The 1153433-nt window shown below is 43.7% G+C and overlaps 3 protein-coding genes across 3 annotated transcripts; 1 reads left to right on the top strand and 2 right to left on the bottom strand.

The window, feature by feature from the left end:
• The first annotated feature begins 57459 nt into the window (after positions 1 to 57459).
• Positions 57460 to 902313, top strand: LOC121278286 (CUB and sushi domain-containing protein 1-like). The gene is made up of 60 exons (XM_041188558.1): positions 57460 to 57613; positions 201529 to 201632; positions 210235 to 210347; positions 277380 to 277562; positions 280553 to 280879; positions 291294 to 291488; positions 295592 to 295730; positions 312060 to 312247; positions 329319 to 329507; positions 336982 to 337098; positions 337612 to 337827; positions 338520 to 338708; positions 354961 to 355130; positions 360169 to 360325; positions 379748 to 379939; positions 380945 to 381071; positions 391996 to 392198; positions 405591 to 405782; positions 428861 to 428999; positions 430254 to 430468; positions 435799 to 435993; positions 452223 to 452339; positions 507235 to 507348; positions 509655 to 509750; positions 524665 to 524868; positions 534106 to 534230; positions 534801 to 534897; positions 536144 to 536248; positions 590035 to 590153; positions 595265 to 595334; positions 598325 to 598441; positions 616142 to 616351; positions 627702 to 627890; positions 646347 to 646524; positions 656305 to 656450; positions 672205 to 672285; positions 676197 to 676310; positions 678998 to 679186; positions 683306 to 683452; positions 711639 to 711827; positions 736394 to 736579; positions 759135 to 759329; positions 762312 to 762485; positions 764481 to 764654; positions 767735 to 767908; positions 780329 to 780517; positions 812157 to 812330; positions 838100 to 838282; positions 842738 to 842914; positions 848396 to 848575; positions 853300 to 853473; positions 864186 to 864359; positions 865087 to 865160; positions 865248 to 865359; positions 872027 to 872206; positions 885209 to 885370; positions 892466 to 892578; positions 897111 to 897198; positions 899488 to 899626; positions 902154 to 902313. The coding sequence occupies exons 3-60, from the start codon at positions 210272 to 210274 to the stop codon at positions 902311 to 902313; spliced, it is 9198 nt and encodes a 3065-aa protein (XP_041044492.1). The 5' UTR covers positions 57460 to 57613; positions 201529 to 201632; positions 210235 to 210271.
• Positions 902314 to 928558: 26245 nt separating this feature from the next.
• On the bottom strand, positions 928559 to 992628 carry LOC121277728 (40S ribosomal protein S17-like). The gene is given in 3 exon segments (XM_041187363.1): positions 928559 to 928689; positions 991333 to 991454; positions 992225 to 992628. Coding segments are annotated over 3 exon segments (657 nt in total).
• A 68655-nt stretch (positions 992629 to 1061283) lies between these two features.
• Positions 1061284 to 1062594, bottom strand: LOC121277729 (40S ribosomal protein S17-like). Its single transcript, XM_041187365.1, is given in 2 exon segments — positions 1061284 to 1061425; positions 1062191 to 1062594. Coding segments are annotated over 2 exon segments (546 nt in total).
• Positions 1062595 to 1153433: the final 90839 nt, after the last annotated feature.

The following is a 1153433-nucleotide window of genomic DNA, read 5'->3' on the forward strand; positions in this document are numbered from 1 at the left end:
AACCGGGGACAATTAGAACTTTAATGGGCTTTATTGCTGTCTTAATTGTCGGTAGGTACACTTCCAACTTTCGCAGTCCCCACCGACTGAAATATCACGCGAGCACAGGATGACATCGGGACACTCACCTGATGTCATCACACGCTATTTTATGCTCGAGCAGGTCAGGCGCTCTCCAGGCTAAAAATTCTGCCCCTGATTTTAGTTGGATTGTTACCACAAAAGTTTTAGAGAGTGAAATCTTGCCCATCGGTGTTCTTTCAGTGACTTCATGGGTATTCCTTTCTTTAAAAAGTTACAGGCCTCTGTGGGGATCATAACAATCCTGAAAAGCAGACAGTAGAAATAGTTATTCCCCATTTATGTTGCAAAAATTCTTTATAATTTTGAACCCCTCTCTCTATTCTCTTAACTGTCTCTGCACAAAGAAAATGGCACATGTTTTCTCATATATTCTTGGAATTAAAGCATATCATCCCTGTCAGAATCATGGTAAATCTTTTGTGCATTCTCTTCAGGGCCTGGGAATCCTGTCTGAAGGAGCCATCCAAAACCGGATACAACAAAGATACAGCAACTGAACCAATGATTTGTATAGGTTTTGCAATACATTTTACCTTTGGTTTTACATGTCCTATTATTAGTACTGCTCTATATTTCTGTTTAGTGCTCTCTCCCATTATTTCCACATAATTGGTTTACATTTTGTGGAAGAACGTATAATGGATTTTACAATCCACTCAGTTTGTGAGAACTGCTTGAGAAGGAGCGCAGTACTGAGCAGAAGAAATTGCTAACTTCATGAGAATTGCTGAAACTGAGAAATCTTAGTAACCATCCTCTACCAGCACTGCTACCTACTGGGTTTCTGTACTGTTGGCTTCTTAGCTTTACCCTGCTGCTTTTGAATTTTGGACAGAAATACATACCATTACAATGCTCACTTCTGAGCTTTAATATGACCCTCATCTCCATCAGTGCTTTTTATTGGAACTGTATTTTCAGCTGGACTGCCGGTATTCCATTATTTGTTTCTGCTCCTGCAGGTACTTTGCTGGCACATTTCATTCTACACTCGGCTAATTCTGATTCATTCCTACTGGTTTCCATTCTGTTCTGAATGCCACTCCCATGCTGTTGAGAGTCCCTTCTCTGACCACTTTAAAAGGTCTGGTGGGCTCTGGCAATGTGATACAGCGGTAATGGGTCTTGTCCAATCCCACTGTTTTTCTGCTATCTGCTTGCTTCCCTTGGCCACTGAAAAAGCTCATTTACATTCAGTTTTCAGATTGGGTGCTCCATCACCCTTGCCTGGATTGAGTTGAAAGCTCTTCAAACTTCTAGTCATATATGCTCCTCATTAACTTGCAACTACTTCTTGGACCAGGAGGCTAATCTGCACTGACCTTTAGAATTTTACCCTTCGCCCTTCCCTGGTCTCCACTGCTCTTGGCCCTTGACTTTCACTCCTAATGCTCCCCCCCTTGCTTTCTCACTGGGTCCATGAATGTGCACAGTGCAGCCACTATTTTAGACCGCGAGATCAACTTCTGACGGATTACGGATGACTCTGCTTCCCCTCAACCCCCAATTCCATTGGACAATCAATGCCTCAACTGATACTTTGTCCCTTCTGGATTCCTCACCCACTTCCACTCTACAACTAACTCCTGAACTGGAACATTTTTTGCACACTATAAGTTGACTCAACACTATCCAGGAGATGACTTGTCATAGGGACATTGGATTGGGTAATATCAGCTCCTCACTGCCTTTTATTACATCTCCCCATGCCTATGTGAGCTAAATTCCTTCTGTGACCACTGGTATGAACGTTTTGATTACCACTCTAGCACTAAGCCTGTTAGTTGTATTTTTTTTAAATCTTTCAGCTGCTGTTTGGAACTTCTTTCCTCCTCTTGTTTTCATTTTACCTATCTTAAGTATTTTCCACTCTCAATTCCTACCTCACTGCTTCCTCCCACCTTACAGGCTCAAATCCCCTTTGAATAAGCCCTTAGCTACCCTTTGTGCCTCTCTCACAATTCTGCAAAAGGCCTCTGGTACTTAACACTGGTTCCTTATGGGCAGCAATCTCATCCGCCCAGTTCTCCTCCACCACCGATATTCCTGCCTAGTGCATCGGCAGGAAGTTAACCTCATCAACCTTCTTCCCATCCCACATGCCTCATTCATTGCTATCCTGTTGGGATCAGTGAACCAGCAATTGTATGTACAGTGGTTATTTATCTGGACGTGGTGAGCTTATCTCAAATGCATGAGAATTGGTTTATTTAGCTTAACCTATTCATTGAACCTGGGGAATGGAAGGCTCTTTTGCAAACCAGTAGCCAATTCTCAGACGGTCAGTTGTAAAACTTACGACACAGTAGCACAACTCTTTAGCTGATCCATTTCAGAAGCATGTTGCAGGGGATGTATACTTCCATCAAACATTTTGCAAACCAATCTCTTGACTCCCCAATTGCCTCCGTGTTGTCAGGTTCCTTGTTTGCCACCCAGTCTTGGATGAGTCACAATTTCCTACAGCTCATGACTGGGAAAACCGAAGCTACTGTCTTTGGTCCATGGCATAAATTTTGTACACACACCATTGGGGACTGCCCCAGGCTGAGCAAGTTTGCAAACTTAGCATTCTTTTTGACCTGGAGTTGTGCTTCTGATACAATTTCATTTCCATCAACTGCTTCCATAAAATCACTCCCCACCTTCCCTGCCTCAACCCATTTGCTGCTGAAACTTTTCATCCATGTGTGTTTATCATCTCCACATTCAACTATTCCAATGTTCTCTTGATGGCCGCACCTTCTCCACTCTCCATAAGCTTCAGCTCATCCAAAACTCTGCTGCCCCTATCTTATACGGCACAGAGGCCCTCTTATTCACCACTGTACTCACTGACTTATGTTGACTTTCAAACATCAAAGCCTCAAATTTAAAATTCTCAACCTTATGAAACTAATCTCAACATGGTTCAACCTACCCAATCTCTTCGACCTTTCCTAGTGCTGTGACCCTCCCAAACTATCTGTTGCTTTAATATTTGGGCTTCTTCTCTCCCTTTGCCCCACCATTGGCAGATGTACCTTGAGCCAATTTGGGTTGGGTCAGATCATGGGGCAATCAGGATATTCAGGTTAAAAGCAAAAAACTGCGGATGCTGGAAATCCAAAACAAAAAATTTAAAAAAACCTGGAAAATCTCAGCAGGTCTGGCAGAAGAAGTACAGTTGACGTTTCAAGTCCTCATGACCCTTCAACAGAACTAAGTAAAAATAGGAGAGGGCTGAAATATAAGCTGGTTTAAGGTGGGGGGTGAGGGGGGGTGTTGGTGGTTGTTGTTGGGACAAGCAAGCGGTGATGGGGGGAGATAACCAAAAGATGTCACAGACAAAAGAACAAAGATGTTGAAGGTGGTGATTTTATCTAAAAGAATGTGCTAATTAAGAATGGATAGCAGGACAAGCAAGGTACAGATAGCTCTAGTGGGGGTGGGGTGAAATAAGACTAAAAGGGCATAAAAGGTATACATAAATGATCGGTGGAATACATTAAAAATAATGGAAATAGGCGGGAAAAGAAAAATCTATATAAATTATTGGAAAAAACAAAAAGGAGGGGAAGAAACGGAAAGGGAGTTGGGGATGGAGGAGGGAGTTTAAGATCTAAAATTGTTGAACTCAATATTCAGTCCGGAAGGCTGTAACGTGCCTATTCGGAAGATGATGTACTGTTCCTCCAGTTTGCGTTGCGCTTCACTGCTGCATTGTTCCGGTGAAGCCCAATGCAAACTGGAGGAACAGCACCTCAGCTTCTGACTAGGCACTTTACAGCCTTCCGGACTGAATATTGAGTTCAACAATTTTAGATTTTAAACTCCCTCCTCCATCCCCACCCCCTTTCTGTTTCTTCCCCCTCCTTTTTGTTTTTTCCAATAATTTATATAGATTTTTCTTTTCCCACCTATTTCCATTATTTTTAATGTATTCCACCGATCATTTATGTATACCTTTTATGCCCTTTTAGTCTTATTTCACCCCACCCCCACTAGAGCTATCTGTACCTTGCTTGTCCTGCTATCCATTCTTAATTAGCACAGTCTTTTAGATAAAATCACCACCTTCAACATCTCTTTGTTCTTTTGTCTGTGACATCTTTTGGTTATCTCCTCCTATCACTGCTTGCTTGTCCCAACAACCACCACCACCCCCCCCACCGCTTCTCTCTCCCCCCCGCCTCTTAAACCAGCTTATATTTCACCCCTCTCCTATTTTTACTTAGTTTTGTTGAAGGGTCATGAGGACTCGAAATGTCAACTGTACTCTTCTCCGCTGATGCTGCCAGACCTGCTGAGTTTTTCCAGCGATATTCGGGTTGTTGGATGGGGTGGTCGGGGAATGGAGATGGGTTGGGTTAGGGAAGGAGTCAGGTTGGATCAGAGGGGGTGGTCAGGGAGGGACTCCAGTCAGGTCAGGTTGGGGTAGCCAGCGGGGTGGGGGGGTTGGTGGGGTGGGGAGTCGAGTCGACAGGCTAGTCAGGTCAGTTTGGGGGAGTAGTCGGTGAGTCGCAGGAAGTTGGGTGGTGGGGTTGGATCAGTGTTGTGGGGGGGGTGTTGGGTCGGTTGGGGGTAGTCGGATTGGGTTGGAGGCTAGCTAGTTTGGGTCAGCGCGGGGAGTTGGGGGTTCAAGAGAGGTAGTCAGTGGGTTGTCGGATCAGTTGTATAGCTACCAAGGTGTTCAACTAGATATTTTTCTGTCTAACATTTCCTGGGTCATTATCCAGGTAACTGAGTGGGAACACTCTAAAGTCTCCAACTCTAACTCAGAGTTGAGACATTTTCAGCGTGTCCTAGGGAGCTGGGGAGTTGAAACTTGCTGAGAAATTCCAATGGGGTCTATGCATTGGGACTTCCAAGGGGTCCTGTAGCACATCTTCCAGGGTATGTCCATACTCCAACCATTTGGGGACTAGAAAATCTGGGCCATAAAATTCTTAAAGGGCTTGATAGGGTGGATGTTAGAAGGGTATTTTCCCTGACAGGGAAATCTTGAACAAGGGCTCACAGTCCTTTAGAGCTAAAATGAAGAGTAATTTCTTCACTCAGTGTTTTGTTAGCCTTTGGAATTCTCTACCCAGGGGATGCTCAATCACTGAATACATTCAAGGCTGAGATCGCTAGGTTTTTGGGTACTACAGGAATTAAGGAATATGGGAACAGTGTGGGAACGTAGAGTTGAGGTAGAAGATCAGCCATGATGCCATGATCTTAATGGCGGAGCAGGCTCGAAGGGTCAAATGGCATACGTGTGTTTCTATTTACGTGTTCAGTAAGTACTCTGCTCAAATTTTTTCCTTTGCTTTCAGGATTTCCTGTCAACATTTTGTAATGTTGAATGCTTTCAAAGTTGCTTTAAGGAACTTCTGGATAATCAATTGAGCACTATGAACAACCTGTCAATTTTTATTGTGATTCATCACTTGATGAACACTCTTATATGGCAAAATAATAATTCCTTTTTGATTAATGAGTCACTTAAATCTCTCAGTCAATAACTAAGCAGAGCTAAAAGCCATTAGTGATGCAAACTCAGGATTAATGAACGTAAACGGAACAAACTTCATTGTTTTACAATGCTTTCTGGCATTGTTGTTTGAATACATCATTGATTGGGTAAGTGTCAAATTGCATTCTTCAAATATTTTCAGTAAGCCCTCAGACTGAATCGTGAAAGTTGTATGCAAGAGTAGATACAGGCTTATCAAGACCGAGGGAGAGAGGGTAGAGGAAGAAAGACAGTCACATTTCTCAGTGTCCTGGAACCCAATGATCAAACATGGATTTACGAAAAGGAAATCATGTTTAACAGTTATTAGAGTTTTCGTGATGATGTAACAAATAGGGTAGATGGAGGGTAATCAGAAGATATGGTATACTTGGATTTTCCAAAAAGCATTTGATAAATTGCCACACAAAAGGCTACTGTGCAAGATAAGGGTGCATGAAGTTGAGTGTACTATATGGGCATGGATAGAGGATTGGTTAATGGGCAGGAAACAGAGAGAAGGGATAAATGGGACACTTTCATGTTAGCACTGTAGTAATTTTGGTTTTATGTTATGTGTAGTATGCCTTGAAGGATGTTATGAAGGAAGATCACATGATCTTATGTAACCATTAGGGTAGCGTGGGATATGGAGACGGTTTGAGTTAAAAGCACACAAGTGTAGCTGCTGAGTATCTTTGTAAAATAAACAGAATGTGTTCCACCTAAGAACTGTCTGCTGATCAACTCTATCTATTGTACCAACTTAGCCATCCCAAAAGAAGTGTGCAATATGGATCACTAAGTCCCAACAAACTGGTGACCAGGATCCAAGAAGCACGCTATAACTAGTGTAGTGCCACATGGATCAATATTGGGGCCTCAGCCATTTACAACCTATATTAGTGACTTGAAAGCAACCAAAAGAAATAGATTACAGTTTCTCAACAATGCAAAGCTAGGTGGGAATGTAAGCTGTGAGGAGGACACAAAGAGCTGCAAAGAGATATAAACAGAATGAGCAATAAGGTGGAAAATGGAGTATGATGCTTTAATGGTTATATGGAATTTGAGGAAATGGCAAATATTACCATATTCAGTTCATTGAATGCATGCCACTAGGATGTATTTGTGTAAATCGGATTTCTCTGAGATAGTTAATCCTAGTTATGTTTAAATTGAGCTGAGCATCATTAGAAAGAGAAGTGATAAACCTACTAGGCTTACTACTCCTGACTGTTATCGAGTGACCTCCCTGCTGGCCAGGACATGTGTGGATTTTTGAATGAAGGCAGGATCAGGTACTGTGAGGCCATCAGTGAAAAACACCTCTGAAAATCACCTGTTCAGGCTCAAGCATAAAGAATGGCCTCCTGGGCAAGCTATCAGGTGACTGATGGAACAAATCCTCATCAAATATCACTAACTGACTTAGGAGTAGAGGGAACAAAAGCAGGGCAACCATAAGGAAAAAATATATTTAAAAAGCTGAGAGGGGGAGTTTTCCACTGTCTGCAGCAGCTTACCCTATCTATTTGGAAGGAAGTAAGTAAGTTTTGCATTTATTAAGTGTTTTTCAAAGCCACAGGATATTCCAAAGTGCTGTACAGCCAATGAGAAACAATCCTGAAGAAAATTCTTAGGTGCGAAGCTGAGTAGTTACACTGAAGGTGCAACAGAAACTTGCTTGTAATTTATGTTTTTCATTCGCACACCAGGACACTGATTTAAAGTGAATACCAAAGAAGCCAGATGACATGATGGAAAAACTTTTTTTTATGCAGTGGTTAAGATCTGGAATGCACTGAGAGTTGTTACTTTCTTCTATTCAACATAAATGTGCCAATCACACAACAAGGACTGACGAAACAATAGTGTGGGTTCTTTATTTGAAGATAAGACTAAATAACAATAATGTTGACTAGGTGGCTACAATAAATGTCTGACTTCTATCATCTGCTGCTGGAGACTGAATACAAGTCATGACACGAATATATCAGGATTATGTGGATAGATTGAAGAAGCTGAAATTATTCTCCTTAGAGAAGAGAAGATGGAGAGGAGGTTTGATAGAGATATTCAAAATCATGACATCCTATCGAGGTGACAGTGATAGTCGGCAGTTTAGTATATGCCACCCTTAAAGGTACATATACATCACATCACAATGTCCCCCTTTTTTCTAAATGAAAGGTTTATCTTTAAAAATTCAATCTAGTAAAATAACATTTTGTCTGAATATACCCTTAGACAAAGCAATAATCTTATAAGTCTGTGAAACTTAGCAGTGGTTCGCTCACCTGTCCAGGCCTAGTTATGGTGATTTTTGCTGGAGGCTGTCGTATGCTTTCAGAATGCTGGTTAGAGGTGCTGTGTTTGTGTTGCATCTTAGACCATGTTCTGTACGCAATAGGACTCCTGTGTTTCTGGTTCTGGTATCGTTCTGATTTGGCATCTATTTCATTGCACTGTCATGCATTTGGTGTTCATACTTGATTCAGTCTTGGTTCTGTGCATATGCTGATATTTCTGCTGGATTCCATTTGCTGTCATTTGGGTGTTGTACTCAAACCTTCTGTTCAATATTCAGGTTGGGTAATTCGTTACCCAATTACCAGTTATGGGCATCTTTCATTTTGCCCTGTTTTCAAGTAATGCCTCACATATTCCTAGGAGTATCAACGAGTGATGATTGGCAAGTGTTGTCAGCACTTAGCTGCCAAATAACAATTCTGCATTGCCTCCACAGTATGATGAGGAATGCACATTTGGAATGGATATGCATATTCGGTTCAAATTGTGTCGCTTTGTCTGTTGGCTGATGATCTGTGATGCAGAGTTAAGTGATTGTCTCCCAGTGTGAGCACAGGATTTTCATGGTGCTTCTTGTGGCCTGTAGCTCTCATTATTGTCTTGATGACATAATGTATGGTGACCAAAGACAGGTCCTTGCAGGCCAGTAGGCCTGCAATCACTGGACCCATGGTGTTTACAATGCAGAATATCTAGAGAGACCAGGGTCAGTTGTTGTCATGACACTTGAGTATAATGTTTACCAGGAATGGAATCTCTGAGGGACTGTACGCAGTGAATTTGCCAGTGGTTGGTTGAACAATCACTTGCTACTTTTGTGGGTACATATATTTCAGTGTATAAAGTGGAAGAAAGTTTGCACCTGCACCGGTATCCAGCTTTGCATATAAATTAAAAGCAAAAAACTGCGGATGCTGGAAATCCAAAACAAAAACAAAAATACCTGGAAAAACTCATCAAGTCTGGCAGGATCTGCGGAGAGGAACACAGTTAACGTTTCGAGTCTGAATGACCCTTCAACAGAACTAAGTAAAAATAGAAGAGAGGTGAAGTATAAGCTGGTTTAAAGGGGCGGGGGGGGGGTGGGTGGGGGTTGGGACAAGTAGAGCCAGTGATAGGTGGAGATAACCAAAAGATGTCACAGACAAAAGGACAAAGAGGTGTTGAAGGTGCTGATATTATCTAAGGAATGTGCTAATTAAGGGTAGAAAGCAGGACAAGCAAGGTACAGATAGCCCTGGTGGGTGGGGTGGGGTGAAGGAATTGAAAAAAGGCTAAAAGGTAGAGATAAAACAATGGATGGAAATACATTTAAAAATAATGTAAAAAGGTGGGAAAAGAAAAATCTATATAAATTATTGGAAAAAAAGGGGGGGATCGGAAAGGGGATGGGGATGGAGGAGAGATCATGATCTAAAATTGTAGAACTCAATATTCAGTCCGGAAGGCTGTAAAGTGCCTAGTTGGAAGATGAGATGCTGTTCCTCCAGTTTGCATTGAGCTTCACTGGAACAATGCCACAGGCCAAGAATGGACATGTAGGCATGAGAGCAGGGTGGAGTGTTGAAATGGCAAGTGACAGGGAGGTCTGGGTAATGCTTGCGGACAGACTGAAGGTGTTCTGCAAAGCGGTCACCCAGTCTGCGTTTGGGCTCTCCAATGTAGAGGAAACCGCATTGGGAGCAACAAATGCAGCAGACTAAATTGAGGGAAGTGCAAGTGAAATGTTGCTTCACTTGAAAGGAGTGTTTGGGCCCTTGGACTGTGAGGAGAGGGGAAGTGAAGCGGCAGGTATTGCACCTCTGCGGTTGCTTGGGAAGGTGCCATGGGAGGGGGTTGAGGTGTAGGGGGTGATGGAGGAGTGGACCAGGGTGTCCCAGAGGGATCGATCCCTGCAGAATGCCGCCGAGGGTGGTGGGGGTGTGGTGGGTGAAGGGAAGATGTGTTTGGTGGTGGCATCATGCTGGAGTTGACGGAAATGGCAGAGGATGATCTTTTGAATGCGGAGGCTAGTGGGGTAATAAGTGAGGACAAGGAGGACCCTATCATGTTTCTAGGAGAGATAGGAAGGTGTGAGGGTGAATGCATGGCCATGGGCTGGACTTGGTTGAGGGCCCTGTCAACCACCATGGGTGGAAAACCTCGGTTAAGGAAGAAGGAAGTCATGTCAGAGGAACTGTTTTTGAAAGTGGCATCATCAGAACAGATGCAATGGAGCCGAAGGAACTGAGGGAATGGGATCGAGTCCTTACAGGAGGCGGGGTGTGAGGAGCTGTAGTCGAGGTAGCTGTGGGAGTCGGTAGGTTTGTAATGGACGTTGGTGGACAGTCTATCACCAAAAATTCAGACAGAGAGGTCAAGGAAGGGAAGGGGAGTGTCAGAGATGGACCATGTGAAAATGGTGGAGGGGTGGAAATTGGAAGCAAAATTAATAAATTTTTCCGGGTCCCGACGAGAGCATGAAGCAGCACCGAAGTAATCATTGATGGACCGGAGAAAGAGTTGTGGGAGGCGGCCGGAGTAGGACTGGAACAAGGAATGTTCCACATACCCCATAAAGAGACAGGCATAGCTGGGGCCCATGTGGGTATCCATAGCCACATGTTTTATTTGGAGGAAGTGAGAGGAGTTTAAGGAGAAATTGTTCAGTTTGCGAACAAGTTCAGCCACACAGAAGAGTGTAGTGGTGGATGGGGATTGTTTGGGCCTCTGTTCGAGGAAGAAGCGGAGAGCCATCAGACCATCCTGACCCTGCAACTGTGGGCATGTAATCTGGATGACGGCAAAGGCTTCTGTTGGTATCACTGTGCCTTTACATTCTTTGATGTTAACCATGCTGAATGTCTGCTCGCTTTGTGTATCAACATGCTAGTCATCCTCATCTTTGGACCGTGAACCTTGGACCGTAAACATCTCGTGGATCTCGTTTAGACAATGTCTGGGATACCCTCTTGGTTGGTTGGAATGTTGTACCTGTTTGGCCTTTGTTTATATCTTCTCATGAAATCAAACCACTAGTTCTGGCCTTTGCTTTCTGCATTGGTACTTCCAATGCCTCCTGGTTCCACATGCCTTGCATACAGCATTAACAACTGGGCAATTTCTTGGTGCATGTATGAGGCAGTATTGCCTACATTCCTTACCAGGTTTGCCTGTATGGCTACCGTGCCAATGGATGCACTATGCACACCCTGTATACCTAGCAGTATGGCTTTGTATTTGCACTTTGCACTAATACTTCAATGCTGTCACCTTTGGGTTGGTCCAAGAGGTCTTTTTCAAACACTTCTATTGGGGTAGATACTAGAACGAGCTCGATTATTCTGTCGGCTAGCTCAACTTCCATTTAGTCACAATCATGGCCCTTTGTCTATCTACTTTTGAATTGGTCAGCGGTCTCTGTCAGTTGTGGCCTAAAAGGCATGAATTCCAGATGTGTACTCTGTTGAGCTTCACCCGTAATTGATCTTTGAGTGTTGACCATATTTTGTCTGGATTTTTAAGGTGGTGTTCAGTCTATGGAAGCCTTCATTGCTTATAGCAATTTTAATTTTTAAGGCTTGTTTATCTTGTTTGTAAATAGAGGTCCAGAAAATACAGCACTATATGTTGTTGAAACAAAATGAAGTCAGAGGTAGGAGGTCTGCTGCCTTCCAATTGAGTGTTGGAAATCTTGTGGTCATATTGTGGCTTTTTGCAGAATTTTTAAAATTATCGGGAACAGCTATTCAGGATTTTTGGCTCCCTGAGTTTTAGTACCTTAAATGCCCACCGCCTCAGCTGGCTATAGATTATTGCTTGACTGAAACAGTGGCACTGTTGAACTCTTTGTTTTCCCTGGTTTAACCTAAGCATCGCCCACAAAACAGTGAGTTAGGTGCAAATTTGTACAGCAGACTTAAAAAAGAAACTAAAACAGTGAAAAAAGGCTATTTGTAGGCTTCTTCTGACAGTTATTGGGAGCTGTCACTGGATGAATTCTTATTCCCAGCCCAGCCTGCGTTGTTGATTCTCCTCCTGACCTCCTGTCAGGAACAGCAGTAATCGATTCCTCTGTCTTTGCAATTCTGCTTAAAGTTATACCACCTGGAGTCTGCTGTTTAATTTCTGTTCCTGCACAAACTTTGCAGCAGGTAGACTTGTACTATTTAAGCTCTCCTAAATTTGGATAATCTTACTGGGAACCGGTGCCTGCTGGCTGAAACAAAATACGATCCCAGGACAAAAGAACAGCCTGCAGGATCCCTACAGTGTTGCAGAATCACTTACACATGGCGAGTTACCACTCAATAGTTGTTTCACTTCTGTCCCAGTTCCTCTAGCTGTGTGTGAAAGGGTTGAAATTTATATATTTCTCAGTCAAATCTTCAAAAACCATACAGCCATCATGTTACATTCTTATATTCGATGTAAACATACCAATCACATGGCAAGGTTTGATGAAACAATAATGTGGGTTCTTTATTTGAAGATAAGACCAAATAAACATAATGTTAACTAGGAGGCAAAGCATACATTTTGACTTCTACCATCTGCCACTGTAGACTGAATACAAGTCATGGGAGTAGTATGTCACATCCTGTTGAGGTTGTAGCAATGAACAGCGTTTTAAGATACACTTCCTTAAAGATACATATATATTATATCACAACAAGAGTAGATTCAATCATAGCTTTCAAAAGAGAATTTGATAACTAACTGAAGAGAAAATATTTGCAGGGCAATGGGGTAAGGATAGAGTGTCGGACTAAGTGAATTGCTCTTACAGAGAACTGGCGTAGATATGATCGGCCTAATTGCCATTTTTATGTTCTGTAACCATACTATGGTCCTATAATAAGTCACTATCATTATTTGTGTTATGTAGGTTATCACCTTCTTTTGCTTGACTAAAACTCTGTGAAAATTATTTCCTATTTATGTTACAGAATCATTTCCCATTTAAGCAATATTGTATTATAGCCTGGCTCCTTCTGCCAGATCTAACCATGTATACCATGCGGCAGGCTCAGAAGCAAAATAATGTGCATGCACAATTTGGGCAAATTGCCAGGCTGTGTAAGACTTAACATTAGTTTATGATTAATTTTTGTGAGACAAGGGTATTAGGGACTACAGATCCGAGGCAGATAGTTGTAGTTAGATGCAGATCAGTCATGATTTAATTGAATGCTTCAGGGGCTGACTAACCCATCCTGTGCCTATGTTCCCATCTTCCTTATGGTAGTCATGTAAAAAGATATCACTAGATTGGCCAGTTTGTGTGCAAATGCTTTGACCTAAGTAAGTTGTTACTAATTAGAGTGTAGCCATGTTGCAGTTGGTAAGATATCAAAGTTTAAAAGCGAAGGTCCAAAGACCACCAAGCCTTTTGAAGAATAATGTATTATTCAGTAGTTGCTAAATGTGATAAAATAATTTAAAAATGGGTGCAAAGGACAGGCCAATGGGTGTCTGAAACGTAAGCCAGCATGTCTGAAGTGCACCCCCTCCTTCTACCAGCTCTGTTCACTGGCAAGTGAGCTCTGAGAAGATGAGGTGGGGTGGGGGTGGAGAGAGTGCCTATTTCTTACTCTGCTTGGCGAGAATTCCAGAGGCTTGCAGGATACCCCTTTGACTATAACTGATCACTGTACTGGAAATGCACTTTGTTTCATCTTCCAGTTTGTGCAATGAAAGCCTGCAGCCACAGCAAATCTCAGAAGGAAAAACAACAGAGGAAAAAGCCTATGTTCACAATACTTGTATATGAGAGACCACTTGTGAAATTTATACATGCTAATTATCATCAGCTGTTCCATAAAAGCTCAGTAGCCCAGAGCTGCTTTTTGACATCAGGCATTTTAACATGTAACAATATTGCTACACTGCACCAAAACCATACTGAACTGCTTTGTCAGCACCTCTTTGCCCTACTTTACCACAACTAACTAGCTCCACTAGATCACATTCTACAGCCAGCAGTGCCTACACCTGTGGTAATCTGGTGTGTAATATACCTTTTAAGAAGAATATTATAATGGAAGATCACATGATCTTAGTATCTAATAGCAGAGTAGCGCGGGCAACCTCAGTGGCCTAGTGTAGAGACAGGTTTTGAGTTGAAAGCACACAAGTGTAGCCACTGAATGCCTTTGTAAATAAACTGAATATGTTCCACCTAAGAAATGTCTACTGACCCACTCTGGCTATTATACCAACTCGGCCATCCCAAAACAAACATGCAACCCAGACCAGTAAGTCCCAACACACTGGTGACCAGCATCCAACAACATCTAAGATACAAACTGCTGAAGACAGCCAAAGGACACCAATAGAAGGGATAACAATATGGGACAATAGTGAATCACTCTGGAAACTGCTTAGTGTAGTGACTTGTTGTCAATTGCAGTGACTCTAAGTTGTGGGGTTTTGATATAACATCTACGAGAAGAATATTCAACTGAATCATCATAACGGATTCTCCTTATCCTGAAAGTCACTTTCCACTGTCTCACATATTTACAGGAGTCTGACGATATGACAATTTACAGACAATATGAACAAAAAGAAAATAAACTTGGGTATAATGCTCTTTTTTCCCATAATAAAAATCCACTCAGGAAGTTGCAGGACTGAGTTGTTTTGAAGCTCGCAATTTCAGAATGTGATTTTAATGGTCGGTCCTTAATTCTTAGGAATTTTCCAAATTGTCAAGGTGGTTGAGTCGCCAAACAGACCAGACTGACAAAAAGTAGGTTTTGCTTTAAAAAGCCTGGGCTATTCTGATTCCTTTTTAGAAGCATGAGTTCACTTCTCATTACAGTAGCACTTAAATGCATGAAAACAACTTTTAGAAGAAACATTTTATTCAAAAGTATGGTACTCGAGCAGCAAATTTTGCAAATAGTAAGAGGAAAAGTTTGCAGAATTTGTCAGGCTAAATCACTCAAACTAATACGTGCTTTGAATCTAATTAGGAAAATCAATACTTCATTTACCTGTAAAATGTTCTTGCATGAAGAAAGCTATTTTTCAGTGCAGTGAGAATTTATATGGAAGTGTATTCTTGGTTATAGGCTTCAACAAGCATTCAGAAATTCAGTAATGCAGATTTTAAACCTTTAGTTTAACAAAACAGCAGGACAAGGTTTAGTGCATTACCATTTAATACTCAAATTTGTGTTGCCATGAGCGGGCTTATGTGCAAAGTCACCCACTTTTAAGCATTAGGAATGCAATTTCAGCAGGCACCTACTCTGGGATGTGACTTTGGTGAGTTCCCACCCCTGAAATATTCCACCTTTAACCCCATGAATTGGATTACAATTGCCAAACATTGTTAGTCTTCATGGATCTAGGCTATTTGCCTGACATGGACTCTGAGGATGGTTCTCACACCAACTGAGTCATGGTAATTCCCAATGTAGGGAGTCACAAACCTTCCTCCCTCCCATATCACTGGCCCTATAGGGGTGGACAGAGACTCCAGCGCCCTAAGGCCAAAGGTGAGCATCGATGTTAAGCCAAGATATAGTGTATCTGGATCCAGGCATGTTTTCCATCACTTCTATTGCATTCCTAATGGCTAAAACAATAGCATACTAAATGCACTCAGAAATTGCAGCCTCCAAAGTTGCTCCTAAAGTGCAACTGAAAATCTGCTTCATCAAATGTCTGCTAAAGAGTTGAATATGTATTACGCACGATAACTTTGTGGTTTAAAACATTTCATTGAAGGCAGGACATTATTCAAATTTCTGTGCAGTAGTAACCTTTGCAATCCTGTTTTTAATTCTTTCAGGTTGGGAGCCAGTTTACAGTTTTCATGTGATGACAACTATGTGCTTCAGGGGTCTAAAAGCATCACTTGTCAGAAAGTGTCAGACACATTGGCTGCTTGGAATGACCACAGGCCGATCTGCCGAGGTAAGTTATCAAGGATGGTTTCCAAATCAAGTTACTTATTGTAAAGGACATTGTTGTTCTGTTTACTGAAAGAAAACATGGTGTTTTCCTTTTCTACACATGGTGCACTAATTCAGTATCTTCCCCATGAAGATTCCTTGGAAATGTCATAACTAAACTATTTACTCAAAAGTTTATCAGAAAAGCAACAGGAATGCTGTGGTTCAAAAATGATTGCTTATTTGTAACTTTTCTTAATCCTTAAAAGGCATGTGTTTGGTGGTCCAGTGTGTTGTGCACTAATGTATTTTTATGGGAAATGATGGACAATCTTGATTAGAGCGGTGAGTTTGTTACTAAGAATTTATAGTACAGAAACATGCCATTCAACCAACCAATCTATGTTGGTGCTTAAACTACTGTATGGCCCCCTTCCACTTTAGCTAATTCATTTCACTGTATCAACATATCCTCTATCCCTTTCTCCTTCATGTACTTATACTGTTAAGCCATGTGATAGCAAGCTCCATGCTCTCATCAATCTCTGAGTAAAAAAACTTCTCCTGAGTGCCTTAGCAGATTTATTAATGATATATCCCTTAGTTTTGAACTGCCACAAGTGGAAAAATAATCTCTTGCGTCTAGCATTTTGAACTCATTCATAATTTTAATGACCCCTATTAGACCATCTCTGATGACACAAAGAAAGGTAGGAAAGTAAGTTGTGAAGAGGACGCAAGGATTCTGCTAAGGAACACAGGTTAAGGGAGTGGGCAAAAAATTGGCAGATAAAGTATAATATGGGAAAATTTGAATTTGTCCACTTTGGCAGGAAGAATACAAAAGCAGCACATTATTTAAATGGGGAGAGATTGCAGATTGAAAAACAGCACGAGAGCGGCCAAGCGGGTAAAACAGCGCGAGAGGAGGGAGCAGATAAAACAGTGTGCGAGCAGCAGAACAGATAAAACAGCGTGAGAGGAGGGAACAGATAAAATAGCGTGAGAGGAGGGAACAGATAAAACAACGTGAGAGCAGCAGAACAGATAAAACAGCGCAAGAGGAGGGTGCAGATAAAACAGCAGGAGAGCAGCAGAACAGATAAAACAGCGCGAGAGGAGGGTGTAGATAAAACAGCAGGAGAGCAGCAGAACAGATAAAACAGCGTAGGAGGAGGGAACAGATAAAATAGCGTGAGAGGAGGGAACAGATAAAAGAGCGTGACAGCAGCAGAACAGATAAAACAGAGCAAGAGGAGGGTACAGATAAAACAGCAAGAGAGCATCAGAACAAATAAAACAGCACGGGAGGAGGGAGCAGATAAAACAGTGTGAGAGCAGCAGAACAGATAAAACAGCGCGAGAGGAGGGAACATATAAAATAGTCTGAGAGGAGGGAACAGATAAAACAGCGTGAGAGCAGCAGAACAGATAAAACAGCGCAAGAGGTGGGTGCAAATAAAACAGCAGGAGAGCATCAGAACAGATAAAACAGTGCGAGAGGAGGGAGCAGATAAAACAGCATGAGAGCAGCAGAACAGATAAAACAGCATGAGAGGAGGGAGCAGATAAAACAGTACGAGAGGTGGGAGCAGATAAAATAGCGTGAGAGGAGGGAACAGATAAAACAGTGGGAGAGCAGCAGAATAGATAAAACAGCATGAGAGGAGGGAACAGCTAAAAGAACGTGTGAGGGGGGAGCGGATAAAAGAGCAGGAGAGCATCAGAATAGATAAAACAGCACGAGAGGAGGGAGCAGATAAAACAGCGCGAGAGGAGGGAGCAGATAAAACAGCATGAGAGGAGGGAGCAGATAGAAGAGCGTGTGAGGGGGAGCGGATAAAAGAGCGTGAGAGGAGGGCGCAGATAAAACAGCGCGAGAGGAGGGCGCAGATAAAACAGCGCGAGAGGAGGGAACAGATAAAATAGCATGAGAGGAGGGAACAGATAAAACAGCGTGAGAGGAGGGAACAGATAAAACAGCGTGACAGCAGCAGAACAGATAAAACAGCGCGAGAGGAGGGTGCAGATAAAACAGCAGGACAGCATCAGAATAGATAAAACAGCACGAGAGGAGGGAGCAGATAAAACAGCGTGAGAGGAGGGAGCGGATAAAACAGCATGAGAGGGGGGAACAGATAAAACAGCACGAGAGGAGGGAACAGATAAAACAGCGTGAGAGCAGCAGAACAGATAAAACAGTGCGAGAGGAGGGAGCAGATAAAATAGCGTGAGACGAGGGAACAGATAAAACAGTGGGAGAGCAGCAGAATAGATAAAACAGCACAAGAAGAGGGAGCAGATAAAACAGCGCAAGAGGAGGGAGCAGATAAAACAGCATGAGAGGAGGGAACAGATAAAACAGCATGAGAGGAGGGAGCAGATAAAACAGCGCAAGAGGAGGGAGCAGATAAAACAGCGTGAGAGGAGGGAGCGGATAAAACAGCGTGAGAGGAGGGAGCAGATAAAACAACGTGAGAGGAGGGAGCAGATAAAACAGCATGAGAGGAGGGAGCAGATAAAACAGCACAAGAGCGGCCGAGTGGGTAAAATAGTGGGAGAGTGGCCAAGCGGGTAAAACAGCACGAAAGGAGGGAGCAGATAAAACAATGTGAGAGCGGCAGAGCGGGTAAAACAGTGCGACAGCAGCCAGGCAGGTAAAACAGTGCGAGAGGAGGGAGCATAAAAACAGCACGAGAGTGGCAATGTGGTAAAATAGTGTGAGAGCGGCCAAGCGGGTAAAACAGCGCGAGAGGAGGGAGCAGATAAAACAGCTTGAGAGCAGCAGAACAGATAAAACAGTGTGAGAGGAGGGAACAGATAAAACAGCGCGAGAGGAGGGAGCAGATAAAACAGCGTGAGAGCATCAGAACAGATAAAACAGCACGAGAGGAGGGAACAGATAAAACAGCATGAGAGGAGGGAACAGATAAAACAGCGTGAGAGAAGGGAACAGATAAAACAGCGCGAGAGGAGGGAACAAATAAAACAGTGGGAGAGCATCAGAACAGATAAAACAGCGCGAGAGGAGGGAGCAGCTAAAACAGCGTGAGAGCAGCAGAACAGATAAAACAGCACGAGAGGAGGGAGCAGATAAAACAGCGTGAGAGCAGCAGAACAGATAAAACAGCATGAGAGGAGGGAGCAGATAAAACAGCGTCAGAGGAGGGAGCAGATAAAAGACCGTGAGAGGAGGGAGCAGATAAAGGAGCGTAAGAGGGGGGAGCGGATAAAACAGCATAAGAGGAGGGAGCGAATAAAACAGTGCAAGAGCAGCAAAGCAGATAAGACAGCTGATGGTCCACCTGAGCGGGAGCGGGAGGTAGTGTGAGAAGAGCGGCGATTTTAAAGTGTAAGGAAAACCAGGCCCAAGACCGGAACGAGATCGGGAGCCAGTGCAAGAGCAGCATGGCCCTGGTAAGATTTAAAAAGAGCAGGAGCTGAGAGTCAGAGTGGAGATTTAAAAAGAGCAGGAATGGACTCAGAGCTGACAGTGACACGAGGACAGAGCGTGATTTCTGGGTAGACCCGGGGCTGTATGCAACGCCAGGACAGAGCGAGAGTTCCGGGGAGGCTCGGGGCTGACCTGAGAGGAGAGGCCAATGAGAGTAGAATAAAAAGGTGTGAAAAACAAATGTCGAGACCGGAGAGGAGAGGCATACCCTCAGGACCTTCAGGCGGTGGAGTTCAAAGTGTTGTCATGATTGAAAAAATGACACAACACAGGGGAGGCAGTTGATTGGTAAGTAGGGTCAGGTGAGTTACTCTACTTCTACTACTTTTTCTACTAATGCAGTCTATTAGCTTAAACAAAATAAGGTGAGGACTTTGGACTGTAGTGGGAGTGTTTGAAGTGGAATAAGGCCCCTAGCGTAATTAGTATTCTTTAAAGGGAGTAACTAACGAGCTTAATCTAGAGGGAAGTCATGACAGCAGAGCTTGCACCCGTGATATGCACCTCCTGCGCTATGTGGGAAGTCACGGACACTTCCAGTGTTCCTGGCGAATGTGTGTGCAGGAAGAGTGTCCAGCTGTAGCTACTGGCTAACTGCATTTTGGAGCTGAAGCTGCGGGTGAATTCACTGCAGAGATTATCATGGACAGCATGTTCAGAGAGGTGGTCACACCAAGGTAAAGATTGAATAGGCAGAAGAGGGATGGGTGACCACTAGGCAGAGTAGAAGGAGGGAGGTAGTACAGAGGTCCTCTGTGGCTGGCCATCCCCCCTCCCCCCCCACGCCCCCACAGATATACCGTTTTGGATACTGTTGCAGGAGATGACTTCTCATTGGAAAGCAGCAGAAGCCAAGTCTATGGCACCATGGGTGGCTCTGCTGCACAAGAGGGGAGGAAGAAAAGTGGCAGGGCTATAGTGATAGGGGATTTAATAGTAAGGAGATCAGATAGGCGTTTCTGTGGCCGCAAAAGAGACTCCAAGATGGTATATTGCCTCCCTGGTGCCAGGGTCAAGAATGTCTCGGAGAGGCTGCAGGGCATTCTGAAGGGGGAGGGTGAACAGCCAGTGGTCGTGATACATATTGGTACCAATGACATAGGTAAAAAAAAGGGATGAGGTCCTGCAAGCTAAATGCAGGGAGAAAGGACATAAATTCAAAAGTAGGACCTCAAAGGTAGTAATCTAAGGTTGACTACCAGGGCCACATGCTGGCGAGAGTAGAGAAATAACAAGATATATCAGATGAATACTTGGCTGAAGAAATGGTGTAGGGGGAGGGATTGAGGTTCATGAGCCATTGGGGCTGGTTCTGGGGAAGGTAGGACCACCATACACAGGACAGGTTGCATCTGGGTAGGACCGGGACCAATGACCTTGGTGGGGTGGGGGGGGAGGTGTTTGCTGGTGCAGTTGGGATGGTTTAAAATAGAATGGCAGGGAGTTAGGAACCTGAGCAGGGAGACATAGGAGAGGGAAACAAGGATAGAAACAAAAGACAGAAAAGTAAAGAGCAAAAGTAGAAGGCAGAAAAAACAACGGCAAGAAACAAATGGGGTCATAGTGCGAAATAAAGCTAAGATGACTAACAGAGTTAAAAAGACAAGTCATCTTAATGCGTGGAGCATTCACAATAAGGTAGATGAATTAACAAGGCAAATGGATATAAATAGTTATGATATCGTTACAATTACGGGGACATGGCTGCAGGGTGACCAAGGATGGTAACTGAATACCCTTGGGTATTCAACATTTAGGAAGGACAGACAAATAGGGAAAGGAAATGGGGTAGCATTGTTAGTAAAGGAGGAAATCAATGCAGTAGTGAGAAAGGATATTGGCTTAGAAAATCATGATGTGGAATCTGTTTGGGTGGAGATAAAAAACACCAAGGGGCAGAAGCCATTGGTGGGGGTTGTCGATAGGCCCCCAGACAGTAATGGAGATTTAAGGGAAGGCATTAAGCAGGAAATTAGAGATGCATGCAATAAGGGTACAACTGTAATCATGGGTGACTTTAATCTACTTACAGATTGGGCAAACCAAATTAGCAATAACACTGTGGAGGAGGATTTCCTGGAGTGTGTACATGATGTTTTTTTAGGCTAATATGTTGAGGAACCATCTGGAGAGCAGGCTACCCTAGAGTAGGTATTGTGCAATAAGAAAGGATTAATTAACAATCCTGTTGTGCAGGGTCCCTTGGGGAAGAGCGACCATGAAATGATAGAATTATTCATTAGGTTGGAGAGTGAAGAAGTTGAATCTGGAACTAGGGTCCTGAATCTAAATAAAGGGAACTACGAGGATATGAGGCACGGGTTGGCAATGATGGATTGGGGAACCTTCCTAAAGGGTTGACAGAGGATAGGCAATGGTTAATATTTAAGGATCGTATGCAAGAATTACAGCAATTATTCATTCCTGTCTGGTGCAAAAATAAAACAGGAAAGGTAGTTCAAACATGGCTTACAAAATAAATTAGGGATAATATTGGATCCAAAGAGGGGACATAAAATTTCCAGAAAAAGCAGGAAGCCTAAGGATTGGGAGCAGTTTAGGATTCAGCAAAAAGAATTGGACAAAAAGATTGATCAAGAAGGGGAAAATGGAGTATGAGAGTAAACTTGCAAGGAACATAAAAACTTACTGTAAAAGCTTCTATAAATATGTGAAGAGAAGAAGATTAGTGAAGACAAATGTAGGTCCCTTGCAGTCAGAAACAGGGGAAATTATAATGGGGAACAAAAAGAAAAATTGAACACATATTTTGGTTCTGTCTTCACGAAAGAGGACACAAATGATTTCCTAGAAATGTTAGGGAACCAAGGGTCAAATGAGAAGGAGGAATTGAAGAAAATCAGTATTAATAAAAAATGGTGCTCGAGAAATTAATGGGGTTAAAGGCTAAAAAATCCCTAAGGCCTGATAATCTATATCCCAGAGTACTAAAGGAAGTGGCCCTGGAAATATTGGATGCATTGGTAGTCATTTTCCAAAATTCTATAGACTCTGGAGCAGTTCCTACAGATTGGAGGGTGGCAAATGTAACCCCACTATTTAAAAAAGGAGGGAGAGAAAAAACAGAGAATTACAGACCAGATAGCCTAACATCAGTAGTGGGGAAATGCTAGTCTATTATAAAAGACGTGGTAACAGAACACTTGGAAAGCATTAATGGGATTAGACAAAGTCAGCATGGGTTTATGAAAGGGAAATGATGCTTAACTAATCAACTGGAGTTTTTTGAGGATGTAACTAGTAGAATAGATAATGGAGAACCAGTGGATGCGGTGTATTTGGATTCAAAAAGGCTTTTGATAAGGTCCCACACGGGACATATGAGGGGCAAAATTAAAGTACCTAGGACTGGGGGTAATACACTGGTATGGATTGAGAATTGGTTGACAGAACCGAAACACAGAGTGGGAATAAATAGGTCTTTTTTTGGGTGGCAGGCGGTGACTAGTGATATACTGCAGGGATCAGTGCTTGAACCCCAGCTATTCACAATATATACAAAGGACTTGGGTGAGAGAACCAATTGCAATATTTTCAAAACTGGGCGGGGTTGTGAGGAAGATGCAAGGTAGCTTCAGGCTGACGTGTGTGTGGGCAAACACATGGCAGATGCAGTATAATGTGGATAAATGTAAAATTATACACTTCAGTGTGAAAAACAGAAAGGCAGAGTATTATTTAAATGGTAATATATTGGGAAATGTGGATGTACAAAGGGATCTGGGTGTCCTTGTACAGCAGTCAATGAAATTAAATAGGCAGGTGCTGCAAACAATTAGGAGGGCAAATGGTTTGTTGGCCTTCATTTCAAGATGATTTGAGTTCAGAAGTAGGGATGTCTCACTGCAGTTATACAGAGCCTTGGTGAGACCACACCTGGAGTATTGCATGCAGTTTTGGTCTCCCTACCTAAGAAAGGATATACCTACCGTAGAGGGACTCCTGCTCCTAATTTGTATGTTCATATGTTTACCTCTTAGCCTTCTCCTTTCGAGAGCAAAAAAGCCCCATCCTGTTGATTCTTTGCTAATAGCAGTATCCTTTCAGTTCTAATATCATCTTTGTAAGTCGTTTTTGTACCTCTCTAGTGCTTCTATATCTTTTTTGTAACATGGGGATCAGGACTGTTGTTACAATCCCAGCAGAGGCCGATAACGTAAAAGAACCAAACTTCCCAAAAGACCCCAATGGAAGAAACCTATGGACAAGATTTCACTTTTCAAACCTTTCACTGTAACAATCAAACCAAGATCACCATACATTAAATATGAATTAACAGACAAATTGTACTCACTAGAAACTATGCGTTACGTTCTAAATAGCTGTTGCAACAAAGGCAGATCTCTTATTTTTTTAGTCATCCCTTGAATACATATGGCATTGATCTCAGCTACAAAGTCCCTCAAAAGGGAGCCTTTTCCAGGTAAAGGTTCAGTTCCTTTATCCATGCAGGAGTGAGGCCCGAAATCTAGTCAAACGGCAGCTTCCTTTTCCAGGTAGAGTTGCAACTCCTTTATTTATGCAAGGTCTAGGCGCCAAGTCAGCTCTAACAGAAGTTTTCCTCTGTTTGAGTTCCATGGATACAGTTATCATCAAAAAGGCACATTGCTGCAGAACCTCCCCAGCTCTGCTCACAACATTCTTCAGGTTTCAGTCTTTTCAGCTGTCTCCCACATACTGCTTTACAGCCACTGTCCTGTTCCTCTGCTGAATAACAACCTGAACTTCAAGAGCCTCTGCCCGCTCTGATGACTGGCTGAAATTTGAACTCTCAACCTGGTATTTTTTTTTTCCATTATCAGCTTCTGTTTCCCTAGCAACCTAAGCCACAGGCTGTTGTCCAAGATGTCTGATGTCACAGCCAGGAATTCCAATTAGCAAATCCCTTCCAGAAATCTGGAGACTTGCAGTGGTATTTAATGGAGGTAACGACAGCCTTGCCTGCCAGTTGGAATTACATATTTTTGGAAAGCCCCATTGAACTAAGTGCCAATCAAGCACTTAACTGGGTGTTCGCAGGCCTTCCCTTGTTTCAAGGACCCCAAGGGCAGAAGTCCTGTCCATGATGAGCTACCAGCTAATGAGAGGCCAGCAGCTCTTCATTGCTTTGCAGCACCACTGGAGAAGCAGTGGCTGCTTCCAGTATGACAACCGCCTGAGGCAAGGATCACTGATGGACCCAGGCACATGTGAGTGAGCATTAAATGCCCACTTAAGAGCCTCAATTGGCAACAGGGCAAGGAGGTTGTCCACGAGCCTTCCTGCCATGGTGTTAATCAGGATAGTGATGGACAGGTGGTGGGGTCCTCATCTGCCACCCTCCTGCCCAATTAAATGCCCCCTGCCACCAAAATCGCCACAGGGGAGAGCATTAAATTCTGCCATTGGTTTCTGTCTCAATTAGGGACTGCCTCAAAAAAAACATGGGTTTTGAAACCGTGGTCGGTGCAAACATTTGCAAATAATGGATTCCCTCACACCATGCAAAGTACGATTTAATCAAGATTCTTGAAATTTAACACAACTTCTCTACTTTTGACTTCTTTGCATTTGGAAATAAACCCCAACCCTTTATTTGTAGTTTTATGGCTCTGTTAGTCTGTATTGCTCCTTTTAATGATTTGTGTATCTGTACCTCTAAATCTCTTTGTGCCTCTCACCATTTAGACTCTTATTTGCCAAGGAGTTTGTGGCTTCCTTATTCCTCCTACCAAAATCTATTAACTGTACCACAATTCCACCACCGCCCCCCAACCCTCACCAATTTGGAGATTTTGAAATTGTGCTTATGATTCTAAAGTACAAGGGCAGAATCATCCTAGAATTGCACAAAGTGCAGTAGTGGGCAGGCAAAAAGACACTTCACCCGCTGGCCACAATGGCGGCTTTTCACACCATATCGTCCCATTCCTGGTGCTTCCTGCCTCATTTATAATGCATTCCTGGGTACAAGGTTGATCACTGGCAGGGTAGTCAATGATTCATCGACCCTGCCTTAGGCCTTCAGTAAACTGGGCGCCATATTTAAAGGGTGCCCCTGGAGATCGCTAGCACTCGCTAAAGGATCAGAAGCTGCTGGAAAGTTATGGCTGCAAAGGGAGGAAACATGCTGCCCCCAGATTTAGCGATGCCTCCTTTGGGCAGCTGCTAGATGCTGTGGAGGCCCATCGTGAAGTTCTCTACCCTGGGCGAAGACCAGCAAGCAAGGTCACCAATCCAGCATGGGAGGCAATGGCAGTGGTGGTCAGCGCCAATGCCCTGCAAAAGAGGACAGCCACCCTGTGCCAAAAGAGGATTAATGATCTCCATTCCGCCAGGGTAAGCCCTTCTTTTCATCTCTGTCAACTCACATACTCACAAATCCATCATACATCCATAGGGATCTCACTCACTGACAGTTCAAGGGACACCATCATTCACTCCCTCTCTCAAGCCTTCATCTGCCCTGCACCCTCATCCTGCCCATAGTACCAGTCATCACCTGCACATGCTGGGCATCCTTATCATCTGGCCTGGCAGGCTTCCTGCTTGCACTCTGTCCATCTGTCTTGGCAGGACAAGTTGGCACTCAACAAGAGGGAGAGGTGGCAGACTGATGGAGGAATGTCTGAAATCAAGGTCTTCACAGACTTTGAAAATAAAGCCATCCAGCTGGCCGGTGACGATGTGGAATGTTCCTGTGCTGACGGTGAGGTTGGTGGTGCTCAATCAAGTGAAGATCCAGTGGTGCGACGTCCATCAGACAACCATGCTGTGAGTCAGTTCCCCTGTTCCTCAGTCACCTGCCATACACCAGCAGCCAAGTGCCAAGTGGGTCCATGAGCCACGTCCTCAACTCAAGCCCCGACGACACATTGGAAGAGGAATCAGCTGAAACCCCAACTGAAGACCAGTCACAGGGCTCAGCCACACTCTCCACCAGCACAGAGACTCAAACCTTGGTAGGTCCTATTTCTAGAGTAGCCTAGGGGTCACAATCTGGTGAGCACATCGCACTGTCTGACCCATAGCAGGCGGTGGCAGGGACTTCCACGGTTTCCGGCACTTAGAGGACTGTTGGAGGCCAGAAATCTGCTGAGTCCAAGTCAGATGAGGAGCCTTTGGACTCGGTCATTTCTCAGTTGTTGGATCTGCAAAGACTATCTCAGGAACATCAGGAAGGGATGTCTGCTGCACCCCTCAGATTGCAAGGAACGATGGAAGAGTCCGTCCTCCTTCAGACTGAGGTGACAGTGCTGACATGCCAACGCACCAAGGTCAACACTGGTAGGATGGCGGCCATAATGGAGACCTTGATCCAGGACATTGGTCCTGTACTGATGCGCAGGTTGAACTCCATCGTTGGCACATAGTTGGCTTCCAACAGCCTCAATGTGTGAGGGGTGCGGGGCAACTCGATCTCACTCCGGGTTCCCCTTCTCCTCAGGGAATCAGCCAGAGGCCCTTGGGTACCATAGGGAGGAGGATCAGCAGTGGAGATACACCAATGTGATGCCAGGAGTGTCCATCCAATCCTACTTCCCTCTTACTGTAACCCCAACAGCACCAGCTCCACAGATCCAGGAGGGAGCCACTGCCACACAGCAGGACACCAAAAGCAGGCCAGGGACCTCCATGGCTTGGTGCTCCAGAGGAACCCCGCCAAGGCCATCACAGACATGGAGTAGCAGTCAGCAGACTGCCTCCACCACTGAGGATGTCGTGAGAGCACCAAGTCATGGCGGCATGGTTAGGAAGGTTAAGAAGATATAACTCTTTCGAGTGCAAACCCGTTTCCATCTGTTTCAGATGAAGTTACATTGTTTCATAGTTTGCCATTGTCAGATTTTTGAACTCTTGATCTTGGGGTTACAAACCCAGTACCATAACCACTTGGCTATTTAAGCCAAGCTGTTAAGAAGATGTAGTTGCACAGCCTAGGCACAGACGTTAATCACTTGTACATAATGTTCACTTTGTTAATAAACTTCTAAGAATGTCTCCCTGCCCATCACTCCTTGTTCTGATCAACAGTGTTCGTGTTACTCAGATGTGAAACCTTGGTTCCTGCACAAGATAAAGGCAGTTTTCTCAGTCCAGGGCCTCTTCCATATATAAAACAAAAACAGAATTACCTGGGGTGGGTGGGTGGGGGGGGGGGGAAGAGAGAAGTGGAGGGAGGTGGTCTGGTTGTAGGGACAAACAAGCAGTGATAGAAGCAGATCATCAAAAGATGTCACAGACAACAGAACAAAAGAACACATAGTTAAAGTTGGTGATATTATCTAAACGAATGTACTAATTAAGAATGGATGGTAGGGCGCTCAAGGTATAGCTCTATTGGGGTGGGGGGAGCATAAAAGATTTTAAAATATTTAAAAATAATGGAAATAGGTGGGAAAAGAAAAATCTATATAATTTATTGGAAAAAACAAAAGGAAGGGGGAAGAAACAGAAAGGAGGTGGGGATGGAGGAGGGAGCTCAAGACCTAAAGTTGTTGAATTCAATATTCAGTCCGGAAGGCTGTAAAGTGCCTAGTCGGAAGATGAGGTGTTGTTCCTCCAGTTTGCATTGGGCTTCACTGGGACAATGCAGCAAGCCAAGGACAGACATGTGAGCAAGAGAGCAGGGTGGAGTGTTAAAATGGCAAGCAACAGGGAGGTTTGGGTCATTCTTGCGGACCACATTGTAGAGGAGACCACATTGGGAGCAATGAATGCAGTAGACTTGGGGGAAATGCAAGTGAAATGCTGCTTCACTTGAAAGGAGTGTTTGGGCCCTTGGACAGCGAGGAGAGACGAAATGAAGGGGCAAGTGTTACATATTTTGCGTGGGCATGGGGAGGTGCCACAGGAGGGGGTTGAGGAGTAGGGGGTGATGGAGGAGTGGACCAGGGTGTCCCGGAGGGAACGATCCCTACGGAATGCCGATGGGGGGGGTGAAGGGAAGATGTGTTTGGTGGTGGCATCATGCTGGAGTTGGCGGAAATGACGGAGGATGATCCTTTGAATGCGGAGGCTGGTGGGGTGATAAGTGAGGACAAGGGGGACCCTATCATGTTTCTGGGAGGGAGGAGAAGGCGTGAGGGTGGATGCGCGGGAGATGGGCCGGACACAGTTGATGGCCCTGTCAACGACCATGGGTGGAAAACCTCGGTTAAGGAAGAAGGAGGACATGTCAGAGGAACTGTTTTTGAAGGTAGCATCATCGGAACTGATGCGCCAGAGGCGAAGGAACTGAGAGAATGGGATGGAGTCCTTACAGGAAGCGGGGTGTGAGGAGCTGTAGTCGAGGTAGCTGTGGGAGTCGGTAGGTTTGTAATGGATATTGGTGGACAGTCTATTACCAGAGATTGAGACAGACAGGTCAAGGAAGGGAAGGGAAGTGTCAGAGATGGACCACGTGAAAATGATGGAGGGATGGAGATTGGAAGCAAAATTAATAAATTTTTCCAAGTCCCGATGAGAGCATGAAGCAGCACCGAAGTAATCATCGATGTACCGGAGAAAGAGTTGTGGAAGGGGGCCGGAGTAGGACTGGAACAAGGAATGTTCCACATACCTCATAAAGAGACAGGCATAGCTGGGGCCCATGCGGGTACCCATAGCCACACCTTTTATTTGGAGGAATTGAGAGGAGTTGAAGGAGAAATTGTTCAGTGTGAGAACAAGTTCAGCCAGATGGAGGAGAGTAGTGGTGAATGGGGATTGTTTGGCCCTCTGTTCGAGGAAGAAGCTAAGAGCCCTCAGACCATCCTGGTGGGGGATGGAGGTGTAGAGGGATTGGACGTCCATGGTGAAGAGGAAGCAGTTGGGGCCAGGGAGCTTCCATATATAGTGTGTAACCTTCAGATAAAAGTGATGGTCTGGTGTAACACTTAATAGACACATTAGTGATGCCTGCACCTCGATGGCACTTGTGATTGCTGCCAGAATGTCATGGGCAGGCGTCACAGAGTTCCGTCATTCTCGCTGTGTGCTTTTAGCACTTTTGAGTTGGGACGGGTCCCCATCTCTTCAGCATCTGTCACCGCTGATGCTGTTCTCCTGAAGGGGCCAGGTGCTGAAGGCTGACAAAGGATCAGGTGCATTGTTATGATATGACCCTGATCACAGAGCGCAAGAGAGCTACCCTCAGCTAGACAGGAGTCAGACATTCACAGACGGAATGTGAAGATCTATGGTGTGTCCGCACTGCATGTTGTCATCATCCTCCTGCAATCTAATGACTATTTGGGTTTCTGCTGCATCTCCGTAACACGAGCCTGAGCACTAAGAGTGTGTGCCATGCCAACAGCCACTCGAGTTAAACCTTCACAAGATGCAAGGTGAGGATGTCAGAACTGTCCTTACTGCATCTCATCATCATCCTTCATGAACTTTGTAGCTATGAGGGCCTCCCAAGCGCGTCTACCTTGTCTGGCCAGTGCGATGTCAATGTCCTCCTTATCGGAGGATAAGTGCAGCTCTTCCATCTCTTCCTCAGCTTGTCCTCCCCTCTTTGCAGCGCCAGGTTGTGGAACACTGAGCAAGCAACAATGATGCGCAACACCTTCTGGGGACAGTATTGCAGTGCTGCACCGGACCTGTCAATGAAATGAATCCCATTTTCCAAATGCCTTTTGTTTGCTCTACCAAATTCCAGGTCACAGCATAAGCCTCGTTACACCGTCTCTCACTGCTGCAGTCTGAGGCTGCCGCACGGGCATCATCAACTGCATCCTCTATGGGGAGCCCTTGTCCCCGAGGACCTAACCCTGCAGCCTCTGTGGACCCTGGAAGATATCAGGGATCTGAGACATGCTATGGATGTAGGAGTTGTGGACATCTCTGGGAATTGTATGCAAACATGTAGGATGTGCTTGTGGTGGTCGCACAGCAGCTGAACATTCAGTGAGTGGAAGCCCTTGTGGTTGACATAGTCAACTGCTTGTTGCCATGGAGATCTAAGTGCCACTTGAGTGCAGTCAATGGCACTCTGCACCTGTGGAAAACTTGAGATCTGCGCAAATCCTAGCGCCCTTGCTTCCTGGCTCTCCTGACCCTGAGCAAAATGCACAAAGTTATGTGCCTTCGCAAAGAGTGGCGTCTGTGACCTCCTGGATACATTTGTGGGTGAAGGCTTGTGAGATCCTGCACAGGTTACCTGTGGAGCCCTGGAAGCAGCCACTGGTCGTGGATGCCCTCCGTGTCCCTGAGGTACCAAATCTTGCAGCAGGTGGCATAAGTGACCGACCAATTCCCTAGACATGCGCAGTCCTCGGTGACACTGGTTCTCAGTCATCTGCAAGAATGAAAGGCACCATCCATAGACCCTGGGTCTCGTGAGGCACCAATTAGCGATGGCTCACTGTTGATCTTCAGCTGCGTGTGCAGCAGACCTTGCTGCCCAATCATCTTGAAACAGGTTCTCCTCCCTTTGCCAAGTCAGTGCCTCCGCCAGTCTCTTCTTCTTCCATGGTCTCTGTAAGCCATGAAGCATACCACTAAATCACTAGGCTCAATAATTGTAATGTTCTCCCCCAGCAGGATCAAAGAGAGAGACATGTGGGTTATCACATGTGTCCTAAGAATTTCTGTTTCAAGGACATACGTTCAAGATGAGGGGCAGGAGGTTTAGGAGGGATGTGAGGAAAAACTTTTTTACCCAGAGGGTGGTGACAGTCTGGAATGTGCTGCCTGGGAGGGTGGTAGAGATGGGTTGCCTCACATCCTTTAAAAAGTACATGGATGAGCACTTGGCACATCATAACATTCAAGGCTATGGGCCAGGTGCTGGTTAATGGGATTAGATAGGTAGGTCAGGTGTTTCTCACATGTTGGTGCAGACTCGATGGGCCGAAGGGCCTCTTCTGCACTGTGAGATTCTGTGATTCTGTGAGTCTTTGTTAAGTCTGAAGGCCCCTTTCATGCATACAGAAGAGTGCTGGCCACCCCCTGGATGGCCAGTGTGTACTGGATTCCTTGATCTGGCACCGCACTGAAAGCCAGCCAGGAGAAAGTGACTTGTCTGTGCCTCCTGTAAACGCACAGTGCCTCATCCTTGATGCCCTATGTGTGATACTCGCAAGAGCTGCGCAAGGTTGTAGGCACTCACATCCGAGTTCCCCTCAAAGTTCAGCTCGCCAGGTGCGCACCTTTAAATACAGTTGTGAAGCACGCCAGTTTGAAGTCACACCGACGTGGGTGGTAAATTTGGCATGGGGGGGGGGGTGATGATTCTGCTGGGCTTATAATTAGGTGCAAATGTATTAAAATGATGTTCCCAACATCCAGCGGCAGGAAATGTGGCTCACCATTGATGAGTGGAGCAGATGATGGCAAACTGGTTTCACAATAGTGTAAAACTGATTTTTAACCTTCTCGCTATGTTGTCTCCCCTGCCCCACCCACCATGATGCCAGAAAGGGCCAGAAAGTTACGGTCCAAATCGTTTATGTAAATTGTGAACAACAGTGGTCCTAGCACTAATTCCTGTGGAGCACAATTCACTACCTTCTGCCAGTCTGGGTCACCACCTTTATCCCCTATTCTGTTTTCTGTTTTTTAACCTGCTTACTAAGCATTCTGATACATTTTCCCTGATTCCACATGTTTTCACAACAGTCATGGGTGGGAGGCCTTTTGATAGTCCATATATGACACAGCCACTATTTTGCCTACTCTTCTTTGTGACTCCTTTGAATAACTCAGTAAGGTTGGTCAAACATGACTTTCCCTTGTGCATCTGTGCCGACTGCTCTTTTTTATATTTTTGGTTCATAATCTGTGCAAAATATGCAGCCTGTGAAAAACATATGACCATACATCATGGTTTCCCAAACAGTGAATCCCTGATCTTAACTAAGCTGACAGAGAAGATAGGTGATGAGTGGGGATCGAACACTTTCCCGAAGGAAAACAACATCTGCACGGACTGTTCTGAAATAATTCACAACAAAGTTGTTGCATGGTTACAGATGAAGATTGGCAGGAGCCTTCTAGCAGGCTGTCTGCCATCCCTGTAGTAATATATGAGGGAGGAACTTTTCCATATTTTCTCTGTTGCTTGTTTCAATGTAATTTTCTTAACCTTTTCCAAACTGTTACCTTGGTTGGCAAAACTTTGGTTGGTAGAAAGGAGAAATGATTGGAAGAGGTCGAGTTGAATTCAGTCTCAAAAACAGAATACTGTGGATGTTGGAAATCTGAGGCAAAAATAGAAAATGCTGGAAATACATGGCTGGACAGACAGCATTTCAAACCAATGACCTTTTATCAGAACCAGGATAAAGTTAGAGATGAGAAGGAAGCAGAAGGTCTGCGATACAGTGGAAGGCAGGAGAGATTAACTGATGGAAGAGTTGGTCATGCAGCGTCATGGAGAGTGGTATTTGGACAAGTAAAGGAACAAAAGATGTATCTGAGGGAGGTGTGAATGGCAGAATGATGAACAGCTCCCATTCGAAAGCAAAATGATAAACGAGGTAGAACCAGCAAAGAGAAAGGAAACTGAATGAAGGCAGAGATAACGATCTGAAATTGTTGAACTCACTGTTGAGTTTGAAAAGTTGTAAAGTGCCTAATCGAAATCTGAGGTACTTAACGTGAGCTTCATTGGAACACTGCAGAAGGTCAAGGACAGATGGGCCAGCATGAGAGCAAGATGGAGAATTAGAATGGCAAGCCATTGAAAGCTCATGGTCATGCTTGCAGATTGAATGGAGGTGTTCCGCAAAGTGGCCACCTAATTCGCATTTGGGATCCCCAGTTTAGAGCAAACCATATGGTGAGCAGTGAAAACAGTATGTTAAATTGAAAGACACTGTCCAGGGCCCTGTCAACCACGGCAGGAGGATGATTCCTTGGTTGAGGAAAGAGAAAGACATATCAGAAGCACTGTTGGGTAAGATTGTATCATCAAACCAGACGCAACAGTGATGCTGAAACTGGGAAAATGGAGTCGTTACGGGAAGCAGGGTGCGAGAAAGTGTAGTCAAGTGAAGTTCTGCCCGGTTTGCTGCCTCTTGAGATAAGGTCCCCCAACATCTGATGGCTCTTCATGCAATGACTTGGCTTAAACTTAGCAATTTGCTCAAGCAAGCAAGTTTAGACAAGCTGAACTGTTTTTAAGGACTGCATGCAGATCAAATTGTTCAAAAAACCAACAAGAACATAATGATCATGTTTATGTTTCTAAAAAGGTTATATGAATCTAGAAATATTCTGTGCATGTTTCCAGTTGTCCTTTGTAACATCCATAATTAGACCTTTCTAAGGTATGTTTCCAATTGAATGTAGAATAGATTTTTCAGTCCTGTGTGACTCGACACACCTTCTGGTGAGGGTCATGTGCTTGACTGGATTATGCACTTCCTTTCATCAGAACAAATGAGCCTCATTAAGCAATAAGAAAAGGAAACAATCACAACTGGAACATTAAAATGGCCAAGCCCATTTATCCTCAAAATGATGACTCAGTACATTTTAAAACATTTACAAGAGGGCTGGTTGCAAGCATATATTTCTTCCTGATTTCTGATACTTGCATTTTAAAATATCACCAAGCTGTAGATAAAGAATGTGTAATTAGAATTCATCAATGCAGATTGATGAGTATAAAGTTTTTGTGTACCATTCTTTTGGATCAAAACCATAGCAATGGTAGCAATCTGTATGCTTGCCACATCTGAGCAATCCCTGAGTGAATTGTTATTCACCTCTCAGAGAGCAAGTTCTTCCTATACTTCTGTAGCTTAGAGACAGAGTAGAAAAGAATAGAATAGAAAAGAAGATTCAGAAGACCTCAAATTTGCATAACATATTTTTAGTTTCATAGTGAATTTTTAAGCTTTTGTTTTCTCCGTTTACTATACAATCATTATAATGCTTTCCCTTCCTTCAGAAAAACTGACCCTGAATTGAATGCAAGCAGAGATTATTTTAACTGTTTAGCAATTGTGTTATGGCACAGCTGTTGGTAAATGCTGAGTTGTTCAAATCCCAAAGGGGAACTTGAAATAACTGCCACAACTTGTTTTGCAATTTGTATAAATTTTAAGATGTGTGCCCTGAATTCAGTAGTAATAAGACCACCAAGTCTTATACCTTTTTACAAAACTAGATTAAACATTTATTAATAGAAGAAATGACTTTAAATACATACATAGATCTGCAAATTATTACTCTGCTAATTTCTAAATCTCCTACTCAATCTAACTCCCAGTTACACTTTCGTTAAGGCAACAGTAAGACACATAGATTTTAAAAGACCCAGGCAAAGAAACATGATACCCTGAACAAGTGGACTTCTAAGTGAGTTTTCTTAGCTTCAGTCCTTTGAAGACAGCTGCTTGAGGCATAGATGCTGAAGGCTTTTTCACACACTTGTAAGATCTTAAAAATGCCTTCCCTTACACTCAGCCCTTGCTCCTTTTTACATATCTTCCTCTTTGAATGCAAATACCCAATGTTTCATTATGTCCTTGGACTTAACTCCCTGATAATAAAACCCTCTCATAGCACTAAGTTTGCCAGTAATCTTTGGGAAAAATAAACAAACCATTTCTAAACTTCACCTGGCTAGGTGACACATTTCACCCCTCCTTTGAAAACAACCTATCCTGATCTATTTCAAAATGCAAATATTCCCCTGACACCTATGTTTCTAAACTTTCCCATGTTTATCTAATTAATATTTCCAACCTAACCTCTCTTAGATCAAAATAGCCAGACTAGCTCGCTCTGATTCAATTAAATCTCACACACAGACACATAGATACATCCCACTATTAGTTTATTTTTCAATAAGTTCCAATAACATTATGAGAATTATTATATCTTCTTGACAGTTGACATATTTGAAGATCTTTCTTAAATTGTACACTTAGTGCAAATTATATAATTATGATAATTTTCCCTCAGCAGTCCACAATGATCCTTTGAGAAAACATCAGTAAGTGACACATTCTATGTCAGTGAAGTTTGATGGTGCACTTCGGTATTTATCATGGTAGAACATGAGTTGGTGCTCATAATCGCTGATTTGTTAGTTCAGTCTTGGCTTTGCCAAAGGATTGGATGCTAAGTAGAGTCCAGGAGCCGAATCTTCCTCTGGGCTCAGAAAAATCTGATCTCCGCACTTTTGTGGATCACAAAATGCACATGCTACCCATGTGTGACTTCACACAGCATTTTTGTCTTTTCACACCAGGGTAGAGTTTGCAGTGCAGTTTGTGAGTGGTGCTGGAGTCATTAGGAACGTGGGTAAGAAGGCGGGCCTTTTAGAAGGCCTACCTTGGTTCACAAACACTGTATTCAGCTCTCAACAGTGTTTACTTCTCTCAGTCGCCACCCATCCCCATGTCAGTCCATGCCCCCTCAGGTTGCCCATGCCATCTCTATACCCCCCCATTTATCCTCCAGAGCCACTCACTGAGGCCTGTCATAGTGTGCACTATGTACAGTCCTCAGATTCCATGCAATGTCAATGGAAAATATTTTACATCCTTTGGGGAAAAAATCTCTCACCAACTATCAACATCCTGGTGGTTACCGTTGACCAGAAACTGAACAGTACCAGCCATATAAATACTGTGGCTACAAGAGCCGGCCAACAGCTAGGATTTCTGCCATGAGTAAATCACCTCCTGACTCCCCAAAGCCTGTCCACCATCTGCAAGGCACAAGTCAGGAGTGTGATAGAATAATCCCCACTTGCCTAGGTGAGTGCAGCTCCAGCAACACTCAAGAAGCTTGACACCATCCAGGACAAAGCAGCCCACTTGATTAGCACCCCATCCACCACCTTCGACATTCACTCCCTCGGCCACCAACGCACAGTGGCAGAAGTGTGTACTATCTACAAGGTGAACTGTATAAACGTGTCAAGGTTCCTTCGATAGCATCTTCCAAATCTACAACCTTTACCACCTGGAAGGAAAAGGGCAGCAGATACATGGGAACATTGAAGCAAATTATAACTCTGTTCCCATTTTGGGGCTTAACAATCACTCTCATTTGAGTTCACAATAGCCACTCCTCTTATTTTGGGTCTGAGCAAGTGAACTACCTCTCCCCAAGGAAGATGATTAACCAAAGATATTACCTTCTTCCAGATAATGTTAAATAATTTGTTGGCTAAGTTCTAATTATCTGGATGTTATAAGTTTCCAGGGCGTCTCTTCAAAAAATTGTATTTTCCCACTTCCGGAAAATACAAGAGTGGTGGGTTTTTAAATTGCATACAGAAGACTACAAGAGAATGTTATATTTTACTAACATATTTCCAGATTTATTAAAAAAACATTTAACATGCATATTACTTTAAAGTGGATAAGTACATTGCAACGTTAATGACTACTGAAAGGTGAAAAACATAGGCCAGAATTTTATGGCCCCTCCCACCTGGCCGGATGTTACGGCCAAACTAAATGGAGATGTGAATGGCTCATCTGCATCCGCCGGGAGGAAGCGGGGTCGTAAAACCCCGGCCATAGTCTTAGTTCTAGTATAAAATCTAGTGAAAAAGACTTTAAAATGCATTGCCCAGCCAAAATCATGTATGGATATCCATCAATGTTTAAAGTAATGTGTTACTTTAAATCCTCAAGTGATTAAGTTGCTCGGACAGCAGGACACATAAAAAGCTGTTTTAAGATGTCCAGCTTTCTGATAACTGGAGAAATATTGGAAGGTTCTCAATACACCTGAAACCTTTCTATAACATCTCTGATTTTTTAGAGATAAGATGAAATGTTTATAGCCTTCTAAACCAGGTTACATCATCTTTGGCAATGTCTTCTGTTTGATATGACTGTGAGCTCTTGTAACTCTTTCGAGTACAAACACGTTTCCATCTGTTTCAGATGAAGTTACATTGTTTCATAGTTTACCACTGTGAGATTTGAACTCTTGATCTTGGGGTTACAAACCCAGTACCATAACCACTTGGCAACTAAGAGTGCTGCCTCCTTCATTAACTCCTCCCTTTTAATTATCCCTTATAATTCACTTATTTTTAAAATTAAGAATGGTCTTATTATATTGATGCTGTGAGCAGATATCTGGCCAATGTGTGCTTATGATGTGTTCTAAAGTCATTCCTAATTAATTTCACTTGCTTCTATATTTTCATAAAGTAGTTTTAAACTTTTAATAGAGAAATAATGATTTTTTTTTTTAAAGAAGTTGCCTTTCTCCAGCTTAGGGAAAGCTGCATTCTTACAGCATCTATCTTTTGTATCAGGTGTCTATTAATGTTCAATTCTGACACATGGAAGTCCATTAGTCTTTCATGATAAGCTGAGCTAAATTTTAAGAATGCCTTCTTAATAGATGACAACACCAAATCCAGACTATGCCATATGTGTTGTCACCTTTTCTAATATTCTTTTGCTAGTGAATAATTCATTTGAAGGGATACCTATTTCCAAAAAAAATAAGTACTGGTGAATTCTAATGGATGCTGTAATGTCATTTGTTTCTAAATCAGAGCTGTTAGTAAGTAAGGTCTGTGTTGCCCATATACATGTGTTTGGTGGCTTCTGGGTAAACGAATTAACTGTTAGCCTGTAACTGTTTTCTTATTTCTAAATTATCATGTCCTAATTATATATGAATTCTACCTAATTTATATATTTTACCTTATAATTCATGTATATCCGTCACAACACCACCACCTGTGAGTTCCCCTCTGAGCCACACACCACCCCAACTGGGAACTATATTGCCTTCACTGTCGCTGGGTCAAAATCCTGGAACTCCCTCTCTAACAGCACTGTGGGTGTACCTATACCACATGGACTACAGTGGTTCAAGACAGGCACCACCACCTCAAGGGCAATTAGAGATGGGCAACAAAAATGCTGGCCTAGCCAGTGATGCCCATGTCCCATGAAAGAATAAAAAAAAATGAAAATGTAGATTTTTAAAAAAGTTTTTAAATCTTTTTTCTATAGCCAGATCCATTTAAACCACAGTAGAAAATATGACACCACAGACTGATGGGACATCTTGACACATTTTTCACGACATTATGGGGCTTTCTCCTTTGCAAAAGCACTCTAATGCAAGTGAACAGCACACAAGACTGATGAATGCAAGGGTCAATTTATCTTTGAAACAAACCCCTACAATGAATCACTGTGTAAAAAAACACATCTACCTTACAATACAGCAATTAATAGTGATATTTGGCAGTGTGAAAACACTTTATACTCACCTTTCAGAATGTTGCACTCTCCTCAGGTTTTCCATTTTCTTCACAAACCCTGAAAGCTGGCATACAATGGGCTTCCAAACCCTGTATCACGAGATGAAAATATTGTGTTGAAGGAAATCCAATTTTCACCCCCATTTAAAAGTGGGATACCTGAACTCAGTGGAGCCGTGTGTGTTTACTAGACATTCCCAACCTGTGTAAAGGCCAGAGGAAAATGGAGTGGGGTCGGGAATGGGGTTGGATTTCCTCCAAAAAAAAAACCAAGGACAGGATTTTGCGTAAATACATGCCCAATGATGTCGGGCGAGTGTCTCGATGTCATTGCGCACTCGGGCAATCTTTCGGCTGACAATTAAGAAGCCTATTTAGGCCCTTAAGCAGGTAATTAACCTGTTTTGTTTGCTGCCTGTCCAACTGTTTGGTTGACGGGTGGGAGAATCGGCCAGGTGGCCTTTTGATTTTTTATGAAACCTCATCCACAGGCAGCATGAGTTTTCCAGAAGTAATTAAAAAGCAAATAATTTTTTTTAAAGCTTGTTTTAAACATGTCCCTCTTCATATGACTGAGTCACATGTGGGGACATGTTTCTCTCATTTTTAAAGCATTAATTTTTGTGTCCACAACTCTTCAGCTCCCTGAGGCAGCACCCTACCTTCAAGGAGCTTTCAGTGTGCGCTGCCCCGCACATGTTCAGACTTCAGTGCTCGCACTCCTCCTGCCCCCACCCCTGCAGCGCTGAGCTCCTCAGCGCGCGTTTCATGCTGGCAGCCAGCCAGTTGATCGGCCAGCCTGCATGAAATTGTGGTCAGGGTCTGATCACGGGTTGTGGACTGTTTCACGGCCGCTTCCGGGCCTGTCTGCTGCGCCCGCCTGACGACCGGAATATCCTTCCCTAAGTGTGGCCTTTCAAACATGCAAACGTGCCTCTGCACCCAGGCAAAAAATTGGCCCTGATTCTTTATTAATAGAAGAGTCACTCTGAACAGCAATAGCTTGCATTTTATATAGTGTCTTTAATAGGATAAATGACCCAAAAGTGTTTCACATGTACTTTATCAAACAACTTTTCACACTGAGCCACATGAGTTATGAGGGCACGTGACCAAAAGTTTGTACAAGCACGTATATTTTAAGGCACATCTTAAAGGAAGAGAGATTTGGGATGCAGAGTGTTTAGGGAGAGAATTCCAGAATGTAAGGCCTAGGAAGCAGAAAGCATAGCTGCCAATGGTGGAGCGATAAAACTGAAGGATACCCGAGGCCAGAATTGGAGATGTGCAAAGATTTCAGAGGGTTGGTGGACTGGAGGAGGTCACAGAGATACCAAGGGGTATGTGCATGTTTGGAATTAAAAGGAAGAAAAGCTCTATTGCATCTGGTTGTATGCACTTGAAAAGCTACTTGGATAAAAGCCTGAAGCAAGCTTTCCTACCTGATCTCAACGTTGTCTGATTGAGAACTTAAAGCACAAGAAAAGGTTTTCCCTTTTTAAGCCCCTTAGATAAATTGTGTAAATATAAATGACAATTTTTTGAATTGACTTGTCTTTTCAGTTCCAAGCTGAACGTTAATAAGCTGTACATTTCCTGAAGCCACTGATGCATGTTGTAATATAATTGCATAAGTCTTGGCCACTGGCCAATATTTCACCTAAGTGACCATTCTTCTTACAAAAGCAAGATGCTGCAGATGCTGGATATCTGAAATAAAAACTGAAAATGTTGACAATACTCAGCAAGATCAGGCAGCCTCTGTGGAGAAAGAATCATAGTTAATGTTTCAAGCCTGATGAAAGTTCACTGAATTGAAACCTTAACCCTGTTCCTCTCTCCCTGTTGAGTACTTGCAAGATTTTCTCTGATCATTCTCGATGTTGACTGTTGGCAGGCTATTTAACAATTCACTACCTGACCCAATTCTCCCCTGATATCTGCACATAGACAACTTCCAGCAGGTATTGCTGGATGGTGATCAGAAGCAGAAACACAAGGGAAGGCGGTGGCATAGTGGTATTGTCACTGGACTGGTCATCCAGGGTCCCAGGTTTGAAGCTCACCATAGTAGATGATAGAATTTGAATTCAATAAAAATCTGGAATTAAAATTTTAATGATGACTGCAAAACCAGCAATGCCCACCTCCCATTAACGAATAAAAAAATTATTATTTTTCCTTCCCTTGCTCAAGGAACCTGAGAGCAATTGCGATATCCTTTTTGCCACATCAGTTGGCATTAGCTAAACTCCATCTACACCAGGGATTGAATCTGGTACCTCTCTGGCCTGCAGAGCACAATTTCCCACTGCACAGTAAATGTTCCAATTGACCTAGTGGGGAACTGAATATTTCACCAGAATTACTGCATGACAGCTAAGCTTGCTATGAATTCTTATTGGATTTCTGACTTGCTGACCTGAGTGCCTTTTTCTATACTTTCGTACGCAGCACAGCATCATCTCACCATTTACTAGCCAGAAAGTATAGAGATTAGACATTTTAGGTCATTGTAACAACACTGTCCAAAATGTAGGCAGAGTCATTAGACTGGGAATCTCCCTGTCATTCCTGCCTTCAATATATCCACTAAAGCAAGTGGCAATAAGAGGGTGATGGACTTTATTCTGGACAGGAGGAACTTCAAAGAGAGAAAAAAATAGCTGAGAATGCAAAATAACATATTCTCTTTTCATTTTTTTTACCACCTCTTCTGAAGTTATTGACTCTTGCTGTAGTATAGTTTTACAGGCACCTCTACAGTTCCTTGTTCAAATAACTATTCTTCATGCATGACTGGTGCCAAGAGGCTTTTCCACTGTGCTGGACATTGCAGTTAAGTCCGATGGCTCCCTCTAACCTGATGCTCTCGCATGTGAGTTTTCCAATAAAAGTTACTGGACAAGTCGGCATCAAGTCATTCCAGGGGTAGCAAAGTTTAGATGTAGGGTAAAGCTTCTGCAACTCTATCTCAATTATGTGTCTTAACTCCAGTTTCAGAGGTACACCCATCAGTGCACTGATGTGTCATTAACGTTTTCCACATCAAGCATTGTCTGTGGTCTTTCTGAAAGAGTTCTCCAATGTTGTGTCATATTGTATGCAGATTAGTGCTCCAGACTTTTTATTGTGGAGAAATGTCACTGTCTGCTGTTTTCAAGTTATTTTAATGCATTTTTCTAATTTTCACTTTCAATTTAGCGAGAACATGTGGCTCCAATTTACGAGGTCCAAGTGGTATCATCACATCTCCCAATTATCCAGTCCAGTATGAGAACAATGCACATTGCGTCTGGGTTATCAGTACCACAGACCCAGATAAGGTAAGCTGTTTCACTGGCTTTTCACTTTTCACTGCTTTTCAGCTATACTTGTAACTTTTCAATCAAATGGACCAACAATCATCAACAGAAAGAAGAAATTGTTAACCTGGAATGCAGCACAACTGGTTATTAAATGTGGTCAGTCTCAAGGCAGGTATAAATAGAAAAAAATGTTGCTTAATTTGTTTGTTTACTGTTATACTGTTCATCACATACCTCTGAAATACAGAAGGATCTCCTTGTTCAGGAAGATTCCTGATCGCTTCATCTTGTAGCTTAGCTGGAATAGAAGTAGCTGGGGTTGTGGAAAATTCACAGTTGTAGGAAGTTTAACTTCTCTGTTGAAATTTGGACAGGAATACATATATTTCCTGAATATGATCTGAGTTGAATTGAGCAGAATGATCCAGAGCCTCATTGCTGACAAACAAAGAAATAAGGTCAGTGCTAAGCACTGCCCTCCCCACTACTTCATTTGGCAGAATTGGTGCATTGAATGGGATGAATTCAGCCAATATCCACTTATAAGCCAAGGACAGCACCCACCATACTTGGTGGCACTTTATCTTTGTTGACCCTGAAGGCAGCCTAAACAGCAGCCGTGAGTCCTATTTCATTCTAGATCTCTTTGGGGCCAGATTTTAATGAGGGTAGTCAGGCTTATAAGATGTCACCCACCAGAGAAATTTGGTGGGGCACAGCAGAGTGTCCAGAAGAGGCCAGTAAGAAACAGTTTGGAGAAATCCTTAAGAGTGAGGAGAAGCTGGTGCAGGATGGAATCCTCGGGCCTGCTCTATCCCAGGCTTCCCGACATGGGCACCTTTTTGGACCTCCGCCCCAACCCCATTCGAGTTACCTTATGCCAAAGACTATTTCCTGGTAGCCAGCTCCCAGCTCAATTTCCACTCCCACCTATAAATCTCAACATAATTCCTACTGGCTATGTGCAGGATGAATCCTGGCTGTTAAGTCACTTGGGCCTTGTTTTCTTTAGAGCTTCTGGATGTGCTGCCCACTTCAGACCCTCCCCTCTATGTACCGATAGATTAAAACCTCCCCCAGAATCTTTGTTTTGTATTCAGAAGGACATAGAGCGCAGAATCACAGAATCTCACAGTGCAGAAGAGGCCCTTCGGCCCATCGAGTCTGCACCGACACATGAGAAACTCCTGACCTACCTACCTAATGCCATTTACCAGCACTTGGCCCATAGTCTTGAATGTTATGACGTGCCAATTGCTCATCCAGGTACTTTTTAAAGGATGTGAGGCAACCCGCCTCCACCACCCTCCCAGGCAGCGCATTCCAGACTGTCACCACCCTCTGGGTAAAAAAGTTTTTCCTCACATCCCTCCTAAGCCTCCTGCCCCTCACCTTGAACTTATGTCCCCTCGTGACTGACCCTTCAACTAATGGGAACAGCTGCTCCCTATCCACCCTGTCCATGCCCCTCATAATCTTGTACGCCTCGATCAGGTTGCCCCTCAGTCTTCTCTGCTCCAATGAAAACAACCCAAGTCTATCCAACCTCTCTTCATAACTTAAATGTTTCATCCCAGGCAACATCCTGGTGAATCTCCTCTGCACCCTCTCCAGTGCAGTCGTGAAAAGCGTATAATAATTTTATGGCACTAGAATAGGACAACAAATATAGCCTTGCCAGTATTGCCTTATCCCATGCTGAAGGGTGACTCAGCCTCTTTCCCCTTCCATCTCTGGAAATGAAAGAAAAAGGGATTTATGTATATACTTCTCTCTTCAATTACAGATAATAGCAAAAAGCACATTTTAAAGTGTCCTCTTCTGATTTTCTCCCATTCTCTGCTGAATGTGAAAACTCAGCCTTTATGGTTGTGCTCCATGGGTGCTCTGCAATTCTATAGATGTGAGCCTACACATTGGCAGGTGAACGTGTACACACTTCTGAACCCATATTTCCAACGAGATAATGACTGGTGCACTCAATTGTTTTTTTCCTCTCTAATTCAAGTAGGTGAAACCATTTATAGCATCTGTTTTGCAACCTTGACTATCAGAGAGCCAAGGCCGATTTGGGTCAACATCACATCTTGAGCAGAGGGAAAGCCCAGATTGTAAATTTAAAAATCTTGATCAAACATTGGTGCAAAACATTGGCTCAGCCTCATTTAGCCTACTCTGTGCATTTTAGGGTGCTTCCTTTAAATAAGGTTATAAAAACTGTACTGAGAATAAAGCATAGATTTGTCAGGATGCTTCCAACAATTGGCATCTACATTTATGTGAGGAAAGCTACCATAAAAAATCAATGTTATTTTGAATTGTGACGCTCTTTAATAAAGTGATTTAGAATAGACTTTCTCCTCCAGTTATAGAATCAGGTGCAAGAGGTCATCGATTTAAGATTGTCATAAGGAGAGCAAGGTGAGAGGTTGGGATTCATTTGACAACATTGGGAGTGCTTGAGGCAGAGACTAATTGTTCTTTTAGAAAATTGGATGAATACTTCATGCAGGCGAATAAATGGGGCAGTGCAATTCACTTTGGATTGCTCCAGCAAAGAGCCAGTACAGGCATAATGGGTTGAGTGGCCTGCAAACATCTATGTGATTCTATTGTGACTTAGCTTTTAATTCAGAATGAGAATTGTGTGTTATGTTTTGTAAAACTGGAATACTGATAAGCAGAGCTTAGTCTGAGGTTTGTAGTTGAATTACAAGAGTGACCTTTAGTTAATGGTTTTATTTTATCGAGGGAATGATACTTAGTGAAGTCTCAGTTTCCTGAATTATATCACAGCCTTTTGTTTTATTGGTGCAGGCCTAGTGAGAGTGTCATGGATAGATCAGAATGCTCTTGCAGTCAATGGGGATTCAGCGTCATCAAATAAGAGTGTAGATTGCCTGAGATTCAGTTGAGCATTTACACAATGTACTTTTGAGACTCCCAATACAGATTGTTGTAGAAAACACAAGTCAATCCTGTGTCATTAGCTGTGCATATTACTGGATGAACAACAGTGGCAGTTGGGGTTCCCTGGTGATTGAGTGGATAAATGCACTGTGATAGTGAATCATCCAGACCTGAAAGTCCCTATAATCTAATATAAATGTGGATATCACATAAGGGCAGATTTAGCTCAGTTGTAATACCCTGCACGTTGCCTGTCAAATAGCCTGTCTGCATTCTTTATCTAAGCTACCATTTGCATCTTTTTGGATGAGGCTGTGCTAAAATGCTGAGAAACAGTCAGGATCCATAAGAGAACACCCAAGCAGGAAGTGCAAAGTAAATTGGACAAAAATGTGAAAAAGATCTTAATTAGGTGTGTATCGAATTACTAGCACTGCAATTCCACCACAAACGATTAATCTAGGCTCTGTAACACTTGAACTGTTATAAGGGTTCAGACTTGAATAGAATATATAATGATGCTGGCAAAGGTATAGGATTATAAAATTCTCAAACAATCTTTATTAAGCTATGTTTTAAAATCACGACGATATGAATAGCGCACTGATAGCCAATGAACAGGTCCATAACAGCATGCAGGACCTATCAGTGAAAAAAACACAATCTACATACTGATTTCTTTCAATTCAATTTTTGTCCTCCTTTTGTAAATACCCTACAGAACTGACTCCTCCCAATCCAGTTAGTGTTTGACCTTTTTAAACCACTGACAATGGGCCTCTTTGATCCAGCTCCCTGTCTTCCTTTAATCTGCAAGATGAAGGGTTTACACATCCAGTTGTCTGGATATCCACAAAGCTGAATTTTCCACATAGCCCCCAGCCTTGCCCTTCAATCTCTTTACTTGAACCCACAGAAAAAACTGGCACTACCCCTCCAGCTCTCTGCTTTAACTCAACTTGGAGACTTTAAGTTTACACATTCCCTGAACAATGCTCATAGGGCAGAATTTTCTGCCTGTCAGGCTGGCGGGCCTGACGCAATCTCCGGCGGGCATGGAGTCAATCCCTGTCAGAGAAGTGGGCCCCGCCGCCATTTTATGTGGGTGGGCCAATTAAGACCCGCCCAGCGTGATGTCCAGCAGGAAGCATAATGCAGGCAGGGTGGGGGGGATTCCCCAAAAGCAAGAGTGCGCTCTTTCGTACATGTGCACAAAAGAGTGCACATCTCCCTGAGGCAAAGTGCTGCCTCAGAGAGATCGCTTACACTTTTAAAAAGATTAAAAATAGAAAAAAAAATTCCCTAACATGTCCCCCTCATGTCACATGAGAGGAACATGTTCATAAATTACAGTAAAACTTTATTAAACTTTTTAAAACCCTGCATGAAACCTCATCCCGCCAGTGGATGAGGTTTCATGTTTTTTCTAATTCCCGCCAGAATTGGCCATTGACAGGTTGGCGGGCTCACAGCTGATTTTTCTGCGGGCCCGCCTTCCTGAAAATTTAAATAGGGCAGGATGATGTCGGAGGTTCCGCCCGACATCATCCCACATCATTTTACGGGTCGGCGAGCAGGTCCCACCCTCTGCTCGCCAACGGCAAAATTCTGCCCATAAGCTTCCCTCTTACCTAGCCCAACTGGTTTGTTCTAGTCCCTGTTCACACTTGGAGTGTTGATCAGATGCCCAGGGGAAAAGACGTACTTTCTGACGTGTTGATCAGTGTCTGGCTGTACAGCAAGGAACAAAGGAAAGTACACCTTTCTTATACCCTTTTGTACATGTGTTCAAACCATTTGACAATTAAAGGATTGGTTACTTCCTGCCTGGTTAGCTCTGTGAATGATCAAAGGTGATGTTAACCTCATGGACTGAGTCCTTATGATCTGTTTCAAAATGCCCTTTTCGACTGTTACAAGACCCTCAAATATTCCACATGCTTGATAAGCATCATTCAGGTGAACCTTCACACGTCAATGATTCTCGCTCCCCTGATCGCAATGATAACCTATGAAATCAGAAGAAATTTCATAATTTCCCTAAATGAGATTCTTCCTGTTGGTGTCTTGATAATCATAGGTATTTGTACTATTGACATGTTTGCAATAAAAACTGACCCATACCTGACCTCTTATAATTACAAGCTTTTAGCCATTTTATTGCTCATATCCTGCCTTAAGAATGCACTCTTAAGTGCTTGCCTGCACAGGTGAATTGACCAGGTTATCCTTGGTATATTTTTACTCCCTCAACCCTTGTGTTCCCACAAAGATCAAGCTAGCAAACTTAATAGTAGACAATCAAATTAATATATCATGCCAAATATACAATCTCTTAACATAACAGGCATAACTATAGTCATGGTATGCAACTGAAAATTAACCAGTTATTTCATCATTTCAGGCTTTTCTGTCCATATTGCAGCTCAAATTTAAGAAGGTGTGGGGGGGTTGGCGGCGGTGGATGTTGGGGGTGTAAAAGGTGCACACAAGGTCCAAAGCAGTGGGTGCACCTGCAAAGTTCAGTGGCTTGGAGGCTGTGGCAGTTTTAACAACAGGGCCTCGTTAACGTGAAAGCTTTCAAAGTCCTGGTCATCACCTGACCAGATCCATTTCTAAGTCAGCAAGTGAGAGTAGAAATTTGGGAGCAGGAGCCACTATTGGGAACAGTAAATAGCTCCCGGCAGCCAACAAAAGGAGGAGTCTGTAGGTGATCAAGGAGGGCGAGTGGGTGGAGTTTCACTGCAAAGGGGGTGTTGGGCTTAAACTTGCTTAAAGTTTCATTGCAAGCCTGTGGCAGACTTACTCACCCTCCCTGACCCACTTGGAATCCTGAGAGAAGTAAATTTGTTACAACTTACCTGGTCCTCTCCTGGCCAGTTGGTCCTCCTATGGTGGCCCTGCTATCAGACTGCAGACAAAGTGGTTCTCTCCCTGACTTGGAGTTAAAATTGCATCACGCTGTCATCAAGCCTACGAATTCTGAACATAAAGTAGACCTTGGCTGGACTATGGTGGGAGCCTCTGCCAGCTTTAAAGTTGACAAAGATAAGATGGCGCCGACCAGGAATGGAGCGACCTTAGGCTGGTAAGTCAACTCAGCCCAACCTTAACAACCCCTTCCATGCATCATTCCAACTGGGCAAAGAGTTTAAAATCCCAAGGATGCATTTTTTAAACATAAATTTAAGCTGTCATTGCTGCATGCAGTGAGGTGGCCAATGTGAAGGTGCCAGGTTGAGTGAGTTGTCGCTACTTGTCATTGTCCATCAGTCTCCAAGGCAACAATGAGCACAGTGACAAACACAATAAACTGATTGTCATTCTAAGTGATGCAGTGACATGGAGGAGAGGCAGGACCACTGGACTGAGGGAAAAGCTGCATCCTAGTTTAAAACTAAAACTCTCAGTGAAAATGAGACTAGTGCATTAAACAAAAGATGCACTTTCATTGAATAGATTTAATTTTTACAGAGGATTAGATAAGATAAATAGCATTGAACCAGAACTTCATGCTGTACTCCGTGTGGTCTAACCTCGGTTCGATACAGGTTTACCATAACTTTCCCATTTTTCAATTCTATCCCTCTATAAATAAAGTCGAGCACTTGGTTGACATATTTTTATGACCTTAATTACCTGTTGTGCAACTTTTCGTAATTGATGTATTTGTACTCCGAAATCCCTTTGTCCTTTTTCACCACTTAGACTTGCATCTTCCATTTAATAAATGACCTGCATATTCCTCCTACCAGCATTTATCTGTGTTGAACCTCATTTACCACTTTAAAAAAGGTATGATGATCACTTTCCAATGATATTTTCTGCATTATTCTCATTCTACAAATAAATATGAACTTTGTTGCTAATTCAGTTCTTTCATTCAATCCTGATGTGCTCATTAAACAATGTGCATTCAACAAGGAGATTTTATTTCTGATAGCAGTCGGATCACAAGATGTTCTGTCAGTTAGTTGAATGAAGCTTTCTGACAGCTGAGAAATCAAAAACCCAAATTATCAAGGATCTGGAAAAATTGTAGTTATTTTGGGGTTGATATTCACTCAGGTTCTCTGCAATCTGATTACATTTAAACCTACTACCCTGAATAAGATGAAACAACTCGGGCATCAAATCTGGAATCTTTTGTTTGGCGTGGCTGAGTACAGCAGTGGCCAGTAATTTTACACCATGGCATTGTAGATGCTGCAGCCGTGATTTATAACAGTAAAGGCATGCTGTTGGATTTTTATACTTTCAGTCATGCTATATCCTTCTAAGGATGACCTTAACCCCATTAGTTACAGGGAGGCAGTAAGGGAGCAGGGGCATCTGTCAGCAGCCCGGAAACCCGGATCTGCTGGGAATGCTGAGGCCCTGCAAAATTTAACGTTGGGACTTCATTAAAGTTTATTTATTTTGTTTCCCACCCAACAGCTGGCCATGTTGCGAGGCTGGATTGTGTGAGGGGAATGAGAGTGCAGTTTGGGTTTGGATTGTGGTGAGAGTTCAGATCACCATAGGGTTTCAGATCATGTGTGAGTATGTGTGTGTGTGTGGTGGGGGTGGGGTGGGGTTGGTGTGGTGGTGGAATTGAATGAAATGAGTGATCAAGGCAGGTTTGCTTGAGGGGTTGGGAGGGAAGTACTGCTGTTCCTCACAGTCCACAGGAGCTGTTGGAAAAACAATGAACTGCTGCAAATAGCAGATCCCTCCCCTCTTCATTTGGCAGGTTTTCTGAGTCCTGGAAAATCATATCTGCGGCTGTTAGATTCAAATTGATGATAAAATCTGAGGCAAGCAGCTCTATTTAAATATTATAATTACAGACTAGGTCATTCATTTGACGCCAAAGCCGCCCCAGTTAAATCATACGTAGGTAGGTGGCAGTCGGGTTTCCTCTTTTTCAAATTTAATGTCGCCCCACCCCTGACCCCCTGATAGCTGTTGTGGGGCTGATAAAACTTGCACACATTTTGTGTTTGTTTTTTAACCACAAACTCTTAGAGATAGTTTGGTTCTGTGTATACTGTGCACTTCTACCATACTTTGGCCGATTAAATTGGCATAAGATTGACATTTTGTTTATGTCAATGGGTTTGTACGCAGAATTACATTATGGACAGACATAAAACCAGTATGACAGAAGCTTGGATACTTGCTTTTGTCAGTCAAATATCCAGTTTCCATGGAAATAACAAATGGGAATTAAGATAATTGGTGCTTTTGAATGGGTTCAGAATGTAGTAGGAACCCAGAGAAAGGTGTTAGTTCTTATATACATATTGACCTTCATGAAAATTTTAAGTCTGGGGTAGTTGCTAGTCACCCACCATCTATCAGTCAAGATAGTTGCTGTGACTTGCCTGGTTCTAAAGAGTTTCCCAGCTTTGAGATGCAGGGAAAGCATGAATTCAATTTCAGTGCAGTGAGGATGCAGGAAGGAGAATGAGCACTAGAATGGTACTTTGGAGCAAAGGACGGACAGGGAAAGAAGATTAAATGGAGCAATGTATGACATGATGTACTCTGAAATTGTTTTTGGATAAACCGCAAGCTAAGCATGAGGAAAATGCCTGTGTGCATCGCTTTATAGTAATGGTCGACAACTGGCAAACTTAGCTCTTAGAACAAACTAAAGTATGGCCCGGATTTTCAATCCCGGGATGAGAGCACAGATATGGGAATGTCCCAGCTCTGCCAACCCAACGCAGGAGTTGGAATTTTTGTTCCAGGGTGGAGGTGGGGAGTTAGAAGTCAGCCTCACCAATTGCCTTCCCACCTATTTTTGTGTCATTCGCAAACTTGGCAATAGTACATTCACTTCCCTCATCCAAGTCATTTATATATATTATAAATAATTATGGCCCCAGCACTGATCCCTGTGGCACTCCACTAGTTACAGACTGCCATCCTGAAAATGCCCCCCAATATCCCAACACTCTGTCTTCTATTAGTTAGCCAATCCTCTATCCATGCTAATATACTCCATTGCTAATATACTACCCCCAACACCATGGACTCTTGTCTTATTAAGTAGTGTTATGTATAGCACCTTATCAAACGCCTTTTGGAAATCCAAATATGTTACATCTACTGGTTCTCTTTTATCTGTCCTGCTTGTTACCTCCTCAAAAAATTCTAATTGAGTGTGGAGGCGGGATGGGTGGATGATCTTCCTCTGTCCTCAGGGATTTTGTTGAACTTCTTTGAAAAAAAAAGAAACAAAAAAGATTCCTCCATCCCTCACCTGTCACATTCCCCTCACCTGCCTCCACACACTCTCCAATGCCCTACCCATACTACCTCCTGCCTTCCTCCCAAACCAACCCCTTTGCCCTTCTCACTCCCATGCCACATGCCCCCATCCACCCACTATGGCCACTCATGCCCCCAATAGCCCTGACTCATTCCCATGGCCCATTTTGGCCCCTTTGCCAGCTTTGGGCCAACCCATGCCCCTACCAACCATCCTTCGCCCTTATCCCCTCCAAAAGACCATAAGACATAGGAGCAGAAGTAGGCCATTCGACCCATTGCGTCTGCTCCACCAGTCAATGAGATCATGGCTAACCTGATAATCATCAACTCACTTTCCTGCCTTTACCCCATAACCCCTGATTCCCTTACTGATTAAACATCTGTCTATCTCAGCCTTGAATATACTTAATGACCCAGCCTCTACAGCCTTCTGTGGTAAAGAATTCCACAGATTGACTACCTTCTGAGAGAAGAAATCCTCCTTATCTCTGTCTTAAATGGGCGACCCCTTACTCTGAGATTATGCCCACTGGTCTTAGGCTCTCCCACAATGGGAAACAACCTCTCAACGTCTAACCTATCAAGCCCCCTAAGAATCATATACGTTTCAAGAAGGTTGCCTCTCATTCATCTAAACTCCGGTGAGTACAGGCCCAACCAACTCAACCTCTCCTCATAAGAAAATCCCTCCATCCCCAGAATCAACCTATTGAACCTTCTCTGGACTGCCTCCAATGCCATTACATCTTTCCTTGGATAAGGGGACCAAAACTGTCCACTGTATTCTACGTGTGGTCTCAGTAGTGCCTTGCATTGTTTTATCAAGACTTCTCTATTTTTTATACTCCGTTCCCTTTGAATAAAGGCCAACATTCCATTTGCTTTTCCTATTACCTGCTGAACTTGTACTCCAGCTTTTTGGGATTCATACATAAGGGCCCCCAAATCCCTCTGTGCTACAGCTTTCTTCAGTTTTGCTTCATTTAAGTAATATTCAGCTCCTCTATTCTTTTTGCCAAAGTGCATAACCTTACATTTTCCCACATTATATTACATCTGCTAAGTTTTTTCCCACTCACTTAACCTGTCTATATCCTTCGGCAGATTCTTTGTGTCATCCTCACCAATTGCCTTCCCACCTATTTTTGTGTCATTCGCAAACTTGGTAATAGTACATTCACATCCCTCATCCAAGTCATTTATATATATTATAAATAATTATGGCCCCAGCACTGATCCCTGTGGCACTCCACTAGTTACAGATTGCCATCCTGAAAATGCCCCCCAATATCCCAACACTCTGTCTTCTATTAGTTAGCCAATCCTCTATCCATGCTAATATATTCCATGCTAATATACTACCCCCAACACCATGGGCTCTTATCTTATTAAGTAGTGTTATGTATGGCACCTTATCAAACACCTTTTGGAAATCCAAATATGTTACATCTACTGGTTCTCCTTTATCTATCCTGCTTGTTACCTCCTGAAAGAATTCTAATAAATATGTCAGGCATGATTTCCCCTTCATGAAGCCATGCTGACTCTGCTTGAAGATGTTATGCATTTCTAAATGCTCTACTATTGTATCCTTTATAATAGACTACAACATTTTCCCAAACCTGGATGTTTAGCTAACTGGCCTATGGTTACCTGTTTTTGTCTCCCCTCCTTTTTGAATAAGGTTGCTACATTGGCAGTTTTCCAACCCTCTGGGACTTTTCCAGAATCTAAGGATGCTTGGAAGATTACTACCATTGCATCCACTATCTCTGCAGCTGCTTCCTTTAATATCCTAGAATGCAACCCATCAGGTCCAGGGAACTTATCGGCCTTAAGCCCCATTGGTTTCCCTCGTACTTTTTCTCTAATGATCGTTATTGCATTTATTTCCTCTCTTCCTTTTGCCCCTTGATTATTTAGTACTTCTGGAATGCAATTAGTGTCTTCTACCGTGAAAACGGATGCAGAGTATTTATTCAACTCCTCTGCCATTTCCTGGTTCCCCATTATTATTTCCCCAGCCTCATTCTCTAAGGTGCCTATGTTCCCTTTGGCCTCTCTCCTCCTTTTTATATATTTAAAGAAGCTCTTACTGCCCATTTTTATATTACTTGCTAGTTTACCCTCAAAGTTTATTTTCTCCCTCTTTATATTTCCATGCCATCTCACCTAGCATCCACCATGGGCAAACCTCAGGATCTGTGGTTCATTCACAGCTTTTATAGTTCTTTCACAGCTTAGACAGTTCTAATGAGTTTATGCACTTTTTACACATAACCATTTTACTTTTAACAATCCAAGAAGGGCACCTGACCTGTCTCAGGCATCTTACCTCTCCTAAAGAGCTCCTTCCCTCTTCCAAAAATGTCCTGGGGCCTTGTCAAAGGGGCACCCTACCTCTCCAAAAGGGTACCCAGCTATCCAAACAAATCCACAAGGATGAGACCTGCTCCTAGCAGGAGTGAATGTACAGTTGTTTTTGGTTCTTTACATTTGATTATAAAGCCTTGGCAACTCTATTTACAACAGATGAGAGGCAACATGTATGTTGTGTCCTGGTGTGACTTCTGTTTTGTAATAAGAGGAGCTTGTCAACCATGTCCTGCTAACTAAAATTCAATGAGGATGTTGAATGCCAAAAAAAATATCATATTGCTGCTGACCGTTCACTTAGAATGCTGCTTCTGTTCATATGCTGAGTGTGAAGCAAGAGGATGACTCGAGACAGTTGATATGATTACTGAATGATTTAGTTCCATTTCAGGGGAAATTTAAGTTGCTAATATTTTTGTCCTGTAAGTACAAGTTAGATTCAAAGTTTCTGCAGATCCCTACAATAAAACACAAGAAAATCAATTCAGAACTGTAGATGTGGTAGATTTGCTATTCAGACAGATTACATGGTGAGATCATTCATGATTTGGTGGCACCCACATTGCTTCAGAAGATTATTGGCCTTACGTTTGAGAGCTATCAGGATGTTCTAAAGTAGCAAAGCTATGCCCTAGCTGATCAAAGAAAGGTGGCATGGATTTGTGAAGGGCAGGTCATGTCTGTCTAATCTCGGTGCATTGTTTGCGGAGGTCACTAGCAATGATGGCTAAGAGGGTGTCTCTGCGTCTAGGTTGCCTAGATGGACTTGCAGAATGCATTTGATAAAGTACTACACAACAGATTACTAACAAAATGGAGAGTGCTTGGAATTGGGGTTAGTCTTGTGAGATTGGCTAGGTGGTAGGAGACCAAGTAAGGACGAACAATTCATTCTCTGACTGGTGGGATGTAACAACTGGTGCTACCCAGAAGTCTATACTGTGGCATCATGTAGAAATTAATAATTTGGGAGAAGGAATGGAGAGTTGCTTATTGAACTTTGCAGGTGACGCTAAATTAGAAGGCGCAGGAAGTTGTTCAGATGAGAGCAGGAAGTTGAACAGTGACATAGACAGATTAAGTGAGTGGGCCAAACTATGAACACCCCTGCCCCTCCGAATTGCCAGGGATTACTTTGCTGAACCCGGCTTCCTCAAACTTCACTAAGCTTTTTTTGAGGAACCACTCTTCACAGCTGCAGCCTCAGCAATGGCCACCCCTAGCTATAGCCACCGAGCTGCCGGCCTTCTGATTGGGCCAGCAACTTTGAGGGTGGAGTGTTGTCCTTAATTTGGACAGTGACCCCGGCGGTGGCCACTTGATTGCCCAATGGCTGCAGTGTGCCTCTTCGGGTGCTGCTGCTAGCTGAAGGAGGGTCGCCACCTACTTTTGGCTCCGGTGGCTAGAAATCATGCTGTCTGCAGAAAATTCAGCCCAGGGAGTCTCTAATTCAGCTTTGCTGTAGATCACCAAATTAACAGCTCTGCAAATCATTAATGGTAGTGAATTCACACAATACATTTGGTGATACAGAAACAGGGAAAAAAAGCTACATACGTAGGTAAAGGCTATAGGCTAAAGCTGAAGATTTCAAGTGCAGTGGGGTGGTTTAGTCCTTTAGAAATACCTTGGGTTGGGTGAATCAAATTCTGGCATTAAGGTAAATTTTGCGCAAACACTAACTGATGTGAGAGAATTTTCTGGAAGTAGTCAGTTATCCCATGCATTTTAGTATGCTCACTATTCTTTTATGTTATGCTTACATTTCTATACAATGTACATAAAACTTATTTGCACTTATGCCAAAGCAATGCTTTACAACTTCAAATAATCCAGCCTGAGTCAACAAAGACCACTATTTTACCTCTCATCACTTGAAATCTGTCCCTTGTGGATTTTAGGCAAGAGCTGTTCATTTAAGGATTCCGTCAAAGCAAGGATATTTAGGGTGTGGAACTGTACACTTGGTATTGAATATCCATGTCCCTTTGTTGCAAATTCCTTTAAATTAAATAATACATCTTGTAACTGGCAGATCAAAGCTCACAAGGTTTCACACAATTTCTATTAAATATTTTGTGCACTCAGCACCTCTGAGCCATTCTCTATCCTTTTGTGGCTCATATTGACAGAGCTTTAAAACACTGAATTAGATTTTTTGTCTAATGCCCTTCCTATCCTGGGAATTTTGTGCTATATTTACACTTACAGTAGCGCAAACTATGTATGAAAAACCCAGTGGAAGAGTCAAATTAAAATCTGCAGTAACTCTATCATATGTATTTAAATTGACCCAAGGAAGGGTAATTTAACTCGGAATGGATTTCCAATGGGGAAAGTAGCTAGTGGTTAAATTCCTGCCTGCCAGCAGGAGATCATCAGTGATCTTAAACATTGAGCCTCATTTATATACTGTTAGTCCACTTCCTGCCCAGAGCAGGTAGGGACATTCAAAGGCTCTGAAGATGGCCCTGTTAATGCCCTGGCATCTAAAAGAACTTTCAAAGTTTTCCCAAGGCCTGCCCATGAGTGCAACTTGCCAAGGCTCCTTCAGCAGCACCTACCAAACCCATGACCTGTACCATCAAGGAGAACAAGGACAACAGATGCATGGAAACACCACTGCCCTCAAGTTCTCTCCAGACTGCACACCATCCTGACTTGGAAACATATCACCATTTCTCCACTGTCATTGGGTCAAAATCCTGGATGCCTTCCTAACAGCACAGTGGGTGTACCTATATCAGATGGACCGCAATGATTCATCACCTTCTCAAGGACAAGTAGGGATATGTAACAGGTGTTTGCCAGCGATGGTCACACCCCGTAACCGAATTTAAAAAACCCAGTAACTTCCAGCAGCAGTTGATTCATTCTGGGGCATGGCCATTTTTTTGGGTGGGGCCTGTTCCTAGTACAGTGTTTTGAAAACTAACACAAAAACTCAGGGAAGCTTGAGTTGACCGAGTTGTAATTTGTGCTTTAAGTTCCACAATCTTTTGGACACTCTAACCCCAGGTGTTTGAAATAAAGGAATTGACAGAGTTTATAAAAAAAGACCCCTTCTTATATGAGGGGAATACAGGATAAGGAGATATGCTTTTAAAATTAGAGCTTAACCAGCAAAAAATGAAACAGAACAGGAAAAAAATCTCGACCGTATGTGTGTGTGTGTGTGTGTGTGTATGAGAGAAGCAGGAAATTAAGATTGGATATGGCTACTATATAGCTAACAGTATGGAGGAGCAGGTTTATTAAGTTGGAATGACCTACTCCTCATACGATGTTCTCAGATATTTCAAGACCTGAAATATTACAAATTTTATTTTCTAAGTATATGTGTCTTTCCAAAATTTCCCTTTTTTTTATCCCTAATGGATTGATCCTGGAATAGGGTTGTTTGTGCAATGGAGTCCAGCAGATGAAGAGTGCCACTTGCTGGTGATCTAAGAATCAGTCCTAATTTAATGTGTTTCTGAATTAAAATAAAATGGATTGGAGAGTTTGATGAGAGAATATTTATCCAGGGCTGGTCTATGAAAAAGGAACATACCTCTTGAGCCAAAACCCCCTTCTTGTTACTAAAAGTTGAACTCTTGTATAGTTTTGCTCGATTGAAACTACTTAACTGCTGAATTAAACCTGCTAACCCGCCTGTCCAGTTTATTATATAACATGAATAATATTTGTGATAAATTATGTTTCATTTAATGTTACAATTTCAGAATACATACACAAATATACATTTGCTGTGTAACAGAGAATTGGCAGATTTTTGAGACTAATGGATTAAAACCTTCAGAGCAGCAGTCTATCTTTAACTCTGTGGCACAGAATTATGCACAAGATCATTATTACTTTTCAACCACCTCTCACTATGAGAATGGGAGTGCTTAATAACAGTAATGAGATGTACTGCATCATCACATAGCTGCAAAGATTTAAACAGCATTCTGGATTTTTTTTTAAACAGGAATTCACAGTACCCACACATCCTATTTTTGTAGTTATAATTCAGATAACATCAACATCCTGCTGATTTTGGCTTTGAAGAAAGAAGCATTTGTGGGAAGGATTATTCTGGGAAGCTCACCAACAGAATATAGCAGAGGTTCAGGAAATACCTCAGAGAGGGACAGAGTGCTGGATTGACAGTCAGGCAGATGATGAGTGGGCAGACAGAATGATCATTATGTTCCACTTCCTATGCATGATGGAATGAAATGAAGCTGTGGCTGACTGCAGACTTGTGTTCCATTCATTTAACAGTACCTTTCATTCCTGGAATCTCATGTGCTAAGCCTCCTCTCTTGGAAACACTAGCACATTTTTGATTTTGCATCTTAAAATGTAAGTAACAAGCTGAACTCATTGAAGCAAAGTTGAAGAGGCAAGGCTTCGTCAGAGGGATAATCTCAGAAGCGTACATCTTAGTGAATTTCTTTGCTCCACTTACTGTTGTGTTTTTATAATGATATAAAAGCACCAAACACTTATAAGGGATCGGGTAAACACATCATGGGTTGTTTATTAATTCTAGGCATTCGTGAACAGATATATATGGACAGAAAGCTTCAACACATAAGAGCTGTGCGTGTGTGTGTTTTGCTGAAAGCCAAAGCAAAACTAGAACAGGATCGCATGACACAATTCCTTCCTAGTGAATGCTTGCTGCTATCCCTTATAGGCACATTACAACAGTTATTATCACAATATAAATGTGTTGGTCATTTAACAATCACTTCAATGTGATTTGGGCCCAAGTGGTTTTAAACAGACTTTAATATGTTGATTAATAATAGTGTTGTTCTATTATTCCACAGTAATGTATTAAATGACAAACAGTTAATAAAACCTGGTTTCCCAGAGACTCCAGGTGATCAAACTTGACTTCTGCTGTGAAGCTATGGACAACTAACTGTCCTAAGAGCTCTTAATTTATGACTGCTGGATCTCCTGTCTTTATACTGTTTAGATGCTTCGTTCTCCATGAACGCATCTCTGGCCTTTTCACTTAGTCATTAATTATCCTACCAAGCTGAGTGAGTACTTGTTAATGAGCCATTTTACATCATGTCCTAATCACCTCAACTTCCATCTCTTTCTCACAAGCATAATTATTGTACTCAGGAATATGGTGGCCAGTCTTTTTTTACTTCAAGTCTCCACTGTTTGAGCAGTATCTCAATGCTATCACCTTCTGTGGGTATGTAAGTCCCTTGCTAACCCTGTCAACCCTTATCTAGATACCAGGCCCAATAGGTTCTGTTAATGCAAAGACAAAAAAAGCTCCTCTGTGCACCCACCCATCTCCTTGCTAAATACCTAAACCTTTGTAAGACAGGATACTTGACCATGCTATTTTGATCTATAATCTTAAATTATTCTAACAATATCTACAATCTGTTTCTCCTTTCCATAAGCTATGGACAGAACTAAATTGATCAGAATTTGAAATTATGCAAAGTTGTTGGTAAATAAACTTAATTGTAGAAGATGAGGAACACGGATATTATGTGTTTATCTCTGAGCCTTCCCCACTCCAAGACCATGCTTAATATTGTCATGGCTTGATTTGGAGGTTCTAAAACACGTCCTGGAGTCCAATGCTGCCTGCCTCACTCTGCACTTTGTTTTGCAGCTATGAACCTATTGCCTTTCCATAGCCACTGAATCCTGATCCTGGATCTAACATGACCAAAATTTCAGGCTAAGAACAGCCACGTTCCGAGACACGATAGAAATCAGCTGAAGTACTTGCACCATTTTTAAAATCCAATTTGCAATTTCGGAAGCTCTGTAACTGCTTAAAACATGAAGGTGCATCCCAATGATAGTTGGAAAAGCAGATTTTTTTCCCTGCCAAGGAAGAAAGGATTTTTCTAAAATAAACTGGCCAATGTTGAACTTGAGAAACCTGTGTTCTTTAAGGTAAATATTCCAAGTGTTGTGTTTTTGACTCAATGTTTCCTCAAGGCCAGCATAAACAACTATTGCCATATTTGCTATGATCTGGAGTAAGCCTTGACCTTCCCAGTGTCTCAATAAATAAATATTTAACCCAACAGATCATAATGGAGAATCCTTACTCTGCTTGCTGGCTATATCAGATGCAGTCACATGAAATTCCTTTCTTCAAAAAGATGGCTAAATATATGTGCTGTTACATGAATGAGACCAAGGCTCTGAATCAATAAATGGCTTTAATTAAATAGAACAGTTAAATGGCAGTAAACAGTATAAAACAATGAATCACACATCCCACTATTCCCCTTGACACAAAATAATAAAGGCACCACTTACTTTCTTTCCAAACATAAACAAAGGTGAGCTTCCTACACTATGAAATAAGCAGCAGTTTGAAAAACAGCCCAGTTTTTCAGTAATTGGCATAATTTTGAAACACATGCAGCTGGCTTAAAGCTCGAAGTTCCCTCTCCCTGGTAAAACAAGATCCCCATAGACAGATGATTTCAATACCAAAACAGTAACCAGAAACAAAAGGTAATTGACATATGTATTTCTGCTTAATATGTAACATCTTTGGCCAATTGAAGGAAATTGCATTTCTCACGATAATATTGATCGCATAGGCAATTTTTGGCAATGGCAAGGATTGAGCTTGACACCCCATTTTGCCTCGTTGGTGACTGACGTCTTTTGAATTCCATCTCAGTTTATAAAACGCAAGTGAAAATATTCATTTTGTGTAATAGGATCATTTACACACCATACTCTAGATTTTATGGCTTATCCAACTTCTCCTGGCCCCCATGTTAGCTGATTGTGTAAATGGCTCACTTTCCTCAGGTACTGACCCACTCCTTTTCAAACATAGCATTATCAAAATAAGACCCTTGACCTTTCTGTCCTTGCAAACTTCCACCCCATCTACAGCCTCCCTTTTCTCTCCAAAGACTTTCAATTTATTTTCATTTATTCTTGGTAAGACCAGCATTTGTTGCCCATCCCTAATTGCCCTTGAACTGATGGCTTGCTGGGCCATTTCAGGGGGCAATTAAGAGTCAACCACATTGCTGTGGACCAGACTGATGAGGATGGCAGATTTCCTTACCTAAAATCTAGTGAAGCAGATGTGAAGGATGATAGTCTCAGTGACCAGGAAACTAACTTTATATTCCAGATTTTATTAATTGAGTTTGAATTCCACCAGCCATGGTGATGGGATTTAAACCCATGTGCTCAGACCATTAACCTTGGCCTCTGGATTAGTTGTTCAGTGACATTACCACTACATCATCATCTCCCCCTGCTATATTGTAACCTTCCAAATCAATGCCCATCTTAATCACAAACACTATTTTAAATCTTTCCAATTAGATTTCCACCTCACCACAGCACTGAAACAGCTTTATCAAAGTCAAAAATAACATCATATGTGACTGTGGCCCTGGTGCATCATCCCTCCTTATCCATTTTGATCTGCCAGCAGCCTTTCATACGGTTGACCACACCATTCGCTTTTAATGTTTCACCTCTGCTACCCAACTGAGTGGGACTATTCCCAATGGTTTCACCCTTATTTATCCAGTTAGATCCAAAGAATGTCCTGCAATATCCTCCCTTCCCAATCCCATAATGTTACCTCGGGAATCTTCCTGGGACCTATCCTCGTGCCATCTTGCCCACCCCTCCCTCCCACTCTGTCCTATTTCTCACTTACACGTCACACCTGAGCGATATCATCGAAAAACACCTCAGGTTCCAAACAAAAACTGAGGACACCAACCATACTTCACCACTGCCTCTTTTAACTTCTCTATTGCCTCTGATTTGTCACAATGTTTGTTGGACATCTGTCCTGGTGAGCTGAAATTTCCTCCAGTTAAACATTGCGAAGACGGATGTCATTATCTTAGGTCATTTCCACAAACTTCATTCCCTAGTTCCTGATTTCACCCACTTGCCTGGCCATGGTGACAGGCTGAATCAAACTGTTTACAAGATTGGGGCTGTTTTTGACTGTGACCTGAACTGTTGACCCTAAATCATCTCCCTCACAAAGACTCCCTACTTCTATCTTTGCAATATTGCCCATCTCCACCCGGCCTCAGCCCATTTGTTGGCAAAGTCCCCATTTAAGCTTTTGTTACCCAGGCCTTGACTATTCCATTACTCTCCTGACTGGCTTTTCATCTTCCAACCTCCATAAATTTAAGCTCAACCAAATCTCTGCTGCCCATATACTAACTTGTGACAAGTAGCATTCATCCTTCACCCCATGCTTGCTGACATGAATCAGCTCCCAGCCCACCTATATTTTGGTTTTAACATTCTCACCTCATGCTCCAATCCCCCCCATGGTTTTGTCCTTCCTGTTGTTGTAAACTCCTCCAACTCAACAACCTTGTGAAAAACTCCATGGCAGAATTTTCTGCCTGTCGAGCAGGCGGGCCCGACCCAATCTCCGGCAGGCAGGGAGCTGATCCGCGCTAGAGAAGTGGGCCGCGCCGCCATTTTACGTGGGCTGGCCAATTAAGGCCCGCCCAGCGTGACATCCGGCAGGATGCGCTATGCGCTTCCTGTGCAGGCAGGAGGGATTCCCCAAAAGCAAGAGTGCGCTCTTTCATGCATGTGCACGAAAGAGCGCACACCTCCCTGAGGCTAGGTGCAGCCTCAGGGAGATCGCTTCCACTTTGAAAAAGATTAAAAATAGAAAAAAAAAATTCCTAAACATGTCCCCCTCATGTGACAATGTCACATGAGATGGGACATGTTCATAATTTATACTATAACTTTATTAAACCTTTTAAAAGCTTGCATGAACCCTCATTCCATCGGTGGATGAGGTTTCATGTTTTTTCCATTTGCTGCTGAGGCTCCTGGCATGGACGGACAGGTCCTTTAATTGTTTAAATAATCCTGTCAATGGCCTCAATTGGCCATTGACAGGTCGGCGGGCCCACAGCTGATTTTGCTGTGCCTCCGCCTTGCTGATAATTCAAATGGGGCTCGGTGACGTTGGGGGCTCCGCCCGACATCATCCTGCATCATTTTACGTGTCCCCTGCTCGCCGACGGCAAATTTCTGCTCCCTGTTTCTTTAATTCTGGCCTCTTGTCTATTGCCTATTTCCTTATTCTCATGTTGCCAGCCATATCGCCAATCTTAAACTCTGGACTCCTATCACGAAACCTTGTCATCTCTCTCTCTCTCTCTCTCCTCTCTAAGACTCTTGCCTGAAACCTCTTTGATCAACCAGTTGGTCACCTGTTCTAATTTCTCCTTATTTAGGTCAGTGTTAAATTTTATCTGAAGACATTATATAAAATCCATGTTGTTGTTGTTCTATATATTAGATTACACTTGTTGAATCTAAGATCCTTGGATATTTTCATGTGCCATCACATCTGGGTAAGTTTTAATGAAAGTTCCCATGATAACAAAAGAAAAGCTGTCAGTTAATTACTTAAAGTGGTGAAATTATCCTCTTCCTCCATTGGATCTTTCTCCCATCTGTAAGAAGTATTACAGCATCAGCATATCCTTCAGATCTAGACTATTGTGCAAGTTTATTGAATAATTAACAGATGCCTGAATAAGTAATTGTCATCTAACCCTGTTATAGAAATTATACATCTAGCTTTTGAACAGAAAGCAACATACAGGAGTTTTTTTCATTCTCCACCCAATCAACATGGAATTTAACTGCAGTTATCTTTTCAACTCCTAATATATGACCAGATTTAAAGGGGTTGCCATGAAAACTAGTTTTAAATGCTTCCTTTTTGCTACATTGATGACATATTTTGAATGGGTTTCCTAGCTCACTGTTACGAATGAGACCCCACTGTTTGAATACTCCACTCACTCAGCCCAAATGCTGCCACACCTGAAGTCCACCTTAGCACCACCACCAACACATATGGTTTCTGTACATTAAGGAGGCACCTTCCATTTCCCAGGGTTTCCACAATTGTACTCATACATTGATAATTAACTCTCCTATTAAAGCCTGACAGATGTTCGAAGTGTCCAAAGCACCACTCTTTTCAGTACTTGCACATCCTAAAATTCCATTCCTGGCCTACCTCCTAATGCTCCCTTTTCCTATGATCCCAATGCTCCAAGATCCAGGAGCAAAATATCAACATCATCAAACTGCATGACTCATCAACTTAAATACTTCACACAAGCTGCTTTCTAGCTAACTGAAACAATGTTTTTTTTTTGTATCTTGGAAGTTAAAGAAAGACCAGAAATAAAATTAACTACATGGGTAAAGTTAATGCTTCATCATCATTTGATCCATTGATTTAGCCACCAAACATATTGTATATAAAAAATCTTCTGATTCAGTATTCACATTTAAGAATAAAATGTTGAAGAAGAAAGCCAGTGTGACCTTTAATTCACCCAAGAACTGGTAACCTCTAATTGACCTCAGGTATAGAGAATAATTATATTTTGTGATGTCTAAGGGAAAAGTAGTTGTAGATTAGCAGCAGAATGATACACCTACATGATGCAGTTAGAGTGCTTGTGATTGTGTAGGCCTGGATTTTGCCATGGTCATGATGGTGAAACGGTCATTAGAAATTTAAAAAGTGCTGTCAGCGATTTTGTCCTCCTCTATAGGGCGAGCTGTTCAAATCTCTGCAGCTGGAAAACTTCTGATATCATTCGAATTAGCAGGAATTTCCAATTCCATGCTATAAGTTACAATGTACAAGAGGGGAAAGTCAGTCCTTGTTGTAATAGGATTTGTAACAGCATATAAGTTAATAATTATTGCTGAACAATATATCTGGCCCTGAAAATCTAATTTTATATTTATGAAATATTACATTTCTCCATAATGATAAAAATTTCACAGCTTATTAAAAGAATAACTTTTTAAAAGTTTGTTTATAATATTTTAGTGTCTACATTAATCCCACGTGCATGTTCCAACCTTTATTTTGCTGTGTGTTAAATGATTAAAACATGAAGGATAATCGGTGGTTTTTACTTTTTGCCCCCTTGATTGCCCCCTTAATGGCATTGCTATAGTTGGATTGCAGAGATCCCCTTCAACTGATATCAAAATCAAAAGAACACCGGAAAAGAGGCAAGCTACACCACAGAGATTGCAAAATCTTTGTGGACAGCTCTTTTTGAGTTGGAGGCAAATGCTTAAGCTCTGTCGCCTCGCTGCTGACTGCAAAGTCTGTGCCATGTTATAAATAACTTCTGTCCTATAGTAAGCAATGGCATGGGAGATCCACTAACCTATATTAAAATATAAAATGTATAAGCAGGACATAACACTTCAAAGTGGAAGCTGCATGTCAAGGTAAATGCAAGGCAAAAATAGTAATTACTTATAATGATAATCTTTTTCAGTTAATTTAGTGTTTGGATCAAATATTCCACTAATTAAATATGAAGCAATCACTAAACTATTAATTAACTGTCAATGAGCAAGGACCACAAAAAAATCCACCCAACATTGGAAATACCAGTTTTTTTGCGCAATTTTCTAGTCTAAGCCATTAAATTTAAAAATGCAGCTAACATTCAGAATGAGGTTTTTGCTTGTTGCTGAATGGAATTGGTGTTAGTTACTTTTGTTGGAGGAGAATGATTTTAAGGTGCTTCATACTGAACTCAGATATTAAGGTTGAATCAGTTTTGTAGATCTGAAGCATGAAAAGTGCAATTGTTCAAAGAGCTGTTGACATGGAAACTGAATGATCAGGAAGAATTCCCAGTGTAGTATTATGCTTATAACATCTCCAACTAAGTTACAACTCCAGCACAGGAAGTAAAGATGAGATTTTGGCTAGGAAGGATAGAAGAATAAACAATCAAAACTTCGGATTTTAAGCAAGGGGAGACAGACTAAATAACTAATAATTAGAAACTTTGATGAAGGAAGATAAAATATCTGGCATCTTACGCAGTTGGGGCATGGTGTATAAATATTATATCTGTGAAACCTATAACTTCTGGTATGAGGAAGGTGTACCCTATTTGCTTTGTGTCTATCATGTAATTTGTTACTTCATTAAATATGCTGCATAATTATAAGAGGCAAACCTCTCATTTTTAGGCTGCACTAGGACTGCTGTAAAGACCAGAAACTGTGCAGAGTCCCGAAACACTACTGCAGGAGATTTACTGATTGTCTGATAATATGTCACATTTTCTTCCCCTCTTTTAGAGCTTAATGTTAAATGTCACTGGTGTAACTGGAAAACATTCGATTAGGTAGGAAAAAAGACCTTAAAGCATTGAGAGCAGCATTCTCCTGGAGGTGCTGTCAGCTGGAAGGAATTACCCATGGCTGAAGCTTATTTAGTTTAACCAGTGAGATGTGCTGTTCAACAGGCTGTGTTGTCACAGGGTACTGAGATTCTCAAACCTACAAATATATCCTCTACAATTTCGATGTTATGATCCCTATATTGTACAATTGGAGCCGAGATAGTGCTTTATTTCAAAAAGCCATAACCATATTAGTTGCAGTTATAATGTGCTATATTTTATCACTGCTGTGTGTTTATAAGAGACATGTTTGCTCTCTTCCTTAAACTCCTATTTTGCAATAAGTCCACACAATAAAGAAAATAATAGAATTCTCAGTAAAAAAAAAACTGGTGGAAATGTTCCTATACATTCTGTGTAGTCAGCTTTTATTTCATGTACAGGTTCCGCTCGATTTTATTGCCTCAATCTGACTGTTTCCATTGGAAAGGTAACATTTCCAGAATTGCAAGCCACTATTTTGGACATTCTAAATATATTAAATGGCCTGGGTTTTGTAGTCAGTGGGAATGAATAGCACTAACCGTTATTACACTTAAACTCACCCACAGAATTTCTGTGGGACTTTGGACTGGAACTTGAAGTTATTAGTGAGCAAAAAGAATGCAACAACCTTCACAGGGAATCTGGGCCCTGAGTGAACAGGACAAGGCATGGCGTCCTCTTAACCATTTAGACTGAAGAATACTTACTGCGGCACGAAGAGTTTGAACCAGCAAGCATAATTTACGATGTTATATCAGCTACAGAAGGTGAAGGAAAGTGAAACAAAGAGAGAGAAAGAAAGATGGCATTAAAAACGATGAAAGAGATAAAATAAAAAGTGAAATCTTATTTTTATTTATTTTAAATCTCCAACAATAATTAAAATCTCAAGGAATGAGATTCTTTCAGTTGTAAAAGTTAGTTTTCAGTGCCAGGGAGATTGGTTTTAGTAATTGAGACTTAGCATGATTTTCATCAAATCCAGGTCATGGGCTGACCCAGGAATGTCTAATAATCAGCATGATTATTTTTCATAATTTTTTTATTTGGTATAAAATATGTATTAGGAAAAATATTTCCTTAACCAACTCCCCTCCCAGCACCCCCCACCCCCCCGCCCCCCCCCACCCCCATCTCACACCCACAACTTCCTCTCCATGCGTAAATTATTGCAGCATGCAAATGCTTTTGGATATGTAGCGTAAATTGTTTGGATTCAATGGGGTATGGTCTTAGGATCTTTGTCATCCTTGCCTTCCATAGTATACAAAATGCTAAGGCTAACAGAGTCAATGGTGGGGGGCATTTGTATTTGGAATGTATGTAATAGAACAATTAACCATTTGTTCACCATCTCTTGACATCTATAATATAAACATGCCTTCTGGTGCTGCAACTCAGGGCAGAATTTTACACCTCGCAGGCGGGGGCGAGATGATGTCAGGCGAGCGTCCCGACATCATCCACCATGCAGACATTCTTCTGGTCGATGGGTGAGCATAGGTGTTGTAGCCACACCTGCCATCTATTAAAAGGTCACTTAAGGCCATTAAAAAGGCAAACGACCCCGATTTTATGTTTCCTGTGCAATTTCACGCTCATCACATGGGCAAAATGGGTCGGTAGACAGCACACATTTTGCAAAGCCTCATCCAAGGGCAGGATAAAAGGGGTCAGCAGCATTGCCATTGTGAGTAGTGAGGAGTTTAGGAAATAGTTTGCTGCTGGTTGCTTATTTGAACTTTACAGCTTCATCTCTGTTCTGAGCTTCATTCTTAGCATTTCCAGTCTTCATTTCAGGACTCATTGGTGTCTTCAAGGCCTCGGGAGAATTTTTACCAAGTGGACCCTTCCAGGTATCAGATAGCCTTCCTTTACCCTGGTAACAGGGATTATGGTCTTCGCTGGAGGCACCTCCTCTGAGGAGGATGAGAGGGGCAGAAGGGAGAGGAAATCAGGTGTCCCACTGGAGCTTCCAGTGGAGTGATCTGTGGGAGAAGAGGCACAGACACAATGGGTACAGGGCCAGCAGGTAGTCCAAGGTGTAAGGGGCCACAGAACAGGCCACTATCCTACTGCCAGGGTTTACAGGCAGCGATGCAGCTACCTCAATATGTTCGAGGTGCAATGCCAAAGGAAGCTTCGCCTCTCTGGGGAAAGTGTGATCTCCATTTGTCATATGGTTGGGCCTGAGATCACCTCCAACTATGTGGGTGGACACCCTTTGCCAGTGGCTCTGAAAGTCACAGTGACCCTCAGCTTCTAGGCTTCTGACTCTTTCCAGGGGTCTGTGGGGGATCTTTGTGGAGTGTCCCAATCAGCTGTCCACAGTTGCGTCAAACTGGTGACAGAAACTCTGTTCATGCAGGTAATGTCAATTATTAATTTCTGTATCGACGAGGCCCGCCAGGCTGAGCATGCTAGAGGGTTTTCAGCGATTACTGGGTTCCCCCGCGTCCAGAGTGCCGTTGACTACACACATGTGGCCATCAAGGTGCCAGCAGGTCAGCCGGGCGCCTTCATCAGCAGGAAGGGATTCCATTCGATGAACGTGCAGATAGTGTCTGCACAAGACACAGATTTTGCAAGTCTGTGCCAGGTACCCTGGCAGCTCCCATGACGCTTATGTCCTGATGCTCCCAGGTGCCGAGGCTCTTCAGTGCTCCAGCCCAACCAGATGGATTGCTGCTGGGTGAGAAGGGCTGTCCATTGAAAAGGTGGCTTATGACGCCTCTCCGCTACCCAGAGCAGCGTTATAATTGGAGTCGTGTCTCTACAAGGGCAGTGATAGAGAAGTCCCCAGGTTTTCTAAAGATGCGCGTCTGATGCCTGGACCATTCAGGGGGAGCATTACAATACCCCCCAGAGCGGATGTCACTGATAGTGGTTGCATGCTGCACTCTCCACAATCTGGCACTGGCAAGGGGGTACCCACTGGAGGAAGAGGACCTTGAGGCAGCTCCACAAGCCACAGAGGATGAATCCAGTAGTGAGTCAGAAGAGGAGCATGGTGAAGAGAATGCTGAGGGCACAGAAGCAGATCTCTGTATCCCTTAGGGAGGCACGGACACCAGGGATGCTTTGATCCAACGCTCCTTCAGCCAGGCTGCCAAAGATCTCCTTCCACCTCATGCGAGGGCTGCCGCCACCATCCGGGATGTCTGACATGACCCTTTTATTCGAACCCAAAATCCACTCAATGCCTATGCAATAAAGTTTAGAGCCACCCGCATCCAGCTTTACATGTTAACTTACCCTGCACAAAACAAAAAGGTGAAGCATACTCAGACCATTAAGACAAAGGCAAAATTTATATAATTTTGACACTCAAAGAATTGAACATTACCATATCTGGTGTTAATGCCCAAAACCAGTAAACATATAAACAAAGCACTGCAGAACAGAAGATCACCCATGAACAGCCCCTCTTGTGCTCATGGTGCCTTAAACATAAGTTTATGAGTGCTGCGTCTTGGTGACCACATCCCCACCGCCCCCCCCTCCCCTCCCCCATCACTGGCAGCAGCATTGGAGACAGCTTGCTGACCCTGCTGACTTGTTGGCATTGATGACCTTGGCGATCATCCTCTGGGCTGTAGAGCCAGTGCTGGCCCTGCCTGGGAGGGAGCAGTCAGTGCCACAGCTGGCATCTCCCTAGACATCACATTCTCATCAGATGTCATGGTCACTGGCAGAGGGGCAGAGGAGCTGCTGCCATTATCCAGAGCGGCCTGAGAGGAGCCCACAGAGATGACAGGTCGTGCGCCAATGTGATGTCGCTCTGGACCTTCCTTCTCGCCATTGATGGATGGGCACCTAACTGGGATGCTGGGTGCCTCACCCATCCCCCACATTAGCACTGAACAACTGAGGTCATTGTCTTTGTGAGGGTTTGCAGGTCCAAGCACCAACCCCAGGAACACCTGATTCTGTCCCTGGTGCTAAATGGAGGAGGCAGTATGCTCGACCATCAGGGTCAACGCATACCTTCGTGGATCTCCGTCAGATCCTCTCACGCATCCCGCTGGACATCCAGCATCTGCTGCCTAATGGGCAATTCACCTGCCTTCAACTGAGCATTGTCCTGGTCTCCAGCAGTCCTCCGACTGCCAGTGTCCTAGATGCACTCTGCCTCCACCTGCTGCATAAGTGAGTGTGAAGTGCCCTCACCTCTGTGCACCGACATTCTAGCCGCTGACCTAATGCCCACTGAGGTGCTGGTGCCTGGTTCAGAGGGCGGATGTGACGCAGGTCCATCTGAAGCCTGGCGGTCCTCTGGTGTCGAGGGTGACTCTTCAGGGTCCTGCAAACGAGTGTGTGCTGGTGAATCTAAGGGAGAATAACGACATGTCATTTGTTTAAGTCATCACACTGTCACTGTGCATGCCAGGCACCCTGGTGAGACAATGGTGATCTGCATCATGGTGCCATCAAATTTCAATAATCAATGGGGACTCCAGTTTTCAGGCTCCCATCAATGAAGAGACTACACAAGAATGTTTGCACCATCCGAAACTCTCACCTCCGTGCACTACACTCTTACCTTTGTCAGAGACCCCTGCCTCTCCACGACTGGCTGAATGAGGAGGGTGGCAGCTCTCCAGCTCCAAAGCATCCAGTTCAAACCTCATCAACATGAGGAGGTTTGGGGGCGTCCACCTGTCCTTGACCTCTCTATGTTGTTATGGCTCCTCTTCTCCTGAAAGGACAGAGGAGCATTAATTAATCCACTCTCTACCAGCAGCGCCATCACAACCTGGACAACCGCACCTGAGGAACACCTTGGAGGGCACATCTGAGTCGTGACCCTTGACCAGCAAGGCACTCGGTCCAAGCAGCCAGGGCTCACCCTCTTGGCCAGCTCTGGCATCTTTGGCAGTTGGCATTCAGACTCCAACAGCCCTGAGCTCCACGCAGGGTGACCAGCCCTTAACACTTCTCCACACTGATCCGTGCCAACATGGTATTTATGCTTGCTGAGCGCAGCAGGTCGTTGAACCTTTTGCAGCATTGCACCCATGTGCGCCACACAACGCTGTGGCTGCTGACCTCGGCTGCCATGTCCTCCCAAGCTTTTTTTCAGTCTGAAGTGATGGCCTCCTCCTGCCGTGCCTAGAGAAGTGGGTGCCCCGCCTGACACCCATCTCCTCCACGAGGACCGCAAGACACGTGTCCAAAAACCAAAGGGGCTGAGTGTCCACCCGACCTGTATTCCTGCCTGATGTCTCCAGCCACTGTTGAGGTCATTGCTCCCAGCCTCCAGACTGCAGAGCATGATTCTCCCCTGGCAGCCTTCAGGCAGCTTCCTCTGCCATTTTTAAAATGCTCGACAGGCCCTCGCCTCCACTGGGCCTTCCCGACCATTCGGAAGACGTGTTTCATGCTTGGGTGGGCCTTAATTGGCCAGCCAGTGTGAATTTGTGGTTGTGGACCAGTTGTGGTCAGGGGCCCGTTTCCTGATCGCTCCCAGGCCTGCCAATCATGCACAACCACCAAGGGAAAAATTCAGGCCTTAGACTGTGGCTGACCTTGTAAAGCATTCTGCTAAGAACCAAACTCATCCTGCATTAAGCAATTATTGTAATTTGTGACTGAATGACTTCTCCAAATAACTGGTTACTTGGTTGGAACCAACCAGCTGTAAGAGTTATTATGTTGCTTTAATGTACCATAAAGTGGAAACAACAGTGAGCCGCTCGATACAATTGTTTTATGAAGTTTCTGACAGTGATATCTTCCTGAGGGACTTTCAAGCAAAATTGGGGCTAGTAACTGAAGATAACTGATTATGTGCAATTCACTTTCACACAAAATAGTACTGATAGACAATTAAGTATTGAAAAATTGTCAGACCAACTGTTCAAATTTGCAACTATTTAAAAGAGACCGGAAGTGAGTAGTGTAATTCTGAGTCATATAGACCAACTTTTTCTATCAGTCATTACATCGGTTTTTGATAATATTTCAGATGGACATGCCATTATACGCTCAATTATATTGAGCATTAAGCGAAGGTCAACTTCAAGAAAAAATTAAAGATAATTTTGCTGCACATAATTTTGTTCCAACAACATTTCTTGTGTCATCATTTAGAAGTCGGAGGTGGATTTTAATACCTTTACCTGAGGCAAGTTTGGTGGCAGGGGCTCTTAAAGGGGTAGAAGGGTAGCGGGTCGGGTTCCTGCCATCTTCCTGCCTCCGCCCTCTCAAGTCCAGGGCAGGAAGGCTCATTTACAGCTACCAACAGAGACCCTTAAGTGAGCAATTAATGCCCACTTAAGGACCTCATCCTACCATGTTGGGTTGGGGACTTGCCATGGACCCACCCTCAATGCCTGATCGAGGGACCCGGCATTGGGAAGGGAGTCCACTAAGAGCTACCCCCCTGCCCTTGCTGCTGATTCCCCTCCCCACTTCCCCATCTTCCCCACTGGTGTCCCCCATCCCGCCATTACTCACCTGTGGCCTGGGTCCCTCAGCAATCCTGGGGTTCGGGTGGGTGCATTACCTGCAGCTACCACCAGTCCCCCCCAGTGGTGCTGCTGTGCATTGGACAGCTGTCAGCCTCTGATTGACCAGCTGCTCTCAGGGGGCGGGATTTCTCCACCCTGGGGCCTGAAGAAATCTTGCCGCAGCCCAGTTAAGTGCCTGAGATGCATTTAATTCTGTGGATTTTCCCGAAAGGAGGCAATGTCAGGCTTTTGCCAGCTGTGCACCTGATAGGCGAGACCCCCATTGCCTCCATTAAATACTGCTGAGGAGTGAGAATCTGAGCCGCGGTTGCTCCTCCTCATCTTACAGATACTGACACTATTTGTTGCAGCCAAATGATCTGAGATCACCCAACACAGGATCAGACATGCAAACAGGATTTTCCTTGTCTGCATGGTCAATACCCCACAACCATTGACTGATTGGGGAGCCCACCATAGCATTTTGATCTCCATAACCATGCTGCTGGTAAAGAGTGAGTGAATGAACTATGGAATCAAAGTTATGTGGTAACTAGCTGTTTAATGCTTATCTGTTGCTGCACCAAAATGCTGCAAATGTTTGCAGCCTCCCATCAAAGATTCCTGCTGTCCACAGATGCATTTCCCACCAGGAATAGAAAGTGATTGATCTGTGTAAAAATTAATAGCCCTGCTGAAAATTGCCAAGATAGAGAAAGCTGCGATTGTTATATTGACTGATTCAAAGTTCATTACAAAATTTTATGCTTAAAAAATCAAGTAGCTGAAATAAACTCTGGGCAGATTTTTTTTTTCTCTGTGTTGTGAACAGTATGTGGTTCTAATTAATTAGGTTTGCACCTTTTTCTGGAATTCACTCTTTGAGTGAAACATTTCAGTTGAATTGTCCTGTATTCCTTCCTCCTGAACAATGTTATCAAATACAGTGCCAGCTAATTGGATTTTGACACCTTCTTCTTGCCTTTGAACTGCCTGCTTATCTTCTTTGTCTTGTTCTTCCTTCTGAACCTTTGATCCCGATACAACACAATCAGGAAATAATCCAGGATGTTTCTTCTGTAACACTTCTGTTGAAAACACTTACACAGGCTGCTCAACTACCATAGGCATCACCCACATTTGCGATCCAGCTATATCATTACGCAGAATAAACTGAACCCCTGCAATGGGCAATTTTTCCACCACTCCAACTATAACTTCACCAGCCTTCCATTTGCTCTTTAAATTTACCTTCCACAATGGAATAGATTTAGCATCTCCACAAACCCCACTTTATTATTACCTTCTCTTGCAACACTCCCTTTGAACAACAAAGGTCACTATCCCACAACATTATGGAAAGACTAGCCTCTCTGGCTCTTAAAGTCTTTACACCTTTACCTACTCCACCCTGTACACATGGAAAGATTTTCCCTTCACACACAAAGCCTTTAAACATTTCTGCAACCTGCTCCACAGAATTCTGTTGAGTAAACTGTAAACACATTCCCACTTCTTTACCTTTCACTGATTCTCCCTGTTTCACCTGTACACAAACCATTGGTTTCTGCTGTGCCTGAAACTCAGAATCCACAGTACTTTTACTTCCAGAGCTTTTCTGTACCCCACAGATTTTTCCTGCAATCTCCAACACACTGACTTCATGTGCCCCACTTTATTACGATGAAAACACTTCAATTTTTGAATGTCACTTCTACTTTCAGCACCTTCCTTTTTATTTTGAGATAAAACTCCCTGGGAACTTCCAGCTACTCCTTCTCTTCCCTCTCTACCCGCCTTCCTTTTAGGGAATGTAGCCTTTTTATCTTTTTCCAATTTGAAAGGGTAATGAAAAAATGTTTAGCTGTATGAACTAACTCATAATCATCAGCCATCTCTGCTGCTTGTCTTACAGAATCAACCCTCTGTTCCTCCACATGAGTTCTCGCTACTGAAGGGATTGAATCTTTAAATTCTTCCAAAATAATTACTTTCCTAAGAGCTGTGTAGGTTGTTTCTATTTTCAAGGCCCGTATCCACCGAACAAAATTACTTTGTTTTACTCTTTCAAACTCAATATAAGTTCGCTCAAGCTGTTTTCCTAAATTTATGCCCGTGTGCTTCAGGAACCAACTTGTATGCACTCAAAATAGCCTTTTTCACCACATCATAATTCACCAACATTTCTTCTGAAGGTGAAGCGAATACCTCATGTGCCCTACGAAACGACTTAGATTGTAATCTGTAATCTGTTCTCAATGGAGTTTAGAAGGATGAGTGGGGGATCTGATTGAAATTTACAGAATACTGAAAGACCTGGATAGAGTGGATGTGGGGAAGATGCTTCCATTAGTAGGAGAGACTAGGACCCAAGGGCACAGCCTCAGAAAAAAGGGAAGACCTTTTAGAACAGAGATGAGGAGAAACTTCTTTAGCCAGAGAGTGGTGAATCTATGGAATTCAATGCCACAGAAGGCTGTGGAGGTCAGGTCGTTGAGTGCATTTAAGACGGAAATAGATAGGTTCTTGATTGGTAAGGGGATCAAAGGTTACGGGGAGAAGGCGGGAGAATGAGGTTGAGAAACTTATCAGCCATGATTAAATGGTGGAGCAGACTCGATGGGCCGAATGGCCTAATTTCTGCTCCTATGTCTTATGGTTTTATGGGAATAATAATGTCCAGTTTTCCTGTGGCCATTTCATCTATTTAGCTAGCTTCTCAAATGAAATAAAGAATGTTTCAATATCCTTTTCCTTGAACTTTGGAAGAGCTTGTACAAATTGTACTAATATAAATTAGAGCCACTGGGTTCTACTCTGGAGATAAGTCCGTCCTCACCTCCTGATATCTCTTTTTTAACTGCCAACATTTTCACTTGAAATTCTCTTTCTCTTTTCTCCTTCTCTATCTTCCCCTTTTCTAATTCCCTTTTAAAAGCCATTTCTCTCTTCTTTGCTTCTAATTCAAGCTTTTTCATTTGCAACTGAAGTCTCGCTGCCTCCAGCTGTGACTCATTAGTGTCAGGTTTCACTTCCAACTGTAGATGCTGCACTACACCTTTAATTATATCTGATTTCCTAGCCCCTGCAGGTAACCCCAATTTAACTTATCTGCCAACTCTGTTAACTTACTTTTGGTTATTTTCTCCAACCCAATTAGAGCTATCTCTTTTACTCCCAGACAAATCTTAGCAACTTCCAAAACCATCTTGCAGCCTCACCACTTCTAAAATACCTCACCAACCGCTGAATTCACAGTGCTTCTTGTATTCATAACCTTAAGATTCACCAATTCCAAACTAATCAAGGAATTAGAAATATTTTTATCCCGGCAAGAGCCCCCAATTGTTATGACCGATGCAGTTGGTAAAGCTGAGTTATTTAAAAATCCCAGAAGGAAAATTGGAACAACTGTCATACATAGAAACATAGAAACTAGGAGCAGGAGTAGGCCATTTGACTCTTCAAGCCTGTTCCGCCATTCATTATGATGAAGGCTGATCATCCAACTCAATAGCCTGCTTCTGCTTTCTCCCCATATCCTTTGATCCCTTGCGCCCCAAAAGCTATATCTAACTCCTTCTTGAAAACATACAATGTTTTGGCCTCAACTACTTTCTGTGGTAGTGAATTCCACAGGCTCACCACTCTCTGGGTGAAGAGATTTCTCCTCATCTCAGTCCTAAATGGTTTACCCCATATCCTCAGACAGTGATGCCTGGTTCTGGACTCCCCCCATCGGGAACATCCTTCCTGCATCTGCCCTGTCTAGTCCTGTTAGATTTCTATGAGATCCCCCTCACTCTTCTGAACCCTACTGATTATAATCCTAACCAACAATCTCTCCTCATATGTCAGTCCCACCATCCCAGGAATCAGTCTGGTAAACCTTTGCTGCACTTCCTCTATCACAAGAATATCCTTCCTCAGATAAGGAGACCAAAACCGTGCACAATATTCCAGGTGTGGTCCCATCATAGCCCTGTATAATTGCAGCAAGACATCACTGCTCCTATACTCGAATCCTCTCGCTATGAAGGCCAACATACTGTTTGCCTTCTTTACCGCCTGCTGCACCTGCATGCTTACCTTCAGTGACTGATGTACGAGGACTCTAGAATTTTCCCCACTACCGACGTCAGGCTGACTGGTCTATAATTCCCTCTTTTCTCTCTACCTCCCTTTTTAAATAGTAGGGTTACATTAGCTACCCTCCAATCTGTAGGAGCTGTTCCAGAGTCTATAGAATCTCGGAAGATGACCACCAATGCATCCGCTATTTCTAGGGCCGCTTCCTTAAGTACTCTGAGATGTAGATTATCAGACTCTGGGGATTTATCGGCTTTCAATCCCATCAATTTTCCCAACACTATTTCCCTACTAAGAGTGATTTCTTTCAGTATATCCCTCTCACTAAACCCTGTGTTCCCCAACATTTCTCGTATTTATTTGTGTCCCCCTTTGTGAAGACAGAACCAAAGTATGTATTTAGTTGGTCAGCCATTTCTTTGTTCCCGATTATAAATTCCCCTGTTACTGACTGTAAGGGTCCTCCATTTGTCTTCACCAATCTTTTTCTCTTCACATACCTATAGAAACTTTTACGGTCAGTTTTTATGTTCCCCACAACGTTACTCTCATACTCTATTTACCCCTTCTTAATCAATCCCTTTGTCCTCCTTTGTTGAATGCTAAACTGCTCCCAATCCTCAGGTCTGTTTCAGGCCAATTTGTACACCTCTTCCTAGGATCTAATTCCCCTTGTAAGCCGTGGTTTGGCTACCTTTCCTATTTTACTTTTGCGCCAGACAGGAATAAACAATTGGTGCAGTTCACCCATGCACTCTTTGAATGTTTGCCATTGCCTATCCACCATCATCCCTTTAAGTAATGTTTCCCAATCCATCATAGCCAACTCGCACCTCATACCATCGTAGTTTCCTTTATTAAGATTCAGGACCCTAGTCTCAGAATCAATTATGTCACTCTCCATCTTGATGAAGACTTCTGTCATATTATGGCCACTTCTTCACATTCTGGTCGCTTTTATCATATTATGGTCATAACCTATATTTTTTAAGTGTACGAGTTTGGGATGCAACTCTAAATTCAGGAATCAGACCACCAGTTCTCAAGAGGTTTTATATTAAACTAAATGAAACATTTTGTTAATTTACACAAGTTAAGTATATACACATGGCTACAAATTACTACTATCATAGCTTTTAACAAAAATTCCCAAACTAATCTCCATTAAGGCGACAGCAACCCATAGACTTTCAGCAGACACCAGGCAAAGCATTTTCACCTTAGGAATTCAAAATTAGGTTCCTCTCACTTTGGTTCCTGTGGAGACAGTTGTAGGCTTACAGCTGCTTTGATCTTACATTGCCTCTTCTCTGCATACACAAAACTGCCGTCCTTATACCTAGTACATCACATTGAATGTAACTTCTCACTGTATCACCAACCCTTTGAACTCCACCTCTTCTAACAATAAAAAACCCTTTCATAGTGCCAATTTTATTAGTAATATAAAGATATTGCTTGGTCTCTGCTAGGTGCCAGATTTCACCCCACTTCTTGAATGCTCTATTCAAAAAATGCACATGCACTCTACCCTCTTAAATCTCAAAACTAGTGCACATCAAAGCACCCAGACTAGCTGGCTTTAATCCAATTAAGACACACCCACAGACTAAACCTCTTTTAAAAGAAAAATATTTTCCAATAATATTATATACATTAATAGCATCATGATACCAATGTTAATTTCCAAGACTTGGAACTAACTTAATTTCTATGGCTGATTACTGTATGCATACAGAACTTATCCATTGTTGCCATTGATTTAATGTCAACTTCTCAAACATGTCCGAATTTCAGAAGAAAAAAAATCTGCTTTTTCACTGGGATTGATGTTCCCAACATGAGCCAATCAGTTGAATGAGAAGACTGAAGGCTGCATGAACTAGTCAGATGTTACACTCTTCCAACTGTTGGCTGTGCATGAATTTGAGATTGAAAATTTGAAGATGAGCAGATGGTTTCTGAGAGCTGCTGGTAACAGGAATGTCATGACTGAATGCTTGATGTATTCACTTGTCAGTTCTATTTTGAGCCATTAATTGTGATTGTATCCTGTAAAGTTACATTGAAGCCCATGCAGAAATGCTTGCTTATATACCTGAAATCTCTAACTCTTACTTTTTAGTTTCACACATAGAGCTATAGCCACTTCCAAAATACCAAACAGATGACGTGTATCAAAAATCGAGGCTATCAGAAGGGTTAGGGAGGGGAAACATCTGACCAGATCCTTGTATTAAACAAATCTCATTCCTTCTCATTTTCTCATTCAGTAATTCACAGCTACAAACTGTACATTTAACCAGGTGCCTGCAGCTTAAATTACAACAAGCTAAAGTTCCACCTCACTTTCAGTATATGGATTTCATAAGGATTAAATTCTGGACTGTTTCTGCCCTGTTGGTTTTCCTGGCCGGTGTATCAGGTTTTCTGATGCTGTGGATTAAGCTTTTGCTGGTTTTCTAGTTTTCTGCACATAACTTTGAAGTACAAAGGGGATTTCTCCAAAACCCCAGGGCCCCCACCAAAATAAATGAGTGCCTTCATGACAATGGCACCTTGGCAGCAAATATAGTGCTCCTGCAGGAAGACACCATTATCCTCCAGCTGTGCTGGGTCAACCTACAGATGCCATCAATGCTGCTTCCCACTCGATGGATTACATGGAGTGAATGCGTGCCAGCCAGAAACAGTCATGCAAAGACTTGAGAATGCTAAGTAGGTCCATTTCAGCAATTTGTCCAACTAAACGTCCCCAGGGAGGTATTTTCACTAGAGAGCCAAGATATATGACAGGTTCTTTACCGGTCCTGAGGATGAGATTTCTAGTTACAGCACTGAGATTGAATTGAGACATAAAGAATTAGGTGTTATATTAATTTGGATTTGAGACAAACAGCTTTAAAATTTGCATAGAATTCACCAGCCGTAATTGTCCAATTGCTGAGATTCTGTCTTTATGGATTCTAATGACCTGAAATCAAATTGAAGTTTTAAATGAACACCGCACTTGATATTTCTTTAAAAAAGTTTGTATAATAGACCAGAATCTTACGGCTCAGTCGTGGTGGGGACAGGGCCGTAAAATGCAGTGAGCCATTCCAAGTTCCATTGACGTCAGCGGGACTGTAAAATCCAGCTGCCGTAAAATATATAAATCCACATCTGATGAAATTAGATGCATTGGTTATAATCTTCCAAAATTCCTTAGGTTCCTAATGAGCCCCAGTTGATTGGAAAATAATTAATGTAACACATATTTAAGAAAGGAGGAAGAGAGAAAGCAACTACAGGTCTAACATCTGTCATAGGGAAATTTCTAGAACCCATTATTAAGTAGGTTATACCAGGATACTTATAAAATCATAATTTGATCAGGCAGAGTCAACATGGGTTTGTGAAAAGGATATCTTGTTTAACTAATTTATTAGAATATTTGAGGGAAGTAACAAGTAAGGTGGATAAAAGGTGTTACAACCGGTCCCGAGGCAATTTGTTATGATCCTGGATGAGGTACCCCAAATTGTTATGCTCCTGGGTGAGGAGGGATGAACTGGCTCCCTTTCTTTATTCAGCCCCCTCGGTTGGTCGCACCAAGGTTAATTTAAAAAGGATCCTTTCCCTTGTGTATACCTATTCCCAGTCCAAATGTATTTATGTTTTAAAATGAGTCAATTTAACCAGGCTGTCTTGAGTCCAAGAAAGAGTGAGTTTATTAGTTACTAAACACGAGGAAAAATAATAAAAACGCAACACACATACACACAGGTTAGAAATGACAAACAGTCCAAAAATGAAAGTTAATAAAGATATATGAAGCAGTCCTTTGGCTGTCCATGAGGAGTAGATGGTGAAACATTGCGGCAGTTAATTTGGGGTGATTCTGGCAACACCGACTTTGGCAGTTGAGCAGTTAGTTTGGAGATTCTTGGTTCTGTCGGTTAGCTGAAAGGAGTTGTCCTGTTTGCTTTTTGACCGTGACTTTGGTGACTTGTGACTTGCTTTCAACAATTAGAAAGAGTATGTTTTTACCTGCATGTGCAGGGATGCCCAGTTGGTGTTCTTCGGCTATGACCTTCACAGCACACACACCAGATCAGAGCACCAGACTAGCGTAGAACTAGAGTTGCAGTTGTCTTTTTTAAACACCTTTCCTTGTGTATTCCTGGAATGGAAACAAGCAAACATGTCTTTCACCCAGATCTGTTTTCTTTTCAAGACAGTTCATGTTCACAGTCTGGGATACAACTCAGCAGGTGGTGGTTTCTGCTGAGATCGTAATCATTTTCCATTATCTTCACAACCACAGCAAGTTAGAGTTCAGTTTTTGCATTGTATCTTTTCCTCTGAAGTGCCTCTGTCTGAAGTAGGCTGTGTCACATCTTTTTATGTGACATTCCATCCTCTCTGAACTAGTTGGTCAAGTAATTCACATAGGAATTTTCCAGTAGGTGGTTACCTTACAGCCTCAGCCAGATTTTGCTTGCATGTCCTTTTTTTTTGAAAAACACACGTCTTACTTAAAAGTTCAATATGTCCATAAGTAGTTGGGGAATAGGATCCGTGTTCATGACAAAGGGAACCTGTAGATGTGAACACTTGGATTTCCAGAAGGCATTTGATAAGGTGCCACAAAAAACACACTACACAAAACAAGATTACATGGTGTAGTGCGTAACATAGTAGCATGGATAAAGGAGTGGTTCACTAACAGGAAGCAAAGAGTAGGGATAAATGGATCTTTTTCAGGTTGGCAAGCTGTAACAAGTGGAGTGCCACAGGGATCAGTACTGGGGCCTCAACCTTTTACAATCTACATCAATGACTTCAATGAAGAGACTGAATGTATGGTTGCTAAATTTGTCGATGATGACACCAAGTAAGTTGTCAAAAGGAGGTAGAGCGTCTGCAAAGGCACAAAGGCAGGTTAAGTGAGTGGGCAAAAATTTGGCAGATGGAGTATAATGTGGGAAAATGTGAATTTGTCCAGTTTCGCAGGGAGAATTGAAAAGCAGTGTATTATTTAAATGCATAGAGATTGCAGAACTTGGTAGTACAGAGGTGTTTGGGTGTCCTGGCACATGAATCACAAAAAAAGTTAGTTTGCAGGTACAGCAATTTTTTTAAAAAATCATTCGCGGGATGTGGGCTTCGCTGGCTAGGCCAACATTTATTGCCCATCCCTAGTTGCCTTTGAGAAGGTGGTGGTGAGTTGCCTTCTTAAACTGCTGCAGTGCATGTGGTGTAGGTACACCCCCAATGCTGTTAGGAAGGGAGTTCCAGGATTTTGACCCAGTGACAGTGAAGGAATGGTGATATATTTCCAATTCAGGATGGTGAGTGACTTGGAGGGGAACTTCCAGGTGGTGGTATTCCCATCTGTCTGCTGCCCTTATCCTTCTAGATGGCAGTGGTTGTGGGTTTAGAAGGTGCTGTTGAAGAAGCTTTGGTGAATTCCTGCATTGCATCTTGTAGATGGTACACACTGGTGCCATTGTGTGTCAGTGGTAGAGTGAGTGAATGTTTGTGGATGTGGTGCCAATTAGTTATTAGGAAGGCAAATGGAATGTTGGCACTTTTGCAAGGGGAATGGAATATAAAAGTAGGGAAGTTCTACTGCCGCTGTACAGGGCCTTGGTGAGACCACATCTGGAATTCTGTGCGCAGTTTTGGTCTCTTTATTTGAAAAAAGATATAATTGCTTTAGAAGCAGCTCAGGGAAGGTTCACTCAACTCATTCCTTTGATGAGAGACTTATCTTATTAAGAAAGGTTGAACAGGTTGGGCCTATATCTATTGGAGTTTAGAAGAATGGGAGGTGATCTTATTGAAACATAAGATCCTGAGCGGCCTTGATGAGGTAGATATTGGGAGGATGTTTTCACTTGTGGAAGAGACTAGAACTAGGGGACACAGTTTTGAAAATAAGAGATCTACCATTTAAAACTGAGAAGAGTAAAAAGTTTTTTCTCTGAGGTTCTTTAGTGTGTGCAATTCCCTTCCCCGGAAAGCAGTAGAGGCTGGGTCATTGAATTTATTTAGGGCGCAGATAGACAGATCCTTGATAAACAAGGGAGTCAGGGGTTATGAGGGGCAGACAGGAGAGTGGAGTTGAGACCACAACCAGATCAGCCATGATCTCACTTAATGGCAGGGAAGGTTTGTAGGGCTGAATGTCCTACTCCTGTTCCTCGGTCCTATGTTTCTATATTGTTGTAAGTGTTCATTTTGTAGGATTTATATTCGGTTTATTTTGCAGGTTGGAATGCTTAGTGTCAGCAATTTTCATTTTCTGGCTGAAGAACCTCTCCAGTGTCTGGAAAGGTTGCTGCAGGCTGGCCATGTGATTGGATTGAATCCACATCTGGCTTGAGGTCATGAATATTGTTAACCACTTGTGTAACTCACCTCATGGTCAGCCATTTAAACTTGCCAGCAGTGCTGTGTCACTGGTGGCCTGTCCTGCTGAACTCGAGCAGTGAGATGGAGTGGGTGGAGAGTCTTCTGGAGCACAAACACTGTCACAAACCAGTTGGGCTGAATAGCCTGTTTGCGTGCTGTAAATTCCATGGGCGGAATTTTACAGTGGCAGGATTTTATGGTCTTGCCCAAGTCAATAGACTTTTAAACGGCTCTTTGCATTTACCGCCCCTGCCATGAAAGAAGTGTAAAATTCCGTCCTGTGTCACTTTATGAAATATTTTCCCTATGCTGGCATGGCAATAGTTCTCTGGCCCCAGAAACCTTAGCAAGCTATCGCTATATTGCAGCACTGTAGCTTTGTCGGATGTACTTAATTAATACGATGCATGTCATTGCAGCCTGATCTGAGAGCAGTTTCAAGTTGCTGACATTTCAAAGTGCTCTGAAATTGTTACAGACCCTTGTGCCATTAACAAACTTAGACAAGCACTGCCAGAAGTGTAATCATGGACTAACAAATGAAGTTGACAAGTTAAATAAAAGTGGCGATTCACTGGAATTATTTCCATGACAGGCACCACTTCTAACAAGCTTTCCCTCAGCACCCCAAGTGAATATTAAACATTAACCAAGTTAGAAAGATTGTCACTGTAGCATTCCTCATCCCTCCCTCCTCGGAGGAAGATATTTGTTCAAACTTTTGCCAACTAAGATGGAAGGAGGTATTTGAAGAAGAACGAGATGCATAATAATGAAACTAAGGAAAGGAGTTTCAGAGCAGCAAATGATAGGGTAAGGGGATCAACAAAAGGCTTGAGTAGAAGATTGTGGAGTTCTCAACGGTTGTTGGACTGGAGGAAGTTACAGACATATAAAGGGTAAAGCGACTAGAAGTGGCTTGAACACAAGGATGAGAATCTTAAACTGGAAGTATTTCGGAACCCCCTATAGATCAATAAATACAAGGGACTTGGTGTGGGATAGCATATGAGCAGGAGGAATTTGGACAAGCTGGATTTTGCCAGAAGGTGAATAGGAGGCCGGCCAGACGAGGATTCAAAGAACTGAGTCAAGTTTGGAGATGGTAAAAGCACGAAGGAGGCTATCAGCCACAAATATGCTGAGGCAGGGCCAGGATGGATGATATTACACAGGTGGGACTAGGCAGTCCAGGTGCAGACTGCAATGTGGAGTTGGAATCTCAGCTTTTGGTTGAATAGGATTCCAAGGTTATGAACAGTCAGCTGTTAGCAAGGGTACATTGTCTGTGGGCTATGCCACCAACTATGTTGTTGGCATTCCCAGTGTTTAACTGGAGGTCTGTATGGCTCATTCAAGACTGGATGTCCGACAAGCAAGATGGCAACACAGAAGCACTGGAAAGGTAGAGATGGGTGTCATCAGCGTACATGCGGAACCTGATTGGCAGCAGGTAGATGAGGAGTGGAAAAGGTTAAACAACTGATCCTTGGGGAACTCCAGAGTAACTAAATAGGGAAGAGAAATCACTGCTGGAGATGATCTGGGGATTTTGGAGTGTCTTTCAAACTTCTCAGTCTGTTTCCTATGGTATGATATATGCAGATAGACTTATTTTCAATTGAAATTCATGCTCCGTGATGTATCCTAAAATGTAACAGAGAAAGGCTCTGAAATTGAGAACAGGGAGAGAGAGCAATGGTGTTTTTGCAGACAATTTCTTCTAGACTGCCAAAAGCAAACATGATGTTGTAATAAAATACACTTTAAAGTCGTTATTCTAGTCACATGACCTCTCCCCATAAGGAGTTTGGTATTTCACACAAGGTAATTGAACAGCTCATATCTGGACAGACCTTGGCTATTGTGTTATGGCTTAGGTGATTAGTTGCTTTAATATTCTAGCCATCACTTCTGAATAGACCATTCTTCCTTGTGATTTGCTAGGAGGAACATATTAACATCTTCTGTGTAGCCATTGTCCCGGTCAACTTTATGTCTCTGCCTGAAAGGGCATTTTATAGATATGCAAATGGTGAGAGCCAGTTACAAGTTTCACTATATCTTTTAAATAACACTTGGCATCAGCAGGTGTGAAATTCCATAGGAGCTTTGCTTTGGCCATGCCTTAATTATAACCCATTAGAAACTTCCAGATGACCAAACTGTCATACCAGACATGTCACGTTACATGTGGCAGCCATCTTAAGCCAGTGTCTTTATTTTAAAAGGTCCTTTTAAACAAGTTCAATATATATTTGACCAGCTGAAGAAATGAAAGATTAATATTACGCAAGCGCATATCACATCATCAAGACACTACTAAAGTTGCAAAAAGTTTAGTTCTTCCTGCCACACAGGAGGGGCATTGAGTAGGGAGTGAAGGGATGTCGGTTTGTGACAGGTGCACAATAATATAATTGCAGTCTTCCCAACACTTGGATAGAGGAAGTTAAAACTCATCTTAAATTGGTTGTTTGACAAGTTAAACAACTGCAGAAACATTTACCTGGGCCGTATGAGCATCCTCAGGCCTCATTTTATGCTGTTTTTGTTCTTATGTCAGTTTTGTCCCTTGCTCTGCTGTTTCAAATCTGTAATTATAGCCATTAGCAATCCCCTACACCGCCTTCAAAGAGGCAATATATGAGCTTTTACTGTCATATGTCAGGAGGCTATTTAATCATGTTGAACAGGGAGGAAAGAAATGTGAATATGACCAATCTCATCTTAACCTAAGGATAAGCAGTAAATGGAACCAGGTCAACATTTGCCCTTCACTAATCCAGGGGCATTAAAGTCAATGTTAATACTGTCAGCCATGGCTCAGTTGGTATCATTCTTGCCTCTGAGTCAAAAGGTTGAGAATTCCAGTCCCACTCCAGGATTTAAGCACAGTAAACTAGGCTGATGCTCCACTGCAGCACAGAGGGAGTGTGTTGTACTTTGAGAAATGCCATCTTTCAGATGAAATATTAAACTGAGGCCTCCTCTGCCCTCTCAGGTGGATGTAAAAGTTCCCATGGTACCATTTTGAAGAAGAGCAGGGGAGTTATCCATGGTATCCTGGCCACTATTTATCTGTCAGTCAACATCACTAAAAACAGATTATGTGATTATTGTCATATTGTTGTTTATGGGAGTTTGCTGAGAGCAAATTGACTGCCGTGTTTCCTACATTACAACAGTGACAACACTTCAAAGTGCTTCATTGGCTGTAAAGCACTTTGGGATGTCCAGTGGTCATCTCGGCACTACATGAATGCAAGTCTTCTCCTTCCTCCTTAATGTTGTGTTTGCTTCATCTGAGAATGGTCAATTCCACGCAAAGCAAAGGCTTAACCTGGGATCCCCCTGTTCTTTTTAGCCCAGTCCTGTATTGTATAGTGTTTCTCTGCATTGAAACAACAGAGAAATCTAGCATGTTTGATTTTAATTAAATGTTCAATAGGTTATATAAAAAAAAGAAATCAGTGAAAAATTCCAGGCATACAATATCAGAGCTCTGGAACATTTTCCAAATAGGGTTGTTTGTAATAGCAGTTCTCAGCTAGTCAGACTCCAGATTAAAACAGAAATCAAGATAAAGTATGCAGTGGAAATCACCTTGATTGATACAAATTTGGCTGTAGCCAGTCATTGTCAGCCTGTGGGATTGACCTTAGCTTTAGCAATCAAGAGTAAAACCAGATCATGTATGCATGTCAATTTGTATTTGTTATTTAAATGAAATAACATTGCATCCACTTGATGCAGCTGAAGTGCCAAATTACTTGTTTCACACTCTTAATGACACTACATTGCTTGATAAAATGGGCATTGTTTTGTGTGTGGGGTGATTAATTTTAAGGAGCAATAGCAAAACTGGAATCAATGAGAATCAGGTAAAACTCTCCAATGGTTGGAGTCATACCTAGCAAAAAGGAGGATGATTGTGGTTGTTGGAGGTCAGTTATCTCAGCTCCAGGACGTCACTGTAGGAGTTCCATTGGGTGGTGTCCTCGGTCTAACCATCTTAAGCTGCTTCATCAATGACGTTCCTTCCATCATAAGGTCAGAAATGGGAATGTTGGCTGATGATTGCACAATGTTCAGCACCATTCGCAAGTCCTCAGATACTGAAACAGTCCATGTCCAAATGCAGCAAGACCTGGACAATATCCAGGCTTGGGCTGACAAGTGGCAAGTAACATTCGTGCCACACAAGTGTCACGCAATGACCATTTCCAATAAGAGAGAATCTAACTATCGCCCTTTGACGTTCAATGGTATTACCATCACCGAATCCCCCACCATCAACATCCTGGGGCTTACCATTGACCAGAAACTGAACTGGAGCAGCCATATAAATACGATGGCTTTAACAGCAGGTCAGAGGCTGGGAATCGTGTGACAAATAACTCACCTCCTGACTCCCCAAAGCCTGTCCACCATCCACAAGGCACAAGTCAGGAATGTGATCGAATACTCCCCACTTGCCTGGATGAGAGCAGCTCCCACAACACTCAAGAGGCTTGACAACATCCAAGACAAAGCAGTCCACTTGACTGGCACCCCATCCACAAACATTCACTCCGTCCACCACTGACGCACAGTAGCAGCAGTGTGTACCATCTATAAGATGTGCTGCAGGAATTCACCAAGGTTCCTTAGACAGCACCTTCCATACCCATGACCACTACTACCTAGAAGGACAAGGGCAGCAGATAGGTGGGAACACCACCACCTGGGAGTTCCCCTCCAAGTCACTCACCACCTGAGTTGGAAATATATCACTATTCCTTCACTGTTGCTGGGTCAAAATCCTGAAACTCCCTTCCTAACAGCACTGTCAGTGTACCTACACCACATGGACGGCAGCAGCTCAAGAAGGCAGCTCACCATCACCTTCCTGTGGGCAACTAGGGATGGGCAATAAATGCTGGCCCAGCCAGTGAAGCAAGGCACAGAAACCCCTATGGCAAGCAGTTAATTGCCTGATTGACATTTCGTCTTGCTGGGTCTTCAGAAATTGGCTTCATTGGGGTTGCCACCAGCTTTCCAGCCAGTGGATGGGGGCTACTGTCAGAACCATTATATTCAGCCCTGTGTATGGGAGGGTGGGGCAGGTTGGTGGTGTTGCGGATTGGAATTGCGAAACTCACAGCTCCACCCATTCCCTAAATAAGGGAGCCAATCAGCAGATAATTTTATTTTGGAAAAATTTTCTTGTCAGAGGTTTTGGCCCCTAGCCACTGCACAGCTCATCGATAGGCTGAGTCATAAGTGAATTTTGGTAGTTTCTCAGCCTCTGGCCCCACCCCTTCTTGTCATTTGCCTTATAAGAGGTTAACAGAAAGCAATGTAGTAACCTATAGAAACAACGGGGGTCTGATATAATTAGGGCTTGATTTTCAGCCCCTGCCTGGACTGGGAACAGAGGCAGGCAGGTGATAAATTAGCATCACTGACCCACGTGCCAATTTCCCGGCTCCTCCCCGCCCCCAGGCCATTTTTCTGAAGGCAGGATGGGGGCAGGTAGCCAATAAAACCAATTAATGGCCTGTTAACGGAGGTCAACTGGTGGGGGCCAGTTTAGCTGCTTGGAGGGGGCATTCCAATGGCAGACCAGTGGGTGAGTGCTCCGGGCTGCTTCGAAGACCCTCTCTGCCTGGCTGGATACAGCTGAAGCTACAAGCTGCCCTGTGAAAGAGTATCCCCCACCCACCCCAACCCCACCCCCCTCCTCCTCCTCCTCCTCCCCATAATCCCAAAAGTGGTTGCCTGGCTGCAAAAGCCTTTTTTCAAATGTAAAATAATTGGAGAAAGAGTGTCTCCATTTGAAGGCCCCTGTCTCTGATTTACCTGCCACGATACCCTGCTGTTACTTTCATGCTGGGATGCTTTTGATAGGATGGCGAGCTTGTTCCCTGATCATTAAATGGCTGCTAGTGGGACTGCTCCCTCACAGTGTGCGTTTCTAAGCCACATTTGGACCTGGCAGCATGGTTCAGAAACCTGCAGGGAAAATTGTGCCCCTGATGCCCCCCTGTATTGCTGGTGGTTTGACTGATCTCCTGCTGAAGTTGTGACCACATTTTGATTGCAGCTTTTAGGACACGGTTACCATAAGAGCATATGTCTGAAGTTTGGTTTTCTCCAAACTGGACCAGGTCAAAATAAAGAAAACCACTGACCCAATTTGAAACAGTTCCAACTTAAAATACATTCTGCCTGAAAGTGTTTTTTGCTCTAGTACTGATCTTGAATTCAGCCCTGTTAGATAACAGTTTCTTCTCTTTGCCAGCTCTTATTGAAGAATGTTTGGGAAGTTTCAACCCAAGTTCCTATTGTGCAACTCAAAAGCAGAAAACTCACCAGCAGCAAAAACTGTCTTGGCATTGACCTGGTAGTCTTGCACAGTGAGGGCATGAGCATTGTAAGGTGTGTCTTTTCTTGAACACCAGATTACAGCTCATTGGAATAGTTTCTGTCTGCATTTGGAGCAATGCTGCAACTGACCTGAGATTGGTTGATGCTGCCGAGTGCTGCAAGTAATTATTACTCCTTCGCCTGCTGCATTGATGAAAACAATAATGAAGGCTTGATTTTGTGAAGCAGATCAGAGGATTAGGCAAAGAAAATAGCAGGCCTCGTTGATGACACTCCTGATTTCCTTTGCAAACATGTGTTGACTTTTATTTGAGGTCTTTAAAAGAATGAGGAACAGTTTCATTAACCTGAAACAAAAACTGAAAATGCTGAAAAATATCAGCAGGTCTAACAGCATCTGTGGAGAGAATGACAGAGTTAACGTTTCGAGCCCCATAAGACTCTTCTTTGGAGCTAAAGAGAAGTAAAAATTTGATGAAATTTATACTGTTTAAGGGGGGTGGAGCAGGTGAAGCTGGATAGGAGGCCAGTGATAGGTGGAGGCAAAGGTGAGATTGACAAAAATGCCATGAGGAAAAGGACAAAGAAGTGTTAATGGTAGTGGTACTGGCTAAAGGAGGTGCTGGTGGTGGCATTGAGGCCAGAAACAGAACGTGGTAACAGCAGGACAAGGGTAAATACTCTGGAAAGAACAGCATGAACAAGTGACAAATAGCCCTTGTGGAGGTGGGGTGGAGGAAGGGGACGGTGGTGGGAAAAAAGATTGAAAATAGGATAAAAGGTGGGGATAAAACAATGAATAAGGGTTAAAATAATGAATAAAAGTGAAAATATATAAAAATAAGTGGATAAAAAATAAAAATGAATGTTGGTAAAAGGCGATAAAAAAAGAATGAGGATGGAGGAGAGAGTTCATGGTCTGAAGTTGTTGAACTCGATGTTAAGTCCGGAAGCCTATAAAGTGCCTAATCAGAAGATGAGGTGCTGTTCCTCCAGTTTGCGTTGAGCTTCACTGGAACATTGCAGCAGTGACCGGGGACAGACATTCGGGCATGAGAGCAGGATGATGTGTTGAAATGGTTAGCGACAGGAATGTCTGGGCCATGCTTACAGACAGACTGAAGGTCTACCGCAAAGCAGTCATCCAGTCTGCATTTGGACTCTACAATGGAGAGGAGACCGCATTGAGAGCAGCGAATGCAGTAGAACAAATTGAAGGAGGTGCAAGTGCAGTGCTGCTTCACCTGAAAGGAGTGTTTGGGCCCTTGGATGGTGAGGAGGGAGGAGGTAAACTGGCAGGTGTTGCACCTTCTGCAGTTGCATGGGAAGGTAGCGTGGGAGGGGGTTGAGGTGTAGGGAGTGATGGAGGAGTGGACCAGCCTGTCCCGGAGGGAACGGTCCTTATGGAATGCCGACGGGGGGTGAAGGGAAGATGTGTTTGGTGGTGGCATCGTGCTGGAGTTGGCAAAAATGGCAGAGGATGATCCTTTGAATGCGGTAGCTGATTGGGGGGAAAAGTAAGGATAAGGGGGACCCTATCATGGTTCTGGGAGGGAGAGGAAGGTGTGAGGGCAGAGGCGTGGGAGATGGGTTGGACATGGTTGAGGGCCCTGTCAATCACAGTGGGCGGGAAACCTCGGTTAAGGAAAGCATGTTCACAGAAAGCATGTTCACAGAATCACAGTGGAGAAGAGGCCCTTCGGCCCATCGAGTCTGCACCGACACGTGTGAAACACCTGACCTACCTACCTAATCCCATTTACCAGCACTTGGCCCATAGCCTTGAACGTTATGATGTGCCAAGTGCTCATCCAGGTACTTTTTAAAGGTTGTGATGCAACCCACCTCCATCACCCTCCCAGGCAGTGCATTCTAGACTGTCACCACCCTCTGGGTAAAATGAACTTATGCCCCCTTGTGACTGACCCTTCAACTAAGGGGAACAGCTGCTCCCTATCCACCCTGTCCATGCCCCTCATAATCCTGTACACCTCGATCAGGTCGCCCCTCAGTCTTCTCTGCTCCAACAAAAACAACCCAAGAAGAAGGAAGACATGTCAGAAGCGCCATTTTGGAAAGTAGCATCATTGGAACAGGTGCGAGGGAGGCGAAGGAATTGAGAGAATGGGATGGAGTACTTATAGGAAGCAGGGTGTGAGGAGCTGCAGTCGAGGTAGCTGTGGGAGTGGGTGGGCTTGTAATGAATATTGCTGGACAGTCTCTCACCAGAAATTGAGACAGAGAAGTCAAGGAAGGGAAGGGAAGTGTCGGAGATGGACCACGTGATGGCGATGGAGGGGTAGAAATTGGAAGCAAAATTGATACATTTTTCCAGGTCCAGATGAGACCATGAAGTGGCACCAAAACAGTCATCGATGTACTGAGAAAAGAGTTGTGGGAGCAGGCCTGAGTAGGACTGGAACAAGGAATGTTCTACATACCCCATAAAGAGACAGACATAACTGGGGCCATGCGGGTACCCATAGCCAAACCTTTTATCTGGAGGAAGTGAGACAAGTTTAAGGATGCTTCCTGATTTCCAGCATCCACAGTATTTTGCTTTTAGCTCCATTAACCTGTTATGTAAAGGTCTTTTTGAAGTAGTGAATCAAAAATCACATACTGTAGGGACTGAAATTCTGAAATAAAAAGACAGGATATACTGCAAACACTTTGTAGGCCAGGTGCTATCAGTGCAGGTAAGGACAAAAGCCAATGTTTCAGTTCAGAACTTAACTTTTGTTCTTTCTTGCACAGATATTGCCAGGCCTGTTGAGTGTTTCTATCACTTGCTGTTGTTATTTCCTTTTATCAGTAAATGTGCATGAGTCTTCCAGGCTGCAGATCTCCTTGCTGATTGGCAGTGTTGTGTAATATGCAACACATGGCCATCTGTTTCGAAGTGCTGGTAAGACAGTGGAGCAGCTTGCCCTCCCAACCTGTGCAAGCAATAGAATCTCTGTTTGAGAAGGCCAGTGGAATGCTGCACTGTGATTGTGCACCAATTGTCTGGGATAATGGTGTGCACATTGACAAATGACCTTTGAGCACTGTTCTTGCTCACTATTATCAACTGCAGCTCAATTACCATGCATGTCCATTTAATGCAAACCTAACAAGACCTTTTTTAAATGAATGCAAAGTTTTGCTCTATTGATTCACATGTTGCTATGTTATTTCCCAAATTGTAAATGTGTCTTCAAATTCCTCATTCCGTGCCCTTTCTAAATGTTGCCCAACCATGTCCGTGAACAGAACACTGTAGTATTGTGTTCCCATCTCCTTTTCCTTCCTCTGTCAGAACTCTACCATGCTATAGAGCTAGATATGATAGGTTCACTGCTACTTGTCACAACAATGTTACTGGGTTATTTGAAAGATCTGTAAAATCAGTTGATTTAGTGCTGTGCTGTCCTGCAAACTGTCATCGGAAAGTGCTGGAAATGCACAGCAACTCAATTAGCATCTGAGAGAGATAGATAGGTTAATATTTTGGGTGGAACCCTCCATTCAAACTGTCAGTTGAAAGAAGTCCCTTTATTTGAATGACAAGGATAAGTCAAGAGCAGCTACAAAAGATAAAAGGCAGGGGAGAATAACAGTTTCAATTCTTTTCACAATGATAAATAATATTTTTAAGCATTTTATCACAAGCAAGTGTCTTATAGCATTTATGTAATTAGCTTTTTTTTCAAGTGCAGTGAAAAATTTTACAGAGGCAAACAAAGAGACAACTCGTGAATCTGATATGCCATTAACAGAGCTCAAAATTTTGGAGACAAGTGTAAAGTATTATCCACTGTACGCAGATCACCTCCATTAGAGGATTTTCAAAAGCAAGGAATGAAAGATATCAGGATGAAAGAGGCATAGCTCCAAAATGGAGGAGAAAACTGCAGATTCTGGACCAGATTTTCACCAAGACAGAGAGCCCCTCCATTTTAGTAAAAGTGGTAGAAGTGGCTAACAACCCTAAGTCCTGCCCCTGAACATAGCACTTGCAGGGGCACGAATGGGAGAAAGGTGCATTTCATGCGTGTGTGGTCTACAGAGGCTGCTGTTCATTTAAATCATCAGTTGTCTCCACTAAAGTGAGATTTTGGTAGGCTGGGAGTGAAACCCGAAGTGTGCAGATTAGACCAGGTCCAAGAGTAGGTCTGAAATCTATAGATTTGTTTGGATAGCCAGGGTACCACTTTGGAGAGGTAAGGTACCTCTTTGAATTTGTTCCTGAGACACCTTTGCAGGAGGTTAATGGCCCCTGGGGGAAAGTTAGATGCCCTGTGGAATTGTTAAATGCAGGCTTACATGTGTATGAAAAGTGCATGAGCTTCTTACTGTCAAGCTCATTGGAGCTATCAACAGACCTGTCAAAATCAACTGTCAAAACTGTCAGAAGCACTGCCAAAGGGACCTGCCAAAGGGAGCTATCAAGGTATTTAAAGGTTCTGCCCTTTAAACCTTTGAAAAAGAAAGTTGCTGGAGGATTAAAAAATACTTGCTATTTCACTCTATGTGTTGACATAAGCCTGAGGATTTTAATTACTGGATTAGTGCTGCATGACAGATTTCACAATCATCTATTATCACAGTAGAGTGCCTGCCATTTCATAGTTTTATTGACAGCAACAGTAGACTCTTTGATGTGTGACTATGAAATCCAATATTTGTTGTTGTAATGGATTGTGCACTTGAGTGAAATGTTTGTTGTAAGGCTTTATTTAGTTGAAGGAATGTAAATGTACTAAATGTTTTTTTTATGAACAGAAGTGCTTTTTTCAAGCTAGTGAATTCTGCAATAGACACTCAAAGCTTTATTTAGTTGAAGGAATGTAAATGTACTAAATGTTTTTTTTATGAACAGAAGTGCTTTTTTCAAGCTAGTGAATTCTGCAATAGACACTCAAAGCTTTATTTAGTTGAAGGAATGTAAATGTACTAAATGTTGTTTTTTATGAACAGAAGTGCTTTTTTCAAGCTAGTGAATTCTGCAATAGACACTCAAAGCTTTATTTTATAGAATGCTATTTTACCGCATCTTTGTGTGGGTCCTAAGGTTGGCCCATGGTGGATACTAGTTGAGTGACATGGTAGGTTTAAGGGAAAAGGTGGGGGCATGAGTTGGCATAGGTTAGCTCAAAGTTGGCATAGGGACCATAAAGGGCATGGTGGATGGAAGGGCATAATTGACATAAACAGTATGAGGGGCCGTGTGGGTAGGTGGAGGGGCATCAGTTGGCATGAAAGTTATGAAGGGTTATGGGTGGGTGGCATTAGGTGGCATGAGTTGCCATGCCTGAGGTGTGGGGGTTGAGTGGATGAGGGCTGGAGGAATGTTTCATGTTTTAAACTTCATTTTTAAATTTTGGGCACAGCACAGGAGTCCTGATGCAGGCCTTTCACACAATGCACCTCTGTACCAGGTACCACCCTCAGTTCTTCCAGGTGCACCTGTCTGTCCTCTAATCCAGCTCCCACCTCCTACCACCCCCATCCAGCTCCCCCAAAGATTGAAGATCTGATGTCTGGGCCGCCATTTTTCTCCCATCTCTGTGCATCCGATCCAAGAGCAAATATCTGGGCCTGTGAATTGTAACAACTAGGAAAATCCAGCTGGAAAACTAGTGATGGGAGGCAGCTTGAGTCTGAAGGTGCTGCAGTTGTGATGGCCTTTGATCCAGAAGCAGTAAGAATAAGGAACATTATAATTACTTTAAAACATTTGGGGAACCTGTAATTGTTTTTAAAAATGTTTGAAAATTACTTTGAGTTTGTATTACTAGTAAAGGATTCTATTGTAAATTTTGGATAGTAACTATTGGTCCATGTGACCTGGTGGCATTTGACCAGGAAGGAAGCTAAAATACAGAAGCCATGTGGCAGACAGATAAAGAGGAAAGGGGAGAGCTGGAAAGAGCAGGCAGTCAGCAAGCTGAGTCAGAGAGGTCAGAAAACATGTTTAGGACTGCTGCCACTGTTTTTTTCACTTCGGGGAATTGAAAACTCAGAATTGGCCATACCTTGTGAAGGTGAAGGTGGTTTTGTAGATCCAAACTAACATTATCAATGGGAGTGGAGAATTGAGAAAATTCTGGGAAGAAGCGCACCATTGTGAGGCGGATTGTATGGGCTGTTTTTGCGGAACCTGCTGCCTGTGGAGAAGTGGCCAAGTCCTTGAAGGAAAGGGACAGGGTTCTGCTCTGGGAAGATCTGAGTTTGGAAGAACTGTGTGGCTGAAATTTGTCCCATGCAGATGGAATGGATGGCCTGCAAGATCTATGAGATCTATCTTTGTTGTATCTGTATTCCATGTGTAATTTTAGTTTGTATTGATCATGATTTGCCTATTAATGAATGTTTAATTTACTTGGAGTCAGATTCATGTTAAAACTAAAGTCACAAAGTGAAATCTTGTTTGGTAATTTCTTCATTTGGGGCAAGTTTGTTAAATACAGTTTGTTGGGTTTACCAATCCCCACGGGGATCACAACACAGTGAGTGTATAAATCACAAGACAGGAACATACCCAGGAGAACATTGTGCTTTGGTCCTGAAGTTTACACATAGCTTTAACAAGATTATTGAAAATGTATTTTAATTTCTCCTGAGGCCATTGTAAGTGACAATTAAAAAACAACAAAGACAGGCTGTTTAAATATCCTTGTACAAATAATTTCAAGATCTGTTCTGCGATGGGAACAAATTAATCTTCGTTGTTGATGTACGTCTGCCAGCTTGTAATGCAAGAACTATGCAACGTAACAATCACCCTTGCACTGCATTGCACATATAGCTAGGGAATGAAATATACTTCCCTGTCTAATGTCTTCATTGTATTCACGCCATCCCATCATGATGTGTTTGTTCTGTTTGTGAACTATAGGACTCAAATAGAGTAAACACAAATTCAATGTGCGAGTCAAACCAGGCCAAACAAAAATCAATAGATTACAAACAAATGCTGCTAAGTATTTGTTAAATTCTGGAGTGGAAACTTGAAGCTTCAGACATGATCTGACACATGGGAGGCATGAATTCCTTCCTAAATTTAACATATATCTCCTTTTTCCTCCACTTTGCTTTCACCCTCCACCCCCCCCCCCACTCCAACATATGTATGTACATACACTCATTCACTGCCTCTCTCTCTCAGACACACACACAAACAATTATCCTCTCCTCCTTGCTCAATTTATTTGAGTTCTGCTAGGTGCATTATTGGCAGTTCAAAACCTTGACAAAATTACAAACAATTCCAATGGAAATCAAATTGGACAAGTTCATATAATAGGTGTCTGTTCAGTATCAGCAGTTTTATGCCCAGGATTTTTTTTTATTCCTTCATTGGATATAGAATTCGCTGCCTGGGCCAGCATTTATTGCCCATCCCGTATTGCCCTTTAGAAGCTGCCTTCTTGAACCACTGTAGTCCATGTGTTGTAGGTACACCCACAGTGCTGTTAGGAAGGGAGTTCCAAGATGTTGACCGAGCAACAGTGAAGGAACAGCAATATATTTCCAAGTCAGGATGCTGAGGGACTTGGAGAGGAACTTCCAGGTGGTGGTGTTCCCATCTATCTGCTGCCCCTTGTCCTTTTAGATTGGAGTGATCGTGGTTTTGGAAGGTGCTATCCAATGAGCCTTGGTGAATTCCTGCAGTGCATCTTGTAGATGGTATGCACTGCTGCTACTGTGCTTCGATGGTGGAGAGAGTGAAGGTTTGTTGATGTGGTGCCAATCAAGCAGGCTGCTTTGTCCTGGATGGTGTCAAGCTTCTTGAGTGTTGTGGAAGCTGCACTCATCCAGACAAGTGGGGAGCATTCTGTCACACTCCTGACTTGTGCCTTCCAAATGGTGGACAGACTTTGGGGACTCAGGAGGTGAGTTACTCGTCACAGGTTTCCTAGCCTCTGACCTGGTCTTATAGCCACACTATTTATATGGCTAGTCCATTTCAGTTTCTGGTCAATGGTAACCCCTAGGATGTTGATAGTGGGGGATTCAGTGATGGTAATACCATTGAATGTCAAGCGGTTTGGTTAGATTCTCTCTTTTTGGAAATGGTCATTGCCTGGCACAGGTCTGGGGCGAATGTTACTTGTCACTTGTCAGCCCAAGCCTGGATATTGTCCAGGCCTTGCTGTGTTTGGATATTGGCTGCTTCAGTATCTGAGGAGTCGCGCATGGTACTGAACATTGTGCAATCATCAGCGCATATCCCCACTTCTGACCTTATGATGGAAGAAAGTTCATTGATGAAACAGCTGGAGATGGTTGGGCTGAGGACACCGCCCTGAGGAACTCCTGCAGTGATGTCCTCAAGCTGAGATGACTGACCTCCAACAACCACAGCTGTCCTTTGTGCTTGGTATGACTCCAACCAGTGGAGCATTTTCGCCCTGGTTCCCGTTGACTCTAATTTTGCTAGGGCTCCTTGAAGCCGCACTCAGTTAAATGCAGCCTAGATGTCAAGGACAGCCACTCTCACCTCACCTCGGCAGTTCAGCTGTTTTGTCTATGTTTGAGCCAAGGATATAATGAGGTGAGCAGGTTACTGCTAAGCAAGTGCCGCTTGATAGCAAAGTTGATGACCCTTTCCATGACTTTACTGATGATCGAGAGTAGACTGATGAGTTGGTAATGGGCCGGATTGGATTTGTCCTGCTTTTTATGTACAGGACATATCTGGGCAATTTTCTACATCGCCAGGTAGATGCCAGTGTTGTAGCTGTACTGGATCAGCTTGGCTAGGGGTGTGGCAAGTTCTGGAGCACAAGTGTTCAGCACTATTGCCAAAATATTGTCAGGGCCCATCATCTTTGCACTATCCAGTGCCTTCAGCTGTTTCTTGATATCATGTGGAGTGATTCAAATTGGCTGAAGACTGGCATCCGTGATGCTGGGGACCTCCGGAGGAGGCCGAGATAGATCATCCACTTGGCACTTCTGGTTGAAGATTGTTCTGAACACTTCGCCCTTGTCTTTTGCACTGATGTGCTGGCCTTCCCCATCATTGAGGAATGGAAAATTTGTGGAGCTGCCTCCTCCGCTGAGTTGTTTAATTGTCCACTACCACTCACGACTGGCAAGACCGCAGAGCTTAGACCTGATCTGTTGTGGGATCACTTAGCTCTGTCTATTATTTGCTGCTTATGCTGTTTGGTATGCAAGTAGTACTGTGTTATAGCTTCACCAGGTTAACACATCATTCTTCGGTATGCCTGGTGCTGCTCCTGGCATCCACTCCTGCACGCTTCATTGAACCAGGGTTGATCCCCAGGCTTGATGGTAATGGGAGAGTGGGGGATATACCAGGCCATGAGGTTACAGATTGTGTTCGAGTACAATTCTGCTGCTGCTGATGGCCCGCAGTGCCTCATGGATGCCCAGTCTTAAGTTGCTAGATCTGTTTGAAATCCATCCCATTTAGCATGGTGGTAATGTCACATAACACGATGGAGGGTATTCTCAATATGAAGGCGGGACTTAATCTCCACACAACTGTGCAGTGATCACTCCTACCGATACTGTCATGGACAGATGCATCTGCATCAGGCAGGTTGGTGAGGATGAGTTGAAGAATGTTTTTTCCTCCTGTTGGTTCCCTCACCACCTACTGCAGATCCAGTCTAGCAGGAGTTGGCCAGCTCGGTCAGTAGTGGTGCTACCAAGCCATTCTTGGTGATGGACATTGAGGTCTTCCACCAGAGTACAATCTGCGCCCTTGCCACCCTCAGTGCTTCCTCAAAGTGGTGTTCCTCCAAGTGCTGATTCATTAACTGAGAGAGGTAGTATGTGGTAATCATGTTTGACCTGATGCCATGAGACTTCATGGGGTCCAGATGTTGAGGACTCTCAGGGCAACACCCTCCCGACTGTATCCCACTGTGCCACCACCTCTACTGCCGGTGGTATAGGACATACCCAGGGATGGTGATGATGGTGTTTAGGATATTATCTATAAGATATGATTCTGTGACGATGACTATACCAGGATTTTGTTGACTCGCCTGTGAGACAGCTTTCCCAATTTTGGCACTAGCCCCCCAGATGTTAGTAAGGAGGACTTTGCAGGGTGAACAGTTTGCTGTGGTTGTTTTGGGTGCCTAGGTTGATGCCGGATGGTCCGTCCATTTTGATTTCTTTTTTGAGGCTTTGTAGTATCATAGTACGCATAGTATGAAGCAACTTACTCTGCCATTCCGGTGGGCATTTAAGAGTTAACCGCATTGTTGTGCATCTGCATTCACAGTAGATATCCTTCCCTCAAGGACATTATTGAACCAGGTGGGTTTTTACAACAATAAACAATGGTTTCATGGTTATCATTAGACTATTAATTCCAGGTTTTTATTGAATTCAAATTTCACTATCTGTCATGGCAAGATTTGAACTCGAGTCGCTGGAGCATTTCCCTGGGTCTCTGGATTACTAGTTCAGCAACAATACCACTACGCCACCGCTTCCCTCGATGGGAAAGCAAGTTGACAATAAACCAGAGTATCTGCAGGCGATTTGGCAATAAATGCGGGCCACGAAACAATGTCTAATTCTAGCTTCACCTCATATCCACATATACTCCTTCCGGCATAGGTCAATGAACGGACAATCGGGAGGGGAACATGAGCAGAATTTTTCATTCCTTTTGCTTTCTAACATGAAGGTGTTCAGGGCAAGTATAATACTCCTACAGTTTCTTCATCTGAGATCGACGTACTAAGCACAGATCTGGACTGAATCTGGGCTATTCCTCATCAAACCAGCCCAGCACCTACACGCAACACTTTACATATCTACAAAAAAGCCAAGCTGGTTGTTATGAATATGAAGTTTGTAAGATTGTTATGTTTTGAGACTGTCTTTTTAATTTAGTGTAAATGGAGGAATGAAGTGGGTCACGTGACCTGTAGAATCCTGCCTGATAACAAATGTGGTTGGCTTGTTTGGTACTCGTTTAAAGCAGTGGGGGCCAGGGTGCCTTACGGGGAAGAAACTGTAAACATTGATCAGGGCAACTGCTGGATAGACTGTTAGGCCCAGATTTTCATTCTTGAGTCAGGTGCGCACAGTTCGCAGGATTCCTGGCTCCTTGAACTGGACCTTCAAAATTGTTTGCATGGACATTGGGTTTTCAGTCTGGGGAGGTGGCTAGATTAGAAGTCGGGGCGGGTGACCCTGGAAGAACTGAAGAGGCTGCCAGGTGTGGAGGCAGGCTGGGCAGAATATCTGTCTTGATGCTCCAGCCTCAAAGTTTAAAAATAAAGATTAGAACATGAAACATCCCTCGCACCCTCACTTCTCACTTCCCCTCCCTCAACACACTCCCAATGCCCCATCCATGCCAATCTTGTGCCCCCGCCCACCCCATAAATCTTCATACCCTCCATGCCACCCTTTGACCCTCCACCCACCCACCATGGCCCCTCATATGCTCCATGCCAAGTTAGCCCCCTACCCAACCCCATAATTCATCATATCCTCCATTTCAACAAATGCCCCTCCACCCACCACCAAGGCCTTTTATAACCCCAGTGCCTCTCCACCCACCCTCATAATGCTTTATAGCCCCATGCAAACTCAGTGCCAACCCATGCCCCTACCCACAACATTTTTTTACTTACAGCAACCATGACAACTCACCTAGTATCCATCATGGAAAGATCTCAGGATCCAATCAGAGATGAGATAAAATGAGGTTCTAAGTGTCTATTGCAGACTTCATTATATTGAAAAAAAAACACAATAAAAACCTATTTATTGCACCTACAATCCTTCAACTAAATAAAGCCTACTAACAAGAAACATTACACTCAAGTACACAATTCCTTACAACGGACATTGGAGTTCATAGTCCCTCATCAAAGAGTATGTAGCCACTTGTAGCTGCAATGAAACTGTGAAATGGCAGCCACCCTGCTGTGATAATGAATGGATGTGAAATCAGTCATGTAGCACTAATCCAGTCACGGAAGCCCTGAGGTTTGTGTCAACAGAGTGAATCAGCAAGCAATCTTTTTTAAACACTCCAGACATTCTTTCCCAAGGTTTAAACGGCAGGACTTTTAAATGCCTTGACAGCTTGATAGGTGCTTCTGACAGTTCTGTTAACTATTTCAATAAGCTTGACAGGGGGGGCGGGGGGCCGGCTTAGATATTAGCTAATCAGCATTTTGACCTGGATACAAGGCCCATGTAATTCACATTTGCCACGGACATGGACTTTGAGAGGGGAATAGCTATAGAAAGCCATTCTAGTATCGATTACAGGGTTTTCTTAAGATATCCCTAAGCCTCACAGATGAGTCTGTCTGCAAGAAGCAGAGAGAGAGCAGAAAGATAGAGGCAGCTAATCCTGCACCTTAAGCAGAGATAGTACAGAGATAGTACAGTCCCTGTCGATCATTACACAAATGCGGATGGTAGCTCGCACTCAGATTGAAGAGACTAAGTTTGAGAGGATTTAACTGAAACTGGAAGTTTCGCTGAGCTTGGCTAGAAGAAAGAATCTACTATTCGTGTCTCACTGTGAACGTTAATTCGGGGATTAGAGTTACCTGGCTGGGAAAGGAAAAAAGGAAGCAAGCCATTGGGAGTTGAGAATAGTTTTGGACTGGCTCCTGGAGAATGAAGTGTTCACTTAAGGGATGGAGTAAAGTGAACCGCGGAAGAAGATTTTCTGTTGATTTTAAAAGTTAAATGAGATATCTTTTCTGTAGTTCAGACTATAAGTTGTCCAATGAATAGTTTTTAGACAATGTAGCTTTTAGTTTGTTTATTACAGTACTAGTCTTACAACATAAAATCTTGTGTGATCTTTTTGGTTGATTACAGGAGTTCAAATATATTTTTAAAGTTATCTTTCTGTACAGCGATCATAACAGGTCTTGATATCCACATCAGTAAATTAATTGTACTCTGACATGTTTGTGATGTTTTAGTATATTAGTAATATGGGTCAGTTTCTGTTGAGAAAATACTCTCTATACTTAAATGCATGGAATTCATGTGTAGATTTCTTTTGTTTTATTCGTTTGTGGGATGTGGGTGTCACTTATTGCCCATCTCTAATTGCTCTTGAACTGAATGGCTTGCTAGGCCATTTCAGAGTCAACCATGTTATAGTCAGTCTGGAGTCAAATGCAGGCCAGACCAGCTAAGGATGGCAGATTTCCTTCCCTCAAGGGCATTAGTGAACCAGATGGGTTTTTCCACCAATTGATGATAGCTTCATGGTCACCATTACTGAGACTAGCTAGTGGAGGAAAATTTGTAGACATAGAAGGAAATAGTCCTCTCAATGATCCCGCTTGTCAATAGGTATTACTGTGCTGATTTACCAATCGGCGCTGTATAACTCTGTAACTTTACTCTTCAGTTCTGAGATTTGATTTGAGATGCACTCGATCTGGAAGTGTTTGATCTTATCTGAAAGATTTGTTAAAATGCAGCCTCGAAGCAGATGTTTCATGTAATGTTATAAATCTTACGATCCTTTTATTTTCTTTTTCCTCCCTAGTAATATGTAGAAAAATTGATAAATCATTCCACAAAAACAGCAGCAGCAACGATACTGTCCAAATAGCCCTGTTCTTGAAAGCAAGTTGCCATAGAAACTGGATGATTTCCAACTGTGTACGTTCTTGGGAATTCTCAGTACAGATGTATTTCCACTTCAGCAATGTACCACAGAGAGATATAAAATGTAAGCATCCTTGTAGCTTATTCGAGTGAAATATGTTGCTAAAGGCTGATTAAAATATTTTGCAATAATTATTGTCATTAAATTCCCAACCCAGCTTACTGATTCAGTTTCATTCTATTGTGTTGAGGAACAGTAACTGGAATGAAAACATTTAATGTAGTTATTTATGGGGATCTCTGGATTCTCCGAACTCATCACACAATAGCTGATGGTGTAAAACCATGACCGAAACAACTCAGCCACGGAACCCAAATGTGATTGCAGTAGCCTTTGAGGACATCATGCGATCAAACCTCCAGGAGTGTGCCAACCAGAGTTGGTCTAGGTTTCCATAGAAGTTATGGTCGACAATCAGAACCCCTGAGGAAGTTCCTGGCATGATGTATGAGTCAGTTTTCAAAATGAGAAAACTTTTTGTTTTGAACTGGTCCAAGAACAAACTAGTAACACTGCTCCAGTCTTGTTAGGGAACACACCAACTGTAGCTAAGAGCACCGATGGGCTACAACAGAGGCACATGGAGGAGCTGAGGAATGCCTGGATGACAATTTTCAATTCCTCCATATTGGAAAATGCCTTGGCCTCCACTCTGTGGCACCATTGCAGTGTTAGTGCTACTGAATTTTTGTATTTAACTGTGTAGCATATTGTGGACCAGAACCCAAGCTGCACCATTCTGCAGACTCGTGCTGCAACACCGAGCCACTATTTCGCACCAATTTTAAATCAAAGATACTGATTGGAATCTTCATGGGAAACCACTTCAGATTGTATGCAAAAATATAAGATGTTACCCCTGTGCTTTTAGCTAACCATTTAAATAAATTAATACAATGCATCTTAGTTACAAAACACTTAACTGCTGTCTTCCTGCCCCCTGCCATTTCTGCCTGGGCCTTGGAATATTGCCCAGGCCAACACACAGGACCCTTGCCGCTACGTAGAGATCAGGTCCTATGATGCAGAGAGGACTCTAATGCCATATATAAGTGATAATTTGTGGCATCTATGCTGCACAAGCCTAGATAAAGTGAAACTAAATGGTAAGCAGCCAAACCAGGCCCTTTAAAGGAACCTCTATTGGACACTCCAAGAAGTCTAAAATTCAGTATTCTAGGAGAGTTTTGGGGGCAGAACAAGGATGACTGGTCTTACTTTTCCTCCACATAAATTCACACAGCCCCTGGCTTGCTTTATACTAACACCACCAACTGCCCCACAACTCGCATTCTCCATTGGACTGGTCCTCATTTTTTTTTGGGGGGGGGGGATCCTCTTTTCAGCTCAACTCAACAGATGGACTACTGGATTGCATTCCCCATCACCACCCTGATCAGCATTGGAAAGGCATTGGCAATTTACCACTTATACAAAAAGTTTCAGGCCTCTCCAGGTGACATCAGATGGTTGTTGTGACCACTCGGCCTACATGCTGCAAATGAAAATAGCTCCATAAATCCTTGTGCAAACATAACAAAATGCAGTCGTTTGGGGAAAATTAACAACAGCTTTGGCTCATGAGTTGAAGGTAAGTTTTTATTTTGTGGAAGAATACAGAAAATCTTCAAAGTAGCTCCAGAGAACCTAGACCCAGAATTTACAGAATGCAATCCTGCTGCTGTTAAAAATTCTTTTGTGCTTTGCAAAGTGGTTGAACTTTCATTTGTAACAGAACAGTATATCAAATTTCTACCTATATTAACTGTTAGTCAAGATTACATTGAGCAGAATTACTTTTTGTAGACTCTGCTTACGATAGATGGAGCTCAATTGTAGGATAACATTTCACATTTGTCGAATTCATATTGATTGTCAAGAAATCATAATTAGATCCTGTTTCAGAATCTTACAAAGATATTTTCATTATTCAGGGAATCTGGAGTGGACAATATGGTAAATGAAGGTGACAACAGCATTCACAAAACTTTGTGTCATTTACAATGTTGTTATCCAACTTACCAAATACAATGTATTCAAACGTCTTAGTGACTGACAAACAACACAGAATTTTTCAGAAGTATTATTAATGTTAGTGGTTAAAAAAACTAGATTACTTTTATGCTTACTATCATTTTCTTCGCTGAATCATTGAAAAAAAAATCAGTTGTTTTATTCTTGTTCAGTTTAAAATTTAACATTTACTGCTGACATTTTGAAATAAAAAAAGTCTCATATCTGAGTTTTGTGTCATCTGCAAACTTTGAAATTATGCCCTGTATGCCCAATTCCAGTTCAGGGATATATATTTAAAAGAGTTGTGGTCATTATACTGACCCCGGCTGACACCACAGTATCCTCCCCTCCAGCCTGAAAAACAATCGTTCACCATTACTCCCTGCTTTCAGTCCATTTGTCAGTTTTGTGTCCAGGTAGGATGCATTCTTGGTTGCTCAGAGAAATGATGGTGGGAATAGTCTTCAAATCACTTCAAATCCTCCTTGGGCATGAGAGCGACACCAGAGTTTCTGAGGATTCCAAATTTACACTCTGTAAAAAAGGCTATGTTCGCTGCCAATGCCAAGCATGCGCAGTTAGAACAAAGAACAAAGAAAAGTACAGCACAGGAACAGTCCCTTCGGCCCTCCAAGCCTGCGCTGATCATATTGCCCGTCAACTAAAACATTTTGCACTTCCGGGGTCCGTATCCCTCTATTCCCATCCTATTCATGTATTTGTCAAGCTGCCTCTTAAACACCACTATCGTACCTGCTTCCACCACCTCCTCTGGCAGCGAATTCCAGACACGCACTACCCCCTGCGTAAAAATCTTGCCCCGCACATCTCCTCAATAGTTCTCTCCTCTCACCTTAATTCTATGTCCCCTAGTAATTGACTCTTCCACCCTGGGAAAAAGCTTTTGACTATCCACTCTGTCCATGCCACCCATAACCCTGCAAACCGCTATCAAGTCGCCTCTCAATCTCCGTCGCTCCAGTGAGAACAATCCGAGTCTCTCCAATCTTTCCTCACAGCTAATAACCTCCAGCCCAGGCTGCATCCTGGTAAACCTTCTCTGCACCCCCTCCAACATCTCCACATCCCTGCAACAATGTGGTGGCCAGAATTGCACGCAGCACTCCAAGTGTGGCCCAACCAAGGTTCCATACAGCTGCAGCATGACTTCCCAGCTCTTATATTCAATACCCCTGCCAATGAAGGCAAGCATGCCATATGACTTCATGACTACCTTATCCACCTGCGTTGCCACTTTCAGTGACCTGTGGACCTGTACACCCAGACCCCTCTGCCCGTCAATGCTTGTTGGATAGTTCCCTGTGTCCAATTTTGCGAAAATGTGCAACTAAAGTTTTGAATTCCAACTGTCCATTTCATGACAGGTGTAATCAGTACAGCTCGGAATTTGAAATAAAAATAGAAAGTGCTGTAAAAATTCAGCAGGTCTGACCGAAAATGTGAAGGGAGAAGCAGTATTAACCAATGTTAAGCAGTGTGAAACTAAGCAGCTTTGACAGCATCTGTGGAGAGAGAAACAGTCTTAACGTTTCGAGTCTTAATGACTCTACTTCACAGTTAGAGAGAAATAGAATTGTGATGACATTTATACTGTTTGAGGGGCTGGAGCAGGTAAAGCTGGTTAGAAGATCAGCAATAGGTGGGGGCTAAGGAGAGATTGAGGACGATTTCATGGACAGAAATTGGGACTCTGATCGGTCCATTTTTCTGGGATTAACATGAGGATGGAACAAAGCCGTTTCCCTGCGTACTGAAAGCTCCCTGAAGGCACAGAGCTGCCTCGGAGCACAGTACAAATAAAGATTTAAAAATTACGGTGAACATGAGCAGGGACATGTTAGAAACGAGATTTAAACATTTTTATTTTATTTTTATATCCTGTTGGAAACCTCATTCCACCCGTGGATGAGGTTTCATAAAAAATCCAAAAGCTGCTTGGCCTTTTGGCTTGCCCGCCAAATGAATGGTTGGACGGTCAGGGAAAAATTCGATTTCATTAATTGATTAAGGGCCCTAATAGGCCTCTTAATTGTCGGCAGGTGCGTGGCCACCAAGCACAATATCGTGAGAGTGCGCAGTGACGTCAGGACACTCGCCCGATGTCATTGCGCACTATTTTACTCTCGTTTGGGTTAGGGGCGTGCCCAGCTGACGAGAGAAAAATTCTGCCGTAGTTTTTGAAAAAAGGGCTGAGGGATAAACCCGATAACAGCAGACCAGCCAACCAAACATTGGTGATGGTGCAACTTTTAGAGACAGCAGTTTTCTTTCTTTGCTTGTAAGGACTTTTCAACGTGGTTTTCAATAATAAAGGCAAAGAAAGAAAACAGCTGTACAATTTGAGGCTTGCTAACTTGGCACAGAGCGGGAATTGAGATTGACACCACCTTCGCCTATATTGCTGAGGGCCAAGTGGAGTGTTTGATCTGGGCACTGAGCGCACAGGAACCCGACCTTTCTATTCTCTAAAGTATAAAAAATTTACATTTATAATGCCAACATACCCCAAAGCACTGCAAAAGCAATGTTAATTGTGTACTGTTTTAGAGGCAAATTAGGCAGCCAATTTGCAAACAGCACGGACCCACAAACAGCAGTGAGAATAATATAGTTATTCTGATTAATTGGTGCTATTTGATGGGTAAATGTTAACTAGGATATAAGAGAACTCGATGGTCTGCTTTTAAAAGCTGCCATGAATTCTGTTGAATGTACCTGGACAAGTAGGCAGTCAGAAATATAACACCTCCAACAATGTAGCTGTCCCTCAATAGTGCGCGGACATGCCCATTTCGATTATGTGCCCAAATCCTGGAGTGAGGCTTAACCCACAACATTCTACCTCAAGTGAGAGTGTGCATGTTGTTCATGTTGATAAATGGAGCTTTATGATAACTGCTCACAGCATTCTCTTGAAATACAGATAGAGAAATGGGCACTTTCTGTGCAGCCCATTGCAAAAAAAATGAAAACTGAAGACATCACAGTTTAAACAGTGAATGAAACTCTATCAACTTGAAGACTAATGGGCTATTTCTAGAAATTTGATTAAGGTGTAACTTTAAAATGTGGTAGGGTGGTTGACTCTTAATTGCCCTCTGAAATGACCTAGTAAGCCACTCAGTTGCAGCAAACAGCTGTGAAGTCTAAAAGGAATGAAATTGGACAGACCATCTTAGGCAGTGGAAATAACAATGGTACACCCAGCCCTGTCAACCCCGCAAAGCCCTCTCTACTAACGTCTGGGGGCTTTTGTCAAAATTGGGAGAGCTGTCCGTAGATGAATCGAGCAACAACCTGATATAGTTATACTCACAGAATCATGCCTTAGAAACAATGGGTGTAATCGTCCCAGAATTGCACTAAGTACAGTAGCAGGTGTGAAAAACGTATTTTACCCGCTGGCAACAATGGCAGGTTTTGGCATTGTATCGTCCCCTTCCCGCCTCATAAGTTATGCAGTCATGGGAAACACGTGATCTCACTGGTGGGCAGTTTCCAATTTACCTGCCATGTCGTGACTTCGCCGCTTCCTCACTCCGGGTGCCACATTTAAACTCCAGCTGTGTGCTCAGTTCTCAATGCTTGCAGCCTAAGACTGATCCAGTGAAGACTTGGCACCAAAATCCAAGAAGAGTACAGCCCTCCAATTCAGTGACACATCCCTGGAACACTTTTGAATGCTGTGGAGGCCTGTTGCTATGTCCTCTACTCCCGCTCTGGTCGCAAGAGGCCCCTCAGTCTCACTGCTCCGGCTTGGGAGGCGGTGGCAGTGGTGGTCAGTGCCAATACTGTACACAAGGTCAGCCATTCAGTGCAGGGAAAGGATGAATGATCTCATCCATGCTGCCAGGGTAAGTCAACCATCTCATCACTCTGAACACACCCGCTCACATCTCCATCTGGCCTCATCTCCTCTGGAGACCGCCTCCTCATCCCATCCACTCAGCACACACGAATGCCTGGCACCCTTTTCATTTGGCCTGGCATGTGCCATGATCACACTCTCTCCAGCTGTCTTTATGCAGGACAGGATCACACACAATCAATGGGAGAGGCTCCAGACTGGCGATCGAGTGCTGGACATCAAGGTCCTCACTCCATTTGAGGGTTGCACATTAGATCTGACTGGAGTGGGCATGGACCATTCCTGTGGTGATGGTGAGGTCAGCAGCAAGCATTCACATGAGGATTCTGCACCAGATCATCCCTTTGTCAATGCTACTCTGAGTCCACTGTTCTGTGTGTAATGCAGCTGCCAAGCATGAGTAATCTCCACCTTCTCTCCAAGTATATCTGCCACGTCGCCCTCAGGCAATCTTGACCCCCAACTCCAGTGCCGAGAGCACTTCAGATTAGAATTCTGAGGACAGGCCTGTTGGAGACTCATCATGGCGCTCACCCACACCCTCCACCAGCGCAGTGACACACACCTCGGTAGGACCTAGTTGTAGAATAGCCCGGGATCACAATCTGGTAAGCACAGCACATAATCTGTTCCACAACAGATGGAAGCAGAGATATTCGAGATCGCCAGCACTCAGAGGACTGTTGGAGGTATTGAATTTGCTGAGTCTAAGACAGATGGTGAGTCCCTGGGCTTGGTCCTCAATCAGTGGTTGGAGCTGCAAAGACAATCACGGGAACATCAGGAAGGGATGTTTGATGCACTCCTCAGATTGCAAAGGACAATGGAGGAGTGCACCCACCTTAAGTCCGAGGTGTTTGCGCCAACGCACCAAGGTCAACATTGGCAGGATGGCAGTCACAATGGGACCTTGGTCCAGCAGTGCTGCGCGGGCTGAACTCCATCACTGATGCTATAGTTGGCCTCGAACAGTATCGATTCAAGAGGGGTGCAGGGCAGCTCAATCTCACTCCAGCTTCCCCTTCTGCTTAGGAAGTCAGACGGCACTGCATGGGGAGGAGGACCAGCAGCTCAACAGCACAGGGCCATTCACCCAGGTGACTCCGGGAATGTCTGGCTGATCCAAATCCTCTCTTCCCGTAACTCTGGCAGCTCCACCTCAACAAGTCATGGAAGGTGCCCACAGCAGGGTGCCCAAAGCAGGCCGGAGCCCTTAAGGTCTCAGCCCTCCAAAGGACACCTGCCAAGGGCGTAGCAGTCAGCAGGCTGCCTCCACTCTACTGTCTTCGCTGCATCTCGTCATCACCCTCCACGAAGCCAGCAGCATTTATAGCCTCATGAGTGTGCCTGCCTTTCGAGGACCTGATTACCCTCATACCCCTTGACGACGCCCTCCATTGGAGGAGACGTGCAGCTTTTCCATCTCGTCTTCAGCCAGGTCCTCCCCCAGTTGCAGTGCCAGGTTTTGTGGCACACAGCAAGCTATGATGATGCGTGGCACCCTCTGGGGACTGTATTGTAGTGCTCTACAAGACCTGTTGAGTTACTAATCGTTTGCTCGACCAAAGTCTGTTTGCAGCATGAGCTTCATTATGCCGTCTCTGCCTCATGGGCATCATCAGCCACATCCTCTGTGGGTAGCCTATCACCTGAGTAGCCAACCCTGGGGACCCTGGAAGATGTCAGGGATCTGAGACCTGCTGAGGATTTTTTTAAAAATTCATTCATGGGATGTGGGTGTTGCTGGCTGGGCCAGCATTTGTTGCCCAAACCCAGTTGCCTTTGTGAAGGTGGTGATGAGCTGCCTTCTTGAACCGCTGCAGCCCCTGTGGGTGTAGGCATACCCACAGTGCTGTTAGGAAGTGAGTTGCAGAATTTTGACCCAGTGACAGTGACGAAACGGTGATATATTTCCAAGTCAGGATGCTGAGTGGCTTGGAGGCAGACTTCCAGGTGGTGGTGTTCCCATATGTCTGCTGCGTTTGCTCTTCTAGACAGTAGCAGTTGTGGGATTGAATAGTGCAGCCTAAGAAGCCTTGATGGGTTTCTGCAGTGTATCTTGTAGATGGTACACACTGCTGCCACTGTTCATCGGTAGTGGAGTGAATTTTTGTGGAAGGGGTGCCAATCAAGCGGGCTGCTTTGCCCTGGATGGTGTCAAGCTTCTTGAGTGTTGTTGGAGCTGCACTAATCCAGGCGAGTGGAGAGTATTCCATCACACTCCTGACTTGAGTCTTGTAGACAGTGGCCTGGCTTTGGGGAGTCGGGAGGTGAATTACTAGCTTCTGACCTATTCTTGTAACCACAGTATTTATATGGCTGGTTAAGTTCAGTTTCTGGTTAATGGTAACCCTCCTCCAGAATGTTGATCGTGGGGGATTCAGTGATGGTAATGCCATTAAATATTAAGAGGCAATGGTTGGAGATGGTCATTACCTGGCACTTGTGTGGAGTAAGTGCTACTTGCTACTTGTTAGCTGAGCATGTAGGCTTAGTGGATGGTCCCTGTGGGAATTGTGTGCCTACTTACAGGATGCATTTGTGGTGGTCAGAGACCAGCTGAACATTCAGCGATGGCAGCCCTTGCGATTCACACAATGGACTACTTGTTGCCACAGAGGGATGAGTGCAGCTCCAACAACGCTCGAAGCTCGACACCATCCAAGACAAGCAACCGGCTTGATGGGCACCATATCCACCACTTTCAACATTCATTCCCTCCACCACCAACGCACAGTGGCAGAAGTGTGTATCATCCAGAAGATGTACTGCAGCAACTCAATCTTCCAAACTAATGACCTCTACCACCAATAAGGACAAGGGCTGCAGATGCATGGTAACACTACCATTTGGCGAGGGCATGAATGAGACAAGTTCCCCTCCAAACCACATGCCATCCTGACTTAAAACTGTATTGCTGTTCCTTCATTGTTGCTTGGTAAAAATCCTGATACTCCCTTCCTAACAGCACTCTGGGTATACCTACAATACAGGGACTGCAGTGGTTCAAAAACGCAGCTCACCACCACCTTCTCAAGGATAATTAGGGATGGGCAATAAATACTGGCCTAGCCAACAACGCCCTCATCATGTGAATGAATAAAAGAGAAGACTAAGGCATTTCAGCAGATCTAGCTGCGTCTGGTCAAATTGTTTTCAGTTTACTGAAAAAAAAATCAAAAATAAACACTTGAACTTATCTTACCTTAATCCTCAAAAAGTTATGACAAGCAGACTTATTTTTTGAAATGGTTACATGCATGTTTATTAATTCACTATTTTTCTTCAGTTAGCTTTAATAATCATGATTCTTTTTTTAAAAAAGTGTTCATTTCATTTTCTTGAGTGAGCTATCCCTTAGCCATTGTACATCAAAAACAAGATGTTCTTTCATTTCACTGTTCTTTCCTGAACTCACTCATTGCATATTCATTGCAAATCATGTCTCAGTCAGAAAACTTCTTTACATAAACGCATGTTCACTGAGGCTTGATTTAGATCCCTTTCACACTTTTGTAAACCTTACGTAGTGAATAAATAAAGGTATGATTTGCATTGCTAAACGCAAGTGGCCCATGTGGTGAAAGGAGATGACTATGTCGTACCTTTTCATCCAAAGCTCAGACTATCCACATATTTAAACAATACAATGAAAGAATTTGTGTTGAATTAGGGATTTGTATTTCAAATTGTCAGTGAATTTATTACTTTATTTGAAGTTTGTAGAACATTTGATCATTTTTCACACTTTGGCTTCAAGGAATTCAAATGCAACATTGGCTGTATTTTTCATTGCACTTGAGTGTAAAACCCAGAGCTTTCCAACTGGTCACAGGTACAGCAGCAGCTGGTAGAGATTAAGCATAGTGGTCATAAATTCATGGAATGCTTTTGGGGAATGAACCCTTGCTTCTCTAAATTGCACAATATTAACACATTATGCCAAGAAGGAATGGACTTGTGGATGAATGTATTGGTCTCCATTGCATTCTGCTGGGAGAGGGCATGAGTGAGAAAAAATGCACGAAACATTTAATTTAATAGCATTATTTTGAAAAGTGTTAATATTTAACGAACACAGAGCTTTGTGTCATGCAATCATACATCGGGAATTTGGGCTCGCAGATTGGTATGTCTGATTTGCTAACCATGCAATTTTATGTCCATTAAACCTTACCCATAAAAATGGACAGTTAACAGGTTACCATTTTACAAGGGCACTTACTCTCACTGCATATTATTGTTTTCTGGCTGGTACCCTTGTACCCAGCCCACCCCCCACCACTCTTGAACTCCAATTTCTGGAGTTTTCAGTTAAGTAAAGCCTGATGCATTCCATCATCAAGAGGTGGAACAAATGTGCTGCATCCCTGATCCGCCTTCATCTCTCCCACATATTTTCTCTATTCTGGAGTGATTTGGTCATATTTCAGCTTTTTTAATTAACTTGCAAAAGAGTGAATTTTTTCCTATTAACTCTATTCAAGAAGTTAGCTTCTTTCTTCCTTCCCCTTCAAGGTCTCAGTAAACGGTTTTATATATTTAGGCATTTTAGATCTTTTTAAGCTCAACTTTGACCCTTTGTTGGAATGTACGAAGCAAGACTTAGCACGTTGGTTTACCCCTTTCTTTAGCTGGTCATATAAATTCTGTAAAGGTGAATATCTTTCAAAATTTTCTATAATTATTTCAGTGCATTTTTATATTTTTTGTTGCAATAGACCAATTAATTTCTCCCCTTATTTGGAATTAGAAAACAACCAGAATTCGTAAAGTTTTTCTACAAAGTCCCAAGCATTTAGGTGGTTTGGCACTGTCAAATTTTCAGTTTTATTACTGGTCTGCTAATATCCATAATATTTCTTTCTGGCTTCATTTGGACTCAGCTAGTTTGGCATTGGAGGCAGCCTCCTGTCATTCCACATCTCTGCCTGCTCTGTTGGGCTAATCAATTTCTTTCTCAACCAGTCACTTACCATCAAACCCTATTGTTAGACAGTGACTTAAGATTTGGACCCGATTCAGAACACACTTTGGGCTGCGACCTCCTTCTTTATACAGCCCTATTAATGCAAACCATTTATTTCTGCCTTTCAAGCCTGGCATGCGAGAGACGTCAAAACCTTTGCTAACTTATACATTGATAATATTTTCAGCTCTTTTGACTCTCACAGAAATATGATCTTCCCCACATGCACTTTTTTCCCTATTTACAAATCAGAGATTTCTGTGCAAAAAGATTGCCCAGTTTCCTTTATTGCCCCCTAAATCACCGATAGGTATTATGTTAGAATTAAATCCTTATGTTTCCAAATTGTATTTTCTAATTTTTTCACTACAATGCCTTCACTTTCTACCTTTAAAAACTGTTTGAGAGTAGGATTTTGACTCAGATTTATCAGAAGATAACTGGAAGTCTATTCTCTCTTGTGTACATTCCTCATCTGTTTGTGCAAGACATGGGTTGCTACAATTTAAAATCTTACATCGTATCCATCTATCCAATGTGAAATTATCTAAGATTTATCCAAATTTTGATCCAACCTGTAATACTGCCTCTGCCCCTCTAACTCATATGTACTGGTCGTGCCCTAAATTTGTTTTGGACAAAATTTTTAGATCACTCTCCCATATTTTCAGTAGCAACATTGAACCTTATCCTATTACAGCACTCTTTGGAGTGGAACCAAATGGCAATCCTCTTAGAAAAATTCAGACTGATGCACTTGCCTTTTCAACATTATTGGCTAGATGCATTACACTATTAAATTGGAAACAGTATGTCCCACCTTTTTTTACTAATTGGATACGTGATCTTATGCAGAGTCTTAAACGTGAGAAAATAAAGGCTCCGCTGATGGATTTTATATAACCTGGCAACGTTTATTAGATTACTTTGAGGAACTATATATAGCTCTCTAATTTCATATAACTTATCCTAATTAGGTTGTATGTATTATATCATGTGAAGCTGTGATTGTTGTTGATTTTCTTTTTTTTGTGGGGGGTTAGGAAAGGTTTTTTTTTCTCTTCCTTTTTTCCTCCTCTTCCTGCTACCTCTTTCCTTTCTTTCTCTTTCCCTTCCAAATGTAAGAGTATTGAATTATTGCAGTAATGTAAGCTCTTTTTTGTATGGTTACGCTTTATGACTTGTTAATTTTTTGAAGAAGAAAAGTCTTTAAATTGAGCTTGCAAATAAGTTAAGGGAGGAAATGGCATGGTATTTTACTTAATGATGTGAAATTAACAATTTTTCCATATTTCTAAAGAGGCAGTTGTTTATCTGAGTTTAAGAACTTCATTGAAAGGAGACTGTGAGCATGATGAGACTATTAATGATTTGCAGGAAATCTAATTCCCTTCTCTATTCCCTTATTATGTTAATGATGTTAGTTCAACATTAGTGTACCCCAGGCAAAATAATTTCCCAATGGCATATTTTAAAAATAAATAAATAAATAGTATAAAAAATTGGGCTTCCTGGTGGCTCGGTAGCCAAATGAACTGTTTACATGGTCTTCAGCAATAAAATTATTTTTTCATAATGAAAGTGTCATGGAATTTTGAAAAGATCAGCAGCATCTGCAGATAAGACTTGCTTCAGTTTAATTTGAAATAACATTAATCTCTGCCTCTGCAGCATAAAGCTTTGGGAATTTGCATTACCACTGAAATAAAGAATCAATAAAAGCAAATAGGCAATCACTGGCATGCTATATCCCCAATTAAATTACCAAGTAGATAAAGCACAAAAGTAAAGCCTCATGTAAAATGGGGCTCCAGCTTGTTAAAGTCCATTGTTTATCTTTGTTTTATTCTGTTATGGGATATGAACATTTCTGACAAGGCCAGTATTTATTGTCCATCCCTAATTCTTCTGGACAAAGTGGATTTCTGGGCTTTTTCAGAGAGCATTTAAGAGTCAGCTGCATTTGCTGTAGGTTTTGAGATACGTCTAGACCAGACTATAGGTAAGGAAAGCAGAGTTCCTTCCCTAAAGGATAATAGTGAACTAGACGGGTTTTTCCAGATACTCTGGTAGCTTCACGATTGCCATTACTGATACTGGCTTTTTTTATCCAGATTTATTTATTAATTGAATTTAAATTCCCCAGCTATTTTGGTGGAATTTGAACTTGTATCTCAGAATAATTTATCCAGGCCTCTGGCTTTCTAGTCCAGTAACATAACCACTATGCTACCATTCACTTTGGGGAACTTTCAATTGATGCTGATTCCAGATTTTATCTTTGCTACTGTCTCTGTTGATTTGTTTGTAGCTGTTAGTGTTCTCACCTTAGTTTCTCCCACATGCAATTTTAACATGGATAATTATAAGGTAATGTTAGTTTTTTAAAAATGTATTCTTTCACAAGGTGTTGATGAAAAGGCGGTGATGAACAGCCGCCTTGAACCGCTGCCGTCATATGATGTAGGAACACCTACAGTGCTGTCAGGGAGGGAATTCCAGGATTTTGACCCAGCAAAAGTGAAGGAACGATGACGTAGTTTAAAATCAAGCTGGTGTGTTGCTTGAACAGGAACTTTCAGGTGATGGTGTTCCCATGCGTCTGCAGCCCTTTTCCTTTGAGGTGGTAGAGGGTCACAGGTTGGGAAGTGCTTTTGAAGGAGTTGGAACCATATCAGCAAACATGTATCCCATAAAATGGTAAAAATTGGCAATGGGGGGAAGAAGATGATTTTGGTTTGATCATTAGTCATGAAACTATCATTGGTGAGGCTTAGCCTGTACAAGGATACATCTTTAAAGCATTTAAAAGTGGCCCAGGATTTGCTGAAGAAATAATAATGTCCGAATGAAGCTGTGTTGAGATTTAAGTCTCAATTGCACATTTATTGCGAGGTGACCGAATTGGTACTTTAGATAGAGTAGTTCAGCAGACACTTCTTAGGTGGAACACATTCTGTTTATTTACATGATACTCAGCAGCTACTAATGGGTGCATCAACACCAAACCCTATCTACAAAGTTCTCCTGCTCACTGCAGACTACTGACCATTAACTAACCACAGATTAGCCCACGCTACTCTTCTATTGGTTACACAAGATCACGTGATCTCCCATTATAATATCCTGCTTATAGGTATATTACACATTAGATAAAACCATAGTTACCACATCCCTCCCGCTTTACTCGGAACTTACATTTTACAATTACAATCTTTTCAAAATAGCAAATTATTTACACTGGCAAGTAATTTACAAATTCAGTCTTTCTGGGGGTTTCCTTAGTGGTGTAAAACATCCCAACGTTACAACTTCAGAAGCTTGAGGTGCTTTGTTAAGAACTCCTTCTCTGGAGTTGTCTGAACATCAGGTTCTTCGGCGGGCACCTGCAAATCAGTTTCCTCAACTCTTGCAGGCACAACAGACACATCTGTACAAGGTTGAGTTCTCTCAACAGGAAACATTGGTCGTGAACACTGGTGGAATTATTTCTTGGTGATTTGTCTCTCTCTCCCTTAAATGATCCACATGTCTCCGTATGACTATGCCTTCCACCTTCACGTAGTAAGGTAAAGGTCCAATCACTGCACTTATTTCACCCGGTAACCAATTTGGTTCTTCTCCAAAGTCCTTCACATATACCATCTCTCTTAAAGTAAATTTCCTTTCACGACTATGCCAGCTGTGTCCAGTTTACTGACTTCCCTGATTCCTTTCCATCTTTCCACTCCTCCACTCCAGCCACCCCACCCAAGTTTGGCATTATTAAGCTCAATCTCGTCCTGAGACAGCGTTTCTTCAATAATTCCACAGGTGTGACACCTGTTGTTGTGTGAGGGGTGGTCCTATAATGAAAAAGAAAGCAGGGTGCTTGGTTGCTAAGGAATCTCCAGTTAACTTTTTCATGTCTGACTTGAACGTTTGAACCACTCTTTCGGCCAGTCCATTTGAGGAAGGGTGGTACGGTGAAGGTTTTACATGAGAGATACCATTGAGGCTGATAAACTGTTGAAACTCAACACTCGTAGACGCCGTGCCATTTTCAGATATGACCACTCCTGGTAGTCCATTAACGGCAAAACTTTGACGTAGCTTCTCTATTGTAGCAGATGACATTAGTGTCCATCCATTTTGAGTGGGCATCAACAATGAGCAGAAACATTGACTATGGGACCTTGCATGGAAACAATGTGTAATCGTACCCATGGCCTTCCTAGACACTCCCAAGGGTGTAATGGAGCTGTTGAAGGTAACTTTTGCAATTGCTGACACTGCACACAATTCTTCACTAAGTTCTCTATTTCTCCATCCATCCCAGACCATCATAGATAGCTGCTTGCTATCTTCATTTGGGATATTCCTGAATATGCACTGCGTAATTCAATTAACAATGATTTTCTTCCCTTTGGAGGAACTATCACTTGTGCTCCCCACAATAAGATACCATCCTGGCCGGTTATTTCATGTCTTCTGTTGAAGTACAGTTTCATTTCATCAGATACAGGTTCTTGTGACCAGCCATGAAACACTTGTTCTCATACTTTGGATTAGACTGGGTCTCGACTTGTCCAGTCTCTGACCTGTCTAGCATATACCGGTGAGGAATTTAGAAATTTAACACTAAAACGAGTTCTTGAGGAACTGGGACATCCTCATCATTTTCTTGTAAGGGCAAACGACTAAGTACATTGGTGTTTACAATTTGATTTCAGGCCTACGTACAAAAACATACTCATATGCTGCCAGGATCAGGGCCTTATTTGTGCTTCTATGTCTTCTTTCGATGGGCTTTCTTCTTTTTAACACTGACTTTATTCTCGGCCTTCTTTTCGACTTCAGTATTGGCCACACTACTCTCAGACGTAAGCTTGACATGAGTGAACTCAATGGTTGAGTTTCCCAGAATTTCAACATTTTTCTGCTTCTTGGAAAATTCTGCAGCTCTTGATTCCAAAGCCTCTTTAGCTTCATGCAGCTGATTCATCAGCTCCTCCATCTCTTTTTTGTATTTGTTTGCTGCCTCCTGGAAAATTAAGCATTATTGTGTCTTTTCTGCCAACTCATGCTTCATTTTACTCAGAGAAGTGCTGAACTCTTTCTGTTTCTCTTCATATTTTTCCAATGGTATAAACTTAGACCAGAGGGAATCTTGTCGTGTGTTAAGGTCTTTCAACAGGTTTTCTTTTTCCTTTCAGAGGTTGCTCACCTTGACTGGAACTCTGTCTCTAAGCATGGTCCCTCTCAGTTCCTTTTGCTGCTCTACCATGTTTTGACTTAAAATATTCTGCATTTCTGTAGTCTGTTGAGTCCTGAGACAGAACTTTTCCACAGCAGGAATGTTTTCAACTTCCATTTGAAATCTCAGTGGCCAATCAAGGTTGATTTCCCTCAGCCAGTTTCATTCTAGTAGGCTTGGCCCTCTGTCTCTCAATACCAACACTGGTAGCTTTGCTAATTGGCTTCCGTAATGGACAGTAACTTTGCTTAAGCGTCTGTCTTGGATGTCTCCTCCTGTGTATGTTCTTAGTATGGCACCAGTTTCTTCTAAATTTAGTTGATGTTCACCATTATTCAGATATCAGAAGATATGCTTGCCAACCACTGTAGTGGAAGCTCCTGTGTCCACTTCCATTTGAACGGGTCTGCCATTCACTTTTACTATTACATACATTGGTTCTGTTTTCCCTACCCTAAAATTAAATAACAAATAAATATCTGAATTCATTGCTTCAGGCTCTTCTATGCTGGAAATACTTTCTCTTTTGTTTGAAAGTCTGCCTGATTCTCTCATTGCACTGTCTCATTATGTATCCATAAAAACATTCAATTTTTTTAAACTGCCAATCATTACTAGATTGCTTGTTTCCACCTCTGTTGCCATGATTCCTTATTTTCATTGCCAAGCCATTTCTTTTTATTTTCCTGCTAGCGTTGGCTGTTTTCCGCTTCTCGGCAGAGTCTTGCATTTTCGCGCCCTTTTCGGCTGAGGCTTCCTGCCCAATGTGGAGGATGGCGCCATTTTGCGCTCCCTGTATGGCTTTTGAATCTCTTACTATGCTTTCCATAGCCAGTGTTATCTAAAAATCCGCATTTGTTTCAGACAGGAATCTCTTCTGAATCGTGTCTTCATTCATACCGCACACTAAACGATCTCTGAGCATGTCATTTAAAGATGTACCAAACTCGCAACGTTCTGTTAACTCTTTCAAACTTGCCACATAACAAAGAACTGTCTCCCCGGGGCTCTATTCCTTGATTTGAACTTGAAACATTGCATCATTACTGAAGACTTTGGCTGCTAATGACCCTTCACCAGGTCCACCAATTCATCAAAATTCTTCGAATCTGGGGCATTTGGGTGCCATTAAACTTTGAATTGAGTAGTAGGCTTTATGTTGGAGAGTGCCCGCCTCTCCTCTTCCCCTGTAATCTTGTTCACTTGAAAATAGAACGCGAGGCATTCAATATAATGAGACCAATTGTCTGTGGCTGGATCGAAGCAATCACTTCTCCCGAATTGTGGCATTCTGTGAAGGTATTGCTTTGATGATTTGAACGGAACTTCTACTTACAACTACTGTGCGAGGTACAGCCCGATTTCGGTTCTTTTGATTTCTTCTGTTAATTGATTTTACTCTCGACGCCAGTTTGTTGTATCTTCACTTGTATCATCGTTTTATCCCTCTTGCTTTATCTTCATTTTCTCCCTGCTTTATCCTCTTCACCTGTTTGTTGAGACTTGTGAGTCCCAATTGCATGCTTGTTGCGGGGTGACTGAGTTGGTACTTTAGATGGAGTAGTTCAGCAGACACTTCTTAGGTGGAACACATTCTGTTTATTTACATGATGCTCAGCAGCTACTAATATATGCTTCTACACCAAACTCTATCTACAAACTTCTGCTCACTGCAGACTACTGACTGTTAACTAACTACAGAGTTAGCCTGTGCTACTCTCCTATTGGTTACACAAAATCATGTGATTTCCCATTATAACATTCTTTTTAAAGGCATACTACATGAAATGTGAATCACTACAAGTGGCTGGTTGATTTGTGCTGTTCCACTGTTAGCTTTGTGAAAATAGTTACTCAACGTTCACCTCACTGTGATTTTCCTGAAGTTGATGCAGTTACACATTAGTGGCCTATTAAGCTTTCCACAGCATGTTAGTTCAGATTAAAATCAAAATTAATAATGCAAGTAACCTTTTTTACAGCATAATAATTGTTATTGACTGCTAATCAACATCTCTTGTCCAGAAAGTGAATAGTTAAAGGCGTGGATTTTAATTCTTTTAGGTTATGAATTGCTGTTGGAAACTTCAAAAATGTCAAATGCTGATTAACTCAGTTGACTGGATGGCTAGCATGTGCTTCAGAACAATGCCAATAGCACGGGTTTTATTCCTGTTCCTCACCTTGGCCCTGAGAGTGGAAGGCAATGGCAAACTACCACTGATAAAATCTGCCAAGAAAATGGCTCAGGGTGAAGCATCAAAAGAAAATAAGCCAAGGACCTGTCTTCGGGCAGAGCACACATATCATACACCATTCTTCTAAGCTTGCATAAATTATTGGTGTGGCTACATAGTGAATTGCCTGCATTGTTGTGTGCTTTGTTTATAAGGTGACGTTGATGTATTGAGAGATTTCAGAGAAGAATAACAAGATGATATTGGAATCTCTAAGTTATCAGAAGATAGTCGCAGAAATTGAACATGGTTTCATTTAGTGAAAGATTATGGAGGGATATGGTATATGATTTTAAAATGTTGAAAGACAATTTTGATGCAAGTATACAATTTGTGTGCAAAGTGTCAGGGAAAACAATTTTAATGTTAAGTCTTGAGCAAGACAAGAAATTGGTATAAATATGTTTCTTACTGAACAACAAATATGTGAAATTGGAGATTCGGTGGTGTAGTTGTAATGTAGTAATCTAGAGGCTTAGGCTAATGCTCTGGGGACATGGGTTCAAATCCTACCAGTGCAGCTGGTGGAACTTAAATTCAATTAATAAATCTAAATGAATATGAATCTAGTTGTGGTAATTGTAAGTTAAAACTTTCATACTATTATGGGGATCATGTGACTGCACAGACAAATCAGCCCTAAGCGCAGGTAATCATAGGAGCAGAGATTTCTAGCCTTGGTCTTGGAACAATCATGTAGGTTCATCAGGAGCTCTGCAAATTAAGTTTACTATTTCTAACAAGAAACCAGCTCTGCACCCCAAATTTATTACAATTGGCGACGAGGGTAAATAGCTCCAACGCTGCACCTCATCTTTTGAATGTGAGTATTTTGATTTTCAAGAGAAGAAAAAAAGTATACTCACTAGCAATGCTACTCTTCGGCAGAATTGACTCATATGACTCATCCATCGAGGAATTAGTACGTAGAGCGCCTATGTTTCTATTTTATGGCAAACAAAATAACGGCGGAGGAGAAACATAAGGCAATTCTCCTAAGTGTCTGCGGGAGTAAAACACATAACCCAACCCATAGTCTGACGGCTCCGAATATGCTAAATTCCAGGTCCTTCACCCAGCTAGTAGACCTCATGAAGGCACATTTTCAGGCTAAACCATCGGCGATCATGCAAACATTCAAGTTCAACTCTAGAGTAAGGGCTGCCGCAGAGTCAATTGCAATATATATCACAAAGTCATAACAGTCAATAGAGCACTGTGATTTCGGTGATACTCTAAATGACATGTTGCGAGATCGTTTGGTTTGCAGCATGCACGACAACGTCATTCAGTGCTGTTCACTTGCAGAAGTTGATATAGACCTGAAGTGCACCAAGGAGTTAGCACTCGCAACGGAATGTGCTGAGAGGGGTTGGCAGGCTTTGCAAAGTGTGCAGCATGGTGCCGTTCTGCAGTTAGAGTCGGAACCTGCGCCAGGCAAAGACCAGGGAGGCAACCGTGAACCGGGACACAGTGTCAAAAAGAAATACTGGAAGCAGCTCACCAGTAATTCAGAAATTGAAGCGTTACCGATGTGGAGGTAATCATGTACCTGAAACCTGCAGATTTAAAGAGACAAAATGCCACTACTGACACAAAGAAGGGCAGTAAAACAATGCAGTGCAAGATCAAGACAGCCATTCAGACAGCAGGCTAAGTCGAATGAAGTGCACAATATAGATGATCCAGAAGCTTCTGACACTTATATTTATTCTCTATACAATGTCAAGGTGAGGAAAACAGAACCAATTACTGTTACCCGTCAAGTAAATGGAAAGCCTCTAGTCATAGAAGCTGACACAGAAGCATCAACCACAGTGCCGGGAGAACACATCTTTAAATACCTCAGAGAAGGTACCCAGCCTTTGAGTTTGGAGCAAACCACAGCTCAGCTAAAAACATATACTGGAGAGGCAATACAGGTGAAAGGCATCACCTCTGCACGTATATCCTACAGGTAACAGGCAGTCCAGCTGCCAGTAATTGTTGTAACAGGTGAAGGACCTAGCTTTCTGGGCCATGATTGATTGAAATAAATTAAACTCAACTGGTCAGAAATTTTTCAAGTCAAAACAGAAAGAATTCCTGAGGTGGTTAAAAATGTATGATAGAGTATTCCATATCAAGGGTCTACAAGTTAAAATATACGTGGACTCTGAAGCAACACCCTGGTTTTTTAATGCAAGACCTATGCTCTACACTGTAAAGGAGAAAGTGGATGTGGAATTCTGCCGTTTGGAGAAGTTAGAAATAATCCAGCCAGTCCAATTTTCAGAATGGGCAGTACCCATAGCCCCTGTGATGAAACCAGATCAAACCATTTGCATCTGTGGAGATTATAAATTAACTGTGAACAAGGCTGCTAAATTAGACAAATACGCAATCCCAAGGATTGAAGATCTGTACGCTCAACTTGCAGGGGGAAGATCCTACACCAAACTGGACGTACGCCATGCATACCAACAGCTAGAGCTGGACAACACATCAAGAAGATTTGTCACCATAACCACACACAAGGGCCTGTACCAATATATATGCCTACCCTTTGGTGTGTCATCTGCCTGTGCGATTTTCCAAAGAACCATGGAAAGCCTATTACAAGGACTTCCCCGAGTTACAGTGTACTGGATAATGTCTTGATTTACACGTCAATGGAAGCGAAACATTTGGCCAACCTAGAAGAGGTTCTGAAGAGAGTTTTGGAGGCTGTTCTATGTTTGAAAAAGGAGAAGTTCACTTTCCAAGTGACCCAAGAAAGGTATTTGGGTCATCGAGTGGATGCCCAAGGGTTGCATCCAATAGAGGGAAAATTAAGGTAACCGAGGAAGCACCTTCTCTTACCAGTGTCAAGGAGCTCAAGCCTTTTCGGCATAGTAAATTATTATAGTCGATTCTTGCCCAATCTAGCCCCTTTACACTAATTATTAATGAAGAACTCAGATGGTCCTGGAAGGCACAGCAAGAGGGAGCCTTCATAAAAGTCAACAAGCTTTTACATTTGTCATGTCTTCTAGTACACTATGACCCTTCTGAGTAATTAATACTCACTCATGATGCATCTTCTTACTGAGTGGGAGTGGTATTGCCACACAAGGTGCAGGATGGATCTGAAAGTCCAATGGGATATGTCTCCAGCACCCCCTCTGCAGCCAAGAAGGGTTACTCACAAATTGAAAAAGGAGGTTTATCTTGGAGTAAAGAAGTTCCATCAATATTTGCATGGTTGACACTTCACCATTGTGTCAGATCACAAACCACTGTTGGGTTTGTTTAGTGAAAATAAAGCAATCCCTTTGATAGCCTCTGCTAGAATTTAAAGATGGGCTTTAATTTTGTTGGCATATGAGTACACTTTTATGCACAGTCCAGGTGTGCATATAGCAAATGCAGATGCCTTCAGCTATCTTTTTTTGCCAGTTGGCATTACACATGTTCCAGTACCTCTAGAGGTAGTACTTATGTTGAATTTCCTGGATTCCTCATCAGTATGTGTGAAACAGGTAAAGAATTGAACAAATCGTGATCCAATTTTAGCAAGAGTTCGAGAATAGGTATGGCAAGGATGGTCAAACGCATAAGTCTCTGAAGAATTAAAACCATTCTAGGCCCATAAGTCTGAATTAAATTGTCAAGATGGTATCTTGTTATGGAGAGAAGGAATCGTTGTTCCTGTACAAGGAAGAGAACCACTCTTGACAAAGCTTCTATGTGCACACCCTGGTATTTTGAAAATGAAGGTGCTCGCATGAAGGTATATTTGGTGGTCAGGTATAGACATTTAAAAGGTTTCATTATCAGGATTACCCTCTCAGCAGGTCCTGCTTGGTTTAGCTAGCACTACCCACATAAATGTTGGTGGAGTGCAGATTTTAGTCTGTGATGCCGACACAACTAAAACAGAAGCAGAAGTGGAAGAATGTGGCAAGTGATTGAGTCTAATTCTGCACGAGTCTAAAGAAAGTTTACGGAAGTTTCTGGAAGGATGTTAAATTGGCTGGATTGCACATGGTCTGTGGAGGGAGCAGACTCAGTGGCCAAATGTCATTTTTCATTACATTTTTTCTTGCATTAAATTTTAAAAATGTTCTCCAAGAAAATAAAAAATGCAAATTTTGTTACAGAAGCAAAATGCTGGATAGCTATAATATAAACAGAGAATGCTGGAAATAACCGGTAGATCAGGCAGCACCTCTGGAGGGAGAAACAGGATAAATGGGCAGAATCTGGTTGAGGCGTCAGGGTCTCACCTGCTGTCTGGAGAGCCGACAAGAGTCCAGTGCTGCTTTTTTGGAAGAGCCTACCGAACCACAAGCCAATCAGGCAGTGGCGAAGGCAGCAGCAGGTCCTCCCCTGGAATTAAGACCCCTGGGTGACGGTCACACTTAGCGAGAATTGGCCAGCAACTCGTGTGCTCAGCAGCGCTACAGGGGATACCTGTGTCTGCTGCTGGAAGAACCCCACCCCTGGAGTCCCAGCATTACGGAGTGAAACAGGACACAGGAAAGTTATGTTGGGGGAGGATGGCTGTTTTACAGATTGGTGGCAATGGGAGAGGGTAGCAAGAGTTTCAGAGGCAAGGCCTGGTTGGTGGCTCCCAGTGCATCCCCCCCTTCCTAATGCCCAGCCCCTCGATCAGGCACCAAGTGCCTTTGATGAAGGGATGCCGCCCCCCCCAAGAGGTGACAAGCCGGCTACACGATTGAAGTTGCCGTTCACACCACATGGTGACAGGCCCAGTTGCATCTGGATTAATCCCAACAGCAATGGAATAGAACCTTAAATGGCCCTTAATTGATCACTTAAGGGCTTCTATACGTGATGGACGGGAAAGTCCACCATGGGCCTTCTCATCCAGGACTTAATTCAGGCAGGGACGGGAAGATAGCGGGATTGGGGTACGCCACCAGCCTGCCTCAGAACATGCTCTTCCTGCCTCCAAGCTCGCCACTAGTGAGAGTACAGAATTGTACCCAAGAAGCTGAAATGTTAACTTTGTTTCTTTCTACACAGATGCAGCCTGACCTACAAAAGTTGTTTTCTTAATAAACAGGTACCAAAAGGTGTAACTCCACAGAGGACACCGAAGGGAATCTTTTTTCCCAAAAGCAATTTCTGTAGTTACCAATATAATAAATGCCACAGCTCCATATTTCTCCACCCAAACACCACTTCTCCCCAGATGGACACACAACAATTAAATGGCTTTGCAAACTGAACTCTGCATACTCAAGCTCAGATGTAGTAAAACCAGTATGAACAATGAGCCATTCAAATGCAAGAGTTTCTCTTGAGTATATTTGTTAGTGCAAGTACGTAGATTTGAAAGTCACTGTTTGAAAATGATATGCAGAGATCCTACAGAATTTTTCCACTGGAATTCCATAAAACTCAGTCAGTAAGAGAATTAATGGAATAAACGCACTTTTATTGAAATTTTTAATTTCTTTGTGTAACACAATTTGTTTAGTTGCTAGTTGTCACCTCTGTAACACTGCAGTATATGACTGAAGAATTAGATGTTGAAGAGTTGGAATGATGTTGTTGACTTTACTGATCTGCAGATCCAAACTCAGTACTGAAGCTAATGCCTAGTGTTCACTTTCCACCAAAGTATTTGAGAAATGGATTGCATGGAGAAAATGGAAGGATACCATTTGTGGAGAGTGACTGAGACCTGAGTATGAGATGACACGAATGAGGGCAAATATGAGTGTTGGCTATTCAGAGGGGGATGTAAGGTGGTGAGGCGGTGTCTGCAGAACAAAGAATGAGTAGAATTGTCAGGTGTATTGGCCTGAGGAGTGTTTGGAGAAGAATGCTGGGAAAATCAGAGTGCAAGGGTGAGCAGCTGAAAGTATCATTGACCTTTTTTATTCTCCTAAGGTCCTTGACACTCTTGGCGCACTGTCTCTCTCTTGAAGCACAAGATCAGCCATGATAGTATTGAATGGCGGAGCAGATATGGTCTACTCCTGCTCCTATTTCTTGTGTTCTTGAAAGGAACAGACTACAACACTCACTTCCTCAGCTGCTTCCATCTATGCCTGCTTGGTTTGAGGAGCTTGTCTCTTGCTCCCTTCCTTGGCCTGTATAATCTTATTTCAGTATCTCAGATCCCATCAATCCGATGGACCAAATGGCCTGTTTCTTTGTTGGAATATCTAAGAATTGTATAACTAATCTCAATTCAGGAATCGTCCTCTTGGATTGGAAAAATCTCTAATGTCTGTCCATAATTTAAGAAGAATAGGAGGGATAAAACAATGAAGTTGGAGTTATTAATCTAATGTCAATGTGGGAAAGATCATAAGATCTTAAAAAATAGGAGTAAAACATTCAGTCCATTGAGCCAGCTCTGCCATTCAACAAGATCATGGCTTATCCAATTGTGGCCTTAACTCCACTTTTCTGCCTACCCCCCATAACCCTTCCATCCCTTGTAGATCAAATATCTACTCAGCCTTGAATATATGCAATGACCCAGCCTCCACTGCTGTAATGATTCGACAAAGCAGGCAATCTTCAACAAGAAACAGCTAAACTTTATTATAGAGAGCTTTTCAGGTGCTACATGTTCAGCCAGGACTCTCATCAGGAAGCCCCATCCTAATCATTGCCTGCGCAAAGATCAGAGTAAGTCCTGATGGACAGCAGGAGGGGCTATATCCTCAGTTACCACATTTCCTGCCCCTTTAGTGTTTTATAATTTCCATTAACAGGGAAACATTTGAACATCGAACAACATATACATATATACAATTTTTGGTGATTCAAGATCACGTTTCTGAGGTGCTCCTCTTATACGGCTAGAGCGGTATAGCTCTACTACTTCAGCTTCTTCAACGGGATCAACAGGATCTGGAACTGGAACTGGAGCATGAGACGCATCATTGGAACATGGCAGTTCAGGGTTTTGCAACTCTACAGGGATATTGGGCTCGTCTATTCTAAGTCAATCAGTCACCTCAGGAATTGACTATTCTATCTCCCACTTGTACTTGGAGAGATAACAGACCAGCCTCTGAGACAATGGTCCCAGGAGCCCAACAGGGTCTATTGCTGAAATTTTGCATGAATACCATGTCACCTATAGTGCATGTGTGAGCTTTGCTGTGTATGTTGTGATAAATCGTTGGTTACTCAGATTACGTTGTACCTTCCCCTCTAAATTTGGAAACACCAGGTGTAACCATGTACGTAGGTGGCATTTCATCAATAATTCAGACAGTGTTGAACCCATAGTCGAACGTAGCGTTGTGTGATAACTGAAAAAAAAGCGGGAAAGTCAAGATTCTGCAGTGCCTTCCGGTAGCTTTATCATACTAGATTTAAAAGTTTGTACAGCCCTCTTAGCTAGGCCGTTTGATGAGGGATGGTAAGGGGCTGTTTTAATATGTCTGATTCTGTTCAGATCCATATAATTTTGAAACTCTGTGCTGGCAAAAGCAGTGCCATTATCTGAAACGACAATTTCGCGTAGGCCATGTATGCTGAAACTGTGCTTCTTGGTAGTTGCGTTTGACATTGGCGACCTTACTTCATGTATATTCATCCACTTGGAATGTGCACCTACAGTTAACAAGAACATAGTACCCAAGAATGGTCTTATGTAATCAAACCCAAGATTGACCAGGCCACTCCCATGGATGGAGGGGAGCCGGAACAGGCAACTTCTGTTGTTGCTGTCAGTGGAGTCAGTGCTTGACCAAGTTTTCAATATCTCCATCAATACCTGGCCACCATAAAGAGCCTTGTGCAAGCATTTTCATTTTTGTTATGCTTGGATGGAGACTATGGAGTTCTGTCTCGAGCGGCTCTCTACCTTGTGGTGGGACCACCACTCTTGACACCCACAAAAAAACCCCATGTTGGTAGCTCAATTCTGTCTGTCTGACATGGAATGGTCTTAATTTTTCAGATACAGGTAAGCTTGGCCATCCTTTTAAGACAAATTCTCTGACTTTCAATCATGTTGGATCTCTGTTCGCCTAATTTCTAACTTGTTTTGCACACGCAGGCAAAGAATCTAAAAAAAAATCAATAACAGCACTAATTCCTGTGGAACAGGAGTGTGCACAATACTGTCTGGGAGATGACTGAGTGCATCTGCATTTTCAATGTGCAGGCCAGGACAGTACATAAGAGTATACTTGTATGCAGATAATGCCAGAGCCCATTGTTGTATCCTTGCTGATGCTACCGGCAGAATAGCCTTGTCCTCGCTGAATAAACCCATTAATAGTTTATGGCCCGACACAATGGTGAAATGGCGACCATGCAGGTACTGGTGGAATTTTTTCACCCCGAATGCCACCGATAAACCTTCCTTTTGTTGCTGGGGATAGCCCTTCTTGGAGAGGGTTCTCGAGACATAGCCAATGGGTCTTTCCAGACCCAATTTTCATGTTATGGGATAACACAGCTTCCACCCCGCAGGGAGAGGCATCACATGTTAATACCAGCTCTTTTGATGGGTTGTAGTGCAACAATAGACATGACAAATGCAACAAGGCCTTTGCTTTCACGAAGACTTCTTCCTGTTGTGACCCCCAAAGCCAACATTAGTTCTATTTAGTAACGAGTGTAATGGTGCCAACACACTTGATAGATTTGCTAAGAAGCGGTTATAGTCATTGATCATGCCCAGGAAGGACTTCAGTTCTGTTACATTGGATGGTGATGGGCATATCTTTTATTGCCTGAACTTTGACTTCTACCAGATGTGGTCCCATTGCATCCACCCTGTGGCCTAGGTAAGTCACGTCTGGTGCCTGAAATGTGCAATTTTCCTTATTTAATCGTACGCTTGCTTCCATGAACCTCCTTAGCACCACCTCTAGGTTGGTCAAGTGTTCTGTTTTGGTTAACCCCGTGATGAGGACATCATCTAGATATACAATTAATCATAGGAGTCCTTGTAAAAGGCTCTCCACTGTTTTCTGGAAGGTAGCACACGCCAGTGAGACCCCGAATGGTAGACAGGTGCACTGATAGAGATCCTGGTGTATGTTAATGGTTACGTACTCCCTCGATGTGCTGTCTCGATAGAGCAGACAGGTTTCAACAAGAAACAGCTAAACTTTATTACAGAGAGCATTTCAGGTGCTATGTGCTCGGCCAGGACTCATGGCAGGAAGCCCCACCCACCTCTGGATTGCGCATACAAAGGGCTAACTGGTCGGAGCCTCCACAGAACATCACGTGAACCCTGATAGACAGCAGGAGGGGCTATACCCTCCTCAGATACCACAGCTGCTCTCTGAGGAAGATAATTACAAAGACTAATGACCCTCTGAGGAATAAAATTCCTCTTCATCTCTATCTTAAATGGGAAACCCCTTATTTTTAAACTGTGCCCCCTAGGGAAAAACTAAATTACGCAAATCTGCAATGATAAACAAAGCGACTGAGCAGTTTGACAAACATGAGTTGATCAGAGAGCTTGCATGGATTTGCAAGATTATGTCTTGTGGATCTATTTGAATTTTTTGAGGAGGTTTCAGATATTAAAGGGAAGAGAATGTCTATTTACATGGCCTTCAGGAAGGTTCTACATAAGTGATGGTTTACAAAAATGGAGGTGCATGGAATCGAAGGCAACCTACTAGCTTGGATTAATTTAGATGTGGGAGACAGAGAGCAATGAATAAGTATGTGCTTGTTATGATGCGGCAGATGATGTGTGCCAGGCAGGCAGACCAAGTCCATGAGGGAAACTTGATCACAACAGTTTTGCAATTTGGATTTATTACGAGATGCGTGCACTGAATTCAGGAGTAATATGTCCACCAAGATTTTTAGAGATTTTTTAAAAATTAAATTAAAATATTTATTAACAAAATTTAAAGCAAATACATAAGACTACAAATTACTACTGTAATAACTCATAAAATTCCTAATTAACCTGACCCCCAGATACACCCCCTTTAAGGCAATGGTCCAAAAATAGATTTTAGATTTTTAACAAACCCAGCAAATTAACACAATACTCTACATAGTGGAATTCCAAATGGATTTTCTGTCGCTTCAGTTTTGGTAGACAGCAGGCTTATGAACAAATACTCAAGGCTTCATTAAGGCTGTTTCACATATTTCTGTTAGTTCTCACATGGCCTTCTCCTGACACACAACCCCGTTCTCCTTTATATATGTTTCTCTTTTTTAATATGTAAATTTTATTGTTCCATATGCCTTTGAAACTGTATCTTCCCCACAATATAAAATCTTTCATGTTGCTACTATTTATTGTCAGTAACCTTTGGGGAAAAATAAACACATTCCTTGGCCTTGCTTATATGGCTAGTTGTAAATGGACTAAAATCGCTTTGAAATCCAAATCTCCCTTCATCTATCTAAAAATGCAAATTCCCTTCACACCTTACATGCTAAACCAGCATCTATGTTTACTCATTAGCATGTCAAGTACTTAGCTTCTTTTGATGAGTTAAAGCTTGTGGTTTACTTGATTCCAAATGTAATCAAATCACCCACAAACAGACCCAACTATATTTACTCCCATAAACCTACTTCACAATAAACCAGAAAAATATTATGAAAATTATTATACTTTCATGATGGTGCTACAATTGGTAGATCATGATTAGTGTTGTCCCACAGGGATCTGTGCTGGAGCCTCAGCTTTTCACTATATTTAGGACTGACTTGGACGAAGGAATAGAGAGCTGTATATCTACATTTGCTGATGACACTAAGTTAGGGGGCACAGTAATTAGTGTAGATGGAAACAGAAACCTACAAAGGACCATTGTCAAGTGAGTGCTCAAAACTGTGGCCCACCGAGTTTGAGGTGGGAATGTGTGAGGTCATGCATTTTGGACCTTAAAAAGATAGATCTGAGTATTTTGTACATAATAAGAAGCTAGGAACTGTAGGTGAGTAGGGAGATTTACAAGGCTAAATACAGAAATCACTAAAAGTTTGTGGACAGGTACAAAATATAATTAAAAATACTAATGGAGTATTGACCTTTACCTCACAAGGGCTGGAATACAAGGTGTGGAAATTATGTTTGGTATAGAAAGCTATGGTTAAGTCCTATCTGGAGTACTGCATGCAGTTCTGGACACCGCATCTCAGGAAGGATACATTAACCTTGAAGGAGTGCAGCACAGGTTCACCAAAATGTTACCAGGGCTAAAAGAGTTAAATTATGATTACGCTTGTATTCCCTTTAATATGTTAGAATAAGGCATGATATAATTTGAGGTGTTTAAGATGATCAAAGGAATTGATATGGTAGATACAGAGAAACTTGTTTCCTCTGGCCGGGGGCTCCAGAGGAAAGGGGCATACCCATAAAATTATAGCTCAGGGGTGATGTCAGAAAGCAATTCTTCACACAATCTGGAACTCTCTCCCCAAAAGTTGTTGAGGCGCGGCCAATTGAAAACTTAAAAACTGAATTTGATAGATTTTTTGTTAAGCAAAGGTATTAAGGAATACGACTGTAGGCATGTCAATAGAATTAAGATACAAATTAGCCATGATCTAATTAAATGGCAGACCAGACTTGAAGGTCTGAATGGCTTCCTGATGTTTACGGGTAACTGTAAGTACATAAATATTGCAAAATGCAATGAACTGTTATATTGTGCAAGAAACTCAGAAGCCATGAGTTTAAAACTCATTGCATCAAATTTATAAAATTGAATTCAATCGGTTAGATTTTACTGGAGCCTTTGGGACATTAATGTCAAGACCAAATGGAGGTTCTGAGGCCAAACTCCCTGGCAGCACTCTCCCAGCATAACCTTCCTGAAGGCGGTTTTCTAATTGACCCCCCTGGTGTTTATTGTCCTATTAAAGATGACAGGCAGACAATCAATGCCACCCTAATCAGAGAGTCAGCAGCTCTGAAGCCTCAGCAGCCGCACCAAGTAAGGTAGGTGTTACATTCTTCTATTTGATGTAAAAATACCAATCATAAGACAAGGATTGATAAAACAATAATCTGAGTTATTTCGGCAAAGGTAAGACTGTATGCATACAATGTTAGCTTGGAGACTACATGCACATGCCTGACCTTGACCACTGCTGCTGTAGATGAGTACAGAGTCATGAGACTACTGCTTCACATCCTGTCTTGGCGGTAGTGATTGACAGCAGTTTAAGATACACCCTCTTAAAGGTATATGTACATCATGTCACAACAGTGGGCAGTGCTGAGGAAGGTTTGAAATTGCGAGGGCACTTCAACATGAGAAGCCCTCACTGACTTGCATGGGACACAGAAAAGCTCATTCATATTCATGAGGACCTAAGCCAGTGGGCTCCTCAAAGCAGAGAGGAAACTCCTCCAGAGGAATCACCTAGGATACATGTGAAGCCTTTGCTGCCTGTGGTCCCATTTCCCAACTCTGATGGTCCCGAACCAGCCTGCAGCAGAAGCACCATCTCAATTGAGCTGGCAGCCTCTGCAGGTGGTGGGGAGCTGCACCACTGGCAGCAAAATGCCGGTGAGACTACAAAATCACTGCAAATTGGGGCCTAAATCATCATGGATCCAATTCTTTATCAGGAAACATCCCCAGTGGCGGGAATACATTGGAGTGCTATCCCAATGCCCCTCCCTGCTATTTTCCCAACCCACCACCTCCATGCCCGCCACCAGAAGACTAGGAAAATTCAGCCCAATAAATCTGGTCATTTGTGAGATGACACGAGGAAAAAAATGAAAATGGAAGTTACCAATTGTTGTAAAAACACAACTGGTTCACTAATGACATTTAGAGAATGCAACCCATTACTCCTACCTGACTACCTGTGAGATGACTCAAAACCCACACAACATGGTTGGTTCTTAATTGCCTTTGAAGTGTCTTAACAAGCCACTCAGTTGTAACAAAAACAATCATTTTAAGAAATAGAACTCATTCTCAGGACAACTTTGGCCAGAAAATAAATGTAGCCTTGTTGGCATTGCCCACTTTGCAAAAACGAATACTGAAAAAAAGTGTGTGCTTGAGAGAAAAGTTCTGTACTGCTGGGCTGATATCTTCATGGCTTGTCCATGCAGCATGACATAAAATATTCCAATTGCTAACACTTTGCAACCATTTTCTGATTTTGATGTAATCTTTGTTTCTTCAATGTAAATTTTTCAACATCCTGCGTTCCCAGCCTAAGTTTTCTTTTAAAAATTGAAAGCAAACTGCGTCCTAAGCTCCAGAACACACAACTCTTTCATTAGTTCAAGGATAAGTTTTGTAACATCTCCTAACTATGATCACCAATGTATCCTGAATGTTTTCAGACCGACAAATCTGACAATTCAGCACAAGAATTCGGTAGCTTGGCTCATTTTGGTAGAATACTCTCTTTTGACTGAGACAGCTATGGGTTGAAGTTGCATTGCACAATTTGAATGGGTCAGCTTAAGTAATTGTTGAATCGGCATAGTCATTATCCTTTGGATGAAATATTAAAGTTTGGCTCATTGAATGTTCAAGTACATTTTAAAGATCAAAGTCCTATTTGAAGAAGAAAAGCAAATTTCTCCAATACCCTGATCTAAAATCATTAGACAACCAACATTATCAGAAACAACTAATTCATCATTTGTCTTTTTGCCATTTTTGGGATCTTGCTTTGTACTAATTGGCCACAACACTTTTTTACATATTTACTACACTACAAAAAATATACTTAATTGCAAGCAAGGTGCTTTGCAATATTTCTGAGGAATAAAGTGCTATTCATACATAAGTAGGTATTTTATTCACTCATCAGAAATAGTGAACGAGTCTTTCAAGTGGACAGGCATATGAAACTCCATGGTAATATGACCAACCACATTGAAAAAGAGTACCTAAGTAGAATAGCGGAAATCCAATTTCGAATAAAGTTTTTATATAAAATGGTGAATTTTCTTACAAGGTGTATTTTTTAAATTCCCGGATTCTTAGTAGAATGCCAGTGACCCTGACTCTGCCATTAGTAAGTACAAGTTAATGGATTTGACTTCTTTAAGTTACAGATCACAAACTTGAAGCTTCAAAAGCATTGTATAAAATGCATGTTTTTCTTTACAAAAACAGAATTACCTGGAAAAACTCAGCAGGTCTGGCAGCAACGGCGGGGAAGAAAAGAGTTGACGTTTCGAGTCTTCATGACCCTTCGAGTTCTGTCGAAGGGTCATGAAGACTCGAAACGTCAACTCTTTTCTTCTCCGCCGTTGCTGCCAGACCTGCTGAGTTTTTCCAGGTAATTCTGTTTTTGTTTTGGATTTCCAGCATCCGCAGTTTTTTTGTTTTTATGCATGTTTTTCTTTGTTGTGCACTTGGAGATGTACTTAATCCCTGCCTATGTAACTTTATTCTGAAATAATTTCTCTCATTTCTGAAAATTTCAACAGAGACCCTTGCTGGTATATTCATCAACAAATCACAGGCTGGGCAATGTCTGCACTTTTCAAGTAATAAGTCTGATCATCAGTCAAAAGTACTTATTTTGTTGAATTCATTATTTTATTGTAAGAAGAAAAAATAATACTTACTTTTCATAGGGTTGTTAACCATACACATTCCAAGAAAACTGCAATGCATTTCCTTTCATTTCTAAATCACATCAGTTTATTTGAATTAACGTTCTACATATTGCTAATGACTGACTGATGATTAAAAATTAGTGCATGATGCCACAGGTAAAATCGACTGCTGTTCCTCTCAGGACAGTAACAGTTGGGATATCATAAGCTGGATCTACGCAATGCTAAATGGCATATTTTCTTTCATTTTGTTTAGGTTTTTTTTTAGTTAGAAATTTAATAAATGAAGGAATGGCCCGTAACTTCTGTGCTCCCTCGCATCGGATTTGGTGGGGGGGCACCCCAAAGATGCGCTGGAGAATTCCTCTGGCAAGTTCCTAGGTAAGAGTTTATATGGCAATTGCCCAGAAGTGCTAACTTCCTCTGGACAATTGCACTGTGTTGGAAACCATCCGAAAATGCAATTAAATCACAAACTTCGGATGGTTCCACTGGGGTTATACCAAGAATTAAAACCTCTTCTAACTTCTGGGTAACCATTGCAAAGATCCAGACCTACCCCATGGGACTGTCCCCATTGCTGACAAACCCACCTCACCCTCTCCTCAACCCCCTGACCTTGGACTCGCACCTCCCGGGCTTGGACCACCCCCCCACCCTGCCTCTGACCTCGCAAAACACCCCAACCCAACACCCCTATTCCCCCCAACACCCTCAGCCCCCTAACACCCCAACTCCACCCCCAAAATAAAAATGACTGACTCAGGCTATTTGCCTAACCAAGAATTTTTCTTCAATTTTTCTGCTGTTAACTTCACAATGTTTATTCACACAACATTAAGGGCAGAAATTTCACCCTGGTGGTGGGGAGGGTTGTGTGGGGGCAGTTGAGAGCGAGCGTGAACCTGATCGGTGCCCCCAATTGGGGCTGCGCCGCCATTTTACATTGACCGGCCAATTAAGGCCCGCCCAGCATGACACACCCCCGGAAGTGCTGAGTGCTCCCTGTGCGGGCAGGGCGGGTGGGGGTGGATTCACTGAGTCGGGGCCCGTGCTCCTTCGCGCACGCACATGAAAGAACGCTCAGAGCTGCCTCAGGTAGATTAAGTTCAGAATGCAAGTTTTTATTAAAGTTGGAAAAAAATGATTTAGATATGTCCCCTGGTGTGACAGGTTGGACGGACAGCTCAGGTTATTGGTTTAATTGATATTTAAATGGCCTTAATTGGCCTTTAACAGTTCGGTCAGTGCGTGCCCGCCAAACAGCCTAAATGACGCGCGGTGATGTTGAGACACCCGCCTGACGTCACTGCATGTCATTTTACACATCGGCGAGTGGGACCCACCCTGCGCTCACCGACCTAAAAATTCTTCCCTAAGTGATTTAAAGGGTTTGTGATTTTTATTACTGATACTTCAAAGGGTCCAGGCGATTGACACTTTTTGATTGCCTTCTAAGTGAAATGACTTGTATTTCAAACATGGTAGAAAGTTCTGAAAGAGTTTTTTGGAAAAACTTTTTTTTAAACACATCCTACTGTCACTATAGGGCTCATTGGTTCTTTACAGTGTATTATGGGACACTGGGCATGGAAGTGCCATAGTTTTGCATGGGTGTGGGTGCAAGGGCAGAGTTTGGTATGGGGTGGCATGAAGAGGACCTTTTGAACTTATCTTTTAAAAGGTCCCCTCATGCACACTAGGGTACATGACTGATCTAAGGCCTGTGAACCATGAGCCTTTAAAAACCTGGCCCAACTCCCTGAAAATTGCAGAGGAGTAGGGCATGCCTATCCCTGCAATAGGCCAGCTAGGTCCCGAGTGCTGAGTGCGGGCTTTTGACCTTAAAGGCACTCCCAAAAATCCAACAGCCCTGTACTAGGGTCTGGAATCCTGGATTCGGTACCGGCCTGCCATTTTTAAAGGATCCTAAGCTATCACAATGCAGTGAAAATCCAGTGTCAAAATAAGAAGCATTTATGAAAAAAGCCACTTTTTCCTCTCTTGACGCAACTTAATGCAACTCTGCCATAGGAATTAGGAAACTCTAAGAGGTTTAATTTGTAAGTGGCTGGCTCCATAGTCTGGGAGTTGGTTGGGACAATCACCTGCCCACCCTGTGGAAATGACCTAAAGCCTGAAACATTTTTATTTCTGGTTTCATTTGAATTCTTGTGGCAACTGCTTGCCCTTGTGGAATAATTCACCAATCAAAAGGGGAAAAAGGAAATTTGTCAACCCCATTGCAGAACCAGCCAGTACAGGTCAGTTAAGAAAGGAGAGGGAGGTGATATTGGGGTTGGATTCTTAAGGTCAAATATTTGATTCAGTTCTATTTTATTTACTCCTGGCTCCATAAAAATTATTCTAACACTTTACCTTCAACTTTTTTAAGCATCCCACAATGGTCTCTTTAAGGACTGCTGGTTGGCCTGCTAAACACCAAATGCAATTGGATGGGGTATGTGCAGTGTACAGTCCACCATGGTGCTTTAAGATTTCATTGGGGACATCAGTAGTTCCCTGATTTGTATGGCATACATCTTGTATCCAGTGGGGGCCTGGATTTCTGTTGTTCCTATATGATTTAAGAATATATGCCTGTGCATATGTATACGTAAGTATCTAGAGTGTCACAGCACCCTCCACTGCACCACAGTCTGTGTATTGAACTATCCATATATCAGTCTGCAGCACTTGGTGTGATCTGAGAAATACATTAGATGAAGCTAGAGCAGTAGTTTCCAAACTGTGGTTTCAAGGGGTTCTTGGGAAAAGTTCCATAGTGGCGGAAGCAGAAGTCCTTGTGCACCAAAATTCCAAATTTATGGAAAAATGACAATTGGCACTTTTTTCATGAAATACAAAGGAATTGGCAGACACAATTAATTTGACATATGTATAAATAAATAATTAATTAATTAAACATAATTACGGAACCGGAAGCCTAATAAAAGCAACACCGGCATAACTAAGCTACTTAGTTTTTACTTGCATTATTCAGAAACAGGCATGTTGAATCCTACCCTGCGATTTCATGGTACTTCCTTTTCATTCCCACCCACTGAGATGATGTACAGCAACTTCATTATGTATAAATTTTGGTCCTGGTGTGCGTCTACTACATGAATCTGTCAGCCACTTGTAAGCTGTGTCCGGTCTTGGTTTTGAATATTGCTGAATCAGTAGATCTCATATGAAGGGCAAAATGAGACCAAGTCCATTGAACTGCCAATTCATGTCAATTGACCAAAGGAGATATTGATGTGAAGCTTCATGGTTCAAGACAAATAATTGAGCTTTTGTTTTTCCCAGCTGGTGGAAGATACAAAGGGAATAATAAAAACAGAGAGGGAACTAAATATAATGCTGTTACTCAAACAAAACATCATTTTTGTGAGACCGGCTGCAAATGGATTGATTAACATTTGTCATGGACAGAAGGTGTTACCTTCTATTGCCCTTGACCAAATATATTTGTATGTGGATATGCATTTTTCTTATCCTTGAGTGATCGAATCAATTTAAATAACTTAGCAGCAAGCTTTTGTGTATTAAAGATGAAGAAAGTTTCTTTATTTGTCACATGCTTTTGCCCTGAATGTTTAATGAAAGCTTGATGTCTCACTCACATGACTCACCCACACTATCACACAAAGCTGGATATAGTTAGGGTAAAATAGTAACTATAAAAATCAAACTTAACTCAGTCTCTGTTTGTGGGCCTGATATTTCTTGGTTGAGTTGATGTTTTGGCTAGAAGTGAAGATCTTGAAAAGCAGGGATTTCTCCTTGGCTGCAAAAGCTCTTGTAGTAAATCTGCCAGAGGTTGAGAACACAGGTAACTTGGTGGGGGGATGGGTTAGAGGAGAAAGCCCTTGTCCCTCTCGCAAGGTATTTAGGCTGCTTAGCTGACTGCAGCAGCATATGACTCTTTACAGGACTGACTCTCTGAAAGAGGTTGATCTTGAAGCCACTTAAAATGTTTCTCTCAAAACTCAGTTCAAATTTCTGTTAATACCTGTCAGCAGGGAGCAAAGATGGCTGCTGTATCATGTGACCTCACATCAGTGTCATGTCATGTTCCAAATAAGATGTTGTGGTAATCCCAATAAGCAGCTGGATCCTTCTCCCACCTGTGATTTCAGAAGCCTTTTTGTTTTACAATGAAGGTGTCAGTGGGATTCCTGGCCTGACAACTATTAACTCAATATTAGAAAGAGGGTCTTCTTGGTTCTCTCTGGAGACAAGATAATGTTTCGCTAACAACAGAAGTGTCAGGTGGTCTTCAGAAGCCACCTTGAGTTTTAATCTTTCAAAGGGTAGCTTTTAAAATACAAATTTGCCCATTACGTGCCCCCACTGGGCATGCTTTTGTAAAATAGGGTGGGTGCCTACCTTCCCGTCCACCCCACCACCTTCCCATCCACCAACAAGCTCACCCCCATAATACAAGGGGTGGACGGGTGCTGAAATTGTCAGCTTGCCTGCCATATTTAAATAAGTAATCAAGAGTCAATTAGGCCTCTTACCAAGCCAATTAACCCTGATGATACACTACCCATACCACAGAATGTTTGGTGTGGGCAGTCAGGTGGGAGTGGGCAGCCTAATGTTTTCAATAAGTTCTTCAAAGGGCAAGAAGGAAGGAGGGGTTCTATCTTCGAGTGGTGGTGCGGAGTGCCTTTGCAGAACAAGGAACAGTCCCCCTAAGATATAACACCCCTTTTCCTCCTACCCGCCTGCAGCTTTAAACCCATCAGGCCCAACTCCGCCCCTGTGCTCTCTCCCTAAGTTGTCCAAACCATTCCTTCATCCCTCCCAATCCTCCCAACCATCCCCCCTCCCCCCACTAACCAAGAACCCAGACTTAACTGTTTCCAGGGATCCGTTGCTCCTCCTTTATGTTCCCCATTTGCAGCCTCGGCAGCGCCCACAAATGTGCTCTTAACGTTACTGGGGCTGCTGAGCTGCCGGCCAATCAGATTGCCTGGCGGCTCCTGAGGGTAGGATTTCCTCGCCAGTGAGGGACAGAACACGCCATTGTTTAGCCCACCAGCAGTGCGTTACGGCTGCAGGGTGGGCCAGAATGGAGTGGACTGGCTGCACGTCGACTTTGCTTTTTTGGGAAATCCCCCCACCTCACCCCACCCCACCACAAACATTCCCCACCCCCCTCAACCAGCAATATCTAACCCATAGTTTTTAAGAGATACACCCCCACCAGAGCTATACCTTGAGTGCCCTACCATCCATTCTTAATTAGCACATTCATTTAGATAATATCACCAACTTTAACACCTATGTGTTCTTTTGTTCTGTTGTCTGTGACATCTTTTGATGATCTGCTTCTATCACTGCTTGTTTGTCCCTACAACCACACCAACCCCCTCCACTTCTCTCCCCCCACCCCCACACACCTTAAACCAGCTTATATTTCACCCCTTTCTTGGATTCACTCAAGTTCTGTCGAAGGGTCATGAGGACTCGAAACGTCAACTCTTTTCTTTTTCGCCAATGCTGCCAGACCTGCTGAATTTTTCCAGGTAATTCTGTTTTTGTTTTGGATTTCCAGCATCCGCAGTTTTTTTGTTTTTGTTTTTAGCATCTTTTGTTTAATTTGTTATGTGATATTTTTGTGAGAGTGCTTCCATTTGCGCTAGAGTCATGGTCAGCTATCTTTTTTCTGTGAGTGTGACTTGAGTACGCGTCATTGGGAGGGTACTTTTACCAATATTCATTTGACTCACTTTACCTTTCCTGTACTGCGACAGAAAATGCAAGGTGAATTTAAAAGAAAAACTTCATTTCACATTTTTCGCTGCTTGTTGGTACATGAGGACTACCTGTGGATTTTGGTAGCATTATTTGCAATACCTTAAGCCATTAGATTGTAGTCTGTGATTATAATGCACAGTATATAATGTAGCACTTGGAGTTAAGTTTTCATGTAAATCTTCAAGGTGAACATGGAGTCTTAACACTTCGAATTTGCATCATTCTTGACTGTATGATTTTCTGTCATTGTGGATATGCACAATAACCTTTCTTCAATCCTGGAGAGAATGTGCAGAATGGGGGATATCTTTTAAAATAAATAGACTTGCCAAGGAAATATCTATAGAATTTCTAGCTGGTAATTTCTGTAAGGTTGAATACAAACATTCAAAATAACCCTCTCTCTAATTTTGACCCCATGTTACTTTGGGGTTTATAGACAGTCAAATAGAGGAGTTCTTCTCAATATTTAATTATTTCTCACAGGAAAATAAGACACCTGATTGATTTGAGGGAAAATTTTACATTCCTCTCAGTAAATATGTTGCTTGTATTGCCGTATCATTGGAACAGTTCTGCTGTTAAAGCCTCTGTGCGAAGGGTCATTGAGCTGAGGCATTTGGCTTTGTTTCTCTCTCCACGGATGTTGCCTGACCAGTTGAGTTTTTCCAGCATTTTCTATTTTTATTTCAGATTTCCAGCAGCTGCAGTATTTTGCTTTTGTACAGGTGTTATATTGTTCAGCAAAGTCTGAGGAGGCTGCTGTCCTGAAGTATGGTTGTTTAATATATCATTGATGAGATGAGAGAATTTTATATCTGCTTCTTTCATAGTAAGTACTAAATATCAGGCAGTGTCCTGTTGATAGTATCTTAGAAACATGCTTATTTGAACATTTTGAACATATATACTTTTGTACTTCAACTAAGTTTCAAAACTGGTTAGCATGTTGTGGTTTTATTTTTATTGTAATGCTTTTACGCAACTGCTGGCAATCCTCATCACACATGCTATGAGCGCATAACCTAGGATGTCACTTCTTAATGGAGGGCGTGCTGCACTGTCAGAAGTGCTGTCTTTCATGGCCCCATCTGCCATCTCAGGCAAATGTAAAAGATTCCACAGCACTATTTCAAAGATCAGTAGAGGATTTCTCTATGTGGCTAAAGTTTATCACCTCAAACGAATTGCCTCATTATTTGATTTCATTGTTGTGCCTGGGACCTTGATGTGCTCAAATTGGCAGTTGGGTTTCCTATGTTATAGCATAAATATAGGAACATAAGTGTTATGTTCCTTCTATCTGGGCCGCTTTGCTCGTTGAACACAGTTGCATGTCTATCTACTGATGAGTGAGTTGGTAATCAAGATGATGCAGACAAAGAGGCCATTGTAAGATGAAACGCATGCTGTTTATTAACATAAGTTGGAGCACTAACACAAGTGTCTTAAAATAAAACCCCATTCTGAAACTACTGTTTAATAATGTAGCCAGCACTTCACAGCAATTGGGTAATACAATCACATGGTCAATCTGCTCACATTCTCTTAAAGGTGTATTGCACCTCAGATTACCACATCCGTCTCCTTTTACTTGAAGGTATGATTTACAATCTTTATAATATATCAACTAAGCTTTCCAGCAGGAAGCTATAAGTTTGTTTCTTCAACTCTCTCAGGCTCAATGGATCCTACAGGTACTTCCAAGTCAAGGGGAGTTCCTTCCACATATGGTTTAGACTCAAAAGTGAATGCTTGGCGCATCCTTGTAGTTCTATTTCCATTTCCCTGAGGTGAGCTACATGTCTCATAATTATCTGATCTTTGACCGATATGTGATAGGAAAGAGGTCCTGCCACTGCACTAACTTCACCTGATAGCCATTTGGGCCCATCTCCAAAGTTCTTTGCAAAAACTGTGTCTCCTACAGTGAAGTTTCTTTCACAACTGTGGTAATCGTGTTCATTTTTCTGGGCCTCCTGACTTCTCTCTACCCTCCCCACTAAACTCAGCCTCATGAGAGTTTTTTCATCAATAACTCTGTGGGAGCAAAACCGGTGGCCGTATGTGATGTAGTCCTATAGTTGAATAGGAAACTTTATAATCTAGTTGCAATTGAATCTCCATCCAGTTTTTTCATTCCAGATTTGAAAGTCTGGATTGCCCTCTCAGCCAACCCATTGGATGAAGGGTGGTATGGTGAGGACTTAACATGTGTTATGCTATTGAGACTTGCAAATCTTTGGAATTCACCACTGGTGAATACCGTTCCATTATCGGACACTATTATCTCTGAAAAACCGTGTATCACAAAACTCTGACACAACCTGTCTAAGGTGGCGGTAGATGTGGGTAATCTTACTTCATATATGTCCATCTATTTTGAGTGAGCATCTACGATCAGGAGGAACATTGTGCCCAAAAAGGGCCCCACGTAGTCATCGTGGAGGCGAACCCATGGCCTTCTTGTAATGGAGCTGAAGGGGGCAATTTCTGTACCTGTTGGCACTGTATGCAGCTCTTGATTAAGTTTTCAATTTCTGTATTCATGCCTGACCACCATAAGTAGCTGCATGCCAACATTTTCATTCTAGAGATGCTGGGGTGAGCGCTGTGCAATTCGGTCAATAATGGCTTTCTTCTTCTCGGAGGCACAATAACTCTCGCTCCCCACAGCAAGATGCCATCTTGGCAGGTGAGCTCATATCTCCTTTTCAAATATGGCTTTGTTTTGTCAGGCTTTGGCTCGTTAGAGCATCCCTGTGAGACTTGTTCTGTTACATGAGATTAAACTAGATTGGGGTTTGTCCAATCTCTTATTTGTTTTGGATGTACTGGTGATGAATCCAGAAATTTAATATCAAGACAAGATCTTGGGAAATTGGGACATTCACATTGCTGTCTTTTAGAGATAACCAGCTCAGTGCATCCACATTTGCAATCTAGCTTCCCAGCCAGTGGATAAAAGTATATTCATAAGCAACTAGAATTAGTGCCCACCATTGGATGCGTGCAGAGGCAATTGGGGGTACTGCCTTGTCTCACCAAACAAGCCTAGTAGCGGATTGTGGCCGGATACAATGGTAAAGTGGCAACCATGGATGTATTGGTGTAACTTTATTATGGATAAGCCTTCTTTCTCTATTTATGAGTATCTTTGTTCTGCAACACTGAATGTTCTTTACCCCTAACCAGTGGGCCGTTTGGAACCATCCGCAATCCGGTGGGAGAGTACTGCCCCTACTCCGTAAGGGATGCATCGCAGGTCAAAATTAATTCTTTGGGTCGAAATGTACCGACAGGGCCAATGAATAAACAACTGCTTTACCGTTGTAAAAGCCTCTTGTTGTGAAGCTTGCCAAGACCACCTGTAGTTTTTATTAAGCAAACCATATAATGAAGTCAGTACTGTTGACAAATTTGGGAGAAAATGTCCATAAGAGTTAATCATTCCCAAGAAGGACTTGAGTTCTGTTGTGTTTTTCAATGTTTGCGCCTCACGAATAGCTCTCACCCTTTCTTCTACTAGATGAAGGCCCTGCGAGTCAACCGTATGACCCAGGTAAACCACTTTTGTTCGAAAGATATTTTTCTCTTTTCAAACGTACTCCAGCTTGTGAGAAAAGCTTCAACACCTCTTCCAGGTTAGCCAGATGTTCTTCATCAGTTAGGACACCATTGAGATAAACCACAACCATAGGAGAGCAAGTATTGCATCCTCTCTCATTGGTACCTCTATATATTGATTTAGAAAACTTTCCTGCACACATTTGACAAACTCCAAGCCATCCAGCCCTTTTACAGTATGGGAGTCCCAGTCAATATGTGGAAAGTTAAAATCGCCTTTTCGACCCAAAGAGGTCGAAAGTTAAAACTGGGGCAGTCCTTGAAGCAAATTTTCCATGGTCCGTTGGAAAATGGCACAAGCCAATGAGACTCCGAAGGGTAACTGGGTATATTGGTATACCTCCCTATGTGTGTTGATGCCACAAAGTCCCGAGAGGCCTTTTCTAGTTCAACTTGCTGATAAGCATAGCTCATAAACTAGATTTGCAGGGGGAGGAGAACCAGAGTGTTAGAGCGGATAGTGAGGTGGAGGAGGACAAAGGTCAAGACAGGAATGCATGTATAGACAGAAATCAAGGCTCTGTACGTGATAGAAATGTTTTCAGGTGCATCTCTATCAATGCAAGGAGTACTGTCGGAAAGGCAGATGAGCTTAGGGCATGGATTTGCACATGGGATTACGACATTATTGCTATTAGTGAGACTTGGTTGCAGGAGGGGCAGGACTGGCAACTCAATGTTCCGGGGTTCCGTTGTTTCAGACGTGATAGAGGGGGAGGGATGCAAGGGGGAGGAGTGGCATTAATAGTTAGGGAAAATATCACAGCTGGGCATAAGCAGGACAGCCCGTTGGGCTCATCTACAGAGGCCATATGGGTGCAGCTGAGGAATGAGAAAGGTGTGACCACACTAATAGGGTTGTATTATAGACCACCCAATAGTCAAAGAGAATTGGAGGAGCAAATCTGTAGAGAGATAGCAGACTGATGTGAGAAACAGAAAGTTGTGATAGTAGGAGATTTTAACTTTCCACATATTGACTGGGATTCCCATACTGTAAAAGGGCTGGATGGCTTGGAGTTTGTCAAATGTGTTCAGGAAAGTTTTCTAAATCAATATATAGAGGTACCAACGAGAGAGGATGCAATACTTGCTCTCCTATTAGGGAACCAGACAGGTCAGGTGACAGAAGTATGTGTAGGCGAACATTTTGGGTCCAGTGACCACAATGTCATTAGTTTTAAGCTAATTATGGATAAGGATAGGTCTGGTTCTCGAGTTGAGATTCTAAATTGGAGAAAGGCCAATTTTGTGGAAATGAGAAAGGATCTAGGAAGAATGGATTGGGATAAGTTGTTTTCTGGCAAGGATGTGTTCAGTAAGTGGAAGGCATTCAAAGGCGAAATTTTGAGAGTTCAAAGTTTGCATGTTCCTGTCAGGATTAAAGGCAAAGTTAACAGGCATAGGGAACCTTGATTTTCAAGGGATATTAGCGATCTGGTTAAGAAGAAGAGAGAGGTGTATAGCAGGTATAGGCAACAAGGAGCAAATGAGGTACTTGTAGAGTATAGAAAATATAAGAAAATACTAAAAAAGGAAATCAGGAAGGCAAAAAGAAGACATGAAGTTGCTTTGGAAGATAATGTGAAGGTAAACCCGAAGGGTTTCTACAAGTATATTAAGAGTAAAAGGATAGTAAGGGATACAATTGGTCCCCTTGAAGATCAGAGTGGTCTATGTGTGGAGCCTCATGAGATGGGGGAGATCTTAAACAGTTTTTTTGCATCAGTATTTACTCAGGAAACTGGCATAGTGCATAAGGAAGGAATAGTGTCATGGAACATATAGAGATTAAAGAGGAGGAGGTTCTTGCTGCCTTACAGCGAATAAATGTGGATAAATCCTCCAGGCCTGACATGATATTCCCTCAGACCTTGAGGGAGACTGGTGTAGAAATTGCAGGGGCCCTGGCAGAAATATTTAAAATGTCCTTAGCCACGGGTGAGGTGCCGGAGGATTGGAGGGTAGCTCATGTTGTTCCGTTGTTTAAAAAAGGCTCCAAAAATAAACCAGGTAATCACAGGCCAATGAGCCTGATGTCAGTAGTAAGTAAATTATTGGAAGATGTTCTGAGAGATCGGATATATAATTATTTGGACAGCCAAGGGCTGATTAAGGATAGTCAGCATGGCTTTGTGCATGGTAGGTCATGTTTAACGAACCTTGTAGAGTTTTTCGAGGAGGTTACCAAGAAAGTAGATGAAGGAAAGGCTGTGGATGTTGTCTACATGGACTTTAGTGAGGCCTTTGACAAGGTCCCACATGGGAGGTTAGTTCAGAAGGTTCAGACACTTGGTATCCATGGAGAGGTTGTAAACTGGATTCGAAATTGGCTGTGTGGGAGAAGACAGAGAGTGATAGTAGATGATTGCTTCTCAGATTGGAGGTCTGTGACTAGTGGTGTGCCTCAGAGATTTGTGCTGGGACCATTGTTGTTTGTTGTCTATATCAATGGCTTGGATGATAATGTGGTGAATTGGATCAGCAAGTTTGCTGATGACACTAAGATTGGAGGCGTTGTGGACAGCGAGGGAGGCTTTCAAAGCTTGCAGAGAGATCTGGACCAATTGGAAAAATGGGCCAGAAAATGGCAGATGGAATTTAATGTGGAAAAGTGTGAGGTGTTATATTTTGGAAGGTCAAACCAAGGTAGAACATACACAGTAAATGGTAGGGCACTGAGGAGTGCGGAGGAACAAAGTGATCTAGGAGTTCAGATACATAATTCCCTGAAAGTGGCGTCACAGGTAGACAAGGTTGTAAAGAAAGCTTTTGGCATACTGGCCTTCATAAATCAAAGTATTGAGTATAGAAGTTGCGATGTTATCGTGAGGTTGTATAGGACATTGGTGAGACCAACTTTGGAGTATTGTGTGCAGTTTTGGTCACCTAACAACAGGAAGGATATCAGTAAGATTGAGAGAGTGCAGAGAAGATTTACTAGGATGTTGCCGGGTCTTAAGGAGTTGAATTACAGGGAAAGATTAAATAGGTTAGGACTTTATTCCTTGGAGCGTAGAAGAAAGAGGGGAGATTTGATAGAAGTTTACAAAATTATGAGGGGTATAGACAGAGTAAATGTGAGTAGGCTCTTTCCACTTAGATTAGGAGAGATAAACACGAGAGGACATGGCTTTAGGGTGAAAGGGGAAAGGTTTAGGGGGAACTCCTTCACTCAGAGAGAGGTGAGAGTGTGGAACGAGCTACCATCTGACGTGGTAAATGTGGGCTCACTTTTAAGTTTTAAGAATAAATTGGATAGATACGTGGATGGGAGCGGTCTGGAGGGTTATGGACGAGGTGCAGGTCAATTGGACTAGTGGAATAATATTTCGGCCACAGACCAGAAGGGCTGAATGGCCTGTTTTCTGTGCTGTAGTGTTCTGTGGTTCTATGGTTCTATGTCAAGCTTCATATATGCGGTTCCCCCTGCCAGCTTAGACTACAATTCATAAATTTTCGATATAGGATGCCTGTCTAGTCTGGCCACTTTGTTCACAGTCAACTTGTAGCCCATGCGTATTCGCAGACTCTGGAACTATGGGTGCTGTCCATTTGGAAAATTGTACAGATTGTAAGATTCCCAACCTTTTTGGCCTTTCTAATTTGACATCAACTTTTTCTCGCAGTGCGGAAGGTACTGGCCTTGCCTTCATGAACCTGGGAGTTACCACAGGATCCATGTGAAATTTGGCTTGCAGCCCCTGAATCTTTGCAAGCCCCTCTCTGAAAACGGAGGCATATTTCTGTAATAATTCTTGCAGATCTCTCATTCTGAGTTGAAAAATCTCAGTCCACTCCAACTTTATAAGCCAGTTCCGACCAAGTAGACTTGGACCCTCCCCTGCTACCACTATTAGGGGTAGATTAACAGACTGATTTCCATACTCTATTGAAACCTTGAATGTACCTCTTACTTGTATGTCTTCACCAGTATACGTCTTTAATCTAGCATCTGAATTTTCCAGATTTAATGGGTGGTCTCCTCCATTCAGATATTTGAACGTATGTCCCCCTATAACTGTCGTTGATGCCCCTGTATCCACCTCCATTTGGATGTCTTTCTCATTGACTTTCACTGTCACCTAGATTGTCTCTGTTTTGCCCATTTTCAAGCTGTGTAGTGAGTAAATATCTGACTCAGTTTCTTCTGGTTCCTGTTTTACGTGGATTCCATGATTTCTGCCTTTTTACTTAAAATTTTGTCTTAATCTGTCTCTACAATGTTGCATAATGTGTCCATTACGATGACAGAAGAAACATCTAATTCTTTTAAATTATTGTTCATTGGAGGCTGTCTGGTTCCATTTCTGTTGTTATTATTGTAGGTTTCCTTTGTTAAACCATTGCTTTTTGCTAGTCTGTTAATGGTGGCTGTTTTGTGCCTTTATGCAGAGCCCTGTGCTTCCGCACCATTTCTAACCAATGCTTCCTTCCCGACATGAAGGACAATGCCATTTGGTGCGCCCTTGAGTGCTTCTGAATCCCTGACTGCGCTCTCCGTTGTGAGCTCCAACTCCAGCACCGTGCTGAAGTCTAAATTCGTTTTTGACACCTTTTTCTTAACGGCGTTTTCATTAACCCCTCATACTAATTGGTCTCTTAACATGTTGTTAACTGACGTCCCGAACTCTCAATGCTCTGTCAGTTGTTTTAAGCTGCTATGTAACAAGCGACTGTCTCTCCAGGGTTGCAATACCTCGAATTAAGTTTAAAATGTTGCATCGTTACCAAGGGTTTCAGCTGAAACTGGCTTTTCACAAGATTTACCAACTGATCAGAGCTCTTGGAAACTGGGGCACTGGGTGCCATTAGACTACGAATTAGGCTGTATATTTTACTACCACACGTCGATAAGAGGATCGCTCGCCTCTTCTCCTCCCTTGATATGTCATTGGCCAAAAAGAAGAATGCAAGACATTCAATGTAATGTGACCAGTTATCAGTGGTCTGATTAAATGGTTCAGTATGGCTAAACTGGAGGGAGATAACTGTGACAACTATGATGAAGGCTGTAAGGTACGACTGATTTACTTCTGTTTAATTTCTGCGGTTTTCTTTGGTGTTGTCGACTGGTCATGTTTTGCCTCATCGCCAGTTATGTTCCTTCTGTTGGGTCACTTTGCTCAGCGAACGTGCTTGCACGCCTATCTACTAATGAGTGAGTTGGTAATCAAGGTGATGCAGATGAAGAGGTCATTGAGGTAAGATGAAACACATGCTGTTTATTAACATAAGTAACGGAACACTAACACAAGTGTCTCCTCAAAACAAAACCCCATTCTAAAACTAAAATTACTGATTAATGATCTTGCCCGTGCTACACAACAACTGGGTAATGCAATCACGTGGTCAATCTGCTCACATTCTTTTAAACGTGTATTACACCTCAGATTACCACAATAAGATATAGGAGCAGGTGTAGGCCATTTGGCTCCTCAAATCTGCTCCACCATTCAATAAGATCCTGGCAGATTTTCTACCTCAGCCTCATTTCGTACTATCGCTATATCTGTTCATTCTCCTGGTATCCAAAAACATTCAATCTCTGATTTGAATATGCTCAACAACTAAATATCCACAGTACCCTTTTAAGAATTCAGATGCTCACAACCTTTTGAGGAAAGAAATTTCTCCTCACCTTGGTCCCAAATGGCTGACTCCCTATTCTGAGACTGTGAACCCTGGTTCTAGACTCCCCAGCAATGAGAAACATCCTCCCAGCATCTACCTTGTCAAGCTCCTTGCAAATGTTATAGGTTATAAAGAGCTCCCGTCTCATTCTTCTAAACTCTAGGGAATTATGGGCCTAATCTATTCAATCATTCCTCAAAGGACAATCTTCTCATCCCAAGAATCAGCCTGGTGAACCTTGGTTGCACTCCCCCGAATGCAAGTATGTGCTTCCTTCGGAAAGGAGAACAAACCTGTATTCAGTACTCCAGGTGTAACTTCACCAAAGTCTTATATCATTGCAGTAAGACTTCTTCACTCTTACACTCCAATTCATTTAGAATGAAGACTTTCCTCATTGCTCGCTGTATCTGCATGTTAACTTTCTGTAATTTGTGTACAAGGACACCATTTTCACACAAAAACTTTAACACCAGAAGGTGTTTACCTCCTCAAATGTGTATGTTAGGTGAGTTCAACATCCAAATGTGCAGTATGTGTCCCATATCAGTGATATTGCAACCACTGGCGTTCCACATTGCAAAATGCCGTTGAACAGTTGACAACATCAGGCCTCTGCAGATGCCATTGAATTATTTAGACCATAGGCAAAATAGGAACAGCTATCATCAGTGTTCCAGTTTTGGACTCCATTCTTCAAGATATAATCATAGCTGAGTTTGATTTGCTTAGACAATAGTTACAGATAACTATAAAGAGGGTACCTCCTAGGTATTCGTTTATTTATGTTCAGACTAATCAACGGGAATTGGAAGACGATACCCTTCAGCATTGTATGCAAGTGGTCAGTTACTCTCAGGTCAGCAGGTGTCTGTGTTATGATGTACTCCTGCACAATTGGCAACAGTTTATTGGAAGTAAGAAACATGTAGAGATTTTAGTCATTATCATCAAATAGAGCTACTCCATCAACTTGGAGAAGTTTATGAAATACAAGAGACAAATAAACCAACAAAATGCTTTAAACACGTACACCATCATCATTGCGTAATTAAATAAAATTAATTCACTATTGCTACATTGTGTAATTGGTGATTTTGTGCAGAAAAGAATGCTCAAGTTGCCTAAAAACCAAATATCATGTGCTCTGTAGGTGTTGTGAGAGTAATTTGTCTTTTTATATAAGAACAGTGATGGCCTTCATTGCTACTGATGGTGCATTGCAGATATACACGGTTTCCACTGGCTAGATGGAACTCCTCACAGCCTCCTGGGTGAATTAAGTTTCCTTGTACACTGCTGCTCCCCCATGTCCAAATGACTTATTCTGTGGTTGTGGACTCATTTCCACGAACTATACAGACACTGTGTCTATGAAAATACTGTTTATGTATTTCTTGCAGAAATCTTTAGCCGTATTTTATTTGAGTTAAAATTTTTAACTCTTTCATAAACTGAGTCAATTCCTTCACAGATATACTTCAGTCACTGAAGTGGTATTAGGTCAACATTGTTGCATTTGTTATGCTTGCTGAAGACTTGCCTGACATGAAGTAAAATATTTACATGCACAAACATATCAATAATAATTTTAACTGGTCACATTAGGTAAAAAACCAGCTCTGGTGTTGCACTTTTCACTAACACTCACTAATTCATTTTTGGATGACCAGTTTCCTTTGAACCAAACTAAACATGGAGAGTTAATCCATTAACGCTTTCTACCAGAATTAAACCTCCTTATATTCATGTGTATTTTTTCTCTAAAATTATAGTACAGTGAAAAATAGAGTCCCTAAGGGCTTAATATGGACGATTATGAGCAGGAATGATTGAAATGTAATGGGCATAATTTTTCTTTCCTGTGATGCAGCAAAATATACTTCTGGCAGTAAAACCAATGACAAGCATTTTCAACATATGCACTTTATATGTGGTACAAAGCTAAGGAATCGTAATCTAATTCCGTGGAATTGACTGCTGAACAGGTTTTTCATTCTTCAGTTGTATATGAAAATATTGCTCAGATCTAGGTGATTTTTAAGGGCATTTTAAATATTTTTTAAAAATTATGTAGAGAAGTGGGAACGTTTTTCTACTTTGTGTAAATATCAAGAACTTTTAGGTCATATATATCATCTGCCAGATACTGAGCAAAGCTGCTTCCACTGTCCAAGCAGCATCTCTCTACTAGGTCTATTTGGTTTTATTCATTTTCCATCCCGAGGGCAACCCTGGGTAAGATTTTCAATTTGTTCTTTGAATCCACACTCACTATTAGCTGAGTGAAGTCTGTCCGAATGTGTCTGTTCATGCAGAATCCTTAGAACTATTAGGCAGAGGAATTTTCATCCATTAGTCTCAGAAGGATTTGGAGTTTACATGCAAAGAATTGAAAGAACAGTGTTTTCATGTTTCCTAATCGGAATGATAGATGATCTACTGCCATGCACACCCAAACTTTTTCATTTTTTCTAGAAAATCAATTTTGACAGTGATAATGTCCAGCTATCTTTTAATACAATAAGCACCACTGTTATGAGTGTCAGCAATATTCTGTTTCAACAGTGCTCATCCTTATTAAAGTTATAGATACAATATGTATTTATCTTTCGCAAAGGCAATTTTGATTGCAGACAATGGCCTTGAATTTTCTGTCAAAATATTGGCAAGACTAATGATACTGTAAGGTATTCACGTGCAAATGGCACAGAAACTTCAGGGAAAGAACAGCTGCATGGATAAATTCCAATAGACATTGTATCATAAGGTTTATATTATTAATGGAGAAGAGCAAGGAGCAACCTAAAATAGAACTTCTAAGTTGGAAGAGGGCCAACTTCACTGGGATGAGAGAGGACCTCGTCAGGGTGAAATGGAACCAAAGATTGTCAGGAAAATCTGCCGCCAAACAATGGGTGATCTTTAAGGAGATGTTTCAGATACAGGCTAGGTGCATTCCAAAAAGGGCAAAAGGTAAGGGCACCAAAGACAAGGGTCCTTGAATGATGAGGGACATAGAGAAAATGGTGAAACAAAAAAAGAGAGGGGATATGCTGCATGTCAGGTGAATTCTTCAAATGAGAATCAAGACAAAAACAATTGGTTGGGAGGGGAAGTGAATAGGAAAATAAGACAACAAGGAAAGAATATATAAAAGAATGGCAGTTAACATAAAGATAATCCAAAAATCATCTTCAAGCATGTAAATAGTAAATGGATAGTAAAAGGTGCGGTGGGTTCTAATAGGGACAAAAAGTGTGATATATACTTAGAGGAACAGGCTAAGGCTAGAATACTTAATGAATATTATGTATTGGTGTTTACTAAAAGATGCTGATAAAATATTGGTAGAAACGGAGATGGCTGAGGTAATGATGGTATGAAAATTGATGGGCAGGATGTACTGGAAAGGTTGGCTATATACTTGGCATTGTTAAGTTGCCTGGAATTGCATCCCAGGTTGTTGAAGGAACTGGGGGTGGAGATAGTGGAAGGGCTTGCCATCATCTTCCAGTCTTCCTCAGATACAGGAAGGTGCCAGATGTTTGAGAGTGTTTAATTTCATCAAGGTCAATGTAATTCTTGTGTTTTGTGTGAAGAAACCTTCCCATTCTTCTGAATCAATTCCATCATCATCTCCCACTCTTGGGGGAAACATTCACAAGCTGCAGAATCAATGGCCTTCAAGTTACAATACCCGTACCTCTGGGGAGATGAGCTCAGTGAGTTTTAAGTTATACGTAATGGTCGTCAGGGTTTTATAGTCCACTCATTAGCCGGCAGACGTAGAGATTGTCGTGTGAGGAGAGATTGGGCCGACTAGGCCTGTATTCACTGTAGTTTAGAAGAATGAGAAGGGATCTCATTGAAACCTATAAAATTTTGATTGGGCTGGACAGAGTGGATGCAAGGATGATGTTCCCTCTGGCTGGGGAGGGTCTAGAACAAGGGATTCACAGTCTCAGGATATGGAGTAGGCCATTCAGGACTGAGTTGAGGAGAAGCTTCTTCACTCAGAGAGTAGTGAACCTGTGGAATTCTCTACTACAAAAGGCTGTGGAGACCAAGTCACTGAATATATTTAAGAAGAAAAAGTAGATTTCTAGACTCTAAAGATGTCAAGTACTACCTGGAGAGCGTGGGAGTATGGCGTTGAATTAGAGTATCAATCATGATCTTCCTGAATGGTGGAGCAGGCTCAATGGGCCGAGTGACCCACTCCTGCTCTTATTTTCTATGTTGCTAAGAACAGGGTGATGAGCTTTGGAGGAACTTAATCAAACACAGAGGCAAGAAAGGGCATAAGGACATTTCTAGTAACTCTTGGCCAGCCAGTTTAACATCAGTGGGTAAGGTTTTAGAAACCATAATCAGGGAAAAAAAATCAACAGGCCCTTTGAGGTTTGAATTAATTAAGGAGATCCAGCATAGATTTGTAAAAGGCAGATTGAGCTGGACTAATCTAATTGAACTTTTTGATGTAGTAACAGAGAAGGTTGATGAGACAATGTAATGGATGTTGTGTATACGGATCTTAAGAACACTTTTGGCAAAGGACTACGTAAAAGGCTGGTTTACAACATTGAGGCTCATGGAATAAGGGGGTCAGTGACAGCTTGAATAAAGCAAAAATGCTGAATGGCAGAAAACAACGAATCATGGTAAATGGATGTTTCTCAGACTGGCGGATGACAGACATTCCCAAATGTCAATGTTGGGATCTGTTTTTTTAATCATATATATATTGGCCATTGGAATAAAGAATAAAATTTCAAAATTTGTCTGTGATAGCAAACTTGGCGGTGTAGTAAACACTGAGTTTGATATAAATCAACTGCAACAGGACATAGATAGGCTAGCAGAATGGGCAGACTCGTGACAATGGAATTTAATACAGAGAATTATGAGGTGATGTATTTTAGCAGAAGGGATAGAAGGAGATAATTTAGATTCAATGGCACAGTTGTAAGGGGTGTGCAGGGATAAAAGGACCAAGGAGTTCATGTGCATAGATCTTTGAAGGCGCTGGTTCATATTGAGAGAATAACTAGCATAGCATAGAGGATCTTTGGTTTCAGAAATAGAGGTATGAAATCAGGGAAGTTATGCTGAACCTTTAGAGCTCTGGTCAGGCCACAACTACAGCGTTCCACCTAGTTCTGGTCACCACACTTGAGGAAGGATGTGAGTGAGGGTTCTTCAGAGGGTACAGAGGAGATTTTCCAAAATGGTCCCAGGGATGAGGGATTTCAGCAACACAGGTTATGTTGGAGAAGATGGGATTGTTCTTCTTGGAGCAAAGGAGATTGAGGGGGATTTGATAGAGCTTTACAAGTTTATGACAGGTTCAGATAAGTTGACAAAGAAAAGCTGTTCCCATTTGCTGATTATACAAGGACTAGGGGGTCACAGATTCAAGGTCTTTGGACAAGAGATGCAGAGGGAAATGAGGAAGAATTTTTTCACACAATGATTTGTAATGACCTGAAACTTGCTGCCTGTGATCCCTTTAAATCAACAGAAGGATGCAAACACTCCAGCATCTCCATTACCCCACCCTGTCACCTCTGCCTCCGCTCCACGCCACTCCCTGTACCCCCAAGCTTGGCTTGCCCCTCGGTACCCTAATTTCTGCCCCCTCCACCCCTCATTACACATACACCCCTAGCTCCTGTCCACCCTGGCTCCTCTGTCCCACTGATGTCGGAGAAGAGTCAAAGGTGCTGAGGGTTTGGGGATGGGGGGAGGTGGTTCCAGGGTTCATGGCAGATCAGAGCCTGGGAGTGCTGGGGTGGTAGCCAGTGTTGCTGGGATGGAGAGCTGCAATTAAAAGTTGTCAATTTTTTATTTGGTCTATCATTAAAAGCACTTGCTTGGTCACTGAGCAGAAGGCAGATCTCTCATGATGGTGAAGTGGGTGTGGCTTCACCAGGAATTGTGCATCCCCACACTCCCCCCAACCGCGCCTCCGCCCCCAACCACCCCAAATCACATCACCTTTGGATCCAGGTTGCAATGGGGAGAGCGAGTTCCCACTGCAACCAATGAAAAACCAGGGACATAGTTTTTAATAGTCAGCAGTATACGCCTCCACTTTGCTGCTGACTGCAAGATCTGGGTCAATATGTTTCGTCAATACAACTGCAACAATCCTTTTAACAACATGCAAATGTTAAATATTGCCAGTCAATCCCCTGACACTGACACTGAAAATTAAAGATTACAATTTCTTCAGGTTTTAATTGTGGGAGATTTAAACAGTTTAAAAGTTTAAAATTTAAACTTCTTTCCCCACTTCCCTCTTCCGTTTCTCTTTTCTCTCTCCTCTTTCCTTTAATTGATCTTTCTTTCCTTCTCTTTATTTATGTTTTCATCCAGATTTGACAATGAATTCCCTGTCTTTAATTTATATTTCCTTCTGAGCCCTTGTGCTGTTAATTACACAATTCTTCAATCTGATTGATTAAGGAGATATACAGTTATTTGCCCTGTTTACTCAGATCCTAGATGCATGGTTTTCCTCATGGTACCATTATCAGCTCTCACTTTCAGAAAATTGCAACACAAATTTCAAAAATCTATCTGTAAGGGCAAGTCTAACTGATGGCAAATGCTATTGCATGTCCTGTTACAGCAAAATCTGGATTCACATGTTTGAAAAGCTTGTACGTTGTAGAAGTTCCTTGTTTTACAGCCTCAAACTCTGGGGGGCAGCCAACCCCACCCTCATGCCAGGCAAGATGGATCATTGGACAGGGTGGAGTAAGATGAAAGAAATTTACTCAGATACCGGAGTAATCAGTGTTAACTGTATTCTGCACCAAGTTGACAAATATATGCATCAAATAAAACAGAATCAAACACTACTTCAGGAAATAGGTAAACACTTGAAGTAAAATGTTTAAGGGTACAGCTCGAGAAGCCTTATGGTGTACTCCTGCTTCTATTTCTTAGGTTCTTCTGTTCTTAAAAAGTGGAAAGTTAAATTAATATGGTTTGTTCCACTAGTAAAGCAATACCAGTAAAGGCACGATGGACCAAATTGTCTCCGCTTGTGCTGACAGTTCTCTGATTTTATTAAAGCTTCCCATACAGCAGCATTTTAAACTACTTGAATCAAACAACTACTGTATCTCTTAGTATCCTTCAAGACTTTAAAATCACATAAATACAACTGCTAATATTATGAAACCCAACCTATAACAGATAAATTTCATATGCATAGACTTATGAAGAGGCTGATAAAATGTAGGGGAATTCAGAGAAAATGAAAGATGAGAAAATATATTTTGAGATTATTTAACAAGAGGTGAACGTGGTCTTATCCTATTGGTACGTTCCTGTGCTTCCAGAGACAGATTTTTGCTCCCAAGGCACATGCACAGAGCTGGGAAATTTTCTGGCCTGTCACTTGCCTTGGGGAAAAGTGCCCTGAATGGCCAGGTAGTTGTTCTGGGAAGGTGGTCCCATTGTCCCCAGATGCAGATTAGAGGCAGCCATGCAGGCAGGTTAAAAGGCATGCCTCAACTCTCTGGGATTTTATCCTAGTTGTGTTGTTAAATATTAGCACATCTAGCCCTCACCCCTCACATCCCCTTACCCCCACCCACTCTCCATGTTCTATACATGCCAACCCACACCCCTCCATCCACCCTAACAAACCCTCATACCCTCCATGCCAGCCCATGCTTCCCACTCAACCCCAGGGCCCCTTGCAGCCCGTGTGCCAGCTTAATGCCAACTCATGCCAACCCATACCCCTTACCCAATATCAGAATCACCATGGGCAGCCACAGGAGCCACACTGAGATGAAATAAAATAAAGTTTGAAGTATCTATTATAGATTTCACAACATTTACGAAAAAAACTCAACTCATAAAAGCCCATTCAATACATTTAAATCCCCTCAAGTGCTTAATCCATTATTAAAAAACATTTGTATTCATAACCCCACATCAAAGACGGCTAATCCTTTACTAACTGTTGGAGCTAACCTGTCAATTGAATCATGTCTAGAATTTACTGTAGAAGCAAATCTTTCTCAGTGTCTGGGAATGCTGCCACTAACTGACAACTTTGTAAAATATGTAGGGTTTGCCACTCATTTTATTATATTTTTGATCAGAAATAAAATCAATGTCAGTGATGAGGTGTTTGAAGGGCCTGATCTGTGTTGTACCTTAATTGTTGAGGAGCTGTAACACTGTTTCACAAGATCAGTCTATTTGAAAGCATTTGGCAAAGGTAAAAAAAAACAGGTTTGTCAAATGAAATAAAAACAAAAAATGCTGGATAAAGTCAACAGGTCTGACAGCATCTGTGGAGAGAGAAACAGAGTTAACATTTTGAGCCTGTATGACCCTTCAGAGCTAAAGAGAAGTAGAAATGTGATGAAATTTATATTGCTTAAGGGGGTGGAGTAGGTGAAGCTCGAAAGAAGGCCAGCGGTGGGGGCTAGGGAGAGATTGTCAAATATATTATGGACAAAAAGACAAAGTGAGCGTTAATTGTAGTGGTAAGGGCTAAAGGAGGTTATGACAATGGCATAGAGCTACAAAAGCACAATGTGTTAACAGCAGAACAAGAGTAAGCATTCTGTGAAAGAAAACATAGAACAAGTAGCAGATGGCCCTTTTTGGGAGGGGGAGGGGCGGTGGTTGAGGAAAAAGGATGGAAAATGAAGAAAAAGGGGATAAAACAATGAATAAATGAATAAAAATGAAAATAAGTGGATCTAAAATAAAAAAAAAATTTAAAAAGGGGATTTAAAAAGTAGTGAAGATGGAGGAGAGAGTTATGGTCTGAAGTTGTTGAACTCAATGTTAAGTCCGGAAGCCTGTAAAGTGCCTAATCTGAAGATGAGGTGCTGTTCCTCCAGTTTGCATTGGGCTTCACAGGAACATTGCAGCAGGCCAAGGATGGACATGTGGGCATGAGAGCAGGATGGTGTGTTGAACTGGCAAGCGACAAGAAGGTCTGGGTCATGCTTGTGGACAGACTGAAGGTGTTCCACAAGTGTTCTGCAAAGCGGTCACCCAGTCTGTGTTTGGTCTCCCCAGAGGAGACCGCGTTGGGAGCTGCGAATGCTGTAGACCAAATTGAAGGAGTCACTGCTTCACCTGAAAGGAGTGTTTGGGCCCTTGGATGGTGAGGAAGGAGGAGGTAAAGGGGTAGGTGTTATACCTTCTGCGACTGCATGGGAAGGTGCCGTGGGAAGGAGGTGAGTTGTTGGGAGTGATTGCGGAATGGACCAGAGTGTCCTGGAGGGAACAGTCCCTATGGAATGCTGACGGTGGGGGGAGGGAGGGGGTTTAACTGTTGACATCATGCTGGAATAGGCGGATGATCAAAGGATCAACCTCTGCCACTTCCGTCAACTCCTCCACTCCTGCCCCACTTCCTTTCCTGAAGGCACTGAATCCTGCTGTGGTGTGGTTCTGCATGCTCCAGCTGTCTGTCCAGTTCCCATCCAACCAGTAAATAAGTCAAGATGGTAGGTGCTGACAGGCTATTCTGTCCATACTCAAGTTTTCCAGCTGGGAACCAATATAGTGCTCATGAACAGGAGTTCTTTCTAACTCCACCTCTCCTTAATCTAGTACTGTTAAAGCTGTAACTACCCTACTTGCCAGAGTAAGTGAATTCACTTGTGACCTTGGTCTATATGGTTCTGTTGCAGAGTGGATAGAGCAACACCAATTTCCTTGTTTGGAGGTGGTGGGGGAGCACAATTTGCATGGGTATTTTTTAAACAATTACCATTTGATATTTTCTGTCCTAATACATTAGTGATATAGTTGCATATTTAAGGTTAAAAAAGCATGATATAAAGTGTCAAAACCACTGTAAAACTGACCTTCTATATTTTGAGTACATTTCTAGGACCTTACTTTTACTCCAGTCTAGACTAATGCCATGAAAAGCTTCACTTAATGATGTGAAGTGGGTTTAATGTCAAATCAGTTTCCAGTTTCTGTGAGTCTGCAGCACAAAAGGGCATCAGGCACATTAGAACCTGACAAACTCCCCTCCAAGTCACGCATCATCTTGCCTTGAGAATATATCACATACCTGGGTTAAATTCCTGGAACTCCATCCCTAACAGCACAGTGGATGTACCTATACTGCACGGACTGTAGCGGTTCAAGAAGGTGGCTCACCACACCTTCTCGAGTAATTAGGGATGGGCAGTAAATGCTGGACTAGCCAGCGACACCCACATCCCATCAACAACAACAGCTTATATTTATGTAAAGCTCTTAACATCATAAAATGCCCCAAGGCTTGTCACATGACTGAATCAAAAAAAAAGTTGACATGGAGCCATGTAGGTTAGGGCAGATGATCAAAAGCTTTTGTCACATAGGTAGCTTTTCAGGAATAAAAATGGAAATTGCTAAGTACTCAGCAGGTCTGGCAGCATCTGTGCAGAGATAAATAGAAGTTAATGTTCAGGTCAATGACCTTTAGAATTCTGATGGAAGGTCATTAACTTGAACATGAACTCTGTTTTGGATTACCTCATGTTTATGGAGATTGGCCAGGGGTACATTTGAATAGTCAAATCCAGAGGTAACAATGGCATGGACGAGTAATTCAGCAGCAGATGAGCTGGGGCAGGAGCACAGTCGGTTATGTTATTTCAGTGGAAATAGAAGGTCTTTGCGATGGCACGAATATGTGCTTAGCAGCTCATCTCGGGGCCAAACTTAACACCAAAGTTGCAAGTTGAAGACAGCCTCAGACAGTTGTCAGAGAGAAGGATGAAGTGAGTGGTTAGAGGACCAAGTTTGGAGCAGGGACATAAAAAAAAACAAGGGCTTCAGTCTTCCCAGCATTAATTGGAGGAAATTCCTGCTCACGCTGAACTGGATGTTAGACAAGCAGTTTGACAATTTAGAGACAGTGGAAAGATCCAGAGGAATGGTGTTGAGGTAGAGCTAGGTGTCGTCAGCTTAAATGTGGAAACTGATAGTGTGTTTAGGATGATGCTGCCGAGGGATACCATGTAGATGAGAAATAGGAAGGGTGTAAGCACAGATACTTGGGGAACACCAGATGTATCGGTGTGGGAGCTGGAAGAGAAACCAGGAAGAGGTCCCAGGAACAAAAAAAATGAATAAAACAGGATAAAACTAATTAGAGATTGGTACTAAATTGGCAGAGGCTATAAGATAAAGGAGGAGTTCGTATACGTGCAGTATAGATTGCTGTTTGGGCTTAGAGCGGAAACATTCAAGCTTGTGCTCCTGACACAGAGTTTGTGCATTGGGAGAATTTATCAGGAGATTCGGTGCAGAGGCCAGCACCTCCTAGGAATTTCCAAGGATAATTTTGTGGAACAAAAAAATCATACATATGCATTGTATGCCTGTTCACATCCATGCTTTAAGGGCAAAGATTCCCTTGTGTTCGCTGTGTGTATTTGAATGCCATAATGAAGTTTTAAAGGGCTGTTGTCTTAATAGAAAAATTATGTAGTAAATATCTATCTATATGGAATTATAGATATTGCAACACAAAAGGAGGCCAATTGGCCCATTGTGCCTGTATCACATTGCAGCTATTTAATGTAATCCCACTTCTCTTACCCTTATGCTTGAATATTTTTTCTTCAAGTGTCCATTTAATTCTCCCTTAAATATCGTGATTCACTTTACTTCAATAGCCACTTATAACAATGCATCCATTTTCTAATAGCCTTTTGCATGAAACCACCTCCTACTTAATTCTACATGCTTTTAGCATTAATTCTAAATTGACGATCCCTTATTACTAATTCACCAACCAGTAGAAATAGTTTTCACCATTTATCCTCTCAAATTTTAATAATTTTAAAACTCTTCTGTTCAATTTTCCTGTAACCTTTTTTGCTCTAATGAATATATATCATTTTTTCAAGACTCTCATCATGATGAGATTTGCTTAACCTTGAAATCATTCTGTTGAATCTATGGCTGCCCTTTCTTTATAGCTCCAATATTCTTTACGTAATGATGTGCCCAAATCTCTATACAGCACTCCAATTCTGATCTAACCAGACTCAACATTTTGTATTGGCCCCTTTTATGTTTCTGCATCTCTACTTATCTCTGGTTCTGCATGAAATGGGGGATGGGGAGATGGTGGCATTGTGGTTAGGTCACTGGACTAGTTCAGAGGCCTGGCCAGTCCCTTTGGGACACAGGTTCAAACCCCACCATGGCAGCCTGTGGAATTTAAATTCAATTAATGCAGTCTGGAATTGAGAGATGGACCATGAAATGATCATCAATTGCCTAAAATCTCATCTGGTTCACTAATGTCCTTTAGGGATGGAAATCCTTACCTGGTCTGGCATACACAGGTCTCCAGATCCACAGCAATGTGATTGACTCTTAACTGCCCCATGAAATGGCCCTGCAAGCCACTCAGTTCAAGGGCAATTAGAGACAGGCAGCAAATGCTGGCCTGTCCAGAAGTGCCCACATCACAAGAAAGAATAAAGAAAATAAAATGAAAGCATCATCGCATTTATACAGGGCATCATTACAACAAAATGATCCAAAGTTTTACTGACTCTTTGGTTGTTGATCAAGGGTAGAATTTTACACCGGTGGGATTTTGTGGTCCTGCCAAAATCAATGGACTTTCGAATGGCTCGCCAAGTTTTACGGCCTCACCCCCAATATGATGGGGCCATAAAATTCCACCCCAAAACCCTGGACCTCCCTCTGCATTGGATTTTAGGAGTAACTTCATCACACTGATTGCAGTGGTTCAAGCAGAAGACTCATCACTACCTCCTCAAGGTCAACAAGGGGTGCACAGTAAATGCCAGCCTTGTCAGTGATATTCACATCCTGAGAACTATTTTTACATACACCTTGTAATGACTCAATGGAGTGGACAGGTTTCAACAAGAAATAGATAGGGAAGAATTTTCTGGTTGGCGAGTGGGGGTGCAGCCCGCTCGCCGACGCATAAAATGACTCCCGACATCACCGCAAGTCATTTAGATTGTCAGTTCTGCGGGAACGCTGCTGCCGAACTGTCAAGGGCCTATTAAGGCCAATAAGAAAGTAATTAAAGTATTTAAGAATGCTGCCCATCCAACCTTAAGGTTGGCAGGCAGGCAAAGAGCCCGGGGGTCTTCATATTTTTCATGAAACCTCATTCACGGGCAGGCTGAGGTTTAATGAAGGGTTTATTAATTAAATAAAGCTTTTTGAAAAAGTTAATGAACGTGTCCTAGCTCATGTGACAGTTTCACATGAGAGGACATGTCCTTAATTTTGTTTTCCTTTATTAAATGTTTTAGAATTTAAACTAATCTCCCTGAGGCATGGAGGACGATTCTATCTTCCACTTGTACTTGGAAAGATAATGGACCAGTTTCTGAGACAATGGTTCCAGGAACCCAATGAGGTTCACTTTTGAAATTCTGCACAGATTCGGTGTCACCTACACGGTACGAGCTTTGCCGTTTATGTCGTGATTCAATTTTTGATTATTCCGATTCTACTCTACTTTCCCCTCTAAATTTGGAAACACAGGCTCAACTGTGTACATAGGTGGCGTTGCATCAATAATTCAGAAGGTGTTGAACCCATAGTTAAATGTGTTGTTGTATGATAACTGAGAAGAAAGCGGGTAAGTTGAGATTCTAGAGTACCCTTCTAGAATATTCTAGAGTAACTTCTTCATACCAAACTTGAAAGTTTGTTTAGTTCTTTTGGCTATACCCTTTGATGAAGAATGGTAAGGGTCTGTTTTAAGATGTCTCATTCCATTCAGATTCATGAATTTCTGAAACTCTGTGCTGGTAAAGGCTATACCTTTATCAGAAAAAAACAATTTCAGGTAGGCTATGCATGCTGAAACAGTGACGCAGCTCTCAATAGTTGCGCTCGATGGTGGTGATCTGAGTTCATATACATCCATCCATTTAATGTGCATCTACAATCAACAAAAACATGGTACCTAAGAATAGTTCTCCATAATCAATGTGTAGTCTAACTCAAGGTTGACCAGGCCACCCCCATGGAGGCAAGGGAGCTGAACAGGCAACTTCTGTTGTTGTTGACAGTGGAGACAGTGCTTGACCTTGTTTTCAATGTCACTGTCAATGCCTGACCACTAGACATAGCTCTGTGCAAGCCATTTCATCTTTGGTATGCCTGGATGCACACTGTCAAGAGTGGTTCTCTACCTTGTGATGGGATGACAACTCTTGATCCCCATAACAAAGTTCTATTTTGACAGCTTAACTCTGTCTTTCTGGCATAGAGTGCTCTCAAATCTTCAGATACAGGCGAATTTGACCTTCCTTGCACAACAAAGTCTCTGATGTTCGACAATATTGGATCTCTGTTAGTCCAATTTCTAATTTACTTTGTGCACATAGGTGAAGAATCCAAGAAGTTCAGCAATAGCACAACTGCTTGTGGAACATGAGCGTGTACAATGCTATCTGGTAACAGGAGACGGCTGAGTGTGTCCGCATTTGCAATGTGTAAGCAGGATGGTAGATAAAAGTATACTCAGACACAGATAATATCAGAGCCCAATGTTGTATTCTTGCTGATGCTATTGCCAGAATGGCTTTACCCTCACTGAATAAATGCATTAATGACTTATGGTCCAACACAACAGTGAAATGTAGCCCATGTAGGTACTGGTGGAATTTCTTCGCTCCAACTATCACCGAAAAACCTTCCTTTTCTAGCTGGGAATAACCCTCCTTGGCTGTGGATAGTGCCCTTGAGACATAGCCAGTGGGCCTTACTGATCCATTTTCCACTCTGTGATAACATGGTTCCTACACCATAAGGAGAGGCATCATATGTTAATATCAATTATTTCGATGTGTCATAGTGTACCAATAAACACAATGAATGCAATAGTTTCTTTACTTTCACAAAAGCTTCTTCCTGTTGTGAATTCCATGACCAACAGTGATTATTTTTTTCACAACAAGTGTAATGGTGCCAACACAGTTGATAAGTTAGACAAGAAGCGGCTACAGTAGTTAATCATACCCAGGAATGACTTGAGTTTGGTTACATTGGATGGTGAGGGTGCATATTTTATTGCCTGAACTTTCTCTTCTACCGGATGCAAACCCGTGGCGTCTCCCCTATGACCCAGGTAAGCGACTGCTGGCACTTGACGTGCATTTTTCTTACTTGTACTGTGCACTGGTTTCCATGAACCTTCTTAGCACCTCCTCCAGGTTGGCCAAGTGCTCGGTCTCGGTTGACCCTGTGATTAGAATATCTAGGCATACGACCCCTTTGGAAAGTCCTTGCAACAGACTCTCTCCATTGTTCTCTGGAAGATGGTGCATACAGATGACATTCTAAGGGTAGGTGAGTGTACTGATAAAGACCCTTGGTGTGCTAATAGTCACATAGTCTCCTGAAGTGCTATCCAGTTCTAACTGTTGGTAGGCATGATTCATATCCAATTTTGAATAGGAATTGCCTCCAGCCAGCTCTGCATATAAGTCGCCTGTTATTGGAATGGGCTACTTGTTTAGTTTTGCTGCCTTATTTACGGTCAATTTATAATTCCCACAAATGCATGTGGTTTGGTCAGGCTTAACCCTTGGAACTATGGATGCTGCCCATTCTGAGAACTGGACTGGTTGGACGATGCACAGTCTTTCTAACTGGCACAGTTTTGCATCCACTTTCCCCTTCAATGCCTAAGGCACAGGCCTGTCCTTAAAGAAACGTTGGATGGAATCGTCCGTGCCCACTGGTACCAGGCATGTTCGGTGGTATGAGTGGACAATGTGGTGAGAAGGCCAAAATTCGGTTTCACAACGTCATGAAACCAGTCTGCGATCATCTGCTCTGCCCGCTGATTGCAGGCCCTGCTTCCCACCATCCCGTTAGAAACCTCATTTTAATACATCTGCATATCGTTATAAGCCCAACCCACTGGAATCATCCCCCCCCCGCTGGATCGTCTGCCCCCGTTGGCGTGATTGCACGCTGATGTGTTTACAACAGCATATGAATGGCGTGCACTTGGTGGTCTGCACTTTGAGGGGAACTCGGAGGTGAGTACACAGTAACGTAGCGGAGCACTCACCCAGGTCGCCTATTGGATTTCAAGGTTGAGGCACATTGCGGGGTGGCAAGGGCTGCCCTGTGGTTGAGGTGCATTGGAGAGGGGGAAACGGCTGTCCTACGGTTGGAGGTAGCACACAAGCATGTGCGGTGAGGGGGGGAGGCGAGGGAAGCGGCCATGCATTAGGGAAACCTTGTAGAAAGTGACTATTCCTCTGCACCTGAGACAGTTCAGGTATAACCATATTGATATGATTGGAGTCGGGCCTCTTGTTTCTCTGCCCACTCGAGCATCGCAGAGGAATCAAAGTGCCACCAGGTACTCCAGAGCTTTTCACCCCTTGGGCACAGACTGCAAAGTAATGAATGTTTGAGTGGACTGCAGAACTGTTAGATGACTGAGCATGTTGTACAATCTCCTTCCTAAAGCTGGCTGTGGAGCAGTCACTGGTGGAGGTGTTCACAGCTCCTTGCAATGTTCCCATCCCGGTTTGGACTAGTCTTGCCCATGGTTCAAGCTAACAGCGCAGCCTTGCAGTGTGGGTTAGAATGCCTGTGCCTGAGCTGAGAGCACAGCATGCAGTCCAATGGGCAAAGCTGCAGCCAATCGGTCAGGTGGAGTGGGGCAGAGGTGTGTGGGCTTTCTGGCAGCCATGCAGCGTGCTAAACTCTGGCCATCCAAGTGGTGGCCAGTGCACTCCAGAATGCATTAAGACTTAACCAAGACAGGTTCTTAGTACACCCATGCTAACCCACACATCTCTCTTTCATCCTGCAAGAGGATGCATCAGGATCATGGAGCCTGGTGAACTTGTTGTATGCCTCATGGCATACAGAGAGCAGAGATGACTGAAACCAGAGCGACTGAGGCTCCCGCCTGTGCATAGGGAGTAGCAGCACCCTCTTGATGAAGGGGTGGCTGGGGCACTCGTGCAAGCCATTGATGAGCCAATGCAAGCTGGCGTTGGTCGGCACCTAGCTAGACCCAAGGTCTATCGACATCGCCTTTCATTCCTGCAGATGCCGAAAACCGTGCATGTCCAGTAGACTGATCGGTCACATCTGGCACCTGCTGCAGGATTTGGTACCATGGGGACATGGAGGGCATCCACTGCCAATGGATGTGAAATGACCATGGCGCTCAATTTCTATGCCAGTGGATCCTTTCAGGGCTCCATGAGGCTCATGCTCCAACTTGCAACTTAGTGGAGCAAACCATTGGAATGCTGAAGAAGTTTTTCTGGTGTCTGGACCAGTCTAGTGGAGCCCTGCAATATAATCCACAGAGGGTGTCACGCATCATCATCGTCTGCTCTGGCCTTTACAACCTGACATTGCAATGGGGAGAGGAGCTGGCTGAGGAGGAGCTGGAGGTCTTCTCTGATGAGGAGGACACCGATGGGAATGCAAGTGAGAAGGTCCTAGTAGGCAACAATGACTGGGATGAGGCCCTTGCACTGGCCAGACAAGGCAAGTGCACTCAGATGGCCCTCATAACTGCTAGATTTTTGGAGGATGATGACGACATGCAATGAGGTGACCACATAGATCCTTACGTCGCACCTATGAATGTTTGACACCAGTCTGGCTTATAGCAACACACATATCCATACCCATACACACTGATAATATTCCTGTCATGGAGACGCAGTAGAGGTCCGACTAGTTCCTTGATTGCAGGAGGATGATGACGACATGCAGTGAGGATACTCCATTGATCTTCATGTAGCCTCTGAAAATGTCTGACTCCTGTCTGGCTGAGGGCAGCTCACTTGCGCTCTTTGAGCAGAGTCATATCATTGAGACGCAGCCATGAAACTTGATCTTTTCTTGATCTGATCTTTTATCCGCCTTCAGTTCATGAGCTCCTCAGGAGCACAGCATCACTAGTCACAGATGCTAATGAGATAGGGGCTAGCCCCACCTTAAAGGTGCTGAGAGCACACAGAGAGAATGATGGAAATCTGTGACGCCTGCCCACTACATTCTGGCAGCAATGACAAGCATCGCCGGTGCAGGCATCAGTAATGTGTACAGGGAGTGTGAGGCCGGACCATCACTTTGGTCTGAAGGCTGCACAAAGCATAGGGAAGAGGCCCTGGACTGCGACACCTGCCTTTATCTCATGCAGAAATGTTTCACATCTGAGTGACAGGAACACTGTTCATCAGAACAAGGAGCCTTAGGCAGGGAGACATTCTTGGGAGCTTATTGACAATAGTGAACAGTGTGTACAAATGATTAACACCCATCCCCCAGGCTGTGCAGTTACATCTCCTTCCCCCCGCCCGATTGTTTGTCCCTCTTCTGTGGCTACGTTCACGGCCTGGTGTCCCTAGAGAGGGAGCACGCGGTGTCTGCTGGCACTCTCGAGGCCTTCCATGCCCGGTGAGCGCCGTGGGGACTGGGGTGTTTTATTGATCCCCTTAATCACATTTTGGTTTAAAGTTTGTAAGTTTCCTTTAAACTTTGTCCTTACTTTTACAGCTGACCTGAATTAGGGGGTGTGCTTGATTTGTCCTTCATTTTGTTAATTTAGTTTAATTGTTTTAACTCCAAAAGAGTTACATCTCCTTCCCCCTAACTGATTGTTTGTCCCTCTTCTGCGGCTACGTTCACGGCTGGGTGTCCCTAGAGAGGGAGCACGCGGTGTCTGCCGGCACACTCGAGGCCTTCCATGCTCAGTGGGCGCCGTGGGGACTGGGGTGTTTTATTGACCCCCTTAATCACATTTTGGTTTAAAGTTTGTAAGTTTCCTTTAAACTTTGTCCTTGGTTTTACAGCTGACCTGTCTTAGTGGCTGTGCTCGATTTATCCCTTATCTTGTTAACTTAGTTTAATTGTTTTAACTCCAAAAGAGTTACATCTCCTTCCCTTGGGAGCTGGAGGCCCCCAGCCTGAGTCACTTTGCAGAAATGCCCTCCGTGCCCTTTAGCATGGTACAGAGGGGTTTCCTGTATGGGCTGTTGCAGCACACCCATCACTTCCTTGCCCTTGCCCACTGCCCAGACACGCCCTGGCGTACCATGTTGCTGTCCAGTGATGGAGGTCCTCAGTGGGGTGCTCTCTACATGGGAGTCCTTTCCCCCTCTCCATCAGGGACCTGGGGTGGTGGGTGTTGCATGCAGCAGTCCTATACAGTCGTAGGATGTGCCAGTTCACGGGTTCCCAAGATGCCTGCATCTTTTGCGGCCTTGTGGGTATGTGGACCATGAAGATGTAAATTGTTGTAGGCTGCATCTCCTTTTTACTTGGACAAACACTGTACTCTTTCAGTATGGTCTGTCTGATTGTGGCACTGCTGTAATGGTATCTTTAGTTTCTTGAAAAACCTTTTACTATTGTTTTGTTTGCACTTCAGTCCCACGCTCCTGATCTATGGGCACCCAGTGTGGAGAGGGTTTGGGATGGAGGAAGACTTCCTCGTGAACCTGCTCCTGGACCTGTTCAAATTGGCCATTGACAGGTCCAGGCAGCGAGCGATCGAGAGGGTCGTCTGGCCCAACTGTCTGCCCCTTTTCCATGACTATGCTCGCAGCCGGATGTCCCTGGAGAGGGAGCATGCGGTGTCTGCCGGCATCGTCGAGGCTTTTCCTGCTTGGTGGCGCTGTGGGGACCAGGGTGCTTTAGTGACCCCCTTGATCTCATTTTGGTTTAATGTTGTAAGTTTCCTTTAAGGTTTGTCTTTTGTGTTTGCAGTTTTCCTTTAAGGGATTGCCTTTTAATTTGTTCCCTGATTTGTTAGTTTAGTTTATTTGGTTTGGCTCAAAAGAGTTACATCTCCTTAACTTTCCTAATCCTACTGCTACATCTTGGCGCTCCCCTGCATCCACAGTGGAGGTGGAGGCAGCCTGCTGACTGCTATGCCCTGTCTGTGATGAACATGGCAGGTGTCCTCTGGACGGTTGAGACCTGGAGGGCCCCAGCCTGCTTTCAGGGTCCTGCTGTATGGCAGTAAAATCCTCCTTGGCCTCTGAAGCTGGAGCTGCTGAGGTCCCAGGAAGAGGGGATTCGGATGGGCCATACACTCCTGGAGTCACCTGGATGGATGGTCCTGGGGGGTGTGGAGGGGTCGGGGAAAGTCCTCCTGCTGGTCCTTCTGCTGATCCTCCTCCTGATCCTCCTCCCCATGGGTGCCCAAGGGCCCTGACTGACTCCTTGAGGAGAAGGGGTAGCTGGAGTGAGATCGAGCTGCCCTGCACCCTGCTTCGCATGCACACTGTTGGAGACCAACTATGGCAATAGCAATGGAGTTGAGCCTGCGCAGCAGTGCAGGAGCAAAGTCCATGGCCGGTGCCATCCTATCAGTGTTTACCTTGGTGCATTGGTATGCCGGCGCTATCACCTCAGCCTGAAGACGGACAGTCTCCTCCATCGTGCCTTGCAAGGCTCATCACCTGACTCAGACTCAGCAAACTTCTGGTGTCCAGCAGTCCTTCAAGTGCTGGGACCTGGGACCTCTCTGCCATCACCTGCTGTTGATCAGAAAGTGCAATGTGCTCACCAGATTGTGATCTCAAGGCTACTTTGAAGCTATGTCCCACCAACGTGTGTGTCTCTGCGCTGGTGGAGGGTGTGGGCAAGCGCTATGACAGGACTTCAGGGAGGGTGCCTTCAGATTCCTCTTCAGAGGTTTCTTTGGGGCTTGATTGGATGCCCTGAGTCATGGACTCCATTAGCTGTTTCCCAGATGATCCCTGCAGAAACAAGGGAAGATAATTAGGGCATGGCATGGCCTGTGAAACAGGACACATTAGTCAGAGCATGGTTGTTTGATGGATGTTGCGTTGCTGGACCCTCACTTGGTAGAGTACCAACAACCTCACTGTCAGCACAGGAGTGGTCCAGATCATCGCCAGCCAGCTGGATGACTCTGTTTTCAAAGTCCACCGGGACCTTGATTTCAGGCATTCCTCCATCAGTCTGCAACCTCTCCCTGTTGTTGTTTGCCAGCTTGTACTGCATGAATAGAGATGGAGAGAATGTAAGCAGGATGTCTGCCAGGCTAGATGATAAGTATGTTGGTGGTGAGTGGTCCCAAGGAAGATCTGTGACAGAGAGTGAACGGTGATATCCTTTGAACCGGCAGTGAATGAGGGCCTTGTGGATGTGTGATGGGTTTGTGATTGTGAGAGTTGAGAGTGACAAGAGGAATGACTTACCCCTGGCAAAATGGGGATCATCATTCAATCTCTTGCAGCACTGAGTGGCTGTCCTGTTTTGCAGTGCATTGGTGCTGTCCACTGCTGCCACCGCTTCCCAAGCTGGATTAGTGATGTTGATGCCATGCTGCGGCCAGAGCTGGGATAGAGGACATCACTGCGAGCCTCCACTGCTTGCAAAAGGTGCTCGAGGAACTTGTCATTGAACCTGGGAGCTGCAGTCTTTTTGCCTTTTGGGGCCATGTCTTCTTTGCAGCAGTCACGGGCTGGAAGGACTGAGATATGTGTGCACGGCTGGACTTTAAATATTGCCCCCAGTGTGATGAAGCAGCAAGGTGATGGAGTGGTGGACGAATGACAGCCCAATCACCATGGAAACAGCGTGTTTCCCTGGAATGTATAACTAATGCGGCAGGTTTGGGATGATACGGTGAGATTAGCTGGCATTGCGGCCGGCAGATAAAACGTCGTTTTACCTCCCCATTACCGCACTTAGTGCAAATCTGAGGTGATTCTGCCGGTGATGTCATCTGAATATATCTTGGTCTGCATGTCTTTTAACATCCCTCATTCATCCCAAAATACCCTGTTGTATTTCCTTAGCAGTTCAGGAACTCCTCCTATTTTCAGGTGAAATAGCTCAGACCAGTCAAGCTTGATCTTCTGAAACCAGTCTTGGTCTCAAAGACTGGGTCCTTCTCCTTTCACTATAATCACAGGCAGTTGGGCAGTCTGTTTCCTATGAGACACTGGTACTGTGTCAATCCCTTTTACCTGAATAGATTCCGTAATGTGTGTGTCTTTAATTTAGCACTTGTCCGCTGCAGGTTTTATTGGCTGTCTACCTTCATTAAGGTATTTGAAAATGTGCCCTACCACCACTGTAGTTGAGGCACCCGTATCCACCTCTATTATTAGTGGCTTCACATTAACTTGGATTGTGGCAGTGATAGGTTTGGTCTTTACAGTGGTTACATTATACAGGGAATAGATGTCGGTGTTGGCAGCTTCAGGTTCTGCTAAATTTTTAAATTCAATCATGTTGGTTTGCTGCTTTATGGGTTTTTTGATTTTGCCCTGCATTGCCTTACTACGTGATCTTTCTTATGACAGTGATGGCATTCAGCCTTCTTGAATTTACAGGAATCTGGTCCATGGTCACCTCCACATCTCTAACAACTTAATCTTGGAGCTGCTGCTGAGATGTGTCCACTCAACCTTTGCATGTTTCTAACAGCGGACATTGCATCTCTCTTTGATGCTCAGGGTCTGGTTTTCGCACCACGCTCAGCAGTAGGTTCCTGCCCCACATGAAGAATAGTGCCATGTTGTACTTTTTGCAAAGCCTTTGAGTCTCTTGCAGCACTTTCCATGGTGAGGGAGATTTCTAGGTCGTGCTTGAATTTAACGTCAACCTTAGCAAGTAAACCACGTTGTATGGCCTAGTCCTGAACTCCACAAACTAATCGGCCCTGCAGCATATCATTTAATGAATCCCCCAAGTCGCAGTGTTCTGCCAACTGCTTAAGCTTTGCTACATAGGTTGCAATGGATTCTCCTGGGGTCCAAATTCTGGAATTAAATTTGAAATGGTGCATTATTACGGATGGCTTCTACTGGAAGTACATTTTCACATTGTCCACTGATTCATTACAGGACTTAGAATTGGGCATGGTCAGGGCTGTCAGGCTGTGAATGAGATTGTATGTCTCGTTACCACATACACTCAAAAGGATTGCTTTCTGATTTTCTTCTGTGGCAATTGCTTTGGCTAAGAAATTAAATCCGAGGCGCTCTACATGTCTTGCTCCTGTCTTCCATAGTTGTATCATAAGAATCTATTCTGCTAAAGAGTGGCATAACTGGTGAGCAGCCTTTTCTTTTTCTTAATATTCGATGTACCCATGATTAACAAGGCGAGGTGCAGCATTGGAGCTATTTTACCCTAGTCGCCAAATGTAATGACTTGATGGAGTGGACAGGTTTCAACAAGGAACAGATACATTTTGTTACAGAGAGCTTTTCAGGTGCTACATGCTCGATCAGGACTCTTGTCAGGAATCCCCACCCCCAGGATTGCCCATGCTTCGGGCTGATTTGTCGGATCCTCCAAGAACATCACATGACCCCTGATAGATAGCAGGAGATGCTGGACCTTCAGTTACTACACTCGCCTTTTATCATGGCAGTTAAAGATTCCTTATTAGTAAACAGACAGTGGTTTTGATTTCAATAAAGTTGTGCATGTTAGTTTTTTTCACACGCATACTAATTTTTTTTCCATATAATCATTCATGGCATCAAGCCCAGAAAAACTTGACATATACAGTTATTATGCTGTGGGAGGCAGCTGAATGAGGCCTGATTCTTATACATATGGAAGTATAAAAGTTCTATTCACAAACAATTCTGACAATGCCCAGGAATCTATGCTAGGTTAGTAGAAATGGCAGCAGAGGGATAGGGATTCTCAGTTGAACAAATATTTTATCACATAAGCTCAGTTAGAGCGATAATGTGAAGTACTAATTAATTATGTCTTTTCCAGCTAAGTGTGACCTTTGAGACATTGTGGGGTCCTCAAGCCTGCAAAATAATTCACAAAGGATTAATAATTTCCCCAATATACTTATTGCCACTCTTGCATAAGACTTGATGATTTCTTGGCTCGCCAACTGTGATTAAATATATTCCTGGAGTTTTCATCACATGACTTACCCACACACTCCAGCCATTCATCGACCAACAGCTTCCAATCTTGTGACGCACTGCCTTCTTATGCCAATTGGATGATGCTGGGCTGTTAACCAAACAGCCTTTCTTTCCCCCCACTTGCAAAACTATTATGTCTGGTAAAGAGAAATGCTCAAACAAATTTTCTTTTAAAAACTATCGTTTTTTTTAATGTCCTGATGATGTTTCCCCAGGGTTGCACACAGCAGTGTCCTGGAGAAAGATATTAATTCCTGGGAACTCCAGGAAGCCTAATGTCCTGGCAGCCCTAATGACTTCCAGTCATATTGTTCAAGCTCTGACTTTATACACTATCGTCAGTTTAATCCTAAGATTATTGAGGAATATTGTGATCCAGTTAACAATATTTATTTTCAAAACTACTTTAAAACTAGTGTTCATCCCTGTTCTGCAGCAGTCTAAATAATCAAGGAATGGTTTTGAGATGTCAGCAGATGTCATACTACTTTGTCCACAAGAAGAGTGTGACTTCAGCTGTTTGGACATCTGTCTTTATTTGTCTGTGCGCCTCGCTGTGCAAATCTTTTGAGCTTGCCGAATGGCTCTGTCACAACACCCTTTATGCCAACTATGAAAAATGAAATTATAATTCATCCTCAAATAAGGCCAAATGTAAGTTATCATCAACAAATATGATTGTGCTGAATTATTTGTAGATTTGTTGCATTCCAGATTTACTTTGTCGATATTTAGGGGTTTTGATTAATCCTCTTCCAAATAGCCATTAACCAAGACATGTATGTTATTTAAAAGATGTTATTAGACTAGGCAACAACAAAAGTTCAGATGATCGTCAACTAGTGTGTTGGTTCAAATTTGCTTGAACAAAGATTTGTGGCTCCATATTGCCTCCTTGTGGCTATTTATGTAGCTATTTCTTGCCAAAGAATAGTGCAAGTACTGTCAAAGATAGAAGTCCAGATTTTTACTCCCCGGCTGGGGGCCAGAGATGGGAGAATTTCCGGCTCTGTGAACCCAAACTTTAAAAATAGCTCCCTGGGCATCTGATTTTTTTTTGGTCTGGGGGTCAGGCTGGATTAGAATTCAGGGCGGCAACCCCAGATAAACTGAGAAGGATGCTGGGTATGGAGGCACACTGAGCAGAAGGCCTGCCTCAGACCTCTGGAATGTGTCCAAAATAGTTTTAAAAATCATGAAACATCCCTCCAGCCCTCACCCTTATCCCCTCACTGCCCCACACATTCCCAATGCCCCATCCATTTCAACCTATGCCACCTCATGTCCCCCATGTCAAGCTGTGCCCCCCCCAGCCCTATGGACCCTAATACCCTCCATGCCAACCTATGCCGCTCCACCCACCCCATGGCCCTTTATAGCCCATATGCCAGATTGGTGCTTTACTCATGCCAGCCCATGCCCCCCACCCATCAGCCTTTGCCCTTACACCTACCATGTCAACTTACCTAATGTCTACCATGGGCAGACTTCAGGAACCATGTGGAGTGTTATGACAGGTGCAGTTGGTAAAGCGGAGTTATTTAAAAATCCCAGAGGGAAACTTTAAACAACTGCCATAATCAATTATTTTAAGTGTTATGTTTGAGATGCGACTCTAAACTCAGGAGTCAGACCACTAGTTCTGATGGTTTTACATTAAACTAAATGAAACATGTTATTAATTTATACAGGTTAAAATATGTGTACACATGGCATCAAATTATTACTATTATAACTTTTTACAAATTTCCAAACTAATCTCCGTTAAGGTGACAACAACCCACAGACTTAACCAAAACACCAGGCAAAGCATGTTCACCTTACGAATTCAAAATGAGGTTCTTTTCACTGTGGAGCCAGTTGGAGGCTTGCAGCTGCCTTTTGATCCTACGTTGTCTCTGCTCTGCACACCCAAAAACTACTAAAGTTATACCTACCAACCCCATTGAATGTTAATTCTTATTGTATCAACAACAAATTTGAACTTCACCTTTTAACAATGAAATCCATTTCATATACCAATTTTATTATTAATATAAACATATAGCTTGGTAGCTGCCACAAAGGTGTCAAGTTTTCATCCCACTTTTTGAATGCTCTATTCAAAAAATGTAAATACACGCTATCTCTCTTACATATCAAAACTAGTCCATATCAAAGCAGCCAGACTAGCTGGCTTTAATCCAGTTAAGACACACCATTAGACTAACCTCTATTTTAAAAGAAAAATATTTTCCATAGTATTACATACATTAATAGCCTCATGACATGGAGATAAGATAAAATAACATTCTATAAAATAATATTCTAAAGCCCAGATTTTTGCTCCCGAGTCAGGTGCAGAGATACGGGAGAATTCGCGACTCTGTGAACCTGACCTTTAAAAATGGTGGCCCGTAGTTGGGATTTTCGGTGATGGGGTGGGTTGGGGCGGGGGGGGGGGGGTGCGGCGGCTGCTTGGTGTTGGAGGTGGTGACAGTGGCGATGGGGAGGGGAGAAGTTGGGTGTGCCTCCCCCAGAAGGAGTGTGGAGGCTGCTGGATGAAGGCCTGCCTCTATGCTCCGACACTTGGTTGACTTAAATTTTTAAAAATTAAAACAAAAAACAACCTCCAGCCCTCAGTCTCTCAACCTCCACACACTCCCTATGCTCCATGCATTCCAGACCATGACCCCCCACCCATCCAAAGGCTTCTCATACTATCTATGCCAACCCATGCCCCTCAACCCACCATACATGATCCTTCATACCCTCTATGCCTCCCACAACCTTTTGGCCCTTAATAGCTCCTATGTCAACTGAGTACCAACTGATGCCCCCCACCACCACCCTTTGCCCTTACCCCTTCCATGCTGACTCACCTAGTATCTTTTGACAGCTCCTTGACAGCTTTGACAGTTCCAATGAGTTTATGCACTTCTTATGCACAATCATGTTTAATTTTAACAATCCCAAAGGGTTTATTAACCCTCCCAAAGGTGTTCCAAAGTGGTACCCTGGCTATCCAAACAATGCACCAAGTTCAGGCCTGCTCCTACCTGTTCTAAACTATGCTCTCTGGGTTTCACACTTGTTGGCTACCAACATCCCACTTCTGTGGAGGCAGCTGGTTACTTAGATGGCCAACTGCCCCTGTAAATCATACATGTGTGAACCCCTGGTCTGACTCCAGTCCTACCCTTGCGAAAATAGGAAGTGCCATGTTTGGGTGTGGGACTTAGCAATTCCTGGTTCAACCATCATTTTTGCCATGATGGAGAGACTCTATTTTGGCATAAAATAGGGCCTAAGGTTCTATTGGAGACTTCACTAGTGTTATGATGTGGCAGGTGGTAATTGCTGGACTGACCAAATCCCAAAGAAAAACTTGGCCAAGCTATCACAATGATTTTCAATTTGTATCAGTATAAAATGAAATAAATCATTAGATATTGCTTCAGAGTAACTGGCTTTTTTTTTCTCCTAATACGTTGTTCTAAATCTGCAGCCAATATTTTAAAGCAGTATCAGCATGTTCTGTCTCAATGATTTGCCTTTTCTACCCTCTCTAAATCTGTAAGTCACCCTACCCTCACAGATCCTCAAAAGCCAGCATATCTTTTTATATCGAATTACAATGAACATACAACATAGGAACAGGCCATTTAGCCCAACATGTTGTAACAATTCAGTGATTCTGTGATGCCTGCATTTCTGCTCCACTCGGACCTCTTCCCACCCTTCCTCAGCTAATTCTACCAGCAAAACCCTTAATTTCTCTCTGTTGTCTGGTTATCTAGCTACACTTTAAATGAATCCATATTGCTTGCCTCAACTACTCCACATGGTAGTATGTTACACATTCTTCCACCATCTGAGGAAATATGTTTCCTTTACATTCCTTAATTGAGTTCTTATATCTTTTATTGATGGTCTCTAGTTTTGCTGTTCTCCATAAGTGGAAAGTCCCTCTGTTTACACTATCAGAACCTTTCTTAATTTTAAAGACCTCTATTTGGTCATTCCTCACCCTTCGGGAGAAAAGAAACCCAGCCTTTTCACCATTTCCCAATAGGCTTAACCCAATTTGGTGTCATCCTTGTCAACCCTTTTTGTACCCACTCCAGAGCTGCTAAATCCCTTTTATAATATGGTGACCATAACTGTACATAGTGCCCCAAATGTGATCTAACCAAGCTTCAATGTAAGTTTAACATAATTTCCCTACTTTTCAATTTTATACCTCTAGAAACAATCCTTAGTGCTTGGATTGCTTTTGTCACGGCTTTATCAATCTTTTTATTTTTTATTGTTTTGTGTATCTTTACTCCCAGATCCCTTTGCCCCTCTACCCATTTAGATTCATATTTTTCAAATAATATGTGACTTTTCTCAACAAAATGAAAAACCTCACATTTAACTATATTGAAATTCATTTGACAATCATATGCTCATTCATCAAATTAACGTCTTCTTCTAATTTGTTGCACCTCAGTGTTGATTGTCTTTCCAAATTTGATGCCTTCTGCAAACTTAGAAATTGTGTATTTAATTCCAAGGTCTAAACTGAATATAAATTGTAAACAACCTTATGAAACCCAGTTCGCACCATCTACCATTTTGAATAGCTACACTTTACTCTTACTCTCTACTAACTGTCTTTCAGCCTGATAGTTATCCATGCTGCTATTTGTCCCCTAGCTCTTAATGCTCTGACCTTATTCATTCATCCCTTATGTGATACCTTATCCAAGTTCTTTTGGAAATCTAGATATATTACATCTGCTACATTACCTGTGTCTATTTTCTGTGTTACCTTTATGTTTTCCTTTACTTCTCTGTTTGTCTTAACCTTTTTTTGTTTTTTATTTCCACTTAATTTTCTGTTCCTTTTCAATAATTTCAAAATATTAACTCAATCATGCTTCCTTCTGGAAATTTTCCTTAAATTTAGACCCCATTTTCCACATTTCTTGTGCCATACCTATTTTTCTTTTCAATAATTATAATTTTTAGCATTCCTAATTCTGAAGCATTTCCTTGCATCTATTTTAGTTTGCGGAGCTCTGAGATGCAGAGACATCCATGTGTCCTAGTGCATGAATCACAAAAGGATAAAATGTGGGTACAGCAAGTAATTAGGAAAGCTAATAGAATGTTATTGTTTATTTCAAGGGGAATTGAATACATAAGTAGAAAGGCTATGTTTCAGTTATAAGGGTTTTGGTGAGACCACATCTGGAGTACTGTGTACAGTTTGGTTGTCTCATTTAAGGAAGGATATAAATATCTTGGAAGCAGTTCAGAGAAGGTTTACTAGACTAATACCTGGAATGGGCAGACTGTCTTCTGAGGAGAAGTTGGACTGGCTAAACTTGTGTCCACTGAAGTCTAGAAGAGTAAGAGATGACTTGATTGAAATGTTTAAGACCCTGAGTGGTTTTGACAGGGTGGATGTGGAGACGATGTGGGAAAATCTAGAACTAGGGGCTACTGTTTAAAATAAAGAGTTGCTCATTTAGGACAGAGATGAGGGGAATGTTTTTCTCTGAGGGTGATGAGTCTTTGGAACTCATTCTCAAAAGGTGGATGCAAAGCCTTTGAACATTTTTAAGGCAAAGCTAGATCGACTATTGATAAGCAAGGGGTTGAAAGGTTATCAGGGATGGGTGAGAATGTGGAGTTGAGGTTGCTATCAGATCAACCATGATCAGATTGAACGGCAGAGCAGGCTCAAGAGGCTGAGTGGCTTACTCCTCCTAATTTGTGTGTTGGTACGTATGTATGTATTTTGCATGTCAGGTTTTCCTTGCAAGTGCACTTGCAGAACATATTTGTATAATGCAACCAACTCAATAGTGAACATGTGGAGAAATGATGCCACATCTGCTCCAGCCTTATTTACACAAATTGTTGTTACACAGAAAAAAAACATGCATTAACACTGCATGACCTCAGGATATCCCAAATTGCTTTACAACCAAATAAGCACTTTCTGAAGTCTGGTTACTGTTCTAATGTAGTAAATAAGGCAGCCAGTTTTCAAGCATCACAAGTAACATTGTGTAGTGACCAGAAAATCTGTTTTTGGTTGATTAAGGAACGTTGACAAGGACATCAAGAAGAACTCCCCTGCCATAAGATCCTTTACATCCATCTGGAAGAGAAAATATTAATGCTTAGTCTGAAAGACAGCACGTCTCATTTGGTCCATGCTGAAGTGGTGCCAGTCTAGGTGATGTGCTCACGTCTCACAAATGGGAGCCAGGTGTAAAGTTTCAACCAGTGATATGTTTATGTGTCTATGGATTCATAGAGGAATAATGTTGATAATATTGATCATTGAAAAGTCAATAAAAATATAGAAAACAACACTCCATAAAATATATCTCAACCACAATCTCAATTTATTTACTGTTCCTTCCCTCCACTGAACATAAAAAAGCAATCCCTTGCTTTTACCAATGTTTCCTTGTGTAAGCTGTTCATGTACGAATGCATTTGCATCTAGATGGCATATTTCATGACCTCAGGACATCTTAAAGCTCTTTACAGCCAATTAAATACTGTTGAAATATGGTCACTATTGTAATGTAGGAAATAGTTTCATCTCCGTGCACCAGTGATCCTTGGACCTTTGAATAAACGCTTGAGCTCCCATCAATGATGTTGAGTGATGGAATTTTAATGAATGTCCTTTCTGTGAATAGACAACCAATTTCCAAATTAAGGTTTTTAACTTTCAATATGAATCAGTCCTCTTGGAAGCATTAATTTCATTGAGTTTCCCAGATTGAGAGCCCAAGTTTCCAGGTGAAATGAGCACAACTATACTACCAGCATAACTTATTTTTGTTTCATAAAGATGCCTGATGCATATTGTCTCAAAACAGGCAATGGCAGAAGAAATTCAAAATGTTCAACAACTTTCTCTGAATGTCTCTCATATTTTGCCTCCAGTTCAATTAGAATTCACCAGATTTTGCAAATCTAGGCTGATTGTGTGATGATTGCTTTGTAAGTTGTGGTTTTAATTAAAGTTAAGTTATTTTGATCAAGTGTTTGATTGTCCCATATTCATGGTGCCATTAGTGACACCACCAATCCCAGTCAAATTGGAGATGATTGGGTAATTAGCTAGTGGGAAACATCGTGCACTTCAGGATCAGATTCCAAGTCTACCCAATTGTCGTGCAGTAATGCTTAAGATTTTATTTTTGGTAGTGCTGCCTGAGTTGTTACCTGCTAGTTGAGTATGTTGGCATGAAGAGAACTAATTGACTGCTTAGACTGAGACATTAAGAAATTAATTATTTGGTTTCTTTATTGTTTAGTAGCAGCAGAGAGCAAGCTTCTGACCAAGGAACTGTAAAGTTCAGAGACAGAGTGGTTAGATGATAAGGCCACAAAATTAGTCTCCTTAGTGCCTGCTTTTTCAGTGCCCTGAGTGCTGTGTTGGCTCCAAAATGGCATTTACAGCATGCACACACATTTCTGATGTGAAGTCACTGATTCTCTATATTCCAAGAGAGCCAAATACATTTCATTCCCTTTTGCCAAAGAGAGGCAGGTGGAGTGAGCTTTGTGAGGATTGTAGGCTTCCCCATGGTGCAGGATGCAATTGACTGCACACATGCAGCTTTGCGGGTGCAGCATGACAACTCTAAAATGTTCCACAATGGAAAGGGATTCTTCTTCCTCTATGTCCAGCTGGTGTGTGAACATATGCAATGTATCATGCCTGTCAATGCCTGCCAAACTGGCAGCAATCATGATGCCTTCATTCTGTGCTGGGTGCTGTGCCAACTCTATTTCAGCCACTACCACAAACCAGAGGGTGGGCTACTGGACAACAGATGCTATACTTTAAGACATGATTGACGGCTCCAGTGCACTACCCACATATCTGTGGGCATACTGCCACACAAGTAGACCATTGAGGTGCTGAAACCATGCTTCCATTGCCTAGACCATTCCAGTGGACCCATACGCCAAAGGTCATGGTGGCCTGCTGTGTGCTGCACAACCTTGCCATTATGAAGAAATAGCTTTTGCTATTAACTATGTGATGACATGCTGAGGAGGAGAAGGAGTAAACAACACACACAAAATCTTTTTCTGCCATCCGTACATGATCACCTTATCTAACTGTATTGCAAGCAAACCACAAACCCAATCCTTCATTCAGCAATAGTCTAATACCTTGCCTTCCTTCTGCTACCAGCAATCAGTGTCTTCTTGGTAATGATGCAAAAATAAAAGTAATTCCAAAATAAACATTACAAACTAAATTTATAAGTCAAACCATGCCGTGATTCCAATAAATATCAGTAAATCACAATTGTATATTCCAATGGTCCCTGTCTTCCATGTGCCTGTCATAGTGTTGCTCAGAAGTGTGACCCCAGTCACTGCAGCATGGCTGGTGGAAGGTTGCTGACATTCAGTGAAGGAGGCACCCCCAAATCACTCAAGACTAAATGTCATTGAAAAGGATCTATCAATGTTCAGCTGGCCTGCAACCACTGAAAGATCACCTATCATGTGTGTGCAGATACCCAGGCACCTGTAATAATGCATTCATCCTGCACCAGTCAAGTCTTCCACAGATATCCATTTGTCTAAGCAGCAGAGTCAGTTTAGAAAGGTGGAGGGTCGGGAGACTTGATCTTAGGGTGGGGTGGGGGGTTGCCCCCCTGATTTGCAAAGGGCAGTCCCCAAAGATCAAAGCCCCCCCTCCCTTCCTGCCCTTTGAAGGTTACCTTTACAAAATTAGGCTGCTCACTCCCGCCCGGCTGCCCACACCAAACGTTTTATGGCGAGGGCAGCATACTATCTGTCAATTGGCTTGGTAACAAGCCTAATTGACCCTTGATTACCTATTTGAATATGGTGGGTGGCCTGATTTTGGTGCCTGCCCATCCCTCTATATTATGTGGGTAAGCTCAGGGATGGGTGGGAAGGTAGTGTGGTGGACACCCAACCTATTTTACGTGCCCACTCCTGCTGGAAACACGCCTGGCAGGAGCATGTAAAATGCAGTCCAATGTTAAACACCTAAGTGCAACTCCGAATACCCTTGTACAACAATTCCATGATCTTCCCTTTTCTACTGCTCCTCCACAGTGCAATGTCAAAGACTTCAACAGAGGTAAAGGGTCTGACTGTTTACATGCTCTTGGTTGATGTCCTTTGGGGTTTGGTGAGTCTGGCAAAGACTGCTCCACCTGCACCTATGCTGGTACAGACTCAGCCATCAAGTCAGGCAGCAGCATGTGGGGGCTCTTAATTGGAGTGGTGGAGAGGTGGGGCAAGAGAGCAGAAATGGAGCACTTTGAGCAGTCACTACTTCCATCTGCCCTTTCTCCATCTTCCCTCTCATGGCTCTTCTGTACTTCCTTGTTGGCTAAGAGCTGGAGGGCACTTAGTTGCACTTCAGTGAGGCACTGAATGGCTAACGTGAGGTTTTCCTCAATCCTCAATAAGATAGCATTCTGAGTGTGCAGGCTATTGATGAGGACCAGCTTGCACTCAGTTGCCTGCCATGTTTAATAATGCATGCAGGTGGCCACTCTTTTCATGGACGTAGACATCAGCACAAAGGCCTGGGATACCATGGCACGCACAAGACCAATCACCCACACGTCCAATCTTTCTTCAATCAAGTGCAGTCAGACTGTAAATGCTGACAGAACCTCACATTTTTTGCTGCTGCTTCAGAATTATTCTCTCCATCAATGGCCTCCAAGGCTCAGAACTTTCGTCCAGCTGAGTAGAATTTGGAGTGTTCTGTGCTCTCTGATGGGGAATCTCCGCTGTCCCTGCCTCCAACACCTGCTCCTGGTCACTTGTGATGTGAGATTCACCATGTGACAAGCCAACTGCCTGCTTCACAGAGGTGTGTGTATCTAGGCTGGTGGATGTTCTGCATGAGCTCTGTGACAGTGCACTCTTAAAGCAAGCAACCCCCTCTGAGGAGCCTTTGTCACCCTCCCACATCACCTGAGGGTGGCTTGAATGACCTGTAGGAGATGAAAGACATGAATTAGAACTGACAAGGTGAGAGCATTCTTAGTCATCATTGGGCATATTATTATTTTTCATTTAATTTCATTTTGCTGGCTGACATCAAGTCAGCATGAGGGAGTGTTGTGTGCCATGCAGCGTGTGATATTAATTCTGTCATCATGTAGCTGGCAGACCCCCATCTCTTCAACTCCCAGTGACCATGCATGCTGAGATCCAGCGTATCTCCAGTGCTGCCTCCTCTGCAGCTATCAAGATGGAGAAGACTGGAGGTCCGCCTCCAGTTCTCTGCCTCACCCTATTATCCTGTGTCTTCTTCTCCTAAAGAAGAGATTTTTGAGTGTGAGTAGTGGAATGCTTGGTGCAGATTGAAGAACAACATTTTTGTTGTGAGGGATGGGTATGACATTGCAATATGATGAGATGGAGAATTAGTGGTGCCTGATCAGGTGGGAATGTGAGAAAGTGCCTCGAGTGCAGCTGCCACTATGCTGGTATGAGGAGTGCTGTGCAGGAGAAGACTTCAAAAGGCAGAGTGAAGAAGTTTGAATGTGCCATGCCACTCGCCTTTCCTGCCCTCGTCGGGCATTTAAACCTCCTGTGGCACTGTGTCCAAGAACGAGTGCCACACTCTGGCTGCTGAATTCCTCTGCCACATCCAGCTGTGCCAGCATCTTTCCAGTGACAGCCTTCTCCCTCCCCTCTGTGTAGACTCTAACAGCCCACAGTGTCATACCCAGGGACGTATTGTTGAAGCACTTGCTGCCTTACCACATTGAACATCCATCAGTGCAGGTTTTTGACTGTCAATAAACCTCAACTATCCTTTAAGTCTGACCTTTGCTGGAAACAGGGGAGTCGCCACTCACTCCAATTGGTCAGGGAACCTGGAGGTTTGATGTGAATGCAGTGGTTGGGTTATAAAGCCACTGGCAAATGCACAGCTGAAACTTTGAGGTTCCTGATGCATTATCAGGCCCTCCTGCTGTGAAGGTGCCTGAAAGTTTAAATTCAGCCCAAAGAATCAGAAAACTTGACAGTCAAATCAACTTTTTTAATTTAAGCAATGTGCGTTGGGGTGGGTGAATGAAAGATTTTATGCTACCCCCGCCCAGCCCCCGAGGTGTGGGCTGGTAGGCAGGAGGAACATAAATTTGGGTAGAATTGGGGGCGACACTGTGCCCATTGCCTACCCACCTCAGCTGGTACAGCACCAGTGACAGGGGAGGAATTGGGGTGATCCACCTGCCCTTGTACCATTTGAGGCCCCTAAGTGGCCAACTAATGGTCACTTAAAGGTCTCCTTCTGCCATGGCAAGTATTTTACCAGCTGTGGTGGAGGCAGGAGGATATCACACTATATGGTGAGACCAGCCTTGATGAAGTCTGGCGGGTCCCTCCTGTTGAGACACCCTGTGTCCAAATGAGCCCCCCAACATGTTACTCACCACCTCAAACCCAGAGCGTATACCCCCCTGACCTCCTGATCTGAGCCCCCGATACGCATTGCCAGACTCGGCTCAGTGAAACCACCCCCATTCTCCTTGTTATCTGGCTCCAGCAACAATTGTGCCTTGGTGAACAGGTTGCAGTCACAGCAATGGCCACTGCTCCCATTTGCACTGCTGGATTGGAGAACTGCCAGCCAACTAGTGGTGAGTGACCATTCCTCTATGTGAAATGCTGGCCTTAGCATAGAACTCCACTTGGTTCCTTGGAAGGTTGAAGAAAGTACTATAGCTTTGTTCCTGCATTGTCAATGCTTATCTAACTTCTGGGTAAAAGCTGTCTTTCATTCATGGGCACACAATTTTAAGATAGTATTGCATGGTATTTACAACCCAGAAACAGAGCAATCAGCCCAACAGATCCATTCTTGTGTGTTTTGCTCCACATGTACCTTTTCTCACACTTCATCATCTAACCCCATCAACTTTTGTTAAAGATTGTTATATTATCTCGCACCACATCACAGACAAAATCTTTGCCATCATATTATCATTTTCATTAACCATAAATTCAATGATATGCAAGAATTGCCATGATGAATTTTATCTGTTTGCAGTGGTATTGATCTGGATTAAGCTAGTATTAGTGAAATTGTGTCCTGGAGGCAAAAAAAAATCTCATCTCATCTTTCAAGTATTTATTTATACTTTTTACTGTGAATGACAAATATTTGAGGTGAATCTTTGAATGTTCTGTCAGGTATTTTACAAACTCTGTACTTAGGAGACTTTCGATGTTACTATTGCTAAAACTGAAAGTCCCACATCAATTTGTGCTGTTCTGGGAGTTCTACTTTTGAATAATATTAGTGTTAATACCTGCATTTGAGCACAAATCAGGTGAAATATGTTAAGTGATATTATCAGACAAAGCATTCATATGAAATTCTTGTGTCAGCTCTTTTAGTGGGATAATGACTTCATCAATGCACCAGACAGTGGTCAGCGAAGCTTCATACAAATATTTGAAGCATTTGAACGCTGATGGTGCACACCACAAACCCAACCCAAAACTAAACAAAAAGGGGGAAAATAATTGCGGGCAGGCAGCATCTTTAAAAATTGTGGGTCCTTACCCAATTTAACAGCCTGGATCCTGCAATGATAATGATGGCAAAACAGTCCATTGAAATTGATATTAACTTCAAGATTCTGCATATGCACAGAACAATTTATTTCAAAATGGATTTCACCATACGTTGCTGTCAGTGATTCTGTGCTTCTCCAAACTGTAATCAATAGAAATCAATCGAATTGATGAAAACTTCCACTCTTACACTATTTGTTTCAATGCAAAAATTCTTGGAATAGTTGTACCTCGTTGAATGAGGCTGAGCTGGTAATGGTATACTAGTTTCCTAATTACTGTTAAACACCCTCAGTGTCCTTGAAAATCTAATTTTATATTTGTGGAATGTTAGGTTTCTTGAAAATATTTCAAAAACTTAAAATTTTAAAACTGATTTTTTATATCTTTATTTTTGCTTCTATTACAATCCAATTGAGTCTTGAAATAAGAATCTGTGTAGTAAAATGTATTGATTGATCCATAATGAATTATGAATGTGAAGTTTGGAGCATTGGGAAAGAGGAGAAAAGAAAAGCAAAAGCTTTGAAATGTGGTGCTTAAGAAAGACCTTAAAGATAAGGTGAGTGGAGAAAAGAACTAACAAAGAAGTAGTGAATGAGGCCAGAGAAATCTTAAATAATATCAAAAAAAGATAAATGGAGTTCTTCGGGCATGTTATACATGCAGAACAATTGGAGTGCCTAATCACCACCAGATGGATTAACAGAAGAGCAAGAGGCCGACAGTGAAGGAAGCAGCTAGACAACATTAAAGATTGTCTTAACCAGAACTCCAACAATGAGGTCATCCACTGGTGCTATGGTCAGAAGGTTTGTAAGACCCTGGTCACCTACGTAACTTGGCATGGAACCTAAACACCGACATAATCCAATGATAATCATTTATTACACTCATTGAAAATTTAAATTTAAAGTGAAGGACCTTAATTGTTTCTAACTTTCTGATTTGTTGTTGTGATTGGCTCCTTACCTGCTTGCTGACATTGCTTCACACCAAGAGATCCCAGACTGACGGCAGCTTTCGAGTGCCATCGGAAACAGAGAAAGCCATATCACAGAGATCACTAGATCTTTGTGGACAGCCTTCTGTGAGCTCAGCAGCAAGTTCCCTTGCTTCACCATTGATCGTAAAATCGAGGCCAGAAAATCTTCTGTTCTCTCCACAAATGATGCCTGACCTAAATGTTTCCAGGACTTTGCTGTTTGTCCCATAAAACTTTTGTTTTAATTTAATTTCACATATTAAGATTTTCCTAGGTTTTACAGTGTCCTGTTACAGAAGAGATGGAGTGAGATCAGTAATGTTGTTATAAGATGCCAGCTTTTTCATGTTATCTTTTAACTGCGCTGCCAATAAATCAAGTTATTTTCTAGCAACATAACTTAACTGGAAAAATGTACAATTTCCTTTCATAAAACTGCAAAAGAACAGTTATGATCATGTAAAGAAGCACCAATGAATCAGAAATTCAGAATTTTGCTGGTATCCATTGGAAATAAACCGGTAATAGTATACAGAAATGCAGTTGCCTCAATAACTTCTAAGTTCATCAGGATATATATTTCATGATAGTTGTAAATTCTGCTCACCATTTGTCAGTTGCATATGCTAAACAAGATCAACATGTCAATTCATGAGGAATTTGCTATGAACAGACTTTTTGATATTTCCAACAAATCTTGACCAAATTGTTGCTTTGCCATACCTTGCTTTTATAATTCATCCTCAAAATCTGGATGTTTCTTGCATGGCTGGTGTTTATTATAATTCCTATTTGACCTGAGAAGGTGCTGGGCCTCCTTCTCAAGCTGTTGTCATCTGAATGTGTTGACACTGAATGCCTTAGTAAGACCCTTCAGAGGGCATTTTGGAGCCAATCACATTTTCGGGGAACTGAAATCAGGTGCAAGTCAGATATGATAAAGAAGGCAGCTGTCTGTACCTGAAGGATATTAGGTATTTATAGCAGTCCAGCAGCTTCTCGGTCACTTTGACTGACACCAGCATTTTTTTTCCAGTTTTTAAAAACCGATTTCGAAAATTCTCAGACTACCATGGTGAAGTTTGATCTCATGTTCTTATATGATATTGGCCAAATGTTATTTTCACACAGAAGTCTTGCCTGTCCAAGACTATTTCATCTTTTGTCATAGTGGTCATAGACTCATTGTTGGTCAAGTATGTCCAAGCTGTAAGTCATTTCAAAGGTCACACTTTTTTACAGCTAAACTTACACAAAGGAATTTGATTATAGTGAAGAAAAGGTGTGTGCTGCTGCTCCCATTCTCTCGGCTGCTTTTTCATGATCCCAGGGGCAAACAAGATATCAGGGTATATTGGCAGTACATGGTCTTGATCTAATTTTGTCCTCTGCTGCAGCCCATCAATGGTGGTTAATTATGCTGTGGTACCACTGTGGGGCAAGGGGAGGAGGTAGGCCCCAAGACCCAGCTGAGCCAACACAGAGTCGAACCCATGCTGTTGGCATTATGCTGCAATGCATGCTTAGCCAACTGAGCTAACTGACCCCTTTTTGTTATAATTGTTAAATGCTTTGCTGAACTTAAGAGGAAGCCATACATTTCTCATTGAGTCACCTGGGAGTAGTATTTTTGATCCATTTCCCTACATTACCTAAATGAGTAGCATAAGAACTGATTCTTAGAGGCTATTCTTATCATATTTTACATGATGAATCTAACAACATGCCTGTTTTACAGGTGTGATGGCTAATTCTTCCTTTATATGAAATTGCTGTCACAGACTGGCCACCACTTTGACTGAGATCTGGTCATTTAGAACAGACCATGATGTTACAATTATGAGGTTTTTAAAATTGTTATGTTCAAACAGTGTTTTTGGTAACAGCCTTCTGTCTTGTAAGACAATGGTTTACATTGTGGCAGTCAACTCTGTGGTAAGCATCGCTTGATGTGGCTTAGGAACCCCATTCTGGCATAGTAGTCTCTGCCGCATTTGGCTGCAGAGGAAGACTGTGGACTGAGAAGGTGCACGATTCTCTGTCATGTTTTCTCTGGGCCCTTTTCTTGGCCAGCTGTACTTCCCGTTTCTATTTGCCTTTTCCAATGCTCCTTCAAACAGTCAGTCCCCAGAGGTCACAGCCGTTGGTGACTGTCTTCCAGCTGTCAGTGTCAATGTCCGCTACCTTCATATCTCGCATGCAGATGTCCTTGTAACAGAGATATGAATGTCTAGGAGGATGTGACCAGTGCCCAACTCACCGTACAGAAGGTCTTTAGGTATACAGCAGTCATCCATCTAAGAAGCATGACTGAATCAGTGCAAACATTTTTTGGCTTAGCGAATAATGTATGCTGATGGAATTAATGTGCTCCGGGGCTCTTAGTTGGTGACCTGGTCCTACCAAGAGATGCCGAGGATGTGCCTGAGACAGCAAAGGTGAAAACAGTTCAGCCTTTTCTCTTGCCTAGCAACAACTTCCAGCATCACATTGTCAGTGCTGATAGATGGCAGTATGTTAACATCCTGGACTGTGACATTTGTCTTCCAGATGCTGATAACTATGTCTTTAATTAAACGTAAAATGAATGGGGCCAAACGACCTGTTCTGAAGTCTGCCTGACAGCAAGCCTGAATGGTTTGATTATTAGAAATTAGAGGGGACCAGACTGCTGTACTGGGAAGAAGGTGCAAGCTGTTTACACTTGGGGACATTGGCAGCAGCCTGTGTGCTAACAACGAATAGCCTATTAGTCTTCAAAGTTCCAGGAGAGTGTTTAGGATGTTGGGTTGTAAACAGTTGTGTTTTAAACTATCCATTTTCTTTCAAGATAAAAGAGGCTTTGAATCTCAAAGATATCTAATCAGCATTTCCACCTGCATACAAGGCCAATGTGATTTACTTTGCCATGTTGACCTGCTTTGACAAGGAAAGGGTTTTGGAGATACCCCTGAAACTCTCAGACAGATGAGTCTGCAGGATCGGGGAGAAGGAGAGTGGCTATAGGCAGCAAGGTGCTGTGGATTGCCATGCAGGAATATGAGGAGAATCTTATGTTTTGATTTAAAAGACCAAATTCATGAGGTGTCAAAAAAGGCTGGAAGTTTCGCCTAGCTTGTGTTCGAGGACAAATCTCCGGGGGAAAGAATCTCACTGTGAAATACAGCCCTGAGATTAAAATTTCCCAGGCTAAGAAAATAAAATAACGTAAGTGATCCCCCTGGAGCTAAGAATCACCTTGGACTGGTTCCGTGAGAATTCAATGTCTAATTAAAAAACAGTATAAAGTATATATATATATGAAGTGTGTTTTCGGCTGTGCTAAGAGAAAAAGGAGAATGTTCTGTTTTGTGGTTTAAGGTACAAATTGCCCACAAAGATAGTGTTTAGTCAATAGTACTTTTAGGCCGGGATTTTCCAGCCCTGTCGCGGGTGGAACCGGTTGCGGGCAAGGCGGCGCCCCAGCCAGAAGTCCATTGAATTACAGTGGGACCGGACAATCCCAGTGGTGGGCGGGTGTGGAAACCCCGCTCACAGCCTCTTGTTATAGTAAAAGCCTTTTGTTATAGTAAAAGCCTTAAAACATGAAATGTTGTCATGTCACCCTTTCAGCTATTAACTGGGAGTTCAAATTTCTTTTTGAAGGTTATCGGTCGGTTTGGAAATCTTAATGATTAAATTTGGAACATAATGTCACATGAGAAGTAATTAATTAGATGTTAAGCACTTTGCATTATATTACTTTCCTCAGTATATTTCAATGTAATTGCAGCATCTTTGTGCGCTTTCAGAAAAGATTGCACTGTTATGAATTTAGTTCCTGACAATTGTTGGAAAGGAGGAAACAGTGGGTCTCAACAGCAAAAGGTTTATCTTTATTTATCTTTATTTTATCTTTATTTTTGTTACATTTTCAAGGCACTGTCAAATTTTGTTCAGTTTTTCAGGAGAATAACTGAAAGTCAAAAGAGAAATAAAAATTGCTTGAGCTGTTGCCTGTTTCCTGATTATGATCATGTAGCTGAAAATCTGATTATAGAACACTACCACCACTCAAATACTTCTAAGTAGATTTGCTGATGAGAAACTCCACATCAGTGACTTTGACAGCTGCGATTTTTAATTTCTCTCAATATATTACTATAAATACCATGTCATGTATTTCATGGTGACACTGGTTGCTGAATATATTTGCATATTAACAATTGGTCCTTAAACTAAAGAAGTTTTATGAGCGAGAGTAGAATTGGTAGCAGGTGCACAAATTTGGTTTTCAACTCCTTATAAAACAACTCATAATGTTACTTCTTATTAGAGCAATCATGTACTGTCCTGAAGCACAATTTACCTGTCAGCACTGCAGAATTTATAGAAATAGAATATGAAAGTGTTGTATAGCTTGCAATAGATCACTTTTATAATTGAATTCAAGCCGTGACACATTGGGATACCAAATTTGCATGTTTCTTCAATTCCGTTATGTGTTTTATTATCGAGTACCTAACAATGGAGATATAAGAGTAATTGCAGCTTCTGTTCTTCAGATATTTTTTACATTCTTCAGAAAGATTAAATATGTTTATTTGACTTTATATTTTAAAATGTGCAGAGCTTGTACATTTTTGATTGTTAATAACGTTCTTGGAAAGGTGTTGCATTTGATTACAATTTTTAATGAGCAACTGTAACCATCTTTTTTTCTCTCACCAATTATCTCTTCTCCTCTCCACTCCTCTTACGAAGGTGTTAACCCTTTCTCCACTTTCCTTTAATTCACCCAAGTGATTATTATTTTTTGTGTGAGCCTTGACAATAAGTGGCTACCATCTTGGACTGTGTTGTGATATCGCTTTAAGAGAGAAAATGCTAATGAGTAAGTCACCAAGCTGTAAACCATGTGACCAACAGACATTGTGCAGCGTAGCTTTCAGTGGAGCTGGCAGCCTGTGGTGTAGAGGAGTTGCAGCTGTATTTTCATGTTAACAGTAGCTGTTGATTATTTATAGTAAATCTGTCTGCGGAGCCATCTTATTCTTCATCTTCAATGAAACTGAACCAATGTTTAGTTTACCTGTTCTGTATGAGGTTGGTAAGTTTGTATTAATTAAACATAGAAATACAGCAGATTGTACAATACACCAGAGCTCAGACCTATCCCATACATATCCAGTCAGGACCTCTGGATAGTGCATCAAGAATAAAAACTCTGAATTTTTTTCTTTGCCTTTGCCTAACCAATGGATGCTGAGGCCTAGGTTAAGATCAGCTAACTCAGTGTAAATATTTTCAGTTGACTCAAATGGCAGAAATCTTTCTGCTTGTCTTCTGCTTGTGAAATCGTCCCAGATTTGCACAATGTGCGGCAATGGGCGGGTTTACCCATCAGCTGCAATGGTGGGTTTTCGTGCTGTATCGCCCCATTCCCGCCTCATTAATTATGCAGCCATGGGAAACACGCCTTCTCACTGGTGGGTGTGAAACTGATTTTTGGCCTTCTCGCCATATTGTCCCTCCCCGCTTGCCATGATGCCGGAAAGTTCCAGCCATAGTTTCTAAATGGAGGTTCAAAGAGAACTTGGAGACCTAGGTACATAGATCAATAAAATGTCAAGCGCAGGGGCAGTAAATAACCAAATAGGCTAATTTAATGCTAGCTGTTATATCAAGAGGAGTTGCATCAAGGGGATAGAAGTCATGCTTTACAAAGCCCTGGTTAGACCACACATCGAGTACTGTCAACAGTCTGTGCACCACAACTCAGGAAGGATATGTTGGCCTTGGAGGGAGTGCAGTGTAGGTTCTCTGGAATGATACCTGGACTTCAAGAGTTGAAATATGAGGAGAGATTAGGCAAACTGGAATTTAGAAGGCTAAGGGGGCTGATACAAATGATATTTTCAAAATATTAAGGGGAACAAATAGGGTAAGTAGAGAGAAAACTATTTCCACTGGTTGGGCAGTCTAGTTCTAGGGGGTATCCTCTTAAAAATTAACTTTGAGGAGTGAAATTAGGAAACAGTTCTACACACAAAAGGATGGTAAAAGTTTGGAACTTTCTTCTGCAACAGCAAATAGTGCGTGATGAATAGTTAATTTTAGACCTGAGATTGATAACTTTTCGTTAACCAAAGGTATTAAGGGATATGGGCTATAGGTGGGCATATGGAGTTAGGTCATTATTCCAGACATCATCATCTCATTGAGTGGCAGAAAAGGCTTAAGGAACTAAATGTTCCTGTTTTCCGTTGTTTCTAAGACACCCATCACTATTATGACTTCATGACTTAATCTATCCATTTTATAAATAGATAACGTCGATTAGGTGTTGAGAGCTCGCAAATATGAAGATTTTCCTTTAGTCAATGGGCATTGATTTAACGGAAGTAACTACATTCCTAGTGCTACTCTTTAGGGTGCAATATTCACTGTCCCATTCAGTCTGAATCATTCGTCTTTGCCTAATTCAGAATAGGCTTGTTACTGGAGCTTGCTGATGGGCTGATTCTCCCTTAAACACAGAAAATTTGAATTTGCTGCTTTAAGTAGCGGCAAAGCAGGAGTGAACTGTTTGCTGCAAAGTTTGGCAACAATTCCATTCTATCTAAGGCAGAAGCAGATTGTTCTATGCGACGTGGTTACCGCTGGAACTTGCCATCCAATTGCCTCTTTACAGTCAGTTAAACCAGCAGATGCCAACTCTCTGCATGCTGAAAATTGGCTGCAAATACAGTCATGTGGGTCAGCTACAAGAAAACACCGATTGTTTTATTTTTCTAGATAGAGCAGATTGGTTTCCTATTACTGCACAAAAATGCAGAGTGATTCACTACATTTATTTAGAAATGTTGAGTTCAGTCATTGAGTCACAGATTCATTAGGACACAGAAAGAGGCAATTGGCCCATCAAGTCCATGCCTATTCTCTAGAGAACAGGCTTGTCCAATCTTTTATAAAAACAAAAAACTGCGGATGCTGGAAATCCAAAACAAAAACAGAACTAGTTCTGTTGAAGGGTCATGAGGACTCGAAACGTCAACTCTTTTCTTCTCCGCCGATGCTGCCAGACCTGCTGAGTTTTTCCAGGTAGTTCTGTTTTTGTTTTGTCCAATCTTTTCATGTGGGGGGCCACATTTCAAAATTTCTCTCTCAAGGGAGAGTCTGCGCAGGGGAGACTGTGTGCACATCTCTGGCTCACAGGGATCTTATTCACCCTTACCCCCATATAGCAACATGCATCTCGCCCACTCTCACAGTAGGGTGAGTGAGCAAAATTTGGAAAGATAAAAGTTTGGCACAACATTAAACATGAATTAAAAAAATAATGAGCTATGAGATGAAACAACTTGCGGAGCAAAAAATAATCAAAGCAAGGAATTGAAAAAAAATGAGTAATAAAAAAATATGACTATAAGAGTGTGATAGAGCGAGTATGTGTGGATCCGGCTCACTCACACTGTTCTGGCTCCCCTTCGGCTCCCTGCCGCCCTGCTCCAGCTTCCCGCTGCCCCACTCCAGCTCTCCCGTGCCCTGCTGCAGCTCCCCTGTGCCCCTCTCACCCGGGTCCCATTGGGGTGCCCATTAGCAGCAAAAGAGCATCTTTATAGCATTATCTCCAATCCAAGTGGAACAAGTTTGGCGAGCCGTGCTCAGAGACCTCAGGGGCCGCAATGAGAGTTATGTAAGTTGGACAAACCTGCAGTGAGCAATCCAGTCAATCCCATTCAAGGATCTATCCCCAAAGCTATCCAGGAGTTTATCCCTCTCAAATGCCTATCAGTTTCCTTTATAAATTAATGATTGCTTCCGAATCTTCCACTTGTAGGCAGCAAATTGCAGGTCATTACCACTCATTGCTTTAACAAAAAGCCCTCTCCCACATTCTCCACTGTATCTCTTGCCCAAAACTTTGGGCAGAATTTTACCTCCCGCAGGCTGTCGCACGCCTGACCCAATCAGCCATAAAATCGTGCAAGGTGACATTGGGATGCTCGCAAGCAAGCAATCTTCAGGTCAGTGGGCATGCATGGGTGTTGGAACCGCACCTGCTATCAATTAAAAGGCCATTTAAGGCTATTAAAAAGGCAGTTGTTCGTGATTTTATGTTGCCCATGTGATTTCTCATTGATTGCATGGGCAAAATGGGCAGGTGGGCAGCCCATTTTTTATAAAACGTCATCCAAGGGCAGGATAAAAAGGGTCTGGAGCATTGCCATTGTGAGTAGTGAGGAATGTAGGAGTTAGTTTGCTGCTGGTTGCTTATTTGAACTTGACAGCTTCATCTCTATTCTGAGCTTCATTCCTAGCATTTCTAGACTTCATTTCAGGACTCATTGGTGTCTCCGAGACCCCCTGAGAATTTTGACCATGTGGACCTTTCCAGGTATCAGACAGCCTTCTGTGACCCTGGTAATGGGGATTGTGGTCTCCAGTGGTGGCACCTCCTCTGAGGAGGAAGAGAGGGGCAGAAGGGAGTGGAGCCCAGGTGTTCCAATTCAGCTTCCAGGGGAGCGACCTGTGGGAGGAGAGGCGCAGGGCCAGCAGGTAGTCCAAGGTGGAAGAGGCCACAGAAGATGCCACTCTCCTGCCATCAGGTTTTACAGGTAGCAATGCAGCTACTTCAATATGTCCTAGGTGCAATGGCGAAGGAGATTCTGCCTCTCCAGGGAGTCTGTGACCTCCATTTGTCATATGATTGGGCCTGAGATCACCTCCAGCTATGTGGATGGACACCCCATGCCAGTGGCTCTGGAAGTCACAGTGACCCTCAACTTCTATGCCTCTGGCTCTTTCCAGGGGTCTGTGGGGGATCTTTGTGGAGTGTCCCAATCAGCTGTCCACAGTTGCGTCGAGCTAGTGACAGAAGCTCTGTTCAGGCGGGTAATGACATTTATTCATTTCCATATGGATAAGGCCCGCGAGGCTGAGCAAGCCAGAAGCTTTGCAGCGAATGCTGGGTTCCCCCACATCCAGGGCGCAATCAACTGCACACATGTGGCCATCAAGGCACCAGCGGGTCAGCCAGGTGCCTTCATCAACAGGTAGAGATTTCACTCAATGAGCATCTAGATAGTTTGTGACCACAAGACAGAGATCCTGCAAGTCTGTGCAAAGTACCCTGGCAGCTCCCATGATGCTTAAATCCTGAGACACTCCCAGGTGCTATGGCTGTTCAGTGCTCCCGCCTGACTGGATGGATGGCTGCTGGGTGACAAGGGCTATCCATCGGAAAGGTTGCTTATGACGCCTTTCCACCACCCAAGAACAGAGGCAGAGCAGCGGTATAACAGGAACCATGCCTTCACAAGGGCGGTGATAGAGAGGACCATAGGTCTTCTGAAGATACGCTTCCGATGCCTGGACCATTCAGGGGAGCATTACAATACCCCCTAGAGCAGGTGTCACTGATAGTGGTTGCATGCTGCGCTCTCCAGAATCTGGCACTAGCAAGGAGAGGCCCATTGGCTGAAGAGGAACTTGAGGCAGCTCCACAGGCCACAGAGGATGAATCCAGTGGTGAGTCAGAAGAGGAGAACGATGAGAATGCTGAGAATATGGGGGTAAACTTCTGTATACTTCAGGGAGACAGGAATGCTTTGATCCAACGCTGCTTCAGCTGAGTTGCCAAAGACCTGCTGCTGCCTTCATCTGGGATGTATGAAATGACCCTTTCATTTGAACACAAAGTCCACTCAGTGCCAGTGCAATAAAGTTCAGAGGCACTTACGTCCAGCATTACATACTGACACACCTTGCACCAAAAATAAAAGGTAAAGCATACTCAAGCCATTAAGACAAAAGCAATATTTATATAATTTAGACACTCATAACAAATGAACATTACTTCACCTGGTGTTAATGCTCACACCAGTAAACATATTAACAAAACATGGCAGAACAGAAGATCACCCGTGAACAGTCCCTCTTGTGCTCATGGTGCCTTAAATTTACGTTTGCGAGTGCTGCATCTTGTGGCCATCCTCTCTCCGTGCGCTTCCCCCCCACCCCCCAGCAGCGACATTGGAGACAGTCTGGTGACTCTGCTGTCATCTTGGCCTTGATAACCTCAGCGGTCATCCTCTGGCCATTGAAGTCTGTGCTGGCTCTGCCTGGGAGGGAACGGCCAGTGCCAGGGCTGGAATCTCCCCAATCATCGCAGCCTCATCAAATGCCACGGTCACTGGCAGAGGGGTGGAGGAGCCGCTGCTGTCATCCAGAGCGCCCTGAGAGGAGCCTTAGAGACAACAGGCAGGTTGTGCAGCAACGAAAGGTTGCCCTGGACCTCCCTGCTCGCCATTGATGAACAGGAAATAGCTGGGATACTGGGTGCCTCATCCATCTCCCACATTGACACTGACCACCTGAGGTCAGTGCCTGTGTGAGGGCTTGCAGGTGTGAGAGCAAACCCAGGAACCCCTGATTCTGTCCCTGCAGCTGCCCCTCCATCAGGGTTGCTGCTCTCTCAATGGAGGAGGCAGTGCGCTCAACGATGAGGGTCAATGCAGCGCTCATGTTCCGCATGCACTCCCCCTCAACAGAGAGCATGGCATGCAGACCCTCTTGGATCTCTGCCAGATCCTCCTGCACATCTCGCTAGACATCCAGCATCTGCTGCCTAATGGATGACTCCAGAGGCTCATCATCTGCCTTAGGATGAGCATCGGCCAGCCAGCATGACATAGCGGTCGGAAGCCAATCGCGGTTGGGGGCCGGCTTCTTGACCTCTCCCGGGCCTGCCGATTGTGCTCGCTCAACGAGGGAAAAATTCAGGCCCTTAAATCAGTGTGCCCTAGCTCTTGTGCTATCAGCTAATGAGTACAGCTTTTTTTTCTTTATCTTATCTAAACCTTTCATTATCGTGTACACCTCTGTCACATCTCCCCTCAACCTCCTTTGCAATAAGGAAAACAGCTCCAGCTTCTCCAACCTTACCTTGTAGCTAACTTCCCTCATCCCTAGAACCATTCTAGTAAATCTCTTCTGCACCCTCTTCTAAGACCATCCTAAAGTGTGGTGACCAGAACAGGATTCAACACTCGAGTTGCTGTCTAATCAGGGCTTTACAAAGTTTCAACATAACTCCCCTACTTTTGTACTCAATCCTCCGTTTATGAAGCCCAAGATCCCAAATGCTTTGCTGGCTACTTTCTCAATATGTCCCTATCTATTCGCATGAACCCTTTGTCTCTCTGCATACTCTTTGGGACTACGCCATTAAGTATATACTACCTCCCCATATCTCTACTGCCAAAATGTATCATCTTACACTTTGCTGTATTAATTCCATCTGTCACTTGTCTGCCCATTCTGCTAGCTCATCTACGCTCTGTTGCAGTCGATTTGTATCATCCTCACTGTTTGCTGCTCCTCCAAGTTTGGTGTCATTGGTAAATTTTGAAATTTTACTCCATATTCCAACATCCAAGTTATTTATGTGTATCAAAAAAAGAGCAGTGGTCCTAGCACTGACCTCTGCGGCATACCACTGCCATCTTCCATTCTGAAAAAAAAGCATCCTCGTTGACTCGCTGTTTCCTGCCCTTAAGCCAATTTTTTATTCAAGCTGACATTGATACTCCTATTCCATAGGCCTCAATTTTATTAACCAGTGTTTTATATGGTATTTTTTCAAAAGCTTTATTAAAATCTGTATAGACATGATACGCTGCATTTCCATCATCAACCTTCTCTATTACTTCTTCAAAACATTCAATCAGATTTGCTGAACACCATCTGCCTTTCACAAATCCATGCTGGCTACCCTTAATTAACACAAACTCTCCAAGTTCCTGTCAATTGCCTCTGAAGCCTTAGCCACCATTGAAGTTAAACGGTTAACATTGTTATTATTCAGTCACTAAATTCATTTAAAAGATTAAGATGAGAAATAGTCCACTGGATACATTGTTCATTTTTTTTAATGGGGATTTGAGAGGTGCAGGAATCTTTGGCATTCAGCAGATTAGACTTGAACAATGAAAGTGAGAGAATGGCTAAATTTTCTAGATTAACTTTAAAGTGTACCTTAAACAAATTGATTGGAGTAAACTGCACATTTCAAGCAAATCATTATCATTTTGCAGTGTTTCAAAGTTATGTATGAATGAGCAAAGCTTTGATGTTATCTCTTGACTTTTTTTTCTTGGTAATATTTGTTTCAACCAATAGGAGAATTGCACATTCTTCAGATTGAAGAACTGAATGTCACATGATGCAAAATGGAGGAAGGCCAAATTTCTGTCTATTACTAATCATCCAAACTTCACCTTCAAGCAGTCAAACCAACCAATTAACCAAATGTTTACCTTCAAGAAAGTAAATCAATCATAAAGACCTGAAGCTCTATTCCAGTCTATGCAGATTTAATCAAATTTCATAACTCATGATTACTAACCATTCATCTATTAAGTGTTTAAGCCTGAAGTAGTGGTTTGATTAATATAAAGCTATCCCATTACTTTAAGTATGAAGCAGTATGTTTTCTCAAGAATCAGCACATGATATTTGTGGAAGACGCACCACTGCACTGATTTCCACAAAGAGTGACATTGCTTTGTGAGATCATGAGGATAATTTAAATCCTACCATGTTGAAAGTTTGGCTGGGGAAGGCATTTATTCAGGCAGGAGGATGGCAGGGTGGGATCTTCCAACTTCCCAACTCCACCCTGATTAAGTCCATGACAGGAAGGCCTGTGGATGCCAATTAATGCCACTTAAGGGCCCCATCCTGCCGCTGCTGGTATTAACCCAGTGGAGGGCAGGGGTCTTGCCATTCAGGAAGCACAACAAGCAAACCTGTGTGAGGTTGCTTGCGGGCTCCCAGAGTGTGGAATGGGAGGGGGTCCCTCTGTGCCTGATCGAGGAACCTGGCATTAGGAAAAGGGGGGGCTCACTGATGGCCACTCCCTGCCCTTGTGCTGCTGGCACCCCTACACTTCCCTACTCTCTGCCCCACCCCGCCCCACTCCCAAAATACAGTTAAAACTTTGTATGGAACTTTTTTAGTATTGGCATAAGGGAGACATTGCCATTGTTCTCTCATAAAGTGACCGAATGTCCTTTGGCAGAACAGAGTCCTGTTCCTGCCCTGTAACATTCCTGCACTGACCACAGAATAAAGTCTGTCTATAGCCTATTGTGTCTAACAATTGCAAATGGTAGATAACCTTCTTAGAATGGTAACTTCAATGTGAATGAAGCCTGTTACTTTCTTGTTCTTTCTAGTTCTGTAATGAACTGTAATTTAACTTTGTGCAAAAAAACTTTGCATGCAACAAAATGTACATTTATTACAATACACTTTTGATATGGCAAAGGTATAACAGAGATTTACAATCTATGCAATAGTCATGATAACCTGTTGAAATATTGGTAGCTTTTGCACTGTTCTTTCAGAGAGCTAGCACAGACACAACAGGCCTTCTGTGCTGTAACCATTCTATGATTCTAATGTAACATCCCTTTTCTCCTGTACAATGTTCAGTTAAGTATTGTAAAAATTATTTTAAAGACATAATAAAATGAAAAATGCTTATGCACCATAGAAAAAAAATATTGTTGAGCAAATAAGAAGAATTGATTAATATTTTACCTGAGGAAAAATAATTTTTCAGGGAAAACTCAGCTTTGTTTTGTTTACTTACAGATCATTAAGCTTAAGTTTGAAGAATTTGACCTGGAAAGAGGTTATGACACCTTGACTGTAGGAGACGGAGGCAAAGTAGGAGATACCAGGACAGTGTTGTATGCGTGAGTACTGTCTAGAAACTCCTTTTAATATTTGTTGCTTAGATGTTCTTATGGCAAGGCTACATTTATTGCCCATCCTTCATTGCCATGCGAAGATGGTGGCAGACCTTACGCCACTGCAGTTCTTGTGGAGGTAGTATTTCAACAATGATGTTAGGAATGGAATTCCAGGATAATGATCCAGCAATAATGAAAGAATGGCAATATATGTCCATGGCAGGAAGTGTATTATTTGGAAGAAAGCTTGGCGGTGAAGTCTTCCCACAACATGAATGCTTTTGTGGATCTTGGTGATAGAGTTTGCAAGGAAGGGAAATATTATCAAAGTAAATTTGGTGAGTTTCTACAGCTTATATTTAAGATTGTATGCTCCCATCAGGTGATGAGTGTTCCATTACACTTGTATATACTGGAGATGATTTGAGGTTTCAAGAGTTGAGCCACTTGTTGCAGAGCACCCAACCTCTGCTCTGCTCTTGTAGCCATTGTTGACAAGCACGGTTTTGAGCCCTTGTCTGGAAGACAGCAGAAACCAAGATTGCCTCACATGCAGCACAGATCACTAGAAAATGTGTGATTCAGTTGGTACCATCCTCCTAACCATAGCATGACACGTAGCTTATCTTATCAAATCGTAACTCCGCCAGTTTGAGGTTCAGAATTTCATCATTGTCTACCTTTCTGAAACCCAATTACTGTTGGCATTAACCTCTGGATTGGTAAGCATATGCTTTTAGAGATAGGTTTCAAGTAGTTGCCACCTCAGCGTTCACAGTTTCCCATCAGCTTTAAATTGGGCATCTCTCTTCAGCAGAGGTGAAAGGACCTATGCAGGTCAACTTATGAAAAGCCACCCATCTCAATGCTCATCTATCACCAATTCTTGAGTCTCAGTTGAAGTGCTTTGGCAGAGATACGTACCCATTAAGCTTATGGATAACAGGGGTTTTCTTCATGAGTAAATGTACATTCTGGAGAAGATGTGAAGAGGAACAGTGATAACTGATCCACTGGCACAGAGTGAAGATTTATGATTCTCTCCTGAGCTTTGAAAAGCTATAATACTCCATTTGATGACATCCACTGCCATGATCAGCCCATTGTTCAAGATGGGATGTGGAGTACATTTGGTCATCATTGAGCTCAACAACAGTATAGGAATAGTTAGGACAGACACTTCTAAGTCAGTGGCATTTGACACAGTGTTGATGAAGATATCAGGTAGAATGGATGTTAGTTGACAACCTTCTCTCACTGCTGTAATGAGAAAGATAGATACTGTGGGGCCTAAATTGACATAACGCCCTAGTGCCAAATGGGCAATAACTAATCAGGTGGAGTGTTAATTGGACTGCCAATTTGCTATTGAGCATTTTATACCACTTCGCAAGATCAATTTTGCCCCAAATGAGTCACCATTTCCCTTATATGAATCTTAAAACTGGACAATCCTCCATTAAATGCAATATACAGCCATGTGTTCTTATTGCTTGTGCAACAGGATGACATGAAGCTCTTATGAAAATTGATCAAAGCATTGTGACTGGGGGTCTCCTGAGCCTTACAGTGCTCCATAAATGTTTTATAAGTCAACAACCTGCTCTCAGCATTCCTCACAAATCCAAAATTCAGTCTGTTCCTTTCTGATCACCCTGCAGGGCTCCAAGGCATCTGATATACTTAGCACAGCAACCCAAAAAAATCATTTAATGAGCCATTGATCTGAGTTGTTTTCAGGTTCTACATGTTTCCTCCTTTCTTGTGAATTAAAACCACAATTGCCCTAAAATAAGTAGGTACGCATGTCTCCAACTGAACCCTGTTCACCAAACTTGAAATGAGTTTAATACTTCAAAGAGCCAAATGTGAAAATGCCATCTACAGTGTTGTGATGATCTATAAATAATAGAACTGGTGTCAGAATAGTTCACCGGATGAGTTCGAATCATGGTATGATGCAGCACAGAAGGAGGCCATTCCCCCATGGTGGCTGTGCTGGCTCTTGGATAGAGCTATCCAATTATTCCTGCTCCCCTCCCCTTTCCCCATCGCTTTGCAATTTTTTCTCCCTTTAAATATTTATCCAATTCCCTTTTGAAAGCTACTATTGAATCTGCTTCCAATCCCCTTTTGGGCAGTGCATTCCAGTGCATAACAATTCTCTGTGTGAAACTTTTTTCCTCAAGTCACCTCTGGGTTTTTTGTCAGTTCCCTTAAATGTGTGTCCTCCGGTTATCAACCCTCCTGCCACTGGAAACAGATTTTCCTCATTTACTCTATATTATTTGGAACACCTCTATCAAATCTCCCCTGAACTTTTTCTGCTTGAAGAAAAACAGCCCTAGTTTCTATAGTCTCTCCGCATAACTGAAGTCCTTCATCCTTAGTACCATTTTATTAATTATCTTGTACTCTGTCTGATGTCGTAACATCCTTCCTAAATTGTAGTGCCCAGAATTGGCAACATACCCCAGCTGAGGCCTAACCAAGGATTTATAAAGTTTTATCATAACTTCTTTGTGGTTGTACTCATTGCCTCTTTTTAAAAAAGGATTTGCATTTATATAATATCTTTCATGAACTCAGGACATTCCAAAGCCAATGAAATACTGTTGAAGTGTCGTCACTTGTAGTGGTGATGTAAGGAACACAGCAGCCAATTTGTGCACAACAAGCTCCCACAAACAGCAATGTGATAATGAACCTGTTTATATGCTGGCCAGGGCACTGGGGATAACTTCCCTTCTCTTCTTTGAAATAATACCATGGAAACTTTTACACCCACCTGAGAGAGCAGGCAGTGCTTTGTTTAATGTCCCATCCAAAAGACAGCAGCTGCAACAATGCAGCACTTGATCAATACTATACAGGAGTATCAGATTTTTAAGTCTTTGGAGTGAGACATTAGAGTATTTATAAAGCCAAATGCGCCATATTAATCTTAACAGTCTTTGCAACTTGTCCTGCTGCCTTCGTGGACTTGTGTGTAGGCCCTCAGGTCTTCCTATTCCCCACACAGACTTCAACATTTACTTTTTATTCCCTCTTCTCATTGTCTCAACCAAAATTAATAACTTCACTCTTGACTGCATTAAATTTCATCTGCAATGTGTCTGCCTATTTCAGCAAGCTGTCTGTCACATTTAGCATCCTATTTGACCCTGAGATGAGCTTCCGACCATATATTTGCATCATCACTAACACCGCCCCTGTAATGTCATCTGACTCTGCCCTGTCTCAGCTCACCTGATGCTGGGACTCTCATCTGTGTCTTAGTTACCATTGATCATTCCAATGGCCATCCTCTAACATTCTACCATCCGTAAATTTGAGGTCATCCAAAACCCTGATGCCCCTGTGATTACTCATGCCAAGCCCTGCCCGCACATCATTTCTGTGCTCAATGACCTTCATAGGCTCTTGGTTAAACAACGCCTCAATTTTAAATTTTCACCTTCACCCCTTCCTATCTCTGTAATTCCCCATATCTGCACTCATCCAATTCTGGCCCCTTGCGCATGCCCAATTTTGATCACGCCATTACTAATGCTGTGCCTTCAGCTACCCATGCCCTAGGCTTTGTAATTCCCTCCCTTAGCCTCTCCACCTCTTTTTTTAATCCTTTAAGATGCTCCTTAAAACCTACTTCTTTGTGCAAGCTTTTGGCCATTGCCCTAATAGTATCTTATGAGCCTCAGCATCAAATTTTACTTTATAAGACTCCTGTGAAGTGCATTGGGATGTCTTATTTTGTTAAAGGCACTACTTAAACGTTGTGTCTGCTTGAATTACCATTCTCCTCACTATGAACTCTATTTCTGAGTTTCATGTCATCTGCAAACTTTGATATTATGCCCTTTATATTCTGTATAGCCAAGCCTAGGTAATTTATTTATATCAAAAAGAGCAGAAATTCGAACATTAATTCCCATTTGAAAGGGCCTGGGAGGAAACTCACAGGCCCGTGTGCAACTTCTGTTTCTGGGCCTCTTATTTCCGGGCCCTGTACACCCGCTAACCTGCCCCCTCAATCATGCATGTTTTTTCTTCCTCCTTTTAAGATACACCAAACCATTAGAGAAAGGTCCCAGTAAAACGATAACGCCCATTGTTGCTGTCTGGTTACAAACATCAATATATGCAGCATGGGTCATGCTGGTCTTAATATTAATGCAGCGTTAGTTTATATGTGCCCTTTAAGTGATCCCACCATGACTATTAAACAAACTAGAAAGTACAAATTTTGTCTTAATAACATTTTGCAAAATTGTTAATTTGACAGGAAATTATCCCATGAGCTACTTATAACACTGTGCAGACGATAACACTGATTTTGGTGACTGCCTTGTTAACATTTACAGTACATTGGGCCATATGTATATAGTGACATGGCGAAGATTCAATACTTGCAATCCAAATTGCAAGAAAACCTTTCAGGTTTTGTCCTGTTTATTTCGACCACCTGTTCTATGCAGATAAAAAAAGACTGTATCCATGCTGCAGCTCACAATGTTTCATTTTCAGAAAGTTGTAGAAGGGAGCAAAGGGGGAAGAGGAGGAGGAGAGGGGATGTTCCCATTCACTTGCTGCAGCTTGAACTCTTCCCTCCCTACCCGGGCACCAGCAGCCAATGACGCAGCTTGGTACTTCATCTCTGCCCACCAACCCTGCTGTCTTTGGATGATGTCCTGGAGCCACATTGTTCAAACAGAACGAAAGAGAGAGGGAAGCCAAGGTGTAGCCATACCCTAATGCTGGCTGGGGAGGAAGGGAAGGAGGAAGAGCCACTGAGGATATATAACACCCCAGCCATCTCAGCAAACTAGGTCTGGGTCCCCATTCCACAGCCTCTGCAATGTTCACAGCAACCCCCCCCCCCACCCCACCCCAACCACTGGGACCAGAGGACAAAGGCTCTGGTGGTGGGGCAGTGGGGTGGGGGAACCTGTGGCCCCATGATTAGCTCCCAGGGGCCTAGTGCTGCCTTGGGTTTGGGCTCACAAACAGTGAGCTTCTCTTGCGCTCCTCCAATCCCATTCCAACTTCTCCTCTCTTGTCTCATTTCCTCCCCCATCCTCTTCCACTACTCCCACCTCCCATGCGCTTGCTCGCTTGCTCTCTCTCTCTCTCTCCCTCCCCTAGACATTCCCATCACGTTCGCTTTTGTCTGATTCCTTTCTGCTTTTCTCAAGCTCAGCTTACCTTCTTTCTCTTTCCCATTTAATAAAAACTGCTGAATTCATTCTTCACCAACGTGGAGTGGAATGCCGAAGGCAGCAGCAACAATAACAATGGAGGATGAGCAGGAGAGATGCTGGATGACCAGAGAGTGCTCCAGATCGCTCTGAGTCAGCTCTCGCTGCTCGGTCTGGACAACAATGGGAATTCAATTTATACGTCAACAAGCCCAGCTAGGGCAAGAACACCTGTGTTTTGCTGGAGAATACCCTCCAGTCTGACAAATAACTGTTCAGTGCTACTTTCTGCTTTCTATCTCTTTAGGCAAATTTCTTATCCACACAATCACTTCCCCTTCGATACTATGGACTCAAATTTTCGTGTCAAGTCCATTATGCAGTACTTTATCTGTCTTTTGAAAACCAGTATACAGAACATCAACCAGATTATCCTAATCAACCTCTCTGTTACTTCATCAAAGAACTTGTCAGGATAGTCAAACAAGATTTGTTTTTTTCCAAAAAAGAATCTGTGCCGGCTTTTAATTAAGAAAAATTAATTAAATTACTTAATTAATCCCCAGTTGGAAAAATAATTTTGTCTCAGTTTAATGCTTCTAAAAGTTTCCTCACTACTGACATTAGGTTGACTGATAATTATTGTATTTTGTGCATCAAGACGAATAAAATATTTTGTTTCCTATATCAAGACAATTGGATAGTTTTGTTTTATGCCTCAGAGGAATAGATACATGTCAGATTCTAAAAGGCTACTGAAATGTTTGCAGTGTTAAATTACTTTTTATTTGATTTCATAGCATATTAACATCTTAAGCAGTGCACCTTGTAAATTATCCATTATTTCAATGTTCTTTCTTCCATACCTATAGTAACTTTTTAAAAATAAATATTATATATAGTTTTTTTGTTTCTATTGGTAGTGCACATGAGCACAGTACCTTGATATTGGTGCACATAACAAAATTCATTCCGCAGAGGGATGGAAATTATTAGAGGGAGCATTGATCATGGTTGATCTACTGGATCAACTCCACTTGCCTGCCCTATCTACATTAGTAAGCACGGATACACATTTAGTGGTGGAAATATTACCACTAGAATGGATTTGCTTTAGAGTTGAACTGGAGTTAAATTATGATGGCAGGTCGCATGCACTTGGTTTGTATTCCCTTGAAGTTGAGAGGTGACTTAACTAAAATCGTCAAAATAATAAAAGGATTTGATTGTATCAATTGAGAAAGTCTGTTTACTTTTGTATGGATGTCCAGAAAAAGGGGGCAAAGTTTTAAAATTAGAGTGAAATCAGGAAGCACTTTTTCATGCACAGGATAGTGGAAATGTGGAATTCTCTCCCCCAAAAGGACTGTGGTTGCAGGGTCAATTAAAATTTTCAAGGATAAGATTGACACACTTTTATTGGGCAAAGGTGTCAAAGGATTTGACCTTCAGGTGGGTAAATGGAGTTGATCATCCATGATCCAAATTACTGTAGAACAGGTTTGAGGGACGAAATAGCCTACTCTGAAGTATTGTCATCAACAGTCCCAAGGTGTGTTTAATGTAGACTGCTGGAAACAAGGCCTCCAGGAACTTTTAAACATTTATTTACTATATAGAACTATGTGCAGGGATAGATAAGCATAAGGCTCCTTTCAGAATGATCTCTCTCTGGGCTCTGGACGCACATGATCTGACATCACTGATAATGCATCTAAACTCTTAGCATTATAACTATTAAGCTTTTACACTACATACCCCTGCCCCTGTGTTGCAGGCTAGGTTGACATTCTGCAGTTTTGCTAGTTTATTTTGGGAGTCAGGGAACATTTTCAGATCTTGTTAGCTTTAACTATAAATATTGGCCTGCCACAAGGACATTGGATAAATTGAGGAAAGTTTATTGCACGTAAATTGAACATGACCTGTGGAAGAATTGGACTGAATGAGAAGAATACCCTTATCTTGCATCATGCTTAAGTTTTAATGTGCCAAGCTAAATACTTGTAGCAGTTCCTAAGTAAACTAAGTATTTAAAGCTGAAGTAGCACCATTAACTATAATCATAATAGAAAACAAAAGCAACTCACCAATTGTAATGTGGAGCTTTATGCTGAATTATTAACTATACTAATTCATATTCCAAAACTTAATTATAAATAAATTGAAGTCTGGTAGACAGCAGATGATGCTCACTTTGGGTGGAATTTTACCACCTTATTTTTTACATGCAGCCCGGAGCTATTTCCAGATGCAAACCTCAATGGGTTTTTGAAGGCTGCCTGCCTGCGTGATCTTCCCAGAGGTGGTCAATTGAGAGGCTGCCTGTGCGAGCTCCATCCAATTAAGAATGGCGAATGGGCTGCGCAGGCAGAAGGGTCAGTCGGAGGGTCTGAGGCTATCAGGTGGGGGGTTTGGCTTGCGCCGGAGCTTCTGCTGTAGTTGGCAGCCACCAAGACACCTCAAGTTGGAGGCTCCTTTAGTACACTTTAGAATGCTTTGAGGTGAAGTGTGGCCACAACTATTAGGCTATCATTGTGAAGGGAGAACTGCTTCACAGGATGGCCTCCAGCCGCTGCTGTAACTGTCAGACACCTGTGGCTCCAGGGGACAGAATTAAAGGAGGCCTCCCTAGCACCTTGGCCTGCCATTCCCAGGGTGTCTACCATGCTCTGGCCTCAGTTTGAAGCCCATCCGCTGCCTGTAAGATCTCCTGAATGACACCTAGTTAATCATAATTAGCTACCAGCCCCTCAGAGGTGGGATCTTATTGGGTAGATGACCCAACAGTTACCTCCTCAAACTGCCCCTGCCTCCAAAGCCATTTTCACGCAGCTTATAAGATCCCACCTTTATGTAACTTCCGTGTATAATTAATCATAGAATGGTTTCGGCACAGAGGGAGGCCATTCAGCCCGTCATGTCCGTGAGTACAACACTTAAAGTTTCAGTTAAAGTGCATCATAAATGACAATTGAGACACAAGGATAATGCATTCTAGGAGGCAGATTAATACTAATTTGAGGTTGTTCTCCTTTAGTACATGAGATATCCTTATTTTCTCGATGTACAGAGAAGAGAGTGAAAATTCCATTCCAAATTTAAATATTCGATTTAAAAATAAAAGATTTACACATTGGACCACTGAGTTATCGATATGCCTTCTGCTCTTAGGAAAATGGTCAATCAAGGTTTGATTTTTTTCTTTTTGTAAATTTAAATAAATGTTGATACTCTGTGAATTGTTAAATATTTGCCTAGTTTCCAAGTTCGATCATTTATAATAATTCACTTTTTGAAATTAGTTGTATATAAAATGGTGAGTAACAGGCATGTTTTCAAGCATGTTAAATGCTGTACAATTTTATTAAGTTCACTTAAAATTGCCTGTATTTTTCCCATTTTAGGCTTACTGGTTCAAGTGTCCCTGACTTGATCGTTAGCATGAGCAATCAAATGTGGCTGCATTTACAGTCCGATGAAACCATTGGATCACTGGGATTTAAGGCTGTGTATCAAGGTATTTGTTTTTGCATATTGGCTTTTCTTTTACAAATAACTGTCAGTAGGAGCATGTTTTAACACTGGGACTGCTCACATTAACTTTCTTCCAATCAACTGTTGTTTGCATCCCAAACCAGTAACCCACCATGGTGGTGTATTCATGCACGAGCTACAGAAAACAAATCTGGTACATGAAAGATTTGGATGAAGGAACTGAATGTATGGTAGTTAGATTTGCTGATGATACCAAGATAGGTAGGAAAGTAAGTTGTCAAGAGGACTTAGGCATATAGACAAGTTAAGTGAGTGGGCAAAAATTTGGCAGATGGAGCATAACATGGTGACCTTCTCCACTTTGGCAGGAAGAATAAAAAAGCAGTATAGTATTTAAATGGAGAAAGTGCAGAACTCGATGGTACAGAAGAATCTGGGTCTCTTTGTACATGAATCGCATAAAGTAAGTATGTGGGTACAGCAAATGATTAGGAAGACAAATGGAATGTTGGTAAAAGCCAAATACTGCGGATGCTGGAAATCTGGAACAAAAAACAGAAAATGCTGGAAAAACTTAGCAGGTCTAGCAGCATCTGTGGAGAGAGAAACAGAGTTAATGTTTTGAGTCTGTATGACCCTTCTTCAGCGCTAAAGAAAAGTAGAAATGTGAATTATAATGTGAAATATAAATTTCATCATAATTCTACTTCTCTTTAGCTCTGAAGAAGGGTCACAAGGACTCAAAATGTTAACTCTACTTCTCTCGCCACAGACACTGCTGGACCAAATATAATGTTGGCACTTATTGCAAGGGGAATATAAAAGTGGGGAAGTTTTACTGCAGCTGTGCAGGGCCTTGATTAGACCACACCTGGAGTACTGTGTACAGTTTTGGTCTCCTTATTTGAAAAAAAGATATAATTCCTTTAGAAGCAGTTCAGTGAAGGTTAACTTGACTCACTCATTGGTTGAAGGGCTTATCCTATGAAGAAAAGTTAAGCAGGTCAGGCCTATATCCATTTGAGTTTAGAAGAATGAGAGGTGATCTTATTGAAACATATAAGATCTTGAAGGGACTTGGTAGGGTGGATACCTGGAGGATGTTACCTCTGATCGGGGAGACTAAAACTAGGGGAGATAGTTTAAGAATAAGAGGCCTGCCTTTTAAGACAGAGATGAGGAGAAATTTACTTTCTGAGTGTTGTGAGTCTGTGTAATTCTGTTCCCCAGAAAGTAGTGGAGTCTGGGTCTTTAAATTTGTTCAAGGCTGGGTTTGACAGATTTTTGATAGGTAAGAGAGTCAAGGTTTATGGGGGACAGACAAGAAAGTGAAGCTGACACCACAACCAGATCTGCCATGATCTTATTCAAGGGCACAGCAGGCTCCAAGGGCCAAATGGCCTACTGCTGCTTCTAAGTCCCATGTTCCTGTGTTGGTATCACTGTGCACTGTGGGGGCCTCTGCTGATAGGGGAATAAACATGATTCTCCAATTAACTTTGATAGATATGAACAAAATATTACTGATTGTACAGGAGTGATAAGTATTGAAGAATCTGGAAAAAAAACAAAAATACAACCTCAGGCTGGAGTGGATTTCAACAGACACCGACTGGTGCCTGTTAACTTGCTCAATAGGCCATGCTTTAGCCATCAGCCTGTAAATAAAAAAATCAAATGCCAACAAACTGTTCACCATGAAGATGGAGGCTGTCACAATCCTGCCTGAATCTGTCACAATGTGTGCAAATGCACTTTCCAAGACAATTCATTGGACGGTGACCAGGTGCATTAACCCTGATTCCTCCTTTCCTTACTCCGGAATCCTGAAGCCAATTTTTGTGCAACCACCGCTTCTCAACCTGAAATCGCCAAATTCAGCACAGATCAGAAATTGATTTTGTCATCTGCCTGCTGGCAAATCAGCCAGCAGGGATTTTCAGACTAAAGCTGCATTTCAGATTTATAATAGCATTTGCCACTTCTTCACATGAGCTTTGAATAGAAATACTGTTGTACAATCTCTCTCAACTATATTATTGCCTCCTTATTATAGCATATGGAGCTATGCATTACCATATAAGAATTACTTTTGGATGGATTAATTTTCAGGCCTTTAAAGGCTGAATCTTCAATCAAAGTCAGGAACCTGGTGCATGGATAACTTCCGTGTCCCGAACCTGAGTTGTAACTGTGTCGCTCATTCAATGCTTTCTTTAATTGTAAATACCCTAATGGCTTTGAGCATTACCAGGAGACAGGAGCTACCTGTAGAGCTTGAGGGGCAGACAGCAGCCATGAAGAGGCCTGCCATCATCTTAAAGAAGGGAGTAGGCAGCACCTCAGAGGGCCAACAGCCTCATTTGTGTACAAAATGGCAGATACAAGGGGAAGTGTACGATTGGTGTAAGATCTCCTAGATTTTCCATCCCATTAAGAGAAAGCTCCTTTGCTTGCTTTGAACAGAACAGCAGTGAACCTGCATGCACCAAACTGTTCAGGTTCACCAATTTCAGCTTCTGAAATTACATGCTTATCCCCCCTGGCCCATTAACAAGCCCCTCATGGAGTTTAATGGGCTGTTAATTGGAGGCAAGCAGATTCCTTGTTCCCGCCCCCGTCACCTCCTTTCCCTTTGAACATTGCATCGCATTTCAAAGGCTGCGGAACCTAGTACTTCTGTCTGGGAACACAATTTCCAAATTGTGCCTGCATCCCCTCCTGACCCCAATGGCAGGTGCAAATCTTGTCCTTAATTTCTAATGATGCTCCATGCAAGCAACCCTCTTTTCTGTGGCTGGCCCTTTGTTAAGGGTATATAGGGTCATAACTTCCTGTGAAGTGGCAATTGAGTCACTCTGCCTCTCCACTTGTAGTTCTTTGCTGGAAATCCAGCTGATCCTATCTCACCTGAACATCTGCCTCAAGCTAGCTGATTTCTGTGAGGTGCAGCGAATTTCAATGGCCTTCTGTCCAGGGCTGCAGCATCGGAGGTAAGGAGGATTCACACCCCTGTTTTTACAGCACTAGCTGCCATAAAGCAGGTAATTTAAAGGGCCAGCCACTGAGAGGCTAGAGAGAAGGTAAATTTATAAGGTAAATGGGCACGATTGTGCAGTGGAAAGGGTAGGATGAGTTCGGAAATGGGTTGGGTGACCAGTGTGGGGAGGAGGAGTTCGGGTGGTCAGTGGTTGCAGGAAAAAGGTGGGCAATGGTGGGGAGGTCAGGTGGTCAGTCAGGGTGAGCTGGGGTGGGGTCAGGTGGTCAGTGGGAGGGGTCAGGTGGTCAGTGGGAGGGGTTGGGTGGGGAAGGGCATTCAGGGGTTGTGGATGTAGGGGTGTAGTTGGGGTTGGCATGCACAGATGGGTTGTGTGAGGTTGTAGTTGGGGTGGGGAGCACAGTCAAGGTGGTCGGGGTATAATCGAGAGGTAGGGAGAGCAATTGGGTGCTGGAATTGTGATCGGGGGTGGGGAGGGCTGATAAGGGGCTGGGGGTGTAGCCAGGGTATGGGGAGGATGACCGAAGAGGGTTGAGGTGTAGTTGGGGCGATCCTGTGGGGGGGGGGGGGCTGAGGATCCTGTGGGTGGTTGGTAGTCAGGGGTGGGGAGGGCATTTGGGGATGGGGGTGTAGTTGGGGGCCTGTGAATGTGTGGGGTGTACTGTGGGTGTGAGGGTGTACTTGGTAGGGTGGGGGAGCTAGATGGGGGGTGGAGGGGTCACGGTGGGTGGTGTTGGGGATGGTCAGTGGTGTACTTGGTGGGGGGGGTAAGGGTGAGGGTAGAAGGAGCCTGTGGGGTGTCAGGGGCATGGAGGGAGTCCAAAGGGGGTTCAGGGTGGCTCAGTGCTTTAGTTACCCAGACGCTAGAAGTGGTTTTAATGCTTCTAATTTTTTCTGGATAATTATTGCTGTAAGGCAGTCAGAACCATACGAAGATTGCGATTTGAATTGTATTATCAGATGGTTTTCAGTGCAGGGCAATTGCCAATGGAAGTTTGAATTTCCTGGCAATTGCCGTGCAATCATAACCTGGGAATGTACGGGCGGTGTTCCCGAGAGCATCTTTGCAGTAACCCCCAGTTACTCTGCCCCAGAGCTCAGAAGTTCTGGGCTTTGGTATTTAACTAATTTAATTAAGCTTTTCATTGAGATTACAGAGAGGGTTGGTGAGCGTAATATGGTTGATGTGGCGTACATGGACTTCCAAAAAGTGTTTGATAAAGTGCTACATAATAGGCTTGTCAGCAAAGTTGATGCTCGTGGAATCTAAGGGACAGTGGCAGCATGGACACAAGATTGGCTGAGTGACAGGGAACAAAGAATACTGGTGAATGGCTGTTTTTCAGAATGGAGAAAGATATATAGTGAGGTTCCCCAGGAGTCAGTACTAGGGCCACTGCTTTTCTTGATCTATATTGATGGCCCGAGAAGTGGATGCACAGGGCATAATTTCAAAATTTGCTGATGACAAAAAACCTGGAATTACTGTGTGCTGTGAGGAGGATAGTGAAAGACTAGATGGGTTTGTGAAATGGGAAAACAAATGACAGATGAAATTTAATGCTGTGAAGTATAAAGTGGTACATTTTGCTAGGAAAAATGAGGAAAAGCAATGCAAAATAATGGATACAATTCTAAGTGTGGTGTAAGATCAGAGGGACCTGGAGGTATATGTTCATATATCGTTGAAGCTGTTCAGAAAGCAGTTGATAAGGGATATGGGATCCTGGGCTTTATAAATAGAAGCATAGAGCAGAAAAGCAAGGAAACCATGCTGAGAACTAAAACACTGGTTCAGCTTCAACTGAATGATTGTGCCCCACTCAGGGCAGCACTCTTTGAGCAGGATATGAAGGCATTGGAGAGGATGCAGGAAAGATATTTGAGAATAATTCTGGGGATGAGAGTCTTTAGTTACATGGATAGATAGGCAAAACTAGGGCTGTTCTTAGTGAAGAGAAGTTTGAGACAAGATTTGATAAAAAAAGTATTCAAAATCATGGGGGATCTGGACACTGTAGATCGGGAGAAACTGTTCTCAATGGTGAAAGGGTCGAAAACCAAGGACACAGAGTTAAGGTGATGACAAAAGTTCCAGAACCGACATGAGGAAAAGCTTTTTATTCATTGAGAGGTTAGGATCTGGAATGCACTACCTGAGAGTGTGGTGGAGCCAAATTCAATAATGGCTTTCTGTCATAAACTTGGAGTGCAGGACTGGTTTCTTGTAAGAAACAGTAAATTTTATTTGCAGACTCCAGTTGAGGCTACATGCTTGTTCCAAGATCAAGGCTAGAAAGCTCCGCCCCCAAGATTCCCCACGCTTCGGGCTGATTCCTCTATACAGACACGTGATCCCCATAACAGTAAGAAATGGTTTAACTTTCAATCATTACCCTTTCAGAAGAGAATTGGATAATGAACTGAAGAGAAAAGTTTGCATGCTACAGGGAAAGTGCAAGGGATTGGACCAAGCTAAGTTGCTCTTACACAGAACTGGTATGGAAATGACAGACTACATGACCTCCTTCTGTTCTGCATCCTTTCTATGATTCCATTGTGTTCAGGGACTTTGTCTTGTCTATGTACTTATAAATCATTGTATTTTAAAGATGACAGCATTACTATATACTTCTCATTCTGCATAGCATTGAGATGCTATCATAAAATGTTGCTAGATTTACAATGTACAGTTTAGCAGGTATAGGCAAGGATTAGTTTGCCTGGTTAAGTTTTCAAACTTGTCGATATTATTAAGCGTAAAATCCACGATATCTGGAATATGTATGCATGCTAAGGGACGCAGCATTGCCCTTGGCAGAAGGACTCCTTAAAATTCCTATCTGTCACTCCTGCAACATCATAAATCCTGTTATGTTTCAAACCTGCCTAATTTCTTTGGATATACAAATGTTTTAAATATATTTGTCTGATGCTAGTTGGCATGATTTGCGTAATGCTGGCCTGGCAGACTTATGTTCTCATTGCACTTCTGGTCATGAAAATTCCAAATCCTAGTTAAACTTTAAACTTCACAGAAGACCAGTCAGTTTTCTTCCAAAAATAAATGTGATTTAGTATCTTCTCAGGTGGCTCATTAGATGGTCTAATTTCTGTTCGCAACAGTGCAACATTACTATCTCTGCAATGATTCAAATTGGACCCATTCAAATGAGAGGCATGTGATACAGTTTGTATTTCTGTGAAGCCAATACCGTTTTACATTGTCTCAAGTATGGGGTGTAACTGACCGATTAGCGTGTTATTAGTGAGTACTTTGAGAGCAAAAAACACTAAGGGCCAGATTTTCATGCTCCAGTACGTGTCAGCATAGAGGCGGGGGAAAATTAAAAATGCCAGGTAGGACCCAATTCCGGGATTCCCACCCACATTCCTGTCTTGTCTGATTTTTATGACTCTGCGATAGGGGTGCAGATAATGAGCCCACAGTCAACAACCCCATTTCTGCCTACTCCATTGTGGGGGTGGGCATTTTAGGCCCTCCAGAGTTTTGTTGAAGCTGGGCTGGCTTTTGTAGCGTGATGTGGTTCATGGTTCCTCAGAGGAGTCATGAACCATGGGAGATGCCTAGCCTGGATTCTAGATCTTTTTAAAAAGTAAGTTTAAATTTTTTTTTTACCAACCTCTCATGCCATATTTCGATTGTATATGATAATTTAAGTATATCCACGATCAATGATGGGGCTTTGTTCTTAAAATGTAAGTGACCATTAAACTGACTAGCATTGCAGAAGTGTTCAGATTCATTTGAGCACTTTCTCCAGTGGAGAAAGTGCTCTTCTGCAATCCACAGTGGAGAGAATCAGATATTAATGTGTTTTGGCTGTCTGGTGGTTTGATTTTCACATTGATTTACTGCCCTGACATTTGCTGAGCCTTTGTCACACTATTCCAGTATCCACTAAGTAAAAAATCAATGAGGCCTGCAATAAAATTGACAAGTCTTTGAAATGTTAATAGAACTGTCAATCAAGAACAACCATTTCATTGAAGAAAGCTTTACTCCTCTCAACACCTCTTCTTTTGTCCAAATAAACAAATAGACATTAAAAAACTACTTCAAACAAAGCTAAAAATCTCCTTCACGCTGCTGAGAAGAATCCATTAATGAGCTTGGAGTAGAATGAAGCATTCATAGCAAGATTCCATGGCACAGATGTGCCAACAAAGGCTCTAAGACTGAATACATTGAAATATTTGAAGCAGGTTAAACAGATGGCCAACCTGTTAATCAAAGAAGTCAACTATCTTGTGAGCCAGATGGTTATCTGTTCAGCCTGCTTCAAATATTTCAATGTATTCAGTTTTAGAACCTTTGTTGACAGCAGCTGTGCAATGGAATTATTTGGACACAGTTAAGAGGTCTCAGAGGATTAAAGCTTTCTTAAATCAGCGTATAAATGACTATATTTTATTCACAGTTTCATGAGCCTTTTAAAGGCTTCCTGGTATTATTATTGGGCTCATTGGTTTAGTGTCTAGTGTATTCTGGAAAAGTGGAGGATGCTAGGGCTGCAAGTTTGGAAGGGGCATGGGATGTTTTGAAGCAGCTTGGGTGGTATGGAGGAGAAATTGGGTGTATGGAGGGGGCATGGGGTGTAGCAAGGTGAGGAGGCTGAGAGCTAGGGAGACTAACAACAATGCATAGAACTGAGCCGATATCCCAGTGGACCGAAGTGGGCCTTCTAACCTGTCCATCTTGATATTTGCCCGTCTCCATTGCCACCTCAAGCCTGCTTAGGGAGACAGTAGGCTTGACTCTAGCTGGTCCCCACCTCCTTGGAATAAAAATATGAGCAGATGGGTACTGCCAGGATGGAGGCGGGAGCAGGGAGTCGGTAAAATTCCCAACTCCTGATTGCTGCTTCAGAGATGTAAATCCAGCCCTAACTCACAATAAGCTATCATTTATGTGTATTGGGCTTTAATTTAAATCATTGAAATGCACTTTATTGTAATATCAGGGTATCTGGCTTGAAAACTTCTGTTACACTTTCTATGCAAGATGGAATATGATCTTGTTTTTCTTCCATGCTTCTCAGCATTTGAGCATGCCTTTCTCTCATCCAGCGGAACATGCTTTATGTTTATGCCATAATGAAGAAACTTTCTTATATGTGCAGACTATTAGCCTGACTCTCAATTCCTTACCAGGGAAATCAACTAAATTTGAGTGGGGGGTGTGGGGTAGGTGGATGGGGGGGTGGTGCTGCCACTCCACTGCTGTCAAACACACAAACCCAGAGTGATGGGGAGTCACTCTGCTCTCATTCCCCATCAAGGAGCATCAGGTACCTGCTACCCAGTTTGTCTAACGACCAAAACATGTCTTCCTGGCATGTGAGGAAATAAGCAGGTGGTGTCTGTTGTTTCTAAGCTGACAGGTCTGGCAATGCAAATTTGGAACTGTGAATCCTCTGTGCCAATGCCAGCAATCTGATAACTGAACTAGGCTGGTGTGCAGTACTCTGAAGTGCTGTTGATTGACCACACAGCTTGTTTCATTGGTAGAGACTGAAGAGAGAACCTATGGTGGTAATCATAAGGGCTTTACCTGTTCAAGTTACAGCAATATTACTGCACATTCTTGTGCATCCCTAAGGCCTGACTCCACCATGCCCTATCTATACTCTCTGAGCTTAGGTAAGTTAGCTGTACCTTATAGAAAAAGTTTATGCATTCTATTATCAGGAAAACATTAATCTACTGATGTGGGCCCCTCAAGTTTGTTTTTTTTAGACTGTTAAATATAGCGACTTTAAGACAATTGTGTTTTATGCTTTAAAAAGTAGGCACGCAGCAGATTAATTTTGTTAATCATTAGATGGTCATGGATTCAGCATGAAAGAAAGTTTTGATTAGAATTCAGCTTTGATCTAAATGAGGCCCCATCATTGTAACTGACCCCAAGAAATATAATGCTCAAAACTGGTCCCAACTGAGTCATTTTATCTTTACTGTAAGTGTGCATGAATTTATAAGACTGTTCCTACCACTACATTAAACCACATTTGTCTAATTCACATTGAGGGAAACATTATTATTTCCAGCCTCTAGCAATATGTAAGAAAACTGGCAGAATTTTATCTGAGGTCACAGAGTTTCATTAGCAGTACTTGAATGTTAGATGCCCGAAGACAGAGCCACAAATCACTTGTATAATTGTGAAAAAAATGCAGGCTAGGAAGAGATATGCAAGTGACTCTGAACCTCACATGAAGAAGTTTATACCTAAGATGATTAGTTCTGATATCATTTGATATCAGTTAATTAAGTGTAAATGAAATCAATTAATAGCTTGCAGTGAAATAATGCAACTAAACAGTTCATTATGTCCCTCATTCATTTAGGTCCTTGATTAAAGTTATAGATAGCAGGAAGTGGGAATGTCTGGGACACAATTAATTATATTAAGTTTTGGATCAGCGCCAAGATTTTTAGATTGTCTGAACTAAAATTAACTAGTTGTTCCCAAGGTGTAACAGAAAAGTTTTGATACTTAATGATAAAATTCTTTGATGTCAGACTGTTTATTCTCCCACCGTCTGTGGTTCACTCTCAATCTCTACCATCATGATTCAGTGTGTACCTTAAATTATTCTCCTTCCATCATAAGAACATAAGAAATAGGAGTAGGAGTAGGCCATTCAGCCCCTCAAGCCTGCCCCGCCATTCAGTAAGATCATGGCTAATCTGCCCAAGGCCTCAACTCCTCTTTCGTGTCAGCTCCTCATAGCCCACAACTCCCCAATATTTCAAAAATCTACCAACCTCCTCTTTAAATACTTTCAGTGATCTAGCCTCCACAACCCTATGGGGTAGAGAATTCCATACATTCAATACCGTCTGAGAGAAGAAATTCCTTCGCATCTCAGTTTTGAATGAGTGTCCCCTTATTCTGTAACTGTGTCCCGTGGTTCGAGATTCCCCCACTAATGAAAATAACTTCTCAATATCTACCCTGTCAAGCCCCCTCAGAATCTTGTATGTTTAAATAAGATTACCCCTCGTTCTTCTAAACTTTAATGAATAAAGGCCCAACCAGTTTAGCTGTTGTTGATAAGTCAACCCCCTCATCCCAGGAATCAGCCTAGTGAACCTCTTTTGAACTGCCTCCAATGCCATATATCCTTTCTTAAATACTGGGACCAAAACTGTACACAGTATTCCAGGTGCGGCCTCACCAACACCCTGTACAGTTGTAACAAGACTTCCCTATTTTTAAATTCCAAGCCCCTAGCAATACAGACCAAAATTCTGTTTGCCTCCTTAATTACTTGCTGCACCTGCATGCTAACTTCTTGTATTTCATGCACATGAACATTCAGATCCTTCTGTGCATCACATTTTTGGAGTCTCTCCTCATTTAAATAATAGTCTGCCTTTAGATTCTTCCTACCAAAGTGCATGACCTCTCACTTTCCTACCTTAAACTCCATCTGCCTAGTTTTTTCCCACTCACTCAACCTATGTATATCCCCTTGCAGATTCCTTATGTCTTCATCACAACATGCCTTCCCACCCATTTTTGTATCATCAGCAAATGTGGATGGATACATTACCTTCTGCCCCTTCCTCCAAGTCATTAATATAGATAATAAATAATTGAGGCCCTAGGACTGATCCTTGTGGTAGTCAATTAGTTACGTCTTTTCAACCTGAAAAAGAAATCCTGACCCTCTGTCTTCTATGTGTTAACCAATCCTCAATCCATGCTAATACATTATGCCAGTACTGTTAGCTCCTATCTTGTGCAATAACCTTTTATATGGCACCTTCTCGAATGCCTCTGGAAATCCTCCACCTCCTACCCTCAAAACTCATTTTAGTCTCAGCTGCTTCCATGCCTTGGGCAGCTCTTAGATATCCGTGTTCTCACTTCAAGAGTAATGCTGCACAGGTGCAGTTATCCGAACATTTTAAGAATCAATATAAGGAACTCAGCTATATTCACTATGCTGAGCATCAATGGGCAAATTGACTGCAGAGTGCTGCATGGGACTGCCTGCTTTGAGATGAAGGCATGTGGAGGAAGGATGGATTAGATACAGAAAAGGAGAAGGGAATTCAACAGCTAGAAAGATGATGGCAGGGGAAGGGAATTCAACAGCTAGAAAGATGATGGCAGGGAAAGGAGACTTTTGAATTCCAGACACAGGGGCAAACAAGATCTCAGAGTGCCAGTGTGGGTGAGCTAGCGAATACCAAGAGATGGGGGAATTCTTGTTAAAATGGCTGAATTGATGGGAATGCTTCATAGTCATAACAAGGATTGGTACCTCAGACATTCAGGGCTGGAACAATTAGGAATGGGCAGAGAGAAGGATGTTGACCTTGAAATGAAGAGGACCTTCGATGCTTTCTTATTCCTAATTATCATTGCCATTTAAGGGGATGGCAGTGTTGGAAAATGGAGCACCTTCCAAATATTTGAATCACAACTTCAGAAGACCTTCTCTCTAACTAGCAATTGTGTAAATGTTTCAGGTTCTCTCATTCGTCATTGTTATAAACTCTCAAAAGGGGAAAATAAGTTTAAGTGCCCATTATTGACAGTTGAACTCTTGGGCCCAGATTTACGCTACCAAGGTGGGTAGTTTTAGTCAGCAAATTTCCAAGCTTGGCACACCCACCTTCAAAAAAGAATGCCAAATGTAGCAATCTTCACTCAGAATGTGGGGTGCAGGTGCAAAATGCAGTTTGGCCTGCCGCCCTTGGAAGCAGAGTGTCGGTGGCCACAGTGGCAGTCGAGTGCCGAGGCAGGCTAGTTAGCCCCAGTTGTAATGTAAGATTTTAGCACTCTAACATCCACCTATCTCCTATGACCCTTAATACCTTCCGTGCCTAATCATGTCAACTCATGCCTTATGGCTCCTAATACTCTCATGCCAACTCATGCTCCCCCCACCCAACCCCTATGGCTCCTTATACCCACATGCCAATTCACCCAGTATCCAGCATGGGGAGACCTCAGGAGCCATGTGAAGATGAAATAAAATATATTTCTAAAGATCTAGTACAGATTTCACTATATAGTGAAAAAAAATCAAATCCATGAAAGCCCAAACTTATTAAAAATCATGTGCTTAATCTCTTATAAAACATGCTTCTATTCATACCCCAAATTAAAGACAGCAAATCCTTTATTGCTTCCTTAAGCTGTCAATCAGACCATGAACTCAATCTTCCTGCAGAGATTACTTAATATTTTGGAAATCAGCCAAGAATTCATAAAGACCCTTGGGGAAATTTCAACAAACAGATATTGAAACTACTGGAATGGAGTTTTTTTTTAACTTTCACTGATACCTGAAGCCTGTATTTTTTCATTTTTAAAGGGCTGGGAATTTAAGTAACTTTGCATCAAGACAGTTTTGGAGACCTTGTCTACCTTCATGTCTATTCCATAAATGCGTGATTCCCACATTGCAGATTAAATCCTTTGCAGCAGTTAAAATAGGGCCTGTTTGAATTCGGAGTTCAAATAGCCCTGCTGAGTTTGGGTTTGCCTCATAGAATAAAATAAAATCATAGAAGGTTTGCAGCACCGAAAGAGGCCACTTGGCTCATTGTGCCTTTGCCGTCTGAAAAAGGAGCCACTCAGCCTAATCCCATTTCCCAACATTTGGCCCATAGCCCTGCTCGTTATAGCACTTCAGGTGTGAATCTATGGCACTTCAGGTGTGAATCACTGCAAACATTTGAAGTTGTTCCCTTCCCCTTGGATCTGTTTGAAATGGGGGTGGGACTTCCACATCTGGGTCCTGCCCCACCATTTTGTAAACTCTGTGGAATCTCCATGACTGTGAAGATCCAGGCCTTAGGCTCAAAGATATTAGATTGAGATTCTAGACACACGTTCATCCATTGCAACAAATAAAGAGAGACTTTTGTCCATTCAGTATGGGCTGGCTTCAAACCCTGAGATATGTTGCTACACTGAGGTAGATGTCCCTTTTCCATTGGGTTCTAAACTACTAACTTGACTAATTTAACCACAGTCTTCCCCACAAGCTTGTGTTCACTGCAATGTTTTATTACTGACTCCTGTGGCATTTCCTGATTCAATATAGAAGTGTTTCTAAGACCGAATTTCCATTTATCAGAAATGCTCCTATAGGCCAGTGATTGAATAACTAAATGTACCAGAAGTATGGCAGTTCCTTGAGAAAACAATTTTAAATGAAAGGAAATCATAGTCAAGCTCCATGAAAAGCTTTAGAAGTGACAACTTTGATATTGGCTGCAAAAATAAGCTTAAACTCCAATTGATCCAAAGATTTAAACAAAAACTGTCTCCAGTTAATATCATGAGATGGGACATGCGGCTTGTCAGAGTTCAATCTCATGATAACAAAAACAAATAAGTGTTAATATGCTGCACAATGTCTCCTGTGATCCTGTGATAAATCATTATTGATTTTCATTGTAATAGCTTTATGATTTTGGTTTTGCTGACCAGAGTTCTTCCTTATTAAGTGTCAAAAGAACTAGCAGGATTAGCTTTGAGGTGTTCAGCCAACTGTGAACCCACAGTAAATAGCCATGGAACAAATCCAGTTACAGCAAAGTTTAAAGGATTTTATTCTCTTATCATAATATCACATTTATTTCCCTCTTTCAGAAATATTGTGGATTTTGATCTCAAAGTAAAAAGAGACATTGTTTTCAAAAAGTTTGTAGATATAGTCAGGTTGCTTAATAGGTAAAGATGCTTTCAGGATAGATTTTATTTTTTTATCAGCTGGTTATTAAGCATTGTATGGGTAGATCACTGCCCCTTTGAGAACCTGAATGATTTTCTTTCCATGAACTCCAATAAGAGAGTAATGCAGCACATTCTGTTGCAACCTTGAGACCTGGTTTTCATTTGTGCACTCTCGCTAAGTGATTTTTAACACCCAGATGTTCAGGGCAAAAACCTACCCTCTAGTTTGTTGCGAAGACAGATATACTAGGACTGGGTTCAGTCCTTAGTCTGTGATGAGTAGACTGATCTCAGCTGGGTTGGAAGTATAAGTGTTATAATTGGTCTTTCTGTCTCTGAGTTAGCGGTCCCTCTCCTGATTGCTGTCTCGTGGTTCTACCAGAAATTGCACATGTGGATGTTAGATGAGAACAGAACCATATTTATTTTCTAGCAGGGGTGACTAGGAGTTGTTCTAATGTGAACCCCCACCCCAGAAAATGCTTATCAGCTGTTATGACTGGATGAGGAGGATTAAGTTAGCTCCCCTTCTATTCAGCCTCTCGGTTAGTCACAAGAAAAGTTTAAAAAATGTATTTTCCACGTAAATGCCTTTTTTAATCCAAATGTATTAATTTGCTAATAAGGAGCCATCAAACCAGGTTTTCTTGATTCAAAGAAAGAGTAAGTTTATTAGTTACTAAACCCATGGAAAAGTAATGAAGACATTATCACATACACACAGCTATCAGGAGAAAGAAAGTTAGACTCCAATAAGAAGTTAAAAGAATACATGATTAAGTCCTTTGCTTGTCCTTGAGGTGCAGATTGTTGAATGTTGCAGCCGTTTGCAGTTCATTGGTTTCCTGTAGAATTCTGGAGTTGACTTTGTTCAGGTCTGTACTCTATTGAGGAGACAACCTCTTAACTTTCAGAGAAAGAGAGAAAGAGAGAGAGAGAGACCTCTCCTGCTCTTTCCAGCAGTATTTTAGGTGACTGTCATGTTTCTTTCTCCCTCTGCTTGTTCTTTCTCATTCTGCTTGGCAGAACCAGTTTTTAAAACTCCCCTCTCTATATTCCCAGAAGGGAATGTGATTAGCATGTCTTCAATTCATTGTTGTAAACCAAGTAACACCACTTTCCGATCTTTCCATCTCCAAAACCCTTGATACATTCCAAGATATAGATCAATAGGAGATGAGGTCATTTCATCCTCCACAGGGTTTTGAATGTCTGGTGAGTATCTGATCAAAGTCCAGCACTTTGCATCTTTAATACCTTCCTTTCAAGAGTGTGCCTGTTTGAAGTGGACCTTGGCACCCTCCAGGTATGAAATTCCATGTACCAGATCTGCAGTGCAATTCACATGGACTTTGCAGAGAAATGGTCAGCTTATAGTATCAGATCAGATGGCTCATGGCAGCCATTTTATTATCAGTGTCTTTTCTTGTATTTTTTAAAAACAAGCCTTCTTCGAACAGTTCAATATGTCTGTGGTCAGCTGGTGCAGTATGTAGCTCTCAGTTACAGTTTCCTGCTGTCATGACACAATTCCTGATGTTTGGAGTCAGAAATAAAGAATAGTCACTTAAGTAAGATAATATAAAGTGTTTTGATCCTCTGCCAGAGAGGTGGTTTCAATGAGAATTAGTGTTATAATTTCAGCTGATGTCCAAAGAAATATGATGCGTGCTGATATTCAATGTAACACATGTATGAAACATATTTCTAAATTACATTTGGATTAGGATCTAATTAATAAGCACTAATTCATAAAGGGTTCAAGTATCTCACAGGTTCATTGCCTAATTCCTTGATAAGTGAAAGATTGCTGACCACATTAACTAAATTTTGATGCAAGCCCTAATTGACTTTAGGGCCAGAAGTCAATTAAAATGTTTGACTAGAAAGTAAAAATCCAACAGTAACATGGTAAAGTTTTACAATCCAATTAAATTAGACAGTGAAATGCATTTTAAGAAATATTTAATTATTGTTTCTTTTGCTGTTCACTAATTGGATTTTTTATTCTTAATACAAAGCTTTAGTTTAAATCCAGAACTTTTATTTCTTCAGTGATTGGAATTTATAATCTTCATTTGCCAGTCACATTATAAAATGGGTTATGGGGGTTCCAGCAGTTTGTTTTGCAGCTCACCCTGCAAACAAGATGCATAGGCAGGGAGAAGCCTGAGCCCTGGATAAATTGAAGGGAGCATATGGCTACACACACAGTTAGAAGCAGGCATGATATTTTGTAGCACATTCATGGTCCAATGTTCCAATGCTTCCTTCTACTACTGTCACTCAGAAAAAAATTAACACACTTCATATGTAAGTAACAAAATGCTAACATCACACAATGTTCAACTGTTCTGAAAACAATCAATTGCGCTTAGCCATCAAAATGGTGTTGATCATTTTTTAAAGTCAGCAGGACTCCTGAATACAGCTGCAGTAATGGACCAGATTTGTAACATTTGCATTAGCTCTGCATAATATCATTACCAACAACAACTCTATACAAAGGGTCACCCAGCTGATGAAAACCTGTCTCTCATCATTTTCCACATGCCTTTCTCAGCTGCCAGCAAAGTTCTTAGCATTTTAGGTCCTGCTTGTGCAGTTCTGGCAATTGAAAGTAAGTGGTAAAACTGAAAGTCTAGGTTCACAGATAATATGGTAGAATTTCCTCCCTGGATATAAAGGGCAAATTGAAATTGTATTGCTTTTGTTACATTTTCAAGTTGTCAATTAAATTTATTTGCCTCATTGCAAAGGTAATGGACCTGCAATGCAATTATGGATGATAAACATGAGTTATTGCTGAAAGTCAGTGAAAAGGGTTCCAGGTTGACATTGTGCAAGTTATGAAAATTCAATGTATTGGTGACTCAGTTCAACATGAGTGACATTGAAATGCCAGATGATGGTGCTTCATCTAACGTCATCATCGGATCTCTGGGCCATTCCCAGCGCTCCATCACCAGCAGCCAGATCCTGCGGATCACATGCTTTTCCCTCCATCACGTTTAGGGTGGGCGTGGCTGCAGTTCTACCCCTGGTTCTCTGTCTCTCCCTATAGTTGTGGGCTTTCTTCTTTTGTATTAAGGGGTAAGGCAGAGAGTTATGAGTGTGAGAAGTGAACTGGTGGCTGAGGATGAAGATTGAACATGTGAGGAGGGTGACTGTGAGGAATGAGTGTGAGAGGGCAATAGGATGAGGATGTGTTTGAGTGATCTGAGTGTCTGTTGAAATGGAGATATGGGGAGGAAGATGGAAAGAAATGTAATATTTCCAAGTTCGTGCATGACACAAAGCTAGGTGGGAATATGTGTTGTGAGGGAGATGCAAAGTGGTTTCAAGGGGATTTGGACAAAATTAGTGAGTGGGCAAGAACATGGCAGATGGAATATAAATGGTAAAATATGAGGTTATCCACTTTGGTAGGAGGAACAGATATTCAGAGTATTTCTTAAATGGTGAGAGATTAGAAAGTGTAGATGTACAAAGGGACCTGGGTGCCTTCATCAATAAGTCACTGAAAGCTAACATGCAGGTACAGCAAACAATTAGGAAGGCTTATGATATGTTAGCCTTTATTGCAAGAGGATTTGAGTACATGAGTAGCGAAGCCTTACATCAACTGTATAAAATCTTGGTTAGACCGCACCTAGTGTACTGTGCGCAGTTTTGGTCCCCTTACCTTAGGAAGGATATTATTACCATAAAGGGAGTGCAGCGAAGGTTCACCAGACTTGTTCCCGGGATGGTGGGACTCTCCTATGAGGAGAGATTGGGGAAACTGGGCGTGTATTCTTTAGAGTTTCAAAGAATGAGATCTGATCTCACTGAAACCGGCAAAATACTTAAAGGGGTAGGGTAGATACAGGTAAGATGTTTCCCATGGTTTGGGAGGCTAGAACCATGGGACACTGTTTCAAAATAATGGGGAAGCCACTTCTCCGATGAGGAGGAGAAATGTTTTTACTCAAAGGGTTGTGAATCTTTGGAATTCTCCATCACAGAGGTCTGTGGGAACTCAGTCACTGAGTATGTTTAAAGTAGAGATTGACAGATTTCGAAATACTAATGATATAAAAGGATCCGGGGATAATGTGGGAAAAGGGCATTGAAGTAGATGATCAGTCATGATTGTATTGAATGGCGGAGCAGACTCAATGCACTGAATGGCCTACACCTGAAGGAATGTGTGTGACAGCAAGGTATTGGTCAGATGAGTGCTGTATGGGAGAATGCTGGGAGATGAGAGTGTTAGCTGCTAAGAGAGAGTTAGACTTTCACTTTGCCAGACCTCATGAAGTAATTTATCTTTTGCAGCACTGAATGCAATGCACTCCTGCTGCTCACCTTCTCTACTACTTCCAGCCATGCCTGCTTGCTGATGCTGGTTGGCCTCCTCCTCCCATCCTTGGGGCACGGGATTTCTCTTCTTGCCCTCACTACACTCAACATGCCTCCAGGGACAAGTCTGAGAGCTAGGAAGCAGCCTTCCCATGTCTTGCCTCCATTCTGCACTGGATTCCTGCTTTCCAATGTGTCATTCAGCGATACCATTGTGAGCCCTGTTGGGGCCCCTTTAAATAGAGCTCCTTCATTGCTTGTTTAGGATCGACTTTCACCCGCCAGCCCTGACTGGTCAGACAGTCTGGAGGTGAGATGATAATGCTGTGCCTCAGTCAAAGGGCACTGGCAAAGCTCACTAATTAGTCAGATAGGTTTCCTACCTAGAAATGGTCTGGCCATTTTGGCTGGGACTGTTGATAAAATTCCACCCGTAGGGGCCCCAGCCCCTGCCAGCGTGTTTAAGGGTGGTGGGGCTCACAAAATGCAGCGCATGGCCTTCCCACAGGCTTCATGCCTGCCCTCGACTTGCCTCCTATTTGAGGGTAGGCAGGGGAGGCATCAGACAGCCTGCCTGGTCTTGAGCCTATTGAAGCCCTTAAGTGGCCAATTAATGGCTATTTAAGTGCCTCATTGTACCTTAGCTGCTGTTTTACCCATGGCAGCAGAGTCCCAGGCTTGATGGGTAGCCCGGCAGCTTTACTGTGTGGTAGGTTTCAGGCAAAGTGAGGGAGCTGAGCCTCCTTTGGGCATCCCCTGTGCTCATTAGAGGCACCCCTCCCTCCAAATGCATATCTCCTTTAACACTCCCCCCAGCATCTCAAAACCTGGCCCCCAACCCCTTAGCTGGGGTCTGCCAGCAAGTTCCCACCGATACGCTGAGCTCATTTTGAAGTCTGGTTCCATAACCTCTTCTTGTTCGGGGACTGCCTGTAGTCCCAGCAGTGGCCACCACTTGAGCCTGGCGCTGCAGTGGCTACAGAGCTGCCGATCAATCTGATGGGCTGGCAGCTCTCTAAGGCAGGGCTTCCTCCACAAATGGGGGCAGAAATCTTGACTTGAGGCAATTCATGCTGCTTCCAGCATATAGTGGTTGCTGAAAGTGCTCCCGACTGAGGACTAAGTAAAACCAACCCGTATTGTTTAGTCTTTCAATGTTCTGACACACTACTTTTCCTTACGATGTAGGCATCACAAGCACCAGAGAGATGTGTGCATCTGTATTCATGATTATTTAGGCAATAGTTGCAGCTTATTTATACTTTCATAGAGAAGAATTGTTTTCCCTTGAAGAAGGCTGGTATATTGTGTTTTGTTGCTTGGATGGCCTAATGGACGTGGACTTTTTGCTTCTGCATCAGCCATCCCATGATTTTCTGCCTGTTTATAACAGTGAACACAGAATCAATGGATGGTGAGCCCAGAAGCAGAAAAACCCAGCCATACAGTGTGCATTCTGGGGATGGCATTATGGCTGTCAAATTTAGTGCATGTATCCTATTGCTGGTGCTGATCCTTGCTGAATGAGATAAAGGCATTCATGTTTTGGAAGGGAGCATTTGTAACTCTCCTAGAAATGTAATGGAGGTACAGGGTCACTCCTGCTCTATCACCTTTAGATGCATGGAAGGGGTCAAAAACTTAAAAGTCTTAGTGTAATGACCTCAGCCAAAAGGATACCAGTTGTTGACTTTATCTCCAGGGCTGGCTAAAGAAAATAACATTGTTCAGTGACTGCTCTCCTATTGAGACCGTGGCCCAGAGTTTCTGTTCTCTGGTGGGTCCTACCCCAGAGATACTCCTGAAGATGTGCGCCCCCCTACCCCTGGAAGTCTCTAGGCAAGGACTGCACAGGAATTACCCGGTAAGTTTAAGCTTCCGATGGGCAATTACCCTGTACCGGAACCATCCGACTCTCTGACATAAATTGAAGATTTTGGATGGGTTCTGATTCCCTTAGCAGAATAATTACTCAGGAAAATTTAGGAGAATTAAAATCAAGGAGGTGAGATGATAATGCTGTGCCTCAGTCAAAGAGCACCGGCAAAGCTCACTAATTAGTCAGATAGGTTTCCTACCCAGAAATGGTCCGGCCATTTTGGCTGGGACTGGCTAACTATGGTACCGACCGCCCACTGGACCCACCACTGGCTGTCCTCCCGACCTACAACTACCCTCCACACCCCCCTGCCCCCTGCCGTTTACCTCACGCCCACGGAACACCCGGCTCTCCAAGCCCCGACTACCCATCTCACGTCCATGACCACCCAACTAATCACCGCCCCTCCTGACCACCTGGTTCCCCCCCAATCCCCCAAGCCCCTGTCTACCCATCCCACACCCCTGACCACCTGAAGATAATCTACCCCCTCGACTCCCTACACCTCAACCCCCCAACTGCTCCTCCCGAGGACCCCCAACCCCCTCACTACCCACCTATCTGATGTCCCTGACTATCCCCCCACGCACCCTGACTATCCCCCCAAACACCTGACCACTTTCCCCCACTGAACCCACACCCCTCTCATCCAGGCCCCCAAACTACACCCCTACCCACCCTTTCCTCAACCCCTAACTACTACCCCCCCCCACCCTCCAACTATCCCCCCAACTCCTGATTACCTCCCAACCACCTGACTACCCCTGACCACCCAAATCCACCCACCCCCGACCACCAGACCCTCCTGAACCCCCTAACCCATTTTACCCACTTATCCCATACACTTACCTTCTCTCCTGTCAAAATGTTTGGCACCTTTAAACTTCCTGGTTTATAGCAGCTACGTTTCCACAGCTTTGCTTCGTTTCCCCTTCCTGCAGTGCACGTTTCTCACCAGTCCGGGATCAGAATTCAGGGTGGAAAATGTGTGGCTCCATTCCAGTCTAAGTAAAAAGGAGCGAAGTGGCCAGTCATGTTTGCCACTCCATAGAAGTTCTAGGCCTACATCCCCTGTGGCATAGATCTTCAGCAAAGCCCAAGTATTTCCATAGCATAATAGACAGTCCAGAGGATACATTTGGGTCCAGAGTACACATTCCCTTCTCTAACTCCAAGTAAGAATTTAAGTAAAGGTATTAGGAATGCCAAGGGGTAGAAAAATAATATCACTGGAAGTAAGCAATCAGAACATAAATACCATATATACCTTTGACTCTTTACATTTTAAAATGGCTATTTGTTTCATTTCTGAGAAGATACGATGTTAATTGCAATAATCCTTTTAGCAAGTGCATTAAGACCTTAAGTTCTTTCAAAATTAAATTGCTATCAAAGAATGATTATGCTTGTTAAAGTTTTTTGAATTAATGTTTTTACATTTAGAAATCAATGTGAAAGCCTGTAATGATAAACATGAGATTAATTCAATTCCTTTTGCATTAAAATTGCTTTTTCTTTTAACTTGCTAAAATGAATATTTCTATAGGCAATAGTTATTCTGCCAGCAAGAGCTAGTGAGGCAATCAAAGTTCTCATATTAAAAAGAGTGCACATCGAAGAATCTGTTTGGCTCAGACTGTGCAGTTATTAAATATACCCTTCAAAATAAAATCAAAACATTTGGTAAATAGAAGAAAAGCACAATAAAGCTACTCTCTCCCCTTTCACCAAATCTACCAGCTTGGAACTGTACTAGTGTGAGAACAGTGCCCATGCATTTACACCTCCTTGAGCTTCTTGCCTGAAATGAGAAGCCTAGGTGAGGGTTAAGTTTCATGATGTAAGGTACCACCATCGCCTTCAAGGACCTCTTCACCCTCGTCCATGCCGACATCCACCTCATCAGAGGAGACCTCCAGCTCACCCATCTCCTCCTCAGCCAGCTGCTCACCCCGTTGCAGCATCAGGTTGTAAAGGGCTCAGCAGGTGACCATGATGCATAACACCCTCTGTGGACTATAATGCAGGACCCCACCAGGCCAGTCCAGGCACCGGAACTTCACTTTCAGCATCCCGTTGGTTTGCTCCGCCAAGGTGTGAGTTGTAGCATGAGCCTCATTATGCCTTTGCTCTGCTGCAGTCTGAGGCCGCCGCACGGGTGTCATCAGCCACATCCTCTGCGGGTAGCCCTTGCCCCTGAGAAGCCAACCCTGCAGCCTCTGTGGACCCTGGAAGACGTCAGGGATCTGAGACCGACTGAGAAAGTTGGAATTGTGCACAGTCCCTAGGAACAATATGCAGACCTGCAGGATGTGTTTCTAGTGGTCGCACACCAGCTGAACATTGAATGAATGGAAGCCCTTGCAGTTGACATAGTTGCCCACGTGTTGCGATGGAGATCTGAGCACCACATGAGTGCAATGACATTCTTCACCCCTGGGCAAACCCCATTTCTCTTACACCCTGGCCTTACTGGTGCCTAGTGAAATGTACAAAGTTGTGTGCCTTCATGAAGATGGCATCCATGACCTCATGGATGCATTTGTGAGTGGAGGCTTGTAATATCCCACACAGCATAGCTTTTAGACCCTGACAATATCCTGGTTGTAGGACTGAAGATCTGTGGACCAAGTCATTCCAGTCGAGCTATGAGATGATTTATCTGACAGTATGGAAGATTATCCAGATTCATCCAGACCACAAAATATAAGATTAATTAATTTAGAAAATTATCATGTCAGCTTTCGATCATTAACAAAGTGATGGAGGGAGTTCCTCAGTAGTGTCATCAAGTGATAGCAATTCATCAATGATATCTTTGATAACACAGTTTAGATATTTCCATTTGCTTCCAAATGCACAGGAAGGTGGCCATGGATGTTGGAGATAACCACCAAAGCCCCGAAACATTGCCGCAGAAGCCCCTCAGGCAGCTTCCTTAGCCCAACATTTTCAGATGCTGCCATTTCAACAGCAGCTTCACAGCCAGAAATGGAGCTATTCACTGCTGATTCCACAGTCAGTTCCATTTCCAATTCCTCTGACAATGAAGCAGTCCATTCTTCTGGACTGGTATTCTTCTAGAAGATAGTGCATTTGGAGAACTTGAGGGCTGAGAAGAAAGTTTAGAGAGATAATAACATTGATAAACCAGGAAGAAACATGAAATCTTGTGACAGAGGGAGAGAGATTCGAAGCTAGAAATGAGGGAAGTCCATCAAATGGGAAGGTTTCATCATATCCAGCAGTGCCTGTAAAGTGTCAGATTGACCCCATTAGATATGACGGCAGTAACCAAGTATTTTATAACTTCGATCTTTTGCAGCCTAATGAGTTGCTGAGGTGAAACAAAAAGCATTTAGCCTAATGAGGAAACCAATAGGTGTTAAAAATGAAGGCAATGCACAAGTTCCATCTGAGACAGTAAGGGCAAAAATATAAATTGAAAATGGAATAAAAGTAAAGCCATCAAAAGTGTGACAGTTCTCTGAAGTTTTGAACAATCATGAAGAATCTGTGTCAGTGGAAAATTGAAAGTAACAGGATCTGCCTGTCTTTCCCTTTTCCAAGCAGTGTCTGATAAGTCAGTTTCTGACACCCTAACCATCATGTGCATCCCTTTACTTGATTAAACATAGCCTGAGAGCCCACTGAAGCGGCCATCTGAAGAAACCCTGGAAGAAATATGTTTTTTAAATATCTATAAATGAAACCCAAAAGAGCCAATCCACTAGAAAAAAGATTCTGATTTTTTTTTTAAATGGCCACAGTTAAATAGAGTAGCTCCTTAAAGTGTTGCTGATACTGCTGAGAATGTACATGTAACATTTAGATAATAGAATTTTGCCTCCAGATTTACTGCTCCACTTCAGAACCTAAGTACCTGAATTATGTGTTGTATTCAACTTCATATTTCTTTATATACTGGTACTAGAGCTTGGCAGACTTTACAGAAGCGGGAGGCCAGACTCATTTTACATTTCAAAAGACACAGCATAGCTGTGAATTACGGTGCATATGTCATTATTATGTCATGTGATGGAATACACTAATAGACATAGAGACTAATCAAATCATGGATTAATTGTCATTGGAGTTCTTCTGAAGTGTAAATCAGGCATGTAAAGCCATATTATAATGTTTTAAACAGGCAGTAATACTATATCAGGGACTGAAACAACTACTTATATCAGGTGGGACATTAAACCATGTCCCTGTCTGTCATTTCAGATAGATATAAAAGACCCAATATATTGAAGTAGAGCAGGGAAATTTTCAGCATTGTATTGGACAACATTTATCCCTCAACCACTGTTGTGTGTTGGCTGTGGCTCAGTTGATAGCACTCTTGTTCTGATTATGACTTCAAGTCTCGCTCCAGAAGTTGACCACAAAAGTAAAGATACTGCTGCACTGTTAAAGGTGCCGTCTTTTGGATGAGATATTAAACTGGGCCCTGACTGCCCTCTCAGATGGACATAAATTTTCCAAGGCCCTATTCTGAAGAAGAGGAAGGGAGTTATCCCGTGTCCTTGTTATGGCACGGTGGATGGTAAATGCCGAGCTGCTCAAATCCCAGAGGGAAACTTGGAACAACTGCCACAACTGTTTTGCAATTTGTATTTTATTACGAGATGTGTGCTTTGCATTCATTAGAAATAAGTTCACCAAGACTTACAGATTTTTTGCAAACCTAAATTAAACATTTATTAAATAAAGAAAAAATTTTAAGCACAGACATAGATCTACAATTTACTACTATAATAACTCCTAACTTCCCTAATTAATCTGACTCCCTGTTACACCTCTGTTAAGGCAACAGTAAAACAAAATAGATTTCAACAGATCCAGGCAAAGCACACAATACCCTGGGCATGGATATTCAAAGTGAGTTTTCTCCGCTTCGGTTCCTGTCTACAGCAACTTGATGCAAAGAGGCTGGAGGCTTTTCACACTTTTGTTAACTCTTAGAATGCCTTCTCTTTACACATAACCTCATCTCCTTTACACATGTTTCTCCCTTTTAATGTAAATGCCATTGTTCCAATATGTTTTTATAACTTTACTTTTCTCATACTATAAATCTTTCATAATACTCATATTATTAATAACCTTTGTGTAAAATATGCACACGATTTGGCTTAGCTTATTATGGCTAGGTGTAACATCTCACCATCTCATTGAAATTGAAACTAACCTAATTTATCTAAAAATGAAAATGTTCCTCACACCTCATGTTCTAAAACTTCAGCCATGTTTATGTATTTAGCATTTCAAACCTAATTTCCCTTTTGATGGCTCAAAAGCTCCAGATCAGCTGCCTCCAATTCAATTTAATGCCCCCCACACACACATTCACACAGAGAAACTAATCCAAACCCCATTATTAACCCAATTTTACAATAAATCACAATAATATCATAAGACAATAAGTCATAGGAGCAGAAATTAGGCCATTCAGCCCATTGAGTCTGCTCTGCCATTCAATCATGGCTGATACGTTTCTCAACCCCATTCTCCCGCCTTCTCCCCGTAACCTTTGATCCCCTTACCAATGAAGAACTTACCTATCTCAGTCTTAAATACACTCAATGACCTGGCCTCCACAGCCTTCTGTGGCAATGAATTCCATAGATTCACCACTCTCTGGCTAAAGAAGTTTCTCCTCATCTCTGTTCTAAAAGGTCTTCCCTTTATTCTGAGGCTGAGCCCTCGGGTCCTAGTCTCTCCTACTAATGGAAACATCTTCCCCACATCCACTCTATCCAGGCCTTTCAGTATTCTGTAAGTTTCAATCAGATCCCCCCTCATCCTTCTAAACTCCATCGAGTATAGACCCAGAGTCCTCAAGCGTTCCTTATATGTTAAGCCTTTCATTCCTGGGATCATTCTCGTGAACCTCCACTGGACCCTCTCCAGGGCCAGCACATCCTTCCCGAGCTAGGGGGCCCAAAATTACTCACAATATTCTAAATGTGGTCTGACCAGAGCCTTATAAAGCCTCAGCAGCACATCCCTGCTTTTATATTCTAGTCCTCTGAAAATAAATGCCACATTGCATTTGCCTTTCTAACTACCGACTTAACCTGCAAGTTAACCTTAAGAGAATCCTGGACTAGGACTCCCAAGTCCCTTTGCACTCCAGATTTCTGAATTCTCTCCCCATTTAGAAAATAGTCTATGCCTCTATTCTTCCTTCCAAAGTGCATGACCTCACACTTCCCCATGTTGTATTCCATCTGCCACTTCTTTGCCCATTCTCCTAACCTGTCTAAATCCTTCTGCAGCCCCCCTGCCTCCTCAATACTACCTGTCCCTCCACCTATTATGAAAAATATTATATTTTCATGACAGTCCTTTTCAATATTTATCCCTCAAACCATAATGCAAACAGATTATCTGGTCATTGTCATATTTCCGGGGAGTTGCGGTGTGCAAATTGGCTACCCGGTTTCCTATGTTAAAACAATGATTACACTTCAAAAGCATTACATTGGCTGTAAAGTGCTTTCGGATGCACTCTGGCTGTGAAAGGCACTATACCAGTACAATTCTTTTTTATGTGTTTCACGAAAAACAGATTAACTGGTCATTATCACTTAATTGTTTCCAGGACCTTGCTGTGTACAAATAGATGGCTGCATTTCTTACATTAAAGCAATGAAAACACTTCTAAAGTGATAGGAAGGTGCCTTGGATTCATATCAGACATTGTCTATGCCACTTCCGATCCACTGTTAAGCTTGCTGAGGTGTTTTCTAATTATTTTTCCAGAAAATTGTGCCTTGAATTTGCCACTGGAGGATCTGGGAGCACAGTGTTTAATTTATGGCGTTCGTCCTCACTGCCACATAAATCGAAACAGCAATGGGATGAATGACCCGTCAGTCTGTTTTGATGGTGTTGGTTGGAAGGCAGGATCTGTGGGTACCTGAGCAGTGTGCTGCTAAAGATCCACAACTTGCAGCCTATCACCTCCTTGCGACAAGTTGCTGGGTGGTTGTAAACCTTAATAATGGCAAGTGCAATTAAGCTTGCTGTTATTTTGCCAACAAATTCTGTCTCTTTTCCAAATTGCACTCCCATCCTTAGAAGTGCTATTTGCTTCTTTTTGAGATTTCCACATGATGGAATGGCTTACGATTAGAAACTCACTCTGCAAGGAATAAACTGACATTCTGTTAAAATAAATTGTAGGCCTAGGCCTAGTTATTAGCACCCATTTTCTGTGTCTTTTTTTCTTTTCCAATTCTTTTTCCTACAAAAGACATTGGGTGAATTGGAGGTGGGAAGCACAGCATGGCGTTACAACCAGGAAACAGAGAAAAAAAGAAATGCTGCCCTTATCCATTCTTTGAAGTAAACAGCTGAGCTGAAATGGGACTCAGGAGTACTGCTGTAGACTCAGTGTGATAGATGCAGCATGTGGTAAACGTTTTATTTTGTAACATAGCTTAATATGCAATAAACTTTTAACAGTATGCATTAAAAATAATAGCGGAATCCCACAAATGGATGGCAGTTTAGTAATTGGATACAATAAGGTTGTAAAGAAAGGGCTCCTCACTTGTGACATAACTTAAACTTATTTGTTGTCATAATTTGAGCTATGTTTTAATGATTCAAAACTGATAATCATCCATGGCGTGAGCGAAAGAACAGATGCTGCTAATGGGGCGAGTGAGCTAACTATTTTGCATCAGCCTGATTGCTGACTAATTGGAGACCACTTAATATTGTAGCTGTGTGTCATTATGTGTATGTCTGTGTGTCATTGTCTGTATGTCACTATGTGTGTGTCTGTGTGTCATTATGTGTGTGTGTGTGTATCATTATGCGTGTGTATCTGTGTGTATTCATGTGTGAGAGAGAGAGGGACAGATGGCTTCACTGCAATAACCCTTCCATTATTTCCATTATGTTTGGCTTGACAAGAGAAAACCTACTTATATTACAATTGGAATTTCAGAAAACTTTAAGTTTAAATGAAATGGTTAAACATAAAAGTTGACATACTTTTTTTCCACTATTATCGGGATTAACATTATGCTAATTAATTATTAGCTGGATGTTTTGCTGTGGTTTGTAGTGGTCCAGCACACTGTAATGATCCTACTTGTGCTTTGGAGCTTGGCTGTGGGGGGATGATGTCTGGAAGCACTTCTTCACACAAACTGTAGCGGAAATCTGGAACTCTCTCGCTGACACACTGCTGCTGCAAAGTCAATTGAAAACTTTTAAAACTGAAATTGATAGTTTTCTGATAGGGAAAGGTACTAAGGTTTACAGAATCAAGGTAGATAAATGAGACACAACAACAATTTGCATTTATAAAGCACTTGTAAAGTAATAAAATGGTAGAGGGGCTGAATGATCTATTTCCATTCATGAGTCATTACAGAATGATGGGTTTCTCCACCATACTGGGTCACAAAGAGATCCCATGGCCAGATGCATTTCTGTTGCTTCCACTCTTTGGGAAGAATTTTCTCTTCGGTGTGTGTGGGCGGGCATCATTCCGATCTTCTGTTTGGCAGTTGCGCATTGGAGTCAGCTGCGCGCCCGCCAAACTGTCAAAAGCCTGTTAAGGCCATAAATCAATCAATTAAGCAAATTGACAGCGCTGCCCATCAAACTCTAAGCCTGGCAGGCAGGCGAAGAGCCCAAGCGGCCCTTGCGTTTTGCAAGAAACCTCATCCACAGGCAGGATGAGGTTTCATGAAGGTTTTATTAATTAAATAAATTTTTTTATGACAATCCATAAACATGTCCCATGTGACATGTCTGAGTAATTTTATTTTTTTTCCAACTTTACAACTGCACTTAATCTCTCCGATGCAGCTCTGTGCTTCAGGGAGATTTCTGCGCTGTTTGGCGCACATGAGCGAAAGAGCGCAGGCCCTGCCTCTCCCTCCTCATCCCCGCCCGCACAGGTAGCACTCCCAGATACCAGGCGTGATACACGCTGGGCATGCCTTAATTGACCTGTCCACGTAAAATGGCAGTGTGCAATCGGTCGTGGGCGGCGATCGGCTCTGTGCCCGCCCAAGCCCGCTCCAGACCAGCCCAACCGCTGGAGAAAATTCTCCCCATTAATTTGTACTTGCTAATACAAAGGCAATGCTCAAGGGGCTACACTAATCCTAATTGCCTGCTGGACACCATCTTAAGTGAGAAAATGAAATCAGCTTGCTGACATACCTGTTCTTCTACACAAGTATCATCACCTGAAGCTGATAGAATTCTTCCTTAGGTATGCAGCTTGGAGCCCCAACCACAATTTTAACCAGTGGCCTGAGTGGGAAGCTGTTTTGGTTTTTCCCACCCGGAGAAGATAGCAGGAAGAGAATCCAGACAAGACCCAGTTTTAACATTTTTTTTTAATCTTCTTGTGAAATATGGCAAAACTGGGGTGCTTCCCTGGGCCTCACAGGGAAGTCTTAGGCCTCTTCTGCTGAAGATCCCTTCCTGAACCGAGATCATCGCAAAAACTCGTCTTTGCGACTTACCTTGTTCTGGCAATTAGTCATTTGTGCCAGTCAATGGCCCCTTTCCCCCCAAAAATATCCACTTTTTCCTGCCACATATTGGTTAGCTCCTGTTTCCCACAGGTTTTATGCCAGCAGCTAACTGGGGTTGGCAGAGAGATTAAAAGTACCCAGGCTGCATGTTGATAAGGTCAAGGCCATTTACTTCTTCATTCCTTCTTCAGATGAATATCGGAGCCATTCTATCTCAATAGTACTTGTTTTCTTATTCTTTAAATGTTGTTCTGCTTGCTATGTACAATAAATTATGCCAGAAATATTTTACTATGTTTTTGGTCTTAAAACTGTTGGAAAGGCATGAAGTCTGCTTCTCCAACAACCAGCTATCACATTAATCAAAGTAGTAAGAATATTGTTATTGCTTTAAAGCTCTAAAATAAACTGAAAATAGATGTGATTTACAGAGGAGGGGCATCAAGGATTATCCAATTTTATGGCCCAAGGCCTTCAATGTGCCTTTGATAAACAAACTATCTTCAATCAGTGTTGTAATTGTTGCTTTTAATTCACATTTCCTTCATGTGATAACTTGTACATTTATCCATTGCCTGATCTACCTAGAACTCTAAATGTGGAATGTGGATGATTAAAATTTCCACTAGATCATTGAAATATTGCCTTCATCCCTCATCTGTCTATTAACTCCATTAGGGAGTACTGCTGGACAGAGGTTTCAGTATTCTTCAGCTGAGCTACAATATTTAGTAAACTGGGTAAAATCTACTGGCATTGTTTTAATAGGATAGCTCGCAAACATTTCACTGCTCATTTCAATTTAAGTCATAACTTGACTGTTCTGAATGTCTGCATTAAATCTAATCAGTGTAGGGAAGGCTCATTTTGCAATTAAACAATGACCCAACAGACTTGAGTTGGATTTATAAGGTTTTGCTAAATATTGCTGCAAAGTCCAGAGTGTTTGTTGCTATGATTACAGTTTCATAACACACCAGCCTTTATTCATGGAATGGCTCACAGAATTATATGATGAATTTTCCAAGGCTAGGTTATGCCACCATGTGTGGGTATGCAATCTCTTTAGGATTTAGTTTTTCAGTGTCTCAAGCTAAGTGCAATCCCTCTTAATGTGATATCTGATTATGTTGAATCATGGAGCAATTTTTGCAACATTTTAAATGGTTTTCATAATCCTGTACACAAATCAATCCCGCTTACATGCTACTATGGTAACGCTGAGGAATGATCTACAGTTTGTTATGTTTGGAACTTCCAACATTAGTAATGAGGAAACTAACAGGTACTCCTAGGTCAGACCCCTCTTAAAATTGGAACAGATCAATGGTCACAATTTTAAATCTCTTTCCATTATGTTCCCACAGAACCTTCAAATATAAGGCTTCTTTGTTATGTATGGTAATTGATTTTAACTGAAGAATGAGAGGCTAGAAGGTATTATGTCAAAATTGGGTTGGTTCTTGTTTCAGAGATGCTTGTTCGTGGCCTATTATATTCTGAATTAGTGAAGCATATGGGTGTGTCCTCCTTCCTTAGTTGGTACCGTTGTTTCTACATTGCTACTTGGTAAGTTACTCATGGCATTGTCACAGCTTTCCACCCCCTGCATTTTGGGAGGACAGTTTCCTCCGACAATGCTTCCTTCTATCTCTGCACCAGAGAAATTAGGCTCCCTATGCCCTAAGGAAATTTTGCAGATGTGTTTCAAAACACAGCAATGCTACCTGACCATAGCTGCCGCTTTTTGCCATTACAGACCTTTCAATCCTACAGTATCAGGGATTCATCAGCAATTCCTTAAGGCAAGCTCCCAAATGTCGGCATTTTCAATGCCATCAGATCTCCAGGAGAAACACGCAGGATCATGGCCTTATGTTGACTGCTTCTAACCAAGTACAAAATATAGACATATATTTTCATATTCCTAAAATCTACAGCCTGTCAAGATAGTTACCTACAGCAATGACTACGTTCGATGGTTGTGCTTCAGGAGCCAAAATTCTGGTGACCAGTCAGGGTGTCTGGTAGGAGAACTATCCCTGAAGTATTGAGGGAGGGGCAGAATTTAAGGGAGACTCCAGTTTCTGCCACGATCTGTCCCTTATAATATGGCCCAAATTCTGTTTGGTGAGAAAGGGTAAATTAAGAGTGTCTACTCTCCACCCCTCGTTTTGTACAAACACTGGTTGTGGGTGTTTGTCTGGAGCCCTTTACAGGCCTGTGACCCATTGTGTTCTTTCTGGGCTCAGTGGGACTGGTACCAGCTGAGGAGATGACAGAGATCCTGTATAAGCCTTTCCAAAGTACCCAGGAGGATCACTGACAATGACAAATGATCCCATAATGAAATGATTATTTAAAATTATTAGCCTTTTGTCCATTAGAGGAATTCACAGAATCACAGTATCTTTACAATGCAGAAGGTGGCCATTTGGACAATCGAGTCTACGATGGCTCTCTGGAAGAGCATTCCACCTCGTCCAACTCCCTGCATTATCCCTGTAACCTTGCACATTATTTCTTTTCAGGTAGCAATCCAATTCCCTTTTGAATACCTGGATTGACTCTGCCTCCACCCCCATTTCAGGAAGTTCGTTCCAAACTCCAACCACCCTCTGGGTGAAAACATTTTACCTCACATCACGTTTACTCCTTTTGCCAATTATTTTGAATCTGTGCACTCCAGCTCTTGATGGTCTCTCGAGTGGGAACAGTTTGTCACGATTTACCCTGTCTGTATCCCCCAGGATCTCGAATACCTCTATCAAGTCTCTGCTCAGCCTTCTTTTCTCCAAGGAAAAGAGTCCCAACCTCTCCAGTCTATCCTCATAGCTACAGTTCTTTATCCCTGGAATCATTCTTGTGAATCTCCTCTGTACTCCCTCCAAAGCCTTCACATCCTTCCTCAAGTATGGCGTCCAAAACTGGACACAGTACTCCAGATGAGGCCTAACTAGTGTCTTGTACAAATTCAACGTGACCTCCTTACTCTTGTACTCAATGCCCCTATTAATAAAGTCTAAGATACTATATGCTTTATTAACTGTTCTCTCAACATGACCTATGCACATATCGACTGAGGTCTCTCTGTACCTATACATCCTTTAGAGTCTATCCCTTTGTTTATACTGTCTCACCATATCCTTCCTGACAAAATGGATGACCTCACACTTCTCTGCATTGAACTTCATCTGCCACTTGTCTGGCCAATCCACCAATATGTCTGTGTCCTTTTGAAGTTCAAGACTATCCTCATCTCAGTTGACAGCATTTCCAATCTTCATAACATCTGCAAATTTTGAAATCATGCCCTGCACACCGCAGTCTAGGTCATTAATATATATCAGGAAGAGCGAGCGGAGGTGATGGTGTAGTGGTATTCTAGAAACTCAGGGTAATGCTCCGGATTCGAATTCCACCATGGCAGATGATGAAATTTGAATTCAATAAAAATCTAGAATTGAAAGTCTGATGATGACCACAAAACCATTGCTGATTATCATAACCCATCTGGTTCACTAATGTCCTTTAGGGAAGGAAATCTGCTGTCCTTACCTGGTCTGGCCTACATGTGAGTCCAGACCCACAGCAATGTGGTTGGCTCTTAATGCCCTCTGAACAAGGATAACTAGGTACGGGCAATAAATGCTGGCCCACATCCCATGAATGAATATAAAACATACTACAAACCTTCCTCCAATCTGAAAAACAACCATTTATCACTACTCTGTTTCCTGTCACTCAGCCAATTTCTTAGCCAAGCGCCCTTTTATTCCATGACCTGAAATTTTTCTCACAAGTCTGTTGTGTGGCACTGTATCAAATGCCTTTTAAAAATCCATATACACCACATCAACAGCATTACCCTTATCTGTCACCTCCTCAAAAAACTCTAGTGAGCTAGTAAACATGATTTTCCCCTAATGCTGGCTCTCCTTAATGATCTTGCACTTATTGAAGTGACTATTGATTTTATCCCGAACTATAGCTTGCAGAAGTTTCCCTGCCACTGAGGTTGAACTGACTGGTCTGTAGTTGCCAGCTTTACCCTTGCACCCCTTTTTGAACAAGGGTGTAACATTCACAATTCCCCAGCCCTGTGTCTAAAGAATACTGGAATTCAGGAATACCTTGATGATTTGTCTTTGTCTCCTTATTGACCTCTGGCTCTACCATCAGGGTGTCATTCCAATTTCCTTTAGGTTAGCCAGTGCAGGTGCCTGTGTTGCATCTATACAATATCCATCACACAATTATGACACTAACACGATCTCCACTATTTGGGCTGGGTCTGTAATTCAGGGTTTATGTGAACAGGAGTCATATTCAACTATACTTACGCTAATTGAGCCAGTCTCTTAGAATTTCTGGGCCTTTCTATTTCAGTGTTTATGGTGTGTTATGAAAATTTATTCATGATGCTGAATTGCCAATACAATGGTCTGGCAGAACAGTGTCTTCGGGTAGAATTTTTCTGATGGTAAGGTTTCCCACCCCATCACTGGAAAAATCTTCGGAGATGCCCCACAACCATTTAACACCCTGGGCAGCAATAATTGACTGGAGACAAGACCCTGACCCTCACTTGGGCAGAGGTTCCACCTTATAGAGTTGTCGGATAATTTGATTGGCTGGCAGCTCTAAAGGTCCCAGCAGTGCATCCAGGAGTGGTGGCCATTGCTGGGACTACAGACAGTCCCCAAAGTCAAAGTGCTGGAGCCCCAGGACACTGGGAAGTCCAGGGGTGTCGCAAAGAGGTGGGTAGAGCTGAGGGGGGTGGGGAGGGATATAAAGAATAGGTGAGCAGAGAGCACCTGGGGGCCCCAGACCTTGGAGGAGCACCCAATCATGAAAAATGTGAACCCCCGCTGCCCTCCCAGCCCAAGGCCCAAGCAGGATAACTTGCCAGGCATTCCCCCACCCCCATCCCTGAACCCCTCCTGTTGGTCTCATAATTGGCCATTAATTGGCCACTTAAGGGGCTCAGCTGGGGTAAGGGAGGGCTGACCACCCCGACCTTGCCTGTATAATTGTGGCTGGGTGAGGGACAGGCGGGAGGGTGGTGGAAGGGCCACTGGGGAATTTCACAGGGCCCCCTGCCTGAAAACCCACTAGTAGTGCCCAGTAAAACTCTGCCCATGGAGGCATTATAGCAGAAAAGGAGCAATTCTACCCAATGAGCCCATGCTGGTTTTTGTAGAGCAACCCAGTCAGTCCCATTCCCCTGCCCTATTCCTGTAGCCCAGCAAGATTATTTCCTTCAAGTCCCCATCCAATTTCCTTTTGAAATTATTCATTGTGTCTGCTTCCACTACCCTCAAAGGCAATGGGTTCCTGGTCAGTACCATTTGCTACATAAGAAAAGTTCTTCCTCAAACTCTCCTGCATCTGTTGCACAAAAATCTCAAATCTGTATCCCCTTGTCTTTATGCCATCACTAATGCAAACATCCTTTCTTTGTATCCATTACCTATACCTGCCATAATTTTGTATGCTTCTATCAAATCTCCTCTCAATCTACTTTGTTCCAGGGAGAACAACTCCAGCTTTTCCAAACTAACCTTGTACTAAAATCCCCCACCCTTGGAACTATTCTGCAAGCCTCAGCTGGAAACTGTCAAATACCTTAACAACCTTGCTTAAAGTGTGGTGACCAGAAGTGGATGCAATATTCTAGCTGTCGCTTAACCAGAACTTTATGAAGGTGCAGCATAACTTCCCTATTTTTATATTCAGTACCTCTACTTATGAAGCCTAAGATCCCAATTGTTTTGCTCACCCATCTCTCACTTTATTCTGCCACTTTCAAAGATATGTGCACATGAACACGAAGATCTCTCTCTCCATGTACACTCTTTAGATGCCATTTAGTATATATTGCCTCTCCCTATACCTCATAATTTGCTGTATTAAATTTAATCTGTCTTTTGTCTTCCCATCCTTTTAACCTATCTAGTCGATTTGTATCAGCTTCACTGTTTGCCATACCTCCAAGTTTGGTATCATTTGCAAATTTTGAAATTTTATTCTGTATTGCAACATCCAAGATGGTTATATATCATGTACAGTTGTGTATGTCATCATTGGTTTTCCATTCAATCAAATTCAGCTGAACAAATATTTATACTGTTGGACCTTGCTAACAAAAAAGTCTCTATTATATTTTTTAATTAAATTTTGGAAACAGCATTTTTAGTTTTGGTTATTCTGTTGCACATCCGGCAAAATTTTCAAATCAACATTTTATGAAAGCCTAATGAATAGCATTTTTTTTGTTTTGTGGTTGAAAGCCTTTAATTTGTCAATTCAATTTGGTAAAGTGGACATTTTATTGAGGGCTGCTCATCAGAAGTTGGGTGAAAAGTATTTCATTGCACTGTGTTGTGCAAATTTAAAACCTTACCTTTGGTCTTATCCACTAAGTGAGACAAGTGCTCTGGCCCCCCTACATTCTCACTGTGTTGAAACCAAGACCGTTGCCCAACCTCCTGATCTGTTTCATTCTTTCTCGGGAGTTCATAGCTGTTTGAACTCACCAAGCTTTCTCTTTCTCTTAAATGTTAAAGGCTTTTTGAGCTAAAAATTGTATCACCCAAGTACTAATGATTTATTTACTTCATCGTCTCTCCTTTTTGTTCAAATTTTTTAATCCTCTGCACAGCCAGCGATGCCTGCATCCCATGAATGAATGAACTCTTGTATTGTGGGCCTTATCCTTTTCTTGACTTAAAAAAAATGTACTACTTCTGTGCAGTTCTGTTGCAGAATGTTCTTGGATACATAGTACTCTCAATTGATCAAAATAACATGATTTACAACATAAAAGTAAAAGACTATGAATACAGGAGAAGAAAGTCTTGTTTTTAAATAACACCTATCACTTCTTTAAGCATGCATAACTTACATGTTTGTGACTATTTGTGATATAAACAAACATGTGTCAATCATCATGTGCACAACAGGATTGCCAAATCATTAATGATCGTTGAACTGAGTCTAATCTGGGTAGTTTTGTTTGAGAGGTAATATTGTCTGGGCCACTGGTGAATCAGAGTGCAGAATGAAATATTAACATCCACCTGAACAGGCACATAAGGCTTTAGTGTGACATCTCATCCATGAATCTACAATGCAAAGAATTACTTATTTTAAACATGCTACTATAAGGGAGGGTTCAAGAGCAGGGCAGGCATCCTTCCAACAAGTGTAATAATAACCTAGAGCTCAGCTCCTAATGGCTGAGGAAAGGGAAGTATAGGTGCATATCTCAAGCTACTTGATTCAATTCATGCAAAATAATGCTGCTCTTGTTCACTTACCACTGTAGGTTTCTTAAGCTGCACCTGTTGTGTGTCACCTTGGTGGGTGGTAGGGGTTGGGGTTTAAGGGAGTACAGGTGAAAATTGCTGCTACATTCTACTATTACTTGGCGAGCAGAGGGAGCCTCTCCATCACTGGCCAGCTTTGCATAAATGTCTCTTCTACTATCTAAGGAGCTGCATTGTCACCAGAGGAGAGAAAGCAGTGTTGCATTCTCTTTTTTTAAATTCTTTCGTGGGATGTGGGTGTCACTGGCAAGGCCAACATTGATTGCCCTGAGTGGCTTGCTAAGCCATTTCAGAGGATAGTCAAGAGTGAGCCACATTGCTGTGGACCTGGAATCACATGTAGGCCAGACTGAGTAAGGATGGCAGATTTCCTTCTCTAAAGGGCAGTGGTGAACCAGACAGGTTTTCACAATAATCAATGATAGTTTCATGGTCACCATTACTGAGACTAGCTTTATATTCCATATTAATTAATTGAATTTAAATTCCACCAGCTGCCGTAATGAGAACTCATGTCCCCAGGGCATTAACCTGGGCCGCTGGCCCAGCAACGTTACCACTACACCACCATCTCCCCATGAGAGCCAAGTGAGAAAAAGAGGTGTGACAGCAGTTATTAGATGAAGGGAAGGATATGTAAGGAAGTGAACCATGTTCATGAAACCACAGTATAGATGTATAATGATTATGACATGTATTTACAGGAGAGATTTGCAATGTTTAGAACATGATGAGTAATATAGGAGAAAAAAAATTAAGGGGCGTTTTGGCTTTTATCACTACTCACTGAGCTGTCTATTTGAATGTCTAGATGGATGGTCTGCAGCATATCTGGTGGACCCTTTGTGAAATCAAACCACCTGGTCTAATTATCATGGTTTTAGCTGGGTGTCAGTGTGCAAGAGCACCATAGTACATCTGTAGGAAATTAACTGGGAACAATAAGGGGCACAATGGCAAGCAAAAGATAGTTTTACCTTTATCATTATAATGAATAAAATGTCATCCAGAGCACACATTTGTGTCCATCTGAAATACAGGAGAAATCTTCTCAAAAGCTTCATTTTCTTCATCATAGACTGGATTAATACTTCCATTCAGCGTAACCCCAGTTCAGAAAGAATTTATGACCTAACTGTGCAAAGCCATCTCCATCTGTGTCTGTAAAATATTTTATTTGAGTAGGTAGTTGGGAATGATTTAAAAGGCACTCAGATGACGGAGGGCTTTATATGACATTGCCAACCATCATTAAAATGTTTAAGTGCGTCGTTAAATCACCTTTGCATTCAGCTCTTTGCAGCTACTTTGAACATCACTTCTTCTACAATATTGCGTAATATTGCACACAACATTAAAATCTATCAAATTTAATTATTCAAAACTTCTCCTCCTTTGTAGCAGTCATTGCGATGTAAGCAAATGTTTATGCGACCATTTCACTGGACAACTTATCTGAACCTCAATTGGGATCGTGTTGTGGCTGGTAATCTGAATGAATTATATTGTAAAGGAGGGAGAAAGAATTTGCATTTGTATAGTGGCTTTCAAATCCTCAGGATGTCTCAGAGCACTTGACAGCCAAGAAATTACTTTTGAAGTGTAGCCAAGCACAGCAGCCAATTTGCACACAACAAGATCTCACAAACAACAGTGAGATGAATGATCAATTAATCTGGGAAGACTCCCTGGAAAGTGAGACAGGAAATACTAAGAATCATGTTTATCACACTGAATCTCCTTATCACTGTTTAGAACAACTGTTTGTCAAAAAAATAGCTAGACGGTATTATCGCAGGAGGCCCTAATGCCCTCATAACTTCCCAATAGCTCCACTCCCACACCTCTTCTGATCAAAGGGCATTTTACCATCGTATCTATGAATCCAATGTGAATAATATGACATTACAGGCCCCTCTGAAACTCTTCCCCCAAGACGTCTGTGCCAGGGATCCATGTCATGTGAAACACATACCTTTATATATATCCAAAATATGACAGAAGTCCTCAGAACTCTGTCATTCCAAATGCGTGTTTGTATTTCCTGTCTTACTTTCCAGGGAGTCCTCCCAGATTAATTGATCATTCATCTCACTGTTGTTTGTGAGATCTTGTTGTGTGCAAATTGGCTGCTGTGCTTGGCTACACTTCAAAAGTAATTTCTTGGCTGTCAAGTGCTCTGAGACATCCTGAGGATTTGAAAGCCACTATACAAATGCAAATTCTTTCTCCCTCCTTTACAATATAATTCATTCAGATTACCAGCCACAATCTTGACAATTGACAATCTGCCCCTTTATGCATCTAATAGTGTCAGATTTGTGGAGGAGGCTCCACAAATATCCCCATCCTCAATGATGGGGGAGCCCAGCACATCAGTGCAAAAAATAAGGCTGAAGCATTTGCAACGATCTTCAGCCAGAAGTGCCAAATTGATGATCCATCTCAGCCTCCTCTGGAGGTTCCCAGCATGACAGATGCTAGTCTTCAGCCAATTCGATTCACTCCACATGGTATCAAGAAACAGGTGAAGGCACTGAATACTGCAAAAGCTATGGACTCTGACAATATTCCAGCAATAGTATTGAAGACTTGTGCCCCAGAACTTGCCGTGCCCCAAGCCAAGCGGTTCCAGTACAGCTACAACACTGACATCTACCCGGCAATGTGGAAAATTGCCCAGGCATGTTCTGTCCACAAATATCAGGACAAATCCAACCCAGCCAACTACCGCCCCATCAGTCTACTCTTCATCATCAATCAAGTGATGGAAGGGATCATCAACACTGCTATCAAGTACACTTGTTCAGCAATAACTTGCTCATTGACGTTCAGTTTGGGTTTTGCCAGCGTCACTCTGCTCCTGACCTCATTACAGCCTTGGCTCAAACATGGACAAAGGAGCTGAACTCCCGAGGTGAGGTGAGAGACTGTCCTTGACATCAAAGCAGCATTTGACTGAGTGTGACATCAAGAAGCCCTAGCAAAACTAGGGTCAACGGGAATCAGTGGGAAAAATCTAGGCTAGTTAGAGTCATACCTAGCAGATAGAAGAGGGCTCTGGTTTTAGGAGCTGAATCAAGACAGTTCCAGGACATCACTGCAGGTGTTCTTCAGGGTAGTAGGCCCAACCATCTTCAGCTGCTTCATCAATGACCTTCCTTCCATCGTAGGGATCTTCACTGATTATTGCACAATTTTCAGCACCATTCCCAACTCCTCAGACACTGAAGCAGATCATGCCCAAATGCAGCAAGACTTGGACAATATCCAGGCTTGGACTGACAAGTGGCAAGTACATTCACAACACACAAGTAGCATTTGTACCACACAAGTACCAGGCAATGACCATCTCCAACAAGAGAGAATCTAACCATCAGCCCTGGACATTCAGTGCCATTACAATCATTGAATCCCCCACTATCAACATCTTGGCATTACCAATGACCAGAAACTAGACTAGCCATATAAATACAATGGCTACAAGAGCAGGTCTGAGGCGCAGAATCCTGTGGTGAGTAACTCACCTCCTGACTCCTCAAAGCCTGAGTACCATCTACAAGGCACAAGTCTGGAGTGTGATGGAACGCTCTCCACTTGCCTGGATGAGTGCAGCTCCAACAACACTCAAGAAGCTTGATGGCAGTCAGGACAAAGCAGTCCACTTGATTGGCACCCCATCCACAAACATTCACACCCTCCACCACCAATGCATAGTGGCAGAAGTGTGTACTATCTACAAGATGCACTGCAGGAACTCCCCAAGCCTCCTTAGATAGGACCACTACCATCTAGAAGGGCAAGGGTAGCTTATACATGGGAACACCACCACCTGGAAGTTCCCCTCCAGGTCACTCACTGTCCTGACTTAAAATATATTGCCATTCCTTCACTGCACTGGATCAAAATCCTGGAACTCCGTCCCTAACAGCAATATGGGTGTAACTACACCACATGGACTGCAGAGGTTCAAGAAGGTGGCTGACCACCACCTTCTAGGGGCAATTAGGGATGGGCAGTAAATGCTGGCCCAGCCAGTGACACTCACATTCTGTGAAAGAATAAAAGAAAAATAATGCGCTGCTGTTGGAAGCAGTAAATTTTGTTCACATAACGCTGTAGGTAGTCCAATAGACATATCAGCGCCATACAAACAATGCCATATCTTCATTAGCTGCATAATTTTTAATAAATGAATAAAATGTTTTGAGCTACAGCTGCAGTGCAAAGTTTTCATATTCCAACTGCTGTGGTAACAATGACAGAAGCAATTGATTGGTATTCGGGTGTTCCCAAACTGACCTGTTCTGTTCCTAACCTGACCTAAGTTTCCTGGTGACCATGCAGCTTTAAACTGAGTGAAAAGTTGCTCTGCAGTACTTTCAATTTCCATGCAGTTTGCACATAACTATGTGTTGTACTGGGTAAGCAATGCATCAGAGCATCTACAGAGAATCATTGCTTTCAAAGCATCCAATCTAAGCTATTAAATACAAGAAAATTACAGTTGCCCATAGTGGTTGATGACTGTGCATATGATATTCTTCAGAGCATTGTAATGTTGAAAGCATTTGCCTGGCACTTTAAATGGATTTATTCTGTTAAATTGTGGCTAAGGAACATCAAACTAAATAACGAGCCTTCATCTGGTGCTATCACTAATACAGTAGTAATTTCTGAACTTCAATTTTGATATCATCTTGTGTACTTCTGTTTTCAACTTCACTACCTTCACCTCTTCTGATGGTTTCTATTACAACAGAATGGTTTTTTGAGGCAACACCAAGGGCACGTTTCCTCTGGAGTCACAATTCTGCATACCTCCAATATTTCAGAAGTAATTTTAATTAAGTAAAGATCTTAATACCAAGTCTGAGGTAATCCTATCTCTGTTATTTGTCAGTGCATTTTACAGAACAGTTAGAGTTTGTAGCTAGACAAGATATTTACCATGGTGCAATACTGTGGACAACAGAATCTTCCACTTTTATTTATTCTGATATTCTCACAACTTGTTACTATTTTACAAACACACCGCTGTTTTAATACTAGTTGTTCTCTTGTAGACTTGCCCGCATGTAACTTGGGAGCATCTGCTTTGTTAAATGCTGCTAGTTTGCCACTCAATATTGAATGAACAGAAATTTATCTGCTTAAATATTGGGGAAGGTGAAATCCATTGCCTTCAGGCCCCACTACAAACTCTGTTCCATAGCCCTCCATTTCTCTCGCTGGTCAATGACTGAGGCTGATCCAGACTGTTTGGAATCTTGACCCTGAGCTGTCGGCCCCATATCATCTCCTTCATCAAGACCATCGACCACCCATCTCAGCCCCTGCCTCAATCCATTTGCTGTGAAGACCCTCAAACATGCTTTTGCTACTGCCAGGCTCACTCAACTACTGCAGTTCCATTTTAGCCAGCCTACCATCTTGCACAAACCACAAAACTCACTTCATCCAGATCCTTGACATGTACCAAGGTAGCATCTTGCTACATTGCGCGGTTCCTGCGTGGTGAGTCCCCAGCCTGCTGCTGGGTGAATATCAATTGGCAGTGGAGCTGGAAGGCCATCCACAAGCCTTCCTGCCACAGGCTTAATCGGGGGGGTGGGGGGAGAGGCAGGAAGGCGGTGGAGTCCCCACCAGCCACCCTCCTGCTCCACTAAATGCTCCCCCGCCACCAAACCTGCCAACGGGGAGGGCAGTAAGTTCCATCTGAAATGTGTCCTGTTTCAGGTGTGAAAGTACAGTTTCTTCTCATTCTCACGGTGATGCTTGGTTTCCCTATACAGGTTAAATGATAGATCAAAAACACTGGAATTGTTTGACTGACGGATTACTTAACAAGTAGTACACAATGGGGGAGTTTTAACCTAGAGGATCTGTGGGTGGGATTGAGGTTAAAATAAACAAAAATGTCTCTGTGTCATGAAGTGGGATTCAACCCACTGAAAAAAATTAAAATCCTCTCTCAAGAAACAATCGGCATTTTCCCACTTTTTATGAACCACTGTTGAGCTTAGTTGCTGATGATGTTATCTCAGGCTGACGTGTAGGCATTGTAAATGATTCATATTTCTTCTGATAAAATCCCTTGATACTAGGCTATTGTTGGTATGGCAGGCACTCCACTCAACCCACTAGTAATTGATGACCCTTCTGTGGGGGAAAGAATCGTGCCTACAATAGGGAGGTTTCAATAATAAGCCCTCCACCACATCCTTCTAAGATGGATCAGCCTGTTTTCTGAACCTGAGACTGAGAAAGAGCAAAGAGTTATGGATGTGCTTCCTGCCTGCAGAATTCGGGAAGAAAGGGCAGAGAGGTTCAATTGAATTTCTCAGTTCCTGTGCGATTTCTCCCACCCCACCAAGGTGAATGTAGAGTTTAAGGGGTCTGTTAATGAAGGAGGTGGCAATTATAAAATTCCAAATTTCCAATATTTATAACTTTGTGATTCAGAATGTTCATTTAATGTTTGTGAAACGCTCAGTTTATCTGTAGGACTCTTTCTTCTTTTTATCATTTAGAATGTCGTTATGCAAATCAAACTAGAGGAAGAATACATGCTCTTATAATTACTTACTAAAGTAAAATATGGTGATTAATAAAGTAAACAGCATTGCAGCTCAGTAGCAACAGCTTTTTTTGTCTTCAATGTGCTTTTTGTTTTGTTCTTGATATTCTCAGCCTCCTTTGCAGTCTTCACCTGTTGTTGCCCTGCTCCAGCAAATTATTGCAATCATTAGACTCTATTCAATTTGCCAACACATCTTACACCATTCTCGCCTACTCTGAATAAATCATTTAGAGTTTTACTGAGTAAATCACCAAGTGGCAGCTACATTTATAAAAGGTCACCTAGGTGGAAAGGGATTTGTCTCCAGGTAATTACTCCATCCACACTAATTCTGCAGAAAAAATTGGCAGCTCATGACACCTGGCAGTTTCATTTCACATTACGTATTTAAGCGATCAAACACAAAAAAATAACTCTATCAAATGCAACTCATTGCTATCTTATCTAGATCCAGATAATTCATTCTTGGTAATAGTTCCCTCATTCTTACGACAGGCTTGCCTAATTGCTACTGTCTCTCTGGGCTCGGATTAAAGCGAAGATGTGAAAAGGTGAAATATCTAATTCAATTATTTCCTGTGGAGAGAAATGTCCATGCCAGCTTAGATATAGATTCTTTAATGAGATTTTGGCTTTATTTAATTCTGGCACCAAAAGGTCTTGTGGGATCCACTGGTAATCCATTCAATCTGTACCTCTGCTGCTTGTTGGACTGTTTCTGTTTTCCACGTGAAAGACAACACAAATACCTAGATGGATACACTGGCCTAGATTTTCCAATTGTATTCATCCTCTGCAGGCAATCCTGATCGGGAGGTGGGGCAGAGATCCATTATGACTGCTATAATTTCTGCCATTGTTTCTGGCAACTCAGCTTCAGGAAGATCACTGCAAATGAAGCAGAAATTGTATTATATGCCTTATTTTCAATCATTCCCATATATTTGTGCCGTTATTTCTTCTAATCCATGTAAAATCAGTGTGCAGAGCTCCTTGGTATTCAGAAGAAGGCAGTTGAAAGGTAAATTCTGACTGACTTTATGAAATTTGTTGTTCTCCAGTCAAGTACTTTGTCTTTTGCTGTTATGTCATCTGCTTTGAAACCTGTTTACCAAGATCCCTCACCCCCTCATCCAACTAGTTAATAGGGACGCAATGGTCAAGAGATACAGCTCTGAAATGCCTGCTTTCTGAGTGCTTCAAGTGCTGCTGTTTTACCACCAAAATGGCATCCCTGGCACGCACGCACACTTCTGGTGCTAGCCATGCCAGATGCCATTTTGGCAGGGCCGTTAGCAGAAGGACCAGAAGGGAGATATGCAGAGTGGACAGATCCAGGATGTCAAGCAGCAACACACCACCCACCCAGCCCTAAGCCAACAGTGCTATTCATAGGGATTATCAACTGCTTTTAGCTTAGTTGATTGATTTCTATTGGCTCTTGTTGTGATTGTAGAAGTATTTGGCAGTTTCCATAGTTGTTTCATTTGCCCAAGTCTCCATGGAGTCTCCATGTGGCATATGCTGAAAGAATTTGTCTGAACTTCAAGGATTCTGTAAAAATCACTTTGTCCTGTGCAGCAGTTTGCATTCCCCTTGAGCATGACAAGGAGAAAAAGTAGAGGCCACACAGAGTAGTCAAGATGCTAAAAGAGGGAGGAGGGGAGAAAGGCCCTGAGCAGGAAGCCTTATCCACCCATGTTTTCAGGGTGTAATTCTCCTACCTGACCCTCAGCGAGGAACAGCATGTCAGATGTCTAGGCTTCACTGAGGAGATCCTTAGTGAAATCTAATGTAGCATAAGGGTGTTTGGCAGAATGAGGGTTCATATGGGACCAGAGAACAGTACTACTCACATAGTGATGTAGAGAGTCACAAGATAGTAGACTATATATGTGTTGAGTCTGGAAGGAGCCAGCTTGGAGACAACACCCATGCGTGACAGTACCTTAGATATGTACATAGTTAGGGTTTACCAATAAATGGTTTATGTTCAACCATACCTCTCCAGAGAGACACCAGACTACGTTTGCACCTGCTGCAGCTTCAAAGTAGAGTGAGGACAGCACTGTTGTGGCTGTGAAGGTGACCATGGCCAAGAACTTTTATGTGCCTTGCTCTTTTCAGACTGAAAAGGGTGATACTTGCAACATTTCTCAGTTTGCCATCCACTGTTGCACAAGAGAAGTGGTTCTGTGTGCAAGAGAGCTGAATATTTTTTTCTTTTGATCTTGCCAAAGTGAAGCAGGCGGAGTGAGTACATGGCTCTCCTTTGACCAGATATCAACTCTGACATGCATTGAAACCAAAGGAGATTTCACTCTCTAAACATTCAGCTGGTTTGTATAGGAGAGTGAAGCTGTCCCCTGCAGCCATGATATATGTGATATTCCATAAAGCAAACTGAGCACTCATATAATGAGGTCCATTCTTTTACCAGAGTAACCACTAAATACAGCATGAGCAAGGTGAAACAGTGCTTCAGGTCTTTTCTTCAATTTGGGAGCATCTTGCAATATGGCCCAAGGTTGCATTCTGCATTACACTCTTTACTTCTTGTGAGCTCCCAGCAGCTGCTCTTGTTCACTCATACCAACTATTCCTGAGTAGTTGTCCCTGTCCGATGATAAGTTGTGATTTGCTGACAGGCCAGATGTACTGGGAGGCTTTACAGTCCTTCCTTGAATACAACTAGAAAAGCAAACGAGAAATAGAGGTAACAATGATATCCTTGTGAGCAGTGTGTATCTCTCAAAAAAGAAGAAGCAGCATGAAGGTTTCACGCTGTGGTTGCTGCAAATTCATGCAGCATTCAATAGGGTGACTAAGAAGAAAAGGAAATGGTTGACAAGAGACTGCAGCTAACACAGACCCTCTGCCTTCCCCTCCTCCAACACTCTCTATGGCTTCATAGGATTTGCAGTGCTTCACACTTACAGGGGTGAGAAGTTTGAGACTTTTTTTTGCTGTAGCTTTCTCTTAGATGTTATGGGTTGTTCAGTCCTTGGGGAAACAAATACAAGCATGGGAATCACATACAGTAAAACCCAGGTACACATCACAGCCCATAATGGGGTTATGATAGTGGAATAAAAGAGATGCTGCATTCTATTTTGTTGGTAGGATACTTTGCTATAATGGGATCGTCAACTCTGGTTGCACATATTTCTGGGGATTTCATCCGATGACCTGCTTCTCACTACATTGCTTGGATTTCCCACACTAATTGGAAAGTGACAGTCATCCCCGGCTCTAATATTTTAATAACTAATAATGAAAGCTGTTGAAAAAGAAACAAAGCCCTATGATTTTTCTTCTGGGCTCCTTGAGCTTTGAATAGTTAACTCCTGGAGACTTTAGGACAATCTTAGTAAGTTGTCAGCTCCATAATTATGAGGGAAGGCCGTTGTCAGTGTGTATTTTTTGGAAGCTGGGGTGATTCCTTATGCCTGATCTGGTAAGGTCATTAAACTTGCTGCAGTGCCTTGCCACATGTGGGCCGATAAAGAGCAAGTGACCTATTTAAAAAACAGAAGTGCCATTTTTCACATATAAAAAAGTCTCTAGACTGACAATGGCTGACTTATACTCTGGTAAATACTACTTTGAGATTTCCCCACTAAAAGTGGGTGTCCCAGAAATCTTTGGTGGATTAGGCATTTAACAAGAGCTTGCATTTATATAGCTGGTTTGACCATAAAATGTCCAAAGGTGCTTTAGAGGAGCAATAACAGAAATAATTTGATACTGCGCCTCATAAAGAGACACAGGTTTATGTGACCAAAACTTTGGTCGAAGAGGTAGATTTAAAGGATCTACTGAAAGGAGGAGAGAGATGTGGAGAAGTAAATTAAGGGGATATGAAGCTTGGAGCCTATACAGCTGAAACCAGTGGTCATCAATGATGGTGCTATGAAAATAGTAGATGGTCAGGAGGCCAGAATTGGAGTGCTAGACAAATTCCATCAGCAGAGATCTCAGATGGTTGTAAGGATGGAAGAGGCTCCAATGGTCGGGAGGGGCAAATCCAGGGATAGATTTTAATGCAAGGCTGAGAATTTTTAATTCAATTCAGGATGAGGAGCCATTGTAGGTCAGTGAGCACAGGGCTGATGGTGAATGAGACTTGTTGGGAGTTAGGATAAGGGCAGCAAAGTGTTGGATGCATTCAAATTGATGGATGGTAGAAGGTGGATGGCCAGTCAGGAGCGTATTAGAATAGTTGAGACTGGACGTAATGGGCCAGGAATTCTGGCTCCATTCCTGGCACCACAATTTTCACCACCGCAGGATAAGGACGAGAGTTGGTGCAGGCCAGTATCACTCCTGACCTGGCTGACTCCATAGTGTGGATAGGCATCTCCTAATGCCTTGCAATTTTATTGAGTTGGGCTAACATTTTAGGGAGTTGCGGTTCATGGCCCCTCAGAGTTGTCATGAACCACGGTCTGGATGAGGGAACCTTTTGAAAGATAAGTTGAAAAAGTCTTACCCATGACTCCTTGTCAACCTATGCCCTCCACCCACCCTTATTTTGCATTCTAGGCTGAAAGCCCAGTCATTCCTTAATTTGCCAAAACAGCTGCACCCAAAGGAAAACATTGCTTGATTGGCAACTCTTTCCCTCTGATCTATTCTGTCAATTGCACGGCGTTTACTTACACAAGACAAAGAAATGTCAAATTCTTGTAGTTTCTGCTATTGGTATTTTAAAGGTCTGTTTGATTGACAGTTTTATAAACCTGCAGAAAAAGCAGTATTTTTTAAAGGAAGTAGAAAGTTATGAATGGATGCCTGTCTTTTTTAAAGCTTTTCCACATATGTCATTGTCATGACAAGGTTCATTGTTTGTGTACAGAGTGTATACTGGGTGAATGGGCATGGAAGTACCATAGGTTGGCATGGTGGGTGAGGGGCCATTGGGGGTAGGTGGAGGGATATGGGTTGGCATGGAGGGTATGAGAGACCATGAGGCTGGGTGGAGGTGAGGGCTGGAGGACTGCTTTTGCTTTGCTGTCTTTATTATAACTGAGACAAAGTCTCAGAGCACTGAGGTAGGTATTTTAAACAGCCCTTTTTGGCGCCTGGCAGCCTTTATGTTTGCTTCCAAACTGTTTCCAAGGGTGGCAAGCCTGACTCCGGTTATCACCCACCACCCCTCTACCCCCACACCCCCACCAACCATCCAGGAAGAAAAATCCTGCCTTCGCAGGCACTTTTAACTGACGTGGACGCACCAAACTGGGAAATTTCCCAACTCCTGCTGCTGCCTCTAGAATGCAAATCCAGCCCAATATTTTGTCAAGTCATCTCTGTATTATTGAAACCATCTTGTATGCTTGTACACTTCTTGATCAAATTCCTGTTGCTATAATTTCTGTTAGCAGATAACATTTAAAGTACCTATGTATCCATTGAGAATGAGAAGTTTAGCATAGCCTCTTCATCATGCTAAAACAATTAGAGTACAGGTTGAGTATCCTTTATCTTAAATCTGAAAACCGAACACATCCAAAAATTGCCCTTTTTTTAACCTCATCAACCTTAAGCACGAGAAGCCTAGCTGTTTGTCTGCGCTATTTACCTTGTGATTTTTGTGGTGAACATGTCAAAAAGAAGGTTATTACAGGTACCCTCTATTTATTATTCAGCAGCACATTGTACTTTTCTAACCATTTTATTTACTTTGGACTATAGCTAGCCTAGGCTTCAGCTATTGTAATGTACATTTTTATGTGGTATCTGAAAACTGAAATGATCTGATTTCCAAAATGCAATTGGCCCTGAAGGTTTTGGATAAAGGATACTTGACCTGTATTGTGGGTGATTCTACGGAACACATTCTGGGAAGGACGTGAAGACTTTGGAATGGGTACAGAAGAGATTCACTATAATAGTTCTAGGGATGAGAAACTAGTTACGTGGATAGACTATGTTCCAGCAGAGATGGTCCGATAGGGCTCAGAACTTGGCTCTTATCCAGTCTGCCTGTATATTATGATTCATTTCTTGAAAGGTATGAAAAATGTCAACAATTCAAAGCTCAGTGCACTTTTTAAGACAGGTGACTTGAACCAAATGTTACCATGGCACATTTGAAAGATTTCCCTGTTGTCGGGGATGGCTGTCTCTCGAATTGAGGATGACATCTACCCATGGTTGCAAGTTTCTGCCATGGGTGTTCATGTGACTGAACAGCCCAATTTTCGACCCACGGTTCTTTGTGCACATGGAACAGGATGTCCCAAGAGGTAGTGGGCAGGTTTTGCTTCCTTTTCTTTCCTTCTCTGTCGCCACTCTGCCTTAACATTTAGGACATTGTGAATCAAAGTGTCATGCAGCTTGATAGGCAAGTTGTCGCCAGTTTGATCGATTGGTAGCTAGCTCCCCTTAGCCATTAATGTCAATGATCTATGCCTCAGGGAGATCTTCAGAATGTCTTTGAAGCCTTTTCTTTGCCCTCCCCTGTAATGTTGGCCATTTCAGAGTTGAGAAAACAGGAACTGGCAGGGGAGACACTTTTTGGCCATCCGGATACACTGTCTAGTAGTCCACCTTGATTGAATTTTCAGGAGCTTTGCCTGAATGTTTTTGGAGCTGGCATTAAGAAGGACACCAGCATTTGTTTGATAGTCCTCCCATTGAATGTTGAGGATGCGGAGGAGGCATTGCTGGTGGATTTCTCTGTGTCTGTGACACATAAGAGCACTATAGTCCAGGTCTCACTGCAGTACCGGAGTGTAATGGCGACAATTGCTCAGTACTCCAGGATTTTTGTTGACTTGTGGAGGCCTTTGTTGTCAAACAGTTGTTGCTATAGTTTGTAGCAGGCTCCCCTCAGAACTGGATGTCCCCAGTGAGCACTTGAGCAATGCTTTGCAAATAAAATCCAAACTAAAAACGGTGCAACTAAGAACCGACATTCACACAGAAGAAACAATCAAACACGTACCAAGTGTTAGGAGGTACAATGAACAACACTTTAGAACTCCTTCGTGGACAGTAAACTAAATGGGGATGCATTCGATAAAGTATTTTGTTCATAGATTGAAGAAAGGATTTACAGATCAATGTTTGGAACCACCATAAACAATAAAGTGTATGGCTGAAAGTGAGGTCATTCTCATGTACGTTTTATAATGCATTTCTTTATATTTTTATATAGCTCCCTGCACAGATGCAATTTTATCATTAACAGCACCCAGCAGAATTGTTTTATTGCTTAAAATGAGCATTTTCAAAAGCAGAATTTTTTGGGAACTTGTGCTGACACATTCCACACAACTTTGACTTGCTCCATCTGGATTATATTCACATTAATGTGCATAGTATGTTACATTTGCAATATAAAATCTGGCTCTCTACAAATATGGTCTACAAATGATGCCCCAACAAATGTTACTTTGAATTTAAGCCATGATAAATTTACAATTTTAACTCATTGCAAGTATCTCTTTGCAGGTACACCACAGATCCAGCTTTGCTTCTGTAATATCCTGAAAATATACAATAAATGGCTCTCCTTAACCTGACATTTGTGCATTCATTTTGCTTTCAGGTTTTTTTTTAATTTGACTTTTCTCCTCTTTCATATCTTTATGAGCCTGTAGCTTTTCGTCCAATAATCTCTTCACTGATACATTTGCACAATAATATTACTGATTATAATGGGAAAATCAATATTGTCTACAAGGATTGAGAGATTCTATACTGCTCTACTTTTGAAATGAGCTGTAATTTGTCTTGGGCTTCAGATTGTGTCATTCTTCCCATATTTCAGTATTTATGTAAACAGGATATTGCTGATTAGATGGATGGTGCTGCTCCCCACTGCTTTGCATGTTCTCAGTTGTTAATGATACTTACTGCTGTTTATAACATAGTCGGCCACAGGGGTTGCTTTTCACCAAGATGGATTAGCTTAAACTGATATTTAACTTAATCGGATCAATTGCTGGAGTGCAAATCTAGCCTCTGTGAAGCAGTGAGTATTTTAAATGTCTTTATAGTTCCTTACCTGATGTTGTAGGGTAGAATTAGTTGCATGCAATCCTCAGGAGAGCTGAGCCCCTCCCTCTGTATATGCACATGTGCAATTCTAAAAGTGAAGTTAGTGTCTATCGGGCTGCTGTCACCAGGGAAAAGGGTTTAAATACTAGGCACATAACTGGCAGAGCATGACAACCGGCCTCCCAATATTGCTGATGTGAGGTATGGTCCTTTTTGAAGCTTGGGTATCATTACCATCTTTCTAGCAGGCTGTGGACATCAAGCAGGCATGCTGTTGCAGCTCTCCGGCTCCAAGCTGGGTCAATATCAAATAGTCCACAGGCTGAGTTGGCCCAGCAACCTTGTAGATTGAGTGGAGAAATGGCAGGGCAAAGTGGGATTGATCATGGAGAAAAGTTCAGTAAGGTGAGAGTTGCCCTCAAATATGAGCATTCCTCCTACACATGAGCCCAAAGAAATGAGTTTAAACATTGTTTGTATTTCCCTTTGGCTGTACTGTTGGTGGAGTGTATACGGCATGTGATTCACCCAGCAATCTCCCAAAATGACAATTGGAGTCCACAGGATGCACTATATGTACAACTGGAGGCCATAGGATGCACTATACATATCAGAATGGCCTCCTGCCAGGCAGGTGCTGCAGTCACCCAGCAGGGGGCCTCTCTCAGAAGGCATTGGCCAGATTAGGAGTGGGAACAAAGTGATACATCCCCCCCACCCCTTCCACTTTCTATGGACCATTGCCCAATGGAACCAAATGAAAATGGTCTTGAGAAATCAGCCAGCTCTGGCCAGCAGTAAAGCATCACCATGCACCAGAAGGAACTTAGACCATGGAAGCCACCCATTGACATAAAACCACAACCACGATCAGAAGGCAGCTAGATAACAATATCAGTCCCTAGAAGTAGGCCAGCCAGCAAGCCCTTACCAACCACTGGAATAAAGGAAGGGAAGATACTCTGATTCCCCAGGTTTACTTAGCGTGAACAGCATATTTTAGAAGTTGAGTCTCTTTTGTTAAAACGTAAATTTAGTGAAATGCATTTCACATTTTAATTACTCCACTTTTGGCAGCTATGCCTTCAGCAACCCAAGACTTAATTTCTGTAATTTCCTCCCTAAATCTTGCCACTCTCTAGTCTCTAACTTTCTATGCTCCTTTAAGATGTTCCTTAAAACCTACCTCTTCTCCTAATATCCCATTATGTGGCTCAGAGTCTTGTTGACAACAGGAATGGTGTGAGTTGCCTTGGGATGTTTTACCACATTAAATGGAGATTGTCTTTGATATAGAAGCATTTGTTGTACATGATGTAATGATAATAGATCATTGAACAAAATTGACTAGTTATGTCCTAGCTTATAAAAATCTGTGCCTAAGTATAAACTTGATTCAAGCAATAGATTTCTTTTCATATTAGCGGTGCACTTGTAAGAATTAAATAGCAGTACACAATCCTCATTTTATGCCAATTGATACTGTAGCTCTACCTACAGAGACATCTCCCAGATAAAATGGTCGCTTATGCCCTACTTGCTCACAGTAGGAAGACAATAGATGGTAAGCTGAGCTCTCCCCAGCAATGGGGTAGGCCAGTGATCAGAAGTCATAAAAGCACATTTTCTACAACTGTGTGTCATGAAAGTATAATAATTTTCAGTTAGATATGTCTGTGTTATGATTTAATTATATTTGAAGTCAGGTAGGCTGCATGTTTTGACTCATCAAAAGAAGCTAGGTGCTTTGTGTGCTAATGAGTAAACATGGATGCTTGTTTAGCATGTAAGGTGTGAAGTGAATTTATATTTTTTGGTTAATGAAAAGGATTTTAGGTTGTTTAGGTTGTGTGCAAGCAAGGTTAAGGAATGTGTTTATTTTTCCCAAGGGTTACTGACAATAAATAGCAACAACATGAAAGTTTTTATATTTTGAGGAAGATACAGTTTCGAAGACATATGAAACAAGTGAATTTACATATTAAAAAGGAGAGAAACATAAATAAAGGAGAATGAGGCTTTGGGCCGAATTCTTCACTCAGCGTGCAAGCACACGCCCGACCCACTTGAGCATGAAATAGTGCATGATGATGTTGGCCAAGTGTCTCGATGTCATTGCGCAGTTGTGCGATATTTTGGTTGGCTGGCGTGCATGAGGGTCAGAAGTGCGCCTGCTGATAATTAAAAGGCCTATTAAGGCCATTAAAGTAATAATTAACTGAGATTTTTCATTGCCTGTCCAATGTTATCGTTGGCAGACAGGCAGATCGGCCAGGCGACCTTTGCATTTTTAGGAAACCTCATCCAGGGCAGGATGCGGTTTCCAATATTAATTTAAAAACATGTTTGGGCAGGATTTTCATCATCCATATGTTCCAGTGTCTGATTCTGATGCGTGGGGATTTTTTCTTGGTTTTCAAAATCTTTATTTTTTGCATTTAAATTCTTCAGCTCTTTGAGGCAGCTCTCTGCCTTCAGGGAACTTTATTTCTGCACCCCCCCGTGCCCGTGCTGACTTCAGCGCTTGCCTTCTCCCCACCCCCACCCTGGCAGTGCTCAGCCTTTCAGCTCATCTTTCACACTGGCTGCCTGTTAATTGGCCAGCCAGTGTGAAATTGCGGGCTGGGGTCCATTCCCCAGCAGCTCCCCGGCCCACCAATCGTGGGCACCCACGAACTAAAAATCCTGCCCTGCCCTATGTGTCAGAGGAAGGCATTGAGAGATCTAATAGAAGTCTGTGAAATAGTCTTAATGAACCCCCCAGTATTTATGTATAAACCTGCTGACTACTGAAGCTGGAGGAGAAAGCCATTTGGAATTCCACAAGATATTGTGTTAGTTTGCTGGATCTGTTTAAAATCTAAAATCTTTTGGACTGTTGCCTTAAAGGGGGTGTAACTGGGAGTCAAGTTAATTAGGGATTTTAGGAGTCATTATAGTAGTAATTTATACTTCTATATATGTGCTTGAAATCTTCTCTTTTATTAATGAATAATTTAACTTAGCTTTTTAAAAAATCTCAAAGTCTTGATGAACTTATTACATCTGAATTTAGTGCATGCATAACTTATAAATACAAATTGCAAAACAGTTGTGATAGCGTGATTAAGTTTCCCTCGTGGATTTGATCTGTCTGACACAAATCATCTGCCATGTCATAACATAGTGCCCCAGTAGTTCTGGTTTTGTTCAGTCTGCCCCACAGCATAAATGGGATTAGTTTAGTAGAGTGGAGTAGAATTGTACTGCAGAAGTTTTGCATTGTAACTGATGTGTTAGCTGTTTTGCCGACTCTATTAATGAAGGACATTCCAGCTAATGTAAAAATTAGATGAGTCTCAAAGTTATTCATGGTCATGCTAAAAAGCAGCAATCACAGTTATCATTTAGAGTGTGTGAATCACATCTTTACAGCAATCTTTAAGCATCAAACACACCTCCATGGTGTGTTATTGGATGCCGAGATGCCATAGCGGAATAGTTATCCCAGCTAAATGCAGTGTTTGATTCATAATACTGTGGAATTCAGTTATTCCAGCTAATTTGCTACAAATGTTATTCTTCCCCACCCTGGATAAAATTACCTTCTTCTAACTTATTATCAACTATTGGTGTTGAATTACCATGGTCTGTGATTATCATGATAAAGGAAGTTGTTCATGTACTGCCTGATCTAGTATTGAATTGTACAAACCAGCAAGGTCCCATGTTCAGTTAGTCCCTGCTCTGTGTTGCATTTGTGTGGCAGCAATGGAGACATCACTACTTCTGTGCTTTGAACTAGAGAGAAAAAAAAAGTCAAAGTTTCTGCAAATGATGATCCCTGATGAAAGCATGTTTAACAGTTAGGTGAGTACTGGACTGTAATGGGCTGTGATACCCTTTCCATGTTGGGAAAGCATCCAGGGCACACGTATGAAAAATGACTAGCTGAAGGATCCTTGATTGTTGGTTGAATTTATTCAGTGAGTAGCTGTGCCGTACAGACCAGTTGGGTTTAGGTTTCATTCCTGATGCTATTGCTAGCTCAGTGCAAAGGCAGTAGTTGTATGAAAATTAGCCTCAGTGTTTTCGGGTTAGGGGGTGAAAAATTGGCCAGAGTTCCTGCTCCTCATGTTCCAGTGACCATCACACACAAGTGTGCATTTGTGGGCTTTGGGTAATAATAGAATACAGCTCAGCTATGACGCCCCTTGCAGTCCATTATCCAATGACCATTTGATTCTAAGGTTATATATTAACAATGGCCACTTGAGCAAGGTATAAGAAGATGTCAAGCCCAATTGTATACCAGCAAGGCATCCATGTTTTTGGGAGAGAAGGAAGAAAACTGCCAGAATAAATAAACAAATGACTCTGCAAGTAATGTTCCAGAAGACTCCCAGTGCTAGTGGAACTGTATCCCAACGTGAATCAAGTTACAAATGTTTTCCAAGGAGTTTTTTGTTACAAGCTGTCACTGAAGTTGAAAAAGAAGATAGTGGTAAGCCACCCTCTTGAACTGCTACAATCCATGTGGTGAAAGTGCTTTAATAACATAGCGATTGACCTTTATTACAATGGGATTGGAATGCACGAATAAAGAAGTCTTGTTACAATTATGCAGGGCTTCAGTGAGACCACATTTGGAAGACGTTGTGCAGTTTTGGTCTCCATAAGGAAGGATATGCCTGCAATGGAGGCAGCACAGCAAAGGTTTCTAATTAGTCCCTGGGATGAGGGAGTTGTCCTATGATGAGAGACTGATTAAATTGGGCTTATGTTCTCTGGAGTTTAGAAGAATGAGAGGCAATCTCATTAAAACCTAGAAGATTCTGAAGGGGCTTGACAGGGTAGACACTGTGAGGTTGTTTCCACTGGCTGAGAATTCTGGAACATGGGGGCACAGTCTCAGGATTAGCGGTCAACCATTTAAGACTGTGATGAGGAGAAATTTCTCCACTCAAAGGGTTGTGAATCTTTGGAATTTCTACTTCAGAGGGTTGTGGATGTTCCATCATTGAATACAATTAAAGCTGAGATAGACAGATTTTTGGTCTCTCAGGAAGTTGAGGGATATGGGGAGGAGGCAGGAAAGTGAAATTGAAGCCCAAGATCACTCATGACTGTATTAAATGAAGGGGCAGGCTCAAGAGGCCTATGGTCTACTCCTCCTATCTCTTGTTTCCTTGTGGTTAAAGAAAAGGCTCTCCACTACCTTCTCAAGGGCAACGAGGGATGGATGATAAATGATGGCCTTGCTATCAAGGTCCACATCTGAGAATAAAAAAAGACTGAAATATATTCGGCCTTTGTTATATGATCATTAGGAAGTAAACCAATTTCAATTATAATGAACAAGGAGTGTAAATAAAGTGGCCATTGAAATGGAATTGGGCACTTAAAGCCAAATATACAGAAATCTGATGGTTGGTAGAACCTACTCGGCTACAGTAGCACCACACAAGGAGTAGACCAACAAGGCACCTGGCATGATTTTTGTGCTTGATCTGCTGCCATAAGGCTGTCCCTTCCAGCTATTTTCTGGTGCCTGTGAGAGTGAATCAACGGAGTGCAGTTAGAGTACAAAAGACATTTTAAAGATAAGACTTGAAGATTGCGCTGCATAACAAAAGTGCAAGACTGTTTCATTTCAAAATAGAAAGTGTCAGGGGTGGGGTGTGGGGCCAGTTGTGGACATTAAAAAAATAACACGGATGTAGCTACAAGTACCTCAAAAATAAATTTGAAAACCAAGTGAATAAATCTGTTTTTTTCACATTTCTGTTCATATATCTTTCACCTTGGTGTTAGGAGCCAACTTACTAGTTGGATCACTTACTTTATAATCATTATAAAATTGTAATTTCTGGTGGGCTCACTGTCACAGAAGAGCAGGCTGAAGTGGCCAAGAGCAGTACAAGGCAGAGACAAAAATAGTTTGAAACAAAATAGCAGGGGTGAAATTATTAACCAGTCTCATCAGTAAACATTTTAAATATTTTTCAATCTCTATGATTTTACTATCATCTTTCCACAATCATACACAATACAATTACAAAGGTTTTTTTCTCTGCCTAATTTTAGTGATCACTTGAATTATTATTGTCATGTGTGTGTTGAACTGCTGTACTATCATTCAGCACAGTAGCTCAAGCTGCTCTTTAATCTGATGAGACAGAAAGCAGGGATGTTTGATTTAAAGAGACATATGTTGAAGCAATGTTCTTCTTCACGGGGCTGAAGGGGGATCTTTAGGCTCTTTGCTTTCCCCAGCTGGTTACTGACCTTGCAGCTTCGGAATTGACTGACGGAATGTAACAGAAAGAATGCCAGAACCCACTTCCCCATGGGTTGAAGGGTTTTAACGTACTGTTAAAAATTTTTATTTTGACCTATCAGACAGGCAAGGACCGATGATACTGATTGTGACTGAATGATTGAAGTGAAGCATTTGCTGATGGTGCTAACCTTGAGAAGAAAAACGGTCAATGCGAATTAATTGCTGAGATTCAGTGGGGGAATTCATATAAATTCTAATTTTGACTATTGTTCTAAAAAAAAATCTAGGAAAAAAATGGATGCCCCTGATTTTTACAGGTGCACATAACTTTTCTAACCGTGATAGGCTGCATCCAGCTTTTGGATGAACAGCCCAATTTTTGATCAAAATTGTCCAAGAATTTCTATAATTTAACACTGATATCCAAAGATCATTTTCTTTTTTACTTGTTTCTCTGAAATCTGTTGGAGTCATTAATTAGCAAAATCTTCAATAAGTTTTATTGAGCAGCAAGGAAACACTTGAAGCTCGAGTCTGTTTAACCACCCCACCCTAAGAACTCTGGTTCTTAATCCTACGTAGTTTATTTTTTGCTTGTGGAAGCAGTTACAGACTTAGGAGGGAATGTAATTCCACCTTTGCCTTGTTAACCACCCCTCTTAAGAATAATGTAATTATTCATTCCAGCACTGGCTTCTCTTCCTGAAACCCAAGTGGTCACCTGTGGACGGCCTAAGGTTCCGTTCTCAGCTCCTCGTTTTCCTCAGTTACATGCTGCCCCTCTGATACATGATCTACAGGCAAAGGGGTGAGTTTACATTTGTATGCTGATGGCACCTATCTCTAGCTCTCCACCAGCACCCTCAAAACTATCACACTTCTGTCAATCTGCTGAACTTACATCAATTTGTGAATAAGAGAGTTTTCTCCCAACAAACAACGGGCAAACCAAAGCCACGATTGTCAGCTTCTGCCAAAGACTCCATGCAGTTTGTGCCACCCCCTCCCCCAACTCTGTGCTCATTGCCAGCTTTACATTCAAATTGAATTAGATAACTTACCAAAGCAAATTACTGTGGATGTTGGAAATCTGAAATAAAAACAGAGAAACAGAGCTGTAAGTGCTTAGCAGTTCGGGCCACATCTTAGGAGAGGGAAACGAGAATTAAGGGGCTCATTCAGAGGTATGCATGTGTGCTGGCCTTTCCCTCTCTCTAACCTGGTTACATTGAGGCTGCTTCTGTGGGGTGCCAGTTCCCCTACCGCCAGTGGTGGACAGCCATTAAGGTCAATTAAAGTGCCTAATGAGGGCATTCATCACATTCTGTGAGGAATCTTCCAGATAACAGCAGTCACTGTCAGTGGCTTCCTACTCCCATACCCGTTAGTCATGGTCAGCCAGAGAGAGCTATCTTTTCAGCTGGTCTTTGAAGCATTTGCAAGGTGCATCAGAGTCTCGCTTATCAGAGCATAGTTCACCATAAAGCACTGCTTTTGGCATTCCGGAATCTTCCATGCCCAGCGCAGCTGGTGTTCTAAGAGTATGCATCCAATGCTCAGTAGATTGACTCCGTTAAGGACTTGGTTGTTTGTGATCACAAGACAACGTTGATGGAAGCGCTCCAGCAGTGACATTTGTTTTCTGTACAGAACTCGTGATTCTGTCCCGTACAAGAGGATGGTGATGACAATCACTCTGTATACTTGAGATTTGGTAGTGATATGTAATGAATGTTTTCACAAGATACACTTTGAAGTGTGGCCAAAGGAGCTGTTGGCCTTGAAGAATCAATTGCTACCTAGATTGGTAAACTGTTCTACTTCACTGAGGTTGCTGTTATCAGTGCTGACCTGCAATGGCTTGTTATTTCCTTGGGGCTGTGGTTGATATAGCACTTCTGCTTTCTTTAGGCTGATAGTAAGGCCAAAGGCATTTGCTGTTTCAGAGAATTAATTTATAATGAGCTGCATTGTCTCCTCCATGTGTGCCAGAAGGACTCAGTTATCAGCAACAAAAGGTCCACAGCTTCTCTCTGGTTTTGGTATGTGCAATTGTTGTCCCTGGTTGAAGAGACAGCTGTCAGTTTGGAAGCAGATGTGTGTGCTCTCTGTCAAGCCTCCCTTTATCTTTTGAAGCATCACACGAGAAAGTAAAGAAAAGGGCTGGTGCCAGAATGCACCCTTGCTTAACGCCATTGGAGATAGGGAATATGTTTCGGGCTCCATTCTGCTTGACCTGACCTTTCTGGCTTTTGTGCAATTGACAAAGAATGGTGACAAACCGTGGACAGCACCCCAGTCCAGATAGCATCTCTCAAAGCCCATTCCAGCTTACTGTATGAATGCCTTGGTGAGATCCAGAAAAGGAATGTATTTGCCCATGTATTGCTGTCTACGCTTCTCCTGGGTCTGTCTCAGCTCAAAGATCAACCATAGTTTCCTGTTTGGGTCTGAAACCGCTCTGACTTTCAGGAAGGCTTTCTTCAGCTATTGTCAGAACAATCAGTTAGAAGCACTCTGGCCAAGATTTTGCCTGCAATGAAGAGTAAAGGGATGCCTCTGTAGTTTAAACAGTCAGACTTCACTCTCTTGTTTTTATAGAGGGAGATAATCATTGCATTTCAAAGGCCTTGAGGCACCACCCCTTTCTCCCAACATGCTGTAAATAGATCTGTAACAGCCGATCAAGGAACACATCTCCTTCCTGTTCATAGACTTCAACTAGAATGCCATCTAGCATTTTAATGGTCTTTTTCATCCAGCTCAGGTTTGACTTCCCTCTGTGAAATATTTGTAGATATTTCTGCATCATCTGCTGGTCACCAAATAGGCTCTGCCCATTGGTGCAAGATGGGCTGTTTATCTATGAGCAGGGTTTTGCCATCCAAACATTTTAGTGGTGCCTGCACCTGGTAGGAAGGGCCGATCTCAAGGATTTGTAGAGGGATCTCATATCTCCCAAATCTGCATCTATTTGTATTCGCTCAGCGAGCACTGTCCACCAATTGTTTTGGATGACTTGGAGGGTGGTTTCTGAGTGTTGCAGACTTCCCTTTGTGCAGCTTTTGTAACTTGGTCATCAGGGCACACAAGTAAGCTATTGGGGCAGACGGGTTTCATTTGAAGAAGCTCGTGGATCTCCATGTCGTTTTCATCAAATCAATCTTGATGGCTTATGATTGAGAACCCAACCACTTCTGCAGTCGTTTCTTTTGGGATGGATTTCAACTGTTCCCACTGCTCTGCTGGGTTAACATCACTGTCTGAAATCAGGTCCCTGCAAAGTCTGCCTTTAAGCTTGAAGACTGTTTTTACTTCTGGTAGATCAGTGCTTCCCAAATTGTTTCCTGGTATGATCACGACTTTAATGCCTCAGACTTTGTGTGACCCCCAGAGTGAAAATTTTTGGGGGGGTGTATGAGAGTTGTTGAGGAGCCAGGGGTGTGGGTTGTGGGGGGGTGGGGGGGGGTGGTGGCGGTGACAGTGATTTTTAGTTTTTGAGCCGAGCAGGTAGGGGCGGCCTTCAGTTGCCAAGCCGAGGGGGTGAGGGCTGCCTTCAGTTGTCGAGAGGAGGGGGTGGGGGTGGCTTTCAGTTGCTGCGGCAGCCCCCAGCCACCAAAATAAATCAAATAAATACGAACATTAAATGTTTAATTATTCAAGTTCATCCATTAAACTTTAAACAGTAGAAAATTTGGGCCGGGGTTTTCTGGCGCACCCTCCACAGTGAGTCCCACCACGACAGGGACAGAAAATCCCAGCCTGCGTCTTTAAACTGTTTTGTGGCAATTTTACCTTGCTCACTGGGCTGACTGGGACACATGGGCATGCATGTTGCAACACAGTCACTGAAAATCAGGCAGTGTGGTTGATATGGCACACCAATCTCCGATGTTAAATCCAGAGTTGATTGATATCGAAATTTGATGCAGCCAAGTGTGCTAAATCCAACTCCACAGAAATACATACTAGCAAAAGCAACTATCAGAGCTCTTAATAAAAATTTGTCCGTGGTGATAGCTACAAGTTGCTGGTAATCATCAAAATGACACTCAGCCTGTTAACTCCAGATGAGAGAAGCACCATGCCAATGAGGAGTTCCGGAACCTTCTGCACAAAGGGGCTACTTGCTACTCCCACCCCCTCACCCCAACCCTTCAACTTCAGCATCACCTCACTCCCCCAGTTATTGATCTTCCAACCTGGATTCCAATTGATTGATGTGACCCTTTCATGCATGGGATCACTTGAAATTTCACTTCCCTCCCCTCCCAGCAAACAGCCAGACAGAAAAAAATTGGGCATGGTCCCGGCAGAAGTTGAGGCTGCCTGTATGAAGCTTGTTCACTCCCCTCCCCTCCCAGCCAAATGTGAGCCGGGAGAAAATCGGACGCATATATCATGGGCCTCGGAGCCAGTCCCAGGACTTTCCTAACAAACAGAAGGAAAAAAACAATTCGGACCAGTACTCTTATTTCCCAGTTTTTACTGATGTTCCAATTTAAGGTATTCAAGACCAGTTTGGACCAGCATTTGTATTTCCCAGCTTTTACTGTTTTTTTTTGTTCTGGGCAGTGTCTCTGCTCCACAGCCATCATTACAGCCTCGGAGCTCACAATCCCAAAATGCCATCATGTGACCCCACCAGGGGTCATAACCACAGTTTGGGAATCCCTGTCGTAGATGGACTCTTATGGACTTCTCGTTTCCTTATTTATGGGCCTTGCCTTTTGAGTGATGGTTTGTTTCTGAGGGTAGTGTTAGCTAGGACCAACCAATGGTCAGTGTAACAGTCAGCACTGGGCATGACACTGATGTGTAGATAGAGTGTATCCCTTGATTGAGGGATCCGTTACCATGAGGCATGCATTTATGGTAAAAGGTAGGCGGTTTGAAGGGGATTCAGGGGGAAATATTTTCTTGCAGAATGTGGTAGGGATCTGGAACTCTCTGCCTGAAAGGTGAGAAAGGCAGAAACACTCATAATATTTAATAAGTATTTGGTTATGCATTTAAGTCCTGTAACCTACAAGTCTACAAACCAGGAGCTGGAACGTAGTGTTAGGCTGGATGACTGCTCGGCCAGCATAGACACAAAGGAGCGAATGGCCTCTTTCTGTGTTGTAGATTGTTATGACTCTATGATGTGTAAAGAATGACCATTGGATAAGAAATAAATGTAAGCCAGTATCCACCTAACTCTACTGCAGTCAGTGGAAGGAATTTTAACTTATGCTATTAAGATAAAATGAAATTGGGAGATGTGTATAATGAGCAGTCAGCTAAATATCACATTTTATTTCAGCTTTGGCAAAGAATAAAGTTACACCCAATGCCTTTGAAAATGGAGGACAGAAAAGTGAAAGCAAAAGGGTTTTGAACTGGTTTTAAAACACGCATCTAGCTCCCACTGAAAATGCAGCAGACTTCTACTAACAGAGTGACTTTGTTGCTTTCACTAAGAGGGTGTTCACAACATCATTTAGCTCATTTTTTTTAGTTAAGAGCAAGATATTTTTTTCAAAAGCCCAAGCATTACAAATGAATTAATACCTTTTTAAACATGTAAACTGTAGCCAAAGGCAGTCTTTGGTGTATAAGTTACATAGATTATGGCATTTTTATGTAATTATTATCTATAGTGAACAGTTCAAAGTGTTACCAATTATTTCCTTGAAGAAATTACTAAAGTCATAATGTGAATAAGTTAAGTACTTTAAAAAGAAGCCAAACACAATTAAGGCAATAATGTTTTGAATGCATATTATGTTTCAAATGTATGATTATTAAATAATCTTTAATAACCCATCCACCCACAAATTGACTGGAAGCGGCTTTTAATATATCAGGCAATTATTACTTGGCATCAGAGTTCAATCAGTTTTAATGACATACCAATATACCTGCCAACCTCACAGCAGTTTTATTGGAATTTCCAGATTTATTGCTATATATATCTCCCCTTCAGTTCTCGCGTCTTCTTCATCTTAATGTGCCACAGTTTCAGCAGAGTGGCATGCAGAGATGAGATTTCCCTTGGTCTTTGCAACAAAATTGGAAATGTATTCTTCACAAGTGTGTTTATGAGTTTGCTGCAAGAGGCACGCACAGAGGGGATCTTCTCACTTCGGGTGCAAGTCGTTCAGTTTTTGAGAAGGCTGTTCAAAAATGTCAACTGGATAACACTTTTTTTGTTAAGTATCTACATTTATTTATTTCACTTCCACAGGGACACTCAGATTTGCTTTCAGTGGGAGTGAAGGAAACATCAGTCAGGAAATTTTGTGATCTCACACTTTTAGTTGGAGGGCTGCTCTGACAGGGACTGGCTTGGAGAATTAGGACAACAGCTTGTAATTCATACAAGCATAGCTTCGCACTGGGAATGCAGGATTGTGGAATAAGCACACAAACTACGATCCCATCTTGATGTTCCGTTTCCATCCTGTCCTCTGGTCAGTTTTCAACTCAGCAAAACTTTTTCAAAAGCATTCTGTGAACTCTTCATCAAAGCTACTACTGCCAACATGATTATTCCAGGTTAGAGTTTGAGATAGTGTTCCATCCACCTTTTTATCTGCTTGCTAGGTTCAGTGATGATCATCCTTGTCTTTGTCTTCAAGGGGACAGATTTGGTTGCGGTTGGGCCTGTTGCTTTTTTGATTCCTTCATTCATCCTTCTAGCACCCCAAGATTCAACAGCAGATTGTATGCTGTTGCAAAGTTTCAACCAGTATTAATTGGCGCAGTGCCGAGCAGTCTGCTGAGACTTGATGCTGGCAGCTCTGAAAGCATCTAGATTTTGTGTGCTGGGGACTTGCTTATAGTGTTTGCCCATCATGACATATGTAAATGGGTACCTCGTGGACCCAGGCTTAACTACACCCTGGTGTCCATGAACCATACCCCTGGCTATGGGTAAATATCCCCACTGCCTTGTGGGTGTTTTGGGAGAGAAGAAGGCTAAGGGACTAAACCCTGACAGAAAATCCAGAGTGGAGTCCCTTAGGCCGTAATCTCATCTGTCAGGGAGCTTTTTGGCAACTCCTGCAGCAAAGCTGGTACCAAACAGTACTGGTTTCACCCTTTCCTTTGGATAATCATCACAGTGCTGAACAGGACGGCCCTGATGCCTGGGCAGCTCAGTGTCTCCATACTATTTACCCAGGCCTGCTCCCTGGAGAGGACACTCCTGCTTTGTGGTTTACATTAGCACAACAAGGGAAGAAACAGTTACCAGTTTATAAGCTCTCACTCAATTGGTGTAGAGTATAAGCAGTGGTGGATCGCCTCTCATTGGGAAACTACTGCCTCCTCAAGCTTGGCAGCATCGAGTCAGTTAGGTGCTGTCCCACCACGGCCTGCTTGTTTCAATAGGTGCTTGGAGCTTATAGAGCCACCTCTTAACAGGTGGGCTGCTAATCTATGTACCAGGAAAGACAAACTCAACAAAGAAGACAATAGTCTTGTGCATGCAAGCTGAAACATAAGGAGGATGTGTCATGGGCTTACCAACAACCTTCTGCAGGTTGATGATGCATGCAGCACAGCTGTGATTAAGGTAGAAGCTGAAATGTCATAAAAGTTAGAAGAAGAGTTTTTATAAAAAAAAAATTACATTTTTAGCATGGAATGGAGACATATGATATTCCACAACTGTAAAATTAGTTTTTCAGGAGAGTTTGTTCAGAGGTAATTATGACTTAGCACACTGTTAAAAACCTAGTCGCATCTCATTCAATGGGATGTAATTTTTCCAATTATTTTTACACAAGACTGTTAGCATAAAAAGTGGAAGTTCACATAAAATCAGAGGTTTTTAATTCCAGCCAGTGGAAGAGTGGCAAGTCACTGATGGGTACTTATGAATTTCTGCATATAACAATGCAGGTACAGACATTAGAGTTGCTGTCAATTTTAGAGAGTAATAGCAACGAATTGTGTTTTGGGCCAGAATATCTCTGACATCTTGTTGCTGCTGAGTCTTGGAGCTATAATCAAAGCTTGTAATTCCAACTTACTATCAAATCATAATTGAAAGGCCCAATTTTTTCCTTCCGAATAGATCCACTTACCTGATCCACTTACCTGCTCCACTCATCCTGTTCCTAATGCAATTCATTTAAAACAAAAGAATACAATTAAAACAAAGCCTAAGAGAAAGTAAAACCATATGTACATACAATAGGGTGTGGCATGCATTATACGTTGTTGATTTTGGTGTGTGTTAATCAAGCAAGTGGTGAGCACTGCATATGTGGCAGCTACCTGAAGGACTTGGTTTGAACTGAATCCCTTCTCTTAGTGAATGATCTTCATAATGGTGGCAAGCTGCTAGTGTAAAACATGGCCTCCAAGAGGCAGCTTGTCAATTTGGAGGCAGAAAATTAAACTGTATGAGTTCTTTGTGGTCGGCCTGCAACAGCAGTTTAAAGGGGAGGTGTACTTACCATCAAGATAAAAAAGACATAGTGGGTGCCATGTAAGCAGAACTTAGTGCTGCAGCTATAAAGCAATTTAATGTCTTCCAATGCAAAACCCACAAACAACCACCTCTAAAAAGGTCTGCAAATGCCCCATCCAGCTTTACTTGACAGTGGCTGATGATCTCTTTAATTATCACTGGAAATGGGTGGTGAACAGGAGCAGGAAATATTGGGAATCAGGTGGGCAGAGACCAAAATGGCATTAGGGTATTAATTGTCAATTGACCCCATGCGAGACTCCTCATTTCTGACAGATGTTTATGAGCACTACAAAGCAGCTTTTTCTGAAAATCAGGAAAGATACCAATGCAGTGAAAATTTGGCAGAACTACCTACTGCTAGATTCCACTTCCAGATTCATCCTTGGATGTTAGTGGGGTGGTTGCTGCATGAAAATCGTCCCATGCTTTTTTTGCATTGTTTTAAGTTTACATTTTCCATGCTGTATGTGGTACTTTTAAGAGTAGTAGGAGCCTAGTTGGCCATGTTGTTGTATTGTAGCAAGATTTGCCATCCAGCGAGTTTAATTTAGTCAATAATGAGATGATAACTGTTGGCTGTCCCAATACCCTAGCAGAGTAAATGAATTTCTGTTGTGACAGCGTGAACACAAATATACCTTGAAATAAGCTACTTCTGTGCCTTTATGTGCAGGTTGCATAACGTTAGCTAACATCTGATTGGACAATCACAAGAAGGAAATTTTAGAGGATATTATGTCATGAGTTCCAAAGAGGAATCTGCACCCTGAAGTTAACCTGTCTGCTCTCTTTTCAGAGGCTGGAGGAATCGCTGTCTATTTTGAACATTTTCTGTGTTTGCCTCTGTCATGGGCACGCTCGCTGATGTTTAGTTTAGAGTGTTTTGCATATGAGCCTTGACTCAATGATGTCTTTCTCTCTTTTTCTCAGAGATCGAAAAAGGAAGTTGTGGTGACCCTGGTGTTCCTGCTTATGGCAAAAGAAGTGGGGACAGTTTTTTACATGGTGACGCATTGACATTTGAATGCCAATCAGCTTTTGAACTAGTGGGAGAGCAGAAAATTACATGCCAACAAAACAATCAGTGGTCTGGTAACAAACCGAGCTGTGTCTGTAAGAATCTTTATGTTTAAATTTTTGTGCTGCCTTGTCATTCCACTTTCATGCTTTTTGAACCTTTAAAAGATGGTTCCTCCGAGAAACATTTCCTTTGTTGCATTTTGAATTATCAAACACATTGGACCCTGATGATAAGTAATTGCTTTCCAAAATAATTTTAAAGTGGAAGGAAATGTCATGAGTGCGGGTTCAAATTAATTAAAGCAACTCATAAGTAAACATATTACATTTAAACAGCCAGTGAGACGCATCATTCCTTGCCTCCACAGCAGATGAAATGATGGCATTAACAGAGACACCTATTAAATATATTCCAAAGTGGATCCATTCACTTTAATGGGACTATAATTTTAACATAGCCTAGGAGTTATCCAACTCAGGAAAATATGTCACTGGCTAGGTACAATTGCATAGTCAGATGGCAGAGGGGTTTCCAAGATTTGTTCTTCCATATCCATTTTGGCTAGCTTTTGCAAACATAAATTTCATATTCACCTGTTACTAAGGAGCAACCATTGTTGAAATTTTACAGGCTAAAAGCCACACACTTCAATGCTTCTGAGAGGAGATTTTAGGTGAAGTAGTTCTGGTCCAGATCTGGGTGCGAATGCCAAGCTAGCTTCAAAACTTTGCCAGGATCTAATTCAAGATGGATTCCACTGTATGGCTAAATTGACTATTTTGGTGAGCTTATAATAGAAAATTTCGAAAAACATAATGTTCCAACCAGGTGAGGAAGGGTTAAAGGCTCCCCTCTATTTCCCACTCCTCGGATGATGGTAACAGGTTCTTTAAAAAAGGATAAATGTGCCAATTCAGGTTATGTCCTTGACTGTTTACATGCCGATCGCAAATAACTCAGTCAGACAGGTTTCTCTTGAGTCTTAATAACAGGTTAGTTTTTATTTTGCTAAAACACACCCGGGTAAAGGTAAACACTTGTCCCAACTGTTGCAACACACACATGCACAAGCATGCAAAAATGCAACTTGAAAGGTTAACTTTCGGCGAAAATAAGATTCAATGAGATAAGTCAAATAAATAGCGAGTCCACTGGTTGTAAGTGACTGGTTGGCCTGGTGATAGGTAAATCCAAAAGCTTTGGTTTTCAACCAGTGAAGTTGAAAACTATAGCTGTTGTTTCTTTTTCCCTGGGATGCTGCTGTGGAAATCAAAATCGTCTTTAGGATTTTTCTGTCTGTTGCCCACAGTCTGATATAAGCAAACAGGGTCCAAACTTAGCTGAGAGACAAAGAAGGGGCAAGCAGCTTTCTGATGTTACTTCAGCTTTCTGATTTTACTTCTGCAGGATGCTGCAAGCAGATTCTTTTAATAAGAGGGATTTCAAAAAGATGGTTTCGATTATATTTCCTCTTGCTCCATGAGGATGGCGTATTCCACAGAAGAATATTGATTAGCTCACACCTGGACCGATCTTGGCCATTGCGTTATGGCCAAAGTGATTTTTTTTTTAAATGTGCAAGCCAGCACTTCTGAATGGCTCGTTTTTCCATGTGATGATTTAGGAAGAAATCATTAACACCTCCAGGCTGACCATTGTATCTAGACTCTTCATGTCTATCCTGACTGGAATGCACTGTAGCTATATAATAATGCAAGTAATGGCAACCGTTTTAGGTGTTAGCCTGTCCTTAAAGTAATCATTGACATTAGCTGGTGAGAAATTCCATAAGAAGGTTGTCTAGGCATGTCCTATTTGTAATCCAAGTTAGAAGCTTAACCAATGCCCAGTGGCTGACAGTGAACTCTGGCAGCCATCTTAAGTCCGTATCTATGTTTCAACAGTTGAATTGCCTTTTAAATAAATTCCATATTTGAATCCAGGAGATGAAATTGAAATTTAATATTTCATATCAACACCCCTCCATAACAATAGTTAAGATAAACAGGAGGTTATTTTATAAACTAGGGTTTTGTGCAAATGAATTTGGTGGAGTTTGCATGGGGCACTCCTGCTTTATCCATACTTATGGAAAACATCATCAATGAACATTGATTTAATGACTACCTTTTGAGGAATTACCTTGCACTGTTATGGTAAACATTTTATGGTGGTTTACTGTGATAATGTCAAATTTCATCAGTTCGATTTATCAGAAACACATTCACGTGCCATGACAAGTGTAGTTTTATTTGTTCCAAACTTTCATGATACATCACATTTGAAACGTTCATAGAAGTTTACAGCACAGAAGGAAACCATTCAACCCATTTGTGCTACCTCTTTGCTAGAAGAATTCGATGCTAATATCACTGCTCCACGCTCGCCCGTAGTCACGTATCTTTCACTGCTTCAAATATCCAATTTTCCCTTGTTGCAGTAGTCTCCAGTTGAATCTGTTCCTTTGGCATTCTGTAACAGTTGTACAGAAAAAAAAAATATCCTTCCCTTTCCTCTTACTCACTCTGACATAAGTTTAATTAATAACTTAGGGTCATTGATTCCACAATAAGAGGAATTGGTCTTTCCATGTTCACTCAATCAAAACATTTCATAATTTTACAGGCAATTTTTATAGGTGTTGATCTGGCAGAGTTACATTTTTCTTTTGCTCCATATAAGCTGCACTTCAAAAATGTCATGTGTTAATTTTTTTTTCAAACTAAAGTGCTTCTTTTTCTGTGGGATATAGTTCACTGAATTGCTCATAAAAGTTTGGTTTGAATGCTGAACAGCCGTACGTATAACATGAAATGCCATACATATGACATTATGACAGTGCAATGATATATGAAAAGAATGTTCAAATATTTACAGTTTTTAATTCAAAGTTTCAACCTCTGTGGACCAATAAAAGAATGTGATGTCTTTTTAAAGGATTAAGACTTTTTTTTTCTTCCAATCTGCTCCTTTTAGTATTAATTTGCAGAAAGTAATTGGTATGTGTAATATGTAACTGTTTGCATTAATTGGATTAGGGATTTATACTGTGAGAGTATATTTTTTTTGTGTTTTTGGACAGTCTCCTGCTTCTTCAATTTTACTGCACCATCTGGAATTGTGCTCTCGCCAAACTACCCGGAGGAGTATGGCAACAATATGAACTGCGTGTGGCTGATCATTGCAGAACCAGCGAGCAGGATTCACCTGATCTTTAAAGATTTTGACATTGAGCCTCAGTTCGATTACCTTACAATAAAGGATGATGGGACGGCCGACTCTACCATTTTAGGAACTTTCTCTGGTGATGATGTGCCATCGCAACTGGCCAGTAACGGGCATATCACCCGCCTAGAATTCCAGTCAGATCACTCCACTACGGGCCGGGGCTTCAACATCACATACACAAGTAAATTGGCACATTTCAATTTTATTCCAGTGAATGTTGTCTGCTTTACTTTTTTTGGCCTAATAGGTTCTTTGTGTGAAGGCTGAAAGCCTGATAGGTTGCTTGGTGGAGGCACATGTTAGACCACTAGCCCAGTGCTGTGAGGTGGAGTGTTTTAGGATTAAACATTCCAATCCTCGCTATATTGTGTATGGAAGCACCAATCAGATGGCAGACATTTTCCCATTGTAGTGAAGGTAAGTTGAATGGGTGGTATCACTGGACCACTTTGCATGTCTGCTTGAAACAATTAAATAGCGACATTGGTGGTAACCTAGCAACAGGCTGTGTTTCAGCCTTGGAAAATGTGTTACTTTTCAGTTCATTCTGGGGCAATAAGCTTTGCAAGTAAGGGTAGGAATTATTGCCACCCCTAGTTGAGATGACAGCAGTTAGACACCTTCTTGAACCACTGCAGTACATGTGGTGAATGTATTCCCACAAACAGCTAGTTAGGGAATTGCAGAAGTTTAATCCAGTGACGATGAAGAAGCTGTGGTTTATGTTCTAGTTAGGATGATGTTTGATGGAAGTACTTGGAAATGATGTTGATTCAATGTACCCCCCTATCTTTATTATTCTAAGTGATGGAGGTTGCGGGGTGGGGTTGAGAGATGCCGTGGAAGAAATTAACTGTGTGTGCTATCATCAAAGGGTTGTGAAAGAAAAACTCGGAAGAAAAATAATTGAGATTGAGAAATGAAGGGTTCTTTATCTGCCAGTTAATAATTACTCAACTGTTAGAATTGTTAATGCAAATCCCAGTCAGCCTGGATATCAAGATAAAGGAATTGTCCCAACAAATTCTAAAAAAATAGTCACCAAAATAATTGGTAAAATATATCAACAAAATGTTCACGGTTTTATATTCATATCATTTTGCTAAAGTTAGTGACTGGAATAAAATGTGGTTCACGCATGTCATCTGACCACATTTAACTGCATTCTCTCTCTTCCACGATGGGGTCTACAGTAAATAAGAAACTCATTTCAATTATGCCTGCACCGACATTTATCCTCTTAGAATCATAGAATGGTTACAGCACAGAAGCCATTCGGCCCACCAAGCCTATGCTGGTTCCCAAGCGAATTTTGTTAGTTCCACTCCCGCTCCCTTTCACCATAGCCTACACTTTTTTTCCCCTTCAGTTGTTTATCCAATTCCCTTTTGCAAGTCCGTATCGAATCTTCCTCCACCAAACTCTCAGGCAGTGCATTCCAAATGGTAACCTTTTGCTGTCCTTTTGTGGGTGGAATAATCTGAATTGTTTGATTCCTTGGTAATTGACAGCTGACAGGAGGCATGATTTACAAAATGGGATTAATCTGTCACTAAGATAAAAGCAAAATACTGCGGATGCTGGAAATCTGAAACAAAAATAGCTGGAAAAACTCAGCAGGTCTGACAGCATCTGCGGAGAGGAACACAGTTAACGTTTCGAGTCCGAATGACTCTTCATCAGAACCTGTCACTTAGTTTTCCTATGCTTCCAAAGTTAAAGCATTCTGCCATGACAGAGTACAAGCAAATAAGCCAGCGACTTGACCAAAATAGTAATAGGATCCAAAGCAGCCTGTGAAGCCGAAGCCAAGGCAAAGAGCTTTTCTTAACTGAGAGTGTTTATTGACTTGTTTAGTCTCCCAGGTCTCCTCCAACTCAACCCATTGTCCCAGCTGTCCACTATTTAGAGTCAATTGAGGACCAATAACAAAAATCTAATTAACAACTTAACATTCCCTAAAAGGGGCCCCAGAACAAAAAGACAAAACTTTAAGGGAAACTTATTAAATTAAAAGTTCTCAGGTCTGATGATGCACTCCAGTCCCTGTGGCATCCCCTATTTATAATGTGCTCAAAGACAATGAATAACCATCACCTGTTTCTCTTAATCTTAACAATGTTATTGGCAAGACAGCAACACAAGAGTCACTGCTAGTTGTTCACAGAGAAAGCAGAAGAGTTCAAATGACAGTCAAAGCTGGGTTTCAGATCCAAGAATTTTTAGACACCATTTTATTCTGCTAATCCCTGGGATGCCTCAAAAATCAAATGCTTTTATTGATAAAATAACTCATTATGGCTGAAAGGAATTGCTTTCCTGAGGAGCTCACTTCTGTGCAGTTCGTAAAACTCAAGATTCCCACACTTCCAGTGCAACACCAACTGAGTGATCAATTTCTGATGCATTACAAGAATTGGGAAATCAGCCAACCAGTAAATATCCACATACTGAAACTCATTGAGCGAAAGCCCTCACAGGAGAAGAAAATGGATAAAACCTGCTTTTCAAGGAAATAAAAATAATGCTTGAGGTAATTATGTTTTAAAAATCATTACTTTAAAAAAATCACTTATTCTGACAAGAATTCAACAAGCTCCAATTTCCTTCCAATTACAATATATTGTTCTAAACACTCCAAGTGATTTAAGTCAGGTGGCGTGCAATGGAATAGGTAATTATTGGGATCTGTGCTTGTGCTAATAGGCAGGAATAAAGGATTGGCGTGTCTGGGTGAAGGGCCAAGATGCAGGACAACAAGGCTGAAAAGAGAAAGAGCAAAGATAGATAAAAAAAAAAGCAAAGGCTAATTGATATCAAACCTGGGTTTTAAAAAGGAGAGACAGCTGAGGGAGGCAGTGGCATGGTGGTATTGTCAGTAGACTAGCAATCTAGGGACCCAGGGTTCAAATCCTGCCATGGGATTTGAATTTGAATTAAAATCTGGATTTAAAAGTCTAATGATGACCCTGAAACTATTGTTAATTGTTGTAAAAGCTCATCTGGTTTACTAATGCCCTTTAGAGAAGGAAACCTGCTGCCCTTCCCTGGTTTGGCCTACATGTGACTCTAGATCCACAGCAATATGGTTGACTTTTAAATGCCCTCTGAAATGGCCTAGCAAACCACTCAAGCCGCTACAAAGTCTCAAAAAAGGAACAAAACCAGACAGACCACCCGGCATCAACCTAGGCACTGGAAACGACAACGGCAAACTCAGTCCTGTTGACCCTGCAAAGTCCTCCTTACTAACATCTGGGGGCCAGTGTCATCTGGGGGAGACTAATCAAGCTAGCCAAGCAGGATGGACAGACTAGCGAAGCAACTAGTCATTCTCATATAATGCTCCAGACACCACCATCACCACTACTCTCCTCCGTCTGGCTGAACTTGTTCTCACACTGAACAATTTCTCCTGTAACACCCCTCAATTCCTCCAAATAAAAGGTGTGGCTATGGGTACCCGCATGGGCCTCAGCTATGCCTGTCTCTTTATGGGGTATGTGGAACATTCCTTGTTCCAGTCCTACTCCGGCCCCCTTCCACAACCACAACCTTTCTCTGGTACATCGATGATTACTTTGGTGCTGCTTCATGCTCTCGTCAGGACTTGGAAAAATTTATTAATTTTGCTTCCAATCTCCAACCCTCCATCATTTTCACATGGTCCATCTCTGACACTTCCCTTCCCTTCCTTGACCTCTCTGTCTCAATCTCTGGTGAAACACTGTCCACCAATATCCATTACAAGCCTACCGACTCCCACAGCTACCTCGACTACAGCTCCTCAAACCCGCTTCCTGTAAGGACTCCATCCCATTCTCTCAGTTCCTTAGCCTCCGTCGCATCTGTTCCGATGATGCTAACTTCAAAAACAGTTCCTCTGACATGTCCTCCTTCTTCCTTAACTGAGGTTTTCCACCCACGGTCGTTGACAGGGCCCTCAACCGTGTCCGGCCCATCTTCCGCGCATCCGCCCTCACGCCTTCTCCTCCCTCCCAGAAACATGATAGGGTCCCCCTTGTCCTCACTTATCACCCCACCAGCCTCCGCATTCAAAGGATCATCCTCCGCCATTTCCGCCAACTCCAGCATGATGCCACCACCAAACACATCTTCCCTTCACCCCCCTTGTCGGCATTCTGTAGGGATCGTTCCCTCCGGGACAACCTGGTCCACTCCTCCCTCACCCCCTACTCCTCAACCCCCACCTATGGCACCTCCCTATGCCCACGCAAAAGATGTAACACCTGCCCCTTCACTTCCTCTCTCCTCACCATCCAAGGGCCCAAACACTCCTTTCAAGTGAAGCAACATTTCACTTGCATTTCCCCCAACTTAGTCTACTGTATTCATTGCTCCCAATGCAGTCTCCTCTACATTGGAGAGACCAAACGTAAACTGGGTGACCACTTTGCAGAACACCTGCGGTCTGTCCGCAAGAATGACCCAAACCTCCCTGTCGCTTGCCATTTTAACACTCCACCCTGCTGTCTTGCCCACATGTCTGTCCTTGGCTTGCTTCATTGTTCCAGTGAAGCCCAATGCAAACTGGAGGAACAGCACCTCATCTTCCGACTAGGCACTTTACAGCCTTCCGGACTGAATATTGAATTCAACAACTTTAGGTCTTGAACTCCCTCCTCCATCCCCACCCCCTTTCTGTTTCTTCCCCTTCCTTTTATTTTTTCCAATAAATTATATAGATTTTTCTTTTCCCACCTATTTCCATTATTTAAAAATATTTTTAAATCTTTTATGCTCGCCCCACTCCCACTAGAGCTATACCTTGAGTGCCCTACCATCCATTTTTAAATAGCACATTCGTTTAGATAATATCACGAACTTCAACACTTATGTGTTCTTTTGTTCTTTTGTCTGTGACATCTTTTGATGATCTGCTTCTATCACTGCTTGCTTGTCCCTACAACCACACCCCCCCTCCACTTCTCTCCCCCCACCCAACCACTCCTCTCTCCCCCCCCCCCCCCCCCCCCCCCCACACACACACACACACACACACACACACACACACACACACACACACACACCTTAAACCAGCTTATATTTCACCCCTTCCTTGGATTCACCTAGTTCTGTTGAAGGGTCATGAGGACTCGAAACATCAACTCTTTTCTTCTCCGCCGATGCTGCCAGATCTGCTTAGTTTTTCCAGGTAATTCTGTTTTTGTTTTGGACCACCATCACCATCCCTGGATATGCCCTGTCCCACTGGCAGGGCAGAGGTGGCAGCACAATGGTATATTGGTATATAATGGAGCTCCTGCTCCTCCTGCTGATTACCACCTGCGGCCCTCCCTCAGCTGATGAATCAGTACCCCTCTATGTTGAACACCACTTGGAGGAAGCACTGAGAGTCGCAAGGGCATAGAATGTACTCTGGATGGGGGACTTTAACATCCGTCACCAAGAGTGGCTTGGTTTTATCACTACTGACAGAACTGGCCGAGGCCTAAAGGACTTAGCTGCTTTACTGAGTCTGCAGCACGTGGTGAGGGAGCCAACAAGAGGGAAAAAACGTACATGATCTCATCCTCACCAACCTGCTTAGTGCAGATGCACCTGTCCATGACAGTATCGGTCACCACTGCACAGTCATTGTGGAGACAAAGTTCCACCTTCACATTGAGGATGCCCTCCATCATGTTGTGTGGTATTACTACCGTGCTAAATGGGATAGATTTTGAACAGATCTAGCAACTCAAGCCTGGGCATCCATGAGTCGCTGTGGGCCATCAACAGCAGCAGAATTGTACTCAAACACAATCTGTACTCACATGGCCCAGCATATCCCCCACTCTACCATTACCATCAGACCAGGAAATCAACCCTGTTTCAATGAACAGTGCAGGAGGACATGCCAGGAGCAGCACCAGGCATATCGAAAAATAAGGTGTCAACCTAGTGAAGCTATAGTACAGGACTACTTGCATGCCAAGCAACATAAGCAGCAATTGATAGACAGAGTTAAGTGATTCCATAACCAAAGGATCAGAGCTAAGCTCTGTAGCCCTGCAATTAAATAACTCACTGGAGGAGGAGGCTCCACAAATCTCTCCATCCTCAATGATGGGGAAGCCCAGCACATCAGTGCGAAATATAAGGCTGAAGGCATTTGCTACAACCTTCAGCCAGAAGTGCCGAGTGGATGATCCATCTCAGCCTCCTCCAGAGGTCCCCAGCACCACAGATGTCAGCCTTGAGCTAATTCGATTCACTCCACATGATATCAATAAATGGCTGAAGGCACTGATTAGTGCAAAGGCTATGGGCCCTGACAATATTCCGTCAATAGCACTGAAAACTTGTGCTCCAGATCTTGCCATGCCCCAAGACAAGCTGCTCCAGTACAGGTACAACACTGGCATCTACCAGGCTATGTGGAAAATTGCTCAGGAATGTCCTGTACACAAAAAGCAGGACAAATCCAATCTGGCCAATTACTGTCCAATCAATCTACTCTCAATCATCAGTAAAGTAATGGAAGCAGTTATCAACAGTGCTATCAAGTGGCATGTGCTTAGCAATAGCCTGCTCACAGATGCCCAGCTTGTGGGTTCTGCCAGGGCCACTAAGCTTCGACCTCATTACAGCCTTGGTTCAAACCTGGACAAAAGAGCTAAACCTCCAAGGTAAGGTGAGTGACTGCCCTTGACATCAAGACTACATTTAACCAAGTGTGGCATCAAGGAGCTCTAGCAAAACTGGAGTCAATCGGAATCGGGGGAAAACTCTCCGCTGGTTGGAGTCATACCCAGCACAAAGGAAGGTGATTGTGATTGTTGGAAGTCAGTCATCTCAGCTCCAGGACATCACTGCAGGAGTTCCTCAGGGTAGTTTCCTCAGCCCAACCATCTTCAGCTGCTTCATCAATGACCTCCCATCATAAGGTCAGAAGTGGGGATGTTTGCTGATGACTGCACAATGTTCAGTACCATTCGCCTCGCCTCAGATACTGAAACAGTCCGTGTCCAAATGCAGCAAGACCTGGACAATATCCAGGCTTGGGCTGCCAAGTGGCAAGTAACATTCACGCCACACAAGTGTCAGGCAATGACCAGCTCAAACAAGAGAAAACCTACCATCACCCCTTGACATTCAATGGCATTATCATCACTGAATCCCCTACTATCAACATCCTGGGAGTTACCATTGACCAGAAACTGAACTGGAGTAGCCATATAAATACTGTGGCTACAAGAGCAGATGAGAGGCTGGAATCCTGTGACAAGTAACTCACCTCCTGACTGCCCCTGCCCCAGAGCCTGTCCACCATCTACAAGATACAAGTCAGAAGTGTGATGGAATACTCCCCACTTGCCTGGATGGGTGCAGCTCCCACAACACGCAAGAAGCTTGACACCATCCCGGACAAAGCAGCCTGCTTGATTGGCAACACATCCACAAACATCTGTTCCCTTCACCACCAATGCACAGTAGCAGCAGTGAGTACCATCTATAAGATGCACTGCAGGGATTCACCAAGGCTCCTTCAACAGCACCTTCCAAACCCATGGCCGCTACCATCCAAAAGGACAAGGTCAGCAGATAGATGGGAACACCACCACCTGGAAATGCTCCTCCAAGTTGCTCACCATCCGGACTTGGAAAGGAAATATATTGCCATTCATTCACTGTCGCTGGGTCAAAATCCTGGAACTTCCTTCCTAACAGCACTGTGGGTGTACCTGCACCACATGAACTGCTGCAGTTCAAGAAGGCAGCTCACCATCACCTTCTTAAGGGCAACTAGGGATGGACAATAAATGCTGTCCCAGCCAGTGAAGGCCACATACCATGAATGAATAAAAAAATAGTAGTTTCTGCATATAGTCTTCTCCAGAGAAGATTAAATTTGAGTTGGAGATTGTCCTGCATCTGAATTTCAGCACCAGGAAGATGCCATTTAATCACAGTACAATAATGCACATGGAAGGTTCTGTACATTAGCTTCCATAAAAATAAATAAAAAATAATAAAATAATAAGGTGGAGGGAATAGGTACTTATTGTAATGTAGTACAATTGAGGTCATGACCTTAGCAAGTGAGGAAATTTGAGGCAAAGTCTCCCTTGGTACAATGTGCTAGCCTCCAATGTATCACATCACTGCACATTCCAAGTTGAATTTCTGTCATTGCTAATTGCATGAAAATAACCATATATTTTCTCTCCTTGTTTACAATTAATTACTGTGCACTGCCAATGTACAGAAGTGGAAATATAAAAAGAAAATGCTGGCAATAGTCAGTAGATAAGGCAGCATACGTGGAGAAAGAAAAGGAGTTTGCGGACTGAAATATACGAGGTGCCAGATTCCTTGCACACCCGTCCCCAACTAAAACATTAGGGGGGCAGCTCACCAAGAGGAATGCCACCTGCCTCGCAGCCATTTAATGGTCAATTGGCCGTTGATAGACTTGAGGCTGGATTTCTGCCTTCCTAGATCAGGAAGTTCCACCTCAGAGAGCTGCTAGCCAATCAGAGGCCAGCAGCTCTCCAGCACTTCGGGACAGAGACATGCAGTGTGGATCAGTATTTAGTTAAGTGTATGGAGGTCTCGCTTGGTCCCAAGCTGGCAAACCCTGATGAGATGGAGAGGGCGCAGTGAGACCAGCTGTAGTTTGAGAGGTCATGTGGGAAGAGCAATCTGGGGATAGGTAACACCTTTGTGGGTGGGGCCGCCGAAGGGCCCAGGTTAAGGAGGGAACCCTCCCCACCAGGCCTCCCACCAGTTTGCACAGTGAAGCCTGCCAGAATATGTGCTAACCCACTTTGGGGCCTCAAATTGGCCCACTGGCGGGCAAGCGGCCCAACATCACCCCCACAGTTTCTTTAATTATGGAGAGACAAGGGGTAGGCAGGTATCTGCCTGTTGGATTTAACGAGCCCCGCTGCCTTCAAACCCGTTGACAGGGAAGCTCAATATTTCAGGTCAATGACCTTTCATTTGATGAAAGGCCTGATGAATTACTGATGAAAAGTCATCGACTTGAAATATGAGAACTCTATTTCTCTCTCTGCATATGCTGTGAGATCTACCGAATATTGCCAGCATTTCCTGATTTTATTTCTGATTTCCAGGCTCTGCAGTATTTTTCTTGAGTAGATATAACCTCTCTTATGTACAAAGTTATCACTGGGCATAATTTTACCACCTCAAGTTATTCTTTCCAAAGATCTCATAAGTGTGGAACTTCTTATCTGCCTCAGTCTTTTCTTCCTTTGACTATCTGCAGACTTTGGGAAGCTTCTTAAATGATGTCATATAACTATTACATTTTGATTTGTTTTCTCCCCTTGTATGAATGAAGAAAAAAGTCAAAAGAGAATCACATCAAGCACACTGTCCAGTATTTAATATTAGAATAGCACTGGGAGAGGTGAATCTTCTGCTGTTCCAGGCAGTGAAAGCATGTGACCTCAAATCTTTTATGACTGCTTTACTTGATTTATCATCGTGAATATCCCTTTTTCTCTGTACATTGTTAATAAACTACTAATTATGTGATGCCTTCTGTTGTATTTGATCTGGGTCATGTGTATTTGTTCAAAGAAGATCTGAAACATTGTTGTTTAAATGCTAAAAGTAGGAAACTGAAGTAAATTAGAGAGCAATATTTTATCTCTGGTGACATGTTGGCTTTAAGGGTCCTCCACACCACAAAACTGTTCCTAAAATGGTGCAGAAATGCTAATCACACTCAAATATGCATAATACTATACTGCAGTGTGTTTCTCTCCCCATCGTTCACTTTGATCTGCCCAAAATTGACATTAAAACCTCGTAAAGAATCCACTTTATAAAGATGCTGGTGCTGCCAAAATCTGGAATGTTATAGTACATTGGCACCTAGAGTGAAATCGAAAATATGTTTATGAAGGATCATGGGGATAGGGGTAACTTCAGACCATGAACTCTCTCTTCCATCCTCACCCCGTTTTTAATCCCCTTTTTTCCAATATTCATTCTTATTTCTTAATTTTTATTTTTTAATTTTTTAATTTTTATTTTTTATCCACTTATTTTTATTGTTATTTATTTTCATTTTTATTCATCATTTTATCCCCACCTTTTATCTTATTTTCAATCTTTTTTCCCAGCACCGTCCCCTCCCCCCACCCCACCCCCTTCTGTGGACCATCTGCCACTTGTTCATGTTGTTCTTTCCAGAATGCTTACCCTTGTCCTGCCATTATCACATTCTGCTTTCTGACCTTAATATCACCATCAGCACCTCCTTTAGCCAGTATCACTATCGTTAATACCCCTTTGTCCTTTTGTCCATGACATCTCTGGCAATCTCTCTTTTGCCTCCACCTATAACTGGCCTTCTATCCAGTTTTACCTGCTCCACCCTCCTTGAACAGTATAAATTGCGTTAAATTTTTTACTTTTGAGCTGAAAAAAAGTCATCAGGACTCGAAATGTTAACTCTTTTTTTCTCTCCACAGATGCTGTTTGACCTGCTGAGTTTTTCCAGCATTTTCTGTTTTTGTTAGGAATTCTTTAAATATTGTTTGTGTGTCATCTTCAGACAGTAAGAATACTCATTTTGTATTTTTCTTAACCAGCTTTTGGCCAAAATGAATGTCATGACCCTGGTATTCCAGTCAATGGAAGACGGTTTGGCGATATTTTCCTGTTGGGAAGTTCTGTGTCTTTTCACTGTGATGAAGGCTTTATTAAAACCCAAGGATCTGAGACCATAACCTGCATTATACAGGAAGGGAATGTCATCTGGAATTCTGCTGTCCCACGATGTGAAGGTAACTATTGCAAATGCCATGTTTATTCAGAGAAGGGGAAGAAATAGGATTCATTTTGTCTTGCAAACACCTCAATGTGACTTTGGTTAGTTTGTTATAATGATGCAATGAAGTGAATGTATTTTGACCCTCATTGTAATAGGTTGTTATTCGAAGTCATATATGAAAGCACGGTATAGAATCATGGAAATTTACTGGCCAGAAGATTGCCTGCAGTCCATCATGCCTCTCCCCGCTTCTGAAAAGACATACAGGGCTATTTTAACTGCTGGACAGCCAGTTGATGGAACATGAGGGCTGGATGCCCAATCTCTCTGGCAGGAGTCATTTTTGAGGGTGGAGCATCACGAAATGACATTGATGGCATGCCCTTAAAGGAGATCCTGCTGTAGCCTACCAGCTCAAGGTCAATGCAGGGGCTCTGACCCAAATTTTAAATTCCTCTCTGGCCACGGGGAAGGTGCCAGAGGACTAGAAAACAGCTAATGTGGTTCCGCTATTTAAGAAGGGTTGTAGAGAGAATCCAGGGAACTACAGGGCAGTGAGTCTCATGTCAGTGGTAGGGAAACTTTTGGAGAAAATTCTGAAGGAAAAATTTTATCTCCACTTGGAGAGGCAAGGTTTGATCAGGGATAATCAGTATGGCTTTGTCAGAGGGAGGTCATGCCTAAAAAATTATATTGAATTTTTTGAGGAGGTGACCAGGTGTGTAGATGAGGATGGTGCAGTTGATGTAATTTGCATGGATTTCAGCAAAGCCTTTGACAAGGTCCCACATAAGAGACTTATAAAGAAGGCAAATGCACGTGGGATATAGGGTAATTTGATAAGGTGGATTCAAAATTGGCTTAGTTGTAGGAGATAGAAGGTGATGACAGAAGGATGCTTTCGTGACTGGAAGCCAGTGTCCAGTGGGGTACCACAGGGATCTGTGCTGGGTCCCCTATTATTCATCATTTATATAAATGACATAGATGACAATGTGGGGGGTAGGATTAGTAAGTTTTTGGATGACACAAAAATTGGCCGGGTGTTTAACAGTGAGGTTGAGTGTCTTGGGCTACAGGAAGATATAGATGGGATGGTCAAATGGGCAGATAAGTGGCAGATGGAATTTAACTCTGAAAAAGTGTGAAGTGATACACTTTGGAAGAAGTAATTTGACAAAGGAGTATTCAATGAACGGCATGACACGAAGAAGTTCTGAGGAACAAAAGGACCTTAGCGTGTGTGTCAATAGATCTCTGAAGGCAGACGGGCATGTTAGTGGGGTGGTGAAAAAGACACATGGGACTTTTATCAATCGAGGCATAGATTATAAAAGTAGGGAGGTCATGTTGGAGTTGTATGGAACCTTGGTGAAGCCACAGCTGGAGTACTGTGTGCAGTTTTCTGGTCACTACATTATAGGAATGATGTGATTGCACTGGAGGGGGTGCAGAGGAGATTCATCAGGATGTTGCCTGGGATGAAACATTTAAGTTATGAAGAGAGGTTGAATAGACTTGGGTTGTTTTCATTGGAGCAGAGAAGACTGAGGGGCAACCTGATCGAGGTGTACAAGATTATGAGGGGCATGGACAGGGTGGATAGGGAGAAGCTGTTCCCCTTAGTTGAAGGGTCAGTCACGAGGAGACATAAGTTCAAGCTGAGGAGCAGGAGGTTTAGAGGGGATGTGAGGAAAAGCTTTTTTACCCAAAGGGTGGTGATGGTCTGGAATGTACTGCCTGGGAGGGTGGTGGAGGCGGGTTGCCTCACATCCTTTAAAAAGTACCTGGATGAGCACTTGGCATGTCATAACATTGAAGGCTATGGGCCAAGTGCTGGTAAATGGGATTAGGTAGGTAGGTCAGGTGTTTCTCACGTGTCGGTTCAGACTCGATGGGCAGAAGGGCCTCTCCTGCATTGGGTGATTCTGTGATATCATGTAGCCTGGAGACTGACTCAGCTGCCAAAAAGATAGGTGATGGTGGGGGTTAGATTGTGATGATGATTAAGGTACTTGTGATTGCATTGGTTCACATTATTGTTGTGAGTTTTGAAGTAAACTCCTTTTCCTACTGACTCCACAAAAATATTAGACATATCTTTTGGGCCTTTTCACTTGTCTTTCAGGCTTTACTGGCATACTGCACCCAGTAGACAAGCTGAATTACTTCAAGATCCTATGTATTTCATAATCCTATCAAGATCCTATGTATTTTGTGTTTCATTCCCTACACCTATATATGTTTTTCAAACATGTTATCATCATTCCTGTTAAAAACTATGTTTATGCTTCCACCAACCTTTCATGTAGTCTGTTCCAGGTCCTAACAACCCTCTGTGTAAAAATAAATAAATTTTCTAGTCTGCTTATTATTTTGCTGATGGTCTGAAGTTGATAACGTCTAGATACTGAATCGTTGCTCAATGGAAATAATTGTTCTTACTTAGCTTGTCAAAACACACCCTATCAGATCCACCTTTAAACATAATTTTTCTAATGAAAAGATCCCAAGTTACTTTTGTGCCTCCTCCATAACTGAAAGCTCTTATCGCTGTGATAACGTTGATAAATCTGTATCTTGTCCATCATCTTATTATCATTCCTATTGTTTCCAAGTACCCAAAATGGGTCACAATCTTCTAATTACTGCCTCACCAATGACTTCTCTAGATTTCTATTCATTTGACCAGTTGCGTCAAGTAGCCTGAGTTAAATTGTAGTCAGTGGGAGTCAGGTAAAAGTTCTCCACTGGCTGGAGTCATGCCTTTTCAAGGGCGGTTATGGATAGGCAATAAATACTGGCCTTGCCAGTGATGCCCGTAAGCCAAAATGAATTTTAAAAACCTATTACTTATGCTTTTGTACTTAATTCCCCAGTTTATAAAACATAGGATCCCAAACACTTTATTTGCAGCTTTATTAATTGTCATCACATTTTTAAAAATGTCTACCTATGAACTCCTAAGTGTTTCTGCTCTTTTTAAAGTTTCACTTTTCAGTGTTCATCTCTTATTCTTTCTCTCAAAACCTATCACCCCATTTATTTTGCTACGTTATATTTCATCTAACTGTCTTGCTGCCCAATCGACTAACTTTCCCGTGTTTTTAAATTACGTGTGGTCCTTCGCACAGTCACCCATACTCCATATCATGCATATGACAATGGTCCAGAGCATGTATATGCCATGGTCCTAAGATGGACTCCAGGCAATACAATTGTATAGGTCCCACTGATTTGGAAAAAAATCCATAGCCACTGCTGTCTGTTTCTTGCGCTTTATCCAATTTCCTACTTACGCTGGCGCGTTCCCTTTAATACAAGAGGGTCTAATTTAGCATTTGAACCACCTCCTCTTTGAATGCATCAACTGCCTCCAGCCATAGACAGGTCCCGGCATCAGGTAAGGTGCTGGGTGCCGAAGAGGTGTCTTGGTGTACTTGCCAGATTGAGGCTTCAAAATGAAGCAAGGTGACTGCCAGCAAGTTTAGTTTCCAGGGCCGGTGGGGGAAATGTTATGATCTGAGGGTCAGGGTCCCAGAGAAGCAGCAGCCCAGGTTATTTTTGTGGATCTCCTGAGGAGCACACTTTTTCCTCCAGGGCCCACATAAATAACACTAAATGTTAACGAGCCCCTTTGGTTCCATCACTCATGGAACTGGTTGCAGTATGAATAGCACAGGCCTATACCAATTCCAACCTAAAATATTATGGGACCCAGATTTCCATGATAATGTTGGACTATCACTTGAAGCAAGTGGGCCCTTTGGACACCCAGTTCTCTAGCCCTTTCAAAATGGAGCTGGTGTTAACAGGTTAGACATATGCCCCTCTTTGGGTGTGAGAAAGCCTCTTTAGCTTAGCTTGTTCCTTCATTTCAGGAGCTTGAATCGAAATCAGGGACCCGTACCATATAATAAAACACTGGCATGTGGCACACTACATCATTGTGCCATCAACTTGACAGTTGCTGCCTGCACTGTACTTGTTGATTCTTTAAGAACTTGTTTACTGCTATGAGTCTTTAGAAATAGCAGATAATATAGTCTTTTTGATTGATTGAAGGAAGAAATCGTATTTAAATGGAGTTCTGTATTTTTATCTCTTATCTTCCAGCACCATGTGGTGGCCATTTGACAGCACCTAGCGGTGTAATTCTATCTCCGGGATGGCCAGGATATTACAAGGATTCACTGAACTGTGAATGGGTGATTGAAGCAGAACTACGACATTCTATCAAAATAACATTTGACAGGTTATTCATTTCCATTGCTTTTAACTAAAAGTAAATTGACTTATAACACTCGTACCTGTCTCAAACTATGCAATAAACATGATTAAATTTCAAAAGCTGAAAAGTGGAACTGAGTTTAAAAATATGTGCGACCAATAGTTCAATAGACTGCCAATACTCTAATTTTACATTCTTGCAATTATTTTTTCAAGGAAACAAATTTTGACAACCTGTTAATATAATGGAAACAGTTATTGTAATCCTGATGTTCTACCGCTAGGTATCACTAGCAAATTTATAAATGGGTGTAGAACTGTAGATGATTACAGTTTAGGGATAGGCCATTTGGTTCATTAAGTCTATAATTGTTCTATACTCCATGAGGGATACAGTTTAGTTGCATTTTTCTGCCTAATCCTCATACCCTTTAAAATAATTGATGAATTCTGCTTCAACCATTGTCTGTGTTGAGATTCCCGCTTCTAACCATCCTCTTATATCCTGTTTGTTAATTGTGTTATAGGTTTCTCAAAGAGTTCTTGAAACCACCTTTGGCCCACTGAAAGTTCAATGTTGGCATGTGAATTGGCTTTCAGAACCGTAGATTTTAACATTAATGGAATTCAAAGCTCTCTTGAAATAAAATAAGGCCTGCAATCACACAAATGTTCCTGCAATTTGTATTAAGTGTATATCAGCAAAGAGTACTAGTATATTCTGGAAATGAGATGGAGGGAGAATTGCTGTTCAAGTTAAATATGAAAATTACTTTCAAAGAGCAAGTTCATTTCACAGAACTGAATCATTATCCTTCAATGGTGTAAACAGACACAACTCTACAACAATTTAGTGTCCTTCATTCAACCTTGTTACAAAGATGAACTGGTGGTTAGAAGGAAGAGTAAATGTTTTGTGTAGAATTCTTTGATAAAGTCACGACATGTATGAAATGTTACCATAATTTGATTGGTTCCATGAACATAAACATTTTACAGCATAGAGGGAGATTATTCACTTTCTTGATCTTCTCACCCTATCTAGCACTTGTTGTAGAAAATAATACAGAAATTACCATCTTGAGGCGTCGTGATTCAATCTTGATTTCCACTCCAGTGCCTAATTGTTTAAAATCCACATTCTGAACCTCAGTCATTCCAACATTAACCACCAAGCCATCACAGAGCTAACATACTATTCATAACTACAAAAAATGGTTATCTATTGCCTCAATTTTAGAATATCCCACCACTACCTTTATAGTCTACTTTAATCTCACCACCCCACGACCCCCCAATCTTTGTTGACCGCATTCCAATATACCACAATTTTACTCAAGACAATCTTCCTCTGAGTCACTGGGCTGGATTTTACGCTGAAGACAGGCTCCCTTCACCCCAGTGTAAATTTCGGGAGTGAGCCTGCCTCCAGTTAGCTGGCTCGCCTGCCTTTAATTTTTTGGGCGTTGGCATTTTAAGTAGTATCAGGCAGGACTTCTGACCATCTCCAGGAGGATGTTCCGCCTCATAGAGCTGCCAACCAACCAGAGGCCAACAGCTCTGCACACTGGCAGCATCAAGCAGGAGCAGTGGCTGCTGTCGGCACTGCAGGTAGGACAAGGAGGTGGCGTTCAGTGCTGAACCTGAAAATTCAGGTCTGAGATTTTATTCAAACCAGGCTGATGAGGTCCAGCAAGGAGGGCGTGTTGGACAGGTTTGGGGAGGGTGAATGTGGTAGGGGGGTTTCCGATTGACACCGGGAACCCGGGAAGGAGGCACTCCCTCCTTTCACTGACCAGCAGCCCGCAAGGTTAAACCGACAAGGCTGCACATTGAGCGGAGGCCTCTCCTGCCACCCATGAAGGACCTCAGCTGGGTCATGGGTGGGTAACTCATTCGACACGTCCCCGGCTGTCCATAAAATTGTGAAGGGGCAGGTGGACTGGCAGTGCGTATGCCACTGATGGCACAGCACCCTAATTTACGGGCCCACCTGCCTGTTTTTCCACCCATGGGTGGCCTGTAAAATTCAGCTCATTGGTCAATGCTCACCTTACATTTGTCCAACTCCATGAAGCAGTTTCTCAACTTTCACTTACATCCAGGGGAGAAATGTGTTTCCATCCAGTATTCTGAAATAAATTGAAACCCAAATCTCATAAATCACAGTTCAATGTGTTAATGCAATTTGTCATTCAAATCCAATTCTCGATCGCACGCCATAAGATTCTTCATGGGGCTTTCTCTTGAAAAGGATTGAGCAAGGCATCTCATGGATCCCAGCATATAACTTATTTTGTGTAGTCAGGATGCTTCAGCACATTTATGCGCTTAACTAAAATTTAGCAAGTATTTCTTGCTACCAAGCAGGGGGTAATATTAACAAAACACACTTTGGAACTCAGTTATGTAATATAAAATAAATGTTGGTAAATCAAAGATGCATAGTTCACTTGTCTTTTGACTGCAGAAACCCAATGATTTATTATTCAGTTGTGTGAGCCATACTTACTTAACCTTTTATTTAAATTCTTATTATTCAGTGACCCAGATTTTGTGTTTGTAATGGCAGTAAATCTATCTGCTCCCTGTTATTACTCTGTGAATGCTACATGCACATTTAAATGCAGATATCCAGAGGTCAGTGATTCTCCACTCCTCCACAGGTTGCACTGTTGAAGTTCCCACAACTGGGAATCAATGCGCTGATGTAATTTTCCACTTCTATGCTATTATTCTTGCTGTTAAAACTCTTGAAAAATTAATGCTTTGTTAAATGAGGTTTTACTGGGTTTTTAATCACGTACAATAATAAAGAACAACCACTCTGGCCCTGAAAAAAATGAATTATATATTTGTGGAATGTCAGATTTCTCCAATCCATAGAAAAATTCCATAGATTTTTAAAATAATAAAGATTTTTTCCCCTACCTGCACCCCATGTGTACGTCCCAATCTTTATTTTGCTTTTTGTGATATTAGAAAAAGTGAATGATAAAACCTCCTTGTCACTTTCTGGTTTGCTGTCTGTGAGAATTCTTCAGTGTGACTGGCTGCTTAGTCTGCTTGATGATATCAATGTTGCTGGATACCAGAAATCTCCTATCACTGGCACAAAAATGAAATTAACATCAAGGAAGGTGAAGTCTACATCACTAAATCATTATAGGCAGCTTTCTTTGTGGTCAGCAGTGAGTGCCATTACCATAAGACTATAAGATCTAGAAGCAGAAGTAGGCTGTTCGGCCCATCAAGTCTGCTCCACAATTCAATGTGATCATGTCTGATATGATAATCCTCAACTCCACTTTTCTGCCTTTTCCCCATAGCCCTCAATTCCCTTATTGTTTAAAATTTTTTTATCTCAGCCTTGAATATACTTAACGACCTAGCCTCTATAGCCCTATGCAGTAAAGAATTCCACAGATTCACTACCCTCTGACAGAAGAAATTCCTCCTCATCTCTGTTTTAAATGGGCTCCCCCGTACTCTGAGAGTATGCCCTCAGGTCCTAGAATCTGCCACAAGGGGAACCAACCTCTCAGACTCTACCCTAAGAAGCCCCTAAGCACCTTATATGTTTCAGTAAGGTTGACTCTCATTCTTCTAAACTCCAATGAGCACAGGCCCAACCTACTCAACCTCTCGTCAAAAGAAAATCCCTCTGTACCTGAGATCAACCTGGTGAACCTTCTCTGGAGTGCCTCCAATACCAGAATATCTTTCCTTAGATAGGAAGACCAAAAATGTTCACGTTATTCTAGATGTGGTCTAACTAGCGCCTTGTATATTTTTAGCAAGACTTCTCTATTTTTATGCTACATTCCCTTTGAAATAAAGACCAACATTCCATTTGCCTTCCCTATTACCTGCTGAACCTCTTGTGATTCATGCATGAGGACCCCAAATCCCTCTGTGCTGCAGCTTTCTGCAGTCTTTCTCCATTTAAATAATATTCAGCTCCTCTATTCTTCCTACCAAAGTGCATAGCCTCACATTTTCCCACATTATATTTCATCTGCCAAGTTTTTGCCCACCCACTTAACCTGTTTATACTCCTCCGTAGACCCTTTGTGTCATCCTCACAACTTGTCTTCCCACCTATTTTTGTGTCATCTGCAAACTTGGTGATGGTACATTCACTTCCCTCATCCAAGTCATTAATATATATTGTAAATGATTGTGATCCCAGCACTGATCCCTGTGGTACTCCACTAGTTACAGGTTGCCATTCTGAAAATGCCCCCCTTTTCCCAACTATCTGTCTTCTATTAGTTAGCCAATCCTCTATCCATGCTAATATACTACTCCAACACCATGGGCACTTATCTTATTAAGTAGCCTTTCATGCGGTACCTTATCAAATGCCTTTTGGAAATCAAAATTTATTATATCTACTGGTTCCCCTTTATCTATCCTGCTCATTACCTCCTCAAAGAATTCTAATAAATTTGTCAGGCATGATTTCCCCTACATGACGACATGCTGACTCTGCTTGATTATATTACGCTTTTGTAAGTGCTCTGCTGTTAGATCCTTTATAATAGACTCTAACATTTCCCCAATGACTGATGTTAAGCTAACTGGCCTATAGTTATCTGTTTTTTATCCCCCTCCCTTTTTGAATAAGGGTGTTACATTGGCAGCTTTCCAATCCTCTGGGACTTTTCCAGAATCTAAGGATTCTTGAGGATAAGTGCATCTATTATCTCTGCAGCTACTTCCTTTAATAAACTAGAATGCAACCCATCAGGTCCAGGGAACTTATCTACCTTTAGCCCCATTAGTTTCCCTAGTACTTTTTCTCCAGTGATAGTTATTGTATTTATTTCCTCCCCCCTTCCACCTTTGCCCATTGATTATTTAGTATTGGAATGCTATTCGTGTTTTCTACCATGAAGACTGATATAAAGTACTTATTCAACTCCTATTCCCTTTCCTGGTTCCCCATTATTATTTCCTAAGCCTCTTTCTAAGGGGCCTGTGTTCACTTTTGCCTCTTCTTGATATATTTAAAGAAGATCTTACTGTCTGTTTTTATCTTACTTGCTAGCTTACCCTCAAAGTTTATTTTCTCCCTCTTTATTTTTTTTGGTTATCTTTTGTTGTTTTTTAAAACTTTCCCAATCCTCTGCCTTACCATTCATCTTTGCCACATTGGATGTTTTTTTTTCTTTGAATTTGATACTATCCTTAACTTCCCTGGTTTACCATGGTTAGCTAATCCCCTTCCTAGAATCTTTCTTCCTCACTGGGATACATCTTTGTTGTGAGTCATAAACAATTTTTAAAAATGTCTGCCATTGTTCATCTACTGTCTTTTCTGCTAAGCTCCTTTCCCAGTCTGCTCCAGCCAACTCTGCCCTCATTCTTTTGTAATTACCCTTATTTAAGTTTGGCACAGTCATTTCTGACCCAGGTTTCTCACTCTCAAACTGAATGCTAAATTTTGCCACGTTATAGTCTGTGTTTCCTAGGGGATCTTTTACTCTGGGATCATTTATTAAACCTGCTTAATTATACATTACTGGATCCAAAATAGCCTGATCCCTGCTTGGATCCATAACATATTGGAAACTATCCCGGATACACTCTGAGTTCTTGCTTGTGGCTATTTCTGTCGATTTGGTTTTCCCAATCTACATGAAGTGACATAAACTCACCCATGATTAATGTACTTACTGCCTTTTTTACATTCCCTCATTACCTCCTGATTCATTCTCTGCCCTACTGTTAGGGGGCCTATGAACTGCTCCCATCAGTGTCTTCTTCCCCTTGTAGAATCCATATGGGTGGAGGTAAGAAATAACAGGCAGCATTTTCCCCACGTTGCAGGGGTTGTGCAGGAGCAGGCGTGAGCAGGTGGGTTCACGATTGGCACCCGCGGTTGGGGGCGCAGCGCCATTTTACGTGGGTGGGCCAATTAAGGCCCTGTGCAGGCGCGAGGGAATTCCCTGAGCCAGGAATGCACATGTGCGCGAAAGAATGCACAGATCTCCCTGAGGCAAAGTGATGCCGCAGGGAGATTGGCTCTAGATTCAAACTTTCATTAAAGGCAGAAAAAAATATTCCTAACATGCCCCTCATGTGACACTGTCACATGAGCTGGGACATGTCAATTTCTTTTATTTAAACATTTTATACGAATTTTAATACCCTCCTGAAACCTCACCCCGCCTCTGGATGAGGTTTCATGTTTTTTCTGAAGGCCGCCTGGGCTCTTTGCCTGCCCACAAACCTTAAGTTTGGAAAGGCAGGACCATTAATCATTTAAATTACTTTTTTATTGGCCTTAATAGGCCTTTGACAGCTCGGTGGATGCACAGCTGATTTGGCTGCGTGCCCACTGAATTGAAAATCTAAATGACGTGCAGTGATGTCAGGATGCATGCCTTACATCACCCCGCGTCATTTTACACCTTGGCGAGCGGGCCCGCCACCTGCTCGCCGACCAGAAGATGCAGCCCCACATCTTCCCATCCAAGATCATTTCTTGCTCTCGTACTTATTCCATCTCGTACCAACAAAGCTACCCCACCACCTTTTCTGTCCAGCCTGTCCTTTTGAAAAGTCACATACCCCTGAACATTTAGCTCCCAGCTTTGATCTCTTTGTAACCATGTCTCCGTAATGGCTATAAGATCACACCCATTAACCTCTATTTGTGGGATTATTTTGTTCCGAATACTATGTGCATTTAAGTAAAGAGCCATTAATTTTGCTTTGACTCCTATTTTCTGCTTTTTTTTTATGTTTGCACACTCGCTTCTTGTCACACTCTGGGTATCATTACCTAAGTAGCTGTGCTACAATGCTACCATATCCTTTTACTTGTAAGCCTATTACTTTGGCATTGATTGCAAAATCTGAGCCACTCTGAATATCGATCTAAATTTAGAAAAAACACAAACAGTAAATCGATCTACATTCTTCAAATTTCTTTTTTCGAATCATGATTCAAATTTGGGACTTTAGAAATGGCAATAGGCGCTTTGATGGCTCAGTTGCCAAATGCTGGGCGTGGTGTCATACAAATTAGGCAAGTTATAAGTTTGATCTCTGTTCTGCGTTGTCTTAGTTCAGATATTGGCCTTGCTAAAGTGTCTTCTCCATTGTTATGGGACAGCGGATGGTAAAACTGAGCTGCTCAAGTCCCAGAGGGAAACTTGAAACAGCTGCCACAAATGTTTTGCAATTTGTATTTTTATTTCGAGATGCATGCCTTGAATTCAGTAGTAATAAGTTCACTGTGTTTTTGAGGTGTTTGTTACAAAACTAAACTAAACATTTATTAATAGTAGAGAAGATTTAAATCATATACATAGGTCTACAAACTATAATAACTCCTAATTAATCTGACTTCCAGTTACACCTCCATTAAGGCAACAGTAAAAACAAATACATTTCAATAGACCCAGGCAAAGCACACCACACCCTGGACAATGATATTCACAGTGAGTTTTCTTAGCTTTAGTTCCTGTAAACAGCAGCTTAATGCAAAAAGGCTGGAAGCTTTTCACACTTGTTAGATCTTAGAATTCCTTCTGCCTTACACATAACCCCATCTCCTTCATACAGGAGATTTTTTTTAATGTCAATTCTATTGTTCCAATATGTCATTGCAGCTTTACTTTTTTCATAAAATAAATCTTTTATAGTATTCATATTATCAATAATCTTTGGGAAAGATAAACACACTGTTTGGCTTAACTTCTTATGATTAAGTGTTATGCCTTACCATCTCTTTGAAATTCAAACTACTTTGGTTTATCTAAATGTTCCTCACACCTCACATCCTAAAACTTCAAGCATGTTTGTGTATTTAGCATTTCAAACCTAGCTTCCCTTTTGATAACTCAAAAGCTCCAGACCAGTTGTCTACAATTCAAATAAATCCACCACACGCTCACATCCACAGAGAGAAACTAATCCAAGCCACACTCTTAACCTAGTTTTATAATAAATCACAATAATATTATGAAAATTATTATATTTTCATGATACCTGTCTATGGATTAAGGATGTTGGCTAAGGTAATGGAAGGACTGCTTTTGCACATGGAACATACAAAACATAGGAACATATGAAATAGGAGCAGAAGTAGGCCATTCGGCCCATCAAGCCTCCTCCACCATTCAATGAGATCAAAGATGATCCGTTTGTGTTTCGAGTTCCACATTCCCATCTACCCCCAATAACCTTTAATTCCCTTGCCTAACAAAAGTCTATTTACCCCTGTCTTAAAAATATTCAGTGACCCTGCTTCCACCGTCATCTGTGGTCGAGAGTTCCAAAATCGCACAACCCTCTTGAGAGAAAAAAATTCTCCTCATCTCCCCCCTACAAGGATGACCTATAATTTTAAAACAATGCTCCCTAGTTCTGGACTCACCCACAAGAGGAAATATTCCTTTCCTTGTCAAGACCATTCAGGATCTTATATACTTTATTCAGGTCACCCCTCACTCTTCAAAGCTCCAGTGAAAATGATCCCAGCCTGTCCAACCTATCCGCAGAAGATAACCCACTCATTTCGGGTATCAATCTAGTAAACTCCTCTGAACCGCATCCGACACATTTACATTCTTAAGTAAGGAGACCAAAAAGTGCACACAATATTCAAGATGTGGGGCAGGATTTTCCATGTCCAATGGTGTCAGATGTATTTGGTGGCTTGAACAGACAATATGCTGCGAATGGTTTGACAATGGCTTGAAACCAGTTTGTGATCGTCTGCTCAACCCCCCGATGGCAGGCCACGTTTCTGCCATTGGACGCAGAAACCTCATTGTAATAAACCAGCATATCATTATAAGGCCAGCCCATTGGACTCATCTCCACTGCTGGATTGTCCGCCCACGTCAGCGGGTAAACACGCTGACATGTTTGACAATGGCACATAAGCCACGTGCACCTGACAGGCTGCACTTCGCTCAGCGCTTCAAGGTTTATTTGCTAATCTTGCTTCGGTCAGCATTCGCAGTCATCAATACCAAGCTTCACAGGCAGCACCATGTCACTTTGGGGTGGCACACGGGTAGGTCTCTACCTACCAGATCAGCCATATGTGGGTGGCTTTTCAATGGCTGCAGTGCAAGTCTCACTTGAGGAAGGGGGACAAGTGGCCACAGGCAAGGGTAGAAGCTGCAGGACAAGAGCTGTACTGGGGTAGGAGGGTAACCCAGGGTGTTTATGGGGGCACATGATGATCTGTGCAAGGGGGCTCAAAATGGTGAGGACTGAGGGGGCAGTTTCCAGAGATGGACATGTGAGGGTATGTGTGTGAGAACGGGTGGTGATGTCCCTTGACCTGGCAGTGAGTAAGATGCCAGTGAATGTGTGATGGGCTTGAGTGTGTGAGTTTAGAGTGATGAGATGGTTGCCTTACCCTGGCTGCATGGATGAGATCATTCATCCTCTATCTGCATTGGATGGCCAACCTCTTCTGTGCAGCATTGGCACTGACCACCACTGCCATTACCTACCAAGCTGGAGTGGTAATGTTGCTGCCCCTCCTGCGGTCAGAGCGGGTGCAGGGGACATCAAAGCAGGTGTCAAAAGGTGCCCGAGGGCTGCAGTCTTCTTGCCATTCAGGGACATGTCTTCTTTGCTGCATTCCTAGGCTGGAAGCATTGAAAACTGTGATGCCTGAGGTGATGAAGTACCGAGGTGATGGTGTGGTGAGTGAATGAGAGTCTGCCCACCATGGAACCAGCGTGTTTCCTGGGAATGCATAAGATATGTAATGCAGCGTGAAAACCCACCATCGTGGCTGATGGGTGAAATGTCGTTTTACCTGCCCGCTACTGCACATAGTGTAAATCTGGGATGATTCTGCCTGTCTCACAAATGCCCTGTATAATTGAAGCATAATATCATTCATTTTATGTTCAATTCCTCTTGTAAAAAAGGATAACATTCCATTAGCCTTCTTAATTACTTGCTGTACCTGCATTCTAACATTTTATGACTCAAGGACTAGAACACCTAGATCCCTCTGCACCTCAGAATTCTGCAGTTGTTCTCCATTTAAGTAAAACTCTGCTTTTTTATTCTTCCTGCCAAAGTGAACAATTCATATTTTCCCACATTATACTCCACTTGCCATATTTTTGCCCATTCACTCAACCTACCTATATCCATCTGAAAACTGCTAATGTCTTCTTCAAAACATACTTTTCTACCTATCTTTGTGTCATCTGCAAATTTAGCTACCATGCCTTCGCTCTCCTCTAAGTCGTTGATGTAAATTGTAATAAGTTGAGGTCCCAGCACAGACCCCTCAGGGGCTCGTCACATCCTGTCAATCAGACAAAGACCCATTTATGTATACTCTCTGTATTATACTAGCCAGCCAATCCTCTATCCATGTTAATATGTTCCCCCCTACACCATGAGCTTTTATTTTCCACAATAACCTTTGAGATGGCATCTTATCAAATGCCTCTGGAAACCCAAGTTCAGTACATCTACAGGTTCCCCTTGATCCACAGCACATGTTACTCCTTGAAATGACTCCAAAAATTAGTTAAACATGATTTCCTTTTCACAAAACCATGCTGACTGTTCCCTATCATCTTGAGTTTTTTGAAGTGCCCAACAATAACCTCTTTAATGATTGACTCTAACATCTTCCCCAGGACAGACATCAAGCTAACTGGCCTATAGTTTCCTATTTTTTGCCTCCCTCCCTTCTTGAACAGAAGGGTTATATTTGTTACCTCCCAGTCTGATGGAACCTTTCCAGAATCTTGGGAATTTTGGAAAATTAACACCAACGCATTTACTACCTCATTAGCCACCTCTTTTAAGATCCTGGAATGAAGTCCATCAGGATCTGGAGATTTGTCAGGCCGCAGCTCCATAAGTTTGCTCAGTGCTGCTTCCCTAGTGATTGTAATTTCACCAAGATCCCCTGTCCCTTCCACCTCCTGATTTACAGCTATTACTGGAATGTTTTTTGTATCCTCCATGGTGAAAACAAAAGCAAAATATTTGTTCATTTCAACTGCCATTTCCTGATAATCTACTATTAACACCCCATTCTCACTGTCTAGAGGACCAACACTCACTTTACCTACTCTTTTCCTGTTTAAATACCTGTAGAAATTCTTGCTATCCATTTTTACATTTCTAGCTAGCTCCCTCTCATATTCCAGTTTCTTTCTCCTGATTAACCTTTTCGTCATTCTCTGCCATTCTTTATATTCTGACCATTCATCTGATCTGCAACTCATCTTTGTGCAGTTATATACCTTTTCCTTAAGTTTGCCTAACTGCTTTAGTTAACTATGAATGGTGCCCCCGCCCCCCCCTTTAGAATTTTTCTTTATAGTTGGAATATACTTGTTCTGGGTATTCTGAAATAACCCCTTAAATGTCTGCCATTGCTTCTCCATTGATTTATCCCCTAGTGTAGTATACCAGTTTGTTTCAGCTAGCTCAGCTTTCAAGCTCACGTAGTTGCCCTTATTTAAGTTTAAAATACTAGCCTTAGACCCACTCTTGCTTTCAAACTGGATGTAAAATTCAAACATATTGTGCTCACTGCAATCTGGGGTGCCTTTATTCTGAGGTCATTAGTTAATCCTGTCACATTACACAATACCAAGCCTAATATAACCTGCTCTCTGGTTGGTTCCAGAACATGTTGTTCTAAGAAACTATCTTGAAAGCATTCTTTTAACTCCTCATCCAGGCTGCTACTGCCAATCTGATTTTTCCAGTTTATTTATAAAGTCACCCATGATTATTGCTTTCCCTTTATCACAAGGACCCAATATTTCTCCTTGCATACTTTGTCCTACATTGTGATTAATGTTAGGGGACCTGTACAGCACTCCCACTAATGATTTCTTTCCCCTGTTATTCCTCATCTCCACCCAAACTAATTCTTCATCCTGATCTCCTGGACAAAGCTCATCTCTAACTATTGCATAAATGCCATCCTTGATTAACAGTGCTACCCCTCCACATTTACCTAGCTTCCTATGCTTCTTAAATGTCATATACCACTCAATATTCAAGACCCAATCCTTGTCATCCTGCAGCCTCCGTACTGGCTATCAGATCACTTATTTACTTCAATGTGCGTTATTAATTTGTTTACATTGTTATGAATACTCCGTGCACTTTTTGTTATCTTTGTAACCTCTAGTCTTCATAGTTGGTGCAGCCTTAGGTTTTTTCCTCTCTGTCCCTTCCTGCCATTCTCTGACCCTCATTTCTCATATCACTATTTTCCTCTATTGCTTTGTTTCTACTCTTTGATATACCATATCTTTCCACATTTGACCCCTTGTCCCCATCATTTAGTTTAAAACACTCTCTAGTTTCCTAGTTATGCGGTTTGCAAGAACACTGGTCACAGCATGGTTTAGGTGTAGACCTTTCCAACAGTCCAGCCCTCACTTTCCTCAGTGCTGATGCCAGTGCCCAAAAACCTGAACCCAATCCCACACCAGCCTTTGAGCATGTATTCATCTCTTTAATTTTATGTACCCTATGCCAATTTGCTCGTGGCTCAGGTAATAATCCAAAGATTATAACCTTTGAGGTTCTGATTTTTAATTTATTGCCTAGTTCCTCATACTGTCTATGCAGAACCTTTTTCTTAGCCCTACCTATGTCATTGGTACCTACATGGACCACTGACAACTGGATCCTCCTCTTCCCGTTGCAAGTTCCTTTCCAGCCCTGAGCAGATATCCTGAGCAGACAATACAGCCGCCTGGACTCTCACTCTTTGCTGCAGAGAACAGTGTCAATCCCCCTCGCTATATTGTCCCCTACCACTACATTCCTTTTTGCTCCCCCCACTTGAATGGATTCCTGTACCACGGTGCCATGGTCAGTTTGCTCATCCACCCTGCAGCCCCCACTCTTATCCAAACAAGCTGAGAGAACCTCAAACCTATTGGACAGTTGCAGAGGTTTATACACCTGCACTCCTGCCTTCTGCCCTTACCTGCCTCACTCACAGTCACACCCTCCTGTCCCTGACCATAGGTGAGTCCCTTCAGGAGAGGATGGGAAAGCAACAATACTCAAAACAATTCATGTCATTGATGGAAGTTACATCTTAAAATAAATTATCTGTGTTTAAGTTATATATTTAATTTTGATTGAGAGAGTAAAAATAATGCTTACATTAGATTGCTTAAATTTAAAGTGTACTGTACAAGACAATGTCATGCTATAGTTTATCACAAATTGACTTGTTGATTTTAAAAGATTAAATTTCCTGTGCCTTGGGGACTAGAATAGAAAAATAACACTGAAAGTAAATATAGAAAAAGGAGAAAGATAAGGCTGGAGTATTTGCTGAAAACCAGAGGCAGAGCTTTGTTTATAGTCTGCCTGCATCCTATCCACAGGAAAGCTATGTTTTCTTGGACGAACCAACATTTGGCTCTCAAACTTTAAGCTAAGTATTAAGATTCCTAACTTGGAAGATTTGTGTTGTGCCATTTTCCCTGTGGAGGCTACTAATTTATTTGTGTTACATAATATACATTCGCTGCAAGATTAAATCACTTGCATCTCTCTCCCTCAGAGTTGGATTTGTACTAAAAATCTCTCTTGAGGCAAACTACAGCCTATTTTAAGCATTATACTGGACTGTTTCACCAAGCATGTTTAAGAATTATCATCCATGCATGGCTGGCAATCTTTTTGTCTTTCTGACCTTGTTTGTGTTATGTTTAAGCAAACTCACCTGACAAAAGATCGACTCTCAATGTAGTAAGTCTTGGTGCCTGAAGTTCTGCACCGAGATACTGAAATTTGAAGCTCGATGTGTTAGTCTGAAATCACTTTGCTTTTTTTTTGCAAAGGTATGGAATTATTTCAAACAAATGCATTAAGCATCCACACATACATATCCCATTCTGTAATGTCAGAAGCATGATGCCTCTTTTGGCCACAAACTATTTTACATTTCGCTGCATACATTTAAGATAAATTGTGAGTCACTTGCATTAAATTGAATCACTGTACTTTGATCATTGTTTTCGCCCATTTCATATTGATTGTCACTGTCCAGCTATCATTCTTCACAGCCAATAAAATGCATTTTTTTAAAAATAAGAACTGTAGAATTTGAATAAAATAGCCCAGATTCCAAGAGCCTTGTCTCACTGCCAGAAATCCAGTGAGATGCGACTTCTACCTGCATAAACTCGCCTTAACCCCGAGCCATACCACAAGGATGATGGGAGCACGTGCCTGCACCATTAACAACATTACTGGATCACCTGGCCTCTGTTGGATATTGGAAAGTTAGAGTAGCACTTTGCCCTTCAGTTGGGGTGACATAGCAGATTGATCTGGCCTAACCTTTTAAAGTGCATATGGTATGGTCAGCCTACATGTGAGTCATCCCAGCCAAGCGTGTCCTGACTTGCTATCCAGATGTCCTGTTCCAGGAGAGGTCACAAGTTATTAATGAGGCATGGAAACCCTGGTCAAATATGTTCTTATGTCTAGAAAGCTGAAGTGAATTGTATACCCTTGTGAACACCCTTGATCAACTAAGCAGGCAGGGCAGACATCAAAGCTGAGACCTCTGTGTCCTCACTTATCATCCCACCAGCCTCCTCATTCAAAGGATCATCCTCCGCCATTTCCGCCAACTCCAGCATGATGCCACCACCAAACCATCTTCCCCTCACACCACCAGCACACGGATCGTTCCCTCTGGGACACCCTGGTCCACTCCTCCATCACACCTTACACCTCAACCCACTCCCACTGCAACTTCCCGTGCAACCGCAGAAGGTGCAACACCTGCCTCTTTACTTCCCCCCTCCTCACCATCCAAGGGCTCAAACACTCCTTTCAAATGAAGCAGCATTTCACTTGCACCTCCCTCAATTTAGTCTACTGCATTTGCTGCTCCCAATGCGGTTTCCTCTATATTGGAGAGACCAAACGCAGACTGGGTGACCGCTTTGCGGAACGCCTTCAGTCTGTCCACAAGCATGACCCAGACCTCCCTGTCATTTGCCATTTCAACACACCACCCTGCTTTCATGCCCACATGTCCGTCCTTGGCCTGCTGCAATGTTCCAGTGAAGCTCAATGCAAACCGGAGGAACAGCACCTCATCTTCCGACTAGGCACTTTACAGCCTTCTGGACTGAATATTAAGTTCAACAACTTTAGATCATGAACTCTCTCCTCCATCCCCACCCCCTTTCCGATCCCTTTTTTTTCCACTAATTTACATATATTTTTCTTTTCCCATCTATTTCCATTATTTTTAAATGTATTTCCATGCATTGTTTTATCTCTACCTTTTAGCCTATTTCGATCCCTTCCCCCCACCCCACCCCCACTAGGGCTATCTGTACCTTGCTCGTCCTGCTTTCTACCCTTAATGTCTCCTATTAGCACATTTCTTAGCTAATATCACCCCTGTCAATACCTCTTTGTCCTTTTGTCTATGACATCTTTTGGCAATCTCCACCTATCAATGGCCCTCTATCCAGCTCTACCTGTCCCACTACCCACCCCCCCCCCCAACCTTAAACCAGCTCATATTTCACCTCTCTTCTATTTTTCCTTAGTTCTGTTGAAGAGTCATACAGACTCGAAATGTTAACTGTGTTCCTCTCCACAGATGCTGTCAGACCTGCTCAGTTTTTCCAGGTATTTTTATTTTTGTTCTTGTTTTGGATTTCCAGCATCCGCAGTTTTTTGCTTTTACCTCTGTGGCCTGCTGGTTTGGGATTATATGCTGGAGCTCATTTACCCATGAAAACTTTGAGGGAAGTGTCCTGCCCATAATGTAAGAAGCTTGAGGACTCTAGGAACCAAGTATAATTTTAATCTATTCATTACACAAAAGTGAAGAAATAAAACTATTGACATGGGGTCATTTTAATTTAACTCACCAGGTTAGGACGGTTTTACACCTCATCCAGTATTACGCTATAATGACTTCAATGGCACCTTAATTTAGGAGCGGGGGGGGGGGCGGGGGTGTAAAACGAACACAATCCCCGATCCCATCAGCATCCTGGTGGGATAAGTTAACAGTGTGTGGGGTAATGAAAATCAATTTATCAGCATGTGATAACCAACTTATAACAAATAATAACTCAACATAATTTATAGCATGGAACGATTTTACCTTTTCTGTATGAAATCGACAGACATTTGTTAATATATAGTAATTTTATTTTGCTCGGAACAAGCATATCTCTTAGGTTTTCTATGCATCAATTTTAAAAAGAACAATTGTACATCTTTATTCAACCATGTGTGCTTTCAGAATATTTGTGTACTCATCTGTTCAGCTATTTTCCCCAAAGATGTTTGTAAATTAGTAAATTGATTTTTTTCTTAAAAGGTTTCAAACTGAAGTTAATTATGACACATTAGAAATACGGGATGGACCTGTTAATTCATCACCTTTAATCGGAGAATACCATGGTACTCAAGCACCGCAGTTTCTGATCAGCACTGGCAATTACATGTACCTTCTGTTAACGACTGACAACAGCCGTTCAAGTGTTGGTTTTCAGATTCGCTATGCAAGTAAGTTTCTTTCTGCACTCTCGAACAGAACTGTTTGTATAAACGATGCCTTTTGCACATCCTTCAGTTCTCAGGTGAATGAAGATGCTGCATTAATATTTTGCAATTGGAAATGGTGATGTCATAGTTTGGGCTTCTGGTGCTACAGAATCTGCCCAGTTTATATTGCAAAGTGGGTTCTACAACAAACAAATATGAGGGCACAGTTTCCAGTTTTGTGTTCTGGCTCTGGTTTTGTTTACTGGTGGATGGGTAACCATACAGGCTATCCGGCATCATGAGGGCGGTTGCAATTATATTGGTGCAGTGCTAATGCTAACTTTGGAAGCATTAGGAGAACAGGCCATGCTTTTGGCCTGATTTATGCCTACAGAACATGAAATGAACATTGCATGAACAACTTTCTCTGGAAATTTCAAAATGTGTTTTTTTTGTGTATTTGTATTTTGTTTCCATTCTCTCTGGACAGTTTCCTTCTGAAAATCTCAGACTTCATTTAGTTGAATCATTAGACATAAGTTCCTCTGGTAAGCTTGGGTCACCTGTCTTCACAGGGTTGACTGTGAAGTACTTCTATCTCACAAGTAGATTATTGTTCAGTATTTGCTTCATGTATTTTAGCTCTTGCAGGAGTAAAGCAGCAATGAGGACAGTGGCATTATCTCATCTCTCTGATCAAGCATCGCTTTGACAGATGTCAGTCAGAACTTCCCAAACATCATTACTCTGACTTACTGAGGAGCACACACCTCATTTCATTGGTCTGACCTTTCCCCAGTTTGACTCATTAGTATTAAACCTTACTTTGGCACACATGGACTGTCTAAATTCTTTTGGTAGAGCCTGGACAAATGAGAACAGCAACCTGTACTCAGTTCAATCAATCTTATTCCAACAGAGCTAGGTGAGTAAATTTTGTACAAATTCAGTAGGTGAACATTTGCTGTCTTCAGTTCTTGAACAGATTTTCCTTTGAGATTATTACAGTCATTTGATTCCGATAGTGTTATGGACGTACTGCATTTTGTGCTTTGTGATAAGCCCACATAAAAAGATTAATAGAATAATAGAGGCATTACTTAATTGTTTTTGTTCACTGTATCTCCTACTTATTTTTTACACTGCTGTTAGATAGGACTTCGATTAGTTTGCACCTTCCAAATGAAACTGTTTATGTCACCTTTGGAATCACTAGATGTGCTAAGATAAATATTGTGAAAAAAGATTAATTGTTTCTTTCTTCATTATTTGCAGTGGTGCAAATGTGAAAACCACACACTTTTTATTTAAACTTGTGAACAATTCCCTTCAAAGTTGTCTTGGTCAGAAGTTTAAACAGTGATATCATCACATCAGTAATCTTTAATTTTATGGTATTTATACATAATTGAGTGGACCAGATGAGTTGCCAAATGTTACTTCAAAATATTTTGAAGACTAGTTTTAATAGAATTTTGAGAGACAAAAAGAAGTGTAACCCTGTATGAGAACACCTGTTGGATATGGTGCAACAAAACAAACATCAACTATGTAAATTCCAAGCTTTAAATCTCCAAACTGTGAGGAAAAATTAATCTCCCTACATTTGTTTTCATTGGCAAAAGGAAGAGGAAATATGCCCCATTTCTTTAACATATACAAATAAATGATTAACATATCGAAAGAACTTGTATTTATATAGTACAATTAATGACCACAGAAAGATCCAAAGCATTTTAAAGCTAGTGAAGTACTTTTAAAGTATAGTCACTGTTATAATATAGGAAACACGGCCAATTGCACACAAGGTCCCACAAACAGTAATTAATGATCAGATCATCTGCTTCAGTGTTAATGGTTGAGGAATAAATATTGGCCAAGACATCAGGAAAATCTCGCTAGTTTTTCATTGAAATATTGAATGGGATCCTTTATATCCATGTGATAAGGTAGACAAGACCTCGATTTAACATCTCATCCAAAGGACAGCACCTCTAAGAGTGCAGTTGTACTTCAAAAAAAATTCTTGGGTTTGGGCATTGCTGGTAAAGCCAGTATTTATTGCCTTTCCCCAGTTGCCATTGAGAAGGTGGTGTTGAGCTGCCTTTTTGAACTGCTGCAGTCCATATGGCATAGGTGCATCCACAGTGCTGTTAGGGAGGGAGTTTCAGGATTTTGCCCCAGCGGCAGTGAAGGAACGGTGATATAGTTCCAAGTCAGGATGGTGTGTGGCTTGGAGAGGAATTTGCAGATGGTGCTGTGCGCCCACTACTGTGTCATTCTACGTTGTAGAGGTCACGGGTTTGGAAGGTGCTTTCAAAGGAGCCTTAGTGAGTTGCTGCAATGCATGTTGTAAATGGTACACACTGCCGCCATTATGGACAGGTGGTGGAGAATGTGAATGTTAAGGTGGTGGATGGAGTGCTGATCGAGTGGGCAGTTGTATCCTGGATGGTATCAAGGTTCTTGGTGTTTTTGGAGCCACACTCATCCAGGCAAGTGGAGAATATTCCATCACACTCCTGATTTGTGCCTTGTAGATGGTGAACCGGCTTTCGGGAGACAGATCAAGAGGTGAGTTACTTGGCAAAGAATTCCCAGCCTCACCTTCTCTTGTAGCCCAAGTATATACATGACTGGCCTAGTTAAGTTTCGGCTCAATGGCAGCCACCAGGATGCTGATAATCGGGGATTCAGTGATGGTACTATGCTGAAGTACCAATCCAGATTATGGCCGTCAGTTTTCATCCCCCGCAGTGGGGCCGTTGCACTGAAATTTCCATTTACATCAGCGGGACCAGAAGATCCTGTCGGCATGAGGGGCTGGAAAATTCCAGACCATGTGATTGTCTCTGGAAAGGGGCTGTGGCCATAAGCACAAGACAGATGGATACAGGTTTAACTTTAGCTAGACATTTGTGGAATTATTACTCTTTTGCAGGTTAATAGATATATAAAAATATTCCACACAAAAAGCCATTGGGGTGGAGTGACTCAGCTCCTTCAAAAAGAAACTAGATAGATATTATGTATCCAACTGTATTGGCTGTCATAGAGATCAAGATAGATAAGGAGCTTAGGGGCTTCTTTGTTACTAAGACTGAGATTGTCCCTTCAACTGTGTGCCAGCCTTGGACCCGATTTTGTGCCCTTCTTTAACTTTAATTTTATTTGCCCTCATGACCTCTCTGAGTTCATCTTGTCCATGTAATTCACCACCCGCTCCCAGATCTGTAGATGAATCAAATGTTTTTGTTTTGTTCAGGGCTTTCTGCTGCCCGAGCAGCTGTATGGAAAGAATATCATGCATATATATGATCCATGTAGCACTGTGGAATTGGGCAGGGAGGAATTCTACTGAAATATTGCCAATAATATCAGCCTAAATCCATTTTCTGATCAGACCAGGGAAGAAATTGAAAGTTCCACATAAGCCAGGTGGGAGTTCCATTGTAAAAGGTGAATATGGGAAAAAATACCATCTAAGAAGTGACACTAAATATCCAGAAAGCACAGTGTGCCTTCAGCTGCTTAGGCCCTAAGATTCTCTTGCTAAACCTCTCTGACATGCTACTTTGCTTGCTTTCTTTTAGACACTTGTGAAAACTTACCTCTTATGTGTCTCTGTGTCCAAGTTTGCTTTATTATGCTCCTTTGAAATGCCTTGGTACGTTTATTTTATGTCAAAGGCAATACATTAATATAAGCTGTTGTTGACATTGTGTGACAGCAGTCTCAGCTGCCACTGCAGCAATCAAATGTTGCATGGTTGCTGCTTGTGCTGTGTTGCATGGTTTCTGCTTGTGCTGCATTAGAAGATGTAACATTGGCCATCAGTCACTGACCACAGTTGTGTCCACAAGTGTGTCAGCAGAGTTGGCCACCACTACCATGCTGGAAAGAATGAATTCTCAGCTTTGCAAAAATCCTGTGCCAAGTTGGTGCTGGACTGCCCCATGCTCCTAAAGATTAACCACATTTTCCTTTTGGCAGACTTCCCACTGCACCAAGAATTTTGCTCTGCACTTGAGTGCTCTGCAGCAATCTTGCCATCTGTGCTATCCTTGCCCCTCTCCTAACTGTACTGCACATATGCACAGTTTTCACCATGTGCTGACACTGCCTCAAATCTATCCTGTAAGATACACACAGTCTACCTCAGTTGTTGACTGCTGGGTGAAAACAAGTGATGTGCTGTGTCTTCATGATCCCTCTGCTTGCTGTTCCACTACTGCCTGGACAGGTTGCTCCATTTGGGTATCTGAAAGAAAAAAAAGCACAAGGGTAAGATAGTGGTGTGGGAAATGGTGGGGGGAGGGGTCTGTGAGGTGCATTCTTACACAATCTACAGCTTTTAAATGTGAGGACTTTGTGGGATGGGTGCAGGGGGGAAATGGGATGTGAGGACGATGAGGCATCAGCGTATGGTCACCTTAAATGTTCTCAGTCCCATCGCTGGCCATGGCTTCTGCAATGGCTTACTCCAAAATGGTCAGCACTGACTGTCTCCAATTAGCTCCTACTGACTATGGTTGTGCACTACTTTGTTCAGGAAGTGAGAGCGAAAGGTGTCAGTGAGTGTTATGTAATCTATTTGGGTGATGTGGCTGTCATGATTGAATAGCTGGTAATGTGTGTGAGCTGAGATGTGCATGTGACACTAGCAGCAGTGCTATGTGTGTGAGGTTGAGGTTGAAACATCCGAATATTAATTATGATGGGCAGAGGGATTTTTGGTAGGTGAGTGAGGGAAGTGTGATAAATTAAGCAGGAGCTGAGGCTAGTGGTGCAATTGGTGGGATATGGCATTTGAAGATGCATTCACTGACCTTGACTACTCATGTGAGATAATTGAACTTCTTATGGCACTGCATCCAGGCCATTAGGGCTTGAATCCTAGCATTGACCTCCATGGTTATCTGCTCCCATTGCCTTTTGATAATATGACTGGTGGGTCTTCCTCCACCTGCAGATGCAGAGTATCCATCTTCTCCAGCTCATCCACAAAGACCTCCAGTGAAGTGTTTGAAAACCTTGCAGCTTGCTGTTTCCAATGTTGTTCCCATTCTTCACAGTTTTCCAGGTCAGATTCACTTTCTGCACAACCTCCAGCACCTGCCACAGTCACAATGCAACTGCCCCTTGAACCAGTGCAAAGTAGCATTAAGTGGTGCTGGGAAGTTACAATCTTGGAACTCTTGAAGATGCATGCAGCCAATAAACACGGCAGCAATTCATGCTGGCTGCAAGCAGAACGTATTGGAATAAGCAGGTCGCACGAAGTGTGCGGATTATTCATGCAGCATATTGCATATTTTCAATTCTCTGGTTTGAAGGAGAGATAGTATGAATACCAACAGAGATGACATGAAATGTCTTTTTAAAAGTTGTTTTCAAAAATAACAATTTGGGAAATTCATAATATCTCAGAATGGTTACTACACAGAAGCAGGCCCTTCAGCCACTCCTGCCCATGCCAGCTCTCTGCAAGAGGAACTCAGCTAGTCTTAATTCCCCACCCTTTTCCCAAAGCTCTGCAATTATTTTCTCCTCAGGTACTTATCCAGTTCCCTTCTTAAACCACAATTCAATCTGCCTCCACTACACCGTCAGACAGTGCATTCCAGTTGGTAACCACTCATTGCGAGGCACGTATTTCCTCATGTCTCCATTGGCTCTCTTTCCATTCACCTTAGATTGGTGTTGTCCAGTTTTTGAAGCTTCCACCAGTGGGGACCTATCACCCTATCTGTTCTGTCCAAACCCCTCATTATTTTGAACACCTCTACCAAATCTGCTTTCAACATTCTCTTCTCCAAGGAGAACAGCCCCAGCTTCTCCAAAATCTCCAGGTAACTGAAGTCCCTCATCCCTGGAACCATTCTCTTAAATCTTTTATCTGAAACCTTCACATCCCTCCTGAAGTGCAATGCCCAGAATTGTACACAATACTCCAGTTGAGGCTGAACCAGTATTCTTTAAAGGTTCATTTTAACTTCCTTGATTTTCTACTCTATGCCTCCATTTATGAAGCCCAGGATCCCGTATGCCTTTTTAACCACATTCTCAACTTGCCCTGCCACCTTCGACAATTTGTGCACTTATACCCCAAGGTCTCTCAATTTCTGCACACCCTTTAGAATTGTGCCCTTTATTTTATATTGTCTCTCCTTATTCTTCCTACCAATATATATGACTTCACACTACCTGCATTAAATTTCATCTGCCATGTGTTCACCCATTCCACCAGCTTGTTTATGTCCTCTTGAAGGCTATCATTATCCTCATGACAGTTTATAACACTTCCAAATGTGGCATTTGCAAATTTTGAAGTTGTGTCCTGTAAACCCAGGTTTAGAACATTGATAGATATCAAGGAAGTAGTGGGCCTAGTTCAAATCCCTGGAGAACTCTTCCTCCTGTCTGAAAAACAACTATTCTCTATTTCCTGTCACTCACCCAACTTTGTATCCATTCTGCCACTCTCCTTTTATTCCGTGGGCTTCAACTTACCTGGCAAGCCTATTATGTGGCAAGTTATCAAACCCTTTCTGGAAGTCTGTGTACACTAGATCAAACACATTACTCTTATCAATCATCTCTCTCTTACTTTATCAAAAAAATTGTTCCTCCTTTTATTCTTCCAACTAGCATTTGTCCCAGATATTTGGGAATCTGGCAGAGTTGATAGCTCTGCAATTAATCTCTGTCCTATATTTGGGAGCAGGAAAGGAGAAGTTTCCACATTCATGGTGGGATTTGAGAAGGGTGTGGAAGCACTTTTGTGTTGGTGGTCAGGTGTTTATCCACTTTCACCTGTAGGTGAAGCCATTGGCTGGTGCAGGCATGATGGACCAAGGAACCTCTATCTGTACCAAAAACTTTTTGTGATTCTAGGTGCTTAAGTATTCAACCTTTCAGTTCAGAGGAGACAATGCTACCAGAGTGCTACTGAACAAAAATACAATAGGCCAGATTTTTATGGAATTGGAAGCACTTGGGAGCCATTTAAAAATGGTGGGTGGAGCCCAATTCTAGGATTCCTGCCCCCATTCCCTGCATCTCCAATTTTCACGGGCATGGGATAAGGGTGTGAGTAATGATTCTGCACTATGCACTCCCAAACTGACTGGTTCCGTATTGCAGGGATAGGCATCTCCTAGCCCCCTGAATGTTTTATGGAGTTGGGCCAGCTGCACCATGACTCGTGGCTCATGATCTCACAGAAGAGTTGTGAAGGATAGCCTGGATTCAGGAACTTTCTGAAAGACAACTTCCAAAGGTCTTACCCATGCCCCCCATGCCCACCTCATGCCATCTCAAGCCCCCACCCACCCCCAATAGCCCCTCATACCCTTTGATGCCAATGCACAACCCTTCCATGTCTATTCATCCAGTATATACCAAACATAGAACCAATGAAACCTATAGTAATAATGGCACGTGTGAAACTGCTCAGAAAAAAAATCATAATTTCTTTGAGAAAGAAAATGTGGTATCCCTATAACCTTATAAAATTTGCAATCAGACATACCATTAAAGCATCACTAACAGAAGCTTTTAGCACTTGAAACCTCTTAGCTTTGTGCAAATAAACATTGAGGCATTGACAAAAGAGATCCCAGGAAAATAATTCCATATAACCCCATTGAGATGTCGGTTAAGCAAAGTTAACACTTTGCACATGTTTAAACAAACTCACTCACAATCCTTTCATAAGAATCTGGGTCCTCAGTCAAGCAAACATAATTTGGCCCAATGTCCTGCACAGGGCTAATAAAAGGAAGAAAGCAGCACATATACACTTAAGATATCTCATAATGCCATTTAATTTATCACATGTTCCTTTTGTGAACATAGATGTCAGGGGTAAGGGATTAATATTTTCACATTGTGCTCCTCAGTCACTTTGATGAAGGGTGGATAGAGAACTCAGAAAAATGGAATGGGTGGCAAAATGTTTGGGAGAAACTCAGGCTTTCTAGGTGTATTTTAGATTTGATTTTTCTTCAAAAAAAATTACATTAGCTTTACTTTTAATTGAGGTTAGCCTGTTCCTAAACTGACATTGCTGGTAATATCATTTGAACATTGTGAACAGAACAATTTTCACCACCAATTTGTGTCATCTGTAACTATTCTGAGTTAAATTGAACTAAATTGCAGCACAATATTTGAAATAATCAAATTAAGTTGATGTATATCTACTACAACCATGCAGTAGGTTATTCTTCGAGTGAAGTGTCCCATAGTGACAATTTGCACAAGTAACAGTTGCTCAGCAGTGTCAAAGCTTGTTATTTTGGGGTCAGTTCATGTTTTATGTACCTGTTTAAATGAGCAAGTAGTAGCTTGCAGTGTGCTAGCCTGACTCAAATAGTTGTGGGTTCAAGCCCCACTCCAGGACCTGAGCACACAGCTTAAGTGTAGTACTGAGGGGTGCTATATTGTTGGAGGTGCCAGCTGCCTGCTAAAATAGATGTGAAAGATTTGATGGTGCTCAGAAAAGCTAGGGACTCCCACTTTTCACTGTGAATGGGGCTGGACAAGACAAAAAATTGGAGGAAAAACAAATTATTGCTGACTTTCTGTCAAAGACTTGAGCCTTGCAATTTTCAAACCAATTTCCATTTAGATGTCCAGCAAAAACATTTTTAATCTAATGCACATATTTAAGTGTATATTAAATGAAAATCAAGGATCACGAGCTTGTGAATTTCTGGGTTTCTTGCAAGTGAGGAAGTGTCTGATCAGGAATTTACCCCTTAATCTTTTGTTTTCACTTCATCTGCTTTTACTTACTGTACCCTTCCACAAACATTCTCTCCCTACACCACCGATGAGTAGTATGTACAATCTACAAGATGCACTGCAGAAACTCACCAGTGCTCCTTAGGCAGCACCTTCCAAACCCACGACTGCTACCATCTAGAAGGACAATGGCAGCAGACACATGGGAACACCACCACTTGGAAGTTCCCCTCCAAGCCACTCAGCATCCTGACTTGGAAATAAATCACCATTCCTTCACTGTTGCTGGGTCAAAATCCAGGAACCGTCTCCCTAACAGTACTGTGGGTGTACCTACACAATTGGACTGCAGCAGTTCAAGAAAGTAGCTCACTACCACTTTCTCAAGGGCAATTATGGATGGGCAATAAATGCTGGTCTAGCCAGCTGTGCCCACATCCTGTAAAAATGAATTTTAAGAAAATGTTACTAGATTTTTAATTGTAAATGCACTGCTATTTTAAATGATAAAATATAGCAGCAGTATTGGACTTGCGTTCACAAATATTTGAGATTTTGGATGTACTCTGGAAACAATTGAATTGATTAATGTTCCCAACCTTCCTCATATAGACAATGTTAGAGGCACCACCAATAAGCACATTGTTACTATTTGGTCACATCATGCAGCCATATATTATTTAACATGGTCACATTTTGAACTTTTTTTTCTTGGATTCGGCCAAATTTGAAATATATTTGTAATTCCCTGATTTAATATTGCTTTGATTTTTTTTCCTCTGGTGAACCTCTTGTCACGGAGGCTCATTGCTCATCTCATCCTGTGTGTTTCTGTGCACGGAGGTGGGCTTGATTTCATTGTACTAGAGTGGAAAAACAAATTGCCAGAATTACGTGATGGGGAAGTGGGTGTTAGCGGGTTGAATGATACGATTAGAATTTGACAACTTTGCAGCAAATACTCCTGGAAGTTGCAGTGATTTATTTACTTTGACATGGATCAAGTTATTTAAGGGGGGAGAATAAAAGGGAACACAGTTAATTATGTTCCTCTCCACAGATGCTGTCAGACCTGCTGAGTTTTTCCAGGTATTTTTGCTTTTGTTTTAGATTTCCAGCATCTGCAGTATTTTGCTTTTATATTAGAATAAAAGGGATTGGTGACTCATGCTGTCAGCAGCAGAGTTCAAATCTCTGAGAAAAGGCCTCTGCTTTAATCTCTGCATTTAAGAAGACCAGACCACCACTTGAATCCATTACAGGAAAGCAACAGTTTCTGTAATTTGTGCAAACTGTTCAGCACAAACTCCAACTTCAAATGAGTCTTCCAGCTTCACACCCCTGCAGTCCAGTCTGTCATGTGGCTACCCTCTTAGGGTGAGCTGTCTCCCTGTTCTGCTTTTTTTTAATTGGAATTTGGAGGGTTGGAAGACATTTCTTAGTCCTAACAGGTTTCAGAGTTCCGACCTGAGAATTACAGAAATGGAGATCACACTGAACAGCTTCGGTTAACAATGAAAAATCTTTACTACTCTTTTGCAATGCAGTACATTCAATATACTTGTTAGTCAAGCAATGGAACACAGAAATATGGAGTTACAAGAGCTTATATCGCCCATGAATGATCAGTTCCACACTGATTGTAGTTTTAAGTTGTTCACCAGATCAGCTTGCTCTCTATTGACTGCAGTACCGAAATTAAAAAGCTAACTGAGTCGGATTGCCACTCTGCTCTTACTTTCTTAGGAGAATTTTTTTTGATCCCATCTAACCCTACCTTCCAACTCAGGCCTAACAAGATCAGAGTAGTGCAGCATGTCCCCGAAGCCCACCATTAATGGGAGTTCAGTCGGATGTAAGCAGGTCACACCTTTTTTAAAGCACCGGCTGCCATAAACCAGCTAAGTTAAAGGTCCAGCCAATTTTAAAGATTTGCAATTTAAGTCTCATTTTTGGATGGTTCCTGTTGTATCATGGGTACTTTAGATGTCTCAGTGATGAGGTCTTAAACATGAATCTTTTATTGTTAATCTTTAACTATTTACAGATCCCAGGTATTGTTATGCATGGTACTGTTGCTATGCAGGTAGGCTGCTTTCTGACTGTTCTCTCTAGACCGTTTTCTCAGTCCATTACCATGTGCCTCTATACACCATACCTTGAGCGGTGCTATTCTCCAGTCCCACATTAAGCCTTGCTCTGTCGAGCACCTTTACATTACCTTTACAATGGCATGCAGGCGCATACTACAACTTCCCCATTTCTTCAAAGAAAATGTTCCTCCCTTCCAATGGAGTATTATAAGATGATCTTTACTTGCTAGCCCCACCACAAGTCTCTCAATTTACGAAATTACACGGTCTTGAGGCTTGACAGCTCTTCCACATCTTGGGTTATCAAATTTGGAGGAATGATAGTAGGACTCTGTGTTTCTAGTTCTTGGCTATCTCCATTTGATTTGCACTCCTTTGTGTTGCGGTTCTCTTTACTAACAACTCATCTGCTTTATTCGGACATTGTCGGTTTGCCCTGTTCTTCCTGAGGGGAATGTGCATCCTGTTCATTCCTAGAGTGGACATGAGTTTTCTTTTTCTGTCTGCCATGTTCTTGGACTTTTTGCAAAAAGAGTTTTCATTTCTACTTGTTTCACAATTTTAGCCAAACATGTGTTTTCTGTTTTATTTTCAGATCGTTTTGCAAGCTTATGAATCCTTTCATTCAGCTCAGCCTTTTCTCCTTCTAGTGCCTTGCGCTTTAGTGTTGGATTTAAATTTCCAATCTTATTCTATCTTTTCTGTTGCAGACAGAAAAAGAACTTTGTCCTTGCCCTTCATTTTGGATTCAAGTTGGCCAGGTCTGTTTCCGGTGAAGTCTTAACTTGTTTTAGTTCGTAATTGTGCAATTGATGGCTTCATTTTCCACTCACAGTTTGCTCTTAGTCTGTTTCTTGTAGCTTTTGGTTTCCTCCTGAAATATTGAACATTGCTGAGCCTTCTCTGCCAACTAGTTCTTCAGCTTGTTCAGTGATGTTAAATTCATCATGTTTCTCTTTGGAATGTTCCAAAGGAATACATTTTGACCTGAGGGATTCTTATAGCGTGTGAAGGTCTATCAACAGGTTTCCCTTTCCTTTGCCTAGCTTGCTTGTTTCATCTTGCGTTTTCCTATAATTCAGCAGAGTCTCTTCAAGTATATTGGGCTGTGCATCTGTTCTGCTGTTTAAGACTGCATTAAGTCTGCATTTCTTCATGTTGCTGAATGGTCATGCACTCCTTTTGCATTTGCTCTTGAAGGATAAGCAACTGTTCTTTCAACTGCTTATTTTCTTGTTGACCTGTTATCAACTGTCTCTGGGTATCAGTGCATCATCTTGTTGACTCAGCTTCAATTCAAATTTTCCAGTTCAGCTCTGATGTGAACATTTTCTTATGAACAGCTTCATTTACTTTTTGCATGTTTTGCTTCTTTTGAGTTACCTCAGATAGCTTTCCTTCATTCACAGCCACCTGCACACTCTGCACTGCCGTCTGCTGTAGCAGTTTGGGTGCTGTGTCAGCATTTTCAAGAAACACTATTTTTGAGCCTTTCGGCTGCTTCTCAGCCATTCCTTTCTTCTGCGCTAAATTCTTTGTCTTGTACATTTCATTGAACTGGCATGATGGTCAATCATCTTGTGGTTTACTTGAATATTGTCTCCCTCACTCTGCAACCTTCTATCTCCTTCGCTGTGAGGTCTTTTGGCTCACTCGCTCTGGAGTATTTTGTTACCCTCCCTCTGGGTTGTCTTGTTGCCTTTGGCATTTTATTGGGAGTTGCCCTCTCTGGGGTCTCTTGTTGCCTTCAGCACTTTCTTGGGAGTTGCCCTCTCACTGGGTCTCTTGTTGCTCTTGGTGCTTTATCAGCCCTCTGTCTGGGTCATTTGTTGCCCTCTCCTTATCCAAAATGTGTCTGGCTCTTCTAATTTTCTGCCCATGGCCATTGCTGCTTCTTGTAGTTACAGCTTTAAATGTCATTTTCCCTTTAAGACTGTCAGTGCAGTAACTTTTTTTTTTCCTTTCAGGGTACCTGCACTTATCGCTTTTCTTTATTGTGAGTTTCCCATGCTCTTTCGAGGTTTGGTGGGCTTCCCGGCGATTGTGGCTGCTTTTTGCTTTCAAATTTTTCAAATCTTGTAGAACTTCTGCAACTCTTTTCTGAGAAATTCTTTAGTTTTTTTTTAACTCTGCAGGTCCTTTGAACTTTTCAGCGGCTGTGCTTTTTTAACTTCTTTCCATTTGCTCTGCTTGCCATTTAAAAAAAAATCTTCAAAACAGGCAGCATTTAAAAAAAAAACTCTGCAGTGCCTTTTCTCTTTTTTTACTGTGCCCTGCAATTTGTCCTCCACTCTGCCTGCCTTTTTAACTTTTTTTGTAATACAGCTGTCTTTCAGTTTCTCTATGGATATACCGAGCTCTGGAACTGGCACCTATTCTATAATGTAAGTATAGTTGTTTGTATTTTTGCTCACCATCTTGTGAACAAACCAGGTCCTTTGACTCTGCATCACTCAGGGTTTTGCAATTTTTGTAGTTTTTCTTACCGTCTTATGATCTATCTAAGTGTCTTAACTCAGTGTCACTCAGTGTCTTGCATCTTTTGTTATTTTTTTGCTCACCCATCTTTGTGATCTGACCATTTTTTAAAACTCTGCGCCACTCTGGGGTCATGCAATGGACTTCCACTCACGCTGGTGGATTCCTCAACTTTTAAGTGAAGCTTCTACAGCCGTTTCTTCATTTTTTATCTTAGGTGCATGTCTCTAGTCCGGCTTCAGCTGATTTTAGTTTTTCACACCTTAGGATACTGTTCTGAGTTCACCATTAAAATGCCACTTTTCATATCACCGCTGACGTGATATCTTTTAAGAGATCCTGCCACTGCCATCATGTTCTGTTCTGAGTTCTTTAGATGTCTCAGTGATGAGATCTTGAAACTTGTATATTTAAACATGAACTGTTTATTGTTAATCTTTAACTATTTACAGATCCTAGGTATTGTCATGCATTGTGCTGTTGCCATGCAGGTAGGCTATTTCCAGAGTGTTCTCTCCAGTGTGCTCTCTCAGTCCATTATCATGTGATTCTATACATCATACTGTGGGCGGTGCTATTCTCCAATCCAACATCAACCCTTGCTCTGTTGAACATATTTAAGTTAGAATGGCATGCAAGCACATACTACAACAGTTCCCAGTGCAGGGCAATTGCCCAAGGGAAGGCAATTGCTGTGCAAACCTTACCAGGGAACCTCCAGGGAGGTGGGGGTTTCCCCAGCGCATCTTTGCTGTACCCCTCTGTTACACTGCCCTGGAGCTCAGAAGCTACGACCCATTGTCTTTTATTCAGTTAAACTCCATCAGCTAATTTGGGGATGGATCATCACTTTCCTCAGTTCCTCAGCTAAATTCAGTTCAGGTTGACTCAGGGCAATCTTTCAGATCTGAAGCCTAAGTTCTTCATTTGTTGGCGAGTGATTAGTTTTGCTCAAGTCTTAGCAAAGTGACTGACACACATCTGCTTTTCAGGACTTTTGCCTTTTTAAAAGCTTTTTTAATGACCCTTTTTGTCCTTTCTTGATAAGAAAGCCTAGCTTTGTTAAGGGAAAAAATTACTTGCAAAAAACATCTCACAGTTCAACAATTTTGAGTAAACAAGCTGATCCCCATCAGCCCTGCTCCCAGTGTCTCAAAACATGATGGACTAGTTTTTAGTGCAGCTTATGCATTTTATGTATGTATATGTATATGTCATCAAGGTTGGATATCCTACACAAATCTCTGCCATAAAGCACATTTCTTCTTTCTACAGGCTCCATAGCCTGCAAGATTACAGAATGATTTGATACAGGTTATTTCAAACTATATAGGAATGGCACAAACGGTTTGCTGTGTTTGCGGGGGCATAGATATGGGATTATGTACAAGTGGTTGAGGATAAAGGTTAGAGGAAGTTAATTATACAGAAGCTGTGTGAGACTGTGGAATGCATTATTGGAGGCTGTGATAAAGGAAGTGACAATGTTAATTGCTCAGAATAGATTAGATAGGGGTTTGGAAGAAAGTGAATAAAGGGATGAGAGCAGGCACATGACATTAGAACTGTTGCTTGTGAAGGATAAGTATCAACATGGACTGGATGAGCAAAGCCGCCCTTTTCTGCACTGTCATTTTGATGTAATTTGAAAATTATTTTTCCTTTCATTGCCAGATTTTGGATTTAAGTCAAGTCAATCATAGGTTACAAACAGTGAGGCAAATTGAAAAGGCAGATGGCTGAGAAATACAGGCAAGGACACCCTGGGGTTCAGAATGATTAGAGCTAGGGATGGAATGTGCTGGTGCCAGAAATGGAGCACAGCAGAATGGGATTAGGTGGGGGCACAGAACAGAGCAGGAATATGGTAAATCTGCAAGATCAGTGTTGAGATTGATTTAGTAAGTCTTGGTTTGAAGGATTTTATATTTCCTGCAAGATTACTCTGCAGCTTTAATACCAGAGACAATCAGGAGAGTTGTTCATGACCTGGATTATCCATTTTGTTAGTTAATACATGCAATAGTTAATCATAGTCAAAATTTAACTGGGTACTCATTTCCAAATACACAAATTTTCACGTTACAATAAAAAGAGATGAAATCAAAGAGCATTCTTTCATGTAATCAATACCTACTTTCAGGGGATAAATTTGGAGTCAGTTGTTTCCGCTGTGTTTTACTTCCTTTGCCTGCTGCATACAAGTACAGTGTCTCAAATCCAGCAACCTCGGGATTGAGGCCGTGTCGGATTTCAGATCTTGACAGATTTTGTGTGGGATGGTTTGGGTCATGAGCGGTTTGGGTCAAGCTGTGTCAGGTGGGGTCAAGGGTTGCTCAGAGCGCAGGCACAGAGGTGCACAGGCAGCGAAGGTGTCAGCACGCACCACACCAATGCAGTGCCAAGCTGACTTGTCCACGTAACTTTTTTTTATTCTGGTCAGTTTAAATTGATGCAATGCACATTCTAAAAATGTCCAGGTTTTGGACAGCCAGATTTAAGACACCACTGTACCAATTTCTACAAGTTCTCAAGGTGGTTTAAAGAAGGGCAAAGGCATCCATGCATCAGCACAAGAGTTAAAAGAAACCCCAGTATCACTGTAGTATATGTCATCACAGTATAATGGCGTTCAGGCACTGCAGATTCACAGTTCAAAATTCCAGAAAGATCTTGGGGTTCACTTAGAATGCATGGATGTTTTCTGCTTTAAGGCTCAGTGTGAAAGAGCTAAACTAGGTTCATCAGCACAACAGTTAGTACAACAAAGAGATACATGATATTCTGCATTTTGATGTTTTACCTGGTCACACTGAAATAGCTGGTACACCTGGAGGCAGGATTTTGCCCTTTAGCCGGGACCCTGATGTTGGGGTCAAATGGGAGTCACTGTGAAAAACAGTCACCTGGTAGTGATTTTCCCTGAATTGGCCAATTAGTGGCCAGAGGGCAGCCTCACTATCCAAAGGACAGTGGGTGAACTCTCAAAGAGGGTCAGATAGAGGCTCTCCAGCTTGGAAGCAGATGAAGCCTGTAATTCAGATAAGAGGGAGAGAGAGGGTCTCTCTTTTTTGAGGTGCCCACTCTCCAACTTTTTAAACCTTAGAGTAAGATGAAATCAGCAGCCGGGGCACCTTTGTGGAGAAGAAACCTGTAGCTGTGGCCAGGCAGACAAAGAGAGCCTCAAAGCCTGCCTGACATCTTTTCCTCCACCTGGGTCTGCCGCCTCCAGGCAGCTAGCTTAGCCCCCAATCCCCTGGGAGGCCTGCAGGCCAACTGGAAACCCCAGTCGACCTCTGACACAAGGCCTCAATAGACCACTAACTAACTAGCTCAATTGGCTACCTGCCACTTGATGTTGGGTTGTCCTGGCCACACCCATCCTGGATTGTTGAGGTGCTGGCAAACTAACACCCTGGCGGGCGGAATGAATTTTTGTTCCTCTCCACCTCCATGCTAGCCCCATATGGGACTAAAGACCCTGCCCCTGGATTGTGAGAGAATTATCCCATTTTGATGAATTCTCTCCAGTTGCCTAAATATTGTTCAGCTTCTTTCACACCCACATCATACTGCACAGTGTACAGCATGCAAAACCAAAATCAGTCAATAAAATTGGCATATAAAATGCACCGTTATTATTTCAGAGGTGGTTACCTCATGAAAACATATTAGTTTTGAATATGGTAGCACTCAAAAGTAATAAATGCCTATAAATTAATGTTTGATTTTGTTCAATTATTTTACACCATTCTATTACTGTTTTATAGGTATTACCTTGGAATTAGATTCTTGCTTAGACCCAGGAATTCCTGTAAATGGTCGGCGACATGGAAACAACTTTTCTATTGGGTCAACAGTGACTTTCAGTTGTTGCCCAGGCTACACGTTAAGTGATAAAGAGCCCCTAATATGTGAAAATAACCGTCAATGGAACCATGCCTTACCAAGCTGTGAAGGTAGGTATCTATTGTACATATCTACACAAGTATTTTTATTTAAAAAAAGTACATGCCTCATAAGATAAAAGGGGAATTTGGGCTATTAGAAACTTAGGCCAGAATTTCCCAGCCCCTCACGCCGGCAGGATCTATCAGTCCCACTGATGTGAATGCAGATTTCAGTGGTTCGCCAGCCCCGACGGAGTGCCTTAATAACTCGCGAACAAGGCACTTCATATTTTGAAACCGCCTCCTTAATTTAATGCAGTTGCTCATCAAAGTTCTTTCTAATGAAACAATTAGCATTGAATAGACTTCTGAAAAGCAAGTTTAGGTAGAATGAAAAGTAGAAATTTTAAAAAATTAAAATCAGAGCGAGCAGATTGATTACTGTGTTATCTACAGATTTGAGAAGGAGTATGAACGACAATGTCTTGTTTTTGAAATTAATGCTGAAAGTTGAGCTGTGAATTTTCTTTGATGAACCAAAATAATTTTCAGGGCCTGAAGATTTAGAGCTAAGGTTTTCATAGAGTTAAATGGAGCTAGAAACTGAGCCTGTTCATTATTTCTTTTAATACATTATTAATTAATAGTCAGAAAGTAAATTGATTGTATAATATGAGGCCATTAAATGTGGTATTCCACTTGTTCAGAGGTTATTAGACATTGGTAACTGTTATTATGCTGAACCATGAACTAACTTCCGTCTTTGGATTTAAAAAATAAATTCTTTGTTCCATTTCTACTGAAGGCAGTTCATGATTCCAGGCAACAGCTGCCCTCTGATATCTATCAATAGAAATTATACTTCATCTGTTACTTGGATAGGAAATGGCAGGGAACAGTCTGGTTATTTGAATCAGGGGTAAATTTACACATTATCGCTTCTGCCTATAAACTCTTACTTCCAATAGGCCAATGAATAGTTATCAGGAATCCTGATCATGTTTTATTCAGCAAGCTGGTGTCTAATTATAGGTTCACACTGGCACCCTCATTATCACTGAATTGATGATTAAAACTTAAAAAAAAATTCGGCTCTTTCAGCAGGAAGGAACTTATTTTCGAAACAATGCAGTAGTGTGCAAGACCATTGTGGAACAGTTTCATTTGCTTTGCCTAGCATTTTAATTAACATTTTTAATTAACATAATTTTATTTCAAGCCAAGTTGCTGCAGAGGTGCTTCATGAAACCAGAAATAATAATGTGCGTTTATGTAGCATCTGTAATGTCGTAAAACATTCCAGGCAGATTGTTAAACAAACTTTGACATTGAGACGCAAACAGAGATATTAGGACAGATGACCAAAAGCTTGGTCAAAGAGAAAGATTTTAAGGAGTGTCTTAGAGAAGGAGAGGGAGGTAGAGAGGCAGAAAGGTGTAGAGAGGGAATTCTTGAGTTTAGTGCCTAGGCAACTAAAAAAATAGTGGCCATTTATGAAGTAATTAAAATAGGGGATGTGCAAGAGGCCAAAATTGGAAAAGTACAGAGATCTCAAAGGGCTGTAGACTGGAGGAGGGTTCAGAGATAGTGAATGGCAATGCCATGAAAGGATTTGAAAACAATTATGTTAATTTTAAAATTGAGGACTTGTCATACCAGGAGCCAATGTAAGTCAGTGAGCACAGGGATGATAAGAGAACAGAACTTGTAGTGAGTTAGGGTATGGAAAACAGAATTTTGGATGAGGCAGAGAGTGGAAGATTGGACCTTCTGATTAGTTCTGAGAACCTTAACCTTTGCCTAACCTGATCCATATTATCTTCACCCTGAGTAGAATAAAATTACTCAGCACGCATCCATGAGTTGGTGCCTCGGTGTTAAAGGTTTATCATTGAACTATGATATCCACAGCAGTCGATCAAGAGCAAACTCCCTGAAAACCTAATCATTGCATCCAAAAAAAATCTGATATATTTTTACTGAGAGAAACTGAATGCATTTGAATAACTCATTTCGTTCGAAAAAACCAAATGGTTTAGAACAAATGGTTATGTAATACAAAATGGATTATATCATTGATGCAACCATCTGCTCTTCCTGCTTCGTCTGAAGTCAGAGCAGCTGTTGTGACTTTGCATTGCTATGTTTGATTTTACAAATGTTCGGAACATCTGGTGCACTTTTAGGGCCAGATTTTTAGAGAGTCATGTTTCATGACCCCTCAGAGGAGTTGTGAACTCTAGTGTGCATGAGGGGACCTTTTAAACCTTCTGGATTCTTACCTTCTCTTGATCTTTTCATTGAGAACTGTCGGCGCGACATTAGTCGTCTCAATTTCCCTGCTCCTCTCACCCATTCTAACCTGTCTCTCTCTGAACTTACTGCACTCCATTCTCTCAGGTCCAACCCTGACATTGTCATCAAACCCACTGTCAAGGGTGGTGCTGTTGTTGTCTGGCGCACTGACCTCTACCTCGCGGAGGCTGAGCGTCAACTCGCAGACACTTCCTCCTACCTCTCCCTGGACCATGACCCCACCACTCAACATCAAGCCATTGTTTCCAGGACTGTCACTGACCTCATCTCCTCTGGGGATCTTCCTCCCACAGCTTCCAACCTGATAGTCGCCGAACCTCGGACAGCCCGCTTCTATCTCCTACCCAAAATCCACAAACAGAACTGCCCCGGTAGACCGATCGTGTCAGCTTGCTCCTGCCCCACAGAACTCATTTCTCGTTATCTTGACTCCCTTCTCTCTCCCCTTGTCCAGTCCCTTCCCACCTACATCCATGATTCCTCTGACACCTTACGTCACATCAACAATTTCCAGTTCCCTGGCCCCAACCGCTTCCTCTTCACCATGGACGTCTAATCCCTCTACACCTCCATCCCCCACCAGGATGGTCTGAGGGCCCTTAGCTTCTTCCTCGAATAGAGGCCCGAACAATCCCCATCCACCACTACTCTCCTCCGTCTGGCTGACCTTGTTCTCACACTGAACAATTCTCCTTCAACTCCTCTCACTTCCTCCAAATAAAAGGTGTGGCTATGGGTACCCGCATGGGCCCCAGCTATGCCTGTCTTTTTATGGGATATGTGGAACATTCCTTGTTCCAGTCCTACTCCGGCCCCCTTCCACAACTCTTTCTCCAGTACGTCGATGATTACTTCGGTGCTGCTTCATGCTCTTGTCGGGACTTGGAAAAATTTATTAATTTTGCCTCCAATCTCCACCCCTCCATCATTTTCACGTGGTCCATCTTTGACACTTCCCTTCCCTTCCTTGACCTCTCTGTCTCAATCTCTGGTGATAGACTGTCCATCAATATCCATTACAAACCCACCGACTCCTACCTCGACTACAGCTCCTCACACCCCGCTTCCTGTAAGGACTCCATCACATTCTCTCAGTTCCTTCGCCTCTGTCGCATCTGTTCCGATGATGCTACCTTCAAAAACAGTTCCTCTGACATGTCCTCCTTCTCCCTTAACCGAGGTTTTCCACCCACGGTCGTTGACAGGGCCCTCAACCGTGTCCGGCCCATCTCCCGCGCATCCGCCCTCACGCCTTCTCCTCCCTCCCAGAAACATGATAGGGTCCCCCTTGTCCTCACTTATCACCCCACCAGCCTCCGCATTCAAAGGATCATCCTCCGCCATTTCCGCCAACTCCAGCATGATGCTACCACCAAACACATCTTCCCTTCACCCCCGATATCGGCATTCCATAGGGATCGTTCCCTCTGGGACACCCTGGTCCACTCCTCCATCACCCCCTACTCCTCAAACCCCTCCTATGGCACCACCCCATGCCCATGCAAAAGATGCAACACCTGCCCCTTCACTTCCTCTCTCCTCACCGTCCAAGGGCCCAAACACTCCTTTCAAGTGAATCAGCATTTCATTTGCATTTCCCTCAACTTAGTCTACTGCATTAGTTGCTCCCAAAGTGGTCTCCTCTACATTGGAGAGACCAAATGTAAACTGGGCGACCGCTTTGCAGGACACCTGCGGTCTGTCCGCAAGAATGACCCAAACCTCCCTGTCGCTTGCCATTTTAACACTCCACCCTGCTCTCTTGCCCACATGTCTGTCCTTGGCTTGCTGCATTGTTCCAGTGAAGCCCAACACAAACTGGAGGAACAGCACCTCATCTTCCGACTAGGCACTTTACAGCCTTCCGGACTGAATATTGAATTCAACAACTTTAGGTCTTGAGCTCCCTCCCCCATCCCCACCCCCTTTCTGTTTCCCCCTTCCTTTTTTTTTCCAATAAATTATATAGATTTTTCTTTTCCCACCTATTTCCATTATTTTTAAATATTTTAAAATCTTTTATGCTCTCCCCACCCCCACTAGAGCTATACCTTGAATGCCCTACCATCCATTCTTAATTAGCACATTCGTTTAGATAATATCACCAACTTTAACACCTATGTGTTCTTTTGTTCTATTGTTGTTGACATCTTTTGATGATCTGCTTCTATCACTGCTTGTTTGTCCCTACAACCACACCAACCCCCTCCACTTCTCTCTCTCTCTCTCTCTCCGCAACCCCCCCCCCCCACCCACCTTAAACCAGCTTATATTTCAACTCTTTCTTGTACTCGAACTCAAGTTCTGTCGAAGGGTCATGAGGACTCGAAACGTCAACTCTTTTCTTCTCTGCCGATGCTGCCAGACCTGCTGAGTTTTTCCAGGTAATTCTGTTTTTGTTTTGGATTTCCAGCATCCGCAGTTTTTTTGTTTTTAAGTTGAAAAGATCCTCCTCATGCCCCCTCTGCCAAGCCTTGCCCCACCTTCATGCCCCCTATTCAAAGCTTTGCCCTTCCACCCACCCCTGATGCCCCATACAAAGCTATGACACTTCCATGCCCATTGTCCCACTAGACACTGTATATAACCAATGAGCCCTATGTTGGCAATAGGATGCTTTAAAAAATACTTTTAAAAAGTAATTAATTCATAACTTTCTCCTACGTGGGAAAAAAGTCATTTCACTACAAACTAGTAAAAGTGTTAGTCATCCATACCATGTAATGCAGCAATAGCAAAAATCACAAACCCTGGAAACCACTTAACATTGTGTAAAAAAAAACTTTGTGAAATTGACAAAAGAGATAAGAGAGCCTGAGTTGTCAAACAATGGGGCACAGCTGTTTCAACAAGCATTATGGTTGGCTGGGCTCTCAGCCAAACCTCATTACATATGCTTGGCTGAGAGCCCAGACACTTTTAGAAGTTCATGCTCACTGCCCTTAATTAACCCCTGTCTTTTTAGGTGGAAATTAATTTTATCCATTACGTCATCTAAAGGTTAGCCATAGCTAATGTTGACTGGTTCATTATTATATAGAATGCAATAGAAGGTATAAATGGAAGCCCAGACACAGACCAGTCAGCCCAACCAGCCCATTCCAGCATATATGCTCAATCTCAGCCTCCTTCCTACCCCTCTTCATCTCACCCTGTCAGCACATCTTCAATTCTTTTCTCCCTCATGTTCATCCTGCTTTCCCTTAAATTTATCTGTGTTATTTCTCTCAACTGCTCCATGTGGTTTCGAGTTTACATTTTAATCATTCTCTTGGACAGAGGTCCCTTCTGAATTCCCTCATGGATTTATTAGTGGCTGTCTTATATTTATGGCCTCTAGTTCTGACTCCTCCACAAGTCTCCAGGTCTATCTTATCAAACCCGTTCATAAATATGAAGACCTCCACCAGGCCGCCTCTCAGTCTTTTCCTTTCCAGAGAAAAGTCCTTCAAACCATTCAATCTTTCTTGATAAGTATAACCTCTCAGTTCTGGCATTAATCTAGTAAATATTTTCTGCACCTTCTTCAGTACCTCTATATTCTTTTTATAATTTAAAGACCAGAACAATGCACAGACTTCCAAGTATCGTGTAGCCCAAGCTAAATATGTTTATCATAATTTCCATGCTTTTCAATGACATTTCTCTAAAAAGAAACCCCAGTACTTAGCTTTTTATGGCCAAGATAAATTGTGTTGCTACTTTTAATGTTCTGGACCTCTGTACTCCTTCATCCCATTTCTTCTCTATCCCATTCAGAATGTTATTTTCTAAGCAGTGTATAACCTCTTTATTCTTCATACAAAATGTACCATGTCACACTTAACTTTATTGAAATGATTTTACCAATTGCATGCTCGTTTTCCAAGTTTATTGATGTCTTATGACACGGCGCAATAGCGATGAGTAATACTTTGGGGTTGGTCATTTTCCTTGTACTTGTGTGGAATCAGGTTTGGAAGGTTGTACACTAACTTTCCACACTTCATGTTTGCCTATTTGCTGCACCAATGCAAACGTCTATGCCCATGCCACAAAGAGGAAAATTAATGCCAGTATTTTTTGTAGCACAATTATTTGTACGTATGATTCTTAACCATGCATTTTTGCTCTAGCCTGTGCTGCTATGTGATCTATAAATGTTCTCCTGACAGTGCCATTAAAAAAGTGACGTGACTATTTCTAAGAAGAATAAATTTTGTGATGAATTGTTCCTAGTGGGGAACTATGCTCAAAGGGAGCTCAGATCAGAGATTGATTTTACAGCGTTACAGCAATCTCTTTGGTTCATGTTCCCTTCAAGTATTGTTCCCTGCTGGGAGTACTGCTCAGCTAAATTTACCCCACAATGTTAACTCGACCTTTCTCAAATGTTTAAAGAAATAGAAATTTTAATTTGAAATAGGTTGTGGCCTCTGAAGCTGTTCAAACGTCATAAGTATTCAACAATATAGATCCTTCAGGTTGAAGTATTAAATAAAACAATGCAGTGAAATTCAATAGTAAAAAATGCCAAAACTGCAATAACTAACTATAACTGAATTCAATACAATTACTGCAATGAACTGACTGCTTACATTGAAAATCTTAACAGTAATCTTCAATTTCCATTGGATCATAATAGGCCAGAAGAAACCAATTACTCTATGTCTAAAGCACTTAAACTACCTGCATATTAACTGTGCCTCTTGACTGAAAGTTTTAAAAGCATTCATTCTAGTTCAGATCCAGGAGAAAGACTTGGCATTGTGCAATTTTTGCTAACGTTAATTTAAAATCAGACAGAAGTTATAATACAGTGTAGTTAACATTGAACTTATTTTGAATTATTATTTAGATCACAATAACTTCAAGGTGAGCTGTTTAAGAAGACAGAAATGTGCTGCCTTCTTCATTTTTTCAAAGTGTCAGCCAGTAATATCTCTGATTGAGTAAAATATAGTTATGACAGAGAAAAGTTCATTATAAAATAAATTCATTCTAACATCATATTTTAATTCATTTGAAACATATTTTGAATTGTCCTTTTTTTGCTGTTCATACATTTTTCTAACGGTGCATAGTAATATAATCATTTCTTTACACTTCTATATATAAAGAAACAGATGCTCTGCATTTTTCATACTAAGCTTACAAACCATTACTTATTTTCTGCCAAGTGCTCAGGGCTTGAGCAAGAGAGTTGTTTCTTTTCTCATGATACAAAAACAAGTTTCTTTTTCTTTAGCTTTCTGTGGTGGCTACGTTCATGGCACAAGTGGAACTATTCTATCTCCTGGGTTTCCTGATTTTTACCCTAATTCTTTAAATTGTACTTGGATAATTGAAGTATCGCATGGAAAAGGTAAGTCCAACTGCTTTTCTTCACTGTCGTTTCTGCCTCAGCTGAGAAGACTGGTTAAAAACTGTAACTGTAAAAACTCCTTGAAATGTTTGACCCATTAATCCCATGAACAAAATCTACCACCCTTACTCAGGTTTATCTGTGATTCCAACCCACACACAGTGGTTGACGCTAACCTTTGAAATGGCTTAGCAAGTCACTCACATGGATCAATCTGTTACTTAGTGGTTCAAGAAGCAGGCCCACCACTGCCTTCTCAGGGTAACTAGGAATGGGCATTAAATGCTGCCCATTTTTCTTGACAAAATGCCCACACCGTGAAAATTCATATTTTTTGTGTGAATGTTTTAACTGGTAACTGAAAATATGACATAAAAAAGAGAATTTTCTTTGCAAATTGAAAATTGTTTTCAGCTCCCTGAGGAAATTAGAGTCGGTCTTTTATCTGCCAGTACTTTTTGGGAGTAATGTCAGTTAAATTTCCATTTGGATCTTTATTTTGTTTATTTTTAGGTGTACAATTGGTGTTTCATACATTCCACCTTGAGAGCTCTCATGACTATTTAATTATCACAGAAGACGGGAGTTTCACAGAACCTGTAGCAAGGCTCACAGGTTCTGCCCTGCCTCCAACCATCACTGCAGGCCTGTTTGGGAATTATACTGCACAATTACGCTTCATCTCTGACTTTTCAGTATCTTACGAGGGGTTCAACATCACATTCTCAGGTAGGCCTCCTACTTTCATTCAGCCTGCACACTTGATTTTAAAAATAAAAATATTGAGTGGGAGGCAACCTGGAAACGTCATATTATAATCAGCTGAATGTTAGCTGTTTCACCGTTTTACTAGTTTCTAGCTTTGATTTTGAATGTTAAGTACTTTCAATATCATCATGCCCATCATGGTGAAATGAAAGAAAATGACTATCTTAAATGGCTGGATTAATTGAGGTTAGCAAAACACTGTGAAATAAAGTGATGTTTAATGGATGTAATGAGAATATCAGATGGTACACAAAACCCCTGCACAATCATTTGCAAAATATCCAAAGCTAATTGGGCTGCGAGTGAATTAAAAGCTGGGCGGCTGCATTGACATAGTCAGAGAAAGTGGGTTGCTGATTATTGTGTATTTTCACTTTTAGCAAAGTGAGGTTTCCAATGGAATGGAAACCTTAAGCTTTGCTTACTTGTTGGGTAACATAAGTCATCATTTCTGACATGAATGTGATATTAGAGGGAAGGAAGGATAAAAACAAACTATCCTGATTGTTCATTAATGTCCATTTCCATTTTTTTGGCTTAAAGGGTTTTTTTTAGATCTACCCATAACTACCTATTTCAACAAATAACTGGAAAAATGTTTAATGTTATTGTTAGATGTTTTGTTTTGATTATTTGAAACATTCTTTTTGCAGAGTATGAGTTGGAGCCTTGCGATGATCCTGGTGTCCCTGCTTTCAGTAGGAGAATTGGTTTTCAGTTTGAAGTTGGAGATTCGTTGACATTTTCCTGTTTTCCTGGATACAGACTAGAAGGTGCTACTCAGATCACCTGTTATGGAGGAGGACGGCATGTATGGAGTGCACCTCTTCCAAGGTGTGTGGGTAGGTGGTCACATGCTTTCATTTCATGCATCCTAATGTCGAGTGTACTGTACTTATGCTTTGTAAGCTACTGGTAGGAACATAGACCTACAACAATATCAATCATTTGCTGAGCAATTCCAAGGAATCCTTGACTTCACATTGACATCTCTTAGAAACAGTTGAACACTTGTTGAAATTCTAATTTTTAAAGTCAAATAAGGTATTGACAGTATTTTATAAGTAAAAACACCAAAGTTAACTGAGGTTAAGATAACACTATGAAATAAAGTGATGTTTAATCTGTTGAATGCTGGGATGACATATAGGGGATACACATTAGGCACCAGTTGTATATGGTATGATGGATATTCATCCGAAGATCTGAATTATTTTTGTTACATGATGAGTTATAAATGGTGATCCCATTCAATTTAGAACAGATGCAACCAATGCAATATAAATCGGGGGACTCGCCACAATTTAGGAAATTGCAACATATAGTGATGTCAAAAAAATACAAGTTTTGCTCAAAGCAGGGCAAAATTGTATCTTTTTGTTATGAAAGCGATCACAGGATCATTTGTAATGACTTGACTTAGACCTTCTGTTTACTGATAGCATAGTAGTTGCTGGATAATTTGTTTATTCATCAGATAATTTCTTCTATTACATATGTGAGGTGAGGAGAAGACAGCATTTGCATTCAGTGTGGCTTCCTGCAGTCCACATATAGAATGGGACTATGTCTTCCAAAAGCCACCCTAATCTATGTTATGTCACAGGGTAAATCTTGCAGCTCATGATATAAATATCTGCGATATAAAAACATGGAACAAAATCATATGACGGACCATCAACCCTGCTCCTTGAACCAACTTTGTATCGTCCATGCGGTCATGTATACTGTCTCACCTGTTTAACCTCCTGAAGGAATTTTCTGCATAACTACGCTCTCATTCATGAATGTAGTCAAGACCAGAATATTCATCTATCCTACGTTTCCATTATCTAACTTTGGACTGCTCCCCTCAGCCCCATCAGTGCAAGAATCACCACATCCCATAAGGCATTTAATCATGCAGGTCTATCCTTAAAACCTTCTCTTCCACTATCAACATCCTAGGGTTACCATTGACCAGAAACTGAACTGGACTATCCATATAAATAATGTGGCTACAAGAGCAGGTCAGAGACTAGCAATCTGCTGGCGAGTAACTCACCTCCTGACTCCCCAAAGCCTGTCTGCCATCTACAAGGCACAATCAGGAGTGTGATGGAAGACTTCCCACTTGCCTGAATGAGTGCAGCACTCAAGAAGCTTGACATCATCCAGGACAAAGCAACCTGCTTAATTGGCACCCCTTCAACAAACGCTCACTCTTTCTGCCACCATTGCACAGTAGCAGCAGTGTGTACCATCTACAAGACACACTGAAGGAATTCACCAACATTTCTTAGACAGCACCTTCCAAACCCATGGCCACCACCATCTAAAAGGACAAGGGCAGCAGATACATGGAGACACCACCCCCTGGAAGTTCCCCTCCAAGCCAGTCGCCATCCTGATTTACTACCATTCCTTCACTGTCACTGGGTCAAGATCCTGGAACTCCTTTGCTAACAGCACTGTGGGTGTGCCTACACCACATGGACTGCAGTGATTCAAGAAGGCGGCTCAGCACAACCTTCTCAAGGGCAATTAGGGATGGGCAATGAATGCTGGCCTAGCCAGCGATGCCTTCATCCCATAAATGAATTTTCAAAAATTATGACCATCATAAAAATTATGATCCATCTTTTTGAAGGAGATAATGTATCATCAGATGATGCTGAGTTTTGTTGACTTTAAACCTGAGTTCTTGTTCTGCGCTAGCAATATGAGACACATGGCCTATTTATATAATTTACGTCTTCCAGCATTTTTTTTAATGATCTCCTTCATGGTCACCACCAAATATTCTTTTTCCCAGCAGAAACAAGTTTAGCTGTAGGAGATGAATCATAATGCAGAAACCTCGCACTTGAATTGTCTTTGTTGATTATTTCTGAACCCTCTAAAATTAACTCACAAACGTCCTTTTTAGAAGCTGGAGTTTAAAATTACACATATTTTAAATGTGGCCTCACTCATGATTCAGACAAAATTGGGAGCATTTATTTTGACAGATAATCAAATACCCTTGCGTTGTACCTAAACATGCAAGTAAAGGTCAATGCAAGTGGTATTGTGTAGGAATTGAGAGGGTAGCTTTTACTGTTTGGGCATTTGAGTGAGAGTGCAACATGTACAGCACACCATGAGGAGACGAATGTTCTTGTTTTCCCTGAACAGGGCTATGTAAATGTCATAAGGAATCTGTAGCTCTGCCCTTGGCTGGACCTTGTGCTTAAAACCCAATCAAAAATTACTGGTGAAGGTTTAGGCCTCTCAGGCCTGCATTTAGGCTTGAGATTTCTATCCCTTAGTAAACTGTTTCTTCAGGCCCCTCAAGCCTGCTCCTCCATTCAACTAGATCATGGCTGATCTTCTACCTCAACACCATTGTCCTGCACGATCCCCATATCCCTTAATATCTTTAATATCTAGAAATCTATCGATCTCTGCCTCGAACATACTCAATGACTGAGCCTCCACCGCCCTGGAGTAGGGAATTCCAAAGCTTCACCACCCTCTGAGAAAAGAAATTCCTCCTCATCTCAGTCCTAAATGACCTACTTGTTTTTCTAAGATTGTGTCCCCTGGTTCTCGACCCCACAGTCAGGGGAAACATCCTTCCTACACCTACCCTATTGAGCCCTGTGAGAACTTTGTATGTCTCAATGACATCACCTCTCATTCGTCTAAACTCTATACAATACAGGCCCAGTCTCCTCAATCTCTCCTAATAGGACAATCCTTCCATCCCAGGAATCAGTCTGGTGAACCTTTGTTGCACTCCTTCTATGGCAAATATATCCTTCCTTAGATAAGGAGACCAAAACTGGGCACAGTTGTCCAGGTGTGGTCCCACGAAGGCTCCATACAACTGCAGCAACACTTAGTTACTCCTGTACTCAAATCCCCTTGCAATAAAGGCCAGCGTACCATTTGCCTAATCGCTTGTTGCATCTACATGTTTGTTTTCAGTGACTTGTGAACAAGGACATCCAGGGCCCTTTGGACATCAACACTTCCCAATCTTTCATCATTTAAGAAATACTTTGTATTTCTGTTTTTCTTACCAAACTGGATAACTTCACATTTTTCCACATTATATTCTATGTACCATGTCCTTGCCCACTCACTTAGCCTGTCCAAATCACCATGACGCCTCTTAGCCCCCTCCTTACAACTCCCATTAAGTTTTGTGCCAAGAGCAAACTTTGAAATATTACATTTGATCTCCACATCCAAATCATTGGTAAAGATTGTGAAAAGCTGGGGCCAAGCCTGATCCTTTTGGTACCCCACTAATCACAGCCTGCCAACCGTAGAATGACCTGTTTATTCCTACTCTGTTTTCTGTCCATTAACTAATCCTCGATCCATGCCAGTACATTGCTCCCAATCCCATGTGCTCTAATTTTGCTTACTAATCTCTTGTGTGGAACCTTATCAAAAGCCTTCTGAAAATCCAAATACACCACATCCACTGGTTCCCCCTTATCTATTCCGCTAGTTATCGCCTCAAAAAAAACTCAAACAGGCTTGTTAAACATGATTTTCCTTTCATAAATCCATGTTGGCTCTGCCCAATCCTAAGTGTCCTGTGATCACACCCGTTATAATACTCTAGTATTTTCCCTACCACTGATGTCAGGCTAACAGGTCTGTAGTTTCCTGATTTTTCTCTCCCTCTCTTAAAATAGTGAGGTTACATTGGCTACCTTTTAATCTGCAGGAACCATTCCAAAATCTATAGAATTTTGGAAGATGACCACCAATACATCCACAGTCTCTACAACCACCTCTTCCAATTCGCTGGGATGTAGATCATCAGGTCCAGGCGATTTACCAACTTTCACTCTCATTAATATCTCCAGTACGTTTTACTAATACTAATTTCATTAAGGTTTTCAATCTGACTAGTCACTTGCTTCTCCAATATTTCTGCGAGGTCTTTTGTATCCTCTTCTGTGAAGGCAGATACAAAGTATTTGTTTAATTTCTCTGCAATTTCCTATTCCCAATTATAAATTCTTTTGTCTTTGCTTGATGAGCCCACATTTGTCTGTGCTAACCTTTTGCATTTTACATACATATTGGTGTTTTACAGTCCATTTTGTAGGAAGTTCCCGTTCTCCACCATTTCTCCCCAACCCCACTTGCAAACTCTTAGACTTTAGGATTTATAAAGTACAAAAATACACTGACACAGGGTTTGGCTCAATCATAAATTTGTTGTTTTATTGTACCCACTAATATCCCTGGTATAGATACCTCTACAATTACAGAAAACCCCTTCAAAATAATAAACAACTTGCCCCCAGTATAGAATGCCCTGGGATTTGACAGACAGTCCACAAGCTCAAAGAAAATAAACAGACCTTGTACAAAAGTTCCCCAAAATTGACACAAATACCCCAGTTCAAATCCTCCTGTAGCTAGCTGAAATTTGCACCTTCAATTACCAGCTGAACCTTTCCATGAGTCGACCATTGTTCCCCCGTTAGCCAAAACAAAGTCACTATAGCTTGTTTAAATCTGACAAAATACAGACAATATTACTAGGCCTTTGTCCAAAAATCTTACAAAACCCTCTGACCGATGTCGCCATGATTTGGCTGAAACACTTACAATCTCCAACACGGCTGGTTTGTCCAGTGTTGATTGTAGTTACTGAGTCAAGATGACCAGCCCCAACTCTTCTCCCAACTCCATCCCCCACACTCCGATGTGCTCACCTTTTTATAATAATTCAACTAAAACACATCAAACATATTTCCTGTTGTTCACGCTGTTCCAATGTCTGGTAGTTAACACCTCTTAGTTTATTTCACGCATAGTCCAGAAAAATAGGAACAGCTCATGCTGGTTGAAGCAATACAGTCATTCCATGGTAAAATAGTTCAAATGACTATGTTCAACTCTCACATTGTCTAAACAATCTTCCTGCTGTTTGGAGACAATACAGTAACAGCACCTGGCTTCAAGATTGATGAAGGTTTGAATGACCCATCCCTCTCCATGAGAGGAAACAATCATAGTTACAATAGCCAGATTCCAGTACCATTGTCTAGGATGCTGGCCTGACTTGTATTACAATTCCCTAATTGTATTATATTGATGGCATGCTTCTTGTACCATTGTAGTGCCAATGGCAGGTAATGGCATTTCCCTGGTACCATTGACCCATGATAGCAATCAGCCAATATCCAAATTATTTTGATGAGCCACTGGCTGTGATTTTCTGTGCCAGCTGATGTCAGGTGTGTTTGGTGATGTGAGTGGACAATATTGCGCAATCGGTTTCACGACAGCGTGAAAACAGTTTGCGATCGTCCGCTCAGCAGTTTCCACCAACAAACATTGGGGACCTCATTGTAATACATCAGCATATCATTTTTAGGCCTGTTCGCCAGGATCATTCCCCCGCTAGATCGTCCGCCCATGTCGGCGGGAAAACATGCCGGTGGAGAACATGTCTTGACGACTGTGATGTGCAAAAGTTGGGACTTACCCGCCAAAGCCTTGCTCACATCACAGAAGTCTGAGGAGCAGAAGATGCTGGAGCCTGACACCAATGGCACACTGGAGAAACGACCATGGCATGGTGGGTGGATTCTCATGGAGAAGGCTCTGCTGTGAAGCAGCGCATAGAAGTTGAATGGTCACTGATGATGCTCACAACAGATGATGGTCGAGGAGGTGGGAAAGGAAGAGCTAGGTTTGGCTGGGAGAGGAAGGGGTGTCGGGGGAGTGAGGTAGGGAGGAGGGGATTAAGGTATCAGGATGGCGTGAGGTTGGGGTGGGGGGTATGACGGTGTTAAGATGGGGTGAGGTTATGGGGAGGGAATGAAGGTGTCAGGTTGGGAGAGGGGGAATGAAGGTGTGAGAGGGGAGGGGGAATGGGGAGAGGAGGTGGTAACGGGAGAAGACAGCTACTGGGGAGGTAGGTCTAAGGAGAGTGCAAGGTTCAAGGGAAGGAGTGTGGAGAGAGGGGAAGGCGTCTGGGGGAGGAAGAGTTGCGGAGAGTGGAGGGAGTAAGTAACAGTGGCAGAAGGAGTTAGGAAGAGGGTAGGAGTAAGGCTGGAGGAAGAAGTGAGGCTGGAGGAAGAAGTGAGGCTGGAGGAAGAGGTAAAGCTGGAGGAAGGAGTCAGGAAGGGGGAGGGACTAAGCAGAGGCCGGGGGTGGGGATGGGGGGGTGGTGGTGGAAGGGGTCCCAAAGGGAAAGGGGTGCAAAGAGAGAAGGGGTGTGGAGGAGGGGATGTGCAGGTGAACGTGCACGGGAGGGATCGGATAGGTCCATGCCTGCCTCTTGGGGAGCGAACTGAGGGCAGTCGTGGTATGGAGGAAGGGTGAGATTTATCGAGGGCAGAGTGAGGCGGTAGGGTGGGAGGGTGAGGGTCCAACGGTAGCGATAGAAGGGACAGCGAGCGTGGGGACCTGGAGGCAGGCACGGAACCTGGGTGTGGGAAGGAGGAGTTCAGGGAACTGAATGTGGATGGGGGGGTGAGATTTTCAAGAAGGAAGAGAATGTGCACATTCACTTGGATATCCCTGAAGGAAAAGGCTGGCGGCTGTTGGGTCACGGAGGGGAGGTGGAATCTGAAGCCGGGGGGGTGGTGAGGGTCAGCTGTGATGGGGGAAAGGAAGTGGGTGACTGGGGGAGTTTAAAGGATGGGGGGAGCGAAAGTAAAACCCAATTAGCACCATGCTGTCCAAATCGAAAGTGAAATGAGAGTTGTGGTGGGTGAGATCATGTGCTGCAGGGGAGTGTGATCATTGGCTGGGTGGAGATGCAGGTCAGGCCGGCTCAATTAGACAACTGAAAGCAAGCTCCAGCAGGCAGCATTCACAATGCTCAGGACATGGTGGTACCTGTGAAATGTGAAGTATCCATGTTTATGGGAGAGTGCTTGCACAAGGCTCCGAAAAGCCCTGCCACACACACACTTTCCCCTCCAGAAACGCTCATGGGCCGGTTGCTCCCTCTGCAGTGACAGGTCTTCCGGACTGCTTATTTCCAACCTCTTCACTGGAGGATGAGTCCTCTTGGCTGTAGGTGAGGATGTGGGTGGAGCTGAGGAACTGGCTGGCTGAGGATGTTGGTCCATTGGCAGTGCTCCCTGTGAACCAAAGTAGAGATAGTTGGTGCATGGCAGCAGAGTCAAAAGCAGGAGAAAGAGCACTCACAGTTACGTTGAGGGGGGGGATGATGTGGTGCAGTCTCCTTATGAGGGTGTTCACCGCCAACCTCACCGTCACTGCCAGCATGGTCCATGTCCTCACCAGTAAGTGCAATGGTACACTCCTCAAAGTAAGTGAGTGGCCTGTTTGGACGCTCCACCCCCTGTCTGGGACCCCTGCTGATGTGAGCAGGCGTTTCCTGCTTGAAAACAGATGGAGAATGTGAGCAGGACACACAGCACTGCATGGAATGTTTGCGTGGTGAGTGGTGCCATGGACAGGAATGAGGATGTGAGCTCGCGAGGATATGAGCCTGATGGAGATGTGAGGATGTGTGTGTGAGAGTTAGTGGTGTTGTCCCTAGAGGTGTGAGATCCCTGTGGATGTGTGATGGGTTTGAGAGTGTGTGTTGAGAGTGATGAGAAGAGTGACTTACCCTGGCGGAACGGATGAGACCATTCATCCTGCAGTGGCGCTGAGTGGCTGTCTTCTTTTGCAGGGCATTGGCGCTGACCATTGCTTCCAAGCCTGGTTGGTAACGCCGCTGCTCATCCTGTGGTCAAAGATAGAGGCCATCGCGGTGGGCTTCCACGGCATCAAAAAGGCACTCCAGTGATGTGTCGTTAAACCTGAGTTGCAATCTTCTTGCCTTTCGGGGACATCTTCCCTGCAGGAATCGTGGGCTGTAAGCACTGAAATGTGTGCACGCAGCTGGACTTCAAATATGGTGCCTGGCGTGATGCAGCGGCGAGGTGATGGCGGGCGGGTGAAGATAGCCTACCCACCATGGAAACAGCGTCTTTCCCAGGAACACGTAAATAATGTAGCGGGCTTGGGATGATACAGTGTGAAAACCTGCCATCGCGGCTGGCGGGTAAAACAAAGTTCCACACTTAGTGCAAATCTGGGACAATTCTGCCCACCGTCATTTACTAAATGTCCTAATTAACCCCTCTCTCTGAAGCCCTGTGCTGCTGACTGTGGCTTGGCTTTTGTCTCTTATGGTTCAAAGCCTGCAGCAGAATTCTCCCTTCAGCGAGGAGAGCGGGGCCCACTCGCCGATACGTAAAATGATGCACAGTGACATCGGGTGGGCGTCCTGAGGTCACCACGCGTCATTTAGATTGTCAGTTTGGCAGGTGCGCAGCTGCACCAGCTGCACGCCCGCCAAACTGTCAAAGGCTTATTAAGGCCATTATTAAACTAATTAAAGTTGTTAAGAATGCTGCCCTTCCAACCTTAAGGCTGGTGGGCAGGTGAAGAGCTCAGGTGGCCTTCCACAGACGGGATGAGTTTTCATGAGGAATTTAAAATTTGTGTTATGTTTTTAACAAAAGTAATTGACATGTCCCAGTTCATGTTACAGTGTCACATGAGGGGACATGTCAATAAAATTTTTCACATTGTTTATTATCTCTTTAAAAAGTAACATTGATCTCCCTGAGGCAGCACTTTGCCGCAGGGAGATCCGTGTGCTCTTTTGCACACAAGCGCGAAAGAGCGCACTCCCGGCTCAGGGAATCCCCCTCTGCCCGCCCATGTAAAATGGCGGCATGCCCCCAAGCGAGGGTGCCGATTGGGACACGCCTGCTCGTTCCTGCTTCCGCACAACCATCCTGACAGGGGGAAAATGCTGTCCCTGAGGTCAAAACATGTCCATGGGTTTGGGTTTTATATTCCATAAATTTCCTAGCTGGAGGAGATTCCAATCCTCCAATTTTTATATTTCTTGCTAGTTTACTCTCATATTCTATTTTCTCTTTCTTTATCAGTTCCTTGGCTCGTGTTTGCTAAATTGTAAAATACTCCCAACCCTCAGGCTTACTACTTGTTTTGGAAACTTTGTTGGCCTCTTCCTTAACTTCTCTTGTTAACCATAGCTGGATCACTTTTCCTGTTGCGCTTTTGTGCCTGAAAGGAATGTACATTTGTTGCAAGCCATGTATTAATACTTTAAATATTAGCCATTGCCTGTCTACCATCATACCTTTCAAAGTAGCTTTTTCAGTCTCCCAGAGCCAACATGCCCCTCATATTGTCGTAGTTTCCTTTGTTTAAACATCCTAGTTTCAGACTGAACTGTATCACTTTCAAACTTATCCCAAACCTCTAACATATTATCGTAATTATTCCTGAAAGGCACCTTTACAACGAGATTATTAATTAGCCCTTTCTCATTACAAATACTACATCTAAAATAGCCCATTCTCTAATTGGTCCCTCAACGAAATGCTCTAGAAAACCATCTTGTATACATTCCAGGAATTTGTCCTCCAGAACATTGGTGCTAATTAGGTTTACCCATCCCATGCTCTATATTACCACTTATGATGTGGCAACTGATGTCTGCCAGGTAGACTAAACCAACAAAGGGAACTTGGTCGTGCTATCACAACAGCTTTGCAATTTGTATTTATTGCAAGAAGATGTGTGCACTCATGTCAGAAGTAATGAGTCCACCAAGATCGTTAGAGATTTTTTAAAAATTAAATTCAAATACTTATTAACAAAATAAAAGATTTCAAGCACACACATATGACTACAATTATTTACTATTATAATAAATCCTAAAATTCCTAATTGACCTCACTCCCGTACACACACACCCTTTAAGGCAACAGTCCAAAATAGATTTTAGATTTAAAACAAACCCAGCAAGTTAACACAGAACCCACTTGACAGTGGAGTTCCAAGTGGCATTTCCCCAACTTCAGTTACTTTACATAGCAGACTTATGCACAAATGGCTGGAGGCATCTTGAAGGCTATTTTACACACTCCTGTTAGATCTTACATGGCCTTCTCCTTATAAAGCCTTTCATTCTCCTTTCTATATGTTTCTCTCTCTTGAATATGTAAATTCTGTTGTTCCATGTGTCTTTGAAACTGTATCTACCTCAAAATAAAAACTTTCATGTTGCCAATATTGTCAGTAACCTTTGGGGGGGTGGGGGCGGAAAACACACTCCGTAGCCTTGCTTATCTGGCTAGTTGTAAACAGACTATGATCCCTTTGAAATCCAAACAATCCCTTCATTTATCTGAAAATGCAAATTCACTTCACACCTACATGCTAAGCCAGCATCCATGTTTACTCATTAGCATGTCAAGCACATTTCTATACTTGGTTTCTTTTGATGATTTCCAGCTTGCAGTCAACTTGACTCCAAATGTAATTAAATCAAAAAGACAGGACCACCTATACTTACCCCACAAACCTACTTCACAATAAACCTGAAAAGTATTTTGAAAATTATTGTACTTTTGTCACACACTACTGTTTGGTGGTCTATAAACGACTCCTGCCAGTGTCTATTGCCCCTCACTATTTCTTAGCTCCATCCAAACTGATTCTATGTCCTGATCTTCCCATCTAATATTTCCTCACTAACATACTGATCTCATCCTTCATTAACAGTGTTATCCCACCTCCTTTTCTGTTTTATCTCTCCCTCCTAAATGTCGAATATCCTTGAATATTCAGTTCCCAACCTTGGTCACCCTGTGGCTACATCTCTGTAATGGCAATAAGATCACATCTCTTTACTTTTACTTGTGCTGTAAATTCATCTACCTTGTTGCAAATGCTGCGTGCATTCAGATAGAATGTCTTTAATTCTCTCTTATTATTTTCGCAACCTCTATCCTTATCTGCTGGTGCAATCTTAATTTTATATGATCTGTCCCCTCCTGCCACACTCTGATTATCATTTCCCACAATGTTACCTTGCTCTCTCAGCCTCTTTTCTCTCTTTACTTTATCACACCTTCCCTCACATGATCTCTCACCCCCACTATTTAGTGTAAAGCTCTCCCTACCATCCTAGTTATATGACACGCCAGGACATTCTTCCCAGCATAGTTCTGGTGAGCTGTTGCAGTGCATCTTACAGATAGTACACACTTCTGTCATTGTGCCGTAGTGTTAAAGGAGGTAAATTTTTAGGATGATGGATGAGTTATCAATCAGGTAGGCTGCTTTTTCCTGGATAGATTGAGCTCTGTAAGTGGTGTTGGAACTGCACTCATTCAGGCAAGTGGAGAGTATTCCATCACACTCTTGACTTGTGCCTGGTGAACAGTCTTTGCGGAGTCAGGAGGTAAGTTACTTTGCGTAGATTTCTCAGCATCCGACCAACTTTTGTAGCTACAGTGGTCACACTGGATGGCCCAGCTCAGCTTCTGGTCAGTGGTAATTCCAAAGATGTTGGTGACGGGGGGAAGTTAGCTGTAGTAATGCCATTGAATGTCATGGGGAGACGGTTAGTTTGTCTCTTGCTGGAGAGATTCCATCAACAAACATCCCCATTTCTGACCTTATGATGGAAAGAAATCATTGATGAAACTGCTGAAGATGGTTGAGCTTAGGACACTATCCTGAAGAATGCCTGCAATTATGTCCTGGGCTGAGGTGATTGGCCTCCACCAACCACATCCATCTTGCTTTGCGCTCAGTATGACTGTAACCAGTGGAGACATTTCCCCTGATAACTATTGACTTCAGTTTTGCTGGGGTTCCTTGATACGATGCTTGGTCAAGTTGCCATAATGTCAAGGGCAGCCACTCTCACTTCATTTCCGGAATTCAGCTCTTTTGTCCATGTTTGGACCAAGGCTGTAATGATGTCTGGAGTGAAGCATCCGTGATAGAACCCAGACTGAGCATCATGGAGCAGGTTATTGTTGTGTAAGTGCTGCTTGACAGTGCTGTGAATTACACTAACATCACTTTGCTGGTGATTGAGAGTAGTCTGATGATGCAGTAATTGGCCAGGTTGATTTTCTCCTGCTTTTAGTGGACAGGACATTGTGGACAGGTTTCCATATTGCTGGATTGATCCAATGTTGTAGCACTGGAACAGCCTGGCTAGGGATGCGGCTAATTCTGAAGTATGTCTTCAATACTTCAGCTGGGATGTTGTCAAGACCCATCACCTTTGCTGTGTCCAGTGCCTTCAGCGTTTCTTGATACCACATAGAGTGACTGGAATTGGCTGAAGAACTTGCATCTGTGATGCTGGGGACCATAGAAGGAAGCCAAGATATATTATCCACTTGGCACCTCTGGCTGAAGGTGGTTGCAAATGCTTCAGCCTTGTCTTTTACAGTGATGTTCTGGGCTCCCCCATCATTGAGGATGGGGATATTTGTGCAGCCTCCTCTTCTGGATAGTTGTTTCTGTCCACCACCATTCACAGCTGGATATGGCAGGGTTGCAGAGCTTTGCTTGAATCCATTGGTTGTGAGATTGTTTTGTTCTCTCCATCGCATGCTGCTTCTGCTGTTTAGCATGCATGTAATCCTGTGTTGTAGTTTCGCTAGGTTGGTGCCTCATTATTAGGTATTGAATCAGGGTTGTTGACATTGGTAGAACGAGGGACATGCTAAGATATGAAGTTACAGATTGTGGTAGAATGCAATTTTCCTGTTGATGTCCCAGTTCTGAGCTTCTAGGTGTGTTCTATCATGTTTAGTATGGCTGTAGGGCCACAGCAGATGATGGAGGACATCCTCAGTGTGAAGATGGGACTTAATTTCCACAAGACCTGTGGGGTGGTCACACGTACCAATACTGTCATTGGCAGATGCATCTATGATGGATGGACTGGTGAGGGTGAGGCCAAGTATGTTTTTCCCTCTTGTTGGTTCCCTCACCACCTGCTGCAGGACCAGTCTAGAAGATATGTCCTTCAGGACTCACCCAACTTAGTGAGTAGCAGTGCTACCGCGCCACTCTTGATATTGAAGTCCCTCACCCTGAATACATTCCATGTCCTTGCTATCCTCAGTGCCACTTCCAAGTGAAGGAGTATTGATTCATCAGTTGACAGTAGGTGATAATCAACAGCAGGTTTCCTTACCCATGTTTGACCTGATGCCATCAGACTTCATTGGGTTTGTAGTCAATGTTGAGGATTCCCAGGGCCACTCCCTCCAGGCTATATATGTGGTACTGCCACTTCTGGTGGGTCTGTGCTGGCGGTGGGAAAGGACACACCCAGAAAATACGATGGAGGTACCTAGGACTCCTCTTGGCTGTAAGGTATGATTCGGAGAGTATGATGGTGTAAGATGTTGCTTGACTGGTCTGTGGGACATTTTCCTCAATTTTGGCACAAGTTCTCAATGGCAGGGTGTGCCATTGTTGTTTCCAGTACCTACAATGATGCTGATTGGTCCAACTTTATTATTTTTCTACTTTTCTCCAGGGGTTTGGTTTAACTGAGTGGTTTGCTGGTCCATTTCAGAGGACAGTTAAGAGTCAATCAGCTACATGGCTGGGGGTCCAGAGACACATATAGGTCAGCCTGGGTAAGGATGGCAGATTTCCTTCCCTAAGGGGTATAAGTGAAGCAGATGGGATTTTGCAACAATTGAGTAGTTTTGGGGTCACCAGTGTTGAGACTAATTTTGTATTCCAGATTTATTAATTAATTGAATTTAATTTCTGCCAGCTGCCATAATGGGATTTCAACTCATGCCTCTGGAGCATTAAAGTCCAAGCCACTGGATTACTAGCCCAGTAACATTACCACCATGCTAACATTCCCATTTCACAATAGGGTTGTGAATTTATATGCATTTAGTTGAGATTAATCCAAACATGCATTTTTAGAATTGAACACAAATTGAACTTGATAGTCCTATAAAAAGCAGTAAAATATCTATTTAGCTTACAGGTTTCTGCTGAAGCCAGAGATTCATGTTTGCTCCTTGATCAGCAGCAGTTCACCAGTATTTTTCCTAAATGGCCATTCTTGTATGCAAACCTAGACATTGAATAAGTTAGCCAGTTTGGAGGAGCAGGTTGGAGGGTAATGATCTGTGCCGAGATCAACTCCCAAATCAGCCCCCTTGAATAGTCCACTAGTAGTTCTAAGACGTGCCTTTCCTGGAGATTTCATTACTTTCTTCCTGTTGCTCAATTGACAGGGAGCAGAACACCCACTGTGCCCAAATTAAGTTTGACAGTTAAAACTGGGATCTGGATTCTAGTTCTCTGACTGAGAGTTCAACACTTCATCAATATATGCTGTAACTATTTAAACTGAGATGGTGTAGCACGCTTGTGCCACAGTGTGGTGGTTTGGATCATCCAATTTGCACTGAGAAATCATCAAGCAGAATCTCAGAATCACACAGTGCAGAAGAGGCCCTTTGGCCCATCCAGTCTGACCTACCTACCTAATCTCAATTACCAGCACTTGGCCCATAGCCTTGAATGTGCCAAGTGCTCATCCAGATACTTTTTAAAGGATGTGAGGCAACCCGCCTCCACCACCCTCCCAGGCAGCGCATTCCAGACCATCACCACCCTCTGGGTAAAAAGGTTTCTCCTCACATCCCCCCTAAACCTCCGGCCCCTTACCTTGAACATATGTCCCCTCGTGACTGACCCTTCAGCTAAGGGGAACAGCTATTCCCTATCCACCCTGTCCATGCCCCTCATAATCTTGTACACTTTGATCAGGTCGCCACTCAATGTTCTCTGTTCCAACAAAAACAACCCAAGTCTATCCAACCTCTCTTCATAACTTAAACGTTTCATCCCAGACAACATCCTGGTGAGTCTCCTCTGCACCCCCTCCAGTGCAATCACATCCTTCCTATAATGTGGCGACCAGAACTGCACACAGTACTCCAGCTGTGGCCTCACCAAGGTTCTGTACAACTCCAACATGACCTTCCTACTTTTGTAATCTGTGTCTTGATTGATAAAGGCAAGTGTCCCATATGCCTTTTTCACCACCCCACTAACATGCCCCTTTGCCTTCAGAGATCAATGGACACACACGCCAAGGTCCCTTTGTTCCTCAGAACTTCCTAGTGTCATGCCATTCATTGAATACTTCCTTGTCAAGTAAGAAGTATGTCTCTCTACAGTTAGGAAGAAAAAATCGGAAAAGCAATTTGTCCCCATTGCTTATGTACACCACCTGCTAGCTGGCTCAAAGGAGCATTGGCAAAGGCTAGGGAGCTGGCTACATACCCACATCCTTCGCTGCAGTGAGTGTTTACCAGGAACCAGGAGAGTTGTGTGAAATTGTTATTGGATAATTTAGGTGAGAATAGCTAGTGAACTTTAAAAAAGAAACAAAATCCAAATAAAGCTTTAAGTTTGTGAAAAATTGTAGTGCAGTGTTGGCAGTATGATAACTAACATGTGGTTTTGAAAATATTGTGTGCATTTTCCATGACTACAACACACGTGTATTTAAATTTTTCAAAAGCTCACAGTGCATTCTCAACAGCAGTGCTAAAGTGAATGCTCCCACACTTACTATAACATGCAATTCCCACAGCCCAGGTAGATGTCCTTCCATCCACCACAGGTTCAGATTTTGTGTAGTTTCCCTTTGGTTCCATAACTTGGAGACACTGCAAGAAAATTTAAACTGTTGGACTCTGATGACAAACATGGAATCTCCAAAATAAATGCAGTAAAACAGCATTTTAGCTTTTGTTGACAATGAATTGGACAGCAATGTGTGAGCTGTGGTTGATGCTACACAATCCTATCTTTATGCTAAGGCATGATGGTAATGAAGCTCTTAAACTATGTTTAATCGTTACTTAAAAGTTCACACGTTACTATTATGATTCCAAAATTGTCTTGTTTGCTGCATCATTACCCACAGCTAATCTTGCAGCTAATAGGCTGTATAAATGGTTCATTTTGGTGATTTTTAAATATTATGGTTAATGGTCCTTATGACAGACAAACAAATCACAATTTCCAGTTCAAGCCTTAGATTTTTGGTGAGTCTTGTGTCATATAATTGGCACTCTCTGTGCGTGTATATGTCCCCACATGGGATATATTTGCATCAGGCAGCAATTTTAAGTAGTATTACATAATTGAGTTGTCATTTGTGCCTTTTTTACCTCTATTTATTCTAAAAGATGTTTTAATTGCTTGCACTTTCTATTTGTGACTTAGCTGAATGCGGAGCCTCTGTAACAGCGACGGAAGGCACACTGTTGTCACCAAATTACCCAGCCAACTATGAGAACAATCATGAATGCATCTATAGAATTGAGACTCAGCCAGGGAAGGGGATCCATCTTCGAGCCAGGATGTTTAAACTTCAGCAGGGTGATGTTGTCAAGGTAACAGTGACCTTAGCATGCATAGTTTCTTTTTGTTTATCTTTCCTAAAAAAATCCAATCAATCGCATCACTCATATTGCAGAATTTCAAACTGTATAAATTCTGAGATTAAAATTATAAAAGTGGATTATACAGCTACATGAACCGATTTGAAACACATATTGATTGAAGAATGTGTTCCAGGCCATGCTTCATTGGTTTTCACACTTACTTTAGATGATTGAATTTTAAATGGGTCTCATTTCCATTTGAAATATGATCAATCAAAGTTCTGCCAAAACTGTGGTAAACGAACCATAGCCAGGAAGGTTTCAAGTTTAATTATTGACCTCTCTTGAGTTAGCTGACCTTGGCTAAGGTGGCAGCTAGGGCCCATATAGCCTTAAAATAAAGAGAGGAAAACTCAAGCCAGGGTACACAGAGGTTCACTCACACCTTTGGCTTTAGTTAGACAACCTGCTGATAATCATTCTCCGGTCTTATGTAAAAAGGTTAAAAAAAACCTTACATTTCTATCGCATCTTGGACTTTTTTTTTCTCTTTATGTACCCTTTCCTGATGCCAGGGTATGGATGCATGAGCTCTCTGATATTTCGCCAGAAGGGCAAGTCTTGGTCATGTGTAAACAAAATAACTTTTTTTGGTGCAGTTTATGCTGTCTACTGTATTGTGGAAGGATGTTATTTGGAACAAAGGATTATTTTAACTTAACTATATGATAACAGCGAGTAATGGAATAAACTTACTGAATGTCAAATTGCCCAGGAGTAAATGTCCAAGTTTCCATTGCTACGTTTTAACGCTCTCAGTCCAGGACTTCTCATCTGTATTTAAACCATACGTTATTGTTTGGGAAAAAAATATTATTCCTGTTATTAAAGATGAAGTGCTGGACATCTGAATTGAGGTGTAGACAATTTCAATGTGATAAATCTCTCACTCGTAATTTAACACGGAGAGGTGTTGATCAAATTCCTGTTATGTTCGCTTAATGGGAATTGATCTGTTGCATTTTCTTTTCATTCCTTTGCCAGATTTGTCAATAGATTTGCTATAGTTACACATTTTCTTCCTCTTGTTCCTCTGCAAATTGGGCTGGTCATATCAGATTCACTGCAGAGCTCAAAGATTTTTGTTCTGTTCTTTGCTGTTCAACTGTTGATTACCAGAGGTAGCTTGCCAAGTGAGGCAAATGAGGCTTTGCCACACCTAGGACAATACACAGAGCTTATGGCAGAAAGCTAGAGATATTTACATTTTTAAATGTGTTCATTTAACTTTAATTACAGGTAATGTATCAGTTGTTTAATTTCTTGGTTTACTGGCTTAAAGCAGGACGAGGAAGGAGGTTCTGCATAGTCAGTATGAAGAGCTAGGCACCAAATTAAGCAGAATCTCAAAGATAATCTTTGGATTATTACCTGATCCACGTGCAAATTGGCATAGGGCAAAAAAGATTAGAGAAATGACTGTATGGCTCAAAAACTGGTGTGGGAGAAGTGGGTTCAGGTTTGTGGGGCACTGGGGAAAGTGAGAGTGTAAAGTTGGGATGGTCTACACCTGAACCGTACTGGGGCTGGCGTTCCAGCAAGTCGCATAACTAAGGAAGTAGAACAGGTTTTAAACTAAATAGTGGGGGCAAGGGATCAAATTTGGGAAGATGTGGTGAATCAAAGAGTAGAGACAAAGCAAGAGAGAAAAGTTACCAATATGGGAAATGGTAAACAGACAGGAAGAGACAGAGAGTACAAATCTAAGAGTAAATCAGTAGATAATGCTACAAGTTATAAAAAGAATAAAAGGACAAAACTAAAGACTGTGTATCTGAATGAATGTAGCATTAGAAACAAAACAGATGAACTGAGAGCACAAATATAAATAAATAACTATGATCTAATAGCCATTGCAGAGAGATGGGGTGGAATTTTACAGCCCCTCCCGCTAGTGGGAAGGGCAGGAAGTCAGGAAAAGGTGAAGGGTAGCTTTGTTAATTAATGATGGTATTAGCATATTAGAGAGAGATGACCTAAGTTCAGGAAACCAGGATGTAGAAGCAGTTTGGGTTGAGATGAGAAATGATAAAAGGCAAGAAGGCATTTGTGGGAGTGATGTCCAGGCCCCCTTGTAATCACATGGTAGGACAGAGTACAAAGGAAGAAATAATGGAAGATTGTCAGAAAGGTAGGGTGATTTTAATCTACATCTAGACAGGAAAAATCAGATGGGCAAAGGTAACATAGATGATGAGTTCATAGAATGTTCTCGGGGTCGTTTCTTAGAGCACCACATTCTGGAGCTAACCAGAGAGCAGGCTTTACCAGACCTGGTGTTGTGTAACGAGATAGGATCAATTGATAACCTCATGGTGAAGGCACCCCTAGGTACCAGTGATCCTAATATGATTGAACCTTACATTCATTTTGAGAGAGAAATGAGTGCATCCAAGACAAGTGTTTTAAATTTAAATAAGGCCAATTATGAGGGTTAGCTAAAATGAACTGGAAAATAAGATTAAGGGATAGGTCAGTGGCAGACATTTAAAGGGATATTTCAGAATATAGAATAGATACAATTCCAAAGAGAAAGAAAAATTTAACAGGGAGGGCCCACCATCTGTGATTAACTAAATTAAAAAAGTTAAAGACAATTTAAAACTTAAAGAAAAAGCATATAATTGCACAAAGATGGGTGGCAGGTCAGAAGATTGGACAGAATACAAAAAAACAGCAAAGAATAACAAAAAGATTAATAAGGAGCGAAAAATTAGAGTATGAGAGAAAGCTGGTTAGAAATATAAAGATGGATAATGAGAGTTTCTATAGATATTAAATAAGAAAAATGTTAACAAAGTGAGTGTTGGTTCTATAGAAAGTAAGTCTGGGAAATAATAATTGAAAGTAAGATGGGAGGTGAATTGAACAGGTATTTTGCATTGGTCTTCACTATGGAGGATCTAAGTAACATCTCAGAAATAGCTGTAAATCAGGAAATGGAAGGATGGGAGGGAGGAACTCAGGAAAATTACAATCACCAGGGAAGTGGTGTGGAGCAAATTGCTCAAGATGCAGGCCATCAAATCCTTGGGTCTGGATGGACTTCATTCCAGGGTCTTAAAAGAAGTGGCTAGTGGCAAGTGAGATAGTTGATGTGTTGGTTTTAACTTTCCAACTTTCCCTAGATTCAGGGAGGGTTCCATTAAGTAGGAAAATAGCAAACGTAACTCCTTTATTGAAAAAGGGAGGGAGACAGAAAGCAGGAAATTTAACATCTGCTTAACATCTATATAGGAAAAATGTTAGAAGCTATTATAAGAGATGTTATAGCAGGGCACTTAGAAAAGTTCAAGGCAATCAGTCAGAGCCAACATGGTTTTGTGAAAGGGAAATCATGTTTAATCAATTCATTGAACTTCTTTGAAGGAGCCACATGTGCTGTTGATCAAGGGGAACCAGTGGATGTACTTACTTAGATTTCCAGAAGGCATTTGATAAGGTGCCACATCAGAGGTCATTGTGGAAAATAAAAGCTCATTAACACTCCTAAATCCAGCTTCCTTTGTGCTGAAAAGTGTTTCTCACTTCTTGAAGAGAAAGGGGTATCGGGCAGATGTCTAATGGCTAGCTGATCCTACTTCATTTTACACTATGGCCAAAAGTTAAAGTTATCCCCAGTTAATTTCATGTTTGCACCTTCTTCACATGTAATGAAGATTTGCAGTTTGTTACAACCATGTGAGGGAGTGCAAAAATTGACACCTCTAATTTACCACTCCAGGTTTGACCGTAGCAGGTTTGTTTGGGAATTTAAGAAAATGAAGGAATTTTCTCAATATCTGTGTTTAACCATTTATGTACTAATAGCAAAGAAATGGGTCTGGCAAGCTTTCTTGAGGCTTTTAAACAAAAGGGGTTAGTTTTTATTGAGTTAAAAACACAGCCAGGTAAAGATAGCAAAATATTTTTTAAAAAAGGTAAACCCACACTTCTCGAACTTTTGTGGGCCACATTCACATATACACAGGCACATAAAGTTTTACAAATTATCCTGGAGGTAGTTACTTTCTTAGCCAAGTTATAAGTTCAATACTGAAAGGTAAGAAGAGAGTCCATGGAGGGGTTATGAGTTCTTTGCTATGGCAGAGAATTTTCCAGATTCCTTTATATTCCAAGAGTTGACTTAAAGTCCATGTAATTGCAATTGCCAGAGACAATTTCCTTTTTCATCCGTAATGTGTCTTTTCCAGAAATCACTGAGTTTTTCTCCTGAGGTTCCTTTCAATGGAAATTCATTATCTCTATGCTAGAATTTTAAACAGTAAGAGATAGGGCTTTAATTTAATGAGTAAGAGAGAAGGGAACTCCTTTACTGTTTCATTGGCAGTTTCTCCAGACTACTCTTGCTTCTGAGTTTAGTAGCTCTATTAAAGAGATTTCAAAATGGTTACAAGTCACATGACTCTTTCCTCAGAACAGGTTTATTTATCTGATGTCTGAATCTGGCTTTTGATCCATGCCTTATAGTGTTCCATTCATTAGCTTCTAAGGAATCATTATCCAGTTTGATGACCCCCTTTCCAGGTCGCTATTGTCTTAGTCGACCTTTAGTTTCTGCTGGAGAGGTAGTCTTTTAAAGATGCCAGTGCTATGTCCCATTCCTTTCAATATTTCCTTTTTGAAGCGGACCTTGATACCCTCAGATGTGAAATTCCATGAGCAACATGTCAGGACATGTCTGCAGTGCAATCCATATAGATGCTTTCCAGAAAACTGTTAAATTTACAATACCAGACATCAGGTGACTTGTGGTAGCCATCTTTGGTCAGTGTCTTTTCTTGTCTTTAAAAGGTCCTTTTTAAACAGTTCAGTATATGTTTGGGTGGCTGGTGAAATTATGGGTTGATATCACTCAGTCATAATTCCGATCATCGTAACGAGTTTGACCAGCATTAACTAAAGATTAGACCAAAGATTGATATGTTTAAAGTTATTACAAGGTTAGTAATATGCTTTCAAAAACCTCTGTGTTCTCTCATTCTAGGTGTATGATGGACGAGACAACACCTTTCGGTGCCTTGGGGCTTTTACCGAATCTGAATTGCTGGGAGTTGTCTTAAATAGCACATCAAACCACATGTGGCTAGAGTTTAATACCAATGCAACTGGGACTGATCATGGATTTGAGCTTACATATACAAGTAAGTGAATGCACTATATAAAGCAAGATTTTCACTTGAGTAGGTTGGTGCTGAATATTCAGTACTTGATAAATATGTTGTGTTGCACACTATTCGTGAATGCTTTAATCCGAAGGCTAGATGTAACAAAATTGTATAAGTATTTCTGAATTTTCTACAGCCAATGTACAAAGGAAATCTTTCCTCCAGTATCCATCAACCGACAACCATTGCCCCTCCCAACAACCCCAAACTGCCCTCATATACTTGTTAAGTATTAAAGTGGTATTTCTTGTTCTTGCAAAATATAAATAGGTGTTTGGTATATTTCTGTGATAGTCTTTTCAAAACCACATTGTTGTATACAACATCACCAGCTTGCATTTATATTGCACTTAGAATGTAGTAAAACATCCTCGAAAGAGTTTTAACAGTTAAGATTTGAGATTGAGGCACATAAACAGTTATTAAGACAGATGAGCAAAAGCTTGGTCAAAGAGGTAGGTGTTAAGGACTACTTAAAAGGAAGAGAGGGAGAGAGAGAGAGAGAGAGACGGGTGGAAAGGTAAAGATGCATAGGAAGAAGCATGCACGCTAATGGTGGTATGATAAAAGTGGAAATGTGCAGCAAGGGGCCAGAATTGGAGGAGCACAGATATCTCAAAAGATTGTAGGACTGGAGGGGATTACAGAGATGGGACGGGGTGAGGCCACGGATCAATTTGAACACACAGGTGAGAATTTTAAAATTGAGCCTATGTGGGTCAGTAGACACACAATTGATAGGTGAACAGGACTTGGCACAAGTTAAGATACAGGCAACAGAACAGTTCAACAGTTCCAGATTAACTGTTCCCATAAAATCACTGATAAGTAAAATCATTGATGGATAGTTTTTGTACTACTAATCATCATTGTAGTGTTTGGGTAGCAGGCCCGTTATTTGCAAAGTTAGCCCCAGTTGCTGTGCTGGCTGACTATTTTGTTGCTGGCTCAATAATTTGTTGCTCACTGACCTCTGTCTTTTCTTCTGTTATGCTCTATTGCTGGATAACCTGACTTGTGTCACCACTGGGACAATTTTAATTTGTGGTGGGTTTGGGAAATGGATGGTAATGGATTGTTGGCCTGTTCTGCACACAACTGATTTTCTTTCCTTTTGATTTCAATGGAGAGGAAGATTGGGCAGGTATGTAGTGGGCACCTGATCCACTGCCATTTGTTTTCTGCCATCATTGAAAGTTAAAATCAACCCTGCTTTCATGTGTAAATGGATTCTCATTTCTTTTGTGGAGTTTCTTTTTTGCATCACCTAACAAACCTGATTTTCAAAAATGGCCTTGTTGTTGGTAGGAATCTGAGTTTTTCTGACAAGTATTCTTTGGGTGGGTTTGGTGCATTACCGAAGTCCGGAAATGTGACTTAATGGTGTGCCTTGGACTTGTACCTTTTCTAGGAGTGCATTTGCAATTTTAACAGTGTTGTCTTTCTTACCATTTGACTATGGGTACCTCCGTGAGCTGATGACGTGTGGACTCCTAATGTCACACAAATTGTTGTAGTCTTCTCAAGTTAATTGGTGGTCTATTTTCTGATAGATCCTAATTTGTGTGTGAAATGAGCTTTAATCTGAGCATTGACTTTTCTTTTTCTAATCTCATAGTCTGTCAGCATAATCGACAGACATGTGAAAGTTTTTTCCATCTATTTCATATTGATCACATGCTCCTGGAGCCTTCCTAATATTTGGTGATTAATAAACAGTTCATTTTGCTGTTTGGTTTGAGGCTGTTGACTCATATCACTCAGAAGTACGCACGATAAAATGTTCTTGCTCATCAGAAGTTGGTAAATCACGTCCCTTGTTCCCCATATGCAACCCTGGATTCCAATGTAGCCTAGAAGTTTATTTCTTCTCTTATGCATCGCCACGACTGCCAATTTCCACCTCTGTAACATTGTTCAACACCACTGAACGATCCCTGCCTCAGCTTATCTGCTATTGAAACTCTCACGATGCTTTTATTACCAGACTCCTGACTGGACCCTGATGTCTTACCCTTCGTAAATTTGAAGTCATTCAAACCTCTGCTGCCCATGTAACTTGCATCAAAACCTGTTCACCCCCATGCTCATTGACCTACATTGGTTCCTGGTTAAGCACTGCCTCAATTGGATAATTCTTATCTCCTTGTTTTCAAATCCCTCTTCTGCCTGACTCCTCCTTATCTGTAATCTCTTCCAACCCTCTCAGATACCCCTCCTCCTCCAAGTCTCTTGAACATCTCCAATTTTATTTCCTCCAACATCCTACAACTTCAACTGCTAAGACCTTCAGTTCAGAATTCTCCCTTTAAATCTTTCCAATTCTATGCCTCTCTTTCCTCTATTATAAAACTAACATTTTTTTCATAATATTTTTCTGGTTTAGTGTGAAGTAGACTTATGGGGGTAAGTGTAGTTGGGTCTGTCTGTGTCATTTAATTACATTCTGTAGTCAAGCAGACCGAAAGCTTTAAATCATCAAAAGCAGCTAGGTGCTTGACATGCTAATGAGTAAGCATGGATGCTAGTTTAGCTTGTAAGATGTGAAGGAAATTTTTAGATAAATGCAGGGATATTTGGATTTCAAAGGGATCTTAGTCTGTTTTTAACTAGCCAGATAAGCAAGGCTAAGGAATGTGCTTATTTTTTCTAAAGGCTACTGACAATACATAGTGGCAATGTGAAAGTTTTTATATTATGAGGAAGATAATGTTTCAAAAACATATGGAACAATAGAATTTACATATTACAAAAAGGAGAATGAAAGGTTATGTTTCAGAAGGCCATGTAAGATCTAACAGCAGTGTGTGAAATAGCCTTAATGAAGCCTCAAGGATTTGCGCATGAGTCTGCTATGCAATGAAACAGAAGTTGGAGAAAAGCCATTTGGAATTCCATTGCCCAGGGTATTGTGTTAACTTGCTGAGGTTGTTTTAAATCTAAAATCTTTTTTGGAATGGTGCCTCAAAGGGAGTGTAACTGGGAATCAGGTTAATTAGGAATTTTAGGAGTTATTATGGCTGCAATTGTAGTCTTATGTATGTGCTTGACATCTTTTATTTTGTTAATAAATATTTTAATTTTATTTATTTAAAATCTCTAAAGATCTTGGTGGACACTATTACTTCTGAATTCAGTGCACACATCTCATAATAAATACAAATTGCAAAACTATTGTGATAACGTGACCAAGTTACTCTCATGGATTTGGTGCGCCTGGCACACATCATCTGCCACATCATAACACCTCCTTTAAGATGCTCCTTAAAGCCTATCTTCTTGACCAATGCTTTATTTATCTGCCTTAAATCCTTATCTCCTTATGTGGCTAAGTTTTGAATTTTTTTTGGTAACACTGCTGTGAAGTGCATTGGGCGTTTTACAATATTAAAGGCATTATAATAATACAAGCTGTTCTTATTATTGGTGTAACTATTCATTCTCCCTTAGATATAAGCCCATTTTCTTTGTCAAATGTTTTTCTCTCGTTGAAATATGTTCAGATTTCTTGTTTCAAGTAATTTGCATTTCTTGTCATTCTCAATAATTTCTTCATTTACTCCAGTAGCTTGCTGAGCGTTGGTCATTCTGTTCCTAGTTATGTGTAAACATTGCAGTAAATCAACGGATTTTATACTTTTTTTTTATTGCTTCTAGATCTACATCAGTTAACATGACATTCTTATCAACTTTTCTAGTTGCATGATGTAAAAACCTTCTGGTCATTGCATCAGCAACAAATGCCTCATACGCTTTTTGCAGGTAATACAAAATTCATATTTTTGAAAACGTGGCATCATCCTTTTGGAGCCTTTTCAGTTCATTAATTAAACAGTATCTTTATAAATGGCTTCTTTGACACGTTTTTGTGCAAAGACTTATTGTTTCTATGGCTATGAGTTCTATTTTCTAATTTGAAGATCAGCTTTCTTTTATTCTGTAAGAAATCTTGATGCATAAGGCACACACTGTCCTTCTTCCATCAGACCTGGTCCCAGTCTTAAGTACATACTTATTGATGTTGAAGTGTTTTCATACTGATGGTTAAGAAATAATCTTCTGACCTTTCTTAAAGATTTGTCATGATGACAGTACCACACAAAGTAATATTAAAAGAGGAGGTGTTACGCACTATACCTTTGGAGAAAACTGAAGAGAAACGGTAGTCATTCTTGGAATTCTCTGTATATCTTTCTTGTTCACGGGGGAAAGAATCTCAAGAACCACTTCGCTTTAGGAAGACCTTTTATTTTGTTCAACTCCAGAGTGATTGAATCAAACATTCCACTTTTCATTCTTTGAGCTTATTTTTCTCCTTGTTCAGCTTGAAAGCCTGTTGTTGGTTTTGCTTTAACAAAGCGTCCAATTTCTGATTGAGGCTCTGTTCCTCCGTGTCATAAGACCATAAGACATAGAAGCAGAAGTAAGCCATTCGTCCCATTGAGTCTGCACCACCATTCAATGAGATCATTGGCTGATCTGATAATCCTCAACTCTACTTTCCTGCCTTTTCCCCATAACCCTTGATTCCCTTACTGATTAAAAACCTGTCTATTGAATAGCCTTGAATATACTTACTGACCCAGCCTCCACAACCCTCTACGGTAAATAATCCTACAGGTTAACTACCCTCTGAGAGAAGAAATTCCTCCTCATCTGTTTTAAATGGGTGACCCCTTATTCTGAGATTATGCCCTCTGGCTCTAACAATTCACTTTTAAAATATTTAACATCCAATTTAATTAAATAGAATAGAGATGGCTGGGCAAGTGATGTGTTGCAGCTGTAGTATTGGATGCTGGTACGATCCACGGTGACCACACCTGCAGCAAGTGTTGCCTGCTGGAGGAACTTTGACTCAGAGTTGATGAGCTGGAGTCCGAGCTGCAGACACTGCAACACATCAGGGAGGGGGAGAGTTACCTGGACACTGATTCAGAAGATAGTCACACCCCTTAGATTAATTACATCAAATTTGGACTGTGGTCAGGGACAGGAGGGTGTGATTACAAGTGAGGCAAGTATAGGGATCCAGAATTTAGCTTTGGAGGAGCCTCAGCCAGTGCCCTTGTCCAATATGTATGAGGTTCTTGCTCCCAGTGTGGATGAGGACACAGACTGCAGGGAGGATGAGTGTGAACTGACCACACCACCGTGGTACAGAGTGCCATTCAAGTGGGGTGAGAAAAGAGAAATGTTGTAGTAATAGGAGATAGCATAGTTAGGTGAATAGATACTGTTCTCTGCAGCAAAGACAGTGAGTCCCAAAGGCTCTGTTGCCTACCCGGTGCCAAGGTAAAGGACATCTCTTCAGTACTGGAGAGGAACTTAGAGTGGGAGAGGAAGGATCCAGTTGACTTAGTCCACGTAGGTACCTACAAAATAGGTAGAACTAGGAAAGAGGTTCTGCTGAGGGACTACGAGCAGCTCAGGGCTAAATTAAAAAGCAGAACCTCAAAGGTAATAATCTCTGGATTACTACCTGAGCCAAGTGCAAATTTACATAAGGTAAATAAGATTAGAGAGGTAAATGTGTTGGTCAAAGATTGGTAAGGGTGAAATGGCTTCCAATTCATGGGGCACTGACACCAGGAAGGAGAGAGCTATTCCGTTTGGACAGGCTTCATTTGAACCACGATTGAACCAGTGTCCTGTGAATCATATAACTAGGGTTATAGATAGGAATGTAAACTAATTAGTGGAAGGGGAGGGTTCAATTGAACGAAAGTTTAAAAAATCAAAATGAAATGAGCAAGCAGAGGTGCAGGATAATGAAGAAGCGAATGATAACCAAAGTGTGACAAGAAGGAGCAGAAAATATAAGCACAAGAGTGCAGCAGAAACTAGAATCATAATGAGTAATAATGGTAAAAAGTCAAAGCTTAAGGCTCTTTATCTGAATACACGCAGCATTTGTAGCAAGATAGATGAGTTGACAGCACAGATAGAAATAAATGAAAATGATTTGATAGCTGTTACAAAGACATGGTTGCAGGCTGACCAAGACTGGGAACTCAATATTAAAGGGTGTTTGATATTACAGAAAAATAGGCACAAAAGAGAAGGAGGTGGGGTAGATTTGTTAATATAGGAAGGTGTCAGTGCAGTGGTGAGTAGTGGTATAGGTGGCATAGATCGTGATGTAAAATCAGCTTGGGTAAAAATAAGGAATAGCAAGGGGAAGAAGACACAGGACTTGTCTCTCAGCCCCTGAAGAGTAGCCTCATTGTAGGACAAAGCATAAATCGGGAAATAATAGAGGCATGTAAGAAGGGTGTTATGATTGTCATGGGTGATTTTAATCTGCATATTGACTGGACAAATCAGATTGGCAAGGATAATATGGAAGACAAATTTGTAGTGTGCATCAAGGATTATTTTTTAGAACAATACTTTGCAGAACCTACCTGGGAACAGGCTATTTTAGATCTAGTAATGTGTGATGAGGTGGGATTAATTAGAGATATCATAGCTAAGGATCCTCTAGGTGGTAGCAATCACAACATGGTAGAATTTCAAATTCAGTTTGAGGACGAACAGCTTGGGTCTCAAACCACTGTCCTCAGCTTAAATAAGGGCAATTAGTGGTATGAAGAAAGAGTTTCTAAAGCAGGTTGGGGAAGGTCAATGGTTGAGTAGTGGCAGACATTTAAACAGATATTTCATAACGCTCAGCAAAAATTCATCCTGGTCAAAAAGGACCAAGTAATTAAGAAGATAAATGGAATTTTGGCCTGTATTAGGGGGTTGGAGTTTAAAATTAGGAAGTCTTGTTACATCTGTAGAGGGTGTTGGTGAGGCCAGACCTGGAGTACTGTGTACAGTTTTGGACCTTGTATTTAAGAAAGAATATTTCACTGGCATTGGAGGCAGTTCAAAAGAGATTCAATAGGCTGATTCCTGTGATGAAGGGGTTAATTTATCAAGAATGGCTAAACAGGTTAGGCCTTTATTCATTCGAGTTTAGAAGAATGAGGGGTGAACATAGAAGGATTCGGAGGGGGCTTGACAGAGCAGATGTTGAGAAGAGTGGGGAAACCTCAAACTAGGGGACATAGTTACAGAATAAGGGGAGACTCATTTAAAACTGATATGCAAAGGAATTTCTTCTCTCAGAGGGTAGTGAAAGGCTGAAAAGGCTAGATCACTGAAAGTATTTAAAGAGGAGGGAGATAGATTTTTGAAATATCAGGGAGTTGTGGGCTATGAGGAGCTGGCACAAAAGAGGAGTTGAGGCCTGGGGCAGTTCAGCCATGACCTTATTGAACAGCAGGGCAGGCTTGAGGGGCCAAATGGCCTACACCTATTTCTTAAGGACAGCAGATTTCCTTCCCTAAAGGACATCAGTGAACCAGATGGGTTTGTACAACAATTGGCAGTGGTTTTGTGGTTAGAGGTTTTTATTTAATTCAAATTTCACCATTTGCCATGGGATTTGAACCCAGGTCCCCAGAGCATTATACTGGGTCTCTGGAATACTAATCCAGTGACAATACCACTTTGCCACATATTCCCTTGGTCTGGCAGCATTTCTTGGGTATCTGAAGGAAAAAGGCACAAGATTAAGATTGCAAGGAGGAGGAAGTATGAAGTTTGCACTTGCATCATCTGCAACTTGAAAGTCAGAATAGAGTGTAGGATGAGGGGGCAGTGAGGAGGAGAATTGGGTATCACCACCTTTGTTTCCGATTTGTTGGTGACCACAGTCTCACATGCTGTGCCTGTCCCTTTCTAGTTTTCCACAGCCGCCTTGGGTTGGGTGCCACCTTGTTCTGCAGGAAAGAAGTAAGTGCATTAGTGGGTGTGGTGCAATGTGTTTGGGTGATGTGGCTATCATAGTTGATTACCTAACAGTGTGTGCAAGCTGTGAGATGTGCGGGTGAGGCCTGCGGCAGTGCTAAGTGTGCAAGGGTGAGGCGAAGCAGATGAATGTTTGGCATGAACCCTGATTGATAGGTGAGAGATGGCGGTGTGGTGATTTGACCAGCATTTGAGGTGCAGTTAGTGGGATGTGGCATTTGAAGATGCATTCACTGATCTTGACCATTCATGTAAGTTCATTGAACTTGATGTAGCACTGCATCCAATTCCTTGGGCTTGACTCCTCACATTGATGTCTGTGGTTATCTGCTTCTGGCCTTTTCACTGTGTGTCTGGAGGGGCTCCTGCCACTTGGATGCAGGGCACCTTGTCACCTTTTCTTCCCACCAACAACCTCCACCCCCCCTCTCCGGTGCAACTTTCCAGGTCAGACTCACTTTCCGGATGCTTGCCAGAACCTGCTCCCAGTAACAATGCTCCTCCTCTTTAAGCAGTGTGGGCTGGTTTTAACTGGTGCTAGTCACTCATAATTATGGGTCACAGCTGATGTATTCAGCCAGTCAACAAAGTGGTTAGCGGTAGCTGGAGGTTGAAATCATGTAAATTAGCAAGCAGCATGAAGTTAGCCCCTGTAACCTTTAGCTCGGTCAGAGTTAATTTAATCTACGGTACATAGCCACAGTTTGTCATTGCCTTGATGTTTCAACTTTGGACACCTGGCTGACTATGGTTCAGTTCCCTGCATGCATTATATTTCCAACCCAGGCAGAAGAGGTTTCTTTCATTCTGACATGGTGGGCCAGATTTAGTCCAAATCATGCCAAAATGATACTGAACTGAGCTTCAGTTTCTATACTGCCCTTGCCAATGGTAATTTATTCGGATATCCATGGTATTCACCACTGCATGAATTCAGTGTTAAATGAACACAAATCCATGGAAACAACTTGGTCATCTGGGTCATTCTTCTTTCAGTGCCCCTTTATCTTATTGTTGCTATGAAAATTAAACTTTGAAGCTATAATTTTTACACATTAAACATGGCACGTTTAAGAGAGTGCAATTGTGAAAGCTTTCCTTTTTCAGTATAACAAATTCTTATGTCCATAAATAAAAATATTCAAAGATGTGGAAAATGTAGAGCAGAGGTCAGATTTCTGTCTCCCAAAGGATGTACAAATCAGGCTGCAAAATGCTGAACTTTTCTCTTCTTGTGCTGGAAAAGCAATTTTCCTCTGCCATCCTGACTCCACAGAATTTTTGGGTGGCTTTCTCATGGGTCGGGAAGGCCTTGGGTGCAAAACGCACATGCACCTCCTCGAAGGTCGGGGTCCCCATTGTGAAGACCATGGAAACATTATTTTAGTGTTCTGGTCAGAGTTTTAGAAGCCCTAAAGAATTCACTTCAGAGAGTTTGAGTCCACTGGGGGAAGCCTGCAGATGAGTCTGGGACATTCTAAAAGATAAAATGTTTTAATACCCTCAAAAGTCAAGATTAGCTCTGTATTGTAATGTAGATGTGTTTTACTGCAGTGATTAATCATAGGGCTCGGTCCTGCAAAGGTAACCACCATTTTCTAAGTGTTGTCATGCATTGCAGTACTTTTTTTTCATTGGACCAAATATCTTGGTACATTAAAATTAGAAAAAATGTGATGGCAAACTCTCCTTGTCATTTTTGGAACTGCGATTTAAATGGGCACATAGCTCTGACTGTGAAAGGAACAATCACTGCTTTTGAAATGTAGAAAAAAGATTTGAGCACCTGCTTTCCTTCATTGATTGACAGACAAATCTGTTTGAAATGGAAATGGCACCTGTTCTTTTAATTTCAGGCTCTTGCAGTTGCAATAATGCTTTGATAGCTGTAGCCATTATGGATGCTTGGCTAAGTCCCAGAAACTAATGGAGCACCCAGTTCTGTTGACACAGCTGTTCAGGTGAAAGGCTGACAATTTTACAAGGATATAATAACATACTCTGCTTTTGATGTAGTTTCAGAGCACATTATTGTTCATTTACACAACTTAATAGCCAGTTGAAGGAGTTGTTTTGCAGTATCAATGACAGAACTTTGAATGAGAGTTTTATGACATTGCCATAGGTTTGAATCTTTTTACACATACAATTAAAATAATTCTCATTGCTGTTGCATGGTTCCTGAGGACTGTGCATAGTGGTTACTTCATGAGTGTAACATGGGAACCACTCAACTGATTGAGGAAATTTATGTGGTACAAAATTCTGGGGTAAAACTAGTACAGGTTATTACAATCAAGTTACCTTAGAAAAGCCTGGTACATGTCTCCTATGCTGTTGATGGACTGAAAATAATGATAACATTCTGTGCCACAATTTTCCAGTATTTAAAATCTATGTCGGGTGCTCTCCAACTGGATGCTATAAGTCTCACAAATGCTAGATTCTCTTAAAACCTTTCTAGTTGTTGGCTAGATTGCCTGCCATTTTATTTAGAATGGTACATTTGAGATTCTTAGGGGGTCTTAAGAGGGTATATGCTGAAAGGTTGTTTCCCTCTTTAGGAGAGTTTTGGACCAGAGGACATAATATCAGAGTAAGGGGTCGCCCATTTAGGACAGAGATGAGGATGAATTTCTTCTCTCAGAGGCTAGTGAATCTGGAATTTTTTATCACAGAGGCTGCAGAGGCTGGGTTGTTAAGTATATTCAAGACTAAGATAGACAGATTTTTAATCAGTAAAGGAATCAAAGGGTATGGGGTAAAGTCAGGAAAGTGGAATTGAGGATTATCAGATCAGCCATGATCTCATTGAATGGCGGAGCAGACTCGATGAGCCGAATGGCCTACTTCTGCTTCTAGGTTTTGTGAGATAATTGATTCTCAACTGTGATTGCATCATGTGGTTGGTATCATTTTGTTTTTTTATCTTAAGCGCCTTTTTTAGTTGATATGGTGACATTGATTAGGATCAAGTCAATTTCAGAATACTTAGTTGAAAGTCACATGGACCTGTAGGAGGCTAACTGGCTTCAAATGTTTTTCAGTGCTTTTCTTTGGTATTTCCTTTTAAGCCACTTGGATAGATTCAAAGTGAGCTACTTCCAACCACTATGTGGCATTTGTTACTACGTATAAGCTAGCAAAGCATTCAAAGCTTCAAAATATACTATTAGTTAGTAGTTATCTCAATGTTTTACCATCCAGACATCTCTGGGTCTGAAGGAATAGCCAGGAAACTGTTAACTGTAGACACGAATTTGCAATGATATTAATCTAAGGATGTCTTTTGATACCACTTGTCAAATTGCAATCCAGTTTGAGCTATAGTGTATTGTAATGGGGTGATCAGACAGTTGTCTGACATCTAAGCAATTGGCTGAGAGGCAATTGAATTTCAAGATTTGTGTTAGGATTCATGATCACAGCCCTTGCTGGCATATCTTGTGTACAGCATCTATTACTGAGCTTGCCTATTCTGTGGCAGGGATTCTTTTGAGTTTTTTCTGAAATGACCAAAATACCTGAGTTAATTTTACTGTCAGAATTGCAATTATGTCGTGGATCCAAAAAGATGAGTTTCAAAATTGCACTGACTTTGAGTCCTATGAGAATAATTATTCAAAGCAATGAAATATTGTGTTAATCTGATCACCTGTTAGCCTGGCATTTAGTGATTTAAAGCAGTTATTGTTTTGGATCCTTTGAAAGGAAGGAGAAATTATTCATGAAATGCACTGATACTGTCGGATATGTAGGGGTAAATTTTCAACTTCATTGCCTAGATGATAATCTGATGAATCGCATTTTGTGTAGAATCTGTCTGATTACAAATTTGTTGTAGTCAAGGAACTGAAAATCAGATGTACCAAGGGTGGAGATGCACTCCACCAAATTACTGCCCAGGCAGTACTGTGGAGACAAAGATCTATCCTATTGTATATGATGCTCTTGTTGCGTTGTTTATGTTGCCTGAATAAGAAGTGGATTTTGCTTTGACTACAACAGCATTACTTTAGCTCGATAGGAAACAAACCTTTGGTGGTGATGCTGTTTGTTTTTTCTAACAGGTTTAATTTGTTTCTTAAACCCTTTTGTCTAATTTCTGTAGAGGTTAAATTAATAAGCAGTGTTATTGAGAATTACACCAAACACGAAGCAGAGGATGCGGTTAGGATGAAATGCCGTAGTAAAACTGTTTTGAAACCTGTGCTTCTGAAGCAAAAACAGTGACTAATGTATCAGTTCATTTGCCTAGGCTCCACTCAGAAAAGGGAGAGAATTTTCAACTGTTTTGCTCCAGATTCTTTAACTGACTGGACTGTGACTTTCTTCACGAGTCTGTTCCAGAGGTTCCCAAATTGGTTGGTACAGCAAGGTTATCTGGGTACTTGAGAAGGATAGGCTGAATTACTAAGACAAAAGCAAAATACTGCAGATGCTGGAAATCTGAAACAGAAACAGAAAATGCTGCAAAAACTCAACAGGTCTAACAGCATCTGCGGAGAGAGAAAAAACAGAGTGAACGTTTCGAGTGCGTATGGCTTTTCTTCAGAGCTGACTCTTAAGAATAATCATACGGACTCGAAACATTAACTCTGTTTCTTCTCTCTCCGCAGATGCTGTTAGACCTGCTGAGTTTTTCCAGCATTTTCTGTTTTTATTGTAGGCTGAATTACTGTTCACTTAGTTGGGTTTTAGGTTCCAATTTGCTTTGTTTATTTAATTTTATTCAAAGCCTGATGTTAGATGAAACAAGATGCAGTTAAATCATTACAAACTATTTACAGCTATAAAAAGAGTCATTGTGAAAAAAGACTTGCATTTATATAGCACTTTACTTAACACCAAACATTTCAAATCGCTTTATAGCCACTTGAGGTACTTTTGAAATGTTGTCACTCTTGTAAGAAAATATACAGTAATGTAATGACAAAAACACAAAAGGATACACCATTAGAATTTAACATATTGCATTGTAATTCTCTTCAGTGGGTTGAGGTGGATTTGGTTAGTTCATGAACTTTTAGCCTACTAACTCCTCTGCAGATAACACACCCAATTGTCCTCATTTCTCTGTGAACTAATAGCTTCCCCACTGCACGTCTTTCATTCTCATGAAGTTGAGGAATATCAATGTAGGCAGTTGGGAGTACTTAACATTTCAGGCATCCTGTGTCAATATCAATATCTACAAGGCTGAGTATAATATTGCCAGATGCAGATCAAAGCTGCCTTTGAACAATTGCTTACAAATAAGACCACTCTACAATCTTGGTGCATTCTTCAATATTTACTCAGGAACATGAGACACTTTTGAAAACAACACAGAAATCAGTCTGTTGAGAGACATGTATTAGCACTTACTTGCATGATTGTGTGATACATATCTGAATCCAGGGGATGCCATAGCCACTTGACTCAATTCTTTGAAAATAAAAAATGAGCAGAATCCCTGTGGGTACATGATCACAAAGGTGGCCAATACCAACATTTTCCTCACAGAGCTTCATCACGTACATGTGCATATATGTTTTCCCTCTCTCTTTCTCTCTAACAAAAGGAGCTCATTCAGCCTATCACACATAGTAAATTTCAATTAGCAAGACTGTTCTGTTGGATTTTTCCAGTACCTATGCACAGGGCAAGTAAGACCATCTTCCCCATGGAACATGTCATCATTAATACATTGCATAGAAAGGGTACGCCACTGGACAATGTCCTTTCCAACCATGAGCATATCTGGAGAATGCCACTGGGAAGGTCATAAGCACAGTTGTTGTTATGTGTTTTACCACATACTCCAACCCGACTGGAAGGGGGTTTGGTCACTGTATGCCACAAGTACAAGTGTGTCACACAAGTTGAAGATCTCCTTTGGATTTAACAGTACAATTTTAGAAAGGAGGCTGAAAGCAAGTTAACACATATCATTAAGATTGTGGATGGATCTCTTAGCTATAATATACCTACATGTGTACAGACTCTAATTTCTCAGACATTTCTGCATATTTCTAGGACCAGATTTTCCTGTTTGAGGCGGGAAGCGGGAGGCAGCACTGATCCTAGCCCACATTCTTGCTTCCGTCTCCAGCTTGCCAGGAGGTGAGAACTTCCTGAGATCAGGGTCTTAACTATTATTTAATGAATGCAAATCCTTGAAGATTGGAATAGCCACCTCATTTGTTGAGTTTAAGGTCTGCCACTTAGTCGGGACACTCCTTGGTAATGTGCAGCATTGTTTGACTCTCTTCACAAGTGCATGAAGATCTCAATGAACCCTAGGGACACATCGCCCATCCCATTAATGGTCAGGGGTGTGGGAATGGAGGTGGGACACCATGGAAGTGGACCACATTCTGGCCCAAATTGGCAGCCATTTCTGTGGCTGCCATCTGTGTGTGGCATTAAAAAAAAGAGAAGAGCTTCATCTTCAAAGCAGCCAGGGTGAATGGAGAGCTGGTACCTGGAATAGAGTAGGGTTGGTTAGTAAAATTTCATTGCTGCTTAGTAGTTGTTTTTATCCAAACTTGCATGCTTTTTTTCCATCAAATAAAACTGTTTCAGGACTGCTCCCCTTGTTCCCGCCAGGTTGGGGCTAGTCCATTTCAGAAAGCTCCTCATGGCTGTCACCCCCATGAAAATCTCGAGAAGTCAGAAGGAAAATTCTTAATGAGCTCCATAATGACCTCAGGATGGTCACTTAATGAGGCAGGGAATCTTACTTCCCTGTCCACTGTCCCCTCTCCTTCCCCGACCCCAACACCCACCCCAACCCCTCATCCTTGAGAAAGCCAACAGGTTCTGGAACAATGGCAGCAGAGCAGCTGTCTCCATATTTTTTGCTGTCCTACTTGTGTTCCATTCCAATATTGGGGATGGAAAATTGGGCCCCAGGAGTTTCCTCTCGGGTGCTCCTTCTTGACTGTCGGGAGTGTGGCAAAGCCCCCATCTATGCTTGTAAATATGATTAATGCCATGATTTCAGCATTGTTAAAATGACTGAACAGGAGCTTCTCTAAGGGAATTCTGAGCCATTACTTTTTTTGCTGTTGGACATCAGTCAGATTTTGGTCCAGGAGTCACAAGTTACCCAAAAAGGGGGTGGAAGTCATAGGTGATTTTAAAGCAATTTATTAAGAAGCAGCGTTTTAGGTATGATACATAAACTAAATAAGCAGAAGAAACATATAACTCGTAAAAGGTAAGAATGGTTTACAAATGGATGAGGGAAACCAGGGTTTGCTAATTTCCATGACTGACGGTGGCAGTCTCCTGAGAACAGTTTACTGACCATGGATTGGACAAGGGGCTGGATGAAGCTGATCTCCATGGCTGGATGACAGTTTTTTCTGTTTTTTTCAGCCTTCTTCAGCTAGCCAAAGTGTTAAGCCAAAGCCAGTATTGGCCCACCTCCAGAAGCTCTCTTCCATCTGAAGTGAATTTTCCCTCTTCAGAGCCCGTATACATACTTTAATTGCAAAACACCCTTTTAAAATATGCCAATTCTAAAGTATTGGATGTTCTCCATTTCTAATATACCTGTATTATGCTTCTGGGCCTGAATCTTCTGGCTGGTGATCAGGGGCAGGGTCTGCTTGCCGACATGTAAAATGACAAGCAGTGACATTGGGCATGCGTCCTGACGTTACCGCGCGTCATTCCAATCTTCAGTTCAGTGGCCACACGCCGGAGTCGGCTGTGCGCCCTTCAAATTGTCAAAGGCCTATTAAGGCCGTTTAAATAGCAATTGAAATAATTAACAGGGCTGCCTGTCCAACCTTAAGGTTGACGGGCAGGCGAAGAGCCCAGGCGGCCTTTGCATTTTTCATGGAACCTCATCCACGGGCGGGATGAGGTTTCATGAAGGTTTTATAACTTGAATAAAACTTTCTTTAAAAATTCATAAACATGTCCCAGCACATGTGACACAGGGGACATGTCCAAATAATTCTTTTAAACCTTTTTTTCAGTTTTTCACAATTAAATTAAACTCCCGGAGGCAGCTCCGTGCCTCAGGGAGATTTATGCGCTCTTTGGTGCGCGTGCGCCGAAAGAGCGCAAGCCCCGACTCTCCCTCCCACCTGTAGAGCACTTCTGGGTACACATCACGTTGGGTGGGCCTTAATTGGCCTGCTCATGCCCATTGCTGGTGGCAATTAGCTCTGCGCTCGCCCACTCCCGTTCCCAAACCGCCCACCCAAAGTGGAGAAAATTCTGCCCCTCAGCTTAGACTCAAAGGTCTCTGCTTATCATTTAAATGCTGAAGGGCGCTTAGATCTTAAAGGGCAGAGATAGTCTCTGCGGATTAAAAGAAAAGGCTTGAAATTGGGACCTCATTGCATTGATGTTAGAACCATAAAATAGGTCCAAGAAGGACCAATTTTGGAAAAAACTTTCTGCACTCCAAGGACACCCGAAAGACTTCAGAGCTGATATTGGACTGAGCCATTTTTCAGGCAGTTCTGCAGTGTCTTACCTGGGTGACAAGATATGTAAATGCGAAGGCCAAACATCTGTTTCAGGCACAAGGCAGAGATTGGATTGTGAAGACTGGAACAGACCTACTGTCTTCATGATACTTCAAAAGTTGGCAATAAAAGGTAATGATGACAATGGTGGCAATGTCAGCTTTCACTGTCATTACCCCTTTGAAACTGATAGAAACATCTGGACTCTGTGCAATCCAGAAGTTGCTGTCAGTGGTCCTAAGCTTCTTGAGGGTGCACTGCTGAAGCCCCCTGCCCCCTGACTGGCTCCCTCACCACACCGCACCCCCCCATCCCCAACCAACAGCCAAAATTCAATCAATTGGAAATCACTAATTTGATGAAAGTGTGTCCTTATATGCTATTTGCCTCACTCTGAAAAACCTTGAAAAAGGTTACACTTTATTGAATGACATGTAACTGGGTTTTTAACAGTGTACCAAGTTCTTAATTACAGCTGAACAGCCTCACTGGTCCTATAAACCTAATATTATATTTGTGGAATGTCAATTTTTTCCATTATGATTAAAATAAATCACATGTTTAAAATATTTTCTTTTAAAAAAGTGTTAATATTTCATTTTCCACTTTAATCCCATCGTGTGTCCCCATCATTAATTGTACTTTCGCCAACATTTTTATTAAAAGTGAGCAATTAAATGGTTTTTGCTACTTGGTTTGCTGTTTGTGAAAATTCTTTAATGTGACTGGCTGCTTATTCTGCAGTTGCTGGATGCCAGGTAATCCCCTTAATTTGGTGCCAGATTCCACTTGACATCAGGTAATGGGGAGCCCATGTCTCAGAGATCACTAGATTTTTGCAGGCAGCTCTCTTCGAGGTCCATGGTGAGTATCATCACTTTACTGCTGACAGTGAAATCCAGGCCAATTTTTCAAAACAAATAGACATCTTAAAAAGAAAAATGTTGCAGCGGTGCCACAGGCAGTTGGCATACACCCCCACAGTACTTGCAATTGGCCCCATAGCACCCAGCAAGGTAATTAACGTGGGTCTGCCTGTGGAGGCTCAAAGCGGTGTTGGCAGCTCAGCCAACGAATATAAATGAGTCCTGAGGTTGAATTTTATGCTGGCATTGGGCCTCCAGCTTCACTCATTCACAAGTAATGAACGGTTGTGTGTTTAAAATGTGCCACAACCATTTTTTTTCCCCAAAGAGTACTTCTGATGAAAAACTCATACCTAATTCTTTGAGTTACTGCACTTCTGGATTAGAGAGCAATTTATCACATCTTAGTTACTGGCAACATGCAACAGGTGCCTAAAGCTTTATTTGAGTATTAATCCTTAGATTGCTGTCAGTTCCAGAGAGATAAATCTTTTGAATTCATTCTTAAGTTTGGACTCATGCACTGTGATGCAGGGATGAATGATAACAACAACTACAAAAATAAGCTTTACTTGCCTGTTTCTGCTGAACAAAGCTGGGTCATTTGAGAGGAGAGAAAGTTCAAAAGACATTTGCTGGAAGACTAAACGCTGATGCTTGATATGACGTCAATCTCTGAAATATATAGCTGCATCAACACCCCACAGTACTACAGCACTGGTCATGGGTCTCAGCAGCAACATGCTAAGAGTTAATTAAACAAATGGAGCCTTCGGTCTTAAATAGTCTTTAACATTCAGCGCTGGCCATCCAAAATATGTCATAAAAATAATTTGGGCTTCTCACGTTTTTCATTTCAATTCCCTGCCCCTCATTGCCGATCTGGAACCCAAAGTTACAATCTATCTGACTATGTATTGTTTTGGACAATTCATAGCAAAACGCTCACTGCTCTGTTAAAATCAAGAGCTTTGCCTCAGGCCTCTCAAATATACCTCTTGACCATCTTTACAATGACAATTTCTAGGGGAGTTGGGCACTTTCAACGTTAGCTGGGATGGAAAACCAATGTTGTTTGTCTTGCATTATGTACCTCATCTGATCTTGCTTTCTATTGAAAATCTGGCAGAGTGTATAATAGTCAGTTGACCCAGAAGCACCAGTGTTTTAATCACCTGCTGATGTTGAAGGTTAGCCCCCCATGTCCCTTATATTGTAAAGGTACAGAATTCAAGAGTTTATAGTGTGTTGTACAGAAATAACGTGCCTTGTATAAGTATGTATATATGTATGAAATGTTCTCCATCTTCCTTTCCGTCCCTGCTCTAGGTGTAATTAAGTAACTCTTTCGAGTACAAACCCGTTTCCATCTGTTCCTATTCAGATGAAGTTACATTGTTTCATAGTTTGCCATTGTGAGATTTGAACTCTTGATCTTGGGATTACAAGCCCAGTACCAAAACCACTTGGCTATTTAGGCCAAGCCCTGAAATGTTCTCCATGGTTACTGTGCTCCTTGACACGCTTAATGATCCTAAGCAATGTAATTATCAATGTGTTTAGTATTTCAATTACCTGTGAATTAAGTGCCAAGTAATGCATTCTGAACATGAATGATGTTGTGCCAGCTGCAAATTGTGAAGAATGAAATAGTGCTATCAGCTAGATGGCTTACTTCTGGCGATGACACAGTGATAAATGTCACAGGTCATAAGGCAGTACAACTAAAAATCATATCAGACATAAGAGAGTACTGCAGGGTAAGAAAATGGGGTTTTCTTTTGTATTGTTCTTTCACACAATGCTACCCTTGTTCTGCTATAATCACATTCTGCTTTCTTAACTTTATGCCACTATTAGCACCTTTTTTTTAGCACTCACCACTACCATTAACATCCCCTTTGTCCTCTTGTTCATGACATCTTTGTCAATCCCTCTATTGTCCCCATCTATCCCTGGGCTTCTATCCAGCTCTACCTGCCTCACTCCCACTACCCCCCCCCCCCCAAACAGTACAAATGTCATCATATTTCCACTTCTCTTCAGCTCTGAAGAAGGGCCATACGGACTTGAAATGTTATTTCCCTCTCCACAGATGCAGCCAGACCTGCCGAGTTTTTCCAGCTTTTTCTGTTTTTGAAACAAGGTTTTATAGTTGGAAGTGGGACTGAATCAGTTATGTTGAGATTCTTCTGTAGTTGTTCCATGTCTGTGTGTCGTACAACAGAAAGTATTTTAACGCATAAATTTCTTGTTTTCAGGCTTCGATCTGATGAAGTGTGAGGATCCAGGAATTCCTAATTATGGCTACAAATTGCGAGATGGAGGGCACTTCGCTGACACCGTTATCTTGTACAGTTGCAACCCAGGATATACACTGCATGGAAGCAATACATTGACCTGTCTGAGTGGAGATCGCAGAGTATGGGACAACCCTTTGCCATCGTGCATAGGTAAAATCACTGAAAAATCTAAGCTCAGAAATTTCAGTTGCAGATATTATGGGCTTGATTTTATGGGGTGCCATATTCCCAGTGTCCCCAACTGAAAAGTTGATCATTCGTCCACCTATCCACCCAAAACCCAGTTGCCTTGCAATGATCTGGGAGCAGCCCTTAATTGTTTCAGAGTGGGACTTGCAATCTGGAAATCCCACCCTAGAGAATTGCTGGCCAATCAGATTGGCTGGCAGCTCTCTAGTCCTAGCAGGCACCACTGCTGGGACTACAGGCAATCCCTGAAAAAGAAGTGATGGGGCCTGGACTTGAAGCTAAGTCTGGGAATTTGGACAGGCCTGGCTGGGAGACCCCAGCCAAGGCGGGTGAGTGGCATGGAGGGCCATGTTTGAGAGGTCATGGGGGATGGTTAAAGAGGGGTACAATCTTGGGTGAGTGGAGGGAATGTTACCTCCAATGGGCACAAGGGACAGCAACCCACGCAGTGAAAGCTGCCTGGCTCACCCACCTTGCCTTCACCTTCCCCTGCCATATGTAAAATAGTGGCGGAGGTGGAATAAGGACCTTAATGGCCTTAATTGGCCATTCAAAGCCCTCAATAGGTGCCAGGGCTTTCTGTTGAAGAGTCATACGGACTTGAAACGTTGGCTGTGTTCCTCTCCGCAGATGCTGCCAGACCTGCTGAGTTTTTCCAGGTATTTTTATTTTTATTTTTGTTTTGGATTTCCAGCATCTGCAGTTTTTTTGCTTTTATCTATATAAATAAATGTTATTTTTGTTTGATATGCTAATTGACAGTCCCTGTGTTTGCTGTTTGTGTTTTATTTGCTCGCACAAACAGCAATGTGATAATGACAAGATAATTATTTTTTGTGATGTTGAATGAAGGACAAATATTGATCGGAACCCCAAGGATAACTTCAAGTGTGATGTGCATTTTTAATTGCCTCTCACAGCAAAGAATGTAATTGCTGTATTTTTTTATCTGTGTTAATTTTTCAGCTGAGTGTGGAGGCCACTTTAAAAGCGCTACTGCTGGGAGAATTCTCTCCCCTGGCTACCCAGCACCATATGATCACAATGTCCACTGTACTTGGATTATAGCAGCTGATCCAGGAAAAACAGTCAGGTATGCCCTCCTCCTTCTGCACTGGGTTCAATCTGCTCTATATGGGAGCAAAAACACCATCTTATTCATAAAATGATTACACTATTCCCTGCAAATTGTGAAAAAATTACATAACGAAGCATCAACGTTACAAACGTAACTGTCAATGTATTGTTTTAATAAATATAAATCTATTGGCTTCTAGTTGATGTTGAAGTGAGACACTATTTACATTCAGACAGACAAGGCAGGGTTGGGTAAGAGGGCAAGTAACAAGTAAGCTGTTAAGTAGTTGCAATAATAAAGTAGACTTAGACAAGATAAATAGACCTACATTGATGTAGTGCCTTTTATGAATACCTTGCCTGACTTCAGGATGTCCCAAAGCTCATTACAGCCAATGCAGTACCTTTGAATTGTGGGCACTGTTATAGTACAGAAGAGACAGTGACCAATTTGTGTGCTTCGCTCTCACAAACAGCAATGTGATAATGAAAAGATAATCCCTTTTTGTGATGTTGAATGAAAGATAAATATTGAACAGAACCCCAAAGAGAACTTGCCTACTCTTTGGCGTTTGATAAGAGGCAGACAAAGCCTGTCTGTGACAGAGACAGAGTGAGGGAAATACATGTAATGTAAACAGGCTGAGAAGGAGGAGAGTGGTAGATTGGTCAAAAGATATGTGCTAAAAATAGCGCTACTAAACCGTGTTGTACAATTGTCATGGACAGAATTTATATTTTCCTTGTTACTGCCCATAATGAATATATTTTTGTGTAAGAGGTATGTGTTTTGTCACCCTCAGTGTGATTATCTCAGTTAAATGATTCCAGCAGAAAGCTTTTTGTGAGTTTTAAAATAAAGGGGGTTATTTATTATCACACATTTGCTCTGAAATTTAAAATGCAATGCTTCACTCATTTGCCTCACACACACAATTAGATACTGATGAAGGTAAAACAACACACTGACAATTTATGATTACATCAGTCTCTTTTGTGACAGGTCTGCTTTCTTAGATGAGTTGATGTTTTAGTTGAAGTGAAGGTGTTATAAAGTACAAAATTCTCAGTAAGCTTCAATGCTTCCTGTTAAACATATAAGTTTCTTCGAGGTCTGGACAAGATAGATGCTGAGAGGTTGTTTACCCTTGTGGGAGAGACTAGTACCAGAGGCCATAAAATCCGGGTAACGGGTAGCCCATTTATGACAGAGATTAGGAGCAATTTCTTCTCTCAGAGCATAATTAACCTATGGAATTCTCTACGGCAGAGGGCTCTAGAGGTTTGGCCATTAAGTATATTCAAGGCTGAGAAAGACAGATTTTTAATCAGTAAGGGAATCAAGGGTTATGGGGAAAAGGCAGGAAAGTGGAGTTGAGTATTATCAGATTCAGCCATGATCTCATTGAATAGCAGAGTAGACTCAATGGGCCGAATGGCCTACTTCTACTCGTATGTCTTATGGTCTTATGGTTCTCAGGTGAACTCGAATTTGGATCAGGTTAGGGGGTGTCCTGCTCCCACTTTAAGGGCATTGCTGTTTATTACCTCAGCTACTTGGATAACTTGCAGCTGGTACGATGGCTTTCAGTGAAGTTCTGTCTTCAAGTAGCTTCTTGCTGAATTTCTAAAGTAGACAACAAAATGGCTCACCATGTGACTTGTACAAGTTCAAAATCCTTTTTCCAAAACACGGTGGTGTGTTGATTAGACATCCTGTGTTGTCATTTGACACCTTGAGAATTTGAGACAGTCAGTGTCTTTGTGTTTGTGTGACCCATTCAATTTGAAATCACCCCCTTGAATTACGCTCAGGAAAGGCATTGATACAACATCAATCTGAAAAGTTCCTTGTGTTCCCTTTTGAGACAGGGCAATACACAAAAGAAGTCAGGTGATCCTCAGGCAACCATCTATGCAGTATTCTGCTCAGTTTTTAAAAATATAAAGTGTTGTCTGAAAGTTCATAAGATACTGGAATATGACACAATTGAAGATTCATGGAAAAGAATGCTTTGGATGCAGCATCGTGGCAATAATAAATGTCCAGTTAAGTAGAAGTTGTAAACAGCTATGTTAAATGCTCTACTCTGTTGCTCAATTTTTCAACCTCCAAATTATTAGCCTATGGATACTGATCACCAGTGAATTATTTTGGACTTTCATATCAGTGACATCAGTTATTTGCATCCACATTGCTTGAGTTATTATCTTATTAACTAACTTAATTTAATTAACTTTCAATTCGCCATGCCAACTGTCTTGTGCAACAGAAAACATTTGAGAACAGCCTTGAAGTTACTATTAGTCCACTGCAGCTAAATAATGTGTCTCACAAATTTGTGGAGTAAGAAAAGTTTTTGTTGTTCTTCCTAATTTTGCCATTTTCAGTTTAAGTGGTGAATATGTAGGCCTTATTTCCCATACAACAATGAAATACTATCAAACACTAATCCTCTTAATTAGCTGTGAACTGCAGTTTTAAGCACTTCAGATAGCTTTGAGGGGGAATATTAAGCCAGGTGTTCATTCAGCAAATCTGCAATAAAATTGGCTGAGTGAGAAAAGCCAGTTTTAAATGGCAGACACTACAAACTATTATGTGAGCCGATGCTGCCAGACCTGCTGAGTTTTTCCAGGTAATTCTGTTTTTGTTTTGGATTTCCAGCATCCGCAGTTTTTTGTTTTTATCTCTGTGTTTAATTGACTGCCACTGCTCTTCAAGAAATGCCTACCTCCTTGAAGAAGTTCTGCTCGTCTCTGTGACAAGATTTCCGTATCTCTCTTTTGCCTTGTTCACCTTCATTGCTTTCCATTTCTCTCCTGGTGCTTGACAAGGTGTTTACTAAAACCCACTTTCACAGCCATATCTCCTTTCTCAGTGACTGTCTCCATCTCTGAATTACCCAACGTGGATTTCAACTGAAATTCCACCCCTCATGTTTCAAACCCACCCAGGATTATAGGTATTTCCGGGACATAAAACGTTTCTTGGACTGCTGTTACCTTCGCATCCTGAGATCCACACTCAGTGCCATGCACCGCCATATGAACACACTCGACCTCTCCCTCCAGCAGCACCGCCGTACCCTTTTTCAAAGCTGTGCGTGCCCCCAGTTTCATTTTATTCTTCGGCTCATTCGACGCCTCAACAAGAAACTTTTTCTCTTTCTCTCAAGTGCTAAGGAACACAAACTCCAACAACTCATCGACACCAACACGCATCTAGGACCCTCCACCCCTGCCTGTCCCTCCGTCCCCACCCCATCTTCCAAACCCAGCCCCAGCCGTGTATTCACTATACCCCCTGACCTTCCCCTCTCCGATGCTGAACATTCAGTGCTCAGCAAAGGACTTAGTTTCATACCCCTACACCCTCACCTTAATGAATTTCGGGCTCGGCATGATGCTGAACTCTTCTTCCGCCGTCTTCGTCTCCGGGCTCACTTCTTTGGGCATGAGTGCTCTCCCCGTTCAACGGATCCTTTCACCCACCTCCAATATTCTCCCTCCACCTGGACCCCTCCCTCTGGATTCTTACCTTCTCTTGATCTTTTCATTGAGAACTGTCGGCGCGACATTAGTCGTCTCAATTTCTCTGCTCCTCTCACCCATTCTAATCTCTCTCTCGCTGAACTTACTGCACTCCATTCTCTCAGGTCCAACCCTGACATCGTCATCAAACCGTCTGACAAGGGTGGTGCTGTTGTTGTCTGGCGCACTGACCTCTACCTCGCAGAGGCTGAGCGTCAACTCAGACACTTCCTCCTACCTCTCCCTGGACCATGACCACAGCACTGAAAATCAAGCCATTGTTTCCAGGGCTGTCACTGACCTCATCTCCTCTGGGGATCTTCCTCCCACAGCTTCCAACCTGATAGTCACCCAACCTCGGACGGCCCGCTTCTACCTCCTACCCAAAATCCACAAACAGAACTGTCCTGGTAGACCGATCGTGTCAGCTTGCTCTTGCCCCACAGAACTCATCTCTCGTTACCTTGACTCCCTTCTCTCTCCCCTTGTCCAGTCCCTTCCCACCTACATCCGTGATTCCTCTGACACCTTACATTACATCAACAATTTCCAGTTCCCTGGCCCCAACCGCTTCCTCTTCACCATGAATGTCCAATCCCTCTACACCTCCATGCCCCACCAGGATGGTCTGAGGGCCCTTAGCTTCTTCCTCGAACAGAGGCCTGAACAATCCCCATCCACCACTACTCTCCTCCGTCTGGCTGAACTTGTTCTCACACTGAACAATTTCTCCTTCAACTCCTCTCACTTCCTGCAAATAAAAGGTGTGGCTATGGGTACCCGCATGGGCCCCAGCTATGCCTGTCTCTTTATGGGGTATGTGGAACATTCCTTATTCCAATCCTACTCCGGCCCCCTTCCACAACTCTTTCTCCGGTACATCGATGATTACTTCGGTGCTGCTTCATGCTCTTGTCGGGACTTGGAAAAATTTATTAATTTTGCTTCCAATCTCCACCCCTCCATCATTTTCACGTGGTCCATTTCTGACACTTCCCTTCCCTTCCTTGACCTCGCTGTCTCAATCTCTGGTGAAAGACTGTCCGCCAATATCCATTACAAGCCTACCGACTCCCACAGCTACCTTGACTACAGCTCCTCACACCCCGCTTCCTGTAAGGACTCCATCCCATTCTCTCAGTTCCTTCGCCTCCGTCGCATCTGTTCCGATGATGCTACCTTCAAAAACAGTTCCTCTGACATGTCCTCCTTCTTCCTTAACCGAGGTTTTCCACCCACGGTCGTTGACAGGGCCCTCAACCGTGTCCGGCCTATCTCCCAATGCATCCACCCTCACGCCTTCTCCTCCCTCCCAGAAACTTGATAGGGTCCCCCTTGTCCTTACTTATCACCCCACCAGCCTCCGCATTCAAAGGATCATCCTCCGCCATTTCCGTCAACTCCAGCATGATGCCACTATCAAACGCATCTTCCCTTCACCCCCACTGTCGGCATTCCATAGGGATCGTTCCCTCCGGGACACCCTGGTCCACTCCTCCATCAACCCCTACTCCCCAACCCCCACCTATGGCACCACCCCATACCCACGCAAAAGATGTAACACCTGCCCCTTCACTTCCTCTCTCCTCACCGTCCAAGGGCCCAAACACTCCTTTCAAGTGAAGCAACATTTCACTTGCATTTCCCTCAACTTAGTCTACTGCATTCGTTGCTCCCAATGCGGTCTCCTCTATACTGGAGAGACCAAACGTAAACTGGGCGACCGCTTTGCAGAACACCTGCGGTCTGTCCGCAAGAATGACCCAAACCTCCCTGTTGCTTGCCATTTCAACACTCCACCCTGCTCTCTTGCCCACATGTCTGTCCTTGGCTTGCTGCATTGTTCCAGTGAAGCCCAGCGCAAACTGGAGGAACAGCACCTCATCCTCCGACTAGGCACTTTACAGCCTTCCGGACTGAATATTGAATTCAACAATTTTAGGTCTTGACCTCCCTCCTCCATCCCCACCGCCACCACCCCCACCCCACCCCCCCACTCTGTTTCTTCCCCCTTCCTTTTGTTTTTTTACAATGAATTATATAGATTTTTCTTTTTCCCTCCTATTTCCATTATTTTAAAATATTTTTAAATCTTTTATGCTCCCCCACCCCCACTAGAGCTATACCTTGAGTGCCCTACCATCCATTCTTAATTAGCACATTCGTTTAGATAATATCACCAACTTCGACACCTATGTGTTCTTTTGTTCTTTTGTCTGTGACATCTTTTGATGATCTGCTTCTATCACTGCTTTTGCCTATAACCACACCACCCCCCTCCACTTCTCTCTCCGCACCCCACCACCACCTTAAACCAACTTATATTTCAACCCTTCCTGGAATTCACCAGTTCTGTCGAAGGGTCATGAGGACTCGAAACGTCAACTCTTTTCTTCTCCGCCGATGCTGCCAGACCTGCTGAATTTTTCCAGGTAATTCTGTTTTTATTATGTGAGCAATTAGGTTCAGAGGCACACAATTTAAAGGACTGGCACTTTACACTCTCCTGTTTTTCCCTTCTCCCTGAAGCATCTGAGGAACATAGAAGATGAATAAAAGCAGCAGTCAGCCACTGTAATCCAGATGTGACTGTCTTACGCGCAGAGCCCGCACATTGCATGGATGACAGAAGGTCACCAGAATCCCAGCAGACTGTCGGCAAAATCCTGTAGTTAGCCAGCAGGCATACTACTACTACTACTGGGGTGTAGCGTTAGAAGAAGTTTGTGGTTGGTGTTCAAACATCACACTCATATCTGTACAAATGGAAAGCACCATGCTAAATCACAGTGAGGCTATCATACATTATTCAATTTATTCAATATATGTTCTGCACTGATTTGTGCTGAGAATGCCTTCATAAATGTGCATAATAGTAAAGGTGAGCATTGATGGTAATGGAGGAAGTGTTTCTGAAGGAGTTTGGAGTCAAATCCTCAATACATGTTGATAGGAGGATTATTGAAGTAGACAGCTCAGGGTCTGAGTTGAATGCATCTCTTATTAATGACTAATGCACTAGCTTTACAAGCTGCATTCATGGCTTAGGAGCTTTCTTCTCATTTTTGTTGCCTTCTTGCTATGCTGGCATACATTCCATATTCTCTTATTTTCCTCTGTATTTGGGCCTGTATCAGTGCAAATGTGTGGAGCATGGGGGACATGACAATGACCCTGGAGTCTATGGATTGGGCAGGGCGGGTGGTGGTTGGTGCGTGGAGAGGGTGTTCAATCATGTGGCTCTTGATCTGCCCAGGCATTTGAAGTGTGGCTTCAAGATGTCAGTTGTAAACTGAAGGTCCTCTCTTTGGCTGCAGAACGATGGCATTATGGGGCTGAAGAGAGGCCTTCATCTTCCAGATCTTCTCCTTCTGATAAGGCTGATATGGACCATTAGAACAAAATTAGTGCATATTTTTTTTCTTGAGGTCCCACATCAGCAGGACATTAAATGGTGTCTATCCATATAGGTCAATCATTATTCCACGGGAGCCCAATTGGCCACATGGGTGCAATACACCTCTCTTGTACTTTTGAATAGTCAGAATTCTGCTGCACTCTGACGTTCATGCTGTTCAGCAGCAAATATTAGGAAGTTGTTGGCCATCTATTAAAAAATAAATAGCTATCTTGTCGTTGCATCTTTAGTACCTGTGGAATGTAAGAGAAGCGCCACTGCAAATGACCCCAGCATTAACTGAAAAAAAAGCCAGAAACATAAAAATTGAAACAGTGACATTGATGACCACTAGCAGTACCATCTAGATTCTGGGTGTTTGGAGACTTCCATGTAGGAAATTGTGCAGTTTGATCATGACCATCTTACTATATCTTAAGCTTCCTAAGAAACTGTTCTTCAGCCAATTCCATGTTGCATGCAGGTGGGTTCAAAGAATGTGTCTTATATGAGAATTGTCTGGATTCAAACTCGGGCAGCAGAAGTGAAAGGATGGTGTGTTAATGCCTTATGCTATCTGATCCCTGCGCCACAGCTTTACACAGCATTTGAAACTAATGGAATGGGAAGTCTGTGAAGTCCTCTACTATTCATCCCTCTTGTATTTAGTAACTTAACAAAAATATTAAATTGAACATCCAGGAGCTTTCTCAATTTGTAACCCAACAAGATCATTGTTTTTGAAAGAAATTATTTGATCAAAGACAACCAAATGTTTGGTTATGCAGCACTGTTTAAGACCTGCTTTTGATGTACCTGGTGTGTTCTTACAGTTTATATGCCCTCAGAAACAAAAGTTGAGCCAGCGGGGGACTTCAGTTCTGATTCTCCCTTGCTGTCTGTGTTAACATGCCGACCCTATGCTTGGTATATTACTAATACTGAGACTGAGACAATTCAGGGCAGCAGAAGTTCCACTTGTAACTTTAAGATGAAAACTACAAACGCGCCTCGGCATCCCTGAAGTAGGGAGCAAATCATTTTTTATGGCTCCTGATTAACATCCAACAAGTAAATGATTGCACTTGGTTGCATTGCATCCATAGTGGAGTTGCATAATGATGCTCACTTGAGTGAGGAACTGGAGACGAATTGGTACATTACACCAGGATGAGACAGTGCCTACATAGTAGAAGAGAGAATCGGTGCAAGTAAAGTCACCTAATCTGGAAATTGAAATAATGAAACTAAAAGGACTTTCCAGTGATTAAACTAGACTTGAATGCAATTCCAAGAGGTAAAAAGCCAGTATGGTGTGAATGAAGCCACAACAGAAGTGATGTGAACTTTAGCAGCTCCACATCTCACTCTGTCCTGGCCCTGACCAATTATCCAGGGTCAAGGTTATGACTGTTTTCGAAGCAGACACATGGAAGTATTCCTGGTGGTGGTTAGGCATCTCTTTTTTTTTTGCTGGCGCAGGGAGCGGAGAAATAACATCATTGCTACAGCCCTCAACCACACCCGCAGCACTGGATTGTGGCTGGTTGCCGCTGGGGCAGCTAAAGGAAAGTCCAAACATTTTTAAATCACAAATCGTTTGCTAGCAGGTGATTAAAGTTAAAATTTACAACAAGCTCTCCTCCTTTAACAATACTAGATGCCAGGAATGTACTGGCATTACTATAAATTTCAGGTCGGCCATGGATATTACCTTGGGTTCAGCATTGCTGGTCACTCCCCGAAGTAGTCTTCATTCTTTTATTGTTTCTAGGAGTTTGTCCATACTGCCAAATTGGACAGTTGGACCCTTTCATGGTCTGAACTATTGTGCTTCACAGTTGCTTCTTCAATTTGTTAGTGGATCAATGGTGGAAGAGGCTACGGTGCTAACAATTTTTTCTGCTCTTCTCATGTACTGTGGCTGCCAAGATCATGGTCTACAAGTGGTATAAACATCAAAAAATCTATATCCATGTTATAATTGCAGTTGAATCAAACCTACATATTGATTAAAAAGCCTAATGTGTGCCCTTTTCACGGCCCCACATCTCCCCTCCACTTGGCTGCACTTTCCTATCTGTTGATTATTATTTTTGAATCAATCAAGTAAGAATGGAAAAAAAGTTTTCAAAGTGCAACTATTGCAGTCTTTAAAATAAATGACATTTAAAATAATTTATACATGTTTGTATGAATATAGTTGTTTTGATATATGAACACTGGAGGATTTTTGCAATCATTTCAATTTTCAAAGCTGGAAAGTTAATTTTGTTTCGAAATAGAAGTTTTGGTGTTTAATATTTGAGAGGGTCAGATGATTTTTTTTTCGGAATAGAAGTTAATTGAACTGAGTTACTCAGTTTAGGCATGATTAGAGTTTTGACAAGAATGATTAGGAACAGATTTTACAACAGACTCGAATACAAGACTGTTGGATTAACTGATTATCAAAGGTTACCTCATTAATATGTGCAAATTTGGATGGATATAAGAGGAAGGAGAAGACAATGGTGAAATTTAAAGATAAGGAATAATTAAGGAGAAGTAGCAAAACAGTGACAAAAACCCACACAACAATTCTTAGGAAGTCTTTAAAAGTATTGTGATCCATGGACTTTTCAAAAGCTAAAGAGGAGACAAAAACAGTTAACTGATAAAAATGAAAAGAAAGGAAATCCAAAATGCAGCCAAGTAATTGTGTGGCCCAGTACTTGACCCCATTTTTGATGATCACGAAAGTGGTGGCACTGGTCTTTGAGGGGATTATAAGAAGTTTCTCTTTGCTAATCATGGAACCATCCAAATAAATCAGAATACCTTCAAAGAAGTAGAGGCAGCTTGGAGGCTGCAGATGTCTAATCTTGTTATTAGCTTTGCTTGAAAAGCAGATGGTTCAGCAGTTCATCTGGCTTTTGCTGGCCTGGACACAATCAAGACTTACCCAGATCGTCATCAGAGGAGTGCTACAGTGTCTGCAGCTATGTTTGGTAGCATTTTGGTTAGGACAACCTGACATGTTTTCCTTTGTGTAGTACTACTAAAAACATGACATTTGATGGAGGTGTTTTCCAGGAGCCATTCTTCATGATGTTAGGCAGACAGTCACATATCTTAGTAATACTATCAGGCCTGTTATCCCTGGTTTTCTTGAGAATAGAAGTCTCTGCCCACTTAATCATCTTTCAAAGTGAGGCATTTTCCCCTGAGACATATAGATACAAGTCTAGAGTGCAAATCACCTCTTGTGTAGTTTGATTTGCCTTGCATTCCTCCATTTATTTCAATTATGTTAGCTCTGAAGATGTCCATTGGGAGGCCAATAAATTAGGATAATTATATTGGGAGCAAAACTAAAATAACTGGCAGAGAGTGTCATCAAAAGAAGATATAAATTAAGAAATGTAGTCAAACAATATTAGTTAATTTGAAAGAAGCTGGTCCACTGATGATAAATAAGTGTAACAGAGTGTGAGCTTTAGCCAGTCAATTAAACCCTTGCAAATGACAAACAGAAGTTGTCATTCTTTCAGAAGCAGTATTGATCAATTAATCGTGCACATAATCCATTGTTGTTGCTTTAGGCATGTAAAAAAAAATGGCAAAAGATCAGCCCAGATCCAGATTGGTGCTATTTGTTGTGTGAAAAAAAGCTCTTTTTAACTATGACAATAAAATGAATAAGACTTTCCCACAGCTTTTAATCTGCGAAAAATGTGAGTAGGTGAATAGGGCAAAAGAGTGAATATTCTTGATTTAAGTTACAAAGCAGCTTTGTAAATATATGCTTGAATAATAGGATATAAAACTCAATGGTTGGGATTTTCCGGCCCTGCTGTAGGGGGGATGGGGTGCGGCCGGTTTGCGAAAAGTCCAGCGACTTTCGGCAGGACCGGACGATCCCAGCGGTGGGCGGGGCTGGAAAATCCCGCCCAATAGCTCAATTCATTGGAATATTTAATAAGCGATATTTCAGATCCTTAAGTTTTACCCATCTCTTTTTTTGCAGCCTTCATTTTATTGTCTTTGACACTGAGGCATCGCATGATATCCTGAAAGTGTGGGATGGGCTAATAGAAAGTGATATGCCGCTGAAGGAGTGGAGCGGCTCCTCGCTACCTGATGACATCTACAGCACATTTAATTCCATCACACTCCAGTTTGACACTGACTTCTTCATCAGCAAGTCGGGCTTCTCTATCCAGTTTTCAAGTAGGTGGCAGTTCATTTCCTTCTCAAATTCTGGCTCTGTCATACAGCTATTCATAACATCTTTAATAAAAAATACTGAGATATCTGAATTTGGAACAGACAATTCAGGATGTATTTGGAGTGTTTCGAAGACCTTCATTGGAAAGAATAATTTATTTTTAAAAAAATGTCTTTTACATCATTAGGACATTGTAAAGGCTAATGCAATTACCTTAAGGAGGCTGGGAAACAAAAAAGTGGAAGTTGTTTTATGATTATACAAAGCTCTGGTTGGACTCCACTTAGAATATTGTATTCAGAGTACACATCGCACCCCAGGAAGAATAAATAGGCCTTGGTTGGGGTGCAGCATATAGATTCACCAAAATTATACTGGGGTTAAATTGATTAAAATATGAGGGCAAGATCTATAGAGTATAGGAGATTTAATGGGTGATCTAATCAAGGTGTATAAGATGATTAAAAGAGTTGATAGTTTCTCCCTATCTACTCTATTTGCTCTGGTGGGGGAATCCAGAACGTGGGACATAATCTTAACATTGGACTAAGGTCATTCAGAGGTGATGTCAGGAAGCACTTCTTCACACAAAGGGTGTTGGAAATCTGAAACTCCCTCTCCCAAAAATCAGGTCAATTGAAAATGCAGTGACCACCAGATTGTGATCCTGAACCTGCTATAGATCTTGGTCCCACCGAGGTGTGTGATTCTGTGCTGGTGGAGGGTGTAGGTAAACGCTGTGACAGGTCTTCCAGGCTACTTATTTCCAGCTCTTTGATGGAGGAGGTGGCCTCTTAGCTGGAGGTGAGGACCTGGATGGAGTTGAGGGGCTGGCTATTTGAGGGTGGCAGTCGCTTGGCAGAGCTCCATGTGAATCAAAGTAGAGATAATTAGTGCATGCCAACAGAGTCAAAAGCAGGAGTGAGAGCACTCACAGTTGCTCTGAGAGAGGGATGATGTGGTGCAGGATCCTCACAAGGTGTTCTCCGCCGACCTCCCCATCTCCACAGGCATGCTGCACGTCCTTACCAGTCAGCACAGTGGCACGCTCCTCAAATTGAGTGAGGGGCCTAATGTCCGCCACTCCACCCCCAGTCTAGGACCTCTCCCTCCTGTTGTGAGCCAGCTTCTCCGCATGAAAGCAGATAGAGTGTGAGCAGGATGCGTGCCATGGTAGGTGATAGGTTACGTGGAATCTTTGTGTGGTGAGCAGAGCCATGGACGGGATGAGGATGCGAGCTGCAGAGAATATGAGCCTGATGCAGATGTGGGGGCATGTATGAGTGTTAGGGTGTTGTCTCTCGAGGTTTGGGATCCATAGGGATGTGTGATGGGTTTGGGAATATGTGTTGAGAGTGATGAGGTGGTTTACTTACCTTGGCAGAAGGGATGAGAGCATTCACCCTCTCCCTGCACTGGATGGCTGACCTATTCCATGCTATGTTGGTGCTGACCGCCACTGCCACTGCCTCCCAGGTCGGATTGGTGATGCTGGTGGACCTCCTGTAGACAGAGTGGAGCAGTGCACATTGTGCTGGCCTTCCATTATGCCCAGCAGGCTCCCCAGAGAGGCATCACTAAATTTGGGGGCTGCTGTCATCCTTTGCTTTTGGGGCCATCTGTCGCCCAGAGCTGTCCTGGTCTGTAGACATGAAGTAGGCTAAGCTCTGGTGTGCTTTAAATATGACAAATCCAAGCTTGCCTGCCCACAAGTGATCTGGTGTGTTTCTCATGAATGCATTATTAATGAGGCAGGATGCGCTGGTAATTGGAAGAGAACATGAAAACCTGCCATTGCGGCTGATTTAAAAAGTTGTTTATAATGCCTGCTACCACAGTTAGTGCAAATCTGGGACAATTCTGTCCTAAGAAATAATCATTTGTTATCTATTCTTTCACGGCATGTGGGTGTTGCTGGCAAGCATTTATTGGCAACTCCTAATTGCCCTTGAGAAGGTGGTGGTGAGCCGCCGCCTTGAACCATTGCAGTCCATGTGGTGTAGGTACACCCACAGTGCTGGTAGGGAAGGAGTTCCAGGATTTTGACCCAGCAACAGTGAAGTAATGGCAATATAGTTCCACATCAGGATGGTGTGTGGCTTGGAGGGGAACTTGTAGATAGTGGTGTTCCCATGCAAGTGCTGCCCTTGTCCTTCTAGATGGTAGTGGTGATGTGTTTGGAAGGTGCTGTTGGAGGAGTCTTGGTGAGGTGCTGCAGTGCATCTTGTAGATGGTACACTCTGCTGCTATTATGCATCAGTGGTGGAGGGAGTGAATGTTTGTGGATGGAGTGCCAATCAAGCGGGCTGCTTTGTACTGGATGGTGTCAAGCTTCTTGAATGTTGTTGGAGCTGCACTCCTCCAGGCAAGTGGAAAGTATTCCATCACACTCCTAACTTGTGCCCTATTGATGATGGACAGGCTTTGGGAAAGGAGGTGAGTTACTCGTCACAGGATTCCCAGCCTCAGACCTGCTCTTGTAGCCACAGTGTTTATATGGCTAGATCAGTTACGTTTCAGCTCAATGGTAACTCCCAGGATTTTGATAGCGATGCGTTGAAAAGTGAGATACTACGGAAAGGGCATATTGAGAGAGCAGTTAATAAAGCCTATGGTATCTTAGGCTTTATTAATAGAGCCATTGAGTACAAGAGTAAGGAGGTCGTGTTGAAGTTGTATAAGATACTAGTTAGGCCTCATCTGGAGTACTGCATCCACTTCTGAATGCCATACTTGAGGTAGGATTGGAGACAGCACAGAGGAGATTCACAAGAATGATTCCTGGAATGAAGAACTGTAGCTATGAGGATAGATTGGAGAGGTTGGGACTGTTTTCCTTGGTTTAAAAAAAAGCTGAGAGGAGACTTGATAGAGGCATTCCAGATCCTGAGGGGTATGGACAGGGTAAATAGTGAGAAACTGTTCCACTCAAGAACATCAAGGGCACAGATTCAAAATAATTAGCAAAAGGAATAAATGTGACGTGAGGAAAAATTTTTGCACCCACAAAGTGGATGGAGTCTGGAATGAACTACCTGAGAGGGTGGTGGAGGCAGGTTCGATCGAGGGGAAAAGGGAATTGGATTTCTACCTGAAGAGAGGGAATGTGCAAGGTTACGGGAATAAGGCAGGGGAGTGAGACTGGGTGGAACACTCTTTCAGAGAGCCAGTGCAGACTCAATGGGCCGAATCAGGAGGACGGGGGGGTTCCTAAAGTGTGTTGCAGTGGTGTCTGGGAGGGGTGGTTCTCACTTCTGGGTAAGTATTGTAAAGACCCAGAGCGGACCCAGAGCGAACCCACAGGACTCTCCCCAACTTGCCGATCCCACCCCACCCCCTCATCCCCCAATCTGGTGGTCCCAGCCACACCCCCGAACCTCAGATCCCCCAACCCCTCCACTACCCCCAGACCGTGACTTCCACCCTGCCCCAGACCTTGGAAACCCCCCCCCCCCCCAAGACTACTGACCCACTGCAACCCCACCCCGGACTGCTGAACGACTCTCCACCCCACCTCTGACCCCCTCCCCCACCCATCAGAACCTCCAACCAACGCTGACCACAACTCCACCCCCAACCCTCCAGACACTGCTGCAACACCCCTTAGGACCCCCACCACCCCACCCCCAAAATCCTACTCTTTTACCTTAGACAGTTACCTTTCCCCTGGCCTGTCAATTGCACTGGACCTTTAAACTTACCTGCTTTATGGCAGCGAATGCTGTATAAAAAGGGGAGTGGCCTCCTTGAATCCGCCAGAGCTGCACTTCACTGGTGCTTGAGAGGAGTCTTTTGATGCAGACCCCAAGCAGCTTTGGCGAATGGAAGGGTCAGTGTAATTTTCAAGGACAGGTCAGTAGTCAGTATTTATTTCTTCTAATTCCTGCGGGCCAGCACTTTCGAACGCTAGTTGGAAGTTACAGCCCAATCTCTTCTTGAATTTTGTGTTGCCACATCTATGATTGGCTCCTGACATGCTGTGCAGCACTTCTCCCTTCAGTGGGGGCAGGGGCAGGGTGTCCACGTGCACTTGGTCTCCAGCCACTGCTTCCTGCCTCATACTGTGCACGATCTGCGGCTAGAAAGAAGAGAGTGCGTTCGCAATATTCTTGTAAGGTGGTTTGAGAATAAGGCTGCCATGCTCAATAGTGTAGATAGTGTGTGCAAGATGTGAGGTGTGGGAAGCGAGGATTGCAGTTGAGAGGAGAAAGTGCAAAGTGTGTGAATACGATGAAACAGATGCAAAGTTGTGTGGTGCAGGAAATTGTGGGAGAGTGAAGAGATGTAGGCAAGCAGAGTGTTGTGTGTCATGTGCCTGCAGATGTGAGAAGGTGGTAATAAATGTATAAAGTGAAAGTCTTGTCTTGACAATTCTCGTGAGATGTCATTGAAATCTTTCTGGTATTGCAAACATACCCAACGAGTGAAGCATCTGACATTGCCCTCCTCAGACCCTATTTGCACTGTCAACAAATATGTTGCTGGGAAGTCTTTCTACCCTCTGGAGGGAATAGAATCTTTCTCCTCCTGTCCAGCACCTGTACCAGAGCCTCCAAAGCTCTATCAGAGAACGTACCTGCCCTCTCTGGACCTCTTGAAGCAATTTTTCCACACGTGGCTTTCCTGAAGTCTCACTCCAATCAAGCAACAATGTGGACAGAGTTAGATACATGTTTGACTCATTGCAGTGAGCTCTATAACTAATTCCACATTCTCCATGTACTAACATGAATAAATTCAGGCGCAACTGATGTTGGGAGCAATTGAATTTCTTAGCAACTTCTAACTACACTCGAGCTGGTGGTGCAGAGATGGGAAGAGAAGCTATTATTCAAGATGTGTTGGCTACTATTAGATCAGTAAGAATTGAATCAAGTAAGGGCAGTTTAAAATTAAACAATTAATTGAAGTTAAAAGGAGCTACTGAGTAAAAGTATTTTTAGTGTCTTTTATATTTAAAGTGCAATATGACAGAGACCAACTGTTGTAGTTGGATCTTTTAATGACAACATCATGTTAACAAGTGACATCCTGAAGTGCAATGTACAATAGAGTAACTGATAATTTGTTCAGCAGCTTACACCTTGCAATCTTCATTTGCATTTTAAGCACTCCATCCCCAACACAATCCAGATCATGAAAGCATTTATTTTAATTAATTAATCCTGGTCCTGAATTTTAAATTCAAGAAAAGAGCGTCTCCATCAGAATCTGAGCTATGGGGCTGGATTTTCACCGGGGCTAGATTTTTGCCAAGTCAGGATGACTTGGGGGCCCAATTCTGGGATTTCAGACCCGATTCCTGGGGTTTCTGATTTTTGGAAGTGCCTTTCAAGAGTGCTGGCTGGTTCAGATCGTGAGGCCCCACCCTGCATTTCCGACCTGGCCAGCTCCATTGCAGGGAAAGGCATGCCCTAGTCCTCCTCAACTTTCATGAAGTCGGGCCAGCTTTTCAGAGTCGTGGTTCACGGCACCTCAGAGGTCGTTGACATCTCCCCACAATCTACAGGTTTTTTCCTCACTATCAATCACATGACCAATTTTTGCATTATCTGCAAACATCAAATGCATCACCCTCTTTATTACCTCCTCAAAAAAATTCAGTCAAGTTAGTCAGAGACGACCTTTCTTTAACAAATACATGTTGACTGTTCTTGATCAATCCATTCCTTTCTAAATGACAATTTAGAACCTCAGAATTTTTTCCTATAATTGTCCACCACTGAGGTTAGGCTGACTGACCTGTAATTGTTCTATCTGTCATCTTCTCCCTTTTTAAATGTACAGCGTTAGTAGCCTCCGGCACCACACTTGTAGCCAGAGAGAATTGGAAAAATGATCCCCAAGGCCTCCACTATTTCTTCCTTTACTTCTGCTGGGATACATTGCATTTGAGCCTGTCACAAAGATGCTAAACCTCTTATATTTGCTCTCTCACTATGTTTATCCCATCCCATATTTGATACACCTCATCCTCAAATGCACTGTCTGCATCACCACCAGCTCTTTTTTGTGAAGACAGATGAAAAGTATTCCGCTAGAAGCATGTCCATGTTTTCCACCTCCACATACAGGTTACCTTTCCATACTCCTCTTGGTTTTCTGCAGAATTGAGCTCTCTTTTCTGACATAAGCTTCCCTTTTCTGCCTTATTCTAACTGTGCACTCCTTGGTATACATGGGGCTCTACATTGGGAGTCCCACCTTGTTTTCTTTGTGGGAACATATTTATTCTGAACCCTGTTTAGCTCCTCAGATGCCTCCCACTGCTCTGACACTGATTTACCTTCAAGTAGCTGTTTCCAACCTACTTTTACTAAATCATATCTCAGCCTAGCATAAATTGAGAACTCAGAAGTTTTATTCCTGATCTGTCTTTGGTCTTTTTCATAACTATGCTAAATCTAACTGAATTATGACCGCTACTGATATCCCTCCCATCTGTCTAGCTCCATTCCATGAAATTAAGTCCTGAACTGACCTTTCTCTTGTTGAGCTTGCTGCATACTGGCTATAAAGGTTCTCCTGAATGCGTTTTAAGAGTTCTATGCCCCCTGTGCCTTATATACTGAATTTATTCCAGTTAATATTAGGTAGTTGAAATCCCTACTATTACTAACCTATTGATGTTGCATATCTCAGCAATTTGCCTACATTTTTGCTGCACTTTGTCCCTCTGACTGTTTGGGGTCTAAAGTGTACACTCCCAGCAGTGTGATTGCCACTTTTTTGTTCCACACTTTAACACATATGGCCTCATTTGCTGGTCCATCCAGCATATCATGCTTCCTTGCAGCTGTAATTGTTTCTTTAACCAACATTGCGACCCCCTTCTCCTTTTTGATCCCTCTCTCTATCTTGGCTGAAAATCCTGTGGCCAGAATTATTCAGTTGCCATTCCTGCCTTTCCTTAAGCCATGTTTCAGGAATAGCCACGCTATTATACTTACAAGTGTTTGTGTCCTCAGCTCATCTGTTTTATTTGCTAGATTCTTTACATTGACGTATATGCATTAAGCATTGCCAAACTGCTTTTTTGCCTGTTTTATAGCCTTGGTTTTCCCTGCCTTCCACACTCATTCATTAATTTTCTGCCTATTGGCAGCTTTGCTTATCTCTCCTTTGAATCCACACTCAAGATCCCATTCCCCTGCCAAGCTACTTTAAACCCTCCCAAAAGCACAACATTGGTCCCAATCATGTTCAGGTGCAACCATCTGGTATGTACCTCATTCAGAACTGGTCTCAATATCCCAGACATGTAAAGCCCTCCCTCCTGTACCACTTCTCCACCCACACATTCATCTACATGATCCTCCTATTTCTGTGCTCATGAACATGGAGCGCTGGGAGTAATACAGAGATTACTACCTTTGAGTCCCTGCATATTAATTTACTTCCCAGCTCGCCAAAATCTTCCTTCAGGGCCTCATCACTCTCTCCACCTATGTCATTGGTATCAATATAGACCATGACCTCTGGTTGGCCACCTCCCCCGTCAACAACTAAGTTGTCTCTATCTTTGCAGTTCAGTGACAAACAATTTGTTGAAGTGGTCTACATAAATGAAACACAAGTTGTTCTCTGCCTATTTAAAGACCCTTTGACATAAAGCATAGTTTGACAATGTCTAGCGCCATTTCTGTCAGTATATTTTAATCGACAACAGCAACAACTTATAATTATGCAGTGCCTTTTAATGTAAAAAGAAATCCCAAAGTGCTTCAGAGGAACATTATAAAACAAAGTATGACACTGAACCATATAGGGAGGTATGAGATAAAAACAAAAAACTGCGGATGCTGGAAATCCAAAATAAAAACAGAATTACCTGGAAAAACTCAGCAGGTCTGGCAGCATCGGCGGAGAAGAAAAGAGTTGACGTTTCGAGTCCTCATGACCCTTCAACAGAACTGAGTAAAATTAGGAGAGGGGTGAAATATAAGCTGGTTTAAGGTGGGGGGTGGTGTGGTTTTAGGGACAAGCAAGCAGTGATAGGAGCAGATAATCAAAAGATGTCACAGACAGAAGAACAAAGAGGTGTTGGAGGTGGTGATATTATCTAAACGAATGTGCTAATTAAGAATGGATGGCAGGACACACAAGGTACAGCTGTAGTGGGGCTGGGGTGGAATAAAACTAACAGGGCATAAAAGGTATAGATTTAAAAATGTATAGATTTAAAAATAATGGAAATAGATGGGAAAAGAAAAATCTATGTAAATTATTGGAAAAAACAAAAGGGAGGGGGAAGAAATGGAAAGGGGGTAGGGATGGAGGAGGGAGTTCAAGATCTAAAGTTGTTGAATTCAATATCCAGTCCGGAAGGCTGTAAAGTGCCTAGTCGGAAGATGAGGTGCTGTTCCTCCAGTTTACGTTGAGCTTCACTGGAACAATGCAGCAAGCCAAGGACAGACGTGTGGGCAAGAGAGCAGGGTGGAGTGTTAAAATGGCAAGCGACAGGGAGGTTCTATACCTATCTATACCTTATATGCCCTGTTAGTCTTATTCCACCCCACCCCCACTAGAGCTGTACCTTGTGTGTCCTGCCATCCATTCTTAATTAGCACATTTGTTTAGATAATATCACCACCTTCAACACCTCTTTGTTCTTCTGTCTGTGACATCTTTTGATTATCTTCTCCTATCACGGTTTGCTTGTCCATAAAACCACACCACCCCCCACCTTAAACCAGCTTATATTTCACCCCTCTCCTAATTTTACTTCGACTACAGCTCCTCACACCCCGCTTCCTGTAAGGACTCCATCCCATTCTCTCAGTTCCTTCACCTCCGTCACATCTGTTCTGATGATGCTACCTTCAAAAACAGTTCCTCTGACATGTCCTCCTTCCTTAATCAAGGTTTTCCACCCACGGTCGTTGACAGGGCCCTCAACCGTGTCTGGCCCATCTCCTGCGCATCTGCCCTCATGCCTTCTCCTCCCTCCCAGAAACATGATAGGGTTCCCCTTGTTCTCACTTATCACCCCACCAGCCTCCGCATTCAAAGGATCATCCTCCGCCATTTCCACCAACTCCAGCACGATGCCACCACCAAACACATCTTCCCTTCACCCCCCCCCATCGGCATTCCGTACGGATCGTTCCCTCCGGGACACCCTGGTCCACTCCTCCATCACCCCCTACTCCTCAACCCCCTCCTATGGCACCTCCCCATGCCCAAGCAAAAGATGCAACACCTGCCCCTTCACTTCCTCTCTCCTCACCGTCCAAGGGCCCAAACACTCCTTTCAAGTGAAGCAGCATTTCACTTGCATTTCCCCCAACTTAGTCTACTGCATTCGTTGCTCCCAATGCGGTCTCCTCTACATTGGAGAGACCAAATGCAAACTGGGCGACTGCTTTGCAGGACACCTGCGGTCTGTCCGCAAGAATGACCCAAACCTCCCTGTCGCTTGCCATTTTAACACTCCACCCTGCTGTCTTGCCTACATGTCTGTCCTTGGCTTGCTGCATTGTTCCAGTGAAGCTCAACGCAAACTGGAAGAACAGCACCTTATCTTCCAACTAGGCACTTTACAGCCATCTGGACTGAATATTGAATTCAATAACTTTAGATCTTGAACTCCCTCCTCCATCCCCACCCCCTTTCCATTTCTTCCCCCCCCTTTTGTTTTTTCCAATAATTTACATAGATTTTTCTTTTCCCACCTATTTCCATTATTTTTAAATCTATACATTTTTAAATCTATACCTTTTATGCCCTGTTAGTCTTATTCCACCCCACCCCACTAGAGCTGTACCTTGTGTGTCCTGTCATCCATTCTTAATTAGCACATTTGTTTAGATAATATCACCACCTTCAACACCTCTTTGTTCTTTTGTCTGTGACATCTTTTGATTATCTGCTCCTATCACTGCTTGCTTGTCCCTACAACCACCCCCCACCCAACTTCTCTCCCCCCACCTTAAACCAGCTTATATTTCACCCCTCTCCTAATTTTACTTAGTTCTGTTGAAGGGTCATAAGGACTCAAAACGTCAACTTTTTTCTTCTCCGCCGATGCTGCCAGACCTGCTGAGTTTTTCCAGGTAATTCTGTTTTTGTTTAGGGAGATATGAGGTCAGATGACTAAATGCTTGGTCAAAGACGTAGGTTTCAAGGAGTGCCTCAAAGAGTGAAAGTGAGTTAGAGAGACAGAGATGTGTAGGGAGGGATTCCAGGCCTGGGGAACTGAAGCATTTACTTTGCTTTAACTAAGCATCCACTCTGGGTTAGGACGAAGAGGCAGGATCCGAGTCCACCCCAGCTGGCATTAACTAAGCATTCATTTTGTGTTAGGAATAGAAAACGAGATAAGACATTATCCACTTCTATGCTGCCTTTTGTTTCAGACAGGTAACTACCGCAGCTATCTGCTTAGTCCCCAGAAGTTGTACATTATACACAAACAGGATTGGAGACCTGGTATATTGAATCTCTGGCCTGATTTATGTTTGTAATTCTTGGGAACTGATGAACAAGCTTATGGCCCCCATGGTCTTCAAAATATTACTTTTTATTGTTATTTGTTACTGTGTGCTACGATGAGTCAAGTTGTCATGTGTCACTTGTAGGTAATGTCATTAACATATTTGGAAATGTGCACTTGCTTAGTTTTAAGGAATTTGTCAGCTGTATTCAGCAGGCTGGTTGTGATTCAAGGAGGTTCAAACACTTGACCCGGTATTACTATAATTAACAAGTTTCTCCAAGAATTAACAAACTGTCCTGAGTTGTGTGGTACAGCTGATGATTTGTTCATAAGTTTAAGATTGGCTGCTTGATAAGAATCTTGTTTGCAACTTTATGATACTGACCTCCCAAAAATATAGCTGATTATTTAATCTTCTGGGATGGTTATGGTCACATAGCAATGTATCAACCAATTACCTCGTTAGAGTTGTGCATGTTTTGGATCCAAGTTGTCTGATGAAGAGACATTGCTCTGATATCAAAGGAGACCAGATGAATAAAGGTCCCATGACTGTCAGGTTGTTTCCAGTGCTGGCTTTTGGCCAATATACTTTAAGGGTATGAAGAACTCAGTGAACAACCATTTACATTTCATTACAAGAGATTCTGTCAGCTCAAGTGGTTGCTGAAAGGAGCTAAGATTGAATAAACTCTTTGGCTAGGTGTATATATTATAAATTGCTATCTGTGCAGTTTTGCATTTTGTTTGTGCCTTTGCTTCTGTGAATTGTCCAATTGTAAATAAATTCTATCAGTGGTTTGTGTAAAGTGAAACTGGTATTTGTTATTTCCACTTTGAAAATCTATGTGTGATGTATCCTACATGTAGTCCAGTAAGGAATTTGCTGTGATCAGATAATTTAATGTTTTATTGAATTCTCTGCCCAAAGACAGGTCCTTAGTGATTATTCACTGCGCCACAGCAAAATGCCATGATTTTTTTCCTGTAGGTAGGAGGAGGAAGCAGGATCTGAGGCCACCTCAGCTGGTTTTAATTAAGCTTTCAATCCGTGTTAGGAGTGGAAATGAGCACGGGATCAAATCCCATGCTGTTTAGTGTTAATCTGATCCACACGCTAGACGCCTAGCCAACTGAGCTAACTGCCCCACCCCTCCTCACCAACTCAATATAGTAGCAAACAAAAAATGTCACTTTCACACTTTGAGAGGGGGCCCCCCCTGCTGGAGCTTGTCATCAGGCCACTTGGATGATAAAATGCTGTTTAGAGAACCTCAAACCTTAATAGTTTTACTGTGAAGAAAATAATGTATGCTACTTCTAATGGTGCCTCATCCTTCCTTAGCCCTTGTAAGAATAAAATTGGTATCTACTGGATTATATAATTGACAAAGCAGGAAAAATCTCGTAGGATTAGGATATATCGCTTAGCTCATTGGCTTGCGGCAACGATAGCTGCATTAAGGGTCAGAGAGCTAAAGTAAATCAGTTGACGCTAGGGCTACCTGCAGCAGTGAGCACCACTAAAATATACACCACTAATGAAATGTTGACCTGTTCATCCAAAACTCATGCTGCCTTGGACATCAAGAAAAATGCTTGGATATTTTTGGCTCTGACAGGCTAAAGGGGGAATGCCCACCCCATATAGGCAATTGAACTGATAATTTTGAGCCATTTTTGTGGAAGGCACTTAGCAAAATAAATGTGTTTCTACACCATGGGTATTTGTGGTTGCATTATGGAGACACTTAGTGCAATAGTTCTGTAATAGAAGTGCAGCAATTTAAAATCATTTTTAGGTTTGGTTTAAGGTAAGGTCCTATAGTGGTCAAAATAAATCACAGTGTGATTAACGTGACTGATGAGCTTTTATTGTTAAGTTCAAAACATTCCTTATTCCAAAGCAATTCTAAATGGAAACACAAGCATTTCTTTGAAAGCGCATGTAAGTCTAAGGGCATAATTTTGAACAGTGGAAATAATAGTGACTGTAAATATTTTGACTTCTTTAAATCATCAATTTTATTGTTGATATGGAGTTCTTTTGAGTAGGGCTTTCCTTCTCTCTAGACCAGTAACTGTGAAGTCTTGCTTTGAATTGGTGAGCAACTTTGTTTCTTTGATTTATCGTAAATGACACTCGTGAAGTTGCTCTGAAGCTGCAGCCATTTCTTTAATTGTCCTCCTGTGCTGTAGGATAAAATTAGATAATCAACACTCAACCTGTTTGCTAGAGTGTAAAATGTGGAATTGAATTGAAGTTGACTAATACCAAGAAGGGGAGAGCGAGTTCCTGGAGTCTTTTTCATTCACTTGTTTGCCTAGGTGTGGTGTGCTGAATATCAGAAAATTGGGTGGGTGTGAGCACATCAGTAAAGGTGTCCACCCAATATCCCTTCCATTTAAATTAATGGAAGCAGGATTGGGCAGATTCTCTTCTGTGCACGTGCTTTCACTTATCTGATCATCCAATATTAGCTGCATCCTATGTGTTTTAGAGAGAGGTCTTGTGACACAGAGTATTGTACTTGCCTCAGAGCCATAAGCTCCGGGTTTGAGTCCCATCCCAGACTGGATGGCTGAGGAAGGTCCTAACGTGGGCAAACAGGTTGAGTGTCAACCTACAAATCCTTCCAACACATGCCAATGACAGATGGTGTGACTGGGAGGGTTTCCTGGTCAGCCATATGATGGAAAGAGAGTTAGAACCTCTACCATCACTGTCCATAGCTCCAGACTAGAACATATATGTAAAAATGCATGTTGCCCCAGCAATTTGGACTTTGTGGATAAACTGCAACACACCACCATGTGTCTTATGAAGCCATTTCAGAGGACAGTTAAGAGTCAACTATGTTATGGTGGAGATAGAGTAACATATAGGCCAGACAGAAGTAATGCCAGCAGGATACTGTTTGTTCCATTAAAGAAAATACATATTTTCTTCACACAGCTTCGACAGCCACTACATGCAATGATGCTGGAGTTCCACAGAATGGTACCAGAAGTGGGGACAGCAGAGAGCCTGGAGATACTGTGACTTTCCAGTGTGACCCGGGTTATCAGTTGCAAGGAACTGCTAAAATCATGTGCGTGCAGGTGGATAATAGATTCTTCTGGCAACCTGATCCTCCAACATGTACAGGTACAGCACAGAATGAGCAGTGAAGCAAATCATTCATTTTTACCTATGTTAAGTTGATTTAAAAAAAAGACCAGTGCAGTGGATTATTTAAGGGGGATGAATCGCAATAGTAGAAGACCATTAATAGCCAAATTTTTGTCTGGGTGCGGAGGCGAATGGCCGCATTTAGATTTTTTTTATAAAAGGAAATGTGTTTTTCCTCTACGTTCACAGGACTTCACCATTTTCCTCTGGCTTTATTGTGGGTCAAGAATGCCTAGTGAGCAAACGCACACCCGCTCCTGCTGAGGTCAGGTTCCCCATTTTAAATGGGGAACGAAAATCAAATTTCCTTCTGCACACCATTTTTGTCTGGTGTTGCAGGGTTTTGGAAGCACAATAAAAACATGCCAGGTTTGAGAGTCGGTGAAGAAAATGGAAAGCCTCGTTGAGGAACCTAGAACATTGTAAAACAAAAGCATAAAGTGTTTTCGCACTTTCAGCTGTCACTATCAGGTGCTACATTGTAATGTACATGTGTTTTTAATTAACCATAGGAATCTGTCCTTTAAACATAAATTGACCCTTGCATTGACCAGCCCTGCGCATTAGTTCACATGCATTATTGTGTGTTTCAATGGAGAAAGCACCATAATGCAATTAAAAATGTATCAAAATGCCCTGTCAGCCTGTGCTGTCATCTTTTCTGCCATGATTTAAATGGCTCTAGCCTGATTTAAAAGAAACCTGGTTTTGACACTTGAAAAAATCTGCATTTTAAAAAAAAAACTAACCAACTGTTACCTTACATTGATTGACAGGCATTCTAGCTTGAAATTGAAATGAGCATCTGCTGTTCTTTCCTTTCTAAAGAGTTATGACTATTGTGATTATTATCAATGTTTGGCTGAATTTCAGGTGGTAATAGGTTCCAGCACACTAGGTGTTCCACTCATTTGAGAATGAATGGCAGTTTCAAGAAGTTGTAATCGCAGTCATCCCTCTGATGTGGCTTCTAGTTTGTTGACAAAAGCTAATAGGATAACAAGTATTTTTTTCACAAGACAAAATGCATTTTTCTCATGATCAATGATATGGAGGCCTTTATTAGATGGTGCAAAGTTTATTTTTTTCCCCAAAGAATGCAAATTATTTTCCCTTGATATTGCATAGAATCTGAGGACTCTGCATAGTGCATCCTGGGGTGAGTGGCTATGGAGGATATATGGTGGGGTGGGGGGATGCATAGAGGTAGCATGGATGATTTGAGGGGGTATGGAGGATACAAGGAGGCATGGAGAGGCATGGATTATCTCAGGGGGTATGGAGGATATATGCAGGCATGGAGAGGCATGGATTATCTCAGGGGGTATGGAGGATATGTGGGAGGCATAGAGGTGGTTTGAGGTGGCATGGATAATATGAGGGGGCATGGGCTGGCATTGGGGAATGGGTGGGAGGTGAAGAGTGCAGTTTAGGGGCCTTTAAACACAGTTGAGATACTGTGTTGGAGAACCGAGGCAGGCCTTCTAACCACCCCACCTCTGTACCCACAGTCCTCCCATACTGATAGCTTGCAAACTACACAGCAAACCCGATTCTGGTGTGAAAATACAGAAAACAGTGTCTAAAGTCACAGATCAGGTGTGCAGTTTGTGAGCCACAGAAGTGTGCAGGTTGGGTTTTCCCGAGCCAGAGGAAGATTTTGCCCTATGTGCCTGTGAAGAATAAACTGACAATCTAGAACTTGCAGCGTCAGATATGTAATATCTTAAATCTGTTGGTAAAGTAGGTCAATTGTTTTATTCCTGTTCATCTCTGATATTCCTAAATCTAGCACTCACTATAAATCTGCCCCACACCAAAGATCTGTTTAATACTGAGAAAGCAAAAATAATTAAAGTACACAGTTGAGTCTCCTGTGCATTTTATGAAAGAAAAATGAGAATATGTAAAAGTTATATAGTTGAGCTGGATGATTTAAAGCAAAATGTGTGTATTGAACATTCTGAGGGTAAGACAGGATTTGAAAAAAAGCAAGTAGAGGATCAGCTGGACATTATACACCCCACTCGATTTTCATTTCTATTGACTTCAGTGGGTGGTCACTCTGCTACTACCTATTTTGCTTCTCTGCTAATGTTTAATTTCATCCCCAAAATATTAATTGAGCCTATATGTAAAATACCCAAAATTATATTTGGGTCGGATTTTCTCCTCGGCAAGTGGAAGTGTCAAGAGCCTTAAGCCAGATATAGAGTTCTGACAGCTTTTTAAAGGCCCATATGAGCTTATAGTATCAGGAATCTTAATATGGTTCCATTATTCTGCAGTGTAACTAGAGTGTCACAGACAGAATGTATTTGTTCTCTTAGTGCTCATAATCGGTATGTTTTGTGTGGAAAGGGGTGTGTCTTCTCTTACCCTTGGAGTGTGTATACCAATTAAATAATTCAGCAGCAAGCTTTCAGTAGTTTAAAATAAAGAAGGTTATTTATTCTCACACATCAGTGCTCGACTGAATTAACACAATGATCGGGATTTTATGGTCCTGCCTGCGGTGGGAATCAGCGAGGGCAGGACCGGAAAAGTTGGAGAGCACCCAAAAGCCTGTAGACTTTGGACAGGAGTTTCCAAGAAATTCTGCCCTTCATCACAAACTTGGTCTCACGCAGGCACACATGCGCATGCACACACAGATTGAATAGATAAAGATAGTGCACTTTTACAGTTTACAGTTAATCCAGCCTCTGGTTTATGATTTCCAGTCTTCCACATGGCAGGCCTATGATTTCTTGAATGGATTTGATGTTTCAAAGTTGAAGTGAGGGTCTTGCAAAGTGAAATGTTCGCAGCAGGCTGTCAGTCTCGCTTCAACTTTGAAACATCAAATCCATTCAAGAAACCACAGGCCTGCCACGTGGGAGACTGGAAATCATAAACCAGAGGCTGAATTAACTGTAAACTGTAATGTAGTCGAACATCTAGGAGGTTGGTTCTCAGGTGAACTATATAACTGGAACAGGTTTAAGACTTGAGTTGCTTGATGACTTGCAGCTTGTTTCAGAGTCTGGTTTTCAAACTGGCTGATGTTTCTTAAAAGGTAGAAATGACATAACCTTTCTCTGCAGCTGTTGCCTTGTCAGTTTGCTTCTGTCATCTGTCCTGGTCTTTCTCAGCTTTTAGATAAAACTTGTTATCTCAAGCTGGTTTCATTCACATGACTAATATTGACAATCATACAACCAGAATTGTTTTGAAATTCAGAGCCACAGTAGGAAATAGATGATAGTCTTTCACACTTAACTTATGGATAACTGGTCTCATCAGCTTTCGCACATTATTTTCAATCTATGTGGAACATTTTTTTCACTATTGCCAAAAGTCACAGGTCAGCTGGGATGCATGTTTGATGTTGAATAGGTATTTTTAACACCCTGAAAAAACAGGCCTCACAGATCTGGTCAACTTGTGTGTTAACTATCCTGTGTTTTTCCCCATTCCCATCACTGTATGGTTTCCTGAGGATTTTAACTTCTTACCTGACTGGTCTGTTGTTGTTAGAGAATTGAATGTCTTTTTTCTTTGTTTTGTTTTTCACACACTACTATATCACTTTCCCGGTGTTTTCTTTGCACTTGTTTCTTTTTATCTCACTTGCTACATTGAAATGCCTTGATATGTTTTACTATGTTAAAGGCACTTTATGAATGCGATGTATTGTTGTTTGTGCAGCCACGTAATCTTGCACTTATTTGGAGTAACTTGGTCTTTGCACCTAGCTAACTAGTGTGACACTGACAGCGGCAATGGATTCCACTAATCGTTTCACATGTGTGGAAGACCAGTTAACTTCATTTATAAAAGGCCTCATCTCTATAGTATACCTGAGGGAAGGTGCATGTAACATATTTTGCAGAGGTAAAAGAACAGAGGGTATAAATGCACAATTTTTGAAAATGCCATTGATGATCTTAACTAGCTCTGAATCATCTTTACTTTTCTTAATTATAGTTGATCTTAAAAAAAAAATTTTTCAACTGAAAATGTTGACGACAGAGGATATAGCATCACTGCAGCCCCACATTTCACAAAGATGCGGTCCAACCTTTTATGGAAGTATTTTCTAGGAAATGAATTTTGTTGTATGATGTATTAATATTCATTCAATCTATAGCTTTCGGAGCTTTGTACCTGCTTTCTTTCATGCAGAATAATTAACAACAGCATGATTCTCCTATGACATGCAGAATCCTGCAGTGGCGGTTCAATTATATATTATATTCATATTTATCATTCGATTCTGGCTTTATATAATGTGTACCTGCGGTGTTGCTATCCAATCCATATCCTCAATGAACTGTGACAAATTAAAAAAAATACATACTTTACAAAGTAGATGTGTGCAAAGTGCCTGATTTTAAAAGTCCACGCAGAGACACTGTAATTTTAGTTGCACTTTTCAAGGAGCACAGATGTTGAAAGCAGCAACTTAAAAGTTGCTGTTCATTGTCATTTTCTCATAACTCAGGAATTTGGTTAATTTGACAAACAGGCTAAGCTTAAAAAATAAATTACATGCACATAATAATATGTTGGTGCAAAGGATAACCTTGAAGGGGTCATAGCTACACAAAGAAAGTCTCAACTGATGCATCTACTGCACTGCCATAAATTCTCAGAGGTTCTATAAACCCGTCACAAACAGCTTTTCTGTAGTCTAGTGATGTACACCTTCCAGTGTGGTGTGGATTACTAAGATTCAGCAAAAGCACTGGTTAGAATTCAAAACAGTTGAAGTGTCAATGCAGATGGGTTTGGACTTTTGTGCCAATTACATCATATTTGGCTCGGTTAATTATTTTTCAGCTGTGGTAAATTTTTCCAGCGCAGCTTTCTGTAATTTGACTTAGTTCTGACAAACATGAAGGAAAGAAAAAGACTTGTATCTATACAGTGCTTTTCATGATCCCAGGATGTCTACCAAAGTGTTCTATGGCTAATCAAGTACTTTTGAAGTGTAGTCTCCCAGGTGATGTAGGAAACACAGCATGCAGTTTGAGCACAGCAAGCTCCCACAAAAAAGCAATATCATAATGACCAGATAGTTTGGTTTTGTGATGTTAATTGAGGGATAAATATTGATCAGGACAGTGGGCATAACTCCCTTACTTTTCATTGAAACATAACCATGAGATATTTTACATTACCTTAGAAGCCAAGCAAGGCCTGAATTTAATGTCTGATCCAAAGAATGGCACCCCCAACAGTGCAGCACTCTGTTTCTACTGCACTGAAGTATCAGCCTTGAGTTTTGAGCTTATGTCTTGGGTTGAGACTTAAACCAAAAACCATCTGACTCAGATGAGAGTGCTACTGCCTGATCTCACCATCTGGCTGCCCATTCAAATGTATTGAATGGTGTGAGGTTCCTATTATGAAGTAGATACAGATTAAATACGCTAAAAATAGTGGCATCTGTTCATTCCAGTCTAAGGAACCTAGTAAAGACATGTGTAGTTCTTAATTATTGCCATATAACCGCTCTGGCATTGTATATTAAATTTAGCAAGTGTGGAGCCTTATTCTTTCAGATTTTAATTATTGTTGGAAATTTAATTCTATATTTTTACTTTTCACATTTGTTTCTTTTCTTTGCTCTCATATTCCAAATTTTCTTCTGCTTTTTGTTTCTGATTTGGCAAAGAATTCACTATTCTAATCTACGTTTCCTGGTTCAGAAACTGGGTCATGCATGATTTTTTAATCTGATTGGCTAAGGAGATTCACATTGGCTTGTCCACCTTACAGAGATCCAGATGCACTGTATAGGGTAAATTCAATAAATGATAAAATCTGGTCCATTATGTTACTGGGATAGAGTGCATCAATTCCTGTACAATATGTTAGAAATATTATGCTGGAATTCTTATTTGTAATCAATGTTAGCTGAAGGGTTCTCAAATATTTCTTTCCCCTCCATTAGTGTCTATGTACTGTAAATTGGATCAGGAGTTACCAGTCATGCCTTGAGTTATATGTGTAATGCCCAAATTAGCTCAGTTTGGATGAGCACTTGTTGAGTTGCAGTGATGGAGGCGGAAGGATGATGAAGATGTGTGATTTACTGTAGCAGTGGTTCATTTGTCAATAGTGATTTAGGAAAAGGAGGGTGAGAGTAATAACTGAGTAAGTGTGGTTGATTCACATCATCAACAGCAGTGATTGCTGGGTATATCAAAACACCTGTAAGAATTATATTGGGATCTCAACATGTCAGCAGATTGCCACAGCTTAATATGTTCTCCAGCATTCCTGGTTCAGTAAGTGATGGTTTAAACAGTTGTATGCAGCAGAATTCCTGACTTGGAGGCAATTGAAACAGAAGAGGCTTTGTACTGAGTGAATTAAACTGCCTTTTCTATTTAATTTTTATTCCGCTGTGACAAACACATATCTCCATATTATCTGCTTAATTTTTAATCTCTGCCCTGTTAAAATTAGGAGTTAAAATGCAGTGCTGCCCATCCACCTGATCAAAATTTCCATGAATATTAACTTGTAACTTCAATAACTTAAAGCTTTGTAGATCTTGAGTCCCTCTTCCGCCGAAACTGGCCCCGCTGCCATTTTAAGTGGGTGGGCCAATTAATTCCCGCCCAGCTGCCTGCCCGACAGGAAGCACTGTGCGCTTCCTGTGGGGGCGGGGAAGGGAGGGATTCCCCAACTGTCAGAGTGCGCTCTTTCATGCATGCGCGCAAAGGAGCACACATCTCCCTGAGGCAAAATGCTGCCTCAAGAAGATCGCTGAAATGCTGGCAAATATAAAAAATTAATTAACGTGTCCCCCTCATGTGAAAATGTCACATGAAATGGGACATGTTAATGAAATAAACGAAAACTTTTTAATTTTTTTTAAAACCACTATCAAACCTCATCCTGCCACTGGATGAGGTTTGTAAAAAAGACCACCTACCCGCCTGCCTGATGGGCTTGTCCGCTGAGCCGAAATTCACACAGGCCCCTCAAAACCATCGGCGATTGGCAAGTTAAGGGCCTTAACAAGGCCTTTAATTAATGGCGGGTGCGTATCCCACTGCATAGCGCGCCCGCCATCCGAAATATCGCGATGCCGCACGCTGACGTTAGGACGCTCGCGCGACATCAACACGTGACATTTTAAGCGCTGATGTGTGGGCTCCGCCACTCGCACACCAGCCAGAAGATTCTGCCCAGTGTCTACACTGCTTGCAAAGAAATGCAGTGCAGAGATGTTTTGTTTAGGGCCTTTAAGATAAATAAATTTAAAAGCATTCACTGAGCCATGGAAGACTGCATCATCATGGAGGTGGGTGGGGTTTAAGGAAGTTCTAGGGTTTCAATTTATCTGTCCTTTTGCTGGGGGAGAGAGTGTTCTGCAGCAGAGGAAAGGGCTATTACAAAAAGCTGCTATTGATAGCAGGCTCCAGGCAGCAAAACTGTTGCTGTTAGCTGGCTCTGTCTAGCTGTGGCACAGGAGAAGTCATGGGGAGCTGAGAAGGTGGCAGAAGGTCACTAGCTCCATGCCGAAAAGGGTCAGGGCTCAGGAGAGGTCTGAAAGCCGTTTATAGCTAGTTGTAGCTGGGAAGATTGGTGGCCAGTGAAGCTAGCTGGTTATTAACGAGCTGAAGTTGCGCCAGTGAGTAGAGGCTGCAATGTGACTCAAAAACCTAGGGGAACAGAGTCTCAGGAGATGAGATTGAAACTCTGGGAGGAGTGCAGTTGTTGAGGCAGCCTGAGGTGGACCAGCTTTAAGCGAATTCAGAGGCTTAAGCTTTGAAAGTAAAAGTTTGGAGTCCCTTGGAGCCCCAAGATTGGTTGACGCGGGTGATGTCTGGGTGGGTTGCTGAGGAATCCATGGGATCTGTCTTGGTCACAGTTGGCATTTATGGTGCAGTGTGGTGTGTTCAATCAGTTTGCCTGTGCATTCAAATGTACCCCATTTAACCCTGAATGTTGGAGTCGAAGATAGAAATTGTCAATATTTTTATCTTTTTGATCTTGTTTGGTAAAGCTTATTTTTGTTTATTTAAAACCCATGGAATTTCGGGGCTTTATTCTCTTAGCAAGTGTCTTGAATCTCAAACTTTGGCTTCTTGAAACAGAACGTTTTTGATCCCTAACCAGAAATCACCAAAACTTGGGGGTCTGGTCTAGGATCATAACACTGCATGTGGGAATTCTGGTGGTTTGACGATTGAGATTCCCAGATAGAGGAGCAACAGCAAGGAAGGCAGCAAAGACCATGGATTGGGGATAAGAGGGCTAAGGGGGCTGGAGGCCTTAGAGCATATAGAGAATTTCACAATGAACATAACCACTTACCTTTTGCTTGTTGAAGTGAGAATTAGCGTAACTGCATCTTCTAAGGTAGCAAAGCTCACCATAGCTCTAAAATTTTATGATTCTTTCCAAACTGCTTCTGAGGATCATAGCCACATGTCAGTTTTCTGTGCATTCTGTGACCCGCGCTGATGCACTGCTTATGAGGCATGAACATGTCAGCTTCCCTGCGAAGGCTTATAAAATATTATCAAAAATCTCTACAGCAGCAAAATTCATTAAACAGACATACAACACATCTTTGAATGTGAGGCTAGTCTACCTGTTTTGCACCTCCTCAAAAAGCCATAGGATGTAAAAGCTTAGCATGTTGGACTGCACAGCAACCCCCTTAAAACTCCTCAATGTTTCCAAGATTTTAACTGCAAACTTTGTGCATGTATGCATGGAGGAAATCTGGGGTGCACAAATATTTGTAGTTAGATTGTAGGTAGCAGCTCACCACCACCTTCTCATGGACAATTAGGGGCACGCCATAAATGCTGGCCTATCCAGTGAAGCCCACATCCTGTAAAAGGAAAAAAAATTGTTCCAACTTTTGTTTGTTTTGTATTGAGTTGCTATGGATCTGCTGAGAGTTTTGCAATGCCTTCAGTGATACTCTTAGGCCAGATTATTGCCATTGGTGTGCGGGGGTGGGCCGAACACGCCGATACGCAAAATGACGCGCGAGCACTGGCGTGCGTCTCAACATCATCGCATATCATTTAGATATTTCATTTGGCAGGCGAAGAGTCCAAGCGGCCTTCGCGATTTTAAGGAAACCTCATCCATGGGCCAGATGAGGTTTCCTGAAGGTTTTATAAAATAATTAATTAAATTTTGCACAATTCACACACATGTCCTAGCTCGTGACACTATCACATGATGGGACATGTTTAAATAATTTTTTTCCTTCTTTTATAACAAAGATTTACTATCAACTTAACCTCCCTGAGGCAGCTCTGTGCATGTGTGACGCAGGCCCCGACTCTCCCTTCTCCCCCCGCCCACACAGGTAGTCTTGAGCACCACAGGCTGTGATCCACGCTGGGAGGGCCTTAATTGGCCCGCCCATGTAAGATGGCAGCATACAGGTGGCACAGAGTGCTCCCACCTGGCCCGCCTGGCATAGATGAGATTCTGCCCTTCATCTTTATGGGGAGGCGATGGCGTAGTGGCATTGTCGCTGGACTAGCAATCCAGAGACCTAGGGTAACGCCCTGGGGACCCAGGTTCGAATCCCACCACCATCCATCTTCAGCTGCTTCAGCAATGACCTTCCTTCCAACATAAGGCCAGAAATGGGGATGTTCACTGATGATTGCAATCGTGATCATTCGCGACTCCTCAGATACTGAAGCAGCCTATGTCCAAATGCAGCAAGACCTGGACAATGTCCAGGCTTGGGCTGACAAGTGGCAAGTAACATTCGCACCACACAAGTGTTAGGCAATGACCATCTCGAACAAGAGAGAATCCAACCCTCCAATGGCATTACCATCTTTGAATCCCCCACTATCAACATCCTGGGGGTTACCATTGACCAGAAACTGAACAGGGCTAGCCATATAAATACTGTGGCTACAAGAGCAGGTCAGAGGATAGGAATTGTACGATGAGTAAGCCACCTCCTGACTCCCCAAAGCCTGTCCACCATCTGTGAGGCACAAGTCAGGAGTGTAATGGAATACTCCCCACTTGCCTGGGTGAGTGCAGCTCCCACAACACTCAAGCTTGACAGTGTCCAGGACAAAGTAGCCCGCTTGATTGGCACCACATCCACAAACATACACTCCCTCCACCACTGACGCAGTGTGTACCATCTACAAGATGCACTGCAGGAATTGACCAAGGCTCCTTAGACAGCACATTCCAAACCCACGACCTCTGCCATCTCGAAGGACAAAGGCAGCAGATAAATGGGAACACCACCATCTGGAAGTTTCCCTCCAAGCCACTTACCATCCTGGCTTGGAAATATATCACCGTTCCTTCAGTGTCATTGGGTCAAAATCCTGGAACATCCTTTCTAACAGCACTGTGGGTGCACCACATGGACTACAGTGTTTCAAGAAGGCAGCTCATTACCACCTTCTGAAGAGTGATTAGGGATGGGCAATAAATGCTGGCCCAGCCAGCGAAGCCCACATTCCATGAATAAATGAAAAAAGAAATCAACAGGCCATATGGTGACCATAACAAAATCTTTCATGCACTAGTCTCATAGAATTTGTGCAGCAGAAAGTACTTTGAACTTGACGTGTGAGTGCGTATCTGACATGCTTGAGCGTAAATTAATGTGTAGTGACATTGGGCGAGTGTCCCAATGTCGTCACGCACTCGCGCGATATTTTGGTCGATGAGTATGCGCTAAACTCAGAAGTGCGCCCGTCAGCGATTAAGAGGGCCATTAAGCCCAGTAACGGCATAATTAACTAGAATTCTTCACTGCCTGTCCAACCTTATGATTGGCGGGTGGGTGAATCAGCCAGGTGGCCTTTGCATTTTTCAGGAAACCACATCCAAGGGTGGGGTGATGTTTCCGTCATTAAATAAAAAAAATGTTTTGACAAAATTATCATGTTGTATATGTTTCAGGTGATTATTGTGTTGCATTTGCATTTTTTTCTGGTACTTAAAGTCTTTACTTTGTGTATTTAAATTCATCAGCCTCCTGAGGCAGCTCTCTGCCTTCAGGGAGCTTTCACTCCACACTCCGTTGTGCCTGCGCTGACTTAAGCGCATGCCCTCCTGCTGCCCCCAACTCAGGCAGCACTGATCCTATCAGTGTGCGCTTGATGCTGGCTGGCAGTTAATTGGCCAGCCAGCATGAAATCGTGGTTGTGGGGGGGGCACTCGTGATCAGCTGTCTGTTTCCCGACCCGCCGATCACGCCCGCATGCTGAGCTGAAAACTCAGGGCTATGTTTCTTGCTACCCTTGCAACACCCTATCTGACCTCCTTTGTCATTCGTCCTCCAGTAAATGAACACCATCACCAGAACACTGCACCTCCACCCACATTAAGTTGATATTTGACATAAAATTATAGAACAATAAACATAAAAAAGATCAAAGGCTCTGGAAATCTTCTTTCGTTTGTTTTATTACAAGATCTTCAGAGCAGCTTGAAACACGTATCTTACTGCCTGTGAAATATTAGAGGAAATTAACAGAGAGAGAGGAGTGAGTTTAACGGCCTTAACAGTGGATAAATCCGCAGGCCTGGATGAGATGTATCCTCGGCTGTTGAGGGAGGCAAGTGAAGAGATATCAGGGGCCCTGGCAGTAATTTTCAAATCCTCTCTGGCCACAGGTGAGGTGCCAGAGGACTGGAGGACTGCTAGCGTTGTCCCATCATTGAAAAAAGGAGGAAGGGATAGACCAGGAAATTACAAACTAGTTAGTCTAACCTTGGTGGTGGGGAAGTTACTAGAAAGATCTCTGAGGGCCAGAATATATCTACAGTTGGAGAGACACTGATTAATCAGAGATAGTCAGCATGGATTTGTTAATGGAAGGCCATGTTTGACAAATTTGATTGAATTGTTTGAGCAGGTAACCAGGAGTGTTGATGAGAGTAATGCATTTGATGTGGTCTATGTGGACTTTAGCAAGGCTTTTGATAAAGTCCCTCATGGCAGACTGGTCAAGAAACTAAGAGCCCATTGGATCCAAGGCAAAGTGGCACATTGGGTCCAAAATTGGCTGAGAGGCAGGTCGCAGAGGGGTAATGGTAGAGGGATGTTTCTGAGGCTGTAAATCTGTTTCCAGTGGGGATCTGCAGGGCTCAATGCTGGGGCCCTTGCTGTTTGTGGTGTACATAAGTGATTTGGACTTAAATGTAGGGGGTATGATCAAGACGTTTGCGGATGACACCAACATTTGTAGGGTGGTAAATAGTGAGGAGGATAGCCGTAAACTGCAAGAGGATATCAATGGTCTGGTCAGGTGGGCAGAGCAGTGGCAAATGGAATTCAACCCGGAGAAGTGTGGGATAATGTACTGGGGATGGCTAACAAGGCAAGGGATTACACTATGAAGGTTAGGACTCTGGAAAGTACTGAAGATCAGAGGGATCTTGGTGTACATATCCACAGATCCCTGAAGGAAGCAGGGCAGGTAGATAAGGTGGTTAAGAAAGCATATGGCATTCTTGCCTTTATTAGCTGAGGTATAGAGTACAAGAGCAGGGAGGTTATGCTGGAACTGTATAAAACACTGGTTAGGCCACAACTAGAATACTGCTTGGAGTTCTGGCCATCACATTACAGGGAGGATGTGATTGCACTGGAGAGGATACAGAGGAGATTTACCAGGATGCTGCCTGGGCTGGAGGGCTTGAGCTATGAGGAAAGATTGGATAGGTGGTTGTTTTCCTTGGAGCGGTGAAGGTTGAGAGGGGACCTGGTAGAGGTGTATAAGATTGAGGGGCAGAGATATGGTGGATAGGAAGGCGCTTTTTACATTAGTAGCAGGGTCAATAACCAGGGAGCATAGATTTAAGGTAAGAGGTAGAAGGCTAAGAGGGCAGTTGAGAATTCTTTTCAAGCCAAGAGGTTCAAAACCCGATTTATCAGAGACTGATCAGGAAGCAGGTGACCAATCCCCTCTCTGGAGGAAGCTCTGTCAGTAAAATCTTTTAAAGAGGCTGTGTGCTTACATTTTAACAGCATTTGTTTTTATCCCATTATTTTTGGCTTTCCTGGGGCTGAGGAATCCTGGCAGCTAAAAGGAGGTGGGAAAAGCCACATCCATGAAGGAAGTGCATTTACAGCATGGCTTATGGACCACGAGGAACAACAATGTTTCCTCTGGGCCCAATACATAAACGTCTTTACACACTTTGATTGCCACCCATGAACCCTATATCTCCAACTCCAACCTTTCACCTGATCCCTGATTATCCACACCTCCCCGTGCCCTTGCCAAGATCTCTAAATCTCTCCCAATCCGCACAACCTCCTGTTTAACTAACAGCTTTTCTAATTCCTACAAGACATCACAGAATCTTAACAGCACAGAAGGAGGCCATTCGCCCCATCATGCCTGCACCGGCTTTCCAAATGAGCACTATGGCCTAGTGCCATTGCCCTGCCTTTTCCCTGTATCGTTGCACATTGTTTCTATTCAAACAATCATCAAACATCCTCTTGAATCCGATTGAACCTACCTCCGCCACACTTCTGAGCAGTATATTCCAGATCTGAACCACTCATTGTTTGAAAAAGTTTTTACTCACGTCACACTTGCTTGTTTTGCAAGTCACTTTACATCTTTGTCCTCTCATTCTTGATCATTTTACGAGTGGGAACAACTTCTCCCTGTCTGGGACATCTGGGAAGCCAGTACTCCCTTGCTTCCAATCTAATCTCATCACTGCCCTGAGTAAATATGTGGAACTATATGCATCCATTTGTGAGGTGACCATGGCTTAATTATAGAATGGTGCATTAAAACATTTATCAAGCTGCTGATCGATGTACGTTCACTGGAGAATTCTGATAATATCTCAAGGACAGGTGATTGGTATGGCGTGTTATCCTGTAACTAATCCCACAAAGTTCCTTTGTGTACCCTGCACAGCATGATTTGCAGTCTGAATACTGTATAACAATCCCAGAGGCACCAAACATGCCAGTTTATGAGCAATTTTGAGTGGCACTAAATCTCTGGTTACACTGCAGAATAATGGAGCCATCATGGGATCCCTGAAATTGAAAGATACGGGGATTTAAAAAAAAAAACTGTAACAACACCATTTCTGGATTAAGGCTTTTGACAATTCCACTTGCCTGAGGACAAAATTTGGCCCAAAGATAACCTGCAAGTTTGATGAACAACAAGGGGGTAAAATTAAACTTGAACAGGTGCACAAAACAAGTCATAGCAGGTTAGTTACCCATTGAAATCAATGGAAATGAAAATAGGTTGTATAATGGCCAGCTGATCCATGACCAAGTATTTTGCAACCCCACTGAAACTGAATTTTACTTCCATCTAATTTGCTCCAACAACTGTTCAATAGATGTGAGAACAAAAATGCTGGAAAAACTCAGCAGGTCGGGCAGCATCTGTAGAGAGAGAAAAACAGAGTTAATATTTTGACTCTGTATGACTGTTCTTCACAGCTAAAGAGAAGTAGAAATGTGATGGATTTTATACTATTCAAAAGGTGGTGGAGCAAGATAAAAGATGAGAGATAGTTGGGAGCTAAAGACAGATTGACAAAGATGTCATGGACACAAGACAGAGGGAGTGTTAACAGTATTGGGAAAGACTAAAGAAGGTGCTAAGAGTGGCATAAAGGTAAGAGCAGAATGTGTTAATAGAACAAGGGTCTGTGCTTTATGAAAGCACATCTTGCTTTCATCACAAAAACAGAATTACCTGGAAAAATTCAGCAGGTCTGGCAGCATCGGCGGAGAAGAAAAGAGTTGAAGTTTCGAGTCCTCATGACCCTTCGACAGAACTTGAGTGAATCCAAGAAAGGGGTGAAATATAAGCTGGTTTAAGGTGTGAGGGGGTGGGGTTTGGGTGGGGGGAGAGAAGTGGAGGGGGTTGGTGTGGTTGTAGGGACAAACAAGCAGTGATAGAAGCAGATCGTCAAAAGATGTCACAGACAACAGAACAAAAGAACACATAGGTGTTAAAGTTGGTGATATTATCTAAACGAATGTGCTAATTAAGAATGGATGGTAGGGCACTCAAGGTATAGCTCTAGTGGGGGTGGGGGGAGCATAAAAGATTTAAAAATATTTTAAAATAATGTAAATAGGTGGGAAAAGGAAAATCTATATAATTTATTGGAAAAAACAAAAGGAAGGGGGAAGAAACAGAAAGGGGAGGGGATGGAGGAGGGAGCTCAAGACCTAAAGTAGTTGAATTCAATATTCAGTCCGGGAGGCTGTAAAGTGCCTAGTCGGAAGATGAGGTGTTGATCCTCCAGTTTGCGTTGGGCTTCACTGGAACAATGCAGCAAGCCAAGGACAGACATGTGGGCAAGAGAGCAGGGTGGAGTGTTAAAATGGCAAGCGACAGGGAGGTTTAGGTCATTCTTGCGGACAGTCCGCAGGTGTTGTGCAAAGCGGTCGCCCAGTTTACGTTTGATCTCTCCGATGTAGAGGAGACCACATTGGGAGCAACGAATGCAGCAGACTAAGTTGGGGGAAATGCAAGTGAAATGCTGTTTCACTTGAAAGGAATGTTTGGGCCCTTGGATGGTGAGGAGAGAGGAAGTGAAGGGGCAGGTGTTACATCTTTTGCGTGGGCATGGGGTGGTGCCATAGGAAGGGGTTGAGGAGTAGGGGGTGATGGAGGAGTGGACCAGGGTGTCCCGGAGGGAACGATCCCTACGGAATGTCGATAGTGGGGGTGTGAAGGGAAGATGTGTTTGGTGGTAGCATCATGCTGGAGTTGGCGGAAATGGCGGAGGATGATCCTTTGAATGCGGAGGCTGGTGGGGTGATAAGTGAGGACAAGGGGGACCCTATCAAGCTTCTGGGAGGGAGGAGAAGGCGTGAGGGCAGATGCGCAGGAGATGGGCCGGACACGGTTGAGGGCCCTGTCAATGACCGTGGGTGGAAAACCTCGGTTAAGGAAGAAGGAGGACATGTCAGAGGAACTGTTTTTGAAGGTAGCATCATCAGAACAGATGCAACGGAGGCGAAGGAACTGAGAGAATGGGATGGAGTCCTTACAGGAAGCGGGGTGTGAGGAGCTGTAGTCGAGGTAGCTGTGGGAGTCGGTAGGTTTGTAATGGTTATTGGTGGACAGTCTATCACCAGAGATTGAGACAGAGAGGTCAAGGAAGGGAAGGGAAGTGTCAGAGATGGACCACGTGAAAATGATGGAGGGGTGGAGATTGGAAGCAAAATTAATAAATTTTTCCAAGTCCCAACAAGAGCATGAAGCAGCACCGAAGTAATCATCGATGTACCGGAGAAAGAGTTATGGAAGGGGGCCGGAGTAGGACTGGAACAAGGAATGTTCCACATACCCCATAAAGAGACAGGCATAGCTGGGGCCCATGCGGGTACCCATAGCCACACCTTTTATTTGGAGGAAGTGAGAGGAGTTGAAGGAGAAATTGTTCAGCGTGAGAACAAGTTCAGCCAGACGGAGGAGAGTAGTGGTGGATGGGGATTGTTCGGGCCTCTGTTCGAGGAAGAAGCTAAGGGCCCTCAGACCATCCTGGTGGTGCGTGGAGGTGTAGAGGGATTGGACGTCCATGGTGACGAGGAAGCGGTTGGGGCCAGGGAACTGGAAATTGTTGATGTGACGTAAGGTGTCAGAGGAATCACGGATGTAGGTGGGAAGGGACTGGACAAGGGGAGAGAGAACAGAGTCAAGATAACGAGAAATGAGTTCTGTGGGGCAGGAGCAAGCTGAGACGATCGGTCTACCGGGACAGTTCTGTTTGTGGATTTTGGGTTGGAGATAGAAGTGGGCCGTCCGAGGTTGGGCGACTATCAGGTTGGAAGCTGTGGGAGGAAGATCCCCAGAGGAGATGAGGTCAGTGACAGTCCTGGAAACAATGGCTTGATGTTGAGTGGTGGGGTCATGGTCCAGGGAGAGGTAGGAGGAAGTGTCTGCGAGTTGACGCTCAGCCTCCACGAGGTAGAGGTCAGTGCACCAGACAACAACAGCACCACCCTTGTCAGCGGGTTTGATGACAATGTCAGGGTTGGACCTGAGAGAATGGAGTGCAGTAAGTTCAGAGAGAGAGAGATTAGAATGGGTGAGAGGAGCAGAGAAATTGAGATGACTAATGTTGCGTCGACAGTTCTCAATGAAAAGATCAAGGGAAGGTAAGAATCCAGAGGGAGGGGTCCAGGTGGAGGGAGAATATTGGAGGTGGGTGAAAGGATCCGTTGAACGGGGAGAGCACTCCTGCCCAAAGAAGTGAGCCGGGAGACGAAGGCGGCGGAAGAAGAGTTCAGCGTCAACTCTTTTCTTCTCAGCCGATGCTGCCAGACCTGCTGAGTTTTTCCAGGTAATTCTGTTTTTGTTTTGGATTTCCAGCATCCGCAGTTTTTTTGTTTTTATCTCTGTGTTTAATTGACTGCCACTGCTCTTCAAGAAATGCCGACCTTCTTGAAGAAGTTCTGCTCGTCTCTGCGACAAGATTTCCTTATCTCACTTTTGCCTTGCTCACCTGCATTGCTCTCCATTTCTCTCCTGGTGTTTGACAAGGTGTTTACTAAAACCCGTTTTCACAGCCATATCTCCTTTCTCAGTGGCTGTCTCCGTCTTCGACTTACCCCACGTGGATTTCAACTGAGATTCCACTCCCATTTTTCAAACCCACCCAGGATTACAGTTATCTCTGGGACATAAAACGTTTCTCGGACTGCTGTTCCCGTCACATTCTGAAATCCACACTCAGTGCCATGCGCCGCCATATGAACACTCGACCTCTCCCTCCAGCAGCACCGCCATACCCTTTTTCAAAGCTGCGCATGCTCCCAGTTTCATTTTATTCTTCGTCTCACCCGACGCCTCAACAAGAAACTTTTTCTCTTTCTCTCAAGTGCTAAGGAACACAAGCTCCAACAACTCATTGACACCAACACCCATCTAGGACCCTCCACCCCTGCCTGTCCCTCCGTCCCCACCCCATCTTCCAATCCCAGCCCCAGCCGTGTATTCACTATACCCCCTGACCTTCCCCTCTCCGATGCTGAAGGTTCAGTGCTGAGCAAAGGACTTAGTTTCATAGCCTTACGCCCTCACCTCAATGAATTTCGGGCTCGGCATGATGCTGAACTCTTCTTCCGCCGCCTTCGTCTCCGGGCTCACTTCTTTGGGCAGGAGTCCTCTCCCCGTTCAACGTATCCTTTCACCCACCTCCAATATTCTCCCTCCACCTGGACCCCTCCCTCTGGATTCTTACCTTCTCTTGATCTTTTCATTGAGAACTGTCGACGTGACATTAGTCGTCTCAATTTCTCTGCTCCTGTCACCCATTCTAATCTCTCTCTCTCTGAACTTACTGCACTCCATTCTCTCAGGTCCAACCCTGACATTGTCATCAAACCTGCTGACAAGGGTGGTGCTGTTGTTGTCTGGCGCACTGACCTATACCTCGCAAAGGCTGAGTGTCAACTCGCAGACACTTCCTCCTACCTCTCCCTGGACCATGACCCCACCACTGAACATCAAGCCATTGTTTCCAGGACTGTCACTGACCTCATCTCCTCTGGGGATCTTCCTCCCACAGCTTCCAACCTGATAGTCGCCCAACCTCGGACGGCCTTCTTCTACCTCCTACCCAAAATCCACAAACAGAACTGCCCCGGTAGACCGATCGTGTCAGCTTGCTCCTGCCCCACAGAACTCATTTCTCGTTATCTTGACTCCCTTCTCTCTCCCCTTGTCCAGTCCCTTCCCACCTACATCTGTGATTCCTCTGACACCTTACGTCACATCAACAATTTCCAGTTCCCTGGCCCCAACCGCTTCCTCGTCACCATGGACGTCCAATCCCTCTACACCTCCATGCCCCACCAGGATGGTCTGAGGGCCCTTAGCTTCTTCCTCGAACAGAGGCCCGAACAATCCCCATCCACCACTACTCTCCTCCGTCTGGCTGAACTTGTTCTCACACTGAACAATTTCTCCTTCAACTCCTCTCACTTCCTCCAAATAAAAGGTGTGGCTATGGGTACCCGCATGGGCCCCAGCTATGCCTGTCTCTTTATGGGGTATGTGGAACATTCCTTGTTCCAGTCCTACTCCGGCCCCCTTCCACAACTCTTTCTCCGGTACATCGATGATTACTTCGGTGCTGCTTCTTGCTCTTGTCGGGACTTGGAAAAATTTATTAATTTTGCTTCCAGTCTCCACCCCTCCATCATTTTCGTGTGGTCCATCTCTGACACTTCCCTTCCCTTCCTTGACCTCTCTGTCTCAATCTCTGGTGATAGGCTGTCCACCAATATCCATTACAAACCTACCGACTCCCACAGCTACCTCGACTACAGCTCCTCACACCCCGCTTCCTGTAAGGACTCCATCCCATTCTCTCAGTTCCTTTGCCTCCGTTGCATCTGTTCCGATGATGTTACCTTCAAAAACAGTTCCTCTGACATGTCCTCCTTCTCCCTTTACCGAGGTTTTCCACCCACGGTCATTGACAGGGCCCTCAACCGTGTCTGGCCCATCTGCTGCGCATGCGCCCTCATGCCTTCTCCTCCCTCCCAGAAACATGATAGGGTCCCCCTTTTCCTCACTTATCACCCCACCAGCCTCCACATTCAAAGGATCATCCTCCGCCATTTCCACCAACTCCAGCATGATGCCACCACCAAACACATCTTCCCTTCACCCCCCCTATCGGCATTCCATAGGGATCGTTCCCTCCGGGACACCCTGGTCCACTCCTCCATCACCCCCTACTCCTCAACTCCCTCCTATGGCATCACCCCATACCAATGCAAAAGTTGTAACACCTGCACCTTCACTTCCTCTCTCCTCACCATCCAAGGGCCCAAACACTCCTTTCAAGTGAAGCAGCATTTCACTTGCATTTCCCCCAACTTAGTCTACTGCATTCGTTGCTCCCAATGTGGTCTCCTCTACATCGGAGAGACCAAACATAAACTGGGCGACCGCTTTGCAGAACACCTGCGGACTGTCCGCAAGAATTACCCAAACCTCCCTGTCGCTTGCCATTTTAACACTCCACCCTGCTCTCTTGCCCATATGTCTGTCCTTGGCTTGCTGCATTGTTCCAGTGAAGCCCAACGCAAACTGGAGGAACAACACCTCATCTTCCGACTAGGGACTTTACAGCCTTGCAGACTGAATATTGAATTCAACAACTTTAGGTCTTGAGCTCCCTCCTCCATCCCCACCCCTTTTCTGTTTCTTCCCCCTTTTGTTTTTTCCAATAAATTATATAGATTTTCCTTTTCCCACCTATTTACATTATTTTAAAATATTTTAAAATCTTTTATGCTCCCCCCACCCCCACTAGAGCTATACCTTGAGTGCTGTACCATCCATTCTTAATTAGCACATTCGTTTAGATAATATCACCAACTTTAACACCTATGTGTTCTTTTGTTCTGTTGTCTGTGACATCTTTTGATGATCTGCTTCTATCACTGCTTGTTTGTCCCTACAACCGCACCAACCCTTTCCACTTCTCTCCCCCCACCCAAACCCTACCCCCACACACCATAAACAAGCTTATATTTCACCCCTTTCTTGGATTCACTCAAGTTCTGTCAAAGGGTCATGAGGACTCAAAATGTCAACTGTTTTCTTCTCCGCCGATGCTGCCAGACCTGCTGAGTTTTTCCAGGTAATTCTGTTTTTGTTTTGGATTTCCAGCATCCGCAGTTTTTTTGTTTTTATCTCTTGCTTTCATCAGTTGTTCAGTGGACGTGGCTTACAATGTACAGTTAGCTGATTAAAATATATCTTTCACTTACTTTCAATTTTCTGACATAAAATACATACTTTTTGTTGTGTTACTCCCCCAGTTTCTGTTTTCCTTAACAACAGCAGCGAGCTTCCATTACATGATGTCTTTCATGTGGCAATTCCTTCACTTCCAAGGACTAAATTGCCTCCTGTCAATTTTTATGAACAAGTCTAACTTTTTCTCTTTTTGCACTCATACCAGCTTTATCGGTTTTTAAAAAAACTCAATAGGGATTGTCAGCTAAAATGGCTTTAATCAGACTGCAAGGAAAATTGAAGATTGAAGACTAACGATCATGATGCTAACTGTGAATCCTAAATTCCTTATTGGGAGCAACCTCTAGTACCACCAGATAGATATTTCAATGAAGACTGATATTTTAAGATTCTGATTTCCTGTTTTAAAACTGGACTGGGATTTAAAACTTGTGCATCCATATTAATTATCAGCATGTGAATTTGGTTGTACTTGGGCAAGTTTTGGGTCAAATGTGGGTGCTGACCATTCACTTGGCAGAATTCAATGCCCTCCCGCATGTGAGTTTGGCAGGTGGACCGTTAACTAGCAAGGAGGACAGCGAGTGGGTACCAAGCTGCCTTCCCACCTTCACCAGGATTAAGTCCATGCCAGGAAGGCTCGTGGACAGCCTTCCTGCCCTGCCATCAATTGATGCCCTTTGGAATTCATCCAGCAGCAGGCAGGCAATTAATGTGGCAGGCCTTCCTTAAGAGAGGTGACCAGGGGCTCTTACTGGTTCTGTAGTTGTCAGGTGAGACCTCCATCACCTCTGTAAAATCCAGCCCACTGTTTGGGGAGCAGTCACCCAGCAGTGATTTTCCTTGAATTGGCCAATCAGTTGCCAGAGGTGTGTTTGCCATCCAGTTAAGGAGGGCGGGCAGACTCTTGACCTAGTGGGCCAATAGGAGGCTCTTGAAGCTTGGAAAGAGTTGCAGCCAGCCATTGGAGATGAGTGGGAGAGCCGACTTTTTCAACTTTAAAAGCTAAAAAAAACGTCCACAGCAGCCAGACCATCATCACGGAAGGGAATTGATATTTGAAAAGCTGTGAAAAAAGCTGTGTATTTGGAAAAATTAATTTCAACATTTCAATCGGCAAATTGCTGTTGTCTTTCCAACAGAAAGTGCACATCTGCAGTAATTCACGAATTAATGGCAAAACTAATTTCATTTACGTATCACTGGTACACACATGTTCTGGCTGTTAAAGTTTCAGGGATTTTTTGATAAAGTTTGATTTAAATAATAAATTCGCACTGAACTATTTATTCCTCTGCCTGTTGCAAAATTTCGTTTTTACTTAATTTCCCGGAAATAGAAATGAAAGTTGTTGATAGTTGTTTTGGTTTGTTTATCGTTTCTTTTGAGAAACAAATTGTGTATTTGAGCCAGGTTTTATTTAACAGTGTAAAGTAGGAAGATACATTTATTAAACACATAAGCGCTTATCAAATGCAGTTGCTTCACCACAAATTCAGTGGCAAATTAAAGTTTGTAATGGACATAAATTTAATATAGGAGTTGTGGCCTAATATTGCAAAATAGTCCATTGTAAATCATCAGGCGATTGTTGGGTTAGATCACTTCTAACAAGACCATTGCAAATAACTGTGGTATCCAGGATCCAATATAGCACCCCAGAAAACAAAATGAGTTATAAGGGCAGACCATAGTGTGTTTAGAAACCGGTCTGTCGAGCAGGCAAAACTCTGCCAATAATTAGATTTAAGTGTGCGCAGCCAGGTGAAACACTGTCTACACTGTGCGCTCTGAGTTCCTGTGCAATGTAGAGTGCTGCAGGACCAGCTGGGAAGCACATTATGCACCTTGGCATATGCTGTGATTCTCCCTGTTTCAGAAGAAGCTGCTTTGACACCACTATTGGCAGGTACAACCCTTGCAAGCGCAAATGAAGCATAATTGCTTCATGTGTTTCATTTGCATCAGTGCCTGCAGGCACCCCGAAGTAAAGGAGTAACTTTAAAGGAGTAACTTTAAAGTTGCAGTGTTTCAGCAGTGCATGTAAGAAACTATCCTTGACATATTAGAAATACAAGAAAAAATAACAGAAGCCTGGGTGACATAAAGCCCTCAGGTAATTCCTTATGCTCTGCTATCAATAATGCTCTTCTAAGCAGGCTTATGGTCAACACCACACAGCACGTTGTAAGTAATTTCATATTGTTTGAAAGTAAACAAGCGACATTTCACTATCCCCATCAGTGTTTCTTCAGTTTGAGTTAGCAGAAGACTGTTTGATTTTCTGTTTTGTTTCTGTTGTGACAGCTGCCTGTGGAGGTAATCTGACAGGCCCTGCGGGTGTCATTTTATCGCCTAACTACCCTCAACCATATCCTCATGGGAAGGAATGTGACTGGAGAATTCAAGTCAATCCGGACTATGTCATAGCACTAATATTTAAAAGGTAATGCCAAAACCATTTTCAGTTAAATATCATGCAGCCCAATTACATTCTATGGGCTGTAACTTCTGAACCCCAGGGCATTGTATCTTACGGGGGTACCCAAAGATGTGCTGGAGAAATACCGCCGACCCCCCCAACCCCTGAAATTTCCCAGGTAAGGTTTACCCAGCAGTTACCTGGAAGTACAAACTTCCTCTGGGCAATTGCCCTGCACTGCAAACCATCCGCAAATAGTGATTTAAACTGTAAACTTTGGATGGTTCCTACCGTGCTACCCAGTAATTACCCAGAAAAGTTATAAGGATTAAAACCAATTCTAGCCTCTGGGTAACTATTGTACAGTGCTACACTAACTCACCCTTGGGACCCTCTCCACCTCCGCTGCCCCATGGGACTTCCCCCAACCCCCTACAGCACCCCCACTCCCAAGGCTCGACACGACCCAGCGTCCCCTCTAAGGCTCGACACAACCTCTCCCCAAAGGTTCGACCTGACAAACCCACCCCCTCACAGCACGACCTGACCAGATCCTCTTCCAACATCCCCCAAGCCTAACCTGACCCGACACAACTGATCACCACCCAGGCCTGATCTGACCCGATGCCCGCGCGCACCCCCCCCCCACCCCCAAACCGCCCCAAGGTCTGGCCTGACCTGACCCTCCCCCCACAACACCCCCTGGAGCCCCAACCTGACTTGACCCACTTCCACCCAAGGCCCGATCTGACCCTCCCCAAGGCCAAACCTGTTCCCTCCAACCCCCTCACAAGGCCCAACCCGACCTGATCAGACCCCTTCACACCACATAACCCCCAAGGCCCGACCTGCGTGCGCACGCGCACACACCCCCCCCGCCCCCGCCACCCAAAACCTACCCGCTTACCTCCCACACTTACTTTGTCAAAGACCTTCAAACCTGGCTGGCAGCTAGTGCCGTAAAAGAGGGACCATGGCTTACTTACCTTCAACTCTACAGCCGTTGATGCTAGGCCCCGGAAGGCGATGCAAAGCTCAGATCTTGCCGGACTGAGTCGGAAGGTCAGGTCAGATAGGCTTGCCTGGATTTCAAGGTAAGAACTTTTGAGTGGAGTGGCAATCTAACTCAACTGCCACTCCATCAGAAGTTATGGCCCATATGTATATGCTCTGTACAGGCATGCTGATTATTAATCTTAATTACTATACTCTTATGGTGAACTATATCAAAGTCAATATTTGTCTTAACTCCTTTTGATCTTAATCATTTTCTTTTAGTTTCCATATGGAGCCCAGTTATGATTTTCTTCATATCTATGAAGGGGAAGATTCCAATAGTCCTCTAATTGGCAGCTTTCAAGGATCACAGTCCCCCGAGAGAATAGAGAGCAGTGGTAATAGCCTTTTCCTGGCCTTTCGTAGCGATGCCTCTGTCAGCATGGCAGGATTTGCCATTGATTATAAAGGTACTAGTCTCCTCACTATCTGCTTAAGTGTTTAAATGCTTAACCATCTTTAGCTCCTATAACTGTAAACAGCAACTTCCATTTAAAGAAGTGATATTCACTTAAAAATCCATGAGTTATTGGAGAAATGTTGTCTTTTAAGCTAATTTCAGCTCTGTAAACAATTCTAATTTTAATTTATTGAACATTTATATGTCAACATAAGTATTGGTCACATTCTAGAGTTGTGCTTTCTTTCCAGATTATGAGGAATAGGAAAACAGAATGTTTAGATGTAACACTACTACCACATATATCAGGACCTCTATCATTTTCTAAATGTCCATCAGGTTTAGATGCTGACAAGTAAGCTTTTTTAAGGCAATAGTATAGGGTAGTGACATGGGTAATGATAATGAGAGTGTGGCAGGAAGGGATAGAGCACACAAACTTAAAGGTGTGCCAGCAGGTAAGGCCAGAGTTTACGAAGGTGTTAAAAAGACAGAACTAAATGCTCTGTAACTGAATTCGCATAGCATTTGTAACAAAACAGATGAATTGTCAGCTCAAATAGAAATAAATATGTATGACCTGATAGCCGTCGCAGAGACGTGGCTGCAAGGTGACCAAGGCTGGAACCAGAATAATCAAGGTCCTTGACATTTCAGAAGCACAGAAAGCTAGGAAAAAGTGGTGGGATATCTCTGCTAATTAAAGATGTTAGTACAATAGTGAGAGAGACTTAGTTCTAAAAATCAGGATGGACAGTCAGGTTTGATTGAGATAAGAAATAGTAAAGGTAAGAAGTCACTTGCGGGAGTAGTTTATAGGTCCCCTAACAGTAACTATACTGTCGGATGGAGTATACAGGAAGAAATAATGGGAGCTTGTGCGAAAGGTACTGTAATAATAATAATGGTGACTTTAATCTAAATATAGCTTGAAGGAATCTGATTGGCAAAGGTAGCTCGAAAGATGAGTTTATAGTGTTTTAGGGACAATTTCTTAGAGCAGCATGTTCTAGAGCCAACCAGAGAGCAGGCTATTCTGGATCTGGTCATGTGGAATGAGACAGGGTTACTTAATGACCTCATAGTAAAGGAGCCTCTAGGCCTCAGTGATCAGAACATGATTGAATTTCGCACTCAGTTTGAGGGTCAGAAATGTGGGTCTAAGACTGGTGTTTTAAACTTAAATAAAGGGAATTGCAATAAAGACAACTGGCTTAAAGTGAATTTGGAAATTAGGTTAAAGGGTAGGACAGTAGAGATACAGTGGCAGACATTTAACGATATATATTAAGGACATTTAAGGTATCAGCAAAGATACATTTCGGTGAAGAAGGACTCCAGGAGAAGGATGCACCATCCATAGCTAGGTAAGTAACTTAACAATAGTATCAAATTGAAAAAAAAGCATACAATTCTGCAAAAATTAGTGGTAGGTCAGATGATTGGACAGAATTTAAAAAACAGCATAAAGTGACAAAAAAAATGGAGGGAGAAATTAAAGTATGGGAGAAAGCTAGCTAGAAATATGGATATAGATAGTAAGAGTTTTACAAGTATTTAATAAGGAAAAGAGTAACCAAAATGAGTGTTTCTGGACCAGATATTGGCGCCTGTCTTCACTGTAGAAGATACAAATAACATCCCAGAAATACTTGTAAATCAAGAGATGAACAGAAGGGAGGAGCTTTTTTTTATTCATTCATGGGATGTGGGCTTCACTGGCTGGGCCAGCATTTATTGTCCATCCCTACCTGCCCTTGAGAAGGTGCTGCCTTGAACCACTGCAGACCATGTGGTGTACGTACACCCTCAGTGCTAGAGTTCCAGGATTTTGACCCAGTGACAGTGAAGGAATATTTCCAAGTCAGGATGGCGAGTGGCTTGGAGGGGAACTTCCAGGTGATGGTGTTCCCATCTATCTGCTGCTCTTCTAGGTGGTAGTGATCGTGGGTTTGGAAGGAAGAAGGATTCTAGGAGAAGGATGCACCATCCGTAGCTAACTAAGTAAGTTAACAATAGTATCAAATTGAAAGAAAAAGCATACAATTCTTCAAAAATTCTGTAGTTCCTGGACATATCCCATCAAATTAGAAAATAGTGAATGTAACTCCTCTGTTCAATGAAGGAGGGAGTCAGAAATCTAGAACTTAAAACAGTTACAATCACCAGGGTAAGGTACAGTGTAAACTGTTGGAACTGAAGGCTGACCATAAGACATAGGAGCAGAAATTAGCCATTCGGCCCATCTAGTCTGCTCTGCCATTCAATCATAGCTGATAAGTTTCTCAACCCCATTCTCTTGCCTTCTCCCTGTAACCTTTGATCCCCTTACCAATCAAGAACCTATCCGTCAAAGACCTGGCTTCCATGGCCTTCTGTGGCAATGAATTCCATAGCTTCACCACTCTCTGGCTAAAGAAGTTTCTCCTCATCTGACAATCCTCAGGTTCTGATGGGCTTCATCCTAAGGTCTTAAAAAACTGGCTGCTGAGATAATAGATGCGTTGGTTGTAATCTTCAAAAATTCTGCAGTTTCTGGAAAAGTCCCATCAAATTCGAAAACAGTGAATGTAACTCCTCAATTCAATAAAGGAGGAAGTCAGAAACCTAGAACGACAGCCAGTTAGTCTAACAACTGTCATAGACAATATGCTAGAATCTATTATTAAGGAGGTTTATAGCAGGACACTTAGAAAATTATAATTCAATCAGGCAGAATCAACGCAGCTTTGTGAAGGAAAATCATGTTTGATTAATTTATTAGAGTTCTTTGAGGAAGTAACGAGCAACATGGATAAAGGGGATCCTGTCAATGTGATGTACTTGGGTTTCCAGAAAGCATTTGACAAGGTGTGACATCAAAGATTACGAGACAAAATAAGAGCTCATGGTGTTGGTGGGGGCGGGGCGGGGGAATGTTAGGGTGGTAACATATTAGCGTGGTTAGAGGATTTTTTAGCTAACAAGAAGCAAAAAGAAGGGATAAATGGGTTATTTCCAGGTTAACAAGCTGTAACTTGTAGAGTGCCACCGGGATCAGTGCTGGGGCCTCAACCATACAATCTTATGTCAATGACTTGGGTGAAGGGACTGAATGTATGGGTGCCACATTTGCTGATGTCACAAAGATAGGTTGGAGAGTAAGTTGTGAAGATGACATGAGGTGTCTGCAAAGTGATATAAATTGGTTAAGTGAAGGGAAAAAAAATGGTGAATGGGGAATAATGCAGGAAAATATGAACTTGTCCACGGAGAGAGAGATTACAGCTAGAACTAGGTGGTACAGAGGGACCTGGTGTCCTGGTTAATAAGCTGGTATGCGGGTACAACAACTGATCAGTAAGGCAAATGGAATGTTGGTGCTCATTGCAAGGGTAATGGAATATAAATGTAGGGAAGTCTTGCTGTCATTATGCAGGGCTCTGGTGAGATCGCATCTGGTGTACAGTTTATGCCTCCTTCCTTAAGAAAGGATATAATTGCATTCAAAGCAGTTTAGAGAAGGTTCACTCAACTGCTACCTTGGATGGGCATGGGTAATCTTTTGAGGAAAGGCTTGTATCCATTGGAGTTTTAAAGAATAAGAGGTGATCTTAGTGAAACATGTAAGATCCTGAGGGGACTCTGCAGGGTAGATGTTCAGAGGATGTTTCTCCTTTGGAAGAGACTAGAACAAGGAGACACAGTTTAAAAATAAGGGGCCTCCCATTTAAGATGGAAATGAGAATTTTTTTTCTCATAAGGTTTTCAGTCAGTGGAATTTTCAGAATTCCCCGAGAGCAGTGGAATCAGAGCCATTGAGTACTTTTGAGGCTGAGTTAAATTTATTGTTGGTTGACAAGGGAGTCAAAAGTTATGGCGGTAGACAGGAAGTTAAGGCCACAAGCAGGTCAACCATGAGCTTATCAAATGGCTGAGCAAGCTTAAGGTCTGAATGGCCTACTCCTGTTCCTCATATGTAGACTCATATGTTTAACTCCTGTCCACCGGTCACTGACCAGATCCTCCAGAATCTATAGTTAATGTAACGAAATCTGATAATTCTCTTGGGTTTGAATCAGCACAGTTCGGGAACTACAGTTCAGTGGGCCTTGGAATTTTTGTGCATGTGCTGGCTGGGAAGTGGCCGCACTTGCGCAGTTAGTGTTATTTTTTCCGTTCTCCAAGCCAGGAGCCAGCCTTGCAGGCACGCGCAGAAAAGAGGAAGTAAAACGATGTGAAACTGCATGTCAGGTGATCTGAACTGGCACTGTTCGAGAGACGATGTCCCAGGGAAAAGGACATGGGGAGGGGGCCAGGGAGAAGGTCCCAAATCAGGAAGTTGGACAGAAAGAGGGCCCAGGGGAAAGTCCCAGAAAGGGACAAAGACGAGGATGAGAAAGAGGCCCCAGAAGTAAAGTTAAAAGAAAAGAACAGAGAATTAGGCACTGAGTTAAAGAGAGAGAGCTGTGAGGCCTAGACTTGAAGCAAAGCGGATTTGGGAGAATTCCTGATGCTCCGAGGAGGCAGCCGAGGATTAGTGACTCCTTACTGCAGGCTTTTTGGAGCAGCGGTGTTGTGCTTGGCACAGCTGAAGATCTGAAATTGTGCTTGGAAGGTGATGTGTGAGTATGCTTAGAGATCAAGGGGAAAGGAATCTTGGAAAGTGAGACTGAAACCCTGGAGGTGGATCGTTGTCAAAACCGTCTGAGTGGGAACAACGTTTGGCAAGAATTCCAAGATGAGTTCTTCAAATATGGAGATTGGACACCCTCGTGAGAAAGACAAAGCTTCCGCGGGTTGTCGGGGGGGTGCGGGGATTTTGGGGGTGGTGGAGGTTGGCTCACAATGTGACAAATGGTCGGTTGTTGAGAAATCCATGCAATCTGCTTTGGTTGCATATGTCATTTACTTTGGAGTGTGGTATCTGACTACAGTTTGCCTGTTAATTCACACGTACCTCATAGTGATCCTGAATATTGGAGTATAAGATAGATATTGTAAATTATTTTATCTTTCTGAATTTGTATGCTTGGGCAATGGAATGTGTGATTTAAATCATTTTCTTGTGTTGGTATTAAGATCTTTCCAACCTTTTAATCTACAGTAGTATAGTTCATTTTTTCTTGTTTCATGAAAGTTTTATTCTTTGTGTTAAAAGTTCTTAAGTTTCCTGTGAATTTGTTCAGTAAATTTCCTCCACAATTTTGAAAAAAAAGATTACGATCTATCTAACCAGGTTTCACTCTGGGATTTGAGTTGTCCAGTATTAACATCAACTGGGATTATAACCTTAACAGCAGAACATTTCCAGTTTTCAGTTGTTTGTTAATCCCCATTTCATTGAAATGTTTCCCTTTTGTGATGTTTTACTCCTTTCTCTTACAGAAAAACCACGGGAAGCGTGTTTTGACCCTGGAAACATAATGAATGGTACACGTATTGGCTTGGATTTTAAACTTGGTTCCACTGTTACCTATCATTGTGATCCTGGCTACCAATTAGCAAATGTTGCTACAATCACATGCATCATTGGGGAAGATGGGAAGCCAGTCTGGAATCGAGCTCTTCCTTCTTGTAACGGTAATGTATAAACAAAGATTTAGTTAACTGGGCAAAGATGCCATGCCTAGGTGCACAACATTTTGGGATAATAATAGAAATTAGCTACCCGCGTTCACAAGAATGGTTCCAGACATGAAGAACTTCAGTTAAGTAGATAGATTGGAGAAGTTCGGATCGGTTTTCTTTGAGAAGGGAAGGTTGACAGGAGATTTGATAGAGGTATGCAAAATCATGAGTGGTCTGGGCGGAGTAGATAAGGAAAAGCTGTTCCTATGGGTGGTAAAAGAGGGCACAGATTTAATGTAATTGGCTAAACTAGCAATGGAGACATGAGGAGAAACTTTTTCCCACAGCCAGTGGTTAAGATCTGGAATGCATTGCCTGAAAGCGTGGTGGAGGCAGGTTTAATCAAGGCATTTGAGAGAGAACTGGATTATTATCTGAAAAGGAAGCACATGCGGGGTTATGGGGAGAAGGCGAGGGGATGGCACTAGGTGCATTGCTCATTAGGAGAGCCAGTTTGGACACAACAGGCCATGTGTCCTCCTTCTGTGCCATAACAATTCTGTGATTCCAGCAGGTTTTAATTTTTCATTATAAGCTTTGGCATGATTACACGGTCCCTGTAACATTGTACAGCTAAAAATATTAGAGAGAACTGTAAACGTGCCAGGAAACTCAATGTTTTAATTTTAGAATGATTTTATTTTCAAAAGGGAATCCTTGTCTTTCTCTGATTGGAAGGAAATCATACTTTGAAAATTATTTGCGTTGAAGTAATGACGTAACAACTTGTGTCACTATTAATACATACATGTTCCAGGAAATAATGGATAATGAACAGGTTATTCCATTATTTGTAATGCTCCATAATTACATTTGCACTGCTCTACCAATTCGCCTCACTTGAGCCAATGCAAGTTTCCCCTCATCACTCAGCCTGCTATTGTTCACAGGTGATCATCATTTTGCAGGATTAATGCCATTATTTGTGCTGCAGCCACTTAACACTGAAAAGTGAGGCTGATAGTTCTTGGATTGTAGGAAATGGATACTTGTCTGGAATGATAGCTTTGTTGACTGTCTTCAGGTTGACACATTGTTTAAATTCACAATTTTTGCATTGTGCAATGACTAGATTTGATATCCATGGCAATGAATCAATTTGCTCAATGTTACTGTCTGCTTCTAGTCATTTCAGCTCCTGTGACACTTCAGCACAAATTGCAAACGGCAACTATCTCAAAATTTGTGAAACTGGCAGAATCAATGTTTCTATGCAAGGAGTGTGATATTACCACTTAATCTCCCCAAAATCCGGTAAATAAGGAAGGATTCCAGTGTCAATAGCCTGTGTTATTGACCATGTTAATATGTGCTCTAGTGGGGTCTTCAAGTTTGACTCCAAGCCTTTCATAAAGGTTTTATCCCCATAAGACTTCTGCTTTGAGCTACATAGAACATGAATCCGTGTAGGGTAATGTTTTTGACATGTACTGGAACCATTGTCATTCCCAAAACCAGAATAATTGATTCGTCATAAGCTTGAGGAGTGTCTGTCAGAGGAGCGAGATAAAGTTGCAAAAAATACCCATGGTAAATTTTGTTGCTCAATATAGATACCTTTGCGGCAATGAGAAGCAACAGTGAAATGCCTGCAATCTCGACTGATCAATCCTTAAAATGATCTTCTGCTCTACCAATTGCACAATGCAAAAATTGCGAACTTAAACTATGCATTGACCTTAAGGCAGTTAACACAGCTATAATTCCAGACAAATATCCACTTCCTACAATCCAAGAACTATCAGCATCATGCTCAACCTTACTCTCAGGAAGCGTTTCCTCCACATGTCGAACTAATGAAATCTTCTTCGATGATCTGCACATCTTTGAAAAATGATTCTGCTTTAAGCATGAGTTACACTCTTTCTTTCCTGCTGTACATGGCTTTGTGAATCAATGAAAACTTCCACAATATAGGCACAGTTTTGAAGGTATCTGACTGTAATGGAACATGTGCTGATAAGCTTGCTGAGGCCTCTTTGTCCATAGCCTTTGCACTTGAACTGGTTGGGAAAGCTGTGTCTGTGACCCTGAGTTTGACGTGATAGTTTGAATATTGACTGTCAAGATCATGGCTTTTTCCAAGGTTAAATCATCATCCTCCAAGAGAAAGTGTTCCCTAATTATAAATGTATAAAAAGCCCAGCAATTTGTGGCAAATGGATATACCATGAGTCTGAATCACTTAAGATAGAAAAGGAGGAACTTAGAATAATCACCATCACTAGAGAAAAAGTACTGAGCAAACTATTGGGATTAAAAGGTGACAAGTCCCCAGGACCTGATGGCCTATATCCTAGGGTCTTAAAGGAAGTGGCAGCGGAGTTAGTGGATGCATTGGCTAAAATATTCCAAAATTCCCTGGATCCTGGAAAGGTTCCAGTGTATTGGAAAAATGATAACATAACACCCTTATTCAAAGCTGGGGGTGGGGGAGGCAGAAAGTAGAAAACTATAGATCAGTTAGTTTAATGTCTGTTGTTGGGAAATTGTTGAAATCCATTATTAAGGAAGTAGTAATGGGACATTTGGAAAGTCAAAATGCAATCCATCAGAGCCAGCATGGTTTTCTGAAGAGTAAATCGTGTTTGACTAATTTGCTAGGGCTCTTTGAAGATGTGACATGCAAAGTGGATAATGTGGATGCTGTAGATGTAGCATATCTGGACTTCCAGAAGGACTTTGATAAGGTGCCACACAAAAGATTAATAGACAAGATAAGATCAAATGGAATTGGGGTAATATATTAGCTTGGATAGAGGATTGGTTAACCAACAGAAAGCAGAGAATCAGGATAAATGGGCCTTTTTCTGGATGGCAAGCTGTAACTAGTGAGGTGCCAGAGGGTTCGGCCCTTGGGCCCCAACTATTTACAATCTATATTAATTACTTGGATTCAGGGATAGAAGGTAATATGGCTAAATTTGCAGATTATACCAAAATAGGTGGAAAAGTAAGTTGCAATGAAGAAATAAGAAACTTACAAATGGATATAGACAGGTTAGGTGAATGGGCCAAAATTTGACAGATAGAGTTTAAGGTGGATAAGTTTGAGGTTATCCATTTTGGTCAGAAGAATAAAAAGGCGACTTATTATTTAAATGGAGAGAAACTTCAGAATACTTCTGTGCAGAGAGATCTGGGTGTCCTCGTGCATGAATCACTGAAAGTTAGTATGCAGGTACAGCAAGTAATAAGGAAGGCAAATGGAATTTTGGCAATTATTGCAAAAGGGATAGAATATAAAAATAGGGAAGTGTTGTTGCAACTGTACAAGGCATTGTGAGACTGCACCTGGAGTACTGTGCACAGTTTTGGTCCCCTTACTTGAGGAAGGATATAGTTGCATTGGAGGCGGTTCAGAGGAGGTTCACTAGATTAATTCCAGAGATGCGGGACTTGTCTTATGAGGAGAGATTGAGCAGTTTAGACCTATACTCACTAGAGTTTAGAAGGATGAGAGGAGATCTAATTGAGGTATATAAGATGCTAAAGGGGATAGACAAAGTAGACATGGAGCGGATGTTTCCCCTTGTGGGGCATTCTAGAATGAGAGGCCATAGTTTAAGGCTAAGCGATGGTTGATTTAAATCAGAGATCATAAAGAATTACTTTTCTCAAAGGGTTGTGTGTAATTCACTATCTCAGAGTGCAGTGGATGCCGGGGCGCTGAATAAATTTAAAGAGGAGATAGACAGATTTTTAATTAGTAATGGGTTGAAAGGTTATGGGGAGAGGGCAGGAAACTGGAGTTAAGGCCAAAATGAGATCAGCCATGATCGTATTGAATGGCGGGGTAGGCTTGAGGGGCTGAATTGCCTACTCCTGCTCCTAGTTCTTATGCTCTTATGTTAAGATTACTGGGTGATTTGTGCTACACTGTCATGTTCAGTTGTTCTGTGTTTGATTGTGGGATTAAAGTCTTATCGATTAATTGGTCATGATTTGGTTTGTTAGTCAGTGTACCAAATTTACATGTAGAAGCCAATTGCTACAACGCTGTTACATATTGTTCAATGGGCTCACCATTTCCCTGGGATCTCTGGTGGAATGTGTATCATTTGATCATTACATTTTTTCCTTTGGCCCAAAATATTTTTTGAGAGCACTTACCACCGTATTAAACGTAGATGTGTCTTTTGTGAGCTGCTCAGGTACTCGCTGGCCTTATGCCTCGAGACAATGTATGAGTATTGCCTTCTTGCGGATTGCTGCTAATTCCGGGCTGTCCATCCCTGTAGAAACCAAGAAGGTCCTGAACCCCAAAATTCATTGACCCCCTGTAATGGGTGGATCTCCAAGCGATGAAAGAAACAGTGGAGGAGTTAGTAAATTTAAACTTTTCTCCATCATCCTCATTTCCACTTTGTTATCTATTTTATATATCTTGGACCAAGCAGAGATGACACTAGTTTCTATGCGTGTAACAGGTTTTATTCAGAATGCTTTAAAATGTCTATCCTGTGTTTAGAGCTCTAGCTTCTCGTTCTTTCTTCACTTTTGCTTACTTTTCTGCGAGTCCACACCCAGGATTAACGAATCAAGCAAAGTGAGCATCAATAATATACATACTCACGTAACCCAGGACAATTGAATAATGCATGGAGTAGGACAAATTGCCCAGCAACCTGTAGTGATTCAGACATGGCATTTCTATTTGTCACAAATTGTTGGGCTTTTTACATACTGAAAATTGTGGGTACCATGAACTTAATATAATTGTCCAGTAGTTTTGGGATCAATGCATGTCCATGAATGTGTTACTTTCTGCTCCAAATTCAACCAGAAAGAAGCTGACTACTAATATATCTGCTATTAGGGGAATGTAACAATGTAGGAATTTAATGTGGGGAGATATGCTTGAAGTATCAGATCATGCTTCATGGTGAATTGAACTTTGATGTAGCTTCTAACATTATATGTTTGTTCAATTTTCTTAAACTTTCTTATTCACTCCCTGCACCTTCATTACCCTAACATGTTGCATAACAGTGGCCATTTCCAGATTTCAAAATTTATTCATTTTATTCAAAAATGATTCATCTAGAAATGTAGAAGTTTCTAACAGTTAGCTGCTCGTACTATGAGTGGTTCTTTTGAAGAAACTGTCATGATATAATTGTCATCATGGATTCAAATTCTCCAAACTTAAAGTTTCCCAATGAATACTCAATTATGTAAGGAAACAGTTCCTGTTAGTTCAGCATATTGTATGAAAAGGACTAAAGAACCCACAATTATATTTTACACTTTTAAAACATACGATACAATTGCATTCCTCAAAGAATACTGCATTTAAAATCACGTCCATTCGGGAGAACTTAATATGATTCCACAGGCAATCATGCACCTGAATTAGAACAACAAGATGACTCAATGGCAACATTCTCACCAGAAGCTCAACTTCATATCAGAGAAGTTGCAAACAGTCTAGATCAGCCTGGGGCAGTTACTAGGGAGGGGAAAATTTGTGACCAGGGAACAAAGTTAGCAGCAAGGGCCAAGCCAATGGCTTTGATCTTTCTAGTGTTTAACTGGGTTGTGGCTCATCTATGAATGGAATTTGGACAAGCAAGCTAGCAACGCAGAGGCACTGGGGAGTTGAGAAAGATAGTCATGAGGTGGAACAGGATGTCTTTAATATATATGTATGATTTGAGATAATGTCTAAAGATGGTGTTGCCCAGGGAGTTGGAGGGGGCCAAGAGTTGTTCCGATATAGCTGTGCATTAACGGGTTGTGAAACTGTTGGAGGAGAAGCTCTGGTTATGACTGGACAGGTAAGAATGGAACCATGCAAGGGTAGTCCGACTGAGCTGGACAGCAAAGGAGAAGCGTTGGTAGAAAGTGGTATGGTCAGCTATTAAAAACAGTTAGAATGATTAGGTTACCACACAGGAATCACGGTCAGATTTCTTTGTGACTTTGATTAGGGCCATTTCTGTGCTGAGGCAGGGATAGAAGCCTGTTGGGAGAGATTCAGACATGGAGCTGCTGGAACGATGGGCACAGATTTGGAAGGGAAATGGAGTTTGGAGAATTGGTATGCCTTTGCAAGGATGGACAGTGAAAGGTGGATTTTCTTAAGTAGTAGGATGTGACTGCAGACTTGAAAAGGTAAAGAACAGTTTCTGAAGAGAGGTAAGAAAATTTGAAATAAAAACAAAAAATATTGGAATCACTCATCAGGCCTGGCAGCATTTGTGGAGAGAGTGACAGAGTCAATATTCCAGGATGATGATCTTGCCCATTGTAATCATCTATATTGTCAGCTGAAGTTGGGACCAGGAAGAGAAGTATGGTTGATCATCAGGCAACAGGTATTGTGAGGTAATCTATGTTTTTAAATTCAATTTGTATTTTTTGAGGCAGACCATAACTAAAACAGAAATTGAAGAGAAAAGGGAAGAAGAAGTGGAAATGGAACAGGTAGGGATAGATAGGAAACTGACCCACTATCTCTGGCCCCCCAGCACTCCACCCTGCCAACCGTAAAAGTTTCTAAGGAAAGAAAACCAAACTAAGGTTTGGAAACCAAAATGTTTGGGCAAACTTACCCTAGTTGAAAGATATACAAAGACATAGATCAGTCCTAACTGGGCAGTAGAGGTTTGAGTCTATTGGTGCAGTACCGACAAGCTGAAGAAGACGACAGATGCTAGATCCAGAAGCTGATAATAAGTTACTGCAGCTGTTCCTGTTACTTGGAGGTAACCATTGGTGGATGAACACCACCCAGACTGAGTTGAGCACATTCTTTAAAAACATAAGAAATAGGAACAGGAATAGACCATTTGGCCCCTCAAGCCTGCTCCGCCATTCATTATGATCTCGGCTGCTCATCCAACTCAGTAGCCTGCTCCCGCATTCTCCCCATATCCTTTGATTCCTTTCGCTCCAAGAGCTAAATCTAACTCCTTGAAAACATACAATGTTTTGGCCTCAACTACTTTCTGTGGTAACGAATTCCACAGTTTCACCACTCTCTGGGTGAAGAAATTTCTCCTCATCTCAGTCCTAAATGGCCTACTCCGTATCCTCAGACTGTGACCCCTGGTTCTGGACTCCCCCACCATCAGGAACATCCTTCCTGCATCTACCCTGTCTAGTCCTGTTAGAATTTTATAGGTTTCTCTGAGATCCCCCTCATTCTTCTGAACTCCAGCAAATATAATTCTAACCGACTCAATCTCACCTCACATGTTAGTCCCGCCATCCCAGGAATCAGTTGGGTAAACCTTTGCTGCACTCCCTCTATAGCAAGTACATCCTTCCTCAGATAAGGAGACCAAAACTGCACACAGTATTCCAGGTGTGGTGTCACCAAGGCCCTGTACAATTGCAGCAAGACATCCCTGCTCCTGTATTTGAATCCTCTGGCTATGAAGGCCAACATACCATTTGCCTTCTTTACCGCCTGCTGCACCTGCATGCTTACCTTCAGCGATTGGTGTACGAGAACACCCAGGACTCTGCACATTCTCCTCTCTCAATTTATAGCCATTCAGATAATAATCTGCCTTCCTGTTTTTGCCACCAAAGTGGATAACCTCACATTTATCCACATTTTACTGCATCCACTATGCATTTGCCCACTCCCCCAGCTTGTCCAAATCACACTGAAGCATCTCTGCATCCTCCTAACTGCTCACCCTCCCACCCAGCTTTGTGTCATCTGCAAACTTGGGGACATTACATTTAGTTCCCTCATATAAATCATTAATATGTATTGTGAGTAACTGGGGTCCCAGCACCAATCCCTGTGGTAACCCACTAGTCACTGCCTGCCAATTGGAAAAAGACCCATTTATTCTTACTCTTTGTTTCCTGTCTGCCAACCAGTTTTCTATCCATCTCAATACACTACCCCCAATCCCATGCACTTTAATTTTACACGACAACTTTTTATGTGGGACTTTGTCGAAAGCCTTCTGAAAGTCCAAATAAACCACATCACTGGCTCCCACTCATCAACTCTACTAGTTACATCCTTGAAAAATTCCAGTAGATTTGTCAAGCATGATTTCCCTATCTTGTATTTCGAATTCCACATTCCCATCTACCCCCAATAACTTTAGATTCTTGTTAGGCAAGGGAATCAATCTACCTCTGCCTTAAAAATATTCAATGACCCCGCCTTCACCACCTTCTGAGGCAGAGCATTCCAAAGTCACACAAACGTCTGAGAAAATATTTCTTCTCATTTCTGACCTAAAAGGGTGACCCTTAATTTTAAAACAGTGCCCCCTAGTTCTGGACTCACCCACAAGAGGAAGCATCCTTTCCATGTCCATCTTGTCAAGTCTGTTCAGGATCTTATATACTTCAATCAAATCACCCCTCACTCTTCCAAACTCTATTGGAAACAAGCCCAGTCTGTTCAACTTTTCCTCATAAGGCAACCCACTCGTTCCAGGTATCAGTTTAGTCAGTGGCAGATGTGTGCCATTTGTGGTGAAGACTGTGCCCATGGAATCCATCTTGGTTGTGTGCTGCTGTTGGGTGAGTATCAGGCTTGTTCTTAGAAGGGTAGGAGCTGAAATTTGTTGTGAGCAATACAGAGTTTAAAGGGCTTTGACTGAGTATGATCAGCAAAATCTGAGTGGACTGCTCAGTTAATTCTTCGAAACTGTTTTAATTATATCTACAATTTAATTTGCAATTTATAGTTTATATTCGACCATTATTTGCCTGTTAATTCATGTTTAACTCATGTTAATTCTGGAAGTGAGAATATAGGATAGATAGTATTTAGTTTTCCTTTGTTCACTCTTGTACAGTAAAAATTCTCCAGTTTTAAACCGTGCAATCTTGTGGCTTCATTCTTTTCCTAAATAACTGGGATTTTTTTTTTCAATTTTACTGGTCTCATCCGAGATTGTAAAGGTATACAAATAGTTGCTCCTGAGTGCAAAATACCATACAACATTTGGCTGCCATTCCTGGGAAGCAATGTTTCCAAAATTTGGAGAGTGCCATTTGTAAATTAAATGCATGGTCTCTGCCTCAGACGCTCTCCAAACATTGATATTTGAATTGTGATCTTTGATGATTTGTGAACCTTATAACTAATATGTGACAATGTTTTGTTAAGAGAAGAATTGATAAAAGTAAGGATGTTATGCTTCAGTTATAGAGGGCGTTGGTGAGACCGCATCTCAAATACTGTGTGCAGTTTTGGTCTCCTTATTCAGAGAAAGTTTACCAGATTGATACCTGGAATGAGCAGCTTGTCTAATGAGGATAGCTTGGACAGGCTGGGCTTGTTTCCACTGGAGTTTAGAAGAGTGACTGGTGACTTGATTGAAGTATGTAAGATCCTGAGCAGTCTTGACAAGGTGGACATGGGAAGGATGTTTCCTCCTGTGGGTGAGTCCAGAACTAGGGGGCACTGTTTTAAAATTAGGGATCACCCTTCGGGGACAGAGATGAGGAGAATTTTTTTTCTCTGAGGGTTGTGTGACTTTGGAACTCTGCCTCAGAAGGCAGTGGAAGTGGGATCACTGAATATTTTTAAGGCAGAGGTAGGTCGATTCTTGTTAGGCAAGGGAATCAAAGGTTATCGGGGTAGATGGGAATGTAAAACTCAAAAACACAAACAGATCAGCCATGATCTTACTGAATGGTAGATCAGGCTCGAGGGGCGGAATGGCCTACTTCTGCTCCTATTTTGTATCTCAGTATGTTCGTAATCAGTGGTTCAATATCACAATATTTTTTTTAAATTACAAAAATGAAGAAAGCATTGAAGCTATTGTGGCTACAATAAAATAAAAGTAATGTTTACAATTTCATCAAGGAAAGCAATTAAAATCACAGTTTTTTTCTGTATAAATGACACAGTAACTGCAATTTTCCCAACAGAAATTGACTGTCAGTTTCTGTTCATTTACTTTGTAACTTCATGGGGGCTATCAAGTAATTGACAAAATCAATCCAGAGATGGGCAGCACATAGTCTTTTGTGGATTTTTCTGAAATTGCAAATGTCTTTTTATTTGATGGCTGAAGATTATTTTAGAGCTTAAGTCTTATTGTCTGCATTTATTTGCTAAGGCCCATTAGAATACATATACTTACAGAACAGAGGGTTCCATTTTTAACCAAGTGCTGCATAAAATTTTTCCATTGATTTGAGTATTCCTCTGTGGGTGTTCTGAAATTGCAGATGCCTTGTTTTTGACAGATGTGAGTTATCTAAATGCATGCGAAAAGTATCGTGAACTCATTTGTTATTTGTCAGAATGGCCTTTACTTTCTGATTAGTCTGCCATTGCTTTCATCGACAAATCATCTTAAAAATCAAGAATTACTGACTGATATAGAGAGAGAATGCAATAGACAGCAGCTGCGGTATCCTTCATTTTCATATTTTTGGCTAACACAATTGATCATTAAGCTGAAATATAAGCTAAGAAGCATAGGTGCATTTCATCACTTACTAATGTCTCATGACCTATTGACATGGCAATCATTGATTGACAGGAAGGCATGTTAGCTGGCACATTTTCTATCATTGCACCCACTAAAAGAGATCACTGTAATTGAACTGGTTGAGATGTTTCATTCATATTTGCCTATATTTCTTGTTTTTTTTTCTAACTTTCTGTAGAGCACAAGGCTCGAAATTCAGGCACCCGTTTTTGAGCACAGGTATCATAAATAGTAACTGTCCTCCCTGGTTCTGAAAGAGATGGGTAGCATACAAATTTGGCACATCCACTGTGGGGTTATTTAATGGAGGTGATGAGAGTCTGGCTTGCCAGGTGGAGAATCAGCAGGTGCCCTGCATCACCATCTTTGGGGAAAGCCCGTTGCATTAAGTACCAGCTAGACACTTGACTGGTGAGCCTTCCCCAGGATCAAGGACCCTGGAAAGGGTGGGTGGGGGTGCTGAAGCCTCACCCACAGAGAGTTGCCAGCCAGTCAGAGGCTGGCAAGTCTTCATTGCTTGGCAGCACCACTGGGGAGGTGATGGCTGCTGCCTGTACTACACCCACCTGAGGTACAGGTTCAAGAATGGACCCAGGCATATGTGAGTAATGGTGGAATGGGTGTTGGCAGCTAGGGGGAGCATGGGCGAAAGAGGGCAGGCAGGGGTCTGCAGCAAGGGAGGGGGTGGCTCTTAGTGGGCACTCACCTTCCCGATGCTGTGTACCTCCATCAGGCACTGAGTGCCTTTGAATGATGGTCCTTCCATTGAAGCTCACAAGCAACCCTTCCTTGGTCTTCCCATATGGTGAGTCCCCTGCCTGGTGCTGGGTGAATACCAACAGTGGCGGGATGAGGCCCTTAAGTGGGCATTAACTTCCCACTTAAAGGCCTCAATTGATGGCGGGGTGGGAAGGTCATCCATGTGCTTTCCTGCCACAGGCTTAATTGGGGCAGAGGCAGGAAAGCGGCGGGGTCCCTACCCACCACTCACCTGCCTGATGAAATGTTCCTCTGCCATCAGACTTGCCACAGGGAGAGTTTTAAATTCTGCTCTTCATCTGCTTAATGATAGTACGGTGCTGAGCAGGTCCCAGAATGCTGCTACTTTGTGATGTTTGAGAACAGTGTTGTGCAGATATATGGTGCAACATATGTGCTCTTCTTAATGGCAGGCTGTTTGTCTTAAAGGGAAGCTGCAGTGCATTATACTGGAAGTCATATGATGGAAAATTGAACACCAGGGCAGAGAGTGCTTGAGGGTGATGGATGCAATGGTAGAGGCATCAGTGATGGAGATGGGCAGGATGGGAGATGGCTTGGCTCTACAGTGGTCCAGGAAGTCCTCAAGGACCACCCTCAAAAGACAGTGGGAGCAGATGGCCTGGAAATTCAACTCCTGGAGTCCACATCGATGGACTTGGCAGCAGTGCTACAAGAAGTCAATTGACCTCACCTGGGTGGCCAAAGACAGTGAATGCATCTTCACCCTAATCCACCGTACCCTTACACCAACTACTAACCTATCTCATTACTCAATGCACCTAAGCCTCTTCACACAAACAGCAGCACTCCCTCGCACATTGGACTCATGTCTAACATGCAGATATTTCACTTCTTCCTCATACACCTGCCAATGCTGCCAGCCTCATACCTATCTATCACTGCCTCCAGATATCTCCAGCTGTTCAGCTGTGGCAGGCACATCACCCAAACACAGTGCTACACAATCAGTGACATGCTGGCCCCTCTCTTGCATTTGAAGTTGTCACACAGTAGAGGAGAGCAGTGCAGAACTGGTGGTGGCCAAGGACTCCTTCGTCTCCTGAGTCCTACAGAGGAGATGGCTCTCAGCATCATGGGGCTGGCTGTGACAGAGCCGGTTCCAGTGGCTTTGTTGAGAATATTCAGAATGACGATATGTTACTGCCTTTTGCCCTTCTCGACTCCAAGCTCACTCTCATTCACTATCAGCCATGTTGAGCAAGCGATGTTGCCATAGATGTTTTGCTTTCCATCAGACGCCTCCTGCAACCCCCACCCCCATCCACTGCCCCTTCTTTCACCCCAGCCTTCCCCTTCTGATTTCCTGCCGCCAGACACCCAAGAGCTGCTACCTGCCCAGCCACAGTATCCCTAGGAGAAAGTGCGAAGATCCCTAGCAAGAAGTGACAGAGCAACTATAAAGCACTGATGCAGAGGTCCAGTCACTTGATCTGACACTGCACGAACATTGGAGGCAAGCATAGAGTTTTGATCAGCACATGATGGGTCATACAGGCACAAGTGGTTGCAGCCAGGCGAAGGGCAAAGGATGATTTGCCAGCTCAGTGGAAGTGAGCTCACTTATGAATACTGCTGCACAGGACTCAGATGAGGACATTTATGGTGTGACACAGAGTAGCATGCTGATGGGCATGTACACCAAGATGCTGGCTGTATTGGCTGTCCTGCGACACAGCCTCCTGTCACTGTCAAGGATCATGGAGGAGATTGGCTCCAATTTGGCAAAGAGGATGGTGCAGAGCTTGTCCTCTTCACTGTCTGCTCCATCTCCCTGTCAAATGTCCCAAAGGAACTGCAACTGCTTTCTGTTGCAGTCTTTGCATGGCTATTTCTCAGCTGTCCCTGTGAAGATGTAGCAACACTCTCTGGTCAATCCAGAAACTTACCACTATACCTCCCAAACAACTCCAGAGCACTTCCAGGTTGTTTGCTTAGCAGAAGTTCTTAAAGTTACCTTATGTGCAATTTGGATGCCTGGCACTTTAAGAAATACTAATGCAGGGCCCATCTTGCAGCCTCATGCTTTGAGTGATGAACAAATTTGTTGCTGGATGCGGTGAGCTAAATTAGCTATCCTGGCTTTGCATTGCCCATCCCCCTGGGCATCCCCCTGTGTGTGACATTTTCCTGACAATGCCATGCGGGCTCCACAGGTAGTAGCTGGTAGCACATCATGTGCCACTGAAGTGGCTCTAGCCCTCCATGTTGCCACTCTAGTGGTGTCATGACAATGAATTTTGTGTCCATAATCTTTGATATTGTAGCCGGAGTATTAAGCATCTTGTGGGACAGATTCTGAAGTTCTGTACCAAGTGTGGTGGGGAGTATGGTGCAGTGGTGGGGTAGTGAGATATACATGGGTACAGAGGCTCACAGAATTGGGTTAGCAGACAGTGCATCCATATCTTACTAGGCCACAGTAGCGTGGTTTGTTGCATTTTGTGTGCTATCATGCCTCTGTCAGGTTTAATGTGAAAATATTAAATGAACAGCACATTTCAGGGAAGATTGAACAGATTGGGCCTCATCTTTCTGGAAAAGAGAGAACTAAGAGGAGGCTTGATCATGCTTTACAAAATTATGACAGGGCTTGATAGGGTGGGTGTGGTGAAACTGTTTTCACTGGCAGTTGACTTTTGAATAAGGGACATGAACATGAAATATCCACTAACTGGTCAAATAAAGAATTTAGAAGGAATTCTAGAGTGATGAGAATATGAACCTTGTCGCCACAAGGAGTGATTGGAGTGAATATGCATTGAGGGGAGAATTAATGCATACATGAGGAGAGAAGTGAACAGTGGAAAATGGAGGCAGGTTAAGAAGTAGCGTTTAAATGGAAGGAGGCTTGTACATGGGCAGATTCTTGTGGAGGCAATGGGGTTCGTGCCTGTTGGCTGGAGAGCCAGCAAGTGACCCACATTGCCTCTCTTGGGGCAGATCTGCTGAACCATGAGCCAATTAGGCAATTGAGAGGCCACTCAAGATCAGGACCTGGGGAATTCCTGCCCGCTGAGAGCAGCTGGCCAATCACAGGCTGATGGCTCTTTTGCTCAGCTGCATCACCGGGAACAACCACAGAAGGCCTAGGATCATGCAGCAACCCAGACCAGAGATCAGGAATGGCAGGAGAGGTAAACGGTGTCTGAGTTGTGGGGTTGGGGGGTGATTTAAGGGGGTCAGTAGCAAGTGGGGGGGGGGTGGCTCTTAGCAGGGCCCCTCCTTCCTGATGCGTGGTGTTTCAATCAGGCACTGAGTGCCTTCGAAGGAGACCCCCCCCAACCCCCACACCTGCCGCGCAACTCACCGTGGAAATGACAAGCAGCCCACACAGGTTTATTTGTTGTGTTCCCCACGTGGTGACAGATCCACTTCACTGGGTTAATACTGGCGGCAGCAGGTTGAGTCCATAAAGTGGTCATTAAATTGTTCATTTAAGAGCCTCAATTGACGGTGGGGTGGGAAGGCTGACCACAGGCCTTCCCACCCAGACTTAATCATGGTGGAGGCAGGAAGGTGGCTTGGTGCTCACCTGCCACCTTCCTGCCTAATTAAATGCCCTTCCCCACTCCAAACATGCACTGGAGATGGCAGAAAAGTCCACCCATAGACTAGTTGGGCCAAATGCTCTGTGGAAACCCGGCAGGCAGACAATTGGAAATGAGCATGGCACTTACCTACACGATTCCAAATGCTTTGCACCATTTCAGATAGTAATCAACAGGAATTTGAAGGCAAATGAGATACTTGCCTAAAACAGAAAGGGGTCTCATGAATTTGTATGAACTGGGGTCCTAGTATGTCACCAGGCCGAAGTGGTCTACCAACTGAAGAGGCCTTCCAAAACTAGTGTAAATCTTTCCACTAGTGGGTCTAGCAGGAGCAAAAGTACTCCTCTGGCTCCTATAAGAGAGGTTGTGGCCTCCTCAGCTCCAGGTTTGACCCCTTCCTTCCTGTAAATAAAAATCCCCCTCCTTATGACTTTGTCACTTGTTGGCAGCTCGTCAATGGCATATAGATGTGGCCCAAGAAATAAAATATCCCAGCCTCCATCCTTGTATATAAAAATATTTGAGGGATAAAATCAACCTGTTGCATTTCCAGGAAACTGAGATCACCGATGACTTTTGTGTGTCCATCATGTACACTATCCTGAACATTGTAAGAGACTGTTTTGTTAAAATGACTTCAAATTAGATGCCCTTGGAAGGTGGAAGGATGACATCTGTCTTCAATTGTTTGTTTCAGTTTGAATAAAGAATAAGTGTGGATAAAATGCAATAAAAGATAGCATAAGGTATGAAGGCTTAGCATGGGCAAGTACTAACAGTGCGACCAGGTGAACAGTCAAAGTTTTGTGACTTGCAATTTTAGACCATCTACCTGCTGCATGGTACTGCTGGGCACTCTTACCTTGTGAGGTCCCTTTAAAATATGCTACACTTCCTTGCATCAGCTCCATAACACTTCAGATATTGTACTCCGAGTTGAACCTGTTCACCAATGCTGCCAGGTATGGCACCATGCTGTCTTGTCAGGAAGATGCTAGTCACTGTCGGAAACATGGCAAGCATTTTGCATACAATAAGGTGATAATGTCTAGGTTATCTTTGCGAACTGTTGATTGAGGATAAATGTTGACCAGGAGACCAGAACTTGCTTCCTGTTCTTTGAAATAATGCCCAGGGATCTTTTAATCCACTTGAGAGGTTAGACAGGGCCTTAATTCAGTATCTCATTCTAAAGACAGTGCCTCCAACAGTGCAGCAGTCTCTCAGTGCTGCAGTGAAGTGCTAGCCTAGAGCATGTGCTCAAGTCTGTGGAGATGGTGTTTGAACCCGTATGTCTGCTGCAGCAAGAGGTCTACCAACATTTAATAAAACAATTTAAGGAAACAGGTTTCTTCTCAGTTATGCCTTCTAACTGTTGTTCAGTCATTATATTTATTTATTTCTTCCTTTTCAGCTCCGTGTGGAGGACAGCACACTGGATCTCAAGGAGTAGTTCTTTCACCTAATTATCCTTACAATTATACAAGTGGCCAGACATGTCTGTACTCCATCACAGTGCCCAAGGAGTTTGGTAAGTTTAGTTTATTTATTGACTCAAGGTTAGAAGAGTTGATTTTGGATTTATTCATTTTTAAGCAACATCTTTCTTCATGCAAAATATGCCTTTCTGAGTGATTTCCTTCCATAATGATGCTTAGTCCTCGCCTCCTCTCAAAAATTCAAAACCAGCTAAAATCCTAAGAGAAATTAAGAAAGAATGTGGCGCTTTATGATGTCTCTCTTGAGCAAAAAAAAAGGAAAAAAATCTAATTGAATCAATTTATATGCTCAGCATGAAAAATACAGGTATGTACAAAATAGACATGCAGGAAGTTAAATGGAGCAGCTATCTCATGAGAGTGAACAACTCAATAACCCTTTAATGATTGCATTAGCTGTAACTTGCAACTGCTTTACCAGAGGGAAAAAACCCTATTGGATTTGATTTTACAATGTTTCAGGTACATGTTTTTTTCTGGCTTCAGTTTGTGTAAAGACTGTGATATCCTTCCATGATGTTGACCCCAAATATTTTCAGCGCATTGCTGTTGGTGGGCAATTGGAGGAACTTCAGACCAAAATAAGTGAGTTTAGGACCTCTGATTATGCTGGCGACGGATGGAAGGGGAAATAGTGAGATCTTGGGAATGAGAAGTTTGATCATCATCAGTGGAGCAGACAGTCAAGTAGAAAAGAAAAATAATATGCTATATTAAGCATAGACCGTTGTGGTTAAAATTTCATTGAAAGGAAAGTTACATCACACTGAAGTGCACTAATCTTTTGCTTTTTAGTTGCCCCAGGCTTATTAGTTTTACTACAGGTATAGTATTTCAAATTCTATCCAAAAACTGGAGTTGTCTGAAAACTCAACATTTTTATAAGCTGCCGGGCACCAATTTTAATTATTATTAACTGAATAAAACAACTTACTGGGACAATTTGGCTAGGTGCTGCATTAGCACAGTGGCTCACTGGACTAGTTATCAGCTTTGCAAGCTGGTGTTTGCCCACACTCTGAGTGGTCCAAGCGACCCTTGACCTCATCCAACCTAGCTTGGCCCGATCCGCTTGACCAGACCCGGCCTGAACACACAGTGTGACCCAGGCCAAGGGTTCTCAGTTTGACTGTTAGCCGGTGAGATCCACTCTGTGCATTCTGTTTGAAATTCTTTGAAGTAGCTGACAGTTGCATACAGTAAGCTGTGATTCTCTGCTAGCTTCAGTGGCATTCCTGTACTTTGAATCCAGCACAGCCAGGTGAATCAGCCTTATTTAGCTTGTTTTTTTTTATTTCTTCAATATTATGTATTCTTTTTACAAACTTGAATAGAATTTATTTGTTTGATTTAATGGGGAGAATTTTCTCCCCGTCGGGAGGGTTGGATGGGAGCGGGAGCTGGCGTTTTACGCCATTTTCTATGGGCGGGCCAATTAAGGCCCGCCCAGCGTGACACGCACCTGGAAGTGCTGAGCGCTCCCTGTGCGGGTGGGGGCAGTAGGCTGAGTCGGGGCCTGCATTCTTCTGTGTATTTGCATGAAAGAGCGCAGAAATCTTCCTGAGGCACAGAACTGCCTCAGGGAGATTAGTTTGATTTGTAAAAATTTAAATAAAGGAAAAAAAAATTAAGCCGTTTCCCCTCATGTGTTATCGCCTTCAAGTCTGATCCCATTTTTCCTGGGAAGTCCATGTTTGAATTCCTCCAATTAGGTCCCCCCCCGCCACCCACACACAGCCACCCACACACAGCCACCATACCAAAGCAACACTTCTCAAAGTCAAAATGGCATCCTGTGCAACTGTAACCTTTCACTCCTCATCCTTCTTGACGTGTTGGCAGCCTTTGATATGGTTGAGCACATCGAACTCCGCCAGTGCCTCTCCACTACCATCAGGCTGAGAGGGACTGCCCTCACCTGGTTCCATTCTTATGTATTTAACCGTAGCTGGTGATCACTTGCAATGACTTCTCTTCCTGCTTCCGGGCTATTACCTCTGGTGTCCCCCAAGGATCCACCCTTGGCTGCCTTCTATTTCTCAACTACGTGTTGCCCTCGGTGACATCATCCAAAGGCACAGTGTTAGTTTGCACATGTATGCTGATGACAGCTCTTAGCTCAATATCCCCACCATTCTCAAACTCTTCCTCTGTTACTAAATTATCAGACTGCTTACCACTACTGGATGAACAGAAATTTCCTCCAATTAAATATTGGGAACACTGAAGCCCTTGTTTTAAGTCCCCACTCCAAACTCTGTTCCCTGGCTGCTAACTCTGCCCCTCACCCTGGGATCAGTCTGAGATAAGCCAGTTTGAGGTAAGCCAGTCTGTTCTCATCCTTGGGATTGTATTTGATCCCAAGATGACATTCGTGCCATTTCTTTGGCTGCTGATTTTCATCTCCGGAACACCACCCAACTTTGCCACTGTCACCTTATCTATTTCTGAAACCCTCATTCATGCCTTTGTTACTTTTAGACTCAACTATCTGGCTTGTTTCCCACAGTCTACTCTCAGCAAACATGAAGTCATCCAAAACTCTGACCCATAACATTTGCTTACGTGGCTTGGTATAATATTTTGTTTTTTAATGCTCTTGTGAAGCGGGTTGCGATATTTCATAATGTTAAAGGTGCTGTATAAAATATACGTTTTTGTTGTAGAACTCAGAGAATAAGAATGTGTTACCATGGGAGGAAGGAATGGGATGGAGAAGGATGCTCTCGGGGTTTAACTATAGACAATAGTTGCTAGGTATATGTGTGGCTGAAGAGAATTCAATACAGTTGAGTTTGCATTATACAAGTAATCTCGTGTTACAGATAATGTTATTCCAGCAGTCGGTGCCAGCTGTCCTTGGTTATGTTTTTCACACTTTTGAGAATGCTCAATGTCATAGCGAATAATGCAGCGCTATGCAGTTGTCTAACATTATGCATTGAAAGAAGTGTAGGCCATCCAGTCCCTCAAGCCAGCGCAACCTTTCAATTAGTTGTTGACTGATCTATACCTCAACTCCATTTTCTTGTTGATATCCTTTGACACCCTTGCCAAACAAAAATCTGTTGGTCTTGCCTTTAAGCTACAACTGGCTCAACATCTACAGCGTTTTTGGGGAAAAGATTTCCAGATTTCTACTACCCTTTGTATGAAAAAATTGCTTGCTGACTTCCCTCTTAAATGGCCTATCTCTAATTTTAAAATGTCCCTTTATTTTTGATTCCTCTGTCAGTGGAAATTGGTTCTCTGTATCTACCTATCATGTAAACAGATTAAACATCTCGATCAGATCACTCCTCTCACTTCTGTGCTCAAGGGAGTACAAGTCAATCATATGCAATCTCGCCTCATAATTTATTTCTCTAAGCCCCAATATCTCACTGGCCATTTGACACTGCACCTCTCCACCCCTCCCCCTCCAAATTTTACCTGAAGTGTGGGATGCCCAGCATTGATTGCAGTACTCCAGGTGGGACCCAAGTACTGTATATAACTGTAACATGGAGAGGAATTTCAACCCATAAAACAAGCAGACTTGGGTCAGGTGGTTGGGGGGAGAGGCTGTAGTGAGGGGAGGGGAGAAGGGGCATGTAGATTAAAGTCTTTAAAATGAATTCTTGAAATGATTGTCCCTCTATCAGTTCAGTTGACAAAGGCATAATCCCTTGTCTGTTCTTGTTCTGACCATGCAGTTGGTAAAGTTGACTTATTTAAAAATCTCAGCAGGAAACTTTAAATAATTGTCATAACTTATATTTTAAGTGGTATGTTTGAGATGCAACTCTAAATTCAAGAATCAGACCACCAGTTCTCAAGGGGTTTTATATTATACTAAATGAAATATTTTGTAATTTACACAAGTTAAATATTTACACATAGCTACAAATTACTACTATCATAACTTTTAACAAATTCCCAAACTAATTTCCATTAAGGCAATAGCACCCATAGGTTTAACCAGACACCAGGCAAAGCATTTTCACCTTACAAATTCAAAAAGAGGTTCCTCTCACTTTGTTTCATGTGGAGACAGTTGTAGGCTTACAGCTACTTTGATCTTACATTGCCTCTGTACTCCACACACAAAACTGCGATCCGTTATATCCAGCACATCTCATTGAATGTAAATTCTCATTGTACCACCAGCCTTTTTGAACTCCACTTCTTCTAACAAAAAAAACCCTTTCATAGTACCAATTTTATTAGTAATATAAACATATTGCTTGGTCTCTGCTAGCTAGGTGCCAGATCTCACCTCACTTCTTGAATGCACTATTCAACAAAATGCAAATGCACCTCTACTTCTCTGTTTACATCTCAAAACTAGTACACATCAAAACACCCAGACTAGCTGGCTTTAATCCAATTAACACACACCCACAGACTAAACTTCTCTTTTAAAAGAAAATTATTTTCCATTAGTATTATTGTTGTGGTAACTTTGACACATGAACCATAGTAGCACTCTACCAAATTGCAAGTATATAGCTTATTTATACATCACTGACAAGAACATTGTTCAGCCTTCACCCAGGCAGAGCCTTCTCCCCCCTATCTAAGCTAAGACCATCTGTCCTGTCCTTATCTGTTGATGAGCACACTTAATCTACCTTGTTTTCATCCTCCGTCTCCAGTCTGGCTCCCAAGGCCTTTCTGGTGATTACAGGCCCTGACGGTATCCAAAGTTCGTCTGGTAACCCTTAACTGTTAATGTAGTTGATTGCACTGGCTGCCTGGATATTCTAAGTTACTCCCTTTCAATAAATTCTTACTGTATTCCCCCTAATTGCCCCCCCACCCCATTTTGTCCCTTTGCCAAGCTCAAGGTAGCCAACTACAGTTGTACTGTCGTCCCTTTATGTACCGCCATCCAGTGATACTGGCCAGGTATCCAGCTTTGGATTGTAACAGTACTAGGTCAGACCACCTGTATCATCTGACCTTCAATTCATGCCTCTGATTTGCTAACCCTCTTCTCCACCTGTTAAAACTCCCCCAGCTTTTGTGACCTTTGGTATGATAGTCAAGTTTGTTAAATATATAATTAATATCAGCTGAATCACAACCAGGCCATGGGAGATAATCCGAATCTACTGGTGTGTTTGTACATTTGAGCCTCAATTCCACAGATCCTCCCACCATGTGGAAGAATCTATTTGCTCGATATCCTCTTTTAAGGCCCTGACCTGTTGCTGCAGCGTATAGTAAGTTCTATATATCTGCTGAGCCTGTCTCCGAATTGCGGTTAGGTGCTCTGGTAATAAGGGAATTTCATGGGAGAATTGGTTCAAATACTGTATCAGGTTACCCTTAAGGCTTTCCATGACCTGAATAATAGCTACTCCTCTCTTGTATATTTCGACCAAATCCCCACTCTTGCTGGCACCTGTGAGTGTAGGCACACTGAACGATTGTGGATGGGGCACACTCGGTTGCTTTCGTGGTAATATAACATCTCCCATTCCCCATATATGCAACATGGGTCAGTTCTTTCGCAGCCCATATAGTTTCCATTGTACAATTTGCTGCTGCTTTAAATATGCACCTTGCTTCTTCTGTCTTATATATTGGCTGTGTGCATACTACTGTGTTGGTCTCTATACTACACCCTTCTAATGTGGTGCTAACTATATTCTCTTCTATATCTACTGCATATGGAAGAACGTCATGGTACCTAATATAATAATCCCCTCCTTATCACCCAAAATTTTCTACTCTATATAGTGTTTTGCCAGATGTTGACATAGGTATGACAGGTATCACTAAGACAATGCCTATTAGCATACCATTATTCACTATTCATTCAACATTCATTCTATATACACATGGCAAACCTCTGAGCTGGCAACCAGTCAAGTTATGATCCTCATGTCGTGAAAGATTAAATAAATGTTCATTAGTTACCCATAAAGAAACCACCCCTTCATTAATCTGTCTTAAATTCTCTGGGGATTGTTCTAGGGCCCAGGATTCATAGGTGCTGCAAACATCATTTCTGCTTCATCTGAAATATTTTTCCCTATCTCGATCAATTTATCGATAGTCCCCGCATGACCTTTGAGCACGGTAGCCAGGTTTTGAATTAACTGTGTCATGTCCTAGTCTGTATTTAATTGGATGTTGTGAATTCCCTGTCCCCGTTCTAAAATTTCCTTAAGCTTGGAGCTCAAAGTCCGGACCTCCTGGTCAATAGTTGCCAAGTCAATAGGATTAACCATTAATGTCCTTGTATTGAATATCATAGCGGCATCATTTATCAGGCTGTGCTTAACTCAGTTTCCTCCTAAACCTGGAGGTATAACCATTGATCGCATCCCGCCATTAAACTGACCTGCTTCAGTCATTAACTGGCCCATTACGGCCGTATAAAGTACACGAGTATGGATTGAGCACTACTGGGGCAGGGCTATACTGGATATGTTCAAGACTACAGGTACAAGCTCATGGTGTACGTTATCATTACAAAACTTTATTATGGTTAACCAATATGAAACCATTCATTGGACCTGGACTCGTAGTTGGACAAGTTGGGTTGGCTGGTGTGGGTTGAGAGGCTTCAATTGCCACAGCTCGGATTGTTGATACAGTTGTGGGTGGCGGCTGGGTAGTGGTACTAATCTTCCCTCTAGGCTGTATCTCCCATGTCCATCTACCATTGCTATTTGCCCAAGTTGGTATATCATTATTGTTTGGGCCACAAATGTTCCATTTAGAATTTTTGGGTTGGAATGAGCAATCATCGACGTGCACATTGTCAAGCATGCTACATAAACATAACTCTCTGTTTCACAGACAAAATTGAACACCCCTGCCCACTCCTTATGCTTAAAGCACACAGTAGTTAGATTTGGAAACATAACTTAAGAGCCAGCTTTCCCGAACAGCCCCCATCAACCGCCTGTGCGTGTCACATCCCTGACACTTCCGTGCCCAATCTGAAGCAAACCCTTACTACAGTTCAAAATCATTTGTTCTTCTACTGTTACGTTTAGCATTCCCTGTTGTGTGTTGCATTTGGCATTGTCTGTGCTGTACCAAAGTCCTTCCTGCGTTGTGGGACGAGCCGTGATAATCCCTGACCTTGTTGCCAGTATCGCCAAGCCCACGAGCGTCGACATTGCAATTAACATTCTGTGAACTTAAGCAGATACTCGTCCCAGTCATTAGCGGTCAGTTGTTGAGATTAGTTCTGTGGATAGAATCAGTTAATAAAACACTTCAGTTGTGACCAGTGCTTCTAGCGCCCCTTTCCCCAAAAGTCCATGCACACGCATGTATCGTCATGATTACCTCATATGATCCCACCCACTTGGTGCAAATCTCGTTTGTTCTGGGTTTATCTTAACTGTTACCTTAGTCCCCACCTGGGGGGTCTGTTGTTGCGTTTCAGATTTATCTGTTTCCATGTCCTTAATCCTCTGTCAGCCCCTGATTTCCTTCCTTAACTCATGCAATTGCTTACTCATTTCCCTCACATAGTCTTGTACCTTCCCCTTTAGTGGTCCTACATCTCCCCCTCGGGTAACTGCATTGCTTTCGTTGTCATTAGTTCAAATGGGGTGAACCCGATGGTTCTGCTTAGGGTAGCCCTAAGATGGATCAGAATATTGAGCAACACTGTTGCCCAGCTGTTCCCTATCTCTTGAATTGCTTTTGCTACTGATGTTTTTTTTAAAGTGCGATTCATCCTTTCCACCATCCCTGAGCTCTGTGGGTGATAGGGAGTGTGGAATTTCTGTTTGATCCCCATAAATTTATACATTTCTTTAATAACTCTTCCTGTGAAATGAGTTCCCTGATCTGAATCCACCTGGGTAGGCACCCCCCCCCCCGCCCCCCGCACCACTCCTTCCAGTCTACTATGTCCTGCTGCTGTCCCACACCAGACCTCAATTCCTTAAACTGTCTACACAACGCTACAGTGCACCTTCTTATGCGATCTTTCAGTGACTCATTATCTTCACTTCCAGTGGCAGTTCTCTCTGGGAGCCGCTTAACTCTGCCTGTCATCAGGGTGTTAATCCTGTTGTCTTACTTTTTGAAACTCACAGGTGCATTAATATAGTCAGTAATAATCTATTTAGCCTTTTTCCAGTTTTCCCTTAACCTGTATCCATCTTGCGGTAAATTGTTATTAAGTATTATTTCTCCTTACCCATCAATTGCCTCAACTACAGTTTCCACATAGTTTTACCTCTAAGCTTTTTTTTCCTGACCGTGGTCATTCTAGAATTCTCTTGAGGTCAGTTTCTCTATTGTCTTGACCGTTTAAAATGTTTCCTTCCTCTTTAGGCCATATTAACTATTCCACGTCAATGGGGATCTCTGCTCTAGATCTTTGCTTATCTGCCCCTGTGTGGTTCCAATGTCTCAGTTGATGGCCAGATTATCAAATTTATTTCCCTTAAAACAGTTTGTCCTCTTTCCCTTATTCTTTCCTCAATCCTATCCTCATACCATTTTACACATGCAATACTACCACCTTATCTTGTTCAGGTTCTCTGGAGAGACTTTACAATCCATTAAAATATTCTCATAATAGTTTTAAAACAGAACTCAGGCATTGACATGTTTTGCTTCCTTATCTTCTCAACCAACATTTTATTGTCTCAAAAGTAACCCACTAAATTGTTTCTGACCCTTTTTTTAGAATTATCCTAGATTCATTAACTCCGCCAAAAATTAGATTTCTGCCAAACGTTGTCAAGGTCTTGAGCTTAACTTTATATTTTGGGAACGGACTGACAATTACAAAAGCTTGCAGCATTTGAATTAGTGTCAATTGTTATTAAGTCTTTTAAAATAAAAATTCCCTTTTGAGAACTTTATCAAGAACCAAACGGCAAGTTTTTATAAACTTGTAAGCACTGTAATTTACACTATCAAAATTAAAACTACCTCTTTCTCATGTGTATTGATTTGTATCCAGATTAAAAGCCCCATATGTTTATCGACAGCATCCTAGTTATTCAAAAGCAACCTTCTAAACTGCACTTTCCATCTCAAGATTGTCCCAAATTCAAATTACAGTGCTGTTGGGATGCAGATTTCCTTTCATATTTAATTCATCTCTTCAAAAGAAACCCCTTTTTATCCATTGGAACCGCCTAGACCATATGTTTATGTCTTTTGGTTTTCCTAGAATCATTTTGAATTTTTTTTTCCCTCAAAATTTTAGAATATCAACTCGTGTGAGCTAATGTAACTTGTATGTATCAATCCCAATCAGCTTGGAAGCTGGTGATAAGGGTTACCCTCTACTAGTCTGCAAGGGGGTGGTACAATGGTTGGTTCATCTTAAACAAAGGCAAACCCTGTTTTATTTTTACAATACCTTCAAATTGTGATTTTTGCCAGAAATCTCAACTCAAACCTTATACTCAAAACCTTGGAATGTTTGAGTGTACTTTTCCTTTAATCTAACACGGAGCTTTCGACTCTAAAGTGCTGAACTGCACACATAAATGACAATTTAGGGAAGAAAACACTTTAAAGCTCACACACAAATGCTTCCTTGTACGCAAACAAACCCATAAAAAAGCTATGTATTTATGTTCCTATAACATTGAACTTAACGACTTAAAACTCTCATACTGTAAACAAAACTTCAAGTAGCAGGTGGAGGGAATAAAGGGATCTTGGAGGCTCCACCTATAGGGACAATCAAACTGACTGAAGCTCACATTTCCTCTGCTCCTCCCTGTCACTGCTCATTGACCACAACAGCGGTACCCCCTTTCTCTTTCTCTCTCTCTTTCTTTTTCTCTTCAGCACAAACTGCTCTTGTAACTTAGATCAATTCTTTTTTTTAAGTTACAGAAAATTCTGTAGGGGACCTATCGGGTCCCAATCACCCTTCCATATTTTCTTGATTAATTTTAGCTGTTGTTCTGCTGTGAGCCTCGTGATGAAGTCGGCGGCTCCCCGGTTGAATTCCATAGCGCTTTCCTGTTTTCCTAATGGCATTCTATTCTTCTATTCCATCTGTCTCTGCACAGTTAGTTCGTGTGGCTCTGACAACTTAGTTACTTGCAGTCTACTTGTTTTTCCCAGGGATCTGGCCTCTGCGCAGCTTCAACTATGGTTCTATTTCAAACCATAGCCCGCCAGCACAGCTCCGCCTCCTCTCACGGTAGTGGCCCAGCCTCCCTGAGCAACTTCGGCACGGCTAGCCTGCCAGCGCAGCTCCGCCTCTGACCCTGGCGCCTACCCTGTCCTGAATCGTCCTCCCAATTCTTTTGATACTCAACTGGACCATTCTGGGTCAGCTTACTGTATTGACTATGGGTGTTAAATAAAGTATATTCACCCACTTTGCAGAGCCATCCCAAGGATCCGATCTGAGTATCCTGCCGACTACGCCAATTGTTGTGGTAACTTTGACAAATGAACCACAGGAGGCTCACGTACAGGTTAAGATTGTTTATTTGAGCAATTGCAAGGAGAGAACTGCCTTAAAGTAGCTTCAGGTAGCACTCTACCAAATTACAAGTATACAGTTTATTTATACATCACTGACAAGAACATTGTTTAGCCTTCACCCAGGCAGAGCCTTCTCCCCCTATCTAAGCTGAGACCATCTGTCCTGTCCTTATCTGTTGATGAGCACACTTAATCTACCTTGTTTTCATCCTCCGTCTCCAGTCTGGCTCCCAAGGCCTTTCTGGTGATTACAGGCCCTAAGGGGATCCAAAGTTCATCTGGTAACCCTTAACTGTTAATGTAGTTGATTGCACTGGCTGCCTGGATATTCTAAGTTACTCCCTTTCAATAAATTCTTACTGTATTCCCCCTAACAATTGTAGCTATTAATAGCTTCGTGACAGTTGTGCTTTCCTGGAAAAAGACATCTGTGTTAATAGCCCTTATTCAATGAGGGCTGAGGTAGAGCTGCCTTTCTGTATTAGGGTGAAGCTCTCAATCTCTTCCTTTTGGTCTGTGTATAGCTCTTATTCCTGTTCACTATATTGATCTCTTTCAATTACACAGCAACTGAGGGATAGTTACAAACAACTGAGAGGGGATAGCTGCACACTAAACAGGAGAATTGTGCATCTTTCTCTCGGCGTATCTCTCTCCCGCGCTCTCCTGCGCTCTCTCGCTCGCTCTAACAATCTTTCAGTTTGTATCTCTCATTGTGCAGCTCATTCTCCTGTTTAGTATGCAGCTATCCCCTCTCAGTTGTTTGTAACTATCCCTCAGTTGCTGTGTAGTTGCCAGTCTTAGACAGTATGTAGTTCGTTCCTTCTCATCCCCTTTAGAAGGTGGTGCTGAATTGCTTTCTTGAATAAGTGCAGTCTACCAGGTGTAGGTCCACCCACTGTTCATTTAGCAAGGGAATTCCAGGGGCAGGATTTTCCCTTCGGTGGGCAGGGCCCACTCGCCGGCGCGTAAAATGATGCGGGGTGATGTCGGGCGGAACTCCTGACGTCACCGCACCCTATTTAAATTTTCCAGTAGGCGGGGGTGCAGCAAAACCAGCTGTGTGCCCGCCGACCTGTCAATGGCCAATTGAGGCTATTGACAGAGTCATTTTGCTAATTAATGGACCTGCCCGTCCAACCTTAAGGTAGGGATTCCTCCCCATCCCCCGGCCTGCACGTAGCGCCTCTGTGTGGACATCACGCTGGGCAGGCCCGCCTATGTAAAATGGCACTGTGCCCATGATTGGGAGCGCCGAGCAGAGGTGCACCTGTGCACACCCGTAATTCAACTTCACCCCCAACGGGGGGGGAAATCCTACCCCAGGATTTTGACCCAGTGATATAGTTCCAAGTCAGGATAGTGTGTGGCTTGGAATGGAACTTGCAGCTGATGGTGTTCCCATGCATCTACCATCCTTGTCCGAGGTAGAGGTTGCAGGTCTGGAAGTTGCTGTCGAAGGAGGTTTGGCAAATTGGTGCAGTGCACCTTGTAAATGGTACACACTGCTACCACTGTGCACTAGTGGTGGAGGGAGTGAATATTTAAGGTAGTGCATGGGGTACGGATCAAGGGGGCTTGATGGTGTTGAGCTTCTTGAGTTTTGCTGGAGCTGCACTCATCCAGGCAAGTGGAGAGTATTCCATCACACTCCTGACTTGGGCCTTATAGATGGTGGACAGGCTATGGGAAGACAGGAGGTGAGTTACTTGCTGCGGAATTCCCAGCCTCTGACCTACTCCTTGAATAAACAATGAAACCAAAAGATACATGACTGAGTTTTTTGTTAAATAAAAGAAATTAAGTTTACAATCAATAAAACACATTTGCACGGAAACATTTCATTAGTTGTAATGACATGCTTGTTACATTATGACATACTTATCTTCAATGCATTGCGGTAGTGATAAATTAGCTCAATGGAAATCTCTTGAGTTACTGAGACTACTTTGTTTAAATGTGGCGTCTTTAGGTACTAAAACTTAAATACTGATACACAATTTCATTGCTTAATCCTTTTGCCTTTAGTATTCATCAATTATTTACCAGTCTTACTACTCTGCACATACACAATAAATAACCTGGGGAGTATACACTAAAGAAATTATAAATTAGGTTTAAACCTTTTTGACCTTAATTCTAATTACTTTATAACATTTTCAGTGTTTTTGGATCTCTTGTTAACTTCCAAAAAAAAATCAGTATCAGCTCCATTGCTTTCAGGTTACATCTTCTGTGCGTCTCTAACGCTTAATCTCATTTCTGTCAGATGCATTCTGTATTAATTTGTCGCCACCCCAGGATAGTTTCCACATGCTTGGGCCAATGTTCCTCTGCTTTGTGTGATAACTCACAGTAAAAAGGGTAGAGTCCCACCAGCCCTCTAATTTTTCATTGCATGCGTGGCCTGTTTGTTGCAATGCACGGTCCCTTTAAAATTACTGTATGGGCGTGCTTGCATACGTGTTGACAGGGACATTGGTTATGTGCAGCCTATTTGTTTCACCGTGCTGTATGTTGTGAATTGCTCTGTTGGGTCCTCACTCCCTTTCTGTTACATTGGTCTTTCCATTATTTCACAATCAAATTTCCACTTGGCTTAATCTGAGCAGGTTAGTTTCTGAAGCCATGGTCAAGTAATTCACAGATGAAAGGCTAAAAGGTCCAGGGCAATCTCTTCCCTTAATAGTCAAAGTCCCCTAGATGGGTTCCTGATGAGCACTGTTGATGGTGTTTGGGAAATAATCAGCTGGATAACGCTGCAGGATGGTTAGGCTGGATTTTGTTTGTCGGCAGGGTGATGGGGGCGGAATTGAAAGGGAGCTGTCTGCTTGCTCCTACCCCCGTCATCCAGCTCGTCCAATCAAGCATTGGATGGTCAATTAGTGGCCATCCAGTGGGAAGGAAGCCAATTAGAGGTGCCAAGTGGGGGCTCCGTGCCCAATTGACACTGTAGTCTGGGGTGTCAGGTGGCAGAGGGACGATGCCGCGAATAGCAAGTTGATCATACCTACAAGTTTGAAGGCCCCATGCTCTCATAATGAGTCTTTATTTTTTATTTAAGGCTCAAGAAGATTTTAAAAAATGACTTCAAAAACATACAGACACTACCAGCTTCCCCAGCAGAAGCTGTTACTGCCTTCAATCATGGTCCTGGTGGCAGGCCTTTCCTTCCACCCTTGTGCCACCTAAACATAGCTGCTGTGAAACACTCCTAAATTTTTTCAAATACGACCCCTGAAAAATACAGCAGGCAACAAAAAATTTCAGAAGATTGGATCGTTAATAAGCTTAATAGAGTGTTGAATAGTAATTTCAAACTGGCGGATGGGCTGGCCATTACCATGTCTGCTCGCCTTCCATAATTTGGGAGACTGGTGTAATGACATTGTATTGATGATCTGACATCAACACGCCCTATTTTACATTCATGATGGGGAGGGGTTGGGTGGGGGGAGGGTGTGGGGGGTGGTGGGGGTGGGGGTAGTGGTCTGCCTGATTTGCAGACATAAGATCTAGCCCATTGTGTAGATGCCGGATACTAGCTTGAGGTGATAGGGAAAATAAGGACAGAGAGAGAGAAAGCATTTGAATTACAGTATACTGTCGGTAATATTGCTACGTCTGGTCCCTGGGCGAGTTCCCCCAATTTGTTAACTTCCCGAATAGGACCCCTATTTTCTTATGCTCCTGGGTGAGGAGGAATGAGCTGGCTCCCCTTCTTTATTCAACCCCCTTGGTTGGTTGCAACAAGGTTAATTTGAAAAGGATCCCTTTTACCAGTCCAAATATTGTTTTTTGGAAGGAGCCAGTTTAACCAGGCTTTCTTAAGTCAAAGAAAGAGCATGTTTATTAGTTACTAAAAACACGAGAAAAATAATAAAAATGCAACACAGATACGCACAGATCAGAAATGAGAAGCTAGGAGTCCAAATAAAAGTTTTAAAAAATATATGTATCAGTCCACTTGCACAGATCAACATGTGGCCCACATGTACCTTGGACTACCCTCTTCCCCAGTACCGCCCTCGACCTGTAGCTTGTCCATGTGGCATAGATGGTGATACATTGTGGCTGTTAAGTTGGGTGATTCAGGTAGAGTTGACTTTAACAGGTTAGCAGTTAGCTTGGGAACACTTGGTTCTGCAGGTTGGCTGAAGAAGCTATCCTTTTTCTTTTTCGATTGTGGCTTTGCTCAGCCTTGCCTCCAGCAGCAGAGAAAGAAAGACTTTGCCTGCAACTGCAGGGGTGACTAGTTGGCCTTCTTGTGTTGTCATTCTCACAGCACATTAACACACACTGCACTGCTCTGCAGCTAGTTTTACAACCCATTTTCCCCTGAGTATTCTTGTAAGGGAAAATAAACCACAGGCAGGATTGTTCCAGATTTTTACTAAGTGCTGTCGTGGGTGGGAAAAATAATGTTTTACTCGCTGGCGGCAGTGGTAGCTTCTCACGCTGTATTGTCTGCTTCTTGCCTCAGTAATTATGCAGCCATAGGAAACATGCTGTTTCACTGGTGGGTGGCCTTTGAATCACCCACTATGCTGTTACCACACTGTTTCGTCACTCTGGTTGCCAAATCTAAACTGCAGCTGTGCGCACAGTTCTCAAATGCTTGGAGTCCAGGACAGCTCTGGTGAAGAGTTCAGTGACCCGTCACTGGAATACCTTTTGCTCACTGCGTTGTTCTCCACCCAGCTCTGGCTACAGGAGGCTTAGTAGGCGGTTGCAGTGGCAGTCAATACCGATGCTACACAAAAGAAATTGGCCATCCAGTGCAGAAAACAGATGAATGAGCTCATTTGTGCCACCAGGGTAAGGCAACCATCTCATCACTCCAAACTTGCATGTTCACAAGGCCATCACACATTAATTGGCAACTCTCTCACTGCCAGCTCAAGGGATGTCACCACTCATTCTCTCATGCATACCCTCATCTCCATTTGGCCTCATCTCCTATGGAGACTGCATCCTCAGTCCGCATGGTCTTGAGGCCACTTGCACAGATCAACGTGTGGCCCCACACATAACCTGGGCTACCCCCTTCCCCAGTACGGCCCTTGACCTGCAGCTGTTGAAAAGTTATCCCCGCTTTACAGCTGGTCTGTTAGGTAGAGACATGCTCATGAACCTCCCTAAAAGTGATGTGATGCTGCCTGTGAAGCCTGGCACTGGTGACCTTGAGTGCTGCCTACAGCAATATAGGCAAATAGACCTCAAAATCTTGAGCTAAGTGCAGCTCACCAGGTGCACATTGCTTATGTACAGTTGTGAAACATGTTGGCGTGCACTCTTGTCAATGTGCCTGGATGATCCAGTGTAGATTCTGGCAAGCAGGGCTTATAATGATACGCAGATGTGTCAAAATGATGTTCCCGATGTCTGGCGCGGGGAACGCAGCCCAACCATTGATGGGCGGAGCGGATAATCGCAAATTGGTTTTACGACGGCCTGAAACCAATTTTTGGCTTTCCCGACATATTGTCCGCTCGCGCCTGCTATGATGTCCGATGCCAAAGGGGATGGAAAATTCTGCCCCATGTCTTTTACCCAGACTCTGTTTTCTCTGATCTCTGACCATTTTACACATTCAGGAAATGGATTTTAGATGCCTGCTGAGACGTGGTAATCGGTCTTTCGTCTCCATAACCACAAGAGATTAAAGTTCAGTCTTTTGCATCTTTCCTATTTAAGTGTTTCTGCTTGAAGAAGGCCATGACATCTTTTCAGGTATGACGTTCCATGTTATCTCTGGGTAGGTCTGTCAGTATAATCTACTCGGGAATTTTTCGGAAAGTGTTCACTTTACATTATTAGCCATCTTTTGCTCAGTGTCCTTGCTTATATTTCTTTAAAAAGTCTTCCTTAAAAAGTTCAGTATGCCAGAAAGTAATTCATGGCTCTGATCGGCTTTTCATGACAACATTCACAACAAATTGCTGAGAATTATTTGAGTTATTTCAACAATCTATTACTTACTGTTACTGTATAACATATAAGTTTACTTCACAATATCACAGACTGAATACCCTGGTGCAGATCTTCTTTGATTGCACTTAGGTGTAAATGATTACCTTAGCAAAATTCATGGGGAATAATCAGGTGGGGAGAATGACCGCTACTGGAGCTATCCAATTTTCCATCTGTTCATTTAAATGAGAGAAAGGAAGAAACAAGTTTCACAACTTCAGGACATCATAAAGTGCTTCATGGCCAATGAAGGACTTGTAGTCGTTATAATATAGCCTTTGGTACAGACATCCTTCCTATCTGAATTTTCTCTAAGATGATCCTTTACACTCGAGAGCAGCAGAGGAAATCCATTTGATTGCTTCAGGGCTTCTGTAAATGAAATGCACTTTGACATTCTAAATCGTATAAAGGTCACAGCTGCTGAAGTTAAGTCATTCCATTATCCATGAGTGCCTGTTGTTTGGAAACTGCACAGCGCTTTGTAAATATTATCCAGCCAGAAACAGTACACCATAAAAAATTTGAATCGCAATTTATAATCAACAATTGGAGTGCTTCATGGAAATGTAATCTATGACTGAGCTGCAACAATTGCTAAGAATAGAAATGTTTTCCAAATATTGCCCAAAAACTATTTTAACAAATTCAAAAAGTCTGTCATCACTGGGGAAAAAAGTAGATCTTTATTTAAACAGCAGCTGCCCACACTTCCCATGATATAGCAACCTGAGGGAATTTGGTAGAGATGGATGCCCTTTCAAAGGAACTTATGGGAAGCTTTTAGTTAATTAATACAAATTTAAAATGACAGCTTACTTGTTTTGTTTTTGAAATAGCACAAATCATATCTGTGTGGAATTGGAGACTTTTTTTTTGTATTTAGTTCTTGCGCATATAAGGAATTTGCCCATGCATTGGCAAGGTTTGTCAAAATAAAGGCTAAGTTGCAGGTAATTAGGTTTCAAAACTAATTTTATATTTGCAGCATTAATGAGAAAGCCAAGAACAGTCTAATAGTCCTCCTTTCATGCACCAGAAAAGAGTAGTGCTTGATATGTTATATACATTGGTCAGGATATTCCTCCCCTCCCTCTTTGTTCCAGAGATACTGGATGTACTGGTTCTGATTTTCCAAAATTCCTGAGAATTTCCAATGGTCCCAGTGGTTTGGAATTTAGCAGAAATACCAATGCTATTCATGAAAGGGAGGAGAGAGAAAACAGTGAACTACAGATCAGTTAGCAGTACATGAGTCATCTGGAAAATGCTGGAACCCATTATTAAGGAAGTTTTTAACAATACAATGAGAAAATTATAGTGTGATCAGACAGTTAACAATGTTTTATGAAAGGGAAATCATGTTTGAAAATTTGTTACAGTTTTTTAGGGATGTAACTAGTAGGGCAGATAAAGGGCAACCAGTAGATGTAGCAAACTTGGATTTTTCAAAAGGCATTCATTAAAATGCCACACAAAGGGATGATTGTGCAAACCAAAGGCCCAAGGAGTTTGAGGTAACATGCTATTATATTAGGATGAATAGAAGATTGGTCAATGGATGGGAAGCAGAAAGTAGGATTAGATAGGAGAATTTTCAAGCTAACAGGCTGTAACTAGTGGAGTGCCACAAGGATCTGTGCTGGGACTTCAGCTATTTACAATCTATGTTTATAACTAAGATGAAGAGACTGAGAGTAATATATTTCAGTTTTCTGACGATACAATGTTAGCTGGAAATGTGAGCTTTGAAGAGGACATAAAGCTGCAAGGAAAAAAAGGCTAAGTGAGTGGTTGGTGTAGTGTGAGGTCCTTCACTTTGAGGGAAAAAGGCATGAAACATGTAAATGTTAATGTTCAGAAGGACTTGGGTGTACTCATGCAGTAATGCAAGTTAGCAGGCGGGTACAGCAAGCAACTAGGAAGGCAAGGGTTTTGGAGTCCAAGAATAAGGAGGTCTTGTTACAATTGTATTGGGCTTTGATGAGACCACATCTGGAGCGCAGTGGACAGTTTTGGTCCCCATATTTAGGAAAGTATACATTTGCAGTGGAGGTAAAAGTTTCATTAGATTGGTCCCTGAAATGAAGGGATTATCCTATGATGAGAGGCTGATTGGGTCTATATTCTTAGCATTTAGAAGGATGATAGGTGATCCTATTGAAACATGCAACATCCTGAAGGGCCTTGACAGGGTAGACACTGAGAGGTTGTTTCCCCTGGTTTGGGAATCTAGAATATTGGGGCAAAGCCTCAGAAAAAGAGGTTGATCATTTAGGGCTGAGGTGAGAAATTTCTTTATTCAGAGGGTTGTGTTGTATTTCCTCCATCATTGTGTGTATTTAGTGTGGGACAGAAACCATCATGTTTCGGGAGTTGGCCATCTTTAAATCTCATTATTTTCTCCATTACTTTTTTCACTCAAACAAATCAATCATTTTTTTTCTCCTTGAGTTATTTTTGGATTCTATTGTACAACTAGCGTTTTGCATTCTTCTCCACTATGAAAGTACTTATTTAATATATCTGTCATTTTCTTATTCTTCTTTGTAGTATCACCCGCCTTTGTTTGTACTTGGAACAACCCTCACCTTGATCACTCTTTCTCTTAATATGTTTATGCAAGTTTTAATTGTTATCATTGATAACCCATGCACCATTTCTGCAACTTTTATATTTCCTCTATAACCCTTTATTGCTTTCTACAGCTCACCGTGTCAACTGGATTTCCATATTTCCTTGCATTTGTGAAAGCCTTTGATTTTTGCTAGATATTGCCTCATATCTTATTTGTTTACTGTAGTTGCTTAGCGACATAACTGAACCCTTTGCCATTTAGGGCTACATACTGTTTTGCGTTGCACCAAATATTTATTTGGAAACCTCCCATCATTTGTAAGTTTACCTGTTAATAGTTCAGCCCAGTTTATTGCAGGTAATTAATTGCTCATCTCTACAAATTCATTTCACTTCAATATAAAACCTGGAATTGTGACTCTCCCTTCTAGGATTTTCATTTTGAGGCAAGAATCAGGAGTTGGGAGATGTCCTGTCATCACGATCCCATCTCCTAACCACTTTGCCCACCAATGTCATCATGTAGGGGAGGCAAGGACGGTCTGGAGTCTGGCCTGTCACTTCTTGCATCAGACTCGAGTAAAGGTGGAAACGTGCCAATGCTGAGGCTGTCACGTTACAAGGCCAGCCGCAATGATCATTTGGTAGTAGGTGTTGGATTCTCTCAGCTTGATGTGATGTTGAAGTGCGTTGGTAGGCTTTAAAAATAGTATGTGGGAACCAAATCAAGGATTCCTATTATCAGTTTTCACTAGCATTGGATAAGCAGGTGGGTCAGGAACCTGCATGCTGATGTTCTGACATTGTCAGCACCATTGTGGAAGTAAGCATTTTAGACCTTCCACAATTTTGGAGTCACGCAAGTTTTGGTATATGATGTGAGTCATACCAGCACAGAGGTGTCATCAACCTTGGGGGAGCTATGGCTTGAAGGCAGGAACAATATGAAAGGCAGATACAAAAGTTGCTACCTATTCCACATGTCATAATGAAATGCTGTAACCTAAGTTATATATATTTTTAAAACTGTGAGTGATAATAGGGCTTTGTTTTGAAAAGGTGAGTGACCATTAAATAAGTTGCTTGCCAGGTTGTTAGTTCTGACAACTGGCAAACTGTCAAGGGAATGAACAGCGTTGTGAAAGTGAAAAAGTCTTCAAATGTGTTAAGGTACATTATCCACTGGATAAAGCTCTTTTCTGCATTGTACAATCGTAAAATCAAGACTTGATGGTGTGAAATGTCACCACAGCTTTAATTTTATCTGTGACGTTCAGCATAGCCACCTGTTTAGGTATTTAAAAAGTTGATAGTTTCTGGCTACGTTCTGGCTATGCATTTAATAATGACATGTAGAATAGGGAAGTGCTTTTGCATGTGCATTTCACATGATTCCCCTATGATTGATGGGACCTCTGTGCTGGTGTATTTCACATTGCCTACCAAAACTTGCTCTACTCCATCAAAATTGTAGAAGGTCAAAAATGCTCTTCCATGATGGCTCTTCAATGTGGGAACATAATTGTGCAAGTTCCTGACTCACCCTCTTATCACATGCTGGTAAACATTGATTATGATAAGAATCCTGGATTCCAACTGCCATTTTTAAAGCCCAAACAAGCACTTCAGCCTTGCATTGAGCTGAGACAATCTAGCCCCTAATATCAACTTATCGTTGATATTTGCATAATTATCCCTTACTGTGAAATTGTTAATTAATTCTGGCTTGCTCCTCATTACTATGTCCAGTGCAATTTATTCCCTTATTTCTTCCGAAACATAATGGGCCACAGTTTATAGTTAGCCATTTGTTGAACTTGCATTTGCCCTTGAACTCTTTATGGTCTTCTTTACTGGACAATCCTGTTAACTAATGATTTAAAAAAGCACAGTGGCCCATACAGAGCATCTAGGACCTATGTGAACAGAGCAAGCAACTGTGTTAGCTAATCAGGTTGAAGAATTGTTAGTAAACAGAAATATGAACTCGGAAGTTGCAGTTGGTGTATTTAATTAAATGTCAATTTAGGTACAGAAAATGAAAGCAAGAGAGGGAAAGAAAGGTTGGATTAAGAGAGAGGGATAAAAAGGACAGCGGGAATAGGTATTTTGTTTCAAATCTCCAACAATAATTACAATCTCTCGGAATGTTGCTCCATATTTGTTAAAATTTATTTTCAGTACCAAAGAAGTTATTTGGCAGAAATTAAGAATTATAACTTTATTAAAAGAGTACTTGCATTGGAATGGACAAGACCTACTTCAGCAACTTTATTCTGTTCTAATGTAAATGTGATTTTCTCAGGAGGATATCTCCTGGAGCAGTAAGGCACCTTGCATATTAGCTTCTCAACTTACTCATTTATTTGCACATTTGTAGATGCTGGGAGCTGTTGTCTGATTTACTTGTTAATATTGTTGAGCACTGTTGGTCTAATCGTTAATTTTGTTGTAAAATATGACCACATGTTCTAGAAAACTGTTTCAATGTCTTATAGAAATTCAATGGATTGATTATTTGTGGCACAAGAATATTTTGATGGAGGTGTTCTATTAGAGGTGCGTTATCTTGGATGTGGATATTGCAATATGTAAGAGAGTATGACAATTTTAAGAAGTCTGCTTTTCTTGAACTCTATTTTAGAAAACAGAAAACAAGGAAAAAATAGGCCAAAATTTAGTGGAATCCATTGGAAAGGCCATCAGGGTTGTGGGGGGAGGTGGGTGGGATGGAAGAATTGGGCAGGAGTACCCACATAGATTCCGAGCAGCAGCAAAACTGTACCCAATTAAGCTGGGAACAGGAAGGGCCCAATATGGGAATCCCATCCAGTGGCGTGATGTGAATTAGGCTCGTTAATGAGCCATTTGAAAGTACTAATCACTGAGCCCACTAGAATTCTACTAGTGGTGGCTCAGGCATTTAATCAGACTCCTGTGTCTCCTGAAGGCTGCCCAACAAACCCTGTCTAGTTTGCCTGGAACCTCATAGGAGAGGTCACTCATTTTATGAGGCAATCAGTGCCTAATTCAGGGTCCCAGCATTAGAAATGGAGGGGAACTGTTGACAGAAATTTTGCTGTCCTTGCCTCCGAACCCCTTGTCCCCCAACTCTTGGCAGCCCCCTTCCCTGACTCCCATCCCTCCCCACTCACCTGTGCCCAGGGATCCAGCGGCAATCTTCAGGCTGGGCTTGGTGTATTAGTGGTAGCAGCCACTGCATCCAGTGGTGCTACGAACAATGGAAAGCTGCTGGCCTCTGATTAGCTAGCAGCTCTCAAGGGAGGGATATATACCCCAACTTGTGATTGCATAGAAGACCCAACGATGGCCACTTAAGAGCCTCAGGGCAGTTAAATTGCCTTGGGTCTCTCCCATTGAAGCAACAGGGGGCTCTCCTAGTTCTCCAACTAGTGTGGGAGACCCCTGTGGCTAGCACCAAACCCTGGCCGTGGAAAATTTATGGCAAACAGTGAGGCCATTTAGCTCTTCACGTCTGTGTAGATCAGCAAAGAGCTATCCAGACTAAGCCCACTTTCCAGTTATTGATCGATAGCCCTCGACACGATTCATTTGAAGTGATGGAACCGAGTTTTTTACAGAAATGTGGTGATGGTTTCTGCCTCTACAACCCTTTCAGTCAGTGAGTTTCAGACCTCCATCACCCTCTGGGTGGAAACATTTCTCAACCCCCATCTAATCCATCTGCCAATTACTTTAAACCTTTGCTCCCTGGTTACTGAATCATCTTCTGTGGGAAGAGGTCTATTCTATCCACTTTATTTCAGCCTTATAATTTTATGCACCTCAATAAAATCATCCCTCAACCTATCCTCTGTTCTAAAGAGAACAACCTCAGCCTATCAAATATTCCCTCATAACTAAAATTCTACTTTCTTGGCAGCATCCTGGTAAATCTATTTGCCCTCTCAGTTGCTAACTCTCTGGATTCTCCATTCCTGAAAGTTTAATTGCATAATAGAGAATCAGTCTGTGGCGTATGCTTAGTGCTGTAGCAAGCAGTTATGGTCCCAATGTATTGCCTTTTGGTGCCTGTGTTAGGGACATATGAAATTAGGAACATGTTGACACAATTGTTATTTTTCTCATGCCTAAAATAGCCAATAAAGCATGCAGAGATCAATTTAAAGAATAAGAACAAATTTCTCCCCCTCTTCTCCCCTACTTCATACAACTCTTCCACCCCTCTCCCGTCTCCATGCCATTTTGTTATCAATTCATGCAACTGGAGTACTGCTCTGCCAAGGATCTGACTAGAATCATTTTAAAAGGGATATTTTAGATGACCATTCCTGAGGAGCATTGTGATAAGAACATCTCTGTGAATCCTTAAGAATGTACCGGATTTCAATACAGGTAGCAATTTATCCTGACCCACTCTGGAATAACATATGTCTGCGTAGAGAGTGCCCTGTGGTATGTGGAATATTGGGTGACAGGAAGATAAAATTTAAGCACCGAAGGTACTAATGCCCTGCACAGTATCTCAGGCTAAAGTCATGTCAATACAAACTAAAACTCTTTTTCCAGGAAAAATATGTCTATAAAACTGCTGAAAGACACCAAAAGCTATGTGAAATGCTTAATAATATCCTTCTCTCACAAAAATACTTTTAGGCGTTTTTGTGATGGGATTTTTAGTTCTTGGTCTGAGAAAACGATCACCATGTAGATTTCTAGGAAAGATTTCAATGTGACACCTTTAAATGCACCTTGCAAACTGTCTTATTTTGAACACTGTTTAGATTGATATTGCAGATAACTCAGTGGATAGCCAAATAGTGCCAGTCAGCTGAAGGGATCAGTTGCTGCACTATATTGTTCATTGCAAACCGAAGTAGGATAGTGCAGGCACAGAAAAGAAAATAACATCAGTACTTCTGCAAAGCATCTGAGAGGGTTCTTTAAACAACTCATCCAATCACTTGGCGGTAAAAGCTTCTACAGAACTATCTGCTGTGTCAATCCTGTAGTATAAGGGTATCTGGCATAGGAAGGTTTAATGTGGGACTGGGAATCTGTACCGCCCAAAGTGTGACAGAAAGAGACACATGACCTGAGACTAGAGTCGGTTGTGGACTCGACAGAGACTTGTGTGAAAGCAAACATTGAGTTAGCTTATGGCTTGGGCTATACCTAATATATATGTACATTGTGTTATCAATAAACACTTGAGCCTGAATTTTTAGGTCGGCAAGTGGGCAGGATCGGTGGGCCTGGGATCGGCCAGGAAACGGACTGCTGATCGTGATCAGCCCCGGACTGCAATTTCACACTGGCTGGCCAATTGACAGCCAGCCAGCATGAAACACGTGCTGAGAAGCTCAGTACTGCTGGTGTGGGGGCAGGAAAAGGGCGGGCGCTGACAGAAAGCTCTCTGAAAGCAGACAGCTTATCTTATGGAGCTCAAGACCATTAAATTTTTTAAAATCAGGAAAAAAAATGTGGAGGCACCACACTCGGTCACCTGAACATATACATTATAAAAATGCTGTCCATAGATTTTTATTTTTCTTTCATTTAATAACGGAAACCTCATCCTGCCCATGGATGAGGTTTTATGAAAAATGCAAAGTCCACCTAGCCAATTCACCCGTCCGTCAACCATAAAGTTGGACGGACCATAAATTACCTTAATTGACCTCTTAATTCTCAGTGGGCGCTCATCTGACTTTTGTTTCTGCTTGCCGACTGAAATATTGCGTGAGTGCGAGATGGCTGGGGATGCTCACCTGACATCATCTTGCGCGATTTCACGTCCGATCGTGTCAGGTGTGTGCCTGCAAGCTGAACTAAAAATTCTGCCCTTGATGTTCAGCATACAAGACTCAGAACTCATCATGAGACCTACTGAATATCCAACATGGTGGTAGCTGATGAAAAAACCTGAGACCTCCGAGAAGCTGGAGCAGAAGTTCAAAACCTGGAAAAGTAAAGGAGCAGCATTCTGACCTGACTGAAAGCACCTGAAGTGAAGACACAGAGTGAGATCACCCAATGAAAGCTCCATTGCAGAATTGAAAGAAAGTGTGAGAAAAAATCTACTGTGCAGCTGAGGACTCTACAAGATCTCGTGGAGGCGCATTGTGAATTCCCACAGAGTGCAGAATCAAAAGACCTAGCAGCGGTGAGCAAAAGGAAATCAGTTCTAAATCAGGACTAACTCAAAAAGCTTGAGTGCTGAAAAGTAATGGTCAGAGCAGCCCATTTCCAAAAGCACCGTGGCCATCCTGGGTTCAGAATTGGTGCCATACCACTTGACAGCCAAGCATGTTGTAAGTACGAAAAAGAAGCAGAGGTTTAAAAACCTCAGCCAAAGCTAGGAATCGATTGTACAATGCCTGAAGATCTTCCTATATCACAGAGAGGCTTCAAATAATTGATTTAACAAATTGCTGCAAAAACCTAAACCCCTAAGAGATTGGGACCGCCGTTGCTGCGGGATCCCACTGAAACGCGAAAAGCACAGGAAGAATCTTTGAAAAATGGTTTACTGCGACACCATCTTTAAAACCTGCACAGCAGTTAAAGCTGTATTCACCTGAACTTTAAAGCAACCATGGACAATAAGTCAACATTTCCAGACCAATTTGAACTGATCCAGGGGCCAGACCAAACACAAAATTGGGGACTTGATGGAAAAGATTCTTAAGATACATGATAGCTTCAGGATTAGATAAAAAAGACAGGAGCTGAACAAGTGAGTACACTACTTTATTCAGTAGGCCTGATAGCCGATGGTATTATTGCGATTCAAAGAATAAACAAATGCTCAGATAAGTTTGATGAGGTTCTGAAATCATGCGATGCAAATGTTAACCTAAGAAGCACAAAATTTTACAGTGAAATTCAACAAACCTGTCTAACAACCTGAAGAAGCAGTTAACTTTTTTAATAAACAAGTTATACAGATTGGCTGAAGGCTGTGACAATGGTGACTTTAATTCAGAACTCATAAGGGACAGAATTGTTACTGGAGTGTCTGATGATGCCGCTTCAGACACGCAACAGGCCAAGGAAGACCTGACTGTAGAAAAGACTCCAGATAATCAGACAGTCTTAAATCTGCCAACAGCACCAATCCATTTTTCATGACAAAAGAAAGCTATGGTACAGAGCAACCCCAACTGGTCAGCTCGTAAAACAACAAAGGGGCAGAGAGACTCCATGCCATGGAAGGCAATATCTAAACTAACCACATGAGGGTGGGTGACCATGCCAGCGCTCAAGGCGAGAGCAATTTCCAGCAATCTCAGAGCAGTGTTTGAAAATTGCCTGAGACACTTTGGAAAGCTGTGCATAGCTAAGACACCCAGATGGGTGGAGGATTCCAAGACAGTCCATGAGATCGAGGTACCATACCAGGAGAGACCCAAACATGCTTCTTGAGTGAGGTCAATGATCCTGGATTATCTTCTTAGATTGTGGACATCTCTGTAAATGGTCACCTCACCAACTTCAAATTGGACACGAAAGCCAGTGTTACCCTCCCCTCAGCTAAGGAACCCTAGCTGAGAGACCTCTGGCTATGGACAACAGACACACCACCCTAGGCCTGGAGGAATCTGACTTCCAGTCATAGGCATGATCCTTGAATCACTAAGGTATGATGACAAGCAGATATTTTAAGTCATGTATGTCATCTGAAACCAATCTTTTTCTCTCGAGCAAAGATTCCTGTGTTGTGCCTAACATTCTAAAAATGGCGGAAGACATCATGACAACCTCTGTCGTCAACTACACGGAACTGCAAATTCCCAACAGACCCAGTAGTCAAGAGACTTTCGATTGGGACTTTAGCTCTGAATTTTGTTCACTCTTCACGGAGCTGGTTTGTCCAGTTTCTTTGCAGGAGGCAGAAACTCCTCTTTGGTCAGATAAACCAAACCTTCAGATAATTACCACTGTACCTTGAGTGGAAGACACACAGGAAAATTACCAGCAACAGAAGAATGAGCCCCATCCCTCTGGCTCCAATGGTTGTTGCCGCACTACCTGTAAATACCAGGGCACTGACACTGCAACCACCAGCCATTGCTCAAAGCTGCAAGACGATGCTAGAGCAAAGAACTGGCGACCATCGACTTGCCAAAGCACACCTCCATGAGGCACAGAAACGGAGTGAGCATTCTCACCTGAGAGAACGGGATAGGTCGGTGGTCCCCAAGCAGAACAGATGGGGAGTTGATCAACAGATGTACAACTGCAAGGAGCGGAAAAAGCATTTCAGAAGAAGATAACCAAGTGCCAGAAACACAGACAACAAATCAAACTCCGAATCAACAGAGCCTACCACTTCTCCAAATGTGACCAGAACGAGATCTTGAAGAATTTTCAAACCTCCAGACCACCTGAATTTATAAAGTCAGAATCTTGAAGCGGAGAAAAGGGCTAGCACGATTGTAATGTAAATACTTCGGGTAAAGGCTTGAGGGGAGGTATAGTATAAGGGTTAATGTGGGACTGGGAAACAGTACCACCCACATTGTGACATAAAGAGATACATGACTTGATACGAAAGTCAGTTGTGGACTGGACAGATACCTGTGTAGAAGCAAGCATGGAGTTAGTTCATAGCTTGACCTATACCTTGAATATATGTTCATAGTTATGTATTACCAATAAACACTTAGGGCAGAATTTTACACTAATCAGGCAGGCACCTGATCGGATGTGAAATCGCATGAGATGATGTCGGGTGAGCGACCTGTCGACATCCTGCATTTGCGTGACATTTCGGTCAGCAGGCGCGGGTAAAAACTGGAAGCACATCTGCCGACAATTAAGAGAGAAATTAAGCCCATTAACAGAGCAATTGACTCCAATTCTTCGTGGTCCGTCCAATCTTATGTTTGCCTGATGGGCGAATCAGCCAGGCGGCCTTTACATTTTTCATGAAACCTCATCCATGGGCGAGATGAGATTTCTGTGATGAAATAAAATATAAATAGATTTCTGTGGACAGCATTTTCGGTAGCTAAATCCTCAGGTGATTTATTATGATGCATGGACACTTTCTTCCCGCTTCTGAAACCTGTGTTTTTGATTTTTCAGGTCCTCAGCCCCCTGAGGTGGCTTTCTGCCTTCAGGGAGCTTTCTCTCAGCGCTGGCCCATTTACATCATTTACATCAGCGCTCTCCCTCTTCCAGTCCCCACCCCGGCAGTGCTGAGTATTTCTGCGCACATTTCTCACTGGCCGGCCGTTAATTGGCCAGCCAGCGTGAAATCACAGTCAGGGGCCAATCGCAGTCTGCGGTCCTACCCCCAGTTGATCCCGGGCCTGCCGACCTAAAAATTCAGTTTTCAACTATACAAGACTTGGAATCTCTTCGTGAGACCTACTAAACATACAACAAATCCAAGCAGTGTCTGAGCAAGGGCACAATTTAAAAAATCAGAGATGATACGAAACTTTGTGAACTGTGAGGAGGGTGGTGTCAAACATTAAAAGAACATAGGTATGTTGGTGAAATGGATGGACAAGTGGCAGATGAAGTTTAATGCAGAGAAATGTGAGGTGATTAATTTTGGTAGGAAGAACATAGAGAAACAATATGAAGTAAAGGGTACAGCTCTGAAAAAGGTGCAGGAGCAGAGAGACCTGGTTGTATATGTGCATAAGTCAGTGCAGGCGCAGAACAGGTTGAGAGAGTGATTAATTAAGTATATAGTATCCTAGGCTTTATTATTAGGAGCATAGAATACAAGAGCAAAGAGGTGATGCTGAATTTGGATAAGACACAAATTCAGCCTCAGCTGGAACATTGTGTCCAATCCTAGGTACTACAGTTTGAGAAAGATATGAAGGCATTGGAGAGAGCGTAGAAAAGATTCATGAGAATGGTTCCAGGGATGAGGAACTTCAGTTACAAGGACAATTTGGAGAAGTTGGGATTGTATTGCTTAGAGAAGAGAAAGCTGGGAGGAGATTTGATAGAGGTATTCAAAATCATGAGGGATCTGGACAGAGTTGATAAGGAGAAACTGTTCCCATTTGTGAAAAGATCAAGAACAAGAGGGCATAGATTTAAAGTAATTGGCAAAAGAAGCAGGAGTGACATGAGGGAAAACCCTTTCACGTGGCAAATGGCTAATGTCTGGAATGCACTGCCTAAAAGTGTGATGAAAGCAGATTCAGTCGAAGCATTCAAAAGGGGATTAGATTATTATCTGAAAAAGAAGAGGTTACAGGGAGAAGGCAAGGGAATGGCACTAAGTGAATTGCTCACTTGCAGAGCTGGTGCAGACATGATGGGCTGAATAGCAGCCTCCTGCGCTGTAAAAATCCTGTTTTTCTGTGGATTGCCAGTAGTTGTATTGATAATTTTGATGTTGACACATTAGCTGTAGTACCATTTGCCACCAGAGGGGCATCAGAACATTTTCTGAACAGAAAGCCAGCTATTGGGTAATTTTCCTCTTTGTTGACAATGCATCTTGCATGATGATGTCACCATTTCCTGCTAAAAAGTTGGATATTTATGGTAAGCTAATAAATCTTATTATGTAACTAATTGATTCCTTGCAGAGGCGCAATCTTATTAACTTTCTGGCCAATGTTTAATTATTCATTTCCCATGGATCAATACTTTTCGCATTTTGAAGATCAATAATTCATTTCATGCGCAATCCTTTGAGAGCCTCCAACAGTGATATTTTGTTTTCCTGAAATCAGGTGATACAGGCAGATGCAGAACATCAAAAAGAAAATCTGAACAATGATGGTAACTAAAGAATTTATTCACATTGAGAAACCTTGCCCTTGCATGTTATGGCCCTCCATACTTTAATGTTATGGATTATGTTATGATGTAGCAGATCATGTGTGCCAGGCGGATCAAATCCACAAAGGAAACTTGGTCGTGTTATCACAACGGTTTAGCAATTTGTATTTATTACGAGGTGAGTGCACGGAATTCATAAGTAATAAGTCCACCAAGACCTTTAGAGATTCTTAAAAATTAAATTAAAGTATTTATTAACAAAATAAAGGTGTTCAAGCACATACATTGGACTACAAATTACTACTATAATAACTCCTAAAATTCCTAATTAACCTGGCCCCCAGTCACATCTCCTTTAAGGCAATGGTCCAAAAATAGATGTTAGATTTTGAACAGATCCAGCAAGTTAACACAATACCCTGGGCAGTGGAATTCCATATGGCTTTTCCCCAACTCCAGTTTCATAAGACAGTAGACGTGTACGCAATTGCTGGAGGCTTCATTAAGGCTTTTTCACACGCTCTTGTTAGATCTGAAATGGTCTTCTGACACACAACCTTGCATTCTCCCTTATATATATGTTTCTCTCTTAATATGTAAATTCTGTTGTTTCCTATGTCTTTGAAACTGTATCTTCCTCATAACAAAAGCTTTTATGGTGCCAATATTGCCAAGTAACCTTTGGGAAAAAATAAACACCTTCCTTAGTGTTGCTTATCTGGCTAGATGTAAACAGCCTAAAATCCCTTTGAAATCCAAAAATCCCTTCGTTTATCTAAAAATGCAAATTCTCTCACACTTTACATGCTAAGCAAGCATCCATGTCTACTCATTAGCATGTTAAGCACATCCCTACACTAAGCTTCTTTTGATGATTTAGACTTGCCTCCAAATGTAATTAAATCACACATAGACCCAACTATGCTTACCCCCATAAACCTACTTCCCAATAAACCAGAAAAATGTTATGAAAATTATTATACTTTCATGACAATTAGAGGCTGTGAAAGAGACGCAGAAAGTGAAAATTAGTGTTTTACTTGAGGGAAGATGACGTGAGAAGGGCAGATTGTAAGCAAGAACAAGAGGAATCCAAGGATGCAGTGACCCAAATAAGAAGTAGTTGCATACTGGTGACCAGATTTTAGGGGTTTGGCAGTAGAAAAGCATGTGAGATCAAGAATTGCGGACCAACAGAGGACAACTGAAAAAGAATTAAGGAGGAAGAAGATTAAATGTGAGGGTAAAAGAAGATTGCAAGAGTATTTTTTAGATATATAAAGGGTAAAAGAGAGGCAAAAGTGGATGTTGGGCTGCTGGAAAATGATGTTAAAGAAGTCGTAGTGGGGAACAAATAACTGGCGGAGGAACTGAATAGGTATTTTGCGTCAGTCTTCACAGTGGAAGACATGAGTGACATCCCCAAAGTTCAAGAGAGTCGGGGGGCAGAGGTGAGTATGGTGGCCATTGCCAAGGAGAAGGTGCTAGGAAAACTGAAAGGTCTGAAGATGGATAAATCACCTGGACCAGATGGATTACACCCCAGAGTTCTGAAGGAGATAGCTGAAGAGATAGTGGAGGCATTAGTGGTGATCTTTCAGGAATCACTGGAGTCAGGGAGGGTCCCAGAGGACTGGAAAATCACTAATGTAACCCCCCTGTTTAAGAAGGGAGTGAGGCAAAAGATGGGAAATTACAGGCCGATTAGCCTGACCTCGGTCGTTGGTAAGATTTTAGAGTCCATTATTAAGGATGAGATTTCAGAATACTTGGAAGTGCATGATAAAATTGGGCAAAGTCAGCATGGTTTCATCAAGGGGAGGTCATGCCTGACAAATCTGTTAGAATTCTTTGAGGAGGTCACAAGTAGTTTAGACAAAGGAGAGCCAATCGTTGTTTTCTACTTGGACTTCCAGAAGGCCTTTGACAAGGTGCTGCACAGGAGGCTGCTCAGTAAAATAAGAGCCCATGGTGTTAGAGGCAAGGTACTAGCATGGATAGAAGATTGGCTGTCTGGCAGGAGGCAGAGAGTGGGGATAAGAAGGTCCTTCTCAGGATGGTGGCCATCCCTGTGGAGTTCCGCAGGGGTCAGTGTTGGGACCACAACTTTTCACTTTATACATTAATGATCTATATGAAGGAACTGAGGGCATCCTGGCTAAGTTTGCAGATGATACAAAGATAGGTGAAGGGACAAGTAGTATTGAGGAGGCAGGGAGGCTGCAGAAGGATTTGGACAGGTTAGGAGAATAGGCAAAGAAGTGGCAGATGGAATACAACGTCGGGAAGTGTGAGGTCATGCACTTTGGTAGGAAGAATAGAGGCATAGACTATTTTCTAAATGGGGAGAGAATTCAGAAGTCTGGAGTGCAAAGGGACTTGGGAGTCCCAGTCCAGGATTCTCTTAAGATTAACTTGCAGGTTGAGTCTGTAGTTGGGAAGGCAAATGCAATGTTGGCATTTATTTCGAGAGGACTAGAATATAAAAGCAGGGATGTGCTGCTGAGGCTTTATAAGGCTTTGGTCAGACCACATTTAGAATATTGTGAGCAATTTTGGGCCCCGTATTTCAGGAAGGATGTGCTGGCCCTGGAGAGGGTCCAGAGGAGGTTCACGAGAATGATCCCAGGAATGAAAGGCTTAACATATGAGAAACGTTTGAGGTCTCTGGGTCTATACTCGATGGAGTTTAGAAGGATGAGGGGGGATCTGATTGAAACTTACAGAATACTGAAAGGCCTGGATAGAGTGGACGTGCAGAAGATGTTTCCATTAGTAGGAGAGACTAGGACCCGAGGGCACAGCCTCAGAGTAAAGGGAAGACCTTTTAGAACAGAGATGAGGAGAAACTTCTTTAGCCAGAGTGTGGTGAATCTATGGAATTCATTGCCACAGAAGGCTGTGGAGGCCAGGTCATTGAGTGTAATTAAGACCGAGATAGATAGGTTCTTGATTGGTAAGGGGATCAAAGGTTACGGGGAGAAGGCGGGAGAATGGGGTTGAGAAACTTATCAGCCATGATTGAATGGCGGAGCAGACTCGATGGGCCGAATGGCCTAATTTCTCCTCCTATGTCTTATGGTCTAATTGGCAGTTGTGAAAAATTATTTCTTCACATCAGCCTTGAAAAAATGTTAGAAAATCCATCTCCAGTTGTGTTTCCACAGAAACGTGAAACATGTAGCTTCCAGCAAGACAAATACTTTGGAAAATCTCAAAGGCTGAAGGGGTAGGTTTTATGAATTAGTGGAAAATGAGTTGTCTTAATGGATGGGCAATTATGTGGAGCTTGCTGGCTTCCATAGCTGAGCTCTTGATGTGTATAATTTTCTGATGAGCTGCGCCTGATAGAGAGCTCTCCCTTCTGGGAGTCGATATCAGTGTCAATGGTGTGTGAATTGCATGATTTTCTGTCCATCGATTTTAATGCTTGGAAAATCATGTGAAAGGACACCCATGCCCTCTCCATCCCTACCAAATCTCTTATCTGTGTTCGTGGTGGATGTGACTCCCAGCTGGCAAATTTCAGGGAGCAATAGTTTGTAAAGTTCACTCTTGCATATCTACAAGGCCTGTTCACCAGATAGGATACTCATTTGCATCCTCAGGAACTTGTTCATTTGAAGCTCTGTAAAATAGGAGTTGTACCTGAGGTAAGAATGACAACACATGTTAACACAATATTCCTAAAAGGAGGAGTACAACAATTTGGAAATTATATGGACCAATCATTTAGCATTGATTTTCACTTAAAAAGCATAGAGCCATAAATCCTCAGCATAGCTTTAGAGGCAATATGTTATGCCTCATAAAGCCACTTAAATTTTCTGGCAAGGCATCTGAATTAATAGGTGCTACTATCTAATGCATAGATGTTGCTTGAGCTTTTAACAAGTTTAATCCAGCAATGCAATATAACGATGGTCCAAACAGTGGGATGATTTTCATTTTGTGTAGACATCAAGTGGTAATGTGATGTCCCTGCCCAATCTCGTTTTGAGAAGGCCTCACTTTCAGAGCTAGCTCAGGAGCAGTTTGCCGATTGGGATGAGAAGAAAATCTGGTGACTCCCCCACGGAGCTGAGATGTAACTGATGGGTTAAGAACGGGGAGATAATTGCAGGAGGGATACATTCAGGCAGTTCTTGCCTCCACAAAAATCAGTGCCACAATGTTTCTGGATGCATTTTTTGAGTGGCCTACAGCTGGCTCTTTAAAGATGACTGATGAGCTTGCTCAGTGTCTGGGAGCAATGGATTGAGTGGGCACAGTGCAAATTCCACCCATTGGCACCTCAAAATTGCACAGGATTGGGATCAACATGTTAAAAGTAGACTCCCATCTGAATATTTTCACTGGGGTATTCACATGAGTGGAACAGGCACCTAGGGTAGGTGCCTGTGCCACTCATGTGAATGCCCCAGTGAAAATATTGGTGAGCGAATCGAGAGCAGGAAGGTCAGCTTCTTGCTTACATTCCCATCCTGTTTCTATCCAGCAGAGGTCTGGGAAGAGCAGGGGTGTACATTCTGTATACATAATGCATCTGTGGCTGTTGCCAGCCCGTGTTAGTTCCTTTTTGTTTCACTTCAGACCCCACCCTTCCCCCACCATACCACAACCCAGGCCTTAACAGCCGCAGCCTTAAGGCAGCTGGCCCAAATTGGAGAACTGACCCTGGAAATGTGACAGATCCCCACAGCATTGTTGAAGTAGGCTGATGAGGCACAAGATCCAATTATGGGTGAGCATTGAGCTTCAAGCTTCCAGAGTATGTTGATCATTTCAAGTTTGAGAAAGTGAATGTATAAATTTCTAGGTCTGCAACTCAGTCGGATGGGGAGCATTTATCTGTGGGATCAGTCCGCCATTGGTGGGCTGTCTTCAGCCGACTCAGCCCAATGCTTTGGAAATCCCTTCCTATACCTCTCTGCTTCTCTACCTTGCTTTCTTCCTTTAAAACATTCCTTAAAACTTACCTATTTGACCAAACCTTTGGTTATCTGACCTAATTTCTCCTTAAGTAGTGGGTGTTATAATGCTCCTGTGAAGCGCCTTGGGATATTTTATTGCTCTAAAGATGCTATTTATTTTTTGTTCTTCTTGAATCCATTGGATGATTTCCTTGTTCTTTAAAATTGTTGCCTATTTCTACATTTTGCCAGTCAAAAATATAGCTGTTCCATTGAACGTTCAATAGCAGTATTTATTATAAATATGCCACCTCGTGATTAATGTTGTGTTGACTGGCTATGATGATTCAGTATTAAATTGATAAAAATTGATTTATTCTGTGGGAGGGCAGGTGCACAATGAATGCAGGAAGTCTCCAGAATTGGGCCAGCAGGTTTTGTGCTTTTCCTCACCTCAGCTGCAATTCTTCACTTTGTGTGCCTTTTGGAAGAAGGGTTGCTGTTCCTCACATTTGTCATCAGAACAGTGTAGAAGGCTGTAATAAACTTGGCGTATCGGACAGGTCCCTTGTTAGAAACAGTAAACTTTATTTTCCGAGCCCTTGATGGAGATTCATGCTTGCACCAAGACCAAGGCTAGAAAAGCTCCACCCCTAAGATTACCCACGTTTAGGGTGGATTCATCTGTACAGTCACATAATCCCCATAACAGTTTCAAAGGTTTTAACTTACAATCACTACATTCCTCCTCTTTTAATTTTGTTTTATCTCTCTCTTATTTACAAAAATATCTGAACCCGAATCATGTACAAATACATACAGTTCATGCAATTATAGCTTCAACTTTAGAGGTGGCTTTCTGATTTGGGTAGAGCAACATAATTCTACGACTTGAGATTCTTCCATTGGATCGACTTGACCAGGAACTGCAGCATCAGGGACACCCTTAGATAATGGTAGTTCAGAATTATTTGTTTCAATAGAGAAATCAAGTTGTTAATACTATGTTGACCTGGCGCCACAGGGATCAAAGGTTCGACTTCAATTTTAGGTGGAGTAACTGGTTGTTGGAGTGTCTCTCTACTCCTTAGATGTTCCACATATTTCCTAACAATCCTGTTTTCCACTTCCACTTGATATAACAAGGATCCTGTTTCAGAGACAATTATACCAGGAACCCATGTCAGTCCAGTTGCAAACTTTTGCACAAAAACTATCTCCCCCACAGTAAATTTTTGATCTTTACTGTGAACGTCATGATTCACTTCCTGACTACCCTGGTTCTTCTCCACCTTCCTCTCTAAGTTAGGGAATACTAGGCTCAAACTTGTACGAAGACAGTGTTTCATTAGCAATTCAAATGGTGTTGAACCCGTAGTTGCATAAGGAGTCATGCTATAGTTGAAAAGTAATCTTCAAATTCGTGTTTCTAATGTTCCCTCAGATAATTTCTTCATGCCTGTTTTAAAGGTTTGTACTGCTCTTTCTGCTAAACCCATTGGATGAGGGATGATATGGTGTTGTTTTGACTTGTTTAATCCCATTTAGGTTCATGAGTCTCTGGAATTCCGTACCAGTGAAAGCAGTACCATTATCTGAAACAATAACTTCTGGGAGGTCATGTACACTAAAATATTGGCGCAGCTTTTCAATAGTTTCACACGATGTGGGTGATCTCACTTCGTACACATCCATCCACTTTGAATGCGTGTCGATGATCACAAAAACAATGGTACCTAAAAATGGACCTATATAGTCTAACTGAGGGTCGACCAGGACATTCCCACAGATGCAGTGGAGCTGAAATGGGCAACGTATGCTGTTGCTGACACTGGAGACAGTGCTTAACCAGTTTTTCAATATCACTGTCTATACCTGGCCACCAGATATAACTTCATGTGAGTGCCTTCATTTTCAAAATGCCTTGATGTGTACTATGAATCTCTCTCAATAGTGGTTATCTTCCTTGCAAAGGGATTACGACCCTTGCTCCCCATAACAAGATACTATCTTGACAACTTAATCAGATTTACAGGCATTGAATGGTTTTAATTCTCCGGAGACTTGTGTATTTGACCATCTTTTCAACACCTGTTCTTGGACTCTTGATAAAATTGGATCCTGGTTTGTCCAGCTCTTTATCTGTCTCGCACAGACTAGTGAAGAGTCTAGGAAATTCAACACAAGTACTACCTCTTGAGGCACTGGAGCATGTGTAATGCTATCTGGCAAAGAAAGATGACTGAGGGCATCTGCATTTGCTGTATGCACACCTAGATGGTGCATAAAAGTGGACTCATGCCACCAAAATCAAAGCCCATCTTTAAATTCTAGCAGAGGCTGTAGGTGGGATTGCTTTATCCTCAGTAAATAAACTCAGCATTGGCTTGTGATCTGACACTATGGTAAAGTGTCGACCTTACAAATATTGATGGAACTTCTTTACTCCAAGATAAGCCGCCTTTTTGAATTTGTGAGTAACCTTTCTGAGCTGCAGAGAGGGGTCTGCAGACATAATCTATTGGCCTTTCACATCCATCCTTCATCTTGTGTGACAATATCCCTCCCACTCCATAGGGAGATGCATCACAAATTAGTATTAATCCCTTTGATGGGTCATAGTGTACTAGCAGACGTGTGAGTATAAAAGCTTCTTGACGTTTATGAAAGCTTCTTGCTGTGCCTCCCAGGACCATCTGTGATTCTTCTTCAATAATAAGTGTTAAGGGGCTAACACTGTAGATAGATTAGGTAAGAAGTGACTCTAATAATTTATCATGCCCAAAAAAGACGAGCTCCATGACATTGGTAGGAGATTGCCCTGACTTTCTCCTCTAATGGATGCAACCCTTGGGCATCCACTCGATGATCCAAATACATCACTTCAGTCATTTGGAAAGTGAACTTCTCTTTTTTTTTAAATGTAGCCAGCCTCCAAAAATTTCTTCAGAACCTTTTCTAGGTTGGCCAAATGCTCTGCTTCCATTGATCCTGTGATCAGGATTTCATTCAGGTGTACTGTAACTTGGGGAAGTCCTTGTAGTAGGCTTTCCATGGTTCTTTGGAAAATCGCACAGGCAGATGACACACAAAAGTGTAGGCATGTATATTGACACAGGCCTTTGTGTGTGTTTATGGTGACGTAACTTCTTTGATGTGTTGTCCGGCCCTGGCTGTTGGTATCTCTGACTCATGTCCAGTTTAGTGTAGGATCTTCCTCCTGCAAATTGAGCATACAGATCCTCAATCCTTCGGATTGGGTATTTGTCTAATTTGGCAGCTTTGTTCACAGTTAATTTGTAATCTCCACAGATGCGAATGGTTTGATCTGGTTTCATCACATGGATTATGGGTGCTGTACTTTCTGAAAATTGGACTGGCTGGGTTATTCCTAACTTCTCCAAATGGCACAATTCTGCATCCAGCTTCTCCTTTAGAGCGTAAAACACAGGTCTTCCCATAAACCAGGTGGTGCTTCACAATCCACCTATATTTTAGCTCGTAGGCCTTTTATTTTTTCCAATTCATCTCTGAATACTCTGCCATGCTTTTTTAACAACTCAGGAAGCCCTCCTTTCCTGACTTGAAAAATTTCTGACCAGTTGAGTTTAATTTCTTTCAACCATTCACAGCCCAGAAAGCTAGGTCCTTCTCCTGTTAAAACAATTACTGGCAGCTGGGCTGCCTGTTACCTGTAGGATAAAAGTGCAGAGGTGATGCCTTTCACCTGTATTGCCTCTCCAGTATATGTCTTTAGATGAGCCATGGTTTGCTCCAAATTGAATGGCTGGGTACCTTCTCTGAGGTATTTAAAAATGTGTTCCCTCACCACTGTGGTTGATGCTCCTGTGCCAACCTCCATGACTATTCCATTTACTTGAAGGGTAACCGTAATTGGTTCAGTTTTCCTGGGCCTTTTGATCTTATAGGGAATAAATATTAGTATCAGCAGCTTCTGGTTCATCTATATTGTGTACTTCATTCAGTTTAGCCTGCTGTCTGTACGGCTGTCTTGTTCTACACTGTTTTATAACATGCTCTTTTTTGTGTCAGTAGTGGCATTCTGCCTGTTCAGATCTGCAGGTTTCTGATAGATGATTACCCTCGCATCGGTAAACTTTAATTTCTGAATTACTGGTGAGCTGCTTCTAGTATTATTTCTTATTTTTTGAGCAGCAAGGACTGAGTCCCGCTTCGTGGCTGTCTCACTGGTTTTCGCGCCACGCCCAGTGGTAGGTTCCTACTCCAGCTGAAGAGCAGCGCCATGTTGCACACTCTGCGAAGCCTGCCAGTCCTTCTCTGTACTCTCCATTGCTTGTGCTGTCTCCATGGTGCGCTTCACGTCTACATTAACTTCTGCAAATAAATGATGCTAAATGCTGCCATTGTATACACTGCAAACCAAACGATCTTGCAACATGTCGTTTGGAGTATCTCTGAAGTCACAGGTGCTCCGTTAACTGTTTTAACTTCATGATGTACATTGCAATTGACTTATCAGGGGCCTTACTCTAGAGTTGAACTTGAATCTTTGCAAGATCACCAATGGTTTAGGCTGAAAATGTGCCTTCATGAGGTCTAACAGATCATTGAAGGCTCTGGAATTTGGGGCCGTCAGACTATGGATTAGGTTATACGTCTTGCTCCCGCAGACTCTTAGAAGAATTGCTTTCTGTTTCTCCTCTGCTGTTATTTTGTTAGCCACTGTGTAGAAACCTAGGTGCTCTGTGTGCTGACTCCAGTCCTTATATGGGTCAATTCTGCCAAAGAGTAGCATGGCTGGTGAGTATACCTTTTCTTCCTTCGCTTAAAAATTGAATTACTCACATTCAAAAGGTGAGGTGCAGTGTCAAAGCTATTTATACTTGTCACCAATTGTAATAAGCCTAGTGTATCTGACAGGTTTCTTGTTAGAAACAGTAAACTTTATTTACAGAGCTCCTGATGAAGCTACATGCTTGTACCAAGGCCAAAACTAGAAAAGCTCTGTTCCTAAGATTGCCCGCACTTGGGGCTGATTCGTCTGTACAGTCACTGTTATGGGGATAATGTATGAGAGATTTTAACTTACAATCACTACAAAGGCCAAGGGTAGAGAGGTGAGAGTGGGAGGGCAATGGAGAATTAAAGTGATAAAATGGTAGTCATACTTGCAGACAGTATGGAGGCAAAGGCCTTCCCAATGTGAAGGAGACCACATCATGAGCAGCAAATACTGTGTGCTTGGTTGGAAGAAGTACAAACAGTTTTTTTTTCACCTGGAAGGAGTTTTTGGAGTCCTGAATGCTGTGGGTATGGGAGGAGGTGAGTGCGCAGCTACTGCACCTACTGAACTCATATGGGAGGCTGTTGGGTTGGAATGTGAAGATGAGGGAATGTGAGCTGAAGTATGTGAAATGGGACAGACTTGGACATGTTGATCATGGTGGAGGAGAAATGAGGAGACTTTGGATAGATCTGTTGTTGAAAGTGGAGAAACTGGAGAAAAAAATTAAATTCTTACCAGACATTGGGTAGGAAATATACATCTAGGTTGTTGTAGAAATCTTTGGGATTTTACTAGTTGTCTTTGGGCAGCATATGCCCAAAGATAGAGAGAGAGAGAGAAATCCAAACAGTTAAGAAATTAGTTAGACCATGTAAAAGAAAAGGAGGGATGGAAATTTTAAGCAAAATTAATGAAATTCTCTAGATAATACCGGAAGTTGCAGCCACATAGTCATCTAGTGGAAGAAAAGATCAGGGAAGGGGACCTGAGAAGAATTGGAACAAAGAATCTTTGACAAACGTACAGCCAAAGCTAGGACCAACCATTTATTTATTTTTATTTTGGACTGTGCAGGCAATTTGTTTAAGTGCCCAGCCTCTTTAATTTTTTTGCACAAGCCGCACATGCGTAGTAACTTAAAGCGGCTGGCTTGCGCAGGAACTTTTGGATTGGTGTGCAGCCATGCAGCTTTGAGGGGAAAAGAGTCATACGTACTCAAAATGTGAACTCTGCTTCTCTCTTCACCAAAGCTGCCAGACCTGTTGAGCATATCCTGCGCTTTGTTTTTACCTCAGGTGCAGAGATACTTTGTAATTCAGTTTTGACCAAAATAATGATGACTGTCACATGTCTGTTATCATTCTCACTTAACTCTGACCTGTTATGATTCAGATATAACTCTCATCTACCGTAACTCAGCTGTCCCTCTCAGCCAACATGGTTCTGCTATCCCCCGACACTGGGCCAGGAGAGGGAAGCTAGAAAGATTGTAAGACTGCATCACTTTCATCAGTTGTATATTTTTGTTGTGTCCCATTTACATAACATTAATGGACATAAAACTGTGTATAAAAAAACTCATGCAGAATGCAATCTACTTATACGTTGTGAGAAAGCTGCTTTGACACTGAAGATTTTGCTCTAATTTTATGGAGAAAAAAATTATCCCAGATATATTCCTAAACATTATTGAATGTGGTGCATAAAATGACAGATGGTTGGAAGTGCATTAACAAGGAGGTAATGTAGTCAAGCTTTATTGATAACATCATAAACTGTGAGAATGAAGCAGAACTCTTAGATTGAAATACTACTTGGACTGCAATGCCAGCTGTTTAATAATATAGTTTACTGAAAACTGGAAACTTTTTGCTGTAAAATAGATTTTGCTGTATGCATGCATTTAAAGGTATTGAGAATTAAAATTTACAGTTAATGCTTTTATCTGAAATTCATTCATAAACATTAATTTTGTGAAAAACTGCTAACACTTTCAGGTTGTACAAGATGTACCTTTTGCTACTATTTCTCAATGTATGATGTTTTAGAAAGTCTGACTTTCCTAAGCACTCTAAGCATGTGTCAGGGTAGAAGTGAAGGGGCACTAAAGGCCTTTTGATGTAGGGCCAAGCCTGGTGAGTAATGCAGAACTCAAAATTATTTTTAAATGCAAACCACAAGCAGTAAACTACATGGCCTTCATCATTAAGGTGACAATGGATACCTCCTGCTGAGTTGTAGGGCTGTAATCAAGTCAGTGGGCCCTTATGCTGTGTACTGATTGCTAAGGTTTATTAACTAAATCAATAGGTTGGATCACTGTCTTAGATTTCTACCACAGTGTGAATTTTCATTTGTGCTCATTATGAACCATGGTACTTTGTTTATTCAGTGTCATTGTTTCTAAGATAATTTGCTTTGAGAGAGAGAGAGAGAGAGAGAGAGCAATGAATCTTCTTATCTTCACTTTCATTTTTAAAAGCTGTGTTGTCACATCTCTATTGGTGTTGCGCTTCAAGGTGACACACAATTTCAAATTGATGGAATAAATACAATGAAAAGGTGTGGTGCAGCATGGATCTCTGGGCTATGCTACTCATCACATCCTTCCAATGTGAATACATCTCCATTAACCCTACTCTTTGTTGCCTGCCTCCTAACAAATTCCCTATCCAACCCATAGGTTGCCTCTAACAAAAAATCTATCAAACTTACTTACTTTTGAATTTTTCAATAAATGCAGGCTGAACACCTGGTTGGGAAAGAGAGCTCCAGTTTTCTACCACTATTTGTGTGAAGTATTGCTTCCTGTCATTATTCCACAGTGGCCTACCTCTAGCTTTAGGGCTATGCCTTCTTGTTCTGGGCTCCCTCACTGGACCAATTAATTTATTTTCCCCCATCAACTTTTTTCAACTTAAATACTTCATTTGCTCATCACTTAATATTCTATACTCAAGGAAATGCAAACCTAGCCTACGTAACCAGCCCTCATAATTTAATGCTCTTGGCCTCAATTTTATTTTGATGAATCTACCCTGCAGATTCTATAAGGCCTCTATATCCTTCATGTTGTGCTGTGCCTAGAACAGAGTGCAGTACTCTAAATGGGGTCTAACCAGAGCCCTATGTAACTGGTTCATAACTTGCACTTGATTTATATCACAGACCCCTTGAGAGAAAGGCCAACATTCCACTAGCCTTTTGAATTATTTTTTGAACCTGTTCACTTTTTAGCAACTTGTATACTCCAATCCCGAAATCTCTCTGCTCTTGCACAGTTCCTAGCTTCTGACCATTTTTAAAATGCTCTGATCTACCTTTCTTAGGTCCAAAGTGGATGACTTCACACATGTGGCACAGAAGGAAACCATTTGGTGGTTCCTATCTTTGCTAACTCATTGCTAGAGCACTCCAACCCCACTCAAATCTAAACGAACCCGACTGACCGCCTTTCTCTCAATAGCCTTATATTGTTTCTGCTTGAAATATATATTCCCTTCTTTCCTTTGTTTAAGAAAGGAATTGCAATGACTCTGCTCTGTTCCCATGATACAATTTGTATAGTTGAAGAAGGTTAGAAAAATTGTGGCTAGAGCCTCTGCTTGCATTGTGATTTGTAATGCAAAGATTATAGCTTATGTTAAATTTTAAGTCATCTTTTGATCAAGAAATATGTAATTAATTATGTAACAAGTGCAAAGCAACCAAATTTAATGAAACAACAGCAAACACTACAGAAACATTGATAACACTATAAAACATCAAAACAACTGTTGAAATGCACATGAGTGAAAAGAGCATTGCACAAGAAGCACAACACAAAGTTCAATTTGCAAAAGATGCTGATTGTACTGTTGGCAGAAAGCAAACCTCAATCATCAACAGTGATGCAGAGAAAAGTTCCATCAGGACATCTACCTTAGCTGTCAGCAGTCACACACAATCAATGTATGATTTTTCTCCTCAGTCTTTTTAGATACCAAGGGACCATCAGTCAGAGACACAAGCCAACTCTGCTGGTAAACTTTAACAATATTTTTGTGAATGTGGTATTTTTTGAGGGGTCATGAAACAGTTAATTAGTTCAATCATTTTATGGAGAGTTTCAGCACTCAGTATGGAGCGTTGATCAAATCTCTGGTCTTCCAGTGGTTTTGCTTCTTGTGTCTTCAGTCTTCGTAGGTGCAAGTTCTTATTTCTTGTTGAGGGGTAAACAACCTGCTCAAATTCGCTTTTTACTTCAATGCTTGAATGTGAGCGCTTTCCCTTCACTCCAACCCAAAGTCCTTGTGCACATGCACGGTTTCTAGTGATTCACTAACCTTGTTCAGCTGGGAAATTGTAAACAGCCCTTTCCATAGCCTAGACTGTTAATGTAGTCAAGGACATCTACTTTGCACATTCTGTAATCTGCTCTGTTTCAGCTAATTCTAGGCTCCAGCATTTTGTTGTCAGACAATGACTTCATGATGTTGTTAGTTCAGAGTATAACAGCCCTTGCTGTCAGTGTCTTCATGTTAAGGCTCTTTCCTTCTATGTCAAGCAATTGTTTTCAATGATCCTTCATTGATTGCCACGACTGTGGTGGAGGCTGTCTTCCATAGTATGCCTACCTTTTTATTAATTTACAGGATGTTGGCTTCACTGGCTGGGCCAGCATTGCCCATCCCTAGATGTCCTTGAGAAGGTGGTGGTGAGCTGCCTTCTTGAACTGCTGCAGTCCATGTGGTGTAGGTACACCCACAGTGCTGTTAGGAAGGGAGTTCCAGGATTTTGAGCCAGAGGCAGTGAAAGCATGGCGATATATTTCCAAGTCACGATGGTGAGTGACTCGGAGGGGGACTTGCAGGTGATGTTCCCATCTATCTGTCCTTGTTCTTCTAGATGGTAGTGGTTGTGGGTTTGGGAGGTGCTGTTTAAGGAGCCTTGGTGAATTCCTGCAGTGCATCTTGTAGATGGTACACTCTGCTGCTACTGTGCATCGGTGGTGGAGGGAGTGAATATTTGTTGATGTGGTGCCAATCAAGCGGACTGCTTTGTCCTGGATGGTGTCCAGCTTCTCAGGTGCTGTAGGAGCTGCACTCATCCAGGCAAGTGGGGAGTATTCCATCACATTCCTGACTTGTGCCTTGTAGATGATGGACAGGCTTTGGAGCAGTCAGGAGGTGAGTTAGCCATCGCACGATTCCGAGCCTCTGACCTGCTCTTGTAGCCACAATATTTATATGGCTAATCCAGTTCAGTTTCTGGTCAATGGTAACTCTTAGGATGTTGATAGTGGGGAATTCAGTGATGGTAATGCCATTGAACATCAAGGGGCGATGGATGGATTCTTTCTTCTTGGAGATTGTCATTGCCTGTCACTTGTGTGGCACGAATGTTACTTGCTACTTGTCAGCCCAAGCCTGGATATTGTCCAGGTCTTGCTGCATTTGGACATGGACTGCTTCAGTACCTGAGGAGTCGCGAATGGTGCTGAACGTTGTGCACTCATCAGCGAACATCCCCATTTCTGACTTTATGATGGAAGGAAGGTCATTGATGAAACAGCTGAAGATGATTGGGCCTATGACGCTACCCTGAAGAACTCCTGCAGTGATGCCCTGGAGCTGAGATGACTGTCCTCCAACAATCACAAACATCTTCCTTTGTGCTAGGTATGACTCCAACCAGCGGAGACTTTTCCCCCTGATTCACATTGACTCCAGTTTTGCTTGGGCTCCTTGATGCCACACTTGGTCAAATGCTGCCTTGACGTCAAGGGCAGTCACTCTCACCTCTCCTTGGGAGATCAGCTCTTTTGTCCATGTTTGCACCAAGGCTGTAACGAGGTCAGGATCTGAATGACCCTGGCAGAACCCAAACTGGGCATCAGTGAGCAAGTTATTACTAAACAAGTGCCGCTTGGTAGCAGTGTTGATGATTCACTTCCATTACTTTACTGATGATGGAGAGTAGACTGATGGGGCGTTAATTGGCCGGGTTAATTTTGTCCTGATTTTTGTGTACAGGACACACTTGGACAATTTTCCATATAGCCAGGTAGATGCTGGTGTTGCCGCTATACTGGAGCAGCTTGGCTAGGAGCGTGGTGAGTTCTGGAGCACAAGTCTTCAGTACCATTGCTGGAATGTTGTCAGGGCCCATAGCCTTTGCAGCATCAGTGCTTTCAGCCACTTCTTGATATCATGTGGAGTGAATTGAATTGGCTCCTTCCTCTCACTGCCATGCCATGATCCCAGATTAGATCCCCAAATTTTCACAGAATCTCACAGTGCAGAAGAGGCCCTTCAGCACCGACATGTGAGAAACACCTAATCTACCTACCTAATCCCATTTACCAGCATTTGGCCCATAACCTTGAATGTTATGATGTGCCAAGTGCTCATCCAGGTACTTTTTAAAGGATGTGAGGCAACCCGCCTCCATCACCCTCCCAGGCAGCGCATTCCAGACTGTCACCACCCTCTGGGTAAAAAGGTTTTTCCTCACATCCCCCTAAACCTCCTGCCCCTCATCTTGAACTTGGGTCCCCTCGTGACTGACCCTTCAACTAAGGGGAACAGCTTCTTCCTATCCACCCTGTCCATGCCCAACATAATCTTGTACACCTCGATCAGGTCGCCCCTCAGCGTTCTCTGCTCCAACAAAAGCAACCCAAGTCTATCCAACCTGTCTTCATAACTTAAATGTTTCATTCCAGGCAACATCCTGTTGAGTCTCCTCTGCACCCTCTCCAGTGCAGTGACTTGCTTCCTATAATGTGGTGACCAGAACTACACACACTACTCCAGCTGTGGCCTCACCGAGGTTCTATACAATTCCAATATGACTTCCTATTTTTGTAAATTTTGTTACGGTCCTGGACAAGATCCCCAATTTTTTTAGAATCCAGTTGTATTGTTAAAATCTGCAATCACTGTTACTCGTTAAGAGAATAAAGCCACAAGATTCCACGGTTTTAAGCAAACAGAAGAAATTTTACTGTATAAAAGTAAACAGCCAAGACTATTTATCCTATGCTCTCACATCCTGAATTAACGTGAGGTAAACATGAATTAACAGAACAAACTGTGGTCAGACAGCCACAAACTGCACGTTAAGTGGCGGACCCAACCAAGACAGGTCCCCTGAATTTCTCAGTGACCCATCCAGATATCAGTCACCACTGTGAGCCACAAAAATTCTTAAAAGCTTTTTCTTCCTCATTCAGAATTTTAACTCCTCTCCTTCAAAGAGCTAGTCTGATCCCCAGCCAACATCTACTCCACCCAAATTCCAAGATTAAGAGTAGAATCTTAATCCAAAAGGCACACTATTGCAGATTTCTCTCAAATCTTCTCCCAGGTCCAGCCTTCTTAGTCTTTTCCAACTGAGCTGACCTCCTTCTGAGACCGCACATCCACCCCCCTGCAAACACCTCCCCTGCGCCCCCATCCCCCGCATCCGCGTGTTGGCCAGGCTGCACCCGAGCGTCAAAACACAGGCATGGTCCCAGCTTTTCAGTCATGCTGCTGCCAACAACTGCTCCTGGACTTAGCTGCAAAGAGCTACCAATTGCTCCCAGGGCTCCTCTGAGCCTCAGCCCTCATCAGCACAGCTGATGGCAGCACTTCAGTTACATGGAGCTGACCCTCCTTTGTTTGCTCCTTATGGACTGCTGTTCACTCTGCCCCTTGTGTGACCTTTAACATCTCCCAACAGCGTTCCGTCCCTGTGTCAGCCACGCTAATGTATCCAAGCTGGGTACATTCTGTACCTTAAATTAAAAAATCTCCAGTTAACTAAGGGCCACTCCCCACAGATGCAAAATCATCATGACTCCACACTTAAAACACATATAGACAAAAAAATTATCAAAAAATGTAGATTTCATCACACCCACGAACAGTGGCATTATCCTGCAAGACATCCACACTTTCTATACCAGTTATTTATCCAAAAAGCAGGCCTTCATAATCAGTATAGACAATGAACAGAAAGCTCATGTCTATTGCCAGTCACAACTGAGAATTTATACACTCAGATTTGTTGCTTCAGTGTTGGCTGAGTGTTCCCATCTTGGATCTTCGACTCTGTCAGACGCTGCTGCTTCCTCAACAAAAACAGATTTACCTGGAAAAACTCAGCAGGTCTGGCAGCATCGGCGGAGAAGAAAAGAGTTGACGTTTCGAGTCCTCATGACCCTTCGACAGAACATAGTTCTGGATCCTGCTTCTGGATGTTTGCGTGTCACATGAGATTGTCACTTATTTTCTTCCTGACAATGCCATGCTCTGATGCTCTGTCAAAGTGACACAGTCATTCCTCAAAAAGAGCCCAGCCTCTCTGACATTTTTTTAAGTTTCTGCAGGTTACATGCCATCAGTAACAATGTGGAAATAATAGGTACTTTTGGAATTTTCAATCACAAGCAGCTTTATTTTTTTCCCCGACAGCAATGGTGCAAACCACGAAGGTTTGGTTTCCTCACCTGAATATTTTTTATTGATGGAATATGATCTGCTGGTTACAGCTTGTAAATAAAAAACAGTTTTACCTGCTTTAAAGATATATCCAGGTATTTAATAAGGCAACATTTCTCATGCTCTTAGCTGCCAGCACTTTGTGTACCATTGTTACTTTTCTCCTATGTATAGATCAGGGATTTGATTGGCAGTGCTTGATACAGCAAACCCATAATGTGGGAGTAGCATCATCTCCAAGTTCCTTGGCAAATTCATTTGCCTTTCACAGTATGACTTGTCTGGACAGGCTAGCTGCTTTGGCCTGCTTCAGGGCTGAATTTGCATTATTCAGTGGTTCTCACCAAGTCAGGATCCATTTGGAGAGGGAATTTGGATTGAAACTTGAATAAGCTAATAATTTGAATTAAGCAATTTGAATGAAACAACAAAGGTCCCACTCATTTTCAATTGGAACCTATTTTTGAGAAATTTCAATTTGAATTAACACATGATTTGAATTAAGCAGTATTGAAGTAGACAAGTATTGTATTTTGAGATCTGGCACCTGAAGAATAACAGGATTTGTAATTATGTAGGACATGAAGGCTGATTAAATTTATAACATAAGACCTGAAGCTATATTGAATTTGTGACATGCAACATGTAATATTAGAAACTTATGTTCAAGTGTATCAGGAAAATTCAACAGCATGTATATCCTAAACATTCTCAGTGACAAGTAAGAGGATGGAAAATTTGTAGTCAGCAAAAGGGCAAACGAGTTGTGTGGATTCCACTCATTACAGGGGTCAATACAAAATTCAATAATTTCACATTAATCTGTTTATTCCAGGAGTGTAATATGCTTTAGAACTAGCTGCGCTACTAGACAAACTGTTCCAGTATAGCTACATCACTGGCATCTACCCGGCAATGTGGAAAATTGCCCTGGTATGTCCTGTCTATAAAACGCAGTACAAATCCAACCCGGCCAATTACTACTCCATTAGTTAACTCAGCAAAGTGATGGATGGGATCATCAACAGTACTATCAAGCGACACTTGCTCAGCAGTAACCTGTTTGCCCACGCTTGGTTTGGGTTTCACCAGGGCCACTCGGCTACTTACCTCGTTACAGCTTTGGTCCAAATATGGACAAAAGAGCTGAACTCGAGGTGAGAGCAACTACCCTTGACATTAAGGCAGTATTTGACCGAGTGTGGCATAAAGGAGCCCTAGTAAAACTGAAGTCAGTGGTGATTGGGGAAACTCTCGACTGTTTGGAGTTATACCTGGTACAAAGGAAGATAGCTATGGTTGTTGGAGGTCAATCACCTCAGTCCCAGGACATTGCTGCAGGAGTTTTTCAGGGTAGTGTCCTAGGCCTGTTTCATCAGTGACCTTCCATCATAAGGTCAGAAGTGGGAATGTTCGCTGATGATTGCACAATGTTCAGCATCATTCACAATTCAGACACTGAAGCAGTCCATGTCCATATGTAGCAAGACCTGGACAATATTCTGGCTTGGGCTGATAAGTGGCAAGTAACATTCACATCACCCAAGTGCCAGGCAATGACCACCTCCAAAAGAGAAAACCTAACCATCTTCCCTTGGCATTCAGTGGCATTACCATCACTGGATCCCCCACTATAAACATTTTGTGGGTTACCATTGACCAGAAACTGAACTGGACTAGCCATATAAATACTGTGGCTATCAAGAGCAGGTCAGAGGCTTGGAATTTTACGGCAAGTAATTCATCTTCTGACTCCCTGTCGACCTTCTAAAATACAAATGTCAGGAGTGTAATGGAATACCGTCCACTTGCCTGGATTTGTGCATCTCCAAAAACGCTGAAGAATCTCAACACTATCCAGGACAAACCAGCCCGTTTGATCAGCACCGCATCCACCACCTTCAACATCTATTGCCTCCACCACCAATGCACATTAGCAACAGTCTGTACCATCTAAAGGATACACTACAGCGACTCACTAAGGCTCCTTAGACAGCAACTTCCAAACTTGTGACTTCTTCCATCCAGAGGAACAAGGGCAGCATATGCATTTGAACACAACCACCTGCAAGTTCCTCCCCAAGTCACACACCATCCTCACATGGAACTATATTGCTGTTTCTTCACTGTCACTGGGTCAAAATCTGGAGCTCCCTTCCTAACAGCACTGTGGGTGTACCTACACCACAAGGCCATTTAATAAGATCATAGCTGATCTGATAGTAACTTGAAATCTGCATCCCTGCTACCCCTGATAACCTATCAGCCCCTTGCTTACCAAGAATCTATCCACCTCTGCCTTAAAAATATTCAAAGACTCTACTTCCACCGCCTTTTCAGGAAGAGAGTTCCAAATAATCATGACCTCTGAGAGAAAAAAAAATTACCTCACCTCCATTTTAAATGTGCGACCCCTTATTTTTAAACAGTGACCCCTAGTTCTAGATTCTCCCACAAGAGGAAACTTCCTCTCCACACCCACCCTCTAAAGACCCCTCAGGATGTTATATGTTTCAATCAAGTTGCCTCTTACTCTTCTAAATTCCAGCAGATACAAGCCTAGCCTGTCCAACCTTTTCTCATAAGACAGTCCGCCCATTCCAGGTATTAGTCTGGTAAACCTTCTCTGAACCGCTTCCAACACATTTACATCCTTCCTTAAATGAGGTGACCAATACTGTACACGCTACTCCAGAGGTGGTCTCACTAATGCTTTGTATAACTGAAGCATAATCTCCCTAATTTTGTATTCAATTCCCCTAGCAATAAATGATAACATTCTATTAGCTTTCCTAATTACTTGCTGTACCTACGTACTAGCCTTTTGCGATTCATGCACTACGACACCCAGATCCCTCTGCATCTCAGAGCTCTGCAATCTCACCATTTTGATAATATGCTTCTCTTTATTCTTCCCGACAAAATGGACAATTTCACATTTTCTGACATTATATTCTATTTGCCAGATCTTTGCCCCATCACTTAACCTATCTTTTTATTTTTGTAGCCTCCTTATGTCCTCTTCACAGCTTATTTTCCTACCTATCTTTGTGTCATCAGCAAATTTGGCAACAGTCCCATCCATTACCTTCATCCAAGTCATTTATATAAATTGTAAACAGTTGAGGCCCCAGCACTGATCCCTATGGCACACCACTTGTTACACCTTGCCAACCTGAAAATGACCTATTTATGCTTACTCTCTGCTTCCCGTTAGCCAGCCAATCTTCTATCCATGCCAATATGTTACCCCCTATATGTTTTCCACAATAACCTTTGATGTGGCACTTTATCAAATGCCTTCTGGAAATCTAAGTACAGTACATCCACTGGTTCTCCTTTATCCACAGCACATGTTACTTCCTCAAAGAACTCCAATAAGCTGGTTAAACGTGATTTCCATTTCACATACTATGTTGACTTTGCCTGATGACCTTGAACTTATCCAAGTGCCCTGTTATAGCTTCTTTAGTAATAGCTTCAAACACATTCCCTATGACAGATGTTAAGCTAACTGGTCTGTAGTTTCCCCCTTCCTGTCTCCCTTTTTGAATCATGGAGTTACATTTGCTATTTTCCAATCTAATGGGGCCTTCCCCAAATCTAGGGAGCTTTGGAAAATTCAAATCAATGCATCAATCATCTCACTAGCCACTTCTTTTAAGAACCTTGGATGAAGTCCATCAGGATCTGAGCACTTGTCAGCCTGCAGCTCCAACAATTTACTCAGTACCACTTCTCTGGTAATTGTAATTTTCCTGAGTTTCTGCGTCCCTTTCATTTCCTGATTCATAGCTTCTCCCGGGACGTTACTTGATCCTCTATAGTGAAAACAGGTGCAAAATACCTGTTCAATTCATCTGCCATTTTCTTGTTTTCCATTATCAATTCTCCAGACTCACTTTCTATAGAACCAACGCTCACTCTGTTTACTTGTTTCTTTTTAAAATATTTATAGAAACTATTACTATCTGTTTTTATATTTTTGTCTAGCTTTCTCTTGTACTCTAATTTTTCCCTCTTATGAATATTTAAGTCATCCTTTGCTGTTTCTTATATTCCATCCAATCTTCTAGCCTTCCACCTGCCTTTGCATAATTATATATTTTGCTTTAAGTTTGATGCTTTCTTTAACCTTTCTAGATAACCACAGGATGCCGTGTTCATCCCTTGGACTTTTTCTTACTCGTTAGAATGTATCTTTTCTGTGCATTCTGAAATATCCCCTTAAACCTATCCCTTAACTTAATTTGCCAATTCACTTTAGCCAACTCTGCTTTCATGCCCTCACAATTGCCTTGTATTAAGTTTAAAAACATAGTCTCAGACCAACTGCTCTCTCTCTCAAACCGAATGCAAAATTCAGTCATATTATGATCGCTGCTATCTGGGGGTGCCTGCACTATGAGGTCATCAATTAATCCCACCTCGTGGCACAATACCAGGTCTAGTATAGCCTGCTCTCTGGTTGGCTCTAGAACTTGCTTTTATAAGAAACTATCCTGGAAACATTCTATGAACTCCTCATCCAGGCTACCTTTGCCCATCTGACTTTTCCAGTCTATACATAGATTAAAATCTCCCATGATTATCACTGTGCCCTTTTTGACAACCTTCCATTATTTTTTCCTTTATGCTCCATCCTACCATGTGGTTACTATTAGTCGTGTACACGACTTCTACAAGTGACTTCTTGCCTTTGCCAATTCTCATCTCTACCCAAACCATTTGTACATTCTGGTTGCCTGAATTTAGGTCATCCTTCTCCATTGTGCTAATACTATCATTAACTAATACATCCACCCCTCCACCTTTTCCTCACTCCCTGTCCTTCCTAAATGTCCTGTACCCTTAAACATTCAGGTCCCAATCCATGTCCTCTTGCAGCCATACCTCTGCCTTATCTATCTGGCTATCAAATCGTACTTATTTATTTCTATGTGCACTCTCAGTTCATCTATTTTCCTTCAAATGCTTTGTGCATTCAGATGCAGAAACTTTAGTGTTATCCCCTTATTCTTTTTATAACCTCTAGCCTCATCTGTTGATTTACTGTTGGATTTGTGTACACTATCCTTTCCTGTTACGTTCTGTTTTTCATTTCCTGTAATAATACCTTTACCTTTTGCCTTGCCTCTATTCCTTAATTTCCCACATCTTCCAAATTTGTACCCTTATCCCCACTGCTTAGTTTAAAACCCTCTCTACTTCTCTAGTTATGTGGCTCGCAAGAACACTGGACCCAGCACGGTTCAGGTGTAGATCGTCCCAATGGTACAGATCCCACTTTCTCCAGTAATGGTGCCAGTGCCCCACGAACCAGTACCCATTTCTCCCACACCTGTCTTTGAGCCAGACATTTATCTGCCTAATCTGATTTGTCCTAAACCAATTTGAATGTGGGTCACCACCAACTTCTCTGGGGAAATTAGGAATGGGCAATAAAAATGGTGCCATAGCCAGTGATGTCCACATCCCATGAGTGAATAAAAAAAAAATTATTTTGTATTTGTACACTATTACAATTTATTTTTAACTTGATCATAAATCTGTTGGACATTTTAATGCTATTTGTGTCCTTTTTTTTTGCAAATCCTTTCCCCTCTCTCATTCCTTGTCTTAAAAGCATTGCTTTCTTGCTAAAGCTTTCTCCCATGGGCTGGTTCCACTTTGTGGCCATTCTTGGGTGGCCATTCCAGATATGTCATGACAGAGGTGCAGCAGGTTATTTGACTATAAAGGCATTGCAAACAAATCTAATCCTATACTCACCTGACAAGCACATACACTGGTGGTCACTGAGTAATAATGATGAATTGCAACCCTTGCTGAATTTTCCCATTCCTAATTCCGTGGTGCTGACTGCAAATGTAGCACCCTAATGCCTCCCTAACTCAGTGTAAACAGTGTTGTGAACTTGGGTCGTTTCCACTTACTTATGCTCACTGAATGTGCTCAACTATTCAAGAAAATCTGTCTCTATTCTCTTCATGGAAAGTAATGTTACCTTTCTCCTTAATATAAAGCTGCCATTTTGAAAATTCTATTAATGAGGATGATTAGATTAAGGGATTATAGGCAAGTGTAGCTGAATGTTTCTCGCTGGCTTACTTTTCTGGCTGTGTGGCACTTTAGCACAAACAATTCTGTATGTGTATACATAAAAAAAGTATGATTAGTACCGACACACAATGTTATCAGCAACCACTGACAACAGAGGTACAGTCACCGTTTCACTTCCTTCCTAATGGTTTATCACCTACTTAGAGTATCAGTGAAACATGCAGATAGAAATGTAAACCAGATTATTAACATGTTCTGTGGAAGGGTCATGAGGACTCGAAACGTCAACTCTTTTCTTCTCCGCCGATGCTGCCAGACCTGCTGAGTTTTCCAGGTAATTCTGTTTTTGTTTTGTTATTAACATGTATTGTTTGTAGGATAAGAAATAAGTTTTTGTCTTCCTCTGAATAAATTATGGAAGGGATGACCATTGCCTTGAAAACATGTTCTGGAGTCTGCATTGCTGCATGAAAAGTATAACACATTAATCAGCAGTGTGTATCCCCACACCTGGTATAAAATTTTGCATGCTCTTTTTTAAAGCAGATATTTGGTAACACATGCTTAAGAATTAAAATCAGCAAGGGGAAATCTAAACTGTTCTTATCAAACAGAGATCTCTGCAGTGCACAGTTGAGGCAAGATTTTAATTTGTAGGTGCTGTAGAATACACAATGAAATGTTAGAATGACAAATACTGTATGTTAACTCTATAAATGTTGTTTCACTCTGTGATAATTAGCTCTGCTCAGCCCTACATAAATTGAAGGTCAAGTAAGCTGGAAAAGTCAACATTATATAAATGTGAGATTGTCAAACTGTATATTGAAAACCTATATTCTCAGGTAATCAGAACAGCATCCAGTAAGTGAGGAAATAAAAGCATTTGAGTGGTAGAAGTATATAATAGCTTAGATTAACAGTATGTTTAGTTCATTCTATTGTTGTCCACTGCTTCTATCTATCCCCTTTGTTTCTGTTTTTCTCTTTACAGTGGTTTTTGGACAATTTGCACATTTTCAGACAGCAGTCAATGATATGGTGGAGCTGTTTGATGGACACAGTCAGCAAGCCAGGCTTCTCAGTTCCCTATCGGGATCACACTCCGGTAACTTTTAACTTCTCAAATTACTTCACCAGAAACAGAATTTGATAAGCAGCTGCAGGCTGATGCAGTGATTTTAGAGTTGCAGTGAGCTTTATTATGAAATACTTATACATGGGCCTGCATTCTCAGTAACCCAAATGCAATATTCTGATATCTGTCGTGCCAACCACAAGGGAGGATCAAATATTTTCATAAAGAGGAAGAGGCTTTCAGCCACCTGTTAAAGGCTGACATTGCCAGAGGTCAAAGGGACAGCTCACCTGCCTGTTCTCTAAGCAGCAAATGGTATGTGATGCAGTGGGATCGGAAAAGAAGAATACAATTGGTGCTGTGATATTGCCACACCATAGAAAGCATGGTCATACACAAATTTGATTTAATGAAGACTATGAGAACATGTGATTTTCTCCACACTTAACATTGAATAAGCATGAAGAAATAAGAGGTATTGAAACACCAGATTTCTAAGAATGACATTAGGTTAACAAGTGCATTTGTTGAGTAAAATGGGTGTTCTCCCATCTCCCAGAAGGAAAAAATAGTAAAAACTGGGAAATAAGAGTACTGGTCCGAACTGTTTTCTCCTTCTGGGGAGGAGGAATTCAACTCTGTGTCTTAGGAAAGATGTTGCCGTGGCAACAATAGCCCTAACTTTAGTTAATCATGTTCCTGCTCAGTGAGACCTTTTAACTGGAAACAGCTGGTGGTAAACAGTATCAAGTGTTCATTTATTGAAGAAAAAAGGATGAAAACTATATCAGACATCAGATTGTTCTTTCATAGAAAAATAAACACCTAAATCAATTCAATGCAATTCAACATGCAATGTTACTTGAGAAATATTGAGCGTGGAGATATTTCCCTTACAGCATGGTGTTCTATAAAGTGATTGGGATGTGAGTCAAGAGAATTTACCCCTCTTCCATTTCCTCTGCTGTGCTGCCCTTAAGGCAAGCATCCTGCAATTGAGAGGGTGGGCAGGTGGCCTTCTTTCCGATAGATGTGAATAATACTCTGCGTCGATCACCAAAACCACATTCCTTGAAAGTAATTATCCCTTTAATCTTCTCTTCTTCCCTCTCTGTGCTTTCAGTTGTTGCTTTATCACACCATTGTGATTGAGATGGAAAGCTCAGCATTGGCCCTGTTTGTTGCTACTACACAGCTGTTGCACCATGCCACAGTGTCAAATTTAATTCCAATGTAAAAAGATATATTTTGATAAGATTTTATGCTATGAAATATATAGCGTATAAAAAATAAAACTTAAATGCAAAGAAGCATCACTATTTCACGACTAATGTGCTTTAATTATTTTTTTTGGCATTTTAGCTTTCCATTCACTTATTTTTATCTCCCCCAACTTTCACTCCTTTCCTGAATGCAATCCCTCATGTAGTGCCTAGAGAAATGGTCACTGACCCACTTGTGGTACCTTGTACCATTCTTCAACTTTGGTAGTGAGTGGATTGTTGCACATTGGACCCTTAATGCAGCCTTGCCCAATCTTATTCCACAGTTCAATTACACTGGGCATTGCTTGTCATTAGCTGTCTTAAATACTGAGACATCCCCAATCTTAATTTCTAATGGAAGTTGATTTTACATTTTTGACATAATTAGTATAAAGCAGTGTCTAATCTATTATATAAAAGCAAAATACTGTGGATGCTGGAAATCTGCTGAAATAAAAACAGAAAATGCTGGAAAAACTCAGCAAGTCTGACAGCAGCTGTGGAGAGAGAAAGAGTTGATGTTTCGAGTCTGTATGACCTGAAGAAGGGTCATATGGACTCAAAGCGCTAAGCCTGTTTCTCTAATCTATCCTTGCTTAAGTGAAACACACCGTGTTTCTGAAGTCCTTGTGCAACTTTAAACTTTAGTAGCTTTGGATGGATGTACATATGGTGGAAAGAAATGGTAAATGGCATATGAAAGTCTCATTCATAATCATGATAATGCTGTTTACCTGCTTGAAAATGGAGACAATAGGGATAAAAGGTTGACTATGTTATGGCTGATAGAACTGAAGCCACAGCGGTGAGAAGAAAATTCACTGCTGATTATCAGAAAAATGCCCCACAAAGGAACCCAATTAACAAATGGATGAAAAGTTTCTAACACGTGCACATTCATTGTTATTAAAGATTAAAGTTGAACAAAGCCTTTATAAGAACCCTGTAGCTTAAGATCCTGTGGTCCTTTTTTATTTGGTGGACAGAGAAAAACAAATTCATGACTTGAGTCTGTTTATTACATGAAATAACCATGCCCTATATCCTCAATTTTATTTTTTCCTTCCTCAGGAGAGACCTTGCCTCTGGCCACATCAAACCAGATTTTGCTCAGGTTCAGTGCTAAGAGTGGAGCGTCATCCAGAGGTTTTCACTTTGTTTATCAAGGTAAAGGATTCCGGTTGATTGGTTTCCTCAGAAGGTTTGAAATGGGTCTTGGATGGCACACCAGACGCTTAAAAAGGAACTTAAGTCCTCTGGGGACAATTTAATTTTGCTTCAGCAATCTTAAGAGCTGCACCTTGTCAGAAGCTGCATCTATAGTCATGAATAGTATGTGTGCAGGAGTCTCCATTGACATGAATTTTTTATTTTGTAAATCATTGGCACTTGCCATAACATCTCCAGTGTGGGACCCCTGGGCAGTAGAAAAAAATGTGAGGTACATTTTTCAACAGGAAAAGCTATCAAAAAAATGTCTATCATTTTTTAGTTTGCTTTACCCCATGTGCCCTTTTCTAAAATACTCCCTATCATCTCTCTGAGCACTTAAAACTTTCCTGTACCTTGTGGTTTCATGTCTAACCTTCGTATAATTAATACCGAAATGAGTAGTGCAGTTGAGAATGTACCTGTGTCCAACAGGGATGATCTTTCACAATGAACTAAGTTCAACCTTTAAGCAGCCTAAAACAATGTCAGAAAAGATGATGTGCATAATCCTTGCATATTGGGGATGGAGCAAATCAATTTGATTTTTCTCTTAGACAGTTCAACCTCAAGTGGACTCTGTTCTGCTCAACTTGATCCCATATCTGAATTACTTCAAAGACTAATACAAGTACAATCATAGCTCAATACCACACAGTTCAACACCACAATCTGAAAGAATGAATTGTGGTTTTGAGCCTGAGAGTTGGTGATTTGATTCAATGAATGTGATTGTCAACCTTTAAATTTGTTTGGGATCCATTGAAAACGTTCAGTCTTTGCAGTCTGCAAACCAATCCAAGCCTAATTCTGCTTGATCAGATTTTGTTCTTAAGTCACATCCTTATGGCAGCACAGCATTCCAAACTAGTTGAGATTCGGCTGTTGACTTGAATAAGAAGAAAATGTTAATGAAAATATGCTGGTCATTGGTATGGTAACATAATTTGGGGGAGAGGGGTGGGGTGGTGGAATTTTAACTTAAAAAGCATGTGGGTTTGGCAGTGGGCTGCTGGTTAAAAGGTCTGGGAGTGGCAATGGCAAAACATCAGGAACCCAGCTGCAATCCACCAACTCATGCATTGAAATTCAATACATTGAGCAGCATGCGAGAAGTTTGCTCGGGAGAGGTCATTTGCCAATTTAAATATGTTAAAGGGCAATTAGCTGTTTTAACTGGACTTTTTGAATTTATCTCTTGTGTGACAGTTTCCTGGGCTTCATGGAACTCACTAGTGAAAGCAAGGAGAGAGGACAACAGGAATTGAGGGGGCTGAATAAATGGCAGGCCAAGAATTGTTAAAGTACTGAGACCTCACATCTGCTTCCATGCCTAAGTGAAAAGCCTTTGCTCACAAGACTTGTTCTGAGCGTGTGCTTTCAATGCTTTGGAGCTAATTTCCACTACTTTGGAATTTTGTGCATCTTATCTACACTTCCCATCTACCAAGTAGCTATTCAGCATGGGTGCCACATATGCAGTTTTATGTTGGACCTCAGGAGACTAAGAAGTAGCCATCTCCTCACCTACATGCCACTCTGCAGGAGAGACAAGTTGAGGAGGAGGAAATACCCTCCAACACAGGGTGTAAAGGCAGAGGGTCAGCTTCCCAGACACAGTCCAAGCAGCAGGGCCTCTGGAGGCTCAGGGTATTGCGTAGGGTGGTCATATTTGTAGCCTCCTGGAAGAAGACCCCCTAAAAAGTGGACCAGGGCAGTGCACACTGCTTTTGGCTGTCAAAGTCACCACCTACCCTATGTTCTTTACCTCAAACTCCTTCCAGGCACTTACAGGAGATCTTTGGAGAGCCTCATAACCTGCTGCCCACAAATGCATCTCACAGGTGACAGCACCAGCATTTATGTGCACTTTGCAACCAATGTGGCCAATCAGAGAGAGTATCTGTTCAGCACTGCGACTCTGGGTATTTTCCCACAGAAGTCAGTGATACACACATGTGCGACAATCAAGGCCACCCTAGATCATGCTGTAGTCTTTGTCAACCACAGGGGCTTCCACTCCTCTTAATGCTCGAGGGCAGCAACAAAAAGGTCATCACGGGCACGTTTGTAAGATTCCCAGGGAGTTGTTCTGATGCTTTTTCCCTTTGCCAGTCCACCCTCCCTGAGCTCTGTGAACCTCCAAAGCAGAGCTGGAGTAGGTTCCTTGGAGACTGAGGCTACCTCCTGAAGATGTGACTGATGACACCATTAGGAGCCCAGACAATAATGCCCAAGAGAGGTAAAGCCACATGACCATGAGAGCTGTCTTCAAGCAAGCAATCTTGATGCTGAAGATATGCTTTAGATGTCTGGACAGATCTGGGGGTGCCTTTCAGAATGTATCAGCCCAGGCACCGGGAATGACAGTGAAGTGCTGCACTCTGCACAACTCTGCAGCAAGGACTGGAGCTGCAGGAGGAAGAAGGTGCTGACTGCAGTGGATCTTCAGAGGAGAAAAGAAGCAACATCAGGAGCAGGAAGAATATGACACGATGATGACACCAGCTATAATGTACATAGTTGCCCGGATTGGTCTAGTTCTGGCATGATTCCATCAAACTGTAATATTATACCCATTTGACAGCCACGTTCTGAACTCAATTGGCCCTAGCCTCATCACCCAGCAATAAAGCATCCCTGTCATGGACACCCATTGTTCATCTTCAACTCTTGTTTTAACACTCATCACAAATTAGAAGGCCATTTGCTAAGTAGCTTAAAAAAATGGGCAAAGAAATAATCGTAAACTTACAGAAAAATTAAACAAATATAGTAACCTAACACTGTGTAACACATCCATGTGCAACTGCAAATCTACAATCTTCCTTTTTCAACTACTTCTATATGATGTAAACCCTGTTGTCCCAGCAGAGCTAGAGGCAGGCTGCTCACATCCTTGATCTTGCTGCTCAGATGCTCTTGGCCAATGTCGTCTGAAGTTTGGAGCATCCTCAGCCATCCAGCCATGAGGCAGCATGTGGGCTACTAACTGAGCAGGGGGTCAGGTGCAGCACGGTTTAGGGGGGAAGCAATAATAAATAGAAGTGTTTCGAGTAAAGTCTCCACTTTCATGCCTCCTTTCTTGAACCTATCATGTCTGCACTGAGCACTCTTCCACAATTCTGTAGGTTGTTAAAAGACAAAGATGAGGTTTTCATTCATCCTATGGCATTCAGAGTGTGCAAGTCATTGTGAGGGCCACCTCTTTGTGATTGCTACACTTGATTCAAGAAGGTGGCCACTTTTTTCATGGATGTTGAGATCAGCGTGAAAGCCTGGGACATCGTAGTACTCATTTTCGAGACTGACTCCTGCAATCTCTCCACAAGCTTGTACAGTGTGGCTGAAAAAGCTGACAGAACCTTGCACATTTTCTGCTGCTGCTGCTGCTCCAAAATAGTCCTCTTTGTAGATGGCCCCCAAGGCTCAGGATCTGTGTCAAGCTAAACAGAGTTTGGAGGGTCCTGCACCCTCCACCAAGGGCTCTCCACTACCTGCTCTTGCTGACTTGTAATGTGTGAGACACCAAGTGACAGCCAACCTACTTGTCTTGACCTCAGTTTGTGTATATCTGAGCAGGGTCCCTTTACAACATTTCAGCTGAAATGCACCAACATGGGTTGCCAACACATCCGCTTGTGATAATTGGCCAGGAAAACCAGAAGTCAGATGCTACTGCATTAGCAATGGTTAAAAAGCCACTGATAAATGTGCTGCTGGACTTCAGGTTCCCTCACTCTAATGTCTCCCCTGCTGCAAGCAGAATTGATGAACTCAAATTCAACCCATTGTGTTGGAGCACTAGTGTTGTACCTGAGTGGGGCATCTAGGTTTACATCTCAATTTTGAGTTCCTGACTTCAGCCTGACTGCAGAGGTTTTAAGGCTCTTCTCAAGAAGAAAGGAACACAGCAGAAGCCTAAGCACCTCATAGAAGCAATTTTAGAGCAAAGTTTGCAGAGGGTTGTTGTCCAGGTTACTTATGTGCTTCTTGATCCATTTGATGCATGGACCAAGAGGGGCAGTGCAGAAAAGCAGAGAGCAGTGAAAGAAGGCCATGGCAACCGTGCATCTATAGTTCACTAAGATAATTAATAATGGCTATTTAATTTCTTATTAATTACTTCATTCACAGTTTGTCATTGATTACACTCTGCACAATATCTGAATCAATATTTCCACTGTGGTATTTATTAATTTTTCTGAACAAGTTAAGAAAGGTGGAGAATTGGCAGAACTCATTCAATGTAATTACTTTTGTATGCTTTCTGCAGACACTGTCATTTTCCTTCAACCTAGGTAGGATTTTGTCTGTGTTCATAAAGAACGTTGATGATATTACTGCAACAGAGTGCAGGAGAAATATTTCCCTCTCCTGTGCTCAGTAGATTTTAGTTTAGTTAAATGTTGTTCTTTGAAGTAACTTGGATTATTTACATTTTGGGATATGTCAAAAGAATTGAATCAGACATCCCATTAGAAGAATTGGTTTGAGATTTTGGAATACTTATGGTAAAGATTTTATAGGTGATGCCATTTTGTCTGTGCATGAACTGGTGTGCTGAAAGAAAATGTTACAACCTGTGGTCAGTGCAAATGTAATACAGTATTGCAAAAGTTTACTGGTAATTGTTTTCGTGCTTGGGAAATCTTGAATACATGATACATAATGTAATGTACTGATAACTTTATTTAACTCTAATCTAGTCAACTTTATTTAATAATCTAATTAACAAGAGCTCTGAACATTATAAAGTTTAATTTCAATGATCACAGTAAAAAATCATCCTATTTCAGTTAAATATAGATGTATAGTCATCAAGGCCTTCTTTCATTCAAAGGCAACTGCTTAGTATTGTCAACTAAGTCTGAATTATGCACTATCACAGTTTAAATGGGGTTTGCCCAATACTAGTATTAACATTTAGTTTTCAGATTGCAATCTGTGTTTGGCAGAGTTCAAAGTAGCACTGGTATGCTTTCAGGGTGAGTTTTTGACCTCACTTCGAATTACTGAAGCTTCTTTCACGTAGTCATAGATTAGCGGGAATGCTTGTTAGATGTTTTCATTCTTTTATGTGATGTAGACATTGCTGACAAGGTCAGCATTTGTTACCCATCCCTATTAGCCTTTCAGAAGATGGTAGTGAGCTGTCCTTTTAATCCACTGCGGTCCATCTAGTCAAGGCATATACCCACGGTGCTGTTAGATGGGGAATTCCAGGATATTCACCCAAGAATAGTGATATCTTTCCAAATCAGGATGGAATGTGACTTGGAGGGAAACTTGCAGGTGTTGGTGCTTCCATGCATCTGTTGCCCTTGCCCTTTGAGGTGTATGTGTTTGAAAGGTGCTGTCGAAGAAGCCTTCACAAGTACTTGCAGTGCATCTTGTATCTGGCACTCACTACTGCCACTGTGTGCCAGAGGTAGAGGGAGTGAACATTTAGGTTGGTGGATGGGTGCCAATCAAGCAGATTGTGTCATCCTGCATAGCTTCTTGAGTGTTGTTGCAATTCATCCAGGCAAGTGAAGAGTATTCCACCGCACTCCTGACTTGTGCCTTGTAGATAGTGGACCGGCTTAGGGAAGCCAAGAAGTGAGTTACTTATCACAGAATACTTACTCCTGTCCCACTCTTGTAACCACAGTATTTAAGTGGCTGATCCCTTTGAGTTTCAGGTCAATGGTGATCACCCGCCGCCGCCGCCACCCCCCCCCCCCCCTCCAAGGATATTAAGGATGAGGATTCAGCGATGTAATGCCATTGAATATTAAAGGGACATAGTTAGACTCTCTCTGGTTGGAGATGACTATAGCCTGGCGCTTGTGTGGCATGAATGACACATTCCACTTATCAGCCCAAACCTGACTGTTGTCCTGTTCCTGTTGCATATGAGCACAGGCTGCTTCATTATCTGAGAAGTTGTGAATTGAACTAAACACTGCAATCCTCAGGGGACATCTTGTCTTTGAACCTTATGCTGGAGGGAAGGTCGTTGATGAACAGCTGAAGATTGTTGGGCCGAAGACACTCTCCTGAGGAACTTCGGCAGCGATGCCCTGGGATGATTGGCCCCTAACAAGCACAGCCATCTTCTTTTACGCTCGGTATGACTGAAGCCATAGAAGAGTTTTCCCAGGATCCCATTGACTTCAATTTTACCAGGGCTTCTTAATGCCACAGTCGATCAAGCGCTGCCTGGATGTCAAGGGTATTCACCCTCGCCTTACCTCTGGAATTCTGCTCTTTTGACCATGTTTGAACCAAGGCTGTAATGAGGACTGGACTTGGAAGAGGCCCTGGAAGAACCCAAACTGAGCATTAGTAATTGGGCTCTGGTTGAGTAAGTGCCTCTTGATAGCATTGTCAGTGGCTCCTTCCATCCCTTTGCTGATGATTAAGAATAGACTGATGGGGTGGTAATTGGCCAGATTGGATTTGTCCTACTTTTTGCGGAAGTGGAACACCTGGGCAATTTTTCACTTTAACAGATAGATGCCAGTGTTATGGTTGATCTAGAAAAGCTCGGCTGGAAGCACAACTGGAGCACAAGTCTTCAGCGCTACTTCCTTTGGTTCATGTTTGGGATGTTGTCAGGGCACATAATCCTTACAGCCCAAGTGTGCTCAGCCGTTTTTCGCAACACTTGGAGTGAATCAAGCTGGCTGAAGACTGGCCCCTGTGATGATAGAGACCTCAGAAAGAGGCTGAGATAGATCATCCATTCAGAACTTCTGGTTGCAAATGCTTTAACCTTGTTTTTGAACTCTTACAGGGCTCCTCCATGTTGGAGGATAGGTACGTTCATGGGGTCTCCTTCCCCTTTTAGTTGTTTAACTGCCCAACAGCATTCATGACTGTATATGGCAGAATTTGAGGTCTTTCATCTGACTCATTGGTTATAGGATCACTTTACTCTGTCAATAGTACGCTGATTTCACTGCTTAGCACCTATGTAGCCCTTTGTTGTAGCTTTGTCATGTTGGGTGGGACCTCATTTTTGGGTGGGGCTGCTGCTGCTCCTGGCCTCCTCTCCTATACTCATCAAATCAGGGTTAATCCCCTGACTTAGTAGTGATGTGTGAGTGAGAGATATAACTGAGTCATGAGGTTACAGAATACAATTCTGCCTTCTTGAAGAATATGCTCATTTTATTGCTATGTCTTTGACGTAAAGGCACTGCAATTGAATATGACTTCAGCAATTAGAACCAATCAAAGCAAGTATATCCACGGTCGTCAATTTTCCCCAAAAGTAAAATTTGTTTTAGGACAGACAATAATACTACAATATGGTAGATGTGGTAGACAGTTTAAAATAGCAAAAGGAGACTGGGGATTTTCACAGTTTAAAACAGCGAGAGGAGAGCTGGGAGTTTTACAGTTTAAAACAGTGAGAGGAGAGCCAGGATTTTTAGTTTAAAACAGTGAGAGGAGAGCTGGGGGCACACAGAGAGCGGATCTGCATGAGAAGGGCACCGGTGGCAGAGAGCCCCTTCAACCTGTTTCTACCTGTCAGAGCCAGAGTGTGAGATCACAGGAAAACAAGAAGGTGATTGATGGGTATCTCTTCCCTGTTTCTTTTGATTGGCCAAGTAGTTTAAATCAGGAGACGTTATTACAGCTGAAGAGTACAGTTAAGAAATTCACCTTTAAAATATTTAACATCCAAATTAATTAGTTAAATAGAATAGAGATGGCTGGGCAGGCAATGTGTTGCAGCTGTAGCATGTGGGCGCTGGTGAACGCCGGTGCGATCCATGGTGACCACACCTGCAGCAAGTGTTGGCTGCTTGAGGAACTTTGGCTTAGAGTTGATGAGCTGGAGTCCAAGCTGAGGACACTATGACACATCAGGGAGGGGAAGAGTTACCTGGACACTGTTTCAAGAGACAGTCACACCCCTTAGGTTAATTACATCAAATTTGATCCGTGGCCAGGGACCTGAGGTATGACTGTAAGTGAGGCAGGTATAGGGATCCAGAATTTAGCTTCGAGGAGCCTCAGCCAGTGCCCTTGTCCAATATGTATGCGGTTCTTGCTCCCGGTGCAGACGAGGGCACAGACTGCAAGGAGGACGAGTGAACAGCACCATGGTACAGAGCGCCATTCGATTGCGGGGAGAAAAGAAAAATTTAGTAGTAATAGTGGTTAGTATAGTTAGGGGAATAGATACCGCTCTCTGCAGCAAAGACAGAGCATCGCTAAGGCTGTGTTGCCTACCTGGTGCCAAGGTTACATCTCTTCTAGGCTGGAGAGGAACTTAGAGTGTGAGAGGAAGCATCCAGTTGTCGTGGTCCACATAGGTACCAATGACATAGGTAGGACTAGGAAAGAGGTTCTGCTGAGGGACTACAAGCAGTTTGGGGCTAAGTTTAAAAAAGCAGAACCACAAAGGTAATAATCTCTGGATTACTACCTGAGCCACATGAAAATTGGCCTCGGGTGAGTAAGATTAGAGAGGTAAATGCGTGGCTCAAAGATTGGTGTGGGTGAACTGGGTTCCGATTCATAGGGCACTGGCAAGGAGAGAGCTGTTCCGTTGGGACAAGCTTCATTTGAACCATGCTGGGATCTGTATCCTGGTGAATTGTATAACTAGGGTTGTAGAAAGAATTAAAACTAATTAGTGGGGAGGAGAGTCCAATTGAAGGGAAATTTAAAAAAAAAACAAAGAAACGAGAGAGCAGTGGTGTAGAGTAGTGAAGAGGCGAACGATAATCAGTGTATGACAGGGAGGGGCAGAAAATATAAGCAGAAGAGTGCAGCAGAAATTAGAACTACAATGAGTAATAATGGTAAAATGTTGAAGCTTAAGGCTCTTTATCTGAATGCACACAGCATTTGTAATAAGATAGATGAGTTGAAGGCACAAATAGAAACATATAGATATGACTTGATAGCTGTTACAGAGACATGGTGGCAGGGTGACCAAGACTGGTAACTTAATATTCAAGGGCATTCGATGTTCCAGGAAATAGGCAAAAAGGGAGAGTAGGTGGGGTCGCTTTGTTAATAAAGGAAGGTATTAGTGCGGTGGTGAGTGGGGCTATAGGTGTGTGATGCATCCAAATTTGCTGACAATACAAAAATAGGTGGGAGGGCATGTTGTGATGAGAAGCTAAGGAATCAGCAAGGGGATATAGACAGGTTGAGTGAGTGGGCAAAAACTTGGCAGATGGAGTTCAATGTAGGAAAGTGTGAAGTCATGCACTTTGGTAGGAAAAATTAAAAGGCAGACTATTTTTTTAATGGAGAGAGACTCCAAAAAGTGCAGCAGAGGGATCTGGGTGTTCTTGTGCATGAAACACAAAATATTAGCATGCAGGTGCAGCAAGTAATTAAGAAGACAAACTGAATTTTGGCCTATATTGCGAGAGTGTTGACGTTTAAAAATCGGGAAGCCTTGTTACAACTGTACAGGGTGTTGGTAAAACTGCAACTGGAGTGCTGTGTACAATTTTGGCCCCTGTGTTTAAGAAAGGATATACTGGCATTGAAGGCAGTTTAAAAGAGATTCACTAGGCTGATCTCTGGGATGAAGGGATAAAAACAAAAAACTGTGAATGCTGGAAATCCAAAACAAAAACAGAATGACCTGGAAAAACTCAGCAGGTCTGGCAGCATCGGCAGAAAAGAAAAGAGTTGACGTTTTGAGTCCTCATGACTCTTCAACACTGTTGAAGGGTCATGATGACTCGAAACGTCAACTCTTTTCTTCTCTGCCGATGCCGCCAGACCTGCTGAGTTTTTCCAAGTAATTCTGTTTTTGTCTGGGATGAAGGGGTTGACTTATTGGCTAATTTCCTGAAATCTGTGTCCTTTGGTTACTGACCCTCCTGCCAGTTGAAATGGTTTCTCCCCGTTCACGCAATCAAATGCCTTTATAATTTTGAATACCTCTATTAAATCTCCCTTAAATGTAAGTACTGCATTTTAGCACCTGTTTGCAGTAAACCAGTCAAGTGCTGAAGAGTAAGTAAAACCTTAACAAGACTTCCAAGCGTTCTTAGAAACAGTGCACTGCCGGAATTGAAGCAGTCTTCCGGTTTTTTTGAGCAGAGTAAATTGGACCCTGGAGAGTCTTTGCTCCTGAAAGTATGATTCTGAAGCAATTGTTTGTTCTTGGTTAATAACACATGTTTAGGAGTAAGAAGCAATAAGAAATTTCATGGGCCCATTTGCTCATCAATCCTCATTAATGGTGGTAAATATCCTGGCTGTTTCTGCATGAATTTATGATCCTTCCATCTAATTGTATGATTCCTTACAAAAAATGGCACACGAACGAATTAGTGCCCATGCCGATTTGTAAGACTTTTAAGTATCCTGAGTGTAGCAGCTGTACAGTGTATGAGCACAATAACCTGGACTGAAAATTCAGCCATTTTATTTATCTATCATCTTTCAATCCAGGTTGACCTTATTTGGCATTCACTTTTACATTACTGATTTCAATTTTATCTCACTGTGATGTGTAATACCTACTAAAAGATAAGGAAGAATAATTGCCATTGTAAACAGCGTTCTATTTGGGTTCTGAACACATTGTTCCCTTTTTAGCAATTTAATTTGTAGTTGTTAAGAGGCTCTGATCTTAAAATAAAGCTTTGGCAGGAGAAAGTTGCATTATTCCAAATCCATCCAGGACATATGAGTCACAACTGTCAAATTCATACTGGGATTTTGTGAATGTTTGAAGTTTTCTAATTTGACGAATATCTGTAGGATTTGCCAGTGGTGCCAGATATACTTTCAAGACCTATTTTGTTAGAACATGAAATATAGATAAATGATTCCCTCAAAAAGTGTGGAACACTAAGCATTATGGCCTTGTCAGTCATGTTAAACAAGACTTTTGTTCCCAAAAAGTAGCTGGGAATCTGTTGATTTTTCCTGAGATTACATTTTATCTCTTTTTTAATGCCAATCCTGCAACCTGGTGCCTATTTTTTTGCTGAGACTTCTACACTCCTATGCTATCTTGCTTTATAAATGTACACCTCTGTCACCCCATGTCCAATGCTGTCCCACTTATCTACTTGGACTGCATTGCATCCACATTCTTCCTCTTTCCTTTGCAGTTCCAACCATGCTATCTGTGCGAGGAATAATTAGATGATCCTGTGCTACCAATGAAGACCCATGTTCGCTGGGAGCATTGGTTAGCATTAGTGTCCTGGTTCTCTGACCCGCATCCCTGACTGTGTGGCTAACTGCTCAGAATGGCAAATAGTAGAACTAACCCTGCTTTGTATTCTTGTTCAACTGCTTCTCTGTACCATGTGGGAGATGGGTCAGACACAGTTGAGGGTCCTGTCAACCACAGTGGGAGCAAACCCTTGGTTAAGGGAAAAGAAAGATATGTCAGAAGCACCATTTTTGAAGGTAGCATCACCTGAACAGATGCGGCGGAAGCAGAGGAGCTGAGGGAATAGGATGGAGTCCTTACAGGAAGCAGGGTGTGAGGAGCTGTAGTCGAGGTAACTGTGGGAGTCAGTGGGCTTGTAATGAATATTGGTACATTTTATCTTTTTATATAGTGCTTTTCATGACCACCAGACATTTCAAAATGTGTTATAGCCAATCTTGAAGTGTGGTCACTGTTGTAATGTAGGAAACATGGCAACCAGTTTGCGTTCAGCAAACTCCCACAAACATCAATGCGATAACAGAAGCACGGAATCTTAATAGTACAGAAGGAGGCCATTCAGCCTTTCATGCCTGCAACGGCTCTCCAAATGAGCATTATAACCTAGTGCCCTTTCCCCATACCCTTGCACATTGTTTCTATTTGAATAATTATCTAACGTCCTCTTAAATTGAACCTGTCTCCACCACACTTCCAGGCAGTGCATTCCAGCCTGAACCACTCGTTGTGTGAAAAAGTTTTTTCTCAAGTCGTACTTGTTTATTTTGCAAGGCACTTTAAACCTGATCGTTTTACGAGAGGGAACAGCTTCTCCCTGTGTACTCTGTCCAGCCCCCTCATGACTTTGAACATCTCTGTCAAATCTCTGATAATGATCAGATAATCTGTTTTTGTGATGTCATTTGAGAGGTAAACATTGGCCGGGAAACCAGGGTTAACTCCCTGGCTCCTCTTTGATGTAGCACCATAGGATCCACCCAAGCAGGCAGATGGGGCTCGATTTAATGCCTCATCCAAAAGACAGCACGTCCTCCAGCACAATGCTCCCTCAGTCCTCCACTGGATATTCTTTACTCGACCCCTGGAGTGGGACTTGAACTTGGAACCTTGCGATTAATGTCGAGAGTGCTATCCATTGAGCCACACATAATGCAGTGTTTTCGATCCTGTTTACCATCAAACCACTTGTTTCAAAATGATTTTAGAATTTTTTCAGTACTTTATACAGCTGCAAACCATAGCAGGGTAGCTATTCCTCATGACTGACACAGCTGAAATTCATGTATGAACATTTAACAGGGCAAAGAAGACATTCTTATTTACTGGATGGATAGTGCTCATCTCTGTGAAAATTCATACAATTGAAGAATGTTATTTGGCCTATTGTGCCTCTGCCAGCTCTTTGAAAAAGTGATCCAATTAGCCCCTTTTGCCTTCTCTTTTGCCATTGTCATGTAATTGTCCTTTTTGAGAAAATATATTTAATGTACTTCAACTGCACAATATCGAGAAAATACTTGATTTTTGGAGTAGGTTAGTTATAAGATAATTAAAATCTTTTATTATTATTATTATAATTTTTAAGATTACTGTAGTATGAGGAATTGGAGGCTGGGTACTTGCTCGAGCTGTTCATGCTCAGTTGCTGGTAATTTTGTCAAAAGTGCCGCTGAAACCCTGTTTACCATGTGTAAATAAAGATTCTGCTGCATTTCCAGGATGCTTCTGGTAGCAAACTGGAGCCAGCTCTGAGGAAATGTCTTTTTGTTTCCGGTTTTCTCTCCTCCCCTGAAGTTGGTGAGTGTTGCTGAGGTATAATTCCACAGAGCCAGCAGTTCTTCAATACCTCTGCCTAGTAGTCATTCTTCATGTGTGACTTTAGACAGTTACATTGAAAACGTGGTTATCTATCGATAGGAACATGGTCAACCTGATTTGCTCTTAGAGAAATGGCAGTAAGGTAGAACTATGGTTGATGTTTGCTTTTTCATCTAGGACACCAAAGGCAATTATAGCACTCCAATTCTTGCCCAAATTGAGATCAGCGACCACAGTTACCATAGGCTGCCTCAATAGAACAGGTGTCTACTGGTCTTTGTGACATAGGAATGCACTGAAAAGTGGGCTTAATAAATGTGGCCATGGGCGGAACCAAAATCAAATATAACAATATTAATGAAAGTGTTCCATCTAAGTCCTAATTATTTACTCTATATTTTGAGAGAGTTTATTTGCCTAGCCACTTTCTGAAGGTTTTGATTCAAAGTTTGTAAGAAAAGGTGGCAGTTTATCGTAAAATAGCGTGTTAGCATAGAAATGTGTGGTGCTGTGGATTTGTGGTCTGTGAATTTAGATGTACCAAATGGGGAAGTACTGACTCCATCAGGCGCTGGAGAATAGCTGGGGCAGAGACACAATATATCCCTCCAGGGAGAGAAAATCAAGAGAGCAACTCGACAGTTGTTTGACACATGTACATGTGCACACATACACATGCATGCACACGCTTGTGCATGTGCACAGTCATGCATCCAAATTCTCGCACACATTCAGGCATTTGCACACAATTGTACATGCACACACAAGCATGCGCGCACACAACTGATACTTTAATTCTGGCAGAAGACTGTCAGAACCCACAGGCAAGTAGCATGTACTCAATGGCACTGGGATTCTGCTGTTTCTGGGATTTTATGATTCGCCTTGTTATAGTGGAACTACCTCCGGCATCTTAGAACGCAAATGAGGGCAACAAGTAGCACCGTTAGAAAGGAGTGTCTGTGCTGGAAATACCTGCTTCCTACTCTTATTCAGGACCTAGTATAATATTGAAGGCCAGTTCATTAATTCATAACTTCCAGCCTGCACATGAACATGACTGAATCCTGGGTAGCATGAAGTGCTAAAGAATGGACATTAAAAAAAAAAATTCTTAATGTCCCCTCTTACCCAGAGGCTAAAGAAGACATCACTGTGGTTTGAAAGCCATTTGAAAGGCATTTGGTTATCCAGGTGCATGAGGCAGGCTGTGGTTCCCCCATGGTGGCAGCAGCTTCCAGCTACACCATGAAAGTTAGGTACCAACCCACTAGCCTTGTAGGTTGAGCACTGGAGAGCATTAACTGGTGCAGTGTCAATGTAACCACTGAGATCATGGCCCATGGGTTTTTTGTGGTTAATCGTTTCAGTACGAGAACAGCGTATGGCCCATCGGGGACATATAATAGATGAAAAACTAACTTAAAAGGATGAGGGAAGATATAAGTTGATTGTCTATAGATTTGTTATGAGGAAGAATGTGCCAGCATAGGAAAAAATACAGGATCATAATTTTTCATTTTTTGCCTGGTGCTTTATAAACAGAAGCCTTTGATGTGTTCCATAGATTGTTTCATCTATAATATTTCACATTACTTGCTTGAAAAATATCAATTTGAGATAATAAGTTCAATATTTGCTTCTTGGAGAACAAAAACCCTTAAGTCCTTCAGGGATAAATTTGAAATCACTGAACAAGGAGAGTTATGAACTGTTAGTTTCTTGCATTCATGGAATTTTTTCAGCTTTGCAGTACAATTGTTGACTTATATTGATGTTTCCAATTTGTACATCAGATGCAGTATCTTATTGAAAAATCAGTGCATAAAATATTTCTGCCTGCTGCACCCTATTTATTGCTATGAAGTTTGCTCTAATCCTTCTTTTTCTTTCCAGCTGTTCCTCGTACTAGTGCCACCCAGTGCAGCTCTGTTCCTGAGCCCAGATATGGCCGAAGAATAGGTTCAGAGTTTTCTGCAGGTTCTGTTGTTCGCTTTGAATGCAATTCTGGATATCATCTCCAAGGCTCAAAGGCTATTCGATGTCAGGCTGTACCTAATGGGTTGGCACAGTGGAATGATACAATACCAAGCTGTGTAGGTAAGTGCAGAAGGAATTGTCCTGTTTTATGATTTTGAGAATTTGCAAGTGCATTAAAACTTATGAGCATTTTTCAGCAGAATGGTAATATGTATAAATCTATTGACCACATTGCTGTCTCCAGCTTTTCACTGTGCTGCTCCAAAGCAACCAGCCCTCTTTAGCTTCCTGATCATTTGCTGAAAGGCCTGGTTTATAGAAATAGGTTCACAGAAGATACAAATAGTTTACACCTTTTAACATGATTAAACCTATTTATTTAAAAGCTGGTGTCTGGCCCACATTTTGCCCCACTTCTGACCTAGGAATTTCAGGGCCTGTTTAATGAAGGAAACATCATAGCTAATTTCATTGGTAGTGGGAGAAAAAACAAAGATATACAGGTGGCAAGAAAGAAAAGTTGGAAGAAGTGGGGGAAAGCTTGGTCAACAATGAGTTTTAAAGTGGCAGAGAGAAGTGGAGCAGTGATCGAGAGTTAGGGAGGAAGTTTCAAAAAATGGAGCCACGGTAGCCAAAGATTATGCACCAGTGATGGGACAAAGGAACAGGAGGATGGATAAAAGCTGAGATTTGTACAGCAGGAAGTGGAGGTGAGGCTGGGGTCAGCTTTTTGAGGTAGGGCCTGGTGAGGTCAAGAAATTGAAGACAATAATTTGAAATTGAGCACATTGTGGGGTTAAGGAGCCATTGTTGGTCAGCAAGGATGGAGATGTCAGTTGAGCAGGATGTAGTATTGAGTAGCATAGGAACAGCTAAGACTTAAACAAGTTAGAACCCATACAAGGTGAAGTATGTGAGTCTGGCAAGGAGGCCATTGAAGAAATTAAGACTGATGGTGACAGGAACATCGGTGGGACTACAGCAGCAGAAAGGCTGAGGAGGAAGATGTTGCCAAGGCAGATGTAAATGGCCATAATAATGAATAATGTGGAATTCCCATTTTAACTCTGGGTCCAACATGATGTCAGGATTTTGCCTGATATTCTTCAGCTTGAGCATGTGGCTGGGAAGGAAATAGTGCTGATGGCAATGAAGAGGTTTATGTAGGACTTGTGTCACACAAGTTGACTTGCCAACCAATCAGCACCCTTTCCTCCTGTCGTGTAAATAGTTGTGATTGTTTGAAATTTGGCATTCTTGCGTTTGTCTTGATGAGTGCAGGACCAAAAGCTTTGGCAATGTGTCTCTCTTTTCAACAACATGAAAGGGGTAAAAGAGTGTGTAGGATTCCTAAAATGTTTCCAGGAGATCTTTCTTAATCAGTATACCTCTAACCCAACAGGGAAAGCAGCAGTGCTGAATTTAGTTCCGTAGAATGAAGCGTGACAAGTGGAGTGTGTTTCAGTGAGAGAACATATGTATAATGATGATCATATTATAGTTAGTTTTAAAGTAGCTATGGGGCAGAATTTTACATTCTGCATGTGCCTGACACGCCAGAACATAAAATGACGCGCAATGACATCGGGCGTGCGTCCTGACACATCGCAACCTTACACGATATTTCATTCTGCAGGTGAGCCTATCAGGGCCATCAAGGACCTAATTAATCTGAATTTTACGCTGCACGTCCAACCTTAAGGTTGGTGGGCAGGTGAAAAGGCCAAGTGGCCTTTACATTTTTTAGGAAACCTCATCCACGAGCAGGATGAAGTTTCCTAAAGCTATTAAAAATTAAATAAAAACTTTCCTTTGAAACTAAAAACATGTCCCATCTCATGTGACACAGTCACATGAGGGGACATGTTTCATTGAATTTTTATTGAATTTAATAATTTTTTCAAAAAGTGCTTCAAGCTCTCTGAGGCAGCTCCATGCCTCAGGGAGATTGAAGCGTTCTTTTGCACGCATGCACAAACTGCATGCGAGGCCCAGCCCTCTCTCCTGCCCCCCACCTGCACAGATGGCACTCAGCGCTACCACTCGCAATCCATGCAGGGCAGGCCTTAATTGGCCTGACTGCATGAAATTGCAGTGTGGAGCCGATCACGGTCAGCTCTGTAATCACTCCTGCCAAGCCCGCCCGACGACTGAAAAATCCTGGCTATGGAAAGGGACAAAGATCAACAATGAATAAACCCAATGGGAAGAGAGCCAATTTCCGTGATTTGAGAAAAAATTGTACAGGTGGACTGGAAATAGAATGGCCAGGAAAACAGAAAATGAGTGATGGAAGCAGGCCTCCAAGGTCGCAATAGTGGGAAGACAGTGCCATAGTGGTAATGTCATTGAGCTAGTAATCCAGAGTCCCATGCTAATCCGCTGGAGGCATAGGTGCTGGTAGAATTTAAATTCAATTACTAAATCTGGAATATAAAGCTAGACCCTGACAACTATCACAGTTGTAAAAACACATCTGTTTCACTAATGTCCTTTAGGGAAGGAAACCTGCTGTCCTTACCTGCACTGGCCTCCATGTGACTCCAGATCCACAGCCATGTGGTTGGCTTTTTAACTGCCTCTGAAATAGCCTTGCAAGCTACTCAGCCCAAGGGCAATTAGGGATGGGCAACAAATGCTGGCTTTTCCAGTTAACACCCACAACCCCTGAAAGAATAATAAAAAGATAGTTCAAGTACAAACCAAGCATAAGGGGAAAGATAAGGCACACAAAGCTAAAGACTCAGCATAACAATGGAAATAGTAAAATAAACAGTAAAAGGAGATTTATGACAAATGTCAAATACAGAATACAGTCGAAAACCAGGCAGAATGGTGTGAGAAAGTGATAATGGATATAAGAAGGAAGATGAAAGGTTACAAGAAAAGGTATGAATTACATACATAGGGGACCCCAAAAAATCTCACTCAAACATACAAGTGGCAAGAGGAAAGTGGGGTTGATTAGGGACAAAAAGGGAAACTTTCTCTTGGAGGCCAAATATATGACTGAGGTACTGACTGGGAATTTTGCATCTGGCCTCATAAAAGGACAGGATGAAGTTAATGTTGCAGTAGAGGTGAAAGAGAGCAGAGATATTGAATAGGATAAAAACAAACAATGCAGGTGTTAACTAAGCCTGGTATCGCTCAAACGTTAACGTTACTTGGTACAGAGGGGATACATCTTAGGTTGTTGAGGGAAGCTTGGATGGAGATAGCAGAAACCCTGACTATAATCCATTAACCCTCCTCGGACAGGGGAGAGCTGTCCGAAGGCTAGAGGATTACAAATGTAACAGCCCTATTCAAGTAAGGAGCAATAAATAAACCTATAAACTAATCAGTCTAACAGTGGTGCTGGGAAAACCACTAGAAACCGTTGCCTTGAACAAAATGAATTCTATGTGAACGATCATGGATTAGTGAGGGACATCCAGCATGCTTTTGTTAAAGGGAAATCATGTCTGATGAGCCTGATTGAGTCCTTTAATGAAATAACAGAGAATTGATGAAGATAGTATTGTAGATGTTTTTTTATATATATATTTATATATTTTATATATATATATATATATATATATATATATATAAATATGAACTTCCAAAATGCATTTGACCCAGTACCACATAACAGACTTATTCATTGATTAGAAGCACACAAGATTAAAGGGACAATGGTAACTTTGGCTAAGGATTAGGAGGCAGAAAGTCATGATGAACAGAGAGAGATATCCAGTGGGGTTCCCCAGGGACTGGGATTTGGATCGGGATCTTTGGCCTGAATTTTTGCACAGGCGGAGAGGCTCCCCTACTTTGCAAAAATGGCTGCCGAGGCCCGGATCCGGAAGTTCTGCTCCGAACCCATTCCCCAGCATTTTTGCAGGCTGGGGGGAACGGGGGGCGAGTTTTAAGTACATCCATGGATCATGGAGGCAGTTGCACATATTAAAGTCCAGCTGCCTTCAGGCTGATATGATTTTGGCTATTGGGATGTCTCAGGCATGGCTTGTGTTCTTTTGACCTGGTAGTGGAAAGCCTAAAATTAATGAAGTGATTTAGAGAGGTAGGGTACCCTTTTGGATATGGCCATGGGACACCTTTGGAAGAAATAAGGTGCCTTTTTGGAGAAGTAAGAAGCCCTTTGGGATTTTTAAAATTAGACATGAATGTGTGTAAAAGTGGATACATTCATTGGAGCTGTCAACTTATTGGAGCTATGAAATGGGATTGCAAAGCTGTCAAGGGATTTAAATTGCCAGCTCTTTAAATATTTGAAAAAAAAGTGACTGATGTTAAACAAAGTCAGTGCTTATTGTTTCTCTGCCTGTTAACAGAAACCTGAGGGCTAACATTATGGGATTTGTGCTGCATGACTGATTTCACAATCTTTCATTATCACAATGGGGTGCCTGTCAGTTCACAGTTTGATTGACAGCTCCATGTGGGTACCATGTCTTTGAAGTGGGACTATGAATAAAAATGCTTGTTATTACAAGGAATTAAGTATTTGAAGGACGTTAAATGTGGTGGATGGGATTTTATCAATGAGAATGTGTTTTTAAATTAGTGAATTAATCAATGGACACTTAAGAACTTTATTTAATCTCAGCATGGGTCCTGATGTCTGCCCATGGAGAATACTGGGTGAGTTGGTATGGAGGCTGTAAGGGTAAAAGATGGTGGATGGGGAAAGCCATTTTAATTCATTATGTGCTGATCCTATAAACAGACCGATACATTGAGGTACACGGGTAATGTGGGCCCACATTCCCACAGCAGCTTTTTGATTTGAATGGCCTCTTCTGTGCTGTTAGATTCTATGACACATTTTACATCCTTTCTTTGTCCTTGATCTATCTTCTCCTTTCCGTTTGCTCACATTTATACTGCAAGGTTGTCATTTCCTCCTTGGACTCATACCTTTTTATCCTTCCTCCTCTCCCTTTTGTCTGTGTTTATTGTATGTCTGTCTCTTTCTCTCTCTCCTTTTCTATCCCCCATTCTTGTTTTGTTGTTCAGCATGTACCTTTTTTTATATGTCAGACACCTTCCTTCCTTAGTTTTCGTAGTGCCTTTCTGTCTGATTCTTTCTTTCCTATCCCACTACTCTCACTGTTCTGTGTTTATGCTAACTCTTATACCTCTTCATATTTCCTTGTCCTTCTGTTTTGTGCCGTTACTCTTGTAGGAGTTTAAAAGGAAGAAACAAATTGCATTTATACAGCATTATTTGCAACCTCAGGGCAGCCTAAAGTACACTTTGAAATGGAGTCACTGTTGTAATGTAAGGAAATGCAGCAGCCAATTGTGTACAGGTCCGTTCTATTAATAGCAGTGACAAATGATCAAATAATCTGTTTTAGTGATGTTGGTTGAAGTGACTTCTTTGAATAGTGCCATGAAATCCTTTACATCGACTGAAGAGGGCAGAAGAAGTCTCAATTTAACATCTTGTTACCACTGTCAATGTAGCACTTCCTCATGCAGCACTGACTCAATCAAGTATCAGACTAGAATATCTTTTTAAGATTCCAGAGCGGGGCTCACACACACAAACTTCTGGGTTAGAGTCCATGGTGCTAACATTGAGCAAAGACTGAAACCCAAAGGTGTAATTCTTTGGATAACTCTGATACTGGTACAGTTTACAGTGGGAACTGGACACAGTTTGCACTTAAAGGCTATTCAGTGAAGAAAGTTGATAAAAAGATGCAGTATCTGGGGCTACTTGAAAATCAGTACAGATAGGATCAGCACAAGTTGTAGCAGGGTAATTAAGACATCTACCCGTTCATGTGGGCATTGGCACCTGTGAGAGATGTGTTGTCAATTTTGGTGTTAGGCTTTTGGAGCTGTCATTTTTCAGAGATTTGACATTTCAAAAAATATTGATTGTTTTGGCTTTTGACAAGAATGATTTTCTATTGTTGTATGTCACATCTGTGACATCTGTGTCATATTAAAGTCATGATACAAGCATGCAACCATCGTAGCTTACAAGACCCTCTGGAAAGCTCCTCAGCCTATTATGCCCAGGAACATCTATTCTCCAACCAATTTTATTTCTCTATTTCCCAAGTTTTCACTCTACTTTGCTATTAAACTATGGCTGATAACATAAATGAAACTACGGCAAATGAATTACATCCGCACGTTCTAATCCAATTATTCCCCAGCTTCTAACCTTCCTTCATGTAAACACAACATTTGTTCCAACTGCCCACATACATTGCAACAGGAGATCAACAGTATTATTACAATTGCATGTGTTTCATAATACAGTAGAGATTCTAGATTCGATGGGTAAAATATGTTTAAAATTGTAATATACAACATTATAGCAATAAACTAGATGGTGCAGTTAGATAATTGAGTCACTGATTATGCTTAATATTTCTTATTTTGATGGTAGTTGATTAAAACTAAGATAAAAGGCTGTATGTTGCTGCAGTAGGGCATTTGTTATAGCTAAACTTGCCCTTGCACCTTTTAGCTCCCAAATATATTGCCCACTTAAGATGTTGAAAGTGTGAGTTGAAAATGGGACAGAGAGGAAAACTAGGCATCTGGGACTTAAGTGAACAGGGCAGCCAATGGTATGTCCTTAACCAATGAGATATAAGGATCAGGAAATAAATAGTGGAAGGACAGAGACAGAGGGTAAATTAAAGGGGCTGAATTCGATATCAAATCAGGTACAGAAATGGAATAAAGAGAGGGATATGTTTGATTAAAGAGAGAAAAGAGTTAATGAGAAAAATAAGAAAAAAATAGTCAAAAGTTGACATTTTTAAAATCTCCCTAAAAATTGAAATCTGAAAGAATGAGGCTGCACACTTGTATTATTTAATTTTCAGTGTCAAAGAGGTTGTTTAGCAGTAATGAACAATTATCATATTGTTAAAAGGATACTTGCACATGTAATTACTAACTCTAAATACCTGTGGTGAGTTTAGTTCATATATACCACTTGAATTCAGGAACGTCACAGCACTCAATACATGTCATTGGTGAGGCAGTCAAAGAAGGGAATTTTGCAAAGCTAATGATGGTTCAGCACAAGTCAGACAGCAACTTCTGTTTGTTTGCATTTAACTGCATTTCTGATCCTTGCCCGAAGCTGTTATATCACTTAAGTCTAAACAATGGTGAGTGCCTTTCGTTTCATCGTTATTTTGATGGCAAATTCTGGCCCATTGTTTATGCTGCAACAGATATGATCTGATGTGTGCGGAAAAGAAAACTGAACGCTTAGTTTGTGGCACCCATTTTATTTAGCCACCCATACTGAAATTTGGCACAGGTCGACAAGCTCAAGTAGATGTTAGAGGAGGTTGGAGAAGGGAACAAGTCTTGCTGCGGAAGATGCGAAGAGGTGATTGATATTGCTAATGTGGTCATTCAGAGCTGTATCTGTTGAGCTTGCGCAGAACACATACCACTGTGAGCTGATAATGGAGGAAGTTGGGAACACCTCGATATGATCACACCTCAACCTTCTAAATTCAAGAAAGTACAAATCACAGCAATGTAACTTGTATTCATAATGTAACCCTTTTAGTTTGGTATCATTCTAACGAATCTGTGCTGTAACCCTTGCCAGGCCATTATAATTTTCTTCAGGTGTAGAACTGATGTAGTACTCCAAACAGGGACCAAGGCTGTGCACAACTGAAGCACAGATTCCTCCATTTTGTATTCCAGCTGAAATGTGAAGAGGCCAAAATTCCATGGGCCTTTTTGAATGTTTTTTTTTAAGCTGTACAATATTTTTCAGTGATTTATGTACAAGGACATCTAAATTGCATTGTCTTTCAACAATTCCTGATGAACATGCAGAAAGTATTCCAATTTGTCTTTCTCAGAACTAAATTGGATATTTCTGATTTTCCCACTTTGAATTCCACCTGCCATAGTTTTGCCCACTCAGTTGGCTTATGGCAAACAAACCTTAAGAGCACTTGTCCAAATTTAACCTCACATGATTAAATGGTATGTATCAATTTTTTTCTGGTTATAAAAAAATAATATCAATGTATGCTTAACTCAGATAATTGTTGATGGTAGAATTGCAGGAATTAGGAACTGTTGTCATGCTGAATGCTATTCAAGAAAAAGTTTTGGATGCTGCCTGCGCAAAGATGAATACATGAATAGGATTCAGGCAAAACCTGAATAAGAAAGATAAGAAAATAAAAATGTGCCAGAACTGGAAACTTGAAACAAAATTGGAAAAAACGGCAAATGCTTGGAAACTCAGTGAGCATCTGTAAAGGGAAAAGAGAGGATATGACATGATCTTCTGTCTTGATTTTTATATATTGGCTGATCCTCTCTAATCTTCCAGCACATTCTGCTCATTTTTTTCTTTTTTATGCGTTCATGAGTTGTGGGTGTCGCTGACAAGGCCAGCATTTATTGCCCTATCTCTAATTCCCCTTGAGAAGTTATTTTTCCCCCTCCAAGGAATGACAGATGTGAAACAGATTCTGAATAAAACCAGGACAAGAACTGACATGCATGACCAAATATTATACAGAATACAATGACTTCTGTGCCATAGAGCCACAAGAACATCATTTGTGCAAAGCAGAGAGTTAGAAATCAATAGAATTAAAATGACTTTGAGTTTTGCTGAATTTCGATGGGAGGTTGGCTGGACAATCCTTGTGCTTTTTAACCAGTAATTGATTCGAGATTGTTTCAGTTTTACCAAGCCTGGATGGGTAAATTTTACCTGGTCATTTCCTTTTCTGATTCTATATTTTCTTAGGTTCTCGCTTAGAAGAAAGTTTGGAAGCAATTTTCCTCCATCTTCTTGAGTCACTATTGGTGGGGTAGAGCACATTTGTCATCCCCAGACTGTAGTGAGGCTGAACCCAGGCCTGATCTGCATGTAATGGGTGATGCCCCCTTGAATGAAGTAGACATACAATTTTTTTATTGGCCTCACTGCGCCATGCTGAAATGAAAATTGATGCATGAAGCACTAATAGGCATTTTAATTGGGGGAGCACCAACAAGGAGACATCAGAAAAGATAATCTTCAGCCAAACTTTCCTCCCAATGACGGACAAAGGGCTACTCCAAAATCCCCTTTGCAAGGCTAGGTGCCGCAGTAGTTCCAGTTCTGGTGTAAATGCCCTCTGGGATTGTATATCTTTACAGACCATAGGTTCTGGGGGCATGGCCGCAGTGGGCCATATGAGTGAATGGTTGTCTTTCTCTACCGTAATTTGGCAGTTCACTGCTCACATTTTCAAGCTCAGCTATTTAAAATTCAAGCAGCAACACTTTGATTCATCAGCAGTCAAATGTAATGGCATCATCTTCAGAGCTCTTCTTCTCTTTTAGTACCTTGTCGTGGAAATCTGACAGACCGTAGAGGCACCATCCTCTCGCCAGGCTACCCAGAGCCGTATGGTAACAGCTTGAATTGTGTATGGAAAATCACGGTAACCGAGGGAGCAGGAATCCAGGCAAGTCATTTAAACACAGGCAGAACATGCTATGCCTTAAGTTCACAGGACCCTCTTGACTTGTCAGCTGCCAAATACCTGAAACTAATTTGACACTTCTTTCAGATAGCCGGGTGGTATCATTTCTTTGTTCTTATTAGCCTTATATCTGTTGATTTTATTTTAATTAGAGAAGTAAATTGAAAGAAGGGGTTTTGGATCTCAATTACAAAAGTAACACTTTGTAGAATTGCTTGGCTGGGACTGTGATTGTTGAGCAATGGTCTTTTATTCGTTAAATGTAAGTGATGTGGTGACAACACAGCTGTACTGGTCAATATTACAGTAACAGTAAGATTAGTCAATCATGGTGTAAAATATGTCTCTAAATTTTAGGCGGTGTGGAGCCAAACAGATTTAATGCTGACAAAGTTCCACGAAATGCCACAGTTGGTTTGATTTGCAACACAAGAGTATTTATAGTTTTTGCCCTTATATGTAGTTTGTGTGTCAGATTTATATGCAGTGCACTGATGGAGCTGTGTGGAACTCTGAATTTTACTGCAATTAAATCCTGATTCTATTGAATAGATTCAAGTGATAACCTTTGCCACAGAGCATAACTGGGACTCCTTGGAAATATATGATGGTGGAGATGCAACTGCGCCAAGACTTGGGAGCTTCTCAGGTTGGAAATTAACACCATATATCTTGTGTTCCTTTCTTTTAAATCAAACAAAATAGCAATTGTTTAATGTTTTTCATCCTTTCTATAAATAAAATGGAACAGAATCATTTTATACAGCCTTGCCGAAAATCTTTTCCAGAAACTTTGATCTATTTAGTTGCCCACTTAACCCTCACAATGTGAATGGAATGGAGCCTCATAAAATTACCTCTATTACTTTTGTCAGAATAGCCAAATGAAGAAAGTAGCAGGGGCCTAAACTGGGTTCTGCAGCCTGTAGGAGCACTCCTGCTCCTTTCTAGTCCATACAAATGAAGAACTCACTTTTGGGCTCTTCTTCAGCTAGATTGACATCTGATGCTGGCTGGAGTGTACACACCCCACACTCTGCTTAGCTCAGTCCAAAAATAGCAGTCAGGGTCCTAAGTATGTCATACAACTCCAGTTTCCATTTTGAATGTTCCTACCACCTGACTCAACAGGCCAATTTAGCCACCCAGCAGGAGACATGGGGGAACATTGCATAGCCACAGTAATGGCAGGGGCACTTGTTCATTGTCCACCATTTTTGGGGTGTTACCATCCTCTTTCTGCCAACAGATGCCTAAAAACTCCCAGAACTCCAATTTTGCATCACTTTGTTGTATTATACCCCACTTTTGCTTAACTAATTATTAAGGCAGTGATCATTTAGAAGTATTTAGAATGGACAAACTTCATTTATCCAAAACCCTGGATGACATCAGCTTTTAATTTTACATTTTCTGATCAGAAATGTATTCGTTTTACCTCTTGTCACAGGGTGGGAAGAGGAGATTGCAGTCAGGGAGAATAGAGGGTTAGGTAATAGGAGGAAGTGGTGCTTCCAATGTAAAGTGTGTCCACCTCAACTTATACACAACAAAGTTCATAAATACAGACAGTATTCATCCACCTCTGGTGTGAAGCTAACATACCAGCATAGGGAGCATGATCCACTAAAGTCACCAACAGTGAAATGGAGGTGAAATGGAGGACAACGATGCAATGTTTTCCCTATCTGCTCCTCAGCCTCGTAAAATAAAACAGCATCTGCTGTTCTGTTGCTAGCATTGGTAACTTGGCTGCCGAAAGGAGATAAGGAATATGATCAGTCGAGTAATTTGCAACAATTGTGAACTATAAATACAGCTTTTATGAAAGGAGTCAAATTTGGATGTAATTCTTTGTAATATAGTTGGATTGAAAGATTTTTTTTTCTTTGCAGGTACCACAGTTCCTGCCTTGTTGAACAGCACCTCCAATCAGCTCTACCTGCACTTTCATTCTGACATCAGTGTGGCAGCAGCTGGCTATCATTTGGAATACAAAAGTAAGTAAAGCATAGCATTTATGCTGACAGATACCAGCAGTAGGACTGTGTGTGCAACAAGTCCAGGGTTTGGTTATGTGATTTATAATGTTATTGTCACCTGTTTTAAAACAGTTGAATTTTAATTATGTATGTATTGTGCTATATTTTGACTCCTCATACTACAATACTGAATACTTCTTATTTTGCATCACGTCTTTGAATTTGTTTTCATATTGCACATTTGTGCACATCCTTGCACTATTGCCAGAGCTTTTCATAGACTTGGCAATACAATGGGGTGAGTTCTTAATCAGCCCCACGAGGACCACAGTTTGAATCCAACACTGATTCCTGAAAGTCTTCTCTGCCAGATTGTCAAATCACAACATGATTTGAATTTGGGTAACCTCAATACAGCTCCCAACAAGAATGAGCTTATGGTCAAAAATTGGGTACAAATTGACAATGTTCACAGGTGTAATATCGATGAGTGATGCGGGAAATGGAAATTCAAACACACCCTTCTAAAGTAAGGATTAAGCACCAATTTGAGCAGTACTGGTCTAATCACTGACTTCAGATTTGGGCCCCATGCTGGGGTGCAGCCAGAAAACCAGGGGAGGTGGTGGCATAGTGGTATTGTCAGCGGGCTGGTATTCCACAGACCCTGGGGAATTCTCTGGGGACCCAGGTTAAAATCCCACCATGGTAGGGATGGGATTGGTGAGAGTGGTGGATTGATAGATTGATGAGATTGAATTGATTTCAATTAAAAATCTGAAATAAAAAGTTTGATGACCTTGAAACCGTTGACAGTTGTCATAAAAACCCATCCAGTTCAAGAAGGAAACCTGCCATCATTACCTGGCCTGGCCTACAAGCGACTCCATGTGGTTGACTCTTAAAATGCCCTCTGAACAAAGGCAATTAGGAATGGGCAATAAATGCTGACCTAGCCAGTGACGCCCACATCCCATGAATTAATTTTTAAAGATCTTCCTTATAGCTGCTTTCCCCACACCAAGGTGTAGGCCATTAATCTGTTCTGCAGCACTGACATCTGTAAACCTGACACACAAAAAATGGAAAGCAAAGAGCTGTCCAATAATTTTAGTTAATTCTGGTGAAATGTGACAAAGTATTGCTATCTAAAAATGAACAACTTCCTTGAGTATAATCAGCATATTTAGTCTGATTGCATCTTGCCATTGAGTTTTGCAGCTATTAAATGAGCTGACATTGAAGCAAGTTATTCATAGCAACTTAAGTTCCCAGTGGAGCCCATTAGTACACAATTTAGTTTGGTTTCATTGGAATAAATTTGTTATAATGACAGCAAGTAAGTATGTAATAATGGCTGAAAAGCTTGATGTCATTATTCTCCTATTAAATACTGCATGCAACTCATATTCTTTCAATAGCAATTATAGGTTTAAATAATAAGTGAAGTTGTGTTGTATTTATCCTGCAATTGTGTGTATATTCTCTGTGGCTGTCTTCGTTGGCTGCTGAATATTTGAAATGTGTTGTCCATTAAATTAGAGGTGAGAGTAGTTTAAGCAATATTTTGAAAACCACAAGTATTTGACAGTGTGATGTGCACTTTACCTTAAAGCTGCAGGGTTGTTGATGTAATCAGTACCAAGTCATGTTGAAGTTGCTATGTGTGAATAACTAGTGTGAGGTATGTACTTTCTTGTGTGCTTTAGACTTATGGTTGAAGTTTGAACCTTGCACAAGATAATACCCCATTCTCTTTTGAAGAATCAAGATTACAAAGGGAATTGTTAATTTTTCAGTATGTTGAGCATATTGACAAGTGAGAAGTAAAAGTGTAACAGACTTGTGAAAGCTTTAAGAGAATTTTCTTTTTTCTATTCATTTATGGTATGTTGGTGTCGTTGGCTAGGCCAGCATTTTTTTTACACCCCTAACTGTCCTTGAGAAGGTGGTGGTAAGCTGCCTTCTTGAACCGCTGCAGTCGCTGTGGGGTAGGTACCCCCATAGTCCTGTAAGGGAGGGAGTTCCAAGATTTGGAACCAGTGACAGTGAAGGAACGGCGATATATTTCCAAGTCAGGATGGTGAGTGGCTTGGAGGGGAACCTCCAGGTGGTGGCATTCCCATCCATCTGCTGTCCTTGTCCTTTTAGGTTGTAGCACTCGTGGATTTGGAAGGTGCTCCCTAAGGAGCCTTGGTGAGTTTATGCAGTGCGCCTGGTAGTTGGTACAGACTACTGCCCCTGTGCATTGGTGGTGGAGGGAGTGAATGTTTGTGGATGCGGTGCCAATCAAGCAGGCTGCTTTGTCCTGGATGTCGTCAAGCTTCTTGAAAGTTGTGGGAGCTGCGCTCATCCAGGCAAGTGGAGAGTATTCCACTCTGCCTTGTAGATGGTGAACAGGCTTTGAGGAGTCAGGAGGAGAGTTACTTATCACAGGATTCCTAGCCTCTGACCTGCTGTTGTATTCACAGTATTTATATGGCTAGTTCAGTTCAGTTTCTGGGCAACGGTAACCCCCAGGATGTTGATAATGGGGGAATACAGCGATGGTAATGCCATTGAATGTCAAGGGGCGATGGTTGGATTCTCTCTTGTTGGAGATGGTCATTGCTTGGCACTTGTGTGGCATGAATGTTACTTGCCACTTGTCAGCCTAAGCCTGGATATTGTTCAGGTCTTGCTGCGTTTGGACGTGGACTGCTTCAGTGTCTGAGGAGTTGCGAATCATCAGCGACCATCCCCACTTCTGACCTTATGATGAAGGAAGGTCATTGATGAAGCAGCTGATGATGGTTTGGTCTAGGACACTACCCTGAGGAACTCCTGTAGTGATGTCCTGGAATTGAGATGATTGACCTAAAACAACCACAATCATCTTCCCTTGTGCTAGGTATGACTCCAACTAGCAGAGATTTCCCCCCCTGACTCCCATTGACTCCAGTTCTTCTCGGGCTCCTTGATGCCACACTCGGTCAAGTGCTGCCTTTATGTCAAGGGCATTCACTCTCCCCTCACCTTTTGGAGTTCAGCTCTTTGTTTCATTTTTGAACCAAGGCTGTAATGAGGTCAGAAATTGTGAACCTGGTGAAACCCAAGCTGGGTGTCAATGAGCAGGTTATTGCTAAGCAAATGCTGCTTGATAGCACTGTTGATGAAACCCTTCCATCACTTTACTGATGATGGAGAGTGGATTGATGGGGGCAGTAATTGGCTGTGTTGGATTTAACCTGCTTTTTGTGTAAAGGACATACCTGGGCAATTTTCCCTATACCTGGGCAAATTCCTGTCTTGTAACTGTACTGGAACAGTTTGGCTAGAGGCGTGGCAAGTTCTGGAGCATAAGTCTTCAATGCTATTGCCAGATTATTGTCAGGGCCTGGAGCATGAATCATAGAATCAGACATGCAGTCAAGTTCTCTCAATTCACAGCGGCCTTCATTTTGCACTAGTTAGCAAGTTCCTTTTTGGACACTGTGCCGGTAACCATCACATGCCTGCTTACAGGTTTAAACAATTAGTTAATGACTCCCATGCCGATTCTTGTGGCTTTCTCATCATCTTTTCATCAACAGTGTTGCTTACCTATTTGAACCCACACACTGCATGTGGTTAGCCTGACTTGGCGATATGGCGTCTTAATGTTTTATCTGCATTTTATTGCTGCAATTTTTGTTATTGTTTAAATATACATATTTCGCATTGCACAACTTTTATTTTCAAATCAGGGTTCAATAGCACCTTGGTTACAAATTTTGGGTAGGACTTTGCTTCTGGGGTCAGGAACCCAATGTTGCGAGAAGTTACAAGCCCCAAACCCTACACTACATGGGAAGTAGTCACCCAACACACTTTTGGAAAGAATAACCAATTAATCGCCAGAGGGAGCACTGACTATCCAATTAGGGACAGCAGCTGGGCTCAGAATGCTGCGAAGCAAATAGCGAGGTCCTCAAGCATGGAGAGAAGCAGACTGCTGATAGAAGTAGCAGAGAGAGAGAGAGAGGGGGGAATCCATGAGATGGAGGCATCCCCTCAGTACTTTTAAAATTTTCACGAAATAGGTTTCCCACAGCTACCAGGCCGTCACTGTGGAGGGAGAAGTGGCCACAGCTGTGGCGATCTTTCATCAGCGGCAGTATGCAGCGGGGGTGTTTCAAATGTCCCTGGAGCACTGCTGGCCCTACCCTCCCTGGTCTGCTGCAGGGCGGCTGCCTCCTCTCACTGGTCATGTTTCAGCCACGGTGGGGGGTTGCAAAACAAGTAGAACGTTTCAGGTCTCTTCATTACTTTAACAAGCTTCCTGCTACTTCCAATGGGATACCATTTCTCTCCTGACCTGGCCTCTTTGAAAATAGCTCAGAGGCGGGACTGTGCAAGTAAACCAGCAACCTAACCAGGAGTGGGAAATTCAGAATCTGCTCTCTCCGGTCCCACCCCCATCGGGCTTTGAAAAACAGGTCTCTATTTCACTTGTAGAAACCATAATGGCCAAAATATCTAGGGATATCAATTGAAAAATATGATACTTGGAAGAAGAAAACAAGCTCTTGGGAGAAAGGCAAGCGCCAACCGTGCTTCACATGTTCTGTATGCATCCAGCTTTACCTCAGGATCTACATTTACTATCCTTTGCAATATTGCTTGGTCACATAGCTATGGCATCTCTTGTAAACTGGCTTGTAGATAACTGGCTTCAAAGAGCTGGCTTTTTTGACTGGTGTGCATTAAATTTTTATGCCACTGGATCTTTCCAAGGCACTTGGCTCCAGGCATTATTAGAGCCTTCATCCAAACTTGGAACAAAGTGTTGAATTCCACGATTTTTTTATACGTTCATGAGATGTGGGCATTGCTGGCTAGGCAATTGCCCATCCCTAATTACCCTTGAGAAGGTAGTGGTGAGCTGCCTTCTTGAACCACTGCAGTCTCTGTGATGTAGGTACAACTACAGTGCTGTTAGCAAGGGATTTTCAGGATTTTGATCCAGCAACACTGAAGGAGCTGCAATATAGTTCCAAGTTAGGATGGTGTGTGGCTTGAAGGGGAATTTGCAGGGGTGGTGTTAAAATGCATGTGCTGCCCTTGTCCTTTTAGGTGATAGAGGTCACAGGTTTGGAAGGTGCTGGAGGGGAATTTCCAGGTGGTGGTGAGAATGGCTGCCCTTGACACCAAGGCAGCATTTGATCAAGTGTGACATAAAAAAGGACTGGCAAAATTAAAATGAAACTGAATCAAGATTAAAAACTCTCCACTGGTTGGGATCATGCCTAGCACAAAGGAAGCTGGTTGCGGTTGTTGGAGGCCAATCATCTCCCCCAAGACATCGCTGCAGGATTTCCTCAGTGTCCTATGCCCAACTATCTTCAGTTTCTTCATCAAATGACTTTCTCTCCATCATAAGATGGGAATTGGGGATGTTTGCTTATGATTGCATGATGCTAGCCTCATTTGTAACTCCTCAGATACTGAAGCAGTCTATACCCAAATGCAGCAAGATCCAAACAACATTCAGGTTTAGGCTGATAAGTGGCAAGTAACATCCGTAATTCTCAAGTGTCAGGCAATAACCATCTGCAAGAAGAAAGAATCTAACCATCTTCCCTTCACATTACCATTGCTGTACATACGAACATACAAAATAGGAAAAGAAGTAGGCCATTTGGCCCCGTCAGCCTACTCTGGTATTCAATAAGATCATGGCTGGTCTGTTTGTGTTTCAAGTTCCACATTCCCTTCTACCCCTGATAATATTTGATTCCCTTGCCAAACAAGAATCTCTCTACCTCTGCCTTAAAAATATTCAGTGACCCCACTTCCACTGCCTTCTGAGGCAGTGAATTCCAAAGTCGCACAACCCTCTGAGAGAAAAAATTCTTCTCATCCCTGTCCTATAAGGATGACCCCCAATTTTAAAACAGTGCCCCCTACTTCTGGACTCACCCACATGAGGAAACATCCTTTCCACGTCCACCTTGTCAAGACCATTCAGGATCTTATATAATTCAATCAAGTGACTCCTCACTTTTCTAAACTCCAGTGGAAACAAGCCCAGCCTGTCCAACCTATACTTATACCCCTAACTGCTCAATCCAGGTATCAGTCTAGCAAACCTCCTGTGAATCGCTTCCAACGCATTTGCATCCTTAAATAAGGAGACCAAAACGGTAAACAGTATTCGAAATGCTGTCTCACCAATGCCTTATATAACTGATGCATATCATTCTTACTGTTATGTTCAGTTCCTCTCGTAATAAAGGATAGAATTCCATTAGCCTTTTTGATTGCACGTTGTACCTGCATACTAACTTTTTGCAACTCATGCCCGAGAACACCTAGATCTCTTTGCACCTCAGAATTCTGCAGTCACTCTCTGTTTAAGTAATTTCCTGCTTTTTATTCTTCCTGACAAAATGAACAACTTCACATTGTCCCACATTATACTCCATCTGCCAGATTTTTGCCCACTCACTTAGGTTATCTATATCTATCTACAAACTCCTTATGTCTTCTTCACAACATGCTTTCCTACCTATCTTGGTGTCACCTGCAAATTAGCTACCATGTCTTTGTCCCCTCATCTAAGATATTAATGTAAATTGTAAAAAAAATTGAGGCCCCAGCACAGACCCCTGTGGACTCTACTCGTCACATCCTGCCAGTCAAACAAAGACCCATTTATGCATACTCCCTGTTTTCTACCAGCCAGCCAATCGTCTGCCCAGGCTAACATGTTACCCCCTACACCATGAGCTTTTATTTTCCACAACAACCTTTGATGTGGCACCTTATCACATGCCTTCTGGAAATTGAAGTACAGTACGTCTACAGGCTCCCCTTTACCTTAGCGCACGTTACTTCTTCAAAGGACTCTAATAAGTTGATTAAACATGATTTCCCTTTCACAAAACCATGCTAACTCTTCTTGATTAGCTTGTATTTTTCTAAGTGTCCAGCTATAACCTCTTTTATGATCGCCTCTTAACACCTTCCCCATGGCAGACTAATTGACCTATAGTTTCCTGTTTTTTGCCTCCCTCCCTTCTTGAATAGAGGGGTTATATTTGCTACTTTCCAGTCTGATGGAACCTTTCCAGAATCTAGGGAATTTTGGAAAATGAACACCAATGCATCTACTACCTCATTAACCACCTTTTAAGACCCTTGGATGAAGTCCATCAGGACCCAAAGACTTGTCAGCCTGCAGCTCCATCAGTTTGAACAGTACTGCTGCATCACTCACCATCAAAATCTTGGGGGTTACCATCGACCAGAAATGTAATTACCAACTAAATAAATACTGCAGCTGTACGAAGTGGTCAGAAGCAGGGAATTCTGTGGAGATTAACTCACATCTGGACTTCCTGAATCCTGACACAGATTTACGAAGCACAGATAAGAAGTGTAATGGAATACACTTCACTTGCCTGGATGAGTGCGGCTTCAACATGCAAGAAGCACAGCACCATCCAGGACAAAGCAGTCTGTTTGACTGGCACCCCATCCTTCACCTTAAACATTCACTCCTTCCACCATCGACGTGCCGTGGCAGCAGTGTGTACCTTTTTATAAGATGCACCGTAGCAACTTACCAATCCTCCTTCAACAGCACCTTCCACATCCGCCACCTCTCTCACCTAGAAGGACAAGGGCAGCAAGCACATGGAAACACTAGCAGCTGCAATTTCTCCTCCAAGTCACATATCATCCTGGCTTGGAAATGTATTGCTGTTCTCTCACTGTCACTGGGTTAATATCCTGAAACTGCCTCTCTGACAGCACTGTGGGTGTACCTACACCACGTGGACTGCATTGGTTTAAGAAGGCAACTTACTGCCATCTTCTCAAGGGCAATTGAGGATGGGCAATAAATAAAATAAATAAATAAACAAGTGATAAACGGTAAATCATGTTGATGTTAATCAGATGACTGCAGGTGCACCAAAGCTCACCACCATTTTCTCAAGAGCAACTAGGGATGGGCAATAAATGTTGGCCCAGCCAGCGATACCTGCATCCCATGAAGGAATTAAAAAAAACAAGCAATTTGGCCCGGCATAAGAGAAGCAACACATTCATCTCTTTCCTTGCGGCAAGGAAGAGGGCTCTGTTTGAGAGGACAAATAACTTGGGTACCAAGAATACACAGTTTCGTACTTGGAGCCCATATCATTCACTGACTGTTAAATCTGGCTGCCACCACCTTATAGGCAAGATGTACTGTCATCTTGGGAGGATATCCTCAAATTCTAACAGGTAATCCTTCCTGAATGCACACAATGCAGCAGTGCCTCCACTTTGCCAGCTATCAAGCAGGTGACCTAGGTCTGCAACACACTTAACAGTTGTAGGCAGACTCTATTTCATGTCTTCAAAGTGGATTTCTATTTATTTAATTTTTGGGGTTTTCCTCTTCTTCCTAACTTTAGTACTGGCTTAAGCCTATGTAAAGGTTCTCTTCCCTCCCACCCCTGCCCTATCCAACCCACTCCCTCACCCCCATCTCCCTCGCTGATGTCTTCCAGCCTTGCCCCAGCAAGATCCCGGCTTCATCTGGGCTCCTAGCTTCTCCTTTCCAGGGGACTTGAAGTACCAGCAGCGGGCACTGGTCTTGTTGGCAATGCTGCAAGAGAGCTACGAGTCATTTGATTGGCCAACAGCTCTCAGGAGGTGGCATTTCCTCTCAGATGGGGTACAAGCCTGGCCTGAACCCAATAAAAGGCCGAAAGGCTGTTATATTGCTGCGGCCTGGGCGGCCAAATCCAAGCAAGCCAGCTCCTACCTTTTACATTGGGGGTGCGGTGGGTGGTTGGGGTGGGGGGCAACACATGAGGATCTTGCACCCCCCCCCCCCCAATGCAAAATTCGTATGGAGCCACTTGCCTGTAAATATGTACATCCCTTTATAGCTGAGCTGCTGCCGACCTTCGAGATCCCTCTTCAGTCCAGCTGTCGACTCGTGGTTAATGCTGTGCTGGAAAGTTTTTAAGTATCCAAATGAGTTTCGTACAGTATCCCCAGTGCGCTTTGGGTTTAACAACCGTTCTCAGAACTCACATTTTGTCAATCTCACAAAACCACTCTAAAAGTGTGTGAATCGCCTGTTAAAGCAAACATGATAAGCTGGTTCACATTACAATTCATTGTGTTCCTGGAGAAAAGGATCTGAGGGAAATGGGACTAGTTGGGATTTACTTATCAAAAGGGATGGACTTGTTTTTTCCTCTCTTGAACACATTTGTATTCTTATTTCACATTTAGTCCTTTGTTTTTGTAACTGTTTCAAAGATAAAATATTAATTTAGTCAGTTAGTTGTACTAATTACTGCCCAGTTATAGTTTCCAAAGTATTAACTTTTCAGCACAAAGCTCAGTAGAGATTATCCCAACAGGAGGATGGCTGATATCATGTTAACTTGCAGTGCTTCAGTATATTGTCGTCTGAGTTCCAAATCCCATCAAAGCCAAGTTAAATTATAGTAGGTGTAGCGACTAGACTTTATGTTTCAGGTTGAAAACTGAAATCTTGATTTAGCAATGCAAGTTTAAAGAAGTTTTCATTCTTCAGCTTATTGTTAACCAAAATTCGCTTCTGCATGAATTAAAAGATTTGATCCATCAGGCTCCAGGCAGAGTTCTTTGTGTAATACACTCGGTCCCTTTTATTATTCACGACAAATAATTTCCTAGTGCTCACAATGAATCAGACTGGAGATGAAAACGCCATCTGTGAAACAAGGAATGCATTCAAGCACCTGAGAAGTTCAGAGTAGAACTATAAATCTGGCCCTGGTGTTGTAGGAAATATTGAAGATGCTTGAAATATGGTTTGCAAATCTCATAGGGGTTTCCTCACTGGAACTGTTGATGTGACCCTTGTGGTTGTTATTTGATTAAATACTGAGTAGCACCTGCCCCGAAGTATTAAAAGACTTAAAAGTATTCTTAGATTAGTGGCATGCCAAAAATGAGTTGGACACACGTGCTGCAAGATTTAAACCAAGAACAGTGGGTTCCCGAGGATTCTTCACCAAAGATTTCCCCTTAATTAGCACTATGAAAAACAAATTCACAGTTCTTCATCACATTGTTTTATGTGAGATTTGGGGATTTCCAAATTGGCTTAACTATTTGCCTCCTTGACAGCAATAATTCATTATTTGTGAAATTATTTGAGCGAGGTGATATGATTCCATTTCAATGCATGGCTTTCCTTTAACTCTGAAGCTTGATGTTATCAAGTACAATAGAAGACTTTCTTTTGCAGCGTTCAAGTACAGGCTTAATTCTTCCTTTTGAGACTGCTGATTGAAACCCATGATTTAGTAGCATTGTAATTTTCATAAAATATTGAAAGCCATACTGTATCTAGAGCCCTTCCAAATGGGGATGATGGTCTAATGGACCACCATGTAAATGGTGGCGAGGTCGATATTATATATATACACAACAGCAGAGTCCGGCAAAACATTTGCGGCGAAGTTAGTATATTGCAACAATATTTCTTTACATTCCCATCTCATGTCATTCTGTCCTTCCCATGCCATCCCTCTCTTATCATCCCCATTCCATCCCTTCTTCCTAGGCTACCCATCCTCCATTCCATCCCTCCCATGCCATCCCATCCCGTCCCCAGCCCCCATTTCATGGCTCCCATGCCTCCCTCTCAATCCTATGCTGTTTTCAGCGCCATGCTGTTTCTCTCTTTCCTCATACCATTTCCCTTCACTCCCATGCAGTCCTCTGCACATGTCTTCCCCCACCCCCCTGCACTGTCCCACCAATCCCTCCTGTCAGGGTAACTTTGTTGTTGGGCTCCCCTTGCCTTCAGTTTTTTTTCTCTGTCAAAACCCCCATCCTGCACTGCCAATGTCATTAGCAACAATTGGCAGCTACACATACTTACATGTTCAAGTGAACACCATGTGAGAGCAGCTACGCCCCAAAGCAGCAACCATTGATTAAAGCTCACAGAAAAGTAAGGCTGATTTTTATTTGAGAGGGGGTATCAAAACATGTAGATAGTTACACCTTCAAGCCCTGTTTCTCATGCTTTATGATCTATCAGCCTACAGTTATTTTAGCCATGTAAACAGTCAATAATATTAATCTTTTTTGTTGTCTCCACAGTTAATACAGCCTCACAGTTGCCTTTTTTTACAAGTATACAAGTAGTGATTGCAATATCTCAGGTGGAGGAAGGGTAGAATGGGAGGAAAGGGGGTTAGGAGAGGATAAAAACAGAAGAGAGAGTTACAGCAGGCAGGCTCTGGCTTTTCCTACAGAGCCTTTGTTAGTGGCTGGGGAGCCAGGTTTGAGGTCTTAACCGGCCTGTCAGCTCCAGAGCATTCACCCAGCTAGAAAAAGAGACAAAACTGTTTGAAGCAAATACAAATATAACAAAGGAACTGTTTTCTGATGCCTGGATCTAGCTGCTCTGTGATGCACAAATTATTACAATACATGTCTCATGTACTGCAATCCTCCAAATGCCCCACGTGCCTTTGTGTGCGCTAGGTACCACCCTTAAAGTTAACCCGCTAATCAATAAGAAAAGTATGGTTTGAAAATTACTGTGTATTATTATTGTTGTAGATTTGGTGTGATTATCAGCTTGACAGTTGATTATAGTGAACATCAACAAACTAAAACATCCTAAAATAATTATATTTCACCAATGCATTGAAACCAAGAGGGAAATATTGAAACCCTGGGTAATTCATAGGTGGTGATTAAGACAGTATGCGCAAATTAAACATGATCTGCAGCTTATAGATGACACATTTTTACTGATAAGCTCATTTGTACATCTGTTTTCTGAAATAACGCATTTATAAATATGTCTCAGGTGTGTATGGCTTGACTACTGAAGCATTGCTGATCTGGATCTCGGTCAGGAATAGTAAAATGTAAAACACATTTCCAAGACAAATAGGTTCAAGTGCAACAATTCCTATCTTCATGTGGTAATCAATTACAGTTTAGTACAAATGTGGAGACAGAAATTAATTTGACTGTCACTATATGCAATTACTACTTGTACACGAAAAAGACAACTGTGGGGCTGTATTAGCTGTGGAGATGAATATTACTGATTGTTTACATGACTAAAATAACTGTCATAACTCATTTGAGCTGTGTTTCTCTAATAAGCTTTCAAACAAGATGATAACCACAGTTTCAATCCAATCTACTTAACTCAGAATAATCCATTTGGAACATGTGGTAGCCTTGCTGCCATTTTCAAGGCTGCATGTTGTCAGGAAAGCCAGGCCTGCAAGCCAGGAATTCCTGATTTTGAGGGAGGATTTGGGGGCAGTTGAGTGCTGGTGTTAGGGAAAATTGGGGGAGGGTGGAACAATTATGCATCAGTGATACTCCTCACAGGACTTCAATATTGAGGCTCATTTACAACTTGCTGCTTGGGTGTAAAACTGCTGTTGCAGGTTGGTTACCTGTTACAGGAACCACCCTAATTTTCATTTCCTTTAAAATCATTGGAAGTGAAAAGCAAGGCAGTTATAATAACATGTGGTTGATCAGCTAAGCTGATTTCAGGCTTGGGCGCTAAGATGAAAATCAACTTCATTGAGCATTTAATATTAAAACTAGATTTTTAAGTGTGCCCTATTTCTTATCATGAGGCAAGAAAGGCTCTGTGTAGCACTGTTGGAAATGCATTTAGAAAAAACATGCTTATTAATGTTGTTAAACATAGCAATAAGAATAGCTTTTCCTCCCAAATCACTCAGAGACAAATGCTTTAATCGTGTTGCTTTGTCTCTCACCTCCAGTATTTCTCCTGTTGCTCATTGTTTTGCATCTTTCTGTCTCTCATTGGCGTGGTGTAGTGGTATTGTCACTGGACTGGAAACCCAGGGGCAATGCTTTGGGGTAAAAGCAAAGAACTGCGGATGCTGGAAATCCAAAACAAAAACAGAAACAGAAATACCTGGAAAAACTCAGCAGGTCTGGCAGCATCGGTGGAGAAGAGCACAGTTGACGTTTCGAGTCCTCATGATCCTTCAACAGAATTAAGTAGAAATAGGAAAGGGGTGAAATATAAGCTGGTTTAAGGGGGGGGGTGGTGTTGTTGGGACAAGAAGCCAGTAATAGGTGGAGATAACTAAAAGATGTCACAGACAAAAGGACAAAGAGGTGTTGAAGGTGGTGATATTATCTAAAGGAAAGTGCTAATTAATGGTAGAAAGCAGGACAAACAAGGTACAGATAGCTCTAGTGGGGTTGGGGTGAAGGAATACTAAAAAGGCTAAAGGTAGAGATAAAACAATGGGTGGAAATACATTTAAAAATAATGAAAATAGGTGGGAAAAGAAAAATCTATATAAATTATTGGAAAAAACAAAAAGGATGGGGAAGAAACAGAAATTGGGTGGGGATGGAGGAGAGTGTTCATGATCTAAAATTGTTGAACTCAATATTCAGTCCGGAAGGCTGTAAAGTGCTTAGTTGGAAGATGAGGTGCTGTTCCTCCAGTTTGCATTGAGCTTCACTGAAACAATGCAGCAAGCCAAGGACAGACATGTGGGCAAGAGAGCAGGGTGGAGTGTTGAAATGGCTAGCGACAGGGAGGTTTGGGTAATGCTTGTGGACAGACCGAAGTTGTTCTGCAAAGCGCTCACCCAGTCTGCGTTTGGTCTCTCCAATGTAGAGGAAACCGCATTGGGAGCAACGAATGCAGTAGACTAAGCTGAGGGAAGTGCAAGTGATATGCTGCTTCACTTGAAATGAGTGTTTGGGCCCTTGGACAGTGAGGAGAGAGGAAGTAAAGGGCAGGAGTTGTATCTTCTGTGGTTGCATGGGAAGGTGCCTTGGGAGCGGGTGGAGGAGTAGGGGGTGATGGAGGAGTGGACCAGGGTATCACAGAGGGAATAATCCCTACGGAATGCTGCCGGGGGGGGTGAAGGGAAGGTGTGTTTGGTGGGGGCATTATGCTGGAGTTGGCAGAAATGGCAGAAGATGATCCTTTGAATGCGGAGGCTGGTGGGGTGATAAGTGAGTACAAGGGGGACCCTATCATGTTTCTGGGAGGGAGGGAGAAGGTGTGAGGGCTGATGAGCGGGATATGGGCCGGACACGGTTGAGGGCCCTGTCAATGACCGTGGGTGGAAAACCTCGGTTAAGGAAGAAGGAGGACATGTCAGAGGAACTGTTTTTGAAAGTGGCATCATCAGAACAGATGCAACGGAGGCGAAGTAACTGAGAGAATGGGATGGAGTCCTTACAGGAAGCGGGGTGTGAGGAGCTGTAGTCGAGGTAGCTGTGGGAGTTGTTAGGTTTGTAATGAATATTGGTGGACAGAAATTGAGACAGAGAGGTCAAGGAAGGGAAGGGAAGTGTCAGAGATGGACCATGTGAAAATGATGGAGGGGTGGAGATTGGAAGCAAAATTAATGAATTTTTCCAAGTCCCGACGAGAGCATGAAGCAGCACCGAAGTAATCATCAATGTACCGGATAAAAAGTTGCTCTGGGGACTTGGGTTTGAATACCACCATGGCAGATTGTGGAATTTGAATCCAATATAAACCTAAATCTAATGATGACCGTGAAACTATTGCTGATTATTGTAAAAAGCCATCTGGCTCACTAATCTCCGTTAGGGAAGGAAATCTGCCGTTCTTACCTTGTCTGGCCTACATGTGACTCCAGGCAATGTGGTTGACTCTTAAATGCTCTCTGAACAAGGGTAATTGGGGATGGGCAGTAAATGCTGGCTGAATCAGTGACACCCATATCCCATGAATGGATTTTTAAAAATCACTGCGATGCAAAATGATGAAACTTTGAACATTTTGAGTAGCTTTTTCTCTTGCACCTTTGTTACAGACAGGGGAGGAGAGATACACTGGAACTCTCAGTTCTTTTCCCTTACTGTCTGAAATCAATGTGGTTGATTTAGCAAGGTAGATATGTATGATTTTAAGCTCCCGATTACATGTGGTCATTTTAAGGACCAGCTGCAGATTTCTGTGGGTTTAAGAATAAAGAAGATTATTTATTGACACACTCATGCCAAGTGTAAATACTACGTTAAACACTCAAGACACATGCGCACATGCACCGATGCACATACAAACACTCTCTCTCTCTCTCTCTGGAGAAAAGATACAGTTAAGGAGAATAGAGCATTTTTACAAGTTCTAAACAAAACAATAGTTGACGTGTCTAGCTCGCTGTAGGAAATCAGTCTTTGCTGGTCCGGTGAAGAAGGAAGTCTTTTCCATTCTTGAGCTTCGTATGAGTTCAGATAGCTGGAGTTGGATTTCAGGCTTATTGTAGGATTCCCTCAAAGAAATGAATATTCAGCAGGGCATGAAGGTACTTGTGGCTTTCGTATCAGGAGGTACAGTTCCTTTGCAGGTGGACTTGGATTTAGGAATCAAGCTGGGAGGCTTTTAAAGACTTTGTAGTCTCCATTTTCTTAAAAGGCAAAGAGTACACCGTCTTTTCTGCAGTCTCTTTTGCAGACTTTCTTGGTCTTTTCCGGGTCGTCTTATCAAAACTTGTTATCTCCAACTAGTTTCAGTCATATGACAAATCACTGATATTGTTTAACCAGAATGGTTTGGAATAGGAGATAAATAGTGGTCTTTCACACTTATTTTATGGATACCTGGTCTCTTTAGTTCTCTTTTATGAAGCATTGATCTTGATGATGAGAATTCTAGAGGTATATTAATTATGTGTTTGGGGTAAACTTTGAACAGTGACAGGTATGAATTCCACAAAGGAGTGCTGTCTTGGTATGTCCATTAAAAGGGAAGTTCCTTCACTCAGCATGATTCAATTAGGAACTCTCTGGAAGCTTGAAATATTCTGTGTTGAAGTTGCAATGGTTACCTGACTCTTGGCAGCCATCTTAGCCACCTTCTGAGTGTCCATTTTAAAATATACAGGACAGTTCGAGAGGCTTTCATAGGAACATAGATTTGAAGTTATAAGTAAGACATGCCTTCACCGGGCATGACACCTTATTTAATCATACTGCACCAGTGCATAATCATATGTACTCCTTTTAGCATCTATAGGCGAAATTTTACAGCCCCTTCCATCGGTGGAATTTTCTGGTTCCGTGAAGCCAGTGGACTTTTGAATGGCTTGCCGCATTTTACGGCTCCGCCCCCACTACAACAGGGCCATAAATTCCCACCCTGTGTTTATTCCTCTGTGATTTCCAATGTTGAATATCTATCGCTATTTGATAGTTCAGTTCTTAAATTATCATAGGTCTCTTTGAGGAAGTTTCATCTCAGACATTCTGCTTACCAGTATAACTATGCAATCCATGGATATTTTAAATATTCTGTTCACAACATTGTTATAATCATAAATGCATTTTATAAAATGCAGTAAGGCCAGGATCAATCAGACAGGGAGTGAGTGGAAGGGGTACAAGGGTAGGAGGTAATTCTACAATTTAGACTTGTGTTGTTCCAATTTACTACCGCTCACATCGGGCTCATTATTTATCCAAATAACAGCACATCTGGGATGCCATTAATTTTGGACATGGCAATTGAGAGATTTTATTCAGTGCTTTGCAAAAGAATTCTTAAAGAAAACACCTGTCACTTTACCTTCCTCTCGTAACTATCATTAAGGAACCTAATCAAATAGCCTTACAAAGTCAAGAAATATAACAACTGCCACATTACTATCATCCATCAGTTCTTTTACACATTCAAAGAACTCCAATAAATTTGTTAGGCATGACTTACCTTTTACAAACCTACACTAGCTTGGATTTATTATGGTTCCTTTTGCTAAATGTGCTTCAGTTGCTTCCTTTATAATGCCAATATTTTTTTCCTATATCAGTGGCAATCTAATAGGCCCATAAAATCCAGAAACATGTTTGTGATCTTTTGCAAAGATTGAAATCATGTTAGCTTTCCCTAGCCCTCTGCTGCCACCTCGTAACCCATTAGGTTTACACAATTATTCCCACCACGTAGCCAACTTCTAACCTAATTTATCATAATGCTGTATGATAAATTCTACCTGCGCTAATCATTATGAACTTGGAAACATTTTCTTTGTTAAACTGTCCTTTCAATATTTCACCACTAGCCACAATTTTTGTGACACACCGTATTTCCAAAGAGTTTTGAATAGCAACACCTTCTATAATGGAAAACGTTGAAAGTAATTTTTAAAGTCTCCCCATCAACTATTTTTTAAAAGAAGCAATCTAGAAATTTGCACTTGCACCCATTCCTGTGCTTGAATGGTAGGGCCTGAGGCATCCTGAGTATTGACCCTCGGGCATCATTTCCAAGAATTGGGCAAGCTATAGAGAGTAAGCGGCAACTCAGCCAGTGAAGTATTGCTGAAGGTTGGCCAACTGCAGTGCTAGCTGTGCCACTTGATGTTTGAGGAAGGGAGGCAGTCAGGGGGTGGGGAGGGGACGAGGTGTGACTGTGGCTGAGACAGGTTTGCTATCTGGGTGGGGGCAAGGAATTCTAACCAGTGGGAGCAATAGTTGATCAGTGGGACGGGTTGGGAGGAGGTGGTGGGGGTTGCTGCGGGGAGATGGAGAAGGAGGAGCCACGGATTGTGGGCACAGATCAGCCTGGGGTGGTGCAGTTTGGAGCTGCAGGGTGGGGTGGTGGGGGATTAGAAGAAATCGATAGACAAGTCGGGGAATCGGTAGCCAGACCTGGGCGATTGCTAGCCGGGCTAGGACTTTCGGCGACTGGGGAGGTGAAAGCAACCTGTCTTCTTTGAACATGAGGTTGGGAGAAGCATTCCTGCTCTTCCCAGATCCACATTCATCTAAGTATGGGAGCTTGCCTGGTGGGTTATCATTACGTGCTGTGTGAGGTGTCCACAAGTGAAGCAGTGAGACATTTAAACCTTGAGAATGGTCCTGCAAGAAGTGCAAGACCATAATTTAAGTAAATTGTTTCCAACTTTGAAAGTCTTTGCTGTGCCCTCCTGAGGCCAATGCATCAACTTCATTCAATATAAGGGTGCCTCACTTCCAGGATTGAAATGTTCGCAAGTACCTACTCTGTAATATTGAGAGTTTATGCCAAATTTCTAGGCTAGTACTTATTTTTCAACTATGCATGTTACATATTGTTTTTACAGTGCGTTGCAATGTTTTCGCAAGAAGTTTACCCACTTCAAATGAAGACAGAGGATCTAATTTCATTCCCATTCCCATCCCATTTAACATCTTTACTTTTGTGTATTTCCAAATGCTTTTGCAACCTTTTCTTAAATTGCTCAATAAAATGTTTTGTTTTTCTACCTTAATGCTTAATGCCATTCAAGGATTAATCACCATTTATCCAATATTAACTGCAAGAAAATTTCTGCTCATCCAATACTGGCTGTTGGACATGCAATGTGACAAATCAGAAGCGGTGGTAGGGTCAAGTGTGGTGATGATGAGTTAGAGCTGGGTGTTGTCATTATGTAAACTTTGACCTCCTTCACATGTTTCCATTCTTCATTTGGTTCTTCAATGGCTAAAGGTTGGTCAAGCTTCCACTATACCTGATGAAAGGTCACCATCTGAAACAGTTTCTGTTTTATCCCATATATCTGAGTGCTGCAGAATGCTTCTTGTGTAGCTGTTATGGCTCTTGTTTACCTTTTTATGTCCTGTATCAAAGTTAAACACAATTCAAAAAAGCACAGCAACATTGCAATTGCGATTAATTTTACTAAATAATAATCAAGTTTGCCTGTTGAGCGTTTCTTAAATAGTTACCTATTATTCACAGCTAATTTACTTTCCACATTTAAAGTGCCTCATGAAATGTTGTTAAACATAAAAGTCCCATAACAAAGTTTCAAATAAATGCAAGTCAGCTTCCAGCAATTAGCCTTAAGTAACCCTTAACAAGGTGAATTGACTACCTTTAGCCTGTGGGTGATCTAGTCCTACCTGCCCCTGCATCTCACTTCCAACCGTCAGGAAAGTAGCCTGTGTTGGGATGGAGCTTGGAAACCTGCACACCGGCTAGCAGCATGAAATTCCACGCCTTCCCACCTCTCTGCCCGCATTCATCTGGGCCTCAGAGTTCAGCCACATGTAAGGGACCTAACACCTCATTTTAAGTGTCAGTCCAGAACACTGAAAAGCTGCCTTTACCAATTTGGCGTACCCACATGCAGGGCGCAGATTGTACATGGGTGTTGCATCCATATTTTGGTCCCTTTCCCCCTATTTCCACCCAGAAAATGGACACAACTGAAAGCAATTTCTATCTCTAAAACTCTTTCCGCCATTACAAGAGATTTATTTCTTCGTTTACTGATTTATTTAAAAGAGCTGGCTTCTTAAGTTCGCAAAAATAATATTGACTGCTTATGCCCTCATTTTTGATTCCTTTTTTAAAATTTTGTTTACTCGAGATGACCTCAAAAAACCCTTTTCTTTGTCTAATGATAGATATGTGGATAAGCCAAAAAGACCACTAACTATTGCTTTCAGGGATAAAAAATAATATAAATGAACTATTTCACTGTTTCCTTGTCTATTTTATTGGGCCTTAAAAAAAATAAGCCAAGCAAAATTCTCTTGTTGACTGATTGGTGACTCAAATGCAAGTACTGTAAGAAGAAATATAAGATGTAAATGCTGTAAATGCTACAAATCAGAAATAAAGATAGCAAATTCTGGAAATACATAGCAGATCGGCCAGCAACTTTAAATAAAGAGAAGGGGCAAGTTATTGAGTTTCAGGTGCTTCACCTTGAAGATGTAAGGGTCTGGGCATGAAAGATAGACAATCTGACCCATCAAAACCTGCCTTTCCTCTCTCTACAGGTGCTGATTGTCCTGCTATGTATCTCCAGCATTTGATGTTTTTATTTTGAATTGAAAATGTAATCCCAAAGTGGGAAAGACCAGGGGCAGGAATTTTAGGTCGGCGTATGGGCACGATCGGCAGGCCCGGGAGCGGCTGAGGAATAGATCGCTGCCCGCATTTGGCCCCTGATCGCAAATTCATACTGGTTGGCCAATTAACGGCCAGCCAGCACGAATGGCATGCTGAAATGCTCAGCGCTGCTGGCGTGGGGGCAGGAGGAGGGTGGGCACTTACATAAGCGCGGGTGCAGGGGAGCTCTGAGCAGAGAGCTGCCTCAGGGAGCTGAAGAATTTAAAACAAAGAAATAAAGATTTTAAAATTCAGAAAAAATGTCCACCCATCAGAATCCATCAGCTGAACATATACATGGTGAAAATTCTGTCCATACGTTTTATTTAAATTTAATAACGGAAACCTCATCCTGCCTTGTATGAGGTTTCATCAAAAATACAAAATCCGCTTGGCAAATTTGCAAGTCTCCCAACTGTAAGGTTGGACGGATCACGATAAATTGGTGGCAATTGGAACCTTAAGAACTTTAATTGTCGGCAGGCGCACTTTCAACTCTCGCGTGCGCTTGCAACTGAAATATTGCGCGAGCGCAGGATGACGGTGGGACGCTTGCCCGATGTCATCTCACGTGAATTTGTATCTGATCTTTTGCCCCAGTGATGTTTTCCCATCATCAGCCAGAACTAGAGGCTATGTGATGTTTTCTGCACATTTATAAATATAAATATTTATAAATAAATTAATTTATAAATGGGTTATACTGACCTGACTGCAAAGAATTCACACCATATACATCATTAAGAAAATTGCAAATAGCTGCCAAGTACAACAGATGACCCATCTGAAATTTTCCCTGTGGCATTTATTGTTATAAATAAGAAATCATCCGAGTGACTTGCAACTATTTCTTTTGGGCAAGTTGTATTCAAAAAAAAAACGTGAGGCATAAAATCATATCCCTGGAGGGATGTTGCCACTGACAAGTTACAGGAAGCAGCTAAGGAGTTCAATAGTTTTGTGGGTAATTTATGCAGCAAATTTATTAGAAGAGTACTTAATGGGAGATTTGTTTACCCCCAATTTTCATCTCTCCTGTTTTGAAGGCGTTGCCCCTTGTTGAGAGAACCTTATGAGGGTTGGGATTAATGTGGCACCTTGCAGCCTGAAACGGCCATCTCTGAATATTTGTTTTCACTCTGTATATGGGCAGGGTTGCCAACAATTCAGGATTGGCCTGGAGTCTTTAGCAATTGAAAACTTTCCTCCAGGCCATTGGTGTGAGCAATCCCAGAGAGAAACCACAAGGGTATTAAATAAAAATTTTGTTTTTTTTTAATTTTCTTTGAACTCTTCAGTTAATTAGTTACAAAATGTTGGAAATGGGAACAAAGGCCATTTGACTGACAGTCAATTAAGAGTCATCCAATCGTGCTAATGAAGAGAATGAATTGGCATGTGAAGGTGTTGTGCTGTGATAATAGGCATGTTGGATGACCAGTAGCAAGCATGTTGGCATGGGGCAGTTAGAGACAGGAGATCATTTGATGAATGCCTCCAGAAATACATTTAACGGGAGTTGGTAACTAAGCAGTGGGGAGTCAGATTTGATAAGGGAGCTTAAGGTGAAGGAACCCATAGGAGGAAGTGACCATGATATGATGTAATTTACCCTGCAATTTGAGAGGAAAAAGCTGGAATCAGATGTGACGGTATTACAGTTGAATAAAGGCAACTACAGAGGCATGAGGGAGGAGCTGGCCAGAATTGACTGGGAGATGAGCCTAGCAGGAAAGACAGTAGAACTGCAATGGCAGGAGTTTCTGGGCGTAATTTGGGAGACACAGCAAAAATTCATCCCTAGGAAGAAGAAGGGAGGACGAGACAACCATGGCTGACAAGGGAAGTCAGGGACAGTATAAAAGCTAAAGAGAAAGCATACAATGCGGCGAGAGCACTGGGAAACCAGGGGATTAGGAAGCCTACAAAGACCAACAGAGGACAACTAAGAAAGAAATAAGGAGGGAGAAGATTAAATATGAGGATAAACTAGCCAGTAATATAAAAAAAATTACAAGAGTTTTTTATAGATATGTAAAAGGGTAAGAGAGAGGAAATGGACATTGGGCCGCTGGAAAATGACGCTGGAGAAGTAGTATTGGGGAACAAAGAAATGGCGGATGAACTGAATAGGTACTTTGCGTCAGTCTTCACAGTGGAAGACACGAGTGACATCCCCAAAGTTCAAGAGAGTCGGGGGGCAGAGGTGACTATGGTGGCCATTACCAAGGAGAAGGTGCTAGGAAAACTGAAAGGTCTGAAGGTGGATAAATCACCTGGACCAGATGGATTACACCCCAGAGTTCTGAAGGAGATAGCTGAAGAGGTAGTGGAGGCGTTAGAGGTGATCTTTCAGGAATCACTGGAGTCAGGGAGGGTCCCAGAGGACTGGAGAATCACTAATGTAACCCCCCTGTTTAAGAAGGGAGTGAGGAAAGAGACGGGAAATTACAGGCCGATTAGCCTGACCTCGGTCATGGGTAAGATTTTAGAGTCCATTATTAAGGATGAGATTTCAGAATACTTGGAAGTGCATGGTAAAATCGGGCAAAGTCAGCATGGTTTCATCAAGGGGAGGTCATTCCTGACAAATCTGTTAGAATTCTTTGAGGAGGTAACGAGTAGGTTAGACAAAGGAGAGCCAATGGATGTTATCTATTTGGACTTCCAGAAGGCCTTTGACAAGGTGCTGTACAGGAGGCTGCTCAGTAAGATAAGAGCCCATGGTGTTAGAGGCAAGGTACTAGCTTGGATAGAAGATTGGCTGTCTGGCAGGAGGCAGAGAGTGGGGTTAAGGGGGTCCTTCTCAGGATGGTGGCTGGTGACTAGTGGAGTTCCGCAGGGGTCAGTGTTGGGACCACAACTTTTCACTTTATACATTAATGATCTATATGAAGGAACTGAGGGCATCCTGGCTAAGTTTGCAGGTGATACAAAGATAGGTGGAGGGACAGGTAGTATTGAGGAGGTGGGGAGGCTGCAGAAAGATTTGGACAGGTTAGGAGAATAGGCAAAGAAGTGGCAGATGGAATATAACGTGGGGAAGTGTGAGATCATGCACTTTGGTAGGAAGAATAGAGGCATAGACTATTTTCTAAATGGGGAGAGAATTCAGAAATCTAGAGTGCAAAGGGACTTGGGAGTCCTAGTCTAGGATTCTCTTAAGATTAACTTGCAGGTTGAGTCAGTGGTTAGGAAGGCAAATGCAATGTTGGCATTTATTTCGAGAGGACTAGAATATAAAGGCAGGGATGTGCTGCTGAGGCTTTATAAGGCTTTGGTCAGACCACATTTAGAATATTGTGAGCAATTTTGGGCCCCGTATCTCAGGAAGGATGTGCTGGCCCTGGAGAGGATCCAGGGATGGTTCACAAGAATGATCCCAGGAATGAAAGGCTCAACACATGAGGAACGTTTGAGGATTCTGGGTCTATACTCGATGGAGTTTAGAAGGATGAGGGGGGATCTGATTGAAACTTACAGAATGCTGAAAGGCCTGGATAGAGTGGACATGGGGAAGATGTTTCCATTAGTAGGAGAGACTAGGACCCAAGGCTCAGAGTAAAGGGAAGACCTTTTAGAACAGAGATGAGGAGAAACTTCTTTAGCCAGAGAGTGGTGAAATTATGGAATTCATTGCCACAGAAGGCTGTGGAGGCCAGGTCATTGAGTGTATTTAAGACTGAGATAGATAGGTTCTTGATTGGTAAGGGGATCAAAGGTTACATGAAAAAGGTGGGAGAATGGGGTTGAGAAACTTATCAACCATGATTGAATGGTGGAGCAGACTCGATGGGCCGAATGGCCTAATGTCTGCTTCTATGTCTTATGCTCTTATGGTCATTGGCAAGTGATTAGGTGTGAGAGTTCAGGCCTATTATTTACCCCCTTGGTCCAGGGACCCTGAAGTAGCATATTTGATATCATATACTCAGTATGTCCGTAAGTAATTTGTGGCTGTACTTGACTTTTCATGTAATTGTTTAACAATCTATTAACTTATTTCATTACTTCACTGCATCAATTTAACGTAGAGTTTGTGTGCTAAATGTCCTATTTTTTTCTTTGCTTCATCCTTAGTTATTTCAACATTATTCATGTAGTACTAAACCAAGTTGACACTGAGAGTTTCTGGTGATTGCATAGGGAAGGCTCTCCATATTGCGCTCATTTTCATTTATGCACAGGGACAAGTAGGCTCATTTAAAAAAAATCCAATCAAAAAGTATTTAACTTACTAAAGTGCTGACTAATGTACATCAATGAAATAAAAAGTTCAGTATAGTTTTTTAACAGTAATTTTCAATGATTTTAAAATCCATTTACTCTAAGGCTGCACACTCTTCATAAAAATGCTTATATTTGGTCCACTTTCAGCTTTGATAATAAAACTGCATCAGGCCACCACTCTTAATTACATCCTGGAATAGTTTTAATGGAAAGAAAGAAAATAAACAATTACATTATATTGCACTACCTGATTGCATTGGTTCATCGAAGGCTTCACTTTTGTGATATTGTAAATGCCTTTTAGCGGAAGCTTGAACAAAAGGTTAACCAGTGCAATTTGGGTGTAATTTCTTGATTGCTCTATCCTCATGCACTCACTTATTTGTCCATCTCATTTGGAGCACAATGTGAATTTTAAAGTGCTTCTTTCAATCCCATTGTTTCTCTCATTGTTTGTTCTCAACAGTAAATGACCACTTTACACCCTGTGTGAATCCAGGTAATTTATATACATGAAAAACAGTAGTGCTCCCAACATCGAGCTCTGGGAATTTCCCAATTCACAACATGAAAGTAGGATTCAAGAAAAATGATATGAAGTTAATGGTGTAAGTTTTTTAAAAATTAATCCTGATGGAGATGCTTTCAGGCTGCACTGAGGCAACATTCATAAAGGAATGCAGCAATCTCGTTGTGCATATGCAGGCAAATTCAAACAGAGAATTACTTAATTACAAGCCCAAATTGGGTAATAGTCTGCTCTGTATAAAACTTTGGGTACATATTGGATTAACCTCCCTTTTATGGTTCACTATGACAAGCTTTGAGTAAGCATGAGACTCACACAGAACAGACTTTACTCATAGATAACATAGGTGACTAATTTATACTGTATACAAGAATCGATTTTGATTTCTGTCTTTTGAGCTATCAATTCTTGAAAACCGTGCTCTTTAAAACACTTGAGTTTGCCTACATCAAAGACATATGTCACAAATAAGACATCATGATGTATCGGTTCTTGAATCCTTTGAGGAATAGTCGTCTTATCAGCCTTTCTTCCTCACAACCTTTCTGTAATGTGGTTAATTTTCATTACATTTGCCAACAAAGTTATAGTTTATCCACTCATGGCTGATGTTGCCCCAGCCCCTTATTATCTTTGCACAAGCATTTCACATAGATAATACTCAGACATTTTGAGCAGAAGTTGGCCCAAATTTCATTTGCTACTCAAAGAATCCAAACGCCAAATTTTAGAAGCCCTCATTCCATGTCCCTCTTCACTTTAACTTCAATCCCTCTGATAGATACTTATGTGATTAACTCTATATTGTTTCATTAATGAATTAGTTCCTCTGTGGAGCATGTATCAGTGCCTGGATTAATGATTTCTCACTCTCCTGAGCTTTATTACCCAGTTAATGTCATGATGTTGCCAGAAAGAGCATGTCTGAGATTCTAAACAAAAACAGAATTACCTGGAAAAACTCAGCAGGTCTGGCAGTATCGGCGGAGAAGAAAAGAGTTGACGTTTCGAGTCCTCATGACCCTTCGACAGAACTTGAGTTCGAGTCCAAGAAAGAGTTGAAATATAAGCTGGTTTAAGGTGTGTGTGTGGGGGGCGGAGAGATAGAGAGACAGAGATGTGGAGGGGGGGGTGTGGTTGTAGGGACAAACAAGCAGTGATAGAAGTAGATCATCAAAAGATGTCAACGACAATAGTACAATAGAACACATAGGTGTTAAAGTTAAAGTTGGTGATATTATCTAAACGAATGTGCTAATTAAGAATGGATGGTAGGGCACTCAAGGTATAGCTCTAGTGGGGGTGGGGGGCATAAAAGATTTAAAAATAATGGAAATAGGTGGGAAAAGAAAAATCTATATAAATTATTGGAAAAAACAAAAGGAAGGGGGAAGAAACAGAAAGGGGGTGGGGATGGAGGAGGGAGTTCAGAACATAAAGTTGTTGAATTCAATATTCAGTCTGGAAGGCTGTAAAGTGCCTAGTCAGAAGATGAAGTGCTGTTCCTGCAGTTTGCGTTGGGCTTCACTGGAACAATGCAGCAAGCCAAGGACTCTTGCCCTCTCTTGTGGGCAAGAGAGCAGGGTGGAGTGTTAAAATGGCAAGCGACAGGGAGGTTTGGGTCATTCTTGCGAACAGACCGCAGGTGTTCTGCAAAGCGGTCGCCCAGTTTACGTTTGGTCTCTCCAATGTAGAGGAGAGATTATGTCTGAGATTCTGTTCTTCAGTGTATCTTCAGCATGCATTCAACATTCTAGTTGCCCCGTGTGCAATGTATCATACTTACACACAAACCTGAGACCATGGAAGACTTTATGTAAGGTACAAGTCATTCCTGGGCATACAGGTTAATTTATCAAAAAATTGGGGTGTCTCTGGAGGTCTGCTTATTTCCCCCTTGAATGGGCCCAATATCTCAGCTTATGACCAGACTGGACTCTTGTTCTTTATAGGCAAGAACACAAGTATCACCAAGAGAAAGCTGTAGAAACATAGATTTATGACCCAGGAGGAGGTCATTCAGCCCATTGTGTCCATGCCAGCCAGAAAAGAAATAACCAGCCTACTCCCACCTTCCAACTCTTTGGCTAGGATATTCTGTGCCCGCTAGCACTAGGCATGTTTGGTGGCATGAGCGGACAATATGGCGAGAAGGCCAAAAATGCCACCGTTCACTCCACCCGCCAGTGGCAGGCCATGCTCCCTACCATCGGACGTTGGGAACCTCATTGTAATACATCTGCATAACATTTTAAGGCCAGCCCGCTAGACTCATTCTGTCCCCCCCACCCCACCGCTGGAATGTCCACCCATGTCAACAGGTAAACACATCAATGTAGAACATGCCTTGACAACTGTGATGTGCAAAAGTCAGGACTTAGTGCCAAGGCTTTGCCAACATCGCAGACATCCGAGGACCAAAAAATACCAGAGCCTGAGAGCAACGTGATTCTGGAAGAATGGCTATGGCATGCTGGGTGGATTCTCATGGACATAGCTCTCCTGCAAAGCAGCTCATGGGAGCTGGAAAGTCACTGTTGATGCTCACAATAGATGATGGTCGATGGGGTAGGACAGGAAGGTCGAGGATTGACTGGGAGAGGAAGAGGCATCGGGGGGGTGAGGTTGGGAGGAAGGTATGAATGTGTCAGGGAGGTGAGGTTGGGATGGGGAATGAAGGTGCTGGGAGGGTTGAGGTTGGGAGAGGAAGCAATTAAGGCGTTGGGGGAGTGAAGTTGGGGGCGGGAGGAGGATGTAACAGGGGAGATGATGGCAACTGGGGAGGTAAGTGTAAGGGATGGGGTCCAGGGGAAGGGAGAAGTACGGAGAGGGGAGGGAATCCGGGGTGGGAAGGAGAAGTGTGTACTGGGGAGGTTGTAAGGGTGGAGGAAGAAATAAGGCTGGAGGAGGGAGTCAGGAGTGGGTAAGGACTAAGGGTGGCAGAAGAAGTAAGGGTGCCTGAGGGAGTCAGGAAGGGGGAAGGGACAAAGCGCCAGGGGTTTGTGAGGACTAAGGGGGGAGGGGGAGGACTTCTTGAGGGTGGGAGTGCGGGGTTGGGGGGGGTCTGCAGGAGTTATAAAGAGGCAAGGATTCTGGGAGTGAGGGGAGGGAGAGGGGGCGGGTGGCGGGGTGGTGGTTTCAGAGAAAGAATGGGTTCTGGTGGGGGGGGAAAGGGGTCCGGAGTGGTGGTATCCAGGTGAACATGTGAGGGAGCGGTCTAATGGGTTCGCTCCCCAGGAGGCAGAGGGTGGATGTGTTATGAGGGAATGGTGAGAATGACCGAGGACAGAGTGAGGCGGCAGGGTGGGAGGGTGAGTGTTCGACGGTTGTGGTAGGAGGGACAGTGTGGGTGGTTGGTGGGGACTTGGAGGCAGACACGGACCCTGGGAGTGGGAAGGAGGAGGTCGGGGAGGTAAATGTGCATGAGGCTGGGATTTTCAGGAAGGAAGGGAACATGCACGCTCACCTGAACATCCCCGAAGGAAAAGGGTTGTGGCCAGAAGGGCACGGTGGGGGTGGAAGATGATGCCAAGGGGGGTCAACAGTGATGGGGAAAGGAAATGGGTGACGGGGAGAGGGGAAAAGAAGGGGGAGTGCACGAAAAACCGAATCCACACCGTGCTGTCCAAATCCAAAGTGAAGCGAGAGTCGTGGTGGGTGAGATCAGGTGCTGCACGGGAGTGTGATCGTTGGGTGGGTGGAGATGCAGGTCAGCTCAGGTGGACAACTGAAAGCGAACCCGACCAGGCAGCATTCAAAATGCTTAGGACATTGAGGTAAGTATGCTACATGAAGGATCCCCGTGCGTGGGAGAGTGCTTGCATGAGGCTCCGATAGGCCCTGCCACATACATACTTGTCCTTCCAGAATCACTCGTTGGCCAACTGCTCCCTCTGCTGTGACAGAGGACGAGGTTGAGGGGCTCACAGGCAAAGGGGACTCGGAGGAAGAGGACAGCCTCTGAGATTCCTGAATGGATGACCCATGGGTGTTTAGCTGCCATTTCCCCTCTCTTTGGGCACCTGGGGGCCCCGACCTGACATCTTGAGGGGAAGGAGCATCTGGAGGGATGTCGAGGTGCCCCTTTTCCCCTTTGAATTGTCACTGCAAGAACTCACCCATGGCTCCGATGGAATGCAGGCCTGTACACATCTCCGTGTTCTGCTGGACCATGGTCTCCATGGTGCCTGCCATCCTCCCCATGGGGACCTCCATACATGCAAATGTGGGCACCACTTCATCAGAGAGCACTGATGCACTTATCCGACTCGCATGCCGCTCTGTTAAGGGCTTCCAACTGCTCTGTGTGATGTTCCCACGCCAGCTGCTGACTCTCCAGGATGAGTTGGAAAGCTAAATCTAGAGGCTCGTCATCTGACTCTGACCTCACTGATGCCTGATCCTCAGCATTCCTCTGAGTACTAGGGAGCTTGCACGAACCTGCCTTCTGCTGCTGCGGACATGTGTCTGGGCGCTGACCACTAGATTGTGAAACCGAGCCTGCTCTGGATCTAGGTCCCACCGAGATGTGTGTCTGCGCTGGTGGAGGATGTGGTTGAGCGCTGTGATGGGCATTCCAGGCTGCTTATTTCCAGCTCTTCAATGAGGGGGGTGTCCTCTTGGCTGGAGGTGAGGACATGGATAAAGCCGAGGGAATGACTGGCTGAGGGTGTCAGTCACTTGGCAAAGCTCCCTGTGAGCCAACATAGAGATCATTAGCGCATGTCAGCAGAGTCATAATCAGGAGAGAGAGAACTCACAATTGCGTTGAGAGAGGGATGATGTGGTGCAGGATCCTTACAAGGGTGTTTGCCGAGGACTCTCCGTCACTGCAGGCACAGTCCATGTCCTCACCAGTGCAACACAGCACACTCCTCAAAGTGAGTGAGGGGCCTAATGTGGGTCATTCCACCCACCCCCCCCTTGGGCTTGAGAGTGTGAGAATAGAGAGTGATGAGAAGAGTGAATTACCTGGGCAGAATGGATGAGACCATTTATCCTTTTTCAGCACTGGGTCACTGTCCTCTTTTGCAGGGCGTTGATGCTGACCACCGCTGCTACCGCTTCCCAAGCTGGATTAGTAAGGTGGCTGCTCATCCTGCAGCCAGAGCAAGGGTAGAGGACATCACGGTGAGCCTCCACTGCATCCAAAAGACGCTTGAGGGATGCGTCATTGATCTTTTTGCCTTTCGGGACCATGTATTCTCACAGCACTCGTAGGCTGGAAGCACTGAGAGGTGTGTGTGTGTGGCTGGACTTTAAATGTGGCATGCGGCCAGGTGATGGTATGGTAGGTGAATGAGAGTCCACCTACCATGGAAGTGGCATGTTTCCCGAGAATGCATAATTAATACAGCAGGTTTGGGACAATACAGCTGCCATTGTGGCTGGCGGGTAAAACATCATTTTATTCGCCCACTACCGCACTTAATGCAAATCTGGGACAATTCAGCCCTTGGTCTGTAGCCCTTTATGTTACAGCAGTTTATGTGCATATCCAAGTGTTTTTTTTAAATACACGAGGGTTTTTTGCTTCTACCACCCTTTCAGTCACTGAGTTCCAGAGCCCCACCTCTGAGTAAAAATATTACTCCTCAACTTCCCTCTAATCCATTTGCTTCATAGTTCTGCCCCCTGGTTCTTGTCCTTGCTACTAATGGAAAAGCAAACTAGGACTGTATTCCCTGGAATTTGTAAAGTTAAGGAGTGACTTGATTGAAGTTTTCAAGGTGTTAAGGGGAACAGATAGGATAGATTCCACTCACTGAGAAGTCTAAGATAGATAAAAATTAGAAACAGGCCATTCAGGCAAAGGTTAGACGTTTGGAATTCCCTCCTGCAAATGGCAGTTAATGCTAGATCATTATTTTTTTTTTAACCAAAGATTTTAAGGTACATGGAGCAAAGCATGGTATATGGAGTTAAGTCACAGGTCACCCACGAGCTCATTGAATGGTGGAACAGGCTTGGGGGCTAAATGCCCGACACCTGTTCCTATGATCCAGGATTTAGGATGGGATCAGATAATAGACGACTTCTCGACCAAATTAATCCCTTTTAACAATTCTGACTGGATTAGAGTTAAAGGGGGTACCAATATGGATTTTCCAAAGAAATTTTGTCTGCCTAGGCCCTTCATAATTCTATGCACCACAATAAACATTCTCTATAAATTCACTATTCTTTTATGCACTTTCTTGAATTTCACTACAATATATGCCAATAACAAATTGATCTATTTTGTTGAATCATGCCGAGGGACTTATGTTATCCCTGATCACATCTACAGCAGTTGTACAATTTTTATTGAAATCAGGATGCTGAAATTCACCAATAATCACATCGGGTGATGATCTTAGACCCCATTTGATGGTGGTACATTCTCAAACACTTCCTCTTATCCATCTTTATGGTCTAGATTTCCACGTGGGCTCAGAAAACCTGACCTCCGCACTCTTCCGCCATCCAAAATGCATACCTGACCCATATGCGACTTTGACTGTGATGTTTAATTTTTCACACTGGGTTTGTGTTCACATTTGCAAGCCACAATAGAGTCCGGAAGGAGTATTGGTGCAGAGGCGGGCTGGTTAAAAGGCCTGTCTCTGTCCTTGGAGATAGCAGACCAGCTCCCAGTAATGTCCAAAGACTTCTTGAACCTCATCCTTCACCCACCCCTAACCCCCATGCCACATCATACTCTCTCAGATCCCCCATGTATCCTCCATAGCCACTCACCAGTATCCATTATGTATAGTCCTCAGGAGCTAGTCAAAGAAATAGGAATTTAAATAAAAAATCTGGTGACTGTCCAATCAACCCTCATTCAAACACATTGTCATTGATACTACAAAGCAAATTTCTCCATTGAAAAAAGGTTAATCCTTTAAGTGGCCCTTAAGTTATGTAAACAAACGGCTATATACTCTGAAACGACACCAAAGGTAGAGTATGGTATTACAACCTTGCAAAACTGCCGTCATTTATCTGAACAGATTTATGGCTTTTGGAACAGGCGAGCTTCCATAATGGCCACAGCTATCAACACATTTCCTTCCCAAGTCCGAAGACTGCAATTGAAAGAACATATGGTGTCTTCTGAATGGAAGGGAGCAAGTACTTGGGTTTATTTTACAATTCTAAGGCAGTGGATTTTTTTTTTCACAGTCAGAACATTTAACATAACATTATCTGTACATTTAAATTAGTATCAAGCATGACAAGGACGGTTCTCCAACACATTTTTGAATGCGTTGTGGCACCTTCTCCAATGGAAAATGTACTGTAATGCATGTTAATACTTATACAATGGTGAACAATGTAATATTTAATTTATCTTTGCAGGACTGATCCCTGTGATGAAGCGTAGCTATACAAACACATCTAGATTACATACAGCATTTAAAAGTGACATCTGAAGGTCTGAAAAAAATTACACTTACCTTTCAGAATGTTGCTGACTCCTCGGCAGGCTTTCTCCAGTGGTTGCAAACTCTCCAAGGAGGTGCATTTTGTAGGGCTTCCAATACTTGCAACAGCAAATGAAAATAGCGCAGAAGGAAATATAGTTTTCCTGTGGTGTTCACATTGGGGAGCTTGATCTCAGAAGAGGTGCATGTGTTTTTTGCACCCAAAGCTTCCCCAACCGGTGAAAAGGCCACATGAAAATGTTTGGGGTCGGGAAGGCAGAGAAAGGTAGCTTTCTTTTGCTGGAAAAACAAAGTTCATTTTTTCACAAACCGATTCACACCTCCATTGGGAGACAAAAATTCGGCCCTATATGTCCTAATACATTTGCATTTCATCTCATCCATGAATCCTTGAGGAACCTTAGTGTCCAATACAATATGATCATTATTAATTAACAAATTTCCTAACTTTGCTTAAGTTCTCAACACATTTTTTGGTTTTTCATTCACAATCTTCTCGGACTGCATTTTTCCCAAAATATCCAGCTATAGTATGCCTGATTCCATTATTTCAAAGTTATCCTGATTCCAAAGAACAATCCGGTTTGCATGATAAGGAATGTTTGTTACCTTGAACATAACAGTCCTCCCCGTTCCCCCGCACCAACCTCATCCAACGACTCGGCACAAGGAATAGTTTCAATCTGGACTCAATGTTAGTTTCTTTGGGGGAAATGAAACTTTCTTCCTTGATATGTAGCACTGGGCAGGAATCACTTCAAATGGGCTCATTTTTAAAAATAACATTTTATTAGTGCCTTAAACTTCAGAGAAGTTTCCCCTCTTGAATGTTTGGGCAGCAACTACTACCCATTTATCTAATCAGTTACCATTTCACAAAAAAGCTCAAGCTTGGTGATTTTGCAAGCAATGATCACGGGTTAATCATGCATCACAATTCCCATGTCTGTTTTCAGGGACTATGCAATTTAAACCACTTTATTTTCAGTCTGCATCTTATCATGCTGCCTCCAAAGGATTCCTATTCTCAGACAAAACTCTTGCAATAGGTTTGCTCCCTGTCTTCTGTCATGCTGTTTCTGCTGGCACATGTGCTCTAGCTCATTTCCAATTTCTTTCCAGTGCTCTTTCAAAATTTCTTTGGAAAAATTGTAGGGTCCCACTCTTATTCTAACCCAGTCACAAAAGTTTAAAGGGAATAACTTGGTTGAGAAGTTTTACTTTTTGCTATGATTGCACCCTGTCCGCTACATCATATGAACATCAGAAAAGGAGTAAGTCATTTAACCCCTATTTACTATTCAGTGGCTGATCTGTGACTTAGCTCCATATACCACCTTATGCATAAGAACACAGGAACAGGAGTAGGCCATTCAGCCACTTAAACCTGCTCTGCTATTCAGTACAATCATGACTGTTGATCTACTTCAATGCCTTTTTCCCACACTATCCCCACATCCCTTTATGCTATTGGTATTTAGAAATCTGTCAATCTCTGCTGTAAACACACTCAGTGATGAACTTCCATTGACCTCTGAGTTGGAGAATTTCAAAGATTCACAACCCTTCGAATAAAAAACGTTCTCCTCATCTCCGTCCTAAGTGGCTTCCCCTTTCTTGAAGTTGTGTCCTCTGGTTCTAGACTCCCGACCAGGAGAAGCATCTTAGCTGCATCTACCCTATCTCTTTAAGTATTTTGCTGGATTCAATGAGATCACCTCTCATTCTTCGAAACTTTAGAGAATACAGGCCCAGTTTCCCTAATATGTCTTAAGAGGGCAGTCCTGCCATCCGGGAACAAGTCTAGTGAACCTTTGTTGTGCCCCCTCTATGGCAATAATATCCTTCCTAAGATAAGGAGACTAAAACAGCAAGCAGTACCTTAGGTGTGGTCTAACCAAGGTTCTTTACAAGTAAAGCAAGACTTCACTACTCCTGTACTCAAACCCAGGCCACTTTGTACATCTACACTTTCTAATCTCTCATCATTTAAGAAATAGCCTTGAACATCTTCCTCCTACTAAAGTGGCTAGCCTCACATTTGTCGACATTATATTCCAACTGCAATGTTCTTGCCCACTCATTAAGACTGTCCAAATACACTTGAAGCCATATTACACCTTCCTCACAACACCTATCTTTATGTCATCCATGAACTTGGAAATATTACATTTGGTCCCCACATCCAAATCATTGATATATATTGTGAACAGCTGGGGCTCAAGTACTGATCCTTGCGGTACCCCACTAGTCACAGCCTGCCGACGTGAGAATGACCTGTTTATTGCTACTCTTTGCTTTCTGCCTGTTAACCAATTGTTAGTCCATGCCAGTATATTACCTCCTATCCCATGTGCTTTAATTTTGCTAACCAACCTCCTGTGAAGGACTTTATTGAAAGCCTTCTGAAAATCCACCAACTCCCTTTTATCAATTCTGTTAGTAACATTATCAAAAAGCTCCAACAGGTTCATTAAACATGATTCCCCATTCATAAACCCATCTTGACTATGCCCAATCAGATAATTAATATCGGAGTGTCCATTTATCACACCCTTGTGCCTTGAAGGAATGTATAATTGCTGTAAACTACAATAATTATTTAAAGACTCACCATTGCATATGTACATTCATACCCTTTAATGATTTTTCCTAATCCACCTCAGCCAATTTGCCCCTCATACCTTCATAATCTCTTTTAAATTCCTCAAATTTAATACCCTGGCTTCAGATTAAACAACCTCACTTTCAAACATAATGTAAAATTCTGTCATATTATGGCCACTCATCCCAAAAGGTTTTTTTCACAACAAGGTTATTAATTAGCCCTTTCTTGCTACATAATACTGGATCTAAAATAATCTGTTCTCTAGTCAGTTCCTCAACATAGTGCTCTAGAAATCAATTCCTAACACATTCCAGAAACTCATCCCCACAGCATTAGTGCTTATTAGATGTATCCAGCCTATATGAAGATCAAAGTCACCCATGCTACATGTTTATCTAATCTCCCCTAATCTTTGTTCCCCATGTTCCTTAATTTGTCTCATTGGCTTAAAAAAAACTGTCAATTTAAAGTTTAAAATTAACTGTTAAGATTTGTGGAAGAGTTCCAAACTCCTACCCTTTGCCTGAATAGTCTGGCTTTAATTTTTTCTCTAACCCCTTAAGTCCTAGACTTCTCAGTGAGTGGAAAGATTCTGCCAATCTCTCCTATCTGTACTCCTTAAAATCTTGAAAACTTCAATTAAGTCACTCCTTAACCTTCCAAATTCCAGGGAATACAATGCTAGTTTGTTTAATCTCTCCTCATTGCTTAGAAGTTTAGATATCATTTTATTAAACTTATGCTGCATTCCCTCCAAGGCCAGTGTATCCTTCCTAAGATGTGGTGTTTAGAAGGAAGTGCTTCCAGTCCCTGAGGTTTGGTCTAACCAGGGCTTTGTATAGCTGAAGCATTCTACCTCATATTCTATTCATCTAGAGATAAAGGCCAGCTTTTTGTTAGTCCTTTTTGATTATTTTCTGTACCTTCATGACATTTTAATGGTACTTGGCCTTCTAACTCTCTTTGGACCTCCACTGTTTCTATCTTTTCACCATGTAGAAAGTATTCTATTCTTTTTAGGTCCAAATTGGGTAACCTCACTGTTGCGGACATTGAAACCCATCAGCCACAGTTTTGCCCATTCACTTATTCTATCAATATCCCTTAATAATGTTAAACTCCCATCTATACTGCTTGTAATGTTGTCTATCTTTGTGTAATTGACAAATTTGTATATGTCACTTTCTATCCCTTCATCTAAGTCATTAATTGATGCAGTGAATTGTGATGCCCAGGAATTAGTTACATCAAGTATCGATATTAAATCATACTGGCTGTCTGCAAATTGTCAGATGAGTTCATGGCACCAGTTGTTGAAACAGCTCCTTCCTTCTATAGTTCACAACAACATAACCACAAGACACTTGATGGTTCAGTATATGGAACATGCTTTATCCATATTTATCACAGATCACTATCTATTTGGTAAGGAGAGTATTTTTCTGATTTCTCTGCCTTTCAAGCACTCTAACTGTTGAACACCATGCTCCTTTACACTGTAGCTTACCTACTTCAAAGGTACCTGTCATAAATGAGAATCCATGGTGCATTTGTCCTTGAATCCTTTGCGAGCATAAACAATTTTAGTTGTGTTCTTCGAAGATATTTTCCTCAAGCAAGATTTTCCTTCTTCTGTGCTCCCCACCTGCTCCCGTTAACCTGTTTGTCTTCGAGAGCCTATTGCTTGAAGATAAAAGGATTTTGACTCTAAACTCCTAACTCTCCAAGGTGTCCATACAACTCTCTCAAGGATGTTGCACAATAAAGTTAAGAACAGCTGCAGAATGAGCACTGGCAAATTAGAAAATAGGATAAGTAGGCCTTCAATATGATTAACAATTTCTCAGATTTCTTGGCATTTTGTGTCATAACCATTATTTTAAATACATTTTGTGGTCACTTGCTGCAGCCTCGTCTTTGCAGTATGTAATTACCCTGCACTTGCTTCAATTATTGGCTGTGTTCCTTACAGGGACGTCTGATTTTTTTTCAATGATCGAAGAATATAAGGTGAAGTCAGCCTTAGAAGCAACATTGGCCTTGATATTGGTTTCCTGTAATGATCTGGGTGCAGGAAATATTCCCTGCGCTGGAATGGGTAGGCCCAAGGTCCACCTGATATTGGGCTTCAGGATTTTCTTATATGAAACTGGTTAGCTGCAGACACTTACTAGGTATTACCAGTCAGCTATCTGATGAGAAGACTTTGATTTTGGCCCGCTATGTTACTGGCAGCTGCCTTCAATTAGGTCTGAGGTGGGATTTTCCGGCCCCGCCCACCTCCGTGATTATCCGGTCCTGGACTTTTGGCTGGGCTGCCGATTCAGCAGGTCCCACGGTGGGTTCTGCCATGATGGGGCTGGAAAATCCTGGCCTTAGTGTGTGGATCATAGGGAGGGGTGCAACTGGGAGTTGGTATTGCACTGTAAGAGCACTCCTGACCGTCCCAACTCCACGTTCAGTTAAGTTATTTTTTAAGGAGTGCCTATTTGGTGGTAGCCTCCAGCGACCCCTTTCCACCAAGTTATCTTGAATGCAGCAAGCTTGCCTCAGTGAGGTAATAGGCCCCCACATTTGCATACACGAGGGGCTTAATTCCTTTCAGGCACAGCCCTCAGATGCTTCCTTTTCTGCCTTTACCAATATGTTGAATGGTGCACTTTGGGTGCGTACATCCCACTCGCTATGTCATATGCTTCACCATCCATTTTGCACCTGTAAAATTGAAACAGAGCCATTTACTTTTTAGCACTCTCAGCACATGATGCCATCTGGTTCTATCGACTTGGCCTAGAGTATATCCAACACTGTAATTCTAGGCAAGATTTCTAGCTTATCTGCATTTTCTGCAATACATCTGTTCACTTTTGTTGATAGTCCCTGCTGACCATAGTACTGTTCAAATAGATAGATCTGGCATGTCAATGTGCAGCCATATGATAGCCTCGCAAAGCTATTTATTCAACACAGAATAAGCTTCCTGGAGCATACCCATTGCCTAGGCTATTATCAACTGTTCCAGTTGTAAATCACATTGGCATTTGTTAAGTACAGTGCTCTGCTGCAGTACTGAGAGATCTCCCACTCATTCTGTTGAGTTGTGATGACATTGTGGACTTCATTAGAAACCATATTTCCTATGCTAGGAAGCAGTGGTTGCATATATAGGAGAAAATGAGCTAATTAATAACAACCTAGACCATGTAGGGACAAAAGACACAGCTCTATTTTATTTTGCAATTCCAAAATGTCTTTTTTATCTCCATTTGATTTAAATTCTATATTTAACTTTGTGTACACTTTATCCAAAGAAGAAATTTGAGGCCTAAACCTTATCTTTAAAGCAAAAGATTCATTTATTTTACAACAAATAAATACGGGCCTAGAATTAAACAATATATACAGTTAACACATAATTTTGATGTGCTGTAACAAAAAAAGGGAAAATCTTCTAACTCCAGAATGCACCCCTTGTTAGGAAAAGGCCTATGTTAGGTTAACATCTTAAAAGGAAGTTTTGCATATACGTACGAGTGCAGTCTTTGAGGCTCGTTTAGGCTTTGCAGAAGTCTCGATGCCCACAAGTAGTTTCATAACACAATGTTCTCTTAGGATCAATGACAACAACAGCTTGCATTTATATAACAACTTTAACATAGCAGTATGTCCTAAGATACTTCACAGGAGTGTTATCTCTGCAAGAAGTGATTGAAAAAGGCAGCAAGGCAGATCCACAAGGTCAGTTATATAGTCCTCTTGATTGAGACCACACCTTTGGATTTGCTGCTTGCCAACAGTAGGCTTCTTCAAATACAATTCAGGAGTTAATTGGCACTTCCTTCACCTGTTGTTGCTCTCTCCTGATAGATGACATTCAGTTACATGGGTTACCATAGTATTCTGTCTTGGTAACATGCAGGAGGTGTGACTCAACAGTCCTTTTATTCCAACCTGTCCAGAACCAATTTCATCTTTGTTACACAATATTTTGTTTTGTTATATTTGTCTTCCTACTGCAGAAATGTGATGGCCCTTTCCTGGGTCACGGTCCTAACTTGGAGTTACCTCCCTGCTGGTTTTGCAGTCAAATTGCTAAGTTGGCTTTACAGATTGCAAACTGCCAACAAAAAGTTGGTTAAGATACAGTTTTATTTTTCTAGTTATTTTTATGTCTCATTAAGTGAGGTGCTAATAATTAAGGCTAAAGAGGATTTCTATTAATTTTCATCTGATATGAAGCAAGCCTAGCAACTCATAGTGTGATCCCAACCCCCTGTTATCCCCACCCTGTTTGGAACTTGGAAAATATTGGCATGTACTCTAAACTAAGGGAAGAAGTATTTTGTTCTGGTGTTGATTACCTCTGTCTTTGTATAGCATTCCTGTTGTTTTCATTACTTTATAAGCATTTTCATGATGGTACACTACTGCGACAAATGCCCAATGTTCCTGGTCTATGACTTCCAAATGCCAACTTCAAGTTGTGTCACAGCTGTTTCTGACATATTTCTACTTGTGGGGTTCCTGTTCTGCCCATACATTTCATCATAATGGACTCAATATCTTGGTTTTCAGAGATTCAAGGCTGTCAAGCAAATAACAACCACTACAATAATTAGTGTTTATATAGCACTTTGGTTGTAATAAAATTCTTTAAGACACTTCATGAGCGTTATAAAGCAATGTTTTACACCAAGCCACGTAAGATATTAGGGCAGGTGACCAAAAGCTTGTTCATAGAGGTAGGTTTTAGGGAGCATTTTAAAGGAGGAAAGAGTGTTGGAGAGGTTTGGGGAGAGAATTCCAGAACTTATGGCCTTGGCAGCTGAAGGCACACCAGCAATGGTGGAGTAACTAATTTGCAGGATGCTCAACAAACCCGAATTAGAGGAGCATAGATATTTCAGAGGGTTATAGGGGCTGGAAGGGATACAAAGATAGGGAGGGGCAGAACCTTGGACAGATCTAAAAGTGTGGTGTTTCTTTAACCAGGAACGAGTGTAGGTGACTAAGCACAGGAGTGATAGGTAAAAAGACTTGGTGCAGGTTAGGGTGTGGACGGCAAAGTTTTGGATGATCTCACGTTTACCGAAGGTAGAACATGGGAGGCTGGCCAGGTGTGTGCCGGATTCGTCAAGTCAAGAGGCAGCAAAGCCATGGATGAGGATTTCAGCAGCAGCTCAGCAAAGGCAGGAGTGGAGCCTGGCAATGTTATGGAGGTGGAAATAGGCAATCTTAGTAATGGCCTGGATATGTGGTCAGACACACAAATTTACAATCAAAGAGGCCCAAAGACAACTGATTGAGAAAGATAAAAGCAATGACATCTGGTCATATTTTAAAAATTCATTCACGGGATACGGGCATCACTGGCTAGGCCAACATTTATTGCCCATTCCAGTTTTCCCTTGAGAAGATGGTGGTGAGCTGCGTTTCTGAACAGCTGCAGACCATGTAGTGTAGGTACACCCACAGTGCTTTTAGGGAGGGAGTTCCAGGATTTTGACCCAGCAACAGTGAAGGAACAGCAATATATTTCCAAGTCAGGATGGTGTGTGGCTTGGAGGTGAACTTCCGAGTGTCTGCTGCCCTTGTCCTTCGAGATGACAGAGGTTGTGGGTTTGGAAGTGCTGCCTAATGTGCCTTGATGAGTCCCTGCAGTGCAGCTTGCAGATGGTACACAATGCTGACACTGTGTGTCAGTGGTGGAGGGAATGAATGAATGAATCAAGGTTTGTGAATGGGTTGCCAATCAAGTGAGCTGCTTTGTCCTGAATGGTGTCAAGCTACTTGAGTGTTGTTGGAGTTGCATTCATTTAGGCAAGTGGTGAGTATTTAATCATACTCCTGATTTTTGCCTTGTAGATGGTGTATAGGCTTTGGGGAGTCAGGAGGTGAGTTACTCGCTGCAGGATTCCCAGCCCCTGACCTGCTCTCGTAGCCATAGTAATTATATGGTTAGCCCAGCTCAGTTTCTGGTCGATGGTAACTTCCAGGATGTTGATAGTGGGGGATTCAGTGATGGTAATACCATTGAATGTTAGGGGGCGATACCTAGATTCTCTCTTGTTGGAGATGGTCATTTCCCGGCACTTGTGTGGTGCGAATGTTACTTGCCACTTGTCAGCCCAAACCTGGACATTGTCCAGGTCTTGCTGCATTTTGTTCATGGACTGCTTCACGAATGTTGCGGAACATTGTGCAATCATCAGTGAACAGCCCCACTTCTGGCCTGGAGGTCGTTGCTGAAGCAGCCAAAGATGATTGGGCCTCAGGAACTCCTGCAGTGATGTCCTGGAACTGAAATGATTGATCTCCAACAACCACAACCATTTTCCTTTGTGCTAGGTATGACTCCAACCAGTGGAGAGGTTTCCCCTTGCTTCACATTGACTCCAGTTTTGCTTGGTCTCCTCAATGCCACTTGGTCAAATGCTGCCTTAATGTCAAGGGCAGCCACTCTCACCTCACCTTGGGAGTTCAGCTCTTTTGTCCATTTTTGAACCAAGGCTGTAATGAGGTCAGGAGCTGAGTGCCCCTGCAGAACCCAAACTGACCGTCAGTGAACAGGTTATTGCTAAGCAAGTGCCACCTGATAGAAGGGGTCATTGATAGTGTTATTACTTTCCTGGTGATAGAGAATAGACTGATGGGGCGTTAATTGGCCGTGTTGGATTTGCCCTGCTTTTTCTGTACAGGGGACACCTGGGCAATTTTCCCCATTGTCATGTAGATGCCAGTGTTGCAGCTGTACTGGAACAGCTGGCTAGGGGCACAGCAAGTTCCGGAGCACAAGTCTTCGTACTATTGCTGGAATATTGTCAGGGCCCATAGCCCTTGTAGTATCCAGTGCCTTCAATCCTTTTTTGATATAACATTGAGTGAATCGAATTGGCTGAAGACTACCATCTATGATGCTGGGGGCCTTCAGAGGAGGCCGAGATGGATCAGCCGCTCGACATTTCTGGCTGAAGATTCAGCAGAAATGCTAGGCAATGAACACCTTCAACAAGAGATAATCTAACCATCACCCCCTGATAAAAAAAACAAAAAAACTGCGGATGCTGGAAATCCAAAACAAAAACAGAATTACCTGGAAAAACTCAGCAGGTCTGGCAGCATCGGCGGAGAAGAAAAGAGTTGACGTTTCGAGTCCTCATGACCCTTCGACAGAACCTGAGTTCGAGTTCAGGAAAGAGCTGAAATATAAGCTGGTTTAAGGTGTGTGTGTGGGGGGCGGAGAGATAGAGAGACAGAGAGGTGGAGGGGGTTGGTGTGGTTGTAGCGACAAACAAGCAGTGATAGAAGCAGATCATCAAAAGATGTCAACAACAATAGTACAATAGAACACATAGGTGTTAAAGTTAAAGTTGGTATTATATCTAAACGAATGTGCTAATTAAGAATGGATGGTAGGGCACTCAAGGTATAGCTCTAGTGGGTTTTTTTTTATTTTATATAATGGAAATAGGTGGGAAAAGGAAAATCTTTATAATTTATTGGGAAAAAAAAAAAGGGGGAAACAGAAAGGGGGTGGGGATGGGGGAGGGGACTCACGACCTAAAGTTGTTGAATTCAATATTCAGTCCGGAAGGCTGTAAAGTCCCTAGTCGGAAGATGAGGTGTTGTTCCTCCAGTTTGCGTTGGGCTTCACTGGAACAATGCAGCAAGCCAAGGACAGACATGTGGGCAAGAGAGCAGGGTGGAGTGTTAAAATGGCAAGCGACAGGGAGGTTTGGGTCATTCTTGCGGACAGACCGCAGGTGTTCTGCAAAGCGGTCGCCCAGTTTACGTTTGGTCTCTCCAATGTAGAGGAGACCACATTGGGAGCAACGAATGCAGTAGACTAAGTTGGGGGAAATGCAAGTGAAATGCTGCTTCACTTGAAAGGAGTGTTTGGGTCCTTGGACGGTGAGGAGAGAGGAAGTGAAGGGGCAGGTGTTGCATCTTTTGCGTGGGCAAGGGGTTGTGCCATAGGAGGGGGTTGAGGAGTAGGGGGTGATGGAGGAGTGGACCAGGGTTGTCCCGGAGGGAGCGATCCCTACGGAATGCCGATAAGGGGGGTGAAAGGAAGATGTGTTTGGTAGTGGCATCATGCTGGAGTTGGCGGAAATGGCGGAGGATGATCCTTTGAATGCGGAGGCTGGTGGGGTGATAAGTGAGGACAAGGGGGACCCTATCATGTTTCTGGGAGGGAGGAGAAGGAGTGAGGGCGGATGCGCGGGAGATGGGCCGGACACGGTTGAGGGCCCTGTCAACGACCGTGGGTGGAAAACCTCGGTTAAGGAAGAAGGAGGACATGTCAGAGGAACTGTTTTTGAATGTAGCATCATCGGAACAGATGCGACGGAGGCGAAGGAACTGAGAGAATGGGATGGAGTCCTTACAGGAAGTGGGGTGTGAGGAGCTGTAGTCGAGATAGCTGTGGGTGTCGGTGGGTTTGTTGGATATTGGTGGACAGTCTATCACCAGAGATTGAGACAGAGAGGTCAAGGAAGGGAAGGGAAGTGTCAGAGATGGACCACGTGAAAATGATGGAGGGGTGGAGATTGGAAGCAAAATTAATAAATTTTTCCAAGTCCTGACGAGAGCATGAAGCAGCACCGAAATAATCATCGATGTACCGGAGAAAGAGTTGTGGAAACGGGCCGGAGTAGGACTGCAACAAGGAATGTTCCACATACCCCATAAAGAGACAGGCATAGCTGGGGCCCATGCGGGTACCCATAGCCACACCTTTTATTTGGAGGAAGTGAGAGGAGTTGAAGGAGAAATTGTTCAGCGTGAGAACAAGTTCAGCCAGACGGAGGAGAGTAGTGGTGGATGGGGATTGTTCAGGCCTCTGTTCGAGGAAGAAGCTAAGGGCCCTCAGACCATCCTGGTGGGGGATGGAGGTGTAGAGGGATTGGACGTCCATGGTGAAGAGGAAGCGGTAGGGGCCAGGGAACTGGAAATTGTTGATGTGACGTAAGGTGTCAGAGGAATCACGGATGTAGGTGGGAAGGGACTGGACAAGGGGAGAGAGAAGGGAGTCAAGATAACGAGAAATGAGTTCTGTGGGGCAGGAGCAAGCTGAGACGATCGGTCTACCGGGGCAGTTCTGTTTGTGGATTTTGGGTAGGAGATAGAAGCGGGCCGTCCGAGGTTGGGCAACTATCAGGTTGGAAGCTGTGGGAGGGAGATCCCCAGAGGAGATGAGGTCAGTGACAGTCCTGGAAACAATGGCTTGATGTTCAGTGGTGGGGTCATGGTCCAGGGAGAGGTAGGAGGAAGTGTCTGCGAGTTGACGCTCAGCCTCCGCGTGGTAGAGGTCAGTGCGCCAGACAACAACAGCACCACCCTTGTCAGCGGGTTTGATGACAATGTCAGGGTTGGACCTGAGAGAATGGAGTGCAGTAAGTTCAGAGAGAGACAGGTTAGAATGGGTGAGAGGAGCAGAGAAATTGAGACGACTAATGTCGCGCCGACAGTTCTCAATGAAAAGATCGAGAGAAGGTAAGAATCCAGAGGGAGGGGTCCAGGTGGAGGGAGAATATTGAAGATGGGTAAAAGGATCCGTTGAACTGGGAGAGCACTCCTGCCCAAAGAAGTGAGCCCGGAGACGAAGACGGCGGAAGAAGAGTTCAGTATCATGCCGAGCCCGAAATTCATTGAGGTGAGGGCGTAAGGGTATGAAACTAAGTCCTTTGCTGAGCACTGAACGTTCAGCATCGGAGAGGGGAAGGTCAGGGGGTATAGTGAATACACGGCTGGGGTTGGGATTGGAAGATGGGGTGGGGACGGAGGGACAGGCAGGGGTGGAGGGTCCTAGATGGGTGTTGGTGTCGATGAGTTGTTGGAGCTTGCATTCCTTAGCACTTGAGAGAAAGAGAAAAAGTTTCTTGTTGAGGCGTCGGATGAGCCGAAGGATAAAATGAAACTGGGGGCACGCGCAGCTTTGAAAAAGGGTCTTAATTCCATTCTTAATTAGCACATTCGTTTAGATAATATCACCAACTTTAACTTTAACACCTATGTGTTCTATTGTACTATTGTTGTTGACATCTTTTGATGATCTGCTTCTATCACTGCTTGTTTGTCGCTACAACCACACCAACCCCCTCCACCTCTCTGTCTCTCTATCTCTCCGCCCCCCCACACACACACCTTAAACCAGCTTATATTTCAGCTCTTTCCTGGACTCGAACTCAGGTTCTGTCGAAGGGTCATGAGGACTCGAAACGTCAACTCTTTTCTTCTCCGCCGATGCTGCCAGACCTGCTGAGTTTTTCCAGGTAATTCTGTTTTTGTTTTGCATCACCCCCTGATGTTCACTGGCATCCCCCACTATCAACATCCTCAGGGTTGCCATTGACCAGAAACTGAATTGGACTAGCTATATAAATACTGTGGCTACAAGCGCAGGTCAGAGGCGAGGTATCCTGTGGCGAGTAACTCACCTCCTGACTCCCCAAAGCCTGTCCACCATCTTCAAGGTCAGGAGTGTGATGGAATGCTGTCCACTTGCCTGGATGAGTGCAGCTCCCACAACACTCAAGGAGCTTGACACTATCCAGGACAAAGCAGCCCGCTTGATTGGCGCCCCATCCACAAATATTCACTCCCTCCACCACTGATGCACAGTAGCAGGAGTGTGTACCATCTTCAAGACGCACTACAGGAATCCACCAAGACTCCTCAGACAGCATCTTTGAAACCCACGACCACTACCATCTAGGATGACAAGGGCAGCAGATAGATGAGAACACCTCCACCTCGAAGTTCCCTTCCAAGTCACTCACCATCCTGACTTGGAAATATATCACGTTCCTTCACTGTCGCTGGGTCAAAATCCTGGAACTCCCTTCCTAGCAGCACTTTGGGTGTGCCTACACCACATGGACTGCAGCAGTTCAAGAAGGCAGTTCACCACCACCTTCTCAAGGGCAACTAGGGCAATAAATGATGGCCTAGCCAGCGAAGCCCACATCTTATAAATGAATTTAAAAAAAACAACTTTATAACAACTGTTGACATACCCATATTTTACTGGGAGCACTCTTCACTCATGCGTTTACCTTGTGGCAATTAAATCTGGCAAATGGTAAAACCAAGACCCCTTCTTTTGCTTGTTCACATACTGACATAAGGCGGCAGCCCATTTGAACACTTAGATGATGCATCTCATGTTCCTTGTTCTGTCATTCTGCTCACTTGCGGAACTAAATTCTCTACCCCATAGGCCTTTGGAAGCTCAGTCATAAAGTATGTTTAAGTTAGAGATTGATAGATTTCTGATTAACAATAATGTAAAGGGTTATAGGGATAGTGAGGGTAAATGACATTGAAACGTTCAATCAGTCATGATCATATTGAATGACGGACCAGGCTTAACGGGCTGAATTGCCTTCTTTTGTTCTTATGTTCCTAAGTGGCACATATCAAGCACCCTTGTAAGTAGTGGGGGATTCAGTTAACCTGTAATTCCTCACAAGGAATGACATTGAAGATTCTGTGAATGGAAGCAGTGGGATAGTTTGAAGTCAGAAGCTTCCACCAAGCTCACAAACATTATTACCTTTGTATTCTTTTTGTTCTCCCCTTAGATGCATTCTTTCCCTCAAATGAAAAATACTCTGCAATGTAGCACACTGCCCCTGCTTGCCATGTTAGGTCTATTTTAAGGGGTATTTTCTGCCATCATTCTAAAATATGCCATTGTTCGGTTCTTATGGATAAGAGTAGGAGAGTGAAAAAGAGTTGCTTGTCTTATTCCTGCCAAGCACTTCACAGTATCTACATCATCCACTCCTTGCCAAACATTAGAACAGGTATACATGCTCAGAAGCTGTGGCCTGGGATTCGGTTGCAAGAGGGAACACTTAATGAAGCACAAATCATGATTAAGAAGGATGGAATGGCGTAGCCTTTGAAGCAGCAACAACCAATTGTCTCGAGGGCTGACTCAATCAGCTGCTGATCCTTGTGATTTGGATTTCTCTGAGCCTGTCTAACAATGCAGTTTGATAGCTCATCAACAGCAATTCATGAAATGAGTTAAGAGCCTGCACACTTTGTAACTCTTTCGAGTTAACTCTTTCGAGTACAAACCCGTTTCCATCTGTTTCAGATGAAGTTACATTGTTTCATAGTTTGCCATTGTGAGATTTGAACTCTTGATACTCTTTCGAGTACAAACCTGTTTCCATCTGTTTCAGATGAAGTCACATTGTTCCATAGTTTGCCATTGTGAGATTTGAACTCTTGATACTCTTTTGAGTAAACCTGTTTCCATCTGTTTCAGATGAAGTTACATTGTTTCATAGTTTGCCATTGTGAGATTTGAACTCTTGATCTTGGGGTTACAAACCCAGTACCATAACCACTTGGCTATTTAAGCCAAGCTCTGCACACTTTGTAACCATCTATGGAGGAGTCTACAGCCCCATGTTTGGAGTGTCTGACTGAGCTTTTGACCACCATTGAGACCATGACCACTGCATGACCCTATGCAACATAGTTCATCTTGACCACGGTGTTGAGATTTACTTGTGGCAGGATTGGTGTCAGGTGGCCAGCCTGCTCTTAGTTTAATGGACCCCCTTAAGTGGCCACTTAAGGACCGCTTATCACCATCACTGGTATTTTACCAGGGGTTGGGGTGCCCACACTGTGTGATATACCCTGGCAGCCTGCCTGCAGATTCTGGGTGTCTCTCCTGATTGGACACCCTATACCTGATAGAGAGAGCCGCATTGCTGGGACTGAAGAGCTGCCAGCCCTCTTGGAGGTGGGACACACTGTGTTGTTGGGGTTGGCCACGACTCAGGAAACTATTTGGATAAACCATGCAAAATAGTGTTGTGGCCTCCTGGGCCACTGGGAGCAGGCTGACCTCTGAATTCTCAGCTGGTGGGTGGAACTGCCACCTCGGCATTATTAATTTTGTAGGTTCAAACTTCATTCCAGAACATTCAATACAAAGCCCACAGTAAATATTCCAGTATCATTCTGAGCAGCCACTGCATTGTCAAAAGTCATATCCATTTGCCTATTTCATCCTGTACTGACCCCTCTGGCTCACTAACCAACCCACAAAGTGCCAGCTTCTGTGTTTGTGCTTGGTAGGGTGTAGTGTGTAACAGAAGCATTGTCTGCCTCCAAAGTGTCTTCTTCGATGGGTCCAAATGCTGAGAAGGATCTCAAAGAAAGAGGGAAGGGATAAGAAATAGAATGACCTGAAGAGGCTGAACATTATCCAGTTAGAGCTGTGAAGATTGCTGAATGTTCGCCGAGATGGGTGAAACGTTACAAGTGAGATGCAGGTATTCTTCTAAAATAATCTGCCAGCCTTGTTTTTCCTCTCTTTGTCTGGGTCACTAATCCCCAGCATGTGTTGCACATGGGTGAAGGCTTTGCTGGGTACTCTTTCCTAATCTTTCTCCTCTCCCTTACATGATGTGCCGTCTTGTCTTGCAGAAAGAGAGGGAGAGTTAGCGAGAGGCTGTGTAAAGATAAGTAGAGATGTATATAACTTGTCCATATAGCACACCTGCTGCGAGATGGAGAAGAAGCAAGGTGGATTGACAATGGTATGGTGATGCATGTACCTGTAAAGCCATGTGTGGAATGTGAAATGAGGAAGCAGTGCTGGGCTAAGATGTGAGAAGACATTGCTGTTTGATCAAGGAAGGCAGTGGAAGAGGTGAGTGTGTTTGCAATGAGAGGCCTGGCAGTGTGTCCTTGGGAACCAGATGTTAATGGATGTGTTGGAATGGAGGGAATTATTCAGGGTGTTGGGAGAGCAAATGAAAGGAATCTTGTTAAGAGGGATGGAGAGATGAAGAGTTGCAATCACCCTTGCTGACCTTGAGGTAATTGAGCCTCTTTCCACACTGAAACCAGGTTCTGGGAGTGATGCTGCTGGCACAGACCCAGCCAACTTTCTCCATCCAGAAGATGAATAATTGCCATGGGGATGCTCCTGCAAGTGTTGGGGAAATAGTACCTCTCTCTTTGCCCTGACTCCTCCAACAGGGTTTCCAAGGAGACATGAAAAAAAAATAGGAGAGGCCATGCAATTCATCTGTCAGATCCACTTTCTTGGAAACAATATTGGAACACAATAGGTCTTCAACAAATGGATCCTCACTTTTATGAGGTACACTCCTTCTTTAAGTAGACCTTTGCACAGTTTCCAGCAAGCCTCCTGAGAGAGGAATTTGGACAGGCTGCTTGTTTTTCATCCCAATCAAATGAGCAGCCTCGCCGTTTTTAGAAAGAGGCTGAGAGTTAAAATTGCTAAGGCCTCACACTGCTGCTGTCAAAGCAGTTTCCAGCTTTCCCTGCCCCCACCAACCTGATTCATTCCCCCAAGTTAAAAATCATTAGTGTTGTGTTATGAACTGACAAGCTTAGAAATGACTTGCTTTATAGGTCTCTGATTGTTCTCGGAAAAAGGCAGAATTCTGACACTTCACTGATCCATGCACTTTTGAGGTTCTAACTCAACAGATTGGCAATTAATTTTTCTTCTTTCTAAACTTTGTGTTGGAAATTCAAGTTGTGAAATGGAGTAAAATAATGTCATTTACATACTTTATAAACCATGACATTGACATCTCCCTCAGTGCCATCACGAAAGCATAGTTATGCTGTGAAGGGCATGCACAAAATGAATCCCTATTCTATTTGACTGTCATGATTTGACATTTAAAATGTTTCGATTTTGATGTTACCTCTCCGCATTGCTTGCAGTTGATGCAAAGACCTCTTCTCGTCTAGAATTGTGGGCTTTTTGGGATGGCTTCCTTGGCAACTTTTTTCTATCTGATCTTGTACTAGGGGATATATATGTTTGCCCTCTTTGTACTGTAGTTCACATTTTTTTTTTTCCACAAGAGAGAAAACCAGGAGATATGCTCATTGGCGCTTTATTGCTGAATAAACTAGATAAACCCCTGATCAAAAAGTTGAATAGCATCACAGAAATTAATTTTTTAACTAATATCATAGACCAGATACTATAGCATTATTTCCAACCAAAATTCTTTTGTGTGATAATCTTCATGCCTCATTGAATGGAACTACCTACATGAGTTTTCATAATGGTGCTGAGTGTTGAGATAAGTAAAAAGAGAGACGGACCAAAAGAAAAAAATATGCAGCAATGAATTTCAAATTGTATCCTAAAAGGCTATAGGACAAAATTAATACTGCTTCAAATAGTCACAGAGTTTAATTATGGGTCGCTGTTACAATTGATATTATCATCTGAATATTTTATTGAGATTATTTTCTTGTCATTGCTCCTTTCAGTTGTGTCTTTTTAAAATTTATTTATGGGGATGTGGGCTTTGCTGGCTAGGCCAGCATTTATTGCCCATCCCTAATTGCCCTTGAGAAGGTGGCGCTGAGACGCCTTCTTGAACCGCTGTCCAGTGCTGTTAGGGAGGGAGTTCCAGGATTTTGACCCAGCAACAGTGAAGGAGCTGATTCCATAATCAGTGATTCCTCGTCAGACCCGACCAAGTGTAAAATGATGCACAATATTTCGGTTGCTGTGCGCCCGCCGGAATCGGCCGCTTGCCTGCCGACAATTAAAAGGCCTATTAAGGCCATTAAAAAGTTAATTTGAGAGAAATTTTTCGCTTCCCGTCTAACCTTACGTTTGGCAGGCAAGCAAAAAGGCCAAACGGCCTTTGCATTTTTTAGGAAACTTCATCCATGGGTGGAATGAGCTTTCCAACAGCAAATAAAAATAAAATCAAAATTTTAAAATTTAATTAATAACATGTCCCTGCTTATGTGACAGAGCCACATGAGGGGATATGTTTCATGACATTTTTAAAATCTTTATTTTTTATTTTGAAAAATGTTCATCTCCCTTCGGCAGCTCTGTGCTTCAAGAGGCTTTTCAAGCGCACACCTGCATGCATGCATGTCGTCCATGCTTGTCCTCTTCCTCCTCCCCCATTCCATACAGGCAGTGCTGAGTCTTAATTGCTCCCCCCCCCCGCCACGATGTTAAATCGCGATCAGGCAGCGGTTGGCTTCCTGACCGCCCCTGCCAAGCCCGCCTGACGAGGGAAAAGTCCTCCCCATGAACACTCTTTTGGTAAGAAATTCTGAATTCTTAGATGGTTAACACATGATTCCATGTCAATCGTTACTTCTTCACTTAATATTAAGAAAACATAAGTGCTATAATTTGCTATCATACAATTATCAGTAAACTCTTCTATCACCTGATCAACTATTTTTTCAAAGGCCCTATCTATGTCTCTGGGGCTTTTCCTCCTTCACTGATGCTGCAGTTCTTCTCCTTGGTTTTGTTATCTGTATCCCTTTTTTGCATTTCCCAGTGCAATATGACTTAATTGCACCTGGTGTAATGTTTATGAGTTATGAGGCTTGCATCATTTGGTGCTTTATTTTCTGTAACCCACTCAGATTTTGACGTGTCTGACATTTGTTCAATTTATGCTTTAATAAATATTCTGTGACCCAATTTTTAAAGTTCTACAGTTCTTAAATGCTGATAGGATGTTTGGGGGAACATAGACCGAGGCAGATTTTTGATCGACAAGGGAGTCGAGTGTTACATAGGGTTCATAGGAAAGTGGAGTAAGGCTACAGTCAGATCAGTCATGATCTTATTGAATGGTGGAACAGGCTTAAGGGGCCGAATGGGCTACCACTGCTCCTGTTTCTTATACTCTTATGCAATACATTCAATTATATACCCCCACACAAAAACATATATATATAAATATATATTTTATATATGTATATATATGTGTGCGTGCGTATATTATATATATATTTATTTATATATATATATATATACATATATATATATATATAAATAAAAGGAATTGGTCACACAATGGAGCTCAGTATGTTATTACCAGAACTGGAATTTGAATTAAGCTAAAATGATAGGTTGATGGCCTATTCCATGCATCTGCTTTCTCTAACACTTTCATTCTACCTGCACTAATTGTGCAGAGTTTGGATTTGGCTTCAGGTCCTAAGCAGCTGGGGGATATGAATTCTGAATAACATGGGGAGACTTTAAGTTGTGACTCTATAGGTCCTTTTTGCTTTGTAATCATAATGTACTTCTATTGCATTGCCTGATGTTAATTTCTGCAGGTTGATATAGTAGCCCATGGGTGAAATGATATTTCTGCTGCTGATTATGCTGTCAGTAATCAGTGGGGGTGTAACAGGGTGACATAGTTAACAAACTGTCACCTACTTCACTGTTATTTAAATACCAGTGGTCCTGGATGGGGGAAATAGTTAGACATTCAAGCAGAAAATATTAATGATGAGAAGAGCCTTTCTTTTGCACAGCACTTGTTCATGGATAGACCTTTTGTCTGATCCTCTATTAAGCCACCCTTGGCACTTTTGATTCAAGAAACCACTGGGAACACAGCAGTTTAATACTTGAGAAACATTCATTTCTGACACGTCATCTTTATGTTAAAATAACTGATTTTGGGCCATTTGACACATCATCACATGTTCCACTGCAGCCCTCACAGCATCTGTGTTGGTAAGTCTAGCTGGAAATCAACAAAAGAATAATCTAAACTAAAAATAATTATCTCACTTGCACATTGAGAATCATGTTTAATTAAGAATAAATCACTTGTGTCACAGCCAACATGACTTAATTGCACCTGGTGTAGTGTTTGTGTGTTATGAGGCTTGCATCTTTTGATGCTTTATTTTCTGTAACCCACTCAGATTTTAACATGCCTGACATTTGTTCAACTTATGCTTTAATAAATATCCTGCAACCTAATTTTTAAAGTTCTACAGTTCTTAAATGCTGATAGGATGTTTGAGGGAACATAGAACAAGGTAGATTTTTGATTGACAAGGGAGTCGAGTGTTATGTAGGGTGGATAGGAAAGTGGAGTAAGGCTACAGTCAGATCAGTCATGATCTTATTGAATGGTGGAGCAGGCTTGAGGCTTGAATGGGCTACTCCTGCTCCTGTTTCTCATGCTCTTATGTTCAGTTATTGGGTTTTCCTAGCAGAGCAAATAGTAAAGAAGCCAAAAAGGTGCCTTGGTTCTAAAAGATGAGATGGAGTGCACCGAGCAAATGGTTGGAAATTTCGACTATGCTTACCTCTAACTGTTGGTATTTTAACAGAATGGAACTATGATAGCAATGATTTAAAATCATTGCACACTTCATTATTTTCAGAAACTATTCCATTCTCTCCATGAAGTTAAATGAGACTTTATTTTACAGAATAGCCAGGCTCTAAATGCTGAAGTCCATGGCATAAGGAATAAGTGGCGGAATAACTATGCGAAAAAAAACCAAAATCATTTGACAGCCTATTCCCATGTTACTATTTACTCTGATGGTATTTTTCAACCAACATTTCTTTACCAGTTGCCACCTATTAATTGGGCTCTGTGTGGTCATAGTGAAATATTTGAAATAGATGTACTCTGCTATACTATTAACATCAGTATAGTTGCATTTGTACACTGTAAACAAGAGAGTTTGGAATAAGGGTCTCCCATCTTCACTGATTCAGTCTGTATCTATCTTTGTTGAAAGAAGCTGTGCCACAAGCTGAGAATATTGCAAGTAAAGGAACATAAAGTGATGAACTTGGTGCTTTGATCAGACATGGCTGGGTACTAAGATTCCGTAGATGCTTAAAACAAAAATTATACCTGCCCTCAATCTGGTAAAAACAGAAAATTCTAGATAAAGCAATTCCGATGAATAACCACACTCAAATGTTAAGCCGTCTTTCTGTTCTAGATTCTCATTTCATATTTTTCTTTTATTATTATTCATCGAGAAGAAAATACTTCTCAATGTTATTGTTATCAGATTCATGCTTGAAATACATGACTTTAAGTTAGAACCCAGAGATGAATTTAGGTATGTTGCCAATATGTTGTCAGATATAAATACACATTAAATTACAAAAAAAGAAATGTGAGAGGGATCGACATGTTTGCATGTTTCATAATTTTTTATGTAATAGTAGATTAGGAATTGTCCAAATGTTTAAATTTCATATTACCTTTTGTTTGCTTCCAATTGAATATGTGTGTCTCACTGCAGCTGTTGGCCTTACAACCTGCCCTGACCCGGTGGTTCCTAGCAACGGCATAAAGATTGGAGATAGATACTTTGTTAATGATGTGGTGTCTTTTAGCTGTGAGTCTGGCTACACACTGCAGGTAAGTTCAAGGAGGAGTTCACTTTGCTGCTGTATGGCTATGTATTATCATGAGTACTGCACTCTTGAAAAGGATGTATATTTGCATCAACCCTGTTCCTCTAGTGTAACAACTTACTAGATTGTTGTGGGTGTGATTTCAACATAATTCTTATTGCAGTGTTGCACAGGTGTGCATTAGAGTATTACAGTACCTCTGTAAAGTGCCGCTTGAATAATTATACTCGGGACGTTCATTAGAATTGATGGTTTGCACAAATTGAACCTAATTTGTAGACTTTGGATGTCAAGATTCCAGGTGTATTTTTTTTCAGAAAAGTCAATCTTTTCCTGTATTGTGACTTCTGTTTATATCACAATTGGAATACAGAAAATAAATGCAATGCCCATGAATGGGCATTTTCCAAGTATGCTGCTTTAAATAATTTCTCTTTCCCTACCTCTGCCCCCAACACACAGATACAAAGTGTGCCTTCAATCCCAGTAATGGGCTGCTCATAGAATACATAAAGCATCAGTCAAAAAGTCCTACAGGACTTGGAATACATATAGCAGAAGGGCTTGTGAAATATGACATTTTATTCACTTTTTTTCCTTCTCTTTGAATCAGCTGCTTGATATGACTCTTCCGGGTTTTCAGTCATCCAGTTCTTAACTAAAAATGACAAGAGTTGAGTCTAAAGGTTAACAGCTATGATTAGTGAACAATGGGTGTGCCTTTTGTTTGTCTTATTCTGTCTGTAATGAATGTGCTCATCACATAACTGTCAGTTTATGCAGCTCTCAAAGAAATAACTTGTCTATTTTAGGTCATGAAAAATATCATCATGCAGTATGTAAAAATGGAACATTATTTTCTCAGCAATGCCTTTTTAACACAATGTACTTGCTGCCACTTTCGACTTTGAGCCATTTAAAATCATCTACCAGCCCACCATCGTGTACAAAGCTTCAAAAGGAGCATTTTTTCTAACAAAGAACTCCTCAGTCAAAAATGCTATTAACATCACATGATTTTGTTTCATGATTAAAATTTATTTAAAAAAAATGATTTTGAGGCTTTTCAAAAATTAAGGAACTAAGCATAAAAGAGCAATTTTCCTTTTATTATTAAAGGATAGAATAATCAATCATTTTGTCACTTCTTTATAGTTGAATATCCTTGATTATTGAGAACATTTTTTGAATCGTCGTAAATGTACCAAGGTCATACAAGGCCCAGGAATCTTTCCAAAACATGGCTATTTTGGGTGTATTCGATAAGCTGGTTGCGATATCGGATAATTTCGATGTAATGCACACTCCCCCTGCAGTTTGATGGCAGGTATTAGCTCACAATTATGTGGTTAGATGTTTCCACCCAAGTCCAAAACTAGGGTTCAACATTATAAGACAATCACTCATGAATCCAATAAATAATTCAGGAGAAACTAGAGTATAGTGAGAATGTAGGAATCGCATGAGAGTGGGAAAAAAAAGATAACATTGTTGGTCAGGTTAGATGGAGTTGGATGAAAGGAAGCTCATTTTGAAGGATATACAGCAAAGAGTTGGGCTGAATGGCCTGTTTCTGAATTGTAAATTCTCTGTTAATCACTGTAAAAATTGCCATCCCAATTGCTTCACCAGATTGTTTTGGAGAACACCCTTTGTTCCATTTGATAGGATCTTTCCAGAATACCAGCCTTGCTGTTTTTCTGCTATTCCATCTGGCTGTTTCTCAAATGAGCCTAGTGCTCTGGATTGGATTACTCTGTCTGACACCACCCACAAGCCCCCCCTCCACCCCCTAACAGCCCTAGGTTTTGATAAACTTGATAATTTCTATAAAGAAATTAAATAGATTCCTGTCTTGAAATCTGGGCTTTGCCAGTTGGTGGCTTGGGTTTTTGTCCGCCAGTTGGGCGTGCAGAGCTGGGAGAATTCCAGGCTCCGCAAACCTGACTTTTATAAATAGCTGCCCAAACAACCGATTTTTGGTCTGGGGAAGGTGGACTAGATTACAAGTCGGGTGGGCGACCCCAGAAGTAGTGAGGAGGATGCTGAGTGCAGAGACAGGCTGGCCGGAAGGCTTGCCTTGGGACTCCAGCGCTGAGTCCAAATATCTTTTTAAAGAAAAATAAAATGTAAAGCACCTCTCACAACTCTCACTCCCATACACTCCCCACGCCCCATCAATGCCACCTGTACCCACCTCCCATAGCCTCTAATACCCTCCATGCCAACCTATGCCCTGCCCCACCCCCATAGCCTTTTAGAGCCCTTTTGTTAACTTCATGCCAACTCAAGCCAACCCATGCCCCCAACCCACCCTTACACCTACCATGGCAACTCACCCAGTATCCACCATGGGCAGAACTCAGGACCCATGCAGAGATGAGATAAAATAAAGTTCAATAAAATAAAGTTCTAAGTGTTTATTGCACACATCATTAGACTGAAAAAAATACATTCATAAAAAATCCCATTTACTTCTTTTGCATTACTTCAACCACATAAAACCTTATAACAATGAACATTTCATTCAAGTGCACAATTCCTTAAAACAACAACATTGGAATTCATTGTTCCACTTCAAAGAGTCTAGCAATCAATTAAAATGAAATGGCAGGCACCCTATGGTAATAATGGATGGCTGTGAAATCAGTCATGCAGCAGTAATCCAGTAATGAAAGCCCTCAGGCTATGTCGACAGACAGAGTGAAATAGCAAGCAATTTTTTTTAACACTCAGGCCATTGTTTTCAAAGATTTAGAGGACAGGACTTTTAAATGCCTTGACAACTCTCCTTCACAGGTGCTTTTGACAGGTCCTTTTAATACTTTTGACAGTTAAGCTTGGCAATCAATGAGTTTATGCACTTTCTACACACACTCATGCCTATTTTAACAATTCCAGAGGGCACCTGACCTCCCCCAAAGGGCACTTTACCTCCCCCAGAGGATGTCCCAGGACCAGATCTAAAGGGCAACTTTACCTCTTCTCCAAAGGAAGGGATAACCTGGCTACCCAAAGAAATGCACAAAGTTAAGACCTACTCTCACTAGGTCTGCTGTGTACATTTCAGGTTTCACGCTCCTGGGATACAGAAATTTGACTTCAGTGGAGGCAGTTGATGGTCTAAATGGCCAGCCGCCTCTGTGAACCACACATGCATGAACCGCCCCCATTCCCATTCTGGCAAAAATATGAAGTGCCGTGTTTGTGAGCAGGATGTCAAAAAATCCGAGCCAGTGTCTTGATTTTCCACCTTTGATGGGGTGTGCTGGCAGATACTGGTGGTGAATTTGTCAGCCTTCAGTGCATGTCCAGCTGTTGGTAGGTGTTGATATTCACAGAGGAAGATGCACTGATGTGATGTGATTACTGCTGGTTTATCAAGCAGTAACCTACTCTATTATTAGGAAATTCTAGGTTCAAATATTTCAGTTCAATAATATTTTACCATTTTAAGACCAATGTATATGACTTATTTTGCTATGCAGAATAATAATGACATTTGAGATCTTCTGAGTTGCATTGCTAAATTGCAGAGCTCGGGGGTGGTCCCTACTGCTTTGTTAAAATGCATTATTATTATTGAGTTTTATCTCATGTGCCTAGCTATGAAGTTTTATGCAGCTTTGGTCCACTGGTGACTTCTAAATAAAAAATGACTTCAACCAAAGCTGGCAGGGGAAACTCTTTAAATATTTACTGAACTCATGATAGGAAGAATGCTTGGCAGAATCCCAGATAAAACGGTGACACCTAAGCTCCAGTAACATTTTAATTCCCTCTGTAGGCATCCTCATTTACATTTTCATGGGCCCAATCTTGTGAACATGGATGGAGAAATTGGTATTGAAAAGTTTGGTTTTTCTTCCTCTGCCATCTTTGGACAGGTGGGAAGTCATAGGAATATATCCACTCAAAAATATAATGCATGCAAAAACTAGAAAGCTACTGGTCACTCATATATAGTATTAGGAACTTTAATTTCCATTATTTCTGTACTTCTGACAACCTGTTGTAGTTACAAATTTGACTGGCAAGAAAATACCAGCAGGTCCATCAAGGCTTGCCTCATGTCATGATGGCTGGACCATCATGGCTAAACACTTCTGCTCCACCTGCAAAGGAATATAAACCTGGGAGACCTGAAAAATAACAATAATGGAAAGAATATTCTGGAATTCCCCCCCACCCCCGACCAACACCCCACCAATCTGGATCAAACATAGCAGATCACATGGACCAAGTGTCTCTTTAAAGACAATTTACTTTCTGTATGATGTGATTCTACTCCAGTTAGGAATTATTCCAGCTCCCTCTTGGCACGCAGAAACTCAGCACTCAGTACACCAGCTGCAAAGTATTCCAAAGACTCACTACTCTGGGCAAAGGAGAATTGCCTAACATCCAGTTTATTCCTGCTCTTATATAGTTTAGACTCATGTTCTCCAATCTGTTAAACTGGAATAATCTGCCTTTAGGGATCTATAGAGCCCTTGAGTTGTGTTATAAACCCCTATCAGGTTACCATTAAGGCTCTGCTACTCTGAAGTAAATAGACCAACTTCTTTAAGTCTGTTTATGTAGCTGATGTTCTTTAAGTTCACCCATCACATTGGGGATGGGGTACAGGGGGTGCCAAAACTGGGGACGGAGTTCCAAATATGGTCTAACCAATGATCTGTATAATTATGGAATGGTATCCTTTGACTTAGACTGAACGGATCTATTAATACAACTTAATATCTTTTTAGATATATTTACATTAGTCATTGACAATGATACCTCTATCTTTTCTCTCTCAATCTGTTTCATTATTGTTCCCAGCAAATGATACATGTATTTTGTGTTGACCCTACCAATACACATGACATTTCAGCACAACTTTGGAATTAGATGTTCTGGTCTTACAGGTTTATCCATCAATGCATTCATCTTTTAATCCTTTGGAGGCGAGCAATGTAGTCATGTTTATCATTCCTCCCTTGGAATACAGTAATAAAAATCAAAGTCAATATTAAAGGCACTATTTTGCCAGAGAATGTCTTGGCTTTTATGCAGCTGTTTCATTTTATCAACTGCTAACTGGTATATGATTGGAATGTTTTTACTTCCAAGGGACAAGCCCATGTTTCTTGTATGCCTGGAACTGTTCGCCGTTGGAACTACCCGTCTCCAATTTGCATTGGTAAGTGGAGGAAGATCCCTCTCAGTTGGAGAAATCTCTATCTTTGTGACAAAAGAAAACGATTATGCTGCAATACTAGGTATTTAGGGAGGAATGCTTAAAAGGCCTGCTGTTATAGCCTAGGGGTGCTCCCACTCCCAGACTAACTAGGAATCAAGTAACTCCGCCTGGACTGGGATTGAACCTGGCACCCATCCAGTATTGCTTGGCTTCTTCTTTCCATTACTAACTGAACCAGTTTTACACTGTTAATTTTTTTTTTAAACAATCACATGTGAAGCTGTGTCCATTCTGGATCTAATTATATGGACTTCAGAAAATACAAAATTAGCATTTGAACAAAATTTGCCAGAGAAGGTGCTGTCTGATAGTCACAAAATAAAAATTGGCAGGGGATTCTTTCCTGTGCTGTTCTTATAAGTTGGTTTTGCAGAACCATGGCAAAACCTGATAGCTGTTCTCACTTAGGTAACCTGATTTGTGCTCTGTGGAGCCACTGCCACTCCCCTGTATGGTGCCTCAGTAATCCTAGTAATCTGCTGGCGGACAGGTTGCTGGATTGTTGTGAGATCCTGCAGGTCCCTTTGAGCACTGGTATCCACAACCAAGATGGCAGTAGTCTGCAAATGCATAACTGCAAGTTGAGCTTGTATGACTTCAGTCTGTAGCTTCTGCTGCAGCACCCAGATGTTGGCTGGCTTCTGTTTGTGCTGAAATGGGAGCTAAAACATCAATCACCAGAAGTGGCATCACAGTTGGGTTTGCAAAAGTCCTTATGGAGTTGGCCGCCATTACTAGACAGGAAATGATGGGGTCCAACCTCTTCACAAAGTCTTGAGCCAAGTTGGTACCAGAATCCTCGATGCTCCTTGACATTTGTATGCTGCCAAAAATACCTGCAGTCAATGCACCAAGTTCTTTTTTAGGCCACCCATATAAAAGTCCTCATCTGAATCCTCTGCAGCAGAACTCATGCAACCTTGTCCTCTGGCAAGCTGGTACCTATGCTCCCTGACTGCAGGCCACTCGAGCCTGGTGTCTCACCATGTGCAGTTCCAAATTTAAGCTGTTCTCTAAAATACATGCAGTGTCAGTACGGGAGCTGGCAGCTGCGACTTTGAGAGTGGGAGACACTGTTTCTTCTCCATCACTGTCTTGCTGATTTACCACTTCTTTGTGTTCCATCACTGCTTGTCCAGGTGGCAGTTCTTAGGTATCTGAAATGAGAAAGGCACAAAGGTAAGAGTTTTGGTAAAAGAAAGGGGAAAAGCAAGAGGAGCATGCTTATAGTATGTGCAGCTTGTAAATCAGAAGAGATTGTGGGATGTAGAGGAATTGGGAGAAGGGATTAGGTATGAGCATGCGGTTAACTTCATAGATTTCAAACCTGTTGCTGGCCACAGCTTCAGTCATTGTGCTTCTATAATTATGAGCGCTGTCTTCTCCATTGGAATAAGAACAAAAAGCTCTATCTGTCCCCACCGGTTATGTGCTGCTGCCTCCAGTTATGAGCCATGTTGTCTATAGGAGAAAGGAAAGCATGCCAGTGAGTGGGTGCAAGGTGTTTGGCAATGTGGCTGTCATGGTTGAATGGCTGGCTTTGTGTGCAGGCTGTAAGATGTGGGTGTGAAGCCTGCAGCAGTTCTGTGTTTATGAGGGTAAGGTGCGGCTATGAATGTCAGGTATGAGTCATGATTGATAGAGATCGCTGGGAGTGTGGTGTATTCAGCAGTGTGTGAGGCTAGGGAGTGTGGTGCGTTCAGCAGTGTGAGAGGCTAGTGGTGCAGTTAGTGGGAATATGGCATTTGAAGTTGAATTTACTAACCTTGACCATTCATATGAGGCCATTAAACTTTTTGTGGTTTTGCATCGAGGTTCTTGAAGAAACCCTGACTCCATGCCTTTGTCTGCAGGGCCTCCTGGGCCTCTATAGATAGATAGAGGACCTCTCTCCTCCTGTCCATCTCTTCCACCAGTGTCCAGCTAGCTGCTCTGTTTCCTCATAATTCACTGTTCTTGCTCGCGCCATCTTCTGCAACCAGTTCCAACACCTGCTGCAGCCAGAATGCATCTCATCTTGAGATATGGGCTGGCTTCGCTGCGGTAAAATGAAAACAAAAAAATGCTGGACACATTTAGCAGGTCAGGCAGCGTCTGTGGTGAGAGAAAATAGAGTTGATGTTTCAGGTCGATGGCCTCTCATCTGTTGAAAATGTCACAGCATGAAAAGTTAATTCTGTTTCTCTCTTCATAGGTGTTACCTGATCTGCTGAGTATTTCCAACACTTCTGTTTTATTTCAGACTTCCAGCTGCCACAACATCTGGCTTTTGGCTTTAAATAGTGCTGGTTAGCATTAAGCGGTGCTAGTACTGCACAAACTTTGGCCCCCTGCTGAGGCTTGCCTGTGTTCAGTAGCACTGGCTGCACTCACCCATTGTTGCTGATCAGTAGGCAGCATGAGGTTTACGTGCTCGTCTCCGACGGAAGAAACAAAGCTGTGTTAATTATGCGCTGCAGTACCCATGTCGGTTTTCTGGTTTTGCCCAATTTTGCATCTAGGAGCCTTGCGTCTAGGAAAGTACAGAATTTTAAACATGGTTCATAGTCAGTAGATTCACATGTCCCTGTAAGTATGAGGGATAGAATTGGTCCAAGCTAGTGAAACTAATGGTATCTCCCAGATGGGTAAGGCTATGACCTGTTTATGTTTATCCATTAAAGCTTACAAAGGGACATTTGATGGTGCAGTCTTGGGATATTAAAGGTGCCAGATAAATGCAAGTTTTTGTTGAGCCTAAATTACAAATTGGAAATTAACAAGGATGTAACTTTCAATTTCAATTTTTTTGCACTTTGAACTTTTTCACTGGAAAACTTTTGCTGAGTGCAGTTCTGACAATTAAAGGGAAGTAATTTAAATAAGGGCAGCACATAGACTATGGAACAGCTGCATGGAATAAATGAAGTTTTTTTTTTCTTATTAATCAGCTAGATGTGGAGGGATATTGACTGACATGAACAATGTCATCCTAAGTCCTGGATTTCCTGGAAACTATCCAAGCAACTTGGATTGTTCGTGGAAGATTTTATTACCCATTGGATATGGTAAGGAAGCTAAAATGAAGGTGATGATTTATTCAGTGGTTATACAGTGTTTATGAATGCCGGTTGCATCTGTGAAATTCACTTTGGGATAAGGACGTTATGTTGACACACTGGCCTTCTTTGGTCCATGAATAATAACAGATTTCCTCAGTAAATTTCTAAAGATTCGCTCATATATCAGCATCTTTATTTCACGCAGTTACTTTGTGAAAATTGGTAGACATTGTGCCATGAGCATACTCTGCTATATGTATATAAAGAAACATAATCTCCTTAGCGCCTTGATTTCTACAGGAGGACGGGAAGGGTGTGCAGGACCCTGGGAGTAGGTGATGAATTCAGCCAGGTGAGGGACCTATGACAGGGCTGCACCTGACACCCAACCAGATTGACCTCCTGGCCAGCAGGTGGCATAGGCATCTGGGGACAGGACCCATGGGAGTAGTTCAGTGGGGGGCAGTGAGGAGAAGACAGTTAAGGAGGGCAAAAGTCTCGCACATTTGGGGAGTGGGGGAGGGGGAAAGTCTGTTCACCATCGGGAGATAGAGGGTGAATGGGAAATGGCTCTTGTTGTAATCGAGAAGGATGAGTGGGATGAGAGGCTTTGGCCATGATTGTGGAGGGGAAGGGGCAGAGGATGTGCTGGCCATGATTTGGGGCGGAGGGGGTGGTTGGGCTGAGGCAAGTGGGAGGAGCCCTCCTGACCCACAAGAAAAACTAAACTTTAAACTTTAGAACTTATCTTCTGTGCCTCTTTCGGCCTTGGATCCAACTCTGAACAGGCTTGCCTCATGAAGAACACATCATTGACCACTCTCCCTGTCCATCCCTGGCTCAGGCCTCCACCTAGAATTGTAGAAGTGATTCTGATGACATCATGGGATCTACTCAACATATTTAAAATAGGGCAATGCTTCTTTCTGGCGGGTATCCTGCTCATCTGCTCAAAGGAACAGATTATATTGGGAGACTGTGGGAAGACAGGTAATCAGACAGGGCAAGCGATTTGATTGAACTACACCCCCCAAAAAATTTAAATTTTAACATTTTAAAATTTGTGCCTACGTACCAGTATATATTCTGGAACCCAATTCAAAATGACACTATTTAAAAATGGTGGCCTCTGCAATCACATGATGTGTTAATGATGTACAAGCCCTGAAAACATCTGGTCAAAATTGCTGCCACAATGATTTTAAAGAACTATTAGCTCATTTGTTTTAAACAGATTAACATATTCACTAAAATGGATGGAAATGGAATTTTAGATAAATGTTAAAAGTATTTATGTGTTGCTGTGTCATGGTGTAATCTCAAAGACATGTTTAAACTGATATTCCAGCTTGTTTTAAGCGCTGAGTAGGCAATTCAAAAATAACAGGGCCATCAACAATGTGTTTGAACTGCCTAATTTTGTAACAGACTTTAAGGACCACCTTTACCTTGCAATTCTCCCAATTTATTAAACAGAATTCCTATTCCCTATTGCCCTCCTTCCAAGTGGAACGCAGCTTGCGTGCAACACTGGGATGTCAGTGTTTTATCCTGTAAGGAAGAGAAATGTTTTCAATATTCCAAGTCTCTGATAAATGCCAAATCTCAAGGTAAAAGCATTGTAACGGTTTTGTTGTTTTTTGGGGAAATGTATTTCAGTTTAAGATTAAAAGGGAAATTGGGAGCGTAGATAGAAAAGGTTGGCTGAGTGACAGGAAATCGAGAGTAGTGGTGAGTGGTCTTTTCTTGGACTGAAGGTAGGTATACAGGGGTTTCTCCAGGCTTAGGTATTAGGCCAATTTTTTTTCTTGATATATATTTATGAACTAGACCTGAGTGTGCAGGGCACAATTACAAAATTTGCAGATTTCACAAAACTTGGAAGTATTGCGAGCTGTGAGGAGGATAATAGACTTGAAGAGGACGCAGACAAGCTGGTGGAATGGGCGGACACATGGCAGGTGAAATTTAATGCAGAGAGAAAACTGTTAAGAGATACATTTTGTTGGTAAGAATGAGGAGCGGCAATATAAAATAAAGGGTGCAATTCTAAAGGAGCAGAGGGATCTGTGAGTAATGTGCGCAAATTGTTGAAGGTGGCAGTTTAGAATATTTTTATGCACTTATTCTGATTCATACATGAGAATTACCGGAAATAATAGGTTGTACTCAAAATGCTGGATTATTATCCAACTGTATTAGGTTCACTACTCTACGATGGATGACCACTTGGCACTAACAATAAACTGTTCAAAATATGAAGCAAGTGAAAGACCGATAATCACCCACAAGTGGTCAGCTTTATATTAATTGTAGTTCACTAGTGACTGACTATATCACCCCTTCCCTATGTTTGCAACACCAAAGTTTCTGTAACTATCTTTTTTCATAACTTAATTCTAGGGAGGGGCAAGATATTATACTGATGATGGCTTATTAATTTTAATTTTGTTTTAGTATTATTATTTGTTTTCAGCCAAAATATCCAATAAAAGGCTGAACCCTTTGGAAAAAAAAACCTGGGCAGTATCAATCTTTTTTTCAACTTGTTTTGATTGGTTTCTGTCAATCGAGGATGCTTGACGGAGGTTCAGCTGGACTTGGCTGCATTGGCATTCTTCCAAATGAGTTTGCGTCTGATTTGAAGTGGCTGAAACTTGTTAATTCTCGAGACATGATAAAACATTTCAAACACAAATGTTTTGTCCATGAACACTGGTTTTGTTCGATTTGATAACACTGTCTGGGCTAACACTGTTATTACAGAATATCACAGTTCAGCAAGTTTTAACAGAAACCAGTGTTTTTCCTATCCAACACTCTCAAGGCCTAAAGGACATTTGATCAAGCATTAGCACAAAATTAACTTCAGGTAAAGCCATAACTGTTTTGCAGCAGGACAGCTGAGAAAGTAGTTAAAAAGGCACACAAGATCCTGGGCTTAATTAATATTGGGAACAGAGTACAAAAGCAAGGAGATTTTATGATAAACATTTCTAAAGCATTGATTTGGCCACAACTAAAGTGTTGTCTCCAATTGTGGGCACCACACTTTAGGAAGGTTGTGAAGGCTTTAGAGAGGGTTCAGAAAAGATTTATGAGAATAATTCCAGGAATGAGAGACTTCAGGTATGTGGATAGATTGGAGAAGCTAGGGTTGTTCTTTGTAAAGAAGCAAAGAACAAAGAACAGTACAGAACAAAAACAGAATTACCTGGAAAAACTCAGCAGGTCTGGCAGCATCGGCGGAGAAGAAAAGAGTTGACGTTTCAAGTCCTCATGACCCTTCGACAGAACTTGAGTTCGAGTCCAAGAAAGAGTTGAAATATAAGCTGGTTTAAGGTGTGGGGGGGGGGGGGGGGGGGGGGGGGGAGAGAGAGAGAGAGAGAGAAAGTGGAGGGGGTTGGTGTGGTTGTAGGGACAAACAAGCAGTGATAGAAGCAGATCATCAAAAGATGTCACAAACAACAGAACAAAAGAACACATAGGTGTTAAAGTTGGTGATATTATCTAAACGAATGTGCTAATTAAGAATGGGTGGTAGGGCACTCAAGGTATAGCTCTAGTGGGGGTGGGGAGAGCATAAAAGATTTAAAAATATTTAAAAATAATGGAAATAGGTGGGAAAAGAAAAATCTATATAATTTATTGGAAAAAAACAACTTTCAACAACTTTAGGTCTTGAGCTCCCTCCTCCATCCTCACCCCCTTTCTGTTTCCCCCTTCCTTTTGTTTTTTTTCCAATAAATTATATAGATTTTTCTTTTCCCACCTATTTCCATTATTTTTAAATATTTTTAAATCTTTTATGCTCTCCCCACCCCCACTAGAGCTATACCTTGAGTGCCCTACCATCCATTCTTAATTAGCACATTTGTTTAGATAATATCACCAACTTTAACACCTATGTGTTCTTTTGTTCTGTTGTTTGTGACATCTTTTGACGATCTGCTTCTATCACTGCTTGTTTGTCCCTACAACCACACCAACCCCCTCCACTTCTCTCTCTCTCTCTCTCTCTCCCCCCACACACACCTTAAACCAGCTTATATTTCAACTCTTTCTTGGACTCGAACTCAAGTTCTGTCGAAGGGTCATGAGGACTCGAAACGTCAACTCTTTTCTTCTCCGCCGATGCTGCCAGACCTGCTGAGTTTTTCCAGGTAATTCCGTTTTTGTTTTGGATTTCCAGCATCCGCAGTTTTTTTGTTTTTAAAGAACAGTACAGCACAGGAACAGGCCCTGTGGCCCTCCAAGCCTGCGTCGATCATATTGCCCATCAACTAAAACATTTTGCGCTTCCGGGGTCCGTATCCCTCTATTCCCATCCTATTCATATATTTGTCAAGCTGCCTCTTAAACACCATTATCGTACCTGCTTCCACCACCTCCTCTGGCAGCGAATTCCAGACACTCACTACCCTCTGCGTTAAAAAACTTGCCCCGCACATTTGTCACTCAGCCAACCTTTTCTATCTGCGCTCCCAATTTCCCTTTTAATCTTAAACTGAAATACATTTCCCCAAAAAGCAACAAAAGCGTTACGATGTTTTTACCTTGAGATTTGGCATTTATCAGACACTTGGAATATTGAAAACATTTCTCTTCCTTACAGGATAAAACACTGACATCCCAGTGTTGCACACAAGCTGCGTTCCACTTGGAAGGAGAGCAATAGGCAATAGAAATTCTCCTTGATAAATTGGGAGAATTGTAAGGTAAAGGTTGTCCTTAAAGTCTGTTACAAAATTGGATAAATTGGAGAAGCTAGGGTTGTTCTTTGTAAAGAAGCAAAGAACAAAGAAAAGTACAGCACAGGAACAGGCTCTTCGGCCCTCCAAGCCTGCGTCGATCATATTGTCCGTCAACTAAAACATTTTGCACTTCCGAGGTCTGGGCTCTATTCCCATCCTATTCATGTATTTGTCAAGCTGTCTCTTAAACACCACTATCGTACTTGCTTCTACCACCTCCTCTGGCAGCGAATTCCAGACACTCACTACCCTCTGCGTAAAAAAAACTTGCCCCACACATCTCCTCTAAAGTTTTCTCCTCTCACCTTACATCTATGTCCCCTATTAATTGACTCTTCCACCCTGGGAAAAAGCTTCTGACTATCTACTCTGTCCATGCCACTCATAATTTTGTAAACTTCTATCAAGTCGCCTCGCAATCTCCGTTGCTGTAGTGAGAACAATCTGAGTTTCTCCAACATTTCCTCATAGCTAATAACCTCCAGACCAGGCAGCATCCTGGTAAACTTCCTCTGCACCCCCTCCAACGCCTCCATATCATTCTGGTAATGTGGCGACCAGAATTGCACGCAATATTCCAAGTGTGGCCTAACCAAGGTTCTATACAGCTGCAGCACGACTTCCCAGCTTTTATACTCAATACCCCTGCCAATGAAGGCAAGCATGCCATATGTCTTCCTGACCACCTGCATTGCCACTTTCAGTGACCTGTGGACCTGTACACCCAGATCCCTCTACCCGTCAATGCACTTAAGGGTTCTGCCATTTACTGTATAATTCCTGCCTGTATTAGACCTTCCAAAATGCATTACCTCGCATTTGTCCGGATTAAACCCCATCTGCCATTTTTCCGCCCAAGTCTCCAACCGATTTATATCCCGTTGTATCCTTTGACAATTCTTTTCACTATCTGCAACTCCTCCCACCTTAGTGTCGTCTGCAAACTTACTAATTAGCCCAGTTACATTTTCCTCCAAATCATTTAGGTATACTACAAACAGCAAAGGTCCCAGCACTGATCCCTGTGGAACTCCACTAATCATAGCTCTCCATTCAGAAAAGCACCCTTCCACTGCTACCCTCTGTCTTCTATGACCAAGCCAATTCTGTATCCATTTTGCCAGCTCACCTCTGATCCCATGCGACTTTACTTTCTGTACCAGTCTGCCATGAGGGACCTTGTCAAAGGCCTTACTGAAATCCATGTACATAACACCACTGCCCTTCCATCGTCGATCATCTTTGTCACTTCCTTGAAAAACTCGATCAAGTTAGTGAGACACGACCTCCCCATCACAAAACTATACTGCCTCTCACTAATACGCCCATTTGCTTCCAATGGTAGTAAATCCTGTCACGAAGAATCTTCTCCAATAATTTCCCTACCACTGATGTAAGGTTCATCGGCCTGTAATTTCCTGGATTATCCCTGCTACCCTCCTTAAACAATGGAACAACTTTGGCCATTCTCCAGTCCTCTGGAGACAAAGGTTGAGAGGAGATTTGATGGAAGAGTTCAAAATTATGTGGCATCTAGACAGAGTAGATAAAGATAAATTACCCCCATTGGCAGAAGGATCAAGAATGAGATGACACTGATTAAAGGTAATTGGCAAAAGAAGCAATGGCGACGCGGGGAAACCTTGTTTATATAGCGAGTGTTATGATCTGGAATGAACTGTCCGAGTGCGGTGGAGGTAGGGTCAGCCTTGGCTTTGCTCAGTTGAGACCAGTAATTTTACTTAAATCCAAAATCATAGTTATTCACTAAAAGAATGAAGTCATAAAATTTCCTATGCAAGAGTCAAATAAAGTATATACTATCTTAGGTACTCTCCTATACTCTAAAACCCAGAATCAACATAAATTAAACATGTTTAACAGGCAATTTGTGGTTGAGTATAAACTATAAATTGCTCATTAAGTGGCAGATACAACCAAGATACACCTTACAAATTCAGCAGTCCACTCAGCATATAGGTTATCAAACTTGGTTAAAAAAAGGCCCTTCAAAGCTCTGTCCTCCTCACATAAAGCATTTTAGCTGCTATCCTTTTAGGAGTTAGCCTGATCCCCAGCTGACAGCAGCGCACAGCCAACCTGAGTTCCACGGGCACGGTCTTCACCGCAAATGGCAGGTGCCTGCAGAACCTTCTCAACTCGGATTGGATGGAGTAGATCACCAATGTTATCTTCAAGTAACAGGAACAGCTGCAGCAACTTATTCTCAGCTTCTGGATCTGACCTCTCTTCAGCTTGCTTGTATTGCACCACTGGGTTCATGAACTTCTACTGAGTTCTGATGATTCTGTCTCCCTTTATACGGTTTCAACCTGAGGTTTTGATTTCCAGTTTTTGTCTTAGTTGCCTTAGCAACTGGGTGGGTCGGTTTCCCTTTTGAGATTCCCTTCTCAGTTTTCCCCTTTTAGTTTCCCTTTTCCTGTTAGGGTCTGTCTCTGAAAATATAGGTTTTGAAGCCGCAGATTCCATCATACAATGGAATTGGATGGTAATTATATATTAGTTGTGTTTAATTATATACAGGCGAAGGGCGTTAATTGTTGTTTCATGTACTGAAACTGTGGAGTGGTTGAGTTATGAAGTGTATGCTTGTAATGTTTGACTTTGTAAACAAATATAAGACTGAATAAAGATTGGCTGCAGTATCATCATTCACCAATTGGCTGTCTAGAATGAAACATTGGATAAGCACCTGATCGAACATGCCGTACAATCACAAGCATGGATTCACAGTACAAGCCAGTTGATTAAATACAAGTACTATTCTGGATATCTATTCCTTCATGAGGAATATTCAGCTGTAAGTAGAAAACACTGGTATAAACGTTGCATGAATATATCCTCTAAAAGGTGATTACATAAATTACATTTAAAACTCAATCCTATTGTGTGCACTGAGCATGCATTATGCATCTTAATACAAATCTTAGCAAAAAACTGAATACTATAGAGCTGAATAGAATGTAATTGCTCTCACATAGCGGTGACAACCTCTGCAATGTTGCCAAAATATTAGCTTTGCTTTGTGAGAGAATACGCTCCCGTTTCAGGAATTTTTAGGATTGTACCTGGTCTGACTTTAAGCTTAAGGGGAGTCCTATCTCTTTCAAAATCCCAGTTTCTCAAGGAGCACATTCTCCTCTCCCTCTGAACATTATTAATTTCTCACTGGCTACACCAGGGAGATGAAGTGTGCTTGTTCTCTGCATTGAAAATTACCAGTAGTCCCTCTGCTCAAGCCCAAGCTGACATCAATTGCTGCCCAATTGCTGAGCAATTCCTGTGGGGAAAATGACACTGTGGCTGCAGAAGGAAAAGAGCTGTCTGCCAGCAAACACACCATTTATCACAGCGAGTGGGTGTCCTTTTAATAGAAAATGAAGCCAAACATCAATGTTCTGCATTTCTGCTTTTTTTGCTGAATAACGAGAAGCTTTACCCAAATAATTAACAAAAACAGAAACAGAAATACCTGGAAAAACTCAGCAGGTCTGGCAGCATTGGCAGAGAAGAGCACAGTTGACGTTTTGAGTCCTCATGACCCTTCAACATAACTAAGTAAAAATAGGAAAGGGGTGAAATATAAGCTGGTTTGGGGCGGGGGGGGGGTGGGGGGTGGGGGCGGGGGGGTTGTGGAGGCAGGGGGGGTGGGGTTGTTGTTGGGACAAGCAGCCAGTGATAGGAGGAGATAACCAAAAGATGTCACAGACAAAAGAACAAAGAGGTGTTCAAGGTGGTGATATTATCTAAAGCAATGTGCTAATTAAAAGTGGAGAGCAGGACAAGCAAGGTACAGATAGCTCTAGTGGGGCTGGGGTGAAATAAGACTAAAAGGGCATAAAAGGTGTAGATAAACGATGGGTGGAAATACATTCAACAATAATGGAAATAGGTGGGAAAAGAAAGATCCATATAAATTACTGGAAAAAACAAAAAGGAGGGGGAAAATCGGAAAGGGGGTGGAGATGGAGGAGAGAGTTCATGATCTAAAATTGTTGAACTCAATATTCAGTCCGGAAGGCTGTAAAGTTTCTAGTTAGAAGATGAGGTGCTGTTCCTCCAGTTTGCGTTGAGCTTCACTGGAACAACGCAGCAAGCCAAGGACAGACATGTGGGCAAGAGAGCAGGGTGGAGTGTTAAAATGGCAAGCAACAGGGAGGTCTGGATATTGCTTGCGGACAGACTGAAGGTGTTCTGCAAAGCGGTCACCCAGTCTGCGTTTGGTCTCTCCGATGTAGAGGAAACCGGATTGGGAGCAACGAATGCAGTACACTAAGTTGAGGGAAATGCAAGTGAAATGTTGCTTCACCTGAAAGGAGTGTTTGGGCCCTTGGACGGTGAGGACAGAGGAAGTGACGGGGCAGGTGTTACATATTCTGCGTTTGCAAGGGAAGGTGCCGTAGGAGGGGGTTGAGGAGGAGGGTGATGGAGGAATGAGCCAGGGTGTCACAGAAGGAACGATCTCTACGGAATGCCGCCGGGGGGGTGAAGGGAAGATGTGTTTGGTGATGGCATCATGCTGGAGTTGGCGGAAATGGCAAAGGATGATCCTTTGAATGCGGAGGCTGGTGGGGTGATAAGTGAGGACAAGGGGGACCCTATCATGTTTCTGGGAGGGAGGAGAAGGCGTAAGGGCGGATGTGCGGGAGGTGGGCCGGACACGGTTGAGGGCCCTGTCAACTACTGTGGGTGGAAAAGCTCGGTTAAGGAAGAAGGAGGACATGTCAGAGGAACTGTTTTTGAAGGTAGCATCATCAGAACAGATGCGACGGAGGCGAAGGAACTGAGAGAATGGGATGGAGTCCTTACAGGAAGCGGGGTGTGAGGAGCTGTAGTCGAGGTGGCTGTGTAATGGATATTGGTGGACAGTCTATCACCAGAAATTGAGACAGAGAGGTCAAGGAAGGGAAGGGAAGTGTCAGATGGGGACCATGTGAAAATGATGGAGGGGTGGAGATTGGAAGCAAAATTAATAAATTTTTCCAGGTCCCGATGAGAGCATGAAGCAGCACCGAAGTAATCATCGATGTACCGGAGAAAGAGTTGTGGAAGGGGGCCGGAGTAGGACTGGAACAAGGAATGTTCCACATATCCCATAAAGAGAGAGGCATAGCTGGGGCTCATGCGGGTACCCATAGCCACACCTTTTATTTGGAGGAAGTGAGAGGAGTTAAAGGAGAAATTGTTCAGTGTGAGAACAGATTCAGCAAGAAGGAGGAGAGTAGTGGTGGATGGGGATTGTTCGGACCTCTGTTCGCGGAAGAAGCTGAGAGCCCTCAGACCATCCTGTTGGGGGATAGAGGTGTAGAGGGATTGGACGTCCATGGTGAAGAAGAGGCGGATGGGGCCATGGAACTAGAAATTGTTGATGTGACGTAAGGTGTTCTCACACTGAACAATTTCTCCTTTAACTCCTCTCACTTCCTCCAAATAAAAGGTGTGGCTATGGGTATCCGCATGGACTCCCGCTATCCCTGTCTCTTTATGGGGTATGTGGAACATTCCTTGTTCCAGTCCTACTCCGGCCCCCTCCCACAACTCTTTCTCCGGGACATCGATGATTACTTCGGTGCTGCTTCGTGCTCTTGTCGGGACCTGGAAAAATTTATTAATTTTGCTTCCAATCTCCACCCTTCCATCATTTTCACATGGTCCATCTCTGACACTCCCCTTTCCTTCCTTGACGTCTCGTCTCAATTTCTGGTGATAGACTGTCCACCAATATCCATTACAAGCCTACCGACTCCTACAGCTACCTCGACTACAGCTCCTCACACCCCGCTTCCTGTAAGGACTCCATCCCATTCTCTCAGTTCCTTCGCCTCCGTCACATCTGTTCCGATGATGCTACCTTTAAAAACAGTTCCTCTAACATGTCCTCCTTCTTCCTTAACCGAGGTTTTCCATCCACGCTCGTTGACAGGGCACTCAACCGTGTCCGGCCCACCTCCCGCGCATCCGCCCTCATGCCTTTTCCTCCCTTCCAGAAACTTGAAAGGATCCCCCTTGTCCTCACGTATCATCCCATCAGCTCCATATTCATAGGATCATCCTCTGCCATTTCCGCCAACTCCAGCATGATGCCATCGCCAAACACATCTTCCCTTCACCCCCCCGGCGGCAATCCATAGGGATTGTTCCCTCCGTGACACCCTGGTTCACTCCTCCATTACCCCCTACTCCTCAACCCCCACCTATGGCACCACCCCATGCCCACGCAAAAGATACAACACCTGCCCCTTCACTTCCTCTCTCCTCACCGTCCAAGGGCCCAAACACTCCTTTCAAGTGAAGCAGCATTTCACTTGCACTTCCTTCAACTTAGTGTACTGCATTCATTGCTCCCAATGTGGTTTCCTCTACATCGGAGAGACCAAATGCAGACTGGGTGACCGCTTTGCAGAACACCTTCGGTCTGTCTGCAAGCATTACCCATACCTCCCTGTCGCTTGCCATTTCAACACTCCACCCTGCTCTCTTGCCCACATGTCTGTCCTTGGCTTGCTGCATTGTTCCAGTGAAGCTCAACGCAAACTGGAAGAACAGCACCTCATCTTCCAACTAGGCACTTTACAGTCTTCCAGACTGAATATTGAGTTCAACAATTTTAGATCTTGAACCCCCTCCTCCATCCCCACCCCTTTTCCATTTCTTCCCCCTCATTTTTATTTTTTTCAATAATTTATATAGATTTTTCTTTTCCCACCTATTTCCATTATTTTTAAATGTATTTCCACCCATCGCTAATCTATACCTTTTATACCCTTTTAGTCTTATTTCACCCCACCCCCACTAGAGCTATCTGTACCTTGCTTGTTCTGCCCTCCACTCTTAATTAGCACATTCCTTTAGATAATATCACCACCTTCCACACCTCTTGTTCTTTTGTCTGTGACATCTTTTGGTTATCTCCTCCTATCACTGGCTGCTTGTCCCAACAAACCCCACCCCCCCCAAACCAGCTTATATTTCACCCCTTTCCTATTTTTACTTAGTTCTGTTGAAGGGTCATGAGAACTCGAAACGTCAACTGTGCTCTTCTCCGTCAATGCTGCCAGTCCTGCTGAGTTTTTCCAGGTATTTCTGTTTCTGTTTTTGTTTTGGATTTCCAGCATCCACAGTTTTTTGTTTTTTATCTCTACGCAAATAATGAATCTCTGTTTTACTGATGGATGAATAAATGGAGACTATTGGAAGCAGTTCTGAGAAGATTCGCTCAATTGATTCCTGGGATGAAGGCGTGGACCTATGAGGAAACATTGAGAAGGTTGGACCTCTACTTATGAGAATGAAACACGTAAGATTCTGAAGGGACTTGGCAGAGTAGATGCTGAGAGGATGCTTCCCTTTATGGGAAATCTAGAACCAGGGGGCACAAAAAAGTGCTTCTTGTTTAAGATTGAAATGAAAAATTTCTCCTCTCAGAGGTTCATGAATCTTTGGAATCCTCTTCCACAAGAGAGCAGTGGAGCCTGGGTCATTGAATATATATTCAAGCTTAAGTTAGATGGATTTTTGATCAACAAGGTAGTCAATGGTTATGGGGGACTGACAGGAAGGTGTAGTTAAGGTTACAGTCAGATCACTGTGACCTTATTGAACAGCAGATCAGAACTAGATGATACTATTTATTGAAATACCTTGTACAAAATTAGAGGTAAAGGTGAAAGAATCTATAACACAAGATTAGGAACAGAGTGATCTGGCAAACTATTCAATGGAGCTCAGTGGTTCCTATGCTGCCAGGTGAGAATAAATGTTTGTTGGAAGGGCAGTTGAATAGAGATGAATTGCAGAGATATGAAGAAAAAATAATAGCCTAGAGATTTTCATGATTTAAGGATCAGGGAGAATTTATTGAGAATTTTCCCTCGGGTGGTTAAATAAGTAAGGTATCAAGGGAGTCCGACGTAGGATGAATCTACATTGTTTGTGGAAGCAGTAGGCTGGCTGCTCTTCTGTTATTCCTTGCATTTTAGGTGGCAAAATAGTCATGATCTTTGATAATGCAATCCCATTGGTATCTGAAACCCAGGATTACAATATGCATCCACCTGCCAAATTCCTTAGTGATGGCTTTCTGGTCAAGCTGCTAGTGAAATTATAGAATCACAAGATGTTAAAACACAGAAATAGAGCCTCAGGACCAAATGTAATGGATTGTTCTTCCTGAGGGGAGGGGCTAAGGAGTGTGAAGAATGGGTGTCAAAGATAATGTGTGGGCAAAAAATTGACTCTGACAACTCACAGGAGATGAAATAGCTGCATAAAAGTATATGCCCTGATTTACTGTATCCTGCAGGCTAAAACAGTTTATGTGGAGACAAGCATCCATGTGAAGAAATGATGCAGTGTAATTAGATGTAGATAAAAGTGCTTTGTTACATTTGGCAAATAAAGTGTGATTGTTTTTGCTCTGTTTCCAGCTCAGTAATAAATTCTTTCATTCAGAGCTGTGTGCCAAACAATGGAAAGGAATACTTAGCAGTATCAGTTAACCTAAATTGACTGAACCCTTTTTTTTCGACTGAATAGAACGTTAATTAAGAGATAAAAGCAAAGAACTGCGTGCGGATGCTGGAAATCCAAAACAAAACAAAAATACCTGGAAAACCTCAGCAGGTCTGGCAGCATCGATGGAGAGGTTCTGTTGAAGAGTCATGCGGACTCAAAACGTCAACTGTGCTCCTTTCCACCGATGCTGCCAGACCTGCTGAGCTTTTCCAGGTATTTTTGTTTTTGTTTTTGTTTTAGAACATTAATTAAACTGGACACCTGCATCACACACCATGTGTTGGCTTAATCCTCCCATTAATTTACTGCATTAAGTGTGCCACGGGCAGGATTACAATGCTGTCAAACATTTGGAGATAATGTGGTGAACCAATCTAATCTTGAGCTGTTATCATGTCCTTTCATATTGCTGCAGTGCTCTCGTATATAGGGTGAAATGTAATGCCACGCACCCCCCCACAGGAATGCGCTGGGAGGTGCATAAAATGGGGCAGGAAGATGCAGGGTGGAATGCCTATCACCTTCCCAACTCCCCCCAATTAAGTTCTGACCCAAAGGCCAATTGAGGTTCTTAAGTGGTCAATTAAGGGTCACTTAAGAGCCTCAGCCCAAAGCCACTGGTATTCTACCGGTGACAGAAGAGGGCCACGCCATGTGGGCAGTCCTCCAGGTAAACCTTGGCGAGCCTGCCAGTTGTTCAGAGGGATCCTTCCTGCTCATGCACCCTGTGCCCAACGAATGGACCAGCTGGTGGTAAGGGCTATCCCCACGGAAAGAAGCCCCCTCCCCCCCCACACCACCATTTCCTTTTAAACCGAACACTCTTAGCAGTCCTCACTGGAGCCTGCATGACTTGCTCCAGCAAGGCTGCCCCAGTTTCTTGTGTTCCTGGAACTCTGTAGCGCCTCTAATTCCTGGAACCAGCTGATGGTGGCCACTGCTCCTGATGGTACTGCGACTACTGAAGAGCTACCAGCTTTGATTGGCCAGCAGCTCTTGGGAGGAGACAGCCAGCCTGCAGGACTCAGGAACCTCAAAGTTGACCAATTATGAAGAAGAGTCCGCTCTGAAGAAGAGTCAAACAAACTCAAAATGTTAACTCTGTCTTTCTCTCCACAGATGTTGTCAGACCTGCTGAGTTTTTCCAGCATTTTTTGTTTTGACCAGTTATGTGCCTGATTGACTTTTAATCACTTTGGGAAGCCCGGGAATGGGCGTGACAGTGTTGCCATTGGCTCTCCAGCCTGTTGACGAGCCCACCGCCGTGACCATTAAATCAAACCCATAATGCAAATCATTATATCTTAATTGATTATGTTACCAGTGGGCATGTGCATTTAGAATTAATAAGGTTATGCAATTTCCTCTGGAACATAATTCCCAGTATTAGTGTTGTTCAGAACAGTATAGTTCCAACAACAATTTGCAATTGTTTCACACCTTCAACATAGAGAAACATCCCAAGGCACTTCACTAAATTTTATCAGACAATATTTGACACTGTGCCACAATAAGCCTTGGTTATGTCTTAAGAGCGGTGTAAAGATGAAAGCAAGTTGGACAACTGAAACATTTTAGTGAGGGAATTCCAAAGCCTGAGGCCAACAAAGGGACAGTCACCAGTAATAGAGCAATGAAAATTGGGGATGCGCTTGGGGTGTGCAGAGATCTCAGAGGGTTGTAGGACTTTTGGAGGTTTAAAAGATAGGGAAGAGTGAATCCATGGAAGGATTGCGACAGAAGGGGGATTGGAACTTTAAAATTGAGACGCTGCTGGACAGGGAGACAATGTAGGTCAATGAGCACAGGGATGATGGGTGAATGAAATTGGTACGAGTTAGGATGCAGGCAGCAGCCGTTTGGATGAACTCAATTTTATGCTGAATGCAAGGTGGGAAGCCAGCCAGGAGAATAGTGGAGTCGTCAAGTCTGGAGACAACAAAAGCATGGTTGAGGGTTTCAACAGCATATGGAGATGGGTGATATTATGTATGTGGTAGTAGGCGGTCTTGGTGATGGAGAGGATATAGGTTTAGCTTCTGACAATGGCCAGGAGGGGGATAGAGTCCGTGGTTTTGTTGTATATTTTACATCTTTATCTATGCAGAGCTTATATTAGTTTCACTGTGTGTAACAGGTTTTATTTACACTGATTTAAAATGTCCACTCCATGCTTACAGCTCAGGCTTCCAGCTTTTTCTACAATTTGTTTACTTTTCCCTGAGTCCACACCCTGGTTTAACCAATCAGGCACAATGAGCAGCAATAGTAAACAGACTCACATAATAAAACACAGAACTATTGAAGACTACAGTTCCAGCATAAAGCACATGTCTCAATCATCAGAATTTGCTATTTATTCAAAGTCAAACTACGATTATAGGAGTTAAAAACCTTATGTGAATTATTTTAAGCAAGTTGGTTTATTTGTTCAAATTAAACTCCTTTTGTGTGCAACATTTTAAACGAATTATTCATAGCTTCGGTTTATTATAAGAATTTGATATAAATATGCCATTAGGCTAAAAGTGCCACAGAGTGAAGTATCATTCCTTGATGCTAACCAATACATTTATTACAAATCTCTTGAATTCTTAATAATTTAGTAAAAGCTTACACATCAGAAACGTTCAGTCCCAAAATATAAATTTAATTCCCCGGTTTACAATTGGCTGACTCAATTGGATTCTTGCTTCTTAGCAATTCACAGTGATGCCTGTTAGGAAGAGCATGTCATGGATATTGGATGAACAGAGGAAGAGAGCTCAGAGAAAACAGAAAGTCTTGTGTTACGCTAGCCCACTACCCTCATCTGAGGCAAGTGAGGCAGAGACTGCCACGTCAGAGTACAGCTCCTGAGCCACACCAGGTGGTGTTTAACACAGAGTTGAACACGGGCGCAAACCATCATCTCGGAAGATGAAAGGCTGGCCAGTCATGTAATTCAGCAAAGCTGAATTGCTTGTTGATACTTGCTAACATGAAAGCATGGCTGAAGATAGCCAGTGCTTGTAAAGCTCTACCTTAGTAGAGGCCCGTGCCTTCAGGAGAGAAGGGGATAAAATGGACCAAGGATTTCAAGGATTTAACACATGGCATGTTGAATAGTTAGGGCATGATGTGACGTATTTAATTTATATAGATTTATGTGTTACAGATGATGAGGCTGCATTTCCACAGGGTTTTTTTGCTCGCTTGTTTACATTTTGTTGGGGTTTCCATGGCTCAGCCAAGGTGTTAACACATTTAAAATAGATTGGTGAAGAAGCAGAGAGAAGAATTTCAGACCGATAAGCTAGACACTTACGTATTTGTTTTCCCATGTTGTATAAAATAAATCTGAAAATTGCAAATGGAGACCTTTCTGTCAATCTAGTAAACAGTGGTTTGCTGGTATCCCACAGTGTAATTTTAGGGCCTGTGTTTATAAAGATTTTCTATTCTGTGCATGTTTTTAGTGTCTAAGTTAAGATGTGGGTCAGCATATTCACAAAATTTTGCTTTGAGGGATTTGAAGGATCTTGTTAATTTTGTATGTACATAAATGGCATATCAGCAGTTGCACTGTAACAATACATTTCATCCACATATTAACTAGGAGGAGTTGGCAGGCTGGCTGATGATTTATATTTTGGGCATTTACATTGAGGGGAAAGAAAGCACTGTGCGAATATGATGCAGTTAGCAAACTGCCTATGTACTTAGCTGGAAGTGCTGAATCTTATCACAAGGATAACATATATTAGATGCTTTTAAGTACTTTTAAATGTTTAAGGTTGATGATGTGAAGTTGATCCAGCACTACAATAACAGCATTCGCTCATTTTTTCAGCCAGTCCACGTCCACTTATTTAATAAAGTGGAAGCATTGAGTTTATATTCAGGCTGATTCTTTAAGCAAGTGTTTCCAGTCAGGAGTGGCGCTTGCAGGAAATGTTATTTGGGAAATCATCAATATTAGGTTGAAAACCACAGTGCAGGCCCTCCATTTTCCAGCCAGCGAGTGCTGCTCCTTGCTGGGAGCACGCAATCGGAGCATCAGCCTTTTCTGACCAATATTGTGGAAGGTTTCTGAGCACTTTGTGTTAGACTTTATGCCATTGTTTCCAACCATTCAAGTTTTGGCCACCTGCCAAGATGATTTTTCATTCATGTTTTGTTTAACAGTGATGGAATTTCCCCTTTAGCTCTGAAGGTTATGGGTAACTGTAACCACTGTGAAAGTGCTCAATATACATACATGTGAAAAGAACATATCAGATAATCTTATAACACCATAATTTGATTTTCAAAAATATGTTCCTGTTACGTGAGACAATCAAGTCGAGAAGTAATATTGATAGTTGTTTGAGTACTTTTACTTTTGTTCTTTATCATGGCTTTCTTTTGTAGTGAAAAGGTGTTTCTGTTAATGCAGGTGCTGTGATTCAATTCCTGAATTTTTCAACTGAAGCCAATCATGATTTTTTGGAGATTCGAAATGGACCGCATTACACTAGTTCTTTAATTGGACGATTCAGCGGGGTAGATCTCCCACCTGTGCTACTCAGTACCACTCACGATACCATCATCCATTTCTACAGTGATCACTCAGAGAACAAACAAGGATTCAAACTTACCTACCAAGGTAGGAATAGTGATAAACAAATATTGATCAGAATGGTGGAATGAACAAGCCTATGATTTGTACTCACTTAAGCATATTTCAAAAGTGGCATAAGCAGACCTACGTAGTTTGAAGATTTTACTTCTGCCTTAATGTAGTAGGAATGTGATACTCCCAGCAGAAACTCCTCACATTGAACCTTTGTGGCTGTGTCCCAAAGGGTTTAGGAATATTCCAGTATAGTTTTCAATTGAAAGAAAGCAGCATGAGTTGAAAGATACCTTGCCAATTTATAAATTCCTGATGGGATATTTAAAGAGAATGTTGCCCTGTATGGTCTTTTTAAATTTAAAAACACAACCGGATAAATATAAAGAAGACAATTAAAAGTTGTGAGAAGTTAGAGAGCCAAAGCAGGATGTGGGGAGACATGAAAAAGGTTAAGTGTCTATAATAATATAAAAAAAACTGGTCTTGAAAATATGCATTTGTCTGAATTCCTCCCTCCTTGGAGGGCTCCCATTAACATTAGTTTTGGAGCCAAAGTGTTTATGACTAATTTTTTATTGTGTAATGTGTGAACAAATGGACGTTTTGATAGTTTTGTGCCTGACCTTTTCTTTTGCTTTATAAATGATGAAACAGAAGTTTTATTTTAAAAAATTAAAACATGCATGAAAAATTGGCTCATTTACATTAGTATCAGTTTTGAGAATCTCCCTGAGGGACAACTTTGAGGTATATTTCATAATGCAAGAAAATTCTAAGAGTTGGAGAAATTCATGCCAAATCCCTCTCTTATGGCTGGAACAAGCCTCTTGTCTAGTGGTAGCATTCGCATTTGAGGCTTTGCAGGGTTCAAATCCTTCTCCAGGCAATCCCTGAGAGTGGAGACTAGCATTCAAGCTCTGAATTTTGGATTGACATTCAGCAGACTAATTGCACTGGATGAGTAAGGACATCCCTGAATCCCTCATCACGTGACTTATGAGAGCTCATAAAACCCTGGTGCCATATAAGAGGAACCACTCTATCAACCAGTATAAAGGTGGCTCCGTTCATGGAAAGAGTGCTCACATTCTGTCAGATTGTTAATCAGCATACAAATCTTTCCAGTGCTTCACACTGTTCCCTTGGGGATAAGAGTTAAGATAAGAAAGCAGCATATTCAGTGTGTGCTTCCCTGCAGGAAATTTATCATGGGATAATTTAATTTTAAAAATGATGTACGTTTAACTTGCGAAAATGTATTGTGGATGGTGTATTAAAGTGAGGGTGGATGACATTTTGAGTATATTAATCTTGTCTCAAACATTAAAGGATCTGTGGAAAATATTGGTCTCACTGGCTTGAGTTAAAGATTTCAAATAACTTGGGCCATCTATAACAGAATGGTACTGCTCTCAATGATTCATGTTATCAGGAAACCATTTAAATGATACTAAGGAATAAGAGTAGATAGTAAAGCTAGACAATTGTATTTTGAATTGTCTCACTAAATCTTCTCGACAGAAACACTGCCAAACTCATCAATCAGCCAGGTAGTAAAGCTTGTCTAATGGAGTTTTCTATTAAAAAAGTTACCCATGAACATTGGAACAGCAGTAGGCCATTCAGTACTTGAGCCTATGTGGTACCACTCAATTAAAACAATGTTGATCTGTATCATAACTCCATTTACCAACTTTATAGGAAAGAATCATTGAAGAGTACAGCATAGAAGATGGCTATCCATACCATTGAGCCTACGCTGGTTCTTCCGAAGACCATTCCAGTTTGTCCCACACCCTTGTTCTTTCCCCAAATCCTGCAATCTTTTCTCCTTCAAGTATTTATCCAATTCCCTTTTGAAGGCTTCAGCTGCATCCATATCCACCACCCTATCAACCAGTGAATTTCAAATCCTAACCACTTGTTGCGTAAAAATGTTATTCCTCACATCCCCTGAAGTTCTTTGCCAACCACCTTAAATCTGGCTATCAACCCTTGAGCTGTTGGAAACAGTTCCTCTACACTCATGACTTTTAACACCCCTCTCAAATCTCTTCTTTGCCTACTGTGCTCTAAAGAGAACAACCTCATCTTCTGTAGTCTAACCACACGTAATTGTAATCCCTTAGTCCTGGAACCATTCCAGTAAATTTCTTATGTACCCTGCCAAAGCATTCACTTCTTTCCTAAAGTGTGGTGCCCAGAATTGAATACAGTATTCCAGTTGGAGCCAAGCTAGTGTTTTAGATAGGTTTTACATAACTTTGTTGCTTTGTTACTTTTTGCTTCTATTTATCAAGCCCAACATTGCATATGTTTTATTTATGCTTTGTTAACGGGGCCTGCACCTTCATTTGTACGCAAACACTCCCAAGATCCTTCTCTTTCTCCACATCCTTTAAATTTGTGCTATTCAGCAGGTCTTGTATCCTCTCATTCGTCCTACCAAAATATATCAGTTATGCTTATCGGCACTGAATTTCAACTCCCATCTGTGTCTGCTCATCCCCCCCATGCAGCCAGTCTAGGTCCCTTTGAAGCCTATGATTAGCTTTCTCACTGGTTATTACTTGTGTCAACTGCAAGTTTTGAAATTGTGCTCTGTACCCTCAAGTCCCAGTCAATGCATGTTCAACTAGGGATCTTGGCATAGGTTGGAGCCTGGAGCTCCAAAATGGCCGTGCTAGGGGCATATTAGTGTTACACATTGATTGGCATCATGATCTACCTGCTTGAGCTTGCTGCTGGTGGAAGTGAGGTGGGCACATGCTAACCCCTTTCCCAATGTGGCATCTGTCACACTTCAAAACAGAACAAGTGAGTTTTTATATCTTTCAGGACAAAATCACTTTACGCAGCATGGAGTCTAGTGCCCAAGTTAAAACTGGCTTAATTGGTTTATATACATAGCAAGGCATTTGACAAGGTCCCTCATGGCAGGTTTGTCAGGAAAGTAAAAGCCCATGGGATTCAGGGTAATGTGGCAAACTGGAAAAAAGGTTTGCTTTGTAACAAGAAACAAAGGGTAATGGTTGATGGATGCCCTTGCGAATGGAAAGTTGTCTCAAGTGGTGTTCCACAGGGCTCGGTGTTGGGACCCTTGCTGTTTGTGTTATATATTAACAATTTGGATGTGAACGTGGGGGGCACGATTGGGAACTTTGCAGATGACACAAAGATTGGCCAAGTAGTGGATAGTGTAGAGGATAGCCATAACCTTCAAAACAATATAGATGGGTTGGTGGAGTGGGCGGTAAAGTGGCAGATGGATTTTAACATAGAGAAGTGTGAGGTCATACATTTAGGGAGGTCAAACAGTTACAGGGATTACATAATAAATGGGAATATACTAAGAGGGGTAGATGAAGTGAGAGATCTTGGCGTACAAGTACACAGGTCCCTGAAGGCAGCAGTTCAAATAGACAAGGTTGTAAAGAAGGCATATGAAATGTTCTCCTTCATTGGCAGAGGTATAGAATATAAAAGTAAAGATATAATGTTGGAATTGTATCAAACACTGGTGAGGCCACTACTGGAGTATCGTGTGCAGTTCTGGTCACCACATTACAGGAAGGGCGTAATAGCTCTGGAGAGAGTGCAGAGAAGATTTACAAGAATGTTGCCAGGGTTAGAAAAGTGTAACTATGAGGAGAGATTGGATAGGTTGGGGTTATTTTCCTTAGAACAAAGAAGGCTGAGAGGTGACTTGATTGAGGTGTACAAAATTATGAGGGGAATAGATAGAGCGGACAGGATAAAATTGTTTCACTTGATGGAGAATTCCAGAACCAGGGGGCATAAATTCAATATAAGTGGCAGAAGGTGTAGGGGGGACGTGAAGAAGAACTTTTTTACGCAGAGGGTAGTGGGTGTCTGGAATTCGCTGCCCAAGTTGGTGGTAGAGGCAGAAGCTTTAAACTCTTTTAAAAAGTACCTGGATCTGCACCTAAAATGCTTTAAGCTGCAGGGCTATGGGCCGGGTGCAGGAAGGTGGGATTAGAAAGGGCACCTGGGTGTCCTCGGCTGGCATGGACAAGATGGGCTGATTGGGTTCCTTCTGTGCTTTAACTTTCTACGGTTCTATACATGCACAAATGTCCACAAGGGTGTGTTATCACACGCATATACCACTGGTGCTTTTTTTGGAACTCCTGGCATCTTGTGTGGCCAGAAAATGGATACTACTGAGCCCAATTTTCCCCCACTCTCCTACTATCACAGTGCTTTCACTTACACCGACCTATCTGAATTGACTACAGATACAGATATTTTCCTGAGTTTCTTTCTCACTATTTGACAGTGTGTAATGGATGCCCAATATTGTTTCAGAGCTCATTATTTCTCAAATCAATCCAGTGAAATTCATCTTGAACAACAATAGTTGCAGTTATTCCATTGTACTTCATTAAAACTTGTCATCGTTTTGAACTCCTTTATTATAAAGTCTCTTAACTTTCTCTTTCCTAATGAAGGCTAAATTAGCTAGCCCCTGAAAATGGATGCAAGGATTGAGATGTGTGATTAACCTGCACCTATTAATTAATACACAGGCAGTGCACCAACTTTCTGCAGATTCCTGCATGCAGCTGGCATTAAATGCACTGTTCATTGGCTGCACACAACAGCAAGGAGTCCAAAATAGTGACTCCCCAGTGTCATTTAAAGGTAACCTGCATCTCGAAAGGGGAGTGGGGCGGGGAACGGTGATGCATTTTGGCTACAGCAGGTGCTGGGAGTTGTACAGAAGGTGAATCTCTCCTGGGAAAACAAAAGAAGAATGACACAACATAGGAGAGCACATTCTCCATGGTTTTCAGACAATCCCTAGAGGTTTGGTGAAGATGAGGTGAGGTGTCCTGCACCTACAGGAGGCCCACCAGACACACACTCAGAAGGCAGTGGGAGCAGATAGCTGTAGAAGTTAAAGCCTGGATTCAAGCACCTAGGATTTGGATGCAGTACCACAAGAAGGTCAATGACCTCACAGGATTGGTCAAGGTCAGTGCACACAAATATCACATTCAGCAACTGCACCATAACCTCAAACACTCCTCAATTCATTGCTACCCCATTACTTATCTACCAACAATTTCTATCAATCAAGATTGATACCTAACATTCATATTTCACCCTTACACTCAGCATTGTTGCAAGCCTCACACCTGCATCTCACAGTTTGTGCAAATTACCAGCTTTTCAACCACGACAGCCACATCACCCAAACAGATTGTACAACACTCACTGACATACTTCCATTTCTCTTACAGGATAAGGTGGTGCACAACCAGAGGCAGCAACAGCTAAGTGGAGTGAGTCATGCACACCTGAATTTCATATACCCCATGAAGAATACAGTAATGGCCATTATTGCAAGCAGTGCTGCTAAGGCCATGGCCAGTGGCAGGGCTCAAACAATCAGGGTTAACAGCTTCCTCATACCAAATCCTCCTCCTCACAACCCTTGACCTACAATGGCATTACCATTGCTGAATCCCCCCACTATCAACATCCTGGGTGTGACCATTGACCAGAAACTGAACTAGACCAGCCATACAAATACTGTGACTCCAAGAGCAGGTCAGAGGCAGAGAATTCTGCAGTAAGTAACTCACCTCCTGACTCCCCAAAGCCTGTCCACCATCTACAAGGCACAAGTCAGGAGTGCGATGGAATACTCTCCACTTGCCTGGATGAGCGCAGCTCCAATAAAGCTCATCCAGGACAAAGCAGCCCACTTGATTGGCACCCCATCCACAAACATTCACTCCCTCCACCATTACAGCACAAACAGCAACCAACCAACGTCAGAGGACTGTAAGTAAGCTTAGCTCCCGTCATTGTTGTGGAGTATAACGTGCAAAGGGGCTTGCAGGATCTCACATCAGTCCAGAAATCTGTCCTCCAATAGATAACTAGAATTGCTGAGGAGCAGTCCTGGGGGCGGGGGAGTGGTGGGGTGGTGCAGTGGTAGGATGACAGTGGTGCAATGGAGTATGAATCCTCTGCCTTTTCTCAGGAAAACTGCGTTCTTGTTCCCACCACTACCACTCTGCCAGTGCCCTTGTTGCCTATCAGTCAGTCAACCCAGACATCTGATGTCCATGCCAAGATAGTCCATTCCACAGCTGCAACCTATGGACACTGAAGTGTTCCAGGTTGTCATCCAAGGCCACTTGCAGTTCCTCCACTATTAGCCAACAGCTTTCCACCAGCCATGCTGCAGCCAGTCGGGTAGCATGAGAGCACCAAGCCAGGCAAAGACACATGGAAGACAAGCACTGAGAAAATGCCCAATGATTACTTGTGTATTCATGTCTGGGAAGAATGGTTTGTGCAGAAGCCTTGAAGTCAAGAAAAGGTCTTTCAACACCAGCCACACAGTCCCTTCAGACATTTGCAATGTGAAAGAACTAAAGAAAGTGCAAAACATTTGTATAATCATAGAAAAATATCAATCAGCAACTTAGGTGTAAAGCACTGTTGGGCGATCCTCACTGCTACTTAAAGCCGTGTTCAGCAGTGCAAGGATAAGATAGGACACTAGTTGGAGCATTGAGCTCCAAAATGGGACCATATGACCATGCGAATTAGGAGCAGGTGTGGGCCACTCGGCCCCTCGAGCCTGCTTTGCCATTCAATAAAATCATGACTGATCTGATTATAATCTCTCAACTCCACATCCCTGCCTAGCCCTGATAACCTTTCACCACCTTGCTTATCAAGAACCTATCTAGCTCTGTGTTAATAATATTTGAAGCCTTTGCTTCACTGCCTTTTGAGGAAGAGAATTTCAAAGACTGAAGACTTTCTAAGAAAAAAATTATTTTCCTCATCTCTGTCTTAAATGAGCGACCCCTTATTTTTAAACAGTGACTCCTAGTTCTAGATTCTCTGACAAGAGGAAATGACCTTTCCACATCCACTCTGTCAAGTCCCCTCAGGATCTTGACAGTTTCAATCAAGTCACCTCTTCTAAACTCGAGTGGATACAAGCCTAACCTGTCCAACTTTTCCTCATAAGACAACCCACACATTCCTTATATTAGTTTAGTAAACCTTTTCTGAATTGCTTCTAAAGCATTTACAGCCTTCCTTAAATAAGGAGACCAATGCTGTACACAGTACTCCAAATTTGGTTTTACCAATGCCCTGTATAACTGAAGCATAACATTACTGTTACAACCAACTCCCCTCAAAATAAATTATAACATTCTATAAGTTTTCCTAATTACTTGCTGTTCTTGCATACTAGCCTTTTGTGATTCATGCACGAGGCCACTCAGATCCTTCTGAATCTCAGAGCTCTGCAATCTCTCACCATTTAGATACTATGCTTCTTTTTTATTCTTCATGCCAAATTGGACAATTTCACATTTGCTGACATCACACTCCATTGGTCAGATCTCACTTAACCTACCTATGTCCCTTTGTAGCCTCCTTATGTTCACTTCACAACTTACTTTCCCACCTATCTTTGTGTCATCTGCAAATTTAGCAACCATACCTTTGGCCCTTTCATCCAAGTCATTTATATAAATTGTAAAAAGTTTAGGCCCCAGCACTGATCCCTGTGGCACATGACTCATTACACCCTGCCAGCCAGATAAAGAGCCATTTATGCCTTCCCTCTGTTTCCTTAGCTAACTAATTTTCTATCCATGTCAATATGTTATCCCCTATGCCAATAAACCTGTGATGTAACACCTTATCAAATGCCTTCTGGAAATCTAAATACAGTACATCCACTGGTTTCCCCTTTATCCACGGCTTATGTGAATCCTTCAAAGGAGTCCAATAAATTGATTAAACATAATTTCCCTTTTACAAGACCATATTGACTCTGCCTGATTGCCTTGACTTTTTCTAAATGCCCGGCCATAATATCTTTAATAATAGCTACTAACGTTTTCCCTATTATAGATGTTAAGCTAACTGGCCTATAGTTTCCTGCTTTCTATTCCCTCCCCTTTTGAATAAAGGAGTTACATTAGCTATTTTCCAATAATGGAATTTTCCTTGAATCGAGGGAAATTTGGAAAATTAAAACCAATGCATCAACTATCTCACTAGCCACTTCTTCTCATAGGATGAAGTCCATCAGGACCTGGAGATTTGTCAGCCCACAGCTCCAACAATTGCTTAATACACTTCCCTGGTGATTGTAATTTTCCTGAGTCCCCCCCGCGCCCCCCCCCCCCCTTCCATTTCCTGATTTACAGCTATTTCTGGGATGTTACCTATATCCTCTATAGTGAAGACTGGTGCAAAATACTGTTCAGTTCATCTGCCATCTCCTTATTTTCCATCATTAATTCCCCAGGCTCACTTTTAATAGGACCAACTCTCATTTTGTTAACTCTTCTTATTTAAATACCTATAGGCCTGAATCCTCTGGCGGCCTGCGGGGGCAGGCCCTGTTCGTCAATGCGTAAAATGACACGCGGTGACATCGGGCATACGTCCCGACATCATCGCATGTCATTCCGATCTTCAGTTCGGCGGGCGTGCACTAGAGTCAGCTGCACACCCGCTGAACTGTCAAAGGCCTATTAAGGCCATTTAATAACCAATTAAAAGAATTAACAAAGCTGCCTATCCAACCTTAAGGTTGGCGGGCAGGTGCAGAAACCAAGCGGCCTTCACATTTATCATGAAACCTCATCCATGGGCGGGATATAAAACAATATTATATCAAATAAATTTTTTTATTGAAATTCATTGACATGTCCCAGCTCATGTGACACTCACATAGGGGACATGTCTGAATAATTGTTTCTATTCTTTTCTTAAAGTTTTCATAATGAAAATAACCTCCCTGAGGCAGCTCTGTGCACTATTATATACTATTTCTTTAAGTTTGATTAACTTTTTAATTTAACCATGGATTGTGCGTCCTCCCCTTGAAATTATTCTTTCTCATTGGAATGTATCTATTCTGAATTATCCCTTTAAATGAATGCCACTGTGTCTCTATCGACCTATCCCTTAACCTTATTTGCCTGTCTAAATCACTAGTGTAAAATCAGCATTGCATGCTGATTTAGCACCATGATCTACCTGCTCTGCAAACTCCTGACAGAGGTTACTTTTGGACTCAATGTAGCGTCCAAACAATGATATCTATCAGCCAATTTCATGCCCTAGTTTTTTGTGTGTCTTCTTATAACTAAAATCTCCCACCCTTTGTATCGCCTTGAACAATCTCTGCTCTCCTCATGGCCTTGATATCCTTCCAAAGGCATTCAAAATAGTACACAGTAAGTTTGAAAAGCCAACTCCATTGTTTATGTGGGGATTGTGTTCGTCAGCGCCCTCAAGCACTGATCTTTTGGAGTTCGTATGGTCAGTGGGAGGGCACCTTATTTGCATGGGACTGCAGTTACTTGCGCCATGGCAGATAGATCTCTGGCACCCAACCATCTCATGTAGCCAGAAAATCCATCGCTGCCACAAACCCCCCCACCACCCCACCACCCCCCAGAAGCAAGAGAACAGCTCAGTTATCTCCAATATGTCAGCCATCTCCCTTTTTATCTGTCTTGGTGAAGGGACACATCAGATTGCTATAAAAAAAATTCTTCCTTCAGACTTACAACCTATGTCTATACATAACAATCCCCCATCTCTCCTCAGTAGGGCCTACTTGTGGCTACCTGGAGGTGAATTTGTACCATGTTTTTCAGTGCACTGGTACACAGTCTAAGTACACCAGGTCCCTTCTGATGAAATGCAGCTGCCAGTCTGGTGTGCCTTCACTCTGACATCTCCCACTTGGTATCATTGAACTAAGTCATGCCAGAGTTATGACAAGAGTCTGTTGGAATCTGTGAAAAAAAGTTCAGGAACTATTCTAACAGTAGCCAGTCCATTGATTTAGCTAGGTTATCATTACTTCTAGCCTTTTTGCTGCCTTTCCCTAAGAATATTGTTTACCAATCTATCTATGCTGCTCACTGGCATTAATACTAAATATCTTAATTTTCATCAAGATGGGCCCTACCTGGCACCTAATCAAACATGTTTTGAAAATTCATATACACAGCATCTACTACATTATCTCCTCAATGCGTATCATTAAATTTGTGAGACACAACTTGCCTTTTACAAATCTATGCTGGCAGTTTTTAATTAACTGATAACTGATTCTCCCACATTGTTTAATGTTATTCTATAGTGTTGCCTCTAATAGCTATCTTATGAGAGATGTTAGAAATACCTTCCGTACTTTTCAGTAGGACATGAAAATAAAAAGTCTCACTTTAATTAACTGAAATGCACAAGCGTCTCAGTTGAGTCAGAAAAAGCATCATGACCATCTGTAAGCTCTACGTTATGTCTCATAATGAAGTTTTTGATTAAATGTGAGAGCCTTAGTGAATATTCCGTACATTTAGCTTCCAGTGAGAAAACTATTCTTCCCCAAAAAAAGTTATTTTGAAATGGTCCATATCCAGAATTCAACTATTTTACAGCAGCGATTTAGTGATGAGGAAAGCAGCATGACACACAAATATTCCTGAAAAATAAAACCCTGCAAAAGTTTCAAAGGTTTTTGATTTAGATGCATGAGATGAAATCATAATGAAGTGCCCTGACTCTAGTGCGCCCACATGAAAATCAATTACACCCACTCACTGCTTTAGTAAGTGCTAAGGGAAATGTAACATACTAAATTTCTATTTTCTCTCTTAGGTTTTTCTTGCCGAAGCCATTCTTTTCAAAATTGTGTTTCAGCTTAATGATCTGGCATATTATTTTAATTACTACAGACTTTAAAGTTCAGCAGATGCAAGTGGAGACTCAGAGGTTCCAGTTCAGGTTGGGAAACTAATAAGATTTCTGCCAGGCAAAAGTGTGCATTGGGAGAGTGGGAGCAGAGTGCCTTTATCTTTTCTCCATATCCTCTAACTACATACTTTGTGTTGGGAAGGTAGATTGACATAAAACCTCTGTTTAAATTTATTTTTATCTCTTTTGTTCCATTTGCTGTCCTTTGGCTATGCATCAATTGATTGTGACATTTGACTTGCTTTTAAGCCTGTGCCCAGTACCAATCTCAGTGGTTCACTAGGAGCTGTATCAGAAAAACTCAATAATGCCTGCCCTTGTGTTCACTCTCTTCCGTGGCAGGGCTAAGACTCAGTCATATTACATGGCAAAACTTGAAATCTTGTGCTTTGTAATCATTTTAAATGTGTTTTTGTGTGACTTATTTTTTACTATTTTATTTCTCAGGCATACGGGAAGAACTTAAGTTTCAGGAATATAACTACTTCAGATAGGTGTAACTTATAAGATGTCTAAGGATGTTCCTTTGGCCTTCCAAGATGATCATCTCTATGTCATATGATATTGACCTTCTGCTTATGATTTCTTTTAGCTTATGAACTTCAAAGCTGCCCTGATCCACAACCGTTTCAAAATGGCTTCATCATCAATTCTGATTATAGCGTGGGACAGTCTATATCATTTGAATGCTACCCTGGGTACGTTCTGATTGGGCAGCATGTTCTCACCTGCCATCATGGGATCAACAGGAACTGGAATCACCCATTCCCAAAATGTGAAGGTACTTTCTCAGTTCATCTTTTATCCCCTGTTACATTTCATCTGCTATTTTGTTCTGCGTTCTTAGGCCCTTCCTCTTCCCATAAGCATTCTCAATGACCCCTTAAAACTAACAGTTTAAAGATGCACATAAGGATTATGTTTGGTTTGGCTTCCAAATTTCCTTTTCCTGTTCAGTGGAAGTTGTCTTGTACAGCACGGGTTTTCTGAGATTTCATGAGTAATCACAATATATCACGTAGATTTTCCATGCAGTAACTTCTTGAACCAGTAGGTTGTTCTACACCTCTCTTTGTTAAGTGTATATCGTGTAAATTCAACTCGTAAGCACTTCAACTGATCAAGATTAAGAATTTTTGGGGTGTTGGGCAGCTAGAACATTTGAGGCCCATCCACAGCTCCAAGTGACTCCTTCAACCGTTTCTGATCCATGAGAACATAAATATGTAGTAAGATGGTTGAAGAAAATGACCCATAGATTGCTATAAGACCACATTAGTAATAGAGCAGATCATATAACCATATACTGCTTTTAACTAAAACTTATCCAGTGGTTATATGTAATTTTTCTGCAGTATGATGAGTTTTACCAGAGGTCCCTTATTTGTCTGGAGCCCTTTATCACAGTCCCCATAAGTCCTTGCATTCATCTGTCCCTGAACATGAAACATTTGTTGTGTGTTACTAACAGTATTCTCTCAAATGATACAAAACTAGGTACTCTGGAGGAGCAAAGAGTTCAGTGTGTCTAAGTACCCAAATCATTAAAAATAAGTAGATAGGAACAAACAGCAGTCAAAAATGCTCATGGAATGTTGGCCAGGAAATCCATTGCCTCTACCCAAGGGGATATTTTGCCTTGGGAAATTATAAATTGGTCCCAAGGTGGCATCCCCTTTTGGTAAGAGGACTTCAGTTACAAACAAAATCTTCGCTCGCATCTTTTGGCGTAAAATCAACTTCAGGAACCATCCCTCTAGTTGCACCTATTCACACCCTTTAGAACTCTTCCTATCACTGGACATGCTAACCTTCAAACTAAAATCACTGAGGCTGGGGATGCAGAAACTCACAGCCTAAGGAATACCTGCCAACGTCCCTAACCCCATGGATAGGGGGGACCGTGTTTGGGGTGAACATAGGTTTAACACTAGAAAGCAACCCCCACCTCACCCTGCCAATCTTACTCCACTGTTCAAAAAAATCATGGTTGACCTTCAAGCACAATTCCACTTTTTTGTCCAGTCCCGATATTGCTTGATTTGCTTAAAATCCATTGACCTCAGACCTGAACATTCTCATCAACTGAGCATTCACAGCCAACCTGGGTTAGGGAATTCCAAAGGTTCACAAGCCTCTAGGTGGACAAATGTCTCCTCACCTCAGTCTGATCCTTTATCCTGACATTATTGCCTGGATTTTCATGGAGTCATGGAGATGCCACAGAGCTTCTGAAATGACGGACAGGACAAGATGTGAAAGTCCCACCCCAATTTCCGACTGGTAAGGGAATGGGTGAAAAGTTCAAACATACCTTATTTTGGCTGTAGCAAAGGCCTTAACCAGTGGTGTGGGAGGTACGAATTTATGGAGTAGGCAAAAAGGCTGCTGAAGGGTGTATAAGGAATGTACAACAGTCATGATCTGAAAAAAAAGTACGGTCAGTGTCACTCAAAGTTGAAAAAAAAACTGTTCTAGCAGTTGTAATAGATGTTTATTGACATTTCCTTAAAGGCTGTTTCTGAATGCTTGGCTTATTTCCAAAAGCTGTTATTATCTCAGCAGGGGTTTCTAAGTACACAGTTTGATTGACAGCTCAAAGAGGCTACTAAATAATTAGCTGTTTTTGATGTGGGCTTATGAGTAGAAGTATGTTTATATAAGAGATTAAGCACTTGAGATTTAAAAGGTTTGAATTGGCTTTCATGGATAGGAGTTTTTTTTAATATAGTGAAGACAGTGTTACATTTTTAGACTTTATTATTTCACCTCAGCAAGGCACCTGATGTTTGCCCATGGTGGATACTGGGTGAGTTGGCATTGAGGGTGGGTGAGTTGGCATAAGTTGGCATGGGGTCTTGGAGGGTTAGGGTTAGGGGAGTGCTGTTGGTTAAATGGATGTGAATGGTGAGGGCTAGAGGCCTTAAAACTTAACAAAACAACTGGGGCAAAGTCCCAGAGAACCAAGGCGGGCCTTTTGACCAGCCAGCCTCGGCACTCAGCCACCCCTGTGGCAGCCTCCAATCTGCTTCTGGGTTAGTTGGCCCCACTCTATCCTATTGCAAAATGCTCCCCGCCAGTGGGTGTTGATAGCTTTCCTTTCCTTGATCAAACCTCCCCCATTCTTAGGCTTCAGAAGAGCTGGTCCTTTGAGCCATAAATGGTCTTTGTGGCAGTGAAGAAGCCACCGATATCATTTATGTCAGTGAGATGTTGAATTTCCTTGCCTTATCTGCCAACCACATGTTCTTCATGGGTGCAGGTGCACCTTTATGCCTTGGCTTTTGCTTGTTCGTAAGGCAGTTTCTTATCCTTTGAGTTTGGGTCATTCCACCATGCACAGCAAGTCTTGCACTTGCGATCAGTCAGTTTCTTGATACCCTGATTATTTTCATCAAATCATTCCTGATCTTTGCTGACAGAAATAAAAAACAAGTGTCTCATTGTAGGCATTGATGATATTGGCCTTAAGGACATCCCCAGCACCGTGAACACTTCTTCTGTTCTAAAGGCATTGTTGGAATCGATCTCTTTTGATTGGTTCCTTCAGAGCCTCAATGTTGATCTTTTGTGGACACCTCTTCTATTGCACCTGTTTTTTGGGAGCCAGTTTGATGGATATAATTGAATGAATAAATTGGTGATCGGTCCAGCAGTTATCAGCTCCTCTCATTGCTCTGATGATGTGGACATCATTGCAATTCTGGACTCGGACGATGACGTAATCAGTCATGTGCCAGTGCAACACCATGGGTGTTGCCATGACATTTTGTACTTGGTCTTCTGGTGGAACAGGGTATTGGTGATGATAAGCCCATGGTCTGCCTATTTAGTAAGGAGAAGAAAGCCATTAGAGTTGACATTTTCAATTCCTTCCCTGGCAATAGTTCCATTCCAGAGATTGGAATCTCTTCCATTAAAGTCTCCTAGAAGAATAAACCTGTGCTCCTTCAGAACCCCACAGAGGACTTGGTCAAGTTTGGCATTGAAATCTTCCTAGTTTTCGTCATCGGCATCCTGAGTTTGGGCACATGCACTGGCCATGGTGGCGATTTGGCTGCTTGCCAGTTTGAGATGAAGAGTCATGAGGAGCTCATTTCTTCCAAGATGGAAATGATGAAGCTGTTTCACAAGTCCATTCTTGACAGCAACTCCAACTCTGTGAACTCTGCATTCTTCTTCTGATTTCCCTTTCCAGAAGAAAGTATAACTGCCTCGTAGTTCCTTGAGCTACCCCTCTCCAGCTCAATTTTGATGAGTACAATCACGTTTAATGCATTAGCAAAAGAGGCACTGGGGCCCAGAAAGTCTGGTCAGGAGCCCAAAACCCAGAACTGCACCATTTTCACATTGACCAGGGTATTCCAACAAGTATTTTACACTTAATTGAACTGTTCCTACAGAAAATATGCCTTAGCTTGATTTCAGTATTTCAATACATTAAAATAAAACTGTGATTTTTCTTCTGCTTAGCCTGGGATTGAGTTAATTTTTCCCATTTAACGTAAGGGAAATCCATGAGCCGTGAAACTGTTAAAGGGCCTGTAGCTTTCAAGACTTTTTTAATGCAGTACATTGTTATACAGTAAGACATTGGAGGTAGCCTTTCGTCATAGTTTGGTAACGAGCTGGGAGATAGTTGAGTGACAGAAGGAATAAAGAGAATGTATTCTGATTGGCAGGGTGTGACAAGTGGGGATTGATTTTACATTGCCCTGCTGGTGGGCTCATGAAATCCAGTGTATGGCCTTCCTGCCAGCCCCCAGTGTATATGAAATTTTACAGAGGACAGCAGAGGCATTGGGCAGTCTGCTTGCCTTGGGCTTATGAAGCCCTTAAGTGGCTATTTATGGACTTCACCCTACCCCTTCCACTTTTTTACCACAGCGAGGGGAGGCTCAGGCCAATTTGGTAGCCCAGCAGCTTTAGCTGTGTGGGCAGGTGTCAGGCAAGGGGAGTGCGGGGAACCTCCTTTGTGCATTGGGTCCATTGTAGGCACCCTCCAAGAGCACACTCTCCCCTTTACCCTCTCACACCTGTCTCGTCTCGTCTCCCCTGCCCTGCCCTGCCTTTGATGAGGCCTGCCAGCCTGGCCCTGGTGAAATCTCCCCAGCTTAGCATGGTGTCTGACTCCAGCAACAATCCCCGTTGTGGACAAACTATAGTCCCAGCAGTGGCCTCTGCTCCCATTTGGCGCTGCTGGAATTACAGAGCTGCTAGCTGTCCGATTGACCTGGCAGATCTTTGAGGCAGGACTTCCTGTCCCTAAGGAGTGTAAATCCTGCCTCCACCCTATTAACAGCCAATAGAGCTGTTAAATGACAGTGGAGTAGTCATTCTTCGCATTAATGGGCTTCCCATTGAATTTTTCGCTGAGGGAAGGTAGTGTGGCACGTAGGGACCATGGTGCCCCATAAAATCCAGCCTGTGGTTTTTCTCAAATGTATTAATGGCTTAGTTGAAGGGCAAGGGAGATAAGTCTAAGTTTGCAGTTGATACTAAGTGGCACAGAAAATCATGTAGTTAGGAGTGAGAAGTCATAAAGGGACATAAATTAAGTGAGTAGGCAAAACTGATAGACGAAATTCAATGTGGGGAAGTGTGAGGTCATTTACTTTGGATTCAAGAAAGGCAAATTGGATTTTTTTTTAATGGCGAGGGATAAGGAACTGTGCAGGAGCGAAGAAGTTTGGTCCTCCTGATACAGAAATCATTAACGTATAGTGCCTAGGTACAAAAAGGTAATCAAGAAAGTTCAATAAAATGTTAGCTTTCTTTTCAAAGGGGTTTGCAATATAAAGAGAAGGAAATAGGCACGGGTCATGTGATCCACACCTTGGTGAAGGGCAGAGTGAACTTTTCACTGGGTCTGGCTACTTCATCTCTGTGACATAGTAGTGCCCAGCCACTGTCACGGAACAAAGCTAGTAGTGTAGTGTGAGGTACTGCACCCATACATTATTTATTCCTTCTTGGAATGTGAGCATCACTGGCTAGGCCAGCATTGTTGCCCATCCTTAATTTTCTTTGAGAAGATGGTGGTGAGCCACCTTCTTGAACCTGCAGTCCATACAGCGTAGATAAATCCACAGTGCTTTTAGGGAGGGAGTTCCAGGATTTTGAAGGAACGGTGATATGGTTCCTAGTCTCAATGGCGTCAGGCTTGGAGGGAACCTGCAGTTCATGGTGTTCCCATGAGTTTGCTGCTCTTGCCCTTCTTGGTGGTGGTGTTTGTAGGTTTGGAAGGTGCTGTTGAAGGAGCCTTGGTGAGTTACCACAAAACACCTGAATCTAGTGTGAAATCAAGATAGGAGAGATGTTGGGCATCAGTGGCCTGGCTGTTTGACCTATTTTCATGCAGCCTTTAGATGCTGGGCACTGGTGAGACATAGTTGGCTATTGTGGCATGCCAATCATAGTGCAGCCTGTCCACACAAGCTTGGCACCAGACTCGCATGTGAGGCTCCTTTTCAATAACAGGAAGAAAGTGACAAAAATGAATCATACTTAGTGATGGATTATTTGTTTGTTCCTGGGCAGAGCAAATATTGCATTAAAATTGAATACTATTGACTGATTCTGCATGCTATAGCATGTGTATATATATATATATATATATAGATATATATATAGACGTAGATCTTCACAGTGCTTGTATATGTGGGTTTTATACTTTAATGATCCCTGAGTGAGGGATTGTCTCATTAATTCTTCAGTGTTCGGAGCAGATGAAAGAGCTAACTATACCATTCAATTGCAAGGATCCTTTACATGCTTGACTATCTATTGTAGTCTATTATAAGAGAGAAGCTGCAGTTTTTTTTTAACACTTTTTGTTTTGTGATAGTGATGCTTGGAACAATATCTTGCATGAGATTGGTCAAAAACTGCAAGCAGAAGCAACAAGTTAAGGATGGGTTAGAATCTCCAAAGTAGTGTACAGCAAGGTAAACAGTGAATGATCTGTATTTCAAGGAAGAAGCAAGTTGGTTGTTTTTCAGAAAGTGTATTATAGGAGCTGCAAAAGCCAGCGGGAAATGAGACAGAGCAGGTATAACGACATTAATTCTGAATGCCTGGGTTTAAGGCACGGTAACATCTTTTAAATGCGAGTGGCAGACCCATACGGCACTTATGGGTTCACTTTGGATACCTGCCATAAGAGAAGAAGTGAGAAAACAAGGGCTGGCCAGGAGTTAGGATCATGCCTACCATCAGCCCTCTTTCTAAGTGCCCAAAAATAAAGACGGAGTGCACCATTTTGTAGGTGGAAGGGCAGGGTGGTCTAAGCCATAACAGCCAACTATGTCTCACCAGTACATTCTGCTATCTCGGTTGCTCAGAGGTAGTGAGCCCTATGCCAAGAAATTGTCCAATGTGGGAATGGTTTCCTGTTCTGATGTCAGGGAGCGTGCTTGTGATGTCTAGGAGTTTTACAGCACGCCTGTCCAGACCCCAGTGCAAACTGGGACAAGGTAGGATTTTGAATGGAGACCTGGTATCCTCAAATTCCATCATAAACCTCTTATGTTTCCCCTACCTGACTTATGCCATAGGAACACTCTTGGGGTGAGGAGTTTTGGCTCATACTGTTTTCACTGTGTATTGCTTATTTGCACATTAATGTACAATACATTTGTGTTGTGATTTATAGGCCGAGCTGTGGTCTGATGAAGTATGTAATTCTTCACCTACCAAAGATAAGATGATCTATGACAACATTTGATATATTACAGTAATCTAGAACACAATGATAAAGCCTCTTTGTTTTGACCTCTTGGTTTTGCAATATTGCTTAGATATTAGACTGGTAAAGGTTCTCTCTGTATTTTGGAGAGTATAAGATGTGCTTCTGTATGTTAACTAGTAACAAATTAACTGTAGGCAATTAACCAGCATAAAAACCTAAGAATATACCATGCAGTAAGAAAATTCTCCCATCGCTTCAGCCCAAACCTTCATTCATATGCCACCTATCTACTAAAACATCTTGAATGTAGCTGAAATTATATTGCAAGGATAGAGTCCTGGGGTTAGTTTATATGTCCATTCTTGACCATAAGTCACCAGACACAATATATTTGGGGAGAGACAAAGCAAAAATAGAATGGGGAGAAGTTTGAAATGAGTGTTGATTGACCTAGTTAGCAAATCACTGACTATTATACTTAACTTTAAATGCAACTGGCCAACACTAGTGGATTTAAATACTTTTCTGAAGGGGTAAGTGAAAAAAAAAGACTTGAGGTTTTTATGGCACTTTTTATCTCCAAGCACCTTATTGCCAATGAAGTACTTTTTGAAGTGTAGTCGGTTTGTGAACAGGAAGCTCCCACAAATGGCAATGTGATAGTGATCAGTTAATCTGTTTTGTGATGTTGATTGAGGGATAAATATTGACCAGGATACCAGGGATAATACTCATGCTCTTCTTCAGAAAGGCCCTTTGGGATATTTTACATCCAACCATGCAGGCAGATGGGGCCTTGGTTTAACATCTCACCCAGTAGGCAATGATGAAGTTGTAAGATTTCTCCTTCAGGGGATTGGCGGCATTCTCGTGCCTCCTAAAGTCATTGACTTTTGCCACTTCATTTAGTACATTTCAACATTTTGGAGTTGCACTTTTGGGCACAAGGCAATATGCCTACAATGTCTTCCTTTGGTATTCGGTTTCTCAACTACACCGACTCAAAGCAGTTATTCTATAATGTTATATAGAAAATGGTAGTCTGGTCGATTTTCAGACCAGACAATTTTCACTTCAATCAAATGCAATTCTGCTTTTGGAATATTGATTTTTAAAATGTATCCTAATGTAATTATGCAGTAGTGCATTACTTCAATCCATCAATCTATAAATAATTTCTTCAATGTCATGAATGATACTAATTGCATTTCCTTTAGTGAACTCCTGGTTTAATCAGGTTCCATAGCTGTACTTTAATTCTTCAATCTCTGCTTAAAACTAAAATAATTTAGTACATTTTTCAGACTGACTTTTTTTTTTATTCGTTCATGGTAGGCCAGCATTTATTGCCCATTCCTAATGGCTCTTGTTCAGAGGGTATTTAAGAGTCAACCTTGCTATGGGTCTGGAGTTGCATGTAGGCCAGACCAGGTAAGGACGGCAGATTTCCTTCCCTAAAGGACATTAGCGAACCAGATGGGTTTTTATGACAATCGGCAGTGGTTTCACGGTCATAATCAGACTTTTAATTCCAGATTTATATTGAATTCAAATTTCACCACCTGCCATGGTGGGATTCAAACCTGGGACCCCAGAGCATTATCCTGGGTCTCTGGAATACCAGTGAGTGATAATACCTCTACACCACTGCCTCCACTATCACAGGAAGGTTTCCTGGTGTTCAGTCAACATTCTTTCCTCAACCAATAGTGTCAAAGGAGAACAGATTAAACTTCACCGCATTGTTGTTTAAGAGATGTTTCAGAAGCAAAGTGGCTGATACGGGTCGGGAAGCCAGAAGTTGTTGGAGCAGGCTTTTTAACTCAGCCACGGTATTAGCATCCTGCTTGTGGGCTACCAAGCCACTCAGAGTGAGCAAGTGTGATGACAACCTGCATCTGACAGTTAAAAGCTCTCATACATAATGCGACTTTGATAGGGGTCAGAATGAATCCATTAGAGAACAGTTAGAACAGAGAGAGAAAGTACAGTGGTGCAGGCATATGTGGGAAGGCTTCCCCCCGGTTCTTTGAGGCATCCATCAAGATCATACTGTGATCATCCCAAGAGGAAGAAACCAGTCTTTGAAGTCAGTCAACCTCAGAAGGTCAGCTTAAGGAGCTCAGTATATGGATACAGGTTTGATGACCTCTTCAGGGCAAGAAAGGTGAGTGTCATCCCACATTTAAGTGCCAGCTGCTCACTCAGACTTCCCTAGCCTACCCCTGCAGAGCGCTCTTCAGACTAGGAAAGCTTGCAGCTCCACCCGTTGCTCTCTCGAGGCACCTTCTCATTTCTCCATCTGAACAGCCAATACTGACACTCATCTTCACCTCATTACCATCTCAAATCCATTCCCCTCAGTCACCATCCACAACTGTTGTCATTTTACCTCCTCAAGACATACCATTTTTCACAGTCATAACTCTGCTTTCTCTCCTTACTGAAGAGAGCATGAACTCCGGGGAGAGGCAGAGAAGTAGGATGTGACCTCCAATGAAAGCCACCCTTGCGACAGAGGAGGAGGAAGCCTTGGAGATCAGCAGTGTGGCAGAGTGCCACTGGAGATGTAGAAATTGGGGTGTCCCAGATACCTACTCACAGCTACATGGCCCAAACCACTCACTTGTGGTGAATTGAAAGCACCAGTAACTTAAATGTGATCATCTACAATGAATCCAACCCCTTGTCAGTTCTGATTCATGTCTTTTATCTCCCACAGGTCTATCAATCATGACGTAGGAGCTGATGTGGGAAAGGTCCAAGGAGTCCTTAGAGGAGGTTGTGCACTAGATGAAGCACTGTCTCACAACTTATGTAGACCCTGCATCAGTTCAGATACACACACCGTGGGGCCTCCAAGCCACATGTTATCACATAGTGAGACTCATCACAAGTGAGCAGAAACGGGTGTTAGAGACAGGGACAGCAATGGAGAATTCAAGTCAGACAGTGCAGGACAATCCAAGTTCTGTTCAGCTGGTCACAGATGCTGAGCCTTGGGGGCTGTTGACATAGAGGACTATTCTGGAGCAGCAGAAAATTTGAGAGATTCTGTTAACCTTTCCAGAGACATTGTGCACCTTGGAGAGAGATTCGAAGAGTCAGTCTCTAACATGAGTGTCATAATGCCTCAGGCCTTTGCACTGATGTCCACCTCTATGGAGCATCAGACAACGAATTGCATGCAGGTCTTCACCAATGGCCTGCATGTGCAGCCTACCAGTTTAAGTAGGATGGGTGAAAGTCTTGTCTTGATCATTCAATGTCTCACTGAAGTGTAACAAAGTGTTCTCCAGATCTTGGATCTCAGGAAATTGCGAATGCACCATGAGAAGGAAAATGGAGAAAGGGAAGATGGAAATGGGGACTCTGCTCAAGTCACTCCTGTTCCTCCATCCTTCAGTCATACTCCGACATGCTGCCTCCTGTCTGGATGTTCCAGTCCGTCTCTGCACAGGTGCAGGTGAGGCAGTCTTTGGTGAGGCCTTTGTGGGCTCCAAAACCTAGAGAATATCGGTCACGAGCATCCCAGCTGTCTTAGTAGGAGAATGAGTAGACTTCCTGTAGCTCTGCGGAAGCCACGGGGTAGACCCAGGTAAAGTAACAGAAGAAGGAAGAGAAAGGCTTTGTGGTTTCACAAGGAAATCATTTGTGTGTTTATAAGTATTTCATTGTATCAATTTTATTTTCAATGTTAGTGAACCATAAACTTTATTTCAAGTGTCCATTGTTCAGTCAGTTCCATTGTTGCCTCTCGTCTGTCAAGTGGCCATCAGTGGAAAATTGTAGAGCTGATAAATGAGTATTAATGAGGCCTATTAGCTGTGGGAATGATTTGTGTTATTATGAGGTCAGTGAGCTCAACATTGTTGTGTCATATGACTTCACAGCCTCAGGTTAGCTGAATTTTGCATATAAAAGTCTGGCATGGGAATCTCTGGCAGTTACATGAGCAACTGCAGGCACCCTAGCTGCATCAAGCTCCTCTGCTTCTACTTCCTCCTCCTCCAAGAATGCAGAGCAATCATCACCTCCCTCTTCCTGCAGGTCCGGTCTCCCCTGCTGCGAGGGACTGCAGATACTACTGTCCAGGTTCCTTGCTGGTGTATACTGAAGGGTGCCCGAAGATTTACCAATATTCAACAAACTAATGGCTTACTCTATGACTGCCCTTGTGTTCATTTGGCTCTGCTTGTATCTTTAACTGTTCATCAGTGGGCAGGGTTGCTCACAAGGGTCATCAGCCATGTGCTTGGAGGGTAGTCCTTGTCTCCAAGGAGCACCCACACTGACTCTGTTTAGTGGTGTGAAAATCTATGGGAGATATGATTAACACAGAATGAAGGTGTCAAGCAGCTTCAGGAGAGCTTGCATGGACATGCATGGTTATCATCCAGGGTCACATCCCAGATCAACATTGATGGAGTGCAGCAGATTGTGAAATTCTGCAAGTCTCATCTGATTATTAGAGAGAGCGGAGTCGAAGAAATTCAGGGTTATGCTGACCTTGTCAGCCACTAGCCATGTTTTCTCAGCTGACCCACTTGGAAGGACATTTTGTTCCAGGAGGCTGCAGATGTTAGTGACCTTCTGTGAAAGCCTGAGCCTCCTGAGGCACTGTTGCTCAGACATGATCTGAAAGATGACCCTCTTGTCTGCCTATCCAATGTTGGGGGCACTACCTCCTTCAGACTGGAGCTCTGTGTTCCTCTCCACTGTCCTGGGGAGTGACAGGTGGCTAAGGAGAAGGAGGCTGATGTTGCTCCTGCTGATGTTTATGTTGGTATTTCTGGTGCTGTTGTTCCTTGGAGGTCCATGGGAAAGCTACAGAAATTGCTCCCTTGTTGCAATGAAGGCTGACAGCAGGGAAATACAGATCAAAGTCAAAAAATCCAAGGCCGCAGAAATGACCTCCAGCATGTTGGAATTCGCCTCCAGAGCATTGAAAACACACTCTAAGAACAAATCCTGCAATCAAAAGCCTTTCATTTTGGCAAGGAAACAGCTGTCATAGTTCAGTATTTAAGCCCATCAATTTCACAGCCCCATCAATTCTTTCTGTGTTCTCGCTTTGCTTAATGTGACAACTTTCTTATAGCTCGGGAAACCAGTGCACTGGCTAGTAATACCAGAATTCAGGGCTAATTTTTTATTTAATTATCACTTCACATATGATAATCCCTGATCCATCTGCCCCATGGCGATTTCCCATACTGCTCCAAACACAAACTGGTTAAATAATGGACATGAGCAGATCATGTTGGGTTTCCGACATTCGAGAATTTTTAAAATGTTTCAGTCCCCCACTGCACTGAAATTCCTTCCCTATGGTGGGTTTAGTGGAGGGAGGGAATACACAAGTGTCAAAACTCAGAAGGATTGAGAATTAGGTGGGTATGTGGGGTGTTTGTGCTTCTGGATAGGAAGGGGTAAGATCTTAGAAGGATTTAAACAGAACAATTTTAAACTTGAAACGTTGATATACTGAGAGCCAATGTAGGTCAATTAGGAATGATGGCCAAGTTGAACTTTGTTAGGATATTGTTATGATCCTAGCTGATGTTACCACCAGATAAGCACCAGCTTGCTAGATCCTAACTTTTAATTTGTTTGTTTAGATACATAGAGAGTGGCTACTGAACAGTCACCGGAGTCAGCTAATGAACTTCTAACAAAAAAGCAAGACAGTTATTTAGCAAGAAAAGATGAACTATGTTACAATACTTCTTCACCCACAACTATACCTTTACAGATATATACAGATTTGTAAGGATAACACAAGTTGCAAAGCTATCTCATGCTCTCATGTCTACAGTAAGTACACAATCCATGTAAGCCAGTGGCGACCTGTGGTCAGACACAACACACGCTGAAACTGAGCCAGGTGCTATGGATTGCTCATCCACTCTTCCTGGGCGCTTGCCACACCATGAGTCATCCGGTCTCACTGCACTCTGTCTTTCACACAAGGGCTCCCAATCTCCACTCTCCAAGGACTTGCTTTGAAATCTTGTCCCAAACCAACTCTGTCTCTCAGACGCCTTCCACAAGGGTTCACCTCTAGCGTTTCGAACTACTCTGTTGATGTTCCTCTTCCCGAGGTCACCACATGCATTCAAGCTTTCTTCCATGCATTCTCTCTCACTGACTCAGCTGTCAACAGTACACCTGCTTCACATGCCCATAGCAAAGAGTTTCAAACCCTCAGTGGACTTTTCCCAAGTGTTTATCTCTTTTAAGCTTGAAGCTTGGAGCCTTTCTTTGCTCCTCACTCTTAACTTCACTTAACAAGACCTTTTCCAGGTTCCTCTCCTTCCTTTGACTCGAAGATCTTCTTGGGGCTTTCTCCTGTTCCACTCCCTTGATTTTGGGGACATTCTCCTTTAGCTTGGGACTAGCTCTCTGTCCCTTTTTCTCCAGTCTCTCTCTGGCAGCTACTTTCAACTGACTTTAGCTTGGGACTAGCTATCTGCCCCTTCCAGGTTGCTTCTGCTTGGCAGCTGTCTTCAAACTGAACTTAAAACTGCTTCTTCTAGTTTTTCTTTATATGTGCGTATGGGTGGGGCCTGCTTTTCTGGATCCCTGTTGCTAGGCAACAGCATAGTTTTTTTTCTAGTCTTGTGTTTGCTTTAACTTCTCTTAAAGTTGTAAAACTCATTCGAAATGCAGGCACCTTTTAAAGTGAAACTAAAACTCAGCTTGACTTTTTTATTAACACACAAATACAGAAATATGAATCAAGTTTAGTTTAAGTTGAAGATGATAATATCATAAAAAATAGTATCAGGAGCAGGGCATTTAGCCCCTCAAGCCTGCTTAGCCATTCAGTAAGATCATGATGGCTGATCTGATTGTGGCTTTAACTCCAAATTCCTGCCTGTCATTAATAACCCTTGACTCCCTTGTAGATCAAAAATCTGTCTAACTAGCCTTGGATATATTCAATGACACAGCCTTCACTGCTTTCTGAGGTAGTGAATTCTAAAGATTCATGACTCTCTGAGAGAAGAAATTTCTCCTCATCTCAATCATAAATGGGAGACCCCTTATTTTCAAACTGTGCCCCCTAGTTCTAGATTCCTCCACAAGGGGAAACATCCTCTCAGCATCTACCCTATCAAGCCCCTCAGAATCTATGTTTCGATAAGATCATCTCTCATGCTTCTAAACCTGCTCAACCCTTCCTCATAAGACAATTGCATCCCAGGAATGAGCCTTCTGAACCCCCTCTGCAATGCTTCCAATGCAAGTATGTCCCTCTTTGAGTAAGGAGAACAAAACAGTCCACAATACTCCAGGTGTGGTCTCACCAGTACCCTGTGCAATTGTATCAAGACTTCCCTACTTATATACTCCATCCCCTTGGAATCAAGGAAAACATTCCATTTGCCTTCTTAATTATTTGATGTGCCTGCATGCTAATGTTTTCTCATTCATGTACAAGGACACCCAGATCCCTCCACGTAATTAGCCAAGGTCCTTCAGGGACCAGAGGCAGCTCCCTCTGTTAAAGAGAGACAAGTGGTTATATAGCTTCAGGGGTAACAGTCCACTTCAAGCAAGGGGCAAGGCAAGGAAGCAGCCTGCAGGAAATACCACAGACGATTCAGCCATTTATCCCATGTTCTTGGTATCATTCTGCACCACACTCTAGCCATCTCGCCATTTGAGCTAATCGACCCCATTCAATCAAGATCCCTCTGTACAACAGCATTTGGCAGCCTCTCTATATTTAAATAATATTCTGCTTTTCTCTTCTCCCTGTCAACATGCACAACCTCACATTTTCCCAGAGTAAACTCCATCTACCAAATTTTTGCCATTCACTTAACCTATTTATGTCCCTTTGAAGACTCTTTATACCCTCCTCACAATTTGCTTTCCTATCTACCTTTGCAATGTCAGCAAATTTGGCTATAACACAGTCAGCCACTTCATCCAAGTCATAAATATAAGTTGGAAATACTTGAGGCCCCCAGCACTGAGCCCTGTGACACTTCACTATTCACAGTTTGTCAAATTGAAAATGACTTGATTATCCTGATTCTTTGTTTCCTGTTAGTCAGGCAAGCCTCTATCCATGCTCATATGCCCCAACACCATGAGCGCTTATTTTGTGTAGTAACCTTTAACATACAATACGTATAGACAAGGAACAGGAGTAGGCTACTTGGCCCTTCGAGCCTGCTCTGCCACTTAATAGGATCATGGCTGATCTGACAGTAACCTCAAATCTGCATCCTGCCTACCCCTGATAACCTCTCACCCCCTTGCTTCCAAAGAATCTATCCACCTCTGCCTTAAAAACGTTCAAAGATTCTGCTTCCATTGCCTTTTCAGGAAGAGAGTTCCAAAGACTCACGACCCTCTGAGAGAAAAAAATTAGCCTCATCTCTGTTTTAAGTGCGCGACCCCTTATAACTAGTTCTAGATTCTCCCACAAGAGGTAACACCCTCTCCACATCCACCCTGTCAAGACCCCTCAGGATCTTATATATTTCAATCAAGCTATCTCTTACTCTTCTAAACTCCAGTGTATACAAGCCTAGCCTGCCTAACCTTTCCTCATAAGACAACCCACTCATTCCGTGTATTAGTCTGGGAAACCTTGTCTGAACTGCTTCCAAAGCAGTTATATCCTTCCTTAAATAAGGTGACCAAAACTGTACACAGTACTCCAGATGTGGTCTCACTAGTGCTCTGTATAACTGAAGCATAACCTTCCTACTTTTGTATTAAATTCCCCTTGCAATAAATGATAACATTCTATTAGCTTTCTTAATTACTTGCATAACCTGCATACTAGCCTTTTGTGATTCATGAACTAAGATCCCTCTGCATCTCAGAGCTCTGTAATCTCTCCCCATTAAGATGATATGCTTCTCTTTTATTCTTGCTGCCAAAATGGACAATTTTACATTTTCCCACATTATACTCCATTTGCCAGATCTTTGCCTGCTTACTTAACCTATCTATATCCTTTTATAGCCTCCTTATGTCAGCTTCACAACTTACTTTCCTACCTACCTTTGTGTCATCAGCAAATTTGGCAACCATCACATCCATCCCTTCATCCAAGTCATTTATATAAATTGTAAACATTTGAGGTCCCAGCACTGATCTCTTGGCACACCATTCATTATATCTTGCCAACCTGAAAAAGAACCATTTATACCTACTCTCTGATTCCTGTTAGCCAGCCAACCTTCTATCCATGCCAATATGTTACCCCCTGTACCATGAGCTTTTATTTTCTGCAATAACCTTTGATGTAGCATAATGGAGATCATGGTATGCATACCCTCATGGATCTCCGCCAGATTCTCCCGCACACCTTGCTGGACATGCAGCACCTGCTGCTTAATTGCCGACTCAAGAGGCTCATCATCAGCCTTCGAGTGAGCATCGTCCTGGTCTCCAGCAGTCCTCCGACTGCTGGTGCCCTGGGCTCTCTCTGCCTCCACCTGCACCTCAAGCGAGTGTGAAATGCCTTCACTGTTGTGCATCGACATCCTAGCCACTGATCTAATGCCCAACGAAGTGCTGATATCTGCGCCAGTGCCTGGTTCAGAGAGGAGCCTGCCGGTCATCTGGTGTCAGGGGTGGCTCTTTGGGGTCCTGCGATTGGGTGCATGGTGGCATTTCTAATGGAGAACAACAATGTGTCATTAGTTGAAGTCATCACACTATCATGGTGCCATCGTCTTTCAGTGATCAGTGAGGAGTCCAGTTTTGAGGCTCCCAACAATGATGAGACTACACAAGAATGTTTGCACCAAAACTCTCACCTCTGTGCTCTGCATTCTTACCTTCATCTGAGACCCCACGGCCGGTTGACCAAGGTGCATGCCGGATCTCCATCTCTAGGGCATCCTGCTCATACCTCATTAGGGTTAAGTGGTTTTGGGGGCCTTCGCTGGTCTGTGGCCTTTCATTGTTAGTATGGGCTGTCTTTTCCTGAAAGGACAGAGGAGCATGATTAGTCCACTCTCTACCTTCAGCACCATTGCAGCCTGGCCAACCCCACCTGAGGAACACCTCCAGGGCACATCCGAGTTGTGGCCCTCCACGGAGTGTGGGGGGGCGGGGGGACCAACCCCTAACACTTCACACTGATCCATGCCAACACGGCACTCGTCTTTCCTGAGCGCTGCAGGTCGTTAAACCTCTTGTGGCACTGCACCCAGGTGCGCCACACAACATCATGGCTGCTGACCAGCACTGCTACATCCTCCAAAACTCTTTTGGTAATGTGTGGTGGCCTCCTCCTGCCTTCCCTAGAGTCAAGGATGTCTCTCCTGGAAGCCACTTCCTCCAGAGAACTGCGAGGCACTCATCCAAAAACCGGGGGTGGTGAGGGGGGCGGGAGGCCGAGTGCCCACCCGACCTGCCCTCCAGCCTGGCATCTGCACCCACACTTGATATTATAACTTCGTGGTTGCAATGCTAAAAATGTAGTCATTGCTGGCAGCCTTCCAGGGGCTGCCTGTACCACTTTTAAACCGGCCGCTGGGTTACCATTAGACCTGGCAGTCGACAGGCCCCTGACCCTGCTCGGCCCTTCCTGACCTTTGGGGAGCCGAGTTTCACATTTAGGCCTGCCAGCATGAAATTGTGGTTGTGGGCTGATCGCGGGCAGTGGCCCATTTGCCGGCCGATCCCGGGTTTGCCGATCATGCCCACCCACCCACCGACCTTAAGATCCTGCCCTATGGATCCCCAGATCTAGAAAATGTCCATTTTATAGTGACTCATCTCTCCATCCTTTTTTCTTAGCACTTCTTTAATTTTATGCTATGAAATATTTAGAAATCAATCCATAATCCTGCCTGTGTCATGTCATTATTTAAGCTATATTCCAAGAAGTTAAGCAAATTTGTAACTAGAGTAAAACTATCCAGAATCAACTTTGCTCTAGTAAAATTTTACTGTCTCAGTGAATGTGGCTTAAGAGCTCCACACTGGCTGAAGTGCTTGCAGACAATTTGGTGCATGTAATTAGTGTACCTTGAAGGACCTGGAAGTCCTGTTTCAGATGTATATTGGCACTGGCCTAAAGCAGGTCTTACACTATCTTTTGAAATTCCAACTAAAGTCGAAGGTCTAAATTGACGTCAGCTGTGGCTTAGTTGGTAGCACTCAAGTCCCAGGGAATGCTGCACTGTCAGAAATGCTATCTTTCAGATGAGACTTTAAATTCTTTAAATGCTTTCCAAGATGGATGTAAAAGACTCATGGTGCTATTTCAAGGAAGGAGAGTGGAGTTATCCCCAATCTCTTGATCAATACTTATCCCTCAAACAACATCACAAATACAGCCTATCTGGTCATTATCACATTGCTATTTGTGGGAGCTTGCTGTGTGCAGATTGGTTGCTGCATATCCTACATTACAGTAATGACTACATCATAAAGGTTACTTCATTGGCTGTAAACTGCTTTGGTATGTTGTGAAAGGCATTATATAAATGAAAGTCTTTTAAAAGATGTACTGATAGACACCTCGGTTAATTGTGCTACTTGTTTTGTTTGTTTGTTTTAAAGCTCCCTGCAGCCTCAATGTAACATCTCAGAATGGCACCATCTACTCTCCTGGGTTTCCCAACGAGTACCCAAATTCAAAGGATTGTAGCTGGCTAATTACAGTACCTTCAGGACATGGGGTTTATATCAACTTCACTCTGCTCCAGACAGAACCCGTGAATGACTACATAGCTGTATGGTATGGCCTTTATTTAATTACAAACAAAGATAATTGTGAAACAAAAATACTTAGAAAATGTTGAATTGCAGTTTGTATTAGATATTTTCATTATTGTACTTGATAAATAGAACTGCTGCAGTATTGTGGGGAGGGCGGGGTGATGGGGGGTAGTTCATGTTGTGTACTGTGCCTTACAATCGTTATAATCTTTAGAGGGCATTCCAGATTTACAAGATGGTTTGCAATCTGTCCCCTATTTTAAATTTGAAATGGCATCCCTGGTCTTTAAATGTCATTCATTTTCTTCTACTCTGGGAGATTGGGGACTAGATTTTCTTCTTGGGCTTTTGAAATATGGATCAGGCATTTTTCTGATCTCCAAAATGTGAGCCTACCTCTGAACCCCATCCCTGCCATACTTTTTCGCAGAGAGAGGAATGCAGTGTTTTGCGAACTGTGATGAAGTACAGGAGGAATGTGGGTGCCATGGCAGGCTGGTTAGAACGCCTGCCTCAGTTCATTGGTGCAGTAGCCTAGCTCCCAACATCATTTTTATGCCCCCAAACCTCACCCCTTTTCATGCCCCTTCATATCCCCCATGCCTCCTCATATCCCCCATACCCCCACATATTCCCCCATGTCGCTCATGAATCCTCCAAAGCCACTCACCCAATATATACTATGTACAGTCCTCAGGAGCCTTGCAAGAGAATTCTCTTAAATGCAGGTGAAAAAATAAGCCTGTAACAAACAAACAAAACTCTCATTCAAACACTGGTGACACTGCAAGGAAACTATAGTCATATAGAAAAAAAGTTAAATCTCCTTAAGTACCCATTAAGTTGTGTAAACAAACAACCATGTAGTGAGAAACCACATCAAAGGCACATCATGTTTTTACAGCCTCTTAAAACTGTCAATTACTCCCCTGAGCAGTTGTGTTCAAAGATCATCTACTGAGCTAAGTACTCCAACAACTTTTGGAACCCAGCCAAATATTCATAATGGCCACAGATATCAAAACATTAACTTGCAGTTCCAAACGTCCATGAAATTTAAAGAACAGACGGTGTTATATTTCCACTCCAAAGCAGATTTCCTGTCAATCAATTGAGTGAAGAACGTGTTTTCTTTTAACTTTCAGCAGCAGGGCAATTTATTTCTTCAAATCTACAAGAGCTTTGAGCATTTAAATCACAATACAAACATGACAGGAGAGTTTGCCAGCACATTTTCTCCACACTTTTTCATGTATTGTATGGCACTTTCTCCACTGGGAAAATACTATAATTTATGTTGACATTTATACAAGCTGGTCAATCTAATGTTATACTTACCTTTGTAGGACAGAGCATTATGGTCAACCACTGCATTAAAAATATATCTACATTACAATACAGCATTTAAAAGTGATATTTGAAGGTGTCATAGCATTTAACATTTAACACCTGTCGGAATGTTCACACTTCCTCAGCAGGCTTCCCTTACTGGTCATAAACTCTCAAACCTGGTGGGTGCTTTTAGGGTTTCTAAAACCTTCACCAGAAATAAAGATAGTGGGGAAAAGGAAATTCAAATTTTCTACGGTTCTCACAATGACCCCGACCCCAGAAGAGACGCGCATACATTTTGCATCCAAGGCCTTCCCAACCTATGAAAAGGCCATATAAAAATAGATTGGCGTTGGGAAGGCAGAGGAAATTTGTTTTTTGCAATCAGAAAAAACAAAGTTTCAGGTTTCCCGTCACTATTCCCGCCTCCCTGGGGAGACGAGTATCCGGCCCCGGGTGCATGCCGACAGTACAGTTCAGTATCCTGTGGGAGTGCTGCACGATTGTGCCCAAGCTTGTTTCTGCAAAGGATGTTGTGCAAGGTTGTGCAAATGTATTTAAACTCTTAGACCGTGAAGTGTGAGATGATTTTTTTTTCACCATCTGATTACTCTTCATTGTCGTTTGGTTGAAGATGAATAGGCTCTGGGTTTTCCTATTACAGAGATATACTTTGGGGATAAATGATGGTATAGAAAGAAAGCCAAAGATTCTGTTATTCAACTGTTTCTTTACAATCACGTAGCTTTTCTATTTATTTCTGATTAATACCAATAAATAATAACAGATTGAAACATTTAATTCTTTGATGTGAAATCAGATAATTAGATTTTCAAGTTGCAACAGATTATTATTATATTAGTTTGTTTACTTAATCCTGTACTTATAAACTGATTTTTAAAAAATTCTTTCACGAGTTGTGGGCATTGCTGGCAAGACCAGCATTTGTTGCCCATTCCGAATTGCCCTTGAGAAGGTGGTGGTGAGCTGCCACCTTGAATCGCTGCAGTGCATGTGGTGTAGGTACACCCACAGTGACAGTGGGAAGGGAGTTCCAGGATTTTGACCCAGCGACAGTGAAGGGATGGCAATATAGTTTCAAATCAGGAGGTGTGTGGCTTGGAGGGGAACTTGCAGGTGGTGGTGTTCCCATGCACCTGCTGCCCTTGTCTTTCCAGGTGATAGAGGTCATGGTTTGGAAAGTGCTGTTGAAGGAGCCTTGGTGAGTTACTGCAGTGCACCTTGTAGATGGTACACACTGCTGTCACTGAGTGTCGGTGGTGGAGGGAGTGAATGTTTGAGGTGGCGGATGGGCTGCCAGTGAAGCAGGCTGTTTTGCCCTGGATGGTGTCAAGCTTCTTCAGTATTGTTGTAGCTGCACTAACCCAGGCAAGTGGAGAATATTCCATCGCACTCCTGACCTTGCTTTGTAGATGGTGTACAGAATTTGGGGAGTCAGGAGGTGAATTACTTGCCATAGAATTCCTTGCCCCTGACCTGCTCTTGTAGCCACAGTATTTATATGGCTAGTCCAGTCCAGTTTCTAGCTAATGGTAACCCCCAGGATGTTGCTAGTGGGTGATTCAGTGATGGTCATACCATTGAATGTCAAGGGAATTTGGTTGGATTCACTCTTGTTGGAGATGGTCATTTCCTGGTACTTGTGTGGCACGAATGTTACTTGCCATTTATCTGCCCAAGCCTGAATGTTGTCCAGATAGCTTGCTGCATATGGACACGGATTACTTCAGTACCTGAGGAATTGCAAACGGTGCCGAACGTTGTGCAATCATCAGTGAACATCCCCACTTCTGATCTTATGTTGGAAAGAAAGTCATGGATTAACTAACTGAAGATGGTTGGGCCGAGGACACTACCCCAAGGAACATCTGCAATTATGTCCTGGGTCTGAGGTGATTGACCTACAACAACCACAACCATCTTCCTTTGTGCTGGGTGAGTTTTCCCCTGATTCCCATTGACTCCAGTTTTCCTAGGGCTCCTTGATGCCACACTCGATCAAATGCTGCCTTGATGTCAAGAGCAGTCACTCTCACCTCACCTCTTGAGACCAGCTTTTTAGTCCATGTTTGGACCAAAGCAGTAATGAGGTCAGGAGCTGAGTGACCCTGGTGGAACCCAAACTGAGCATCAGTGAGCAGGTTATTGCTGACTAAGTGTGGTTTTAATAGCACTGGCGAAGACACTTTCCATCACTTTGCTGATAATCATGAGTAAACTGATGGGGCGATAATTGGCCGGCTTGAACTTATCCTGCTCTAAGGGGAGATTGCCCCCTTATAAATTATTTTTTTAAAATCCTGAAATGTTAATGTTGATTTTATAACATCAGCAAGGAAATTAATAGTTAATGTTACAGTAGTCTTATCTTGTGAATATTGAAGGTAATGAGTTCCTCGAAGGACATTAGAGACCAGATTTTAAAGGCCCGTCGAAGGAATGCACTGGTCCTCTGGCTCATCACTTGCAGCCATTATTTTCAACCATCTTTTTCAACTGGCATTTTCTCATTTCAATGGGAAGCATCAAGCATTGTGACCATCCGTGAGAAGTATCATATTCAAACCCTAATGATTCTTAACCCTCCTACTGTTGGTGTCAATTCTCTCAGAAATCAGTGAGCTGTCATGGTTCAATCTACTACACTGTCTCAGGCTTCGCAAACAGCATAGCCTTGGAGCATACTCATCATACCCCAATTTCAGTCACGTACTGACACACATCCTACACTCTTGCAGGACTAAGTGGCACACAATCAGAGTTAGCAGGAGCTAACTGGAAGGTGTCAGCTATGTCTGCATGTTCTAACCCCCATGGAGGAGACTGTGTTGGCTGTTATTGGTGTCTGTTGTCGAGTCCATGGCCAGAGGTGTATGAAATCATTGAAGGTGGTAGTATACTCATACCTAATCTTCCTTCTTACATATCACTTCCCCTTTGTCCCACACTCTCTTCTGATTTACTGCAACGGTGCAATCATGCACTTTTTACTTCGCCCACTTCCTTACACAACAACCTTTGTCTTGTGTCTTTTGCCTTTCACATACCCAAGAAGCGTAACCTGAACAGACAAAGGTGGAACAGCAGAATGGCAATAGTGACGGAGACACAACACTGTCACTCGATCTTGTACTTGCAACCACCAGCTCAGATACTGAGTGTGTGTAATTTAGAGGATAGCATAGAGGCAGGATCTGCACATTGTGAGACACTGGGCACAAGTGGTTTGCAGCCAGGGCAGGGGGCAAGGGTAGCACAGATGTCAGTTCACTAGAGGGTGAGGTCATACACTAACTCTGCTGCAGAGGACTCATGAGCTCTTCAGTGTGGAGCCTATAGAAGAACACTTCTGTGCACATCCAAATGCATGGTGCATTGCAAAGCCTGTCAAAAAGCCTGTGGTCTGTGCCGAGGAGCATGGAGGGGTCCAGCACCAACTTGGCACAGGGTTTTATGCAGAACTAGGAGCCCATCATTTCTAGCATGTGAGTGCTGGCAAACTCCATCAGAACACTTATGGATCCAAACATGATGCAGTATCCGATGACCAATGTTTTGTTTTCCAGTGCAGCACAAGCAGTTTATGAATGTCTAAATATTGCAGTGGAAGTTCAGACTGAAGTCACGGAAGCTCAGAATTTTGCCATCATGGCTGTGGATTGCAGTGTGTGAAGAGGCTTGCAGGGTATCACAGCAATTTGTCCTTCAACCGATTACTAGTGCTGCTGAGGCCCTTTCCCAGGGAGGGGCAGTGGCTCCATTGAGCATGAACCTGCTGCCGTTTCTCAGGATGACATCGTTCGCCCTTCCACCACTGCCACCCCACCAGCTCCTCACTGTTGCCTGTCTACCAGCCAGTTCAAACATTTGCCGCCCATGCCGAGATGATGCAGTCCACAGGCGGGCTTTCTAGGCTCAAGGCTGCTTGAGGTTACCAGCTCCTCCACAGAAAGTCAACAGCCTTCCACCAGCCATGCTGTAGCCAGTAGGGTAGCACTGCATAGGAGCACCAGGCCAGCCAAAGATGGAAAACAGACGTTACCAGAATGCACAGTGGTATTTATTGATCTTTGTATGCAAAATAGAATGATTTCATTTATAATTTCGGTTGCCTTTTATATTTGCAATGTGGTGAAGTGGATGCTGTGATGATCAGTGAGTGAGGGGAAAATAATGTGTGAATGGGGAATTGGGGCTGTGTTTACTGGCATTGCACTAAAATGAGTTTTTCCACATTCAGCGTAACTCGAAAAAGGGCTGTCTGGGCTGCCTTCTCCCTTCTTCCTCTTCCTCCTCATACTCCTGCTGTGTAGCTGATCACTATTTGGCTGATAGCAAGAGCTGGTCCCTCCCCTCATGTTAGATTGTGCACCATGAAGCAGACCACCACGAATCTTGACACCCTCACTGTTGGGTACTGCGGTGCTCTATCAGATTGGTCCAAGCAGTGGAAACATTGTTTCAGCATGCTACTGGTCTGTTCCATCGCATTTTATGTGGCAGCATGGCTTTCATTGTATTGCTGCATATTGCTTGCGTGAGTTGAACACCAGAGTCATGAATCATGTTGTTTGTGGATAACCCATTCAGTGATTTGCCATCGTGCTTCAAATGCAGCTAGCACAGCTGACAGAATGTAGGCATCATGACTGTTGCCAGGATACAGGACATTGACTTGCATTGCTTCACTGTCTGTGGTCACGCACCAGCTAGATATTATCATAGTGGGAGCACTCATGATTCTCGTATAAAGCAGAGTTGACATGTAGCACTGCAGAGCAATGTGCGTGCTGTCAGTGGCGCCTTGCGCCATGGGGAAGTTTGCAATCATTGTAAAGGAGCATGCTCACTCCCCCTGCTTCTCTCTAGCATGAGAGAATGAAATGTAATTAACTCTCTTTTAACAGAGAACCACACTACTAACCTCCTTTATGCAACAGTGGACGGCAAACTGGGAGATCTTGCAAATGTGTCCAGCTCCAGAGTGGGATTTTCCGGGCCCGTTCACCATCAGGATCATCAGGTCCTGCCAAATGTCAATGAACATTTGGCTGGCCTGCTGCATCCCCCATGGTGGGCCCCGCCACGGCAGGGCCAAAATATCCCAAATATTTCAAATGATACATATGCATAAAAGTTCTATGCCACAGTTACATCCACAACTGTTAAAAATGTGCCCTACTGTGAAGCTGCAGCAGGTGGCAGATTTCATTGAGGCCGTCCTTAATGAGTCTTTCAGTACCAGCCACGTCACTCGGCATGCACTTCTACAACTTTAAACAACTATAGAATCATCAACCATTTGTAAAATCAAAGCAACTGTAAAAAAAAATCAACCAGGAACTAAGCTATAAATAGTTGATGTTCTCGTTAAATAGCGCTGCTGGGGAGTCCTTCCTGTGTGTTCAGCTGTGTAAGGTTAAGAAAGGGTCTTAGCTGATGTGTTGTGCTCCAAAATGATAGGGTTAGTGTCAAATCAGCATTGCATAATCAAGGAATCTTTATTGAAAGTGAGCAGTAAAGTTTTACAAATCAGTTCCCCTATCCATTTCTTCATATGCATGCTCTTTCTCTGCTCTCTATCTCCCTCCTCCACCTCTGTCTGCCTGCCCATCCCATCTCTCTCTCTTTCTTTTTCCCCCCTCATTCTGTTCCTATGTTCTCTCATTGTCTACTCCTTCTCTTGGTCTCCCTTTATCCCCTTTCTATCTCCCTCTCTTTTTTTTCTCTCCCTCACTACTCACTTTTTCTCCGACTGTTGCCTGAAAACTCTGTGAGAAAATTCAATGACAATCAACCAGTCCCTGATGAATTCAGAGTAACAGGAAAATGCCTGGGCCACTGGGATGCTCTAAGGTCAGCTGATGGAATGACAGCACAAATTCTGAAGACCATTTTGTATTTTTAGCAACCGTCAAGCTGAATTTTATAAGATTTTTCCCCAGTTACAGTTATCTCTGGTTGTGTTTGTCTGATTTTCACATATAAACCAAAGACGTGCATTTAAAGGCTATTAGATGTTTCAGCCAGATTATTGCTTTAAAACAGAAATTAATGTCGTCTTTAAGTTAACTGTAGCCAATTCATTTCTCGTGGCTCCACTCAAAGGCGGAAAGATCAGACAAAGCTTAGGATATTACTGTGTGGTTACAAAAACAGCACAAAATAAATTTATTAGACACGTAGCTTTGAAATGGGGACTGGTTAGCTCAGTTGACTAGATGGCTAGAGTGAATCAGATTAAGCTAACAGCACGGGGTTCGATCTCCATTCAGCTGAGGCAGACTCGGGGCCCACCTCCATGCCCTAACTGTGGTTCAGCGAATAATTGCCAAGGACCTACCTTTGGACAGAGAACTCAAGAGCCTGAATTTCACACTTGGCATGTGCGCCAATTTGTCGGGTCCAAGGGGACGCGAAATGAGCTTCTGTCCGTGACCAGCCCCTAAATGCAATTTCACGCTGGCTTGCCAATTAATGGCTAGTCAGTGTGAAACACATGCTGGGAAAGCCTCGGTTCTGCCGTGGGAGGGTGGGGGAAGAGGGCGGGCACCGACATAAGTGAGGGTGTGGGTGGGCAGACAGCTGCTGCGAAGCTGCAGACCTGTACCAATTAAATAAGAAGAGAAAAAGTACCAAACTGTGTCAATGCAGCACGTTCAAGCACCTGACAGCAGAACCCAAAAAAACATGAGTCCCCAGATATCATTTTTTATTATATTTCACCCCGGATATTTCATTCCACTCTTGGATGAGGTTTTGTTAAAAACAGACTACCCATCTGCCCGTTTTGTCCTTGCGACGAGCTCAAAATCGCACAGGCAGTGTAAAATTGTGGCCATTAGGGCTTTTGATGGCCTTGATTGGCCCTTTAATTGTCGGCAGGCGTGGTTCCGACACTCACATGCGCCCACTGACCTCAATATTGCTCGCTTGCATTACGACGTCGGGGCACACGCTCAACATCATTTTGTGCAACTTTACTTGGGCCCACCCGATCAACATGAGATCCTGGCCAAGAAGTTGTTTGAAACTTAATAAGTTCAGCAGCTGGCACGATATTAAACAGACATATTCTAGGAATATTGGTTCATCTATGTTGCTGAACTAATCAAACCTTGCGTCTTTCACCACCCACAGCAGTGCAGAAAATGTCCTGCTCCAGTTTGCTTGTTGATCATCAATTCACCCTCTAAGATCAGGCATCTGTTGCCTGTCCCAATTTTTAACATATGATTTTACAAGCAGCAGGCATTTTGGAATGTACTGATTCTGAGAGTTCTCATTTGGCAACAATCCTATTTTTTTCTCGTGGTCTGATTTGAGCACAGTTTGGGATTTTAGCTATATTTGCTTCCACGTTGATTCAAATTCAGTGAAAAACCAGCTTCAGCCTCATATGAGGACACTATAAATTTGATTGCTATTGTCAAATCTTCTAACCAGCAACTCTCTAATTGTTCCTATAATTTTCAAGCTACATGCAACCAACATGTACAGAGAACCATATACATTTCAGAAATATGCCAGCACAGTGCACCTAGCCCACTCTCTTTAACTTACGAGTGGCCCAACCAGCTGTCAGTCATCTCTTATTTGACTTTGCTGTACAGAAATGAGAGTTGGTTGATATGAACTCAGATTAATCAGAAAGAAAATGGGACAAAAGTTGTTCGAGACAAGTTTGTGCTCACGCCTCCCCGTGCATTGCAATCTGTGTCGTTCCAAGAAACAGAAGGTACTTGGATTCAACCACTTGTGAAAGTCCTTTTTAAAAAGATAATTCACACTTGGAGACTAGGGCCCTAGACCATGTAGGCATGATTGATCTTTGCTAGTGAAATACAGGAGCACAAAATTCCAAGTAAAGAATCATAGCTGCAGACAAAAAATTCCAAGGTCCTGAACAAAGTGGATGGTACTGGAAAGAAACGTGGTTGTAAGGAGGAGCATCATATGGGTAACTAACAATTTTAAGCAGAATTATTTAATTGATTTATTATCTTATAAATGTTATTCTGTGGCTATGTTTTCAAAATAATGACGGGTTGGGATGGAATTTGGAAAATAAATTTAGCACTGTAATTAGTTAAAATAGCAAGCTTTTATGCTGTTGTTTTCATGTGTATCTTTGAAGGCATTGTTGATTTAATTTCAGCACATCAGTACAGTAAAGTTGCTCCTTTGAGACTGAAAAAATGTTTTTTTTCTGCTGGAGATTTAATGTGCTTTGCATGGATTTAATGTGTAGAGCTATACGCATGTGGATGATATGTTACAGCAAATTAATATTAACATTGCTGTAATTCTGCAAATATTGCTCAATAGATAGCTGGCACGTAGCAGCTTAAAAACAAAACAACAAGTCTATATAATCAGTGATAAAAGTTGATAATTTTATTCCTTAACTAATTTTCAGACACACTTGTCTTCTTTCATTATACAGGGATGGACCTGACCAGACTGCTCCACAGTTAGGCGTTTTCAGTGGCAATACAGCTCTGGAATCAGCTTACAGCTCCACCAATCAGGTTCTTATCAAGTTTCACAGTGACTTCTCCGGAGGGGGATTCTTTGTCCTCAATTTTCACGGTCAGTTTGTTTCAGCAATGCATGCTAATGAATTTAAAAAGACTTTTTGAACATTTGCTCATTAAGCTCTTTAGAAGGTCCTTTTAGAAAGTATTATTTGCACCAAGGAATGACATTGATCGGGATAAAATTCTCCAACAGCCTTTAACCCACATATTTCTCCTTTAACTAGAAGTTGAATCGTGCACATGCAGATACCATATATTTGGTAGAATGTAGGTATATTAGGATGGATAATTCATATTCTTATCTCCATTTGCCCAAAGGTAAAAAATAATGATGCAGGACTTGAAATAACAGGATTTAATCTCTGTTTGAATAGGTCTGCTCTGACAAGAGCAAGAGCATGAGCCTACAGAAAACTAAGTGTCTCAATCTCCAATTGGTGGGAGTAATTGTCAGATTCCACTGCCAGCCATTGGCAGAGTGGAAATGTTTCTTGTTTTCTCACCTGCATTTTTTTTCCATACCGCAGACTTGTATAGATGTTGCCCTTGACAATCTTAGCTCTCTAAAAGCTCCCAGAAGTGGGGAGGCTCTCCTAACGTATTTCTCCTTTTTCACTCAGGGGCTTAATGTAATACAACCCCTCACTTCCCTTTCCTCTGTAGACCATAGGATTTTAACATCCAAACTTGATATTAGCTGATTACAACTATCCATTTAATTTTTCTTTTGTGTATTTGGTCCTTTGTCCTCTACACTCATTTTTTGCATTAAAAATAATCCATGTTCGGACTGCCTATGCATGTAGGCCATTAAGTTCTAGTGCAGCCTGACTGTTTCCACTATCAGGCAAATGGTACAGGGACAATACAGAAACCTCACTGTTGCACGTAACTATCTGACTTGAGGAAAACAACCCAGATTTACATATTTTTTAAAAAAATGTATTTAATAATGAAACTGCTTCTCCATTGTGTGCTGATTACCCAAAGCAGACTCCTGATACTTTATTGTGCAGATGCCTGAGGCCTGTAACAGCTGAGGAGCCTACTGAATACCAATACATGATGCTGAGCATGATATCCATCGGGAACCTATGGATAAATTGTGCTCAAGGCTTATTAAAGCATCCTCCCAATCAAAAAAATATATACAGGGGGCCCTTCCCCTAATTGAAATGAAATGCTTGAACATTTTTACAGCTACCTCTGCCTCCCCTTCCCAGCTCACTGTGCCACTGCCCCTTGTCCCTTCCACTTCTCCACTGTCTGCCCCAACTTCCCCCACCACCCCCCCCAAACCACCACCACCACCACCACCACCACCACTCCCCTGCAAACTGGGCAATTTTGTTAATGTTGAAAAGACAATGATTTGTGGTGGCTGAAATTATACAATCCAAACCTCCTCCCTCCACCCCATGCACCCAATATGTAATGAGCAACAACCTGGATTGCCAGTGCAGCATTCAGTAAGCTAACCTTGTTTTACTGGACAAAGTTAGGTCTTTCCAACACTGGCATCCCAAGCACCAGTGGCACAACATAAGGATGGGACGATCAGCACCCTGCAATTAAGATTCGCCATAGTTGTACAGATTTCCCAAAACAACTCTTCCTATGACCCAGTTGAATTTATCCAGTGAGTAGCTGACCTATATAAACCAGGAAAATGTTAATTCCTGCTTTATATTGGACTAACTAATCTCAGTTGATGTGACAGTCAGAATATGAGCTCAGCTGAAATCAGCTAACTCAACATAAGGAGGGTAAATTTGGGCAGGGTTCCTAGTTCTAATCAGCTTCTACTGAGTAAATATGGATGCCAGCTGAAGGCAGGATTGGTTTCACAGTTGAACATTCTGGAAACACTTATTGCTAAAGCTGTCCGCTGAATAATATCCATGGTGAGTTATCATATGGTATTTGATTCATATGGAATTATAACTCAGAAATGAATCAGTACCTTGAAGGAGGGGAAACGCAACAACTTCTGAGGACAATAAAAGTCTTTTGAAAGTGGCTACAGCAATAAAACATTATAGCAATTATTCTTGGTGCAGCTTATATAAGCTCTTTGCCCTTCAAAAATATGTTTAATAAAAGTATGTTTCTTGCCATTTTGGACTGTGTCAAAGTCAAACTGATCCAATGAATGTTAGCATCTGCAAATTGTAAAACAAATTCCTGTGCAGCCACCTGAGAACATATTGTTAGTTGAAAACATTTAATTAGGTACTGTAGATTTAACTTAATCATCAACATTTTATTAAATTCTGTTGTATTGAAAATAAATTCACATGAAAGGCATGGGATAAAAGCTGTTTCTTGAACTTCTTCTCCCAAATCATTGAATGTTCACCTTCTAATATTGGCAACAGTAGATTCCACATTTAAATCTGTAGAAGCTTGATGTAGGCAACAACACCAAGGTTTACAGCTTCTAGGCCTGACTGATGCAGACTGTTGCACAATAGCTCAAAATACTGGCACACGTTGGTATATTTTCCTCAGGTTGTTCAGATGTGGGAAAAGTTGGCACGAGTATAGAATACATTCTCCTGTTCCTATTATGACCTTGCTGCTTACATTGTCGACTGAGGGAAATCATACTGTCTGCTATCTCTGGATGCAAGAAGAAAGCATTATTAAATGGCAAGGGATGCTGACTGGTTTTCTCTAGATAGCAAAAGGCAAAAGACAAAGAGGCACTTCAGTGTGTAAAAGAAAAGGTTTTTCCTTGCGTCGGCTCTGGTTCTTTTGTCAGTTGCCTTAAGTCAGTGTGCTCAGGTTCTCAATCCTTCCACCAATGGGAACACTTTCTCCACATACTCTATTTAGACCTCTCATGTTTCGGAACACTTCTATCAAATCTCTTCTCAATCTTCGCTTCTCCAAAGAGAATAGCTCCAGTTTCTCTAATCTGTCCACATAACTGAAGTTCCTCAAATGTGGAACCATTCTCATGAATCTTTTTTGCACTCTCTCCAGGAACATAGGATTTAGGAGCAGGAGTAGGCCATTCAGTTCTTCGAGCCTCCTCAACCATGACTGATCTGACTGTGGTCTCATCTCCACTTTTCTATCTGTCCCCATAACCATTGACTCCCTTGTCTATCAAAAATCTGTCTAACTCTTCTTTCTACCTTCAAATGCCTTCACATTCTTCTTGGTGTCAGGCCCAGAACTAGATGCTGTTATGACCTTGATAGAGACCTGTAACATTTTTTTCAATAGAAGACATTTGAAATCCCAGTTATTTACTAAAGGAATGAATCCAAAAGATTCCACTGGTTAAAACAGAAGAATTTTTACTGTACAAGAGTCAACAAAGCAAGCACTAAACATTATCTATCCTATACTTCAACTTCCAGAATTAACATGAGTCAAACATGAATTAACAGGCAAATTGTAGTAGGATATAAACTATAAATTGCTAATTAAATGGAAGATACAACTAAGACAAATCTTATGAATTGGCTCAGCAGTCCACTTTTTTTAGTGATCACGGTGAGTCAAAGCCCTTCAAACTCTGTCTTCCTCATGAGGAATTTCATCTCCTTCTAGGAGCTAGTGTGATCCCCAGCCAACAGCAGTGCACCATCAATCCAAGTTCCACATGCACGATCTTCACCACAAATGGCACACAGCTGCAGAACCTCCTCAACTTGATCTGGATGACATAGATCCACCAATGTTATCTGCACATAACAGAAACAGTTGCAGCAACTTATTCTCTTTGCTTATTCTCAGCTCCTGGATCTAGCCACCTCTTCTTCAGTCTGCGTCAGTTTGTCTGCCCTGCTCCAGTGGACACAACAACTGCTACTGCTCAGCTTGCATTGAGCTGTGTCCTTTTATATCTTTCAACAAGTTTTAGTTTTAATTTCACAACCTCAGCTTGTTCCTGATTTCCTTATAAAGTGGGAAGTTCATTTTCTTTTCATTATTTACCTCTTCTACTTTCCTTTCAGTTTCATTTTCAGTTCAGTTTCTGTTTTGAGGTAAGGTCTGCCTCAAAAACATGCGAATTAAATTTAAAAATATAAATGCCCTCAAAACATAATACTCTATCTGAGGCCAAAACAGTGTTTTTGACCAGTTCATCACAACTGCCTTGCTTTTGTACTCTATGCCTCGATTTATTTAAAGCCTCTGACCCTGAATGCTTTATTCAACACTCTCTACTTACCCTGTCACCTTCAATGATTTGTGCACATCTCCTCTCAGGTCCCTCTGCTCTTGTACCCCTTTTAGAATTGTATCCTTTAATTTATATTGCTACTCCTCATTCTTCCGAACAAAATGAATAATTTCACACTTGCATTAAATTTAATCTGGCACTGGTCTATTCATTTCACCAGCCTCTCTGTGTCTTTTTGCAGTTAAAAACTATCCTCCTCATAGTTCTCGATATTTACAAATTTTGTGTCACAGCAAACTTTGAAATTGTGCACTATACATCCAAGTCTGGGTCATTAATATATCAAGACCAACCTGTGGGGCATCTGGCTATAAAACTTCCTCCAGTCTGAAAAACAACCGTTCACCATTACTCTGTTTTCTGTCCCTCAACCAACTTTATTTCCATGCTGCTAACTAATATGAAATAAATACATAGGTGAGAAATTTATTTATCAAGTGCTGCTTCTAGTGGCGCTAGGCAGATTTACGTTGAGTCAATGACAAATGCCATGCGGGTCACTAGAAGTGATGCTAAGCAAACTAATTTTGGCCTCACTTTTCTCCCTTTTTCTGAATTCAAAATTAATACAGAAACACCTCCTTCAGATGACATTCAAAGAACATGCGTAACTCCCCACTCCCCTCAACACTAACACCCACATGAGCTAGAATGAAACTATTTTGAAATAATCACCCTCATTCTAAAATAAAAAGGAACATGTAAGTATTTCCTTTGTGCACTTGGTTCAAAGAGGATATAGGAGTATTCTCCTAGTCTAGACTAAAATGTAAGCATCTTTTCTGCATTTCAGTGCCAAGCAATACATATACATCTGTTTGGTCGATTGTAGGAAAGAGATTCATGCCCTTCTCCCCGCTACACTCAGATCATTTAGAAATATTCCACCACTGTACCCATGGATCTCCATCCTCTCAATACTATTAGATCCTGCTTTAGGCTGTCTGAAGTGGAACCACCCCTCAAAGAGAGTATGGGAGGATTCTCCCGTCACTGCAGATTCTCTTGCTGGACTGTAAAATGCAGAAGAAACCTTTACTTATACGCCTTTCTCACTAGATTTCAATTGAATATGGATACATTGCTGTTAACACGAAATATACCCCTTTAAGTGAAATCATTTCTGAATAGATCTCAAACCTTCTTCCTCCCCTCAACCAAACTAGTGATGTGAGACTTGGATAAACAATGGAATAGATGTTTGATTTATGGTTGTCCAACTCCAGCAATGGGCATTTCCCACCTCAGTGGTACAATCAAATAACAGCGAACCCATGTAAACTCCTGATTACATTCCACCCCTGTCTCAGTACTTAGTTCACTTCCTTCAAATCAGGCCCCTGGTCCCAGAAATTTAAGTTATGAAGAAAGGCTGGAGAAACATGGGCTCAACCTTAAACCGAGGTAAGTGAAATACAGAGGTACGTAAATAGACTGCACCTATCTTTTCTACACTTCCCATGTTTGAACTCTCCAATCAGTTTTCCACCTTACCATCCTGCTGAAACAGTGCTAATCAAGGTCACAAATTATTTCCTCTGCAACTGTGACCCTGTTGCACACTCTCTCTCCTTATGCTTCTTGACTTTGCTGCAGCTTTGAAATGATTCACCACAACCACTCTCCTCTGATGCTTCTTTTCTACTACGGTGGACAACAGAATGCCTTGCTTGATTACATCGCTATCTATCCAATCATATCTAGAGGATCTCCAACAATGACTGCTAATCCCACCTGTTACCTCTGGAGCTGTTCAAGAATCTGTTGTTGAGCCTCCCCTCTTCCACATCTGCATACAGTCCCTTGGTGGTATCATTCATAGACATGGGGCCAAGTTTCACATGTCTGCTGATGCTACCCAGCTCATTCTCTCCACCACCACCTCTCTTGCAACAGACTGCTTGTCCAACAGCCAGTCCTGGATCACCTGCAATTTCATCCAATTAAACTAATAGCACGATTAATTCATGCATTTGCTGGCTACAGGATCTTGCTAGGCACAAAAAGGCTGCCATTTAAAAAATGAGTTCTCAGGACGTGTGTGGAATTGGCAAAGTTAGTATTAATTTCCCAAAATAGCCCTGACAAGGCGGTGATGGGCCTCCTTGAGCCATTTGGTACAACTAAGTAGCTTTCTAGACCACTTCAGAGGGCTAGGAGTGAACTAGATTGTTGTGGGACTGGAGTCAACAATAGGTTAGACCAGTTAAGGATGATAAATTGCCTTCCCTTAAAGACGTTGTTGAACCAGTTGAGTTTTATGACAGTTCAACAGCTTTGTGGTCACTTCTATTGATGCCAGTTGTATATTTCCCGATTTTTTTTTAAAACTAAATTTAAATTCTCAAATTGCTATAGTGGGATCTGAGCTCTCACTTTCTCTGGATTACTAATGCAGATCTCTGCAGTACTAGTCCAATAATATAACCACAACTCTGGTATACCTGGAACCAAAACAATAGGGATTGCATGTCAAAAGTAATGCATCAGCTGTGAAGTATTTTGAGTTGCTTTAAGGATGTGAAAACCACTACATACATGTAAGGCCTTTCTTTTTCTCAGCCACCACAGCCTTCATGCCTCAGGATCAGCTCCTCCTTCCTCCCTTGATAATCATTCATATGGAACTCAGTTGCGGCCTGTCCATCCTTCAGCTGAATTTCATACAGCACAGCTGATCCGCTTCACTCTCACATCTGAAAACCTCGTTGTGCATTTATGGCCCGAAGGCTGTTTCTCCAATGTTGTCCTTACCACCTTCTTCAGCTATACCCTTCTGTGTGACACAAAATGGTGCACACCAGAAATTTCTTACTAAAGAACCATTGTCTATTTGGCCCCTTTCATATTGTCTTTAAAATCCTATTCTCATTGTACAAGCCCCCAATAGCCTTGCATGCTTTACTTTTGGAAATCCCTGAAATACAACAAAACAAAGCTACAAAACCAGTCTTTCATGTAGAAAAACTTCTCACAGTCCTTATAATAGGGGTAAAGGAATTTTTTTTCAAAGAAGAGATATATTGAAAGAGTTATGCTTTGATAATTCATTGAAATGTGAGGAACAAGATAAAGCAATATGCAAACTTGGATGAGAGAGCTTCACAGAGGAGGGCTGAGGTGACTGTATCTTTCTCACTATCCTCCACAACTTCCTGAAAATCTGCCTCATTCACCATATCTTCAATCACCAAGCTTGCTTTATTCTCCGTGCCCAGTGTCCACCACATGTCCCTGTTTTTTTTTAAATTCTTTCTTGGGATGTGGGCATCACTGGCAAGACCAACATTTGTTGCCCATCCCAAATTGCCCTTGAACTGATTGACTTGCTAGATCATTTCAGAGGGTAGTTAAGAGTCAGCCACATTTCTGAGAGTCTGGAGTCACATGTAGATCAGACCAGGCAAGGACGGCAAATTTCCTTCCCTAAAGGGCATTAGCCAGCATGAAGCACGTGCACTGCAAAGCTCAGTGCTGCCAGGGTGGTGCAGGAGGAGGGTGGGCATTGACGCAGGCGCAGGCAAGCGCTTGACAGAAAGCTTCCTGAAGGCAGAGAGGGTTTTTACAAAAATCAATGACAGTTTCACGGAGCTGAATTTTACGCTGACCGGGCAGGAAATCGCGCGAGATGATGTTGAGCGAGCATCCCGCGCTCGCGCAATATTTTGATCGGCCGGTGCGCGCAAAAGTCAGAAGCGTGCCCGTGGACTATTAAGAAGGTAATTAAGCCCATTAACCATGCAATTGTCTGTCATTTTACGTAGCATGGCCAGCCTTATGGTTGGCGGATGGATGAATCATCCTGGCAGCCTTTGCGTTTTTCAGCAAACCTCACCCAATGGTGGGATGAGGTTTCCGTTATTAAATAAAATAAAAATAGAACTCTGTGGACACCTTATTAATATCTACTTGTTCAGATTCCTGATTGTGATGCTTGGACATTTTTTTTCCTGATTTTAAAAACTTTATTTCCTGTGTTTCAGGTCTTCAGCTCCCTGAGGCAGCTCTCTGCCTTCAGGAAGCTTTCTGTTAGTGCTTGCCCATGCCTGTGTTAACGTCATCACCCGCCTTCCTCTTCTTCCCCCCCCCCCCCCCACAACCAATTGGCCAGCCAGCGTGAATTCACGGTCTGGGGCCAGTCGTGGTCAGCAGTCCGTTTCCCAACCACTCCCAGGCCTGCTGATTGCGCCCGCTGGCCGAACTGAATATTCAGGTCAAGGTCACCATTACAGAGACTAGCTTTCAATTCCAGATTTTTATTAATTTAATTTAAATTCCACCAGTTGCCGTGGACAGTACCGCGCTCATGGTATGATGTAGAGAGTCAAATGATAGTAGATTGTGGAGGCGAAGAGTCTGGAACGAGCCAGCATGGAGACAGCGCCCATGCAGGGCAGTGTCTTGGGTGTGTACATCGTTATGGGATACCAGTAAACATTTGATGTTCAACCATACAAGACTTTAGACCTCTTAATGAGACACCAAGCAGCCTTACAACATGGTGGCAGTGAAGAAAGGACTCCGAAATCCCCAAGAAGCTGGAGAAGGAACCCAGATTCTCAAAGCATGAAAAACTAAAGAAACTGCCTGACTGAGAGAAGTGCACCTAAATTGAAGGAGCACACAGCTGTCCCAAACAACCTTACACAGTTCTTGTAAAGCACCTTGGGTGAATAAATAATGTGCAACAGGCAGAATAAATGCACATTGTTAACAGCAGAAATAATGCTGCTTTTAATTACATTAATTTTTTAATGCCTGTCTGCACATGTACGCTTCCATTTTTTTGAGAACAGATGCAGCCAGACTCTAAGGGGTGAATTTTGCATTTGTTGGATGGGCGGGCCCGACCGAATTGGCGGTGGGTGGGCAGCCAATCCCCAAAACGGGCCACGCTGCCATTTTGCGCGGGTGGGCCAATTCAGGCCCACACAGTGCGTTTCAGACTCCGTGTTCATCGAGAAAATTAAATCGGCGGCGGGTGTGTTCAGACCGCCGGTTCAATGGGGAACCAGTAGTCTGTATAAAGAACGGCCAGGTAGCTTCCGTTACGCTGTTCACCATGGCCAGTCACCGGGCAGCACAAGAGGCGAGGGCAGAGGAGGAGGAGGAGGGGCAAGCTGCAGGGTAGGCCAGCGGGGGGCTACTGTGCCCCTCGGTTCTCCGATGCCTGCCTTGCTGTCCTCCTGGAAGAGGTGTCCAACTATCGGGAGGTCTTGTTTCTGGAGGGTGGGAGGAGGAGGGCCCCCCACATGACCAGGCAGGCGTGGCAGGAGGTGGCAGAGGCTGTTAGCTCTCAAGATGCTGGAAGGGTGAGTACCATGTTGGCCTTGGCCATTTTACCCAGCAGGTAGCCTTTGAGGCGCCCCCCCTGCCATGTCTTAGTATCATTATTGCATTGGGCATTTGGCATACGCTGGGTGGCAAACAGATGGTGACCATGCTTACATCAGCCTTAGTGATTAAGGAGAAGATGGGTTCTCCCCGCAGCATATGTTGGTGTTTGTCGCATTTGAGTAGTCTGGAGGCAACCTGCAGGGGAGGCAGCTAGACACATACTCAGAACTCCAACATGTGTCTTATTGATGGTGATGTGATGGTGGAAGGGGAGCCTCAAGGTGTCGTGGCCAAGAGCCATCTGCTGGTCTCGGTGCCACACCTAGTTGCGCCTCCTTGCCATGGGCACTAAGACCCGTGTGTTATTCAAAGTGATGGACACTGAATGTGTCCAAGGTGGCCATTGGGGAAGGGGGTTGGGAGCAGCCATACTATCTTCCGGGGACTGATCACCAGTAGTGTGGACAGGAGCGACTGGAGGCCTCAGATGGGCCACTGTGGCTGGGGTGCGGCGTGCGCGTGCCGAGTACATGAGCGAGCAGCCCCAATAAATGCTCTTCTCTGTTCTGCAGGCAAAAACTGAGAGCAATATCCAGGAGTGACAGCAGACTGGTGGGGGGCACGCCATGCTGCAGCACCTCACTACATATGAGGAGCAGACCATGGAGCTGGGGAGGAGGCAGGCGGTCAGGTCGGCAGGCGTTGGGGAAGCCGGGGTGCAGCGGCCAAGTATTTGAGGGCCACAGTCCTATCCACTCTGTCTCCCCACCATCCAAAGCCCTGATGGTTGCTGCAAACGTTAATGCTGCAACACTGCTCATTCACAGACTGATACAGTGGGTCATACACAAAGGTTCCACGGCCCCTTGAGGATGCATGTCTGTAGCACCTTTCAAAGTCACCTTATCCCATTTGTGACCACCATCCCCATGGCCTAACGTACCATGGCATCGCAGCTGCATATCCAAAGATTTATTGCATCTTAGGAGGGTTTGTACCTCCACCACCCTTTCAGCCAGTGCGAACCACATTACTCTGCCCAAAAGGTCCTCAGCACCTCAGCTGTGAACCTCATGGCACTCAACTTAAATAAATGCCACCACGTTAGTCATCCCTGTGCCAAGGGGAAATGTGGCCTTCTGTCCACCCGGTCTCTGCCCCTCATAACGTTATGAAGGTCAATAATGTGACCTGTCAATCTCCTGTGCTCCATGGCAAATGTCACAAGTGTATGCAATGTTTCCTCATAACTCCAACTTTCCAGGCCAGCCTGCATCCAGGTCAGGAACCTCTGCAATCTCCCTGCTCCAGTGCCATCCCTCCCATGAAGTGCAGGTCACAACTGAATGCAGAAGTGTAGATGTGGCCTCGACAGCGTTTTCTGCACTTGCAACATCACCTCCCTTTTCCTACATTCTATTCCTCAGCTAATAAAGTCAAGTCTGGCTTCAACCTTGTTAACTGCCTTATGTTCCTGTTCTGCTGCCTTAACGGGTCTGCCCAGCAAGGTCCCTGTAATCGTCGTGACTTCCCATGGTCCTACTATTACTCATGTATTCCCATATCTTGCTTGTCTTGCCCAAGTGCTTAACCACACACTTGTCCACATAACATTCCATGTGGCATTCCTTAGGTCATCTGACCAGCCTGTCTGTATGTGTGTGTAATGTTTGGGCCTCCTCTTGCCTATTTACCACCCCACCAATGTTCGTCTCCTTAAGTTCTTGAAGGGTGAGTAACTTATGAGGCTGGGGGTGAAAGGTGTTATTGGCTGAACGCTAACACTGTCCTTGTTGTTAATTTCAGCATCACCACTGCATGGCCACGCCCAAAGACACTGCAGCCACCCCTCCACACCTGAGGCCCAAGACGTGCAACTTGTGTCACAGCATTTCAGCCAGCCAGGCACCAGTGCAGCGCCAAACACTTTGGTGGGAATTATGATGCCGGCTAGTGTCCTGCAGCACAGTGGAGAGGGCACTTCACAATCGCTGGAGGAGATGGCACGGACAGAAAATGCCGGTGGCGCCATCAGCTGGAGGACTGCTTGGGGACCTAGCACATGCTGAGTCTGGCAGTGATGATGTGCCTCTGTAGATGTCAGCAATGCAGCAGCTGCAGGACAAGCGGCAGGATGCGCAGGAGCATCAGGCAGGGTTGCATCCGGGTGTGCTTCAGTTGGTCTCTGTGGTGGAGGAATCCAGACAGAGTCTCTGTGAAGGCATGAACTTCAGAACAGAGCTTCAGGCTTCCTCCATTGAGAGATTGGCGACTCTCATGGAGAGGGGGTTCAATTGGATTGAGACTCTTCTGATTGGGTTACACTCTGACCTGCAAGCCCTCACAGCACTAATGGCCACAGGTGGTCATTTGCAATGTGGGAGATGTTCTGGGCACCAAATGTTGCCACTTGGTGCCCATGCATCTGCGGTGAGCAGTGAGCTCTAATGTAACCCCACGTCGATGCAGCAGCTGCCTGTCGTCACTGCGAGCTCCTTTCTGGGTACTCTGGATGAGGGCAGCAGCTCCTCTGCCCATCTGCCAGTGACCATTGTATCCGTTGAGGCTGTGACAACTGGGGAGGTGCCAGTTCTGGAACTGGCCACTCCCTCCCAGGTGGGGCCAGCACAGGTTCCACGGGCCAGAGGACGCCTGCCAAGGTCATCGAGGCCAACAGGACATCAGAGTCAGCAGGCTGTCTCACAAGCCACTCCAAGCGATGGGGCGGCACCTAGATGTAGAACCCGCAAAAGTCAACATAAGGCACTTTAGGCACTCCACGGGTTTGTCACTGGTGATTTTGTATTGGCCCTAGATTAGGGAATATATCACTATGTACATCAGAGTGACGTTTGTGCTTGATTTTGGTGGGAATAAAGTCCACTTTTCTGACCATAGCTGAGGGTGTTTCCTTGGTCCTGTCACATGTGGAAGCACCAGGCAATGCTGGTCCTGCTGATCCATGTGTGTGAAACTAACTGAAGGTTCGTTGGATTGAAGTGCCCTGGATGTCCCTGCCTCCTTGGTGTAGTAGCGGGTCGGCGTGCTGCCCCTCATCATCGCCCTGTGCTTCCTCATCCTCTGAGCCACTGCTGGATTCATCATGTGCAGCCTCGTCCACTGCGTCAAGGTCTTCATCATCAACTGCATCCCCACTTTCCAGCGCAAGATTATGCAGAGCACAACATGCTACCACTATCAGAGAGACACGATCTGGGGGGTACTGGAGTGCGCCCCCTGAGCGATCCAGGCAGCGGAAGCACATCTTGAGAAGACTGATGGCTCTCTCCACCACAGCCCTTGTGGTGCCCTGGCTCCTATTGTAGCGCTGCTCTGCTTCTGTTATTGAATGGCGGAGAGGCATCATGAGCCACCTTTGGAGGGGATAGCCCTTGTCACCCAGCAGCCAACCATCCAGCCGGGCTGGAGCACTGAAGAGCCCCAACACCTGGAAGTGTCTCAGGATGTAGGCGCCTTGGGAGCTGCCTGGGTACCTTGCACAGACTTGCAGAATCAGCATCCTGTGATCACACACTGTCTACACGTTCATGGAGTGGAAGCCCTTCCTGTTGACAAAGGCACCGGGCTCACCTGCTGGCGCCTTGATGGCCACATGTGTACAGTCTATTGCACCCTGGACGTGGGGGAAGCCAGCAATGGTCGCGAAGCCTCTGGATCACTGTGCCTGACTTGCCTGGTCGCAGTGGAAGTGGATGAAGGTGGATACCCGTCTGAACAGAGCATCTGCAACCTGCTTGACACAAGTGTGGACAGCTGATTGGGAGACACCGCGAAGATCACCCACCGAGCCCTGGAAGGAGCCAGAGGCATAGAAGTTGATGGCAGCTGTGACCTTTAGAGCCACTGGCATGGGGTGTCCACCCACGCAGTTAGCGGAGATCTCAGGCCCAATCATCTGACAGATATAGTTGACTGTCTCCCTTGACAGTCGGAGCCTCCTTCGGCACTGCACCTCAGTCATATTGAGGTAGCTGCTTCGCCGCCTGTATACCCTGGCAGCAGGATAGTGGTGTCTTCTGCGGCCCCTTCTGCCTTGGACAACCTCTTGGCCCTGTGCTCCTCGTGCCTGCGCCTGGCCTCCCAAAGGTGGCTATCCTGGAAGCTGATTGCCCACTCCTGGCCTCCTCCTTATTCTATCCCTCCCTTCCTCAGAGGAGCTGCCTCTAGTGGAGATGTCAGAACCCATACCCAGGTTAAATGGAGGCCTCCAGAAAGCCGCAGGTCTGATAAAGATTACTGTCTGCAGACTGGTGAGCTGAAGCTTCAAACACAGAGAAAGCTATTGCAAATCGATCTGAACTGCTAACAATCACACAGGCAAGTTTAAAACACTTTCAGCATTAAATACTTCAGAAAAAACATTAACAACCCCTCTGAGTCCACATATCCTGCCTGTTGACGAGGTTGTTAAAAATTCAGTTACCCGCCTGCCCGTTGGGCCCATGCGCCGAGGTGAAGATTGGATGGGCTCCTCAAAATCGGCTTCAATTGCCGAGTTAAGGGCCTTAACAAGGCCTTTAATTAATGGCGGGCGCGCGTCGCGCTTCATAGCGCACCCGCCCACCTAAATATCGCAATGCTGCGCGCTGACATCGAGACACTTGCGTGACATTTTAAGCGCTGATGTACTTGCTCCGCCACCTAAGCGTTAGCCATAAAATTCTGCCCCAAGTGTGCAGAATTCCAATTAGTAAGATGATTCTGTTTTCTATTGTGCTGCCATGCTACCTGAGAGCTGAAGCTGTCAAATTAGTTTGTCTCAGGGTTTTATGGCAGGCAGAGGAAGGAAAATTTTATTCCAAATATCTGAATTCAGTTCAAACAGATAGCTGAGAGTGACCCATAATGTCACCCTGCCCCCAAATACAGCCATGCATTTTGATATTCTATTTGTTTTATATCAGCCAATCTATTAATGTCGCCTGGTTTGAATGTTACCAAATCATGTGTATTTCTGTGGGCCAATTTGACATCATACATATGGTGTGCAATTTTATCACTGCTGACTGCATTTGTGTCCAGGAAAAATATTTCTATTCTTGCTTTCGAAGAGGATCAGTATTTGGTATTCTATTTAATCTCAGCTGTCCATCATTCAGATAATTGTCATTAATGTATTGATGAAATCTTCCAACAGTGAACCTAACAGGTGCCAGCCACAGCACAGTTAGTAGCACAGTTGTCTCCGAGTCATTAAGTCATGGTTTCAAACCCTACCTTAGAAAATTGAGGCAAAAGAACCCACAGCACTTCTTGAGGAAGAAAAGGGAAGCTGCCCCAGTGTATAGCTAATGTTTATCCCTTAACCAATACCACCAAATAAGATTATTATGTAATTCATTCCATTTTTCTTGTGGAAGCTTGCTTTGTATAAATTAACTGGAACATTTCTCTACATTCCATTCGTAAATAGAACCAACCACAGAAAAGTTACGCAGAAAGAAAGAGGCCATTCAGCCCATCATGTCTGTGCTGGCCAAAAAAAGCAGGGGAAAAGAAACTAGACACTCAATTTTAATCCCGCTTTCCAGAGTCTGGTCTGTAGGTTACAGCAGTTCAGGTGCAGGTCCAAATGAGTTGAGCGCTTCAGCCTCAACCAGAAACTTAAGCAGTGAATTCCAGACGCCCACCCCCTCTGGGTGAAAAAGGTTTTCCTCATGACCCTCTAATCCCCTCTAAAATAGATACATTCATCCACACAGTTCAACCATGATTTTAACTAAATAAGCAGAGGTGACAAGGATGGCTGACTAGCCTACACCACCTCCTATTTTTTAGGTTCTTATTATATTCTTTCTGTAACAATGCAATGAAATTACTGAATGGACTGGGACCTCCAGAGGTTGTGTAAAGTACAAAAATAATGTAAGTTTATTCATTCCTCATTACTTTTTCATAAGAATCGCCAGAAAACAATGCAAAATAAGATAAAAGCAAAATACTGCAGATGCTGGAAATATGAAATAAAAACAGAAAACGCTGGAAGCAGTTTTAACACTCGAAACGTTAACTGTTTCTCCCTCCACAGATGCTGTCAAACCTGCTGACTTCTTCCAGCATTTTCTGTTTTTAATGCAAAATAAACCCATGTGAGTGAAGTAGAGGTAGCTTTGAAATGATCTTGACAAGCATGTTCCAACAAAATCAGAAAATTAACTCAGCCTGTAAATTAATATATTTTGAATAAAGTACAGTTGGTTGATTAAATTGTTGAGTAAGCAACATCACACCAAATTTCTTTTTCCAGCCTATTGGCTCAAGAAGTGTCAGCAACCCCCGGTTGTTCCTTTGGCTGCAGTACTGACTGAGGATGAAGACTATGAAATAGGTAAGTGCATGTATCATTGATTCATTTATTTCACAGATTTTTATTGTGCACTGACTCATAGATGTTTCCCTAAGTTATGTTTTCTAGTCTGATGCTCACTTCCTAATGTGCTCAAATACTTCAAAATAAAGAAAACTAAATTCGATGTGCAGTGACGTGAAATCAAATGTTAGATTTATCACTGATTTTTTTTTTGATGTAATTTCTGGAGCCAAGGCCACAATCTTACATCCCACAGGCGGGTGCACACCCGACCCGAACAGACGTGAAGTAGCCCGAGATGACATTGGGTGAGCATCCCGATGTCATGGTGCATTTGTACGATATTTCGCTTGGTAGGCGCGCGCGGCAGTCAGAAGCGCGCCCGCCGACAATTAAGTGGGCAGTTAAGCCAATTAACAATGCAATCAGCAGCGAATTTACATGGCCCGTCCACATTTACAGTTGGCAGATTCTCTCAGGCGGCATTCACATGTTTGCTCAAACCTCGATCCAGGGCAGGATGAAATCTCCGTGGAGAAATAAAATAAAAAGAGATATCTGGGGACTATCGTTTTCTGAGGTATGCTTTCAGAGGCATGATTGTGCTGCATGGATGTATTTTGCAGCATTTTTGTCATGCCCTTTAGTCCATGGAGGTCTGCAGCTCCCCGGGGCAGCTGTCTTCCTTCAGGGGACTCTCTTGAAGCGCTCACCCGCACCCTCAGTTACGTCAGTGCCCACCCTCTCCCCGCTCCCAGCCAGGCAACGTGGAACATGTCAGCGCACATTTCACACAGACTGGCCATTAATTGGCCAGCCAGCGTGAAATTGCGGTCTGGGGCCGATTGCGGCCGGTGGCCCACTTCTCGTCCACTCCAGGGCCCGCTGGTCACACACGCCCGACGACCAAAAAATTCAGGCCCAAGGGTTCAAAGGGTTTTAAAATATTTTAAAATATATAAAAATATATCTGACCTTTGCACCATAATAAACCTTAGAAAGACTACATAACTTGCTTCCTACTTTTTATGAAAATAATTTTGAGAAAATTTCAGCAATAAAAATGAGCTTGATTTGAAAATTTGCTCAATTTGTATGATAGCGAATTCCAATTAGATCAACTAGGCCAAAATTTTGTTAGCCAGGGAGTTTGGGGTGGAGCACAGTGGATTGTGGGGTGGGGGGACCTTATGTGGGTCAGAATCTTGGACATGACCCAACTTCACCAGATCTGCAACTATTTATTGCTAATGAAAATTTCTCAACAGAGGCAAATGTGCAATTCTTGCATTCATGCCCCACCCTGTGCTGACATCACGAGCTGAGGTGGGATGATAAGTTAATGCCACTAGCCAGTCTCACCAAACCCACGTCACTTGCCTTCCACATATTGTGGGCTGAATTGTATGGGGCCTTTGGGGAAGGGCTTGGAGGTGGGAAGGCTGACAAATTGGAATGGGAAGGCATCCTGGGGAGGCATCCGACCCCATCCAACCACCAGTGTTGGGAAAGGTAGCAGATGGTCCACCTGTCTGGAGCCCAATTGAGTCTCTCACGTGGCCAATTAAGATTCTCCTCCTGCCTTCACTGGTATTTTATCCATGCTGAAGGGCCCTCTGCTGTGTGGAGAGACTGCCAGGTAAACCCGAGCGGCCTCTCAGCAGGCTCCTAGACGGGGTGGGAGGCTCCTTATCGGTCAATTCTTTGCCCACGGAGGGGCGTCCTGGCGGCAGTGGATGTCACTGTGATATCAGTGTCACCTGCCCTCAGCAATCCCCCCCCACCCCCCACCTATCCCCGCCAAGGCCTGCTTGGCTGGCCCCTGCGCCCAAGATCCCACTTACCTGGCTGTGAGGGCGCACATCCACCACTCCTCCAGATATTATCCCAGCAGTGGCCAGCACTTTCAGTGGCGCTGCTGTGCTACAGTCCCTCTGTTTGGGGGTGTGCTGCCATCTTTAATAGGGTGGCAGGCCCTATGGTAGCCACTTAATTGGTTGCTGCCCCTGAATTGCAGCTCTGGGTCTGCTGCTTCCGGCCCTGGCAGTGGGATTTCTGCCACCTGTGGAAAATCCTGGTCAGTAAGTGGGCTGGGGAAGTGAAACTGCTGAAATTTCTGCGTGGAACGCAATACTGGTTTCACAGCAGCAAAATGTAGCATTTCTTCAAAAATAAAACTGGAGATCTTTTGCTCCAAAAATAAAAACAGAAAACACTGGAAAAACTCAGCAGGCCTGTAGGCATCTATGGAGAGTTAACGTTTCAAGTCCATATGACTTTTCTTCAGTATTTTGCTTTGACCTTTTGCTCCAGTCGCATGCACTCCCCATTGGTATTATACTGATATCCCTATTCTCTCATGGGGGTGGTTAGCTGGAGAATTCTGGAAAGGACACACCAGACTTTCCTCTTTTCTGCAAATGATTTCATTGCTGGATTTGGAATGGGGCAAATGGACCATTGGAGCTCCTACCCTGTCACACATCTGGAGACAGAGTGAGGCTCTAGTAATGTTGAGACTAATGTTTTATGCTTGGAATTGGAAAGCATAAAAATAAATATGCCATTTCCGTGTTGATGACATGACATCTGATGTGCATCATGTTATTGTATTGTGCTACAAGAAATGCCACCACCTTATCAAAGTGTAGGATGGGCAAGGCAATACAAAGGATTCATTCTTGTTTTCTCAGTTTTCTTTTTATTCTGTACTGTTTTCCTGAAGGTGGTGAGCCATGCTGTGACATTGGCATTTTATCCATGGTGAAGGGTTCTCTGCTGTTTGTGGAGGCTGCCAGGTAAATCCTGGCGGCCTCCCAGCAGGCTCACATGTAAGTTGAGCTAACAATTGTCAGCAGTGCGGTGAGCAGACAGTGTCTGCTCCTGTCCTTATACTTTCCTGTGGGGATCACAAGGTAGCACCCAACAACTACCCGAACTGAAATCAGCTGCCTCAGTATAAACTAAGTGGTGGAACTGGGATTTTCCTACTCTGCATGGCTTAGTATATCACTGAGCCGGCTTTTAAGCAGGCCATGCAATAGGACCCAGCCCTGATCCCTGAAACAGGCAGAAAGGCTGTTAACTATTCCAAACGGAGTCCTACAGTTGTATGTTGTGAGAGGTTTCTCCAAGAGCACTGAAAACAAGCATGACACTGGTATCTTTGGGGCAAAGAATGTTCCTACAAAAACCTTTCAGCCTGCCAACTTAGCCTTTTTTATGTTTCCTTCCCTTTTAGTGTGTGCTATTAGCTTGGTTTTGCAGAGGAAACACTAGATTTTCAAGCTACCTCATCCCGCCTACGACTGCCCCATAACCATCCATATGCCAAATCATCAAACTAATTTGTTAACATTGGTTAAATACTGATAACTTTCCCATGAAACTAAAATGAGGCCTGACCATGGTAATAAACTTTAAGTCTTGACTCAGTGGTAGCTTTTTAGCCTCTGAGTCAAACGATGGTGGGTTCAAACCTGACACCAGGGACTCGAGCACATAGTCCAGGTGGACGCTTTGAATAGTTCCATTTGATCTTATATATCCACCCAGGTAGATGGGGCCTTGGGTTAATGTCTCAGCTGAAAAGGTGTCACTTCTGAGTGACCTCGCGAGGGAGTGCTGTGCAGTCAGAAGTGCCATCTTTTCAGATGAGACATTAACCCAAGGCCCCATCTACCCATCTACCTGCCTGGGTGGATATATAAGATCAAATGGCACTATTTGAAGAGGAGGATTTATCCCTCCAAAAACAAAATGATCTGAACAGTTATTTCATTGCTGTTCATGGGAGCTTGCTGTATGCAAATTAACTGTCATGTTTCCTACATTACAACAGTGACTATTGTACAGAAGTACTTCATTGGCTTTAAGATGTCCTGAGGTTATGGAAGGTGTTTACAAATACATATTCTTTCTCTTATAAGGTGATATTGTCAAGTACCAGTGCCCCCCTGGATTCACGCTTGTTGGCAGTGACCTCATGACTTGCAGATTATCAGCAAAATTGCAGTTTGAAGGGAACCCTCCATCTTGTGAAGGTAAGGATTACATGTGGAGCTGTCAGAGAGTTTTTCTGTATCTTTCCGATTGAGCTCTTTGTTACAAAATCAACTCCAATTTGCCCCATAAACAAAGAGGATAAATAGGGCAGGGTGATAGAGGGACAAAATCCGCAATCTGGCTGGAATCCTCCGCCCTCTCCTGTGGCAGGATAATGGGGTATTTAATCATGTGGGAGGATGGTGTATATGGACCCTGTCACCTTCCTGTCTCCATCCTTATTAAGTCCAGGGTGGCAAGGCCTGTGGGTGGCCTTCCTACCCTGTCACTAATTTAGGCCCTTGTGGCCAATTGATGCCTCATTTAAGGGCCTCATTCTGCGGCTGCCGGTATTAATCCAGCAGTGAGTGGGGGATTCACCATGCGGAGAACATAATAAGCAAACCTATGCGAGGTTGTTTGCAGGTTCCCTATTTCAAAGGCACTCAGTGCCTGATTTGGAGACTTGGCATCAGGAAAAGGGGAGACTTTGGGAGGCCTGCTGAGAGCCATCCCCTGCCTTTGCTGCTGCCGTCCTGCACCTTCCCATCCCCCTCCGACTCTCCCCCACCCCCCACCATCCTCCATCTATTTGTGGCCTGGGATCCAGAGACAATCCTAGGCCTCGGATGTGTGTCGTAACATCAGCTGCTGCAGTTTAACAAAGCTTTGCAGACAGGACTCCTGCCCCGGGTCCTTGACCCTGAGGGAAGGCCCATTGCTGTCCTATCATGTGCCTGAGAGGCACATGATATGGCAGGCCTTCCCTAACAGAGGTGACGCGGGGCTCCCGCTGGCTCTCCAGTGACTGCCAAGACTGCCATCGCCTCCTTGTGGTCCTGGCTGATAATCAGAGAGTGTGAGGAACAGACTAGCAAGACATATGGGCAGAATGCAGGATCAATGTTTTAGAACTGACAAGGGGAGAGGCCATATTGGAGTTATTGAGAAGTAACAAAGCCGAATTAGTTAACAATAGTAAGAATGCATCTTGCATACTTTATGTTAGGATTGAGAGGGAGAAACGAGAGTCACAAACCAAAGATTTAAATGTTTTTTTTATTCGTTCATGGGATGTGGGCGTCGCTGGCTAGGCCAGCATTTCCTTCCCATCCCTAATTGCCCTTGTTCAGAGGGAATTTTAAGAGACAACCACATTGCTGTGGGTCCGGAGTCACATGTGGGCCAGACCAGGTAAGGACAACAGATTTCCTTCCCTAAAGGACACTAGTAAACTAGATGGGTTTTTACAACAATCGACCAGATTTTTATTGAATTCAAATTTTACCATCTGCCATGGTGAGATTCGAACCTGGGTCCCCAGAGCATTACCCTGTGTGACTAGAATACCAGTCCAGTGACAATACCGCTATGCCATTGCTTCCCCCAGAAACTTAGAATATTTGGCAACCTTAGAGGCCAGGATTTTCCCCTTGGTGATTGGGGGGCGGGGCCAGCTCGCAGAGGGGAAAATGACGCGGGATGATGTCGGGAAGAATTCCCGACTTCATCCCGGGCCATTTAAGTTTTTAGGAAGGCGGGCGGACAGCGAAATCAGCTGTCCACCTGCTGACCTGTCAATGGCCAATTGAGGCCATTGACAGGCTAGTTAAGATAATTAAGGACCTGCCCATCCAACCTTAAGGCTAGTGGGCAGGCCAGGAGCCCCAGTGGGCTCCAGATTATTCATGAAACTTCATCCACTGGCGGATGAAGTTTCATGTCGGTTTTTTAAAAATGTAATAAATTTTAAGTATTTATTGTTAACATGTCCCATCTCATGTGACATTGTCACATGAGGGGGACATGTCAATAATTTTATTATTTTTCTATTTTTAGAGTTTACTTACCTCTCACGAATCTTCCTGATACAGGACTTTGCCTCAGGGAGCAGTGCACTCTTTCACATGCATGCTTGAAAGAGTGCACTTTGACAGTTGGGGATTCCCTCCCCCCCCGGAACAGGAAGTGCTTTGCGCTTCCTGTTGGGCAGGCTGCTGGGTGGGCCATAATTGGCCTGCCCACTCAAAATGGCGGCATGCCCCATTTCGGTAGCGGGTGTCAGCTGTCCGCCTGCAGCCGAGCCGGTGGGGCCTGCACGCCCACCAAGGGCAAAATTCTGCCCAGAATATTTGGCTTTTTCTAAAGAAATTCAAAATGCATAAAGGAGGAAGTGATGTTTTAGTTATATAGAGCATGGGTCACACCCCACCTGGTGTTCCATATTCAATTTTGGGCACTACAGCCTTAGGAAGGTTATGTTGGCCCTAAAGTAGCCAATACAGATTCACCATAATCATACTAAAATGTAAAGGGTTAAATAAGATGACATTGCATAAAATTGGATATTCCTTTCAGACAGGAAGATTAATGGGTGATCTAACTGAAGAATTTAAAATGATAAAGAGATTCAATTAGGTAGACACAGAAAAAAACTCTCCTTTAGTGGGGGATTCGAGCACCAGGCAGCATAATCTTAAAATTGGAGCTGGGCCATTTAGGAGTGAATTTAGGAAGCACAGGAGAGGGCTCTGCCCTTTCTACTGCCGATAGCAAGAACCATGTGGTGTCAAGTGAAACTCAGATATAGATTCAGGAAAAAATTATAGGTAAGGCCTTCTGATTTTTCTTTGCACTCCAGTGATCTAACAATCGTCACATCTCCATTTGTATTTTAAAATTTCAGCACAGTGCCCTGTAAATGAAATTCGCAAAGCCTCATCGGGAGTCATTTTCAGTCCAGGATATCCAGAAAATTATCCTAATTTCCAAACCTGTTCCTGGACGATTCGAGTAGAACCGCGGTACAATATTTCTCTTCATGTGGAGATGTTTCAAAGTGAAAAACAGTTTGATGAGCTGAGCATATTTGATGGTAAGTTAAGCAATTTTTATCAATTGATAGTTTGATGAAATCATTCTGTTAACTAAATTTGTTTGGGAGAATGTGGGCTACATGTGGACTAAACAATGGTCCTTGTTAGGAAATAGAGATAGTTTAAGTAAGATATATTGGTATTTGTAGATGTTAGGAATGAGTTTTAGCTTTAAACGTTTAAGTTTGATTTGTATCCATGTTAAGGCAGGTCCCTCCCACAGACACACACACAAAAACTAAAGAAACAGCAGTTTTAAGTTCAGTTTGAAGCTAAGATCCCAGAGAGCCTGGACACTGGGAGAGAGAGCTGCAGATTTCCCAAAAGAACCAAAAGGTCCCAAGGCTAAAGGAGTGAGTCAGAAACTTGGGAAAGTCCCAAGCAGACCTAGTTAAATGAAAGACAGGAGCCTGGAAAAGGTCCTGTTAATGACTTTAAGAGCAAGGGGGCAGAGAGGAAGGTTCCAAGCTTCAGATCTAAAGAGACAAAAGCTGCAGAAAGCAGATTTAAAGTGAGAACAGTTTGCAAGAGGCAAGAAAGTCCAAAGAGATGGCTGAAGCTCTGTACCTTTTGGCTATGGGCATGTGAAACAGTAGTGTACTGTTCACAGTTGAGTTGGTGAAAGAGGGTGCGTGGAAGACAGCTTGAATGCATGTGGCAACTCAGGGGAGAGAAACATCAGAAGGACAGCTTGAAATGCTGGAGGCAGACCCTTGTGGAAGGCATCTGAGAGAAGGCGTAGGTTTGGTGGAAGATTCCAAAGTGAGTTCTTGGAGACTGGATATTGGAAACCCTCGGGTGAAAGACTGAGTTCAGTGAGACCAGTTTGCTCACAGTGTAACAAGTGTCTGGGCGGAGTTGAAAAGAGTTCCATAGCATCTGGTTGAAGTGACATCTGCCACTTGGTTTCAGAATGTGGTGCATCTGACCACAGGTCACCATAGGTGTACATAGACTGTGTACCTATTGGGAACATTAGAGTATAAGATAACTTTTGTAATTTGTGTTATCCTTACAAATCTGTATATATCTGTTAAGGTATAGTTGCGGGTGACGGAGTATTGTAATATAGTTCATCTTTCCTTGTTTAATAAATGTTTTATGCTTTTGTTAAAAGTTCATTAGCTGACTCTGGTGACTCTGTTCAGTAGCCCCTCTCCACTTATATAAACAAACAAATAAAAGTTAGGACAGAAACAAAAATACCTGGAAAAACTCAGCAGGTCTGACAGCATCTGTGGAGAGGAATACAGTTAACGTTTCGAGTCTGTATGACTCTTCATCAGATTTCCAGCATCCGCAGTACTTTACTTTTAAATAAAAGTTAGGATCTGTCAACAAAAACAAAAAACGCTGGAAAAACTCCGCAGGTCTGACAGCATTTGTGGAGAAATAGACAGAGTTAACGTTTCAAGTCCATATGATTCTTTTTCAGAGCTAAGAGAAGTAAAAATGTGGTGAAATACTGTTTAAGGGAGGTGGAGTAGGTGAGGCTGGATAGAAGGCCAATGATAGGTGGAGGCAAAGGAGAGATTGCCAAAGATATCATAAACAAAAGGTCAGAGATGGTGGTGATATTGGCTAAAGGAGATACCAATGTGATATTAAGGATAGAAAGCAGAATTGATGATGGCCAGACAAGGGGAAGAACAGCATGAGCAAGTGACAGTTTGTCAAACCGGGCTCCACTCTGGGATCAGGCTTGTCCAGAGATAATCTCAGCTGGGATCACAACAGTCCTATTGCTGCTACTAATAAAAGGTAGACTTTGTAAAATATACTTAGCTGAATGTGGAGCAGCAGTGCTCCTCCCAACACCACTCCAGCTCAGGAAGCTGTTACTCGTCTCTGCCTCCTCCTGATTGCACCCCTCTATCTCCTGATCATTGTCCACCCCACCCCAACCACCTATCAAACCCCCTTAATCATTCCCTGAGACCTTCCTAAGGGCTGCTGGCAATGGACAAAGCCTCATTCCTCGACTGATAATCTGCCAGTGGACTCCTGAGAGGTGTGGACAACCAGTCAGACTGATGTAAATGAGACCCAAGTTCTAATAGCATGGCATCAGGCCTACCTATTCCAATGCAGGCATTGTGTCCTGTGTCCAGTTCACAGCAGCAGGCCAACACAAACCAATTTCTAGGCCACTGGTTGCCAATTAAAACATTTTGGCCCGAGTTCTCACGCTGCCTGTTGAAAACGTCTACTTGCTCCTCTGTCCTTGTCAAGCTGGCTGGATGAAGCTTCACTACGAGAGACACTCGTTTTGTGGGAGAAAGGTGATTACGCAGCTGCTAGTGGACAATATGTTAACTGGTCACAGCGTGGGCTTGATGAGATTCACAACTGAAGTTTAGGCTGTAGACAGGCCTCAGTCAGCTCTGGCAAGAAAACATGGAGATTGAAGACAAGTTGTTGGTCAACATTAAAACTGCCAAATTTAAAAAAAAATTTGTTTGCATGGATTTGATATTATTGAATTTTTCTTATAATACTCTTTCGTCATCTACAAGAAATAACAAAACTGGTTTTATAGGGTCAGATATCTTGGAAATAAAAACAGAAAATGCTGGAAATACTCAGGTCTGGCAGCATCTGTGAAGAGAGGAACAGAGTTAATGGGGGGAATCTTGTGCTCTTGCTAGTGGGAGCCTGAAGGTGGGAAGAGCATGTACTTCGGTGGAATGGTGGTGTACATAAGCCCACCCCACCAGAATTAAGTTTTGGGTGGGAAGGCCCATGGTCAACCTTTCCGCCTTGCTGTCAATTGAGGTCCTTAGTGTCCAATTAATGACCATTTAAAGCGCTCATCCTGCCACCGCTGGTACTAACCCAGTGCGGCATGCGCAGCAGCGAAAATTGTGCGACCAGTTTGTCACCTCTGGGGGTGAGGAGTGCCGCAAGACCGGACATCAGGAAGGAGGGGCTCACTGAGACCCCCTGCCCTTGCTGTCGACCCCTGCACCTCTCTCCCCATGTCCCCCACCCTGAAAAACACTCCTCCATCTCCCACTGCCCCTCCTCGACCCCACATTAATTACCTGTGGCCTGGTTTGCTTCATCCTCTGGTGCCTGTCCTTCCAGCAGCAGCCACATCTTCCCCAGTGGTGCTACTGGGCACATGAGCTGATTGCTCTGGCAGCTCTTGGTAGGCAAGACTTCTACCCCTGGGGTTTTGATTCCAGGGTAAGGTGTGGCACTGGCCTTGCCATTACCTAAATGGTGTGTGGCCCAGCAGGCCTTCCTAAAAAGAGGCAGCATGGGTCTCTCGCCAGCCAGCAGATGAGATCCCTGACGTCTCAGGAAGATTCCGCCCAATGTTTGAGCTCTATGACCTTTCCTCAGAAGACTGTTGGAACTTTTGACAAGAGATCATTAATTGGAAACATTAACTCTGCTTCCCTGCCCATGGATGCTGCTCGATGTGCTGGAGTCCTTCCAACATTTTCTGTCTCTATTTCAGATTTCCAGCAACTGCAACATTTTGCTTTTGTATTAATGCTTATTTGAAGGTTTGCATCCACCATTAGGCCTGGAACAATTCAGATCAATGTCTCAAAAGAAGCAATTTGTTTGCTATTTAGCATGTTTACTCATCTGAACAGCAAGGAGGCCGCACTTTTGAAATTAACAGATGCTATGTTAGTTTCAGAGAAAGTGAACTTTTATTCAAATTGCAAGTACTCCTTCAACAATTTGTCTCAGTTTAATTTAGCCATTTGCACATCACATTTCAGCACATTTTCACTTTGTCTTCCATCTTTATTTTCATTTCATGTCAAGTAATGAATACTGTTGCTGGCACCAAGTGTATTAGAAATGGTGGGGTTTCTCACTGGACACACAGTGGACCACAGCACACCACGTCTTCCTAAGGCTTGTGAGAGGAATGCAACGCTTCACTATTTAATTCATTCTAAGCTCTCCACGGAAGCTAAGACGTATGTACAAATGTAACTGATGTGCGGTACAATTGCTAAAAGAGCAAAGCTTTCATCCATCAAGAAATTTCCCCCTAAACAGCCCAGCAGGAGCTTTGGAATGCTGACTTGTATTATTTTTAGAATTCTTCAGAATTTCTGCCTGTTCATTGACAGATGTTTCTCATTTAATAGGACCCACAGGTCAAAATCGACTGTTAGTTGCTCTAAGTGGAAATCACACTGGACAAAGGAATTTTACAAGCACAGGAAGACAACTGTATTTACGCTGGTCAACAGATCATGCAACCAGCAAGAAAGGATTCAAAATCCAGTACACAGGTAGGGAACTGTTATTTCATGCCCTGCTATTTTATGTTTAAATGTTATGATTCTCTTTAATGTATGTTTAAAAAAAATCTAAATATTTCAAACTACGTGCAATAAATGTTCATAATTCCTGGTCTACTGGTGTACTTTGAAGATGTTAGAAAGTTGAAATATCTTTTCTTCAATTGCAATTTTTTCTCTCCTCTCTCCCTGCTGTGTTGCAGTTTCACTGGTTGGCATGTCCAACAGCAGGGCATCAAACTCAATGCTGTCATGCCTAAATGTGCGCACGCACACACACACACACACACACACACACACACACACACACACACAACTCACACTTTCTATCAGCGTTCTGAAACAGGAACCTTGGCTTATTTCTCCCTTCCCCAGACCTGGGGCATTGAGGCTAATTGTTGAGATAAACACAGTTTGGAACTTTGCTGGTCTACAAGGCTCAATTTCATACTCGATTATACAGTTAACAACCATTGGGAGATTTTCAGTGGAAATATTTTTCAGCAATAGAGATTCCCACAATCCATGTCGTGAGTATTAATGAGTCCAGAGTAGAACTTCCATTTCAAATTATACACCAGTCCAAGAGATTACATAGAGCCTGGCTAATATTACAGGATACCTACCACAAGGTGACTTTTACTCCTGTTAGAAAGATTTAAAGCTTTTTCTTGAAGGAATACAATGAATCAGTGCTCATGACATGAGCTGGCATCTTGCTCTACAAGTTTACTATTGAAAAAGAAGCACTGCATAGTATCAATCTTTGTTCTGCCATGACCTAACTTGAAGTGTGACCCCTGGTCCTCTCTAACCTATCTATTTAAATAATTGGCCCAGATAAAGACAATCCAGTCCCTTTATTATTAAATAATACTTGTTCGAATCATCCATGAATCTCTCTGCTCTAAGGCATACAGATTCAGTTCTTTGAGCTTACTTGGGTAACTAAGGTATTGTAAACTAGGGATTAACCTCACGGCCCTTCTTTGCAGCCTTTAGAAAGTCTCAATACCTCCCCTCCAAAAAAGAAGAACGTTAGACACAGTAATACTCTAACTGAGGCATAACCAAGGTCTTGTACCAGGACACAATGAATGTTTGATAGTGAATTTTTTGTGAAGTACAACCTAGGTCTTCAGGCAGTTCGAAATCCATTCGTGACAATGTTCTGCCTTTGGGTATTCAGTCAGTTCTCAGTCCATTGCAACAAGTTATGACTAATTCTGCAAGATTCTATCTTGTAGGGAAGCTTCTTGAGGTGCTTCCCAAACTTTTTCTCACCGGGACCACAGTCCGAGGCTTTGAAATTGCTTTGATCGCTGGGTGGGACCTGTGAGATGGGGGGAGTCAGAGTTTTTAATCTTCACACTTTTAAAAAACTTAACTTTTCACTTGGTTTTCTTAGGCAAGGATTGGCCATTTAGGCCATGCCCGCCATTAAAAAACGGTAGGATTTAAAGGATCCTCATAGCTGGTGACATTCAGTCAGCAGCCACTGGGGTTGCGACACCAGGTTTGGGAAGCCTTGGACTACCAGGTTACCTGCATCCATTAACCTCGTGATTTCTTCAAAAAATGCAGTGTAATTCATAAGACATGAGCTGTCTGCATGTTGGGTATCCCTGATATGTTCTTTTCATGTTCGTGTAGAGCATCCGTAATGACTGCTTCATGCATCTTATCCACAACCAACAAGTTACATTTTAATAATATACGTATCTGAATGTGGAGCTAGGAGGGGCAGGATCCCATAATAAGGCCTATCTTGGGCTGCTGTCTCCTGCCACCACCCAACCCCCGCCCCTCCAAATTACATTACCCTCACTGCCTCCTGACTCATTGCTTCCTGACATATTGGTTCCAATTGTCTCCCTTCCTGATCCCTGCTTGTCAACTCTGCCCCGAACCTCTCCCCCCTCCAACCCTTACAGATCACCCCACATCTCCACTTATCCAGGTGCTGCTGCTGGCTTTGCAATGGCCTAACCTTTAATCCACTTCACTGATGAACTTGATGTTGCTCTCTACAGCTCGCCCACTCAATGGAAATTAGGCCTGAGGACCAATATTGGGTGCAACTCACTGCTCAGACGCAAGGCCTCTAATTTCTTGGTTGATGGCTTTCAGACTGATTCCTATTTGGTGCATGTGATTTTTTTTATTGCTGGAAGGCTGTGATGTTTCTGTTTTAACTCTTTATATGGAGCACTGCTTTTCTTTTCCTAACAGGGAGCAGGAATTTCTCATTATCGTTGCGGATGCAGCTATAAGTAGTCCACTGACATTCTCCTCAGCTTAGTCTTCAAATATGTTTAGAAAATGTACATATTTTATCAACAATGCTGCTTTCCTTTACTTTATTTCTTTAATTGCTTTTATTCAGTAACTGGAACTCTCATGAGATGCATTCTTGTGAAGGCGACAGGAATCTCGGCTACCAGCGGGTGAGACCCCTGTGTCGCCTCTTTTTGAGTAGCCCCGCTGCACCATGCGCTGCTCAGGCACTTAACAGGCCAATGGTAGGGCTTCCCCTGGGATCGAAGGTCCCACCCACTGAGTGCTGCTGGCCAATCAGAGCTGGCACCTCTTCTGTACTCAGCAGCTCTACCGGGGAGGTGGTGGCTGCTGCTGATATGACAGCCACCTGAGGCCTCAAATCACCAAGGGAACCAGGCATAGATGAGTGATGTTGCGAAATGGGTCGTGGGATGGGGTGCCATGGGGAGAGGGATAGGAGAGCTGGCAGCCAGGGCAGGAGGGTGGCTGTCAGTGACTCCCCACCGCTTCCAGATATCAGGACCCTTGATCAAGCATTGAGTGCACTTGAATGTGGAAACTCCCCTGGGAGCTCACAAGCACCCCTGCACAGGTTTATTTATTGTGCTCCCTCTATGGTGAGTCTCCCACCCACTGCTGGGTTAATAACGGTAGCAAAAAGATGAAGCCTTTAAATGTGAAAATTGTACATTTAAGGGCCTCAAATAATGACAGGGCAAGAAGGCCGTGGTTAATGGGCCTTCCTACCCTGGATTTAATTGGGGTGGAGGCGAGACAGTGACAGGGGGCCCCCGGCTGCTACCCTCCCGCCTGACTTATTGGCCCCCTACCACTCAACTTAGCACGGGGGAAGGACTCAAGATTCCACCATTCCATGGGCCAAGGTTTTTAGGTCAGCGTGCAGATGTGCGACAGACACGTCCGAGCAAGAAATAAAGCATGTTGATGTCGGCTGAGTGTGCCAATGTTAATGTGCACCCTTGCAACATTTCGCTAGGCGGGCGCGCGATGAACACAAAGGCACGCCTGCCATTAATTAACTGGCCAGTTAAGGCCCTTGGTGTTTACATAGCCTGTGCGATTTTCAGGCCACCGCACGGGCAGGTGGGCAGGCCACATTTTCAAAATCCTCATTCATGGGCGGGATAAGAGGGGTGAGTGGCTCGCTAACGCGAGTAGTTTGAACTTTAGCTTATAACTTGGTGCTGCTTGCTTGTGTGAACAGCACATCTTCATTTTGCTTCAGAGCTGCTTTGACAGAAATAAGAGGCTTCAGTTCAGGACTCCGGAGGATTCATATCACTTCAGTCCTTCCAGGAATCAGATAGTCTTCCTTTACCCTTGGAATGGGGATTGTGGTCTCTACTGGAGGCACCTCCTCTGAGGGGGAAGAGGGCCAGAAGGGGTGGAGGCCAATGTCCCTATTCAGCTTCCAGGGGAACGATTTGTGGGAGGAGAGGTGGAGGCAAAAGGGGCGCAAGACCAACAGGAAACCCAAGGCGGAAGTGGCTGCAGAAGATGCCACTATCCTGCCAGGGTTTATCGGCAGCGATGCAGCTACCTCAATATGTCAGAGGTGCAATGCCGAAGGAGGCTTCACCTCTTAAGGGAGACTGTGACCTCCATCTGTGAGAGGATCGGGCCTGAGATCAGCTCCGACAGTGTGGGTGGACATCCCATGCTAGTAGCGCTGAAGGTCACAGTGGCACTCAACTTCTATGCCTCCAGCTCTTTCCATCGGTTAGTGGGTGATCTTTGTAGAGTTTCCCAATCAGCTGTCCACAGTTGTCAAACAGGTGACAGATGCTCTGTTCAGGCGTGCATTGACTTTCATTCACTACCGTATGGATGAAGCCAGCCAGGCAGAGAGAGCCAGAGGCTTTGCAACGATTGCTGGGTTCCCCTGTGTCCAGGCTGCAATCAACTGCACAATATGGCCATCAAGGTGCCAGTGGGTGAGCTGGGTGCCTTCGTCAACAGGAAGAGATTCCATTCCATGAACGTGCAGATAGTGCGTAACCATAGGATGCGGATTGTGTAAGGTACCCAGGCAGCTCCCAGGTGCCGAGATTCTTCAGTGCTCCAGCCCGGCTGGATGGATGGCTGCTGGGTGACAAGGGCTATCCCCTCAAAAGGTGGCTCATGATGCCTCTCCGCTATCCAACAACAGAGGCCCAAGCAGTGGTACAATAGGAGCCATGCCTCCACAAGGGCGGTGGTAGAGAGAGCCATAGGTCTTCTCAAGATGCGCTTCCGATGCCTGGACTGTACAGGGGGCGCACTGCAATACTCCCCAGATCGTGTGTCACTGATAGTGGTTGCATGCTGCTCTCTCCACAATCAATGGAAAGGAGAGATGGAGTGGAGGAAAAAGATGTTGATGCAGCTGCTCTGGCAACAGACAATGAGTCCAGTAGTGAGCATGAGCACGCTCAGGAGAATGCTAAGTGGATAGACGCTGACATGGGCAACCTCCAGGGAGGCAGAGACACCCGGGAGGCTTTGATCCAATGCTTCTTCAGCTAGCCTACCAAAAAAGAACCATCACCACATGCCAGGGCTGCAGGCTCCATACTTGATCCTTGACAGGAACATTTGCTTGGTCAACAACATACATTATGCCATTTCAACAATGTTCAGTGAGAAACATGTCACTCATAACATCATGGATTACCCTGCACCTGCAGAACTAATGAAGCACCCAGAGGCTTGTTGTACAAAAACACATTTAATGATATAGTACCTGGCATACATCATACAAATGAAATTGAGAAGTGTTATCCATGACACCAATGAACAATTAACGTAAACATGGGGGAAACAAATATCACCCATGATCAGGCCATGTTATGATTAAGCTGCTTTATGTTTACGCTTGCAGGTGCTACGTCTAAGTGCTTCCCCTTTGCTGGCATTGGCATTGGAGACAGCCTGCTCACTCTGCTGTCCTGTTGGCCTTGATGACCATGGCAGGCGTCCTCTGGCAGATGAAGACTATGCTGGCCCCGCCAGGGAGGGAGGGCCAGTGCCACGGCTGGCATCTCCCGAGTCGCCGCAGCCTCATCAGATGCCACAGTCACTGGTAGAGGGGTGGAGGTGCTGCTGCCATCATGCAGTGCGCCCTGAGAGGAGCCCGCAGAGACAACAGGCAGATTTTGTGCCAACATTAGGTCACTTTGGACTTCCCTGCTCACCATTGATGGACGGACACCTAGCTGGGATACTGGGTGCCTCATCCATCTCCCACACTGACATTGACCATCTGAGGTCATTGCTGGTGTGAAGGCGTGCAGGTCCGAGCCCATCCCTAGGAAGCCTTGATTGTTCTCCTAGAGGAGCCTTTCCACGAGATTCGCCACTCTCTCCATGGAGGAGGCAGTGCAGTTGGCCATGAGGGTCATTGCATTGCTCATGCTCCGCATGGACTCCACAATGGAAACCATGGCATGCATTCCCTCATGTATCTCCGCCAGATCCTCCCACATATCCTGCTGGACTTCCAGCATCTGCTGCCTCAGGGACGACTCCAGAGGCACATCATCAGCCACCGACTATGCATGTGCCTGGTCCCCAGCAGTCCTCCGACTGCCGGTGCCCTGGGCACCTTCTGCCTCCACCTGCACCTCAAGCGAGTGTGAAGTCCCCTCACCAATGTGTACCGCGATACTAGCCGCCGATACCAAGATGCTGGTGCCTGTTTGTTAAGAGAGTGTGACTTAGGTGCGTTATGATGGTTGCTGCCCCTCTGGAGTCAGTGGTGGTCCTTCAGGCTCCTCACCCCGATAGGCTGCTGGTGAGCCTGAAGGGAAGACCATGGACATGTCATTAGTTGAAGTCATTCCACTGTTACTGTGTATGCCTGGCACCCCAATCACGGTGCCCTAGGGATTCCATGTTTGGGGCTCGCATCAATATAGAGACTAAAGTGAAATAGTTGCAATTACAGACATTCTCATCTCAGTGCACTGCTCTCTTACCTCCCTGTGGCACCCCAACCTCACCACAGCCGCTTGACCTAGGCACATGGCACCTCTCCAGCTCCAGAGCCTCTGACTCATATCGAGTGAGGATGAATAGGTGGGGTGGTCCTCCGCCAGTTCGCAACCTCTTGGCATTGTTATGGGTTGTGTTCTCCTGAAAGGACAGAGGAGCATTGATTAGTCCATCCTGTACCTGCATTGCCATTGCAGCCTGGCCAACCCCACCTGAGGAATACCTTGCAGGGCTCAACTGATTCGTGACCTTGGAGCCACAAGACATTCGATCCAAGCAGCCAGAGCTCACCCCCTTGCACAGATGCTGCCTCATTGACATTTGCCATTCAGAACTGAGGTCCAAGGTGGGGGGTGGGCAGCTCCTAACTGCTGTGCTAAGTGACCCATGCCAACATGGTACTCACCCTTCCCGATTGCAGGAGATCATTGAAGCGCTTCCAGCACTGCTCCCATGTGCACCTTACCACATCATGGCAGCTGACCCTGGATGCCACCTCCTCCCAGCCATTTTTGGTGAAGTGGGGGGCCAACCTCCTCCCGTCCCTGGGGACAAGAATCTCTCTCCGTGCTGCCACCTCCTCCAGGAGAGCAGCAATACACTCATCAGAGAAACATGGGGCCGGCTGCCGAACAACCTGCCCTCCCGCCTGCCATATCCCCTTCTACGCTCTCCATCACGAGGTCCACATCCTTCACTGGCTGCCCTCAAATAGCTGCTGCGGCCACCTTTGAATCGGCCGCCGGGTCGCCATTAGACCCGGCGGACAGTGAGCACCAGCCCCCGCCCTCCCCTTGTCGCTCATTCCGTTGCTGTGTCTTACGCTGGCCGGGCCTGAATTGGCCTGCCCACGTAAAATTGCAGTACGGAGCCAATCGCGGGTGGCGATCGGCTTTCCGACCACCCCCGCTGGACCCGCCCGACGAGGGAAAAATTCTGGCCATGGTATCCATGGCTTAGAAGATAGCCAGCCTGCTCTTCAAGATGTTTATTTTATCATAAAAGCAAAAAACTGCGGATGCTGGAAATCCAAAACAAAAACAAAAATACCTGGAAAAACTCAGCAGGTCTGGCAGCATCTGTGGAGAGGAGCACAGTTAACGTTTTGAGTCCACGTGACTCTTCAACAAAACTAAGGAAAAATAGAAAAGGTGTGAAATATAACCTGGTTTAAGGAGGGATGGGACAAGAAGAGCTGGATAGAGGGCCAGTGATAGGTGGAGATAATCAAAAGATGTCACAGACAAAAGGACAAAGAGATGTTGAAGGTGGTGATATTATCTAAAGGAATGTGCTATTTTAGGGTAGAATGCAGGATAAGCAAGGTACAGATAGCCCTAGTGGTGGTGGGGTGGGGTGAAGGAATCGAAAAAGGCTAAAAGGTAGAGATAAAACAATGGATGGAAATACATTTAAAAATAATGGGAATAGGTGGGAAAAGAAAAATCTATATAAATTATTGAAAAAAACAAAAAGGAGGGGGAAAATCGGAAAGGGGGTGGGGATGGAGGAGAGAGTTCATGATATAAAATTGTTGAACTCAATATTCGGTCCGGAAGGCTGTAAAGTGCCTAGTTGGAAGATGAGGTGCTGTTCCTCCAGTTTGCGTTGAGCTTCACTGGAACAATGCAGGAAGCCTAGGATGGACATGTGGGCATGAGAGCAGGGTGGAGTGTTGAAATGGCAAGCGACAGGGAGGTCTGGGTAATGCTTGCGGACAGACTGAAGGTGTTCTGCAAAGCGGTCACCCAGTCTGCGTTTGGTCTCTACAATATAGAGGAAACCGCATTGGGAGCAACGAATGCAGTAGACTAAGTTGAGGGAAGTGCAAGTGAAATGCTGCTTCACTTGAAATGAGTGTTTGGGCCCTTGGACGGTGAGGAGAGGGGAAATAAAGGAGCAGGTGTTGTGTCTTTTGCGGTTGCATGGGAAGGTGCCGTGGGAGGGGGTTGAGGTGTAGGGGGTGATGGAGAAGTGGACCAGGGTGTCACGGAGGGAATGATCCCTATGGAATGCCGCCGGGTGGGTGAAGGGAAGATGTGTTTGGTGGTGGCATCATGCTGGAGTTGGCGGAAATGGCGGAGGATAATCCTTTGAATGCGGAGGCTGGTGGGGTGATGTATGGCATTACATAGTTACACAGCTTCAAAATATGCTATTCTTTATTCACTCAGGGTAGATTCAGCGTCTTATCCAACAACAGCTTTCACCTCTGAGTTTCATGGATGTGATTGTGTCAGCAACACTTCTATGAACCCCTCTCCCTTAGTGATGACTGTCCTGTTGGTGTAAATTTCCAGGGTTCCTTTTGAACTGACCAACTCATAACACCCCACTTCACAGTTTGGGCACTTCTGGTAAAACACCCAGATCTTAGGGTCTCCGAGCTATTTTCCCAGCCTTCCAATCTTCCTTCCTGTTGATAATGTTTCCAGGTTACATGGACCAGTATTTCATATTATTCAAGAAAATTACCACTTTATAATTGATGCAAACTCCTTTTTAGACATTCTTAGAAACAATTACAGACTCCATAGCATTTGAAAGAAATTTCAAATTTTCCCTTCTGAGCTGCTTCCGGGTCAAAAGTCATCACGGTTAATAAATAGGATCTTCTTTTTCCTGCACCATGCTTATTTAGATTTATGCCACAACAGTACCACCAACTCTTGCCTTGAGCTTTTTTACCTTTTCATTGATTAATATCTAACTTTTTGGCAGTGATTCCTGGCTTAGCTTTCACTGTGCTTGCTAATAATATCAGGGGCCACACTTCCTTCAGAATATATTCTGTCTCTAAAATATTTCAGTGCAACTTCTGCAAAGTGTAACTTTCAATAATTTACATTAGCAGCTCACCAGCAACATCCTGGAATTTGCTCACACTTCACTGCTTACTCCCTTAATCATGTATAGAGCTGATCCAGTGTCCACCATAGTTTTTGCTGAGCCTAATGAAGGAGGATGTTACACACTTAAGGTGTGAAATTGATCTATGCCATTAGCACAAAATGAGCTCATCATGAATCTATTTGTTTTTGCCCTGCCCAATCTTCTTTCCACTGAAGTTCACAGGATGAGTGCTCCAACACTTTTTGGATGCTCGTTTCCTAGTCTCACTGTTGCCTTTGCTTGGTTTGAAATTAAAAATCTCAGCAATATTTTCAAAGACAATGGAAGATAAAAACTGGCGCAGTGTGTGACAGGCTGCCAATTCTCTACAAGCCTATTTTGCGCTGCTGGCATAGATTAATTGCACCCCCACAGTGTTTTATTGGTGCATTACTGCATTTCTGCACTGTTGTAATCATCAATGCCTCTAATATTGTAACTCCTTACTATTGTAGTGCAAGAGTAGAGGCATTTTCACTCCCATTACGTAGTATGTTATGTGTCCTCTGCGCAAAGACAGGTCCTTGGCTCATTTGCTGCCGATGCTTCATCCCGGGTTGTTCTCTTGGCTTTTGTCATTGGTGGTTTGCCATTGCCTTCCACTCTCGGGCAGGGCAAGGAGGCAGGTCCCAAATCTACTCAGCCAGAACGGGAATCAAACCTGCACTATTGCCGTTATTCTGAACCACACGCTAGCCATCTCACAAACTGAGCTAACTGGCCCCCATTTAAACTTATATCTATATCCTTTTGTTCTGAATCGCTTAACCTCTGACAATAGGGGGATTGAGATTTGCATTGGTGGGGACACAATCCAGGCAGTAGCAGATTGTCTACCTATTATACCTCCTGCCTGATTTTTCTTTCCAATGTTTTCGGCCATAATTTTTTTTGATATTCTTTGCCCCATCACTAGCATTCCACTTATTGTTGTTGCTTTTGCCACTCAATCTCCAGTTTTGTCCTATGTGTTTAGAACAGGGTTTGATGCATAGTTAATCTCATTAAATTTTTGGTCATAAGCATTAATATTTATTCATCAGAAATGATTGTGTGCTTCAAATTTGCCTAATTCTAACTGCTCATCTAGCTGAATATACAAAGTCACCAGGAGAGTCAGCAATTGACAAAATAGTTACATTAGTAAGCTTGGGGGACAAACTCACCAGGAATGGATATAACTCAAATTAAGCTTTGTTCTCATAGTAATCTAGTAAGGTAGTGCAGTAGATGAGGTGTAGTCTCACTGTCTGTCCAGTCAAGAGAAAGAGGTTAATCTAAAACCAGAAAGGAACCAATTCATCTACCCTAAATCTCCTGATACAGTAAAGGTGATATCCTAGCTAGTAAGCAACCCTTGTGTTTTAAAGTCTATGGAAATTAATTACCCTTTCTCAAGCACAAAGGATTGGTGTTTCATTCCATTTGTCTTGGAAATACCTGCAAGAATTGAGTTTAAATTGCTACTTCTCCTTACGTGGCAAGCTCCCATTTTATGTCCTTGGAAAAGGGGTTAATTGACACATTCAAAGAAACATCTTGTTCTGTCTTTCTCAGCTCATCAGTTTGTCTTGTCTCAGAGTGCTTGTGGCTCACTGAAGGAGGTCTTGTAGTGCTCTGTGGATATTATATATCCCGATGTGGAAGAACCCAGTCCAAGTTTAGTATTGTGTCTCTTGTTATTTCTGTATGTGAAGAGGAACATAAGTTAAAAGTTCTGTACAAATATGACAAGCTGCTGTTTTGGCCCTTGTCATTGCTTATCTTCTATTTTCAATAAATAGATTTCCTATTTTATAGAGTGTACATACTTCCTCTATTCAAAATCTAGGAGATACATTTTAAGCTTAAATGAGGCTCTCTGATCAACCCCAGGATAGTGTTATGGTTTGGACTTTGTACATAAACAGTCACATTTATGCTGTAGCCTAAGCAAAAGTTGCATTTAGAAGGTTCCCTTGGTATTGAGCATGAGACAAGTATCTGACCTCAGTAATGAAAACATGGATAAAGGTGATCCTGTTTTCCTTCCTTCAGATATGCATGTTCTTCCTAATCTTCTACATCTCAGGAGAGTGATTGAGTGATGTGTTGGAGTAGACTTGATAAGGCAGATTGAAGGTGTGGAGTGATGCACACAGCAGTATGTAGGTGAATGTGCAACTGTACTTACCTTTTCTGCTTCACCTAGATCATTAGAACACTTCTTGCACTGAATCAAGGAGGGTGGCATGGTGCTCTTGCTGCTGAGTTTCTGGACCACCTCTAGCCATACCACCTTCGTGGCAGCAGCAAGTTTCTTCCTCCCACTGCTGGGAAGAGTATCTCTCACCAGACCCTCACAGCCCACAGCATGGCATCAAGCAATGTAGTGTTAAATCGATGCTCAGCCATTTACCATCCTGAGTCCGTTCTGAAACTTGACCCTATCTTGGCTCAATTTCCTAACTCCTCCAATTGCATCTCTGGATTGTCCCTCCAAATACTTAATTAAGCTTGTATCATGTCAGTCCACACTGATGCCTGCAGTCAAACGTTCAATGCCAACACTAGATGTTCTATTGTTGTCAGGCGTCAGCATTAACATACCACAGATTGATATGCTGGAACTTCTGGGTTTCCCAACCAATATCAAACCCAACTGCAGCTCTGAACACACCTCCAAATAATTTAGTTATTAATGAGGTGATGAGCTGTTAATACAGTTGTTGTGCTTCAAGCCAGTTACCGAGATAAGGTTATCAAGTCTTTTTTTTCTCTGATTTGTTTTCCACATTCTGTCGATTTGCCGTTCTTATCGTTGTGTTATACAGTGACCTCGTGCTATCTGTGGCTATGATAATGATTTATTTTTTAATCTGTTGATATTGAGTTAACATAAGAATAATGCACTGAAGAGAACACTTTTTGTGCTGAATAAGTGAGAGTAGACTGTTATTGATCACTTACCACACAGAATGCTGACACTGCTGCCAGCTAACCAGCCTAATAAAGAGATGGATGCAAAGCTTATTGCCTTGTTGCAATTTCAGGTGTTTTCCCCTTTGAGATTAAAACAGAAAATGCTGGAAATACTCAGCAGGTTGAGGACAGAATTAATATTTCAGGTCAATGACCTTTCATCAGAACCCTCAGAGATAACTTGAATTTTTTTTTAAATGGACTTTAATTCTCTGAAAAGGCTGGATGTCTTGGTTTAATCACCAGCCTCCTCGCCCATAAATGTGTTTGGGATCCTGTAAAAGCTTTCAATACAAGCAGGCACCTAGAGGAATGACCTGCATGCAGAAGCTCTCTATCACTCGAGATATATTGATGAAAACTGCTTACAAATCCCACCAAACTCTAGAAGGGCTTGTTTTCCTTTAGACCTGGAACAAACAGCAGAGCCAATTTTGCTGGTACATTGTACTTCACCAGAAAATCTTACAGAAAGGTACAAATTGTACAATAACCTATGATCTTGCAAATGATCCTATCTGTTCAGCAGACTGACATTGAATTAAAATGCGTGATGCAGGCACAGTGTGACTTGTGATAGAATCAGTCACTGCTCTTTTTAAACACAGCACCAACTTCTTCTATTGCATCTTTTAAAGTGTAAATCTAAAATTACGTGATTTACAACTTATCATGCAAGATTTACTCTCTCAAATCTGTAAGAATCCAGCTTTGTCCTGTGCCGATTATAAAGAGATTTTCTGGAGGGTTTTTGCAGTAGGTTTACCTGATGCAAGTGGTTTTAATATTCATCAGTTTATCCCTCAAATTGTCACTTAATTTTTGTCAAAAAAAAATCATAATCAGGGTGGGGATTAGTAAGGGAGACTTAGAATTTGGGGCGGGTGGGGTGGGATGTATGGACATTGGATACGGACTGTTAACTTTATTTCAACAATGACAATTTGGCACCTTTAACACCCCAAGCACTTCACAGGAACAGTATAAAACTAAATATGGCACTGAGCCACATAAGGAGATATTAGGTCAGATGACCAAAAGCTTGGCCGAAGAAGAAGGTTTTAAGAAGTGTCTTAAAGGAGGAAAGCAAGGTAGAGAGGTATTGAGAGTGAATTCCAGAGCTTGGGGCCTTTCGGCAACTGAAGGTGCAGCCACCAACAGAGTGATTAAAAGCCGGGATGCTCAGGAGGCCAGAATGTGATTAATGCAGATAACACGGATTTTTGTGGGGCAGGAGGGTGATGACCTGTGTATGTTTTTATATTTCTGCGTTCCTGTGTATATTCTGTGTAGGTAAGGGTAAATTGTGCCTGTGTGTGCCCAGGATTAATCAAAGGTGAGGTTGTTGGAGTTGTCAGATTGTCTGTATAATCTAAGGGATGAAAGACCAAAGGTGATCTTGCATTTTGCAGTGAGGCCTTAAGGTATGCCTTAACTTATAAGGAAAGAGGGTAGATCTGAAATTTGCATTTGGGGTGAGTTTTGAAATTGATTTGTAGCTATTGCATTTCAAAGGAGCCTCAAAGGCACAAATGAACATATCCATTTTAAAAGAGATTGTGAGTAAGCAGGGGCAGGTGTTTTGAATTTTATTGATCTGAAGTAGAGGTGAAATAGGAACGTGGAAGATTTTGATATTCGGGAATGTGAGCTTTCAAAGGGACATTTAAAGACAATGTAGAACTAAGGTGAAAAGCTATTTTTGAAAATGGGTTTTCAGCTGTCATGAGTTGCTGTGGGGGAAGTCCGACTGAAAGCCAACTCCTGTGTATTGGGGTGCTGAAAAGCTGTGAAAGTTTTCTAATTGAAGAAAGCAACTCCGTTTTGGGCCAGGAGAATATTTGTCCTGAGAAACAGTTGGTTTTGAATTTCCCTTTTGCATACCACAGCAGCATGGATTTGTCCTGGGAAGTCATGGCTTGTACTCCTGTTCAAAGTGAAAGCAACTTCTCAGTTTGGATTTTATGGTTAAAAATCTATAAGGGTTGTTACCAAAAAGAGAGTTGTATTGTGTACCTTTGATAAAGCATTTTAGGGGTTATTTTGTAAGATTTCTTTCTAACTGTGTATCTTTTATCTTGTGCATTTAAGTTTTATCTTTTCTTTCTTTTAATAAATAGTTTAATTCTTCAAACTTTAAAAGTTATCACTGGAGTCCTGTGCTTTTATGTTTAGTAGCTTTCCCCCCTTATTTCTACAATATAGAAAAAAATACGATCAGCCAAGACAGATTTCAATTTGAGATCTCACTTGCTGAGCACTAACATCAGCTGTGGTTGTAACAGAGGAGATTACAGAGATAGGGAGGCGCAGGCCATAGAGCTATCTGAAAACAAGAAGAAGAATTTTAACATCAAGACCTCGCTTGACTGGGAGCCAGTGTAGGTCAATGAGCACAGGGGTGATGGGGAATGGGATTTGCCATGAATTAAGACACGGGTAGCAGAATTATGGATGACCTCAACTTTGCAGAGCGCAGAATGTGGGAATCTAGCTAGAAATGCATCAGTCAATCCTAGAGGTGAAAAAGCCATGAATGAAGGTTTCAACAGCCGATGAACTGAGACAAGGCAAAGTCAGGCAATGTTACAGAAGTGCAAATAGATACTCTCAGAGGTGACATGAATAATGGGGGAGACAATGGTATAATGATAATGTCACTGCACTAATCATCCGGAGACCAATGGGAAATTTTCCCTGCCTGCTGGCATCGGGTGTGTTTGGTAGCATGAGCAGACAATATGGTGAGAAGGCCAAAAATTGGTTTCGCGACGTTGTGAAACCAGTTTGCAATCATCCATTCTGCCCGTCAATGGAAGGCCATGTTGCCTGCCGTCAGACATCGGGGACCTCATTGTAATATGTCTACATATCATTTTAAGGCCAGCCCGCCGGAATCATCCCCCAACGCTGGATCATCACCCAAGTTGGCGGGAAAACACGTGGTTCAGAACATGTCTTGACAAGGGTGATGTGCAGAAGCCGGGACTTAGCGACTTAGCGCCAGGGCCTTGCTCACATCATGGACATCTGAGAAGCAGAAGATGCTGGAGCCCGACAGCAACAGGATCCTGGAGGAATGTCCATTGCACACTGGGTGGATTCTCATGGACATGGCTCTGCCGTGAAGCAGCTCGTGGAAGGTAGAAAGTCACCATTGAGGGTCTGCTCACAATGGATGATCATCGAGGGGGTGGAGAAGAAGGTCTAGGTTCTACTGGGAGGGGAAGAGGTGTCGGAATGAGGTTGTGGGGGGTACAAAGGTGTCCGGGCGATGAGGTTGGGAGGGGGAAACAAAGTTATCGTGGGGGTGAGGATGATGGGAGAGCGAACATGTTGGGGGGTGAGATCCAGGGCGGGAGGGAGTGCGGTGGGGAGGAAGGTAACAAGTGAGAAGACACAACTGGGGAGGTAGGTGTAAGGTGGGAGGAAGGTGTAAGGGAAGGAGTTCAGTGGGGGAAAGGAGTCCGGGGAGAGGGAGGAACCTGGGGAGGAGGAGGAGTCTGGGGGAGTCTTTGAATATTTTTAAGGCAGAGCTAGATAGATTCCTGATTAACAAGGGGGTGGAAAGTTAGCAGGGGGAGGCAGGAATGTGGGGTTGAAGTTACAATCAGATCAGCCATATTGAATGGTAAAGCGGGCTCAAGGGGCTGAGTGGCCTACTCCTGCTCCTAATTTGTATGTTCAAATGGGAGGAAGGAGTAAGGATGGAGGATGAAGTGAGGGTGGGGGACGGAGGAAAGATGCAGAAAAGGGGAAGGACTAAGAGTAGGGGGAGTCTAAGGGTGGGGGGGGGTGGTGGTGCTGGTGGGGAAGTAGTTCCAAGGTGGGTGGGGGGTAGGGGGGTAATGAGTCCAATGGGTCCAATGTGGGGAGAGGAGTTCCAAGAAGGGAGGAAGTCTGGCGGGGTCAGGGGGAGATGTCCAGGCGAACGTGCAAGGTGGGGGGTGGGGGTGGGGGGGGGGGGGGGCTCTGTTGAACCCTTAAGTGCCTCCTAGGGAGAAAACTGAAGGTGGGCATGGTAGGAGGGAATGGTGAGAATGATCGGGGGCAAAGTGAGGCGGTAGGTGGGAGGGTGAGGATGGGACTGCATTGGTAGAAGGGACAGTGAGAGTGGTTGGTGGGGATTCGGAGGCAGACACGACCCTGGGGGTTGGAAGGAGGATGTCGGGGAGGTTAATGTGGATTGTTCAGGAGGAGGTTAATGTGGATGGTAGGTCATGGTGGGGAGGTTAAAGGTGATGCCAGTGGAGTCGACAGTGATGGAGAAAGGACAAGGGTGACTGGGGGAGGGGAAGAAAAATGTTGGATGCACCATGCTTGCTAAATTTTAAGTGAAATGAGAGTCATGGTGGGTGAGCACAGGTGCTGCATGGGATTGTGATCAGTGGGTGGGCAGAGATGCAGGTCAGCTCAGCTTTTATTATTCATTCAAGGGATGTGGGCTTCATTGGCTGGGCCAGCATTTATTGCCCTTCCCTAGTTGCTCTTGAGAAGGTGGTGATGAGCTGCCTTCTTGAACCGCTGCAATCTATGTGGGGTAGGTATACCCACAGTGCTGTTAGGGAGGGAGTTCCAGGATTTTGACCCAGATGGACAACTGAAAGTGAACCCCAACAGGCAGCATTGAAAATGCTCAGGACATTGAGATTAGTATGATGGGGGAACGATCTGCATGCGTGGCAGAGTGCTTGCACGAGGCTCTGAAAGACACTGCCACAGTCACACTTCTCCCTCCAGAATCATTTGTGGGCTGACTGCGTGCAGCTGAACTGCATCATCCCCCACCCACCTCTCCTCCCTTCCCTCCCCCAACAACTGTTGTGGGGTGGGTGGGGGAAGATGCAGTGAGAGGACTCGCGAAGCTTTTCAATGAAGCTGAAGGACACCATTACACATTATTCAGTGAAAGTAAATATCGACCAGAAGTTTGAGATCAACGGGCGGGCACAGTCGGTGACCCGGGAGCAGCTGGGAAATGGCCCGCTGCCTGCAATTGGCCCCCAACCATGATTTCACGCTGTCTGGCCAATTACTGGCCTGCCGTGTGAAAGGCACATTGAAATGCTCAGTGCTGCCGGGGCGCGGGGGCAGGAGGAGAGCGAGCACTGAAGTTAGTGCAGGGGAGCGCTCACAGAAATATCCCTGAAGACAAGAGAACTGCCTCAGGGAGCTGAAGAATTCAAATCCTTTAAAAACAGATTTTAAATTCCGAAAAAAATGGTCACGCATCAGAAATAGTCACCTGAACACACACAACGTGAAAATTCTGTGCAAACGTTTTTTTTTAATTTAATGACGGAAACCTCATCCCGCCTTTGGATGAGGTTTCCTGAAAAATGCAAAGGCCGCCTGGCCGATTCGCCTGCCGGCCAAACTTAACATTGGACGGGCAGTGAAAAGCCCCAGTTAATTAAGTCGTTAATGGGCTTAATAGCCATCTTAATTGTTGGTGGGCACGTTTTGGAGTTTAGCATGTGCCTGCCGACCGAAATAATGCGCAAGTGTGCAATGACGTCAGGAAGATCACCTGACATCATCATGCGCTATTTTACGCTTGAGCATGTCGGGCGCACGCCTGCACACCGAGTGAAAGTTCTACCCATAGTTTCAGATTATTAAGTGACAAACTGTGTTCACCCTCGCAACCAACTGTGATCAGAATTTCTTAATCTTTGAATGCCTTAGACTTTTAGGTGCTGCCCTGATGTCCGCAGCAGGGGTGGAGATAGTCTGTGCAATGGTGAACCCTGCTGCCTCTGTTGACTGCAGCATGGGTCCTCTGGAGAGCCGAGACCTTGAGGGCCCTGGCTTGTTTTGGCTGTCCTCCTGTGGGCCAGTTGCTCCCTCTGTGGTGACAGAGGACCAGGTTGAGGGGCTCACAGGCAAAGGGGACTGGGAGGGAGAGGACAGCTTCTGACATTCCTCCTCCTGCTGCTCCTCCTCCTCTCGAGTGCCTCAGGGCTGTGTCATAGAAATATAAAAACTAGGAGCAGGAGTAGGCCATTCGGCCCTTCGAGCCTGCTCTGCCATTCATTATGATCATGGCTGATCATCCAACTCAATAACCTGCTCCTGCTTTCTCCCCTTTCGCCCCAAGAGCTATATCTAACCCCTTCTTGAAAACATACAATGTTTTGGCCTCAACTACTTTCTGTGGTAATGAATTCCACAGTCTCACCACTCACTGGGTGAAGAAATTTCTCCTCATCTCAGTCCTAGATGGTCTACCCCGTATCCTCAGACTGTGGCCCCTGGTTCTGGACTCCCCCACCATCGGGAACATCCTTCCTGCATTAACCCTGTCTAGTCCTGTTAGAATTTTATAGGTTTCTATGAGATCCCCCCTCATTCTTCTAAACTCCAGCAAATATAATCCTAATCGACTCAATCTCTCCTCAAATGTCAGTCCGGCCATCCCAGGAATCAGTTGGGTAAACCTTTGCTGAACTCCATCTATAGCAAGTACATCCTTCCTCAGATAAGGAGACCAAAACTGCACACAAGGCCCTGTACAATTGCAGCAAGACATCCTTGTTCCTGTACTTGAATCTTCTGGCTATGAAGGCCAACATACCATTTGCCTTCTTTACTGCCTGCTGCGTCTGTATGCTTACTTTCAGTGACTGGTGTACAAGGGCACCCAGGTCTCATTGCACATTCCCTTCTCTCAATTTATAGCCATTCAGATAATCTGCTTTCCTGTTTTTGCTACCAAAATGGATAACCTCACATTTATCCACATTATTCTGCATCTGCTATGCATTTTCCCACTCATTCAGTTTGTCGAAATCACACTGAAGCATCTCTGCATCCTCCTCACAGCTCACCCTCCCTCCCAGCTTTGTGTCATCTGCAAATTTGGAGATATTACATTTAGTTTTCTCATCTAAATCATTAATATATATTGTGAATAACTGGGGTTCCAGCGCCCATCCCTGTGGTACACCACTAGTCACTGCCTGCCATTCAGAAAAAGACCCATTTATTCCTACTCTTTGTTTCCTGTCTGCCAACCAGTTTTCTATCCATCTCAATACACTACTCTCAATCCCATTTACACGCCAATCGCTTATGTGGGACTTTGTCAAAAGCCTTCTGAAAGTCCAAATAAACCATATCCACTGGCTCCCCCTCATCAACTCTACTAGTCACATCCTCAAAAAATTCCAGTAGATTTGTCAAGCTTGATTTCCCTTTCGTAAATCCATGCTGACTCTGTCCGATTCTGCCACTGTTTTCCACGTGCTCAGCTATTAAATCTTTTATAATGGACTCTAGAATTTTCCCCATTGCCAACATCAGACTGACTGGTCTATAATTCCCTATTTTCTCTCTGCCCCCCCCTTTTAAACAATGGGGTTACATTAGCTACCCTCCAATCTGTAGGAACTGTTCCAGAGTCTTTAAAATCTCGGAAGATGACCACCAATGCATCCACTTTTTCTCAGGCCACTTCCTTAAGTACTCTGGGATGTAGATTATCAGGCCCCGGGGATTTATCGGCCTTCAATCCCATCATTTTCCCCAATACCATTTCCCTACTAATACTGATTTCTTTCAGCTCCTCCCTCTCACTATACCTTATGTTTCCCAATATTTTTGGTATGTTATTAGTGTCCTCCTTTGTGAAGACATTTATTTAGTTGGTCATCCATTTCTTTGTTCCCCACTATAAATTCCCCTGTTTCTGACTGTAAGGGATTTACATTTGTCTTCAACTCCTTAAGGGGTAGGAGCACCTGGAGGGAGGTTGAGGTGCCCCGTTTCCCTCTCACATTGCCACTGCATGAACTTGCCCACGGCTACTGTGATGAAGTGCAGGTCTACACGCATCTCCATGTTCTGCTGGACCAGGGTCTCCATGGCATCTACCATCCTCCCCATGGAGATCTCTAAATATGCACATGTGGGCACCACTTCCTCAGAGAGCAGATGGATGCACTCCAACTTGTGTGCCAATCTGTTGAGGGCTTCCAACAGCTCTGTGTAATGTTCCCCTGCCTTCTGCTGACTCTCCACAATGAGTTGGAAGGCCGAATCCAGAGGCTCTTCATCTGACTTGGACCCCACAGATGCCTCTTCCCCAGCAGTCCTCTAAGTGCCGGGGAGCTTGACTGAACCTGCCTCCTCCTGCTGCGGACAAAAGTCCATGCAGTGACCTCCATATTGTGAACCCGAGCCTGCTCTAGATCTAGGTCCCATTGAGGTGTGTGTCTCTGCGCTGGAGGAGGGTGTGGGTAAGTGCTGTGACGGGCCTTCCAGGCTGCTAATTTCCAGCTCTTCAATGGAGGAGGAGTCCTCTTTGCCGGAACTGAAGATGTAGATGGAGCTGAGGGACCAGCTGGCTGAGGGTGTTGGTCATTTGACAGAGCTCTCTGTGAACCGGAGTAGAGATAATTAGTGCCTGGCAGCAGAATCAAAAGCAGGAGAGAGAGCACTCACAGTTGCATTGAGAGAGGGATGATGTGGTGCAGGATCTTCACGAGGGTGTTCGGTGTCAACCTCACTGTCGCCGCAGGTGAGGTCCACGTCCGCTCCAGTCAATGCGATGGCACGCTCCTCAAAGTGAATGAGGGGCCTAATGTGGGCTACTCCACCCCCGGCCTGGGACCTCTCCCTGCTGTTGTGAGCAAGCTTCTCATGCATGAAAACAGATGGAGGATGTGTGAATAAGACACATGGCACCGAATGGAAATTTTTGTGTGGTGAGCGAAGCCTTGGGCAGGATGAGCTCGCAAACCCCAGAGGTTATGAGCTTAATGGAGATGTGAGGGTGTGTGTGAGAGTTAGTGGTGTTGTCCCTTGAGTTGTGAGATCCCTGTGGATGTGTGATGGGTTTCTGAGTGTGTAAGTTGAGAGTAATGAGAAGAGTGACTTACTCTGGCAGAATGAATGAGACCATTTATCCTGTTGTGCACTGGGTGGCTGTGCTCTTTTGCAGGACATTGATGCCACCTCCCCCAGTGCTGGATTGGTGACCTTGTTTGCTGGTCTTTGCCCAGAGCAGGGGCAGAGGGCATCATGATGGGCCTCGACTGTGTCCAAAACACGCTCAGGGGATGCATCATTAAACTTGGGGGCTGAAGTCTTCTTGCCCTTCAGGGCCATGTCTTCTGTGCAGCAGTCCTGGGCTGGAAGCAATGAATGGGGTGCGCGCGGCTGCACTTTAATTATGGTGCCCCGCGTGAGGAAGCGGTGAGGCGATGGCATGGTGGGCGAACGAGAGCCCAACCACCATCAAATGGCGTGTTTTCTGGGAATGCATACTTAATAGGACCATAGCTTTGGGACGATATGACGTGTGAAGCCGCCATTGCGGCCAGTGGGCAAAACATCCTTTTTCCCACCCACTACCGACTTACTGCAAACCTGGGATGATTCCACCCCCAGACTAATGCTCTGGGAACTAGGTTCAAATCCCACCATGGCAGCCGGTGGAATTTGAAATCAATTAACTAATAATTCTGGAATTGAAAACTAGTCTCCATAAGGGTGACCGTGAAACTATCATTGTCATAAAAAGCCATCTGATTCACTGATGTCCTTTAGGGAAGAAAATCTGCTGTCCTTAACCTGGTTTGGCCTACCTGGAACTCAAGAACCACAGCTATGTAGTTGACCCTTAACTGCACTGAAATAGCCTAGCAAGCTGCTCGGTTCAAGGACAATTAGAGATGGGCAACAAATATTGGCCTTGCCAGCGACATCCACATTCCTTGAAAGAATGTTTTACAAATGTAGTCGGAAGGTCATCCCAAAGTCAAATATGACATCAAGATTGCGAACGGACGTGTTTGGTCTCAGACTGTTGCCAGGGAGAGGGATAGAGTCAGTAGCTAGGCCCCACATTCAAATAGCCCTTGCTGACATTAATTATCTCATTTACACATACCGGAAAATTCACCAATATTGCACCCAGAGGGAATGTGAACTAGAGAATCAATACTACTGTGTTGTAGCCCTTCCTACCATCATGATGCCGCACTTCATTTCTCCTGGGACAACAGATCGGGCAAATTATCTAGTAGGACCATAGGATCTTACAGCACAGGAGGCCTTTTGACCAATCAAGCCTGCTTTATTCTCTGAAAAAGCTATCCAATTTCCCATTTCCTGCTCTTTCCACATAGCTCTGTTGTTTTCTCCCTTCCAGGTTCATACATACATAAGTACATATGAATTAGGAGCAGGAGCAGGCTCTTCAGCTCCTCCAGCCTGTTCAGCCATTTAAAAAGACCATGACTGATCTGATTGTGCACCCAACTGCCTACCCTCTCCACCCTTTGACTCCCTCGTTAATCAAGAATTTATCTGCCTCTGCCTTAAAAATATTCAATGACCCTGTCTCTACTGCTCTCTGAGGAAGAGAGTTCCACAGACTCACGACCCTCTGAGAGAAAAAAATTCTCTTCATCTCTGTCTTAACTGGGAGACCCCTTATTTTTAAACCGTGCCCCCTGGCTCTGGCTTCACCCTCAAGGGGAAACTTCCTCTCAGCATCCACTCTGTCAAGTTCCCTCAGGATCAAAGTTTAGCTCTCACTCTTCTAAACTCCAATGGGTACAGGCCCAATCTGTTCAACCTTTCTTCATAAGATAAGCCCTTCATCCCAGCAATGAGTCAAGTGAACCCCCTAAATTGCTTCTCATGCAATTATGCCCTTTCTTCCTATTACAAGGTACGGGTGAATCCTCTTCCACTCCCCCTTCAGGTAGTTCATTCCTGGTCATAATAACTCGCTACGCAAATAAAACAAAATCTCCCGTGTCACCTCTGCCTCTTTTGCCAATTTCTGCACTGAGAACCCAATCAAGGTTCCTGGTAAACTGATGTTGTCCATGGATGTCATCATGCTTCTAAAGTAACATTTAAGTGGCATTCCTTGAAATTCCTGGATAAGGAGTATTGATTGAACTAAATTCAGCAAAGTCATGCAGAAACAGCTTGTGTTATGAATCTTGCAGTCATGTTTTGTGTGATGTGAATCTCGATTCAGCCTTCTGATTAAATATTACTGCACTGGAATGAGATGAGTGAGCACTTGGTGAGCTGACATCAGCCACTCTGCATACCAACAGAGGACAACTAAAAAATAAATAGGGAGGGAGAAGATTAAATATGAGGGTAAATTAGCTAGTAATATAAAAGAAGATTGCAAGAGTTTTTTTAAATATATAAAGGGTAAGAGAGAGGCAAAAGTGTACATTGGGCCACTGGAAAATGACGCTGGAGAAGTAGTAGTGGGGAACAGAGAAATGGTGGAGGAACTGAATAGGTACTTTGCGTCAGTCTTCACAGTGGAAGACATGAGTGACATCCCCAAAGTTCAAGTGAGTCGGCGGGGGTGGGGGGGTGCGGTGGTGGGGGGGCCGGGCGGTGGGGGGGGGGGGGGGGGGGGGGGGGGTTTGTGGTGGCAGGGGTGAGTATGGTGGCCATTACCAAGGAGAAGGTGCTAGGAAAACTGAAAGGTCTGAAGATGGATAAATCACCTGGACCAGATGGATTACACCCCAGAGTTCTGAAGGAGATAGCTGAAGAGATAGTGGAGGCGTTAGTGGTGATCTTTTAGGAATCACTGGAGTCAGAGAGCTTCCCAGAGGACTGGAAAATCGCTAATGTAACCCCCTTGTTTAAGAAGGGAGTGAGGCAAAAGACAAGAAATTACAGGCCGATTAGCCTGACCGTTGGTAAGATTTTAGAGTCCATTATTAAGGATGAGAATTCAGAATACTTGGAAGTGCATGGTAAAATAGGACAAAGATTAATGAGTAGATTAGACAAAGGAGAGCCAATGGATGTTATCTACTTGTACTTCCAGAAGGCCTTTGACAAGGTGCTGCACAGGAGGCTGCTCAGTAAGATAAGAGCCCATGGCGTTAGAGGCAAGGTACTAGCATGGATAGAAGATTGGCTGTCTGGCAGGAGGCAGAGAGTGGGGATAAGGGGCCCTTCTCAGGATGGCGGCCGGTAACTAGTGGAGTTCCGCAGGGGTCAGTGTTGGGACCACAACTTTTCACTTTATACATTAATGATCTAGATGAAGGAATTGAGGGCATCCTGGCTAAGTTTGCAGATGATACAAAGATAGGTGGAGGGACAGATAGTATCGAGGAGGTGGGGAGGCTGCAGAAGGATTTGGACAGGTTAGGAGAATGGGCAAAGAAGTGGCAGATGAAATAGTATGTGGGGAAGTGTGAGGTCATGCAATTTAGTAGGAAGAATAGAGGCATAGACTATTTTCTAAATGGGGAGAGAATTCAGAAGTCTGGAGTGCAAAGGGACTTGGGAGTCCTAGTCCAGGATTCTCTTAAGATTAACTTGCAGGTTGAGTCTGTAGTTAGGAAGGCAAATGCAATATTGGCATTTATTTCAAGAGGACTAGAATATAAAAGCAGGGATGTGCTGCTGAGGCTTTATAATGCTCTGGTCAGACCAAATTTAGAATATTGTGAGCAATTTTGGGCCCCGTATCTCAGGAAGGATGTGCTGGCCCTGAAGAGGGTCCAGAGGAAGTTCACGAGAATGATCCCAGGAATGAAAGGCTTAACATATGAGGAACGTTTGAGGACTCTGGGTCTGTACTCAATGGAGTTTAGAAGGATGAGGGGGGAATCTGATTGAAACTTACAGAATACTGAAAGGCCTGGATAGAGTGGACGTGGGGAAGATGTTTCCATTAGTAGGAGAGACTAGGACTCGAGGGCACAGCCTCAGAGTAAAGGGAAGACCTTTTAGAACAGAGATGAGGAGAAATTTCTTTAGCCAGAGAGTGGTGAATTTATGGAATTCATTGCCACAGAAGGCTGTGGAGGCCAGGTCATTGAGTGTATTTAAAACCGACTTAGATAGGTTCTTGATTGGTAAGGGGATCAAAGGTTACGGGGAGAAGGCGGGAGAATGGGGTTGAGAAACTTATCAGCCATGATTGAATGGCGGAGCAGACTCGATGAGCCAAATGGCCTAATTTCTGCTCCTATGTCTTATAAGTACCACAGAGCTTTTTGTCAGGAGACATTTACAGCTAAAATCAGACTTAACCACCGCTGGAAAATTCTGCCCATGGCGTCTCTGGAGGTTTGGCTCACATGTGCACTTATAATGTCAGAACTATGGTAAGTCTGACTGCTGGCACTTCAAGGTCTAGGGCCACAGTGAACAATTAAATCTTCTAATTATTTCTAAATCATTTAAATAACTTGAATTCAAGATGTCATAACAATATTCCGAAATAACTTTTTTTTTGCAGCCAATGTGCTTTGGATTTTTCCCCTGTTACTTGGAGTAAGTTCAACAGTCAAGTTTCAGTTCATATTGTTTATGCTCCAGACCTGTCACGGCAGCTATGGTTATACTGTCCACTGCAGTGGAGAAAGGCTAAAGAGTTATGAGAATAATCAACTCTCGTCAGCCGGTAATCTAGTGGAAAGCTGCATGCTCTGGGCCATACCCGCCTTGAGCTTTTAAAACCTGGCAAGAGAAATATTTCAACCAACTGCATGTCTACTGCTGCTGATGAAATGAACTTGAGACCATTTCTTGGGTCCCAAAGAAGGTCAAAAATCATATTAAGCCATGGTTATATGTCAGAATGCAAAGACATGGAGATTGTGCTGACAAACTATGTGGAGAAATTTCTTCACTCAAGAGGTCGCGAACCTTTGAAAGACACGTCAAAGTGTGGATGCCCAGTTATTGGTTTTATTCCAGTCAGTGATCAACAGGTTTTTGATACCATCGAGTCAAGGTATTCAGGGTAGTTTGGGAAGGTGTAGTTGAGGTGGAAGGTCAGCATGATCATATTGAATGGCAAAGCAGGCTTGAGGGGCCAAAAGGCCTACTCCTGTTTCTCTACCTTGGACTAGATTTTTAAAACAGCCTAGGGTCCGGAGTGGAGGAAGGCAGGCACGCAATTTGGCACCACCGGCCTCCCTGGCAGTCCCTTGTCACGATCCCAATCCTCAGCCGTTCTGAAAGAGGTCAGTTCTGGATCAGGTCCACTGCCCAATGGGAAGTGACAGGTACCTAATCGAGGTCAATTCGATTTATTTAAGAGGAATTCCCAATTAGTAATGCGAGCAGCCCTTGTTGGTGTGTAGAGGCCGCTCAGGGAGGGAAGGGGGGCATAGTGGATCAATGAAGAGATTCTTCTGCCACCCCACCACACCTGTAATGGCACTGGGTCACAGCTGCAGCCCCCAATGGGGCTACCCCTCCAAGATCACTGCCATGCAGCTGTGGCATTTAAAAAACCAAAATAAACTTGATTTCCCTTGTGAGAATGCAAATAGCAAAGGACATCAATACCTCCCACCTTGGCTAGTGGAGCTGACAATCTCCAAGCGCTGAAAGGCTTGCCATTGGCTTCCAACATCGGGAGCCCGACCAAAACTCTAAAAGGATCATTTGAAACCAAGTCTGACAAATTGTCAGATGTATTCGGCACACTTTTATTGATTGTGCATCTGAATGGCAAGCTATTTTACCTGTTTTTATGTTAAATTTGTTTGAAATATATTTTTCACTATAAATTAAGATTTAACTGCAGTTTCAATTTTCATACAAGAGATTGTGCTGCATAATTATCAATTGCCTGCTGAGTTTAAAAAGCTTTTTTTTTGAGGAGTTCTAGATAAATCATTACATATGGGTCCTATGTATTTCATGCACAATCCTTTCACAGTGGTTAACATCGTTTTACTTCATAATGTTGCAGTTCTTCACAAGGTTTGAAGCAGTTTATAATAAGTTATCCCGCTCCACAATGACCTGTGTCTCTTCATTTCCCCATGGCTTATACTTCTTCATGACAAAACATGTCATGACAATAACCCAAAATACCTTACCTGCCCACTGTAACTTTCACCACTTGTAAAAGCAGCTACAACGTCTTTTTTTATCAAGTTAACATTGTGCTGTAGCCTCTTCCTCCCATTGTATGGCTTTTAACAACCCTTAGCAATACGCAAGTATAATTGTTCGATTCATTGAGGAAGATGGTTGAGAAAACCCATGTGTTAAGAGATAGCAGTGTTCGCACTAGTGCAGGATAAATGCAGCCTACATCTCTAGGCATTGCAAGGTCTGCAGAATGGCTTGCAGCTCTTCATGATGACATAGATCTTCATAGCAGCTCAGCTTTTTAATAGCTCATAGCTTTTTCATGGCTGATATGAGCTACTGAACAAAATAAGATGCGCATCAGTCAGTTTGCATGATTGGAAACTTAGCATCAGAATTGCCAACAAGTTTTGGAAAAATGGCTGTTTTGAAAGAGACTCACCACTTTTTACATATGTTCATTCAAAAGTCCATTGTCTTCCAGAACAACCTGACAAATGTATCTCTGAAATTTAAATGTATAAGAAAGCTCAGTGAATGTTCATTAAGATTCTTTCAGATTGAAAACTGCATTATTTTTTGGTTACTCAGTTGAGTAGACCATTTGTGATGATATGGCTTTTTCGGTATATTTGCATAATGGAGCCCAAGGAATCATGACCAGAAGTCAAAGAAACAATTTCAAATAATTCCATTGTTTAATAGATGAATCGTAATGTGAAGCTTTATATCTGGCTTGATGGCTTTATTGGTGGGGTGGGTGGGGAGGGGAATTGGAATTTAGCAAATATTATGATTACCTGAGATCACCTGTTGTTTCTGGGTTGCTGAAAGGCTGGGTTGCATTTTAGTGGACTCTGGGAGAGTGCAAAGTGACCGACAAGATTAACAAAAGCCAGTGGAGCAACTGCTGGAGTGTGATTAACTCAGTGTCACAGAGGCATTAAATCATGATGATAATAAGTAAATAAATTAGCTTAGAACCAGTGTGACTTCCTTCATAAGAAGTGAACATGTGAGAAACATACAATAGGTCAGTCAGCACCACAAAAGAAAAGATGGATTAAGGCTAATATTTTCAATGGTTGAAGATTTCCAGCATGTTCTGTTATTTAAGGTTTCCAGCAATTATTATGTTTTCTATTGAGATTTATGTTTGTTGAATTATGAGTGTTGAAGTTCAACTGAGAACCATTTTTTGTGCTTCCAGCTTCCTATTGCAGCTTGAACAGTGTCCCTTTGAATGGCGGAGTGTTGAATAAGACAGTTGGCGCTCTCAACAGTGTGGTGCAGTTTTATTGTAAAGCCGGGTATCGGTTGGTTGGTCGGAGTAATGCCACCTGTAGGCGGTTTCCAAATGGCATGTATCAGTGGGATGCTGCAGTCCCACTCTGTCAAGGTAAGAAGCAGTAATGGCTAATATAAATAAGTAGATAATTCAGTTCTCAATGTACTGAAATGGCATTTTCCCTTTTAGATTTCTGTCAAGGCTACAGAGACCTGTCCTATTTTAATTACCTCCTATTTGTGTACCATTGACGAATGTTGTCAGTGCCACTAATTGAATATAATGCTGTGACACTTTCTCTCACTTGTGGTTGTTTGAATGATGAGGTATGCCGTGTAAATCATACAGTTTGCTTGTGATAATTTGCTGATTTGGCACAATCATCCCAAACATGTTTTTATTCAAAGTCCTTTTGAATCCATCTGTGTGCAAGAGATGAACTATGCAGCTATTTGTTCTATGTTCCTATTAATTACTGTGACCAATACACTGATACTTTTATTTCTATCCATCTTATTAATCATTTTCTCTCTGTTCGAATGTGGGAGTAGTTTACCCCTGTTATTCTAAAGCCCTGTTTTCTCTAAGAGCAATTAATTATCTAACAGACAAATTAAGCAGTTTAATAAAATAGAAATGGCTCTCTTTTTTTTCATAAATTCAATTCAACTCAAACAATGTTAAATCGAAAAAAGTAGACTGTATATGTAAGGATGTATGAATGTAGTTTAATCAATCAAATCCTAAACTTGGGATCTCCACCGTTCTTTTCAACCAATTAAATCCGCCATCTATGCAACCTGGGGCCAAACAGATGCTAAAATTCTTACTGCTGGTGCTTATCATAATTGGTCTAGTAACACCAAAAAAACACATTCTTCCAGAAAGTTTTTTTTTGGCATTTAACTACTAAGATATCTCCTAATATTGCAATCACAATTATGTTTGCTTAATTATGATATTTTCTAGTTGTTGTGTTTCATAGGTATTTATATAAAATAATAAACTGCACATAAGCAAATAATTGTAATATTGAATTCTGGCATCGTCACCCCTAAGCAACGTACAGTGACAGTTCTGTAGCAGCCTGCCTGTTATTATTCCTTTCTCCTTCCTTCACCAGCCCCTGTGGCCCCTGCCCAGAGCCTGACTGCTACCCACACTTCCCAGTGTGTCAGGATCTCACGCCTTCACCTTCAGCCTGGCCCCTCTTCTTCCCAATCTAATGTTGCCCAACCCTTAGCAACTAGTCCCAGCTGTGATCGTAATGCCAGCCAACCAGTGCACCTGATGCTTCTCTTTGCATAGCTGGAGATACCTTACACTGGACTGGGGCCTTTGCTGAAATGGAAAAAGAGATCACTCAACATCCACACTTCGACATGATTTGTGATGCTGTTACTGCATGATTCATTTTCCCCCTTCCTGAACAACCTGAAGGATCAGGATTGAACACCCTGCCCTTTTGCACACACATGGCACTCTGGGTAAACCTCTTTCTGGGCAAGGCACTAATATGAGTGACTGACCCAGGATTTGTTGTCACGATAAAGGTGGGCCTAATGGCTTCTCAGGTTCTTCATGAGCAAGTGGTATAGCAACTTAGGATGATGGAAAGATGTGCACTTAAATGTAGAAATCAAATAGTTACAGTCAGAAATGTGCCGCTCTGCACTTAGCTTCCCGAAAATGGAGTACCTCTGTCTGCCTCACTATTGAAATGCATCAAGTGGTGTAAAGATGCTAGATTTGTGTAGCGAATACAAGCGGAACTCAATACAGAAAATTTAGCCTTGTTCATTCCAGTCCCAGGATCATTTGTAATGTTTTTATAACTGCTAATTCCTGCCAAACAACCTTTGCGGTGCCGAAAATTAACTATTCCAAATGTGGAGTCTCATTGCTTCAAGTTTTAAGTGTTGTTAGAAATAAGAAGTGTAAAATATATATTTTTCTTCTTTTCCTTTCTTTTGTTCTCTTTGTATCCAATCTTTCTTTCCTTCCTTTTACTTGTCTTTCTGTACCTGATTTATAATGAATTCATCCTCACCCTTAATACATGCCCTCTCAGTCCTTGTGCTGTGAATTTCACAAACCTCAAGCCTTATTGGTTAAGGAAATCACCTTGTTCATTGCCCTGTTCTCTCAGACCCCAGATGTCCAATCTCCCCCACTGCACCCTTACCAGGTCATATCTTCAGCAGCCTACCATGTAAAAAAATCTGAACATGCAAGGGAAAGGGTAAATCTAAATGAAGGCAAACATTGTTATATGCTCTGCTACAGCAAATTATGATCCATTCTCTTACAGCAACCAATATACAGAAACAGAGAGGCACACAGAAAGAGAATAGGCGAGACACACAGTGGAGAGTGGGAGACATATTTGAAGGGCTTTTTAAAATTCTTTCATGGGATGTGGGCATTGCTGGCTAGGCTAGCATTTATTGCCCATCCCTAGTTGCCCTTGAGAAGATGGTGGTGAGCTGCCTTCTTGAACTGCTGCAGTCCATGTGGTGTATGTGCACCCACAGTGCTGTTACGAAGGGAGCTGCAGGATTTTGAACCAGCGACAGTGAAGGATCAGCAACATATTTCCAAGTCAGGATGGTGTGTTGCTTGAAAAGGAGCTTCCAGGTGGTAGTGTTCCCATGTATCTGCTGCTCTTGTCCTTCTAGATTGCAGCAAACGTGGCTTTGGAGCCACTTTGGAACTCCTTGTCTAAGGAGCCTTGGTGAGTTTTTGCAGTGCACCTTGTAGATGGTACACACTGCTGTTACTGTATGTCACTGGTGGAGGAAGTGAATGTTTGTGGAAGGGATGCCAATCAAGTGGGTTGCCCTGTCCTGGATAGTGTCAAGCTTTTTGAATGTTGTTGGAGCTGCACTCATCCAGGCAAATTCCAGGAGTATTCCATCCAGGAGTATTCCATCACACTCCTGACTTGTGCCTTGTACATTGTGGCCAGGCTTTGAGGAGTCAGGAAGTGAGTTACTTGCCGCAGGATTCCTAGCCTTTGACCTGCTCTTGTAGCCACAGTATTTATATGGCTAGTCTAGTTCAGTTTTTGGTCAATGGTAACTGCCAGGATGTTGATAGTGGGGGATTCAGTGATGGTAATGCCATTGAATGTCAAAGTGCAATGGTTAGGTTCATTCTTGTTGGAGATGGTCATTGCCTGGCACTTGTGTGGCAGGAATGTTACTTGCCACTTGTCCGAAGAGATTGGAGACTTGAGGAAAAGGATTTGGAGAAGGAATGAGATTTAGATTTTACAGAGTTCGATTTTGACTTTTGGCTGACCAACTGGTGAATAAATGCTTCCTGGTCTTCTATATCTACAAGATATAGAGAAGAGAGTGCCACAATTTTGAGGTACTGACCTCAATTAAATTGGACTGCTAGCTGTGCGATGTCAAGTAGGCATCGAGGTACATCTCCCCAAATTCAGGCTGCCCAATATCGAGCTACCTCACTGCCAATCAGGTAAGTGCAAGGTTGTGGGCCATGACCACAGTGATAAGGGATGGGGTTAGGGGTGGATGAGCAGCAGAACTGGAGAATCATCGCAAGGATCAAAATCCAACTCAACACATTCTACTCCCTGACCAATCGCACGTTAGAAAGCAAAACGACCAGATGAGATTTCACCCATGATAAAAGTGTAGCAAGAAGGGAAAGCCCCCAACACTGGCAAAACAGAGACTGGGAATTCACATCCACAAAATTCATATGCAAACAATGTACCACACAACAATCATGTGTTCACAGCAATATTGTATGAACATGTTTAGTATTTGCAGCTGAACCTCACTGATCTGAATTTCTGCACTGTAACGTTCATATACTTAAGGTTGCCCTGAGCTCGAAAATCAGTCACGATCAACCATTTTGTTAATCCATTGGTGCTTGTCAGCACAATTTTATTTCATTATTCAAGTATGGGTGTCAAAATTGCTTCCTGATGGATATTGTCCTGTAACATGCAGAGATCTGTTCCTAATCTAGAACTCTTAGCTTTAGGGTAAACTCGATACATATATTAAAGGCACCAGGCGTGATAGTAAAGATTTATTTTTGCAACAATGAGCTTGTTTCTTGTACCTCCTATCTCATAAGAAAACTCATGTAATTTTATCACATTTACAATTCATGTAATTTTGTCACATTCAAGTGAGGCCAAGATTTATTTAGTCTTCTACCGTGCACTTTTGCTTTAAATAGCAGCAGTGGCTATTTTTGGTAAATACTCAACTCATTTTGAAATGTGACTTAAGCAAACAAATCTTTCAGTGCAGTGTTCCAATGCTGCCACCTTGTGCCCATAAAAATTACTGCCACTCAAATTGCCCTTTGTTCATCAACAGACTTGCAGCATATTTATGTAAATAATATCATTGCATTCATTATGGTGTTCCCTCAAGCTGGCTTGTTGCAAGGCTCAAGCTACATTTTCTTTCCTTTCTATTTTTAGGTGTCCCATCCCCATGTTATTTTGTGGATAATCACTCGGGAACTAGGCTGATGCGGTGTTGAAGACCTTTCAGTGGGATTGACTGAAGTCTGGCAGCAGGTTGTCTGTCTGGCCGGAGAGGGGACCTGATAAGACAAACTCAGAAATGGAGAAGCAGAAAAAAGTACTTTTGAAATTGGAAACCACATGTTAACCTCAACAAGAAAAGTGACTGTCGGAAGTTGCATGTGCAGCCTGCTGATATACCAACACATTGCAGTGTGGAAAGGTGGGACCCACCGTTCCCCACACAGTGAGTCACTTCTTATTTTACTGGAATGTGGGCATCATTGGTACGGCCAGAATTTACTGTCCATCCTTAATTGCCCTTGAGAAGGTGGTGGTGAACACCCACAGTGCTGTTAGAAAGGGAGTTCCAGGATTTTGATTTAGCAACAGTGTAGGAATGTCATTTGATGCCTGGGAGATGAGCTAATCAGGGTTGACTAATCTGGAGTCTATTTTTTAATTTTTCTTTTTTGGGCCTTTCTTGATAACTGAACTAAAAAACTGATGAGAAACTTAATCGAACCAGTTACATCGATGCTTGTGGGATACAAGAACATGGCAAAGCCCTGTAATTCTGCAGTGAATCTCTCATCATCTGACTTCCCAAAGCCTATCTGCTATCTACAAGGCACAAGTCAGGTGTGTGGTGGAATATTTTCCACTTGCCTGAATGAGTGCAGCTCCAACAATGTTCAAGAAGCTCAATACCATTCAAGAAAAATTAGCCTGCTTGATCGACAGTTAAGCCACCACCTACACTCCCTCCACCACCATCACACAGTGGCAGCAGTGTGTACCAACCACAAAATGCACTACAGCAATTTTCCCAGGTTCCTTAGACAGCACCTTCCAAACCCATGACTGCCACCACCTAGTAGGACAAGGGTAGCCGATACATGGGAACACCACTGCTTGCAAGTTACCCTTCAAATCACACACTACCCTGACTTAGAAATATATCGCCGTTCCTTCACTGTCACTGGGTTAAAATCCTGGAACTCCCTTTTTAATAGCTCCATGGATGTTCCCCACCACCTCCTCAAGGGCAATTGGGGATGGGCAATAAATTCTGGCCTTACCAATGATGCCCACATCCCAGTAAAATAAGAAGTGACTCACTGTGTGGGGAACAGTGGGTCCCACCTTTCCACACTGCAATGTGTTGGTATATCAGCAGGCTGCACGTGCAACTTCCGACAGTCATTTTTCTTGTTGAGGTTAACATGTGGTTTCTAATTTCAAAAGTACTTTTCTCTGCTTGTCCATTTCTGAGTTTGTCTTATCAGGTCCCCTCTCCGGCCAGACAGTCCACCTGCTGCCAGACTTAAGTCAATCCCGCTGGAAGGTCTTCGACACTGCATCAGCCTAGATCCCTCTTTAACGTTCCCTCTCTGCAGATGGTCTGGCTTCAGTCACGGTTTCACATCAGAAATCCAGAACATGAAGGATTGTGAAGAATTGGGTCATGTCACGCATCGTCCTGTTCCATGTATCTAATATACGCATTTACTGAAAAAAATTGCCTGCATTGACCATTTTATTTTGTCATCCTTAAGTTGAAATTATTATTCCTTGTTCTGAATTTGCATGTCACAGAAAATCATATTTGAGATATTTGTCAAGTTCCTTAATCTGAAATGGTTATACCTGTGTCAGTTCACCCATTCATCAGTTGTTGTCAGGGCACAGAGAGGTCGGGAAAGGGATGCCACTCTCCTCCCTGTTGAGCCCAATTAAATTAGTTTTAAAGCTCATTGGACGGGGAGTGTGGAATTTTGAAGATGTGCATGGATTTCAGGAGGTGTCTGTTGCAGACCTGTTGAAGAGAGATGAGTACAAAGTGTGGAGCCAATTATGGCTGGCCCAGGGAATTGTCCTAGACCCATAAGCGGCAATGGGGAACTCAGCACTTAGTGAGGAGATACCCTTGGCACTGTGTAGGTGGCGGGGAGAGTGAGCACTTGGCGCTCAGGCGTTGAATGGGAGTCATCACCCCCTTCCCAGAAGGAAAAAAACAATTCAGGCCGGTACTCTTATTTCCCAGTTTTTACTGATGTTCCAATTTAAGATATACAAGACCAATTTGAACCAGTATTCTTATTTCCCAGTTTTTACTGTTTTTTCCTTCTGGGTTGGCATTTTGGGGGCAGAAGAGCAGGGAGCAAGGCTGCCAAGGACGCTGAGGCACAACAAGATCTACCACCAAAGACAAGGCTACCTGGAGATGACTGAGACCAATAGGAACATAGGAAATAGGAGCGGGACTAGGCCATTCCACCTTCAAGCCTGGCCCACCTCAATTAGATCATGGCTGACTTCTACCTCAACACCATTTTCCTGCGCTATTGCCATGCCCTTTGTTATTTTTAATATCTAGAAATCTATCAATCTCTCCTGAATATACTCGATGGCTGAGCCTCCACAACCCTCTGAAGTAGAGAATCCAAAGTTTCACCACCCTCTGAGTGGAAAAATAATCCTCCTCATTTCAATCCTAAATGAACTACCTCTTATTCTATAGCTCTTATTTTATAACCAGGGGAAATATCCTTCCTGCATCCCTGTTAGAATTTTGTATGCTTCAATGAGATCCCCTCTCATTCTTCTAAACTAAAGAACATAGGCCCAGTCTCCTCAATCTCTCCTCATTAGACAATCCTACCATCCCAGGAATCAGAAAGTGAACCTTCGTTGCACTTCCCCAATGGCAAGTAAATCATTCCTATAGATTAGGAGACCAAAAGTATACACAACATTCCAGGTGTGGTCTCACCTTTGCAATTGCAGCAAGACCTCTTTACTTCTCTACTCAAATCATCTTGCAATAAAGGCCAACATACCATTTGCCTCTTGCTGCACCCGCGTGTTGGCATTCAGTGAAATATGAACAAGGTCACCCTTTGGACATCAACACATACCAATCTCTCATCATTTAAGAAAGACTCTACATTTCTGTTTTTCTGACCAAAGTGGATAGCTTCACATTTTTCCGAATTATATTACATCTGCCATGTTATTACTCACTCATGTAGCTTTTCTAAAACCCCTTGAAGTTTCTTAGCATCCACCTCATATCTTCCACTCCCACTAAGTTTATTGTCGTCAGCAAGCTTGGAAATATTACATTTGTTCTCCACATCCAAATCATTGATATAGATTGTGAATAGCTGGGGCTTAAGCACTGATCCCTGTAGGCCTCCACTATTCGCAGCCTGCCAACCTGAGAATTATCTATTTATTCCTACTCCAATTTCTGTCCATTAACTCTCAATCCATGCCAATATGTTACCCCCAGTACCATGTGCTCTAATTTTATTTCCTGTGTGGGACCTTATCAAAAATCCAAGTATACCAAATACACCACATTCACTAGTTCCCCTTTATCTATTGTGCTGATTACATCTTCAAGAAACTCAACAGGTTTGTCAAACATGACTTCCATGTCATAAATCCATGTTGACTCTGCCTAATACACCATTATTTTCTAAGTGTTCAGTTATCACATCATTTATAATAGATTCTAGCATTTTCCCAACTACTGATGTCAGGCTGTAGTTCCCCGCTTTCTCTCTCCCTGCTTTCAACTGTGACTGTCCAGGCAGTTGATTGCAGACATCTGTGACCTTGTTGCTGAAGACCTCACATCTCACTGCACTGGTCACTATGCATTGCCAATGGCAGCTATGCCCTTGAAAATCTTTGCTTCTGGCTCCTTCAAAGGATCAGCTGCATCACAAATAATTGCACACCACTGCATCTTACTGGCTACCAGTGCCTTCTTTATCAGAACTGGACAGTACATTTGTTTTACAACAGATGCTGCCTTGCAGGAACAGAGGCCATTGGGTTTCGCCTCCATCGCTGGATTTCTCCATGTGCAGGGCATCAATGATTGCACTCATGCGACCATCAAGGTACCCAGTGACCGGCCAGTGAGATCCATCAACAGGAGGGGCTTCCAATCCCTCAATGTCCAACTAATCTGCGACCACAACAAAAGATTCCTTCATGTGAGTGCTTTCCCCTCAGCTGCCCTCAGCCTCCGCCAGTCCACACTGCCTCTGACCTTCACTCCAACCCCCAAAGTGCATGGATGCACCCTAGGGGACAAATTAAACCCCTTGAAGCCTTGGTGACTCACCCCTCTATGGGAACCCCAAACAGAGCAATACAACCAATGCCAACTGATCAGTAGGGCAACCATTGAACAAGCCATCGGGCTTCTGAAAATGCAGTTCCGGTACTTGGGCTGGTCAGGTGGTGTCCTGCAATACATTCCTGCAAGGAACTTGGTCATTGAGTTAGCCTGCTGTGTTCTTCATGGCCCCTGAGACAGGTTTGGATCTTGAGGAAGCTGAGGCCCTAGAAGGAAAAAGATCTTTGGAGAAGGGACAGGAGCAGGAGTTGAGAAAAGAGGAGGAAGAGGGGCTGAAGACAGATGATGCAAAACAGGAAGGTGCTACTGCTGTACAATGAGGTAGCTCCCTCCTGTCATCCTCCGAGAAGTGGACCTCTCTCCTGTCCCTCATGGTCTCCAGCATTAGCTCCAGCTTGGCTTCAATACTTCCTTCTGATGCAGTGGAATGACACAAACCGGTCTCCCTCTGGACAACCAGCAGTCTTAGTGTTGGCTGCCATGGGGAGTCTAAATGTGTCCCATGCTTCACTTGATCTGCCTTCATTTCCATCCCCACTGGATTGAATTAGACAGGAATTCTGTCTCTATATTATACAGGGCTCACCCCTGTGAAATCTGAACTTGAATCAGTTTCCCATCAGAAGCTGGTTTCTGACCCAAAACTAACCTGACTCCTGTTTCCTGTCTTTATGCTGAAAATTCAGCCCATTATCTTTCTCTTAAATAGGGAGACAAAACTGCTCCATATGCCTATGTTATGGCACGGCTGATATTAAATGCTGAGCTGCCCAAACCCCAGAGGGAAACTTGAAACAGCTGCCAAAACGGTTTTTACAATTTGTATACTATGAAGAGAGGCTCTGAAATCAAGAAATTATGTCCCTGACTACTTCTGATGATTTTGTAGTAACGTAAACATTTCTTAAAAGAAGAAAAAAAAACGCAATTACACTTAAACAAAAGAATGGCTTCACACAGTAAACATTACTTTAAAACAGTTCCAGAAGATCTTAACTTAACAAAATCTATAGAATTCCAGTAATTTTTACCCACACAGTGCCTTTGTTCCTTGGGGTGTCCTCTGTGGCAGACAGCAACTGGGTCTTCGGGTCTGGCCTTATTCACACTGTCTTGGAATTCTGCCCAGCTACCCTGCCGTCTTCTGGGAGATCTGACCAACTACCCTGCTGTTTTCTGAGAGATCTGACCAGTTATCCTGCTGTCTTCTGGGAGATCTGACCAGCTATCCTGCTATCTTCTGGGGGATCTGACCAGCTATCCTGCTGTTTTCTGGGGGATCTGACCAGCTATCCTGCTGACTTCTGGGAGATCTGACCAGCTATCCTGCTGTCTTCTGGGAGATCTGACCAGCTACCCTTACCTAGGCATCAGTATTTCCTTACATGTATTCCTTCCCTTTGATCTTTCCATTGTCTCAACCAGTCTCTTTCGAAATGCTTTCTTCTCAGACTTGATTAGACTGTAAAAACAAACTTACCCTATCTTTACCTTGCTTACACCTGTTACAACCTGAATATATCCCCTTTTGAACTACAACAACTCAATTCAAAAACACCCCTGTTGTTGTTTTATGAAAAACTCTGATCGAAGTTCCTCTTGGTTCATTAACATATCAAAACCACTTCTTACTGTTGGCTTTAAACTCTTGTAGTCACTCTAGCTCTTAATCCAATTACCATATTCCCCCCCCCCCCCCAAACAGCTTGACTTCCCGTATATAATAAATATGACTGACAGGGTTATTAACACAACAAAAAATACAGTTTCTTGTTTTCTTGACACAGAATAAACCGAGGCAGATATAGGACAGGATGTTCCGGTCCTGCCCGCTGTGGGAATCATCATGGGTGGTGCAGAAAATTTGACGGACCAGCAAAAGGTCCATTGACTTTGGGCAGGAATTTCCAGTCCCATGGCTGGTGAGACCAGAAAATCCCAGCCCTAATTTTACAATTATTCATTTTGACTTATTTGTTGCAATGCGTTCCAACCTTCTGTGCATTTACCTAGCTACTTATGAAATCTTTACTGACAATTTAATGATCTATCTCCCCAAACACCTAGATCTTTGTTTTCCCATTGTAATATTGCAAGCATATTTCCATGAGGTATATAATTCACACTACCTTTCCCCTGTCAAATCTTATAACTGTGTAGTTCTCTGTATTATGTTTTCTACTTCCCTGCCACATGACTAGTTTCTCCAGATCCCATTCGATTATAAGTTGATTATTATTTCCCATTGCTCCCAGTTTGAGCAAGTCTAGATGCTTTGAACATGAATCTTTTATGAAGATCCTACTGATAGTGGTTGCGGAAAGAGTTCCTGCGACAGATCACTATCAGCTTCTACCACTCGTGCAACACAACGTGGTGCCACCCAATCCATTCCCATATTGTGCCATCCTTCCCATAAGTCCAAACCTTATGCTGTAGTATATTATGTGGGACAATGTCAAACCTATTCTGGAATCCAAGCATACAACCACAACGCTCTCAACCCCATTTGTTGCAGTGCTTATACCCAGAGCTGCAGTAATCTTCCATGTTTCCAGATCAAGGTGTCTTTTTGTTTGTGGTCAAGAGAACTACATGTAGCATAGAGGAAAGCAGAGATGGCCACTCCCTTGCCTTGGATGCGTCACCATTCCCCTGGTGTTTGGAGAGGATGGTGATGTGCTCTTATCTCCCATTTACATGTGCTGGAGATATACTGTAGAGTGACTGGTGTTTTATGCTCTGAAGTTGTAGGAACCATGTACAAAACCTTTGCTGTGCACCATGTGCAGCAAAGTCAGTTATGTTGCTTGAAAACACACTTACGACTTTACTTTCTGTAGTGAATAGGAGAAATTTCCTTCCCACTTTCTAGAAAACAATCACACACAGACACAGCTTATTGGGAGACTGGAAGAGCTAATTCAGTCAGCAGGGAAGAATTCATTTCAATTTGGCACCACAGTGAACGTTTGTGTAATTGCAGCAGGTTAGACATCTTCTAGATAGTAAGATTGATTCCATGTGCCTTGTCTTCATTTTACTGCAGTGACAACATCATTTACACAACACTGACCAACATTGCCAGTACATAGGACACTGATGCTTCATGCATTTTATGTTACTTGTTTTCATAAAAATCCAATTTCTTTGCAGAATGAATAGATATGTGAATGTCAAGCTGTGAACAAATGTATCTTTAATTAAAAAGAAACATTTCGAAAAAAAAGAAATTCATATCTGAATTTTTACTGCTGGCGATGAAATACTGAAGTCAGATCTCAACAAAAAAAGCAATTACCTTTTGAATTCTTTCAGAGCTGTTCCCTTACTGACTTTTAAAAGAATCAGTAGTGCGAACATGAAACTGCAGTTTGCCTAAACTGAGAAAAAAATGTCTTAAACAAGATGTCAAAGCAGTTTCAGAACATTGTGGGGAAAGGAAACGGCCTCGTGCACATTGGATGCACATTGGATTTGCATATGTTCATTGAAGACAAAGGTTGAATTTTAACCTATTAGGTCAGGTAAGTTTCTGTGTAGGTAGCAGGTTAATATACCAGAACTGCTAGCATGTGGGGAAGCTGCCAGGAACCCAAAGATTTAAGGCATTTAACTTGAGTGCTTTCAATAGCATGCAGGAAATTCCCATGGTACCGGACGGTCTGACATTTACTTGTGTGAAATGGAAATTACCTGCAGTTATAACCCTGGATTCTGTTTTAAACTCTGAACACACTGGCTTCCTGGAACTCAACAGGTTGAGCAAGGTAAGAGGATAGCAGCATTTGATGGGGCTGAGCAATTGACAAGCAAAAAAGGCTTTAAATAGTGAAATATGACAGCTGCTTCCTTCCTTAAGTGAAAAGTTTTTGCTTACAGGACTTGTTCTGAGAGTGTGCTTTCACTGCTTTGGGGGCGATTCCCAACACCTTGGAAGTAATTTCTGGCTCATATGAAGTTTTTTGCTTTTGATCTGTCAACCTTCATATCGACATGGGAACCACATATGCAGCCTTGGACTGCTGATGAGGAACAAGAGGAACAGCATCAGCAACACTAACATGAACAGGAGCAATACCAATCCTTTTGCACAATGGACAGAGGGGATGAGGCACAGAAATCCAGCGCACAGGAGGTGACATCCTTAGGACAGGATATGCAGGTGGAGGATAAGTTTCCCAGACAAGATGGATCACCAGTTCCTTAGGAGGCTTAGACTTTCCCATCATGTCATCACTGACAATTGCAGCCTCCTGGAAAAAGGCCTCATGCCAAGTGGACCAGGTGGGCACACTTTGCCAGTGGCTGTCAAGGTCAGCAAACATGAATACCTCAGTCTTCAGCTCTTCCCAGGGATTGGCTAGTGACATCTGCAGGATTTAACAATCTGCCCGCAAGTGCATTTCCCAGATGATGAATGCCATGTTCCCAAGGGCTGGCACTTATATGCACCTAAATGCTGATGAGACCAGTCAGAATGAGAGGACAGTAGTTTTCAGGTTTCAAAGCTGTCTGAAACTCAGAAATACCAATTAGATAATTTCTTTCAAAAAATAATTTTGGGATACAGTGTGTGAGTAACATTTGTACATTTCACACAGCTACTCTGCCTTCTCAGTACAACACAACTGGGTTAAAATGCCCTCTTCTGCTACTTTATTTTAATTCTCTCGCTCTCTCTCTCTCTCTCTCTCACTCACATAATACACTCTCTTCCTTTCCCTTCATTTCTTTTTCTGTGTCTAATTTGACTCTCATTTACCCAATTTGTTTCTCTGTTATTGTCCCTGGTTCTTCTCTATCCTTGTTTCATTGTCTTTTTAATTCATTTATGGGACTGGCTAAGTCAGCATTTATTGCCCATCCCTAATCAGAAGGTGATGGTGAGCTGCCATCTTGAACGGCTGCAGTCCCTGTGGCCTAGGTACATCCAAAGTGCTGTTCAGGAAGGAGTTCCAGGATTTTGACCCAGCGTCAGTGAAGGAACATCCCAAGTCAGGATGGTGAGTGGAGTGGAGTGGAGAGCCAAGTGGTGGTGTTCCTATGTATCTGCTGCCCTTGTCCTTCTAGATGGTAGCAGTCATGGGTTTGGAAGGTGCTGCCGAAGAAGCCTTGGTGAGTTTCTGCAGTGCATCTTGTAGATGGTACACACTGCTGCCACCATTCGTCGGTGGTGGAGGGAGTGAATGTTTGTGGAAAGGGTCCCAGTGAAGTGGGTTGCTTTGTCCTGGATGGTGTCAAGCTTCTTGAGTGTTGTGGGAGCTGCTCTCATCCAGGCAAGTGGAGAGTATTCTATCACATTCTTGACTTGTGCCTTGTAGATGGTGGACAAGATTTGACAGAATCAGGAGCTGAGTTACTCACCATAGAATTCCGAGCCTCTGACCTGCTGTTGTAGTCACAGTATCTATATGGCTAGTCCATTTCAGTTGCTGGACAATGGTAACTGCCAGGATGTTGATATTGGGGAATTGAGTGATGGTAGTGCCATTGAATGTCAAGGGGCGATGGTTAGATTCTCTCCTGTTGGAGATCATTGTTGCCTGGCACTTGTGTGGCGCGAATGTTACTTGCCACTTGTCAGCCCAAGTGTGAGTATTGTCCAGGTCATGCTCCATTTGGACATTTGGTTAAGCAGATAAATCACTGGACACAATGTTCTTGATGTCCAAGATGTGACATTGATGTTGCTGTCTCATTATTAATTCACATTTCCAACAATTTTGGCACTAACGTAGTGCATTCTGAAGGGTGAGGAAGAATAGTTTACATTGCTCACTGTGAGATGCACCATGATGGATTCTACCACTTTACCGTTATGTATACTGTTGTCACTACACTTGAAGGATACTACTTAGACACCATGCAGCAGTCTTGTATAAGTTACAAGGAAGTTATTATTAACAATAGTGAACTATGTACATATTTACAGTAGGTATGGAGAAGACTCCATACTAGGTCCTTATACATTGCTACTCATGTCTAGACTGGCCCCAGCTCTAGGCCATGTGGCTTCTTATATCACTGTGGGCAGTACTTTAGAAGTGTAATGACTGTTATAATGTGAGAAACACGGCAGTCAGTTTGCATACAGCAAACTCCCGCAAACAGCCATGCGATAATCAAAAGATAATCTGTTTTTGTCATGTTGATTGAGGGATAAATACTGCTGAGAACACCGGGATAAGTCCCCTGCTCTTATTCAAAATAGTGCCTTGGGATCTTTTACATCCACCTGAAAGGTCAGACAGGGTCAAAAAAAGATTCATTCATGAAATGTGGACATTGTTGGCAAACCCAGCATTTATTGACATCCATATTTGCCCTCGAAAAGGTGGTGGTGAAATGTCTCCTTGAACCGCTGCAGTCCATGTAGCGGAGGTATACCCAAAGTACAATGGGACATTTTTAACTATTAAAGATTTTATATAAATGCAAGTTGTTATTATTGCCGTCCTGTGTGTTTATTGTAAGTCAGCTATCTGATCAGGTGAGTGAACTATCAAGAAAGATTGTGGAGTTAACCCAACCCTAATATTCTTTTTCTAACAATGAGTGCACAGACATTGTTTCCTGAAGGCAGTGACCATTTAAAGTATGCATCAGTTCAGAATCTGCTGGGACCCGTCCTCATAAGGATCTCAATGCTAGTGTGAACATGCCTTTCAGATGCCAAATGGTTACTGTGCCATCTGTCCATGGAATCTTGCAGGGCATTGTTATCTCAGAAATCACACTGTGGGAACTGGCAGCAAATGTTTTTGTGCATTCAAATGAACTTCCTTTGACCAGCTATTTTTAAGAAGGCTCTAAGCCCTTGACGATAAATTGGTTAACATCTTTGATAAAGTAACAGGGAAGCTCATATGAATATTTTATTGCGTTTGTTACTGAAACTCCACAGCAGGATTTCAACTGCAATGAAAATATACTGGGAATACCAGAGATTAGCAGCAAAGGATAAGGCTTTCTGCTTCCATCTGAGAGCCATCACCTTGTATTTGAGCAAGATAATTCATTGTCAGAAGAAAGGAAGTACATGCTTTCTGAAGTATGAAAAGCAAAATGAAGAAAATTGTGAACTTTTTACATATTAAAAATATCTGAAGTACTTCGTCATGTTTCTCTTGACTTTTGTTATAATGTCAATGATTAAATGTTTGGTTTCTGTTCCTGTTTTATTTTCATTTTGTTTTAGAAGTATTTATGTTTGTTCCCAAAGATCAATAAATGGTTGAAGAACAAAAGGAAGAGCAGTGCAATGGAAGAGTATAGTGTAGAGCTAACATAGACAGAATGGCGTCATTTTAACTTTTATCACCAGTTGAGAAACAGATGATAATGAATTGACTGCCTGTTTTACACTTCACAACAGTTTTCTTACCAGGCTAGGTGTAAAAGGGCAGCGATTTGCCATCTGCCATTTTCACACTGCAGCTAGCTAAAATTTAAATGAATGGCCTTTAAATTCTGCAAACTGATGTGGTGCAATCATTCATGCATATTCTGCCCTTCATCTTCCCTTGTTATTTTGCTCCATCTTTCTTTTTCCTCAAAAGCCTATACTTCCACCTACCCCCTATCATAGCAGGAATCTAGTTCACATGTTAAACTTATATCTTTTTTTCTGTCAACTTTTATTCTTTGCTTCTCGACACTGGATAGAGAGCCAAAATAAAAAAGGACCTGGGGGGAAACCAAGCAACGGAGTAGGAAAAAAAGACAATTGGAATTAAAAATAATGAGCTAATCTTAGTAGTTAGCTGTCTATTTAACAATAAGATGACTTTCTGCTGCTTCTTTTGACTTCTCCTATTTTGTTTTTTACAGCAGTTTCTTGTTTACTCTGCAGTTTTCCTTCTTAAACTTCTGACTCTGCCAACCAATTTTTATTTCCTCCCTCCCAGAAACATGATAGGGTCCCCCTTGTCCTCACTTATCACCCCACCAGCCTCTGCATTCAAAGGATCATCCTCCGCCATTTCCGCCAACTCCAGCATGATGCCACCACCAAACACATCTTCCCTTCACCCCCCCCCGGCGGCGTTCCTTAGGGATCCTTCCCTCCGGGACACCCTGGTCCACTCCTCCATCAACCCCTATTCCTCAACCCCCACCTCCCCATGCCCACGCAAAAGACGCAACAACCTGCCCCTTCACTTCCTCTCTCCTCACCGTCCAAGGGCCCAAACACTCCTTTCAAGTGAAGCAGCATTTCAATTGCATTTCCCCCAACTTAGTCTACTGCATTCGTTGCTCCCAATGCGGTCTCCTCTACATTGGAGAGACCAAACGTAAACTGGGCGACCGCTTTGCAGAACACCTGCGGTCTGTCCGCAAGAATGACCCAAACCTCCCTGTCGCTTGCCATTTTAACACTCCACCCTGCTCTCTTGCCCACATGTCTGTCCTTGGCTTGCTGCATTGTTCCAGTGAAGCCCAACGCAAACTGGAGGAACAACACCTCATCTTCCGACTAGGCACTTTACAGCCTTCCGGACTGAATATTGAATTCAACAACTTTATTTCTTGAACTCCTTCCTCCATCCCCACCCCCTTTCTGTTTCTTCCCCCTTCCTTTTGTTTTTTCCAATAATTTATATAGATTTTTCTTTTCCCACCTATTTCCATTATTTTTAAATCTTTTATGCCCCCCACCCCCACTAGAGCTATACCTTGAGTGCCCTACCATCCATTCTTAATTAGCACATTCATTTAGAAAATATCACCAACTTCAACACCTCTGTGTTCTTTTGTTCATTTGTCTGTGACATTGTTTGATTATCTGCTCCTATCGCTGCTTGCTTGTCCCTACAACCACACCACCCCCCTCCACTGATCTCCCCCCACCCAACCAAGATAAAACAAAACATGCAAAGAAAATGAAACAAAATGAGCACTGAGATTACAGTCTGAAATTATTGAACTTATTGTTGAGCCCTGAAGGCTGTTAAGTACCTAATTGAAAGATGAGGTTCTGGACCCCAAGCTTATGTTGAGCTCCACTGGAACAGTGTAGTAAGTAGGCCGAGTACAGAAATGTCAGTGTGAGAGCAAGGTGGTGAATTAAAATGTCAGTACAATGAAAGCTCAGGGCCATGTGTGCAAACTAAATGGAGGTGTTTCGCCCAGTCTGTGTTTGGTTTCCCCAATTTAGAGGAGATTACTCTATGAGCAGTAAATACTTAAGAGTAGATTGAAAGAAGAATATGTACATCGCAGTTTCACATGGAAGGAGTGTTTGGGGCCTACAACAGTGAGGAGAGAAGAGGTTAAAGGGCTGGTGTTCCATGTCCTATGTTTGCATAGAAAGGTACTGTGGGAAGGGGACAGGGTGTTGGGATGACTCACGGGGTGAGTGTTATGGAAGGAAAGGTCCCATGAGAATGTTATAAAGGGAAAGATGTGTTTTGTGGTGGAATCATGCTGGAGGTGGTGGAAATGGCAGAAAATGATCAGTTGAATACGAAGGCTGGTGGAGTAGAAGGTGAGGACAAGGGGAACCCAATTGTTCTGGGCGGGAAAGGAATGGGTGAAAGCAGAAATGGGAAATGTGTCGAACATAGTCGAGGGCCCTGTCAACCATGGTGGGAGGGAACCTCTGTTAAGGAAAAAGAAGACATGTCAGAAACACTGGTGTGGAAGGTTACAATGTCAGAACAGATGCGACGCAGACAGAGGAACTGGGAGAATGGAATGGAATCCTTACAGAGTGTAGAGTATGAGGAAGTATAATCGGGGTAGCTGTGGGTGTCAGTGGGCTTATAATGAATATTACTTGATAGCTTATTGCCAGAAATGGAGACAAGGAAGTCAAAGAAGAATCAGAAATGGGCCTTGTGAAACTGAGAGAGGAATGAAAATTGGAAGCAGAGTTGATGAAATTTTGATTTGAAGTTTTTTTCAGACTTGTTTTTGCTTGTTTTAAGGTGGACTATGCAACGAGGTAAAGCACTGGGCTTTCTGCTTTGGAAGCAGGTTCATATCTGGTCCTCTCAGCCCATGGCTTTTATACTAAATTAATTTTGGCAATACCCAAGTTCCCAGTGGGTATGTGCTCATAGCACCAAACTGCTCTGAATGTGACACTGATTGAAGACAGGATAGTTGGTCAGGGATATGAAAAATTGTCACATTGGTACAGTAATGCATGCTGTTCTGAGGGTGGAGCTGTGGCTTATTGTTTAGCCACAGTGGAAAAAGTTCTGCTTTACATTTGACAATGCTATACCTGACCCAGGAACCCTCAATATTGAAATTGGCTGCCTGAAATAGAAAACATTCCACTCGTCATTACCAACATCTGTCAACTTGACAAACATAAAATCCACAAAAATATGCAGTAAAATCATAGAAAGTTTATGGCACAGATGTAAGCCGCTTGGTCCATCCTGTCTGCGCTGGCTGAAAAAGACGAGTCCCCAGCCTTATCCCACTTTCCAGCCTTTCGCCTGTAGCCCTGTAGGTTACACCACTTCAGGTGCACGTCCTGGTACCTTTTAAATGAGATGAGGTTTTCTGCCTCAACCACCCTTTCAGGCAGTGAGTTCCAGACCTTGACCACCCTATGGGTGAAAAAAGAATCCTCATCTCCCCTCTAACCCTTCTACCAATCACTTTAAATCTATGCCCCCTAGCCATTGACCTCTCTGCTAAAGTAAATAGGCCCTTCTCATCCACTCCTCTCACAATTTTGCACATCTCAGTTAAAACTTCCCTCAGGATCCTCTGTTCCAAAGAAGCCCAGCCTATCCAATCTTTCTTCAATTTTCCAGTCCGGGCAGCATCCTTGTAAAGCTCCTCTGTATGCTCTCTAGTGGAATTATGTCCTTCCTGTAATGAGGTGACCAGAACTGCACACACAATTCAAATTGTTGCCTAGTATTTTATATAGTTCCGGCTTAACCTCTCTGCTCTTATATTCTATGCCTCAGCTAATAAACAAAAGGATTGCATATGCCTTGTTAACCACCTTATCGACCTGACCTGCTACCTTCAGGGATCTGTGCACATTCACTCCAAGATCCCTCACTTCCTCCATACCTCTCAGTATCCTCCCATTTGTTGTGTATTCCTTTGTTTTCCTTCCCAAATGTGTCACCTCACACTTCTCTGGGTTGAACTCAAGTGCCACTTTTCTGCCCACCTGACCAGCCCATTGATGGAAAATGGATTTTTAAGTTGATCACCAGTTTCACCTCAGGCTTGCTGTGGCCTGTTATGAACAATAATAGGGGCTTTTAGATTTGTTTCTTACTCTGAGGGATATTTCAGCCAGATTAGCTATGAAGGGGCATCAGTTATTCTTTTGTATTATGCAGTGATCTAACCATATACATTGTTTTAGCTGTTAATAAATTCCAGTTAAAGCTGCTTTGCTGGACAGGATTTTATGTTTTGTGTCAGGTCCCCAACATTGGAGTCAGAAGTGGCTCCTGATCTCGCAGCATGTTGAGAGCAGAAACTGGCATTGATTTTGCCTAGATTGGATAATTAATGGTCAAAAAACACACTCACCATCCAATTAAGGATGATGGGTGGGCTCTCGTGGCTGGATGGCCAAAAGGAGGCCCTCCAGCACGGAAGGAGCTGCAAACTGCCAGAGCAGGTAAGAGAGAGAGGGAGCCTCCATCTTGAAATTAGGCACCTGCTGACCTCCATATCTCCATTCCCACCGCCATAGCAAGGTGAAAATCCTGTCCTCTGTTTCATTATTTTGATATTGGATGATGATGAATTTTCAAAATAGCATCTTGTACTTTATTTTAATGATTTTTTTCTGATTTAACATTCCCACAGTGTACTGCTTGACAAATTATATAGAATATAGAGCACAAGAGCCCAGCTTGTCTATACTTCACCCAAACCAACTCCCATCCCTCTTCATCGAACTCTTATCAGCATAATCCTCTGTTCCTTTGCTCCTCTTGTGTTTATCTTGCTTTGCCTTAAATGCATCAGTGCTATTCGTCTCAACTGCTTCATGTGACAGCAAGTTCCACATTCTAATCAATGCCAGGATAAAGAGTTTCCACCTGAATTTTCTATTGGATTTATTGCTGACTATCTGATATTTATGGTCCCCTAGTTTTGGAACCCAGATTAATATCAAATTCAATCACTATCTGAATTGTTTCTTGATATTTCAAAACTGTTCAAACAATTTTACAGCTTTCACAATGTTTGTATTTTTTAAGTACAGCATCATTTTTGGAACAGTATGATCTTGGACCCAGAGTGTGCTGAATGCACTGTGAAATTGTGTTTTGTGGGTTGCTGCTGTTAATGGTCACAGAGTGCTTTTCATACATTCTTTGACTGAATGTGGTAGTAAGGACCATTGAAACAGCAGTTGCAATACCACTTTCAGGTCATTGTAAAATGTCCTCAGGTGTCCACATTCATATCATTTACAGTTCAGGTCTCCAGCTGACTTCCAGGCAGACTAAAGATAAGCAATGTGAGGCACTGCCCAGGAAGCTGTCATACAGCATTTGGGTTCAAATCTAGTGCAGTGTAACTCCAATCCAAATAAGATTAGGAATTTCTCAGGTGGTCTGTTAAATCTCCCGGCCTTTATAAGCATACCACTGAATCTTTGTAATTAATGAAACTGCCTACTCACTCCTATTATTCAAGAATAGCTGCCGGGGAAGACGAGCTTTGTGCATGCTTTCATAGAGCGAGGCGCAACCAGGTGCAGCCTGTACTGTCAGACGGGACTTGTAGCTGTGTCCACCATGCAGTTATATATCTCCGTTCAGTAGAGTTATGTAACAACAGCATTATGAAATTTATTTAAAAGGGCAATACTGTCCTAAAAAAACCCTTGGCAAACTTTCTTTACTTGCTTAAAAAGACCCAAAATGATGATCAGGAATCCACTCAAATGCATGACAGAACCTTATGATTGTGACGGAAGAAGGTCTCTGAATTCTCACTCTTGTTCCTCTCCAGGCACATTTTTACAAAGACATTGAGCTTTATTGGATATCGCTTGAAGTTATATTTCTCAACTTGCACGTTGGAAAATTGTAGTTACAAGCTTTCAATATCAGGGATGTTTTAGTTTACATTATGCACAGCACCATGAATATTTGAGGACCCTAATCTTATCAGTCATTTACTGTAACTTATGTGCATCAAATAAGTTTAATTTGCTGTTATACTTTTCACATATTTAAATATTCTTTGTATTACATATGACTGTGGCCCAACTAATATAGTGGGACATATCACATGGTGATGCTGCAGTAATTCCACTATAGTGTTTCTTTCAGTGAGTCCGAGATTTTCCTTTTGTGCCAAGTAGCATTACCAAGGACACTGACTTATCAGCATTGAGGATACGAATTGAGAAGAGTGTCCCAATCTGGCAGTAGGGATAGGGCCTCAGAATCTAGCAATATTTTCAGAACAGAGGAGCAAGGAAGTCCCAAGGTTCCAGGAGGGGGAGATTCTGGAAACAATGAGTTAAGTCCTGGGACCACTGGGGAGGGGGTTTCTGGTAACTGGCAGCAATGGGCGGAGTTGACCTGTGCAGGAAGAGGGCCAAAGAAAATGGGAGCCAATCCTCACTTTTGAACTGGTTTACAACCACAATCTCATTTCCTACAATTAGCGTCCTCCTTGTGATTCTGCTCATGCCTCAAATCACTTGAAAGTAATTATTTTGCTTCTTAAAATGTATGGGCAGATATCACAAGACTGTGGATGCACTCCCATCCTATGCCAGATATGTCTAAACATAAAATACATCCTTTAGCGCACTACTAATGAGTTTAGTGACTTCAATTTCCATACATAAAAAGTTACTGCATGAAGCATGAATCCAAAATTAATTATTTATGCAAATTCAAAGCATTTACATAGAAAAATTCCTGTGTCTCAGAATGATTCAGAAAAGAGAATTTTTATCAACTGAATACATATGCAACCAAATAAAGAGACAAACAGCTAAAAGAATAATCAATTCTCGATAAGCCATTTGTTTTCTGACCATAAACAAAGAAATTGCAGACATAGCCTGTAAGAACTGATGTGAATCTGAGCACTTCATGACACAAATTTAAAAAAAAAATTCAAATATCAAAGCGAGAATTAAAAACAATGGCTTTGGATATCTGTTAATCACAAGTTGTTGGATTGCTATAGTGCTTGCTGGACACCAGGCCAGCCAGTTAGCACAAAGGGTCAAGCGGTTAACCCATCTCTTTGAGTTGGATCTACTCCGAGAATCTTGAATTCTCCAATTAATTTGCCTGCCTGCCATTTTTCTAGTTGCAACTAATGCCAACTCGCACGCAGACCCCAGCAAGGAACTAGTTCAAAAACAACCTGTGGCATTTTATATATTGGAACTCCTTTATAAGATTCTGACATCCAGATGAAATTGACTCAGCAGCAATGTCTGATGAAATAATCTTTACACATAATTTACTCAAAGCATTTTAAAGGATCAATTAAAAAGGGTGCAGAATCTAAAATCAGATCATTTTTCAGTATCTGATTGCATTTTCCTAATCTTCCTAATTTCAATTATAAATTTTCCATTGATTCAGCTGCGGTTCCCTTTAAATGTGCAATTGCTTGTGTGTTGGGATTTGTGCCGGCAAAATATGCCATCTCAAGACTTTTGCATGCAATTGGATCTAAACTTTGCAAAATGTGTATTGAATGCACATATACTAATATCGCTCTGCTCCCACTTCTGGTGATTGCTGTCCATACCTATATTGTTCACACTCCACTCCAGCAGTTCTCATCCTGATGACTTGTTGATTAGGGGATTATATTTAGCACCCATAATTTTTTGGCAAAGTAATTCAATGACAGTAATTCTCGGAGGTGCTTTTAAACTCTAAGGTCAGTGGGAACCAGATTTTTGGGGCCCGATTTAACTCATTCAAAGTGTTTAAATCGGGCCCATGGGAAATTAAAATTGCACAAGTTAACTACTTAATCTAAAATTGATGGGCTCAGATTCTCCTGAGAAAGCAGTGAGGAAACCCACCCAAAATCAATGAGCCTTTAATGATCTCTGCACATCAGGTCCCAGTAATGTCATTGGGAGCTGACAGCAATTTCTCACTAGGTGGCATGAATGGGAAGTGACAGTAAGCTTGCAGGCCTGCAGCTCCCTGAGGCAGCAGTCTCTCGCAGCGCTCACCCACGCCCACTGTGACGTTGCTGCCCACCCTCTTCCCGCCCCCACCCTGGCAGTGCCAGTGTGAAATTGCAGTCAGGGGCCAATCATGGTCGGTGGTCCGTTTCCAGGCCACTCTCTGGACTGCCGATTACGTGCCCGATGACCAAAAAATTCAGACCCTGATGTTTAAAAACTCCAGGTTTCATTTCTGGAGCATTAAGTTTCTATCTGCTGCTCAGGCAGCCTAAAACAAGCTCAGAGTTAAAAATCGGGGGACTTGGATTTTGCTGCTGTCCTTTTGTTTGCCAGTGCTAAGTAACAGTACCTCCAGAGCAAATGAAACCCTATGGCTTTTATTTATTTACTAACCATACTTTTTATCCATTATAGTGGTGGTCTTCCCAAGGGTAGCTCCTCTGCTCATTTCTCCACATCTTGCAATCCTGCACTTCCCTGTTCCTGAAGGATCCTCCACCTGTAAGCTGCCATTGTTCCTCAAGGTTTTCATTCTTTCTGCCATCACCATTGAAAATTTGCTCCTTTGACCATTGGGCATGGTTCGGAACCCTGCACAAGGGACCTTTTCCTAGGCCTGAGGAATAAGGGCAGGGATGACCACCCGCTGAGGCCTCAGATGACCCCATTACCCTATTTTGTCTATTATTAACTCTATTTTAGCCATTGTAGAGAATATACATAGCTGTGTGATTAAAACAATCATCATCTTGTAAAGTGTTTGTGATTCTTTCTAACGCATGTTTCACAACTGATGCACTTTGACTACCTTAAAAAAAAATCGGGAAGTTTGTCAGGTTCAAACTAAATTTAAATTGCATCTTTTGTTTCAGCAATCAGTTGTGGTATTCCCAAAACTCCTGGAAATGGCTCGGTCTTTGGCAGAGATTATAGCACGGGCAGCAAGGTCAACTACCGGTGCAGTGAGGGTTTCACACTGGAATCTAGTCAACAAGCAACAGCTGTTTGCAGAGAAGATGGAGTATGGAGTAATAATTGGAAGACTCCGCAATGTAAACGTGAGTTTCTATACATGTTATATGATGTATCTATATTTTTGAGTGGAATGTGTGCAGCTCTTCTATAATGTTTGCTCTAGATCATCTAACAGAATAATTTATCGTCAAAATTATTTCTAACTAGATGGATTCAAGATGACCTGTTTCCAGTGAAATAATCAATGCAACACTTAGTGTTTCTTTTTCTCATACCTTTGAAAACGCACTGAAAAACCAGATGCCTCTTCTAGCTTTCTATTTTGACAAAGGTGCCTTTAATTTGCAGCTCCCTTAGTGTTGGGATATATCTACCTGAAGATTTTGTGCCTATGCAACCCATTGTGTGTAAATGTGGGTTCTCCATAAGTGTGGAAGATCTTTCAAATCCTTATTTTAATGTATCCCTTTCAGGTAGTTCAGATGCAACATCTAAAACTGGGACAGTTACTTAAATCTCAGGAAAGTCTATTCCTATTTAAGCAGATATATTTAAAAAAGAAAGATGTGCATTCACATAGTGCCTTGCACAACTACCAAGCACCCCACTGAAGTAAAAATGCAGTCACTGTAGTAACATAGGAAACACGGCAGCCAATTTGCACACAGCAAACTCCCACAAACAGCAATGTGATCATGAGCAATATAGCCAGCTAGCAGCAAATTAGGCTGGATCACATACATCCATATTGGGTCCTGCTTTTGTCTGTTAAAACTATACACTGTTCCATGATCATCCTGGAAGGTAAAGATAACCACACAGCACCACCTGCTCACCCCTCCCATCTCCAGCTTCTTTTCTCTACTGCAGACCGTCCTCTTAAAGTCCTCTCCTTCACTCTCATCTCCAAAAATAACTGCGAGCAACTCATGAACTTCTTTGTTACCAAAATTGAGACTATCCATTCAGATGTCCCTCCTGCGTCCCACCCTTCCTTTGGCCCACCAGGCCAAACTTCGCCTAAAGGCCCACCCTGCCTGAACCCTGAACTCGCATCTTTCTCCAGTTTCCCTCCTTTCTCCTCTCATACCTCCTCTGAGTTCATCTTGTCCATAAGACTCATCTCCTTCTCCCTAGACTGTTTTCCCACCAAACCTCCACTCCTGGCCCCCATGTTAGCTGATATCATTAATAGATCTCTTTCTTCAGGTGTTGCCCCTCTCACATTTAAGTCTGCTGTCATCATCCCTTCCCGCAGAAAACTAACTCTTGATTCTCATCCTTACATACTATTGACTAATCTCCAACCTCCCTTCCTTCAAAGTCCTTGAATCTGCAATCTCCTCCCAAATCCACTCCTAGCTTTCCTGGAACTCCATGTTTGAATCCCTCCAATTAGGTTTCTGCTACAGTACCGAAAAGTTCTTATCAAAGTCAAAAATGACACCCCATGTGACTGTGATAAAGATAAACTGTCCCTCCTCACCCTTCTCGACCTGTCTGCAGCCTTTGATATGGTTAACCATATCATTCTCCTCCAGTGCCTCTCCACTGTTGTGTACCTAGATGACACTGCTCCTACTTGGTTCCATTCTTATCTATTTATTCGTAACAAGAGAATTGCCATCAATGGCTTCTCTTCCTGCTCCCATATCAATACCTTTGATGGTCCCCAAGCATGTATCCATCTACAAGATGCACTGCAGGAATTCACCAAGTCTACTTCGACAGCACCTTCCAAACTCACGACCATTACTATCTAGAAGGACAAGGGCAGCAGACACATGAGAACACCACCATCTGAAAGTTCCCCTCCAAGCCACTCACCATCTTGACTTGGAAATATGTCACCATTCTTTCACTGTAGCTGGGTCAAAATCCTGGAACTCCCTTCCTAACAGCATTGTGCGTGTACCTGCACCACATGGACTGAAGCAGTTCAAGAAGGCAGCTCACCACTACCTTCTCAAGGGCAACTAGGGATGGGCAATAAATGCTGGTCCAGCCAGCGAAGCCCACATCCCCTGAATGAATAAAAAAAAAATTGCTGTACCGCTAATGACTGTGCCTTCAATAGTCTAAACTCCAATCCCTGGAATCCCCTACACTGCCGCATCTCACTACCTTGCTTTCCTCCTTTGAGACTCTCCTTAAAAGCTACGTCTTTGACCAAGCTTTTGATCCTCTGACCTAATATCTCCTCATGTGGCACAATGTCATTTCATTTCACATTGCACCTGTGAAATGCCTTAAGACATTTTATCACCTTTAAAGGTGTTATATAAATATAGGTTTTTGTTGTTGATCTGTTTTTGTGATATTGATTGAGGGATAAATATTGGTCAGGGGATATCTCCTCTGCTGTTCTTCAAAATAGTGCCAAGGGATGTTTTACATCTACCTAAGAGAGCAGACAGAGGCTTGGTTTAATGTTTTATCTGAAAGACTGCATCTCTAGCAGTGAAGTACTCTCTCAATACTGCACTGGAGTGCCCATCTGGATTGTTGTGTTCAAGTTCAGGGGACTTCTGACTCAACTGAGAATGCTATCAACTGAGCTACAGCTGATACTTCATATTTAAATATTATATACTATTGTATAGATGCATATTGTATTATATTATATTTTTTATTATGTTATAATATAGATATTGCATATAAATAATGAGATGTATCGAAAATAATTCAGACAAAAGTGACTAGGATGATTCATGCCGCAGGTGAAAATATTATGCAGAAGTGCTCAAGTGGCTAATCTTATTTTCTTTAGGAAAGGCCTGATGATCTTTAAAATCATGACAAGTGCAGATAATGTTGAATTAAGCATACTATCCAATTTGCATGTGTAGAAGTGAAAGTCACAGTACCATACACAAAGATCAAGCAAGATTTGAAAGAAAAGATCTTTGTTGTGTAGGATAGGATAGTGCACAACACAATATATTTCCAAAGAAGGTTTTGAATCAGATCCATCAAGTCTGTAGATTCAAGGTTTTAGAAATGCTACTAGAGCTGGTGGATATATTTTTCCCACAGTGTTACATAAAAGATCTTGATCTTTTTAAAACAATGCTAAGTTATGTTAAGGGTTCTCTACTGTTTGACAAACTCCTTTGATACCCAGCTGTCATGTGATGTTTGCCCACAATGCTTTTTGCAAAAACGAGAAGTTAGATGGGCTTTGTAACTTAATCTGTAGGGATGCCTAACATTACTTCAATTGTATCGGAAAGAAAACATGCATGAGATTCTGAAGACCTGAACAGGGAATGCAAACGTTGAAGACTCAAATTTGGTGGTGCATTTCTGTGGGATCACAATGTCATACTTCCCCCGAAAAACTTTCATTTTTATATGATACTTTCAGGTTATTAGTTCAGGCCTCTCGACAACTCATCCAGTAAAACAATCACTATGCTACTGTTACTTAGAGCAATATGCATTGCATAGAAATTAAAATAGGGCAACTGTGCGCAATAATTCATAACGAGGAGCCAAGTGTAACGGGGACAATTGAAAAGTGGCTACATAAAGATCAGAACTGGCAGTTAAATATTGCAAGGCAGATTTTGCTGAAAATGTGACATCTGATTGGTGCACACTAGTAAACATATTCAAATTGGTCAGAAAATTATAGTAAGAAATAGATAGTCTGTAAATCCATGGATGCATGTTCCCAAACCCTCCAAGGTGGCAGGGCAAATTGATAAGGAAGCTATAAAGGCATGTTGAGTTGACTTTGTAAATAAGGCATTCACATCAACTTTCCCCACAATGGATGGGGAATCAGATTGGTTCCCCATCTCCGTGGAGCAGGTAGCCAATCATACTGCTTAAGACCCCAACTGGGAGCAATTTTATGGCCTTGAATGGCAGCGGAGCAGCCGCCTGCCACTTGTAGAGCTGGCAGCTCAATGAAAGTGGCAACCCGCAGCAGGTTGGGGTGGCGGGGGGGTGAGTGGGCATTGAATCTGGATGTGCCATGGCTCATTGATGGACCAAATAGTATGAAAGACCACAATCATGGCTGATTCCATTCCAGCCCTCCATTCCGATGGACCTGCTGGCCTGAATCAATTTTATTTCTTCACTGCTGTATAAGGTACGAAGATCACCACCATGTTGAGATGCCCTCATGATACCTAACTTGCATCACCAGTGCCTACCTATCCCAATAGAGGGCTACCGAGGATCCAGAGCTACCGGCACTCTGGGCATGCAGCATCAACAACGCGGGTGGAGCTGGCCAATTTGAAGTCTGCTTCCTGGAAGATTGATGATCTTGTCTTGCTGCTGGCAAGTGAGAGCTCAGGACCCCAATTCTGTCCTGATGATGGGCACCTAAAGCTTGCTGGAAAATCCAGTCTAAATGGTTCTAATTGTGAATTACCACAAATTGCTGCTTTCCAGTCAATTTGGCAAAATAGCAACTTGTGCTTAACCTCCATGTGATTTTCATCAAGTTGATGGATTTTCACATTAATTGTCCATTAAGCTTGAGACAGGAAGTTAAATCTAGTAATTAACAGCATTAAGTCAACCTCTATTACCCAGAAAGTGAACATTTAGAAATGCGGTGTTTCATTCTTTCAGGTTGTGAATAGTTTTAGCAGTTTTTAAAAACGGCAGATCTTAAATTTTCATTTTCTTTTACGTTTCCTGGCCGCCTTTCTACTCTCTCTCTTAGCTGAAATGTTCTTTCACTCCCATTATTTTCTTTTTTATACTCTTTTCTGAAACTAAAGAAAAAGGCACACCTTAAGTATGTAGAGAGTAAAAGAGAGAATGACAAAAGAGAATAAGAATAGGTTAGGAAATACGTTTAAAAATAATAGGAACGCACAGAGGAATAACAAATTAAATTATCAAGGAATAAAGAAAAAGAAATCATTAAAGTATTCTACAGACACAGGAATAACAAAATAAACATCAGGACAGGGACAGCACCACTACGAGATGGGGAATAAATGGGTGATTTTCAGATTGGCAGGTTGGAACTGGTGGCTTAGCACAAGGATCAGCTATTTGCAATCTATATTAATGACTAGATGAAGGGACTGAGGGTAATGTATCCAAATTTGCTGACAGTACAAAGTTAAGTCAAAAGTAAATTGTAAGGAGGTTGCAAAAAGGTATAGGTTGGTTAAGTGAGTGGACAAGAACACAACAGATCAGATCTAATCTGGAGAAGTTTGGAATTATCCACTTTTGTGGGCAAAATAGAAAAGTACAATATTCTTTAAATGGTGAGAGAGTGGGAAATGTTGGTATACAGAGGGACCTGGGTGCCCTTGTACATGAATCACAGAACATTAGCATGAAGGTACAGCAATTATGAAGGTAAATTGTATGTTAGCCTTTATGATTGGAATTTAAGACTAAAGGAGTCCTGCTGCAATTATGTCAGGCCTTGGCAAGACCACACCTGGAGTAAAGTTTACAGTTTCGGTTTCTTTACCTAAGAAAATACATACTTTCCATAGAGGGGGTGTGTCAATGGTTTACTAGATGAATTCCTGCGATTCGACAATTCGGAAATCTCTACCGCAGAAAACTGAGGATGCTCGATTGTTGAAATTATTCAAGACTGAAATGGATGTATTTTTGAATACAAATGGAATCAGAGGGTTTAGGGATTGTGCAGGAAGGTAGAACTGAGGTAGAAGATCAGCCATGATATTTGTTAATGGCTGAACAGGCTTGAAGGGCTGAAAAGCCTACTCTTGCTTTCTGTCATTATGTTCTGATGTATGTGATAAACTCACAGGTAATGAAAGCAAAATGGCAGAAATACTGAATGTTTACTTTGTCTCAGTATTTACTAGGGACATATATATGTATAAGAATTTGTGAGAAAAGGGATTAGTACTAGAGGACCGGTGGACATCATTGGTGGAATTTTATGCTGGCGGGATTTAACAGTCCTGTTGAAGTCAATGGACTTTGGAACGGCTCGCTGCATTTTGCGTCCCCACCCCCGCCACAATGGGGCTGTAAAACTCTGCCCCCAAATGTAATTCCTATATTTAAACAGGGAGATAGAACAAATCTAAGGAACTATAGATCATCAGTTTAACATCAGTAGTAGCTAAAATTATGGAATACTGAAAGATGTATTAAGAAATGTATGTAGAAACTGAAAATAGAATAAAGAATAGTCAAAATGGATTATACAAGGGAAGATCAACCCCACTGAATTCTCTGAATAAGTAACAGAAAGCCTAGGCAAGGGAAATGTAATAGATGTAATATATTTGGTTGTTCAGAAGATCGGTGACATAGTAAACTCATCAATAAAACCAGAGCCCAAAGTGACACGACAAAAAGCATAATAAAAGAAAAACTTGCATTTTTATGGCACATTTCACAACCACAGGACGTCCCAAAGCACTTTACTTTCAATGAAGCACTTTTTGGAAGTGCAGCCATTGTGGTACTGTCGAAAACAGTTAGCAAGCTTGCTACAAAACATAAATTGATCGTAGGGGTTAAACTACTCAATTGGGCAAAAGGCGGGAAGTGGCCTCAAGATCAAAATGGGGCTACAGTTATTCACAATTTATTGAAACAATTTGGACTTAGAAATCAACAATTTTCAGGTGATACTAATTGATACTAATTAAAGCCAAGAATGACTGTGAGAAATTACAAGAAGAAATTAATAAACCTGTAGAATGGTTGTGCAATTGGCAAATGAATTTCAGTATACATAGATGTAAGATGAGGCATTTTGGTAGGAAGGATCAGGAGGGCGCACAGTGCTTGGATGAAAATAATCTGAATGGGGTAGAAGATAAAGATCAGAGATGAGGTACAAATTCACAAATCATTAAAAGAAACTCACAACTTAATGAGATCCTTCAAAAAATACAAACAATGCACTGTGTTTTATTTCTACAGGGATAGAATTGAATAAAAGAAGTTATGTGAAACTATTGTGTACAGTTCTGGCCTCCTCCGCACCATAAAAAATGTATATGAAGGCACTAGAGAAAGTAAAAAATAAATTTACAAAGATGATGTCATAACTGATGGTTATACTGATCAGAAAAAAATGACTCATAGGTTGGGTCTCTTTTGTGAAAAGAGAAAACTAAGAGATGACCTGATAGAGGTTTTTAAGAATATGGAAATTTTTGACAGGGTACACTCAGAGAAAGATGGTTAGGATTTTACGATCCCTCCTGCCTGGTGGGATATTACAGTCCTGCCAAACTGAATGGAGATGTAAATGGCTCATGGCATCCAGTGGGGGGAAGACATGCCACGCGCGGGGTCATAAAATCCTGGCCAATATTTCCACTTTTATGGTTGATCAAAACTAGGAACCATAATTTTATAACAGTCACTAATAAATCCAACAAGGAGTTCAGGAGAAGTTTCTTCACTGAAAGATTGGTAAGAACTCGAAACTCACGGCAAGAAGTAATTGAGGCAAATAGCATGGATGCATCAAAAGAAAATTGGATAAACACATGAGGGAGAAAGAAATAAAAGGTTATGCAGATAGGCTGAAATTTTCCATTGCCCCCAATTCAAGTTGGCACTCGTTGCCTTGTCTGACCCTTTGAATTCATACTGCCTCAATTCATACTTGCACTCTTTTACCCTTCCCGAAGCACTTATTGCTGCACTCTCTTTTGACTGCTAGCTTCTATCCTTTCACTTACACTTTCATTTCTGCCCTTACCTCTCCCCTGAATGCCACTCATACTCAGATGCTGCTGGTAAGGGAAAAGTTTCCAGCTGCTATATACTGTACATTGGAACTCCTGGCCTTGTGAAAATTCCCGCATACATTGTTCAACATATGCAATTCCTTCCAAATGGCAGCAGCACTTATATTGGGATATCACTGAGGGGAACTGGGCCTTGACAGACTACCTATCAGTGCAAAGCACCAACAGGTTTATTTATGTACCTGAACTCTTTCCTCTTCAATAACTGACCTTGATTCAGATCCCCAACTCCTCAAGTTCAGTATATCAATGTACATAGAGCTGTTTAGATGACTAGTACTCCATGGACTGCATGTCATGGTCAGCAAGGAAACAATGACACTCACTGCTGACCTCAAAGAAAGCTGCTCACAAAGATCTAGCAATCTTCGTGGCATGGATTTCCCGTTTCTCAATATCAATTTGAATCAGGCACCAAGTCAAAGGGATCTCCAGGCATCCACCACACTGGTGTTGTCAGCTGGGCTAAGCAGCCAATCGCATGAAACCACTGATTTCCTTCACTTTTAATTTTAAATTTTAGAGATAGCAAAATAAACGATCGGAAAATATACATGGGATTAAGATAGAAGCTTAAATATCGTCAACTTTAAAAAAAAAATAGATATTTTAAAAATGCGGAATTATTTTTCTCATAATGAAGAAATTTGGCATTCAATAAATATTAGAATGGCCACATTTGCCGCTACCACAACTGCAGGGGGCATATTCATCAGACATGCAGTGGCAGTCCCTGTGCTGCGATGTCATCGCCAGCGACACCACGGATAACTGCCTGCATCAAAGAATAGGACCATCCATAATAATGAGCAATGTAAAGATACTTAAACAAGTGCAGCATCAGTAAAATATGTTTTTTCACCATGATTAAAGATTGCAGTTTTCACAGAAAATTGAAACCCAAAATACCAGTTAAAAATCCTGGGATCGCACTTGCAATTTGCTCGTCACCCTGCTTGCTGCCTCACTGACTACCCTGTTCCCAACCTCTCACTGCCTCCTTCCCGCTCACCGCCCTGCTCACTCGCTGTCTACTGATGGCGAGTAGGGAGGTGAGCGAAGAGGCCAAGGGTTGGGAGCAGGGGCAACGAGCGAAGAGGCCAAGGGTTGGGAGTGGGAGCAGTGAGCAAAGAGGCCAAGGATTGGGAGTGGGGGCAGCGACGAAGAGGCCAAGGGTTGGGAGCAGGCCAGTGAGCAAAGAGGCCAAGATTTGGGAGCAGGGGCAGCGGCGGGGTGGCAAATGAAGCAGCAAGTGAAACAATGATTGGGGCAGAGAGCAAGTGCTGAGTGGGGTGGCAAGCCGGGTGAGCAAGTGGGCGGTGAGCGTTCAACGGGCACACAACAATGAGATCTACAGCATGAGGATTGCACCTACAGGTGGATTGGGTGCTAACTTCTTATTCCAAGCATACAATGATGACATCAGTGACACCGATTTCCTATTCCTGTGAGGTTGCAACAGATAGTGTCTTAAAATACTCTTTCAGGACCAGCGAGGCTCTTTTGCAATAATTATGAGCTTAGCACATTGTTAAAAACCTGGTTTTTACAACTCATTAAACAAGGTGTGTAATTTTTGAGGGTTCCTTCAGCGAGACTGAAAATGTAAGAGTGGAGGTTCTTGTCAGTTCAATGATTTCTAATTGATTGCGCTCCAAGGGGAAGCTAAAAGCACACCCTCTGCAGAAATGTAGAATCACTGACATCAACTTTTGAATTTCCACACTTAACTGCGCACCTGGAGATTGCAGAAGTCACTGTTAGTTTCAGAGGAGTAATGAATGCAAAAGGCAACCATTTCACCATGATTACTTCTGCAAAACACGGGCCAACATTGTGCCTGACAAATCAGCTAAGAGGCTGCAGCTGCTGGAAAGGCAGGCCCTTAAAATGAGGTAAAGGGAATGGGAGATGAGGTCAGTCATCTTCAAATGGTTCATAACAGATTAGCGCCATGGACAGGTTGGCAGACAAATTTTATTCCTTTACCCAGATAGGAAGCATGTTTGTTTATCAGCATAATTAAGAAACTGCCATAGAAATCAGCCCCTCAGAAATCAGATTCTCTCCATTTTTGTTCATGAGTCATTATCCATGGTGAAAGATATTCTCCCATTCTTCTTCAAATTGGAAATTTGGACCTGAGGGCCATTCACTTTCTTCCCTCCCCAAGGAAAATTGCTCAATATTTTGTGATGTTTTATGACCCAAGAAGAGTAAGAGAAAATTTCAGCTTTAAAGACAAGGTAACTTTTCAGCGTGATGCTTCCTTGCACTGCCTTGGACAGCATGGGTTTTACATTTTCAGACTACCTGCCAAGGACAAGATAGGGAATCAAACTAAGTAAATAAAATGGCTACATTACAAATTTAAATTAATTCGGGCTGTTTAAAAGTGATAATTGAATGGCCTAAGCATTTGTAACCCCACATGATTCTTGAAAGGAGCCCATGATTTTGAATTGTTAATCTGGACATTAATGTGTTTTAAATTCACTGGCGAAATGTGATTACATCATTTACTTTAGCTAAGTGTGTTCTAACATGATAATGACATTTTCCAGTTGTTTGACAATTTTATTTAATTGGAAAATGAAGAGTTGAAAGGCTATAAGCAGTAAATCTAGAAGCAGCAATAGGTGCATACTGCTTTTACACAAAATGCAGCTGCAAAATCCCATTTGACAGGAATTCAAAAGCAAGGTGAAACCTACATCAAATCCAGACTTTAAATTGAGGGAGTTAATGGAAAAAACCTTTAGAAACTAACCTTTCCTATTTCAGGCCTGCCATAGAAAGTACTTAATTAGTTTGCATATTAACTATCTATTCATCCACTTTATCTGTCCCCTATTCCTCATCAAAGTAGGCAACAAATAACATCGAGTTCTGCTTCTCTGCAGCAATTTACATTCTGTTCCTTGTGCAGATTATTCATTCAACATGCTGGGAAAAATGTCTAAATCAGTCCTGTCGGAGGAAATATGGGCAGAATTTTAACTGCCAAGGGAATGAGGTGCACGTGGGTACTTAAATCCCCTAAAACTGACGCTGAGTCAGGATACCAACATTACCCTGTCCACTTTGGGTCTTGCCCAGGAGTGTGTGTGGGTATAGGGAACCCACTTGGATAAGTGATTGTCATGTGCAAATATGACAGTAATTGGTGTTTTAATCAACTAATTTGGCTCTAACAGTAAGTGTGCCTATTTCCAATCTGTCACCAACTCACCAGGGTCAACCAAGTGAGCACACAACGGGAACAGCACCTTTGACAAAACTGACAAGCCGGGATGGCTTTGAAAAGTGAAATTGCAGAGCTCCAGCTGCACTCAGGTGAGAGGATGATGCCCACTTCTGAGCTTGTGCTCTCATTGTTTGACTGGTTGTTGCCAACTTCTTGCAAGTCAATTCACTTGTCTTGCATTCCATTCATCTTGAGCCACACTTTCTTGCTGTCAGCTCTACCTTGCCTCTGATGTGGAACAAGAGGATCAGCAACAGGTCGACAGACAGTGGATGCACTTTCTCGACCTGTTAGCATCAGTAAGGCAGGAGGCTCAGGATGTTACTTCAGGTAATTGCTTACATCTACAGCTTCCTGGACCAAGATTTCCTTCCCAGTGGGTGGGTACGCCAGTGGCCGACAAGGTGGCTGTTTCCAGACGGTCGTCCACACTGTGATTCAATCCTGGCCTCTCTGCCTCTCCATGAGGTTGGTCACTCTCTCCTGCAAGCAAAGAAAGAAAAGAAACGCTTGTATTTACAGAGCATCAGTCATGACCAGCGGTTGCCTCAAAGCTCTTTACATCCACTGAAGTACTTTTGAAGTGTTGGCACTGTTGTCGTGTAGAAAAACAGAGAGCTATGGGTGCCACTGGTTCATGTGGTGAGGGAGGAAGGTCAACATTTGTGGAGGGTAACTGTGAGGCATGGGTGGGAGAGGCCATAGGCTGAGGGTGAGTGTGAGTATTGGCTGTTCGGATGGGGATATGAGGAGGTGCCTGGAGAGAGAGGAATGAGTGGAGCTGCAAGATATGTTGGCCTGAGGAGTGTTATGCAGAAGAATGTTGGGAAAAGCAGAATGTAGGGGCACCTCAAAGTGGCACCTTCCTGCCCTCCTGAGGTCCTGAATTTTCTAGCTGTGCAAGTTACTGTTTAGACAGACCACACTCCTGCTGCTGACTTCCTCGACCTTTTCCATACACCTGCTTGGTTGAAGAGGCTGTCCTTTTCCTCCCGTTCGTGGGAGAGCTCACACTCACTGCAGCTCCTCAGATGCTGTAGCAGGATCTCTGGATAAGAGTGAGAGACCTGGGGAGCAGCTTTCCCAGTATCCTCTCCATTCCTGTGGTTTCTGTAGCATTAGGAACCCATGTCCAGCTCAGCAAGTTCAACTCTAGCCTTTGATTAAAAATCCTTCCTTTGACAGATTTAGTTTGCCAAACCACCAATTCTCTCATTGGTAAAGCTGAAAGGAAATCTGGAAGCAGGATACTCGCACTATGGCTTAGTTCAAGCAAGCCTGCTCAGTGGGTTCCTCATCTGCTACAGGTCCTGTCATTTTAGACTGGAATTTTGAACTGAAAATTCCAGATATCAGTTAAATAGAATAGTTGTGCAATGTGCTCATCAGAAAGAAAAGTCCTTGAGGTGTTCATGGACAGATATACAAAGGCGTCAATCCAGTATTCGATTATAGTAGAAGGCAAATAATTTACCAGGCTGAATTAGCAGGAAGACAGAGTACAAATTCAAAGAGGGTTGTATCACTGTATATGCAGCATATCCCTCGATCTGCTATTAACATTAAGGCTAGAGACCAAGCCTGGCTCAAGAAGCAAGTTTGAGAGCATGCCGGGACAGCTCCAGACATGCTTAAGAATGAGGTACCAACCTGGTGAAGCTACACCTTAGGACTACAAAAAATGTTCAACAGTGGAAGCAGCATGCTATAGACAGAGCTAAGTGATCCCATGACTAATGAATCAGTTCAAAGCTCTGCAGTTCTGCTTTTTTCAGCCATGGATGGCGGTGGACAATTAAGCAATAGGAAGATGAGGCCCCATGAACAACCCTATCCTGAATGAAGGGGGAGCTGAGCACATTGGTGCAAAAAACAAGATGGAAGCATTTGCAACCATCTTCAGCCAGTTTATGTTAGTCACCATCATTACAGATACGAGTTGTAAGTCAATTAAATTCATTCTAGGTTATCAAGAAATGGCTGAGGACACTGGATACAGCAATAGCTATGGGCCCTGATAACTTCCCACCAGCAGCACTGAAGATTTGTGCTCCAGAAGTAGCTGTGTCCCAAGCCAAGCTATTCCAGTACAGCTACAACACTGACATCTACCTGATAAGGTGAAAAATTGCCCAGCTATGTCTTGTGTACAAAAAAAAAGGACAAATAGAATCTGGCCAATGAACGTCCTATTAGTCTATTCTCAATCAAAGCAATGGTAGGTGTCATTGAAAATGTTACCCATTGGCACTTACTCACCAAAGTTCAGTTTCGGTTCCTGACCTCATTACAGCCTTGGTCCAAAGATAGACAAAGAGCTACATTCTGAAGGTGAGGTGAAAATGACTGCCCTTGGCATCAATGGTATATTACCAAGCGTGACATCAAGGAGTCCTAGCAAAATTGAAGTCAATGGAAATTAGAGGGAAAACTCTTCACCATCTGAAATCATATCTAGCACAAAGGAATATGGTTGTGCTGTTTGGAGGTTAATTATCTCATTCCCAGAACACCAGTGCAGGAGATCCTCAGGCCAGTGCCCTAGCCCAGCCATCTTCAACTCCTTCATCAGTGACCTTCCCTCCATCATAATGTCAGATGTGAGAATATTCACTGATGATTAACCAATGTTCAGCACCATTCTTAACTCAGCAGATAATGAAGTAATCAGCTTCTACATGCATCAAAGCTGAGCAACATTTGGGCTGATAAGTTGCAAGTAACATACGCACCACACAAATGCCATCAATAACCATCTCCAGCAAGAAAAAATCGAACCATCTCCCCTTGCCATTCAGTAGCATTACCATTGCTGAATCCCCCCACCACCAACATCCTGGGGGTTACCATTGACCAGAAACTGAACTGGAATAGCTATAGAATTGGCTGCTGCAAGAGCAGGTCAGAGACTGGGAATTCTGGGGCATGTAACCTCATTTACTGACTCGCCAAAGCCTGTCCATCATCTACAAGGTACAAACCAGGAATGTGATGGAATACTTTCCACTGGCCTAACTGACTGTGCTTCCAACAACACTCAGGAGCTTAACATGATCCAGGACAAAACAGTCAGCTTGATTGGCATCCCATCGACCACCTTAGGTGTTCATTCCCACCGTTACCAGTGCACAGTGGCACCATCGACAAGAAGATGCACTCTAACAGCTCATCAATGCTTCTCCACAAGCTATACCATCTAGAAGAATAAGGGCAGCAGGCACATGGGAAAAGTAGCATCTGAGTTACCCTGCAAGGTAGACAACATCCTAACTTGGAATTACATCTCTGTTCCTTCACTCTTTCTGGGTCCAGACCCTGAAACTGCCTTCCTCCACCCTATCACTGACTTTCTTGTGTGTTCTTCCTGTCTCTACCCCACCACCGCACAGCTCCCTCTTTCACTGGCTCAGAACCTATTACATTTCCATTCCTCTTCAGCTCTGATGAAAGGTCATTTTGACCTGAAATTTAAACTCTCTCTCTCCACAGATACTTCCTGTCCTGTGGAGTATTTCCAGCAGTTTTATTTTTATTTCAGATCTCCAGCATCCACAGCATTTTGCTTTTGTAATGGCTTTGGAATCTTTGCAGTCATTGTTTTCTAGTTGATGTTAAATTATAGCCTCTGGTTACTATTCAACATTAATTCTATTTCTCAGTTCTATATTTGGGTAATAATCTTTGTAAGGGAATAAATCATTTGGATTAAATGACATTCAAATCATACTTTTGCACTTCCGATTAGATTAGGTTGTAGAAAATGCAGTTATACAATAAAGACACACAAGTGCTGCCTAATAGAAATGAATTACTGCCGGAGTTTTTTCTGCTATACTTTGCTGCATTTGCATCTATTTCCAATCATCTTTGACATGATTTATTACTCTTATGTGACAACTATCTTATCCATAATTCAGCAGACAAGAGGTAACGGATTTCTTCATTAAAAGTACTAACTTTTCTGACCTCGGTGTATTCAGTGGAACACTTTTTTTTAATGTGTTCCTTAGCTGGAGGGGATATTGTCAAACATGCTCACTGTAAAATTAAATGATATTTTACAATCCTTTGGTTTGATGAGTTTTTGTTGCTTCAGTTTGTTGTTCATCCATTATCATGATGTCACTTAGGTTTCATAAGCACTTTGGGACATCCTGAGCTTGTGAAAGTGGCTATGTAAATGCAAGTCTTTCTTTTATTTATGTTTTTGTCCAGTATGTAGCCAGTAAAATATTGAGGCACTGCAGCCTAATTGGCTTTGGTATGTAAGCTATTTTGATCTTGTTCAATTATACTGTAAACTGATATGGCAGCAGACTATTATGTCTAAGGACATCATTATATTAAGTTTTATTCCAGTATATTTATTATCATTTCTGTTCTTCTGCCCCGTCTTATATTGATATTTTCCTGTGTGCCCTTTAACTCAACCACTGCCAGCCTCTTTCTAATTCCTTACCTTTACTATAACCCAAATTATACTGTCATTACTCCACAAACAATTGCATCATATACACTCCACTGTTTAAATAAACTTCTCTGAATCACCATAACCCATTTATCCAACTATCAGATCACTAGTATATTTAGTACCTGACTGTGTTTCTTTGCATAGATATGACTGTTACTTTAATTGATTAATTCATCTTCAGTTTGAATCACTGGTGAAATTTTAACCTGAAGAGGCAGGTGGGCTTCTGTGTGGGTGGTAAGTTAAAAGACCAGAGGCTGCTGGTGTGTCAGGAAGCTGGCAGTAATCCTCTGTCTTCCACCTTTCACATGTGGCAATCAAGATGGTGCCCTCAGATTATCCAGGAGTATTCAACCAAGACCATCCACTCCATTAATGTTCAGCAGGACTGCAAGCATTGAAAGATCATTATACATATTTGTGCAAGATACCCAGAGAGATTTCAGGAGGTGTTCATTCTGCACCAGTCAAATCTTCGACAGATAATTACACTTCAAAGTAGAGTCAATGGATATCTTCTTGGCAACAAGGGTTACCATCTAAGGATGTGGCTGATGACAGCACTGAGGAGCCCTACCAGTGATACCCTGAAAACTTAAAACACAAGCACGAGAGTTATCTTTGAAAATGTGATTCAGGCCCCTGGATAGATCTGGGACATCCATCTGTATGCAGCAGTAGCCATTTCCAAAATGGTAGTGGTCTTCCACACCTTGCAAAACATTGTACAGCAGCGAGGACTGAAGCTACAACAGAAGGAAGATGATGTGTTCTCTGCATCTTTAGAGGAGGAGCCTGATGTGGTGACGGCACTGGTAGCTGCTCCCTTAGCTGCCAGGATGGATTGATTGAGGCATGGTTCAATTAATCTGAGCAGCGTGTCCTTCTGGCATGCCAACTCACTGTGGCACATCACCCAGCTCTGCCCATCTCTTCCTCCTGCCCCAGCACAAAGCAGTCCTACAATCAAGAATCCATCCCTCTCTCAGACACCTTGTCTTCTACTCCGTTCATCATATTGGCAGAGGGCTGCTTGGAAAGGCAGGCAAAAATAGGGAGGATGGGAAAAAGAAGCTTTGAACTAATGTTTAAGGTTCATAACCATTAAACAAAAATGTGGCAATTTGATATAGTATTAAATATCCAAGTGAATACGCTCGTGCAACAACAAGTCATTTTTCTTATTTTCACTATGGTGCAACCTTGGAAGTTTCAGCAGAGCTTGAGGCAGCTTGTTTCTCTGTTCTGAATACCCAGATGCTCTTTGCCAACATCAGGAGAGCATGAATTTTTTGTGAGGAACCCACAAAAGATTGCCTGACTATGTACATTGAGTCAAGAGTTGTGATTCCATCTGCACCAATGGATTGTGTTTCCCTTCAGGCTGAGACATAAACTGCATCAGAATATCAACTGTGTTTAAATGAAATCACTGAACTTTAATGCAACCACAAAATCAAGCAGTACAATAAGCAATAGAAAATGGCTGCAAATACATGGGAAAGGGCTCTCAAACACCAGAGTGTAATAACATATAATGGCGTGACCTCTTTCTTTTTTTCCTTCCATGTATATCAAATTCCCTTCTTGATAACTAACAATGCCAGAAATGAACTCTCAAGTGAACAAAGAATACAAGTCATAAATGTTCTTTCTGAGGAATCTGGTTGACCCATTTGCTTACATAAAGTTTATGAGACCTGACGCAGTTGGATGCTCCATTGACTGTGAAGGCCTAAGATATCATGACACTCATGTTAGAGGCAAGTTCCTTCAATCTCTCTCCAGTAATGCGTAGTGCAGCTGGAAATGCTAACACAAACTGATGCATTTTCTTCTGCTGCTTCATTATAGCACTCTTCATCGATGACTAGCTCCTTTCCTGAAGGTTCAGCATCTGTACCCAGCCGAGAACTCTCCACTGCTTTTTCTGCCTCCATTTCCTGCTTTTGCACATTTGTATTGTGTGCTTCACCATGTGACAACCAACTTATCTGTCTTATTGGCCTTACCAAAGTATGTATATCCCTGAGCTGTTCGTGGATGTGCATGTGGTGTAAGATAGGGCATCTTCAGAATGAGTGACTTCCTCTGAAGTGTCATCATCCTTCTGCAGCATTTCCCCCTGAGTGATACTTGCAGGAGCTTTGGGAGACGAAAGATATGAATTAGAACTGTCATGGTGATGGGGTTCAAAGTCATTATTTTGTAGATCATCATATTTCAGTGGCTGCTGATACCAAGTTAATGTGAGTGAGTTTTGTGAGCCATGATTGTGTGATATATTTTAATTCTGTGGCATGTAGCTCTCCAAAGGCTACGCATACTGAGACCCAGATTATCCACTGTGCCACCGTCTCTGCAGCTATCAAGATGGAAATGACTGGATGTCCATTTCCGATTCTCTGCCTCTCCCTATGTTCTGTGCTCTCTTCTGCAAGGAGAGAAAGAAGAGATCTGTGAATTTGAAAAGTGGAATGTTTTGAGAGAATGGAACAACAATGCTAATGGAAGGTCACTGTGAGGCATAATGGTGACTTGAAAATAAGATGAGGCAGAATTACAGTGGTGGCTAGCCAGATGGGAATGTGAGGAAGTGCTTTGACATAGAGGTTGGGTGCACCTCCATTGGTATGAGGTGTGATGTTCAGGAGAAGACTGTGTGAAAGGCAAAATGAGAGGGTTTGTACTAGAATGTGCCATTCTGCTCTATCTTTCCTGCTCTTGCAGCTCTATAATTAGGAACATAGCACCTACTGATCTTCTTTGCCACTTCTAGTCATGCCTGTGTGGTAATTATAGTTTTGATAAACATAGGACTGTAGCTTTAAGAATAACCCTGTCTTGTAAGATCGCTTGATCTGTGTAAACCAATGGGTTAGCAGTGTGGGGAACCTCGAGGATGGAGTTCTTTTTTTGTTGTAGAGTTGAATGCACTCATGTAGTTGCTGCTGCTGTCTTGTAAGTAAAGTTAAATGTGTCCACCAAGAAAAATTATCTGGAAGATGAACTCTCTAACAAACAGGCAATGAGGATAATTCAGATCCAGTGCTGTACCTTGCCCAGTGATTGTGAGTATCTAAGATAATTAAAAAGAAAGGAAGATATACTCATCCGAGATGCCACAGTTTGACAGAATCGATCCCTTTGAACCAGCCACAAAGGCCTAATCTCATTATATAGATTGTATTGCATTCTTCTTTCAAGCCAACAAAATCATGGGAGAGGAAAAGAGGAGAGCGATTCTCCTGAATATTTGTGGGAGAAAGACCTACAATTTAATTCAAAGCTTGACAGCCCCCAGTACCGCTGATTTGAAGACCTTTAGTGAATTAGTAGACCATGTTAAGCGACATTTTCAACCAGAGCCCTCAGTCATAATGCAGAGGTTCAGGTTCAATTCATGGAATAGAGCCCTAAGGGAGACCACTGCCACCTACGTGGCAAAATTAAAACAACTAACGGAATACTGTGATTTTGGTGAAACCTGAATGATATACTCAGGGATCGTTTGGTCTGTGGCATGCGGGAGGATGCTATTCAGCGAAGATTGCTGGCTGAAGAGGATTTTGATTTTAACAAAACATTAGAAATAGCGCTTGCGGTGGAAAGTGCAGTAACCAATTCACAAGCAATTCAAGGACCGCAAAATGGCGCCATTTAAATTTTCAGGAAGGCAGAGGTGCAGCAGAATCAGCTGCGGGCCCGCCGACCTGTCAATGGCCAACTGAGGCCATTGACAGGATCATTAAAACAATTAAAGGACCTGCAGGCCAGGAGCCCCAACGGCAAATAGAAAAAACATGAAACCTCATCCATCTGTGGGATGAGGTTTCATGTAGGGATTTTAACAGTTTAATAAAGTTTTAGTGTAATTTATGAACATGTCCCATCTCATGTGACATTGTCACATAAGGGGGACGTGTTAAGGATTTTTTATTTCTATTTTTAATGTTTTTAAAAGTGTCAGCAATCTCCCTGAGGCAGCACTTAGCTTCAGGGAGATGTGCGCTCTTTCGTGCGCATGTGTGAAAGAGCGCACTCTTGCTTTTGAGGAATCCCACCTCCCCCCCTCCGCCCGCAGAGGAAGCACAGCGCTTCCCACCAGACATCACAATGGGCGTGCCAACTTAAAAAGACGGCGGGACCTGCTTCTCCGGCAGGGGTCGGCTCCCTGCCCGCTGGAGATTGGGTTGCGCTCGCCTGCCTGGCAGGCAGAAAATTCTGCCCCATATTCTGAGTTTTGCAAGCACAGGCTGGCTGGGTATGGTCAGCACACTGCCTGTTGCAAACAGCCGAAGTGACATGCTGTTTGATATGATCCAGTAGTCATTGGGATGCACGTCCCATAATCCTGGCATCACATTGACACTGAAATTCATATACAACATTACTCATCTGTGTGCTATGGAGAACGCCTTTTTGGCTACGTAGTAGCAATGTGAAATGGTTAACTTTTGAGACACTTTACTCTTCCAACGTAATTGAGGTAGACTGCACACTTTTCAGGACTGAAAGTGGCAATCTTAGACCCATTCATGAGTTTGCACAATACACAGTGATCAATGATCTGATATCCATTATCCTGCAGGATAGCTTTGATGCACCCTATTTCAGCATCAAGCTTGCACAGTGAGCAAGTGGCTCCGACTCTATTTACAAGGTTGCCGATAAGGCCAATTTTATAGTGTGTTGAGCTGTAGGAATCCTAAAACGTATATGACCTGTGAAGGTAGGCTTGTAGTAGAAAACCTATTAGCAGGTTTCTCAATTACTCCTCTGAGTTGATCCCATAGTGATTTCAGCAAAGCTGCAGAAAGGCTACTCTTCCTCTAAGAAGGAGCTCCAAGATGCTCATGGCTGATAACTTCAGGATGCTCAATCCTTGCGAAGATCTAGCCAGAGGCCATGGAACTCAGCTGCTGCCAGGGCAGTCTGGTCATGCCAACAGTCTGGCACCAAGACAGTATTGGTTGAGGAGTTGGTAAAAGAGCTAACATGCTGACATCCTAAAGAGACGGCAATATGTACCACCCTCATTGCCCCACTGACACTCCTTTAAGGCTTGTCCTCAGAAATTACACTGATCTGTGGGAGAGCATGTTGCAGAAGATAAGTGACTACTTGAAAGTTACAGTCCATGTGGTTCAACAATCTGCCTCCAATGTGAAGTCATGAGCCAGTTTGGCTGCTGGCTGAACTTTCATCAAATTTGCAGAATGGACAAACATGGACTCCTATTTTGAAAGCCCAGTTACAGCTCTGGAGTTTCCAGAGTCAACAACAGAGTGGTGATGTTGTGTGAGATGACATCTTACAGGCTGGAAACAGACTCTTCCATTCCCTTAGCCATATTTTTGAAACTCCTTGCCATGCCTTCCAGAACCACCTTGTGTGTGCCAGCAACTTTCTCTTCATAGCTGAACCCTTGAATTCTTTACCTTTGTGGTCCCCAGCAAAGCTCACAGGAGACCTTACCCTTCAGCAAGCTGTTTCCTAGGCTGACCCTGCTGAAATTTCCTGTTGCTGTCTTTCTGTTTTTATTGCTTGAATATTTCATTGTTAGTGTTCTTCATAATCATGCTTACTTTTTAATTTGTCTCCGCATATCATTCTTTGATAAGTTTTCAGTCCCCTCACGTTCTAAAGAAAAACTTGGCTTAACTCATTTGATGGAAAAGCATTTACAGACATAACCACTTTAGTGTTATCTGAATGGATCTTAACCATGCTTCAGTACTTCTTTACAAGTGTCTGATTGTCTCATGATTGTTGTCAGTATTGATGAAGAATCCACTTGTATTCATTATTCAAAGTGAAGTTCAAGTTTCGGTTTCTAAGATACCAATGTTCCAAAAGTCAAATGGGAGCCTGATTTCATATAATGGCTGAAATTTGTTTTACCCATGTCCTTCAACAGATTGTAGACTGTTGTTTGTTGTTTCTCTCTTCTCCATTTTGAAATTGATGATATCATTTGGTATAGGGGTGGAAGATTTCCTCTGTTTATTGGGGTACCAAAATGACAAATTGCTTTATAAAGAACGAGTTACTGATTTTGCTATCCCTATAATTCAGAAGGCATCCTTGCCTTTGGTCCTATGGGTATTCGTATTTTTCCTGTACCTCAAATCCTTGCTCATTTTCATGTGTGAATCTCCACCGCAACTTTAGGCACATAATTGATTAGGAAAGCATCATAGCCAAATTTTGTTCCTGTCTCGACCAATGTCCATATATGGATAATGAGTAATAGCAGAAATTCTGGGTAATATTTCATCTCCCTTGGTCACTGAAACCAATTTTGGCAACCCACCACCATCTTGCGAAATGTGATCAATGTAGCTGCTAATAGAGATTGAACCTGAGTGTTCCCAATTTGTGTAGTGCCATAGCACCTTATGGTTTATAGAGCCAGTATGTTGTTGACAAGATACTGGTGAATTTATTTTATCATTTTATGGATCAAATTCACTTATGCTAAGAAACACACATAAAACTCTATTGATTGACTCGAGACTCTATTCCATGCAGACCCTTACCATGTACACTGTTTGACTGTCAAAGGATAGTTGGGATGTCACAAGCACAATACTACCAAAATACAGTCCAACTAAATTTCCAGAAATCACAGATGTGTTCTATCAGAAATCGGGTGTTCATCAGTAAATGTCAAGCACATTTTATTTTAATTTTCTATATTTGCTGTTGTAGCTTTTGGGACAAAATACATGCAGCTTACTAAAGGAATGTATAGAATAGTGATCTCAACTGAGACAATATGTGCCTTTTTCAACCTGAGGGCTATTTTTAATGGAACAAGTCAACCTAAAACCTAAATTTCCTCGTTGGTCAAGAACTAAGCACTTTCCCTCCACCCAGAAGAAAGCTTTCGAAAAATGGTGCCATGAGAGACTGTCACTGCAGAAGCCAGGAGATATCTAGAAGCATCTTACATTTTTAATGGGACTATATTGGCCCGTTTTAAGTTTTCAGCTTGGTCCAGATTTTTCTCTTGCAGCCTGACCTGTCAGCCTGTGTTGACATCTTGTCATGTATGGCAAAACCTGAAATGACAACAATGAAATGCCACCATAAACCTTGGCTTTGTAGAGCTAATTATATGTGTTGAATATAATAGTAATAGATAACCTTTTATTTGTTTTCTCTTTTCCTTACAGCTGTGTCATGTCCTGCTATTGAGACTGTACTTTCAAAAGAAGTTATCAGGAGACTGGTTTATGGGTCAGTGAATGAATATGGCACCAAAGTCATGTTGAGCTGTAAACCTGGCTATTACTTAAGGGGCCACAAGGTCATACAGTGTCAGGCTAATGGCACATGGAGTGGATCCAACGAAAAAGCGAGTTGCAGAAGTAAGAGCAAATTATTTTGATTTTATTTAAAAATTATCGTGCAATTTGAGATTAATAGTCTATATATGCCAGAATTTGTATCAATGATCACTTACAAACAACCATGCACTTTAGTTGTAATTTTCTATTGGACGCAATGGTTATTCATTGATTCACACTTTATGTGTATTGAACTGATATCTCTGTGAAGCACGTACATAGTTAGAACTGCCAATTTTATTATAGAGCCTTTAATGCTTTAAAATGCATGACTTGACGTAAGCTTAATACATTAATAGGAATTAAATGAATGTCTCCTATTCATGCAATTTGCGTATGCTGAAGCCAAAGGATGTCAAGGCTTTGGAGAAGGTGCAGTGGAGATTTACAGGAATGATGCAAGGGATGAGAGGCTTCAGTTCTGTGGAGAGACCAGAGACTGGAATTGTTCCCTTTAGATTAGAGAAGGTTAAGGGGAGATGTAATAGAGGTGTTCAAAATTATGAAAGCTTTTGAAAGAAGTAATAAAATGAACTGTTTCTAGAAGCAGGAGGAGTGATTAGGAAATTTATTTTTTCACCGTGAGTTCTTTTGATCTGAACTGCATTGCCTGAAATGGTTGTGGAAGCAGATTCAATAGCAACGTACAATGAGGAATTGGATACATACTTGAAAAGGAGAAAATGGCTGATCTCTGGGAAAGACCAGGAGTATAGGGCTATCTCTTTCAGCCAGCACAGATACAACAGGCTAAATGGTCTTCTTTTCTGCTTTATGTTCTATGATTCCATGAAACCTACTTCTAAAGAGAGATTTTTCACTGTAAGTGAAACCTTCCAGACCTAGAAATTTGATAGAACAGTAACCATTTTATCTCCGTTATAGCAGGTAGGAAGTGCTTGCACAATACCCTCTGGAAATGCCAGAGAAATTGGTGTAGCTGGAAAAATAAAATATTGGGCATGTTGGATAGCTGAAATGAAAACTGAAAATATCAGAAATAATCAGCAGGACAGGCAGCACTAGTGGGAATTGAGAGAAACAGACTTGGGTTCTTCCATCAGAACTACTTGCGGCAGGATTTTCCCGTCGGGGGGCGGGGCCCACTTGCCGATGTGTAAAATGATGCGGGATGACGTCGGGCAGAACTCCCGACATCACCGCGCCCCATTTTAATTTTCAGGTAGGTGGGGGCTCAGCAAAATCAGCTGCGTGCCCGCCAACTTGTCAATGGCCAATTGAGGCCATTGACAGAGTCATTGAAGTAATTAATGGACCTGCCCGTCCAGCCTTAAGGTTGGGGGGCAGGCCAGGAGCCCTGGCAGGCTTCAGAAAAAGCAAGAAACCTCATCCACGGGCGGGATGAGGTTTCACGTAGGTTTTTAAAAATGTAATTAAAGTTTTTTAAAAAATTATGGACATGTCCCAGCTCATGTGACAGTGTCACATGAGGGAACATGTCAATGATTTTATTTTTCTATTTTTAATATTTTTTATTGTAGAGCCGATCTCCCTGAGGCTTCACTTTGCTTCAGGGAGATGAGTGCGCTCTTTCATGCGCACGCGCGAAAGAGCGCACTCTCGGGTTTCGGGACTCCCTCCCCCCCCCCCCCCCGCCCGCACAGGGAGCGCATGGTTAAGTAATTAAGTAATTAATTAATGGAGTAATTAAGGCTGTGCGGGCCTTAATTGACCAGCCCACGTAAAATGGCAGCACGCCCACAATTGGGGGTGCCGATCGGAGGCACGTGTCTTGCGTGTCTGCATTGCAAATTCCCCCCCAATGGGGGGGGGAAAATCCGGCCTTTGGTGTACTCAATTGGTATGAGATGCGCCCATCAGAAATATGTAAAAAGTTGGATCAGTTATTCAAATTAGAATTCTATGCTTCTTGCAGGACCTGTTTCTGATTCTGGTAAATCCCAGTGCCTGATGCTCCTTGTGCAGAACTCAATCAGTAACACATGGTGCTAACTGGCATGATGGATCCCTCACCCGAGCTATTTAAAGGTGTTTGTAGAACTTAGAGTTTAGTTGCTAGCGTGTTATTTCAGGCTGCTGTCCATTTATTGGAATGATTTTTTTTTCCACTCTGGAAGCTTTCACTTTGTGTAAAGAGAGAAAGATTCTGCCCGCATTGCTCTGTTGTTGGAGCCTCATAGATAGTTTAGCTGCATGTCATGGGTGACCTAGTTTGGTTGCCTTTGGGGCTGGAGGATGTGGTGGAGTAGCAAGGAAGACAGCAGACAGCAGGAGTATCTGCGCCTAAAAGGAGGAGGAGAGCACGGCACAGACACCCACACCCACAGCAGGTATTGAGAGAGAGCTCTCTTCTATTAACTTCACTGAGGAGCAATGCCTAAGATATGTTCACTTTGCCAAAGAGACCATTATGAATATTATTTGTTGTTTAATTAATAGTAAAAGGTGGATGCCGTGTTTGCACCATTCCCAAGCATTCATCTCTAGGCCTTTTTTTGTTCCTTTCTTGATTTTTTAAAAAGGTCCCTTCTTTCAAAGGTGTTGTTTAAGAATCATTCAAGCTATGACTTCACAAAATGGTATGTTACTGAGCCACACAGGCCAGGACGATCCCAACTTTAATCCTTGGTCTGTGTTTGACCTTTGCCTAGGTAACATTACGGACATTACAATTGACCAGTATAGGAGAAATCAATTAGGATTTCTGCTCTTGATTACTATCTAGTGACCTGTGCTGTAGCCTGTGTACAGGTGGATGTTGAGTGCTGTAAGGATCAGCCTTTCGTGTGATTTCCCCACAATCAAACAACTTGTTGGCATTCATTGCCTTATCACATTTAGTTTCTGGATTGAAAATACACCCGGGGGAAAAAAGAATGATCAATGGATGTTCATTTGAAACTTTTAAGTATGAGTCCTAATACCAGAAGTGCCTACACTTGACCACAAGATAAGAACTAGAAAAAATTAGAACAGCTTTAGTGAGTTCTATTCTTAATTATATGGCTTTTTTTAAACCAGTTGTCTCATGTGGAGATCTCCCTTCCCCACCAAATGGCAATAAGATTGGGACACTACAGACATATGGGGCGACTGCAATCTTTACTTGTAATACTGGGTACACACTGGCTGGATCTCATGTTCGAGAGTGCCAAGTAAATGGACTGTGGAGTGGAGTGGAAACCAGATGCCTAGGTATGTATCATAGACAACTTAGACAACTGACACCTGCAACTGAAGGATATCAAGTCCATCTCACAGCAATAGTATGTATTTAATATCACTGTATAGTAAAAAGTAATGCAGCAAGTAGAAATATTAACATCCAAGCTTTGAGATCAGAATTTCAGTAAAACTCAGACTGATGGGATGGAAATCTTTTATCTGTCATGGATGTAAAAGTCTAAAGTGCTATGTATTTAGGATGTTTGAACATGGTTCCTTTTAAGCATGGATTCTTCTACAGATGTCAGATATACTTGCATGGGAAAGAGTACAGCAAAGATTCACTAGATTGGTTACTGGAATGAGAGGGTTATCCTGTGATGAGAGGCTGAGTAAATTGGGCCTATATTCACTGGAGCTTAGTGGAATGAGACCGAACCTCATTAAATCATGCAAGATTCTGAAGGGGCTTGACGAGGTAGACACTCAGAGGTGTTTTCCCCTCACTGAGGAACCTAGAACATGGGGGCACAGCCTCAGGGTAAGGGATCGATCATTTAGAACTGAGATGAGGAGAAATTTCTTCACCCGTATGGTTGTGAATCTTTGGAATTCTCTAGTCTTAAAGAGTTGTGGGTGCTCCATCGATGAGTATATTCAAGGCTGAGAAGGATAGATTTCTGATCAAGGGAATCAAGGAATATGGGGAGCAGGTAGGAAAATGGAGTTGAGACAGAAGAATAGCTATAATCATAAAAATAAAAACAAAAAACTGCAGATGCTGGAAATCCAGAACAAAAACAGAATTACCTGGAAAAACTCAGCAGGTCTGGCAGCATCGGCGGAGAAGAAAAGAGTTGACGTTTTGAGTCCTCATGACCCTTCGACAGAATTAGTTCTGTCGAAGGGTCATGAGGACTCGAAACGTCAATTCTTTTCTTCTCCGCCGATGCTGCCAGACCTGCTGAGTTTTTCCAGGTAATTCTGTTTTTGAATAGCTATAATCATATTGAATGGTGGAGCAAGCTTGAGGGGCCAAATGGTTTACTGCTGCTCCTACTACTTACATTCTTTTGCCTTTAAATTTACAGTATCACTCCATGCAGCCACAAAGTTGGCAGGTGTTAAGATTGACAAATTTACTTGGTGCATTAAGAGTTGCTGTTGTCGGAGTAGGGCTTGTGTGGGTCATGGGTAAGCTACATTATTGAAGCAAAGTACAAGGAAGTATTAAGTTTTACCTAACTCACACCATACCTGGACTAAGGCTGTATCATTCTAAAACTGGATGACCAAAATGGAAAGAAAAATGCATTCCTATGCATCTTTTTACAGCTGGTACAGGTAATTGTGTTTTCTAAGACACAATGTTCCAATTCAGTTCCCAGAGCCCACTGATAGCCCATATTAAAAATTCACGTGCACACGCTGCATAACTCCTGGCTATTCATTTATATGGTGAGAAATTATCAAAGCACACATCCAACTTCTAATATGTACTTTGAGCAAGCGAGCCTTCCTGCCAGGAGCACGAAATCAGACAATTACCTCCATAATACTTTGCCCTTATGATCATGATTCAGCTGATTTGCTTTATAGTTTGCATGTGTTCTTCCAAAAGTAAAATGACATTTCACATTGCATTACTAAAAAATTGTACGTATCTTAATGTTACATTTCTTTTCATGACACTGTGTAGGCGGGCTTTTTTGGGAGAAGTTGGTATTTTTGATCTATCTTTATATCCAGTTATACCAATTTTTTTTCAAATCCGAAAAGTGTGATAGTTTAGTTCCTGACACACACGGCATGTCCTATTTTGTGTGATAAATTCCAGGCGAACTTGGTGTTTCCATTCCTCAGATTTTCAACCTGTAATTGTAGTATTTTGCTATGTGCCTACATCCCTTGAGGATTAGGCTGCATTTCTTAGAGGTCAGTTTATCAATGATTCTTATCTGTTAATGTTAAAATATTGGTGGCTATTGACTTACCTGCTCCCTACTTTTCTGCACCCTACTTTAGCTGGTCACTGTGGCTCTCCGGATCCAATTGTAAATGGCCATATCAGTGGAGATGGCTTTAGTTATCGTGACACCGTTGTCTATCAGTGCAATCCAGGTTTCCGTCTTGTTGGCTCCTCTGTGAGAATTTGCCAACAGGACCATAAGTGGTCAGGCCAGCCAGCAGTCTGTGTTCGTAAGTATCTTTCCTTTGGTACAATGAAGATTATGTCATCTGCTTTTAGAAATTTAGGAGTCTTATTCCTTCTGTTTTTGTGGCAATGAATAGAGATGCTAATTGTTACAGCTTTGTACTATGTGAGTGTTCATAGAACTTTTATTTTGGTGCTCTGATTACCAAGGTTTCTGATAGTAAGGATAATAATTCCAATTTGTGTCTCTCGACTGGTTTAACAGTCACCAAACTCATAAGTCATGAGGATGATGTTAACTTCTGGACATGGTGTTAAGCAAGTGTTAGCAATCACTAACCCATTATACACCCTTGCCTGATTTTACTTTCCATTATTGAGAAAAAAACAGGATGGGTGTACTATATAAGAAATGGCCAATTAGCTTCTTTACACCATTGCCCAAAGTGCACGTTAAAATAGACTCCTAAGGAGTGAAATTGTTCTTTGGAGATTGTGCAAAATGGATTGGCTGACCATTTTACCATACCTGGGTTTTCTAGACTTGTGCAACTTGACTCATGGATATTTATACATTTTGGAAGACAGTTTGCCATTTTATTAGGCCCAGAGTATTTGTCCTTATGGATGCAGTCTCTAAGTTATTGACTCCATACGAGGAGTAAATAAGGATTAATTTAAAGAATGGTGTTATTATCAATCTGAATAAATTGTATTGAAACCTAAAATATTGGTTACTTCTGCCCTTCTTTGTGCTTGCAAGAATTTCTTTAAACATTGAGATTTTTGATTTCCTATTAAGGAATTGCAACTTGCAACAAAAACCATCCATTGGCATATTTAAAGAGTTTACTGCTCATCTTTTTAAAGTGCCATTTGTTGAGTCTGCACTATTGAATAAAGTGCCAGCTCTGGCAATTGAGCGGACTATTTTAAAGCTTGGTCCTGGTTCTTGAAGGGCGCCTACAATCTTGGGTGCACCCTCACCATTAGCAACACAAAATCAGTCAATATAATCAAGATAGCAAAATCCATGTTGAATGGACACTCTTCGAAAGAGTCTAGCTGCTCTTCTGTTGACTTATCAAGAGCCTAGAAGATGAGCCATAGACTAGGTTTTGCACCCATTCGTAGTCAGTAGGTGACTTTAAAAGTCATTCCATGCATGTGAAATGCTTTGAGACACCCTCCAGATATGAGCATATTTAATATAATGCTTAAATATATAAAATCACAGGGAAACCTAGTTAAAAAGTGTAGAGAAAAAGTCCACCTACCCAGACCCTTAAAAAGATTCTGAGTATTTTTTTTCTAAATTTCAGACAAAGTGCATGAGTTACACCCATTATTTGATGTCTGTTAATAACTTAATGTGGAAGAAAGTTTGGATGTTTGTATGCAGATTAGATTTTAATAGGATTTTCAATGGATTGAAAGGTACAGCTTTGAGTAGTTCACCCCAAGAGGCTGGTCTCACCCCTTTTTGTCTTAAGCTGCCTGCAATATAACAAGGCAGCCTTTTGTTTACAAACTTGACTTTTGAAGTTTCGCAAGATCCCAGGTAATTCATTGTTCATTGAGGTGATAAGACAGTTTGCTTTATAGTTGCACTGAAAATTTAACTTTTTTCCAACACCAATGAGCAGAGCTGCCTTTATTTAAATAAAAGCGAAATACTGCAGATGCTGGAAATCCAAAATAAAAACAAAGTGCTGGAAATACTCAGTAGGTCTGACAGTATCTGTGAAGCGAGAAACAGAGTTAATCTTCTCCTTCAAGTCTTTATTTAAATATGTGTGTACAAAGACACCCATTTCTGGGAATACTGAGCAATGAGAGCCAGCAATGTATCAAATGCGGTTGATCACACCATGGACTGCATTTTACGGAGGAGGGCGGAAGGCTCATCCACCTGAATCCCAACCACCCCCCCCCCCCCCCAAAAGAAAAGTCAGCTAAAAAGCCAACTCGCTCTGTGCAAGGCCCCCTGCAACCATAATACACTGCAGGTGGGCTAATTTAGCTCATATTGGGAATTCTGCCCCTCACTGGGGGAAGTCCTGCCCTCGGGAGTTGCTGGCCTATCCGATTGGTCAGCAGTTCCATCACTTCCAGCAGCACCAAGAGTTCAGTAGTGGGCACTGCCAGGACTGCAACCAGTCCCAAGAAGAAGGCCTAATGGATCCTGGAGCGAGGTAAGTCCAAGGTATTGGGCATGGAGGATTTGGCCAGCTTAAGAAAGAGAGTGGCAGGGTTGGGTTTTAGAGAGTAAATGGGTAGGAAGGCAGTGCTGGGGTAACTATCTTAGTGGGAGGTTGCCCTGATGCATAAAGGGCATCCCCATCCCCCCAAGATAGTACCCCCCCCTTGCTTCCCTTTTAAAATCTATTTTTGAAAAAACGGCCTGCCCATACCAACCATGTTTCGGTGTGGGCAGTGTATTATCAGGATCAGTTGGCTTGTTGACAAGCTGAATTGACCTTTAATTAATTATTTACATATGGCGGGTGGGCTGCCAATTTCAGCACCTGTCCACCTACGGTTTTGGGGCTAAGCTCATGGGGGGTTTGGGGGTGGGTGGGAAGGTGGTGGGCTGGGCATCCACCCTATTTTATGTGTCCCCTCTGCCAAAAACACGCCCAGTGTGGGCAAGTAAAATCCAGCCCCGTGTCAATGCAGATACCAGTATCAAATTAGTACACTCAATACATTAGTTACATAAATCTGACATTTAATAGATGTTTAAAAACTCACTCACTCAAGCCTAAAGACAGACAGCGTAGACAATAGAAAATACACTGAGTAAATATATTTTTGTGGGGATTTAAAGTTCATGAGAGCTCAACAGCGGCGAAATTGCATCAAATCTATTCACTCCTTATTCAGATCATCTCAAGCCATCACAGCTCAAAGTATAATTTCTATTTCTTAGTATGATCATTGCTCACAATTAACTGCATGTCTAGTTGTACTAACAATTACATTTATTTCAAGTAGCTCAGTACAATACATCTTAAAACATTAATTTGAAAATAAAATATATTTAATTGCGAATTGTTTGACCTGAAGTCCTTTTTTCTAGCACCTGTCTTAACATGGTGTACCTCAAACTTAATCATTTCAGCAATCACGTGTGGTCACCCAGGCAACCCAGCTCATGGCAAAACTAACGGGAGTCAGTTCAATCTGAATGATGTTGTAAACTTTACCTGTAGCAAGGGATATTTACTGCAAGGTGCAATGAGAGCTCAATGCCGGTCTAATGGTCAATGGAGCAGCCCCTTGCCAACTTGTCAAGGTAAGAAAAGTACTTGTATATTTAGTCATTTTTATTTTGATTTGGATGCATATTTCAGTGTTTTGGGTACACTGATAGTCAACTGTTGAATACTAAGAAAAATTATTCATTTGTAACATGGTAAGAACCATGGATTGTAAGTTAAATTGGAAAACCTTTGACAACTGTTATTGCTTCCCATTTATTGTTTCAAGCTCTGATTTTTAAAGAGAAGTATACAATATTTAAAATGACTAGTTTGAACTTCTTCCAGCTTCTGGGGACATCTATTATTGTTCTGTAAAAGTAGGTGAAAACCAAGGTGCTTTGGGAACTGTCTGTATTTTCTTTTTCTGTGATGTTCTCTTTGTGCTGTGGACTGAGGAGTATTCTGAAAGAGGGTTAATTGGTTCCCTGAATATGAGATCATTAAGTTCAAAGAAATACCATTTTACCTGAGGTCATAACGGGGATGGACAGCTAAGAAGCAAAAGGTAAATAGAAAGCTAATTGCAATGGTATTGAGTTTTTGTCTGTGCTTTTTGGCAGTTCAGAATACACTGGGGAGAATTTTCTCCCCATTGGGCAGGCTGGGTGGGAGTCAATTGCCACCGCGATCGGCTGCGCGCTGCCATTTTACATGGGCGGGCCAATTAAGGCCTGCCCAGCGAGATGTGCACCCAGAAGTGTTCAGTGCTACCTGTGCTGGCAGGGGAAGGAGGGAGAGTCGAGGCCTGCGCTCTTTTGTGGATGTGGGCAAAAGTGTGCAGAAATCTCCCCGAGACACGGAGCTTCCTCAGGGAGATTAAAAGTCATAAAAATGTGAAAAATAAAAAAAATATATTCATACATATCCCCCCATGTGACAATGCCACATGTTTATGAATTTACATGAAACCTTTTATTAAATTAATAAACCCTTCATGAAACCTCATCCTGCCTGTGGATATGAAAAATATATGAATATTTTTCCATGAAAAATGCGAAGGCCGCCTGGGCTCTTCGCCTGCCCACCAACCTTAAGGTTGAATGGGCAGCCCTGAAAAATACTTCAATTAGTTGATTAATAGCCTTAATAGGCCTTTGACAGTTCGGCAGGTGCACAGCCGACTCCGGTGCGCGTCCACCATACTGAAGATCGGAATGACGCGTGGTGATGTCAGGACGCACGCCTGACATCATCGTGCATCATTTTACGCGTTGGCACGCCAGATCCGCCCCCCCACATGTCAAACGGAACATTCAGGCCACTAAGTATTTGTCTGAGAGGAAACTTACAAGGTTCCCTCCGAATGGAACAGTTTTCTGCTTGGCAGTCTTTGAACAGATCATTGTGGTGAAGCAGGTCTCTGAGAAAAGAACAGAGACTGCATTACTGTGTGTTTATACAGTTGTAAAGAACAGAGAGCTGAAGACAGGAAGGGAAAGGGATTGCAGATTTGACAAGATCCCTTGCTGCTGTTTCAGTGTTGTCAAAACCCACCAAACCATTTAAAGGGTTTAGAGAAGGGAGTCTCTGGGGGTATCCATGCCATCAGGACTGAATACATGCTAACTGTGAAAACATGTGAAAAAAAAGCAAAATAAAAAGTTTAGTGGGATATGAAGGTGCAGGTATACTGGATATTCTTTCACTCATCTAGATGAAAATAAACTATTACAATTAGAAAGCATGAAGGAGGGTTGAAATTTTGAAGGTATGTTTATTTTCTGGGGATTTAATAGCATGTCTGTCAGGGGTTGGATTTTAATACCTGAAACTGAATGGACTGGGGTTGAGTTGGGTTGAAATTTTTAAAAATTTCAAACCTGACCCCAACCCTTTTCCGACCTGCCAGCTTCCAGGTTCAAAGAAGGCGGGACAAGGAATGGGTAGCCAACCCACTCCCAGGAAGTGCCTTAGCAATTTAAATACTTCAGTGACACTGGCAGCTTCTGATTTTGCCTGTGTTACATGTTTAACTGTAGCCAGCTAGGTTTCCCAGGCTGTGGGAAACCCAGCAGCTGAAGGAAGGCAAGGAAAGTTCCCTCCCTTCAGACACCATCCCATCCCCCCCACCACCACCACCATTACAAATACCCCAAGGTCAGGGATCAGACACCCATCTGTAGGGTCAGAGATCAGATCCCATCCCCACCTCACCCGCCCCATGGATTGGGGATCAGATCTACCTGGGCCCTGCAGCCTGCTCCAAAGTGCTCCTTTCCCAACTGGAAGGCAAGCCTGCCGAGCAGGCTAACTTCATGGTAGGGAACCTGCTGAGATCAAACTATGCAAGCTGTGGAGTTATTTCCACAATATGTGGGGAAGCCTGGGCTTCTGGATTTCCTGTCCGAAACTTCACCCTGCCCCTGCCCATATAACCTGCCCCTTTTAATATCCAGCTAATTCTGGATATTTTCTGACCCTTTCTGACACTTTAGAGGGAATTTTAACCCTTCCTGATTAGTGGACAGGAATCTCATTAATAAATACAATTTAGGGTCTCAAGAAATACATGAGATCCCACTAACTTTTCATCCATTCCAGAGTTTGGTGTCTGCCATGCCCACCTCACAAATAAAGCAGTCAGGAAGCTGTTGAAGGTAAGTGAAAAAGGATGATCAAAAGTAAATTTTTAAGAGCGATAGTGATAGATTTTTGTTAGATAAGGTATTAGGGGATACAGAGCAAAGGCTGGTAAATGCAATTGTTCTACAGATCAGCAGTGATCTAATTGAATGGTGGAACAAGCTTAAGATTGTCAATGCCCTATTCTTGTTCTCACATTCCTAACATTGACTAATATCCAACAGAGGATTCAAAGCTAGCTTATTGACTAGGAGACCATTCCAGTCACAGAGGCAAGCAAGCATATGAATTTTTTCTAAAAGCTGCCTCCAAATACCAACCCTGCTGGAGCCATGGTGGCTGGGCCCACTTAATCACAGGAGAGGCCCCGCTCCAGTCTCCCACTGGCGGCAAAACCTCCCCTGATTAAGTTGAAGGGTGGAAGGGACTGACTTGGGATTCCTGGCCGCTGGTGGCAGGATGTCAATTATACTCATTGATGAGTCAGTTGAAAACCATTATCCCTGAGCCCACCGCAATTTAATGTTGGCTCAAGGATTAAATGGAGGCTGTATGGCTTTCCCGCACCTCTCAAAGACCATCCAGCATACCCTGCTAGGTTTACCAGCAGATTCCCAGGTGCAACCCTCATAGTCAGGCACTCTGTGCCTGATCGAGTGGCATGGTATCAGGCAGGGGTTGGCCGCTAAAAGCCACATCCCTGCCCTTGTCACCGACCCGGCTGCCCCCCTCTCCTACAACCCCAACCCCACCTTTACTCACCTTTGGCCTGGGTCCCAAGATGGTCCTAGGCCCCTGGTGGATGCTGTACCGCCAGCATACACCACTGCTGCTGATGCTGGCAACATGAGCTGCTGGCCTCTGATTGGCCAGCAGTTATTGTGGCAGGACCTCTGAAGCTGAGGGCCTCAATCACAGGTAAGGAACAACGTGGCTGTTTAAGTGCCTACAGGACACTAAGGAACTGATGATGGTTTCTCGCCAGTTTTCCAACTGGTGGGCAAGACCCCATCGGGCCAATAAAATCCCACCCCGTGTCAGTTTATGATGCATTTCTGGAGGGATTCAGATGTGTGATCTCTGTTAAATCTTGAGAGACACCGAGGCACTGAGAGACACCAGCCTGCCCTTGTTTCTGACCCCCGTAAACATCGCAATCCCCAACCTGTGAAGCCCCCCCCCAACCCCTCACATTACTTTCCTATGGCCTGGGTCACTCCTCAATGCTGGGACTCTGTTAGTTGTTTTTCCCTACAGCAACCACTCTGTTGCGCTGCTGAACACGAGCTGTCAGCCTCCGATTGGCTGGCAGCTCTCAGAAGGCGAGACTTTTGCTTTCCCCAGGGTCTTCATTCCAGAGGAAGGACTGCCGCTGACCTTGCCACTGTCTGATTGGCTTGTGGCTTGGCAAGCCTTTCTGTAAGGAGTTAAAGCTGGTCTCTAGCTGGCTGTCCAGATGGCAAGCAGAACTTGCGAGCTTTCAAAAAGCTTTCACCTAGAGTATTAGGGAGTATTTTGATCATTGTGAGTACTTTATGTTGTATGATATTTTGGCATGCCATTGTAATGTAAAGGTCCTCGTCAAAGCAAAGGTTCATATTGTACTGGGGAATAGCACCACCCATGGTATAACGTATAGAGTCACATGGTAATTGACTGAGAGAACTAGAGAGAAGTCTCTGGAACCAGCCTGCATGGAGGTAACAGCACCATTCATGACAGTAACCTGCAATCTGTAAATAGTTAAAAGCTAACAATAAGCGGTTCATGTTTAAATGTACAAGTATCAAGATTGCATCATTGAGACACCAATGCGTACCTTATTGCAACATGGTTGGCAGAAGTGGGAGCTCCTAAAAGATATCACATGAGTGGTGACATGAAAGATAGCAGCATTTTAAATGATGAACCTAGAACAGTAACCCAAGGTATGAAACACTAAAAGTAGCAGATGCGAACTGGAAAAAGTTGCACCTAAGAAGGAACAATTGCGGAAGCTTTGTTATAGTCTTAGCAGTTGTTGAATCCACCAGAATAATTGGAAGTTTATTGCAAGACCCCCAATTGACACAGAGTTAAAAGGAAAACAAGCCTGGTCAGATCGCAGAGACGGGTAAGCAAAAATGTAAGATCCCAAGTGATGCAGAGTTAAGAAATACGGTCAGATAAAGTTGAGCAAAAATACAAAGAAAAGTTGAAATTGTACTTACACAATAGAATAGGTGTTAATCCCACAGCTCAGCAGAACCATAGGGAAGCTGGAAGGCAAGTTTCAAAAAACCAGTTAAAAAAAATACTGGCAGAGTAAAGAGGAAAAACTGCACTGCACAGTTAAAAAGAAGAGAAACGTCCCTGTAGAGTTTAAATGAAAAGAGAATCGCTGCTGTTCTGAAGGTTTTAAAAGAAAAACAATTTGAGCAAACAGAAAGAAGCTTTGTAGCTTTAAGTTAAAAAAAAACTCTCCCGCTGAAACACCCAGGGTGCAACGTTCAAAGGACCTACACAGTTCAAAAGAAAGGGGAGATAATTACCCCAAAAAGACTTGTTGAAGTTTAATAAGTTTTTTTTTTAAAAAAGAAACACATGATCATCAGAGAGCCTGCCAAAATCAGAAAAGCACAGGAAAATCACAGTAACAGAGCCGGCAGCTATAGCGACAGCCTAAGTTTAAAAAAAAATAGTTCCTGCACACTTTGTCTTAAAGGGGTAACAACATTTAAAGTGGTGATTACAAGACAAAAAAATGGTCATGTCCCGCAAGTTAGTAGAGCCAGATGCATTTGTGCTATAGAAAGGGCTAAAGCAGAACGAAGAGTAGGAGTCTTGGAGAAGACAGTTTTTAATGTACAGGAGAAGTACAAGATTAAATAAGGGATCAGAGGAAGGCTAAGTCGACAAGCTTTTATTTATTTTTGGTTTGTTTGCTGGTGAAGTACTCTGCAACCAACATATAGATCCATACTTGACCACATTTGGTGAGATATTAAAAGGCTTTGATAGATATTTTAAACCCCCATTAAAGCACTGAGGGCAACAAAACACCCCAGAGAGAGAACAACTCCCAGGAAAGTGCCGTGGGCAACAAGAGAACACAGAGAGATGGCAGTAGAAGTTCCCAAAGAGAGGGTGACAGAAAACCCCAGAGAAGGAGCCAAAAGACCTCAGAGTGAGCGAGACAGATTGCAGTGCAGAGGATGCAAATGTCTGAGTGAAGGAAAGCTATCTGAGGTAACTCAAAAGTAGCATCAGAGCAGAACTGGAAGATTTAAAGCACAAGATTCAAGCTGAGTATATACCTTTGAAAATGCACGATAAACTGAAGTCTTCAATGACCCAAGCTGTTTGAGACCTGAATAAACAAGTTTCAGAGATGATACAAATGGTTCTGTAAATTATTAAAGATTAACAATAAACAGTTCATGTTTAAATATACAAGTCTCAAGATCTTATCATTGAGTCATCTAAAGAACCCATATTACAATACTTTATTTCATTGGATACAAAATGGTGATCAGTCTTTGTTAAGTAAGTATCTGCACATGAAGTATATTCACTTTATTGTTTGAGTCTATATAAGGCTTTTTTAAAACTTAAATTAGTGTATCTGGTTAAAACAGTGTCCCTATAGCCACACATGTCAACGATGTCTTTTGGACCACCCTGTTATAAAGGATAAAGAAAATGCAAATCATCATTATGGTGTATCCAAGAATTCCGATGACAATGAAAAAAAATCTCACTTGAATTCTCTGAGCATGTATGAAACTGAGGAGCCATCATCAATTAGAGACAGACAGGGTCTGATGGAAAGTAGATGGAAACATGGGATGCCGGAAAAAGTTCTATTTGCAGCACTTCCTTCATGAGGATTGAGCACAAAATTAAGATTGAAAGAAATGGCACAAAGTGAAGTTCCGTTTTTGGCAGCGGTGTACAATGAGCAATATTGGCCACTCGTTACACGTTCTGCTCAATTCTGGTTTGCATTGATGTCAATGGTAAGGAAAAGAAGACAAGGCAGTAGATCCAATGTTACCTACTTTACTCCAATGTCAAAAGTTAAAATTACTCCTAAAGAGTTTGGTCACAACGGTAACAACACAATTAAATCCTCAATTTGGAGAGAACAATAGACATTGTTAAACTAAACAACATTTCTTTTAATACTTAACCCACAGAGAAACCCTCTTTCTTTTGCTTTTTTCAAAATTCCTTTTATCCAGCTTTTCTGCTTATTTGAGTGGGGGGGAGGGGAGGTTGGTGGGGGAGGGGTGGGGGGGGGAGGCAGGGATGGGAGAAGTGTGAGGTTTCCTTGATTTAGATTATAAATTTACCCTTAATCACTGGGCTGAAGTTACCAGGCCAGAAGATTACAACATATAGGCAACAACCAGTCTTGAAGCTCACAATAAAAACAGAATTACCTGGAAAAACTCAGCAGGTCTGGCAGCACCTGTTGCCAGACCTGCTGAGTTTTTCCAGGTAATTCTGTTTTTGTTTTGGATTTCCAGCATCCGCAGTTTTTTGTTTTTATCTTTGAAGCTCACAATATCCACTGGAGGTTAGGCTGGCAGGCTGCAGAACGGCGTAGTGAGAAAGAAAAGATAGCAGAACTCTTCAGCTGGTGTCACACCACAAAGTCAGATGCTTTAATCTTCCTCTGCTCAAGCGCTGGATTTTAATGAGCAGAGCTCTGCAAAAATTCAGAAACTATGGCCAGGATTTTCTCTGTGGGCTTCTGAACACCACCTTCAGACTCAAATCATGGTCAGAAGCCTGCAATTTGTGGGATACAGTCACTCACCTGTGATTTTCCTCAAATTGGTCAATTAATGGCTGAAGGGTGGGCTCACTTTCCAATTAAGGACAGCAGTGGACTCTCAAAGCTGGTGGGCAAATAGGAGGCCCTCCAGCTTGAAAGCAAGAACAGATAAATGAGGGAGCGATCACCCCAGATTGGAAGGCACCCTCTTTCCAACCTTTTGAGATTTCAAACCACAAACAAATCCAGCAGTTGGGCCACCATGTGGAGTGCGAACCTCTCCACAGGGCTTCCTGCAGCTGCAGCAGAATCCAGGCAGTCAGCGAGGACTTATTAGCTTGCCTAGAGTACTGCCTCCACCACGCCACACCCCACACCCAGTTCCCAGTCGACTGCTGGAAGGTGGCCTCTAGGCAGCTGCCAGACTCCTGCCACCTGTGGGGATCTGGACCTCTGAAAATTGACCTTAAGTGCCCGTTAATGAGATACTGGGAACCTGAAATAAAAACAGGAAGTGCATGTGTGGCGAGAGAAATGGCATTAACATTTTGAGTCCAATATGACTCTTCTGAAGAAGGATCATGTTCGACATGAATTGGCTCCCTGTCACTTGCAGGTGGCTAGCCCTGCTTCCCCACCCCCACCAATCCGCCTCCACGAAAATGCCTGGGAGCAGACAGAACTGGGAAACTGGCACACCGGCCTAAAATCCAACCCCTCAAGTTTGCTTCAAAACTTCAAAATTTCCTGAATGAATACAGGATTCCTGTATTTGAGCACTCTACTTTCAAGTAGAAGCATCTGTTCTATGTTTTGTATGGCGGGAGAGGTTTAAAACAGTATGAGCAGCAACACAAGAACTACTTTAGTTTTCACATTTGGCTGTTGGAGCTGCCCTGATATCGAAGTCCACTCTCAGCAGGAAGAGAGTGGCAGCGAGTGGCGATTCCAGGGGAGTAGTGGCCAAGCATTGCACCTTCTGCTGGTTCTTTGCTGGAGGAAACAGCACAGCCACATTCAGTGCAGGGTGGCTAATTCTGCAGTTGAAGCTGCCGCCAGTGACAGGCTTGCAAATCAACAGCTTACCCTCAACTAAATATCAGGGATGCCGAAAATGCAATCAGAGTTTGTTATGTAAACAAACCATAGGAAGACCTTCGACTAACAGAATACCTGAATAATGCATCTAAACTGTTTATATCTGTTGTACTCATAACATGAATTCAAATCTGATTAAAATGAAGATGATGGGATGACTGTTGACACTGGCGACTGTGTGAAACCACTATTCCAAATGTAGTTGCTCCTGAAAAGCCTTTATGCCAGTGAAATCATATTTACATACTGCTTATTTTATATTTGTTTGGGTACAAGGAGATAAATTGGATGAGTGCAGTGTATAAAAACAGAATTTGTTTCACAGCCCAGTGCACTTTCAAAGTGGTGAATTAGGAGAATATTGATTAAAGCATCATGGGCATGAACGTTTCATAGCTGTGATACAAACATTGAGATAAATTGCCGATTTGGCAGGTATTCTGATTACCTTTTATGCATCACAGGCCATGCATGTGATGTTGAAATATCACGAGTAATGTTGTTATCAACTGACTAAATTAACTCAGTAAACGTCCCATGTGAATTCTGCTTTGCCAAAAGGATTCAGTGCTAAATCTTTTCTCAAAAAAGGGTTTTGGGGAAGGATTGACAATCCCCAGGTAATTCAGTTTTATTCACTAGAATAAACTGAACATACATTTACTACTATTGAAGTGACATTATCAATGTTTTTATTTGTATGGAGAATATTTGATGGGGGTGGGGGCAACAGATATTGTCATTCCATATTTTGCAACATTATGGCTAATCAATCACTGTCCCTGAAAAAAAAACACCAGTATGTAATTGGCAGAGTCTGCCAGGAAGTACCAGATATATCTATGTAAAAGTCAAATTTTTGAGAGCAATTATTTTATGCCAAAAGTCATGGGATCAATTTTTACAAGGGTAATGTTTTTGAGGGCTTGACATGCTTGAGTCCAAGTAAAATCCAAAAAAGACTATGGCAATGGAATAAAGTAAAAACCAGCAACACTAAGGCCAGAATCTTCCATTCGGCATGCGAGGACGGGCCCCACATGCCGACGCGTAAAATGACGCGGGGTGACGTTGGGCATCTGTCCCGATGTCACCGTGTGTCAATCCGATCTTTAGCTGGTGGGCGCGTGCGGAGTCGGCTGCGCGCCTGCTGAACTGTCATAGACTTATTAAGGCCATTAATTAACAAATTAAAGTGTTGTCAGGATAGCCTGTCCAACCTTAAGGTTGGCGGGCAGGCAAAGAGCCCAGGTGGCCTTTGCATTTTTCATGAAATCTCATCCACGGGCGGAATGAGGTTTCATGAAGCATTTATTAATTAAATAAAATGTCTTATGAAAATTTATAAACATGTCCCAGCTCATGTGACAATGTCACATTAAATTATTAATTTAATAATAAAACATTGGAAAAAAGAAAAAAAATAATTACTCAGACATGTCCCCTCATGTGACAATGTCACATGAGGGGACATGTCTGAGTAATTATTTTTTTTCTTTTTTCCAATGTTTTATTATTAAATTAATCTCCCTGAGGCAGCCCACACAGGTAGCACTAAGCGCTTCTGGGTGCGCGTCACACTGGCACACTCACGTAAAATGGCGGCAATCGGCTCCGCGCCCGCTCCCACCCAACGGGGAGAAAATTCTCCCCTAAAGATCTATCAATGATCTAATGTCTATTTATTTTATAACATTACAAACTCTATAAATTTCAACCATATTGATTACCTAACATTTATTCACTCGTACTCATTTTCATTAGTATTTATACATTTACAATGAAATTGAATCATTAACATCTCCAGGATTACACTTTTGTTCTAAAGTTTTTGGGCATCACTGAGAAACGAGTGTCCACTTTTACAGGAGGTAAATGAAAAATTAAGATTTTTTGGCTCAAAACCGTGGGATCAGCTTTTACATGCGATCGCCCTCTACACGAGTATATATGGTAATTAAGTAAGCACAGGGATCATGCAGAGTTGGATGCGTGTCTACTTAGCAGGTGGACAGATGCTGAAGTAAAAGTTGGCTAGATTATGGGGAGCAACAATACCTTTGGTCCAATTATAGTCAGTAGGCCCCAAAGGAATTGAATCTCATGAACTCGGGCTTCATGGGATTAGCAGATTAAGGGGCTCACATACACACATGGACTGCATTAGTTCACCAGAGAAATGCTCTCCTAGTCCTCACTGGATCACAAGAGAAAGGAACATTTGGAGCTTAGAACTTCCTAGGTAAGGAAATAAGCAGATGCTGAGGATTTTCTGGGTCTTAAGGGAAGCAAATATCTTGGATAGACAATCCTCACTAAATCACGGTAGAAATAGATGCTTCAGATGCAAGCCCATTAATAAGTCTCAAGAGAAATTAACCATGAGAATCACCTTGGGCAGCAGAAATAATAAATTCAAAGAGAAAGGCAACTAAAAATAAAAATCACTGACCATTGCTGACTTCCAGCTGCTAATACCAAGTGCACAGAAAGAAACAGTTAGTGCACAAGCTGGTTACAGCGATTAGTGTCAATGTTTCAATGTTATGCACAGAATACCTTAAACATAAGGACCCATTGCATAGCAACCACCTATTATTAATAAAGGGGGATAAACTGAAAGTCAGAAGCACATTAATCCTTACTGGAAACGACAGGTTGCTGATTTTCTATTTTGTACACCTACCCAAGATGAATTTAGATGGCAGACTTTGGATTTATTGCAATCTAGTTAAATTGAGGGCCCATCCTAGTGTACAATGCCTGCTCCAAAACAATGGAAGAATGTTTCCTTTGACACTCAGCGGTAAACTTGCTTTATAAAGATTTACTCAGGATGGTGGAACAAATAATAAACAAAGGAAATATTCCCCTGCGCTGTACTTTCTTATTGCCATTGTGACATGTCTTTGAAACATTCATAGCATAAGAACAATACACTCCTTTCTATCAATTGTGGAACAGGCTACTAGGTGCTCGCAGTGAAGAGCTGCCCCTTATCAAAGATGTGATTTGGAGTTTTACACCATAGGTACTGGTAGTAGTGCCATTTGAATGCCACGTTAATTAAACTTGGCAGAAAGGGGCCACATCCAAATGTTTCATCCGAAATAAGGTATCTCTGACAGTGCAGCACTCCCTCCGTACTGCATTGAGAGTGTCAACTTAGATTATGTGCTTGAGGTTCTAGAGTGTGGGCAGAGGGATGGCCTTCTGACTCAGGCAGATGTGCTACCAGCCAAGCTGTGGATGGTGTATACATTGTGAATAGTATAGATCCATTTAAGGGGAAGGTAGAAAAGCATATGAAGGAGAAGGAATTAGAGGGTTATGAGAGAGTTAGATGAGGAAGAATGGGAGGAGGTTCAAGTGGAATCCAAATGCCAGCCTGGACTGGTTGGGCTGAATGGCCTGTTTTTGTGCTGAATATTCCATGTAATTCGATGTAAATCTGTGCTTGCTGCTATCATTTGACACAGAGGGACATTGATGTTGGTTATGAATGCTGGTTTGATAGTTCATTGACTAAAGCAAATAAAGGTGAAGATAAAATTCAAATGTCAGGGGTCTTCAGTTAAAAATTAGGAAGTTAAGTGTAAGACTGAAAGTAAGGCAGGAAAATAGATTTAACTAAATTTAGAATTAAATCCAACTCCTAAACAAATTTCATTATTTGACACTTTATAATTATTTTGCAACATTTTGCAGACAAAATGTTTGTGATGCTGTGGGTATGTGAGGTCATTTACCTCTGGTATGATGAACCTCACTCCCGCAGCACAGAATGAAAAAGGGTATTTTTCCTGGGCATACGTTTCCAATAGACAATGTAGGTAGTCAAGCTCCCACATCCCTGTGTATACATGCAAAAGAAAAAAAATGCATGCACCTCTCCAAAAAGCCATCTTGTCACTCCATCTATTCACCAAAACCACTGGATTGTTTTAACATTCTTATGTCCTGCTAGTTTATGATTTAATTAGAATTGATATATTCTGTTAAATTGCAGTGAGGAACTGTTCAGATCCTGGGCTTGTGGAAAATGCCGTTCGCCAAGGACAACAGAATTACCAGCAAAGCTTTAAGTTTGGCAGCAGTGTGGTGTACCAGTGTAAATGGAGCTTCTACCTCCTTGGCTCAGCCGTGCTTACCTGTCAAGCAAATGGTCTGTGGGACCGATCTCTACCAAATTGCTTACGTAAGTAACACTCTGGTGCTATGAAGTGTACCCTTTCCCCTTGTTCACTTAAGCCTAGAAGCATGTTTGGTTTTCAATTGTAACATTTCAAGTAATACAAGAAGCTGAATCTCCAACATACAGAGTGAATGCATGTTATTCTCCCAATGCTAAACTCCAGCAGGGCTGGCACACACATGTATATACTGCCTACTTGAGGCCTAACAAGAGATCTTAACCATAACCAAAAAGGTCAGGCTCACAAAATATACTTATCTGAATGTGGAGGACTCCCCCTGTCGCTGCTACTGTCTCTCCCCACAACCACCCACTTTTAACCCTTCCTGGCCCTTTTTCACTTACCTGAAGGCTACTGTGACCAGTGGCCCGATCTTCCACTGCACTGCCAATTCCTCTTCGCAGCTCAACAGTTAAATGGAAATGAGGCCCAAGGCCTGATGTCAGGGGCCTCTTGGGCCTCACCATTCAAGCTCAAGCGCAAATAAAAAGAGTTAAAACAGACCCTTTTGACTTAGGGAGGAAAGAGTGGGAGAGAAAGAGAGAGAGGAAACCTGTTGCTGGTGCCACAGGTGAAGGGAGATAGAAATCCTGTGGCTGGGATCTTGGTTTTTCTGGAAAACGAAGAGATGCTCACTGAGAAGTAGCTATCTTCACGTGCAATTACATGAGACATCCGTCAATTATTTTAATAAGATACTGAGAAATAAATAAAAGTTAAAGCTGTTCTACATCATTGTGATAATTTTGTATTCAGAGCAAATTGAATTTTCAGCTGTCTTGTGAGGGGAGGAACCACCAATGAAATTGCTGCAATTCTTTTGAGTTTTTTTTACTACTTCCTGTGACTATCTGGGGTAAGCAACCATAACTATGCTGGTGACTTTTCTCTCCTGTCAACCATGTGAAATATTGTCACAAAGATCTGAGAGCAGTAGAAAGCTGATTAATAATAAACCCAGTTGCCATTAATTTCTTTGTAGTTAGGAACATAGGAACAGAACTGGGTTATAGCTGTCGAGCCTGCTGCCCCATTCTATTTATCATGTCTGATCATCTTCCTCAACACAACTTTCACGTATCTACCCCAGTGCCACTTTCCCACACTATCTCCAGATCGCTTAATATCATTAGTCACAAAAATCTATCTTTTTCTCTCTTGAACGTGCTGAATGATTGAGCTTCCACAGACCTCTGGGGTAGAGAAGTCCAAAGATTCACCACCCACTGAGTGAAGAAATTCCTCCTCATCTCAGTCTTAAATGGCCTGCCCCTTCTTCTGAGATTATGTCCCCTGGTTTTAGACTCACCAGCAAGGGGAAACATCTTATTCACATCTACCTCATCACACCCTGTAAGTATTTTGTAAGTTTCAATGAGTTCACCCCTCATTCTTCAAAACTTTAAGGAATGCAGACCCAGTCTCCTCAATCTCCCCTCATAAGACAGTCCCGCCATCCCAGTAATTAATCTGGTGAACCTAACCCGATAACCAGCCACAAGTCGAATACTGCAAAGCAAGCTTGAACAAGCCTATGCATTGTAACCATTATCCCTGTTTTATACATCGCCAACAAGTTAACAGCTAGTGGAAGCTTCATCCAGTCTAGTCAAATTCTGCTTTCCAGTGATATACCCAGAGAGACCCAGCTGCATGTTACACTCGAAGGAACATTTTGAAGACCTTTTAAATCAAGAATCTATTGTTGACAAAAGCGTTTTCAGCTCTATTCATAAAACCCAGCGAGAGATGAGCTCAGAACCCCATCAACACCTATGGAGGTGATGAAAGCCTTTGCACAAATGAAGCACAACGAAGCAGTAGGAGGTGATGGAACCCCTGCTGAAATATTTAAGCATGGAGGAGAGGAAATAACATTGTAGCTCCATGTCCTCACCCTACAGATGTGGAATGAAGAGGAAGTCCTGAATGATCATAAGGTTGCCATAATTGAGGCAATCTTCAAGAAGGGGGACAAATCCAACTGTGGGAAAATTACAGAGGCATCTCCCTGCTTTCCATTGCAAGAAAGATCATTACAAGAATCCCTCTGAATCGACTTATTATATTTGCTGAGAAGCTGCTCCCCGAATGCCACTGTGGGTTTCGGACATCAAGAGGCACAGCTGACATAATTTTTACAGCTCCCCAACTACAAGAAAAATGTCACAAACAACATCAACCTCTCTAAATTGTGTTTTTTGATTTGACAAAGGCCTTTGACTGTAAATCCTGAGACACTCTGGTAGATTCTGCTGAAGCATAGATGTCCTCCAAATTTCATTACAATCCTTCACCTCTTTCAAGATAGTATGCAAGCAGCGATCCTTAACAATGAATCCATTACAGACCCTTTTGAAGTTAATGCAGGAGTCAAACAAGGTTGTGTCATCGCCCCAACTTTTTATATAAATAACTTAGACGAAGGGACCAAAGGAATGGTTGCTAAATTTGCTGATGGCACAAAGATAGGTAGAAAAGTAAATTGTGAGGAGGCTACAAAGTGACATTGGGCAAAGATCTGGCAAATAGAGTGCAATGTGGGCAAATGTGAAATAGTTCATTTTGGCAGGAAGAATAAAAAAGAAGCTATTATCTAAGTGGTGAGGGATTTCAGAGCTCTTAGATTCAGAGGGATCTCGGTGCCTTAGTGCATGAATCACAACAGGTTACTGTGCAGGTAGAGCAGGTAATTAGGAAAGCTAATAGAATGCTATTGTTTATTGTGAGGGGAATTGATTACAAAAGTAGGGAGGTTATGCTTCAGTTGTACAGAACATTGGTGAGACCACATCTGGAGTGTTGTGTACAGTACTGGTCTCCTTATTTAAAGAAGGATGTGAATGTGTTAGAAGCAGTTCAAAGGTGGTTTACTAGATTAATACCAGGAATGGGCAGGTTGTTTTATGAGGAAAGGCTGGACAGGTTAGGCTTGTATCCACTGGAATGTAGAAGAGTGAGAGGTGACTTAATTGAAACCGTTAAGATCCTGAGGGGTCTTGACAGCGTGGATGTAGAGAGGATGTTTTCTCTAGTAGGAGAATCTAGAATTAGGGGTTGCTGTTTAAAAATAAGGGGCTGCTCATTTAAGACAGAGGTGAGGAGAATTTTTTTTTTCTCTCAGAAGGTTGTGTGTCTCTGGAACTGTCTTTCTCAAAAAGTAGTGGAAGCAGAGTCTTTGAATATTTTTTAAGGCAAAGCTGGATAGATTCTTGATTAACAAGGGCATGAAAGATTATCGGGGATAGGTGGGAATGTGGGGGTGAGGTTACAGTCAGATCAGCCATGATCTTATTGAATGGCAGAGCAGGCTTCAGGGGCCAAGGGGCCTACTTCTGCTCCTAATTTGTATGTCCGTATGTAGCCATTCAGCTCTGAAATGCTGATGATGCTGCCGTAAGTGCTGTGTCGATAATGGATCTCCTGAAAACCATCAATGTATTTACTGAGGCAAGTGAGAAGATGGGACTTAGTCAACATTCAGAAAACCAAGATCCTTTATCAGCAAGCTCCAGATGCACACGCCCCAGCCCCATTGATTAGGATTCATGACAAGTGTCTGGAAAATGTGGAATACTTCCAGAACACTTTGGAAGTATTCTTTCACAGAAGGCTCACATTGATGAAGAATTTCAGCAAGGCCTGATATCTGCTGGTGCAGCCTTTGGCCTCCTGAGGAAGCAAATGAAGACATCAAAGCTGAAACCAAGCTCCTATTTTACCATGTGGTCATGGTCCCTTTCTTAATGTATGAGGCTAAAACATGGACAAGGTATAGGAGGCACCTCAAAGCACTGGAGTCATACCATCAATGCTGCCTGCTGAAGATCTTGCATATTTAGTGGGAGGACAGACATACCAACATCTGTATCCTCTCACAAGCAGACACTACAAGCATCAAAGCTATGATCATCTGCCATCAGCTTCGTTGTGTTGGTCTTATAGTTCAGATGTCAGATACCAGGCTCCCAAAGTAGGTCTTCTTCTCCCAGGTGTTAGGGCAGATGCACCAGAGGAGGACAGAAGAAGTGCTTCAAGGATGTGCTGAAAGCCAACATGAAGAAATGTAACATTGACATCAATTCCTGAGAGGCCATCACCTTGGACCAAACTAGATGGTGGCAATGTCATTTTGAGACTCAAAGACAACAAAATGAAGAGGAAAAGCGAGAGCGGCGAGAAGAACATGCCATGACCCAAACTGACAATACACAACTAGACATCCCATATGACAACAAACACCCTATGTGCCATAAAGTCTTCAGATCCCGAATCGGCCTCAGCAGCCACCTTCAATTCGTGCAAAACAATCATCCTCGCTAGCAAGTAATAGCCAATAATAGCAGAGATAGAATTTACTTAGATTTCAAGCAGTAATATTCTCCATCCACCATCGCAAATTTGCAAGAACGAAGTGCCTCATTTAGTAACCCAGAATCTCAGTAGGTATAGGCACTGCCCATTCAGCAACTGAACAGCCTGGAGCAGAAAGGCCCCACTTTCAGACCCCTCTCCGGTGTCTGTGTCCTGCATTTAGCCAGGCTGCCTGTATGGATGCTATGACCTGAATACCCCCCGTCAAGGCAGGGCAAAATTAGCCAAGGCTATATGTGCCCCCTGCTGTAAAGTATCCATGAGTGGACATGGGGCTAAGCTCTGGTGCTGTTTGTGATTGAATGACCTCGCCACATTCGTAGGAGGAAAGTTTGAGCCGATCTTCTCTCTGATGGAAATAGGGCAGTGGAGCTGTGAAAATAGCAGGGAAGAACTTTCACTCTGGCCTTTGCATTTTCTCCAACGTTCTCAAAAAGAAGGCTCAGGCAGCCACCAGAAACGAGTGCGCATCTAATTTAGTATTTAAATTGCTTTACTAATGGGACCCAATGCCATTTTAGGACTCCGCCCTGGCTCAGCAGCCAGACCAGCTGAAGAGGTATTCAAAGGTAAGTCTTTACCTATTTTTGTGGGGCTGCTGTGCTTGTCTTGCTTCCAAAGAACCCTGTCATACTGAGTCCCAACTCTGGACTTTTTCCAGCACTGGAGGCCATTTGGGCAGTTATAGTAGTAATTGAGCAGATGGGCTGCAGCAAGATGCCAGCTTCCCTATTTTAATGAGGCCTGTCTGTCAATATCGAACAATTGGGCCTGACACCGGTAATATCGGGCAGCTGACTGGTAAAACAAAAACCACGCCGAGTGAAAGTTCTCATGTGAAAATGGCTACTTGAGAGGGCAGTGGTGCCTGTGCAGAGTCAGCATCTTGAGGAGAGATGAGAAAACTGGGAAAAGATTTCAAAGACTAATTATTTTATTTTAAAAAAAGTACATTGCACCATCAGCCTTCACCAAAAGAGGAAATACGAGACTCCTGCCATTTTAAACCTTAGGGGAATAATAGGACTTTTGCACCATTTCAATGTCTATTAAAACAATGATGAGATTCAAATTGCCTTGAATGCATTGCAGTGCACAGGGGCCTTAATTGATGATGATAGATGTGCAATCAAAGACACCGAATTGTACTAACAACAATATCTCAATTAAAATGCACTATGTGACTGCTGGTTAACACTCTGTAAAGTCAGCAGCAGTGATGTAATTGTTAGCCCTTTAAGCACCATGGGCATGTTTACTTATCAGGGTGCCACAGATGCCTTGATAAGAACATAAGAAATGGGAGCAGGAGTAAGCCATTCAGCCCCTTGAGTCTACTTCACCATTTAGTAAGGTCATGGCTGATCTGATTGACCTGAGCTGATTGGCCTTAACTCCGCTTTCCTGCCTCGTCCGCTTAACCCTTTACTCCCTGTCGAACTTGGCCCTGAATATATTCAATGACTCAGGCACTCTGTATGTTTGTCTGTGTAACTGCTTCTTGAAGAGTGCGTGGAGATTAATGATTATTATTCATTATTTGCCTTCCCGCTCTCCTTAATTTGTTTATTTTGAAATCATCAAACGTCATTAAAGTCATGATCACCATTTTGAGGAGTTCAGCCAGGCACTTAATAGCTGTGCTCAATTATAATATTTATGACAGCTTTTCTGATGAATTGCAATCATGAATTATGATTAAATCCTCATCATTTAAGGAAGGTACTGTCTCATAGCAGTAAACTTACTATCCAGCAATGATAACCTCAGAGAAACAAAGCTTGGTTGAGCTATTGCTGAATCCACAAAGGATCTTCTGATAAAGCTACTTTATTAATAAATGGGATTTCTTAAGGTGGCAAATGACAGTAGAGTTAATGATTAAATTGTGGATCCACAATATTTATAAGTAATCTTCCATTATGAAAGCAGTATTGTGTAAAGTGAGAGCCACAAGGACACAATGCACCTTAAATGTCTTTTTTTTGATAACTCTCACCAGTGCAACTGTTGTTTATTAGTAAACCAACCAACCCCTGTTCCAAATGTTATAAGACACAAAATCCATTGTAAATCATGCCTCTGTAAAAATACTCTCCATTCAATTAACATGAGATTCTTCAATTAATTAATATGCATGCTGCAACTAACAACAGGACGGATGCAGTTACTTTGAGAAGCCATGAAGTGGTATAGATCAGTCATTGGTAATGCACAATGCAGAGTGGAGATATTTTAATAGATTGAAAATTAATAAAAATAGTTATTCTCATTTTATAACTGACTAAAAAACTGGAGTATTCAAAATTACTTCTCGGGTAATGCTGCTTACTGCTAAAATATTTGATTTATTTTAAATCCTGCTCTAAATTAATTTAATGAGCAGAGTAGTTAAGGTAGTTCCTTGAGTTTTTATTTGTTTTAACAATTAGAGCTGATTGTCATTTGCGTATGAAAATATATTGCTCACTTACGTATTGTACTGAATTGCGAATTATCTCTTAATTAAGCCAGGGTCCAAATGTGTTGTTTCTGGTTCATTTTCATCTTGTGTGGTCATTTGAGCAATTAATTGAGATATATGCCATATATTATCTCCCTTTCTCCTATAATCCACAAGCTTTGAAAGACTGGCCGTGTATTTTAATCTTTGTTTATTGATTTACCTCTTCATCTCCCCCGCCCTTTGCAAACTTGTCTGATATTTTTTTAAAACAATTTTTTTGACTTTTGGCATTTGATTTAACATTTTACTAACGCGTTTGGTTGCAAAAGATAAACAATTTAAATTTCTTCCTCAATGCTCAGCATCCTTGCACCCTTGAATTCTGCATTCAATTTATGCAAATTTAAGCCCAGAAAGCAATCTTTATGAACTCCAGATATTTTTCTCTCCTGGCTTAGAAACTTGACATCTCATTCAAGAGGCAAGTCATGAGAATACTTTTTTTAAAATCATTGCATACTTAATATTATTCTAGTCTGTTAGTGATTTAAAACATACAGAGCTTGCATACCTTTGGGTTTCTAGTTTTTTTTAAATTCAGTGAAGCAAAGTAATTTATTTGCCACAGTTGAGCACTAGATTAAATGAACGTTCTTCTGTTTTTACCAAGCATTTGGTCATCTGTGTTTTGAGCATCTGATTAGTGGATGTTGAGGTAGCGAATGAAATGTGTAATTCCAAGCCCCAGTTTTGAATTCACCCTATGTACTGTAATTGTAATATGTCAACCCCATCTACTTAGTTCTCAGTTTAGGCTCAAACATTCTCCTTATCAATTCCTGGATTTTATAAACAATTGCAGTAAGTGGTAACTACTTGTAATGCAGTCTACTGGGAAATTTCAAAATTCATTCACTATCTCTTTTTGTAGAGGTAGATTGGTACAGAATAACACAGCTTATTCAGTGTACTGAGAACAGTTAGTGTTAGTCACTTATTATTGAGAAGCAGCAATTTACAATTCTTTAATTTCCCTTGTTGGGCTTTTGTCCAGATGTAAACAGTCTGTTCTTCATAGGTCACTGGCTGTATGTGTGGTTTTTAATTTAATATGCAAGAAATTAGCATGCATTTCATGCAGAGTGTATGTTGTGGTACATATTGTATAATGCTTGCAGATAAATGAACACATTGTACAGTTTTCCACCTTAGGGTAAGGATTGCCCCTTGACCTGGCTGGGTTCATCCCTAATCCAGAAGTGTGGGACTTTGTGAGGATAAGGAAAAGGTGCTACAGCAGGTTCTTGTTGGCATATTGCAGTATGCTGATGGTTTTCTTCACAGGTCGCTCAGGGGCTTTACTTATTGTTGGAACTTTGGTAGGTGGATGTGTAGCTGACCTACAGGTTGGACCCTCATCTCCCCTGCTGCTGCTGCATCTTCATGTGCAGTCCATACATTACTTACTCTGATTAGCAGGTGTCCTGCATTAGCTTATATGTTGGTTGTTGGAGGCATTGGATAGTATGAGAATGGGAGAGTATATGTCTTCTCATTGAGATCTGTGTGCACTTACAAGTGTTTTGGGTTTCTTTAACTCATGAGCTATTGGAAAGCATAAGAAGTAAAAAAAAAAGATATAGATGATTAAGCAAATTTCTTCTTGATTTGTCTAAAGCCTAGAAAAGAAAAAAGCCCACTTATATAGCACTTCAGGACGATCAGTCCTTTTTGTACTTTGTGATGTGTAGTCACTATTGTTATGTCAGGAAACCTGGAAGCCAATTTGCACACAGAAAAGTCCCACGAATGACAATAAAATAATGACCAGATATATGTTTTAGGTAAGTTGGTTGAGTGATAAATACTTGTCAGGACACCAGGGGCAGAATTTTCCCCTCGTCTGGGGGTTGTGCAGGGGTGGACGTGAACCTGATCGGCGCCCCCAAGCGAGGCCGCGCCACCATTTTACGTGGGTGGGCCAATTAAGGCCTGCCCAGCATGACACACTCCTGGAAGCACTATGCTCTCCCTGTGCAGGTGGGGGGGATTCCCTGAGTCTGGGCTTGCACTCTTTTATGTGCATGCGCGCCAATGGCGCAGAAATCTCCCTGAGGCACAGAGGTGCCTCAGGGAGATTACTTTCACTTATGAAACATTGAAGAAAGGTAAAAACAAAATTCAAGACATGTCCCCTTATGTGAACCTGTCACATGAGCTGGGACATGTCCTTTAGTTTTTTCAAAATTTTTCATTTAATTAATAAACCCTTCACGAAACCTCATCCCGCCCATGGATGAAGTTTCATGAAAAATGTGAAGGCTGCCTGGGTTCCTCGCCTGCCCGCCAACCTTAAGGTTGGACGGGGCAGCATTGTTAACAACTTTAATTATTTTCTTAATGGCCTTAATAGGTCTTTGACAGTTCGGCGGGCGCACAGCCAAGTCGGCTGCGCACCTGCCGAACTGACAATCTAAATGACGCACGGTGACATCGGGACCCACACCCGACATCACCGTGTGTCATTTTACACATCGGTGAGTAGGTCCTGCCCCTGCTCGCCAACCCAAAAATTCTTCCCCAGGAGAATGCTCCTGTGTGTTTGAACAGTGCTCTGGGATCTCTTACATCCAACTGAGAGGACAGACAGGGCCTTGGTTTAATATCCAAAAGAAGCATACCTGACAGTGCAGCACTCCTGCAGTACTGCCTGAAGTGTCAGCCCATACTATGTACTCAAGTCTTTGGAGTGAGGCGTGAGCTCATGAAAGACTGCCACTGAGCTGAGGTTGACACATTGTAAGCAGACATTAATGGTGTACTGACAGCAATAAATCAGAACATTAAACTTCACAGGTAATTTCCCTTGCTAATGGAAAGATCAGACTGGTCAGAGTAATAAAAAAATGGCTTGAAACTCCTTTGATGCATATATGCCTTCCTATAAACTGGACAATTGATTGTGATCACCCTCTTTCAAAATAAAACCTGTTTGGCTGGCTGTTTCGTTAATAGTGGAAACTTTAGAAGTGATTTTTTATTCCTGCCATCCTTTTTATATTTATCCTATTCTTTGCCTTGCCAGTAATAGTATATACTTTCCCTCACAATTGCTATTACTTGAGGATTAAACTTACTGAAAATCAGATGTTAACTCCACTACTCAGTGGAAAATCCAGCGCAATTAATTCCAACAAGTTACTGTAGCCAGCCTGAACTTGCCTCTGTGAGGTGGGTTGCTACTGAAGCATTGTCATCAGAAGCACTTAACAAGAGCCTAGATATGATTAATCTCAGCTGAATTGTCAACAGTAGACATATCCAAAATGGAAATTTTTTTGTCAAACTCAGCTGTGTACACAAGATATAATTTCAAGGACAGTTGTCTACTTGCTAATATTTAACATTTACCAGGCATTCAATGGAGCTTTGCTCATGCATGCAAGCGTGGATATGTGCAGAGAACTTCATTTTCCTGAGCGAGAGAGTGAGGCAAAGTATGCAGGCAACAAAAGTCTGCCAGCCTTGCATATCTCTCAGCAAGTCTCACACTGGCACCATGAAAATTCCCTTTGTTTAAGGAATTAAAAATTAGCCTATTGCACTATCGTAACCGAAAAAACAGACCATATAAATAATGTTATTACTGACTATACTTACAAATTGCTATGCTGCTGACGTATTTTAATGATTTAACATTCCTTTTACTAACTTAATTAAATGAGTCGTGCCACAGTTGAGTCACTGCTTTATCTTCATTAGTTGTTGTTAAAGACAAATGGCATCTCCTGTGCGGTATAAGACATGCACCTTTACCAGCCTCATAACTCAGGACACTCATCTTAAGGCTTTCACACATAATTTAGTATCGAACCCACTGCAGTTATGTCCCTTGAACCGAGACTTAATCCTTCATTTATCAATGCTTATCCGGATGCAATTAAATGTTAACACTTCTACTTACTGTTGAACACAATCTGTTACTCTGACGATATCATTGTTACACTAGTATCACAAGGCAGAGTGCATTTTACAGCTGGTGACTTGCTGAATGTGTTACCATCCATTTACATTGCAGCAGCAGTCTGCCTTCACCAGTTATGCTATAATGTATAGGCGCAGCATAAATTTCCTGGCTGTAAAGGCAGTACTTCGTCATTGACATGGGCCTGCAAGATTTGTATTTCAGGCACCAAACTGGTATCTCAGACTCCAATATGATGGGTGAGGCACCTATGGCCATTATGGTTTGGGCTACTTCATATAGGTTCAAGATACTTGACAAAATTTGTGATTAGAATGTTTAAGTGAGTGCTTTTCACTTGTGGTGGAGACCTTTTATGTTATTCAGCTGCCATACCACGTGATGAACTTGCCCAACAGCTCAGTGTTAGCTGGCAGGAAAAACAAGCTGTGGTACCTTTGTTTCACTCAGGCCATCTAGTCACAGGCTGGCTATAAGACAACAAAAGATATCCCTTTCAGACCTGGCTCCTGACCCCTGTCAGACACTAGGGCACAGCTGCAAAGCTGGTCTACAATGAGAGCTCCACTGTCACCAGCAACGTCATCAAGCGGACAATTGCTGTGCTGAAGCAACATTTCCATTGTTTGCACCATTTAGGAAGAACTTTGCAGTACAGCTACAAACAGGCATCCAGATTTATGGTCATCTGCTGCATACTGCATAATTTTGCCATCGCATGAAGCAAGTCCTTAAACCCTACTTGCCTGTACTGTATGCTGTGCAGGGGAAGGAAGAGCATAAGCAGCATTGACAACTAGTGCCCCGAACTGCCAGAGCTTTCAGAGAACAGCTTGTAAAAGAGGATTTCACCTGACTCATCTCCAGTACATCAGCAGTCCAGCAATGTTCATCTGTACTGTTGTCACAACTACCATCTGATTGCCTTCCATGAAGATGCTTCAGATGGCCAAAGTGGGTGACCTCGGGCCGCACTAGTTATTGAGGGAACGGCTACAGATTACAGCATCTCACCATTAGCCTGGGGCAGGCTGATCTGGTCTGGCTGGTTATGTAGTACTAACAAGGTCACTGATGTAGTGTGTGGCGCAAGAGGAGATATGCCATCCTCCTGAGAAAAGGCAGAAGCTCCCTTGGAGCTAAGGCCACTCTCCTGAGACTGTGCCTCAGCTCTCCCTGTGCTCTGCAGAGAGCAGACTGCAGGAGTGATGTGACTGGAAACTCTTGATTGCCAGGACAAAAAATGGTAGCTGCCTGAGCTTCCAGGACAGCAGTGTCAGAGCTGTCAGCAGAGGCAACAATATGTCGGATACCCCTGTCATTTTCATGGAGCTAACTGTTCAGTCCTTGTTGGACAGAATGGTCTCTGTACTCTTCACAAAGTGTTGGCAGACATTTGAGCTGGTCTCTAAACCGCTGTACTCACTCTTGCTGGCTGGCAGCCCAGTACATCTAGCATTTTGTTAGTGTGCCCATTAAGCTTCTTTGGTAGCCTGGGCCCTCAATGTCTGCAGCAGAGCTAGCATGTGATTTTGCCTCTGAAGAGCTGCCTTTTCTCTGTGTGTGAGAATCCAAGGCAATGGAAGTGTAATGCAATGATTGTTAGAGAGTGAATGGAGCAGGGTAGTGGTGTATTATGACTTAGGAGACTAAAGGTGGGGGACTTGCACAGAAAATAAGAGAGCAGCATTGTAACACCACCAATGGGGTCATTGAACTTTTTCCAGAATTTCAGCAATGCCCTAGGACCTAACCATCTAAAAATGACGTCTTCAGCAAATTGTCCAACTGACAGCGAAGGTATTGCCTGAAGGACTCTATGCCCTTGGGGTGAGCAGCGGTGGGGAAGGGGAGGGTGGGTGGGTGGGAAGGAGTGGCAGATAGCTCAATCAGGGCCTCCCCTCAAATTAGCATCAGAGAATCTTGAAATCATGTCAGGATTCCTTGTAGACTTTTTTGTTATTTGTTCACTGCTGGCTGGATTTAAGTGGTGTCAGTAATGCTTGATTTCCCAATCCCTCTGGGTTGCACTGGTCGCGTGCCTGACTCGTGATAATGAATTGCAAGCACCAATTTTTTGTGGTCCTTGTGACTATGTGTACAGGCAGGTGTAGCAAGCCCCTTGTGTGCTTGTTTTCAGATTAAATTGAGTTTCGAGAACATGTTTTCATCTCACTGGTGAATGCAAAGCACCAGTCCAAACAGACCTAACTAGCTGTTGCTGCCAGTTACTGATATTTTTGTGTGTCCCAAGCAAAGTGCTCACCCTTACTATCAATGTTATTTTACCTGCCCCTGAAAACAAAGCACAAATAAAGACAACAGAAGTTTATGCATAATCTCATCTGTTGTGTTACTGCCAGTAATCTGAAATCCACTCCATTGGGAAGATGCCAGCGTATAGCCAGGCAGACATGCCACAGTGAATCACCACTATTTGAAACAGTTCTCCCTATCAGAAATGTGAAAGTAGCATTTTCATTAGCCATGGAGTTCCTGAAACCCCCATGTTAGAGTATTACAAATAGTCAGCTCTTTCCAACAGTTGATTAACTCTTCACTTGCATCACAATCATATTTTATATGGATTTCATATCTTTTTAGCGTGGAGTCCTTCCACCTAGGAGGGAGGGCATCCAATTTCTGAGGCATTGGGACCAGTTCTGGAGCAGGTGGGTCCTGCACAAGCTGGACTGGTTACATCTTAACAGGACTGGGACTGATGCACTCACAGGGAGATTTACTAATGCTGTTGGGTTGGGTTTAAACCAGCTTGTTAGGGGGGTGGGGACATGAGGGGTGACCCAAATTGGAAGAAAATAAAATTGGTAACAAGAAGTAGTATTGAGACCAGAAGGCAGGAGAAACAAAGCAGAGCATTGAGTATGCTTTGAATGTAGAATGATGTCAAAAAGTCAAAGTTAATGGCACTCTATCTGAATGCATGCAGCATTTGCAATAAGGTAGATGATCTAAAGGCATAAATAGAGGTAACTGGGTGTCAATTGCCATGTCAGTGACAATAATGTGATGAGATTCGACACCAGATTGATCTTTGATACACATCAACATCTCAAAAAAAGACAGTTGCCAATAGTTGAGCTTAATCATCGATGTTTCAGTCTTGCCTAGTCAGTAAGAGGCATTTATCATGAGCCAAAGGTTAAATTGTTTCCCAATAGGAGTTCCTGGCACACAAATAAAATACTGCAGATGCTAGAAATCTGAAATAAAAACAGAAAATCTGGGAAATACTCAGCAGATCAGGCAGCATATGTGGAGAGAGAAAAAAACAGAGTTTATGCTTCAGGTCTGATGAAAGATCATTGGCCTGAAACGTTAGGCGGAATATTCCCATCCCGCCTGCAGCAGGTTTCATGGCAGGCGGGAGGGGAGAATCCAGCGGCAGGCAAAAAGTCAGAAATCCACTAACGCAATGATAGCTTGCAATTCTCCCAATGATGGGTTTATGGCGGGTCGGTTATCCTGCCAATCCGTGGCATGAATGACATTTGCATTCTTTAACATCTCATGAATGCTCATTAAAACAGCTGCTCACCAGAATCTTGTCACGCCTTCCAATCTTGCGTCACGCCAGCTGGAAATTACGTTGGCCTCAAATCCGTTTGAAAAGGGGTAGCGTGCACAACTCGGACCTCTGTTCACTGGTAACTTCGAGGTGAGTGAAACATATATAGCCTGCCATAGTGCGGCACTGGTCTTGTTGCAATGAATGTCAAACTGTTGGGGCTGTAGCTTTGGTCTGCCCCTGCTCTTTTCCTACATTATCCCGAAAAAACCACTGTGCTGTGGCACTCATGCAGGCCTTCATGTTCAGAAGCTAGCACTTCAACCGGGGCTGGGCTGTGAGGTAAGGGTGGGGTTGATGGACACCAGGTGGGCAATGGGGAAGAAAGGCTGTGGAATAGCAGTGAGGGGGAAGGGCGAACATGAGGGGGCCAACGGGGAGGGAAGGCTGTGGAATGGCAGTGAGGAGGAGGGACAAACATGGAGGGACCTTTCTGGGGCCGTGCTCTAAATTCTTGTTGCCGCAGGAGTGAACAGGGGTCTGCTTAGAAAGAAAGGAGGAAGTCCTCCTTGCGATGAAAGCCACTGAAAGTCAATGGCTTCATTAGCACTGTTAAAGGGAAACTAAGAACTCAGCGGCTTCATATCACATTCACTGCATCGCAAGAGTAACACATAGGAATGTAGAATTTGGGAATGCAGGCAATAATGAAGGAAGTACAGCTATATCATATATGGCATTCCATCAATGAAGGCCTGTCACATGTTCATCAGATTTGATGCTCCTAATGAGCCAAAGGGCATCCACTCACAGCAGTCACATGGGAACACCACCACCTGGAAGTTCCCCTCCAAGCCACTCACCATCCTAACTTGGAAATATATCGCCATTCCTTCACTGTCATTGGGTCAAAATCCTGAAACTCCCTCCCTAATAGCACTGTGGGTACAGCTATATCACAGGGACTGCAGCAATTCAAAAAGGCAAGCTCACCACCACCTTCTCAAGGGCAATTAGGGATGGGCAATAAATACTGACCTAGCTAGTCATGCCCACATTCTGTAAATTAATTTAAAAAACTGGTCATTAAAATGCCACATCAGAGACCATAAGACATAGGAGCAGAAGTAGGCCATTCGGCCCATCAAGTCTGCTCCGCCGTTCAATGAGATCATGGCTGATCTGATAATCCTCAACTCCACTTTCTTGCCTTTTCCCCATAACCCATGATCCCCTCACTGATTAAAAACCTGTCTATCTCAGCCTTGAATATACTTAATGACCCAGCCTCTACAGGCCTCTGTGGTAAAGAATTCCACAGATTGACTATCCTCTGAGAGAAGAAATTCCTCCTTACCTGTCTTAAATGGGCACCCCCTTACTCTGAGATTATGCCCTCTGATCCTTGACTCTCCCACAAGGGGAAACAACCTCTCAGCATCTACCCTGTTAAGCCCCCTAAGAATCTTATATGTTTCAATAAGTCGCCCCTCATTCTTCTAAATTCCAGTGAGTTTAGGCTCAAACTACTCAACCTCTCCTCATAAATCCCTCCTTACCCAGGATCAACCTAGTGAAGCTTCTCTGGACTGCCTCCAATGCCAGTATATCTTTCTTTAGAAAGGGGGACCAAAATTGTTCACAGTACTCCAGGTGTGGTCTAACTAGTTCCTTGTATAGTTTTAGCAAGACTTGCCTATTTGTATATTCCATTCCCTTTGAAATAAAGGCCAACATTCCATTTTACTTCCCTATTACCTGTTCAACTTCTATGTTAGCCTTCTAGGATTCATGCACAAGGACTCCCAAATCCCCATCTGCTGCAGCCTTCTGCAGTCTTTCTCCATTTAAATAATATTCAGCTCCTTTATTCTTTCTGCCAAAGTGGATAACCTCACATTCTCCCACAATATATTCCACCTACCAAGTTTTTGCCCACTCACTTAATCTGTCTATATCCCACTGTACACTCCTTTTGTCATCGTCACCACTGGCCTTCCCACCTATTTTTGTGCCATGTGCAAACTTGGCGATAGTACATTCACTTCCCTCATCTAAGTCATTAATATATATTGTAAATAATTGAGTCCCCAGCACTGATCCCTGTGCTGGCACTCCACTAGTTATAGGTTGCCGTCCTGAAAATGCCCCCCTTATCCCAACTTGCTGTCTTCTATTAGTTAGCCAATCCTCTATCTATGCTAATATACTACCCCCAACACCATGCATGGGCTCTTACCCTATTAAGTAGTTTTATGTGCAGTACCTTATCGAATGCCTTTTGGAAGTCCAAATATATTACATCTACTGGTTGCCCTTTATCTATCCTGTTTGTTAGCTCCTCAAAGAATTCTAATAAATTTATTAGGCATGATTTCCCCTTCATAAAGCCATGCTGACTCTGCTTGATTAGATTATGCATTTCTAAATGCTCTGCTATTACATCCTTTATTGTAGACTCCAACATTTTCCCAATGGCAAATGTTAAGCTAACTGGCCTATAGTTACCTGTTTTTTGTCTCTCTACCTTTTTTGAATAAGGGTGTTACATTGGCTGTTCTCCAATCCTCTGGGACTTTTCCAGAATCTAAGGATTCTTGGAAAATTACTACCAGTGCATCCACTATCTCTGTAGCTATTTCCTTTAATATCCTAGTACACAACCCATCAAGTCCATTAGTTTACATTAGTTTCCCTAGTACTTTTTCTCTAGTGATTGTTATTTCATCCCCCCTTTTGCCCCTTGATTATTTAGTATTTTTGGAATGCTATTAGTATCATGAAGACTGAAGCAAAGTATTTATTCAACTCCTCTGCCATTTCCTAGTTTCCCATTTATTATTTCCCCAGCTTCATTCTCTGAGGGGCCTGTGTTCATTTTGGCCTCTCTCTTCCTTTTTATATATTTAAAGATGCTCTTACTGTCCATTTTTATATTACTTGCTAGGTTACCCTCAGAGTTTATTTTCTCTCTTTTTTTGGTTATCTTTTGTTGGTTTTTAAAACTTTCCCAATCCTCTGGCTTACCACTAATCTTTGCCCCATTGTATGTCTCTTCTTTCAATTTGATACTGTCCTTAACTTCCTTGGTTAACCATGGTTGGTTTATCCCCTTCCTTGAATCCTTCTTCCTCACTGGGATATATCTTTGTTGAGAGTCATGAATGATTTTCTTAAACATCTGCCATTGTGCATCAAACATCTTTTCTGCTAAACTGCTTTCTCAGTCCACTCCAGCCAACTCTGCCCTCATTCCATTGTAATTACCCTTATTTAAGTTTAGCACAGTTGTTTCCAACCCAAGTTTCTCTCACTCAAACTGAATGCTAAATTCTACCATATTATGGTCACTGTTTCCTCAGGGATCCTTTACTCTGAGATTATTTATTGAACGTGCCTCATAACACATTACCAGCTCCATAATAGCCTGATCCTCAGCTGGATTCACAACATATTGCTCTAAGAAACTGTCCCAAATATACTCTATGAATTCTTGCTTGTGGCTACCGGCTACCTCTGCCAATTTGATTCTCCCAATCTTCATGAAGATTAATGTCACCCATGATAAATGTACTGCCCTAATTGGCTCCTGATTTATTCTCTGTCCTACAGTATAGATACTTCAGGGGGCCTATAGCCTACTCGCACCATGTCTCCTTCCCCATGTTATTTCTTACCTCTACCCATATGGATTCTACTCTTCCGATCCAAGATTCTTTGTTGATATTGTACTTATTCCACCTCGTACTGACAAAGCTACCCCACCACCCTTTCCTTCCTGCCTGCCCTTTCGAAAAGTCACATACTCCTGAATATTTAGTTCCCAGCTTTAATCTCCTTGTAACTATGTCACCGTAATCCAGTTAGATCATACCCAGTAACCTCTATTTGTGCTGTTAATTCATTTATTTTGTCCGAATACTACATGCATTTAAGTAAAGAGTCATTAATTTTGCCATTTGACCATTTTTTTCCCCTTTTGACCCTACTTGCTGCTTTTTTTTATGTTTGTACATCCTGTCCCTTCCTGTCACACTCTGGGTATCATTACCTAAATAGCTGCCATGCAAGGTTGGCATTTCCTTTTGTTTATTAAGCCTATGTATCCCCTTTGCAGAACTCTCCCCCTTCTATTAAGTCTAAGGCCTTCTCCATAGCCCTAGTTATTTGGTTCGCCAGGACAATGGTCCCAGCACAATTCAAGTGAAGCCCATCCCACCAAAACAGCTCCCTTCTCCCCAGTACTGGTGGCAGTGCCCCATGAACTGAAGCCCATTCCTCCCACACCAATCTCTGAGCCAGACATTTAACCCCTTGTCTTTATTTACCCTATGCCAGATTGCCTGTGGCTCAGATATCAATCCAGAGATTACTGCCTTGGAGGTTCTGCTTTTTAAAATAGCTCCCAACTGTTCAAATTCTTTCAGCAGAACCTCCTTTCTAGTCCTGTCAGTGCCGTTGGTACCAACATGGACGGTGACAACTGGACCCCTCCCCTCCCACTCCAAATTCCTCTCCAGCCCCGTGAAGATGCCTTAACCCTGGCACCAGGCAGGCAATACAGCCTTCGGGACTAATGCGCTCAGCTGCACAGGACAGTGTCTATCCTCCTAATTATACTGTCCCATACCACTACTACGTTCCCATTCCCTCCCCTACTTAAATGGCTCCCTATACCATGGTGCTGTGGTCAGTTCGCTCATCTTCCCTGCAGTCCCCGCTCTCATCCATACAGCTTGCAAGAACCTTGTAACTGATTGACAGTTGCAGGGGTCGAGGCTCCTCAAGTGCTACTCCCTGCGTTCCCAAACCTGCTTCACCTGCAGCCACACCCTCCTGTCCTTCATCACAGACCAAATTTGAATTACCTGAGGGGTGTGACTGCCACCTGGAACAAAGTTTCCAGGTAACATTCCCCTCCCTGAAGTGGTGCAATGTCTGCAGCTCAGAGTCCAGCTCCTTAACTCGGATCCAAAGTTCTTCGACCTGCAAACCCTTGGTACTGATGAATTCGCTGTAGATCACCTTGGTGCCCAGCAGCTCCCGCATGCTGCAGCAGCAACACACCAAGCCAGCCTACCTTAGCTGTCATATTTTATTCAGTTTATTAATTACTCTAGTATCCCCACTCTTTACACTTCATTGCAATTAATTTTTTACATACTAGTATTGACCTTGTACTTAACAAACTATCTTTAAGAAAAAAAGGACTAGAGATCTAAACATAAACTAAAGATCTTACTTTACTTTAAAAGTACTCACCAATCAGCTACTCTCCATGCTCTTTTCCCTCTCATGCTTTTTAATGGTCTCACACTCTTCACTCGCTCTTTCACTGTTAAAGGTCGTGCTCCTCCCACACTCTCGCTGTAAATGACCAAGCTGTTTCTTTCACACACTCTCACTGTAAATGACCACGCTGTTTCACTCTCGCTCGCTCTCTGTAAATGACCACACTGTTTCTCTCTCACTCTCTCACTGTAAATGACCACACTGTTTCTCTCTCACTGTAAATGACCACGCTGTTACTCTCTCACTTGCTCACTGTAAATGACCACGCTGTTATTCTCTCACTCACTCACGTAAATGACCATGCTGTTTCTCTCTCACTCGCTCACATAAAAATGACCATGCTGTTTCTCTCTCACTCGCTCTCTGTAAATGACCACGCTGTTTCTTTCTCACTTGCTTGCTGTAAATGACCATGTTGTTTCTCTCTCACTCGTTCACTGTAAATGACCATGCTGTTTCTCTCTCACTCGCTCTCTGTAAATGACCACGCTGTTTCTTTCTCACTTGCTTGCTGTAAATGACCATGTTGTTTCTCTCTCACTCGTTCACTGTAAATGACCATGCTGTTTCTCTCACTCTCTCACAGTAAATGACCACACTGTTTCTCTCACTCTCTCTCACTGTAAATGACCACGCTGTTTCTCTCTCTCACTCACTGTAAATGACCACGCTTTTTCTCTCACTTGCTCACTGTAAATGACCATGCTGTTTCTCTCTCGCTCGCTCTCTGTAAATGACCACACTGTTTCTCTCTCACTCTCTCACTGTAAATGACCACACTGTTTCTCTCTCACTGTAAATGACCACGCTGTTTCTCTCTCACTCGCTCACGTAAATGACCATGCTGTTTCTCTCTCACTCGCTCTCTGTAAATGACCACGCTGTTTCTTTCTCACTTGCTTGCTGTAAATGACCATGTTGTTTCTCTCTCACTCGTTCACTGTAAATGACCATGCTGTTTCTTTCTCACTTGCTTGCTGTAAATGACCATGTTGTTTCTCTCTCACTCGTTCACTGTAAATGACCATGCTGTTTCTCTCACTCTCTCACAGTAAATGACCACATTGTTTCTCTCACTCTCACTGTAAATGACCACACTGTTTCTCTCACACTCTCTCATTGTAAATGACCACGGTGTTTCTCTCACGCTCTCTCACAGTAAACGACCATGCTGTTTCTCTCACTCGTTCACTGTAAATGACCACGCTGTTTCTCTCTCACTCTCTCGCTGTAAATTACTACACTGTTTCTCTCACACACTTTCACTATAAGTGAGTCATAGAGTCATAGAGGTCTACAGCACAGAAAAAGGCTGTTCGACGCATCAAGCCTGCATCAGTCAAACAAGTACCTAACTATTCTAATCCCATTTTCCAGCATTAGGCCCATAGCCTTGTGTGCCAGGCAGTGAGTTCCAGATTCCCACCACCCTCTGGGTAAAAAAATTCTTGCTCACATCCCCTCTAAACCTCCTGCCCCTTACCCTAAATCTTGTCCCCCGGTTATTGATCCCTCCAACAAGGGGAAAAGTTCCTTCTTACCCTATCTACCCTATCAATGCCCCTCATAATTTTATACACCTCAGTCATGTCCCCTTCAATCTCCTCTGCTCCAGGGAAAATAACCCCAGCCCATCCAGTCTCTCCGTATAACTAAAACTCTCCAGCCAAGGAAACATCCAGGTAAATCTCCTCTGCACTCTCTCTAGTGCAATCACATCCTTCCTAGAATGCGGATTCCAGAACTGCACGCAATACTCTGTGGCCTAACCAGCGTTTTATACAGTTCCAGCATAACCTCCCTGCTCTTATATTCTATGCCTCGGTTAATAAAGGCAAGTATCCCATATACCTTCTTAACCACCTTATCTACCTGTCCTGCAACCTTAAAGGACTGGTGGACGTGTACATCAAGGTCTCTCTGATCCTTGGTACTTTCCAGGGTCCTACCATTCATCATGTATTCCCATGCCTTGTTTGTCCTGCCCAAGTGCATCACCTCACACTTATTCATTTGCCACTGATCAGCCCATGACCAATGACCACGCTGTTTTTCTCTCACTGTAAATGACCATGCTGTTTCTCTCTCACTGTAAATGACCATGCTGTTTTTCTCTCACTCTCTTGCTGTAAATGACCATGCTGTTTTTCTCTCACTTTCTCACTGCAAATGATGACATTTTTTTTCACACACTCTTGCTGTAAATGGCCCCGCTGTTTCTCTCACACACTCTCGCTGTAAATTTGAGCACAGAGCTAAGTTAGGTCACTCACCTTAAGTAACTTCAGCTTCCCAAGCAGGCCTCAAGATGTTACATGTCTGCAATGCCATCTTGGTCACTTCGATGAGTGTGCTAGCATCTTGGGCAAGGTTGCATCAGCCACCATGTAAGTAGGCCAGGAAAATCTATGGACCCTTACAGTTTCCATATGTTTCATTTTCTGAGCTTCACTTTCTTGCCCCTTGAATCATTAATGTTTTCAATGTTTCCTTTCAGGGAGACGGCAAAAGCACATACGAATCTCAGGATCAATGCTGCCTTTGTTAGGGTCCTAATGCAATGAAGGAGGGAGAGGCAACACCTCATGAAGCTTCAGTAGGAGGGATATGGTCAAACAGAACCACAGCATGAACAGGAGGGTCAGGAGGAGAGACCCAGGCAATGGAGGCAGCTCACTAGACTTAGGGTCTATCGATCAAGAGTTCCCCATTTACAAATGAGTGAGAGGCAATGCTGTGCACATCTGCGCTTGTCCCGAGATCTAGTACATCACATATGCCTCGTTCTTCATAAAGACCTGATGCCATGTAGAGTTAGAGGGTATCCCCTACCAGTAGCTTTGAAAGTGACCACAGAGCTAAATTTCTTTGCTTGTGGCTCTTTCCAGGGATTAACAGGGGACCTGTGTGGCGTCTCTCAGTCCGCAACACATTGATGCATTAAGGAGGTCACAGATGCCCTTTACAAGAAAGACCATTATTATGTCAGGTTTGCTTTGGATGAAGATAACGAGGCTGCAGGATTCACTGGCTTTACCACCACCTAATGATGCAAACACTGCTATGATTGAGATGTGGACATGCCGAGGGATCTCCTCATCTCGTGTATCTCTTTTTTTCTGCCACTACAACTGAAGAGACACAAATGCCCCTAGATAATCAATGCTGATGAGCTGCCCTCACTCAGTGGTGTTCCTTGAGGAAGAAGGGTTAGAAACGCTTACATCGCACACTTCAAATAAAGATTTAAACACATCTCCCTGACATCACACAAAGGTGCAGAGACTAGTTGACACCATAGGAATGCGAATCTCACAGTGGGGCACTATCACTGCGTGGGAGGACGGCTAGATTTCAAAATAAAAGGATTCTGAGGAACAAAATCACAACACCTTCAGTTGACCAAAACATTCACAAAACCATCAAATGTATTCACAAAAGTGCAATTTCTTTGCATGTATAGCACACCAGTGACCCAAAAGTGACATCAATTTTTCTTAACTTTCCCAGTTCAATCACTACTCCTGTGTGTAGCCCCGATATTCGCAGAAGTGTAGGTAGCCTACTGACTGCTACGTCCTGATATGTGTGATGGCCTTGCCAGACGTCCTCTGGAGACCTGTGGCCTGTGACCTGGAGGGCTCAAGCCTAATAAGGGTAACCTGCTCAGGGGCAGAAGTGCCCTCGGCGGCCTGAGAAGCTGGAGTGGATGGCGTGACAGGCAGAGGGGGCTGTGAGCGGCTGCACACCCTTGGACTTTCCTGTGAGGAGGCCCCGAGGGTCCGGCTGACGCTCATCCTCCCTGTGGGTGCCCAAGGGCCCCGTCCTGACTCCTACAGGAGATTGTGCACCCTGAGGGAGGTCGAGGTGCCTCACACCCATGTCGCCTACATCCTAATGCACGCACCAAGGTGTGTAGCCATGGAGTGTAGGGCCAAGCGCAAATCCGGCAATATCTGCTGGACCAAGGTCTCCATGGTGGTCACCAGCCTTCCCATGGTGAACTCAGGAGCTCGCATGTTGGAGCCACAGCATCGGACGAAACACGGATGAACTCCTCCATTTTTCATTCTAGTCTGCTGAGTGACCGTTGAATCTCTTCCTGAATTTCCAGCATTGAGTTGGCGGCCACTGCCAGAGGCTCATCATCTGACTCGGACGGAGTGGGTGGCTGGCCTCCAGCAACCTCCCGAGTGCTGGAGACCTGGGCTGTCCCTGCCTCCGACTGTTGTGGGGATGTGTCAGTGAGGTGTTCTCCAGAAAGTGAGCCCAAGCCTAATCTACGCCTGTGCTCCATCTACTTGCGTGTCTCTGAACTCGTGGAGGGTGCGTGTGAGTGCAGTGATGATTCCTCCAGAGTTTCCTCTTTGGACGTAGTCTGGTGGCTTGCACTGATGCTTGAATGGCTTGGGGGCCTTGATCTGCTGGTGCCTCAAAGATAGAAAATAGAGTTTCAGTTAATGAGCGTAATCTAGATAAGACTGCACGTCACTCACTGTGATTGTCAGGATTTGATGAGGTGATGGGGTTGTAATCTGCGCTAGGTTGCTGGAAGAGGCAAATTTTGCCTTCCCCACAGGAACGATTGCTGTCCTCCCAGCTAGCTCAGCTGTAGCCTCCTCAAACTCAGTGAGGGCAATGATGTCGGCCGTCCTTCCCCTGGTCTGAGATCTTTCGTGCCTGTCGTGCGCCAGCTTGGCCTTTATGAAGGAGAAAGAAAGGTATGTGATGAGAAGGGATGGAGCAGAGGTTGGGTGAGATGCATGTCCCCTGTGTGTGGTGAGCCCTCCCCAGAAGGGCCAGAGGATGGAGCGTGAGCAACGTGATAGTTGGGATGGTGGTGATGTGAAAGTCTCAGTGAGATAATGAGCCTTGATATGTATACCCCGCTAATGGTTGTGTGAGGACCCTGAAGAGAGTAGCCGTTTGAGCATATGATGCCATGATGAGAGTTGATATTGGAGGGAGTTGAAGGATGACTTATCGTGGCGGAGTAGATGAGATCATTTGTTCTCTTCCTGCACTGGATGGCATTTTGGGCGCGGTTGCCAGCCGACCTGCTCTGCAATGGCTTCCCAGGCCAGAGAGTGAGGCTGCTGTGCTTCCTGTCACCATCCCTAGGATACAGGACTTGCCTCTGCACCCACACTCCTCTGATCATGGCCTGGTGGGTGAAGCAAGGTGCTGCCGCTGCCTTGAGGTTTTCAGCCACCGCCTTCTGGCTGAACTGCATCTCTGCACGTGTCCGGAAGACAGGTGAGCTGGAGGGAGTGAGATTGTGTGTTGGACTGTCCTTTAAATGTGGCACCCGGACCTTCGACCCTGCCATCTGACAGTGAGCAGACAAATCAGCTCCCGACCCACCAGACGATTTGGCCCAATACTAGCCTGTGCATAATTAATGACCATCCAAGCGCGGAATCGGGCGTGAGTTCCCACCATTCTGGCCAGTGGGGTGGGCGCCACAGAAGCCACCCGCCACCGTACTTAGTTTCATAAATGGAAAATTCTACCCGTTAACGCTGTTTCTCTCTCCATAGATGCCAGCTGACCTGTGCAGAGTGGTTTCTGTTTTATTGTGGCATTCCTGGCAAATTGGTTTCTGCCTGTCTAAGCTGTTTGACAGTCCATCTATTTTCTTTTTTTTCTTCCTCTCTCCCTGTGAGAAACTCTACTGGAAAAATTGCAAAGAATATTGTTGGAGATGTTTGAATGAAACAAACAGGAATGTTTGTTCGTCCACAATATTACCTCCTGATCACGTTTAATAGCCAGAGATTGATGCTGTGTGTTCTTCCAGTTATATTCCTCTAATGTATACCAAGCAAGTAAAGTTTAACAGAGAACTTATAAGGAGAAACAGCTTGGCACAATGTTCTTATTCCATTCTCCATGCAGCACTATAAATGTCTGCTCCTAACTACCCACTGTCTAGGCTTCCCGCTCCCACAGACTAAAATCATATAACTGGCATAGCCAGGTAACCTAAATAATATTACAAAAAGCTGATTAAAAATAAACATTTATCAAATGTAATCTATCATGTTTCTATTCATGTTTATTTCATCTGACTAATCAAATGTTAATAAGGTTTGAATTCATATCTAGAAGTACATCTGGGCTGGTAGATAACACTGAGCATTTTTGTGCTAAAATATGATACTTTAGACCAAGGACAGATTTTTAAAAAAGGCTTGCATTTACATAGCTCTTTTCACAAGTACTGAATGGCTCAAAGCACTTTAGAGCCAACAAAGTATTTTTGAAGTGCAGTCACTGTTATAATAAATGTGGCTGCAAATTTGCACTCCACAAACTTCCATTAAGGGCAATGTGTTAGTGACCAGATAATCTGTTTTGTGATGTTGATTGAGAGAGAAATATTGGCCAGGACACCAGGAATAATTCTCTGCTCTTCCTTGAAATGTTGCCATGGGATCTTTTACATTTGTCTGAGAAGTCAAACTCGGCCTCGTTTTGACATCTCATCTGTGAGTCGACACCCCCGACAGTACGGCACTAGAGTGTCAGCTTAGCTTTTTTTTGTGTTCAGTTAAGCCCTGGTGTGGAATTTGAATACAGAACCTTGTGACTCAGAGGTGAGACTGCTACCAACTGAGCCACGGCTGCCACTTAGTACAGGTTCACATCCAGATGTGCTGAATTCCAGATTTCAGCTGTGCCAAACATGGTGGCTGCAGCGTCTCCTAATAGTGGCAGAGAGAATCCGAAGATTAACGTATGCTTGGGCAGTCCAGGTCAGCTGCCAGTGCACCCTGGAAGTGGGCTGTGCGTCATCCTCTGAGCTCTAATGATTATCAAACCAGGTGAATGAAAATAAAAGAAAATTAGGGAAAAAGTTGGGGACCAACCTTTAAACTGTACACGTGGAAACAAGCAATGCTTAAGAAAAACAGTAAGAATTAGGTTTGGAGAAGATTTTCAGAGCTGATTGTCAAAAAACGTTAAATCTTAACGGAATGTTGAAAGTCAAGACACTGATAATTCAGCAACTTTAAATTCTCACAGCACATTTTGAGGAGCAGATCCATTTGCCTTCACTGAAATTCTAATATAAAAAGCAATAGCTATCTTGCCAAAAGTAACTTGAAGAAGGCAAAGGCTTCAATTCAACCTTTGCCATTTTCATTGTTGTGGCAGACATTCAATTTCCACCAGCCTTAGCAAACTAACAACATAGAATTTCAATTACAATATTAATTTATTTCTCACTTATTTTCTCTCAGCAGAAATGCATTACATTTATGCTTACCAGCTTATTGTACATATGGTGCCTATCTTTCAAAAGTTAAATCATATTTGACCATGAAACACAGCGTTAATCACACAGAGGAATTTAATTCCCAACTAGTTATTTATACCCGACAGCTGTGAAAGCTGTTCTCCAATTAGTAATTCAACTATCAGTTGCTAATCCAATAAAATGTGTCTTTCTCATTTTTGTTCAAACTTATGCAAGCTTTGATTTTTGCATTTTTAAAAGATTAATGGACACATGGGTTGGTTTCATTGTTATTGTTGGATAGTTAACTGTATAAGTCTATTGTATCTACAATCAAAATGCAATGCAGTAAAGGGGGTAAATCAGTAATGCACCAATCAACAGCAAATGGTGGTCTGACACGGGTACCTGCTATAGAACAGTGTACAATAGAACCACAATGTTACTTTTCATCTCCATGTTACTCTCTAGTCAAGGGAAGAGGGACCTGGGCGTGCATAAACAAGATTCTGCTTACTAACATCAAAACCTTTGTGATATTTTAAATGCCAGCAAAAGCCAGTGGGCTACTAATTTCAAAAACTGAACTGACTGCCTCTGAACATTCTGAAGTTTAACCTGTGTATGTTGAGAGTTCCGCTACAGCCAAAATAAAGCCAAAGGTGTAAAACTCCTCAAGTAGTCTCATGCTGCCTTTGTTATGAGCAGATTGCCTGGAGATTGCTGTAATCTGGTGAATGGTCATTGGTACTTCTGATCTATTGCCCAATTGCCTACATATTTTCTTTTTTGTTGGGGACATTATTGTGGAAGAGATGATGTCAGCTGCATTTCCGTTTATTTCTACAGCTTTTCTGATGGAGTTACAATTAAAGCTTGAAGTCCTGCCCATTCACATTTGTTTTTTTAAATGGACTTACCACATGCTGCCCTCTATTGTTTTCTTGGCAGTGGGCTAATAAAATGTTCGGTATAGCACATATGGCCTTCCCACATTCACCGGCCTGCCCATGCCCACTGGCCAACTATATGTGGCCGTAACTTCTGGGCTGCAGGCAGACGTATTGGAGGGGGTACCCCTAAGATGCGCAGAGGAACCCCTCCACCCCCCCGTAAGTGCAGTATTCCTCTGGACTGGGAACCATCCGAAAATGCAATTTAAATCACAAACTTCGGGTGGTTCTGACTGGGTTACATCAACAGTTACCTGGAAAACGTCAGAAGAATTAAAACCTCTTCTAACTTCTGCGTAACTAATCGACCACCACACAGGACTTAAGAAAAGCCCACCCTGCAGCAATAATGCACTGCCAGTGTGTTAAACAAGCAGCGAGTGGGACTCCTGCCCCCCACCCCCACAGTGGGAGGAGGTCCCACTGCTGGCCACTCTAGCAGTCCCAGGACCCCCAGAATTGAGTGATAGGCATTGCTGGGACTGCAGGTAAACCCCAGGATGAAGACATCCAAGATGGCCTGATCCAGATAGATCCGGGGTTTTGGATGAGGAGTGATCAGAGCCTAAGGAGAGAGGTGGAGGTGGGGTGGGTTTTAGAGGCCAGGTGGGGGGGAGGTAACATCTTGGGGTTGCGGATTGCCCCTGATGCACACAGTGAAGCCCCCAAATGATGTGCCCCTTCCTTTCCACACAGTTGTTTTAAAAATGGCCTTCCCACATTCACCGGCCTGCCCATGCCAACTGTATGTGGACAGTTTAATATTCGGTATAGGTGGTTTGGTAACCAGCTCAATTACACACTAATTATCTTTGTAAAATTGGTGGGCAGGGCTGCCAATTTCAGCATCTGCACCATACCTTTTTTGGGAACTGGGTTGAGGGTGGGTGGGAAGGCAGTATGTTAACCACCCATCATGCTTTACGTGTCTCTCCACTGAAAACAGGCCTGGTGGTGGGGGATTGCCATAAAACCCAGTCCTATAAGTCTAATGTGTGTTAGCGTATGGAGATAGGACTGATATTCAGAAGTCATCACTGAAGTTGTGCATTTTACTATTCAAGACTTTAAGTGGCATTTTCGTGGGGATGGAACAAAAGTGCGCAGAAAAATAATTTCATGTCACAGGCCTGCATTCCAGTTTACCAGCAACATCTAGCCCAGCGTGATTTTTGGGGACACTGGATCAGGGTGGAATGGCTACCCATCACAAGCAGTGGGGGCTAGCTAAGGTCTTTAAAAAGCCAATTAAGGCCATTGATTAAAGGTCAAACAGACTTTTCCAGTCAGCCCAAGGCATTGGCAACCTGGCATCTGCCCGATGGCAGCCTCCTGGTGACAGAATTCTTTGAGGGGGTTGGGGGTGCTGTCAGCGCTCCAAGATGATTCTGAGGCCCCTCTGCCCATCTACCTCACGATAGCAGCAGCCATAGGCAGCCCCTGTGCTTGGGTTTCCATTTTTCCATTGTATTTTTAGTTCAATTCTTTTAAAGATGCTGAGAGGGCAACTGAAAATGGGGGAGCCCCCTTTCTCGCTTATCTGCAATAGCAGGCTGCAGCTCCTTCCATGTTGGAGGGCCTCCTATTACATCCCCAGCTTCAGAAGCCCACCCCCCATCTTTCTCTGGGTGACGAGCATGCCCTCTGGCCATTAATTGGCCAGCCCAGACAAAATTCACATAGGGTGACTGCTCCCAACATAGTGTGGGGTCCCGACCTGCACTTGATCCTGACCCAACCCAAAATGAAAAACCCTGCCCTTTGTCTTTTTTTAAATGCATGGCATCTTCAGCAGAACATGACAAAAGATTTTTATAATACTATAAGAATAGCCTGGACAGAAAATAACATTGGACCCAATTAGCCTTTTTCTTCTGATAGATCGCAATCCCACCTAGCTCCTTCACTATAGCTGTCAATCCTTTCAGATGAGTTCAATCCTACTTTACTTTTCACCATACCCTAAATCCCTTCTGATAATTCTCAGTCACTTTTCCTTCCTGCCTTTCGTGGAAAATTCATCCAAATGCCTCTTGAAATTAGCAATGATCACTGCTTTGCTAACCTTTCCTGGTGAGTTATTTCACAGCTTGTGGGTGAGAAAGTTCTTCCATCAGAATAAAGTTTGTGCTTCCAATTTTCTAATTATTGACTTGGATTCTCTGGTATTTGAATCCATTACCATTGTCAACAATTTGTCTTCATAAGCTTCAAATTCCTTAATACTAACTGATCTTGAAATTCATCTTAAACCAGTTACTACCTCTGCTAAAATAGATGAAAGTGTTAAACATTTGTGTGCGATTGTCATACAACATAGTTTCAAGGGCAGACTGCCCTCTTCCCCCAATGGCAGAATGTTATATTTGTAATTTAAACTAATGATGTCAGTCAAGTACTTGAGCATTATCTATTGCTATATGCAAACATTATGGTACATTCATTTTAATACTACTGTACTCATTTAACTCAGTTGAAATATCTACAGATATGTGAGTAACTAAGGTCGGTTTAAATTTGTTAAGCAGATTTACCTATGGGGACAATGTTACCTGTCATGGTGCTACCACCATCCTGAGTATAAACATAATGCAGAGTGCAAAAACTGCTGAAACCTTACTTTCCCTTTCCTTTCAGAGTTGGTGGATCTCCTGCATTTTGCTGCATTTTGTTTTTCTTTCAAACCTGCTTGAGTTTTAAACCTGATGTTTAGGTGTTCTGTGCTTTCCAACTCCCCCATTTTCTGACTTTCTTTTAGGACTGCCCGCCTTTGTTATTTCACATCTCTTGTTTCTTTCATGTTGCTTGTTTCTGAAATGCTTCTGTTTATTACTTACCTGAGATGATTTGTTCCATCATTCAGCAATTGTTCCACTGACTTTCTTACTGTTCTCCCTATTCCCTGATCTTAATAATATTCTTGTCAATCTCTAACTTTTTTTGGTTATAAACCTAATTGCCTTGTTGTATATTCCCAATCTTTATCGGTCTTGTTTCAGATTACCAACATTTGCAGTATTTTTGCTTTTTATTTTCTGAATGCTGGCCCCATATGAATGGGGCTTTTGGAGCCTACTCCGCCATTTGATAAGGTGACCTGGCTGAGTTGTCAACTCCACTTTGCCATCTGCCTCCCCATAACCCTTAACCCCCTTGTCTATCAAAAATGTACCTAACTCAGCCTTGAATAAATTCAATTACCCAGCTCCACTGCGTTGTGGGAAAAGAATTCTGCAGACTAATGACCCTCTGAGGAAAAAAAAATCTCCTCATCCCCGTTTTAAGAGAGAGACCTCTTATTCTTATACTATGTTCTTAAACCCTGTTCCAGTATCTCTGAGGCATTCTGTAATTAAAACTGGTTATTCACCATAGTTAAGAAGTGACAGTTTGTACATTAGTTTATATTTCATTATTTGTTAGACATTCTATTTTAAATAGCCTTTGGCTTTATGAAAATTAAAGATGTAAAAAGTGAGCCCCTATGGTTAGGTGCATATATTAATAACATTTTCAAATATAGTAGGTGTAATTCGTTAAAAGCAAAATACTGCGGATGCTGGAAATCTGAAACAAGAACAGAAAATGCTGGAAAACCCCAGCAAGTCAAACAGCATCTGTGGAGAGAAAAATAGAGTTAATGTTTCGGGTCCGTATGACTCTTTTTGTTTGAGGTGTCATTCATTCCTTGTTTTTGGAGAAGATACCTGCATTTGTGTGAAAAACCGTTGTTATAAAGTATTAAATACAACACTTCTGTATTGGTTTTATGGCAAATCCTATAACTTCAGCTCTGACAAAGGTAATTTTGTTTTACAGCTATTTCATGTGGTCATCCAGGCATTCCGGTAAATGGTGAGCTTTTTGGGGACAAGTTTACCTTTGGTTCAATAGTTCGCTACTCTTGTGTCGGAGCTCTAACTTTGATTGGAAATAATACTCGTATTTGCAAAGAGGATAGTCACTGGAGTGGTTCTCTCCCTCATTGCTCAGGTACAATAAATGTATGTCTTTTAATAATGCAAACAGCATGGAAATTGCTTTGTCTCAGACTGGATCGTGCAGTGTCTGCGATTGAACATTGGGCTCAGGATTAGAATCCAGTTCAGACTGCCAACATTAACGGCTCTTCCTTTACTGACTTTAATGATTACAATGTCTCATCCGCCCCCCCCTTCATCTCCTGCCCAAGATCTTAAATCTGTGTTCCCTGGTCCTTGCACCATCAGCTAATAGGTATAGTTTTTCATGTATATCTCATCCAAACCTGTCATAATCTTGTACACCTCTATCAAATCTCCCCTCGGCCTCCTTTGCTCCAATGTAGGAACATAGGACTTAGGAGCAGGCGTGGGCCATTCAGCTCTTGGAGCCTACTCCGCCATTTGATAAGGTCATAGCTGACCTGGCTGAGGTGTCAACTCCACTTTGCCATCTGCCTCCCCATAACCCTTAACCCCTCTTGTCTATCAAAAATGTACCTAACTCAGCCTTGAATAAATTCAATTACCCAGCTCCACTGCGTGTGGGAAAAGAATTCTGCAGACTAATGACCCTCTGAGGAAAAAAAAATCTCCTCATCCCAGTTTTAAGAGAGAGACCTCTTATTTTTAAACTATGTTCTTAAACCCTGTTCCAGTATCTCCCAAAGTGGAAACATCATTGATAGAGGTATTCAAGATCCTGAGGGGTATGGACAGAGTAAATAGTGAGAAACTGTTCCCACTCAAGAGAGCATCAAGAACTAAAGGCACAGATTCAGAATTATCAGGAAAAGAAGGAATAGTGATGTGAGGAAAACATTTTGCTCACCCAGAGGGTGGTTGGAGTCTGGAACAAACTCCCTCAGAGATTGGTGGAGGCAGGTTGGATCGAGTTATTCCAAAAGTAATTGGACTGCTATGTAAAAAGAAAGAATAAAAGGTTATGGGATAAGGCAGCAGAGTGGGCAAGGTAGAATGCTCTTTCAGAGAGCCAGTGCAGACTCAATGGGCTGAATGGCCACCTTCTGCACTATGACCCTCTCAGTATTCACCCTATCAAGTCCCCTAAGGATCTTATATGTTTCGTTAAGATCACCTCGCTTTCTTCTAAACCCCAGGGGGTATAGGCCCAACCTGTTTACCCCATCTCGGTAAGATAAGCCCTTCATTCCAGGAATGAATCTAGTGAACCTTCTCTGAACTTCTCCAACTGAACACCGAACTGCGTCAATGGAATCTCCCATCCCTGGGGCCATTCTGGTAAATCTCCTGTGCACCCTCTCAGGACCCCCATATTCCTATTGTTTCATGGAGATTTCCTGTGAAAGGAAGATGAGCAACATAGCTGATGTTTTCTGCCAGTCAGAAGGAGAAGAGGGGACCAGAGTTGGAAAATGGGAGACGAATAGAGGCAACATTGAGTAGGAGAGGAATAGGGAGGCAACATTAGATAGGAGAGGAGAGAGGCAGGATGCAGTGGGGACCAACAACTATAAGGTGACAGAGAGGCATCAGTTGAAGCAGAAATATCAAAGTTTGTAGAGCTGTGCTACCACTGAAAAACAAATTTTGAAAAATAATGCAGTCACAGTACTAGTTTGATGTGCTTCAAGCCAGTACAGTGAAAAGAAATTGTTACTCAGTTCTGTATATTGAAATAAATTTAATAACCTTCAAAATATATGGATATTGCTCTGAAATGGTGCATGTAGATAGGATAACCTGACCAATACAACAGGGGGAGTGTAAACCTCTGCAAACATCTTTATGTCAATTCTTCGTTATTTTGCATTTGCCTTTGAAAGATAGCCAAGAATAATCAGTCTTATTACATTTTCTGTATGGGCAGAATTTTGCGCCTGCCGGGCCCGAACCAATCTCCAGTGGGCGGGGAGCCAATCCCCTCTGGAGAAGTGGGCCCTGCCTCCATTTTACGTGGGCAGGTCAATTAAGGCCCGCCCAGCGTGTCATCCGCCGGGAAGTGCTATGCGCTCCCTGTGCAGACAGTGGGGAGATTCCCCAAAAGCGAGAGTGCACTCTTTCATGCATGCGCACATCTCCCTGAGGCTAAGTGCTGCCTCAGGGTGATTGCTGACACTTTTAAAAAAAAACATTAAAAGTAGAAAAAAAAATCCTTAACATGTCCCCCTCATGTGACAATGTCACATGAGATGGGACATGTTCATAAATTACACTAAAACTTTATTAAGCTGTTAATTAAGCTTTATTAATCCCGCCAGTGAATGAGGTTTCATGTTTTTTCTATCACCCCGGGGCTCCTAGCCTGCCCGCCAACCTTAAGGTTGTTCGGGCAAGTCCTTTTATTGTTTTAATGATCCTGTCAATGGCCTCAGTTGGCCATTGACCATGTTGGCAGGCGCACAGCTGATTTTGCTGTGCCCCTGCCTGACTGAAAATTTAAATGGGACAGGACAATGTCGGGAGAAACACCCAACGTCATCCCACGTCATTTTATGCGTTGGCAAGCGGGCCCCACCCCCTGCTCCCCAATGGCAAAATTCAGCCCTATGTATATAAATTCTGGTTATATATAGGAGCACTTTTAGTCTCTCTGTCTGCCCTGAATTATCGCTGAGGTTTTTATGATGTAGCAAAATACCGATTTTGTATTTAAATGGTTTTGCAAGCAAGGGTGGTAAGTGAAAAGTGCTAGCCGTCTTCAGGTTGAATTATGGATGAACACTGTCGTTTTTGACTTCAGTTAACAGCTAAATAATTTTGTTCAAGTCCAAATACCTTTTGGGTTTATGAAGTTCAAAATCAAAAGGTTATATTTCTGTCTCTATAAATACAAACTACAGTATTGACACTTGCGCATAGCATATTGAACTCAAAAGATAGTAAACTGTTCAAGAAAAACAGGAAATATGGGGGAGAATTTTCTCCCCGTGGCGGGGGGAGGGGGGGGGGGCGGGGGCGGGGCGTTGTGCAGGTGTTCGCGCGCAGCCAATTGGCTGGGCGCCGCCATTTCACGTGGGCAGCCCAGTTAAGGCCCATCCAGCATGACGCACAGCTGGAAGCACTGAGTGCTCCCCATGCAGGGTGGTGGGGGGACAGAGGTTGCCTGAGTGGGGAGTGCGCTCTTTCGTGTGCATGTGTGCGAAAGAGTGCAGAAATCTCCCTGAGGCACAGAGGTGCCTCAATGAAATTACTTTCACTTATAAAACACTGATTAAAGGTAAAAAAAAAAATTTAACGACATGTCCTGTCATGTGAAATTGTCACATGGGGCAGAATTTTGCTGTCGGCGAGCAGGGGGCGGAGCCCACTCGCCGACATTTAAAATGACATGGGATGACGTCAGGTGGAACCCCCGACGTCATCCCGCCCCATTTAAACTTTAAGGAAGGCGGTGGCGCAGCAAAATCAGCTGCAGGCCCACCGACCTGTCAATGGCCAATTGAGGCCATTGACAAGATCATTTAAACAATTAAAGGAGCTGCCCGTCCTGGCGGGTAGGCCAGGAGCCCCGGCAGCAAATAGAGAAAACATGAAACTTCATCCAGCGGCGGGATGAGGTTTCATGTCAGGTTTTAAAAATTTTAATAAAGTTTTTCTGCAAATTATGAACATGTCCCATCTCATTGTCACATGGGGGGACATGTTAGAGATTTTGTTTTCTGTTTTTAATATTTTTCAAAGTGTAAGCGATCTCCCTGAAGCTGCACTTAGCCTCAGGGAGATGTGTGCATGCGCGAAAGAGCGCACTCTCGCTTTTGGGGAATCCCCCCCCCCCCCACCTGCACAGAGAGCTCATAGCGCTTCCCGGCGGATGTCATGCTGGGTGGGCCTTAATTGGCCCCGCCCGCCGGAGATTGAATCGGGCCCGCCCGCCCGACAGGCAGAGAATTCTGCCCATGAGTTGGGACATGTCCATTAATATTATTAGAAACTTTTAAAACACTTCAAAAACATTCATGAAACCTCATCCCGTCTGTGGATGAGGTTCCATGAAAAATGCAAAGGCCGCATGGGCTCTTCACCTGCCTGCCAACCTTAATGTTGGACGGGCAGCATTGCTAACAAGTTTAATTGATTTTTTAATAGCCTTAATAGGTCTTTGACAGTTCGGCAGGTACGCAACCACCTCCTGCGCACGCCTGCTGAACGCAATATCTAAATGACACATGGTGACATCGGGACGCATGGCCGACATCACCGCGCATCATTTTACACCTCAGCGAGTGGGCCCCGCCCCCACTCGCCGAGCCGAAGATTCTGCCCATGGATTCGAGTAGATAGCTCTAGTGGCTTGGATAACACAACGTGGGTTTACAATAATGCAAATTGTCTCCCCCTCCATGGAAATAATGTTAATCCATAGATTCACTTAAATACAGTTCCATTACCAAATCACTATCAAGGAACTTTTGCTGAAGAGTGTGGCTGCATGAGTGTTAGGTAAGGATGAAGATGGGTCCATTTTCTGAATGTGCCAGAGTGTGATAAGCAACCTCGGGACCCCACCTCAGCATAAATCAACACCTTTAGAAATAGGAGGGACAATATTCAAATTTTTTAAAATCCTCAGCATAAGTTCCTGCTGACAAATTTTAACAGCCTTTATCCAAAATTAGAACACTTCTGTTGAATATGATAACTTTTCCAAACTAAATTCTGTGCAGCATGAAAAGTAGACTTTTAGCACAATAGGCCAAACAAAACAGTAAAGGAATTATAGTGCTAAAAAGCAACAGAGTCAGCAATATCCATTGGGACTTCAGCTGAACGATGCAGATAATAATGAAAATTAATGAGTGCTCGTAGGAAGCTGGAATCACCACTTCCTTAGCAATTTAAAAAAAGAAACATTGGGAATTATTGGTCAGCATATTGCCTTGTTGACTGATGTAAGTACTAAAACAGCACTTACTAAGCACTCCGCCATTGATTCAGGAGCTTGTCTTATTTCAGAAACCACCTCACTGATCACCCAGCAAGGTGCTTTTGTTCCTCTGTTCTGAGCAACTGGTGGTATGTTTCCAAATCATCAGACAGCTGTTCAGGCAATTAGCAACAGTTGGCCATAGTGAGTATTGACATGGGAACCTTCACATTTTATGATGGTTCCTGTTTGCAATGCTGTTGGAAACACAATGCGTTTCAGAATGTTGAGCTGCAGGGAACTAACAAATGCAGTTTGACAACCACGTAGTAAGCATGTTAAACATTAAAATGATAGAAATGAGGCTTTGAGCAGGCTCGATTTTCCTGCTGTAACATTTCTTTCAGTAATGCTTTATAAATTACAATTCTTTAATGTATTGCAGTTACATTTTTAATTTTAATGGTCATTAGAATGTTTATGCTTTATATAGATGCTGTTGCTATACTTCAAACTTAGTATGCCTTATTAATAGTTAATATTTGAGATAATAGCAGTCAACTTTGTGGCATTCTTGAGTGTTGGCTATACAATTTAGAATGAAAATGCATCAAAATGATACTTACGAATGTAATTATAAGGAAACATTTTATCAGAGGATTTTAAAATATTCTGATTCATAATATAGAGATGAGAGGCAAAATTACCATCAGCAGTGTTCTTGTTTGGATGCTTAACCCACACATACCAATATGTTCTACGCTTTTTTAATAAAGGTCATGTGAAATTAATTGGCTTAATGTCGTCATGAAAAGTAACAGAGGGGAGTTTGATATGAAGACATATTTGTTTGTAAACATCAGCAGTAATTTCTATTCAATAATTGGGAAACAGAAAATGCAGTGAAACCTTGCATAAATATCATTATTCCATTGTGCTATTTAGCAACAGGTCTGATAAACTAGTGATTATATTAGAATTTAAACCAATTGTTTGTGTTAATACTACTCAAACAAACCAAATCAGTTTTAATCAATATTAGGAAACTTCATACGCAAAGCAACTGCCCATAGTTAGTTCCAAATGGGTCATTTGGGTATGCATTTAACATAAGCCAAACACAAAACCTAAATGTAGAATTCCATTAGAATGAAGCAAATTTAATTCATTGTATGAAGTCATTCACTGCCATTGTATGAAATCGTAGTGCACTCAGTCATCTCATTCACAGGTATTGTGTAAAATCACAATTCATCCCCAATCGTATCCCATTCACTTATAAATGCAAAATCACAGTGTGTTCAATTAAATCCTATTCAGTCCTATTTCACTTTATTGAACCATTTCCTGATTACTTTCAATTAGACTTCCTAAGGATTAAATTGGTCACTTGAAATTTCAACATGAAGTCCAAAATGCATGCACACACTCATCAACAGTACGTCTGCCGGACGCCATCTTGACATTTGCTTGCACGCACACATAATGACGACGGGCCACAAGTTTTGGGCGTGAATTAATACCCACTGTTAATTTGAAACTACCACTGCCATTTTGAAGCGCCACATGCCAGCCAACATCCAGTCATAATCTCACATAGCTGAACACAATGTTAACAGGCAAGAGGGGCATGGAAGAATGAAGAGGAGTCATGCAGAGCGGAATAAGCTTCTAGAAGAGAGATGGGGCAGCAAGGCACTCAGCAGGAGTGTTGGAAAGGATGGGGTCCAAGATCTATCTACAGCCCTCTGCCAACTTGGAATTGGACTCCTCCATGTTCTTTGGCATTGTGCACTGCATTTCTGGTAGGCTTTCCAGTGCACCAAGCATTAGGTTGTGTACACCAACCAGCCCCCTCCTGTAGCCTGAGCCATTGAGGTCTTCATGAGACTCCTTTGCAGCAGAACTAGTGTGCAACCTTGCTGTCCAGCTAGCTAATATCTGTGCTGTCCTTTACCCATACCCTGATCTTGGACACTTGTGGCCAGTATCTCATCAGGTGTAGGTCCCTCACTATCCTATCCTTTAAAGCAATGGTTCTCAAACGTTTTTTGGTTAAATGACCCCTTTTCAAATGGACTAGTAATCATGAATGCCCCTACCACCACCTAAATTATAATATTATATAATACTCATAATGAAAGTATCGCCTGTAAGAAGTGCCTTAATAATCTTGATTAGAAAACCGGCACTTATTTACAGATATCAGTGAAATGGATATGCTTGCTTCTCACTAAAGAGCTCTATAACCTTGCGACAGCCAGCTCACTTTGCAATGCACATATTTCAGTTTCACCTTGTCCCCGGTCTTGGCCTACATTTCACTTGTGATTACCTTGGAAAGAATCTGTGGAACACCAGGTGTCTGCAGAGCCTAGTTTGAGAGCCACTGCTCTAAAGTACACACAGTCCCAATCTCTGAGCTGACAGCTTTGAATGTGAGATCAAGTGGTATTGTAACATCCATTCTCACATTCCACCGGGATCACAACACTTTGATATTCTTGATCCTCATTAAAATCCTCATTTACTTGACCTGTTCATGGACTCATACTAACCACTTAAAAAATATGGCTATAATAAGTTAAGGAAAAGGTTTTGAGCTATCTTAATCATCCTGATACAAAACCATTTTTTTTTCTAAAGATGTGAAATTCTTTTGTTTCTTCCCAGAGTCTTTCTGAAACATGTAACACTCATAACTAAAAAGCCCCATAACATTTTGGGTACTGCTCAGGTGCCTTTGTGGCTTTCCAAATTAATAGTTAATATTTACCTTCACACAAGAAGAACTTGTACCTTCTTCTGGCCACAGAAATGTCTTCCAGATGCTATGCTTTTCTATAACCTTGTGTTTTGAATGCAGAAGTTCAGACACAGAATTAACAACCAATTAATAGCAGAGTTGCTGGAGCAAGGGGAAGCTGTAGGCATGCCATTTGGATACTCCAGTATGAGTTCTTCAGGTAGTTTTTCACTCTGCATGACATCATTGTCATTCAAAAAAATTTAGTAATAACTGAAAGTTCAATAACAATTGTCATTTCCATAAGTTTTGTTTATAATTGGTGAATAATTTCAATTCCAACTAAATTCTCCTTAAATTATTTGTGTTAACTTCCCAAGAGAGGTTCAAATAACTAAAGCCCTTCGACCCATTTGATATCTTGCTTCCAAAATCCCAGTATTAGCATTGTTTAGCAGTATTTAATTGTTCCTTAAAAAATTCATTTAGTATGGCAGACACAAAATATTGGGGCATTAGAGAGTGGATTCAACGTGCACAGCGTTCTGGGGGAAGACAAACAGCATGAGAATAGAGTGGTTCAAAAATAGGAGGGATCAGACAGGGATTGGGGCAGACTGAAATGGGTTCACAGTGCATGGGCTGAATTTTTCCTCCGTCGGAGGGGAAGTTGAAGGGCGGACCATTTTATGTGGGCAGGCTAATTAAGGCCCGCTCAGTGTGCTGTCCACACAGAAGCTCTATGCGGTCCCTGTGCAGGCGGAGGGGGGGATCCCAAAATCAAGAGTGCGCTCTTTCGCACATGCGCATGAAAGAGCGCACTCATCTCCCTGAGGCTAAGTGCAGCCTCAGAGAGATCAGCTCAAAATATTAACAACCTAAAAATAGAAAAATTAAATTTCCCTAACATGTCCTCTCATGTGACAATGTCACATGAGCTGGGACATGTCCATAATTTTTACAAAAACTTTATTAAAAATTTTTAAAACCCACTTGAAACATCATCCCGCCCGTGGATGAGGTTTCATGCTTTTTCTAGTTCGTGCCAGGGCTCCTGGTCTGCCCGCCAACCTTAAGATTGGACGGGCAGGTCCTTTAATTACTTAATTGACCCTGTCAATGGCCTCAATTGGCCATTGACAGGTCAGTGGGCGTGCAGCTGATTTTGCCGCGCCCCTGCCTACCTGAAAATTTAAATGGGGTGCGGTGACATCAGGAGTTCCCCCCGACGTCACCGTGCATCATTTTACGCCCTGCTCCCCACTTGCTGACGTGGAAAATCCTGCCCCATGTGTGTACATGCACATAATATGGTAAATAAGATTGGTGAGCTGCAGGCACATAGTCACTGGGAATTAAGATATAGTGGCAATAACGGGGACCTGGCTCAAACAGGCAGGTGTTCATTTGCCATTTTCTATACGCATTGTCACGATAGCTGACACAATGTTGGAGTGAGAGCAACCCACAACGTATAACTTCACCACAGACATATTGAACTGCTTAAAGAAGACGTGTTATTTAAAGAAACACAAGAAAAGGCACTGATCAAAAGATGGCTGATACTGTAAAGGGACCCTCCTGCAAAATTCCTGTGGATTATACTGACAGACCTGTCCTGAGAGGAAATAGAATTTCACACCTGAAGAGGTGTCAAGGCCCAATTCAGAGACACTTGAAAGGAAGGCAGATAAAATGCAAAAGGCTGTGTTTCTGTGAAGACAATGGAAACTGCACCCACCACCGCCACCACCCCCACCAGCTACATCCCATCAGGCACCCACAAATCATCTCCTGTTGATTTATACCTCAGAATGTGTCAAAAGGCTTCTGAGATAAATTCAAAATGGGCTTTGGATGCAAGATATGCCCATCTCCCCTCCCGGGAATACACAGAGAAAACTATCTCTGAAAACCAGTATTGGGTAGAGCAGAAGAACAATAAACAAAGAAGCAAGAAGTGCACCTCTCTCTGCCTATCTCTCTCTCTCTCACCCCTCTCCTTCTCTTTCTTTCTCACTGGAGACATGTGTTTTAACAGGGAGAAGCAAATAACAGGAAGAAAAGGACAGTCATCTTTCTCTGGAAACAATGAAAGGGTGTCTTCCTCAGCTCAGTGCAAAACTGAACCAAGCCAATAGCTGTCTCCAGCAGGCTATGAAACTGCCAAAGTCAGCTTACATAGTGCAGAAGAGGCCCTTTGACCCATCGAGCTTGCACTGACACGTGGGAAACACCTGACCTACCTACTTAATCCCATTTACCAGCACTTGGCCCATTGTCTTGAATGTTATGATGTGCCAAGTGCTCATCCAGGCACTTTTTAAAGGATGTGAGGCAACCCGCCTCCACCACCCTCCCAGGCAGTGCATTCCAGACTGTCACCACCCTCTGGGTAAAAAAGTTTTTCCTCACATCCCCCCAAACCTCCTGCCCCTTACCTTGAACTTGTGCCCCCTTGTGACTGACCCTTCAACTAAGGGGAACAGCTGCTCCCTTTCCATCCTGTCCCTACCCCTCATAATCTTGTACACCTCGATCAGGTCACCCCTCAGTCTTCTCTGCTCCAACGAAAACAACCCAAGTCTATTCAGCCTCTCTTCATAACTTAAATGTTTCATCCCAGGCAACATCCTGGTAAATCTCCTCTGCAGCCCCTCCAGTGCAATCACATCCTTCCTATAATGTGGTGACCAGAACTGCACACAGTAGTCCAGCTGTGGCCTCACCAAGGTTCTATACAACTCCAACATGACCCCCTTACTTTTGTAATCTCTGCCTCGATTGATACAGGCAAATGGCCCATATGCCTTTTTCACCACCCCATTAACATGACCCTCTGCCTTAAGAGATCTATGGACACACATGCCAAGGTCCCTTTTCTCCTCAAAACATCCCAGTGCCATGCCGTTCATTGAATACTCCCTTGTCAAATTAATCCTTCCAAAGTGTATCACTTCACACTTTTCAGGGTTAAATTCCATCTGCCACTTGTCTGCCTATTTGACCATCCCGTCTATATCTTCCTGTAGCCCAAGACACTCAACCTCACTGTTAACCACCCGGCCAATCTTTATGTCATCCACAAACCTACTAATCCTACCCCCCACATAGTCATCTATGTCGTTTATATAAATGGTGAATAATAGGGGACCCAGCACAGATCCCTGTGGTACGCCACTGGACACTGGCTTCCAGTCACTGAAGCATCCTTGTGTCATCACCCACTACAACTAAGCCAATTTTGAATCCATCTTATCAAATTACACTGTATCCTATGTGCATTTGCCTTCTTTATAAGCCTCCCCTGTAGGACCTTGTCAAAGGCTTTGCTGAAATCCATATAAATTACATCAACTGCACTACCCTCATCTACACACCTGGTCACCTCCTCAAAAAATTCAATCAAATTTGTTAGGCATGACCTCCCTCTGACAAAGCCATGCTGACTATCCCTGATCAAACCTTGCATCTCCAGGGTGGAGATAGATTCTATCCTTCAGAATTTTCTCCAATAATTTCCCTACCACTGACATGAGACTCACTGGCCTGTCGTTCCCTGGTTTATCTCTGCAACCCTTCTTAAATAGCGGAACCACATTAGCTGTTCTCCAGTCCTCTAGCACCTCCCCCGTGGCCAGAGAGGGATTAAAAATTTAGGTCTGAGCCCCTGCGATCTCCTCCCTTGCATCCCTCAGCAGTCTGGGACACAAATCATCCGGACATGGAGATTTGTCCACTTTTAAGCTTGTCACTCCCTATATCAATTTGCTTAAGAATCTCGGAGTCTCTCTCTCCCCGAGTTCAATACCTTCATCCTCATTCTCTTGGGTGAAGATGGATGTGAAGTATTCATTCAACACTCTAGTGATGTCCTCTGGCTCCACCCATAGACTGCCCCCTAGGTCCCTTATGGGCCCTACTCTTTCCCTGGTTATCCTCTTCCCATTGATATACTTATAGAATATCTTCGATTTTCCCTACTTTTACCAGCCAGAGCTTTCTCATATCCCCTCATTGCTCTCCTAATTGCTTTCTTAAATTCCACCCTCCACTTTCTGTACTCCACTGATGCCTCCGCTGATTTGCTTCCCTTGTACCTGCTAAAAGCCTCTTTTCCTTCTCATCGTAACCTGAATATCTCTGGTCATCCATGGTTCTATGGCCTTGTTACTCCTTCCTATCACCCTAGAGGGAACATGTTGAGCCTGTACCCTCCCCATTTCCTTTTTGAACGCCGTCCCCCCCACCCCCCAACTGCTTCTATGTAGATTTCCTCACAAGTAGCTGTTCCCAGTCTTCCTTGACCAGATCCTGCCTTATTTTACTAAAATCCACTCTTCCCCCAATCCAAAACATTTTTTTGCAACTTGTCTATTTCTTTGTCCATAACAAACTTAAACTGTACCATGTTGTGGTCGCTATCACTAAAAGATTTCCAGAGCTCTACTCAAATCACCTAATTAATGGCCACAACATACCACTTTCTATGCCTCAGGGACAAGCCAAGGACTACTTCAGATATTTCTTTCAAATTTTATTTGGACTCTTAACTTTCTTTTCTGATCTGTCTTTTATTATTTTTCCTCTGGTTTTAGTGACTAATGAGCTTACTCTTTCTTTGACTCAACAACACCTGGTTTGATTGGCTGCTTGTTAAAAAGTAAATACACTTGGACTGGAAAAGCTATCCACATGGAAAGAATTTTAAACAAACCTTTGTTGCAGGAACCAAGGTGTGTTGCAAAAGAGGGGAACCAGCTCAGTCCTCTTCACCCGGTCGTAACAGCATATATGATTAATAACCCATTCTGTATCATAAACCTGTCCATCAAAAAATCTTAGGTGCTTATTGAGACTAAATCCATTGATCAACTTTGTCCAGGTGTGTTCATCTGGCCATGATGGGGCATGCTCACTGAATTTGCGACCTTGAGGCTTTCTGCCAAAGGTTGAGATCTGGGACATTTCAAGCTGCTAAATGAGAAAGTTCCTGGAGTCTAGCTCAAATCCAGCAGTGTCAACTCATTATATATAGGTTTAGCATGACTTCCTAATATGTGTGCTCTCTGAGTTTTCATGAAACCCATTGATCTTTGCGCCCCTGGGTGCTAAATTGGCAGTCTGTGGAGATTGTAACATTTAAGGTACAGGATATTCCAGTGCTTGTTACATTGGTTCCTACCAATTAACAAGGGTGGGACCCTCTGAGAGTGTTCTGATAAGTTCCCAGATTAGTTCAAGTGTCAGTGAACTGCAGTTGCAAGTCAGTCAGTTTGGGGAGAGAAGCAGGGAGAAGAGGCTCCACGCAGCCAAGTGCTACTGTTAGCTCTGAGGAGCTGAGAAGAGGGCTCGGGGAAGCCCTGGTAATTGAAGAGGGCTCGGGGAAGCCCTGGTAATTGAAGAGGGCTCGGGGAAGCCCTGGTAATTGAAGAGGGCTCGGGGTAGCCCTGGTAATTGATGAGGGCTCGGGAAAGCCCTGGTAATTGAAGAGGGCCTGGGGGAAGCCCTGGTAATTTAAAAGGGCTCCGAGGAAGCCTTGGTAATTGAAGAGAGCTCAGAGGAACATCTGGCAGTCATATATAGCTGGATATAGCCGGGAGACAGAAGTTTGGAGCAACTCAGGGGCAGTGCCAGCTCAGTGAAGCTAGCTGTTTATCAGAGAGTTGAAGTTACTCCAGTAAGTAGAGGCTGGAGTGCAGACTTGGGAATCCTAGAAGAAGGAATCTCGGAAGGCAAGATTGAAACCCTGTGAAGTGAGTTTAACGAAGTGGGCCATCGTTAAAGCCATCCAAGTGGGAATGACTTTTGGACAGAATTCCAAGGAGAGATCTTTGAAGGTGAAGCTGGAAATCTCAACCTTTATCTACTTTGGACAAAATGTTATTCCCCCATGTCTAGCCATGGATTGCAACAGCCTCTATTTATAAGCCCAGAATCCCATATGTTTTATTAACTGCTCTGTTAACCTGCCACCTTAAAAATTTGTGTACATACACGCTCAGGTATCTCAGTTCCGGCACCTCCTTTAAGATTGTACCATTTAGTCTATATTTCCTCTCCTCAGTCTTCCTACCAAAATGTATCATTTTACATCTTCCTGCATTAAATTTCAGATGTAGCCTTATTTCACCAGTCTATGTCCTTCTGAAGTCAGATATTATCCATACATTAATGGAATGGAGTGGTAGGTCCACCCACTTCATTTAAATGCCTCATTAATACAGATTTGGGTGAGTTAAAATTCACCCCGTTCTGTGGCATACGTACTTAGATCATCTTTGTTTACATAAGAAGCTGCCTTATCCTTTTACCTTGGTAGCTTTCTTCAAGTTTGAAATTTCTATTCATTTGGATCATGTCCCAGCAAGTTGGAGATTGCATGTGCCTTCTTGATAACTTCTGCAAGAGATTGTAGATGGCTTTCCTGTTTAGCGGGTGAACTGCGCCATGCCTAAGTTTAGGAGTGCATTATCTGGAGTGTTACATATGTAGCCACATGAGCTGGGGTAATCAACCCTCTAGGATTGGCCTGGAGACTCCAGGAATCAAAGATCAATCTCCAGGAGACTACATTGTGCAACCCTGGGAAAAAAAACCAAAAGGACATAAAAAAAAGTTTTATTTTGTCATTTCCTTTGAACACTTCCCTTTACCAGATATAAAATATATTGAAAATAGAAGGACAGAGGCTGTATGGTTGACAGTCAAGCATCATCCAATTGGGTAATGCGTCTTTCTGCATTCCAATTGAGGTAGAAAGGCATTGCATTACAAGAGTGGATGTGATGGATGATTAATGGCTGGAGCATGGGGGTAAAGGCATGCGATGAAATCTCCAGGAATATGTTTATTTAAAATTGGCAACCCTAACTTGGGCCTTCATTGTGCAATGTTTCCATCAGTCTTTAAATCACTGCTTCAACCTTTTGCAGCAGCATGACAAAACTCCTCTTAGCTAGGAATGAGCTGCCCAGGCAGCGTGCAGTGTGTGTGGTAGTTTGACATGGCTGCATAATTTAATTGCATACTCCAGTTCTGGTGAGCATGGTCAGGCATTGAAAGTTGGAAGGTCTTGCACAATCCATTGTTGGCAAGGTACACAAACAGAAAGCTTTAGCAACTGATGTTGAAAAAAGACAAAAGGCCAAAGTTTATGGAAGAGAGAAATGAAAAGTAGACAGTGCAAGCATCCGACTGCAGCACAGCTAACTCAGCATAGGTCATTAGACTAAACCAGGATGGCCCAGTTTTTGAGTCTTAATTTGTGTACATGTCTCATCAGCTTTTACAATGTTGTTGAGATTCTTCACAAAATATTGTAAGCAATAGTTTCATATTGATTTGTGTGGTTTATTATTGATCTGGTTTTGGAGATACTGCATAGTTGAACGTTAAATGCCCTTTCAGGAGAAAATACGACCTATTTAGGTTTTTAAGTATTTCTCCTAATGTCTCAATCTGCTTAGATTCTATGTGTGACAAATGGAGATGTCTGAAAGGATTATCTCTGATTTTCACTGTTAAAATAATATAATAAATCCTCACCATAAATACTGGGGACTTTGTAGGCTTGATTTTCAATTGCCCGTGAGGGTGAAGTCAGGTAGGGCATGCTTTGAAAATAGCATTCTCCAATGGCATGTCCGTCTTCTGATGTCTGCAGAACGTGCTGCAATTTTCAAAGTGAGGGTGGGGGGAGCCTGTAAACTGCTAAACTCCAATTAACGGTCTGAAATTTCCTTGAAGAACTTGTTTATGGACTGGCCAGGGCCTGAAAAATATTTTCGAAGTGAAGCCTGGGAAAAGTGAATGGTCTGGTGCATGTTAGTTTTCAGCTGTTGGGAGCAGTACAGGGAGCTGTTATGTGATGTAGTTGATGAATAAAAGTAATGGAAAATAGGGTGATTCAAACAGAGTGTATCATGTATCTTCTGATTGACCATTTGTCCACATGTATGTACCATAACGCAAGGCCCCCTGCTCTCCTGCTGCTCCATTCTGCAAAACAATGGGACACCCTGTCATGGCTACTTATTGCTTTAGAGCATTGCAGTCTACAGCCATTTTCCACCTCCATGTGACTAGCATCACCAATTGGGTGCTGATATATTGGCGTAATATTTAACAAGTATTTAGATATTCACTTGCGTTGCAGTAACCTCCGGGGCTATGGGCAAAGCGTTGGAAAATGGGTTTAGTGTAGTCAGATCTTTGTTGACTGGCATGGACATGATGAGCTAAATGACCTCCTTCTGTGCTGTAAACGTCTGTGAGTCTATTTGTCTCTTCCTGGGAATTGTTTCAGACATGTGCAATCTTCAGTGGTCAATAAATCAATGATTAACTAGTTTCGTTGCTCTATACAACCTTATATTATGCACTCCCTTTCTGTGCAGGAAAAGGCATTGAAATCATGAGCAGAACATAAGATATAGGGCGGAATAATCCCAGATTTGCACTAAGTGCGATAGCAGGCAGGAATAAGAACATTTTACCCACCGGCCACAATGGTGGATTTTCACACTGTATTGTTCCAATCCTGCTTCATTAATCATGCATTCCTGGGAAAAATGCCAGTTCTATCGCGGTTCGGCTCTCATTTACCCTGCACACTGTCACCTTGCTGCTTCCTCATGCCAGGCACCATATTTAAAGTGCAGCCGCGTGCATAGCTGTCAGTGCTTCCAGCCCAAGTCTGCTGCACAGAAGACATGGACCTGAAAGGCAATAAGATTGCCCTGATTTAATGACGGCCTTGGAACGCTTTTTCAACGCCACGGAGGCCTGCATGCGATGTCCTCTACCTCTGCTCTGGCCGCAGGAGGGGCAGCAACATCACCAATTTGGCTTCGGAAGTGGTGGCATTAGTGGTCAGTGCCAACACCCTGCAAAAGAGGACAGCCACCCAGAGCTGAAAGAAGATGAATGAAATCCTCTGTTCTGCCAGGGTAAGTCACTCTTCCCATCACTCTCAAATCTCACACTTACATCCATAGAGATCTCACTCAATTCCAGTTCAAGGGACATCACCATTCAGTCTCTCTCACACACGTTCATTACCCTCATCTCGTCTATGGCACTACTCACCACCCACACATGTCAGGCATACTTATCATCTGGCCTGGCAGGCATCCTGTTTACACACTATCTGTGTTCATGCAGGACAGGCTAGCATGAAAAAAGAGAGAGATCACAGACTGGTGGAGGAATAGTCAACATCACAGTTCTAACAGACTTTGAAATTAGAGTCATACAGCTGGCTGGTGAAGAAATAGACCTTTCTTTTGCTGATGGTGGGGTCGGCATTGCTGTACCAAATGAGAATCCAGCAGTGCAACTTTGATCAGACAACCATGCTGTGAGTGATGTGTCCTCTTTCACAGGCCACTGCCATGCACTAATTATCTCCCCTTGCTTTCGCAGGCATATCTGGGAAACAGCCGAGTGAGTCCACGACCCAGGTCCGTGAGTCAAGCCCTGAAAACAGCCCAGAAGAAGAATCTGCTGAAACCCCAAATGAAGACCCTTCACAGTGCTCACCCACACCCTACACCAGCACAGAGACACACACCTCAGTGGGTCCTAATTCTAGAGTAGTCTGGGGGTCACAATCTGGTGAGCACATCATGTCTGATCCACAGTAGGCGGCAGCAGGAACTTCCCAGGTGCCTGGCACTCGGAGGACTGCTGGGGCCCAGAAATCTGCTGAGTGCGAGTCAGATGACGAGTCTCTGGACTCAGTCATACCTCAGTTGCTGGCGCTGCAAAGGCAAATCTGGGAACATCAGAAAGGGATGTCCACTGCACTCTTCAGATTGCAAGGCATGATGGAGGAGTCCGTCCACCTTCAATCTGAGGTGGTAACACTGGTGTGCCAATGCATTAAGGTCAACACTGGTAGGATGGTAGCTGCCATTGAAACCTTGGTCCAGGACATCGGTCCTCCATGGTGTTCAGGCTGAATTCCATCGCTGACACCATAGTTGGTCTCCAACAGCATCAATGCAAGATGGGTGCAGGGCAGGTCGATCTCACACCAGCTTCCTTTTCTCAAGGAGTCAGCCAGGGGGTCTCAGGCACCGGCAGGGAGGATCATCAGCAGGTACACAATCTGGGCCATCCACCCAGGTGACCTCAGGAGTATCTGGCCTACCTGAAACCCCTCTTTCTGTGGCCTCAGCAGCTCCAACTCCACAGGCCGAGGAGGGTGCCACTACCACACAGCAGGAACCCGAGAGTAGACTGGAGCCCTCCAGGCCTTGGCCCTCCAGAGGATACCCATCAATGTCATCACAGAGAGAGCGTAGCAGTGGGCAGGCTGCCTCCATCTCCACTGTGGATGTGGGGAGAACACCAAGACATAGCAGCAGGGTTAGAAAGGTTAAGAAGACGTAGTTGCACAGCCTGAGATTGGATGTTAATCTCATGTACATAATGTTCACTATTGTAAATAAATCCCCAAGAATGTCTCCTTGCCTATGGATCCTTGTTATGATGAGCAGTGTTCGTGTCACTCAGATGTGAAACCTTGGTTCCTGCACAAGATAAATGTAGGTCTCTCAGTCCAGGGCCTCTTCCCTGTGCAGTGTGTAACCTTCAGACCAAAGTAATAATCTGGCCTCTCACTCCCTGGACACATTACTGATGCCTGCACGGTGCTTGTCATTGTTGCCAGAAAGTCATGGGCAGGCGCCATAGAGCTCAGTCATTCTCTCGATGTGCTCTCATCACCTTTTGAGGTGGGGCTAGCCCCCTCTCTTCAGCATCTGTGACTGGTGACGCTGTGCTCCTGAAGGGGTCAGGTGCTGAAGGTGGACAAAGGATCAGGTGCATTTAAAATTTCATGGCTGCGTCTCCATGATATGACCCTGATCACAGAGTGCAAATGAGCTGCCCTCAGCCAGACAGGAGACAGGGATTCTCAGAGGCCATGTGAAGATCTGTGGAGTGTCCTCGCTGCATATCGTCATCATCCTCCTGGAATCAAGTGAGTATTAGAGCCTCCACTGCATCTCCATGACATGAGCCTTTTCACAAGAGGGTACGTGCGTTGCCATCAACCAGAGTGGAGTCAAACATTCACAGATGCAATGTGAGGATCTATGGTGGTTCCTCACTGCATGTCGTCATCATCTTCCACAAATCTAGCTGTTATAAGGGCCTCCCGAGTACGCCTGCCTCTTTTGGCCAGTGCGATGGCCTCATTGCTGGCACCTCATCTTCAAGGACCTCCTCCTCCTTATTGGAGGAGATGCGCAGCTCCCCCGTCTTCTCCTCAACCAGCTCCTCTGCCCAATGCAGCACCAGGTTGTAAAGGGCACAGCAGGCAATGAGAATGCGTGACACCTGCTGCGGACTGTATTCCAAGGCTCCACCAGATCGGCCCAGGCACCGGAACCTCATTTTCAACATCCCGATGATTTGCTCCATCAAGGTGCTAGTTGCAGCAAGAGCCTCGTTATACCTTCTCTCTGCTGCATTTAGAGGCCACCGCACAAATGTCATCAGCCACGTTCTCTGCAGGTAACCCTTAACCCTCAAAGCTTCTGTGGACCCTGGAAGACATCAAGGATCTGAGACCTACATAAGATGTAGGTGTCATGGACACTCCCTGGGAACTGTGCACAAACCTGCAGGATGCATTTGTGGTGGTCACACACCAGCTGAACATGCAGCGAGTGGAAGCCCTTGCGGTTGACATAGTTGACCGTTTGTTACCATAGAGATCTGAGCTCCATGTGAGTGCAGTCGATGGCACCCTGCACCTGTGGGAAACCTGAGATCTGGGCAAATCCCAGCGTCCTTGCATTCTGACTTTTCTGACCCCGGGCAAAATGCACAAAGTTGTGTGCCTTTGCGAAGATGGAGTTCAAGACCTCCTGGATGCATTTGTGGGTGGAGCTTTGCGATATTCCACAGAGGTCACCTGTGGAGCCCTCAAAGGAACCGCTGGCATAAAATTTGAGCACCACGGTCACTTTCACAGCCACTGGCAGTGGATGCCCTCAATGTCCCCTTGGCGCCAAATCCAGCAGCAGGTGGCAGGTGTGACTGACACTCATTAGTTTGTAGTCTGTGCCCAAGCTGTGAAAAGCTCTGGAGTATTTGGTGGCACTTTCAGGCCTCTGCGTTACTTGAGTGGGCAGATAAGCTAGAGGCCCGACTCCAAGCATATCAATGTGGCTTTGCCTGAAACTATCTGAGCTGCGGAGGATTGATTACTTTATACAAGGTTTCCCTAATGCTTGGCCACTTGCCACCCCTCCCACCTGCCTCACCCTAGCACGTACTTGTGTACTACTATCAACCAGAGTGGTGATCTTGTCTCCCTTCCTCCCACCGATCTCTCCTCAACAGGAGTGCTGCCTTTGCACCCCTCTCCAACTTTCCTCAACTGCAGCCTTTGCCCCAGCACCACCCTGTCAGCCAGCCAGGAAAAAGCGACTTGCCTGTGCCCTCGTCTGAATGTGCACCACCTCAACCTTGAGGTCCGACAGACAACCCTCACAAGCGCTGCAAAACGTCACTGTGCACTCACGTCCAAGTTCTTCTCAAAGTGCAGCTCGCCAGGTGCACACTTTATAAGTGCTATTGTGATTGCACGCCAACATACTCGGATAATCCAGCAAGGGTGGATGATTCTGGCAAGCTGGGCTTATAATGATATTCAGATGTATTACAGTTAAGTTCCCAACGTCCTGTGGTGAGAAATGCGGCCCGCCATTGGTGGGCGGAGCGGACGATTGCAAACGTATTGCATGACAGAGTGAAACCGATTTTTGACCTTCCTGCCATATTGTCCGTTTACGTCCGCCATGACTCACAGCAGGAGTGGATGATTCTATCCATAGAAGCTAGAGTGTGCCATTTGTTGCATTGAGTCTACTTTGCCATTCAACAAGATCATTGCGGATCTCCTGCCTCAACTGCACCTTCCTGCACTGTCCCCATGTTCTGTGATTCCTTCGGTACCTGAAAACCTATTGACCTCTGGCTTGAATGTGCTTAATAATTGAGCATCCACAGACCTCTGGGATCAAGAATTCCAAAGACTTACAGTCCTTTGAGTAAATAAATTTCCTCTCATGTCGGCCCTAGATAGCCAACCCCTTATTTTGAGATTGTGATTACATGTTCTAGATTCTCTAGCCTGGGAAAACAATTTCTCAACATCACCCCTGTCAAATCCCTTAAGAATTGTTCACGTTTCCATTAGATCACCTCTCATTCTTCTAAACTCCAGGGAACATAGGCCTATAGTCTATCCAATCTCTCCGCATAGGACATTCCCCTTATCCCAGGAACCAGTCTGGTTCCACTCCGTCATTGCACTCCCTCTCAGGCAAGTATGTCTGTCCTTAGATAAGAAGACAAAAACTGCATACCATACTTAAGGCGTGCCTCAACAATGCCCTGTAGTAAGATTTCTCTACTCTGTACTCCAATCTCTTTGTAACAAAAGCTAACACACCAAATTGCTGAAGTTCTGCGTGTTAACTTTCCATGAGCCATGTTCCATAATACTATCCTTAACTTCCATGGTTGGTTTATCCCTTTCCTACAATCCTTCTTCTTGACTGTGATATTTCTTTGTTGTGAGTCATGAACTATTTTCTTAAATGTCTGTTATTGTTCATCAACTGTCTTTTCTGCTAAACTCCTTTCCCAGTCCACTCCAGCCAACTCTGCCCTCATTCCTTTGTAATTACTCTTATTTAAGTTTAGCACAGTTGTATCCAACCCAAATTTCTCACTTTCATACAATGCGAAATTCTTCCATGTTATGGCCACTGTTTCCTCGGGTATCTTTTATTCTGAGATCATTTATTAAACCTGCCTCAATAGCCTGATCCCTGGCTGGATCCACAACATGTTGTTCTAAGAAACTGTCCCGATTACACACTATGAATTCTTGCGCATGGCTACCTCTGCCAATTTGATTTTCCTAATCTATATGAAAATTAGAGTCACCCATGATTAATATACAGCCTTTTTACATGCCCTCATTATCTTCTGATTAATTCTCTGTCCTACAGCATAACTACTGTTAGAAGGCCTAAAGACTGCTCCCACCACTGTCTCCTTCTTGTTATTTCTTACCTCCACCCATATGGATTCCACATTCTCTGATCCAAGATCATTTTTTGCTGTTGCACTTATTCCATCTTGCACTAACTAAGCTACCCCACCACCCTTTCCTTCTCACCTGTTCTTTCGAGAAGTCACATAGCTCTGAAAATTTAGTCCCCAGCTTTGATCTCCTTGTAACCATGTCTCCATAATGGCTATAGAATCATACCCATTAACCTCTATTTGTGCCGTTAATTCATTTATTTTGTTCCAAATACTATGTGCATTTAAGCAAAGAGCCATTAATTTTGCCTTTTTATCATTTATTCCCCCTCAGAGCATATGGCACCGGCCTTGCTTTAAAGAAACGAGGAGCTGCTTCTGAGTCAACGTAAATCTTAGCCTGAAGGCCTTTGATTCTCCCTGATTTGTCTTGAAAAGCCTGGTCATAATTTTTCTTTCTCGTAGCTAGAAAATTTCAGACCAATTTAGTTTAATTTCTTTCAACCAATCATGACCTAGAAGGCTCGATCCTTTGCCTTCTACCACCACTAGGAGTTGTGCTGTTTGACGCTTATCATAAACAGGTAGAGTGGTAAAGCCTTCACTTGGATAGCTTCGCCAGTATAAGTTTTTAATTTGGCTGAAGTCCGCTCCAAATTCAGTTGTTGAGTACCCTTGTTTAAAAATTTGAAGGTATGCTCTCCCACTACAGTGGTTGAAGCACCAATGTCCACTTGCAACATTAAAGGGTTTCCATTTATCTGCAGAATAACAGCGATTGGCTCAGTCTTCTCTAATTTTAGATTAAGTAGGGAATAGATCAGAATTGGTGGCTTCTGGTTCTTGCAGATTATGTACTTTCATTAACTTTGTTTGCTGCCTGGGAGTATGTCTCAAGCTTGCTTTACAATGCTTCAGTATGTGTCCTCTTTCATGACAATATAGCACGCCACTTCTTTAAAACGGCAAGTTTCAGGAGTATAATTGCTTCCACATTGGTAACAATTCATTTTCAGATTTGCTGCTGAGCTGTTTCCTGTATTTATTTTAAATTTTCGAGTAGTGTGGTCTGTCTCCCACTTCCTGGCTTTTCATGCCACACCTGGCTGTCTGTTCACCGCAACGAGAAAAGAGCGTCCTTTTGTGCACCTTGTGTAGCTGGTACATCACATTCGGTGCTTTCCAACGCGAGCGCTATTTCCGATGCTTTTTTAAAATCAAGGTTTACTTCGGTTAATAATCATCGTTGAAAGGCATCATCTTGCACACCAAGTGATCCCTGAGCATATTGCTTAGAGTCACCCCGAAATCACAGTGTTCAGTCAGCTATTTCAATTTTGCCTCATATGTAGCAATGTCCTCCCCTGGGGCTCTAACCCTCGAATTAAACCTAAACCTCTGCTTGGTGGCTGAGGGTTTGGGTTAAAAGTGTCCCTTAACAAGTTCTACCAATTCACCGAAGGCCTTCGAATCGTGGACATTTGCGGCCATCAAACTTCGGATTAAATTATAGGTTTTACTCCCGCAAACACTTAGCAGAATTGTTCTCTTTTCCTGCCCCATTATTTTGTTTTCCTGGAAATAGAACCTGAGGCATTCCACATATTGATTCCAATCCTCTGTGAATTCAATTTGGGGGCTAAAGTCTGCTGAGGAAGGATGTGATTGCACTGGAGGGGATGCAGAGGAGATTCACCAGGATATTGCCTGGAATGAAACTTTTAAGTTATGAAGAGAGGTTGGATAGATTTGGGTTGTTTTCGTTGGAGCAGAGAAGGCTGAGGGGCGACCTGATCGAGGTGTACAAGATTATGAGGGGCATGGACAGGGTGGAAAGGGAGCAGCTGTTCCCCTTAGTTGAAGGGTCAGCCACAAGGGGACATAAGTTCAAGGTGAGGGGCAGGAGGTTTAGGGGGGGATGTGAGGAAAAACTTTTTTATCCAGAGGGTGGTGACAGTCTGGAATGCACTGCCTGGGAGGGTGGTGGAGGCGGGTTGCCTCACATCCTTTAAAAAGTACCTGGATAAGCACTTGGCATGTCATAATATTCAAGGCTATGGGCCAAATGCTGGTAAATGGGATTAGGTAGGTAGGTAGGTCAGGTATTTCTCACGTGTCAGTGCAGACTCGATGGGCCAAAGGGCCTCTTCTGCGCTGTGTGACTTTGTGATTCTGTGAATGGTTCAAAGGGGTCAATCCTGCCAAAATATGGCATATTTAGTGAGTTTATCTTCCTTTTCTTCTGTTTAATCAAGATACTCACAGTAGTTGGGTGAGGGACAATGTCGGACCTGACCTATCCTCATTGCCAGTTTGTTATGGACTTGATTTTCCAGACAGGTTTCTCATTACAAACATCAAACCTTATTTACAGGCTGCAGCAGCAGTTACATGCTTCCATCAAGTTCCACAACTAGAAGAAGAACTCCCACTCAGAGATTCTCCACACTTAGGACTGATTTGTTCATACTGTCATGTGATATTATACAACACTATAAGCCTTAAAGCCACAGTTACTACATTCCTTCAAGCTATAATTGCAACACCTAGCATGCAGGTCGTCAGGTCCAGGAGATTTGTTGCCAGTTCCCTTAATTTCTCCACTTAGACACTTTTTTAAGTTCCTCATTCTCGCTCATGAAAGCAACCTTTTATCAATGGATTTATGAGTTCATTACATATAGCAGAGAAAATCTTCCATGCCTGACATGAATTGCATAACATTTTTTTTTACAAAGAAATTTAACATAATATTTAATACTTTCAAGTGAATGGTCGGAGTTTGTTTTTTGCTTTTTCTTAAAAGTTGTCTAAGTATTGCAAATATCTAACACAAACAGACAATCCTGTGTGTTACTGAGCCTGCATTTCTAATATAGTGAAAATCATAGAATTATAGAATAACAGAAAGTTTACAATGCACTCGTGTTGTAATATGCCTTTAAGGGATTACAGCATAACATAACTTGAAAGGAAGTGTGTCTTGCAATCAAGTTTTAGTTTCACTTTTGCTTTCAGCAGAGCGAGCACACACACACAGCTCTGCAACTCTGAGGTCTTCAAGCTTTCTGTCCATTTGTATCTGTTCACATATACCTAGAATTAATAAATGAATCCACAGCCTATTTATCCAATCCTTTGTGAGTGATTGGTGCTTTAAATCATTACAAAAACCCAAAACAAAGGAGACTATTCGAACCTTCTTGTCTGCACAGGCTGACAAGTAGCCATCAGTCTAACCTCACTTTCCAGTTCTTGGTCTGTAGTCATGTAGGTTCCAGTAGTTCAGGTGCTTATCCAGATACCTTTTAAATATTATGAGGTTTTCTGACTCTACCACTCTTTCAGGCAGTGTGTTCCACCTCTCCAACACCCTCCAGATGAATAATTTCCTCTTGAATCCCGTTGAAACAACCTACCTCTTACCCTAAATCTATGTCCCTTGGTTATGGACCACTCAACTCAGGGGAATAAGGCTTTCCAATGCACTCTGTGTAGAGCCTTCATAATTTTATACACTTCAATTAGACCTCCCTTTAGCCTCATCTGTTCCAAAGAAAACAGCCCTAGGCTATCGAGTCTTGGCTTATAACTAAACTTTCCAATCCAGGCAGCATCCTCTGTATCTTCTCTAGTGCAATCACACCTTTCATATAGTGCGGTGACTGGAACTGCACTTAGGACTCCAGTTGTGACCTAAGTAGAGTTTTATACAGTCCCAGCATAACCTCACTATTTTTATATCCTATGTCTCAAGGCAAGTATTTTGTATGCTTTCATGACCACCTTATCTACCTTGCCAGCCATCTTCAGGGATCTATGGACATGCACTCCAAGGTCCCTCCTTTTCTCTACACTTCTCAGTATTCTACCATTTATTGTGTATTCCCTTGCCTTGGATTTACTCTTCTGCCTGAATTCTGCAAAGAGTCTAAATACTGATGTATATGAATACATTTGAAATGACAACTAAAGTTGACTTTCAATTAATGATTTACCACATGCCAACTTCAAAGCATCATCCTATATGACATAATAAGATTGATATTTTCTAGATTAAAAAGTCATATAAAAATGTGAGCAAGACTAATGCTTTGTGTGTGTTCTGCAGGAGACAGTTCTGGTTTATGTGGCGATCCTGGCATCCCAGCTCATGGGTCAAGACTAGGTGATGAGTTCAAGATAAAAAGTCTACTGCGTTTTAACTGTGAAGCAGGTTATACTCTCCGAGGATCTTCAGAACGATCCTGCAAACCAAATGGTTCCTGGTCAGGTGTTCACCCAGTTTGTGAAGGTAACAAATGAACCACTAATATATCACCAAGTTTAGCAAAGAAATAAATTCGGCATTCTAGGAAATGGTAATTAAACATTATTAAACTTGCATTTTAAAAGGCTGAGTGCTGCAACAGTTAAGAAAGACTGAGGTGCAGAAAGAATTCTACAATTTTGAGATAATATGATACCATGAGTCAACTAGTAGACTGGAAAGTCCACCCAGACCTCAACAAAACAAAGAAGCAGCAAGATTGTGTAAAGAGGTATATTGAATAAGTTTGGAAAGAATAAAGAAAGTTCAGAGAAGTGCAGATCAATTTGATAACATGCTAAGGAACCATAATTTTTCCTTTTCCCTGTGCAGAAGTGTATGACCAGTGTTAGAAGTGATGCCCTCGAGGTGAGAGTAAAAGGCAGTCTTGAATGAACCTAGATTTTGCTGAAATTAAAGAGCAAAGTCAGCAAGGCTGTACTCTGCTAGTCTGCAGTCTCGCTAGATTGATGACTTCGACTCTCATACTTTGATCTATGATCCTGTCAAGTCAGGCATCCAACCTAACTGAATTTACTTTTCAGAACTGTTGAAGGAAACATACGATTTTGGCAGAGAAGCAAAATTGAAGTCTAGCTGTTTTAGCAAAAGAGGAAATTCTACTGGGATTAAAAGGAAGGTCAAGGAAAAGGCCAATCCTGGGGTGTGGGTGGATGTCTGATACCTGATGTATGGGGCAAGTGGAGGGTGGCTTAGGTCCGATGGTGGTGGAGGTTGTGGAGAATGCAGAATACAATCATGAGCAGGTTAGCAGGTAAGCTTGGGGGATTGGGAAGATGCATTCCAGCTTCTCCTAGCCAACGAGCAATACATCCTGGAAAAGCATTTAGTATTTAGTCCTCACCTCCCTTTAATGGCTGGGCTTCCCGAGGCCCAGAATACCCATGCAGCCAGGGGAATCCTGAAAGGCAGGTTAAGTATAAGTACACGGCATCAATAAAATTATCCCCAAAGAAACTGTGTTGGAAATTTGAAAGAAACTGATTTCATTGCCCCATCAGAGGAGATCAAAACCTGAGCAGAAGAGTTGCAGTTTGAGAGTGCATAAACTGAAGTATGTGAAAGAAGGAAGAGTAGATCCATTTGTAAAAAAAAAGATAGAATTGTGTGTTGAGTGGAGATCATTGACATGAAATAGGAACAGTGAAGAGGACATTCTGACCCCATTCACCACAATAGCGTATGCCATAAGAATTTCAGCTTTTTGTAAAAACATTTTTGTAACAATTTCAGATACCCTTGTCTAATTCACTCTTTCTTGTTTTGACGAACCATTAGTCAGAATTAAACTGCTCCAAAGGAGTCTGGGGCTCCAGTTTAACAATTTTACACGAACACAAATTTGAGTACGACTCCAGTAACCCCAGAGTACATCTCACTCAAGAACAGTGTAGGCAACTCTCAGAGAAGTGTAAAAATAGTAGGGTAATAATAGTAGAGGATTTCATCTTCCTCAATATTAACTGGGATAGTCTTAGTGTGAAAGGCTTAGAGGGGGCGGAATTCTTAAAGTGCACCCAGGAGAGCTTTTTGAGCCAGCACGTAGAAAGATCTACAAGAGAAGGGACAGTACCGTACCTGATCTTAGGGAATGAAGCCGGGCAAGTGGTAGAAGTGTCAGTGGGGGATCATTTCAAGGATAGTGACCAAAACTCTGTAAGATTTAAGGTAGTTATGGAAAAAGACAAAGATGGACAAGAAATAAAGATCCTGAATTGGGGGAAGGCTGATTTCAATATGATAAGACAGGACCTGGCCTGCGAGCAGCTACTTGTAGGAAAGTCTACATCAGACCAGTGGGAGTCATTCAAAAAGGAAAGAGTAAGAGTTCAGGGCTAACATATTCCTGTAAAGTTGAAGGGTAGGACCAACAAGTCCAGGGAACCCTGGATGTCAAGGAATATAAAGGATTGGATGAGGGAAAAAAAGGAGGCATGTGGCAGATACAGAGGGCTGAACATATCAGAGGCCTAGAGGAGTATAGAAAGTGTAGGGGGATACTTAAAAAAGTAATTAGGAGAGCAAAGAGGGGGCATGAAAAAACACTAACGAGCAAGGTAAAGGAAAATCCCAAGGCATTTTATAAATATATTAAGGGCAAGAGGATAACTAGGGAAAAGAGTAGGGTCCATTCGGGACCAAAGTGACAATCTGTGCGTGGAGACGGAGGACATAGGTGAGGTTAAAATCATTACATTTCATTTGTGTTCACCATGGAGAAGGACGATGTAGGTGTAGAAATCAGGGAGGGGGACTATGATATACTTGAACAAATTAGAATTGAAAAGGAGGAGGTATTAACAGGCTTAAAAGTGGATTAATCCCCAGGCCCAGATGAGATGTATCCCAAGCTGCTATGTGAGGCAAGGGAGGAGATTGCAGGGGCCCTGACACTAATTTTCAAATCCTGTCTGGTGCTAGAGGACAGTGAATGTGGTACCATTATTCAAGAAGGGTAGTAGGGTTATACCAGGTCATTACAGGCCAGTGAGCCTAACATCAGTGGTAGGGAAACTATTGGAAAAAATTCTGAGGGACAGGATTAATCTCCTCATGGAGAGGCAGGGATTAATCAGGGATAGTCAGCATGGCTTTGTCAGGGGGAGATCATGTCTAACAAATTTGATTGAAGAGGTGACTAGTTGTGTAGATGAGGGTAGTGCAATTGATGTTGTCTACATTGACTTCAGTAAGGCTTTTGACAAGGTCCCGCATGGGAGAATGGTCAAGAAGGTAAGAACCCAGGGCAATTTGACAAATCAGAATCAAAATTAGCTTAGTGGCTGGAGGCAGAGGGTGATGGTCAAAGGTTGTTTTTGCGGTTGGAAGCCTGTGATGAGTGGTGTACCACAGTGATCGGTGCTGGGACCCTTGCTGTTTGTAGTGTACATTGATGATTTAGACGTGAATATAGGAGGTATGATCAGTAAGTTTGCAGATGACATGAAAATTGGCGGTGCAGTAAATAGTGAGGAGAAAAGCCTCAGATTACAGAACAATATAGATGGGCTGGTAAGAAGAGCAGAGCAGTGGCAAATGGAATTTAATCCTGAGAAGTATGAAGTGATGCATTTTGGGAGGACTAACACGACAAAGGAATACACAATGAATGGTAGGATCCTACAAAGTACAGATCATCAGAGGGATCTTGGTGTACATGTACATAGATCCCTGAAGGCAGCAGCACAGGTAGATAAGGTGGTTAAGAAGGCAAATGGGATACTTGCCTTTCATTAGCTGAGGCATAGAATATAAGAGCAGGGAGGTTATGTTGGACAAAAACAGAATTACCTGGAAAAACTCAGCAGGTCTGGCAGCATCGGCGGAGAAGAAAAGAGTTGATGTTTCGAGTCCTCATGACCCTTCGACAGAACTGAAGGGTCATGAGGACTCGAAACGTCAACTCTTTTCTTCTCCGCCGATGCTGCCAGACCTGCTGAGTTTTTCCAGGTAATTCTGTTTTTGTTTTGGATTTCCAGCATCCGCAGTTTTTTTGTTTTTATCTCTGAGGTTATGTTGGAGCTGTATAAATCGCTAGTTAGACCACAGCTGGAGTATTGTGTGCAGTTCCGGTCACCACACTATAGGAAGGATATGATTGCACAGGAGAGGGTGCAGAGGAGATTGACCAGGATGTTCCCTGGGCTAGAATGTTTCAGCTATCAAGAGAGGCTGGATAGGCTAGAGTTGTTTTCCTTAGAGCAGAAAAGGCGGAGGGGAGACCTGATGAGGGGGATAGATGGGAAGAAACATTTCCCCTTAGTAGAGGTGTCAATAACCAGGGTGCATCGATTTAAGGGAAGGGGCAGGAAGTTTAGAGGGGATTTGAGAAGAAATTTTTTCACCCAGATGGTGGCTGGAATCTGGAACACACTACCTGAGTGGGTTGTAGAGGCAGGAACCCGCACAACGTTTAAGGAGTATTTAGATGAGCACTTGAAACCCCATAGCATACAGGGCTATGGGCCAAGTGCTGGAAAATAGGTTTAGAATAGATAGGTGCTTGATGGCTGGCACAGACATGATAGGCCAAAGGGCCTGTTTCTGTGCTGTATAACTCTATAACTCTAAATGGAGAAAAGTAGACTAGAAGGAAAAAATTCAAATAAAGTAGGTCAGAAAGATGAAGGGCTTGATATAAATATATATTACTAATAACAGATGGAGCAGACTGGAATTGTAGCATTGCAACATAGATAGCTACAGGAATACATATGCACTAAAGGAATAGGAAGCTACCACTAGCCCACAATACACATAGTCTTGAAATAAACCATTCCTTTGAACACCGTAAGTGTGGTATAAATAGTTGTCTCTTTGTAAACTTTGAAATCGCCTTTGTTCAAAGGGTAGGATTGTATCTGGAAATGTTTTCAATGTCATGCATGTTCAAGTGCCAATTCCTTTTACTTGTTGTAGCTGTATCATGTGGAAATCCTGGCACTCCGGAAAATGGGAAGATAATTTACAGTGATGGTATGGTGTTCTCCAGCTTCATTTCTTATTCCTGCTGGGAAGGCTATAAAACGTCTGGTCTAACTACGCGGCATTGCACTGCTAATGGAACCTGGACTGGATCAGCTCCTGACTGCACAGGTCAGTGTTACAATGCGGACAGCAATGAAATAGTCTGTAATGTTTTTAACCATTCCCCTCCCATCACCACCCAAGTGCCCTGACCACCTTCCATTTACTATTGTGAAATCAAAAGTGGAATTTGATGGAGATGATTTTATTATTTGCCACACATTACTCTAAAATGGCACTTCCTAAATCCAGCTGAATTATTTGGTCATTTTAGAAGCTTTCATTAACTTCGGCAAAGCTAATACCTTCAAATGAATTCAGGGGATAAATAAAGATTTTGGATTTTCATAAAATGTCACCCAAATACAAGCAGCCTCGGCTCCCATTAAGGATTATCCATTAATGCCTCCAGTTTTCCTCCCTGAAAGTATAAAAATCCCAGCTGCATTTGACTGTGTGGAAAGTTCAATTTCTTTGCATGAATGTTACATTGTTTAGTTGAGTTTTAAATGCTCACCTCACCATTATCGTTAGTGTCAAAACTGTGCTATGGAGAACAACAATTTGTTTTCTACAGAGCGAACTTTGATGTGGACAACTATTTCCTATCTTGTTCTTCCTATTCCAGAAATTCATGCACGATTGATATAATATATATATCTTTAATATAAACAAAAAAATTGCTGGAAATACTCAACAGTTTTGGCAGCATCTGTGGAGAGAGAAACAGAGTTAATGTTTCTCAGTATCACCTGAAGTCTGATGGAAGTTACTAAGCTGAAACGTTAACTCTTGGGGGGAAATTCTATGCCCTCTCTTTTGGACTGGTTGGAGGCGGCATGGCATTTAATCATGTGGGAGTGTGGCATGAGAACATCCTGCAACCTTCCTGTCTCTGCCAAAATTAAGTCTGGGGCAGGAAGGTAGGTGGCCAAACTTCCTGCCCTGCCGCCAATTGAGGCCCTGAAATGGGCAGTTAATGACCATTTAAAGGCCTCATCCCACTATCGCTGGCTGTGTCCCAATGGCGGACAGGTCTGTCGCCACTTGGGGATCATGACAAGCAAACCTGTGCAGGCTGTTGTAGCCTCCCGGGGGTGAGGGGTGGTCTCTCAATCAAAAGCACTCATTGCCTGATCGAGGGACCTGCCATTGGGAAGAGTGGGCCAGCTGAGAGCCAGGACCCTGGTCTTGCTGTCGAACACCCTCCGCCGCAATCCACACCCCACGAAATCCTTCCTCCCATCACTGATCTCTAGCCTAGGCTGCTCTTCGATCCTGGACCTCCAGTGGCTATAGTTCCAGCAGCAGTCACTGCCTCCCTGTGATGCTGGTGAGCAAAAGGGCTGCTGGCCTAGGAGGGTAGGATTTCCGTCCCTGGGGTCTTTTATCTCAGGAAAGTCCCACCTTTAGTAACTTAGGTGTCTGAGAAGCATTTAATACCGGCGGGCTGTCCTGGAAGAGGAAACGCAGGTCTGTCACAGGCTCTTAGCTTGCCTCAAGCGAGACCCTTCATGCCCCATAAATTTCCTCCCCCCCCCACCGTATTTCTCTATACAGATGCTGCCTGACCAAGCTGCTTAGTATTTCCAGGATTTTTTGTTTTTCTTTCAGATTTCCAGCGTCCACAGTATTTTACTTTTATGGTGTGTGAATAATTGTCTTTGCCCAAGTAATTGAACTTTGGTGACTGACAGTATTTCCAGCAGAATGTTCTAAAGAATTTTCCACCTCTCCTTTTAATGTACTCAAATGTCTGCAGTATTAGCTACAGACTGATGCAGATCAATATTTCAACAAAGTACTACACAGGATGCATTTTAATTTGAAAGAAACACTTGTGGGTTATAGAGTTAATTATTATGCAAATACCTTCAATGATCAAATTAAAACCTTGTTTAGTTGAGGTTTTGCATCAATAATTACACTCACCTTTCGTTGCAACCTTTTCTCAGTGTCCTCTACTGTTCTTTCACAAATATCTTACTTGACCCAGTGCCTACATTATTAAAGATAATTGCAATTGCTAGCAATTCTTTTTGCCCCTTGAACTCTTAACTCCAGTGTCAAGCCTCACAACAGAGGATAAATCCTTTGACACCTCATAAAACTTGCATCTCCTCCTCAGAATTGGCTTAGGTAAGCAACAATGTATTAAGTACACTTCTGATGGTAAAAGAATACATTCAACCATTGGACCCTGATTTGATTTCCAGGTGGAATAGGAACCTCTGATAATTTTATTGGACCCTCTTCCCAGTTAACATCACAACAGTAATTTTACTCAGAGGTCACATAGATAGTTTGTGATGGTAATGGCAAAGGTCACACTGCTGCAATATGGCTGCTTTTCTGAGGATGAGGTTTAGTCTGTGGTTGACACACAGTAGAGGTAGGTTCACTTTGCATTTTGCCATGATATACCATCCCCAGGGAATATTTGATGTTGATTTGGAAAGTGGACCATTCCAACTCTGCATACAATTAACTTTAACCCAAGCACTCATTGTAAGGACGTAACAGTTATATGGAGTGTAATTTGTTTTTAAAATAGCTCTAGTGTAAAGCACACTTTGGGTTACAATCCATACTGAAAATGGAAATGACTTTAATAAGAAATCTAACGCTGATAAGAAAACAAATTCTGATTTAATTTTTTTTAAATACATTAAATTTAATATAGTTTTGATGATAGTTGAAGTTTCCATTACATAAGTGATAGCAAAAGGCATTGTAATGACTTCTAAGTAACTGTTTGAATCACTTCAGTCAGATTTGTTTTGGGAGCAGGAGAATTGATTTGGTAATTCTCAACATGGTTTGGGTAATAATCTTTTAATAGATTCGATAAGTATAGTTAAAAACAATTGGAAAAGTTAAAATTTGCAGTGATATCATGAGAATAGAGTTTTGCAGTAACAGGAATGGAAGATAACACTTATTCATGGAAGTGCTAAAGACAATCAAAGGTGGAAAAAATTGATTATACTGATGGGTGTAATTGTCATGTCTCACTGTTTGTTCTGACATATTTTAATGTGAAGAGTAGTCTAAAGATGCAATGAGGTATAGTTCTTGTCACATTACCAGATAGACTGCACTCTTCACAGTGAAAAATTCAACTAAATGAAGTGAAGCAGCGAATGGCTGTCACTTTGTTTAACTGAAACAGACACAATGTGTGTACACGTTCTTTATGTTTGCAAAGAACAGGGCCCTGTATATTAATATATGTAGATTCCTGTACACGCCAATGTGCCACATTGCGAGCCTAACTGACAATCTTAAATTGGTAGTCAGTATAATTTTTAGCATACTGAGGATTATTTGGCAAATGTTGTCCAATTGCAGAATCACATCTAATATTGGACACTATATTTTGTGTTTTGCAAGCATGAGCTGGTTGGGTAAGGTCAGCAGAACATACATACTGTTTGATACTGTCCGTATGGCCTACATACGTGGCATCACACTGGCATATACCATATTACTCATTTGTGTGATAGGCAGAATGTGTTTTTAGTTTGATGGCAGCACCCTGTTAGTGGCAAATACCATTTGTGTTTCTACTGTATAGCAGCAGCATGATCATCTGTTGTTCAAATTTTTGAGATATCTTGTCCATCCAGGGTAATCTGAGGTAGACTGGGCACTTTTCAGGGCCGAAAGTGACGGCCTTAGACCCATTCATGAGTTTGCGTGATATACAGTGTGAAATGATTTGATCAGGGTAACCATTATCCCACAGGATGTCTTTGATGCGCCCTATTTCAGCATCAAGCTTGCGTGATGAGAAAATGGCTTGAGCCCTATTTACGAGGTTGCCAATAAGGCCAATTTTTTGCTCATGGAACTGTATAAATCCCAACGCGTGTATTGGCCAGTGAAGGTAGGCTTGTGATGGACGGTGTTAGAGAGCCACCTGGCAGATTTATCAACCAGTGCATCACTGTGATGCTAGATATGTAGGCCTTACATCCCAAAGACTGGCGGATCTTATCAAACAGCATGTCCCTTCCGCTGTACCCAACCAGCCTGTGCTTGCAAAACTCAAAGCACAGTGTCCAACATTGGATATGATTCTGTGATTGGACAACGTTTGCTAAACAACCATCAGTGTGCTAAAAATTTACGCTAACAACCAGTTAAAGTTCGTCAGTCCGATTCATAGTGTGGTATATTTGTGTGTACTGGAAGCTACATATATCAATACACAGGGCCCTATTCTTTGCAGACAGACAGGATATGTATACACATTGTGCCTGTTTCAGCTAAACAAAATAGATAACAGCCATTCACTGGCTCATTCCTCAGGGCAATGCCTTGACCAATCAGAGTCAAGTTGCCTGGTTTAAATTTCAAACAATGCTTGGCAGCTAACTGTCCATCACCATTCTCAATGGCAACACCTCTACCAATCAGAGTCCACTTACCAACCAGTCAGCACTCTCTACTCATACAGTATAAAGTTGTTTCTTCTGCTGATATTAGTATTCTTGTGATTGTCCTGCTGAGTATAAAATGAAAAGCTTTGACAAAATGTCATTTTTCAGTAATACTCAAGTTCTGTACAACCAAATGCCAACAAATGAACCGCCCTTCACAAACTCTGCTTTGTGAATTCATTATTAACCTGGTCAAAGGAGGAAAGACTGCAGTTAATCTTGGCTTCAAATTAAAAACATACACACAGCCCTTGGAAGAAATGAATTGCAACACAACATTGAGAAACACGAGTACCCCTCAGTCCTAAACAACATTGTTAATGATGAAAAACATAAAGGAATAATAGTGTATTAAAAATATAAGGAAATAAAATTGATGTAAAATAGATAAGGGCAAAGGGAATGAGGAGGAGGCAAGGGTGAGATTCAGGTCAGTCTCCAAGCCATACTAACTTTCATTCTCACATGCTCATCTTTATGTTCGATCACTTCAGCTGAGGCCTGACCCATGAGAGAAGAAAAGATTATATGGCTGCTGCCTGTTCTGTGAATGATTATTTTACTAATTATTTGGAGATTTGAAGTGGTAATTTTAGTTCAGATTCATTTCTCTGAGTGCACTTCAGTGATTTTCAGAAATCATTTCACAGGATGCAGTTTTAGTGCTGTGCCTTCATTCTCGAAAGCCAAGAAACATTTTAATTTAAATGCAAAGACCCCAGACAATAAACTGAATAAATGATGTGAAGCAACAATTTTTGGTCTATAAAAATATTCTATAGGGTGCGAGACGGCAAACAGGGAAATTTGGTTGCCACTGTAGGTGTTTTTATGACTATTATCTTTGTAAAAGAAAATCACCTGCAGCATGTAATTCCAAAATAGTAGAAACAATTTAAGGCAATTTAGGGCAGCAAACAACGTGGGAATAGTGATTTAAACTACAAGCATAAAAAAGCCATAAAATCAGAATTTTCCAAAATTGTAGAGCTACGGTCATGCTCATATTGAACAACAAAGACTAGAATTTTCGGCTTAAAATATGAAAATTAAGTTAAATTCTGGCGGTGTGTTAATGTTTGCTTTCCCTTTTGATCAATCGTAGTTATTGACTGTGGTGACCCAGGTGCCCTTGCTAATGGTGTCCATCTGGGAAATGACTTCACCTATAATAAGACCGTAACCTACCAGTGTAACCCAGGCTTTCGGATGGAACCAGCTATATCTTCTACACTGCGCTGCATGAAGAATGGCTCTTGGAATCAGACCAAACCAGTCTGTAAAGGTATGAACAGATGCTATGGAGAAGCAAAGGGTTGTCACTATTGGACAGTGTATGTGCAGTTGGAAATATGTAAGCCTTCAATTGCACAATTGGTTAATCACTGTTAATTAGTTTTACCTGTGCTGATGATAAATTCAATAAAGCAGGCAGCCTAGGTATTAATTTTTGAGTTGGCTGTTTGACTGAGATCAGAAGTGCCAAAGAGACACTGCAGGTAAGTTCATACTGTCTTTATCACTAATCTCTATAACTGAGGACCCAACATGAGCAACTGATTCTCTCTGGTTTCTGGAAGATTCAGTGGTTGAATGGGGGATCTGGAAGTCAATAGTTTATCTGCTCGATCAGTTGTTTCTGCACAAAGTAATCTTTTTGGCATAAGGACTGCTCTTGAGCACAAGCATCTGCTGGTCTCCCATTACACCTTCAGTTTTTTCCCAGTTAATTAGAAGCTAATGATGGGACCACAGATACAATTGTGTCACTTGTTCAGGGTTGGTTAAGGAGCTTGCATTTGTTTTTTGCTTTTTGGAAAAGAAGCTTCAAAGTTAACTAATTGATATTTTGAAAATTACCAAAGGGGCACAATTGTTGCAAGTTATTCATCATGTCAAAGGGGTTAATTGTAAGGAATGCAAATTGAAATGTAGCAACTTTCAAGGAAGAAGAGATCGCCATTGAATAAAAGCAAAATACTGCGGATACTGGAAATCTAGAACAAAAACAAAAATACCTGGAAAAACTCAGCAGGTCTGACAGCATCTGCGGAGAGGAACACAGTTAACATTTCGAGTCCGAATGACTCCTCATCAGAACTAAGGAAAAATAGAAAAGAGGTGAAATATAACCTGGTTTGGTTGGGGGGGTGGTGCAGTGGTGCGCAGGGTGGGACAGGTAGAGCTGGATGGAGGGCCAGTGATAGATGGAGATTGCCAAAAGGTGTTATAGACAAAAGGACAGAGGTGTTGACACTGGTGACATTAGCTAAGAAATGTGCTAATGGGGACATTAAGGGTGGAAAGCAGGACGAGCAAGAGACAGATAGCCCTAGTGGGGGTGGGGTGAGGGGGAATCGAAATAGGCTAAAAGGTAGAGATAAAAAATAAAAATATATATAAATTATAGGAAAAAGGGGGATCGGAAAGGGGGTGGGGAAGGAGGAGAGAGTTCATGATCTAAAGTTGTTGATCTCAATATTCAGTCTGGAAGGCTGTAAAGTACCTAGTCAGAAGAGAAGGTGCTGTTCCTCCAGTTTACGTTGAGCTTCAATGGAACATTGCAGCAGGCCAAAGATGGACATGTGTGCACGAGAGCAGGGTGGTGTGTTGAAATAGCAAGCGACAGGGAGGTCTGGGTCATGCTTGCGGACAGACCGAAGGTGTTCCGCAAAGCAGTCTCCCGGTCTGCGTTTGGTCTCTCCAGTGTAGAGGAAACCACATTGGGAGCAGTGAATGCAGTAGACTAAATTGAGCGAAGTGCAAGTGAAATGCTGCTTCACTTGAAAGGAGTGTTTGGGCCCTTGGACGGTGAGGGGCAGGTGTTGCACCTTCTGCGGTTGCATGGGAAGGTGCTGTGAGAGGGGGTTGAGGTGTAGGGGGTGATGGAGGATTGGACCAGGGTGTCCCGGAGGGAACAATCCCTGCGAAATGCCGCCGGGGTGGTGAAGGGAAGATGTGTTGACATCATGCTGGAGTTGGCAGAAATGGCGGAGGATGATCCTTTGAACGCGGAGGCTGGTGGGGTGATAAGTGAGGACAACGGGGACCCTATCATGGTTCTGGGAGGGAGAGAAAGGTGCGAGGGTGGATGCGCGGGAGATGGGCCGGACATGGTTGAGCCCATTGAATATGTGTTCATTCTAAGGGTAATAGTATTGTGGAATGCGTTACTAGGGAATGCCATTGGAGCATTCAGTGCAAATGGGTTCAAAAGACAATTAGATCTGTTTCCGGAGAGGAAAGGAATTAAAGGATATAGTAAAATGATAGTTAGATATGAGATCCATAGACTTCCCCAGAAATATTGCTTCTGTAATTCTAATTGTTTTTAAAGATTACTACTGAAGTACAAGCCATGTATTTAATGAGCGGATCACAGCAATATTACTGTGCAGGCATTACTCATTTATTCTAGGATTATTACAGAATTAGTACCTGGGATTTCACTGACACTGTAAGGATCTATTAGTTTTTGTGGAGCAAATGAAGACCCTTTAAACCACATGCTGTTTGGAAAGCAAATGGAATCCAACAATAGATTTTGCTATTCTCACATTGCAAAAGGTGTCCCCTTAACTAAAACTTCAGTGTTTCCATCTCAGTGTTAAATGATTGAAAGCATATACCAATATCTGTAGTAGTATTTGTTTCACTTTTCTTTTCCTTTCTTAAAGCTAAGAGCTGAGGCAATTATGCTATTTTACATGGGGCTACAGCCTTCTTACACTTCACCCAAGGGGCTATACCTTCTGCCTGAACCTGGATACTAAACGTTGACAGTCTGTGCTAACCCTGGAGATCATCAAAACTGGCTGCAATCTTCTTTTCTCTCAGCAGCCACACATGTGCACTTGCAGTGTAGGATCCCTGACTCAAACATAGCAAGTTCAATTGTTGCCATTCTGGCTGAGACAGGCTAACTCAGCACAGAACTTACATTGCATCTTCTGCTTTGCACAATTTAGCAATGCCGCAGTTGATGTGTCATACCATTGAACCACCAGGTAATAGAGGCAGTTTTATTTCAGGGATGACTTCAATCTAACAAGAATTTGATCACGATAAAAAAAAATTATTTAATTTGCTGGCAGTAAATGGGGGAAAAAAGTCAAAGCTTTTGACTTAATATAGACTTGCTTTGATTATTTGAACATTCTAGTGCAGACAGTCTCTGGTTGGTCTATTGGACCCCGACTCTAACTTTATGCTAGAGTAGCCAGAAGACAGGAAGGACCTGGATATAGCAGGATCTGACCCTCTGTACAGGTCCCTAGGATGATCTTGTGGAGGTGGAGCTCTTGTCTGCTCCTTACATGGCAATTGTCATGCTGAAAATTGGGGCTAGAGGCAGGTACTCTAAATGTCAGCATTTCCATACTGGAGTCTTCACAATGCCCTGTTGCATGGATACTGCAGAGATGTTTGATCAGTCCGAGTGTCCCAGCTGGCATATCGGAGATGTTAGCCCAGGCTACTGTTGTTCTTTTTCTGAAGTTTGTGTATTCAGGTGATTTTGATTGCTTGCTTTTTCACAAATCCTTATATATAGGTTATTTTTGTCATATCAGGCAGCCTATCAGAATGTACAAAAGTAGCATTTCAGACTCAAAGATTGGACAATAATTTTTCAAACTTTGAATATGACTCTCAAAAATATATACGACTTGCCTTCAGGCGAGGGAACTGAAACTACACCCTACCCACCAGGACCATCTTGCTGGATTTTTCAGTTTCCATATGGCAGGTCTTCGAGATATGCACCCCATGAAACAGCTACCCGCCACTTGTATGCTACTTATGGGACCTCCCTCTGACTCCAGAGTTCACCAGCATCAGTAATGGAGGTTCCTGTTGGCACAGTCCCCAAGGCTCCTTACGAAACTCATTATCATATACCTTTTTGAAGCTTACAAATGTAATCAATTTTGTTGGCTGTTGGATAGACCAGAGGTGCTTTTTAAATAAGAATATGTATATTTTCAAGCGAACCAAATTTTGCTTGAGGCCCAGTTGCTTGCATCTGAAATGTAACTTCTGCATATTCTGATAGACTGCCTGATTTTAAATAAAAACAATCTATATTTGAGAACCTGTTTAAAAAAAATACTTTCAAAAATCACAAATACACAAATTTCAGAAAATGCACTGATTCCCATGAGCTCAGGCATTCATGTACAATTTCAAGATTGTTCCAGCAGCCTGTTCCTGAATTGAACCTCACGTTCCCTGCTAGGATTGTCACCAAGCACCCACCTAGCCCCAATTTGTTTGTTTCCTCAAAAGCCTAAGCATTTGCTAATTTGTAATCATTAGCATATTTGAACTGTAATGTACGCTTTGGCTTAGTGGTAGCGTTTCTGTCTCTAAAAGTTCAAGACTTTGAGCTACACTCGGGACAGCTCTGGTGGGAGAAGAGGTTTCATGTAGGGATTTAAAAAGTTGAATAAAGTTTTAGTGAAACTTATTAACATGTCCCATCTCATGTAACATTGTCACGTGAGATGGGACATGTTAAGCATGTGTTTTTTTCAACTTTTAATGTTTATACAATTGTCAGCGATCTTCCTGGGGCAGCACTTAGCCTCAGGGAGATGTGCGCTCTTTCGTGCGCATGCGTGAAAAAGCGAACTTTCATATTTGGGGAACCCCACCACACCGCATCCCCCGCCCCCCTCGCCTGCACAGGAAGCGCATAGCGCTTCCTGCCGGCCGGGCCTTAATTGGCCCACCCACTTAAAATGGTGGCGGGGCCCGCTTCTTCAGTGGGGATCAGCTCCCTGCCCGCCGGAGATTGGGACGGGCCCGGCCGCCCAGTAGGCAGAAAATTCTTCCCAGTGAGTTGTGCAAATTAAATACTTAATCATCCTCAATGGACCCATAGATTCCTAGTTGAATACTTTCCGTGTACAAATAATATCCTTTTATAAGGGTAAATAAGATAATTGCTGATCTTTTGTATTTATTAAGCCCTTGATTTTTGTTTGTTTGTCCTCTTTCCTCCTGAAGCTATCACTTGCACACAGCCACCGCCAGTTCTTCATGGAAGAGTGCAGGGATCAGACTTCAGATGGGGCTCTAGCATTAGCTATACATGCTCAGAAGGATATCAACTTTCCTTGTCTGCTGTTCTGACCTGTGAGGGAAATGGTATTTGGAACGGAGAGGTCCCACAGTGCTTACGTAAGTTTGCATTACCTTTTCTGAATAATTTTAAATCAATAATGCAATGTTTCCATTTTCTTTTCTGAGAATGGTCTTGATTAACTGAGTCTTTGTCCTATCTGTTGTGTTCTCATTTGTATATAGCAATTACATTTGAGTTCTGTAATTAATAAAATGATTCCCTGACTGTCCTGTTAATTTTCTTTCTTGCTTTTTTCCTACCCATTTATTCAGAAAGTTAACCACAATATCTAACCTGTACTTCCTATTTTGTGGTTGAAATAAATTTGGTTCTCCGTATAAATAGCACAAAGGTTATATGATTAATAATGCTTTTAGTCTGGATTATTCTTTATCTGATGGCAGGCCTCCGCCAATGCTGCTTGGGTAGCAAGTCTAAATTTTCTTCCTACTTGCTCCCTTGAGAACTATTCACTTTCTGTCCAACATGTTCTCTTCATGATACAGCCAAGGTCAGGATTTGCAGAGAATCTTGAATGCAAATGCACACCTCATGTCTTTATGATATGCCAATGCCCTAGTTATGTTGTATCTCAACATCGATGGCTTGAATTGTTATTGTAGATGTTTGTATTCAGAAATAAATTATAATGGCAACAGCTGCATTTGAATAGTTCATCTTGCTATATTATTAAGAGTGATGTGTTTGTAAATACAGTTATCATTTTGGGTTGAAATTCATGTGCTAATCCCTACTGCGTAAGACATCAAATTAGTGGAAGATCATTACAGTGCAGAAAGTATGGCTTGCATCATTATTGTTTGGTGCAGCTATCATTAATACTTTTTTGCTTTTTGAATTATAGTTGCCATAGTTGCAGTCCACACAGATTGTAATGCATATTGCAAATTTTGTTCAGTGATTTATTTTTCTTTTTTGAAAAGATCTACATTTTTGTATTGATTTATGGATATGTTTATAGGAAGGCTGCTATGTATGTCACAATAGTTTTTAAAGGATCCTGTTGGTATGCTGTTGGGAGACACTGAGATAATCAGACACAGACTCTTGTGGCCTAATGTTATGTGACTAGAATTATTTTGTCTTTCTGGGAGTTTATTGAAACAGTAATACCTTTTTTAGGCAATTAAATAGAGCCAGGTTACATTTGTCAAAATGTAATTTACAACTTCCATAACACAGAGATAACCAGGATATTAACAATGACAGTCGTGTAGGTAATGGTCTTTGCTGACATTTTGGGCAGGGTTTTTGGATTGTGTGGTGGGTGGGCCCAGGAGAGGCCAGGAAACGGTCCACGATTGGCCCCTGACCACAATTTCATGCTGGCTGGCCAATTATCGGCCAGCCAGCGTGAAAAGCATGCTGAGAACCTCAGCGCTGCTGGGGTGGAAGCGGGAGGAGGGCAAGTACAAAATTTCCCGCGTGCATGGGGCAGTGCGGACTGAAAGCTCCCTGAAGGCAGGGAGCTGAACAATTTTAAAATCAAAAATAAATATTTTCACAATCTGAAAAAAAAGTTCCTGACATGGGACTCACTCACAATAACATGAGCATAATAAAAATTCTGCCCAAAAATTGAATATGTTTTATTTAATTGTGGTAACCTCATCCCGCTCGTGGATGAGGTTTGCTGAAAAATCAAAAGGCCACCTGGCCAATTTGCCCACCCGCCAAGCATAAGATTGGACGGGCAGTGAAAAATATGTTTAAATTAATCAATTAAGGGCCTTAATAGGCCTCTTAATTGTCGGCGGGTGCACAGCCAACTCTCCTGCACACCTGCCAACCGAAATATCGTGTGAGTACGTGATGACGTTGGGACGCCCACCTACCCGACGTCACCCTGCACAATTTATGCCCGATCGGGCCAGGCATGCGCCCACCTATGGGATGTAAAATCCTGCCCTTTGGTTCATTTCTCCCTCCCACTTAACTCTCCTGGCCTAAACATTGTGAATCATGCTGGGTACGTTTTTATAGGCCAGAATTTTTCTGTCTGCGTGTTGGGGGCGGGGTGCGCTTGCCGACGCAGGATGACCCCGAGGGGATCCCCCGACGTCATCCCACCTCATTTAAATCTTCAGGAAGGCGGGCGGACAGCTGATTGTGCTATCCGCCCGCCGACCTGTCAATGGCCAATTGAGGCCATTGACAGGTTAATTGAGGCAATTGAAGGCCCTGCCCGTCCAAACTTAAGGTTGATGGGCAGGCCAGGAGCCCCGGCGGGCTTCTGAGAAAACATGAAACCTCATCCGCCAGCGGGATGAAGTTTCATGTCAGTTTTTAAAAAGTTTAATAAAGTTTTAGTCATATTTATTAACATGTCCTATCTCGTGTGACGTTGTCACATGAGGGGGACATGTTAATTTTTTTTTATTTTTCTATTTTTCAAGTTTATCAAATTGTCAGCATTCTCCCTGAGACAGCACTTAGTCTCAGGGAGCAGTGTGCTCTTTCGTGTGCATGCGTGAAAGAGCGTACTTTGATAGTTGGGGAATCCCTCCCCGCCTGCACAGGAAGCGCTTAGCGCTTCCCATCGGGTGGCCCGCTGGGTGGGCCTTAATTGGCCCGCCCACTCAAAATGGCAGTGGAGTTCGACTGCCCGCCCGCTGCCAAGCCGGTGGGGCCTGCCCCTCCCATTGAGGGCTAAATTCTGCCCATAGACTCTGTTGAAGTGGTCATCTTCTTTTGTAAAATTAGATAGTGGGTATCAGTGGTACTATGTGACTGGGCCAGAGTTTCTAGCACATAGGAGAAATGTGCCTTTCATTGTACCAGACTGATCTGAGGTAGTCATGGTATTTCAGGCAACCGATTGCCAATCGGTCAGTCTTTTTAAGGTGTGAGGTAATTACAAATGTAGGAATATATCAAGATATTCTGAATCATACTTGCATCATTGGGAAGTATCAGGAGGTGTATTTCCTTGTCTTATTTATTTGCTGTTGTACAGATTATGTCCCCTTCTCCAAATTACATAATTTCACCCAATGCCATATCCCTCTGTGTACCCTCAACACCATGCATTTATGGTGCTAGAATCAGCAGGTGATTCTTTCCACCCAACACAATGGTGAGCACCCTGAGTTGGAGCTCTGTGCATTCTCACAATTGTACCAATCAGAAGTTGAGATTTGCCACCTAGAGAGGAAATCCTTGTGATATTTGTGTTTCAGCAACAATAGATTATTCCAGTTCTGTTCTAGAGATGAGAACACAACCTAACTGTTTAAGCCTCAATCCTTATTACATTCTGGAATTCTCCTTGAGCTTTGTCTACCTCAGGAAGTTGTTAACTTTTATCCTTTAGTGCGTGGCTATTATTATGACACAACCGATGGTAAAGGCTGAGTTGTTCAAATCCCAGAGGAATACTTGAATCAACTGTCGTAAACCATTTTTGCAATTTGTATGTTTCGAGATGCAGGCTTTGAATTCAATAGTAATAAGACTGCCGAGTCTCAAGAGGTTTATTTTTATAAAACTAAATTAAACATTTATTAATAAAAGAAAGATTGTAAGCACATACATATGTCTACAAAATTACAACTGTAATAGCTACAAAAACCCCCAAATTAATCTGACTCTCAGTTAGACCCCTGGTAAGTCAACAGTGAAACACAGAGGGTGGAATTTTTCGAGCTCCTTGTTGGTGGGAGTGATAGGTGACATGCGCAGAAAATATGGTGGAACTTGCTTCACGGCAACATGAAAGCAGATCGCGATCGTCCGCTCAGCCTGCCGATGGCAAGCTGCATTTCCCGCCGTTGGTCGGCGAGGAACTAATTGTAATACATTAGTTCATAATTAAAACACCATCCCGCCAGGCTCATGGAACCTCGCCATGTCATCCGTCCACGTTGGCGGGAAAACATGCCGACGTGTTTCACTACAGCACGTAGGCGACGTGTAGTTGGCAGCCTTCACTTTGGGGGAAATGAGGTGAGTGAGAAGCAGCATTCTCCACAGCTCGCCTGCTGTTTATAGGCCTCAGGCGTCAGGAGGGACAACTGATGCTTGGTCCTGGAGGCGACTGCTGTGGAGGGTGGGTGATGTCCAGGGGCAAATGCTGGCCAGCCTCAGAAGCGATTGCTGAGGGGGTGTGGGGGAGGCGTGTCCGGGGTCAAATGCTAGCCAGCCTCAGAGGCGATTGCTGAGGGGTTGGGTGCCTGGGGGCAAGTGCTGGCCAGCTTTGGAGGTGACTGTTGTCACTGAGGGTGGTGGGGGTGTGTGGGTGGCGGGGTGGTCAAGAGTTGCCCTGGCGCTGCATCCCGCGCACAGGCAATCGAGGTGGGGGGGGCAGGATAAGTGAGGGAAGTGGTCACGCATTAGGGACACCTGTATAAACTGACCAGGCCTCTGCAACTGGGACAGATCAGGCACAGCCACAATGATTTGATTGGGGTAGGGCTCCTACCCTGCCTGCCCATGCAAGCAACATGGAGGCACCAAAGGGCCATCAAGCCCTCCATACCTTATGCCTCCCCCCCAGCATTGACTTTGAGTGCACCACCACTTTATTAGACAGCAGAGCAGTTGAACTGCACACGTTGTACAATCTCCTCGCCAATGCTGGCCATGTAGGAGTCACTGCTGGAGATGCTCACAGCCCCTTGCAATCTCAGCGTCCCAGTTTGGACCAGTATCCCCCATGTTGCGGGTTGACAGGGCAGCCATGCAGCTGACTCATCTCTGGGCATCTGAGGGCTGACCAGCACTATCCGGGAAGCGTTAAGGGGCGGTCACACAGAGCCAGCTAAGGTGCTAAGTACAGCCATGATAACCATGCCTCTCTCACTCTCATGCTGAAGGAGGATCGCATCAGGATCATGGATCCTGGTGACCTAGCTGTATGCCTGATGGCCTACAGAGACCGTAGAAGACTGAGGAGAGAGCGACTGAGGCTCCTGGCTGCACAAAGGCAGGAACCTGAGCAGCAACCTCATGAAGAAGGGGCTGCAGGGGCTCACGCACACACGGCCCAGGAGCGACAGTGAGCCGTGGCAGGTTGGTACGTAGTGACACCCAGGGTCTATAGACACTGCCTGCCATTCGTGCATTGAGAACCAGTGTCACAAATGACTGCTTCTAGGGACCTGATGGCTCATATCTGCCACTTACTGCAGGACTTGGCGCCAAGGGGGCATGGAGGGCATCCACTGCCAGTGGCTGTGAAAGTGACCGCGGTGCTCAATTTCTATGTCAGTGGCTCCTTTCAGGGCTCCACAGGTGACCTCTGTGGGATTTCACAATCCCCCACCCACAAATGCATCCATGAGGTCACGGATGCCATCTTCTCCATGGCACACAACTTTGTGCATTTCGCCTGGAACCAGGACAGCCAGGATGCAAAAGCAATTGGATTCGCCCTGATCTCAGGATTCCCACAGGTGCAGGGTGTGATTGACTGCACTCAGGTGGCGCTCAGGCCTCCATCGCAACTTGGTGGACTTCATCAACCGCAAGGACTTCCACTCAACTGGTATGCAACCACCAGAAATGCATCCTGCAGGTGTGCGCATGGTTTCCATGGAGTGTGCACGACACCTACGTCCTGAGTTGCTCACAGATCCCTGCAACCTTCCGGCTACAGGGTTGGCTCCTTGGGGACAGGGGCTACCCACAGAGGCCGTAGCTGATGACACCTGTGTGGCGGTCTCAGACTGCAGCAGAATGATGCTATAATGAGGCTCATGCTGCAACTCACAACTTGGCGGAGCAAACCATCGGGATGCTGAAGATGCAGTTCCAGAGCCTGGACCGGTCTGGTGGATGCAGTCCACAGAGGGCGTCAACGCATTGTCGTCGCCTGCTGCGCCATTTACAACCTGGCACTGCAACAGTTGAGAGGAGCTGGCTGAGGAGGAGTTGGAGGAGCTGGAGGCCTCCTCTGATGAGGAGGATGCCGACGGGGATGAGAGTGAGAAGTGGTGGTGATGATAATAGGGATTAGGTTCTCGCGCTGGCTAGATGAGGCAGGCGCACTCAAGAGGCCCTCACAGCTGTAAGAGTTGTAGATGTCGACCCATAGATCCTTACATCGCAGTTGTGAACAACTCCAATCTAGCTTATCTCAGCGCCAGTACCTTCTGTGAGAATGTTCCTGTCATGGAGAGGCAGTGGAGGCCCTAATAGTTACTCGATTGCAGGAGGATGATGATGACATGCAGTGAGGACACTCCATAGATCTTCACATAGCCTCTGTGAATGTCTGACTCCTATCTGGCGAGGGCAGCTCACTTTCGCTCCATGATCAGGGCCATCTCAAAGGCACAGCCATGAAACTTTAGACACATCTGATGCTGTGTCTGCCTTCAGCACCTCAACCCTTCAGGAGCTGGTCCACAGTATCACTGGTTGCAGATGCTGGTGTGATGAGGACCAGCCTCACCTTAAAGGCACTGAGAGCACACAGAGAGTATGAAAGAACTCTGTGGCACCTGCCCACTACATTCTGGAAGCGATGACCAGCACCGCCACAGCACAGGACTGATCCTGGTCATCGCCGGCCAGCTGGATAGCTCTGTTTTCGAATTTTGTCAGAACTTTGATCTCCGGCATCCCTCCACCTGCCTGTGACCTTTCCCTCCTGTTGTGAGCCAATTTGTCCTGCATGGATGGAGATGGGGAGAGTATATCAGGATGCCTGCCAGGCTAGATGATAAGTATGCCTGGCCTCTGTGGGTAGTAAGTGGGCCCATGGATGGGATGAGGAAGATGAAGGTGTGTGTGAAAGACTGAAATGGTAATGTCCCTTGAACTGGCAATGAGTATGTGTGTATGTGTGATGAGTTTGTGTGTGTGAGTTGAGATAATGAAAAGAGTGACTTACCTGGTGGAACGGCGGAGATGATTTGTCCTTTTGCGGCACTGAGTGGCTGTCCTCCTCTGAAGGGCATTTGCGCTCACCACCACAGCCAAGCTGGTTTGGTGTCCTGCAGCCAGACAGGGGTAGAGCACACCCTGCCGGGCATCCGGCTTCGCTCGAGGGACCCGCCGTTAAAGCAGGGGGCTGCAGTCTTTTTTCTTTTGCTGGCCATGTCTCCTGGGCAGCAGTGGTGAGCTGGTGGTGATGAGCGCTTTGCTGGCCTTCTAAAGGTGGTGGCCAGCGTGATGCAACAGCGGGGCGATGGCGGGCTGGCAAATGAAAGCCCGCTTGCCGTGGAAATGGCGCGTTTCACGGGCGTGAATTAATAATGAGGTGGGCTCAGGACAATACAGCATGATAACCCGCCATTTTTGTCATATCCATTTTACCCGCCTGCTACCACACTTAGTGCAATTCTCAGAAAATTCTGCCAATAGATTTAAACAGACCCTTGGCAAAGCACACCCTGGACAATCGCATTCAAAATTAGTTTCTTTCAGCTCTGGGTCCTTGCAGACAGACTTGAGGCTTACAGGCTGAAGGCTTTAGATCTTAGAATCCCTCCTTTTTACATATTTTCCTCTTTGAATGCAAATTCTCATTGTCACTAGGGGCCAAATTTTTACCTTTCTAAAGACCGGGTGAAATATTACATCTAACCAGGTGAAGCCGCTTGAGCGCAAAATGACGCACGTTAACGTTGGGCGAGCAACCTAACGTCAATGCGTAGTCACATGATATTTCAGTCGGCGGGCACGTGCGGGAATTGGCAACGCGCCCACTGACAATTAAAAGGCCTTTTAAGGCCATTAAAGTCTTAACTAACTTACATTTTTTGCTGCCTGTCCAACTTTATGGCTGGCGGGCAGGCGAAAAGGCCAAGCGACCTTTGCACTTTTTAGGAACCCTCATCCACAGGCAGGTTGAGGTTTCCTAAAGCAAATAAAAATAAAATAAAAATTTTAAATTTTAATTAATAACATGTCCCTACTCATGTGACAGAGTCACATGAGGGGACATGTTTTATAACATTTCACAAGCCTTTATTTATTTTTCTGAAAACTCTTCATCTCCCTGAGGCAGCTCCGTGCCTCAGGGAGATTTCCATGCATGCACTCGCACACATGCGCAATGTTTGCGCTTGCACCCCTCTCCACCCACCGCACAGGTAGCACTGAGCTTTAATTGGCCTGTCGATGTGAAATCGCAGTCTGGGCCCGATCGCAGGCGGCGGTCAGCTTCCCGCCCACCCCCGTCTAGCCCGCCCAAGAAGATCTAAATTCTGCCCTAGGTTTTTTACTTTAAATCTTCTAACAATAAACCCTTTCATAATACCACTTTACTAGTAAACTCTGAAAAAAATATGACACGTTTCTGAGCTTCACCTGGTTAGATGTAATATTTCACCTGGTATTTAGAATGGTCTATTTAAAAATGCAAATTGCCCTCTTTACACCTCACCTTTTATTTCTCTATGTTTATCTAATTACCAGCTGACTTTAATCCAATTAAGACACACGCATAGACAGAGACACCACTAAACTCTAGTTTAAAATAATTTCCAATAACATTGTAGACATTATTATATCTTCCTGGCACTGTGTCTAATGAAAATCATATGCCTTTATATAGAAGCATCTTGGGATTAACCAGGTAACATCATCGTGCTCAAATGTCTTCAATGAAAATTGATCACGTGATATTCTCCCAAGTTATCTTTTGAGTTTGTTTTGGAGTTGTATTGAAGTTGCTTCCTTTTGAAGAACGAAGAAGACCCAGTCAGCTACGTAATGTGTCTTTGCCCAAATTGCAATTTTTTCATCATGTTTATACTTAAAATACTGAATTGGCATTGCAATTTCAAGTTTAGTCCAAGGAATTGGTTCTATTTTTATTAAATTGAATGATATATATAATTATGAGGGATGCTGAGGCAGTGTCAAACATGAAATTAATCCTGTCAATCTCTGTGTAGGCCTTGTGGACAAACTGAGGCCTAAATTAACAGTTTAGCGCTGGAGATATCACCTGGTTTTGCTCGTCTGGGGTTTGGCCCGTATATTGCCAGACTTAGACTGACAGTGTTTCTGAACTCTTTGTTTATGAAACAGCAGGTATTATTCCATAAGGAAATTCATCTATTAAGCTCTTTTGAACAGATATGAATATTTTGCATGGTAAAACATTGAGGTATGAATTTTACTCTCAGCCTGACAGGTAAGTTATGCTTTGAATGTATAATTTTCACTCAATGGACTGCATGATGCTATGATTTAAAGTAATTACATACAATTCCTAGAATTTGTCTGAGCACCTTTTGTGTTTTCCAAAGTGGGACTCTAATATTTTGCCCAACAAAATGCTAATCCAAGAGGGTGTCACATGTTCCAACATTTTTGTCAGTGCTTTTCTAACGTGGATACCTAAGAGTTGCACAGTAGCAGCTGGAAGTGCTTGTCCTCTAACTTTACCTGTCGGCCCACGGAAAACAACAGGAACACTTGAATTTATATAGCACTTAGGTAATGAATTAATTGCCATGATACAAATAATTTTATAATTTTATAACATAGCATCAATTTTTATTATCCAGCCTTTAATATCATCACCATACTTTCTAACCATTGTTCTTTGAAATTCACTGTTTATGAAAAGTTTTGGGTTATTCGCTTGCTCTTCAATGTTAACAGCACAATTATATATACAAATTGAGGCCTGAATAGTTGATAAGCCATCTGTGTAGCCATTCACCAATTTCAGTGACCTATTCCTCCCTATATTAAAGTTATATATTTTTATTTTATCACCTTCTTTAGACCTTCATGCAGTATATACCACACCTCAGCTGAAAATTGGGCAATATTCTGCCAAATCTTTGTCAATATCACTGCTTCACCAGAGAGTTGGGAGGTGTAGCTCAAGCACTGTTTTACTTACCCTCCCAGTGTTGAAGCTGCTCTCCTATTCTTGGGGCAGAATTTTACGGCAGTGAGATTTTACATTCCTGCTGAAGTCGATGGAGTTTATAATGGCTCACTGCATTTTACGGCCCCATCTCCCCCCCACCCCCCGAAACGGGGCCGTAAAATTCTGCCCTTGGTGTTCTTCACTTATGGCACAGGCAAGAAAGGGAACTTGCTGTGTGGTAAATCTTTATTACAATCCTATATCCTATCACTCCAAAGCACTCTGAATTGAAGAATGCAGATTTTATAACAGTGCATCCAAACATGGCCATCTTTCTCCTGAGGACATTGATTTTGTATAAATCCTTTATTATACTTGCAAATGTCTAACTTAACTACAGAAAAGCCACTTTGAAACATTTCAGTGGCTTCATTGATAAGTTCAGGGCAGAGTAGAGTGCTGAACCGTGCAGAATACAAGGGCTCCAGGTTCAATCCTAAGACTGTAATGATCTCAACCCAGGGTAGCATTAAGGGCGCAACAATTAGCCACAGCATAGCTCATCCAAAACTGGTCAAATCAGTCCCAGTTCCCCTTCCTGAACCCTATCCAAGGACATGTGCTGTGAAAATAAGCATGTGCAAAGGACAGGCGAGGATAGGGTCAGGTTTAGCAATGGTCCCTTACACTTCTAAATTGGATATTGACACTTACTATCTCAGCTTGGACATTAAAAGAAAAGAGCCACTTGTCTCGAACACTGGTAAATGGATGGCAACAATGGAACTGTATCCCAACATGGATCAAGGATTCAAGAGAGGAGGAAAGGAGAGAAACTATAGGGTGGCGGTAGTAATCTACCCTGGTAAAGTTATGTGATAGATTTTGAAACCTGCCAAGGCTTTTGAACACTGTGCTTAGATGCTCCACAATATATTAACTCCACTTTGGCACTTTCCTTGTCTGTAGCTGTTTTCTGTGGAGACCCAGGGACTCCAGTGGAGGGTCGAATTGAAGGAAGAAGTTTCACCTACAAATCTGAAGTATATTTCCGCTGTCGACCTCCATTTCTGTTAGTTGGATCCTCGAGAAGATTTTGCCAGGCTAATGGATTCTGGAATGGAGTTCAGCCATCTTGTATTGGTATGGTCACCTCATGTATTTTGCCAGCTAATGATCCTTAGTTTACTCCTAGCAATAGAAATGGAAATGTCACCATGGTACATTTATGATGTTTTTCTGAGTTTTAAATTAAGATAGATTTTACAGGGAATGTAGAAGGACTATTACATTTAATTTGTATTTTTTACACCTGTCTATTCCTGTTTATCATTGTCTTCTGTTTTGCATGTGTTATCTGTAATGGCTTTAATTTTATGGCTTTAACTCCAGTCAATTTAAAGCATGGGAAGTGGAGAACTGGGAAAATCATTCCACTGATGTAGAGTTTTCATTTTGACAGCAAACACTTACTGTTAATACTAACAGGGAAGTAGTGAAAATATCTCATAAATAACATGGCAATGTTACAGTCCAGTGATCAAACCTTTTAAGAGATTGGGCCTTGAAATTAAGTTATGTGAATATTAAAATGTTCATATCCAATTTCATTGTCTACTGATTAATAGTAGTTTTAATACGTTTAAAGTAAATAGTCTGCAAAGGAATTTATTATCATCATATTCTGTGTATATGCTAATATTGCCTGATGCAATTTCAAGGCTTTAAGGTATTCAACGTAGGAAAACAAAGCGAACATAAATTATTAAAACTGCTAATTTGTAAGCTGCTTAAAACAAAACTCTTTGTAGTATAGCCAGAATTGTTAATTTTTTTTTTCTCTTTCAATGTTTCCATACTTTATAAAAAGATCCAACGCACACTCTATGTACAGATCCAGGCACCCCTCATTTTGGAATGCAGAACAGTTCCCAAGGTTATGAGGTAAAAACTACTGAATCAAGTATTCTACTAATCATACCTTCCAATTATTTCATTTCTATACTGAAGACCTTGGTGTTTTTTTCACAGGTTGGAAGCACTGTATTTTTCAAATGCCGAAAAGGGTACCATATTCAAGGCTCCACAACACGTTCCTGCCTTGCCAATTTGACTTGGAGTGGTGTACATCCTGAATGCATTCGTAAGTTTTCTAGGCCCAATATCTGCAACAGTTTTCTCTCTGCATGTATAGAGTATTCCTCGATCTAATTCTTTTGTTCCATCCTGTCCTTGTCCATATTTAACAAGGTGTTTGACAAATTACTTGTCTTTGTTGTAAGTACAACTGAGATATGATAGGCTGTCTTCACCATATGGTATGGCACTTCCTAGCAGGCAAATAGTTGGCACTTGCTGTCAGCAGGCAAAAGCTAAGGATACAGCGGTAACTATTCTTTCCTGCTGGCAAGAACGTTTTTCAATTTTTTCAGTCTGTTGCCGGTTGTAATCAGTCCTTACCATGTGAAACATATCCATTGATGAAAAGAAATTTGGCTGTTCATTCAACATTGAAACGCTGGTATGTTGGAAAACAGAAATTATAAATATATTTAGAAGCATCCTTTAATACAAAGCACTATGTAAGTGTATTAAAAGAACTGCAAACTTAATTCTGATGGTAGAGAAGTATTAATAGATTTCTAAAGGGTAATTTTCCAACTGTTGATTTGGTGCGTAGCTTCACGCACACCTTGGCATATAATGGAAATACAATCATAATTTAACAACTATGGGCAGAATTTTGCACTTGGCGTGGGCGGACAGGAAGCTGACCGCTGCCTGCGATTGGCACCGGACCGCGATTTCACGCTGGTGGGCCAATTAGGGCCTATTCAGTATGAAACGCAAGCAGCAACACTCAGCGCTACCTGTGTGGCTGGTGATGGGGGGAGGAGGGCGAGTGGGCCGAGCACGAACTTCACTCATGCAAGTGAGTGAGCACTTCATAATCTCCCTGAGGCACAGAGCTGCCTCAGAGAGATGAAGAGATATGATAAAAAATAAAAATGTAATGAAACATGACCCGTCATGTGACTCTGTCATATGAGCAGAGACATATTATTAATGACTAATTAAAGTTTTTATTTTATTTTTATTTGCTTTTGGAAACCTCTTCCCGCCTGTGGATGAGGTTTCCAAAAAAAACGCAAAGGCTGCTTGGCCTTTTCGCCTGCCCGCCAACTGTTCCATTAGCAAAAATTTCAATTTAATTGATTTTTTTAATGGCCTTAACAGGCCTTTTAATTGTTGGCGGGTGCGCTGCCGGCTCCGGCGCGTGCCCGCCGATTGAACTATCGCACAACTGCGCATTGACATCAGCATGCTTAGCCGACATCAACATGCGTCACTTCACACTCGAGCAGGTCGGGCGCGTGCGCGCCTGATGAGCGAAAATTTCTGCCCCATGAATTGATCAGAAAACCGCAAGCACAAATTTCTGACGTGCTGGTGAACAAGGCTTCCTACTTAGAACACAAAGTCATAAAACAAACCCAGATTATGGTTTTGCTCTTCGAAAAGAATATAATAACAGATACTCAAACCACACTTCCTTAAGATAATCATCGCACCTCTCGGGAATGGTAGAGGAATCATTCCTGCGTATCTAGGGCCATTGTTACCGAGTGCAGCAGTTGTTATTGGGTTATTCTTCGCACAAGATTCACAAAACACAACATCAAGACATTAAAACAAAAAGCAAAAATGCTCACTCAACAGGTCAGGCAGCAACTGCAAAGGGAGAAACAAAGCTAACATTGCAGGCCAATGACTTTCACCAGAACATGAAGATGTTCGAGATAGATTACATTTTAAGCAAATGCAGAGCTAGGAAAGAGAGCAGGGACAGAATGAAAAGGAGAGTGTGTTACAGGATGGAGGACAGGATTGATGAAACAACAGAAGGATGATGGTGCTAAGTGAAAGGAGGTGATAAGACAAATAAAGAGAAGGTATAAATGATTACAGCAGAATAGCAGAGGGGGAGCAAAGCATGAAAAATCTGTTGGAGATATCTCTGTGGCCCACAAGTGTGGTGGAAGAAAGGCAGATGGACCCAGAGCTGCGGACCACCCCACCAACTGTGTGGTGATAGAAGGTTCCCACCTCGAGTACCAGCTCACACCACCTCCACATAGCCACCAAAATCTAAGCATCACCCTCAAATAAATTCTGCCTGCCTGCAAGCCACATTTGTCAGTTCCCAAAATGTTATCCTATTGAAAAATGTATTTTTCCCTGCTACATGCATGGCCCAAGGCGTGTGATAAGTATTTATATAATTTGTGGTCTTGACCATACGTTTTGTCCCTTGTATAGTTCTCAGTGAGCTATGACTGTAAGTTGTATATAAAGACTGTAACTGTTGTTAAGGTTACTTTGTGCCCATAACTTTGTCTTTTTTCTTGTGCAGGCAGTATTAAATTTGACAATCTCATTGATTCAAAGAGTGGAAAAACACATGACGTGCTATACATTGTGGAGATGATCATCCATGGGCAGAATTTTTAGCTCAGCGTGTGGTTGCGCGCCCGACTGGCTTGAGAGTAAAATAGCGCATAATCCCGCGCTTGCGCAATATTTCAGTCAGCGGGCACGTGCAGAATTCAGAAGCACGCCCGGTGACACTTAAGGCAATTAAGCTCATTAAAGTTCCAGTTGTTCCCGATTTTTTTCATGGTCTGTTCAACCTTACAGCTGGCGGACGGACGAATCTGCCAGGCGGATTTTGCATTTTTGATGAAACCTCATCCAAGGGCGGGATGAAGTTTCCGTTACGAAATTTTTAAAAATGTTTGACAGAATTTTCATCATGTATACGTTCAGGTGACTGATTCTGATGTGTGGACATTTTTTTCTGGATTTTAAAATCTTTATTTATTGCTTTTAAATTCTTCAACTTCTTGGGGCAGCTCTCTGCCTTCAGGGAGCTTTCACTTCACACTCCCCTGCACGCACGCTTACGGTCAGCACCTGCCTTCCTCCCACCCACACCCCAGCAGTGCTGAGCATTTTAGCGCATGTTTCACACTAGCTGGCCATTAATTGGCCAGTCGGTGTGAAATCGCGGTCGGGGGCCGATTGTGGGCAGCAGTCCGTTCCCTGGCCGGATCCACCGATCCCGCCTGCGCGCCAACCTACAATTCCTGCTGCAGATCTTTTTTCTTAAATTAAAGAGGTACTGTTATGATACAGCAGGTAATATTTGCTAGGCTGACCAAATCCACAAGCGAAACTTGGCCAATGTATCACAACAGTTTGCAATTTGTATTTATTATGAGAAGGTTTGTGCACCGAATTCAGAAGTAATGAATCCACTAACACCTTTACAGAATTTCAAAATTAAATTGAAACATTTATTAACAAAAGAAAAAACATAAAACACATACACAAAATTACAATTATAGTTACTTAATATTATAACATTCCCAAAATTCCTAGTTAACCAGACTCCCAACTACATGCCCTCTTTAAGGAAGCAATCCAAAATGGATTTTAAATTTATATAGACAATCCAGCAAGGTTACCACAAGCACCAGCTCAATAATGGAACTCCAAAGCTTTTAACACTACTTTGGTTACTAGAACAGCAGACTTCTGAAAAGTGGCTAGAGGCTTTTCCCCAAGTCGGTTCACACAGTGTATCTTTCAGATCTTACACGGCCACACCCACACGGCCTTCCATCCTTCTTTAAATATGGTTTTCCTCTTCAATCTGTAAATCCCATTGTTTCTCCATGTCTTTGGAATTTACTTTTCCCATAATATAAAGATCTTTTATGTTGTCATTGTGGTCAGCACTTTTGAGAAAAATCAATGTAATAACCTGCCTCTTTTATCTTGTTAGTTGTAAACATCCTAATGTCTTCTTGAAAACCAAACACCTTTCTACTTATATTAAAATGCAAATTTCATTCACACCCCATCTGCTGCTTTCCTCACTCTGACTGTGCTCATGATGGTCATCCATTAGCATTTCAATTGCCCTTTTTACACCTAGCTCTTTTGATCATTTCAATCTTGCAGTCTCTCCTTCTCTAATTTAATTAAGTCAGCCACACAGACAGAACCATCCACAAACACAGAAACATAAGCCTACTTTACAATACCCCACAATGATATTATGTAAAATATGATAGTTTCGTGACAGACACAAGCAAGGATTGTATATGATAGCACACTGCCTGGCCTCAGTTACTAGAGGCTGGGAATTCTGCAGCCAGGAACTCACCTCCTGACTCCCCATAACCTGTCTATCTACAAGGCTCAAGTCAGGAGTGTGATGGAATACTTTTCACTTGCCTAGGTGAGTGCAGCTCCAACAACACTCCACAAGCTTGACACCATCCCAGACAAAGCAATCCACTTGGTTGGCATCCCATCCACCACCTTAAACATTCACTCCCTCCATCACCGACCCACAGTAGCAACAGTACCATCTACAAGGTGCTCTGCAGCAACTCACCAAGGCTCCTTCAACAACACCTTCAAACCTGCGACCTCTACCACTTCAAAGGACAAGGGCAGTATGTATGGGAACACCACTACTTGAAAGTTCCCCTATTAGCCACGCATCATCCTGACTTGAAAGTATATCACAGTTCCTTCACTGTCGCTGGGTCAAAATTTCCTAACAGCACTGTAGGTGTACCTACACCACATGGCTTGCAGCAGTTCAAGAAGGTGGCTCGCCACCGCCTTCTCAAGGGCAATTGGGAATGGGTGATAAATGCTGATCCAGCCAGCGATGCCCACATCCCGTGAAAGAATGTAAAAAAAAAAAGAAAAAAGCTAATGTTTTTGATAAGTAACATAAAAGATCATGAGCCTTGACAATGTTGCACAAAAATAGCCAAAGAATCACTTTGGTTATGCAAAGTTTACTTCAAATCAGGAGCTGATAAATGCATGATATCCTTAACATTGGTGTGTAATAAATCATTGTGTGTTTTGTTGTAAATACATAAATGAATCTGATTAGAGTTTAAATAATTTCGACAAAGCATTTGATTCATGCATCCTTATTAGAAAATGTGGTATTTTGTTGCAATCATTTAGTTATAAGAGAGGGAAAATAAAAGAGAAAGTGAAACAGAAAATGTTGGCAATAATCAGCAAGTCAGTCAGCATAAAAAAATGAAGGGTCTCAAGACAGGTCAAATGTCAAACCCTAACTGTCAAGCTGTGTTTCTGCTTCAGCTATGACTGGCCTGTCATGGAACTCTGGGTGTTTACTGTTTTTAACTTAGTTTCAAATTATATATTTAGAAGAAGCATTCCAATGATATGGACGTGCTCAGATGGTTTTTTAAGTTTGTTTATGGGATTTGGTTGTCGCTAGCAAGGTTATATTGCCCATTTCTAAATGTCCTAGAGAAGGTGAGTAAATTCTTCCCATCCCCCAACTCCTCAAATATTTCTTCCCTTAATGTCTTCCCTGGGAAATACAATTTCTACAGGTGAGAAATTGGATTGGAAAACCTACCACTACTATTGCTTTTTTAGTCAGCTACCTAAGTGGCCCATTGAAGACTCCTTTTCCAATTTTCTCCTCAGCAGTTACCCTGATTCGGGAAATCAACCATTCCAGAAAATTGAATTTAGTTCCTGCCATGCATCAGATTGCCTAGTTTTCTGTCACGGAGTGACTAAATAAGTGTTGCTGGTCAGAATGAGGAAAGCACCATGGTATCCCATGTCCTTTGTGACATCCTGTGGGCTGAACAGTGTGTGACAGGAAGGTGAAGTCAACACTTTTATCTTTCATTGCAGCACCCTCCCCAGCAACACATGTAAGAACAGAATAAGCAACCCCTTATGTGTGAAGTAGCTGCATTCCTGTCAAACCCTGGCAGGGAAAGCACTGTTGAACGCCACAGTGTTACTCTCAAGTGGCATCGTCAGTCAGCTGTGCACTGCATTAGGAACTGAGGATATGGATAGCAGCTAAACTCAAGTTATTAGGATTCCCTAGTGGAAACATTGACCACATTTGTTAATCTCCATTAAAGGCATCAGGACCAATATATATTCATGAGTTTTCAGGCAGTACCAAGAAAAGGTCCCCAGGTATATATGTCTACTATAAACCAGAAAGGATTGTAATTTGGTTGGCTGATGAGAACATGCATCATGTGATGGGCAAAAAAAAATCCCTCCATTGTATTTGATTTCATGACCTAACTGTATCAAGCAGCTGGATGAGTCATGAGCTGCTAATGGCAAAAATATTTTTTAAAAATCATTGCCATAAGTGATATCGTCACCACAGCTCTTACCCAATGGTTCTATACTAGTCGGTTTCCTGCATAAGTTTTTGCTGAATCAGTAATCTCATTGAATTTTATTACATTGCTAAATGTACTCTTCATGGTCAGGTTCACATAAACTGTGTGGCCAAATAGGAGTAAATTCTTATCTGGTATGAACAACTCCCAATCAAAGCTGGGATGAATTTCTATGGGCATTTCCACCCATTTGTACACCATAACTTCAGCAAAAATCCCAGAGAAATGGCGCAAACAATTTATACTATTTTTCACGAGGTCTCCACAGCTATTTCACCAAGGTTATTGCAGATGAGCGGGAGGACCGCAGAAACTCTTTCCCTAAGTTTTGTGTATCTTATTCTTAACCTGTCAGCTGGCAACTGGTAAATTCGTTCTCTGTTAGTTGGTGAGTCTGAGCCACTCAACTGGCTAGTTCCTGGGAGACAACTGTCAAATTCTTAATCTTTTATATTAATTTATTCATATTTGTGATTTTTATTTGCTTTATTGTCTGAGTTCTTGTGTTTATTTTCCTTCAAGCTCACAGCTGCAGACAGCCAGAAACACCTGCCAATGTGGACGTGAGAGCGATTGAACTGCCAACCTTGGGTTATACCTTAATTTACACCTGCCAGCCAGGATTCTACCTTGCCGGAGGATCAGAACACCGGGCATGCAAGGCTGATGGGAAATGGTCGGGAAAGCCACCAGTCTGTCGAGGTAAATTAAGTATCAATGGTAAAAGAGAATAACCAGCACTTTTGCTGCAGTCACTCACTTGGCGAGCAGAATGTCAAATTAGAAGTGCGCCATTGCAAGAACCCACAGTTAGAAGCTCTCAGCTTTGACCCTTGATTGCTGCTGAGTTAGCTCAATTTTGCCAGAGTGGTCATAGGATATCTGCAATTCCCCTGCTTTCCCTCGGGTAAGACAAGAGAAGAATTACCTGGTTTTCCCATCCAAGATCACCATTCTGTGTCTCCTGCAGGAGGGTGACTATTATCTACTAACTCAAGCAAGTTCATATTGTATCAGAGCAATCCCTTATATGTGCCACTTAACAGTTAGAAAAGGAAGTGTCTGTCTAATTTAATACAAATTGGCAGTAAACTAGTGGAAGAATGTTTGTCATGTGAATGAAATGTAACACTGATATTTGGGACTGAAGCACCTTGTTGGGATGAGCAGAGGAAATCATATTCTTCTTCCAACCAGGTTATATCTTTCCTTGAAACGATTAATGCAGCATTAAGGAAGAGTGTTCCATTCTGAAGGAATAAGCATCAAAATTCACCTAAGATTATGTTTTAAATAATTTACATTTGGTAACTTTTTGTCTGACACAAAGGCAGCTGTGTAAGTGGAAATGAGTGAAAAGAGTATTGTTTGCAATAGTTTTTCTCCCTCAAGGATCTATCATTGCACACCCTCCTATTTCTCATCTACATCATTCAGTCACGTTTGAAAGCGCGCCGTTAGTTTTCTCATATCATGATGACACTCAGCTCTGCTTCACCAACACCCCTCTTGACTGTTACAATTTCATAAAATTATTAGATTGATTAAATATTGGAAAGACTGAAGCCATTGTTTTCGGCCTCTGCTCCAAACTCCGTTCCCTATAGCTATTGACTCCATGCCTGTGGCAACGGTTTGAGGCTGAAACAGACTGCTCACAATTGAGATAAGCTTCTGGCCTCATATTCACGTCATCAGTAAGACCGCCTAGTTCCACCTCCATGGCATCACCTGACTTCATCTCTGCCTCAGCTCAACTGCTGCTTAAAACCTCATCCATGTCTTTGTTACTTTTAGACTCGACTATTTCAGCACACTCCTGGCTGGCCTCCCTCCCACTTTCTATTCCCCATAAACATGAGTTGATCCAAAACTCTGCTGTCCGTATCCTAACTTGAGGAAAGTCCCGTTCATATGTGACCCCTGTGCTCGCTGACCTACATTAGCCCCCGGTCGAGCAACATCTTGATTTTAAGGTTCTAGCCTCTTAAGCATCCCCGATTTTAATTGCTCCACCATTGCCGGTTGTACCTTTAGTTGCCTAGGACCTAAGCTCAGCAATACTCTCCCTATTCTCCACATCTCTGCCTCGCTTTCCCCCTTAAAGAAACTCCTTGAAACCTATCTCTTTAACCAAGCTTTTGGTCACCTGATCTAATAGCTCCTTAGGTGACTTGATGTCATATTTTCTTTTATATTGCTCCTAAGAGCCTCCTTGGGATGTTTCACTATGTTAAAGATGCTATATAAATAAAAGGTGTTGTTTTGATGATGACGCAAGGATAACAAGCAATGATGTTAATTCTATCAAAATTTGCAAATATTAACTTTTCTCCTACAACCACACCGTAACCCTAATGTCATTTACCGACCTGATATGCCATATTTAATCAGGCCTGTAAATAGGCAAGCAGCCCACATGCCTGAAACAGGTGTAAGGCTGCTTACATATGAAAATCAGCACCATTCTCTAACTGCAGAATGCTCGCTGCAATCTTGGGTGCAAGTAGGTGGAACATATGACAGGCTTCATCTGCCTTTTAGTATTAAGTGCTGAGAGCCTACCCTACGCTCCACTGGAGACCACGTAAAGAAAAAGGCCCAGGGAATTTTGGATTTTTCTTTAATTGAGCCCAGGAGGAAGCAAAATCGCACCCCCGAATCCTCCAAAGAAATTGTGTCCTGCTGCCATAGTCCCTCCCCGCCATCACCAGATTCTTCTTCTTCTCTTCCCATCCCTCCTCTCCACCACAGACGCAACCTACAGAGGTTTTAGTTTAGGAACCAGTCAATTTCCCAAACTCCCTGCCCAGCAAACTCGTAGGCAACAATTAGGCCCCTTGCTGCAGCTCCAGCGCTGATTATTATTAGCATCATGAAAAACAATTTGACAGACTTCCTTTTTTGTCACATACTGTGATGATTTAGTTTGAGAGTTTTTGTAGTAATCAAAATAAATTTGCAAGATTTTTATTTCAAGAAGGTGGCATCTGTCTGAATTCCTCATCTGGAAGACCCAGGAACTTAAATATGCAGCCATCTGGCTTAGTTTGGTAAGGACTGTGCAATGTGCAGCTGTGCAAATCAAAAGGTATGAGGTCTGGTTCCTCATTTGTGCTAGTTAACTCAGGTCAGCCAAGGTCAAAGTAACAAGGTGGCCTCATAGGCCTGGAATTGCCCTAACTGACTCACCAGAAGCGAGCGGATCAGAAAGTCAAGATTCCTGCACATACATATGTAAGTAGGAGTGTAATGCCAATCAGTTCAACACCAGAACGCCGGTCAGGCTTCAGTCAGACAGAGAAACAGTCAGTGAATGATCCCAGGGTAACTGCTGATGCTGTGGTCTAGGAACGAGGAGATCAGAGGCCTTGATTATGGCTGTTGGGTAGGGAGGAATCGGAGGCCTGAAGGAAAGGCCAGAGGGGAGGTCGGAGACCTTGTTGTTGTGGGGGATCAAAGGCATCGGTGGGGGGAATACCAATCATGATCAGGTTGATTAAGGGGGGGTTGGCCGATTGCGGGGTTCCTCAGGTTTAACTTGTGAAAATCTGCATTAGTATGGCCTCAAAATGGGGTTGGTAGATTTAGTTGCTATTTTTAAAGGGAATTTCCTTTATCTGTTTGGTGTGCCCACCTGTTTCATGTGGTAGGCCTGTGCAAATCAATGTCCTTTGACATATTAGTTAGGACTCCGAATACAGTTTTCAGGGACGGGTGGCCTAACTAGCGCACCTTAAAAGGATCCCTTAAAAAAACAGCCAGGAAGGTTTCCAGCCTATATTTACATGCAGCAGGAATGCCCTTCTTGGCTGCACAACAATACTGCAGATTGCTGCTGGCCCAAACTCACCCCACTCCATTTTTGCCACCCTCTCACAGGAACTATTTGCAGGCCCCATAATCAGCTAGACTGGAGCCATTGATCTATAGTGCAAGGCCCACAGATAGGCCAGATCCTCTAAATGGCTAGGGCCTCCCGCTGGCACACATGTATGCGTGGCTAATGCAGTGTAGCAATCAGCAGTCCAAAAATGAGGTTCCCCCAGTTTGTTCAAGAAAGTTCAAATAGGGGAAAATTGGTAAAAAATACGCTTAACTGGCATTTGAATGCCCATGACCTAATATCTGTGCAGTCATGCCTATCAAGGGCTATATAACTAACCACTATCTGTTCCTCCTTGCTCCAAACGGTCACAAATCTCAAACAGCCCAAAAGTATGTGTCAGTGTCATTGAACAAATAAAATTATGAAACATTATCGGATAACACTGTTTTAAAACAACAACATGTTAGCAAGTCAATAAAAAAAAATACTTTATCTATGTTGGGAGAGTAGAACGATGATCTGCTTTTGCCTGTTTTCCTCTGTGATTTACAACCAGAAGTTGTGCAGCAGTAGCTCATCATCATTATCCCTCCAATGATATCCCTTCTTTAATAAGACATCTTGTCTCTTCTCAGCATGTGTCAATGTAGGCATGTCAAAGGTCACCAGGTAACCTGTAAGTGTCAGCCTCTCGTACCAATCCCAGACATGGCCCGTGTTCCAGTGCACTAATGTCCATTGATGTCTTATATCCAGAAAGGAACAAATCAATACAGCACTGTGAAAATAATAAATTAACGTGAAAATAAAATAATGTACACACATGCACATACACATACACATACACACACACATATACACACACACACACACACACACATATACACATACACACATACACACACACACAAACTAATAAAATCAATAAGGTTTGAAAGCACAAGAAAGCTCTTAAATAATGTAGATGCCCTTTAAATTCAAAGAAGCATCAGAAGCCTCCTCTCTCACCTCCCTGCCAGCAAAAATGACAGTCTAGGTAATGTCAAAGATGTGTTGAGAAGGCTGCAGTTTCGGAAATGCAAGCTGCAGTTGTGATTCTCAGAAATTATCGTATTCCTTGAGGAATTCTTGGCCCATTAAACACAGTAACTGACAACTGTGACTGTCACAAGTGAGTAATTTTTTGGGATTTGCACAGTGTAATATGATGAGACGTGCTCTGCAATTTTACCCAAGAAGTGGCTATGTTCTTTGTATCCCTGAGCTCATGGATTCGATCTATTGCCTAGGAGCCGTATTTGAATTGAGTAAGATAAGAAACGGGCAATATTTAGCAGTGGATAGGATGGAATCAGACACTAATTATATGCTGTGCTAATATTATTTAGTAACATGGAAACAAAGATGTATAAACGTCACCATTGTTAGAAATATTGTGTGAATTCAGTGCCTGATGATCACAGAGCAGAGGACGGGAAAATATCCGTTAATGCATTACGATCAATTGAACTATTTTTAACTTTGTACTTTAAATTTAAAGCAGCATCTTGGAGGTATTCCCAAGCAATTGACTTTTGTCCTTCATCTTTCTGGACTTTTGTTAGCTACCATAAAAGAATTCCTCAAACATAATACTCCGAAGAATGTTTGAATGGGCATACAGGTGATTTCTACCTCGCTGCATTTCAATATCAATGCAGTGCTTCAAGAGAACCACAGAAATAGATTAAAACCAAGGTTGAAAAATGAATTTGTCAGCAATAAAACCCGCTTGGCACCAATAAATTAACTACCCATAAATATCATTGTGCTCAACAATGCCCTATAGCTAACAAAACCTACCTAACTGGGGGTAGCAGAATTCTTTATATGTTACAGGTACAATGTCTCAAACCTGGCAGCTCGGAACTGAGGCCGTGTCTGCTTTCAGATCTTGCCAGGTTTGGCAGATTGGGCCATGGACGGTTTGGGTCAAGCTGGGTCAGGTGGGGTCAAGGGTTGCTCAGAGTGCAGGAATAGACCGGCATGCATGCAGAGTAGGGGACAACTAGTGCAGCGCCAATGCAGTGCCCAGCCGAATTTTCCAGGTAAGTTTTTTTTAAATTTTGCTCAATTACAATTGATGCACGGCACATTCTAAAAATGTCTGGTTTTTGATGACTATGGTTTTTGAATAGCTGGATTTGAGACACTACTGTACATAATTCTGAGTACAATATATCACACCAATAGTGGTGTTACCTCAAATGCTTAATTATTACAAATTGTAATTTATTGAATATCTTCTTTCTGACAAGTGAAATGAAGTTTGCTGTTCATTGACTGGTGCAACTTCTAGAGAATTTGCCAAAAATACAAACTTGTTTAAAGTTTCATTTGGGGATGACCTGTAATCGCATGTTGAACAGATGCTTGACATTTCTAGATATCTCTTCCCTTTAAATATTTATCCTGCCCCATTTTCTTCCCTCTTCTCCTCAAGATGAAGATGTATGCCTTCAGTATGCCTTCCCAACAGTCATAGGTGAAGCTATTTGATTGTGTGTTTGTCGGCAGGAAAGGGAAATCACAAATCAAAGCCAACCCTTGTCTTGCTTAATATCTGCATTTCCAGGATGGGTCACTAGATGCAAACCAGGAATGGGAACCCAGCTGATTTTCATCTCCCTAGCTCAGGGATGCTGCCTCTAGCTGCAGTGCTCTCAATTGCCAGCTCTGAGACTGACTAATGCAACGAGGGAATCAATCTTAAGAGTCTCTTTGACTTTTGTGGTTCTGTTTTGCAGGTTAAATTTTGCGACGTTCCCCACCTCTTCTTGGTTCCTTAAAGGAACATTTCCGACTTATCTCAGTGGTCTCGCATACCTACAGACCTGCCAGTCAGAAAGCCGCAGTGATTTTTCTCCCTCAGCCTTGGGGGGGAAATAATGTCATGGCTTCTCGATTTTCTTAAATTTATGAGGTCCCCACCCGACGTACCATCCAATCATTTTTGCAGTGTGCGGTAAATTTAAGCACGTGAGCTCTTTAATTTTTTTGTGTGGTATCATAAAGGAAACAGTTTGTTCAATGGCTTGCATGGGAACTTTTGTGTTCCTGCACAGTTGGTGCCTGTATGCCAGCAAAACCCTTCAGGCTAATGTTGGAAATGGTCAGGATCTGAGAGTTTAAGTAAGTTGCTATAAGAGGATACCGTTTTTTTAATACAAATTGACCTGGTTTCTGCTGGACGGGTAAATTGACTCCATGGACATTGCTTCATGGAATTGTCTAAAGAATGAACTCATATAGCAGGATTTTCAGGCCATCGGCGGGCGTGGTGGGCAGGCCCGGGAGCAGCTGGGAAACGGCCCGCCACCCACGAGCAGCCCCCGACCGCAATTTCACCCTAGCTGGCCAACTGGCCAATTAGCAGCCAGCCAGCATGAAAGGTGCACTGAAAGGCTCAGCACTGCCAGGGTGGGGGTGGGAGGAGGGCAAGCGCTGATGTTAGTGCAGGCATGGCACAGCGCTCACTGACAGCCCCCTGAAGGCAGAGAGCTGCCTCAGGGAGCTGAAGAATTGAAAACCAAGAAATAATGAGGTAAAAATGCAAAAAAATCCTGTCCTTGGATGAGGTTTCCTCAAAAATCCGAAGGCCGCCTTGGCCGAATTGCCCGCCTACCAGACAGGCAGCGGAAAATCACCACTGATTGAAACTTTACTGGCCTTAATAGGCCTCTTAATTGTTGGCGGGCGCACTGCTGACTCTCGTGCAGGCGTGTCCACCAAAATATTGCGCGAGTGCACGATGACGTCAGGACACTCACCCGACACCATCGCACGCTATTTTACGCCCGATCGGGTCAGGCACACACAAGCCTGCGGGACGTACAATTCTGCTCATAGGTTTGAATGACTCCGGCTCTCTACTGGAATCTGTTCCTGAGCATAGAGATACTCAAACATTGTTTATTCACTGAATTAGCAGCATTTAAGACTAACTGGAGGCACAGGGCAAAGTTAAGCAAATAAGTTAAACAAATATTAAAGATATTTCTGTAATTCATTGTTAGTTAATGTTGAGGTATTTACATGCTAATGTGGTTGCATTGATATAAGCACCTGGACTTTTCTGCACTATCCAGACCCAAATTAGCTGTATTTGCAATGATGGCTGGGGAGCGATGTGACTGTGAGGCACTGTCATGTTTCTGCCACAACCTCTATTATCTTCCCCATCCTAACTGAGAAAGTAGACTGCATGGCCTTTTCTGCCAGGCACATGTAAGTGGTATCAGGGAGGCTTTGCAAGCCCTCCTCTCCCCTTCAACTCCCCCGCCCACCCAGCATTAGGGGTACACTCCAGGGAAGTCTTTAAGTGGCTCTTCCTCTTCAAGTGTGGCAAGCGGAGAGCTACTGCAGTACCGCTCTAATCTTTCTGGCTGGAAACATTGGGCTCCCACTTTGCAGTGAGAGTCCTGTTGGGAGTCCACCAGACATCAACTCGGTGACCTGCAACCCAGAAAACTGGGTCCGAATCACAGCAGCAAGTGCAAGTCCTGCACTCACCCATCTGAAATTGTGCACCCCCCCCACCCACCCTGCTGGAATCCCTAGGGATGGACAGTAAATGTTGGCCATGCCAGGGACGTCCACTTCCTGAAAATGAATACATTTTTCATGAAGAGGTAAAAGTAAACTAGCTTCTTGCATTACAGAACCTAAAGGGGGTTATTTTGATGGAAGGATGAATTGGGCACTAAATGGGTTCTGTGTTAATAAGGCACACCTGTTTGAAAGTCTGGTTTTAGCAACAATTTTGGTCCTAATTGCTGATTTGCTATGATATGAACTTGCCTGGAGGTGCTAAACGGACACCAATAGGTTTCGCACTCAAGGGCTGATTAGATGGAGTTTATGTGCAGCTGTATATGTGGACTTCACTCACTCACTTCCATTGAAGGTGTGAGTGAGTGCACTGCCTGATGCACAACAGCACATGTCAGGATAGCTTCACGGCCAAGGGAATGCACAAGCTCTCAGATGTTCCACTGGAGATCATGGTGGAGAAGGCTCAGAGGAGGAGACATGTCCTGCACACACACTGGGGAACGAGTCCAGCTAATCCTCTTGACCCACTACTGCAGCAACTGGTGCTACTTTGTCAGGCCTCATTTCCCCCTCCCATTCCTTCTGAGAACCAAGGCAGGGCCACTAGCAAGATGCTAATGATCAAGCCCCCGCTTTATTTTGCTAACTCCTACAAAGTGTCTGATAACGTACAGTAGCACAGCAGTCTTTTTTTATTCTAGGTCCTCAGAGAATTTCCATAATCAATGTTGATAATGTTGGTGAAGTCTTGACAAAATGATTCAGAGAGTCTCCTGATGTGTTTCAAAAGTCCTCTGCAAACCTTCAGCAGCAAATGTACAGGAAATAATGATATACCTTTAAGCAGCACTCAGAATCCTCTGCAATGATTAGATTACTTCCAAATAGGTGGTTACTGTTAGAAGGCATTAGATCAGCGCTAGCAAAGTGCAGTGCAAGTACATTCATGACCTGTGCGTAATAAGCCCCTTAATGATCCTCCAGGCAGTCGGCCCTGCACATGCTTCACCTCCTGTTCCAAGATGGCATCTTGCACTAAATGCAGCCTAACCAGTGTTTCAGCTGAAGACCCTACCTTGGCCACCGCAGTCTCTTTAGTGCCTAATGTATCCAAGTAACATCACTGCCAAAGTATCCAAGCTACTGTGAAAGTTCCTCAACCTCTTACTGTAACAAGGCAGTACAATTACTGTTTACACCATAACACACTTGGTAAGAAACATTGAAATGGTACGCGGCCCTCGTCTCAGAGCCCCTAGGAATGGGCAATAAATGTTGGCCGCGCCAGGGATGTTCACTCATTGAAAGCGAATACATTTTTCATAAAGAAGAGAAAGGAAATCAGCTTCTTGCATCATAGAACCTAGAGAGGGTTATTTTAGATGGCAAAGACCTGTTTACTTTCCTCCATATATACAAATTAGGTAATCCAGTTGTTTTCCATCTCTCTCTACCTTGTGTCTGGGTCAGCTGCAGTGAACTTGTCACGTCCATCAATGTAGTATACACTGCCTGAGAAACAGGACAAACTACAGTTGGGGCGAGGGTGCTAATACAGCCTGGGAATCCACTTACTTAATTGTTCCTGAGGGTTAGCAAGAATGCTTTCTCATCTGCATATTTTTAGTTGGCAGACCGTTGGTAACTGAGTTTGAAATGATCGTCATTTTGCTGTCAGAAATACTGAAGGAAGGCATTTAACCTACTTCAGGTGTCTGAGGGAAAGATGAGACAAACAGTGATCAATGAAAGCAAATGACCTATACTCGAGTCATCATTATTTGTCTACTCTTGCAGTGCATTGTAATTGCGCTGAAAATATGTCACTTTGTGAATAAAATGACAAGAAACCAATGTTTTACTGCTGCATTGGATCCAAAGTGATCTCAATACTTGTGATGTACTTATGACAGAATCACATCTACTTGAAACAATTCCATGCTTCACTTCATCTGCAGTACTGTAGATCTGCTTCATTTATTCTTGGAGACTCTTACATTCTCATCCAGTCCCATCAATCTGTATTCAGAGAGAATTTTGTGTGGAGTCGGCCTCTGGCAATGGCATGACTGCAGGAGCACAGGAGCAGCTGGTTGTCGTTAATGTGAAAGTGACTTGAATTTAATTCTGTGCTATCAGCACATTTTCTGAAAGCAACAAGCTGTCAGTGACTCCAGAAAAAGCATTTCTGGATACTTATGCAGGGACACCAGGATTAGTCACAAATATTGGTAATAGCCCTTCCTCTGTATCCTCTGCATCTGACAAGTTTGGCTTGGCTGTCACCAGTTATACTGTCAGTCCCAAGAGGGATAAAGTAATAAGGCACATCATCACATGTACAGTGTGATTTGCATATCCTTGCTGTTTCCACTCCTCGATTTTTTTTAGTTTTACATGTTATATCCTCTACAATGGTTTCTAATGTTTTCCACTAACACAGATGTTCACAGGAAAACTCTGCTTGTTTACAGAATGATGCCCTCTCAAACAATCCTTCTGCGTGAGACAACACTTAGGGTGCAATCTTCCAGTCCCACCCACTGCCAGGATCGTCCAGTCCTGCTGAAAGTCAAAGGACTTTCGGCTGGGCCACCGAATCTCCCGCAGTGGGTCCCACCATTGCGGGGCTAGAAAATCCTGACCTTAGTCCATCGTTATTTGTTGTCCACGGTGTTGTATCCTCTGTATATAGGGGAGAACTTTTTGCTTCAACCTCCATTCTGCAAGTGTGATCCTGTTCCCTGTCACTTATCATTCCCTTGCACTTTTATCTTTTTGTCTTTAACCTCCTACATAACTACAATGAAACTTAAAACAGGCTTTCCTTACAAAAGCAATTGGTCTGTTGGTTTCTTGGGCAGTGGGGGGAGATGGGAAAGATGCTTGGGTGAGGCCGCTCCATTAGAACACTGACTGCAGAAGAGCATTCACCCTTGGAGCAAACCTATTCTGACTTTGGACCCTACCCCTGTGTTGCTATTTTGTCATTTCTGGCACATTTGCCTCCCAGTGCCTCAGCTATTTGCATATTATTTGTTTTTGAAAGTTCTTTTATGCTTCTCCATATCATCTGACACATCAACCGTCCCCACTTCCTCTCTCGTGTGTACTTTTTAGACTTGATTATTGTAATGGACTCCGGGCTGGTCTCCCACATTCTATCCTCCATAAACTTGAGGTCACCCAAAACTCTGCTATCCATGTCCTAAGCTGTATCAAATGTCATTTACCCATCACCCCTACGCTCGCTGGCCTACACTGGCTACTGATTAAGCAACACCTTGATTTTAAAATTCTCCCCATTTTCAAATCTTTCCATGGCCTCAGCACCAGCTATCCCTGTAATCTCCTCTAACTCTACAATCCTCTGAGATACCTGCACTCCTCCAATTCTGGCCTCTTGTGCACCCCCACATTTTAATTGCTCCACCATTGTTGGCCATTCATTCAGCTGCCAAGGCCCTAAGCTCTTGAATTTCCTCCCTAAGCCTCTCTACCTCTACTTCACTTTCCTCCTTGAACACACTCCTTAAAACCTGCCTCTTTGACCAAGCATCTGATCTAATATCTCTTTGTGGTTCAGTGTTATATTTTGTTTGGTAATGCATCTGTGATGTGTCTTGGACTTTTTTTTAAGTTAAAGGTGCTATATAAATGCAAGTTTTTTTTTCTCTTTTCTCTTCAGTGTTGTTTAAAGGCACGTATTTCTTTCTCTTTTTTTCAGTTCTGATAAATGGTTACATCCAAAATGTTAACTTGTTAGTTTTTTTCATCAATATTCATTGAGCTGCCTTGTGTTTTCAGTATTGTCTGCACCTTTTATGTTGTATTTCTGCTGTTTTCTCAAATGGTTGCAAAATTGTCACTGATGTCCTCAAGAACCAAGGACTAATGCGTGGCACTCTCTAAGGCAATACTTGTAAAAGGAGAGCAAAAATTCAGGCTTCTGACTTAAAAAGTAACCTGCTTTAATGAATGGTTATCACTTGTATTTTGTGTTTAGAAACTAAACTTAAATGATTAGGGTGAGTGCATGCGACTACAAAATGTTTTGCTTTCACACCAGGTCTATTAATAGAGAGCTGCCTGCCTTAATTGCATTGCTTAAATTAGCAGGTGATATGAAAATGCGTATCTCTTCATCAGCCTTCGGGATTTAATTGTCCTGCACAGCAGATAATTAATCCTTGTATTTGACAGAACCTAATGGCCTTTTCTGTCATTTTCAGCTGGGCCCAAAATAAATGGCAGATCAAAAGGCACTGATTCAGGAACCCATAAAATCAAGGCTCTAGGTTGGTATTTTTTCCAGATTAATTACTCAGCATACGCTATATTTCAGTAATTTACTTTGTATAAAAGTCTCCTTCTACGCATATTATAAAATTTGAAGATTCACAAGAATTATCGATCCTTCAAGTCTTGGCTGTTTGCATGTGATAAAAAAAAAGGTTTAATCCTCTGGTTTGCTAAATTGCCTTTACCAAGGAGAAGTGAGTATAAAGTTTCTGTGTTTACAGCAGAGCACTGAAGCAGAGTGCATGATCCAGCAATTGTGGCCATAGCACTCTTCATAAACCACCATGCAAGGAAGCTAACATTCTGTCTGTGGGAGAGACCATCATTGGGAAGACAAATGACCACGTCAGCCCCGGGCTTATGAACGGTGCCCCCCATACCCTCTTCCTCTGTCAAGAGTCTGAACAAACTACAAACATTAATATTTCCAGCACAGCAAAAATCCACTATGTATTTGATGTGACATAATCTCGCATGCATGGGCATTTCCATTTGAACTGCATCACTGTCCAAGATTTCACAATGATAGACACTTATGAGGCTAATGGGCTTATCTAACCTATCTCTATAATGTAAGTACATCAGTGAAGCAGCAGCTAATACTTTGAGGTGGAGGGTACAGCAGAATATTTGCTTTATCTGCCAGTGGTTTTGCAATGTGGATAAACTTGAGAGTGGAAAAGTTTATTTTAAAGGGGCACATATTTGCTTCTGATGTAAACAATGTTGGGAATGCTTCAATTTTTGGTGAGGGAATCATCATGTGCAAGTAACATAATGATCACTTCAAACTATTCATGCCATTGTGTCATATGCAAAGAAATGAAAGAAAGAAAATCTTGTCTGTGCTCTCTGAAAGTGGAACAAAAATGGTTGTTTGCCTGTAGATTGTCACTGCCGCATATTTTTCTCTAATTTGTGTCTATTTGCTTGTGTAATTTAAATGTAACTGAATGATAAATCTTCATTTATTCCTTTAGTTCCCCCAGATGTATTTGCTCCAGACTCTATATGGAAGGGTTTCTATGAATACCTTGGAAAGAAACAACCAGCAACATTAACTGTTGATTATTTTAATATTTCCAATGGCCAAGTAAACGTTACGTTCATCGAACACAGCAACATGGAATTAAAGCTATCAGGTAGGTTTTCATCTCCTGCTCATGACTGCACTGCAGCTCAGAGTTCCTATCAGCATTTTATTTTAGAAGAGTTTGCTGTATTTTGGAAACTGCTATGACAGAGATAAACTTATTTTAATAGATGAAAGCAAAATACTAAGGATGCTGAGTTTTTCCAGCATTTTCTGTTTTCTTTAAAGAGATGATCAGCTAACTATTTGAGCAGGGGTGTGAAGCGGGACAGAAGAACAAGAAAAAGTCTTGCTGAGGGAAAAAAGAACCCCACTGAGATGTACGTTGGGAGGGTTGGTGGGGAGGACATGATAAGAGTGCAAGAAGAGAAAGGGAAAACAATCCTATCGCACATTGGCATGGCATTATCATTGTGGTAGGAGCAGAGGACAATTACTGTGGAGCCATGCTGGGCTTTGACACACTGTGATGAACACAACAGGAGGTTTGCTGGTAAAATATAAAGCAACATAGCTGAAGTTAATTAAGGGAACAAGAACGCATGATGTGAACCCACATTGATTTTACAGTAAGTTAGTATCACCTTATGACCTGATCAGATCAAATCTATGTTAATCCAAGATGGTGACACAGACGGGAACATTATTCTTCCCCACAAACATATCCCCATGCAGCCTTATTTTTTGGCTCATTGGTAGGTGAACATCCTCAATGGGATCAGAGAATGTCTTTCCTTTACAAGCTCACACCAGTATACAAACTGAATGGGTTGAATTCCAGTTGATTTCGGGGATCTCGTGTCCTGTGTTTCCAGATTGTTTTTTTGTATGGAGGCTTGGGGGTGGTTGGGGGCAAGGTTGGGAGAATAAAAATAGGGGCTAATTCTTTTATTTGTCATTTTAATGGAGTTGTTAACACATTAAAAATAAAGCAAAGTAATTTTGCTTGAATGCAAATGATGCCTTGCAGTGTATTTTCTAGTTGAAGGTTTCTGTTGAAAAGTAGTGGGTAAATAGTTAACTTATTTTAGTTTTTAAACCCAGAATTTAAAAAAAGAAACCGTCAAATCTGGACTTTGTCAATGCTCTTTAATGACTGTGTATTTGTGGCATTTGGGATTATGGAGTATATTATGAGCAAAAAAAAGCTGACCTTTGAAAAGCAGTTATTAAAGGTTACTTATATATTAAGTGGAAATGCAGGAATTCAACTCCCAGAACCTAGGCTGCAAAATTGGGATCTATGACCATGGGACTTTTAGGTGAGGTTCCTTTGGCTTTCTTTCGCTGTTGCAGAGTGAGTCAAAGTACTCTGTTCAGTGTTGTTAGAGGAGCTCTCAAAAGTCATTGGAGTCAGAAAGGAACATTGCTGAGTGGAATTTGAAGGCCCCCATGCAGAAAACTTGCTCTCGGTCATTGGTGGGGTCTGTAGTTGCAGCCCCTCTTGGGTTGAAGCATGACAGGGGCATGGAGCACAGGCAGTAGAGAGGAGAAGCTGTGTGCAGGGGAAGGAAGGCCATACCTGCTTCCAGGAGGATTTCGGGGAGCACTGTCTGAGACAGCTACTTTTCATCTCTTGAATGGTGACTGAGCTGTCAACTCTTACAGCCAAATCTGCTGCTGCAGAGCACGAGGAGGACAACAGTGACCAGCTGTCCTCAATTTCTATTCCTCAGGATCCTTCCAGGCTGGAGCCAACAACATTTCTCAGTTCACTATGCATTGCATTGGTGACTGAGGCCATGTATGTAACAAGAGAGGACTTCATAGTGCATCCTATAAGCAGAGAGAGGCAGGAGAAGTGAGCATGTGGCTTCGGCAGGGTAGCAGGTGTTGTAGGGTGGTCGAGTTGTGCTATTAATGATAGAGTTGATCTGCAGCCACTTCTTGGGTGGAAACATTAAGTTTATTTATGATACACTCAGCAACAACTCCACGTCTGCTTTCAACTCCAACTCTATCTCCACAATGACTGCTGAGGTAGCCCGTGCTACTCTCCTATTGGTTACTACAGATCATGTGATCTTGCCTAACAGGTATTATTCTTAAAGGTACAAAACCATACTTCAGCTGGATTCCCAATGGTACAGGGTGCCATTGACTAACTCCATGTAGCTCTGTAGACATCACGTTTCAATGGTGGGATGAACAGAACTGCAAAGGGTTCCAACCCCAGAATATGCAGTTGGTGTGCAACCAAACACAGACCATCATGTCGTTGAATGGTTGCTATCCTGGTAACAGCCACAATGCTGTCCTGCCCCAGTCAGCCATTCCTGCCAACTTTGAGTCACCGTGTCAAACAAGAGGGCGGCTGCTCAGTGACAAGGGCTACCCGTTCTACACATGGATCGTAACTGCACTCTGCCGCTTGACCACACGTGGCCAGCACATATACAGCAAGAGTCATGCTGTGACCAGCAAGCCATCAGTGTCCTCACCAACAGCTTCGCTGCCTGGCCCGCTTGCTGGGTGGGGGGGCAAAGCGGGAGGAAGTGTATAAATCATCCGACTGGAGCTTTCCTTCAGAAGTTTGATGGTCAGCTGCGTCCTCCACATCTTGGCCATCATGAGGGCACAGCCTTTGCCACCAGAGATTCAGTAAACAACTCACCAAGGAAAGGAGGAGGAAGCACCTGGGACATCATTGTTCCAGGCAGGTTGTCTGTGAGTATCTCCTCAGACTTTGGTGCATCGGAACCATCGCCGCCTCATCGCTGCTCCACAATTCCCTTCATTGCTGTGCTATAAACTATGACAGGGCCTTTTTGGCCAAAATCCTGAAATAAAAAACAACAACAAAAGAACAATTCCATAACAAGTTTATCACTTCCAATAAGAAACAAAACTCAACTATTCACCCTTATGCATGCCCTTAGTGCCTGTCTTGCAGCACCTTCGCCTGTCCTATTGCTCCAACGAAGTGCTGTCCCAGTGGCTCCAGCATGGCTGGTGGAAGGCTGTTGAATTTCAGTGAGGGTGACTGCAGATAGTCTTAATTGACGCACTCTAGCAACTCTGTGCCTAGAAGGCCTGGCTCTATCTGGGCATGGGCAGCAGTCTGGGCTGCTTGGATGACAGGCAACAGCAATGGCACTGGCGTGTGGCAGTGGTGAGAGGACGAATGCTGTCACCCTGAGGGAGGACAGCAGGTTAATCCACCGTGGAGCTATGGCCATTCCCCCGGGGCAGTGCCTCAGCAATCCTAGTCGTCTGCTAGAGTGCCATTAGCATATTCCTAAATTAATATCATCACCGTCAACACCCCTTTGTCCTTTTGTCTATGACATCTTTGACAATCTCTTCTTTGCTTCCACCTATCACTGGCCCTCTCTCCTGCTCTACCTGTCCCACCCCCCGCAACCAGCTTATATTTCACCTCATTTCTATATTTCCTCAGTTCTGATGAAGAGTCATACGGACTTGAAATGTTAACTGTACTCCTATCCGCAGATGCCGTCAGACGTGCTGAGTTTTTCCAACTATTTTTATTTTTGATTCAGTGATGGTAATGCCCAATTGAAAATCAAGGGGAGATGGTTGGATTTTCTGTTGTTGGAGATGGCCAATGCCACTTGTGTGGCATGAATGTTAGATGCCATTTAACAACCCAGCCTAAATGTTGTCCAGGTCGTGTTGCATATGGGCACAGACTGCTGCAGTATCTGAGCAATACTCACGAATGTTGCTGAACATTATGCAGTCATCAGTGAACATTCCCACTCCTAACCTTTAATACCACCCTCTTAAGTGCCAGTACCTGAGCTGATGTCAGGTCAAATGACAGTGTTTCTTCATCAGACATCTACTCTTCTCCTCACCCTTCACCAGGTTGCACTGGCTGACCAGGCAGCAGTTCTTGGCCATCTGAAAGCTTAAATGCAGAAGAAGAAGGTGAGCGTGAGGGCAGGTAGAGTGGGTAGAAAGCAAGAGGGGGTGTGTCCATCATCTGGAGCTTGTATTTCATACCAGATAGTGGGATAACAGTGAGCTGGGATTTGAGAAGATGCATAAGGGAGGGACATACTGGAACAGCTTGGCTGTGCTGCAGTGGAATCTGAGACACCAGCTGTATGGTTTCAGTGATGCAAAAGCTTCAGTGCCTTCCAGCTCAATAATTCACAGCATCATCACCTTCAAGGAGCTCAGGCGATGCAGATGTGCCACTCCCCCACAGGTTATCTACTGCTGCTTATGATTATGTGCTACCTTGACCTGTAAGGCAAGTGTATAACTGAGTGTGTTACTATGTGTTTGAGTGATGTGCCAGGCATAGTTGAATAGCTGGAAATAGATGCAAGCTGCGAGATGTGGGTGTGAGGCATTGATAAGTATTTGCAGATGCGTTGGAACATCTGATTGTTAGATTTGAGTCCTGATTGCTAGAGATTGCTGATGGGTTAGTGATGGAGGTGTGGTGCATTAAGCAGTGTGTGTCAGGTTGGTGGTGAGGAAGAGATGACATCTGACACATTTGGCATTCACTGACCTTGACCACTCGTGTGATGTCATTGAACTATTTGTGGCAGTGCAGCCAGCTCCTCAGGGTCACACTTCTTGAATAGACCTCAGTTGCTACCTGCACCATTTCCTTCAAAGTGCAATTCTGAAAGGCCCCTCGGGCCCCTCCCTTTCCACCTCCTGTATTGGAGAACCAAGCAGCCCCCTCTTTGGCCTGCTGCTCCATTGTTCCTCTTTCTTCCTTCTGAGAAATACTATCAACAACACTTCTAACCCCTGCTACAACCAGAATGCACCTCCTTTTAATTGGTGCTAGCCTTGCACAAGCATGGGCCCCTTGCTAATTGTGCAGCTAGTCAGCAGCGAAGTTTGCCAGCAACTGCATCACTTCATGGGGCATGGGGTAACCACATATCATGATCTCAGTGCTTGTTAATGGGCTTTATCCAATCTTTAGCAGTCTATATTCAAGGGGAGTCAATGGTGTAGTAGTATTGTCTCTGGACTAGTAACCCAGAGACCTGGGTTTGAATCCCACTGCAACAGATGGAGGAATTTGAATTCAATAAAAATTGTGCCCAATTTTTAAAAAGTGTTTCTCCCCCCCACCAGTTTCGCTCCCATTTATTTGCATGTCAAATGCAAAATCTATCATGAAACAGCACAATTTAAAATGTAATATATTTAAAACAAAATTTTGCTTTAATAATATTCTTTCATATATTTAAGAGTGACATCTTGGTGAAGTTTGAATAAGTAGAGCTGAAAATTGATTTATCACAAAAAATAAACATTTTAAATCACAATGTTGACCCACCAGCTATACATAACCCAACTTTAAATGACTGAAATGAGTTCTAAAAAATATATATAAAACTATTTTCTGGTTAGATTTTGGTACAATGGTGAGTTCCTGAGTAAATTTTAAAATAAAAGTCATCCATTAATTGAGTACCTATTCGGGCTGTGCACCCAAAAGATCCAGTTTAATTTTTGGAGCCTCATCAAAGGCCAAGAAACAAGCACAATTAGCGGAAGATCCCAATGGTGATTACTTCAGCCAGAGGCACAGCTAATTTTGTGGACTTCTCGCACGATGTTTATAAAGCTTAAAATGCCATGATCTGTTATACCATTATGGGTAGGGGCGCGGGAGGTGGTGGTGGGAGAGTTGGGGGGAATTGTGCTGACAAAACCATTGCAATCGAGCAGAAGCACCTGGCCGCTGATTTTAAATTTCTATCATTTGCGTCCAGTTTAAAAGTCTGGGACAGAATCAGGAAACAAAATAATATAATTTTCTAATTGCTCCTCTCTGGTGTTCAATTATTCAGCTAAACAACAAATAACAATTGTATTCACCAGTTTTTAACAAAAGATAAAATAACCTGATCAATGTTGTGTTCAACCTAGTGTAAGTAGCAGGCATGTCATTCAAATGCAGAAGAAATATCCCCTACAGGTATAGTTCAGCCACAGATTTACTCGAATCACTGTGCAATAAAGTAACTGAAGTTAAGGTTCTTTCTACATGTCCTGAAAGTGGAATATTTTACCAGGTATTTTTTTGTGTGCCCACTGTTGACATCAAACTCTTGCAGATCAGGTTAAATACTGATTTAAAGAACAGCAAATAACTTAAGGGGCGTTAAATTTAGAAACATCCTTATAGCCAACAGAGAGAGGAGACTTTCATCGCTTCAATTCGGACTGGATTCAAATCTAGGCCTAGAGGTGCAGAGGCAGCACACAGACACCTTTACTGTATAATTTTTAGTTGGAAGAAAAAACTCTAACAAGCTATCTTGTGTCTGTCAATAAGAGAAACTGCTCCATCCTAAATTCTTTGTTGTTCAAGTCAGTCTGATAAGCATCTTGATTTACATACAATCTCCTACTCACAATTACATGAAGGTAATATTTAAGAAACACTCAAAATGATTGAACAGGACTTATTTATACTTCAGTATTAAAAAAAATGTATTTTACTTTTTTAAATACACAGCATTTTAAAAATTAATTTTGATTGATAATTGATCATTTTAATTGAATGGATTTCTGTTTTTTCAAAGCTGCTGTGGTATTTAAGATACTGTCACTTGAGCAAATGCACAATTCTGAGCCCTTTGCCCAAACATTGACAACCGTGCCTGCAGCCCTTAAAGCCCCATACTTTGGAACTTCCTCCCTAAATCCTTTTTTTCCACTTCCATCTATTTTAAGACGATCCTTTAAACCTACCTCATTGGTCAAATATTTTATCAATCCTTCTAATATCTCTTTCTTTGGTGTTCATTTTTATCCCTTGCATATCTGTGAAGTGATTTTGCTGCTCAAGCTGTGATGCAAATGTAAGCTGTTGTTGTCTGGTGTAAATCAATCATTTCTATTCTATTTGAAGAAGAGCAGGGAGTTCCCCTGGTGTTGGGATAACAGTTATCTCTCAACCAACATCACCAAAACAGATAATCTGATCACGTATCTCATTGTCAATTTTGAGCTGATTATCTGCTGCGTTTCCAGACATTACAAAGCTGATGAGACATCAGAAATACTTTGCTGGCTGTCCTAGATTTGAAAGATGTTGCACAAGTCTTCAAACATTTTAATCTCCCTCAATGACAGTTGTCTTTTAGTAAAACTACTTTGTTAGAAATCTGATCATCTGTGTGGTTTTCTGTAGGAATTTATAAAAAAGAAGAAACCCGGCTTTTCTTAAAGATCTATCAGATCGAAGGACCTATTGAGATATTTATAAGCAAGTTCAGAAATGACAACTGGGCTTTGGACGGTCATGTAAGTACATGATTTCTTCATAGTAATCAGCCTGTTAGGAAATTTGAAGTTGTATCTTATCAAAACAGGCGGACCGGGCTCCTTTACTGGCTCCATTTGCTGTCCAATATGGATCTGTGCCACATAGAAAAGTTCCACAGCTCAGTATTAAATGGCCTGTCCCTTATTCTGAGACTGTGTCTCCTGGTTCTAGACTCAGTAGCCAGGGAAAACATCCTATCCACATTTACCCTGTCATGCCCTGAAAGAATTTTGTGAGTTTCAATGAGATCATTTCTCATTCTTTGAAACTCTAGAGAATACAGGCCCAGTTTCCTCAATCTCTCCTCATAATAGAATCCTGCCAGGGATTAGTCTGGTAAACCTCCGTTGCAATCCTTCCATGGCAAGTATATCCTTCTTTAGGTAAGGACACCAAAATTATAACCATATTCCAGGGTCTATGTAATTGCAACGAGACATTTTCACTCCCTGTACTCAAATGCCTTTGTGATGAATGCCAACATACCATTTGCCTTCCTAATTGCTTGCTGCATCTGCATGCTAGCTTTTAGTGACTCATGAACAAGAACACCCAGGTCCCTTTGGACATCAGTGCTTCCAATTTCTCACCATTTAAGAAATACTCTGCTTTTCTGTTTTTTCTACCAAAGTGGATAATTTCACACTTATTCACACTATGGCCAGGATTTTCTCGTTGGCAAGCAGGGGGCGGGGCCCGCTTGCCATCATGTTAAATGACATACAGTGACGTCAGGCGGAACTCCCGACGTCACCGGGCCCCATTTAAATTTTCAGGTAGGCGGGGGCTCAGCATTGACAGAGTCATTAAAGTAATTAATGGAACTGCCCGTCCAACCTTAAGTTGACAAACAGGCCAGGAGCACTGGAGGGCATTAGAAAAAGCATGAAACCTCATCCACGGGCGGGATGAGGTTTCATGTAGGTTTTAAAAAATTTAATTAAAGTGGTTTTAAAAGTTATGGACATGTCCCAACTCATGTGACAGTGTCCCATGAGGGTACGAGCCAGGGAAATTATTTTTCTTCTATTTTTAACATTTTTTACTGTAGAGCCGATCTCCCAGAGGCATCACTTTGCCGCAGGGAGATGAGTGCGCTCTTTCATGCGCTTGTGCCAAAGAGTACCCACTCGGTTCAGGGATTCCCCCACCGCACCCCCCCCACCCCCACTCCCGCCTGCACAGGGAGTGCATAGCGCTTCCATGCGGACGTCACGCTGGGGGGGCCTTAATTGACCAGCCCACTTAAAATGGCGCCGCGCTCCCAATCGGGGGCGCCGATCAGAGGCGCGTCTCTGTGCACCCGCTCTTCAAATTTCCCCCGATGGGGGGGTGATTTCTGCCCTATGGGCAGGATTTTCCACATCTGCCCGCCGCCGCGATCTTCCAGTTCGACCGCAAGTCAATGGATTTCCGGCTGGGGCACCATCTCGCCTGCGGCGGGTCCCGCCCATGACGGGGCCAGAAAATCCTGACCTATAACTCAACTGTCATATTCTTGCCCATTCACTTAGCTTGTCCAAGTCCCCTTGAAGCCTCCTTGCATCCTCCTCACAACTTAGATTCCCACCTAGTTTTGTGTCATCAGCAAATTTGGAAAAATTACATTTGATCCACACATGCAAATCATTTATGTAGATTGTGAACATCTGCAGCCCCAACACTGATCCTTGTGGTACCTGGGATGAGAGGGTTTTACTATGATGAGAGGCTGAGTAAATGGGGCCTGTACTCTTCTGGAGTTTCGAAGGATGAGAGTTGATCCTCCTCTGGTTATTTGATTAATTGTCCACCAACATTCACGACTGGATATGGCAAGTATGCAGAGTTTTGATCTGCTCTGTTGATAACTCTCAACTCTATCTATTGCATACTGCTTCTGCTGTTTAGCCAGCATATAATCCTGTGTTGTAACTGCTGCAGATTGTTGCATCATTTTTAAGGTCTGCCTGGTGCTTCTTCTGGCATGCTCTGTTGCACTCCTCATTCAACCAGGGTTAATCCCCTGGCTTGACTGTAATAGTAGAGTGAGAGATATTGCCGGGGCCATGAAGTTACAGATTATAGTTGAATACAATTCTGCTGCTGCTGGTAGCCCACAACGCCTCATGGATAGCCAGTTTTGAGTCGCTACATATGTTCCGAATCTCTCCCATTTAGCAAGATGGTAGTGACACACAACACAATGGACTGTATCCCCAGTGTGAAGACAGAAGCTTGTCTCCACAAAGACTGTGCAGTGGTCACTCCTATCAATTCTGTTTCTAATAATTGCATCCACGACAGCTATATTGGTGAGAACAAGGTCAAGTTGGATTTTTCCCTATTGTTGGTTATCTCACCACCTGTTAAAGGATCAATCCAGCAGATATGTCCTTCAGGACTTGACCACCTCGGTCACCTCGAGCCACTCTTGGTGATGGACATTGAAGTTTCCCTACCCTGAGTATAGTCAGTGCTTTCACCACCCTTAGTGCTTCTTGCAAGTGATGTTCGGCATGGAGCAGTACTGATTCATCAACTGAGGGATGGCAGTAGGTGGTATTCAGCAGGACATTTTTTTTCTATGTTTGACCTGATGGCATGAGACTTCATAAGGTCCAGAGTCAATGCTGCAAACTCCCAGGGCAACTCCCTCCCAACTGTATACTACTGTGCCACCACCTCTGGTGGCTCTGTCCTGCCGGTAGAACAGGACATAACCAGGGATGGTATTGGAGGAGTCTGGGGCATTGACTGTATGGTATGATTCATTGAGTATGACTACTTCAGGCTGTTGCTTGACTTCTGTGGGACAGCTCTCCCAATTATGACACAAGCCCCAAATATTAGTGAGGAGGACATTGCAGGGTTGACTGGTCAGGAAGCACCTTTGTCATTTCCAGTTCCTAGTTCAGTCCTGGGTGGTCAGCCCAGTTTTATTCTTTCTTGGCTTTTCTATGATACAACTGAGTGGCTCTCTATCGGCCATTTCAGAGGGCAGTTAAGAATCAACCACATTGCTGTGGTCTGGAGTCACCTGTAGACCAGATCGGGTAAGATTTCCTTCCCTCATCTGAGTTCTTTGATGGAGAACTCTCCTGTGAATTTGCCCTGTCAACTGGCACATGCTCTATCCCTTCCCCCCCTGACCTGGCTGCGGGCCACTCATGCATGATGATCCTGACTCTACACTATGCTTTAAGGTATGTGCAGTGCCTGTATCTGGGCACATGGCTGCGAATATCAGATCAAGAGATGGTGCTTCTTCAACAGACATCTGTTGTTGTTTGTACCGTACCTGGTGAGTCTTCATTGTCTGGCCAGTTCTTGCATATCTGAAAGTGAAAATGCTGAAGGGGAGGGTTGGAAAGCATCTTGCCCACGGTCACAGTAGCCTGCATTTCATGCTGATAGCAGAATGAGGGTGAAGTGGGATTTGGGAGGGTACATAAGGCAGGACCTTATAATCTTCATGAATGTTCACAGTGACACTGGATGCAATGGCCTTAGTTACTGCCAATCTTATAATGCAGCGTACCATCTCTTCGAAAGGGCTTAGATGCAGGCATGCCTGTTCTCCACCGGTTCTCTGCGTCTTTCTTCTGTTATGTGTGGTCTTGATCCACAAGAGACAGGATGAATGTCAGTGAGTGTGTTACGATTTGTTTGCGTGATGTTCCTGCCATAGCTGAATAATTGGAATTATGTGGAAGCTCCGAGTTGTGGCTGTGAGGCTGGTAGCATTGGTAGGTGTGTGAGAGTAAGGAGGAGATTGGGAGGCATGAGTCCTGATTGCTGACATGTGTGTGATGGGGCTGTGCTGCATTGCACTGTGTTGGAGGCTATTGTTGTAATTGGCAAGAGATGCCATTGGAAGATGCATTTTCCTTGCACCTTGATCTCTCATGTAGGGTGATTGAACTTTTCCCGGCACTACAGCTATTACCTTTGCACCAGACTTTGGAAGTTCACCTCCCTGGCCATCTGCCCCCATTCCCTTTGCAGGGTGTGTGTCGATGGTCTTTAATGGAAACGTGACTCCCCTCCTCTTGACCTCCTGAAGTAAAGCTCGTGCAATGCAGCAAAAAACCTGGGAGCCATCTTTCTGACTAGCTCTATTGGCAGACTTCTTCCTTCCCTCAGAGACTTTCTGACACAGTTCTTTCAGTTGCTGTAGCATGAGTGCACCTCACCTTTGGGGGGAACGAGGTGTTTGGGGGGGTGGGGGGGGGGGGTGGTGGGGGGTGGGCCGCTGCCGCCTTTACAAAGGGTAGTGCTCGTGGGCCTCCTGCTGAGCATGCAGCCAGCCAGCAGCACATTTCATGCTGGGCTGCTCATCACAATCAGGTTGATAAGCAGGCCACATGAAGTTTGCACGTTGCCTGCCTCAATTTAATCAGGCGGGAGGCAATTATGTATTACAATCCCTGTGCCTGATAAGGGAGCCGATCAAACTTTTAGCCCCAAGTATATTATGAGGTAATCATGTCTGCATCAAAACAGCTTGTTTTTTTTATGTTGAATTTAGGTATCAGCTGAACCTGAAGGCAGGACCTTTGTTTACCAGGGATTTGTTCAAGGCAAAGACTTTCGGCAGTTTGGCTTTCAGAGGCAAGGTTAGTTATGGATCCTGGATTTACTTGATGTTAACAACAAAGAATATTAAAACAATATTAATCAGAGACTTATGGCAGGTAGTAACAGGATGTACAAGAACATTACTTGTACAATCTGCAGACAGGTTATTGAAAATCTTGCCAAAACAATGGACTTGTGCATTAGACTTTTCAAAAAAAACATTGAATAAATGTGTATCTCCATAGACACTAAAGGAAATGGAAAGAGATCTTATTGGCCTTGAAATTATGCCATGGGATATTGTGCAATTGCTTAATGTATTTGTCAGGAATTCTTCTATCCACTATTTTACATTAACTCATTTATTTTAAATGGGTCTGCAAAAACAGCAGAACAAAGAATTTCCTAATACTGAACAATCATGCATTGGTACCTCATGGTGTAATTTTAGAGACACGTTAAAAACCTCTGATTAACATCACTCTGTTTCTTTAATACCTATTTCTGTGCTTGTTTTCCCTGATATTTTCCATTTAAATACAGAGTGATTGCATTATCAGAGCTTATTATCCCACCCTCTTTGCCCTGCTCGGTTTCATTAAATTGCTTTGACATCCAGCCTCCAGGTCTGATGAAGGGTCGACTCATCATTCAAAATATTATCTTGTCTTTTATCTATACCAATACCAACAAAGCTGCTGGGTATTTCCAGCACTTCCTGTTTTTCATTCAGATTCATCATTTTTTAAAAATTTTTACATTGAGCGGAAGCATATTGAAGGAGCTTGTCTCTCTGGGAAAAGGAGTCATCCCTTAGCGCCTTCATGCTTTGGTTGAGCCTGGTTGACTCAATGGGTACCTGTTCTGCATGATGCATATCATAGCTACTTGACTGCTTGCTTGCCTGACACCTTAATCCAGATATTAGCAGCAGAGGGTTGGCGGGTTGGTGATTTAGTGGGCAGGAAACCCACGGGCCCTGACGAACTTAATGGCAGGACCAGATTATCATTTCTGGACTCCATTTCCTAGTCATAAGTGGCTAGATTGAGAGGCTGATTGTCAGGTGGGTAGACGTGCAGCACCAGGTTGCAGTCAGGGAGTGGAGAAGAGAGAGGGAGATATCAGGGTTGAAGGGCAACATCAGTGGGGTCCCGGAGAGATCGGGTGGCCACTGGTGAACAGGTGCCTGGAAAGTCTGGGGGTCGGAAACATTAGAGAGGCCGAAGCTAGGTCAGGAGGCAGAGGTCCCTAGTTGGGGAGGGAGGGCAGAGCATGGAGGGGCGGATTATGGCCTGATCATGGGGAGGGGTCTGATAGCATTGGGGCCCAATCAACACAGAGGTTAACCAGAGAGCTTGGGGGTGGGAAGCACTCCTGCTCCTCCTGGCCCACAAGCACTGCTGGAAGCCACCTATCTCTTCCTTTCAGCAATCCTTGCCTCCCTTTAGGGGCTGGTTTTCCAGACCTCAGGAAACCTAGTCACCCAGTATTAAAACTGGTACACACACAAGATCTTGGGCTCGCAGCCTGTCTCCTGAGAGCTGGTTGATCACATTTCCTATGCCACCTCCCCCTCCCCACCACCTCGCCAACCTTCCCAACTGGAAGAGGGCAGGTTCAAAGTGAATTGGATTTAGGTTTGTAATTTTTAAAATTATATCTTCACACCAACTCCAAACTCATCTGCTTTTGGGGAGGTTTAAATTCCCCCCTGATATTGTAGATAAGCATTAAATGCGTCCAATTTAACACTGGCTGCGACTCTGACTTCTACCAGGGACTCCACATCCTAGCCCAGGATTACGTTCCCATTCCTGGCTGCTTTTCAGGCTGAACCTGTCCACTGCCTATGTGATCCTTAGCTTACTTTCAAAGCCAACATTCTAACCCTCTTCAAAGCTGCCTGCTCCCATCTTCTTCTATCCCCCCCTCCCCCCCAACTTCTGTGAAGCCTTCATTTGCACCTCCATCATCTCGAGGCTCAATTGCTCCAATGCTTTCCCTGGGTTCCACCTTAACTAAAATGCAACTCGCGCAAAACTTTTCTGCCTACATTGAGCACTAAGGTTTCACCCACCCTTTTCCAGCCAACATCGCCTTAAAATTCAAAATTCTTGTCTTTGTCAGCTTCTTCATGGGTTCACCCATTCCTACTACTCAATCACCTCCAATTCTGTGTGCCAGTTTGTGCCATCCACTCTTCTGACTTTGGCCTCCTTTGCATCTTGCCTCCCTACACTTCGCCTCCTGTTTCAGAACCTTCATCTGCTGATAATCTTTGGTATGGATTTAACCACCTAATTCCTGCTTTATCTTACTTTCAGGACTATTGGGAGGAGCACTGGACAGAGATAAATCCAATCATTACTATAGCACAAACAGTAGTTCAGTCGCAGCTGCCATCCTGGTACCTTTCTTTGCGCTCATCTTATCAGGATTTGCCTTTTATCTCTACAAACACAGGTGAAAAATGTACATCTTTTTTGCACGAGAGTTGCAACATGTCGAAAAATAGAGTTGGCATGCACATCAGAAGCTGTCTTCCTCGGTGCAATCAGCCTGATAGTAAATGCAGTGGCGTTTTGTCAAAGTGGATGGCTCAGATCTATTGAAGAGGATATGTTACCCTAAAAATAAAGGGTGTTAATTGTATACCATGAACAGAATGACATTGTCATCACTTTTTACAGCATGCACTTAGAGATTGGTCAACCAGCTACTTTATCTGATCAGATTAGGGAGACTGATAAAACCTAGTTTTAACTAGAGTGAGGCCTTCATGAAATAACTCTGAGGAACAGTAATATTCATGGCCATCCTTATGATTGTTCCATTTTAAATGCATGCAATGAGAAACTGATAAGAGGAAGCGTGACTGATTTTGCTCAAAACCAAATTGAGTTAAACCCTCCAATAAAAGCAAAATACTGCAGATGCTGGAAATCTGAAATAAAAACAGAAAATGCTGGAAAAACTCAGCAGGCCTGACTGCATCTGCAGGGAGAGAAACAAAGTTAATGTTTCGAGCCCATATGACTCTTCAGAGCTCTGAAGAAGAGTCATACAGACCCAAAACGTTAACACTGCTTCTCTCCCTGCAGATGCTGTCAAGCCTGCTGAGTTTTTCCAGAATTTCCTGTTTTTATTTGAGTTAACCCTCACTGCATTAGAGATGAGTTTGGCAAGCCTCTTTTTCTGAGTTTGCTAATAAATATAGTCAGTTGGGTAGCCTTACCTGTTTGGAAGCAGGGACATGCATCGAGGATTGACCATGTGATATCTATAAGAGCTCTGTGTCAGTCGTGGGACCCTGGCCACTAGATTAGCTGCTTATGTTCTCGGGAACTCATTTGTAATGAACTGCTTATTTCACCACCAACATGGAAGATAGGACCAGAGAATCAGTAAAATAAAAGAATAAAAGATTAAAGGTTTTTTAAAATCAAAAACTAGAATAGATAGAATGTGTTAGACTGAGAGTAAAATTAAAGTTAAAATCAAAAATAGCACACAGAAAATAGGAAAATCAGCACAACAGGGTAAGAGCATGTGCCTAATGTTTTATTTCAAATTGTGTCTATTTTCATACATTATATTATATTAATCTAACAATTATAAATGCTAGCAAAGCTTTTTTGCTGAAATACTGAATTACTGGAGCCGCAACAAGCCGCACCAAATAGGTCAAGCAGACAGGTTTTTTCCCTAGACCTGTCAACAGCCTAAGAACATTTGAAATGACATATTGATTCTATTTACTGCATCTACTGAATAATTACTGTATCTAACCCAGCTCCTTTGCACTGCTGGCTAGGATTGCCTCCTGGCTATTTTCCCCAAAATTTATAGCTCTCCCCTTTTTACTCTTTTTTAAAAAAAGATATCTGGTAAATTAATCATAACTGATTTTTGCTAATCTTAAAAGCGGATTCCACTGGGGCCTCTTTCTGCAAGAGTTGAAACTGGAACTTAATGAATAGCTTTAACTCCATGCTGTAACCTACCTCATATGCTTTCTTTCCACTGTACAATATTAGTACTGTTCATTACTTATGTTAGTGAAAATCCTTCTTCCTCCCATCCCAATTTTCTGCTTTTCTTTTCTATCCTCTCCTGAGGGCGGTGACTCATGCTGGGGTACGCTTCCATAGGCGTCGGCAGCCTTCTAGTACCTTGCCCAAGTGGCCATTCTTCATGTGTGAGCCTAGACGGTGAGTGCTGGCAGATTATTCAAACATGGGGGGGCAACACAGAAGAGCCCAAACCTTCCTCACCTGACTTCCACATATGTGTACCTTCAGGCGGGGTGGGGGGGTCATTGGATAGCAATCAGGAATGGCAATCCTGCCTGGTTGCTCTTCCTCTCTCTCTCTCTCCTTTGCCCAAGAATACTGAGGCAAACTGTGGCTCCCCCATTGTCAGCCAAGCTGAGACCAGCTAACTCAGCACAGACCATAGATCAGCACTGGGCCATTCCTGTCCCGTACCAGTCCAAATATCACTGAGCTAAGGGAGGAGCTTGGCAAGCATTCTGTTTATTTCATGGCAACCATCCTCTAAACAAAGATATGTCTGTTTGAGTATATGCAGTTTTCTAACTTAAATACAAAATTTATTGCTGTGTTGAAGTTAAACCTATATCATTAAGTGATTATATATGCCTCAGAAACATTTAAATAAAAATGCGTTCTGTAAGGACACATACATATGTGAGTTAACTTACAAGTGGTACTGATGAGAGAATAAATTTTGATTGCCAATATGATTGTAAACAAAATGGAGACATTGTGCAGTTTTGGGTTTAAGGTGATTTATTTTAGTGTCCCTGTCCGGTAGAATGGTGATCTTGCAGGACTGGGTAACCTATCTTTGAGGGGTGTTTTGGAGCTGCGTTTGCTGTCTGGCTGCTCCTTTTGATGTTGATGTACTCCTTACTATTTGGCGAGCTTGTTTACAAAAAAACTGACATTTTTATTTCTTTTCATTCTAGATCAAGACCAAAAGTACAATACAATGGCTACGTTGGCCACGAGAACGCAAATGGACAGGCTTCATTTGAAAATCCTATGTATGATACTAACTTAAAGCCTACTGAGGCAAAGGCTGTGCGGTTTGACACAACACTGAACACTGTGTGTACAGTAGTATAGCCCTCACTTGACTGCTGACTAACTGATATTAGCCATACCTCTACCTGGCAAGCAGTAACTCCTTTGGTGCCATATACCACATCGCTCTGTCCCACTACTTGCTTTGCAGTGATACTCTTCTTGACAACTTTCGTTAGGATAAACACAGTCAATGGAGTTTTTGCTGGGACGATATCCTCAGACAACAAGTCAAAGCAATCCTTCTAGACTTCTAACACAGGAAGAACCAAAACCACTCACGGATGGGTTTGAATCTTTCTGCTCTGGATGCAAATGACAGATTTTGCTTCTTTTTTGAGTATGTATTCTTCCAAGAAGAGGTAAAACGGACAGAAGAAGGACAAAACCAGTTCCACTGCTGACACTAACAGACTTTAGACATACTTATGATTTACAGCTGCCTACATCACAAAATAAGGTCACTGTCCTAAAACAGGGCGGGCAGCTTGGGAATTATTTTCATCTGTTATATGGCAAATCTACTGCACAATTCTTTGCACTAGTGTGTTATGAATGAATGAGTAGGATATTGGCATCAAATAGGGTACAGGGTTTCTACACACTGACAATTGTACATAAAAAAACTTGCTTTAAGACTTCAGTTTCCATTGCTGAACATCACATAACCTTCTTAATGCTAACAATAGGTATCTGAATGCTGCAGTATTTTCCTTCAAGCTTGCATTCTTATAGAGTCAGTTTCTATTGATGCCAGGCTTGTGAGAGAGAAAGGTTCCTGAGGGTTTTTATAGTTCCTTAAAAAACATTGATTGGTTATCATTATTTGAATTAAAAGCCAAAAAGAATGGAACTAGCTGGATTTTTAACGCAACACTATATTTCAGAACAATTAGCATTTTTCTGAATCTCCACAGGCTGTAGTTCAGAAATATTATCATAGAAATCTATTCTGTTTTTCAGAGAGCTTATATAAACACTGCCTTTTATAAATTATATTTAACAAAAAAATTAACTTATTTATTTTCCCAAGAAGAATGTAAGAGAAATTGTTGCACCATTTTATGTTTTCTTTTTGTTTAAGAAATAAAAGTCAAATGTTACAGTTATTGTGGAAGGGGAGTTGAGGGGTCCTTAGTTGGGGTTGGTACGTGGTAATCTTTGCCAAGGATCTGCTGAATCTTGTTTGGAGTTACCTGGCAGACATTGAGATCCGCCATGCCAACCTGTGTGTTGGACAAAGTATGAGGATGAAGTATCCCACCTCCTTAAAAAGGAGGTCATGCATGAGAGAAGAATAAGACAGAGAATGAAAGTCAGTCCTCACACTTGGCAGCAACAGTTGACAGCCACTGATGGCCGCATAAACGACATTCACTGACTGATTTGTTCTGACTTCCCAAAGACAACCATCAAACTGTGAGGCTCACAGAGAGAAATAAAATTGATTTAGCAAAATAAATACGTTTTTTGGGGGGAAATGTGCACACTGTTGCGCATAGGAGAGGAGACTGGGGATTCTTTTGTTCTTGGGTGATGTTTTATTCATTCTAAAGAGTGCCTTCACTTGTGACCTCTGTATCTCATAGCTTTACCCAAAACCAGTTGGAACTGTACAAAAAACTGTAGAAAGCTGTTGTGATTTCTTTAATATATCTGACATACAGCCTAACAGGGTAAACTGTCTCATTCACAGCTACAGCATAGAAAAACTGTCTTGCAAAAATTCACTTCCTGCAGTCAGTAACAACATTACCGAGTTTTCTAAGTAGGTCCTACCAAACTGCAAATCTACAAATTCTTGGGGCAGGGATAATGCAAGATCTTGAGTTTAAAAGCTTTGAGATTACTGTTGGTGATGTGATATTTAAATGGGTTAACATAACTAAAATAGCAGACACTTCTCTAAGCGTTTCTACCCATTTTCCATCCAAATTACAGCCAGAGATGAGAAGAACCCCCGTGGAAATTTTACCCTGTGAAATCTTTCTAGGTTACAATCACCAACAGTGATTTCTAGGCTATGGTCCCCATTTAACCTTCTTCAATCTTATTGAGGTTTCAGCTCCTATGGCCAATCCTGACTTTAAGTAAGTAAATAATGTTAATGGGAGAGGTTAGAAAATTATTCTGTTGTTATGATATTTGACTGGAGAGAGGAAGTATCTTTTTTAAAAAAATAAAAATGTTTTGTTCCTGGCTAAAAGCTTTGTCAGAAATAACAGAACCTGATGAACCAAGCTTCCTCCATTTTTCTTCTTATTTTAAATTCTACCGTGAGGATTCACCGTAATCCCAATAATGAATTAAATGGGTCTAATAGCTTTTTAATAATTACATTTAATTTAAAACTCTGCATTGTTCAGCAATTATTAACTGAACCATGGAGGATGTAAGGGAAGTTCGGAAGATGTATGTCCTTTATTATGAAGGTTACCTAAATTTAGTTTTGAAACAGTGGTTCATCAATTTTGAACAACTTCCTTGTTTAGATTACCTGTGATAGCACATACACAGTTATACATGCACATATTTTATCACCTACTCATGCACAATCTTGAACAAAAAGCACTCTTTCTTTCCATCCAATATAAAACTCAAAGGTTTTATGTTCAAGAGAAGATATAATTGAAATAATTTTAGAGGAGATGAAGAATGCAAATCCAAGTGACAAAATACAAATTCCAGTATGAACATGATGTGACAACTCTATCATGGACCTTAGATGATTAAACACATGAAAGCATGTACTTACTTTTAACCTTATCCCCATCACACCCCACAGATCTTTATTGCAAATCAACCTGCTCTGTTTTTCAGTGCTACTGTGCTTAACAAAGAAAAGTAACGTTATCAATCAGATTGTAATTTTAGATTCCCTTTTATACACTTATAACACAAATAAGGATCTGCTTGATATATATTACAAGGCGGGCTGAAAATGGAGAGAATAAAGGGCTCAATTTATACACTGAATAAATCATGTCCTTGTGAAAGTCAGCAATCCAAACTGCCTTTTGGCATAGATATGGACTGTCTCGAGGCTTCACACTTTAGGCAAAATGGGCATGTTGATTCGCTTCATAGAAATACACCACCTGCTCTCTGAACTGTAGAACAGGACATAACAAAAATTACAGAGGAAAGATCACCTTTCCTGGGACAATATCCCATCAAAGGACAATATGACTAGGAATTATGTGGCATGTAAGCCCACAAATCAGGTTTGTAAAATGAAGATTTCAGTTGCTCATAAGAAAGCTAGTCTAATAATATCAAAGGCTGCAGTGAACAGTGCGGGTTTGCATTAAGCAATAGGTAATAACAGATTCAAAGTCTGTATTTATATATGAATTCTATTTTGTAAACTGTCAAAGAACTATCCTGAATGCGAGCACTGTATGCCATGATTATCCACCCGTGTTACTCTCTTGGTAAAGTGATGTTCGATGTGCTTTTGGAACTCAAATGGATTATTTTGGGCTCAGGTTGTGAAGATTATTTAAAAAGATGTTAGGATGTACTCCTTTGGCAGTTCAGGCTTTTCCATTGTACTAGCTGAAAAATAGCTGCTATCTGCTAGGAGAGTTATCTGCTATGGTTTCAATTAAAAGAAGAATATTTTTTTAAATGATTACCTACCAATCAAAGGGGTGAAAAAAGACATCTAATCCTAACAGATTAATAATGAATATACATTGGGTTGTTCTGTGGGAAAATTTTTTTATATTGTCATCCCTAATTGCCCTTGAGAAGGTGGTGGTAAGCCGCCTTCTTGAATCACAGCAGTCTGTGTGGTGTAGGTACGCCAGAGCGCTGTTAGGGAGGGAGTTCAAGGATTTTGACCCAATGGCCAAGAAGGAGCTGCGATATATTTCCAAGTCAGGATGGTGTGCGGCTTGGAGGGGAACTTCCAGACGGTGGTGTTTCCAGATGGTTGCTGCCCTTCTCCTTCTAGGTGGTAGAATTTGGGTCATCAAATCCTTGGTTCTTATTTGATGCTGTTGATCTCGGCAGGCAGTGCTGGGGGCGAGAGCGGGGAAGGGAGAAACATTGGCCTGTGGCATCTGTGCTTGCCGATATGGAAGTTAGGTGTTGGAACCTTTTCCCTCCATGAGAGACTCTAGATAGGCTTGTGAACCTCCTAGGATGCTTCTGAAATCTGTGGCAGTAAAAATTTATTCTCTAGGATACTGTTGCGAGCAATCCTGCAGAAAATCATAGGGGACATAAAATGTGGTTATATTTTTAATTTTCTTTGATAAATTTTTATTTGTTGATTATAAAAATATCAGAGATTGGGATGAAAGGCTACTTGACTATGTGGGGCAGTGGAGATGGGAGGTCATGTGAAAAATCTACTGAAGTTCATCCAACCAGAGGTGGAGACTCTACTTCTAGATAGTAAAATTAAGATTCAGCTTTATGGTTTTCTCAACCATGAAGCAACAAACCTCCAATCTTGCATTCAAAAAAAAATTCTTCCAAATTCTTATTCCTACCTCTGGTCTTGCTGTCTGAACAGTAGTTGTCTGAACAATAGTATTCTATTATTAGTAAACACGAGCTCCCAAGTTGCATGATGGAAAATACTGAGAGTACAGTTTCTTTGAGTGTGATGAAGAGTTCAAAGACAACTGGGGAATGGTGGCAAAAAAGTCAATTGGAATATGAGCTGAAAATACCCCAGAGAAGACTTTCTGAGGCAGGACCGTGTACTTCTGTGTTGTAAGCTGCTGCTTATCTTACAAGTTTTGCCTTTATTCAGGCTGGTTGCAATAATGTTTTCTGTGTAAAATATTTTGTAAAAACAAACAAGATGCTGTAAAAAATGCCTATTAATCATTTCAGTGGCATCGCATCAACAATATTATCATTATACCATTTCACTCCTCGCTGTTGACTTGAAGTAGGTGCAAAAGATCCTTTTGTACAGAGATATATTTTTAATGAAGAATTTGTAAAATTATTAAATATGCCAAACCTTTTTCAATATTGTAGGCAAAAAGGTGTTAAAATAAATGTGTTTTTTACTATGTAAAAGAAATAATTTTCCCCATACTGTAAAAAGAAATCTTGTTTAAAGAGTAGCATCTATAGCCAGTTTTAAATTTTTGATTTTATTGCACATGAAAGTTATCATTACAGTAGCCTGTTACAATGACCAGTATTCCCTTTTTACCATTAAAATCTGTGATAGAAGATTGTATTATAGCCTGTGCAATGCTGCCCACCTTTGAAGCTAATTTAAAACTCTAATTAAATACTTCATCACAATTTGTTGTCCAGTGTGTGGAATATATATATATAATTTATATATATATATAACTTTTTCTGTAGGGGTTCAGTGAGAAGTGTGTTAAGTTGATGGCAAAAAAAATCCTGATTATGGAGAATGACATGATTTGACTAATTTGCAGTAAAATCAAGAAAGGGAAGGATGCCACTGAGGTAATTTGCTCCTGGAATTATCCAGAAGGCTTAATTTTTCTGTGGTAAATAAGATAGATATCCCTGTTGGGTCTTCTTATCGAATCTCAAGTATTTTTATTTGAGGGGTTGGGGAAGTTGCAAAATATGTCAGTGCTGAGAACTCAATTGTGCCTTAGCTGGACCTTAGAACAGCACTTCCTACTCCACTAGTGTGATTTTTTTTTCTCTATTTCCCACACGATCATTAATTTGAATGGAATAGCCAGTTTTGTGCCAGACTTAGGGGCAGTCTTCATACTTAGGTTTCCTGTCCAACATGTGTTAATGTGAGATGTCCCAAACTCATTTCAGGTAGTGCCCTTACAACTCATATTGGAATGAGACTATCCCAGTGTGGAATTTGAACCCAAGCCCCAAGTAATAGGAGGATGGGATACCTCATGGCCCTAAGCTGCATTCCCTTAACTCCACTGTTTATCCTGGAATTGTAATATTTGCGACTTTGGCAGACAGAGAAGATTTTTTTTAAAAGGTTTAGATCCAAGTTAAGAGATTGTAAATGTTTTTTCATGGAAGGTAAGAACATTTTTCTAACACTGAAACATAGGAGTGGTCCTTACTAAATGTTAAAGCATTATATTGAACCCTTCAGCATTGTCAGGAGATATCTGAGCAGGGACTTCATAGAGATGATACCAAGAAGAGTAGAAAAAAAATCAAGCTGATGCTGTTTTTAATTAAAACTTGATGACCAGACAAAGGGGTGCAGCAAAAGGAAGTTCACAAATTTCTTCATTTTCTTTCCAATCTCCTTTGTTTATCCCAAAAAGCACTTCTTCACACATAAAGTTATCAATATCTAATTTATAGTGCAGTTGGTCAGGGACGACAAAACTCCAGTCAATGAGGAGGTATTGAGATGTTGGTTATCGCAAAAGTCAAAGGATTTTAAGACCAGCTAAGGTAAACAGGTTGAATAGCCTCCTTCATCAGTGTATTGTGATCTCACCTACGATTGACCAAGAAGAGAGATGAAGAACTTGAGTGATTGGATTTAACTTTCACTAGGGGTAAACTTAACTCTCACCTTCTTGACCATGGGTTCAAAGCTGGAAAATTGCTCCTAATGTCATGATACTAGGTGTTTCCTTTCAAATCACTTCAGAATTTTTATCTTTTTGAGGAATATTATGCCATGATTAATTGGATAGCTCTAAAAGAAGAGCAACTACAGACATGATAGTCCAGATTGCCTCCTACAGTGCTGCATCATTCTCTGATTCTATGATTTTATATTCAAGAATTTGAACAACACAGTATATTTATATTTGGCTGAACTGTTGCCATTGAGTCCACAGAATTCTCATTATCCAGGCCTCTTTTTCTCTTGTTTCTCTCCAAGCTCTCCCCTCCATGAGACCAACCACTGCTATCTTCAGCCCCCATTTCCACTAACTTATGATTGCTCAACTCCCCTTCCTGTACCCATGCAGCAGACATTGTAAATGGTTCCCTCTTCTCGGGTACTGTTATACTCCTCTTCAAAACCACCATCATCCTTTATTTCTTCAAAAATATACTATTGTTGACCCCCTTATCCTGGCTAGTTACCCCCAGGTCTCTGATGCACCAAAAATTCCCTAAATAGTCACAGATGACAGTCTGCATGTCTGTGGTTAGAATGCATTATTCCTCCTCATTCTTCTTGACCTTCCTGCAACTTCTACAGAATTAATTACACTATTCCCCTCCAATGCCTCTCCCCTATTCGTTGATGGAAGTAGTGTGATCTTCTATTACCTGCCACGTGGTGTTTTCTTTGAGATCAGTTGTGAGCGGCCTTAACTTTCTGTCAACATCTGCCCAATTGTGTCAGTTTGTCCAAATCAGTGAAACTGCCCTTTGACGTTCAGCTCTTGCCTATCAGATCCTCACCTAGCCAGCTGAGCTTCTGCAATGGTTTTGTTTCATAGTCCCACAGTGGCAGTGTGGTCCCCCTTCTCTTCCTTATCCACTTGCTTTACCTTCACAATATTATCCATAGTCATGGTGTCAGCTTCTACATGTAGGCTAATGACACCCAATCTACCTCTTCACCATCTCTCTGTTGACTGCCCCATTTCCTCTGTGCTATCAACCTGCTTACATGATATGCAGCCTTGGTTAAGCCATAATATGCTCCAGTCAACTTAAGGAAGGTAAAAACCGTGGGCCTGATTTTTGCTGTGAGCTTTGGGACCCCAGCGTCAGGATGAAAAGCAGAGCAGAGCCTAGTCTTGCCAGCAGTGTGACTGCCTTGGCCATTTTACCACAGGTGGCCTGCTAATTGGTCTCCTGTGTGCCCACTATTCACATAAAGATGGTGATGCCTCTGGCCCAATCACAGGGCCAGCAGTTCTGAAGCCTCAGCAGCACCATTGGGAGAGGTGGGTGGTGCTAAGGCTAGCAAGAAACCTTGGGAGCTGGGCCAGGTAATTGAAAAACTAAAGAAAAATTTGTGAGGACAACTGTCGGAGGGAAAACTCCACCAGGAAGATATTTGGGGGCACGGGGGCTGTCTTCCATGCTGCCAGCCCCCTCTTTGTGCCTTGGAGCCTCTGGGTCTGATGCCCTCCCCCACACCACCATCCCCCCGCCATCGCACTCCGCCATCGGACTTTGCCTCCATTAAGCTGATGGGTCTTCCCAACTTGGTGAGGGTGGGGGGGGGTGTCATCCTGCCATCAGCAAAATGCAAAAGGCCCTGTAATATAGACTTTAATCAGGCCTTTAATTATGCTAATTGGCTCCTCACCTCCTTGGAAAATGCCCGGTGGCGGGGAGCTGTTCCCGACTCTTCTCCCCATGATTTTACTGGTCCCTGCACCTCCCAGCCTGGGGGCCGGTAAAGCTCAGCCTGTGTTCTTTGATCCCCATGGCACTGACTCCATTCCGCTCTGCAGATGCTATCTGGGGCCCATCACACCGTTTGCGATCTCAGAATCCAGCTGGAGTCCAAGCCAAGTTTCAGACATCAAATTTTCTTCATGTCATGTTGGGTCCATCTTTTGCCCCCAGCTCAGCTCATTTTCCAGTGAGACCCCCAATCATGGCTTTCTCACTTCCAAGGTCCATAAACTTTGGCTCATCTAAAACTCTACTCATATACATACCTGCACCAGGTTCCATTCACCCATCATCCCTATTCTTGTTGACATATAGTTTCCCTGTCCCCAGTACCTTATTCCAGCTCTTTGAGTTTAAAACTATTCATGGCTTCACCCCTATCTATCTCTAACCCCAAAACCCTCCAAATGCTTTCTTCTGACTCTGCCTCTTAAGCTTCCTCCTCCCTTTGCCCCACCAATGGCGGTTGTGCTTTCCATTGACTGGTCCTGACAGTCCTAAATTCCTTCCCTACACTTCCCTCTCTCACCATCTTCCAATTTTATTAAACTCCTCCATAAAACCCATTTCATTAATGAAACATTTGGTCCTAACCTTTCCGGTGTGTTTAATGGACAATCCATTTGTTAAAATTATCCCCCTTAACTCATTATAAAGCGCTACTCTGATAAGATTTGGCTTTTGTTCCAGGACCTGTGGAGCATTTTCCAACAGTTCAAAAAAATTGTAAACAACCCTTCTCCTAAATCTCGTCTTTGTTTCTCCATCACAATCGTTCTTTCCTGTATTTTACTTAATGGCTAATATGAAAAGGTCTGCATAAGTAAAAATGTTATAAAAGTCCAAAACCGTGTAACTATGTTGAAATCGAGAATGAATAGGCAAACACCTGTAATTCCCAGGTGCTCCAATTTTGAATATTGGGATAAGATTTCTAAGCTCCACTCCTCAGATAAAGCTGCAGTGTTTGCAATGCTCCAATGAATTTTTACTTTTAATGCTAAGCAAATTTCAGCATTTCCTGACGACTGCCATGTTCCACCCAGAGACACCAAAGCAATTTATAAATCTAATCTCTTTTGTGCAAATATGATTTTGTCTTTCATGATTTGCTGAGTGAATGTTTGAATGAGCTGTGGTACAGGGGTTTAGCATCAGTATATCCTTATCTGGAATTTATCAAATACCATTTAGCAGCAGTTACCTGCATGTTATTTAAATCATAAATATGAGAGAAAGACTGTATATGTTTTCTATTGTAGGGCAAGGTCAGTCTTCTAATTAACTGAAAATCACATGTAAACAGAGTCAAACTGACATAACTTTGCATAATTATATAGAAACATATGCCATATTTTGTGAAAGCATGATGTGTGTTTACTTTTTCTCTCTGACCCATTCTTACTTGGTCAACTCTATTCTGCAATTGAATGCCAGGCCTCCTCAGATTACATTGTTGGTCTGTTTGTTTGGAGATTTTCCATAGTACTTTCCCTGGCATGTACTTACAACCCCAATTTAACAGGATGGCAAAGGCAGGGCAGTAACTGTGTGGAGAATCATAAGTTTAAAATGATGTTGCTGAAATGAATGTAACTGTAAAGCAGAATGATATGAAGTATATCAGTATGCTATTCAGAATAATATGATGATTAAAATCCTCTAAATTTATAAAGAATAGGCCTGCCAGCAAAGTTAGAGCCCGTGGAATAAAGGGCAGCGTGGATATGAAGTCGGCTGAGCGACAGCAAACAGAGAGAAGAGGTAGTTTCTCAGACTGGAGGAAGATATACAGTGCGGTTCCCCAGGGTCGATACTGGAAGTGGGGTGCACAGGGCACAGTTTCAAAGTTTGCAGATGACACAAGATTTGGAAGCTTTACGAATGTGTGGGGAGGGTAGAGGACATAGATAAGCTAGTGGAATGAGTGGACACATGGCTGAAATTTAATGCATAGACGTGTGAAATGATACATTTTGTTAGGAAGGTTGAAGAGAGGAAATATAAAAGGATGCAATTCTTAAAGGGGTCCAGGAGCAGAGAGATCTCGGGGTATATGTGCATAAATCATTGAAGGTGGTAGAGCAGTTAATAGTTAATAAAGCATACATTATCCTGGGCTTAGTAAATAGAGACATGGAATACAAAAACAAGGAAGTTACAATGAACTTTTATAAAACACTAGTTCAGCCTCAGCTGCAGTAATGTGTCCAATTTTGGGTACCATGTTTTTGAAGATCGTCAAGGCTTTAGACACGTGCAGAAATGATTTACGAGTATGGTTCCAAGGAAGAGGGATTTTTGTGATATGGATAGATTGGAGAAACTGGAGTTATTTTCCTTAAAGAAGGTACAGACGTGTACAAATTCATGAGAGGTCTGGACAAATTAGGTAGGGAGCAACTGTTCCTGTTGGCAAAAGAATTGAGAGCCATAAGACACTGAATGAAAACAATTGGCAAAGAAAGCAATGGCGACATGAGGAAACCTTTTTTTTACGCGGTTGGTGGTGTGGATCTGGAATGCGTTGCTTAAGAGTATGGTAGAGACAGATTCAATCATGGGCTCAGGTTTTCCGGTCTCCGGATAGTCATACCCCAGATGCCCCCCAGAAGATGTGCTATGGAACACCTCAGAAGTTCTAATGCAATGACTCCGCAGGAATTGCCTGGAGGGTTTTGACTTCTGATGGGCAACTCCCCTATGTCCAGAACCTTCCGACAAAGTCTCCCACTCTTAGCTAGAGTGGGAGACTTCCAAGGGTTTCACAGTATCACTGTATCTTTACAGTGCAGAAGGAGGCCATTCGACCCATCAAGTCTGCAGTGGCACTCTGAAAGACCACTTCACTTAGTCCCACTCCCCTGCCTTATTCCGGTAACATTGCACATTCTCTCTTTTCAGGGAGCAGCCCAATTCCCTTTTGAATACCTTGATTGAACATGCCTCTGCCACCCTTTCAGGAAGTTTGTTCCGGACTCCAACCACCCTCTGGGTGAAAAAAAAATTCCTCACATGACATTTACTCCTTTTGCCAATTATTTTGAATCTGTGTCCTCTAGTTCTTGATGTTCTTTTTTTTATTCATTCATGGAATGTGAGCTTCGCTGGCTAGGCCAACATTTATTGCCTATCCCTAATTGCCCTTGAGAAAATGGTGGCGAGCTGCCTTCTTGAACCACTGCAGTATGGTGTAGGTACACCCACAGTGCTGTTAGGAAGTGAGTTCCAGGATTTTGACCCAGCAACAATGAAGGAATGGTGATATATTTCCAAGTCAGGATGGTGAGTGGTTTGGAGGTGAGCTTCCAGGCGGTGGTATTCCCATTTATCCACTGCCCTTGTCCTTCTAGATGGTAGTGGTCGTGGGTTTGGAAGGTGCTGTCCAAGGAGCCTTGGTGAGTTCCTGCAGTGCATCTTGTAGATGGTATACTGAGTGCTGCTACTGAGTGTCGGTGGTGGACGGAGTGAATGTTAGTGGATGTGGTGCCAATCAAGCAAACTGCTTTGTCCTGGATGTGTCAAGCTTCTTGAGTGTTGTGGGAGCTACACTCATCCAGGCAAGTCAGGAATACTCCATCACACTCCTGACATGTGCCTTGTAGATGGTGGACAGGCTTTGGGGACTCAGGAGGTGAGTTACTCATCGCACGATTCCTAGCCTCTGACCTGCTCTTGTTGCCTCAATATTTATATGGCTAGTCCAGTTCAGTTTCTCTCGAGTGGAAACAGTTTCTCACTATTTACCCTGTCCATAACCCTCAGGATCTTGAATAACTCTATCAAATCTCCTCTCTGCCACCTTTTCTCCAAGGAAAAGAGACCCAATCTCTTCAATCTATCCTCATTGCTACAAGTTCTTCATCCTAGGAATCATTCTTGTGGTTCAGGCTCATTAACGTGGATAGTTGCCCAGGAAATGTTAGACTGAAGAAGAAACAGGTCTAGCTCCTGGGTAGCGATCCAACTGAACTTCACCCCCCCAACTCCTGTCCCCCACAAACCCACCAATTAACTCAATTATCTGACTAACCCCCCCAATGACTCCCTGACCCTCTGACTCACCGACCGTTCAACTCCACCCTAACCCTCTGACTCCCCACCAACCATCTGACCCCCCATAATCCTCCATCTCTCCTCCGCCCATCCCTCCGACCCCCCCAAACCTCTGACTCCCTCGACCCTCCAAGCCTACCTCAACCCCTGACCCACCTTGACCCCTGAAACCCCTGACCATCCAACTTCACCCCTCGACTGCCATCACCCCAACCTTCTGATTTCCCCATCGATCCTCCAATGCCCCCAACCCTCTGACTCCCCATCAACACCCAACCTTAGATCCTCCATCTCTCCCTGATCCTCCAACTCCACTCAACCATCTGACTTCACCCGACTCTCTGTCTACCACCCCCCCATCCTCTGACCCGCCCCGAATTCTCCGACTTACCCTCCAACCCTCCAACTCTCCCCTGTGCCTCTGACCCCCCCAACTCCCCACTGACCTTTCAACTCACCTCAACCCTCCGACACCCCGCAACCCAACCTGACCAGACCTCACCACTCTACACAGCTGGCACCTTATGCACATGGGCCACCCTCCCATGCTGTCAGTCTACCACCCTGCCACCCGACACACCCTGCCCACTTAACCGCACTCGCACATGTTCACTAACACACTGAAAATCTATTTAGCTATTTAAATGTCCCAAAGCTTCAATGCTTCAAATGAAGATTTAGCAAAATACAGCAGCTAGTTTTTTTAATTCATTTTTTTGGATGTGGGCACCAGTGGCTGGGCCAGCATTTATTGCCATCCCTAGTTGCCCTTGAGAAGGTGGTGGTGAGCTGCCTTCTTGAACCGCTGTAGTCCATGTGGTGTAGGTACACCCACAGTGCTGTTAGGGAGGGCGTTCCAGGATTTTGACCCAGTGACAATGAAGGAACGGCAATTTATTTCCAATCAGGATGTTGAGTGGCTTGGAGGGGAACTTGCAGGTAGCAGTGTCCCCATGTATCTGCTGCCCTTGTCCTTCTAGATGGTAGAGCTTGCGGGTTTGGAAGGATCCTTGGCGAGTGTATCTTGTAGATAGTATACACTCCTACCGCTGTGCGTCGGTGGTGGAGGGAGTGAATGTTGAAGGTGGTGGACGGGCTGCCAATCAAGTGAGCTGCTTTGTCCTGAATAGTGTCAATCTTCTTGAGTATTGCTGGAGCTGCGCTCTTCCAAGAAAGTGGAGAGTATTCCATCACACTGCTGGCTTGAGGCTTGTAGATGGTGGACAGGCCTTGAGGAGTCAAGAGGTGAGTTACTCTTCACAGAATTCCCAGCCTCTGACCTGCTCTTGTAGCCATAGTGTTTATATAGCTAGTCCAGTTCAGTTTCTGGTCAGTAGCCATTCCCAGGATGTTGATAGTGGGGGATTCAGTAATGGTAATGTCGTTGAACATTAAAGGGTTATGGGTTAGACTCTTTCCTGTTGGAAACGGTCATTGCCTCACACACGTGTGGTGCGAATGTTGCTTCCCATTTCACAGCGCAAGCATGAATATTGTCCAGGTCTTGCTGCATTTGGACATGGTCTGCTTCAGTATCTGAGGAGTTGTGAATGGTGCTGAACATTGTGCAATCATCAGCGAACATCCCCACTTCTGACCTTATGATGAAGGAAGGTCATTGAAATAGCTGAAGATGGTTGGACCTAGGACACTAACCTGAGGAATACCTGCAATGATATCCTGGAGCTGAGATGATTGACCAACAACAACCACCTTCCTTTGTGCTTGGTATGACACCAACCAGTGGAGAGTCTTCCCCTTGATTCCCATTGACTCCAGTTTTGCTAGGGATCCTTGATGCCACACTCAGTCAAATGCTGTTTGGTGTCAAGGGTAGTCATTCTCACCTGACCTCGGGAATTCAGCTGTTCATCCGTACTTGGACCAAGTCTGTAATGAAGTCAGGAACTGAGTGGCCCTGGCGAAACCAAACTGAGTGTCAGTGAGCAGGTTATTGCTGTGTAAGTGCTGCTTGATGGCTCTGTTGACAACACCTTCCATCACTTTGCTGATGATCGAGAGTAGACTAATAGGGCGGAAGTTGGCCCGGTTGGATTTGCGATTTTGTGTACAAGATATACCTGGGCAATTTTCCACGTTGCCAGGCAGAGCCAGTATCGTAACTGGACTGGAAAAACTCGGTTACAGGCAAAGCTAGTTCTGGGTCACAAGTCTTCAGCACTATTATTGGAGTGTTGTTGGGGCCAATAGCTTTTGCAATATCCAGTACCTTCAGCTGTTTCTTGATATCAGATGGAGTGAATCCGTAAAAAGACATAGGGCAAACTTTTTAGCTTGTTGGGCGTGCACCCGACCTAACCGAGTGTAAATGATGCGTGATGATGTCAGGCGAGCGTCTCGACGTCATCGTGCACTCGCTCAATATTTCGGTCGGCAGGTGCACTGGAGCTGGCGGTGTGCCCACCGACAATTAAGAGGCCTATTAAGTCCATTAAAAAACTAATTAAAATAAATTTTGTGCTGCCCATCCAGCCTTATGGTTAGCAAGCAGAGGAAAAGGCCAAGTGGCCTTTGCACTTTTTTGCAAACTCCATCCACGTGCGGGTGGGATGAGGTTTCCAAAAATAAATACAAATTCTAACATGTAATTAGTAACATGTCTCTGCTCATGTGACAGAGTCACATGAAGGGACATGTTTCATAACATTGATCAAATCTTTATTTTTTTTTAAATCTGTTCATCTCCCTGAGGCAGTTCTGTGCCTCAGGGAGATTATGAAGAGCACACTCCATGGATGCGCAAAGTTTGCCCTCGCCCCATTGGCACTACCAACCGCACCCCCCCACCCCCCAACCTCCTGCACAGGCAGTGCCAAGCTATTCACACTGGGCAGACCTCAATTGGCCCAACAGCGTGAAATCGCCTTCCGGCCCCAATCACACGCGGTATTCGGCTTCCCGACTGCCCCCGCCAAACCCGCCCAACAAGGGTGAAATTCTGCCCATAATTATAGTATAACACACTTACATGAGGAGCTCCCATTATAAATGTGGGTATAGGAGTTTATAATGGAAATAGAAAAATAAAGACAGAATGCATAACTTTAAGACAGGCCCAGAATCATCTTTGGAAGACTTGGTCCAATTTTATGCTGTCCTCTCACTCACTTCACTTGAAGTTTACACTGGGTCTTGACTCCCCATGTGTGAGCATGGAGAGCTCAACTGGAGAGCTGGAGCTGTCCCTTTAAGGACCACTGGCTAAGCTGCTCAGCCCCTATGACTCAATAGAGCATTTGTAATTTGAATTTTGCATCTACATATTTGAGGAACCAAATATAAACAATGTCATGCCTGTGGCTCTGTTCAGACCCTTTCTGATGTATTGTGTTCATGTCTGAGCACTCAGGCCTTGGTATGGGTCCCAGCCCAGATTCCCCATAATTTTATCAGAGATTAATAGGAAAATTGTAGGGTCACACAAACTTGGCTTATTATCCCTTAGTTTAAGGAGGTGATCTAATTGATGTGTGCAAAATGATGAAGACATTTGAAAGGGTAGATATAGAGAAATGATTTCACTTGGTGGGCCAACCAGAACAAGAGGGCATAATCTTTAAATATCGAGCTAGGCCATTTAGGAGTGAAATCTATAACATTCCCCGTGAATGGCTGTGAGGGCTGTTCATTTTAACAATATGCGGAACTCTGTGGAATTCTCAGCTGCCTCTTCTTACTGCCGAAGATCTCCAATGTACCTAACCTTTCCTTGTAGCTCAATTGTTTCACCCTCTTTTTATTTTAAGTAAGCACTGAAGATTTAATGCAGATTCTCGGGGAAAACCCTGGGCAAAGGCACCCACACTTATCCTAAATATGTTTGAATAAAATCATGGAGCTTAATGAGGTCTGAGATGAATTTGAGTTGTGTCTGTGCCCCCTCAGCTGATTTTTTTAACTTAAACAATTCGATATTACTGAAGTATTATCAAATACAACTTAAAACACAGTATAAGTGCACATGCCCTAAATCCCAGTAAGCTCCTATATCTTCGAGTTATCATACGACTTTGCCAACTCCAATTGAGGTCCGACATTGTAAAATGACCGTGCATGGTATTCATTGAGTGTTTGGGCTGATTTAATTGGAAATGAAATTTAAGCAGGTGCTATAATGAGCAGACAATCCACTCTGACAATTTGGCAACCAAGCGGTGAAGATGAAAATTGCCTTGCACAATCAATGTTAAAGCATCGTCACCATATTGGCTTATAGTGTACTACAGCTTGCACCAGTTGCTTATGTCTCACTGCCTGTTAATGGAATGAATTAACATTTAGTTTATCAGCGCAGAAGTTTCAATGGGTAAAATTTCAGAGACTATTTTGGTACTTCTCTTAGTCAATGCCCTGAATGTAGTGGAAGTTGCTTCTGAAAATATGACAGAATCAATGACAAGCTGAAGCAATATGTGTGCTGAATCTGTCACTTTATCATGAATTGAGGATATGTATCTGACACTGTACTCCTGAATATTTCATTATGATGATAGTTGCCAAAATATATAATTAAAAGTGAAGGAGGGAAAAGAGTTGCTCATGTTTCAGGCTGATAATCTAGTATTCTGTTGAAGGGATGGCAAAATCCCAGGGATTTACTGTTCTTCCAAGGGCCAGTTTGGCTCTTTCTTGCAGTGCACTGCTGAGAGAATGCTGTATTGTCAGAGGCACTCCCTTTCAGCTGAGACACACCCCCTCCAACCAACCATCCTCATTTGTGTCTCAATGAGCATGGACTTCCAAACTGATGGAGAACAAATGCAGCTCACAGTGTGCTGGCTGTTTACCTGCAGGGTGCACAGTTTGGTGCCGCACACTATTTAGACACTTGACTGAATGAAAGCTCTTCCTGTTCACAAAGCTCACAGGGTTCTCACTCAGGATTTGAAGATTCTAGAGCGAGCCAACAATGGCCGGCTGCACCGTTGTGAAACCATTTCATTGGCAACAATATTCTTCTGCACTCTCTCTGTTGTTTTAGGGATGTACTGTGCCCAGCAAAATCGGGACAGAGAATCTATTGCCTGACGGATGTTGATGCAGGGATTAACTCCGAGCCATAGAAATTGGGGCCCATGCTGATTTTTATTTCTTAATGAATGCCTTGTTGCTTATAGACAGCAACTGCAGATCTTCATTGTGGAGTTGCACGCAGGCAGCGCAAGATTTCCCTGTTTGAGCCTCAGGGAAGATATGTAACCTGAAGAAAATGGGTGGATTTGGGTCAAGTGGAGGTGGTTAAACTGAAAAACTCTGTTTTCTGATCCATCCATGCTTCTGGCCCACTCAACCCTGGCTTTAACTGAGGCCAGGCCGTGGTTGGGCAGCCAACCTGCACCAAGATGTGAATTAGTATTTTCAAGATTTTAATGAAACTGTAAACCCAATCATCGAGGCGAGGACTTGCCTGAATCGCGAGGTAAGTGTCTCTGAGTCCAATATGAGGTGCTTGAATTACTCCACCACCCCTACCAGGCACCTGATGTCCCTGCACCAACAAAAAGCCTCAGATCCATCCATCCCACGCCCTCTGCCCCGTCTCCAAATGCCAATCACACCATCACCCCACTCACCCCCGAGGCACCTAACCACCCCTCCCACCCACTAGTACTCAAACTCCCCCTCCTCCCATCAGGCCTGATGACCCAGCCGCCCCCCCACCCCCCCCCAACTACTCTAACCTCCACCCTGTCAGCCCTCAGGCCTGCTCACAGGGATCAGCAACCCACTTAATCGAACCCCCAACACCACCCTCTCCCATCCAATTGATTCCCCTCACCTCTCCCCCGCACACCCCCACCACTCCTACTCAGGCCCCCTGCTCTCCCAAAACTGATAGATCCCACTCTCCTCCCTTTCCCTTTCTGCACTCAATATCAATATTCTGGGGTTACCATTGACCTGAAATTGAAACTGAACTGGACTGTGTCTACAAAAGAAGGTCAATGGCTGAGAATCTTGCAGTGAGGAACTCACACCTCAGTCCACAAAGCCTGTCCACCATCTACAAGGCACCAATCAGGAGTGTGATGGAATACTCTCCACTTGTCTGGTTGAGTGCAGCCCTAACAAGACTCGAGAAGCTCAACATCCAGGACAAAGCAACTCACTTGACTGGCATCCATCTACCAACTTCAACATTAACTCCCTCTACCATCGACACAGTGGGAGCAGTGTGTTCCATCTACAAAATGCACTGCAGCAGTGCACCAAGATTCCTTTGACAGCACCTTCCAAAATCATGACCAAGAACGATAAGAGTAGCAAACAAATGGGAACACCACCACCTGGAAGAGCTCCACCCCCCCCCCACCCCCGCCAGTGCACACGCCATCTTGACTTGGAACTATATCGCTGTTCCTTCATTGCAGCTAAATCCTGGAACTTACTCCCTAACAGCAATGTGGAAAGCAGCCGTTCAAGAAGGCAGCTCACCACCACCTTCTCAAGGGTAATTAGGGATGGGAAATAAATGCTGGCCTAGCCAGCGAAGCTCACAGTGACGCTGTGTAAGAATAAATAAATAGAAAACCCCATTCAACACTCTCACCCGGCATTGTACACCATTCCTGGACCAATAGGTTGATCTCCCACCCACCCTCCCAAACCTGCCCCTCATCTCCAGTCTGCTTCCCTCCTCCCTGATGCCCAGCGATCAAATCCCCTCCTTCCCAACCCACTGAAACCCCTCCAACCTCAATGAACACACACCTCCTACTCCACTCCCCTGGTCAAAGATCCACTCTCACTACTTGAATCCCCACCCCCTTGCCCCACCCCCGACCCCTCCCCCCAGGTTAATTCTTCCTCACACACATCACCAATTGGCCCCCACCCTGTTCCCTATCCCCAACTTCCAGGCAGCCTTCACTCGCAGCTCGCAGTTTGACTGGAGGCTCAGCCTGTCAATCAGGGCAGGGGGACATTCAATGGCATCACAGACACAGCAAACTGGACTTTGTGGAGCTTGTCAAAGCAGGCAAGCTGTTGGGCAGCACAGAGAATTGTATGAGTGAATCCTAGTTCCCATTAGTTAGAAATAACCACACTTTATACTCAAAATGCTGGAGTTTCATCAAGTGCATTTCTTTCAGCTCTTCAAGTGGCTGGTAGCCTGATACATTATTACTTGGCATGTGACTGCAGTTCAGCAGTAAATGTGGCATCCCCGGAATGTATAATCACATAACAATTAGTTACAGCTCTTTACGAATAATATAAATATCTAACAAAATATAACACCCAGTAAACAATTAAGTCAGAGGCAGGAAGGTAACAAAATGAGAAACTCCCATTAGCAGTAGATAGGGCCAGGGAGAGAAATCAGGGCCCTGTTGCTTTTCCTGTTTCCAGGCCCTTATTCATGTGTCCACCCCCACCCACTGAAACCCATCCTCACTGCATCATACATGATATTTTTCCCCTTTCAAGATTAACCAATCAATTCATCAAACAATCATAGAAATTAAAATGATAACGTCCTTTGTTAGCATCTGGTTACAATATTGTCTGATATATGCAACATGGATCCTTAATATTAAGAGCAGCAACAATGTAATGCAGTGTTCGTTTTTGTGCGCCCTATAGGTGATCGCACAGTGCCCATAAACAAACCAGTAAGTACAAATTTGACTTTAACAGCATCACACAATATTGCTAATTTGATAGGAAAATATCCGATTATTTATTTATAACACTATGTAAATGACAATACTGATTACAGTGACTGCCTCAGTCCTCAATTAACATAACAAAAACAGAATTACCTGGAAAAACTCAGCAGGTCTGGCAGCATTGGCGGAGAAGAAAAGAGTTGACGTTTCGAGTCCTCATGACCCTTCAACAGAACTAGAAAATTAACATGTTCTGCATAGTACACCATATGGAAAAGGTGACAGTAAATTCATATTTGGGGAAAGATTTGCATTCCAAATAAGATAAGATCTTTTCCTTCCTGTAGAAGTAGGGGAGGACTTTCTTCTGCCTGGGTGTATGATATTCAATATAATTATTTCATACAAGAGGCACAATTGGATTCTATTTTATCAGTAATGTCACAGGGTAGAAAGATCAAATAATTCCTGAGAAACAAAGTGGAATAATTGAATGACATAGGACTTCATTGTCAGTGAGAAGTGTTGGAGCTCTCAGGTATCTCTGTGCAACACAACTTTTAAGAAGCCACAGGAAAAAGACTGAATGATTCATAATTGTATCTGTGTTTTCTTGATTAGCAAGCCTGAAGGTTGCTGAATGCTGCATCTCAATATAATATATTTTCAATATGTATATGATGCAACACAACTTTGTCATAATATTTCAATACGTCAACAAACTCATTAATATTTTCAAGATAGCGTAGGATAATCAGTAAGTAGACAAAAGGACAAGATTGCTGTCAATGGAAAAGACTCTTGAGAATCATGTGCAGTATAAAAGAGGTCACTGATTCACTATGAGCCCATTACACACTCCTGCACTGGCAATTTCACCCCACAAAGCCTGTTCACAGTAAACTTTCATTAGCAACAAAATGAACAGAACTCTAGCTGTGATTCTACCTTCTGTTCGCAAGTTAATTATGGATGATAAAAGCTATTTAGCCCAGCTCATCTCAGGCACCCAGAATGATATATGAACATACACATTCGGAGCAGGAGTCGATCATTTGGCCCCCTGAGCCTGCTCTTCCATTTGATAACATTAGTAACATTATACCAGTGGCAACAACTCAAAATAACTTAATTGGCTGTAAAGTGATTTAGGACATTGTGAAAGGTGTTGTATAAATAAAGGTTTTGTCTTTCTTTCATTGCATCTGCATGCAGTAGGCAGAGTGATTGTAGCAATGATGAAATTGGAGGCCCAATGCTGAGTCCCTCAGGATAATTAATCACAGAACAATCAGCTGCTGTTAGGAAAATGGCTACAAAGAAATCTCTACATTCACAAAAGAATGCAACTGTGTAGCTAGTGCAACCGTACCATCAGACTTCTCTGGTGCCAGGTGAGAGAAAAACAGGCAACGTATGTGAAAAAATGTAATAAACAAATAAATTCCTAAACTGACCACCCTGCTCTGAACACCGCCCCACCCCACCCACCCTGACCAACCTCACTGTGCCCCCCCAAACACTCCCTCTCCAACCTCCCAGCCAGCCCCCCAAACTACCCACCAACACAACCTCCTCCGCCGCCCCACCCACCCTCCTAGCTCACTGCACTCCCCCACCCCAAACACTTCCTCTGCAACCTCCTGGCCAACCCCCAAACTAACCCCCAACCTCCTCCCCATCCCCACCCCCTCTAATCTCCCTGCAACATTCCCCCACCCCACAAACATCCCCTCACACACCACCTACCAACCAATGCCCCGAACCTCTTGCCTCACCACTCAAACTCTCCCCACCACCACTAACCTCCCCACCCCACTCCAATTTCTACCCTCAAAGCTTGTCCCCAGCATGCCTCCAACTTCTCCCACCCCCTCTCTAATCACCCCTGTATTGCACTCCCCCAAGTCTCCTCACCCATACCCCAACCCCACCACACCAAACATCCACCAAAACCCCCCAAACTCCCCCCAGCCACCTCAACCCTAACCTCACACCACTCACACCCACCCACCCACCCCCCCCAACCCAACCCCTGCCACCAGCATCCAATTGGTTCTAAATTACACTTACCTCTTTCAGCTGTTGTTATATGGCAGATGGCAATTGCCGGGCTGACCAAATCCCAAAGGGAAGCTTGGTCAAGCTATCGTCATGATTTGCAATTTGTATTTTATTACAAAAAGGTATGTGCACTGAATTCAGAAGTAAATATTCCACCAGCACTTTTGGAGATTTTAAAATATTAAATTAAAACCTTTATTGACAAATGAAATGAAAACTTAAACACACAAGGTTACAGTTACACAGTTAAATTTAGTTTTATAACATTTCCCAAAAGATTTCTACTTAGCTAGAAGCACGAATAACACCCTTTTCCAGGCAACAGTCCTTATAGATTCTTAATCTATAAAGCATTCAGTAATATTACTGCAAGGCACCCACTATTGTTATGGGGAGGTATCTCACGGGGCTTCTTTCTCCCTCTCACTTGACAATGGAAATCCAAGGCTTGTAACAAAACTTAGCTTTCTAGAGTATAAAGGCACTTCTGTGGGATGGCTAGAGGCTGTTTCCTTCACAGGCCTGTCTTCACATAGCACACTCTTCAAGATCTCACATGGCCAGACCCCACATAGCTTTCAATCTTTCTTTAAATCTGTTTTTTCTCTTTCAACTTTTTTTAAGCCAGCCTTTCAGGTCTGAAGCTCTGCTCTGGCTGGGTGATGCGAAACTCCGTTTAAAACACTGAGACCAGGACCGCGCCCCACACCCCCGCCACCTACCGCCCCACCTCACCCACACCACCAACCCCCCCCCCCCCACCCCGCCACCCCAGCTCCTGGACTCCAGTGCTTGGCACCTTCTGCACCTCCGCTCTGGGCCTTGGCAGTAGGAAGCTCATTGATATGATTAACTGCCCACTCGCATATAATTTAAATGAAATTAGATGCAATTTAATCCTGCCTCCTTGATTTAGTGAAACTTACAACGTGACTTTCAGTAATCTGCCCACATCCTGGGATCAGGGCATGTGACTGTCACCCCCTGGACAATGATCCCTCACAGTAGTCACTTTAGTTGCTTCTATGTCCTTCTTCTGCCCTTTGCGTACAGGACATCCCTCTCCCCTGGACTTCTTCCACAAGGATATCCAGTGCCACATTGCAGAACCTGGGTGACCTCTCACTTGTGTCTTGTTCCTTGTGCCATCTTTCTACTTCCAGCCACCATACTCAACACTTTTAATGGAGAGAGTGAGTGCAGACAACATGTACAACTCCAAGAAAATTGCACCTAATCAGTGTTGGACCTGCAGCTGTTTGTGTCAGGCATGTTTAAATCATGATAATCAGTTAGCCTGAAAACTGCATGCAAAGTCCAAACAAACAAATCCAAAAATTTCAAGCCAACATTTCCTATTAACCCAGCAACGATTTAGCATCTCTTTTCACCCTTTGGCCAAAATAACCCATTAAACATTATAGTGCCTTGATGTAGCTAGGTACCACTTGAAGCTCGTAGCATTAGAAAATAATAAATCTTTGAAGATAGCTCATTTTGTACAGCTGTTTAAAGGAAGTAATGAAGTCTAATGGATGCTTAAAAATCAGAGGCCATCATATGGTATGCTTATCTGTGCTAAAGTGCCCCGTTAGCATTTTGAAGTGGTTTAACAACATGTGGTTATTATTTGAATCTTGAGTTGGAAGCTAAATGATCACAATTCATAATCAATGTGCTATTTGATATTTCACACAAAACAAATTACCCTAAACATTTCAGTCCAGTCACTAAATAATTGGAATTACGGTAAATAGAGTTCAAGGGAATGAGATAAAGAAACTCTCTTCAATAATTTTAATCTTCCGTGTTCAGAGTTGCAATGTTTAGTATTGTTCCAATGAGGCACAAGGCTTTTTGCTGTTTTTCAGAATTCTATGCTGGTTTTCTTTCTGGCACAGCTTCACATTTTTTTAGATTGATACAACGAACCTATTGCTATGACTGTGCAGATTGATCTAGCCATGCAACATATTTCAGGTCTGTGGAGTCTGTGGATAGTGGTTACATACGACCTGATCTTAAATTGCAGATGAGCTAGGAGCAGAGTGGGTTGGGACCCGTGAAAAACTCGGGAAGTATGCTAAGTGCATTTGTCGGTGGCTGTTTGAGCCAGGCTCTTCCTTGCCATTTTACTTCTGAGTTTCCTGTCCAATCAGCAGCAGCAGGAGTGATGATGATCTGCATGACACAATATCAGTCTTGAAAGGTGCTATCCAAAGATGCTGGAGTTCTGGGGAAGAAAAGACGAAGGAGAAAAATTGAAGGGAGATGCTCGATGGCTGGACGCTCCCCCCGGATTAACAATGTCTCCATGGATGTGCTGCTGGGGCTTTTTGAGGAGTAGAAGGGACATACTGCCACCACGGTGGGAGGAGAAATTTGTGGCAGAAACCATGAGCATGTTTGGTGTTAAGTTCCTCCTATTGGATCACTTTGCTCAGCGAACATGGTTGCACGCTTATCTACTGGTGAGTGAGTTGGTAATCAAGATGATGCAAACACAGAGACCAATGTAAGATGAAGCACATGCTGTTTATTCACATAAGTAACAGAATCTAACACACATGTGCTTCTCAATCCAAAAACCATTCTAAAACTACTGATTAACAATGTAGCCTACACTACACAGCAATTAGGTAAAGCTACCAAGTGGTCAATCTGCTTACATTCTCTTAAAGGTGTATTGCACCTCAGATTGCCACAGTTGGAGGTGAAGTGAGCAGCAGGAGAGGAATGTCGCGCTCCTGGATGCCACGTTTTGCTGTGGGTGTACATTGACTCTTAACAGCCAGCCAGTAAGCCTGTTTCCAGGTCTGAGAAAGTCAGGGAGCCTGCACAACTACAGGAGAAAGGCATCATGGCAGATCCCTGGGAAATCTTGTCCACACCTGCAAAAATATCAATTGCACACCAATTGCTCATTGATGGAGTGGAAGCCCTTGTGGTTGATGAATACATCTGGGTGACCTATGGGTATCTCAACCGTCACGTGTGTGTAGTCAACGATGCTCTGCACCTGTGTGATGCCATCCCAAGTTGCAAACCCAAGTGCCTGATCATCCTGACTGGTGTCATCACAGGCAGATTTGGTGGCCCAGGTGAACAAGCTATTAGTCTTATGCTTTTATGGGCTGCTAACTGGCAGTTCCTCTAACTGTCCCCAGAAGCCACAGTAGAAGCCAGAAGCAATGGCATTGAAGGGGGTGCTGATTTTGACTGGTTCAACATGGCCGCCAGATCCAGTTTGCAATAAATCTTCTTCCAGCAGACCGTAAGTATCTGTCACCACCTGATGTGACACCCTAAGCCTCCTGAGATACTGGTGTTCGATCCTGTCGACGAAGCTTATTGTCTGTGTACTGGGTATGGCTTCCCCTCTCTCCTGTGCAGTTATAAGTCTGTAAGCAGCAGGTTGTTTCTGGTGCTATTTCTGGTGCTGTGTTTGGTACCATTGATAGTCATCTTGGTCCTCATCTGAGGCCCAAACTGAGGTGGCATAAGTGAAACTCATCCTGATCTAATAGCTCAAAGCTCCAAGCTGTGTAAAGTAACCTCTTAGCACAAGCATTGTGAAGAAACACTTTCAACACAAGCAGGTAAGAAGGAAGCTGTGGGTGCTGAGTGTTTATCGACATAGTTCGCTGATATTGAGTCAGCCTCTCAATTTCTGGTGTGTACTCATCTTACTTTACTGCTAAGATTCAGGGATCCCATGGACTCAATAGTCAGCCCAAAAATGTTGAATAACATCACTTTAATTGAGCAACTAACGTATTGCAATTGGCAATTTTCACCCCTAGGCAACAAGTTGAAAATCTAAAACAAAAACAGAATTACCTGGAAAAACTCAGCAGGTCTGGCAGCATCGGCGGAGAAGAAAAGAGTTGACGTTTCGAGTCCTCATGACCCTTCGACAGAACTTGAGTTCGAGTCCAGGAAAGAGCTGAAATATAAGCTGGTTTAAGGTGTGTGTGTGGGGGGCGGAGAGATAGAGAGACAGAGAGGTGGAGGGGGTTGGTGCCAACCCCAAACACAGCACGTAATGTCTAAGCTAGCCTGTTCAAATTATATCTTGTCTGCCAAATTAAGTGACAGTGACAAATTTCCCTGTTTGAAGTTAAATGTTGTGACAGACATTACCATGTGTAAATATGTTATACGATGAAGTGGCCCAAGTTAGAAGCATGGGCCCAAATCTTCCAGTCTCTGCATCATCGGAAAATGCTCATCAGGACCTTGTGGAAGTTCTGATGCCCAGACATACGTAGGAATTGCCAGGGAAGTTTAAACTTCCAGTGGGCTGCTTCCCTGCTGCCCAGGTCTTGCATGAATGTGTCCAACTCTGAGTTAGAGTTAGATACTCAGGTCAGATTGGCGCAACTTACCATGAAGTTACCCCCCACCCTGACCAGCTGACCACCAGCCCGACCCAACTATCCCCCTAACCACCCGACTAACACGCAGCTGCTTGCCACAATCTACGTCAGGCTTGTCGGGGGGGGGCACGTTTCAACCTTTCTCTCACCTAAGTTCTGTTGAAGAGTCATATGGACTCAAATCGTTAACTCTGTCTTCCTCTCCACAGATGCTATCAGACCTGCTCAGTTTTTCCAGCTATTTTTGGTTTTGTTTCAGATTTCCAGCATCCGCATTATTTTGCTTTTATCTTTGGAAAGATGAAGCTTGGCACAACATTAAACAAGAATTTTAAAAAAATACTGAGGTATGAAAAGAAACAACTTACTGAGCAACAAAAAGGAGTAATAAATAAAGGTGAGTTTTAGATTGTAATAGGGTGAGAGAGTGTGTGTGTGTCTGGCTCACTCCCAGGCTCAGAGTGCTCAATTATTCACCCTCACCCACTGTGAGAGTGGATGAGAGTGCCTGATGGTGTGTGAGGATGAATGAGAATCCTGATACCAGGGGCAGAATTTTTAGGTCAGCATGCAGGCGCGCACCCAACCTGATTGGACACAAAATCACGAGAGATGAATGATGTTCAGCGAGTGACCTGACATCATCCCACGCTCGCGCGATATTTCGGAAGCACTCCTGCCAACATTTAAGAGGACTATTAAGGCCATTAAAGTTGCAATTGAGCCCAATTTTCTGTGGTCCGTCCAACCTTCAGGTTGGCAGACGGGTGAATCAGCCAGGCGGACTTTGCATTTTCTTGAAACCTCATCTATGGGCGTGATTAAATTTAAAAAAATTAAAATCTATGGCCAGAATTTTTCTCATGTATTCTCATGTGGCTCATTGTGAAGCTTGGACATTTTTTTCATGAGTTTTAAAACTTAATTTATCGTTTTGAAATTCTTCAGCTCCCTGAGGCAGCTCTCAGCCTTCAGGGAGCTCTCATTCCGTGCTGGCCCACACCCACGCTAACACCAGCGCCCGCCCTCCTCCTGCCCCCACCCTGGCAGCACTGAGCATTTTGGTGTGTGCTTCACATTGACTGGCCGTTACGGGAAGGGGCTGTTCGCAGTCAGTGATCTGTTCCCCGGCAGCTCCTGGGCCCACCGATTGCACCTGCCAACCTAAAAATCCTACCCTAGGAGTGACCCAGGCATGTGGGCTCACACTGCACCCCCACACGCACTTCCTTATACACACACTGCACCCCCACACACAAACCCTCATACACACACTGCGCCCCCACACACACACCCTCATACACACTCTGCATCCCCACACACACTCCCTCAGACACACTCTGCAATCCCACACACACACCCTCATACACACACTGCGCCCCCACACACACACCCTCATACACACTCTGCATCCCCACACACACACCATCATACACACACTGCAACCCCACACACACACCATCATACACACACTGCACCCCCACACACACACCATCATACACACACTGCAACCCCACACACACATCCTCATACACACACTGCACTCCCACACACACTCGCTCATATAAACTTGGCACCCCCACACACATTCCCTCATACACACTCTGCAACACCACACACACTCCCTCATACACACTATGCACCCCCACACACACTCGCTCATACAAACACTGCACTCCCACACGCACACTCCCTCAAACACACACTGCACCTCCACACACACTCGCTCATACAGACTCTGCACCCCCACACACACTCCTTCATACACAGTCTGCACCCCCACACACACTCCCTCATACACACTCTGCACCCCACCCACACATACTCCCTCATACACACCTTGCAGCCTCACACAATCCCTCATACACACTCTGCACCCCCACACACACTCCCTCATACACACTCTGCACCCACACACACTCCCTCATACACACCTTGCAGCCTCACACACTCCCTCATACACACTCTGCACCCCCACACACACTGCCTCATACACAAACTCTGCACCCCCACACAGACTCCCTCATACATACACTGCACCCCCACACACACTCCCTCATACACACGCTGCACCTCCACACAAACCCCCTCATACACACACTGCACCCCCACACACACTCCATCATACACACTCTGCATCTACACACACACTCCCTCATACACACACAGCACCCCCACACACACACCCTCATACACACTCTGCATCCCCCCACACACTCCCTCATACACACTCTGCACCCCCACACACACTCCCTCATACACACACTTCACCCCCACAAACACTCCCTCAGACACATTCTGCACCCGCACAAAAACTCCCTCATACACACTCCAGAACCCCACACACACTCCCTCATACACACTCTGCACCCCTCATACCCACAAACTCCCTCTTACCCACACTGCAATGCCACACACACCCTCTCATACACAGTCTGCACCCCACACACACTCCCTCATACAAACTCTGCACCCCCACACCCACTCGCTCATACACACACTGCAACCACACACACACTCCCTCATACACACTCTGCACCCCCACACACACACCCTCGTACACACTCTGCAACCCCACACACACTGCCTCATACACACACTCTGCATCGCCACACACAATCCCTCATACATACACTGCACCCCCACAAACACTCCCTCATACACACGCTGCACCCCCACACACACTCTCTCATGCAAGCTCTGCAACCCGACACACAATCCCTCAAACATGCACTGCAACCCCACACACACTTCCTCATACACACACTGCACCCCACACACACTCCCTCATACACACTCAGCATCCCCACACACACTCACTCATACACGCTCTGCACCCCGATACACACTCCCTCATACACAGCCTGCCCCCCACACACACTCCCTCATCCACTCTCTGCACCACAACACACACTCCCTCATACACACACTGCACTCTCAAACACACTCCCTCATACACACTCTGCCCACCACACACACTCCCACATACACACTCTGCACCCCCACACACAATCCCGCAAATACACTCCGCACCCCCACACACACATCTTCATACACACTCTGCACCCCCACACACATACACTCATACCCAAACTGCATCCCCACACACACTCCCTCATGCACACTCTCAAGCCCCAAACACACTCTGTCATAAACACTCCGCACCCCCACACACACTGCCTCATACACACTCTGCACTCCCACACACACTCCCTCATACACACTCTGCACCCTCACACAAACTCCCTCATACACTCTCTGCACCAAAACACACACTCCCTCGTACACAATCTGCACCCCCACACATACTCATTCATACACACTCTGCATCGCCATACTCACTCACTCATGCACACTCTGCACCCCCACACACACTCCCTCATACACACGCTGCACCCCCACACACACTCCCTCATACACGCTCTGCAACCCGACACACACTCCCTCATACATGCACTGCACCCCCACACACACTCCCTCATAGACACTCTGCACCCCCACACACACTCTCTCATACACACACAGCACCTCCACACACACACCCTCATGCACACACAGCAACCCACACACACTCCCTCATACACACTCTGCATCCCCACACACACTCACTCATACACACTCTGCACCTGACACACACTCCCTCATACACACCTTGCACTCCCACACACACTCCCTCATCCACTCTCTGCACCACAACACACACTCACTCGTACATGCTCTGCACCCCGACACACACTCCCTCATACACAGACTGCCCCCCACACACACTCCCTCATCCACTCTCTGCACCACAACACATACTCCCTCATACACACACTGCACTCTCAAACACACTCCCTCAAACACACTCTGCCCACCACACACACTCCCACATACACGCTCTGCACCCCCACACACAATCCCGCATATACACTCCGCACACCCACACACACTCCCTCATACACACTCTGCACCCCCACACACACTTCTTCATACACATACTTCACCCCCACTCACACTCCCTCATACACACTCTACACCCCCACAAAAACTCTCTCATACACAGACTGCAACCACCCACACAGCCACCCTCATACGCACTCTGCACCCGCACACTTACTCCCTCATACACACTCAGGACCCCCACACATACTCCCTCATACACATTCTGCACCCCCACACAAACTCCCTCATACCCACACTGCATCGCCACACACACTCCCTCATACACACTCTGCACCCCCACACACACTGCCTCATACACGCTCTGAACCCCCACACACACTCCCTCATGCAAACTGTGCAACCCCCACACATACGCCGTCATACACACTCTGCCCCCCCATACCCACACCCTCAAACACACACTGCACCTCCACACACACTGCCTCATACACACCCTGCACCTCCACACACACTGCCTCATACACACCCTGCACCTCCACACACACTCCCTCATACACACTCTGGACCCCCACACACACTGCCTCATACACAATCTGCACCCCCACACCCACTCCCTCAAACACACACTGCACCTCCACAAACAATGCCTCATACACACCCTGCAGCCCGACACACTCTCCCTCATACACGCTCTGCACCCCGACACACACTCCGTCATACGCGCTCTGCACACCGACATACACTCACTCATACACGCACTGCAACCCCACACACACTCCCTCATACACTCTCTGCACAACAACACACACTCCCTCATACACACACTGCATTCTCAAACACACTCCATCATACACACTCTGCGCAGCACAGACGCTCCCACATACACGCTCTGCACCCCCACACACATTGCCTCATACACACACTGCACCCCCACACACACTCTCTCACATATACACTGCACGCACTGCAACCCAACATAAACTCCCTCATTCAAACACTGCAGCCCCGCACACATACCCTCATGCCCACACTATACCCCCACACACACTCCCTCATAAACACACTGCAACCCCGCACCCCCACACACACTCCCTCATACACACTCTGCCCCCCCAACACCCACTCCCTCAAACACACACTGCACCTCCACACACACTGCCTTATACACAATCTGCACCCTCACACACACTCCCTCATACACACTCTGCACCCCCACAAACACTCCCTCATGCACACTGTGCAACCCCCACACACACTCCGTCGTACACACTCTGCTCTCCCACACCCACTCCCTGATACACACCCTTGTCCCCCACACAAACTCCCTCATACACGCTCTGCACCCCGAGAAACACTCCGTCATACACGCTCTGCACCCCGACGCACACTCCCTCATACACACACTGCAACCCCACAAACACTCCCTCATACAGACACTTCACCCCCACAAACCCTCCCTCATACATACTCTGCACCCCCACAAAAACTCCCTCATACACACTCCGGACGCCCACACACACTCCCTCGTACACACTCTGCACCCCTCATACCCACACACTCCCTCATATCCACACTGCAATGCCACACACACTCTCTCATACACACTCTGCACCCCCACACACACTCCCTCATACACACTCTGCACCCCTCATACCCACACACTCCCTCATATCCACACTGCAATGCCACACACACTCTCTCATACACACTCTGCACGCCCACACACACTCCCTCAAGCACACTGTGCAACCTCCACACACAATTCGTCTTACGTTCTCTGCCCCCGCACACACACTCCCTCATACACGCTCTGCACCCCGACACACACTCCCTCATACACACCCTGCCCCCACACACACACTCCCTCATAGACTCTCTGCACCACAACACACACTCCCTCATACGCACACTGCACTCTCAAACACACTCCCTCATACACACACTTCACCCCCACACACAGTCCCTCATACACACTCTGCACCCCCACAAAAACCTCTCTCCTACACAGACAGCACCCACCCACACAGACACCCTCATACACACTCTGCACTCCAACACACACTCCCTCATACGTACTCTGCACCCACACACATACTCCCTCATACACACTCTGCACCCCCACACACACTCCCTCATACCCACACTGCATCGCCACACACACTTCCTCATACACACTCTGCACCCCCACAGACAATCCCTCATACACACCCCGCACCCCCACACACACTCCTTCATACACATTCTGCAGCCCTACACACATTCCCACATACACTCTCTGCAAACCCACACACACTCCCTCTTACACGCTCTGCACCCCCACACACTCTGCCCTATGCACACTCTGCAAACCCCAAACACACTCCGTCATACACGTTCTGCCCCCCCACGCCCACTCCCTCAAACACAAAGTGCACCTCCACACATACTCCTTCATACACATGCTGCACTCCCAGACACACTCCCTCATACACACACTGCAACCCCACACATGCTCCCTCATACACACTCTGCAACCCCATAATCACTCACTCATCCACACTCTGCATCCCCACACACACTCCCTCATACACACTCTGCACCCCCACACACACTCCCTCATACCCACTGCAATGCCACACACACTCCCTCATACACACTCTGGACCCCCACACACACTGCCTCATACACAATCTGCACCCCCACACCCACTCCCTCAAACACACACTGCACCTCCACAAACAATGCCTCATACACACCCTGCAGCCTGACACACACTCCCTCATACACGCTCTGCACCCCGACACACACTCCGTCATACACGCTCTGCACACCGACATACACTCACTCATACACGCACTGCAACCCCACACACACTCCCTCATGCACACTGTGCAACCTCCACACACACTACGTCATACACACTCTGCCCCCCCACACACACTCCCTCAAACACACACTGCACCTCCACATACAATGCCTCATACACACCCTGCCTCCCCACACACACTCCCTCATACACGCTCTGCACCCCGACACACACTCCCTCATACACACACTGCCCCCCGACACACACTCCCTCATACACTCTCTGCACCACAACACACACTCCCTCATACACACACTGCATTCTCAAACACACTCCCTCATACACTCTCTGCACCACAACACACACTCCCTCATACACACACTGCATTCTCAAACACACTCCCTCATACACACTCTACGCAGCACAGACACTCCCACATACACGCTCTGCACCCCCACACACATTGCCTCATACACACACTGCACCCCCACACACACTCTCTCACATATACACTGCACGCACTGCAACCCAACATAAACTCCCTCATTCAAACACTGCAGCCCCGCACACATACCCTCATACCCACACTATACCCCCACACACACTCCCTCATAAACATACTGCACCCCCGCACCCCCACACACTCTCCCTCATACACACTCTGCCCCCCCCACACCCACTCCCTCAAACACACACTGCACCTCCACACACACTACCTTATACACAATCTGCACCCTCACACACACTCCCTCATACACACTCTGCACCCCCACGCACACTCCCTCATGCACACTGTGCAACACCCACACACACTCCGTCGTACACACTCTGCTCTCCCACACCCACTCCCTGATACACACCCTTGTCCCCCACACAAACTCCCTCATACACGCTCTGCACCCCGAGAAACACTCCGTCATACACGCTCTGCACCCCGACGCACACTCCCTCATACACACACTGCAACCCCACAAACACTCCCTCATACACACACTGCAACCCCACAAACACTCCCTCATACAGATACTTCACCCCCACAAACCCTCCCTCATACATACTCTGCACCCCCACAAAAACTCCCTCATACACACTCCGGACGCCCACACACACTCCCTCATACACACTCTGCACCCCTCATACCCACATACTCCCTCATATCCACACTGCAATGCCACACACACTCTCTCATACACACTCTGCACGCCCACACACACTGCCTCATACACACTCTGCACCACCACACACACTCCCTCATACACACTCTGCACCCCCACACACACTCCCTCATACACACACTGCAACCCCACAAACACTCCCTCATACAGACACTTCACCCCCACAAACCCTCTCTCATACATACTCTGCACCCCCACAAAAACTCCCTCATACACACTCCGGACCCCCACACACACTCCCTCATACACACTTTGCACCCCTCATACCCACACACTCCCTCATATCCTCACTGCAATGCCACACACACTCTCTCATACACACTCTGCACGCCCACACACACTGCCTCATACACACTCTGCACCCCCACACACACTCCCTCATACACACTCTGCACCCCCACACACACTCCCTCATACACACACTGCAAACCCACAAACACTCCCTCATACAGACACTTCACCCCCACAAACCCTCCCTCATACATACTCTGCACCCCTCATACCCACACACTCCCTCATATCTACACTGCAATGCCACACACACTCTCTCATACACACTCTGCACGCCCACACACACTGCCTCATACACGCACTGCACCCCCACACACACACCCTCAAGCACACTGTGCAACCTCCACACACAATTCGTCTTACGTTCTCTGCCCCCCCACACACACTCCCTCATACACGCTCTGCACCCCGACACACACTCCCTCATACACACCCTGCCCCCCCACACACACTCCCTCATAGACTCTCTGCACCACAACACACACTCCCTCATACGCACACTGCACTCTCAAACACACTCCCTCATTCACACTCTGCCCACCACACACATTCCCACATACACGCTCTGCACCCCCACACACACTCCCCCATACACACACTTCACCCCCACACACAGTCCCTCATACACACTCTGCACCCCCACAAAAACCTCTCTCCTACACAGACAGCACCCACCCACACAGACACCCTCATACACACTCAGCACTCCAACACACACTCCCTCATACGTACTCTGCACCCACACACATACTCCCTCATACACACTCTGCACCCCCACACACACTCCCTCATACACACTCTGCACCCACACACACACTCCCTGATACCCACACTGCATCGCCACACACACTTCCTCATACACACTCTGCACCCCCACAGACAATCCCTCATACACACTCCGCACCCCCACACACACTCCTTCATACACATTCTGCAGCCCCACACACATTCCCACATACACTCTCTGGAAACCCACACACACGCCCTCTTACACGCTCTGCACCCCCACACACTCTGCCTTATGCACACTCTGCAAACCCCAAACACACACCGTCATACACGTTCTGCCCCCCCACGCCCACTCCCTCAAACACAAAGTGCACCTCCACACATACTCCTTCATACACATGCTGCACTCCCAGACACACTCCCTCATACACACACTGCAACCCCACACACGCTCCCTCATACACACTCTGCAACCCCATAATCACTCACTCATCCACACTCTGCACCCCCACACACACTCCCTCATACACACTCTGCACCCCCACACACACTCCCTCATACACACTCTGCAACCCCATAATCACTCACTCATCCACACTCTGCATCCCCACACACACTCCCTCAGACACACTCTGTACCCTCACACGCACTCCCTCATACCCACTGCAATGACACACACACTCCCTCATACACACTCTGGACCCCCACACACTGCCTCATACACAATTTGCACCCCCACACCCACTCCCTCAAACACACACTGCACCTCCACAAACAATGCCTCACACACACCCTGCAGCCCGACACACACTCCCTCATACACGCTCTGCACCCCGACACACACTCCGTCATACACGCTCTGCACACCGACATACACTCACTCATACACGCACTGCAACCCCACACACACTCCCTCATGCACACTGTGCTACCTCCACACAGACTATGTCATACACACACTGCCCCCCCACACACACACTCCCTCAAACACACACTGCACCTCCACAGACAATGCCTCATACACACCCTGCCTCCCCACACACACTCCTTCATACACGCTCTGCACACCGACACACACTCCCTCATACACACACTGCCCCCCGACACACACTCCCTCATACACTCTCTGCCCCACAACACACACTCCCTCATACACACACTGCATTCTCAAACACACTCCCTCATACACACTCTACGCAGCACAGACACTCCCACATACATGGTCTGCACCCCCACACACATTGCCTCATACACACACTGCACCCCCACACACACTCTCACATATACACTGCACGCACTGCAACCCAACATAAACTCCCTCATTCAAGCACTGCAGCCCCGCACACATACCCTCATAGCCACACTACACCCCCACACACACTCCCTCATAAACACACTGCACCCCCGCACCCCCACACACACTCCCTCATACACACTCTGCCCCTCCCACACCCACTCCCTCAAACACACACTGCACCTCCACACACACTACCTTATACACAATCTGCACCCTCACACACACTCCCTCATACACACTCTGCACCCCCACACACACTCCCTCATGCACACTGTGCAACCCCCACACACACTCCGTCAAACACTCTCTGCTCTCCCACACCCACTCCCTGATACACACCCTTGTCCACCACACAAACTCCCTCATACACGCTCTGCACCCCGAGAAACACTCCGTCATACACGCTCTGCACCCCGACGCACACTCCCTCATACACACACTGCAACCCCACAAACACTCCCTCATACACACTCTGCCCACCACACACATTCCCACATACACGCTCTGCACCCCCACACACACTCCCCCATACACACACTTCACCCCCACCCACACTCCCTCATACACACTTTGCACCCCCACAAAAACCTCTCTCCTACACAGACAGCACCCACCCACACAGACACCCTCATACACACTCTGCACTCCAACACACACTCCCTCATACGTACTCTGCACCCACACACATACTCTCTCATACACACTCTGCACCCCCACACACACTCCCTCATACACACTCTGCACCCCCACACACACTCCCTCATACCCACACTGCATCGCCACACACACTTCCTCATACAAACTCTGCACCCCCACACACACTGCCTCATACACGATCTGCACCCCCACACACACTCCCTCATACACACTCTGCACCCCCACACACACTCCCTCATACACACTCTGCACCCCCACAGACAATCCCTCATACACACCCCGCACCCCCACACACACTCCTTCATACACATTCTGCAGCCCCACACACATTCCCACATACACTCTCTGCAAACCCACACACACTCCCTCTTACACGCTCTGCACCCCCACACACTCTGCCTTATGCACACTCTGCAAACCCCAAACACACTCCGTCATACACGTTCTGCCCCCCCACGCCCACTCCCTCAACCACAAACTGCACCTCCACACATACTCCTTCATACACATGCTGCACTCCCACACACCTTCCCTCATACACACTCTGCAACACCACACACACTCCCTCATACACACTATGCACCCCCACACACACTCCCTCATACACACTCTTCAACCCCCACACACACTCCCTCATACACACTCTGCACCCCCACACACACTCGCTCATACAAACACTGCACTCCCACACACACACTCCCTCAAACACACACTGCACCTCCACACACACTCGCTCAGACAGACTCTGCACCCCCACACACACTCCCTCATACACACTCTGCACCCACCCACACATACTCCCTCATACACACCTTGCAGTCTCACACAATCCCTCATACACACTCTGCACCCCCACACACACTCCCTCATACACACTCTGCACCCCCACACACACTCCCTCATACACACTCTGCACCCACACACACTCCCTCATACACACATTGCAGCCTCACACACTCCCTCATACACACTCTGCACCCCCACACACACTGCCTCATACACACACTCTGCACCCCCACACACACTCCCTCATACATACACTGCACCCCCACACACACTCCCTCATACACACGCTGCAACTCCACACAAACCCCCTCATACACACACTGCTCTCCCACACACACTCCATCATACACACTCTGCATCTACACACACACTCCCTCATACACACACAGCACCCCCGCACACACACCCTCATACAAACTCTGCACCCCCCCACACACTCCCTCATACATACTCTGCACCCCCACACACACTCCCTCATACACACACTTCACCCCCACAAACACTCCCTCAGACACACTCTGCACCCGCACAAAAACTCCCTCATACACACTCCAGACCCCCACACACACTCCCTCATACACACTCTGCACCCCTCATAACCACAAACTCCCTCTTACCCACACTGCAATGCCACACACACCCTCTCATACACAGTCTGCACCCACACACACTCCCTCATACAAATTCTGCACCCCCACACCCACTCGCTCATACACACACTGCAACCACACACACACTCCCTCATACACACTCTGCACACCCACACACACACCCTCGTACACACTCTGCAACCCCACACACACTGCCTCATATACACACTCTGCATCGCCACACACAATCCCTCATACATACACTGAACCCCACAAACACTCCCTCATACACACGCTGCACCCCCACACACACTCTCTCATGCAAGCTCTGCAACCCGACACACAATCCCTCATACATGCACTGCAACCCCACACACACTCCCTCATGCACACACAGCACACCCACACACACCCCCTCATACACACACTGCACCCCACACACACTCCCTCATACACACTCTGCATCCCCACACACACTCACTCATACACGCTCTGCACCCCGATACACACTCCCTCATACACAGCCTGCCCCCCACACACACTCCCTCATCCACTCTCTGCACCACAACACACACTCCCTCATACACACACTGCGCTCTCAAACACACTCCCTCATACACACTCTGCCCACCACACACACTCCCACATACACACTCTGCACCCCCACACACATACATTCATAGCCAAACTGCATCCCCACACACACTCCGTCGTACACACTCTGCTCTCCCACACCCACTCCCTGATACACACCCTTGTCCCCCACACAAACTCTCTCATACACGCTCTGCACCCCGAGAAACACTCCGTCATACACGCTCTGCACCCCGACGCACACTCTCTTATACACACACTGCAACCCCACAAACACTCCCTCATACAGACACTTCACCCCCACAAACCCTCCCTCATACATACTCTGCACCCGCACAAAAACTCCTTCATACACACTCCGGACGCCCACACACACTCCCTCGTACACACTCTGCACCCCTCATACCCACACACTCCCTCATATCCACACTGCAATGCCACACACACTCTCTCATACACACTCTGCACGCCCACACACACTGCCTCATACACACTCTGCACCACCACACACACTCCCTCATACACACACTGCACCCCACACACACTCCCTCATACACACTCTGCATCCCCACACACAGTCACTCATACACGCTCTGCACCCCGATACACACTCCCTCATACACAGCCTGCCCCCTACACACACTCCCTCATCCACTCTCTGCACCACAACACACACTCCCTCATACACACACTGCGCTCTCAAACACACTCCCTCATACACACTCTGCCCACCACACACACTCCCACATACACACTCTGCACCCCCACACACAATCCCGCATATACACTCCGCACCCCCAGACACACTTCTTCATACACACTCTGCACCCCCACACACATACACTCATACCCAAACTACATCCCCACACACACTCCCTCATGCACACTCTCAAGCCCCAAACACACTCTGTCATACACACTCTGCACCCCCACACACACTGCCTCATACACACTCTGCACTCCCACACACACTCCCTCATACACACTCTGCACCCTCACACAAACTCCCTCATACACTCTCTGCACCAAAACACACACTCCCTCGTACACAATCTGCACCCCCACACATACTCATTCATACACACTCTGCATCGCCACACTCACTCACTCATGCACACTCTGCACCCCCACACACACTCCCTCATACACACGCTGCACCCCCACACACACTCCCTCATACACGCTCTGCAACCCGACACACACTCCCTCATACATGCACTGCACCCCCACACACACTCCCTCATAGACACTCTGCACCCCCACACACACTCCCTCATACACACACAGCACCTCCACACACACACCCTCATGCACACACAGCACCCCCACACACACTTCCTCATACACACTCTGCATCCCCACACACACTCACTCATACACACTCTGCACCCCACACACACTCCCTCATACACACATTGCACTCCCACACACACTCCCTCATCCACTCTCTGCACCACAACACACACTCACTCGTACATACTCTGCACCCCGACACACACTCCCTCATACACAGACTGCCCCCCACACACTCCCTCTTCCACTCTCTGCACCACAACACATACTCCCTCATACACACACTGCACTCTCAAACACACTCCCTCAAACACACTCTGCCCACCACACACACTCCCACATACACGCTCTGCACCCCCACACACAATCCCGCATATACACTCCGCACACCCACACACGCTCCCTCATACACACTCTGCACCCCCACACACACTTCTTCATACACATACTTCACCCCCACTCACACTCCCTCATACACACTCTACACCCCCACATAAACTCTCTCATACACAGACTGCAACCACCCACACAGCCACCCTCATACGCACTCTGCACCCGCACACTTACTCCCTCATACACACTCAGGACCCCCACACATACTCCCTCATACACATTCTGCACCCCCACACAAACTCCCTCATACCCACACTGCATCGCCACACACACTCCCTCATACACACTCTGCACCCCCACACACACTGCCTCATACACGCTCTGAATCCCCACACACACTCCCTCATGCAAACTGTGCAACCCCCACACACACGCCGTCATACACACTCTGCCCCCCCATACCCACACCCTCAAACACACACTGCACCTCCACACACACTGCCTCATACACACCCTGCACCTCCACACACACTGCCTCATACACACCCTGCACCTCCACACACACTCCCTCATACACACTCTGGACCCCCACACACACTGCCTCATACACAGTCTGCACCCCCACACCCACTCCCTCAAACACACACTGCACCTCCACAAACAATGCCTCATACACACCCTGCAGCCCGACACACACTCCCTCATACACGCTCTGCACCCCGACACACACTCCATCATACACGCTCTGCACACCGACATGCACTCACTCATACATGCACTGCAACCCCACACACACTCCCTCATGCACACTGTGCAACCTCCACGCACACTACGTCATACACACTCTGCCTCCCCACACACACTCCCTCATACACGCTCTGCACCCCGACACACACTCCCTCATACACACACTGCCCCCCGACACACACTCCCTCATACACTCTCTGCACAACAACACACTCCCTCATACACACACTGCATTCTCAAACACACTCCATCATACACACTCTGCGCAGCACAGACACTCCCACATACACGCTCTGCACCCCCACACACATTGCCTCATACGCACACTGCACCCCCACACACACTCTCTCACATATACACTTCACGCACTGCAACCCAACATAAACTCCCTCATTCAAACACTGCAGCCCCGCACACATACCCTCATACCCACACTATACCCCCACACACACTCCCTCATAAACACACTGCAACCCCGCACCCCCACACACACTCCCTCATACACACTCTGTCCCCCCAACACCCACTCCCTCAAACACACACTGCACCTCCACACACACTGCCTTATACACAATCTGCACCCTAACACACACACCCTCATACACACTCTGCACCCCCACACACACTCCCTCATGCACACTGTGCAACCCCCACACACACTCTGTCGTACACACTCTGCTCTCCCACACCCACTCCCTGATACACACCCTTGTCCCCCACACAAACTCTCTCATACACGCTCTGCACCCCGAGAAACACTCCGTCATACACGCTCTGCACCCCGACGCACACTCCCTTATACACACACTGCAACCCCACAAACACTCCCTCATACAGACACTTCACACCCACAAACCCTCCCTCATACATACTCTGCACCCGCACAAAAACTCCCTCATGCACACTCCGGACGCCCACACACACTCCCTCGTACACACTCTGCACCCCTCATACCCACACACTCCCTCATATCCACACTGCAATGCCACACACACTCTCTCATACACACTCTGCACGCCCACACACACTGCCTCATACACACTCTGCACCACCACACACACTCCCTCATACACACTCTGCACCCCCACACACACTCCCTCATACACACACTGCAACCCCACAAACACTCCTTCATACAGACACTTCACCCCCACAAACCCTCCCTCATACATACTCTGCACCCTCACAAAAACTCCCTCATACACACTCCGGACCCCCACACACACTCTCTCATACACACTCTGCACCCCCACACACACTCCCTCATACACACTCTGCACCCCTCATACCCACACACTCCCTCATATCCACACTGCAGTGCCACACACACTCTCTCATACACACTCTACACGCCCACACACACTCCCTCAAGCACACTGTGCAACCTCCACACACAATTCGTCTTACGTTCTCTGCCCCCGCACACACACTCCCTCATACACGCTCTGCACCCCGACACACACTCCCTCATACACACCCTGCCCCCACACACACACTCCCTCATAGACTCTCTGCACCACAACACACAATCCCTCATATGCACACTGCACTCTCAAACACACTCCCTCATACACACTCTGCCCACCACACACATTCCCACATACACGCTCTGCACCCCCACACACACTCCCCCATACACACACTTCACCCCCACACACAGTCCCTCATACACTCTCTGCACCCCCACAAAAACCTCTCTCCTACACAGACAGCACCCACCCACACAGACACCCTCATACACACTCTGCACTCCAACACACACTCCCTCATACGTACTCTGCACCCACACACATACTCCCTCATACACACTCTGCACCCCCACACACACTCCCTCATACACACTCTGCACCCCCACACACACTCCCTCATACCCACACTGCATCGCCACACACACTTCCTCATACACACTCTGCACCCCCACAGACAATCCCTCATACACAGCCCCGCACCCCCACACTCCCTCCTTCATACACATTCTGCAGCCCCACACACATTCCCACATACACTCTCTGCAAACCCACACACACTCCCTCTTACACGCTCTGCACCCCCACACACTCTGCCTTATGCACACTCTGCAAACCCCAAACACACACCGTCATACACGTTCTGCCCCCCCACGCCCACTCCCTCAAACACAAAGTGCACCTCCACACATACTCCTTCATACACATGCTGCACTCCCAGACACACTCCCTCATACACACACTGCAACCCCACACACGCTCCCTCATACACACTCTGCACCCCCACACACACTCCCTCATACACACTCTGCAACCCCATAATCACTCACTCATCCACACTCTGCACCCCCACACACACTCCCTCATACACACTCTGCACCCCCACACACACTCCCTCATACACACTCTGTACCCCCACACACACTCCCTCAGACACACTCTGTACCCTCACATGCACCCCCTCATACCCACTGCAATGCCACACACACTCCCTCATACACACTCTGGACCCCCACACACACTGCCTCATACACAATCTGCACCCCCACACCCACTCCCTCAAACACACACTGCACCTCCACAAACAATGCCTCATACACACCCTGCAGCCTGACACACACTCCGTCATACACGCTCTGCACCCCGACGCACACTCCCTCATACACACACTTCACCCCCACAAACCCTCCCTCATACGTACTCTGCACCCTCACAAAAACTCCCTCATACACACTCCGGACCCCCACACACACTCTCTCATGCACACTCTGCACCCCCACACACACTCCCTCATACACACTCTGCACCCCTCATACCCACACACTCCCTCATATCCACACTGCAGTGCCACACACACTCTCTCATACACACTCTACACGCCCACACACACTCCCTCAAGCACACTGTGCAACCTCCACACACAATTCGTCTTACGTTCTCTGCCCCCGCACACACTCCCTCATACACGCTCTGCACCCCGACACACACTCCCTCATACACACCCTGCCCCCACACACACACTCCCTCATAGACTCTCTGCACCACAACACACAATCCCTCATATGCACACTGCACTCTCAAACACACTCCCTCATACACACTCTGCCCACCACACACATTCCCACATACACGCTCTGCACCCCCACACACACTCCCCCATACACACACTTCACCCCCACACACAGTCCCTCATACACACTCTGCACCCCCACAAAAACCTCTCTCCTACACAGACAGCACCCACCCACACAGACACCCTCATACACACTCTGCACTCCAACACACACTCCCTCATACGTACTCTGCACCCACACACATACTCCCTCATACACACTCTGCACCTCCACACACACTCCCTCATACACACTCTGCACCCCCACACACACTCCCTCATACCCACACTGCATCGCCACACACACTTCCTCATACACACTCTGCACCCCCACAGACAATCCCTCATACACACCCCGCACCCCCACACTCCCTCCTTCATACACATTCTGCAGCCCCACACACATTCCCACATACACTCTCTGCAAACCCACACACACTCCCTCTTACACGCTCTGCACCCCCACACACTCTGCCTTATGCACACTCTGCAAACCCCAAACACACTCCGTCATACACGTTCTGCCCCCCCACGCCCACTCCCTCAAACACAAAGTGCACCTCCACACATACTCCTTCATACACATGCTGCACTCCCAGACACACTCCCTCATACACACACTGCAACCCCACACACGCTCCCTCATACACACTCTGCACCCCCACACACACTCCCTCATACACACTCTGCAACCCCATAATCACTCACTCATCCACACTCTGCACCCCCACACACACTCCCTCATACACACTCTGCACCCCCACACACACTCCCTCATACACACTCTGTACCCCCACACACACTCCCTCAGACACACTCTGTACCCTCACACGCACCCCCTCATACCCACTGCAATGCCACACACACTCCCTCATACACACTCTGGACCCCCACACACACTGCCTCATACACAATCTGCACCCCCACACCCACTCCCTCAAACACACACTGCACCTCCACAAACAATGCCTCATACACACCCTGCAGCCTGACACACACTCCGTCATACACGCTCTGCACCCCGACGCACACTCCCTCATACACACACTGCAACCCCACAAACACTCCCTCATACAGACACTTCACCCCCACAAACCCTCCCTCATACATACTCTGCACCCTCACAAAAACTCCCTCATACACACTCCGGACGCCCACACACACTCCCTCGTACACACTCTGCACCCCTCATACCCACACACTCCCTCATATCCACACTGCAATGCCACACACACTCTCTCATACACACCCTGCACGCCCACACACACTGCCTCATACACACTCTGCAACACCACACACACTCCCTCATACACACTCTGCACCCCCACACACACTCCCTCATACACACACTGCAACCCCACAAACACTCCCTCATACAGACACTTCACCCCCACAAACCCTCCCTCATACATACTCTGCACCCCCACAAAAACTCCCTCATACACACTCCGGACCCCCACAAACACTCTCTCATGCACACTCTGCACCCCCACACACACTCCCTCATACACACTCTGCACCCCTCATACCCACACACTCCCTCATATCCACACTGCAGTGCCACACACACTCTCTCATACACACTCTACACGCCCACACACACTCCCTCAAGCACACTGTGCAACCTCCACACACAATTCGTCTTACGTTCTCTGCCCCCGCACACACACTCCCTCATACACGCTCTGCACCCCGACACACACTCCCTCATACACACCCTGCCCCCACACACACACTCCCTCATAGACTCTCTGCACCACAACACACAATCCCTCGTATGCACACTGCACTCTCAAACACACTCCCTCATACACACTCTGCCCACCACACACATTCCCACATACACGCTCTGCACCCCCACACACACTCCCCCATACACACACTTCACCCCCACACACAGTCCCTCATACACACTCTGCACCCCCACAAAAACCTCTCTCCTACACAGACAGCACCCACCCACACAGACACCCTCATACACACTCTGCACTCCAACACACACTCCCTCATACGTACTCTGCACCCACACACATACTCCCTCATACACACTCTGCACCCCCACACACACTCCCTCATACACACTCTGCACCCCCACACACACTCCCTCATACCCACACTGCATCGCCACACACACTTCCTCATACACACTCTGCACCCCCACAGACAATCCCTCATACACACCCCGCACCCCCACACTCCCTCCTTCATACACATTCTGCAGCCCCACACACATTCCCACATACACTCTCTGCAAACCCACACACACTCCCTCTTACACGCTCTGCACCCCCACACACTCTGCCTTATGCACACTCTGCAAACCCCAAACACACTCCGTCATACTCGTTCTGCCCCCCCACGCCCACTCCCTCAAACACAAAGTGCACCTCCACACATACTCCTTCATACACATGCTGCACTCCCAGACACACTCCCTCATACACACACTGCAACCCCACACACACTCCCTCATACACACTCTGCACCCCCACACACACTCCCTCATACACACTCTGCAACCCCATAATCACTCACTCATCCACACTCTGCACCCCCACACACACTCCCTCATACACACTCTGCACCCCCACACACACTCCCTCATACACACTCTGTACCCCCACACACACTCCCTCAGACACACTCTGTACCCTCACACGCACCCCCTCATACCCACTGCAATGCCACACACACTCCCTCATACACACTCTGGACCCCCACACACACTGCCTCATACACAATCTGCACCCCCACACCCACTCCCTCAAACACACACTGCACCTCCACAAACAATGCCTCATACACACCCTGCAGCCTGACACACACTCCGTCATACACACTCTGCACCCCCACACACACTCCCTCATACGCACCCTGCACGCCCACACACCCTGCCTCATACACACACAGCACGCCCACACACACTCCCTCATACATACACTGCACCCCCACACACATTCCCTCATACACACTCTGCAGTATCACACACACTCCCTCATACACACTCTGCACCCCACACACACTCCCTCATACACACTCTGCACCCCCACATAAACTCCCTCATACACACTCTGTACCCTCACACACACTCCCTCATACCCACTGCAATGCCACAGACACTCCCTCATACACACTCTGGACCCCCACAAACACTGCCTCATACAAACTCTGCACCACAACACACACTCCCTCATGCACACTGTGTTACCCCCACACACACTCCGTCATACACACTCTGCCCCCCCACACCCACTCACTCAAACACACACTGCACCCCCACACACAATCCCTCATACACGCTCTGCAAACCGACACACACTCCCTCATACACGCTCTCCACCTCGACACACACTCCCTCATACACGCACTGCAACCCCACACACACTCCCTCATGCACACTGTGCAACCTCCACACACATTTCGTTATACACACTCTGCCCCCCCACACCCACTCCCTCAAACACACACTGCACCTCCACACACAATGCCTCATACACACCCTCCCCCGCCACACGCACTCCCTCATACACGCTCTGCACCCTGACACACACACCATCATACATACCCTGCCCCCCCATACACACTCCCTCATACACTCTCTGCACCACAACACACAATCCCTCATACACACACTGTACTCTCAAACACATTCCCTCATACACACTCTGCCCACCACACACACTCCCACATACACGCTCTGCACCCCCACACACACTCCCTCATACACACTCTGCACCCCTACAAAAACTCTCTCATACACTGACTGCACCCACCCACACAGACAACCTCATACACACTCTGCACTCCCACACACACTCCGTCATACGCACTCTGCACCCGCACACATACTCCCTCATACACGCTCTGCACCCCAACATACTCTCCCTCATGCACACTCTGCAAACCCCAAGCACACTCCGTCATACACACTCTGCCCCCCCCCACACCCACTCCCTCAAACACACACTGCACCTCCACACACACTGCCTCATACACACACTGCACCTCCACACACACTGCCTCATACACACTCTGCTCCCTCACACACATTCCCTCATACCCACACTGCACCCCCACGCCCACTCCCTCAAACAAACACTGCACCTCCACACACACTGCCTCATACACACTCTGCACCCTCACATACACTCCCTCATACACACTCTGCACCCCCACACACACTCCCTCATACACTCTCTGCACCATAACACACACTCCCTCGTACACACTCTGCACCCCAACAAAAACCCCCTCATACACAGACTGCACCCTCCCAAACAGACACCCTCATACACACTCTGCACTCCCACACACAATCCCTCAAACGCACTCTGCACCCCAACACACATTCCCTCACACACACACTGGACCACCACACACACTCCCTCATACACACTCTGCACCCCCACACACACTCCCTAATACACACACTGCAACGCCACACACACTCCCTCATAAACACTCTGCACCCCCACACACACTCCCTCATGCACACTGTGCAACCCCCACACACACTCCGTCATACACACTCTGCCCCCCCACACCCACTCACTCATACAGATTCTGTACCCCCACCACACTCCCTCATAAACACTCTGCATCCCACACACACTCCCTCATACACTCTCTGCACCACAACACATACTCCCTCAAACACACTCTGCACCCCCACACACACTCCCTAATACACATACTGCAACGCCACACACACTCCCTCATACACACCCTGCCCCCCCATACACACTCCCTCATACACTCTCTGCACCACAACACACACTCCCTCATACACACACTGCACTCTCAAACACATTCCCTCATACACACTCTGCCCACCACACACAATCCCTCATACACACTCTGCACCCCCACACACACTCCGTCATACATACACTTCACCCCCAAACACACTCCCTCATACACACTCTGCACCCCTACAAAAACTCTCTCATACACAGACTGCACCCACCCACACAGACAACCTCATACACACTCTGCACTCCCACACACACTCCGTCATACGCACTCTGCACCCGCACACATACTCCCTCATACACGCTCTGCACCCCAACATACTCTCCCTCATGCACACTCTGCAAACCCCAAGCACACTCCGTCATACACACTCTGCCCCCCCCACACCCACTCCCTCAAACACACACTGCACCTCTGCACACACTGCCTCATACACACACTGCACCTCCACACACACTGCCTCATACACACTCTGCACCCTCACACACACTCCCTCATACACACTCTGCACCCCCACACACACTCCCTCATACAATCTCTGCACCACAACACACATTCCCTCGTACACAATCTGCACCCCCACAAAAACTCCCTCATACACAGACTGCACCCCCCCAAACAGACACCCTCATACACACTCTGCACTCCCACACACAATCCCTCAAACGCACTCTGCACCCCAACACTGATTCTCTCACACACACACTGGACTGCCACACACACTCCCTCATACACACTCTACACCCCCACACACACTCCCTCATGCACACTGTGCAACCCCCACACGCACACTCTGTCATACACACTCTGCCCCCCCACACCCACTCACTCATACAGATTCTGTACCCCCACCACACTCCTTCATAAACACTCTGCATCCCACACACAATCCCTCATACACTCTGCACCACAACACACACTCCCTCATACACACACTGCACCTCCACACACTCCTTTATACACACTCTGCACACCCACACACACTCCCTAATACACATACTGCAACGCCACACACACTCCCTCATACACACTCTGCACCCTCACACACAATGCCTCATACACACCCTGCACCCCCACACACACTCCCTCATACACACTCGACACCCCCACACACACTCCCTCCAACACACACTGCACCCACACACATACTCCCACACACACTCTGCACTCCCACACACTCTCCCTCATACACGCTCTGCAACCCCACACACACTCCCTCATACACTCTCTGCACCACAACACACTCTCCCTCATACACACACTGCACCTCCACACACTCCTTCATACACACTCTGCCCACCACACACAATCCTGCATACACACTCAGCACACCCAAACACATACCCTCATACCCACACAGCACCCCCACAAACACTCCCTCATAAACACTCTGCACCACCACACACACTCCCTCATACAACTTCTGCAAACCCACACACACTCCCTCATACACGCTCTGCACCCCCACACACACACTCCCTCATGCACACTCTGCAAACCACAAACAAACTCCGTAATACACACTCTGCCCCCTCACGCCCACTCCGTCAAACACACACTGCACCTCCACTCATACTCCTTCATACACACTCTGCACTCCCAGACACACTCACTCATACACACACTGCACCCGCACACACACTCCCTCATACACACACTGCAACACCATAATCACTCCCTCATCCACACTCTGCACCCCCACACACACTCCCTCATACAAACTCTCCAAGCCCATAATCACTCCCTCATCCACACTCTGCACCCCCACACACACTCCCTCATACACACTCTGCACCGCCATACACACTCCCTCATACACAATCTGCACCCCCACACAAACTCCCTCATACACTCTCTGCACCACAACACACACTCACCCGTAGACACTCTGCACCCCCACAAAAACTCCCTCATACACAGACTGCACCTCCCCAAACAGACACCCTCATACACACTCTGCAGTCCCACACACAATCCCTCATACGCACTCTGCACCCCAACACACATTCCCTCATACACACACTGGACCGCCACACACACTCCTGCATACACACTCTGCACACCCACACACACTCCCTAATACACACACTGCAACGCCACACACACTACCTCATACACACTCTGCACCCCCACACAAACTCCCTAATACACACACTGCAACGCCACAGACACTGCCTCATACACACTGTGCACCCCCACACACACTCGCTCATGCACACTGTGCATCCCACACACACTCCCTCATACACTCTCTGCACCTCCACACACTCCTTCATACACACTCTGCACCCACACACACACTCCCTACTACACATACTGCAATGCCACACACACTCCCCCCATACACACTCTGCACCCCCACACACACTCCCTAATACACACACTGCCCCCCCCCCACACACTCCCTCATATACACACTGCACCCCTACACATACTCCTTCAAGCACACTCTGCACCCCCCACACACACTCCCTCACACACAATCTGTACTTCTCATACCCACACACTCCCTCATACCCACACTGCACCCTCACACTCACTCCCTCATACACGCTCTGCATACCCACACACATTCCCTCACACACTCACTGCACCACAACAGACACTCCCTCGTACACACTCCGCACCCCCACACAAACTCCTTCATACACACTCCGCCCCCCCCCACACACACTCCTTCATACACACTCTGAACCCCCACACACACTCCCTCACACACAATCTGTACTTCTCATACCCACACACTCCCTCATACCCACACTGCAATGCCACACACGCTTCCTCATAGATACTCTGCACCCCCACACACACTCCCTCATACACACTCGGCACCCCAACACACACTCCCTCAAACACACACTGCAACCACACACATACTCCTTCGTACAAGCTCTGCACCCCCACACACACTCCCTCACACACAATCTGTACTTCTCATACCCACACACTCCCTCATACCCACACTGCACCCTCACACTCACTCCCTCATACACGCTCTGCATACCCACACACATTCCCTCACACACTCACTGCACCACAACAGACACTCCCTCGTACACACTCCGCACCCCCACACAAACTCCTTCATACACACTCCGCCCCCCCCACACACACTCCTTCATACACACTCTGAACCCCCACACACACTCCCTCACACACAATCTGTACTTCTCATACCACACACTCCCTCATACCCACACTGCAATGCCACACACACTTCCTCATAGACACTCTGCACCCCCACACACATTCCCTCATACACACTCGGCACCCCAACACACACTCCCTCAAACACACACTGCAACCACACACATACTCCTTCATACAAGCTCTGCACCCCCACACACACTCCCTCATACACTCTCTGCACCCCCACACACACTCCCTCATACACACTCTGCAACCCCACGAACACTCCCTCATACAATCTTTGCAACCCCACACACACTCCCTCATACACTCTCTGCACCCCCACACACACTCCCTCATACACACTCTGTGCCCCCACACACACTCCCTCATACACACTCTGCACCCCAACACACACTCCCTCAAACACACACTGCAACCACACACATACTCCTTCATACAAGCTCTGCACCCCCACACACACTCCCTCATACACTCTCTGCACCCCCACACACACTCCCTCATACACACTCTGCAACCCCACGAACACTCCCTCATACAATCTTTGCAACCCCACACACACTCCCTCATACACTCTCTGCACCCCCACACACACTCCCTCATACACACTCTGTGCCCCCACACACACTCCCTCATACACACTCTGCACCCCCACACACAATCCCTCATAGAATTTCCGCACCCCCACACACCTTCCTTCATACACACTCTGCATCCCCACACACACTCCCTCATACACACTCTGCACCCGCACACACATTCTCTCAAACCCACACTGCACCCCCATGCACACCCCCTCGTACAGACACTGCAAACTCACACGCACTCCCTCGCACACACTCTGCACCCCCACACATACTCCTTCTTAAACACTCTGCACCCCCACACATACTCCCTCAAAGACACACTGAAACCACAAACATACTCCCTCAAATACACTCTGTACCCCCACACACACTCCCTCATACACACTCTGCACCCCCACACACAATCCCTCATACAAACTCCGCACCCCCACTCACACTCCCTCATACACGCTCTGCACCCCCAAACACACTCCCTCATACACTCTCTGCGACCCCACGCACAGTCCCCGATAAACACTCTGCAACGCAACAAACACTCTCTCATACACACTCTGCACCCCCACACACACTCCCTCATACAATCTCTGCGACCACACACACACTCCCCCATACAAACTCTGCAACCCCACACTCAATTCCTCAAAGACACTCTGCACCCCCACACACACTCCCTCATACACACTCTGCACCCCCACACACAATCCGTCATACACACTCTGCACCCCCACACACACTCCCTCATACACACTCTGCATCCCCACACACACTCCCTCATACACACTCTGCACCACCACACTTAATCCCTCATACACACTCCGCACCCCCACAGATACTACCTCATACACGATCTGCACCCCCAAACACACTCCCTCATACTCTCTCTGCACCCCCACACACACTCCCCCATACACACTCTGCAACCCCACAAACACTCCCTCATACATAGTCTGCACCCCCACACACACTCCCTCATACACTCTCTGTGACCCCACGCACAGTCCCCGATAAACACTCTGCAACGCAACAAACACTCTCTCATACACACTCTGCACCCCCACACACAGTCCCTCATATAATCTCTGCGACCCCACACACACTCCCCCATACACACACTGCAACCCCACAATCACTTCCTCAAAGTCACTCTGCACCCCCACACACACTCCCTCATACACACTCTGCACCCCCACACACACTCCCTCATACACACTCGGCACCCCAACACACACTCCTTCAAACACACACTGCAACCACACACATACTCCCTCAAACACGCTCTGCACACCCACACACATTCCCTCAAACACACACTGCAACCACACGCATACTCCCTCAAACACGCTCTGCACCCCCACACACACTCCCTCATACACTCTCTGCAACACCACGCACACTCCCCCATACACACTCTGCAACCCCACAAACACTCCCTCATACACACTCTGCACCCCCACACACACTCTCTCATACACACTCTGCACCCCCACACACACTCCCTCATACACACTCTGCACCCCCACACACACTCCCTCATACACACTCTGCACCCGCACACACAATCCCTCATAGAAACTCCGCACCCCCACACACACTATTTCACACACACTCTGCATCCCCACAAACACTCCCTCAAAAACACTCTGCACCCCCACACATAATCCCTCATACACACTCCGCACCCCCAGATACTCCCTCATACACGATCTGCACCCCCAAACACACTCCCTCATACACTCTCTGCACCCCCACACACATCCCCCATACACACTCTGCAAACCCACAAACACTCCCTCATACACAGTCTGCACCCCCACACACACTCCCTCATACACTCTCTGCAACCCCACACACACTCCCCCATACACACTCTGCAAACCCACAAACACTCCCTCATAAACACTCTGCACCCCTACACACACTCCCTCATAAACACTCTGCACCCCACACACACTCCCTCATACACACTCTGCACCCCCACACACACTGCCCCATACACACACTGCACCCCCACACACACTCCCACATACACACTCTGCACCCCGACACACACTCCCACATACATGCACTGCAACCCTACACATACTCCTTCATACACACTCTGCACCCCCATACACACTCCCTCATAGACACTCGGCACCCCCACATACACTCCCTCAAACACACACTGCAACCCCACAAACACTCCCTCATACTCACTCTACACCACCACACAAACTCTCTCATACACACTCTGCACCACCACACACACTCCCTCATACACACTCTGCACCCCTCATACCCACACACTCCCTCATATCCACACTGCAGTGCCACACACACTCTCTCATACACACTCTACACGCCCACACACACTCCCTCAAGCACACTGTGCAACCTCCACACACAATTCGTCTTACGTTCTCTGCCCCCGCACACACACTCCCTCATACACGCTCTGCACCCCGACACACACTCCCTCATACACACCCTGCCCCCACACACACACTCCCTCATAGACTCTCTGCACCACAACACACAATCCCTCGTATGCACACTGCACTCTCAAACACACTCCCTCATACACACTCTGCCCACCACACACATTCCCACATACACGCTCTGCACCCCCACACACACTCCCCCATACACACACTTCACCCCCACACACAGTCCCTCATACACACTCTGCACCCCCACAAAAACCTCTCTCCTACACAGACAGCACCCACCCACACAGACACCCTCATACACACTCTGCACTCCAACACACACTCCCTCATACGTACTCTGCACCCACACACATACTCCCTCATACACACTCTGCACCCCCACACACACTCCCTCATACACACTCTGCACCCCCACACACACTCCCTCATACCCACACTGCATCGCCACACACACTTCCTCATACACACTCTGCACCCCCACAGACAATCCCTCATACACACCCCGCACCCCCACACTCCCTCCTTCATACACATTCTGCAGCCCCACACACATTCCCACATACACTCTCTGCAAACCCACACACACTCCCTCTTACACGCTCTGCACCCCCACACACTCTGCCTTATGCACACTCTGCAAACCCCAAACACACTCCGTCATACTCGTTCTGCCCCCCCACGCCCACTCCCTCAAACACAAAGTGCACCTCCACACATACTCCTTCATACACATGCTGCACTCCCAGACACACTCCCTCATACACACACTGCAACCCCACACACACTCCCTCATACACACTCTGCACCCCCACACACACTCCCTCATACACACTCTGCAACCCCATAATCACTCACTCATCCACACTCTGCACCCCCACACACACTCCCTCATACACACTCTGCACCCCCACACACACTCCCTCATACACACTCTGTACCCCCACACACACTCCCTCAGACACACTCTGTACCCTCACACGCACCCCCTCATACCCACTGCAATGCCACACACACTCCCTCATACACACTCTGGACCCCCACACACACTGCCTCATACACAATCTGCACCCCCACACCCACTCCCTCAAACACACACTGCACCTCCACAAACAATGCCTCATACACACCCTGCAGCCTGACACACACTCCGTCATACACACTCTGCACCCCCACACACACTCCCTCATACGCACCCTGCACGCCCACACACCCTGCCTCATACACACACAGCACGCCCACACACACTCCCTCATACATACACTGCACCCCCACACACATTCCCTCATACACACTCTGCAGTATCACACACACTCCCTCATACACACTCTGCACCCCACACACACTCCCTCATACACACTCTGCACCCCCACATAAACTCCCTCATACACACTCTGTACCCTCACACACACTCCCTCATACCCACTGCAATGCCACAGACACTCCCTCATACACACTCTGGACCCCCACAAACACTGCCTCATACAAACTCTGCACCACAACACACACTCCCTCATGCACACTGTGTTACCCCCACACACACTCCGTCATACACACTCTGCCCCCCCACACCCACTCACTCAAACACACACTGCACCCCCACACACAATCCCTCATACACGCTCTGCAAACCGACACACACTCCCTCATACACGCTCTCCACCTCGACACACACTCCCTCATACACGCACTGCAACCCCACACACACTCCCTCATGCACACTGTGCAACCTCCACACACATTTCGTTATACACACTCTGCCCCCCCACACCCACTCCCTCAAACACACACTGCACCTCCACACACAATGCCTCATACACACCCTCCCCCGCCACACGCACTCCCTCATACACGCTCTGCACCCTGACACACACACCATCATACATACCCTGCCCCCCCCATACACACTCCCTCATACACTCTCTGCACCACAACACACAATCCCTCATACACACACTGTACTCTCAAACACATTCCCTCATACACACTCTGCCCACCACACACACTCCCACATACACGCTCTGCACCCCCACACACACTCCCTCATACACACTCTGCACCCCTACAAAAACTCTCTCATACACTGACTGCACCCACCCACACAGACAACCTCATACACACTCTGCACTCCCACACACACTCCGTCATACGCACTCTGCACCCGCACACATACTCCCTCATACACGCTCTGCACCCCAACATACTCTCCCTCATGCACACTCTGCAAACCCCAAGCACACTCCGTCATACACACTCTGCCCCCCCCCACACCCACTCCCTCAAACACACACTGCACCTCCACACACACTGCCTCATACACACACTGCACCTCCACACACACTGCCTCATACACACTCTGCTCCCTCACACACATTCCCTCATACCCACACTGCACCCCCACGCCCACTCCCTCAAACAAACACTGCACCTCCACACACACTGCCTCATACACACTCTGCACCCTCACATACACTCCCTCATACACACTCTGCACCCCCACACACACTCCCTCATACACTCTCTGCACCATAACACACACTCCCTCGTACACACTCTGCACCCCAACAAAAACCCCCTCATACACAGACTGCACCCTCCCAAACAGACACCCTCATACACACTCTGCACTCCCACACACAATCCCTCAAACGCACTCTGCACCCCAACACACATTCCCTCACACACACACTGGACCACCACACACACTCCCTCATACACACTCTGCACCCCCACACACACTCCCTAATACACACACTGCAACGCCACACACACTCCCTCATAAACACTCTGCACCCCCACACACACTCCCTCATGCACACTGTGCAACCCCCACACACACTCCGTCATACACACTCTGCCCCCCCACACCCACTCACTCATACAGATTCTGTACCCCCACCACACTCCCTCATAAACACTCTGCATCCCACACACACTCCCTCATACACTCTCTGCACCACAACACATACTCCCTCAAACACACTCTGCACCCCCACACACACTCCCTAATACACATACTGCAACGCCACACACACTCCCTCATACACACCCTGCCCCCCCATACACACTCCCTCATACACTCTCTGCACCACAACACACACTCCCTCATACACACACTGCACTCTCAAACACATTCCCTCATACACACTCTGCCCACCACACACAATCCCTCATACACACTCTGCACCCCCACACACACTCCGTCATACATACACTTCACCCCCAAACACACTCCCTCATACACACTCTGCACCCCTACAAAAACTCTCTCATACACAGACTGCACCCACCCACACAGACAACCTCATACACACTCTGCACTCCCACACACACTCCGTCATACGCACTCTGCACCCGCACACATACTCCCTCATACACGCTCTGCACCCCAACATACTCTCCCTCATGCACACTCTGCAAACCCCAAGCACACTCCGTCATACACACTCTGCCCCCCCCACACCCACTCCCTCAAACACACACTGCACCTCTGCACACACTGCCTCATACACACACTGCACCTCCACACACACTGCCTCATACACACTCTGCACCCTCACACACACTCCCTCATACACACTCTGCACCCCCACACACACTCCCTCATACAATCTCTGCACCACAACACACATTCCCTCGTACACAATCTGCACCCCCACAAAAACTCCCTCATACACAGACTGCACCCCCCCAAACAGACACCCTCATACACACTCTGCACTCCCACACACAATCCCTCAAACGCACTCTGCACCCCAACACTGATTCTCTCACACACACACTGGACTGCCACACACACTCCCTCATACACACTCTACACCCCCACACACACTCCCTCATGCACACTGTGCAACCCCCACACGCACACTCTGTCATACACACTCTGCCCCCCCACACCCACTCACTCATACAGATTCTGTACCCCCACCACACTCCTTCATAAACACTCTGCATCCCACACACAATCCCTCATACACTCTGCACCACAACACACACTCCCTCATACACACACTGCACCTCCACACACTCCTTTATACACACTCTGCACACCCACACACACTCCCTAATACACATACTGCAACGCCACACACACTCCCTCATACACACTCTGCACCCTCACACACAATGCCTCATACACACCCTGCACCCCCACACACACTCCCTCATACACACTCGACACCCCCACACACACTCCCTCCAACACACACTGCACCCACACACATACTCCCACACACACTCTGCACTCCCACACACTCTCCCTCATACACGCTCTGCAACCCCACACACACTCCCTCATACACTCTCTGCACCACAACACACTCTCCCTCATACACACACTGCACCTCCACACACTCCTTCATACACACTCTGCCCACCACACACAATCCTGCATACACACTCAGCACACCCAAACACATACCCTCATACCCACACAGCACCCCCACAAACACTCCCTCATAAACACTCTGCACCACCACACACACTCCCTCATACAACTTCTGCAAACCCACACACACTCCCTCATACACGCTCTGCACCCCCACACACACACTCCCTCATGCACACTCTGCAAACCACAAACTCCGTAATACACACTCTGCCCCCTCACGCCCACTCCGTCAAACACACACTGCACCTCCACTCATACTCCTTCATACACACTCTGCACTCCCAGACACACTCACTCATACACACACTGCACCCGCACACACACTCCCTCATACACACACTGCAACACCATAATCACTCCCTCATCCACACTCTGCACCCCCACACACACTCCCTCATACAAACTCTCCAAGCCCATAATCACTCCCTCATCCACACTCTGCACCCCCACACACACTCCCTCATACACACTCTGCACCGCCATACACACTCCCTCATACACAATCTGCACCCCCACACAAACTCCCTCATACACTCTCTGCACCACAACACACACTCACCCGTAGACACTCTGCACCCCCACAAAAACTCCCTCATACACAGACTGCACCTCCCCAAACAGACACCCTCATACACACTCTGCAGTCCCACACACAATCCCTCATACGCACTCTGCACCCCAACACACATTCCCTCATACACACACTGGACCGCCACACACACTCCTGCATACACACTCTGCACACCCACACACACTCCCTAATACACACACTGCAACGCCACACACACTACCTCATACACACTCTGCACCCCCACACAAACTCCCTAATACACACACTGCAACGCCACAGACACTGCCTCATACACACTGTGCACCCCCACACACACTCGCTCATGCACACTGTGCATCCCACACACACTCCCTCATACACTCTCTGCACCTCCACACACTCCTTCATACACACTCTGCACCCACACACACACTCCCTACTACACATACTGCAATGCCACACACACTCCCCCCATACACACTCTGCACCCCCACACACACTCCCTAATACACACACTGCCCCCCCCCCACACACTCCCTCATATACACACTGCACCCCTACACATACTCCTTCAAGCACACTCTGCACCCCCACACACACTCCCTCACACACAATCTGTACTTCTCATACCCACACACTCCCTCATACCCACACTGCACCCTCACACTCACTCCCTCATACACGCTCTGCATACCCACACACATTCCCTCACACACTCACTGCACCACAACAGACACTCCCTCGTACACACTCCGCACCCCCACACAAACTCCTTCATACACACTCCGCCCCCCCCACACACACTCCTTCATACACACTCTGAACCCCCACACACACTCCCTCACACACAATCTGTACTTCTCATACCCACACACTCCCTCATACCCACACTGCAATGCCACACACGCTTCCTCATAGATACTCTGCACCCCCACACACACTCCCTCATACACACTCGGCACCCCAACACACACTCCCTCAAACACACACTGCAACCACACACATACTCCTTCGTACAAGCTCTGCACCCCCACACACACTCCCTCACACACAATCTGTACTTCTCATACCCACACACTCCCTCATACCCACACTGCACCCTCACACTCACTCCCTCATACACGCTCTGCATGCCCACACACATTCCCTCACACACTCACTGCACCACAACAGACACTCCCTCGTACACACTCCGCACCCCCACACAAACTCCTTCATACACACTCCGCCCCCCCCACACACACTCCTTCATACACACTCTGAACCCCCACACACACTCCCTCACACACAATCTGTACTTCTCATACCCACACACTCCCTCATACCCACACTGCAATGCCACACACACTTCCTCATAGACACTCTGCACCCCCACACACATTCCCTCATACACACTCGGCACCCCAACACACACTCCCTCAAACACACACTGCAACCACACACATACTCCTTCATACAAGCTCTGCACCCCCACACACACTCCCTCATACACTCTCTGCACCCCCACACACACTCCCTCATACACACTCTGCAACCCCACGAACACTCCCTCATACAATCTTTGCAACCCCACACACACTCCCTCATACACTCTCTGCACCCCCACACACACTCCCTCATACACACTCTGTGCCCCCACACACACTCCCTCATACACACTCTGCACCCCAACACACACTCCCTCAAACACACACTGCAACCACACACATACTCCTTCATACAAGCTCTGCACCCCCACACACACTCCCTCATACACTCTCTGCACCCCCACACACACTCCCTCATACACACTCTGCAAACCCACGAACACTCCCTCATACAATCTTTGCAACCCCACACACACTCCCTCATACACTCTCTGCACCCCCACACACACTCCCTCATACACACTCTGTGCCCCCACACACACTCCCTCATACACACTCTGCACCCCCACACACAATCCCTCATAGAATTTCCGCACCCCCACACACCTTCCTTCATACACACTCTGCATCCCCACACACACTCCCTCATACACACTCTGCACCCGCACACACATTCTCTCAAACCCACACTGCACCCCCATGCACACCCCCTCGTACAGACACTGCAAACTCACACGCACTCCCTCGCACACACTCTGCACCCCCACACATACTCCTTCTTAAACACTCTGCACCCCCACACATACTCCCTCAAAGACACAATGAAACCACAAACATACTCCCTCAAATACACTCTGTACCCCCACACACACTCCCTCATACACACTCTGCACCCCCACACACAATCCCTCATACAAACTCCGCACCCCCATTCACACTCCCTCATACACGCTCTGCACCCCCAAACACACTCCCTCATACACTCTCTGCGACCCCACGCACAGTCCCCGATAAACACTCTGCAACGCAACAAACACTCTCTCATACACACTCTGCACCCCCACACACACTCCCTCATACAATCTCTGCGACCACACACACACTCCCCCATACAAACTCTGCAACCCCACAATCAATTCCTCAAAGACACTCTGCACCCCCACACACACTCCCTCATACACACTCTGCACCCCCACACACAATCCGTCATACACACTCTGCACCCCCACACACACTCCCTCATACACACTCTGCATCCCCACACACACTCCCTCATACACACTCTGCACCACCACACTTAATCCCTCATACACACTCCGCACCCCCACAGATACTACCTCATACACGATCTGCACCCCCAAACACACTCCCTCATACTCTCTCTGCACCCCCACACACACTCCCCCATACACACTCTGCAACCCCACAGACACTCCCTCATACATAGTCTGCACCCCCACACACACTCCCTCATACACTCTCTGTGACCCCACGCACAGTCCCCGATAAACACTCTGCAACGCAACAAACACTCTCTCATACACACTCTGCACCCCCACACACAGTCCCTCATATAATCTCTGCGACCCCACACACACTCCCCCATACACACACTGCAACCCCACAATCACTTCCTCAAAGTCACTCTGCACCCCCACACACACTCCCTCATACACACTCTGCACCCCCACACACACTCCCTCATACACACTCGGCACCCCAACACACACTCCTTCAAACACACACTGCAACCACACACATACTCCCTCAAACACGCTCTGCACACCCACACACATTCCCTCAAACACACACTGCAACCACACGCATACTCCCTCAAACACGCTCTGCACCCCCACACACACTCCCTCATACACTCTCTGCAACCCCACGCACACTCCCCCATACACACTCTGCAACCCCACAAACACTCCCTCATACACACTCTGCACCCCCACACACACTCTCTCATACACACTCTGCACCCCCACACACACTCCCTCATACACACTCTGTACCCCCACACACACTCCCTCATACACACTCTGCACCCGCACACACAATCCCTCATAGAAACTCCGCACCCCCACACACACTATTTCACACACACTCTGCATCCCCACAAACACTCCCTCAAAAACACTCTGCACCCCCACACATAATCCCTCATACACACTCCGCACCACCAGATACTCCCTCATACACGATCTGCACCCCCAAACACACTCCCTCATACACTCTCTGCACCCCCACACACATCCCCCATACACACTCTGCAAACCCACAAACACTCCCTCATACACAGTCTGCACCCCCACACACACTCCCTCATACACTCTCTGCAACCCGACACACACTCCCCCATACACACTCTGCAAACCCACAAACACTCCCTCATAAACACTCTGCACCCCTACACACACTCCCTCATAAACACTCTGCACCCCACACACACTCCCTCATACACACTCTGCACCCCCACACACACTGCCCCATACACACACTGCACCCCCACACACACTCCCACATACACACTCTGCACCCCGACACACACTCCCACATACATGCACTGCAACCCTACACATACTCCTTCATACACACTCTGCACCCCCATACACACTCCCTCATAGACACTCGGCACCCCCACATACACTCCCTCAAACACACACTGCAACCCCACAAACACTCCCTCATACTCACTCTACACCACCACACAAACTCTCTCATACACACTCTGCACCACCACACACACTCCCTCACACACACTCTGTACCCCCACACTCAATCCTCATTTACACTCTGCATCCCCACACACAATCCCTCATGCGCACTCTGCACCCCCACACACACTCCCTCATACAATCTCTGCAACCCCGCACACCCTCCCCCATACACACTCTGCAACCCCACAAACACTTCCTCATCGACACTCTGCACCCCCACACACACTCCCTCATACAAACTCCGCACCCCCACTCACACTCCCTCATACACACTCTGAACACACTCCCTCATACACAGTCTGCACCCCCACAAACACTCCCTTATACACACTCTGCACCCCCACACACAATCCCTCATACAAACTCCGCACCCCCGCTCACACTCCCTCATACACGCTCTGCACCCCCAAACACACTCCCTCATACACTCTCTGCGACCCCACGCACAGTCCCCGATAAACACTCTGCAACGCAAAAACACTCTCTCATACACACTCTGCACCCCCACACACACTCCCTCATACACACTCTGCAACCCCACAATCACTTCCTCAAAGACACTCTGCACCCCCACACACACTCCCTCATACACACACTGCAACCACACACATACTCCCTCAAACACGCTCTGCACCCCCACACACACTGCCTCATACACACACTGCAACCACACACATACTCCCTCATACACACTCTGCACCCCCACACACACTGCCTCATACACGCTCTGCACCCCAACATACACTCCCTCATGCACACTGTGCAACCCCCACACACATTCCGTTATACACACTCTGCCCCCCCACACCCACTCCCTCAAACACACACTGCACCACTACACACACTGCCTCATACACTCCCTGCACCCCCACACACACTCCCTCATACACACACTGCACCCCCACACACACTCCCTCATACACACACTGCAACCACACACATACTCCCTCAAACACGCTCTGCAACCCCACAAACACTCCCTCATACACTCTCTGCACCCCCACACACACTCTCTCATACAAACTCTGCACCCCCACACACATTATCTCTTACCCACACTGCACACCCACGCACACCCTTTCGTACAGACACTGCAAACTCACATGCACTCCCTCGCACACACTCTGCACCCCCACACACACTCCCTCATAAACACTCTGCACCCCCAAACACACTCCCTCAAACACATACTGCAACCACACACATACTCCCTCATACACACTCTGTACCCCCACACACACTCCCTCATACACACTCTGTGACCCCACGCACAGTCCCCGATAAACACTCTGCAACGCAACAAACACTCTCTCATACACACTCTGCACCCCCACACACAGTCCCTCATATAATCTCTGCGACCCCACACACACTCCCCCATACACACACTGCAACCCCACAATCACTTCCTCAAAGACACTCTGCACCCCCACACACACTCCCTCATACACACTCTGCACCCCCACACACACTCCCTCATACACACTCGGCACCCCAACACACACTCCTTCAAACACACACTGCAACCACACACATACTCCCTCAAACACGCTCTGCACACCCACACACATTCCCTCAAACACACACTGCAACCACACACATACTCCCTCAAACACGCTCTGCACCCCCACACACACTCCCTCATACACTCTCTGCAACCCCACGCACACTCCCCCATACACACTCTGCAACCCCACAAACACTCCCTCATACACACTCTGCACCCCCACACACACTCTCTCATACACACTCTGCACCCCCACACACACTCTCTCATACACACTCTGCACCCCCACACACACTCCCTCATACACACTCTGTACCCCCACACACACTCCCTCATACACACTCTGCACCCGCACACACAATCCCTCATAGAAACTCCGCACCCCCACACACACTATTTCAAACACACTCTGCATCCCCACAAACACTCCCTCAAAAACACTCTGCACCCCCACACATAATCCCTCATACACACTCCGCACCACCAGATACTCCCTCATACACGATCTGCACCCCCAAACACACTCCCTCATACACTCTCTGCACCCCCACACACACTCCCCCATACACACTCTGCAAACCCACAAACACTCCCTCATACACAGTCTGCACCCCCACACACACTCCCTCATACACTCTCTGCAACCCCACACACACTCCCCCATACACACTCTGCAAACCCACAAACACTCCCTCATAAACACTCTGCACCCCTACACACACTCCCTCATAAACACTCTTCACCCCACACACACTCCCTCTTACACACTCTGCACCCCCACACACACTGCCCCATACACACACTGCACCCCCACACACACTCCCACATACACACTCTGCACCCCGACACACACTCCCACATACATGCACTGCAACCCTACACATACTCCTTCATACACACTCTGCACCCCCATACACACTCCCTCATAGACACTCGGCACCCCCACATACACTCCCTCAAACACACACTGCAACCCCACAAACACTCCCTCATACTCACTCTACACCACCACACAAACTCTCTCATACACACTCTGCACCACCACACACACTCCCTCACACACACTCTGTACCCCCACACTCAATCCTCATTTACACTCTGCATCCCCACACACAATCCCTCATGCGCACTCTGCACCCCCACACACACTCCCTCATACAATCTCTGCAACCCCGCACACCCTCCCCCATACACACTCTGCAACCCCACAAACACTTCCTCATCGACACTCTGCACCCCCACACACACTCCCTCATACAAACTCCGCACCCCCACTCACACTCCCTCATACACACTCTGAACACACTCCCTCATACACAGTCTGCACCCCCACAAACACTCCCTTATACACACTCTGCACCCCCACACACAATCCCTCATACAAACTCCGCACCCCCGCTCACACTCCCTCATACACGCTCTGCACCCCCAAACACACTCCCTCATACACTCTCTGCGACCCCACGCACAGTCCCCGATAAACACTCTGCAACGCAAAAACACTCTCTCATACACACTCTGCACCCCCACACACACTCCCTCATACACACTCTGCAACCCCACAATCACTTCCTCAAAGACACTCTGCACCCCCACACACACTCCCTCATACACACACTGCAACCACACACATACTCCCTCAAACACGCTCTGCACCCCCACACACACTGCCTCATACACACACTGCAACCACACACATACTCCCTCATACACACTCTGCACCCCCACACACACTGCCTCATACACGCTCTGCACCCCAACATACACTCCCTCATGCACACTGTGCAACCCCCACACACATTCCGTTATACACACTCTGCCCCCCCACACCCACTCCCTCAAACACACACTGCACCACTACACACACTGCCCCATACACTCCCTGCACCCCCACACACACTCCCTCATACACACACTGCACCCCCACACACACTCCCTCATACACACACTGCAACCACACACATACTCCCTCAAACACGCTCTGCACCCCCACACACACTCCCTCATACACTTTCTGCAACCCCACGCACACTTCCCCATACACACTCTGCAACCCCACAAACACTCCCTCATACACTCTCTGCACCCCCACACACACTCTCTCATACAAACTCTGCACCCCCACACACATTATCTCTTACCCACACTGCACACCCACGCACACCCTTTCGTACAGACACTGCAAACTCACATGCACTCCCTCGCACACACTCTGCACCCCCACACACACTCCCTCATAAACACTCTGCACCCCCAAACACACTCCCTCAAACACATACTGCAACCACACACATACTCCCTCATACACACTCTGTACCCCCACACACACTCCCTCATACACACTCTGCACCCCCACACACACTCCCTCATACACTCTCTGCGACCCCACGCACAGTCCCCGATAAACTCTCTGCAACGCAACAAACACTCTCTCATACACACTCTGCACCCCCACACACAGTCCCTCATACAATCTCTGCGACCCCACACACACTCCCCCATACACACACTGCAACCCCACAATCACTTCCTCAATGACACTCTGCACCCCCACACACACACCCTCATACACACTCTGCACCCCCACACACACTCCCTCATACACACTCGGCACCCCAACACACACTCCTTCAAACACACACTGCAACCACACACATACTTCCTCAAACACGCTCTGCACCCCCACACACATTCCCTCAAACACACACTGCAACCACACACATACTCCCTCAAACACGCTCTGCACCCCCACACACACTCCCTCATACACTCTCTGCAACCCCACGCACACTCCCCCATACACACTCTGCAACCCCACAAACACTCCCTCATACACACTCTGCACCCCCACACACAATCCCTCATAGAAACTCCGCACCACCACACACACTCCTTCATACACACTCTGCATCCCCAAACACACTCCCTCATACACTCTCTGCAACCCCACACACACTCCCCCATACACACTCTGCAAACCCACAAACACTCCCTCATAAACACTCTGCACCCCTACACACACTCCCTCATACACTCTCTGCACCCCACACACACTGCCCCATACACACACTGCACCCCCACACTCATTACCTCATAAATACAATGCACCCCCACACACACTCCCTCAGACACACTCTGCGCCCCCACAAACACACCCTCAGACACACACTGCACACCCAAACACACTCCTTTATACACACTCTGCCCCCCCACACACGCTCCCTCATACACACTCTGCCCCCCCACACACACTCCCTCATACACACTCTGCACCCCGACACACACTCCCACATACATGCACTGCACCCCTACACATACTCCTTCATACACACTCTGCACCCCCACACACACTCCCTCATAGACACTCTGCACCCCAACACACACTCCCTCATACACACTCTGCACCCCCCCACACACTCCCTCATACACACTCGGCACCCCCACATACACTCCCTCAAACACACACTGCAACCCCACAAACACTCCCTCATACTCACTCTACACCACCACACAAACTCCCTCATACACACTCTGTACCCCCACACTCAATCCTCATTTACACTCTGCACCCCCACACACAATCCCTCATGCGCACTCCGCACCCCCACACACACTCCCTCATACAATCTCTGCAACCCCACACACACTCCCCCATACACACTCTGCAACCCCACAAACACTTCCTCATCGACACTCTGCACACCCACACACACTCCCTCATACACTCTCTGCACCCCCTCACACACTCCCCCACACACACTCTGTAATCCCACACACACTCCCTCATACACACTCTGTGCTCCCACACACACTCCCTCATACACACTCTGCACCCCCACACACACTCCTTCATACACACTCTGCAACCGCAGACACATTCTCTCATACCCACACTGCACCCCCACTCACACCCCCTCGTAAAGACACTGCAAACTCACACGCACCCCGACACACACACTCTGCACCCCCACACATACTCCTTCATAAACACTCTGCACCCCCACACACACTCCCTCAAACACACACTGCAACCACACACATACTCCCTCATACACACTCTGCACCCCCACAAACACTCCCTCAGACACACACTGCACACCCAAACACACTCCTTTATACACACTCTGCCCCCCCACACACGCTCCCTCATACACACTCTGCACCCCCACACACACTCCCTCATACACACAGAGAACCTCCACACAAACTGCCTCATACACACCCTGACCCCCACACACACTCCCTCATACACCCACTGCACCCGCAAGCACACTCCCTCTTACAGACTCTGCACCCGCACACACACTCCCTCATACCACTCTGCAATCCCACACACACACCCTCATACACACTCTTCACCCCGACACACATTCCCTCATACATGCACTGCACCCCTACACACTCTCCCTCATACACACTCTGCACCCCACGCACACTCCTTTCTACACACTCTGAAAAGCCACACACACTCCCTCATACACACTCTGCACCCCCACATAATACTCCCTCATACAAACTCTGCAGCCCCACACACACTCCCTCATACACACTCTGCACTCCCAAACACACTCCCTCATACACACTCTGCACCCCCACCCACACTCCCTCATTCACACCCTGTATCCCCCCACACAACCCCTCATATAAACTCTTCACCGGCACACACAATCCCTCATACACATTCCGCACCCCCATACACTGTCCTTCATACACACTCTACAACCCCACACACATTCCCTCATACCCACACTGCACCCCCTCGCCCACTCTCTCAAACACACACTGCACATCCACACACACTGCCTCATACACACTCTGCACCCCCACACATACTCCCTCTTACACTCTCTGCACCACAACACACACTCCCTCGTACACACTTTGCACCCTCACACATACTCCTTCATACAGACTCTGCACGCCCAGACACACTCCCTCATACACACTCTGCACCCCCAAAAAAACTCCCTCCTACACACTCTGCCCCCCAACACATACTCCCTCATACACTCACTGCACCCCCACATACATGCCCTCGTACACACTCTGCACCCCAACACACACTCCCTCGTACACACTCTACACCCCCACACATACTCCTTCATAAACACTCTGCACCGCCACACTCACTATCTCATACACACACTGCACCACCTCAAACAATCTCTCATACACACTCTGCACCCCACACACACTCCTTTCTACACACTCTGCACCCCACACACACTCCCTCATACAAACACAGCACCTCCCACACACTGCCTCATACACACTCTGCACTCCCACACACACTCCCTCATACACACTCTACACCCCCACACACATTCCCTCATACCCACACTGCACCCCCACGCACACCCCCTCGGATACACACTGCAACCTCACACATACTCCCTCATACATTCACTGCACCCCCACATACATGCCCTTGTACACACTCTGCACCCCAACACACACTCCCTCGTACACACTCTACACCCCCACACATACTCCTTCATAAACACTCTGCACCGCCACACTCACTATCTCATACACACACTGCACCACCTCAAACAATCTCTCATACACACTCTGCACCCCACACACACTCCTTTCCACACACTCTGCACCCCACACACACTCCCTCATACAAACACAGCACCTCCCACACACTGCCTCATACACACTCTGCACTCCCACACACACTCCCTCATACACACTGTACACCCCCACACACATTCCCTCATACCCACACTGCACCCCCACGCACACCCCCTCGGATACACACTGCAACCTCACACATACTCCTTCAGACACACTCTGCACTCCCACACATACTCCTTCATGAACACTCTGCACCCCCACACACACTACCTCATACACACACTGCACCCCCACAAAAACTCCCTCATACACACACTGCAATCCCAAACACACTCCTACATACACACTCTGCAACCCCACACACACTCCCTCATACAAACACAGCACCTCCACACACACTGCCTCATACACACTCTGCACTCCCACCCACACTGCCTCATACAGGCTCTGCACCCCGACACACAATCTCTCATACACGCTCTGCATCCCCACACACACTCCCTCATACACACTCTGCTCCCCCACATAACACTCCCTCATACAAACTCTGCACCCCCACAAACACGCCCTCATACACACTCTGCACTCCCAAACACACTCCCTCATACACACTCTGAAAAGCCACACACAGTCCCTCACACACACTCTGCATCCCCACATAACACTCCCTCATACAAACTCTGCATCCCCACAAACACTCCCTCATACACACTCTGCACTCTCAAACACACTCCCTCATACAATCTCTGAAAAGCCACACACACTCCCTCATATACACTCTGCCCCCCGACACACACTCCCTCATATACACACTGCACACCCAAATACACTCCCTCATACACACTCTGCACCCCCACATAATACTCCCTCACACAACCTCTGCAACCCCACACACACTCCCTCATACACACTCTGCACTCCCAAACACACTCCCTCATACACACTCTGCAAAACCACACACACACCCTCATACACACTCTGCCCCCAAACACATACTCCCTCATTCACTCACTGCACCCCCACACACATGCCCTCGTACACACTCTGCACCGCCAAACTCACTACCTCATACACACACTGCACCCCGACAAACACTCCCTCATAAACACACTCCCCTCCCAAACACACTCTTTCATACACACTCTGCACCCCCACATAACACTCCGTCATACAAAGTCTGCAGCCCCACACACACTCCCTCGTACGCACTCTGCACTCCCAAACACACACCCTCATACACACTCTGCAAGTCCACACACACTCCCTCGCACTCACTCTTCACCCCCACACACACGCTCCCTCGTACACACTCTGCACCCTCACACATACTCCTTCTATACACGCTCTGCACCCCCACACACAAAAGCCCTCATACACGCTCTGCAACCCCACATACACTCCCTCATACACACTCTGCACCCCCACACACACTCCCTCATACACACACTGCTACCCCACACACACTTCCTCATACACACACTGCACCCCCACACACACTCCCTCATAAACACTCTGCACCCCCACACACACTGCCTCATGCACTCACTGCAACCCCACATACATGCCCTCGTAAACACTCTGCACCCCAACACACACTCCCTCGTACACACTCTACACCCCCACACACACTCCCTCATTCACTCACTGCACCCCCACACACATGCCCTCGTACACACTCTGCACCCCCACACACACTCCCTCATACACACTCTGCACCCCCACACATACTCCTTCATAAACACTCTGCACCGCCAAACTCACTACCTCATACACACACTGCACCCCGACAAACACTCCCTCATACACACACTCCCCTCCCAAACACAGTCTTTCATACACACTCTGCACCCCCACATAACACTCCGTCATACAAAGTCTGCAGCCCCAAACACACTCCCTCGTACGCACTCTGCACTCCCAAACACACACCCTCATACACACTCTGCAAGTCCACACACACTCCCTCTCACTCACTCTGCACCCCCACACACACACGCCCTCGTACACACACTGCACCTCCACACACACTCCCTCGTACACACTCTGCACCCTCACACATACTCCTTCTATACACGCTCTGCACCCCCACACACAAAAGCCCTCATACACGCTCTGCAACCCCACATACAATGCCTCATACACACTCTGCACCCCCACACACACTCCCTCATACACACACTGCAACCCCACACACACTTCCTCATACACACACTGCACCCCCACACACACTCCCTCATAAACACTCTGCACCCCCACACACACTGCCTCATGCACTCTCTGCATCACCACCCACACGCCCCCATAAACACTCTGCAACTCCACACACATTCCCTCATACATACTCTGCACCACAACACACACTCCCTCATACACACTCTGCACTTTCAAACACACTCCCTCATACACACTCTGCAAAACGACACACACCCCCTCATACACACTCTGGAAAACCACACACACTCCCTCATATACACTCTGCACTCTGACATACACTCCCTCATTTACACACTGCACACCCAAATACACTCCCTCATACACACTCTGCACCACCACACACACTCACTCATATACACTCTGAACCCCCACATATTACTCCCTCATACAAACTCTGCAGCCCCACACACACTCCCTCATACACACTCTGCACTCCCAAACACATTCCCTCATACACACTCTGCAAAACCACACACACTCCCTCATACACACTCTGCCCCCCAACACACAATCCCTCATACACTCACTGCACCCTCACACATTTGCCCTCGTACAGACTCTTCACCCCCACACACACTCCCTCATAAACACTCTGCACTCCCAAACACACTCCCTCATACACACTCTGCAAAACGACACACACCCCCTCATACACACTCTGCAAAACCACACACACTCCCTCATATACACTCTGCCCTCCGACATACACTCCCTCATATACACACTGCACACCCAAATACACTCCCTCATACACACTCTGCACCACCACACACACTCACTCATATACACTCTGCACCCCCACATATTACTCCCTCATACAAACTCTGCAGCCCCACACACACTCCCTCATACACACTCTGCAAAACCACACACACTCCCTCATACACACTCTGCCCCCCAACACACAATCCCTCATACACTCACTGCACCCTCACACATTTGCCCTCGTACAGACTCTTCACCCCCACACACACTTCCTCATAAACACTCTGCACCCCCACACAAACTCCCTCATACACACTCTGCACCACAACACACACTCCCGCATACACACTCTGCACCCCCACACACACTCTCTCATACACACTCTGCACCCCCACACACACTCCCTCATACACATTCTGCGCTCCCAAACATACTCCCTCATATACACTCTGCAAAACGACACACATTCCTTCATACAAACTCTGAAAAACCACACACCCTCCCTCATATACAGTCTGCCCCCCGACACAATCTCCCTCATATACATACTGCACACCCAAATACACTCCCTCATACACACTCTGCACCCACACTCACACTCCCTCATATACACTCTGCACCCCCACATAATACTCCCTCATACAAAGTCTGCAGCCCCACAAACACTCCCTCATACACACTCTGCACCCCCACATAATACTCCCTCATACAAACTCTGCAGCCCCACAAACACTCCCTCATACACAGCCTGCACCCCCACAAACACTTCCTCATACACACTCTGCACCCCCACACACACTCCCTCATACACACTCTGCACCCCCACACACACTCCCTCGTACACAATCTGCGTCCCCACACATACTCCTTCATACACACTCTGCCCCCCAACACACAATCCCTCATACACTCACTGCACCCTCACACATTTGCCCTCGTACAGACTCTTCACCCCCACACACACTCCCTCATACACACTCTGCACTCCCAAACACACTCCCTCATACACACTCTGGAAAACGACACACACCCCCTCATACACACTCTGCAAAACCACACACACTCCCTCATATACACTCTGCCCTCCGACATACACTCCCTCATATACACACTGCACACCCAAATGCATTCCCTCATACACACTCTGCACCACCACACACACTCACTCATATACACTCTGCACCCCCACATATTACTCCCTCATACAAACTCTGCAGCCCCACACACACTCCGTCATACACACTCTGCACTCCCAAACACATTCCCTCATAAACACTCTGCAAAACCACACACACTCCCTCATACACACTCTGCCCCCCAACACACAATCCCTCATACACTCACTGCACCCTCACACATTTGCCCTCGTACAGACTCTTCACCCCCACACACACTCCCTCATAAACACTCTGCACTCCCAAACACACTCCCTCATACACACTCTGCAAAACGACACACACCCCCTCATACACACTCTGCACCACAACACACACTCCCGCATACACACTCTGCACCCCCACACACACTCTCTCATACACACTCTGCACCCCCACACACACTCCCTCATACACATTCTGCACTCCCAAACATACTCCCTCATATACAGTCTGCAAAACGACACACATTCCCTCATACAAACTCTGAAAAACCACACACCCTCCCTCATATACAGTCTGCCCCCCGACACAATCTCCCTCATATACATACTGCACACCCAAATACACTCCCTCATACACACTCTGCACCCACACTCACACTCCCTCATATACACTCTGCACCCCCACACACACTCCCTCATACACATTCTGCACTCCCAAACATACTCCCTCATATACAGTCTGCAAAACGACACACATTCCCTCATACAAACTCTGAAAAACCACACACCCTCCCTCATATACAGTCTGCCACCCGACACAATCTCCCTCATATACATACTGCACACCCAAATACACTCCCTCATACACACTCTGCACCCACACTCACACTCCCTCATATACACTCTGCACCCCCACATAATACTCCATCATACAAAGTCTGCAGCCCCACAAACACTCCCTCATACACACTCTGCACCCCCACATTATACTCCCTCATACAAACTCTGCAGCCCCAAACACACTCCCTCATACACACTCTGCCGCCCCACAAACACTCCCTCATACACAGCCTGCACCCCCACAAAAACTCCCTCATACACACTCTGCACCCCCACACACACTCCCTCATACATTTTCTGCATCATAACACACACTCCCTCATACACACACTGCCCCCCAACACACACTCCCTCATAAACACTCTGCACCCCCACACACACTCCCTCGTACACAATCTGCGTCCCCACACATACTCCTTGATACACACTCTGCACCGCCACACTCACTACCTCATACACACACTGCACCCCCGCAAACACTCCCTCATACACACATTCCCCTCCCAAACACACTCCTTGATACACACTCTGCACCCCCTCACACAATCCCTCATACACACACTTCACCCCCACACACTCTCCCTTATACACACACAGCACCTCCACACACCCTCCCTCATACACACTCTGCTCCCTGACACACAATCCCTCATACACACTCTGCAACCCCACATAACACTCCGTCATACAACCTCTGCACCCCCACATAACACTCCGTCATACAAACTCTGCAGCCCCACACACACTCCCTCATACGCACTCTGCACTCCCAAACATACTCCCTCATACGCACTCTGCACGTCCACACACACTCCCTAGTACACGCTCTGCACCCCCACACACACACGTCCTCGTACACACACTGCACCCCCACACACACTCCCTCGTACACACTCTGCACCCCGACACATATTCCTTCTATACACGCTCCGCACCCCCACACACACTACCTCATGCACACACTGCACCCCCACAAACACTCCCTCATACACACACTGCACCCCCACACATACTCATTCTATACAAGCTCTGCACCCCCACACACACTCCCTCAGATACACTCTGCAACCCCGCACACACACCCTCATATACACTCTGCACCCCCACACACAATCCCTCATACACACACTGCAACCCCACACAAACTCCCTCATAAACACTCTGCACCCCCAAACACACTGCCTCATACACACTCTGCATCACCACCCACACTCCCCCATAAACACTCTGCAACTCCACACACACTCCCTCATACACACACTGCACCCCCACACACACTCCCTCGTACACACACTGCAACTCCACATACACTTCCTCATACACACTCTGCACCCCCACACAAACTCCCTCATAAACACTCTGCACCCCCAAACACACTGCCTCATACACACTCTGCATCACCACCCACACTCCCCCATAAACACTCTGCAACTCCACACACACTTCCTCATACACACTCTGCACCCCCACACACACTCTCTCATACACACTCTGCACCCCCACACACATTCCCTCATACACACTCTGCACCACAACACACACTCCCCCATACACACTCTGCACCCCCACACACACTCTCTCATACACACTCTGCATCCCCACACACACTCCCTCATACACGCTCTGCACCCCCACACACACTCCCTCATACACAATCTGCACCATTTCACACACTCCCTCATACACACTCTGCACCCCCACATAATACTCCGTCATACAACTCTGCTGCCCCACACACACTCCCTCATACACACTCTACACCCTCACACACATTCCCTCATACCCACACTGCACCCCCATGCACACCCCCTCGTACACACACTGCAACTTCACACACACTCCCTCGTACACACTCTGCACCCCCACACATACTCCTTCATAAACACTCTGCAACCTCAAACACACTCCCTCATACACACTCTGCAACCCCACACACACTCTCTCATACACACTCTGCACCCGCACATACATTCCCTCATACACACTCTGCATCCCCAAACACACTTCCTCATACACATTCTGCACACCCACACACACACTCTCATACACACTCTGCACCTCCACCCACATTCCCTCATAACACTCTGCACCCCCACACACACTCCCTCATACACAATCTGCACCACTTCACACACTCCCTCATACACACTCTGCACCATCACCCACACTCCCTCATACACACTCTGCACCCCCACATAATACTCCCTCATACAAACTCTGCACCCCCACAAACACTCCCTCATACACCCTCTGCACTCCCACGCACACTCTCTCATACACACTCTGAAAAACCACACAACCTCCCTCATACACACTCTGCACCCCCACACACACTCCCTCATACACAGCCTGCACCCCCACAAACACTCCCTCATACACACTCTGCACCCCCACACACACTCCCTCATACATTTTCTGCATCATAACACACACTCCCTCATACACACACTGCCCCCCAACACACACTCCCTCATACACACTCTGCACCCCCACACACACTCCCTCGTACACAATCTGCGTCCCCACACATACTACTTCATACACACTCTGCACCGCCACACTCACTACCTCATACACACACTGCACCCCCGCAAACACTCCCTCATACACACATTCCCCTCCCAAACACACTCCTTGATACACACTCTGCACCCCCTCACACAATCCCTCATACACACACTTCACCCCCACACACTCTCCCTCATACACACACAGCACATCCACACACCCTCCCTCATACACACTCTGCTCCCCGACACACAATCCCTCATACACACTCTGCACCCCCACATAACACTCCGTCATACAACCTCTGCACCCCCACATAACACTCCGTCATACAAACTCTGCAGCCCCACACACACTCCCTCATACGCACTCTGCACTCCCAAACATACTCCCTCATACGCACTCTGCACGTCCACACACACTCCCTCGTACACGCTCTGCACCCCCACACACACACGTCCTCGTACACACACTGCACCCCGACACACACTCCCTCGTACACACTCTGCACCCCGACACATATTCCTTCTATACACGCTCCGCACCCCCACACACACTACCTCATGCACACACTGCACTCCCACAAACACTCCCTCATACACACACTGCACCCCCACACATACTCATTCTATACACGCTCTGCACCCCCACACACACTCCCTCAGATACACTCTGCAACCCCGCACACACACCCTCATACACACTCTGCACCCCCACACACACTGCCTCATACACACTCTGCAACCCCACACACACTTCCTCATACACACTCTGCACCCCCACACAAACTCCCTCATAAACACTCTGCACCCCCAAACACACTGCCTCATACACACTCTGCACCCCCACACACACTCCCCCATAAACACTCTGCAACTCCACACACACTTCCTCATACACACTCTGCACCCCCACACAAACTCCCTCATACACACTCTGCACCACAACACACACTCCCTCATACACACTCTGCACCCCCACACACACTCTCTCATACACACTCTGCACCCCCAAACACACTCCCTCATACACACTCTGCACCCCCACATAATACTCCCTCATACAAACTCTGCTGCCCCACACACACTCCCTCATACACACTCTGCACCCCCGCACACACTCCCTCATACACACTCTGCACCCCCACTCACACTCCCTCATACACACTCTACACCCTCACACACATTCCCTCATACCCACACTGCACCCCCACGCACACCCCCTCGTACACACACTGCAACTTCACACACACTTCCTCGTACACACTCTGCACCCCCACACATACTCCTTCATAAACACTCTGCAACCTCACACACACTCCCTCATACACACTCTGTAACCCCACACACAGTCTCTCATACACACTCTGCACCCACACACACATTCCCTCATACACAATCTGCACCACTTCATACACTCCCTCATACACACTCTGCAACATCACCCACACTCCCTCATACACACTCTGCACCCCCACATAATACTCCCTCATGCAAACTCTGCACCCCCACAAACACTCCCTCATACACCCTCTGCACTCCCACGCACACTCCCTCATACACACTCTACAAAACGACACACACTCCCTCATACACACTCTGAAAAACCACACACCCTCCCTCATACACACTCTGCACCCCCACACACACTCCCTCATGCACACTCTGCACCCCCACATAATACTCCCTCATACAAACTCTGCTGCCCCACACACACTCCCTCATACACACTCTGCACCCCCGCACACACTCCCTCATACACACTCTGCACCCCCACTCACACTCACTCATACACACTCTACACCCCCACACACATTCTCTCATACCCACACTGCACCCCCACGCACACCCCCTCGTACACACACTGCAACCTCACACACACTCCCTCATACACACTCGGCACCCCCACACATACTCCTTCATAAACACTCTGCAACCTCACACACACTCCCTCATACACACTCTGCACTCCCAAACACACTCCCTTATACACACTTGGCAAAAGCACACACACTCCCTCATATACACTCTGCCCCCCGACACACACTCCCTCATATACACACTGCACATCCAAATACACTCCCTCATACACACTCTGCACCCCCACACACACTACCTCATACACACTCAGCACTGCCACACACCCTCCCTCATACACACTCTGCTCCCCGACACACAATCCCTCATACACACTCTGCACCCCCACATAACACTCCGTCATACAACCTCTGCACCCCCACATAACACTCCGTCATACAAACTCTGCAGCCCCACACACACTCCCTCATACGCACTCTGCACTCCCACACATACTCCCTCATACGCACTCTGCACGTCCACACACACTCCCTCATACACACTCTGCACCCCCACACACACTCCCTCATACACACTCTGCACCCCCACACACACACCCTCATACACACTCTGCACCCCCAAACACACTCCCTCATACACACTCTGCACCCCCACATAATACTCCCTCATACAAACTCTGCTGCCCCACACACACTCCCTCATACACACTCTGCACCCCCGCACACACTCCCTCATACACACTCTGCACCCCCACACACACTCCCTCATACACACTCTACACCCTCACACACATTCCCTCATACCCACACTGCACCCCCACGCACACCCCCTCGTACACACACTGCAACTTCACACACACTCCCTCGTACACACTCGGCACCCCCACACATACTCCTTCATAAACACTCTGCAACCTCACACACACTCCCTCATACACACTCTGCAACCCCACACACATTCCCTCATACACACTCTGCAACCCCACACACACTCTCTCATACACACTCTGCATCCCCACACACACTCCCTCATACACACTCTGCACCCCCACACACACTCCCTCATACACACTCTGCACCCCCACACACACTCCCTCATACACACTCTGCACCCCCACACAGACTCACTCATACACAACTCTTCACCCCCACATAATACTCCCTCATACAAATTCTGCAGCCCCACACACACTCCCTCATACACACTCTGCACCCCCACACACACTCCCTCATACACACTCTGCACCCCCACACACACTCCCTCATACACACTCTGCACCCCCATACACACTCCCTCATAAACACCCTGCACCCCTACACACATGCTCTCGTACACACACTCCCCCGCAAACACAATCTCCAGACACAAAACCCCCTCACACTCTCTCTCTCTGCTCCCTACCTCCTTCACATTCTCCCCTCCTCACATTCTCACCCCCGACACTCTCTCACCCCCCACACTCTCTCACCCCCCACACTCTCTCACCCCCCACACTCTTTCTCCCCCTAACACTCTCTCCCCTTCATGCTGTCTCAACCCACCTCACAATGACTCATCCCCTCACTCTCCCTACCTCCTCACATTCTCTACCCCCCTGTCACACTCTCTTCCCCTCTCCCACACACACTGACTCTCTCCCTCCGCCCCCTCACACTCTCTCTCTCTCTCACACTATCTCCAGTCACACACTTACTCAGCTGCTTGTGAGTTCTACTCTGGCTGCCTCATGCCCAGCTTTGGCCCGCCTAAGCCCTAAACTGGATGCCTGGGACTTGCTCCGCAGCACCTCCATTCCCTGGTACCTCAGCTCCCTGCTCCTCAGCTCCCCAGCTCCCCAGCTCCCTGCTCCTCAGCTCCCCAGCTCCCTGCTCCTCAGCTCCCCAGCTCCCTGCTCCTCAGCTCCCCAGCTCCCTGCTCCTCAGCTCCCCAGCTCCCTGCTCCTCAGCTCCCTAGCTCCCTGCTCCTCAGCTCCCCAGCTCCCCAGCTCCCTGCTCCTCAGCTCCCTAGCTCCCTGCTCCTCAGCTCCCCAGCTCCCTGCTCCTCAGCTCCCCAGCTCCCTGCTCCTCAGCTCCCCAGCTCCCTGCTCCTCAGCTCCCCAGCTCCCTGCTCCTCAGCTCCCCAGCTCCCTGCTCCTCAGCTCCCTAGCTCCCTGCTCCTCAGCTCCCCAGATCCCTGCTCCTCAGCTCCCCAGCTCCCTGCTCCTCAGCTCCCTGACTCTCGGCTCCTCAGCTCCCTGACTCTCGGCTCATCGGGTCACGCCACCTGGCCTCAGCTCCCCAGGCCCCGAACTCAGCACCACTGGTGTTTGCTGCTCCTCCAATCACAGATTGTTTCTCTCCCACATTTGCTGCTGATAGGCTCACTAGTGAGCCTGGCTTAGACCTGCTGCATCTCCAACTTTCTCCAGTTCTGATGAAAGGTCATCCCCTGAGACGTTAACTCTGTTTCTTTCTCCAGAGATGCTGCCTTGACCTTGTTGAGTATTTTCAGCGTTTTTGTTTTTATTAAAGCCTCATCTCCCTCCCTCCCATTCCTGCTTTGTTCATGCTTCTGACTGTAGGATAGTGGCTGACTCAACATGTCTGATAAGTATATTCCAACATAAATTTAAAACAGGTAAAAGCGACTTCAGTCAGGGCTACACAACTATTTCCATTGGTTTTAGGTCATGTGTTTAGAGCATCTATAGAAAGTGACTGTTCTGTTTAGCATTGCTGTGGCAAAGATTAAGAGAAACGCACAGACCTATTCAGAAGATTGAGGTTAATATTGGTCTGAGGTATGAAAATTCACCCTTGGAACAGGGCTGCATTGTGGGCAGGAGATACAAAGAGGACCTGGGGAGTTCTGTGCTGGTGCCATCCCCCCTTAACATAATGATTGTCATGGTTGAAAGGCCTTTATATGTGTCCTAGTTGGAGGAACAGTAAGTTCAATAAGTCAAATGTTTTCCTTCTTTGCCATCTTTATATCAATCTAAGCATCTTTGGTTGTCAGGGAAGTAAGGGCTCATCAGAAGATGGGGGCACCTCCCAACTACTAGCCAGCCACCAAATATTAATTTAGGCCATCTTTTCACAAAGGGCCATTTCCGGCCCCATTTCTGGCTCCCTCCAGTCCCCCAGAATTCGTTTAAATTATATAATTTTCATGCCCAGAGAATGTTTCGATCAGCCTCTTCATGTATAGTTGGTTTCCTGGCCTTGGAAATAAAGGTCAATGCAAATGTTTCCAATATTGTCCACCATAATTTAATAAATAACATGTGAAATGTCTCTGAACTTAGTGTATGCTGCCACCTTTGAAATGCAGTTTCCCAGGAATGGACCCACTCCTACCTTCTTAAAAGCCCTAAATATCTGAAACTGAACCTGTAGCTTGGTGGCTGTCAGAATGACAGGCTGACCTTCACTCCCACAATTCTCACATGTTTTCCCAGCAACTGATTGTATGACTCCAATAACTATTTACACGCTCTCTGTTTATCTGTTCACATCAGATGCACTGCTCGTTTGACGCTTGTCCTGTTACCTCAAAGGAACTCTTTGCACTCCCTGCAAAGAGGAAGGCTGTGCAAAACGAAGCCTGAGAGTGAGGTGGAGGCAGAATCAATTGTAGCTTTCAAAGGGGAAATGGATCATTATCTGAAGAGAACAATTGGTATTACAATGGGGAAAGGGCGGTGGAGTGGGACAGGCTGAATTGCTGTTACAGAGAGCCATCGTGGACACGAGGGACCATATGTCCTCCTTTTGTGCTGTAACCATTCCATGATTCTATGAAAACAGTCAGCAGAAAATCCACACTGATGGCACACTAACCTGTAATACCCTCTCTGTATGAGGATCAATGGAATGAAAACTGATCTTTTTCGATAATGTTTGAATGACCCTCAATGCCAGTTTTGCTGCTGGATGGGAAGTTGAACATCTATCCTATTATTTCCTTGTGTATAACCTCTATTTCATACTCCATAATGTGTAGTCCTGTGTACAGTACCAAATTGTGCTGATCATTCAGCCATTGGGTACATTAGAGTCTTCAACTGTATTTTCTCCTTTATCAAGCCAAATCTGCACTGCAGCATCACATTATAGTTTTGTTCTCTTTGTGAGACCCAGGAGGAAAAAACAGTTTGGACCTGTACTCTTATTTCTCACCTTTCACTGGTGTTCCACTTGAAGGCATACAAGACCAGTTTGGACCAGTATTCTTATTTCCCCATTTTTACTGTTTTTCATTCATTCTGGGTGCTGCAAGTGTTTTTGTTTCAGAAAGAAAACACCAAAAGATTTCCTGAATCTGTTCAGAAAGATTGTTCTTGCAAAACCAAGTTTTTAATGATAAAGCTGTGATATTGGTGGCTCAGTCCTAGAACATCACTCAGCATAAAGTAGAAAATGCCACAGCAGTGGCTGAAAAGCAGCACATTCATTTAGAGAAAGCGTTTTCAGGAGACCTCAAAGAGTATCATTGCAACATAATAATAGAGCTTTTTATGTCAAGCAGAATTGTGTGCAGAAACATTTGCAGCTGCTCCAAGGTCAAAGGTAACGCATCCATTATCAGTTATACTTGCAGTGAATAACTTATTGGTCCAAGGCTGGCTAAATGCACCACAGTTTCAGGGTTTTTTTTTGTGAATAGCTAGATTTATGTTGAGACTTGTTTATTAAAACTGTAAGAATTTAGTTTTGATTTTAAATATTTCCATAAATTGTTTGCTTAGAGGATTTCAGGTCGTTAAATGCAGATGGAACAGAGACAAACGTTTGTTCCCAAGTGACTGATATAACTTGTTTTATTCATTGAGCTACTAAAATATTCACTGAAGGGGGATCATGGTGCCAATGTTAGGAAATTATGTCCTCATAAACTGCAAATGCATCATGCCATTGCATCATGTTAAAATTCGGATTCATTGTTCCGTCTCTAAATCATTCTTTCCCGGGCACTGAAAGGACATAAGTTTTAACTTTCCTCTTACTTCTTCAACATTAAGGCCTTTAAACTCATGACTTTGTGATTTACCTTTACATTTAAGAAACAGCACTTGAATCAGTTTCTCAAACTATACAGTGTATAAAAAAAAAATTGTCTGGGTCCATTTTCCAGACTTGACATTGTGCAGGCAGAGTGTCGCCAAATGCAAAGACCTGTGCATAGATGAAAATTATCCCCTAGCCCCCCCCATTGTAATTGGGGTGAAGACGCAGATGACGGCAGTTACGCGTCCACAGGCAGATTACCTGAGGGAGGGCATCAGTGTTGGCCACCTGCCTCATCAACAGCCATTTCTAGGGAAATCCTGGTGGGGTAGTTGGTGGGGCAGGGGGTTGGCGGGGGGCAGGGGTTGGGGTCTGCTAGTGCGGTATGTGGAGGATTTTGGCACCTGCACAATCAGGGGATCACCTTGTTTGAAAAAGAATAAGTAAGAATAATTCTGAAGCTTGCCTGTTGTTGACTGTATGGAGACTACTGAAAAATTCAGGTACCTATCCCTCTTATTGCTAACTCAACCAACAAAAAGTCCTTCAACAGGTGTTAGGCCTCTAAACAATGTGTTAAAAGCCCTAAAGCTCGGTAGAGATTGGATGAATCAGATTGGCAAAGTTAGCCTGGAAGGTGAGTTCATACAGCGTTTTTGGGATAGTTTCTAAGAGCAGCACATTCTCGAGCCAACCAGAGAGCCGACAATTCTAGACCTGATAATGTGTAATGGGACAGGAATAATTAATGACCTCCATAACAAAGAACCCTCTAGGTAGCAGTGATCGTAACGTGATTGAATTTTGCATTCAGTTCGAAGGTGAGAAGTATGTGTCTAAGATTAGTGCTCTAAGCCTAAATAAACGCTATTTCAAAGGTATGAAGACAGCTGTCTAAAGTGAACAGGAAAATTAGGTTAAAGGGTAGGACAGCAGAGCTGCAGTGACAGACATTTAAGGAGATATTTCATAACACTCAGCAAAGAAACATTCCAGCAAGGATGGAAGACTAGGAGAAAGATGCACCATCCATGGTTAACTAAGGAAGTTAAAGATAGCATCTAGTTGAAAGAAAAAACATATAATTCTGCAAAGATTAGTGGTAGGTCAGAAAATTGGACAGAATTTAAAAACCAGCGTAGAATTACTAAAAAGAAAAGGATGGAGAAATTAGTGTATAAGAGAAAGTTAGCTAGAAATATTAAATCAGATAGTAGGCGTTTCCACAAGCCTACTCCTGCTCTTATCTCCTATGTTCCTATTTTTCCTGCATTCCTCTGTATTTTAAAAGGAAAACATTACCTAAGCTCAGCATATTTGTGCTGTAGAGAATGAGTCTGGGGAATTTATAATGAGAAATAAGGAAATGGCGGAAGCATTGAACAGATATTTTGCATCTATCTTCACAGTAGAAGACACAAATAACATCCCTAAAATACTTGTAAATAAAAAGGCCAAAGCGAGGGAGGAACTTAAAACAGTTACAATCACCAGGGAAAAGGCACTGAGAAAACTATTAGAATTAAAGGTTGTCAATTTTCCAGGACATGATGGCCTGCATTCTTGGGTCTTCAAAGAAGTGGTTGCTGAGATAATAGTTATAATTGGTTATAATTTCCCAAAATTTCCAGATTCTGGAAAGGTCCAATCAGACTGGAAAATAGTGAATGTAACTCCTTTATTCAAGAAAGGATGGAGACAGAAAGCAGGAAACTACAGGCCAGTTAAATTAACATCTGTCATAGGGAAAATGCTAGAATCCATTATTAAGCAAGTTATAGCAAGGCGTTTAGAAAACCTTAATGCAACCAAGCAGAAAACAGCATGGTTTTGTGAAAGGGAAATCATGTTTGACTAATTTATTAGTGCTCTTTGAAGAAGTAACATACCTTGTGGATAAAGGGGAACCTGTGGATGTGGTGTACTTGGATTTCCAAAAGACATTTGATAAAATGCCACATCAAAGGTTACTATGAAAAATAAGAGCACGTAATGTGGGGATAAACATATTCGCATGGATAGGAGATTGAATATCTGACCGGAAGCAGACAGAAGTGATAAATGGGTATTTTTTCTGTTTAGCAAACTGTAACTAGTGGAGTGCCACAGGGATCAATGCTTGGGCCTCAACTATTTATAATCTATATAAATGATTTGTATGAAGGGACTGAATGAATTGATTCAAAATTTGTTGATGCCATAAAGATAGGTAGGAAAGTAAGTTGTGAGGAGGACATAAGGAGTCTGCAAAGGGGGTAGACCTGAAAGTAGAGTTGAGGCCACAATCAGATCAGCCGTGATCTTACCAAATACTGAGCAGGATTGAGGGGCTGAATGGCCTACAACTGCTCCTAATTTTTATGTTTGTATATATCCTGAAAAGTTGTATGTTGGGCATCTTGGGAGTTAAGTATTAATAATTGAGCTTCCTTGTATTTTGGAGTAACAGACTTCCCAAGATGAACAATATGGCTTCGAAGTGGAAATAAGTGACAGTAATGACATCAGCCATTAGTGATTAAAGTATAACTTTAGTTGCTTGGGTAATAAACATAGGTGGAGGATTCATTAACTGTTGTATAGAAAGGTAATGGTTAATGAAGCCTATTCTTCAAAGAGGCTAGGACATGTGCATCAGAGGGTCTTGTTTAAACTTTGGAGTAAATAAGTGCAACCGTTTGCATGAATAGGCTGTCTTCAAAGGATTTAAAAATAAATATATGATGAGGCCTTATCTGTGCCATGTACCTTTGAAGTGGGCAAAAAATATTGTGTATGAAAGGAACATGGTTTTTATTAGTTCTTCAGAGCACTTGAAAGATACAGGAATGGTAGAGATTCTCTCTCTCTGTCTATAGTTCAGCTGATCACTGCCCTGACATCAATAAAGTCTGTTCCATATACTGTACCATCAAGAGTCTTATGCCTTCTCAAAATGTGTTGTTGTGAACCATAAAAGAAAAGAATTTGGATGCGAACATAGGGTCCACCCAGGATGTGAGCAGTGGACAAAAGTGGTGAAATGGGGAGAGTGAGAAAATAAGAAATGTTAAACTCGGGTTCCACCATTAGTCAGATGTAAAAGATCCCATATGGCACCATTCGAAGAAGAGCCAAAATTTGCTCCTCAATCAACATTACTAAAATAGGTTGTCTGCTCATTTACCTGAGTGATGTTTGTGCAGACCTTTTGCCTGCCAAATGGCTGCTAGGTAGCTCTGAAGTGTTTTGAGACGAGATGTGAAAGATGCCGTGTCTCTCTTCTTCCTGTTGAAGAAACTGTTCTTTCTTGCACAAATGGAAGGATTTTATCAAAAAGGGGGAGAATTCCTGAACACTTGTGCCGGAAACTTCTGGTCAGTGTGCGGGGGTGGGCCCCACTCGCCGATGTGTAAAATGACGCGCAGTGACTTCGGGCATATGTTATTCCGATCTTCAGTTCAGCGGGTGCGCACTGGAGTTGGCTGCGCACTCGCCGAACTGTCAAAGGCCTATTAAGGCCATTAATCACCTCATTAAAGTCATTGCCAGGGCTGCCCATCCAATCTTAAGGTTGTCGGGTAGGCGAAGAGCCCAGGCGGCCTTCACATTTTTCATGGAACCTCATCTACAGGTGGGATGAGGTTTCATGAAGGGTTTCTAAGTTCAATAAAAATTTTTATTAAAATTCATTGACATGTCCCAGCTCATGTGACACTGTCACGTGAGGGGACATATCTGAATAATGTTTCAAATTCTTTTTTTCAAGTTTTCATAATGAAAATAATCTGCCTCGGGGGATTTCTGCATTCGTCCACGTGCATACACGACAGAGCTCAGGCCCCGATTCTCCCTCCTCCTCCCGCCCGCACAGGGAGCACTGAGCACTTCTTGGTGCATGGCCCACACACGTAAAATGGTGGCGGCAACCAATCACGGATGGCGATCGGCTGCGCTCCTGCCCGCGTCCGCTCCCACCCAGCCCACTCGACAGGGAGAAAATTCTCCCCTTGCTCCCTCTTTGAGAAAAGTTTTTTTTTTTGCTTTTGTCTTTTTTTAATTGCAGAGCATTGTGGTACAAATAATTTTGGATCCTTGGAGTCCCGAAAGCCATTCCTACTGAAGGCTCTGTGACCTGCAGATTGGACAAGCTGCCAAAGTCCAGCAGCTTAAGCATCTCCTTGGTATCTGGGTCCACCTCAATCATCTCTTGATCCAGAGCGGAAACCTCTCTGACATACTTATCTCTTCACTCCCGCTCTTCTTCCTACAGTTTGATAGCGATGCCTCTGACAGGCCTATGCTGAATCTGCTTTAATAAGTGTGTCACATACCCTGCAATTTTGTTGTGAAATTTCTTGTTGGGGATGATGGCAATCTTCTCGCTTTCGTTGGTGTGGAAGTCATTGCCAATGCGGCCATAGTATTTCTCAATGATCACTCGGGCAGCTTTCTTGACAGTCTTAGTCCTGACACGACCCATCTTGGATTTGACAAGTTCTACAAATGTTCTATTAACTGTCTTGGAATCTCAGCTTTGTTGCAGTTGATTGAAGTTGTAAGTGGAAGAAACAATTACTACAGTTTGTACAGTTTCGCAGTGAAACACCCAGTAGATAAGTAAGTGTGCTTGCGGTTTTTAATTAACTTACAATCCTACTGAATAAAATTGACTGTAACATGGATTCAAACAGATGCTTCTTCTCAGCTGTCACAGTGCTATTAGCAGCCACTGTTGAAAACTGTTACAAAAACATTAATAATGCACCTTACTTATATCTAAACAACCTGGTTCAATTAACAGAAAAATGGATGAATAATTACTGGTCACATTAAGGCCTGTCAGGGTGGGGGGCCTTTGATTGTAATTGGCACAAAAAACCTTTTATCAGGGAGGTTTACGCCCCTTATACACTTTTAATTTCCTAACCATTTATTTGTTGAGCTCCCATATTCAGAATAGTTGCCCTGACACAAAAAAGTTCTTTTATATTTTTCATGGACGTGTGTGTCACTAGTAAGACAAATATTTGCTGTCTACCTCTAATTTCCCTTATAAGGCGGTGGTAGGTTTCCTCCTTGAACCACTGTGGTCTATCTGGTCCAAGTGTTCCCAAAAGTGCTGTTAGGTAGGGGGTTCCAGCGGCAATGAAAGAGTGGCGATGTAGCCCCAAGTCAGAATGGAGTGTGGCTTCAAGGGAACTGTGCAGGTGGCGGTGTTCCCATGCATCTGCTGCCCTTGTCCTTCAGGGGTTAGAGCTTATGGCCTGAATCTTTCAGTTGGCGGGTGGGCTTGATAGGAGCGGGCGGGCCAAATAAGGCCCATCCAGCATTAGACACAAGCCATAGTGCTCAGTGCTACCCATGTGGGGGGGGCGGGGACGAAGAGAGAGTCGGTGCCAGTGCTCCTTCCTGCTTCGTCTCCCTGAGGCAGCTCTGTGCCTCAGGGGGATTGAAGTGGTTTTCATGTAAATAAACAAATGGATTGAAAATTTATTTAAACATGTCCCCTCATGTGACTGTGTCACATGAGATGGGACATTTTTATATTTCATAAAATTTTTAAATTTAATTAATAAAAGCTTTAGGAAACCTCATCCCGCTGAATGAAGTTTCCTAAAAACATAAAGGCCGCTTGGCCTTTTCACCTGCCCGCCAACCTTAAGATGAGACGGGCAGTGTTCACAATTACAATATATTGCTTCCTTAATGGCTTTAATAGCCCGTTTAAATATCCGTGGGTGTGCAGCTGACGCCAACACACGCCCGCTGAATAAAACATCGTCTTGACGTTGGGACACACAACCAACGTCATCGCGCATCATTTTACGTGTTGGCGTGTCGGGCCCACCCCTGTTTGGAAGGTGCTGTGGAAGGAGGCTTAGTAAGTTGCTACAGTGCATCTTGTACATGGTGCACACTGCTGCCACCGTGCATTGGTGGTGGAGGAAATGAATGTTTAAGGTGGAGGATGAGGTGTCGATCAAGTGGACTGCTTTGTCCTGAATGGTGTCGAGCTCCTTGAGTGTTGTTGGAGCTGCACTCATCCAGCAATTGAAGAGTATTCCATCACACTCTTGACTTGTGCCTTGCAGAGGGTGGACAGTCTTTGGGGACACAGGAGATGAGTTACTCACCACAGAATTCCCAGCCTCTGACCTGGTCTTGTAGCTGCCATCTCTATGGCTGTTCTTGTTCAGGTTCTGGACAATGGAAACCCCAGGGTGTTTGTGGTGGAGGTTTCAGCTTTGATAGTGCCATTGAATGTCAAATGGACGTCATTAAATATTCTCATGTTGGAGATGGTCATTGTCTGGCACTTGTGTGGTGTGAATGTTACTTACCACTTATCAACTCAAGCTTAAATGTTTTCCAGGTCTTGCTGTACATGGACACATGTCTGAGGAGTTGAAAAGAGTTCTGAACATTGTGCAATCATCAGCAAACACCCTTAATGATGGAGGGAAGGTCATTGATGATGCAGCTGAAGATGGTTGTGCCTAGGGCATTATTCTGAGGAACTCTTGCAACACGGCCTTGGGACTGAGATGTTTGGCCTCCCACAATTTGTGCTCAGCATGACTCTAACCAATGAAGAGTTTTCCCTTTTATTGATGTTGTCTTCAATTGTACTAGTGCTCCTTGATGGCACACTTGGTCAAAAGCTGCCTTGATATCAAGGGCAGTCTCACTTACTTCATCTCTTGAGTACAGCTCTTTTGTTCATGTTCGGATTAAGGCTATAATGAGGTCAGGAGCTGAGCGGTCCTGGGCAACCCAGCCTGAATATCAGTGAGAAGGTTATTACTGTGTAAGTGCTGCTTGGTAGCACTGTCGATCACACCATCTATCACTTTGCTGATGATCGAGAGTAGACTAATAGGGTGGAAATTGGCCCGGTTGGATTTGCAATTTTGTGTACAAGACATACCTGGGCAATTTTCCACGTTGCCAGGCAGATGCCAGTATCGTAACTGGACTGGAAAAACTCGGTTACAGGCAAAGCTAGTTCTGGGTCACAAGACTTCAGCACTATTGTTGGAATGTTGTCGGGGCCCATAGCTTTTGCAATATCCAGTGCCTTCAGCTGTTTCTTGATATTAGATGGAGTGAATCCGTAAAATGACATAGGGCAACTTTTTAGCTTGTTGGGCGTGCACCCGACCTAACCGAGTGTAAAATGATGCGTGATGATGTCAGGCGAGCGTCCCGACGTCATCGTGCACTCACTCAATATTTCGGTCGGCAGGTGCGCTGGAGTTGGCGGTGTGCCCACCGACAATTAAGAGGCCTATTAAGTCCATTAAAAAACTAATTAAAATAAATTTTGCGCTGCCCATCCAGCCTTATGGTTAGCAAGCAGACGAAAAGGCCAAGTGGCCTTTGCACTTTTTTGCAAACTCCATCCACGTGCGGGTGGGATGAGGTTTCCAAAAATAAATACAAATTCTAACATGTAATTAGTAACATGTCTCTGCTCATGTGACAGAGTCACATGAAGGGACATGTTTCATAACATTGATCAAATCTTTATTTTTTTTTAAATCTGTTTATCTCCCTGAGGCAGTTCTGTGCCTCAGGGAGATTATGAAGAGCACACTCACATGGATGCGCAAAGTTTGCCCTCGCCCCACTGGCACTACCAACCGCACCCCCCCCACCCCCCAACCTCCTGCACAGGCAGTGCTGAGCCTTTCATACAGGGCAGACCTCAAATGGCCCGACAGCGTGAAATCGCCTTCCGGCCCCAATCACACGCGGTATTCGGCTTCCCGACTGCCCCCGCCAAACCCGCCCAACAAGGGTGAAATTCTGCCCATAATTATAGTATAACACACTTACATGAGGAGCTCCCATTATAAATGTGGGTATAGGAGTTTATAATGGAAATAGAAAAATACTGACAGAATGCATAACTTTAAGACAGGGCCAAAATCATCTTTGGAAGACTTGGTCCAATTTTATGCTGTCCTCTCACACTTCACTTGAAGCTTACACTGGGTCTCGACTCCCAGTGTGTGAGCATGGAGAGCTCAACTGGAGAGCTGGAGCTGTCCCTTTAAGGACCACTGGCTAGGCTGCTCAGCCCCTATGACTCAATAGAGCATTTGTAATTTGAATTTTGCATCTACATATTTGAGGAGCCAAATATAAACAATGTCAGGCCTGTGGCTCTGTTCAGACCCTTTCTGATGTATTGTGTTCATGTCTGAGCACTCAGGCCTTGGTATGGGTCCCAGCCCAGATTCCCCATAATTTTATCAGAGATTAATAGGAAAATTGTATGGTCAGTTCACACAAACTTGGCTTATTATCCCTTAGTTTAAGGAGGTGATCTAATTGATGTGTTCAAAATGATGAAGACATTGGAAAGGGTAGATATAGAGAAATGATTTCACTTGGTGGGCCAACCAGAACAAGAGGGCATAATCTTTAAATTAGAACTAGGCCATTTAGGAGTGAAATCTATAACATTCCCCACGAATGGCTGTGAGGGCTGTTCATTTTAACACTTTGCGGAACTCTGTGGAATTCTCAGCTGCCTCTTCTTACTGCCGAAGATCTCCCATGTCCTTAAACTTTCCTTGTAGCAGCCAATCAACTCAGACAATTTAGCAATCAAGCGGTGAAGATGAAAATTGCCTTGCACAATCAATGTTAAAGCATCATCGCCATATTGGCTTATAGCGTACTATAGCTTGCACCAGTTGCTTTTGTCTCACTGCCTGTTACTGGAATGAATTATCATTTAGTTTATCAGCGCAGAAGTTTCAATGGGTAAAATTTCAGAGACTATTTTGGTACTTCTCTTAGTCAATGCCCTGAATGTAGTGGAAGTTGCTTCTGAAAATATGACAGAATCAATGACAAGCGGAAGCAATATGTGTGCTGAATCTGTCACTTTATCATGAATTGAGGTTATGTATCTGACACTGTACTCCTGAATATTTCATTATGATGATAGTTGCCAAAATATATAATTAAAAGTGAAGGAGGGAAAAGAGTTGCTCATGCCTCAAGTTGATAATCTAGTTTTCTGTTGAAGGGAGGCAAAATCCCAGGGATTTACTGTTCTTCCAAGGGCCAGTTTGGCTCTTTCTTGCAGTGCACTGCTGAGAGAATGCTGTATTGTCAGAGGCACTCCCTTTCAGCTGAGACACACCCCCTCCAACCAACCATCCTCATTTGTGTCTCAATGAGCATGGACTTCCAACTGATGGAGAACAAATGCAGCTCACAGTGTGCTGGCTGTTTACCTGCAGGGTGCACAGTTTGGTGCCGCACACTATTTAGACACTTGACTGAATGAAAGCTCTTCCTGTTCACAAAGCTCACAGGGTTCTCACTCAGGGTTTGAAGATTCTAGTGTGAGCCAACAATGGCCGGCTGCACCGTTGTGAAACCATTTCATTGGCAACAATATTCTTCTGCACTCCCTCTGTTGTTTTGGGGATGTACTGTGCCCAGCAAAATCGGGAGAGAGAATCTATTGCCTGATGGATGTTGATGCCGGGATTAACTTCAAGCCATAGAAATTGGGGCCCATGCTGATTTTTATTTCTTAATGAATGCCTTGTTGCTTATAGACAGCAACTGCAGATCTTCATTGTGGAGTTGCACACAGGCAGCGCAAGATTTCCCTGTTTGAGCCTCAGGGAAGATATGTAACCTGAAGAAAATGGGTGGATTTGGGTCAAGTGGAGGTGGTTAAACTGAAAAACTCTGTTTTCTGATCCATCCATGCTTCTGGCCCACTCAACCCTGGCTTTAACTGAGGCCAGGCCGTGGTCGGGCAGCCAACCTGCACCAAGATGTGAATTAGTATTTTCAAGATCTTAATGAAGTTGTAAACCCAATCATCGAGGCGAGGACTTGCCGGATTCAGAAGGTAAGTGCCTTTGCCATCAGGCACCTCCAACCGATCTTCCCTCGGAAGTCTCTAAGTCCAATATGACGTGCCTGAATTACTCCACCACCCCAACAGGCAGCTGATGTCCCTGCACCAACAAAAAGCCTCAGATCCATCCATCCCACGCCCTCTGCCCCGTCTCCAAATGCCAATCACAACATCCCCCCACTCACCCCCGAGGCACCTAACCAACCCTCCCACCCACTAGTACTCAAACTCCCCCTCCCCCCATCAGGCCTGATGACCCACCACCCCCCACCAACTCCACTAAGCTCCACCCTGTCAGCCCTCAGGCCTGCTCACAGGGATCAGCAACCCACTTCATCAACCCCCCAATCCCCAACACCACCCCCTCCCATCCAATTGATTCCCCTCACCTCTCCCCCCCCCCCACTCCCCCTCCACTCATACTCAGGCCCCCTGCTCTTACAAAACTGATAGATCCCACTCTCCTCCCTTTCCCTTTCCGCACTCACTATCAATATTCTGGGGTTACCATTGACCTGAAATTGAAACTGAACTGGACTGTGTCTACAAAAGAAGGTCAAAGGCTGAGAATCTTGCAGTGAGTAACTCCCACCTGAATCCACAAAGCCTGTCCACCATCAACAAGGCACCAATCAGGAGTGTGATGGAAATCTCTCCACTTGTCTGGTTAAGTGCAGCCCCAACAACATTCGAGAAGATCGACATCCAGGACAAAGCATGTCCTACTCCGGCCCCCTTCTACAACTCTTTCTCCGGCACATCGATGATTACTTCGTGCTGCTTCATGCTCTCATCGGGACTTGGGAAAATTTATCAATTTTGCTTCCAATCTCCACCCCTCCATCATTTTCACGTGGTCCATCTCTGACACTTCCCTTCCCTTCCTTGACCTCGCTGTCTCAATCTCTGGTGATAGACTGTCCACCAATATCCATTACAAGCCTACCGATTCCCACAGCTACCTCGACTACAACTCCTCACGCCCCGCTTCCTATAAGGACTCCATCCCATTCTCTCAGTTCCTTCACCTCCATCGCATCTGTTCTGATGATGCTACCTTCAAAAACAGTTCCTCTGACATGTCCTCCTTCTTCCTTAACCAAGGTTTTCCACCCATGGTAGTTGACAGGGCCCTCAACCGTGTCTGGCCCATCTCCCGCGCATCCGCCCTCACTCCTTCTCCTCCCTCCCAGAAACATGATAGGGTCCCCCTTGTCCTCACTTATCTCCCCACCAGCCTCCGCATTCAAAGGATCATCCTCTGCCATTTCCGCCAACTCCAGCATGATGCCACCACCAAACACATCTTCCCTTCACCCCCTCTGGTGGCATTCTGTAGGGATCATTCCCTCCGGGACACCTTGGTCCACTCCTCCATCACCCCCTACTCCTCAACCCCCACCTGTGGCACCTCCCCATGCCCATGCAAAAGATACAACACCTGCCCCTTCACTTCCTCTCTCCTCACCATCCAAGGGCCCAAACACTCCTTTCAAGCGAAGCAACATTTCACTTGCACTTCCCTCAACTTAGTCTACTGCATTCCTTGCTCCCAATGTGGTCTCCTCTACATTGGAGAGACCAAACGTAAACTGGGCGACCGCTTTGCAGAACACCTGCGGTCTGTCTGCAAGAATGACCCAAACCTCCCTGTCGCTTGCCATTTTAACACTCCACCCTGCTCTCTTGCCCACATGTCTGTCCTTGGCTTGCTGCATTGTTCCAGTGAAGCCCAACCCAAACTGGAGGAACAGCACCTCATCTTCCGACTAGACGCTTTACAGCCTTCCGGACTGAATATTGAATTCAACAACTTTAGATCTTGAGCTCCCTCCTCCATCCCCACCCCCTTTCTGTTTCTTCCCCCTTCCTTTTGTTTTTTCCAATAATTTATATAGATTTTTCTTTTCTCGCCTATTTCTATAATTTTTAAATCTTTTATGCCCCCCCCCCAACTAGAGCTGTACCTTGAGTGCCGTACCATCCATTCTTAATTAGCACATTCGTTTAGATAATATCAACCTCTGTGTTCTTTTGTTCTTTTGTCTGTGAAATCTTTTGATTATCTGGTCCTATCACTGCTTGCTTGTCCCTACAACCACACCACCCCCTCCACTTCTCTCCCCCGACCCAACCCACTGCGACTCCTCCCCTCCCCACCCTCCCACCTTAAACCAGCTTATATTTCACCCCTCTCCTTGGATTCACCCAGTTCCTTGGATTTGAAATGTCAACTCTTTTCTTCTCCGCCGATGCTGCTAGACCTGCTGAGTTTTTCCAGGTAACTCCGTTTTTGTTTTCACTTGACTGGCATCCATCTACCAACTTCAACATTAATGCCCTCCACCACCGACACACAGTGGCAGCAGTGTGTTCCACCTACAAAATGCACTGCAGCAATTCACCAAGCTTCCTTTGACAGCATCTTCCAAATCCATGACCTAGAACGATAAGGATAGCAAACAAATGGGAACACCACCACCTGGAAGATACACCACCCCCGCCCCCGCAAGTTCACATGCCATCTTGACTTGGAACTGTATCACTGTTCCTTCATTGCAGCTAAATCCTGGAACTTCCTCCCTAACAGCAATGTGGACTGCAGTGGTTCAAGAAGGCAGCTCACCACCACCTTCTCAAGAGTAATTAGGAATGGGAAATAAATGCTGGCCTAGCCAGCGAAGCTCACAGCGATGCTGTATAAGAATAAATAAATAGAAAACCCAATTCAACTCCCTCACCCGGCATTGAACACCATTCCTGGACCAATTGATTGATCTCCCACCCACCCTCCCAAACCTGCCCCTCATCTCCAGTCTGCTCCCCTCCTCCCTGATGCCCAGCGATCAACCCCCCTCCTTCCTAACCCACTCAAACCTCTCCATCCTCAATGAACACACCCTTCGTTCTCCACTCCCCTGGTCAAAAACCCACTCTGACTACTTGAATCCCCACCCCCACCCCCAGGTTAATCCTCCCTCACCAGTTGGCCCCCACCCTGTTCCCTATCCCCAGCTTCCAGGCAGCCTTCACTTGCAACTCGCAGTCTGACTGGAGGCTCAGCCTGTCAGTCAAGGCAGGGGGACATTCAGTGGCATCACAGACACAACAAACTGGACTTTGTGGAACTTGTCAAACCAGGCAAGCTGTTGGGCAGGCACAGAGAATTGTATGAGTGAATCCTGGTTCCCATTAGTTAGAAATAACCACACTTTAGACTCAAAATGCTGGATCTTCATCAAGTGCATTTCTTTCAGCTCTTCAAGTGGCTGGTAGACTGATACATTATTACTTGGCATGTGACTGCAGTTCAGCAGTAAATGTGGCATCCCCGGAACGTATAATCACATAACAATTAGTTACAGCTCTTTACGAATAATATAAATATCTAACAAAATATAACACCCGGTAAACAATTAAGTCAGAGGCAGGAAGGTAACAAAATGAGAAATTCCTATTAGCAGTAGGTAGGGCCAGGGAGAGAAATCAGGGCCCTGTTGCTTTTCCTGTTTCCAGACCCTTATTCATGTGTCCACCCCCACTCTTCAACCCCTCATCTCCACTGCATGATATTTTTCCCTTTTCATGCTTAACCAATCAATTCATCAAATAATCACAGAAATTAAAACGATAACGTCCATTGTTAGCATCTGGTTACAATATTGTCTGATATATGCAACATGGATCCTTAATATTAAGAGCAGCAACAATGTAATGCAGTGTTCGTTTTTGTGCGCCCTATAGGTGATCGCACAGTGCCCATAAACAAACCAGTAAGTACAAATTTGACTTTAACAGCATCACACAATATTGCTAATTTGATAGGAAAATATCCGATTATTTATTGATAACACTATGTAAATGACAATACTGATTACAGTGACTGCCTCAGTCCTCATTTAACATGTTCTGCACATTACACCATATGGAAACGGTGACAGTAAATTCATATTTGGGGAAAGATTTGCAATCCAAATAAGATAAGATCTTTTCCTTCCTGTAGAAGTAGGGGAGGTCTTTCTTCTGCCTGGGTGTATGATATACAATATAATTATTTCATACAAGGTGCGCAATTGGATTCTATTTTATCAGTGATGTCACAGGGTAGAAAGCTCAAATAATTCCTGAGAAACAAAGTGGAATAATTGAATGACATAGGACTTCATTGTCAGTGAGAAGTGTTGGAGCTCTCAGGTATCTCTGTGCAACACAAATTTTAAGAAGCTACAGGAAAAAGACTGAATGGTTCACAATTGTATCTGTGTTTTCTTGATTAGCAAGCCTGAAGGTTGCTGAATGCTGCATCTCACTATAATATATTTTCAATATGTATATGATGCAACACAACTTTGTCACAATATTACAATATGTCAACAAACTAATTAAAAATTTCAAGATAGAGTAGGATAATTAGTAAGTAGACAAAAGGACAAGATTGCTGTCAATGGAAAAGACTCTTGAGAATCATGTGCAGTATAAAAGAGGTCACTGATTCACTATGAGCCCATTACACACTCCTGCACTGGCAATTTCACCCCACAAAGCCTGTTCACAGTTAACTTTCATTAGCAACAAAATGATCAGAACTCTAGCTATGATTCTACTTTCTGTTCGCAAGTTAATTATGGATGATAAAAGCTATTTAGCCCAGCTCATCTCAGGCACCCAGAATGATATATGAACATACACATTCGGAGCAGGAGTCGATCATTTGGCCCCCTGAGCCTGCTCTTCCATTTGATAACATTAGCAACATTATACCAGTGGCAACAACTCAAAATAACTTAATTGGCTGTAAAGTGATTTGGGACATTGTGAAAGGTGTTGTATAAATAAAGGTTTTGTCTTTCTTTCATTGCATCTGCATGCAGTAGGCAGAGTGATTGTAGCAATGATGAAATTGGAGGCCCAATGCTGAGTCCCTCAGGATAATTAATCACAGAACAATCAGCTGCTGTTAGGAAAATGGCTACAAAGAAATCACTACATTCACAAAAGAATGTAACTGTGTAGCTAGTGCAACCGTACCATCAGACTTCTCTGGTGCCAGGTGAGAGAAAAACAGGCAATGTATGTGAAAAAATGTAATTAACAAATAAGAAATTCCTACACTGACCACCCTGCTCTGAACACCACCCCACCCCACCTACCCTTCAACCTCACTGTGCCCCCCCCAACACTCCCTCTCCAACCTCCCAGCCAGCCCCCCAAACTACCCACCAACCTCCTCCGCCGCTCCACCCACCCTCCAAGCTCACTGCCATCCCCCACCCCAAAACACTCCCTCTGCAAACTCCTAGCCAACCCCCAAACTAACCCCCAACCTCCTCCCACCCCCGCCCCCCTCTAATCTCCCTGCAACATTCCCCCACCCCACAAACATCCTCCCAACGCGCCACCTACCTACCAATGCCCCGAACCTCTTGCCTTACCATTCAAACTCTCCCCACCACCCCTAACCTCCCCACCCCACGCCAATCTCTACCCTCGAAGCTTGTCCCCAGCATGCCTCCAACTTCTCCCACCCCTCTCTAATCACCCCTGTATTGCCCAACAACCCCAACTCCCCCAAGCCTCCTCCCCCATACCCCAACCCCACCACCCCAAACTCTCCCCAGCCACCTCAACCCTAAACTCACACCACTCACACCCACCCCACCCCCTTGCCACCAGCATCCAATTGGTTCTAAATTACACTTACCATCTTTCAGCTGTTGTTATATGGCAGATGGCAATTGCCGGGCTGACCAAATCCCAAAGGGAAGCTTGGTCAAGCTATCGTCATGATTTGCAATTTGTATTTTATTACAAAAAGGTATGTGCACTGAATTCAGAAGTAAATATTCCACCAGCACTTTTGGAGATTTTAAAATATTAAATTAAAACCTTTATTGACAAATGAAATGAAAACTTAAACACACAAGGTTACAGTTACACAGTTAAATTTAGTTTTATAACATTTCCCAAAAGATTTCTACTTAGCTAGAAGCACGAATAACACCCTTTTCCAGGCAACAGTCCTTATAGATTCTTAATCTATAAAGCATCCAGTAATATTACTGCAAGGCACCCACTATTGTTATGGGGAGGTATCTCACGGGGCTTCTTTCTCCCTCTCACTTGACAATGGAAATCCAAGGCTTGTAACAAAACTTAGCTTTCTAGAGTATAAAGGCACTTCTGTGGGATGGCTAGAGGCTGTTTCCTTCACAGGCCTGTCTTCACATAGCACACTCTTCAAGATCTCACATGGCCAGACCCCACATAGCTTTCAATCTTTCTTTAAATCTGTTTTTTCTCTTTCAACTTTTTTTAAGCCAGCCTTTCAGGTCTGAAGCTCTGCTCTGGCTGGGTGATGCGAAACTCTGTATAAAACACTGAGCCCGGGCCACATCCCTCCAGCTCCTGGACTCCAGTGCTTGGCACCGTCTGCACCTCCGCTCTGGGCCTTGGCACTAGGAAGCTCATTGATATGATTAACTGTCCACTCGCATATAATTTAAATGAAATTAGATGCAATTTAATCCTGCCTCCTTGATTTAGTGAAACTTACACGTGACTTTCAGTAACCTGCCCACATCCTGGGACCAGGGCACGTGACTGTCACCCCCTGGACAATGATCCCTCACAGTAGTCACTTTAGTTGCTTCTATGCCCTTCTTCTGCCCTTTGGGTACAGGACATCCCTCTCCTCTGGACTTCTTCCACAAGGATATCCAGTGGCGCATTGCAGAACCTGGGTGATCTCTCACTTGCATCTTGTTCCTTGTGTCATCTTTCTACTTCCAGCCACCATACTCAACACTTTTAATGGAGAGGGTGAGTGCAGACAACATGTACAACTCCAAGAAAATTGCACCTAATCAGTGTTGGACCTGCAGCTGTTTGTGTCAGGCATGTTTAAATCATGATAATCAGTTAGCCTGAAAACTGCATGCAAAGTCCAAACAAACAAATCCAAAAATTTCAAGCCAACATTTCCTATTAACCCAGCAACGATTTAGCATCTCTTTTCACCCTTTGGCCAAAATAACCCATTAAACGTTATAGTGCTTTGATGTAGCTATGTACCACTTGAAGAAAATAGTAAATCTTTGAAGATAGCTCATTTTGCACAGCTGTTTAAAGGAAGTAATGAAGTCTAATGGATGCTTAAAAATCAGAGGCCATCATATGGTATGCTTATCTGTGCTAAAGTGCCCCATTAGCATTTTGAAGTGGTTTAACAACATGTGGTTATTATTTGAATCTTGAGTTGGAAGCTAAATGATCACAATTCATAATCAATGTGCAATTTGATATTTCACACAAAATAAATGACTCTAAACATTTCAGTCCAGTCACTAAATAATTGGAATTACGGCAAATAGAGTTCAAGGGAATGAGATAAAGAAACTCTGCAATAATTTTAATCTTCCGCGTTCAGAGTTGCAATGTTTAGTATTGTTCCAATGAGGCACCAGGCTTTTTGCTGTTTTTCAGAATTCTATGCTGGTTTTCTTTCTGGCACAGCTTCACATTTTTTTAGATTGATGCAACGAACCTATTGCTATGACTGTGCAGATTGATCTAGCCATGCAACATATTTCAGGTTTGTGGAGTCTGTGGACAGTGGTTACATACGACCTGATCTTAAGTTGCAGATGAGCTAGGAGCAGAGTGGGTTGGGACCCGTGAAAAACTCGGGAAGTATGCTAAGTGCATTTGTCGGTGGCTGTTTGAGCCAGGCTCTTCCTTGCCATTTTACTTCTGAGTTTCCTGTCCAATCAGCAGCAGCAGGAGTGATGATGATCTGCATGACACAATATCAGTCTTGAAAGGTGCTATCTAAAGATGCTGGAGTTCTGGGGAAGAAAAGAGGAAGGAGAAAAACTGAAGGGAGATGCTCGATGGCTGGACGCTCCCCCCGGATTAACAATGTCTCCATGGATGTGCTGCTGGGGCTTTTTGAGGAGTAGAAGGGACATACTGCCACCACGGTGGGAGGAGAAATTTGTGGCAGAAACCATGAGCATGTTTGGTGTTAAGTTCCTCCTATTGGATCACTTTGCTCAGCGAACATGGTTGCACACTTATCTACTGGTGAGTGAGTTGGTAATCAAGATGATGCAAACACAGAAACCAATGTAAGATGAAGCACATGCTGTTTATTCACATAAGTAACAGACTCTAACACACATGTGCTTCTCAATCCAAAAACCATTCTAAAACTACTGATTAACAATGTAGCCTACACTACACAGCAATTAGGTAAAGCTACCAAGTGGTCAATCTGCTTACATTCTCTTAAAGGTGTATTGCACCTCAGGTTGCCACAGTTGGAGGTGAAGTGAGCAGCAGGAGAGGAATGTCGCGCTCCTGGATGCCACGTTTTGCTGTGGGTGTACATTGACTCTTAACAGCCAGCCGGTAAGCCTGCTTCCAGGTCTGAGAAAGTCAGGGAGCCTGTACAACTACAGGAGAAAGGCATCATGGCAGATCCCTGGGAAATCTTGTCCACACCTGCAAAAATATCAATTGCACACCAATTGCTCATTGATGGAGTGGAAGCCCTTGTGGTTGATGAATACATCTGGGTGACCTATGGGTTTCTCAACCATCACGTGTGTGTAGTCAACGATGCTCTGCACCTGTGTGATGCCATCCCAAGTTGCAAACCCAAGTGCCTGATCATCCTGACTGGTGTCATCACAGGCAGATTTGGTGGCCCAGGTGAACAAGCTATTAGTCTTATGCTTTTATGGGCTGCTAACTGGCAGTTCCTCTAACTGTCCCCAGAAGCCACAGTAGAAGCCAGAAGCAATGGCATTGAAGGGGGTGCTGATGTTGACTGGTTAAATATGGCCGCCAGATCCAGTTTGCAGCAAATCTTCTTCCAGCAGACTGTAAGTATCTGTCACCTCCTGATGTGACACCCTAAGCCTCCGGAGACACTGATGTTCAATCCTGTCGACGAAGTTTATCATCTGTGTACTGGGTATGGCTTCCAACTCTCCTGTGCAGTTATAAGTCTGTAAGCAGCAGGTTGTTTCTGGTGCTATTTCTGGTGCTGTGTTTGGTACCATTGATAGTCATCTTGGTCCTCATCTGAGGCCCAAACTGAGGTGGCATAAGTGAAACCCATCCTGATCTAATAGCTCAAAGCTCCAAGCTGTGTAAAGTAACCTCTTAGCACAAGCATTGTGAACAAACACTTTCAACACAAGCAGGTAAGAAGGAAGCTGTGGGTGCTGAGTGTTTAGCGACATAGTTCCCTGATATTGAGTCAGCCTCTCAATTTCTGGTGTGTACTCATCTTACTTTACTGCTAAGATTCAGGGATCCCATGGACCCAATGGTCAGCACAAAAATGTAGAACAATATCACTTTAATTGAGCAACTAACGTATTGCAATTGGCAATTTTCACCCCTAGGCAACAAGTTGAAAATCTACCGCATTGTCTCACACACATTTTCGGCGCTGAAAGCCAGTCGAAAAACAGTGGGATGGGATTGTCACCTATCACATGAATGCGCCCCAGAGCCCAGTTGAGTTTAATCAGCAGTTTCAGTGCATGTCAGAGGTAATGTAATGGGGAATCAGGTGTCAAGATCAGTGCATCTGATTTGTGGCCTGCATGATTTTCCACCTACTAATTTAACAAACTAAACTGTATCAGTTGCAAATCCTAAGCATTAGATTCCTAATTTGTCCTCTCATCCCAGTGGATCTAATCCAGGCATTTGGACACAAGGAAGCCCTTCCCTGTCACTGAGAGTTACAGTGGAGTGGGATTGCTGTGCACTTATTAGGCCAAATCTCAGGATTGGATGATTTGATGAATAGGTGTGGACCGTGCCAGTAGTGGGGCACTGCCCCGAGGAACCAGCAGGACCATGAAGTACAGCCTTTTCACTTTGTCAGTGAGGCACAGGGTGCATTGAAATAAGCGTTACAAGTCAAAAATAGTCAACAATCCTTAGCCTTTCTCTGGTTTTCTGCTGTCTAAAACCCATTCGATTTCAATTAGTTTGATTATTTGTTTGGATGCAACATTGTGGGGCCTCCACTTACAGTGTTTGTACAACATGTATACCTCCTCAAAGCAGGAGTACTTACTGCCCCCATACAACAGGCAGAACTTGGAGGGGGGGGAGCGGTTCCTGGAGAAGCCTGACATTCTGCCAGTCATGCCTTCAAAAGTGATATTGTGACAGAGGGGGCACAGATGGAAGAAGCATACACCAAACCCCAACAGAACTTTTCTTTAAGATCAAAAAAGAGTGAAAACCTGCTGGAATAGTGTTCTGCCTCAAATTCCTCTCTTCTGTGTCAAACACAGCACGTAATGTCTAAGCTAGCCTGTTCAAATTATATCTTGTCTGCCAAATTAAGTGACAGTGACAAATTTCCCTGTTTGAAGTTAAATGTTGTGACAGACATTACCATGCGTAAATATGTTATACGATGAAGTGGCCCAAGTTAGAAGCATGGGCCCAAATCTTCCAGTCTCTGCATCATCGGAAAATGCTCATCAGGACCTTGTGAAAGTTCTGATGCCCAGACATACGTAGGAATTGCCAGGGAAGTTTAAACTTCCAGTGGGCTGCTTCCCTGCTGCCCAGGTCTTGCATGAATGTGTCCAACTCTGAGTTAGAGTTAGATACTCAGGTCAGATCTGCGCAAATTACCATGAAGTGACCCTCCACCCTGACCAGCTGACCACCGGCCCGACCCAACTATCCCCCTAACCACCCGACTAACACGCAGCTGCTTGCCACAATCTATGTCAGGCTTGTCGGGGGGGCACGTTTCAACCTTTCTCTCACTTAAGTTCTGTTGAAGAGTCATACGGACTTGAATCGTTAACTCTGTCTTCCTCTCCACAGATGCTGTCAGACTTGCTCAGTTTTTCCAGCTATTTTTGTTTTTATTTCAGATTTCCAGCATCTGCATTATTTTGCTTTGATCTTTGGAAAGATGAAGCTTGGCACAACATTAAACATGAATTAAAAAAAATACTGAGGTATGAAAAGAAACAACTTACTGAGCAAAAAAAATCAGAGTAATAAATAAAGGTGAGTTTTAGAGTGTAATAGGGTGAGAGAATGTGTGTGTGTCTGGCTCACTCCCAGGCTCAGAGTGCTCAATTATTCACCCTCACCCACTGTGAGAGTGGATGAGAGTGCCTGATGGTGTGTGAGGATGAATGAGAATCCTGATACCAGGGGCAGAATTTTTAGGTCAGAGTGCAGGCGCGCACCCAACCTGATTGGACACAAAATCACGAGAGATGACGTTCAGCGAGTGACCTGACATCATCCCACGCTCGCGCGATATTTCGGAAGCACTCAAGCCAACATTTAAGAGGACTATTAAGGCCATTAAAGTTGCAATTGAGCCCAATTTTCTGTGGTCCGTCCAACCTTCAGGTTGGCAGACGGGTGAATCAGCCAGGCGGACTTTGCATTTTCTTGAAAACTCATCCATTGGCGAGATTAAATTTAAAAAAATTAAAATCTATGGCCAGAATTTTTCTCATGTATTCTCATGTGGCTCATTGTGAAGCTTGGAAATTTTTAGAAAGATTTTTAAAACTTTATTTGTCGTTTTCACATTCTTCAGCTCCCTGAGGCAGCTCTCAGCCTTCAGGGAGCTCTCATTCCGTGCTGGCCCACACCCACGCTAACACCAGCGCCCGCCCTCCTCCTGCCCCCACCCTGGCAGCACTGAGCATTTTGGTGTGTGCTTCACATTGACTGGCCGTTACGGGAAGGGGCTGTTCGCAGTCAGTGATCTGTTCCCCGGCTGCTCCTGGGCCCACCGATTGCACCTGCCAACTTAAAAATCCTACCCTAGGAGTGACCCAGGCATGTGGGCACACACTGCACCCCCACACACACTTCCTCATACACACACTGCACCCCCACACACACACCCTCATACACACACTGCGCCCCCACACACACACCCTCATACACACTCTGCATCCCCACACACACTCCCTCAGACACACTCTGCAATCCCACACACACTCCCTCATACACACACTGCACCCACACACACTCGCTCATACACACTCTGTAATCCCACACACACTTCCTCATACACACTCTGTAATCCCACACACAGTTCCTCTTACACACTCTGTAATCCCACACACACTCCCTCATACACACTCTGTAATCCCACACACACTCCCTCATACACACTCTGCACCCACACACACTCCCTCATACACACACTGCACCCACACATACTTCCTCATACACACTCTGTAATCCCACACACACTCCCTCATACACACTCTGCACCCCCACACACTCCCTCATACACACTCTGCACCCCCACACACACTCCCTCAGACACAATCTGCAATCCCACACACACTCCCTCATACACACACTGCACCCACACACACTCCTCATACACCTCTGTAATCCCACACACACTCCCTCATACACACTCTGCACCCACACACACTCCCTCATACACACTCTGCACCCACACATACTTCCTCATACACACTCTGTAATCCCACACACACTCCCTCATACACACTCTGTAATCCCACACACACTCCCTCATACACACTCTGCACCCACACACACTAGAATCCCACACACACTCACTCATACACACTCTGTAATCCCCAACACACTCCCTCATACACACTCTGCACCCACAACACTCCATCATACACACACTGCACCCACACATACTTCCTATACACACTCTGTAATCCCACACACACTCCCTCATACACACTCTGCACCCCCACACACTCCCTCATACACACTCTGCACCCCCACACACACTCCCTCAGACACAATCTGCAATCCCACACACACTCCCTCATACACACACTGCACCCACACACACTCCCTCATACACACTCTGTAATCCCACACACACTCCCTCATACACACTCTGCACCCACACACACTCCCTCATACACACTCTGCACCCACACATACTTCCTCATACACACTCTGTAATCCCACACACACTCCCTCATACACACTCTGTAATCCCACACACACTCCCTCATACACACTCTGCACCCACACACAATCACTCATACACACACTGCAATCCCACACACACTCTCTCATACACATTCTGCACCCCAAACACACTCCCTCTTACACACTCTGCACCCCCACACACATTCCCACATACACACTCTGCAACCCCACACACACTCCCTCATACACACTCTGCATCCCCACACACACTCCCTCAGACACACTCTGCAATCCCACACACACTCCCTCATACACACACTGCACCCACACACACTCGCTCATACACACTCTGTAATCCCACACACACTTCCTCATACACACTCTGTAATCCCACACACACTCCCTCATACACACTCTGTAATCCAACACACACTTCCTCATACACACTCTGTAATCCCACACACACTCCCTCATACACACTCTGCATCCCCACGCACACTCCCTCAGACACACTCTGCAATCCCACACACACTCCCTCATACACACACTGCACCCACACACACTCGCTCATACACACTCTGTAATCCCACACACACTCCCTCATACACACTCTGTAATCCCACACACAATCCCTCATACACACTCTGCGCCCACACACACTCCCTCATACACACTCTGCACCCACACATACTTCCTCATAAACACTCTGTAATCCCACACACACTCCCTCATACACACTCTGCACCCCCACACACTCCCTCATACACACTCTGCACCCCCACACACACTCCCTCAGACACACTCTGCAATCCCACACACACTCCCTCATACACACACTGCACCCACACACACTCCCTCATACACACTCTGTAATCCCACACACACTCACTCATACACACACTGCAATCCCACACACACTCCCTCATACACATTCTGCACCCCAAACACACTCCCTCTTACACACTATGCACCCCACAAACACTCCCTCATACACACTCTGCACCCCAAACACACTCCCTCATACACACTCTGCACCCCCACACACATTCCCACATACACACTCTGCAACCCCACACACACTCCCTCATACACACTCTGCATCCCCACACACACTCCCTCAGACACACTCTGCAATCCCACACACACTCCCTCATACACACACTGCACCCACACACACTCGCTCATACACACTCTGTAATCCCACACACACTTCCTCATACACACTCTGTAATCCCACACACACTTCCTCATACACACTCTGTAATCCCACACACACTCCCTCATACACACTCTGTAATCCCACACACACTTCCTCATACACACTGTAATCCCACACACACTCCCTCATACACACTCTGCATCCCCACGCACACTCCCTCAGACACACTCTGCAATCCCACACACACTCCCTCATACACACACTGCACCCACACACACTCGCTCATACACACTCTGTAATCCCACACACACTTCCTCATACACACTCTGTAATCCCACACACACTTCCTCATACACACTCTGTAATCCCACACACACTCCCTCATACACACTCTGTAATCCCACACACACTTCCTCATACACACACTGCACCCCCACACACACACCCTCATACACACACTGCGCCCCCACACACACACCCTCATACACACTCTGCATCCCCACACACACTCCCTCAGACACACTCTGCAATCCCACACACACTCCCTCATACACACACTGCACCCACACACACTCGCTCATACACACTCTGTAATCCCACACACACTTCCTCATACACACTCTGTAATCCCACACACAGTTCCTCTTACACACTCTGTAATCCCACACACACTCCCTCATACACACTCTGTAATCCCACACACACTTCCTCATACACACTCTGTAATCCCACACACACTCCCTCATACACACTCTGTAATCCCACACACACTCCCTCATACACACTCTGCACCCACACACACTCCCTCATACACACACTGCACCCACACATACTTCCTCATACACACTCTGTAATCCCACACACACTCCCTCATACACACTCTGCACCCCCACACACTCCCTCATACACACTCTGCAACCCCCACACACACTCCCTCAGACACACTCTGCAATCCCACACACACTCCCTCATACACACACTGCACCCACACACACTCCCTCATACACACTCTGTAATCCCACACACACTCCCTCATACACACTCTGCATCCCCACGCACACTCCCTCAGACACACTCTGCAATCCCACACACACTCCCTCATACACACACTGCACCCACACACACTCGCTCATACACACTCTGTAATCCCACACACACTTCCTCATACACACTCTGTAATCCCACACACACTTCCTCATACACACTCTGTAATCCCACACACACTCCCTCATACACACTCTGTAATCCCACACACACTTCCTCATACACACACTGCACCCCCACACACACACCCTCATACACACACTGCGCCCCCACACACACACCCTCATACACACTCTGCATCCCCACACATACTCCCTCAGACACACTCTGCAATCCCACACACACTCCCTCATACACACACTGCACCCACACACACTCGCTCATACACACTCTGTAATCCCACACACACTTCCTCATACACACTCTGTAATCCCACACACAGTTCCTCTTACACACTCTGTAATCCCACACACACTCCCTCATACACACTCTGTAATCCCACACACACTTCCTCATACACACTCTGTAATCCCACACACACTCCCTCATACACACTCTGTAATCCCACACACACTCCCTCATACACACTCTGCACCCACACACACTCCCTCATACACACACTGCACCCACACATACTTCCTCATACACACTCTGTAATCCCACACACACTCCCTCATACACACTCTGCACCCCCACACACTCCCTCATACACACTCTGCACCCCCACACACACTCCCTCAGACACACTCTGCAATCCCACACACACTCCCTCATACACACACTGCACCCACACACACTCCCTCATACACACTCTGTAATCCCACACACACTCCCTCATACACACTCTGCACCCACACACACTCCCTCATACACACTCTGCACCCACACATACTTCCTCATACACACTCTGTAATCCCACACACACTCCCTCATACACACTCTGTAATCCCACACACACTCCCTCATACACACTCTGCACCCACACACACTCACTCATACACACACTGCAATCCCACACACACTCTCTCATACACATTCTGCACCCCAAACACACTCCCTCTTACACACTCTGCACCCCCACACACATTCCCACATACACACTCTGCAACCCCACACACACTCCCTCATACACACTCTGCATCCCCACACACACTCCCTCAGACACACTCTGCAATCCCACACACACTCCCTCATACACACACTGCACCCACACACACTCGCTCATACACACTCTGTAATCCCACACACACTTCCTCATACACACTCTGTAATCCCACACACACTCCCTCATACACACTCTGTAATCCAACACACACTTCCTCATACACACTCTGTAATCCCACACACACTCCCTCATACACACTCTGCATCCCCACGCACACTCCCTCAGACACACTCTGCAATCGCACACACACTCCCTCATACACACACTGCACCCACACACACTCGCTCATACACACTCTGTAATCCCACACACACTCCCTCATACACACTCTGTAATCCCACACACAATCCCTCATACACACTCTGCGCCCACACACACTCCCTCATACACACTCTGCACCCACACATACTTCCTCATAAACACTCTGTAATCCCACACACACTCCCTCATACACACTCTGCACCCCCACACACTCCCTCATACACACTCTGCACCCCCACACACACTCCCTCAGACACACTCTGCAATCCCACACACACTCCCTCATACACACACTGCACCCACACACACTCCCTCATACACACTCTGTAATCCCACACACACTCACTCATACACACACTGCAATCCCACACACACTCCCTCATACACATTCTGCACCCCAAACACACTCCCTCTTACACACTATGCACCCCACAAACACTCCCTCATACACACTCTGCACCCCAAACACACTCCCTCATACACACTCTGCACCCCCACACACATTCCCACATACACACTCTGCAACCCCACACACACTCCCTCATACACACTCTGCATCCCCACACACACTCCCTCAGACACACTCTGCAATCCCACACACACTCCCTCATACACACACTGCACCCACACACACTCGCTCATACACACTCTGTAATCCCACACACACTTCCTCATACACACTCTGTAATCCCACACACACTTCCTCATACACACTCTGTAATCCCACACACACTCCCTCATACACACTCTGTAATCCCACACACACTTCCTCATACACACTCTGTAATCCCACACACACTCCCTCATACACACTCTGCATCCCCACGCACACTCCCTCAGACACACTCTGCAATCCCACACACACTCCCTCATACACACACTGCACCCACACACACTCGCTCATACACACTCTGTAATCCCACACACACTTCCTCATACACACTCTGTAATCCCACACACACTTCCTCATACACACTCTGTAATCCCACACACACTCCCTCATACACACTCTGTAATCCCACACACACTTCCTCATACACACTCTGTAATCCCACACACACTCCCTCATACACACTCTGTAATCCCACACACAATCCCTCATACACTCTCTGCACCCACACACACTCCCTCATACACACTCTGCACCCACACACACTCCCTCATACACACTCTGCACCCCCACACACACTCCCTCAGACACACTCTGCAATCCCACACACACTCCCTCATACACACACTGCACCCACACACACTCCCTCATACACACTCTGTAATCCCACACACACTCCCTCATGCACACTCTGTAATCCCACACACACTCCCTCATACACACTCTGCACCCACACACACTCCCTCATACACACTCTGCACCCACACATACTTCCTCATACACACTCTGTAATCCCACACACACTCCCTCATACACACTCTGTAATCCCACACACACTCCCTCATACACACTCTGCACCCACACACACTCTCTCATACACACTCTGCACCCACACATACACTCCCTCATGCACATTCTGCACCCCCACACACACACCCTCATACACACTCTGCATCCCCACACACACTCACTCATACACACACTGCAATCCCACACACACTCTCTCATACACATTCTGCACCCCAAACACACTCCCTCTTACACACTATGCACCCCACAAACACTCCCTCATACACACTCTGCACCCCAAACACACTCCCTCATACACACTCTGCACCCCCACACACATTCCCACATACACACTCTGCAACCCCACACACACTCCCTCATACACACTCTGCACCCCCACAAACACTCCCTCATGCACACTGTTTACCTCCACAGACACTCCCTCATATACACTCTGCACTGCCACACACACTCCCTCTTATACACTCCGCACACACATGCACACTCCCTCATACTCACTCTGCACTCCCACGTACGCTCCCCCATTCACACTCTGCACCTCCAGACACACTCCCTCATACACACACTGCACCCGGACGCACACCTCCTCATACACACACAGCACCCCCACACAAACTCCCTCATACGCACTCTACACTCCCACACACGTCCCTCATACACATTCTGCACTACCACACACACTCCCTCATATATACTCTGCACCCCCACACACACTCCTTCATACATACACTGCACCCCCACACACACTCCCTCATAGGCACTCTACACTCCCACACACATCCCTCATACACACTCTGCACCACCACACAAACTCCTTTATACACACACGGCACCCCCACACACACTCCCTCATACACACACAGCGCCCCCACACACACATCCCTCATACACATTCTGCACACCCACACACACTCTCTCATAGACAGACCGCAACCCCACACACACACCCTCATACACGCTCTACTCCCCCACACACACTGCCTCAAATACGCATGGCACCCCGATACATACTTACTCATACACGCTCTGCACCATCACACACACTCCCTCATACACGCTCTGCACCCCCACAAAACTCCCTCATAGACGCTCTGCACCCCCACACACACTCCCTCATACACACTCTGCACCTCCACACACACTCCCTCATACATGCACTGTACCCCCACACACACTCGCACTTGTACACACTCTGCAGCCCCACACAAAGTCCTTCATACAGAACTGTCGAAGGGTCATGAGGACTCGAAACGTCAACTCTTTTCTTCTCCACCGATGCTGTCAGACCTGCTGAGTCTTTCCAGGATTTCTGTTTTTGTTTTGGATTTCCAGCATCCGCAGTTTTTTTGTTTTTACTCCCTCATACACGCTCTGCACCTCCACACACAGTCCCTTATACAGGCTCTGAACCGCACACACACACTCCCTCATACACTCTCTGCACCCCCACACACATTCCCTCATACACTCTCTGCACCCCCACACGCACTCCCTCATTCACACTCTGCACCCCCACATACATTCCCTCATACACACTCTGCACCCCCACACACACTCCTTCATACACAATCTGCACCCCCACATAAACTTCCTCATACACGGTCTGCACCCCCACACACACTCCCTCATACACACACAGCACGCCCACACATACTCCCTCATTCGCACTCTACACTCCCACACACATCCCTCATACACATTCTGCACTCCCACACACACTCCCTCATACATACACTGCACTCACACACTCACACACGTTCATACACACTCTGCACCCCCACACACATTCCCTCATAGACAGACTGCACCCCCACACACACACCCTCATACACGCTCTGCACACACACACACACACATTGCCTCAAATACGCATGGCACCCCCATACACACTCCCTCATACACGCTCTGCACTATCACACACACTCCCTCATACACGCTCTGCACCCCCACAAAACTCCCTCATAGACGCTCTGCACCCCCACACACACTCCCTCATACACACTCTGCACCTCCACAAACACTCCCTCATACATGCACTGTACACCCACACACACTCGCACTTGTACACACTCTGCAGCCCCACACCCACTCCCTCCTACAGGCTCTGCACCCCCACACACACTCCCTCATACACTCTCTGCACCCCCACGGACATTCACTCATACACACTCTGCACCCCCACCCACGCTCCCTCATACACTCTCTGCACCCCCACACGCACTCCCTCATTCACACTCTGCACCCCCACATACATTCCCCCATACTCACTCAGCATCACCACATCGACTCCCTCATACACACTCTGCACCCCCACACACACTCCCTCATACACACTCTGCACCCCCACATACACACTCTGCACCCCTACAGACACTCCCTCATATACACTCTGCACCCCCACACACAATCCTTAATACACAATCTGCACCCCCACATAAACTTCCTCATACACACTCTGCACGCCAACACACACTCGCTCATACACGCTCTGCACCCCCATGCACAATCCCTCATACACGCTCTGCACCCCCACACGCACTCCCTCATACAAACTCTGCACCCGCTCACACACACCCTTAATACATGCTGCACCCCCACACTCAAACACTCATGCACACTCTGCACCCCAACACACACTCCGTCAAACACACCGTGCACCCCAACACACACTCCCTCATACACACCCTGCACCCCTACAGACACTCCCTCATACACTCTCTGCAACCCCACACGCACCCCCTCATACACACTCTGCACCCCCCACACACTCCCTCATACACACACTGCAATCTCACACACACTCTCTCATACACGCTCTGCACCCCCACACACACTCCCTCATAGACGCTCTGCACCCCCACACACACTCCCTCATACACACTCTGCACCTCCACACACACTCCCTCATACAGGCACTGTACCGCCACACACACTCGCACTTGTACACACTCTGCAGCTCCACACACACTCCCTCATGCACGCTCTGCACCTCCACACACACTCCCTCATACAGGCTCTGCACCCCCACACACATTCCCTCATACACACTCTGCACCCCCACACACGCTCCCTCATACACACTCTGCACCCCTACAGACACTCCCACATACACTTTCTGCACCCCCACACGCACTCCCTCATTCACACTCTGCAACCCCACATACATTCCCTCATACTCACTCTGCATCACCACATCGACTCCCTCATATACACTCTGCATCCCCACAACCATTCATTCATACACACTCTGCACTCCCACACACTCCCTCATACACACTCTGCACTCCCACACACATTCCCTCATACACGCTCCACGCACCCACACACATTTGCTCCTAAACGATGTGCACTCCCACACACACTCCCTCATACACTCTCTGCACCCCTACACATACTCACTCATACACATTCTGCAGCCCCACACACACTCGCTCATACACACTCTGCACTCCCACACACACTCCCTCATACACACTCTGCACCCCCACAACCATTCATTCAAACACACTCTGCACTCCCACACACACTCTCTCATACACGCTCTGCACCCCCACACATACTCTCTCATACACGCTCAGCACCCCTACACGCACTCCCTCATACATTCTCTGCACTCCCACACACACTCCCTCATACAGGCTCTACACACCCACACACACTCCCTCATACACGATCTGCACTCCCACACACAATCCCTCATACACGCTCTACACATCCACACACATTCCCCATACACGATCTGCACTCCCACACACACTCCCTCACACATGCTCTGCACCCCTACACACAATCTCTCATACACATTCTGCACCCCCACACACACTCCCTCATACACACTCTGCACCCCCACATACACACTCTGCACCCCTACACACACTCCCTCATACATACTCTGCACCCCCACACACACTCCCTCATACACAATCTGCACCCCCACATACACTTCCTCATACACACTCTGCAGCCCCACACACGCTCCCTCATACACTCTCTGCACCTCCACACGCACTCCCTCATTCACACTCTGCACCCCCACACACACTCCCTCATACACACTCTGCACCCCCACATACACACTCAGCACCTCTACAGACACTCCCTCATACACACTCTGCACCCTCACACACACTCCTTCATACACAATCTGCACCCCCACATACACTTCCTCATACACACTCTGCACCCCCACACACAGTCCCTCATACACACTCTGCACCCCCACACGCATTCCCTCATACACACTCTGCACCCCCTCACACACAACATTAATACACCCTCGACCCCCACACTCACTCACTCATGCACACTCTGCACCCCAGCACAACCTCCATCAAACACACCCTGCACCCCCACACACACTGCCTCATACACACCCTGCACCCCTACAGACACTCCCTCATACACTCTCTGCAACCCCACACGCACTACCTCATACACATTCTGCACCCCCCACACACTCCCTCATACACACTCTGCACCCACACATACACTCCCTCATGCACATTCTACACCCCCACACACAGACCCTCATACACACTCTGCATCCCCACACACACTCCCTCATACACACACTGCAATCCCACACACACTCCCTCATACACACACTGCAATCCCACACACACTCCCTCATACACATTCTGCACCCCAAACACACTCCCTTGTACACATTATGCACCCCAAACACACTCCCTCATACACACTCTGCACCCCCACACACATTCCCTCATACACACCCTACACCCCCACACACACTCCCTCATACACACTCTGCACCCCCACAGACACTCCCTCATGCACACTGTTTACCCCCACAGACCCTCCCTCATATACACTCTGCACTGCCACACACACTCCCTCTTATACATTCCGCACACCCACACACACTCCCTCATACTCACTCTGCACTCCCACACACACTCCCCCATTCACACTCTGCACCCCCAGACACACTCCCTAATACACACTCAGCACCAGCACACACACTCCTTCATACACACACTGCACCACCCCACACACTCCCTCATACACACACAGCACGCACACACACACTCCCTCATACGCACTCTACACTCCCACACACATCCCTCATACACATTCTGCACTCCCACACACACTCCCTCATATATACTCTGCACTCACACACACAAACGTTCATACACACTCTGCACCCCCACACACATTCCCTCATAGACAGACTGCACCCTCACACACACACCCTAATACACGCTCTGCTCCCCCACACACACTCCCTCATACACGCTCTGCACACCCACACACACTGCCTCAAATACACATGGCACCCCCATACACACTCCCTCATACACGCTCTGCAACATCACACACACTCCCTCATACACGCTCTGCACCCCCACAAAACTCCCTCATAGACGCTCTGCACCTCCACACACACTCCCTCATACACACTCTGCACCCCCACACAGGCTCCCTCATACACACTCTGCACCCCCACATACACACTCTGCACCCCTACAGACACTCCCTCATACACTCTGTACCCCCACACACACTCCTTCAATCACTATCTGCACCCCCACACACACCACCTCATACACGCTCTGCACCCCCATGCACATTCCCTCATACACGCTCTGCACCCCCACACGCACTCCCTCAAACACACTCTGCACCCCCTCACACACAACGTTAATACACCCTCGACCCCCACACTCACTCACTCATGCACACTCTGCACCCCAGCACACACTCCATCAAACACACCCTGCACCCCCACACACACTGCCTCATACACACCCTGCACCCCTACAGACACTCCCTCATACACTCTCTGCAACCCCACACGCACTACCTCATACACATTCTGCACCCCCCACACACTCCCTCATACACACTCTGCACCCACACATACACTCCCTCATGCACATTCTACACCCCCACACACAGACCCTCATACACACTCTGCATCCCCACACACACTCCCTCATACACACACTGCAATCCCACACACACTCCCTCATACACACACTGCAATCCCACACACACTCCCTCATACACATTCTGCACCCCAAACACACTCCCTTGTACACACTATGCACCCCAAACACACTCCCTCATACACACTCTGCACCCCCACACACATTCCCTCATACACACTCTACACCCCCACACACACTCCCTCATACACACTCTGCACCCCCACAGACACTCCCTCATGCACACTGTTTACCCCCACAGACCCTCCCTCATATACACTCTGCACTGCCACACACACTCCCTCTTATACATTCCGCACACCCACACACACTCCCTCATACTCACTCTGCACTCCCACACACACTCCCCCATTCACACTCTGCACCCCCAGACACACTCCCTAATACACACTCAGCACCAGCACACACACTCCTTCATACACACACTGCACCACCCCACACACTCCCTCATACACACACAGCACGCACACACACACTCCCTCATACGCACTCTACACTCCCACACACATCCCTCATACACATTCTGCACTCCCACACACACTCCCTCATATATACTCTGCACTCACACACACAAACGTTCATACACACTCTGCACCCCCACACACATTCCCTCATAGACAGACTGCACCCTCACACACACACCCTAATACACGCTCTGCTCCCCCACACACACTCCCTCATACACGCTCTGCACACCCACACACACTGCCTCAAATACACATGGCACCCCCATACACACTCCCTCATACACGCTCTGCAACATCACACACACTCCCTCATACACGCTCTGCACCCCCACAAAACTCCCTCATAGACGCTCTGCACCTCCACACACACTCCCTCATACACACTCTGCACCCCCACACAGGCTCCCTCATACACACTCTGCACCCCCACATACACACTCTGCACCCCTACAGACACTCCCTCATACACTCTGTACCCCTACACACACTCCTTCAATCACTATCTGCACCCCCACACACACCACCTCATACACGCTCTGCACCCCCATGCACATTCCCTCATACACGCTCTGCACCCCCACACGCACTCCCTCAAACACACTCTGCACCCCCTCACACACAACGTTAATACACCCTCGACCCCCACACTCACTCACTCATGCACACTCTGCACCCCAGCACACACTCCATCAAACACACCCTGCACCCCCACACACACTGCCTCATACACACCCTGCACCCCTACAGACACTCCCTCATACACTCTCTGCAACCCCACACGCACTACCTCATACACATTCTGCACCCCCCACACACTCCCTCATACACACTCTGCACCCACACATACACTCCCTCATGCACATTCTACACCCCCACACACAGACCCTCATACACACTCTGTATCCCCACACACACTCCCTCATACACACACTGCAATCCCACACACACTCCCTCATACGCACACTGCAATCTCACACACACTCTCTCATACACACACTGCAACCCCAAAAAACTCCCTCATAGACGCTCTGCACCCTCACACACACTCCCTCATACACACTCTGCACCTCCACACAAACTCCCTCATACATGCACTGTACCCCCACACACACTCGCACTTGTACACACTCTGCAGCCCCACACACACTCCCTCATGCACGCTCTGCACCTCCACACACACTCCCTCATACAGGCTCTGCACCCCCACACACGCTCCCTGATACACTCTCTGCACCCCACACACATTCCCTCATACACACTCTGCAACCCCACACACGCTCCCTCATACACACTCTGCACCCCTACAGACAATCCCTCATACACTCTCTGCAGCCCCACTCGCACTCCCTCATACACACTCTGCACCCCCACAACCATTCATTCAAACACACTCTGCACTCCCACACACTCCCTCATACATGCTCTGCACTCCCACACACACTGTCTCATACACGCTTTGCACCCCCACACATACTCTCTCATACACGCTCAGCACTCCTACACACACTCCCTCATACATGCTCTGCACTCCCACACACACTCCCCCTACACGCTCTACACATCCACACACATTCCCTCATACACACTCTGCACTCCCACACACACTCCCTCATACAGGCTCTGCACCCCCACACACACTCCCTCATACACTCTCTGCACCCCCACACACACTCCCTCATACACACACAGCACGCCCACACACACTCCCTCATATGCACTCGACACTCCCACACACATCCCTCATTCACACTCTGCACCCCCACATACATTCCTTCATACTCACTCTGCATCACCACATCGACTCCCTCATTTACACTCTGCACCCCCACATCCATTCATTCATACACACTCTGCACTCCCACACACTCCCTCATACATGCTCTGCACTCCCACACACGCTCCCTCATACACGCTCTGCACAACTACACAAAATCACTCATACACATTCTGCAGCCCAACACACACTCCCTCATACACATTCTGCACCCCCACACACGCTCCCTCATACACACTCTGCACCCCTACAGACAATCCCTCATACACTCTCTGCAGCCCCACTCGCACTCCCTCATACACACTCTGCACCGCCACAACCATTCATTCAAACACACTCTGCACTCCCACACACACTGTCTCATACACGCTCTGCACCCCCACACATACTCTCTCATACATGCTCAGCACTCCTACACACACTCCCTCATACATGCTCTGCACTCCCACACACACTCCCCCTACACGCTCTACACACCCACACACATTCCCTCATACACAATCTGCACTCCCACACACATTCCTCATACCCGCTCTCCACATCCACACACATTCCCTCATACACACTCTGCACTCCCACACAAACTCCCTCATACAAGCTCTGCACCCCTATACACACTCCCTCATACACTCTCTGCACCCCCACACACACTCCCTCATACACACACAGCACGCCCACAAACACTCCCTCATACGCACTCTACACTCCCACACACATCCCTCATTCACACTCTGCACCCCCACATACATTCCTTCATACTCACTCTGCATCACCACATCGACTCCTTCATACACACTCTGCACCCCCACAACCATTCATTCATACACACTCTGCACTCCCACACACACTCCCTCATACACGCTCTGCACCATCACACACACTCCCTCGTACACGCTCTGCATGCCGACAAAACTCCCTCTTAGATGCTCTGCACCCCCACACACACTCCCTCATACACACTCTGCACATCCACACACACTCCCTCATACATGCACTGTACACCCACACACACTCGCACTTGTACACACTCTGCAGCCCCGCACACACTCCCTCATACACACTCTGCACCTCCACACACATTCCCTCATGCAGGCTCTGCACTCCCACACACACTCCCTCATACACACTCTACACTCCCACACACATCCCTCATTCACACTCTGCACCCCCACACACACTCCCTCTTACACTCTCTGCACCCCCATACACACTCCCTCATAAACACACAGCACGCCCACACACACTCCCTCATACGCACTCTACACTCCCACACACATCCCTTATTCACACTCTGCACCCCCACATACATTCCTTCATACTCACTCTGCATCACCACATCGACTCTCTCATACACACTCTGCAGCCCCACAACCATTCATTCATAGACAATCTGCACTCCCACACACACTCCCTCATACATGATCTGCACTCCCACACACACTCCCTCATACACGCTCTTCACCCCTACACATACTCACTCATACACATTCTGCAGCCCCACACACACTCGCTCATACACACTCTGCACCCCCACACACACTCCCTCATACACATTCAGCACCCCCACACACGCTCCCTCATACACACTCTGCACCCCTACAGACAATCCCTCATACACTCTCTGCACCCCCACACGCACTCCCTCATACACACTCTGCACCCCCACAACCATTCATTCAAACACACTCTGCACTCCCACACACACTGTCTCATACACGCTCTGCACCCCCACACATACTCTCTCATACACGCTCAGCACCCCTACACACACTCCCTCATACATGCTCTGCACTCCCACACACACTCCCCCTACACGCTCTACACACCCACACACACTCCCTCATACGCACTCTACACTCCCACACACATCCCTCATTCACACTCTGCACCCCCACATACATTCCTTCATACTCACTCTGCATCACCACATCGACTCCCTCATACACACTCTGCAGCCCCACAACCATTCATTCATACACACTCTGCACTCCCACACACACTCCCTCATACATGATCTGCACTCCCACACACACTCCCTCATACACACTCTGCACCCCTACACATACTCACTCATACACATTCTGCAGCCCCACACACACTCGCTCATACACACTCTGCATCCCAACACACACTCCCTCATACACACTCTGCACCCCCGCACACGCTCCCTTATACACACTCTGCACCCCCACATACACACTCTGCACCCCTACAGACCCTCCCTCATACACACTCTGCACCCCTACACACACTCCTTCATACACAATCTGCACCCCCACATACACCCCCTCATACACGCTTGGCACCCCCATGCACATTCCCTCATACACACTCTGCACCCCCTCACACACACCCTTAATACACCCTCGACCCACACACTCACTCACTTATGCACACTCTGCACCACAACAGACACTCCGTCAACCACACCCTGCACCCCCACACACACTCCCTCATACACACCCTGCACCCCTACAGACACTCCCTCATACACACTCTGCACCCCCACACACACTCCCTCATACACACACTGCACTCCCACACACACTGTCTCATACACGCTCTGCACCCCCACACATACTCTCTCATACACGCTCAGCACCCCTACACACACTCCCTCATACATGATCTGCACTCCCACACACACTCCCTCATACACGCTCTGCACCCCTACACATACTCACTCATACACATTCTGCAGCCCCACACACACTCGCTCATACACACTCTGCATCCCGACACACACTCCCTCATACACACTCTGCACCCCCACATACACACTCTGCACCCCTACAGACACTCCCTCATACACACTCTGCACCCCTACACACACTCCTTCATACACAATCTGCACCCCCACATACACACCCTCATACACACTCGGCTCCCCCATGCACATTCCCTCATACACACTCTGCACCCCCTCACACACACCCTTAATACACCCTCGACCACCACACTCACTCACTCATGCACACTCTGCACCACAACACACACTCCGTCAACCACACCCAGCACCCCCACACACACTCCCTCATACACACCCTGCACCCCTACAGACACTCCCTCATACACACTCTGCACCCCCACACACACTCCCTCATACATACTCTGCACCCCCCACACACTCCCTCATACACACACTGCAATCCCACACAAACTTTCTCATACACACACTGCAATCCCACGTACACTACCTCATACACATTCTGCACCCCAAACACACTCCCTTGTACACACTATGCACCCCACAAATACTCCCTCATACAAACTCTGCACCCCAAACACACTCCCTCATACACACTCTGCACCCCCACAAACACTCCCTCATGCACACTGTTTACCCCCACAGACACTCCCTCATATACACTCTGCCCTGCCACACACACTCCCTCTTATACACTCCGCAAACCCACACACACTCCCTCATACTCACTCTGCACTCCCACACACACTCCCCCATTCACACTCTGCACCCCCAGACACACTCCCTAATACACACTCAGCACCAGCACACACACTCCTTCATACACACACTGCACCACCCCACACACTGCCTCATACACACACAGCACGCACACACACACTCCCTCATACGCACTCTACGCTCCCACACACATTCCTCATACACATTCTGCACTCCCACACACACTCCCTCATATATACTCTGCACTCACACACACAAACTTTCATACACACTCTGCACCCCCACACACATTCCCTCATAGACAGACTGCACACTCACACACACACCCTAATACACGCTCTGCTCCCCCACACACACTCCCTCATACACGCTCTGCACACCCACACACACTGCCTCAAATACGCATGGCACCCCCATACACACTCCCTCATACACGCTCTGCAACATCACACACACTCCCTCATACACGCTCTGCACCCCCACAAAACTCCCTCGTAGACGCTCTGCACCTCCACACACACTCCCTCATACACACTCTGCAAATCCACACACACTCCCTCATACATGCACTGTACCTCCACTCCCTCATACACACTCTGCAGCCCCACACACACTCCCTCATACACACTCTGCACATCCACACACACTCCCTCATACGCACTCTACACTCCCACACACATCCCTCATTCACACTCTGCACCTCCACACACACTCCCTCATATAGGCTCTGCACCCCCACACGCACTCCCTCATACACTCACTGCACCCCCATACACATTCCCTCATACACACACTGCACCCCCACACACAACCTCTCATACGCACTCTACACTCCCACACACATCCCTCATTCACACTCTGCACCCCCACATACATTCCCTCATACTCACTCTGCATCACCACATCGACTCCCTCATACACACTCTGCACCCCCACAACCATTCATTCATACACACTCTGCGCTCCCACACACACTCCCTCATACACGCTCCACACACCCACACACATTCGCTCATACACGATCTCACTCCCACACACACACCCTCATACACGCTCTGCACCCCTACACATACTCATACACACTCTGCACCCCCACACACACTCCCTCATACACACTCTGCACCCCCACACAGGCTCCCTCATACACACTCTGCACCCCCACATACACACACTGCACCCCTACAGACACTCCCTCATACACTCTGTACCCCCACACACACTCCTTCAATCACTATCTGCACCCCCACATACACTTCCTCATACACACTCTGCACCCCGACACACACCACCTCATACACGCTCTGCACCCCCACACGCACTCCCTCAAACACACTCTGCACCCCCTCACACACACCCTTAATACAACCTCGACCCCCACACTCACTCACTCATGGACACTCTGCATCCCAACACACACTCCGTCAAACACACCCTGCACCCCCACACACACTCCCTCATACACACCCTGCACCCCTACAGACACTCCCTCATACACTCTCTGCAACCCCACACGCACTCCCTCATACACACTCTGCACCCCCCACACACTCCCCCATACACACACTGCAATCCCACACACACTTTCTCATATACACTCTGCACCCACACATACACTCCCTCATACGCACTCTGCATCCCCACACACACTCCCTCATACACACACTGCAATCCCACACACACTCCCTCATACACATTATGCACCCCAAACACACTCCCTCGTACACACTATGCACCCCAAACACACTCCCTCATACACACTCTGCACCCCAAACACACATTCCCTCATACACACTCTGCACCCCCACACACACTCCCTCATACACACTCTGCACCCCCACAAACACTCCCTCATGCACACTGTTTACCCCCAATGACACTCCCTCATACACACTCTGCACCCCCACACACACTCCCTCATACACACTCTATACTCCCACACACATCCCTCATTCACACTCTGCACATCCACACACACTCCCTCATACATGCACTGTACCCCCACTCACACTCGCACTTGTACACACTCTGCAGCCCCGCACACACTCCCTCATACACGCTCTGCACCTCCACACACACTCCCTCATACACGCTCTGCACCTCCACACACACTCCCTCATACACACTCTGCACCTCCACACACACTCCCTCATACACACACAGCACGCCCACACACACTCCCTCATACGCACTCTACACTCCCACACACATCCCTCATTCACACTCTGCTCCCCCACATACATTCCCTCATACTCACTCTGCATCACCACATCGACTCCCTCATACACACTCTGCACCCCCACAACCTTCATTCATACACACTCTGCACTCCCACACACATTCCCTCATGCATGCTCTGCACTCCCACACACATTCCCTCAAACACGCTCCACACTCCCATACACATTCGCTCATACACGATCTGCACTCCCACCCACACTTCCTCATACACGCTCTGCTCCTCTACACATACTCACTCATAAACATTCTGCACCCCCGCACACGCTCCCTCATACACACTCTGCACCCCCACATACACACACTGCACCCCTACAGACACTCCCTCATACATACTCTGCACCCCTACACAAACTCCTTCATACACAATCTGCACCCCGACATACACACCCTCATACACGCTCGGCACCCCCATGCACATTCCCTCATACATACTCTGCACCCCCCACACACTCCCTCATACACACACTGCAATCCCACACACACTTTCTCATACACACACTGCAATCCCACACACACTCCCTCATACACATTCTGCACCCCAAACACACTCCCTTGTACACACTATGCACCCCACAAAAACTCCCTCATACACACTCTGCACCCCAAACACACTCCCTCATACACACTCTGCACCCCCACACACATTCCCTCATACACACTCTACACCCCCACACACACTCCCTCATACACACTCTGCACCCCCACAGACACTCCCTCATGCACACTGTTTACCCCCACAGACCCACTCTCATATACACTCTGCACTGCCACACACACTCCCTCTTATACATTCTGCACACCCACACACACTCCCTCATACACACTCTGCGCTCCCACACACACTCCCTCATACACGCTCCACACACCCACACACATTCGCTCATACACGATCTCACTCCCACACACACACCCTCATACACGCTCTGCACCCCTACACATACTCATACACACTCTGCACCCCCACACACACTCCCTCATACACACTCTGCACCCCCACACAGGCTCCCTCATACACACTCTGCACCCCCACATACACACACTGCACCCCTACAGACACTCCCTCATACACTCTGTACCCCCACACACACTCCTTCAATCACTATCTGCACCCCCACATACACTTCCTCATACACACTCTGCACCCCGACACACACCACCTCATACACGCTCTGCACCCCCACACGCACTCCCTCAAACACACTCTGCACCCCCTCACACACACCCTTAATACAACCTCGACCCCCACACTCACTCACTCATGGACACTCTGCATCCCAACACACACTCCGTCAAACACACCCTGCACCCCCACACACACTCCCTCATACACACCCTGCACCCCTACAGACACTCCCTCATACACTCTCTGCAACCCCACACGCACTCCCTCATACACACTCTGCACCCCCCACACACTCCCCCATACACACACTGCAATCCCACACACACTTTCTCATATACACTCTGCACCCACACATACACTCCCTCATACGCACTCTGCATCCCCACACACACTCCCTCATACACACACTGCAATCCCACACACACTCCCTCATACACATTATGCACCCCAAACACACTCCCTCGTACACACTATGCACCCCAAACACACTCCCTCATACACACTCTGCACCCCAAACACACATTCCCTCATACACACTCTGCACCCCCACACACACTCCCTCATACACACTCTGCACCCCCACAAACACTCCCTCATGCACACTGTTTACCCCCAATGACACTCCCTCATACACACTCTGCACCCCCACACACACTCCCTCATACACACTCTATACTCCCACACACATCCCTCATTCACACTCTGCACATCCACACACACTCCCTCATACATGCACTGTACCCCCACTCACACTCGCACTTGTACACACTCTGCAGCCCCGCACACACTCCCTCATACACGCTCTGCACCTCCACACACACTCCCTCATACACGCTCTGCACCTCCACACACACTCCCTCATACACACTCTGCACCTCCACACACACTCCCTCATACACACACAGCACGCCCACACACACTCCCTCATACGCACTCTACACTCCCACACACATCCCTCATTCACACTCTGCTCCCCCACATACATTCCCTCATACTCACTCTGCATCACCACATCGACTCCCTCATACACACTCTGCACCCCCACAACCTTCATTCATACACACTCTGCACTCCCACACACATTCCCTCATGCATGCTCTGCACTCCCACACACATTCCCTCAAACACGCTCCATACTCCCATACACATTCGCTCATACACGATCTGCACTCCCACCCACACTTCCTCATACACGCTCTGCTCCTCTACACATACTCACTCATAAACATTCTGCACGCCCGCACACGCTCCCTCATACACACTCTGCACCCCCACATACACACACTGCACCCCTACAGACACTCCCTCATACATACTCTGCACCCCTACACAAACTCCTTCATACACAATCTGCACCCCGACATACACACCCTCATACACGCTCGGCACCCCCATGCACATTCCCTCATACATACTCTGCACCCCCCACACACTCCCTCATACACACACTGCAATCCCACACACACTTTCTCATACACACACTGCAATCCCACACACACTCCCTCATACACATTCTGCACCCCAAACACACTCCCTTGTACACACTATGCACCCCACAAAAACTCCCTCATACACACTCTGCACCCCAAACACACTCCCTCATACACACTCTGCACCCCCACACACATTCCCTCATACACACTCTACACCCCCACACACACTCCCTCATACACACTCTGCACCCCCACAGACACTCCCTCATGCACACTGTTTACCCCCACAGACCCACTCTCATATACACTCTGCACTGCCACACACACTCCCTCTTATACATTCTGCACACCCACACACACTCCCTCATACTCACTCTGCACTCCCACACACACTCCCCCATTCACACTCTGCACCCCCAGACACACTCCCTAATACACACTCAGCACCAGTACACACACTCCTTCATACACACACTGCACCACCCCACACACTCCCTCATACACACACAGCACGCACACACACACTCCCTCATACGCACTCTACACTCCCACACACATCCCTCATACACATTCTGCACTCCCACACACACTCCCTCATATATACTCTGCACTCACACACACAAACGTTCATACACACTCTGCACCCCCACACACGTTCCCTCATAGACAGACTGCACCCTCACACACACACCCTAATACACGCTCTGCTCCCCCACACTCACTCCCTCATACACGCTCTGCACACCCACACACACTCCCTCATACACGCTCTGCACACCCACACACACTGCCTCAAATACGCATGGCACCCCCATACACACTCCCTCATACACGCTCTGCAACATCACACACACTCCCTCATACACGCTCTGCACCCCCACAAAACTCCCTCATAGACGCTCTGCACCTCCACACACACTCCCTCATACACACTCTGCACCCCCACACAGGCTCCCTCATACACACTCTGCACCCCCACATACACACTCTGCACCCCTACAGACACTCCCTCATACACTCTGTACCCCCACACACACTCCTTCAATCACTATCTGCACCCCCACACACACCACCTCATACACGCTCTGCACCCCCATGCACTTTGCCTCATACACGCTCTGCACCCCCACACGCACTCCCTCAAACACACTCTGCACCCCCTCACACACACCCTTAATACACCCTTGACCCCCACACTCACTCACTCATGCACACTCTGCATCCCAACACACACTCCGTCAAACACACCCTGCACCCCCACACACACTCCCTCATACACACCCTGCACCCCTGCAGACACTCCCTCATACACTCTCTGCAACCCCACACGCACTCCCTCATACACACTCTGCAATCCCACACACACTTTCTCATACACACTCTGCACCCACACATACACTCCCTCATACGCACTCCGCATCCCCACACACACTCCCTCATACACACACTGCAATCCCACACACACTCCCTCATACACATTATGCACCCCAAACACACTCCCTCGTACACACTATGCACCCCAAACACACTCCCTCATACACACTCTGCACCCCAAACACACTCCCTCATACACACTCTGCACCCCAAACACACATTCCCTCATACACACTCTGCACCCCCACACACACTCCCGCATACACACTCTGCACCCCCACAAACACTCCCTCATGCACACTGTTTACCCCCAATGACACTCCCTCATACACACTCTGCACCTCCACACACACTCCCTCATACAGGCTCTGCACCCCCACACACACTCCCTCATACACACTCTATACTCCCACACACATCCCTCATTCACACTCTGCACATCCACACACACTCCCTCATACATGCACTGTACCCCCACTCACACTCGCACTTGTACACACTCTGCAGCCCCGCACACACTCCCTCATACACGCTCTGCACCTCCACACACACTCCCTCATACACGCTCTGCACCTCCACACACACTCCCTCATACACACTCTGCACCTCCACACACACTCCCTCATACACACACAGCACGCCCACACACACACCCTCATACGCACTCTACACTCCCACACACATCCCTCATTCACACTCTGCTCCCCCACATACATTCCCTCATACTCACTCTGCATCACCACATCAACTCCCTCATACACACTCTGCACCCCCACAACCTTCATTCATACACACTCTGCACTCCCACACACACTCCCTCATACACACTCTGCACCCCAAACACACATTCCCTCATACACACTCTGCACCCCCACACACACTCCCGCATACACACTCTGCACCCCCACAAACACTCCCTCATGCACACTGTTTACCCCCAATGACACTCCCTCATACACACTCTGCACCTCCACACAAACTCCCTCATACAGGCTCTGCACCCCCACACACACTCCCTCATACACACTCTATACTCCCACACACATCCCTCATTCACACTCTGCACATCCACACACACTCCCTAATACATGCACTGTACCCCCACTCACACTCGCACTTGTACACACTCTGCAGCCCCGCACACACTCCCTCATACACGCTCTGCACCTCCACACACACTCCCTCATACACGCTCTGCACCTCCACACACACTCCCTCATACACACTCTGCACCTCCACACACACTCCCTCATACACACACAGCACGCCCACACACACACCCTCATACGCACTCTACACTCCCACACACATCCCTCATTCACACTCTGCTCCCCCACATACATTCCCTCATACTCACTCTGCATCTCCACATCAATTCCCTCATACACACTCTGCACCCCCACAACCTTCATTCATACACACTCTGCACTCCCACACACATTCCCTCATGCATGCTCTGCACTCCCACACACATTCCCTCAAACACGCTCCATACTCCCATACACATTCGCTCATACACGATCTGCACTCCCACCCACACTCCCTCATACACGCTCTGCTCCTCTACACATACTCACTCATACACATTCTGCTGCCCCACACACACTCGCTCATACACACTCTGCACTCCCAGACACACTCCCTCATACACACTCTGCACCCCCACACACGCTCCCTCCTACACACTCTGCACCCCTACAGGCACTCCCTCATACACACTCTGCACCCCCACACACGCTCCCTCCTACACACTCTGCACCCCTACAGACACTCCCTCATACACTCTCTGCACCCCCACAGGCACTCCCTCATACACAATCTGCACCCCCACAACCATTCATTCAAACACACTCTGCACTCCCACACACACTGTCTCATACACGCTCTGCACCCCCACACATACTCTCTCCTACAGGCACAGCACCCCGACACACACTCCCTCATACACGATTTGCACTCCCACACACACTCCCTCATACACGCTCCACACACCCACACACATTCCCACATACACCATCTGCACTCCCACACACACTCCCTCATACTCGCTATGCCCCCACACACACTCTCTCATACACATTCTGCACACCCACACACACACTCTCATACACACTCTGCACCCAAACAATCAAACTCTGCACCCCAACACACATTCTGTCATAAACGCTCTGCACCCCCTCACACATTCCCTGATACACGCTCTGCACCCCTTCACACACTCCCTCATACACACTGTACACTCCCGCCCTCACTCCCTCATACGCGCTCTGCACCCCCACACACATTCCCTCATACACACTCTGCACCCCCTCACACATTCCCTCATACATACTCTGCACCCCTGCACACACATCCTTAATACACCCTGGATCCCCACACTCTCTCACTCATGCACACTCTGCACCCCAACACACACTCTCTCATACACACTCTGCACCCCTACACACACTCCCTCATATACACTCTGCATCTCCACATACATTCCCTCATACACACTCTGCAGCCCCACAACCATTCATTCATACACACTCTGCACCCCCACACACACTCCCTCATACCCGCTCTAAACACCCACACCCACTTGCTCATACACACTGTACACTCCCGCACTCACTCCCTCATACACACTCTGCACCCCCACACACGCTCCCTCATAAAAACCCTGCACCCCTACACACACTCCCTCATACACACTCTGCACTCCTACATAATACTCCCTCATACACACTCTGCAACCCCACACACACTCCATCATACACACTCTGCACCCCCACATAATACTTCCTCATACAAACTCTGCACCCCAAACATACTCCTTCATAAACACTCTGCAAGCTCACACACACTCCCTCATACACACTCTGCACTCCCAAACACACTCCTTCATTCACACTCTGCAACTCCACACACACTCCCTCATACACGCTCTGCACCCCCACACAAACTCCCTCATGAACACACTTCACCCCCACACACACTCCCTCATACACACACAGCACCTCCACACAAACTACCTCATACACACTCAGCACTGCCACACACCCTCCCTCATACACACTCTGCTCCCTGACACACAATCCCTCATACACGCTCTGCACCCCCACACACACTCCCTCATACACACTCTGCACCCCCACATAACACTCCGTCATACAAACTCTGCAGCCCCACACACACTCCCTCATACGCACTCTGCACTCCCAACCACACTCCCTCATACGCACTCTGCACGTCCACACACACTCCGTCATACACACTCTGCACCCCCGCACGCACTCCCTCATACACACTCTGCACCCCCACTCACACTCACTCATACACACTCTACACCCCCACACACATTCTCTCATACCCACAATGCACCCCCACGCACACCCCCTCGTACACACACTGCAACCTCACACACAATCCCTCATACACACTCTGCACCACAACACACTCTCCCTCGTACACACTCTGCACCCCCACACACACACGCCCTCGTACACACACTGCACCCCCACACACTCTCCCTCGTACACACTCTGCACACCCACACATACTCCTTCTATGCACGCTCTGCACCACAACACACACACGCCCTCATACACGCTCTGCACCCCCACACACACTACCTCATGCACACACTGCACCCCCACAAACACTCCCTCATACACACACTGCACCCCCACACACACTCCCTCATACACACTCTGCACCCCCGCACATACTCCCTCATACACACACTGCAACCCCACACACACTTCCTCATACACACTCTGCACCCCCAAACACACTCCCTCATAAACACTCTGCACCCCCACACAAACTGAATCATGCACTCTCTGCATCACCACACACACTCCCCCATAAACACTCTGCACCCCCACACACACTGTCTCATACTCACTCTGCATCACCACCCACACTCCCCCATAAACACTCTGCAACTCCACACACACTCCCTCATACACACTCTGCAACACAACACACACTCCCTCATACAAACTCTGCACTACAACAGACACGCCCTCGTACACACACTGCACCCCCACACACACTCCCTTGTACACACTCTGCACACCCACACATACTCATTCTATACACGCTCTGCACCCCCACACACACTACCACATGCACAAACTGCACTCCCACACACACTCCCTCATACACACTCTGCACACCCGCACACACTCCCTCATACACACTCTGCACCCCCACGCACACTCCCTCATAAACACACTGCAACCCCACACACACTTCCTCATACACACACTGCACCCCCACACACACTCCCTCATACACACTCTGCACCCCCACACACACTCCCTCATACACACTCTGCACACCCACACACACTCCCTCATAAACACTCTGCACCCCCACACACCCTGCCTCATGCACTCTCTGCATCACCACCCACACTCCCCCATAAACACTCTGCAACTCCATACACAATCCCTCATACACACTCTGCACCACAACACACACTCTCTCATACACACTCTGCACCCCCACACACACTCCCTCATACACACTCTGTACTCCCAAACACATTCCCTCATTCACACTCTGCAAAACGACACACACTCCCTCATACACACTCTGCACCCCCACACACACTCCCTCATGCACACTGTGCAACCCCCACACACACTTCCTCATACACACTCTGCACCCCCACACACACTCCCTCATACACACTCTGCACCCCCACACACGCTCCCGCATAAACACCCTGCACCCCTACACACACTCCCTCATACACACTCTGCACTCCTACATAATACTCCCTCATACACACTCTGCAACCCCACACACACTCCATCATACACACTCTGCACCCCCACATAATATTTCCTCATACAAACTCTGCACCCCAAACATACTCCTTCATAAACACTCTGCAAGCTCACACACACTCCCTCATACACACTCTGCACTCCCAAACACACTCCTTCATTCACACTCTGCAACTCCACACACACTCCCTCATACACACTCTGCACCCCCACACAAACTCCCTCATGAACACACTTCACCCCCACACACACTCCCTCATACACACACAGCACCTCCACACACACTACCTCATACAAACTCAGCACTGCCGCACACCCTCCCTCATACACACTCTGCTCCCCAACACACAATCCCTCATACACTCTCTGCACCCCCACACACACTCCCTCATACACACTCTGCACCCCCACACACACTCCCTCATACACACTCTGCACCCCCACATAACACTCCGTCATACAAACTCTGCAGCCCCACATACACTCCCTCATACGCACTCTGCACTCCCAAACACACTCCCTCATACACACTCTGCACGTCCAGACACACTCCCTCATACACACTCTGCACCCCCGCACGCACTCCCTCATACACACTCTGCACCCCCACTCACACTCACTCATACACACTCTACACCCCCACACACATTCTCTCATACCCACACTGCACACCGACGCACAGCCCCTCGTACACACACTGCAACCTCACACACACTCCCTCATACACACTCAGTACCCACACACATACTCCTTCATAAACACTCTGCAACCTCACACACACTCCCTCATACACACTCTGCACTCCCAAACACACTCCCTCATACACACTTGGCAAAAGCACACACACTCCCTCATATACACTCTGCCCCCCGACACACACTCCCTCATATACACACTGCACATCCAAATACACTCCCTCATACACACTCTGCACCCCCACACACACTCCCTCATACACACTCTGCACTCCTACATAATACTCCCTCATACACACTCTGCAACCCCACACACTCTCCATCATACACACTCTGCACCCCCACATAATACTTCCTCATACAAACTCTGCACCCCCACACATACAACTTCATAAACGCTCTGCAAGCTCACACACACTCCCTCATACACACTCTGCACTCCCAAACACACTCCTTCATTCACACTCTGCAACTCCACACACACTCCCTCATACACGCTATGCACCCCCACAGAAACTCCCTCATGAACACACTTCACCCCCACACACACTCCCTCATACACACACAGCACCTCCACACAAACTACCTCATACACACTCAGCACTGCCACACACCCTCCCTCATACACACTCTGCTCCCCGACACACAATCCCTCATACACGCTCTGCACCCCCACACACACTCCCTCATACACACTCTGCACCCCCACATAACACTCCTTCATACAAACTCTGCAGCCCCACACATACTCCTTCTATGCACGCTCTGCACCACAACACACACACGCCCTCATACACGCACTGCACCCCCACACACACTACCTCATGCACACACTGCACCCCCAAAAACACTCCCTCATACACACTCTGCATCCCCGCACACACTCCCTCATACACACTCTGCACCCCCGCACACACTCCCTCATACACACTCTGCACCCCCACACACACTCCCTCATACACACACTGCAACCCCACACACACTTCCTCGTACACACTCTGCACCCCCAAACACACTCCCTCATAAACACTCTGCACCCCCACACTCACTCCCTCATACACACTCTGCACCACAACACACACTCTCTCATACACACTCTGCACCCTCACACATACTCCCTCATACACACTCTGCACTCCCAAACACACTCTCTCATACACACTCTGCAAAACAACACACACTCCCTCATACACACTCTGAAATACCACACACACTCCCTCATATACACTCTGCCCCCCCACACACACTCACTCATAAATACTCTTCACCCCCACATAATACTCCCTCATACAAATTCTGCAGCCCCACACACACTCCGTCCTACACACTCTGCACCCCCACATAATACTCCCTCATACAAACTCTGCAGCCCCACACACACTCCCTCATACACACTCTGCACCCCCTCACACACTCACTCATAAATACTCTTCACCCCCACATAATACTCCCTCATACAAATTCTGCAGCCCCACACACACTCCCTCCTACACACTCTGCACCCCCACATAATACTCCCTCATACAAACTCTGCAGCCCCACACACACTCCCTCATACACACTCTGCACCCCCGCACACACTCCCTCATACACACTCTGCCCCCCAACACACACTCCCTCATACACTCACCGCACCCCCACACACATGCCCTCGTACACACACTTCACCCCCACACACACTCCCTCATAAACACTCTGCACCCCCACACACACTGTCTCATACTCACTCTGCATCACCACCCACACTCCCCCATAAACACTCTGCAACTCCACACACACTCCCACATACACACTCTGCACCACAACAGACACTCCCTCATACACACTCTGCACCCCACACACACTCCCTCGTACACACTCTGCCCCGCAACACACACTCCCTCATACACTCACCGCACCCCCACACACATGCCCTCGTACATACTCTTCACCCCCACACACACTCCCTCATAAACACTCTGCACCCCTACACACACTGTCTCATACTCACTCTGCATCACCACCCACACTCCCCCATAAACACTCTGCAACTCCACACACACTCCCTCATACACACTCTGCACCACAACACACACTCCCTCATACAAACTCTGCACCACAACAGACACGCCCTCGTACACACACTGCACCCCCACACACACTCCCTTGTACACAATCTGCACACCCACACATACTCATTCTATACACGCTCTGCACCCCCACACACACTACCACATGCACAAACTGCACCCCCACACACACTCCCTCATACACACTCTGCACACCCGCACACACTCCCTCATACACACTCTGCACCCCCACACACACTCCCTCATACACACACTGCAACCCCACACACACTTCCTCATACACACACTGCAACCCCAAACACACTCCCTCATACACACTCTGCACACCCGCACACACTCCCTCATAAACACTCTGCACCCCCACACACACTGCCTCATGCACTCTCTGCATCACCACCCACACTCCCCCATAAACACTCTGCAACTGCATACACACTCCCTCATACACACTCTGCACCACAACACACACTCTCTCATGCACACTCTGCACCCCCACACACACTCCCTCATACACACTCTGTACTCCCAAACAAATTCCCTCATTCACACTCTGCAAAACGACACACACTCCCTCATACACACTCTGCACCCACACACACACTCCCTCATGCACACTGTGCAAACCCCACACACACTTCCTCATACACACTCTGCACCCCAACACACACTCCCTCATACACACTCTGCAACCCCCACACACACTCCCTCATACACACTCTGCACCCCCACACACACTCCCTCATACACACTCTGCAACCCCCACACACACTCCCTCATACACACTCTGCACCCCCACATAATACTCCCTCATACAAACTCTGCACCCCCGCACACACTCCCTCATACACACTCTGCAACCCGCACACACACTCCCTCATACACACTCTGCACCCCCACATAATACTCCCTCATACAAACTCTGCACCCCCGCACACACTCCCTCATACACACTCTGCACCCCCACTCACACTCCCTCATACACACTCGACACCCTCACACACATTCCCTCATACCCACACTGCACCCCCACGCACACCCCCTCGTACACACACTGCAACTTCACACACACTCCCTCGTACACACTCTGCACCCCCACACACACTCACTCATAAATACTCTTCACCCCCACATAATACTCCCTCATACAAATTCTGCAGCCCCACACAGACTCCCTCCTACACACTCTGCACCCCCACATAATACTCCCTCATACAAACTCTGCAGCCCCACACTCACTCCCTCATACACACTCTGCACCCCCGCACACACTCCCTCAAACACACTCTGCCCCCCAACACACAATCCCTCATAGTCTCGCCGCAACCCCACACACATGCCCTCGTACACACTCTTCACCCCCACACACACTCCCTCATAAACACTCTGCACCCCCACACACACTGTCTCATACTCACTCTGCATCACCACCCACACTCCCCCATAAACACTCTGCAACTCCACACACACTCCCACATACACACTCTGCACCACGACACACACTCCCTCATATACACTCTGCCCCCCGACTCACACTCCCTCATATACACACTGCACATCCAAATACACTCCCTCATACACACTCTGCACCCCCACACACACTCATTCATACACACTCTGCACTCCTACATAATACTCCCTCATACACACTCTGCAACCCCACACACACGCCATCATACACACTCTGCACCCCCACATAATACTTCCTCATACAAACTCTGCACCCCCACACATACTCCTTCATAAACGCTCTGCAAGCTCACACACACTCTCTCATACACAATCTGCACTCCCAAACACACTCCTTCATTCACACTCTGCAACTCCACACACACTCCCTCATACACGCTCTGCACCCCCACACAAACTCCCTCATGAACACACTTCACCCCCACACACACTCCCTCATACACACACAGCACCTCCACACACACTACCTCATACACACTCAGCACTGCCACACACCCTCCCTCATACACACTCTGCTCCCCGACACACAATCCCTCATACACGCTCTGCACCCCCACACACACTCCCTCATACACACTCTGCACCCCCACATAACACTCCGTTATACAAACTCTGCAGCCCCACACACACTCCCTCATACGCACTCTGCACTCCCAAACACACTCCCTCATACACACTCTGCACGTCCACACACACTCCCTCGTACACACTCTGCACCCCCACACACACACGCCCTTGTACACACACTGTACCCCCACACACTCTCCCTCGTACACACTCTGCACACCCACACATACTCCTTCTATGCACGCTCTGCACCACAACACACACACGCCCTCATACACGCTCTGCACCCCCACACACACTACCTCATGCACACACTGCACCCCCACAAACACTCCCTCATACACACTCTGCACCCCCACACACACTCCCTCATACACACTCTGCACCCCCGCACATACTCCCTCATACACACACTGCAACCCCACACACACTTCCTCATACACACTCTGCACCCCCAAACACACTCCCTCATAAACACTCTGCACCCCCACACACACTGATTCTTGCACTCTCTGCATCACCACACACACTCCCCCATAAACAATCTGCAACTCCACACACATTCCCTCATACACACTCTGCACCACAACACACACTCTCTCATACACACTCTGCACCCTCACACACACTCCCTCATACACACTCTGCACCCCCACACACACTCCCTCATACACACACTGCAACCCCACACACACTTCCTCATACACACTCTGCACCCCCAAACACACTCCCTCATAAACACTCTGCACCCCCACACACACTGATTCATGCACTCTCTGCATCACCACACACAGTCCCCCATAAACACTCTGCAACTCCACACACACTCCCTCATACACACTCTGCACCACAACACACACTCTCTCATACACACTCTGCACCCTCACACATACTCCCTCATACACACTCTGCACTCCCAAACACACTCCCTCATACACACTCTGCAAAACAACACACACTCCCTCATACACACTCTGAAATACCACACACACTCCCTCATATACACTCTGCCCCCCGACACACACTCCCTCATATACACTCTGCACACCCAAATACACTCCCTCATACACACTCTGCACCCCCCACACACTCACTCATAAATACTCTTCACCCCCACATAATACTCCCTCATACAAACTCTGCAGCCCCACACACACTCCCTCATACACACTCTGCACCCCCGCACACACTCCCTCATACACACTCTGCCCCCCAACACACACTCCCTCATACACTCACCGCACCCCCACACACATGCCCTCGTACACACTCTTCACCCCCACACACACTCCCTCATAAACACTCTGCACCCCCACACACACTGTCTCATACTCACTCTGCATCACCACCCACACTCCCCCATAAACACTCTGCAACTCCACACACACTCCCACATACACACTCTGCACCACAACAGACACTCCCTCATACACACTCTGCACCCCCACACACACTCCCTCGTACACACTCTGCCCCGCAACACACACTCCCTCATACACTCACCGCACCCCCACACACATGCCCTCGTACACACTCTTCACCCCCACACACACTCCCTCATAAACACTCTGCACCCCCACACACACTGTCTCATACTCACTCTGCATCACCACCCACACTCCCCCATAAACACTCTGCAACTCCACACACACTCCCTCATACACACTCTGCATCACAACACACACTCCCTCATACAAACTCTGCACCACAACAGACACGCCTATGTACACACACTGCACCCCCACACACACTCCCTTGTACACACTCTGCACACCCACACATACTCATTCTATACACTCTCTGCACCCCCACACACACTACCACATGCACAAACTGCACTCCCACACACACTCCCTCATACACAATCTGCACACCCGCACACACTCCCTCATACACACTCTGCACGCCCACACACACTCCCTCATACACACACTGCAACCCCACACACACTTCCTCATAAACACACTGCAACCCCACACACACTCCCTCATACACACTCTGCACCCCCACACACACTCCCTCATACACACTCTGCACACCCGCACACACTCCCTCATAAACACTCTGCACCCCCACACACACTGCCTCATGCACTCTCTGCATCACCACCCACACTCCCCCATAAGCACTCTGCAACTCCATACACACTCCCTCATACACACTCTGCACCACAACACACACTCTCTCATACACACTCTGCACCCCCACACACACTCCCTCATACACACTCCGTACTCCCAAACACATTCCCTCATTCACACTCTGCAAAACGACACACACTCCCTCATACACACTCTGCATCCCCACACACACTCCCTCATGCACACTGTGCAACCCCCACACACACTTCCTCATACACACTGTGCACCCCCACACACACTCCCTCATACACACTCTGCACCCCCACACACACTCCCTCATAAACACCCTGCACCCCTACACACACTCCCTCATACACAATCTGCACTCCTACATAATACTCCCTCATACACACTCTGCAACCCCACACACACTCCATCATACACTCTCTGCACCCCCACATAATACTTCCTCATACAAACTCTGCACCCCAAACATACTCCTTCATAAACACTCTGCAAGCTCACACACACTCCCTCATACACACTCTGCACTCCCAAACACACTCCTTCATTCACACTCTGCAACTCCACACACACTCCCTCATACACGCTCTGCACCCCCAAACAAACTCCCTCATGAACACACTTCACCCCCACACACACTCCCTCATACACACACAGCACCTCCACACACACTACCTCATACACACTCAGCACTGCCACACACCCTCCCTCATACACACTCTGCTCCCCGACACACACTCCCTCATACACACTCTGCAACCCGCACACACACTCCCTCATACACACTCTGCACCCCCACATAATACTCCCTCATACAAACTCTGCACACCCGCCCACACTCCCTCATACACACTCTACACCCTCACACACATTCCCTCATACCCACACTGCACCCCCACGCACACCCCCTCGTACACACACTGCAACTTCACACACACTACCTCGTACACACTCTGCACCCCCACACACACTCACTCATAAATACTCTTCACCCCCACATAATACTCCCTCATACAAATTCTGCAGCCCCACACACACTCCCTCCTACACACTCTGCACCCCCACATAATACTCCCTCATACAAACTCTGCAGCCCCACACACACTCCCTCATACACACTCTACACCCCCGCACACACTCCCTCATACACACTCTGCCCCCCAACACACACTCCCTCATACACTCACCGCACCCCCACACACATGCCCTCGTACACACTCTTCACCCCCACACACACTCACTCATAAACACTCTGCACCCCCACACACACTGTCTCATACTCACTCTGCATCACCACCCACACTCCCCCATAAACACTCTGCAACTCCACACACACTCCCACATACACACTCTGCACCACAACAGACACTCCCTCATACACACTCTGCACCCCCACACATACTCCTTCATAAACACTCTGCAACCTCACACACACTCCCTCATACACACTTGGCAAAAGCACACACACTCCCTCATATACACTCTGCCCCCCGACACACACTCCCTCATATACACACTGCACATCCAAATACACTCCCTCATACACACTCTGCACCCCCACACACACTCATTCATACACACTCTGCACTCCTACATAATACTCCCTCATACACACTCTGCAACCCCACATAATACTTCCTCATACAAACTCTGCACCCCCACACATACTCCTTCATAAACGCTCTGCAAGCTCACACACACTCCCTCATACACACTCTGCACTCCCAAACACACTCCTTCATTCACACTCTGCAACTCCACACACACTCCCTCATACACGCTCTGCACACCCACACAAACTCCCTCATGAACACACTTCACCCCCACACACACTCCCTCATACACACACAGCACCTCCACACACACTACCTCATACACACTCAGCACTGCCACACACCCTCCCTCATACACACTCTGCTCCCCGACACACAATCCCTCATACACGCTCTGCACCCCCACACACACTCCCTCATACACCCTCTGCTCCCCCACATAACACTCCGTCATACGAACTCTGCAGCCCCACACACACTCCCTCATACGCAATCTGCACTCCCAAACACACTCCCTTATACACACCCTGCACGTCCACACACACTCCCTCGTACACACTCTGCACCCCCACACACACACGCCCTCGTACACACACTGCACCCCCACACACTCTCCCTCGTACACACTCTGCACACCCACACATACTCCTTCTATGCACGCTCTGCACCACAACACACACACGCTGTCATACACGCTCTGCAACCCCACACACACTAGCTCATGCACACACTGCACCCCCAAAAACACTCCCTCATACACACTCTGCACCCCCACACACACTCCCTCAAACACACTCTGTACCCTCGCACACACTCCCTCATACACACACTGCAACCCCACACACACTTCCTCATACACACTCTGCACCCCCAAATACAGTCCCTCATAAACAATCTGCACCCCCACACACACTGATTCATGCACTCTCTGCATCACCACACACACTCCCCCATAAACAATCTGCAACTCCACACACATTCCCTCATACACACTCTGCACCACAACACACACACTCTCATACACACTCTGCACCCTCACACACACTCCCTCATACACACTCTGCACCCCCACACACACTCCCTCATACACACACTGCAACCCCACACACACTTCCTCATACACACTCTGCACCCCCAAACACACTCCCTCATAAACACTCTGCACCCCCACACACACTGATTCATGCACTCTCTGCATCACCACACATACTCCCCCATAAACACTCTGCAACTCCACACACACTCCCTCATACACACTCTGCACCACAACACACACTCTCTCATACACACTCTGCACCCTCACACATACTCCCTCATACACACTCTGCACTCCCAAACACACTCCCTCGTACACACTCTGCCAAACAACACACACTCCCTCATACACACTCTGAAATACCACACACACTCCCTCATATACACTCTGCCCCCCGACACACACTCCCTCATATACACACTGCAGACCCAAATACACTCCCTCATACACACTCTGCACCCCCACACACACTCACTCATAAATACTCTTCACCCCCACATAATACTCCCTCATACAAACTCTGCAGCCCCACACACACTCCCTCATACACACTCTGCACCCCCGCACACACTCCCTCATACACACTCTGCCCCCCAACACACACTCCCTCATACACTCACCGCACCCCCACACACATGCCCTCGTACACACTCTTCACCCCCACACACACTCCCTCATAAACACTCTGCAGCCCCACACACACTGTCTCATACTCACTCTGCATCACCACCCACACTCCCCCATAAACACTCTGCAACTCCTCACACACTCCCTCATACACACTCTGCACCCCCACACACACTCCCTCGTACACACTCTGCCCCGCAACACACACTCCCTCATACACTCACCGCACCCCCACACACATGCCCTCGTACACACTCTTCACCCCCACACACACTCCCTCATGAACACTCTGCACCCCCACACACACTGTCGCATACTCACTCTGCATCACCACCCACACTCCCCCATAAACACTCTGCAACTCCACACACACTCCCTCATACACACTCTGCAGCACAACACACACTCCCTCATACAAACTCTGCACCACAACAGACACGCCCTCGTACACACACTGCACCCCCACACACATTCACTTGTACACACTCTGCACACCCACACATACTCATTCTATACACGCTCTGCACCCCCACACACACTACCACATGCACAAACTGCACTCCCACACACACTCCCTCATACACACTCTGCACACCCGCACACACTCCCTCATACACACTCTGCACCCCCACACACACTCCCTCATACACACTCTGCACCCCCACACACACTCCCTCATACACACTCTGCACACCCGCACACACTCCCTCATAAACACTCTGCACCCCCACACACACTGCCTCATGCACTCTCTGCATCACCTCCCACACTCCCCCATAAGCACTCTGCAACTCCATACACACTCCCTCATACACACTCTGCACCCCCACACACACTCCCTCATACACACTCTGTACTCCCAAACACATTCCCTCATTCACACTCTGCAAAACGACACACACTCCCTCATACACACTCTGCACCCCCACACACACTCCCTCATGCACACTGTGAAACCCCCACACACACTTCCTCATACACACTCTGCACCCCCACACACACTCCCTCATACACACTCTGCACCCCCACACACGCTCCCTCATAAACACCCTGCACCCCTACACACACTCCCTCATACACACTCTGCACTCCTACGTAATACTCCCTCATACACACTCTGCAACCCCACACACACTCCATCATACACACTCTGCACCCCCACATAATACTTCCTCATACAAACTCTGCACCCCAAACATACTCCTTCATAAACACTCTGCAAGCTCACACACACTCCCTCATACACACTCTGCACTCCCAAACACACTCCTTCATTCACACTCTGCAACTCCACACACACTCCCTCATACACGCTCTGCACCCCCACACAAACTCCCTCATGAACACACTTCACCCCCACACACACTCCCTCATACGCACACAGCACCTCCACACACACTACCTCATACACACTCAGCACTGCCACACACCCTCCCTCATACACACTCTGCTCCCCGACACACAATCCCTCATACACGCTCTGCACCCCCACACACACTCCCTCATACACACTCTGCACCCCCACACACACTCCCTCATACACACTCTGCACACCCGCACACACTCCCTCATAAACACTCTGCACCCCCACACACACTGAATCATGCACTCTCTGCATCACCACCCACACTCCCCCATAAACACTCTGCAACTCCATACACACTCCCTCATACACACTCTGCACCCCCACACACATTCTCTCATACACACTCTGCACCCCCACACACACTCCCTCATACACACTCTGTACTCCCAAACACATTCCCTCATTCACACTCTGCAAAACGACACACACTCCCTCATACACACTCTGCACCCCCACACACACTCCCTCATGCACACTGTGCAACCCCCCCACACACTTCCTCATACACACTCTGCAACCCCCCACACACTCCCTCATACACACTCTGCACCCCCACACACTCTGCCTCATACTCACTCTGCATCACCACCCACACTCCCCCATAAACACTCTGCAACTCCACACACACTCCCACATACACACTCTGCACCCCCACACACACTCCCTCATACACACTCTGCACCACAACACACACTCCCTCATACACACTCTGCACCCCCACACACATTCCCTCATACACACTCTGCACCACAACACACACTCCCTCATACACACTCTGCACCACAACACACACTCTCTCATACCCACTCTGCACCCCCACACACACTCCCTCATACACACTGTGCAACCCCACACACACTCCCTCATACACACTCTGTACTCCCAAACACATTCCCTCATTCACACTCTGCAAAACGACACACTCTACCTCATACACACTCTGCACCCCCACACACACTCCCTCATACACACACTGCAACCCCACACACATTCCCTCATACACACTCTGCACCCCCACACACACTCCCTCATAAACACTCTGCACCACAACACACACTCTCTCATACCCACTCTGCACCCCCACACACACTCCCTCATACACACTGTGCAACCCCACACACACTCCCTCATACACACTCTGTACTCCCAAACACATTCCCTCATTCACACTCTGCAAAACGACACACTCTACCTCATACACACTCTGCACCCCCACACACACTGCCTCATACACACACTGCAACCCCACACACACTTCCTCATACACACTCTGCACCCCCACACACACTCCCTCATACACACTCTGCACCCCCACACACACTGCCTCATGCACTCTCTGCATCACCACCCACACTCCCCCATAAACACTCTGCAACTCCATACACACTCCCTCATACACACTCTGCACCCCCACACACACTCCATCATACACACTCTGCACCCCCACATAATACTTCCTCATACAAACTGCACCCCCACACATACTCCTTCATAAACGCTCTGCAAGCTCACACACACTCCCTCATACACGCTCTGCACACCCACACAAACTCCCTCATGAACACACTTCACCCCCACACACACTCCCTCATACACACACAGCACCTCCACACACACTACCTCATACACACTCAGCACTGCCACACAACCTCCCTCATACACACTCCGCTCCCCAACACACAATCCCTCATACACGCTCTGCACCCCCACACACACTCCCTCATACACACTCTGCACCCCCACATAACACTCCGTCATACAAACTCTGCAGCCCCACACACACTCCCTCATACGCACTCTGCACTCCCAAACACACTCCCTCATACACACTCTGCACGTCCACACACACTCCCTCGTACACACTCTGCACCCCCACACACACACGCCCTCGTACACACACTGCATCCCCACACACTCTCCCTCGTACACACTCTGCACACCCACACATACTCCTCCTATGCACGCTCTGCACCACAACACACACACGCCCTCATACACGCTCTGCACCCCCACACACACTACCTCATGCACACACTGCACCCCCACAAACACTACCTCATACACACTCTGCACCCCCACACACACTCCCTCATACACACTCTGCAACCCCGCACACACTCCCTCATACACACTCTGCACCCCCGCACACACTCTCTCATACACACACTGCAACCCCACACACACTTCCTCATACACACTCTGCACCCCCAAACACACTCCCTCATAAACACTCTGCACCCCCACACACACTGATTCATGCACTCTCTGCATCACCACACACACTCCCCCATAAACACTCTGCAACTCCATACACACTCCCTCATACACACTCTGCACCACAACACACACTCTCTCATACACACTCTGCACCCTCATACACACTCCCTCATACACACTCTGCACCCCCACACACACTTCCTCATACACACTCTGCACCCCCACACACACTTCCTCATACACACTCTGCACCCCCACACAAACTCCCTCATAAACACTCTGCACCCCCACACACTCTGCCTCATACTCACTCTGCATCACCACCCACACTCCCCCATAAACACTCTGCAACTCCACACACACTCCCTCATACACACTCTGCACCACAACACACACTCCCTCTTACACACTCTGCACCCCCACACACACTCCCTCATACACACACTGCAACCCCACACACACTTCCTCATACACACTCTTCACCCCCACACAAACTCCCTCATAAACACTCTGCACCCCCACACACTCTGCCTCATACTCACTCTGCATCACCACCCACACTCCCCCATAAACACTCTGCAACTCCATACACACTCCCTGATACACACTCTGTACCCCCACACACACTCCCTCATACACACTCTGCACCCCCACACACACTCCCTCATACACACTCTGCACCCCCACACACACTCCCTCATACACACCCTGCACCACAACACACACTCTCTCATGCACACACTGCACCACAACACACACTCCCTCATACACACTCTGCACCCCCACACACACACCCTCATGCACACTCTGCACCCCCACACACACTCCCTCATACACACTCTGCACCCCCACACACACTCCCTCATACACAACCTGCACCACAACACACACTCTCTCATGCACACACTGCACCACAACACACACTCCCTCATACACACTCTGCACCCCCACACACACACCCTCATACACACTCTTCCCCCCCCCACACACTCCCTCATACACACTCTGCACCCCCACACACTCTGCCTCATACTCACTCTGCATCACCACCCACACTCCCCCATAAAAACTCTGCAACTCCACACACACTCCCTCATACACACTCTGCACCCCCACACACACTCCCTCATACACACTCTGCACACCCGCACACACTCCCTCATACACACTCTGCACCCCCACACACACTCCCTCATACACAATCTGCACCCCCACACACACTCCCTCATACACACTCTGCACCCCCACACACTCTGCCTCATACTCACTCTGCATCACCACCCACACTCCCCCATAAACAGTCTGCAACTCCACACACACTCCCTCATACACACTCTGCACCACAACACACACTCCCTCATACACACTCTGCACCCCCACACACACTCCCTCATTCACACACTGCAACCCCACACACACTTCCTCATACACACTCTGCACCCCCACACACACTCCCTCATACACACTCTGCACCCCCACACACACTCCCTCATACACACTCTGCACCCCCACACACACTCCCTCATACACACTCTGCCCCCCCACACACACTCCCTCATACACACTCTGTACTCCCACATTCCCTCATTCACACTCTGCAAAACGACACACACTCCCTCATACACACTCTGCACCCCCACACACACTCCCTCATACACACTCTGCACCCCCACACACACTCCCTCATACACACTCTGCACCCCCACACACACTTCCTCATACACACTCTGCACCCCCACACACACTCCCTCATACACACTCTGCACCCCCACACACAGTCCCTCATACACACTCTGCACCCCCACACACACTTCCTCATACACACTCTGCACCCCCACACACACTTCCTCATACACACTCTGCACCCCCACACACACTTCCTCATACACACTCTGCACCCCCACACACGCTCCCTCATAAACACCCTGCACCCTTACACACATGCTCTCGTACACACACTCCCCCGCAAACACAATCTCCAGACACAAAACCCCCTCACACTCTCTCTGTCTGCTCCCTACCTCCTTCACATTCTCCCCTCCTCACATTCTCACCCCCGACACTCTCTCACCCCCCACACTCTTTCTCCCCCTAACACTCTCTCCCCTTCATGCTGTCTCAACCCACCTCACAATGACTCATCCCCTCACTCTCCCTACCTCCTCACATTCTCTACCCCCCTGTCACACTCTCTTCCCCTCTCCCACACACACTGACTCTCTCCCTCCGCCCCCTCACACTCTCTCTCTCTCACACTATCTCCAGTCACACACTTACTCAGCTGCTTGTGAGTTCTACTCTGGCTGCCTCATGCCCAGCTTTGGCCCGCCTAAGCCCTAAACTGGATGCCTGGGACTTGCTCCGCAGCACCTCCATTCCCTGGTACCTCAGCTCCCTGCTCCTCAGCTCCCCAGCTCCCTGCTCCTCAGCTCCCCAGCTCCCTGCTCCTCAGCTCCCCAGCTCCCTGCTCCTCAGCTCCCTGACTCTCGGCTCATCGGGTCACGCCACCTGGCCTCAGCTCCCCAGGCCCCGAACTCAGTACCACTGGTGTTTGCTGCTCCTCCAATCACAGATTGTTTCTCTCCCACATTTGCTGCTGATAGGCTCACTAGTGAGCCTGGCTTAGACCTGCTGCATCTCCAACTTTCTCCAGTTCTGATGAAAGGTCATCCCCTGAGACGTTAATTCTGTTTCTTTCTCCAGAGATGCTGCCTGACCTTGTTGAGTATTTTCAGCGTTTTTGTTTTTATTAAAGCCTCATCTCCCTCCCTCCCATTCCTGCTTTGTTCATGCTTCTGACTGTAGGATAGTGGCTGACTCAACATGTCTGATAAAGATATTCCAACATAAATTTAAAACAGGTAAAAGCGACTTCAGTCAGGGCTACACAACTATTTCCATTGGTTTTAGGTCATGTGTTTAGAGCATCTATAGAAAGTGACTGTTCTGTTTAGCATTGCTGTGGCAAAGATTAAGAGAAATGCACAGACCTATTCAGAAGATTGAGGTTAATATTGGTCTGAGGTATGAAAATTCACCCTTGGAACAGGGCTGCATTGTGGGCAGGAGATACAAAGAGGACCTGGGGAGTTCTGTGCTGGTGCCATCCCCCCTTAACATAATGATTGTCATGGTTGAAAGGCCTTTATATGTGTCCTAGTTGGAGGAACAGTAAGTTCAATAAGTCAAATGTTTTCCTTCTTTGCCATCTTTATATCAATCTAAGCATCTTTGGTTGTCAGGGAAGTAAGGGTTCATCAGAAGATGGGGGCACCTCCCAACTACTAGCCAGCCACCAAATATTAATTTAGGCCATCTTTTCACAAAGGGCCATTTCCGGCCCCATTTCTGGCTCCCTCCAGTCCCCCAGAATTCGTTTAAATTATATCATTTTCACGCCCAGAGAATGTTTTGATCAGCCTCTTCATGTATAGTTGGTTTCCTGGCCTTGGAAATAAAGGTCAATGCAAATGTTTCCAATATTGTCCACCATAATTTAATAAATAACATGTGAAATGTCTCTGAACTTAGTGTATGCTGCCACCTTTGAAATGCAGTTTCCCAGGAATGGACCCACTCCTACCTTCTTAAAAGCCCTAAATATCTGAAACTGAACCTGTAGCTTGGTGGCTGTCAAAATGACAGGCTGACCTTCACTCCCACAATTCTCACATGTTTTCCCAGCAACTGATTGTATGACTCCAATAACTATTTACACGCTCTCTGTTTATCTGTTCACATCAGATGCACTGCTCGTTTGACGCTTGTCCTGTTACCTCAAAGGAACTCTTTGCACTCCCTGCAAAGAGGAAGGCTGTGCAAAACGAAGCCTGATAGTGAGGTGGAGGCAGAATCAATTGTAGCTTTCAAAGGGGAAATGGATCATTATCTGAAGAGAACAATTGGTATTACAATGGGGAAAGGGCGGTGGAGTGGGACAGGCTGAATTGCTGTTACAGAGAGCCATCGTGGACACGAGGGACCATATGTCCTCCTTTTGTGCTGTAACCATTCCATGATTCTATGAAAACAGTCAGCAGAAAATCCACACTGATGGCACACTAACCTGTAATACCCTCCCTGTATGAGGATAAATGGAATGAAAACTGATCATTTTCGATAATGTGTGAATGACCATTTTTGATAATGGGTGAATGACCCTCAATGCCAGTTTTGCTGCTGGTTGGGAAGTTGAACATCTATCCTATTATTTCCTTGTGTATAACCTCTATTTCATACTCCATAATGTGTCGTGCTGTGTACAGTACCAAATTGTGCTGATCATTCAGCCATTGGGTACATTAGAGTCTTCAACTGTATTTTCTCCTTTATCAAGCCAAATCTGCACTGCAGCATCACATTATAGTCTTGTTCTCTTTGTGAGACCCAGGAGGAAAAAACAGTTTGGACCTGTACTCTTATTTCTCACCTTTCACTGGTGTTCCATTTGAAGGCATACAAGACCAGTTTGGACCAGTATTCTTATTTCCCCATTTTTACTGTTTTTCATTCATTCTGGGTGCTGCAAGTGTTTTTGTTTCAGAAAGAAAACACCAAAAGATTTCCTGAATCTGTTCAGAAAGATTGTTCTTGCAAAACCAAGTTTTTAATGATAAAACTGTGATATCGGTGGCTCAGTCCTAGAACATCACTCAGCATAAAGTGGAAAATGCCACAGCAGTGGCTGAAAAGCAGCACATTAATTTAGAGAGAGCGTTTTCAGGAAACCTCAAAGAGTATCATTGCAACATAATAATAGAGCTTTTTATGTCAAGCAGAAGCGTGTGCAGAAACATATGCAGCTGCTCCAAGGTCGAAGGTAATGCATCCATTATCAGTTACACTTGCAGTGAATAACTTATTGGTCCAAGGCTGGCTAAATGCACCACAGTTTCAGGGTTTTTTTGGTGAATAGCTAGATTTATGTTGAGACTTGTTTATCAAAACTGTAAGAATTTAGTTTTGATTTTAAATATTTCCATAAATTGTTTGCTTAGAGGATTTCAGGTCGTTAAATGCAGATTGAACAGAGACAAATGTTTGTTCCCAAGTGACAGATATAACTTGTTTTATTCATTGAGCCACTAAAATATTCACTGAAGGGGTATCGTGGTGCCAATGTTAGGAAATTATGTCCTCGTAAACTGCAAATGCAACATGCCGTTGCATCATGTTGATATTCGGATTCATTGTTCCGTCTCTAAATCATTCTTTCCCGGGCACTGAAAGGACATAAGTTTATCCTTTCCTCTTACTTCTTCAACATTAAGGCCTTTAAACTCATGACTTTGTGATTTACCTTTACATTTAAGAAACAGCACTTGAATCAGTTTCTCAAACTATACAGTGTATAAAAAAAAAATTGTCTGGGTCCATTTTCCAGACTTGACATTGTGCAGGCAGAGTGTCGCCAAATGCAAAGACCTGTGCATAGATGAAAATTATCCCCTAGCCCCCCCAGTGTAATTGGGGTGAAGATGCAGATGACGGCAGGTTACGCGTCCACAGGCAGATTACCTGAGGGAGGGCATCAGTGTTGGCCACCTGCCTCATTAACAGGGAAATCCTGGTGGGGTAGTTGGTGGGGTGGGGGGCGGGTGAGGGGGGGTGGCTGCTAGTGTGGTAAGTGGAGGATTTTGGCACCTGCACAATCAGGGGATCACCTTGTTTGATAAAGAATAAGTAAGAATAATTCTGAAGGTTACCTGTTGTTGACTGTATGGAGACTACTGAAAAATTCAGGTACCTATCCCTCTTATTGCTAACTCATTCCAACAAAAAGTCCTTCAACAGGTGTTAGGCCTCTAAACAATGTGTTAAAAGCCCTAAAGCTCGGTAGAGATTGGATGAATCAGATTGGCAAAGTTAGCCTGGAAGGTGAGTTCATACAGTGTTTTTGGGATAGTTTCTAAGAGCAGCACGTTCTCGAGCCAACCAGAGAACTGACAATTCTAGACCTGATAATGTGCAATGGGACAGGAATAGTTAATGACCTCATAACAAAGGACCCTCTAGGTAGCAGTGATCGTAACGTGATTGAATTTTGCATTCAGTTTGAAGGTGAGAATTATGCGTCTAAGATTAGTGCTCTGAGCCTAAATAAATCTATTTCAAAGGTATGAAGACAGCTGTCTAAACTGAACAGGAAAATTAGGTTAAAGGGTAGGACAGCAGAGCTGCAGTGACAGACATTTAAGGAGATATTTCATAACACTCAGCAAAGAAACATTCCAGCAACGATGGAAGACTAGGAGAAAGATGCACCATCCATGGTTAACTAAGGAAGTTAAAGATAGCATCTAGTTGAAAGAAAAAACATATAATTCTGCAAAGATTAGTGGTAGGTCAGAAAATTGGACAGAATTTAAAAACCAGCGTAGAATTACTAAAAAGAAAAGGATGGAGAAATTAGTGTATAAGAGAAAGTTAGCTAGAAATATTAAATCAGATAGTAGGCGTTTCCACAAGCCTACTCCTGCTCTTATCTCCTATGTTCCTATTTTTCCTGCATTCCTCTGTATTTTAAAAGGAAAACATTACCTAAGCTCAGCATATTTGTGCTGTAGAGAATGAGTCTGGGGAATTTATAATGAGAAATAAGGAAATGGCGGAAGCATTGAACAGATATTTTGCATCTATCTTCACAGTAGAAGACACAAATAACATCCCTAAAATACTTGTAAATAAAAAGGCCAAAGCGAGGGAGGAACTTAAAACAGTTACAATCACCAGGGAAAAGGCACTGAGAAAACTATTAGAATTAAAGGTTGTCAATTTTCCAGGACATGATGGCCTGCATTCTTGGGTCTTCAAAGAAGTGGTTGCTGAGATAATAGTTATAATTGGTTATAATTTCCCAAAATTTCCAGATTCTGGAAAGGTCCAGTCAGACTGGAAAATAGTGAATGTAACTCCTTTATTTAAGAAAGGATGGAGACAGAAAGCAGGAAACTACAGGCCAGTTAAATTAACATCTGTCATAGGGAAAATGCTAGAATCCATTATTAAGGAAGGTATAGCAAGGCGTTTAGAGATCATTAATGCAACCAAGCAGAATCAGCATGGTTTTATGAAAGGGAAATCATGTTTGACTAATTTATTAGTGCTCTTTGAAGAAGTAACATACCATGTGGATAAAGGGGAACCTGTGGACGTGTACTTGGATTTCCAAAAGACATTTGATAAAATGCCACATCAAAGGTTACTATGAAAAATAAGAGCTCGTGATGTGGGGATTAACATATTCGCATGCAGAGAAGATTGATTATCTGACTGGAAGCAGACAGAAGGGATAAATAGGTATTTTTCTGTAACTAGTGGAGTGCCACAGGGATCAATGCTTGGGCCTCAACTATTTATAATCTATATAAATGATTTGTATGAAGGGACTGAATGAATTGATTCAAAATTTGTTGATGTCACAAAGATAGGTAGGAAAGTAAGTTGTGAGGAGGACATAAGGAGTCTGCAAAAGGATATAGACAGGTTAAGTGAGTGGGCAAAAATTTGGCAGATGGAGTATAATGTGGGAAAATGTGAACTTTTCCACTTTGCCAGGAACAATAGAAAAATTGTATACTAGTTAAATGGAGAGAGATTGCAGAGCTCTCTGATACAAAGCGATTCACAAAAAAGTTAGTGTATGGTATAGCAAGTAATTAGGAAGACAAATGGAATGTTATTGTTTATTGCAAGGAGAATGGAATCTAAAAGTAGCGAAGTTTTGCTACAATTGTACAGGGTTTTGGTAAGACTGCACCTGGTGTGCTGTGTATGGTTTTGGTCTCCTTACTCAAGAAAAGATTGGAAGCAGTTCAGAAAAGGTTCACTTGTCTGATTCCTGGCATGAAGGGATTATCTTATGAGGAAAAGTTGGACAGTTTGGGCCTGGAGTTTAGAAGAATGAGAGGTGACCTTATTGAAACATGTAAGATCCTGAGGGGCCTTGACAGGGTGGATGCTGAAAGGATGTTTCCCCTTGTGGGAGAGACTTGATCTACAGATCACAATTCAAAGATAAGGTGTTTTTCTCTCAGAAGTTAATTAGTTTGTGGATTCATTCCCCAGAGAGCAGAGGAGGCAGAGCAATTGTATACTTTTAAGGCTGAGTTGGATAGATTCTTGATGAACAAGGGAATCAAAGGTTACAGTGGGTAGACAGACATGAAAGTAGAGTTGAGGCCACAATCAGATCAGCCATGATCTTACCAAATAGCAGAGCAAGATCAAGGAGCTGAACGGCCTACACCTGCTCCTAATTTTTATGTTTGTATATATCCTGAAAAGTTGTATGTTGGGCATCTTGGGAGTTAAGTATTAATAACTGAGCTTCCTTGCATTTTGGAGCAGCAGACTTCCCAAGATGAACAAGATGGCTTCGAAGTGGAAATAAGTGACAGTAATGACATCAGCCATGAGTGATTAAAGTATAACTTTAGTTGCTTGGGTAATAAACATAGGTGGAGGATTCATTAACTGTTGTATAGAAAGGTAATGGTTAATGAAGCCTATTCTTCAAAGAGGCTAGGACATGTGCATCAGAGGGTCTTGTTTAAACTTTGGAGTAAATAAGTCCAACCATTTGCATGAATAGGCTGTCTTCAAAGGATTTGAAAATAAATATATGATGAGGCCTTATCTGTGCCATGTACCTTTGAAGTGGGCAAAAAATATTGTGTATGAAAGGAAAATGGTTTTTATTAGTTCTTCAGAGCGCTTGAGAGATACAGGAATGGTAGAGGTTCTCTCTCTCTGTCTATAGTTCAGCTGATCACTGCCCTGACATCAATAAAGTCTGTTCCATATACTGTACCATCAAGAGTCCTATGCCTTCTCAAAATGTGTAGTTGTGAACCATAAAAGAAATAAGTTTGAATGCAAACATAGGGTCCACCCAGGATGTGAGCAGTGGACAAAAGTGGTAAAATGGGAAGAGTGAGAAAATAAGAAATGCTAAACTCGGGTTCCACCATTAGTCAGATGTTTGTGCAGACCTTTTGCCTGCCAAATGGCTGCTAGGTAGCTCTTAAGTGTTTTGAGACGAGATGTGAAAGATGCCGTGTCTCTCTTCTTCCTGTTGAAGAAACTGTTCTTTCTTGCACAAATGGAAGGATTTTATCAAAAAGGGGGAGAATTCCTGAACACTTGTGCTGGAAACTTCTGGTCAGTGTGCGGGGGTGGGCCCCACTCGCCGATGTGTAAAATGACGCACAGTGACTTCGGGCATGTGTTATTCCGATCTTCAGTTCGGCGGGTGCGCACTGGAGTTGGCTGGGGACCCGCCGAACTGTCAAAGGCCTATTAAGGCCATTAATCACCTCATTAAAGTCATTGCCAGGGCTGCCCATCCAACCTTAAGGTTGTCGGGTAGGCGAAGAGCCCAGGCGGCCTTCACTTTTTTCATGGAACCTCATCTACAGGCGGGATGAGGTTTCATGAAGGGTTTCTAAGTTCAATAAAAATTTTTGTTAATATTCATTGACATGTCCCAGCTCATGTGACACTGTCACGTGAGGGGACATGTCTGAATAATGTTTTAAATTTTTTTTTCAAGTTTTCATAATGAAAATAATCTGCCTCGGGGGATTTCTGCATTCGTCCACATGCATGCATGACAGAGCTCAGGCCCCGATTCTCCCTCCTCCTCCCGCCCGCAAAGGGAGCACTGAGCACTTCTGGGTGCATGGCCCACACACGTAGAATGGCGGCGGCAGCCAATCGCGGATGGCGATCGGCTGCGCTCCTGCCCATGTCCGCTCCCACCCAGCCCACCCGACGGGGAGAAAATTCTCCCCTTGCTCCCTCTTTCAGAAATGTTTTTTTTTGCTTTTGTCTTTTTAATTGTAGAGCATTGTGATACAAATAATTTTGGATCCTTGGAGTCCCGAAAGCCATTCCTACTGAAGGCTCTGTGACCTGCAGATTGGACAAGCTGCCAAAGTCCAGCAGCTTAAGCATCTCCTTGGTATCTGGGTCCACCTCAATCATCTCTTGATCCAGAGCGGAAACCTCTCTGACATACTTATCCCTTCACTCCCGCTCTTCTTCCTACAGTTTGATAGCGATGCCTCTGACAGGCCTATGCTGAATCTGCTTTATTAAGTATGTCACATACCCTGGAATTTTGTTGTGAAATTTCTTGTTGGGGATGATGGCAATCTTCTCGCTTTCGTTGGTGTGGAAGTCATTGCCAATGCGGCCATAGTATTTCTCAATGATCACTCGGGCAGCTTTCTTGACAGTCTTAGTCCTGACACGACCCATCTTGGATTTGACAAGTTCTACAAATGTTTTATTAACTGTCTTGGAATCTCAGCTTTGTTGCAGTTGATTGAAGTTGTAAGTGGATGAAACAATTCCTACAGTTTGTACAGTTTCGCAGTGAAACACTCAGTAGATAAGTAAGTGTGCTTGCAGTTTTTAATTAACTTACAATCCTACTGAATAAAATTGACTGTAACATGGATTCAAACAGATGCTTCTTCTCAGCTGTCACAGTGCTATTAGCAGCCACTGTTGAAAACTGTTACAAAAACATTAATAATGCACCTTACTTATATCCAAACAACCTGGTTCAATTAACAGAAAAATGGATGAATAATTACTGGTCACAGTAAGGCCTGTCAGGGTGGGGGGCCTTTGATTGTAATTGGCACAATAAACCTTTTATCAGGGAGGTTTACGCCCCTTATACACTTTTAATTTCCTAACCGTTTATCTGTTGAGCTCCCATATTCAGAATAGTTGCCCTGACACAAAAAAGTTCTTTTATATTTTTCATGGACGTGGGTGTCACTAGTAAGACAAATATTTGCTGTCTACCTCTAATTTCCCTTATAAGGTGGTGGTAGGTTTCCTCCTTGAACCACTGTGGTCTATCTGGTCCAAGTGTTCCCAACAGTGCTGTTAGGTAGGGGGTTCCAGCGGCAATGAAAGAGTGGCGATGTAGCCCCAAGTCAGAATGGAGTGTGGCTTCAAGGGAAATGTGCAGGTGGCGGTGTTCCCATGCATCTGCTGCCCTTGTCCTTCAGGGGTTAGAGCTTATGGCCTGAATCTTTCAGTTGGCGGGTGGGCTTGATAGGAGCAGGTGGGGGCGGTTGCCGAGCAATCGCCACCCACGATTGGCTCCGCACCGCTATTTTACGCGGGCAGGCCAAATAAGGCCCATCCAGCATTAGACACAAGCCATAGTGCTCAGTGCTACCCATGTGGGGGGGGCGGGGACGAAGAGAGAGTCGGTGCCAGTGCTCGTTCGTGCTTCATCTCCCTGAGGCAGCTCTGTGCCTCAGGGGGATTGAAGTGGTTTTCATGTAAATAAACAAATGGATTGAAAATTTATTTAAACATGTCCCCTCATGTGACTGTGTCACATGAGATGGGACATTTGTATATTTCATAAAATTTTTAAATTTAATTAATAAAAGCTTTAGGAAACCTCATCCCGCTGGATGAAGTTTCCTAAAAACGTGAAGGCCGCTTGGCCTTTTCACCTGCCCACCAACCTTAAGATGGGACGGGCAGTGTTCACAATTACAATAAATCGCTTCCTTAATGGCTTTAACAGCCCGTTTAAATATCCGTGGGTGTGCAGCTGACTCCAACACACGCCCGCTGAATAAAACATCATCTTGACGTTGGGACACACAACCAACGTCATCGCGCATCATTTTACGTGTTGGCGTGTCGGGCCCACCCCTGTTTGGAAGGTGCTGTGGAAGGAGGCTTAGTAAGTTGCTACAGTGCATCTTGTACATGGTGCACACTGCTGCCACCGTGCATTGGTGGTGGAGGAAATGAATGTTTAAGGTGGAGGATGAGGTGTCGATCAAGTGGACTGCTTTGTCCTGAATGGTGTCGAGCTCCTTGAGTGTTGTTGGAGCTGCACTCATCCAGCAATTGAAGAGTATTCCATCACACTCTTGACTTGTGCCTTGCAGATGGTGGACAGTCTTTGGGGACACAGGAGATGAGTTACTCACCACAGAATTCCCAGCCTCTGACCTGGTCTTGTAGCTGCCATTTCTATGGCTGTTCTTGTTCAGGTTCTGGACAATGGAAACCCCAGGGTGTTTGTGGTGGAGGTTTCAGTTTTGGTAGTGCCATTGAATGTCAAATGGATGTCATTAAATATTCTCAAGTTGGAGATGGTCATTGTCTGGCACTTGTGTGGTGTGAATGTTACTTGCCACTTATCAACTCAAGCTTAAATGTTTTCCAGGTCTTGCTGTACATGGACACATGTCTGAGGAGTTGAAAAGAGTTCTGAACATTGTGCAATCATCAGCAAACACCCTTAATGATGGAGGGTAGGTCATTGATGATGCAGCTGAAGATGGTTGGGCCTAGGGCATTATCCTGAGGAACTCTTGCAACACGGCCTTGGGACTGAGATGTTTGGCCTCCAACAATTTGTGCTCAGCATGACTCCAACCAATGAAGAGTTTTCCCTTTTATTTCTGTTGACTTCAATTCTACTAGTGCTCCTTGATGCCACACTTGGTCAAATGCTGCCTTGATGTCAAGGGCAGTCTCACTTACCTCATCTCTTGAGTACAGCTCTTTTGTTCATGTTCGGATCAAGGCTGTAATGAGGTCAGGAGCTGAGCGGTCCTGGGCAACCCAGCCTGAATATCAGTGAGAAGGTTATTACTGTGTAAGTGCTTCTTGGTAGCACTGTCAATCACATCTTCTATCACTTTGCTGATGATCAGGTGGATTGATGGGCTTTAATTGGCTGGATAGGAGTTGTCCTGCTTTTTGTGTACAAAACATATCTGGGCAATTTTCCACATAGCCGGGTAGATGCCAGTGTTGTTGCTGTACTGGAACATCTTGGCTAGGACCACATCTAAGTTCTGGAGCACAAATCTTCAGTACTATTGCCGGAATATTGTCAGGGCCTGTAGCCTTTGCAGTATCCAGTGCCTTCAGCTGTTTCTTGGTATCATGTGAAGTGAATTGTGTTGGCTGAAAACTGGCATCTATGATGCTCGGGATCGCCAGAGGAGAATTGTGAGACATTGTATTGCTGTGTTAAGTAACAAATTTGATATAGTAGTAAGATTCAAAAAGATGTCTCAATACCACACGTAGAAGTTATAAAACATGCACATTCATGGATTGAATTCAACTCATACAATAATTTGTTAAAGAGCATTAAAGAAGATCATGGAAATACTAGAGAAAGATTCTTGATCCAGCTCCACTGGGAATGTGTTCCATTTGTATTGATTGTTTTTATTCTTGTTGGTTGGGCCATTAAGTCTCTTGAACTGATACGTCAGTGAGGCTTGGAAAAGTGGGGGAGTGGGGTGGGGCTTATCAGAGAAAATTCTCCCTTTATGGCCTTGAAAAGTCTCAGTGAACACCCATTACAGTTAAACCCCCATTGGGATAAAATAGAAAATGCTGGAAGTACTCAGCAGGCCTGGCCCTGGCAGCATCCATGGAGTGAGAAACAGAATTAACGTTTCAGTCCTGATGTTTTAATTCTGTATCTCTCTCTCCACAGCTATTACCAGGTCTGCTGACCATTTCCAGCATTTTCTGTTTTTATTTCATATTTCCAGCATCTGTAGTATTTTGCTTTTTGAATCCTGATGACAGTCTCTTTGAGGCATTCTAAAGGCCCCAAATCTTTACTAAAGCAAGGTAATCAAACATGAAGCAGATTTATTACTTGCTCTAGTTGGAGTGGTTCAATGGCAGCCAATGAGTTTACTAAAAAAGGGTTTTCCATTTGGACCTCTGGAAGTCTACTCTTCCATCGAAGTGCAGCTCAACTCAAGATGGGTGCCTCCCACTGATGCCCCTTAGTTCATGGACTCGTCCAGCGACACAAAAAACATTCCTTGTTTGGAATTGGACACAGGGTCTTTGGCCTGGGCCTTCATGCTCTCACACTCACACTGGTAATGCAAGACTTCAGGACATTTAAGGCCTGAATTTTATTAAGTTTCCATCGCAAGTTCACATAGAAAATACATAATGGAAAGAATTTCAGCAATTCACTCAGTAACAACCTATATTAGACACAGACACAAAATTTCAAGCTCCTTAGGTATATGAAAGGAATTGGGCATATTGTATCATTTCCATAAACTGCGTGTACAAGCTAGAGAACAAGAAAGCACAAAAGGTAAGTGAAAGCCACTCTTGTAATTGTTGGATAGATCCTGTTGGCAAAAATAAACATACAATGATAAATAAATGGCTAATAACACTGGTATAGTACAAGATGCCAGAGAGGATCCAGGATGGAACTTGAAAGAGGAAAACAATCCAGACACAATAATAAACCAGGTATGTTTATTAATAGGGGTGAGATACATACGCAGGGGAGGGGTGGGTGGGGTGGACCCAGAACTTTCTGACATGCTGCATGTCTTTTGGCGCTGATGGGTTTCCAGCCCGAAAGCCAGCCTTTTCAATGAGCTTGATTTCCCTCACCATAAATACTCACCTTGGACCAGAAGCTTGGCCGGGCCTCCCATTCTTCTTTCATTTTTAATGGCCATGGATTGTAAAGAAACCAACAATTAATGAAAAAATTAAAATGTTAATTAGCAGTAACAAGCAAATAATTAGACAACCAACTTGGATATAAAAAGTTAGGAACATGGCTGCCAGTATTTGGGTCATTGGCAGACTGCCAAGTGTAAACAAGACAGCCTGGAGTCTTCGGGAGCCTTGGAGGCAGCCAACGTGACAATTCCAGCTGCCTTTTCAAACAAGTAAATACCTGAAGTACGTAGCCCACTCAAATTCTAAAATTGATAAGCTTTACTAATAACCTTATTTTTATGAAAGAATAAAAAAAACAATAAAAGCTGGTTTTGAGTTCAGCTAGGATAGTTTTTAAACAGACATCTGGCTTGGGACACTTTAGTCATTTATAAGTCAGCCATCTTTGCAGACATAGGTTGAGTTGTATTTTACATTGCCCGTGCAAATTTGCGCTCATTGTACAGGCAAAACAGGCAGGCAGGCAGCCAATCATTTGCTAAATTATAGCTTATATTACACCTTAAACCAACCCCCTTCATCTCTCTCTCTCTCTCTCTCTCCCCCCCCCGCCCCCCCAACACCTTAAACCAGCTTATATTTCAACTCTTTCTTGGACTTGAACTCAAGTTCTGTCGAAGGGTCATGAGGACTCGAAACGTCAACTCTTTTCTTCTCCGCCGATGCTGCCAGACCTGCTGAGTTTTTCCAGGTAATTCTGTTTTTGTTTTTAATCATTTGCTAAACTTCATCCAAGGGCGGGATAAAAAAGGTCAGCAGCATTGCCAGTATGAGTAGTGAGGAGTTTGGGAGGAAGTTTGCTGCTGGTTGCTTGTTGGTATATGGCAGCTTTATTTCTGTTTGGGGCTTCATTCTTAGCATTTCTAGGCTTCATTTCAGGCCCCCAGAGGATTCAAACTGTGTGGACCCTTCTAGGTGTCAGACAGCCTTCCCTTAGCCTGGTAATGGGGATTGTGTTCTCTGCTGGAGGCACCCCCTCTGAGGAGGAAGAGAGGGGCTGAAGGGAGAGGAGGCCAGGTCTCCCAGTGCAGATTCCAGGGGAGGGACTTGCGAGAGGAGAGGCGCAGGCACAAGGGGTGTAGGGCCAGCAGCAAGTCCAATGGGGAAGGGGCCGCAGAAGACACTACTATCCTGCTGCCAGGGTTTACAGGCAGCGATGCAGCTACCTCAATATGTTCGAGGTGCAATGCCGAAGGAGGCACTGCCTCTCCAGGGAGACTATGACCTCCATATGTCAGATGATTGGGCCTGAGGTCAGTTCTGACTGTGTGGGTGGACATCCCATGCCAGTGGCTCTGAAGGTCACAGTGGCCCTCAACTTCTCTGCCTCTGGTTCTTTCCAGGGGTCAGTGGGGGTCTATGTCGAGTCTCCCAATCAGCTGTCCACAGTTGCATCAAGCTGGTGACAGAAGCTCTGTTCAGGTGGGTACTGACCTTTATCCTTTACCTTATGGACAAGACTGATCAAGACAGAAGCTTTGCAGCGATTGCTGGGGAACTGTGTCCAGGGTGCAATCAACTGCACAAATGTGGCCATCAAGGCACCAGCGGGTGAGCCCGGTGCCTTTGTGAACAGGAAGGGCTTCCACTCTATGAATGTGCAGATAGTTTGTGATCACAGGATGCAAATTCTGCGAGTCTGTGCAAGGTACCCTAGCAGCTCCCATGACACTTACATCCTGAGACACTCCCAGGTGCCGAGGCTCTTCAGTGCTCCAGCCTGACTGGTTGGATGGCTGCTGGGTGACAGGGCTATCCTTTGAAAAGATGGCTGGCTCTCCACCACCCAAGAATAGAGGCAGAGCAGCATTACAATAGGAGTCATGCCTCCACAAGGGCGGTTGTAGACAGGGCCATAGGTCTTCAGAAGATGCACTTCCGATGACTGGATCATTCAGAAGGTGCACTACAATAGCTTCCAGAGCGGGTGTCACTGATAGTGGTTGCACGTAGCACTCTTCACAATCTGGCACTGGCAAGGGAGGACTCACTGGAGGAAGGGGATCTTGAGGCAGCTACACAGGTCACAGATGATGAATCCAGTCATGAGTCAGAAGAGGAGTATGGTAAGGAGAATGCTGAGGGCATGGAGGCAGACCTCGGTAACCTCCAAGGAGGTAGAGACCAGGGATGTCTTGATCCAACACTCCGTCAGCTAGGCTTCCAAAGATCTGCTTCCTTCTCTTGCCAGGGCTGCTGCCTCCATCTCAGATGTCTGAAATGACCCTTTCATTTGCACTCAAAGTCCACTCAATGCCTGTGCAATAAAGTATCCAGCATTATACACTGGTGTACTCTGCGCCAGAAAGAAAAAAGGTGAAAACATACTCAGGCCATCAGAACCAAAGCAAATTTAATGTTATTGTCACATTGAAAGCTTAATGACATTACTATTACTGGTGTTGATAGCCACACCAGCAGAGATATAAACCAAAAATAAATGCACAGAAGATCACCCATGAACTGTCCCTCTTGTGCTCATGGTGCTTTTAACTTATGTTTGTGAGCGCTGTGTCTTGGTGACCCCCCACCCCTGCGCCCCCCCACCTCACCGGCATCGGCATTGTGGAGATAATCTGCTCTCTCTGCTGTCTTGTTGGCCTTGATGACCTTGACGGTCATCCTCTGGCCAGTGGAGGCAGTGCTGGCCCCGCCTGGGAGGGAGCGGCCAGTGGCACAGCTGGCATCTCCCCAGTTGCCGCAGCCTCATCAGATGTCACAGTTACTGGCAGAGGGGCGGAGGAGCTGCTGCCATCACCTAGAGCATCCTGAGAGGAGCTCGCAAAGATAACAAGCAGCTCTGGACCTCCCTGCTCACCGTTAATGGATGGGCACCTAACTGGGATACTGGGTACCTCATCCATATCTCACACTGCCACTGACCACCTAAGGTCAGTGCTTGCGTGAGGGCTTGTAAGGCTGAACGCAACCTCACATTCTGTTCCTGGAGCTGCCTCTCCATGACAGTCACCAATCTCTCAATGGAGGCGGCAGTGCGCTCGGCCATGAGGGTCAACACAGTGCTCACTCTCTGCATGGACTCCTCCACAACAGAGAACATGGCACGCAGAGCTTCATGGATCTCCTTCAGATCCTCCTACACATCTAACTGGACATCCAGTATCTGCTTCCTAATGGATGACTCTAAGGACTCATTATTAGCCTTAGAATGAGCATTGTCCTGTTCCCCAGCAGTCTTCCTACTGCCAACACCCTGGGCACTCTCTGCCTCTGCCTGCACCTCAAGTGAGTGTGAGGTGCCCTCACCAATGTGTACCGACATTCTAGCTGCTGATCTAATGCCCATCGCAATGCTGGTATTTGCACTGGTGCCTGCTTCAGAGAGCGGGTGTGACACAGGTGCAAGTGAAGCCCTGTGGTCCTCTGGCATCAGGGGTCCAGTGAGCAAGTGCATGCTGGTGAATCTAAGGGAGAACACGGACATGTCATTAGTTTAAGTCATCACACTGTCACTGTGCATGCCAGGCACTCTGGCGAGACAATGGAGATCTGCATCATGGTGCCCTCGTCTTCCGATTATCAATTGGGACTCCAGGTTTGAGGCTTCCATCAATGAAGAGACTACAATAGAATGGTTGCACAATCCGAAACTCTCACCTCTGTGCACTCTGCTCTTACCTTTGTCTGGCACCCCCGCCTCCACACCCGGTTGCACAGTGATTGTGCCGGCTCTCCAGCTCCAGGGTATCCTGCTTTTACCTGGTGAGTAGCAGCAGGTTGGGCGGACCTCCGCTTGTACGTGACCTCCTGGTTCGGTTATGGCTTGTCTTCTCCTGAAAGGTTAGAGGAGCATCGACTAGTCCACTCTCTACCTACAGTGCATTACAACCTGGCCAACCCCAGGCACACCCGAGTCATGGCCCTTGAGCTGCAAGGCACTCAGTCCAAGCAACCAGGGCTCCCCCACTTTGCCAGCTCTGACATCATTGACAGTTGGCACTAAGACTCTAATACCCCTGAGCTCCACAGGAGGATGGCCAGACCTTAACTCTCCTGCACACTGACCCACACCAACATGGTACTCACCCTTCCTCAGCACAGCAGGTCATTGAACCTCTTCCAGCACTGCATGCATGTGCACCGTACCACGTCATGGCTGCTCTCCAGTACTGTCCCCTCTTTGTAAGGTGTGGTGGCCTCCTCTTCCCATCTCTGGGGACAAGGGTGTCCCTCCTAGCAGCCACCTCCTCCAAGAGGACTGCGAAGCACTCATCAGAAAAGTGGGGGCCAAGCGCCCACCTGATCTGCCTGGCGTCTCGAGCCACACTCGACTTCATCACTTTGCTAACGCAGAACAGATATTCATCCGTAACAGCCTTCCAGGGGCTGCCTGGGTCGTTCTTAAACAGCCGCCTGGTCGCCTTTGGACCCAGCAGCCAACAGGCCCCAGCTCAGCCCTTCACAATCAGTGAGGGGCCACGTTTCACGCTGGGCAGGCCTTAATTGACCCGCCAGCATGAAATCGCAGTCGGGGGCCGATTGTGGGCTGCTCCCGGGGCCCAGCGACTGTGTCCGCCTGCCAAACTCAAAGGTCTGCCCCATGTTCCTTTAATACTTGGAAATTTCTCTCTGCTGAGATTCTAAGCTAGCAATAAGTCCAAGGGAATAAGTTTACCTTGCCGGAGGGTAAAGATAGTGGAACCATTAACAGTGTTAATTCCTTAGCTTTCAAGTTTTGTGGGAGCTCATTTGCAGAATAATTGTACCAACTTGTAACCTGCTTCTGAAACATGTGTATCGTTCTTTTAGAAATTGCAAAATACATGACATGGCAAGCAATGTTACTTGTTGCACATATAGATCAGACTTTGGACCTTATAGAAAGTCTAATTTATTCCATTAATGAAGAAGACCTTCTCTTGTGAGTGTCACTTAAGAATTGCTTTCTTCAGTAATGAAACAGAATGAGTAATCCTCTATTCTACTTTGTGTCACATATGAATAGAATGTAAAATTATGCTGTCAAATAATACTGAATAATAAATAATTTTACTGCAATTATATTTATCCTCCATCACTCTTTGCTTTTCTATACAATAATTTCCCACATTAGTATACAGGCACACTAGGCATTTACTGCAATTATTGAGGTTCATTAAGTTGAGATGACAATGCTGAGAAACGCAACACTTTTTCACAGAGCTTTAGCTGATCATTTGCGGGTTAGATGCATTGGAAACCTTCCCTACTAATGTGTTTTGGCTCTATCTTTTTCTTAAAACAAAACAGACCCTCTGCTACAGCTTCACTAATCATTCTGATGATTTTCAGAGCAAGTGAACTCATTAGTGTAGAATTATGGGCAGCTTTGTGATGTGCACTTGCAGGTGAATTCAAACTGCTGCAACCCATTTCAGTGAGAACCATTCGGACCTATGGAAGAGAGGAAAACGTCATCCCATTAATCAGCATCTTGTAGATCTCAAAAAGGAAATAAAAAAATCTTATTTTCCAACTAAGCCACAAGCCCTATACTTAAACAGTAATAAATATAAAACAAAATATATTTAGCATCCACATGTTTAAAGGCAGTACCAAATATCTCAGGCCCAATTTACTCATATTAACTTTGTCTGTTAGATTTTGCTAGTTTAGGCAATTTATTTTATTTTTTTACTATCATGACAATTGTTGACTGCTAATGGTCAAAAATACAAAAGTACACTGCACTTTTTAATTGCCTTCTGCGGCACACTGTGTTCTTGTCACCTACATCACTGTTAGTAAATTAAAACTTTTGGATGTTCTATGGTACAAGTAGTTAAGAGACTGGCTGGATTTTGCAGTCAGCAGTGAGTCGGTGCTTCCCACTCCTCAGGCTAACAAATGCCCAAAGATTTTCCACCTGCTTTTGAGGTAATTAGTGAGGCGTTTCAGCTCGGCACCCTCTTCAGGGAATTGGTGGCACGTGTGAACAACCAATTAAGTCTCACTGTAATACGTTGAGGCTGGAGTCTGGTGAGATGTTAAAACTTTAAAAATCACAAATTCAAACCCAATCTGTCTCCAATCGTCCCTTTTCCTGGTTTAACAGAGGTGGGACAAATGTCTGACAACCAAATCACTCCCAGGAGGTATTTTAAACATGTTACTGATGCTGGTAGCCTCTGTTTTAACCTGCTTTACACATTTTACAAGTGAAGGCCTTGTGGTGCAATGGATAGTGTCCCTGCCTCTGAGCCAGAAGCTCCAGGTTCCACCACAGGACTTGACGATCAAGGAAGGTGCATTCATAATGCAGCCAGAGGTTACCCAACCCAGTCTTTCCAACATAGGCCAATGGCAGGCAGTAAGAGTGGGAGAGATTCCTGGTCAGCCATATAGTGGTAAAAAAGTTAGAGCCTCTGCCAATACTAACCATAGCTCCAGACTACAAAGTGCATGTTGCCACAGCATCTCAGACTTCCTGAGTGAACTGTAACACACCACCATGACAGATGTTACAATGAGAAAGCTTCCCAGCCCTCAAGAAACCAAATATCTGAAGGAAGGCAGGCAAGCACAAATTTGGGGAGAAGCTAAGTCCTTCCCACTGCTCCCCCGCCAAGAGCTACCTCCACCATCAGATACTCCCCACATACAACAATCACACTCACTCTCCCCTTGGTCTGGGATCAGACTGCTTCACACACCACCCTCCACCTTCCCACCAGTAACAGGTGATGCAGCTGTGTCTATGGTTCCTCTGGCGTCTTCCCCGCTTGACTGGAGGCCATGCCTATCAATCAAGCTGACTTCTGCCGGGGAACCTGCCCAAGCAAAATTAGGCAGCATGTGCGGAAAACCGAACTGCCAGCATTTCTGACAGACGCTCTGCCCCTTGCCGATGTGGTCTTGCCTGCCAGGATTGGAGTTGCAGTGTCCAAACCAGAAAGTAGAAATAAGGATATTTAGTTCATTGTAAAACCATGTCCTCAATGTGAAATAATGGGAGGGAAATAAAAATGGGATTAAGAGAGAAAGGGAGAAAAAAGAAAAACTACAAAAAATGTTAATTTGTAATTTTATTCAAATCTCCAAGAAAAATTATATTTGGAAGGGATGAGACTCCACACATATAAAATTAAGATTTTAATTCCAGAGAGGTTGTTTGGCAGAAATCAAGATTTATTGCACTGTTAAAAATTCACTTATAACTGAATACACCAGTCCTAGCATTTTCTACTAAGTTCAGTGGGAATCTAGTGAATAAGTACCAGAACTTCACATTCTTCATGCATATTAAAACTAAATTTATCAATGTGTTATTGGTGCAGTATTTTGTAAGAGTTGAGCATTTTGTTAAATTGCCCTTTCTGCTGCTCCCTCTGTTGGAGAGGTGTGAATAAAGCTAGTTCAATAATGGTTGCCTGCAGTTGAGTGTACATTAGGCGAACTCAGTGCACAACTGTTACCGAGAAGTAGGGAAAATTGGACAGCTTACCTGCTCATGTTCACATCCAGAAGTTGTTGTTCAATTTAATCCATAATAGGGTAAGCATTGATGATCTCACCATCATTCTTAATGCATGGTCCAGGCTATGGTAACTCAGATTATTTTTCTGGATTAAATAGATCGACTGGTCTTTCCTGCACTACTCTTTCTGATTTAAGGCAGGGTGGTGACAGAACATGTAGCAATATCAAACAGTGAGATCTAACAATAGGAATCCCCCATCCCAACCTTATTTTTTTCTCTCTAGATCCTTGATGGGATGTTTGCTTAGCCATCCTTTTCCTGTCCACTTCCCCCTTTAAATCCCCATGTGTCTTTTTAGGTGCTGCTATGGCCAGGTGCTACAGCACTGAGGGGATTGATACTGTGGATTCCACCAAGAACCAGCCATGCATAACAAATAAGCACTGAACCCCACCATTCTCACAGATTCAGGGAAATGGGGGAGGGGTACAGCATGTTCAAAGCTATGAGCGGGAACCCTAACTTGCCGCTACCCAACCAGGGTGAGAAAAACCCTGCCTCATGTTTCTTGGAAGTAAAAATATAATTTTTTTCAAAAATAAGTTGATGAGCGTCACTGGTAACAACTAACATCCCAATGTTGCTTGCCTACAATGCTTTTGTGTGGTTATCTGCTCTATTGCAGAAGTAAGTCAGGGAACTTGACAAGAAAATGTTCCAATGAATAATATTTGCAGAGTCTGTAGCTATGTGAGAACGACCTTGTTTCAATTGCCACTGATACCGCTGTCATTATAACACATTATTCATTCTCTCAAACAGCTCTCCTAAAATGAATCAATTGGTAATAAGTTTTGATTGAATGACTTTAATCATACTCACCAGGTAAGCAATAAGGGAGATGCGCATTGCAGCCATCTCATTATATTCATGCTGTTGAATTTCTTTATTAATTCAAAGTTAGGTGTCCCAGAATAAATAAACTGTATAGCTGCAGTGGTGTTAAGCCAACATGAATTTGCTAAGAACAAATCATGTTTAACTAACCTGATTGAATTTTTAATGAGCTAACAGAGAGTGTTTATGAAGGTAATGAGGTTGATGTGGTGAACACTGACTATGAAAAGACATTTGATAAAGTGCCACATAATAGGCTTTCCAGCAAAGTTGAAACCCATGGAATAAAAAAAAGGGACAGTGGCAGAATGGATATTACGTTGGCTGAGTGACAAGGAACAGAATGGACAGGTAAATGGTTGCTTTTTAGGCTAGAGAAAAGGGGTTTAGAGTAGGGTACTGCAGAGGTCAGCACTTTGACCACTGCCTTTCTTAATACATGTTAATGACTTGTGCGTACAGGGAAAAAAAAAATCCAACATTTGTCAATGACCCAAAGTTTGGGAACTACTGTGAACTGTAAGGAAGATAGTGATAGACTTCAAGAGAATATGGATAGGATAATGGAATGGGCAGTCATGTGGTGGATGAACTTTAAAGTGAAGAATGTAGAGCATTTTGGTAGGAAGAAAGAGGAGAGGCAATCTAAATTAAAACGCATAATTCTAAAGAGACTGCAGGGAAAGAGGGCCCTGGGGGTATATGTGCACAAATCATTGAAGGTGACAGTGTAGCCTGAGAAAGTGGTTAAACTGGGCTATGGGATTCTGAACCAATCTTCGGGTCAGGAGCAGTGCTGGAGATTTAGCACCTTTCGCTCTTGGCTCCATTTTTGAATCCAGCGACAATCAGAGTTTGGGGCTGAACTGAAGATATGCCCCTTAAGGTCTGTCTTCAATTAATTGATTTACACGTCCTGTTTTTAAATGGAGCTTCACCCTCCAAAACTGTATTGCCTCACCCGCCCCGGAAATGCTCATCCCCCTTCCTCACCCTGATAATGCCCACACCCCAAACCTCACACTCATGACAATGCTCACCCCCTCCCTTACCCCTGAAAATGCTCCTGCCCCCCTCACCTCTGGAAATTCTCAGTTGCTTCCCACCACATCCTCACCTCCCCACCCTGAACAATGCTCAATCCCATCCCTGCGCACTCCGCAAAAATGCTGACTCTCCCAAGATGCACTGCAGGAACCCATCAAGGCTCTTTAGACAGCACCTTCCAAACCTTCCAGACCGCAGCCATCTATAAGGACAAGGGCAGAAAGTACATGGGAACACCATCACCTGGAAGTTCCCCTCCAAGCCACGTACCATCTTGATTTGGAAATAAATTGCTGTTCCTTCACTGCCACTGGGTCACATCCTGGAACTTTCTCCCTAAAAGCTCTGTAGGTATACCTACACTACATGAACTGCAGCAGTTCAAGAAGACAACTCACCATCACCTTCTCAAGGGCAATTAGGGATGGGCAATAAATGCTGACCTAGCCAGCAAAGCCAACATTCCATGAGTGAATAAAAAAAAGTATAGGGTAAACAGCCCAAATCTCAGTTGCTCTGCTCATCTGGTCTCACTGTCGTAGCGAATCATGCAGCAGTCCAGACAGGGGAAAGCCAGCAATCGGAAGTTTAAACATTCCATAAAAGTGCTGCTCATGTGCACGCAAAAGGACTTCCTTAGGTCCCAAGGGGCATCAGTGACTTAAGTTGAGTCATTTACCGCTCCCCATATTGGAAGATTCAGGCCATTAGAAACACTGGTGGTTTGGCCTTCATTGAAGTATTGTGTCCAATTTTGGCATTTTACGTTAGCATGCATGTGAAAGCTTTAGAGAGGATGCAGAAAAGTTAAGGTTTTACCAGAATGGTTCCAGAGATGAGGGATTTCAGTTAGGTGGATAGATTGGAAAATCTGGGACTGTTCTCCTCGAAGAGAAGGTTGAGTGAACGTTTGATAGAGATGTTCAAAGTCATGAGGTAGGCACAGTGGTAAAGGAGAAACTGCTCCCATTGGTGGAAGGGTCGAAAACCAGAGGACACAGATTTAAATTGACTGGAGAAAGAACCAACAGCAACATGAGGATAAAACTTTTTTATTCAGCGAATGGTTGGTATCTGAAATGCACAGCCTGAGACAGATGTGGTCGAGACAGGTTCAATTGTGGCTTTCAAAAGAGAATTGGTCAAGCACCTGAAGACAGAAAATTTGCAGGGATATGGGGAAAGGCAGAGGAATCAGACTAGCTGAGTTGCTGTGGTAGAGAACTGACAGGACAGGATGGGCTGAAGGGCCTTCTTCTTTGCTTTAATTATTCAATGATTCTATGAATCTATAAATTATTCTTAGTTGAACACAGTTAAAATTTCTATAATTTGGAAGAATGCCAAAGAACTTGCGAAATTACATATCAGCAGTGATAAGCAAACTGGATATGATGGGAAAATGATGTGAAGTGGAAAATAATATGGCCCAGGTCTCCAGATCATTAGAGGTGATACAGTTGCGGCAAGGCAAAGAAGGCACCTGTAACTTTGGTTAGGGGCATATCCTGTTTACTAATGAGATATAAGGACTGATAAGTCCTACTTAGCGTCCTTATCAGATGCAAAGCCTGATAAGGAGATGTGTGAATGCAATGTCAAATCAGGTATGTCATGAGGGATAAAGAGAGTGGATAAAGGATTACATTAAGAGAGAGTGAGAAAGGAAATGTTAAAAAAAAATGTTTTAAAATTATAACAGCAATTAAGACTTCATGGGATGAAACTCCATAATTTTAATGGTTAATTTTCAGTGCCTGAGGGATTAATTGGCAGTAATTAATACCTAGCAAACCCTTATAAGAGTAGTTAGATTTAAAATGACAAGACTTAAATTTCTGTAGTGAGGTTAATTTGTATCTATTGCAGAAATATAGCAATTTCATGCCATTCAATGTATTTGAACAGTGAGGCAGTCTGTGAGATGATATTTCTCGTGAGGCTAATTGCTGGGCGGCACAACTCAGACAACAACTTTTGATATCCTTGTTCAACTGCATAGTTACTGATTTGAAAAATCATGTTATTATTCGTGACAAGTGACTTGTGTTACCTAAGCAATGGCTTCAGGGTTTTATTAACTTGTCATTAACAGTTTGATGCTCTTATAGGAGCAATTCTTTTAACTAATATTTTGTCTCAACAATTTGTTTTTAACCTGAAAACATTCCACATTGAGGCAGCAAAATAGTGGAGCAGAAATTTATACGCTGTGTGCTCATGTTTTGGACATAAAATGGGTGGAAATTAGTGGCAAAATACTGCGGATGCTGGAAATCTGAAACAAAAGGGAAAAAAAGTCATACGGATTTGAAACGTTAACTCTGTCTTTCTCTCCGCAGATGCTGTCAGACCTGCCAGGTGGAAATTAACCTCTTTAGGAGTGGGATAACCTGTGCCCAATTTGCACAGGCATCGGTCACTCAATTTGCTCAATTTGAGAGGCCTCTTCTTAGCATTGTGAGCCTAGCACAGGCCTTAGGCCCCTTAAACATGTAAATTAGAAGACAAAACAGAAACAAAAATACCTGGAAAAACTCAGCAGGTCTGACAGCATCTGCGGAGAGGAATATAGTTAATGTTTTGAGTCCGAATGATGCTGTCAGACCTGCTGAGTTTTTCCAGTTATTTTCGTTTTTGTTTTGGATTTCCAGCATCCGCAGTTTTTTGTTTTTAAATTAAAAGACAAATGACTGTTGAAAAAGCTCCATTGACAAATTTACCATTGATGCTTGTGTCTGGGGCTGAACCTAATCCAATCAGGATTCTTCAGCAGCTGTCAACTCCAGTTAATTTCAAGTGATTTCAATTTTCTTTTGTTAAAAAGAAAACATACTGTGGACCCAGGGGCAGAACTGCTTCTCTGGCTCTACAGCAGCCATCACTGCCACCCATCTTATGTTGACAGCTTCAATCCCCATTCCCAGGATTTATCCAAGGATCACTAGTGAGCAAGAAGCTTGCCATTGATATCTTCACTTCAGCATGCTACTGGTACCTTGTGCCAAGTATAGTGATAAGGCCTGAGCACCAATTTCCATTGAGCATTGGATGTGTTTTTTTTTAATTCACTCATTACTGACCAGGCCCATCTCTAATTGCCCTAATTCAGAGGGCATTTAAGAATAAACCACATTTGTGTGGGTCTGTGGTCACATGTAGGCCATTAGTGAACCAAATGTTTTTTTTTTAAACAATAATCATTTCATGGTCATCATTCATCTTTTTAATTCCAGATTTTTATTGAATTCAAATTCCACCATTTCCGTGGCGGGATTCAAACCCGGGTCCCCAGAACATTATCTTGGGTCTCTGGATTTTTAGACCAGCGACAATACCACAACTCCATTGCTGCTGTTTCTTGTTTGGGAGCATTGTGTCTGCATGCTCGGCCTAAAAATTGGCTTTGAATGGGCCGAGTCTAAATCTAGTTCATCTTGTTTGCTTTTTTGTAACCTTTTCATAAATTTTAACATGTGATCAATAGCTACTTTTGATGTCTTATTTGAATGGTTTCTCTTTTTAAAAATTGATAGTTAATTCTTTATTTCGACAGCCTGAGGCTAAATATAATTAAATGAAAAGACACATGGGGAGGGAGAGTGTTTGCAGTGTGAACTGCTTCCCTGTCCAATTAATTTAAAAAGTACTTCTCAGCAAATTGAAAGATTTTACTTTTCCATATAATTTTCTCAATTGCATGGAAACCTATCATCCTGTATCTGCAAACTCACCAGGGATGCAGTTAGTTGAAAGCAACTGTGGGTTCTTCCAGCTAACACTTACATGAGAGATTAAGCATTTCTTCTGGTGTGCTTTGTTGACTGGAAGACATTCAGGCCTGAAAACTGTTTTCTAGCAGGGTATTAACTGTTGAATCCAAATTAATCTTTGAGTTTCATGATCCTTATATAACCACAGAAGATTTTAAAATTCTAGTTTGTAACCAAGCTGTGAATTTCATAATATCCATTGTGTCCTTTTATAAATGCAGAATATTTCATCACTCCTGTTGTTACGGTGCCCGTGGAGATCTATAAACCATAATAACCAAATTTACTGAACGGCCCCCAAATGAAGAAATTTCTCAAACAAGATTTCACTTTTTCTAACTTTAACTTACAAAAAGTAAGTTCCTGATTTGTGTTAATGAATCAGAATTAACACGAATGAAACATAAATTAACAGGTAAATCATGGTTGGTTTGAACTACAAATTGCACATGGAGTAGCAGATACAACAAAAATATCTCATGACACTTACAGGTGATCTGAATGCCTATTTTTGTCCCAGTTCCAGCTGCACAGTTCTTTCTTTCAAAGGCTTAGCCGATTCTCTACAGGCAGCAACTTTCGTGCGAACTGAGGCAGGGGGGTTCCACCTGTGCAATTTTCCTTATGAGGCACATTTTTGTCCAGAATCTTCTCCACCCTCAGGCCACACTGGTCACCTTAGTGTGGATCCAGCAGTCCTAAATGTGCTTTTAACCACTCAGGAATCCAGCTCTATGACCCAGTTTACTGTTCACCTCCTGCTCTCCAACTCATCTGCTTCCTCTTGCTATCTGGCCACACAGTTTCCATATTTTAACTTCCTGTTGGTACTGCTTCCAGGTCAAGGGTCACCAGAGCACATGGACCAGTATTTTCTATTATCCAAAAGTCACAATGGATCCCTTTACAAGTAATACAAGCTCAAAAAGCCCTTTTCAAACATTTTGTTAATGAAACAACTACAGATTAAAACAGTTTAAAGTAAGTACAAATTTTCCTTACTGTTACGGCTTCCAGGTCAAAGGCTGTCACACTGTGTTAAGCTGAAATCACTTGTAATCCCTGGGTGGAAATAATATACATGGTGAACGTTCCTGTCTTTAAAGGAATGTTTTTGAGTCAATGTTCTCAAAAAATACACAGAATCTAATAACTAATGAGTACATATTTCCATCTTGACACTTTGAGGAGGGAATGCTTGGCTAAGTTGGAAAGCTCAACAGGAAAAAATGGTGGGGGACTGATGTGTGATTGGGCATATACCCTCAGGAGAATGAATTCCTTCACAAAAATCTTAATTAATGAGGGAAATGAAATACTATAACAATTACAAGTGCTATACTGTAGAATATGGATTCTGGTGTAACTTTAGAATAGTTATACCACATGTGATTGCAATCTGATCTATGTGCTAAGGTAGGACATAGAAGTTTTGGGACACGTGCAAAACTGAATATCTGCAGTGATCTGCGAGCTAAGTTCCAAATGCTCTGAGGTAAAACAGGGAAGCTTGAGCTATTGTTCCCCTGAATAGAGAAAATAGAGCTGGGTGGTGCAAATATTTGATGTAAGAGGACTGAGAATTGATAATGAATTATTCATTGGCCATAATATGTGGAAACTAATCTAGTTGTCCTTGTGGAGTTCTGCAAAAGATTAGAACAAACAGCACCACAGTTATGTGCATTAATCATCCTTGTTAATATGCAATATATCTTTAATTCATGCAATTATGTCTCTGCAAGACTATTCCAGCACCTTCATGACAATATGCTTTCAAAGCCAGACAATTTACTCTGCCAGTATGCATTTTTAATATATATATTACCAGCAGATCGTTTCTGGCACAGTTCACAGTGAATCTGATATTTCAGGAAGAGAGAATGTTTGAGGTCAAGTCATGGAGCACTGACGCAAATGGCCACAGACTTTAGAAAGCAGCTTATAAGAAAAGTAGACAGAAACTGTTAAAGTAAGTTGCCTTAAACATACTTGGGATATATGTCCTGTTGAGCAAGGCATGAACCCACATTGATTACTGGAAAATAAAGGAATATTCAATTATTTTCTTGGCTCAATGCAAATGGGATAAATCAATAAATAAATAAACTTAATTCCCTCACACACTTGTTATGAACCTAAATAGTGTGAGTATCCAAATTAGTGCATGGAGCGTATCAGCCTGTGCATCTGAATGATCATTTTTGCTGCCCTGTACCAGGGTAAACACATGTGTAATCTAGAGAACATAGGAAGAAAACAACTTGCCATTTATATATAGCACCTTCTATGATCTCATGGATATCCCAAAGTGATTTACAGCCATGTACTTAATGTTGTAATGTAGAAAACATGACAGCCAATTTGCACACAGTAAGACCCCACAAACACAAATAAGGTACTCAATGTTTGTAGTGAGATTGGCTGAGAGATGATCATTGGCTAGGGCACTGGGAAGAACTACTGTGCTTTTCTTCAAATAGTATCAAGAGATCTTTTCTGCACAGCTGAGAGGCTAGGCAGTGGTTTGAGTGGAGTCCCACTTCTGTGTCTCCCTTCGTCTTCATCGCTCTTATGGCCCAGCCACATTTCACCGCTTCCACTGTGCTGAAGGACAATTTGTTGCAAATCGGTAGGATGTTGCAAAACCATGGGCTAGGATGCCCATCATGCTATTTAAGATGGCAGACATGATGGCATCCTGAGTCAACATGACTGTGTTCAATGTGAGCATAGACTCATTTGGTTGGCATGTTTGGTATTCCATATGTTGGTCACTATTTCCATGGAAGAGCAGATCATCTCGATAACCTGCATAATCAACACGCTCATGCTTGTGGTAGACTCTTCCACTCTCTCTGCAATTGTGCTGAGTCTGCAATGTTGCTGAGTGGGATTGGAAGGCCTGTCAATGCACCACCCATTACCAGCTGCTGCTCTCCTGTTCAATGATGGCCTCCAAAGTACAGTGTCTGTGTCCAATTGAGCAGAGCTTGGAGAAGGTGGTGCCCTCTGAAACAAACTTTCCATTACTGTCCCTGATTCCATCATCTTCTCTTGCTCACTCATGAAGTGTGATTCACCAGATAAAAACCCACTTTTCTGTCCATGAGATCTGACTGAAGTGTGAGTATCCAAACTAGTGCATGGAGTGTATCAGTTAGTGACAGTACAACCTCAAAAGGACTCAGCTTCACTAATGAAGCATCATCTGTGACCTCCAGCAACTCCTGCTGCACCTGTGAATCTCTGTCAAAGATAAGATGTGGATTGGCCTTGGCACAGTAAGAATGTTACAAGCTGTCGTTATGAAGATGATTATACTTCACCTGCTGTTGAAGTCAAGTCAATATGACTGATTGATGTATGAAATATGGGCAGTTGGGAGCTCTCTATCTCCAATAGCTGTTCACACTGTCACATGATACTATACAACATAATAAGTATTAAAGCTACAGTCACAACGTTCCTTAAAGCTACAATTATTACAGTGGGGGAGAGTGGGATGTGGAGGAGAGAGAACTGGGAGATCCAACCACACAGTTTGGCCAACGGCAAAGGCCTCAAAAATACAGTAGAATGCAGGTGCAAACTGGTTGTACTGCATTTTCCCTCCTATGACAGGAGATTTGCTCAGTTTCACTTTTGTCCAAACTGACATAAGGACATAAGAAATAGGAACAGGAGTAGACCATTCAGCCTCTCAAGCCTGCTCCGCCAATCAATAAGATCATGGCTGATCTGCTTGTGTTTTGAATTCCACATTCCCATCTAATCCCAATAAACTTTGATTCCTTTGTCTAACAAGAATCTACCTACCTCTGCTTTAAAAATATTCAATGACCCCACCTCCACCACCTTCTGAGGCAGACCGATCCAAAGTCACACAACCGTCTGAGAGAAAAAAATTCTCCTCATCTCTGTCCTAAAAGGGCGACCCCTAATTTTAAAACAGTGCCCCTAGTTCTGGACTCACCCACAAGAGGAAACATACGGTGGGACTTTCCGCACCTGCCCATGGCCGCGATCTTCCGGTCCCATTGCAAGGCAATGGACTTCTGGCTGGGGCACCACCTCGCCCACGGCAGGTCCCACCCTTGATGGGGCCGGAAAATCCAGGCCATAATTTCCATGTCTATCTTGTCAAGGCCATTCAGGATCTAGTATACTTTAATCAAATCACCCCTCACTCTTCTAATCTCCAGTGGAAACAAGCCCAGTCTGCTCAACCTTTCCTCTTAAGACAACCCACTCATTCCAGGTATCAATCTAGTAAACCTCCTTTGAACAGCCTCCAATGCAGTTCCATCCTTCCTTAAACAAGGAGACCAAAACTGTACACAGTATTTGAGGTGTGGGTCTCACCAATGCCCTGACAAGACCATTTGGCCCATTACAACTGTGCCAATTGTCTGAAAAAGCTATCCACTTAGTCCTATTCCACTGCTGTATCCCCAAACCCTTTTACATTTTATTTATTTTAAGTATGAATTACCGTTTAGAAAACTCCAATGGATTCTTCCCAATTAGTTGGTTATATTATGTTTGTCTTTTTAAAACTCAGCACTCCCGAGTGTTGGGGAAGTAATCAGACAGGCAAGGTAAAAGGGAAAGCCTGACTAAAAGTGTTTGCAGCACGAGGGCTTTTCTGACTACTTTGTACCTTCATCACCCCTCCTCCCATTGCCACAAGCATATATCAGGAGATCTCAAGCACAATTGCTGTACATTGATTCAATTTAAAATCTGTTGCGCATGGCATTTGCTAAACAGCATGATTTTATCTTGTCAAGTACCTTTCCACACTAAATGAAATAATTTCTCTTTTACAAGTTCAATCCTGGACAGTTACGATAACTTCAGTAGATAAAAATGGATGCGCTGAGCAGATCTTTGTGCTGCGATGGACGAAATTAATCTATAAACATGCCTTATAGTTTCAGATTGATCTAGAACAATCATAGAATCATCGAAATGTACAGCTCGGCAGAAGGCTATTTGGCCCGTCATGCCCATGTGGGATCTTTGAAAGAGGACGTGTGATTTGTCCCATATCCCTGATGTTCTCTCTAACCCTTAATTTCCTCATCTTCATTAATCTGTCCAACTTTCTTCGAACATTATTCATTGAAGCAACATCCACCACCTTCTCAGGTACAGCATTCCAGTTTCTGACAACTCTTTGTGTGAAAGAAATTCTCCTTGTCTCCCCCCTAGATCTTTTGCCAATGGCTTTGAATCTATGACCTCTAGACATGGACCCACTCATCAGAGGAAATAGTTTCTCCCTGTCTACTCTCATCATCTGGAAAACCTTGTATCTTAACCTTCGCTGCTCCAACAACAGCCCTAACTTATCCAACCTCTCCTCATAAAGTCCGAAAGTCCTTCATCCCTGGTAAGCTGCCCCTGTACCCTTTCAAATGCCTTTCCATCTTTCCCTGAAGTGTGGTACTCAGAATAGTCAATGATGCTACTGCTAAAGCCTAACTGATGATTTATACAGTTCCAGCATGTTCTCTTTGCTTTTATATTCTCTTTCTCTATTTAAACCCAAGTAACACATGCACTCTTTTTTAATCATCTTATCAAAAGGTCTCCATTCAGCTCCTGGCTGAGTTAGTTTATCTTATCCATTACAATGGTGAAGGTAGAACAATTATCCTTGGGGTTGGAAATCAAAAAAAGCTACCTTGCTTTTGATTGCAACCCAGTAAGCCCTGATGGAAAATGTATGTGCTATTGGCAGCAAGTAAGGAAGGACATGGGAAGGTCAAGCTATGATGCTTTTTACACTCGAATAGCCTGCCAGCATTCCCAGGCTCACATTTGAAGAATGGCCACTTTGTCAATATGTTTCAGAGAGGCTACCACCTTTGGAATTTCAGGGACTGAGGAAGAGAGACTTTTGGTGTTGGTATTGTTGAAAAGATCTGTAGGTGGCGTTTCCTAGAAAAATAGTGTAGTGTCTAGAGATGGTCCATAAAGTTCTATGGGAGTGTTCCCACCTTTTTTCATGGTGTCAGCACACTCTTGCTGATGCTATGACAAGAAACCAGGAGAACTAGCAAAGAATTAAAGGTGTCTGTCAGCCAAACAACAATTGGGGAGGGAAAGAAATTCCTGTGTCTCTCCTTTGCTTTCCTCTCTCCGTATTTACAACTGGAAGTACGATAAATCCTTTTCTATTCTTAACTAAGAATTTTTAACTCCTTATCTAATGTGCAAGGACTGAAGGAAAGTTGTCACAATCGCTTTTCATGAAAACAGGAGTCCATACAGACTATGCTTCTGCAATCTTTGTAGCCAGCAGACTGAAATGACTTGCATGAAGCTAGGACAAATAACAATTGCAGAGGTGTTTTATTTTGTAGTTAGCAAGTTGTCACAAAGTTCCAACTTAATCCAACTTCCTTCAGAACAAGAAAATATTAAAAGAGACATTTTCTTGAAGCTTTTCATCTTGTACACATCAGTACAATTCACGAGAATACAATGTAAGGGAAAACAACAATTTATATTGTATGAGAAGAGAGTGCTGATTGGTTGGCAAGTGGACTCTGATTGGTAGAGGCATCGCCATGGAGAATGCACCAGTTGATGGGGACTGAGAGTTATTTCAAATTTAAACCAGGCAGCTTGACTCTGATTCGTCAAGGCATTGCCCCGAGGAATGAACCAGCGAATGGCTGTCACTTACTTTGGTCGGTTGAAACAGGTGCAATGTGTGTACATGTTCTTTCTGTCTGCAAACAACAGGGCCCTGTGTATTCATATATGTAGCTTCCAGTACATGGAAATGCGCCAAACAGTGACTGACAATCTTAAATTGGTAGTCAGTGTAATTCTTAGCACACTGAGGATTATTTAGCAAATGTTGCTCAATCGTGAATCATATCCAATGTTGGACACTGTGTTTTGAGTTTCGCAAGCACGGGCTGGTTGGGTACAATCTGTGCTTTGCCTGTTGCGAACAACGGTAGGGACATGCTGTTTGATATGATCCACCAGTCTTTGGGATGTATGGCCTACATACCCAGCATCACACTGGCACTGAAATTCATATACCACATTACTCATTTGCGTGATAGTGTAAGATTTTGATAATACTACTTTTTCTCAGGTTTGTTGTTGGTCTGTAACATCTATGGATTTTATTCTTTAACCACTTTTTAAATTAAATGGTTCAGTTTGAATTTCTGTTAGAGAGACAATGGGCAGTCAAGGCAGTTGGGGAATGGAATGCCAACTGTTGTTTGTGAGAAACCACACTTTATGTTTTACGACTTTAAGCTCATTTAAATTTTTTTAATCAGCTTTGAAAAAATGGGTGAAAAGTAGTTTGAACTTTGGATGACTTTATCTCTAAACAAAACTTACGCATTGATTAAATGTATTTGTACAACAGTATTAGAAGGGAACTATTCTTTCTGTTTTGACATTGATAGAAAATATTTTTAACGGTTGTTCTGAATGGTTTTAGTATTTGTAGGAATGGGTTAGAGTATGTTCATGTGAATGTTTACAATAGGTGCATTATTGACAAGAGAATGTGACTTTGTAACGGCACTGTATGTAAAGGAAGTGTCCCATTTGTTTGCAAGGGAATGTAAAAACTGGAGGTCCGGGGGAAACAAAGGATGAACATTTCTCTTTAGTCCATATGGGTCTAGTTGCAGAGGTGGGGTGACACAAGGTGACTCGCAGCCTAAACCAATGGAAGAGGTGAATTTGGACTATTTCCAAATAAGGGATCCCGGAATAATGAGAAGTGGCGATAAAGGTTAGAGAATTGGAATCTTTGTTGGCACAGTGTTACCATGACTTCTGGGATATGACTCTCGTGGACACAGTTCAACGTCACTTCAAAGACAGAGAAGAGAAAGATACCGCATGTGCTGGCAACGCCTTAAGAATTCTAGGATCTTGAGGGAGAAGAGACTTCCATGTTGTCTTCACTGCTTTTTGTTAAGTACATATAAATCTTGCTTAATACATTTTAGTTGATTCATAAATACTAGTTATTCGTTCCTTGTTAGGTCAGGCACAATTGAGAACCCTAAAAATTTGAAACTTAGAGATTTTAATTAGAAGTGTTTATTTACCTCAAAACCCAAATATCTTACAATAGGCAGAACGTATATTTGGCTTGATGGCAGCATCCTGTTAATGGCAAATACCACTCCTGTTGCTACTGAGTAGTAGCAGTGTGAAACAGCTAGCTTCATCTGTTGCTCAAATTTTTGAGATACCTTGCCCTTTCAGGGTAATCTGAGGTAGACTGGGCACTTTTCGGGGCCAAAAGTATTGGCCTTAGGCCCATTCATGAGTTTGCATGATATACAGTGCAAAATGATCTGACTGGGGTAGCCATTAACCTGCAGGTTAATTTTCAGCAATGCTCAACTTACAGTACTACCAAATGACTAAAAATATTAAAAGTTCGCCATACTATTCTGATGAACTTCACTTCATATTCCCTGGTCAGCCTCTGGTCCCAATCTCTGGGTTTGAGATAAATGTACTTCCCAGAGCCAGATTTAATTACCAGAACTAATTGGTTGTTTGACTTTATGGGGAAGATATTAGACTGCCCACCTGTTAATGAGGTGGTAGAATCCCAAGAATGGGGAGGAATGATTTACTGACCTGCTTCCTCCAATGGTATTGCCATCTTCTTTGTGTAGCCTGCCTGAGTCAGGTGGTAAGTGCTTTTAATATGTAAATCTAGTTCCTTTAACATGAATATGATCCCAATTATCATTTTTGGATGGTACCGAGTGGAGAGTGCATGATGGTCATTCTGCATAGCTTCAACTAGCGATCCAGCTGAAATGCAGTCCAGAGACAAATTTTGATTTGTTTTGCTGAGGCTGGGAGGAGACAGCAGTGCTACCCTGGGCTCTACAAAATCAACCTGGTCTGCTGGTGTCCTCATCACTAACCCTAGGCCTGCCTTCTTCCAGCCAGAGGGGGCTGATGGGCTGCCTCAGGTGCTCATTTTCAACTCACAGCCCATCAGGCCTTTGTTAAAGAGGTTTGGCCATCAAAAGGAAGCCACAAGGCCTGATGTTGGGACCATCAGGCCGTGAATGGCTGCACTTTACTGGAAATCTTGCTCGTCACCCAAACAACGCACAGGGAAAAGGTATTCCTGTGTCTCTTCTTTGCTTTCCTCTCACTGTACTTACAACTGGAAGTACAGTGACTCCTTTTCTATTATTAATCTAAGAATTCTTAACTTCTAACATAATTCTGGGATTCACCAATAAAATTGTAAACTAGACCGTCAATCAGCAGACATTTCATCTTGAGCCACAGTGTTGATGTTTGCTGGGCCATTTGGGATGAAGTAACAAATCGCTTATTCTCTCCAGTTGTTGTGGAAATCTCTTCAACATCTAGCTCATTAACACCTTAAACTGTACATTTCTCTCAGTGGCTGCAGACTGGGAACCTTTAAACCTGTGAAATTCACACTGTCATAAAAAATAGCATTTAAATTCCAAATCCCACAGAGCTTCTCCCATTCCAGCCATGTTTGGTTGCCAAGTTTTGGGGGCATCTCTGAGGTATTTCCCAGTAAAGGCTTTATGGGTTCAATTTTTCCTTCACCAATATTAATGTAGTAGTCTCTCTATGGCTTTGCTGCCTGCCTATCTCAGACCCTTCAATCTGAGCAGTCTGACCAAGAGGCCTAATGCCAACTCGTTCTGGGTGTCCTTCTTAATGGCCACGACCTAACAATTATAGAGCACAATAAGGCAGCAGTGACCATTACTTCCTTTGCACCTCATTTGCTCGCTGCATTCCCTGAAAAAATCCCCAGAAACAACAAAGCAACACAAAGGGGATGAAGGTGTGGCATTGCAATACCCGCTTTGCCCTCAGGAGCTGAATGCTCCTGTTTGCAAAACTGAGGGTCTTATGAAGTGGATTAAAATCATAGCCCCTTTTTGGGACTATTCCAAATCAGGCAAATGCCTTGGGTGATCACTCTCACTTAACGTTGAGAAAGACAGGCCTCACAAGCACATAAATGGGTCTGAAGAACTGATCTAGCTCTTCCTGAAGGAAAGGAACCCCAGTGAATGTCACCATCCTCCAGATAGCCTTTTTAACAAGTTTTAGTTATATTATAATAAATTAGATATTATAAGGAATGGGGCAGTACTCCTCAATAATTCTCAATAGTAGCCCTGTCCACTGGATTGTACAGAGATGGGTTTTCAAGTTTAGATACAGAAGACTATATGAGATAATATACTTTCTAAGTTATATAAAAATTTATTAAAGAATCAAACATACAATTCACATTTGATCGTAAGTCGATTGCAGCCATGATAGTTCCAGGCAAAGAAAGTTAACTTATTTCTAATAGAAAATCCAAGTCTTATTAACATTTCAGAGAAATATTTAAGATGTGCATCAATACTTAAAGGAGTATTTGCCTTAAATCTCTGAGTAGAAAGCTACCGAGTCTAGCGAGATACTTCCATCCCAATTAAGGGGAGAACTATCATCACTACACCACAGCAGCCATACCTTTACCTTGACAGACATGAGTGAATCTAATGAATCATAAAATCCTTGGATGTCATTCTAATATTTATACTATAGAAGAGCTGAACCAGCTGGAAGCATGTTGAGCACACATGTTGGACAACATCCTTTTTTTTAAATCAATATCCTTATGGTTATCCATTGTTAGTTTGTGGTATGTTACAACTTATCAATGCCTTGCTGAGGTGATGTAGAGGTCAATTCCTATTTTTTTCAGGAACTGCCTTGTGTTAGAGGATATGGTTATCCTATGCCACAGGATGTTGGTGTCCTTGAGCACACAATAATGCCCAGGCATGTTTATAAACTTTTGTCCAGCAGGTGAACTCTGCTTTTAAATTTTAGTCCCTACTTCACAGGAGAATCACTCTTTTAATCTTAGAAATCTGTATTTATAAGCTATGTTCCTTCACACTTAATGTCTTATTAAGGCACATTATAACTGCCTTATCAAATTATAGGGAGGTTGTGGCATAGTGGTATTGTCACTGGGCTGGTATTCCTGACACCCAGCGTAATGCTCTGGGGACCTGGGTTCAAATCCTACCAGTGAAATTTGAGCCCAGTAAAAAACTGGAATTTAAAGGTCTAACAATGACCACAAAGCATTAAAAATTCATCTGATTCACTAATGTAATTTAGGGAAGGAAATCTGCTGTCCTAACCTGGTCTGCCCTATAGCAATGTGGTTGACTCCAAACAAGGGCAATAAATGTTGGTTGAGCCGGTGATGCCCACATCCCATGAACAAATTTTAAAAAAATCTTAAATGCATTTTACACCAGAGACTGATGCAGATTTATTCAATCCATTTAAGCTTATCATCTAGAAAGACACTATCATCTCCCAGCATGCCATTCTACTGCCTTTTAAATAATTCCTGCAAATTCACCTCCACTTTCTTTCAGGTACCATTGCCTAATAAGGTATGGACTTCTATGTGTTGGTCCACGGTTATTCTTGGTAAGGTACTGCAGTGATTTGCCTTCTGCAGGCCAGGGCACTATCCCACTCTTTCTGCCTGTCATAAACATATTGGAAGGATTTTACAAGTTGATGATCAGCCTTCTTGGCTACATTATAAACACACCTTCCTTGGCCATCGAGTGGGACTTGAATGCAGGAGTGTCTGATTCAGAGGCAGGGATGCTACCCACTGCACAACCTTACCTCCATTACTTCACCCAGAAGTATTTTGCAAGTTTGAACTTGTCTTACCCTTGTGGAAATCCATATAATAAACAAAAGGTCTGAAGGCAGATGACTCTTGAAATGTCATTTGAACATCTGATGTCTTAACTTGGCTACACTGTGATCACATTGTTAAAGTCCACACAGCAGAAGATGTATCACCATAGCACCCAGAATATGCCAAGGGCAGATGGTGGCTATTTAAAATGCCAGTATAAGTCTGATTGTGGATATTGATGGATAACAAGTGAAGTGTCAGTCAATCATCGGTTTTATTTGTTGACATGCCACAACACCAGAAGTCAAAGAAGGTCTTTAAAAGCTAGGCAGAGTTCAGAGTGGAAAGGTATACAGATCCATTCCAACTCTTCAACTTCACCTTTTGCTTCTTGGCAGTGCCATCTCATCTGGCATCTTCCTGGCTGATCTTTTGGGGCTGGGGGTGGGGGGGGGTGTAGTTTAGGAGAAAATAAAGAGACATTTGTGGTTGATGAAAACAAAAGAGGAGAAAAATAAATGCAAACCCATACCATCTTAATAAGGCAATAATATCAGAAGTTAGTCATAAATAAAATAATTCAAGTGCAACCACCTAATCCTGTGTTTATTAGAATTTTGAATTTTTATTGACATTTACATTTTTAAACATTTCACTAGAAAAACTGGAGTTAATGGGAATCGGGGAAAACTCTCTGCTGGTCACATATAGCACAAAGGAAGATGTTTGTGGTTGTTGGAGGTCAGTCATCTCAGCTCCAGGACATCACTGCAGGAGTTCCTCAGGGTAGTGTCCTAGACCCAACCATCTTCAGCTGCTTCATCAATAACCTTCCTTCCATTATAAGGTCAGAAGTGGGGATGTTTGCCGATGATTGCACAATGTTCAGCACCATTCGCGACTCCTCAGATAGTGAAGCAGTCCATGTCCAAATGCAGCAAGGCCTGGACAATATCCAGGTTAGGGCTGACAAGTGGCAAGTAACATTCGTGCCACACAAGTGCCAGGCAATGACCGTCTCCAACACGAGAGAATCTAGCCATCACCCCTTCATGTTCAATGGCATGACCATCACTGAATCCCCCACTATCAATATCCTGGAGGTTACCATTGACCAGAAACTGAACTGGACTAGCCATATAAATACTGTGACTACAAGAGCAGGTCAGAGGCTAGGAATCCTGTGATGAATAACTCACTTCCTGACTCCCCAAAGACTGTCCACTATCTATAAGGCATAAGTCAGGAGTATAACGGAATATTCCCCACTTGCCTGGATGAGTGCAGCTCCCACAACATTCAAGAAGATTGACACCATCCAGGACAAAGCAGCCCACTTGATTGGCACCACATCCACAAACATTTATTCCATCCACCACCGATGCATAGTAGCAGCAATGTGTACCATCTACAAGATACACAGCAAGAATTCAGGAAGGCTCCTTAGACAACACCTTCCAAAGCCACAACCACTACCATCTAGAAGGACAAGGACAGCAGACACATGGGAACACCATCACTTGGGAGTTCCCCTCCAAGTCACTCACCATACTGATTTGGAAATATATCACCGTTCATTTACTGTCACTGGGTCAAAATCCTGGAATACCCTCCCTAACAGCATTGTAAGTGTACCTGCACCACCTGGACTGCAGTGGTTCAAGAAGGCAGCTCATTACCACCTTCTCAAGGGCAACTAGGGATGGGTAATAAATGCTGGCCCAGCCAGTGAAGCCACATTCCCTGAGTGAATAATAAAATAAAATGTTACGCTGGGCAATAGCTCATCTAACTCAGTGATTAGCCAATATAACTGAACAGAGCACCACAGCTGACCACCAAACACCCCCTTGACCTGACTTGTCTAACCCCCCCCCACCCAACACCCAACCATCCCCCCAACTCAACTACCCACCAGACCCAATTGGTCCCCAACTACACTACCTACCTACTTGACTACGTACCTGACTCAACTATCCCACTTGACCTGACTACTCAACCGACCCAACCTGACTAAGCACCCGAATTGCTTCCCCACCCAACCCGAATACTCACCTGACCTGATCTGATTGCTACACTGACCCAACTGACCCCCTGACATGATTGCCCCCCCCCGACCTGACTACCCCCTGACCCGACTACCCACTTATTCTGAATGACCACCTAATCCGACTGTCCATTCATGAACCTACTCGCACACCCAGTCACCCATCTGCCCACCCAGTCACCCACCCACTCAGCCATGCACCCAGCCACCCACCCACTCACCTACCTGCTCACCCACTTACTCACACACCCAGTCACCCACCCGCTTATCTACCTGCTTATCCATCTGCTTACCCAATACTCTCACAACCAGTCACCCACCTGCTTGCCCAGTCACCCATCCACCTGCTCACCGACCTGCTCACCCACCCACTCACTCCATCCATTCCCTAACCCACACTCATTCATTAAAATACTTGAGATGTTTTAAAATTTACTTGAATGTGGCAGCTAGTGTTGTAAAAAGTGGCATGTCCTCTCCTTCCTTAGGCTCTCCTAAGCTCACTGGACTTGCCCTGGAGGATCAGCACTGGCCCATTTCTGCATCAGCTGTGATCAGAAGTTCTGGCTGCAAATGGGCTGTTCTGGAGGGCGCAGAAGACTCCGCGGGCTATGGCATTGCGCTCAGCATTGCCGCTGATTGGAAGATCTGGACCATTATGATTTTTTTAAGTGCCCTGTTACCACATCCATTCTATCACTATCACTTTCCTACTATTGATACCAGCGTGAAGTGGCTTATAGTTCCCTGTTTTCTCTCTCCCTCCTTTTCTGAATAGCATTTGCTACCTTCTAATCCACCGGACCATTCCAGAATTGAGGAAAATCTGGACATTCAAAACCAATGCATCCATTACCTCTGGAACCACCTCTTTTAAGACCCCAGATGTCGGCCATCAGATCCAGGGATTTTGTTCAGGTTTTCAGTCCCAACAATTTCCCCAATAGTACTTTTTAATAATACTTATTTCTCCACGTTCCTTATTTTTGCTAGTGGGGTTGAAGCTGGAGTGCTGTGCCAACCCATATATGGCCTGGCTTATAATGACATCATGCAACTGAGAGAAGTGCATCATATGAAGTGTTTCTATCTTCTATCCCTACTCGTGCTGCGTACAAAGATTTTTGCAGTGAAGGAAGCTAGCATTTTACAAAACTGGCAATTTTACATTTCATTCAATGGCTCCAGCCTAGGCCCTGTAAGATGCAGTGAGATTCAGCCATCTGATGTCGTCTTCTCTGCAACTCTGTAATTCTCAGAATTCTAGCACTCCAACTGCTGGAAACAAAATTAGTGATTCCCTAACCTCAAAACGTGAGCTTGAGGACACAGATGCAGGAAAAGGGAAGATGTGACTTCTTGCCCCGCACTGGATTCACCTTCAGGATGGTTGCTGTGGAACTTTAGCTCATTTATTTTGAGTGCTGACAGTGTCATTCATTTCCTCTCTGAAATTAATTAATGAACACTAGCCAAAAATTATTTTTCTTTTGTTACAGCCTTATTAAGGTCATTACTGTAAATGTCAGTGAATGTAAAACCTGAAGTGACTTTTACCACATTTGTAAATGTTATCACTAACATAACAAGGAGGAAAAAAAATGAACAATTAAGATAAAATGGTAAAATAGAAAAAGACATTTATTTCCCTTTACAGTAAAATCACCGATTTATTTAACTGGCATCATTGTTTTCTCTATAATTCCCTCACGTTTCGGCCAGTCCAAAACTGCAGAGATTTGCCAAATTAAATTTCCAGCTGAAATGTGGGTGAATTTAATGGGGAGATGGATTGCTTGTGCTTCCCCTACCCCACCCCCATCCCCATACCCATTAGAAAACTTGGCCAGTTTCTGTGGGCGGCCTTTACAAGCTGAGAGTGGGACTTCTGCCTCTCATTGGAAGGAAGTCCTACCCTCGACAGCTGCTGGCCAAGCAGTCTCCGCAGCACAGGACTCAGTGGTGGCCACTGCTGGGACTGCAAGCAACTCCATGAGGAAGACAACATGGTTACTGGACTCAGGTAAGTCCAGGATTTTTGGGTGGGGACAGGTCAGGCATCATATGGAGGGGTCGAAGGGGATGAAGGGTTGGTTTTTGAAGGTCAGATACAAAGTGAGGGTACCATCTTGGGGAGATGCCCTTGATGCACACAGGAGATCCCCCCTCCCCCACTGAAGGAGTTACCCCCCTCCCTGCTTTTTCACCAGAGTTGGTGTAAAAGTGGCCTGTCCACTCTCATCTGCCTTCTACCGCCAACTATTATTAGGGCAGTGGAGGTAGAATTAGGTCCTTAATCACCTCTGAATTGAACAGTTAAGGGCCGCAATAGGCCTAAGGATGGGTGGATAGACTGTGGGTGCCTTACCCATTCATCATATTTTGGGGAACAGGTCAGGGGGGATGCCCAGAAGGTAAAAAACAGTAAACACTGGTCTGGACTGGTCTTGCACACCTTAAAATGGAATGCCAAAAACTGGGAAATAAGAGTACTGGCCTAAACTGTTTTATCCTTCTGGGTGGAAGGTGGTGGGTTAGCCACTCATCATAGTTGACGTAACCCCCTGCCAAAACATGCCTGGCAGGGGGCTGTAAAATCCAGCTCTTGCATTTTGCAGTTACATATATAGTACCTCTTATTGCAAATACACCTATTTCCTAATCTCTTCCCAGGTGAGTATTGGTGTCTGTTGGAAGCTCACCAGCTATTCAGAAATAAGGTCCGGGGCACTTTAATCCCCAGCTTCATTTAATTCCTGTTTTCTAACTTCCCACCTGTTCCTGCTTGGATGTGATGGATAATTGCCAAGACCGTATACTGCTCACCAAGTTGGCGGTGGGATCTGCTGCTGTGGTACTGCTGCACACACAATGCTATTAGGAAGAGCAAGGTCAAGTCCCCACTGCTCCTGGTCCCATAAGGAAAATATGGAAACCTTACCTTTTTTAGGCTTCTTCTGGACTTCTTCTGGCCCACTGCATTCACCAGATGGGAAACTCAGAACCTGTTTAGGCAGCCGAGTTAAATTGTAGTCAGGCCTCAATAAGATCATTTTTTTAAAAAGGACCCAGCCAGTTTTGAGTGGGTGACCTTACCACCAACTCAGTTCAGCATGTTAAAATTAGGAATTGTGAGTTCCTGGCATCTCTAGGGTGGATAAGTAACCCAGATCATTTTAATTACTAATCGCCTGATTTCCAACAGATTGAAATTTTTCCTTTCTCATCTTCCTCCTGAGCACTGACTTCAACTATTTCAATTATTTTTTGCCAACCATTCTGATTTTGGTGAAAAATTTACCCTAAACTTTGATCTACCATTTACTTTTAAATACTTATTGATTGAAAGGGAGTGCAATGAAGGCTCAGCAGATTTGTTCCCAGGACGGCATGACTGCACTATGAAGGGAGACTGGTGAAACTGGGCCTGTACTCTCAAGAGCAGGTTTGTCCAACCTTTTTGCCTGGGGCCACCCTTCAATTTTTCTCACACAAGGGGAGGGGAGAGGGGAGGAGGGAGAGGCCAATTTCAGAAAGATGAGGTTTGATACAACATTAAATGTGAATTTAAAAAAAAAACCTGATATATGAAAAGAAACAACTTTCTGAGCAAAAAAAGTCGCAACAATAAATTGATAATGTTTAAAAATGAATAAATAAATAAAGATAACCATTAGAATGTGAAAGGGTGAGGATGTGTGCATCCAGCTCACTCCCAGCCTCAGAGTGCTCACTCACTCATCCTCACCCAGCTGAGAGTAGGTGAGAGTGCCCATTGGTATGTGGGGATGAGAGTGAATGAGAACACTGAGACTGGGAGTGAGCCACCCTCACTCCCACTGTCCCCACCACCCCCCCCTACTCAGCCCTATCTCTCTCTCTCACTCACCCCAACCCACCCTCACTCAGCCACCCTCACACACCCTCACTCAGCCACCCTCACTCCCACCCACCCTCACTCAGCCACCCCCACCCACCCTCACTCAGCCACCCCCACCCACCCTCACAGCCACCCCCACCCCCACTCACCCTCACTCAGCCACCCTCATACACCCTCACTCAGCCACCCTCACACACCCTCACTCAGCCACCCTCACCCCCACTCACCCTCACTCAGCCACCCTCACTCCCACCCACCCTCACTCAGCCACCCTCACCCCCACTCACCCTCACTCAGCCACCCTCACCCCCACTCACCCTCACTCAGCCACCCTCACCCTCACACACCCTCACTCAGCCACCCTCACTCCCACCCACCCTCACTCAGCCACCCCCACCCACCCTCACTCAGCCACCCTCATACACCCTCACTCAGCCACCTTCACCCCCACCCACCCTCACTCAGCCACCCTCACACACCCTCACTCAGCCACCCTCACTCCCACCCACCCTCACTCAGCCACCCCCACCCACCCTCACTCAGCCACCCTCACACACCCTCACTCAGCCACCCTCACTCCCACCCACCCTCACTCAGCCACCCCCACTCACCCTCACTCAGCCACCCTCACACACCCTCACTCAGCCACCTTCACCCCCACCCACCCTCACTCAGCCACCCCCACCAACCCTCACTCAGCCACCCTCACCCCACTCACCCTCACTCAGCCACCCTCATACACCCTCACTCAGCCACCCTCATACACCCTCACTCAGCCACCCTCACCCCCACTCACCCTCACTCAGCCACCCTCACACACCCTCACTCAGCTACCCTCACACACCCTCACTCAGCCACCCTCATGCCCACATACTCTCACTCAGCCACCCTCACCCCCAACCACCCCCACTCAGCCACCCTCATACTCACTCACTCAGCCACCCCATATTCACTCTTTCATTCAGCCACGTTCACACTCACTTTCAGCCACCCTAGCATTCACTCACTCAGCCACCCTCAGACACACTCACTCAGCCACCTCCTCACACTCACTCACCCACTCAGCCACCCTCACATTCATTCACTCAGTCAGCCTCATGCTCACTCACTCACTCAGCCACTCTCACATCACTCTCTGAGCTACCCTCATGCATACTTATTCAGCCACCCATATACTCACTCAGTCACCTCCTCACACTCACTTATTCAGCCACCCTCACACACACTCACTCACTCAGCCACCCTCTAAGACACTCACTGACTCGGTCACCCCCTCACACTCACTCATTCAGCCACCCTCACTCACTCACTCAGCCACCCTCACACATACTCGCTTATTCAGCCACCCTCACACACACTCGCTTATTCAGCCACCCTCACACTCACTCACTCAATCATTCAGCCACCCTCACACACACTCGCTTATTCAGCCACCCTCACACTCACTCACTCACTCATTCAGCCACCCTCACACACACTCGCTTATTCAGCCACCCTCACACTCACTCACTCACTCATTCAGCCACCCTCACACACACTCGCTTATTCAGCCACCCTCACACTCACTCACTCACTCAGCCACCCTCACACATACTCGCTTATTCAGCCACCCTCACACTCACTCACTCACTCATTCAGCCACCCTCACACACACTCACTTATTCAGCCACCTTCACACTCACACACTTTCAGCCACCCTATTATTCATTCACTCAGCTACCCTCATACTCACTCATCCAGCCAGCCTCATACTCACTCACTCACTCAGCCACTCGCACACTCACTTACTCAGTCGTCCTCTCACTCACTCACTCACTATGCCACCCTCAGCCTACCCACCCTTACTCAGCCACCCTCACTTTCACATTCACTCATTCACTCTCAGCTACCCTCACAAGCACTCGTTCAGCCACCCTCATACTCACTCAGCCACTCCCTCACACTTACTCAGCCACCCTCACACTCACTCACTCTCAACCACCCTCACACTCACTCACTCACTCAGCCACATTCACAGCAGCAAATGTGGGAGAGAAACAGACTGTGATTGGAGGAACAATCCCCCACAGGAATCTTCAACCTCACTGACCCCTCTCACTGGGATTTTCAATAAATGTTTGGGGGTCACAATGCGCATGCAAAGGAGGCAGGAAAGATGTCTCCCCTGCTTGGGGATCCTGGAACCAATGGACATAATTTCAAAATAGGGAGGAAGCCACTTTGGGCCAAGATGAGGCAAATCTGTTTTACTCAGATGGTTGTGAATCTTTGGAATTCTCTACTCCAGAGGGCTGTGGAAGCTCAGTCATTGAGTATGTTTAAAGTAGAGATTGACAGATTTCTAAATATTAATGACATAAAGGGATATGGGGATAGTTTGGGAAAAAGGCAATGAAGGGTATGATCAGCCATGGTTGCAATGAATGGCAGAGCAGGCTCGGTGGGCTTTAAGGCCTTCTCCTGTTTCTATGTTCATATGTTCCAATGATTTGCTGTATATTTCCAGCAATTGGTATTTTTCTTTTTAATGTTTACTTTTTTAATTAAGCTTCTTTTATTAAGCAGTACCTGCCCAAATTCAGGTGGTAAGGAGATATCTTGGCAAGGAAATAATTCAGAAAGATCTTCAACCCATAAAATGTCTCTGATAATTTTTGTCAAATTACCCTGATTGTCTGTGCTAACATTACCCTGGATTTTCTATTTGAAAATGTGTAGCCTGTGTGTAATGCTAACCCATTCTGGGCATTAATGCATAATACACTGGAAACTGTCATGCTTCTACTGTTCTTTGACAATCAAAACAAACTGATCCTTCATCCAGATCAATGTGTCTGCATAGTTGCTTGGAGACTAAGGCTAACCAGCAACCATAACTGATGACAATACACCATCATCATTAAGGGCTGATAATGACAACAGGTTTAAGAATACCTTGTATGATACACAGATTTTTATTGAACAGACTACTGGTATTCTGCTCCTATTAACTGGATAGACCTACAGTTCAGGTGATCAGCCCTCTCATTGTAAATGAGGGCACCCAAAAGAGACAGAATATAGCACAGGACAATGCACTGCCAGCTGTATAAGTAACTTGATAGAAACTTATCAACAACTGCTTCCAGTGGAAAGGATGAATCCCATCTCAAGAGCCTAAAATGCCATTGACAGGTCTTTACGTTACTCCCAAGCACCATACTTAAATTCTCAACATATTTCAAATCCTTTTAGGTAAAGAGAACTTACAAACCTTAATCAACAAATAGAGACCTCCATTAAGTTAACTCACAAACACACCAATCTGTCAAAGAATTCCACATTTACAGTTTGTCCTTTCATTGACCTATTACTATGACTATTGAAATCCTGCTCCTCTTGACACCACAAAAATAATTAAAAACTTATCTTTTTGTCTCCTCTTTGGCTGGGGAGACTGTGATGAGTGTGTACAGCGCTCACTGGGAACATGGCGGAAAGCATTATCCCATTATTTCTGGGATGCTATCACACTACTTCTGCCCAGTGTCACCATTTTAATACATCTCCTTTAATACATGAAACAAAATCCCAGTAAAATCACTTAATGCTATGTTGATTAACTCTTCCAAGAAATCAGTGAAATACATATTTGGTAAGAGCATTGAAGCGCAATTATAGACTAAGATGGTCAAATATTCTGTTGCAAAAAATGGTTCTTGTGGGATTGCATGAAGGAGGAGAAGTCTTTTGCTAGGAATGAATAGTGCAGATGTGAGGAATAGTGAGAATGGATTGATAACCTAGAGGTTTACCCACTAAGTATTAATTAATCTTGGAGATCAGAGAATATTTATGCAAAACCTTCCCTCAGTTGATGAAATAAATGGAATAGAGTCCATGGTTGAACATGGTCTGTTGAACGAGTGAGGTTAATAGATTGAGTGCTGGTTTTTTGTTCCCTTTTTATGCATATTTTAAATATTATCACCCCAGACTATGTTAAAATGAATTGACTCTCATCCATAGATGCATCAAAATGCAGGGTCAGCTATGTTGGCAAATCATTTATTGATCATTTTAAGCATCTATTGCTGCTGTAAGAATGATACAAGTCTTCTGTCAAAAAAACATAAAGCTTTTGTGTGAGACATGGTTGACATCCACATAACACTTTTACAATTGTTACCATTAATGAGTATAATTCATGCACTTTGACAGGGCCTATAATACCTGTACTTACCACTAACCATTTTTTTCAAGCACTGATAAATATTATTGAGTTATAAAAAAAATAGTTCAGTTGTAGGAAAATGTGTTACTTTAGGATACAAATGTCCACATTTTACTTGATTGTACAGATTTAAGTGCTACAAACCATCACCTTCTCAAGGGCAATTAGGGCTGCACAATAAATGCTGGCCTAGCCAGCGAGGCCCAACCCATGAAAGAATAATAACAAACTCAATGTTATGTAGTATCACATAAGTGCTTATGACAGAGTTAATAGCTCATTTCATGTTTAAACACATGCCATAGGTATGTCTCATACAAGGAAATAATTCTTGTACATGAAGCATTTAGATATATATGGGAATCCATAGCTTTAATACATCACAGGCTACAGTGACAACAAAATTCAGAAGAATCATTTGTCACTTGTATTTTGTTTAAACTTAGTAAATGTAGAAATTTGCCTTTATCTTCTTTTATTGAATTACTTGTTACCATGTCATTGAAGTGATACAGTGAATGCTTTTTCATGTGGAATGTAATGAGTAAAGGGAATGAAAATCTGTATAAAACAATGCATGGCACTGTCAATGGTGTTATGTACTATCTCACTCTGGAATATAATTGGATATTAAAACATTTGCAATGATACGAGTTACTGCTCTGCTCTCCATCCCAGGTGACAATAACTTGCTTCAAATTTGCTTCAATTGGGTGGGAAGGAGATATGAATGAAATCTAATTGTTATTTCAGTTATCTTCTTGGATCTCCCATAATATTTGTAAAGAAAATATAACTTTTCTCCCCAATGGGATACTGTGAAGCAGGCTTGTGGGGGTTGTGTGTATGTGTGTTTAATGTAATTAAACTAAAGACAGTCTGACTGCAAGGTTTAAATCATCAAAGGGCTGAGCATAAAATTTTGAAGTGGAAATGGACAAGTTAAGATGGGGTCCGAATAGATAGTGTGAATAGGAATTTGCTTCAGGGCATAAATAAATAAGGAGATGGATTAACTGTTGAATTTCAGAGAGACTTAACAGGAAATTTTACAACTGGCAAAGATCATAAAAAAGCAAGTTATTAAGTTTATTTTTTCCCCAAAAATGCTGGTCATAATGATAATCTGGAAAGATTTTTAGATTCTAGGAAAGGTAATTTTCAAAAGAAGGTTAAGAACAATGGACTTAAAAGGTAAAAGGGGAAAAAATATATTTAAGGAAAGATTGAAAGCTGCGTGAGCTGAGTGGCCATGTGAGATCGTGAAGGGTGGTCTGTGCAAATACAGACCTGTGAAAAAGCAGCCTCTAGCCAGCCACCCCAGAGAAGTGTTTGCTTGTCCCAGAAAGCAAGGTTTTGTTAAAAGCCTTGGATTTCCATTGTCGAGTGAGTGGGAGAGAGAAGCTTGAGAGATATTTCCTTTAGAGCAACAGTGGGTGCCTTGTGGTAATATTACTGGATTTTTTTTACAGCCTGTTATTTGCAAGTCAAGCTAAGTAGAAATCTTTTGGGAAATGTTATAAGACTAAATTTAACTGTGTAACTGTAATCTTGTGTGTTTAAGTTTTCTTTCCTTTAGTTAATAAATATTTTAATTTAATATTTAAAATCTCCAAAAGTGGTAGTGGAATCTTTACTTCTGACTTCAGTACACATACTTTCGCATGATAAATACAAATTTCAAAATTGTTTTAATAACCTGACCAAGTTTTCCTTTGGGATTTTGTCAGCAAATACCAACTGCCATATCATAACATATTACTGATGAATTCAAATGGATTTGGTTCTACTCACTGCTGATGCTGATAGTTTACTATATCAGCATTGGAAGCTAATGATTACTTATGACTGAGTGGAGTCCGATTTTGGTGGGTGGTATAGATTGTGCTGGATGTGGGCTTCATCCATTGCCAATTACAAGGCTGAACCTAATTTGAATGCAAATGGTGAGCTCCCGGTACTAATCATGCTTCTTGTTTAAATAAACAATTCACAGTTTAGTGGGGGGAGGGTGGGGAAGGAATTTCAGTGGGGCAGCCATGACTTAAAGGTAGCCTGGAAACCCTTAAGGGGAGGAAAAAAGAATGAGGGTCCACTTTTCCAAAGGGCCAGTTGAAAAGGATAATGAGGGGGAAGCAGAAAACGAAAGCACTATTATTCTGTGCTCTTCTGAAGACATACCATAGTCAGGAAAGCTGGTTGGATGACACACAAAGGATGGAATGATACGGGATGGGGCGGAGGGGGTGTACAGATAGCATGCCTCTGCCCTCACAACCCCCTCCAGAAACAAAGCTATAAAGTGCTACGGAGCTGATTAATGATGGCCAAGTGGGAAATCTGCACCTCACTGGGGAGAAGGTCCCACCCTCTGGAGCTGTTGGCCATTCCTATTGGCTGGCAGCTCTATCAGTCCCAACAGTGCCAGGAATGCATTACTGGCTGCTGCTAAGACTGCATAAGAAGTAGACCAAGGCCCAAGGATCCCTGGAGCAGGTAAATCTGGAGCCTAGGGCTGGGAGGGTTAGGGTCGGTTAGGGAGAGGGGTGGGGTTTAATGGAGGGAGCGGGCAGGAAGAAGGGGAGGGTCTCTGACCCTACGGGGGGGCTGTCCCACAATCAGCAAAGGGCAGCTCTCAAATAACGACACTGCCCTTCCTTCCCCCGCCCCTTAAACATCTGTGAAAAAAAATCAAGCTGCTTGTTGCTGCCCAGCTGGCCATGTTAAATGTTTAACGGCATGGGCGGCATATTCTTATGGTCAATTATCTTGATAACAAGCCTAACTGACCCTTGATTATTTATTTAAAGATGGCAGGCGGGCTGCTGATCTCGGCACACCATAGTATTATAGAGGTGAGCTTGGGGGTGGGCGGGAAGGTGGTGGGTTGGGTGGCTACCCTATTTTACATGCCCCCTCCCCATCTGCGGGAAACACGCCCATTGAGGACAAGTAAAATTCAGCCCAATATGGGGACCTGGAAGAGGGGAAGGACACAGGCACTTCTCCAGATAAGCTGAGTAGAAGGTGCCCAAGGACTTCAGAATTATGAGACCGAGACACGGATATTGTTCATAAGAAATGTTTGTCCGGGTAAAAATTTTTTGCAACATTATGGAGGCATTGTCTGCTCTGCAGGAACTGATAGAGCCTAAAGCAGCTGGCATGCAAGTCTGTAGTATCTGCAATCCCAAGGCAAAGGGCAACCAGACATCAATTGGTGCCTCCAGATGCACCTCCAGTTGAAGCTGTGTAGTATTAGGGGATATATTGGAACAATCTTTAATCATGCCTTCCAGTCATTGGCTAATTCTGAGTTATTGATGCAGGCCTGTCTCCACTACTTGTTTTTCTAACTATGTTATGTCTGTGTCTGCTCGTTCTCAATCCAAGGAAAACAGTCCAAACTTCTCCAATCTAACTACATAACTGAAGTTCCTGGAATTCCTGGAATTATTCTCGTGAATCTTCTCTGCACTCTCTCTAATGCCTTCATTCCTGAAGTTCCTGAAGTGTGGTGCCCAGAAGTGGATACAATTGAGACTGAAGCTCATCCTGCAAGAGCTTGATTGTAATGACACTGGACTTACATACGAACATACGAATTGGGAGCAGGAGTAGGCCACTTGGCCCCTTGAGCCTGCTCTGCCATTCAATAAGATCATGGCTGATCTGAATGTAATCTCAAGTCCACATTCCTGCCTACCCTCGATAACCTACCACCCCTTTGTTAATCAAGAATCTATCTAGCTCTGCCTTGAAAATATTCAGAGACTCTGCTTCCACCACCTTTTGAGGAAGAGTTGCAAAGACTCACAGCCCCTTGAGAGAAAAAAACTTCTCCTTATCTCCATCTTAACGTGAGTCACAGGGAATTATGTCCCATGCCATGGCATTCCGCATTGGCCTTGTTCACCAAGATCCATCTGTCAGTGCAACTCTCCTACCTGACTAGCTGTATAATGGCTGAATATTTCAGGATGAATGCACCATTGGCAACTCATTGCATGCTAAGTGTTGACATATAATGTCCATGTCTACATGTTCACTGAGTGGACTCCTCCCTGCTGATACAGCTCTCTAGTTTCTGAGACAGTGCTTCAGATCTTGACACGACATGCGCTGCCTGTTGACTCTGGGGAGGTTGATAGTGAATGGGCTGCTGTCTTCCTTCATAAGCCCAGTTTGACACCCTCTCCTCCTCCATTATAATAGAGTGCAGCAGTATGCCCAGTGGGTATTCCATACTGTTAGTTGGTTATTCTCAATTTGTTAGGGGAGGAAGTCTGTGTTCCAAAATGTAGTGAGGGAGGTGGGTCTGGAGAAATTAGGGAGCATGTTTGAAATGAGTCAAAATCAGGTCCAACAGATTGTTCTCATGTGATCACAGCACAGCAAAGACTCATGGAGATATCCCTGAGAGAAAGCCACTATGAAAATCGTGTGCAAACGACAGGATATCAGCAAAAATGTATAGGGACTCTTCAGTGCTTAAACTCTTTTGATAAATGAAAATCAGGTAATGGGGCCATTCTGTGCCTCATATTTGGGCATAAATTTATGCCAGTGAGTTAAGGGTGTGAGGCAAGAAACTCACAACAAGTGTAATTGGATGAGCGATGGTAATGAATGGTTCAAGGTTTTGATTAGCAGAGAGCAGAAGCTGCTAATTAAGAGGGACGGAAGTTGTTTCTACCAATTATTCAGTACAAAAGCGGCACAAATCGCTTATATACGTGTTTCTTTGATAAAAGATTGTCACTATGCTATTTGCACTCCATACTTCAGCTGGAAAATACAAGAAAATTTCAGGCCAATGTCAACACAAGCAAAATGCCTCACAGCACTTTCAAGCATTTTTCCTGAGAGAAGCTCAGGAATCCTTTAAATATTATTGGAGGTGGTTACCTACTGATTTGTACTATTCTTTTGACCAAGATCAGGAACTAATGTTAACAATGTGGCCAGTGACAGAAATGGGTTTGGAGTTCTTAACAATGTTATTTGACCATGATTTGTATAGAATCATTATCTGCTTCTGGTGGTAGCTATGGCCTAAATTGGAATCTGCCCAAAAAATTCCAATGGTGGCCAACACACTTATATCTCAACCCCTGTATTTCACCCATGAGTTTGGTTACACCACCAGCCAATTTTAGATAAAAGCAAGATGAAAATCATGCCCCCTACCCAGTCTGATTTAATATAGCCTAAAGGCTGCAGCCTGGTGTCAAAGCGGCTGAGCCCTAGGTTCGGGTCTCAGAAGGCAGGAATGTGGGTCTGGGCACCAATGCATGAAGCGGCATTAAAGAATAATGAATATGAGGCAGTGCCAAGAGTTAGCCTGGATTGAAAATAAAATATTGCTCAAGATCGATAAAAATGCTTAAATATGAAACAAAGGAAACAAGATTAAACGAAGGTAGAAGAGAGTGGAGTGAGGGAATGGACTTCGAGTCTAAGAGTGGGTTTGCTGTGAAGCTATGGAGTGGGTTTGAGAGCCACTGAAGTGGAGTCAGGGAGGAAGCCAGAGGTTAAGTTAGGGAGGCTGGGTGGAGTTGAGTGGAAAACAGGTGGAGTGGGTGTCTCACTTACCTCACGGTTCATTATAGGGGAGCATTTCTGGAGTTGACTCTGGTGGAGGTGAGAAACAGAGCCTGAAAGGAAACAGGAAAGTGGACTTTGCAACGGAGCCAATGAACAATCTTAAAGAGGTCGAGTGAAGCAAACTTGAAGTATGTGGCAACAGGCCTCAAGAGACAATGCTGACATTGAAAGGTGTCTGTGGTCTTGGATTTTCTGCCTAGTTATGGAAAGATAAACACCAGTGCAATGAGATGGATAATTATTTAAGTGATCTAAGACCACAATTTTGCAGGGTCAGCTCATTCAAATAGTTATTTGTAACTGCCTTTATGGTGTGCTTTAGGAATCTGACAAGGTAAGCTGATTCAAGCAATCATATATTGGGTAGGCAGTCCAAGATTTTCCTGTCAGAAAATGCTAATTTTCAAACTATCATAAATATGCTGCACCCCCATTCCAATCACTCATCCAAACTCAAATCTCTTTCATTGTATCATATAAATACCTTTACTTCAGTATGATATGTTTCCAGGATCAATATACAATTGAAAGTCCAGGCACACATTTATCATCCAAGGACTTTATGCCTTGTGCTATTAAAACAAAACCTAGCTTTATAATATGTTGTCACTTATTGAAATCCAGTTTGGTTTGCATGAGGTATTGTGAAGATTACAGTTCGTATGTTGTTTGCTTTAGCTGTAGCATTCGAGAACTTACTCTCTTGTGAAGTGTAGGTGACAAAAAACACATACGTCTTTCATTTACCCACGTGGCTCTGGTGAAGAATGACCGTGGTATATATTACTTGAAAGGAGCTTTAGGCTCCCTGAAATCTTATATCAAGAAAACAGAATTGAATGTAAGGAAATTTAAAAAAGCACAAAGCGTGGACAGAACTTATGACTGCAACCACATCCCTGAGCCTTGGAATTCTGCCTCTGCATTATTTAGGAAATAAACTGAGAAATCATGTGCTGGCTAAATTATAATCATTTTTAGCACTTCATACCAATCTCATGCATTCTCAGCAAGTGGTTCCAACAATCCCAAAGTAGCATAACTGCATAAAATGATGAGGCTGTGTGATCCTACATGGTACTGAAAGGCCTATTCTAGAATTCCATCGCTTCTGATCACATCCTCGCCATGGTCCTATTTATGTTAAATTTGATTGATGAACAATTAAGCAGTCAACACTCAGGGAAATGACACCATGGATATCTTGGATAGAAAAACTAATGGCTATAGATGGGCACCATTATATCTCTGGAGCAGTAGATTATTTGAAATTTCTTCCTTGAGAATTTTTAGTATTCCTTATAGCAATTGATGAATGGGAGGCGTGTGGCTGGTGAGTGAGAAAGAATAATATTCTGAATTGAGTGGTTAGCAGTAATATTGCAATTGTGCTTAATTGCTGAAAAGTACATTATATCACTTTATGTTTGACAGATTGCATATGTTTGACATGCAAGGATCAATATACAAACATGGATAGCCTAAAGCAACTGATGTGATGTGTCTTTCATTAATCTGATTTGTCTGCTAATAGGATAACAAACAAAAATGTTAAAGCTTTCAGCTTTCAAGCCATGTGTCTGGATTATTTGAAGCTGCACCAGGACATTGAGTTAATCATAAAGCAGCGTGCGAAGAAAAACATGACTTAAACTGCCAGTCGCATGTTATGAGACTCTTGCTCATTTTAAAGCATATTCAGACATGGAGATAAAATTCCCTCATCAATACAGATGAAGAACGACCTTGACCATTGCATTGGAAAGAAAGAATTATCCAGAAACCCAATATAATTTGATCTTAGAAACAATCATGTGCTTTACAACAATGAAATCTTATGCTTAGTCACAGGATTTGAGAATGAACTGGTTCTTTGCAGAACATGACAGTAATAGAGTGTTTAACTTGGTTCATTTAACAATTTAACAATTATAGTTGAGAAATTGAGTCAATTGATTCAATTCTGCAATCCTGTGGTTTTTCAAAAAATTATTAAAAAGTGTTCCTCCATTTTCATTTGTTCCAGATGCTTTCATTAATGATGCACTATGACAGTCCCTCAGGCACACTTTCGGCAGAGGCTAGATAGCCAATAAAATTTTGCATAATTCAATTCAAATCACAGAAAAATTAACTTCTTGAGTCCTTATCTAATGTTCTCAATTCAGATATAACAAAAACAAGAATACCCCTTTAGTTTGAGACAAGCAGCTCCATCACACCAATGTTCTAAGCACTAAGATTGATGCATTGTACACACAGAGCACATTGCATACCTTGTATGCACTTTCAGTTTGGCAGGCCTGACGAAACAGTAAAAAGTATTCTTTTCTGCTCTGTCTCTCCCAACTTGTCTGAGTTTGGAGGTACCTTTTACTGACTATTTCAGACAAGAGTTGGGTGCTTGACAATGGAACTAAAGTGTCGTGCACAAGCCATTCTCTGTCTGAAGATCCTTACAGTCACTAGAGAGAAAAGAGTTTTACCTTGTTTACCTGGTCTGAAATCAAAACCCCGAACCCAAACTAAAATTACAATGTTTTTACCAGTATGTTGTCCTGTTGCTCCTTCACATGTTCTTTGTTGCTCTTCTTTACTCTGTTGGATCTTTACATTTCATAAAAACTGTGGCCAAAGAATGTAAGAAATAGGAGCAGAAGACCATATGGCTCATCAAGCCTGCTCCACCATCTAGTACAATCAAGGCTGATATTGGCCCTCATACTAATATTTACAGCAGCTCACAAGTTACAGCCAGCCAACTTGCAAATGCTCCATTTATCCTTACAGTCTGCTTCCTGTCTATTAAACCATCCTCTAGCCATGCTAATATAATTACCCCCAACTCCTTGAGCCCTTATCTTGTGTATTAACCTTTTATGTGGCATCTTATGGAATGCCTTTTGGAAATTCAGGTATACTATATCTACTGATTCTCCATTATCTACCCTAATAGCTACATTGTCAGGAAAAAAAACTCTAATAAATTTGTCAAACATGATTTCCCTTTTGTGCAACCATGTTGATCTTGTCTGATCATTCTGTAATTCTCTAAGTGCGTTAATATTTCCTTACTAGGAGATTCCAACATTTGCCCATTGACTGTTGTGAAGTTAACTGCTCTGTTGTTCCCTGTTGTCACTTCCCTTCCTTTCTTGAATAGTAAAACCATATTTGCTAACTTCCAATCTGCTAGAACTGTTACAGAATCTAAGGAGTTTTAGAAAATCATAACCAACGTATCCACTGTCTCTACAGCTACCACTTTTAGAACCCTATGATGTAAACCATCAGTTCTGGGGAATTTGTTGGATTTTAGTCCCTTAAGTTGCTCCAATCCTTTTTCTCTGCTGATATTAATTACCTTAAGTTGTTCAGCCCTTTTAGTCCCTTGATTATCCTCTATTTCTATGCAATTTATGAATTCTATTGTGAAGACAATACAAAATATTTGTTCACTATACAAAAACAAAAAATGCTGGAAAAACTCAGCAGGTCTGACAGCATCTGTGGAGAGAAAGACAGAGGCCAGAATTTTTTCGTTGGCGAGTTGGGGGCGGGTCCCGCTCGCTGACGTGAAAATGATGCGGGATGTTGTCGGGAGGGACCCCTGACGTCATCCTGCGTCATTTAAATATTCAGGAAGGTGGGGGAACAGCAAAATCAGCTGTCCGCCCTCCGACCTGCCGATGGCCAATTGAGGCCATTGACAGGATAATTAAGCTAATGAAAGGACCTGCCCGTCCAACCTTAAGGCTGGCGGGCAGGCCAGGAGCCCCAGCGGGCTCCTGATAATACATGAAACCTCATCCACTGGCGGGATGAGGTTTCATGTCTGTTTTTAAAAACTCTAATAAACTTTATGTCATATTTATTAACATGTCCCATCTCGTGTGACATTGTCACATGAGGAGGACATGCTAATAATTTTTTTTTGTTATTTTTTAGGTTTATTAAACTTTCAGAGCTCTCCCTGAGACAGCACTTAGTCTCAGGGAGCAGTGCACTCTTTTGCGCGCATGCGTGAAAGAGCACACTTTGACAGTTAGGGAATCCCTCCCTGCCCGCACAGGAAGCGCATAGTGCTTCCCATTGGGCAGCCCACTCAAAATGGCAGCGGGGCCCATTTTGGCGGCAGAGTTTGGCTGTCGCCTGCTGCCGAGCCAGTGGGGCCCGCCCGCCCGCCCATCGAGGGCTAAATTCTGCCCAGAGTTAATGTTTTGAGTCAGTATGACTCTTCTTTAGAGCAGTCATTACAGAATGCCAACAGTGGGGATGATAATGGCAGGACCAGGATAAGCACTCTTGAAAGTGACAGATGGCCTTAGTGGGGGTGGGGTGGGGGAGAAAAAACATTTTTTGCTTTTGTTTCACCACCAAACACATCTTCTCTTCATCCCCCCGTCAGCATTTCTCACAACCGTCTTTATGTCATTCTTAACTATCTTGGATACTCTTTCTCCTTTTCCATTCGGTCTGCCTTTTCAAAATTTGGTGCAGCCTTTAATATTTATTTTCCAACCTTGCTCACCTTGTAACTATGTTTCTATGATGGTGATTAGATCAAAACCATTTATTTATATTTGTGCCACTAGTTCGTCTATCTTACTGTGAATGCTTTGCACATTCAGACAAAGAGCCGACTACAATTATTTGCATGGACCTAATTAGCTGATGCACTTTAACAATTAAACTCTCTACCCCTTCCTATCCCACTCTGCTTATATTTACCTAAATTGCTACACTGTTGTTGCCTCAATTTTTCTCTTTAGATTCCTAAATTTCCCTTCAACGAACCCTCCCCCTACCTTTTAGTTTAAAACCCTATTCACAGCCCTCATTACACAATTTGCCAAGATCCCAGCCCAGATTAAGTGAAGCTCATTCCAACAGAATAGCTCCCACTTTCCTAAGTATTAGTGCCAATGCCCTGTGAATTAAAAGCCCTTCTTCCCACACCTCTCTTTGAGCCATGCGTTTAATTCTCTGATCTGCTTGCCCCTATGTTAACTGACCCATAGATCAAGTCATAATCCAAGGATGATTATCTTTGAGCTCATGAGCAGAATCTTCTGGTCGGCGTGCGGAGTCGGGCCCCACTCGCCCACGCGCGGTGATGTCGGGGGTGCATCCTGATGTCACCACGCATCATTCCGATCTTCAGTTCGGTGGGTGCGCACCGGAGTTGGCTGTCAAAGACCTGTTAAGGACATTTATCAACGAATTGAAGCACTTGTCATGGCTTAAGATTGGCGGGCAGGCAAACAGCCCAGGCGGCCTTCACACTTTTCATGGAACCTCATCCACGGGCGGGATGAGGTTTCATGAAGGGTTTTTAACATTAAGAACATTTTTTATTAAAATTCATAGACATGTCCCAGCTCATGAGACACTGTCACATGAGGAGACATGTCTGAATAATTTTTAAAATTCTTTTTTCAATTTTTCACAAGCAAATTATTCTCCCTGAGGCACAGAGCTGCCACAGGGAGATTTCTGCGCTCTTTCACACGCATGCACGAAAGAGCTTAGGCCCCGACTCTCCCTCCTCCACCAGCCCACACAGGTAATGCTGAGCATATTTGGGTGCACGTCACACTGGGCAGGCCTTAATTGGCCCACCCACATAGAATGGCAGCGTGCAGCCGATTGATGCCCACACCTGCTCCCGACTGGCCCACCCAACGGGGAGAAAATTCTCCTCTATGTGTTTTAATCTGGACCCTAACTCCTCAAACTCTCTCAGCAGAACATCATTCCTAGTTCTACCTATGATGTTAGTCCCTACATGGACCACAACAACTGGACACCCCCTCACCCACTCCAAGTTCACCTCCAGCCATGAGTAGATGTCCTTAACCCTCACACTAGGCATGCAACACAACCTTCAGAACTCTCAGTCATGGTTGAACAAAACACAATCTGTCTCCCTGACTATACTGTCCCCTATCAGTCACACATTCCTTTTCACTCCTCCTACTCGTTTGGCTTTCTAAACCATGGTTCTATCATCAGTTTGCTCATCCACTCCACCATCCTTGTTCTCATCCAACAGGTAGCAAATACCTCATACCTGTTGGTTAAAGTCGAGGGCTGAGACTCCTCCATTTACATGCTGGATCCCCATATCTGTCTGACTTGCAGCCACATCCTCCAGTCCCTGTGCATTGACCATCTCTAAAGTTCAACTTAACCTAAGGGGTGTGACTGCTTTCCAGAATGAAGTGTCCAGTTAACACTCCTCCTCCATGATGCTCTGCAATGCCTGCAACTCAGAGTCTAGCTCAGCAGCTCAAAGCCAAAGTTGTTCAAGCTGCAGACACTTAACGCAGATATGGTTGTCCGGGACTGCAACACATCCCACAAACTTCCACATGTTGCAGTCAAAGCACACCACCTGCCCTGCCATTTCTGTAAAAAGTAAGTGGTTTCATGAATGTTACCCACCTTGGTTTCTGTTGATGGAAAACTAATGTTTTAAAGAAAGGCCCTTTGATTCGGCTTAGAGTTGCTGAGCTGGAGTCTGATCCAATGGCATGTGTGCAGTAACAAATTGATTTAATCCCTATTCTCCTATCAAACTAAGTTTAGGTGAAGGTAATAGGAGTAGTATCTCAAGATATATTTTAGGAGCTTTTTATTTCAGCAAGGGGTATGCTTGTTAAGTACTCTTCCAAAACAGAATAAAAAAATAGGATCTAACAGCCTTCAGGACTGAAAGGTTATTGGAGCAATTAGAACTTCCTAGCCATTGGTGACCTTATTACTTTTTTCAGTTGTCCAATAGTCTTCAAAATATTTCAAGGAGAACAAATCCCTAAATGAAGTCAAATACCACTGCAATTGGTATTTTCTACTATTCTCTTAAATTTTCACACATCATTGACCTCACTCTGTTCCTGAAGAGATTCTTTTCATTTCCCTGGGTAATAGCCTGGTAATATTACACTACAAAACCAATTACCTGTTCAGCATTAGAGACACAAGTCACCTCTACTGGGCTTCCTTGGTTATTTCGAGTGAATTATAGATCCTTGTCAGATTCTTTTGATTCCTCCATAACTCAATACAATGGCACAGGAGATTTCTTTACATCATTTCTTGTCAATCAGAATCAAATTTTTTGACCTATCCAGCAGGAATTATCCTAAATCCCAAATTGTCCATACCAAGCGGCACTACATTTGTGAATGATAATCCCCATGTGTTCCCTAACAAATATAGAGCATGTAGAATGAAAGTTAGACAAAACAATCATTGTAATTATAATTACTTTTAAGGTTTATGTTGTTTCATTTTGCACTCACACTCTGATTACAGACAAATAAAAATGTCAAATATTTTTTGGCCAATAAATCAAAGTGATGGTTTTATATTCCTCTCCTAACAGGATAATTAAAATACATTAGAAACAAAAGATAACCCAATTTATTTGAGAAAGGTAATAGTGGTTCATAGCTTTTATTCAAATGCTTCCTTTGTAATAAAAGATGGCCTCCAATGAAAAAAGTGTCATTGGCATTGATCACGCCATGTTCTTGTCATAACTTGATGTTCCATTAGAATCAGTGACAACTTTTGTGAATAGAACTTTCATTCACTACCTTTGCTCTAAAATGCCCACAGCTAGGAGCTAACCTAACTGACAATTGCCAGTGACAAACAGGTTGGGTTTGCATGGTAAGGTCTGATCATTGGAAAAACAACCTCTTTGCCAATTCTCAGAAACAGGTGTAAGATTATTTGGTTACTAACCAGAATACTAATTGTTAAAATCTAACTTTATTAATAGAAACTAATATCTAACTTTACTAGGAACTTGCCTCAGAATAAAGTGGGAAAACATAGAAATATGACACAGTATAGAAAAGATGGCAAGGTAAAGGGATTCTGGGACTTTGTGTCAAATGTTAAACAGCTGACTGCAGCAAAAGTTGAGACCTCAAACACTCTGTTTGTGCATGTGAAAATACAAGGTTGGAATGCCTAGACCCTTCTAAGAGATAAGATCATACAGCCTTGAGTTAAGAGACAGAACCAAGATGGATGTGAAAAGCACTATGTGATGGTGTGATGGTGTGATGCTCATATGAAAGACACCTGGTTGGTCAAGAAAATCATGTCAGGACATGATTGCCAAAGGACAAAAGATGATTAGGAAAAGGGGGGGGGGGGTCAATTGGATAAGAATCAAAAGAAGAGAGACTTTTCCTCTGTCTTCTGTCTTCTGTATAGCAGAGGAAAGTTTAGAGTCCATTATTAAGGATGAGATTTCAGAATACTTGGAAGTGCATGGTAAAATTGGGCATGGTTTCATCAAGGAGAAGTCATGCCTGACAAATCTGTTAGAATTCTTTGAGGAGGTAACGAGTAGGTTAGACAAAGGAGAGCCAATGGATGTTATCTATTTGGACTTCCAGAAGGCCTTTGACAAGGTGCCGCACAGGAGGCTTCTCAGTAAGATAAGAGCCCATGGTGTTAGAGGGAAGGTACTAGCATGGATAGAAGATTGGCTGTCTGGCAGGAGACAGAGAGTGGGGATAAGGGGGTCCTTCTCAGGATGGCGGCCGGTGACTAGGGGAGTTCCGCAGGGGTCAGTGTTGAGACCACAACTTTTCACTTTATACGTTAATGATCTAGATGAAGGAATGATGGCATCCTGGCTAAGTTTGCAGATGTTACAAAGATAGGTGGAGGGTCAGGTAGTATTGAGGAGGTGGGGAGGCTGCAGAAGGATTTGGACAGGTTAGGAGAATGGGCAAAGAAGTGGCAAATGGAATATAACGTGGGGAAGTGTGAGGTCATGCACTTTGGTAGAAAGAATAGAGGCATTTTCAAAATGGGGAGAGAATTCAGAAATCTGGAGTGCAAAGGGACTTGGGAGTCCTAGTCCAGGATTCTCTTAAGGTTAACTTGCAGGTTGACACATTAGTTAGGAAGGCAAATGCAATGTTGGCCTTTATTTCGAGAGGAGTAGAATATAAAAGCAGGGATATGCTGCTAAGGCTTTATAAGGCTCTGGTCAGACCACATTTTGAATTGTGAGCAATTTTGGGCCTCATATCTCAGGAAGGATGTGCTGGTCCTGGAGAAGATCCAGAGGAGGTTCACAGAATGATCCCAGGAATGAAAGGCTTAACATATGAGGAATGTTTGAGGACTCTGGGTCTATACTCGATGGGGTTTAGAAGGATGAAGGGAGATCTGATTGAAACTTACAGAATATTGTAAGGCCTGGATAGAGTGGACGTGGGGAAGATGTTTCCGTTAGTAGGAGAGACTAGGACCCGAGGGCACAGTCTCAGAGTAAAGGGAAGACCTTTTAGAACAGAGATGAGGAGAAACTTCTTTAGCCAGAGAGTGGTGAATCTATGGAATTCATTGCCACAGAAGGCTGTGGAGGCCAGGTCATTGAGTGTAATTAAGACCGAGATAGATAGGTTCTTGACTGGTAAGGGGATCAAAGGTTACAGGGAGAAGGCGTGAGAATGGGGTTGAGAAACTTATCAGCCATGATTGAATGGCAGAGCAGACTCGATGGGCCAAATGGCCTAATTTCTCCTCCTATGTCTTATGGTCTTATGGAACCCAGGTGACAAGAACAGAAGACTGTAGACAAAGGGAGAGGAAGAGAGAGAGGCTTGAAAACCAAAAGAAGAAAGCTCTGATAGAAACCACTTGTGAGGTCCACCAACCAGTTCTCAATCCGAGTGGTATAATCTGTGTTAAACTGTAAGTTACTGTCTGATTTTATTGCTATCATTTATCTGAAAGCTGAATAAATTTGTCCTGACTTTGGGTGGGATTTTCCTTTCAGCCCACGGTAGGTTTTGTGGCAGGTGGGGCAGGAAAATTTGGAGAGAGTTCAGAAGTTGGAAACCTATCACTAAGAAAACAGTCTAGAATTTTCCCCTCACTACTTTCATGTTGGGCGGATGGTGGCTTGGGCTTGTCACTGATCCATAGCAGGCATCCCATCTGCATACATCACCATGTCATGAATGCTCATTAAAAGCTCTACTCACCAGAATCACGTCACCCCTCCCAATCTAGCGGGAAATTAGACCGGTCTGAAACACGGTTGGAAATAAGTGGTGTGCAGCTGTCAGCCCTCACCTCGCTCCTGACTTCAAGATGAGTGCAACACTCAAAGCCTATCTGCAGCTGTGCTGCTCTAGATGCTCACCAGAGCCAGTAAATCAAGACACTGGTGGGGATGTAGAGCTGCCCTCTTGCTGGCTTCCTCCATTGTCTAGTAAGGTGTTATCTGGGGGCTCTGGCAGAGACCAGCATTGTGACTGGGTTGGGGGGGGTTCAGTGGGGATTGGGGGTGGGAACGAGGAGGGAGGGAGACATGGAGGACAATGGACAAAGGTGGGAGAGTGGCAGGGGTAAGGAGACACAGGGAACAATCGGCAGAGGTGGGGTTGGGTGGGTGGGTAGGAAGAAGGGAAGGAGATGGGGGAACAATGGGCAAAGGTGAGGTTGGGGGTGTGGGGGGGTGGCAAGGAGGGAATGAGACAGGGGGGAACAGCAGACAAAGGTAGGGATGGGGGAGGTGGGGGGAAGGAGCCAGGGGGATATAATGGGCAAAGATGGGGGTTGGGGGAGTGGGGGCGGTGATGGCAGGCAGAGGGGAGACTGAGGGTGGCGAAGCTCGAGCCTAACATGAAAGACTGGAACACAGACAGTAGGGGATGGAATGGGAACATTCCACGTTTTTCCCCATTATTCATTAATCTGTTATATCATGGAAGTGGCGGAGGAGGGACACTGTGTTGCCAGCATTCAGGAAGGAATGGGAGAGCAAAGAGAAAGAAGTCATAGTCCCTGGTCTGGAGTCAAGTAGTCAGGATGCCAGAGCAAAGTCAGTCCTGGAGCTTAGTGCACCTAATAGTCAGGATGCCAGAGTGACGTCAGCCCTGGGGCTTTTTGGACCATGCTGCAGGGCTATGCATGGCACGCACATCATAGTCCCGCTCCAGGGAGCGGCAAGTGCTGTGTGCTCAATTGGGAAAAGGCACAGCTTAGTGTGCAGGGTGTGGTCATGGTTTTAATGTCACTGGCCATGGACTTAACTGTCTTGGTACTGGGCTGTAGATTGGATGGTCAGGGTTAGGGGAGGCATTTGCAGTCTGTAAAGGGAGAAAATGTAATACAGAGGGGGATAATCAAAATTTCCCTGGGGGACGTCTCCTATGTGCATTACTGTGCACACACCTCGAGATGGGGAGGGGTGAGGTCCACAGTGGGCATTGGGACCTCTACATTATGGGTTCAGGTGGGAGAGTTGAAGTATGCACCTCAATGACCATGGGATCCAGGATTATTGGGGAAGCCTGCAGAATAATGGAAGGCATCTCAACCTGCACACAGTAGGGGTTCCAGGACGATCAGGGGGGCAGTAACAGGCACAAGGGTTGAAGCTGGTCTCGTAGTAGAACCTGAGAACCACCATCTTGTCAAATTGAAGTTATGGCATAGTCAGGAATTGAAACTGGAAAAGAACCTGGTCAGGAGGAGTCAAGTCAATGTGGGAGGACCCCAGGGCTGCACTAGGGGCCCCATTTCATGAGGCAGACTCAACCTGCTTGCACTCAAAACATTGAAGTCAAAGATGAGAGAAAAGTGGAAGATCTCATTGAGAAGGTTCCATTGGAGCCGTTGCCATTTTTTGTGCTTTAAAGAGAGACTACAGGAGTCATTGGCTTCACAATATAGTCGTTTGAATTCAGCATTAACACACAGGAATGTGGAAATTGGGAATACAGGCAGCTACTAAGGAGGCACAGCTGCTGCATGTATGCCAGATCATCAATGAAAGCCGCTAATGTGCTTTCTCCCATTTGCATGTCTAATGGGCCAAAGGGCATCTAGTCATTTCTCATGTTCAAGTTAACTCAGTATGCTGGATCTGAGATTGGAGCAGTGAGTTTGGTAAGGTGGCACATGTCATGAATGTATCCAAACCTCTTCCAACCTCTGTGGGATTGTGATGTTAAGTATCAGGTTTGGCATCTTGATCACCTCACTCTGTGAGTTTGAGCCTCAGCTACAAGGCTGTATGAGCTACAAGGCTAGTAGCGCAGACGCAGCCCGATGTCATGACAATGGCTTGTTGTTTGTGAGAGAAGCTTTACTATTTTCCCCCATTATTCATTAATCTGTTATATCTATCAGTTCGCAGAGAGAAGGAGGAAACAATAATGGAGCATGGGCTCAATGTTGCCTTCTTAAGGTACTCATGGAATGGAGGAGGAGAAGAAGGGCCCGGCGCGGCCCAGTGCAGCTTTGAGAGGAGGCCCCATCTGAGGTCCAGGGTCCAGGGGAGCACCAGCAAGAGCCAGAGGAGGAGGAGGTTAGACCCATTCCATAGAGGTGACTCGCTTGACCAAGGGTCCAGTGACGAAGACTCTACTATCTGCAATGAGTGATGGACAATGCCGCACGTGTCTGTGCTTGTCCAGAGGTCTGATGGACCACATCTGCCACATTCTGCAGGAGGATATGACACCCCATAGAGTGGGAAGGCATCCCCTGCCTGTGGCCCTGAAGGTCACTGCCACACTCAATTTATTTGCCTGCAAATTGTTTCAGGGATCCACAGAGGGCCAGTGTGGCATCACATGGGCTACTACACATAAATACATCAAGGAGGTGACAGGTGCCCTCTACAGCAAGGCACGTCACCATGTGAGGTTCACACTTAATGAAAATAGCCTGACCGCTAGATTTAGTGGGCTTGTGGCTATCTGCAAGGTGCAAATGACTGCACACATGTGGCTTTGAGAGCTTCACGGCATCTACCCTGATATGCATCAACCTGAAAGTGTTCCACTCCATCAACATTCTACTGGTGTGCAATCATCAGAAGCACATAATGCACACTTGTGTAGGTACCCTGGGAGTTCCTGAGTCACATGCATCCTGAGTCACCCCCAGGTGCCTCATATATTTGAAGGGCCTCAGTGAGTTCAGGGATGGCTGCTTGGGGATAAGGGGTTCCTGTTCAAATGATGGCTCATGGCACCCATGTATCATCCTCAGATGATGGAGGAGAGATACAACACAATGCATAGCTCCACACAATCCATAATTGAGTAGACCATTGGCATCCTGAAGATGCGCTTCTGATGTTTGGGCCATTCAGGTGTGGCTCTGCAGTAGTGTCCAGAGAGGGTCTCCTACATAGTTATGGTCTGTTGCATCCTTCACAACTCAGCACTTCAAAGAGGGATCCTTTGCCAGAGAGAGAAATGGAGGAGGCAGGGAGCCCCTCAGATGATGAAGAGCAGGAGGGCCAGGAACCTGAAGAGGGCGATGAGGGCCAGCTTCCATGTGACAGTGCCATTGTAGAAGCATGACATGGAAGACATGCCCATGCCACACTGCTGGCCACAAGATTCCAAGAGGAGTAAGGTATAGGCAATGTGAGATGGCCACGTTCCTCCTGTCCTTTAATGCCATGCCAGTGCACTGAAAGAGATTTACAACCAGTCAAGTTCTGCATTCTGCCTTGCACTTTCAACCCTCATGATTTACCAGCCCATGTTCTCTGGAAATGTCAGCGGTGAACCCTGTGTTCATGTGCTCTAGGAGATGAAAATTGACACAATAGTGCAAATGCTGCATCAAAGGACTTGATGCAGGCATCGCAACCTTAATGAGAAACTATAGCGGGCACTGAGATGAGCGCATGGTTGGAGATATCATCATGGCATCAGGTCTTGTGACTTGGCACTCCCAATGAGGAGGCACAACTACAGCTATCCCTTCCAGGCTGCTCAGCAGCTTTCACACAACATTGTCTCACTAGCAATAAAGGTTACAAATGCATTTAGCACACACTTCCAATAAAGATTTTGATGCACATCCCTGACATCACACAAGGTTCCAGTGACCACCTTCAGTGACGTTGACATCACATGAATGTGAAGCTGAAAAAGGGAGATGATGAGTGAGTGGGACGATGGTTCACCCTCTCAATAAGAGGGCACATATGTGAATTTGGATGAAGCGTTCAAATATCCATACCATTCTCATTGACAAAAAGATATTTCTAAACGTGCAAGATATATACAGCGATTGCACACTCATGACCTAGAAGTGATGTTAATATTTCTTAATTTTCCTAAACCTAACGCTATGCCTGGGTACAGACCCAACATCCACAACAGAGGTAGAGCCTGCTGACTGCTATGTCCTGATGTCTGTGCTGACATTGGCGGATGTCCTCTGGTGCCTAAGACCTGGAGGAACTGACCTGATAAGGGTCTTCTGATCAGAGGCAGATCCACCTTCCTCAGCTTGACCAGCTGGAGTTGTTGGGGTCACAGGCAGAGGGGATTTGGAGTGGCCAGAGACCCTTGGACTCCTGTGTGGAGGGCCCCGGGGTGTCCAATTGCTGCTCCTCCTCCCTGTGGGTGCCCGATGTTATGATCCCAACTGATGTTACCCCTGGACAAGTCTGATCCCAGAGTGGGACCCAGCTTGATAGATCCTAACTTTTATTTGTTTGTTTAGATACGTGGAGAGTAGCTACTGAACAGAGTCACAGGAATCAGCTGATGAACTTATAACAAAAGAATAAAGCATTTATTCAACAAGAAAAGATGAACTACATCACAATACTCCTTCACCCACAGCTACAGCTTTAGGGATATATACAGATTTGTAAGGATAACACAAGTCACAAAAGCTATCTTATACTTTAGTGTATCCAGTAAATACTCAGTTCATATTAACATTTGGCACCCTGTGGTCAGACACACCACACTCTGAAATCAAGTGTCAGATGCCACATCAAATGGATACATTGGATCGCTCCTCAACTCCCCCCAAACGCTTGTCACACTGTGAGCCAACTAGTCTCACTGAACTCAGTCCTTCACTTGAGGGTTTCCAATCTCCACACTCCAGGACTTCGCCTTGAAATCTTCTCCCAAACTGATGCTTTTGCTCTGCTGCCTTCTACAAGGGTTCACCTCCAGGGTTTCAAATTCTCCTTCTGATGTTCCTCTTCCCTGAGTCACCACATGCATTCAAGCTGTCCTCCATGCACCTTTTCTCTTGTCAACAGTATACCACTGCTTCACATGCCCATAGTAAATAATTACAGACTTTCCATTGTCTCTTTGAACCTTCTTGCTTCTTGCAAACTGTTCTCACTTTAAATCTGAAACTTGGAGCCTTTGCCTCTGCCATTCACTCCTACTTACAGTATGATTGATGTGATGGTGGTGGTGAAAGTATCCATGAGACAATCAGTGCTGATATGTGTCCCCCATTAATGTTGTGTGAGGTCCCTGAAGACTGCAACCCTTTGAATGCATGATGCCATGATGAGAGTGTGAGATTGGGGTGAGCTGAAGGTTGACTTATCATGACAGAGTGGATGAGATCAATCATCCTCTTCCTCCACTGGATTGTGTTGCAAGGGTAGTTGCCAGCCACCCTGACCTACGCTGCTATCACGTCCCAGACTGGAGAGGTGAGGCTGGTGTGCTTCCTTGAGCGATCCCTCGGGTACAGCGCACCCCAGTGTTCACGCACTTCTCTGTTTAAAGCCTTGTGGGAGTTGTGGCTAAACTTTGGTGCAGCCTTCTTCTTCTTGTGTGCAGCCATCTCGCTACATTTCCTGAAGACAGCTGGGATGGAGAGAGTGAAATGTGTGTGCTCAAGTAGCGTTTCAATATGGCACCCAGATTTTCGATCCCATCAGGTAACGCCAGAGCGGATGAATCAGTTCCCGACCCACCATGTGATTTGGAGAGACTTGCCTATGCATAATTCGTTAGCTTCCAAGTGCAAAATCAGGCATGATTTTCCATCACTCCGATCAATGGGAAATGCACCAAGGAACCCACTCACCAAGACTCTTAGTTTAAAAAATGGAAAATTCTGCCCTTTGACTCAATCAAGCAGATTCACAATTAAGCTTTGCTGTCAAATCTGTTCCTGCCTGAAAAGGGGAGGAAAACACCCTAAAACCTGACAAAGGGAATAATTTGTTCAGTAATTGTTGGACTATGCAGATCTTGACCTGACAATTGGAAGAGGAAAAACCTAGCAGTCAAAACTGTAAATGCAACCTCATGCGTGTGCATTTTTAACTAATCTATTTATCATTATTAAACACATGAGATTCAGCACAATGCAAAGTAACACAAATACTCAGAAATGCAAAAAGAATGTTTCTGATTGATATAACGCAGAGTCAGTGCAGCAAGATAATATAGTATGTTTGCAAAGTCAGTTCAGTTTAATATCTTCCCTGAAGTTTATCTTGAACAATAGATAGGGTCTCAGTTTTACAAATTATCCGTCCTGAATAGGGTGAGAGAAATTGATGTGCTGACCTTTAAGGCAGAGCAGCAGCTATTGGATTGGATTTTATTTTGTGAAGTAATTTGAAAAGAATTTGGCTAGTGGGTAATGGTTATCAGAATCCAGGAGCCAGCCACGCTTCTATGTATACTTAGTCATCTTCTTGGGTGTGGTGAAAAACAGTGTCCTTGAAGCTTCACTGAATAATATATTTTCATAATCCTTCTTGAAGCTGAAAATTTTAACCCCATTGTTTGGGGTTCTCCTAACTCCTATTGTAACTTTAGTGGGAGACACATCCGCTATTTCAGGGTGTTTTTCATAATGTATGTTAACAAATCTTTTTTTTGCTTTATGATGAATTTTAATTTAAATTATAGCCAGAGGATCTTCTGCAATGGCTTCTCTGCCCACCTGACACTTTCTATCCTTGGACCCCCTCCTATTTCTCATCTGCACGATGATTCTCACCAACATCTCCCAAAAACATGGCAGCAAATTTCATATGTATGCTGAGGGCACTCAGCTCTATCTGAGCACCAATCCTCCTAACTGCCTCTTTGTTGTCAGATTGCTTGTTCAATATCCAGTCATGGCTGATCAACAATATTTTTCAATTAAAAACTGATGACTGGAGCCATTGTATTTGGACTCAACCACAAACTTCATTCCTGAGCGAATAATTCAATTCCTCTCCATGCGCACTGTCTCAGGCTGAACCAGACTGTTTGTAACATTACCATCTTATGTGATCCTAAGTTTCAGGTCCCAGTACAGAGACTGCTGACATGCGCCCCCATGGCACCATCCATCCCTATCTTACCTCAGACCATCAGTTGCTGAAGCCCTCATTCAATTTTTGATACTTCCTGACTTGACAATTGCAAAGCTTTCATGGTTGGTCTCCCATTTTCCACTCCCCATAAACTTGAGCTCATACAAAATGCTGCTGCTTATTCATCTGTCAGACCTATGCTTGCTGACATACTTTGACTCCTGGTAAGCAACTACCTAAATGTAAAACTTGCATCCTTGTTTTTTTCCCTTCCTTCATGGGATGTGAGCATTGCTGGCTAGGCCAGCGTTTATTGCCCATTGCTGATTGCCCTTGAGAAGGTGCTAGTGAGCTGCCTTTTTGAACCACTGAAGTCCATGTGGTGTAGGTACACCCACAGTGCAAGGTAGTTTCAGGATTTTGACCCAGTGACAGTGAAGGAACGGTAACATATTTCCAAGTCAGTATGATGAGTGGCTTGAAGGGGAACTTCCAGGTGGTGGTGTTCCCATGCATCTGCTGCCCTTGTCCTTCTAGGTGGTAGTGGTCGTGGGTTTGGAAGGTCCTGTCAAAGAAAGCTTGGTGAGTTCCTTCTGTGCATCTTGTAGATAGTATACACTGTTGCTACTGTGCATTGGTGTGTTCAAATCCCCCCCCCCCATAACCTCATCTCCCCCAGCTTTAGAACTGTCCAAATATTTTGCATTCTTTCAACTCTAGCCTCTTATGCATCCCCAACTGCATCCATTCCATTATGAGTGGCAGTGTCTTCAGCTGCTGGTGCCTGTAAGAGAGAGAAAACAGAGTTAGTTTGTGAGCAGGCAGAGTACAACATTGCATGTTTCTCCCTGTAAATGTCAGGATGTGATCAACTCATGGAGGTCTCATCCACACCAGGTTGCTGGGAGAAGCCAACTTAAACCCCAGTTAAACTCTATAGCTCTCTCCTTAGAACTCGCCTCCATAGCTCTCTCTCCTCCTACGAGATGCTCCTTAAAACCTACCTTTCTGGCCAAACTGTCCTAATAACACCTCTTTTCTGGTGTCAATTTTTGCCAGTCAATGCCCTCCCAATGTCCGGACCCCAAAAGCTCCTTCCATGAGCAGCAGTGATTTAGTTATACTTCTTTCAATTTAGCATACAATATTCGCTGCTCAGAATACAGTCTCCTCTACACTGGAGGAGACAAAATGCACAGACCCTTTGGAATCACATCCATCCAGGAATTTTCCAGAGAAAGATGTTCAACACTTTAGAAAGCATGGAAGCAGTACTATGCCATATGGACGATATACCCATACATGGATCCACAAGAGAGGAGCAGGATTGCAGGGTCAGAGCAGTCCCAAGCACAGGTACAGGCCTAACACTGAATGAAAAATGTGAGTTTGCCAAAACTATGGTTAAATTTCTAGGTCAGATAGGACAAGCCACTGGAATCACAGCTAATCCGCTAAAAACAAAACTTAGAGACCTTTGCAACCCAGGAACATAGCTGAGCTTCAATGATTCCTAGGGATGGTGAAACAAGTGTGCAAGTTCCTACAATTTACCAGAGGTCAACAAGCCCTCGGGATAGCTTTTGAGACAGGGTCAACAGTATTGCTGGAACATGGACCAGCAAAAGGTAATTTCTGGATTATTACCTGAGCCACGTGCAAATTGGCATAGGCCAAATGAGATTAGAGAAGTGAATGTGTGGCTCAAAGACTGGTGTGGGAGAAGTGGGTTCCAATGTGTGGGGCACTGGTGCCAGTATTGGGGAAAGTGGGATCTCAACTGTTGGGATGGTCTATGCCTCAACCATGCTGGGGCTGGTGTCCTCATGAGCTGCATAACTAGGGAAGCAGAGAGATTTTTAAACTGAATAGTGGGGGCAAGGGATCAAATTTGGGAATAACAAAGAGTCATAAGGACTCAAAAAGTTAACCCTGATTTTTTTCTCCACAGATGCTGTTAGACCTGTTGAGTTTTGCCAGCATTTTCTGTTTTTGTTTCAGATTTCCAGCATCCGCAGTATTTTGCTTTTATCCAATTTGGGAAGATGTGGTAAATCTAAGATTAGAGATAAGACAAGAGAGAAAGGTATACATATGGGAAATAATAAACAGACCATGACAGAAGGGGCAGAGAGCAAAAATCTAAGAGTAAATCAGTAGATATGGCTAGATGCTACAAAAATAATAAAAGGACAAAACTAAAGGCTCTGTATCTAAATACATAGAGCATTTGAAACAAAACAGATGAACTGATAGTGCAAATAGAAATAAGTAAGTATGATCTGATAGCCATTTGCAGGGACATGGTTGCAGGATGACATATATTGGGACCCAAATATTGAAGGGTACATGACATTTAGGAAGGACAGAAAGTTAGGAAAAGATGAAGGGGTGGCTCTGTTAGTTAACAGTGATATGAACACATTAGAGAGGGGTCTCCCAAGTACAGGAAACCAGGATTTAGAAGCTGTTTGGGTGGAGATGAGGAAAGATGAAAGCAAGAAGTCCTTTGTGGGAGTGTTATGCAGGCCCCCTAATTGTAACTGCACGATAGGACAGAGTATAAAAGAAGAGATAATGGGAGCTTGCCAGAAAGGTACAGCAATAATCATGGGGGATTTTAATCTACATATAGACTGGAAAAATCAGATGGGCAAAGGTAGTGTAGATGAGGAGTTCATAGAATGTTTTCGGGGTAGTTTCTTAAAATAACACGTTCTGCAGCCAACCAGAGAGCAGGCTATACTAAGCCTGGTATTAATCAACAAGACCAAATTAATCGATAACCTCATAGCAAAGGCACCCCTAGGTAGCCGCAATCATAACATAATTGAATTTTACATTCATTTTGAGGGAGAAATGAGTGTATCCAAGGCTAGTATTTTAAAGGGCAATTGTGAGGAAATGGAAGCAGAACTAGCTAAAGGAAACTGGCATATGAGGTTAAGGGACAGGTTCAATAGAGATTCAGTGGCAGACATTTAAAGGAGATATTTCAGAATACACAGGATAGATACATTCCAATAAGTAAGATAAAGTCCAAGTTAAAGTTAAAGACAGTATCACACTTAAAGAGAAAGCATATAACTAGGCAAAGACAAGTGGCAGGTCAGAAGATTGGAAAGAATATAAAGAATAGCAAAGAAGGAAAAAAAGATTAAAAGAAGGGAAAAATTAGAGAACGACAGAATGCTAGCTAGTAAGATAAAGACAGTTTAAATAAGGAACGAGTTAACAAATTGAGTGTTGGTCCTATAGAAAGTGTGTCTGGGGAATTGATAATGGAAAATAAGGAGATGGTGGATGACTTAAGCAGGTATTTTTCTTCCCCGCTCAACGGATCCTTTTACCCACCTCCAATATTCTCCCTCCATCTGGACCCCTCCCTCTGGATTCTTACCTTCTCTTGATCTTTTCATTGAGAACTGTCGGCGCGACATTAGTCGTCTCAATTTCTCTGCTCCTCTCACCCATTCTAATCTATCTCTCTGAACTTACTGCACTCCGTTCTCTCAGGTCCAACCCTGACATTGTCATCAAACCCACTGACAAGGGTGGGGCTGTTGTTGTCTGGTGCACTGACCTCTACCTCGCGGAGGCTGAGCGTCAACTCGCACACACTTCCTCCTACCTCTCCCTGGACCATGACCCCACCACTGAACATCAAGCCATTGTTTCCAGAACTGTCATAGACCTTATCTCCTCTGAAGATCTTCCTCCCACAGCTTCCAACCTGATAGTCGACCAACCTCGGATGGCCCGCTTCTACCTCCTACCCAAAATCCACAAACAGAACTGTCCTGGCAGACCAATCATGTCAGCCTGTTCCTGCCCCACGGAACTCATTTCTCATTATCTTGACTCCCTTCTCTCTCCCTTTGTCCAGTCCCTTCCCACCTATGTCCGTGATTCCTCTGACACCTTACGTCACATCAAAAATTTCCAGTTCCCTGGCCCCAACTGCCTCTTCTTCACCATGGATGTCCAATCCCTCTACACCTCCATCCCCTACCAGGACCCTTAGCTTCTTCCTCGAACAGAGGCCCAAACAATCCCCATCCACCACTACCCTCCTCCGTCTGGCTGAACTTGTTCTCACACTGAACAATTTCTCCTTCAACTCTTCTCAATTACTCCAAATAAAAGGTGTGGTTATGGGTACCACATGGGCCCCAGCTATGCCTGTCTCTTTATGGGGTATGTGGAGCATTCCTTGTTCCAGTCCTACTCCGGCCCCCTTCCACAACTCTTTCTCCGGCACATCGATGATCACTTTGGTGCTGCTTCATGCTCTCGTCGGGACTTGGAAAAATTTATTAATTTTGCTTCCAATCTCCACCCCTCCATCATTTTCACATGGTCCATCTCTGACACTTCCCTTCCCTTCCTTGACCTCTCTGTCTCTATCGCTGGTGATAGACTGTCCACCAATATCCATTACAAGCCTACCGACTCCCACAGCTACCTCGACTACAACTCCTCACACCCCGCTTCCTGTAAGGAGTCCATCCCATTCTCTCAGTTCCTTCGGCTTCGTTGCATTTGTTCCGATGATGCTACCTTCAAAAACAGTTCCTCTGACATGCCCTCCTTCTTCCTAACCGAGGTTCTCCACCCACGGTCGTTGACAGGGCCCTCAACCGTGTCTGGCCCATCTCCTGCGCATCTGCCCTCACGCCTTCTCCTCCCTCCCAGAAACATGAAAGGGTCCCCCTTGTCCTCACTTATCACCCTACCAGCCTCTGCATTCAAAGGATCATCCTCCGCCATTTCCGCCAACTCCAGCATGATGCCACCACCAAACACATCTTCCCTTCACCCCCCCTGTCGGCATTCCGTAGGGATAGTTCCCTCCGGGACACCCTGGTCCACTCCTCCATCACCCCGTACTCCTCAACCCCCACCTATGGCACCTCCCCATGCCCACGCAAAAGATGTAACACCTACCCCTTCACTTCCTCTCTCCTCACCGTCCAAGGGCCCAAACACTCCTTTCAAGTGAAGCAGCATTTCACTTGCATTTCCCCCAACTTAGTCTTCTGTATTCGTTGCTCCCAATGCGGTCTCCTCTACATTGGAGAGACCAAACGTAAACTGGGCGACCGCTTTGCAGAACATCTGTGGTCTGTCCGCAAGAATGACCCAAACCTCCCTGTCGCTTGCCATTTTAACACTCCACCCTGCTCTCTTGCCCACATGTTGTCCTTGGCCTGCTGCATTGTTCCAGTGAAGCTCAACGCAAACTGGAGGAACAGCACCTCATCTTCCGACTAGGCACTTTACAGCCTTCCAGACTGAATATTGAATTCAACAACTTTAGGTCTTGAGCTCCCTCCTCCATCCCCACCCCCTTTCTGTTTCTTCCCCCTTCCTTTTGTTTTTTTTCCCAATAATTTATATAGATTTTTCTTTTCCCACCTATTTCCATTACTTTTAAATCTTTTATGCTTCCCCACCCCCACTAGAGCTATACCTTGAGTGCCCTACCATCCATTCTTAATTAGCACATTCGTTTAGATAATATCACCAACTTCAACACCTCTGTGTTCTTTTGTTCTTTTGTCTGTGACATCTTTTGATGATCTGCTCCTATCTTAACACCCCTTCCCTCCACTTCTTCCGCCCCCCCCCCCCCTTAAACCAGCTTAGATTTCCCTCTCCTTGTAAAGAAAGATCAGTTCTGTTGAAGGGTCATGAGGACTCGAAACGTCAACTCTTTTCTTCTCCGCTGATGCTGCCAGACCTGCTGAGTTTTTCCAGGTAATTCTGTTTTTGTTTAGGTATTTTTCTTCGTTCTTCACTATAGAGGACACAAGTAACATCCTGGAAATAGCTGTAAATCAGGAAATGGAAGGTGAGGGAGGAACTCAGGAAAGTTACAATCACCAGGGAAGTGGTACTGAGCAAATTATTGGGGGTGCGGGCTGGCAAATCCACAGGTCCAGCTGGACTTCACCCTAAGGTCTTGACAGAAGTGGCTAGTGAGATAGTTGATGCATTGGTTTTAATTATCCAAAATTCCCTAGATTTGGACATGGCTCCATTAGATTGGAAAATAGCAAATATAACTGCTTTATTCAAAAAGGGTGACAGACAGAAAGCAGGAAACTACAAGCCAGTTAGCCTAACCTCTGTCATAGGGAAAATATTAGAAGCTATTATTTACGATGTCATAGAAGGGCACTTAGAAAAATTCAAAGCAATCAGACAGAGTCAACATGGCTTTGTGAAAGGGAAATCATGTTTAACCAATTTATTGGAGTCCTTTGAAGGAGTCGCATGTGATGTGGATAAAGGGGATGTGGTCCTTCTGCCTCTGATTCTCAGAATGGTAGGGTGGATTCCATGCTTCTGTTCAGCCTTGGAATTATCTCTGCGTTTGAGCCTGATTCTCCGCTGTGGCTTACTGTTTCAAGCCTGTGCTGCTCCTGTGATGCCCTGTTGTCTTGGTGAGTCTTTTCTTTTGTCCTTCTGTCACAGTTCTCTTTTCTTGCCAGCCCTGTGGCTTCTTTCAGTCTTTGAGTTTTTCACTCACAGCCACCGTATTTTGTGTGGTAGGGCTTTAGGTGAGATTTGGGGACTGTCAAGTCTCCCAAAAGTATTCTGCTCGAGTCCATTATCTTTTTAAACAGAACTATTTATTTACAACAAGTATTTACATATTTGGATCTCCACACAAGGTAAGAGCTTCTCTCTCTCTCTTGCTCATTACTCAGTCATGTGATCTGACCTCATTATTACATGTATGCTTCTGGTATTAACTCTTTGCTCTACATCTTCCCCCAAGTCTTTATCCCCGTCATATTTGCATTGTCCACACTAGCCTTTGGGCATTCCTGATTTTAATCGCTCCACCATTGGGGGCTGCACATTTAGCTGCTAATTCCCTCCCTGAACCTCTCCCAAATCTCTCCTTTTAAGAGGCTTCTTAAAACCTACCTCTTTGACTAAACTCAATCTGCAGTAATATCCTCTTGTGTTTTAGATGTCAACTTTTATTTAACAATGTGCCTTGAGCCATCTTAATATATTAAAGACATATAGTTGTTGAATATCAGGAAATAATTTGGCCTTGGCGGGTGTACATCGCAGATTAACTTGGATAATACTAGGGCTGAAGAATTAAGTTATGAATTCAGTTTTGTATATGCTTGAACTGAAAAGGTTGAACACTGATCTGATTGAGATATTTAAGATAGATAGAGACACTAAATAAGAGTTATGGAACAGAAGGTTGAAAAATATAGTTAAAAATAAAGGGGGAGGAAATGCTACTAAAATTGAGTTACACTGTCTGTATAGCAATGCACACAGTGTCCTAATAAAATAAGAATTGTAGGCAATAAAATGATGCAAGACACCAGATATCATAGGAACTACTGAGAAATGGCTACAGAGTAGTCAAGGCTGGAAACTAAATATTGCAGATTCTAGCATTTTTAGAAAAGGGAGGTGGAGTAGCTGTACTTCATAGGGACAATGTCAGTAGAGTAAAAAGTGACAGCACTAGTCAGTCAGAAATAGAATTCACATGGATGGAAACATAACACAACAAAGGATTCACAAGTGAGAGGGACGACATGGGTATGGAAATCAGGCAGAAGGACTGTGATATAATGAAAGAAATTAACATAGAAAGGGAAGAGGTTCTAAGTGGTCTGGCAGGCTTAAAAGTAGATAAATCTCCAGGCCCGGATGAAATGTATCCCAGGCTGTTGAGTGAGGCAATGGAGGAGATAGCAGGGGCACTGGCAATAATTTTCAATACCTCTCTGGCCACAGGAGAAGTGCCAGAGGACTGGAGGACAGCCAATGTAGTACCGCTATTCAAGAAGGGAGGAAGGCATTAACTAGGGAACTATAAGCCAGTCAGTCTAACCTCAGTGATTGGGAAACAATTGGAAGCAATTCTGTGGGACAGAATTAATCTACATTTGGAGAGGCAGGGATTAATCAAGGACAGTTAGCATGGTTTTGTTAAGGGGAGGTCATTTCTAATTGAATTTGATTGAATTTTACGAAGAGGTCACCAGGTGTGTAGATGAGGGCGATGCATTTGACTTGGCCTACTTGGACTTCAGCAAGGCTTTTGATGAGGCCCTGCATGGGCGACTGATAATGAAGGTAAGAGCCCATGGGATCCAAGGCAATTTGGCACATGGATCCAGAATTGGCTGAGTAGTAGAAAGCAGAAGGTGATGGTCGAGGAGTATTTTTGTGACTAGGTGCCTGTGTCCAATGGGGTTCCACGGGGATCAGCGTTGGGTCCCTTGCTGTTTGTGGTATATATAAACAATTTTAGACTGGAATGTAGGAGGGTTGATCAGGCCTTTATTAGCTGAGGCATAGAATATAAGAGCATGGAGGTTATGCTGGAACGGTATAAAACGCTGTTTAGGCTACAGCTAGATTATTGCGCGCAGTTCTGGAATCCGCATTATAGGAAGGATGTGATTGCACAAGAGAGAGTGCAGAGGAGATTTACCAGGATGTTGCCTGGGCTGGAGAGTTTTAGTTATGAGGAGAGATTGGATAGATTGGGATTATTTTCCTTGGAGCAGAGGAGATTGAGGGGTGACATGATTGAGGTGTATAACATTATGAGGGGCATAGATAGAGTAGACAGGAAGGAACTTTTCCCTTTGGTGGAGGGATCAATAACCAGGGGAGCATAGATTTAAGGCAAGGGCAGGAGGCTTAGAGGGGATGTGAGGAAGAATTTTTTCACCCAGAGGGCGGTGGAAATCTGGAAATCTGCCTGAAAGGGTGGTAGAGGGAGAAACGATCATAATATTTAAGAAGTATTTGATTGTACACTTGTGATGCCATGGCATACAAGGCTATGGGCCTAGTGCTGGAAAATGGGATTATAGTAGTTAGGTACATGTTTGACTGGCACAGACTCGATGGGCCTTTTTCTATGCTGTAGACCTCTATTAAGCGATCGCTTTGTGGATCACCTCCATTCAATCTGTCAATGTGACCCTAAACTTCACGTAAACTGAATTTTAATTCTTCACTTTTCTCCACTCTGACCTCTATGTCCTCGGCCTCCTGCACTGTTCCAAAGAAGCTTAATGGGGAAGTTCAAGGAACAGCACCCCATCTTTTGATTAGGCATTTTATAATCTTCTGAACTCAACACTGAATTCCACAAATTCAGATTATATGTACTGCTCCCCAGTAGTTGCTGATACTGATGTTGTTTATTACACCTCCTCTCAGTCCACCATTTGTTTGTTTACTTGTCCCATTACGACCCCTTTTTGCCTTGCACCGTTATTCTTTTTGTCATCGAACACTATCACAGGCCTTCTCTTTTGTTCTATCCTCCCCTTACCCCTTGTCCTTACCTTAGCCTTTTCTTAAAACCTGTTACATTTACTATTATCCCCCTGTTCTGATGAAAGGTCATCAACTTGAAACATTGGTCAGGATTTCCCAGCTCCGCCGCTGGTGAGGCTGCCCCCCAGCCAAGAGCCCATTGTCTTGCAGGAGGACCGGAAGATCCTGGCGGTGGGTGGGTGTGGAAAATCCCGCTCATTAATTCTGTTTCTGCCTCCATAGATACTGCCAGGCCATCTTTCTAGCATTTCCCAACTGTGAAATATTTTATCAACCATAGTGTAAAAAAAAATTGGAATTTTGAAACTTAAACAAAAAAATATAGCTATTAAATGAGTGCTTTGATAGGATGACATTGGCATCTCACAAACAACAAAATATTTACTTGTTAATTTCATTAGAATGAACCTGGCAAGCTAACAGTCTCATATATGTGTATATCCGCATCATTGTATGAAGCTTGTTGTATTGTCTGTGTTTAGGGAGCATCGATAAACATCTACATTTTCATTAGTGCATTTTGCTTGCCAAAGAAAACGATTGTGCTTTCCCAGAGCTGATAATTCAGAGATCCCAACAGGTTTAAAATCCTAGGTTGCTTACATTCTCTAATTTTCTTTTTAATCTCTTATATTCAGAATATCTCTTATATTATGTTCAGAAGAATCTCTTTGTAACAATAGGGGTTATAGCACATTATAAGGAGAAACTGTTTCCAATATCAGGAGTGTCAGTGACTAGAGGAAGTAGATTGAACTCAAATTGTCAGCAGCACGAATTTTGTTTTAGAAGTTGGAAATACACATTTCTTCAAGAAAAAATATTATGAAGGATAAATAACCACATGTAAACTATTTGGTATTTGCCTGCCTTTATCTAATTGTTAACTAACAAGTTAGCTACTTAGCCTGTAATCCTGATCTTTGTTATAATAGCTTCCCATTTAAAGAGAGTGCTATAGCTCGGCACACAGTGTGCATAATAAAAAAGAGGAACTGAAGGTAATAAAACATTATGAGGAATCATATATAATAATTACTGAGACACAGCTACATAAAAAAATCAAGACCTGGGATTAAATATTGCAGGGTATAATGTATTACGGAAATGAGAACATAGGAGCGGTTTAGGACTCACATTTTTTTAAAGGGATAATATAATGGAAGTGGAAAAAAATGATGCAGTGAGCAGTAAGGCAGAAATAAAATTCATGTGGATGAGATAATAAAGGATCAATTATACTAGTAGAATGACTACAGACCACTTAATAATGGAAGGGAGGTGAAGTAAGAATATGCAGTTAAATTAGGAACATTTGTAAATAAAACAGCTTAATTATCATGCGTGATTTCAACTAACTCAAAACTAATTAGCCAGGAGATGCAAGAGTTTCTGCAATGTGTACAGAACTCCATTATGTAAGAAGGCCAACAAAGGAGGATTTGCGACTGGATCTAGTAATGGGGAATGAACCAGAGCAGAAAAAGTAAGTAAAAGTAAGGGAACATCCAGGCAATAGTGATCACAAAACAGCATATTTGAAGATAATAATTGACAATGACATCAGCATAACGAAGGCGAGGTTACTGGGTTAGAGATAAGTTGATTGAAGGGAAAATATGACTTGGGAACATAAAATGGACAACACTATTGGTAAACAAGGGTGTTAGAACAGCAACAGTAAACATTTACACCAGTGATCAACAGAGTTGAGGAAAAGCATATTCTACTACAAACAAGACCAAGTTTTTTATTAATGTGACATCATAGATGAATAAAGACATATGGGGAAAAATTGAAGGCAAGGTAAGAAGTGCACATGAAGACCATGAACAGTAGAGGAAAGCATGATAAGGAAAAATACGAGATAAATCTAAGAAGGATAGTTGGATATAGTTTAGACATTGTTCTAAGGTACCCAGGTAAGGGTCAACCAGCTTTGTAACATAGGTTGCTTTATTCTGAAAATTAATACTGGTTTTATAAGACCAAAGTGAGGCTTGCTAGGGATTTTGATGAGAAACTGGATGATACAAGTGTTAGAGTGGACTTTCACACAGCTTGAAGGGTAATCTTGAAAATCCTTTTAGTTCTTGCTGCCACTTATTCACAGGAGTGTAGATCAATCTACATAAAAGCTGCATTTTTGCAGGGTGCCACTTTTCAGGGGGAAGTGTTTCTGAAACTGCCCAAAGAGGCAGCAGATGCAGAAGGAAAACTATGAAAAACAAACAAGTGTGTCTATGGTCAGAATGATGCTAACAGTGTGTGGTATTTTTCATTGAGATCTGTTTTGCTGAAAATAAAGTGCATGTAGCTAAATTCTGCAACATTTTATTGGTATCGTAAAGAGCATCTAACTGGCATCTTCATGATGCATGTTGTTGATTTCTTTTCTGGTGTTAATGAGGAATTTGAGAAATGTGTTATTAATAAGATTAAAATAGAATTTAAGATTAGAAGCCAGGCTTCTGGGGCTTTTAAATATTTTGGTTTAGATATTAAGCTTGGTGGATCTGGATTAACTTTAAATCAAAAATCCCATTTAGAGAGTGAGGTTAGGTGCTATATCTTGATATACCTAAAGAAGAGACAGATAAATTGTGAAGCTTGATTGGTTGGTTGAACTGGTTGCACACTCAGACAAGACCAGGTGCTAGTTTTGATATAGTTGTTTGGTAGTACAGAACTTGATTATTGCTGAAAAAAGAGACATATTGAAGCTTTTTGTCTTGCACTCATCAATCAGAGCCACTTGCCAACTAATCAGCACTCTCTTTTCATACAGTATAATTTATTGTTTTCCCCTTATATTGGTATTCTTGTATCTTTTTTCAGCAATACTCAAGTTTTGATATGTTGGAGCTAAGTATTACAGTGAAACAGCCTAAAGCCAATATTGGCAAACAAGGATGCAGAACAGCAACAGTAAACATTTAGACCAGTGACCTGCAGAGTCCAGGAAAAAACATATTCTACTACAAACAAGAACAAGTTAATCATTAACGAAACGCCATAGGTGAATGTTCTAAAGGCCAAATAAAGCATTAAAAAAATCTGGAGAAATGCATACTTATGTTCCCATTCTTAGGTGAAACTAATCATTTTTTTAGCGATATTTCACATGCTAATCTTCAAGTGCAGCAGGTTTTCATAATATTTCTTATGGGTGAAATGGATGGTGTTGTCCTTCAGTTTGGGAAGCTAAGAAAATAAAAAGGCCTGTAAAATTACTTAAGCTGCTGAAACATTGGTTCTTCTGGGGGGCAGTTGGATTCCATTTCACAGAATCACAGAATCACACAATGCAGAAGAGGCCCTTCGGCTCATTGAGTCTGCACCAACACATGAGAAACACCTGACCTACCTACCTAATCCCATTTACCAGCACTTGGCCCATAGCCTTGAATGCCAAGTGCTCATCCAGGTACTTTTTAAAGGATGTGAGGCAACCAGCTTCCACCACCCTCCCAGGCAGCGCATTCCAGACCATCACCATCCTGGGTAAAATGGTTTTTCCTCACATCCCCCCAAAACCTCCTTGAATTTGTGACCCCTCGTGACTTACCCTTCAACTAAGGGGAACAGCTGCTCCCTATCCACCCTGTCCCGGCCCCTCATAATCTTGTACACCTCGATCAAGTCGCCCCTCAGTCTTCTCTGCTCCAATGAAAACAACCCAAGTCTATCCAACCTCTCTTCATAACTTCATCCCAGGCAACATCCTGGTGAATCTCCTCTGCACCCCCTCCAGTGCAATCACATCCTTCCTATAATGTGGTGACCAGAACTGCACACAGTGCTCCAGCTGTGGCCTCATCAAGGTTCTATACAACTCCAACATGACCTCCCTACTTTTGTAATCTATGCCTCAATTGGTAAAGGCAAGTGTCCCATATGCCTTTTTCACCACCCCACTAACATACCCCTCCGTCTTCGGAGATCTATGGACACACACACCAAGGTCCTTTGTTCCTCAGAACTTCTTCGTGTCATGCTGTTCATTGAATACTTCCTTGTCAAATTACTCCTTGCAAAGTGTATCACCTCACAATTTTCAGTGTTAAAGTCCACCTGCCACTTATCTGCCCATTTGACCATTCCATCTATATCTTCCTGTAGCCAAGACACTCAACCTCACTGTTAACCACCTAGCCAATCTTTGTGTCAACTGCAAACTTACTAATCCTATTCCCCACATAGTCATCTATGTCATTTATATAAATGACAAATAATAGAGGACCCTGTACAGATCCCCGTGGTATGCCACTGGACACTGGCTTCCTGCCACTAAAGCAGCTTTCTGTCGTCACCCTCTGTCTCCTACAACTAAGCCAATTTTGAATCCATCTTATCAAATTACCTTGTACCCCACGTGCATTTGCCTTCTTTATAAGCCTCCCTTGTGAGACCTTGTCAAAGGTTTACCTGAAATCCATATAAGCTACATTAACTGCACTACCCTCATCTACACACCTGGTCACCTCCTCAAAAAATTCAGTCAAATTTGTTAGGCATGACCTCCCTCTGACAAAGCCATGCTGACTATCCCTGATCAAACCCTGCCTCTCCAAGTGGAGATAGATTCTCTCCTTCAGAATTTTCTCCAATAGTTTCTCAACCACTGACATGAACCTCACTGGTCTGTAGTTCCCTGGTTTATCTCTACAACCCTTCATAAATAGCGGAACCACATTAGCTGTTCTCCAGTCCTCTGGCACCTCTCCAGTGTCTAGAGAGGAATTAAAAATTTGGGTCAGAGCCCCTGCGATCTCCTCCCTTGCCTCCCTCAGCAGTCTGGGACACAAATCATCCGGACCTGGAGATTTGTCCACTTTTGAACCTGCCAACACCTCCAAGACCTTGTCACTCCATATATCAATTTGCTCATGAACCTCGCAGTCTCTCTCCCCAAGTTCCATACTTTCATCCTCATTCTCTTGAGTGAAGATGGATGTGAAGCATTCGTTCAACACTCTACCGATGTCCTCTGGCTCCACCCATAGATTGTCCCCTTGGTCCCTTATGGGCCCTACTCTTTCCCTGGTTATCCTCTTACCATTGATATACTTAGAGAATATCTTGGGATTTCCCCAACTTTTACCAGCCAGAGCTTGCTCATTTCCCCTCTTTGATCTCCTAATTGCTATCTTAAGCTCCACCCTGCACTTTCTGTACTCCAATAGAGCCTCTGCTGAACTGTTTCCCTTGTACCTGCTAAAAGCCCCTCTTTTCCTTCTCATCATATCCTGAATATCTCTGGTCATCCATGGTTCTTCGGGCTTGTTACTCCTTCCTGTCGCACTAGAGGGAACGTGTTCAGCCTGTACCATCCCCATTTCCTTTTTGAACATCCCCCACTGCTCCTCTCTAGATTTCCCTGCCAGTAGCTGTTCCCAGTCTACCTTGCCCAGATCCTGCCTTATTTTACTAAAATCCGCTCTCTCCCAATCTAAAACATTTTTTTGCATCTTATCTATTTCTTTGTCCATAACAAGTGCAAATTGTACCATGTTGTGGTCGCTATCACTAAAATGCTACCCCCCCACCACCTCAGCCACCTGTCCGGCTTCATTCCCCAGAATTAGGTCCAGTACTGCGCCGTCCCTTTTTGGGCCCTCTACATATTGACCTAAAAAGTTCTCTTGTACACATTTCAAGAAATCCACTCCATCCAAGCCCTTAACACTACGTCTATCCCAATTAATTTTGGGAAATTTGAAATCACCTAATATAATTACCCTTTTGTTATTGTTTTTACACACCTCCGCAAATTGTGCACATATCTGCGCCCCAATTTCCTGCTGACAATCTGGGGGTCTATAATAAACAACTAATAATGTGGCTGTCCCTTTTTTGTTCCTGAGCTCTACCCACAAAGCTTCATTTGATGCCCCCTCCAAGATATCATCTCGCCTTACTGCAGTAACTGACTCCTTAACTAATAATGCAATGCCCCCTACTCTTTTACCGCACCCCCCCCCCCCAACCCTGCACCTCCCCCCCACACCCCCCATCTCGGCTGAAGATTCTGTATCCTGGTATTTGAGCTACCAATCCTGCTCCTCCCTCAACCATGTCTCAGTGATGGCTACTATATCACAATTACACGTGTCAATCCTCACCCTTAACTCATCAGTTTTACCTGTAATACTTCTGGCATTAGAGGCCATCCAGCCTTGCCTTACTCCCTTGAAACTTTATGCAGCTGTGCTCCCTCTGACTTGATTGTTTTACTGTATTATGATGTGTCCCTATTCTGCTAACATTCTGTGTACCCTCCCCCTGCTGAATTAGTTTAAACTCCTCCCAACAGCACTAGCATACCCGCCCACTCTGGTTCAGATGTAGACCATCCTGCTTGTACAGGTCCCACCTTCCCCAGAAACGGTCCCAGTGATCCAGGAATCTAAAACCCTCCCTCCTGCACCAACTCTTAAGCCACATATTCATTTGCGCTATTCTCCTATTTCTGAGCTCGCTAGCACGTGGCACTGCGAGTAATCCAGAGATTACAACCTGAGAGGTTTAGCTTCTTAGTCTACTGCCTAACTCCCTGAATTCTTGATGCAAAACCTCATCCCTCTTTCTACCTATGTCATTGGTACGAACATGTACCATGACCTCTGCCTTATCACCCTCCCCCTTCAGGATGCCCTGCAGCCATTCAGTGACATCCTGGATGCTGGCACCAGGGAGGCAACACACCATCCTGGAGTCATGTTGACGGCTACAGTAGCGCCTATCTGTTCCCCTGACTATAGAAACCCCTATTACTATTGCTCTTCCTCTCTTCCTCCCCTCCTGCCCAGACAGGCTGCTTGTGGCGCCAGAAGCTTGGATTTGTCTGCACTCCCTGGAGGAACCAGCGCCCTCATCAGCCTCCAAAATGGAATATTGATTTGCGAGCAGGACCCCAGGGGACTCCTGAACTACCTGCCTGTTTCTCTTGGACTGCTGGGTGGTCACACATTCCCTTCCTTCCTCAAGTCCCTTTAGCTGCGGTGTGACCACCTCTCTAAACATGATGCTCTCAGACTCGTGGATGCTCCACAGAGTCACCAGCCGCCATTCCAGCTCTGAAACCTGAGGTTCCAGGAGCTGCAGCTGGACACACTTCCTGCACACATGCTGGTATCGGGCACCAGAAATGTTCCCAACTTCTCACATGGAGAACAAGGAGCACACCATGGTTTTGAGCTCTCCTGCCATGATTTATCCCATTAAATTAAACCTTTTAAATTAATTACTCTTGGGCCCTTCTTTCCTGATCCTCATTACTATGGAATATACAAACTATAAAGCACAAAAAAGCCCTTAAACTATGAGCAATAAATGTAGTAAATACTCACCCGACCTTATCCACTACTTACCAGACATTCCTTTCCCTTGCAGCCTTTACTGCTGCAGCAGGGCAAGACCACTCTCTGAATATTTAAGAAGTTGGATAGCAAAGAAAAAATGCAAAGAGCATCTCTTCCCCTATGCACTGAATTCCCACTGTGCACCAAATTGCCAATACCCACATTCACTCTGGCTGTGTCTCACTCACGATGAGGCCTTTCCCCTATTCGTGTGCAAGCACACTGTAGTGTGCTTCTAAATCGTCCCTTTCTTAAATAGAGCTGAGGTGAGCTGAGATGACTCACACTAGTTAAGCTTCAAATAGTAATCAACATCTATTCAGGCCCTAATCATGCTTCAGGTGATTGACAGTTAACTGTCACACAGTCGGCTGAGTCAGCTACCTTACCAACCTTTTAATTAGATTACTGAACTTACAAAAATTAAGGAGAAATTAAAGAGAAAGACTTACTAGTTCAATTCCCACTGTGCACCAAATAGCCAATACCCATACTCACTCTGGTTGAGTCTCACACAAGATGAGATCTCTCCCCTGTTTGGCTCTAGAAGTGTCACACTGATTATGTCAGTAGTTTTACAGTGAAGGTACAGTTTATATATTCATACATTTTACGTGAGGAATATCAACTTTCAATTTCTATCAGGAATTTCCAATGCATCTATTATTAAAGAAAGGGCTTTTGCTTTTGCCTCCTCAGGATTCTGCAAAGTGCTTCCTGGTCAATTAAGTATCTTTAAAGTGTAGTCACTATAATAATCTTGGTCAATATGGTAGTGATTTTGTGCACAGCAAGGTCCCCTATTTATAAAACCCAGGACCCTGTAGGCTTTATTAACCATTTTCTCAACCTCTGTCTCTGCCTGATGAACTCTGACCTAAGTCTCTGATCTAATCTAATGTAGCATAGCAGACTACTTAGACCAACAGACACAGATTCTGATAAAAAAACTATTCAGGTAGAAATGCAAATCAATTGATTGAACCTTTTACAGTAATGTTGCAAGAAATAGTGCCTGGTAATTTGCACCTCACTATCCCTGTGGTCCTGATCACAGAACATGGTCTGCCAGCTCTAATTCACAGCTACACAATGGACAGACCCACTGCAGTCCCACAGGCAATTTGAATTCACCCTCTAAGACCTGAACCAACATTGCACTCAGTTTAGGAGGAGGCCAATATAATGAGCAATGTCATTAAAAATCTACTAATGAATGCAATTGATCAATCAAATATAGTGTTCCAGAATAACAATATATACTGCTACTGAAAACTATAAATTTTAAATATTAGCTTAGAAATATCACAGAGAGAGGGCTTTAAACTAAATAGCGGGGCGGGGTTGGGGGGGGCGTTGTGGTGCAGGCGGGTGGAGGGGTTCTGGAGAGGGGATACATGAACTAACAAAGCAAAAGGATATGGCAGCATTGCAGGGCAGCTATTCAGGTATTGATACCCAGAGTGTGACAGGAAGGGACAGAATGTACAAACATAAAAAAACAGCAGCAAATATGGTCAGAGGGAGAAAAAAAATGGTAAAAATGCAAAAATTAATGGCTTCTTACATAAATACATGTAGTATGCAGAACAAAATAAATGAATTAACAGCACAAATAGAGATTAATGGGTATGATCCTATATCAATTATAGAGGCGTGATCACAAGGAGATCAAAGCTGGGAACTAAATATTCAGGGGCTCCTGACTTTTTGAATGGACAGACAGGAAGGAAAGGATGGTGGGGTAGCTTTGTTAGTACAAGAAGGAATAAACATGATAGCAAGAAATGATCTTGGATTGGAAGATGGAGAATCCACATCGAAAGAGGTAAAAAATAACAAGGGGAAGAAGGCACTGGTGGGAGTAATCTATAGGCCCCTGAACAGTAGCTATACTGTAGGACTAAGAATAAATCAGGAGATAATGAGGGCATGTGAAAAAGGCAGTACATTAATCATGGGTGACTTTAATCTTCATGTAGTTTGGGAAAATCAAATTGGCAGAGGTAGGTATGAGCAAGAATTCATAGAGTGTATTCAGGACAGTTTCCTAGAACAGTATGTTGTGGATGCAATCAAGGATCAGGTAATGTGTTGGGATCTGGCAATGTGTAATGAGGCAGGTTTAATAAATGATCTCAGAATAAAAGATCCCATAGGAAACAGTGACCATAACATGGTAGAATTTAGCAATCAGTTTGAGAGTGAGAAGCTTGGGTCAGTATCAACTGTACTAAGCTTAAATAAGGGTAATTACAAAGGAATGAAGACAGAGTTGGCTGGAGTGGACTGGGAAAGGAGTTTAGCAGAAAAGACGGTTGATGAACAATGACAGACGTTTAAGAAAATAGATCATGACTCACAACAAATATATATTCCAGTGAGAAAGAAGGATTGTAGGAAGGGAGTAAGCAAACCATGGTTAACCAAGAAAGTTAAGGACAGTATCAAATTGAAAAAAAAACATATAATGTGGCAAAGATTAGTGGTAAACCAGAGGATTGGGAATGTTTTAAAAACCAACTAAAGATGACTAAAAGTGTAATGAAAAGGGAGAAAATAAGGGGGGCATTTTCAGGTTGGCCACCTGTAACTAGTGGAGTGCCACATGGATCATTGCTGGGGCCACAATTATTTAGGTGAGGAGTGTGAATGCAATATCGCCAAGTTTGTGATGGGAAGGCAAGTGGTGAGAAATACACAGAGTCTACAAAGGGATATGGGCAGGTTAAGTGAGTGGGCAAAAACATGGCAGATGGAATATAATGTGGGAAAATGTGAAGTTATGCATTTCGGCAGGAAAAACAGAGGAGCTGAATATTATTTAAATGGAGAAAGAGTGCATAAAGCTGCAGTACAGAGGGATTTGGGAGTCCTCGTGCATGAATCACAAAAAGCTAACATACAAGTTCAGCAGGTAATAGGGAAAGCAAATGGAATGTTGGCCTTTATTTCAAAGGGAATGGAGTACAAAAATGGGAAGTCTTGCTAAAACTATACAAGGCACTAGTTAGATCACACCTAGAATACTGTGAACAGTTTTGGTCCCCTTATCTAAGGAAAGATATACTGGCTTTGGAGCAGTCCAGAGAAAGTTCACTAGGTTGATCCGAAGGTGTGGGGGGACTTTCTTATGAGGAGAGGTTGAGTAAGTTGGGCCTGTACTCATTGAAGGTTAGAAGAATGAGAAGCGACCTTATTGAAACGTATAAAATTCCTCGGGAGCTTGACAGAGTAGATGCTGAGAGCTTATTTCCCCTTGTGGGTGAGTCTAGGACCAGAGGGCGTAATCTCAGTTTAAGTGGCGCCCGTTTAAGACAGAGATAAGGGGAAATTTCTTCTCTCAGAGGGTGGTGAATCTATGCAATTATTTACCATAGAGGGCTGTAGTGGCTGGGTTGTTAAGTATACTCAAGGCTGAGATAGACAAATTTTTAATCAGTAAGGGAACCAAGGGTTATGGGGAAAAGGCAGGAAAATGGAGTTGAGGATTATCAGATCAGCCATGATCTCATTGAATGGTGGAGCAGATTCAAAAGGCCGAATGGCCTACTTCTGCTCCTACATCTTTTGGTCTTAGTTATTTTGTGGAAATATTTGATCCTGAAGATTGAAGCAATAGTGCGCTTTTTAGTTTCATTTTATTAGGGTTAAATTCAGCTAATAGCTGCACGATTTATCTGGCAATAAAACTGACTTAGTGGCATTTGCAATAGGTATTGGCTGTTTCTAGTTACAACTAAAAGTGGTCAAAGATGCACAGCTATATACCTGCTTTAAGAAATCAAATTCAAGATTGGAGCTCAAGGGTGAAACAAAATTTGCTGAGGAACCCATCAAACTCATTCACTGCAACTGAAGTATTATGGAGTGAGCTTAATCCTTTTCAGAGCAAGCTTAGCAGGAGTAAATTTGTTGCACATACTAATTTATGTTCATTGATTGGCATGCCATTCAGTTCTCACTAACAGTCATTCCTTTGTATGAATCTTTCTTTCTTTAATTGTAGTGTCTCTCAGTGATTTAAAGAGATTATACCTGCTTTTATCTACTGTCTAAGTGTGTCATTACAGCTGTTTTGGAGCCAATGTGGAGCAGTTTCCAAACCCTGCTGACACAAAAATGATAGTATAACTTGAGGAGGGAATTGGACATTGAATTGAGGGGAAAATAAATCACAGAGATATTTGGAAGGGGCTGTGGAGTAGAACTAATTGGATAGTTTTTTTCAAAGAGCTAGCACAGGTCCTGCAGGCAGTCCTTCAACAAGAATGCATTCAACTTAAAAGAAGCCAACATTTAAAATCTGATGGCATAAGTTAATGCGTGAAGTCTTGGCTCAGCAAGAACAGGATAAGTTGGCTTAAAAATGACATGCTCTGAGGAGTCAGAACATCAGTCACTTGGGGGTTGAGCTCCGTAGCCGGTCTTTCAGCATGAATACAATCAACTTAAAAGACGCCACCATTTAAAAGCCCAAAGAAGGTGCTAAAAAAGGGTTTTTTGTAATGGAAAAGCTTCAGAAATTGACCAGACTTTGTCTCCCAACATGCCATGAAAGCCTGAAACTGGACCTAAAAAAAAGCCTTGGCCAGGATTTCACGGCCCTGATGCGGGGTCTCTCCCCCCCGGTGGATGTAGCAAGCCGTTTAAATCTCCATTCAGTTCACCAGGACTGTAATATCCCACTGGCCGAGGGGGGGGGTTGGGGTGGTGGGGGCGTAAAACGTTGGCCCTTGGTACTAATCATTAGTCGGCAGAGGCATTTAATTAGACACAATGAAACGTATCTATCAAAGATTTTGTCTCTACCAACATATTGAATTGCTATAGAACTGTCAAGTAATGGACTGAACCTTCCAAGGAGTGGCAATCACCATCGGATTGCCACCCATCTATTCACTTTCTTGCCCAGACTTCCATACAAGGCCTCCTGAGAAATGTGGAGTATATCTGCTCCTGGAGACCTTCATAGTGTAGTAGCGTTGTGGGAAACCAAGCTACCTGCACTTTTTATGGCACTAGCTGCTATATTCCTGTAAGTTTAAATGTCAAAAAGCCACTTTGGCAAGCTACGGAGAGAAGGCAATTGTGTAAGGTAAATGGATGAGGGGGTAGGGTGAGTAGTTGGGATGGGGAGTGTTTGGGGGATAGTTAAGGGTTTAGGGGGTAGCTGGGGGTGTTGGGAGTGTAGTCAGGAGTGGGGAAGTAGCTGGGGAGTCGGGGGGTAGTCAGAGTTTGAGGGTGGGGGAGTTGTTGGCGTCGGTGGGGGAGGGGGTGTTGGGGGTAGCTGGGTGTCAGGGGGTAGTCGGGGTAGTCAGGAGGGTAGTCAGGGAGTGGGCGCATAGTCATGGGTTGGGACATTTTTTGGGTTGTCGGGGGGTTGTGAGTAGCTGGGCAATGGTGGGGATGGGGGATTAGTTGGGAGGTGGGAGCTGGGGGACTAATTTGAGAAATGGGAGTAGTCAGGAGGTGAGGGGGGGGTTGTTGTTGGGATTGGGGACGCTAGTTGGGGGTGGGGAATAGTCTGGGGATGGGAGGATAATTGGGAGTTGGGGGGCAGTCGGGACTGGGGGGTCAGTTGGGGGTGTAGGGTGGTGGTGGTGGTATTCAGGTGGGGTAGTAGGGAGTAGTCTAGGGAGTCGGAGGTTGGTTGGGGAGGGTGGGGTTAGTCATGGGTTGGGGTGTAGTCGAATCCCGGGGGTAGTCTGGGTCAAGTGGGTCGCCGGGTGGTGGGGGGGGGGGGTAGCGTAATCATGGATGGGAGGGTGGTTTGCGGTTCAGGAGAGAAGTAGGAGAGTAGTCGAGTGGTCGGGGGGGGGGGGGGGGAGTCAGGGGGGTGGGGGTGTTTCAGGGCATGGGGGGGGTAATTAGGGAGGTCAGGAGGGTAGTTGGATGTGGCGAGAGTGGCCAGGGGATAGCAGGGGGCTGAGGTGGTTGGGGGGCTTTCAATGTTCGAGTGGGTAGCCTGGTGGTCTGTAGTTTAGTTATTTAGGAGTTAGAACTGGTTTTAATCTTTCTAACTTTTCCTAGGTAATTATTCTGGTAAATGAGTCAGAACCATCCTAAATTTTGTTTATTCATTCATGGGGTGTGGGCTTCGCTGGCTGGACCAGCATTTATTGCTCATCCCTAGTTGTCCTTCAGAAGGTGGTGGTGAGCTGCCTTCTTGAACCGCTGCAGTCCATGTGGTGTAGATGCACCCGCAGTGCTGTTAGGGAGGGATTTCCAGTATTTTGACCCAGTGATAGTGGATGAATGGTGATTTATTTCCAAGTCAGAATGGTGAGTGACTTGGAGGGGGGCTTCCAGGTGGTGGTGTTCCCTTGTGTCTGCTGCCCTTGTCCTTCTAGATAGTAGAGGTGGTCCTTTCAGTCTCAAGTTATGAATAATTTTTAAAAATATTCCTTGTTCTCTTCTAAAAAGAGAATGACTGAAGGAAAATTAATAGTTGTGTTCAAAGTTTTGAAATTAATAATAAAAATGCAAAAATGATACTGTAAGGGTAGAATTTTCCCCCCCATTGTGGGGATGTGCGGGGGCGGGCGGGGACCTGATTGGCGCCTCCGATTGGGCCTGCGCTGCCATTTTACGTGTGTGGGCCAATTAAGGCTCTCCCAGCGTGACGCGCACCCAGAAGCGTTGTGTGCTCCCTGTGCGGGTCGGGGATGGGGGTCCCTGAGTCGGGAATGCAATCTTTCACACATGCTCGCAAAAGAGCGCAGAAATCTCCCTTAATTGGCCCGCCCATGTAAAATGGTGGCAGGGCCCACTTCTCCGGTGGGGATCGGCCCCTCGCCTGCTGGAGATTGGATCAGTCCTGCCCGCACGACAGGCAGAAAATTCTGCCCTATTTCACATGAGTTGGGGCATGTGCGTTCATTGCAACAAAAATTTTTGAGAAAATTTTAAATCTTTCATGAAACCTCATCCCGCCCATGGATGAGGTTCCATGAAAAATGCGAAGGCCACCTAGGTTCTTCGCCTGCCCAACAACCTTAAGGCTGGATTGGCAGCTCCGTTAATTATTTTAATTGTTAGTTAAATGGTTTTAATAGGCCTTTTACATATCGGCCGCGCGCTGTCCCCGCTCGCCGAGCCGAAGATTCTCCCCTAAGATTAGCTCCTGTTTGTAAGTTTATTTTCTGGAAACCAGAACCACAGGTAATTGGTGCAAAATTATAAGTGCTATATTAGTCACAGAAGTAACGTTACTTGTGGAAGGAAATGAAGGGAATTTCCACTTCAGCACTTCTGCACTGGAAGCTCATCCTACCCATCCCCAGCCTTGTGATTGTTCTGTCCTCTTTCCTGTCAAGGAAAAAAATGTCCACGAATCAGAATGTGACACCTCAACATACAGATGATGAAACTTCTTTCAAAACATTTTAATCTTTTTTAAAATTAATCATGGAAACCTCAGCTCACCATTGGATGAGGTTTCCTCAAAAATGCAAAGGCCGCCCGGCCAATTCGTCTGCCCGCCCGCCAACTGTAAGGTTGGACTGGCAGTGAAAAATCATCATCAATTGCTACTTTAATGGCTTTAATAGGCCTCTTAATTGTCGGCGGGTGAGCTGCTGACTCTCGCGTGTGCTCGCCGACTCAAATATGGCACAGGCGCTGGATGATGCCCCACGTCATTGCGCAATATTTCATGCTCCAGTGTGCTGGGCGTGCCCGCACATTGAGCGGAAAATTCTACCCACTGTTTTCCTCTTCACAGAAGCTGCCTGACCTGCTGAGCAATTCCAGCACTTTCTCTTTTTATTTCAAATGTCCAGCATCTGTTGTATTTGGCTTCTGTTTTAGTAACGGGTCATATGGGTCTAAGCTGCTTCTGTAATCACAGTTCCTACTATCCCCTTCATGGTGGGAACTGCGAGGAAATCCAACAGTTTTAATATAAATGCTAATGCTGCAGATATCAGTTTTCAGTAATTTGTTAAATCTCCCTCCATATGACCTTCAACATTTCATAATAATAAGACAGAACTTTTTGTAATAATAATAGAGAAGTGTACTTCTCTCTTGTCAAATTGTAACACTTTCACCTTTGCTGAAGGAAATCTTGATCTTTTATTAAATATTACAGCACTTCAGAGTCTGGGTGATGGAGAATACATGCTGCCTGTAGTAGTTTTAATTTATTAGCTTCTGTCAGTCAAACTGAATAGATATAATGAGAGGCTATGCAATTGCAATTGAGGGAATTTTAACCTCTCAAATGGGTAGGCTTGTGTCAGTTTGGATATCAAAATGTTAAAATTCTGATGCTTACTTCCGATTTTAAAGGAATAAATGAGCACACAACCAATTCATTTGCAGAAGACGAATTGGCAATTTAAATATTGTAGCGAGCCTGCAGGCTCATACTTGACCACCATTTTAAATTTTACCCTGGCTGGCCAAATCTTCCGAGTCTCGGGGAACTCGTCAGACAAAGGGAGGTGAGGACAGCTGGATCCAGAAGTTAAGCGCCTTGCCACGTCTTTGCCGGGTCCAGATTACCTGCCTCACTCACCCCTTGTGACTTAACAACGACACCCCACGCCCCCATGCCCGAACCTACAGATGCCCTCCATGAGGCCTCTGATTTCCCCCATAACCCCAACTCTTCTGATCTCTGCTGAAGTCAGTCTTCAATCTTCCCTCAGCCCAGCCTCCTTTATGTTGCTTGGGTCTACATCCCGATCATAATGGCTGTTTACATTCTTTTTAAGCCTTTTCACGCTGAGTAAGTATAAATGGAATTTAATATTTCAATCAAAGTGAGGCCTAACAGGCTGCATATTGACCTGGAGGTGGGTAGGGGGTGGCGGGGACGGGAGTGGACTGGCAATTGGTCTGAGATGGGTAAACTTAAAAGAATGCTGTTAAATTCAGCAGGACCTGATTACCATTTATTGCCTCTGTTTCATGGCAGCAGCCAGCCAGATTGAGAGGTCAGCTGGCTGTTTTCAGGTTAGGCAGGTTTTCAGCACCAGGCAGCAGCCAGGGAGTGAAATGGAGCTGGAGGGGTGGGCTGGGGGTCCCCAGAAGATTAGAGTGTGGAGCTGGGGAAGATGAGAGAGGCCGGAGCAGGGGATGATGAGAGTATGCAATCAGCCAACATTGGGAAGGCTGTGGTCAGCAGTGATCGGAAGGATTGGGACGGGATTACAAGTGTCAGTGGTGAGTCTGATTGCGGGGGGGGTTGGTGTCAGGAGAAGTTGAGCAAGTAAACTGGATCTAGCATGTAAGTAGAAAGGCTCTTGCCTCTTCAACCAAGCAGTCATCACCTCTCTTTTGCTGCTGGGTTTCCCAAAGCCTAGAAAAACCCAGCTGGAGAAGGTTAATTTTAAAATAGTGGTTGTGTAAAAGGTACAGAGCCTCATTATAATATTTAAATTGCCAAATCATTTCTTGTAAAGTTGGCTTTCCCACCCTGCCTCCTTCAAAACTAGAAGCGGATGGGTCGGAGGTGAGTTGGAGTTGGGATTCAGGTCTTTCACATTTTAACATCTTACCCAACCCAAATTTGCTTATTTTTGAGATTAAAATTCCTTGAGACCCTGATGCAGTTTTACCTGGGCTTTTCAAAAGTCTCAACAGCTGGGTAAATCCTCATGGGACTGGTTTCAGGCACTTACTGCAAGTGTAACTTAAAGGGACACTCAGTTCCAAGTACTCCGATCATAAAGATCTGTGTGGTATTGTGCTTAGTGAATTTCCATTTACATTTTTCAACTTGAAGATTGACTGAAGCATTCCAAGGTCCAGGACTGTGTGCTGAGGGAAGCACTAAAGCTTGGGGCAGCTGCTGCAAAGGCTCAGTGGGGATAGGCCACTGTCGAAGGCTTTTCCATCATCGTACACTGAGGGATTGGAAACTGTGGAAAACCCCTTGGGCTATTTGCACTAGAGAATGCCTGACATTAAGTGTCAATGTATGTTGTAAACATAACCTGTAACAGCAAATGTATTGAGGCACTTCATGTATTGTATAGAAGCTGACCAGTATCGCACTTTAGCTAATATGACATTTTAATTGTTATGTAATGTGCCTTTACAAATTTTATAAATAAATTGTATTTTTGGAAAAAAAAATTGATTACTGCCCTCTGTTGCTTTTTTGCCCTGTTCACCCCAGTTAAGCTTGTGCAGTTTATCATGGCCATTAAACAAGAATTGGATGAAGGTGAGAGAGATGGAGAAAACGGAGGGCAAGTTCAATACACTGCAGACTGAAAGATCAGAGATCAGTTAATTCAACAGCTTTTCTGGTAACTTTTGCCTCATTCGCCTTCTCTCAAAAGTTGCACTAGGGTCCTCTGCATTAACAGTCTTTGTTACCCTCTTCACTGCTCTCTTAAAGCTACATTAAAGGACATTGAACCCATTCAGCCAATTTTCACAGAAATGACATATTGACAATGCAGAGTTTGCATCTGCAATGATAAGGTCCTGCAGACCAAAGTGGCAACTATGATCACAGAATTACATAGCACACAAGGAGGCCATTTGGCTCATCATGCCCGAGCTGGCTCTGAAAGAACTATCCAATTAGTCCCACTCCCCTGCTGTTTCCTTTAGCAGTGAAAATTTTACTTTTTCAACTATTTATATCCATTTTAACGTGATGATTGAATTTCCTTCTGTTGCCATGTCAGGCAGTGTTGTGGTTAAATTATTCAACTAATAATTCAAAAGCCTGGATGAATGATCCATGGAAGTAAATTCAAATCCTACATTGGCAGCTGAGGAATTTATTTTGTGTTAATTAATTAAAAACCTAGCTTTGTTAACTGTGACCACGGGAGAAATTTAATGCCCTTCACCTGTGTGAGTTTGGAGGCTTTGTGGGGTAGCTGTGTGATCAGATGGGAGGGTGCAGGGTGGAGATCCTGCTACTCTCCCATCTTCCTCCGATCAATGGGATCACCCCAATGGAGAGAAAAGCTCAAGTGATTCCAAAGGGCCTGGTTCCTTAATCTAGCAGATACTTGGCTAAGGTTTACATTCACTGCACTTAGTGAGAGCAAACATCCTACCCTGTCTTTTGGAAGATATGGTCCTTACCTGGTCTGGATCATGACCAAGGCCCATGAAGAAGAAACAGAAGTTTACATTTTAACTTTTTCTCCATCTGAGTGATACCCTCACCATGGGACTGAGAGAGGGCTACCTATTATTTGGAGAGACGAGGCGGGGCTGAGATGTGCCCCAACGGCATAGGTGCCCAGTGAGGCATTTAAATTAGGGGACATTCCGTGAGCCCACAAGCTTTGGTGGGGCCAGTTGTTTGGAGAGGGTGGGGGGGGGAGGGTAGCTGTGGGTTTTGGGTGGGGGGGGTCACCAGTTGATGCAATCTCAGCATCGGGGCATAGTCTCAAGATAAGGGAATGATAAGTTAGTACCAAAATGAGGAGAAATTTCTTCATTTAAAGCGCTGTTGAAATTCTCTACTCCTGAGGGCTTGGATGCTACATAATCAACTATATTTAAGGCTAGACTGGACAGATTTTTGGTCTCTCAGGGAATTAAGAGTTATGGACACTGGATGGGACTTGAAGCCCAAGGTCATTCATGATCGTGAGGAATGGCGAAGCAGACTTTAGGGACCATATGGTCTACTCTTACTCCTATTTCGTATGTTCTTGTGTGAGTGCTGCGATTGCTGGTTTACAGTTTCTCAGGGCCATAGTTTGGTGGGGCAGATTATCACATGAGCCTGGGTGATCCATGCCCAATATGAGACCCCCCCCCCCCCACCCCCCCCCGGAGAACTCACAATAACAAGAAAAATTACAAGCAGCTATTGAAGTTACTGAGAGCATAGACAAGAATAGACAATTAAGGAGTAATATAATTGAAGTGCTTAAGATGCTTAAAGGATTTTATAGAGTAGATAGAAACTATTTCTGCGGTGGGGGAATCTGGAACATGGGGCACAACCTTAAGATTGGAGCGAGGCTGCTCAGGCGTGACATCTGGAAGCACTTCTTCACACAAATGGCAGCAGAAATCTGGAACACAACTCCTCCAGAATGTTGTTGAGACAAAATCAGTTGAAAATTTCAAAACTGTGATTGATTTATTTTTATTAAGTAAGAGTATTAAGGGTTACAGAACCAAGACAGAATTAAATTGC

The sequence above is a fragment of the Carcharodon carcharias genome, chromosome 5 (genome assembly GCF_017639515.1).
Source record: "Carcharodon carcharias isolate sCarCar2 chromosome 5, sCarCar2.pri, whole genome shotgun sequence".
NCBI lineage: Eukaryota > Metazoa > Chordata > Chondrichthyes > Lamniformes > Lamnidae > Carcharodon > Carcharodon carcharias.

What these genes read in the sequence shown, in the direction of transcription:
- LOC121278286 (XM_041188558.1), top strand. Translation starts at nt 210,272, where the DNA reads ATGAGCAATCAAATGTGGCTGCATTTACAGTCCGATGAAACCATTGGA. An exon ending in CCTATCGGGATCACACTCCG is followed by an intron (nt 507,349 to 509,654) that starts GTAACTTTTAAC and finishes TTCCTTCCTCAG; the next exon opens with GAGAGACCTTGCCTCTGGCC. An exon ending in TGAGCTGAGCATATTTGATG is followed by an intron (nt 679,187 to 683,305) that starts GTAAGTTAAGCA and finishes CTCATTTAATAG; the next exon opens with GACCCACAGGTCAAAATCGA.